This window comes from Dromiciops gliroides, chromosome 1, assembly GCF_019393635.1.
Source record: "Dromiciops gliroides isolate mDroGli1 chromosome 1, mDroGli1.pri, whole genome shotgun sequence".
Lineage (NCBI taxonomy): Eukaryota > Metazoa > Chordata > Mammalia > Microbiotheria > Microbiotheriidae > Dromiciops > Dromiciops gliroides.
Genome location: NC_057861.1, coordinates 159,124,088 through 160,277,520, shown reverse-complemented (window position 1 = coordinate 160,277,520; position 1,153,433 = coordinate 159,124,088). Strand labels below are relative to the sequence as shown.

Below are 1,153,433 nucleotides of genomic sequence, written 5' to 3'. Positions count from 1 at the left end.
AAGTGCAATTGTTGACTGAGTTGTGAACTAATCCAATCAGCCTGGAGAACAATTTGGAACTATGCCCAAAAGACTATAAAACTATGCATACCCTTTGATCCAGCAATACCATTGCTAGGTCTATAGCCCAAAGACATAAAAGGGGGGCCTATTTGTACAAAAATATTTATAGCAGCTCTTTTTGTGGTGGCTAAGAATTGGAAATCAAAGGAATGCCCATCAATTGGGGAATGGCTAAACAAGCTGTGATATATGATGGTGACAGAATATTACTGTGTTATAAGAAATGACAAGCAGCATGATTTCAGAAAAACATGGAAAGACTTATATGAATTGATGTAAAGTGAAGTGAACAGAACCAGAAGAATGCTATACACTAACCACAATATTGTTTGATGAAGAACTATGAATGACTTAACTATTCTCAGCAATACAATGATCCAAGACAATCCCAAAGGACTAATGATACAGCATACTATCCACCACCAGAGAAAGAACTAATATTGTTTGAATACAGGCTTAAGCATGCTATTTTTCACTTTCATTCTTTTTCTTTTGAGTCTTCTTTTTTTCCCCTTTTTCTTTGTGGGGCAATGAGGGTTAAGTGACTTGTCCAAGGTCACACAACTAGTAGGTGTCAAGTGTCTGAGGTCAGATTTGAACTCAGGTCCTCCTGAATCCAGAGCCAGTGCTTTATCCACTGTGCCACCTAGCTGCCCTTATTTGAGTCTTCTTGTACATAATGACTAATATGGAAATGTTTTACATGATTGCATTTGTATAACCTATATCTGATCGCTTACTGTCTTGGGAGGGGGGAGAGGGAAGGAGGGGTAAAATTTGAGACTAAAAACTTTTTTAAAATGTTTAAAATTATTTTAACATGTAATGGGGAAAAGAACATGATAGATAGATAGGTAGATAGATAGATAGATAGATAGATAGATAGATAGATAGATAGATAGATAGATAGATAGATAGATAGATAGGTAGGTAGGTAGATAGATAGATGGGTGGATGATAGATTTTTTTTAAAAAGCAAAGTGTAAGCAAAGCTTAGAGGGATATAGGATTCTTAGCTTAGTACGAAGGCAGATAAAACTCAGTTTTACACTGATAGTAACAGTCCAAAACATTTTATGATGCCCTGATGGCTATTTATGAGCCAAAGACCTATAATACATCTCAACTACTCAGTGCTTATGGAGCCACATTGATTAGTGATAAGGATGTGATACTGGAGAGATGGGCTGAACACTTCCCTAGTGTTCTCAACAGACCATCATCAATTAATGCTGAAACCATTGACAGTTTGCCTCAGGTTGAAGCCAATTCCTCTCTAGCCAAATTCCAAACTGAAGAAAAGAATTTGAGTATCATTATGCTCCTCTCATGTGGCAAAGTACCTGGTGCTAATTCTATTCCAGTTGGAATTTACAAGGGGTGGGGTCCACTCTTCATACCCAAAAAAAAGCTGATCGAAATTTTCTGGGTTATAAAGCAAGAGAAAGTTACCCTTCAGGAGTTCAAAGATGTCTCCATTGTCCATGTCTATAAAAGAAATAGGTTGTCCTGTGACAATCACAGGGGAGTCTCTCTCCAGAGTTCTCCTTAATAGACTAACTCTTCATCTGGAAGATGGTCATTTACCCAAGAGACAGTCTGGCTTCAGAAAGAGCTAAGGACCAGTCAATATGGCATTTGCTGCCTGACAACTCCAGGAAAAATGCCAGGAGCAAAACACAATGTCTGTAGACAATGTTCATCAATCTGACAAAGGCCTTTGATGCTGTCATGGAAAATGTGGAAGATCATGGCAAAATGTGATTGACCAGAGAAGTTCATCAATATAGTATGCCAGTTCCATGATGGCATGCATTCACAGGTTTTGGATAGTGGATGATGCCCTCCTGCTTTCCCAGTCACCAATGGAGTGAAGCGGGGCTGTGTGCTTACTCCCATGCTTTTTAGCATGGTGTTTTCAATGATATTGTCAGACACTTTTGATGAGGACAAACACAGAATCAAGGTCAGCTACGACACCGATGGTAAATTATTTCACTTGAAAAGGCTACCAACCAAGATGAAAGTGGAGGAAGCATGGGTGAATGACTTTTGGTTCACAAATGATTGTGCACTCAACGTAGCTGCTGAGATACAACAGACTGGATCAATTCTCTGCTGTTTGTGCTAATTTTGGCCTAACAATTAACAACAAGAAAACAGTTGTTCTCCACCAGCCAGCACCCCATTATATATACATGGAACCAATGGTTACAGCAAATGAAGAAATTTTGAATGCTGTGGATAAGTTCACTTATGTTGGCAGTATACTTTCAGGGATCTACACATAGATGATGAGGTTGACACACACATTGCCAGAGCTAGCTCAGTGTTTGGGAGGCTCTGAAGGAAAGTATGGGAGAGAAGAGGTATTAGGCTGCTTACCAAACCAAAGGTCTACAGAGCTGTTGTGTTGTGTTGTACGCCTGTGAAAGTTGAACAGTATATTACGGTCATGCCAGGAAACTGAATCACTTCCGTTTGAATTGGTTTAGGAAGATTCTGGAGATCACCTGGCAAGATAGGTCACCAGACACTAAAGTTCTTTCTTGAGCTGAACTGCCAAGCATTAAAACTCTACTGCAGAGAGCACAACTCCAATGGGCTGGTCATGTTGTTGGAATGACTATTTTAGGATAACTGAGACAGAGAAGGTCCTCACATGGTGAGGAAGAAGTGCTACAAGGACACTCTCAAGGTATCTCTGAAGAATTTTGCAATTGATTGTGAGTCATAGGAGACACTGGCACAAGACTGCCCAGCATGGTGTGCCCACATCAAAGAAGGCTGTGCTCTAGGAGCAAAGCAGAATTGCAGTACCTCAAAAGAAAAATAAGATACAGGGGGGCAGCTAGGTAGCACAGTGGATTAAACAGTGGCCATGGATTCAGGAGGACCTGAGTTCAAATTCGACCTCAGACACTTGACACTTACTAGCTATGTGACCCTGGACAAGTCACTTAACCTTCATTTCTCTGAAAAAAAAAAGAAACATAAGATGCACAAATTTAGAAACATCCCCACTCGAAATTTCATATGGACTATTTGTGCCTGGCCTGTGGTAAAGGTTTCCAAGCCCTTATTGGTCTGATCAACCAGTCTGACTTGAACCCAATATAGTGATGTCATTTTGACCCTTTTCAATCATTAAGGAAAACAACCATTTTATACCTACTTATGTGTGTGTAAGTATTGTTTCTTCTCATCAGAGTGGGCTCAAGGAGAGTATAACATTCACACCCAATTGGGAGGAGTAATCTATTTAACCCTACAGGAAAGTAGGAGGGGAAGAGGATAAGGAGGGAAGAGTGAAAAAAGAGAGTGCAGATCAGGGGAGGGGACAGTCAGAAGTAAAACAATTTTGAGGAGGAAGAGGGTAAAAGAAGATAGAAAGTAGAGTATATATCATGGGAAGGGAATAGGATGGAGGGAAATAGTTATGATGATTGATTATAATGGCAAAATGTATGGTACCTACTTGCTGGGCTATTATGAAGAAAATTCTTTGTCAAGTTTAAGGTACTATATGCAGGTTATGATGAAGAAGATACTATCAGAAAAACCTGGAAAGACCTACATGAACTGAAGCAGAGTGAAATGTACTATATACAAAATAACAGCAATAGTGTAAGATGAAAAAAATTTAAATTTAAAAATAGTATAAGATGATCTGCTGGGAAGCATGTGTTTATTTTCAGCAAGGCAATGATCCAATATAACCCTGAAGGACTTATGAAAATTGTAATCCATCTACAGAGAAAGAACTGGTGGTATCTGAAAACAGATGGGAACACATTTTTTTTAAAAAAATTTTCTTTTACAATTCCTTAATCTGAAGTTTTGTTTTTTAACTGTTTTCTCTCACAACCTAGCCAATGTGGGGATGTTTTCCATGACTACTCATGTATAACTTATTTTGAATTGCTTGAGTTCTTGTGGGTGGAGGGGGTGAAGGGAAGGAGGAAGAGAAGTTGGAACACAAAGTTTTAAAAAATTGATGTCAAAATTTGTTTTTACATATGTTTTGGAAAATAAAATTCAATAAATAAAGAAATAAATAAAAAGTAAGTATTGTTTCTTCCAATAGAATGTAAGCTCTTTGAGGGCAGAGATTTTCATTTTTGTTTTTGTATCCCCGGTGCTAGTATACAACCTGACCCTTAATAGATCTTCCATAAATGATTGTTGATAAAATAGTATTTCCACAGCTAGAAAGACATTAAAGACCATTTAGTTCACCTCATCTTTTAGAGCAGCTAGGTGAAGCAGTAAAGGGCCAGGCTTGGCATCAGGAAGATTCTTCTTCCTGAATTCAAATCTGGCATCAGACATTTACTATATGAGTAACCCTGGGCAAGTCACTTAACCTTATTTGCCTCCGTTTCTCTATCTGTAAAATGAGCTGGAGAATGGAAAAGCTAAACTACTTCAGTATCCTTACCAAAAAAAACCCCAAATGGGTTCATGGAGATTCAGACAAAACTGAAGAAAAAACAAACAAACAAACAAAAACGAACAACAACAAATTCATTTTACAGATGAGGAAATTGACACCCAGAGAAGTTGAGTTACTTGCCCAGTCTCTCAGGTACGAAGTTACAAAAGTGGGATTCAAACCCAGGTCCTCAGATGCCAAATCCAACACAACACAATGCAACTTTCTTGATTGTTACAATCATCATGTTGGGAAATAGTCACAATGGTTTGTTATCTCTGTCTGGAATCAAATTAGCAAATGACAAGGTTAAAAACAAATTTAGAATCCCTAGTCCCCCAACACATACTAAATTAGCTACAATTTCTTTCACCAGGGAAGGTAACGTTCATTTGTAATTAATTTTCAATTAGTCTTTCCTTACTCCTGATAAGTTAAGAATATGTGTCAGTATGTAGAGCCCTTTCACAATTCAACGGCACTTTAGATTAAAGGAAGATATTTTTCTCAGTTAAGAATTCCCAACACATGCTAATATAAAATCTAATTCCATATGCAAATCAGTTTCCTGCTGAAAGCAGGAAGTGAATTTACCCTGCTTCCCCACCCCTTTTTTTTTCTTTAAATAGAAAAACTTGGATGATTCCAAGGACATGCTACAAATTCAAGACATGTATTCCTTATATTTCATGAACTCATAAACATCTGCATTCAGCTAAATTTGTACAGCCACCCTATCTAAACTGAAAGTTGTCCATATGCTGCATGTGAAAAAAAAGTGTCCATCAAAAGAAAAATAATTATAAAATGTATGTATCTAGTTTCCTATAGTTCTCACAAATAACTTCCAAATTAGCCTTTTGTTCTAAATTCTGCTGGAAATCTCAAAGAATTTGTGGTGATTGTGAAGAATTTAGACTTTTACAGCTGCTTGCTTAACTGTCTTCTTGATTATTATGTTGCCCTAAAATACCTCTATCAGGGGTAGCAGAGGGAATCAGAAACAGCAACATTGTGTGGGGCTTAGTATGCTGTCTTGCTTAATCTATCCAGCCACATTTAGGGAAAAGCACAATTTTAGGAAATCCAAACAACCTGCTAGCCCACTGACCTCCAGTTAACCTATTCAACAACAATGAAACTCACAATTCTTTTGGAAAAACTAAAAAAAATCAACTCCAAAATGGTACTTCTCCAATCCAGGAATTAAGCCAATCAAAACTCAGACATTTGTGTCATTGGCTCAACAAAGAAGCTCAAATTTTAAAATCTCCTTAGATAATTTTCCTTCCAAAGAAGGGGGAAATGATGGTGGATTTATAACACTGAAAGAAGTGAGGTGATGTCTATATGCCTGACACAGAGGCTCTGAAAGATCCTCAGAGACATGCAAGGTTTCTTAGCCTTTTTTTATGGATTGGACCTTTTTGGAAGTCTTAGGAAGACTATGAACTCCTCAGAAAAATGTTCTAAAATCCATAGACTAGAATACACAAGATTGCAAAGAAAACCAAATAAATTGAAATACAGATATCAAAAAAAATTTTTTTTTTAACTAGTTCACAGGGGCAGCTAGGTGGTGCAGTGGATAAAGCACAGACCCTGGATTCAGGAGGACCTGAGTTCAAATTTGACCTCAGACACTTAACACTTACTAGCTGTGTGACCCTGGGCAAGTCATTTAATCCCAATTGCCTCACCAAAAAAACAAAAACAAAAACAAACAAACAAACAAAAACCTAGTTCACAGACCCCAGGTCAAGATCACATATTATACAGCATCCCCAATGGTACAATATGGCATAAAGCAGGTTAAATAAAAATTAAATCTAGCCACAGAAAGATAAAGTTGTCATAAAAAAGGCACATCTGCTAAGTAGCCAATACTGCATGAAAATTCACTAGACTCTGTCCTAAGAGGCCTGGTCCTATCCTGTAGGTGTTAGCTATGTTTTAAAAATCTACTCCTTTCATACTTTTTAAAAGGCCCTCAATATCACCTAGTACATCGTTATGTCAGGGGAAACAGACCCAGACATAAAAGGGATTAAGATAAATTCAAACTATCCAGAAACATGTCTCAGTAACTTTTTTCTGTAGCAAACTAAGTCTAGGAAGTAGAATACCATTTTGCACAGTAAAACAGTCCAGATAAACCAGACGCCTTTACAGACAAAGAACAAGACTAAATTTCAAAATGGGAAGATCTTAGAAGATCATCTAGGCCACCTCCCTCATTTTATAGATGAATAAGCTGAAGCCCAGAGAGGCTAAATGCCTTTTCCAAGGTCATACAGCTAGTAAGTGGTAGAACCAAGACTTGTCATTCCCTCTACCTCCAGATCTAGCCCCCTCTCAACTGTACCACCCTGGAGTTTTAATTTTTGCACATTCCTAATTACTTTGTAATGAAAGTGGAAAAGTGTGAAGTAAAAGTAAGAAGAAAAGCAGAAAACCTTTCAAAGATGTAGGCTTTCTCTTCTTCCTGAAAGAAGAGCAAACTTTTTAAATACAGAATTTCATCAACAACCACAAAGGGGCTGAAAATGGACAGGAAATGTCTGGGCACTGAGGAAACTGGTGTTTTTTCTTAGAGAATGTTGGTGCCATCCACTGAGGATAGTAGGGGAGATACTTTAAGAGACAGATGTGGAGGGAAAGAAGATCACTGGACTCCTCCAGAGTGCTTATGTAGCCAAGCTACAGAGAAAACCATCATCGATGGAATCTTTGCGGGCCAAATATAGCCAATCAGAAGGAAAGGTGGTCCAATCCCCAAGTTTCCCAGGCAGTCCTACATCTGACCAAAGTGCCAAAGCAGAGAATCCTTCTCTTTTGTCTCCAACAGTCAGCACAGCTTTTGACCATGCCCACAGAGGAACCAAAGGGATCCTAAGCCAAAGCTCACACCAGGATTTCCAAACATTAATATGACCAAATCAAACCTAGATCCTTCTTCAGACTGGAATTTTCCAGGAAGGATTCAGATTGTCTCAATTCAGGACTCTGAATAACTGGCAAATCCTAAACCAGTTCAGCTTGGTTCTGAGTTCATGTCTCATGAGAATCTGTGAAGGATATGGGAATGCTTAGCTTGGAAAAGAGAAGGCTGAGATGAGAAGGGAACTAGAGGATGGATCTTGGAAACATGGCTGCTGTCTTCAAATTATTTGAAGGGCTATATTACCATAGCCTTTCCATGTTATCATAGAAGGATGATTAAATTTGCTCCACTTGGCCCCATAGGGCAGAACCAGGCAAATTTAGCTCTGATATCAGGAAAAACTTGCTGACATGAGCTGACTCAGAAGTGTAGGTTCCCTCTCCTTGGAGGTGTTCAAGCAAAGGCTGGGTGTCTGTCTGATTCTTTTAGAGGACTGGCTGGAGTGGAGAACCACCAAAGTCCCTTCCAACTTTAAAATTCTTGAGCAAAGGTGAAGATCAATTTTGTAATCTTGAGGTTTTCTCTAAGAATATGAGTAGTAGAGAAGGGATTAACCTGCACTGATAGAGGTTCTCTATATCAATGAAATCACAAGTGTAGCCACTATTGATATCCCTGGAATTGCAAAATTAAACCTTTTATTATACTGCTTTGATAAGTAGTATTGTTAGTCTAAGCACAACTATAGAGGGGACAGTGTCCTAATAGAAAGGTGCCAGAGTTGGAATTCAAACCTTCCCACTAACCAGCTCCTTAACCTCTCTGAACCCCAATTTCCTTAGCTGGAAGAAGGTATAACATAAATTATCGGCATCAAACTCAAATAGAAATATGCCACTAACCCAAGCATTAGAATCCCTGAAAGTTACATATTGACTTAGTTCTAAAATTTGATATTATCTCTGTTTTATTTATGTTCATTTATTTTGTTAAATATTTCCTAACTACATTTTAATCTGGTTTGGTGCACTTGGGAGTGTTGTGGGCCACCCACAATATGTTTGACACCTCTGATGTAGATTGTATATTGTTATCCTGCCAACCTCACAAGATTGCAGGGAATATGAAATGAGTTAACAATGTGAAAGCACTTTTTAATCCTAAAGTGTTCAGTAAATGTAAACTATTATTATCATCATATAGTTATTATAACTTCTAGAACTAATAAAAAGCATTGTGAATTAGGAACAAAAATCATCTCCCTAAATTCTCTTTGTAGTCATCCCATGATGTTCTTATCAAATTAATTTAAATTTCCCTGTGCCTTAGTTAGTATCTACAAAATGAGGTCTATTTTTTTACTTCTCCTCACAGGAAAATCATGAAATTCACTAACCAAATGTTGTTAAAGCTTTTGGCCTCATAGGAAAGACATTGGGAAAGCTAGGAATGAATGCTTCACTAAAAATTTGCAGTCCTTGCTCCCCCACCTCCCACTCGATTTAAAATGTTTCCTTCATTTGTTCAATTCAAGTGAATTGCCTAAGCTTTCACAGGTCCCAGGTTGGGAACAAATGGTAAAACATAACTCCTTCCGGAAGGGCAGCAGTGGCCATACCGTGTCAAAGAGAGCAGAGAGACTAGTTTTTATTCTGTCACCTTCTTATATTGGAATTACTCGTTGGCTCATAAAAGTCACCTTGCAGCCATAGCTAACAAAGGACATATAAGTGGTTTTTGTTTTTGTTTTTTAATCTGACTGCCTCACATTGTAATAATCCTGCAAAGAGGAGTGAGGGTTGGGGAGGGTGAATAACTTGGAACATGAAGAAAGCCATGGGCACTGAAGATGAGGAAAGCTCTAAAGAACATTTTATTGTAAGGTTTATAATAGAAAGTTCAAGGGGGCGGAGCTGTTGTTTAGCTTCAGGGTGTACTTGCAAATAAAACTTCTGGCAAACCAGCTGCTTATAAGTGCTGAGGGCCTATGATGTCAGAATTCATTATGCACACTGGGGCTATTTACTGCCTAGTAAACTTGTAGATGAGGAAATTGTTGCTGAAAAAAATGGTTTAGAAAAAATTTAAATGCAATCTAATGACAAATACATAGGGACCATCTCTGATGGCTTTTTTCAGTACAGAGGGAAAAGTCTTCTATCAGTAATGGTAAGCAGCTCTCTTTATGAGTTGTATATCTCATGCTACATCTATCTGGGATGTGGATTGAAGAAAAACATTAGGGATGTTTCTGGAGAAAGGGAGAGCATGCCATACATCATTTTGGCATTTCCCTATATTAAAAAGAATCAAACAGTCTCACCTTAATACAAGCCAAAGTGCAACATTACTTAGAAAAGGTGGGAGATGGATAGATGAGTGGATGGATGGATGGATGGATGGATGGATGGATGGATGGATGGATGGATGGATGGATGGATGGATGGATGGATGGATAGATGCAAGTTTTCTGAACTGTAGCAATTTCCAGGAGAAAAAAATATTGTCTCTTCCCAGTCTACTGTTATTTTCATGAATATGTATGGTTTTTCTTAACAAAATTACATATTGCCTCTTGTGACTTTTTGAATAAATAATACCCCCAATCTGACATTTACATAGTGATTTAAGGTTTGCAAAGCACTTAAAAGAGAGTTTTGTTGACAGTGCAGGCCTACCCATGGATGGAGAAGAAGACGACTCATATGATGTGATTTGAGACAGACTGAAAATGTTCTCTCATCCCCAAACATTTTCCCTTGCATAAATAAAGTCTTCGATCTTACCATGGGCAAATGAATCCTTCAGCTACAGGCTTTGAGCCTGTTTTAAAGCAAATTACCTTGGGAGAAATAATGTCATTAATCATTTGTATTATGGTGTAAACCAATTCTCCTATCGTGCCCTGAAAGCAGTTGAGATAGGACTGGGGGAGAGGTCAAGGGGACCAGAGAGGGGGAAGTAGAACAAACTTCAACAGCTTTACAATTTTTCCTAAGGGCCAGTGCTTGTGATCTCAACTCAATTCAATTCAACACTGAACCTGGGGTAAAATGCACTGTGCCCGGAGTTAAGGATTGAAAGATGACAAAAGACAGTCTTTGGTTAAGAAGTTTATCATCTGGGGCAGCTAGGTGGCGCAGTGGATAGAGCACCAGCCCTAGAGTCAGGAGGACCTGAGTTCAAATCCGGCCTCAGACACTTGACACTTACTAGCTGTGTGGCCCTGGGCAAGTCACTTAACCCTAATTCCCTCCCAAAAAAAAAAAAAAAGAAGTTTGTAATCCAGCAAAGGAGATCAAGCATATACTTGAAGGTAAATCAGATTTGAATGTAATGAATAACAGAGAAGAATGAAATATTGAGGAAGAAATAAGTAAAAAAAATTAAGAGGCATTAATTAAAATACCAAAGCATTTGACAAAGTCCCTCATCCTATCATTGAGGGGGAAAAAATGACAAGAGGCGAGCTGGACATATATTCAGAACAAGTGAACTGATCAGACCCAAAGATTAATCATTAATTTCTCCTTGCCACCTTGTAATTAGATCTCTAGTAGAACATAGCAGGTCTGTTTTTGGTCATCTTCTGCTTATATTTAAGCCTTAAGAACATAACTGCAGAAACTCTTAGAACACCTTGAAATTTTATCACTGGATTGGATTAGATTATCATATTTTCAGTTGAAGCAAAATTGGTTGATACATTCAATATCCCAAACTATCACAACAGACTAGACTAGGAGAATATTTAATAGGCATAAATTTAAAAGTTTATGAGTTCAAAGAATCAACTTTACAGGATTAGTATAAGGTGGGGCAAGACTTGAATAAGTAGCAGTTCCTCTGAAAAAGAGCTAGAGATTTTTATCGGATTACAAGCTTAATATTAATTGATAGTATGGTATGACAGCAAAAAAAAAAAGACAAATATGATCTTATCATGCATTAAGAGACATAACATTGAAAATGAAGGGGCTGAGAGCCCTGTGCTCTACCCTAGTAAATGGCATGTGGTATATTGTATTTAGTACTAGGTGACACTTTTGAGGAGGACATTGATTACTTGGAGAGTATCCAGAGAAGGCTAACCAGGATGATGAAGAGCCTCAAGTTGCAGGTCTATGTTCTTTGTGAAAAAAAAAAATTCTTAACACTTTAAGGTGTAGTAGCAGCCTGGTAGGCCTGGGCCCAGTTAGGGATGCTCTGGCCCTGAGGGGGAAACTCTGACCATGAAAAAATATGGTTGATCAGCTTGCTGGGATCAGTTAGAGATGACTCTTTCCTTGGAGAAGCAAAGTAGTTAATTAACCAGGTAGTGGTTAGTCAAACAGGTAATAAAGCAGACATGTCAGGGACACCCAGCAAGCTGGGCACCTTGAATTTATACCACGAGCTTAGTTGGGAGCCAGTCATGTTTGCTATGTGATTAGGTCCAGGTAGTGACAATAATCTCAAGTTAGAAATGTGGAATTTTTATTATTCATGTATCCAAACAGCTAACATCACCATTTTTTCAAATAGCTGTAACTCTTCAGTCCTAAGTCTCTCCCACATACACAGTCCCTTCTCTCCTCTATAAAATTGTCATTTTCTCCTTTGTTTGGTGAGTTATAGTTTAGACTTCTTCTCCTGGCCATACCTCTGTGTGTCAAATAATAAAAACTTTTACTTAAATTCTGCTTAGATTGTGTGGACAAGTAATTCTTTGAAAGATGAATATTTTTCGGAACCAATTTCACAGTAACAAAAGTAAAAGTGTTGGAATGAGCTGCTTCCATTGCTAGTGGGCTGCCCCTCTCTGAAGCTCTTGAAGAAAATTTGGATGATCAAATCAGGGGTATTTTATAAGGGATTTCTGTTCAGGCACATTGTGGTCTCTAAGGTCTGTTCTAACCACGAGAGTCTGTGACTTGGTAATTCTGTGATATGTCTTGCCTCTGTCCACAATTTTTCTTCTAGCTTTAGGAAATGCCCTTCTCATACCCGGGAGTTTTTGCCAAACACGGGCTGAGGTCTGGGAGGTAGCCACATGAATACTTCCAGGATAGGAGAAGAAAATAAGGAAAGGTCATACTCCACTCTCTGAATGCTTCATCAGTACCACCTGTCGCTGTCTTTTCTCAGTCTGAAAATTGGAGTATGTGAGCTGAAATGAGTAAAAAAATTATTGGGAAAAGGAATTAACCCTATCTTCTCCCACTCACTTGCCCTACGTGTTATCGTGGTAGAAGACCAACAATATGGAGCAAGGATTCACTCAAAGTCTGAGAGTTCAGAAAAGCAAACCCTTTAGTAAGAACACCCAACAAACATCAGGTAAAAGTCAACCCCACAAGATGGTAAAAGACATCTTTAAAAAAAAAAAAAAGTAAAAGCTGTTGACAAAGAGGTTCCCTGGGATCCTGGGTTTTCCTCAGCCAGACTACTAAAACTTTTTATATTCTTGCCCAAAGCACCCACAGCTGGGTTCCAGTCTATCTGGGGATGAAATTAACTCAGTTGCCCCAAATCTGTTCATTTTGACTCACAACAGAAGCTGGTTTTGTGAGTTTGTGAATTTTAACTCAAACCTCCCTGTTCTAATAGTGTTCTGGTCCACAGGAAGGAAGGAGGACCATAAATCATGGCATCACCTTTCTAATGTCATTGGTCTTCTCTGAGAACAAACAAGCTTGGCCCATAACCAAGCTCTTGAGACCAATGAGAAGATAGCAGTTGGAAATTTTAGGTTCTGCCCATGTAATTCAGGTTCTATGGTTGACTTTAAACACATCTAGCTGGGTAGGCTAATCAGCCTATTGATTACAGAATCACAGAGCAGGGAAGTATCTAATCTATTCCATACACCCCACCCCTTTTTAGGAAGGACCACAGAGAGCTTTTCAGACAGGTGGAAAATATATATTACTTTAATGAGATGAAATAAATTGCATAACCTTTCATGATAATTTATTCTAACACATAATAACTCTATGCCACAAGGTTCTTCCTTGAATCTATTTTATACTCTTGCTTCTGTTTAAGTCTATTTCCTCTTGGTTTATTTTGGGTATAGTTTGAGGGTTCCAATCTCAACCATCTTTAGATACAAGTGTCTTTAATTTACTTGGACACCATTACTATAGTCACCCTTCAGTCTCCTACAGCACCCTTCAGCTGTGTGACTCAAAAAGCACTGGTATGTATAATGGGGATTATAATCCTCAGAGTCCCAATTTTGAGTGTGGAATACTGATTTAGGCATAACGGTTTTCACTAAAGTGCTGATTCATTCTAATAATTTACTCCTCATTTCCTCATTTGTAAAATGAGGGTTTTGAACTACTCAATGACCTATTTAATGTCCCCTCCAACTCTTAAGGTCTATGTTCTTTTTATCATCCATTAAAACCAATAGATTCCTGTCTGCCTTATCTTGTTTGGGAGCAGGTTTGGGGGTTCAGTGGTTTGGGTGTTTGTCCTTCCTAAAGAAAACTATAATTCACTTCTTGTTTGATTTGGGCCAGTTCTTCAGTTTGTCAAGATATTTTAAATTCTGATCTTCTCCTCCTAAGTCCTAGCTACTTTATTGTCATCCCCCACCTCATGTCAGCCCACTCTTAATTCCACCTTCAAATGTATTATTCTCTAGAAGAAAGTCCAGCTTTGATAGCTACTGGTCAAATTTATCATATATTCAAAAGAAAAACAATCTTTATATAACAGAGATTCATGACTTCATGCATAATTATTTTTCTGTTCTATTATATATATGTAAATCTTTAAATGTTTTGGCATTTGTTAAGTTCAGAAAAAAATACAATTCTTTAAAAATATTTTTCTCTGTTCCAACACCCAGGTTATTGATGAAAGTGATATTGATAGAAAACTACTCTGGGCTCAGTACCAATACTTGCCAATGACTCACTTTTCCCAACTGCAAACATGGGGAGAAATGATATTTCCCTTCTCTCAACTTCAAAGGACTGGTGTAAAGAGGTGAGAATTTTTAAAACTCGTTATGTTTCCTGGAAAAAAAGTAAATTAGATTTAATATCATTATGAAAAAATATGTAAGATGAAAAATATCCATGTTATTTAACCATTATCATTGTTACCATTTTTTTCCTTTTCCTAAGGAAAGATTTCATATTTGGAACTTAGCCATTTTAAAAATTCTAACTTTTGAAAATAACTTTTATGACCAAGGTATATTGTCTACACTAAACTGAATGGATAAATTCGTTTTACCCAAATACAAAAAACACTGATCTGGCAGTTAAGAAGTTTTTAGTCCCTTCTCTGACACTTAATAACAATGCTACCTTGAGCATGTCACCTCAACAATCTGGATGTCAGTCTTCTTATCTGTTAAAAAACTTGGAATAGATGATTTTTAAGGTCTCTTACAACTCTAAAATTCCATGATTCTATAACTTATAGAGTAAATATGCACAGTGACAACAAGGAGTGGGCAGTTTAGCAGGGTGTCTAAAAGTGGGACATAACTAACGGTAACAGAAAGCAAAATTTACTAACCCCAAAAATGAGGAGGGAAAAAGTGCTGTGGAAACCCACATGAGGGGGTAGGGGGCAAGAAGGAGGTGGTCCAAAAAAGGCTTCATGAAGTAAATACCATTTGAGCTGAGCCTTGTAGGATGATTAGACTTTGAACAGATAGAAGTGGGTGAAGAAATAGTGCAGATGGAAGGAAGACATCATAGAGACAAGGCAAATAATAATTATTTCTTTCCACACATCTTCTCAATCACTTTTTCAAAAGTTTCTCTTTAGAGCAATCCAAATGTATATTTTTCATGCTTTATTAAATTTTTTTTTCTTAACCAACTGTTCAAATTAGATCCTCAATCCAAATTGTAAAAAAGCAAACCCTTTATCCCAAGGTCACGTAATATGAATATACCCTCTTTCAAATCCCGGGGTGAAATAAAAGCTGTTAATATATTCACACATTGAGGTGAAGAACTCTAGCAAATGTTAAGATAGCAGATGCCAGGAAAAATATTTTAAAGAGGTCTTACCAAGATGAGCTCTGTATATCACTAGATAATTGCCCAATTATTGACTGCACTTTGCAGACAACCAAAGACCAGATAACCATTAAATTTAATCCCAAACTATTTCCTATTTAGAATGCACAAAGGCTGAGTAATAGACAATACTTGAAAGCAAATCACACAAAATTCCTTCATATTTTTAAGGTGTTAAAGTTCTATAAAAGTCAGTGTCGAAAAAGACCGTTTAGAAATGTCATTGAACGCACTGTAAATAAGTTCATTCCTACTTAATCTATGTATCACTTTCCCTCTCATTAAACCCCACACCCAACAAAATGTTTCCAATATGGCAATACTTCATTCTTCACTTATTCATAAATGGATAGAATTTCCTATCTCAAAATTATCTTTCTTATGGGTTAGAATAATAGAAACATACCCCCAACCCCTACATCAGATGGGAGGCATTATGAACATGCTTCTTTTCCTATGGACCAAATCAATTCAATTGAGTATTTGCTGACACCCACTAGTGCATATAACACATGTCCATTTTATGTGCAGCTCAATCATGTATTGTATGTATTGTATTATAATTTAATGTATTTGTGTGTAGCTCAATAAATGTATTTTATATATTACTTATATGACATATAAGTAATTTGTGTAATACTTATATGATGCCTGAGTCAGTTTTGCTTGAATACATAGACAGTCTCTTGGTCCATTGAATAAATTTCCTCATCCTGACATCAGCAATTCCTCCAGCTATCCTGCCATGGATGATACCATTATATACTGTGTCAGATTCACCCTGTTTTCCAGATAGTACAGAAGAATACAGTGTACTACCTAGCCAATTCTTTAGCCCAAGAACTAGTTTAATTACATTCTTTTTCTCTTTTCACAGAAAACTACTTCTCAGCTCCAGTATTTGAAATAAGGGAAACCTCTAATTCTTTGTCCCCATTTCTCTACTCAAATGCCCTGCCCCTCCAACTCTGCTATGACCCTAATCAATCCAGCCCAGATCCAGAGGAAAAAAAAAAATAGATAGATAGATTCATTCTGATAATTTATCTACCTCTTTTTTGTTTTTGTTTTGTTTTTTTTGGTGAGGCAATTGGGGTTAAGTGACTTGCCCAGGATCACACAGCTAGTGTTAAGTGTCTGAGGCCGGATTTGAACTCAGGTACTCCTGACTCCAGAGCCGGTGCTCTATCCACTGTGCCATCTAGCTGCCCCCTGAATTATTTTTTTTAAAAGAGGTAGATAAGGGGCAGCTAGGTGGCGTAGTGGATAGAGCACCGGCCCTGGAGTCAGGAGGACCTGAATTCAAATCCAACTTCAGACACTTAATACTTACTAGCTGTGTGATCCTGGGCAAGTCACTTAATCCCAATTGCCTCACTAAAAAAACAAACAAACAAAAACAAAAAACTAATTCAAACCAGCCTGATCCTGGGTTCCTCAGTGGGTTTTGAAAATCAGTTGCTTGGTCAATGGATATGAACAGGCAGTTTTCAGACAAAGAAATCAAAGCCATCTATAGTCATATGAAAAAATGCTCTAAATCACTATTGATTAGAGAAAAACGCAGATTCAAACAACTCTGAGGTACCACTTCGCACCTATAAGAGTTGACAATATAACAAAAAAGGGAAATATTGGATGTTGGAGGGGATGTGAGAAAACTGGGATGCTAATCCCAGTATTGGTGGAACTGTGAACTGATCCAACCATTCTGGAGAGCAATTCGGAATTATGTCCAAAAGGCTATAAAACTGTGTATACCCTTTGATCCAGCAATACCACTGCTGGTTTATATCCCAAAGACATCTCAAAAAAGAGAAAAAGACCTATTTATACAAAAATATAGCAGCTTTTTTGTAGTGGCTAAGAAGTGGAAATCAAAAGAACATCCATCAATTATAGAATGGCTAAACAAACTGTGGTATATGATTGTGATGGAATATTATTGTGCTTTAAGAAATGACAATCAGGATGATTTCAGAAAGACCTGGAAAGACTTATATTAACTGATGTATAATGAAATGAGCAGAACCAGGAGAATGTTGTACACAGTGACAGCAATATTGCTTGATGAAGAACTATGGATAACAACTATTCTCAGCAACACGATTATCCAAGATAATCCCAAAGAATTAATGATGAAGCATATTACCCAGCTGCAAAGAAAGAACTGATGTTGATTGAATACAAACTGAAGCATGCTATTTTTCACTTTCTTTCATTTTTTTCTTTCATTCAAGTTTTCTTGAACATAAAATGACTAATATGGTAATGCTTTACATAATTGCACATGGATAACCCATATCTGATTGTTTACTGCATCAGGGAGGGGGGAAGAGAGGCAAGAAGGGAGAGATAGAATTTGCAACTCAAAACTTTAAGTAAAAAATGTTTATTATCATTAAAAAATAAAATAAAACCATTTAAAAATAAAAAGGAAATTCAATTGCTTAAAAGCTCTCCTACTGTGGTCCCCAAACAGTGCTCCTTTCAGAAAAACTACCCCCTCCCAAACAAGGCAAAAGTCAAACTTTGGTTTGCTTTTGCCAAAAAGGACAGAAATATGAAGCATGGAAACTGCTGTCAGTTTCTCAAATACTTAGCATATTTCAGCTCTGGAGTTCTGCAGCATCGAGGATCCAAGAAGAGAATTTGGCTCAAGTTGTTTTTCATGTTATGCCCTTTTTATTCCATGAATTAGAGACAGCTGCATCACTCAATGGTTTGAGTTGCAGCATTGTGAATATAACTTGGAATTCTCATTAACTACTCATTAACTTCTCATTAATGATCTGTAAACGTAAAACTCAAAGGATGGCTGTCTTATTCAGTAGACGTCTTCTTCTCTCTCTTTTTAATCTAGGTGATAAATACTTTGTACCTAGCCTAGCTCCAATTTCCTAGGTAAGCTCATGAATAACTGGAAAAGGCAAAACAATAAACAATCATGGTGCACTGGGAAGAGCTCTGGGTCTGAAATCAGAAGTACTAGATTCAAATCTTTGTTTGGATATAATAACTGTATTAATTGCCAAACTAGCTCTCTTGATACTTGGTTAGTAGATTTACTTCCCTGAGAGTGGGTTTAAATTCTCTGCAATGTGGTACTGGGTTAGCTCTGTGACCTTGAGCAATCAGCTGTAACTTCTCTACAAAATTAAGATTATAATGCTTGCATTTTGTTCCCACAAAGGGATGTGAGAGTTCCATGTAACATCAGAAGAAGAAAAACCACATTTTTTTAAAGTGGGGATTTTTTTTTTATCTGGGAATGGCTTCCACTCAAAGATAAATGCCCTGTCATAGTCATTCAAACTTTAATATGCAACCCTCTCTATTCTACTATGTATATTGAAGCACTTGTTTTAGTTGAAATTCATTCAGTTCAAGATAAAAATGGTCCAGGAGAAACAAAATTTATGTGCTTATATACTATGAACTCAATATAACATTAATTCATATTACTAGGTAATAGTGGCTGGAGCAACTATATTCTCAGGTGCACCACAAATATCTGACTTTCTTTTTATGTGCCAAAAGAATGCCATACATTTCTCAATGTAATGTTACTACTTTATAAGACTATATTTTAATTTATCAGCTGCTTACTGTATGCACGAGAATACTACAGGTAGTCTTGTGGCTTGAAAGAAAGGAAATGCAGTAGAAATAACCACAGAAATATAGAGTATACTTTTAACATCAGTATTTAAGGCAAGGGTAGTCCTTTGGGGGGCCTGACCACCTCTGTTATTATCAGTTCAACAATTGGCACTCTTCCACCAAAGGGCAATGAAGAAGTGTCTGGTTTTGTGGCAAGCAGATTGAAGAATATTACCTAGGATAATTTACTGGCAAAGAATTGAGTAAAGGATATTATCAAGACTATGTATGCTGGGAAGGGAAGTAGATCAGTCACCTAGGGAAAGGAAGGAGAGACACAGACAGCCCAGATACTTCACTCATATCTGAGAAATGTAGAGGCCTCTGGTACATTTGGTAAATGTTATGGAAGGAGGTGGATGGGAGTTTCCGATAATAACAGACATGGATGAATTTCTATTTGTGCTGGTGGAGAAAGTCCACAGCAATGAGATTACAGGGCTTTGGAATGATGAAGGATAAATTGAAGTGAGGAGGGATAGGATTGGAAGCATATAAATTCCTTGAGGACAAAGACTAATCTTCTCTGTCTTTGTGATTCCACTACCTGGCACAGTGAGATATATATTTGCTAAATTTAAGTAAATGTATATGTTCTATATAACTGTCAGTTGTTGTTAAAGTTGGGCTTAAGTAATTATACTTCATAAACAGGACATCAGTTTAGCAAACTGACCTGGAGAGCAAATATCAAATAGCCAAAATCAGTAATGACAAAAGGGGGCAAAGAAAGAAATACCAAGATAAATGAAAGGCATGTTGATATATATGTGTATATATACGTATATATACATACCTATCATAAAAGTAAGAGTTCATCCATATCTGATTGCTTGCCACCCTCTCAGGGAGAGGGGAGGGGAAGGAGGTAAAGAGGGATAAAAATTGGAGCCCATAACTATAAATAAAAATGTTTATTACATTTTTTAAATTAAAAAAAGAGTAAGGGTTCATATACAGTTAAAAGTTAACTATTGAAATGCAAAGGTATTTTTTTTACCAATACGAAATATGCATACAATTTAATTCAATCTGTTAAAAGCCACCACGAACATTACCAATGAAAAGATGAAACTTAAAAACAGGCAAAGATAAACTGAAGTGATTCTGATAATAGACGGCAATAGGCGGCATGTGATTTGGTCAAAGGAGTGAAGATAGCGTGCTATGTAGAGAGAAAGCTTATTGTCAGCCAGCAGAATCGAGGCAGGCTTCATGAAGGTGTATCATTTTATTTGAGACTTGAAGAAAAGAATTTCCTCCATAGACGCGGATGTGTTCTAGATCCTAGCTTCTTAAATTGTGGGCCGCGACCCTATATGGGGTCTCGTGACTAAATGTGGGGGGTCGGGGGGGGATGGAAACAGTACAAGGTTATGTATACTTATTTTATATTCTTATATACTCGGGGTCGCGCAAAAATTTCTCAGCGAAAAGGAGTCGCGAGTGGGAAAAGTTTAAGAAGCTCTGTTCTAGATATAGGGAGTGAGAGGAGGGGGACGCTTCTGCACGCAGATTGCATGCAATTGGGAGAGGATTAAACCACATAGAAAGTGACCTTATCCATCAGTAATTCCAGAGAAACCTGGGGAAATGTTTAGGGCTTGAAGGTCTTAAAAAATCTACTCAAACTCCAAGTGGGCTTTCTCCGTTCCACTGTTCTCTCGTTTTCCTTTCCTACGGGGGGGGGAGGGGCGCGGGGGGATGGGGTGACATAAGAGTATTTGCATTCGATGAAGTTCAATAGATCATTTTTCCTCCTACATGGCCCCTTCTGGTCTGGGGAGACACAGTCTTGTTGCCGGGTTTCCGAAAGTAGCCAAGCCCAGCTCTGCCTGGGAAGCCTTATAGCTGCCTGAGGTTTCGCGCCTCGCGTCCTGCGGCCGCCGCGTCAGAGAGCCCAGCGCCCAGCCTGACGCGCGGCTCTGGGCTTCGGAGCCCGCCTCCAGGAACCGCTAGGGTGATTTGCGCCGAGCCCAACGCGCAAGGCGGCTTTGCGTGTTTGTTTTCTCTTCCCTCACAGACCGAAGAGACATCATCTAACTTTTACTTTGTCCAAGCACGTTTTGGAAATCGGCCCATCCCAAAATTAGCCTGGAGATGGGGAAAGGAAACGACCAAGAACAGAGATACTCCCTACGAGTGCTCATCCCTTGTCCCCTTCACATTGTGGCTTTCATTCCCCAATCCCGAAGGTATGCTCATGCTCTGCAGCCTCAAACCCACCCCACCCCCGCAACTGGAACGTGATTTGAAGGTTGAGGCGCCAGAGGGCGCGAGTCCAGACAGAAAAGGAGAAAGAAGAGAAAAAGAGAGATAAATGAATCGAACTCCAAATCTGGCCGCTGCCTGCAACTTTCATTCTCCGAGAACTGGAATCGCACCAATTCACGTAAAACACGAGCACAGCGAGAAACCCTTTCTGGAGCACGAACGAGCGCGCGCGCGCGCGCGCGCACACACACACACACACACACACACCACCACCTGTCTAGGATTGCAACTTCTCAGTTCGCTGCTTGCTGAGTTCATTGAGCCCTCATCTTTTCATTTTTAATTTTCTTTTTAAAACGATCAATCGTAAAAATCATCTACAAAAATGTGCAATTCAATAGGCAAAGAAATACAAGAGACCATGAAGTTTTTACGTGTTTTTCCCCCAAGTATATATTCTTCCTTAGCTCCTCCACCCCCATTCCCACCTTTTCTCCCCCACTGTCACTGTACTCCTTCCTAACACCGGAGCCCTAACTAGGAACAACTGAAAATAGAGGATGCTGTTGCAAGGGACTCTGGAATTAGCCCCCATCTGACCAAAATACCCAGATTGGGTCAGGTTTTTCTGCAAATTTTCGTCGATAACCGGTCTTGGGTTTAGACTTTCCCTTTCCCCATTTTCCAACCCCGCGTCCCTAAAGGTTCCGGCCCTGCACCTGTGACAAAACCTGAACAAACTGTGTCTAGAGAGAGAAAAGGAAGGCAGGAAATCCAGGTTCATACTCTAGGGTGTTTGCAATCTCGTTTTTAAAATTATCAAGGGAGAGCAGAGTCCAGAGGCTGCTTGAAGCTAGGGCCTGACAATGCACTCACTCTTTTTAAATTTCTAACTTTACAATCAAAATGATTACTGACTATCCGTGGTAGCTCTGTAGTTTGAAAGTGAAGAAGAAAGAGTGATCCTATCCCGTGAGCTCTCGGTTCCAACAATAAAGTGGCTCCGGCTCCAGTTTCGGCTCCTACCTTGCATCTTCAGCATTAGAAAAAGACGCATTTATTCAAGTGATATTTGACAGTATCTGGGTGGGCCGCGGAAGGAAAAAGAGGGCATCCTCGGCCTCCTTTTGCTTACAGACAACCTGAAGTGAAATTAATTCACTTCTTCAGTAAGAGAATTGAGAGTACTCAGAGGGAAGACAAGTCCTGTTCAATACAAAGAAATGGCTTTGGTTCTTCCAAGAAAGATACTCAGTCTTCTCTCCATCCCACCCCACCCCCCGCAAAATAAAAGGAATATTTTTCTCTTTTGCTTTTGAGCTCTTTGCCCCACATTTGATGTAGTGAACGCTACTCTACTGTACGTCGGCATATTCTTTGCAATTTAAAGCCTGGTCTCTAGTAAAATGTCGGGTGCCTGGCCTTCCCCTTCCCTCCAACTAATGCTGTACAATGCCGTTTATTTGGCCGAATTGGACGCTTTTAATGACTGAATCTTCTATTGAGCTTATATGGAACAGTCTATGTAGCCTTGGATCTGAGGTCGAGGAAACCTGAAGTTGAAATCTTATCTAGCTGTGTCACCAGGAGCGAGTCACTTGACTTGTACGATCTTCGGTTTCCCACTACCACCTGCAGGATTGTTATGAAACTCAGATGAGGTATATGGATTACGATGTAAAAGATGTGTTTGGGTGTATTGTGGCGCTCTTGAAGAATCCTAAATTCTAAAGTAAAAATAAGAATATTGAAGGAAGGCACGACTTGCTGCTGAGTTTCTAAGCAAAACCCGCTGTTGCAGCCCGGCTCCCGAACCACCATCCACCCCACTTGTCTTCTGTCTCTTTTCTGCCTCCGAACCATTCCTAAGCTATCCTCAACTGCAGCGCTGCCTTTCAGTATCTCCCTCTCCTTTATTCATTTTGGCACCTTGCATATAGACTCTTCTCCAGTGCTGAGAGGATGTCTAAAGCACAAATGATACCAGTGTAGACGAGGGGATCCAGGCCTAATTCCACCGAGAGCCAAACTGGAAATATTCGGCAGTGTGTAGAAGGAGCCACGGAAAACGACTCACACCTGGAACCTCTGTCTTGGTGGGCTTGAAAGCCCACCAAGTAGACAGACACTGGTGGGCAAGAATTTGGGCTCTATGCCTGACAGCTGGTTTCTCTTTTTTTAATTAGCTGAGAACACTAAGATCAATCACCCGATGGGCACCGGGCTGGGAGGGAATGAGGTTGGAACCCAACACACTGAGTAACTGTTGGAATTAGTCATGCACAACGGATTTGAGCCCAGAGGCGCCACGTTGTGGAATTGCAAAGATTGGCAGTGGGAGATGTTCTCCAATGCTTAGGAAAATCAATCAGCAAGCAAATATTTACGAAGCGCCTTTGCGGCTCTCTGCACCGTACAGTGGTCTAAAGTATTAGGAAGGATGTTGCCCTGCCTTGCGTACAGGCTTTGTTCTGACTCAAGAAAGAGGTTTCACTTCTCCCAGTACAATCGCTGCTAACGTGCGCGCGCACACACACATACATACATACATACACACACACACACACACACACACACACACAGAGTAAACCTCTGACATTTCTCCTTTCCATTTGTGACACTGTCCAGAATAAATATTTGGTAAAAATTTTAGATGATCCAAATCGATCGTTTAATTAGAGAAAGGGCATCATTTCTTTCAGAGCTCAGCTCTGATGCTTTGCACGGAGTAGAAGCCTAGTATTTGTCGGATTTTAAAGCTACACCGAGAGGTGCCTAAGCAGGCTTTCAGTGGTTCAAGCCTCGATCTTAAAAGACTGACTCAAGAGATTTATTTGAATGTTATCCAAACACCATATAGCATGTGGGTGTGGCTGTGGATAGATGTAGTTTTTATAAATTAATGTGGTGTGATGGGAAGAGCACTGGACTCACACCCGGGTTGAATTTCTGGTTCCCAACACAATCCACTCTTCTTCTACATCCCCGCCCACCTCCCCCCCCCACCCCCAATCTGTAAAATACAGGTGAGAATTCCTGCACTAAGCAGCACAAACCATTATTATGTCGATAGAGCTTTTAAAAACTTATAGCAACTCGTAACTCTAGTTATCTTGTTGTTATTATTATTAAGTAGACAACAACAGAGGTCCCACACTAAAATACCCTTTGAATCACGGACTGTCATGCCTAAGCATCCAGGATGGAAGAGGAAGGAATTTAACAGAGGCAGCTTGGCAGAAAAGTGATGAACACAAAGCGATTGAAAATCCTGGGCTTGCTTCCTCAGTGTAGGACTTGCTTAGGAAGGGCCAGGGAGGCCAGAGTAGACCGTGGAAACTCTTAGTTAAACCTAACTCTTAAACAACCCTCTCATAGTACTGCCTTCTTCAAAAAGGATTCACTGCCAACAAAATTCAAGTTTGTTTTGTTTTGTTGGTTTTGGCTTTGCTTTGGATTGGGGGAGGGGGTGAAAGGAGAGGAGAAAACTGTCATTTGAAAAAGTGAGGGTTCTTCCATTGAAATGGAAATATGTTGATTTTTATTTCATAAAAAAACCCAAACCATCTTGTTGTAGGTGAATACACATTTTTGTAGATATGCATGTCCCAAATGGAAATGCAAATTGACAAAGGAAAATAAGAGCAAAGCCCCCCCCCAAAAAGCAAAAAGTATATGTTGGTCCCCAAAGAAAACAACCAAAGAAAACCAACAAAACTCTCTACTTTCTCTTTTCCCTAAGTTCCACAATATACTCTTTTGTATCTTCATCATACACACATCTCTCTCAACCTCAAAGTAAGTCCTAAAAGGTTTTGTTTTACTCCATAGAAGTTGAGTTTGTGATTCCATACCCAGGCAAAGACTGGAGAAGCCAAGGAAACATTCCTTCCACTTTTTTCTGAGTCTTTCAGTAAAAACCAAGACTTGGCTTCCTTCTTCCTGTATCCTTCCCACTGCAGGCATCACTAACAGTAGAGCACTAAAGGAGAGTCTGGAGTTCTTCCAATAAAACCAAGTAGATACTGGATCCTAATCCCCCCTATGCTATCTGTCACCCCTCACATACTAGTTCACTCTAAATTCAATTCAATCCTGTTTCTTTGCCCACCTGCATCCTCTTCTGTAATAAGAGGGACTTAAACACTGAAATAAATCACTAAAATACTTTCTTTTCTCTTCTCTTCCCCTTTTAATAACAATTATAAGAACGATCTTTAAAAAAAAAGGGGGGGGGCAAAGTGTTTGGTCATCACAACTGAAACTCCGTTGGAATAGAGAAAATACACTAAACTAAGAGTGTGGGCACTCAGCTTCTTGAGGGTTAAAGCTTACAGGGACACCTAAATATAACAGTTCAAGTCCTTCGTTTTACAGATAAGAAAACCATGACCCCAAGAAGTTAGGAGACTTGCCCAATGTCATGCAGATAGAAAGTGACAGAGTTGGCAATTTGAAACCAGTTCTTCTGACACCTTATCCAACATTTCCACTACACATGATGATTCCTGATCTAGTCCTTTCTTTATAGAAGAGAAAACTGAGAACCAGGGAGGCCTCAACTTAAATTTAATAATCATTTTTTAAAAATCTGTATTAAGCATCTACTCTAAGCCAGGCCATGGTTACAAAAGGAGAAGTTAAATTGTCCCTGCCATGCTGGAACTGGCATTCTCTTAGAGGAGAAAAAAAAATGTATAAACAAATTGGAAAGATGTCTTAGAGAAGGAGAGGAGTTGAGACTTGAGTCATGGTAGAGGTTAAATGTCTTGCCTTTTTGCCCCTTTATTTGCAGGTAGTAAGTGGCAAAGTCAATATTCCAGTCCAGGTCTACTTGGGTTTCCAAGATATCACTCAGTTTCCCCATTGCTTCCCACCCCCCCTCCACTAACCAGCTGTGTGACATTGGGCAAATAAATTAATCTCTCTGTGCTCTTGGCTTTTTGTTTGTTTGTTTGTTTAGAAAATGAAAGCATTGGACTAAACTGTCTAAGATTTTTTCTAGCTCTAAAATTCTTTATCATTCAAGGAAATGAAGAGCTAGGTTCCAACTTTCAGTGCAGAAAAGCTAGAACTGGGTGAATGTGAGCTTTCCCACTGCCCTCAGGGGAGGAAGTTGACGATTCTAGCCTCCAGAGTTTTTCAGAGTATAGTTTCCTGCAGGAGCTTGACTCTCCTCCCTGAGGGCCAACTTCTTATCTTCGGTGTATGTAGCCCTTTGGAGAATTCTGACCTCCAGGATTGACAAGCAGGATTGAGAACAAGGATCACAGACACAGACACAGACACACAGACACAGACACACAGACACACACACACACACACACACACACACACACACACACACACACACACCTATTCCCGAGAGCCTAGTGCCATCCAGTGGTAGGGAAAAGAACTCATAGTTCTTTCAGTTCTAAGAGAATAAAGCTGAGTGGGGATATTGGGGGAGGAAGAAGACTGGGAGAGATAAGTGGGACAATTTGAGTAGTTAACTACAGCTGGAAGGAGTTTCTAGAGAAAAGGAGTCGGATCCTTTTAGAAAAAGTAAAGCTTTTGAGAGATGAGACCCGCCCACCGATTTTAAGAGAGGAAGCTATAACCCACTCCTTCCCAATTCATCACCCTTCTCCTCTACCAGAGCCACTCCGCCCACCCCCCTGAGAAAGCCCTCGGCCAAAACAGAGCATCATTTCTAACGTTGGAATAGGCGGTGGTTCAGCTTTTTCATCGTGTTCAGAATACCTAAAGAACCCTGTTTTTAGGTTTGAGGGATTTTTGTTTTGTTTTAAGCAGGGGGAGGTTTAGGGTCATGGATATGTTCAATTCGAATATTTAAAGAAAGGTGGAGAGAGGAAGGGGATGGAAGAATAAGCAAATCATTTGAAGAGATGCTTTGGCCCCAGGTCTGTTTCCCAAAGGTCAGGGGGTGGCTTTAATGTTCATTATAGAGTTGTTTCTCTTTTCAAGTGTTCCCCTCCTTCCCGCTCTCCCTCTCCACACCCGCCAGTCTGCCTAGTGTGTGACGATTGTGTTTGAAAGGGAGGAAACATATTCTTGAAGTGATAGGTGATGGATTGTCTAAACCATTCAAAGACGTTACGTGTGTGTTGGGGGAGGGGTTTTCAAGGCATCTCATCAATAAAGACCCCGAGAAGAATCAAAGTGTGTGTGTGTGTAGGGGGGTGGAGAACAGCTTCAGCTGCCCTTCTTGGAGTCTCTGGTCCTTAAGTGCAACTTGGGGAGGGTGGGTGCAGGGGAATATTGGGCGTCTGTGACGGGATCGGGTCGTGTTGTCCTTCAAGACTATCAGAGCTCTTTGATCGAATGTAGCCCATTCGTCTCGAATAGTATTATATTCAGCAGTATGATTAATGTGTTTGGGTAATGGGGTGAGTACATACACAGTTTATCAAAGAGACAGTTCATCAAACTGACATGAAACTAATTTACCAATTTCTAACAACTCACGGGGACTAGTTATGACACTCAGGTATGAAGGGGCCTGAATCACCTATAGGAGACTCTGCTCTCAAATACCTGACACTCCAAAGACTTTTTTGAACGTTCCTTTCTTTTTTAAAATTATATTTATAAATTGTTTAATAGAATCTACTTTCGACTCTACTTTCCCACCACCACCCCCCCCAAAAAAAAAACCACACAATAAACAAAAACAAACAAACAAAAAAACACGTACTTTAAAAATGTTTCGCCCTAACACCAACCTCTACAACCGAAATCTGATAGAAATACTATCCAGGCAAGCAAAAGGGAAGCGAGGCAAGTCTCGATTTCCTCACCTGCAAAATCAAGGAAAAGGCCCCTTCCAACTGGAAATATATGATCACGTGTATTCTAAGTGTTTAAAAACAGAGTCTTTGAGAATCTAATTCATCCAATGGCACCTGGGTGGAGGGTGAGAAGTGGAAACAGAGGGAGCTGTGTACCAGAGACTCAGCAAGTCCTGTTGGTGATACGCGGGGATAAGAATAGCTTCTCTCTTAGAGAACATTGTTCTGAATGGTCTGAATAATGCTCCAGGTTCTCTCTTCTCAGGGGGATCTTAGAAAAGGTCCCGGCTGCCAGAGAGTGGAGCAGAGAACCACCCTTGTTATTTTCCCGGAGCCCGCCTTAGAAGAAAGGTGACGACCAGGAAGGGGGGGGGGGCGGAGCTTGAGGTCTAGGTGACCCGCTAGCTCCTCTGTTGATTTCAAGAGGATCATTTTTTAAGTGTCAAGTTAAAATACGCGCGCAACCACCCCCACAGCCAAGGGGCACCCCATAAATGAAGCGCTCCCCCATGTAAGGAAGGGAAAACTCGGGCTTCAGTTTTCATTTTAAAGCAGAGTGGGCTTGAAGGAAAGACTAGAGCTCTAAATTCGCTAGGGATTTCCAGTACAAAAGCAAACTCCTTCAGTACCCGAAGAAATCTGGTATTAGGACTTTGCCAGTATCTGTCACCTTGTCTTCTGTTAAACGAATTGATTCTCGTCACCTCGTTGTTGTCACTTTCCCCTGACCGTAGAAGCTGGACTGTCTCTTTTACAAGGAGACAGATGGACAGACAGACAGGCAGTCAGGCAATGAGGCAGAGAGGAAGGCAAGCTGGCGAGGGAGAAAGAGCACCCTCCCCCACCACCAGAGTATAGCCCCTCTCTCTCCGGTTCTGGCTCTCTCAGAGCTGAAAAGGATCACCCAGGCTGAGCCGAAGGAAAGGAGGCACAGAGAGAGGAGGGAGGGGCGAAGGAAGAGCGGAAGGTCTCCCCGAAGGCAGCGCCTCTAGGTCGCTGTCTAGGGCGCCCTGAGGTTCGAAGTGGGGCCTGGGAGGCGGGCACGTTTTATTTACTCGAACAAAGGATGCTGGAGGACAAAAGAAATATTTGGACGTCATAACTGATTTATATTTTTGGAAGAGCTACGTTTCCTTTTCTGAAGAGGGCGAGCAAGTCCCATATCCTGAGCTCAGCGGGGAGTGGGGGGGGGGCGGAGGGAGGGAGGGTTGATGCTCTAGAAAGGTCATATAGAATTTTTCGGTTCTATATGTGGCCTAGCTTTCGACAAAAGTAGCTACCCCTTTACTGATTTATACTGGGTTACTTGCGGGTAGGAGAGAGAGAGAGAGAGAGAGAGAGAGCGAGCGCAGATGCAGTGGAAAAACAATAACAAATAATTATTTTTAAAATACCAGATCTTTCCTCTCCTCTGACCTCCTATCCTTTCCTCTTCTTTTCCTTTTCTATTCATTCTCCTCTGTTCTCTTTTGCGATCCTCTTCATTCCCTCATTACCCTCCTCTTCTCACCTTACCTCTCTTCTTTTCCTACTCTTCTCTCTGCTTTCCCCCCCACACACGCACACACTCCCCTTCCATTCTCCTCTTCCCTCCTCTCACCTCCTGAAGAGATTGTTTCCTGAAGCCTTGGAAGGAGCTGAGGCATTTGTGAGACCAAAAGCTTAGAAACCAAGCTTAGAACTCCTAATTCATTACCTTCCAGGCCAGCACCAGCTGCAAAGACATCCTGGCCTTCTTTCAGCATCCTTGTTAGATCTTTCTCTATTCCCTTGTCTTCACCTAAGGGCCCTTTCGTAGTGAGCTGCTGGCTCAGTCAAGGGAACTTTCTTGAAATTTCCTTGTTTCTGGGGGCCTGGGAGGGGCCTGTGTCTGCAAGTCCAAGTCAGAATTATTTGAGGGGTTATTCTGGACTCTCTTAAGTCCTGACCCTCTTTGGTCCTCTTCAGGACCAAGGCTCCCTGACTCAGCCTTAGGCAAGTATATGAAAGGGGAAGGAGTTTGAATTGGTAACTTCTACTAAATGGAAGAAAAATAATTAACAGTCAGCTGGAGAAGCAAAAAGAAAGAGGAGGGCTGGGGTCCAGGAATGCAAACTCAGTGTCAAACTGTCCTGCCTACCTCATCTAGCTAGAGTTCTCTGTATGGCTTACTCCTCACCTTAGTATTAATCGGATTAATAAGAGAAGAATTCTTTGAGCAGTAGAAGATAATTCACTAAATTGTTAGATAATGGATGTAGAAAAAAAAAACCCTTCGAATCTACCCGCACCACTTTTCCACAAATAAACCGGCTTCTCTCTTTAGCATCCCCACATATAATTTTCACTTTATGGTAGGTAAGTGGTAGTTACCTTACTCCTCCCTACTTGATTTACTGAGAAATTCTATTTTTCTGCCTCATCGGGCTCATTGCCCCATTTATGATTGGAAACCTGAACTGTACCGTGGCATCTTCTCTACCTTGGCCATACAGCACAGGTATCCTTCCCTTCTAATTATAGAGAACAATTCGATTCTCGAAAGGGGATTCTTCTCCAAAGCCCCTCTCACCCCGATATACCTCTATAACTCCTAGGCTCTCAGGTCAGCATCCAGCTTTGTGCCCCCTCAGCTTTCCTGTACTTGTACCTGGAAGGTTTTTAATCGGGATATCTATCCTCAAATGGGGATTAGTACTGGGTCCTCGTGTTCAAGGAACATCTATATTCCGAACGTATTAAGAACAAGGCTGTGGGAAAGCAGAAAGAACGGAATTGAAGTAATCTAAATCAGTTGCCATCAGTAAGATTTGGGGATTTGGACCCTTTTCCCCCTCTCCCCAGCCAACGTCACTCACACCCACTTCTGCCCCTCCACCTTCTCTTCCCACCCAAGCACCTCCTTGGCAAAGAGAGGTATCTCTGATCCTGGTCGTGCTTCTGTGGCCTAGGAACAGAAGACCTATAGGCAATAGTCGATCTCTCAGAAAGATAGCTATAAAAAGCGCCATGCATGTGACATATGCGCCTGGAAAGCGGAAGAATCTATCCAAATAAACATTTGGGATTGCATGGCTGGTGCCCAGAGTCCAAAGAAGACAGGAGGTCTGGGGAATTATGGACGGAGAAAGGAGAGCAGACGTCTCTGTGGGTGTAAAATTCTTACTGTCATCCCTTTCGGACCTCCCCCCCCACACACACACACACCACCACCACCCCTGCTCTTCCTCTAGTAAATCTAATTTAAATTGTTCTGTTGCTAATCTGAAATCTGTGACAATCTACTTACTCAGGCTAAAGTTTCTCCATCCCTTTCCCCCCTCCCCATACAGATGTTCCTAACGCTAATTACAATTTACCACTGTTCCTGCCCAGAAAGGGGTAGCAAGAGGGTAAAGCTATTTATTAGTCACTGGTCCATGACCAGGCTAGAAATTAGAACTCAGGCCTTCTGACTCCCAAGTCCAACAAAGAACGTTCCAGAATGATGAAAATGTCTGAGGACTTCGGGTTTTGTTTTGTTTGTTTTGATTTTTAAACTCACGGGTCCAGTTGGAATAGGTCAGTTTCAGACTTAATTAGAAAATAGCTTTTCACTAACATACAAGCTTAAGGTCTTGAAGCGGATCTCGTGAAGGCAGGCCTTTTTACTTATGTACTTATGGGGACAGAAGGGGAGGGGAGGGTGCAGGAGAGGTAGAGATTGCAGATTACAGAGAAACAGGGACAAACATCTCTCAGATGATAATACACATTTATCTTTTCGATTTCATATCTTATCTCGCTAAAGGGTTTCGCCTATGCTATTTCACTTAAAACCTCAAGAAGTGAAAGAAACATGTTAGAAATTTGCAATTTAAACTCCAATGAGGAAGAGGTTGTTTACAACTAAAAAAAAAAAGACGATTACAGAACGATGTTTGAGAAAGCTAGTTTCAATTCCGTTTGCTCTCTATGGCAGGGTCAAAGGACTGGGTTTTTTGAGCAAGTAGAAATCAGCCAAGTAGTTGAGGACAATTCGCCACTTGTAGAAAGAACTGTCCCTTGCAGAAGGGAGAGAGAAATAAGAGTTTCAAGGGGTTTTTGTGAGATAACAGCCCCTTTCCCACCCAAACAATTCGTAAAAGAAACCTTTCCTTTTTTAGGGGAAAAAAGGAGGTTTTTGTTATGTTTTGCTTTGTATTAAAAGCAGGGAAAGTCAATAGCAAAGAGACCACCACAGAAGACGCGTTTTCCCCTAAGGCAAGCAGGGAAGCTACCCTAGGAGCAGTGATGTGAGGGGATCCCGGCAGGGGCCTCGACTGTGCCTGCTACATTTCCTTTAAAGACAGTCTACTTAGCAGAAGACTTTTCCTGAGAGGAAGAATATGACATAATTTGTTATCACGTTCTCTCTTCCCCAGCAGTTTTGTGTAAAGTGAGGTGACTAAAGGACGCGGGAGATTTTCGGGCGCTTCTTTGCTCTTTTAGTCTGTTCATGAAAAACATACAATGTATGCATAACAGTAGGGTCTCCAATGCAATTCAGTTCAATTCGACAAACATTTATTAAGCACCTACTGTGTGCAAAGGATTGTGCTAGGCTCTAGGGAGGTGACAGGATACAAAGTTTAGACAAGACTCCATCCCTGCCCCCTTAGTTCCTCTAACAAGTTTCAGGAAAGGTAAGCCTTATCTTTTTTTTTTTTTTAACTCCAATATATCAGATTTCTAGACCACTCTGAAGTTCAGGGACTATTTACGCAGTATTTATCCTCATGAAGAGACTAAAAGATGAAAGCTTGCAAGAACTAGAAGTTAAATTCCACCAACTCAGGCTTGGAGTATTATCTAAATTAGGTATCCCCCCCACCTCCCATCGCGTAGCACAATAGACATGTATGTAATAAGAGCATAATAAATGTGTGTCGCAGTGGACGATATCGAAACGGAATTGACTGGATTCTTGATAGGTTCTCACATCCTTTTCCATTTCCCACCTTAGAGAATTCGCTAATGTGGCTATGGTAGGTAAATGCAATGGTTTACCCATATGAGAAATGCCAGTTGACTGATGAGTAACTGTTGTGGAACTGAGACACTGAAGCTGGATAGAAGGATATCATTGTCTTGCCAGTTTCTTGATCTTTAATCAGCTAAGCCCTGGACCCCCAAATCTCTCAGGGCTGCTTATTAAGTAACTCCTCTAATATGTATATAATACCTTAATAGGTACAAAACTGAGGGCAGATGTTTTAAAATAGTGAGTTATTTAATAAAATAATGTGTGAAAAGTGCTTTGAAAATTTTTAAATGCTACAAAAATAATGGAACTTGATAAGTATAATCATTAATGATAATATTAATCAAATATTAATAATTATATACTCACTGCCTCCCTCTTCATCATCCCTCATACTCTGAATTCTACTTTTCTGTATTTCTGTCTGTCTCTTTCTCTGTCTCTCTGTCTCTTTCTCTGTCTCTCTGTGTCTCTGTCTCTGTCTCTGCCTCTCCCTCTCTCTCTCTCTCTCTCTCACACACACACACACACACACACACTCAATAAACTCCAGCATGAGGACAATAATTTTTTTTTATTCCACTTTGAGGGGGGAAAGTGTCTTGTAGAGTGAGTAGAGCTCTCTTCAGATGTCCTCCCTTACTTAACATTGTTTTCCTCTCTCTGAATCACATCAATTCACAGGGGAATTTTTTTTTAATATTGGAACTTAAACAATAGAATAACTACAATCTGGTGTTTAAATTGTCCTAGTGTAAAGCTAAATGCCATAGCAGAAAACAGGGATAAGAGGTACCTTTAAATGAATTTGGGCTCATTTTCTAAAACAGAACTTCATCAGTCAGACCCATTTTTTTTCTCAGACCCAAATTCTTAGAGTGGGAACAACCAAAAGCCCCCTATAACCACCAATCAAAACAACTCACTAGGAAAGGAACGAGTTGTTTCTTCTTTCTTTCTTTTTTCTATTGGAAATGAGCGGTAAACTGAGTTCAGCCTCTCGGTGTTTTCTTAGCTGATTCTCGGCTACAATCAAGCCATTTTCGGACACATTCCCATGTAGGTACCAGGGGTGCTCTGGAGGAAGCTGTCGACGCCTGTTCAGCTAATTTAGGTTTTCTTTGTCTAATTACTGTGGAGCTTAGGGAAAAGGAGCCGGGCTCAGGGCAGTAAACTGACACTTAGTCTCTGTGTGTGGTATCCAGGCAGAGTTTGATGGAAAAAGCCTGCTTCCACTCAACTTCAGGTCACTGTCTGGGACCAGCTCCCCCACCACCCCTCTCTCTCTCTCTCTCTCTCTCTCTCTCTCTCTCTCTCTCTCTCTCTCTCTCTCTCTCTCCCCACTACCCCATCCCCCCCTCACCTCCTCTTCCTCCCCTGCAAATAGCTACCAGTAAACTCAGCCTGAAGCAGATCCTGCAGCTCTGTAGAGACACAGCTAGCTCCAGGCTAGGCTCCAGCAGGACAGTATCCGACCCAATTCTGCCTAAGGTTCCAGGTTCTTATTTCCTCCTCCCTTCCCCACTATCTTCTAATAAAGGATGCCCCTACTTTCAAGTCCTTCCCTAAACACATCACCGCTCCCTTGGTCCTTTAGGTTTGTCTCAGAGATGCACCGTATCTCCAGCGCTCTCTTCCCTCTTTTCTCTCCACCACCAGTCCCACTCCCCCCTCCCGCCCCCAACTCTCCCCGCGTCTCCTCTCCAGTATTCCCTCCCTTCCTCCCATTTCCCAGTCCTGATTCCCGGTCAGACTGCATTTCCTAGCACGTGTAATCCAATAACTAACTGTCGGGTCTCATTGAAAATGATTTCTCCCGAGGGCACATCCTTTTGCAATGTCTGTAGAGATCAATGCCGGTTTGACTAGAGAGCTGGATAAATGTAAGACTGGGTAAATGTAAGACCGGCTCTAGAGGAAGATACACTAAGGCTGCCAGAGATAATTTCAGTGATCGTGTGTCAAGTCTAAGGAGAGAAAGCACAGCACATCACCCCACTTTCATTAGTATACCCACGCCCTTCACATTAAAGGAATCTGTTCATACAATAGCCTGTTTCTGTGACCCTCCCACCCCGCCCCGCCCCAATAGAAAACACTGTATTCCTCTCTTTAGTGTCATGCAGAAGATGCAAATTCAATTCATGCAGTTGAAATCTTTTCCCTGCACTCAGCCATATTTTTTGGTTTCCTATTTATCTGGCATAGGATGGATTGGAGAAAGAAAGTCTCGTGCTCCCTCCCCCACTATCGTCTCAAAGCTGCTCTCCCCCCGCGACAACCCCAAGTCTTCCTCTAACTCAAGCACAGCATGCGGGATTATGCCAGGAAGAGTAATCTGCACGTTACCTTTGGGAGTCTGGCACACTGGAGTGAGGTTGTGGGGATTGTAATGTCTAAATGAAGTTGATAAATGGTATGAGTGCGTGTATTTGAGAAAGCAGCTAGGGAGATCTAATGCGGTGGCATTGGCAGCAATCGCCTGCCGGTTGAGTAGTGGACAGAGGGCAGAAGGAAAGGGGTAGTTTCTGTCCCGCAGCAGCAGCGGCGACGGCCTCGGATTTCTTGGATGAGTTAGGGGTGGGGAGCGTCTATAATAGGGAAAGAACGGTTTCATAAACTGAGAAATAACTAGTCGAGTTTCGTGAGGCCCATTGGGTTCTACGCAAAGCCAAAGAAATTCTCTCTCTCTCTCTCTCTCTCTCTCTCTCTCTCTCTCTCTCTCTCTCTCTCTCTCTCTGTGTGTGTGTGTGTGTGTGTGTGTGTGTGTGTGTGTGTGTGTATGCGTGTCTCTGTGTGTGTACAGAGAGAGAGAGGGAGAGAGAGAGAGAGAGAGATGGCCACCAGGTGGGGAGAAAAGTTTTGATTTCAGAAACAGTGAGTGAGCCCTCCCCGCGGTGATGCAGAGAGCAGAGGGGAAGGGCGGGAGCAAGGAGGAGGAGGAAGAGGAGAAGGAGGAGGAGAAGAAGGGAGGGGGAGAGGGGGAAAGGGAGGGTGGAAGGAAGAGAGACAGAAGTGAGGAGGGAACGTGAAGGGAGACATCAAGTTCCAGGGTCCCAGTTCTGGGGCGCAGCTTCTCCAAGCTCTGTTGCGAGGCGTTAAGGGAAAGACAGGGTGGTTGCGCAAGGAAGAGGGCTGGATGCTTGGGGGAGGGATGCGCCGGGCGTTGCCTGCAGTCCTTCTCTGCCGCCGCCTGAAGCCCCAGCAGAGCTGAGGGAGGAGACACCAAAGAGCTGGCCGGGAGTAGCCACGGTTGCAGCTCCTGCGGCAGAAGAGAGAACGCTGCCGGCTTCACCCCCTACCCCACCCCAACGTCTTCCCTTTCTTCCCCCCAGCCCCATCCCCGCCCCCACCCCCACCGCAGCTTCTCTCCACAGAGCCAGATGACCACCGAGGGCGGGCAGCAGCCTCAGCAGCAACAACAGCAGCAGCAGCAGCAGCAGCAGCAACGTCTGCCGCCCCCTCCGGCCCCTCTCCAGCGTCCTTGCAGCCCGGCCCCCGGTGCGCTTCAGTCAGTCTTGATGAGCCAGCCACCCCCTTCCTCCTCCTCCGCCGCTGCTGCTGCCGCCCTGGAGACCACCTCTTCTTCCTCCTCTTCCTCCGCGTCCTCCGCCTCTTCTTCATCTTCCTCGTCCTCCAGCGCTTCCTCCGCAGCTTGCAAGAACGCCAGCGGCGGCGGGGGCAGCGGCGGGAGCGGAGGAGGCGGCGGGGGCGGCGGGGGTAGCGGCAGCAAGAAGGCCAGCTCAGGGCTGCGTCGTCCGGAGAAGCCCCCGTACTCGTACATCGCCCTCATCGTCATGGCTATCCAGAGCTCGCCCAGCAAACGGCTCACACTCAGCGAGATCTACCAGTTCCTGCAGGCTCGCTTCCCTTTCTTCCGCGGAGCCTACCAGGGCTGGAAGAATTCTGTGCGCCACAACCTCTCGCTCAATGAGTGTTTCATCAAACTCCCCAAGGGGCTGGGCCGCCCGGGAAAGGGCCACTATTGGACCATCGATCCAGCTAGCGAGTTCATGTTCGAGGAGGGTTCATTTCGCCGCCGGCCTCGGGGTTTCAGACGGAAGTGCCAGGCGCTCAAGCCCATGTACCACCGCATGGTCAGCGGGCTGGGCTTCGGAGCCTCGCTCTTGCCGCAGGGCTTCGACTTCCAGGCTCCCCCTTCGGCACCGCTCGGGTGCCATGGCCAGGGTGGCTACGGCGGCCTCGACATGATGCCTGGAGGCTACGATGCCGGCGCCGGCGCCCCAGGACACTCCCATCCTCACCACCATCACCACCACGTCCCCCATATGTCGCCCAACCCGGGCTCGACCTATATGGCCAGCTGCCCGGTCACCACGGGAGCTGGAGTTGGAGCAGCCGGAGGAGGAGGTGGTGGCGGAGGGGGAGCGGGAGGGGGAGGAGGAGAGTACGGACCGGACAGCAGCAGCAGCCCCGTGCCCTCATCACCTGCCATGGCGAGTGCTATAGAGTGCCACTCGCCCTACACTAGCCCCGCGGCTCACTGGAGCCCTCCTGGTTCCTCACCTTACCTCAAGCAGCCGCCTGCCCTGACTCCCAGCAGCAACCCGGCCGCCCCCGCCGGCCTCCACTCCAGCATGTCCTCCTACTCCCTGGAGCAGAGCTACCTGCACCAAAATGCCCGCGAGGACCTCTCAGGTAACCCAAGGCGCCCAGCAGCCACCTTTGTCCCTCCCGTCCCGCGTTCTGCGTCTCATTTGTTCCTTGTATCCATCCCCTTGCCACACGGAGAGGTAGGACGCCCTAAGGGTAACTTGCTTAGCGAACTCTGGAGTAAGCCACACTTTTGCCTTTTTCGTAGGTGTAGAAGTTGGTAGGGGCAAGTAGAGCGGAGGGGAAATAAGAAGAGGGAAATAGTGATCTTGTTACCCTGGAAGTAACTTAGGTCAGGAGCTTGGCATCATGAGAATTCACCCTACCTGCTTTGGACGAGCTTGTGTAACTATGTCCACCATACCGGAGCTGCGCCTAAGAGGTGATGGATGATGCCTTTACATGTTGAAGGTCTCGGGCCTAGGGTTTTTTAGAAGAACGAAGGCTAGATTTGGGAGAAATTAATGTGACTTCAGAGTCGTTCTTTTGCTTGTTCTGTTTTGGCTTACCTTTTGGTTATTTTGTTAATTTCCTTTGATTTGGTCTGGAAGCGAAAGTGTGAAAAAGGCCTGCTACTGAAAGAGAGAATTACAGGACCGACAGGAGAGTGAGTGTTGGAAGGGGAAGGGGGAGGGGGGAGAAGAGGAGAGGGGGGAGAGACAAAGAGAGGCAGAGAGATAGCTACATAAACAAAACCAGAGAGGCAGAGTAAGAGATATATTGGAAAACCGAGAATGAAAGAGAAGCTGGAATAATAAGGTTACAATGTCAATTAGGAGTGGGGGAAATCTTCCCAGGGACAGACAAGGGAAAAGATCTGGGAACCCAAAAGGAACCCTGAAAACCACCCAACAAAAACAATGACCCCTGAGCTGACCGGAATTTTTTGGACTTATCCGCCCAGTCCTGCTCATAGGACAGATACAGAGGTTTCGACTCTTTCCCCAATGCGTGTCTTTCCGATAGAGAGGCTTCATAGAGACTCTCCTGGTAATGTCATTTAAACAAAAAACAAACCCTTATACTTTGGTACTGATTATGAGAAGCCAATGAGTTGTCATAAGTCTGGGGAAGGGAAATTTGAGGGAAGGCGGGAAGAAACAGGATGTATTTTGGTAGATTTGTAGCAAAAAGGGAGGAAAAGTTTCCCGAACTCCAAGCAGTGCCCAAATTCTCCGGAAAGTCCACTAATCTCAAAGAAAGCTAATACCTTAAAGTAAATCTAACATGTCTACAATAGGAAGGATACAAGATATCTTTTTTTAAAAATTTTAATGTTTCTAACTATACATATGTTTCTGCCGTTAGAACGTTAGCGAAAGGAAAATGAGGCACAAAATACACATCCCCCCAAATGGGTAAAAGATGTGGCTCCCTTTACGGTGAAATTTTCCAAATAGCCCCTTTAAATGCAGGTCTTGGAGGTTAACTAAACAAAGACAGTCTGGGCAGGACCACACCGAAGAGGATTTTAGCCTGACTTAACCCACATGAGAGCGGGGTCTTGTTCAATTTTATGGGAATTTCAACAAGTAACAAGTACAGACGACCCTCTCCCTCTTATTTTTTTATCCCTTCGGAGAGGCTGTCAATCACTGCCGCCCCCTTACAAACACACACACACAGTTCCAGCCCTCCCCCCACTATTCAGGCAAAAGCAAGCAGCCCCGTAGTCAAGGCCCCTGTAGGACGCATCCCCAAAATATATTAACAAAACATAATATATTAACCAAACAAAATATATTGACAAAAGAATACAGAAGTCACCACCACTTTAAAACAGTTTGTTCTACCTCTCAATGAAGTTGTCTAAAAAAATAAACCAATAAGCGCCTTTGGCGGTCAGGAAAAAGCAACCTAGAGCACTGAAAATGAAGAACCAACAGACACTATCCAAAACCTCATCCAGAGAGGGCCATCCAGGCTCAGCCAGCTGCTTCACAAGAGTCTGGGGGTCTCTCTCCAGCTCCTGTTTGTTTGCCCGATCCTCCCTCTGTGCTGCTCTTCCTCGGGGGCAAAGAAGAGAAGAGCTTGCAAGGCCCGCATTGACTTTAACTGCAAGGAGAGAAACCTGTTTTGTTTGTTTTGTCTTTTTATCTTGTTCTTTGCCCCTCCCATCTTCCTACCGACCCCCCACCACTTCTGCCTAGATATTGGGGGATATTTCCTGTGCCTTCCTTCCCATTCAAAATATGTCCCTAATTGTGTCATCCCTTATTAGAGAGGGAGGATAAACTCTAGCTATAGAACCCACTATCTCCAACACTGAGAGGAGATAGAGGCCACCCCAGAAGACTAGTTAGTCCCAACAGGTCTCTCCTAAGGGGAAGAGGTGGTTAGGGGGGCTGCTTTTCTAGGATAAGAGATAATGGCCGAAAAAGTATTCTCCTGCACGGCTAGGCCAGGTCTGTGCACCTTTGGTGAGAAAGTAGAGGCAGAATATGGCTGAATAGAATAAACCAAGCATTTGACAAAAAGACCCAGCCGCACTTGTGAATGACCATATCTGACCTTACTCTTGATGGTCTTCTCTCTAGGTCCTCTATCCCTCAGAAATGTGGTAGAGAAGGCTAAAAGAATAATTATGCTCATGCACGGTGTACCACATTAAGAACTCGGGTCAAAAGGGAAAAATTAGAGTAAAATTGCAGATCAGGCAAAGCCTAATCTGACTTCAGTGTCTCTTTTCCAACTAATTCCTTTATCAAGACAAGGATGTCCTAGGCCAGGTGAGGGTGTTGAGGGTGTGTGAGCATTTGGGGGGGGGCGGGGCGGGGGGAGGTGCCTGCCTGCATTTAAAAAAGTTTTTCTATTGATCCTAACAACAGATTAAAAACAAACAACAATAACAAGCTGATTGTGGTCCAAGGGCACGATACATAATTTCACTGCCCCACTTGTGGAAATACAGTTATGAGGGTGAGGTGGGGAGGGGAGGCAATTGCAAAATGTTTTACTTAAAAAAAGATCAAGGAATGCTTCGGTATATTGGAACAAGTGCAAGTGCTGTTGCTGCTGCTGTGGGTGTAACTGCTTTTTCTTTTAATGGTGGGTGCAAGGCAATGCATATATTTGGTTACAATTGGTTTTTATCGGTCTATAAACATAGGCCAAATCACCAGCTATTTACGTTAGTGACCTTGTTGTTTCTTAAACCTAAAAGAGATTGAAAGGAAGATTGAAAGCAGAGGTCCCACCCCCAGCCCTTATAGGCTTACGATACATTTTTCACACACTGTTAAAGCATGCTAACTGATTGAATCAGGCCTGCAATAAACTGTAAGGGTTTATTGTCAGCATACCAAGTGGGTTATTAGAAAAGACCAAGAAGAGAGAACAGTTTTTAAATACTGTGCCGAGGGGTGAGGTAGGGGGCAGGGAACTTCACCAGCTCGGAAAGGGCACAAGCTTAGCCCGTTCACTCCTAGCAGCAAGAAGGATGATTCTCTTCTCCCCACACCCGCAACGTCCAGCCCCACCCAGGATTTGGGGAGTGAGCACTAGAAAGGCAAAAGTAAAAGTATAGATAGAGTTTGCCGTGCAATCCGCAATTGAATCACTTGCTCGACGTAATGCCACTGAGCAAAACTGTGACACAGAACCAGTGGCGGTTAGGTTGACTAGTATGCGCAAATTACATGTGTCTGAGTTATGTGTGCTCAGCAAGCTCACAGGCTGCAATCCCTCATCAAATGAGGTTCCCTAATGTCATTAAGTTCACCCAGAAGCCTCTGCGTGCTAACCTATATATACAGATTCACCCTCACAGAACGCGGGAACACGTGGAACTCAGATTCTGTTGAATTTAGTGGTCCTCTCTTCTTTTTCTTTATGCCATTAAGTTGAACGCAACAGAAGGAAAAAAAAATATAAGAACTGCGACTGTTCACTAGTCTGATAGGTTCTGTTCGTTGTAGAATTAGCCAATCAATCAAGGAGTATTTATTAAGCTACTATTATGTGTCAGACACTGTGCTAGGCGATGAGGATACAAATTCAAAGAATGAAACAATCCGTACTGGCAAGGAGCTTCTGCCTTAATTGGGAGAGTAGAGCAGAGACTTATAAAAGTGGGGCTTGAAGGGCTTATCGAGTCCCTAGGATAGGTTCTTTTACCAACTGCCTCCCTCAAACACCTAGGGTCGCTTCCTCGCTATTCAAGAGCTCTGAGAGAAAAAGGGAGGCAGAGACATATACACACATACTGAGAGAGACGCAGAAATATGCACACACAGAGAGGAATAGAATGAAGAGAAGAAAGTGGTAGAAAATATAAGGATGATCTTACCTCTCCCATGTGGAAAGTAATTGGTACTCTTTCCCTAGATATAAATAACAAGGAAATCATCTCACACAGTCCACAGGTGCATAGAGGGGTCTCAATGCGAACTCTTTAAAAACGAAATTTTAATCATTTTCTGAGCCAAAAGTTCTAAATACCACCATATTCTCCCGGAACTCGATTTTCCCTAGGATCTTCTATGATAGCTAAACAGATGAGTGACTCCCTTTGTGACTAGTTTCAATACGTGGTGCCAGCAGTCTTGGTAGATTCGTTTTTGAAAAGATATACAAATATACTTAATTTTTTTAAATTTATTTTTTCAGTGGGACTGCCACGCTACCAGCATCACTCTACCCCAGTGTGTGACAGGAAAGATTTCGTCCTCAATTTCAACGGCATTTCTTCTTTTCATCCTTCGGCTAGTGGATCATATTATCACCACCATCACCATCAAAGTGTCTGTCAGGACATTAAGCCCTGTGTCATGTGAATAAATAGAGCCAATTGACGGAAAGACGACAAAAACAGTGGCTGTCTGGGACCCTGTGGATGTCAGGTTTGAGGTCTATCTGGACTCATAAGGTAAAATGTAAGGTGCACCCTTGATAGCATTGAGTAGAACACAAATCACGTGGCCAGAATGCTAGGGGCAGCCAGTATTGTTCTACCACTCATCAAAGGACAGAGCCAGACCAGGTAAGGTTCAGAAACTGCAAGAATAAACCTGTTGTGGGGAGGAGTGGGGGGTGTAGGTCACCAGGGAAGGAAAGTGTGGACAGAAGGGATTTCCCTAGTGGGGAATTTAAAAACCGGGTCAAAAGACAAGTAAGCTTTTCTGAGATCTTCGTTGCCTTCAGGAATCGGGTCTGAAAAGTGGACAGTTGGTCTTTTTCTATGAAAAACTTAGGATTTTACAACAAAGGGGCAATCAAAAGCAAGGACTACAAGAAATCCGGTGTGTGTGTGTGTGTGTGTGTGTGTGTGTGTGTGTGTTTTAAATGTTGTTTCCTGGTTGATTAAGAGTGTTCTATTTCTCCAAACACTATTTTTGGACAAAAGTGCCCATCAGTATTATTAAAAAAGTATTTAGAAATAAACTGTCTAGTTTAAGAAAGTGGATTTTCAGTATTGTGACAATACAACGTTTTTACAAAGTTGTTTTCTACCACCATATTTTAAAAAATATTTTTTAATGATCTTCGTGTATACTCGCACACTATTGCTTGTACTTTAAAGGGAGGATATATTTGCACTTATGTATACTTTTAAAGTTTGCCAAAATATTTTGATGTAAAATTTTTTTTCAATAAAATTGTATATAACGAATGATCATTTCTTCTCTAGGACACTCTAAGTAACGAGGTTCTTTTCACCTCCGGGCAACAAGACAGCAAATCCTGGGTTTCTTGCGGGCCGAGGGATCTGGCTGGTGGGGGTTCGGTTTCCCGAGTAATTCCGGAGGGTTTGGGGTTTTCGTCTTCTCTCGAGGCATTTCCTATTCTTCCTTTCTCACACACTTTGGCTTCTGACTAAAAGAAGAAAACAATGGAATAGAAACAGTTTAAAAGCAAATGGGACGGGATTATGAAAAACAGGTCCAAATGCACGGGTTGTTAGAAATTCACTTTCTTTTAACTTTTTTTTTTTTTACCTTCCAAGTTCTGAAGTGGTACCTACCATCCCAGTAGTACCTAACTTTCCTCCCCTGTTTAGCACTCGGATGTTTTGGATAAGGAAAGGGAAGAACCCCCGCCCCCAATCTCCTGCTATTCTCACCTTGAAGTGCCTAGAAACTTTATTAGATTCAGGTACCCCGAGGGGTCGGGAGTTCCGCTAATGCTATAGATAGACGTCGATGGTGCTTGTGTGTACGTAGAAAGTAAGTACCCGGGTCTCGTCCGGGTAGTCTGTCTCCTTTTCTAGGTGGTAGTTATCCATGCAAAGTTTGACGGAAGAGACCAGAGTTGGGGGGAAAGCAGGTGAGTGGTAGTTGGGTTGCCTCAAAGCATGCCAGAGATCAAGGAGCTCAGCTTTTACCCAGCTCCGCTCGTAAAGACTAATTTAATCCCACAAAGCACACGGCGGCCCAAGGCGCTCACACCTTCTTGGCCGGGTGAGTTCAGGGCCGCTGGTACAGGGCCCGAAGCCGCCGCCACATCCCTGGCTTCCCCTCCCAGTCTCAGTCTCTTTAATCTCTCACCCTCCCCCACACTTCGTCCAAGCCTTCGGGGATTTACATCCAAGACTCCTTTTCAACTTTCTTGATGGGCACAGTTTTGAAGACTTGAGACTGCGCAGGCGAAGCCCTGGAGGAAAGAAAGAAAAAGGAAAGGGGGGTGGGGGTGGGGGGGAGGCAGACCAATTAGGCTGCAAAGAAGTAGGGTTTGTTGTTCCTTAAAACCAAACTATGCCCTTCGTCTGCCTAGCCCCTTCCAGTTGAGCGCCTCAAAAGCCCCCCACCGGATCTTCGAGAAAAGCTTCCCCAATGCCACACAGAAGGACGTATCTGCATTGCTGTGGATTCTTGTTTTATTTATTTTTTTCCCCTGCACGGAAAACTGACGGTCCACCCATTCCCTGGAAAGATCTTCCATTCAATTACCATTCACTTACCACGCACCTAAATCCAGCCACAGATGAAAGAACATAAGAAGGAGACAGAGACAGTGACAGAGACAGAGACATTATAAGATCTGCTTTTGTGTTTTCAGTGGATTTCAGTTTTAATCCAATTCTATCCTTATTAGAAAGAGATCGCAGCTAAAGCCATTTTCTTCAGAGTTAGAACCACCTCTTAATCCTTAGTATATTTTTTTATATTTTCCAAAATCAAGAAGTGATTTGAATGATAGTTTTGGGAGGCGTATCTCCATTATCGTTTTTATAGTTAAATTCTCTCTCTCTCTCTCTCTCTCTCTCTCTCTCTCTCTCTCTCTCTCTCTCTCTCTCTCTCTCTCTCTCTCTCTCTCTCTTTCTCTCTCTCTCTCTTCAAATGAGCTAGCTACTCGGGGGCCTGCTATAAATTATAAAGTCAGTTTCAGAGTTTGCTCCGACCACAGTGCTGTGTTTACATTCTTTCCAAGGCAGCCTGCATGGTCGTAATTTATATCCTAAACACTTGAACGTAACTTGTTTATACAGAGAATGACAGGACCTCAAAGACAAAAAAACTGCATCTGCCTCACCGCCTGCTTTTTAAAAAGGCTAGCCTGCCCCCTGGTGGAATGAAAAGACAGACTGCGCTTACAATGTGTTTAAGCCACTTTAATTTTTAAATTATATATGTATGTATATATGTGTGTATTTATATCTATCTATCTATCTATCTATCTATCTATCTATCTATCTATCTATCTATCTATCTATCGGGAGAGAAAGAGATCCATTTTCAGATATATTCCATATGTGTCCCTTGCCAAATAAGCTTTTCCTTGCAAGAAAGAAGAAAAAAGAAAGCAGTTCAAGAAAACTAATTAATTCATCAAAAGTCTGATAACATATGCATTAAGCAGGTTTTCAGATCTGTGAGCTTTCTAGTTGTTTTAAAAAATACATTCAAGATTATCGATAATAGCATTTCAGAATCCATTTTTTGGTGAGGCAATTGGGGTTAAGTGACTTGCCCAGAGTCACACAGCTAGTAAGTATTAAGTGTCTGAGGCTGGATTTGAACTCAGGTCCTCCTGAACCCAGGGCCAGTGCTCTATTCAGTGCTGCCCCTAGAATCCATTATTTTTAAAATAACATCTTTCCAGGATTAGGAAACACAAAAACATTAAGGATTTTTGTTTGTTTCTTTTGTTCATGTGTATTTGACTCTTTCCCCCAGGGTTTAAATTTAATGTGAGGATTAAGAAGTAGCAAGCAAATGATACTGTACTTTCTTAGGACGTATTGAAATTCATGTGCTTCAATGCACTGAAAGATGAAGAGAAGTGATCACCTCAAATTGGAGGAATCCGTGAAGTTCATTTGTATTTTCTGAGCAATTTAAATGCTGCTGACAGTTTGTACTTATCAGATTTGTAGCTGAGCTCTGCCTTGAGATTTGCATGAGAATGAATAAAAAAGCACTGATCAAGGAGTGAGAATCTTTGACTTCTACTATTATATGTGTGATATTAGGTGAGTCATTTGATCTCGCTGAACCTCAGTTTTCTCCCCTAAAAATGAGAAATTTGCAGCATGTAGATAACTTCTTAGGTTTCTCTTTAGCAAAACAATTAAAAAGTTAGCATATTATATTGGGTTGAGAGAAGTAAGTGCTGCAGGTGATGACTTACTTTTTTTTTATAATAAACATTTTTATTTAAAGTTTTGAGTTTCAAATTCTACTCCTCCCTTCCCTCTTCCTCCTTGAGGTGGTAAACAATTAAATATGGGTTATATGTGTACAATTGTGTAAAACACTTCCACATTTGTCATTTTGTATAAGAAGACTCAAATAAAAGAAAAAAATGAATGAAAGAAAGTGAAAACCAGCATGCTTCAGTCAGTATTCCATCAATATCAGTTCTTTCTCTGGAGGCAGATAGGGTGCTTCACCATTAGTCCTTTGGGATTGTCTTCGATCATTGGATTGCTGAGAATAGCTGTCATTCACAGTTCTTCATCAAACAATATTGCTGTTACTGTGTACAACATTCTCCTGGTTCTGCTCACTTTAGTATACATGAGTTGATGTGAGTCTTTCCAGGCCTTTCTGAAATCTTCCTGATTATCATTTCTTATAATATTCCATCACAATCATGCACCATGGTTTGTTTAGCCATTCCTCAATTGATGGGCATTCCTTTGATTTCCAATTCTTTGTCACCACAAAAAGAGCTGCTATGAATATTTTTCTACAAATAGGTCTTTTTCTCTTTTTGGGGATGTCTTTGGGATATAAACCTCTTAGTGATATTGATGGCTCAAAGGTATGCACAGCTTGATAGACCCTTGGGCATAATTCCAAATTGCTCTCCAGAATGATTGGATCAGTTCACAACTCCATCTACAATGGATTAGCACCCCAGTTTTCCCACATCCTCTCCAACATCCAATATTTTCTTTTTTTGTTTTATTAGTCACTCTGATGGGTATGAGGTGGTACCTCAGAGTTGTTTTAATTTTCATTTCTCTTATCAATAGTATTTTAGAGCATTTTTTCATATGACTACAGATAGTTTTTACTTTTTTTGTCTGAAAACTGCCTGTTGGTATTCTTTGACTATTTATCAATTGGGGAATGACCTGTATTTTTATAAAATGGACTCAGCTCTCTATATATTTAAGAAATTAAGTCTTTATCAGACATATTTGTTTCAAAAATTTTCTGCTTTCCTTATAATTTTGGTTGCATTGGTTTTGTTTGTGCAAAAGCTTTTTAATTTTACATAGTCAAAATTATCTATTTTACATTTTGTATTGCTCTCTATATCTTCTTTGGTCCTAATTCTTCCCCTGTCCATAAATCTGACAGATAAACTATTTCACGCTCTCTTAATTTGTTTGTGGTATCACCCTTTATATATAAATCATGCACCCGTTTTGACCTTTCAGTATATAGTGTGAGATGTTGCTCTATGCCTAGTTTCTGCCATATTGATTTCCATTTTCCCAGAAGTTTTTGTCAAATATTAAGTTTTTGTTCCAAAAGCTTGGATCTTTGGGTTTATCATATACTAGGTTACTATGGTTATTTACTATGGCATAATTTGTACCTATTCTATTCCACTGATCCACCTCTTTGTTTCTTAGTCAGGACCAGGTTGTTTGGATAATCACTGATTTAAGATACAATTTGAGATCTGGTACAATGCCTTAAATTATAAAGAAAAGGGCCCCCAAATATTTAGAAACAAATGATGACCCTGGGCTAATCCAATTGGTGGATTAAAAAACAAAACAAAACAAAGCATCAGTTTACTTATTTAACTGTCTCTGGTTCAGTACTGCCCCAAGAGGAAATAGCTTTGGGATGGAGTTTGAACTGTTGTTGGGGGTGGAGGGGAGGGGATGTAGTAGAGAGGACCTATTAACCTTTTTCAGAGAGAAGGAATCTTTATTTTTCTTCCAATGAAATTTCCAAGCAGAAGCCATTTGAAGTTATTAGCTACAGTCTGCTGAAATATTGAGAATCTCTCTGAGATTTCACATCAGCAGTCATGTCTCTATTTAAAAAAAAAAAAAGTGGGAGAAACTCTATTTGGCCTATGTGTGCCCTCACTGCTATAGCTTTTGGCATTAAAATATCTGGGGGAGGTAGAAGGAGCTGGTCATATGCAGAGGAGCAAAGGAATTAATGGAGGGAAGTGAGGTAAAGGAAGGGGTAGAGTATCTCAATTGTCAAAAAGGTTTTCCCCCTAGATGAATGGAGTCAAGGTTAGAAATAATAGGCAAGAGGAAAATGGAGAGAGAAAAATATTAATTAGAAGAGGTGATCCTCCAAAGAAATTTTTGTGTGTGTTTTTTTTATTTTATTTTTATTTTAGTTGGGCAAAGAGGGTTAAGTGACTTGCCCAGGGTCACACAGCTAGTAAGTGTCAAGTGTTTGAGGCCGGATTTGAACTCAGGTCCTCTCGAACCCAGGGTTGGTGCTTTATCCACTGCACCACCTAGCTGCCCCTTAAAGAATTTTTTTTTTTTGGTGAGGCAGTTGGGGTTAAGTGACTTGCCCAGGGTCACACAGCTAGTAAGTGTTAAGTGTCTGAGGTCACATTTAAACTCAGGTCCTCCTGAATCCAGGGCCAGTGCTTTATCCACTGCACCACCTAGCTGCCCCAGAAATTTTTTAAAGAACAAACTGTAGGACTAGGATCCAGTCTTATGCAGAAGTCATCTTTGGTTTACCTCTGACCAAGTCTCCAGGTAATTTGTGTTTTGGCTGAAATGATCATACAATTTTCTTTTCTCTTCTTTTAAATGAAATCCCTGGAGGTAAATTAATTCTATAGGAGCAAATTCAGGAACACTGGAAAAATTTAAAAGTATAAATATAGTCTATGATTTACTATGATTTAGAAAGAGAAAGTCTAATGGGGGTTAAGGAGGAATCTGGAAGACCATGACATTAAAATGGAATTAGCACCACAATAAAAAGCTTCCAACATTTTATCATATCTCCACAATTACTGTGCATTATGGTAATTAATTCAAATCAGGCATCACATAATTTAGAATGGAAATATATTGTAATGTATTTTATCAGAACGGAAATGTGCCTCTCTGAAACACCATCTTAGCTAGGAAAACACCACAGATTAGGACATTTAGTCAATGAGAGAAGGAATGTTCAGAAGTCAGGATCATTTGAGGGGAAAAAATAATAAAAGCCCCAAAGTTCTTTTGGAGTTCATTGCTCTCAGACTCCATAGCAATCCAACTTTAATAAATACTCAGATTTCCAGCTCCTAGAGTATCTAAACTGATATCAAATCCGAAGAGACATTTGTGATAGGGAGGAAAGCCTATCCCACTTCTGAATTTCCATTCCTTTTGGCATAAAAGTATTCATGAGAGAATAGATATGGGAGTTCTTAGGAGCAGCAGGGAGGCCATTATCCTTTGAATTGCTCTTTCTTCCAAGTCATTTAGAACTGGGTGATGGTATATTTCTTCCACTACTGCTTTGTAGTTTCTTTTCTCCTTGATAAGTCCCAGCTTTAGCTGAGTTACCCAGTAACACTAAGGATGAGTCAAAACAGTTTTTCCTTTCTATTGATAAAAGAACTGAAACACACTGAGGGTTAGCCACGGGGATTCTGTCCAGTAGACCACACCACCTCTCAGAAGCTTTGTTTAGTGGCCCTCTCCCCAATCTCTGCTCAATCTCTAAAAACTGTGCTCTCGCGCTCTTGCTTGCTCTCTCTCTCTCCATATTAATCAGAATACCTTAGTCATTCACAGTAATTCTCTCTTTTTTTTTTTTTTGCAGGGAAATGAGAGTTAAGTGACTTGCCCAGGGTCACACAGCTAGTTAAGTGTCAAGTGTCTGAGGCTGGATTTGAACTCTGGTACTCCTGAATCCAAGGCCAGTGCTTTATCTACTGCGCCACCTAGCTGCCCCCTTATTCACAGTTATTCTCAACAATATTGCCCTTACTATATGCAATATTTTCTTAGTTCTGCTTAAATGAGGAAACTGGAGCAGACCGGTTCACTTCCCCAGAGTCACACAACTAGTAAGTGTCTGGAGCTGGGATTTGAACTCAGATTTTCCTGAATCCAGGTTATTCTATCCACTATTCTTTGGATTATAAACACTTGAGAACCTAGTAACCTACCTGTTGTTGGGCTCAAAGCTTATTATGGTTTAACTAAGCTCCCCTAGTGATTTTCTGGTTTTTCTATCTGTTTCTGAATCTATAGTTCCACATAGCATAGTTCCACAAGAGTTCTTTGCTTGTGACTGAACCAGAAACTCTACTACTTTCCACTCAGGTGACATCGGGACAGTATTACTATTTATAGTCTAGACTGCACATATATAACTTATATTGAGTTGCTTGAGTTCTTAAGGGGTGTGGGGAGGGAGGGAGGAAGAGAATTTAGAACAAAAAGTTTTAAAAAATGTAAAATTTTGTTTATACATGTAACTTGGGAAAAATTCTAAATAAATAAATTTATTTTTATTCTGATTCCTTCTTTTGTCCAGGGCTACCTCTCCAGAATCAACATGTTCATATCCTGAGAAGTAATCTGCTCTGAGCTACTGTTCCCACTATAACTGTCATTCTCCTTTCTTCCCATTTTCTATCCTCCTTTATCTTCCCCTTGACCTTCCTGTTGTCACTTCCCCCATATCTTTGCTGTGCTGCCCTCCCACTATATTAAATTTATTTCTTATTTCTCCTCTGCTCCCTCCAGGTGAAAGTGATCTGTCCTTTCCCTCAATTTCTTATAGAGTGCTTGGCTTAAATTTCTCTTCACATACTACGTTGTTAGATCCCCCCCCCCCCATTTGACTATAAATTCCTTGAGGGCAGGGCAATGATGTCCCATCCTCCCCATCTTTGTAACCCTTAAGCCTAGCATAGAGCTTTCACATAATAGATGCTTAATAAGTAATTCATTTTTTTCTTTTTGAATAGCTGAAGTACATTCCTGAATTTGTGATCAACTAAAACTGGTCAATTAGAGATTCTAGACCACTTGGAGCAAAACATAAGTTTTAATTTCAGATAAATTTCATAGCCCAAGAGGGAATGGGTTAAGAAATTTGTATAAAGCTGCCCTGAAGGGTTCAAGAGAACATAGGCAGTCATATTTCTATAAAACAGAGATAATAGTAGTACTTACTCCAGAGTATTGTCATGAGGATCAAATGAATTATTTGTAAAGCTTTCTGCATATCTTAAAGCATCTTATAAATGCCAGGTATTATTATCACCATTGTAAAGGTTATCATGCATGTGACTTATGGGACTTTGGTAATATCTAGGACTATATTCAGAGGTATCTATTTCTTTTTATAAAAGTCTTTTGTAGGGGGCAGCTAGGTGGCACAGTGGATAAAGCAGCAGCCTTGGATTCAAGAGGACCTGAATTCAAATCTGACCTCAGACACTTGACACTTACTAGCTGTGTGACCCTGGGCAAGTCACTTAACCCTCATTGCCCCACCAAAGCAAACAAACTACATCAACAACTGTAATGATTGGAATGACGCCACCTACTGGAGACTTACTATAGGTAAGCTCCACCACAAGTAGAATGCCTCAGAGGGCAAGGCCATGCGGCTTTTCCTTGGCTAAGGAAAGTAATGTTTGTGCATGGGTACTGTCCACCAAGGCTACCAGCCAATCAACTTGAGGAGCTTCCCATTTTCTGGGAGGGGACAGGAAGGAGGAAGGAGGGCCTGCTCGGAGAGGTCTCTCTCTTTTTGGGTTCCTGACTTTATGGTAGCAGAAAAATTGAGGAAAGATAGGATTGCCAGGCTGTTGAAATTCTGTTCTCAATCTTTCTCTTTCTACTTTTCAATAAACCCTTAAAAACCTAAACTCGTTTTATCAGTGATTTTAGTCAGTTTCCCCCAAAACTGGGGGAACAGATTAGAACCCACATTTAGAATCTTAAATTACACACCACAAAAGACTTGTATCTGCCTGTAAGGTTTCTTATTTAACTACACCCCCACAAAAGTGATTTTTGTTTTAAATGATTCTTTGGACCAGCCCACTGTGTTTCAAATGGAGCTACTTGACTATGCCTTTAAACCCAAATCACTCTGGTTTTCATTGAATGGCCCTCTCTCCCAAACAATCTTGAATTTAACCCCTTAATATGTATTTGTATTTATTCAATATATATGTATGATATATATATATATATATATATATATATATATATATATAATGTGTATTTGCTGTCTCTAATTAGAATGAAAGGTCCTTGTGATTAGGCATCATTTCATTCTTTGTATTTCTAATCCTAGCACTTTAGTGTCTGGACATAAATATTTGTTGATCAATCCAAACAAGCAGGATACTTGTTTATACCGAGAATGTAGCATTACAGGCTCAGAGTCTCTCAGTCATTCAGTAGTTCCTTCAGAGAACTACCTATCCTACCTTAAGATGAGGGAGGGAACATACAGGTTAAAAAATAAAATCTGTGATCTTCCCCAATTGAATGTAAGCTCCTTGACATCAAGGACTATGTCATTTTTTGGTTTTGTTTTTAAATCTCTAGTACCTAGTACAGTGCCTACCACATAGGAGCATTAATAAACGCTTATTAATTGTTGGTCAAGTCTTAAGAATAGGGAATTTTGGGTGTGGAAATTCTCTCCACCAAAGCTGTTTATAGCCATCTAAGACTTAATAAGCAACCCTAGAAAGTTGTTTTAGTTATGCAGAGTATAAATGAAGTACCCAAGATCCTATAGCTATTGCAGTGTCAAATGTAGGATTTAAGCCCACATCTTTCTGATTTCAAAGCCAGAACAGATCATTACATCATTATGTTTCATTAACACAGTAAACATTAGAACTGATATGTTGGGTCAGAAAAATGGTTCAGCCATACCATACATGGTCTATGTAGAGTACAGCAATTACCATCTAATCAACAAGTATTTATTAAGCACTTATTCACTATTGTCACAGGGGGAAATAGGGAGTGGGGGTCCTTAGGTATTCTTCTGTAAAGAATTACCTTCTCCCACACAGTCCAATTAGGATTAAAATGGTTCTTACTTTGAGAGCTAGAGAAAGTGACCGAGAGGTGGCTACCATTTCAAGTTATAGGAAATAACCTTGCAAGTTACTGTCCTCCTAACACTCTAGCTCATAAGCCCCCAATAAGTGTGCTTCTTTTTAACGATACCAATAGACTCACTTAACTTTTTAGAAAAGATATTTACTCAAACTATATAACAAGAGCCATAGTTACAAAGCATTCCCTATTCCCTATCACTGCCACACCACCCTCACCCCCACCAAATTCTGGTGCATTCACTCATGGATATACACGAAGTCTCTGTGGGAAAAGGCAATTTTAATCAGGTACATGTGTAGGGAAGACATGTAGCTATGGCAACCCACAACTCTGAATCATTAACAGCTTTTTTGGTGAGGCAATTGGGGTTAAGTGACTTGCCCAGGGTCACACAGCTAGTAAGTGTCATATGTCTGAGGCTGGATTTGAACTCAGGTGCTCCTGAATCCAGGGCTGGTGCTCCATCCACTTTGCCACCTAGCTGCCCCCAATCTCACTTTTAATTATGGTGATTGTCCCAGTTTCTGGTTGGGTATCAGTGGTTGGGGTCAAGCTAAGGATGCCATCTATGTCCTAGAGGCAAATTCCTTGTCTTTGCTGGCCTTTTCATTTGCATTTAAATTGGTCAAGCCTCAAGTTCTTTCTGGGGTACTGGTGTTTCTTTTATGTTCTGGAAACCACTTCACCCTTCTCAGCTTATTAGGGAGGAAAGAGAGTGACCTAGAGACCCACAAATGTCAGCAGGAAAGATTTAAAGTTTAAGGAAGAAAAGGTAGTTGTTGAGTGATGGTGACATAGGGAGACTGTGAACATCACCATAGGAACAAAGAATACACCAACTCCTCCCCTTGGCCTTGTGTGTGTAAGAGAAAGAGCAGCTAGTTTTAAAGCTTGCCAAGAGATGCTTAGTCTTCAATAAACTGTTTGGCTTCAGAGAATAACAGAACCTGGGAGAAACGTGAGAGGAAGAGATGGAGCGTATGACAATAAAAGGGGGATTTCTGAGAGCATGGTAGAGAGGAAGAATGGGGATGGATAAGGACTGGCTGGCTGGCCTAGATCTGAGCTTACTATTGGTGGTGTAAACAGGGAGTGGGCCTAGCATATACTTACTGCCTTCTTTACTGATCGCAAGCATTCTGATGGTGCCAAGCCAGGTGGTATATTGTGGTACCATGCACCTTGATGCATATGTAAGGCCCCCCAAAAAGTGTGTGACAGCCATGGAACCCCTAGGAGATGTCAACTTGGGCTAGAGGGTATGGGGAATGTTTGAGAGAAATTGGAAAGGAAACACTACTCTTGGTGAAGAAAGCATATCCCCAGGAAGTCACCATCTAGGGCAAAGCCTAAACTGATTCATGATATCTCTGGCTCTGTTTACAATAGCAGTGCAAGTTGGACTTGTCACTGTAAAGAGGGACAATTTTTAAACCCATTAGAATTAGTTTGCATGAGTTCAAATCTGGTTTCAGACACTTACTAGTTATGTGACCCTGGACAAGTCACTTAACCCTGTTTGCATAAGTTCCTCATCTTCAAAATGAGCTGGAGAAGAAAATGGCAAACCACTCCAGTATCTTTGCCAAGAAAACCCCAAATGGGGTCACAAAGAGTTGAACATGATTAAAACAACTAAACAGAGCAGCATCCTGCCCAGCATAATGAGGATGACCCATACTCATTTAGCATAACTACAATAACCAGATTGTAGTATCATGGTAGATAGGGGGCTGGCTTTGGTGCTGGGAAGACCTCAGTTCAAATTTTGCCTCTGACAAATACTGGCTATGGCACTCTGAGAACAATCACTTAATCTTTCAGTAACCTAGGCAACAGTCTAAGACCATAGACTGAAGGTGGTGATTTATACAGGTAGAACAAGTTGCTCACTGGGTATTCTCCACACTGATGAAGTCACAGATCTAGTCAAAATAGAAATAATGAATACTGGGGAGCTGATGGGCAAAGTCCTTGAGCAGAAAACTCTAATATCTCAATAATTCCCTCAATCCAAGTGGCTTCCCTCTCTTCCCATCCCTGCCACTCTAGAAAAAGCACAGCTTTGGAAACTATTTATGGATACTTTTCTGAAATTTAGGCAGTTGAACAAAAATCATCTTTTGGACCACAAACACACATTCCTTCCCCCTTGAATTCCACCTCCCCCAACTCACACACATACACACATTCCCCTCAAGGAAAATAATATTTGAAATCCTAATGGTATGATGTTTTACCATAATCTGAATGTTCAAAATATCAGTTAAGCAGGATGATATTATAATTACCTTCTTAGACTTTCTCTTTCCTAATGGTGGTACTTTCCCCTCCCCAAATCCCAGAAAAGCAGTCCCTTTTAAATTAAGATGTTGTTTTTGTTTTCAAAGACCAAACAGAGCCCCTTGGCTATGGATAAGGTTACTAGCTGGATACAGAGCATAATGCAAAGTTTCCCAAGAAAAGAACAGTGCCTCTTCAAGAAGTACTTTGACAATACATCACTGTTTATTTACATAGGCTCTTTTATAATCATCTGGCATCCCAATCCAGTTGTGAGGTCCCACTGGACTATGGTTTTTTAACTTCTGAACACAGGATGTCCCCAGTGAAATTATAAGAAAAGAGTGGGATTTGGTGAGGAGGAAAGATCTTTATTCCTTTTGGATGACCCCTCCTTTCTAGGGGTTCCAAATGAATCTAACACTCTTTTGGAATCTGCAGGTCAAAACTTCAGGGAGTCCTAAACTCAAATGTGAGTTATGGTTGAGAGATAATTTTCTTTCCCAGCAAGATCTTGAAAATCCAGAGCCCTCAGTTATCCAATAATAGATAAAGTATACTTGCAGATAATTAAAATCTATAAATTATCTATTCAGAGGAATAGGAAAGAGGTCCTCTTCCTTCCAGGGGTAGCCAAAAGCCATAGCAGCCAAGATCAAGTTTACTACCACAAGTAGTAAACCTCCTACCTCCCTCCAGGAGCTTCTTCCCTGACCACCCAGTCAAAAGAGTGGGCAATTTGCTTCATTCATTCAATAAAAATTAATTGTATACTTACTATGGCTTTGGGTCAATGAATGAAGCAGGGGATAACTTGATGATCTCTCAGTTTCTTCAATCTCTAGATCTTGTGGTTTTCTGTTATATGGAAAGTACTAAGCACGGTGGGGGACATACCTAGTACATTCAACATGCATACAACCTGGACATACAACATGTACCAGGTACCTGTTGTCATAAAACTTACTATTCTGGTTGGAGAGAGAAAATCTAACTATTGTCTTCGACACAATGTGAAATGTGCTGTTTGAGTGATATAGACATCATATGTCAGAGTTCAGTGGCAGGAGAAAGCTTTGCAACCTTTGCTTTATGGGAGATGGGGACTGGAAATGAAGGCAGTCATTCAGTGGAAGGAGCTGCTGCTGTGGAAGATTCACCTTCTCCCAGATGTTTTAATATGGTAGGGCTATAATAGCAAGGCTGTAAGGAATGGTAATGAAAATGATAGCAGTAACTTTTGTGCCACAGATTCTATTGCTAGACATATGACTTAAGGATGTCAAAGACATAGAGAAACATTCTTTATATTCCAAAATATTCACCCCGGCACTTTTTTGTGGTAGCAAAGAACTGGAAACATTGTAGATGGTCATTGACTGACCAAAGAAAGGATGATTTGTGAATTTAATGGAATATCGCCAAGATATTAAGAAACAAAGAACATGAAGAATTCAAAGATGAACATGAGGATTTATAAGAGGTTTCACAGGGGCAGCTAGGTGGCACAGTTGCTAAAGCACAGCCCTTGGATTCAGGAGGACCTGAGTTCAAATCTGACCTCAGACACTTGATACTTACTAGCTGTATGACCCTGGGCAAGTCACTTAACTCTTGTTGCCCTGAAAATTTAAAAAAAAAAAAAAGAGCTGTCACATAGTGAAGAAAGCAGAACCAGAAAATCAATGTTCTCAGTGACCACAACAATAGAAAAGGAAGGAATAATAACCACCATCACAAAGATAACGGAACCCTGTCTAATTAAAATGATCAAGCTTAAATCCAAAGAACATGAGAAAATATATCTCATTCTTTTCTTTGCAGGAATGTAGAACATTGCATATAATTTCAGAATTGGTTGATGTGTTGGTTGGTTTTGCTGAAACTGCCTTTTTTTACTCTTTAAAAATAAATCCTTGACTATAAAGGCTGGCTCACTGAGTACTAAGGGAAGGAGGGACATTTTTGGAAAGTGAAAATGATATAAAAAGATAACAAAAATTGAAAATTAAAGAAATGGGAAGATTATAACACTATATCATCTATCTGAGATAATTTTTTTAAAAATCAAAATATTTTCCCCAGAATTCCTTTAAGACAGGTAGAAAGTTAACATTGTTTGTATGTGTCAATGGTGTAACAGGCAGAGAGATGTAATATGGTTGGTTTTTTTAAGTCAGTAAAAACGAGCCTCTGCAGAGAGTACATGTTACAGATGGTATATATAATAACAGAAGGAAAAAAAAAGAAAAACAACAAAACAAAACTGTTCATTGAAAGTCTTTTCTCAGATGTCCTCTGGGTGTAGTCATGAAATGGAAGTCTTTTCAGGGGTTGATGTGTGGATGCTGGTAATCAGCCAGGAAAATTTCCTACAAAAGTGAGCTTAACACAAGTTTGGAATGATTTCTTTTTAATTTTTATTTTTTTGGTGAGGCAATTGGGGTTAAGTGACTTGCCCAGAGTCACACAGCTAGTAAATGTCTGAGGCTGGATTTGAACTCAGGTACTCCTGAATCCAGGGCCGGTGCTTATCCACCGTGCCATCTAGCTGCCCCTTTAATACAACTTTAAAATAGCTTTGTCGATAATCAAATCAAACAATGAAAGTTCTCAAAAACATGACTAAGGGAATTCAGAATCTTAGTGCTTATACATGAAACATATAATAAAACAAAAATTGAAACATTCTTTAAAACTTAATATTACTATTGTCCCCCCCCCTGTGGAGGGTAAATTGAGAAGATAATTGCTGTGATATTAATTTTTTAAATTTATCTTTGTTTCATCACTTTTTGCATCTTCTGCCTAATTATCCTCATGCCATTATGAGAAATTAAAGAATCTAATATAATTGGTAACAGATGTCAAGGCCAAATCCAACACTGTATTTATCATGACAGCTGAGATAATTATGGGGGTTACCATAAAAGAACAGACAAATGATGGGATATGAGCATTCCCACACTTGAACAATATATACTGCCTATGCAGTATGCCAGGCTTAAAATAGGTGGATGGAATACATGTCCATGCCACCAAACATATTGGAGGAAACTGACTCAGACTTAATAAGATGCATAGGATTGAGATGTCCATGGCATCAGGCATATAAGAGGGGGCATAGAAGCCAGGTGTAGAATGAGATGGGTGGGATGAAAACTTCCAGCCATCTGTACAATATTGTGGGGGAAAAAATTAAACCAAGAGAAACCAACCTCAACATTTGTCAAAAGCCATTCCCTTGGCTATACCTTGACTTCATGCATGTCTCCCTTTATGTGACAGTTCAATGTCTGCTCTTGCATGTATTCCTCTTGTGATCAGATGGCATCTTGGCCAACTAACATCTGACAACTCAGAATGAAGGCAATTAATGTCTTAAATGATAAATTCCCATAATCCAAGTCTCATATGGATTTAAAAATTGAAGATAATATGATCGCAAAAAATGTGAATGTACCTTGACTCAGAATATAATATACAATTATGTAATAATTTCAAATAATACCTTTTTTACTAAGTATACAATTACTTTTGTGAAAAATCAGAACATATACAAATATGAGTTAAAACAACACAATCTTAAAGAAAATTTTTTTTGAAAAAAGAAAACTTTTACAAATGTTACCCTCTTTTTAAAATATGCTTATCAAAAATAATACTTCTAGAATCAATTTACACTTGCCATGGTAACCAATTTGCCAGGGAAATAGAGTTCAATCAAATAATTGGTAGAGAGAAAAAAAAATAACAAAAACAAACAACTCAGAATATGGGATCACAATACTCCCAGAATTAACATTGTATTATGAAATCCAAACCATCTTGCATTGTTTCAAAATTAGATAGATGAATGCGTAGAAGAAAATACACATGGAAGAATAAAAGACAATGAAATTCAAACTAGGAAAATCTAAATTAATATGAACTTAATATTAATAAGAGTATTATAAAATATAAATTTGATCACATGACTATAAAAAGCTTTTACAAATATTCTCTTTTTTTAAAAAAGCTAAGTATAAAACAATCTTAAAAGCATGAAAATCTCTATGAAAATAAACCCATACCATTAATTTCAAAATGTAGATGTAATAGCATAGAAATCCTATGTACCCTCTGAACTGATACTATTTCTCTGAGTGAATTTAGAACACTTTTGATTCCAATATCTAAAATCCCCAATACTCATATTAATACCTTGCTGTAGGGGCAGCTAGGTGGTGCAGTGGATAAAGCACCGGCCCTGGAGTCAGGAGGACCTGAGTTCAAATCCAGCCTCAGACACTTACTGTCTGTGTGACCCTGGACAAGTCACTTAACCCCAATTGCCTCAAAAAAAAAATACCTTGCTGCTTACTTCTACATTTCTGTAAAATATGTCTTCTTGAAATATGATGATGATTGTCATTTTTATTCAGTTTAAGTTTATCTTCTTTAACCCCTTTATATTGTCTGTTGGTCCTTTCATAATACAAATGCTTTATAAGGTTACTAATTAAAGACAAAAGCAGATTAGCAAAATTATGAACAAAAAGAGCATATCTGGGATTTAAAGGGTTTTCCAAGGTTGGTTTCAGAGAACCACAGCAGGTCAAGTCAGAATGACAGCCAGGCTGGGGAAGGGCTGAGCCTGATGGCTCTTCCCTGGCAGGAGGATCAAGGGGCTTGACCAGGGGAGGAGCAGGAGGTGAGGTCCGGAGAGGAGGGGAGGGAACAAGGCAATTTGAATCAGACTTGGTTTTGAACTCAGACCTGGTTTCCCCTTCCCCCACTGCTAGGGGATTAAAGGCTTCTAGAGGCTGGGTTGTTGCCTCCAGGCATGCAAAATTAGAGAAACTCTTAGCATTAGAATTTGAAAAAAATGCAGGAGTCAGAGGTTTCTCTGAAAAGGCATGGTAGGGAGAGGGGTAGATATTTATATTCTCTTGTGTGAGCACCTTGCTTGCTCTTCTAACAAAAAGAAAAAGAAAAATAGAAAATCCACAAAAACAAAGCATTAACACGATCTTATCCCCCATTTGTCTAGTTAAATAAACTAAAATCAGGAACAGCATACCTAGGGAGTTTAAAAGATCCATTTGAAAAGTTAAATAGGGGGCAGCTAGGTGGCACAGTGGATAGAGCACCGGCCCTGGAGTCAGGAGTACCTGAGTTCAAATCCGGCCTCAGACACTTAACACTTACTAGCTGTGTGACCCTGGGCAAGTCACTTAACCCCAATTGCCTCACTAAAAAAAAAAAAATTAAATAGAAAATAGTGGGTACTTTAGCAGTACTTTGTTTGGATTTAAAGGGACAGGGTAGGGGAAATTTCTTACCCAACTGGAAGATCAGAAGATGGAGGTTTCAGCTTATCCCTTCGTGGTCACCATCTGTAAGGGGCTAAAATTCTAGCTAGTCTGTCTAAAATAAGAGTTAGACTTTTAAGCATTTATTAAGGAGAATAAGAATTTGGTAAAGAGAGAGAGAAAGACCTAGATTCATTTATCTATCTCAGGGAGCTACAGTTCAGGACTCTCCACGAGAGTCCTGGAGAAAGAGACCCAGAGCATCAGCCTTGCCCCCTCTTCATCCCACAAGCAAATGTCACTTCCTGACGCCAAAGAAAAGCCCCATGGCCTTGCCTTCAGAGGCCTTCTCCTCATGGTGGAGCTTTCCTACAGTAAGTATCCAGCAGGTGGCATCATTCCAATCATTACAGTAAATAAGTCTGAAATTATTGTTTTGTTGTTGAGTTGTTTCTGTAATGTCTGACTCTTCATGACTCCAGTTGGGGTGTTTTTGGTAAAGATACTGGAGTAGTTTACCATTTCCTTCTCCAGCTCATTTTACAGATGAGGAAACTGAGGCAAACAGGGTGAAGTGGCTCATCAAGGATCACACAGATAGTAAGTGTCTGAGGCTGGATTTGAACTCAGGTCCTTTTGACTCCAGGACCTGAGCTCTATCCACTATGCTACCTCACTGTCCCAATTAAGTTATGGTCCCTCAAAAAGTACAAAACAGTAAAATATGCAAAAGGCGGAAAGTCACTACTACATATTACCACAGTGTCTTTAAGTATACTTAACACAACTGTAACACACATATGTACATACGAATATGTGCATGTGTGTATTTCTATTTATATCCAAAATGAGTGGGTGACTCTAACAGAGCTAGAGTATATGAAATCATACTATTATGGATTTGTAGCTGAACATTTAACCCCTCAGCAAAGAGAAGGGACTTTTCTAATGTTATATAAGTGGCAAGTAAACCCAGAAACCCTGTCACCAAATCCACTATTTCCTCAACTTCTGGTTCTAGCTCCTAGAAAGAAAGCCCCATTTTCCTAATTATTTCTCCTTTCATTGTCAATTGTTTTGATTTATTGCATTTGATAAGCACATAGAGTACACAGTGATATGAGGAGTTAGCTCTAGAACATGGAAGGTTAGAATGTTAAGAGCACTGGCTCTGGAATCTGAGGACCTGAGTTCAAATCCTAATTCTCATGCTTTCTATGTGACCTTGGGCAAGTCACAAACTCCCAGGCCCCAATTTCCTCAGCTATAAAATGAGGGTGTTAAGGGCTAAAATTCTAGCTAGTCTGTCTAAAATATTTAATGAGTGGTCACCAATAAATTACAAGCTTTAGCAAGAGTTAGACTTTTAAGCATTTATTAAGGAGAATAAGAATTTGGTAAAGAGAGAGAGAAAGGTCTAGATTCCTATCTATTAAAGGGAGAGCGCATTTCTAGCTCCCTTCTCCGCCAGAGTCCAGAGGAAAGAGAGCCAGACCGAGCGCCAGTCTCTTCCTCCCTCCTCCCACTCGCCTGCGTCACTTCCTCCCCGCCAAAGAAAAGACTCCTGGTCTTGCCCTCAAAGACCTTCGCTTCATGGGCAGAACTCTTCTACAGTAAGTCTCCAGCAGGTGGCGTCATTCCAATCGTTACAAGGGGACTAGACTAGATGGCCTCTAACATCCCTTCAAGTTCTAGAAATGTGATCCTATGACTTCAGTTTGAGTAGGAAGCAGTTCCTTCTCTGATCTAATTTGAGGGAACTTTTCCCCATGGCCCAGGTCTCTCTTTAATCATCTTCTTTGGCTATGTCTGCTTCTAAAGCAATGGATTTCATTGAAACTCAACAGTCTAAAATCTAAAGGACTTATGAGGGAAAATGCTACCCACTTCCAGAGAAAGAACTGATAGGAGTCTGAATGCAGATCAGAACATACTGTTTTCACTTTATTTTTTTTCATGTTTTTTTTTTCCTTTCAATCAGTTTCTTCTTTCACAACATGACTAAATGGAATTATGTTTTACATGATTGTGCATATGTAACCTATAACAAATTTCTTACCATTTTAGGGAGGATGGAGATGAGGAAAAGTAGGTGGGAGAAAATTTTGGGAACTCAAATTTTTTTCTAAATGAATGTTAACATTTTCTTTACATGTACTTGGAAAAAATAACATACTATTAAAAAGAAAGAAAGAAACTCAACAGTCTATCTTAAACTTCCCAAAGTATATGGGGTATACAGGCTTCTTCACCGAATCCACCTTTCCTTCCTTTGCCTTTTGCCACTCACTTCAGACAAAAGATGTGCTTTTCCTAAAGCAATTATTTACAAAAGAAAAGAATATCTACAGAAATATCAAAAATTAATCTCTGGATCCTCTACTAAAATCCTACTCTATTGTCTTATTAAAACAAAGAACTGATCCTAGGTTCTTGAAAGTTATGCCAATGAAGAGCAAGCTCTGTCAGGTCTCACCAAACTGAAAATGTTGCAAGTAGCGACCCAGTAACAGACTTTGTATCTACTGCCTGAGGATGTCTGGCTAAGTTTGGCGGGGATCCTTACCAAGTTGCCTACAAGGTAATGGATTTTTTTACTATAGCAACTCTTTTTTTTTTTTTGGTGGGGCAATGAAGGTTAAGTGACTTGCCCAGAGTCACACAGCTTGTAACTGCCGAGTGTCTGAGGTCGGATTTGAACTCAGGTTCTCCTGAATCCAGGGCCTGTGCTTTATCCATTGTGCCATTTGGCTGTCCCCTATAGAAACTCTTAAAGGTGATTTACTAATTCAAAGAGGAATTACATTCTACTTAGAGTACATACACTGACAAATATACAGATATTTAAAATAGTAAAGTAATGTGGCAAGTAAAACGATATGTGGTCACCTTATTTCTGTCCCAAATTTGGGAAAAATTAGGTGGGGTTTCTAATATATTGCTACTTATAAATTAGAAGCTTTAGCACAAGTTTTGGGCATTAAGCATTTATTAAAGCATATTAGGTACTAGTAAAGATAGAGCACATTGCCCTGAAAGTTAGGAAAGCCTAGCTAGGATCTGGGGAAGAAGAAAGAAAAAGGCGCCTTCACCTACAAGTCTTAGACCAAAAAAAGAAGTCTCTCCCTGTGTGACCAGAAGCTTCCTCTGGGTCTGGAGGAGAGGTGGTCCTTACACACTGCTTCAAGCTAATTGGCTGGCATCACCCAAATCCATTGGTTCACTGGACTTGAGGGCAGTCCATGAGCAGAACTTGCTGAGGTCAGAGTTCAGAGAACACACCCCCCTGAGGGCCAGGCCTTCAGGTAGGTGTGGTTCCAATCAAGTTAACTCCAAGTGAGTCAATCCGAAAAGTCAATCCAATAAATCTTTATATAATATCCTTGAGCATGAGGCTTCTGGGCCTCCCAAAACCCATTATTTTCTCACAGTAAATATTAGGGAATAATCATTTGTTTTAAAGAGTTCTACCACCATAGGTTAGGTGGTTCCTAAGTTTCCTAAACCACCCAAATTAAAAGATATTTTCCCAGTCTAAACTGACATGGGAATTATCATATTAATATTTTAGGGCTTTTCTTGGAGTTGACAAGACTTTTCTGTAATGTGTAAGAGGAAAAGTCAAAGCAGTTCCACATAATGGTAAAAACATTGCTCTGAGTCAAGAGAAAAGGGTTATAAAGTCTGGCTATGATTAACTGAATGACCTTGGGAAAGTCATTTAACCTCATTAGGTCTCAGTTTCCTCCTTTGTAAACTGAGTGTAGAACCGGACATTTCTAAAGGTTCTTCCTACTTTTTCCAAAGCTGTATGATTCTGTATTGTTTCACGGCACCTTGTCTTCCAATTTCAACTAAAACACAGACACGAATATTTGCACTGTTGTTAAAAAGATCTCCAGATTCCCCAACCTCTTTCTGCATTCCAGTTCAGCAAATGACTATTTAGACTATACTTCATTTCAAATAAGTGATGTGTCCAATTAACCCCTGACCTGAACTTCACTTCCCTCCCTTACCTCCCACCCCAAAGACATCACACTAGAAGAAAACTACTTCAAGAAATGTTCACTCCATTTTCAATACCTTTCCTTCAAGGAGACCTCTATGCCAATCTCAATGTTCCAAAACAAATGGGGACTAAATAAAAATGTGACCAGGTTAAAAAAATGGGCTGTCTAAAAAAAAATCAAAGCCATCAAGCCATCTATATTCTTAGAATATATGTGTAAGAGGACATTGAAAACCAGTGTCTAATACTTATCTACTACACGTGGAAGGATTTAGTCCCTTTCTCACTCATAAGGGAAGAGGAGAAGAAAAGTTCTCAAGAGAGGTGATAATATTAGGACAGAAGAAAGGAGGAAAGAAGGGGAGAAAGAAAGGTTACTGCCTGAAGCTGTGATTGACCTGGCAGAAAGGAGGGAGCAGGAGACTATCCTTGCTTGGAGCTGCCATCACTGTTGCTTCAACCAGAAATGAGAGCTGAGGAAAGACTGTGCCTGAGGTGTGTCAAAGCTACCTGGAGCAGATATGTGGTGACTATTGGATCCATGCCAGTTGCTGAGAATAGAACCAGTGACATTCCTAATTCCTCAACCCTTGCCTCTAGTTTGTTTTCCCTATGCTTATTCCTTAAGAGTTGGGTTCACTTTTTGCCTTGTTACACACTTTAAAGAAACTCATTTCTCTAAGATATCATTTAGTGTGTGTGTGTGTGTGCACGCGCGCGCGCACACGCACACATGCGCACATGCACGTGCACACATGTCTGTCTGTCTGTCTGTCTATCTATCTGTTTTGGGGAGGATGAAACGTAATTGAGAAAAAGACTATGGTTGACCAGGGAAACAGAGAAAGAGAAAGAGATTATCTTTCTAAGCACTGGGACTTTTACCAGCTGGGGGACTGAGCTCAACAACAACAAAAACCATTATTAACATTTATATAAATAAATTATATTTATCGATATTTCTTATAACCTTCTACCCCACCGCACCCCCAAAAAGCAGAGAAAATACTGCATGAACTCTCATCTGGAAGTAGAATGAAGTAGCTGCTTGGTTTATTTGTTGTTGTTGTTTTTTAATAGTGGAGGGAGGTTTGGTAAGTGAGTTAGCAGTTTTGAAGTATCATATTACCACCATCACGACGAGGTGGATTATGGGTTAGACTAAAGGGAAAGTCACAGGAAGGAAGGAAAGAAGGGAGGGAGGGAGAGCAGGGAAAAAGTAGCTCCACCTATACTAGGATGGGAAAGAAAGAGGGGAGGGGGTTGAGTTCTATTAGTTCTTCTTAAACACCTCCCATCTATATATGTGTGTATGTATGTGTATGTATCACATACATATATTATGAAAACAAGTACAAATAACTCAGAATGAGTACAAAGCAATAGTATAGTCCTTTAATGAGATAACTAGTATAACTAGGGCTCAGAATAAGTTGAGACTGGCCATGAATAATAATGACCAAAAAAGGTGGTGATTTTTCTTGTTTTGTCTTGTTTGTTTTGTTTTTAACAAAGACAGAAGCAAGAGGAAGACAAGGGTAGGACCCCTGCTTTGTGTGGACAAGATTTGAAAAAAAAAAAAAAAGGTTAACAGTCGAAGAATTGTTCAACTCTTATTTTGTTTCCGTTTTCTCTACTGAGGAAAACAAGCCTCAGATGGGGTATGATAAAAGAAAAATGGTTACTCAGGAGTTGAAACCCAGGATAAATAGTGAAATAATAATGGAGTACCTACCTGCCTCAATGAATTCAAGTCACGGGCTTACAAACTATATTCCAGGTTATCAAAGGAATGAGTGATAAGGTTGCTAAGCTACTTTTCAATCATCTGGGGTGGGGGTGGGGGAATGGAGAATGGAAAAAAAGAGCCTTAGCTATAGCAATGAGCAATCATTGATATGATTTTTTAAAAAGGAAAATTGTAAGATTCTTTAAATCACAGACAAGTAAATTATTTCAGTTATAAAAATTATAAAGGAATTATTTGTGAACATTTAGAAAGCGAAGGAGGGGTCACTAAGAGCCATCATGGATTCATCATGACCAGGTCATTCCAAATATCTTTCCTTCGTTGACAGGGTGATTAAACTGGTAAATCAGGGGACTTATGTAACATACAACACCCCTAGATTTCAGCATGGAAAAAGTTGCTAATGATGTTATGAAGAACACAGGGCTGAGAGACAGGGGATGGCTACAGGTAAGTAGATTCAGAACTTGATGAATCAGCAAACCCAAAGAGCAGTGATTAATGGATCCACATCAATCTGGTGTGGAGTATTTAGTGGCATTCCATATGGAGCTACCATTGGGCCAATTTTGTTAAACATTTTTCCAGCAACTTAGATGAAGGCATAGATTCCATATTTATCAGATTTATAGATGACACAAAGACAGAAGAAACAGCTCACATATTTATGAGTCAGGATGCAAAATATTTCAACAGGTTAGAACAATGGATTGAGTCTACTGAAATGCATTTTCATAGAAATAAATGTAAAGTTTTACACTTAGGTTAAAACTCCACTGTATCCCCCAATTGAGAAATGGTCAAAGGATACGAACAGACAGTTTTCAGACAAAAAAAATCAAAGCTATCTATAGGCATATGAAAAAATGCTAAAAACCACTACTGATCAGAGAAATGCAAATTAAAACAACTCTGAGGTATCAACTCACACCTATTAGAGTGGCTAATATAACAAAAAAGGAAAATGTCGGATGTTGGAGGGGATAAGGGAAAACTAATCCACTGTTGGTGGAGTTGTGAACTAATCTAACTATTCTGGAGAGCAATTTGGAACTATGCCCAAAGGGCTATAAAACTGTACATACCCTTTGATCCAGCAATACCACTGCAAAGTTAATATCCCAAAGACATTCAAAAAAGAGAAAAGGACCAATTTGTACAAAAATATTTATAGCATCTTTTTTTTGTGTGGTGGCTAAGAATTGGAAATCGAGGGGATGCCCATCAATTGAGGAGTGGCTAAACAAGCTTTGGTATATGATTGTAATGGAATATTATTGTGCTATAAGAAATGACAAACAGGATGATTTCAGAAAGGCCTGGAAAGGCTTACATGAACTGATGTATAGTAAAATGATCAGAACCAGGAGAATATTGTACACAGTAACAGCAATATTGTTTGATGAAGAACTGTGAATGACAGCTATTCTCAGCAATACAATGATCCAAGACAATCCCAAAGGACTAATGGTGAAGCACCCTATCTGCCTCCAGAGAAAGAATTGATATTGATAGAACACAGACTGAAGCATGCTGTTTTTCACTTTCTTTCATTCATTTGAGTCCTCTTATACAAAATGACAAATATGGAAATGTTTTACATAATTGTACACGTATAACCCATATTTGATTGTTTACTACCTCAGGGAGGAAGAGGGAAGAGAGGGATAGAATTTGAAACACAAAACTTTAAATAAAAATGTTAATTTTTAAAAGTCCACTCTAAAAGTCCAGGATGGGGGAGAGATGATTAGACAATAGTTATACAACTGTTAGGAAGATACAGAGTTTTTAGTTGGGTGCCAGTTCATCATGTGTCAGCAATGGGACATGAGGGCTAAGTCAATTCAAGCTCAGGTTTTGTTTATAAAAGTATAAAGTCCAGAACGAGGCAGGTTTAGGGGCCATCACATACTGCCTGGGTCATAACACAATTGGAGTACATTCACTTTGAAAGCCCCATTTTCAGAAAGCACTTTCATAAACTGCAACATAGCCATAGAAGCATGGTCAGGATGGGGAGAGAACCAGTCAGAGAGATGGGGAATATTCAGCAAGAAGTGAAAACTTTGAGCAGTACATAAGAGCTGTCTTCAAGCACTTTAAGAGCAGCCATGAAGAAGAGGGGACAGAATTCTTTCACTGGAGGATATAACCTAAAGCAATGGATGGAAGTTTTAAAGAAATGGATTTATTTCAATATAAAGAAAAATCATAATTAAAGCAGTGCAAAAAGTAGAATGGGCTGCCTCAAGAGTAATGAATTCCCCATCAACAGAAGTCTTTCTTCAAGCAGAGGTAACATCACTGACCATTTGTCCAGTATATTGTACAGGATATTCCTGTGTGTGCATGGGTTGAACTCCTATAGTTGCTTCCATCTCTGAAATTATGTTTTCTTAGATCTGGAGCCCAGGTTAAGGGCTGCAAAACAGACCACAGCCCCCAAAAGAATGGCATCTTTTCTCTTGGATCACTTCCTACCAATGCCTTTGAGACTGACCAATTTGGGGGCTCTAAACTAAATTCATTTATTGGGTTTGAAATTCCAGGATCACACTCAATCAGAAAATCTCCTGTTGAATGATGGACATTTTTGTGCTTCAACCACCCATTCCCACTTAATCATTATCCAAGTTTCCTCATAAATACATCATAAATATTGTAAAATTTGCATGTGGAAGGGAATTTATAGTTCATCTAGTCCAACTCCTTCATTTTATAGATCATAAAATCACAGATTCAGAGCCAGAATGGACTCTAGAATTCATCTAGTCAAGGATGTGCTGGTAAATGTTTCATGTTCTCCGGGAGAAAATATGTACCTATAACAAACCTTTAAATTTAATCCACATTATTAACATTCCCCCCTCACTTTCTTAAACCTTGACAATCAATAAAAAATAAATCAAACCCTGATTTGTAATATTTGCTGATTTCTGGGGTATAAATACTCACACTGGAAATGTAACTGTTGGCACTACCAAATCTCTGCATCTAGTCCAACATTCTCAATTTATTGACAAAGAAGCTGAGGCCCAGAAAAATTATGCACTTTGCTAATGGTAATACAGGTAGTAATAAGCCATGTTGGGATTAAAATCCATTTTCTCCAACTCCAAATCCACTAATCTTTCCATCATGTTCCTCCCCCTTGGTGATAGCCAGTACCCAATCCCAAGAGCAGTAACAATTTTGTTATTCAGTTGTTTTTCAATCATATCCAACTGTCTATGACCCATTTGGTTGGTTGTTTATTTTTGGTTTTGTTTTTTGTTTTTTAGTGAGGCAACTGGGGTTAAGTGACTTGCCCAGGGTCACACAGCTAGTAAGTGTTAAGTGTCTGAGGCCGGATTTGAACTCAGGTCCTCCTGAATCCAGGGCCGGTGCTCTATCCACTGTGCCACCTAGCTGCCCCGGTTGTTTGTTTTTGGCAGAGATACTAGAGTGTTTTGCCATTTCCTTCTCCAGCTCATTTTATAGCCAAGAAACCAAGGCAAACAAGGTGAAGTAATTTGCCCAGGGTCAACACAGCTAGTGTCTGAGGCCAGATTTGAACTCAGGAAGATGAGTCTTCAGGACTCCAGGGTTAGCGCTCTATCCACTGTGCTACCTACCTGCTGAGTAATAATAACTCATAAATACATATACACACATACATATATATACACATACATTATTATATGTATCTATTTATACACATAAAACAATACACACATGTATGCATACACACATGATTGTGTGTATGCATGCATATGTCTATGTACATGTATGTGTGTGCATATGCATACACATAAGTATGCATATACGTATATGTATATGTAGCACTCTGTGATTCCCAAATATACAGAGACAGAAAGAGTACCCCTTCTTGACGAACCCCCAAAGCTTTTCATCACAAGTCCTGTACATTAAACTTGATCAGACAAGCACAGACCTATTCTTAAAGGAGCTGACATTCCCAAATGAAGACAAAACATTTAGAAAACCTTATTTCTATCTTGAGTTGGGGAGGATATGGCCCTGAATAAGGGACAGAGCCTACATTTCAGTCCCTATGCAGCCAAACTTAACTTTACCCTTCTCTCTCTTCCCATACTTCCCCCACCACATACATACTCTAACACCTGAACAGAAAACAGTGTAACACTTAGATGGGCCTGCCTCTCTTGCAGGGCATGAGTGATAACTTGTAAGTGTGAAGGGACAGTGCTTATTATCGACATTCAATATTAAGCACAGATCCCATACCTAACCCTGACCCAGAACCCAGAGGAAGACAGGCTGGCTCCCTCCCCCTGGGGCTTCAAACTAAAACCAGATTTCTTTTCAGAAGGAACCCCCTTGACAGGCAATGGGAGTCTGAAATCTCTAATGACTAAATTGCTACTTAAATGTTCACACAAGTTTTGTTTTGTTTTGTTTTCTAGGCTTCAAGGGAGGTGTTACAAGTCATTAAAACATGGGACACCCCCTGCCCTCCAGGGGAATAAAGCACCACCAGACCAGGCAGAGGCAGAGAGGTCCTCCAGGACTCTGCTATTTTCTCCTAAAGTCTCGGATAAGGATCAGCTGTCTGTCCCTCATACTGCCACACCGTGTATTGAAACAAGGTCTGGGTGAGTCATTCCTCAGCTGGCCGTGTGAACAATTTGTCTGGCCCTATGTGAAAGCGAAACATTTCCAGGTCCCAGTCTCTCAGCTCAATGGGAAGGTAGGAGAGAGAGGGAACAGCAGTTCACTGTGTGCTCAGCTCTCTTCTCCCCCAAAGGCCAAGGTCCCATTTACACTAATGGGATTACACTCTACGAAGCCTTCACCTTCTTCATCCCTGAAGATATTTAATCTGGTACGTTTTTACTGAAGAAGCCCTAGAAAATAATTTTGTGAGCCAAACAAAAAATGGGAAGAACTTGCTTCCAAATAGTGACCTTGGGTACACTTATCCAGATACAACCCACTAATTTCAATATCTATAATGCTCCACTATTGGCAGTAGTTTGAAGCATAAACTTCAAGCATATGGTAGAAGGGAAAAACCTCTGAGGAAGAACCAAACCTTCCACCCCCAACCATCACACCAGCAAAAAATGACAACCTGTATGCCTGTCCCCTTACTGACATACAGCTACAGTTGTCTGGGAGTGACTCCTAAGCATTTTCTTACCTATCAATCCTGGTTTTTGTAGACCAGCCAAGCATCTCTGGTTCCCTGCTTTCGTTGTCTTAGCAAAGTCTTCCTGATTCTCTTGTAGGATTGTTTATGTTTCTTAGACTGTAGTAAAGACTGAGTCATTTCAAAGAAGCCCAACCCAAGTTTTGATAGAGAAAGAAAGAGAAGGGAAGAGGGAAGAAAGGGAAATGGGGGATGGGGAGATAGAGAAATAGAGGGAAGTGAGGACAGACAAAGAGAGGATGGGAGAGTAACAAAACAGAGAGCCACATTTCTTATATAACTACTTCCTAAACAAATCCAGTCATAGCCTTCATTTTATATATTTAATATCCTATATTAGGACAGGAGTAAATAGGATATCGTAATATTTCCAAGGAGAAACTTGTTTGGGGAAATAGGTGCTGGGATCTGGAAACTCCAAATGGGATCACAAAGAGTCGGACATGACTGAAACCCCTGAACAACAACAGGCAATAGTGGAGGGAGAGAGGAGAGATTATCAAGCAAGAGAATAAGATTAATGTATTATTTTTTCATTATCATTATGACTTCATTATGAGTATAGAGCATGGATAGGGAGATTAGGAAGTAAGGAGGTGAGTGTAAAGGTGAAGGGGTATAAGAAGTAAAGATACTCATAGGAAAACATAAATAGGCTCCTATACTGGAAACAGGTTTGCTCAAGTAAAAATAATTGGTACCTTTTAACTTGCCTTTATCGTTATTCAGTCATTTCAGTCATGTCCTGATTCTTCGTGACTCCATTTAGGGTTTTCTTGGCAAAGATACTGGAATGATTTGTTGTTTCCTTCCCCAGCTCATTTTACAGATGAGGAAACTGAGAGAAACAGGGCTAAGTGTCTTATCCAGGGTCAGACAGTTAGTAAGTGTCTGAGGACAGATTTGAATTCTGAAAGATGTCTTCCTGACTCCAGGAGATATGCTGTATAGTCTGGCTCATTATCTTAGTAAACTGCTTACTTGTATGACTTTGTACATATAGCCCTCCTCGATTGGAGTAGTGAGAGAGCAAAGATTGTTTTTGCTTTTCTGTGTGTGTCCCTAGCACTTAGCATATATCCCTGCACAAATTGTTTAGTTGTTTTCAGTTGTGTCCCACTCTTTGTGACCCCATTTGGGTTTTTTGTTTTGTTTTGTTTTCATTCTTGTTTTTGTTTTTAATTAATTAATTCGGGGGGGGGGCAATGAGGGTTATGTGACTTGCCTAGGGTCACACAGCTAGAAAGTGTCAAGTGTCTGAGGTTGGATTTGAACTCAGGTCCTCCTGAATCCAGGGCCAGTGCTTTATCCACTGTGCCACCTAGCTGCCCCATCCCCCTATTTGGGGTTTTCTTGACAAGGATACTGGAGCAGCTTGCAATTTCCTTCTCCAGCTCATTTTACAGATAAGGAAACTGAGGCAAAGAGGATAAAATCCCATAACTACAAAGGCAAGAGTTCCGTAACTAGAAAGTGTCTGAGGTTAGATTTGAACTCGGCTCTTCCTGACTCTAGGGTCAGCAGCCTACCCACTGTGCCACCTAGCCACACAAATAGTAAATACTTATTAAATGCTTCTTGATGGCATAATCAATTGACTGATCATCCCTGTAAAATCAAGGTAATAGACAAGATGGCCCGTGAGATCCCATCCAGCTCCACATGGGCTTCTTACTATGTTTCCAAAGAAGACAGTATAGATTCTAGCTCTTCCCTTTTAAAGAACGGACCCTGAATCCAAAGGCAACAGTTCAGGAGTTTAAAGCCACGAGCAGGAGTTTTTGTTTTGTTTTGTTTTCTGGCAGTTTCTTTCCATGCAAGTCAAAATGTCTTTGTCAGTGTATTGTTTGATATTTTCCAATCTGGCCCAAAGCAGATGATGAGGCCACAGGAGGAGAATCCTTCAGGGTGTCTTGTTTGGTTTGGAAATATTTAAATGTCTGCTGCATTTCCTCTGAGAGGGGGAAAAAACCCTGGGCCTGTGGGAGTGCGCTGCTCTCTGTGCCACATCCCAGTTTGGGGGCAGGAAAGAGCGTGCAGAGTTCCATTTTCTCCATGGCCTTCTCATCAGGACCAGCTCCCACCCTCCAGCCCCGACCCTTGACAGGATAAGGAACCCTGGCCTCCCTCACATATTCTCAGCAAGACGTTTCAAGTCCAGCGAGTCAGATGAAGCCCATTGTTCTTTTTAAATTGACGGTCTATGATTAGAGAGGCATTTGCAACTCCCAGGAATAATCACCAACACATTATTAGGCACTGCAGCTCCACACGTGGTTTCGATAGGCTTAAATGCTAGTGGCCTCTATGGGATGAACCAGCCTTTTAGAATTAAGAGCATATAATTAAGTCATAATCTCTCTTGCTTTGTAGTATATGAAGCAGTAAATGGCTACTAAAATGGATTAAATTCCCCAACTTCCCTGTGGCAGTTCATCAGCAACAAAAACTGTTGATTGCTAGCATGCCATAAAGCAGTTCACGATTTCTCCTGCTGCCCAGCAAACCACAGCATGAGCTAACATCAAAAAACAAATCTCACAATTAGAGGGTGCTTTTCTCTGTCTTCTGTACACTCCAAAAGCAGGTGTCCTTAGAATTTCAACTCTGCAGTGACACCCACTCTCAGAACCTGGAAAGAATGACTGACAGAGGCAAGGGGGTATGATACAAATGAACTGATCTGGAGTTGGGTTTTGCTGAATCAAAATATTGATTGAGGAAATGGCTTGTGGTCAAGAGAAATCTGATTACATAAACACGCAGCTTCACTTTCAACGCTTCATACCACAGACCAATTCTAGATCTTCTCTGAATATGAGTCCCCGTGCTGTTGGGGGGTGGTTCATCCTTGGCATAAGTTTTTTGAAGTAAGCCTTGGACTGGTTCAAGTCATTTAAAAAATAAAATTATTATTTTTTTCATTCCTTCACTAGATGGGTGTATTTGTATAAGTTTTAAATGATAACGTATAATAGGCACAAAGCAATACAATTTAAACTCACCTAATTTTCTAATATATATACATATATTTCCATACATATTTCCAATACACATATTTGTTTTATATTTTAAACTCGGAGGGGGCCTGGCGTAGTGATTATGAGGCCAGCCTTGGAGCAGGAAGATGTAGATTCTATTCTAATCTCTGAAGTTATACTAGTTGCGGCTATAAGCAAGCCACTTAAACCTCTTTGCACCACAGCCAATTCTCTTAAGTATAAATTACTGATGAGATACCAAATTGCTTTGATAGAGAGGATTTGTGCAAGGGGCATTCCTTTATGTTAATGAACTCATAGGTGGGAATCCCCCAAAATCTTTTAATCACAATCATTTTGGGGGGGGAAGTATTAGGAGATGCTAATCTACTAAAAGGACAATAGGTGGCACAGTGGATAGAGCACTTGGCCTAGAGTCAGGAAGACTCATCTTCCTAAATTCAAATGTGGCTTCAGATTTTTACTAGCTGTGTGACCCTGAGTAAGTCACATAAGCCTGTTTGTTTCAGTTCTTCATTTGTAAAATGAGCTGGAGAAGGAAAGGGCAAACCACTCAAGTATCTTTTCCAGGAAAACCCCAAATGGGGGGTCACAAAAAGTTGGATATGACTGAAACAACTCAACAACACCAAAAATTGTCTTAAAATGCAAGACTTTTTCAAAGGTCCTCAAAATGCTAAGTGTACAAGTTGATTTAAATCTCCATGCCTTGATCTCTTACTCAAACAAAATCTGATATTTCAGAAGTAGTGGGTAGGAAAGACATTCAACACAATGGAGAAGAAAAGATTTGGAAAGATGATCCATGCAGTCCACCATAAATGATGGTGGAACACAATAAAAGAGGTTCTATTCTTTGGTGTTTTGTTTTTATTTTAATTTTTAGCACATTTGTATATGTATTTTCTTGGTCATTACTTTCTTGTATGTGGGATTCCCAGAAAAACTACCTAGGTTCAAAGTGTTTTGTATATCTGCATCCACTCCAAAAACAGCTCAAAAGCCTCCAGCGATATATTTACTAGTCAGATAAAGGGTGTAATTAGTTCAAAGCTAAGGTATTTAAAGAATTAACATAGTAAGAAAAGTAGCAATAAAACATTTCTCCCCAAAAATGTATGGCACACTCTCCCATAAATATGTATAGCATCAATGAAATAAATGGATATACTTAAAGAAAGTGCATGGCAGGATCATATGTAAGAAAACATATGTGACATGGGATTATATGTAAAGGAGCACACTTAGGGAATATACATGGCCCAAATACCATTGGAAAGATATTTCATGCTACTGAAGGCTTAGACACTGTGATGTTCCTCATGGATTTACTCCCTGTTGATTTCATGCGGTATGCAGTGTCTGCCAAGCAGATTGTCTTTGCTAGGCATGACTCTCTGCCAAGAAGTGCCTTCTCTGGTTTCATATGATTATTTCTGGATAGTGCTTTACTGTTTCCTTAGTCTCCTGGCTACCAATTTCTGGGCTTCATCTCTCTGTTAAACATACCCACTACTATTAGAAAGGAGGCAGTGGATAGAAAACCTCTCCCTGATAAGGTCAAGCTATGAGCCACTGCAGACAGTTGTGGACTAAAGCTAGGTAAAGTGCCCTTAAGCTAAGATTAATTCTATTTTTTGAATTAAAAGTTTTATAAGTGGGTCCATTTCCTTGTTCTAAATTGATATGACTTAAGATTAGAAAGTCTTGATGCTTCTACTTTGGGTCATAGGTTTATCATTGGAAGGTCATCTGGTCCAACCCTTAATTTTATAGATGAGCTTTAAAGGGGTTAAGTGACTTGTTCATATCTAGGTAGAAAATAAAGAGCTGAGATTGAACTAATATCCTCGGACTTCAAATCCAATATACCATGCAATTCTTGTTTCAGTGTCTTATGTAGCTCCTTTACACCAGAAACCATTGGTGGGGGAATAGATCTTGACCAAAGAGTTATATGAGTTTCAGGCTTTGAAGTTTTTCCTTAATCCCAAGATCCTCTGGGCTCTCATGAAAATGAAAGAGAGGAGAAAAATCAAAGAACACCCCCCCCCAGATGGAGCCTTGTGAAGACATTACCCTACACCTCAATCTTTTGCTTCCAATTCCTGCCTTTACAGTGTATATAGTGCTGGTAACAAGCCACCCTACACATACCCCAAACATAAGCCATACAATGGCATTTTGCCCATGTCACACTCTCAGAGCCAATCGCCTTTTGAGGTGTACATTTCTGCACAGGTTCTCTTGTGTGTCACAGAAGAACAAAGCAGTATTGGAGGAAGTCTCAAATAATTGGTTTGAAAGTTGCAGATAGAATCTTGTGGGTTTGGGTTTTCTTATAAAGATCAGAAAAACAAATATACTTTGTTTACATGTGGGTGCAGAAGCCTTTGGTTAGCATGTTGTATAGAGTGGAGAGGGCTAAGAAAAACATAACAACAAATACCCATAATTATCTGAAAACCTTTCTTTTTTGCCTTTTAAATACAAAGCAAACATGAAGTAAAACACTATAGAAGAGGAGGACAGAAGAGCATAACCAGAATCACCTCATAAAACAGCAAAAAGCAATGAAAGCCAGAAGAAATCTTACAGAAAGGTTGGCATGAGACCTAACTGAACCACATCGTTCCAAGAATATTTATAGATGAAATTGACAAGAGAACAACAAATAGATGTCATATGGAATAACTTTTTGGCATTTCTATAATGATAGATTTTCATCATCCGTGATAAAAGAACCACCACATTTGACCTTTAACACCTTAGTAATCTGAGATGTGCTTTACAAAGAAGGAGACATTACAATTAATGAGATGAATTCAGAAAGCACAGCTGAACCAGACCAAGCACAAACCAAGGAAATCCTGGCTGGAAATAACACACACTTGAAAGTACTGAGGAATTGTTTTACAAGATATCTCAGGGAGGAGAAGATATCCAGAAAAGTAAAAAAAAAATCACAACTGCTATTTGTACTCCAAAAAAGGATAATGTTAAAAACCAACTCCTATAGCTCATGACTCATCCTTATAATATTTTTATAAGAATGATCTTTGTATGTATAAAGGGTGTCTGATGAAAATGTGAGAAGGGAACAACCAAATTTCACAAAAGACTCTCTAGAACAGACTTATAGAATAATAGCTAGTATTTATATTGGTTGGTTGTTGTCCTTTGTTCTCAAAGAGGACCAAAATGACATCACTATGTTAATTACAGTTACAGTGTGTCCAACTGTGGCTGATCAGACCAATATGAGCTCAGAATGCTCTACCATAGGTCAGGCACAAATAGTCCATGTGAACATTTTTGCCTCTTACATTTCTTTTGAGCTACTTCAATTCTACTTTACTCGTAGAGCACAGCACCTTCAATGATAAGGGCATGCTATGCTGGGTGGTACTGTGCCAGTATCCCCCATGTCATGCAATCAGTTCCAAAGTTCTTGAGAGACCTTGAGAGTATCCTTATATCACTTTTTCTGGCCACCATGTGAGCATTTGCCTTCTGTGAGTTCTCCATAAAATAGTCTTTTAGGCATGCATAAGGTTGGCATTTGAACATGGCCAGCCCATCAGAATGGTGCTCTCTGCAGTAGAGTTTGAATGCTTGGCTTAGCTCAAAAGAGGACCTCTGTATCTGGTACCTTTTCCTGTCAGGTGATCTTCAGAATCATCCTAAGACATTTCAAATGGAAGAGATTCAGTTTCCTGGCATAGTGCTGGTAGACAGGCCAGGTTTCATGAGTATATAGCAATGAGGTCAACATAATAGCTCTATAGATCTTCAGTTTGGTAGGCAGCCTAATAACTCTTCTATCTCACATTTTCCTTCGGAGTCTCCCATACACCAAACCAGTTCTGGTAATGTGTGCATCAACCTCATCATCTATGTACATTCCTGGAAAAGATGCTGCCAAGGTAAGTGAACTTATCCACAGAATTCAAAATCTATTTCCTGTAAATGATGGTTTCACATATGAATGGTGTGGTGCTGACTGGTAGAGAACCTCTGTTTTCTTGGTGTTTGTTGTCAGAGCAAAATTAGCACAAGTAGCAGAGAATTGATCCATAATTTGATGTATCTCAGCTTCAGAAACTGCATTGAATGCACAATCATCCATGAACAAAAAGTCGAGCACCAACTCTCCCTCCATTTTAGTCTTGGCTTGTAGCCTTTTCGAGTTAAACAATTTACTATCAGTGATATAGCTGACTTTGATGTCATGTTTATCCTCACTGAAGGCATCTGACAACATCACTGAAAACATTATGTTAAAAAGCACGGGAGCAAGCACATGACCTTTTTTCACTCTATTGGTGGTTGGGAAAATGCTAGAGCACTATCCATTATCCAAAACCTGTGCATGCATGCCATCATGGAACTGGCATTCAATACTGATGAATTTCTCTGGGCAGCCAAAATTTGACATCATTTTTCAGTATCAAAGGCCTTGGTCAGATAAATGAACATTGTGTACAGACCTCTGTTCTGTTCCTGGCATTTCTCCTAGAGTTGCTGGTCAGCAAACACCGTATCAACCATTCCTCAACCCTTTGTGAAGCCACACTGGCTCTCAGGTAGATGTTCATCTTCCAGGAGAAGGATCATCCTATTAAGGAGGACTCTAGCAAGAATCTTGCCAGTAATAACTAAGAGACAGACCTATCTTGTGATTGTCACAGTATAACCCATTTCCTTTTCCTTTATAGAGATGGACAATGGAAATATCCCTGAATTCCTGGGGGGGGGGGAAATCTCTTGCCATATGATCTGGAAAATTTCAGTCAGCTTTTGTATGAGCAGTGGACCCCCCTCCTTGTAAATCTCAGCTGGAATAGAATCAGCCCCAAGTGATTTGCCACACAAGAGGAGCCTAATGGCATTTAAAAACCTCTTCTTCAGTTGGAAACTTGGTTAGAGAGGGATTGACTTCAACCTGAACGGCTTCAGCATTGATTGATGATGGTCTGTTGAGAACACTAGGGAGTGTTCAGCCCATCTCTCCAAAATCATGTCCTTACCACTAATCATTGGGGCTCCATCAGCACTCAGTGGTTGAGATGCACCATATGTCTTTGGCCCATAAATAACCTTTAGGGCATCATAAAAGTGCTTTGTATTGTTGCTATAAGTGTAAAAGTGAATTTCATCTGCCTTCTTCCTGAGTCAAGAATCCTGCATCTCTCTAAGCTTTGCTTGCCCTTTACTTTTTTGTTTGTTTTGTTTGTTTGTTTGTTTGTTTGTTTTGGTGAGGCAATTGGGGTTAAATGACTTGCCCAGGGTCACACAGCTAGTAAGTGTTAAGTGTCTGAGGCAGGATTTGAACTCAGGTCCTCCTGACACCAGGGCTGGTGCTCTATCCACTGTGCCACCTAGCTACCCCTTTGCCCTTTACTATTTTTGTGGGGCAATGAGGGTTACGTGACTTGCTCAGGGTCACACAGCTAGTAAGTGTCAAGCGTCTGAGGCCAGATTTGAACTCAGGTCCTCCTGAACCCAGGGCCAATGCTTTATCCACTGCTCCACCTAGCTGCCCCCGCCCTTTACTTTTTTTTTTTTTTGGTGAGGCAATTGGGGTTAAGTGACTTGCCCAGGGTCACATAGCTAGTTTCAAGTGTCTGAGGCTGGATCCAAACTCAGGTCCTCCTGACCCCAGGGCCGGTGCTCTATCCACTGCACCACCTAGCTGTCCCCCGCCCTTTACTTTTAATGGAGTTAAATGCTTCTTAAAGATGAATGAAACCCTGGTAAACCTTGTGGAGCTCTCATTTTCATTTAGCAGCTGGGCCACTTAGCTGCCCTGTACTCTTAATACTATCAACTTTTTCATGCTGTACCATTATTATCCATGTTCTCTCCAGTGAAATGAGGGCCTTCCTCTGGGAACAACATTTTGCAAGTGTTGTGACCCAGATGAATAAATGCAGGGCTGTGCACCAAATCTCTGAAAGCTGTCCACTCCCTTTCTGCTCTACTGTTGCCAACCATGTGTTGGCTTGTGTTTCCCTTCAGGTTAACAATCAGCTGTTCTGTTCAGAGAAGTGCTCTAATCCATTGACCCTAAGTCTTCTGGTAGTTATCTTGCCTTGGGCCACTGCTTTTATTGAATGAGAATATTTAGCTTGGAGAGGATAAGTCTATGATCATTGCAGCACTCTGGGCCACACACTGCCATTTTTACTCTCACATCCTGTCTGTCTCTTCTCCTTATAATGACATAGTCTATTAAATGATAATGTTTGCTGTGAGGGCACATCCACAAAGTTTTATTTCATTTAGGTAAGTGGAAGACAGTGTGGGTAATGAAAAGTTCATGAGTTGCACAAGTCTTCAGTAATAAGAGTCCGTTGCTGTTGCTGTTTCTGATTCCATTCCTCCCAAGGACTCCCTGCTATGTCTCACACCCTTTACCCCAATGGGCTGGTGGGCTAGTTATGTAGGCAAACAAAGGATCAGGATAGCCTGAGTGTTCCATCAATGACTACAGAGTATCAAAAGTCCCAGAGGAAGGCCCTCATTTCACTGGAGAGAACATGGATAATAATGGTACAGCATGAGAAAGTTGATAGTATTAAGAGTACAGGGCAGCTAAGTGGCCCAGTGGATAAAGCACCGGCCCTGGATGGATTCAGGAGGACCTGAGTTCAAATCTGGCCTCAGACACTTGACACTTACTAGCTGTGTGACCCTGGGCAAGTCACTTAATCCTCACTGCCCTGAAAAAAAATTTTTTTAAATTAAAAATAAAAATAAAAAGATAGTATTAAGAGTACAGACCTCAGAGTAATTTGAAACTTGGGTAGTTCTTTCCCAGGGCACCCAAACTGTGAGAGTAGACGTGAAGGTAGCTCAGAGAGATTACACAAAGACTATCACACAGGATGGATATGCTGGTCAATTGAAAATTATTTTTTCCTCTATCTTTTAAAATCTCTTTTATAAGGGAGGAATATATTTAAAAAGAAAGGTGATTAAAAACAAATTATGTCAACAAAAATAAGACTAAAATTTTTAAAAATTCTTCTCAAAGCAGCTGGTTTATCAGTCTGTGTTTGTCACCAATATAAGTAATACTTTGACCTGCTCAGGCTCTGCATCAGATGGAAAGTGAACTTGTGTTCTACCTCTAGCCCCCAAAGAAAAATGTAAATGTTTATAATACAGATGCTGTCGCTCTGCCCTGGTGAATTATTGAGTCTGACAATATTACAAACCACAATCCAAATAAAGAACCAACCCCAAGGGGCAGTTAGGTGGCACAGTAGATAGAGCTCTGGCCCTGGAGTCAGGAGGACCTGAGTTCAAATCTGGTCTCAGACACTTGACACTTACTAGCTGTGTGACCCTGGGCAAGTCACTTAACCCCAAATCCCTTACCACCACCCCCCAAAAAAAAACTAAAATAGATCCCAAATATGTCCCCTATGAAGAGTCAGGGAAGTCTTTGGCAATTCCCATCATCCTCTCTTTCTTCTGAGTACCTACTCCTGTCATTTTCATTTCTCATCCCTGAAAACACAAGTCAACATGGAAGAGGAAGAGAAAGAAAAAGGTCAATTACCCAACTAGCACCTTTATCTCCTAAAAAAGCACTTGCTTTCTTCATTATAGGCGGCAGGGGAAGGAAGGAACACTCTTAAAGAAGTTGAGAGGCAAAAAATGGTTTTTCTTGTTTTTCTTAATATGGAAATGACTCACTCCCTACTTTGAAATGTCTGAACTGTCTGGCTAACCAAAAGGAACATACCACAGCAACTGGGGTTAGAAGTTAATGCTTTTGAAAAAAATAGGTGAGAGAAGCAACATGGAAAAATGACTAAAGAACCAGTCTCTGACACATACTGGCTGTTAAACGACAAGCTACTTAATCCCTCTATGGCTATACTAGCACATCTGCAAAAAAACAGTGCTTCTTAATCTGGGGTTTAAGAATTGTTTGTGTGAAGTATTTTGATAGCTATATGCTAATATAATTCACTTCCTTTGTAATCCTATGTCTTTTATTTTCTTCATTGAAAAACATTATCCTGAGAATGGGCCCATTTGTTTCACAAGACTGCAGTAGGGGTCCATGACACAAAGAAAAAAGAGTAAGAACGCCCCATCTTAGTTTCCGCACTGGTACTTCCTTGTAGGAAATCATTGGTCTACTCCAAAAACAAGATGGGAGAGTTGTTCAGTATGGGAGCTAATCAAGTATAGACCATCAACAAAACAATAAATCAAGCCCTGATTTGTAGCCCAGTTTCTGAGGTGCAAATGCTCACACTGAAATTTTACTGCTCTGAGTTTGCTGCTGGATATCACCTGAATACTGCCCATCTTTCTACCCTACAACTAGTTAATCATGTTCCACTTGGGGTCATGTCCCCTAGGGTTAGAATCCCACTTTGGACACCACTTCTCTGGAGAAAAGCCACTGCTGTTGATAGTACCTTAGAAGAATGAAAGGAAACATGCACTTATTAAGCACCTACTTCATACCAGATATTATGCTAAACACTTTACAAATATTATCATCTCATTTGATCCTCATAGTAACCCAGGGAGGTAGATGGTTTTATTACCCCATTTTACTGTTGAGGAACCTGAAGCAGACAGAGGTTAAGTGACTGGCCTAGGGTCACACAGCTACTTAAATGTCTGAGATTGGATTTGAACCTGCCTTCCTGTAAATCCAAGTGCAAAGCTCTATTTGCCTCTGGACAGCTGCCCTGGGGCATAGACCTCAATAAACTCAGTCTAGGCCCTGCTTCTCTAAGGAATAAACTGATGAGACCATAGCATATGAGTGAGAGTGATCTATGGGTAATGATGCTTGGACTGTCAGTGACCTTGGTGCTGGTGTGAGGAGATACTAGTGCTGAAATTGACCTTTTAAAAAAAACTGGGGGAAGAGGGTACCTTTCAGATCTAAGCTGTTTCCCTCCTTACCTCCCAATCCCACACTAAAGTTGGCCAAAATTTGATGACAATATATATGTGAAACTATCCAATACATAGTTTTACATATCAGTTCTTTCTCTGGAGGTAGAAATCATTTTTCTTCATAGATCCTTTGAAATTGATTTAAATATTCATATAACTCAGAATAGTTTAGTTATTCCCATTTACCCTTGGAACAATATTGCTGTTATTGTATACAATGTTCTCTTGGTTCTGCTCACTTCACTTTTCATTATCTCTTTCAAGTCTTTCCATGTTTTCCTAAAATCAATTAGCTCATCATTTCTCTTTTTTTAAGGTTATATAGTACAATCGTGTTGAACACATTTCCACATTAGTCATGTTATGAGAGAAGACTTGGAACCAAAGGGAAAAACCACAAGAAAGAAAAAAACTATAAAAGTGAAAATAGTATGCTTTCAATCTGCATTCAGACTTCATAGTTCTTTTTCTGAATGTGGAGAGCATTTTCTATCATGAGTCTTTTGGAATTGTCTTGGATCATTGCATTGCTAAGAAGAGCTAAGTCTGTTGCAGTTGATCACACAATGTTGCTGTTACTGTGTACAATGGTCTCCTGGTTCTGCTCACTTCACTCAGCATGAGTTCATATAAGCCTTTCCAGGTTTTTCTATAATCTACCTATTCATCATTTCTTAAGCACAATAGTATTCCATTACATTCATATACCATAATGTGTTCAGCCATTCCCCAATTGATGAGCATCCCCTCAATTTCCAATTCTTTACCACCACAAAAAGAGTTAGTTCATCATTTCTTACATAACAGTAGTATTCCATCACAATCATATACCATAACTTATTCAGCCATTCCCCAGTTGATGGACAAACCTTCAATTGCTCGTTCTTTGCCACCACAAAGAGAGCTGCTATAAATATTTTAGAACATATAAGTTCTTTTCCTTTTTTCCTAATCACCTTGGGAAACAGAACTAATAGTGGTATTGCTGGGTCAAAGAGTATACACAATTTTATAGCTCTTTGGGCATAATTCCAGGTTGCCACCAAAAGAGATTGGATCAGTTCACAGTTCCACCAACAATGTATTAGTGTTCTAATTATTCTACATCCCTTCCAACATTTGTCATTTTCCCATTCTACCATTTTATCCAATCTGATAGGTGAGATGGTATCTTAAAGATGTTTTAATTTGTATTTCTGTAATCAGTAATGGTTTAAAGCATTTTAATATTATTATATATAGTTTTGACTTGTTCCCCCCAAAACTGCCTGTTCATATCCTTTGACCATTTATCAATTGGGGAATAACTTTGACAAATTTCTCTATACATTTGAGATATGAAGCATTTATTCAAGAAAATGTCTATAAATTTCCCCCTAATTTTCTGCTTTCCTTCTTTTTTTTTTTTTTTTTTTTAGTGAGGCAATTGGGGTTAAGTGACTTGCCCAGGGTCACACAGCTAGTAAGTGTTAAGTGTCTGAGGCCGGATTTGAACTCAGGTACTCCTGACTCCAGGGCCGGTGCTCTATCCACTGTGCCACCTAGCTGCCCCTCTGCTTTCCTTCTAATCTTGGCTTCGTTGGTTTTATTTGCACAAAATCTTTTAAATTTAATGCAGTCAAAATTATTCATTTTATATCTAACAATGCTCTCTATCTCTTTTTTATTCATAAATATTTATCCTGTTCATAAGTCTGATAGATAATATGTTTCATTCTCTTCTAATTTACTTATGTTATCTCCTTTTATGTTTAGGTCATGGGTCATTTTGACTTTATCTTGGCAAATGGTGTAAGGTATCAGTCTATGCCTGGTTTCTGCCAGACTGCTTTCCAGTTTTCCCAACAATTTTTCCCAACCAGTGAATTCTTATTCTTATATGTGTGCATCTCAAGAGGCATATCATTAACCAATTTACATGTGTGTATATATATACACACATATATGTATGTGTGTATGAAGGTGTATATAATATTACATGTTGTATATGTATTAATGTACCTATAATAGGTTTGTCTATACTATATGTGTGTATGTGTATATATTCATATACAGAGAGAGAGAGAGAATGAGTGTGTGTCTCCTGCTCTGTAAAGGGCTTTAATAGAAGTTGGCTGAGCAAAGCAATAGCATTTAACAAATTCTTATTAAACACTTACTATTTAAAGAGCCCTGAATTATATTCATGAAGAAGGAGTTGTGGAATTGTGATTACATTAGATAAATGAATCTGGCTGAATTCCCTGTTCTCATGGAGCTATAGTCTAAAAAGAGAATGCCACCTCTTCCATGAAGTCTTCCATGAACCCCCTTCCCCAATCCGTAATGACTTTTCCCCTCAGATCTTACTTAGTCCCTTTTGGGTAGCTATGTATATAATAATATACATATATATACATATACACACATATATAGATATTGATATATTTATATCTAGCTATATATGCATAAATTAATATATATACATATAGGTATTGATATATGTATATGTTCATACATATATCAATATATACTGTCTCTTCATCCACACTCAAAGACACAGAGAGTCTACACTGTACAAAGGAAGCTGAATTGTTAAGAAATTGTTTGTTTTTTCCTTCCCTGACATCAGCCCTTAATCTGTCTCCCTTCCCCTTTAGTTACACAAACACAAAGTATAGGGACAGAGATAGCAGGCACGGGCAGCAGGGACACTTTAAACAAATCCATACAGTAAATAAACAAGTGTTGGCATTGTGTAATGACCAAAGGTGTTCACTGGGGTGGGGGAAAGTGAGTAAAGAGGGTGTCAGGCTTATTCACTAACACTAATGCTCCCAATGCTAATATCAGCCAAAGGAAGGACTGAAGTTTGCACTTCTCTCAGGAGTCCCCCTTCTACCTTATTTATGAATGAAGCTGAAGAGTGGCCGTGTGGTTTATACAGGGAACACCAATCTTAAACAAGGATCTGGATTCATTTTCCTGCCCTTAGCCATTTTCCTGCCAATCACAATATAACCCTAGACTAGCTGCCAGAAAACATGTAAATCACCACTTATTGGTGCTGTTTCTCATGGCCCACAACTCAGTCCTCTGGGGCCCCGAAAAGGCTGAGTGGTGAATGTTTGTTGAATGCTCATAAAGGGGGAACCTCCATTACAGAAATACTCAGTGAGTGGTCCATTCCCTGCCTCAACAGCTATTTGTTGATTGCCTACTGTGGGTGAAGACTCTGGGCACTGGGGAGGCTCCCAAAAATATATAAGAAAGTGTCCCAAGTCTCAAGGAGTTTATAAAACCTAGTCCTGGGGAGACATGACATAAACCTCTGAGGTAAACCTGGGAGTTTGGTTCAAATATTTTACTGAAAACAAATGAGCTATGAGTCCATGATCAAAGTGGCTAGGGCTTTCCTATAACCGTAAAGACTGGGATGATTTAGAATCTTAAGTAAACAGAATGAATATTAGAATTTAATGCCCCATGAGATATCCTATAGGCCCCCTGGAGACTGTTTCAGTGGAAGGAAATTAGACATAATAACTTTGTTAAACACAGCTTACATTTTGAAAGGTAGCATGGTACATTGAATTGAGAGCTGGTCTTCAGAATCAGGAAGACTTGGATTCAATCACAGTGCCTGGCACATGATCACCACTTAATGAATGCTTACAGATGGACTGACTCGTTCGAAACCCACCTCTGATACATACTGGCTGTATTACTCTAAGAAAAGGCAGGTACCCCTTGGATCCCTAGGCAATTCTCTAAGACTAAGTTGTAGAACAGGTGTCCAACTGCATCAGCCAAGGGAGTTTCTTCCCAGAATATTCCCTATACCAATGAAATCACAGGTTTCATTTAAAAATGGAAACAATCCTCATTGCACTCTACAGAAGTTGAACCCAGAGTAATGGAAAAAAACAATAAAGGGAAAGAGAAGAGATAATGAAACATATCTCTTCTCCTGCAGCAGGGAGATTGAGGACTATTAGAACAGAAAATTGTATATATTGAAAGACAAGTTTTTGTTTTGTTTTGTTTTGTTTTGTTTTGTTGTGGGGCAATGAAGGTTAAGTGACTTTCCCAGGGTCACACAGCTAGTGAAGTAGAAAATCAAATACAGAAGAGAGGCTTTGGCCTTATCTGTCACAGAAAGGCTCTGGCCTTGCCATGTTCCAGCTGTAGTTCTGTTTCTCCTTGTATGATAATCTCTGCTCTTGCCCTTGTATGATAGTATGTATCCTGCTTTCCTGTGATGATGACCATACCATTATGCCACACCCACTCTTTTATGTATATAGCCAAGTTGGCTAAAAGAATTGGGGCCCATTGTTGGATGTCTGACCCCCGTGGGCCCACAAACATAAATTCTCTCTCTCCACATTGAATACCTGTCTGAGTATTTTCTGTGTCTATCGTGCCATAATACTAGTGTCAAGTGTCTGAGGTCATATTTGAACTCAGGTCCTCCTGAATCCAGGGCCAGTGCTTTATCCACTGTGCCACCTAGTTGCTCCCAGACAAGGTTTTTGACAACTGTTTTTTTCTTTATTTTTCTTTTTTTGGTCATAAGGTAGGGTTCTTTGTCAGGAAGCAAATGGGAATGCTATATTGTAAAGCCAAAAAGATCTAAAAAATCCAAATTATTTTACTTATAAGTTATATTTTCCATACAAAAAATCCTGACAAGTAGATAGTGAGATTATTATTATTCCCATTTTACAGATAAGGAAACTAAGTCTCGGGGAGGAAGAATGACTTGCCTGAGGTAACACAGGCATGTATAAAATCTGGTCCACAGTTTTTATAGGTAGCCCAAGTAAGTAAACAGGCTACGAGGAAGGCACATGGTCTAACCAGGGAGTCGTCATTCTGCCATAAAATACCCAAACTGCATGCCCTGCTCTGACCAAGTTCCACAAATGCAGGAGCCTTGTGGTCAGGAGGGAGATGTGGTGTTTTGGGGGAGTCATCACACTTAAGTGATAAATAAGGGGGTATCCAATGCTAACCGTTCAGCGAAGAAAAGCCACTCTTGAAATTCTACCCCACGTGGCTTGTCATGGTTGAAAAAAGCAAGGTTCCCAGGCCGCTCATTACCTCTAAGCAGGAAGGAGCCCTGGAATTTTCTAATGTTGACCACCCCTGAGAAAGCCTTGATTAAGTTCAGTCTTCCCAGCACCAAAGAGAACATAGCTACATCGAGATTAAAAAGTCACCACTATGAAATATCTTCCATTCCTTGGTAGAGAGTAGAAGCCCAAAGAAACCACATTTGTGGAGGCAAAAGATATGTAGAAGCATTCCAGCAGTGTCCTGGCTGTCCAGTGATGGAGGGGGGGGGGATGTATGTACTGAAAAGTACAGATCTGGTTCCTGACCTTCCCACCCCATTTTTATCAGAGGTTCCATCACTATTCTACTCTATCACTGGATAGGGATGGGAATGGAGATGGAGATGTTAGAGATACAGATGGAGATGGAGATGGAGATGGGGATGGGGATGGGGATGGGGATGGGGATGGGGATGGGGAAAGGGATATAGATAGTAAAAGAGGAAAAGAAAGAAAGGGGATAGAGATAAGGATGGGGATAGATGAATAAGGATAGGACTTGTGTTTCACTAGCATGAGAAACTCCCATTACTGATTCTGGTATCAGTTAATAAACATTTATTAAATTCTTACTATGTTACTGGGAATACAAAGCTCTGGGAATACAAAAAGAGGCAAAAGAGAGTCCCTGTCCTCAAAGAGTAATCATTACCAATGTAGAGTATGAGAAAACTGACTAAAACATCAAGAGGCTAAGTGATCATGTACAAAGCTATGAAGCTAGTATGTGTCAAAGGTGAGACTTGAACTCGGGTCTTTCTTTTTAGGAGGCCAGATCATTCTATGCACTGTACCACATTGCCTTTATCATTGACTCTCAAAAATTCAAGGTCAAAAACCATACATTTAGTTTCTAAACTGTGCTAGAAAGCTCTGTGGGGTATAGAAAATAGCATAAGACTCTTTCTGTACAGAACTCGAAATTTTTTTGGAAAGACAAGGCATATATACATGAAAAGTTAAATAATAATAACAGATTTAAATAACCATTCAAGAATACAGAATAATTGTGAAATACAACAATAGGATAGCTTTAGAATTGAAGAAAAATGTCCCTTCTGATCCAATCCCCTGGTTTTAGAGATGAAGAATTGAGGCCTGGGCCTCAAAGTAAAGTAATTTGCCCAATGTCACACGTGTAGTAAGTATCAGAATCTGCATTCAAATCCATACCCCTTGACTCCAAAACCATTTGGACAATATTCTGAAGAACCATCAGAGATGTGTGTGCAGGAGAGTGACATGATCAACACAGTGTCTTAGGAATGTGAACATGGTGGTCAGGGTGGTGTGCACAGAATGCTTTAGAGCAAAGCTTCTTAAACAGTGGGTTATGATCCCATAACTGAATGTGGAGGTCATGAAAAATTTGGCAACGGTAAAATGTGATGTATACCTATTCTATATATACGCGTATATACCCAGGGCCATGTAAAAGTTTCTCTGGTAAAAAGGGGTCATGAGTGGAAAAAGTTTAAGAGGTCCTGGTTTAGACAAAGGAGAATCAGCCCCTGAGAGGGTTGTTGGGAGCCTCTTGTAACAGTCCAGATGCATTTAAAGGGCCATGGTAATGGAAAGGGAGAAACCAATGAGAAAGGCATTTTGAAAGAAGACTCAACCATGCTCAGTAACTTTGGGATCAAATACAGAGTTGGAGATGAGAGAGGAATCAAAGAAGTTTTGAGCTTGAAAGACAGGAAGAAAGATGCTTACTAGACTTTTTGAACTATATATGTCCTCTCGCATGTAGCACAGTGGTCTTCTGACAATAGATTCTCTCTCTAATGTGATGAAATAATGGGATTTAGAAGATACTCAAAGACCCACCTGGAGATTAATCTATACTGATTGAATCAAGTGAGAGTGATTGACTGCTGATTAAGCCTACTTCAAGTTAATTGGATTGTAATCACACCTGGCTATCCCTTAAGAAGGTATTGTTCTGGGGCAGCTAGGTGGCGCAGTGGATAGAGCACCAGCCCTAGAGTCCGGAGGACCTGAGTTCAAATCTGGTCTCAGACACTTAACACTTACTAGCTGTGTGACCCTGGGCAAGTCACTTAACCCCAATTGCCTCACTAAAAAAAAAAAAAAAAAGAAGGTATTGTTCTCAGAAACTAGACTGTGAACTCAACTTGAGACCACCTTCAAAGCCAATGGATTTGAATGATGCCAACCAATCACCTTGAAGCAGTGTGTAAGGACCGCCTCTGTTCCAGATTTATAAAAAGCTTCCACAAACAGCTTGCTAGTGTGTTCCTGATTAAAGCAGGCTCATGGAGGAGGACTTCAGGAAGAACCCAACCAGGCTGGAACTCTAGGCTAGACTGGAGCTAAAGCTTCTGATTTAAGACGACCACAATTTAGATTTTAAAGATCACATTTATTTCTACTCTTACCACCCCCTTAGTTTGCTTTCCTGTATCATCATCCATGTCCTGCCCACTATATGTGGTTGTACCCTAAGTTTCTTTCCTGAGCCCTAAACTATTGTTTCACTACACTGTCTCAGTTCCCTGGATTCGATTATTTTCTCTAGGCAGATGGCTTCCAAATCTATGTGTCCGGTTCTAGTCCCTCTCCTGAATGCCAATCCTGCATCACCAACTGCCTACTGGACATTTTAGATTAGATATTGAAGGGATGGAGCCAAAGTGGTTGTTGTTTGTTCTTCATACTTGAAGCCAAACAATGATATCATGATGTTGGGGTCAAGGTGTAGTGTGGCTGATCAGCCCAATATGAGCTCAGAGGGCTCTACTATAGGTCAGACACTAATCATCTCTTTGAACATTTAGGATGGAAATGTCTCTAGATTTGTGCATCTCATGTTTCCTTGGTGCTACCTTGATTCTGCTTTGCTCATGGAGCTCAGCGCTTTGTTTGAAATGGATATGCCATTCTGGGCAGTCCTGAGCCAGCATCTCCCATGTTTCACAATTAATACTGAGATATATAAAAGCTTTGAGAAACATAGTTTCTGGGTAATTAATCATTTTATTTATTGTAGCCAGTGGATAATTAATAAAAGGGGCCAGTGTCACTCTTGAATGCCAAAGATCCCTCATGGAACCCACTCAAGACATATGCCTTTGGAAGAGTGGGTGTTCCAGGACTCTGGTTAACAGTTAATGAGAAGAATGAATATTATAATAAGAGGTGGGCCCATTCTAATGAGAGGCTGGGGGATGTGACTTTGATCACTCTTGCTTCCAGACCACTCCCAGCCTCAGGCAATATAAACAAAGGATCTATCCCTACCCAAGCCGGAATAGAACACAATGGGCTGGAATTTCCCTTAGATTAAATTCTTGGTAAGGTTCTCTAGTTGGGTGAGGTCTTCCACCCAAGAAGGAAAGGCACAGAAATTTGGGCAATCTCATCCATCAATAATGTCCTCCAGCTCAATGTCCTGAATAACCTACAGGTTTATGTAAAAATTCGGGTCCTAATTCAATAATTGATTATTAATATAAAAGAGAAATAATCATTTCTCTCAATACTAAAGTTCTTCAGAGTGACTGAGACACTTTCATCATTCAAAGACAGAAAGATCAACAAAACAGCATCCTCATTGACCTCTTGGCATCAAGTCTCTTCCCTCTTTGACTAGTTTTCCATACAGATGCTGAGGTTGATAGTTCTATAGCCCATGGCCATGTCACTCCCCCGTTTGCAACATTCCAATGACTCTTTATTGCCTCTACCATAAGATATAGAGTCTTCCATTTGCCATTTAAAGTCCTTCACTGTAAGTTTTCAGCTTATTATTGCAGACTGTGGTAGTACCAGGATTCCACTGATTCCCACAATAGGGATTCATTTTCCCTAAAAGCATCTAAGCTATCCCTGGGATTTTATTGGCTCTTTCCTCCCTTGACTCATCTTTTGGTCACCTAAGAGTGTAAAAAAAGTCCCACTCACATAGAGTTGAGGCCCCTTCAATTTGGTGGATTTCTGAAGACCATGCAAGTCACAATATTCTTCCCTGTTAAGTAGATGCATTTCCATATAGAGATGAGGGGAATTGAGTGGAAAGTGCCTATATCCTGGTTAGTTACTCCTACTGCATTAGGGCAAATTAAACCTTGTTTTGTTAATTTCAAAGTCTTGCTAATGCCTCATTTCATCCCAACATTGAATCTATACAGTGTTGGTGTTAAGCCCTGCCCCCAACACAAATTTATTATACATTCCTCCCAATCACTCACTCTACAATTCAATGAGATTGGTCTACTTGTTCCTTCTCCTAAATGTTACTTAATTTCTCATCACTTGGCAGCCTGCCCCCATGCCTGTAATATTCTTTCTTCTTTAAAATTTTATTTTTTTTAATTTATGGAATAAAACAAGCACTTCCATAACATAGTATAATGAAAAAGATGGTTGCACATATACAACTTGCTATTCCCTCTAAATATACAAGAAAGAGTATTCTTTCTCCACACCTTCACCTCAACCTCCTACTCATCCTTCAAAGCCTAGACAATACTCTTCCTGTTCCATGAAGCCTTTTTGTCTGTCAGCTCTCACTCACTCACTCACTCACTCACTCACTCACTCACTCACTCACTCACTCACTCACTCACTCACTCACTCATTCACTCACTCACTCATTCATTCATTTATTCACTCGACAAGCATTTACTAAACACCTACTATGTGTCAGACACTGTGTTAGGTGCTGGGGATACAGAGAAACATTAAAAAGCAAAAACTGTTCTTCCCCTTACAAGCTTATATTCCATTAATCTCTTCCTTCTTTGAATTGTTGTTATAGATGGATGCTAATAAAAACAAAGCTGTTTTTTCCCATCCTAGTTCACAAACCTTCTGAAGTCTCCCCCACTGCCACCCCAATCCTCAGTTTAAGAACCTTTGTCCAGGCCTATAAAACTCTGACTTTGCCCAGGATATTGTTGATTCATTATTTTGTTAATCACACTTACTTATGTATATATCATATCTCCAGCTAGACCATTAAGTTCCAAGAGGGCAGGGGTGATATCCCTGCCCCACTAATATACTGCTTTCCCCAGAGTAAGAAATTAATAAATGTTTGATGAATTTTAATTTTGGTCAGGCTGACTTTTTAAACCACAAATTGGGCAAAAGGGGAGGTCTGTAGATTGTGGATCCTTGCAGAATCATTATATTTCTAAACTCACTCTTTCCCCTTGAAAGTTATATCTAGGAGGCAATTAGGTGGCTCAGTGGATAAAGCACTAGCCCTGGATTCAGGAGGACCTGAGTTCAAATCTGGCCTCAGACACTTGACATTTACTAGCTGTGTGACCCTGGGAAAGTCATTTAACCCTCATTGCCCTGCCACCAAAAAAAAAAAAAAGTTACATCTAACAGTTTGTTGTTTTCCTCCTGAGCATAGCTGGCTAAGCTGTGCTACTGGAATGATTCTGAATGTTTGGAATGGAAATCGGGAGAAAACCTTGCTGCTCAGGCAGACAGAGAGTCTGTTTGGTTTCTGGTTTAGCTTCTCCCAACTTCCTCGAAGCATTATCTTGGTCCTAAAATTCATTCCTGTGTGCATATGTCTGTGGTTAGATCTATTCAATGTAAGTTGGGAACAAGACAGATCACCTTGTGGTAATTATTCATTTAAGGGGGGCGGGGAGTGCATGCTTTTTAGACTAAGACAATCTAATGGACATCTAATTCTGAAAGATCATAAGCAGAGCTACTGCACCAGCAGCCCTTGCAGGGCTTAGGAGCCTAGAATATGAGGGTTCTCCCTAGGTTGTATGATTGGTGCAATTTTAGGGATATGAACTAGAAGCAGAGCTCTCTGAAAATTATTCCTAAGGATGTGGAATTTTAGATTATATATATTTCCAAAGAGTGTTGAATGAAATTTATTCTTTTTTTTTTTTTAACATGGCAATGCTGGGCAAGTAACTTGCCCAGGGTCACACAGCTAGTAAGTGTCAAGTGTCTGAGGTCAGATTTGAACTCAGGTCCTCCTGAATCCAGAGCCGGTGCTTTATCCACTGCGCCACCTAGCTGCCCCTGAAATTTATTCTTTAACCATTTAAAATATTCAATGCTTGAGTTCTTTCAAGGAAGGGTACCCAACTGTCTAAGATTCTGTGAACCAGCATCTCTATTTTTCTGTAAAGAACTTCTATGAATATGACAAAATAACAAAGAAGATACCTGAAAAGCAACATATTTATAAAATATGTCACATAAACACATCCCAGACCAGCCAAATGAAAACTATTGACTATGTTTGAGCCAAAATTTTAAAAAATAATAATAATTATTTAACAATACCAAATCTATTCAAGCCAATAGGAGAAATGAAGATATCTACACTTGAAAGGTGATCAAGTTATTTTTGTCTAAATGATGATTTGATAAACTGAGAATTAGCTATTTATCAATCTAATAATTGCACACATGGGGCAATGTGCAATAGTGGATGTTAACAAAATGCCAACCTAGAAGCTTCAAGTTCTGCCCATGATACATTCTAGTTGTGTGATCAAGAGTATTCCACTTAACCTCTAAGTGCCCCCAGAGAATACTCTATAATCTAAGGTATGGATATGAATAGGTAGAGGAAGATTACATACTGGAAGTTCCCCCAGAACACTGTATTCATAGGTCTTAATACTGCTCCCATTAAAAAAAAAATCACATAGCTTTAGTCCAACTTCTTATACAAAGGAGTCCAGCACAAGAGCTGATTAATACTATGCAAATTAATTACAGCAACATAATCCAATTGTGAACACAGAAGAAGGGAATGAGAAACTATGTTATTTAATATAATTTTTGTTAATACACTGAATTACTTTGAACTTTTGTCTTTAGGTTTGATTTAATTGTAAGATAAGTTTATGGGTATCCTTTCCTTCTATCAACCTGATAAATTCCTCATTCAATTTGACAAGGATAGGCCTTTGTTTGAAGGGATTTGAATGAAACCTCGCCTTGGAAGGTATGGGTGTATCACCTTCTCCAGGGTTATTGCCCCAAATTCACACACGTTGGTGGGCTGGGTGCCTAGAAAAAGAAACTACTTCTCCCTTGAAGGTTCTAGGAGTAACCCTGAAAGGCTGGCTGTTTCTAGTATTGTTGCTCATGAGCCCCTACAGGTGTGATCCTCCTTGATTATAAGCCAGACTGAATAAGTTTTTAAAGAGGGTAATTTATTAATTAGGGAGAACAAGGAAAATTTTATAATTCCCCCAAACCAAGGGCACAGTCTCTCTTTGTACAAAGATCCTAGGGAGAATGGTTTACTCTTAAAGTATAAATATAGTAAAGCACATGGCAAAGGTATAACTCAGCTTCTAGCCTTTTCACCCTTTGCAAAGGCTTCATGCAATTCCCCTTAGCCATAGCTTAGAGGGTTGGTACCTTGGTGCAGTTCATTCTCTCTCTCTCTCTCTCTCTCTCTCTCTCTCTCTCTCTCTCTCTATATATATATATATATATATATATATATATATATATATATATATATATATATATGTGTGTGTGTGTGTGTATATACATATATATATATATATATGATTTTATTTTATTTTTGAAGGGCAATGAGGGTTAAGTGACTTTCCTAGGGTCACACAGCTAGTGTCAAGTATCTAAGGTCAGATTTGAACTCAGGTCCTCCTGAATCCAGGGCCAGTGCTTTATCCACTGTGCCACCTAGCTACCCCGCCAATATTTCTTTTTACCCTGAGGGAGTCACACTCCCTGGGGCTGCTGTGTGTCTAGTTTGGTTTTGTTGTGTCGCTTAGCTTCCAATGTAAATGTTGCCATCAGCCATAGATAGTTTGAGGACCTGGAGCCTGATGCTGATAGGAATTCCAGGTCTTTTAACCTTTTGAAGTTCACAAGGTTATCACCTGGTCGATGAAAGGGGGTAGGGGTGGGAAATAGAAACTCACTCCTTCCCCACCAAGAACAATTTCTTCTTAGGAGTTTTTGCACTCCTGAATTCAAACACCTAGTTGAGTGGCCTGATGCAAAAAACGTACAATTCCAAACCAGCCTACAATGTTATACATGGGTCCAGATGTGTGTTCTTTTTCTTTAAACTAATCACAAGACATTTCCTGCATCTGCTTTCATCCAATGTCTCAAAGCTCCTGTGAGCCTTACAAATTAAGCAATTTTTCATGCCTGATTTACTTCTGATTAATTCATGAATTCAATTCAAACGTCTGACCCTTCTATGATTACACTAATTGGAATGGGATAGAAATGGGCACACTCTTACATGCCATGCCTATTGGTGCCTTGTTGATAGGACACAAGGAATTCATCTTTGGGGTTTTCAGTAACCAGTGACAATTCCAAGATGACTGGCCAACTTGGAATTGATACAAGAAAAGCCACCCTTCTCTGCGGTCTATAAAATGAAGCTGATGGACCAATGTGGCTTCTTTCTTTTTTTTTTAACTTCCTTTTTCACCTTCCATTCAGAAGACAAACATGGAACAGTGTAGGCCTTGTCCTGAGGGTAGGGAAGCCTGTGCAACTTTATAATCCCTTCTCCATCTCACCCTCAAATCTGAAAGGTTTCTCAGGGGCAGAGACAAAGGAGTCACCTATGTTTACATGGGGGCTAATACTGAAAATGGACTTTGTTTAGTTGGTTGTACTGATGTTCATTGTTATTATTTTAATAAAACATTTAAATTTGAGGAAAGAAAAGTTGGTATCAGATTAGACAAAGTGGATGAGGAAGGAAAGAGACAAATATCTTCTTTTTTGTTTTGTTTTGTTTTAAAGCTCAGACCTTCCTGTCCCTTCTATCTAGCAGAGCTCCTGAGAATGCACTTTTCCAAAGTCAGAGATGGCGGCAGAAGTAGACATGTGTGAAGAAACAACAACAGCAACAACAAAAAAGTAGACACATGTGCCTACATAAATTAAGAAGGAAGTTTGAGGACAATGTTCTTGAACCCCAAACTCCTATGCTGGAAGTAAGGTAATGGTAGATTTTAATAATCTAGGCAATTTAATCCTAGAATCTAACCTTCTGGACCAGAGGAACCCAACCTGGGCTGTGTGTAACCTTAGGGAATGCAAGAAGATGTCAGGGGCATGCAAAATATTTGGTAAATAATTATACTAACCTATTATCAAAATTAATCTAATTTATTTCTTCTGTACATATGAATGGCAAACTCTATAAGTTATTTCCTTTCACTTTGAATTGGCGTATGACAAAGTTCACTAAAAACCAAGATGTATGGAGCACAAAGAAGGTCAGGAATCTCTACTCTAGACGGAAGATATTTTTCTGGATAAATCCAGACTTATGGTTGCTTGGTTCCCTAATTCTAGAGTTTGGGAATCAGGCCTTCTAGAGAAGATTAATTAATGTGGCATGCCCCCCTTTCCCCCCCCCCCAAGACTGTTTTCATTGTCTCTGTGGCTAGAGGAACAACATAGGAGAACTGGGACCTGGGAAAACAATAGACCCAGATTTTGCCTCCCATCACCCAAACGCCCATGTTAGAGTGAGTTATTCTTTTTTTTTTTAATTTTATTTTATTTATTTTTTTTTTTAGTTCTCAACTTTTGTTTATACATGCTTTACAATTTCAGATTTTTCTCCCTCCCACCCCTCCCTCCCCCCTCCCCTAGACAGCAGGTAATCTGATATAGGTTATATCTATATATCTCTATACATATACATATAGATATATATATATACACACACACATATATATACACATAATAACATTAATCCTATTTCTGCATTAATCCTGTTACAAGAGAAAGAATCAGAGCAGTGATGCAAAACCTCAAAATAGAAAGAAAAAAAAAACCAACAGCACCCAAAACAAAAGAAATAATATGGTTCAATCAGCATCTATACTCCACAGTTCTTTCTTTCTTTTTTTTTCTTGGATTTGGAGATCAAGAGTGAGTTATTCTGACAGTGCAAATCCAATGGGAATGGGATTGTTTGATCAGCAGCTGTCCCAAGGGATGGGTTGCAATCAGCATCACTGGAGGGAACATTGTCATCAATGAGAGCCTACATCCACTGGAGTACTTTGAGTATTTAGGAAGGGATCTAGAAGAAAACTACCAAGTCCCAGGCTAGGTGATACTTTAACATCCTGAATTAGATACTAACATTTATTAAGTACCTACTACATGCCAGGCCTCGGAGAGACAAGTAAAAAAAGAATGAAACAATCACACACACACACACACATTTAATAAACTTCAGAAGGTATGTTTATCTATGTGGTTAGTGCCCGTTGAGCTTTGACTGGCCCAACACATTAAGATCAGCCAAATAAAATACTGAAAATGGGATGCTTGCTATAAATCTCCTCAGTGGCCTAGTTGAGGGCCACATGTTAGGATTCCTATGATCAACTACTAACCATATAATTGATTCTAACTTGAGGGAAAAGCTTGAGCTAGCTATAAAAGCAGCTTCTTTGTGACTAGGAGGAGAAAATTCAAGGTTCAAACAAAAACGACTGATTAAAACCAATTCTTTTTTCCTGTTCACCATTCTATGATTTAGACTTGGCAGTACTAAAACAAGATAGATCCAGGAAAAGGAATGGCTATCATTATGTTAAAACCTGGGATGCCACTAGAGTCTACCATTGAATTCGACCACAGGTGACTCAAACACTGTTTTAAAATATTCATAGCAAATATAAACAAATAGAAATGCAACAAAATAAATTTTGCCTGGAAGGGGAGAGAAAGAAACTCTACTTATCTACTTAAATTAATTATAAATTAATAACTTTGACTTATGTCTTTTTAAGATATAAGGATCAGGGGGCAGCTAGGTGGCACACTGGATAAAGCACTGGCCCTGGATTCACAAGGACCTGAGTTCAAATCTGGCCTCAAACACTTGATACTAGCTGTGTGACCCTGGGTAAGTCACTTAACCCTCATTGCCCTGCAAAAAATATACACACACACACACACACACACACACACACACACACACACACACACACATATATCACCTAGTGGATAGAGCACTGGCCCTGGATTCAGGAGGACCTGAGTTCAAATCGGGCATCAGACACTTACTAGCTGTGTGACCCTGGACAAGTCACTTACCCCCGATTGCCTTCCAAACTACAAAACAAAAAATCATTTCCCAATATTCCACTAGCCCTATTGAATTCCCCTTTATAAAAAACAAAAATTTAAACAAAACTCAACTAACAAAGGGACCCAACGTGACAGGCTCTGCAATATTCTGCACCCAGAGTCCACCAAACTGTTTTTGAATAGGTCAAAAATGTGAATAATTCAATGACTTTTCTATGATAATTACAAATTATTTTCTGGAACATTTGGACTAATTTTACTCATCTAGTCAGTCACTCATTTTGGAAAAAATAATAATCTGTGGAAAGACACAATATGTTTCTTCTTGTATCCTGTTTGAATCATCCCTACCAAAAGACTGGGGAGCCAAACCCAGTCGCCTGCCTGCTTTTGCCCTGCAATTCAGGCCAAACAGAGGCAGGTGGTAGCAAGCTGGATTTGTAGTTTGCCAGCTCTGTACTAGATCATGAACTTAAACGAAGGCAAAGGTCATTTATTATTTCATCTTTATGTCTCTCCTAGACCTCAGAAGAGTGTAGCCGACAAAGTATGAGCTTAAAATGGCTGATGAAAGTCAAATTGTTTAACATACCTGGAGATAAAAATGAAGGGAGATAAGGATAGGATTGGAATTGTGATTTACTTGGTTTAGGTCGCTCCTTGATAAGAAAACTCCCTCTACTAAATCGGGTTGGCATTTTCTCGGCAATTTATAGTCATAAAAGAATTGCCTAGACCACAAGAGGTCACAAGACTTATCTGAGGTCACCTTGCTGGTATATATCAGATTTAGGACTTGAACTCAGATCTTTCTGGCTTCAAGGACAGCTCCCTCTTTATAGTGTGCTGAGCTTGGAGTCAGGAAGACTCAACTTCCTGAGTTCAAATCCGACCCCAGACACTTACTAGCTGTGTGACCCTGGGCAAGTCACTGAACCCTGTTTGCCTCAGTTTCCTCGTCTATAAAATGAGCTGGAGAAGGAAATGGCAAACCACTACAGTATCTCTGCCAAGAAAATCCCAAATGGGGTCATGAAGAGTCAGACATAACTGAAATGACAGAACAATAACAATAACAAAAAAAATTCAGCAGATACTAAATGACCATCTTAATGAGGCATCTAGGTAGCGCAGCAGAAAGTCAAGAGTCAAGAATTCAAATCCAGCCTCAGACACCTATTAGCTATGTCACCCTGGGCAAGTCACTTCACCTCGGTTTGCCTCGGTTTCCTCATTTGTAAAATGAGGATCATAATAGTACTTACCTCTCAGGATTCTTGTGAGGATCAAATGAAATAACGTTTGTAAAGTACTTAGCACAGTGTCTGGCATACAATAAGCATCATATAAACATTAGCTGTTGTTGTTAACATCAGAATCCAATGTAAAGAACCATCAGTAAATCAGAAACAGTAGAAGTAACTTCTCCATGAAAAAATATTCTTACTTAAAGGTTCAGCAAATTGTCTAAATATATCAAAAGTCCAAGGTTAGAGGAACTATTCCTGTTTTAGGGGTGGTCTGCCCAGAAAACCAGGGATACTCTGGATGACCTCTCCAAGGTTCCTTTCACAGCCCTGGGATTAAGGGACAAATTCTTCTTGGCTGCTCTGCCTTTTGTGGCTGCCCTCCATACTCAAGCAACTTTCAATAACTTTAGCTGATATTCCATCCCCAGGATGAACTCTGAATACACAATAGAGTTCGAAACACCGGACATGATAGAGAAGTCCCCATCTCCCCACTCCCGGTACCCCCTGTTTATTTTTATAAGAAAAGATTAGATAGAGGAGATTAGCCTCAGTGACAAAGTAGATACAGATAATACATTGGGAAAATGGTAGGAAGACAAGCTTTCAAAACAACTGGTTTCAAGAATACGTATGAAATATAAACATTGGAGGAAATCCATGTGCCCTAGCCTCAATATGAGGTTAAAGAATGAGGAAATTACTGTCTTACAGTACTGTGAAAATTGGTGTGTGTGTGTGTGTGTGTGTGTGTGTGTGTGTGTGTGTGTGTGTGTGTATGTGTGTGTGTGTGTGTGAGAGAGAGAGAGAGAGAGAGAGAGAGAGAGAGAGAGAGAGAGAGAGAGCAACTTCAGAGCAATGAGGAGCCAATTCTTTTGTAGCACAAGGTCTCCATCTCATGGAAAGTGCTGGTATGACACCTTGTGTCCCATTAAACTCTTCATCTATCTCATGGACAGTGCTGGGCATGCCACCAGCAAAGCAATGCATCAAAACCTCTTCTTTGTTAATTGTCCAGTGTTTTAGAAGGGATCCCAGGGAGGGACTCTCAGTTTTGGAAGCTAAATAATTGGAGCAAAAAATAAATGATCAATTTTACTTCATTTTACTTCAAAATTTAGAAAAATGTTCCCTTCAACATTTGAACCTCTGCCTGGGGTTTAATCTCTGCTCCCAGGAATTCCTTTTGTACAAATAGCTACAACTAAAGAAATATCACATGAAGGCTCAGAGCCCTGTGCAGAAGGCAAAAAAAGACCCCCAAAGAATTTCCCTCAGTTAAGAGTTGAAATCGATATTTTATGTGGATAGATGTTATCCACAACACAAAATAGAGTAATAACAGCTAACATTTATATGGCTTCAAGATTTGCAAAATGTTTTACATATTAATTTCATTTGATGGAATCCTCACAGCACACCTTTGAGGTAGGTGCTGTTTTTACCCCCTTTTAACAGATGGGATTGAGAAAGATTACTGACAGGGGCAGCTAGGTGGCACAGTGGATAGAGCACCGGCCCTGGAGTCAGGAGGACCTGAGTTCAAATCCGGCCTCAGATACTTAACACTTACTAGCTGTGTGACCTTAGGCAAGTCACTTAACCCCAATTGCCTCACTATAAAAAAAGAAAAAGAAAAGAGAAAGATTACTGACTTGTCCCAGGGCCAGACAGCTAGTAATAACACAATATGCCTTGGAGATGTTTAGCTAAATCATATTCTAAGAAAATCAGAAAAGTGGTGCTGACTATTCAAAGAGCTAAGTTCTGACAAACCCAATCAACATTTCCTCTAGACGCAGGAATAATCTTTTTCACCCCTTCAGAAAAAAAATCCCAAATGGCAGGTTAGAAATTAAATCAGCATAAATCCTAGCTTTAGAGAAGGATCTCAGGATAGCGACTGCATCAGAAAATCAGTGTTGGAAGGGACCCTAGAATCCAGCTAGGTGAACCCTGACCAAGGATCTCCTCTATTTCATACCCGAGTACTGGGTCATCTGCACTTAGCTTAAAGAACTCTGGTGAGAGAGAACCCACTGCTTCCTGAAGCAACCCCATTGTACTTTTAGATGACTCTAATTGTTAGGAAGTTTTTTTCCCCTTTACATCAAGCCACTACCTGTTTACTTTAGTTTGTTTGTGAGTTTGGTTTTTGTTTTTGTTGTTATCACCCAATACTTCTCCTCCAATGCTCTGGGGCCAAGGAGAATAGCCTTTTTAAAAAAAATAATGTGTGTGTATGTTTGTGTGTGAGAGGCAATTGGGGTTAAGTGATTTGCCCAGGGTCACACAGCTAGTATCAAGTGTCTGAGGGCAGATTTGAATTCAGGTCCTCCTGAATCCAGGACTGGTGTTCTATTCACTGCACCAGCTAGCTGCCCTGAAAAGCCTTTTTTCTTCAAATCCTTGAAGACAACTATCAGATGCCATCTTGGACTTCCTCCCCTACATCACCCCCAAAGTCATCTGTCTAAACAGAATGTTTACATTCTCAATTCCTTCAGCAGATTTTCAAACAAATGGCATAGGCTCCAACCCTCTTCGAATTTGGGCTGCCTTCCTCTGGATACTTGCCAACTTATTAATAGCTATATTGTTATTGTATCATCCTCATCTTCATCCAAAATATGATGCAGAGGACTAACCATAATACTACAGATGTATTCTGACTAGAGTTGAGCACAGCTCTATTTCTAAACAATGCATCTCTCAATGCAATTAGTAGTACTAATGAACACCTTCAATACATGTGCTTGTGTGTGTGTGTGTGTTTCATTTGTATAGGCCCATGAATATGTACACATCTAGATAGACCAAGATTAACAACACCACCCAGATTGTTCCAGTAAAAAAACTGGGATCTATACAAGGTTATTAAGGAAATTTCCTGGCTCTTCTGCTTCAACTACCTTTCTCCAGCAGACTCCAAGCGACTGCCTGCTGACTTGTGGTTACTCAGACCCAAAGAAGACAGGAAACCAGCTGGAGTGAATCATAACTTCTATTCTGAGACTCCAGGATCTGTGACCCCAATGTTGCAAAAAAGCAGTGGGGGACCATCCTATGTCTCAGCTTAGAAGACTAAAGTATACCAAACCCAAGCTAAGCTTAGCCTCTCACAAGTTGCAACTTTAAAAAAATCTTAACCAAACCCACATTTATATTAAAACAGGCTTTTTGTTTCAATGATATGTAGCAAGGCAATGTTATAATAATCTTTATTTAGTTGATATTTATCTGATAATAAATTATGTATCTGACATGTTTATTACCTAATAATGTATAAGTTTACATGCAATACTATTTTATATATCAATAACATGTAATAACATATAATAAATATATTTCTTGTAATAAAACATATCATATATTTTTGTAATAAATATCACACTTTAAGCTTAAAAGTACTGAAGTAAAAAAAAGTACTGAAGTACTTCATTATTATCCTTTTCTTATTTATAAAAGCATATATATGTATATATGTATGTGGATAGATATACAGACAGATAGATAGATAGATAGATAGATAGATAGATAGATAGATAGATAGATAGATAGATAGATAGATAGATAGATAGATAATGGTTAATACCTTGACCAGTAAGTTGAAACAGGGAAGTGAACATTCTTCATTTAAATTAATAAGGCTTTGAGAAGAATACATCGCATGAAGTGTGTGTATATGTGTGTGTGTGTGTGTGTGTGTGTGTGGTCATGGCAAGTAGGTCATGTGACAAGGATGATGGACATTGCAGATTTACAAAATGGATCCTGTAAAACCACAAATGACATAATGAAAATGTGGGATGGTCCAATGGTCCAGTTTTCTCAGAAATGCAAACATTAATGAATGAAATCTATATCACATCATCTGAACAATGACAGAGCCAATGAATAAATGAGTTGTCAGGGACTTGGTGAGTTCAGTCGTTTTTCAATCATGTCCAACTCCTCATGACTTCATTTGAGGTTTTCTTGGCAAAGATAATGGAGTGGTTTGTCATTTCCTTCTCCAGCTCATTTTGCAGATGAGGAAACTGAGGCAAACTAGATTAAGTGACTTGCCCAGGGTCATACGGCTAGTAAGAGTCTGAAATAGGATTTGAACTCTGAATTTCAAGCCTGTCACAGAATTTCATCATTGTTTAGCCACAAAAGTACTCCCCATTTGTCAGTCTAGTAGGAAAGGGTGGCATGGAGAGGGTTTGAGGGAGCAAAGGCAAACAGGAATGAATGTGTGATTCCTCACATTGAGTAGAATGGAGTCCAATATCTAAGATGTCCAAAGGGGAAAGATATAGGCTCTTTTCCCTTAGCTTTCACATGCAGAATACAGTCTAAAGTCATGATCACTTGTGAAAGAGATTTCAGGCTTACCTTTTGGCATGGAAAAGATATAACATTTAGAATCTGCAGAGCCAGAATTGTGAATGGCCTAGAACAATTTAGATTTTAAAGAAGAATTATTTTAAAGAATTATTCATCACTTCGAAATAGGTGGCAAGGTTGCCACATGGACACCTCACTTACTCACAAAGATAGCATGTCTGGAAGGGCCTGTACTGGAAGGGTTTTTGTGTGTGTGTGAGGCAATTGGGGTTAAGTGACTTGCCCAGGGTCACACAGCTAGTGTCAAGTGTCTAAGATTGGATTTGAACTCAGGTCCTCCTGAATCCAGGGCCAGTGCTCTATCCACTGCGCCACCTAGCTGCCCCCTGGAAGGGTTTTTTGTTTTGTTTTGTTTTGTTTTTTTAGTGAGGCAACTGGGGTTAAGTGACTTGCCCAGGGTCACACAGCTAGTAAGTGTTAAGTGTTGGAGGCCGGATTTGAACTCAGGTACTCCTGACTCCAGGGCCGGTGCTTTATCCACTGCGCCACCTAGCCACCCTGGGAAGGTTTTAATAAAGAAATTTCATAGAGATAACCAATTTATGGAAAACATATCTCGATATATGCTGTTTGCCATAAAGGGCGCTATGACAAGCAACTTAGTGTAACAGATAGAACAGTGTATTGGGGTTTAAAATACCTGAATTCAAATCCTCCCCCAGACACTCCTTAGCTATGTGAGTCTGCACCAGTCCCTTAACCTCTCTTTTCCTCAATTTTAGTCATAAAAGGGGGATAATTACACCTACCTCCCAGGGTTATTCTAAAGATCAAATGAAATAATATATCTATAAAGTGCTCAGCAGACTTTAAAAAGCTACATAAATGTTAGTCATTATTATTATTTTTTTATTATTATGCAGGATGTAAAGTAGACATGGATAATCAGGAAATGACCCCTAGAGGTCTTGGGCAAAAATAATAATAATAGTAACAACTGGGAGGATGGGGGGGGGGCTGTCTATTTAAACAATTTGATTGAAAATCATGGGCCCATTTATGGTATATTGACTTATCAATGAAAATTTATAATAATTAGTTTACAGCATTCACCTTTGCATAAGAAGTATCTTGATTTCAACCATTTACCCATATGGAACTCAAGTGATTCTACATTTGACTTAAAACCATTACAATTACATGTAGTGTGCAAAGAGTGAATCCCCTCTGCCTATCCTCCTGGCTACTCAAAACATTACACTAAGATATTCCAGGAAAATGATTTATACCTTGACAACTCACCTATTCCTACACCACCCAATCACCTATAACTTCATTTTCAGAAAGTGTTTCAGTGCCATTGTATTACCATTCAACACCATGATGGTCAGAAGTTAGAATGCACAGAACAGTTTGCCAAGAGGATCCGAAGAAAAAATGGCATATGTTGCCCTTTTTACAACAGCATGTGTCAAAGAATAAAGCACAGTGAATAAAAACATTATTGTAGATCAAAACTGTTGCAACGCATTTCCTGTGAGAAAAAAGGCCTTTCATAAAAGGCCCTGATAATGATATTCATTTTCATGACAGACAATTTTAAAGGTAATTTTTGTTGCATCTTAACATTAAAGTTTAAATTCTTTTTATATATTATCTGTTATGATGGCAGTCCAAAGAATCCAGAGAATGGAATGTTCATACTATCTTTACATTTCATAGTGTCTTGTCTTTTGAAATCTGACACAATAATTAAAATAATAATCACAATAATTATAATCAACTAAAATAATTAAAATAAAATCAAAATAATAGAATTATATCAAATATATCAAATTATAAGATAAGAAAATTAAATCACTTGAGACATATTTCAGTTGCTGATACAAACTTACAATAATATTTTCATATTAAAAATTACATGACACATTTTTGAACTATTTTTTACAATATTTAAACACCCACAAACATGAAAAGTACCAAATAAAAATAATCGGGCCTCTACAGAAACTACATAGCCTTTAAGGTAATATTATATAACAGAAGTCACTGTCCTAAACAAAGACACTGTTGTCCAATAAGCTATCAATCTGCCCCTCCTGTAAATGGGAGAACTTTTAGATTTGTTTATTATAATTACAGTCATATCATAACATTAATGGAATGATACATTTTTTAAAACAAACTTGAAGACATAGTGGCTTATTTTGTGAAGTAGGTAAAGCACCTAGAATTTTTAAGCAGCCAATGTGGGACATATTAGAAATTCTAAGAAGTAAATATAGGAAAAGAAAAGAAATTAACTGCTCAGAAAATAGAGTATGCTACTAATATCAACATTTAAAGATTTTTCATTGATATTTTAGTGAAAGCCAAAAGGTTTGTACTATTAATAAATTATAAAAATGTTATTAAATTGTTTATTCCACCTTTATCTCCTTTTTAATGTCTATTTTTGCATATGTTTTTAATATAACTTATTAATATAGTAGCACATATGTATAATATGTAAATAAATAAACTTTTTTGCTGACGGAGGACACTGTCAAAATAGTTTGGAAAAGAATGAACTAGGGAACTGAGTGACTTACAGATGATCACAAGGACAGCTAGGTGGCTCAGTGGACAAAGTACTGGCCCTGGAGTCATAAGTACCTGAGTTCAAATCTCACCACAGACACTTACTAGCTTTGTGACCCTGGGCAAGTCACTTCACCCCAATTGTCTTAAACATCCGAGGCCATCTCTAGTCATCTTGCCACTAGATTCAGATGGCTCTGGAGGAGAGAGTGAGGTTGGTGACCTTGCCCAGACCTCCCTCACTTAGATCCAATTCAGTGCAACACATGACATCTGTCAGGGTTCTCTTCAAGAAAAAAGGACAAACAACACTAACAGATGATCACACAATTAGCCTATCAGGGTCCCCACCTGCTTTCAGCTGAGCTGCATCTCCTTGAAGAATATGCCCATTACTTTTAGTCCTATTCTTTCCTCTCTGAAGCAACAGAGAATTTTTAAAAGTATATTTCCGGGGCAGCTAGGTGGCGCAGTGGATAGAGCACCGGCCCTGGAGTCAGGAGGACCTGAGTTCAAATCCAGCCTCAGACACTTAACACTTACTAGCTGTGTGACCCTGGGCAAGTCACTTAACCCCAATTGCCCTGCAAAAAAAAAAAAAAGTATATTTCGAAGTATAAATTCACTATTTCCAAAGTGTCAAAGAGTGATTGAGATGTCTAGTGTAGGTGGCATAGTTTATAGAGTGCTGCTGGGCCAAAATCCCAATACTGCCTCAGACCCTTGTTGGCTTTGTGACCCTGGCTAAGTCACTTACCTTTTATCCTCCTCGGTTTCCACGCTTGTAAAAGAGGGATAATGGCACTTTCTTCCCAGGGTTGTTGTGAGTATTAAATGAAATACCATATGTAGAGTGCTTTAGAAACCTCAAAATGTAATGTAAATGCTGAGATGATGATGACGACGACAACGAAGATGATGACGACAACAGTGGTTATGATGAGGATGTCTCCACTGTATATGGAGGATCCCACAGAAGGCTTCCTCTATAGTGTCTTGGGACTGGAGGTTCCTAGAATGCATGGAATACTCTAGGAACAGTTAGAAAAATCCTGCTGAGGCAGGGGGCCACAACAGTCCTGTGCCTAGAGTATGGTTCCCAGTCCCCAACCTGGAATCACTTGTTTGGGCTCAGCCCAGCTGACTAGGCAACAGCTTGAGGGTGTCTTCTCCCAGGGGTATGCTGGTAAATATTTAACAAGCTGTGGTGGCTCTACCTGCAAAGGAATTAAACCCTGACAGACAAGCCTCAACCACTCTTGGGGAGAGCTGACCATCACACTGTGCTTCCACCATCTGCTACCTTGGGACCACCTTCAAATCACATGATCCAGTACAGTTGTCTACATTAATCTAGATATCGATAGTCAATAAACATTTGTTAAGCACTGTGCTAAGTGCCAGAGATACAAATATGAAAAAGAAAGTGCCTGCCCTCAAAGAGTTTGTAATCTAATAGGGGAAAGGATAACACACAAAATAAACCTGAAAAGGGGGTGGGAGAGGTACCTGGCACAGGAGCATGGTGGAGAATTCAAAGAAATCCAAAATGAGTATTCCTAAAAGGGAAATGAGATGCTGTGAGAGAAATGTATTCAGCTGTTAACCTCAGTTACGACTTCTCCCTATCAGCTGGTAATCCGCTGTAATATCATTGTTTGAGAGCCAACCCATTTCATCTCCAAACTAAGTGAAGCAGAAAAATAGAATATTCACAAGAACAGATCAAAGACCCACAGTTTGTAGAAATGAAGTAGCCAACTGGAGAACCTAAAGGAAAAATCAGACAGGGAGTCAGTCTGTGGGAGTAAGAAAAACAAAAACAAAAACACCAAAATCTGAGTTTATCCACAGTAGTCTCTTGTCTAAAATTATCTAATATATTTATGGTTCATAACACAATAGATTAACGTCATAGCTGTTGCCTCAAGAGATCTAGAGGAAGGTCCCAGCATGTAGGTTCCCCCACCCCTAAGATTTATTGGAGGAGATATGAGTCCCATAAGGTGAAAGGGCATCGCATTACATGCCAGATCCTTGAAAATAGCAAAGCTCTTTATCCAAGTAGACAATTAAAATCAGGCTAATTTGATCATGTTGCCAAATATAATCCTCTGTGTGTGTCATTGCATATATTTTAATATACAAAGCCATTGCACATAGTATTGGGGGGAGTGCACTCTGTGTGCTAGGGCCTCTCTCTAAGTCTCCTGAGACAAGAACTATGACATTAATATACTATGAATCATTAACTTATGACCTAATTAGATAAAAAGTCACTGTGGGTAAATCCAGAAAGGGACTACTCGGGACCTATGGGCAGGACTTATTATTTTAACCATGCAATGGACACTGGTGTGGAATCTCCCTCCACCTATGCAAACAAAGAATAAGTGATTTAACTCCCATAGTCACACACCTAGCATATGACAGGGGCAGTATTTGTACTCCAGTCTTCCAGACTTCCAGACTGGTCAGTTTCCCACATGCTCCCCAAAGCACGTACTCCATATTTATTTGCATGATGGCTATCTACAATAAAAACCTAATATGAAGGTCTCTCAGGCTGGTATTTTTCATTCCTGCTCCCCCCACCCCCCACCAAGTCAGCATTTTAAAAAGCTTGAACAATGAACTGTTGGCAGATTGTTTAGTTTAAATAATATGTTTCTACAACGGATGGTGGATTTAAAAATGTTGCCCCATTTATTTTACCTTCAGATTCAATGAGAAAAGCAGGGAATAAAAACAAGCCTTGACTTGTGTAGTTCTAGATGTGGCCAGTGTTGATCTAACTGGGCCCAGCCTGGACTCTTATAAAGCCATATTTTATTTTACTTCTACATTATGTTAGTTATTTCCTAACTTTACCAAATTCATTTCAACTTGACCAGAAAAAAATAAAATAATTCTCCTTTCTTCAATAGGCACCTAAATCTTTACAGCCAATGGAAATTGAGTCTCAGTCTATTTTCTTACACAAGGGTAAGATGTCTTATTATCAAGACATGTCAAAGTAGGTCTACATTGTCATTATCACCAGTATTTAAACTGGCATTTCTACTCTTCTTCTTCTTCTTCTTCTTCCTCTTCCTCTTCCTCTTCCTCTTCCTCTTCCTCTTCCTCTTCCTCTTCTTCTTCTTCTTCTTCCTCTTCCTCTTCCTCTTCCTCTTCCTCTTCTTCTTCTTCTTCCTCTTCTTCTTCTTCTTCTTCCTCTTCCTCTTCCTCTTCTTCTTCCTCTTCTTCTTCTTCTTCTTCTTCCTCTTCTTCTTCCTCTTCCTCTTCTTCTTCCTCTTCTTCTTCTTCTTCTTCCTCTTCTTCTTCCTCTTCCTCTTCCTCTTCCTCTTCTTCTTCTTCTTCTTCCTCTTCCTCTTCCTCTTCTTCTTCTTCTTCCTCCTCCTCTTCCTCCTCTTCTTCCTCCTCCTCCTCCTCCTCCTCCTCTTCCTCTTCCTCCTCCTCTTCCTCTTCCTCCTCCTCTTCTTCATCACCATCACCATCACCATCACAATCATCATAGTTAGCATTTAGAACATGTAGGTTCTTTTCCTTTCTTCCTGATCACTTTAGGAAACAGACCTGATAATTGTATTCTGGGGTCAAAGGGTAAACACAGTTTGATAACTCTTACATAGTACTTTGAGGTTTATAAAGCACTGTACAAATATCTCATTTTATACTCACACCAACCTTTCAAGGTGGATGCTATTTTTACCCCCATTTTACAGGTGAGAAAACTGAGGCAATATGGGGCAGCTAGGTGGCGCAGTGGATAGAGCACCAGCCCTGGAGTCAGGAGTACCTGAGTTCAAATCCTGCCTCAGACACTTAACACTTACTAGCTGCGTGACCCTGGGCAAGTCACTTAACCCCAATTGCCTCGCTTAAAAAAAAAACTGAGGCAAACAGAGATTAAGTGACTTGCCCAACATCACTCCACTTGTAAGTGACTGAAATTGGATTTGAATTCAAGTCTTCCTGATTCCTGGTCCTGTGCTCTATCCATTACACCGCACAGCTAATGCTGCTATTAAAACTTGATCCTGATTTCTGAAATATTAATATATTAATCCCAGTCACTGGGAGAGAGGGACCAACCAGTACCCACTAAGTAACATAGGGCCAAGTTTCACAAACTGCAGATTGTACTTTTTAAAAAATCGTGCCTTTGCCTTAGTAAAGCAACATGTCCAAGAAACTACTTATGGATGATAATTCTAGTCACAGGCAAAGCCAAGCATCCGTGTCTACGTGCTCTAGACATGAGTACCAAATGGATAAATGTAGACAATCCACATACCTCCCCCCACTCACCTACCAGGCCTGATTCCTAAGCCTCACGTTCTGAAGTAATCTAGAAGTAGTTTTAGTCAGTTATTATCTGCAATGGAACCAGGGGAACATTATACACGGTAATAGCAATACTGCAAAGATGACCCACTGTGAAAGACTCAGCTACTCTAATCAATGCAATGATCCAAGACAATTCCAAAGGACCCATGATAAAAAAATGCGATCCACCTCCAGAGAGAGAACTAATGAACTGTGAGTGAAGATCGAAGCATATTTTTTCCACTTAATTTTTCTTGCTTTTTCCCTTGCAACATGGCTAATATGGAAATACGTTTTACATGACTTCACATGCATAATTGATATCATATTGCTCGCCTTCTTAATGGGTGGGGGAAGAGCTAGAAGGAGGACAGAATATAGAACTCAAAAGTTTTTAAAATTTAATGTCAAAAAGAGATAAATGTTTAAATAGTATATTATTACCTGCAATGTAATAAGTGTCTATTTGATTTTTGATTTTTAGTCCAGATGTATGTCCTCATTAGTGTGAACAACTCATGCAGAAACCCCTCCCCTAAAGCAGATCAGCAATTCTTCTATAATCTATGGTCTAAAAGAATAATCTGGGGCATCGAGAGTTTTAGTGATTTGTCCACAGTCACACAAGCAAGCGATTCTTCCTGACCCATAAGGCCAGTTCCCATTCGGTACATTCTTTCACAACTGACTTCCGATATGCTACTGAGTTCTAAGAGCATCTGGGCTACAACCATGTGATGAAGATCTCTGTAGAGAAGGTTCCTGGGGAAGCTCTGTCAGGATGGGTTTTTGCTTCCAAAGCTTTTCCTTCCCACAGCATGGAAGTGGCCATCCCAGGACACTTTGTTGGGGATGGACTTGGATCCAAAACAAGCATGAGCAGATGCTTTGAGTCATTTTTCCATCAGCCCTTAGCGTGACAGAAACCGTCCTTTGAAGGGACGGGGCTGCATCTGGAGTCCACTCAGGACTCCTGCCAGACGGAGCCTCCAAGAACTGTGGGTGCTGCTCGGCTCTCCCGCCCTGTCACAATGGAGCCAGTTCTAGAGCCTTGGACTTGGCTTTTAGCAACATTAACTCATTGGATGCTATGGAGGGTTGCAGTTTTCCATACAGAATGAACTTTGTGAACTTGGAACCCACTGCAACAGCAGGAACTAAAAGGACCACAGATAAATTATATTGTTTACCCCTCATCACAGACCACCCACTTTTTAATTACCCGGGTTCTTTGGTGACTTATCAGATAACTTAGTCAGAAAACGTTACTCACAACGCACTAGACATGAAAAGTCTTAACAGTGGGAGCCAACGTAAACATGAAACTTCTGCCTTTCCTCCCACAGCTGTTGTTTAGCAGCACGGGACCAAAAACTGCTTGGAATGAGCCTTGGTCACCCCAGAGTTTTTAGTCTCAGGCCACCAACCCTTTCTTGTGGCACAGTATTGCTCCACATTTGATTTCTTCTATTCCTCCTTCCAGCAGTATGTCATACTCAGCAAGGGATTTTGGTTACAAGAGTCTGTATCTACCAGGAAGTCCCAGAGCTGTCGGGAAACATTCATTTATTCGTTCATTCATTCATTCACACATTTATTAAGCACTTACCACAAAGCACAGTGCATGGCATATAGTAAGCACTTAATAAATGTCTGTTTCCCTCTTTCCTACAGAGTGTCAAACACTCTGCTGGGTGCTGGGGTTATAAACAGAAATGAAATAGTCTCTGTCCCCAAGAAACTCTTATTGTATTGAATAAAGGACTGCACCATATAAGTCAATATGTTGCTACTGCTCTTTTTTATGGTGTGAAGATGTGTTTCCCTTCATCTCTTTTTTGTTAACCCCGTCTTGTAAGAAATATTTTTTCTTCGGCTTTCAGTGCCTCCTCCCCCCAAAAAATATTTCTCCCTTACCTTGTACACACTGCCTTTGCTCTGACTCACCTCCAAATCTAAATCTCCCAAGGGAGGCTGAGCCCCCATTGTGAGTGAAGGATATCCCATGGACTAGGCATATTCAATACTTTCAGCCAGAAATGAACTCAAAGTGTAGACATTTTTCCATATTTTGCAAAGTGGAACCCCCTTGAAGGGCCAGGTAAATTTCTGATAAATCTGTAGCAGTGGGGGGACAAAAATAGGTAAGAAGTATAGATGGAAAGAAAGAACTGGAGGAAGACTCCATATAATTTTATTTTTTTCTTTTCTTTTCTTTTTTTCTTTCTTTCTTTTTGTTTTTTATGCAATGAGGGTTAAATGACTTGCCCAAAGTTACACAACTAGTACATATCTGAGGCCAGATTTGAACACAGGTCCTCCAGACTTTAGGGCTGGTGCTCTATGCACTCTACATATTTACCTGACATCCCTCACACACAGAAAAAACCATCAATTTATAGCTCATCTAGTAGAATCCCTTCCTTTCATGGTTGAAGAAACTGGGGTCCAAAGGCTAAGTGACATGCTCAAGGTCACACAAGTACTAAGCAACTGAGCCAGACTTCAAATTTGGGCCTTCCCAAGGCACATCCAACATTTTTTCCCACTGCACATTGCCCCTGGTTTGGTTTGGTTTTTTGGTTTTAGCCTTTTGCTTCCTAAATCATATATGCTTTCCTCAAAATTATTTTTCTCCAAAAAGGGGTTTTGAAATATTTTAGTTTGGTGTCCTATTGGTTTATACTATACTCTACTATACTCCTTAAGTTTTCTTTTAAAATTAACAGCATTGGAAACTTTTAGTGTGGACTAAATAAAACAAAATGACCATAGGACCTGTCTTAGCACTACTACTGTTTTGAGTCTCTCGTGTTTGTGTGTGTTTGTGTGTGTTTGTGTGTGTTTGTGTGTGTGTGTGTGTGTGTGTGTGTGTGTGTGTGTGTGAGAGAGAGAGAGAGAGAGAGAGAGAGAGAGAGAGAGAGAGAGAGAGAGAGAGAGCACTCAAGCAAGCACTCAGGCGTATGAACGCACACTAAGAATACTCTATAATATCCTAAATTTCGTAAAGGGGCAGCTGGATGGCACAGTGGAAACAGTGTGAGGCCTGGAGTCAGGAAGATTCGTCTTCCCGACTTCAAATCTAGCCTCAGACACTTACTAGCTGCATGACCCTAGGCAAGTCACTTCACCCTCTTTGCCTCAGTTTCCTCATCTGTAAAATGAGCTGGAGAAGGAAATGGCAAACCACTCCAGCATCTTTGCTGAGAAACCCTCAAATGGGGCCAGAGTCAGACACAATTGAAATGACTGAACAAGTTTCATGACCCATTTTTGACTACTGGAACTTACCATCCATTGACACATCCCCCTCCCCCTGCCCCAATAATAAAGAAAGCTTCTTTGCTTTTCCATTGTCCCTAGGCCCTAGCCTCTCTCCTCCTATCACTTGCATAATGATCGATTCTTTCTCCTTTCCATCTTCATAAAATCCTTTAACCCCCCAACCTCCTGGGCTAACAGTACCTACTGGCCCCAAATGTGACTCTTTGGGGTTAATCACCACCGGCAGCACCACCCTGGGCTAATAGAGAAACACTGTCCAAATTAGTTTCCCTGACAGCTGAGTAGTCTGCTACATTAAGAGCCAGCCTAATACACCTACCCTACCCTTCTGTGCCTCCTGCCCATCACCGAGAGAGAGACAGTTTTCTGCACAGTCTTTCTTCTTTCTCCCAGGTGGCTGTATTTTCCTTAATGCAGAGCTTACTCTGGTCCCTGCCCCTTATAATGAGCTTCAGCTGGAACTCATCACCAGTAAGCCATGCAGATCCATTAAGAGGGGGTTTTTCTACCTCAGTCCTGCCTTGAAATCATTAACCCTTTGTCACCTGGAATTCTGCTGCTACCTCCCAGAATACTAGACTCAGAGCTGAAAGGGAGCTTCAAAACAATCAATTTCCTACCCTTCCTTTTATAAATAAGGGAACTAAGGACCAGAGAAATAGCATGGCTTGTCCAAAGTAACATGGTTTAATCGCAGATATTGTTATTGTTGTTCAGTTGTGTTTGGCTGTTCATGAACACAGTTGGTGTTTTCTTGGTAGAGATACTGGAGTGGTTTGCCATTTCCTCCTCCAGCTCATTTTATAGGTGTGAAAACTGAGGCAAAGAGGAGTAAGTGTCTTCCACAAAGTCACACAGCTGGTAAGTGACTGAGGCCAGATTTGAACTCAGGAAGATGACTCTTTCTGATTCTAGGCTGGTACACAATCCACTTCACCACCTTGCTGCTCCTGGCAGAACCAGCTCTCAAACTCAGATATTCTGCCTATACTGGCCTGTCCAGTGTTATCTCCATCTCACTGAGCTACTTCCCCTTACTGGCTGTAAACTCTCCTGACCAGTCTTCATTGGTTCCCAGATGCTCACTATATGGTATACCTCCCTCTACTGGCACAGTTTTGTATATGGGAGAAATTAGGATAAAATGAAAAGAGGCTAGTTTTGTCCTAGAGACCTGAAGGGGAAACACAGGTCCTTTCTCTCTGTAGAGAGGTGGACAATAGAGGAGGAATGTGGTATATGGTGGTAGACACAGTTCCTGGGTCAGTTGACTTTGCTAAATTATTTTTTATTTGTCAAAAGGAAGGGTTCAATAGTAGGCATGGGGAATGGTTAAGAGGAAATTACTGTGGTGTAAAAATAAAAGGTCATGAGAAAAACATTTTTAAAGAAATTACATATAATGAAGAAAAAAATGAAAAATAAACATTGAGATCATACTTGCAATAGATTTTGTTTGACACCAAAAATACTACTGGGCCTGAGGAAATAATAAGACAACCTGACAGCCCTCAAGTAAATTCAAATCTCCAGGCCCAGATGAGTTATATCCTAGGGTCTTGAAAGTACTTGCAGATATGATTGCTGGGTTATTGTCAATGATCTCTGAAAAACTGAAGGATGGAAGAGATGCTACAAGATTAAGGATGGGAGAATACTTTCACAATAGTCAAAAAGAGAAAAAGATGAATTTTTTACTTCAATTCTCTGCAAAATTCTAGAAAACATCAGCAAAGTTTGTGAGCCTTTAGAAAGCAAAGCAGCCATCACTATGGATCAATAGAATTATTTAGGTATAAACTATGACAAGTTAACCTAATTTCTCTTATTGACAGAATTATAAACACATCCAGGTACTGCAAAATGGAAGATCTATCTGAACTCTTAGCAAAGCAATTGACAAAGTTTTTCACAATTGCCTTGTACACAAGATCAAGTTATATGGGCTAGATAAGGATATAATTAAGTAGATTCATAATTAGTTGGAAAAAACAAACACAAAGAGGGTAATTAATGGTTCAATATAAACCTGAAAAATGTCTCTAAGAGCCCTTGGTCCTGTTCTACTCACTTTTTTATGAATGACTCAATCAAAGCACAAATACCATGTTTATCATATTTCAAAATTATGCCAGGAGGATCATAGCTATAGAGATGGAAGAAATATTAGAAGCTATCTAGTATAATACCCTAACTGATGAGGAGATTGAGACCCACCAAAATTTAGTGACTTCCACAAGAGCACTATCAGAAGTGGGATTTGAACCCAGGTCCTTTGATTTCAGAACCATTAGTCTAGCTAATACATTGAACAAGGGCACTGTAATCTAAGAAAACGATAACAGTTTGAAACAGTGAACCATGGCTAATGAGATGAAATATAATTGGAGCAAATGGGAAGTTCTAACCTTGGTAGATTTTTTAAAAATCACCTGAACAAGTACAGGATGAGGACAGGTGGATAGACAACATTTCATATGAGGTTTTACTGTACTAAAAGAACAAAGAACTGTGTGACCCTGGGCAAGTCACTTAACCCTCATTTTCCCAACCAAAAAAAAAAGGAGTTGATATTGTAACTTGAGTCCAAAAAAGCTAGTGTGATTAAAGTCTACATCAAAAGAAGCATAGTATTCAGGAAAAGAGAGGCTATTGTCTCACTGTCCACTGCTCTAGTCAGAACATAGATCAAGACATTACATTTTTGGAGGGCTATTGAAAATTGAGAAGGTGTCCAGTGAGAGCCATTTCTTTTTTTTTTTTTTTCGGTAAGGCAATTGGGGTTAAGTGACTTGCCCAGGGTCACACAGCTAGTAAGTGTTAAATGTCTGAGGCCGGATTTGAACTCAGGTACTCCTGACTCCAGGGCCGGTGCTTTATCCACTGCACCACCTAGCTGCCCCGGGAGAGCCATTTCTAAATGAGGGGATCATGAGATAACAGGATCAGTAGAAGGATGGGAGATATTCATTGGAAATTAGAAAAATAAGTGGGGACCTGAAAGCTGACTCCAAGGATGAAGTGCTATGAAACATCATGTGTTTGTTCTGTTTGGTCCAGACCTACTAGTAATGGATGAAAATGTTTTTGTTTGTTTGGGGTTTTTTTGCAGGGCAATGGGGGTTAAGTGACGTGCCCAGGGTCACACACAGCTAGTAAGTGTCAAGTGTCTGAGGCTGGATTTGAACTCAGGTACTCCTGAATCCAGGGCCGGTGCTTTATCCACTGCACCACCTAGCCGCCCTGAAAAAAATTTTTTTAAAAAGGAAATTTCAGATAGATGTAAAGGAAAACTCCCTAATAATTAAAGCTATCCAAACATGGGATTGGTTGCTTCCAGGTTAAGTCAGTTCCTCAGGACTGGAGGTCTTCAAGCTGAGGCCTTTTTGACTATTTGTCAAAGATATTGCAGAGGGGATTTCCGCTCAGGTAAGGGTTTGATGAGATGGCCTCTGAAATTCTATATTTTTATAACTACAATAGTTCATGTTCTATTGGTTCTCAAAGTTCAATATATGATTTGATGTGATGTGGTAAAACACAACATATGATATAACAATACAACATAACATTACATTACACAATGGCATGCTGTAATAATATAATGTAATGCAAAAAAGGCAACATGTTGTAGTGGGTAGGGAGCTGGCCTCACAGACAGAAACACCCACGTTCCAATTCTGCCTCAGAAACAGACACTGTGTGACTAATAAAATCTCTTAAGTTTGTAGTACTCTAAGACCTAATAACTAGGAGAGAAAGACTGGCTTCCATTCATAGAGGGAGTTTGTTTCCTCACCTGAAAGTTCCCTCTACTGGTAAAATCACAATTCCAGTCCCTAACCCTATTAAAATATTTTTATTTTTATCATTTCTGATTTATTCCTAGTTTTTGTTTGCTCATTTTTTGTCCAGTCTGTTAATTCCTCCATGTGAAAATTTAACTTGTGAAATGCAATTGTATCTTTCATACTCATAAATAGGAACCATAATGGTTAGAATTCTTGGTACCATGACAGGCCAGTTGGAAGTTATTTTGGTGAGAAACAGGCCTTTTGGTACCTCTCAAGCCATGGCATTTGGGTGACTGGCCACTGTACCTAAGACATAGGCATGATCATCCTGGAAAGCCTTCTTATCTTCTTTTTCTCTTAAGCAAAGTTTTCCAACCAGTAGGATGTTCTACTGTATCTCAAAACCTTATCCAGCTAATGCTCAAGCTGTGTGCTCCAACAATGTTTTCCTTTCTGTGATTCACTAGGAGTTCTCCATGCAGCACACCCTTCATCAACATCCCCATCCAGCACTGTCCTACTCACTCTGTAGTCAAGCAGAACATCTTGAGGAACTCCAGATTCTCAGTGGCTTTACTAAAGTACAAATCCTTTGATGACTTGGGGTCATCTTCTGCATCTTTTTATCCTTCATAGTATTTAGCTCAATCTCCTCCCTGGGGGCTTTTAGGATGGAGAGAGAGGGAGGGAGAAAGGGAGAGGGAGGAAGGAAGGCAGAGAGAGAAAGAGGGGAGGGAGAGGGAGACAGAGAGACAGAAACACAGACAGAAAGACAGAGACAGAGACACAGAGTCAGAGATAGACAGACAGATAGAGACAGAAACACAGACACAGAGAAAGACACAGACACAGAGACACAAAGAGAGACAGAGACAGGGGGGAGAATGAATGAATGAATGTGTGAAAATTTGAAAACTTGTTCCAAGAGATTCTTTCTGAGCCTCTGGAGACAGAGGAACTATGAGAACTGGTTTCTAAAGACCTACACCCAATATTCACAAGCACCTAATATTATAATTATAGGCACTTTAGAGAAAACCTTTATCAGCTTGAGGTTCATCTTCTGAAGGTCTGTACAGTTCCAGGGACAGAATCCTGTGGCACCTCACCAGAGAACTTTTTCTAAGCTGATATTTCTAGGACAGAAATAATACTTTGCTCTATTGTATTTATTCTGAGAAGCTTCAGGTAGGTGATTACCAGGAATTGAAAAATAACAGAATTACAGTATGTTGGGACTGAAAGAGATATTTAGAGGTTACCTAGTCCAACCTTGACATCTTACAGATGAGTAAACTGAAGCCCATTGGGGTGAAGTGATTGGCTCTAGGTCATAAAAGAGGTTAGTGGCAGAGCCCAGACCAGAATCTCAATCTTCTAATAACCAATCCATTGCATTGTCCACCACATTTATACAGTGTTACTTCTGAGTTCAAAGTTCCTACTGTCAAAAAGCTTTTTATGTAGGGTGAGAAAAGACAGACAACATATGGATCCATTTGTACTCATTTGTGAGTAAAGAAAAGGTTAATAGCATACAGAAGCATAAAACTTCAGAGCTGAAAATTACCTCAGAGATCATCTTGTCCAAACACTTCATTTTATACATTAGAAAATTGAGAATCAAAGAGATGAAGTGACTTGCCCAAGGTCACACAGCTAGTCAGCAGCAGATTTGGGACAAGAACCATATCTCTTAATTTCTAGTTGAGTGTTTTTCCATTCTACCATAGACATATGCATAGTATACTACTTAGACTTTGTCTTCATAGTGAGGATGAGTTTTGAGTCAGGTTTTGAGGAAGTCAGGAATGTGTGGAGGGAATGGAATTAGAGAAGCTCTTCAAAATGTATAAAAGCCTAAAAGCATTGCACTAACAAAATCAATTCAGCTAAAATAGAGAAACTTTTGAGTAGGACAAATAATTTCATCAAATATCCCTGCTAAAAATCTGATAACCAAGATATAGAGGGAATAGTCACAAATATATAGACCAAAAGCCATTGCCCAAAGATTAGTGGCCAAAAGATATTCATAAACAGTTTTGAAGAATTGCAAACTATACCACTATATTGCAAGGAGATGATTTTTTAAAAGGGTGAAGGACCTACATGTACAAAAATATTGATAGCAGATCTTTTTGTGGTAGCAAAGAATTGGAAGCTTAGGGGATGCCCATCAACTGAGGACTGGCTGAACAAATTGTGAGATATGAATGTGAAGGAATACTACTGTGCTATAAGAAATGATGAGCAGGTGGATTTCAGAAAAACCTCCTAAGACTTACACAAACAGATGCTGAGTGAAGTGAGCAGAACCAGAACATTATACACAGTACCAAGAACATTGTGTTATAATCAACTGTGAAAGACTTAGCTCCTCTCAGCAATACAATAATCTAAGGCAATTCCAAAAGACTTATGATGGAAAATGCTCTCTGCATCCAGAAAAAGAACTATGGAGTCTGAATGCAGATCAAAGTGTACTATTTTCACTTTAATCTGTTGTTATTTTTTCTTTCTCTTGGTTTTCCCCTTTTGTTCTGATTCTTTTATAATATGACTAATATGGAAATATGTATAACATGATTTTGTGTGTGTGTATATATACACATATATACATATATACATATCCTATATAAGATTGCTTAACATCTTGGAGAGGGGGAAGGGAAGGGAGGGAGGAAAATTTGGAACTCAAAATCTTACAAAAATGAATGTCGAAAACAATATTTCTACATAATTGGAAAATAAAATAAAATATTACCAAGAAAATAAAAAGAAAGCAAGAGTGAAAAAAAATCGTAAACTATCAACAACCATATAAAAGAATGTTCCAAATCCCAAATGAAAAGAAAAATTCCCAAGTAAATAACTCTGAGGTTTTACTTTGTATCACTCAAAGTATCAAAGATGATAATGATAAAAGCAACTATTATGGGAGAGACTACAGGAAGAAAGAGGGAAGCTAGGTAGCACAGCAAATAGAGTGCCAGGCCTGAAGTCAGCAAGACTCCTATTCCTGAATTCAAATCTGGCCTGAAATGCTGTATGAACCTGGGAAAGTCCCTTAACCCTCTTTGTCTCAGTTTCTTCATCTGTAAAAATGAGCTATAGAAGGAAATGGCAAACTACTCCAGTATCTCTGCCAAGAAAACCCCAAATGGGGTCACAAAGAATTGGGACTGAAAACAATAACAAACATAAAGAAAGGCATACTAAAACATAGTTGGTGGAACTGTGTCTTGGTTCAAAAATTTGGAACCTGCTTCTGAGGAGATACTTGAAGGAGCATAAAGGCAGAAAGAATAGCCTCATATATATTAAAATAGTCATAGCAAGAATGAACCATACTATTTCTTTTGTTTTTGGTGCTGTTGTTTTTTTTCTATTTTGAGGTTTTTCATCATTGCTCTGATTTTTTCTCTTATAACAGGACTAATGCAGAAATAGGATTAATGTTATTATGTGTATATATATGTGTATAAATATATCTATATCTATATGTATATAGATATATAGATATAACCTATATCAGATTACCTGCTGTCTAGGGGAGGGGGGAGGGAGGGGAGGGAGGGAGAAAGATCTGAAATTGTAAAGCTTGTATAAACAAAAGTTGAGAACTATCTTTACATGTAACGGAAAAAATAAAATACCTTATATGTAAAAAAAATAGTCATAGCAACACTTACATGGCAATAAAAACAAAAACAAAGAACTGTAAACAAATGGGTACCCATGAATTGGGGAATAACTGAACTGAATATGTCAAGTATATATAATAACATCTAGTACTTATTTAAGACTTGCAAAGGACTTTACAAATATCTCATTTGATCCTCACAAAGTAGGCACTATTATTATCACCATTTTACAAATGAAAGAATTGAGGCAAATAAAAATTAAGTGGGGGCAGTTAGGTGGCTCAGTGGATAAAGCACCAGCCCTGGATTCAGGAGGACCTGAGTTCAAATCCAGTCTCAGACACTTGATATGTACTAGCTATGTGACCTTAGGCAAATCACTTAACCCTCATTGCCCCACACACAAAAAAAAAAATAAGTGACTTGCCTGGGGTCACACAGGTTGTAAGTATCTAAGACTGAATTTGAGGCATCTGAGTGGATAGAGCACTGACCCTGAAGTTGTGAGTACTTGAGTTCAAATCACCTCATTCACTAGTTGTGTGACCCTGAGCAAGTCACTTCACTCCAGTTGCCTTAAACATCTGGGGCAATCTCCAATCATCCTGATAAATATCTTGCCACTGGACCCAGATGTCTCTGGAGGAGAGAGTGAGGTTGGAAATATTGCACAGTCCTCCCTCACTTAAATCCAATTCAGTGCAAGTTATGACATCACCCCTAATGTCATGGTCCTCTTCCAGAATGAAGGACAAACAAGAAGGAGGTGGAGGAGAAGGAGGAGGAGGAGGAGGAGGAGGAGGAGGAGGAGGAGGAGGAGGACTGAATTTGAACCTTCCTGAGTTTGAGTCTTCCTGACTCCAGGTCTAATATTCTATCCATTGCACCATCTATAAAAGGAATTCTAAGAGACATAATACAAGAAGAGTTGCATGAACTGATATAGAGTGAAAAAAGCAGAACCAGAAGGACAATATAAACAATGGCTACAATTACTTAAAGAGAAATAGCACTAAAAAGCAGCTGGCTTCTGATTGATTGTAATGGAGCTCAGTTCCAAAGAAGAGAAGATAAAAGATACTTCCCTCCACACAGTAAGTAGAGCATGTGCTTTCAGATGTGCCGCTGAGGTTTGATTTTGCTTAATTATTTTTCTTTGTAACAAGTGAGATGCCATATGTATAAAGTAAATAACTGTGGTTTAACAGCAAAAGGCTTCAAAAACCTTTGTGAAATGACTTCTGCAAAAGAACCCAAGGAGAAAAAGAGAAAACTAGTGGTACAAGGGAAAGGTTTTCAATGGGAAGGTCCACAGGAACAGAAGATGCTGACTTACACTACAAGGAATTTCCTTACCTTTAAGTTCCTTAGACCAGCACAATCAGGTCCAGTCCCCATAATATAGTATAAAATTATATTATATCACATTATATAATGTCATTACATGGTTAATATATCGATAGCTACTTCCTCTCTCCCCAAAAAGAGAGGATTCAACTGCCAAAATAAAGACAAAGGAATGCCAGGTAGAAATACTTGAGACATGGCTAAGATAGGACCTTAATAGAAGTAAAACACTGTGCGGTATATATCAGTGTTCTAAAATATACATAGATCGATCAATTATATATACACTGATATATATTATATCCATAAATCTATGCTTTCATTTGATCCTAACAATTCTGTACAGAGGCAGTACAATTATTATCTATTTTAAAAATGAAGAAGCCAGGGCTACTAGAGAGCTGAAGTCACATAGCTAGGTCACATAGGTGGTAAGTGGAAGAAACCACCTGGGGACACACACACACACACACACACACTGGACTCTGAGCTCCTTGTGTGCCATCTTGAGGATCAGATGTGTCAGTGGCAATGTTGTTTCTTCGGACCAAATATCAACAAGCAACAATAAATATATCTTAGAGAGAAAGCATATGTGTGATTTAATATGTCTGAAAGATTAAAGTACCTTTCAGAAGCGTCAAATTTATGATTTATGTTACAAAAGCCTACCAATCAAAATATTGTCTTCAAGTACAAACTTATTAAGCTCAGAACCTAATGGCAAAATTCTTGAGGGAAGCAGGTCATTCATGAATAGATCTATCAACTGGTATTTATTAAAGACATGGGCATGTCCCCAGAAATAAATAAATAAAATGTTTTATTTTTAATTTTAATTTAATAACTTTAAAATTTAGCACTAATGCATATAGTAGTATTAACTATGTTTAATAATTATATTTTATATAGAAACAATGCATTTCATTAAATATATTAATTTGAACTCATAATTTTTAATTTAATAAAATATAAATATACACACATATGTGTATATTCACATATGTGTGTGTATGTATATGTGAGTATATATGTTGTTGTTGTTCAGGTGTACGGTCATGTCTGACTCTTCGTGACCCCATGGCACTCCAATAATGTCCATGGGGTTTTCTTGGCAATGAAACCAGAGTAGTTTGCCATTTCCTTCTCCAATGAATTAAGTCAAACAGAAGTTAAGTGAATTAATTGCCTAAGGTAATGGAGCTAGTAAGTGTCTGAAACCAGATTTGAATTCAGATACCAGCCCCAGAGCACTATCTACTGAGCCACCTACCTGCCTTTCATGTACACACATACACACTATATATATATATATATATATATATATATATATATATATATATACTTATGTGTGGTTTTTTCGTTGCAAAAAAGCTTCATTTTAGGAGTTTTACCTATAATTAAAATCACTCTATATTGAAAACACATGGATAAATGCTAATGTGCTAATTAGTGATAATGGCTATAAATGCAATAATAGGTAAGAGAACAGAAAGGTCAGTGTGAACTGGAGAAATTAGGGGAAGCTTCCTGACTGGGATAGTACGAAGACCGGAGCTAGGCCAGGACATAAATGGGTAGATTGAAAACACTGGGGGTGGTCAGTCTGGAGAAGGGAAGACTCAATAGCTCTCTTCCAGAATTTGAAGGGTTGTCATGTGGAAGGAGACTTAAGCATATTCTCTTTGATCCCAGAAGAAGACATCAGATCAATGGGTAGCAGTCATAGGAAGGCAGATTTAACCTGGTGTATGGAAGAATATAAGAACTGGAGCTGTTTAGAAGTAGAATGGACTTTTTTGGAAGGTAGTGAGTTTCCCCCTTGAAGAAGTCTACTTCTTCAAGCAAAGGTTACATGATGACTTGTTGAGAATGTGATAGAAGATTTTGGTTCAGGTACATGTTAGACTAGATGGTGTCTGAGGTCCCTTCAATTCTATGATTCCTTGGAAGAAGTGGGACTTGAATTGAGCCTTGAAGGATAAGTAGGCTATAGACAAGTGAAGGGAAAGAAGGATGCCATTTCTGAATAGAACAGCCTGAGCCAAGACATAGAACTGGAAATAAACATGGCATAGATTTCGGATTGGAATTGCTAATGGGAATAAGTTAAATGGATATTGTTCTGGTCAAATTTGCATGGCATGGGAAGAATTTGAGGATCAACTATATAAATAATTTACATTTATTATATCTATAAAGTAATTAAAGCTCTTTGAGAAAGAGGATACTGGGGCAGCGAGGTGGCGCAGTGGTTAGAGCACCAGCCCTGGAGTCAGGAGTACCTGAGTTCAAATCTGGCCTCAGACACTTAACATTACTAGCTATGTGACCCTGGGCTTACTTAACCCCAATTGCCTCACTTAAAAAAAAAAAAGAAAAAAAGAAAAAGAGGATACTTAAATCAAAATAACTAATTGCTAAGGGCTATCCTTTCCCTAAAAAACATATAATTTTATAGATAAAAGGGACCCAAGAGATCAACTAGTTTAACTCCTTAATTTTATAGATGAGAAAACTGAAGCACTGAGAAATCAAATGACAAGTTAGTAGCAGTCAGGACTAGAACCCAAGTCCCTTGATGCTTTTTACATGTTGGCCCTCTCTCCTTTACATTGCACAGAGGTGGTTCTGAAAGCCTCATTTGTGAAGTCCTGCTATGGGAAACAGAAATTTTGCACCTGAGAAAGCTGTCTTTTGATTGTAGAGTACCTAGTGGTGGGGATGAGGATTTAGAGCATACCCTTGGGGAGACAGGAAGATGAAAAGGGGGTTAAAATAGAGATGGTGAAACAAGAGACAAAGGTAGGTAGGTATGGAGACCCACTGAAGAGTTACCAATTTACCTTTAAACAACAACAACTAAGATTGGCTTTGGATTAAAGCTTGATTACAATAATATTTCCAGTTGATGGTTTTGGGTTTTTTTGTATAGACCTCTGATTTCAACAGTTCAAGGAACTCCCTGTATGAGGTGTGACCATTCATCTGGAATTTATAGTCTTAGAGCTGCCTAAGAACTTAAGGATTTAAGTGACTTTCTTATTACTTGCATATAAAATTAATATATATCAAAGTAAGAATTTGAATTGAGGTCTTCCTGACTCCAAAGGACAGTTCTCTATTCATTTTTGATCTTCTTGTTGGTTTAGTCATTTTTTCAGTAATGTCTGATTCTTCGTGACCCCTTTTGGGGTTTTCTTGGCAAAGGTACCAGAATGATTTGCCATTTCCTTCTCCAGCTCATTTTACAGATGAGGAAACTGAGGCAAATAGGATTAAGTGACTTGTCCAGGGTCACACAGCTAGTAAGTATCTGAGGCCACATTTGAACTCATGAAGGTAAGTCTTCCTGACTCCAGGTCTTGCATATGAATCCTCTCTCTGTATCTGTCTCTCTGTCTCTGTCTCTCTGTCTCTGTCTCTGCCTCCCCCCACATTGTCTTCATTAAGGCAGATAGGTGGGGCAGTGAATAGAGCACTGAGTCTAGAGTCAGAAAGACCTGAGGCCAGATTGTGATTTAGGAAGATGAGTCTTCCTGACTTCAGGACTGACACTCTATCCACTGTGCCACCTAACTGCCCCTAATGAACCAATTATTTTCATTCTGTTTCATGATCACCCATTTCATGCTAACTTCAACTAGACATCTTTGAGATACATACTGTTGTTGGTCACAAGAGGACATGGACAAGAAAGTATACAAATGGCCCGATATAAACTTATCTCCAGAAAAATATCTCGAAATGGTTTCCACTGGACCTACATAGAAGACATCACATACCAAATATTATTTTCATGAGGTCAGTTATAAGGACCAAACAAGCAGGGGATTTAGCCCCAATCCAGTGGCACATGAAACCATGCCAATATCACCAGAGACTGATTTGTAAATGCCAAAGTGGACCACTTTCGATATGTGATTTCTACTCATTAGGTGTGCTGGGTATCGGGCATTAATCACCGTTTCAGCAAATTTCAGCACAAAGGCTTCGTGTGTTTTCTGACACGTGTGTTGATGTTGGATTTCTAGTTAAGATACTCTAAAAGATTAAGTGCTCCCCTTAGTGTCAGCAATTTAGAAAGCACAGAGCTATTTCCTCTCTCCCAAACTCGAGAGGATGCAACTGCCAAAATAAATACAAAAGAACACAGTCAGGTAGAAATACTTGGGCCAAGGCTGAGACTTAATAGAAGTAAAACACTGTGCAAGGGAGGGTTTGGCTGAATTATGGAGGAAAATATCAAATGAGGCCCGATGCACACTCATAATCTGTGGCATAGAGGAAAGGCTAATTACAATTTAATTTGGGGGAATTTTGTAACAGATGTCTATGAAATTAGGATTGTAAACCCCATTCAGTAGGACAGCCATTTGCATTCTGCCCCAGAAGGCAGAATGATTTCTAGATGCTAACACAGTTTCGTTGTCTTTGGTTTCAAATGTCTGTTTTCCCATTTTTGATTGTGATAAGGATATACCAGTCAGTATGTCAGGTAAGTTTCCATAGACATTATTTCCCCCTATGATGGAGGGGCTTGTCATTACACATCCTCATGACTGTTTCTGAATCTTTAGATTCCAGTTTCTTCTATATATGCACTTGACAACATTTTTATTCACGTTCCTAAAATAATCAAAGCATCATAGTGTGGCATGCCTAGTTTAGAATCAGGAAGATGTGGGTTTAAAGTCTCTCCTGTCAGGCTCACTAAGTGGATGACCCTGGGCAAGTTCCTTCACCTCTACCTGCCTTAGAATTTATCTACTAACTCACAGATAGTTGCATCTGTGCTAGTGGAGGGGATTGTCACCACCCTGAGAGAAATTACAGACCCACCCTGGTATTCTAAAACAAAGTCTTGTGAAGCCACTCTCTAATATCCATTGGTTACTGAGAGTTGCTTCTGAGAGATAAGTAGCTATGGCTGACAGCTATTTAGAGAGACAAGGGCTGTCACATGAATACACAAAATTAGGATTAAAATAACAACCAGACATTGACCATTTCTCAAATGTTTTGGCCCAGCAAAGACCAAAAGTCTCTCTCTGCTTTCTCTTCCCTAAAGCTGAATGAGGTCTCCTTAACCACTGGTAATTTTGCATTTTTTAATTTTATGATTTCTAGCATATGTTTGAAAAGAACTTTTATTGAGAGTTCAGCTATGGAGCCTAAAGGATTCTTTATGATTTGGGATAGTCTGTTTCTCTATAGGAAGAAAATAAGATAAATAGCCCTATCAGAAAAAGACTTTCATTTTCTGGGGTCGTGTGTCACTTTACATTGGTGATGAGACAGATGTGATCTTAGGGGGAGTTGGGGGGACTGTATGAAATCAAATAGCTGGGATATGTGTTTAAATTTCTTTTGAACACAGAGGTTTCAAGCCCAAAGTGAAATGGAAAAACTATTTGGTGTGGTTTTAAAGGCAAATAATAAAGCAAGAATCACTTTTGCTTCTTAATCCTCAGCACTACCACTAAATTCGCCAAACTTTCAAGTTAGTCTTTCTGAAATCAGTGGTTTTCATGCTTTGGTCTCTTTCATCTTTGTCCCTGGCTTTCACCATACTGCAATTGGAGTGTATGTGGATATACCTTTAAGTCTGGGCTCCAAACTAAACTCACAGCCAAGTGCATGCCTCAAAATTTGTTTTGTAAATTACATTTTAAGCCCCCAGGCATGTAAAGAAAGCACCTGGAAATGAGCTGTTTCTGAACTACACTCAGCAGCTTAGAAAACATCCTTCAAGTGGACTTTATTCCTGAGCTAAAATTTTATTTAGCAATTTTTAGCCTAGAAAGTATTGATTACAATAATCCAGATCATCAAGGAAATACTAATAAGAATAATTTATCAAATATTTTCTTGTGATACACTGAAACCTTGGTGAAAAGGAACCAGACTAGGTGAGACTCTGAATTAACATGATGGTTTTTTTCAGTCAGTGAGTCAACAAACATTTATTAAGCACCTACTATGTGCCGAGCATTGTGCTAAGCACTGGTAATAAGAAGAAAGGTAAAAGACAGTCCCTGTTCTCACAAACTGTTCACATTCCATTTTTAGGAAAAGGAAAGAATCAGAAGTAAACTAGTTGGAGATTTGGTAAGACTAATGATGATGATGGTGGTGGTGGCACCTAGTGGCATCTAGTGATAGTGATCACCTCCAGAGGGCTTTCTGGTCTCAGTCTCCATTCAGCCCACTCCCTACTACCCCCTAAATCTATAACAATAGCAACTAGCACGATATCCCAGCCTGTGCATAGTAACATAGTAGCTTTCGTACAATAGTTGCTTAATTGGCTGAATATATTGAGTTTACACTAGTATTCAATTGCCTTATCATAGAACAATAATCAGTCCAAAACCAAACAAGGATGCATGTTTTCCTACTTTGTCACAGCAAGAAAGAGCATTGGATCTGACTGGGCAGAGGACCTGAATTCAAATGTCAATTCTGTTATTTATTATCTATGTTCTCTTGGACAACTTATTTCATACCTCTGAGCCTCAGTTTTCTCTTCTGTAAATGGATGGGGGTTGGACAAATGATCTCCATGGTTCTTTCCAATTTTAATTCCTATGATCCATGATTCAGACATTCAAAAAGACTTTCAATAGCAAAGACTGAAACAAAATGGATTCTCTGCTATAATTTAGTGGGTCAGAAAATTCCTTCAACCACAATGCCCCATTCCCTCAGCATTCCAGATGGTTTTGTTGTGGAGCTAATGATACTCTATATTTGGATCAGTTCAATCACATGACTGTTTCCTGTTTTGTGTTCACGTTATGTTAGGAAAAGGAATGAGCAAAAAGTCAGGATATTAACAAGACCCCAAAGGCAAGATGAGGGAAGAAAAGGATAGTTCTGTCTAAACCTTGTTCTCATCATCTCTTCCTATAATTTCAGTCATTTTTCAGTCATGTCCAACTTCACATAACACAGTTTGGAATTTTCTTGGCAAAAATACTGGAGTGGCTTGCAATGTCCATCTGTAGCTCATTTTACAGAAGAGGAAACTGAGGTAGACAGTTAAGTGACTTGCCCAAGGTCACATGGCTAGTAAGTGTCTGAGGCTGAATTTTAACTCAGGAATATGAGTCTTTCTGACTTCAAGCCCAGTGGTCTACCCAGTGGGCCATTTAGCTGCCCTTATTTCTTCCTGCAAAGCCAACATGACAGAAAGGCAGTTCCCCAGGGGGCCGGTTTCACCAAAAGTCAATTCTCAAAACATCATCAGTCCCCCTTACATAGTCATTGGAAATGAATGGCAGAATCAATGGATTTCTTCTGAATAAGGAGAGAAAATAACGTACAGATGTTCCTCACATTCCACAAATCTAATATCTAAAAATCAGGGTTCTCTGAAAAAGCTGAATCAGGGGATGATTGTTTGCTTTATACAAAGATTCACCACAGGAATCCTTAAAATAGATCAATGCATAGGATTCAGCTAGGTAGTACAGTGGCTAAAGCGTCAAACTTGGCATCAGGAAGATCTGAGTTTGAATCCTGCCTGAAACATTTACTATGTTATCCTGGGCAAGTCCCTTAAACTCTCTTAGTCTCAGTTTCCTCATCTGAAAAGTGGTAATGATAATAGCACCTGCTTCCCAGGGTTGTTGTGAAGATTAAATGAGATAACATACGTAAATCATTTTGTAAACTTCCAAATGCTGTATAAATACTAAAGCCACGATAATTATTAAAATATTTTGATTTACAAAAATCCATTTCATACATAACTTTTCCATAAGACATCTATTATGTAGAGTAAGCCATGCCTGAATGGTAGCATTTTCTTATTCTTGAAGACAAAAGGAGAATGCTTTGGGGCTTTGTACTGAAAGACAGCATGGTTCCTTAATGAAACATAGAATTTGTTTAGAAAACTTACCAGCAAACATAGCAGTGACAAGCTCCTAATCCAGCTTGGACTATGGATAATGATGTTTGAGTTTAGCTATAAAAAATAGATCATAGATCTGGACTTGAAAAGAAACTCAGAGACCTTATAACCCATCCCCTTCATTTTACCAATTAAGAAACTGAGGGGGCAGCTAGGTGGCGCAGTGGATAAAGCACCGGCCCTGGATTCAGGAGGACCTGAGTTCAAATCCAGCTCCAGACACCTGACACTTACTGGCTATATGACCTTGGGCAAGTCACTTAACCCCCATTGCCCCTCAAAAAACAACAACAACAAAACAAAAACAAAAACAAAAAAAGAAACTGAGGCCTAAGAAGGCAAAATTCTTTCCCCCACGGTTATACAGAATTTGAACCCATGTTCTCAGACTTCACAGCCAGCACTCATTCCACTACAGTACAGGTAAAGAATATGAATCCTATCAGAATCCCTGGGCTCTCAAACAATCATGTTATGGGGACAAAGAAAGATTTCCTCAAAGCCCTCAAGCACTCGTAGAAACCTCAAGCAACCCTGCTTTTTAACCTCCATGCATTAAAGCCCACATAAAGAAATTAGTCCATGAGCAAAGTGGTAAGCAAGAGTCACTTAAATACAGAGAGTAGCTTGATTTCAGTTTTAAATACTAAGCTAATGAACCTGTAGAATTCAAAACAACTTGAAAATGAAAGTTGATTAAACTAAATTAAAATGGTGAATATTTAAAACAATGAAATTAATTTTTAAAAATTTTTTGAGTTTAAGAATCATAGAAATTTTTTTAAAAAGAAGAAAAAAAAGAATCATAGAAATTTTTACAAGCCAGTTTTTGAAACTCATAAAAGTGCTCTTAAAATGAGCATGATTTCCTTTTAAGACCCTTGCACTTGGACAAGTGTGCTCACTCCTTGCCCTAACTGCAAGTTAACACAAAATAGGGAACAGTCCTATGACTAAGTTCACTCAATTGTAGAGAATCATTAAGTCCACTGCAAATTGGCCCCAATCACAAATTTGTAGATTGTTGCTGTTGTTGTCCAGTTGTTTTATCTGTGTCTGACTCTTTGTGACCCCATTTGGGGTCTTCTTGGCAAAGATGCTGGAATGATTTGCCATTTCCTTCTCTATCTCATTTTACAGATGAGGAAACTGAGGCAAATGGGGTGAAGTGATTTGTCCAGGGTTATACAACTTAGTGTCTGAGGGTAGATTTGAAATCAGAAAGATGAATCTTCCTGACTCCAGATCCAGTACTTTATGTAACTGTGTCACCAAGCTGCCCCCAATTCGCAGATGAACCAGTACAATCCAATGTAATGCAATTCAACAAATACTTATTAAGTGCAAACTATGTACAAGGTATACTCCAATGTGTTTTATTTACAAAAATGAAAGATGATAAGCGTCTTGCCCTAAAGTTGCTTCCAAGATACAATGAGATTATGTCCTTTCCCGGAGTAAAGCTAGCTCCATCTCCTCCTCAGAGACTGAGGGTAACACTAAGGGTTTGGGGGGATCTCCAACCCCCATTCCAGCGGGATTCCCCAACTGTTAGTTACCAGTGATTCTTGTCCCAGGTTCATTTAACAATTCACACCAATTAGTTTTTATAAAAGGATAGTTACTGTGATGGATATTTAGCAAGAGCAGAAACTATAAGTATCTCCCCCCAAAAAACCTGGGGATAGACTCTTCCCAATATTTCCTTGATTTCCGAGGAAAGTGGGTTTAGACTTAAAGGAGTTTCTGCCTAGTATTTGCCTCAACAAGTATATCTCCAAATTCAGTATAGGTGTTGTGGAGATCAAAGCAATGGGGCTTTGCAGATGATCAGCTGAGGAAAAGGGTGACAAAAGAGAAGAAAGAGTTGAAAATGACATCGAAATTTTGAGCCCAGATAAGTGGCCAACCCTGGAGTCAGGAGTACCTGAGTTCAAATCCGGCCTCAGACACTTAACACTTACTAGCTGTGTGACCCTGGGCAAGTCACTTAACCCCAATTGCCCCACTTAAAAAAAATAAAAGAGGAAAGCTTGGAGTAGGGGCAGGTTTGGGGCAGAAGACAATTCAATTTTAGACATGTTGAAATTGAGTTACTGGAGGGATATTTGTGAGGTGTCCAAAGGTTGTGAATTAGATCATTAAAAGAAAGAAGAGAGACCTAAAGACAAAAAAATTGGAAAACACCTGATACTTAGAGTTCTGGAGGCAAAGGAGATTTAGAAGGTGCTGTTGAATGGGCAAGAGAAGAACCTGAAGAAAGCAGTGTCACAAAGACCAAAGGAGGAGAGATTGGTAAGAAAGATGGTGGGTAACAATATAAACTTTTGCAAGGAAAAAGAAGAAGACAGAAAAAGGCCATTGGATTTGACAATTAAAAGGAGAGGGAAAACGAAAGAGAATACTTTCAGGAAAATTGTAGATATGGAAAGCAGATTGTAAGGGCTTGAGTAAGAGTAGGTTGTGTTATGGGGCAGCTAGGTGGCACAGTGGATAAAGCACCAGTCCTGGATTCAGGAGGACCTAAGTTCATATCCAGCCTCAAACACTTGACACGTACTAGCTGTGTGACACTAGGCACATCACTTAACCCTCATTGCCCCGCTAAAACAAAACAAACAAACAAAAAAGTTGTGTTAGATACTTTTTTTATCATTTTATTTGATCATATATTTTGATCATATTTACCAAAATAAGGTCAAAAGGGATACATGACCTAGATAAAAAGAAAGATATGACAAGAAAATTTGAAGAACATGGAACATATTACCCATCAGACTTATGGATAGGCCAACAACTTATGAATAAACAAGAAATTGAGAACAGTAAGCTATAAAATGTATAATTTCAGTTACTTAAATTTAAAATGTTTTGTACAAATAAAACAAATATAGCCAAGATCAGAAGGAAAGGATTTTTATCAACAGTTTCTCAAATAAAGGTCTCATAGCTCAAATATGTAAAGAAACTTTTTCAAATCTATAAGAATATGAGTCATTCCCCAATTGATAAAAAGTCAAAGGTTATGAACAGGCAGTTTTCAGACAAAGAAATCAAAGCTATCTATAGTCATATGAAAAAATGCTCTAAATCACTATTGATTAGAGAAATTCAAAGTAAAACAAATCTGAGGTACCACCTCATACTTATCAGATTGGCTAATATGACAAAAAGAAAATATTGGATGTTGAAGGAGATGTGAGAAAACTGGGACACTAATGAATTGTTGAAGTTGTGAACTGATCCAACCATTTTGGAGAGCAATTTGCAACTCTGCCCAAAGGATTATAAAACTGTGCATACCCTTTGATCCAGCAATACCACTGCTAGGTCTATATCCCAAAGACATCCCCTGCCAAAGGGAAAAGGACTTAGTTGTACAAAAATATTTATGGCAGCTCTTTTTGTGGTGACTAAGTATTGGAAATTGAAGGAATGCTCCCCAAATTAGGGAATGGCTAAACAAGCTGCGGCATATGCTTGTAATGGAATCTTATTGTGTTATAAGAAATGACAAGCAGGCTGATTTCAGAAAAATGTGGAAAGACTTACATGAACTGATGCATAGTGAACTGAACAGAACTAAGATAACGTTGTACACAGTAACAGCAATATTGTTTGATGAAGAACTGTGAATGACTTAGCTGTTTTCAGCAATGCAATGATTCAAGACAATCCCAAAGGGCTCATGATGAAGCATATTATCTGTCTCCAGAGAAAGAATTGATATTGTTTAAATACAGACTGAAGCATGCTATTTTTTACCTTCTTTCTTTCATTCTTTTTCTTTTGAGTCTTCTTATACAAAATTACTAACACAGAAATATTTTACATAATTGCATATATATAACCTATAATGATTTTTTACTGTCTCAGGCAGGAGGGGAGGAGATAGAATTTGGAACTCAAAATTTCAAATAAAAATGTTTGAAAGAAAGAAAGAAGAAATGAAATATATACCATGAATCAGAGAATAAAATTTCAGAATAGATCAGAGGGAAAGACAAGTAATGAAGAGAATGAAACAAGGAAAATGATCTTAGAAAAAGATGCAGAAAAAATGAAAACTAACAAGCATAGAAAGTTAGAGGAGAGAGAAGTGAAAATTTTTAACTTCACTGAGGAAAATGAACAAAAAAATAAACAAAGAAAGAAAGAAAAGAAAAATAAATCAACAATTTAAATAAAATCTCCAACCTAGGGAAAGAATCTACAAGTGAAAATGGAGCATGAGGAAGTAGAAGAAAACCTATTGGCATATGGTTAAATCAAAAGGGTTTGGGCCAAATTAATTATAAGGACAAAGTATTAACTTAAAAGAGGAAAGCAATCAAAAAGCCCTTTAAAAATACTAGCATCACAAATGGAAGAAACCATAAGCCAGATTCTTATACGATAAAACACAAATAGACTAAATCATCCAATAAAACTAAAGAGTGGCAAAAAATGGATAAAACCAAACCCCAAAACTGTTGCTTGTTTCTAAAAAGCAAAGATATACGTAAATACACAATGAAAAGCTGGAACAAAAGTTACTACACATAAGGTAAATTTTTTTTAAAAAGCAGGATTTGTAATCATACTATTAAATGAAACAAAAATTAAAACTTGCAATATCAATAGAGATAAACAAAGAAATTATATTATGCTTAAAGCAAACATAGACAATGAGCCAAAATCAATGCTAATCATATGCATCAAATGGCATAATTTCTAAATTTATAAAAGAAAAATAAATTGGATTGAGGACATAGAAAGACAATAATAATAAGAGATTTTAATGTTTCTCTCTTAGAAATGGACAAATCAGATAGAAAGATAAACAAAAGGTAAAATAGAGAAATAAACAAACTTTTTGGAAAATGTAGACCAGGGGTTCTTAACCTTTTTTGTATAATGGACCACTTCCAAATAGTGATGAAGCTAATGGAACTTTCTCAGAATCATGTTTTAAATGCATTAAATACATAGCATTAAAAAGGAATCCAATTATTTTGGCTCAGGGTCTCCTGGGTCCAGGGCTGGTGCTTTGTCCACTGTGTCAACTAGCTGCCCCATGCTGACATCTTTAAAATAAAGTTAAGGGGTAAGAGGAATGCACTGGAAGAAAGGGACAGGGAGAGATGGAATGGGATAAAGTAGCTCACATAAAAGAAACAAGAAAAAGCTTATGGGGTAGAGGGGAAGATGGGTGAGGAGCAGGGAATGAATTGAGCCTTACTCTCATCAGAATTGGCTCAAAGAGGGAATAACATACACACTCAAGTGGTTATAATAATATATCTTGCCCTGTGGGAAAGTGGAAGGGGAAGGGGATAAGGGGAGAGGTGAAGGAAGGGAGGGCAGATTGGAGGAGGGGACAATAAAAAGCAAAACACTTTTGAAGTGGGTTAGGGTGAAAGAAGATAGAAAATAGAGTAAATATCAAGGGGAGGGAATAGGATGGAGGACAATACAGTTAGCAATAGTAACTGAAAGAAATAATGAGCAGGATGCTATCAGAAGGACTTATGAAAATTTAATCCATCTACAGAGAAAGAACTGATGGTATCTGAATACAGATAGAAGCATAACAAAAAAAAAAGAAATACAATTATATTGAAATACAGTTATCAGGATATTTTCTAGTTAAACAAGTTTATAGACTATAATCCCTGAGTTAAAGCTAAAAGAATTATGGCATCTTGTGTATGGTATCACCAAATTATACAATTTTTTCTCAGCATCAGACAGCACTTTTTCACAAACAGACCATGTATTGGGGTGCAGAGAAGTTTCAAGTAAATATAAAAAAGTAGAAATACTAAATCCATCCTTTACAGAACATAATGAAAAAAACAATAATCCTTAGTCAATCAGGTGCTCCTCATCGTCTACTTCTGGACACTCACTATATAGATGCCAGACTTAGTACAGACACCTGATCACTTAACCTGTTGAAGTTCAGACCTTCCAAGCTCAAGATATCTGATGGCCCCAGCCTCCCTGGTAGCAAGGATTATAGAATTGTAAAAACACACTAAATAATACAATATCAGAAAAGAACTTCCTTTATAAAGGAACTACCAGAGGAAGTAGGTGGAAAGGGACTCAAACTCTGGTCAAGGTGGATTTAGAGGAAAAATTATATGAAGCTTTTAATGAACAATTAGTACTTTTGCTATGCAAATTATCTAAAAATGTAAGAAAGTCTCTGACAAACAAAATTAAGAAACACTCTCATAAATTTATTTTATGAGAAAAGATTGTCTTTTCTTGTTGTTGGTTTTTTGCAGGGCAACGAGGGTTAAGTGACTTGCCCAGGGTCACATAGCTAGCAAGTGTCAAGTGTCTGAGATTAGATTTGAACTCAGGTCCTCCTGAATCCAGGGCTGGTTCTTTATCCACTGTGCCACCTAGCTGCCCGAAAAGATTGTCTTAAAATCTAAATTTTTAAAAATGAAAATCCTAGCAAAAAGATTACAAAAATTTATTTTTTTAATTATTATGATACAATTAATAGAAGGACAGTTCAAAATAAGGAAAACAATAATCATTTTTTAAAACAAAAATTTATAAAATTACAAAGGTATATTTTAGTTATGCATCAGTAAGGCAGAAATGTTATACTTTCACATGGTATAACATTAATTTGTGCTGAAATACACAAAACATAGTCAAGGAAGAATATTTTTTCAATTTTATTTTGTTCTGACCTTTAGAAATAAAACAAACATTTCTGTAACAGAGTAGAATAGGGGAAAAGATAATTGCATATGAAATTTCAAGTCTTTTATATATGACATGCTAATCCTTTTAAATATATAATAAAGTTGTCATGTATCTTTCTTTTTTCTTCTTTTTTTCCTTCCCTCTCCTCCCTCTACACATCTTTTCCCCAATGTAGAGATGGTTACCATTAGTCATGTGCATATGTATGTATACACACATATGTGAAAATAATTCTACACATACTTCTTTTCTTTCTCTGAATGCAAATAGCACCTTTCTTCGTATGTCCTTTATAGTTAATTTATAATAGTCAAAATTACTTAGCTGTTCAATTGTTCTTAAAACAACTAAAAAAATTTGATGTTCTGCATACCACATTCTCTTGTTTCTGCTCATTTCATTAAAGTCTTTTCATGTTTTTCTAAAATTAACCAGTTCATCATTTCTTAGAGCACAGTAATATTCCATTATAATCATATACCACAACTTTTTCAGTCATTCTCCAAATGATGGACATCTCCTCAATTTCCAATTCTTTGTTACCACAAATAAATAAATATTTTAGAACATATAGGGTCTTTTCCTTTTTCCCTAATCATCTTTGGAAACAGACCTAGTAGTGGAATTTCTGAATCAAAGGGTATAGGCAGTTTAATAACTCTTTGGGCATAATTTCATATTGTTCTTCAAAATGGTTGGATCAGTTCATAGTTCTACCATCAATGTATCAGTGTTCCAATTTTTCCACATCCCCTCCAGTATTTGTAATTTTCACATTCAATCACTTAAGCAATGTGATAGACAAAAAATCATATCTCAAGGATGTTTTAATTTGCATTTGTCTAATCAATAATGATTCAGAGCATTTTTCATATGATTATGAATTTGATTTCTTCATCTTAAAACTGCCTGTTCATGTCCTTTGACCATTTATCAATTGGGGAATGATTCATATTCTTATAGATTTGACAAAGTTCTCTGCATAGTTGAACTATGAAACCTTTGCCTGAGAAACTGTTGGTAAAAATGTTCTCATAATTGTCTCCTTTCTTCTGATCTTGGCTACATTTGTTTTATTTGTATCAAACGTGTTTAATTTAAGTAATTGCAATTACTCATTTTACATCTCACTTTTCTCTATCACTTATTTATTCATAAGTAGTTTACCTATCCATAAGTTCATACGTAATATAGTCCATGTTCTTCAAATTTTCTTGTAATATCTTTCTTTTTATCTAGGTCATGTATCCATTTTGACCTTATTTTAGTAAATGGTTTAATATGATCAAAAAGTATCTAACTATAACCAAAAGGGAGCATTGTATGAAGTAGAGAAAAGCTTTCTTGGTAAATACAGGAATAAAGAAAGGATGTCTCCTTTACTAGTTATTATTTAGCTTCATTCAAGAATATTAGCAATAGCAACAAGACAAGGAAAGTAAATAAAAAGCATAAAGGTAAGTAAAGAATAGGGAAAACTATCGCTCTTTTGCTGATGAAATAATAGTTTACCTAAAATATCCTAAGGAATCAACAAAGAAACTGAAACAACTCATAGCTTAAGTACCATTGCAGATGACAAAATAAATCCATACAAATCAACAGCATATCTACATAGCAATAACAAAATCCAGGAGGCCATAATAGAAGTGAAAGCCTCATTCAAAAGAACGACAAAATGCATAAAATATCTGTAGGTCAATCCACCAGAGTACTTAATACCTTATAAATAAAATTTCAAAATGCTCCTTAAAGAAATAAAGAACAGGGGCAGCTAGGTGGCACAGTGGATAAAGCACCAGCCCTAGATTCAGGAGTACCTGAGTTCAAATCCAGCCTCAGACACTTGACACTTACTAGCTGTGTGACCCTAGGCAAGTCACTTGGCCCCTATTGCCCTGCCAAAAAAAAAAAAATTTGAATAACTGGAGGGATATTTAGTAGTCATGGCTAGGCCATGTCAATATAATAAAAATTATAATACTACCTAAGTTAATTTATTAATTTAATTCAACAAAAATCAAACTAACAAAGGAAACTTTACAGAGCTAGGCAAAATAACACAATTCATTTGGAGGAAGAAAAGATCTAGCACATCAAGGGAAAGAATGGGGAAAAAAAGATAGAAATGAAAGAAAAATAGCAGTTTCAGACCTCAAATTATAGCACGCAGAATTCATCATCTAAACCATGTGATATTGGTTTAAAATTAGAAAAGTAGTTTAATGGAACATGCTAGACAAGGGAGAATCAGAAACTGACCTTTATAACTTAGTGTTCAAAAAAATGGAAAACATAAATGACGGAAAAAGAACTCCCTCTTTGATAGTAATTGGGAAAACTGGAAAGTAATTTGAGAGAAATAGGGTTTAGACCAACATTTTATATCACACATCACAATAAATTCAATATGTGACCTGAATATAAAAAATTCAATGTGGAATATTGAGAAAAAACCCACTAAACTTTGAATCAGAAAACCTGGAATCAAATCCCAATTCTTGAAGACAGAACTAAAATGGTGGAGTAGTAGTTAGTGGTACAGTGAGCTGTTCACCACCCAAAAGTTTCCTCCAAACAGACCTAAAAAGTGTAACAGACCAAATCTTGATTGAGAAAACCAGAAAAAGTCAGTTAGTCAATTGTCTATGTCAGTTTGGCACAGTTGGAAGAGAAAGAAGTCTTTGGCCCCTAGGGATGGGGTCTGGCTAGAAACATGCCAGCACCCAGGAGAAGACTGTACCCAAAGGCAAAAGGGGGTCCCAGACCTCCATCATCATGTTCAGAGTGCAGGAATAGGTGCCAACTGGCAGCTTTGGTGCTCACTACCTAGTTCCAGGGTACACATCCATGGATGACAGAGAAGAGGCTCTACATCTAGGGGTAAGGAGGCCCTGGGTGGTGTATCTAGAAAGGAAGAAGTTCAGAAAAAAGCAACATAGGTCTGGCTCAGGCACCAGGAGCAGAGTGATATTTCAGTTCCAACATCTAGCCCTGTCTCAGTCCTACAGAGGAATACCAGGGCAAGAATGACTAGATCAAAAGGAAGATCAGAATTCTGTCTCTCTGAACCAGCAGAGTTCTCTAGCTGGCTAATAGGGGCTGGATCCAGCAGTACTCTTCTGTTGCTCAGACCCAAATCCAGATTAGAAACTTGCAGAGCTCAGATCAGGGGCACTTTGTCCTGGATCAGACCACTTTGTGAGCACAGAAAGCTAACAAGTCCTCGGCTATCCCTGAGATCATGTAATAACAAAACACTCAATATCCCAAACATTTCCTGAAGAAATATGCAGAACCCAGACTTAACATCAAGTCTGAAGTCAGGAAGTAGGCTGGAAGAATGAACATACAAAAAAGGAATCCCACCACATAAAACTATGATGGTAGCAGAAAAGTTCAAGACACAAACCTAGAAGAAGAGAATTACTCCAAAACATCTACAAGCAAAGTCTCAGAGAAATCACGGTTTGGGCACAAATTCAACTAGAATTCCTGGAAGAGGTACAGCAAGAGTTTAAAAAGAAGTTTTTAAATATTTTTGCTTTAAAAAAAAATAAATGAAGTGATAGACCTTGAGAGGAAAAAATGGGGGTGGAGGAAAGAATTGGAAAGGAAATTAAAAGCTTGGAATAAGAGGTACAAAAGCTTGCCCAAGCAACAACTCCCTGAAAATTAAAATGGGCCAAATAGAAGCTTATGATTCTATGAGACAAGAAAATGTAAAGTATCTCATAATAAAAGCAACTGACCTAGGAAACAGATCAAGGAGGAAAGTTAACAATCATTGGACTATCCAATATTACAAGAAATCTTAAAAGAAAACTGCCCGTTATGTTTAGGACCAAAAGTCAAAGTAGAAATAGAAAGAATCCACTAGTCACTTCTTGAAAGAAACACCAAAATGAAAATTCTTAGGAACATCATAGCCAAAATCCAGAGCTTCTCAGAGAAAAAATACTGTAAGCAGTCAGAAAGAAAGAATTCAAGTCCCGAGGAGCCAGAGTCAGGATCACACACTATTTAGCAGCTACCACTATAAAGGAACAGAGAATTTGAAATACAATAATCCAGAAGGCAAAGGATATGGGTTTACAACCAAGAATAACTTACCCAGCAATAGTGAACATAATGCTATAGGAGGGAAAATGAACCTTTAATGAAATAGAGGACTTCTAAGCTTTCCTTGCTTATGAAAATACTAGAGCTTGTAGAAACTTCAAAAACAGAAGTTAAGAGAAACACAAAAGGATAAAAAAATGAGCAATCAGTTATAAGGGACAAAATTAAAATATACTGCCTACATTCAAATATGAGGAGATGATATGTGTCCCCTCTGAACTCATCCTCATCAGGAGTCATAGAGGGAGTCTAATAAAATGGAGAGCTTGGGAGCAGTTCTGTTTTGGTTTAATGATCTTAAGAGAATAATAGAAAGAGAGGGGGAAGGAATTCACAGAGTGGCAGGGAAAGAGAAAGACAGATTGGGGAAATTGTCACATATTCAAGGTTTCAAAGGAAGCCATCTATATAAAAAAGGAGGAAGAAGTGAGAGAAGCTGCTTATATATCAACCTCACTTTCATTTGAACTCATCAAAGAAGAGAAGAATACATACACACATATACACAAATACAAATTCATCAGGGAATTAAGAGGAAAGGGAAAGAAAGGGAAAGGAGGAATTAGATGAAGGATAGATTAAAAGAGGGATTAGTCCTAGGCAAAACACACTTTATCTAGGGATGTACAAAAAACTAATAACTCTTTTTGAGGTGGCAAAAAATGGCAGTCTGAGTGGGTGCCCATCAATTGGGGATATATAAATGTGATGGAATACTATTGTGCTGTGAGAAATTATGAAGGGATGGTTTCAGAGAAACCCAAGACTTGTACAAACTGATGCAGAGTCAGGTGAACAGAAACTGTAAAACAATATAATTACAACAATATGGTATAGACAAACAACTTTGAAAGACTTAGGAACTCTGATCAGTGTGATGACTGACCATGATTCCAGAGGACTAATTATGCTACCCAATTCCTGATAGAAAAGCAAAGGACTCATAATGCAGGAGACATATATTTTTAGACCTGACCAGTGCAGAAATTTGTTTTGCTTCACTATATGTTTGTCTCAGTTGGAGGTGGGAGGAGGTTAAGACAAATTTTTGCTGATTAAAAAAAAATAAGATATAATTTAAAAGATTTCTAAAAAAATAAAGGTTGTAATGGCCACACACACACCCCAAAAAACCAAATAAAGCTCCAGTTCTGCTACTTACTTCATGTGTGACTTTGAAAATTAAATTCCTTGAATTTTCTGTGCCTATTTTTCATCTGTAATATGAGGGGGACCTAAGGGGAACAGTTGAAAGAATGCCAGGCCTGGAGTCAGGAAGACTTATCTTCCCAAGTTGGAATCTGGCCTCAGATACTCACTGGCCCTGTTGTATGACCCTAAGCAAGTTATTTAATGCTATTGGCCTCCATTTCTTTCCTTTTTTTTTTTTTTTTTTTTTTTGGTGAGGCAATTGGGGTTAAGTGACTTGCCCAGGGTCACACAGCTAGTAAGTGTTAAGTGTCTGAGGCTGGATTTGAACTCAGGTACTCCTGACTCCAGGGCCGGTGTTCTATCCACTGAGCCACCTAGCTGCCCCTGGCCTCCATTTCTTATCTGTAAAATAAGCTGGAGAAGGAAATAGAAAACCATTGCGGTATCCTTGCAAAAACAAAACAAAAAACCAAATAGGTCACAAAGAGTTGGACATCACTGAAAAACAACTGAACAACAACAAAATATGACAGGGTTGAAGTCAATGACTACTAAGGTTCCTTTCAGCTCCAAATCTATTATTATTCCCTTTTAATTCCATGAAACTCCCTTGACTGCTTCTGTAGCACCTGGAGCATATAGCATCAGGTTCTTGACTTTCCAGTGTGGAAACAGGATGAATATATGAGAGAGGAAATGTCTAGATCTGTAACAAGTGATGGGGAAAAGTCCTTGCTCCTTCTGGGTGCCAGATGCTCTGTTTCTCTTCATAAAAGCCTCCCCCTTCCCCCTCTTTCAGGAATCTCTAGAGTTAGAGGAAGGAAACCCATAGGTCACTTCTGGTTGCTTATAGGTACACTCAAATGCACCTGCTTATGAAGGCCATGTACCCCACTAGTGTGGAGAGAAGCATTGACAGGGAGCTGAAAACAAATGGTTATCGTTAAGAAGGCTGCCTCATGCAGAGAACGGAGAACCAGTTTTGGAGGAAGGAAGGAAGGAAGGAAGAAATCTGACTGCTAAGATGGAAATAAGGCAGCCATGGTATGATCTCTGCTCATATCAGAGGGGAGGGTAAAACGATGAGCACTCATAGAAGTTTGTTCTATGAATTCGAGGACACCGTGTATTTAGGTGATGAACACTAGGAACAAAACAAGATTAAAAGCCAACTGGCATTTACTGGAGGGTTCCAGATGAAGGGATTGTTCTATCATCCCATTTGTGAGAGATATTAGATGAACCATTCTCTTGAAAGCTCTAAGGATAGGATAGGCACCCATTTGGTGGCCTCCTTCTGCAATGGAGTCATCTTCACTCATGCCTCTGGGAAGAAAGAGTCAGGGATTTAGCAGAAGAACGGGCCTCTGGGGGATTTGATTTCTTTGACTTGGCCTCAGGACCCTTCACCTCCTCCTTTGGTCACCCATGCATGCCCCTTCCGTTTTACCCTCCCTCCCATAAGAGCACAGGCTTATACCATGGCTTGGTTTCCATCTTTGCAGTCAGATTCCTGGACTTATCCTTACTTTGCCTCTATAGCCAGGTCACTGTTACAGCAGTCTAATCTCTTGAGGCTCAGGTTAACCCTGGAAGAGTTTTAGACGTCTTCCCATTCTCTGAATCATGGTCACATCTATATTGGCGCCTGCCTTCCATTATCTCAATTCTGACCTTGGCCCCATTCCCAGAGTAGTTCTTGACATCAAGAGATAGGTCTTCAGCCTCCCATGCAGTCTTCTGAATCACATGGAGAAGGAGGGGGAGCAGGGTACAGGGGGGCAGCCTACACAGAACTATGACTTTCTTTCAATAAACCCATCTCAGACCCCAAATAAACTAAGCCTTCCCAAGCTATAGCTTTTTAGAAATTCATACCCCCCTAGACAATTATGGAAATAGAAATAGGATAGGATAGGAAATTATGGGGGGGGGTTGGGGAAAACTTTAATTGCCCCAAATGGAGCCTCCTTCACATTTTATGGCAAATTTGAAAAGAGCTTCCTTGAGTTCCCCCAATGAAACTTTCATAGACAGTTCCAAGGCTGATCTTATCAGAAGGCTTTGTCAGCACAAATCCTCCTGGATTTACATGCTGAACTCAAAGGGGATAACCACATGATCTGAAAAAGAAGCTGGACTTTGCCCCCTTTTTTGGTAAGCAGATTGATACCCAATACCCTTTAGATCCTTGTTTTCTAGCTAAACCGTATATTCCCTCAGTCCCCTACTGAATAAATAAATTCAATTAGAGGTGGGGGTGGGAGTGGGGGTGGGAGATGTTGGATCATGTTGGCTCAGCTATGTGTAATTCTATCCAGTTTTGTCTCAAACTCAGACCAGTTGTTCTTGTTGGGTAATAATGGTCTGATTCTCACATTAAACTTATGAGTTTGATAAAGGGCCAAAAAGGGCTGCCTTGAGAGAATTGGAAATGACCCATTTTCTTGAGCAAATACCCCAGCAGGGCCAATCATTTCACCACAAGATGGGAAAAGGCCCTACATTTCTATTTTTGTGCTTTCCCCCAAGGAATAAGTCTTTCTTTTATGTGCACTTTGATGTAGGAATGACAAGGCATTTACATATCATTTGTACTTTCATAATGAGCATTTTGTAGGGAATATCAGCCTAGTTCTTCCCATTCCTTTGGAACCCCTGGCAACAAAGCCCAAACTGACATAACACAGATCAGGCCATTTGCACACATGAGGGATGCCCAGGTCACCTTCCCCTTCTACTTCTACCAACTTTGCTAGGACAGGGCCTCTGTGGATGTCAGGACCCAGAGTTTATGAAAGAACCATCATTCTGAACATTTCATAAGCTTTTGTGTTGCAATGTTACACCAGAAGATAAAGCTCCAAAGACTAAGGCATAGTACATCTTGTTCTCCTGAGAGATGTTTGTATGAAGAGGGACAAGACAAAATTGTCTTGAAAAGCTAAAAGGACATCTTTCATGAGAAGGAGAGATCTGAGCTCTCTCTCTCATCCCCTTTAATGAATTCCTATGAAGAAAGGGGGGAAAGCTATGGGGAGGGAGGCATGCCAGGTGACCAGAGACTGCAACTCAGGAGAATGTGTCCTGTGCTTGGAAGTATGGTAGAGTAGAAGCAAGTGTGGGAGACTGGAAAAAGTGTTGGATCTGTATTTGTACTCACGAGTACAAATTCTCCCTCAGATAAATAGTAACTGAGTCATCCTTGATACTTTGCTTAACCTCAGGATCAGTTTCTTTATCAGTAAAATGGGGATAATAATAGCACCTACCTCATGGAGCCATAGTGAGGATCAAATGAAATAATGTCCAAAAAAGCCTTTTGCAAACCTTAAAGAGCTAAATAAAACATGAGTTATTATTCCAGCTCAAATTTAGATTGAATTTTATTGTCATGCGACCATCTACTTGATTGTATGTTGCTTTGGTTTTTGTAATCTAGTCCCAATTGTTTCAATGTGAAATGTATGTTTAAGTGAAAAGCCCAGAAGTGTGTGTATGTATACATACACATACACATACATTCATGCATGTATACATGCACACTTCTGGGCCTTTCACATATGTATATACACATACATGTGCACATGCATGCATGCATGCGTACATGCATTTCTGCCCACTTACAGGCTAAAACAATTTTTTAACATTTGGTGTTTCTTTTAAAATTTTTGAGTTCCAAATTCTATCCCTTCCTCCCCCCACACACCTCCTTCCTACCCCTACCCCCCAAACCCTTGCCCAAGATGGTAAGCAACCAGACATAGGTTATACAGATACAATCACGTAAAACATTTCCTTATTAATCATTTTGTACAAGAAGACTCAAGAAAAAGAAAGAAAGTATAGTATATTTCAGTCTGTATTCAAACAATATCAGGTCTTTCTCTGGTGGTGGATAGTAATCCTTTCGAATTGTCTCAGATCATTGTATTGCTGAGAATCGCCAAATCATTCAGTTGTTCACAAGTCATTCGTTGCACAATATTGCTGTTACTGAGTACTCCTGCTTCTGCTCACTTCACTTTGCATCAGTTCATGCAAGCATTTCCAGGTTTTTCTGAAATCATCTTGCTGAAATATTATCTTTTTAAAAAAAATAAAAGCTATTAAAGCATTTGAACTAAAAAAGCCTCAATTAGAACTGATTTGGTGCCCTCCTGAAGATACGAAAACACCCAGGAGCCTTAAAAAAAAGAAAGAACTCCCTGAAAGTCCCAACAGGGATAGTGCTTTTCCTACTGTGCTTAGGTCCTGGGACCAAATGGAATGTTGTAGAGGGGGGAAAAGCCAGAGGCAAAAGTAATGATAATTAAAATAGAATGGAACTGGACCTGTGATTCTACTGGTCAGGGAATACCTAAGGAAGAAGCATCTTCAGTCAGTGAAGAAACTGGCCCCTGTTCCATAATTAGTATTCTTAGATAGCGTCCTGGGACACTAAGAATGACTTGTCCAGGATCACAGAAACACTAGGAGGTAGAGGCTAGACATGAACTGTCTTTCTCCCTGACTTTAGGGTCAGGTCTCCCTCCACTAGGTCAGAGGTGTTTACTTACCCTGTGGTCTGTGAAGTTATTTTTGCTATATATTGATAACTATATTTCAATGTAATGAGTTTCCTTTATAGCCCAATGCATTTTATTTTTCTCATGTAAAAGCATCATTCTGAGAAGGGATCCACAGACATCGCCAGACTGACAAAAGGGTCCATAAGACATAAAAAGCATAACTCTTCCATTATTAGATGCTACCTCTCAGTAATAATAACAGCTCACATTTACATAGCAATTTTCCTTTGGTTTTCCTCATAACAACCTATAGGCTATGTATGAGCCAGGAAAGAATTGCAGCCTTGGAGAAGATATTATGAAAATCAGGAAACATTTGAAAAGGGCAAGGCAAAGTGGCATCATGGATAAATGCTGGGCCTGGAGTCAGGAAGATTCATCTTCTTGAGCTCAAATCCAGCCTCAGACACTTACTAGTTTTGTGACCCTGGGCAAGTCACTTCACTCTCTTTGCCTCAGTTTCCTCATCTGTAAAATGAGCTGGAGAAGGAAATGGCAAACCACTTTAGTATCTTTGCCAAAAAAAACCAAAACAAAACAAAACACCTAAATAGTGTCATAAAGAGTTAAACAGGGGCAGCTAGGAGGCGCAGTGGATAGAGCACCGGCCCTGGATTCAGGACTACCTGAGTTCAGATCCGGCCTCAGACACTTAACACTTACTAGCTGTGTGACCCTGGGCAAGTCACTTAACCCCAATTGCCTCACTAAAAAAAAAAAAAAAAAAAAAAAGAGTTAAACAGAAGAAAACCACTGAACAACTAAGGGTGAACAGATGATGGTAATGATAAACGGATTATATTTGGAAGAGATTTGCAAAATTGAAAACTAGGTAGTTCTAGAACCCTAAGACTGGTTAAGTAGAAACCAACAATAGCTCAAATTTCTATGGTACTTCAAGGTCTACAAAGCAACTTTGTGAGGTAGATCTTGCAAGCATTATTCCCGTTTTATAGATAAGGCAAATGAGGAACTGCAATGTAAAATAATTTGCACAGGATCAGTGCTAGAAATGGGATTAGGATCAGGATTAGGGTTAGAATAGGATTATGGTTCCCCCAGTCCAAAACCCAAAGTTCTTTCCACTGTATACTACAATGCCTCTTTTAAAAAGGTAAACTTCTTGAGGGCAGGCACTGATTTATTTTTGTCCTCAAATACCTAGTGAGTAACATAGTACTTGGCATATAGTAGGTACTTAATAAATGCTTGTTGCTTAATTGATTCCTCTTTCAGTCCTGGGTTTTTTGTTTGTTTGTTTGTTTTGTTTTGTTTTGTTTTCTGTACCTTCATGGAGGATAGCTAAATGACGCAGTGGATAGAGAAACTCATCTTCCTGAGTTCAAATCCAGCCTCAGACACTGACTAGCTGTGTAACCTTGGGCAAGTCACTTAACCTTGTTTTCATGCATCTATACATGTGCCATTATACCACGAGCCCAGACTGATACTCAGAGCCTTGGTTATTCTCTTGTGCCAACTGGGATTCTGTTGCCAGCATCTTCTTATTACCTCTGTGGTAAAAGCAGAAACTTACCAGCCCTCAGATTCTGTTCAAGTGAAATTCTGATTAAGAAGAAAACTGGTAATTGATGATGTAAGAGCCCCCCTTCCCGGAGTCATGATTAACAGTAGTCAAAATAGTCAGCCACCTGATGTACCCAGGGAAGCACAATGGCATACATCATGAAAAAGTGAGTTTGTCCAAATTATGTGTTTAATGCTCCCAAATTCCACTCTTTAAAAATGCACATGAGCCTTTTAAAAAATTCTGAACTTAATAAACACCAAATGCAATGGGCATTTTCTACATAATGTAACAGAAAAACAGGATTGTACATAAAACTTCCATTGTATGCAGCTTGCTTTTCATTTTAAGTATAACTAAAAATATAAGTCAATATCTCCTTAAACACTTAATTAGTTGATACAAATCACAAATCAATCAAAATATTTTAAGTATGTAACAAACTCAACAGATATGGTACAGCTAGGTGTCTCAATGGATAGAGTGCTGGACCTGGAGTCAGTAAGACTTATTTTCCTGAGTTCAAATCGAGCCTCAGACACTTATTAGTTGTGGGCAAGTTATTTAACCATATTTGCCTCAATTTCCATCTATAAAATGATCTTGGAGGGGGCAGCTAGGTGGCACAGTGGATAAAGCACTGGCCCTGGATTCAGGAGTACCTGAGTTCAAATTTGACCTCAGACACTTGACACTTACCAGCTGTGTGACCCTGGGCAAGTCACTTAACCCCCATTGCCCCCCCCCAAAACCAAACAAACAAACAAACAAATAAAATGATCTTGGAGAAGAAAAGGGCAAATCACTCCAGTATCTTTGCCAAGGAAACCCCAAATGGGATCATGAAGAATTGGACACAACTGAAAAACAGAACTCAGCAGATGGCTTTCAAACGTATCTGTGCTCCTTTCTGATTTTCTGTTCTCTTTATTTTTTTTAAAAGCCTCATTTATCTTCTTTTCTTCCTTCCACAACTCCTTCCCCCATCTCTATCTCTTTCCATTCTATATCCTTCCATTCACTCACCACTTAGGGAAAAAAAAAAGAAAAGAAAAACAATATCCCCATTTTTCTTGTAACAAACATGCATAAACAAGCAAAACAAATTCTACACACAGGCTATGTCTGAAAGTGTGTATCCTATTTTGTATCTTGAATCTATCACTGCTATCAAGATATAGGGAAATATGCTTCAGCACTAGCCCTTTGGAATTTTGTGGGTCATTGCATTGACCGGAGTTCTCAAGTCTGTCAAGGCTGTTTTTCTTTATAACACCATTGTCATTTGGGTACTGCTTACTTCACTCTGCATCACTTCATAGAGATCTTCCCAGATTTCTCTGAAGCTGTCCATGTCTTACAGCACAAAAATATTCTATCACGTTCACATAAATTCAAGTAATTTGTGTGTTGTTGTTGTTATTCAGTTGTTTCAGTCTATTTGTGACCCCATGTGGGGTTTTCTTGGAAGAAATATTGGAGTGATTCACCATTTCCTTCTCCAGCTCATTTTACAGATGAGGAAACTGAGGCAAACAGGGTGAAGTGACTTGCCCAGGATCAAGGCCAGATTTTAATTCAGGAAGATGAGTCTTCCTGACTCCAAGTCTGACACCCTATCCACTGTGCCACCGAGCTGCCCTCTAATTTGTATAGCTGTTCCTTAATAGATGGGCCTTAGTTTCTAGTTCTTTGATACCCCCAAAGAGCTATAAATATTAGTGTGGGGTATACATATATATATATATATATTATATATATACATATACTATACACACATATACATATATGTGTGTATATGTGTGTGTCTCTTTCATCTTTTTTTTATCTCAGTGGGGATATAGTCCTAGTGGTGTATTGCTGAGTCAAAGGGTATGTGTATGTGTACACATTAGTGACTTTGGGGGCATGGTTCCAAATTGAATTCCACAATTCTGTTAACAATATTAGTGTGGGGGGCAGCTAGGTGGTGCAGTGGATAAAGCACTGGCCTTGGATTCAGGAGGACCTGAATTAAAATCCAGCCTCAGATCCTTGACACTTAACTAGCTGTGTGACCCTGGGCAAGTCACTTAACCCTCACTGCCCTGCAAAAAAAAAAAAAAAAAGGAACAATATTAGTGTGCTTGTCTTCCCAAAGCCCCTCTAACAATTGTCATTTTCCTTTTTTGGTCATCTTTGCCAGTCTGATGGGTATGAAGTAGAACCTTAGAGTGGGCAATAAACCCTGTCACCAAAAGACAACACAGAGTGGTAAAAATAGGGGACCAATCTTGGAGTCAGGAAGACCTGGGTTCAAGTCCTACCTGACATATACTAATTATGTAAACATAAACAAGTAAATTAATCTCTCAGTACCCCTAGGTTAACTAAGACTCTACAGTGAAATCAAGCAACTACATGATGAATTGAATAGAGAGCTGAGCCTGGAGTTAGGAAGATTCATCTTCCTGAGTTCAAATCTGGCCTTGGACACTGAGTGATCCTGGGCAAGTCACTTCACCCTATTTGCCTCAGTTTACTCATCTGTAAAATGAGCTGGAGAAGGAAATGGCAAACCACTCCATTATCTTTGCCAAGAAAACCCCAAATAGGGTCATGAAGAATCAGATACTACTGAAAAATGACTGAACAACAACAACAACAGTGAAATCAAGTAAAAACCAGGAGTTCCCCACACTGATGAAATCATAGACCTGAACTAAAAAATAAAAATAAAATAAAAAGCCAAATTATATGCCTTATATGGAGAACCAAACCTCCAGTCAATAGGGAGCTAGAAGCACAATTTTCAAATGTTTCATAGGATATATAAATGCTGTTTCCTGGCTATATCTTTTTTTTCCCCATCTTATAAGTAACCTCCTTAATTACTGTAGGAATTATGAACTCTAGATTTACTTTCCTGATCTCAGCTCTGCTTGTACTTCCAAGCGTGGTTTCCAGAGCTTAGCTCTATCATCCCCTCTGGATTCCAGGGGGACCCCAGAAAGATTATATGAGCTTACCAATGCTATTGGCTTGAGCCCCCACTTTAGTGTGTTTTCCCCAATATCAATTTCCCAGAGTCAGGTCCTGTCTCCTCATTATCACTGATACCAGTGATAGTGGTACCCATTTATCAACTTAACCAGTTGATAGGTCTTCAGTATTGATAATCAATTAATACCAATTCAATTTTAAAAGAGATTTTTTATTTTTATATTTTATATTTTTAAAAGATATCGGGGGACGGCTAGGTGGCACAGTGGATAAAGTACAGGCCCTGGATTCAGGAGGACCTGAGTTCAAATCCAGCTTCAAACACTTGACACTTACTAGCTGTGTGACCCTGGGCAAGTCAGGTAACCCCCATTGCCCCGCAAAAAAACCAAAACAAAACAAAAAGATATTGCAAGAACCAAAGCACAAAAATGTCCCCCTAAACCATCATTTCTCTCTACCTTTTGATCCTTAGGGGCACTCAAATTAGTAGCTACATTCTTCTCACCATTGAGTTACTGTCTAGATCTGGCATAGCCAATGTACAAGTCACTCCTTTATTTGCGGGATACTTTAGAGCGGCTCCATTGCTACCTAGTCAGGGTCAAACAGTTAGCTCCTAAGGGCTTGCTCATCCTCAGGGCTTGGCTGGAACCTCTGGTGCCTCTTCCAAACTTTTTTTTTTTTTATGTTTTTTTTTTTGCAAGGCAGTGGGGGTTAAGTGATTTGCCCAGGGTCACGCAGCTAGTAAGTGTAAAGTGTCTGAGGCCGGATTTGAACTCAGGTACTCCTGAATCCAGGGCCGGTGCTTTATCCACTGCGCCACCTAGCTGCCCCCTCTCTTCCAAACTTTTAAAATCTCACTGTATCAAAGGAAAGAAAACACAAGGTAGCTATATTCCGGGCACAGGATTGCGTAGGAGGCCAGGTGCTCACAGGACAGCCTAGGGGGAAGTTAACCTGATGGAAAATAGGGAGGAGACAGAAAACAATCCCAGAATATCTGTGCAAACTCTAAATAGGGGGTATCATCTTGCAAGTCCAGAAGCAGACTCACCAAACCCCCTACATGGGTTGGAATCAGGCAGGCAGAGCCCTGTGTACATGTTCTCAAGACTGGGTTCTTTGGCCGCTTCAATGAGAAGAATAGTCATCTGGGAAATTCACATGAAGCGGCATACACATAGGGAAAACATATGGCCAATGTGAACATGTGGAGTGGAGCACGTGTAGGGAACATACATGGCTACAACACGCATGTGGAAGAGTAACCCTTGTTCCCCAGACTGCCAGGCTTCAACGGCTTTCTTCCAGTTCTGTCCTCACTGTGTTCCCATTAGCCCTACTCCCTGCTGGTCTGAGTCTCCATAGCATATTGCTCTACCAGATGCTGCTTGGCTGAACAGGTAGCCATTGCCAGGCTTGGCTCAGCTGGACACCCCTTACCTAGATGCTGGACTTCTACTGGTCTGCTGGATATTCCGCTGTCTCCAGTTTCTGGCTCAGTTAAAATCCCAATCTCAAAGAAAGAGTGAGGGTTATCATGCTCTGTCCCTTTAACGCCCATAAGCTTTTTACCAGCTCTTTTAGAAAAGGCTAGAATCCTACCTAAGGAGAATCCACCACCACCTCTCCTTCCCTCTGGGCCTCTCCTCTTCCTAGCAGGAGATTCTCAGCCCCAGGTGCGGAGTCCTTTAGAACAAAGAATAGGGTTCTCCCAGCTACCTAACCCCCTCAGGCTTAGTCATTCCTTTGGATTCCTCTTCCAAGGGTTTAGATCTCTCAATCAAGACTTCGCTGTGGTTCTATCTCCTTTCCCATTTTCAATATCTGAAGGTGACGTTTGCTTCCTCAATAACTATCACGCAGTTCTGTGGTTGGGGGGGTCCTCTATTTTCAAACTTTAAATCTCTTCCGTTCTTTCGAGTTGAGCAATGGGTTGGGGGCATGGTATGGGGAAAGTAAATTAAGGTGGGGGGAGGGATAAAGAGATGGTCTCTTCTGCCTAAGACTATTCATGGCCTTTTCAACTGTAGATTTAACTGACCCAAAACCCAGAGTGCCCTTAGAAGTCGCCCTTAAATCTGGATGTGTATAGATGAGGAAATTGAATCAGGTCCAGAGAGATTAAAGCAGCCTGGTGCCGTGGAAAGAACACTTGACCACAGAGTCAGAAAATTCAAGTTTCTATTCCTGCCCCTTCCCCTTTTACAATCTGGTGATCTTGAGTAAATCACTTCATTTCTGTGATCCTCAATTTCCTTATCCATAAATTGGGGATAATAATATGCATTCTACCTCCCTCAAAGGGCTATTGTCAGTATCCAATAAGATAAAATATATAATGTATAAAGTAACTGAAAAGTATCTTACAACTCTTCGTTATTATTATTATTGTCAATTGACTTGTCTAAGGTCTGTTAATGAAAGAACAAATTAGGGGGCAGCTAGGTGTTACAATGGATAAAGCACTGGCCCTGGATTCAGAAGGACCAGAGTTCAAATCTGACCTCAGACACTTGACACTTACTAGCTGTGTGACCCTGGGCAAGTCACTTAACCCACATTGCTCTGCCAAAAAACAAAAGAAGAAGAAGAAGAAAAAAGGACAGATTACTTGATGCCATTGGCAAGCAGTATATCACAATCAAACGAGTGATGCATTTGGAGTCAGTAGACCTGAGTTCAAATCCTGGCTCTGTTACTTACTACTTGTGTGACTTTTTAAAAGTGACCTCACCTCTCTGAGGCTCAGTCTCTTCATTGGTTAAATGTAAAGGTTGAACTACTTGTTCTCTAAACCTGTTCCTGTTCTGTTGCTGTTCACTTGTGTTCCACTCTTCATGACCTCATTTGGGGTTTTCTTGGCAAAGATATTAGAGTGGTTTGCCATTTCCTTCTCCAGCTCATTTTACATAAGAGGAAACTGAGGCCAACAGGGTTAAGTGACTTGCCCAAGGTCACACAGCTAGTAGGTATCTGATGTCAGATGATTCTTCCTGATTCCTCAGACCCAGCACTCTATCTACTCTGCCCACCTACATGTTTCCAGCTCTAAATGCATTAGCTATCCCATGTATAGGCCTCTTCTCATTTCCTCATTCTTCACACTAACACTGACTTCCTTTGTAGCTTTATACAGGCAATGCCTCAGTTTCACCATCTGTACAATGGATGTACCACTGATTTGCCTCCTAAGACTGGTGAGGAAGTACCAACCCTATCACCCTGATGATTAACAATAGGTCAAACAAATTATAACACTGAAGTCATACATGTAACTTAAATTAGCCCTCTTTCATACCACGGTGGATTCAATAAGAAAACCAGACCATTCTGTCAGGATGCTTCTAGGGGAAAGCAGAGCCCCATCAGGGCTTTTCTAACCACCAATATATATTACTCTCCTGTGGGCCTGATTTAAGCGGTTGTATTGTTCCACTGGGCACAATTCCTGCCTGCTAGAAGCACGAGCAAACAAGCATGCAGTGTTCCATTAATGAACTCATATTTTATGGGGGGCTCTGCAAGTCCTTGGTATTAATGAGATTAATACCATGGGGGGGGGGGTTGAGGCGAAAAGGGAGGGTAGCGCTCTGACTTTTCACCTCTGGAGAATCTGGATTCAAATCCCAGACCCTCAACCCCTAAATTAAGGGGTGGCCCTTCACAAGTCAAAATGAAGTTGGCAGCCTTACCCTAGGCCTGGTTTGTGTAGAGCAGAAAAACCACGGGCAAGTCAGTACATTTGGCCTGAACTGCTGGAAGAGGCCCAAGATCCAGATTGCAGGGGGTGTCATAGATTAGGCATGAGGCACTTTGGCAGGGGCCTGGTTGAGAATCTTTCCCTGCAACTGGACCTCAGACCAGGACTTGCAATTCCCCTCTCTAGCAGAACTCATTCCACCATTTGTTTGTTTCTTTTTACCTTTCAAAATTGTTTTTAAAAAAATACTGTGCATGTTCTCTTCTGAGTACCTGCAAACCCGTTCTGCTATGCTCCAGTTATAAATCAGTATCCCTCCTTAAGCAGCAATAATGTCCTCCTTCTTTGGGTTTCCATCCCTCTCTCACTTTGCCTAGCTTGTTAAGGAGAAATAAGCCTGATGTTTAACCACTCCGGTACAGTGGCAAAAGCACTAAGTTTAGAGTAAGGGAACTATGTTCATTCAGATTCTTTCTTGTCTATTTACTGCCCGTGTGACCTTAAGCGAGTCACCTCACCTCTTGGGGCTGCATTTATAAAATGAAAAGGCTGGGCTGGGTGACCTCAAAGGCCCTTCTGCCTCTAGGGTGATGATTCTATGAGCCACTGACCCTCTTGGCATTTCAAGTCTCTTCTTCTGGACTAAGAGGTGTTCTCACCATGGGGCCCCTGGGAAGTCCCCTGAACTCTGTTTTGGTATTTGAATTGTAACCCCAGTACCTGTCACCATTACTCATTCATTTCATAGAGAGGGGATTTCAGATGAGAGACCCTATTATCTTCTGGGGTATAAGTCACCTCCAAACATACTCATGCTATCCCATGGGGAAATTGGAAATCAATGTGACCTCTCCAGGCCCCAAACTATGAATGGTGGCAGAGATTTGTCTCTTTGACATGTAGGGAGAGAATTCCTCAGAGGGATAAATAAGCAGAGCCAAATTCCCAAGCCAGGCTACTAGGCTGGGTTTCTGGGCAATGGTTGTAGACCACTGGTAGGAGGGCATAGATCTCTGTGACTCCCTACCTGAAAGTCCCTTATAGAAAGCATGAAAAGTTCAATTCATCCACCTGGCATTCAAGGCCCTCCATGGCCCCCCTACCTTTCCAACCTCCCCTCCAGCTTCTGCTAAAACTGACTAGAAGTAGGTAGGTGGTCAGTGGATGTAGCATTGGGCCTGGAATCAAGAAGACCTGAGTTAGAATCCAGCCTCAAAGAAGCTGGACAAGTGATTTGAACACTGTCTGTCTCAGTTTCCTCAACTGTAAAATAAGGGTAATACTAGCACCTACCTGGCAGGGTTAGTATAAGGATCAAAGGAGATAATTGTAAAGAATGAGCACAGTAGCTAGCATATAATAGGCACTTAATAAATGCTTATTTCTTTCATTCCTTCTGCCAGACTGGACATCTCTTCTACCTTCCTCCCTCCTAAACATTCACCACTCCCTATGCCTGGAATGCACTCCTTCCTCCCTCCTCCCCCAATTGCCTCTTGACTTCATATCCATCCTTTAAAATCCATTCAAACTGTCACCCCTTCCAGGAAGATTCTTGTCCTTTCGCAGTTAGTAACTATCTCTTCCACTTCAGGCCTAATATAGTTCTCGGGTCTGCACCAGTCTATTGCACTTATTATTTTTTTTAGAATTTTATTTCTCAGGGCATCTAGGTGGTACATTGGATAAAGAACTGGCCCTGGATTCAGGAGGACCTGAGTTCAAATTCAGCCTCAGACACGTGACACTCACTAGCTGTATGAGCCTGGGCAAGTCACTTAACCCTCATTACCCTGCAAACAAAAAAAAAAGTCAATCAGATAGAATTATATTTCTCCCCAATTATATGTAAAAACAATTTTTAACATCCATTTTAAAAACTTTGTGTTCCAAATTCTCTTCCTTTCTCCCTCCCCACCTTCCCTTTAAGAAGGAAAGAAATTCAATATAAGTTAAACGTGTGTAGCCATATTGCATTTATTATACAAAGTTGTATATTATAACCATCTATGTTGGTGACCCTGTTAGGTCTTTAAGGGCAGGGACCCCTATGTTTTCTACAAAGTACATCTCTCTCAGTGCCTGATAAAATCCTCTGCACATTATAGGTTGTGGTAAAAATTATTTGTCATAAAAGATTATTGGAGTTTTAGCTGACTCATTTGAGAGGGACCACACCTGGCCCACCCTGAAGTTACGTATGCTACTGAGGTCAGAATGAGAACTCTCCATAGGCAGTTTTTGAAGGACCTCCCCTTTTGGGGGAGGAAGATTGAACGCTCCCTGAGGGGAGGCTGAGGGCTTCTGGAAGGCTAGCTCTCTCTCTCTCTGGCTTCTGCCTTTCTGGTAGTGTGAGCAACTGTAGACATCCCAAGTGTAGTGAGCGAACACAAATTCCTTTGAATTAACTTAATTGGAAACAATCTGGGGATTGCATAGGCTGAGCTTAGAGTTAAGAGAATTTATCTGTATTTTCTTTTTCCTACTTACTTATCTTTGATTTTTATTAATTTCACCTTTGCTGTTTAATTAATTCCCAAGTAATAAAATCTGATCCTTTTGTGGAAAAGAAGCTGTAAGGCTCCTTTCTTTTTTTTTTTTTTTTTTAGTGAGGCAATTGGGGTTAAGTGACTTGCCCAAGGTCACACAGCTAGTAAGTGTTAAGTGTCTGAGGCTGGATTTGAACTCAGGTACTCCTGACTCCAGGGCCAGTGCTCTATCCACTGCGCCACCTAGCTGTCCCAAGGCTCCTTTCTTATTGGCCTGGGAGAAATATCTAAAAGGGCAGTTCAGAGGGGAGGGAGCTTTGAACCTAAAGGCCCCTCATTATTTCCGGGACCCCAATAGTTTGGCAAGTCACCCAATTAACGCTTCATATATTAAATTTTGGCCCTCACAAGGTGATGAATGATAGCTGAATTTTGTTTGCTATATGTAAATGATATTTCATTCTCTATTTGGAAGATCAAATTTGATTCAAGGCTAAACTTCCCATCTTTGGACCCAAGGCCAAAATAGAAATGTTCCTTGGATTATCCGCCATTTGGGGCTCTTGCCCAATGGGAAGTCAAGTCAAGTCAAACCACAACCACCAATCTAACCCATCTTAGACCCTTGTGAAGACAACCCATGACTGTGAGCCCAGGAACTTGGGAATAGCAGTATCAGTCAAGCCACCAGACCTACTTCCAGCCCAGTCTCCATAGCCATCACCAAAAGGAGAAATCATTGAAAAGAAAGGACTGGGAGGGGGCAGCTAGGTGGTGCAGTGGATAGTGAATCCAGCCCTGGATTCACGAGGACCTGAGTTCAAATCTGACCTCAAACACTTGACACTTACTAGATGTGTGACCCTGGGCAAGTCACTTAACCCTCATTGCCCTGCAAAAAAAAAAAAAGAGAGAAAAGAAAAGAAAAGAAAAGAAAGGACCTACCTTCCTCATCCGTACCAGTAACACCTTCCAGCCCCCTCACAGCCCTTATCCAGAGAAGCAACTCCTGTGGAGAAGGGGCCAGGCATCCTCACTAACTTCCAATCAGCTGCTACACACAGGGCAGGAAATACAACCTAAGTGAAGAATAGAGGCAACTCGAGGGAGAGACAAGAGGCAGCATGTACCAAACAAGTTAAACCACCACCACCACCATCACTACTACTACTACTACTACTACTACTAATAATAATAATAATAATAATAATAATAATAATAATAAATGGATAACATTTATATAGTGCTTACTATGTTTCAGGTACTGTGCTAAGTGTTAGGGATGCAATTAATAAAAAGAAAGATGGTCCCTGCTCTCAAGGAGTTTACGATCTCATGAGGGGAGACAAAACACAAAAGGAGGCAGGAAAGAGGGGATGGAGACCACAAAGTGAGGGGAGGGGGCAGGAGGGAAAGTTGTGTGGAGACCACAGGATACCTGGCACAGGAAAATGCATGGAACTGAAACCAGGAAGAACACCAGATGCAAAGTGGAATTGACCCATAAAGTACAATATCTGCACAGTATAAAAGAAGGCTTTGGGAGGAGTTTGGTACTCCACTATCCAGTTCTCCAATCAGAGGAGAGAGGAGGATGACAGAGGTGGTGACAATCAAGGATTGAGTTAAGATGGTGAGTTTAGAAATGATGACATGCCTTATCCTGGGAGGGGCATCTTGTATTCTAGTGCTCTGCTTTGTTTATTCACTTAATAGGACTGATAATTGAGAGTTAATTATATTTCACTTGGCTGTCAGGTAAATCGAAAGAGATTTTAAATATTAGCAAATGTGAGAATGGTCCAAGGCCTTGCAAGTAACTCTGTATGTTTACAGAGGAAGGAAGGAAGGAAGGTACTATTCTCCCTATTCTACCCACTTTAAAAAAACCTAATAGGCAGCTATGTGGCATAATAGATAGAATTCTGGGTTTGAAGTCAGGAAGACTCATTTTTCTCATTTCAAATTTAGCCTCAGACACTTACTAACTGTGTGACCCTGGGCAAGTCACTTAACCCTGTCAACCTCAGTTTCCTCATCTGTAAAATGAGGTGGAGAAGGAAATGGCACTCCACTCTACTCCAGTCTCTTTGCCAAGAAAACCCCAAATGTGGTCACAGAGAGTCAAGCATGATTGAACAACAATAACCAACAACAACACTCATCTAACAAAAGGTATTAACCCAATCTGGAATCTTGTTTGAGAAATGGACACAGATTCATAGAACCTCAGAGTAAAGGGTAGCAAGATGGAACAGTGGTTAGAGCAGTCAATCAATCATTCAATAAACATTTATTAAGCATCTACCATATGCCAGGCACTGTGCTAAATACTGGGGATATTAAAAAAAAAAAGGCAAAAGAAAGTTCCCTGCCTTGAGCAGCTCACAGTTTAATGGGGGTAGACAACAGGAAAATAACTATGTAGAAACAGGTTATGTATAGGATACATAGGAAATAATCAACAGGAGACAGTAGAATTAAAAGGAATTGTAAAAGGCTTCCAAAGAAGACAGAGGAAATATATTTATGGACTGAATATAGCACGTTATGAAGGGTTTTGAATATCAAATACAGGATTTTATATTTGATTCTGGGGGTGATAGGGGTCCTGTGATGTGTATGGAGTAGGAGGTTGCCATAGACCTGTGTGTAAGGAAAATTTCTTTGACAGTTGAACAAAGGATGGAGTGGAATAGAGAGAGACTTGTAGCAGGCAGAACCGGCAAGTTGTTGCAATAGCCCAGATATGATCATGTTTGTATCTGGCTGAGATGGGATGAAAGAATAAATCGTGAGAAATGAGTTAAGTTGAGGTAGTAGGAGGTCAGGGTGTTTGAGGGAATAGCAAAATATATGTTGAAGTCCCCTAGTATAAGGCAGGGTGTGGGAAAGAGAAAAAGATTGTGAGCCAGGGACTGAACTCACTGAGGAAAGAAGGGTAGTAGTGGGAAGGTCTGTAGACAACATCTACCAGATTTTTGAATGGGTGGTAGATATGGATTAAATGAACCTCAAAGGAGGAGAGCATTAATGAGTGATGGTGGTAGGGAGGTACCGCAGAAGGGGACCAAGGAGTATTCCAACACCCCCACCTTGATCAGTTAGTCAGGGGAGAAGTAACAAGTACAGTCAGTGTTGGAAAGGGTGGTTAGCAGGGCAGGAGGGAGCTAGGTCTTAGTAAGAGTCAGAGGATGAAAGAAGTGGGGGGGAGGGAAAAGAGGTGGGGAAAAGATTTAAGATGAAAGCAAGTTTGTAGTTGTATGGATCAGTTTTTCCAGAGAGCACAGCAGAAGAAGTGGATATTTCTGGGGTAAGACTTTGGTGGGGAGGATTAAGGGAATGTGAATAAGGAATCTGGCAGTGAGGAGCAGAAATTCATTCGAATGATGAATTACAGGGGTTCAGAATCACTGGGATGGGTAGAGTTTGACTGGGAAAAGTTTTTTAATCATCAAGAGAAAATTCATCAAGTTTTCATTGTCAACAGGATTTTGACCTCATTGTGGGCTTCTTTCAGAGCCGTGGGCAGTTCAGGTGTTGGAGCAAGAAGTCAGAAGCTAAGGAATGGTGCTATGCTCCTTTCCCCAGCACAGGAGAACAGGCTGGCAATCTGATAGAATGTCACCTCCCTCCCTCCCCTCAGATGTGCAGGACTGGAATGATGTGATGGCACTTCTCTAGGTGGAGCAATGGATAGAGTTCTGGGCCTGGAGTGAGGATAACTTATCTTCCTGAGTTCAAATCTAGCCTCAGACACTTACTAACTGTGTGACCCTGGGCAAGTCTCTTAATCCTGTTTGCCTCAGTTTCCTTATCTGTAAAATGAGCTGGAGAAGGAAATGACAAAACACTCCAGTATCTTTGCCAAGAAAATCTCAAACAGGGTCACAAAGGGTCAGACACAACTGAATAATAACAATAAATCTCTACTTGCACACTATACTCCAATCCCTAAAAGGACAGAAAAGTCCCTTTGTGGCAGCAGCAATGTTCCTAGGCTTGTTTTTCCCTGAAAAGCAAAGAAGCCATCCCTGCAACTTGATTGGTCCAGGGAACTAAGCCTCAAGCATTTGACTTGACTCCCAAGTCACCTAGGACATGAAAGGGCTAACACAGGAGGAGCCAGTGACCTTCAGACTTGATTTAGTGGCACATCTATCTGTCTCAAGACTCCCTAATGAATAGGTGGAATGGAAATTTAGGGGGGGTGGGGTTGGGAGGGGAAGGGAGAGAAACTTTGTCTGTCTGGATCAGTGCTGTATCCTTTCCTTGATACTAAATAACTATTTTTTTATTAAGTTACTGGATGGTCTATGAGTTTCTCATTTCATTGTAGTTCTCAGTCTGAACCACCCTACCAGTCCGAATCAGGTCTAGCCCACAACACCTTACCTCCAGTCTTAACTCTGAGCCTTAGGCAGAGATCCTCTGGAAAGAAACAGAAGGTGGCAAGGTGAGCCTAGAAGGTATTTTGTTCCTCCACAACACTGCCTTAAGTTGAGGATAGATAGATAGATAGATAGATAGATAGATAGATAGATAGATAGATAGATAGATAGATAGATAGATAGATAGATGATTGATGGATAGATAGATGAGAGATAGATGAGAGATGGATAATATATACACACGTGTGTGTACATATATATATGTATATGTATGTTTAATATTTTAAATTTTGGGGACCTGGACCCATGTAGTGTAAGGTTAGCAAGTCAACATCTTCATCAGCAAGACCTGGATTCACATCCCACCACCCACATATAGTAAGTGTGTGACCCCAGGCAAGTCACTCAATGCTCGGAGAAATTTTCTAAGACCTGTGACAGACCAAGGTTGATTTGCCTTAGGAGAGGATTAAAAGTTCCCTGTGCCTATTAAATCATAGATTATTTAACCTTTGTAAAATAATATTAACTAAGGGGGCAGCTAGGTGGCACAGTGGATAGAGCACCGGCCCTGGATTCAGGAGGACCTGAGTTCAAATCCGTCCTCAGACACTTGACACTTACTAGCTATGTGACCCTGGGCAAGTCACTTAACCCTCATTGCCCTGCCAAAAAAAAGATAATAATAATAATATTAACTATACCACATGAGAATTATGACTAAAGTGATAATGATTAAATAGCAAAGACTAAATAATAGATAACATGGGGGTAGCTAAGTGAATAAAGTACCATTGCTGGAATCAGGAGGACCTGAATTCAAATTTGACTTCAGACACTTACTAGCTGTGTGCCCCTAGGCAAGTCACTTCACCCCGATTGGCTCCTCTCAAATTAAAAGATAACATAAAAATTGCACAGGATGAAAGGGCATACTGAGCTTCAATCTGTGCTGGTAGAGGAAGTGTCCACACTGATGAAGTCACAGCTCCATTTAAATATTGGTGCAAATCATAAACAGTTAAACCTATTCTTCCCTGAATCCTAAAATCTAGCTTCACCACCCAATTCAACACGCTGACAATTGGTAAAATTTTGAGAGAAGTTTCTTTCTGATTTTATAAAATGTCTTGCCCAAGTGCTTAGATTCTGTGGCAATGGGCAAAACACAAATATAAGTAACTCAGTGATATGACCAAAGATGATTTTACTAGGAGCCAGGTCTATTTTCAATAAAAGTACAATAAATAGAGGATTGGCAAAGCTTCCATATCCAGTTGAGCTGTGGTTTCATTCCGAATTTGATCAGAAAATCTTTTGACAGCTTTTCATCTTTAGCATTCATTCAGGTGTGGCCACCAGATGGCATAGTGGATAGACCTGGAGTTTAGGAACACAGCTTCCTGTGTTCAAATCCCACCTCAGACATTCACTGTGGTGACTCTGGGTAAGTCACTTACCCCTGCTTACCTGTTTCCTCATCTGTAAAATGAGCTGGAGAAGGAAATGGCAAGCCACTCCATTATCTTTGCCAAGAAACCCCCAAATGGGGGTCACAAAGATGTCAGAACACGACTGCTGAACAACACAAGAGTGATACATACATGCTTTTCTCCAGACCTATAATGTTCATGTAACACACTAATGTCATAGGAGACTAAACAACATCATTCATTCAGGCATCAAGACAGAATGGCATACGGAATCTCTATCCACTGAGTCACCCAGCCTAGCCTTAAAGTCAGGCAGGAAAAACTGGGTTTGAGTTCTCCTTCTGACATATACTCCTTGTGTGACCCTGGCTATGTCATATAAACTCTCTGTGCCCTTAGGAAATCCTCTAAGACTCTCAGTGACACAGACAAACTAGAGATCTGGATAAGGGAAGGGAGTTTCCACCCTGATGAAATCACTGGTTTGTGATAAAAGAAAAAAAAATAAATAAAAGGATCAGGCACAGTCTAACAATGTCATTATTTATGTGAGCCTGGGCAAGTTCCTTAACCTCAAGTGCCCCAGATAAAATGTACTCTATGATAATACGTCACCGAACTGTTGTTGACCCACATTGGTAGAGGGGATTTCCTGCACCAAACAAAATCACAGGTGGGAACCAAATCCATAACGATAATAATAATAATAATAAATCATTATCTCATTGTGAGAGTCTCTTAATATCTAAGGGAGTGCTGTGATTGTGGTTGTTGGTTGAAAGTAGGGCAAAGATAGCTAGCTCCCTCAACTCTACCTGGGACTTTTCAGTCCTATTCCGGAAACCGATCTACATGGAAACCAGGAGTATTAGGAGAGTGGGTTGAAAGGAATCTCCTCACGGCAGTTTCATCTAACTTTTTTGCAATTCTCTAAGTGAACTCCTTTGGGAATAACTTGGACAGAAACTTGAGTGGTATGCCCGGTTTAATAATAGGAGTCAAATGGTGTTTCAGACCATAGCTCAAATAGCAGCAACAAAAGAATTCAAGAAATAGGTTTTAAAATGACTAAGAAGGGGCAGCTAGGTGGCGCAATGGATAGAGCACCAGCCCTGGATCCAGGAGGACCTGAGTTCAAATCCGGCCTCAGACACTTGACACTTACTAGCTGCGTGACCCTGGGCAGGTCACTTAACCCCAATTGCCCCGCAAAAAAAAAAAAATTACTAAGGACTTCTCTAGCTAGCTCATCCTAGGTAAGGCTGCTTGGGGTTCACATCACAAAAGGAGCTAAATGTGGTACCTGAGGCTAGAGAAAAGCACTAGTAGACCCCGCTCTCTATGGGAGAAGAAGGTTCAGAGAAGCCAAAAGATGACAGGAGGAAGCAAGAGATCCAGGAGCAGCAGGGATGTCCAGCAGAGAAGAAGGGCATTAACAACAGAGGAAAGCATTAGGTGGAGACAGCCAGCAGGAGAGCAACATAGAGGGAGAAAAGGGGAGTAGGAGAGAGTTCAGTGGAAAAACAGTTCATTCAATGATGCACAGCATTGGTGGGAGGAGTCACACCTGCCATCCTTGTATCACACAGCTTCCCTATACATGTGTCTCTCCATGCACATGCCCTGGTCACATATGTTCCTATGTGTCCTCTCTCTCAGAGGTTAAGTGGTAACCTGTAGGATAGTACACTTTTGGTTGTAAGATTGATTTTCTCATCTTTTACCTTGCTCTGGTGGTACAGTGGATACAATGCTGGGCTACAGTCAGGAAGACCAGAATTCAAATCCATCCTCAGATATTTATTAGCTGTGTGACCCTGGGAAAATCATTAAACCTGTTTGCCTCAAGTTTCCTCATCTCTAAAATGGGGGTAATAATAGCATCTACCTCCCAGGGTTGTTATGAGGATCAAATTAGATAAAAATTGTAAAGTGCTCAGCACGGTACCTGGCATGTAGTAAGTGCTATGTAAATGTTTGCCTTATTATTATTAATGAATGTCTCTTGCTTTTAAGTAACATTGTCATTATTGTTCAGTTGTTTCAGTCCTGTCTGATGCATTGTGACCCCCCCCCCCATTTAGGGTTTTCTTGGCAAAGATACTAGAATGGTCTGCCATTTCTTTCTCCAGCTCATTTTACAGATGAGGAAACTGAGGCAAACAAAGTTAAGTGACTTGCCCAGAGTCACATAGCTAGTAAACATCTGAGGCCAGATTTAAACTCTGGAAAATGAATATTCCTGACTCCAGACCTGGAGCTCTATCTACTCAATGACCTAGCTGCCCTATTAATATAACTCTAGCTGACTGGTAAAAGAAACACACTGGAAAGGGAATATAAACTGTCCTTTCAGGTGGATGCTGACCCATACCATCAATACACCCTGAAGCTGTGGTAGCCCCTCCAGGGTTACAAAAAGTCAGCACTAAAGTTGAGTCCTATAAATGTTCCCTTACAGCACATTTGGAATGATACTTCTCAAAATCTAGTTAAATAATTCAAAAATCCAGATGCAAAAAAGAATTGTCACATGCCCCTAACCAAGGAAAATACTACTCAACCTCACTGACTCAAATGAACAAGTTTATCTTTTATGTAAATAAACACAAGATGAAAATTTGAATTGAAATTATGAGAAGCAGGTTCAGAGAGCCTGCAGATGTGAATTCTGCCTGATTGTCACTGATTTGTTACTGATTTATGACACTAGCAAAGTCATACAATCTCTTTGTGCCATACTTGGCCCAACTATACAATGGAGATTAAAGTCCTTTCTCTTACCTGCCTCCAGGGAAGATAATCAGGATAAAAAAGATAGTAGAGGTGAGAGTACTCCAAGTTCCTAGGTAGAAAAGCACTTAAATTAGTAATAGTTAATGGGCAGTTAGGTGGCACATTGTATAGAGTGCCAAGCCTGGAGGCAGGAACACTTATCTTCCTGAGTTCAAATCTGATCTCAGATACTTGCTAGCCATGTGACCCTGGGTAAGTCACTTAACCCTGTTTGCCTCAGTTTCCTCATCTCTAAAATGAGCAAGAGAAGGAAATGGCAAAACATTCCAGTATGCTTGGTAAGAAAGCCCCAAATGGGGTCATGAAGAGTCAGAAACAATTGAAAAATGACAAAACAATAACAATAAAGGTAGAATGATCCCAGTTACTTTGGGGGGGGGGGCAGGGCAATGAAGGTTAAGTGACTTGCCCAGGGTCACACAGCTAGTGTCAAGTGTCTGAGGTCAAATTTGAACTCAGGTTCTCCTGAATCCAGGGCCAGTGCTTTATCCACTGCACCACCTAGCTGCCCCCGATCCCAGTTACTTTCATTCCACAAGGTAATACACATGTTCCTTATGGTTAAAAAGTTAAAGTCTCAAAATCCAAAAAGATATTTGGGAAGATTTTGAATTGGAATCTCAGTACAAAGAAGATGTGGATTTGGGCTCAGAAGACCTGGATTTGCATCTCGCCTCCATCACCATCTGGGTGATCTTGTGTAAGACCTTTCTTGCCTTCCATTTCCAATATGTAAAATCAGGGGGTTAGCCTGGATAGTCTTTGAGGTCCCTTTTAGTTCTTGATCTATATGACCTACTGTAGACCTCAGTTCTTCATCTGTAAAATTACCGGAGTAGGGAAGATGATTTCTAAAGTGCCCTCCAGCTCCAGGTCTTTATGTGATCTATGATTCAGAAGAAAATGAATGGGGAAAATAGCCCTTCCCCCCAAAATGGGGACATAGTATTCTTTGAGGGCAAGGAGGAATTCTTCTATATTAATACCTCTTATGTGGGAGAAAATGTAATACCTATCTGATATTAGATGATCTCCCAAACTAGGAAAAAAAAACCCTTCATGTTTATACTAACAATTAATAAGCCTTCCCCAAATATGGGCGCCAGAAGATAAGAAACTATTGGAGAGGAGCAGCTAGGTGGAGCAGTAGATAATGCAGCTCGGACACTTGACACTTACTAGCTGTGTGACTCTGGGCAAGTCACTTAACCCTCACTGCCCAGCAAAAAGCAAAACAAAACAAAACAAACAAACAAAAAAGAAACTATTGGAGAAAATAGTTTTACAGAGAATTTTACAGGCTTCTGACAGAACTCACTACCAGGGGAAATGCAAGAATCTCACTGACAACTGCAAATGTCAGGCAGCCAATGTATTAAGCATCTATTATGTGAAAAGTGGCCTCCTTAGCACCCAGGATGCAGAGATAAAAATGAATAGCAGTCTATGGCCTCAAAGAGCTCACCTGCTAGTGAGAAATCCAAACAAGTATGTAGAGAGTGAATATAGAATGGAAAACCGAAAACAGAACTAACTAGGAGACCAGGAAAGGCTTCCAGTAGAAGGGAGCATCTGACTCACCTTGAAGAAAGCTAAGGATTGGAAAGAGTGGAGTTGAGAAAGAAATATATTCCGCCTAGGGGAAAGTCTACACAGAGGCGGGGATGGAATGCCAAAGGGAGTTCTGAGAAGAGCAAGTAGGTCAATTATTGTTATTGCTGTTATTCAATAGATCACTGATAACTCATGGGCAAAAATTGGCTCACCTACAAATTCACAAATAAGCCCTACCCAAGTGAAAAGAAAAACTATTCAGGGCTTAACTGATGTTTAACTCCAACAACATTACCTTTGAGTCAAAGTGTTAAAAACTAAATGAAAAGAATAGTATGGACCTTGAAGGCAACTAATTGAATTAATAGGTGTTTTAATTTGGTGATTTTTCAATTTATTAGAATTGTTTTTTAAGCACTGAACTAATTCTTCTCATTGACCTCAATGAAGACCTATCTGCCCATTTGGAAATAATTCAGTTTCTGTAACTGGGCTTGGCATAGAGGATAGAAGACAGGACTTAGAATTAAAAAGACATAGGTTCAAATCCTACCTCAATACTAGCCTTGTGTTTGTGATCATATCAAAACTGTTCTGAGCCTCAGTTTCTCCACCAGTAAAAATGGTAATAACAGCACCTTCTTCACAGTGTTGTGAACATCAAATGAGATAATGTAAGTAAAGCACTTTACAAACCTTTAAAGTGTATATAAATATGATCTCTTATTATGATTGACATGTCTGTTATTATTATTAACATGTATAAGTAGAAATTGACATATTGGTATGTTTCTGCCCCTGCTAAGCACAGCAAGTATGTGTGTGCATGCTAAACACACACAATGCACAGCAACATTCTCAGAATTCTGTGTGAGCCAATCCCAGTCACATATATACACAAATAACCTCCAGAGTTTTACCCAAACATTTGTTGATGTGCATCCTGGGATGCCTTCCTTGCCTAGCAATATTGGATACCTGTAAATGAGCCTGTTGCCCTTAGCCAAATTTAGAGAAATATTTAAGGCTGTTCAAAACCATTCAGAAGGTTGGTTCTAGCATTGAATAGGAAAAAAAAACCTCACAAATGTTTCCAGTGGAAACTGGTTCTAATTTTTATTTTCTAAATCATCAAAGCAAAGTCCACAAGGAATAAACCTTCTAATGGGTTAAAAAAAATCATAGAAACTCTGAAATAGAAGGGTTCTCAGGCTATTTTGTCCAGTCTGAACAAGAATCCTCTCTACAAGATCACTGACAAGTGAACATCTAGCCTCTACTTGAGCACCTATATTGAGGGAAAACTCATTCCACTTTGAGGTAACTCTAATTGTTAGGAAGTTATTCCTTACTCAGCCCTTGCATCTTCTACCCCTTGCTCCTAGCTCTGGCCCTAGGACCAGGAGGTAGAAGTCCAATCCTATTTCCATAAATCAGACCTTCAAACACATAAAGACAGTCATCTTATCTCTCCCCAGTCTTCTCTCCAGGTTGCCAACTGGGTTGACGTTTTACTTCTTGTAATGAGATCTAATGTAAGAATTTCACATCCCTATGGCCAGTTGAGGTCTTTTAAAGTAAACTGACACTTGAAATGGTTCTAAATGCTTCTTTTAGTATATTTGAATGCATCTAGGCAGAGCTGATCAGCTCATTTCCCATAGGTAGCCATGCCTATCTACAAAGAGTTAGTTTTCCCATATGGGAACATTACATGAATAAAAATGTCTCACTGCTTATTTCCTAAAGTTCAATGAAATATGTTTATTTATTTCATTTTTTAACTTGCTGCTGATTAACTTAAAAGGCACTGGATTGCCTCCCCCAATTCTGCTCCCTGCCCCCCCCCCACGTGGTGATGGCTTAAGCAATGGAAGTCTGATTAAATCTTCAAAAAACAGTTATCCTACTCTCCCAGTATGTACTGCAAAAATCATTGGAGGCCATTGAAAAAAAAAATTGCTTGGAAATTTGGCCCTGAAAGGCTACCCTGGACAGAACATCATTTCTTCGTCACTAACCATAATAGTAGCAACAGTGTAAGGAGAAGACAGCGCAAGCACAGAAAAATCAAAAAACAAAACCTAACAAAACAAAATGCACTAACCTCTACAGAGCCCCCCTCTTTATTTCATCCCGCTTTGTGTGAATGCATTTAGTGCATGCACAATCTACTACTAAATTTAAGATGCCCTCACTGAAAATATGTAACAGGACAAAAAATGCTTGGCACTGCTGGGTGTTATAGGACTGCTGCAGCAAAGCCGAATTCCAGATCTTTATTTAACAAGCATAGTTCTATTTAACAAGCATAGACCTATCTATCTCGAAGCAGACGTGGCTCAAGAAAACCACTAGCCCGATGTCTGCTCAGATCAAAAACTCCCGTCTCAGGGAAATGAATTGTGTGACCGAGGCTACAAATGGGAAGATTCACAATGCTGCATTTGGGGGAGAGCTTTCCCCCTGGATCCTGCCGTGTTGATGGATTGTGGCAGTGATATATCGGCATGTCCAAGCCAGAAATTAAGGGCGCCTCAGGGGAGGATATCAACTGACCTGTAAACTGGAACATGTGGTTTTCTTTACAAGGCTTTCACCCCACCCTGCCCCACCCCCATCTGCAAGCTCCCCACTTAGCAGAAAGCGTCCTTGATGCACAATACAATAGGGACACACAGGGTGGGCTAATCCTACCACTTCACAAAAAACCGAGTTTGTTTTTCACGTCCTCAGCGAGAATTGTAATTGAACATCGCCTTTGGTAATACTTAAGCATTTAAGGGTTTTGTTTTTTGTTTTTTTGTTTTTGTTTTTCCCTTTTCTGTACAGTTTCCTTCATCCAGCCAAACTCCCTAAGGATATAGTCACAGTCCTGGAGGGGGCCAGAGGGAGAGAGGAACGATACACTAAGTCAAAACATACATGAAAAATTTGCCATCTCCTAATAGCAATGAAACATCAAAGTGAGAGTTCTGATTGTGCCTGATATTTAACGAAAACAGATTTATCAATAATATCAAACCAGGATTAAAACCAAGGGAGATTTTAGCAGATGGGAGAAGAGGGGTATTTATTTTACTAACACCAGAAGTGTGTTTTTGTTTTTCTTCCTAAAAACCCATACTTACTGAGAGCTGGAAAGAACCTGGATTATATTGTGCTCTCTCACATTTGTCTTTAAAATGCTAGATCTCACTCCGACTAAAAACCGGTTAACTCTGTGACAGCAGAGGGCGATGTTGCCACGCTTACTTTAGGGACACGCAGCTACTTAATAGGGTTGCTGGGCTAGGGAGGAACTGAAGGTCTGCAGTCCGGGGATTATGGCTATGTGTTGATTACTGCTCCTGAAGATGACTCGTCGTCTGCCTCTAGATAGACTGTCAATCTGAGGCACTTTTCTAATTGGCTCCCACTACATAGCAATAATCCATAGCAAGTCCTCTGGGCAGGAAATGGGGTTGGATGGCCAGGGGAGTTTCCTTCTGCCAGGCCACAGGGTGGGACACAGGAGGGGAAATGACCACTTCTGCCTTATCAAATTTTAAAGCTGTTTTTTGAATAGATAAAAAAAGGAGAGAAGGGGGAGATTAAGAGAAGCTAGGGCTCAGTAGGTCATTCAGAGGTCTGAGTGCACTGGGAGGGCCAGTTGATTTTGGAGACTGAGGGGGCCCAGAGCTGGAGCCCCCCTCACCCCCACCTCAAAACACCATCCCTACCTCCAAGCATTGATGCATTCTTTGGCTCTGGAAAGCTTTTGGATCTAGAGTCTGCTATTAAAATGCAAATCTCCATGAAGATAACACCTCCAGCCCTTATCAGCTAATGCTTTAGTTATCAGCAAATGTCCCAGTAAGGATTAGCAGGAATGGGGAAACAGGATAACCTAGGCTGGGAGGGTAGGGGTGGGAAGGAAGAGAGGGGGGAGGAGGGAAAGGGGAGCAGAAGTAAAGGGGCACTTAAAGGGAAAGCTCCCTGGAGACAAAACCAAACATTTTTCCCAAGACAGGTTAAAAAGGAGAGACAAGGGAGATGCCCGGTTTAAAAAAACAAAACATACAATCCACATTGGCTATCTGAGCCAAAAGAAGTGGAATCACAAAATCCTCAGATTTCTTCACTGGAAAAATGCAGTCTACTTATGGAATACTACTGTGCTGTAAGAAATGATGAGCTCAAAGATGTTAGAAAAATATGGAAAGACTTGCATGAAATAAAGAAGAGCAAAATGAGCAGAACCAAGAGAACATTGTATACAGTAACAGCAACATTATTTTAAGAACGACTTTGAGTGAATAAGTTATTTGGATACTGTGAGAAATGGGTAGTTGTCTCTTCTCAATGTGGATATAACAGTCAGTCATACTCCCCCTGACCTGTTTGTAGGACAAAGGTCTCAGATCCCCTCCTCCCCCTCAGGTTAGCAAGGTCACATGGTTCAAGGAGCCCTGGTCTCAATTAGGTCCTCTCCAGAGTTGTGTCCATATAAGGAAGTATAAGGTCCACTCCTGAGTCATGCCCACACAAGGAAGAGGGGTGGGAATACTGTGTTCCGATTAGCTAGTCTTTGCTTGTAGATTGTAACCCCACCAGCGATGAAAAAGGGGAAGGTCCATTTTGCGTTACGGACTAGGGTATAAAACAGAGCCTGCGAGCCCCCTTTCTGGGCACCCACTAGCTGCACACTAGGGTGCCTCCTTGTAATGAGAAGAAAATAAAGCCTTTGTCACCTCGATGCTGAGTTCCTGAGAATTATTGAGAAGAGGATGGATTTTTCCCTCACAGATACTGTAACGATTGGAATGATGACACCTGCTGGAGACTTACTGTAGAAGAGTTCCACCCATGAAGCGAAGGTCTTTGAGGGCAAGACCAGGAGTCTTTTCTTTGGCATCAGGAAGTGACGCGGGCTAGTGGGAGGAGGAAGGAAGAGACTGGCGCTCGGTCTCGCTCTCTTTCCTCTGGACTGTGGTGGAGAAGGGAGCTAGAAATGTGCTCTCCCTTTAATAGATAGGATCTAGGCCTTTCTCTCTCTTTACCAAATTCTTATTCTCCTTAATAAATGCTTAAAAGTCTAACTCTTGCTAAAGCTTATAATTTATTGGCGACCACTCATTAGATATTTTAGACAGACTAGCTAGAATTTTAACCCTTAACAATACCTAAATTAACTATAAAGAACATGTGAACAAAGATATTATCTGCTGCATCCAGAGAAAGAACTGATAAATAGAAGAATGTATAGAATAATTTTACATATATACATATACACACATATACACTTATTTGTCTCTAATGGTAGCCATCTCTAGAGTGGGGTGGGGTAGGAAAAAAAAGAAGAAAAAGGAAGAAATTTACACAATAATTTTGTTGTATATTTGAAAGGAATAGCAATTTGTGCTTAATAGATTTGCAGTTTTGTGGACAATTGTCTTTTTTACAAGCACTATGTTATGGAAATGCTTGTTTTATTCCATAAATATGTAATAATGGGGGGGCGGCTAGGTGGCGCAGTGGATAAAGCACCCGCCCTGGATTCGGTAAGACCTGAGTTCAAATCTGGCCTCAGACACTTGACACTAGCTATGTGACCCTGGGCAAGTCACTTAACCCCCATTGCCCCGCAAAAAAACAAAAAACAAAATATGTAATAATGTAAAAAATAAAAGGGAAATTAAAAAAAAAGAATACAGTCTAACTGTGTTATCTCCCAGATGAGGACACAGATCCAGAGAGATACCATAACTTGTGTAGAGTTACATGGTTGGTGGTACATGTGGACACAGACTCGGGTTTTCAAAAGCACAGACGGATTGTCCAAACTAGAGTACCCGTCTGTGCTCTTTCCCCTGTGCCATCCTACTTACAAACTCTGGGTCAGACAACAGGTGGCTTTTAAGTCACAGCTCTGGGTCACCACCTCAGGAAATGATGGGCAATCTGGTTGGCAGGGTGGGGGCAGGGAAGTTCTCGGGAATCTTTTACTGCTTCCCTGTGACAGATCTACTCTGCAGCTGCAGCTAATCCTGTTCCAATAACATTCATTGGAGGCCAACCAACCATATACTCCCAATGTGCCCCTATCACCTCCTTTTGGGTCTATGCCATGGGCACAAAGTGTAGGAATTGTGGTCATGAGTCACAGAGCTGATGGGTGAACAAGCGTTCTCAAGTGTCCACCATTACCACACTGTAGCAAACTGTGTGAGGCAGATTGATAGGACACCGCTTTGCCTCTGCATCCCATGTAATGGGGATACTCAGGACTATTGTATTTTTGGAGCTAATAATATGGAAGCATGCAAGTAATCCGTGCTTCCTCATCACAGAATCCCAGAATTTGACATTTGGAAAGATCTTTAGCTGCCATCCAGCCAAACCCAAATGCAAAGGGAATCCCCAATACAAACAACAACAAAAACGAAAACACCAAAGTGGTCGTTTAGTCTCTTCAAGTGCTCTAATCCACCTTTAGACAACTCTAATTTTTAATACATTTTTCCTGAAGTCAGTATTAAATTAGTCTCTTTACAACTTGCATCGACTGATCCTGGTTCTGCTCTCTGGGACCAAACAAAACATTTTTAATCTTTATTCTACAAATAGCCCCGCAAACCCTTCAAAGGAACTATCGGTCCCTTAGAGCCTTCTCTTCTCCAGGTTAAATATGCCCAGGTCCTGCCATGCTTGAGCATGTCTTTCTCATCTGATTTTTTATTTATTTTATTTTATTTTATTTTATTTTATTTTATTTTTAGTGAGGCAATTGGGGTTAAGTGACTTGCCCAGGGTCACACAGCTAGTAAGTGTTAAGTGTCTGAGGCTGGATTTGAACTCAGGTCCTCCTGAATCCAGGGCCAGTGCCTTATCCACTGCGCCACCTAGCTGCCCCTTTCTCATCTGATTTTAAAGGAGTTGTTTTTCCTGGGTACTTCTCAAATTCACATTTGTACAATTTTTATCTGGGTATGCATCCATTGCTAAATCCTTGAAGACAAGGACCTAGTCCATTTTAATCTTTCTTTCTTACCCTGGCCCCACATAGTTCAGCACCCATAGCAGCTACTTAAGGAATACCTGTCAAATAAGGGATCAAATGAATGAATATTTAATTGGTCATTATAGTAGCTTTTTAAGATGGTAGGCCCAGTTCATTCTGTAGATAAAGATGGAGAGATGTAAGGTCTGATGTGTTTAAGAAATGAATGTAGGGACAGCTAGGTGGTGCAGTGGATAAAGCACCAGCCCTGGATTCAGGAGGACCTGAGTTCAAATATGGCCTCAGAATATTGACACTTACTAGCTATGTGGCCCTGGGCAAATCACTTAACCCCAACTGCCTTACAAAAAAAAAAGATGTAAAAAATAAATAAACAAATAAATAAATAGAAAATAGAGAGATAGATGAATTGATAAATAAACAAATGAATGAATGGATAGATAGATGATAGGAAGATAGATAGATAGATAGATAGATAGATAGATAGATAGATAGATAGATAGATAGATAGATTGATTGATGATAGATAAATGGAAGCCGAAAGGGAGAGGAACAAATCCAGTGTCATGTGCCCATTGATAGCCTTTACTGTGAGGGTCACATAGCTAGTAAGCATCAAGTGTTTGAGGCAGGATTTGAACTCAGGTCCTTCTGAATCCAGAGCCTGTGCTTTATGCACTGTGCCACCTAGTTGCCCCCTCTGTAAGTTTTTTAACCTGTTTATCATATGATCTGAGAATATCAATCCTCTTCCTTTTTGAGAAGGAATGTTTTTCACAGATGCCATAGGCTTATGGACCTTGTTGTTTTGTTTTATTTTTTTCATAAGTATTGTAAAGGTTTTGGTTTGGACATTTTCTGGATGCATTGTTGCCTACTTTACTGCATTAATTATGGAGTAAGGTAATGTAAAAGTATGCATTGACTGATATTTCAAAGGTGTTATTTGTTCTAGATGTGCTCTTTCCATTAAGGTTTGTTGTTGTTGCTGTTGTTGGCGGGGCAATGGGGGTTAAGTGACTTGCCCAGAGTCACACAGCTAGTAAGTGTCAAGTGTCTGAATCCGGATTTGAACTCAGGTCCTCCTGAATCCAGGGCCACTGCTTTATCCACTGTGCCACCTAGCTGCCCCCTCCATTAAGTTTTTACTAACTTTATGTTGCTGTTCAGTCTTGTAACATGCACAATCTCAGCTTTCTCCTTGAATGACTTGTGCTCAGTATGTCTTGCCAGAACAAGATCAAAGTATTTGTAACTACTTCCTTCATCTATTGGTTCAATTTGACCTCTGGATCCAAGTTCAAAGTCTTTGGTCTCTCTTCTTTCTGGACACATATTAAGAATATTGTACTTGAGTCCAAATGACATTTTCACATCATTGGAGAAAAATTCCACGAGCTGTTTAATGTGCTTTTTACTGGAATCATATAACTTGATATCATCCGTGTTTCAATTGAAAAATATAATTCTTTAATATGACTCTTTTTTTACTTGGAACCCATACTCAGTCTTCTTAAGAGTGACAATACTGAATTTATGACTATGTACTGAATTTACGACTATAATGAATGTAACAGTCTCCCCAGCAATGCCATATTTAAAATAGTTATTGGATTTACTATGCTGGTGCATATTTTAAAAAGATCTGTTTCATATATTTATAGTACATGACAAAGGTGTGAGTATGAAAAGGAGTCAAAGACTTTTGATAATCACTAATGGTGTCTGGCACATAGTAGGTGCTTAATAAATGTTAGTTTACTGACTAGTAGAAATATTATAGTACCTTTGGGTGGCTTCAATAATCACTAAATAGTGAGTTGCCTTTTACCTCTCTAGGACTTTTGGGCACAGTCTTTTTGTTCTTCAACTAACATACTGTTTTCTTGTAAATGATTACAGATTTTCTGAGTGAAACAAGCTGAGTATACTTTATATAAAGAACAAGAAAACTCAAGTGACCTATATTAGAGGGCTTACTGTGAGTCTTGGTTTTGTTTTGGGGTTTTTTTTGGGGGGGGGGAGTTGTAATAAATATGCAATCCCTTCTGTTAAGAAAGATAGGATCACGTTTGCATCAGAGAAGAAGATGGTAAAAAAATGTCACTAGTAATTCACACACCACTATGAAGTACTTCAGTTAATAATTATGGCTCTTTTCTGGATTCTCTATGTTTCAAATGTGAAAAGAAGCTTCAGTAACCATTGTGTGACCATTCTGTAGTTCATTGTATTAAAGTTCTGTAAGTTTTGTTTCATGTTAAAAAAAAAAGTCTCCTGTAGTAGATATGTTTTCTTTAGTAGAGGCTGATCTTATTTTGACTATAATATTTGACAGATTTTTATTATCCACATGACTGTCAACCAATGTTGTTTTACTTCTGTCACCATCTTTCATGATCAGGACGGCTCATTTCTTTCATTGTGAATTTTTGCTCCTTTCTATTAAATAACATAATTATAATAGGGACCCTCCTGATTAAAGGGACTACATTTCCCATGAGGGTGAGGCCAGGGTGGATTAGACTGATTGAAATTCCCAAGAGATATGCACCTATGCAAAGAGAATTTCATTATGGAAAGAAAAACATTTTGTCAGAGATTACCAGAAGAGAGGGCTAGACCAGTGACACTGGCAGTACTGATGTGTTCCAAGCTGCCAAGCACAGAGAGACAAACTGGAGAACTGGTCTGCTAAGTAGGGATGAATTTATGGCTACTTGCACTGGGTTCTTGCTCCAGTAATTGGAGGACTAGAGAACCCAAGAACCCTTCTCCACATGGAGGGAACAAGTATATCCCAGTATTGGGACAAATAAATATACTGGGCTATTAAATCACTTGTCTGAGTATTATCGTCTATAAAATGGGGATAATAATGTTTGCACTAGCTGGTCCACAAAGTCATCAAGAGAAAAGCACTTCCATAACCTTAAGCTCCACCATGTAAATCAATATTATCCTCACTATACTATTAATAACAAAAGATATAAGATTATATAATAATAATAATAATTGTTATTGTTAATAGGAGATTATAAGGCAATATCTGTTTAGTTTTTCTTTTTTTTTTTACTCCCAGGGCCTAACATAATGCCTTATACATGGCGGATATTTAATAAATGTTCATTGGACTGAACTGAATTATTTTTAATACAAATATTTAGGCTCTTAGGTTTTGATCAAGTTTGCCAGGAGACAAATTACAATAAAGGCCGCTCTGCTAGCAGCTTCTAAATAACTGCTGAATTGGGGCTTTACCCTTGATGGAAGATGACATCTTGGAGTTTCTTTTTTAAGTTCTTCTACATTTGTGAAAAACTCTGAGCATACAAGGCTCATACATGAAAGCTGCTTTCTGATGAGGCAGAAGGGGGCTTTTTAATATTTTATAAATGTTTTCCATTATCCTAAAGGGATCGCTTTGTCAGCTCTGCTTAGAATGATCCCCCTTCAACAATCTACTGGCCTGTACCTCTCCTCATGGCACAAACATGACAGAGTACATTTATGGGCTCAGGTCTGGGCCTTTGCCGGGAAGCAGAGATTGGCAATTGTACTGCACCATACTTAATTAAGTAGTAGTTTTATGAGGTGGACGGCAATACACCAGGGGCTGACACAAGGCTGGGAGATTTATTGAGCTCTAACTGCAAACAGACAGTCCAGCAGTGTGTGCACACACACACAAAAATTGTATTACAAGAAAGCTAAAGTTGTGAGAGTGCTCTGTAAAAGAAAAGTTGGGTAGCCAAGCCCTAATCTTGCAGAGTTGAAGGAGGGATACCCACGTTTCACTCTAACAGATCAAATAAGAGCCCTGGGTGGACAACCTCAGCATGGCACAGAAGGGATGGTAGATAGCAGCAGAGAAGGGGCTGTGGAATATGACCTGCCTTCCTCAGGAGTGGGCACAGATTATGAAGCATTTGGAGAGCTCTTGAATATTGAAATTTTAACTTCACCATGAACACTAATGGACTCCATTATTCGCTTTCACCAGAAAAATAGAATATATTATATTCTTAACATGGGGCAGATTCTTATTAACTCTTTGAAGTACAATACTATCAGCCTTGCTATTCCCTGTCATTACAATCAACTCTCAGTTATCCAGGTGTCCCTCCCTAGTCTTGTCTCTGCTACCTTAGAGCTGTGTGCCCACAGGTAGATCAATTCCCTTCTTTGAGGCTGTTTCCTCCATAAAACTGGGATGATTGCAACCTGACTACCTGGCTCACAGGGTTGTCATGAGCAAAATGCTTTTTAAACTTCATAAAATGATGCAGAAATGTAGTTATTGTTATCATTATTATAGAAAAAATAATCTTTTTATTCAAGGGAGTTGGTTCTAAGACAAATTACTATCTTTACTATTATTATTATTGTTATTATAGAAGTCATATGCATGATTAATTCAGAAAAGTGCTTAATCAAAAAACTACCCAAGTTTGTGTTGGGATACATTTTTCTATGGCTATTTTAGTATTAGCATGTCCGACTATGGAAAATCTGTAGTATTTCAGACAAAAATAATAAAGTTAAATTGTGAAGATATAACTTAAGAAGAACTGGGAAGCTGTCCAATTTCCCCATTCTGTCTCCCTGCTCAGTCTCTTACCCCAGAGCAAAGACAAGATATCTATGTACAAGGATGAAAGATTTCATGTTCCCCTGGCCACCATGTTTGAAAGTTGAATCCCTATTGTGTTACTGTCCACTAGGGTCATTAAGCCAACTTTGGTAGAGCATACACAACTGGTTACAAAATTAGTAACTTTGTCCCACAAAAGAAATTATTTTCTGGCATCAAAAATATAAGCATCTTTAAATACTTAAGAGGGGGGCAGCTAGATAGCGCAGTGGTAAAGCACCGGCCCTGGATTCAGGAGTACCTGAGTTCAGATCCGGCCTCAGACACTCGACACTTACTAGCTGTGTGACCCTGGGCAAGTCACTTAACCCTCATTGCCCTGCAAAAAACAAACAAAAAAACAAACAAACAAACAAACAAAAATACTTAAGAGTGTCCCTTATCCTACTTTCCCCTATCCCCACACCTATCGTACCCGAGGGATGTCCTACCTGCCTACCCCTAGTTCTAGCTTTATTCTCCCCAACTTCATGCTATGACAAGACAGTTCCTTTCAGACTGACACAAAGCCTGATCAGAGTTGTGCTCTCTCAACTCTCTACCTACTTCATACTTTCCCTGGATGGATGGGAGACAACAAACAGAAAAAGGGCTTAGGTTTATTTGTTTAAAAGCCTTTTTCTGTGTCTGAGTCAGGGTGCAAGGAGAAAATAAAGTGCCCATTGCTGAATTAGCATAGAATAGGTTCTTACTTCTACTTACTGCCTGGCAGCTAGGTGGTGTAGTGTATAAAGAGTGTTTGGTCTGGAATCAGAAAGACCTGAGTTCAAATCCAGCCTCAGATTTTTACTAGCTATGTGACCCTGGGCAAGTCATTTAACCCTATTTGCCTCAGTTTCTTCATCTGTAAAATGAACTGGGGAAGAAAATGGCAAACCACTTCACTATCTTTTCCAAAAAAACCCAAATGGGATCACGAAGAGTCAGACATGACTACACAACAACAACCACTTACTGGCAATAAGAGATAGATGACACCACTCAGATAACTATGTAAAGATCACCAATATGCAATAAATATTTGTTAATTAGGTGACAGCTACACCTCCTTCCTTCCCTTTTAGCTCCTGTTGTCCTTTGTGGATAAGTCAGCAAATGAGATAAGAAAGGAAACAGAAATTAGTGCAGCTTCCCAGTTCAGCATTCTCCAGATGATGAAGAATGGAGTGTCACTAATTGGCACTCATTTCTAGTCTGAATGTTCTTTCATTGAAACAATCAACATTATTCTACTTGAGGGTGACTGTGTTGTTGGTGCTGGTGGTGTTTTAAGTTTCCAGATGGCTGGAAACAAGACAAGTTTCATGATATCAGTCATCCCTGTCTACTTATTTCCCATTCAGCTGGAGAATAAGCTCTGGAAGGAGTAGGGGGAAGGGTTTAAGGATGAAGATTCCTTTTTCTTCTTCTGTTATTGCCCCCATCCAGCGCTGTGGCTGCAGCACAGTCATCAGCCTACAACTTATCCTGTGTTCTGATTCCCCCATCGAAGCCCCTCCCACCTCCAGGGCATTCCAATTACCCTGCACAGATAGCTATGTCTGATCAACCTTGTGGTATTTAAAGATAGCTTATATTTATCATAACAGTGAAGTGCACTCCTACCCTTTAGTACAAGATAAAATTTGAAGACTCTTCTATCCTGTTTCTGTTTCATGCTGATGACAGGAGACTTTCTGTTTCCTCCCTTGACACATTCCAGCCTGGAAGCCAAGGACCTGAAGTTTAGTTGGTCCATAAAGCAGGAATTGCCCAGAGGACATCATTTTCACAGTGCCTTATCTCATGATGTACTTTGTTTGGGTGGAGTCATGTGGGGAGGTGAATGGGGGAGTTGAAGGGGAAAAAAAAAGGAAACATGTCCTCTCTAAGCTGCACAAATGTACAACTAGCTGCCTGTGACCTCAAGTACTTTCTTGACCAATTCAAAATCTTTCTATTGGTCCATATGCAACTGAAGCCAAATCTGCTTTAGTCATTCACACAAATGGTTGATCTGTGGAGATTAAGGTTTATTAGTAAGTAGTTGTAAAAAAATAATAAACTTCTTATTGGGGGGGATGAAAAAAAATGTCTTCTTATGGCCATGTGTAAAAAAGTACTCCGTTTTGGCAGATTTATGGTGACAGGGTACAGGAACACTAATCTTCTCCTCATCCTCTTCCTCCCAACCCATGCCTCAGTCATCAAAGAGAAATTGGACCAGTGAACGGAGTTCATAGTCAGCAGGCTTCTGTAAGGGGTTTATTTCAGCTCAGCAAAAGAGGAGTTGGAGACACCTCTTGGGCCAGAAATGGGAGCTTGGGTTTTGAAAAAGTAGATGTGGACAAATATTGGTTATTGATGGAATTAGTATAATACAGGCAGGCTCCAAGCAAGATAGCAATGGCTACTGAAGCACCATGGCTACTAAGAGGACAGGGTCCAGAGAGCTAAACTATAGGGAAAGATTATGTTGGTTACAATTATTGCTTACCAACTGCCTAATGGACAGTTTTAGGCAAATGAATACAGACAGAAAGAAACAGTTTATGGGTAAAAAAAAAAAAAGATTTCCAGAGGCCCAGAGTCATAGCAATAAAGGATATGACTGCAAGGTCAGTCCAGGGGGAAAATGGGAGGGAAGGATATTGGCCAATGGGAAAGTTCTTTCTTAAGCAGAAATTCCTCAGACCAGGTTGAGTAAGGGAAGAGTACCTGTCCTGGAAGGAGCTTTTTTTTGGGGGGGGGCAGGGCAATGGGGGTTAAGTGACTTGCCCAGGGTCACACAGCTAGTAAGTGTCAAGTGTCTGAGGCTGGATTTGAACTCAGGTACTCCTGAATCCAGGGATGGTTCTTTATCTACTGCACCACCTAGCCACCCCAAGGAGCTTTTTTTATATAACACCAAGTCTGACTCAGAACTTGAGTGTTCCTTTAAACAATTCCTTTACCAATGTGGTAAAAAGTTTTAACAGTCGGTTAGATAATGGAGAGATGCCAGGTTTTTTTTAGGACCACCCTTTTGGGGAAGAGACCAACAGCATGAGCTATGCACCCCAGTCCGCCTGCGACGCAGGCCAGATTGCCTGCTGAGCACTCGACTTCTGGGATGCGAGCTTAAAAGGCAAGGAGAGAACGGAAGTGGGGCCTTTTTTCCTGCTCTGCTGGTCTCCTGGCTGCGCTGCACAGACAGACGCAGACTGGAGTTTGACTCGGCCCGGCTCTCGGTTAACAGCACACGCTTGACTTGGTCTCTCTCCCCAAAGGTGGCCTTCGGTTTTTGGTGAGTTTTATACAGAATATAGACTAAGCCTAGACTTAAGACGATTTGTATTGTATTTCTACTTTCCTATCCTTCTAATCAACATCACCTTGTGACTACCATAACAATAAAAGCTCTATCTAGAAAACCAGAAGCTTCTTCCATTTACTAGTCCACTGTTGGGGTTCTGGATGCTATGACATGAGCACAGTGAACTTGAATTACTGACCGTCACTCCAAAGGGCTCACTATGGGTTTCAAGTGAATGAGAAGGGTCAGTAATTCAAGTTCACTGTGCTCATGTCATAGCATCCAGAACCCCAACAGTGCCTTATAAGTCTTAGGAATTGTGTCTCAATATCAGAGCCATATTGGACTTGGAGCTCTCAGACCCCCACAGAACTTTCCTTGGAGTTGCTTTTATCTGGAGTGTAGGGGATGGGGAACACTGAGCTAGTCTTTGTGGAAGACTGAGGAAGCTATGTTCACTTGTACCTCTGCTTGGTGTGAGATTAAAATTGGATATTAGATCATAAATCTACCCTACTTAACCTTTCCCTTAATTTATCTCCCAGACTAGTAAATGGACAATAATAGTTCTCACTCTACCCAATGTCTACAACACTGTAAACAGAATTGTCACAAAACAACTGACTCTGAATATTGCAAAATTATGAAAAATAAGCTTGGCCCAGAGGCAGAGATATGAGAAAATACTTTCCCCTGACCCTTTACAGAAGTGTGGAAAGTTGTATATAACATCAGATATACATATGTGTGTGTGTGTGTGTGTGTGTGTGTGTGTGTGTGTGTGTGTGTTGATTAGTTGCTGGATTTTTTTTTTCTTTTCTTTAAAACAAAAAGTCTCCATTTTAAAGGAAGTTCCCCTGGGAGTGAAGAGGGGAAATGATTATAGGAGGAAATCTAGAAAATGAAAAAACAAACAAAATATATCAATAAAAGGTATTTTTTAAGAAGTAGTTCACATTTATGTAGTGCCATACATTTATATATGCACCCTAACCAGCTTACCTACCCCTAACTACAGCTTTGCTTTCTCTCACTCTGTGGGCAGATAGACAACATCTCTGTTCAGATTGATACAAAGCCCCAGGCTCACCGTTGTTATTCTCTCTCAACCTCTTATCTGGCCCACACTTTACCTGCATAGTCACCAGGTAGTCAACATTGAGAGTACCTAGGTTTCTTTGTTAAAAGGCTTTTTCTGGTGGTTGAGTCAGAGTGCAGGCAGAGAAGGCAGTTTCAGTTTGCTAAATTGGGACATCGTAAGTATTTACTACCACTTACTAGTACATAATGCATTATACCATTCAGACAACTGTTAAAAAAAAAAAACTTTTCTCACAACATCCCTGTAAGTAATGTGAACGGTATTTCATTGATTCATTCAACAAGCACATAATCAGCCCTCTGCTATGTACTAGAGAAACGATACAAACATTTTAAAGGTCCTGCCCTCAAGGAGTTTATATTCTATTGGAAAGAGACAACATGAAAATAGATAAGCAAATTCAAAATAAAGTATATACGTGTGCTTAAGTGCCTATATATGAGATCATGGTGTATAAAGCCGGAAGGGACCTTCTTGCTGTTGTTGTTTGTCCTTCATTCTTGAAGAGGACCATGACATCAGGAGGTGATGTGCAAAGTCATCAGGCTCACTCTCTCCTCCAGAGCCATCCGGGTCCAGTGGCAAGTTATGCATCAGGGCAACTGGAGATGGCCCTGGATACAGTGGGAGACTTTGGCCTTTTTAAGCTAAGGTCTTTCCTAGGGGTAGGGACCTTAGAGGCCCTTTTGCTGAACCTTCTAATTGTATGGAGGAAGAGACTAAAGCCCAAAGAAGCCAATCAGTTGCTTAAGGTGATTGAGTCTGTAAAGGGTCAGGGGAAAGTATTTTCTTTCCACTACATCATTCTGCCTCAATATGATAAACCTAATTCACATGAATTGTGATGTCATAGGTCCTCTTCAAGAATGAAGGATGAACAACAACATCCTTTTTTACCATGATGACATTAACACAAAACTTTGTACTTTTTGGGAAAGACCCAGCTTCTTCTTTTTTTTGATGAGGCAATTGGGGTTAAGTGACTTGCCCAGGGTCACACAGCTAGTAAGTGTCAAGTGTCTGAGGCAGGATTTGAACTCAGGTTCTCCTGACTCCAGGGCCGGTGCTCTATCCACTGCGTCACCTAGCTGCCCCAGTATGTCAGCTTCTTGACCATTTTCCCCACCATCCTACTCTTTCCCTTTAACTTCCAGGCCTACTTGGGAGAAGAGAGCAAGTGTTATCTGGATCTTCAATTGCTGCCATTAAGGATGTGGGAGCAGGGAGGGCACCCAAATGCTGATTCAGCACCCAGCCCACCTCAGAGGAGGATAGCCCTCTTTTATCTCCCTCAGTTCAACTGCTCATATTCCCCTCTTGTGACCTCCACTACAGCAAAAGCCATGTCTCTGAATCTTCTATGGAGACAGCTGCGTAGCCCAGTGAATAGAGTACTGGGTCTGGAGTCCAAAAGATTTGAGTTCAAGTACTTCTTCAGACATATACTAGTTGTGTGTCTAGAACATATTAGGCACTTAATAAATGTTTGTTTCTTCCCTCCCTTCCTTCTACCTTCTCTCCTTTCCTCCATTCTTTCCTTCTTTTTAAATTTTTTGATTGACAACCAGTTTACCCTCTCTTCTAAGGACCTTGGATCCAATTTGCCCCTGGTAACCGACTAATTACAGTTTTTCTGTATCCTGTTTTTCCTGATTACAATTGTTTTCCTTCAATTCAGCTTCCATCTCCTCTACCCTGATAAGGGTTACCCTTCACCCCTCCTCCCACCTCTCCCTTCCCTGAACATACCTGAGGTTTTCTTCCTAATTACTGGCATATGTCAGTCCCTGCTTTTCTTCCCTTCAGCCACCTCCCTCTTGGGCATTTTACTGCACAAGAGAGCATCTCCCCGGAGGGCAGTGTGTGTGAAAAGAACAGAAAACTCCAAACCTATTTTGAAGAGGAACAAGCTCTCTTGTATTCCAGCTCTGACTGAATGTGCGGTCTTCATGATTGACTCTGTTCATTTAGCATACTCAACTGTCCACAACAAAGAATCAGAAGGCTCATTGGGGAAGGAAAAAAAATATTGATCCATTTTCTCACTGGGTCCTTTGTCTTCTTCCCCTATCCACTCTACACTTAGCAAACGGCCAGTTTTCCCACAGAAGCTCATCAGTGCTGTGTGCTTCAGCCCAAGAATGGAGTTCATTAGGCAGTGTTAGTCATGGAAGGAGGACTTTGATGTCCCACATAGTGTTATCCTCGAATCTAGCCTTCCAGGCAAAGAACAGAGATGCTGGCCCTAGAGTTACTTCATGAATAATCCCAGGTTCCAATCTTCCCAACTTTGTGGGGTTTCCTGAGAAGCATGGCCTCAAAGAGAAAGAAAAACAACCATATAGTTCCTGGGCAGCATCTTATTTATTTATTTTTGGAGCACAAAGCCACAGCAATGATGAAGGCCAAGGTAAGAGACCTCCATCTTGCCCCAACTATTTTTTTTGTTTGTTTTGTTTTTTGGTGAGGCAATTGGGGTTAAGTGACTTGCCCAGGATCACACAGCTAGTAAGTGTTAAGTGTCTGAGGCTGGATTTGAACTCAGGTCCTCCTGAATCCAGGGCCAGTGCTCTATCCACTGCGCCACCTAGCTGCCCATGCCCCAAATATTACAATGTAGGTCCAATAGTAAAAGGATTTGTTAGTTCAGCCACCCTCAAAATACATACTTACTTTCCTGGTAATTATGTATAAGGGGGCCGGAATCTATGTAGGACCACATGATAAAGAGAGACTCTTCACAATGACAACCTCAAGCTCAGTTTCTTTCCAAGAAGGGATTAGGGGGTATATGTCTTTTCTATATCTGCTTATGAGCTTCCTTGAGTTCCTTGAGAATTATACAGTTTTGTGGGGTGAGATAAAGACTATCTCATACCAAATTTTTGTTACCTTGGGTGTTTGTACAGAAGTTGGGAACCCCTTTACCCACATTTGGGAAAACCTAGACATGAGACATGCCTAAGCTTTAATTTGGAGATTTGCCCAAAGTAAACTCTGGGATCAAGACACGATGGGCAAAAAAGAGAGAGAATATGACGCTCGGAATGTCAGCAAGACCTACTCTGTGTGAGCCCAGAACTTTGGGAATTAAAAAAGAAAAGGAATTATGTGGCTGGCTGGGTTAAATTTATATTAGAAAGGGGGCAGCTGGATAGTGCAGTGGATAAAGCACCAGCCCTGGAGTCAGGAGGACCTGAGTTCAAATCTGGCCTCTGACACTTGACACTTACTAGCTGTGTGATCCTGGGCAAGTCACAACCTTCATTGCCCCACCCCCCAAAAAATTCATATTAGAAAAAATTAATGAGGAACTATTTGAGATGCTTATGTATTGAACTTTTTAAAACAAGCAATTATTAAGTACCTACTATATGCCAGGTACTGTGCTAAGCTCTTGACAAGTAATCTCATTTGATCCTCTCAGCAGCCCTGGGGGATATTATTATTCCTACTTTTACAGTTGAGGGAACTGAGGTATACAGAAGTTAAGTGAATCTAATATATGACATCTCTGAGTATTGAATGCCCAATAGGTGGGCAATTAATGCTGGGAAATCAGTTATTGTATATTAGAACTTCCTTCATTCCACAGGGAGAGGATTCTGAAATGTTCTTACAACCAAGGTTCCATATTGGCTTTCATCTGAAATAAGACTAGGAGTGCTCAGCAATTCCATGGCCAAGAAAAAAACTCCCATAAGAGACAGCCCTACTGCAAAAGTTCAGAAACAGGGTTCCCCACTGAAATGAGAAGCAGGGATTCCCATGACTAGTCACAGCCTCCCAGCTGGCCATCAATCGTCAGCCTCAGGTTTCCTCTGGATTGCTTGCATGCTCCCATCAGGTACAGTAGCAGGTAGGTTTTCCCAGCTTTGGGGGTGGGGGGGGGGTGAAGAGCTGGGAGATGACAGAGAAGCCTTAGTTCCCAGCCCTGAAGAATTCCTTTGCTAATTGGTAACAGCTCTCAGCCCTTCTCTTTGGTTGGGGGATCCAACAGAACAGGAAAGGGAAGAATGTTCTTTAAACTTTATCTCTTGCTTTGCTTTGGCTTCAGTGATGATACGCTTATCATCCCGGATTCTCCTCAGTGCTCTCCTTTCTCACCAGGATCCCATAGCCTTTGAGCTAATAAATTGGGCCATTTCAAACATCTTACCAAAAAACCCTGGGAATCTCTCTTTTTAGAAAGGTCAGGGGACTCATATCTGCCATGCCTCATGGCATATGAGGGACCGACCCCAGCATATTTGACCCTTAACTGGTTCCCCTGTACATCTGGATGATAAACCCAGAGAGTCTTTTCTTTTGTTGTCAATAGGAAGACCCCCTGGTTTTCTGAAAGGGCTTTTCTGTGGCAGGCCAGGGCTGTGTCTAGTTGTGCCAGACCCTCCTTGTCTCCGCCGTTGTGGAGAAGTTGCCACCCACCATGCTAAATAACCCCCTAATTCCATAGTTCTGTCTGGGAAGCATTTCTTTTTCCAATTACTTTCACATTCTCTCTGAAGTGTATTGAGCAAAAAAAATGGCAACTTATCTTCCCAGGATGAAAGTCATCCTTTGTTCAGATTGCTCCCCCCTCATGCCCAGAATGCTCTGCCTCCTCACCATGGTCTCTTAGATCCCTGAGCTGCCTTCAAGGCTCTGCTCACCCTAATACTTTAGATTTTTTAGGATCATAGATTTAGAATTAGATTGAACCTTAAAGGTCATTGAGTCCAATCTCTGAATTTTATAGATGAGAAAATGGGCATCGAGAGATTTGTTTTGGGTCAGACAGCTAGCAAGTGTCTAAGGTGCTATATGAGCCCAGGTCCTCCTAATTCCAAGTCCAGTATTCTATCCACTCCATCATTTATGCTATCATTTATCCCTTCCACATCGGGGTGCTTAGGGATGAAGCACCCTGGCTTCCACCCCTGAAATCTGGAAAATCCGTGTAAAATTTTTGCCCCCTCCCCACTTTCGCACCAGAGAAGAAGTCTGATTTTTGTTCTTTTTCTCTTATGGGATATTTATAGTACCATATTGTAAAATTTGGGTTAATATTTGGTCATAGGCTCTGTGTCATCTGCTGGCCTTTAAGTGTTGTCTGTAGCTTCTAAAAAACTCCCCAAAGATCCCATTTCATTTCTTATACCAACCCAAGATACATTGAAACTGAGATGGGGAGTGGAGGGGGGGGCGGGGAAAGTCATGATGTGGAAGGGATAACTGAGTCTTCTTTAGTATTTGCTTATTTGTATATATGCTAATTCATCCAATAGAAGGTAATTTCATTGAGGACAGTGACTTTCATTTCTGTCTTTAAATTTCTGGCACATGGTATCTAATATACTTATTAGATGAAATTGAATTCTAAACCCTTTTCAATAGTTTTCATACATGCATGCATGCATTTCTCCAATAAGGACAACTAGGTGGCACAGTGGATAGACAGCAGAGCCTGGAGTCAGGAAGACTTGAATTCAAATCCAGCCTCAGACACTTACTTGCTGTGTGACCTTGGGCAAGTCACTTAACTCTGTTTGCTTCAGTTTCCTCATCTGCAAAATGAGCTGGAGAAGGATATTTGCAGGGGAAAAAAACCCTTGAAAGAGGTCACGAAGAGTTGGACACAGCTGAAACAACTGAACAACATCAACCGGTCCTTGTCAACAATCTGGTTACCTTCTTCTGAACTTTATTTTGAGGATCTAGAGCAATAGGGTTCTTTTTTACAATCATGGGATTTTAGATTCAGAAAGGATCTTAGAGATTATCTAGTCTAACCTTTACAATGTATAGATAAGACAAGGGGCAGCAAGGTGGCACAGTGGATAAAGCACCAGCGCTGGATGCTGAAGGACCTGAGTTCAAATCGGACCTCAGACACTTGACACTAGCTGTGTGACCCTGGGCAAGTCACTTAACCCTCATTGCCCTGCAAAAAGAAAAAGAAAAAAACCCAACAATTTATAGATAAGACAAATAAGCCCCAGAGAAATAAAGTGCCTAGTTCAAGGCCACACAGACTGAAAAAAAGACTGAACAACAAGAAGAGTTAGTTATAAGCTCTTAATTTCCTAGTGAATGATACAGACAAGTACTATACAAGTTTAGAGATGAGTGAGGTCTCTGGGGATTAGAATATTCAGGGAGGGTTTGTTTTGAAGAGATAGGACTTGAACTAGAGCAAGTCTTGTCAATTCTTACTCCACTGATCCATCTCACATCCATCCCCTTCTTTCTACTCACATGGGCACCAGCCTAGTTCAGGCTCTCGTTGCCTCTGGCACAGGCTCTTGCTTTTGCTCTTGTTCAGGGTTGTTGCTGCTGGTGGTGGTGATGAGATTTTCAACTGGTGTGGCTTTTCAGGGCATCTATTCCAGGCATGGGAAATGGTATGCATAGGCTTGAAGAAAATGAAGGATGAGAAAGAGGATATTCATTAAGTAATTCATAAGAAAATAAATATCTGAGTCTCTACTCTGTGGCAGCAGCCTAGTACTAGCAATAATAGGGAATACAAAGCAGAATCTTTTATGAACCCTACTTTCAAAGAGTTTAGAATCTAGCTAGGGAAAAGACACAGAAAATTCCAACAGATAATGTATGTCCTTGAAACTCTGCTACTGTTCACATTGTTTTGTTGTTTGGACTTTGCTTTTCTTAGCATCTGGGTATTTCCACTGATTCTTTGAAGCATCCCTTAGGGAACACATCTCCCACACACATTTCAGTGTAGGTGCAAAAATCTTCTGAGTGATTCTTATTTATCATGATGACTCCTTTAATTGACTGTTAGGCTAGAATTCTGGGAATATAGTAAGGGGAGGAGGCAATTCCTGTACCCCAAGTATCTTTCCTGTCAGTCTTGAAATATAAGTGGAACATTTGGCTCAAAGAGCCAATTGCACGGGACTCTCATTGGTGGAGACTGCTTACTCTATACCCTGTGTCTGTGTGAAGGGCAGATACAGTTAGTGAGAGCTGGAGAAAAATCTATTCTTTTGGGACTTCTATCTTCTAGAGAGAAAACACATAAAGTGCTCTTCAAATTCCTGAAGGGAAAGGCTCCTGGAAGAAGTTGATGAGTAGGGGCAGCTAGGTGGCACAATGGATAAAGCACTGGCCCTGGATTCAGGAAAACTTAGGTTCAAATCCAGCCTCAGACACTTGACACTTACTAGCTGTGTGACCTTGGGCAAGTTACTTAACCCCAATTGCCTCACAAAAAAAAAGAAGTTGATGAGTAGAGGAGTTGGCAATCTCTGCCATGCGCCAACCTCGAGCTTACTATGCTAGACACTTGAAGGAATTTACCCTTGAGTGAGAACTAAGACTCTCTTGGTTGAGTTATCTTACCCCCCTCAAGTCCCCAAAGATTGTATATTATCACCTTATTTATTTAACTTGTACGCAGAGTACATCCTGTTAAATGCCATGCTAGAAGAATCAAAAGCCAGAATTAAGGTTTCTTGGGAGAAATATCAACAATATCAGATATACTGATGGTACCACTCTGATGACAGAAAGTGAAAAAGAATTTTAAAAGTCTCTTCATGAACTGGCTTGAAACTTAACATCAAAAAAGCTAAGATCTTGGCAACTGGTCCCGTCACTTCCTGGAAAATAGAGGGAGAAGAAATGGAAGCAGTGTCAGATTTTATATTCCTGGGCTCAAAGATCACTGCGGACAGCAATTGCAGCCATGAAATTAAATGACGCTTGCTCCTTGGAAGGAAAGCTATGGCAAATCTGGACAGCATACTCAAAAGCAAAGATATCACCTTGCCAACAAAGGTCTGTATAGTCAAAAGCTATGGTTTTTCCAGTAGCAATGTATGGCTTTGAGAGTTGAACTGCAAGGAAAGCTGAGTATCACAAAATTGATGCTTTCCCATTATGGTGCTGGAGAAGACTTTTGAGAGCCCCTTGGACAGCAAAGAGATAAAATCAATCAATACTTAAAGAAATAAATTCAGGCTATTCACTGGAAAGTCAAATACTGAAACTTAAATACTTTGGCCACCTAATGAAAAGATGGCTCTCACTGGAAAAGCCCCTGGTGCTGGGAAAGATTAAAGGCAAAAAGGAAAAGGGGATGGCAGAGAATGAGATGGATAGATAGCATCATGAAAACAATGAACATGAACTTGGACAGACTTTGAAAGATAGTGGAGGATGGCATCACAAAGAGTCTGACACTACTAAATGACTGAACAACAATAACTAACTTCATATTTTATTTAAGATAATTAGTAACAGGCAACATTTTTGTTTTCTTTAATAAAATTACACTTTTTCAAGATTGTACTCACTGAAAAAGTGTACTGCATTGTATCTCTGATCTCATTCTTGTGAGTCCTCCAGAGTAAGTAGGTTACAACCCCTAGCAGATTTTTTCATCCTGTTCAATCTTGTCCAAGTTTTCCCATGAATCTTCCACTAGGATTCTGCCCAACATGTTGGGTGATCTCTTGACATTGCATTGGCCCTCATGGAGCACATGGACTGGCCATCCCTCACTCTCAGTACATTTTCTAGTTATCCTTTTCCTTATAAATATCTTGTTCATTGCTTCTGCTATGCAATTTGTCATTGGTAAATGCTATAGCCTCCTCATACCCACCATATGTCTCTCCATTGCCTTTTAGCTGACCTGTAACTGAAAGTCTCTGGAGACTGTGGTTTTCCATGCTCTGCAGCTATACAACATCACCAAAAGAGTATTAGTGTTCAAAAGAGGGGTCTTTGTTTCAGGGAGAAGCTTGGAGTTATTAAAAGCCCTGTATGATTGCCCAAATAAAATACAGCCCCCCCATTTATTCATTTCTGAACTCAGTTCATTGTCCAAGTCTATCCAAGATATATGTACTGATGGGCCAGTTCCATGGACTGTCCATCCAATTCATTTGAGTGATTATGTGTCTTATTGAAGGGACTTTACAACATTCATGGTCTTGGTACACAGAATTATATTTCTATGGGAAAGCATAATTGAGTAGGAAAACATGCTGCTCTCTCTGTTAACTGTACCTAAAGGAAGCCTGCTCATTGACCCTAGAAAGGGCTCTAAAATGCTACGATTTTATGATTCACCTACTGGCAGTATATTCCAATTGCAGGCATAGTGACTATAAAGAAATATATAGCCTTTTGAGGGCTGGTTCAACCTACCCAAACCTGGAAAATGATGGTGACTATCACAGCCACTTTTAAAGATCTCTTTGCAGGTAAATTACCATTTCTCTTGGGAGCCTATTCCAATGGTGTGCCTTTATTCCATTTATGAATAATTGTAGCATCATGATCCTTGACTACATACTAAAGAAGGAACATTATACAGGCAGTAATATGTTTAAGGATCAGCTTAAGGTCAAGCATATTCGAAAATATTTTCCTAGCATACTGGATCTTACCTTATGAAAACCAAGGGAAAAAATATAAACTACACTTGATTATAAATCTCAGAAAAGAATGTAAAAATCCCTAACCTCAGTAGTTCTTTCCTTTCACCCGTACAGGGCCCAAAGACTCCTTCCTGAGTGAATAAATTGAAAGAGAAACCACAAAATAATCTATTTCTGTGCTAACCTAAGTGCAAAAACACAGTCAAGACCAGTTCAGGAAGCCGTGAACTTGAGCTCAGCAAACTGATGCTTGTCATGCTAGCACCACAAGAGGGAGCCAGGATAAAGCAATTACTCTTCATCAAGTCGGGGGCACGAGTTGGAAGCAGAGAATTAGCCCCTTCAAACTAGTTTGGAAGCAAATTAAGCAATGATTAATTTCTCTCTCTCTCTCTTTTTTTTTTTTTGGCTTTTTTTTTCTTTTCAGGGAAATTACAACCACTAGTAAAGTGTTCAGATTTTCTAATCCTTCCTTTTGTTCTTTCTGACCTTAAGGGACAGCCCAGACTTGAGGCAATCCAGTCTAGGCACCTTCATGGAGTCCGATTATACCTACCTGATTGTTGTGTCATTTGTCTGGATTTCTTCACAAGTAAACCTATGCTGTGGACCCTGTGAGCAGTCATTCAAAAGGCCAAGTAGATAGTAACATAGGAAAGTTGTAGCAGTGTGCATTTCCTGAGTGAAATCTCACAGAACTCTTTTTTTTTTAAATCTTGACACACATTATATGTTCTTGGTATTAAATAACAAGAGACTTACAGAGATTTTTTTTTCCCCTCTCCTTAAATTATTGTCCAAAATCACTTTGGCAAGTAGCTTGGAAAAATGACCACTCCTGAGTAATTATGGAAATGGGAATGAGAAGTGAAATAGCTTGAAAAATGAGAAATGGAAGAGAAAATTAGCATTAAAATAAACAAGTAAATAAACAACAACAAGAAGACAATTAGCATTTGACATTGGTATTATACCACTTACAAAATACCACACAATTCAGTGTATAGGTTGAGATAGTGGTGTTATTTCCATTTTATAGAGAGGAAACCGGCCTAGTGAGGTTAGGTATCTTGTTCAAGGTCACACAGGGAGTAAGCAGAAGGGCTAAAATTCAAATCCACATCCTGGATTCCAAATCCAGTGTGCTCTCCCCTGCCTAGGAACTTCATGACTTGAGCTTACTTTTTTGAAAAGCATGGATTCAAAGACCTGCAATTATGCACTAGACAAGGAAAACCCAGGGTATGATTAAGCACATTTATTCCTCTTGTTCCTCTAAGGCTCCTGATCCTGACCTAGAGAGGATATGCTAGAGATTCTAGGAAAAAGGACAACTCCCACTCTAAGGCATTAAGACAGCTTCCCCATTAATGAGTGTTTGACTTCAAGGGGGGTTGCATGGTAATAGGAGTGTACAAGAATCTATCTATCTGTGTTGTTGTTCAGTCATTTTTCAGTTGTGATTAACTCTTCCAGACCTCATTTTGGGAGGTTTCTTAGCAAAGATCCTGCAGTGGTTTGCCATTTCCTTCTCTAGCTCATTTTACAGATGAGGAAACTGAGGCAAATAGGGTTAAGTGACTTGCCCGGGGTCACATAGCTAGTAAGTGACTGAAGCAGGATTTGAACTCAGGTCTTCTTGATTCCAGGCCAAGCACCGCCTAGCTATCTTACAGATTCTATAAGCCTCTGAAATCACTGTCAGAGTTGGAAGGTCTGATCTATACTACCAAAAATACTAGATTTGGAGTCAGAGAAACTTGGATCAAAATCCCAGCCCCAGGATAGAGCACCAGCCCTGGATTCAGGAGGACCTGAGTTCAAATCCGACCTCAGACACTTAATACTTACTATCTGTGTGATCCTGGGCAAGTCACTTAATCCCAATTGCCTCACCAAAAAAAAAAAAATATATATATATATATATACACATATACACATATATATATGTGTGTATATATATATATATATATATATATATATATCTCAGCCCCAGTTTGAACCCCTGCCACTAGAGATCTAGGGCAATTTTCTGGACCTCGGTTTCCTCATCTGTAAAGTAAAGAGCTTGGACTATATAGCCTTTGGCATAGTAGTTAGAGCACTGGGCTCAGAGTCAGGAAGACCTGAGTTCAGATCCAGCTTCAAATACTTACAAGCTGTGTGACCTTTTGCAAATCACTTAACTTCTTTTTGCCTCAGTTTCCTCATTTGTAAAATGGGGATAATAATAGCACCTACCTCCCAGGGTTGTCATGAGGATTAAATGTGATCATAATTGTAAAGCTCTTAGCGCAGAGTCTGCCAGGTGAGTAAATGTGGGCTATTGTCATTAAATCTATGGTCCTGTGATCCCCCAGCCAAAATGAATAATCATTGGACAATCCAACCCACTCTGGCTTTTATTCCGGGTTCCCAACTCCCTCTGGGAACCCCGGGCACCACTGGAAATTTGATTTTTCTCTCTGTCCAAGCAGGCTCCAGAACTGCACTGATGACCTTGGCATTCACTTCCTGCCTCCACTCTGACCCGCAGGGCCCAGCAACACGTTTATGTGCCCCATTACAGAGCAGAACAGAGCTGAGCCTGCCGTGGGTACTGTACTGCACTTAATTAAGTAGTAGTTTTATGAGGTGGACGGCAATCCTCAAGGGGCTGATGGGAGACCACCAGATTTATGAAGCTTTCCCTCCAAGCTGACAGTCCAGCCTCCCTGCTTCCCTCCTGAGCCATGTGCACCAGGGCCTTTCCCAGGGCTATGCCCCTACCTGGACACCCCCAATTGCCAAAGTTCTGAGGTACGGGACAGGCCCAAGCAACAGAAGATGAGCAGTTGAGGCAGGAAGAAGGAGAGGATATGTAAGAGCACCAGATATCAGTTCTAAACTTGCCATTTTTTGCGCAAAAGCCCAGGGTTCTAATCTGTCATGTCATTTTTTATCCATTGTGAAGTGAACCACCCCCACCCCCGACTCGCTTCCTAAGCTGAGACCTCAGCAGCAAATGCCATTCTGCTTTAAAACCCCAATGACCAAAGGAGCTGTTGGAAACTTAGCTTACTTAGCCCTGTTTCTAAAATAACAATGGCAGTGTTCATTCTCTTAGGGGATCACAAAGGTAATTAATTTTCTCAGAAACTGCCTGCCGTGGCCCTACTCAGAACCAAGCCAAGCAGCCATTTCAGCAGCAGGCATTTATTTGTCCATACCCTTTGACTACCTGGGCTGGGCGCTGCCCATTCAACATGCATTTATTAAGCGCTTCATATGTATCAGGCAATGGGCTAGGTCCTGGGGATATAGAGACAGAGATGAAATAACCCCTGCCCAAAAAGGGTTTATGTTCTGTTGGAAGTGGGGAGGGGGAGGGAGCAATATATACCCAGGTAAGAGTAAATAAATTGAAAATATATACAAGGAGGGCAGCTAGGTGGCACAGTGGATAGAGCACCGGCCTTGGATTCAGGAGGACCTGACTTCAAATCTGGCCTCAAACACTCGACACTTACTAGCTGTGTGACCCTGGGCAAGTCACTTAACCCCAATTGCCTCACCAAAAAAAAAAAAAAAAAGAAGAAAAAGAAAATATATACAAGGTAATTTGGGGCCAGGGGAGGGCACTAAAAACTAGGAGCATCAGGAAAGGCCTCCTGGAAGAAAGAGATGGCCCCTAATCTAAGAGGTAGAGTTGAGGAGGGAGTATATTACAGACCATGGGTGGGAGCAGGGAGACAACCTAGGCAAAGGTCTGTCAGGTGGGAGATGGAATGTCTAGCACTGGGAATATAGAGAGTTGGCCAGTTTAGCTATAACACCGTTTGAAGTCTGGTAATAGTGTGTGTGTGTGTGTGTGTGTGTGTGTGTGTGTGTGTGTGTTTCATACACACACACACACACACACATATATATATATATAATTTATATTATTTACAAAGCACCTTCCTCTCAACATACACATGACAGATGTATTGATATTACATACATTACTATGCATATTAACATACATGTAATATGTATTACATATACATACACACACGTGTGTGTATCTCCAGACTATATATCTTTGTATTATACACAAATTAAGTTGTGAATACAACAAGCCTACACATTATGTGTAGACAGGTATCATATATGTCCACACACATAAATCCATGCATAAGCATGTCTACGTTCACATGTACATTTGTCTCTTTACTTGTGTGCTACGGTTTGGGAGTGGGGCTGGCTCTTTCCTTACTTGGGGATGGAAAAACGATCACATTTATTATCTGCACTTGTGCAGTATTTAAAATACAGCTTTGAATCTGTGCAGATTTTTTAACATTATTGGACCACTCGGGTTTTTAAAAACTGACTGACTCTCAGCCAGATTGCATCTGTTTGCATTGAAAGGGACCATTCTTTCACCCCTTCCCCACACACCCCTCCTTCAAGTGAAACTGGAGCTTTTCCCTTCCTGTAACTCTGGGCCTGCCAAGCCTTTCGGAGGTGCCTGAGCTCTTGGCTCCAAGGCCAAGCCCCGGGGCTATGGAGGGACCACGTGATGCTGCAGCAGCCACAGGACCCAGGTCCCAAGGTGGGAAACCGTTTGTCAACAGCTTCGATATTTACGACCACAAGGTTGGGTTGGTCTCACAGTGTAAAGCTATTGTTCAGACTACTAATAGTTTCAAGGAGTTACTTGTTTCCCTCCCCAAAGACTTCTTTTGCTCTTGGAGAAGAGATTTTTTTTTTCCCCCAGGAAGCAACCAGTCTGATGGGTATTCTGTTTGGGAGCTCAGGGGAGAGTGACTTGAAACAGGTTTATCCCCCTAAGAAACCATCCTTTCTCCTCCTTTTCTGAAGGAAGAAACACTGGATTTGGAATCAGAGAGCCTGAGTTCAAATTGAGCTCTCTCACTTACCTCCACACAGGTAGACCTTGGACAAGTCACTTTGTGTGAGCCAGTTTCCTGATCTGCAAATCGAGGGGTTTGGAGTAGATGACTTCTATAAACTCTCACCCACATCCCCATTTCTATAATGCTATGATCTTATCCTAGACTTGTCTCCTTAATGAATTTCTACTTCCTCCTCTTCTGCATTTCTGTGTTGCTGAGCATCATATACTATGTGTGAGGGTTTTCCCCCCTTTTAATCTAAAGTTACCTGTATTCTATCTTCTTAAGGGTGATGCTTCAAAGCAAAATATATTTGACTTTTCTGTGGCCCTCAGCAGGCAAATGATAAATCTGGGATCCTTGCTGTTGCCTTGACAGATTTGCTTTCTGGTAAATATAAAGATCAAGGGCAGGTAAGTAAATAGAGAACCCAACCTGAGGAGGACCCTAGTTCGAATTTGGCCTTGGACACTTAGTAGCTGTGTGATCCTGGCCAAGTCACTTTACCCTGTTTGCCTCAGTTTTCTCATATGGAAAATGAGCTGAAGAAGGAAACAGCAAACCACTCCAGTATCTTTGTCCCCCCCCCAAAAAAAACCCAAATGGGGTCACAAAGAATGAAAAACAACAACCAGTTCTTGTCAATATTCTGGCTGCCCTCCTTCATTTTGAGGATCTAACACAGTAGGGTCCCTTTTTACAATCACAGGATTTTAGATTCAGAAAGAACCTTAGGGATTATCTACTCTAACCTTTACAATTTATAGGTAAGAAAAATAAGCCCCAGAAAAATGAAGTACCTTGGCCAAGGAAATGCTGGTAGGAAATGGTAGAATAGGGATTCAAGTCTATATTTGAAATCTGGTGCTTTAAAAGCGATACTCTATCACGCTGCCACAGTACTGGTGCTAGAGGCAAAATTAAAACCCAACTTTTGTACTGTTCAGTTGTTTCAGTCCTATCTGACTCTTTGTGACCCTATTTGGAGTTTCTTGGCAAAGTTAGTGGAATGGTGTACCATTTTCTTCTCTAGCTCATTTTACAGATGAGGAAACTGAGGCAAACAAGGTTAAGTGACTTGCCCAGGGTCACACAGCTAATACGTATCTGAGGCTAGATTTGAACTCAGGTCTTCCTTACTACAGGCCAAGCATTCTATCCACTGTGCCACTTAGCTGCCCCATAAATCCAGCTTTTAGGTTAAGCCTGTCTGTCTGTCTACATGCATGCAAGCCTGAATGTAGCTAGGAGACACAATAAAAAAAAAAAATGGACTGCCTTTGATATTTACTATCTGCTGAGCAAATCCATTAACTTCTCCAGGACTCAGTTTCCAAATCTGTAAAATGAGGGAATTCCATTTAATAATCTCCAATATCCCTTCTAGCACTAAACCTATGACCAAGGATCCTATGCATTAATGTAATTGCTTTTCCAGGAACAAGATTTGACCCTGAGCACATCTAAAAGTTTCTAAGGATGTTGTATAGGGTCTAGTGCATAAGATACTGGTCTGGGGAGCTAGGAGACACTGATGACTTCCCAGCATTCCTATGCAACCATACTTCATTTGTGCACTAAGTAGTTCAGGACTTGGCCAGCTAGCACCATTTGCTGGGTTCTAGATATTACCACCTCCCTTCTGATTCTTGGATTCTTTGTTGCCAGATGACCAAGGATGTGATTCTTTTCTATTACCACTTCTGCCTTTGCTCTCTGAAAACAACACACCATCCTCTTAGATGTTCTCAAAGAAGACAAGTGTCACAAGGAGATACTTAAAAGGAAGGTGCCAGGGCAGCTAGGAAGCATGGTGGATAAAGCACGGGTCCTGGATTCAGGAGGACCTGAGTTCAAATCCAGCCTCAGACACTTAACAATTACTAGCTGTGTGACCCTGGGCAAGTCACTTATCCCCAGTTGCCTCACAATAAATAAATAAATAAATGAAAAGGAAGGTGCCACAGCAGGTCAGAAAAGAGGTTTACAAGCTGCAGTTCTCATAGCTTAATCTTTGTACTAAGTGTGTGTTGGGCTCCTTTTTTTGAGATTCCCTCCTGCCTAACTTCCTACTAGCCAATCTTCACCTTGGTGTTGCTCCTATCCTTGCTTTTTTGTCCTTGCCCTGTCTGGCAAGTTTTCTTGAATCAGCTTTACCCACTTCCTGATATAGCAATGGGGACCTTGGATCTTTGATGGTAACCTTTGACCTCCCATCTTTTCAGTTTGGTCATCCATGGACAATTCACCCTAGAAAACACTAGTAGTTGACCTGGGGATGTCTTTACTTCCCTCCCCCCTTTCTCCTTTCCCTATATGAAACCCAAAGCTCTCTCCTCTCTCAAATGTCAGGTCTCAGGCTTCTGCTTCCCATCCCATCCAGCGGTTTGCCATCTGCTTTGCCACTGACTGATTCTCTTTTCCTGAACTAGCATCTTCTAATCCAAACCTCCAGAAACCAAACTCCTAATTCCTAAAACAGTTATTTCAATCAGTTTTGGAATTCCTGCCCTAGGGCAGCTGACCTGACCTGATGAGTGAGTGAGTGATAACTCATCTAACCACGACATCCAGCCATCCCCAGATCAGACATAATCAGGTCTCCACAGGAGCTATCTTACCATTTCTTCATCTCCCCCCACCCCCTGCTCTGGGCACAGTAATCAAAACAATACATCCTTGGATATATCAATCAAATGTCCTATGGATCAACTCACTAGCCCTTCTTAGCCTAATCTACTGTGTTCGACACTGCTGGCTGCTCTCTTCTCCTCTACTGTAATATTATTCTTTTCTGTTTCTCCTTTTACTTGTTTTAACTGTTTCTGCTCCATCTCCTCTCCTGGCTTATCAATATCGCATCCCCTACCTGGGTTTTACACGGAGCTATGTCCTAGGCCCTTTCTAAAAGCAGTTCTTATTCTTTTTGGTATTATCTTGTATTTGCAATCTGATAAGGTTTATGGAGCCCTTCTCAAAATGATTTTTTAAATGTGTAAAATAAAATACTTTGGATTATAAAGGAAACCAATTTGAGTCATCAAAATGTTTAAAAACAGTTTTGTCACAACCCCAATTGCCTCACTAAAAAAAAAAAAAGGTAAAAACAGTTTTCATGGACCCCGGATTAAAAATCCTATACTTTCTCTGTCTCTGTCCCTGTTTCTCTTGTCTCTCTCTGTTTCTCTCATCATGTTTCTGTCTCTCTGTCTTTGTCTCTTTCTCTGTGTGTCTCTGTCTCTGTCTGTCTATGTTTCTCTGTCTCTGTCTCTTTGTCTCTCTCTATCTCTGTCTCTCTGTCTCTATCTCTCTCTCTGTCTCTGTCTCTGTCTCTCTCTTTCTCTCTATCCAACCTTAACAGCTTCCATGAGTTTAACTACCATCTCTGTACATATATATAACTCTCAGATCTCTATATTCACCTATAGCCTCTCCCCTGAGCATTAGTCCACCAACACTGACTGGCTCTTGGATATTTCCAACTGGATATCCCCAAAACAACTCCAATTCAACATTACTGAAAATTCAACTGCTTATCTTCCCCTTCAAACCTCCCCGTCTTCCAAACTTCCTTATTTGTGTTAGAGGCACTACCATCCTTCTAGTCTCACAAATTCACAATCCCAGCATTTTCCGCTCTCCTCTCTGCCTCACCCCACATATCCAATCACCTGCCAGATCTTGCCATTTTTTTAACCTCCAAAATATCTCTCACATCTGACCCCTTCTCTCCACTCGCCTGGCCACTATCTTAGTCCAGCCCCTCATCACCTCTCGCCTAGATTATTGCAACAGCCTTCTAATTGGTCTCCCTGCTTCACATTTCTCAGCATTCTAGTCCACCCTACAGGCTGCTGCCAAAGTAATTTTCCTTAAGTGCTGATCTGACCATGTGGCTCTCTCTCCTCTTCACTCAATTCCAGTGGCTTACTTTTGCTCTAGGATAAAGGATAAGCTCTGTTTAGTTTTTAAAGCACTTCACAACCTGGCCCCAACCTATCTCCCCAGCCTTGTTGGAGATTATTGTCCCCATCTTGCACTCTGTGATTCAGCCGAACTAGCCTTTGCTCCCTTCCTCACACCTGACTCTTCATTCCCCATCTCTGTTCCTTTGCCCTGGCTGACACTCATATCTCTGCAGACTTCTTTCTTACTTTTGCCTCAAAGTCCCTTTCTTCCTTTAACATGCAACTGTAGCCCTATTTTCTGCATGAAGCCTTTCCTCACTTCCACAAATGCCAGTGCCCTCCCGCTAAGGTGCCTTGTATTTAAATAGTTTTGCATATATACATACATATATATATATGTATACAGACATATATATGTGTGTGTATGTATGTATGTATACAGACATATATATGTACTTGTTGTCTTCCCCATTAGAATGTGAGCTCCTTTCACAAGTAGGCATTTTTTCATCCTTTGTACTTATGTACCTAGCACCTAACAGAATCCCTAGTATATAATAGGCAGTTAATGAATGCTCCTTAATTGATTGAATGACTGATGCCTGTGACCTACATACCAAATTTTCTCCCCCCACACCCCTCATCTCCTGCATATAATATCTTCTGTATTAGAATAAAAGGTCCTGAAGGGCCTAGTTCCCTTTTGTATTTAGTACCATGCCAAGCACTTAACTGCTTTTTTCTTTCATTGTCTGTTACTATTTATATGTTGGTATCTATAGTCTGGTCCCCAGTGGGCATCGAGGTGGCACAGTGGATAGAGCACTGGCCCTGGAGTTAAGAGGCCCTGAGTTCAAATCTCACCTCAGACACCTACTAGCTGTGTCACCCTAGACAGTTAATCCCAATTACCTTAAACATCTAGGACCATCTCCAGCTGTCCTGATGTGGATCTTGCCACTGGAGCCAGATGACTCTGGAGGAGAGAGTGAGGTTGGTGACTTTGCACAGCCCTGCCTCACTTAAATGCAGTTCAGTGCAAGTCATGACATTACCCTGATGTCATGGTCCTCTTTAAGAATGAAGGACAAATAACAACAACATCTAGTCTGGTCCTCAAGATGTTGATCTCTTTCATTCTGCTTAGTCTTCTCTCTTCTGGCTGGCCTTCCTGAAACAAATTCTATTAGTCACATCTTCCTGGTTGGCTCAGACTTTGACAGTGAAATAACTCAGTTCCATCCTTTGTAGACCTAGGGTCCCCAAAATGCTCAAAGCATAGTCTTTCAGAGTTGAGTCCCCATATTTCTCATAATATGGCACTTCTTCCCAAACTAAATTTCTTTTCATTTACAGCTTCCTCTAACTCCTCATTAAGTGACCAAGCTGGGAAGATAGGTGGCACAATGGATAGAGCACTAGCCCTAGAGTTAAGAGGACCTGAGTTCAAATCTCACCTCAGACACTTACTAGCTGTGTGACCCTAGGCAAGTCACTTGACCCCAGTTGCCTTAAACATCCAGGACCATCTCCAGTCATCCCAAGAACATATCTTGCCACTGGACCCAGATGGCTCTGGAGGGTAAAGAGAGACTGGTTACTTTGCACAGCCCTGCCTCACTTATATCCAATCCAGTGCAAGTCATGACATTGGTCATGGTCCTCTTTGAGAATGAAGAACAACTAACAACAATTGACAGAGCAGAGATAACAAACACACCTTAAATCCAATGACTTCACACACTTCCATGTCCTCAACTGCTGGCTCTAATACTTCCTTATCTTAGGATGATGAATCAATGTACATCATGTCTCTTTTTCATAAGGAATAGATCCTATAGACTGCGGATTTTAATTATAGTTACAAAAAAGAATATAATAAAAAAATCAACATATTCTTACTCTCCTTACCACCTCCCACTCACTCCCAGTTAGTCAGGGTTATAGAACCATGGGTACTTCTACTAGCCTCTATGCTCCATCAAGATAGAGTAATACCTACTTAACACACACACATATATATGTATGTGTATATATATATATATATATATACACACACATGCTCTCTATATACACACAATATATATTTATATTCACACACACACACACATATATATATATATATATATATATGCACATATATACATACATACATACCCCCTATCTCCACAGGTCTCTGCACACGGTAGGCACGTAATGAATGTTCATTGAATTGAATGTTATCAGGAAGTTGTATTGGCTTATAGATAGTATTTGATTCTATTAATTGCCCAGATGTCTAGAATTTTCTGTTTTTGCCCTTCTATAATCTCTGCCCTTTGGCCTCATTAAGAAAAGAACATTCCTTTTCACCTTGTTTTAAAGCCTCACTCTCTAACAGCTGAATAATAAAGCTCATTTGAAAGACCAGTCTGCAACAAGGAAATTGTCACAAGCCATCTTTCCCCTCTTATTCCACGTGTGTGTGTGTGTGTGTGTGTGTGCGCGCGCGTGTGTATGTGTGTGTATTTCCTCCATATTGTACAAAACCACCTGTGGCTCAGTTTCCTTTTTGCCTACAAGTACTCCCACCCTGGTGTAGTCTAGATGCATGTGATCCCATCTTGATGCTTTTTTTTTTTTTTTGGTGAGGCAATTGGGGTTAAGTGATTTGCCCAGGGTCACACAGCTAGTAAGTGTTAAGTGTCTGAGGTTGGATTTGAACTCAGGTCCTCCTGAATCCAGGGCCAGTGCTCTATCCACTGCACCACCTAGCTGCCCCTTGATGCTTTTTTTTTAAGCTGTTAAGTAGGTGGGTACTAGATCTGAAATTTATGGCATTTAACATTCCTCTGCTTCTCCCATGCACATAAATAACTGACAAATTAGCACACCCAAGCTGGAGTCCTGGTTTCCACAAGAATCAGCCCCCTTCCCCTCGAAACACAGCATGTGCAAGCCATAAGGCTCTACTCAGAGCCATATTTCCTGCATCTGCTTTTATTACACAGCAATAGGCCATGGTCCCCAAAGACATCTCAAATCAGTTCTACGGTGTGTTGTTATGGGAATAGCTGTCGCAAGAGAAAATCCTGGGACCACACTTCTGACTTGAAGAACTCCAACCTTCAACACAGGGGAAAACTAACCTGTATGGAGCCCACTAATTTCCTTAAAAATAAACCAACCAATGAACAACAAACAGTGCCAAGTAATTTTCTTTCTTCCTTTCCTTTTTTCTGGACAGGACCTATGATTTCATCAGTGGTAGGAGCTCCCTGGTGAGGGAACACCTTCTCCTAATGCCGACTGGCAGCTGTTCTGTAATTTAAGAGTCTTAGAAAACTGCCTGGGGCACAGAGAAGTTACATAAGAATTTCTAAAAATCTAGTATTTCTATAATGCTTTCAGGTTTGCAAAGGTCTTTACAAATATTATCTCAGTTTATCCTCACCACAACCCTGGGAGGTAGGTGCTATAAAATACTCATTTTATATATGAGGAAACTGGGGTAGACATTAGTCAAGTGACTTGTTCTGGGTTGTTAAGAAGATAAAATGAGATAATATTTGCAAAGCACTTTGTAAGCCTTAAAGCACTAGGGAAATGTTGTTTGTTGTTGTTGTTGTTACATTGAACTCAGGTCTTCTTGACTCTAAGTCTAGGACTTTGTCCTCCGAAATGACTTTCCCTGGGTCACACAGCTAATGTGTGTCAAAGGCAAGACTAGAACTCACATTTTCTTGACTTTAAGACAGTTCTCTCCCTATCCCTATACTATGCATGCTGCCATATAAAAAGACCTGATAAACTAGCTATAACAGTTTGCCTGAAATAGGAATGAATTCAGCAACATAGCTATCTTCTGTGTGCCAAGTAGACCATTTAGAAAAACTACTATGGTCTCAAAACTGTCGTAAATTAACTTCATCGGGTCTCAAAAGCAAACCATAGGAAGCCTAATGGTCAGTTTTATACTGAATTACAGCAATGAAAATAAAACTAAGAGGAGTTACAGGATAGAAGCTCTGTATGAGCCAATAGAAAATCAATGGAAATCAAGGGATGACAACAGAATGCACTGAAATCAGTTGTTTCAGTCTCTTCATGACCCCATTTGGGGTTTTCTTGGCAGAAATACTGGAGTGATTTGTTATCTCCTTTTTAGTCCATTTTACAGATTGAGGCAAATAGGATTAAGTGACTTGCTCAGGGTCATACAGCTAATAAGTGTCTAAGGCTAGATTTGAACTCAGGAAAATGAGTCTTCTTGATTTTAAGCCCATTGCTCTATCCACTGCATTGCCTAACTGCCCCAATTGACTTATCATGGGTAGCAGTAAGAGGAAAGAAATCAATTGAGTGTTGGAAGAGTAAAAAAATCAATTGAGAGTTAGAAAATAAAGGAATGAGGCATCTTCAAGATGGAACCGTACCCTGCTTTTCCACCCTTGTCTACCTTTCTATTCTCCTTGTGATAAAATAATGGAATTTGGCAGATGCTCAGGGGTGCCACCTGATTAATTTAGTATCGTTTGAATTGGGTGAGAATGAGAAACTGACTAAGTACCTACTTAAGGGTGATTGGATGTAGACCACACCTGGCTGGCTCCTAAGTGATGTTGTTCTCAGAGGTGGAGTACTACTGACATCAGCAAGAGATCACTCTCAATCAATGCACTTGAAGGACCTCCCCTTTTGGGGAGGGAGGGAGGAACTAGGAAGTGGATGCTTGCTGAGGGAAGGAGCCTCTTTTTGGTGAGGAATAGGCACGTGGTCAGAGAGGGAGAACAGGAGTCCCCCTTGTCATTCGGGACATCAGCTTGGTGGTGAGAGATTTCACATGGGCTGCTAGGAAAGGAAAGGTTTCTGTCTCTCTGGCTATACTGCATAGATCCAAGCTTTAATAAATCCTTAAAAGCCTAAACCCTTGCTGAATTTATTAGTGATTTTAGCCAGCTTCCCCCCCCCCCCCCAAGACTGGGGGCGGGGAACAGATTAGAACCCACATTTAGATTTTTAAACAACACACCCTCACGAGTCTCATCTTGGACACTGAAGATGCTTGTTAAGACCCTTCTAGTGGAGCAGCTAGGTGGCAAGGTGGATAAAGCACTGGCCCTGGATTCAGGAGGTCCTGAGTTCAAATCTAGTCTTAGACACTTTACACTTGCTAGCTATGCGACTGTGGGCAAATCACTTAATCCTCATTGCCCAGCAAAAAAAAAAAAAAAAAAAAAAAGAGCTTTCCAGTCTTTCCTTTCAAAAGCCCAGTCACATAGCTTTGGGATCAAATAGAAAAGGTCCTTCAAAACCAAATGGAAAGTATTGATGTGTCCGTCGATGAGGATCTGGATTTTAAGGACCTCTATTTCTTTAAAAAATAAAAAGGCAACCATATTCACCTTAAAAAACCCCAGCCACATCATTTATTGAATAATATACAAGCCACATGACTGTACTCACTCATTTGGAAGAGATACAAGATGAAGACTATGCTCTTTGGTCCACTTCCTTGCCATCCAGTGGGTCCCTGGTGGCCTAAGGGAAATGCACCCTGAAGGTTAGTTCTATCCAGACAATAATAGCCCAATCACACAATGGTCTGTATATCTTAAGGGCTATGTGCTTGTATATAGTGTGTGTGAGGGGGTGGGGTGGGGGGCGGAATCCTTGGCTTATTACAAATGGATCTATCATGGGTAAGAAGGAAGGGTGAAATATATGGGCTGCTCTTAGGAAAAATTCCTTTGGAGTCAAGGGTTACACTCAGAGATGTAATTGTCTCCAACTCCATTTCTCCTCTTCCCCACCTCTCTGTCCCCAAGAATGGGCTTGATCTAATTGAACCCACATCAATTGTTAACAATGTGTTTTAGATATAAACAGAATGAATGTTGAACACCTTTCTGAGCCTCAGTTTCCTTTTCTATAAAATGGGAACAATAAGATTTGCATTATCTGCTGAGAAAGCGATTGATAAAAGGAAAATACTTGGTAAACCTTAAAGTGCCGTGGTATTATTGTTGTTTGCTCTTATTACTCCACTATGTTTTCTATCGTTCCAAAGACTGAGGTTCTAAATTGTTCTCCAGACCAACCATTTGTGACCCAGTAAAACCTCCAGGCTGCCCTCCAACCTTCCCTTTTTCCTCTCTGCACTTCTCCTTTTCTATGCCAAACATTCTTTTGCTCTAAACAACCTTCATTTCTCACCAGGCCACACTTCCCTGGCTTCTCCACTATGCCCCAGAAACCTCTTTGGCCTGGAAGATTACCTCAGTCCTGGAATTTATCCTTTGCCCTTGGGACCCTTCTCTCTGATTGGATGGTTAGCTTCTCCCAGAACCTCCTTTTAAGGAGAGTGTTCAGGCCCACCATCTCTTTATTTCTCACTAGGCTGAACTCCAGATTTCTTCTTTTACCCCACCCCACCTCACCTTCCTCCCCTCCCACCCCATTTCAGCTCCCCTTTACTTGTCCTCTTCCCTCATTAGACTATAATCTTCTTAAGGACAGGGACTGTCTTTCTTTTGGCTTGTTTTTGTATTCCCAGTTTTAGCATAGGACATAGTAAGCATTTAGTCCTTGTTGACTGACTAACCAACCTAGGTAAATTATACTGAGTCAGTCAGAAGTGGGGAGGGGGGGGTCTAATTCAATGCATTTTAAACTTTAAGGAATGACAGAATTGAATTGAAAAAAATTGTAAAAGTCTAGAGAGAGACTTGAGAATAGTCCAGTCAGAACACTGGGACTTATGACTCTGATGTGAATTGTCTCCTATCCCTAGATGCCGACCTCAGAGAACATTCTAGTAGAGGCCCTCATCTCACAACTAAAGAACCAGAAGGGTCCCTGCTATTTCCCTACAAAGCCATATGCTCTGCTGTCCCTAGGCCAATCAGCGGGCCAAGAAATTTTTTCTTAGGTGTGATATATGGAGTCCCAAGCAGCCCATCTAATGTCTCCACTCCCTGGCTGGTGTCAGGCAAAACCAGAAAGAATGTCAGAGTTAAGCGCTTGGCCTGGTCAATAGAGAAAGCAGGTCTGCTTTTGTTTCGGTCATTCCCCAATGCTGAAAACATATGGCCTCCAAAGAGAAATGCAGGTTTGAAGTTCTTCCAGCTATTTCAATAAAGCCCTGTTTCCTCCTTACAGCACATGCATACACACAAATACAGCAAGGATCTCCCGAAGCGCATTGGCCTAAGACGCAGCCGCAGCTGCCACAAAGGGAAAAGTAATATTGTCTCTGTTTCTGTGATCTTGCAGTAAGAAGTAGGAGCTGAAAAGCTGCTGCGTCTGGATTCTATTCAGTGTTGTCTTTATTGCTGTGTGACCCAGGGAAAACCCACTTAACCTCTCTGGGACTGGATTTACACAACATCAAAACACTCTAGTGTTTCCAAATATAGGTTACCTCTTCGCAATGACAAACAGCGGAATGCTTGAAACAAGTAGATGTTTTTTTGGCATCCTTTGGACACAACCTCTCTCTTCTGTCCCTTATGAAATGAACTATAAATGTAGCCATTATGAAGGGAATGAAATGGGATTTTCCTACCTTCCAGCCATTCACCATTCCTATAATTAGTGGGTTCGGTCATTCCACTGGGAATTGGAATGTATTTGCTCTTTCATCACATCAACTATTTCCTGTCAATATTTAGCAAAGCAAACCTTCCCAAAGGTTCCCTTCATGAGGGCAGAGTTAGAAATACCATATATGATGACCATAATTGGTATGTGGGTTTGGGGATCTAAGAAAGATGGGCTAAGAGCACAGAAGGGTGACTTTTCAGCTCATGTCATATCAGAAGTCAGTTTCTCAACTCCCTTCTGGGTCATATTTCATCCCACTCTTCTCACTCAGTGACCAAGTAGCCAGTTCTCCCAATTTGGGGTTTAACTGGTCGTTAAAGAGAACACTGGCTGCCTAAGTTTTCCAAATAACACAACATCATTTATCAGATCAAGCTTTATCCATTTTCCGAATAAGAAAACTGGGAGTTTAACTTTGTCAAGGTCATGAATCTATGAAGCAGCAGAGCTACAACTCACACTCAGGTCACAGGACCATAGGCTCATGGATTTAGAATGGAAGGGAACTTAAAGGTCATCTGATGCAAACCCTTCCTTTGACATACTCCTAAATCCAAATTGCCTCCAGGATGAAATATGAACTCCTCGGCTTGGCATGGAAAGCCTTTCAGAGTCTGGCTCCTGCCTACCTTTGTAGACTTATTTCACATTGCTCCCTGTCACGTACTCCTTGTCAAAGCCAAGCTGGATTGGTTGCTGTTCCCCAAGCTCAGCATTTTGCCCTCTGTCTCTGTGCCTCAGAACGAGCTGTCCATCATGCCTAGAATGCACTCACTTTCTCCATCTCTGCCTCTTGGAATCCTCATAGAAGGGTGGGAGGTCTATTGAATCAATCGCCCCATCCCATTTAAATCCAATCCAAATCCAAAAATCATTTATTAAATGGCTATTATATGTTAGGGACTGTGCTAAGCTCTTCGGATATAAGTAATAAAAGAGACAGTCTCTGCCTTCAGGGAATTTATAATCTAATTTTTGTTGTTGCTGTTCAGTTGCTATTTCAGTCATGTCGATTCTTCATGACCTGATTTGGGGTTTTCTTGGCACAGATAGTGAACTAGTTTGCCATTCCTTTCTCCAGATCATTTTGCAGAGGAAGAAACTGAAGCAAACAGGGTTAAGTGACTTGCCCAGAGTCACACAGCTAGCAGATGTCTGAAGCTGGATTTGAACTCAAGAAGATGAGTCTTCCTGACTCCAGAACACTCTATCCACTTCACCACTTAGCTGCCCAATATAATGTTGGGGAGACAAAACACAAAAGAAGTCAGGAATAAGGAGGAGGAGACACCAGGGAGTAACTAGCAGGGGGGCATCTTGTTCCATTGAATTGAAACCAGGCAGAGCAGCAGGTACAAAGTGGAGTGAGCTGAGTCCAGTTTCTACCATCTTTACAGGAACACGCTAGGAAGAGCTTGATACTCTACCCTCTAGCCCTCTAATCAGAGGAGAGAGGCTGAGGGAGGTGGTATGAGTCAAGGCTTGAATTAACAGCATGGTAGTGAATTTAGAATGGATGAGTTTAACCTGGATGGGACATCTTGTTCTGTGGACTTGAAAGTGAGCAAAGAACAAATACAAAGTAGAACAAAGTAGCTATGGAGACTCTGTAATCCTAGTACCTTCATCAGGTGAGAATACCCCAAGTGAATCAATCAAGGGCAATAAACTAAGTGAGGAAATCCTTCATCCGTTTGGAAGGAATAAAGGGGACTGGATGACATGAAATGGTGCTACACAAAAAGTAATTGGAATTGATTGCAAAGCCTCCATCAAGGCTGGTGGATCTTGGATTAAAGAGCAGGCTAATTTAGAAGCTGATGTTTGAGTAGCAGGCCAAACCAATGGTGGAAGCAGCATCAACGAAGCCTCCAAAGGGAAATCATTTGGATACAGGGCAGGGAAAAAGGAGAAGGGCAGAACAAGAGAGCCAACATCTCCTTCCCTCTGCCCCCTTGAGCAGAGGATGACTTTGTGAAATTCAAAGGGTCAGCAGATTTTTGACTTCCCATGGGCATCACAACAGTGTCCCTAGAACATCAGCAGTTGATGGCAGTATCTGCATGGGAATTGAAGACAAATAAGACACATTGGGGAAAGGGGGCTTCAGGAATCTATAAAGAACCCAGTAGAAAGTTACCCTATGCTTAAGGAGAACTTCATAAAGACCCCATAAAGGGGATAAGAGGACTGTCAGTAACCAGGAGTATGAGTGACCACTTTGCCACATGGGCTTTCTAAGCTTGACCCTACTTCCCTTTGGTGCCCTATGTACTTGGGGGAAAGTGTGATATCTGCTCTAAGCACCGTAAACACCAGGTGAGGTTTCGATTGATGTTGTCAAGAACAAGATTCCTCTTTCTTCTGTAACAATTGGAATGACGCCACCTGCTGGAGACTTACTGTAGAAGAGTTCCGCCCATGAAGCGAAGGTCTTTGAGGGCAAGACCAGGAGTCTTTTCTTTGGCATCAGGAAGTGACGCGGGCTAGTGGGAGGAGGAAGGAAGAGACTGGCGCTCAGTCTCGCTCTCTTTCCTTTGGACTCTGGTGGAGAATGGAGCTAGAAATGTGCTCTCCCTTTAATAGATAGGAATCTAGGCCTTTCTCTCTCTCTTTACCAAATTCTTATTTTCCTTAATAAATGCTTAAAGCCTAACTCTTGCTAAAGCTTATAATTTATTGGTGACCACTCATTAGATATTTTAGACAGACTAGCTAGAATTTTAGCCCTTAACACTTCTTTTCTATCTGTATCAATAGCATTCATTGCTTTGGTATTATTCAGATATTGCTCATTTTTTGGAAAATGTAACCTGTAGCAAATACCTCAAAACACAAGATGACTAATGTTTTTTTGAAGGTGATAATGTGATTTTTTTTCTAGTTTCATTTTTTTTAAAAAAATATTAACTCAGGCCACAAGGAAGGAAATGTAAAAGATGATGTTCTAACAGCCTTTTCATCCTGGCATTGGGCCCTTTTCCTGAAGTTTAGGAATCACTCATGGTAACTCTTTAGCAAAAAAGAATAATCATGAAAGATTTCATTTTTCCCCCTTTGCAAAAAAAAAATAATAATACAATCGTAGTATCATAGTATTGAAGAATTAAATAATGAAAGTAGAAATACAAATATGGGCTTTATCTACCTTTGGTATTTTAATATAAATACTTGACTGTACACAGTTGCTCCACAGAGACTGAACAGACAAAGTCTGGAATCTGGTGGATTAGAGATAGCAGTAGCTGCCATTATCATAGACATTTCCATTGCTAAAGAAGACCTGAGTGGGAGGTACTCAAGTTCACAAATTCACCCAGTATAAGACTGTCATTGTTCATTATAATAGTAGTTCACACATAGGTAGTGTGTTTTAGTTTACAAATGCTTTTTGTTTGTTTGTTTGTTTTTTGCAGGGCAATGAGGGTTAAGTGACTTGCCCAGGGTCACACAGCTAGTTAAGTGTCAAGTGTCTGAGGCTGCATTTGAACTCAGTTCCTCCTGAATCCAAGGCCAGTGCCTTATCCACTGCACCACCTAGCTGCCCCACTACAAATGCTTTTTTGACAACAACCCTATGAGGTAAGCAGTCCAAATATTATTTTCCCCACTTTTAGATGAGCAAATTTAGGTTCATAAAGTGACTTATTATGTATGTATATATAGTCACATAACTTATAGTTTGTTGTCAGAGATGGGATATGAAGCCAGGTCCTCCAGATCTGTAATCATGGGATTACCCTTTACTCCTTACTCTCCCTCAACACAGATCTCATCAGTTACCAAATTTTGCCTTTTCTAACTTCTCACCACCTCTCAGAATGGATCCCTTTTCTCTGTTTAGATATGTAACGATTGGAATGACGCCACCTGCTGGAGAGCTACTGTAGGAAAGCTCCACCATGAGGAGAAGGCACCCGAGGGCAAACCATGTGGCTTTTCTTTGGCATCAGGAAGTGATGTTTGCTTGTGGGAGGAAGAAGGGGCAAGGCTGGCTCTCTTACTCTCTTTCGTCAGGACTCTAGTGGAGAGTGGAGCTAGAAATGTGCTCTCCCTTTTATAGATAGATGAATCTAGGCCTTTCTCTTTCTCTTCACCAAATTCTTATTCTCCTTAATAAATGCTTAAAAGTCTAACTCTTGGGGCAGCTAGGTGGTGCAGTGGATAGAGCACCGGCCCTGGAGTCAGGAGTACCTGAGTTCAAATCCAGCCTCAGACACTTAACACACACTTACTAGCTGTGTGACCCATGGCAAGTCACTTAACCCCAATTGCCTCACTAAAAAAAAAAAAAAGTCTAACTCTTGCTAAAGCTTATAATTTATTGGTGACCACTCATTAGATATTTTAGACAGACTAGCTAGAATTTTAGCCCCTTACAGATAACTACCACCATATATCAGGTACCTAGCACAGGGCATAGAGCACTGGGCTTGAAATCAGGAAGACTCATCTTCATGAGTTCAAGTCCAGCCTCAAATGCTTAACTAGCTGTGTGACCTTGGGCAAGTCACTTAACTCTGCCTCAGTTCCCTCATCTGTAAAATGAACCAAAGAAGGAAATAGCAAACCACTCTGGTGTCTCTGCCAAGAAAACCCCAAATGGGTCATGGAGAGTTCAGGCATGACTGAACACCACCATAGATCAGGAGTTCATCACCTATCACCCAGATCACTGCAAAAGTCTCCTCATTACTATCCCTGTCTTAAATCTCTCATCCCTCTAGTCTATCCAACACATTGCTTCCAAAGCAATTTTCCTGAAGCACAAATCTTATCATGTCACTCCCTTCCTCAACCAACTGCAATGGTTTCCCATTGCCTCTAATTATAAATTATAAAATCCTTGATTTAGCCTTTAAAGCCCTTCCCATCCTGTCCCAAACCTATCTTTCCAAACTCAATGAACATTACTTCCCCACTTATAGTCTCCATTTCATCCAAACTGGTCTTCTCTCTGTTCCTCATTCTATCTTCCATCTCAGTGACCTTGAAATGGTCCTACTTGGTCTGCAATATACTCCTTTCTTACTTCTGTCTCAGAGTCCCTCTTTCTTCCTTTAAGATTAAGATACAGCTCAAGCACCATCTTTTTTTTTTTTTTTTGGTGGGGCAATGGGGGTTAAGTGACTTGCCCAGGGTCACACAGCTAGTAAGTGTCAAGTGTCTGAGGCCGGATTTGAACTCAGGTCTTCCAGAATCCAGGGCCGGTGCTTTATCTACTGCGCCACCTAGCTGCCCCTAAGCACCACCTTTTGAATGGAGCTTTTACTGATCTCTCCTCCCCACCCAACTACCTCATATTTAATTACTTTGTATAGATTTTTATTTATTTACTTTGCATTTGTCCTGTATATATACACTTGTTAGCTCCACCATTAGAATGTAAGCTCTTTGTGAGCAGGAGCCGTTTCCTTCTTCCTCCTTGTATTCCAGTGTCTAGCACAGTGTCTGGTACACTGTCTGGCACATAGAAGGGATTCAATAAGTGCTTGTTGATTGATTAATTGATTCCATCTGTGAATTCAATACACTCTGGGCTATGCCATACTGCCTCACTAACAGTTTGTCTACCTCAACTTCAATCTCAGGATTTTATGGAAATAAAAAATATACCCTCACCACTAAATAGTTAGGATCACTTGATTTATTTGAGATATAGTCGGGAAGAGAGGATGCTACAGAGGAATGAGTGCTGAATCAGGACCCAGTGGACCTTAGTTTAAATCCTGGCTCTGTAGTTTTACAATCTGGATGATGCTGGGAAGTCACTTCAGTTCTCCAGTCCTCAATTCACTCATTTGTCAAATGCAGGGGTTTAACTAAGATGATCTTTAAGTTCCCTTGCAATTTTAAACCCATGATTCTATAATACCCATATAACATTGTACAAACTACATCATTCCACAATAATATCCCTACCACATTCTATCTTAAGAGCTCTTGTGAAAAATAAATTAAAAACTAAATTAATTTTTTTTTTTTTTTGGTGAGGCAATTGGGGTTAAGTGACCTGCCATGGGTCACACAGCTAATAAGTGTTAAGTGTCTGAGGCCAGATTTGAACTCAGGTCCTCCTGACTCCAGGGCCACCTAGCTGCCCCAAATTAATTTTCTTTTTTTAAAGAGTCTTCGTCATCTGGTAAAAACTATGGATCCCTTCTCAGAATAATGTTTTTAAGTACATCAAGTAAAATACATAGGATTACAAAGGAAACCAAAATATTAAAGTACTTAAAATATTTTTTAAAAATAAGTTCACACTGATGGTGTTTAATATAGATTGAAGCATTTTTTTTTTTAGTTCTTACTTTTTTTTGGTCTGTTTTCTTTCACAACCTGATTAATGTGGAGATGTTTTGCTTGACTGCACATGTATAACTTATATTGGATTGCTTGCATTCTTAAGGGTTGGGGGTGGGCAGGGAGGGAGGAAGAGAATTTGGAACACAGTTTTAAAAATGGATGTTAAAATTGTTTTTACATGTAATTGGGGAGAAAATTAAATTCAATAAAGACCTTTAAAAAATTCACAAACCTCTGGTTAAAAACTCCTCTATCTAGATTTAGCCTACTAGACTCTGTATGTAAGCCTTGCTGAAAGCTACCCCAATTTCATGGCACACTTTGGGTCAGCATTCACTCAAAACAATAGCACACAAGCTTCTATTGACATTCCTTTTCTTAGATCAAGGAGAGGACACACTAATTCAAAGCAACAAAAAAAAAATTTAATTAAGCAGAATAGGAAAATATTACAAGAAAAATTTCCCATACACACAGGAGTACACTCTCCCACAGGTTCCCACACCACCAATGGGAGAGAAAACTCACATGAAGAAAACATGCGTGTTCAAGGAACATGCATATAACTGGCACATGCATGAGGAATCTACATGGCCTGGATACCATAAAGAGGAAAAGACTCACACATAAAGAAGACAAATTCTTAGAGTGATTCACACTACCAAGACAGCATCCCTGCTGCAACTATTTTTTACCTTCAGTACTGTTGCTATTTTCCCACAGAGCTTCTGTTGCTATCTGGCTCATCTGGTAATGTCATTGAACTTGGTATTCCTGTACTAGGTTTCTGGGCTGCATTTCTGGGCTGTTGTCTCCACTGTTTGGCCAGGTGAGAGTTCTTCATGGCTGAGATGTCCTCTATAGGTCCTCTACTGATTTCTGATTTTGAAATGCTACTGCTATGTCATTGTCTTTTTTTCCAGTCTCTTAAGGGGTGGGTTTTCTTCTTTGTTATCACATAGCCCTGGCTTTATCTTGCTCTCTTGTGATTTAAATCCCCAAACCACAGCCAGCTAGTTGATCAGTCATCAGAACTCTAACTTAGGTCAAAGCTGCCTTTTGAACTCTTTATGCATTGAGTTATATTTGAATCCCTTATTTTAATAGAGTGAGAGAATTCTATTCAATTCTTTTCTTCTCCCATGATGCATGCAAATCACAAGCCTGGCTGCTACAGTTAGCAAGACTAGAGGGAAGAATTCGCAATTTTTTTGTCCCCTCATTCCCAGTGTAACATCATAAAAAACCCACTGTAGCATCACCCATTTATCACATTTATAGCATTGTTCAAGTAGAACTAAATATAACTTCCCAACATGGTTTTCACTCCTATTGCACTTTCTCAAAATTACTTACCTATGTCAATGAAATTGTTCGATTTCTTAATAATGTGATACTGAACACAACCATGTCAATGTGTCTATCTAAGCATGGACAAGGGAATGTGCCTTATTTGATAAACTCAGTGTTTAAGCAACAAACCCAATACTATGTACGCTGTGCATATTCCAGTCATTCAACAAATATTTATTGAGCACTGACTATTGCCCAACACCAATAGAAATTCTAGAGAGGGGGCAGCTAGGTGGCACAGTGGATAGAGCACTGGCCTTGGAGTCAGGAGTACCTGAGTTCAAATCCGGCCTCAGACACTTAACTTACTAGCTGTGTGACCCTGGGCAAGTCACTTAGCCCCAATTGCCTCACTAAAAAAAAAAAAGAAAGAAAGAAATTCTAGAGAGGATGCAAAGAATTGAGAAATGTCATCCTTGGTCTCTAGAAGCTTACAATCACATCATTTTTTTTTTTAGACTTTTTTTTTTTTTTTTTTAGTGAGGCAATTGGGGTTAAGTGACTTGCCCAGGGTCACACAGCTAGTGTTAAGTGTCTGAGGCCGGATTTGAACTCAGGTACTCCTGACTCCAGGGCCGGTGCTTCATCCACTGCGCCACCTAGCTGCCCCCAATCACATCATTTTAATGAACATTTGTTGGCCATGATTAGAGAACTAAAGAGGAATTATCTATACTTCCCCAATGTTCTATACTCAATAGTTACCATTAACTATAACAAAAGACTACTTGAGTGAATTCATTGTTCTGTCTGTTGCAGAAGACTAAACAACTTTCCAATAAACTCCTGCCCTCCTTACCTCCAGCAGTCTCAAATGGAGCATAATCTATTACCTGACTACCAGATGCAAACTTCTACTTTATCTAGAGACTCTTTCTTCCTACTCCCCAAGAACTTTAGCCCAAGGACCTTCACGTTCCCTATAGAACAGGAATTATGTTTTCCTTACCACAGTCCCGATGTGGTCATATACCAAGAGCTCTCCATGATCTTTGCTTCTTACAGTATCCATTTCCCATGGAAAGCTCATTCCCACTTACTTATGTGGGGCCCTTTTCTGGATGGGGCTTCTCACCCCAAGGTTGCCATGTCATTCAGTTATGATATTTTTCCCAGGTTCCGTTCCATTCTTCTCCATCTGGCAGGAATTGAGTTTCCAGTAAGAGGAAGTTTCTTTTTGATTCAGTAAATTGATGTAAGAAGATTTAACAGCCTCAGGAGCAAAACTATTTTGATTAGAATATTTCTGCTCAGATTCCTTTTCCAGCTGTCTGACCCTCAATTCAAGATCTCCTTATTTAATTCTCTTCATTTGCAAAACCAAAAGGAAGTAAGGCCCTTCTCAGAGACATAAGGTTTCCTCTTACAAACATGCTGTTTTACTACCATGTAAGGCCTACGGTGTAGAGAAAAGCATTCTCTTCTCCTTTGTAGGCCTCAGAAAGGCCTTTTACCTAAAACCTTAAGTTAAACTGAAAATGTACTATTTCACTCAATCATTTTTTACTTTGATTGTCATTAAAATTTTTTATTTTGTTACTTTTTAAAAAATAAACCTATTAGAACCATAAAATTTGAGAACTGTGAGAGGGAGTTTCCAGATCATACAGCTCAATCTTTTTATTTTACATAGGACAAAATTGAGGGCTAGTGAATGAGAGAATCAAGACTAGAAGCCAAGTCTTCTGGACTGAGGCCAGCCCACAGTGCCTTTCAGTTCAGCACTGTCAAAGATGGTAGAAGATGGAAAAGTTGTGTTGGTGGGGCTATCGGAAAAGAGACACCCAGACATAGCTAGGGTAGCTATGGCTACCACCATAACTTGATTCAGAAGTTTAGGAAACAATTGGGAATTACTCAAGAAAAGTTACAAAACTGTTCCTACCCTATTACCCAAGGCTTTTTCTATTGATGTTATACTGCAAGACAGTTGTTGATGATGTGAAGAAAAAAATTACTTGTATAAAAATTTCCGTTGCTACATAATCTGTATCATCATAAAGTTGGAAGGAAACACGCTGTACTGGATGAATGGGGAACGGCAGAACACATTGAGGTACCTGACTGTGTTCTGGCATTTTATTTTGGTGTAACAAGTGACAATTAGGAAGAATTTAAAGAAATGCAGATATAATTATATGAAAAGTGAAAAAAGAAAAACACACAGAATTTTGCTCAGCATCCCATTAATTCAGGTTTAAGCTATTAAAGCTTAAACAAAACCGTGTGTCTGTGTGTAGTTCTTTTGGTTCTTCTTCCTTTACTCTGTATGTGTTTGTATACATTAACACATCTATAATATACAATGACTACTACTATATGGGTTTTTTTTGGTTTTTTTGGTTTGGTTTTTTTTAGTGAGGCAATTGGGGTTAAGTGACTTGCCCAGGGTCACACAGCCAGTAAGTGTGTGTTAAGTGTCTGAGGTTGGATTTGAACTCAGGTACTCCTGACTCCAGGGCCGGTACTCTATCCACTGCGCCACCTAGCTGCCCCGACTACTACTATATGAATGAAGACAACTTTAAATGACAACAGAACATATCCCCATTGTAGGGGATTTAACTGTGAGTCTATTGGAGGCTATATGAAGGACCAAAACAAAATGTATTCATCATAGATCTAGAGCTATATGGGGCCTCAAAGTACAGCTAGCCTAAACCTCTTGATTTACAGATAAACTGAGGCCAACCCAATTTAAGTAATTTGCCAAAGGACTTAAAGGGAGTGAACATCAGAGGAAGAAATGAATAATCCTGCTCATGTGACTACAGAGTCTGTCACCATGCCATGCTGTCTCTATTAATCAATCAATAAATGAATTTTTTTTTTTTTTTAAGGACTGGGTGATTCTGGCTGGCTGGTCAAAGCTTTTCTCACTCTCCTGAAATTCTTGGTCCATGTGGGAATAATATTCAGTCAATCGGTTAGTTGACCTGAAAAAACATTTAATGCATTGCATTTTTTATACTCTTCAATTTCTGTTGCCCTGTCACACATGCCAGCTTTCTCCCACTTCTGCGCCCTGGCCCAGGACAAGAAACTGAGGGCTTTCACACAAATCTGTGCTCTAGATGAGAGGAAGCCAACACTCAAACTAAACTAGAAAACACACTTCTTGATCTTGAACTTTACCTCTTTTTTTTTCCATCTCGGTTTCTTCATTTTTCTTTCTTTCTTTTTTTTTTTTTGTGAGGCAATTGGGGTAAAGTGACTTGCCCAGGGTCACACAGCTGGTAAGTATCAAGTGTCTGAGGCCGGATTTGAACTCAGGTCCTCCTGAATCCAGGGCTGGTGCTCTATCCACTGCGCCTCCTAGCTGCCCAATTTCCTCATTTTTAAAAGCCTTATCAGGATGGTGAAGATAAAGCTAGGAGTAACTATCACGACTTTTTGATAGCAACCTCCCCCGTCCACCAGAATCCTTCATAAAGGGGATGTAACACCCATTTGGCTCTCGCCAAGCCACGCCACATATCCTGTGGATCTCACCAAGCTCTTTCTTCTCTCGGCCCACAAGCTCAGCAAGCCTTGGTCATCATTGGCCAGGTCTCTTGTTACAGTTTCTTCTCCACCAGCCTCCCCTCTTCTGATCTATCCTACCCACAAGTGGGGAGTAAGTAGCTGTAAAGCTGTGATTTCATTGGTATAGGGAAGCTCAGTTGAGGAAACACCTCCCACATAATGCATATTGACAACTGTTATGTAATTTACAGCCTTAAAGACAGCGTGTGGCCACTGGGAGGTTAAGTAATTTGGCCAGGATCACTCAGTCTATATATGTCAGAGACAGAACATTTACCTAGGCTCTGCTATGGAATATGCCATAGCTTTCTCTCCATCCATTGTAAGCATTGTAACATCAGCCATTAAAACCATGAAAATTTACATACTGTCCCTTCATATAACTTCCCCTTTTTTGCCTCTAAGTCACCACACATGGCTCCTAGAATGGCCTCGCAGTCTCTTTGGCCAAACCACTTCCTTCCTCTCTTTCTAAACCCAATTCAAGACTTAGTCTCCATGAAGCCATTTTCAGACCAGCTCTAAAAGACCCATTCTAGACCACCACCACCTCCTCCTCCCCCTCTTCCCCATTATCCCATACACTCCCACACACATTTTACAAATCTGATTTGGAACAGAACCCATGACTGTCAGCAGATGTTCCACTGGGATTTTAAGAACATCAATCCACTTCATAGCTGGAGGCAGAGTGCTTTCTCTGGGAAACATTTTTCACATAAAGCAGAAAGTGTTTTGTCCTCACCAAGCCAGATAAATTACAGGTTGAGGTTGGGGGAGGGGATTAGGATGAAGCATGTTAGCTCTCACTCTACTAACCTTCCTTATCTGCTTCCTTCTCCCTGCCCTGTTTCATAAGACCACAAGAGCAGTTGACATTGACTACGGCCCACCCCTGGCATAGCGATCTGGTACTTTAGGGAGTACTCCTTAGGGAGCCGAGCTAGGGCAGCTGCCTACCTGATTCTTCTGTCCCAAATCAAAGGTATTCAGATCCAAAACCCAACACTTTTTTTAAAAAAACACTTTGAGGGGTAACTAGATGGCGCAGTGGATAGAGCACTGGCCCTGGAGTCAGGAGTACCTAAGTTCAAATCCGGCCTCAGACACTTAATACTTAACTAGCTGTGTGACCCTGGGCAAGTCACTTAACCCCAATTGCCTTAAAACATCCAGGGCCATCTATAGTCATCCTGATAACATATCTTGCCACTGGACCCAGATGGCTCTGGAGGAGAAAATGAGGTTGGTGACCTTACATAGCCCTCCCTCACTTAAATCCAATTCAGTGCAAGTCATGACATCACCCTGATGTCATGGTCCTTTTTTTGAGAACAAAGGACAAACAACAACAACAACAACAATCCATACACCAAAAAGATTGCCCATCGTAATATCCCCAATAAGTGATCGTCCAGCCTTTCCTTAAAGACATCCAATGAGAGGGAACCTCACCACCTCTTAAGGAAGGTCATTCCATTTTTGGACACCTCTAATTGCTAAGAAGGTATTATTTTTAATCTCTGACATCAAGGCTAAATTTTCTTCTTTTCAACTTCCAATCATTGCTCCTGGTTCAGGCCTCTGAGACCAAACAGAACCCCCATTTTAAATGAGAGCCTCTCAGACACTTAAAGGCAACTATCTTTTCTCCCCTGAGACTTCTCCTCCCCAGGCTAAACATGTCCAGTTCTTTCAACTGTTTGTCCTCATATAGGGTCTAGTACTGAGTAAGATCTGAGTAAGATCTGAGTAAGATCTCAAAAAAGCCTTGGTAACTAACCAATTGATTGATTAGACTCAAGGCCTTTCATCATCATGGTGGTCCTTCTGTGGCCATTCTCCTATTTATCAACTTTCTTTTTAATGGTCTTTCTTAGAACTGAACATCATACTTCAGATGAGGTCTGATGAGGGCAGAGTACCCCAGGACTATCACCAGCCTACTCTAGGAAGCTGTGCCCCTTTTAACGCAGCCCCAAATCACATTCTTTTTATTTTTTGGCAGTCACATCACACTTGTTGACTCCTACAGAGGTTTCAGTTCACTAAAAAAAAAAACACAAAACCAAAAACCCTGACCTTTTTCAGAATGAGTGTTGTCAGTTAGTAGAATCAAAGAAAATAGTATACACAATGACTACAACAATGTAAATGGAAAATTAAAAACCTACCATAAAACAAACAAAAGTGAATGTTGCAAAATTACAAAGCATCTAGAAGCAATTTGCCCAGAGGGTGACGGCCCATTGAGGAGCTTTGGAATTTGTCAATTTGAGAAAGTTTGAGGCACGTTTGAAGGAGCAAGAGATGCACGTGAGTATAGACACACCAGACAAACATAGACATGGAAAGGCAACCATTCAAGGGACAGAGGAGCTTTGGAGAAGCAACAGGCCTACAATGGAGAGTTTAGCTGTGGAAAGGAGTAGATTCTGGGAAGTCAAGTTGAGCAAATTGCCTTGCAGTGACACTACACCTAATGGGAACTGCATGAGGACCCTATAATGACAGAAAAGACTTCCAGACCCTGAAGCCCCGGGATTTGGGAGATGCTTTGCCACAGCTTTATTAGACTTGTGTGCCTCATTATCGCTTTGGTTTGAACCTACTCTTCTCATGGACTCTTTGATGATTGACTTAAGGAAGAACACACTCTAGGATTATGAGGGGAATGTTTTGTAAATATTGCTTTCACTAAACCGTCTTAGTAAATGCCTTTGCAAGGAGCTGATTGTTAATAATGAACACACTGGTAAAGGCTTTTGAATTATAGAATTAGGGGTATAAACCTACAGAGTACCATAGAACCCAGTACCTTGGGGACCAACCTGAAAATCTGTAAGTACTATCTTGTAGAAGCCCCAGATATGTTACACAATGTTCGGGGCATGTACATTGCCAATGAGAAAATAAAGAGCAAATTCTGGTCCTTACAGCTATCAAAGATCTTGGGACATAGAAAAGTAAGGGCATGAGCCTTTTGCATCATTACTAAAGAATAGACTCTGTGCCCAAAACTAAGTCAATCTCTGATAGTTATCTGATTAAGAAGGCATATTAACTGCTCTAAGTGTTATATTTGTGGATGCATATCAGCTTTTGCACTTTCACTATTTTTCCCCCAGCATGCAATGAAAAAGAACAGACTTTGCCACTTCATGGAAGCATTAATTTGGGGGGTTGGAAATATTTATGGGACAGCTAGGTGGTGCAGTGGATAGAGCACTGGGACTGGAATTAGGTAGGCTTATCTTCGTGAGTTCAAATCTGCCCTCAGACACTTACTAGCTGTGTGACCCTGGACAAGTCACTTAATCCTCAGTTTCCTCATCTGTAAAATGAGCTGGAGAAGGAAATGGCGAGAAAACCCCAAATGAGATCACAAAGAATTAGACATGACTGAAACTGAACAACAAAAACAACAAAAATATTTATCATGCCAACTCTCAAGAAACGAAAACATTAGTCTCCAATACAGTAGAACTGACAATATAATGAAAAGAGCAGTGGCCATGAAGTAAAAAAATTTCATAGTCAAAAGTTTGCCACTAACCATCCCTATCACCATATACTTCTGTCCCTTAATCTCTTTTTATCTGTGTAATGGGAACAACACTTTCTCACTACCTTCCTTGTAGGACTGTTTTAAAGAAAGTACTTTGTAAAGTATAAAGTGCTATGTATGTAAATGTAAGCTGTTATTAGTATTAGAGAAATAATGATGATGTTGATGACACAAAATTATCCAGGCGAACCGATGAATCCAGTAGGGTAGTTGTAGTTCATGCAAGTCTTGTCTCTTGGCCTTACCTAAGCTGGGTGGTGGTTTCAGCTCAAAGGGAGGTATGAAAAGTATCCTAGAACTCTTGAAGGCATCTTTCACATTGCCCAATGGTGACTGTGTCCCATGAGGCAGAGACTGACTCTGCATGTAAACTTTACCACCAGGGAAGATAGGATGAAACAGAGGCTAGTTTAGCTTTGGCTTTGGGGAGACAGCATTGTCATCATCACCTCTATCATTGCCATTATCGCAACTACTGACATATATAAATATATACCCACACCCATACATATACATACACACACATTTATATATGGGTATGTGCATATATGTGTACATATATGTGCATGTGTATATGTATGTGTAGATATATGTATACAATGCATATATACATGTGTATATATGTATGTTTGTATATATCTATCTATGCCTATACCTATACCTATATCTATCTTTATCATCTATGTCCATGTCCATATCCATGTCCATATCCATATCCATATCCATGTCTATGTCCATATCTATATCCATATCCATATCCATATCCATATCCATATCCATATCCATATCCATATCCATATCCATATCCATATCCATATCCATATCTACATCTACATCTACATCTATATCTATATCTATATCTATATCTATGTCTATGTCTATGTCTATGTCTATGTCTATGTCTATGTCTATGTCTATATCTATATCTATATCTATATCTATATCTATATCTATATCTATATCTATATCTATATCTATATCTATATCTATATCTATATCTATATCTATATCTATGTCCATGTCCATGTCCATATCCATATCCATATCTATATCTATATCTATATCCATATCTATATCAATATCCATATCCATATCTATATCTATATCTATATCTATATCTATATCTATATCTATATCTATATCTATATCTATATCCATATCCATATCCATATCCATATCTATAGCCATATCCATATCCATATCTATATCTATATCTATATCTATATCTATATCTATATCTATATCTATATCTATATCTATATCTATATCTATACCCATATCTATATAAATATCCATATCCATATCCATATCTATATCCGTATCCATATCCATATCTATATCCGTATCTATATCCATATCCATATCCGTATCCATATCCATATCTATATCCATATCCATATCCATATCCATATCCATATCCATATCCATATCCATATCCATATCCATATCCATATCCATATCCATATCCATATCTATATCTATATCTATATCTATATCTATATCTATATCTATATCTATATCTATATCTATCTCATCATGAAGTTTACAAAATGCCTTATGCATATTATCTCCAGGCTCACAACAACCCTTTGAACCATAGATTTCAGGTAATATCATCCCCCATGACCACACAAAAGTGGCATAATATAGGGAAAGAACATTGGATAGGAAGCATAGGACCAGCTTTGGAATACCAGCTTTGCTATGCACTAGCTATGTGGTCTTGGCCACCCTCTGGTTTCTCATCGATAAAACAAGGCCTGTGCACTTGAAGGTGTCCTCCAGATCTATTGTGATCTTATCAGTCCCTTGGGGGTAGAAGTCTCAAAACAGTTTACAGGTCAGGCAGGATCTCTCTCTGGACAGTGGAATAAGCTAGGGGATTTGTTGAGCTCCCAGTAGGCAGCCTTGTGATGCTCTCCCAGAGTCAGCTTCCTGAAAGCCTTCAAGTGCTCCTGGAAGAGTGGCCAGGTCTGTGGGGCTCTTGTCCAACTATTATCACAGCACTAAGGCTTCTAGAGTCCCTCCCCTTTCCTGCCCACCATGGACGGCTTGTAGACTAGCAAGCTAAGAGCTCATTTGGATGTGAGTCAGTATTGTTGAATTTCGGCCACCTTGGGTATTATGGACAATTAATAGGACCCAAGAAAGAAAATCCTCTTGGCTAAAGAGGGTATAGATCCAAGAACATCCAATAAGATACTGTAGTAAGTCAAGCCAGAGATGGGGAAAGGGGGAGAAGTAGGAAGAAGAAAGGGATAGTCCAAATAACTTAGAGCCTGTGCTCTTCTCTGAGATCCATAAGACTGACTCATGGTGGGTTGTCTCCTCTGAACACCAGGTATACCCATTCATCTTACCTGACATTCTCTTCCTGAACACTTCCAAAACATCCTTGCTTGCACTCTCTGATTTGGCCAGGTCCTCTCTTGGCCAATCCTTACCATCTCCCTGCCTGAGACATCAAGAGACATGGAGCCAACCAAACTAAGCTGAGAAAGAACAAGGTCTTTCCTTTAAAATCCTTCAGCTGCCTCAGGGAACTCCCCAGTTGTAAAAATGATTCAGAACCCAAGAACCTTTCAGAGCTGGGGCTTTGAGCACAACCTCTCCAAAAAGGACCATCAACACCAACACCCCCACTTCCTCCTGCTCTTAGAGGCAGCTGGTCAATAGTCATTTATTGAGTGCCTACTGTACACTGGGGACTATGCTAAGGCACAAATATGAAAAAGACAGTCACTGTGCTCAAGGGGTTTCCATTTCAATGGCGGGAGACAACACATAAAAGAAAGCTGAAAAGGGGTGTGAAAGGTGAAGGTACTGGGTACAGGGACACAGTGGAGAAGCCAAAGAAGTGCAAAATGAGCACAGCTGGGTGGGAAATGAGGTGTCTGAAAAGAGGTCAATCCTGTTCCCCTCTTTAAATGGAGGAAGTGTTTGGCTCCAACCTCCACTCTGAGGGGCAGAGGGTACAAGGCCAACTAGCTCCTGCAAGATGTTGAGATTTCCCAGCGCTGGGTTTACTGGGGGCATTGTGGAGAAGAAAAAGTACAGGGGAAGCTAGGTGGCACAGTGGATAAAGCACCAGCCCTGGATTCAGGAGGACCTGAGTTCAAATCTGGCCTCAGACACTTGAAACTTACTAGCTGTGTGACCCTGGGCAAGTCACTTAACCCTCATTGCCCCGCCAAAAAAAAAAAAAAGAAAGAAAGAAAGAAAAAGAAGTAGAAAATTAATGTAGCCATGTGGGAAAGGAGAGATGTCTGAGGTTGATATCAAAATGGATAGAAGGCTGGGCCTAGAATCAGGAAGACCTGAGTTCAAATCTAACCTGAGACACTAACTAGTTATGCGACCTTGGGCAATTCACTTAACCTCTGTTTCCCTCAATTTCCTCAAGTGTAAAATGGAGACAAGAATAACACCTACTTTGAAGTGTTGTTGCGAGAATTGCATGGGATAGTACTTGTAAGTTAGCACAGTACCTGGCACTATATGAATATTTATTCCTTTCCCTCCTTCCTACTGCCATGGTTGTAGACCAGTAATTCTAAGTTCCCTCCCATGACCTAATTTGATTTTGGCCATGCTCTTATCCTTGAAGGTTTCATTTTAGGCCCTGGAGTTTCTCCTTGTGTGTGTCTGTAATATTATGCCTCGTCTTCCTGATTCTTTTATGAAACCCTTTCTAAGTCCCATAATTGGAACCATCCCAAAGAAAGGATTTGTACAGTATTCTAAACCCTAGGAAGTAAATGCAGGGACAGAGGAGAACTGAAAGCTTGAGGCATTTCTTAGAATAGTATTTGTGGGGGCAGCTAGGTGGCGCAGTGGATAGAGCACCAGCCCTGGAGTCAGGAGGACCTGAGTTCAAATCCAGCCTTGGACACTTGACACTTGACACTTGACACTTGACACTTGACACTTGACACTTGACACTTACTAGCTGTGTGACCCTGGGCAAGTCACTTAACCCCAATTGCCTCACCCAAAAAAAACAAAAACAAAAACAAAACAAACAAACAAAAAACAACAGTATTTGTGTTCTAGAATAGAACACGTCTCTGCCCGAGGAAGCATTCTATGATCACACCCCTTGGCTGCTGTGATGCACTGTGGTTCTACAAACCCATGAGTCCACAGAAGTCTCTTTAAGCAGCCACCTCCTTTTCTTCCACACTAAAATCAATTGTATTTGTATCTTCTGGGCAGCTATATGGCAAAGTGGATAGAGTGCTGGGTCTGGAGTTAGGAAAACTCATCTTCCAGAATTTAAATCTGGCCTCAGACACTTACTAGCTGTGTGACCCTGGGAAAATCATTTTACCCTATTCACCTCAATTTCCTCATCTGTAAAATGATCTGGAGAAGAAAATGGCAAACCACTCCAGTATCTTTGCCAAGAAAACCCCAAAAGGAATCACAAAGAGTTGGACACAATGAAGCAACAAGAATGCATATCCTTTTATCTTTGCTCTTGAGAACATCTTATCCCCTTAAGTGAACACCAGAGTAGAATTCTTGATCTTGGAGTCTTGCTTACCCCTTCTCTGAATTCTGATCTCTGAACATCTAGAGTATGGGTCAGACTATGCCAGGCTTTCCCCTTACTAATCTATCAAAAACTCTTTAACTGGTTTGGCATTTTCTTCATAAGGTTTGGCATTTTCTTCTACTTTTATTTCAGAAGCTAGACCATCATTGTTTTTGTTTGTTTGGTTTTGGTTTTTTGTGAGGCAATTGGGGTTAAGTGACTTGCCCAGGGTCACATAGCTAGTAAGTTTCCAATGTCTGAGGCCGGATTTGAACTCACGTCCTTCTGAATCCAGGGCAGGTGCTCTATCCGCTGCGCCACCTAGCTGCCCCTAGACCCTCGTTGTTTAGAATAAGTTTTAGGAAAATTATTCCAGAATTCATTTTTTCTGCTTTTTGAAGAACACAATTATTAGCCAACATAGTCAGGAATTTATTAGTCACTCTGCGTTTTAGAGGATGAACTCCTACAGATGTCCAGGTACTTGACATCCCTCCCCTGTGAATATTGCATCATGCTTACATGCCGGACTTGTAAATTGCTTCCAGAACTCATCATCTAATTCATCCTTCTGGTTGTGTGGTCTGCGACATATTTCCACCACAACATGCTTTTTTTCTGTCCTTACTCAAATTGATCTTCAACCAAGTGATTCCTACCATTGTTTCACACTCTGGTTCAAGGATCTCCTCATGGGAGTATGTGTTTATAATATACTAAACTAATCCACCACAGCTTTCATCAATTATGTTCATTTTTAATAAAGTACACCCTTACTGGCATATCCAGGTGTGATTCACATGCCACCAAGTTTCAATTATTGAAATGAAATTAATTTCATTTTATTTCAAGAGATACTTACGAAGCATGTAGAATGTACAGGGCACCATTTTAAGTGATTGTGTTAGATCTATGTCTCTTTTTTAATGCCAGTATTGTTCACTTGTGAATAGATGCTATAAAAGGAAATAATCATTGTTTATTAAGTGTTTAACAGGTCCTAGGCATGGTGTTCGGTGCTTTACATATATTATCTCCTTTGATCCCCAGAAAAACCCTGGGAGGTAGGTACTATTATCCCCATGTTACAGTTGAGGAAATTGAGGCAGACAGAGGTTAAATGACATAGTTTAATCTGAAAGCCACATAGCCTAAGGTTGAACTTGAATTCAGGTCTTCCTGACTTCAAGTCCAGTGCTCTATTCCCCTGGCCACCTCCCTGCAGATCAATTACCAGGTCTTTCCAATAGCATTCTTCTTCCTATGCTAAACCTTTTATTCTCTATGGTATTCTGTTTAGAAGATACATGAAGGAAATGTATTGTTGTTGCTTTTACTTGTCTTCACCATTTTCCATTTGCACATCTCTTAATTCACAGATCTTCAGGCAAATACATTTTTTTCCCAGGCCACATTATTAACACTCTAACATTGGCCTACAGTTTGTTTTTTCTACATCTTAACCTGTGGTCTATAGAGTCAAATTCCCAAACCTGAGATGCCAAGATGGTTTGTAGCTTTTGGCCCTGTGATACAGTTCGACACTCTCCCTCCCATCTCCCCTAACTCCCATTATCAAATTTTAAATCAGCACCCCACCTTCACCATGAATCTCAGGATTGGAATCATTTCAATCACCCTGGATATGTCCAGTGTTGCCAATTATCCACAAGTTCAAAAAAGAGCTAGATTCCAAATTGAGCCTTAAAGTCAAATGCTCACCAGGTTCAATATTAGGAATCTTTGGTTGCCTCAAACTCTTTATAAATGAAGGAACCCAGGCCCTTAACAGATGTAAAAGTGGCTTTCTCAAGGTTTCATGGGACTATAAAACTCACAGTCTCTGGATTCCCAGGTTTTTGTTAACCCATGCCACCTCACTGCCTAATGTAGCACACACCCTATAATCCCATGGGTAACTTTTTAAAGCCTGAATCTGGCTTGGTTTTGGGTTTTGTTTTGTTTTGTTGTAAACATGAGAAACTGACAGTTCCTCCAGAGTTTACCTCAGTAAGCAACAGAGGGGAGCTTAGAAAGAAAGAATATCAAGGACATTCTCAGAGGAATGTTATTTCTATCAGAGAAACATGGAAAATATTTAGACATAATGATCTTGTTTCAGCAGGAAACAAACATAAGATCCTAAAGTGTCTGATTCTGAATTTCTACTTTGCCAGAAAGTCTTATTTTGGGGAGTCAGGATTTTGGCTTCCCAAGTTGTGGGTCATGTGGAAAGCCAGGTTTGACATCACTTCTGAGTCCCCGTGCTCTGTACAAAAATGGCTGCAAGTCAGCACCTTTCAATCGATTCACATCAATTCGAGTTATTAAATGCTCACTATGTGCAAAGCACTGTGCTCCCCAAAGAGACATAATGAAACAGTCCTTGTCCTCCAGGGGCTGACATTCGACCCAACAACCTGTCTACACAGTTGGCCTCATTACGTATGCAGTCGATCATTTAGGTTCTCCAATTTTGTCCCCTGCTCTCTTGTTTCTAACTCTCCTCATCTGACTGCACTGTTCTTACTCTTGGCATCCTATTCTCACCTATTTGGCTCCTTTTGAGTCATTCATTCTGTCTCTTCTATGAGATTTGGTGTTCTGACTTCCTCCCCATCTCCACTCTCCACTAATTCATCTAAACTTCCCAATTGATGTGTTAGCATCAGGACTTCCAAGTGGCACTGACCCTGCCTGGTCTGCTAGCTAGCAGGCCCTCAGGTCACACTATACCCTGTCAGGGCTCCAACTCTGACTCCTCCAAAGGCATCCAGATTCTGCGGACTCATTGTTTAGTCTCCATCTTCTCTCATTTTGGTGAAATGGTATTCCTTGTTTTAGTGATGTCTTACAGCAAAAAGTATTATTCCTTGAATGTAAAAAAATAGTTATCCACCAGAAAAGACCAGTCCGGATGTTTCATTAAAAAAAAACTTTAGGCCTCTAGGATTGAGCTAAGGGAGAAAACAATGTGTCATCCATTAAGTTCTCAACTGGGAAAGAATGAGTTGCTTTGTCTTATCTGGACATCTCCCAGGCCCTATCATGGGATACTTTGTACAGGGCAGGTGCTAAATCAATCAAGCAACAAACATTTATTAAGCACCTACTATGTACCAGATACTGGACTAGGTACTGGAAATTTTTTAAAAACCATACACATACAAAAAGGAAAGAGGTCAGATGGATTAGAGGTGCCAAATCAAGTCATATATTCTTAAATATGACCAATGTATTGATATGGTTTGCTCTTCTGTACATAATTATTAAAAAAGGAGGGCTTCCACTTGGGGCACTTGGGGGAAGGTTATAGATGGATTAGTAAGTAATGATAGACATAATTTTTTGATCACTGCTAAAACACTTTTTTTTTTTTAAGCGAGGCAATTGGGGTTAAGTGACTTGTCCAGGGTCACACAGCTAGTAAGTGTTAAGTGTCTGAGGCCGGATTTGAACTCAGGTACTCCTGACTCCAGGGCCGGTGCTCTATCCACTACGCCACCTAGCTGCCCCTAAAACACTTTTAAATGCAAAAAATGTAAAGGCTATCCTTTAAAAAAAGGAAAAGGAAAATGAGAAAACATAGACATTAAAAATAAAATAAATAAGTTATATCAAACCAGGTATAAACACCAATAGAAATGGATCCCCCATGGGCTGCATGTTAACTTAGAAAACCTCAAATAAACATTATCTATGTTGTATTATATTTATTTTTTTGTGGGGTAATGGGGGTTAAGTGACTTGCCCAGGGTCACACAGTTAGTAAGTGTCAAGTGTGTGAGGCCAGATTTGAACTCAGGTACTCCTGAATCCAGGGCCGGTGCTTTATCCACTGTGCCAACTAGCTGCCCCTCTCTTTATGTTTTTAACTTGTGGGTGGGAAAGGGGAAGTCTTAAGTAACATTGATAGATCATCTATTGAGGTAAGTTATGTCTTCATCTTTATCCTAGAACATCTTACCTCTCTCAGTTTTCACGGGGCATCCCCTCAGTCTAGTGTTCTGGGATTTAATGAGCAAATCCATGCTTGCCTTATCTATACACCAATTTTATATACACCTTAGGCGTGTTGTTTGGCCTCTCTGGGCCTCAGCTTTCTCATATACAAAATCAAGTTTATATTAAATTTTTCTAAAGTCCCTTTCCAACTCTGACATGTAATAGAATCAGTCTGTAAAATCAGAAGTTACCCAAGGAGATCAATGACAGAAACAAAGATCCCATAGATACCAAAAATGTTTGGGGCAGCACTCTTTGTGGGGGAAAATATTTGGAAACAAAATGTGCTGTTGCAAGCATTTTGGTATCTCTAGTGTTTACTGTGGGCCAGGCACTGTGCTAAAAACTGGGGAACAGAGAAATGTAAAAAAATAAATAAATAACTAGTATGCACAGCATAGATGGAAGCTGAAGGAGCTGGAAAGGCTTCTTTCAGAAGGTGGGATTTGGGCTGAATCTTGAAGGAAGCAAGGAAAACTAGAAACAGAGGAGGCATCATGGGAAGTCAATGCAATGGCATGGAGATCGGAGATGGAGTATCAGGTTTGAGGACTTTTGGAAAAAAATGGTGGGTGAATATAATGGAATGTTCTTGTACTGTAAGAAATAATGCATGTGAGGAATTCAAAGACACATTTGAAAATATGTATGAAATGTTGCTGAGAAAAATAAGTGGAACCAAGAGAATCACTAAAAGAGGTAAATCATTGAGCAATTGAAAACCACAAATGGTCCTAGAGAATAGTCGATGAAATATATCTCTCTTCTCAACAGAGAACGTGCCATGCACAATAAGACTTATTCTATCAGTTGTTTTTGCTTAACTGTTTTGTTACAAGGGCAGGTCCATTTCTAGGGTTGGTAGGGGCAGTATGATTTAAAAGCAAAAAGCATAAAGATTATTCAAGAAAAACAAACAAACCCAGAGGATTAGACTTACTGTTTTTCAATCAATGTTTTTCAGACATGTCTGACTCTTCATGACCCCTTTTTGGTGATTTTCTTGGCAAAGATCCTGGAATGGTTTGCCATTTCCTTCTCCAGCTCATTTTACAGATGAGGAAACTGAGGCAAACAGGGTTAAGTGACTTGTCCAGGGTCACACAGCTAGTAAGTGTCTAAGGCCAGATTCGAACCCAGGAGGAGAAGTCTTCCTGATTTCAAGCCCAATGCTCTATCTACCGCACCACTTAGCTGTCCCGTAGGATTAGACTAGATGATCTCAAATGGAAAACTGTAACTAGGACAAAGATTTTTCTTCAGGACGTCAAATTTAGAAAATTCATATCAAAAGCTAACAGCTTGAAAAAGCAACTATGGGTCCACATACAGAAGAGTAACAGTGGGAAAGGTCAGACCCCCAACACAGCCTCCCCACATAGATGTGTCCATATTAATCCTTCCATACCCTGTATGAACTCTCCTGGTACAACTTGTTCAGCTGATCCAGTGAACCCTGTTTTCTCACCAAGGATCTAAGCATGCTGCAGGCCCCCACTGTCCTTCTACCAGAGTTGGGAAGAGCCAGATAACTACTCTTCCCACAGGCCTGCTATAGCTCCAGTACCATGGACACCTCCTACCTAAGTCAAGAAAATGGTAGAAGGGGTGCAAGGATGCAGGGGCGTGGGTGGGATTAGATAACTGCCCCCCACATCTTTACATTTATGTGCTGGGGTGCGACCCCTACATGTACACAGGGATATAGACTTAGTGGAAATTTTAAGAGCAAGACTTTGGTCATTCATAACCCCAACTGGCCCAGCCCTGGACTGAACCAGTACTTCTTCCCTGAGTTAAAGGGAAGTTTAGACCAGGTAGGATGGGGACAAACTAGGTAAGGTAAGACATGGCCTCCAGTCTCTCTTGCCATAGGGTATTATGGAAGGGGCATTCAATAAGCATCTTATTATACCGTTATCATAAATACCCATCTCCTAATGCCCTACAAGAACTCCTGTCCTTTTCTTTCTATGACTAGGCTAGGTAAGATAGTCCAAGAGGCATGTGTCTACCTCTCAATACAGAAACTATATCTGACACATTGACAGCTGGATCATTTCTGTCATCCCCTCTCTGTATAAATTGTGGAGACAAGACCATGCTGCTGTGTGTCCATTCACTTAGGGTTAGTGACATCACAGTAAGCTTACAATCCCATAGCCTTCACATGTTGGCAGAATGTTCTGGCCTTTACTCTCCCTTGCTTGGAATTGGGTCTTACCCATCATAGCTTTAAGAAAAGGCACTGACTGCCCAGAAGTTGGGGGTAAAGGGGAGAGAAATGTGGGTAGAGAATGGTATTGATCCTTCCCCAAAGAAACACCCAACACCTGTGAGCCCAATCACGGAAGACCTAACTAACACCTACTTAGCAAGAATTTTTTTTTCTGACATAATTGGGGTTAAGTGACTTGCCCAGGGTCACACAGCTAGTAAGTGTTAAGTGTCTGAGGCCGGATTTGAACTCAGGTCCTCCTGAATCCAGGGCTGGTGCTCTATCCACTGTGCCACCTAGCTGCCCCAAAGAATTATTTTTAAAAGGAAGCATCCTTCCCAACCGTGTTGTGTTTTGCTCTCCCTTGAAATTTTTTTGGGGGGGTGGGGAAATGAAGGTTAAGTGACTTGCCCAGGGTCACACAGCTAGTAAGTATCAAGTGTCTGAGGCTGGATTTGAACTCAGGTCCTTCTGAATCCAGGGCTGGTGCTTTATCCACTGTGCCACCTAGCTTCCCTCTCCCTTGAATTCTTGCAACAATATTTGTTTCTACCCCACAGGGTAATAGTCTTCCTCATCCCTTCTTTCAACCGAGGGCACCTTGAATGCCTCTTGCTCCAAGCATAGAGATCAATTCCTAATTATGGCTCTGTACTGAGGTCACTTTCAGATCTATAGCTCCTGAGTCTATAGGAGGTAGTGTGGTATATTGGAAAGTATGCTGACTGGAAGCCATAGGTCCCGAGTTTAAATCCAACTTCTGCCTCTTAGTCTCTTCATCTATAAAATGAGGGAGTTGGACTAACAGACCTCTAAGGTCCCTTCCAACAATAGGTCTGTGATCCTAGGTCTTGAACAAGTTCCCCCAGCACCTGACCTTGTGTCTGGCATAAAGTTGGTGCCAAAATACTTCACTGATTCATTGATTAAAATACATTCTCTCTGGGCCTCAAATTTCTCATCTATAAATTAAGGACATGGACAAGATGACCCTTGTAGCTTGGAACTCTGTGGTTCTAAGTTCAAGGCTGGTGAGCTCATCACTGTTCTAGTACTCACCCAAGGAGTGGGAAACATTATTAGTCATTACATAAGGAAATTAGAGTGGATTCCTTCCAGGTAAAAGAAACCACTCCAGACTTTTTCACTGACAAAAAAAAAAAATGTTGATTCAGTGGAGAGGGCCATACATTTACAAGTGGAAGGAATCTTAGAGGGAAGATTATGCTGGTAAATGTTTAACAATTGACCCTCCCCAAAAAAGTACACACAAAACATTTAGGTTTCATCTGCATTTTAATATTTTCTCACTTTTTTAAAGTCTAGACAATCATCCAAGCCCTGATTTGTAGCACTTGACAATTTCTGAGTTATCAGTGCTCACACTGAAAATTTAGCAATCATCTCTGAGTGGGTACCAGTTGGCCCAGCATAAACACCTCCCTTATACAGATGAAGAAACTGAGACCCAGAGATCTGAAATGATTTGCTCAAGGTCACATATTGAAGAGGAAGGATTTGATTCCAGATTCTATGACTTCAAACTCAGGGCTCTTTCCATCATATTACACGAGGGTGAATGGAAAAACCTCTTGCCAATTCCAATGAGATCAATTAAAACCTTAACTCTAGGATGTATCTCAATGTTCTAAGCAAAAGGTCTTTCAAATTCACCCCAACCTGTGTGTATCAGATGAAGATGGTAAGATGTGATGCCTTGGGATGCTGCCTTTCAAATGAGCCTGTGAACAAAATAGTATATGAGGTAGAACTGACACATTCTACTTAGAGAATGAAAGAACACACATGAAAGAACATCCCTAGTTCCTAATACTTACATTCCCTGCCACCATTTATAATATTCCTGAGATTACCCTTCCATTGTATATTCCTGATGAATGGTCACTTCTGACTTCCGTGGATTTGTTTTGTTTGTTTGTTTGTTTCTTTGTTTTTGGGGGGGGTGCAGGGCAATGGGGTTTAAGTGACTTGCCCAGGGTCACACAGCTAGTGTCAAGTGTCTGAGGCTGGATTTGAACTCAGGTCCTCCTGAATCCAGGGCCAGTGCTCTATCCACTGCGCCACCTAGCTGCCCCCACATCCGTGGATTTGTAAAACACCCAGGAGACAGATCAAAGAGCCACCTCCCACTGACCCAGAACAGGCTACCATCCCATCTGGGCTGGAGAGTCATTGTAGTATTATGTGGTTCAGAGTTTTCCATGCTAATCCCTTCTTCCCCCAGAGAATGACCACTATGTGTTAGTGTGTAGCCATTGTGGGAAAGATTTTTGATGTGGAAATCTGTTCTCTGGAAATTCAACTGAGATCATTAGCTCCCTTTAGACCCATGAAACATGGTTAATTATTGCATAGCCTATAAGGACAGCAACTGACTCACCAGAACTTCAAGAATCATGGAATGTTAGCACTGGAAGGGACCCTTGTGCACACTAGTCAAACCTCTTCATTTTCCAGATGATAAAACAGAGGAACAGAGATGGGAAGGAAGGTCATAAATTTAGGAATGAAAGGGACCTCCGAAGACACCTAATCCAAAACCTTCATTTTACAGATGTGGAAACTGAGACCAAGAGAGGTTAAATCCACCCTCTCAAGGTGACACAGGCAGTAATTAGCATCACTGGGATTTGAACCCAGGGCCTCTAACTCTACTTCGCCCTTCTTTCCACTTGCCCAAAGTCATACAGCCAGATCCCATGTAGTCAGGCTCCATGTTTGATACCCTAAGGCAAAAGCATACAACCCACAATCAATGTGTTCTACTCAGCATTTCTTAGTCATTCCAAATAGGGTTAGTCTCTGGAAAAAGCTGGGGATACTTCAAAAATCCTAAATAAGAAAGATCATCTGAAAAAAAAATGGGTTCGGAGAAATAAATGGTCAAAAAAATCAAGTTTTACTGCCCCAAAGAAACAGAGACAGCAGGCTTAAAGACCCAGCCTCCATTTTTGAATCATGGCCTTGAAAGCAAAAAGAATGCCATGTCACAAAGGACAAAGAGAATGCTGGGAGACTATTTGTGGCCAGATGTCCCTGACAAAAAAGCAACAGTGAGTCCCAAGAGCAAATATGTAAACAAAAACAGAAAAGTTTTTCTGTAACAGAGGAGCTGGGATTCCTCTCACCTAAAGGACTGACAACTTTCAATACTGATTCAGAGCTCAGAAGGGTGGGGTCAGCAAGCAGGCACAACTTGGCTCTCTGAAGCCATGATGTTTCCTTTTGGATATCCACTCAGTTATTAAGTATCATGAAAACATGACTTTTAAAAGTTCAAAAATGGGTTACAGAAATCCCATGGAAAAGTCAAGGCGGACAAGGGGCGGAGGCAGAGGGAGCCAGGGGAGTGAGGAAAAGAGCATGACATCCAGAATTTGCCAGAGGAAAACCTACCATTCTGTTTTCTGAATTTCTTCTCTGGACTCTATTAATTATCCAAGCACAACTGATCATTGAGTGGGGTATTCTATCATCTCTCCAAGAACAATAACGCCCAACGTCCAAAATTCCACCATTGCAAAAATCTATTCTTCAACAACTTACAAATCTCTCTTCTATGGTAACCACTTCATACCAAATAAATCCTGCTGCTTGTCCCAGGCCAGCCATGGTTCTTTCCATTGCTTGTCAAGGCTTTGAACAGGCCATAAATCCATTGATGAATCAGTCCCATTTAGACCTCGGTTCTTTCCAAACAGACCATGCTGACCATGTTGAAAATAAACCTAGTGGTCAGGCACAGAGAGAAATTAGGTACAAATCTTCTCGTTAATACGGAAAAATGTGTTTGGGTTAAAAAAAATTTTTTTTGGTGGGGCAATGAGGTGGGTAAAGTATTTACTGACTTCTCCCCCTTATGCTGCTGTTGGCTGTTTTGTTGTTGTTTTAGAAGGCTGTTGGGGGGGGTGCTGTTTGTTTTTTACATCATTCATTAGTTATATGGTGGTATGAAAGGAATACACTTATCTTGGGTTCTGATTCTGATGCTGGCATAGAGATTCTAGCTGGAAGAAACCTCAGAGGCCATCTATTCCAACCCCATCATTTTACAGATAAAGAAACAGAGGCCCAGGAGGTTCAGCTACTTGCCCAAAACTAAGTATTGTGCATCAAAGGCAAAGGTTAACCCTAGTCGTTTCAATGAAGAGTTACCGAGTCATACTAAAGTCTACAAAGCCCTTCCTGATCTGGATTTCTATAATTCTAATGATTCAATTTCTAGTTGATACAAAAGCAAAGCCATAGATAGGACAGAAAGAAAGATCAGGGGGAATAGAGAAATGGAAAGAAACAAGTTGGAGAAGTTAATTACAAGAGACACACAACACATTAGCCGTGTTCACAAATAGCCCCCAAGGAAGCTGTCTTCAGCAAGGGGGAAATCAGGACTAACTCTACTATTTCCAGAGACTGACCAGGTTCAGGATTCTTTGAGGATGGCACCATCTTGATCTGGAATCCATGATCTTCCCAGGCCTTAAAGGGATCCCTCTCTAGACATCAAGGGCCCTGGGGACACAGCCCCACATCCCGACATAAAAGGCACTCCATGAAAGGAGACAGCCCACATCAATATCAACTCCAGTGGCAAATATAAAATAACAATTTTATTGTTATTGAGCAGATGATGTCTGGAAAGCAGGGATTCCAGGAAAAGCCTAGGTGTGTCAGTGGCTAGCAAATGTATGATGTAATAGGGTTGCCAAAAAAAAAATCCTCACGATACACTGGGCACATACAAAAGGCAAAACATGGTATACTTAAGAGGTAACAAGGCCTTCTTTATACTATGGAACCCAACCCTGGGTTCAGCCCCTTAGGAAGACCGCAGACAGTTTGGAGCACCCCAAGTTCAGAGAAGCATTGAGAAATTGGAAGGCATCCAGAAAAAGAGCCACAAAGCTGAGTTACAAACTGGGAAGGATTGAGTAATGAGGGAAGGTTAGAAATATTAAACACTGAGGATGTGTGTGTGTGAGAGAGAGAGAGAGAGAGAGCTAAGTCAACCAGAAGAGAACCATCTCAAAATAACTAGGCCTCAATAATGAAGAAGATGTCCATATTTCCAAGTAGCCCAGCCCCATGAAGCTGCGGACCACATTCAGACTTTCAGTCAAATCTCCAAGAATAAATTGACAACCCTTAGATTATAGGGACAGTGACCACTGAGTTATATGGGTTGGTATTAGCAAAATCAACTGAGAGAGATGTGGCTTAGCCTAGAGAGATGAGAGCCTTGAGCAGCAATAACTCTGGGAGAAATTGTCAAGAGACAGACACACCTTCGAATGATCTCATCTCTCTACTTTGAAGCAAGCACACATGTAATGAGTAGATGCCTCCTTTGAGGCAGGCATCCTAGTAAGTGATGAGGATACAAAGAAAGGCTAGAAACAATCCCTTCTTCCAAGGAGCTAATGGCAGAGACGATAACCTAAACAATTACATGTGAACAAGATATATGCAGGTTAAATTGGAGATAATCTCAGAGGGAAAGCACTCAGCTTAAGGAGGGCTGAGAAGGGCTTCTTTTAGAAGGTAGGAAATAACTTGAAAGAAGACAGGGAAGCCAAGAGGCAAAGATGAGAGAATGCTGGGCATGGGAAACAGTCAGTGAAAATGCATGGAGTGTGTGAAACAAGGCTAATGTCCCTCCATCACAGAATCCACAGAGGGCATAAGGTATAAAAAGAATGGAAACATAGGAAGAAGTCAGATTGCAGGGGATTTTAGATTTGATCCAAGGATCAACAGGGAGCTACTGAAGTTGAATGAATGGGGAATGGAGGTATGTGACATGCTTTAGAAAGATCACTTTGACAACTATGGGGAGGATAAACTGGAGGGGAAAGAAATTTAAGGCAGGGAAACCAACCAGCAAGTTACTATAATATTCCAGGTGTGAGATGATGAGGGCTTGTATCAAGGTAGTGGCAGTGTCAGAAGAGAGAAGGGGATATATATGAGAGAGGTAGAGGTGGAGACAATAGAAATCTGCAACTGATTAGATATAGGAGGTGAGAGAAAGGAACCCAAAATGTCACCCAGGTTTCAAGAGTGACTGGGAGAAGAGTCATGGTTTTGACACCAATGGAAGAGAAGAGAGATTGGGGGCAGAGTTTGTCAAACAGAAGGTTAGGGCTAGAAAAACAAAACTTAGGATCACTGGCATCAAGATGATAACTGAATCCACTGGAGCCATTGAGATCACCAAGTCAAACAATATGGGGGAAGATGAGAAAAAGGGACCTGGACAGAGCCTTGGGAAACACCCACAGTTAGTGAGCACAACTTGGATGAAGATCCAATGAAGAAGGGTAAGAAGGATCAGTCAGATAAGTAGTATAAGTACGGCTCTCCAGAGGAGAGCAACATCATAAAAACCTATAAGAATATTAAGGAGAAAAGGGTGATCCAAAGTATCAAAGGCTGCAAGGAGGTAAAAAAAAGGATGAGGATTGGGAAAAGGCCATTAGATTTGGTGATTAAGAAATCATTGGCAGGGACAGCTAGGTGACACAGTGGATAAAGCACTGGCCCTGGATTCAGGAGGACCTGAGTTCAAATCTGTCCTCAGACACTTGACACTTACTAGCTGTGTGACCCTGAGCAAGTCATTCAACCCTCACTGCCCTGCAAAAATAAACAAATAAATAAATGAATGAATAGATAGATAAATACATGAGCAAACAAGCAAATAAATAAATAAATGAACAAACAGATAAGTAAATGACTTAATGAATAAATAAATAAAAGAATGAATAGATAAATAGATAAATGAAAAGAAAGAAAGGAAAAAATCATTGGTAATCCCAAAGGACTAATGATGAAGCATACTATCCACCTCCAAAGAAAGAACTGGTATTGATGGAAAACAGACTGAAACATGCTATTTTTCACTTTCTTTCATGTTTTCTTTTATTCAAGTTTTCTTATACAAAGTGATTAACATGACAATGTTTTACATAATTGCAGCCTCAAGAAGAGAGGTGGGGAGGGAAGGAAGGATTAAATTTGGAACTCAAAACTTTAAATAAAAATGTTGATTATTTCAAAAAAAGAAATCACTGGTAATTTGGAGAGAGCAGTTTCAGTGGAATGACCAGGTCAGAAGTCTCCCACTCCCTAGCCTCATTTAGCAGTCACCTTCTTTCCTTTTCCTCTCCCTCTGCCACTCACCTGGTATCAAATTCTTTCATGCTCTCCTGGGTGCTGCCTCTCAGAGAAGAAGTGTATCTAACAAACTCATCCGTGATAAGCTGGTTTGATGAAATCAGTGTTCTGATGAGCTCCAGTGCTGGTAGTACTCAGTTTTTCTCAACCTTTCAAACAACTTGACCATTCAAAGCCTTTTCCTGAGTTTCATTGAATTTCAGTTCTCCTCGGAAGCACTGCCTCTCCCTGACTTTCATCCTGGATAAATTATGTGGAACTAGGTATATGTGGTTAGGCCTTATCAATGTGCTGATTTATTTTGCTTAATTGTACTTCTTTGTGGCAAGAGAGTTCTACTGGGAGGATTGTATTAGTAAATAATTGCGATGTTTCGTTTTATTTTGTTTTTAAAAGGTCAACAAAACATCTTTTAAAAATAAAAATGACTCAAGGGTTACTGTGAAATAAAAAATGAAATCTAGGATTCCTCCAAAGGACCAGCCTTCCAAGTAGACAAAGGGAAGTCAATATTTATGAAACATTGTGCTAGACACCAGGAATACAAGTTAAACAGGTATTCCCCACATCTGGAATCACAAGCCATGCTCAGTTTCAATGAGGGAGAGAGGATGTAGGGGAGGGAGAGAAGGACTTGACAAATATAACTTCAGTCCCATTCAGTGCCTAATCTACTGAGAGACAAGGAGGAATCATAAAGAGCACAGTATTTACTGAGGCAGAATAAAGAAATAAATAACAGGAGAAATCATGCATTAGGGTCATTCTCAGCCTCCATGCACAAATGAATACAACCTCCCACAGAATCACATGATGGTGGGAAAGGGAATAAATCCCAAGAAAAACACACCCTGAGTGAGAAAGGGTTTTGGCTTTAGTGCCATCTGCATTACATCACTGCCAGGGAAAATCTTTCTTACCTTAGTTGTCATAGCTCTGTCTCTGTAAAGCCAGCTATATCTCACTGCTACTGTCAGTTCTCTGTATCTTGTAGGAGTTTGTGCCCTTTGAATAACTATATTCAAAACAGATCAGAGAGGAAAAGACCCTTCAGGTACAAAAAATATTTAAGTTGTTCTGGTTCAGTCATGTCAGATTCTTTATGATCCCATATGGGGTTTTCTTGGCAAAGATACTAGCGGAAGAAATTGAGGCAAAGATGGTTAACTGATTTGTCCAGGGTCACACAGCTAGTAGGTGTCTGAAGCTCTTCTTGATTCCAGGCCTGGAGATCTATCCACTGTCCACAAAAAATATTTGTAGTAGCTCATTTTGTGGTGGCAAAATACTGGAAACTAGAGGGATGTCCAAGAATTGAGGAATGGTGGGATAAATGATGGTTTATGAATATGATGGAGCACAATTGTGCTGTAAGAAATGAGGAAATAGGGAGCAGCTAGGTGGTGCAGTGGATAAAGCACCAGCCCTGGATTCAAGAGGACCTGAGTTCAAATCCTGACTCATACACTTGACACTACTAGCTGTGTGATCCTGGGCAAGTCACTTAACCCTCATTGCCCCCCCCCAAAAAAAAAAAGAAATGAAGAAATTGATGATTTCAAAAAATATGAAAAGGGGCAGCTAGGTGGCACAGTGGATAAAGCACAGGCCCTGGATTCAGGAGTACCTGAGTTCAAATCTGGCCTCAGACACTTGACACTTACTAGCTGTGTGACCCTGGGCAAGTCACTTAACCCCCATTGCCCTACAAAAAAAAAAAAAGATATGAAAAGAATTATATGACCTGATGCATAGTGAGCAAAATCAGACCAAACTATAATATCGATGTTAAAACAAAACTAACAATTTGGGGGATTTTTATAAACTAATAAAGAATGGATTTCAGCAGCATCAGAACAGTTTATATAATGACAACAACACTTTAAAATGCAAACAACTTTAAAAGCTGTATGGCCTGTGATCAATACAATGACCATCCATGATTCCAGAGGACTGATAAAACAGGCTGTCCATTATGACTCATCAAGAAAAATAAATGTCCTTAATGGCTAGAATGTAGTCTATGGTCTATATATTCCATGGGTCTCATTACTTCTGTATCCTCATAATCACAAGATTCAAACCATGGAGACTAGTAATGGTAATTGACCTATCTTGGTCTGTTTGCCCCAAGTCCATTGGGAATTTCTGAAATTAATCCAGGCCTAGGTATTCAGTTGTTTCCTATGCTAAGAGCATGGGATAGCACTGAAATAGTAGAATATTGAATCCAGGCAGAAATAAAAATTAAGGTAATGCAAACAATATCAACACACATTCCTGAAGGAATACAATGTCCTTCCATTTTCTTCCAGAATGGTTTGGGGAATGGCTTCTCTCCAAAGGCCTGAGGCTTGGATAGGGATATATCCCTCCATATTTAGAGTGAGGGCATGGAGAGGGGATGGAAGGGAAAGGAAGAAGGAAATTCAGGGTGGACAGCTTAGCATTGCTGTTTGAAACCTGCCCCTATCAGTCTTCACTGTCTACCGCTACTCTTCACTCAGCTGGCTGCTCCCAGTATTCAGTGGTACCCCTGACTTGGGTTGCCTTAGGCAGTGTTCCTCCCTTCTGGTCACAATCCTCTTCACATTGCCAGACAAGGTCTTCTCTCTCCTTCATGTGGTTATAACTCTAGTAATGTTTGGGAGTAGACAAAGTCTAATTCATCATACCTGGGCCACCGGCAAATTCTATGTTAAGTCCTGCCAGGAGGAGTTAAGATGATCAGTTTCCAAAACCTTTGAGATCTTTCCCTACCTTAGCAAAATGCTACACTCCCTTGTGCATAGCCATAGCACAGCCCACACTGAGTTGTCCTTGGTTCCACTTTTCTTCAGTGACACCCCCAATGATACACACGCCTTAACTGGCTGATCTTAGTAAGGGTGAAACATGGTTTCTCTCAGTTCCACAATCTGTGCCGGTTCAGTTCTCCAGAGAGTTTATCTCCCCCAGGCCTGTGAAATGGTACACCAAGCGATAGCATTCTGTCCATGGACAGAAAGAACATACTCTAATTGGCCAGCTCTGTCTTTTCATAGTTTTCCCCCTGAGATGTTATCTCTGCTTACTGATTGATTGAAAAAAAAAATCTCTGTTTTGGCTTTCTCTGCCTTTTCATTGTGATGGATGGTCTTGCTTTTGGAATGGCCTCTTGGTATACAGAAAATGCCTATACACCCTTGGTGACTGTTTGTCTTATACAGGATGAAGCTTTTTCATGCATATATGTCAGAAATATTTCTAAACAGATGTATACACCTATTTCTTTTGCTGGCACTGAAGAGGGAGAGAAATGCAGGCTGGAGTGGAAAAGGTTCACGGAATTTTCCTCAAGTGGGAATTTGACTTTGGTTAATCCAGCTATTACAACGATTTCTTAAATTTGCAGATAGAAAAGAAAACTGAAAAGAACACTGGAGAGTCAGAGGACCTGGGTTCAAGTCCCACCTTTGGTACTTACTACTTGTGTGATCTTAGTAAATCACTTATCAACCACTGTTATCTATTGCCCCATCTATAAAGGGGGGTGGACTAGATATCCTCTTGATGATAAAATGGACAAAAATCTAAAGGTATTTCCTCCTACTATACTTATAAGAAACAAGCATGTCAGCAATATGCACAATTATATTGAACAGGAAAAAGAATCCTTCTGACCACTGAGAGCAGAGAGAAATTGAAAGCACACTCATCAGATGTACAAAAAGACAGCTTTGTGGCATGGAAAGAGTCTTGGATTCAGAATTAAGAAGCTTGGGTTCAAATTCTGGTTCTGACACTTACTAGTTTTGTGATCCTGGGCCAGCCTTTTAATCTCTCCAAGCCTTGGTTTCTTCACCTGTTAAATGGAATTAATAATCCTTCACTGATTACCTCTTAGAGCTATTGTCAGTACAGTCATGTTAAACCTTGAACTATTATATAAATGTAAGTTGTTATTAAAATTGCAATTTATTTTCCTTCTATTAGTTCAAAGATGCATGTGAGATATCAAAACATTGTCACAAAACCCGGAAAGGTTACATCTTAAACTTGAAATCTTTAATAATTTTTTTTATCTTCATGCCTAATTAAAACGATCAAAGCCAAGCAGTCTAACTTACATAGTAATTCAATTCAACAAATATTTATGGAGCATTGACGGCACATGGATGGGGCTTTCTCTGTGATTACCTTAGAAATAGGAGAGAAATCTGATAAAGATGAGTTTAACGTGTATGCTATGTTAATGCTAAGTAGCTATAAGTTAGGGTGGCTTCTCATGTAAATTTAGCTGGGATTGCATTACCAGTGACAAATATACAGAGACAACTCCCACATGTAATAAATATATTTAACCTAGGCCATTTGGCCGAGTCCACAGGGGATGGGAGAGGTAAAGGTTTTATCATAGGTCCAGGTGATGCTCTCAGATAAATCCTCCCTCTCAGGTAAAAGTTAGTAGGTACAGGGAGAAGTATTACCAGAAAAAATTCTAAGGGGGCCTATATATAATGTATGCCCAGTAATAAATCCCCTTTTGCAGGTCCTTGGCCTACTTAGGCATCAAGGTCTTCTCTTTCTTGTGTCTAGGGTGTTTTAATTCACTTTAGATTATCAATGTCTCTCAGGTTTATAAGAAAATAATGGTGTTTGGGGGACTCAGACACCCCCCCCCCCCACACACACACACACACAGGAACTCTGGCTGGTTTTGCAGGGCCAGCTCAGAGTCAGGAGAATTTCAAAGGAAATGTAGATCAATCTTCCTAACTAAAGGAAGTTAACTAACTTAAGACCACCTTCAAGTCATGTCAATCAGTGGACTTGAATGCTACCAGCCAATTAGCTTGGAACAGTGTGCAAGGACCGCCTCTCTTCCAGACCGGCAGGGAGCTTCTGCTCTCACAGGCACAGGATCTTCCTCTTTTTGGCCTGAGACTTGGAGGTGGTAGCAGCGCTTTGTGTTAGGTATGTAGGGCTTCTGAACTTTCTGAACTCCACGTGTTCTCTCTTTACTAATATTTAATATACTTTAATAAATTCTTAATGCCCAAAATTGGTGCAGTAGCCTCTAATTTATAAGTAACAACTAGAAATCCCAGCTAATTTTCCCTACCCTTGGGACAGAAATAGGCGACCACATTAAATTTTACACATCACAGGTTAAAAGCATTCTCTTGCTTCTAAACATGAGCTGGCTTTGGAGAACCATTTCAATGTGTCCCCACTGTGCTTGTGTAACTTGAGAAGGGAGTCCCTATCTTCTTCACCTCTCCCAGGATCTTCAAACTAAAGCAGCAAGTCCCTTTTCCTCCTTTCAGGCCCAAACCTCTACCTAAGTAATTAATTAGCAAGCATTAAGAATAACCATCATACAGATTCCAGAGAAACCTAGAAGGACTTACATGAACTCATGCTGAGTGACATAAGCAGAACCAGGAGAACATTGTACACAGTATCCACTACATTGTGTGTTGATCAACTGTGATAGACTTGACTCTTCTCAGCAATACAATGGTCCAAGATAGTTCCAAAGGACTCATGATGGAAAATGCTCTCCAAACCCAGAAAAAAAGGAACTGTGGAATCTAGATGCAGATCAAACCATACTATTTCTACTTTGTTTGTTTTTATTTTCTGAGGTTTTTCCCTTTTGCTCTGATTCTTCTTTTACAATATGACTAATGGAGAAATATGTTTAATGTGATTATACATATATAATCTATATCAGATTGCTTGCTGTCTTGGGGAGGGGGGAGGGAGGGGAGGGAGGGGAGGGAGGGAGAAAAATTGGAAACTAGAGGGGGCAGCTAAATGGCACAGTGGATAAAGCACTGGCCTTGGATTCAGGAGGACCTGAGTTCAAATCCAGCCTCAGACACTTGACATTAGCTGTGTGACCCTGGGCAAATCACTTAACACTCATTGCCCTAAAAATAAAAAAATAATAAAAATAAATAAAATTTTTAAATTGGAAACTAGAAGAAATCTTATAAAAACAAATACTGAAAACTATTTCTACATGTAACTAGAAAATAAAAATATACTTTTATGTTAAAAAATAAAAAATTATAACTGTCATGTTTTTCTTTTATATAAAAGGGGGTATGAAATGATAGCAATGAACAGAGGAGCAAAGGAAAAGGATAAAATTTGTAGGATATTTCCAGAAGCTTTTTAAAATGTTTAAAAAAAAAAACCTTTCCCTCTTCAAGGAAAGGAGAAAAAGTCATGCAATTCATAAGAATGGCTTCCTTTCTCACTTGAGAAGCCAGTGGGGAAAGAATTGTCTCTGGGGAAGTGTTGGATTAGCTCACTACCCATCACTCATTCTCAGTAACGTCTCAGCCCCAACCCAGTAGAGTATCACCTTGATCTATGGTTACAGCAGCAATGGCATCAGTACCTGATCAGCCCATGCCTGGCCACATGGACTGGATATAGAGGAACAACCCCATACCCTCTCCAGGTCTGCATCACAAAGTTCAACTCCTCAGTGGAACTCAAACCCTTTCTTGGCTATTCTTTCCCAGGAATTCTCACAAAACACTCTCTTAATGTTCTAGTCCAAAAACATCACTAACCAATGGATTCAGGGAGTGTTTGTTTGAGCAGCTCTCACTTTTATGCCAGCACAGGTGTTATATGGAAAATGAAAAAGATCTTCAAACTCATTGAAATCTTTCATCTTGTATTCTATAGCCAAATCAATTTGCTTCAGCCAACCAAATGCCTTCTGTGTGCAGAAATTATAATAGGTATTGGGAGAAATGCAAAGTTTAAATAAAACACATTCTTGGAATGAATGCAGAGTAAGAGAAGTAGAAACAGGAGAGCAATGCCTACAATCACATCAAGGAAAAGAACTTTTAAAAAAGCCAAATACTGAGTAATTGTATGGCCAATACTGGTCCTAGAAAATAGATGAGGAGATGAACCTCCCTCATTTGAGTACAGAAGTGGGGGATTGGGAATGCAAAATCTTGCACCCCATGTGGTCACCATCATCAATTGGCTTCTTTCACTGTTTTTCTTAGTTAGAAGGGAAGGTGAGGTGGTGTTGGGGTATATTCAGGGATAAGCTGGTTAATGTTTAGCCACAAAAATGCACACACAATACACTTTTAAGTTTGATATGCATTACTAACACTTTTCCCACCATTTTATATTAAATTTCTCTAAATTAAATTTCACCCGTCAAATTTCTCCACCATCTAAATCTAGCATATTGTTTTGTTGATTTGTAGTGTTTGCTGATTTCTGAAGTGTTGACGCTCACACTGAAAATAAAACCTTTGGCTCTCAAAAAATAGTACTGTGAAAGCTGGCTCTAGCTCACCCCTTGGTTATTTCCAAATGGTGTCTTACAAAAAGCATCCATTAAGCTTAATTTTTAAGATATTCTCTGACCTCAGGGAACCTACAATCTAGTCAGGGGATATTACACATATACATGTAACTATGATACAATATGATAAATTCCAGATGTATAAAAGATGAGCAAAATCAATGTGTTCTATTAGATCTGAGGGGTAAATAATCATTCAGGTGGGGAGAGGGGAGGAAAATCAAGAAAAGTTTCCTACAAGAGGTAGCATTTTAATGTGGTGCTTTAAAGAGTCAAGGGGTTCAACAGAGAGGGGTGAGGGAGTAGAAAGAACCTAAAGGCAAGAAAATGAAGGGCATGTGTGGTGATGGATGGTAGACCAATCTGGAAGAAGCATGAAAAAATGGCTGGCAGAGGAGAGTAATCCTAGTGGAAGGCAAAGCAGTTTCAATTTTATTCAGTAGGGCATTAATAAGCCATTGACAGGATTTGAGCAGAAGAATGGCATTGTCAGATCTATGTATAAGAAATGTAAGAGGGGACAGCTAGGTGGCACAGTGGATAAAGTACCAGCCCTGGATTCAGGAGGACCTGAGTTCAAATCCAGCCTCAGACACTTGACACTAGCTGTGTGACTTGGGGCAAGTCACTTAATCCTCATTGTCCTGTCCTCCCCCACCCCCCGCAAAAAAAAAAAAACTTTAAAAAATTGTTTTAAAAAGAAAGGTAAGAATGACAAAGGTATGGGGGATAGACTGAAGAAAGGGTGGAAAGGAGAGGATGGAAGCAAGAAGACCTTCTAGGGAGCTAGTGTAATTATCTAGGTGAGTGATTAAGATCTGCCCTAGGTAAGTGGCAAAAGAAATATTGTTGTTGGGGGCAGCTAGGTGGCACAGTGGATTGAGCACCAGCCCTGGGGGCAGGAGTAACTGAGTTCACATCCGGCCTCAGACACTTAACACTTACTAGCTGTGTGACCCTGAACAAGTCACTTAACCCTAATTGCCTCACTTTAAAAAAAAATTTTTTTTTAAAAGAAATACTGTTGTTTGTCCTTCATTTTCTTTTTTTTCTTTCTCTTTTTGGGGGGGTGGGGTGAGGCAATTGGGGTTAAGTGACTTGCCCAGGGTCACACAGCTAGTAAATTTTAAGTGTCTGAGGCCGGATTTGAACTCAGGTCCTCCTGATTCCAGGGCTGGTGTTCTATCCACTGCGCCACCTAGCTGCCCCTGTCCTTCATTTTCAAAGAAAGACCAATGACATCACTGGATTTAAGAGAGGCAGTCATTGAAGTCCAATGGCAGGGCAAAAGTCAAAACAATGATAGCAGGATACAGTGGATGACCTTGGTGTTTTCAATGTCTCATCAAGGTCTAAGCACTCCACAGTACCTGCTTCAGTAACCTTCATGGACATTGGAACAAATGGTTCTGAGCCACCCATTACACTAGGGGAAATTTTCACATGGTAGACACCCCCCCCCCCCCCGACTCAACAATGGGTTTGAGGCTTGGCGATTACCCTCAACCTGGTTTAGCCTGTCTGCTGAGATGGCTTTACCAGGGTGTGGTTGCTGTGTATGCTATAGCTTCTTGGAGCCATAGGTGAGAGTTGGGTAAAGGTAGACACCAAAGGTGGATGAAAAGGGCTTGGAAAGCCCTCATACCAGAAGTGCTAGTCCTTCTTGAATACTCCATATACTCCTGAAAAAGAAATAGAGAGGAGGGAAATAAGAGAGATATTGCAGAGTTTGAATTAATAAGCATTGAGATCTAATTGGATATGAAGAGATCATAGTCAGAAGAGACGTTAGCGATAATGAGGCCAGTCCTCTCATTTTACAGATAAGGAAAATGAGGCCCAGAGAGGTCACACAAGTGGTAAATAACAGCTGGTATTTGAATCCAGTTCCTCTGATTCCAAACCTAACATTCTTTCCATTACACCATAGGTGTAAAAGAAGATTTGAAAATAAAACCAGGAGAGTCTGGGTGAAAGATGGTTGTCACTGGAAGAAATAAGGAAGTGATAGGGCAGCTAGGTGGTACAGTGGATAGAGCACCAGCCCTGGATTCAGGAGGACCTGAGTTCAAATCCAGTCTCAGACACTTGACACTTACTAGCTGTGTGGCTCTGGGCAAGTTACTTAACCCTCATTGCCCCACCAAAAAAAGAAAGAAAGAAAGAAAGAAAGAAAGAAAGAAAGAAAGAAAGAAAGAAAGAAAGAAAGAAAGAAAGAAAGAAAGAAAGAAAGAAAGAGAAAAAGAAAAAATAAGGAAGTGATAAGGAAGAGCAGTTTTTAAGTAAAAAATAATAAGCCCAATAGAGTAGACTGAATTTGGGTTACTGATGGTCCAATCAGGTGGTGATATCCTGGAAGCAGTGGAGGTACAAGACTTGGGAGAGACTTGGAGTTTAACAAAGAGGCCATCTGAAGATACAGATTTGGGGAGTTCATCAACAGAGAGAGGATTTTTGAATCTGAGAAAATCAATTCAGTTGCCAGGGTAGAGAGAAGTGAAAAAGGGTAAAGACAGAACCTTGAGGAACACTCCCTTAAAGAGTCAGAAAGAAGGGGGCAGCTAGATGGCACAGTGGATAAAGCACTGGCCCTGGATTCAGGAGTTCCTGAGTTCAAATCCAGCCTCAGACACTTGACACTGGCTGTGTGACCCTGGGAAAGTCACTTAACCCCATTGCCCCATAAAAAAAAAAAGAGTCAGGAAGAAGAGCTAACACAGGAAGAAACAATTAGAGAGTTTTGGAGGAGAAAGTAAGATCTGAATCCAAGGGAGAAGAGAAAGAGAGTCCTGGTATAGACAGCATCAAACAATCCAGAGAAGCCAAGAAAGATGAAGACTGAGGGAAAAAACGACAACCATCTTTGGACTTGGTTGATTAGAAGCCTCAAGAAGCCTTCTCAGTTGTGTGGTAGGAATGAGAGCCAGATTATAAATGCTCGTGGCAAGAAGGCAGGTGGTCAAGGTGAACTTGGGCCTTGAAGGGGATTGATCAGTAATCAGACCCAAGCTGTCTATGGGGAATCTCTGAATTCTTAAAATAAGAATCTTTTTCTATAGAGGACTTCATTTATGGATATTCTCTTGCCTTCTGTTAGTTTCCTGTGACTACAATGAAGTACACAAACTCAAAAGGCATAAGACCTTTGTTGATGTCCTGACTTTGATATTTACAAGGCATTGATTAACTCAATCTCTGGGCCTTAATTTCTTTGTCTATAAAATGAAGGGGGTGGACTGGATGGCCTCTAATCTGTCTCATTAAGATCCATGCTCCTAAACTAACTGAGGCTAATAACTTTTTTGATGGAGGAGATGTGGTCCAAACTGGTGGATTTCATCAGGACAAAGAATTTTTATGATGAAACCATCCTAACAATTTGACTCAGTAACTAGTCTTCAACTTACAGTCTTAGAGAGTTTCTTGGGTCACTGAGAAGTTAAATGACTTGTTCAGGGTTACATAGCCAGTATCTGTCGAAGGAAAGACTTGAATCTGGTTCTTCTTGACATTGAGGCCAATTATCTATCCACTGCCCGATGCTACATCTCCCTAACATTTTTTAAATTGAGTCATTTTCTAATAACTCCAAGAATGGGTTTTAAATTACCCAATTTCCATACCAAATGTCTATCATCTTGTCTGTGATACTCAGAGATGTTAAATAATCCTGGAGGAGACCTTAAAACCCTTTTCAGAATTTGGAAGAAACATTAAGGGTAGTGTGAAGTTGAAGTAAGAGTTCACATGAGTTATGATAATAAATAGAACTATGATAAAGATATTGATATATAAACATAATAATATAAACAATAAATAGCATTGTTGTTGTTCAGTCATTTTTCAGTTGTGTCTGAATCTTCATGACCCCATTTGGGGTTTTCTTGGCAGAGATAATGGAGTGGTTTGCCTTTTCCTTCTCCAGCTCATTTTATGGATAAGGAAACTGAGGCAAACAGGGTTAAGTGACTTTTCCAGGATCATACACCTAGTAAACATCTCAGGCCAGATTTGAACCCCTGTGCCCCCTAACCTCCCAATAATAATCACAGCAAATACTTATATGACACTTACTATGTGGCAGTAACTCTACAATTATTATCTCCAATCCTCACAGCAACTCTTAGTGCTAAGTGTAATTAGTATCCCCATTTTACAGATGAAGAAACTGAGGCAAACAGAGTTTAAATGCCTTGCCAGGATCACATAACTAGTAAATGTCTGAGGCTAGATTTGAACTCAGGTTTCCCTGACTCCAGGCTTGTCGTGACAAAAGAACAAAGCACTTTCTTCACAACAGCCCTGAGAGGTAGGTAGCAAAGCTATAATTATCATTCCCATTTCACAAACTAACAAATTGATGTTCTGCAGTGCCAAGTGACTTTCCCAGGGTCACACAACTAGAAAAATGTCCAAGCTCATGTTTGAACCTATGTTCCTCGTGACGCCAAACAAGTCCAGTACTCTTTCCAGCACAGCACAGTACACAGCCTAGAAGTTTCAGACTCCCAGCTAAATGTTTGTTTTAATTTATGTAGACAGCAAACCTAAATAATTCTGGCCAAAAAGGAGTTTATCTCTTCTTCCATAATTGGGGACAGATTCTTGAAATGTCCAGCTAATTTCCTCAACTCATCACATAATAATATTGTTTGTGTAGACCTTACCTCAGATATTCTCAAGTGCCTCTGGGTTCTAGCTGGCTTAGTAGACTTATGAAATTACCTTTCCTTTCCAGATTCATAAACAAACATGCAGGTGAGAAAACCAACAGCCCAAGAGTGTTGGCTGTCATTCAACAAGGGTGGGGATGAGCATTGCTCCACATGGGGCTAATCCAAACACACACACACACACACACACACACACACACACACACACACACACATCCACACCCTTCCAAGCCACCCAGATGTCAGAAGGCCACACATGCTGGCTCTATCACATCTGCTAGAGGACTTACTGAGAGGAAAATATGCTCTTCTTTGGTCAGTCAACACCATTTATCAAAGGCCATCTACGTGTAGGGCTTCAAAATTGACAATAAAATCCACCACCCTGACAAAAAGTCTAGTTTCATGACAAGAAAGTTGAATAGTTTCTTAGGGTGTGGCTTCCTGTCTAACTTACCTTTCTGATTGATAGGCACAAGGCCTGAAGTGGAGGAATGCAGGGTCCCCTGTAGAGACAGAAAGATGACATCAGACAATGTCATACTCACCCAATCCCTTGAATATTTTCATCCTGGTGAAATTTAACTAAGATGAATCTTTAAGACAGCCTCAAAGAGGAAAGAAAATCACAAAAGGGTAACATGAAGAAGACTGGGGTAAGTAGGTAGAGTTTAATATAAGGTCTTTTTGGCATTCATTGCTCTTCACAACCTGGTCCCTTCCTTCCTTGCTAGTCTTCTCACCCATTGCTCCATCCCATACACTCTGTGATCCAGTCATTCCAGCCTACTTACAGGTCCTCACATATAACACCCCATCTCTGTCTCTGCGCCTTTGCATGGGTGGTCTGTCCTCCCTGGCTAGAACATTTTCCCTCTCCATCTCTACTTTCTGAACTTTCTTGTTACCTTCAAGATTCAGCTTAAGTACCATCTTCTGAAGGAAGCCTTTTCTGCTCCCTTAGTTTCTAGTTGTTATTTGTCCTTTATTTTTGAAAAGGACCAATGACATCACGGGTGATGTCTTGACTTGCTGGTGAATTGGATTTAAGTGAAACAGAATTGCACTCTCTCTTCCAGAGTCACTGAAGTTCAGTGGCAAGACAAAAGTCAGGACAGCTGGCGATGACGAACCAAGCTCTAAGCCCTCCATAGCAACTGCTTCAGCTCCCTTCATGACCATTGGAACAAATTGTTCTCATCCACCCCTTCCACCAGGAGAAGTCTTCACATGCTTGGAGCAGACATCTCCCTAACTCACCAGCGGTTTACTGCCCTTACCCTCAACCTGGTTTAGCCCATCTGCTGAAATGATTTTACCAGGGTGTAGCTGATGCACATGCCACAGCTTCTTGGAACCACAAGTGAGAGTTGGGTGAAACAGGTAGGCACCAAAGTTGGATGAGCAGCCTTGAAAAGGGCTCCATAAGTCTTCACACTAGAGATGCTAGTCCTCCCTGAACACACTATACACCCTTCTCTTCTAAGGTTGACTTATCTCAACTTTACATGGATCTCTCTCTACTATGTAAATGTTAGAATAATGTATGCACTCACATATGGACACTAGAATGCAAACTTCTTGAGAGCACCTCCCATGGTACCTCACAAGTAAGGGCTTAATAGATGACTGTGGATTGATTGAATGGGTGGGACCTTTCCTTGGTGACCAGAAAGTCCATGTGTATGTGTGTAGATGAGTATTTTCAGGGTGCCTAGTCCTTCTAGTCTAAAGGTTCTTCCCTGAGTTGACTTTAAGCAGACCATACAATATTCATACATAAGGACTAAAAGTGGAGTAAGAAGACAGGGACCAGCTAGATCATGTCCTACACGACGTGGAGGAACAAAGGACTGATCCAAAGGACCCAATTTTTATTAAAATGTTGGAGAGACTCCACTGTTGCTGTTTGTTCAAGTTTATTTTTCATTTCCGGTTGCCCCTTCCTGAGTGCCCCAGTTGAGCCATAGCTCACATTCCTAAAGCAGGCTCCTAGTCATAAACAGACCTTCATCCAGGAAGACGAAGGCAGGCATGCTCACCAGCCTAGAAAAGACAGGTTAGCAAGGAAGGGCTGCCACTTCAGCAGGTGGCTTGCCTTTCATCCATGTATGTGAGCAGACTGAAAATGCCATTTTTTTAAGAGGGGAAATGTATTGTATGGGACCATGATCTGGTCTTGGTTTCTGTCAAATCACATTGAACTTTATAGGGATTTAAGAATGAATTTGTGTAAGAGAGTTGGTTAATTGGCAATAGTAATATAGTACTTGACTTGGTGTTAGGAAAATCTTATTTCTGATGTCACTTAATCTCAGCCTCAGTTTCCTCATCTGTAAAAAGGGGATAATAATAGCACCTGCCTCATAGGGTTCTCATAAGGATCATGTATAAGCAATATACATGTAAAGTATTTTGCAAACACTATGTAAAGGTTAATTATTAATATGTATTATTTAGTACATTTTGGATTACTAGAAAAATGAACTTTTAAAATTGAATGAGGGACAGCTGGGTGGTACAGTGTATAGAGCACCAGCCCTGGATTCAGGAGGACCTGAGTTCAAATCCAACCTCAGACACTTGCCATTTACTAGCTGTGTGACCCTGGGCAAGTCACTTAAACCCCAATTGCCTCACCAAAAAAAACAATAATAATAATAATAAATTGAATGAATAATTTCTTCTTTGGGGGGACTTATAATTCAAGGAAAAACTGAACAGCTCTGGCCCCAACCTTCCAGAAAAATGTACCCTTGGGCTGACATGGCAAGGCACCAGAGAAGAAAACTTTCAGCCCCAAAGGAGAATTTGGCAGAGAGTTATTAGCAAGTGAATAAAGAGCCTTCTAAATAGGACATCATATATCATTGTAACTAAACTTTTTGCTCCTGTTAGCACTAGGAAAGGGCTGATTCTACGGTCTTTATTCAGGCAGCATTCCCAACAAATTCAGGAGCTAGATGACTTGACCCAAAGACCTGAACCCCACATGTGTGTGTATAAATAGATATACTATAGGATCTTTTACATACATATAATATATAGATAGGTGTGTTCACCCACAAATACATGCTCATGAGCTATGGCTTTCTTCTACTTATGTAAGTTTTTATGACAGTGATTAACCAAGGTCATTTTAAATGCACAGGAACTGTTTTTAATCCATAACTGACAATCTCTGATATTTCATCATACAGTTGGAAGAATGCTGTATCTGAAGTCAGAGGACATGGATTTGAAGTCAATAAGCATTTATTAAGTGTCTTTATGGGGTGCCTGGCACTGTGCTAAGCACTTGTATTGCAGAGGAAGGTGAAAATATGGTCCCTGCCACTAAGGAACTCTTGGGCAAATAGGTTGAGATGCACTTTCTGCCATTATATAACCTTGGGGAAGTCATTTAACCTCATCTAACCTCAGTTTCCCCATCTATTAGATGAGAGGTTTGGGTTAGATTCCCAAGCCTCCCTAAAAAGTTCTAAATAATATACTATGATCCTATTTTTAAATTGTCTGGTAATAGAAGAGTACAATGAGTATAGATATAGTTAGAGCTACAAATGTAGACATAGATAATTTAAAAACCTGGAAAAAATTAAAAATAAAATAAAAATAAATAGATAGGCAGATAGACAGACAGACAGATAGATAGATAGATAGATAGATAGATAGATAGATAGATAGATAGATAGATAGATAGATAGATAGATAGAAAACCTGGGACTTTCATCATTGAGTTTTCCTTTTTTTTCTTTTTTTCTTTTTTTTTTCAGGGCAATGAGGGTTAAGTGACTTTCCCAGGGTCACACAGCTAGTTAACTGTCAAGTGTCTGAGGCTGGATTTGAACTCAGGTCCTCCTGAATCCAAGGCCGATGCTTTATCCACTGGACCACCTAGCTGTCCCTATCATTGAGTTTTGTTTTTGTTTTTATTTTTTAGTGAGGCAATTGAGGTTAAGTGACTTGCCCAGGGTCACACAGCTAGTAAGTGTTAAGTGTCTGAGGCCAGATTTGAACTCAGGTACTCCTGACTCCAGGGAGGGTGCTCTATCCACTGCACCACCTAGCTGCCCCCTATCATTGAGTTTTAATGATCGCTTAGGCTTCCTAATCTCTCAGACTGTATCAGCCAAACTCAATTTCCCAAAACTGGAACTAGAAAAGAGAATTCATTTTGCACACAATTCATGGGCTCAAAATATTTTTGCCTAAAGGAAGGAAACCAGCATATTTAAGCACCTACTACGTGCCAAGCACTGCACAGTGCCAAACACTATGACAAGAATCAAAGAAAGAATGTGCTTCTGTTTTGGATCATATAGTTAAATTACTCAGTTCTTTGTGTCACTTATTATACTTTATCAATTTCCCAAACTCACTATGGAATTTCTAAGGTTTACTAAAAACTCAGAGGGGGCGGCTAGGTGGTGCAGTGGATAAAGCACCAGCCCTGGATTCAGGAGTACCTGAGTTCAAATCCAGCCTCAGACCCTGGACACTTACTAACTGTGTGACCCTGGGCAAGTCACTTAACCCCCATTGCCCCGCAAAAAAAAAAAAAACAAAAAAACAAACCCTCAAACTAGGAGAGGATTCTTCCATCCACTAGGTTATAAGGATTCTTGTCACTTATTTCTTAAAGTTACTGGCATTTTCAGGGAATCATGGGAAAGAACACTTGTCTCGTAGTTTATTTCACTTTCGAAACCAAGTCTCTGGAGCCTCCATTGCCAGGGAGGGAAATTTTTGAGGTCCATTGTTCAAAGGTGATGTGGGATTTCCAAACCCCATAGACATTAGCACACTGATTTTATGTGCAGAGATTACCAAGACTATTTACACACATGGAAAATGACTAGAGGCATTGAGGTAGTTATACAAATATTCTTGCTTACCTCTTTTCTGCCTGCCCCCTTCCCTCCAACTAATTCTTTTGGTTGCAAAAGTGAGTTTAAGTAAACCATGCAGATGTTTTCTTCAGTATTCCACTTCCATTTACTTGGGTAGCCACCACCTAAGTCAAAATTATAAAAGGAGGCAGAAAGAACAGGAGTATGTCAACACTAGAGCAATTATGGAACTGGTATCAGTCCTATGTGTGTGTTTAATATAATTCAGAAGGAGTAAATGTCTGGAGAAGAGCCACCTGAACTATTTGTATTTGGTAATCGATGTTGAGATGATTATCAATAGCTCATAAAAAGAAAAAAAATCAAAGAGAAGTTACTAAGATTCTTTCTCTTTATTTCTGGCAACTTGGGCCTCATTAGGGAAGCCCTGCCAGTTCACCCAGAGTCAGAGAGGCCTGTCCATGGGCTTTTGTTCCCAAAGGGAGAGGGAAAATCCACCCAATTTTGCATGATTCTGAGAAAGGCAAGAGGCCACAACTGCACATCCTTTGGAAGGCTGGAGATGTTGCTTTCCCATTGGTATACACATCCAGCTGCTTCCAATTCTGAGTGGCAACAGTACCTGCTGTGCCTGGGCAGGTGGCAAAAGTCCCCAAGTCTCTGGAAGGATTTGCAAATACTGCACAAGATTCATTCCCTATAGAGGTATGGCTTCAATAACTCCCTCAGTACACAAGAATATAGTTTAGAGCACTGAAAGAGGTCATTTATTCTGTCATTTTTTTCTCAATACAGCAAAAACACCTCTCCAAATGGAGTAATTTACTCTCTTCTAACCCACAGTGACAATACCTTGTAATCAATGCATCAGCTCAGACGAAAGTCTGGTTTCTTAGGAGACCCTTAAATTCTGCTATTCTTGACTTTGGTATGTGGGGTTCAGGAAGGGGCAAGTTAGATCCAGAAGTGTGGGGGTTGCTTGATTGAAACCTTTTCTGGAGGGTGTAGAAAGGAAAGGCTGAGAAAAGGTGTCAAACAACTGTCAAGAGGTGAGAAAGTTAAAATGGGTATTTTCAGAACTTTGTTTGGTATGTGGAATTGTTAACTCAATGTTAACATAGTTCAAGGAAATTTTAAACTTTCTAGTTTTTCCCTTTGCCTTGACAAAAGGAAAAAAATAAGAAGAACCTTTAGGGACAACCTATCCAACTCTTATTTTCTTTCTTTTTTTTTTCCAACTCTTATTTTCCACGTGAGGAAACAGACCCAGTAAGGCAAAGAGTTGTTTGGAAAGCCATCCCAGAAAGTGGCAAAGGCAGCATCTAAATCCAAGTCTACTGATCCCAAAGACAGTGCTCTCCATATTATCTCCAGGTCCTGATTAGTGTGAATGATTAATCTCCTGAAGTAGTCAAGTTATTAGAATTCATCATGTATATTCCCATTGGGGTGGAACCAATTACCATATTTTACATAATTATAACATCATATAGTGAATTTGAACACATGCCGCCAATTCATAAGATTCATTATTTGCACTAATTGGGACATGGTTGTGCAACATGGTAGTTAACTATTAGTCCATAGCAACTAGAAGATCTAAAAAAAATTAATCCACACTGACCTGAATGATGAATTATGTTTAGCTGGGTACAAATAAGGTATTTTCTGAAGTAAAGTACTTACTGACCGAACAGAACAATTAGGGGGAAAAAAAGGAAAACAAACCAACAGTTTGTCTGATTCTGTCCACATGCTCCTGAAACATTCAGTTAAAAATTGAAAATTCAACAAATCATCCAGGTGTTTCTTCCACAGGTCTTTCTGAACTATGCACATGGGAAGTTAGTCATTTGACTGATTCTTGCATCCCCTATGTGTGGTCAGAGACCTCCCCTACTTTTTAAAAATTTATTTTTTAGCTTCATATTCTTTAGCTGAATCATTGGCTCCATTCTTGGCTAAATAACATCCTGAGCTCAGATTAGGTTTACCAACTGTACTTCAAAGTTTCTACAGTCAACTAGATAGACTAACTCTAGTTTTGAAGAGAATTCCATCCTCTGCCAGGCCAAGACATCTATCAGTCATTAGTAACTTTCCTCTAAATAATGTGGGAGCAACTTCTTTAATGAGGACTGAGATAACACAGTATTGGCTCTTGCCTTCCAAACTCTGACGCCCACCATCTGCATTGCCTGGCCCTACACAGAAGTTCCATTGACTTCAAAGGGAGATGCCTTTGGGAAGGCAAGAACAAAGCACATGGAAAAACTCCACCATCAAGTTCCGCCATCTTAGAGTTAGACAGAGACTACATGCCTGAGTTCTATTTCAGTTTTCAAAAAATTTAAACATTTAAGTCCCAAGCTCCTGTCTCCACCCATGATACAAAAACAGCTAGAGGGATTTTGTTCCTGTTTTTCAAAAAAGTTCACTTTGAGACAAAGTCCAAGAATAAAAGCTTCCCCCTGAAATGTATGGGATTGATTTGGGGTGTTGGGGGAGGGGATAATTTAAGAAGAAAAATAAAGCAGAAAATACAGCTTCCTAAGCATTTGCCACCACAAATGTTACACACACACACACACACACACACACACACACACACCAGGGCACAACATTTATATTATGCGTTGTGATAATTTTACAGCCAGGAAGATATGTTCAGGGACTAAATAGCACATTTTTCCTTTGAACTGACAAAAAGATCCTTGGGCAATTTTGAAAGCTGCACTGGGTGCTTGTTAGAAGTGAGGTGATTCACAAGATTTTCTGTAGGACTTGTACAAACACAGTGTGCATGAGGTTGCAAAGGAACCGAAACACAGACCCAAACCCAGTTCCCTGAGCTCCATCAGTCTGAAGGAGTGAGTCTCTTCATGCAGCTGCCTCACAGTCCCCTGGAATCACCACTGTGACCGCTCCCACATGGATGCAAACACGCAAAGGACCCCAAGCTTCTAGTCACCAGCACTGTCTGAATATGTGGTATTGCTATCAAATGCTTGTGCCAAAATCCAAAGAATTCTGAGACCTTGTTACCTTTCTGAAGAGAAAGCAAGAGAGTTCAAAGCAGCTGGATTCCAGAGCCTCCTGGTGACCCCTGGTTAATGAATGCAAAGGATCTGAGGTTGAGGTAGGTGCCTACAAGGAATTCTTCTACTTGCTCACACTTACAAAGAAGGGGGACAGGAAGCACAGATTCCTTCTCAGAAGGAAGGGTACAAGGAAGACAGAAAGATCTTCCTTTTAGGGAAAGAAAAAGAAGCAGGGACATTGAGAGATTTTCTTTGGGGGCTCGGAGCATTAACAAAAACAGATTTTGGGGCTCAGGTTGTATAGAAAAAAAAAAGGTTTTCCTCTTTTTTTATTTGTCTTTATTCCTTCCTTATTTGAAGTACCTCTGTAAGGGTCATGGAGTTGTCACTGGTGTAGATAGTCCTGGTCAGCTAAGATGTGAGTATGTGCGTGTCATCTAAAGCTATATGTTTCTAGATATAAAATAAGTAAGTCTATAGGTGTGTGTGGATAATAAAGGAAAATTGTTTTATTTTTTTAAAGTACTTTAAGAAAGAGAGACAGCCAGACAAAGGCACCGAAAAAAATGGACTGTCTGGCCAAGAAAGAAATTGCTGGCAAGAATAGATGAACCTAGCTATTAGCTTTCCTGCAGCTGCTTAACCTACGTCCAGTGCAAGAAGATCCTCCTGTTGCCCTGAAGTGTGGGCTGCCTGGGCTTCTCCAGAGCAAGGCCTAGCTAGACTTGGAGTTTCCCTTTTGAGTTCAGAGGTCATCAGGGGGAAGAAGGATGGAAGGAAGGAAGGAAGGAAAGAAGGAAGGAAGGGAGGGAGGGAGAGAAAGAAAGGAAGGGAGAAAGGAAGAAAGGGAGAGAGAAAGGAAGGAAGAGAAAGAAAAAAGGAAAAAGGAAAAGGAATTGAGAAATTACCTTCATTCGAAGTTCAAAGTGCATCCTCTATCCTAGCTGGCCTCAGACTAAAAAAGTTAGCAGTGTGAAAATTTCAAGTATATACTGTCATTTTTTTTCTTTTCATTTTCCAAAGAGAGGGAAATGTGAAGATGTGATCAGGCACTTGCCTGTAATAAATCTATTACAATTTTTTTTAATGGAGGGGATAAAGGAGAAAGGAAGAGCCCCTGTTTTCTTTCCTACTCAAGGAAATACTCTTCTTTCTGCTGGCACCCCGCCCCCCCCACAAACAAATGGGAAATTTGACTGCAGAAAGTACACTCAGTGGTAGATGCTCAGAGCAGACAGACTGAGCTCTAGGCAGCCCATAGCTGAGGGGAACAATGAACTTTATGTTCCTCTAGTACAAATCACACACTTTCCTTGCTGCTAATAAAGACTTTTTATATAACTGCAGTCAGGCAGGAACTCCAGAGGGTGTGGCACTTGTGAGATAATCACATCCCCAGGGTGGCAGATGCATTTGACTGTGGATACATAAGCTTTCCACAATACTGGGGAATATCTCAAGATAAGGTAGCCACTCCGGTCAGGCCCCAATCAATCCAGCCTTGTCACCCATAGAATCTCATTGCGTAGTCACCTCAGCTGCTCCTTTTCCTATCAAAAGTTCAGCTCTGAGCCTGCGCCAGCTACATTTGGCCAACTATCCAGCTGACATTTGTCCAAGGGTGGAATTGTCAAACATAAGGATAAAGAATCTTCACTCTGACCAACAGCAAGGTCAGACAAAAGTGAAGTCACCTTGCAGACAAGCAGATAGAGGAACCTTGGGTATCTCCTGGGGGCATGCCTATAGCCTGTAGCCTGTAGCTGTCTGAGGAAACCTAAGTCCTGGAGAAGTATCAGATATCCTTCGGGGGGATTTGGTTTGGATATATGAGGAGGAAAGCTTCCTGGGGCACTATTAAGTGCCTTGCCCAGGGTGACATAACTACGATATATAATGATAAATAAAAACAATAACCACAACAGCATTTCAAAAAATTTAAACATTTAAGTCCCAAGCTCCTGTCTCCACCCATGATACAAAAACAGCTAGAGGGATTTTGTTCCTGTTTTTCAAAAAAGTTCACTTTGAGACAAAGTCCAAGAATAAAAGCTTCCCCCTGAAATGTTTGGGATTGATTTGGAGTGTTGGGGGAGGGGGTAATTTAAGAAGAAAATAAAGCAGAAAATACAGCTTCCTAAGCATTTGCCACCACAAACATTACACACACAAAGCATTTTACATGTTACTTCATTTGATCCTTCAACAACTCTGTGATATAGGAGCTGTAATTATCCCCATTTTTCAAATAGGGAAACTGAGATGGGAGGGGTTGTGACTTGCCCAAGGTCACCTAGCTGGCAAATATCCAAGAGGCAGTTGGTAGGTAATACAATAGATAGATAGATACAGGGAATACAGTGGTTAGAGCACTGGTCCTGAAGTCAGGAAGACCTGAGTTCAAATGTGGCCTCAGACACTTACTAGCTGTGTGACCCTGGGCGAGTCACTTAACCCTGTTTGCCTCAGTTTCCGCATTTGTAAAATGAGCTGGAGAAGGAAATAGGAAACCACTCCAATATGTTTGCCAAGAAAACCCCAAATGGGGTCATGAAGAATCTGACATGATTGAACAGCAACACCCTCCTCCCCTGCCCTCAGTCCTTTCAGGGCAAGGATCATTATGCTAATAAAGCAGTATGTAAATATGAGTGATTATCATCATCCAACTTGTGTATATGAAAATACCTTTTAAGCCATCAAATACTATATAATATGGAGTATTACTTTAGTGCCAGTCTTGTTTAGGTGGCTTTCTTTCACTTCCTCTAGCCTCCAGCCTCCTCCAACTATAATTTTACCCTTCCACTTTACTTTTTAAATTCAGAAAAGCTGTACTTCAGTTTGTCAAGTTGAAATCCATCACTTTCCACCCACACCCACATCTCTACTCCACACACTTCTATTATTCAACATGGTAGCATGACATGGTAGAAAGGTATCAGGAAATCTGGCTTCTAGTCTCAACTCTTAACCTTGGGCAAGTCACCCTGTGCCTTCTGGCCTCAGTTTCTTCATTTGTCAATAAGGACTCAATGAACTCTCAAGTTCCTTCCTAGCTTAAAATTCTATAATTCTACATGAGGAAGATGTCATAACTCTCATGGGAAAGTTGATGTAATTGTTTATGGAAGTAGGTAAGAAGTACTGGGAGGGAGAAGGAATCATGCAATTAGAAATCTAGGCATAGAAGAGACCTGAGAGGCGATTTAGACTAATCATCTCATTTTACTAATTATGAAACGGAGTCCCAGAAAAGGTGAATGCTAGACCCAAGAACACACAGGTAGTAGGTGACAGACTTAGGTCTTGTGAGTCTGAACCCAGGGCTCTTTCTACTGTACCACCCTGCCTCTACATCTTTCCCTTTTTCATCCCGTTAAGGATGCAGATGGCCTATGAAATGAGGACATTTCCATATCGCATATCCCATATGCATGGTTTCATATTCTGGTCCAAGGTGCTATAGATGAAGACTGCCTACCACTGTCCAGCTGCAAAATCACTTGGGACACTTCTGCTATCGATGTTGCCACAAGAGTTCTCAGTTTGCAAAGATTTAAGTTGTTAACTCATATCATCCATAGGGCAAAACAGTTCAGCCAGACTACTGAAAGACAGCCTTTAAAGGCTTACACACACAGACACAGACACACACACCGGGAGTTCATTGACTTTAATATTTAAGCGCATTTCCTAATTTTACCACTAGATGGGGGCACAGCTCCATCTCAGTTATCTGACTAGCCCAGCAAGAGTGGGAGACAGAAACAGAGAGATATGAACAAACCGAGTGAAAGAGAGAGAAACAGCTAGCCAGAGAGACAGAGACAGAGACAGAAACGGACAGAAAGAGAGACAGAGGAAGCAGAGAGACAAAAAGGCTGAGACAGAGGGACAGATAGAAACAGGGACAATGATAGAGCAAAGAGAGTGGGTGAGGATGAGAGGGAGAGACAGAAGAGATAGAGACAAATAGAAACAGATGAGAGGAGAGAGAGAGAGAGAGAGAGAGAGAGAGAGAGAGAGAGAGAGAGAGAGAGAGAGAGAAGAGGAAGCACAGAGAGAAACAGAGACAAATGGAAGAAGCAGAGAGACAGAGGGACAGATAGAAACAGAGACAGTGGTAGAGTAGAGAGAGGGTGAGAGGGAGAGATAGAGAAACAGAGAGAGACAGACAGACAGAGAAAGAGAGACAAACAGACAAAGAGGAAGGAGAGGAGACAGAGAGAAACAGACAAATGGAAGATAAAGAGACAGAGAGGGACAGATAGAAACAGAGACAGTGATAGAGTAGAGAGAGGGTGAGAGGGAGAGATAGAGAAACAGAGAGAGAGAGAGAGAGAGAGAGAGAGAGAGGAGACTTTTTTTTTTGACCAGGAACTAGACCCATAAAGAAATACAAGTTCAGTTTTCCAAACTGGAAGTTCGATTCCATTGAATTCAGAACATCACAGGAAACACACAGCACCAATTTCTATGAAAATGAAACAATGGAGCTTATATCACAACTAATAATCAAATCTGGAATCTGCCTATAACTTGGATCCTAGTGGATGCTAGAAGGGAACACAGATGATCCCACTGAGCATGCCCCTCAAATCATGAATTATTTTAATTCACATTTCCCCCCATATAATCTCAGTAACAATTTACCAAAGCAGGGGTGGGAGGGAAATCCCCAAATGTTTTCTTGGCTGTTTTTAAATATGACAAATGTCTTTATTCTTTCCACCTTCTCTTATCTTGGAAAGGTTATTCTGCTCAGAGTCTGACATTCTGTAAGGACTCTGAACGGACTACCCCCTCTCCCAGTAACCACACACATAATTGGGCTCTAAGAGCCAGCTTGCCAAAAGGCAAGCCCTGATGAAAATCCTTCTTTTTAGTACAGCCAGAGCCATTTGCCCTTGAGGTGTGCACTCGAATGCATGCATACACACACACACACACACACACACACACACACACACACACAGCCTGGAAAAACCAGATGAACAACCCACAAACACAATCATCCTTCTTCCTTCCCAACCCCCTGCCTTCCCCTTCTGTGGCCTCTCTGATCTTCCCTGCCCCCTCCACGGCCGAAGAGGGCCCAGGTCATTCCCCCCCAATTATTTTCTGCCTATCCTAACAAGATTCAAACATAGGATTCAGGCCATGCAGGCTCAAGCAAAGAGACCCAAGGAAATAAATTCCACATAAGGTATAAATCCAGGCCAGTTACTTAGGAGTACCTCCATTTCATGAATCAGCATATAGCATATAAACTATTTACCATAAAATAAGAGATAGCATCAACACAAAGGTAGATAAAGGGTTTTAAATGATTTTCTGGATTTTAAATGGATTTAAATTATTTCAGATATTGGCTCTTTATTTTCAGTGGTGCTTAAGTCCTCTGGCTTACCTTTTGCTCCACTCAAGTTACCCCAGGCTACTTAAAATCCTCACTTTTTCTGAATCAAATACTCTTTCCCCTTTTTCTTTTCAACATTAATATGAGGCAACTTGCCTATTCCATTCTTGCTCATTTGGGGAATTTCCCATCAAGGATCTTTATCTTAAAGGCCTGCTCTGGGTGTTCTGATTGGCTCCAACTGATGGCTTCTCTATTTCTTTTCAAGTCTCAAAGAGTATTTTTCAAATGTTCCTTATTTTTAAAATTCTGTTTATATGAGGGCATAAATAAATGCTTTTCTACACATTTCCATGCTTTAATTAATACCACACACATGTGCATTCTAGATATGTGTTGTAATATTTAAATACATATGCAATCATATATGTATTTATTATGTGGACGATGCTTAGGGGGTAACTTTTTGTCCTAAACTTCATTACTCTCAATCTAACACTGTAATTAACACCATCTAATTCTCCAGCATGGAAGGATGATATATACAAAAACCACAATAAAAAAAAATAAGACAGAGCAGGTGCAATGCCAATAAATGTTTTTGTTGGCTCCTCCAATCTGATTCTGTCTACAGACTGGATCCAATCCCTTTGCTCTCAGCCACACCCTACCCTCCACTGCCACCCACCCTTCTCTCCTGAGCCAAATGAACACACAACTCCCATCAGTGCCTGTGAGGGTAGAATTTTGCAATTATAGTTTAATAAAGTTCACTTTATTAAACTTTAAAGTTCTAGCAAACTTTTGGGGACTATTTATAATCATCATTTTTAATTTCCTGTTATTTACATAGTTTCTTTCTCAAAACTGCTCTGAGTGTTCTTGGTTGTTACACCAACAGATCTTATGGAATCACTTTCACATAGGAAGAAGGCAAATATGTAACCATCTCTTTTAGAAAAAAAGAAACTGAGGCACACATATAGGCACCTGGTCCTAGGCTTCCAAAGCAGGTTAGCTGCACAGCTAAGAGTTACTGTTACCACCCTTATATTACAGTCACCTTTTAACCAACAAGGAGAGTCATTTCTCCAACATGTGCTTCAGTTTTTCTTAAGATAAATTGGGCAGGAGACAGTTTCACATCCTTGTCAAATCTTTCCTGGAGGAGCCAATCATTTAATTCCATTGAAATAATTGAAGAAATTTAACCCTCTCTGTTCCCCAAGTCATTTCATCCTGTGTATTATTTTTGGATCAAAGAAAAATGGATTTGGCAATGTACACTGGATATAGGCAGGCATTAGATTGAGTAGCCATGTAACGAATTCTCTGTAGAAACAGAAAATAACCATGGAGAATACCCATGCTCAATACAGAAAGAGAACAAGGTTAGAAAAAATATTGACACAAGACCTTTACAAACAAACAGCTGTAACCCCACTAAATGGAACAATCAAAATTGTTATGGATGAAGAAAATAGCAAAACGGACTGTACAGACTGATAGCGACTACCACTTATCACAATCTTTTTCTCCTCTTACCATCCATCTTTCCACCTTCTACTGCTCTCCTCCCTCTGCCCCTAAATGGATCCTATTTTTAAGAATGAAAGATGGGAAGCAGGTCAGACAATGGGTCACGTGAAGAAAATACCCCAGGAGGCCAGGAAAAGGTTACATTGAAAAGCCTTCAAATCCCATCCCAAAAAGGTTTCTTCCTGTTTTCTCTCACTTTTTCACTGCCACTAACCCCAACTAATCTTGAACACAATGGGATTTGCATCCATATCTTAGAATCAGATGAACCCTCCATCTATTCATTCAACAGAGGCCAGTTCAAAGTTTGAAGGCTTTATTAATATTAATATTATTATATAAGACCTGTAATTTCATTGATATAGGGAACTCCTATGGAGGAAACATCCTTAACCAATACAGGTCAACACTTGTTCTGCATCTTATCTTCTTAGAAATGTGCATGTGTAGGGGCGGCTAGGTTGCACAGTGGATAGAGCACCGGCCCTGGAGTCAGGAGTACCTGAGTTCAAATCCGGCCTCAGACACTTAACACTTACTAGCTGTGTGACCCTGGGCAAGTCACTTAACCCCAATTGCCTCACTAAAAAAAAAAAAAAAAAAAAAAAGAAATGTGCCTGTGGCCTTGAGAAATTAGATGATTTTATAAGGTCACACAGCCAATGTGTGTCAGCCACAGGACTTGAAACCAGCTCTTTCTAACTCTAAGGCTGGCTCTCTGTATGGTTCCCTCCCTACCCCCAAAGCTAAAAGGACCTTGGGTTGCATAAATAGATGTACAATATCAAACATATAACCCCCCCATGGCACCAATCTGTGTCTTTCCAAAGGTTTACTAGGGGATCAAGAGTAAACCAAGAGACTAAGGCACAGAGTATAGAGTTGTCAAATTTATAGATACCCAAAGATAAGTCTAATCTGGCCTGATACTGTCACAGGTCATCAATTTAGAGCTGGAAAGGGTCATTGAAGTCACCAAATCTACACACATACACACACACAGAGACACAATTTTACTATGAAGTTTCTTTTTCTCAGGCCTGTAGTGTGATGTAAAAGAAAGAATACTGAACTAGGAGTTAGATAATAAGAGTCCAAGCTTATTTAGGTTCTCATTCTCAATAACTAGGTGATCATGGACAAAGCATTCAACCTTTCTAAGCCTCATCTGTATATTTATGGTTGCACCTCTGACTTCATGGGCTTGTTGTGAGAAAAGCATTTTGTAAACCATAAAGCACTCTATGAATAGAAACTATTTTACGTCCAGGTATGTAGCCTGAAAGAGATTAGTTATGGTCTAGACCCATTATTATCTTCTTCACCTTTCCTCCTAACTAACTCCTAGGGCTACCCTGGCCATGTGGACCTTTGTAGCTACCCAGTCTTAAACCCCTGGACTTTCCCTACAGGTAGTTCTCTTCTCCAGTGTTTGATTCCCCTCATTTCACTCCATACCCCCTGACACAATACCCACAAAATACTTACTGGCTTCCAGTCTTCCATTCATTGACAAGGTCTGGATTATAGCTAAATTCCATGATCAATAAACATTTATTCCCTACTTTTCAATTCCATTTACTTTCCTCTGGCTTCACATTGATCACTTATGTAGGCTCCAAGGGGGCCCACTCTTCAGATCCTACTTTGGAGATAGACAATATTTCAACATTTTATACAACTTGTATATACTTTTTTTTTTTAACTGAGAGGTATAGACAGCTTCCACACACAATAAGAGAAGGATTGTTTTAACCCAGGTTGATTATAGGGTATTGCTTCCCCCATTCTACAGTGGCAATTGGACAAGTTTATTTTGTAAACAGATGATTTTGTTCTTCTACTAAGGATTATATTTCACACATCCATTGTTTGTGCTTTGGCTGCTGTATGTGGTAAGAGGGCCCAGTGAAGTTGACTAAACATTTGTATAATCTTACTTACAAATACTCCTTTATGCCAGATGTAAATATTTGCTGTGTGTGTGTGTGTGTGTGTGTGTGTGTTTTCTGTATGGCAGCACAGTAAATAGACCTCTTTCCCCCCAGATTTTCTTCTTTTACGAGGTTCTGTATTACGTGTGGCAATCATACAACCTGATGATTGTATGATTTTCAGAACAGTTGATTTCAAGAAAGTAAAGTATTCCTTTAACAAAGCTTTGTCAGGCCACGTGCCTGGTATTTTGGTTCAGAGAATATGATTACTGTTCAGCTATTTGATTACAAATCCCTACTGGGAAGGCACTGCTAAAGATAGGTAGTTGTTTCCTACTTAGAAACTAAGAAATGGCATAACTGTCAAGGTGGAGCTCAATCATCTCCTATCTTAAAAATTATATGTTTAGTTCTTCCGGGTTTCACAGGGCATAGGAATTCGAGCTGGAATGAACTTTAAAGACCATCTAATATTAACTCCTTCATTTTACAGCTAAGGAAACTAAAGCACAGAAAGGCGAATGGTCTATGACCATACTGGTGGTAGGGTATAAATTTAAACTCAGGTTGTCTGGCCACAAGTACATTGCTCTTTCCATTATACTATGTTATGAAACAAAACTGTTGGACATGTCCAAAAACAGGGCTGGCTCTAGGAAAACTTGTGAATTAAGCAGTCACCTCTATTTCTTCATACATACCTCTCCCCTTTTTTGCCCTTTACTAATCAATCATTCAATCCACAAGCACATATTAAGTAACTATTATGTGCCAGGTGCTGTGATAATAGTGAGATTACAAAGACAAAAATGAAAGTCCCTGTCCTCAAGGAGATTACATTCTATCAGGGGTAGAATCTGTCATATTGCAGTGCCCTCTCCCTCCACCACCCCCTCCCCAAGAGGGACGGTGGTGTTCAGTGCTTTCCTGCTACTACTTCATGAGGAAAATATATAATAAAAACTATTCATACTATATCAGTAACTTTACAAAGTACCCCTTTCCAGGGATTTTTTTTGAAAAAAGGAACTTAGGAGCAAATAACATTCATGCCAAAGAAATGATCATTAATGATAGTAATTCAGTTATCATCACTGGCTAGTAAGGATGAATGTGGTTTGGGGAGGAGGTAAGGAAAGGGCCCTCCAGGGTCCTCTCAAATCATACTACCTACACAAAATATACAAGTCGGAAATCAGCGTCAGGATTCCTGAAGATCTCAATAGTCTAGATATACCAGGGCAAATCTCATAAAATGGAATTTAATAGCCCCACTTTGTAATTAAAAGAAATCAATTTTTAAAGTTACAGAAATGGGGAGGGGCATAGCTAGACTACAGTTTCTGAGAAAAAGAATTGATGGGTTTAATGGACTGAAATCTCCAAATGATTCATCAGTGGGGTATGGTTCCCTCCCTACCCCCCAAAGCTAAAAGGACCTTGGATTGCATAAATAGATGTATGATAATCAAGAACAAGGGAGAGTATTGTCTTACCCTACTCTGCCCTGGCCAGACCACATCTGAAGTATTGTGTTCATTTCTAAGTACCCTATTTTTAAAAGGACAGTGAAAACCTGGAGCCTTTCCAAAGGAGGGCCAACAATATGGCTAGAGACCTAGAGATCATGCCGTACAATGAACATCTCAGGGAAATGGAGATGTTTAATTTGGAGAAGGGAAGATTTCAAAGGAATATGATAGCTACCTTCAAGTATTTCAAAGGCATGAAAGAAGGATGAGAATCATCTTGCTTGGCTCCAGAAGACAGAATTGAGAAGAGATCTAATAAGTCTCTTCAGAGAGATCTAATAACAGAATGACAGAAGGGGAAAGTGGACAATTAGAACTTCCCACAAGTTGAACAGGCTGCCATGGGAGAGAATGTGTTCCCTATCACTGTAGGTCTTCAGGTGAAATATGTTGTACAGGAGGTTTCATATTTAAGTACCCTTGAAGGTCCCATCTATTTCTGATAGTCATTGATTCTGTATGGGTAGACATATTAAATTCTCCTTTTTGGAATGATTGCTCCCATATATGCCTAGGTTCTACAAAATATTCAGTATTTTTCTTCATTATACTTTCCAAGGAAAAGCGGTATTGAGCCATTATGCTATTTTCTCATGGTATCAGGCATTAACTTTGCCATGATCTTCTCTCTCTGACATTAAAATGTGCATAGATAATACAAAATAACCAAACTAGGGGTGGAAATAAGTTGACCCAAATATGCTAAATATGACAATGCATGGTTTAATTTCCTACAACTATTCCTAAGAAACTCAAACAATACAAAATATGCATGTGTCATTTTCTTTTTTATAGAAATGCAGACACTCTAGTATTTGTTTGTCTGGTGGATAAAACTGAAAGTCATGTTAATATCTGGCTAGCCAATCTAGGGATATCAGAGAAATTTGTTTTTAAAGGGACACTGCCAAGAACTCTGAATCCAACACTTGACCTGTCTTTAATATTAATATAATCTGCTAGGGAAAGTTCTCTGAGTTTTAAAAATCTACTTGGAAAAAGCCTAGTGGAGTCAGAAAGAAATTAAAATTTAAAACTCAGTTTTTATAACACTAACAGCAACCTGTCAACACCATATGTTGACTAAACTCCATACAATTAGCAAGGCTATATAGACATCAACAGAAAAGTAGGTGTACAAACTAAAGGAAAAAAGAAAACTGTGATTATTTTATCAATATATATATTTGGAAGGACAGAGATAGAATCTGGATTTTGCTAATATTGAGGAGACGTAAAATTGGATAAAAAATAAATTTAGTTTTCCAAAATTCAGAAGACACAAGACTGAATAGAAAAGAAATTTGATTTTTCAATCTTCAACTTTAAAAAAAGAGGAAATGTTCTTTTTAATGTATTTACACTGACTTTTAAAGTATTCTGATGGATCAAATCAGTCTTGTAGGAATGAGTCTGAGCTGGTTCCAGAAAAAACAGTATTCATCTCTGACAGTGATGTTTACTAGAAAACTAACCTACTTCCACAGACTGTAGACAATGTGACTGATACTAAACAAAATATATGTGTGTGTTTGCCTTGATGTTAGCTGGGAGGAGCCCCATTTGTTTTCCTATTATGTAAAAATCTACGGATCTCTTGCCAAAACACTTTCCCAGTGACACGTCTGTTTGCCTTTGGCCTCCTTCTTCACTAAAACAACTACACCTAAGGAATAATCTTTGATAGCAAATATTCATCAAGGCAAACAAAGAAGACAACTTAGATGCATTTCTTAAGATGGCATCAGGACTGAGTTTAAAAAATTACATCACATGAGGAAATCAGTTCAGTGCTCCTCCTGGCAGGGAAGTTCCCAGAAGACAGACACTTCTAGCTACCTGCTCCTTTCTAGAAGAAATGATTTTTTTTTCTTTCCTATACTCAATTAAGTGGCCCTCTTTGCAGCAGTTCTGTGTGTGTGTGTGTGTATACATATATATTTAGTATAAATTGAATATTTTTGAAGCTCGTTTATGAAAGCCATACTCTCACAAAACAGAAAATGTCCTAAGAAGTTATTGACACCTTATAAAAATGGAATTTAACCCACTCTAGTCTTTTGTATAGTTCATTGGAGAGGTACCTCAGTCTTGGTGTTACAGTGAGAGGGGAGGATATAGGTTGGGGGAGTGGAGGGCTTGGTGAGGAAAGGCTTTGGCCATTTCCATGGGAATTGATGCTTCCCGAATAGCAGTGGGGGAAGGTTAGCAAGGTAGAAGGAACTGATCCTGGGTGATAGACTACTGTGAATGCAAAAACGGTTAGTAAAATCATTTCCTTTTCCCATCTGTTCAGGAAGGACGTCAGAGAAGTAGACTAAACACCAGCCTGGGTTTCAGAATTGCATGGGGTTGTGTGTCTGTGTGTGTGTGTGCGAATGAACGCGACTTTACAGTAGCAGTGGTTAACACTTGAAAGGGCCTTCTTCCGCACGTTCAGCCTTGCTGTGATGAAAGATAAAGGGTTGGGGGAAAGGGAAGAGGCAGAGCGGGCTTTAGAGGCCAAATGGGCTGTTCATAAAGAGAAGCACAATGGTTGTGTAGACTCGGAAAAGTCCCAGGCTGTAAGCCAGAGGAGGTGAGGTTGGCTCTGCTGGCATCCTCACCTCCCTTTCCCAGTCACTCTCTGGAGGAGGAGGTCATGGGGGATCCCCAGAAGGAAAAAAAATACCTTAACATGTTCTAGTCATTTATGCTCCCTCCACCTTGCCCTGCCCCTCCAAAAAAGAGGGATTACAACCATTGGCACTTTTCTACTTCTCCCCTCTCCATTTACATTATTCTCTTTGCTCTTCTCTCCCCTCCGTTCTCCTTTCTTTTTCCTTGGAAGAGCACTGGATTTGGGATTAAATGAACCATTCTGCTACTTATGAGCTGTGTGAATCTTGCACAGGTCCCTTTCCTTCTCTGGACCTCAGTTTCTTTTAGCAACCTTTTTTTTTTTTTTTTTTGGTGAGGCAATTGGGGTTAAGTGACTTGCCCAGGGTCACATAGCTAGTAAATGTCAAGTGTCTGAGGCTGCATTTGAACTCAGGTCCTCCTGACTCCAGGGCCAGTGCTCTATCCATTGTGCCACCTAGCTGCCCCAGGACCTCAGTTTCTTTATTTGTAAAATTAGAGTTTGGTCCCTTCCAATTTTCTAGCTAAAAGCCTTCTCCTTCTTTCCCTCTTTTCTTCCTTTCAAGAAAACTACTAGGAGTCTCCAAACACGCCTGCAGGCTCTGGGGGAGAGTGGAAGAAGCCCTACTCCTACCGTAGTCCTGAGGGTTCAGTGTGTGGTGGCCGATCCAGCCCCCACCCTTGACAGGAAATTAAGGGACTGAAGAGGTAAAAACCTCCACAGGACAACTTCCTTTGTTTCCTGTCAGACAGAACTGTCAGAATCCTGTAGCCCCTATGCTCAAGACAGGGACTAAGGCTGGCCTGACGCTACTTGTTCCTTCTTTACTTATGTACCTCTTTATTCCAACTCTGAGGACAAAAGAATATAAGTGGGGACATCTAGGTGGTGAAGTGGATAAAGCACTGGACCTGGATTCAGGAGGACCTAAGTTCAAATCTGGCCTCAGACACTTGACACTTACTAGCTGTGTGACTCTGGGCAAGTCACTTAACCCCCCTTGCCCCACCACACACACACAAAAGAATATAAGTAATGGGTCCAGAAAAGAGGGGTCCTCAAGGGCTCTCAAGGACACCAATCCATAGCATTCCTTAGATTTTTTTTTTTTTTTTTGCTGAGCAATGAGGGCTAAGTGACTTGCCCAGGGTCACACAGCTAGTAAGTGTCAAGTGTCTGAGGCCAGATTTGAACTCAGGTCCTCCTGAATCCAGGGCCAGTGCTTTATCCATTGTGCCACCTAGCTGCCCCCCCCATTCCTTAGATCATTAAGGGATATTTAGTCCAGTGCTCTTATTTTATAAGTAAGGGAATCAAGACTCACTTTGTTGAGGTGACTTGAAAGAGGTCACACACTGTAACAGCAGAACGGGGATTACATAGAACCTTTGACACTCAATTCTAATTCCAGAGTACAATTCAAACCTTTAGGTTTGGTGACCTAAAAGTCCCCAGGCACATTGGTGTTTCCAAGATTATGGGGAATCCCAACCTTTTGTTGCATTCCTGTTCACTCCAAATACCATTCCTGCCAGAACTTTGTGCTCATGTATCCCATGCAATCCTGGAACTACTTTGTGATCTCTGAGAGTGCATTAACCATCAGCTCTTCTAACTCCCCCTGTGGCTACACAGTCCTCAAGGGCAGATTGTCTTTTGCCTTTCTTTGTATCCTCCCAGCACTTAGTACAGTGTCTTGAATGTAGTAGGTGCTTAATGAATGCTTATTAACCAATTTACACACTCCATTCATTCCCTAGGAAGCAGCCTGACATAGTAAAAAGGGCACTGGAATTGAACACAGAAGGCTTTCAAAAGTTCTATATTGGCTTCTAACAATGTAGATAATGTTAAGCGGGTCAGTAGGTTTCTCGGGCCTTAGATACACAATTAAGGCCTAAATAAAATAATCTCTAACATTCCTTTGAGTTCTAAACCTCTTTAAGTTCCTAAAAACTGCTTAGTTCTATCTAAGGACCTATAATACCGAGCCACAGGTTTGCCCTTACCACCCCATCTTTGGAATCTCCCCCCCCCCCAAGTCTAATGGAAGGTACTAAGACTAAAGATTTTGCCTGCTAGTTTTCTCCTCACTACATATTCAGAAGTTGTCCTATGTGCAATACACTTCCTTAGACCCCCAAATGTCAGAACAGAACAGTCCTAGCTAGTAGTGGGGATTACAAAAACTGCCTCTTCCTTCAACAGAGGAGAATGTAAGGTAGCAAAACATGAAGGAATGGAACAGCAAAGGAGTTGGAAGCTTATATGGCCTCTCTATTGTTTGAGGACAGGGTGGAAGGATCAGCCCTCTGAGTTGTGAAGGTGTCCCTCACTATTATTCTCCTAATGCTAAAAGGTTGAATACCCTTTTCACACACACACACAAGAATAAAACATTTCCAGTGTACAAAACCTAATCTAATCTTTCAATTCTAGGAGCAGCTTCTGTCTTCCTTCTTTAAACTAATGGGAAAGAGCAAGAATGTATTGGATAATTTAATAGCGATATAACCTAGATACTCCCTACAATCCCTTTACAGCCTTGAGAGTTTCCTTTAGGGAAATTGAATAAATGAAACTTCTTGGAAAGGGAGTCTGAAATAGATCTTAAGAGCAACTATTTTCAAACATGGATATTCCTCGGGGTCCACTACAGATGGGGTACGCAGCAAGGGCTGCCTTTGTGACTTCATATATGTAGAGAAATGCAATTTCCTAAGATCACAGTGTGTTTTCATGGGTGTTTATACTGTCTCTTCCTCACATATATGTCTGTCTTTGAAGAAAGACAGAAAGACTTGTAGGTTTGCAGAAAACTAGTCAAGTGTGAATATATTTAATTCTTCTACTGTTATACACTCAGAGACATGTTTTGATCTATATATAAGGATTTCCTAGTGCTTTCTGGGACTGTTACAATTTATTTCTACATATGAATATACCTCAATGTGGCATAATGTAATATATAATATACATGCTAATGTTGTACGTTGAAAATCAAGGAAATGCAGCAAATAAACCTATAGTTTATTTCTCCTCTCCCCGGCCTCCATCAAGGAGGATATTAGAGCTTTGGGAATGAAGATGCGCCATGATACTTTATAATGGGAAAAGAATATTTTGTAATCCCATCTGGGGCTTGGGTTTGTTTTTATTTTGAGCCCTGAAGCAAAAAGACCTCAGTGACCTTAACTGTAAGTACTATTCCTCCGTTAAAATGTGCTCTTAATTCTTTTTTGAATCCTGATCAACTTTGGGCCTCAAACAATCCTGGGGCTCTGAGTAGTATAGAGTATTAGTTACATGCTGCCAAACAAGTGCTTCCTTTCCTAGCTTAAAAATTTGCTCCTACTTACTTTTGTTGAGTGCCTCTTGCACTAGTTTATTTTCTGGGGAAAGGAAGGAGGCCCCCAGTTGGCTTTCCCACTGCCATAAGTAAATAGTTTATCTTTTCTCATATCTTCTCTTCCAAACTAAATATCGCTAATCCAAATGCATACCTCTGTGTGTGCCAGTGTCTAGCTTTTTGTGTCTATGGTGTATGTAAATATTGACAGGACTCTCTTGGTGTGTAAATATGTAGGTGTGCAGAAGTCTGTGTTTGCATATATGGGACTCTGAGGGTGTGTAAATGCATGTGGGGGTGTGAGATTGCCACTAGAAACACTAATCATTGCTACTCATTAGACTTGTTTTCAAGAATTGGGTTTTTGGAGATTCGGTTCGGGTATAATTAAGAGGAAAGAGTGGTTTAGAAACAGAAGTAAATTTTCCTAAAAACCAGCACTCTGCATTTGCAACTTTTATTGGCAAACCTGGCAGCCACTAAATGCATTCCTTGGCATCTTACAGAATGGCAGTTCTTTTGATGAAGCTGCCTTGCTCTTAAGGTACACATCAAGTGAATGGACAGGGCTGAAAACAATGTGTACCGCCAGTGGCTGACACCGCCCCGAGCCCACTGTTCACTTGGGCTGCATGGGAAGTGGTGGAAACCTGGTGGATAGGGGGAGTTGTGCTCCCCAAGACCAGTCTACTCCATGATCATCTTCTGTCTACCATATGTAGTGTAGTTTTTGCCTTACGATTAGTGAGACCCAATATGTCTCCCCTTCTTGGGGAAAAAAAAGTAGGGGGAAGGTGGGTGGATTTTCAGGTATCGAGGGCAGGGGCAGGAGGCAGGAGTTCCTTTGGGATCATTCGCAGTCCAAAGGATTCTTGGAGAAGACATTAGAACTGTTCTCTGAGAAGCAGGAGTCTTCGAAGAAGGAAACGGTGGGGAGCTCCGGCCAGGAGGGGGCGCGCAAAGCACACGGAGAGCTGGCAGAATAGCCTCTGGGAATCCCTACTGCGCTGAAAAGAACAGAGCGCGGGAGGCTCGGGTAAAACATCAGGGCCTGTCTCCCGCCACCCTGCCCACCAAATCCTAGCTTTGACCCCGAGAAAAGCTCCCTAGATCATTTGGGGAGAGAATGCTCCCTCTGCGCCTCCGTCCTTCTCTCTCCTCGAGGAGGCATGTAAAGAGAGCGAAGGTGACACCCCGGATGCTCCAGATGGTTCCAGGAAACTCGCATCTTCCAGTAGTGGCATGTGGCATGTGGCAGATTCCCCTCCAAGATGAATCCCTGTCACTGACGATGGAAAGAAAAACGAGGATTAGGTTCCCCAAGGAATAAGAGGAGAGGAGCAAGGGCGCCTCGGGGGGAGACATATCTATACTAAACTGTCTCTCCCTTCTCCAAAGACTTTAAAGGCACTTCTGTGTGCCCCGAGAAGTTGCCCTGCACAGTGCCAGGCACATGGTAGACGCCTAATAAATGTTTATTGACTGACTGCCCTGTGTCATAAGGATAAGGAAGGAAGCTCTAGTCACTTCTGGAGAGTCTTTTCCATTCTGATCTCACTCCGCCTCTAGGAGCAAAGACTAGGGAGGATGTAGTCAGGTTAAAAAACAGTGCTCGTGGAAAACCAAGCAAATGTCCCGCCACGGCCCTGAGGTGCAGGGGATGCGTCCTAGCCTAGAAACCAGGCTGAAAGGCAAGTTCCTTCAGCCCCAGCCGTGACCTTCCTTTGGAGAGGACACAGGGGAACGCGCAGAGAAGAGATAAACAATAATCACCAAGAACTGAGTTTGGCTACTGGACCAAAGACTTTTCCCAAAGAGTTCCCTACTGTTCTGGGTCTGTAGGGTGAAGATAACGGCTCCCTAAAAACCCACTACTCTCGGACTTACTAAGAACCACTGTTTTATTCTAACAACAAGAAGACATCCAAATAACTCTGAGACAAACCCCCTCCCACCACACTCTCCCCCTGTTCTTCCTTCACAACTACACCTCTTTCTTCTCAGTATCCCTAGATTTTAGGAGTGATGTGATGGAGAAGACCTCCGTCTTTGATATTGACCCTCCCTGGCCTCCACCGCTTCCAACTCTGGGTCTGGTTAGAGACCACTGAGAGAAAGAAGACTGCAACCGTATAAAATGGATAGAAAACAATTTTCAAGAGAAGGAAATATAACTCGAGTCTTAATCAATCAGACTTTTTTCCTCCTCCCCTTCTGTTGTTGTCTTAAAGAAAAAAAATGCCAATTTTCTGGCTTCCATACCTTCCGCCTTCATTCATTGCCAAATGTCAAGGTTAGAAAAAAGATTCAGTTCAATTATTTCCAGGGACCACTTCCCACCTCCCTTTCAGCCCGACCCTCTCGAGGTTCTCTCAATAACTCACCAGAAACCAGGGACCCGTCTTGGAAAGGTGGGGGTATAGAGGAGGATTAAGGGGTTAAGGGTCGGTCTTCGGGATTCAGAACGCAGCCAGCAGGTGAGATGGCAAAAACCCCACTGATAGCAATGTGAAACGGAGGGAGAAAGAGGGGGAGGGAGGAATGGAGAGTCCCACATCACTGGTGACTATTTGTTGGCCCTCTCATTTGCAAGGAATTAGTGGAACCCGAGCGTCTTGGGGATTTAGAGGATGAAATTAAATCATTCTTTCTAATGGACAGCTAAGCGGGCAGTTATCCGATTAATTCGATGATGTAGACAGCCAATCTGGTTCATTCAATACCTAAACAAACAAACAATGCTTTCCCTCCTTATTCACAAGGGATTTTTTTTGGGGGGGGGAACTAAATTATTTAGATAATTGGCCCAAATCTTCACCACTCTGCAAACAGACTTTCAACTCGGAAAGCTGCCCCATTAATAGATGAGAAGGAAGTCAATCCAACCTGATTTACGAAACTGTTCCTGAGTCTTACCTACAACCTCTCCCATTCACACGCTCAACACTGACACCCTTCTCATTCCAAATCGTGGACAATATGAAACTACATGTTAAATTGAAGATTAAATAATGAAAGAAATCACAGGTAAGGACCAAAATAAAATAGATAAGTGGGGGAGGAACAACTTTCCCTGCCCTCTAGGTTCTTGTGTCTAAGTATAAAAATTAATGGAAAACTGACATTATAATCCTGATAATTCAAACCAGTCACTTTTGCAATTCAATGATCTGTTTATTTTCGTCTGACTGTGGGCATTTTTTTTAAGTCACCCAGATAATTCTTTTGATTCTTTATTTTGTTTCCTTACTTCTCGCTAATATAAATACGATTTCTGTAACAGCTACAGATATCACGTGTCACGTATCACATCCTTAGGTGATATCACCAACGCTGGGGTACAATGCGTTAAAATGAAAGGCTCGTTTTCCTTCTCTCTTAAATTCACTTTTCTTGTTTCTCCAAGTACACTGGACCCACGAACAACTTTTGACTGCCCCCTGCAAAAGCTCCAGAAAGGGAGATTTTCGGAAAGGACAGGCAATAGAACCTACCCCTTTGGCAGGAACAGACCGGGATCTGAGGAATAACGAGTCCCTGGACTGCTCTTTGAGAACCGGTGGGAGATGATTGAAAAACTACAGGTGGGAAGGAGGAGGAGGTGCAGGGGGATGGGGTGAGCGAAAGACTTGAGGAATTAAAAGAAGGGTTTGGACTGCTTGGATGTTGGGGGGGGGGCGGAGGAAGAGGGATAAATTCTACATCTCCGAAAAAAAAGAAAAATCTATTGTGCATTGAGTGAATCCACAGGTAGGATTTAACCAACTCAATAGTTGTCACAGTGCAAATCCTCCAAACCCATTCCGAAGTCCGTGACCTTGACTTTAGAGAAACGGCCTTTCCTCTCCTTCCTATTCCTGTCTTTTTTCGTCTGATATCACAGCACGAGTTTTCGAACCTCAAAATTTCCTAGAACGCAATCTCCATGTACTTTTTTTGTGTAATTGTTGTTGTTTTACAAAAACTCCATTCCCAAGCTAAGGGGGACTCCTCAGAAGGCCTTGCTTTTAAAATGGGCGTGATCTCACCAAGTCCTCCTCTCCTCCCTACTTCTCTTTAGATCTGGTCCACGCCTTGGCTTCTCTTCTACTTGCCTGAAGGGGAGAGAGGGAGGGGAATGGCACATTTCTGTGCAAGGGAGGATTGCAGCCCACTGCAGAGAGCCTTGATTTAGAGCTAAAATGGACCTCAGAGACCAAACCCTTTCATTTTACAAATGAAGAAATTGAGGCCCATGGAGGTTCCAAAGAAGGTTCAGAAATAGCTTGATAACTTATGTTTGGGCTTAAAAGATTTTACTCACATCTGTGAAGTATCAGAAAAGAGGCTGAAATGCTGTTTCCTGCAAGTTGATTTTTGCCAGTCCAGGACAATGTGTTCAATGGGGGTGGTGGGTAGTGGGTGGGGTGGGGAATGATAAGAAATAAGTCTGAGCAGCTCTGTAAGGACCATACAGAATATCATAGAAACCAGTTTTCCACTCTGGGAATATTGCCTCTGACTCTTAATATTCATAATAGATAAATATAAATAAATGAAAGAACAAGCAAAAAGTCTGAAATACAATAAAGTCATTTTACTGGCATATGTTTCTGAATAAGCATATAAAACACAAATACAAATTACTTTTCCTGGAGGGGATCCAGAGCTAAACCAGTGGAAAGCTGATCTTGGTAAAAATCGGTTCTCTATCCCCTACTCCCTCTCCCCTTCCTCCCCTCCCCAAAACCCAACCCTGTTTGGATGCCAGTTACTAATTTCACAATGGCAACTTTTATACCTGAACTAGAGAAACAAGAATACCTCTCCTTTGATATATACAGTTCAGATCACATGCATTATGAGCTGTCAATTAAGGGAATGAGGAGGGAGGTAGGGAAGGAAAGGGAGGGAGGGGGAGGGGAGAGAGAGAGAGAGAGAGAGAGAGAGAGAGAGAGAGAGAGAGAGAGAGAGAGAGAACAATATATTGCAAAACCAAGGGACTGCTCAGTGTTTCCCGAATTAACAAAAACAAAAGAATCTCTAACAGGGCATTCTCCATACACTGAACACTGGGTGTAGTTTAATGCTATATTCCATGAAAGATAGGAGTTTGATGGATATAATTTACTTGATTTTCAGAAAAACTGAAACAATAAAAATGCAAATTTTAAAAAAACGTACAAAATAATTAGTTATGCCCAGTTAGATGGGCACATGTAGAAAGGACAGGTACAAGGTCTGAACATAAAATAGGGTAAGCATACTGACATTGTAGCTTAGTAAAGCTTTTTATTCTTGAGACCCGTGAGATATTAAGCCCATTAGTTTTGACACCATTATTTTTCCCAATATATCAATAAAATGCCCCAGTGGATATACTGGAGTAGAAGCCTCAGATGACTCAGATGACTAGGGAATATCAACGAAGACGATAGTTATCCAACAATTTGATTCATAGGTAACGAATACATTTTAAAATCTCCCCCCTCCCCCATTCTTGTGGTAGTTTACCTTTGGTAATCTAAAATTTATTTTTTAAAATTTCATCTGAAATGGGATTTTTTTTTACTCTTTAAAATATATGTTAAAGAACAAGACGTCTTCCTCTTCCCTCTTCCTTGAATAAACAAGCATACATTGTCCACAGAAGTTTCAGCAAAGATTTCGGTACCAAGTGAGATCAGTAAAGCCAAAAGGCTCTACCAACACGTCTGGTGTCAGAGCTAGTCAGAAATTTGGAGGTAGAAAGAACTGAAGTGTGAAATGCATCACACACTTCTTCAAAAGTTCCCAAACTTTGCAGTAAAACAAAACAAAAGGTATTGTTTAATTTCCACAATAATTTGTGCTGTTGAAATTCAAAATCAAGTGAACTTAGCATGATAGATGCCACTGCTTCTTTTCTTTCTCTTCTCTTTTCTTCTCCTCCTCCTTCTTCTTCCTCCTCCTCTATCTTTGTTTCAGTCTTGCTCAATCATTCTTATTCTCTTTAGCTTTTTTTTTTTGCCTCAAACTCTTTTCTCTCAATGTTTAGGAGAGAGTTCATTTTGCACCCAAATTTCAAAGTTCGTCTGCCTTTAACACACACACACACACACACACACACACATACTACGAAAGGGGAGAGAAACTGCTTTACTATTGATCCTGGTCCTGTTTCATCCAGTTATTTAATCACTGTGGAAGTATTGTTCTAAATATTCCACTAAAAGAAACTATTGTTTCTGAAACTCCGACAGGGCAGGCACGCGTAGAAAGGAAAATTGTTCAGAGAAACCGTTAAATGCTTTTGGACACATTTATTTGCTTGTCATCACACCTGCTAAGGGCACTGAACACTGCCTGAGACATCATTTGAAGAAAAATGTTCTCTGTACTAAAGAAATGGGGGGAGGGGTTCGGAGTAGATGAGCTAGGAGTGAGGGAGTAAGGACGAGGGAGGGTTTAGCAAGCCAGTAAAAACGACCTGACCAAGCAAGTTAAAGACTAATTCAAAGAAAACTGTATTTATAAACAGCCCAGCTAGCTGACACAATCTTTGACAGACTGACAAAGGAAAGCCGTAGAAGCTGATTCGTAAAGGGGGGAGGGGAGGGGAGAAGAGAAGGAAGAGTTGTCAAAAGCTTTGTCAAAAGGACGAATGGAATTCCTTCAAGAAACTTTTGGTTAAGCGGTAGCTTTCCGTAGTTCAATGCGCCTTCTACCCACTTCCCATCTTTACTCCATTAATCTTGACTGGAGTGAAGAGCCGAGAGGGGTGTGGGGGGTGGGAATGAAAAGGTGGAGAGATCGATAACTCTTTCCTTTCCATTGGGGACACAGATTTATCTGTGATCATGTCCTTTGCTTTCAAGTAGCTTGTTACCAAAATAAGGATATTTGCACACACGTGTGGGTGTAGTATATAGACATCTATGGAATGTACAAACGTGCAAGGAGAGGGAGGGAGGAGAGAGGGACTGAGAGTGTGTGTATATGTGCAAACCGGAGATTCATTTACGTGTAAACAGGTATGAGAATCATAGTGTATGTGTATGGGCCAGGAAGAGATGCATTTAAAGATGTACTTGAACATTGCAAGACAGAAGGTGTGAGAACAAATAAACCAATGGAATCAGAGGAAGAGTCGATGGGCTGAGGATGTTTGAAAGCTCGAACTGGGAAAACTATTTGCTAGGGGATAGGAAGCGGCCCTGTGTGAAACGTGCACGTGACGAGTGTTTGAGGATAATTGAGGATGGACATGTGTTTATAGGAGAGCGTGTGTAACTTTGGTAGGGGAGAACGGGGACTGAGAAAATCAGTATCTATAAAGGAAGCGTAAAAAGTCATTGTGTTATTTTTGCCAATGAATATGTGGCAGGGATGTGTGTGTACAGGACTAGGATTGTTGGGGGAAGAGAACGAGTGGATGAGTGTGTGTGGTCAGTCTCAGCGCAGTAATTCTTGCCGCCGCTAACACCGCCTCTGAATAGTGTGTGTGTGTGTGTGTGTGTGTGTGTGTGTGTGTGTGTGTGTGTGTGTGCACGCGCGCGCGCGCCTTCGTGTTTCCTCCTCTTGCCCCCTCCCTTCTCATTCAGAGGCGGTTCTTGCTTCTCATTGGTTGGCTGGTCCAGACCAAGGCGGAGTTCCGCTGCACAGGAGGAAAAAAAAGTAAGTGCGTAAAAAAGTCCTTGCCTGGGTGACGGATGCTCAAAAGTTCAGAAGTTTTCCCAATGCTTCCTTAAGCGGCCCGCGCGCGCGCTCGAGAGAGAGAGAGAGAGAGAGAGAGAGAGAGAGAGAGAGAGAGAGAGAGAGAGAGAGAGAGAGAGAGGGAGAGAGGGAGAGAGAGGGAGAGAGAGAGCGAGAGGAGACTAGGGGGGAAAAGTTGACGCTGGAACCTCGAGAAGGTGGATTTTTCTCTCCTCCCCCTCCCCCAACGCCAAGCCACCCCCTTGGTTATTTTTCCTCCCTTGCAGGCCACTTGTTGCAGATTCCCGTGGAAGGCGCTGGGAGTGTGACAGCCGCTTTGGCAAGAAGTGGTGCTTTCCTTCTTCTACTTTTTAAAAAAATTTGTTTTTTCCATTTGCTCTGGGAAGTTGCTTCACGAGTTTGTCCTGGGCCGATTTCTTCTTCCTTGTCTGGACTCGCTCTTTTTCACTCCCCGCACCGTCCCCTGGTCTCCTGTGCCCCTGCCACGCCTGCCTCGCCCCAAGCGAAGAAGAGAAAAGACTCAACTCGGGGAGAAGGGTGTTTGTGGCCGAAGGACGAGAAAGGGGGCGGGTGGGCCTGGGGGAGGGGGGTGGCGGTGCAGAAAAGACCAGAAAGAAGAGAGTGCCAAAGGGAACGAGTGAGCCGAGTAGTGGAGGAGGACTGAGACACACGGGACGAGTGAGAGCACTCAGGCCCAGGGACTTGGACTTGGCGGCTCTGCTCGGCTCAGCTCGATTCAGCTCGGCCGGAGGGCCGGAGGAAGGGTGGGGGGGAGGCGGGAGAAGGGGGGGGCGGGGGGCGAACGGCGAGCGAAGCAGCACCGGGCTGAGGCCATGCAGGCGCGCTACTCCGTGTCCAGCCCCAACTCCCTGGGAGTGGTGCCTTATCTCGGCGGGGAGCAGAGCTACTACCGGGCGGCCGCGGCCGCCGCCGGGGGCGGCTACACAGCCATGCCGGCCCCCATGAGTATGTACTCTCATCCGGCCCACGAGCAATACCCCGGCGGCATGGCCCGCGCCTACGGGCCTTACACGCCGCAGCCTCAACCAAAGGACATGGTGAAGCCCCCCTACAGCTACATCGCTCTCATCACCATGGCTATTCAGAACGCCCCAGACAAGAAGATTACTCTGAACGGCATCTACCAGTTCATTATGGACCGCTTCCCTTTCTACCGGGACAACAAGCAGGGCTGGCAGAACAGCATCCGGCACAACCTCTCGCTCAATGAGTGCTTCGTCAAGGTGCCCCGGGACGACAAGAAGCCCGGCAAAGGCAGCTACTGGACCCTCGACCCGGACTCCTACAACATGTTCGAGAACGGCAGCTTTCTTCGGCGGAGGCGGCGCTTCAAGAAGAAAGATGCGGTCAAAGACAAGGAGGAGAAGGACCGTCTACACCTCAAGGAGCAATCCCAGCAGCAGTCCCACCATCAGCCCCCTTCCCGGCAGCAGCAGCAGCAGCAGCAGCAACAACAACAATCAGAGCAAGCCGAAAGCGGCGCGGCAGGGGGCTCGGGCGGTGGGAGTTCACAGCAGCAGCAGCAGCAGCCGGTGAGAATTCAGGATATTAAGACGGAAAATGGTACGTGCTCCTCGCCACCTCAGCCACTGTCCCCAGCCGCGGCCGCTCTCGGTGGCGGTAGCAGTGCTGCGGTCCCTAAAATCGAGAGCCCCGACAGTAGCAGCAGCAGCCTGTCCAGCGGCAGCAGCCCCCACGGTAGTATCCCTTCCAACAGGTCTCTGAGCCTAGACGGGGGGGAGCACACGCCGCAGCCCCAGCCGCCGCACACACAGCAGCAGCAGCAGCAGCATAGCCAAGGCTTCAGTGTGGACAACATCATGACCTCGCTGCGGGGCTCGCCGCAGGGATCGTCCGCGGAGCTTGGTTCCAGCCTCCTGGCCTCCTCGGCCGCCGCTTCTTCCAGGACGGGCATCCCTCCCTCCTTGTCGCTCAGCGGCTTCTCCCCAGGACAGAGTTCCATCTATAGCTCCCCGTGCAGCCAGAGCGCCAGCACTGGCAGCGCCAGCGGCGGAGGTGGCGGCAGCGCCGGCGGGGGAGGTGGCGGCGGCGGCGGCGGCGGCGGCGCTGGGGGAGCCGGGACCTACCACTGCAACATGCAAGCCATGAGCCTGTACGCAGCTGGGGAAAGGGCAGGTCACTTACAGGGTGGGCCCGGGGGCACGGGCAGCTCAGCAGTGGACGATCCCTTGCCCGACTACTCTCTGCCCCCGGTCACCAGCAGCAGCACGTCTTCCCTGAGTCACGCCGGCCAGGAGCCGAGCCACCACCCGGCGGCCCACCAAGGGCGCCTGACCTCTTGGTACCTGAATCAGGCGGCTGGAGATCTGGGCCACTTGGCCAGTGCGGCCGCGGCTGCTGCGGCAGCGGGATACCCCTCACAACAGCAGAACTTCCACTCTGTGAGGGAGATGTTTGAGTCGCAGAGGATTGGCTTGAACAACTCTCCCGTGAATGGGAATAGCAGCTGTCAAATGGCCTTTCCTTCCAGCCAGTCGCTCTACCGCACGTCAGGGGCTTTTGTCTATGACTGCAGCAAGTTCTGACCAAAACAAAGCAGCAAAACAGCCCCCTCCTCCCAAAAAAATCCTGATCCAAAACCGAAACCAAAAAAAATTCCCAATTAAAAAACCCAAACTTTTAAACTCCACTTACAAACCAGCAGAATCTCTCCCAAAATAAAGCCTACCCAAACCACCAGCACAAAGAAAACTGTATTTTCTTAATTAATTTGAGAGACACCTTGCCCTCCCTAAGTAAACCAAACTGTAAACTATTTTGTACAGAGACAGCAAAATCTTGGTTTATTAAAGGACAGTGTTACTCCAGATAACACGTAAGTTTCTTCTTGCTTTTCAGAGATCGTTTTCCTTCCCCTCTAACGTCTTCCATTCCCTTCCCCTACACCCTCATCCCTCAACCTTCATCCTTAAGATATTATTTTATCCTATGTTTAAAGGAGGGAGGGAGGGAATTCCCATATACTGCAGTTGCTTTCTCTCCTTCCCTCCCCCATGGACTTGTTTTAAAATGTAAATTGCAACATAGTAATTTATTTTTAATTTGTAGTGGGATGTTGTGGACCAAACGCCAGAAAGTGTTTCCAAAACCTGACGTTAAATTGCCTGAAACTTTGAATTGTTTTTTTTTTTCATTATAAAAAGGAAACTGTATTAATCTTATTCTATCAATCATTTTTTCTTTTTGTTGAACATATTCTGAAGGTATTGCATTATTTGTTTATTAATAAATTACCATTCAATTTGAATGAGACTTTAGAGTCCGGATACTTTAATACACGTTTAATTAGTTTAGAGAGATTTAATGTCAGAGATTTAATGGTAGAAGACTCGCATTTCTTAAATCTCTGAAAAGAAAAAAACAATCCCAACGTCAAACCTCAAATCCAAAAAAGTGCCCCCCCCCCTTGCAATATGTTCCGTATAGTAAGTTTGCTTTATGGCTAGGAAAATGAAATATTTTCCTGAGCACATCTAAGTTTGCAAATAAATAAACATGTTTTCTCGGTGTTGAAGTAACACAATCTGGAAATATTAAGTCCATGAAGGAGCAATGGTATTGCAGGATATATGTTGGTGTATGTCTAGAGAGGAAGGGTATCTGTAGAGAGACTCCCAGTCATATTGAAGTGAATGCATGACTCATTTTGTTTAGAATACACAATGGAAATGTATATTGCCTATCCTTGTGAGAAGTAAGTGCTTAATAGTTGTTGTTTTTTTTCCCTATGAAATCTAGCCTGTCTAAGGGGGGAAATTTATATTGGGGGGGAGAGAAGAGAAAGAGAGAGTGGGAGAGAGAGGGGGGGGGGGAGAGAGAGAGAGAGAGAGAGAGAGAGAGAGAGAGAGAGAGAGAGAGAGAGAGAGAGAGAGAGAGAGAGAGATCAGATTTGCAGTCCTCCATGTATTACATAGATGGATTTTTAAAAATTCTCACTGTTTTGTTGAAAAGGAATAATTAATCTTTTGTGGGAAACTGTTTTAGAAGATGTTTGAGGGACAGTTAATTACTGTTAAAACATGGAAAACAACTGTAAGTATAAATGAGTAGATTAAGGAATAAAGTAAAAATCCACCCCTTTGGGGGGAGATGGCTTCTCCTAGTAATTGTTCTTGCTAATTGGCAAGAAGATCCTAGGGGCAATCTTGACTGGACCTCCTCCTTTGTAAATAACCTAGGAAATGTAATAAATTCATTATCTTAGAATGATCCACCCTGTCAATCAGACTTTGGGGAGATGACTATTTGATTACAGATATTTAGGGCCTTTAAGTTTGCTTTCAAGATAATACAGTTTCCTATCTGCCGCTCTTATCTAAAGGCAACACTTAGCAGTAATTGCTGTTGTTTGTTGTCAAAATTTGATCATTGTTAAAGGTTTGCTGCAAATAAATACAAACTAATTTCAGTCAAAACTGTATTACGTGGCTTCTGATTCAGTCCTGTCACCCTTGCTTCCCTCCCCCATATCCTCCAGGTAATCCAATAGTTGAGGAAGATACCAGAGTTTATGCTGCAGTTTCTCCCTTAGGTCAAACAGATTTAGGTCTGTATTATTGGTTCATGCATTTTTCTCTACTGCCTTTGACTATTTTCTGAATTTAGTTTAGTTTATCAGAGATGTCAATGGCTGTCTAATGGGGAGAAAATAAAAACAAATCGGTCAGGTTTCTTGTAAACATTTCTGTAGCATTTCTAGTCCGCTGGGCAGCCCATTTGGGCACAGTGGGAGAACAGATGCTTATGTGACTACGGAGGCTGCTTTGTTCACAGTGTTTTCTTACCTGTGCCTGGTTCGAGGTTGTTTTTAGACCTGCAAAGAAAAGCAAGCAGGTGTCGGACTCCACCCCGGTTGACTGTTCATTCAGATGTTTCTACAATCAAATACCCAAAGAGCCATCCACTTCGGAAGAAATTACAGAGTTTAATTTATCCGCTGCGAACAGTCCAAAAAACGGTTCATGGATTTAGGGCAGGGTATACTGGGCAGTTCTTTTGCTTTTATGTAGTTTCTGTTTTTAAAATAACAGTTGAGGGTTAGAAGCAATGGGGATGCCTGCCCAGATTGTAGGTTCTGGCGTCTTTACAAAGTCAGACGTCCAAAGTTTGGGGACGCTTTCTCTGCAAGCTTCTTCCTCTGCCTGGTCAAGGCTTTCCTTTAATTATCTTTAATTATACATTACAGTGGGGGTGACTTCGCCTTATTTGTATTTTCTCTCTTTCCTTCCTCTATTGTCCAGCTTCATCTTCCTCGACTTTTGCCCCTCTCCCTTTACCGGGTTCCCAGAGTTGCTTCCAGCGGGTTCTGGGAGAGAGTTGCTTGGGGAGAAAATAAATAGAATCAAAGGGAACCTTTGTTAACTCTGATGGTTTAATCACCGGGTGGATTTGTGAATGCCAGAGGCCGAGTGGAGGAGAGCAGGGGAGGTAGGCGGGGAAGGGGTGTGTGTCAGAGGCTTAAGTCGAAGAAGTGTAAGTGTGTGTGTGTGTGTGTGTGTGTGTGTATGTGTGTGGGGGGGGCGTGTTACCACGGGTGAGATTTGTATTTATTCTTTTCACCTAAGCTGTCTCAGGTTTTAGCCCTTCCCTGTTGCCCAGGTCTAAAAGCTAACTGGGTGCCGCCTGTCTCCTTTTACCCTCTCTGGTCTCCGAAACCCTCTCAGCCCTTTTTTCTTTTCCCCTTCTCACTCCCTCTCTCCCTTCTCACCCTGACCTAGAGTATTATTATTACCTATTTACTCATCAGTCGCCGCCTTTTGTTTTGAAGACACACGTGTATTTAGGAACACGGCACGGGGTGGAAAGGTCAGAGAAATTTCATTCCTCACGTGTGACAGAATTGGACTTTGCTTCGTTGGGGGAGGGAGGGGTAAAGAGAGGGAAGCAACAGCAATGTTAGTAATAGTGATGGGGATCAGTCAATCAAATAGAGAGTTTAAGGACCGAAACAAAATTATCCTCTATAAGTTTGTTTCCATTTTCAAGCGTTACTTTATACTGAGAGTTTTAGGGATCGACTTGTGAAATCTCGGTCACAGTCTCTGAGTGAAGGATCACTTTTCCTGAGGCCGTCCTATCCAGAGAAGACTTTGCGGCCGGCCTTTCTCTAGGAGACAGTGCATGCCACTGCAGCTCAGAAAAGGCATGTCGTGTCCTGCATTAGGGCCAACACAGCTCACTGCCTTCCCTCGGGCTGGGTCCTTATATGTGGGAGTAAGAGCCCTAATACATCTACCCTCTACCCCCTCAGTTTTCGAGTTGTCCGCTTGCGTTTTAATTTAATTCAGATGCTATCGGTGCTGGTAGGATGCTTATTTTATTTTTTAGTCTAATTCTCATAGGGAAGCAATCCTTCCCAAAGTCAGAGTACTTTGGCCGTGCTAGAGCTAGGCTAACAGATTGTGAGTGCATGCATTTGAGGAGGTAAGGCTATCACCTGAGCCTGGGCACATGAAATATACAAATATATGTGTCTGGGAGTGCCTTGTTTCCACTGTAGGTCCGATCTGCTACCTCGAGTTTAAAATACCATGGGGCTGAGGCCATGACTGGTTTTTGGCTTTGGAGACCTTCTTAGAAATTTTCAGAGTTTGGAGGGAGCTACCGAACTTGGCCGTCTTCCTTTTTAACTGAACCAAGAGTTTGATGGGGGACGGGGGAGGGAAGGGGAGGGGAGGAGGAGGAAGGTGAGGAGATGTTTCAGCAGCTCCAAGAGAGAACGAACTTTCTGCCTCTGCACTCAGTTTGCATCAGCTTTTTGGGAGACACGGGAAGAAAAGAGGGGTTTTCTTTCTGGTGTCTAAAAGAAAAAAAGCAAATCGATTCGCTCCTTTACTGGATTATCAATCTAACCCTGAGAGAAGTTGCACTGGGCAGAGAGGAAGGATAACCCCTCTATAAGGAATTTGAGGTTTTAGGCTAGAGTTAGAAAAAGATCCCATAAGGATTTCGCTCCTTCCTTTTTGCCTTTAAAAGAAACAGGAGAAGGGGGGAAAGTATGTGAACTCACTGGGTTCCAAGACCCTAGGAAATAGTCGCTGGGTCTTACATCTGATGGTTCTTTCTTATACTTGGCCAGTGAACTGTGTTTCATTAACTATTGCCGCTTACTTCAGTTTGAGTTTTTTTTAAGTAAAGAACTTGAAGATTACACACAAGCAGATACACACCGTGTAGTTTTATCTACACAAGATGGCTCCATCACATTTTAGAAGCAAAATTTGTTAAGTTCCTGAATTAAAAGCCAGAAGTCCTGCATAGAACTCTATTTAAAACCCCTGTCTTTTCAGGATTCTATTTCTCAAGAGCAGTGAATTTACTTTTACTCCCTAATAACCACCACCAATTTGAGAAAAATCAAACAGAAAGCTTCCTTATTTTAAATGAATATTGGAAAAACATGCTTAGTGCTTTGACCATTTTGAAGTTCTACTTTGTATCTTTTCAGCAACAAGGGTAAAATGCTTTTAAAGTGAGCTGTACTAGGGTGAAATATTATTATTGGGAATTTTAAGTATTTGAAGGTACTGAAAGTGTTGAAATTAGATATACTGAGGGTAGGTATTTAAAGTATATGTAGTAAGAGATGTATTTTTAAACGTGGGTGCAAATATATTGGTTTATAAGATAAGCTACATGAAATATGGATACCAGGATACAAGATAATACAGTATTTTTAAAGAATATTTCTCCATCCCTGTATTGAAGAGATGTATTCATTTCACATTTATCAAAACGTATGGTTTCATATAAATAATAATTAGACTTTTTAAATAATTAATTCTCTATTTTTCTGAAGTAAGCAGATTTGAGTCATTGTTTCCTTGAGCACCTTTAAATGATGAATATAATGACCCCGTTAGAGATTCTTTGGGAAGGGGGAGACATTTCTTTTTAAGTTTTAAAAGGATAACACCTCCTCTTTTATGTGGAGGCTATTGTCCACGTATTCTAAAGAACCCTAGAATCCAGAATTGGTCTTGTGATTTGGGGGGGGGGCGGCAAATCAGGCAATTAGAAATATCTCCAGAATTCCCCCTTTTTTCTTCTTATGTTGAAAAAGTGACTTCAGGGAAAGATTCGGTGACGATTTTCACTCCTGACATCTGTTGAGCCACAACTCCCACCCCTCAATGTTGGAATGTGCTGTGATCTGAGATAGAAAGGGATTAGAGGGAGGTGATAGGGGATCCCCGAAATCTTGGGGCTCAGAATGGAACACACTCTTCTTTCTGCTCTGTCCCTTTTGTGTCTACTAAGTTAATACCAGGAAGGAACAATTTTCGTCTCTTCTGCTTTTCCTTCTCCCAGTTTAGTTATGATCTGGTTTATGAAGCCATTCGTTTCTTTCCAGAGTCATAAACAAAACGTCACGTTAGAGCTGAGATTGATGGTGTCCAAGTAATAAAAGCAGGCCAGGTCAGGAAGGAATAAAATTCAATCAGAGCTCTGCTGAATCATTTTTCAAGAGAACAGAAAGACACAGAAGGAGACAAGAGGGTCAAGAAAGGATGTCACAATCTTCAGCTCACGATTTGGCAGCCTGGAAGGGTGAAGTAGGGGTGGATGTAAGAAGAAGGAAATAATGGGGGGTGGGTTGGTGGGAGAAGAATGGAGGAGGGGAAGGAGGCAAGGAGCTAATGAGAAAGAGATTGTTTTTTATCAAGTGAAGTCTAATTTAATGAGACAATAGCCAAATCAGCAGGAAAAGAAAAACACCCAAAACTTGGCTATAAGGCCCCAGACATAAACTTTTTAAATCCCTGTTCTCTGATAGCTCCCAATTTATAACCAGGAGGTACTTTAGCCGAATAGAGTTTTTATTAATTGCATTTTCACTGGGACCTATGTAAACAGAAAGCCTGAGGCCTTAGTACAAATATCTAAATAATCCTCCAATGATGAGACTAGCTTTTTTTTTCATTATTGCACAGCACTCACAAAAAAAGAACTTCTGAAAAATGAATTATTCTCCTTTTCCTCTACTTCTTTTGCTTCTATTTCTTCTTCTTTGGGAGTGTTTGTCTCTTCGTCCTTCAGTCTGTTTGTCTGCTTCATCTCTTTCCTTTTCCTCAATTTCTTTTCCCTTCCCCATCTTCCATGTCCAATCAGGCCCTGAGGTTAAAATGTCCTAGCTTGATGTCGACTCCCCTAAATCAGCAATTTGTTTCTGCCCTAGAGAAGGTCTTATTTTACAGATACTGGTTTTTTCTGTGAGAGGTTGCGATTTTCAGGAACGTTTCCTGGGATTAGGCTAGGCATGGGAGACTAGGGAGACTGGAGTCTGGACTTCCGTCTATGCCCTTCTTTCTCTCCCAAGGGAATCCCAGTTTTGCTTTAGGGGGGACTTAGAAAGAAAACTCTGTTCAGCTCAGGCTTAGTATATACAGGCTGAGGGTCAGTTCACCTCCTCTCTGGTCCTGGGACTGATGAGGAAAATGGAGCCACGCACAATAAAGAAAGGCATTCCAATCCCAACAGTTGGCTAGAAGGAGTGCCTCGGAAGGACTATGTTAGGCAATGTGATTAATACTGGAAAATTGAAGAAAATGTACCATATCTGCCTTATTGGAAGCTCTTAGAAGGTGTATAGGAACATAAGGCTCAACTTAACTTTGCTGCACGACTTTCCAAGCTTACTCTGGCTCTGAGGGAAGCCTCTGTTTTACATTATTTTTGTTTATTTTGTTTACTTGATTTTTTCCCTGACTGATTTTAAATTTGCAGCATATTGAGCGTATTATACCAGATTCAGTAGGAACTGGAGTTTCCATGTCTTTCTATCTAGAGACCCATTGTTAGTGACTGACTTTGGGAAGTAGAATATGGGCATCCACGCACAACAATGGAAGGGGGAAAGTGTGTTAAAGAGACAGGGAGATTTTGACTTTAAAACTCACCTAATTGTTTCTGTGCCCGGGAGATGGCTTCTAATTACATTGATCCTTCATTTATTTTGGTGTTAGAATATAAGTTATGGTGAGCAACATACTCTGATCCACTCAGAGGATCCTGAGGAAGGGGAATGCAAAGAAAGGGTCTAGGCTCCAAGCAGGAGCAGACCTACAGAAGTACCTTTTGGGAGTTCTGCTGGTCGGGGTCCTTAAAGCTTCTTAGCATACAATTGTGTCACCTCGATGCCAGGCCATAGATCCCATAGCCAAGAGCTCAGAGTTTTCTGTTCCCATTTCCTTTATGGTAGCCCAATACCTCCATCCCTTAAGGCAAAGAGGAAGGCTCTTTCTATCCTTTTCTATTCATCATGCTCAGAACTGTACTGTCTTGGCTATCTTTACAAGGCCCCTCTGAGTTCCTGCAGCACTACTGCTGAAGGTGCCCGTGCATCCAGAGCAAAAGATCTAACCCAGGTCGTTTTTGAGATTGGAATTGGCCGTCAGTTTTGCCCCCTAAGTAAACACAGCTTGGAGCGTCTTGGGTGGGCAGGAGAGAACAATTTGTGAGCTAGAGAAGCAAACTAGGGGGGCCAGCAGCTAGGGATATACCTGCTGGAGACTTTCACCTGACCTTTCACAGTCAGGGTACTGCCGGGTTGAAGGAGGATGGTGTGTGTGTGTGTGTGTGTGTGTGTGTGTGTGTGTGTGTGACACATAGGACTTTGGGACAAGGGAACAAGGGGAGGAATAAGGTGGAAGGGAAGAAAAGAGGAGAGAAATCTCAGTGTTGAGGACAGAGGATAATATATGACTTTCGGTGCAATTTAGCTTTGTACAGATTTTGGCCACAAATAATAAAACGACAGAAGTCTACACTTCCCCCTCCCCCACTGTCTCTGGGGGAAAAGCAGGAAAACCAACACATTTAGAGTCATTAACTCTTAAGACAGACGAATTTCCTCCGACATAAAAGGCAGGCCATGGCCCTGCTCGTGATGCGCACAGGGCATATTAACATCGTAAATGTACAAACTGGATGCGAGACTCAAACTTAAGAAGCCGTCAGACGTTTAGAAGCAAAAGCCGCTGCTTGGCGGAAATTTTTTTTTTTTAAAGTTGTAAAATATCAACAAAAGGAAGCAATAATCCAGGCATCCAGGTTAGGTAACATTGATTTTTAAAGGTAAGATGTGATGTGGAGATAAAAAGTTTGTGCTCTACAGCAATCGGAGGTGTAGAGTAGATTATTTATTGTGCTTGTGAATTTGGTGCAAGTTGCAAAGAAAAAAGACGCTTTACCTTATACCTGTCGATTATTGGGCATCCGGCAAGCAAGCTGGGCGGGGGGGCGGGGGGGGGGGGGACGCGGAGAGGCCAGGTTTTATAGGATCAAGAATCAAAGTCTCAGTATCTTCTAGTCTAACTAAATGCACAGTCCCTAAGGTTAATGACCACTGTCTAGCCTGAATGTGAGGGACCCGACAGCAGCCCTTGGAGAGGGGGAGGGGCACTACTTCATGGTTCCGATGATTATTTTTTCTACTATCATGCATGAAGGACACACACGGACACTTTGTAATCCCACCAGCCCGAGGTGCTCGCCAAGGCGGGGGATGGGGAGGAGTGTGCTTCTTTTGGGAAGGGTGTGTGTTACAGTCTCGTGCGGGAGATCTCGAGAGCTCTGGTCCTGGAGGCCTCCCGGGACCAGAGGAGGGACAGAAACACCGACATTGCAGACAGCAAAGTGCTTCACGAATTTTCCTAGAACAACGTCCTCAGCCTGGCATTCCCATAAAGAATGGCGAAAGGACGAAACTTCCTGTCCTCCTCCTGGATCACCTTATCTTCACCTCCAAATTAGAGAAACGCTGGTTGGAAGAGCATTTAAAAGAATGCGTGTTAATTACGTGGGGGAGCGAAAAAGGTCTCAACGAAAACCAGAATGGAACCTCGCTTTCTCTTCTGCCAGTGGCTGCCCCGCTTCCCCCAGTTTTCCCTCCCCATCTCCTTCCCAAGCCCAGGCTTGCCAGGGATGCATGAATGAACTGGGACAGACGGGTGCTGCTGCTCGAAGCTCCGGGACCGTCCTCCCGAGCTCTGGGCACCTCCTCTTTCGGACCCACCTCATCTTGGGTTGTTTTCGAGCATTTCAGGAACCGACGGCTCCAAGGGAAGCATCTTGAGAAAGATTTGGTGAATTTGCTCCCCTAGCCATCCAGAGATAAAATATCCCAGAAGACTTGACCCCTTGACCATACCTTCCCTCCCCTCTCTATGGCGATCTCCCCTCCCTTTCCCCCCCACCAGCCAGGGAATCTGGTCCAAAGAGCCCGTCTGCGTCCAGTGCGGGCTAGGCTCTCCTCCAACATCCAACAAAAGTCTTAGGAGAGGAAAGTGTGGAGGGAGTAGAGGATAGTGGTGAGAAGAGTGGAGATGATCCCTCCAGTCGCATCTCCGAGATCTCGGCTCCCTACCCTCCTCCTTCCACAGTTTACCAATCCATCCGATTCAGTCGGTCATGGCCGCGGGCTTCAGAATCGTTTCTAATCACTTAGTTTCAGTGAGCGGAGCATATCACGTATCCTCCTGCTGGGGGAGAAGACGTGGGGGTCGGGTATTGGGAGTAGTGGGGAGCATTTCCGTGGATGCAACATTGAGCATCAGTCCCTCAGGCCATTCTCCTCCTCCTTGGGTCTATGTTGGAGTGGGGGAAGGAGGGGGGGGTCGTTGGGAAGGTGGGGGGTAATTCAGGCTCCTCTTCGGGAACAAGAAAGGTGAGTTTGTAAGCAGCAGCCACCTGCCCTCTCCCCAACACCCACATGGCCACTGAATGAACTATAAGCTACAAGCATGTTAGCCAATAGAACTATATATATATAGTAGTACATTAATTATCCTTAGAAGAAAATATACTGAGGAGGCACCTTTGGACATACTACATTTTAGAGGTAGAAGTTACATCAGAGGCCATTTGGACCAATCCCCACATTTTGCAGATATACTGATTCTCAGTAGAGTTAAGTGGCTTGCCCAAGGTCACACAACAATTAGCCCAAGGTCACAAAGTCACCCAGAGTGGCAGGGCTATGCAGAGAGAGCACTGCTTTTTGCCCAGACACCAAATAGGTCAATGTGCATGTTTTGATATGAAAAGCATACATAGATAGCGACTATGTATTTGTATTCACAAATAGGGGAAATCTCTAATTAGGCCAGAGGAAAAGTAGAGAACCTAGGTAACGATACAGGACTAACCAGATAGAACCCCTTGGATAGGTCAGTCAAATCCTTTTCCCTTTGAGAGATTTCCCTCTCCCCAGAGATTTGTCACAATTCCTTCCCAAGGCAGAGAGATTTGTCCCAAGGACCCACAAAGGAGGGAACCATCTCATACCCCAAAGATACAATTGACCCGAGTAGGATCTCTTTTGGGAAGAGGGAAGAAGCTGCTCATTCCGGGGAAAGAGGAGTGTGCTCGTGGGGAGCAGGAAGCGGTCAGGCATTCCTTTACTGCCCCTCTTCAAGGCCACTGGAGTTGTAAGCTGGGGAGGCGGCATACAAGGCGCCGCCAGGAAGAGGCCAGCAGAGTTTTAATCCAAGGCTGTTACTGTTTCAGGATTTTCAGTCCCTCGGCTCAGGCTCTCTTGTACTGACAAGCTACAAGAGAGGGGAAGGGGAGGAGGGAGGTATGGGAAGAATTGAAATGGCCTGGAGATATAGCCACTAGTAATAATTCTCAGTGTTAGACATTCAAAACTTTTGCAAGCACAACTTCTACAAGACTTCTGAGTGTTGTACAAACGGAGAACTCTGGTCTGGGCCTACAGAAAGAGACAGATAATGTTCAATACATTGACTTACGGTAGGATTGGCGATGGTAATTTTTTAAAAAACCTGTATGTGCAGATGTATGTGTGTGTGTGTGTGTGTGTGTGTGTGTGTGTGTGTGTGTACTTGTATGCCAGGGTTCCCCCCTACCGACTTCCTATTATGCACAGGATGGGAGAGAGAATGTTGGAGAGACCCTCTACCTTCTTTGTCCCACAAAACTAGTTTGTAAAGAAAGGTTCAAGGAGGGAGTGAGATGATCTTCTAACAGCTTTCTCCCTCTTAATTCTTTCTTTCTAACATTGCATTTCCTAGTATTCTCCGGACCAAGTAGAGTCTGAAGCTCATTTAAATTGGCAAAGGGGAGTAATTAGCCAAAAAAAAAATGTTGTCTTCCTTCCTTGAGATGTGACCCAATTTAAACAGTACTCAGGGCACTGCAGGATTATGGGGATATGGTTCATTCTCTTCCCTTCTCATTTTATTCTTAGTTTAACTTTAGGAGCAGCAACAATATGACACACCTCCCCTCCCCCTCCCCTCCATTTTGCTGACCTCTCTTCCTAGTACCACCAAAAGCCCTTGGAGCTCATTGTACCTGAGCAGCTTCCTGCCAGTTTTGACACCCCCAAAGAAATCAAGTTATCAGTTCCTACCTCCTGTTTGTTTGCCATGGAAACAATCTTGGGACTGTAATAGTTGGGGGGAAACTGGCATAAAGATTAAGAATTAGAGGACAAACAATCGGTTTAGTTAGCTTCGTCCTGAAAAGTTAGTTTTGTTTTTAAATCATTACATCAGTTTCCAGTTTAAAAAATATTCCCAAATGCCTGTTATTAAAACCTTTGAAATGGGGGTCAGATAACCCACTTGAACGTGCACGAAAATTGTGAAACATGAATACTCATGCACTAACAAGCACAAATACAAATAAACATATGAAAAAATTTATACACATAAATAAGATCCTTTTGTTAAAATAAGTGTGATCCCTCCACTCAGAATGGCTACTGTGTGCACTGAACAATTCTTTTCCTCTATGCTTGACATGCAGGAATATGGTCTGCTTTGTGGGGAAAATAGCACCAAAGTTGCAGAAAATATATGAAGTGTGAATTTCCATTCATGGAGACTGAACTCTCTAAGTGGGAATAAGGCCTTGTAAGTTATAAATAAAAATAAAGAATATTGGAGTAATTGCTCAGGACAAGGAAACTTATTTGTCAACAATATATTTAAGGACTTGTCTCCTGTTTTTCTAAAGTACTTTGATATTTTGTTTAGAGCTCCCAACTAGAATACATGTCTGTGTATATGTGTATGTAGATATGTATATAGTATGTGCATATGTGTGTTTCTGTTGCCACCAAATAACTGCAAAAGTATGACAGGCTTATTATTCTTATGACTACTGGTTAATAATTACTTAAAAACAAAGGCCATTTAAGTATCTGGATCCTTATACTTCTTGTAACTGAAAAATGATCCCAGCAATCACAGAGCCTGTGAACCTCATCACCATAGGCAGGTCAAAGGGTAGGTAAGACTGAAAGATACGATTCCAAGAGAAAAAGATGCTCCCAGCCCATTCTGCTTCTTCCTTGGCTTTGGACTGTTCAAAAGGCAATTAACACTATGCTCATCACCTTCATAGTCTATAATAAAAATTGAGGAATACATGCAATTTTAAATACAGTTAAAGAGTTTTCCAAGAAAAAGGGTTGATAACTCCCTGAAGCTGATTTATCTCTTTGATTTAGGATTAAAGAAATCTCCTAGTAGTGGTTTTCTTATGGGGGTTACCCAAATTAATTTTTCTCACAGAACAACAAAAAAAAAAGAAAACAGGAATATGGAAGATCTTTTTTGTAAATTCCCCCCCCCCAGGGGAGTCTATGAAACCAAGAGAGCCCCATAGGACCACCAGGATTGAGACCAAAGGAAAGCACAAAAGGTCGTATCCAAAAATACTTTCCTGATATCCATCTTGTGTAAACTGTTTTTTCCCCTTCAAAAACTGATGTTATAGTCCATTTTAAGAACTATAATTTAAAATTATGGCTTTGCTACTGTTGCATTAAGAATTTGCTTTGTATTTCATCTCTTCCACAATGAGGAAGCTTATTATGGCTTTGGGATTGTTCTAAAAAGCCACAATATATTGCTTCTGCTCTATACCCCCACTTGGGATTAAATAGGGCCACTGGGAAGCCAGACAATTTCTTATTCATGTGTGTAGAGGATGGAAAGTATGTATAGTGATGGTGAGAGAGGATAGGTAAAGAGAGAGAACTTTGTGGAGTGTTAAAAATAAAATGGGAACCCGAACACCTGTGTGGAATAATATCATAATAATGCACACTGATGTGTACTGTGTGTCAGGGGTGAAAGAGAGAGGAAGAGGGGGGAATTGGAGAGAGAAAGAGGGGGACAGAGAGATTATGAAAGGCAAAGAGAGAGAATGGGGGGGGAAGGAGAAAGGAAGAGGAAGGGAGGGAGAAAGAGACAGACAGAGATAGAGAAAGATCGAGAGAGAACGCTCTTGAAGGTCTGTCCTGTAGGACTAGTCTTCAAGAAACCATCTGTTTCCAATTAGCAACCATAGAGCTTCTGCACAGGATGGAGAGAAGCGCACTGTTCCCCAGCCTTGCTTCTGAAAGCTCAGTTCTGCACAGCTCAGCCCCAGTTCTGCTCCATCTAACCCTGAAACCACCTCATTTTGAAGCACACACTTTTTCCATTGCACCTCTGGAGACTGCCTGCTGCCTTTCCCGAAGGCACACAAAGAACCCTCTTTCTCCAGCAGCCTGGTTACTCACGACTGTTAAAAGCTCAGTTCAGTCACTCTCCCCACCCACCTCCATTACTACCCCCTCCCTCTCCATATCATAAAGTTGCCTCTGAATAGATTCAGAAATAGTTTTGTCTCATACATGATCGGTTATGTTAAAAGACTTTAATCTCTGGTAAAGTTTTATATTATTTTATTGGGAGGGTATATGTTTTTGTAGAGGTATATGAGTACACATCCATTTGACATGAATGTGTATATATGTTTCATATACATATACTTCAATATTTCAGTGACTTCACTGATCTATGATTTTGATAATACTTTAATATTTCCGTGTTTTCCTATGTACATATATGTGTGTATATGTCCTGTGGGTATGTGTGTATATATCCATTGTACATATATATAAAATCTAGAAAGCTACATAAACAGTACACACTGTCTATGAACTTAAACAATGAAACTAGGAGCCAGTGTAATAAACTGTGGTTCCAGGCGATGCCCAGATCTTGTCATTTAGACTGATAAACTAGAACCCCTTTTTATTAAAAGGAGGAAGGGACTATAACGATGGGGGAAAGGATGCAAATAATAGGTGGGTGCAAAATCCTAGACCAAAGGGAAATGTATTGCCTTCATGACCTCTGGATAACCTGGGTACTTTGGCATAAAATGTTCCAACAATATTTACTTACCTTTAAGTTTTTCCTTTTTTTTCTCCCCCCCCCATCTCCCCTCCCCCAATTTTCTTAAGCCATCTTTTGAGATGGTTCAAACTTTCTTATGGGGTCTAATTATAGTAAGCAGAAACAGGATGGAATGTCAATGGTTCACTTCTGCAGGAACTGAGTTCTGACTGTGACTGGATAGAGGGTCTTATTGTCACTAGAAAAAAAAAATTCCTAGGAACACTGCTTTTCGTTTGAAGCTCTCCCCTCCCCCCCCTTTTGCCTGGTTTTCCATTTGCTCAGGACTCAGTTAGCCAGGTCAGGAAATGGCTTTTTGTACTTTTTGAGTTATATTAACAAATGATTGAAACTTAAAGAGTTACAAGTGGAAGAAGGCTATCCAGTGGAAGAGCTTAAGGAGTGAAGGGCAGGGGAAAGTGTGAGCTGCTACAAATTAAGAAAATCAAATTGAAGAGATAATGGTAAGGGGATTCAAATTAGGAAAACAAAATGGAGGGGTGTGTGAATAGGCTTTTGTTTTGTTGATTTTCACACCGGAGTTGGAGAAAACAATGATACTCTCTTGATCCGGGTTTGTCGAAAGACCAGTTTAATAAGAAAAAAAGAAGACAATTTAAAGGCCCCACAATTTCTGTTGTTTTACAACAACATAATTTTAAGTAAAATGGATGATTTGGGATTAAAATCATTTTATCAATTACATAAAATCCTTGAGATGAAGCATCTATGGTGAGATAACGTGAAATCAAGCGTTGGAGTGGTCACAGTTTCGATTTTACAGTCTTTCTGGGAGTGAAAGATTTTTTTTTTTCCAGACAAGGAGAAACAATCAATGGCATTGGAAAACTGGGCGGGGGTTGGGGGTGGGGTGGCCTGGGGTAGGGTGGGGAATCAGGGTTGGACGTGATTAAATCTTCCTCTCCTCTCCCACATCAACTGTCAGTCTCCCTTCCGTGGTCAGATACCCTCCACCGATTGATTACAAGGGAAAAATGAACCGTCCGCCTTAACCTTTGGCTAAGGCGATCATATCTCTTCTTCGGCTGCCCCACGGTGACCAGAAGTCAGCTTAGGCATTGGGGTTGTGCTTCATGAGAGCCACATCAGCCTCCACCATCTCCTTCACCAGCTCCTGCAGGCAGGAAGAGAGAAAGGCAATGCGCTTACCTTCTATTCCAACAGTCCCATCCCAACCGCTCACATCGACTGGGTTGTCCCTAGTGTGTGTTTCAACTTTCTCCCAACTCCTTTCCCCTAGGTAGGCCCTTTCCTAACTCCATCAATGCTTATCCTCTCTGAGCCGCGGCTTCTTAGGGATTATTCGATAGCGTGCAGAAGAGAGTTGGAGAAACAAACCCTTTACCAGGACTCGGTGGAAATAATGCTATTTGCAAAAATGTGATTGCTACAGTGTGTAAGAAGAGGAAGGACTCAGCAACTACACCAAATCCAGGGCTTCAGGAAGAAAAGAGCCGAGGAAAAGGTATTCCTTTTTTGAAAAAAATAAAACAAAACAACAGGACAAGCTAGTCTATTTGTTGTCCTTCGGGGGGTAACTCCCACGAAATCACAAGTCTGGGATCAAGGCTTCTCTCGAGAAGACAATTTTGAATTCTATTCTGCTGTTTGCATCCAAAACAAAACTTAAGAAAGGCACAGGGAGCTATCATGTCTTCAAAATTCAGAAAATGAGCCGTGACCTCTTTTTAAAATATCACGAGCCGCCTAAAAAATACATCTCTAAGTCGATTTTATATGCTATAACTTTGTCCGTCTCCCGTCTCCTCCCCACTCTTTGCCTTTTCTTTTCCTCCTCCTCCCTCCCCTCAGCAGGATGGAAAAGATCATTTCATTACAAAACAGAAACTTACATCAAAAGCGACCCGGGGCTTCCAGTTTAGTTTTTGTTTTGCTTTGGTACAGTCTCCTTGCAGAAAATCCTGTGCAAAAGGAAATGGGAAAGAGAAACGCCTGGATTGGGGTGCTGTGCATCTGTCCTTACTGCAGTTCGCGATGCCGGCTACTGCCGGCCTGGCTTCTAATCTAAAGCATCTTGGTCCTTCCCCCCACCCCCACCCCAGGCTCCCCGCTCGCCCTCCCAGTAGTCCCTACAATTTGTTGGCTAACGAGCCTCTGAGCAGTCCAGCTTGGCCCCCAAACAGGTTGCAATTTAGGGGGAGAGAGGGAGGGGGAGAGTTGAAGTTTCCGCACGTTGACAGACACCCAGCCTGCCACCGCTTTCCCAAACTCCTCGGTCCAAACGTTCACACACATCTCTGGGCTGCAGCAGCATTTTTTCACGCCGCGGTCTACTCTACGAGGGCAGACCCGGCTCAGCTTCCCTTTTTTCCTCCTCTCCCCCCACCCCCCTCCATTTTTTGCTCCCGTGGTGCAATTTCAGTTGAGGCTCACGGACCTATAAATCATCTGGAAGTTGCATTTAAGAATACACTGCACAGACCATTTAAAAACCATAAAAAGCAATCAATCCCTTCGCCCTCCCTCCCCCAACCTCTTTCCCACTCCCTCTTGCCTCCCCTCCTTGCTCCCCCCATCAAATCCTATTGACGCTTTAATGGTGATTTTTTTTTGTACATTAAGTTGTCATGGACGCTACTGTGAGAACTGTTTCGAATTATTGAACCTCTCTAGCAAAACAGAAATAAATCAACATCTCCCCCCCCCCCCAATTAAAGAAAATATTAGAAGCAAGCACGTCCAGAGCTTGGTCAGCATTCGCTGTCTTGTGTCCTGCTGGCAGTGACAAAACTTAAGCTTTTGACACGAGAATGTTTTTATTTTTAACTAAAGTCAACATTCACACAAGAGGGACAAGTAATTTGAGATGCATTGCCATGTGTCTAAACGAGCGTTTAATTAGGCTAGCTGGGGTCAGGGATGGGAAGCCCGAGTTATCTTTGCTCACTCTATCTCTCCAAATCGTCACAGAACAAACAAACAAGACGCCAACCTCGCACTAGTTCCAGCCTTGACTTCATTAACATTTATTTTGAACTACCAGTGGGTCCAGGTTTCAAAATCACTTCGTGTAAATTCTCTTATACTCCAGTTTTACAGCCATAAGTTACAATTACGTAAACGCAACGTGGAAAAGATGCTTCCACGTAAAAAGAGCGGGCTGCTTTCTTGGATGTGGTCAAAAACTCACTTGCCTCATTTCGATTCTCCCCATTGTATCCCTTTTTATTTCTTTCCCTTCTGCCCCTATTCACCAGCGGTGGGGCTAACGAGCAAGTAGCCGGCCTGTGGCCTCGGTCCCTGAAAGCCAAGCCGATGGAATTTCTCTAAAGGTGCATTAGCAACACTTTTCAGATACGATCTTTTCCTCCATTCTCTCTTTCCCAGGCTATGTGTGTTCCCCGTGATACGGGAGCGTGATAACATTCTAGTGTACCTCTGTGCAGCAAGGGGCCAGGCGATGGGAAGACTCAAACTGAGCCACAAAGACTACTGGACAGTTCCTTATCAAAGAGTGTGTGTGTGTGTGTGTGTGTGTGTGTGTGAAGTTTAAGTGTGAAAACAGAAAAGCATAAACACATAAAACACACACACACACACACACAACAAAAAGAGGGTTATTCTGAAGGTCCTAAGTTAGCAAATGCAGTGATTTCATTTGTCTGGTGGACATAATTAAACTGCTTTATTATGGAAGAAGAAACTATAGTTTTAAAAAAGGGAAGAAAAAGTAACCTTAAATCTAAATTGTTCCATCACTTCTTTGAAAACAAGATTGCAGTTTTCTAAGAGTAGACTTAATTGAGATAATCATGTGAACTCTAGTCTTGGATCTCCTAGGTTTATCAATAGAGCCAATGTCCATTTAGAGGTACAATAGGCTTTCTTATTGTAAAGGACTTTAAGAAAAGGCAAAAAACAGATGGATTTGTATAAATGCTCAAGAAAAGCCAATACAAACATGTTTTAAGCTCTTAATGCTTTAAAGTTATTTAGAAATTTTAAGTAGTTCAAGTGAAAATGACAAATAACCAAGTCCTAATGTAACACCAAACGATCTTTATTTTCTGCAGATTTCTATAAAACTTGGCATGTATAGAATATTTGGTATAAATTCAAATTGCCCTGTGCAATGTTTTGTATTGCACAGTGAGAACACAACAGCTGAGTCTGACATACTGTCTTTTTGGTTCTACTTCTATACCACCTAGAAACAATCTTGTAGCTTTTAGATAAAGTAGTGTTTGATAAAATAGTCTATTACTAGAGTTATCATTGTCAATAGCTTGTTAAATGGTTATCTGCCAGGTTTTTTACTCATCAGCACAATACCCATTAAATTGTACAAATTTATTCCATTATTAACACCCCTTAACCCCCAAGTGCAACTATCAATAAAACAAGGGCCCTGCCTTAGGGGCACAGTCTAGCACACAATAACGGGCACTGCATCTTTAGGAAAAGTTGACACTATTGGGGAAAATGCTAAAATAACAAAATAAGTTTAAAAAGGAAAAAGACAAATGAAATACTTTTCAGCGCTGCATCCCCTAAAATAAGTTCATGTCTCAGATTTTAATTTTATGTAAGTTGCACAATGAAATATAGATGATGTTATGTTTTTTCCCCAGAGGGTGCTGTGACATTTAGAATCATGGGAGAAAAAGATCATGCCTTTCCCCAATCCCCAGTTCCAGGGGAGTTGCATGGGTTGAAGAAACATGGTTATTGTTTAATCACATAACACTTGCTGTAAATCAACCAACATTGCATACATGTAATTCAGGGTTTTGAATTTATAGTTAGCAAAAACCTGAAACTAGATTGGCTTCAGATGATCTCAGTGGCCTCAGACAAGGGAGATTTGTATTGTAACTTTGTTTCCTGTATTTTTCTACAAGTAGCTCATAATATAAAAACAACCAGGAGACTACAATTAAGGAAAAAGAAAAAGGGTTTTGAAAAGCCTAGAAACAGACATTGCTAGCATATGTTGCAAAAGTATTTCATTGAAACCAGAGATGCACCTATTTAAATTTCCAAATTTAGTTTTGGGCTAACTCCTACATGCCAGTCCTGAGGCTTATTGCTACTTGCCAAAGCCCTGCTTTCCTGAAGCATCATTAGACTGAACTTATGAAGGAAGATGAGGTCCCATTAGACTGGAACTGTGGTTCTTTATGTCAGTTGCTGCTGAACTAAAGTACAAACCAACCAGTACTCTGGCTACTGATGATTTTTTTAGGCTCAGATTAGGTGCATCACAGGGTCTTTTTTAAAACTAAATTTTCCCTATAGGACTTTCTTCCTTGTTCTTACTACATTATTTATAGAAGAAAAAGCCAGCGTTTTAGTTTTCATGACTCTAGTTAGTCGAAAGTCTAGTTTAGGGGAAAGGATTGGCTGGAAGAGAAGAAGTTATATATCTTTCTTTATTATTAATATCATGACTGAAAGGAAATTTTAAAAAATGATTCTGTATGTAAAAAACATCTCCCCGCAAAGAGAACAGATTATGTAAATGGTATTTTTGCATTCAGGTTAAGAATTGCTATTTTTCTCTACAATTCTCAGAGCTGTAGCTGAATGAGTAATGAAGACAATAGCCCAACTGCCTGCTTCTATTTAGTGTTATTTGAAAATCTTTTGACATTATAAATGTTCACTTAAGTGATATGATCTTCACTTGAAGACAAAGGAAAGGAATGAGTTTATCTGATATGCTTTTTTCTTCTATTTGACCACTTAACTCCTTCTCTCTCTAATTATAGCTTAAAAGCAGGTTTCTGATGAAAAGTAACACATGCCTAGCCTACTAAAAGAATTGCTCTTTTAGGGGTTTCATTTTATAGTGCAAACACAAACACATTCATGAATTAGGACAAAAGGACTTATGCTTGGGTGACCTGGAACTTGAAAAATATGATTATAAGCCTCTGAGAAAAAAAAAATTAAGCAGGTTAAAGTAAACACAACATTTCCTAAACCGTGGTTCTGGGTGTCATCATTTCTTTCATTTCTACCCATTAGGTAAATGATATGGTCTCGGTGTATAATTTATTATTGTCCAATTCAATTAGGCTTAACTGAGCATTTTATGGCAGCAAAATAGCATGAAGAAAAAGGGAATACAAATTAAAAGCCCAAATGCTTAAACTCAATTTTTCTCTTACTACCACAGATGACTAATCCAGTCAGCATCATAGCCATACACTAGCAGTTTCATTCACCAGAGGCAGTCAGAGTAGCAAGTTTGACAACAATTTCTAATGCTGTTCTGCTTTATGTTCCTGTAATAATGAACTGATAAAGAGCCAGAACAAGTCCTGGAAAAGTCATTAAGTGAGTTACTGAATCTGTAGAAGTTAACCTGAAATCCTGAAAAGGGGAGACTACATCATGCTTTTATCTTCTATCCTTACATATTTCCTGCCTCTCAAATATCCTCAACACCTTTTAATTTACATCAAGATAACCACAAAATAAATCTTTAAGTTACATTAGTGATCTCCATACCAAACCTCTTCCTCCTTCCTCACAACTTAATTTTTATTCTTCTCTAATATTCCAAATTCCTTTGACAGTTTTCCCTCCATTCTTCTAGAACCTTTGGGAGAAAACACCTTTCATTAAACGTATGGACTCACAGAGCATGAATGAAGAGCCCCAAAACATCATTCTGCCTGTGTGCCCTGGCCCCAGGTTGTTTCTGAACAATTTTGTTATTTATTTTAAATTAGCTGTTAAATACTACATCTTGTCAATAGGCCCATTTCTGAGGCTTGCAGAGGTTTAGGGCAAAGGAAAATCACTTTAAGCTCTTTTATTATGTTGTTTGTTAAATTTCTGTACTCTTCAGTGCTGTCAATAAGGATATAAAGAAAGGCTCAAGGCAATTCAAAAACATTTACTGAGTGTCTACTAAGTGTAAGGTACCTACTTGAGCCAATACAAAATAAGGAAAGTCAAGAGCTAGGAAAACATCATGTTAAATATGTTTAGGAATTTCAGAAAGGGAGTCATGCGGGGCCCTCAGTTTTCATTTTTTCCTTCCACTGTTCTTAGAAAAGCAAAGTGGTGGAATAACTCAGGTACCAAGGGAATGAAAGAATGCCAATGAATTTGGTTCTTGATCTAAATTTGTATTAATGCAGTGTGGGCAGGAAAGTTTTACTCTTGGGTCAAGGCTCCATTTTAGAAAGACAGAACAAAAAAATGGAAAAAAGCTTGAATGGATCAGTCAAGATTAGGCATTTGCAAATCAACTCATATGTAAGAATAACAACAAGAACAACAACAAAAAAGCAGATCAGCAGTTTTCAGCAGTAGCACTTATCTTGTCTGCATAAGTTAACTCCTTTATCCTCCGGATTTTTACTCTTTAATTTAGTCTTTCCCCAAAGATGTAATGAAACTCAGAGCAATAATAAATATAATATAATGGTAATGGATATTTTCCTCTTCTCGAAGGACTGCTTTATAGTAGCACAAACTGAGTGGCTGAACACAGGCCTCTCTTTTAATGACAAGGGGTGATAAGAGACAAGAAGAAAACAGCAAACTGTCTGGTCTGCTCAGGAAGTGGGGAATCAGTGGTATTGTCCATCAACTGGGGCTCCCAAATGCTGCCAGGTTTCAAACAATACTTCAGCTCAACTTTAGGGAAAATGAGTCAGTCAGCCCTGACTCTGACAAGCTTACTGACACTAGAGATAAAATGGCAAATGGAGCAAAACAGTGGGAGCAGGTCCCTGCATTCTGTCTGATTTCTTAATCATTTTGATAAACGAAGCCGTATACAAGTTAACACAGGGAAACAGCACATACTGTATATTCCTCGGGTGAACACACTGGAACAATCACATTATTACCATGACTACATTTGTGCAAAAGTTACACTTAGGGAAAGGCACAGACACATGAACCCATCTTTACTAGATATGGGTCTGATTCCCAAGTCCCCTGATTCTCAGTGGTTTCCCTTCCACAGAGTTAAGTAGGATTTGAATCTTTTTTAGTGTTGGCCGTCTTTTAAGACTATGTGATCTCTTAACTATTCTCCTGAGTCAGTGAATAAATAATCCTCAAATGCATCAAATATGTTATTCAAAACCAGCAGCTATCAGCAAACAACAACTATGGGACATGAATCTTCTTTTGAAAATCTTTGATTCTTATGGTACTATCGACACTAAAGAGAAATTCTAGCTATTATGTTCAACACAATCCTTATGATGGTGAAAGACTATTTTCTGTTACTTTATATGTATCTATTACTAGGTAAAAGTCTTCTCTTTAAAAGAGCATTTCCTTTATTATGGGACAGTTTTATAATTTTATTTGTGCATGAACATCTCTTTTTATGTTATATCAAAGATGATCAGCATAAAAGGAAAAAAATCCGGTTAGGCAAAGGATTAAAAAATCTTGGGGATGGACAGTTATTTAGAAAACCTAATAAAAAAAATTTAAAGGTAGCTCAGGAAGCTAGTCAGTGTTCAGGTAGTCACCAGGAGATGGGTAGATAACCTGATTCAGTTACATCCCTTGGCTACATTTGTCATTTAGAATGCAGATACATCCTCTGACTCTGTGATATATTACATATAAAAGATACTGTTTCTCTCCTCATACATGCTTCAGTGGTTAAGATTTCAAATTCTGCTTTCCCCAGTACCCCTCAGATTTGGATTCGGAGGGGACAAGAGCAGGGTGTTCTCAGTGGAGGGTCCTTGACTCTGGAACTCATTCCCTGGCTGGTCTGCACAGCCTGAGTTGGTTGACCTTTGGAGTCTGTCCTGTTTATCCAGGCTTTGGCCTGAGGGAGGTTTGCTGGGGAAAGAATTTCCCAGACATGGTGTGCAGTAGCTTTTTGGGGAATGTCTAGTCTTAGGTGTTTTTTTTTTTCTTTTCAATATGCTACTTAAAAAAAATACACAAATAACTGCAAAAATGTCATGATGTCATTTTTCTTTGACTAGATCTATGTTGCAAAAGGACAATGTTAAACACACAGGATCCAAACATACATGTGCCAGTTGTAAAAGTTTGCTACAGAGATTTCATTACCACTTTCTGATCATACTGATCCCAAATCCTCAAAACAGCATCTTTTAAAAATATGTATGAAAGTTGGGCTAACTGGCAATAAGTGGAATTCTCTCAACTATAATGACTTCACTACTCATCATTCTTACCATTCTTTATCAAGGGATGTGACTCAGAATGGGAATTTGTGGGGGCAATTTCATGAAAGGGAGATAAACACTGTTAATAATCTCAGCATTCCTGTCTTCAAAGCCTGGGCCATCTTCATAGGAAATTAATGGTTACTGTTAATAACTGGACCTAGTACATAATGAACTACCTGTGGCAGTAGGAGGTGACAATAACCCTGCGGAAAGGAGATAAAACAACTTGAAAAGAACAATTAAAGATCAGCTGGGACATAATTGGGCCACAGCATTCCTGAGTTCTGGAAGCAACATAGTCTTTTCTCTTGCTACTTGGTACTTTTCACCCTCAAAGCACTTAACAAACATTAGCTAATTAAACCTCCAGACAATCACATTCAAAAGGCAACTCAAGAGGTTTTTCATCTGTACCAGGTGGCACCTTTTCCTTGAGATAAAAGTACAGTACAAAGTATCTTTGTAAGTAAAATCCAAACCACTCTAATTCTGCCTTATCTTAGATTGCAGAGACAAAATCATTACTCCAGATCCCAGGGAAGTTCTGCTCATGCCACAACTGATCTTTAATTGTAGTGAAGCTAATTTTTCCTAAGTTTGTTTCCTGCTAGGTCTTTCAAGAATTAATTCCATTTATTAGAAATGACTCTCTTTCTGGTCATCCAAGCTAGAAGGCTGAGATTAGAGAAGTTACTCATTTTATTTAAAAACAAAAAACCCCTGCCTTTTAGATCATTTTTAGTGATTAATTTTCCTTTATGTATTTCCTTACTTCCCTCCCCTTTCCCCCACTTTTTGGCAGCACAATAGCTCATTCCACAACAAGAAAGCTCTGCAATAATGAAGCACACACACACACACACACACACACACACACACACACAAGCGCACACAGATATAATGGGATCCCTTTCAAATGTTTACACACATACAGGCTTATTACCTACTTGGCTTCAACCAGGTATGGTCCCACAGTTTCTCAGACCAAAAGAGATCTCTTTCTTTTTATGACGAATCTCTACCTTTTCAGAGTGGAAAATATTGTAGACCAAGAGAGCAGAGAGACCTTCCTTGCTTTCCCATCCAAACTTCTAACTCTTATGACTGCTATTTTGGGTTTATAGGGTAAGCTTTTTTTTTCTTTCTTTTTTTTTTTAGTGAGGCAATTGGGGTTAAGTGACTTGCCCGGGGTCACACAGCTAGTAAGTGTTAAGTGTCTGAGGCCGGATTTGAATTCAGGTACTCCTGGCTTCAGGGCCGGTGCTCTATCCACTGTGTCACCTAGCTGACCCTATAGGGTAAGCTTTTAAAGGAACTAACCCCCATTTCCTTCCCTAACACCTCCAAAGCATATAAGGGATCAAACTCAAATCATGTCATTAAAGCAACTATAATACAAGTCTTTATCATTATTAGGGGAGTGGAAAGGCTACAGATTAGGAGTCAGAAGAACTGGGCTTTAGTCTGGGTTTTGCCACAGACTTGTGTTTCTCAGCAAGTCACTTACTCTGAATCTACCTGCTGAATATGGAGAGTATTTACCCAATCCCAGGGTTTTTGAATAGGATCACTGGAGAGAGGTATATGAAAAGGAAGTCAGGACAGAGAGTTAAGATACTTGGGTTCTGGGGGTAGCTAGGTGGCACAGTGGATAGAGCACCGGCCCTGGAGTCAGGAGGACCTGATTTCAAATCCGGCCTCAGACACTTAACACTTACTAGCTGTGTGACCCTGGGCAAGTCACTTAACCCCAATTGCCTCACTAAAAAAAAAAAAAAAAAGATACTTGGGTTCTTGTACCACGTCTGCCATTAGTACCCTGGAGCATATCACTTCACCTCTGGCCCTTAATTTATAAAATAAAGGAGAATGCGAATGAACTAGATGGTCTCTTCCAACTCAAAAGTTATGGTTCTATGATAATTATCTAATTTATAGTTTTATCAGGCATCTTGTTTTTCTTCCTTCCTCAATTCCTATTTTTTGCCCTGTTTCATTGGTATCATCCTTGGGTGAGTCAAAGTCAATTCAGTTCACTATACTGCTGGTTGGGAGTGGGGTGGGGGAGGAGAGATGAAAACAGATCTTTAAATTTTAATTATTTTTGTATTTCCTGTTTCTCATCACAGATAATAGTTTCCTAAGCTGATGGTTCAGATGCACATAGTTTAACCAGTCAAACTGAATCTGATAAGCATTTGTTAAGCCCCTACAGTAGGCAAAATACCTGGCTAGGTTCTAGAGATCCAAAACCAAAAAATAAAAACAGTTCCTGCCCTCACAGAGTTTATCTTCTACTGGAATGTAAACTGTTAGCTCTATTTTTCTGTGCGCCTAAATTTTCACATATTTCTCAAGTATATTTCTCATTTGGGAGATACAATAAATAATTTCAGTCCACTAATAAATACCGAGCTGAATGTCAGGGCATGCCAAAGTAATAAAGACTAGCTTCAACTCAGCATTCACATTCACATGACTGCTCAGGACATATAAAAAATGATAAAGTACAATGTGGTCATTGGCTAGGTCATAGAACAAAGATTTAGAGATGGAAGGGCCTTAGAGACCATCAAGTTCAACCATTTCTTCTTAGACATGAAGAAACAGAAGCTCAGGAAAGTTTATGACTTGCCCAAGGTTTCTTTGTTAGAAACAGCTAAGCATAAATAATGAATGAAGATGAAAATTTGTCAGGCAGTTTGCCCACCATCTCCAATTTTCTGACCCCAATTTTATTCTTTATCTGTCTTGTGGCCTCCAATCTTGTGACTCCTCAATTTCTCTCAATCCATGTTCCCTGAACTAGCCACCCCATCTTGACCTCTTGGTGAACTAATTAAACTCTACACTGTGCTCCTCTCGTCCCCTTATCATATTGCTGATGATGTCCAATCAAGCCTCAGCTCTGGATCACAACCACCATTCCCTGTTTGACATCCTAAATATGTGTTGTCAAGTGAATATGGAGAAAATGATGAAAATGTTCTGACTACTCCATTACAAATTTATGTTATAAGACCTCAACTGGGACCTTAGTACTGCTAAGCAATCCTACTGCCTCCCTTATCAGCTCGCTATGCCCTCCTCACAGTGCCAATATACAGAGAGCAAACCCATTCCCCACTGGTGGAGGATGGTGAAGGGCAGGTATGGACTCTAGGGCAGGGCTGATTCTAGAGCTGGTTTCCGTGACCACCCAGATATTTACTAGCTGGGTGATTCTGGGCCAGTCCCTTCACCTCTCTGGGCCTCACTAGATTGCTACTAAGGTTCCCTTCTAGCTCTCTGTCTATAATTTTATGACTCCATGAATATGAAAGGAAGCCTAGGTACCTTACCTTCTCATTCTGCATCACTTCAATACCCACAAGTCACAAGGGGGTTAAAATCAAAAAAACTATGTCCACTTTACTCCTTGAATATGTCTCATATTTATCCTCCAGCTTGAATGAGGGAGAAGGAAGTCTAAGAGGTGGACTTTCACATGACATCATAAAAAACTAATTTATCGCCAGCCACCAAACATCTAGAAAATCATAACATCCTCTCAGGAAAACCATGTGGAAAAGAATCAGATTTACTTTGAAGAAAGCTTTAGTGGGGGAGTCCAAGTCTCCTACTCTGAATAGCAAGTAACCCTTTGAAGGTGCTTTGTTTGCCAAAGAGGTAGGCTTTGCTGAAAAGGACCAGTGTTCAAGGCTCAGGGCTGCCTATGTGCAAAGTTGGGTTTAATTCCCACTGATACACATTCCCCCCTGCCCTTATTCTTATGTCTACACAAAATAACATTGAAATCTTTGAATGACAACCCTCCTAAACCTTCACTGATGTTCAAAAAAACCAACAACAAACCCTTGTCCATATACACCATCAATTTTTAAAGGGTAAAATTCACTTAGTTAAATGTATTTCAATTTATGATACATTTCTTAAGTATGAAAGCAACACTGTATTTGGAATCAGAAAACTTGCGTTCAAATTTCAGCCCTTCTACTTAATACCTATATAAATAAGATTGGGTAAGTTATTTCTCTGAACGTGAATTCCTCATCTTTAAGATGATGGGGTTGGACTAAAAGACCCTTAATGCCCCCTTTCTAAGATTACATGATTCCTCTGTCATCACTGGTTATACATATAGGACCCTGGCATCTAGGCTTTGGGGAGACTACATGGGCCCTCTTTCTCATGAGGATGAATCACCCAATTTGGGGGTTGTACCAGCAATTATGTTTTGGATGTCATCTGGGGCTTGGAGAGTTATTAGAGGCCTTTGTTCTAATCCCAAACTTGACATTTTGGTGCAAAGCATGAAGGAGAGTGGAGTGACCCTGGATAATGTCTACCAAGCTTAAGAAAGAGAAATTCTTTTAATGTCAAGTCAGTAAGTATTGTCAGGAATGTGCCAGGAAGTGTGCCAATTGCTGGGGATACAAAAGAAGGCAAGAGACACTCTCTGCTTGTAAGGAGTCCACAGTTTAATTGGAAAGACAACATGGAAACAACCAGGTACTTATAAGATATATAAAGACAAATTAGGGGCAGCTAGGCGGTACAGTGGATAAAGCACCAGCCCTGGATTCAGGAGGACCTGAGTTCAAATCCAGCCTCAGACACTTAACACTTACCTAGCTGTGTGACCCTAGGCAAGTCATTTAACCCTCATTGCTCTGCCCCCCGCCACCCCAAATCCCCAAATCAAAAAACAAGACAAATTAGGGATAATCAATGTAAGGAAGGAACTACCATTAAGGGAAATCAAGAAGGGCTTCTTGTAGAATGTAGAAATTTAGCTGGGGTTTGAAGGAAGTCAGAAGATGGAGATGGAGTGTCCTGTTTGAGAAATGTTAACGAGGCCATGTTATTGGGACACAAAGTATGAAAAGTAGTAAAGTGGAAAAGATTAGAAGGGACCAGGTTACAAAGAGATTTACAAAGCAGAGAATTTTATATTTGATCCTGAAGGTAACAGGGAGCCACCAGAATTTATTGAATAGGAGGGAGTGACATGATCAGACCTGTGTTCTTGGAAACTCAATTTGATAACCGAATGAAGGATGAACTGGAATGGGGAGAGATTTGAGGCAGAGACCAACCATAAGGTTATTGGAATAGTCCAGGTGTGAGGTGCTGAAGGTCTACATTAGGATGGTGGAGTGTTAGAGGAGAGAAGAGAGAATATATGAAACATATTACAAAACTAGAATACCCAAGACTTGGTAACTGACTCTGTATGGGGAGTGTGAAAATGAGGAGTTAAGGTTGATATCTAGGGAGTGAGCCTGGGTTACTAGGAGGATGGTACCCTTGACAGCAACAGGAAAGTTAGGAAGAGGGAAGGGTGGAATTTTTTGACATGTCCTGTTTGAAAGGTGAAACAATTAATTGGAGATGTGAGACTAAAGATCAGAAGAGAAATGAGTGTTGAGTAAATAGATTTGAGAATCATAAGCATAGAGAGGCCACCCATTGGGCATCACCCTTAGTCAGTGGGTATGACCTGGATGAGGATCCAGCAAAGGAGACAGAGAAGGAATGGTCAGAAAGTTTGGAGGAGAACCAGGAAAGAGAAGGGCTATGAAAATCTTGGAAAGGAGACTATCCAGGAGAAGATGGTGATCAACAGTGTCAAATGTTCTAGACAGGTGAAGAAGTGTGAGGGCTGAGAAAAGACCATTGGATTTGGCAGTTAAGAGATCACTGGTGACTCTGGAGTGAATCATTTCAGTTAAATGATGAGGTCAGAAGCCAGACTGCAGAGTGTTAAGAAGAGAATGAGAGGAGAGGAAGTGGAGCCACCCATTATGGGCAGTTTTCTCAAGGAGTTTAGCTTTACAAGGGAGGAAGATAAGATATTTAGCGGGGATCTAGGGATCTTTATAGGATGAAGATGGCGTATGTATGTAGGCAGTAGAGAAGCATTTAGTAGACAAGGAAATATTGAACATTAGAGAGAGAGTAGGGTTGATAGAGGGGGCAATCTACTGGAGAATGTGGGATAGAATGGGATCACTAGGTAGGTGGCAATCCACCTGCACCTGGCTTTTCTCCTTTTTACCCCAGTTCTTATGGGGAAGCTGAGAGTCTTTTTTATGTATAGTTTCATAGATTATAAAAATGACTCAGCTGAACCCAATAAGATGGTGAAAATTATTTTTCACTGGTGTTTCTTTTTTCCTGTTTTCTAAGTGTGAAGATAGAATGAGGTCATATATGTAAAGAGCTTTGCAAATCTAAAAGCCTAGGTAAATGTTAGTTATTATTATTGCCACCTGAAAAGGGAACTGGGTCATTTCTTTAATGATTCATCTGTAAATGCCAGATTTATTTAAAAAAATTTAAATCCCGCCATAAATGTCATTTAAGCTTTAGACTATTTATTCTTCTTCAGTACTCTAGTAAGTAGATGACCAGTTTCAATGTTATATCCTCTCGCCTACTAAGCTGGGAAGGGCAAATGAAGAGGGACTTGAAACAAGCCTACAGAGATATGGAAGGGTTAAAAGAAGGAATAGTTGTACTTTATTTCCTTGACATTTTATTTTAACATTATTTTGCTGTAAGGGAAGAATTGGTCAGCAGTGGACATGATAAGTAACAAATAACAACATAAAGGACAAAAACAATTACATTTTAACAGAAAGGAAGAGACTTGCTATTGATGTGGGAGTTATTCTTGAGCCAGGCATGTGAGTAATAACTCTACAAAACTAAGATGAGATCAGAATCATTAACAAACAAGGATAACAATGAGAAAAATATAAATTGTCTAATCAAAACAACTTAATTCTGAACTATTTAAACTAGTAATTAAACTTAAAAATGGGAAATGGAAAACAGAAAAGACATAACACTAATTACAATAATTTTATCCAGAAGTTAAACCAACATAAATTGCCACAGCAAGGAGAACAAAACAAACCAGAATGGAGAACAAAACAAGCCAGAAAGTCCCATAGTCAGATTTACTTGGGAGGTTGATGGCAGTCAAAAGTAATAGAAAGTTAGACTAAGGGGCAGCTAGGTGGTGCAGTAGATAAAGCACTGGTCCTGGATTCAGGAGGACCTGAGTTCAAATCCAGTCTCAGACACTTGACACTTACTAGCTGTGTGACCCTGGGCAGGTCACTTAACCCTCATTGCCACAAGCAAAAAAAAAGAAAAGAAAAGAAAAGATAAGAAAGTTATACTATAAAGTCATTTGTAAAATCATAGTAAGAAAAGTATGAGTAACGTCACATAAAACAGAAAGAAGCAGCACTAGAGGGAAAAATCAGAATGAAGAAATCTTTGTAAGTTTTGCCAGTAAAAAGTAATTACCCTGTGACCCTGGGCAAGTCACTTAACCCTTACTGCCTACCCCTCCACCCCAAAACCCCAAAACCCAAAACCCTGTAATGATTGGAATGACGCCACCTGCTGGAGACTTACTGTAGAAAAGCTCCACCATGAAAGGAAGGTCTTTGAGGGCAAGGCCATGCGGCTTTTCTTGGGCGTCAGGAAGTGACGTTGGCTGGTAGGAGGAGAAAGGGGGAGCCGGGCACTCTGTCTCACTCTCTTTTCCTGAGGACGCTGTTGGAGAAGGGAGCTAGAAATGCGCTCTCCCTTTAATAGATAGGAATCTAGGCCTTTCTCTCTCTCTTTACCAAATTCTTATTCTCCTTAATAAATGCTTAAAAGCCTAACTCTTGCTAAAGCTTATAATTTATTGGCGACCACTCATTAGATATTTTAGACAGTTTAGCTAGAATTTTAGCTTTAACAACCCTAAATCAAACCAAACCGAACCAACAACAACAAAAGAAGCAATCACAATGTCACTCAAGTATGAAAATGTAAGGAGGCAGAAGAAAAAGGGAAAATATTTACAAAAAATAATTATAACATCCATCAAGTAAATTATAACTCCATCAAGTAAAGCGTAAGTGTGACAGCACTTGGACCCTAACATCACTGCCTGAGATGAACTTATAGAAAAGAGAACAAGAAGGAAAAGCATCCAGGTGATCTAGGACAATTTCAAAGGACTCAAGATAAAAAATGCTATTCATATTCAGAGAAAGAATGGATGGAATCTGAATACAAGTCAAAGCATACTCTTTTCACTTTCTTTATCTTTGTTATGCTTTTCTCCTTTTGGTCCACTTCTTCTTTCACAACATGATGAATATGGAAATATGTTTTACATGATTGCACATATATAACATTTTAAATTCTTAGCTCTTTAGGGAAGGAAGAGTGGAGGGGGAGGAAGAAGATTTTGAATTCAAAATTTTAAGAAATAAATGTCAAAAATTATCTTTATATGTAATTGGAAAAAATAAAATATTATTTAAAAAATAAAGAACACCTCTAAATTTAAAAAGACCAAAAAAAAAAAAAAGGAAAGCAGATGGATCCATCGAAGTCCATGTACAGGACATTGTGCTAGAGATGCCATAATTATAAGGGTGTCAATGGTCAAATATACAAAGTATCTGAAAGAGGAGAAAAATCTCTGACTTTCTGTTATTATTATCCCTACAGTCAGAGAGTGAGAAACTGAGGCTCAGAGATGTGAAGTCACTTGTCCAGGGTTTCTTAGTGACAGCTTACATCAGATAGGATTTGAATCCAGGTCGTTCTAACTCCTGGACAAATCCCCATTCAACCACTGGTTCCAGAGGCATTTAATGATGGCTGGGGGTGAGAGGGAGGGTGGAGGTTAGGGGGATATAAGGTGGTGAAGATGATTTTGGTAAAGTTCTAGACCTTTCTTTCCAATAGTGATTATTTATAGGAAGGATTCAGTACAGATAACATAGGGGCTATAAGTGGGAAAACATAGGACTAGAGTCCAGGATTTAAGGAAACAAAACTTGTTGGAAAATATCACATTCTTGTACATATATAACCTATATCAGATTGCTTGCTGTCTTGGGGAAGGTGAAGGGAGGGGAGGGAGAGAGAAAAATTTTAAACTAGAAATCTTATAAAAAATGTTGAAAATTATCTCTACATGTAACTGGAAAATAATAAAATACTTTTATGAAAAAAAAAGAAAATATCACATTTGGGGGCAGCTAGGTGGCACAGTAGATAAAGCACTGGTCCTGGATTCAGGGGGACCTGAGTTCAAATCCAGCCTTAGACACTTAAAACTTACTAGCTGTGTGACCCTGGGCACGTCACTTAACCCTCATTGCCTTGCAAAAAAAAAAAAAAAGAAAGAAAAGAAAAAAAAGAAAAAAACAAGAAAAAAGAAAATATCACACCTTGTCTTTTCATATGAGCCCAGAAAAACCCATTTTAGGCAGGTTGCTTCAATAGCACAGTGCACTGAGGCTAGAAATCTAAAGGAGGATGTATAGCATTCTGCAGAATACTGTATTTAGGATCAGGAAACCGGGTTTTAAGTCCCTTTTCTTCAACTTATCAGTTGTATGACTTTGGCTAAACTCCTTCTTCCTGGGACTTAATTTCCTCCTTCCATTTGTAAATTGAGGGGGTTGGACTGTATGATCTGAGAGGTCTAACATTTGGTGAGTCTATAGATAAAGGGTTGGAATAAGAGGCTGAGGAGGAATAGTCTGTAATGAGCATAGAGATAGCTCAACACTCTGATTAGTAAAAATGAGTGCAGTGAGTGGCTCTATATTCTTGAAGAAGAGCTTCTATGGAGGGTTATTTTTCATAGAAACCAACACATAGGATATGTGCATGGCAGGTCAGCTACTCAAGAGGAAACAGCTCTTTCATAACACCTATCCACTTGAAAGTCAACTCACAAAGTTCTGCTAATGGAGTTCTCTGTCTGTCCAATAGCTCTGGGTCAGATGCTTCCAGGAACTGCTGCTTTCTAGGTCATTGTAAACTAAAGGCAAGAGACTTTATACCCAAACTGTGCTAGTCTGGTAAGCTTCCAAAGAGCCTTTGATTTCTATAGAACAATCTGTTCCTTTTTTTTTTTTTAATGCAAATTCCAGAACCAAAAAGAAGACTGTCTTAGTAATTACAAATTGCTGGGGTGTGCTCGGAGGGAGGGGTAGCAAGAACCAAAGGCAATTTCTAAGGTAATTAAACCTCAAAAAAGAATTTACAGACTGAATCTACGTGTTGAAATAGAAGAAGAAGCAATTTATGTATGTCCCTCTGGCTATGTGCATTCTGTCTCTGCTGAAGCTGTCAGGTAGAGCCCATGACAGCCATGTGGTCTAAGACTGACAGTGCTGCAGTAAATTGAAAAGTAATCCCTTCCACAGTACTTGTGAGGATCAAATGAAAGAATAGTTGTAAAGCAGTCAGCACAGTGCCAGGAACATAGGGCATTGAGGGTTCAGTGACTTGCCCAGGGTCACATAGCTAGTATCAAGTGTCTGAGGTCGAATTTGAACTCAGGTCCTCCTGAATCCAGGGCCAGTGCTTTCTCCACTGCGCCACCTAGCTGCCCCTATTACTTAGCATTTGTTAAGCATATACACTATGCCAGGCACTATACTAGGTGTTGGGGATAATAGAAACAAAAGTGAAACCCTTGAAGAATTTAAAATCCAGCAGAGGAAATTAACTGTATACAATGTAGATCTATATTAAAAAGATACAAAGGGATTTTGGAGAGAAGATACTAGCAGCTTCAGGGATCAGGAAAGGGTTCAAGTAGAAGGTGGAGAAGGAGTTGAGTCTTTAAGGAAACTAAGAATTCCATCAGGTAGAGGTGAGGAGGTGAATAAGGAGAGAAAGAATGAGAGCCACAGCAAAGGTTTTGAGGCAGGAGATGGAGAACTGTGAACAGAGAGCAACAAGGTCAATTTGGATGAACCAGATTGTGCCTAAAAGGGAATAATGAATGTATAATAAGACTGGAAGGAGACATTGGGACCAGGCTGTGAAGGACTTTAAACTCCAAGTACCGGAATCTATAAGAAACAGTGATTACTAAGCAGTGACAGCTAGGGAATAAAATGGGAACTTTATTCATGAACACCTCTGTCTCTAAGAGTCATGGGAATAACAAAGCCACTGGCCCTGCCTCAAGCCAAACCCCTTCCACCATCATCTAAGAGGCAAACCTTGTGGAGGTACAACCTGGAGACTGCTTTTGCAAGTGCTGAGCCCTCCTGGCTCCCTAGCAGCCAGAGCCAAAGACCCTCAAGATAAGATTCTTGTCATCAAAGCCTCAAATGTTTATTCAGTGTCAGAAATGGATATGGTTTTATCAGTAGAAATGACACTAAGGAAGACGTGTTACCATTTGCCTTTGCTAGTGCAGCCTAAGGTCCACTGAGCCTTTCCATTTCTCTGTAGCTGAATCCTCTTATGCTTGTGGTCTCTGCTTATTGGGATGTGAGCTGCTCAGGCAGCTGTCAATGCATGGATAGGTTGTTGGACTTGGAGCCAGGAAGACCTGTGTTCAAGCTTTGCCTCAGTTATTTATTAGTTGTGTGACCCTGAGGCAAATCACTTACCCTCTGGGACCTCAGTTTCCTTATTTGTAAAAGGGGGTTAATAATAGCATTTACCTCCCAGGGTTGTTGTGAGCATCAAATGAGATAACATGCCAAGCATTTTGTGAACTATGACGGGTTATATAAATGTTAGCTCCAGGTATTTTTTCATTTCATTCAGATATAATATATTCATTCAATTATAGTGAATGAATGATCAAGAAGATGACTGACCAGACTATTATCACCCTTGCAAAACTTAGGCAAGGTTAAAATAGATAAAAAGTAGACCCATCACTCAACTGGCTCTTGGATAACTTCCTTCCCTTTGTACTCTTCCTTGCTCCTTAGTATTTTTAGGCTTGTTAATTACTTAATGGTTATATAACTTCATTTTTTTTCCTTTTAGAGGCAGTGTTAAGTGACTTGACCAGGGTCACATAATTAGCATGTGTCTATGGCCAGATTTGAAATCAGGCCCAGCAGTCTATCTACTGTGCCACCTAGCTGTCCTATTGCTATATAATTTCAATGATTCCTTTGATTACAGGAAAAAGTCCAAATTCCTTAGACTCAAGGCCCTCTATAAACTGGCTTTAGCCTGCCTCTTTCACCTTATCTTTCACAATTCCCCTCCATGAATGTTTCCCTTCACATATAACTTACTGTCACCCAAACATGCCTTGTGCTTTTCTCCCTCCTTCCTTTTGTCCATGCTATTTGTTTTTCTCTTCTCTATTTTCTGGAATCTTACTTATGCTTCAAGCCTGATCTATGAAGCCTTCACTGATAATCCCAGACCACACTGATCTCTCCCTGTTTTGAAATCTTATAACATTTATTGTCTTTATCTCTTGCCTCTGTCCCTTCCTTTCAATTCTTCCTACCACTGCCTTGGAGCAAGTCATCATCTGCCTTCCTATCCAGTCCCATACCATGTGGGCATCTTACCAGATGCCTTGCTAATGTCTGTGTACCCTCTCTTACTGGGAGATGAGGTGGGATTTCCTTCTAGTGAGGAACTTATGAGATATTTAAATTAAATATATATCTGTATTTGTTCATGAGTTGGAAGTCATTAGCATCTTATGCATTTTCTTTGGTGTGAAGTAAAGGCTTTCCTATATCCAATTGGGTGGTTGGTTGGTTGCTGTCCTTTGTTCTCAAAGAGGGCCAAAATGACATCACTATGTTTGAGTCAAGTTACAGCGTGTCCAACTGTGGCTGATCAGAACAATATGAGCTCAGGAGGCTCTATCACAGGTCAGGAACAAATAATCCATGAGAACATTTGGGTTAGATTCTTTAAATTTCTACATCTTGTGTTTCTTTTGAGCTACTTCAATTCCACTTTTCTCACAGAGCATAGCACCTTCTCCGATGAGGGCATGCCATGCTGGACGGTCCTGTGCCAGTGTTTCCCATGTCATGTAACCAATCCCAAAGTTCTTAAGAGAGACCTCGAGAGTGTCCTTATATCACTTTTTCTGACCATACCCAATTATATTGTCTAAGAAGGATTTGAAAACTCTTCTCCTCACATTTGGGATACCCTAGAACTCTAGTATACTTAAGTTTGTTTCCTGGATTAATCCAGGTGAGGATAATAAGACAAAGAAAGGAAAATTGACCACTTTGCGAGTCAGGATCCCAGGATGGGACATGTAAGCTCACAGTCCTCTGGAAGCACTGGGCTACAGGCTACGTTTTGCTTCTTGCAATAATCAAAACAATAGTAATGCTGCTATTATAAAGGTAATGACAATCTGCTCGCCTATGGCTCTACGTACAATCCTTGCAACTGCCAAGATCAATGCTTTCTTTCCGGATATGTATTGTAGACCTATATAGGTTGTATTCCTATACTAGTAGAATGTAAGGACCTTGAGAGCAGGGACTATATTAATTTTATAAATGTAGCCCCAGTGCTTAGTCTGACACAAAGTAGGAACTTAAAAAACATGTTTGTTGACCAATTGGTTATTTATTTTTTTCTTTTTTATAAGTCTCTTTACCTCTCACTATCTTTTATTTATTACCATTACATATATTCTATATGCCACTTCCTAATTACCCTTCCTTCCTTCCTCTTTCTTTTTTTCTCTTTTTGGCAATTGGGTTAAGTGACTTGCTAGTGTCTGAAGCCAGGTTTGAGCTCGGTCCTCCTGACTCCAGGGCTGGTCCTCTATCCATTGCATCACCTAGCTGACCCCAATCTTCCTTCTTTATGTATAGATTGGATCTTGCTACTTCAGTGTTCAGAATCTTTCCATGGCTTTCTATTGCCTACTGAATAAAGTTCAGTCTTTTAAAATTAGAACTTTCCATAATTTGTTGCCAACCTACCTATACCATATTCTCTCATACTATTCCATTCCACATACCTTCCAACTCAGGCAAGCTGAACTTGTCACTCTTTTATGAACTTACCCTGTACTTTTCCAGTTCTGTCATTAAGCACTGTGTACTTGTAGAAAGTTCTCCCCTGCCCATTTAGATTGTTGATATTTCATGCAGCCTTTCAGAATCATGTCAGATGATGCTTTTTTCAAGATTCTATAAGCTAGAAACATTTTTCCTTCCTTGGAGTGATGATTACTTTTTGAACATCTCTTATGCACTTATTATTTGTATACTTCAATGAGTGCATGCTCTCATCTATATGGGTACCCCCTCTAGTGGGGTACCCACCCCCATGCCTTGTTATCCTCTGTAGTTCCTATCAATATCTTTCCACATATCCTCTACTTAAAGTTCTGAAGGTCTTCTTTTGTGTTTCTTAATATTTCATAGGTACCAGTTCAGCATATAAGCTGTTCATTTAGTTCTCCCTTTTTGTATTTCATAACCAATCTACCTCTTTTGCTGATTGTATATTTCCTGGATGCCACTTCTGCTCAAGTCATTAGTAGCACATCTGGTACCCTGTGTATATCACCATGTTCTTCTCTATTGTCCTGTGGATCAGCCACTGTTTTGATTCTTTGAAGACTGTGGTTTTCCATGATTTTTTAGCCGTGTACCATTATCAAGAGACTAATGGCATTTTTTTTTTTTTGCGGGGCAATTGGGGTTAAGTGACTTGCCCAGGGTCACATAGCTAGTAAGTGTCAAGTGTCTGAGGCCGGATTTGAACTCAGGTACTCCTGAATGCAGGGCCAGCGCTTTTAACCACTGCGCCATCTAGCTGCCCCCGGACTAATGGTATTTTTAAAATGGTTTTATGTGTCAGTGAGCTATTTGGGACCATTGAAAGTACTGTACAATTTCCCAATGTAATGTGGTCTTCTTTTTCCCCTTCTTTAATACTGGGACCAGCATACTGCCCATCTGCAGGATGCATATGAAATATATGCAAAATGTAAGGTAAGTAGGTTTTTCATTCCATTTGCATGCCATTGCCTGAGAGATAGGCATTCTTTAGCCATTTCTTTTTTCTTTCTTTTTTTTTTTTCTGTATGGATGGTTAGGCTAATTTTTTTTGGATAGTTATGGTTTCCCCTGAAGAGGTCTTATAGTGCTTTGGGCATTGATACAATTAGCACAACACCATCTGCAAACAGGAACATCTACTGGACCTCTCCAAAATCCAACTGGGTTTATTTTATTTTATGCAAAAGACATCTTTTATGGAAGTGACAAATGCCTTTGATGAGCATACATCTCGCTGTTATATGCTTCACTTGATATTAATAGAGTGTTGTTGAGTAGCTCTCTCTGTGATTGTGTCCACTAAGGAATCTTATATGATCTGAACATATACACAGGAGACATCTTGTTGGAGAGGATCCTATAAGGCTGCCTTTTACTCTGAGTCAAATGCTTTGAAAAATAATCAGCAAAAAGAAAAAGAAAGAAAGAAAAATAATCGGCAAATGGTAAATACCGTAGGCCCTTGCATTCTCTATACCTTTTAGTCGATTCCCATTTAATTTCTTCTTATTGATCTTCATATTTCTTAGCATCTTTTATGTGTATTCCTCATATTCTTCTTCATATTTCCCTTAGTATTCACATTCCCTAAGTAAGCCCTTAATACATTTTCGTTGTTTTTAGCACTCACTCAGCATTGATATAGCTCTTTAAAGTTTGTAAAAGCACATTATAAATATTAACTCTCTTTATCTTAACAACAAGTTAGGTAAGTGTATTATCATTCCCATTTTATGGATGAAGAAGCTGAGATGGCAGGGTAAGTGACTTGCCTAGAGTCACACAGCTAGCAAGTGTCTGAGGCCACATTTGAACTTAGGTCTTTCGGAGTCCAGCACTCTATTCATCCTGTCATCTGATTATAATCTTTTAAATGTTAATGATTTCTCACAGAAGCCCTGTCTTTCTAATAAGGCCTTTTAGGGTAGAGAGAGCATTGTCTTTGTATTTCCTACAGCACAGTATACACAGACATTAAGAATGAAGCTAACTTTTGTGCACTTTGGGGGTATCGTACATACAGGTGAATTATTCTGATTTTGAGGTGATGGGAACTATTCTGTATACTTATTTGTTTTTCCTTATTTGTCATGGGCTGGAAGTAGGATGAAAACAGATATATAATTAATATTTTTTTGTTTTGTTTTTGTTTTTTGTGGGGCATTGAGGGTTAAGTGACTTGCCCAGGGTCACACAGCTAGTAAGTGTCAAGTGTCTAAGGCTGGATTTGAACTCACATCCTCCTGAATCCAGGGCCAGTGCTTTTTCCACTGTGCCACCTAGCTGCCCTCACAGATATATAATTAATTAACAAACTATATAGTACTATAGATCAACCATCCTAGCATAACCATCATCATCATCATCATCATTGACATGTAACACTTTAAAGTTTAAAAAGTGTTTCCACATATATTAGCTCATTTGATCCTTGCAACAGTTCTGTAGGCAAGGGTTCTATTATTTTACAGATGAGGAAACAATCTCAGGAGTTAAGGGTTTCATCCTGGAGCACGGTGTTCAGTGTGTGGAGTTGGCTGCAGGATGGAAAAGAAAGAAGAGCTAGGCAATTCAGAAAGGGTACCTGGAAATGGTGGCAGCAGCACCAGAGGAGGGGAAGTAATTACATACAGATTGTATTTTTGTTTTTGAGATTAGGTCTCCCTATCTTGCTCAGGCTAGAAGTTCAGCAGCCACTCATGGGTCCTATCCCACTGTTAATCATCAGCGAAGATCCTTTGATCTGCTTTGTTTCCTTACTGAGCCAGTTCACTCCACCTTAGGCAGCCGGTGTCTTCCTACTCTTGGGGGTTCATGATATTGGTTCTGGGCTTAGCTGCAGATGTATTATTGGCTTCAGCCTTCCTGAAGCTCAGAACTCCAGAGCTCATGCAATCTACCATAATCAAACTTGCTTGGTAGCAGAGATTACAGGTGTGTGCCACCAAACTCACTACATTTTGGTAGTGGTAGATGAAGTTAGATAAAGTGGTTCATGGGCCAGGATGATCCAGGAGGATTGGAGTTCCAAGGGTTAGAGAAGTTTCGTAAGGAATTCAAGATGATAAATGAGTCCTGTAGCTGAATCCCTATAAAATTGACTATAGGTTCAAGACTAAATAACTAAGGTTTGAGTGTTGGCAATCTACCTTACACAATAAATATATGATGCGTTAATTGCTTATATACTCTGCAACCTTAGGCTAGTTGGTATAGTTTAGGATCAGAGACCTTGTATAGCCAGTGGTTACCCTAGGGCCCTCTATTCTAAGATTTGAACTAACTTGGAAAGCTGAGGGTTGAAGGGAATTGATTCAGAAGTCTTTTTGGTGGTTCTGATGCACTCCTGGGGGATTGAAATCAAATGAAGTTCCAAGATCTTCTGAGACTATATTGGGAGCCCCAGTCAAGCTCTCGAATATCAAACCTTCCTACACTGGGAGCCAGCAAAGGCTAGGAATGACATCTCTGGGCCCTACTCTGGTCCCAGCTTGACCATTTGGGACCTTGGAGAGTTCAGAGTCATCCTAGAACCCCAGGATGCATTTTAATGTGCCTGTGGGACAGCTTTAGTAATTCTGGTTGTGTCAGCTGAGATAAGTGGGTAGAAATATGTTTTGCCAATAACTGGCATGGAGAAACTGCCTTGGGGAGGGTGGTTCTTTAAGGAGAAGGGATTTATCTTTTTCAAGTCAAAGAAAGGGAATAACTTACTGGACTTTTGGGGCACTACAAAGTGCAGCAAGTACTCACCTGAGACTTGTGCCTGTGGCAGAACCTGAAGTATCACTTTGATCTTTATCAAGTGACTCAACTTTTTTCTTGCACCACCTTCTCAATGAGTGGATCACTGGGAAAGGGTGGGGTATCAAAGGAATTACAGAAATTGGAGACAGAAAAGATATATTAGATCAGCTAGTCTTGGGACTAAATGCTAGGATCAGGCTAGCTTCTTAAGAGAGCTTCAGGGTTTTAGCAGTCAGTTACTGGGGTCCAATTCAATGGAAAGTTTTTCTTTTTCTTTCTTTTAAAAGCAGAGGCTATTAGTCATTGGCTGCCTTCTTCTCTGAGGGTTGTACAAAATTATTGTCTGTGCTAGTGCCCTAATATATGAGGAATTTGGGATCACTCTAAATGGTTAAATTGGGAGCAGAGTGGAACCCAGAAATTCCATTCAAAGCTTTTAGTGGTTCTTAATCCAGGGAGGTTTTGTGTTCTAAGGGTTGCTTGAGAATCTTACTATTGTCTAAGGATATCCTGAAAAAATTCCATTTGATTTAAATTCCCCTAGGAGAACTCCCAGAGAGTCCTCTTGACTACTTCCTTTCCCCAAATTTCTCCAAACTTTTTAGATTAGTTCAAATCTCATGACAGAGCCCCACCCCCCTCCCCCAGGGAGATTGGTGAGTCTTCATTTTAAAGATCCTCAGTTCTGAAATTATGTCCAACTAGCCTAAGATTTCAGGGTATATAAGCAATCAATACATCAAATATTTATTGCCTTTTACTAAAGTTGCCAAAGCTCTAGCACTGTGCTTTAGGTCTCACTGATTTGAAGGCAGAAGCATCCTGGACACCAGTTGGCCTCCTTTGATCTGGTCAAGAGGGAGGGGACAGGAGAGAATTATTTCCTACAATCAATATACCTTTTAATGATTTTTCTCTCCCCAAAGCCATGAAATATTTTGCCAAGCCTTTTGGGAAACCTTTCCTTCATTCATTTGTTTGAGAAATGTAAAACCTTTGTGCATCAGGACATATCCCATCTGCCATCTTTTCTTCATGTAGCCACCTTTCAAAATCAGAAAGATGTCTTTTCTAGGACAATCACATTCTTCAGATATCGGATACACATAAACTCTTTCAAAATGGCTTTCTTTATGCAGTCAGTTCTTCCAATCCATTAATGGTAATTTTGGATTTCCTGTGAATTCTTTTTCATTTTTTTGAGCATCTTTTTGGCAGTCCAGAAAACATAAAGGTCCATGCTTCATTCTTGGTGTGTTTCTAGAGTCTTGCACTATCATCTGTTATTTTGGTGATTTTTCAGTCAAAATGTTAAGTAATTTTTTGGCCCTGAAATTATTTGATTTGTGTATCTCATGGAGGCAGACTGCAGTAGTTACATCATGAAAGAGTCAACAGACTATACAATATTAGATAAACCTAAGTAAGAATTTAGAAATCATGTAGTCCAATTCTTATTTTGTAGATGAGAAAATTGAGGCCAGAAAGCTATGTCCTATATTCCAGAGCTCCTGATTCCCAAATTAATCCCCCCAATCCCCCCTAATATCCTATGAAGAATTTATTATTGCTTAAGTGGGAAGTGAATTTTTTTCTCCTATGTGAACTCTTGGGTTATTTCCTTTCTATGTTTTTTACCAGCCTGACCTTTGGCTTTCAGGCTATAGAATTAGACTAAAAAAATAACCAAAATTTTGACATAAATGAACCACAGTTGAATACCCATATCTCTGGCTCTCTGGATATATTGCCATTCACATTGTAATAAGTTTTCTTTTTTAATCTTTAATCCATTTTATTTTTCAAATAGCAAGCATTTATTTTCTCTCCTTATTACCCCCTCATTTAAAAGAAAATAAAATCCTTTTATCAAGCCAAATTCTCACACTGCCCATGTTCAAAAATGTATCTCTTGGGGCAGCTAGGTGGCACAGTGGATAAAGCACCGGCCCTGGATTCAGGACTACCTGAGTTCAAATCCGGCCTCAGACACTTGACACTTACTAGCTGTGTGACCCTGGGCAAGTCACTTAACCCCCATTGCCCCGCAAAAAAAAAAAATCTCTCATTTTGCAGCTTAAAAATTGACTGTTCATATCCTTGACCATTTATTAGATGAGGAATGGCTCTTCCCATGTATTCATGAATCTTACTTTCATTATCATTTGAACATTCTTGTGAAAAAAGTAGCCAGCAAATATTATCAACCCTATCTTGCAGGTGGAGAAAACAGGGCATTTTAAAGTGAAATTATTTGTCTGAGTAAAACCATGAGTCAGTGACAGACCAGGATTTAAGCTCCGGTTTCCTCTAACCCTCCAGTGATACATTAGAAGTACAGAAGTATAGAAGTGCGGGTATCAGAATCACTTCCATGTTTCTGCTCTTACATATTTCCTCTGTCTCTTTTTGAGAAGATTTTTTTTTTAAGTGAGGCAATTGGGATTAAGTGACTTGCCCAGGGTCACACAGCTAGCAAATGTTAAATGTCTGAGGCCGCATCTGAACTCAGGTCCTCCTGACTCCAGGGCTGGTGCTCTATCCACTACACCACCCAGCTGCCCCAGAGAAGATATTTTTTTTTTTAAATCTTGCTTAATATTTCTGGCCTCTATTTCCTCCCTTCTTTCCTTTGGAATGGAAACCATGGCTGCCTGGACAGTCTCCAGGGGCCTTTGCATATGCAGCAACCTGGAGCAAACAGCTGGGCACTTGCCACTGGCTAGAATGGAAGGAGGAAAGGTCAAGTTAGCAGTTTTTTTGATTCTTGCCCAACTACCTTTCTCCTAATTTCCTCCTTATCTTTGCCTCTCCCCAAACTACACTGAGTTGGCAGTGAGGGTATACGTCGGAAGTTCCAAAAGATCTTCAAGAGTGGGTCAGTGTGTCAGGGTGCATGTGCCTTTTGGCAACATGAAACTCCAAAGGAAAAGGTATCTTGAATAAGAATACCAATCTTTCAGTCACTCTGCAAATGTCTTCAAATTCTGACTTGATCTCCTCCCTACAGACTCAAGGAAACCATTATAGACTCTTCATGCTAAGTCCTTTCCTATTTCCAAAGCTGATACCTTCATCTCTGTTCTTGATCCCAGCCTCTTCCTGTTCTTGTTGATTGAGATCATCTATTTTCCTCCTCTCCAAATAAATAATTCACCTTTATAGAGTGCTTTAAGATTTACAAAATGCTTTCTTTGCAAGTACTCCAAGCAACTATTATTATTTCCATCTCACAATGAAAAAACTGAGGCCTGTCTAGAGGAATTAAGTGATTTACTGAGGGTCATACAGCTATTAAGTGATAGAGAGGGGCTCAAAAGTCTTTTCTTCTGACACTGTGACCAGGACTTTTCATTCTGTAACTCATTGTCTCTCTCTAACCTCCCCTTGATCAGCCTGAGACTAAGGTGCTGAAATAATTCTGAGTTTCCCTAAATATTTTAGAGAGAAAATGTATGGGGAAAGGTCAGGAAGGAATTCCATAACTATGACAGTCAGTCCAATTTATTGTCTCTTCCTATCTTCCTTTCAGGACACACTTTTCAGAGAAATTCTTTGTCTTTCCTAAATTGATGATATAAATGGTATAGTCACTTTAGATGGACAAATATTGAGATAATTTGGATAGAATTATGTATCTTATGCATAAGACTATTTTATCTAATGCTCTCATATGGGGAAAAAAAAATCTTGCTGCTATTTTCCAATTTCCTGGGTGGCTTCTTATGCGAAACTACTATATTCAGTAAGGTGACATATTCTGATAGGCCATTTTTACATTATCATTCAGGTAAGAAGAGATAAAGTACAGAGTATGGATAGAGAGCAATCCTGAAGATAGGTTGTAGATCCTGCCTCTGATACCCTGGGCAAGTCATTGAACTTCTTGGTGTTCAAGGCCACCCTAAGACTCTAAAATAATCTTAGATACTATTAAGACTTAAGACTCAAGTGCGCATCTCCCTGGTCTAAGACTGTGACTTTTTAGTGACCCAACGGAGAGCCAGGCAGCCGCTCCAGGCCCCCCGGACTCTGGACTCTGGATTCCACCAAAGACCCCGTGCTTCCCACTGCAGCTGCAGCCACTGCAGCCGCCTCCTCTTCTTGTTTTCGTTTACGGTCCTGGGCACATAGTATGATCATTAGGTGTTCAGTTTCCCAGCAACTTTCTATGGAAAATCAAGGGAAGTGGGCCATGGTTGCTGTGAGCAACTTTGAAGAGCGGGACACCTTGATTAAGGTGCCATCATCGTGAGACCCTCTAAGTCAGGACTCCGGCAGAGTTCCTCTATCTTTTCTTAATCATTGGAGGCCATCTTACCATTTCTCCTTTACCTCCTGAGAAGTATCAGAAAACCAGCATCAAATCATGGTTGGATTTAAGCCTACAGATGTGCCCCCAACAGCCACCATCAAGTTCCTTGGGGCTGGCACTGCTGCCTGCATCCCTGACCTCATCACCTTGCCCCTGGACACAGACAAAGTCCGGCTGCAGATTCAAGGAGAGAGCCAGGGGGCCATCTGAGCTTCCTCTGCTACTGCCCAATATTGGGGTGTCATGGGCAACATTCTGACCATGGTGAAGACTGAGGGCACTGGCAGCCTGTACAATGGTGGCTGACTTGCAGCGCCAGATGAGTTTTGCTTCTGTCCGCATTGGCCTCTACGACTCTGTCAAGCAGTTTTACACCAAGGGATCTGAGCACGCGGGCACTGGGAGCCGCCTCCTGGAAGGCTGTACCACAGGGGCACTGGCAGTGGCCAAAGCCCAACCCACAGATGTGGTGAAGGTACGTTTCCAGGCCCAGGCTCGTGCAGGTGGCAGCCAGAGATACCAGGTCACACTGGATGCCTATAAGACTATCACTAGAGAGGAGGGGCTTTGGGGCCTGTGGAAAAGAACTTCACCCAATTTTGCCCACAATGCTATCATCAACTGTGCTGAGCTGGTGACATATGATCTCATCAAAGATGTCTTCCTGAGGGGCAGCTAGGTGGCACAGTGGATAGAGCACCGGCCCTGGAGTCAGGAGTACCTGAGTTCAAATCCAGCCTCAGACACTTAACACTTACTAGCTGTGTGACCCTGGGCAAGTCACTTAACCCCAATTGCCTCACTAAAAAAAAAAAAAAATGTCTTCCTGAAGGCCCACCTCATGACTGATGACCTTCCATGCCACTTCACATCAGCCTTTAGGGCTGGCTTCTGCACCACCATCATTGCCTCCCCTGGGAATGTGGTCAAGACGAGATACATGGACTCTGCCATGGGCCAGTATGCCAGTGCTGGCCACTGCACCCTCACCATGCTCTGGAAGGAGGGGCTCCAAGCCTTCTACAAAGGGTTCATGCCTTCCTTCCTCTAATTGGCTCCTAGAATGTAATGATGTTTGTCACCTACGAGCAACTGAAACAGGCCCTGATGGCTGCTCACACTTCCCGGGAAGCTCCTTTTTGAGCCCTCTCCTGCTAGCTTTCTGCCATACACCCCTCCCCTTGGAGTCCAGACCCCAGCCTGCCTCCCTACCCATTTTTCTTCCCTCTTTCTCTCCTCCCCTGAAGAACCCCCATGCCCTAGAGTTAGCCCCATTTTATCCTTTCCCATTGCAGCCTCACCCAACCAATTCTTTTTTTTTTTTTTTAGTGAGGCAATTGGGGTTACACAGCTAGTAAGTGTTAAGTGTCTGAGGCCGGATTTGAACTCAGGTACTCCTGACTCCAGGGTCAGTGCTCTATCCACTGTGCCACCTAGCTGCCCCCACCCAACCAATTCTTAAGCTCCTAACTTCTAATAAAGCCAGACCAGACGCCCCCCCCAAAAAACCCCCCACAAAAACAAACAAAAAACCCCAAAGACTTAAGATTCTAAAATAGTAGAGAAGGTGCTGGCTGGCATCTGTTGAGAGAGTTTCTTCACCCAGGAATCCCCTATACCACTGAAATCATAGGCTCACAGGTCCTATTCAAGTTTGTTACATAAAATCTAGATTAATTTCATGACTGGTTCTGTAATGTTCCTATCATCAGTGAGAAGCAGCATTGCATGGTAAAGCAGAGAAACAGCATGGGAAGCAGAGAGTTAACCTTGAAGGCAGGAAAACCAGGCTGGGTTCAAGTCCTACCTTTGACACATATTAGCTATAGTACCCGGGGAAAGTCACTTAACTTCTTATTCATTTAGGTAGCTGCGCATTTCAGAGAAGGTGCTAACCTGCATTGGTAGAAGGAGTTTTCTCATCTGAGAGTTCCCTATATGAATGAAATCACAAGTTCAGTCCCTATCCCTATGTCCAAAATCCATGGGACAGAAACGTCCTATAATCACCTGTTTTGTCAAACATTATGACTGTCAAACTCATTCTCTGCTATTGGTCCCAATTTCTGCATTAACAAATTAATACAGCTTCAGGTATATGATTATTTCCCCCCCTCTAAACCAGGAAAGCTTGGATAGGCTTCTTCATTTTTGTATGCCTTATAAAAATGAAACATCATTTTGCATATAGACAACTACCAGAGCTGTTAGTTTCACAATACTTGCCTAAAATTTAATCTACAGGCAAAACCACAAGTCAACTGTTACACCCAAATCTCTCAGCACCACACATACTAGCAATCTCAAATTAAGTCATTTGGTAAAACAGGTACATTTTATTACTTAACTGGATATAATAATAGTGTAGTTATCCCTGGCCTCCTGCCTCGGTGTTTATAATTTTTTTGCTAGCCACTGAAGAAGCCTTACTGATGAGTAACTTAGAAAAATAAATTGGCTTCCCCTTGGACCTTTTATTTATATTTTATTATTCCAAGTTTCCAGTGATAATGGTTGTAAAACCAACTACTGTAGAGTATCATAAGCAAGAAGAAAAATATTAGATTCCTTAGCCTCTCTAAGGAAAAATGTTTTGGTTAAGCAATGGTAACAGAAACCTGTTATGTTATTTCTTTCTTTCTTTTTTTTTTAAGTGAGGCAATTGGGGTTAAGTGACTTGCCCAGGGTCACACAACTAGTAAGTGTTAAGTGTCTGAGGCTGGATTTGAACTCAGGTCCTCCTGAATCCAGGGCTGGTGCTTTTTCCACTGTGCCACCTAGCTGCCCCTGTTATGTTATTTCTTTTGAAAGGAGCTACCTGCAATTATTGTTTTCACAATAATTCTCATAATAAAGTTTATTGGTAGTGCCCGAATCAGTCATACCCTGTATGCAATGCTTACTGGGAGCATGTTATTCCTTGCAGTTCAGTAGGGTACACTACACTCAGGAATGACTTAGACTTTGAGAAAAAGACGTGTGTGTGTGTGTGTGTGTGTGTGTGTGTGTGTGTGTGTGTGTGGTTTCTGAGAATTTAGGTACATCATTCAATGGGTGTGTACTATTGCATGTGTGCGCAGGCTTTCATGTGAAAACCAGTATCATTAGTTCCATTTATTTAGGAAATTAAAGGAGAAGCCAACCCAGAGTGGTCAATGAAAAAGTTTGTGTACAAGTTCAGAATTCAAGTCTGTTTCTCAGGCTACTTTCACCACATTCTGAGCACATTTTATTCTGATACCAAACAAAATTAAATATTGCATACATAGGATCCCCTAAAATATACAGTGAAAAATGATGATGCCTCATTTTAAAATAAGAGCCTTATAAATAATATTTTCAAGGAACAACCCCCCTTTTAACATTCCTCAATGCAATATGAAAGTATGTTATGCAAGATTGAAATGCAATAGTTCAAAATGTTCTTGCCCTACTTACTAAATCCTTTCTACGTCCAGGCCAAAGGTCATTACGTAGGCTGCTTTCCAACATGTTTCCAAATAAATGGCAGTTTCTCACAGGTAACTCTAAATATATATTTTTTTCTTTCTGGGAGAATATCTGGATCATCTTTCTAAGGATGGATTCATGCCTACACTTTAATAATATTCATCGATTTTATGATCATAACTGTTCAATGACACATCAGTTGTAAGGCTTCATGTTCTTTTAAGAATCTGAGTTGTTTCTGGCTTCACACAACTCTCTAAAGCAGTTTTATTCAGAGTGATAAAATGAATTTATTTTTTAAAGAATAGCATCTTTTCAGATATGTTTCTGAAGTTAAGGAGTCTTTTTAGCCTGCTTTCTAAAACAGATCAGAGGGTGAATAGTCATCAGAATGAACCACTCACGAGTAGTATGACCTTGGTCAAGTGACTTTTGGAGCCTCAGGTTTTTCTCTTTAGAACCAAGGGAGTCTAGACAGCTCTTTAAAGTCCAAAAAGCTTATTTTTAAACCACACTTTCCCCTTATATTTATTTAACTGACACTGGGTTCATAGACTTCAGTATCACCACAGAAAACTTTAATTTAAATGAGGCAGGAATCTATAAATCTGGCAAAGGTCAAAAGAATGAATTTTTACTATAATTCTAACATCTTACCTGAAACATTCCAGGGAAACCAATAAAATATTATTCAATTTATTTCTTTAACACCTGGAAGAAGCTTCTTTTGATGTGGTGAGACATTTTCCAAAATGTCCCAATAAGGGGGTTTATTAGAGCAGGATACACTCAAGACCCAAACCAAAAAAAAAAAAAAAAATCATAGCCCTTGGGAACCTAATGGAACCAGAATTTCCAAACCAATAGTTTCCTATAAAATTCTGATCCCTTTAAAATGAATCAAACAACAACTATTTATTAAGTATCTAACCTCTGTCAGGCAAGTGGATAGAGCATAACAACAGCTAACACTTAACACAATATTTTACAGTTTGTGAAGTGCTTTGCTCTTAACCAGGGGACGTAGACAGTAGAAGGAGTATTATTTTCATTTTATGGAAGATAAAACATTAAGTGATTTGTGCAAGGGCACCCCATGGTGAAAGAGGACTCCAACTCAACTTTCTGAGTGGAAATCTATCCTATACCATGTTGCAGACAGCAAAGAAGGGGAAGAGGGGAACCTAGAACTGTATTAGAGTATTCAGGTTTATGTTTTTCAGAAAATGATGTCAATCTGTTAAGAATGAAATACAAATGGATGAAAGAAAGAAAAAGACTTTGTCAGCACCACTCCTTGAATTGTTAGTCCAAATCTGAAAGAAACTCCTGGAACCTGGAAGAATGTGTACAGAAGTGTCATGCTGGGGACTAGTGGCCTTATTCAGATCTCTAAGAGAGGCTTAGCATTGAAGTGGATTACTTATCTAAATCATGTGTTTTACCAACATCTCTCTCTCTCTCTCTCTCTCTCTCTCTCTCTCTCTCTCTCTCTCACACACACACACACAGAGTCATAGTCACAGTCACATGCCAGAAGTCCGGATCTAATAATTTACTGAACCATCTCTTAGCTCTGCAGATCTATGTGTGCTCCAGCACACAGGTAGAAGCTGACTCTTTGGACACTTCCACGGCTCATTTTCACTACTCCTTTAGATCTCATCTATCACACAGGTTACAAAAACATTTTTCAACTAACAAAGCAGAAAGGAGCCAAAGGGGGTGATTTGGAATTCTTCCCTAACTTACCCTAGATTTCTGCAGGCGACTTTTTTACTCTATAGGTGTACTTGCAAGTTGTTTCAAGTTTTAAAAAAGATAGAGGAAAGAGGGGAAAATGATTAGATCTGAAATGCAAATGATAATGGTGGTGATTTAAATGTCTGTGAACTACTGCTGCAGACTCCTGAGTTATCATGGAGCCCATTTCTCTGACCTGCTTAATAAAAAAGTGTGGGTTTCCAAGAACAAACATTTTCTTTCTTTCTTTCTTTCTTTTCTTTTTTGCAGACAATGGGGGTTAAGTGACTTGCCCAGGGTCGCACAGCTAGTAAATGTCAAGTGTCTGAGGCTGGATTTGAACTCAGGTACTACAGAATCCAGGGCCGGTGCTTTAACCACTGTGGTATCTAGCTGCCCCAAGAACAAACATTTTGAAGACTCTATGTTTGTGGTCAGGGACTTAGAGAAGAAGAAAATAGTCTTGCTCATGAGATCTGTAGGCATCTATCCAGTTCTCAGTGGGGTTTTGTCTTTTGGTTTTTTCCTGCCTCACATCAATATTTATCTCTGACTTCAAGCCATGAGGGCTGGTTTGAGCCTCAATCTATTCACCTGACCTAAGAGAGCTGGGTTTTGGTCATTTTCTTTTTACCTGTAGAGTTGTACAGATACAGTGGTATTTGAAGACACTAGCTTTATATATATATATATATATATATATATATACACACACACACACACACACACACACACACACATATACATATACATATATACATATATACACACACACACACACACACACATATATACATATATAAATGTTTCTAAGTTAAGAAATAAGTATGTGATTTAAGAGTACAATATAAGGGGCAGCTAGGTGGCGCAGTGGATAGAGCACCGGCCCTGGAGTCAGGAGGACCTGAGTTCAAAACCGGCCTCAGACACTTAACACTTACTAGTTGTGTGACCCTGGGCAAGGCACTTAAGCCCAATTGCCTCACTAAAAAAAAAAAAAGTACAATATAAGCAATTGCCTTATTTTCAAATATTATTAGAAGAATCATATCAGATTTTATCAATCTAACATATATGTATGATTGGTTGCAGCACAATGTACATTATTGATCATTAAAATGCCTGTTGTTCCATATTCCATTCTGCTCTATCTTGCAGATTCCTGTTATTAGGTATCTCCCGACTCTGTTTTTCCTTTTTTAAACCTTTTGGTATTCAGTGTTTTTTTCATAAAGTTTCCAAATCATTCCGGTTCCTTAAGTTTCTCACCTTAGTGTCTTTGCTAATTCCATTTTCCTCATCTCTCTGCCTATTAAAATTCTACCCATCATTCCAGATTTTATATTCTAGCTGGATGTGATCTTGCTCTTTTCTAAACTCCTATAGTTCTTACTGTCTGCATCACACACTGTTTTATATTGTAAATCTATGCAATAGGTCACTAGACCATCTAGATGGTAGGTTTTTTGAAGATAGGTACCATGCTTTATACTTCTTATTCCCTCAACATATAACATAGTGCATTCATTCTTTGGAAGAAGAGCTAAAGGACAAGGTATTTGTTGGATGGATGAATGAATGATGTTTTCCTTTCCTGAATTCCTAATGTAACTTAATTTTTTACAGTCAAATTTGCTCCATTTAGTACTTTACAAAAGTGGGGAGGGGAAGAAAAATAAATGTTTTAAAGGTTTATTGCTTTCTTTTCATTTGTTTATGGTCTTGAAAATATTACTAATATAAACCTCCACAGGTATGATTTTTCTTATAGATCTGTGCCTTAGCTGAAGGATGCGTTTTAAAGCCTATATAGAGTACAATGAATCTAGATATCTCTATAAACTCAGAAAAAAAGTTACTTCCAAAGTGAATTCTAACTCATGCTGAGAGATCAGATCCAGATTTACCTATTTTTAGCTAGCATATGCAGAATCTTCTCAGTTAGAATAGACTATTCATGTTGCTTTCTCCTCCTTGAGTCACTCTCAATGTTTCAGAAATTCTAAATCATAACTTGAAGATTAAATGAAATAATACACATAAGACTGCTTCATAAGTTGTAAAACAACATACAGGTAGAAGGTAAATTGAAATTCACAATAGTAATAGAAAATATGAATTTAGGACCTAAAACTTTTTTTTTAATTGAGGGGTTTGTTTTTTGTTTTATTTTTAGTGAGGCAATTGGGGTTAAGTGACTTGTCTAGGGTCACACAGCCAGTAAGTGTTAAGTGTCTGAGACTGAATTTGAACTCAGGTCCTTCTGACTCCAGGGACGGTGCTCTATCCACTGTGCCACCTAGCTGCCCCTGACCTAAAACTTTAAATGGAAGAAATATAGAAATCCTAAAGTTGACTGTAGATAATGAGTTTGATCAATATCCCATTATCATCTTCATCACCCAACATATTTACAAAGTGCTTGGAACCTTCTAAAGGACTTCTTTCAAAGGAAATCATTGTTATATTTATTCCCACCTTACAGATAGGGAAACTAAAGCATTTGGAAATCTCTCTCTCTCTCTCTCTCTCTCTCTCTCTCTCTCTCTCTCTCTCTGAAATTGGAGGGAGCTTTATTTAAAAAAGAAAACAAAATGACCTCTTTATGGTTATATTTAAAGCATACTAGCTTCAAATATTTAAATAGATCTCTAATGTTATCAATATGGCTAGCTAGCCTTTCCACAAATGTGGATTATGACTTTTCTATTCTTTTTTCCATTTTAGAATTTTATTTTTCCAAATTACATGTAAATACAAATTTTGACATGAAAATTTTTTATTATGGGGCAGCTAGGTAGCACAGTGGATAGAGCACCGGCCCTGGAGTCAGGAGGACCTGATTTCAAATCCGGCCTCAGACACTTAACACTTACTAGCTGTGTGACCCTGGGCAAGTCACTTAACCCCAATTGCCTCACTAAAAAAAAAAAAAAATTATTGTGTTTCAAATTCTCTTCCTCCCCTCCCTGCCAAGAACTCAAGCAATTTAGTATAAGTTATACATGAGTAGTCATCGAAATCTCTTAAAGAAGAAACAAAATTACAGGGCACATTTAACAAGACAATTTTCTTTTGCCATTGAGACATGTTACGTTTTAGCCACTCACATTAACCAAAGGCAAATTTATTAGCCATGTATTGAAATAAGAATCTGAGAGAAGAAAATGTTTGTTTTTGTTGGTTAAGAGATTCTGTTGTTTTACAGTTTGGCCTTATTCCTATTGATACTATGAAGAGTTTGACCACCAAAGGCTCCTTAATCATAATAGTTCTAGGTTTTAGCACTATGGTGATGTGAGCCAGTCCTCTGAATGATATTCACTTGAGGAAAAACATTAATGGAACACTTGGAAGCAGCTCATAAATGGAGATGTTAATCATAGAGCCAGAGCAATGATCCTCTGGTGATACGGGACACCTGAGAGTGTTTGTTTTACCATATAAGTGGCATTAACTGTCTGGAACTTTGATTTAAACAACTGATTCATGGAAGGTCTGACAAGGGGCCACTTGAACCAATATCTTTGATGGCAGCAGATGACTGAGGAAGATGCATTCAGTAATGATACACTGCCATGGTCATGCTGAGGATTTCACTTCATGGATGATTTTCCACAGATAAAACTACTCAGAAGATATGGAGGGGAGGATGAGGAGTGTGTATAGGCATTGGTGAATCTGAATATCAGAATGGAGAGAGAAACAGATCTGCAGATAGTTCTATTCATTTCAGTCCTGCAAGGAAGGAGTACTTATGTACTTAGGCAGGTGCTGAAATGAGAGACACTGAACTTGGGAATAGCTGATCTAGTCCTGATATGACAGCTACATTTCTCATTGTGGATCATAAAAATCAGATGATTCATTAAGATGGCTACTATATGGCAACATATGTCACAATAAAAATGTCAGTTTTCTGTATTATTTTACAGCATTAGCTAACTTAGGAATGCTTTCAAGCATGATACCAATATTCTCCACTGCTTAAAAAAAATCCGTGACCTAAGCATTTATTAACTGGGACTCACACAGTTATTTGTATATCCAAGTTTGTGAGTCAAGACCAGATTCTCTAAATTGAGTACTCCTTTTGGAACAGGAACTATTGTAATGCCACGATATATTTCTATCACTACTGGCAGTAAAGATCAAGAATACTATACTACAGTATACTATATACCATATATAGTATTATATATATGTATATATATATATATATATAGAGAGAGAGAGAGAGAGAGAGAGAGAGAGAGACTGAGAGAGTATATATATATTCTCTATATATACTATAGTAATTTCTTTTTTCTCTGGTTATTAATTTCTAACCCTTTTTCTTCTCTCTCTCTCTCTGCCCTCCCCTCTCCCAGCCTCTGTCTGTTTCTTTGTTTCTCTCTCTCTCTTCTTCCCTCTCTCCCTCTTCCCTGATCTCTCTGTTGAATTCTCTTTTGGTTTATATGATGAAAAATTCTCATGCTTAAAAATTGTGGAAGAATGATGATGAGAATCTGGATGAATTTAAGAGGTGAAACAAATGGTACTGTTGTGGGAACTTCCTAAAATTTGCCCAGAAGCTATCGAGGATGCTTTTCTAACACAGGTCACAGCATAGAACTGATATAGAGGCAACATAATAGAAGCAGGGGAGGAGGGGTACTTGAACTATCTAAAGATCTGCTGGAAATCTTAGTTGACTAAAAAACAAATAAATCAACCCAGAGAATAAAATAAACTCTTGACTGGTATTTCTGCCAATATCATCGGGGGGGGGGGGGGGGGGGAGCCAAGATGGTGGAAGAAAGGCAGTAAATGCTCAGATTTCCTGACACAATTAAACAAAAAAAACTCCAAACACAACCAGAAAACAACTCCTGGTACAGCAGAACCCACAAAAAGATGGCTGAGATTATTTTCCAGTCAAAGACAGCTTGGAAGTTCAGCAGGAGGGGGAGCTGGGCTGGGAGTAGAGTCTAACCCCATGATTGTGTTGACACAGATCCGGCCGCAGGCTGGCTGTGCTGGAGAAACTTACCCTTGAGCCTCCAAATCAGCTGCAGTGCTGAACTAAGCTCACAGTCTGGTGAGAGAGCTGAACAGCTGGCTGGGGGCAGGGGGAGGGGGGAGTCTACAGGGGTATATGCAGGAGCTAAGGGGGGATTTGGATGCCCTACCCTAGCTGGAAACCAGGAAGAAACCTTGAGCAGTGGCAGCCCAGGTGGGGGAAGGGTACAGGCTCATCAGAGCTAACAACTAACAGCACACAAAATTTTGATGCCTGGTTAATTAGCAAGTTGGCCTGGGGTTATCTACAGACCAGAGAAAAGGCCAGGCAAGTGAAGAAACTGCCCCCATTAAATCATAACACCTGAGACCCCCCTGAAGCTTGGGACAGTATAACCTGGAAGCAGGACCCCACACTAAGAATGAGTTAAAAGTCAAGTAAAAGACAGGCAAGATGAGCAGACAGAGAAAGTTGTGAACCATAGAAAGCTTCTTTAGTGACAAGGAAGATCAATGTGCACTCTCAGAAGAGGATAGCAACATCAGGGCCCCTACATCTAAAGCTTCCAAGAAAAATATGAATTGGTCTCAGGCCATAGAGGAGCTCAAAAAGGACTTTGAAGATAAAGTTAGAGAGATAAAGGAAAAAATATCTCATCAGGGAGAGGAAGCAGTAAACAGAACTCTTACTTTGGTTTTAATTCTGATATATAAAAAGTGGTGGTTGAAGGGGAAATCATGGAACCTTGGAAGTAACTGTCTATGTTATTTGGGAATTTGCAACAGTTAATATGCTGGGCATAGATACAGTTGCTCTAGACTTTAGGAAAATATATATTAAAAAGTTCAAGTAGAAAAGGGATTTCCTGCTGATAAAGTATGCAAAGCAAAGTGGACCCCAGAATGTTACAGAACTTTCTCAATGAGATACAGGATCATTTAAGACATAATGATCTAGTAATCCACGCAAGAAAAACAAACTGAATGGATATATATATATATATAATTAATAAATGCAGTTAGGCAACCCACTGAATTAATTCATATATATACATATATATATATATATATATATACACACACCTTGGACAGGTGCTACAAATGGACAATAAGCTGTGTGTAAAACTGAATAGGAAGAAGAGACAGGACTGTATGACGTTTCAGAAACTGTGAAATGTTTTCTCTGATCCTAAGCTGTATACTTCCACAAAAGCCCATTAACATCCACGTAATTTCCATGATGCCAAATGGCTGTGAATTTCGGAAGAGTTACCACAGTCTCAGAAAAAGAATAATTGAAAATAATCCAAAAGGCAATGGAAAGATGAATGGTGGATGTAAATGGCTTAAGCATATTATTAACAATGACTATATTCAAGAAATGGAATGAAGGGCCTGGAAGAGGAAGTAGGTCAGTCAAGTAACAAAAGTAAATAATAATAGGTAGATGAACTCAGAATTTCATGTACTGGTATCCATAAATATTAAAAGAACCATTGGAAGTCTTCTAGTACTTTTGGTTGGATTCTTTTGAAGACTTAGACATGGGCAAGAAAAATATGGATTGGAGGGTATGGATGGATTCCATGAGCTATATGGATGTGATCTACTAATGAGCTCATGAATCTACCGTACTTCTCAAGTAAAAGAGAGGTGGAAGATCCAGCTCCAATTTTGTTTTTGGTTTTTTGCGGGGCAATGGGGGTTAAGTGACTTGCCCAGGGTCACACAGCTAGTAAGTGTCAAATGTTTGAGGCCAGATTTGAACTCAGGTACTCCTGAATCCAGGGCCAGTGCTCTATCTACTGTGCCACCTAGCTGCCCCGATCCAGCTCCAATTTTAATAATTTTCCTAAATAGTAATAGAGCCAGATTAAAAAATATATATACATATAAATCTTAAGCATGGAACATGCTGATCTCCTAATTTCATGGATAAATAATTGCTAAAGGTCATATAATAAATTTAAGATATAAAACATTACATTTTAAAAGTGCACCCAGCCATATTAGGAACAGTTGAAGGAACTGAGGACCTCTAGGCTGGAGAAGAGGAACTAAACAAAATGGCTCACAACAATTGAATTGGAAATAAAGAAAATTATCAGAAACTAATTTGCTGAATCATATAATAACAAAAACAACTTAGAGGAAATGGATGAATAATTAAGAAGAAAATGAACAATCTATGAACTCTTAAAGGGGAGGAGAACTCTACAACTTGATGGATTTGCAAATTAATTTTATCAAATGTTCAAAGAACAGTTAATTCCAATATTATTATAGAAATGGTTTGCAGTAAGAAAGCACCCTTGGGGCAGCTAGGTGACTGAATCCATCAGCCACGGATTCAGGAGGACCTGAGTTCAAACCCGAACTCAGACGCTTGACACTTACCAACTGTGTGACCCTGGGCAAGTCATTTAACCCCCATTGCCTTGGGGGAGGGGGAGAAAGCACCCTTACAGTCTCTTCTTATGACACAATCCAATATCCCTAATTAACACTGATACAAAAATTTTAAATATGATGTAAGCAAGTAGGCTACTACAATATAATAGAAAGATTATGAGGGGATGCAGAAAAATTGGGAAGCTAATACACGGTTGGTGGAATTGTGAACTGATCCAAACCATTTTGGAGAATAATCTAGAATTATACCCTAAGAGTTATAAAACTCTGTATACCCTTTGACTCAGCAGTACTACTATGAGGTCTGTTTATCAAGGTGATCATGGAAGAAGGAAGAGTCTATATATTCTAAAATTTTTATAGTAGCTCTCTTTGTGATGGCAAAGAACTGGAAACTGAGGAGATGCTCATCTATTGGGGAATGGCTGAATAAGTTGTGATATATAATTGTGATGGAATATAACTGCTTTAAGAAATGAGGAGCATGTTGATTTTAGGAAAACATAGAAGGTTAGAATGAAATAACGAAGAATGAAATGAACAGAACCAAGAGAGGATATTGTATACACTAACAACAATATTGTTCAAAGAGTATATGAGAATGACTAAGCTAGTCTGAGCTATAAATATTCAAATCAACTACAAAGTATCTATGAGAGAAGATGCTATTCACTTCCAGAGAAAGAACTGATATATGGAACTATGTATTGTATGGTTTCACACATTATCTATCTATCTATCTGTCTATCAACTACCTATATATATATGTAATCTGTATATAATGTTGGTCTTTTCTAGTGCAGGGCTGGGGAGGGAAATAGCTTGGAATTCAAATGTAACAGAAAATAAAATTAATATTAAAAAAAGAAAGATTGTGCACTATGACCAGGAATTCAGAATTCATTCAGCACAAGGGAAGACCATAAACATGATAAATCATATTAATATAAATAATAAAAACATGATTATATCAATAGACTATAAAAGACTTTTGAAAAAAATCTAGTACCTGTTCCTAATGAATCTCTAGAAATCCTATGAATAAAAGCATCTTTCCTTATTGTAGTAAATAATATCCATCAAAATCCAAGAGTAAACATTATATACAATGGAAAAAAGGTAGAGGCCTTTCCTGTAGGATCAGAGATAAAGCAAGAATGCCTATCATTACCACTAATATTTAAAATAGAGATGCTAACTAACAATAAGACAAGAAAGGGAAATTGAGGTAATAGGTATGGGCAAAGAGAAAACTAAATTATCACTTTTTTATAGATCATATGATAATTTACTTAGAAAACTCTAAGGAGTAAACCAAAGTTAAGTGAAACAATACATTTAGCAAAACTGAGAAATTAATCCTTATATATCATTAGTGTTCCTGATGTGAATTTTTGTTGAGAAATCTATTCTATACTAAGAAAGTCAGCAGAATAAGCTATAAAGAGAAATTCTATATAAATTAAGTATAGAAACTATAAAATATTTGGGACTGTATCTACCAAGATGCATCCAGAAACTATATGAATTCAACTATAAGACACTCTTTGAATAAATAATGACAGATATAAATAACTGGATAAACATTATTTGTTCATAAGTAGATCTAGCCAATATAATAAACATGATAACATGTAAATTAATTTACTTATTCAGTGAAGTGTTAATCAAAATACCAAAATTTTATAGAGCTTAAAAAAAGAAATTCATATGGAGAAACACAAGCTAAGAATCTTAAGAGTAATAAAAAAGTGGGAAGGAAGGGGGTCTATTAGTATCAGATGTCAAACTCTACTGTAAAGTATTTATCATAAAATGATTTGGTAATGGTTAAAAATAAGGAGGTTGGGGACAGCTAGGTGGCACAGTGGATAGAGCATCAGCCCAGGAGTCAGGAGGACTTGAGTTCAAATCTGACCTGAGACACTTGACACTTACTAGCTGTGTGACCATGGGAAAGTCACAACCCCAACTGTCTCACCCAGAAAAAAAAAATGGGGAGGCTGATCATTGGAAAAGATTAGTACATAATATACAGAAGCAAATACAGCAGCATGATCTTTGATTAAATCCAAAGGTCCCAATTATTGGGAAGACTCAGTATTTGATAAAAATGGTAGGGAAAACTGTATAGCCATGAGTAGAAATTAGATTTGGATCAGTATTTTACACCAACTGTACACATGAGTTGATATAAAAAGATCACATCACAAACAAATTAGAGGAACAAGGAAGAAATTACTTTTTATTTCAGATAGGGAAAGAATTCATGACTAAAGTGCTAAAGAGGATCATGCAAGATAGAAGAGATAGGGCAGCTAGGTGGTGCAGTGGATAAAGCACCAGCCCTGGATTCAGGAGGACCTGAGTTCAAATCTGGTTTCAGACACTTAACACTTACTAACTGTTTGACCCTGGGCAAGTCACTTAACTCCAATTGCCCCACCAAAAAAAGAAGATAAAAGAGATAGTTTGGGTTATACAAAATTAAAGCACTGGCATGACCAAACCTAATTGTCAAAATCAGAAGGGAAATAGGGAAATGGGGGAAAAAATCTTTGCTGCCAATTTCTATACTAAAGGAACCATATCTGAGATATATAAGGAACTAATTCAAATTTATGCAACTAAGGGACATTCTGTAATAGATAAATGGTGAAAAGCTAGGAACACTTTTCAAAGTAAGAAATCAAAGCTATCAAGAACCATATAAAATACTATAAATCAATAGTAATCATAGAAATGAAAATTCAAGAAACTTTGAGGGTCTATCCTATATATTCATAAGACTTGCCAAGGTGCCAAAAAAGAGACTATGACAAATTATGGCAGGGCTGTGATAAAACAGGTAAACTAGTGTGTTGTTTGTGGAACTGTGATTTGGTCCAGCTATTTTGGAAATTTAGAAATATACCCCCAAAAGTTACTAAACTGTGTGTACCCTTTGATCAGGGTATAATACTACTAAGCCTATATCCCAGAGAGATCAAAGAAAGAGGAAAATGATCTATCTATACAATAATATTTATATCAGTTATTTTTTGATATTAGCTAAAATAGGAAACTACAGGACTTTCCTCCAACTAGGGAATGACTAAACAAATTATGAATATAATATAGGAATATAATAATATGTGAATATAATAGGATATTATGATGCTATATGAAATGGACAATTTCAGAGAAAAGACCTTTATATACAGGTAAAGTTCCAAGTGAGCAGAAATAGGAAAACAATTTATACAATGATGACGTTACAACTTTGAAGGACTTTAGAACTCTGATTAATGCAACCATAAACCATGAGTTAAGAAGACCGAAGATGAATGAAACAGCTGCTCATCTCCAGTCACAGAGTTGGTGAATTTAATAAGCAGAGGGAGAAATACATTTTGGGCAAGGCTAATGTGGGAATTTGTTTTGTTGAACTAAGAATTTATGTTTATAATAAGGGTATTCTTTTCTTTTGTTTTTCTTTTCATTATTCAGCAGGGAGGGGGAGATCATGGGAAAGGTAGACTATAATTAAGATAAATTGTAACATTAAATAAATATCAATTTTGAAAGAAAATTATGAATGCCAGAACTATAGTGGAGTTTGCATGAGTAGAGTATGACTGATGTCATAGATGTTACAGAGGTATGATTGATAAGACTAGGCAACAAACAGGATAGAGAGAAGCATGAAAGAGAGTCACTCCAAGGGCATCCAGATGATTCCAAGGTTGATTCCCAATATTCTTACTAGCTCTCTTTGGACATGTTATGATTCTTTGATTCCATAAATCCAAGAAGAGGTCTGAAAGATTCCTGGTCTGGACACTGGTCTAAACTTTGGAGACTAGACAAAGAAAGGAGAGAAGGGAGAGGTAGCAGAAAAATGTTAATTTCAAAGTATAAAGGAGTTTTTGTAAATCACAATGTCAGAAAAGAACAATTGTGAAATCTAATTTTCCTTGATAAAAATTGATTCATCTTTATACAAAGTCATAGATTCATAGGTTTACCCCCTTTCCTATAGCCTCCTATAATTTAATAGAGTACAGAGCTTGGTAGACAATTCAGGCCAATTCAATTCAGTGTAATAAGCACTTATTATTTACATCTATGACATCAGTCATACTCTACTGATGAAACTCCACTATAGTTCTGGCATTCATAATTTTCTTATTATTATTACCCTGCAGGAAGCTAGACTTTCAGGGGAGCCAAAAGAAATGAAAAGACTTGGCTCTGTCTTCAAGGAACTCACAGCTTAGTTGAGAGACAAAGTATGTAGTCTAAGGTCTCTTCTAGCTCTAAATCTATGATCTTATGATCCTGTGAACATGAATGACCTGGAGAACTATTTATTTTTGTTGTTTAGTCATTTTAATCATGTCTGACTCTTTGACTCCATTTCGGGTTTTCTTGGCAGAGATACTGAAGTGGAATTCCATGTTCTTCTCTAGTTCATTTTTACAGATGAGGAAACTGAGGTAAATTGGCCTAAGTGAGTCGCTCAGGATCACATAGGAAGTGTCTGATTCCAGATTTGAACTCAGGTCTTCCTCACTCTAGGCCTGGCTACCTAGGAGAACTAATTATGGTATAGCGCAAAGAGCCCTGAATTCAGGGATCAGAAAACCTCAGTCATCTAAAAGGTGTGGGGAATCTTAGATAAATCATTTAGCCTTAAGGACCTTAAATTCATCTACAATTAAAATAAAGGAATTCAACTAGAAGATTTTAAGGGTCCTTCCATCTCTGTTATTATGTGCTTTTGAGTCTATACAAAGCAATAGTTATGGACTTCTGAGATAGTGTAGCCCACAGCAGAAGCATAAGTGTTGAGACAATCTGGGTGAACATACAGATGTAGGAGATGGAATAGAATGTATGGGGACAACCTGTAAGCTAGACAAAGTCTAAACAAAGCACCAAGCCTACCAGACCCATACAACCAGTCTTGTGCTAGAGGCTGTGAGGAAGCAATAGAGACAGGAGAAAACAGACTCTCTTCTCTTGGAGACTCTTGTCTTAGATACATGACTTACATATATCTGCCATAATCAGAGAACAGGGCAAGACAGTACGTGCAATCTGATGTAGTCTCTAAGTAGCATATGCCATATTTAGTAGCTATTTTGTATTTATAGGATTAGCACATTCTCTTCAATATATTCTGTGTGGCACTATATACTACAGTATATATATGTATATTATATATATATAATGCATGTAAGTGTATACACATATGCTACAAGTATATACTATTCACAGGTATAGAATGATCTAGTCACAATCTGTGCATTAAGTAGGTTTTTTTTGTTTTTGTTTTTTGGTGTGAGGCAATTGGGGTTAAGTGACTTGCCCAGGGTCACACAGCTAGTAAGTGTTAAGTGTCTGAGGCCAGATTTGAACTCAGGTCCTCCTGAATCGAGGGCCAGTGCTCTATCCACTGCGCCACCTAGCTGCCCCCGATAAGTAGTTTAAAAAAAAAAACAAACCAAAGCTTCTTTTATAAGCAAGTAAAAATATATGCAAGTTCAAAAAAGGCAGAATTGGCTCAAAAGAGAAATAACTTTCCAATAACTAAAGCTGTACAATAACGTGCTCATTTCCCATTTTCACGTGGCAATGAAAGAGGCTACACTGTTTTTAAAGCACAATTCTTCACTTAATGGTTGGTTTGGGAGCTAGTGAGCTTCACACTTAACACGTGTTTGGTTTATTGAGTTCCCCTTCACTGATGAGAATCTCAAGCAGAAGACAAATGAGCATGGTCCTTTATATTCCATCCATCCATCCACCCGGGGCCATCTTGTGGTCTGCCCAGCTGTTTCCACTGCCTTGCTCCTCCCCATTGGACCCTTTGCACTGGACGTGTAGTATTCATATGCTGGCAAATGTAATTATTTACCTTTGGAATTCTGGCCTTAGGGTGGAAGCATTCTTGATTGGTGACTGCAAACTTCCTTAGCCCACTGTATCTAGCTGGTCCCAGAACAGATGACAACATACTTCACATGTGCATAGCACATACACAGTGCTCAATGGTACAGGCATTTTAGCTAAACTATGCCACTGTGGCTCATGGTTATAGGTCCTATAATCTCCATGCTGAGATTATGAGGCAATCGATCATTATAGTAACTACAGACATTTACTCATTCATATATATGCTCACACATTCAGAGATAGGATGATTTGGATACATAGAGAGTCCTCTCAATTCCAAACATTTATAGTGTACCTAATTTTATTTGGCACTGGGTACTATTGTGGAAAAAAAAAAAAAGAATTGTTTAGAACTAGTTCCCATTTTCTTTTCTTTTCTTTTTGGTAAGGCAATTGGGGTTAAGTGATTTGCCCAGGGTCACACAGCTAGTAAGTATCAAGTGTCTGAGGCCGGATTTGAATTTAGGTCTTCCTGTCTCCAGGGCTGGTGCTTTATTCACTGCGCCACCTAGCTGCCCCTAGTTCCTGTTTTCTAAGAGCATTAAATATATGCCTGATTGGATGAATACAGGCAGGGAGCTGGGTGGTTGTTGGTTGATAGAAAATATATATGCAAATGAGAAGGCAGTGGCTAGAGTGCTATACTTGAAACCAGAAAGACTTGGGTTCAAATTCTGCCCCTGAAACTTACTAGCTATGTGATCCAGGGTAAGTCCCATCATCTTTCTTGAGCCTCAGTTTTCTCTTCAATAAAATGTGGGAGTTAGACTAGCTAGCCTCTAAGGTACCTCCAAGCTTTCAATCTATAATCCTATGATCTCCTGCCCCCTTCCATAGCCTCCATAGGTAGTACTAGTTATCTATTACTTGTCTAATAAAGTTAACACTCTTAGCTGTGAGTCAATAAATATGACAGCAGTCAGTGATTTGAAAAATTTCATGTCATATCATTCAGAAAACTGAAGCTAGTCTTTAGTAAAAATATGTGTTTTACTGAAGCTTTAAAAATGTTAACACCAGCACCTCTTCTCCTGAGTTAGCACATGTTAACTTGAAAGGGGAGATTTCATTTAAACTGTAGCTATAATGTGTCACTCCTGAAACCCTGGACAGTATTTGTAAAACTCACAACAGCTTATGCTTCATTGCATACCACAGACTTACCTCACATTGAACCTTCCTCGACAAAAGTGCCTGCCTATGTAATCTTGTTGAAGCAGGCATTTAAATAATATACTTAAAGCAAATGACTTGTTTGCTGTTTTATGCGCACAGCTCAAACTTCCTGGCTTAGGCTTGCCTGGGGAGCTACTACTAATCATTTCTGGTGAAATCATGAGCCAAATGAAAGGTAGAGAGATGATGCCAGGGTTCCAAATGCCATCTGAGTTGCAAGGGAACATGAAGTAGGCATTCTAAATATAGTCAGTGGGCACCAAATCCCACACAACTGGAAGGGTTCTTTTAAAAAAAAATCTTTTGTTTTGATAGCATTTTCATTTTCAAATACATTCCTCTTTTACCTCCCCAGAGTTATTATTTGTAATAAACAATAAAAAAGAGGGAGAGAGGAGAGGGGGAAAAAGAAAAGACAGAGAAATGAGAGAGAGAGAGAGAGAGAGAGAGAGGACACAGAAACAGAAACAGAAAAGGAAAGAAGAGAGAGGGAAAAGAGGAAGGGGGAGAGAGAGGGAAAGAGAGGGAGAGGAAAGGAGGGAGGGAGACAGAAGTTCATAAATACTAACCAACACACATCAACTGAATCTGACAATATGCAAAATTAATTACGTAAGATGCTAAAGGAAAGCCCAGTATTTAGGCAGCAGGATTATTACAATGATCTCACCTGATGTTATAGTGAAGATTCTAAAGCATGGAGCTGAAACTAGAACTCCTGGTTTCTTACTTGCAATAACATTAAAACAAAATCAGAACAAAAAAGGACAAGTAAGACAAAAAGGGTACCTGAGTTTTCCTAAGGTCTCTTTTTAAAAGTATTGGGTGTACAAGAGAACACTGTGCACAGAGACAGCAATATTGTTTGATGAGGAACTGTGAATGACTTGACTATTCTCAACAATACAATGATCCAAGACAATCTCAAAGGACTATTGATGAAACATACTATCCACCTCCAAAGAAAGAACTGATATTGATAGAACAGATTGGAGCATGCTATTTTTTACTTTCTTTCATTTTTTTTTCTTTTAATCATTTTCTTGTACAAAATGATAAATATGGTAATGTTTTACATAATCATACATGTATAGCCCATATATGATTGGTTGCTGCCTCAGGGAGGGGGGAAAGAAAGGGAGGAAAAAAGGGATAAAAATTGAAACCCCAAACTATAAATAAAAATGTTTATTTTTTTTTTTAAAGTAAGTATTGGGTGTATCAGCACTGGTCTTGAACTGGGTTTCTTTTCTTTTTTTTTTTTTTTTTTTTTGCGGATCAATGAGGGTTAAGTGACTTGCCCAGGGTCACACAGCTAGTAAGTATCAAGTGTCTGAGGTAAAATTTGAACTCAGGTCCTCCTGAATCCAGGGCCAGTGCTTTATCTACTGTGCCACCTAGCGCCCCTTGAACAGGGTGTCTTAACCATTTTTGTACTATGGACAATTCAGGCAGTCTGATGAAGGCTATGGATCCCTTCTCAGAGTAATGTTTTTTTTTAAAATGCATAAACTACTTAGGATTACAAAGGAAAACAATTATACTGAAATAGTTATCATTGTATCTAAAACAATTTCTTGGACCCCAGATTAAAAACTCCATCTGGAGGACTGGTTTAAAGAAGCATATGAATGCTTTTTGCTGGAAGAAAGTAAAATTCATTTTACTGGAAGAAAGGAGTGTATAAAAGAAAACACAGGGGGCAGCTAGGTGGTACAGTGGATAAAGCACTGGTCCTGGATTCAGGAGAACCTGAGTTCAAATGTGGCCTCATACACTTGACACTTACTGGGCAAGTCACTTAACCCTCACTGCCTACCATCCCCACAAAAAAAGAAAAAGAAAGAAAAATAGCAAGTCTCAATGAAGTCATTAATGGCAAACTCAAATGGCTAAATCTACATTTGGTTAAAGCCATGGTTTTTATCATTGCTTGTTTCGTCCAGCAGATGAAGAGAAGTAAAATGCTCTTTAGACTGTTATATTGTTGGGCTACTTATTTGTGGTCCCACATTTTTCCTTGAAGGATAAAATACTTCTGCATCATCCTGCTTGTTAGTACAGAGAAGTTCATGAATTCAGTGGGTATCTAATAAATGTTAGCTGGGGTTACACAGATGAGAACATCCATCCTTCTTCTTTGGGCTAGTGGATAATAATACCAGGTTTTATCTGGTATTGGTATATAATATCAATTCTATCTGGCTCTTATATCATTACTTTAAAATGTATTTTCATAGAAATTAAGAGAATTATGAAGGTAGTGTTATTTACATATTCTCAAATGCAGATATTATGTATGAGTATATAGTTAACAGAACAAAGGAAGGCATTCACCAAAATGGGACCTGTGACTTTTGCTGGCATAACTTTTTACTTGCAAATAATTATTTGGAAAGAGTGATGGCTTTGAAGTTAGAAAATCAGGGTCCAAACTGCAGGACTTGGTTGAGTTTGGATTGAGTCACTTTCTTATTTTTAGTTCCTTCATCTGTATTAAAAAAAAAAAAAGAGGGTGGGGAGGGGTTGAACTAGACATTCTCTAAGGCCCCTGCCACTTTCTAATCCTGTGATCCGATTCCCTTTTCCCAAGTATAATCATATTATTTTGCTACAACAGGTAACAATTTCATTTTGATGTCAGATTCAACCAGGAAGCTATGGCAATGCTGTGGCAATCTGTGGGCCTCTGATTTCTGATTAGGGCAGTAACGACTTAAAAGCCTTTTAAGAAGTTACAACTGAGAAGGTAGGGTGAGGCTGAAAGAATCCAGATGCTGTACAGGGATAGTCTGAGAAATGGCTGAAAGATAGGGATTTCGGGAACAATTGATTCTTTTCTGCACAGCAAATTGAATATGCATGTAAATCAGAGGTGGTCATAACATGTGGCGCACATTTTCTCTCATCCTTGACCTTGAGATCAGGCCTGAAGAGACCACAAGTCCCTCAAAGCATTTTGCAACTCCTATCTGAGCTGGCCCATGTTGAAAAGGAAGGCAGTTACATCACAAATTTTGAGAAAAATAAAAGCAGATTCCTTAAAGTTCAAGTAGCTGTAATGCTTCTAACCTTGCCTGAAAACAGGGGTCCTTAGCTCCCTTTCTTGTCAGGGCTTCCTGGGCCCCCTGGTGAAGACCATATAGGCCTTCTCAGAATCACATTTCTATTTATTTATTTTTTTTTTTAGTGAGGCAATTGGGGTTAAGTGACTTGCCCAGGGTCACACAGCTAGTAAGTGCTAAGTGTTTGAGGCCGGATTTGAACTCAGGTACTCCTGACTCCAGGGCCAGTGCTCTATCCACTGTGCCATCTAGCTGCCCCAGAATCACATTTCTAAATGCATAAAACAAATAAGATTACAAAAGACACTGATTACACTTAAATACAGTCCTCAATTTTTTTTTTAAAGAATAAACATGTTCACAGAAGCCAGGTTAAGAAGCCCTAAAATTTGGACACAGGGCACTCGGACCTTTTTTTCCAACAGAAATTAGCGGAGGCTCAATTCTGAGAGGTAGCCCACTGCATATGCAAATAAACTTGTGAAGCTGGTGCAATAGGGAAGCTCTGGGGGAGCCTCTAGTCATGATTCACAGCCCCCCTCTTCATGAAACTTAACATTTAGGCATCTAGAGATCTTCAAATCACTTTGCTAACTTAAACTAATTAATGTATGCTACACCCTTGTAATCTCCTTAAATGCTATTATCTTTGTTTTACATATAAGGAAGTAGGCAGGTTAAGTGGCTTGATGAGGGCCATCCAAAATGTCAGGAGTGAGGCTGGGAAATTAGAAGCACCTGGCCAGGCAGAAGTCTGTGCTGAATGGGCTAGAGGATATGTGCAATTGGCCCAGCAGCCCAGGAGGGAGGAGAGGATGGACGCTCTTGCTACCCTGGAGCAGAGAAGCTACTGAGTCAGAAGGACTTCATTTGCCAGGGACTTGCTGACAAGGAAGGCCAGCAGGGCTAAACACTTTAGCTGTCACACACATTCCACAGGGGTGATGCCTCCTCTTCTGGGGCAATGGGTCAGCACTTGACTGCTTTATGATCCCTTTTGATGGGTTATTTAGTATTAGTAAAATGGCAACACTTCTGCCATCTGTATGCCCAGCACTCCTCGGGGAGGATCCAGAGGTATCTTCTTTCTCAAAATTCTGTTCCAAGTTAATGCTCTCTCTTTCTTTCTTTTTTTTTTTTTTTTGGTGAGGCAATTGGGGTCAAGTGACTTACCCAGGGTCACACAGTTGGTAAGCGTCAAGTGTCTGAGGCTGGATTTGAACTCAGGTCCTCCTGACTCCAGGGCCAGTGCTCTATCCACTGCGCCACCTAGCTGCCCCAATGCTCTCTCTCAATACCTAATGCTGTGGGGAGGAGGATGACATTGGCCTTTGAACTCCTGGCCAGTCAGCTTCCTGTCTTAAACGCTGGTTTGCTTTGATCCTAAGACAACTGGTAAAAATGAGAAAGATAGGTAAACCAAATGAGAAATTAGTAAATAGGGGAGAAGAGAGATTTCCTGGCAAGGAAGATGTCACCTTAGTGAAAAGCCCACCATGAGAAGGAAGAAATAATTGAGAAGTGGAAGTCTGGAGCATCTGGAGGGATGAAGCAATGGTTGAGAATGAGACGAATGCCAGAGGGATAAAGGAGAAAGAAGGAAGTTAAAGAGATTAGGTCCCAGAAGGAGCACAGGTTAAGAAATTTGGGAATTTAAACATAAGGGATAGCCTAAGAATTTTGGGGAGAAGTAAGAATATTTTGGGGAAAACAATTGGCAAGTGGATGAAGTAGAAATTTTGAGTGATTATAGAGGGTAGTGGCAAAGTGATCTGGATGATAAGGCTCATCCTTGGAGCACAGTAGTATTAGTAGATACCAGGTGATATGGGAAAAGTCGGGGAGAAAAGTGAGAGGAAGGAGAGGGCTTAGAGGCCAGGAGAGAATTGGGAGGTCATATAGATGGCTAAGAAGCAAAGAAGTGAAGACACAGGAAACATTTAGGAGAAGTTTTAGGTGGGACAGGGAAAAGGGGTGTGAGAATTGGAATGGCACCCCTGCTGGAGAGATACTGTAGGGAAGCTCTGCCATGAGGAGAAAGCATGTGATTTATAGAGACCATGTGACTTTAGCATCCAGAAGTTACATCTATAGAACCACCTGTGGGACTTGTCAATCAGAGCTACCAGCCAATTAGCTTGGAGCTGTGTGTGTGTGTGTGTGTGTGTGTGTGTGTGTGTGTGTGCGCGTGCGCGCGCGTGTGCATAGCCCTGTTTCCTGTTGGGGAGGAGGTTTCTGGGAGAGAGGAATGAGGAAGTGGACGCTCACTCATGGAAGAATTCTCTTTTTGGTGAGGAGTGAGCGTAGTGGCAGATGGAGAACCGGGGCAGGGGGCCTCTTAGTTGTTCAGACACTGGCATGGTGGTGATGAGAGATTTCATGTGGGCTGCTAAGAAAGGAAATTGATTTCTTTATCTCTGGCTATACCAAATTAGATCTAAGCTAAGATTTCCATGCTCTAAGGAATCTGTTCTCAATTTCTCTCTCTCTTCACTAACTTATATTATATATTTTAATAAATTGTTAAAGGCCTAAACTCGTATTGAATTTATCAAGTGATTTTAGCCAGCTTCCCCCCAAGACTGGGGGGGGGTGCAGATTAGAACCCACAATCTAGGGGCAGCTAGGTGGTATAGTAGATAGAGCATCAGCCCTGGAGTCAGGAGGACCCGAGTTCAAATTCGGCCTCAGACACTTAACACTTACTAGCTGTGTGACCCTGGGCAAGTCACTTAACCCCAATTGCCTCACCAAAAAAACCAAAAAACAAAAAACCCCACAATTTAGATTTTAAACAACACAGGGGGAAGGAGATTTTCATGATTTCCAAGGGATAAGAGGGAGTCAAAAGTTTCTGGTAGTCAAGACAACTAATGATTTAATTCTTTTAGCCATCTATGACATCTTTCCTCTAACAGAAAGGCTTCCACCTTTAAGTGGCAAATTGTGCTTGAATAAGTAGTATTTCTAAGAATGTGCCTATGGAGAGAATAGAAGTGGGAAAAGCAGGAAAGTATGTTTTTCAGTCCTCCCTTCTTTCACCAACTCCTTTATACCTGCAAGAAGAAGGCTAAAGCCAGGAATAGCAGTTAGGTCAGGATGACTGCTATAGAAACTGTGATGTCATTGGTAGGAGAAGGAGAAAGAAGAGCAAGAAAAGAAGAGGAGGAAGAGGAAGAGAAGGAGGACGGAGAAGAGGACAACAGTGATGATGGGGAGGATGATGAGGACACAGGGGGTGGGGAGAAGAAATGAAGTTAATTTGACAAAGAAAGCTAGAGTCAAAAGGACCTGAGTTCAAATATGGCCTCAGATACTTATTATCTTTATGACTGCCGGGCAAGTCACTTAATTTTCTGTCTCATTTTCCTCATCTTTAAAATAGGATAATAACAATAGCACCTATATCTCCTGGTTATTATGAAGAAAAATGAGAGAATATTTATAAAGGATTTTATAAATCTTAAAGTGATTTTATAAATTCTAGTTATTATTAAATCCTATTAGGAAAATTAAGTTAGTCTGACAATCTCTTTACCCACATTACCTTTTATTCTATCCTATGTATCGAAACAAAGAGAGATTTCTTAGGGAGTGATTTTAACTAAAATCAGTGCCAGAAAAGGGAAGTTACTTCAAATGTCATAGACATGCATATAACTAATATGGTCCCTGGATGTACCGGCTATCTCAAAAAATTCAAGTTAACACTCCTTTAGGTACTGTAGTTTGAAGATAACTATAAGTCTGATAAACTTTTTTGTTTGTTTTGTTTTGTTTTTTGTGGGGCAATGGGGGTTAAGTGACTTGCCCAGGGTCACATAGCTAGTAAATGTCAAGTGTCTGAGGCCAGATTTGAACTCAGGTCCTCCTGAATCCAGGGCTGGTGCTTTATCCACTGTGCCACCTAGCTGCCCCCTGATAAACTTTTAAGAAAATGGTTTTGAGAGGTTATTTATTCTTTTAAAAATTTTTTAATTGTTATTAATTAATTTTTTCTTATTTTTTTAGTTTACAATATTTGTTTTGAGGTTATTTATTCTTAAAATCAGAAACTCACTTTAATTTGGTTCTATTTTGATAGCTTTATCAATTTATTTTAAAGATCTAATTATATTTACCCTTCACTAAAGATTCTATGATTTTTCTAGCCAAAACAATAAAGTTCTGCCCTAATTTACTGGTATAGATAAGACTGCTAGATTATCTGTGGATTTTAATTATTCAAATTATTCCTACCTTATTCCCACTCCCCATTAGCATGGATGATCAAGAATGAATTTTAATCACCTACATTCCACACGTTTATTTATTTATTTATTTATTTATTTATTTATTTATTTATTTATTTATTTAATTTTTGTGGGCCAATGGGGGTTAAGTGACTTGCCCAGGGTCACACAGCTAGTAAGTGTCAAGTGTCTGAAGCCAGATTTGAACTCTGGTACTCCTGAATCCAGGGCCAGTGCTTTATCCACTGCGCCACCTAGCTGCTCCCTCCACATGTTTATTTACTCCTAACTACATAATTTAGAAGAGTAGAAATCCCCACTCCCTCGTCCAGTGGAGGTGGCAAGTATTATTTCAGGGGTGGGTCACAGGTTTAAACAAGAAAAGTATTTTAAGAAGATTCTGAATCTAGTTTAATTGACTCGTTGATTGAACACACACCAAACACAAACTATCAGATATTACCTGAGTACAGCTTATAAGTGGCTTCTTACAAATGATGGCCAGCTTGGTAATAGCATCCTAGAGTTTCTGGGAGCTTCTGGTCACCTTAATTTTAGCACCTTCTGGAGTAGCCTCACATACAAATGGGCAAATTTCCTCTTCCTTTTTCAGGATGTACTGTATTGTTGATTCATTAACACTGAACTGACAGCCACCATGTAACTCATGCTTGAACAAAAACTTATCTAATATATATTTTCTCCATAAGGAAAGAATATCACAGTCATCTTGCTCCTAGGAATAATAAACAGCACTTTAGCACTACACCTGGGGAGGGGGGGCATTTTGAAACAACAAGATCACCAACAAAAAGCACAAAAATGTGAAAACCACCACATTAAGTAGAGCAAGAAAAGAACACCTGTTTACAATATAAGAGCTGAAATAAGAAGGCAGATAATTGCCTTGTTTGGCCTTAGCTGGGAAGGTACACATCAGGAAACTCAATTTGTTGCCTTCTGAGCATGTCCACAAGTGATTGTAAAGCACTGCGAATATCAATTTGGGGGTTACAAGTAAATTTTAGGGAATAGGCAAATTCACAAATACAGAATATACAAAGAAAACTAACTACCCCACAAATACAAGCAATCTAATTTGTAACGCTGTTAGTAGTGAAATGTTGGAGGCTGATGTAAATTGGTTCCTAGTCTCTTGTAGTGCCCAGGCAGACACCTCATCACTTCCCACCAGGTTGCTCCATTGGACTTCTCCATTTTCTTTTCTTTTTTCTTTTTTTTTGGGCAGGGCAATGAGGGTTAAGTGACTTGCCCAGGGTCACATAGCTAGTAAGTGTCAAGCATCTGAGGCTGGATTTGAACAACTTCTCTATTTTCTTCAGAAACTCATCTTCCTGCAAGATTAAATCAGCTCTGAAACTAAAGAGCTCCTCAATACTCCCTGCTCCTGGACCCCCTCTCTTCTGTTTGGAGAGGGTAGATGGTAGACAGTGGAAAGCTCAGATTCTGTAAGAAAGAGGACCAGAGCAGACACTTCCTCATTTCCCAGCTGACTATAGGAATTCATCATGCCCCAAACTGGGCACTGCCTCCCCTCCCCCCAAACACTTTTCTGCTTATTTTAATTTGTTATCTTTCCTACTAGGTACCTCTATAACTTCTCTGGAATCTTTCCCCTTCTCTCCACTCACATGGCTACCACCTTAATTTAGGTTCCCATCATCTCTCACTCGGACTGTTGCAATAGTCTTCCTGCCTCGAGCCTCTCTCCAATTGAATCCATCCTCCACAAAGCTGTTAAAGAGATTTTCCTAAACTGCAGGTCAGGTCATATCATTCCCTACTCAAACAAACAAAAAAACAAAAAACGCCAGTGGCTCCCTATCCTCTAGCATCACATATAAGCTCTTTTGCTTGGCATGCAGAAGTCTTAACAACTTGGCCTAATCAGCGTTCCTTCATGCACCCTAGGGTCCAACTAAGTTGGCATATTTACTGTACTTCATACCCAATACTCTACTCCCCGACTCTCAGAATCAAGCCCACCTCAGTTGCCACCTTCCTCATGAAACCTTTCCTGATTGGCCCAGCTCTTAGTACTCCCCTCCCCATCCCCACCTTGTATTTAGTTTGTATGCTGTTGTCTCTCCTGAGAGACGGATTGTTAAGCTCCTTTAGAGCAGGTACCGTTTCACTACTTTATTTGTGTGGGGGCATCAAGAATGAGAATTTGGTTAGGATTTATAATAATAATAGTGATGATGGCTACCATTTATAAAATGGTTTAAGGTTTGTATTTGAGCTTCATTAACAATCTTGGATATAAATATTTTTATCCCTATTTTATAGTTGAGAGGTTACATGGTTACCCAGAGTGAGTGAAGGAGGAGCGATCTGACCATTGTTCAGGTTGTCTCCGGACTCCTAGTCTAGCACTTATGCCAGTATCTATCTACAGGCTTGGGAGAGATTTTCTTTCTATCTTTTTTGTTTTTTGTTTTTTTCCTTTGTTCTACAGGATTCTTGGGGGTAAAGATTGTACTTTTTATTGTATCTTTATATCCCTAGCTTTGAATGTCTTAGGTGTTTAATAAATGTCTGGTGAGTTTAATTAATTTCTTCATGACATTTCAGCCTTGTTTAGCACTAGCTTCAGTGGTTAGGGGTAAAAGACAAAACAGCTACATTCTTAGGGCATCAGAAAAATGAGAGGCAATGGGGCAGTAAAAGACAATGAGTGGGGCAGCTAGGTGGTGCAGTGGATAGAGCACCAACCCTGGAGTCAGGAGGACCTGAGTTCAAATCTGGCCTCAGACATTGGACACTTACTAGCTGTGTGACCCTGGGCAAGGCACTTAACCCCAATTGCCTCACCAAAAAAAAAAAAAAAGAATGCCTTAAAAAAAAAAGACAATGAGTTTTTTAATTCTCATGGTAGGAGTATTTATTGAGAAAGAGGTACAGAAGAATACTGGTATACTATGATAATGTGTGGGGCAGCTAGGTGGCACAATGGAGAAGGTGCCCAGGCCTGGAGTCAGGAAAATTCATTTTTCTCAGTTCAAATCTGGCCGTAGACATTTACCAGCTGTGTGACCCTTGGTAAGTCACTTAACCCTGTTTGCCTCAGTTTCCTTATATGTAAAATGAGCTGCAGGAGGAAATGGCACACTACTCCAGTATCTTTGCAAAGAATTCACCAAACGGGGTCATGAAGCGTCAGATATGAGTGAAAAATGACTGAACAACATGATATATGTACTCCTGGATAAACAGAATGTTCATAAACACAATCATATCCTAAACTCATCAGGGCAGCTTGTCTATAAAAGTCAAAGAATTCTTTTGAAAAGTGAGGCACTTTTTTGTAAAGCCAATAATCATCTTTAATTGGTCTGTTTTGTAATTCTGCATTTTTTGTATCAAAGTAAAAGGTAAGATATTTGTATTCATTAGTAATTAGGTCATCAGTAAGTGCTAGTAAAATTTAATTTTATTTCATTTGTGCTCTAGAGAATTCTGGGATAGTGAAATGATCCACCTCATTCTCACCATCATTGGTTTTTTGTTTTTTGTTTTTTTTGGTGAGGCAATTGGGGTTAAGTGACTTGCCCAGGGTCACACAGCTAGTAAGTGTCAAGTGTCTGAGGCTGGATTTGAACTCAGGTACTTCTGAATCCAGGGCTGGTGCTTTATCCACTGCACCACCTAGCGGCCCCTCACCATCATTGTTAAAATATCTTAATAGACTAAATTCCATACCGCTGTCCCCTATTATACTAGTACTTCGGGTCTAAAATGCAGCTTGATATAAAAGGAAGACAAATCCCTATCATTGTTTTCCTATCTGACTAATTCCAACTATTTTCAAAATAATAAAGACACCAGTAAATCCCAATATTACTGGTAGGTCTTCAAGTGATATGAAAAAGCATTTAAGTATTTAATGATATAGCATTATATCACTATTATTAGCCCAAATTTATTGAGGTTTCACAGTGTACAGGGCATTATGGCATTGCAAAATATTATTTAGCCCCTCGCCCTCAAGAAATTGTGTAACAGTCATTTCCAGGAATAATCCTTGTGATTTATGACACTTTTTACATTTTTTGGTCCTCAAAGTTCCTAGTGTCCTTGTATGCTCAGGACTAAGTAAACCAAGTGGAATGATGCTGCAGATCGGGATCTTACTTTTCAATCATTTTTCTTTGACAACAGTGAACTCAGCCTGAGTCCCATGCCATTTATTCTCCTCATGCATTTCTTCTGCATTCCACTTAGATGTCTGTGGTTCATCATGTCAAGTGACAAAACAGTCCGCAGGCATTTACGGAGCACCTACTGGGTGAAGGGCACTATGCTATGTGCTGTCGAGATTACTGAGGACACATTCTCGGTCTTCAGAGGGCCTCACACATTACAGATTTCATGAGGCTCAGCTAGACAAGCAACTCCAAAGAGAATCCTTGAGTGAGGAAAACCTTGGCCTAGACTTGGCTTTGCCTACACTGTGCCCTTGCAACTGAACTGCCGACTCCAACTCAACAAGGCCATCTGTTGAAGGGTCTGTGGCAGCAGAGCTCTTCAACAAACAGCTTGATAACGGACCAAGATTGATCAAAGTCTAACCATTCTGCCTTATCTATCTAGAATCATAATTCAGGAATGAAATTGCCCCTAAGGTTTGCTCCTCCCCACCATTAAATTCCATTCAATCACAGCACACAAAATGCAGTCCATGCTTAGGCAGCCAGATGTTATCATTACAGGCCTTTCCTTATAAACTGATGCTGAAACCTGAGTGGTTGATGAGACTAGCTAAGCAGTTGTACCTTTGACCTGATTGCATTAAACTTGCCCTATCAATTTAAGCTTAGTATAAACACCATTTCCCAGAGTCCCTCATGGCTTCAGTGGTGAGAAGAAGCTGACTAAGCCTAAACATTTTTTAACAGCAATCTTGTCTTACAACACCAAGGGGATTTGCTATGTATCTGGGGCTTTATAAAACCATATGAACATGCTGAAAGAATTAAAGTCCTTTAAAAACGAAAAATTGATGGTGACAGTCCTTTCTGAAAACCAGTTTATGTAATGACAGCACAAGATGAGTTGGAAAGTAGTCCCAAGCAGCTTCTTATATGTATTTTTTTTAAAGTGACAGATTTTTATTAGATTCAAATAGTGTTCTTCTCTTCCTAAATGTTTGTTTTAAGATTGTCATTTCAGTAAAAATGGAAAATATGCCCTACATTTCAGTAAGTTGGACTTTTTAGAAGGACTTTAACATCTTCACCTTCCCAACTAAGTTTTTTTTTTTTAATGAAAATTTGGATTCTCCCTGGTTCTGTTTCTAGGGCAGTGCCATTGTAATTCCTTTCATATTAGTGAGCAGGTGACATCTTTTTAAAAAATATTTTATTTTGTTTTATTTTATTTTTGTGGAGCAATGAGAGTTAAGTGACTTGCCTAGGGTCACATAGCTACTGTCAAGTGTCTGAGGCTGGATTTGAACTCAGATCCTCCTGAATCCAGGGCCAGTGCTTTATCCACTATGCCACCTAGCTGCCCTCTGGGCAGGTGACATTTTAGCAAAGAAATCCCAGATGTATGCTACATGAAATTACATGAGCATATTGTTTGTTTACTCATTGTATTCCAAATGAACAGCCCATAGAAACCCATAATGCAGAGATCCTACTTTGGAATTTGTATAGAAATACTGAAATAAGGATATTTTAAAACATGATATATGGAGAGAATACCCAGCTTAGAGGCTATGAGATTGACTTTTTTGCCCCTAATGACAAGATCTGCTTTCTGATGACTGATCACTTCAAAAAAGATAGACAAGAGAGGGGTAAATGGTTCCTTCCTGCAAAGATGAGAAAAATAGCTGCTTAAACTATTGCTAGCACTAACGGAAAGCAAATGACTCCTGTCAGATTTATAAACTATTATGAAAGTAATGTTGGTCTACCCAAAACCAAATTATTATTCAATGGCTAGGTGATTTTTTTTTAAAAAAGAATGAATTCTTTTGACAAATGTGCACACAAACATGAAGGTTTCATATGTTTTTTTCTTTAAATCCTATAACATCAGAATAAAACACTCACTGTTAAGGAAAAAAATCACAAAGTGAAGAAGACAGTCTTGAAATTAGGTTGCCTGGCACACTCCCATAGTTATTCCTAGTAGCTCTGCCATCTGATTTTGTTAAATCCATACTGGAGGCCAATCTAGGAAAATGATACCATTTGGAAATCAACAGATTAATTTAGTACAACAGATTAAATTGGTATGATCTAGATTTAGTAAGGAATCCAGAATCTGAAAATGAAAATGAATGCATTTATGACTCAAATGAAAGTCCAATACTTTATGTTATGTTAGTGAATGAAGGAAGACTACTCTGAGACCTTGAAAGCTAGAATTGAAATCTATAGGAATACTATTTTTGTTTTCCTTTTCTACAGATATTGGGTAAGAAAGGCAAAAGAGATTTTTTATTTTATGGGCTGGCAGAAAGAGTTCTCAATGAGGAGTCAAGAAACCTGGTCCATAATCCTTGCTTTATCACTAACCAGCTGTGTGAACTTTTTACATCAGAACCTCTCTGAGCTTCATCTATAAAATAAGGGGGTTAGATAGAAATTCTAGTTCCATCAGTTTTTGAATATGTCAAATATCTGGTAAGGGAAAAATGAAAGAGGCAAGAAAGACTGAAAGTCCGATCAAGTTTGTATGGCATAGGGATTTTACTACATAAAAATATTACCAGTGCTATTTAATTTATAAAGAATCTGGCAAAGACCCAATAGGACACTCACCTGTATTATATAGTCTTACCTTCTCTCGCACACAACCAGGAATTCTTAACCTGAGGTCCATGAATTTGTTTAAAAAATATTTTGTTAAGTATATTTTTTGTAATCCTATATGCTTTATTCTCATGCATTTAAGAACACTATTCTGAGAAGAGACCTGCAGGCTTCATGAGACTGTCAAAGGGTCCAGGACACAAAAAAAAGGTTAAGAATCCCTGCTCTATACCACATTCTGGGAGAAAAAAGGATAAAGCTGAAACTGATAAAATGGCATTACATGGCATCTGAGCTTTAACCCTGATGCTTCGGCCTCTGATATTACAGGAAGGTAGATTGTGAGTTCAGAAATACAATTGTTTAATCCCTGACAGAAGGAGAAGTCAAGAAAAGTAGTTATCATTCAGTGCCCCTTTGAATCTGAGTTTGCAGTTCCCAGAAGTATTAAAGGAGCACAGATATGTCTGTCTTGGGAAGAGCAAATCACATATGAACCATCACTACCAAAGTGGAAAGAGAATGTCTTTTTTTGATCCCATTGCTGTTTAAGTTAGCCCCCTTTCTTCAATCTGTAACTTTTTTCTTATTCCTTCTTATCTATTGTTCCTTCTTATTTGCCCAAGTACTTATACTTACTATGATGCCTTTCTCAGGAAAACTTCAATTTACCAGTTATTTAATTATGATTTGTGATAAGAACATTATGATTCATTTAATTAGAAAAGAATGCTTTGGGAAAATTGAAACTAACTAGCCTAGCTTAATTTAAAATAAGGAGTGTTAGAATCTGGCCATTTGTTTTTATTGAGAAGTAGTTCATCCCAAAACCAGCAGGTCTGGTGACTTGTTCTGGTGCTGATATGTAAAGACTTCTGGATTTGAAGTCAGAAGACCTGGGTTCAAACCTTACTTTCATCACTCACTACCTGTGTGTTCTTGGTCAAGTCATTTTTTTTTCTGTGAGAATCTACAATGCTTACAATCCTTCCTGTACTCTTTTTTTTTAAGTTGTAAACTATGTTTAATTAATTTAATTAGAAACAACTGCTGGCATTTATATGTTGTTTTAAGGTTTGCAAGGCATTTTACATATATTATCACATTTAATCCTCAAAACAGCTCAATGAAGGAAGTGCTAGTATTACTCTCATTTTACAGATAAGAGATCAGAGGCAAACAGAGATGAGGATGACTTGCCCAAATCACATAGCTAAAAATTGTCAAAGGTAGGATTTGAACTACTACTTTCCTGACTCTAAATCCAATGCTCTTTCCCCTATGCCACCTTACTGTCTCTATAGTTAGCACCTTCATATTGGGATAAGACAGAAGGCATCCAGCTTTTATATGCAACTACAGAGCGTTTTTGTTATAAATCAATGACGTTAAGCAGCTTCCTAATTTTCATAAGAAATCATCTTGGGGAGATGGTGGCTCTGTAGTAAGGAGATGATAATCTTGCTAGTGTATTTTGCTCTTTAGTCTTCATTCTGCATTCCAATCTTCCAAAAGCTGGAGTCATCTGCAGGTCAAACTATGGCCTGAGGTGGCACCTAAACTATTTAAAAAAAAAAAAAAGCTTCTTCATTCTTAATACATGAAAACTCTTGCTGTGAGGCTGACTGTCTAGGAGCCACACCTCCTGTTTGTTGCTCATCTCACCCTCCCCTCCAGAGGATTTTTGCAGTTTGACAGTCACCACACAGCTGCAGGGCTTTCGGAAATTCTAGACAAGGCAGATCATTTCCATGTAGCGCTCACCTCCCAACAAATGCGAAAGGCTTTCGGGACTTCTTTCTACTGACCCAGTGAAAAAAAGCTGAAGGCTGCTCTCCTGCAAAGCACAGTGACTGAACCAGTGAACCCAAGGCCGGGTGGAACAATATCACTACTCGAAAGCATCAATCAACATAGCCGAACTTATCCTTCTAAAAGCAACCTATGACCTAAAAAGACTTCAGGCTATTTGAGCCTGGTGGCATTTATGAATGCATAGACAAGTTCACATATGTGTGTAAGTCTGTGTTTAAAGCAAATAACTAACTCGAAGCTCCTGCCCAGGGGAAGAGAGACATAGAGCAGAATTCATATTAAGTTGTTTCTCTGTACCACAATGAAAGACTAAAATGTATGATGGATTTAAGTGGAAAATTATCATTTTGCTACCAAGATTAGTCCCTTAAATTGGTTGAAAAAGTCTAAAGATGCAAATATTTTCTACGATTATGTGTCCCTCTCTATTACATCCATAAGCAGGTGTACACATAGTGCAAGCTAATATGTCAATATATCTGTGACCTCATGGATGTATATCTACTCTTTCCTCACTACCCATCTATATTTTGTGTGATTCTCACCTGTGGTTTCTCATATTCTATTCAACATGTTGAGGCTTCCCTCTCATATACATCAACATATATACACATACATAGACATCCCTAAGAAATGTATTGGACACTTCAGAGAAGCGAAAATGTGGTATAATAGAAGTAATCCTACTAAAGTAGGTAAAAGCCAAGAATTTCTGTATGTTTCCAAATAAATGTCCCACCAAGTAGCACAGTGGATAGAGTGCCCCGGGCTGGAGTCAGGGGGAACCAGCCTCAGACTTACTAGCTATGTGACCCTGGGAGAGTCACTTCACCTCATCTGCCTCAGTTTTCTCATCTATAAAATGAGCTGGAAGGGGCAGCTAGGTGGCACAGTGGATAGAGCACCAGCCCTGAAGTCAAGAGGACCTGAGTTCAAATCCGGCCTCAGACACTTAACACTTACTAGCTGTGTGACCTTGGGCAAGTCACTTAACCCCAATTGCCTCACTGCCCCCCCCCCACAAAAAAAAATGAAAAAATGAGCTGGAGAAGGAAATGGCAGACCACTTCAGTGTTTTTGCTAAGAAAACCCCAAATGGGGTCACAAAGAGTTGGACATGACTAAAATAACTGAACAACAACAAAAACAACAAAATAAATGTAAGAAAAAGAAATAGCCATGTTACTTATAAATTATAATGCCATATGGAAATAAGTGAAGGATAGTTTAATTTGTCAATATAAGGAACTATCAGGATGGAAACTCCCTCTACTATTGCAGATTGCAACCTGTCCATAACCTAGATAAGTCTCAGGGACTTGTCTGATGCACACACAAGTTATGTGACTTGCTTAGGATCACACAAGTAGTAAAGAAGGTGAGAGTTGAACTCAGAACTTCTTGATTTCCAGCCCAGCCTTCTGTCTGCTATGCTAACAAGCTGCTTTTCTTGTGATACAGAACTATCTTCTATTTCAGGGATAACTTGAAGGCCAGTGCCAACAGGTCCCATGTGACAAGGTGATTTTGAACATGGGTAGGTAGGGAGACAAAGAATAAGGAGTGAGATGGAAGAGAGGGAGCAAGTAGTTGCCAGGTGGGTGGGAGGGAGAAGGTCAGAAAAGAGTGGGTGGTAAGTGGGGAAAGTAGGTGGGTGGTCAGCAAAATGACTACAGGATACTTATGTATATATGTATATACATATATATTTTTATATATGTATGTGTATACATTCATATGTATACACAGTTTTGTACACATTTGTATATAAACATGTACCCAATTCTCACAGTAAGTTTCTCTGGGATTTCCAGTTTTTGCAACTATTAGAGTTTTTCAGGGTGACATAAAAGAATCTAAAAATGCTTTTAATTCCCCAAAGCCAGGTTTAGGGCAACCGTACATTTGTGGGACTTAAGTTACTGAAAGCGAATTCTAAGACTGGTTAAAAAACAATTTCCAGTGACAAGTGACTGCACAAAGTTTCACGTGGGCAGCATAATGAATGGACATATGATAACATCAGGGCACAGAACTTCTTTCCAGGTAGGAAAAAAGCCAAAGACAGATAGGACACCAAGCATTATCTGGTATCTCATCAGCTGACAAAGTGGAGATAAAGATTTCTGAAACTGATTTCGATATAGTTTCCCTGTCCTGTCTCACTTTATATCCTTCTGCCTCTTCCCTAGGAAATTACCTTGGACTTCTGCCCACTACTGCTATTAAGAATCCTCAGCCCTTCCCACTACTGATGAGAACACCATTCTTTGGTGCCCTCCTTTTATCTGCTCAGATCAGGAATGACAACTTATCACTCTTCTGTGATCCATTACTAGTCTCATGTCAACATTTCAGTGGGGATTCCAAGTGCATTAGCCAATCCCTAATTCCATATTTTGAAACAGAGCATAAGACAGCCCAGCACATCACCTTACGGCAAGTGGCAGTGGGTTCCATCTCTTTCCCCACCATCACACTGTACTTCTGGCTAAAATAAATGAGGTTTAGGATTTCAGAGAGCTCCTCCAATTTCCGTCCATAAACCTTAAAACCACACTCCATTTCTCCCCCTCACATCTCATGTTGTTCAATCTGTTCAACTTTTGGAGACTGATGACCTTACAAGTTCACAGGCTGATTAGTCTCCAGAAATCATGGTGGCTGACTAGTAAGCAATATGCTCCTACCCTACCCTCCACACCCAGCTTTGCCAGCATGAGGATGTTAACTTTCTCAGTGCTTCCTTTCCTGAATAAGGTTCCCCACAGGTGTTTATTTTCATCTTGTGATTAACCAGAAGCAAAAAAAGGTCTGGTCAAACTATTTAAAGTTGGTAATGGTGCTGGGCAAGCAGAGGAGGCAGAGACAAGACTGGGTGATGCATGGGATATTTTTACACAAGAGGGTCTGCTCTTGCAGCTAAAGGAAATTCTACTTGGAAGATTAAAATTCATTTCAGCATTTGATTTCCCTACTAAAACATTTAAAGAGTCTCTGGAGAAGGAGTTTTCTAAGAGCAATTCGTTAAAACCACTTCTCATCAACACCAACCAAAAAAACCAAACAAACAAACAAACAAAAAAAACCCCCTTTAACCCATTCCTATTACCACAAATGCTGGTGTAGGTAGTGAAAAATACAGTTCAACCGTCTGAGTAGTAGTGGGCTTCATTTTGTAATTTGAGTGCTCTTTCATCACCATGCTCCCAGCTCCCTGGACCACAATGCTTCTCAGAGTAATGACACATTGTCATGAGGAATGTCATAAAAACAATAATAACAAAAAATTCCTTGTCAGAACATGGTTCCATTCCTAAAGAAACACACAAAAATCCTAGGCAAAAGATGAAGACTCTTCATGCATTGTCACTCTTGTGTCAAGTGAACACAGTGGTTATCAGATACTTCTGATCTAAAGCCCAAGCTCCAGTGGCGTCTCAAAGAAGAGGTAACCTTTCTGAAGTCTAATTTTGGCTCTCGCTCAAAACTTATGCAAAAACCCCTGCACTCTTCTTGTTGGGACATATGGATTGTTCTAGCCAGTGGGAGTGGGTGGGAAAGCTGTTTTTAAAATATAAATAGAGACAAGGATAATGACTAGATTTATTTACAGGTGACAATAGCATTAAATAATTGAGGTCAGCTGACGCAATGGTTGAGTGACTGAACCTTCATAGGGACTTTCATATTGCTCTGTCTGAATGTCAGCTCAAGCAAACATGCCACTAATTAAAATAGAAATTCCATTCAAATCTGTTTGCTGATTTCCTTTCTTTCTGGCACCCATAGAGCACATGCATTTTGCGATCCATTAAAAGCATATCCAGGAATGAACGTACAATAAAACTGTTTATACCTATGTAGGGGTAGAGCACTCACCGACTTTGGATTCAGAAGGTCTGAGTAAAAATCCCTGTTGGGCTCCTTTCTAGCAGAAGGACCCTTGGGGAAGTCACTTAGTTGTCTAAGTGTTAGTTTCCTTATTTGTAGAATGAGAGGGTTGGGCCTAGATGATGTCCAGGGTCTCTTCCAGTTCTCAATCCTATGATCTCTCTGTGACGCATGCTACATTCATGCATGCTATTACTAACCTTGGCCCATTGCAAGTTGCTACATTTCAGTGTGCAACATATTTTGATCATGTAGAGAGAATGTTTTATTGGAGCCAAATGAAATCTTGAGATCTCCTGACAGCAAAGTGCAGGAGCTTCAAAGGGATTCCAGCTCAACTGGAATCGTCATTACAAAACAGATTTTAGTTCTATTGTTAGCCAGACCACAATGGAAGCAGAGACTGCCAAGATAAATGAAATCCTGTCCATATATTACCTTTGAACAATTAATTGGTCTTATGGAAAAAAAAAAAAGAAAACAGAATGAAAGATTGACAATGGAATACATTGTTCTTTGATGTTAGAGAGTGAACAAATCACAGTCACATTGCGCAAATATCTGCCAAATTGATAAATTGATTAATTTAAACCAGCTTTTAATTTGACACTTTATACTGAATGTCATAAGCATCAGAATATGCTCAGCCTGTAGATTATCCACTCTGACTAAACACAGAGGAAGAAATTCAACTGCCTGAGAAAACAGCAGATCTTAACCTAGGTTCAGAACTGACCCACTGGGATGAAGTATTTCCATATCACTAGCATAAATTCTCAACACATGCATGGGTCTGACTGATGGTGAAATTCACCAACCTGTTGTTCTTCCAGAATCCTTGAAATCAATCACCTGGATGTGACTATCAGTAGGCAGCTTGGTGTCTTAAGTTGGGTGGAGAGTGGTCTGCAATGGTTAAATCCAGAACTGAGAGTTGTCATTGTTTCTATCTCTTGGCATATTTTCCCTGACAAAAAGCAATTCAGTTTAACAAACATTTTCCAAGTGCCCACCATGTTCCAGGTGCCGTGTTAGATGCTCAAAGACAAAAATAGAACAGTTCCTGCTCTCAAAGAGCTTCCATTCTACCAGGGTGGGAGGTAGGAGACCAATATGTAAACAACTAAGGAAAAGACAAAATCATTTCATGATGGAGAGGGAGCATCAGGAGGAGCTTCAAGTCAGAGGTGGCCGGGTGGCACAGGGGAGGAAGAGACAACCTGTGCAAAGGCCCTGGGAACAGCTAGGAGGGCAGGTGTCTGGAACTAGGAAGGAGTATGTGAAGGGGTTTAATAGGAAAAACATCTGGAAAGGAAAGGAGGAGCCAGATTATGGAGGGCTTTAAATGTCAGGCTGAGGAGTTAATATTTTATATTAGAGACAGAAGGGGGCTTCCACTAAAGACTTTTGAGTTGGTGAGTGACACGGCCCTACAAAAATATCAGATTCTGGTCTTGTTGTGACTCTTTGTCTCATACCTGCCCCTAAAAGATACTGTTGAGATTGTGCCATGGAAGTCACACTTCTAGTTATAGTTCCAGTTTCATCCCTGAACTGCTGTGGAGTCTTGGGAAAATTTCTCTGTGCCTTCTAAGTGAAACTAGTTAGCAGGTTCACTCCACTGGGATACTGTGTGAGAAGGTATATCAAGGAAAGGCACTAACAGAATGATTTGCTAAAGGTATGTCATTCTAGGTAGCTAAGTGGTGCAGTGGATAGAGTACATGGGGTCAGGAAGACCTGAGTTCAAATCTGGACCTCAGACATTCACTAGCTATGTGTCCCTGGGCAAGTCACTTTACTTTGCCTCAGTTTCCTCAGCTATAAAATGAGCTGAAGAAGAAGCTGGCAAACCAATCCAGTATCCTTGCCAAGAAAAACATACATGGGGTCACAAAGAGTTAGACATAACAACAACATCAGCATCAACATCCTTCTCATCATTACCATAATCACCATTATAGTCAGATCTATATAAAACTGTGCCATTTTATAAATATTATGGCCGCTAGGGAGCACAATGGTTAGAGTTCTGGGCCCAGAGTCAGTAAAACCTGAATTCAAATATGTCCTCAGACACTTATTATCTCTGTGACCCTGGGAAAGTCACTTCACTTCTGTCTACCTCTGCTTCCTCATCTGTAAAATGAGGATCATAATAAGAGCACCTAGCTCCCAGGGTTGTTGTGAGGATCAAACGAGATAAAAATTATAAACCACTTAACACAGTGCCTGGCACTTTGTAAATACCATATAAGTGTTAGTAGTAGCACTTGTTATTGCTATTATTTTTCAGGAAGATGAATCTTCTTGAGTTCAAATGTGGCTTCAAACACATTAGCTGTGTGACCCTGGGTAAGTCATGTAACCCTGTTTGTCTCAGTTCCTCATCTGTAAAATGAGCTGGAGAAGGAAATGGCAAATCACTCTAGTGTCTTTGCCAAGGAAACCCCAAATGAGGTCACAAAGGGTTAGACATGACTGAAATGATGGAACAATAACAACAACAAATTCATGACTCAAAGCTTACTGAGATATCATAATTTCTTGCCTCTCTCAAGTAATCCAAAAAGCTATTTTGGGACAGAATATCCTGAATGCTGTTAGATAAAGAAAAGTCATATGAATGGGCTAGATATAATTTAACTCTAGCTCTGGCCTCTCTGACAAGTCCCATTTTCTGGTACCTAGGGGGTAAGGCAGCTAAAGAAAGTCAGAGAGGGGGGTGGCATTTGATGGTGCATAACGTGCATGTCAATGAAGTGAGAGGCATGCAGTCACACATCTGCCTTTTGGCAGCATCCTGCTGCCCAGGCATGCTGTTACTAGTCTCAGTGTGACAAAAGCTTTCACTCTGCTGACATGCATGACATCACACTGCAACCCCTGTCACACTGTGGGATAAGCCACTTAACAATTTCCATTCGGCCATGCTCTGTCATGCACAGTACTCCAAAGTGACTGAAAGAAGAACTAACTGGTCTTGTTTTGCTCACAACCAGAAATTTGGAGATATAATAAATGGTTTCCCACTGGAAAAGAAAGACTAAAAACAAAACAAATAAAACAAAAACACAACAGTGTGGCTTTAAGCCAATTAAAAGAGGGAGCAGCCTGTCACTGAATGAGAAATAGACCTAAATAGAAAATGGGGACCCCCTCAAGAAATCAGCAGTGGGAGGGGAGGGAATGGATTGCTATACTCAAGCCATCTTGCTTAAGTTTAAAAGTGAAAATTGTGTAACTTTCCAAAGAGACTGAATGGCTTCTGATTTTGGCAGAACTCATTTGAAGAAAACAACTGTATGGATTCTCCATCCCTAAAACTTTCTGGGTTTTCTTTAGACGCGAAATACATATGAAAAGGGTGATCAGAATGGCCTATCTGGGTCATTGTTATGCAACCTAAGCACTTATTATGGGTTAGATCTCTGAACCTCTCTTTCTAAAGCCTTAAATCAAGTTCTCTGAATCCAGTCAAAAAGCCTGCCTGCTGTCAGTTCCTAAAAGGGTACAATTATGATACAAGCACAAATATACATTTATGAAAAGTTTGATGGGGAAGTATTTCCTTTATTTGATAATACTACAAAGACAAAAAAAAATCCAGGCAGGGAATAAATCAGTTGTCTTGAAGCCCAAACAGATTCCACCCCCTCCTTTCTCTCCATTCCCCTCCCTCCTTCCTTTTCCCCTCTCCCCTTAACACACATACCTCCTAATTGATAGTCAGTGAGTGAGTCATTCTTGGTCAGGTTCATAGACAAAAGACTCTGGATTGCTTGTCACTGAGTCAGGTTTCTACTGCTGCCTTATCTTAGGCACCTTATCCAATCAAGCCGGCAGAGAAGACAGAAGGGAAAGAAAACAAATGGGGCCCATGTTTGGAAACAACTATTTGTTAATTTGACTGGTTTCCTTCCACTGCAGGATGATTTCCTATACAATAATTTTAAATGTTTTAGGAGGTGAGTTTCAACTACTTTAGAAAATTAGTTCTTAGCCTCCAAGATCTCAGAGAGCAGGAATCTTTTGGAGAAAGGAGTTGAGACCTAGGATATAGAATCTGAGGTTCTAGTCTGACCTCTTCCTGAATTTTAATTTTACATGTGTCTTTTTGCTATCTTATGCTTGCAAGGTTTAAAGCACTGATCCAAAAAGAGGTCACACTTTCTCCCCAAAATTGGTTTGTAAAATGGACTTAGAATTATCTTTTTGTGTATATACAGTTTTTTTTTTCTTTCAAAGAGATCTCATTTAGGCAGGCAGTATATTCTCAGTAGGCCTATATTTAGACCAATGTGGTATAATATCTCACATTATTGTGGCTCCTCACGACAATCCTGATGGGGGGGGTAGTATAGAGATTATTATTTCTATTTTACTGATTAGATGAGAAACCTGAGGTTCAGATAACTTGAGTGACTTGCTTATGATCAAACAATTTAGTAAGTGGCTGAACCAGCCTCTGAGTCAAAATTTCCCGATTATAAGAACAGTGGTCTTCCCACTATAATACCATGCTTGTCTAAGGAGGAAAGGTGCAAGACAAACGTATAAAAGAGTTGGCATTATTTAACTCACTGCTATTCCCCAATTTTTCCCCCTGCTAAAACAAAAGAAAAAATTTGAAAAAGAAGATAAGATCGCAGATTTCCAACCTTTATTTACACCATGGAAGATGCAGCAGTTATGCAGGGCTACCATATAATGCCAGTTTCCAGAAAAGAAAGTATACTTTTGAGGCTTTGCACGTTTCCTGTGTTCTGATTTTGGTTCAGAAAACATTTTCACTGAAGGAGGGTACCAGGCTGTTGGGCTAAAGCTAGCTTTCAGCATAAAGAATAGATGGAGCAATAAATTAGAATTGGAAATGGCAAGAAGAGGGACATAAAAAAGTTCAGGACTGAAGAGCCCTTTGTACATGTTCTCAAACCCTATGGCCCCTCACTATAGGGTTTCTACCACAAAGCATGGTAACTCCCTACTTTGAGCTACAAACTTGCATCCACACATGACAATTCACTTGAGGTACCACTGAAGACACATGGGAAAAGAACTCTTGATCTTTGGCTAGAGGGTTTTATTTTCATAAAGTATTCTGACATGAGGAAATGTGGGGAAACTTCCCTTTTTCTACTACTTACCTACCTCAAAGAAAGGTAGCGAAAGTTAATTAATGTTTGTAAAGCACCTTTAGACACTTGGATAAAAAATGATACAGGAGTGCCAAGTATTATTATTTTCTGTTTCAACTACCTTAATAGAGCAGTTCTTTGTTTTCTAAGTGACGTTAGTAAGAAAATTAAAAAAAAAAAAAACTAGAATGTAATTAAAAGCTACTTGACTCTATATATCTTCTTTGTCTTTATGCTGACAGATCACTAATGCTAAAGCTTCTACTGCTAGGCTGATGGGCTTTTAAGTTCTGAGATGAACAGGAAAGAAAGGCAATGACAGAATAATTTGGTGTTCCTGGCTTTCACCATAAAGTACAGCTGGTGAGCAACGAAGAGTTGGAAAGGGCAGGATTGGGGGCAGAACGGTTCAAAAATAGGAGGAAGAAGAGAGTGCAGTTTGAAAAGGAATGGAGAAGGGGGCAGGTAGGTGGCGCAATGGATAAAGCACTGGCCTTGGATTCAGGAGGACCTGAGTTCAAATCCAGCCTCAGACACTTGACACTTACTAGCTGTGTGACCTTGGGCAAGTCACTTAATCCTCACTGCCCCGCAAAAAAAAAAAAAAAAAGAAAGAAAGAAAGAAAGAAAAGGAACAGAGAAGACACCAGCTTGGAGCTCTTAGGCTTCAGGTGAAAGAATGTTTGACAACTCAATTAATAACGTTTCTTGGCCAAATACAGATCTGCCTTAATCTGAATGTAACTGGTACCTACTAAATTTATTTTTAATCCATTTTTTTTTCAGTCTTGTAGTAGGTCTTTTTTTCCTATCACAAAAATTCAATCTTTTCATCATTCTTCGAACTTCATTCATTCATTCATCAAGTATTTATTAAGTACCTATTGTTGTTCAATTGTGTCTAACACATGACCATGGGGTTTTCCTGGCAAAGATATTGGAGTGGCTTGACTTTCCTTCTCCAGCTCACTTTTGTTAAGGGCTAAAATTCTAGCTAAACTGTCTAAAATATCTAATGAGTGGTCGCCAATAAATTATAAGCTTTAGCAAGAGTTAGACTTTTAAGCATTTATTAAGGAGAATAAGAATTTGGTAAAGAGAGAGAGAAAGGCCTAGATTCCTATCTATTAAAGGGAGAGCACATTTCTAGCTCCGCTCTCCACCAGAGTCCAAAGGAAAGAGCCCGAGACTGAGCGCCAGTCTCTTCCTTCCTCCTCCCACTAGCTGGCGTCACTTCCTGATGCCAAAGAAAAGACTCCTGGTCTTGCCCTCAAAGACCTTCACTTCATGGGCAGAACTCTTCTACAGTAAGTCTCCAGCAGGTGGCGTCATTCCAATCGTTACAGTCCCCCCTGTTGTTCCTCAAGAAACAAAATGTTTCCTTGACGGAACAGTAAAAACAATATAATAACTATTGCTAACTAATAATAAAACTGTGTAGTTTAAGATTCTAAATGTGGATTCTAATGTGTTCCCCCAGTATGGGGGAAACTGACTAAAAATCACTGATAAAACGAGTTTAGGTTTTTAACGGTTTATTGGAAAATAGAAAGAAAAGGATTGAGAACAGAATTCTAACAGCCTAGCATTCCTATCTTTCCTCAAATTTCCTGTGAAGTCCTCTGCCGCCACCACCATCCAGTCCGGAAGCCAAAAGGGCCAGCGCTCCCTGCGCAGGCTCCCTTTCCTCCTTCTTGTCTCCTCCCAGACCATAGGAGGCTCCTCCAGTTGATTGGCTGGTAGACTTGATAGACAGCACCCATGAGCAAACGTCATTTCCTGACGCCAAGGAAAAGCCACAATGCCTCTGAGGCATTTTCCTCATGGTGGAGCTCTCCACAGCAAGTCTCCAGTAGGTGGCGTCATTCCAATCATTACACTTTACAGATGAGGAAACTGAGACAAATAGGGTTAAGTGACTTGCTCAGGGTCACACAGATAGTAAGTGTCTGAGGCTAGATTTGAACTCAAGAAGATGAGTCTTCCTGACCTAGGCCCACACTCTATCCACTGTGCCACCCAGCTGTCACTTACTAAGTACCTAGTATCTGCCAGTCCCTGGGCTAGGGGCTAAAGAATGGAGACAAAAAAATAAATAAATAAATAGTTCCTGCCTCAAAGAGCTTATATTCTATTGGGGGAACAAACATGAATACATATAAGTAAATACAAAATGTATGCAAAGTGACATTTTGGGGGGGGGTGGACTAACAATAGGGGAATCAGCAAAGGCCTCTTAAAGAAAGCTGCACTTGAGATGCAACATGAAAGTGTCTTCCGGGCATGGGGAACAGCCTGTAAAAAGGCAAAGAGATGGAAGATGGGACAGCAAGTAGGTCAGTCTGGCTAAAATGTTACATAAAGGGAGACTACTATGTAATAAGCCTGGACTGGTGAGCTCCAACCAGATTACTGAGGTGTTTGAATGCCACAGGAGATTGCATGTTATCCTAGAGGCAATGGAGAACCAATGGATGCTCGGGAAGAGGGGAGGGCCACGGGGAGCATCATGTTTTAGGAGAATCATCAGCAGTTGTGTGGGGGAGCAGAGAGACCAATGACAGCTACCCCTTCCCCATCAGGGTGTCGCGATATATAACAGAAGAAATTAAATGGGGATTTTGGGGGAGTTTTGTAGAAGCCACAGACAGTATGTGAAAGCCAGCAGACAAAAGTTTAGGAACTCAGAAATGTATAACATAAATGTATTGCATAATATCAACCCAAATTTTACAATAAGGTCCCATAAACATCTCATAAAAGGAAAAGAAAAAAAAATTCAGACTTCTTCTCAGGCATGAAGGAGAGGCTAAAAAATTTACACAGATTTTCCAGAAAGTTGGGGCACTGTGCCCCTAACTCCCAAGATGTAGAAGGGATATCTATAGGAAGCTACTGGAATAGCCCAGGGGAGATGTGATGAGAGCCTGAAGGAGAGGGAGTGAGGTTTGAGTGGAAAAAGAGGATGGTGGAAGCAGTAAGACCTGTCACCTGTATGGACTTGAGTTAAGTGGGGGACAAGGAGTCACAGGTGACTTTGAGATCTTGAAGTGGGTGACAATGAACTAATTAACCTTAATTTCTATCTCCCATTCAGTGGTAACTAGTCACATAGCAAGAGGTGAATTGTCATTTTCTCACCATATTTTGGGGATGTTTTTCTTGCTCCAGATTTTTTACAGTGACAGTGGGAGGGTAAGAACTAATTAGTGGAGACTTTTTCAGGGAGGAAGAAGCAGGGTTGAAGTCATTCTCTTGTGCCATGCACTCCGATGCCAAGTAGTTTTTAATGGAATGCTCTAAAAAGTTGTTGCTTTTTTGCTGCTCAACACTGTCTAGAGTGTTCAGTTAGTGTTTTGACTTGTCTGGTTCCCACAGAAGGAGGAATCCTGCCAAATATCTGTAAATTTGTCCTTAAGAATGGAATCAGGGAAGCCACACCCAGATAAAAGTATAAGGCTGCTGCATAATTCAGCTAATCTATTTTTATCTTAAACATCACCAATAAGAGACAAAACTGGAAGACCAGTAGAGGAAGACCAGTAGGTGATGAGGGCAAAATGAACTAATAACAATTTGGTTATGCTGCCCAACATGCATCTTTCTCTGAGTCTATGAATCCCTATTATATTTTCCAAATCATTTCCACTTTGTGCTTTTGTGGACGATCTCTCAATTCTTGATGTTTTAAAACTACCTGAATAAAGAGTTTTTCTAAGTTGGTCTGATTATTCCAACTGTGTAAAGATCCTCTCCTTGCTTCTCATGGTCAATTATATGAAGATTTTTTTATGTGGATGTGATGTGGAGGGGAAAAAAACCCGGTATTTTAATTTGGGTAATTCTTGAAAATTGGTCCTTTTCCTGTAGTGCAGTCACAACCATATGCTTCTTATATAAAAAAGAGTTTAAAGCAAATGTTCGAAATCTTTTTGTATGTGTCATGGACCCCTTTGGGAGTCTGCTGAAGTCCACAGATCCCTTCTCAGAATGCTGCTTTTAAATACATAAAATTAAAATACATAGGATTACAAAAGAAACCAATTTTATTGAAATATAACGGTTTCAATATATTAAAAAGAAAGTTCACAGACTCCAGGCTAAGAATCCCTCAGTTAAAGAGCTACTCTCATGTATCAGTCGAAGAAGGAACTATGCAGATGAAATGTGCCTGCCCTTGACACATATATCACTCATAAACAAGGTATGATTGAATGAATTTCAGAGAATCACGTGGCTAGAAGGGACCTTGGTGATCACTTAATTCACTCCTCAGTTAAGAAGTGAGGTCCAGAGAGGTGAAAGAATTTGTTCAAAGTCAATGTCCCATAAACTGGTTTTGGGATCTTGGGGCAAATGACTTCAACTTCTTTAGCCTCTGTTTACCCACCTGCAAAGTGAGCAAGCTGAACTAGAAGATTCCTAAGTCCCTTTCCAGCTCCATAGTTCTTTGCCCAAATGTTGTTAAAATAAGGAAAGCCTAAATTTAGGTCGCATTATGAGTCAGGCACTGGGTAACAGCAGCGCCATCTATTGAAAATTTCCAAAACTTCATCTTATAAAGTCCTCAATTACTATAATAAAGAAAAGCCTTATAATTGAAGGATCATTCAATGTGGAGAGCAAGAGATCTTAGAAATGAACTAATTCAATTACTTCATTTATAAACAAGGAAAATGAGGGGTATGAAGAGGTTGAGGTCTGGTGGGTGTGGACTAGGTTAGATTTGGGGGCAGGAGGAGGAGATCTATGAAATGGGGAGGGATGGTGGGAGAAATAGAATGGGACCTAAAGGTTGTTCTATCTTCTTTGAACTTTTTGATGACATCCAAGAGGGAAAACAACTCTGAATAGTTTGTGCTACAATCCCAATCCACTAGTGGTTTTCTATCACTTTCTGGATAAAATGCAAACTCCTGATCCAGGGTCTTCAATGTCTTTTACCAGTTACCAGTCTACTGTTCTACCTCTTTGCTCTCAACTGCCATTTTCCCAGCTGTGACATCATCTTGTTAACCCTCATGATAAGTCTTTTACCTTCTACTTCATGTTCATTACCCATATGTTTATGGCTCTTTCTCTCTGATACCAGATTGAATCTCTACCACTTGGTCTTTAAAAAAATAATAATAATAAATTCTACACATTACTTTCAAAACTATCTTTGCTGGCCTGTGCTTCTTAGTCTCTTCTGTGTATTAAAAAGAATGTTTCAACTCTGTCTCTTTTTTGGCCTTAGTATCACTTTCCTGATATCCCCCCCTCCAAAAACATGAATGGAGAAAAAAAGAACTTTTAGAACAAACAAGAATAGATAAGCAAAATGTGTTCATGTCCAAAAATGTATGCATCTTTCAGCATCTTGAGTCCATTACCTCTATGTCAGAAGGTATGCAGCAGGATTCATTGTGGGTCTTCTGGAGCTGTTTTGGTCATGCTTTGATGAGAGCTCTTAAATCTCTCAGTTATTGATATTTAAAATGTTGTCACTCTATAAACATTCTCTTGCTTCTTCTCATTTCGCTCTCTTCCTACTTCCTAGGAGTCTCTGAAATTCCCTTTGAGCTCTGGAGGTTGTAGCAATGAGATTTGACAGGGTTTATAATGGACTGGTTGGGTGTATGTCATACAAGAACCAACCCCACTCATTTCAGAAAGACTAATCAACAGGAAGATGGCTATCATGTGATGAATTTCTTTTTGTTTTTTGTCCAAAGCCACTCATGAAAACCGTCTACTGATGCAGAGAGGGGCTGCAATCTGCATCAGTGGAGGGGGGTACTACCAATGGTGAAATCATGGATCTTCTGATGTGTAGAAGTAAAGTTCTGGATTACAAATGATCAGGAATATGTACTTGGAGAAGGGATATTAGAAAGCTTCTAGTGCAACATTCTTATTTTGTAGGCAGAAGTTTAGAAAAGTTAAAAGATTTGTCTAAGTTCATTTAGCTAGCTGGTCACAGAGGTTAAGGAAAGAGGCCAGGTGTTCTGGCTCTTGTACCATGAATGTTCTTTCCAGTGCACTTTCCTGGGTCTTGTAAACCACTTGACATGAAGAACACTTTCCTATGTAACAGGCTCCTTACATAGGCTCTCTGGATATTGACTTTGTAAAGCTAACACTTTCTTCTCAGTTAGATAGCACTGAAGTTAGCAGCTTTACTAGGTGGAGAGAAAAAGTTGGCATTTTGGATCAAAATGAGTTGATAGCACAGTCTATATTATTTCACAACTTAAAGGAAGTCACAAGGATTGTAGTGCAGTGTATAATTTGCTGGTGAGGTGGCATGGTGAATTAGAAGGAGCAGGGATTTGGTGTCAGAAGACCTGACTTCAACTATCCTATCCTTTTATTGGTGATATCAGGCAAGTGATGTCATCTCTCTAGTCCTTAGTTTCCTCATCTGTAAAATGAAGGGGTTCCTAGTCTGAGTTCCATGAACCTGTTTTTATTTTCTTCATATTTTGGTGAGCTGTTTCCTAGATAGCTAGGTGCACAGTAGATAGAGTGCTAGGCCTGGAATCAGTAAGGCCTGAGTTCAAATCTGGCCTGGGACACTTACTAGCTGTGTAAACCTGGGAAAGTCACTTACCTTCTGTTTGTCTCACTTCTCTCAATGGTAGAATAAGGATAATGACAGCACCTACCTCATAAGGTTGTTCTGAGGATCAAATGAGATAATATTTATAAAAAGTGCTTAGCCCATGGATAGAGCACTGGCCTTGGAGTCAGGAGGACCTGAGTTCAAATCCGACCTCAGACACTTAACATTTACTAGCTGTGTGACCCTGGGCAAGTCACTTAACCCCAATTGCCTCACTAAAAAAAAAAAAGTGCTTAGCCCATAGTAGGTGCTATATAAAAACATGTATTTTCTTCCTCTTCCCTCCTTTGTAATCCTTTATATTTTATTTTATGCATTTAAAAGTATGATTCTGAGAAGGGATCCATAGATTCCCAGTCTGCCAAAGAGGTCCATGACACAAAAAAGGTTAAAGATCTCACCTTAGAGGATAGATAATATACTTTCTGGCTTGAAATCCTATGGTCTTAGGAGAGCCTGTTCTTTTCATGCCTCATTCTCTTACTTTGTCCTTAGATTTCCAACATTAGTCTTCATTACCAAGCAAGGAGGAAGAGAAAGTTCTGCAAAATTACTTAAATGTAGGCCTCTGGTTTTGCAATGAATACAATAAATGCTTTAAAGCCTTTCACTGATATTATAAATTAACTTTTTAGTCTATGAATAAACTGTGACTTATGACTATTACCTAACAATGTAGCAATACAGATACTGTGCCCCTGAGTCACAGCTAATGTGGAACTGAGATCACAGTAGGCATAATAATAAAAAAAATTACACCCTGATCTTTAAATCAGATATGCCTATCACCTGACGTTTTACATGATCATAGCACAGAAATATGTGTGTATGCGTATACACACAGAGAGCTAACCCAAGCCAAATTAAACTTGAAACTTGTGAATTCCTTATCACTTATTGCCTCACAAATCATTTTACCTTTTTCTTGCTTCACCTCCAAGATCCTGAATTCTGAAATATTTCTCTTTGATCCCAACATCCTAGCTTTTAACCTGTATAAGTCTTTCATATTGAGCCTACTCCTAGCTTTTAACCTGTATAAGTTTTCATAGTGAGCCTTCTCTTCATCGTCATCAAGAATTCTAGTCCCTGCATTGCTCCCTATTCTCCTATGCCATCACCAGGAGAATTGGCCTTATTTGTCTCTCTCTCTCCAATTCTGACTTCCTAAGATGTCCATTTCAACTATGTTCTCACTAGTACCCAAGAATCTCATAACTCCATCATTTCCTTCCATACCCCCCCTTACCAGTTCACAAGCCTAGGTAAATCTATTTCCTTTTTTCTTTTCTTTTTTTTTGGTGGGGCAGTGAGGGTTAAGTGACTTGCCCAGGGTCACACAGCTAGTAAGTGTCAAGTGTCTGGGGTCAGATTTGAATTCAGGTCCTCCTGAATCCAAGGCCGGTGCTTTATCCACTGTACCACCTAGCTGCCCCAATCTATTTCCTTTTTAAAAAGCTCTATTAAATATTCATGGTCAAAATTTCTCCACTTAAAATTTCTACATGTATTCACCCAACCTCTTTTTTCTTCATGATAGAGGAAGAGATACCTCTACTGTATAAGACTAGCCCCTCCTCCCATTCTTTCTCTTTTTTTTTTTCCCCTCCCATTCTTTCACACCTTATCTGGGACTCTTGCATTTCAAATTTCTTACTCTCCAATGGCTCTTTCCTTTCTCTTCTAACAAACCCTAAAACAAAACAAAACAATGCTTAAGGGTTCTTATGTTAAGGTCTCCAAAGAGTTGTCCATACTTATTGAACCCACTTCTTTCCTTTTCATTCACAGGGGTTAGAGCAGGAAGGGACCATCTTGTATAATTGTATGGATGAAGGAACTCAGAACTAGAAAGATTCAGTAGTGTGCTAGTAAGAAGCAGAGGGTCGGGCAGCTAGGTGGTGCAGTGGATAGAGCACTGGCCCTGGATTCAGGAGGACCTGAGTTCAAATTCGGCCTCAGACACTTAACACTTAACTAGCTGTGTGACCCTGGGCAAGTCACTTAACCCCAATTGCCTCAAAAATTAAAAAAAAAAAGAAGAAGCAGAGGGTGATAGAACTCTAAATCAGGGGTGTGTGTGTGCGTGTGTGCGTGTGTGCATGTGTGCGTGTGTGCGTGTGTGCGTGTGTGTGTGTGTGTGTGTGTGTGTGTGTGAGAGAGAGAGAGAGAGAGAGAGAGAGAGAGAGAGAGAGAGAGGATATACTTTGGCAATCTGGTGAAGCCTGTAGACCCCTTGTTAGAAATGTTTTTAAATGCATAAAATAAAATACATAGGATTACAAAGGAAACTAGGTTAGCGAAAAGAAAGGTGTAATTATTTTCCCAAGTTCACAGATCTATCTGTGGACTCTAGATCAAGAACCCCAGCTTTGACTGGACCATCAAGCCTCTCACTCCTTAACTCCTTGAAATGTTTCTTTCACCTTCACCACTCTATTGAAATTTCTCAAAAGTCGCCTTCTATCAGACCCAATGCCTGTCTATTGTCCTCATTCTCACTGATCTCTTTTTAACACTTAATATTGCGGGTCACCTTTTCCTTGAAATTCTTTCCTCCCTTTATTGCTCTAAGACCATATATATTTTGGCATAGTAGGAGCTTAATTAATGCTTGTTGACTTGACTCTTCTTTCTGATGCTGAATCTGTCTCCTTGTTGGCTTATCTTTCTCTACCCAGGAAAAGTGGACAAAGTATGAGACTTGGATAGAGTATAAGATAAATTCAGATCTTGCCTCAGACACTTACTAGTTGTGTGATCCTGGGCAAGTCAGTTATCCGTATCCTTCATATGGGGATAATAATAGGAACTCCACCCTGGGGTTGTTGTGAGCACCATGAGACAACATATGTACAGTGCTTTGCAACTTTAAAGTGCTATATAAATGCTAATTACTATCCTCACCAGCTAAACATTCTGTCCTCCATCCTCTTGTCTCTTTATATTCTCCTTTTTGGCAGTCCTGGAACTCCAGAAACTTAGTTCAAAGGGGCATCAGAGGCCATCCCGGTGACCTCAGACCTGAATATCTAGAGTCTACCTGACAAGTGGTCAAGGAGCCTTTGCCTGATGCCCTCCCAAGGCAGCCCCATTATTCTTTGGGATAGCTCTACTTGCTTGGAAGTGTTATCTTCCACTGAGCCTAACTTTCCCATTTTTGCAACTTGTACCCATAGGCCCTGGTTCTGTCCTCTGGGGCCAAAATGAACAAGGTCAATTTCTGCTCCAAAGGATAGAACTTCAAATACTTGAAACTGCTCTCCACGTACCCTCTAGGTCAAGTGAGGGAAAGAAAGCACATGAAAAAATAACCCCCCCATTAGTCCCCTATATCTCCAGGAGCTCAAAGTCTCCTTGAGGCATTTTACCATCCTGGTTATCCACCTCTGTATACTCAGCAGCCCATCAGTGTCTTTCCTAAAATGTGCCCAGACCTGGAAACACTTTTCTGGATGTGGTTTGACCAGGGCAGAGTCCTGTGGCACATCGCCTCTCTAGACAGCCCAAGACCACTTTAACTTTTCTGGCTTCTGTGTAAAGTTAGCTCTGTACCATCTTCTTTGCTCCACTAGATCATGTCTTCAGGGCAGGAACCATCTTGGTTTGTTTAAGTTTGTATGCTCCATAATGTTTGTCTTATGCCTTGTACATAGCAGGTATTCAAGAAGTATCTGCTGAATAAATGAGTAATTTTGCATTTCAAGCTTCCTCCAATCCATACAATTCAATCCATTCTTCCTTCCTCATGTTCTGTCCGGTCTCCCTTAAAAGGACAGTGGTCCTTTTTTTTTTTTTTTAGTGAGGCAATTGGCGTTAAGTGACTTGCCCAGGGTCACACAGCTAGTAAATGTTAAGTGTCTGAGGCCGGATTTGAACTCAGGTACTCCTGACTCCAGGGCCAGTGCTCTATCCAATGCGCCACCTAGCTGCCCCGACAGTGGTCCTTTTAAGATTGGGAGATGATGGGATGAAAATGGGTTGGGGAATTTGTATTGCAATTTACTGTGTAACTTTGGTAAATAACTGTTGGGGGCGGGGCAGTAATACTCAAAGCTTAAAAGAAATTGTAATGAACCAGGTATGTAATTTTCTGCTAGTTTCCTAACTTAGAAATGCATATCAGCTAGGTGGTGGGGTAGATAGAGTGTCTGTCCTGGAGTCAGGAAGACCTCAGTTCAAATTTGACCTCAGATACTAGCTGTGTGATCCTGGGCAAATAACTAAGTCCTGTTTGCTTCAATCCTCATCTGTAAAATGAGCTAGAGAAGGAACCACTCCAGTATATTTGCCAAGAAAACCCCAAGTGGGGTCATGAAGAGTTGGACATGACTGAAACAACTCAACAACAAATCAAGAAGAGAAGAAAAAATTACAGCACTGGCTCTGGATTCAGGAGGACCTGAGTTCAAATCAGGCCTCAGACACTTTACACACTTACTAGCTGTGTGACCCTGGGCAAGTCACTTAACCCCAATTGCCTCACAACAAAAAAAAAGAAAAAAATTACATAACTGTGATGTTCACTTTATTGTTTCTGTCCCTTTGATTTTTCTGATTTTTCTCTTCTATTTTTGCCTTTTAAGCCATTTTATGTACCACAGAACATCACTTTACAGTCATATCTAATTCATGACCAGATTTGGCTATGAATATCTTTTGGCTTCTTCCAAAAATTATACCCAAAGTGAAGGGAACAACAGGAGAAAAGGTGAACACACAGCAAAGGACAAGTCATCTTTTGGGGGGAATTAGGATAGACTAATTTGGTTGAAGTGGAGCCTTGCTAGAGGGAAATAGGAGCAAATAAGGGTGGAAGGATAGTTTGGAGCCAAATTACTGAGGGCCCTAAGGCTAGATTTAGGAATTTGGACTTTACTCAGTGGCTATGGGAAGCTACTGGAAGTTTTTCAGTAAGACAGTGATATAATTCAAAGTGGCTTTTTAAAGAAGATGAGTCTGGCAATGGTGTGCAGCATACATAGATTGGAGGGTGGAGAGAGCAGGAAGCAGGAAGATAGTAGGTTGCATACTATCTGCCACATTTGCTCTCTCCTCTCTTTATATATATATATATATATATATATATATATATATATATATATATATATATATGTGTGTGTGTGTGTGTGTGTATGTATGTATGGACAGATGGATGGATGGATGGATAGCCATCTTTATATTTAACTAAAGGTATGCTCACTCTGCAATCTCTGCTTAGAGAGGCCTGATTCGTTAGGCACACAAATTGTTTCTTTTCAGTTTTTCCACAGGGGAATAGAAAGCCTAAGTATAACCAAAGAAATGAGCAATGAGCTTGAGTCCTTGTCTTATAACTTTATAAATAAGCAGTTTTTAAGCCTAATGGTTCAGATATTGTCTCTGTGTCTTTAACCTGCCAAATTCTGGGCCATGAAGCAGTGCCAAGTTCTGCTATTCAGGCCTCTCATCCCAATTTTTGGTGTATGTGCCAAACCACCTGGCCTTATTCTGAATCCTCTGTAATCTAAAAAATGTTTGGGCAAGTGTGGGTTAGATGGTGGGAAACAAGCAAAGTGAATTTTGAATAGGAGCACACTATAAAGAACTGGGTTCTAGTTCTTCTAGTTCTTTCCCAGTAAGTACATTGAAAGTTTTTGTCCAAATACTCCTACTAAAGTGAAATATCATCTTGTGAATGAGGTATAACCTTAGGAAAAAATGTAAGGAATATTAACTATGTGTGACAATAAAATGATGTGAACTTGATCATTCCTAAGTTAGGAAATCAAAGAGATCTGTTATTATGTAAAGTATTTTACTTCAGCAGATTAATTTTTGACCCAATTAAAGTTTCTTGAATAAATGACTGCTTAATGTGGACTTTACAAACAAAAGCTTCTCCTCCCTCCACGCTCAGTCTTGTATTATAGTCATTTGTGAGAACATACAACTACCTCTTCTTCCCAGACTGTAAGCTTGAGTTCAGGGACACTATCTGATTTTTATCTTCATATTACATTGGGTGTCTACTAAAATGCATTGTACATCTGAGCAAATGATAACTGAATGGAATTGGTATTGTCCATAAAGAAAATTGGGGTAAGGACTACTTATAAAATGTTACAGGATTAAATGTGTTCTTTTTTGTTTTCTTGTTGGACTTTTAATCCTATGTAAAAAAAAAATCAGGGAAACAAAATCATATTTCTTTCTACAAGAAATTAAAGTCCCTTAGGTAATAATAAGGAACACTGAGTCAACAAACAAAAGGAACACATATTGTGAGTAAGAGCCAGAGGTAAAACTGAGGGGATGACTATTTCTGCTTATATGATACCACCAAGTAGGGGACACTTTCACAGTGACTAATCTGGTAATGCTATGTAGAAGAGACTGGGAAAATCTATGCTGTTGTTTTGAGATACTGAAAAGATTTCACTTTTGGATGAAGAAAAAGCTAGTGAAATCTTCCAAATAATAGATTGGGGAGCCTTTTGTAAAATTCCTGTTACTACCCTCCCCCACCTAAAAAAAACCCAAAAAACTTCTACCTTTTATTTATTTTTATATATTTGTGTATGCATATGTTGTTTCCCCTAAGAGAATGTAAGTTCCCTGAGGTTAGGCCCTGTTTATTATTGTCTTTGGATCCCCAGAACAGAGGTTGACACACAGGAGGAATTTAATAAATTTAATAATTTGATAAAGTAATGAAAATGTAAAAATGGAAATCCCCTGTTGGGTCTTATACTAATATGTTTATGCAAATTAGAGGTAGTAATAATAACAATAACAGTAACAATCACTACCATTCATATATCACTTTGGGGTTTACACAACACTTTTCCACATGTTATCTCATAAGCATGAGGAGGTGGCCATCGACCTGGTCCAGCAAGGTGAGATTTGCACTATAAACAGTCTAGATTTTCCTCTAGGGGTGAGAGTGAAATAAACTGAAACAAAATTGCCAGATAAGAGATGACCTATTAGAGAAAAGAATCTGATTTGCAGTGGTGAGGCAGTTTTAGCTGCTAGCCCTTCCTCCCTACAAAATACACAGACACTGACACAGCTGGCCATGACCATTAGGAGACTGAATTTGGAAAGAGTTGCTGGCAGAAACTGGGAAAGCATAAGCAACAGATGTGTGCTTTTCCCCATAAGGACACTGTGCTGTGGGACCTTGCTCTGTCACTCTGCAGTCTGCCACCTCCTCCTCTCGGTTCCCATGTGACATTTTCCTGGCTGTTGTTCAATGGTCAGAACCCAGCGACTCAGTCTTGAGAACAGACAGTGTCCAGGCCAAACCCGGAGATCTATAAGCAATCTGGGACTAAAATAATAATAACAATCCTCATTTTGGGGGTGGAGGTGGGGGAGAAGCTTTGAGTTCAGTGAGAAATACAAATCTAGTTGTTCTTTAGAGAGTGGCTTTTAACCTATGTTTATCAGTTTAAAAGATTAATATAGGTGAGTTACACATACAAACATAGGAAGAAACAGATAAAAAAGAGGAGGAAGAAGGAGAAGGGGACAACACTATATTCTATTTCATACATTTTGATGATATTCAGGCTTCTACAGTTTGGGGTGTTTTAAAACTGTAATACTGGTACCAACTAAAAATAAACACCATAAGCAAAAAGAACTTCATTTGAATAAAGCTCATGGTGAATTTAACGATGGAGGACATTCAAATGGTTCCTTTCTAAAATGCAGATGCCTGCATTTTATTTAGATATGAATAATATGCCTAAATTTAGACAGTGCAGGACTTCAGTCCTGCTCTCAGCCTCCTATTCATGCTTCTGTGTGTTCTGATGATCTTACTCCTCATAGTAACTTAAAGGTGACACGATTCCTAGGAGGCTATTTTAGTAGATGTATTGGTAGGGTCTCCCAGTCTGGAAAGTCTTCAAGGACAAGTCTGATGATGGCTCACAACAGCAATAAGAGCAACTAGCATTTATAGAACACTAAGGATAGCAAAGCCCTTTGCCTAAGCTAGCTCATTTACTCCTCACAACAATGCCAGAAGGCAGGTTATTATCCTCATTTTACAAATGAGGAAACTGATGATGAGGAAAGTTAAGTGACTTGTTCAGGGTACAACAGTTAATAGGTATCTGAGGTGGAATTTGAACTCACTACAAGTCCAACACCTCATCACCTCACTGGGCTTGTTTGTTTCATTTTGTAAACTCTGAAATTGACAAACACTAAATAAAACACAAAAGAACTGAAAAAAAAAAAAGGACTGTACATTACATTGCCAATCCCTATTACACCCAGCTTGTTCAATCTTGTTAAAGTTAGAAAAGCCTATCCTTAGTTTGGCCCAGAGGGATGAGTTTTTCTACCATGGCAACTCTCTAAGACCATCTATGAAATGAGAACAGCATTGTGACATGCATAGGCTAGGAGAATCCACAGTGATGAAATGATAGTCGTCTGAAGTAGTGAAGTATGTCATTATCATCTTAACTGTAAAAGATGATCCAGGATGTATTCTGACAGATCCCTCAATATTTCCACTGGCCAGATAAAACTCCACAAATGGGAACCTGGGCTATTAAGTGAAAAGGCAATTATAAAACAGATCCCTTAACAGGCTGATTTGAAGGGTTGGCTCCCAAACACATCCTTCTTTGATTTTGCACATATTTCTCCATATTTCATTGTTTTCCATTCTCATTTACTTCTCATCCAAGTTAGTATCTGGATGTTCAGTAAGGCTATGGCTAAAAAGCATTCCTTTGAGACACAGGTTTAATAGAGAAAACATTTAAGAATCTAAGATATTATATCCATATAGCATTTTATAAGAGTATTTTCACAGGCAGTATTTAATTCGATTTTTACAACAACCAGGTGAGTCAAGGCAGGTACTATTATCTCCATTTTATAAAAGAGGATACTGAGGTTCAGAGAGATTAAAGGGACTTGGTCAAATCATAGGGTCATAGATCTAGGGCTGGTTATACCTTTGGGATTAGAGCCCAGGTTGAGTGACTACAAATCTAGTAATATTTCTTCTGCATTGGTTCTAATAGAGAAAAAAAAAAGAATGAGGTCTAGTGAGTAGACCTCTGGTCTACAAGAAAAGATTTAGTAACTGGCTTGCTGTGTGTCTCCATGTCATAAGCCTGCTATATCTCTGATGAGAGTAATTCCTACCTACACCTCATGAGGCTTAATTAGTATTTGTGAAGTCCTTTGATATCCCTTGATGAGAGATGCTACTGAAGTTCTAGGTACCATTAGTTATACTATCTCACCTAAGAGGGTACATGTTCAAAGCTTTTTTAATTTTCTTTTTAAAAAGAGGACCTAATTTAAGTGGGTCATTTATACAACTACTGTTAATAGAAAGAATAATACAGCAAGCATACTCCATTACCTTTGTCTGATATTATGTTAGACTGAAGTCAATGACAGAGTCCAAACACTGAGGACAATACTAGCACTGAAACAAAATTGATTTCTTGCACAATTTTTCCCCGCACGTTCATCCTGTGTATAGTTTGTACATATTTGTTTGCTTGTTGTAAGCTCCCTGAGGGAGCTTTTACCTCTTTTTGAGTCGAGTGCTTAGCATAATACCTGACACATAATAGGTGCTTAATAAATCTTTACTAAATGACTAGTGCTTAAGCATTGTAAAACTAAATGTTTGAGGCCTGGACCACAGGTTAGAAGGTAGGTTACATGATGAGCAGCCTTAAATCAGAATACATTTCTGAGAGAAAGCTAGTGTAGCATTGAGGATAGAGTACAGAACCTGGATTCACAACAAAGACCTGGGTTCAAATCCTGATTCAGATGCTTCATCATTCGCAAGTCATATTAATCTCTCTGACCTTCAGTTTCTTTGTCTTTAAAAACTTATGTACTAAGATAAAGACAGATTGCTATTTGTTTAGGTGGAAGGAGTTCTCACCATGATGAAATTACCCATTTTTGACACATACTTCTGAGGGAGAAATTTTTTTGTATATGACAACTTGCTTCCCATTTTTATTATTCAAGGAAAGCATAAACTGTAAATAACTTATTAATAATCATTTATCATAATAACTTATTGATAATAATTATATTGACAAGACATGCATCTTTTGGAATGTCATACATATTACCTCATTTGTGGCCACATGTGAATGTTATTTATGTATGTTCTGAAAAGAAAAGGGGAGACAAAGAAATATTCCTCCCACACCCTGCACAGCAGAATCTAGTTTCCTATCCTCAGCTGGTGCTCAGGAATCTGACTCCGGTAATAACAGTCTCCTGCTGAGATGAAAGCTCTGGCAAACATAGTTTATCTTGGTTAATGTAGACTCCAGTTTTGTGTATATATACACATATACATACACACAGTATTTATATATAATATACATATGAAATATTACTGGAGAAGAGGCTTGCAATGGGTGGGCAAAACCTATTGGAATTTGGGTCTCACAAATGCAAACTCGGATTTTCCAAGGCCTTCCTCTCTGCCCACATGTGGTAAGATGCATGTCCATATATTGGCAAGGATGTCTTCAGGAGATCTTTTCTCCATGATTTAGACAAGATACAATTCTTTGGTGGTGGCCCCTTTTATCCCTGAAACTTTTACTTTTGGAAAGCATACAACATGTCTTCTTTATAACAAATTCCAGGGGCCCAAGGGATTCTTCAAGTGAAGTAGACAGAAACAGACTTTTCTGAGGATAAGGGGATTGAAGAGACTCTAAAAGTTGTTTCAGGTCACCTAGGCAAGGGAGAAAGTGAGTCGTATGAGGGAAGACAATATTTCATTTTTGTCTTTGAATTCCTAAGGCCTCATAGGTAGTTAAGTGCTTAAGACATATTTGATGAATTGAAATGAGTTTGAAATTATAAACAGTACTTTCCAGCCCCTCCTTCACAGTCTCTTCGTATCCCCACTCTAAGACACATAGTTTAGGAGAGAGACAAGGAGAGGCTGAAAGAGGCAAATGGCCGTATTCTGGTGATGACGCTATGTTGGCAGAATTTGTTTCTTGAATTACATCCTTCATGTGGGTCCATTGGTATTTATTCAGTAGTGTTCTTGTATTAAGTTATCCAAGTTTAACACTAACATTGTTTAGGAAGGACACACTTCCTCAGGAGGAAGCAGATAAATAGTTTCTTACATTTCAGAATTATCTATCATTTTCTTTTTTGGCCAAATGCAACTGGGTTTCATGCATGAAAACTGCCTATGGTATTTTGATTAGGCTGACACTTGTAAGGATGCAAACACATTTAAAATAATACCACAATTCACAGTGATGGATAGGTCATATAATCTGTCTCCAGCTTCATTTAAAGTTAAATTGGCACCCTGAAGTTAGGTCCTTAAAAAATGTTGATCCCAGTTGTTCTATAGGTGTCTATACATTCCAGCCAAAGCCTCTGGATCTATTAACCTTCATGATTTATTTACAATTATTACCTAACTTATTTAAAGAACAGGAATAAGAAAAAAAAGTTGTTACTACCACAAGTACGACTGAAAACACAGCAAAGAACCATCCTTGAAATAAGGAATCCATCAGAGAAGAGATCAAAGAGGGAAATGGGTCAGGAGAAAAGGAAGGCTGTGTCATGGGTAGGGAAATCAGTTTAAGGGTTTAGGGTTTGAGAATGGAAAGAAAATAACAACCACCAAAAAAGTGGTGGGGGTGGGGAAAAGCCTGGAGAAGCCAACTTCGAGTGGAATGACAGGAAGCAGGGCACTGGAAGGCTAAGGAGGAGGTCCTAGAAAGGGCAGAATTTCAGGAGATATGTTGGAAAGGGCACAGAGAGGAAATGCTAGAGTGAGGTAGGTCATAAAGGAAAGAGCTGCTTCACACAAACAAGTCCAACAAAAGAAAATTGTGGGATCTGCAGTAAGGCTGTACAATATGTTATTAGACAGTATCCCTTTCTTTCTCTCTGCATATCCAGTATACGCAGAGCCACCCCTATATACAGGCTGCCTGTTTATTAGAAAACATAAGGACCTTTTATATATAAAGCAAACACCTACACATGGGCATGCAAGCTCTTTCAGTAGGAAGCAACCATCTAATTTGCAAGCTTCTCATACATAATAATATTGTAGAAATATTTCTGAGCATAGAAATGCAAAGAAGGAAGTTTTCCTTTTGGAAAAAAGAAAAAAAACAAAACTTCATGCTCCTGCTATTTTATTTGCACTATGGTAAACAAATTTTGTGGTTTGTAATAAAATAAATGGTCATTTTTGTTCCCAAATCGCTATTTATGGAAACTATCAGTTTTCACTCTGGCCTTTATTACTTTTACTAGTAACCAAAAAAAAATCAACAAACCCTCAAATTTTCATATATTCATAAATGATTTTTTTGAAAATAGAATTACTAGAAAACCACATTATCTGAAGACCAACTAGATTTCTTCCAATGTATAAAATGAAAATGCCAAAGGAAACCCATCAAATTCTACTATATTCAGAGGACATTTACCTTGGTGCCCCATTTAAAATGTTATTGTATCTTCTGCAAACAATCGTTAGTGTACATTGTAAAATCACAGAATCTTTAGAGTTGAGAGGGATCTTAGAAATCATCTGGTCCAACTCTGTCTGCTTGTCAAAGAGGAAACCGAGGGCCAGAGATTCTAAGTGACTTGCCCAAGGTCACAGAGCTTGCTAATTCCAGCCTACTAAGGTCTGCAGTCTTTTGTCAGCTAACAACTCTTTAGGTGTCCAGTCAATCAGAACAAGGTCAGAGGCTGTGTAGAAAGGACTCTAGATCATATTTAAAATTCCCATGAGAGTCTGAGATGAGATAAATTATAAACTGTTTGTATTTCAAGGACAGGATTTTGAGGAGGAGGGGGCCAGTCTCTTTTGGGCAGTACTATATCTTTCTATGGCCTTGAACATGATAAATATCCATTTTGATAAGCTCCTTAAAAAAACCCAAAAAACTCTACCATTCACTTGCTGAGAACAGTTCTTCTTCTTCCCCCATGAGTGGCATCCTCAGCAGTTCAGTGACAAACTGAAAATGTCTCTTAAGCAGCAGCTCCCCACATTCTCACACTCAAATACACACGCCTTGCACTTAATCTATTCTAGCCTCACTCCTTGAAATCTGAGACTGGTACTGTCCTTAAAAAAGATAACTGGATAAGAGCAGCAGGAGTGAAGCAAAAGAGACAATGGGAACTTATCCTTTTCATAAATCAGAGTAACAGAGTTCCAAAACTTAGAAACCAGCTCCAGTGTCCTTTAAGGAGAACCCTTGGTAGTGGGCACTGCAAAGTCGGCTGGGTACTCTTGGGAAGGAGTGAAGAGAAGCTTAAGCTAAGGCAAGCCTGGCTTATCACCTCTGTGATGACTATGAATTAATTTCCTCTCTGTATTTATTATCTCTACCCATATTTACTAATTCCCTCCTCTGGGTCACAACTTCCTCATCTTTAAAATAAGAGAGCTGCACCAAGTGATCTCTAAGGTCTATTCCAGCTTCAAATCTTAAATTTTTTTTTTTGCAGTAAGTTAGGCAAGCAGAGAAGTGGAAAGAACACTAGTCTTGGAGTCTTGGAAGACAGGAGTTCCAATCCTGGCTCTGCCATAGAACTAGCTATGTGCCCCCAGGCAAGGCATTCAAAAATTTTTTTTGAGCTCAAGTTCTTACATTTCATATGGAAGATTACTTATTTGTACTATTTATCTCACAGGTAGTTGTTGTGAAGAAAGCATTTTGACAATTTAAACTACTTAATGTGAGCCATTACTAGCATTATTAAGCTGGACAAATCAGAGAAGATAATGGCAATTTCAGGATATTAAAGCAATCTAAGACTACGGTAAGAAAATAACTTCATTTAATTTCTTCCTATCATTAACTAAATTCAATGTCACAAAGTCTTTATTGAGTATAATTATTAATTTTAGTCCTTTCCTGACCTTCCATTTCTGTAAAACTACAAATAAATTCTTCAAAAGATACTGTTTCCACTTATTGATGATCCGTGAAATGAATAGCTATAGACCTAGGTTTGGAGTGAAATCTACTACACAGGAAAGAGAAATATTTCTTCCAAAATGGCTAAAAGCTGATTCACAGTTCAACATTTCGTCTCTCACAGGCAGACATGATGTTATAAAATGTCAGATGTCCAAGATTTCTGCGATGGGGGTGTGAGAGATTCTTTAAAAATGATGCATCTGCTCTCTTGGGCATTGTCAAACATTGAACTGGACTGGAATGCTCCCTTCAAAACTAGATTGAGTCAAAAGGGAGGCAATTTTCATGAAAACGCTACAATACAACTTAGCCAAAACAACTATTTTCTCGGAAAGAAAATGACATGTACAGTTTGCTTTTCTAAAAACATGCAGTGTTTTAGTTTTTTTTTTTTAAGGTACAGAATAATTGATTTGAGTCCTATTAGTGAAACTTTTATAGAGTCAGAGAGTTGGAGGGGTTGTAGACATAATCTAGACCAATTTCCTTATTTTACAAAGGTGATAAATGAGGCCCAGAGAGGTCACAAATTAGTGGTAGATTTGGGACAAGATACCAGGTCTTCTGACTTCTAGTTCAGTACCACTTAACCACTGACTGCAAAGGTCTGCTTTTATGGTACTAGGGTCCTTTGGTAGGAAGGGGAACTTGAGAGCAGCATTCGCTAAGTGAAAATAGTAATAAAAATGCTATTTGACTTAGTGAGAGAGGAGATTGGGACTGGACTTATGATTTCACTGGCATACAGAACTCCCAGGGTAATGATATGTCCTCTACTAATGCAGGTTGGCATATTCTTTGAAACTTACAACCTTAGAGAGTTGCTTAGACCATTGAGAGGTTAAGTGACTTGTACATGATAGGGAGTTAGTATTTCTCATAATTTTCCAATTACAATGCCTTTACACATTTGTAAAGGCATTATCATTACTTTTTCTAGGTTGGGAAGAGATGCTATGAAGAATGAAATCTAGGTTATTCCTTAAAGGAGAGAGGATGAAAAATATAACAAAATGTGAAAAAAAATTGACATAATGGGGAGGGGAGGAGGAAGGGTATTTGTGCATCTTTAAAAGACACTTTCAGTATTAATAATAATTCAGTTTAGCAAGTATTTCCTAAGTGCATACTATGTGTAAGGTACCATGCAAGGTGCTGGAGATATTACGTTGAAAACCAGTATGGCCTCTACTCTCAAAGTGCTTATAATTTAGTAAGGGCATGATTCACGTACATAAGTAAGTATGATATGAGAGTGCATGGGGATAAGGGCTAAGGAGGGATATAGACAAAATGCCATTAAAAAAGAAGAAAGGAGAGATTATATTTATTTGTATCTCGAGGAGGGCAGGGAAAACACATGGAGGAGGTAGCATCTGGGCTAGGCCTAGAAACAATGTTGTCATCAATCAGGGTAGGATTAGCTTGAAGCAATTGTGCTAGATCGAGAGGTTTAAGTGTTTCTGTAAGTGGGTTTCTGCTTGTTTCCAGGATGACAACTTTAGAAATAATCATTTGAGTTGTTTTAACTCAACAACTATGGGCTTATAATAACCACACCTACTGCTCTTCTGGTGACTTGGATCTGGAGAAAGACCTTCTTAGTAAAGCAAAACTTAGTCTCCCTTATAACTTAGCATCAAAGTCAGAGAATATCAATGATACGGACTGTTGGCTATTGGTTTTTCTATTCCAGATCACTACAGACTGAAGATTTTCCAATGTAGCTAGGCAGTATGTAGCCCATGCACGCAGCCAAATTGTTAAACAAGACAAATGGATTATTTCATCTACTGCTAGCAATATTTTGTTCTGTCGAGGAAATCAATACCTTTCTTTCTTTCTTTTTTTTTTTTTTTTTGAAATGCCTTTCCTTACTGGAACGCAGCTAATTCTTGTCTAGTGGGTGCCTTCGGTAATATCCTGTTTACAAGATAAGAATCTGAATCTGTGTCACAAGAGTGGAAACACACGTGTGGATCCAAAGATTTCTGTTTACTTCATTTTGTGCCTTTTAAAGGAGAGTAGATGTCTCCATAGACAGTGTCTTCTCAAGGCAGGAACTGATTACCTGAGATCACCTTTCTTATCTTTAGTTTTATCTTTCAGTGGATAAGATAACTTATGTAGACATGTCCCATCACACCAAAATGAAACCCTAAACACATATAATTTACATACTTATTCATACTCATTAAAAAAACTGCTTTAATCTATTGCTCATGCATGTCCAAATGCTAGTTCCATTAAAACATGATCTTAGACAATAATCTAATACTTTCTTTCCCAAATTGTTAAAAGGGTAAACAAAATGCTTTGATCAAGATTCTCTTTTATATCTGTATATCTGACTTGATAAAGAAGAATAACATATGACTATTTAAAGTTATGAAGAGTCATTCTCCTTCATTCTCTTTGTCCTTTCCCTTTGGTCTTAGATTCCTACAATTAGGAGTTTACAAACAGATGCCTGGGGTTCTTACCTACTGTTTTGTGAGCTTGTATTAAAAATATTTTGACAAGTTATTTCAATATTCAGTATAATTGGTTTCCTTTGCAATCCTATATATTTTATTTCACCCATTTAAAAACATTATCCTAGGGCCAGCTAGGTGGCACAGTAGATAAAGCACTGACCCTGGATTCAGGAAGACCTGAGTTCAAATCCGGATTCAAACACTTGACACTTACTAGCTGTGTGACCTTGGGCAAGTCACTTAGCCCTCATTGCCCCACAAAAAACAAACAACAACACCCCATTATCCTGAGAAGGGATCCATAGACATCACTAGCCTGCCAAAGGAAACTGTGACTCCTGAAATGGTTTAAGAATCCCTGCTTTATGTGATAGTTGGATTCATGAAGTATTCTATTGAACAATGAATTTTTAGATGCATGTGCCTAGCTCTGTGCTAGGCACTGAGTGAGACAGAAAAAAAATTGTTCTTGAGCAGGAGACCCACATGATGAAAGAGTGCTTCTGCAAGAGAATATGGTAAGTGTATGATGGGGGACTGCTCAGGGAAGATATGAGGCAGGAAAAGCATCTTGGAAGCTATTGTAGGTATATTCAATTCAGTCCCCAAAGCAGCTACTAAACCCTTACTACACTTAAAACACTATACTAGGTTCTGATGAAAGGAAGAAAGGATGAAAGAAAGAAGGGAGGGAGGGAGAGAGGAAGGAAGGAAGGAAGGAAGGAAGGAAGGAAGGAAGGAAGGAAGGAAGGAAGAAAAATAGTCCTTGCCCTCAAAAAGCTTATACTCTACTGGTGTGAAATGAGGAAGGTTTGGACTAAGTGCTGGCAGTGGGATTGGAATGTAAGGGAATACTGGAGGAGACATTTACAAAGAAGAAATAATGGAGCTTGGTGACAGAAAGAGTATAGAAGATGAAGGGGAGGGATGATTTAAAGGTTTCCAGATGAGAACACTGAGGAACCTAGTGGAACCACCAAATGAAGAAGCTGGAAGAGAAAGGGAGTTTTAGGGAAGAGGAAGATAAATACTATGTCTCATCTCAAATATACTGGTAGTTTTGAGATTCTAAAGAAAACCTGTGGAAAAAAATTTTTTTTGTAAAGGAAAAATACTTCAGGAATACAATTAGTTACCCTTCAATTTATATGTTTTAGAAGTACAAATTTACATATATGTTTACATAGGTATATATCAGAGTAAACTTGCATGTATAAACAACACTGTTCTCTATAATAGTCATGAAAGAAGAAAATGTGTAATTAATAACAAACAGCTTCTAGTATTTTTGGAATTAATCCTTCTAAAACATGGATTTTGTTTTTCTAGAATAAGAGAATGGATGTCAAGGAATCATAGCAGAAACAATGGAAGCCAGAAATTGGCTCTGAGAAGAAAACAGTGTCCTCAGTGTCTCTCTCAAGAACCTATTTAGATTCATCTTATGTATTTATTCTGAACCGAGGCCCAGCTAACCAAGCTAGCAAACTGTTTCCAATGAATAAAATAGCGAATGATAACCAGCATTCATCTAACCCTTTAAGGATGACAAACATCTCATTTGATCCTCACAACAACCCTTTGAGGCAGGTGCTATTATTATCTCCATTTTACAGATGAGGAAATTGAGGCAAACGAGTTTTCCTGACTTCCAGGCACAATGCTTTCTCTGTTGTACCATCCATGATTTATCTCCACAAGTGTTCTTTACAGAGAACATTTCCTTTTAAAGCCAAAATCATCACCGGAACCAATCTAACCTCTGTTACATCTAGTTTCTTAACATGTGGCATTGTTAAAACAGCTTGAGCTACCTTCGGGGAGGCTGAAGTCCAGAATAATTGCTACAAGTAGACAAGAATGAGAAGATCCCACAAGAGAAATGTTCATTCTTAAAGCCTTGTAGACCCAACAAGGGTTTTGTGTCATCTCTTCCTGGTTCTTACTTCCTACATCATAAATTTCCAAACTGTTTTCTTATTGATTAGAGAAGGCAGTGAAGTATTTATCTGCAATTGTTGATTTGTATATAGTAGAGTTGTTGCTGTTCAGTCCTTTCTATTGTTTCAGACTTTCTGTGATCCCATTTGGGGTTTTCTTGGTAAAGATACTGATAGTTCAATAGACCTCAATTTTGAGAACCTCCCAAAGGTTGTTCTAAATAGCAGAAAGAGAAAAACATCACTGAGTGGGAGCGAGAAGTCATTAAAATGACATCTCAGCCATGTCTACCATAAGCTATGTCCCTGTCACAACCCTTTACTTACCACTTTAACCAGGGAAAATCCTAGGCATAATTTCAGGCCATGCCTTCAAGTTCAAGTGTTGAGGCTAAAAAAGATGTGGTTGTTTTTGTTTTTGAGTCCCTTATAATTAGTCTTTAATGTTTACTTTATATTTCTCCTGGATCTTATATGTAGAATTTTCCATTATGTTCTATTCTTTTTGTCACAAATGCCTGAAAGTCTTTTTTTTTTTCCTTCTGAAAATACTACAAATTCTCCCTCTGTCCCCATAAATATTTAGTCTTGTCATTCCTACTCCACTCACACAACCTCTACTAAAGGTTGGATTCTTATTACATCTTGACTGGATTACTGCATATAGCCTTCTAACTGGTCTCCCTGCCCATTCACTCCTCTTTTCACTCCATCCTTCACATAGCTATCAAATTGGTATTTCTAAAACAAAGACCCTTGCCATCACCCTACTAAAAACTACTAATGGTCCTTCTTGTGACCTCTCTGACAAAATACATATTCCTCAGATTGGCATTTAAAACCTTCCATAATCTGGTCTTCACTTCCCTTTTCAGTCTTTATTAATATTCTTCTGCTTCATATACTCTCTATATTATTGTCAAATAGGTCTGTTACCTATATTACAGGAAAGAGGAATTAAAGAACCTTTCCTCAAAAACAAAAACAAAGGGAAAAAAAGAGATAGAGACTAGGCAGGCATGGCATCCTAGCTCCTAGATTTGGGCCTAGGCACAAGCAGCATCTCCTGCCTTGAGTGTATTTCCTCATTACCTCCACATGGCAGAATCACTGGTCTGTAAAGTTACCAAAGGTATCACCTCTGACCTTTTCTGAACACCCAAGTTTTGAGCACCATCTTGCTCTTGCAATTATTTTGTATTTGCTTGATTTTATACATGCTATGAGAGGCAGCATGGTATAGTAGACTGGGAACCATTCTTAGAGTCAAGAAAACTTGGGTTCAAATTCTCCCTCTGGCATAGCCTGGGCAAGTCACTTAACCTTTCAATGCCTCCCAAATAAGACCACAGGTTGCAGAGCACATAACCTATACTGGGAGAGGGGATTTCCTCCCTGGAAGTTTTCTATACCAATGAAATCACAGGTCCAGTCATGTGGTATCTCCCCAGTAGAACCTAAAGCTTCATTTCTATCACTGTATCCCCAGTGTCTAGCACAAGGTAGGTGCTTAATAAATGCTTGTTAAAATGAACCAGGGCGAATTGAATCCATACTTTTGAATAGATGTCAAGGGAATGACTTCATAGGACTCTAACCCAAGTTTTTCTCTGTTTTATTCCCATGAGCTCTTTATTTTCCAATTCAGAACCCATTGACTGGTAATTTCTTATACCTCTGCCTTTGCATTAGAGAAGGCAAGAAGTTATTATATGTGGGTGCCATATGCCTTATACTCTTGTTGCAGCAAATATATTTCTGGGATCCAGAGGTGGAATTTGGAATGTTGTTTCCCAAAGAATGTAATAGATGGCATGTTTATAGAATTGGAGATGAGGAGCTGGAGAAGGGCCTTGGATATTATTTTATAGATGAGGAAACATAGATCCATGGAGGTTAAATGGCTTGCTGAGATTACACAGGTAGAGAGAATCTCCTGCCTCTAAGTCCCACCTTCTTTCATCTGCACTTTGGCTAGGTATAATTAAAATAATCTTATTAGCATTAGATTTTAGGTATGTTGTATGCTAAATACTTTTTTTGTGGACTGCCTGTGGAACTTAACCACCATTGATAATACTTTTTTTTCCCTATAGGAAAATGTGTTCTCAGTTCTAAACAACCAACTTTACAAATGAAATTTTGGAACACAACTAATTTGTTGATTTAGGGAATGCCTATATAATTCTTTCTTCTGAAATGTAGAGTAAAATTGCCTTTCGAATAGTATAAGGAGAAAAAATTATTAAGGGTTTCAACTGGGACAGTCTTCCCAGTCAAATCCCCTAGAGGGTTGGAGGCCCATAAAGATCAGGCCATTTGTCTGCCATAAAAAAAAAAAAAGTGTGTGAAACAAAACTTGGAAGTTTTATATATCTCTGCTCAAAGGCAGGAAACACCTAGAAAGTTGTAACTTTACAGCCAGCCAGAACTTGAGCTCAAGAAGACAGCATTCCCCACGAGCAGCGAAGCATGATTGGAGGAGGTAAACAGATGATGAAGGGTGAGAGAAAGGGATTAGAGGAGTGGGCATAATGATAGAATATGCCTCTGGGAAAGCTTTTAATACAGTAACACAGCCATGGCTTAAATGCAGATCAAACAATGTGGTTTTGAATCTGAACTGCCCCATGATAAATAAGTGCAAGGAGATGAGGGGAAAGTATGATATTACTGAGTGATGCATGTTAAGTCTGAGAAAGATGGCTAGTAGAAAAGTAAGTTACATCCTGAAGCAGGGGTTGCTTAACCTGGGGCCATGAACTTGGAGTTGTTTGTTTTTTTAAACTATATTAGGATAACTGTATTCCAACCCTTTGTAATCTTGTGTACCTTATGCATTTACAATCATGATTCTGCACCAGAGTGCCAAAGGAGATCATGGAGGAAAAAAAAAAAATTGAACTAAAAAGGGTTGAGATCTGCTGATCTAACATCTATTTTAGGAACAGAGATACCTGACGTAGAGATGATGGATAAAAGATGGTGCTTCTTGGGAAGATTATGTAAAGTGAGCAATTCTCCCCATGTTTACCCCTCCTATAGACTCTGTAAGAGATTTTCCCCCTCCAAATAAAAGCTTTTCTCCATGATAAGACTTTCAGAAAGCTATAAGAGAACACAAAGTAATGGCAAGGAAGACCTCAAGCTTTGACAATAAAAAAAAAATGTTAAAACCAGAAAGGAGTGTATTGTTTACCTGAGAGAAAAACTATGACATAGTCTCACCTCCAAATATTGCCTACCATCTCTTTTTTTGTGTGTGTGCCTACCATCTCTTAATGGAATTTTAAAGCATTCAGTAAAACACTGCTCAAAAAAAATTTTTTTTTGGATAATAAAAGTGTGCACAAGTGACTGATTGAGAGGATTAACATTATTGTCATTTGTTGAAGTGATAGATACCCTGAGCTGGGCTGTGACCTTTCTCACCTCTAGACTATCCCTTTAAAGGCATGACACTTTGTGCATGAACCATGAGGGGAGACAGCAGAGTTGTCTAGACACTCTACTGACTACATGAGAACTTGCACAGCCTTTCATTTTGCAGGTAGACATGACAGGTTTATGTTCTGTGTCCCATTAGTCAGTCTTTGCCTGATAGGTTTACAGTTTCAGGCCATCAAATGGGTACCAACATACCCTATTTTGGTGAAAAAAAAAAGTTAATCTAGAGGGAGAGGGGGAAAAAAAACCATGCTTACAGGAATAAAATGCCTTTTAGTTTGGCACCTGACCTGAACTGGAGCCAAGGCAGGTGCCTCATAGAAAGAAGGAAAAAGTACACTCACTTTTCTACCCTCTTTTGCTTCTAACCTGAGGAATCAAGATTTTGCGGTTTCACAAGAAAGGGAGAATTACTTAATGGTAAAGACTAGACTGGAAACTGCCTTGGCCAGTAACTTGTATGACCTTGGTCAAGTCATTCAGCTTTTTTCCGTGTTCCAATTTCCTCAACTTTAAGAGATGTTGATAAGCTTCCCATGGCTGTGGAGAATGGTGGCAAAACTCCTTTAAAGAAAGAGTGGTGGAGAAATTATGAAAATTTATGCCAGTGAAATTCTACACCACTGAAATGGAAAGAAAATGCATATTTGTAAAGGAAGGTGCTTTGCTTCCTTGCCCATCCTTAACTAGGTCCAAGGTTCACACTGGTTTGTAGGAGTATACCTCTTTAAGTTTATTGGTCACTAGTCACAAAACCAAAAATGACAAGAAGCTTTTTCTTCTATTTTGTCATACAGGAGATCTTTTTTATATGAGATAGCTAGGAGGCCTACTGGGCTCCAAATGCTGGACTTGGAGACAGGAAGAACTGAGCTCAAATCTTACCTCAGACATTAACTGTGTGACCCCAAACAAATCACCTCACCTCTCTCAGCATCAGTTTCCTTATCTGTAAAATGGGGATAATAATGACACCTACTTTACCAGGTTGTTGTGAGGATCAAATGAGATAACACACCTTAAAAGTGTTATATAAATGCTATTATTATTTTCTCAGTCACCCAATGTATTAATGTTACATGTGGAGCTACTGAAATGGATTTTTACATCAATGGTTTGAAAGGTAAAGGATTAAGTTCTAGGTAATTATAAGGAAAAAAATCCCTGGAATTAAATTCTGTCTAGAATTTGGAATTAGGATTTATGGCTACTGTCAATACATCTAGATTTCAGATTCTAGGAAGAAAGGATATGTGGTCTGACCAGGGAATTCTATCTTCCTTGAGAAGACAGATCTATTTATTGCATATATACAAATAAAACTAATAAAGATGTTCAAGTAATGAACTGCAAATTGGGTCTCCATACCTAAAAATGATCAGAAGTGATATGCAAACTTTGGCTTAACCACAGAAGTATTTCTGGAAACGTTGAATACATTTAAAAAATATCCACACAAAATCTCAAATCCTAAAAGCATAGCTGATGTAGATTACTTAGGGGTTTGAACAATTTTTAATTGTTTTTATATTATCTAAATCCCTGAAGTCAGTGATTACATTATAACTGGAAGGTTCCCAAGACTCACTGCTTGTCAACACCCTTCCCACAGAAATAAGGCTGTTTACCTCTTCTGGTGTGATGTCAAGTATCTTTCTAAGAGTTCTGCTTTAAATTAATGCCATTAATTTAAATGGAACACTTTCTATGTGGTTGGCTTTTTCTTGGATTTAATACATCTTTATTCTTATGAGATTTAATCACATGAATACCATGTCCCTGTGATAACAATAACAAAACCGCCAAATAATTTTATTCAGTGCAAAATAGAGCACTCAGAGTGGTTAGTTGGTGGCACTACGATAAAACGACTGGATGAAATTTGCATTTTTCCCATTTTCAATCAATTTATTTAGACACAGATTGGGAAAAAGAAATCACCTCTACTGTGTTGTGTGGCCATTGTGTAATGGCTCTGCATGGCTGAACTCTTAGGAATATCATAACTATTAGCTTTCCCATTCAGCTACAATCAGTAGATAATCTTTAAAGTTTCCAACCTCAGTTTGAAGGTTACATGAAAGTCCTCAGGATTACCTTCCTCGGTTCATTCTAACACTTACTAATTCGCCATGATGAGCAAGGCAGTGTAGATAAATGAATGAAAAACACGAGTATTTAGGACACAAGGAAGAATAACCACTTCACCCCAAACCTCAAGGGGCTTTACCATCAACAAGGGGAATATTAAGTATAGATAAAATTAGAAAACAAGGTAGAATATGAGAGTGGCAAAAGGAGAGGTCCAGAGAGAGTACTCTAGGAACACTGAGGAAGGAGAGAATACTTTCAGCTGCGGAGAGGAGGGAAGGCTTGATGGAAGAGGCAGCACTGACTCTGATAGGTGGATTTGAAGGAGTACGAGCCAGGCATGGGAGATGGATGGCCGAGAGGGACGCATAAAGGCAGGAGAGTTTAGGGAATAGCTGGTAGCCCTTTTGGCTGAATATAGTGTATATGAAGGGTAATAATGTGAAAGAAGGTGAGAGAGGTAGGCTGCAGCCAAGGAGTTGAGAATACTGAATACTAGATTGTGGGCTTTGTATTTTATACCACAGGAGGTAAAGAATCACTGAAGTTTTTGAGCAGAGGAATGAAAATGTACATTAGGAAGATGAGTAAAGGATGAATTGCAAAAGGGGAGAGACTGGAGGCAGGAAGAATGGCTAGCAGTGTATTTCAGTCTGAACTAGGGTGGTGACTGTGATTGGAAAAAGTGGGATGGATGTAGGAGATGTGGGGACAGAATTGACAATTTCATTGGGAGTGGAGGGGTAAGAGAAAGGAGTAAAAGATCTGACACCTAGATTTTGAGCCTAGATATCTCAAGGGAGAATGGAAGATGACGGTGCCTTCAAAAAAAACAAAGAAGCTGGAGAGAGGGCCAGGTTTATGGGAGAAGATGTTACCTTCAACTTTTGACATGTTCAGTTTGAGACATATGTTTAACCAGGAATCAGTTGTAGTGCCCAGGGAAAAATAAATGGAGGGGGAAAACTACAGAGAAATTTGGTACCTAAGCAGGTAGATACCTAGTGGGATGCCAACCAGTAGTGAGAAGACAAAGAGCCCAAGATACTTTTATGGGCAGTCTCCCAACAACTTTCCTGAGATATTACTCCCAGGGGAGAGACCAGGATTGGACTACCCAGGTAAATCTCACCTGGGCCACCGGAAATCCTTGGATCAGAAAGTGGTGACCTTCACCTTGATTGGGCTATAGGTGGCTATCATGGGAGGCCCTGACTTGTGTGATCTGACCCAGACAGGTACACTCCTTGCTAGGGAGGGACAGTTCATCCCCTGGAAAGGCTGACCTGTGCCCAAGATGTGCAATAATCATCATCACCAAGAGGGGAAGGCAGCAGCTGGGAACCTGTGGGATAGAAGTGAGCCAGAACTGCCTGGCTGGTAATGCCATCCAAGTCTGGGTGACGGCATGGATTAGTCACATATATGGCTACAGTATGCTCCTTTTCATCTGTGGAGCTGCCCTACTTCTGGTTCAGATTTGAGGTGCTGATAGAGTATCCAAGTAGATATGCCCATCATACATCTAGAGAATCAAGCAAGAAAATTCTCCACGTTCTCTAGCAACCACTTTGGGAAGTGAAGGTGAAACTTGAATATCTTTTCTCCATTCCCACCCCACCACCCCTTGTGAATAGGCAGGCCTGACTACACATTCCCTTAAGTTCACACAGGTAGAAGTCTGAATCATGTTGAGCGATCAGGCAGAAAATAAACTTCTAATTTAGGGGTCCTAGCCCCAGGGACCATGACCTTGCTTTTAAAAAAATATTTTGCTTACTGAATTTCAATATGTTTCCTCTATAATCCGATGTATTTTATTTTATGCATTTAAAAACATTATTCTGAGGTGTCCATCAGCTTCGCCAGATTGTCAAAGGAGACCTTAAAACACACAAAAAGTTAAGAATCCCTTCCCTAAATCCTGCAGGCATTTTCTCTAGCCATGCTCAAATAAATGTCACAAAGGCTGGAAAGTGACTAGATCCCTTAAACATTCTAGTTGGACTTTACTTTGTGGGTGTTGGTAGGTAGTTGGTTGGACTTCATCCCTCCTAATGCTTTTAACTTGGACAGGAGAAGCATGGGGCACTCATGTGACAAGGGCACTCAATCAGAAATCTAGAGACAAACATGGCAGCCATCCTATGAGTCAGGATCATTTATATAACCCAAAAGGAGCACTAGTTCTGAGTTTAATTGGATTTAGAAGATTTTACGCATGAAGCTCATGTTGGCTGATGGCTAAGTGGTGTTGCCAAATGGCTGAAAATCCTGTAGCTATGTAGGATTCAGTCAGGGATGAGATGAATCGGTGGGGTATCACAGGCAAACCTACTTTGTCACTCTTTGCACTAAGCAAAACAGTTCTATGTGTCTATACTAAGAAACTGTAGACTTCAGTTTCCTGTGTCCAACTTGCCCAGCAGTCCTTAACCATTTTTGTTTGTTTGTTTGTTTGGTGAACCCCTTTGGCAGTAAAGCCTCCTCAGAATAAGCTTTTTTAATAACTGAGGGAAATGATAAATTTCAGTGAGAGATTAGTGAAAATAAAGATGTATCTTTTTCATCAAAATTTACAGCTCCCATGAAATCTATCTATGGATTCCCTTTGGGAGTCATGTGGACCCCAGGTTATGAATCCCTGGTCTGGTCTGTTCCACACACACACACACTAACTCAGTAAAGATCCAGTTGTAGCTTTTAAATTTCTGCTTTGCTTATTATTACAACTGTCCTGGAGCCAATAATGCATTTTGTCCTCTATGGCGTAACTTGGTTTGGGAAATCCATAAAAGGCTGTCTCTGTCACTTAACTAAGCACAAGATAAAAGGTCTTGATGACTATACAGGATTAGGTCGGCTACAGGACTGTTTTGGTGGAGTGGTAAATAGCACAACAAGCCCTCAGTGTGGACATGACCATGTTATAAAATGAAGGCTTAGAGAAACTTTGTAGCCGAGTAACTCATCAAGCACCCAGGGAAAACCTGGTCAAACCACTCACATGAGCTCTTACTAAAACCTGACACGTTTCCTCGGTTTATGATTCCATGACCATAACCAAATTTCAAAGACCCACCAACACATAGAAACATAATCCAGGATCAAGGGAGGATATGGTTAGATATTAGAGGTTTGAGGATTTGTAGTGCAAGCCTGAAGAAAAACTATAACATCCTCTTCAGTCTGAGGGCCTACTTGTTTTGTGAGTTGTTTTGATAATAATCACAATACTCTGCATTATTGCACCTTTCATCACAAGATCTCAGTGCTTCCCAAACATTAATTAGTCCTCCCACCACTTTTGTAGAGCAGGTATTATCATCTTTCATTTGGCAGATAGGGAAACTGAGGCAGTGTGGGGTGTTTTTGGTTTTGTTTTGTTTTAACTACTTTAACATTAAGTGTCTCTCTATTGCCTTCTGAAGAGGTTTCTGTGAGTTCATCCATAGGGAAATAACATACTAAACTTGAAATCTATTCAGTAAGACCAGGGAAGCAGAAAAGTTCACGAACATACATAAAACATAATTTTCATGATGATAGATTAAATAAAGAATAATGACTAACTTTTATATAGTTTAAAACAAGTGCCTACTTTTATTATAACTTCTTTTTTAGGCCTTTCCATGAAGGCCAAATAGTTTTAAGCATGTCAAAAACACATGACGCTTGAGAAAAGAATGGAATTGGAGGAATAATTTTACTCAAGTGGGGGTACTGAGTGGGACAGTGGAGAGAGTGTACTTGACTTGGAGTCAGGAAGACTTGAGTTCAAATCCTGCCTCAGATGATTATGAGCTGCATGACCCTGGGCAAGTCACTAAACTTTCCTTAGCTGCCATTTCCTCATCTAAAAAAATGAAGAAGTTGGACTAGAAGGACTAATAAGGTCCCCTCCAGCTCTGAATCTATGATCCTATGAAATCATCATAAACTGTTTAAAAGGAAAAATGAGGGACTATTTCATCGAATCATAGAATTAGGGATGGAAGAGGCCTCCCTCACATTTGAAAAGTAATCCCTTCTACAACATACCAGACAAGTATCCATTCAATGTGGGGGAGCCCATCCTCTGCCTAGGACAACTTATTCCACTTTGGGCTAATTCTAACTTCTGGGTAGATTTTCCCAATATATTTCTAGTAAGTGGCAGATAGATGCTTTTTTGTAGGCACCTGTAGCAGAACTGTTTTAAGTCTGTAGGAGGGTAGAAAAGGAGCTAACATTCACTCTATGAGAGCACAAAGGGTTCCAAGAGCCACACTGTGGTCTAACTTCTAAACACAAGAGCAGGCTGAGTGTATCCAAATGGACTGATGAAAGGAGAGATGGGAAGAAAAACATACTGCCAGAGATTAAACAAATAATAAATTTTGTTTTTCACCATATTATGCGAGGCCAAACCAATGGTAAGTCCATAAACACTTGATTCAATCTATTAAAAAGTTGTATTCCGGGGCAGCTAGGTGGTGCAGTGGATTAAAGCGCCAGTCCTGGATTCAGAAGGACCTGAGTTCAAATGTGGCCTCAGACACTTGACACTTACTAGCTGTGTGACCCTGGGCAAGTCACTTAACCCTCATTGCCCGGGGGGGGGGAGAGAATAAGACATAATTTGGGGCAGCTAGGTGGCACAGTGGATAAAGTACCAGCCCTGGATTCAGGAGTACCTGAGTTCAAATCCAGCCTCAGACACTAACCCCCATTGCCCAACAACAACAACAACAAAAAGATGTATTCCAATTCTGAGAAGTATTTCACCTAGTCACCTTTCTCCTTGGCAAAGTAGGAGGTGACCTGTTTTTACTCATGTGTTCTGGGGCTTGTTCAGTTTATCTTTTTACCTCCTTCCTCCTGAGTCAGTGTGTACTAGTGATATGTGAGTGGAACATGGAGCCACCTGCTGCTCCTGGGGCAGTAACCACCCACCCACCAACGCTGGGGTCCAATACTCTTTCTTGTTTGTCTAGCGTCTCCTCCCTTGCTGACTACCATGGCTTCCCACTCCTCCCTCATCAGCTGAAAGCTCAGACAATACATTGGCATTAATATTCATTCCATGGTTCATCTCGTGATTTCATGGGACGAGTGGGAGTCACTGAATCATGAAGGCAGTATTTAGTTTCATCAGTGAAAAGCTTCAGACCGATGGATTTCTCTACCAGATGGGAACATGAACAGCTTACAACTCTCAGAAAAGTGGAGTTACACTAGAGAACATGAATGGCATAGCTTTCATAACTGAAATCTTCAAGAATTAAAGTGAGAAGAATATATGTTCACAAGGTTAAGTGGAAAGAGGTTTGAATTTGGGGACATCTGGGCTGGAACTTGCCACTGACTGTGTTATCATGGTCAAGTCATTTAACTTTCACATCTGTAAAAGGGGGCAGCACTTGCTTCATAGAATTACTGTAAGGATCAAAAAGAGGTCATCAGGCAAAGTGCTTGACAAAGGTCATCTATTATTGACTGGGAGCAGCTAGGTGATGCAGTGGATCAAGTGCTGGCCTATAGTCAGGAAGACTGATCTTCCTCAGTTCACATGGTCATCAGACATTAAGTAGCTGTATGACCCTGGGAAGGTCACTTAACCCTATATACCTCAGTTCCTCATCTGTAAAATGAACCAGAGAAGGAAATGGCAGACCACTCTAATAGCTTTTCCAAGAAAATCCCAAATGGGGTCACAAAGTCAGACATAACTAAAACAATAAAAATTACTGACCAGCATCCTTTGTTCCTTCCCTTTGTTTTCCTATTCAGGTGATATATGGATTTCTTGGAATACCACCTATTCTTTTCTTCACACAAAGATGACAAAATAATGCACGTTAGCAAAAGAAACTTCTTTAATGAGGTCAATATTGTCTCCCATGGAATTCTAGAGCATTCGCTACCTCTGTTCACAGTGGGAAATTCACCAAGAGAACTGTACTTGGCCTTTATTACCAAAATACCAAACCAAAGAGGAAGATTCAGCAAGTTTTACTAGTAAGAGGTTATACCCTTGCTCATATCAGTTGGATATAGCACAAATTCTGTTATAGAATATTCTATTACAGAACATTTTAATGCTTCCAAATATACCCACAATATATAAATCCTTGGTCTACAATGAGAAAAAAAAATGAAGAAGGAAGGGAACAAGTACATATCATTATGACTAGGTGTCTGATGGACTTTTGACTATGACTGTATAAGAGAATTTGGAAGTCTTTGAAATACTGATTTTTCTTCACCCTCCCCCCCCCCCCCCGGCTTTTGTTTCTAATGAAGAGAATACAGGGCAGCTAGGTGGCGCAGTGGATAGAGCACTGGCCCTGGAGTCAGGGGTACCTGAGTTCAAATCCGGCCTCAGACACTTAACACTTACTAGCTGTGTGACCCTGGGCAAGTCACTTAACCCCAATTGCCTCACCAAAAAAAAAAAAGAGAGAGAGAGAGAGAGAGAGAGAGAGAGAGAGAGAGAGAGAGAGAGAGAGAGAATATATGGGATTTGTAGATTTTAAAATACCATTAACTTGATTTTCTGATATTATTATTATTATTATTACTACTACTACAAAAGGAAGGTCTCTCTTAAACCCTTCCCTCATCTCACTCCACTGCTTCTCCTTTACCTTAAATCTTCCCACACAGGGAATGCTTAATAGAAAAGTGTTGAATTAAACTGAATAAAATGGAAAGAGGCAAGCCAAGATGAGGCCATTTTTTCACTCACAGTTTAGAACTGGAAATTCCCTCCTCCTGGTATCAGCACTTTTCTTCTGAGGCTGAAATACTCTAGAATTCCTTTTGCATTCCCATTGTTATTGGCGAGGTGTTTCATTACAAATGTGTAATACATTATGCAATGTTTTAGGCTGAAGTTGACCTATGAGTAGAGATTAGGCCACATCCAAGATGTAGGTGGGAATCCAAGATAGGGGCAGAGGGTGGGCAAGGGAGGAAGTCATAAACAAATTAGGGGAAGACAAATGACTGGACAATAAATGAAGATAGCCATTGTCAGAGAAGATAGATGTGTGGTGACTGGTCCATGATTCCAGAAGACAAAGATGTGATAACTGATCTATGTATGTCCAGTTTTTTCAAATTTCAGGTTAAAAATGTTGGAGCGAAAAACTAGATGAATGCCAAGACAGAACAATACTATAATATCTACTTTGTATCAGATCTTTTTTGGGGAAGATTTTTTTTGCAATTTACCAGGGAGAAAATGTGTTGAGTTTGCATGATATACACTGGGATAGATTGGAAATAAAGAGCTGGGAGGTAGAGGGAGTTGACAAAAATGATAAAGAGAAGAGGTAAAACCTAGCCAGGAAAAATACAACAACAAAATGAGATAAATACCCAACCAGAAGATAAAATTTACTTACCTCTAATACCTCTTGACCTTGACCCCTATGGAACTCTTTTTTTTTCTCATTTCTTATTTTTCTTCTTCTCCACTCCCATCTTCACCACAAAATTCCTCTTCCTTATGCTCCCTAGTCCCATCCTACTTCTTATGACATCGTCCCTTCTCTACCAAGTGCCATACCTACTCTCTTGGAGTCTGTACCCCAGACTACAAAGCTACCTACCAGCTGTGGCTGAGAGGAGTCTCCATTTTCATTGCCTGGTAGATGAGAAAGGAACCCTTCTTCCATTAGGGGTTAGGGGTAGATTTGCCCTCACTATCCTGAACTGGAACACTGAATGCATTTTCTCATAGAGAACAATGTTTCTATGGGAAAATAGCACTTTAAAAAAATCACAGGGGCAGCTAGGTGGTACAATGGGTAAAGCACGGGCCCTGGATTCAGGAGGACCTGAGTTCAAATCCAGCCTCAGACACTTGACACTTACTAGCTGTGTGACCTTGGGTAAGTCACTTAATCCTCATTGTCCCACCAAAAAACAAAACAAAACAAAAAAATCATAAAAGAGCAAAGAAGGAAGTTTAGAAGAAACAAGACAAAGTAGGACAAACTTTAAAAGTAATTTTGAATTTATTTTAAGGGCATACTTACATGTAATATAATGATTTAACATATAATCTTTTGGTGTTCTTGGTGTTCTATATTATATATTTAAAAACTCAGTTAAAGACCTTACATACAAGCAGATAAATGAAAAGAGAAGATATTAATAACAAAGGAATGTGGCCTCCAGACCACCTAAACAGGCCCAGACTTCTCTAAATAAGACAGGAAAATAAATCAACACCTGATGAGGGAGAGGGCTCTGTGGATTCCAAAAGAGCACGAAATCACAGCAGGATGTACTCAAATAGTTCAAGAGAGAAATGAGAATCATAAACACAGAATTTATTAAAGTTCAGAATTTTAAAAATCATATTATTCAAAAAGTGAATTTGTGGATCTGAGGCAGCATGAGGGTAATGACAAGGTTTGCTGCCAAGAAGACTGAAACTTTATCTAAGTTATTTACTAGTTTTATGACCTTGGGCATCAGTTTACTCACCTAAAAATGCTGGATATGGACTAACTATATCTCTTGATGCTAAGTCAGTTATTTTAAACTCAAAATGTATTTTCTCTTAGAAACAGTGTTGTAAAAGACAATTAAGTAGGCCTGCTGACAAAAGCCCATTTAACCCATAACGTCCATGAAGTATTGCAGTATTTAGTACTTACAGGTATTGATACTTATGTGATAGTTCAACCTAACTACCATGTCAGCTTTGTTGTATTATCTCTTGGATTATGGTTTTTAAGTTGTTTTTTTAATTGTCAATTTTTAGAACTATTATCCTTAAGTTGTTTCTATGAAGACTGTCTTTGAGATTAATATGTTTTACTCTTATAGAGATCATGCCATTTTTATATAAGAGGGCAACTGATTTTTTGCTCTTCTTCTTCTTCCAGACAATTCTGCACTTTTGTGGATTTACATACCCAATCAGTCATTCTCTCTTCTGTTTCTTTGATGAGATTTTCTTCTGTGGATTTAAGTTTTTCTATTTGGCCAATAATTTCTACTATTTAGAGCATAACATTTTGTTTCATGATTCTCATTTTTCTTTTGAACCATTGGGGAACATCCTGCTGTGGTTCTATAATCTTTTGAGAATCTGTAGGGTCTTCTAACTCACCAAGTGTTGATTTATTTGCCTTTGTCTTACAATATTTATTTAAAGAAGTCTGAACTTGTTCAAGTGACCTGGAGGCCACATTCCCTTCTGTTATTAATATCTTCTCTATTGGTTTATCTGCTTGTGCTATGTGTTTAGCTGAGTTTTTTTCTTCCCAACAACTGTGATAATTTCACTTTTTCCTTATATTGCTCTATCTGCTCATTTATTTATTTATTTATTTAAAATCTCTCTCTCTCTCTCTCTCTTTTTTTTTTAGTGAGGCAATTGGGGTTAAGTGACTTGCCCAGGGTCACACAGCTGGTAAGTGTTAAGTGTCTGAGGCCGGATTTGAACTCAGGTACTCTTGACTCCAGGGCTGGTGCTCTATCCATTGTGCCACCTAGCTGCCCCTATCTGCTCTTTTATTAATATATCAGTCTCTTCTGACACTGGGGAGTTCACTTTTGACTGGCCTCAGTCTCTGTATCCAGTAGACTTCTGAGGGGGCAGAATTGGGTGGGCTCAGCTTGATGCCAGTCCCCTTTCCTTCAGGCCCAGTGGGACTTCCCTGCTCCAGTTCCTTCTGTTCCTTATTTTTCTGGCTCAGTAATGTTGCAGTACAGTGTAATACCACACCCCTGTCCTAGGTGGGGCAAGCTTCTGGTTTTCCATGGTGCAAGGTCGGGGTGCAGGGGGTAAAGGAGGCAGAGTTGAGTTTTGGTGCAAGACTGTGGACCAGCTTATAAGGTCGTGTCATAGTGTGGTGGCAGATGGGGGAGGGAGTATCAAGTGGCTGCATTAGAGATTGGCTTTCTCTGTTGTTGGTTCATTAAGCAGTTAACCTTGTTAGGATTCTTAATGTCTTTAAGGCACGGTGACAGAGATGAAGTCACTTCATCTCTTGCATATAATCCCTATTTTTGACAAATTAGGGAGGATATGAGGACCAGAGGAAATGTTCAGTCCTCCATCTCGTTGATCATGTGACCCAGAAGTCTGGCATATAGGTTTAGCAACTTTTGTGCATGGTACCAAATTACTTTCCCAATGACTCGACAAATTCACAGCTCTTACAAACAGGGAATTAGTGTGCTGGCTTTCCCAGATTCTCCTACAACTGTCACTTTCCTTTTTTGTCATCTTTGCCTATCTGATAGGAGTGAGGTAGAACCTCGGAGTTACTTTAATTTGTATTCCTCTAATTATTAGTGATTTGGAGTTTTTTTTCCCAACACATTCACTTTTTAGAACACAACATACTTGTAAACTGGGGACTGCCTCTAAAGTGTCAGACTTTGGAAATTAATAACATAGCTGATCTCTTAATATGACCAATTTGAAGGCTTTGGTTTTAGTGGTTAGATGTTAGCCACCAAAAATGAATGGACGGACCAACTTTATTATGAGGAGAGTCATTCCTTTTTATCCTGTTTTTTAATCTCCAAAGCAGCTGTGAACTGTGCAAGAACTTGTTTCAAGCATAAAACATGTTTAGCTATACTCACTGAACAGGTGAGGAACACTTTTCTTGAAGCTGAAGTAGTTGAGGATCAGATAGCAGATTTAGAAAGACAGGTTGGTGATCTCAGGAAGATCAATGAATACACTGAGTTCAAAGATGACATATGGCTGGTTTAAAAACTTTGTAATGACAGCAAGAGAAAAATGAGGAAGATTTTTTTTTTTAAAGGGCCAGCTATTTAAATGGCCAGATCTATAGTCTGGATTCTCAACAGAAGGGAAAATAGGATGAGAAGAGGCTAAGAGATGGTGTGACTGGAAAGGATAGTATGTGATAATTATTTCAGTTTAATTTAATTTCTTATTTCTCCTCAATCTGAATCCCAATCCAGTCAAACAAATCAGCTTGCTGTTCTCTGCTAATGACATACTAATTCCTCCCTTTATACTTTAGCATGTCAATTTCGACTATCTCCTATCCAATAAATTCTCTTCCTGTTTTCAACTTCTAAACTTCCTCAACCTAACTTCTGACTTAATCATTCAACTCCAAACTGCCAGTATCCTCAAAGTTGGCATTAATCTCTTAAATGCCAAATCTATTGGCCTTTTCTCAGTACTCATCTGTCTTGACCTTTCTTCATGTTCTGATACTGCTGATCACCATCTCCTCCTACATATTCTCTCCTCTCAAGGATTTTGTGACATGACCCTCTAATAGTGCTCTTCCCATGTATCTAACTGTTCTCTCTCAGTCTCCTTTGCTGGCTCTTCATCCATGTCACAGTTACTAACCACAGTATTCCCCAAGGCTCTGTCCCAGGCTCTCTTCTCTTATATCTCTATACTTTGTCCCTTAGTGATCTCATCAGCTTCCACAGGCTCAATTATCTCTGCAGATGATTCCCAAAGCCCTGGACTTCTGAGCTATAGCCATTTGCCCTTTGGACATCTCAAACTGGATGTAGGCATTTCAAATTCAACATTTCCAAAAGAGAACCCTTTATCCTCCTACCTAAACTCCACTTCTTCCCAAATTTCCTGTTACTGTTTAGGAAACTACCATCCTCCCTCAGAGCTAGTAACCTTGGTTTCATCCTTACAGTCTTCACTTGTGCTACATATTTGATCTATTGCCAAATCTTGTCATTCCATCTTTAGAGCATATCTTATCTACTCTCTACTCTTCCTGTCACCACTTGAGTTCAGGTCCTTATAACCTACACTTAGACTAATAAAATAACCTTCTAATTGGTCTCCCTGACTCAAATCTCTCCCTACTTCAATCCTTCCTCCACTCATTATCAAAATGAATTTCCTAAAGCATAGGTTTGACCCTATTAACTCCCTACTCAAAAAATGGCTCCCTATTACCTCCAGGATCAAATATAAAGTCTCCTCTTTGGCATTCAAATCTCTACATGACCTGGTACCTTCCTTACTTTCCACTACCTTTCACAATTTGCTTGCTTCCACATGTTCTAGAAAAAAGCTACACTAGCCTTTTTTTTTAACCAGTCCTTGCATCTAACACTTTATTTCCAGACAACATGCCTTTGCACTCCCTTCACCCCCCCCCCCGCCCCCCATGCCTGAGATCCTCTCCTTCTTCATCTGCACATCTTACCTTCTCTGGTTTCCTTCAAGTCTCAGCTCAAAACTTACCTTTTGGGGGAGGTCTTACCTGGTACTAGTACCTTTGTTCCAAGATTACTTTTCATTTCTATTGTATATATCTTGTATTCACATTACATGGTTTCTCCTCTACTATACTGTGAGTGCTTTTGGCTTTCTTTGTCTGCCTAGCATATGGGCACAATCCCTGAAACATAGTAAATACCTCATAAATACTTGATGACTGACTAGTAAAGTAGTAGAAAAGTACATGATAATGTACTACATTCCTTTTACACGGCCATTCTCCTAACTTTTTAGAGCTAAAACTAGAAAGCAGGGAGGCATTAGATCTCAGAAAGTCTTGAGCATCAGGCAAAAAGATTTTGGCCTCTCTTTAGTAGGCTGTGGCTTACAGGGAGCCATTCAATATTTCTGAGTAGTGAACCAACATAACCATATTTGTGTATAAGAAATATTAATATGGTGGTTATATGGATTAGGGTAGAGGAAAGAATGGAAGTGCAAACATCTGTTAGGACATATTGCATTAGTCTGCCCAGGTGGTGATAAAATCTGGTCCTGGGGTGATAGCAATGAGAAGAGAGATAAGGGAATAGATGTGAGAAATATTACAGAGGTAGAATGGAAAGACCTAGTAGCCAAACCAAGATGGGATGTTATGGATCTGGGTTAAAAAAAAAAATCAATCATACAAATACAGAATAAGGGAGATGAGGCTAGAAAATAAATTCATGGGAAAAAAGTTTAGGGATTGGAGTGGATTATAACCTCAATGTTAATAAACAATGGGATATATCATTTTGGTAGTCAGTCAATGAACAAGCATTTATGAAATCTTTGCTATTTGCCAGGAACTGTGCTAAGTATTGGGCATACCAAGAAAGGCAAAACCATAGTTCTTACCCTCTAGGCAGGTACAGAAATGCTCTGCAATAAAATGCACATACAAGATGTATGCCATGTAAAGGAAAGGTTATCTTAAAGGAGCAGCAGGGGGATGCCAGGAACAGAATGTACTTAAGGTTCAAGCGTGTGAAAGGATTTGTTAGAGGGAAGGACAGACAGTGAGGTTTTGAGATGGGGTTAGCCCCAGGAAAAGCTTCCTGCAGGGATTGAGAGAATCTGGGTGGCAGAGGCGAGGAGGGAGAACACTTCAGGTGTGGAAGACAGTGGGTGACAAAGCACAGAGTGGGAAGATGGATTGTCATGTTCAAGGAAAAGCACCTAGGCCAGCGTAGCAGCAAGGAGGCCAGAAAGGTTGGAAGGGTCCAGGTGGTGAAGGGTTTTAAAAGTCAAAGGAAAGATTTTATATTCTATCTTGGGAGTAATAGGGAGCCATTAGAACTTAATGAGTTGGGGGAAGCTAGGTGGCGCAGTGGATAAAGCACCGGCCCTGGATTCAGGAGGACCTGAGTTCAAATTTAGTCTCAGACACGACATTTATTAGCTGTGTGACCCTGGGCAAGTTACTTAACTCCCATTGCCCCACAAAAACCAAAAACAAACAAACAAACAAACAAAAAGAACTTAATGAGTTGTGGGGTGACATGGTCAGACCTATTATTTTAGGAAAATCACTTTGGATGTCCCCCCACACACACCCAATATACTCCAATGGCTCCTTATCACCTCTAGAATCTAATACAAAATGCTATGTTTGGCATTCAAAGCCCTTCTTAACCTAGCCCCCACCTCACTTTCCAGTCTTTCTGTACCTTACTCCTCAACATGTACTCTTCAGCCTCCTGGTTGTTCCATAAACAAGACAGTCTGTCTCTTGCCTCCAGAAATCCTCGCTGGCTGTCCCCCATGCCTGGAATGCTTCTCCTCTTCCACTCTAACAATGGACTTCCTTGGCTTGCTTTAAATTCCAACGAAAATCCCACTTTTTATAGGAAGCCTTCCATCTATTAATTATTTCCTATTTATCCTGTATATAATTTGCTTTGCATATATATAAATATACACATATACATACACATACACACACATATATATAGCGTGTTATCTCCTCCATTAGAGTTTGAGCTCCTTGAGGGGAGACTGTCTTTTGCCTTTTTCTATTCTCCCCAGTGCTTAGCATGGTGCTTGGAACACTTTAAAAATGCTTATTGATTGATTAATTTGATTTTAGGCTGCATTAACAGAAGAATAGCATCCATGAAGAAAGAGATGATAGTCCCACCATACTCTGCTCTGTTCAGAATGGAATTGGAATATTGTGCTTGGTTCCAAGCACCATATTATAAGAGATGTTGATAAGCTGGATTGTGTCCAAAGGAAGGCAACCAGAATGGTAAGGGAACTTGAAACTATTCTATCTGAAAATCACAGAATCAAGGATATTTAGGCTGCAGAAGACTTAGGGGACCATGACAACAATCTTCAAACACTGGAAAGGCTGGCATATGATTAAATTTCTTCTGCTTGGCCCCAAAGGGCAAAAGTAAAACCAAGTGGTAGAGTTCAAGAATGACAGATTCCAAGTCTATATAAGGAAAAACTTCCTAATAGTTAGAGATGTTCCAAAGAGGAATGTATTGCTTTGGAAGGGAAGTGAGGGTCCCATTTCTGGAGGTCTTTAAGTATTTTAATGTTATATCATAACTTATCAGGAATATCGAAGAAGGAATTTATGCTATGGATACTAGATTACTTCCAAGGCCCCTTCTAACACTAAGATTTCATTATTTAGTCACTGAAGTCCAGAGTCGGGAATATCTAAGTCTGAATTCTGCCTCAGATGCTTACTAGCTGTGTCATGTAAACTCTCCCAGACTCAGTTTCCTCATCTGTAGAGAGGAGATTTACTATACCCATCTCACAGGGTTTACTATGAGGATCAAACAAGGTAATACACGTACTATGCTTTTACTTCCCTCATACTCTTTGGTTCTAATGCTGAGAAAGGAAACAGTATCCTAGGAAGTAGACAGTCAGTCAGTGGGTCATTATTGCCTTTTCCTATTGTCCTTGTGTACCTATCTCTATCCTAATATAACAAGAAAGGAAGCTGTGGGGCCAAAAACAAAATGAAAGAGGAAGACCGGTCTGAAGAGTTTTTAGGACTCTTCTAGGGGGCCCAGTCTGGATGTAAACGAGCAAGTTTCAGGAGTATAATGATAATCACAATGATTAATGATGATGACAGTAATAAAAAGAATATACAGCATTAGGTACTATATATTTATGGTGTCTCTTTCATCTATGAAAATTCAAAATGCTTTGCAAACTGAACACAGACGCACCAACTAACTACAGGGACTTCTTCCCTTCTGTGAATACCTAGCCCACTGCAGAAAGAGTTGTAGCCATCTGATTGCACATCAACATTTAAAGGTTTGGCCTCAGAAGTGAAAATGACTTCTGCAGTCAATGAATCCATGGGGAAAACTAAAGGCAGGATATAATTACCTAGGTTACAGGATACTTTAGTTTGATCCTGGGCCCTCTGGGCAAAAGTGCTAAGAAACATAGGGTAGAATCTAGGAACTGTTAACCTACTTTTTCAAAGTGGATAAGGCTGGACAAATGTACATGATGGTGACAAGAGAAAACAGGTTTAAAAAACCCCCCACCATTCACTACCGTCCTACTGACACAAGTGTTCTGGACCTTATACAATGGATCTCTTTCTGTCAAGTTGAGTGTAAATAAAATTTTATTTTAAATGTACTAGAGGAGTTTACTGTCTAAAAGAATCTTGCACTGAAATGGCTTGTAAAATGAAGGCTCTTTAAAAGACCAAGCATTCCTTAGTGTATTAATCTTTGTTTAGATTTTTCAAAGACCAGATTTTCTTAAAGCTGGGCACACCTACATTACCCAAGCAATTATGGACATTACCATAACACTGTGTAAATGGCAGCCCACTGCAGTTTGTAAGGTAAGTTTTGGAATCATTCCCAGCAAAGATTTCTATTTGTGTCTAGGAGCTGAACAGTGTCAGATCCTTGTTGGGCAAGCACTGTAATTAATTGTCTAAGAGACAGGCCAGGGCAGTTGATTATGGAAGGAAAACAATCTAGTGTGGCTACACCACATTGGTGCTATTTCTGCCAGTGGCAACCATACAAGTCCCAGGCCTTTGACTGCCAATGTCACAATGAAGAAAGAAATCTGCCTCAGGGATGGTTAGGAGGGTGTAAGTCTAAAAGGGCCCCAGTGTAAATAAAGATACACTACCTAACCCTTTGAAGTTTTAAATTTCAATGTGTCCACTGATGGTAAGTGAACTATAGGCCAATCTACTTTGGCATGGGGTGATTAGCATTTAGGAGACTCAAAAGCAATATACTCACAAGTTTTACTACCTATAAAATCACCAAGAGCAGGAAAAATACAAGATGGTCGAACTGAAATTATTTAGAAAGATATATATGGATTTTCCAGGCTAGAAAGAACATAGCTGAATTTGTTTAAAAAAAAAAAAAGACCACGGGGTTTGCAAATTCCAGAACAGATTTTATTGGATAGAGACGTAAAGTAAGTAGGAGATAGGTAATAATATCTTTGATGGATGAGCCTCCCCAAAGCCATGCGATACTTTGGATGACCTGCACTAGAGAGAGTTTAAATAAAAACTGAACTCAAAAAAATGAATCATACTTTCTAAGGAAGAAATTGTCAGATGGTCTAATATTTCCAGCACAATGAAGAATCCTGCAAACAGCTCTGTAGATAATGGGAAACTCTAAGGAAGTCAATCTGGTGAAGCAATGCTCATTAGAGAAGACTGTTTACACAAACAGCAAGTGTGCTTACAGAGATGCAAATTTTACGAGGTATTCCCCTTTAGTGTAAATAAATTACCACTAATGTGCACAATGTACATACAGTGTTTATACTGAAGAAACCCCCAATTTTTCAGGGAAAACCACAAATAATTTCGTGTAAAGAAAAGTAGAGTAGGCTCCCTTGTTCATAAAGGTTTTAGAGCCTTGACTGCCACCATTCCACCCTGGATCTAATCATAAGAAAAGACTCTTCAATGAAAAATGCCAGGGATTTGGGGAAGTTGAATCTGGTACATGATTACTATTTCATTAGAGATGAAATGCTCTTGAGAGGAATAGCACCAGAGGAAACAACACAAATGCATTTGACTTTAGGAGGAATGTGATATGCCCCTGGGGGTTTTGATGGCAATCCTAAGAAGTATGGGAAACATACAGTGAAATATTTAAGAAACACTTGAAGAGACTGAAACTTAAAGCTCTCCCGGTTAAGTCCACATTGGGAAAAGGGCAAGACAGGCCAATGTGGTTAAGAAGGGATGTAAAGATTAGTGTGAGGAGCCTAAGTAGGGGGCTTAAAAGTATATAAACAATGCTTCAAAAATATAAACTATTTATAAAAAATGATCCGGGAGAAGTTAAGAGGATAACGATAAAAAGGGATGAATTATGATGATACATTAGAAACAACATTCCAAAACAGTGAAGTTTGTAGGCACTGCACATTTTGTAGTTATAGAATTACAGCCTTTGAGAGCTAGATGAGACCTTAGGAATCATCTGATTGAGCCCCTTCATTTTGTAAATGAGAATAACATAAAGAAGATACATTTTGCTTCTTGGTTTTCTCCTCCTTCTGTCTCTACCATTCATCCCTGCCCCCACCAGTTAAAGGAAGAAAAACAAGTATTGGAAGGGCAGGATTAGAGAATTGGGGGCCAGAGATTTCAGGAAAGGAAGATTAGCTAGCTTCTGTCTAACAAAGTTGGAAAAGATGAAGAGATACTGTGCAAAGGATCTTATTTCCCACGAAAGGAAGGGAAGTGTGAGACACCAATGGGAATAATTGTAGGAGGAATAAAAAGAGACACATCTAGGAGAGAAAAAAGGGCCAGCTTGATGAACATATAGGCTATCTAAGATTTCTCTTCCCTAAGATACAAAGATGGAAATGAGGGAAGTCCTAACTGATATTTATACAAGTCCTCTGATGACAGATCAAATTCCTGAGATCTGGAAAGTGTTAAATACCATTATTCTAAACAGGGATATGAGATAGAGCAAGTAATTACAGGCCAGTTAACTTAACATCATTTATGGAAAAATATTAGAAACAGTTCTGAGAGTGAACAACTCGACAAGCCTATGGTAATTTGATTAGAAAGGGGCAACATGTTTTTATTGGAGGAAGGTGTTGTTTTAACTAACATGTTGGATTCCTGTGAAGTTATTACTTCCATGGTGTTACATCTGGACCACTATCCCTTCTAATATCTATAGAGGATTAGGTACACCCAAAGTAAGATATCTAAGTAGCTAAAGAACAGTAAAGCTGAAAACAGACTAAATAATAACAATGAAATCAGGAGAATGTGAAGTTGGAACATAAATGGCATCAAGCAGAAATTATTGCAAAAATCAGCTTGTAGGATTATCATCCAGATTCTTATCTCTCTCTCTCTTTTTAAAGGACTGTAGGATTCAGACTTGGTTTGTGAATGATTTCCTAAAATGCTATACAGAAACAAAGGCCTACTGCATACTGGTTATTTACTTAATGTAAGGCAATGGGGTATGGTGGAATGGATGTTGAAGTTACAGAAGCTGGTTTTGAATCTTGTCTCTGCTACTTACTACTTTAATTATGTTGGGAAAGTCACTTAATTTTTCTGGGCATCAATTTCCTTATCTATAAAATGGCCTATAAGGTCTTTTTCAGATCCTCTGTAATGTCCAGGGACTTGACACATTAGGATAATCAATGAATATGGCACGGAATTTTAGAGCTGGAAGGGACCTTGGAAAAATGACCCTTTCATTTTATACATGAGAAAGACAGAAATAAAACAACTATTTCAGTCTTCCATCCCTTCTACTAAATCAAAAAGTCATAGAAATGCATAATACTATTTTACTAATAAGAACATTCATAACTTATTTAGTATATTTTAAGGTTTATAATTTTTAAATTACATAATTACTACATTCCCCCACCACCACCACCCCCCCCATACCACTGATATCAGCTAGGTAGTACAGTAGATAGAACTCTGGACCTGAAATCAGGAAAGATTGGGTATAAATCCTGCTTCAGACACTCACTATATGTGTGACCCTGAGCAAGTCACTTAACTTCTTGCTATCTCAGTTTTCTTCATCTGTAAAAAGGGGGATAATGATAGCATCTAACTCCCTGGGTTTGTGAAGCTAAAATGAATTAATTTTTATAAAGTGATTTGCAAGTGCTACATAAGTAGTATTTGTAATAAAATGAACCAGAAAACCGAAACAAAACAAAATAAGTGAAGCAGATTTTAGTAGTCAGAAAACTTGATTTTATTTTGTTTTCAGCTTTGATTGATATGTGTAATTCCCTTATTAGGTCCTAAACCTTTGGGGAATGTGGGAGAAGTGAACAAAGACCGCGCCCCCCCCCACCTCCCAAATTAAATTTTATTTATTTCTGAGCCTAGATTGGTGACAAAGGACCCTCTTGGGTCCCTCCTAAAATTCCACAACAGTTTCACTTATATACTGGCATTTTCAAAAGTAGAAGTCTAGTCACTGAGAAATTCATGAAAATTTCCAGGATTAAGAGTACCTCTAAGGGACAGCTAGGTGTCGCAGTGGATAAAGCACTGGCCTTGGATTCAGGAGGACCTGAGTTCAAATCAGGCCTCAGACACTTGACACTCACTAGCTGTGTGACCCTGGGCAAGTCACTTAACCTTAAATGACCCACAAAATAACAAAAACCAAACCAAAACAAAACAAAAAAGAGTGCCTCTAATTCATTAGTACTTAAAGTTTAGTGACAACCTTCACACAGATGCCACTGCTTCAGGACAAAAAAAAATTAAACTTGTTGAGTTGTAAAACTTTCAAGGATATCCATGTAATAAGGAAACAAAAGACACAGATTATAATAATACTAGCTAGTCAGAGGCAGCTAGGTGGTACAGTGGATAGAATACAGGCTACTAGCTGCGTGACCCTGAGAAAGTCACTTAACCCAGACTAACCACACATCCACACACCCACAAGTTAGCACTAATATAGCACTTTAAGGTTTGCAAATGTTTTACCAATATTATCTCATTTTATCATCATTATGACCCTGGGAGATGGGTGCTGTGATTATCACTATTTTATGGCTATGGAAATTGAGGGAGACAGGTTAAGTGACTTGTCCAGGGTCACACAGCTAGGAAGTTTCTGAGGCCAGACTTGCAGTCATCCTGACTCCAGGCCCTGCACTGTGTCTACTGCATCACCTAGACACTTTCACGCAGGTGACACTACACTGCAGGAAGTAAATCTGGGTGGGGAAAAATGAATGCAATAAAGGAATTCCTGCTATGTGATATTGCTACTAGTCTACTAAGTTTAATACTAATCCACTGCCTTATTAAGAGTTACAGGGTAGACTATTTTTTTATTCAAAGAATAAGTGCAAGGTTTGCTGCTATATGCAATAAAAGAAAGGGATGATGATGCTTTAAATGAGTTAACCGCAGTCCATCATAGCCACTTCAGAGTGTGAAGAAAACACCACTCAAATGATTATTTTCCCCTTAATTTGATCTAAATTGCAGCAGAAGTGCTTTGCAAGCAGCAAGTACTTGTGTTAATTAAAGAAGGTCACTAGCTTAAAGAAGGCTTTTTTTAGTTTCAATTCTTTCTCCCAATTAGGATTCATTAAGACCTTTGCTGTATGAGTAAATTATATGTATAGTAATATTCAGAGAATACACAGTATCTATATATCAGCCATATAACTGATGTAGTTACATATAACATTGACTGGACTTTCTCTCAAAATCCTCATGCAACAAGAAATAATGACAATGGGGGCAGCTAGGTGGCACAGTGGATAAAGCACCGACCCTGGATTCAGGAGGACCCGAGTTCAAATCCGGCCTCAAGACACCTGACACCCACTAGCTGTGTGACTCTGGGAAAGTCACTCAATCCTCATTGCCCCATCAACAACAAAACAAAGAAATAATGACAATGACTCAGCAAAGGGTCACTGACAATGCAAAACATATGGAATAAAGTAGTCTTAAAATATTCACCTTTTCCCTAGGTTTGTGCACTTTAGTTGAACTGAAAGAACCTTGAGACACCACACAAAACTACTTCATTTTATTACTATTTCCTGAAGGTATCTGATATTTCAAATTGATCTAGAGAAACAAAACTCACTTGATCAAATAAAAAGAATCACTTTTTAATTTCTGACAGGAATTCTAAAGAGCCATATCCCTTATGCTTTAGCACTTAAGAATAAGAAGAGAGACATATGGTTCCCTGTACAACACACTGCCCACCCAATCCATGTCACAAATAATATTTTAACATCAAATTCCTGGCAAAAGCTTAAGAAAATGTTTGTATGTCATATTGTGTGGTTCAATAGTTTTATCTTTTATTTGCATTTTCAAATTCACCTAAGAGAATACCATGAACTCATTATAAATAACACTGATATGAAATGGGTTTATCCAAAGCAGAGTGGTAACAATATTTATCTAGTCATTTAAGTGACACATTATGCTTGAGGGTTCAACATTAAGGGGAACCAGTATTCACTGAGAATGAGAATGTCAAATTCACCTTCTCACATAGTCTACTTATGAAAAAAAAAAAAAAAAAGAGTTACAGGGGGACAGCTAGGTGGCACAGTGGATAAAGCACCAGCCCTGGATTCAGGAGGACCTGAGTTCAAATCTGACCTCAGACACTTGACACTTACTAGCTGTGTGACCTTGGGCAAGTCACTTAACCCTCATTGCCCCGCAAAAAAAAAAATGTTACAGGGGAAAAGCCTCGTATAGTGCATAGTGAGGTAGCCTTGGTGTCTGAAAGACTTTGACTCAAGTCTTGCTTCTGACACATACTGGTTATGGGATGCTGGGCAAGTGATTACCCTCTTAGTGGCTTGGACAACTCTCTAAGACTTTAAGTTCAGGACAGGCAACAAGTTGTATTGTTACAGATAGTTTCCTCAGTGGGGGTTTCCTCCACTAGTAAAATCAAATGTTAGGTGCCCCCAAATTGTTTTTTCCAAATGACTTTCTGAGCTCAGCTCAAATATGTCAGTTCACCTATAATGTCCATAAATCCTTTGCTTCTTGGGGCTCAACCCCCCACCTCCACCCCCAGCCCTTATCCCCATTTTGTATGCATCTCTACTGTGCACTAATCATGTATTATTTTTGCATTAAAATTATTTGTGTACATTGCACATCTCCTTGCTTGATTGTCAACTTCATGAATACAGGAACTATGCAGCGACAGCTGTAATTGTTTCATAACTTCTCCAGCTCCTAGCACATAGTAGGTACCTACTTTCTTAAATGATAATTTGAGGGGCAGCTAGGTGGCAAAGTGGATAAAGCACTGGCCCTGGATTTAGGAGGACTTGAGTTCAAATCTGTCCCCAGACACTTGACACTAACTGTGTGACCCTGGGGAAGTCACTTAACCCTCAGTGCCCTGCAAAAATAAATAAATAAATGAAATTTAAAAGAATGATAATTTGCATAAAACTCTGATTCTCTTTATTTTAACATTGGTTTGCTTTTGGAGAGGCAGAATGGTGGACCTGGATCTGGATCAAATTCCAGCTCTGATATTTATTAGCCATGGGACTTTTGACAAATCATGTCACTTCTCTGAGGAGCATCACTTACAAAACGAGGACAAATTATTTGCGTTACCAAACCTTGCAGGGCTTTTATAGAAAAGCACTTTATGTTCTCTTAGATTAAGAACTCAGAAGTTCCCATCTCCCCCAAAAAAGTCTCCCTCTTGGTTCTAGTCTATCAGTCATGTGCAGGTATTTAACATTAGAGAGTTGGCTTCTGAATCTGGGGTGCATGCCCAAGTACCCTACTCTTGAGAGGTTCTGGAGTAAGCCTCTGGGTCCAGGGTACCCTGAGGTGCTAGAGATTTATGGACTACACTTAACTGAGAAAAGGAACTCCTGGAAATTCCTAGGAGGGAGGAAGAAAGGCCTGCTACATGTATAAGCCCAGCTTAACAATGAAGAATGTGCTTTATAGACTTGGGAGAATTCAATGCTACCTCACTTTGCATTCTGATAAACTCTAGATAAGCTTCACTGCTTTTCAGGGTTTAGCTGAAAAGGATTTCTGTACCTTGTGAGGCTAGACATTCGTTGGTTATTACTGTACAGTACACAAGTAAGAGCTCATTTACAATGCTGTTTCAGTTTTGGTCACCTTTCAACAGGAAGGATATTATCGCCCTGGAGACAGTGCAGCATAAGGCTGTTAGCCTGATTCCAAGTCTGAAGAAAACTGGTTATTCTGAGAGGAGCCTGAGAACATTAAAAGTTTACTCGCACTATGGAAAAAGAAGTCTGCCCTATGGAATACTGAGTTTAAGTGGAAGGAGTTAAATTACTGTGCTGATGCTGCCGAGGGACTTAACAACAGCCATGAAAAAGGGCTATCAAAACCAGAAATTAAACAAAGATAAGACAGGGAAAGAATCATTTCAGCAAAAGAACAACAAACATCTGGAGCAGAGGACAACTGGTGAGTTCAGATGGCCTAAAATGTAATTAGATTTGTGGAACAGGTACGACAATGCCATCTGAATGAACAAAAGGAATTGAGGGAGGATATGGTGGCGAGGCAGGAAAGAGGGGTCGATATAGACTTCAAGAACACAGACTCATTGGGCCAAGTGGCCTTTTCCTGTCCAGAGATCTCTTTTGTTTTGTGTTCTTATCAATCCCACACCTTGCCTAAGTAAAAATGACAGACAATCCATTCTTAATGACTTCCTAGCTTTTGAAACTATTTTGGTGTTGCCACATTTAAGTATTTTTAAGGAGTGGCTTTTCTGTTGGATCTTCTGATTTTTGCACGTTACATTTAGAGAGGTTATTCATTTTGTATGCTTGGTCACTCCCTAAATTGAAATGCATTATTTACTTGAGTGCATATTGGGGGAAAAGTGTGTGCTTTTGTGTTCGTGTGTGCATGTGCGTGTGCTCACGCTTGGTGATTTTTTTGCAACTCTCAGGACAACTACACCCTTGTGGCACCTCGTTCCAATCAGGAAGAGAATGCCAGGGAGACTCAATGGCTCTTCAGACAGTTGACGCTGCGTCAGCAGCAGTACGGCGGGTATCTTCCTCCCCAGGAGACAGAGCACATCCTTTTCTTGGCACACCCACTCTCCAAATGCACAGTGAACAATTGTTCGATGTTTGTCAAAGACCTGGACAACTCCCCATACCAGTACAATGCGCTGACACTACACCCCTACAAATTAAGTGCTGGGCATTTCCTTTCCTTTCCTCCAGCATATACAGATACGTTAAATGTGTTTACTCTTTTGCTAGAAACAGAACATTCTGAAGTGTGTTAAAGAGTTAGCTAGGTTTCCTTTCAGTTCACCCCAATGGGAGATTCCCCCTTCCCTGTTGGATACAGCTGAAATCAGAATTTGGCCCTGAAAGACATATCAATATAATGCATAATTCAAAACCCAAATAAAACACTTTCCAAATGATGGGAATCTCACAGTTTAGCATGCCTTCCAACAAATCTATCAAATTTGGACTCACTTAACCCCAAATCTACTGCTTCATATTATATTCAGGTATCTCTCATATGTGTTTTGCATCACCCAACTCTCACCATTTCATTGATATTCTTAAATAATTTCAGTGCAGTTTCCGATTGAAAGAAGACTCAAGTTTGGTTGAGTTTAGGAAAGTAGAACACTATTTTCTGACAATTAGTAGACCTCTAAAAACCAGCATAGCTTTGAAATATGGATGATTCTTATTCCCAGCAAACACCTATGTGGTATGCCCTGTTCTTCCAGGACACCCTGATCTTCCATTCCAACCCAGGGCAATGCATTTTGTGGAAGGAGAGAGGATTATCTCATCTCCAACTGACTCCATTCTGTTCTGATATGGGAAATGCCAGCAGAGGAGTGTTAGCCAGGGAACTGAATGGAGTGCTTTTGAAGGCTGGCAGCAGGAGTTCACTTAGACCATTTTCACAGACAGCTAGCCAAATGCAGCAATTTGTTGGCTAAGTGATTAAATTACTTGGCCGCAAGAGATCATTCTTACCACTTCAGTTGGCCGGTAATACTTGAGATCTACAGTCACGTGGATCTTGCCGGTCTCCTTACACCGACCCACCTCATTCTCATTCTTTCCTTCCCACCTGTAAAGAAGATAAATTCTTAATCAGTTTCTAATTGCTTCTGTGCTCTGATCTCAGCGGCATTTGGCACACACGATGTATGTGCCTCTACCTCCTCTCAGATTCTAAAGGTTCATTGGGCAAAGAAATAAACGCAGCATTTTGATTAGACAGTATGTAGCAACAATAATTTCTGATGCCCTTCTGAATACTTTTTTCTTTTTTTGGCGGGGCAATTCTTTCTTTAAAAAAAATTAAAAGAAAACATGGGGCATTTAAGATTTACAAGTCAGCAGATAAGATTAGCAGTCACTTTTTCTGATAGTTCAAATGCTCCACTTTTCTTTAGAGACTTTATTCATTTTGGGGGTAGCCACCCTTCAAGCTGAAATTTTAAAAGAAGTTTTGTTCATTTTATGCAATTTCTTTGAAACTTTCGATTATTTCCATCTGGAACAGACCTCACTGATTGCTTTCCCAATCAATGTTCTCTCTCTCCCTCTCTTTCCCTCTCTCTCTCTTCCTCTCTCCCTCCCTCTCTCCCTCCTTCTATCCTTCCCTCTCTCCCCCCTCTCCCTCCTCTCAATTCTTATAATAATTCTTACAATAATTCTCTTTAATTTTTTTCTTTCATAAACCAGCCACCTTTTGGGGGGGGGGCAGGGCAATGAGGGTTAAGTGACTTGCCCAGGGTCACACAGCTAGTAAGGGTCAAGTGTCTGAGGCCAGATTTGAACTCAGGTACTCCTGACTCCAGGGCCGGTGCTCTATCCTCTGCGCCACCTAGCTGCCCCCATTTACTCTTTTAAATAGCAAGTACACAAGTACACACGAGTACACTGTTTTGAAGTGCCCTAATGTCTTACACAGACAAAAGCAAATCATACAGATAAACCTCAAGCCCAGATACTAGCTGACACTTAATAATCTTGTGTTTATTTTGAAAATTAAGTCATTTAGCCAAAAAAAAAAAGAATAAAGAAAACCACAAAACTTGGGTTTCACTTGAATTCTGATGCTTATTTTCTTATCTCCTATATTTTATTTTTATATTTTAATTTATGGAATAAAACAAGCATTTTCAAAACAATACAATAAAAAAGATGATTGTACGTGAAACTGCAAATTTCCTATGCACAACTTGCTATTCCTTTCAAATATACAACAAAATTATCAAGTAAATTTATTTTATTTTATTTTCCTGATGCTTATTTTCAAGACTTGTTTGGTTTAATACCCCTGCTGGAGACAAATCTTGAGAAGAAAACAAGAAAATTATATACACCCCCATAGATCAGAGTCAAATTGAGGGTCAAATGAAGCAATTGGAACATTAAATAAATTACATGACTGTAGTTAAATGATTCACAGGTGCCCTAAGAAACGTGGATCCTCACTTGAGTCTAATGTTCTCAGAGCCCATGGTATGTTTCAGAGAAGAGAACAGAGTTAGGACTCAAGGATTCTGTTTTTGGCTTGAGTACTGACTCATTATGTGATTATCCCTATCTTTTGTCATCTTTGCCAATTTGCTACATATGAGGTGAAACCCCAGGATAGTTTTGGTTTGTATTTCTCTCATTATTAGTTTATTTGGAATGTTTTTTATTTTAATGTAAAAGTTTTCTTGTGTCTATGTATGTGTGTGTGTGTATGTGTGTGCTAGTCTGATGAAGCCTGTGGATCTCTCCTAAGAAGTATGTTTTCTGCCTACATTTATAATGAAAGGAAATACTAAATTTCAGACAGAGCTTAGTGAAAATGAAGATGCATTTTTTTTTCCATATAAGTGCATGGACCCCCTGAAAACTGCCTATGGATCCTAAGGGGTCTATGGATCCCAGTTTAAGAAGCCTTATTTTATATGTTTATTAATAGTTTCCCATTCTACTTTTGAAAAGTGTTTGTTCATCTCCTTTCATTTACTTAACTGATAAGGAATGGATCTTGGTTCAATAGAAATTTGTGTTCATTTCCTATAGATCCTGGATGTCAAATACTCATGAGATATTTGATACAAAGGTTTTTCCCTAATTGATAGCTTCCTTCTCTTAGTTACATTATTTTTGTTCATTTAAGAGTTTTTCAGTTTCATGTAATCAAAATCATTTATTCTGTCCTTTGTGATCCATAATTTGGTTAGGAACTTTCCCCTAGGACTTCTTGCTAAGATAGATGCCTAATTCCACTATGGCTCCAACACAACAAATCCAGCAAAACCCTGAAGGTCATACAAGGCTGAAATAGTGATTAAGAGATCCAATAAGAATGATTTTTTTTTTCATCCTAGAATTGCCAAAAAAAGAAGGGAAAAAAGGTCATCCATAAGGGGCAATAGATAAGGTCTGAACCCAAGCAAAACAAGCATCAGCAAGGCAAAGAAAACCAGGGATGTATGAAGCCTGAAAGGATCTATGTCCAGAGGGGCAGAGAGATCTAGAGCATAAGGTTCTCCTGAGAAATCATCAGGATGGTCAGAAAGTCTCAGGGGAGTAGACCTTGGAAATCTGGGGGAGTAGCAGAGGCCAGCAGAGGCCAGGAACCATTATAGTACCTTAATACCTTACTAAGACATTGAGGGGCACCTGAAGACTTGGCACCCCTGACCTCAAAGTTCCAAGAGGCAAAGAAGGGTCCCAATCCTAGAGATGGAGGTCAATAAAAAAACTAGGTAAACCATGCAGGGCAGACTATCCCACTCAAAAATGCAGCAGGGACCTTGGACGTAGCATAAAGAACCAATTCAGCATTTAAAGCTGGAGAGATAAATAAATCAAAGAAAACATCAACCAGCATTAAAAAAATAATAATGCAAATCTAGCTTCATAATAGCTGTAAGAAGAGATTAAAGGGAAAAAATGGATTTTCCACAGTGACTACATGAATATCTAGAAGAAATGAAGCAAGAGATAAAATAAATGAAATAAAAGATCTTAAAGAAAGAACTAGATGGAGAATGAATAGTTTAGAAGAGAAAATGGTAAATTTTACCAAGAAATGGAATTCCTGAAAATTATAATAGACCATAAAAATAAAAGATTTCATAAGAGAGCAAGAAATAATACAACAGAACTGATAAAAAATTTTTAAAAAGAAAAAAAACATAGGATATCTAGTATAAAAAAATAACTGACTTGGAAAACATAAAGGAAGGAGAGTTTAAGAATCACTGGGTTCTTGAAAAACTATAACTAGCAAACCCAGAAAAAAAAGGCCTCAAAATCCCATTTCAATAAATCATAAATAAAAATGGCCCAGATCTATTATAAACAGGGGGCAAAACAAGGACAGAAAGAACCCACTGATCACCTCCTAAAAAGAAGTCCAAAAGGAAAGTCCTAGGACTGTTCTAGGCAAAACCCAAAGCTCTCATGTCAAAGAAAAAAAAAATATTGGAAGCATCCAGAAGGAAACAGTTCAAGTATTAAGGAATTATAGTCTGGATCTCATAAGACCTGGCAGTTTCTATTAGAAGAAGAGGATATCAGGGCAGCTAGGTGCTGCAGTGGATAAAGTACCGGTCCTGGATTCAGGAAGACCTGAGTTCAAATCTGGCCTCAGACACTTGGAATACGATATTACAAAAGGTAAGAGATATAGGTTGATATCTCGACAAATAACTTACCCTGTCAAAACTGAGTATAATCCTACAGGGAAAAAAATAGACCCTTAATGGAAAAGGGGATCTTCAAGCATTTTGATGAAGAGACAGATCATTGCTGAGTAGGAACTCTGATATACCAATACAACAGTCCAGAGAAAATAAAAAAGGTAAATTTATTTGAGCAAATGGAAGTAAGTACCTGTATGATGATATAGAGCTAACATTTTTAAAGAGGGAGAAGAAACAAGTGTTCTTTCCAAACTTCAATGTTTTCAAAAGGGACTGAAGGAGTTTAGAAAGGAAAAAGAAGAGGTTGTGGGTGGAGGGGGGAGTGGTTCTTTTCTGTGGGGTTTAAAAGGAGAAGTAGAAGGAAGGGTATAAGGAGGCCTACACCAGTGTAAAAAAGAAGGAAGGAGGACCTTGGAGTATTTGTCATAATTTGGACAAATGTGGAGGGAGTGAGGCTCAGATGCACTTTATTCTTATCTAAAATGGGCAAAGGAGGGTTAAATACACACACACACACACACACACACACATTCACACAGTTTGGTGTAGATACATCAAACTTAACTGGGAATATTTATACTCCTTGAAAAAGATATCTAAGATTACCAGCTCTACTTCCTCTCTTCTCCCACTCTTAAATCTTCTGTAGTCTGGCTTCCAATCCCTTCATTCAATTGCTGCTGCTCTGTCCAAAGTTACTAATGATCTCATAATGGCCAAATGTAATGGCTTTTTCTCAGACCTTATCCCTTTTGACTTCTCTGCAGCCTTTGTGTTCTCCTTAGATTTTGGGACACTGCTCTCTCCTGGTTGTCCTCCTAACTGTCTAACCCATAATTCTCATTCCCCTTTGCTGAATCTTTATCAGTCACTTTTAATTTTGAGTATGCCCCACCCCAACTATGTCCTGGGCACTTTTCTCCCTTTATAGTATTTCAGTTGCCATGAATTCAATAAAATCTTTTCTTTTGGGCGGGGGGGGGGGCAGGGCAGGGCAATGAGGGTTAAGTGACTTGCCCAGGGTCACACAGCTAGTAAGTGTCAAGTGCCTGAGGCGGGATTTGAACTCAGGTCCTCCTGACTCCAGGGCCAGTGCTCTAGCCATGACACCAGCTAGCTGCCTCAACAATAAAATCTTTATGATGATAATTCTCACATCTATTTATCCAGTCTTGACCTCTCTCCTGATTTCCAGTCTTGCTTCTCCAACTGCCTATTTGATATCTCTAACTAGATGTTCTATTCATACCTTCAACTCAACATGTTCAAAACGAAACTCCCTCTTTCCCTCCAGATACTCTTCATTTCCTATTACTGTTGAAGGTACCGTCATCTTCCTAGTGCTGAATTGATAACTCATTTACTCAATTATGACATGGGTTAGGCATGTCCATTCTATCAGTACTTACAATGGCAGTGAGAAATGAAGCTGCAATCACACTTTAATAAGGCACAGTGGGTATGAGGGGTGGGGAAGCAGACAGAGTATGTACAGAGAGTAGTGGTGAAAAGGTGTACAGAGGCAGACAGCATGGAGACAGGGGATGGGATGGTGAAGGAAGGCAGGGAGTGTGAGGACGAGGAGGCAGAGGAGGAGAGACACAAAGAATCACTCACTAACCATGGATTAGAGTTGGGAGCACTTAGGAGCATGGACCTAATGGAGAGGAAAGAGGGCTGGGGTGGGGGGGCAGGAGTTTGAGGTTTTATTTTATAGGGTGTTTGTTTTTGTTTTGGAGGAACAGACTTAATCTTACACAATGCAGTGCTGGGTTAGTTCATTAACATATGCAAATTATCTCCAAGTTGTGGTAAAATTTCAAAGTTAACACATCCACCTCCTCTCAGAGTTATCAGGTCAACGTGGTGTGTTGCTGGTTTTATTGTGGATATCTGGAACTTGTCTGATATTTATATATTTTAGGACAAAAAAAAAAAATCCCTGACAGCAAAGCTTAGCTTCCTCTGATGTGGCATATATTATTAGGATGTGATTTTTGGTTAATATATGACATAATTTGTAAGTTATGCTACTTTAATCTTTGAGACAGTTTGTACCTGACTTCAGGTTCCTCTTTGCAATCTTACTTCCTGTTATTGACACTTGATACTGGTGACTTATAAACATACTTAGTATACTGACTAGAAGGGATGGTAGTCCTCAGGGGACAAGACACAATTTAAGATACTCCTCACTTTCTCTTATTATCTATATTCAGTCTGTTGCCAAATCCTGCCAATCTACCTTTGCAACATCTTTCACATATGCTCTCTTCACTCCTCTGTTGCTACCACTATCCTGGAATAGATTTACTTTTAAGGATTTTTACAGCTCAATAGCTAGACTCTGTGATCTTTGACAGATTTCAAAATATATTATGCAAAGCAGTAACTCACAAAATTACCTGGCACTTGATTAATGGGACTATAGAATGGAACAGAGAACCCAGAAATTAAGCCCAGTACATATTGGAGTGTTTGCTAGATCAGAGATGATTTTTAAAAAATTGGATGGTAGTGGGGACAGCTAGGTGGTGCAGTGGATTGTGAGATTTAAAATTGGATATTAGATCATAAATCTCCCCTACTTAACCTTTCCCTTAATTTATCTCCCAGACTAGTAAATGGAAAAAGCTTTTGGTTTTCTAGATAGACCTTTTATTGTTATGGTAGTCACAAGGTGAAGTTGATTAGAAGGATAGGAAAGTAGAAACACAATACAAATCATCTTAAGTCTAAGCTTAGTCTATATTCCTTATAAAAACTCACCAAAACCGAAGGCCACCTTTGGAGAGAGAGAGAGAGAGAGAGAGAGAGAGAGACAATCTGTGCAGCGCAGTCAGGAGACCAGCAGAGCAGGAAAAAGCCCCACTTCCGTTCTCTCCTTGTCTTTGAAGCTCACACCCTGGAAGTCGAGTGCGTAGCAGGCAGTCTGACATGCGCAGCAGGCGCACTGGCGTGCGTAGCTCATGCCATTGGTCTCCTCCCCGAAAGGGTGGTCCTTCAAAAAACTGGCGTCTTTCAGTTATCCTGACTGTTAAAAAACTTTCATTTTTTTTTACCACAGGATAAAGCACCAGCTCTGTATTCAGGAGGACCTGAGTTCAAATGTGACCTCAGACACTTGACATTTACTAGCTGTGTGACCCTGGACAAGTCACTTAACCCTCATTGCCCCACAAAAAACTAACCAAACAAACAAAAAACTATAAGATCCAGTTACAAATTCAATAGAATAAAAAACATTCCTCAATGGACAGTGGTCAAAGTATCAGGACAAGTTCTGAAAAAAGAAACAGGAAGGCCTGGAAAGACTTGTATGAACTGATGTATAGTGAAGTGAGCAGAACCAAAAAAAACAATGTGCACAGAGACAGCAATATTGTTTTTTTGGGTTTTTTAAATTTTTTTTGTTTGTTTTGTACAGTGCAATGAGGGTTAAATGACTTGCCCGGGGTCACACAGCTAGTAAGTATCAAGTGTCTGAGGCCCAATTTGAACTCAGGTCCTCCTGAATCCAGGATCAGTGCTTTATCTACTGCTCCACCTAGCTGCCCCTGACAGCAGTATTGTTTGATGAAGAACTATGAATGACTTAAAAATTTTAAAAAATACAATGATCCAACACAATCCCAAAGGACTATTGATGAAACATACTATCTACCTCCAAAGAAGATGATGTGATGGAACAGAGACTGAAGCATGCTATTTTTCACTTTCTTCCATTTTTTTCTTTTATTTGTTTTCTTGTACAAAATGATTAATATGGCAATGTTTTATATAATCACACATATATAACTCATATCTGATTGCTTACTGCCTCAGGGATGGGGGAGGGGAGGGAGATAAGGAGGGATAAAAATGTTTATTTAAAAAAAAGAAGACACAACAATAAAAATTCATATGACATAAAAGAAAAAAAGGAAACAAAAATGGCTAAAAATCACTTGAAAGAAACATGATAGAGCATTCCAGGTATGGGAAGATGGCTTTTGTGGATGCATGGAGAAGGGACATAAAATACTCAGTTGGATAAATAACTAGTATTTGAGTTTGGTGGAAAGCAGAATGTATGAGGTACTATAGTGTGAAATGCAGTTGGCTGCAAATGCAGTATGAGATAGGTTATAAAAGACCTTGAATGTCAGGCAAAGGAATATATATTTTATCCTAAGGGCAACAGGGAGCCATTGTTGTTTTTGAGCAGAGAACTCATATGACAGACATGTCACAATCTTTGAATTTATTGTTCTTTCCTGTTTTGGATAGATGTTAAGCTTTAGCATAGATCTGGCTGACGTGTACACCAAATACATCTAACGGAGGATCATAGGGGGAGATCACATAGTATAACTATCTCATTTTATGAGTGAAAAACCTCAGACTTAGTTAAATGAATTAAACATGGTCTTCGTTTCAATCATGCACCATCTCTCTGTCCTTCAACTTAGTTCAATAATATTTATTAAGTTCTCTCTGTACAAGGTCCTGTGCTGTGCTGGAGCCTAATGATTAAAAAAAAAAAAAAAGGACAAGTTTTTGCTTTCGAGAAGCTTACATTCTAGTAGAAGGAATGAGAGTACAGAAATAAGAATTATATCAGATAGAAAACAATTAAGGGCATGGGAGAGGCCAAATAGAGCAGTCTCAAAGATTCAAGGAGGGAGGGATCATTTCTTGCTGAGGAATCAGAGAAGGCTTCGTGGAGGATGTGACTGGTGTGTGTGTGTGTGTGTGTGTGTGTCTGTCTGTCTGTATGTGTGTGTTTAAGAAAAAGGTTTCAACAGAGATGGACTTTAGGCATAAAGAGGAGATTTATAAATTCCCATAAAGACTTCCCAAGTTTATTTTTGAACCAGTGTCAGTCTAAATATTTATAATTAATAAAGCTTGAAAAAGTAAAGAAAATACTCTGACTCTTCCATCAGTAGTTGTATTCTATTTTGAAAGTATTCCATAGGGAAATTAAAATACATTTGCACACACATGTGGTCCCTCCCAGCTCCAGATCTATCCACATCCTTTGATTATCCAACAATAGACATTTTAGCAAGGCCGGCTTAATGGCTCCCCTCAGTTGCATTGTCTTTTGTGGCCATTTTCTGCTAAACTTGTTTAAAAGATAGTTTCTACATAGTGAAAGCTACTAAAAGGATAACAGGTATATTGCTTAAGGATTACTCTGTTCTAGGTAGTAGGAATAGTAATAATAATAACATATTTTTACATAGTGTTTTAAGGTTTGGAAAGTCTTATATACATTATATGTAACACACGCACATATACAAAAATAGGTGTGTGTAATAATCTCATTTGATCCTCACAATAACCTTGTGAGGTAAGTGCTAATATTATTGCCATCTTACAGATAATAATACTGAGGTTCAGAATAGTTAAGTGACCTTTGTCTAGGGTCAAACAGCTAGGATTTGAACCTAATTTTTTCTGTCTGCAAGGCCTGTACTCTATCTTTACCTTGGTGTTCAGTTATTTTCAGTTATGTCCAACTATTTATGATTCCACTTAGGGTTATCTTGCAAAGATTACTGGAGTAGTTTGCTATTTCCTTCTCCAGTTCATTTTACAGATAAGGAAACTGAGGCAAACAAGGTTAAATGACTTGCCCAGGGTCACACATCTAGCAGGTGTCTGAGGCTGGATTTGAACTCAGGAAGTTGTCTTACTGACTCCAAGCCCAGTGGTCTATCTACTATACCTCCTAGCTCCCCCTATCCACTATGAAGGAATCTAACTAATGTCAACAATATTATCATACTGAGTATGAAACTGTTAACAGGTAAAAGCAAAAAAAAAAAAAATCTAATCAGAGCTGGCCAAATTCATTTTCCTTTTTCTAACAGTCCTGATTGAGGCCGGTGAGCAAAAGTTTGGGCCAAGGGCCAAAACCCTTCAATTACAACAATACTTGAAACACTTGTATTAACAAGCAAAAGGTAACAGCTAACTTGTCCTAACAAGTAATATTATGACTTGAAACTGTGCTTCAATGTTAATGAAATGGAGGTGGCTTGACTGGGAGTATAAGATTCAGCTAATTAACAGGAAATGAAACCCACTAATTTGGAGTCCAAACCCACTGGGCAGGAGTTCTGTAGAAGGCAATTTTATACATTGGTGTGACTCAATAAGCATTAAATAACAATAAAAAACATTAAAAATAATAGTGTTAAGCATGATATTAAATGTTAGGAACCCCATTAAGTAGATAGGAGAAAAACAGTTAAGAAAAAAGACATTTAACTCTTGGGCCTACCCTAATGAGGACCAGCATAACATTTTTTTTAAAGCCCTTTTAATTAAGACTTGGATATACCAAAGTATGGCAGCTGCAAGCTGCTGAAAAGTAAGACATTACACAGTTCATTACTATGAAAGATACTACAAATGAACACTCCTATACTTCCACTACTTTTAGCCCCTACCCCTGACACCAGGAATGTCAGGAGATGATATACTCTTCCTTCAACTACTCTCCCTTCAACCCAAGAACTGTAGCTCCCTTCACCCTAATACCTAGAGCTTGAAACCTAGAACCTGGGCAGGAACCAGTGACAAAATCCTGCTCATCCTCAGGGCTTTATCCCCTATCCCCCTGAATTTACTTTCGGTATATTATAGAATAGGACTTTGTGGGCTGTTGGGGAGCTCACGAGCATTTTTGACATCATTTCTTTTTCTTTTTCTTTCTTTCTTTTTTTTTTTTTTGTGGGGCAATGAGGGTTAAGTGACTTGCCCAGGCTCACACAGCTAGGAAGTGTCAAGTGTCTGAGGTCGGATTTGAACTCAGGTCCTCCTGAATCCAGGGCTGGTGCTTTATCCACTGCACCACCTAGCTGCCCCCCATGACATCATTTCTAAGGGGACATGCATTCTAAATTCCAAAAAAGTCAGGTTGTACACTTGCCTTTGGAATCCAAGTCATTTGTAAATAGGGAATTGCCTATCTGTAGTGCATGATGATGTTGCATCTGTTCCTTCATGGGGTTGCTACCACAAGAAATGCAGTTCAAGGAAAGTTAGAAAATGATGTTCCAAATTTATAGATAGAGAAACGGAACCTAAGAGAGAATAAACAATTTACCCAAGGCCACAAAGGGACCTGGTATCAGAGCCAGGATTGCGAGGTAGGAATTCTTGGCTCCTAGTCCTGTGTTCAGACAACATCTCTATTTCACACGGCTGGAATGAGCAGAATGGGTGTGGTTTCCTATTAAAAAGATACTGTCATCTTCATTAGGCTCACACAAAAATTATTTATTGTAAGGAGCTGTTAGTGGGTCATTATTTCCTTTACTCTTTCCTCTTTCTCATCATCTCTGGAGTATGGACAATTGAATAGAGAGACTATCTCTTTCAAGTAATTTTTTTCCTAGTACATTCTATCTATGAAATGCTGATAGGTATGATTAACTCAATGGAGAAAAACTTGTGTGTGGTTAGGTCTGATCTGGAGGTGTTGAAGGGGTCAGTTGGTTTTTTTTAAAGGTCCTAGATTTCATGTCAGTTGCTTAAAAAAAGATAGTAAAAGAATACTGAAGTTTAGATTTGTGAAAAGATTCTTTGTATTGATGTGTGTATTCACCTGGATTGTGGAATGTACTCTATTGAAATGGCCTCTAATCCTCTTCACTTGGGGTTTTTCAATTTAGCTGGGATGACTTAATTATTTAAAAAAATATAGAAACTCCTTTGTATAATTTTTGTGAGCCCCTCTGTAAAATTAATAGATTTTTACAGAAATATAAAACTAAAGTACATATGGGTAAGGGGCCCTACTAGGTAAAGGAATGTAGTGAGGGAGTTGGCAGTTTAAGAAAGTATAAACTTCTCAGCCTCTGTCCCCATTCTCTGTCAACTAACTCTTCTTCTACCTTGACAACCTCATGCCCTAATACTCCCAACCTGGATACTCTGTCGTAATCCAGCTAATCTGCTTGTCATTGTCCTCACCCACATGCATTTTGTTCATTCCTACCTCTGTTCATTTTCTCATCCCATTCCACCCACCTATAATGTTGTCCTCACTTGATACCCCACACCTCCAACCCATATCCACTATATTTTTTTCTCCAAGATCCAGTTCAAAAGCTACTTTCATTAGGAAGAATTTCCCATTTTGATTGAAAAACATCCCCTTTCTCCCAAACACAAAACCACCTCATTCTTCATTCCCTCAGGGCTGATGCTTTCTACGTGAACCATAACATTATATACACATTAGAACACAGCTTTCTCACTCCTCTCATTATTATTATTATTTTTTGGTTGGGGGGGAGGCTGGATTTGTGATTTCACTGGTATAGGAAAACCACTGGGGGAGCAGTTTCCTTTACATAGGCAGGTTGGCAGCTGGTCTACAAGTTACTGTCTTAGAAAGATGACTGAAACACTGAGAGGTTGTGGGACTTGCTTAAGGTCGCTGCTGTCAATATGAGTTAGAGGCAGGGCTTAAACTTCAGGACTTCCTTACTCTGAGGATAACTTTCTATCTTTAGAAATACACACACACACACACACACTTTTATTTACTCCCAACTTGATTTTAACTTTTTCTGGGACAAGAGATTATCTTTGATTTCTTATCTGCCCCCAAACTTTAGTGTACTGCATATAGGACTGCACTGATTTGTTAAAGATAATTCTCCATCCGTTTTAGGAGAAATTGAGAGAACATTTAAAGGAAAAATTTTTTGAGAGTTTAATGAATTCACTGTAATCAGCAGAAGTTCTAAGTAGCATACTTTGGCTCAATATAAGGAAGATAGTCAAATTATTCCAAAATGGACTGGTAGGTAGTATGTTTCCCATTCTTGGAGCTGTTCAGAGGATGTCATAGACATCAGTCATACTATAAATTGTCCTACTCGAGGTCTGAGACTCTTTGCAAATATTGAATCATATTCCTTGATTTTATATTTGTTTAGATTATATAATTCTCACTGGATCTGGTCTGTAATAGAATTCATTGCATCCCACAGTATATGGAATGGAGTGAGATTTGAATAATCAAAAATGTAATTTAATTCAGCTCAGTTCAGGTCAATTCAATAAACATATTGAGCATCAACTTTATTAACAGAGGCAGCTAGGTGGGTCAGTGGAGAGAGCGTTGGGCCTGCAGTCAGTAAAACCTAAAGTCAAATGTGGCCTCAGATACTCACTAGCTGTGTGACCCTGGACAAATCACTTAACCTGTTTTCCCTAGTCAAAAGGAGAAGGAAATGGCAAACCCCTCCAGTATCTTTGCCAAGAAAAACCCATATGGGAGTCAGACATAACTAAATAATTAACGACAACATATTAAATAAAGCTGTGCTAGGTTCTAATCATACAAAACTGAAAAACAGTATTATACTCTGCTCTCAAGGAACTTTGTGTGTGTGTGTGTGTGTGTGTGTGTGTGTGTGTATGGAGCAGGTAGAAAGTTGGTAAAAAATGTATACAAGTAATAATACAAATTCAAAATGATCAAGAACACTGTTTATTCCAGCGAACCCTCAAAAAGTTTTTCCTTTAAATATTCTCTGATTTTCCATAAAGGGGATGGAGGATCGTGATTAACAAATAAGACACTGCAGTCCTCTGTGCAGCACACTAAATTTTGGGGGCAGATAAGAAACCAAATAAATGAATGGAAAGAATTTTTCTTAGTTCAGTATCATAAGCATTAGGACCTTAGAAACAACCAGATATAAGTTCCTCATTTTATAGATGAGGAAAATGGGGCACTGACAGGTCTAGTGATTTGCCCAAAGTCATTCAGAGATCACAGCAAAAGGATTTAAACCCAGAACTTATGATCCGTTCTGGCTTTTAGTCATCACTGCTCTCTACTTTTTTAGATAATAAATTTTTACCCACTGGATCTCTCTTCTTCCACCTCCCAGGAAGCCATTCTTTATAACAGTGGTATCAGACTCAAATGGAAATAGATCCCAGCAGTCAACACAAATTAACATTATCTATTTTAATTCTGTTTTTATTTGTTTTGTTGATTTTGTTTGGTTGTATTTGTTGTATTTATTTTTGTTAAACATTTCCCAATTACATTTTAGTCTGGTTGGGTATGCTGGGGTTTTCCTGACTGTTGAGTTTGACACCTCTGGTATATAATCTTTACTTTACCTTTTTTTTTTTAAATGTGGGGCAATGAGGGTTAAGTGACTTGGCCAAGGTCACACAGCTAGTAAGTATCAAGTTTCTGAGGCTGGATTTGAACTCAGGTCCTCCTGAATCCAGGGCCAGTGGTTTATCCACTGTGCCACCTAGCTACCCTCCTCTGGTATGTAATCAATAATTTAAAAAGAAAAAGAAGAAAAAAGAAAAAGGTAAAAATTCAGTAAAACGGAAAAATCTGACATCAAAAGCAATGTTCCTAACACATGGGCCCCAAACCTCTGCAGAGGAGTAGAAGGAGCTATCACCTCATATTTATTCTTTGGTTGATCCCTGAACATAAATTGTTTCTGATTCTGCAACAAAGATATTTGATTGCTTTATGTTTGTTGTTCTTTCCATTTACATTGTTATAATCATTGTGTTTCCACCATTTTCTGGCTCTGTTTATTCCATTTTGCATCAGTTCATAAGTCTTTCCATGTTCCTCTGTATTTGTTATGTTGGTTAATATGTACCATAATTTGTTTAGCTACAAATATTTTGGTGTATAAGGAGTCTTTTTTTTTTCAATGACTCCTTGGAATTATATGGTTAATAGTGGAATCTCTGGCCATTTTATTTGTATAATTCCAAATTGCTTTCTAGACTGTACTAAGTCATAGCTCCACTAACAGAACACCAGTGTTCTTGTTGCTCCAGGATCGTCTCTCCAGAGTTGACTAATTCCCATCTGTTGTCATCTTGGGTAATTTGAAAGGGGTAAGGTGAAGCCCAAAGAGCATTTTGAATTGCATTTCTCCTATTTTGGGTGATTTGGAATATTCTTTCATATGACTTGCAATATTTTGCAATTTTTTGGGATAACTTCATATTCTTTGAGCAATCGTATGTTGAATGACTTTTGGTCATTCTGCTAGTTTGCTTCCATTTTCATCCTAATCCATTTTTTTTTGGCCATGCAAACTCCCTGCAAATTAGACCTTCCACTCCCATGACAGAATATAACTCAATTTTCCCTTTTTTTCCCTCTGTTTCAGTGCCTGTCTTTGCCACATCTCCCTTTCTCCTGTAGCTTTTCCTCTTTCTTTTAGAGATACCTTCTCTTCATTTTTTAGCCATGGAATAGAATTGGGCATATTATACCTTCCCTTCTATTCTCTATTTCCTTTCCCCTCTTTTATACACTCTCCCATTCTGAAATTCTGTCCCACAAAGTACACTGATTCGCCTTTATGGGTGGGGTATGGTGTTTAGTTCATAGTCTTCTTTTTTTAGTTCAGATCACTTCCTCTATTTCTTCAAATTCTGCTTTCATCTTTATCTCATTTTTTTTTAAACTCAAAAAATATCTTTTATGATTTTTTTCTTTAAATAGTCTCTACAGATAGATGCTTATTTTATTTTATTTTGATAAGTTTGTTACTTTTTTCTTAGTACTTTATTTACCTATTGTGAAGGGCTAAAATTCTAGCTAATCTGTCTAAAATATCCAATGAGTGGTCGCCAATAAATTATAAGCTTTAGCAAGAGTTAGACTTTTAAGCGTTTATTAAGGAGAATAAGAATTTGGTAAAGAGAGAGAGAAAGGCCTAGATTCCTATCCATTAAAGGGAGAGCACATTTCTAGCTCTGCTCTCCACCAGAGTCCAAAGGAAAGCCAGAGACAGAGCGCTAGTCTCTTCCTTCTTCCTCCCACTACCCAACGTCACTTCCTGATGCCAAAGAAAAGACTCCTGGTCTTGCCCTCAAAGACCTTCACTTCATGGGCGGAACTCTTCTACAGTAAGTCTCCAGCAGGTGGCATCATTCCAATAGTTACACTATCTTGTGTTTCTGTAGTTTGGAGTATTTGCAAGTAGAATAAAAAGGTCACATTTGTATTTTTTCCCCCATAGTAACACTTCAAATGCCTCTTTTTTTTATTCAACATCCATCTTTTTTCCTTGAAGTTTGGGCTAAGAATTGTAGAGCCTTTCATTTTGTTTGCATCCTGAGCTCTTTTGTATGTCCTAATGTTATTCCACTACCTTATATGGTTTTTAGTCAAAAAAAAATTCTTAATCAAAAAAATTAAAAATTAAAAAAAAAATTCTTAATCAAATTTCCTTTCCTTCATTTTTGAAGTTTTTTTTTTTTCTGGTTGCTTCCAGAATTTGTTGTTCAACATTGGAACTTTTCAATTTAACCACTATGCATCTTCGAATTTGAAGCATATTTTTTTTTCTCCTAGTAATGATGTGGAGTCTATTGATTGGTGGGTTTTTCTGTATTCAAAATTTATGGGCAGTTTTCTTGCATTATTTCTTTCCTTGTGTACAAGCTTCTTCACCTGTCATGTTTTTCTCAGAGGTGTATGATCCTTAAGTTTTTCCTACAAATCTTGTCTTAGAGATGAATGGTTTTGCTTGTCTAGAGATGATCAGATCTTTCAGTGTTATTTCTTTTAGCTTCTCTCCTTCTAGATAATCCTTTACTTTAGTATATCTATATCATAATCTGTTATTCTCACTTTCATTAGAGACAACTGTCATCTTAGATTTAAGTTTTTCTATTCTGTTAATTATTTCTGTTTTGCAAGATAAATTCTGCTATCTATTTCCTTTTAGCTTTTTCATGAGTTTGATTTCTTACTTAAACCACTGTGGAACATCATACTGTGTTTTTCTATTCCCTTGGAAATTCACTGTGTTCTGTGTTTCATGAGGTATTTGTTCAATTTGCTTTGTCTTGCAAAATTTATTTAAATAGGTTTGCAATCTCTTGGATGTTTTAATACTCAACTTTCCTTTAAATTTTAGCATCTTCTTGATTGCTTTATTTACTTGTATTCCAGGTTTTTAACTGAATTTTCTTCCTCTTGAAATGTGTTGTTTTCAAATCTGTTCCTCACTTTCTGACTTTTCTTTTTAAATGGTAGGTTTACCCCCAAGGCAGTCTCAACTTCTTCCCACAATGGAGGTTTGCTTTTCACTGGCCTTGGTTCCAGTCCAAGAAGATTCTTAGTGGAGAGAGGACTGGCCCCAGCTGAATTCCAGTTTCCTTTACTTCAGACACAGTATAGCAATACATGCTGGCTCCCTGCCCTAGTCCACACTGTTCTTTAGTGCTCTGGCTGGGCTGAATCAGCATCTGTTGCTTTTTGCAAAATTGGGGGATAGTAGCATTAGTGTCTTGGGCACTACATCATACTTCCTCCTACTTACATTACTGATAGTTAATGTCTCCTGCTGGTGGCAAAAGAGCACTGGGGGATGGGTAGAGGTGGGATGTCCTGGCAGAAATTCTGCAGCAGGAGGAAAATATGAGTGCGTCCCAAAGGACACAACTATGGGGCAGTTTATTAGCCTTGTCAGAGCATAAAGGCCTTTGGGTGAGAGCTGCAGAGTAGCACTTTTCACTGTTAATCAAGGATGTTACCTTGTGGGTCTTTTGGTTTCTTGTCCTGTAGGTTCTACAGAGATTGCTCTATCTCTTTGGAATTTTAATGATAGTCAATGGGGACTGACCCAGAAATTGTATTGCTCTCCTTTTTAAATCTTTTAAAATTGTCTGTTTATTAATAACTGCTAAACTTTTGCCAGGGATTAAAATCAGGATTAGTGGTTTGCAGACTCTTTCTTTCTTTTTTTCCTCCATGGGATACTTACCCATTTATATTTTTGCTTTACCTCACTTCTTCTCAACATTTTTCAAAGATAAATTGCTTAGCAATAACAGTTGTCAGTTTTTTTCAGTATCATGGCATATAGTTCATTCAGGTTGAAGATGAGTTTACTGGAAGTAGGTAGAAGCTATTTTTTGAAAATCCTCTCTTATTTTGAGTTTCACCAACCTATTAACTACTTCTATGTCATTGTTTTTCATTCAAGGATTATTCTCCTTGGCAGAAAAAAACAAGAGTTAAGTATTTCTTCCTTCTCTCTTTCACCCATTAGCTTCACTTCATCCACCCAGTCTAGCAAAGGTCTATCCTTTATTGTATTTTCTTCTTCCAGAAACTAAGCTAATGATTATACCAATCAACTCCTGTTCATTGAACTATAATGTTCCTAATATTATGTTTACAGATCATGCCATACTTCTCTCCCCTCCTCTTATCTCTCCTGACTTTCATCTCATGTATATGTCTTTTTCTGGAGGTGACTGAACATTCTCTCAATTAGTATTTCCTTTTCTGTGTCCGGAAGTTCTGGGCAATTTTCTTGTAATATTTCTTGAATTATGATATTCAGATTTTTTTTGAATTGTTATGTTCTTCTGGGGATCTCTAATCCTTAGGTTGTTTCTCCACATCCTGTGTTCAAAATCAATATATTTTCCTTGAATAGAGAGGATCCTTTAAAAAAAAAGTTACTGATTTTTACTTTTCTTTTTCTAGATGGTCCTTCACTTCTATGAATTCCTAATCAGTTGGTCTCTTACAGATTTAAGTTTTCTATTTTCTCAATTATTTCTTCTGTGTGAGCCATAAATTCTACTTTCATAATTCTCATTTCTATTTTATACCACTTGAAAACAGTGGGTTGTTGTTCCATGTTCTGCTTAGAATGAAAGATAGGGTATCCTGTCTCATCAAGTATTGAGTTATTTTCCTTTTCCTTTTTGGGGGGTAATATTGTTTCATAGAGGCCTGAACTAGTTTACTAAGTCTGTAAGCCACATTTCCTTTTGCTGTTAATTTGTTTATGCTCAAGGTCTTTGAGTTTCCTTCCTTCTGACATCTTTGGTAACTTAAGTTTTTTTCTCCCTCCTTTTCCCCTATTGCTTACTTTTTGACTCTTCTTTGGTGGTGGGTTTCCTCAGGGTTCTTGATGTTCTGGACCACCGAGATAGCTGCAGTTGCTTTATCTTTGGAGCATCACTCTGCTTTGCAGAAGTTTGAGAGGTTGTGTGGAGCAGAGAAAATGTCTAGTCTTCCATCCATTTAGTCACATGACCCAGAAGTCCTTGCATATGCCTTTTAAAGAACTAAATTAGTCATTGTGAAATGTTCAACTATGAATGAAAACTCTTTTCAGCAATACAGTGATCCAAGACAATTCCAAAAGACTCATGATGCTATCTACCTCAAAAGAAAGAACTGATGAAGTCTGAATACAGATCAAAGCGTACTATTTTCACTTTACTTTTTGTGTGTGGTTTTCTACTTTTGTAAACTGTAATTATTTTATAAACTTTTTTCTTTCACAGCACAACTAATATGGAAATCAGTTTTACATGATTATACATATACAATCTATGTCCAATTATTTACCATTTTGGAGAGGGTAGAAGAAAATTTAGAACTCAAAATTTTATAAAAAATGAATATTAAAAATTGTCTTTACATGTAATTGGAAAAAATAAAATACTATTTTAAAAAGAGATCTAAGTTAGTCAATGGACTTTTTGTTTCTTCACATCAGTCTTTTTGAAAGTCTCATTTTCTTCTTCATTAAAATGTAGCCACCAGAGATCCCACAGAAAAGGAAATGACTTTAAATTCGTCAGCTTACATGCCAAAGTAGAAAGTTTACTTCTCAGTTAAAAGGATTTTTATATTCAGTGCCCCTCCTCTATTTCTCCTCTCTGTATTTCTATTATCAATCAAAATATAGTGCAAACTGAAATCTTTCCATTGCCCCAAAAGTCGATTTCTTTCTTTAACAGAGAGGAATTTGTAAGTTATCTAGGTTCTGTAATGGTTGCAGGCTGTTCTTGAAATCCTATTCTCATTTAATAAGATAAATGACAGAAAATTAGTCAAGGCAAGTGTTTGCCTGTTTGTTTTGCCCTGCTATCATTTAAGTTGTAGCAGGGAAGTGTTTCCCTCTCATATTACTTCATTTAATAATAAGTAGAAAGAAAAATGTTCCCCCCGCTTTAATGTAACAGAAGAAAATACTTGTGGCTCAGAGGCTTTGCTGTCAGTAAAAGGACTGAATTAGAAATGACTTCAGTCATTTAATTAATTTCACAATGGCACAGGAGGTGATGAAGCTCCATTACTGCTCATACAACATCCTACCTCACCCTTACAAAATAATTTTTTTAATTTACAAAATAAATTTTTACACAATTTTATAATAAATTTCAAAAGAAGATACAATGATGGCAAAGGAGTAGAGATTAAATAGTTAGGCTACTTGGACAGAACCATGATTAGTCAGTTCTCCAACTCTTAGTCTCATACAAGGTTTCTTATAATTTCCATAGAGGAAATTAACTCAGACACTCAAATCAATCTGTAATCTCATCAATGTGGCTATTTTCTCTATTAATGCAGATTATAATCCATCTAAATCTTCTAACCTGTGCAATTTTTGACCATGTCCTAGAAGTCCACCCTGGCTGGGGGGTGGGGAGGGGATAAAGGGGGAACAGGGGAAGTCCATTCATTGTCCTAAGTGCCTTTTTCACTTTCTTTTGACACCAGTGGAGCAACTAGTTATTCAATGTCTTTGCCTAATGACTAGATAGTCTTAATTTTGGTTTATACATTTTTTTGATGAGGTTTTAATTTTCTTTATTCTTTGTAATCTCTTGATTTAAATATATTTCAGGCTGTTCACACCCACCATGCACCTCTCCATCGCCCTGTGGGTGAAAAGCATTTTCAGTTGCTCAGAGGCTGTAATATTCCATTTGTGTGGTTATACAATATTGGTATTAAAAAACACAACAAAATCAAAACAGGACTTTGTTTCAGGGCAGAAAAAAATGGGTTCCTAAAAATAACAGTAACTTCCCAAAGGCAATCTAGCCCATGTGTTTCTTTTGGTTTAATTCTTGACTTAGGATCTCCACATGATAATGTAGGCAGCAGGCCATCATCCATGGATTTTTTTTTTCTTTTTCCTTTGGGTGGGTGATTAGGCTAAACTTTTTTAGTGATTATAATCTTATGTTCTCGGATCTGATACAATCAGTAAAATCTCATCTGCATATGGGGGCATCAGGAGGCCCTCACCATAGAGAAACTCTCTTCAGATTAAACTCTATACTGAATATCTTCCACAAGTGATGTCACAGGTGAGCAAATATCTCCATGTTTTATGCCTTGCCTTATATTAATAGTCATAAGGCCACTGTACTCAGCTATCTTACTTGTTATATCTTTCAAGGAATTTTTGTATAATTCTATGCAGGCATGAGAAACATCTTGTTGTAGGAAGGCCTTTAAGGGGGCTCTTTGCTCTAGGCACTCAGTAAGGATTTATTAAATCCTTTCCCTGTCCCAGGTACTATGGCTGGATGTGGATCCACAAAAAGGCATAAATAATATCTTCCCTTAAGGAGCACACATTCTATAAAGGAAAAACAAAAAATAACAATGATAATAAGTCAGCACCTACACCTACTCTGTGCTACATGCTGTGCTAAGTACTTCACAAATATTATCTAATTTGAACCTCACAACAACCTTGTGAGGTAGGCACTGTTATTATTTCCTTTTTACTCTTGAGGAAATTGAGGCAAACAAAAGTTAAGTAACTTGCCCAAGGTCACGTAATAATTGTCTGAGGCTGGATTTAAACTCAGATCTTCCTGACTCCAGACCCGGTGCTCTATCAACTGAGCCACCAGGGCCTTTGATAAGAGAACTAAGGTATGTACATGATACAGGGTACACCAAAACTCTTAGGGAAGTTTTCTATTATTAAAAGCTCTAAAATTTACTAAGACTTTTTGGGACTCCTTGTATATACAGAGCTGATGGAAAATAATCTTAGAAAGAATGTAAGAAACAATGTCATGAGATGGAGTATAAGGAATAGCAAATGGTGAGCAGGATTGAAGATGTGTATGGAGAGGGGGCAGGTAGGAAGGGGTCAGTCAGTGTGTGAAGAGCTTTAAATGCCAATCTATATTTGACTTTTGAATGTATTTGATATTGAAAGACTTTATATTTGATCCTGGAAGTAACAGGAAGCAATTGTTAAAAATAGTAAACAAACAATAAGCATAGTGGGATCTTGTATTCTCTCCTGTCTTGCATTCAATGGTATGAGGGTAAATAGGGTCTACTGTTGAATATTGCTTAGAAAGGTCAGCTTGTTCCTTTATAATTCTTGTCAAGGATGCCCTTAATGCATGCCAGACTGAAATTTCATAAGAATGTTTATATGAGAAAATAGGCATCCAGAGCAGTGCTAGATGTTCTGTTTGTCTTCCTCTCTTGGTAGTTATTAAAATATTAGGTGTTTTTTTAACCTCCATCTTTCCCTTCTTCCTCTTCTTTAGATACCTTGAGTAACAATTCCTCAAGAACTTCAAAACTATGACCTCCAGCATAAACTTCCTCTGTGAATACTTGATTTATTTCAGCAGCTAAAAAAGCTGTCATTTTAAAAAAAAAAGCTTTTAAAAAGGGGGAAGTACTGAGATGGTAGAGTAAGAAGAGTTAGTACAAAAACATCACTTTTCCCAAAGTCTGAGATACTCTGTCCCATAAGTACATGGTCTAGGGAACGTGGGCTCAAGCTAAGCATGCATATGCAGCAAGGGGGTAACTCAAAGCTCCTGATTGGATGAAAACTCTTTTCTTCTTTTCTGGACTCTATAAAATCCCCCCAAATCTGTGTCTGGCTTTTTTCCTGGGCCTTGAGGATAGGGGCCCTTGTAGAGTACTGAAGTCACACCTCTCTGGCTGAATTCATGATTTGTTATTACTCTGGTCTTTCTGATGACATAGTCAGTTGAAGAAGGGAGGAGTTTAGACTACTTCTGGGCTAACTCCTGAGCCTCTACCCCTCTCTACTATACTCTTGTTATAGGTGCAAGGGTCTACTGCCTCAAAACACTGTCGTTGTTGGGTTTTTCTGGTGAGGCAATTGGGGTTAAGTGACTTGCCCAGGGTCACACAGCCAGTAAGTGTTAAGTGTCTGGGGCTGGATTTGAACTCAGGTACTCCTGACTCCAGGGCCGGTGCTCTATCCACTGCGCCACCTAGCTGCCCCCCTCAAAACACTGTCGAAGCTTAACTTCTTTTCCCTTCACTGATATTACCTTAGGCTCAGAGGTGTGTCTAATTCTTTCTACCAATCTCAATACCTTTCCTCATCTGATTTTATGCAATGGTTTGAGGCACTTACCTTTTCACATGTAGTCTACCTTTCATTGATTAATTCAATATCAGTGCTTAGGAATTGTTCATACCTAGTTTATACATTAGACTGATTTAGTCTGTACAATTTTATATAGCACTTTAAGTTTTGCAAAGGGCTTTACAAAAGTAATTTTACTTAGTCCTCACAACAAACCAGAGTGGTAGATGCTATCATTATTCCTATTTTACAGATGAGGAAAATAAGGAAAACAGAAGTTAAGTGATTTATCAGGGTCACACAGTGATTAAGTATCTGAGGCTGGATTTGAACTTAGGTCTTCCTGAATCCTGGCCCAATACTCCATCCACTGCCCACCTAGCTGCCTCAAATGAAAGCAGAATTCTCATGTGTCAAAACAATGGGGCAGAGAACATCTTCATCAGTTACCTTAAAGGGGTTTGAGAGTATAAAAATACCTCTTTTATCCTAGGCTTGGCTGGACCTATTAACAAATGTGTAGAGTTGTCTTTCAGGGACATAGTTGAAAGTGAGTTGGGTGGTCTTCAGAGCTGATGGGCACATTTATTCCTTGTATCATTTTCCTTTCTCCAATGATAGGTTGTAAAGTAAAGCCTATATGGGCAAGTTGAAAAATTCTGTGGATGTACCATATTCCCTGCCCCTCCCCTCCCCCAACATATAGAACTAGAATCATTTATTAGTATGAGAATCATTCCTCCAGTTGTACAGAGAAGACTGAAGCTTGGATATCTGAAACGACTTGCCCAGCTAGTAAATGGGATTTAAACACAGTTTCCTTCTCTTCTATTGAAACTTTCCCCTTTGATCATCCTCTCCCTAATTTTCAAATCTCCTTGTTCACCGTTTTTGTCACAGCTGATAACAAATAATGTCCCAGATCTCTCCTTTCCTTTAAATGCCACCTAAATCTAAATTCTCAACTATGAAATGGTGACAATAATAGCACTGGTCTCCTTTGTGTCATACATAAATACATACACATCATATGTCTAAACATGTGTAAATGCATGCATGTATATGTATGCACATACACACATATATATCAGCTGCTTTTTCTGATCTTTGTTCTTTTCACTGTTTTTTAAATCTCCATGACTGTGTCCAAATGTAATACCTTTATTTTCCTTGATGCTAAAGTCATAAAAGTTTCTTCAGGTTTTATCTACCTATCTGAATCTCTTTGTTGTTCTTCTAGTCATCTTAAAATTCCCTTTGGATGACACTGCTTGGTTTAGTGTTTTGCCAAGATTTTTTTTAAACTGGTTTTTCCCTCCTCTGCTTTTCCTGTTTTATTATGTAATATTGCTTATAATCTTTGACAGTCTTCCATGAGATTTTTACCAAAAACTGTATGTTAAACTAGTGTTGCCCTAGACTGACATATTTCTTCAATTAGAAATTAACTTAATTTTTTTGACTGGCAATTTTTAGAGTCTTTGGATCTCTTCATTATAATAACTGATTTATGTGACAAACTTTCACATAAAATTATTATCATTGGTGTCATTGTCCTTTCTTCCCTCTAAATCTTACTTTTAAGCATGAATTTTAAGTTCTTTAAAGGTCTAGAGTTGTTTTAATTGTATATCATCTTTTATTCAAATTTAATTACTTAAAAGTCCAGTTGGAGTTGTTTTAATTGTATATCACCTTTTTTCAAATTTAATTATTTTTTCCAGACTTTTTTTTTTTAAAAAAAAACTAATTTTGGTTTTTGCTCTAACAATTTGGTGGTTTGACCATACACAGATGGCTGATTCAGGAAAGACTCCTACATCACTGATGAGTCATTTACTGTTTGCTAAAATACAATGAATTTCATTTTTATAATCAATTCTTCATCATGTCTTCTACTAAAAAAATTCCTTTTTATTGTTATGAATCTGACAAACCAACAAACCTGAACTTAAATGAAGAATAGAAAAAAAGGGTCACATATGAAACTATAAATCTCTATTATGTATAGTAAGGTTTTTTCTTTGGGGGGGGAGGGGGTTACATTTCAAATTTAATGGTTCTAACACTGCCCTACAGTAGTGTCCCATTCTGAACTTTAAATTCTTAATTTTTAATTATTTATTGTCACACTTTCCTTTCTTTTCTTCCTTTTAAAAAAAGAATCACTATTACTCTTTGAGACAACAAGAGTCAATCAAACAAATTCAAAAGAATGAAAAATTAGAAGAAAATGTAAAATGCCTCCTTGGAAAAACAACTGACCTGGAAAATAGATCCAGGAGAGACAATGTCAGAACCACTGGATTACCTGAAAGCCAAAGTCAAAAGGAGGACCTGGACAGCGCCTTTCAAGAAATTATCAAGAAAAACTCCCCTGGAATTAAAAATCCTATGAAAAAAAATGTTGAAAACTATCCTCATATGGAACTGGAAAATAATAAAATACTTTTAAAAACCCCAAAACAAACAAAAACAAAAAGAAAAAATCCACCTATCACTTCAGGAGAGACGCCAAAATAAAATCTCCAAGGAACATTATAGACAAGTTACAGAACTATCAGGTTAAAGAAAAAATACTACAAGTGGCCAGAAAGAAACAATTCAAATACTGGGGAGCCAAAATCAGGATTATCTAGCACTTAGTAGCTGCAACATTAAAGAAAGGTCATGGAACATAATATTCTGGAGGGCAAAGAAGCTAGGACTACAACCAAGAATCACCTACTCTGAAATTAAGCACAATATTTCAAGGGAGAAATATGGTCATTCAATGAGCTAGAAGGATTTCAAGCTTTCATAAGGAAAAGACCAGAATTAAACAAAAAAAAATTCATCTCCAATATCAAGACTCAAGAAAAGCCTAAAAAGGGAAAAGAAAACAAAAGGGATTCAGTGGAGGTGAACTGTTTACATCCCTACACAGGAAGATGATAGTTGTAATTCTTAAAACTCATACCACTAATAGTACATCTAGAAAGAATATACATAGACAGAGGGTATGGGTATAAGGTAAATTTGAGGGAATGACATAATAATGATTAAGGTATAAGAAAGAGCAGCACACTGGGTGCAGAAGGAAGGGAAAGATTGAATGGGATAAATTATTTCATATGAAGAGGCATGAAAAACCTATAATAGTGAAGGGAAAAATGGGAGGGTAGGCCATTGGTCATTGTTTTCATCATGGATTTTTACTTTCTATTGTTTTCCCTTAAAATGTTGCAGTTATTACATGGATTGTTCTCTTGATTCTGCCCACTTCACACCGCATCAGTTCATAAAAATCTTCTGAAATTTCTCTGAATGTCTTTTCTGTCATGTTTATGGTGCAAAAATATTCCATTAATTCATATACTATAAATTTTCAGCCATTCTCCAATTGATAGATACTTCTTTAATTTTAAATTCTTTGCTACAAATTTTCTATAAGTATTTTTGTACCTGAGTCTTTTCTCTTCCTTGATTTCTTCATAGTTAAGCAATGTTGTAGTATCTCTGGGTCAAAAGGTATATAAAGTTGAATGAATTTGGGGGTATAATTTTAAATTGTTTTCCAGAATGAATAGACTAATTCAAAACTCTACCAAAAGTGGATTAGTAGACTCCTCCTCTCATGTTCCGTCCAGCAACTGTACTTTTCCTTTTTTGTAATCTTTGCTCTTAACCCAATAGTTGGAGTCCTTGAACACTATGTTACTAAGGACAGCCTTGAAAAGTACATGTTGAATGTATTATATACTAAAAATATAAAAGCAAGCTCTACATAATAGATATTTGCAGTTTGATGTACATTCCTCATCTTCTAATTTATTATGCATATGGAAATGCTCATTTTATTTTATGTTTGCTAAGTACAGATTTTTAAAAAAAAATTCAACCCTAGAGACAATGACAATAAATTGATTACTTGCATATCTAGTGTATCTAATCGGTTGCACTGATTAACTTTTCTATTTTTATAAAAAAAAAAAACCTCAGTGTCAAATTTTTTTATGATTACCATTTTGTAGTAGAGTTTGAGATCAGGAACTATTAGACCAACTCCTTTTCTGCTTTCTCATTATTTCTCTTGATATTCTTGGTGTTTTGTTCCTCATATGAATTTTCCTAGTTTCTTCATGGTTCTATATATTAACCCTTTTTTCTTTGACTAATACGGCAACATTATTATAAATTAATTTAGGTAGTATATTCGTTTTTATTATTTTGAAATGGGGCAACTAGGAGCAATTATTTTTTCTCCATTTATTTAGGCTTGTCTATTTCTATAGAAAAAGTTTGTAGTTTGTAATTGTATTTATGTAAATACTCTATATCTTGGAGATATTTTACATAGTCTATAATAACTTTGATAGAAAACATAAAAACATATCTTCCTGAGGGATTTTAAAAAATATACAGTAAGGCTGATGATTTTCATGAATTTATTTGTATCTCATGAATCTACTGAAATTATTGTTTCAATTAATATTTTCACTGACTTTCTATCATTCTAAATCACCTCAAAAGAAGTAGTAACTTTGTTTCTTGTTTATTCACTGAAACTGTTGTCATATTGCTTTAGCGGCATTTCTAGAACTAGATTAAATAACAATAATATTTGTTGATACTTAATTGTTAATTAATTAATTAATTGTTTAATAATTGTTTATTCCTAGGCTTTTTAATGATTTTGAAAATGAATGTTATATTTTATCATATTTTTCTTTTTTTTTGCTAATTTTCTGCATCTATTGATAGACTTTAGTAGGGTTATTTCTGTTATCTAAATAGGCTATTAAGTTTATGGCTTTTCTAATATTGAACCAATTCTACAATCTTGGTACAAACCCAACCATTTCATAGTTTACAATCTCTTAAATATGTTATTGTGGGCTCATTGCCAATATTTTATTTAATAATTTTGAATTTTCCAATGAAGAAATCAAAACAATTTATAGTAATATGAAAAATGATCTAAATAATTATTGATTAGAGAAATGCAAATTAAAATGGCCTTGAGATATTATTTTGTACCTCTCAGATTGGCTAAAATGGTTGAAGGGGAAAGAGACAAATGTTGAAGGGGATGTAGAAAAATCAGGCCACTAATTCACTATTGGTGGAACTGTGAACTAATCCAACCATTTGAGAGCAATCTGGAATTATACACAAAGAATTGTTAAACTGCATCTACACTTTACCCAGCTATACCCTTACTTGACATATCTCCAAAGATAATTAGGGAAAAAAGAAAAAGAACCTTTGTGGGGGCAAAGAACTGGAAACTGTGGAGATGCTCATCGATTAGGGAATGGCTAAACAAGCTAATTCTTTGCTACAAATTTTCTATAAGTATTTTTGTACCTGAGTCTTTTCTCTTCCTTGATTTCTTCATGGTTAAGCATTATAGTAGTTCTCTGGGTCAAAAGGTATATAAAGTTAAAAGAATTTGGGGGTATAATTTCAAGTTGTTTTGCAGAATGAATAGACTAATTCAAAACTCTACCAAAAATGGATTAGTATACTCCTCCTCTCATATTGTGTCCAGCAACGGAATATGATTGTGATGGAATACTACTGTCCTATAAGAAATGATGAGTTTGATGATTTTAGAAAAACAGGGGTAGACTCATACGAAATAATGAAGAGTAAAATAAGCAGAACCAAGAGAATGTTGTATACAGTAACAGCAATATTGTTTTAAGAACAAATTTGAGTGGTTAAATCTCTTTAATTATTATAAATACCCAAATTAACTAAAAAGCACCTATGAAGGAAGATGGCATCTACATCCAGGGAAAAAATTGATAAATAAAAATACATATACAATGGGTTTGCATATTTGTGTCTAATGGTAGCCATCTCCAGGGTGAGGGTAGAGACAGAAGAAAAAAAGAAAAAAAATTACATGATAACTTTATAAAAATCTTTTTTTGAATTAATATTAAATTTTTTCTGCTTAAGCTCTTCTAGTTTTGGTATCAGGAACATATTTTTCTCAATATATGGAATTTGTTGGCATCATCTCTTCCCCTATTTTGTTCATTTTTAGAAGTACATACTTGTTTACTGTATATAATACTAGGAAGGCACAGTCACTGTAAAATTTATTTGAAATTGTTAACACAATTTCTTCATTTCAGAATGTAAGATCCATTTCATATTAAAGGAGGTTAATTTAATTTTCCACATGGTAGAAAGAAAACAAAACGGGGGCAGCTAGGTGACGCAGTAGATAAAGCACTGGCCCTGGATTCAGGAGGACTTGAGTTAAAATCCGGTCTCAGACACTTGACACTTATTAGCTGTATGACTCAGGGCTAATCACATAACCCTCATTGTCCCACAAAAAAAAAAAAATTCATTCAACGATCACTAGGAAGAGACTAGGTAATCAATCTGCATGGTAAAAAAAAACCAAACCCAAATGGATAAAGAATGACTATTTTCCACATTATAACATACACAAGGATAGGTAGCCCATTGAGTATACATTATTTTGGTTCTACATTTCAGATGGACAATAAGCTGGGCCTAGAACTGTAGAGGAGGAACAACGCAGGCTTGATTCCATTAGGAAAACCATAGCAGCTTGAATACCTCCAAGCTAGCTCCTGACAAATGCCCATCTTCTTAATAGCAATGTTCTTCTTGTGCTGCAAAATGATGATAAATCATGGTCCATTACAATTTCTCTAGAATCAAATCTGTGAGTTGCCCACAGGGCAAAAGATGAATGCATGACACAAGTCAGAAGACTATAGACTATAGAAGTTATCAATGATAGCGTGCTCGAGACCAAGAAGTGTCATAAAAAATGTCATCAGTGACATGTATGACTGGGAAATGTGATAGGCCAATTAGGAAGTAAGAACAAGGAATAAAAGTGCACTGATATTCTCAAAATATTAACAACAAGAAAACTAGAGAAAGGCCACTAGGGTTTTGGATAGGTCCTCCAATGATGAACATGGAGAAGAATTGCACGGGATGAGAAAGCATGATAGGCTGAAAACTGCACCAGTGGAAATTATATCCATGTTTATCAACTCAAAGATTCACAAGAGTATCAAAGTGTTAGCTGAAAAGGATACCTGAAGTTCTATGCAAACAAATTCCCCAAACTTGAATGATCTCTAAAGTAACCAAGTTAAAATGTTCTCTACATTGCCAGGCCCCACCTCCAATTTCCAAGAGTTGTTCCAGTCATAATGTGTTCTTTGTTCATTTCTGCACAGTTCCTGAATATGTTGAGATACTGTTCCCAAGGAAAACTCCCTGGCCCTCTTGAAAGTTCACCAGCTGCAACCCAGTGACTTTGATGGACTAAGGAATAGCCTTGGCATAGCATCAGGGAGGAGCCTGTGGCTTTCCTCTCCTTCCAGCTGAGATTGGTATGTTGATGCAGGGGGCCCAAAGAAGATACAGAAGGAGGGAAATTGAAAAAATAATAAACAATAAAATATAAATTACAGAAAGCATTCACAAAGCCATCATGATTTTATTATCTGGCCTTGAGAAGGAATTTTGTATTTTCTGTCAAACTATGCAGAATATGCATTGTAAACATTCTGCACCCCCAGCTCAATATTTTCTTTCATGACTCAGAAAGACAAGAGCTGTGTAATGGGAATGTTGAATGACAGGGGTCCATAACTCTGGTGGCATGAATCAGGACTATAGTGCCCCACCACAGGAAAGAGTCTTGTTAAGCAAATGAAGAAAGGTCTTTATTTTAACTCAATGCATTGGTATTTCTTATCTGTCCATCTCTTTGTTTATGATCATTTTTGAAGCAGCTGGCTGAATTTATCCATGGTTATATACTACTAGTTGGTATCCAGAAGAGGCACTATGATGTGGTGGATATAAGGCTAGATGTAACAGTCAAGAAGAAATGGGTTCAAAGCTTATCACTGATATATATACTGGCTTAGTGATGATGGGCAAGTCAATTAACCTCTCAGTGCCTTTAAGGTACACTTTAAGACTCAAAGATACACTCTAGTTGCCACTGCATTGGTGGAGAGATTTCCTATACCTGGAGCTTATCCAAATTAATTAAATCACAAGTCTGGACCAGAATAAATCTCCCAACATGCAATTAAAGTTTGATTTGTCATTCCTTCCACCATATTAATGCAAAATGATAAGAAAATTTCAAAAGTGGATACCTGTAGTCATTTTTAACTAATTTCAATGAAATTTGTTCCATGGGTAGAATTTAGATAGATTTCACTGACTGAATAAGAATGATTAGCTTTTGTTGAGTCTCCTACACTAGACTGGATAACCAATGTTATGAACACTATTTTATGGGCCCAAAGGGCATTTTGGAAGTGAGAAAGGGGTGTATATATTTTTTTAAATTTCTTACTAGAACATTCTGTGTGGAATGCTAAATTAACCTTAAAAGAGGTGTTTAGTTCTTGGGGCTACAGAGAAGAAAAATGACAAGTGAAATGAAAACTGAATAGCATTAAGGATAAAAGTGACTTGCCAAATTTCATGAGGATTAATTTTAAGGCTACCCCCTACCTTTGTAAAAGCATTTCCCTCCTGTGATGAAGGATTCTGCCAAATAGTTTTAATGCTCCAATTAAAACCTGACCTCAGACTTTGCGAAAGGCTCTCATGTTCTTCTCAGAGCTTCACAGGCAGGGGCAAAAAACATCCTGGCTGGAGAGGCTCAGTCTTAGTGATTTGCCGTCTTTGGATTCTGAAACTTCCTGGGGCAGGGCCAAGTCTGTGTTTAACCCTGAGCACTCTGTCTTGCTATGCTAGGAAAGGTTAGGAATGGTTTCACAGAGACAAATCTATACACCAAACAGTAATGACTGACAAATAGCTAGAAACCCATTCCCAACCCAGGCAGACTTACACAATAGTTTTCCCAATGTAAAAAAATGATTTCTCCACAAATTCACGGACACTGTGGACTTCCCCAGTAGCAATGACAAAGTCTTCTGGCTCCTCTGTCTGCAACATTAGCCACATAGCCTAAAGAAAGAAAAATAAACCTAGGTTGAGCATCTCATTAGGTGGCTTCCATCATATATGATATAATATTATCACATTTCCAATGTATGGATAACCAAACATGGTTTCAGGCAGCAAGGAAAACGTTCATGGCTAGGGTTGTAATTGGTTTTGAGCAGAGCTCTGAGGAGAATTATTTCAGCTATATCACACTGAAGAAATAGTAGTTGAAAAACTTCACCTAATTTTCCTTTTGTTTCATAGCTAGAATAATAATTTGCTTTTGTTTTGGGTTTTTTTTTGTGGGGCAACGAGGGTTAAGTGACTTGCCCAGGGTCACACAGCTATTCAATGTCAAGTGTTTGAAGCTGGATTTGAACTCAAATCCTCCTGAATCCAGGGCGGGTGCTTTATCCACTGTGCCACCTAGCTGCCCTGGCTATCTTTTAAAAAAATAAAATCACAGAAGTGGAGGAGACTCAGGTCATATAGTCTAGGTCATTCTAAGAATTCCTCTACAGTATCTGCACTAAGTGAATGACTTCACAGTAAAGACAAGAAAGGTATCATCTAGTTCAATCTTCTCTCAAACATCTTAAGTTTAAATGTCACATTGTATTAATTCCTGTTTCTGGCCTAAAGCAGCAGCATTCTGGTCTGACCATTACACTTACTGTTCATGTCCTAAATAGTCCTATGGGACTATTGAGAAGTAAAAAGCATTGTTTTTTGTATTTTGGTTTTTTTTTTACAAGGCAATGGGGGTTAAGTGACTTGCCCAGGGTCACACAGCTAGTAAGTGTCAAGTGTCTGAGGCCGCATTTGAACTCAGGAACTCCTGAATCCAGGGCCGGTGCTTTATCCACTGCGCCACGTAGCAGCCCCCAAGTAAAAGGCATTGTTATTCTAGTTTTTTATGATTATGTAAAACATTACTATTCTAGTTTTTTAGAAAGAGAATTAGAACACAGACTGACTCATTGTTTGTATTATCATTATAAGAAAGTATAAAAGAAAATGAGAAAAATAAGAAAATACTATGGCCACTTAATGAGATAGGATTCATTGGAATAGACACTGATGTTGGGAAAGATTGAAGGCAAAAGGGAAAGGGGTGGCAGAAGATGAGATGGCTAGATAGAATAGATGGAAACAATGAACATGAACTTGGGAAGACTTCCAGAGATGGTGGAGGACCGTGTGTGCTTTGGTTCATAGGGTCATGAAGAGTTGGAGATGACTGAATGAATGAACAAAAAGAAAGGAGAAAACACTACCACCTGGAAAAAAATGTGCTCTCCCTATTCTAGAATTATATCGCAAAACAACCTATATGAACCTTGAGCCATATCTCTTGTTATGAAAAGTGGTAGAACTTTCACGTTTGGGAGGCAGCTAGATGGCGCAGTGGTTAAAGCACTGGCCCTGGATTCAGGAGTACCTGAATTCAAATACGGCCTCAGACACTTGACACTTACTAGCTGTGTGACCGTGGGCAAGTCACTTAACCCCCCTTGCCTAAAAAAAAAAGAACTTTCATGTTTGTCCAGATCTCACTACCTCCTCTCACCCACTGTCTTTTGATGATATAAATTATTAGGAAGATGGGAGGCTGGGATTGGGGAAAGGTGCAACTTTTGGCTGCAGAGAATGTGATATTTAAAATGTTTAATTCGTTAAAGCCTTTCAAAAGCAGTAAGAAAATAATAAATTGTGATTTAGAAAAAAATTTATATTGACGTATTTCTGTAGCCTCAGATAAAACTGTGCAAGTATGAAGAAATTCATAAAGTGTTATAGATCATGATTTACTTTTTTCCTTTACAAATACTTCATAACATTAGAATGATATGAAACCAAATAGCAAAAGAAATCATATAGTTACATAAAAAAGCCCTAGTTTAAAGAGAAAACATAACACTGTTCCTGTAAATAATGTTTGTTACTAATTTTTCAATTAGATAAAAACAAGCCAACAGTTACAGATAGCCTTAAATACCTGGCACACACACTCCACTGGTACTGCTTTTGTCAGCCAGACAGAAATGTGACTTTGTCGAAGGTTCTCACTTTCAGTATGGTAAGTGCCAAGAATCTTTATTTTTCCATCAGATTATTTGAGGCCTTTGACCTATCAATTTCTAGGCATTTCCTTTAAAGTTCATATTGTACCAGACTTCAGGCTGGGAATGAGAAAGAGAGGGGGGTATACAACTCCAGATTTATTTGTCATTACTGAATGGTTTGCTGGTTTTCACAGAGGGGGAAAACTTTGTTTAAATTTCCACTGAGCATAATTAATGGTTATTGACTGGTAAATGAAGAACAGGTGACACTCTGAATTAGAAGATAAACGATCTTGTGTTCTAGTGTGATAATGGGTTAGTAATTTGCTACAAAGCTGAGGCCTAGTGCATCCCATCATAATGCTAGATCATGTCCAGGATACAAAAGCCTCTGTGTGAGAGGTATTCATCCATTCACCACCATATACAGCTGCACAAGTTGTTTTGGTCCATTTGTTCTCTGATGGACGGCACAACTGAGGCAAAAGTTCACCAATTCTCACCTTCCTGTTCACATGCTGAACCACATGACCCATGACATAGCTAGGCCACAATCTGCGATAAAATCACTGCCTTGCTTTGACTTTTGGCTATCAGAACTATTTTGTGGTCATATGTGGTAGAAATCTCTCCCTCCCACACAGCCCCACCTCCAAACAACAAGAAGGAAAAGGATAAGGTCCAAACTCCCTGTAGTCCTGGTGTTTATATAACCCATTTAGAAATTACTGTATATAATAATTCAGTTCTTTAGCCATCTACTTATTTTCATTCTTGATTTTGATTACAAGTTCAAATTTTTAAAAAAATTCTCTTTTATCAACCACCAAGGAAAAGTCCTTGAGGAATACAATAGAACTTCATGTTCTTCACTATAATACAATGTCGTTTAATGACAAATGTGTAGAAGAACTCTGAAATCACATCACTCTTAAGGTTCACATGGCTGAGTCCCATTGTATTCCATACACTTTACATTTAAATACCAATAAATAGAAAAAAATGTATTGAATGAAAAAAATGATTGAGTTCAAATATATGTTTGGTCTACAAGCCTAAATTATAATGGTTAACAGACTATTTTCACCTTTATATTATTGATAATGAAAAGCAACGTTCCCATAATGAAGTCAATTTTCCAAATGATATATGTGGAGAGCAGAATGGATAGATATGAAACCATTTTCATCAAAGCTAATGTTCTTTTGTAGTAACTCTTCACTAGTGAAGGAGAACACCTAAATTGTATTGCCACAGCCAACTAACTGCTCCCAATTCTAGGCATGCCTTTTAGATTGTGAGGTGTGTTTGCTTCCAGATTCTCAAGTCTACAATTGGCTTCCACTTCTCCATTAACCTTCAGTTCAGCATCCAAACCAGAAACACTTATTAACTGAGCTGTCATCCATGAATAACAAGATTTGTTAATCAAGGTTATGTTTAACTACATTTGATTCCCGTTTTCTAAGCTTGGTGCTTCTGTGCTGTATAATTCTGAGAATAGTCAACACAGAAGCTACCTATTTTCCAGCTCATTTTACAGCTGAGGCAAACAAGGCTAAGTGACGTGCCCAGAGTCACACAGCAAGTATCTGATTCAGGATTTGAACTCAAATCTTCCTGACTCCAGGCCTGGGCCCTCTATCCACTGCACCATTTAGCTATCCACATATTCATAGTTTCATTATGTTTTAGGTATTAGACTTTTGCTGACCTCTCAAGATGGTCTGGAGTCAGTGAGAAGTGGTCAGTTTTCCTGGCTCCATTCACCATCCCTGGTTTCATTTCAAATAAATTCCCATCTTGTGCAAGGCAGGGTTTCAAAGAAGAAAGAACCTTGTATTCATAGCAGGTCAGAACAAGAGGATGTCATCCTCTGAGATGCTGTCCCAACTATTGACTGACTGTTAACAAAGTGGCATAGTGGATACCTGGCATGTTTCAGGTTTCCCTCTTGTTTTCTAGTCTGAGATGCCCATTCAGGCTCCCAAGGAGGTGGTGAGCTATGGTGTTTCGGATATTCCCTTATAACCAATCTTGGATAGTAAACAAGTTCCTAACTAACTATCCCCTCCCATTCCCCAAACCATCCAAAAGGACATTCCTAATAGAAAGGGTGTTGAACTGAACGACTCAGCAAGTCAGTTAAGGGCAGCTCTGCCAATGAAACAGTTCTGTTACAGTTCCAGTATTCTAGATTTCATTAAAAAGAAAGGTGCTAAAATATAGAAAGCTGAAGAGCTTTTGGTAACTGAGGGTGAGAATGATGTAGTGGGTTCAATATTTGAGCAATACAAAAATTACTTAGTGTTATTTATTATATACTTTGTTATTCTCCAGAAGTTGTCCACAAGTCACATACTGAGAGAAAGGTGAGCAATCTGTATGTTCCAATGTAACCCTTAAGATATCAGGGGAAAGTAAGAAAAGCTCTTGGCAAGTTGGGTTGAATCCTCTGTGGCAGACCTATGGGAGGACATAGATGTGAGCTGCATGGCACAGGGAAGTGTGGAAAGAGTGAAACATGAATCTTTAGAGATAATATTCACATTACTGAGATCACAGACCCCTCTGACTATTTTGAGTAGAGCATAATAATAATTTAATTGACCAGAATGATATTTATTCAATAATGTCACTAGAGAGCTAACTCTCATGGGGAAAGCTGATTGACAGCAGTTATGATGGATATTTAATAGCTGAATTTCATCCAAAAACTTGTACTTCTTTCATTTGGATCTACAAATTTTCTCAAGTTATCCTTATTAGCTATAACAACCATGAAAAACTAGTTTTGAGATAAACTAAACTCAGAACCAGACATCAAAATAACTATATTAAAGGGTATTAAACAATATTTTTTAAATAATGCATATTCAATAACTAATATTTTAGTGTAAAAAGGTTTTGTACAGTTAATGAAAATTATTTTAAAAATATTTAATATTAAACTTGAATTTTTAAAAATTTCTACTTTTCTGTGAGTTTTATAATGTAAATAATCATTAGTATAGTGCTAATAAATATTTAATAAAATAATATATAATTTATAAATAAGTAAATATACATATATTGATGTGGCATGCTGAGAATTTTTTAATAAGGATACATGACCAAAAAAAGTTTGGAAACAACCACTCTAGGTGGTGGTGAACTCTGAAAAGATCTAAGACTCAAGGCTGTCCTTGATATTTTCAAAGATTTTTCATAATGAATATTCTATAACCAATTTTTAGTTGTGCTATGCTAATGATTATGTACATTATAAAGCTCACAGAAAAGTACTTTACTAACCAAAAGTTTTGTTATGCCACAATGGGTAGACAGAGATGATAGAAAAATTTCTGGTGCTGTGTGCAATGGCCCTGGAAATCTAGACTATATGCTTTCTGGTAGGCAATGAAGCATGGTACGATCAATTTGCCTTAGGAATAGCAATGCCCCTCAAACAACATGTTTAGCTGTGTGGCCCTATGCAATCACTTAACTGTTTGCCTCAGTTTTCTCATTTGCAAAATGAGCTGAAGAAGGAAATGGCAAACCATTCCAGTATCTCTGCCAAGAAAATCCCAAACAGGGGCACAAAGACTCAGACAACAAACAATAAATTAAGTGATTTATTGCAATTGTCACTTTCTGAGGTGTAAATGCTCACACTGGAAATTTAACAATCAGTTTTCAGAAGCCCATTTGAGCTGGATCCAGCATACCCCTGGACTTTTCCAACTGGGTTTCTGCTGAAACCTTCCATGTGTGCTGCCTCCCCCGTTACAATGTGAGCTCCTTGAGAGCAGGGAGTGTCTTTTCTATTTATATTCCCAGAGCTTAGCAAAGTGCTTTGCACATAGTCCTTAATAAATGATTGCTTACTTTGTTCATTCAGGATCATAGGGCATCATTAAATAAAATACTTCAATAAAATAATAGTAAAGGATTTTTAAAAGATAAAATTTTAGCCGTAAGTCTCTTACATTCTGTCATTATCAATTCTTTGTTCTAAGGCATTGTGGCATGTACATTTCTTCTGGTAAGATTTCTGCAGATATTTTAAAGATTCCAAAGAGCAGAAATGAGAAAGAAAAAAATTTCTAGTCTTCCCTCACCAAAAAAAAAAAAAAACCCCAACAAACTGTTAAAAGCACAGTGATACTAGTGTACTAAACTATTAAAGATTGTGAAGGAAGAAACAGCAGTACATATTAAGTTTAATAAGCAACATAGATTGGATTTCCTTTCCACAAAACACTTATTTTATAGTATTATCCTAATGACTGATGCTTTATCTACATAACAATGACATTTCTATAGCAATTTTATATTCATTACTTCATGATTTTTAACTCATTTTATATATTACCTCTTGTATAATATACATATACCTCTTATATAGATAAACATACACAAAGAGATTTGTAAGGAACTCTCATTTTCCATTCTTTTACTCCCTATTCCAGGCAGAGGACCAATTATTATCTGCCTATGAACTCCAGGTTTGGCAAGTTTGGGGATTAGGGTCTACCTTGGAGGAAGCACAGTAAAGTTCCTAGGTTGATGAAATGGTAATTAAGATCTTTGACAAAATTTTAGGCTCTTATGCAGTATAGAAACCTTGGCTGATGAGCTTGGGTTCACTTTTGCAGCATCACTGGTTGACTGATTGCTTCAGGACCAGCAGACCACCCATGTGGCAACATCTTTTAGCATTAGACTCTGCCCTTATATGCTCAGACATATGTGTCCCATTGCTGCCTATCAGCAAAATGTGATTGTAGGCATATAAGAACCAATGCATAGGTTCCAGTCCATCAATCCATAAAATTTCTGAAGTGGTTACTATATGCCAGGAATTATGGGAAAAATATATATTGTCATTATTATTTAATATAGATTACGTGCACACACACACACACACACACACGACATATGAGTGATATACAGAGTAGATCAAGTTTTTATACATTCTGATTATCCTCTCTGTATTCCTAGGAGTCTTAGTTTGCCAAGGTTTTCCTTTGTGGGCACTGTTGTAGATGACCTTTGAGTCAATACTATTATAGAACCTGAATGATACCACTCTTGTCCTGTGAGTGTCATCCCAATGCTTCCAATTGAGTTATCTAGTTCTTGCCCAGTGTCAGGGGTCTTGGCCCAAACAGGGTTGATTGTTCTCAGTTCCTTGGTAGGTAAGATTCAATTGTGGGTATCTGTTGAGCTGCACGTGCTACTGAGGGTCATTAGGGTTCATAGAATTGTTTAGCACAGGTTGGCAGGCTAAAATGAGATGAGGCTCACAGAACTTTTAGGAAGAAATACCCAAGGCCCCACCTTTCAAAAGAGTCAGGAATGTAACAGGGAAGCTTAGTCATGACTAACAGAATTAATCTTCTTACTTGTTGGTGTCTCTTAATTGCTGTCCAAATTCCTTGTTTAATTTCTGACCAGTGATGACCAGTCCCCTCTTTGAATTTATGGAGTTTTACTCAGACACTTATCCTAGATTCCTGACACTTGATGTCTGGGTTACCTTTCAAGATTCTGGGCCTTCTGCTTTTGTTGACCTTTTAGGCCTGCCTCTTAAGCCTGGTCTCAGCTATCCTTGTGAGACTTTAACATAGCTCTTTTTCTCATCCATGCCTTGTTATGATAAGCTATAACACAGCCCAACCAAGTATCCATCTTAACTTTCTTGATGAACAAAACAAATTGTTAATGACTGACTCATTTGTGGCCATTTCTGTTGATCATGGAGATGGCCCTGGTATAATTTGGTATATTTCCCCTAAGGAAATTCCATGAAGGTCTTGCTGATTTTTTTGAAAAGCAACATTGCTTCATGCTCATTTGCCAGATGAGTATTTCCAACATTCTTGGGTTTGAACTAAATTTTGCCACTCTGGCAACTGTTGTATTGATAGCTAATAAAAGGCTAATATAATGGAAATACTGTCATAACTTCCTACATAAAACTACATAAAACATAAGGAATGTCTAGGGAATGGAGTATTGAATTGAAATATAGGGCACCAAACTAGTAACAGATAATGGAGAGTGAAGTGAAGACTGGGAAGAAAAGATTTGTAAGGAGGAAGAATTATTAAATGTGCTTGAACATAATAAAACACAGGAATGATAATGTATTAACAATTTAAACAGGGCTGGTGTAGGAATGGTTCTGTCATATAGCATATAAATGAGGATTCAGGTAGCAATTTCTATTTACATTTTTAAAAATGTTTTATCTTAAATTTCAAATTGTTACTGAAGTACACAGATATTATGATAATTCTAAAGATGGAAAAACTGAATAAAGAATCTATAGGATTTAGGGCTTTTACCAGACAAACTTTTCTCTTTCTAGGTCTCCAGTACCTATTATCTCTTGATATTAAGTAGAACATTTACTTTGATGTATAGATGATGAGTGTATTACCTCACTGCTAAAAATATTTTAAATAAATTTATACAAAAATAAAAAAGGAATTAAAAAGAATAAAGTTCATTCATTGAAAGTTATGAAACAAATTTCAACTTCCCTGATTTAACCATGAGGGTAAGGATATCTTATATCCATCTGTGTCATGCTATCCATTTTAGATCATAAACTCTGAAGGTGTGGGTTAGGTCTGTCCAATGTGCTGAGTGTAGCACTCAGCACTATATACAGAGAGAGCTTATTAAATTATTTTAGAAGATTATACTCTATGCCCCAAAGACATGTAAATGTATATATAATATATGCATAAACATAAAAGAATGAATAAATATAAGGATGTTTTGTAAGGGAGGGGGTCATTATTAAATTGCATGCTACCTGTCTCATGATAGATAAAATAGAAGCTGATTGTTTCTATACAATTATAAAATGACTGTAATTTTCTTTAGTGACAATAACACTTAAGTAACACAACTGCTGTTGCTTCATTTTGTAGCTTCGAAGTGAAGTTCTGTTTATAACCTCCTTTAACAAGGTACTGTGAAATAAAGTTTCACCCCTCTTTCACCCCACCTTGGAACCAAATGGCTCAAGGAATGGCCACTGGAATGTGGAAACTTTCACTTTCACTACAATTTAAATCTAGTCCCCACCATCCTACCTCTCTCCCACCCCTACCCCCTAAACTATCTGCCAGAAGTTCAGCTACCAACTGCTTAATCTTCACCTTTCCCAGGTTCACACCTATAGGGTCCAGATCCATGGTGTCAAACTAGAAGAATCCTTGCTACCACTTATTGACTTAGACAACCACAAATTAACACTATTTATGTTGTATTTTTATTTACTTTGTTAAACAATTCCCAATTACATTTTAATTTGGTTTGGGCCTAGCTTGGGAGTTTTGCAGGCACCTTGTGGCCAACAGTCCTTGGCTTTGACATCTATGGCCTAGAGAAGCCAGGTTAAGATTTATGCCTACCCCAAACAGAACCTGGCCTGAGGAAGGAAGTTGGTATCAAGGTTCTATTTGATATTGGTGTCCAAACATTTTTATTTGGATTCCTGAATCAATTCAAATCATATCTCTTTACCTGGGTTCCTGCTGTTTCCTTGGATTTAGGGACTTGGTGGGGGGGAGGGAGGGTCAGCACTGCTTTGACCTCCAGTACTGGTCTGATCCTGAATACCTGGTTCTGACCAATATCTTGTACCCATTTGGAACTTCACATCTGGTTAAGGATTCCCCTGAACACTCTTTTGGCCTAGCCTGGCCCCAAAAGCCTACCTTTTGCCAAATATCCCAGCCTTGATACTGATCTTCCAATCACTACTTTTATCATTTTTTTCACTAATGGCAAAGCATTTGTATGGGGAATTAGCATTTTTACTAGTTTTTCCTAATTGCTAAGGACATTTAGAGACTGAAGATTCTGTCAACATGGCTGTGACCTACACGCCACTTTCTACCACTAACAACTTAGGTGCTTTCTATTTCCATCTTTTTTGGATTCACAGATAACTGGTCCTTCTCTTGCTTCTCTTCTTTTCCTTCAGTATAAGATACTGCTTCCCTGGTCATCCTTCCTGGTACTGTTATCATCTCTCATTTCCTCCCCAGTCCCCAAACATCTGATCAGAGGAGGAATAGGAATATTCTTTGTTGCTCACTGCTCCTTCTAGACCATCCATCTGACATAATCACTTGATAACTTTTCCACGTTTGAAGTCTGCTTCATATGTCACCTAAAGTTATCTATCAGTCTCTAGGTCATTCTTACTTTTAAAGCTATCAGAAAGGTAGGAGAAAAATCACAAGTGAGCAGCATTGTGAAAAGCTATAGGGGAGAGAGCATCGAGGAAAAGAATGTAACCAATTAATTTTTTTACTATAAAATAAGCCAGGGGCAGCTAGGTGGTGCATTGGATAGAGTACCGGCCCTGGAGTCAGGAGGACGTGAGTTCAAATCCGACATCAGACACTTAACACTTACTAGCTGTGTGACCCTAGGCAAGTCACTCAACCCCAATTACCTTTCCAAAAAAAAGAAACAATCAAAATAAGCCAAAAATTGCAATTGAATGGAAGGATGGCTCAGATTCTCTTTAGAGAGGCAAATAAAAGAGTTGGTAGAGTTGGTTGTGTCATTAATCCAAAAGTAATAAGAAACAGTTCATAGATCATTACAGTGCTCATGATGAACATTTGCAAAAAAAACTATCATGAAAACTATCAAGACAATTGCAGCTTATTTTCCAAGACACTTTGAAGAAGATAAGGAGGTAGATAAATGCTGGAAAGAACTCAGTAAGACTCAAAATAAATCAACAAATACTTGATGACTTTAATGCAAAGGGACATAGGACAGAATCATTCAAAATATGCTAGAAAGCAGTGCAAGATTTAGAAGTAAGAGAAGACAAAGTTTTATGGACTACAAAGAAACCTCACAAATCTATACCATGGATACTTAAAAAGGAGAGTTTGGAAGGTATGGACTGTGTGAGTACCAAGTATCTAGAAAAATTAAATGTACTACATTTTTATTAATGGAAAATGACTGGTGATTGATTTAGAGTAATTTCTGAATCAACTATCTGTATACAGACAACACACTTGTTGAAGAGAAAAATCAATATCTCATTAGAACAAAATATGAAGATATGACATCCAACTGAAGCAACTCCAACATCACATTTAAATTATCTATTGATACTTATAAATGGGAAATGAATAAAGGAACAGATATCAGTGTGGCCTATCACCACATATCATGGAACTCTGACTGATGTAAACTGATTGTTACAGTGAGGCCAATAGCTTAGAAAATAGAACTATTTGATCTCTTTACTAAGCAGAGAGATATGTGAACCAAAGGCAAAAGTACTTTAGAATATGAGCTGCTATATCATTCCAAAACACCAGAAGAGGTGGTAGTAAAAACAAGTTTATAGAAAACTTGGCAAGAGACTCAATTAATTCAGATCATTCCAGGAACACTTATGGATGAGAGAAAGGAAGATAGCAAACAGAAAAACAAATGGTAAGAATCTGTTAAGATTCCTCTAATAAATGATTTTCTTTATAACTCACAATGAAGCCACCACATTTGGAATAATACTATATTATTCCCCTAGGTGCTGAATGATGAAATAGAAATGGCATGAAAGAGAACAAATATGGGAAGAGTAGCTGGTACCAGATTAAGTATAAACAGAGCAGACTCATTCAGAAGGGCACAAAATGTCGATAGCATGAAGAACCGATTCTTAAGATAGCTGAAAGAGGAAGTTATCAAATACTCAGTAAAAACAACAACAACAACAAGGTCATTATTTTCAGTTGCTTTTTTTTTTCAGTTGTGTGCAGCTCTTCACGGCCTCATTTGGGGTTTTCTTGGCAAAGATACTGGAGTGGATTGCCATTTACTTTTCCAACTCATTTTACAAATGGGGAAACTGAGACAAACAGAGCTAAATGATTTGCCCAGGGTCATAGAGCTGCTAAGTGTCTGAAGTTAGATTGAAATTCAGGAAGATGAGTCTTCCTGACTCCAGGCCCAGGGGTTCTATCCATTGGGCCACCTAGCTAACCTGAGGTCATCACTATAACAAAAGGTAACTTAGAAAATAGCAATAACTCCAGACTTCTATTCCTACTTTCCTATCATTAGATCTTTGTAAGAATGTGCTACACACATATCATAGACAGCTCTGACAAACACATGAGAAAGGAAAGTTTTCACAAGTGATATTCTACGTTGGATCATGTCATCCCACTTACACAGCCGACTTCAACATGCAGAGAATACAAGATCCCATTGTGTTTATTATATGTTGACTGAATTAACACCAGTAACTACTCTCATAGAAGATGTTCTGTAGAACTCAAGTGGAAGAGGAATGGTGAGATCCTTCAGGTACTCCCTGTTTACAGATAGCATTGTGCTAATTGCAGGGAGAACCTAAATGGTGTATCCAATTCTCAGAAGAAGTAAGACTTACTATCTATATTTGAAAAATTGAGTGCATGAAGAATATGCATTGTTCTGACTATGCTATGCAATTGGATAGAAAACCCATTGAATTTATCCCTTAAACTGTATAACTTAGCTTGTTAACGCAGCTGGACAAGCAAACGGGTCCAAAATAAGACAGAAGGAAAACGCCAAGATAGATTGTATTCTGGAAATTGTACAATGCTTTTAATGAGATGGGAAATAGAAAACTACATTTTTATCACTAATATTCTTCTTGAAATGCTATATAGTTTCAAATTTTTGAAAGCACAGATTCCAAGGAATCAAAATTGCAGGTCATATCAAGTGCATGATGGTCACATAATGGGTATAAGGAGGCTATAAAATATGGCCAATAAAGAACTGCAAACAAGAAGTGGCATAAAAGATGTCATCAAAGATATTCGGACCATAAAAGAATGAAGTCATGTAACAAAAGTGAACAGTAACTGATGGACAATTTGTGACATTAGTACTCATGCAATGTCAAAAGACCTAGAAAAAGGTCCCTGCTATGTTGGATTCCCTGTGGATCATTTATAGTAGGATGGGGCTGGATCATACAGTCTGCTAAGAGGTGGAGGTGTTGTAATCTTCATTATTGAAGAGAATATTAAAGAAGTATTATTAGTATTTCAGCTACATTTTCAGTGTAGAGTGGTCTTAAAACCACCATTTATAATATTGCTTCTCTGGGAAAATGCATTCCAAGTTCCAAAAAACGAACTTATGGATAAACTTTTGGAACAAAACTGTTCACACACTGAGAACAAGCTGTACAATATTTTCCTACTTGTCTAATGACCTTCACCCCACCCACCAACAAAAACATACACAGTCATGTACCTCAGTAGCAGTGCCACATAATCTCTTTGCTTCTAGTAGTCTTCCTTTGAAGTGGATTCGGAAGGACACATGGACCATCTTTGTAACTGGAAATGTCTCTTTCCAACTCTAGACTTTAAATGTTTAGTAAAGTATAAGAAAATTTGGTTTATCTCCCCCTCTTTGATGGTTGTATTGCCTCAGTCAGAGCATCCTGTAAATTTTATAACTCAGTGAGGTTATCTTCTTTCTTTCTGCTTTGCGTGATATTTCATTGTAAAAAGTTTGTGTTTTCATGATCATTCCCATTCCAACAACCTTCCCTGAAGCCGGTAGGAAGAAGAAGTCAGTTTCGATGATAAAACCATTTCTCTTTAAATTCACCACCCTACATCTAAGGAGGGAGGGAAAATAACTCCCATTCTAATAAGTGTTGATGATAAAGTCCTCACCAACTAACCAACAAACCAAACCTATTCCTCAAGATTTCAAACTTAGCTAACGTTCTGAGAAATTTAATGGCTTCAAATTTTGGAATCTCAAATGACTACATTCTACAGGACAAGGAGTTAAAGATAAATAGGTGATCAAAGCAAATACTTTCCCCTCATTCTCTGTACCTTTGGATGAAATCCCGTGGATTGACAACTATGAAAAAAAATGACTCAAAAGGAATTAGATATTTTTGAAATATTTTAAAGTTTAAATATGTTTAAAACTTCCAAAATGTCCTACAAAACAAAATGATGTCCTTGAAAGAGGGCATAATTCGAATAACCAATATCAGAAGATTGAAAATCTAAATACAAAAACTTTTTTGGTAAGTTTCAATTGCCTAACATGTCTCAATAATAGCTGATTATACATTAAAAGTTTTTTCTCTTAATTTAAAAAATATAAGTAATATAATCTAGATAGACTTTAAAGGTCAAGTTCTGAAGAGCAACCTTCCTTGTTAACACAGCACAAAATTTTTCACATTCATTTCAAGTGAATGAACAATGTCCTTATTGTTCCACCAACACTAATTTAGTGTTGTATTTTTTGCGTGTGTCAATGAGTGTCAAAATATTGTTCTTTTAATACATGAAAGTATTTGCATAGAGCTTCATTACTGATCTTTAGATGTTAGCCGGAGGCAAAATAAAACAGTAGAGCTCTGGTTGGGAAATCTCACTTGCAATGAAAAGTAAGAGGCTTAAATATAGTCTGCTTTGCTGCCAACTTTTTCCCCCCCTTCAAGTACACAATGGTTTATTTACCCAGCAAGTGGTGACATTAAAAGTGATTCCTGAGACAATAAAAACATATTTCACGTAGGAGATACAAGAGAAAGGGATAAATAATTGAATCCATTTTGTTAAGAATAAAACGGAAAAGTGTTCAAGGAGGGAGAATAAAAACCCAGAAGAGGAAGTTTCAACACCCTCACAAGAGTTAAAAAATAACCTAATTCAAAGCAAAAGGGAAAAGCCATGACTGAGACTGGGAGGACTGAGAAACACATGGGTAATTCCTATTAAGTTATGCCTTTCTTCATCAAGCAGACAAATATGTGACCTCTTTGAATTGTTTGCCTTTATCCCAACTAGCAAGAAGCCTAAAGCAAACAGTGGGATTTTCTCACACTCTTCACAGGAGAAGTTTCTAAAAACCAGGTATTTGACCCAGTTCCCAATCTTTTTCCCCCCTCCCCTGAATTAATTCTTTTGCTATTTTGATACAACATGAAAAGACAACATGGCCCTTCACAAAAGTGGCAAAGTCTCCAGCTGATGTGATTACTCACCATGAAACTAAAGGGTTGTACCCAGGTTGCGGTCAGGACAGAGCAGTCCCAGAGATGGGTGCCAGAGGAGGACTAGTAAAGGCCACAGTCTCACCACAAGAAACCAGACCAGACTTTCAAGTCAAGTGTTGGCTTGTAGACATACAAGTTAATCAGCTATGAAATAATCATCACAATGTACTTATTGATCACACGGTGTTTATGATGCAACTTTTGGCTTGGAGAGAGATTCGAGTTTCATTCTTTCTGATTCTCTCCTCACAGACCGAGAGGACATACAGTGCTATTCACAAAGAGACAGATGTGTGTTTTACTTGTGATTTACATCCTCTTGGGAAACCCTAAAGTTTTCTGGCACTTTGACTGAAAAATTAAGGGAATTGAATCTTGGTCATTTTAAGATAGCCATTAGTTTTCCCCAAAGAATAAAACTGTGAGTGCTTTCAATTTCGTATGTTTTAAAATGCATACCTTCTTAAGAAACCAAACCTGACAAAAAATTAAAATGATGTAAAAATGTGCTCCCCTTAAATACTGTTTTCCTTTTTTGACACTATAGTTGATTTTGACATTTTATTTTTAGTCTTTCTAATGATCTCACAGCCAAAGAAGTGACCAGTAAATTAAGTTATAATTCATCTCTTACCTTATGATTTTGCAATGGAAAGTATTGATACATGGGCCTCTCAGATGAGGAAATTCTTCCTACCAATGCAGGCCTGCATTTTCTCTGGAATTCATAGGCTTGGGAGGGCTGTCTAGAGCCCTGAGAGGTTAAGTAACTTTGCCAGAATGGATGAGAGGTAGGATTTGAACCCAGGTTTTCCTGGTTTCAAGGCCAGTCTTCTATCTACTACATTATGATGGTAAGGAAATAGTTGCTGTATTTTAAATTTTCATTAAAATGAATTATCCATGCACATGATTCTCTAATCTATGATTAATCTTTGGTTCCTGTTTCCAAATAAACTTTCTCTAGTCCTTTGGAAAATAAAAAGTGGGATACATTGATATGCAATGCCAGCAACCCAGGGAAATATTCTACCAGGCCAGGGCTTCTTAAACTTTTTCCACTCATGACCCCTTTTCACTTGAGAAATTTTTACATAACCCTGGGCATATATGTATATAAAATAGGTACACATAACATTTTACTGCTACATTCAGTTATGATATTCCAAATAGGGTCTCCACCCACAGTTTAAGAAGCTAGGTATGAGGCTACTAGATAAGTGTGAATGATTCAGGGAAGTGAGCATGGACTATGAATTCTTTCACCTCTGAACTCTTATTCTGAAACTCAGGTTTTATCTACCATTTCTCCTGTGAGGCAGAAATTTGAAAACAAATTTCTAACATTAATTAAAGTGGGAAGGACAACTTTGCAGTAATGAAATGCTCACCTTTAGGGTGACAAATTAACTCTCTTGGGACACAAGGTTACCATTTGGAAAATTAAGTGTTCTGGTGCATTCACATGAGAACTTCTATTCTCAAAGAGTTAATTCAAGGCCAAAAGATAAGTAGTTTATTTCTAATGCACTTAATTTGCTCTTGTCCCAGGTCATAGGGTCATGGACTTCAGAAGTGGATGAAAGAGACCATTGAGGCTAACATTAGGAGATGAGGAAACTGAGGCCCCAAAGTCAGCTACAGAGCTGAGACAGGAATGCAGGCTCCTCAGCTCCCAGACCTATTGCTCTCTACCCAGCACTGTCTACAACACCTGATTCCAGGTCTACAGATGGCAAAAAGCACATCCTTTAGAATAGGGCTTTATTACTGTGATAGCTACATGACCATTCTTTTTCTTACTTTTCCTTTAAGTATCTTGATACATTTCCCATTGACTGCCATGAACACAGGTATATCTGAGTTCTTGGGTTTCTAAAATAGTGAAAAACAGTAAACAAATCCTTAGAGCAAAAATGGGATGTTTTAATTAACATGGGATCTTAATAATATAATCTATAAAAAGTTATAGCATAAGATGTCATGGTATATTCCCTGGTTGTTAGCACTGCATGTCACTCTACCTCACTTTTTTCTTTCCACAAAAGAACTAGAAAGAGTCTCTGGAAATGGAAAAGAAAAGTTTCCATTTATAGAACTCTGAGTTACTTCAAGGCTCCAAGGTAGAGAGGAAGAAAAGTAAAATGCTGATGGATCTCTCCAGAATGGGCAGTGTCCCTTACCATTGGCATGCTGGTTTCTAGAGAATTTGAGAGAAAGCATGCCATAAGTTGAATTTATCCCACACATTTCTGCAGTACCTACTTTTTCCTAGGAGGTTTGTCATTCAGAAACAACCTGACACTCTACACTACTCACTAACCTAAGATACTTGTCAGATTCATAGGATGAAATACTATAGCATTATCCTCTCCTGTTAAACTTTCCACAGCATTATTAATCTTGAACTACAATTTTTTAGTACACAATGAGGCATGGAGGGGAAGTAACCATAATACACATCCCTCCATAACTGTGTGCATGCATGTGCTCACACACATATGTGTGAGCACACACACACACACACACACACACACACAGAGTTGAGCTAGTTTCCTAGCAATAAATTCAACACTGTTGTTTAAGTTCTATAATCATATGGGTTCTTTTATTCATGCTGGAGGCACAAAAGCTAGGGAAATGTAGGTGTGAGATTGTATAGGACTATACTTGTACTCAAAACAAAAAGTAAATATGGATGACACTAGAGCAAAGAGAATAGTTATTACTAAATTTAAGAGTTAAGGAAGCTTTAAGGATTTCTTTCTAGTGACAAAGTATTTTCACACAAAAATATGTAATGGTGAGAAAAAGAGATCATAAGTAGGGAAAAAAGTTCCTGTGGCGGGGCCCAAGGACACTAAATATAATAGGTATCAGTTTCAGTCTGTCATTATTTTCATAATAAAAAAGCCAGTGCTTTGAGGGCTTTAAAAATAATTGTTGAAGGATGCTTTAGATTGAAACAATGTTTCAACATATCTATTAGCCAGTACTTCAAAAATAGCCTGTAAGTACATTAGATTCTTAACAAGTTGATGTTAATTTCTTTGAAAATCAATATTGAAGGGCAGCTAGGTGGCGCAGTGGATAGAGCACCAGCCCTGGATTCAGGAAGACCTGAGTTCAAATCCGGCCTCAGACATTTAACACTTACTAGCTGTGTGACCCTGGGCAAGTCACTTAACCCCAATTGCCTCACACCAAAAAAAAAAAATCAATATTGATATTTTCCCCATCAGTTTTGTTTCCAATATATCCTTTAATAACATCATCTTAGAACAAAGAATAAAACGAGAAAAATAAAAGCACTTCAGTAAAACTATTCAATCAAATTCAAAAGCATATATGTTCTAGACCTCTATAAATAGAGGAACTTTCTCACTGATGCATTAATTTCACATATATTTTGGTTTTTGGTTTTTGGGTTTTTTTTGCAGGTAATGGGAGTTAAGTGACTTGCCCAGGGTCACACAGCTAGTAAGTGTCAAGTGTCTGAGGCTGCATTTGAACTCAGGTACTCCTGAATTCAGGGCCGGTGCTTTAACCACTGTGCCATCCAGCTGCCCCCTCACATATATTTTTTTAATGTAGTTTAAATTTGTTTTTAAAGTGAGGCAATTGGGGTTAAGTGACTTGCCCAAGGTCACACAGCTAGTAAGTATTAAGTGTCTGAGGCTGGATTTGAACTCAGGTACTTCTGACTCCAGGGCCGGTGCTCTATCCACTGTGCCCCTCACATATATTTTTTTAAAGACTAAGAAAAGGACTGTCAGAAAAGATGTCTAAGTATGAGAGGTCAGCATCTGAAAGGAGCTTTAGTTTCTCTGTTCTAAAGAATAGGCAGGCTTTAGTTGTCACATAAAATTCCTTAGGTTTCTTGACAAAGTGAATATTGAACACACACCTACTATATGAAAGATAATAACCTAAATAGAATGGTAACTGAGGTGTGAACAAAAATATAAATAGTGGTTGTAAAGGGTTTTTCAACAAATCATTAGATGGCAATTGTGCTTTTTAAAAGCTGAAATTTAGATTAAGTTGGAAGCATAATAATGATAATGAGGGTACCATCCCTTTATTCAGCATCATTTTTCTAATCAGCTTAAAGGTTGAGTTTGACTGTTTCCAAACTTCACTGTTTTGTTTGGCACAAAATACTTCCCCTCCACCCCTCTCTCTTCATAGTGCTAGTGATACTGTTGAGAAGAAGGTAATATGGAAAGCTGACCCATTCTCAGCTGATCAGAGAGGCTTTGATCTGGAAAATTTCTCATTATATAAAACAGTGGTCTAGCCAAGGGTGGACCCAGATCTCACAGTAAGACTGGGCCTTCCCCAAATATAGCAGTTTATGGCAAAGGTGAGGGATATTCACAACATTTCTTTGTAGAGTTAATTTTGCCATTTTCTTTTACAGATAGAGAAACTGAGACCCAGTAGGACTGACCTTCAGAATGGTCACACAATGACAGATTGAGGAACAGAAGCCAGATTTCCTGATTCCTTTGCCAGTTTTCCACCTAATCTACCCTGTCTAAATGAAATAGTTGAAGCTTAGTTTTGATAAGCGGTTCCATGAAAACATGTCCTATGCCAGATTTTCTCCAGTACCCAAGTCACTCCCTGGTAAAAGTCAGTTAAGTGTTCTGTGTAATTTTAACTCTTTCGGGTCATTAGAGAACCATTTAGCGAAGTGGCAATGTCTAGAAGAGGACTACATATGGGGTATGAGCTCATAGCAAGGCCTTATTTAAGGTCAGCACCCCCTCCCCCTGCCCCAACATTTTCCTTTATTTTCATTATAGAAAGGATGCCTCAGCCCATGGGAGTCTTCCAAGGACATGCTCAGAAAGATTCTTCCTGCACTTTTTAAACCTCCCAGCTTTTCCATATTACTCCCTAAAGTCACCTTCATTCTGAATATCCTTAATCAAAGTCACATTTAGAAAGGCTGTAGCAAGCAAAGCCAAAGAGAGGAAATAGTGCACATGTGAAATAAAAGTCATATCAATAATAATTTTATAAAGATTAATGTTATTGGTATACAATCTATTAATGTTATTACTATATACATTTGAATAGCATGTAGAAGTATGTAAAGCAGTATTTCATCTGAACTTCACAGTAAAGGGAACCTATTTGTGAGGTGGGTAATGTTAAGTATTGTTGTATTCTTATAGAGATGAAAAGACTGGTTCAAAGAAGTTTTTGACTTGCCCTAATTAATGTTGGTGGTAGAATATGAATCTAGGACTTTCTGATTTAGATCTAAAAGGAAACAAATCAGCAAATGATCATTTGCTTTTGAGGAAGATATTTCTACAAAAGGATTCACTGCAGGGTTTCTTCAAACATGGAAATCAGCATTTCCTAATGATACAATAACTAATTTTCTGATACAGAGGCTGGGGAAGGCAAAGCTGAAGATTAATCAGAAATAAAGATTAAATCCTTTACCAACTCTAATGTGGAGTTAATTGGAAAATGGGATTTGGTTTATGGAAATTGATATCTGATTTGAAGAAATTAAATTTATGACTTTTTGGGAGGCTAGCTGTTTGAAAAATGAAGCAAGATTCAAGCTGTATTTTGTATCGAGTCTGAATGAAATTTCACTATTTAGGTGGCTTAAGAAGGGAAATAAATTTTTCCCATCCCATTGAAGCCCCAATTTTTCTGAGACTGAGGAATAAATCCAAGAAGCTACCAAGCTTCTTTAATCACAACCTATGAAAGGCCCTTAGAATTAAGTATTCATGCTTATTAATGAAAAAAGTGATATGAACACAAGCATGAAATGCATCTTCTTAGATTTGTTCACAGACACTGTTTGATGACATCACTGTTTTCTTAGCTTTTCAGGTATTCTTCAGATACAAATTCTAAAGCACAGAGGGAATATGGCTAAAAAAACAGAAAATACATTGCCAAAGTTAGAAAATATGTAGATGCATATAGGTAAAAGCATCTTTTGTAAAACAGCTATAATGAAATGAATTGTAATTTGCCTTAAGAGAGGTATGAAATTTGAAAAGGTAAATCTATTCATAAATTCATTAGGAATACCACATTTTTTTTATTCTGTTTCTAGCTTTTAAACTGAAGATCATCAAGAGAAATCAGGTATTTTTGTCAATACCACGGCCTTTCCACAGACAAATATAAAGATGGAAAATGTTTGAGCCAGACCTCCCTTGAATCCCCCTTCTTCTAGCTGCCACCTCTTCTCAGTCCCCAGATTGACCTCTGAGTCAAGCCAGATGGGACTGGTGGAGAGATAGATGTCAAGGAAGTGCCGAAAAGGTGACTTGAGTCTCTGGCAGCTAGTCTGGAGCTAGTTTCTATGCAAAATCTCTGGGGGCCACTGCTTTGCAATTTCTCAGGAATGTTTAATTCTCCTCATCCCTTCACTGAATCTTTCTCGGGAGGGGTCAAGGAGGCCAGTGACATCCCCGCAGGGCACTGCCTAACTAAATTAGCATGAGATAACTTTGGACTCTCTTCCAAACAAGAAAATACAAGGGAGAGAATTTCATTAAAAGCAGAAGACTAGGTGATCCAAGTTAATCCCAGCTCTAAGCTGCAGTAGAAATGCTCCATGTTTATATTTTGACTCTACTTGTTACAGAGTTCACAGGCTATAATGGTGGCTATGTTACGTGTACAACTTGACCTCGGTTGACCAAATCTTAATTTCGTAATAAAATAAAAAAAGTGGGTTTGGTAATTTTAAAGTAGACATTCAGTTTATTTAAGTGGCTACAGTAATAAGAAGTAAAATCCAGAAGCCAAAAATAAACATTTCAATACTTTACTCTTTGAATGAACTTTGAAAATCAGGAAACAGGAAGCTTTAACAGGTAATATGAGTCATTAACGATACATATTCATACACACGAGTATGCCTAATATAATTTTGTAAGGGAATATAGTGTCACAGAGATATGCTTCCTAACATTTTCGACTAGCCTAATTTTACAATATAAACTACAGTAAATACTTAGATCAAGAATTTAATGAATAATCTGTTTATCTGGGTATATACATACATATGCATGTATATGGATATATATTTATATATCTAAAAACAAGAAAATACTTAAACATGTGTATTCTCCATAGAAGTGAAACAGAATAAAAAAATTCAGAGTATTCAAACATATTTTGGTGTTACTGTGTTCCAACTCACAAACTATATTAATGAATGAATATTGTTGGAAATCTGATGTGACTGCCCTTGGCTTAGATCTGTGTAAAAACTTTATTTTAATTATAAAACTGAAACTTTACTAAAATTGTGGATATGTTTTACTTACACATGTGGACATTATCCTAGGCTAAAATATTTTAACTTTTAAATTTGAGAAATTCACATTTTAGGTTCTCTCTCTCTCTCTGTATATATATACATACATGATCATATATATTTAAATATGTGTAGTTTTGTAAAAGCAAAAAGGGAATGAAATAAAGCTTATTGAAAAATTACCTTGAAATAGAAACTGAACAAGAAACCCAGGATGAAGTGAAGGTTTTGTTTACTGTACTGTCCTATATCACTGATAAAGATTTGAAGTAGCCTGTGGATTTTGAGTTTATGAGAATTTAAATCAGGTGGGCACCTGAAAATCCTTTGAATTTTCTGTTATTCTCCAACTATCTCATTTCCATTCAGTAGTTATATGGCTATCAGGAGAGAATTACAAAACTGCTAATATACAAGGATATATACTAAAAATGGTATTTCAATGTGCTCCTAGAGAAAGATGACATCCATAGTGAGAAGAACATGGCAGACACTAGCAGTACAGCAAGTCATTAGTGTTGAGTCCAGATATTTTTTCATCTAACCTTTCTTGCATTTGAAACTAATGGTTGGCATTTGTAAGATGGCTGGCTGAAGTTGAGGGCAATCTGTGGCCATGGATCAGCCTGAAGTTAACTAGTCCATATGGGGATTGAACCTATGACCTTGTCCTCATTAGAACCATGCTCTAATTGAGTTAACTGGTCCAGACACACATGCATTGAAACGTACGTCATTAGTTTCCCTATGCTAATAAAACTTAAACTGCCAAAGAGAAAGTGAACTTTATGCTAAAACATAAGAAAGGGAATTAGTAGTGCTTTACATCTACCCCATAAGTAGTCTAATACCAGGAGAAGAAATCTTTAAGCAAGTAATTTTGAAGAAGTAGTTGCCAGCATTTTGGTATAACTACACACCAAGCACTGGCACAAGTCTCTTGACCCATGAGAGTACTTTCTTTCCCCTCCATTACTAATAGTGACAATCTTCATGAGAGAGTATGAACTACATTAATAAAATGTATACAACTTTAAAATAATACAGCAGAGAAATCTAATTTGTTGAAGCATTTTATCTTTTGTTGTAAGCACTGAGAAAAATAAAGCATTTTCAAATATACTCCTAATTCCTGTTTAATTATTTGGGAGGAAAGGAAAGGGAGGACATTTCTATTTTTCACTCATTAATTCATTCATTGGACATTTGAATGCATACTTTGTGAGTAGCGCTGTTCTCAGTCTGGGATAATACAAAGATTCATGGACCCTGGTTTCATAGAGCTTACAATCTAGATATAAGTAACACATTAAAACAAAGTAAAATAAACCCAAGTCAAATCTTAAAATATATATATATATATATATATATATATATATATATATATATATATATATATATATATATATATATATATATAGTCTAATGTTATTTCACCAGAAAGGCTGTAAAAGAAACTAAAACAATCAGAGGTTTAAATTCAAGGTGTCATTCTTGTTTGAGAACTACGACATTCAGACTATCAAGGTAGTTAACACTCAGAATTCTGTAAAAAAATGGATGCAATTCAATTCACGTTGCATTGATCAATAACATATGTTCAAGGAAATGCTCCAATGTGACAGTAGCTAAATGGGAGAAACACCCACAAATTGAATGAACTCCCAAGGATAACTAAAGTGGCTGAGCATTCAGTCTGGGTTTATAATTGTATTTTATTACATTCTGCAAGAAATGAAGAAAAAGTTTCAAAGAGACATGGAAAGACTTGTATGGACCGATAACAGAACAAAGTGAGCAAAATCTGAATAGTAATTAATACATTAATATCAAAATTGTAAAAAATGAACAATTCTGAAAGACTTAAGAGCTCTGGTCAATGAAATGATCAATAAAGAATCTGGAGGACTGACAAAGAACACCAATCACCTTATGACAGAAAGATGATGGATTAATATGCAGAAAAAGAAACACATTTTTAGATGAATGCTTATGTGACACAAGGGTACCTCCCCCCTTTATGGATGAGGGATAAAGGAAGGAGATAAAAAAAAAAGAAGGCTTGGTAATTGTGGGTTAGTTTTCTTGTACTGCTCTATTTTGCACTTCATTAAAAATATTTGTTACAATGTATGGTTTGCTAGATAAGGGAGAGGGAGAAGCATATATTTTTTGGTTTTTGTTTCTTTTGTTTTGTTTAGCGGGGCAATGGGGGTTAAGTGACTTGCCCAGGGTCACACAGCTAGTAAGTGTCAAGTGTCTAAGGCCGGATTTGAACTCAGGTACTCCTGAATCCAGGGCTGGTGCTTTATCCACTGCACCATGTAGCTGCCCCCAGAAGCATATATTTTTTAAATGAGTATGATATAAAAACAAAAGATATCAATCTGGGATTATCTGGTACCATAATTTTTTCTTCTTTTTTTTTTCCTTTAGGATCTTTCATTACAGATATCTCTCATTCTACAAAGAACATGTAATAAGAACTTCTTACATTTATATTTGGCAAATTGTTTTCATGTCTATGATAACGTTTGATATGATGAAAAATTCTTAAGTGGTAGGGCAGGAATTATTATTTCCATTGTATTTATGAAGAAACTAAATTTCAGAGAAGCTAAGTCACTTGTCCAGGGTCACACATTTGAGGGGATTGAGAATCATTCCATAAGGAGGAATTAAAGAACGTGGGGATGGAAATAATAACATAGATGTTTTCAGCTTTTTGCCTAATTCCCACAATAGCAATAGTGCTCTATACACATAAATCCAATTCAAATCTTTTATCTTTTATTTCACAACAAATATTTTAAAGCATAGGTACAAGGTACTGTGCTAGGCCCTGGGGATACAAGACGAAAACAAGGCCTTGTCCTTAAAAAGCCTATATTCTATTTTCATAGAATCATAGCATCCCAGTGCTTGGACAGGACCTTACAGTTGATCCAATCCCACACCCTATTCATTGATTCACATGAACTCCTTTAACAACATCCCCAACAAGTGGTCAGTTAGCTTCTGTTTGAATGGCTCTAGTCATATGGAGTTCATTCTTTCATAAGGCAGCCCACTGTGGAAATGCAGGTAAAAAAGGGAGAGAGTCCAGTGGTGAAGGGTCATGGTTAAGTTGTGATTTAGTATTATTAATCATCCTTTAAGAAGCAGCAAGAGGGGCAGCTAGGTGGCGCAGTGTATAGAGCATCAGCCCTGGATTCAGGAGAACCCGAGTTCAAATCCGGCCTCCGACATTTAACAATTACTAGCTGTGTGAGCCTGGGCAAGTCCCTTAACCCCAACTGACTCATTTAAAAAAAAAGCAGCAGCAGCAAGGACCACCTCACACCTATCTTATTGGCAAAGTTATAAAAAACAGAAAATGGCAGCTGTTGGAGGGGCTGTGCAGAGACAAGTACACTGATTAGTGCAGTTTTGAAGTGTTGGTTTTAGCTGTTCAAGAAATCAATTTGTCCACAAAGTCACTCAACTGCACAGACTGATACAGCAATACCATTTCAAGATCTATACCCCATAAAGACAAAGAGAGGGAAAAAATCCAAATGCATAAAAATATTTATAGCAGTTTTTGTTGTAAGGAATGGCTAAACAAATTATAGGATATGAATCTTGATGCATTATGAGAAATGACTACATGGATGGTTTCAGGGAAACTCAGATTTCTATGAACTGCTGCTGAGTCAAGTGAACAGAAGCAGAAGAATGTATACAATAAAAGTATTGTAAAGAGAAAAACCTTAGAAAGCCTTAAGAACTCTGACTAATGCAATGATCAGCCACAATTCCAGAGGACTGATGATAGCATGCTCGCTATCCACTTCATGACAGTGGGATGATGGAACGAAGGTACAAAATAAGATATATTTTTTAAATTTTTGGACATGGTATGTGGATTAATTTCAAATGGAATTTCTCTTTCTATCTGCTGTTGCTGGACTTAATTGATAATATATAGAAATGCTGATAATTTATGTGGGTTTATTTTGTATCCTGCAACATTTTTAAGTTGTTAATAATTACTAGTAGCTTTTTTTTTTTTCCAGGGCAATGGGGGTTAAGTAACTTGCCCAGGGTCACACAGCTAGTAAGTGTCAAGTGTCTGAGGCTGGATTTGAACTCAGGTACTACTGAATCCAGGGCCGTTGCTTTATCCACTGCACCACCTAGATGCCCCATTAGTAGCTTTTTAGTTGATTCTCTAGAATTTTATAAGTATTTCTAAGTATATTATCTGCAAAGAGTGATAGTTTCGTTTCCTCATTACCTATTCTAATTCCTTTAATTTCTTTTTCTTCTCTTATTGCTATAGCTAACATTTTTTCTTTTTCTTTCTTTCTTTCTTTCTTTTTTTTGGTGGGGCAATGAGGGTTAAATGACTTGCCCAGGGTCACGCTGCTAGTAAGTGACAAGTATCTGAGGCTGGATTTGAACTCAGGTCCTCCTGAATCCAGGGCCAGTGCTTCATCTACTGTGCCACCTAGCTGCCCCCTATAGCTAATATTTCTAATACAATATTAAATAATAGAGGTGATAATGGGCATCCTTGCTTCACCCCTGATTGTATTGGGAAGGCTTTTAGGTTATGTGGATTTATTTGAACTAAATATGCTTATTTGCCACGAGGATTGTAGTTTTCTTTCTTTACTATGGGGAAGGATATAAAGATGGAGCTAGCAATAGTGCTGCCTGAATGAATGAATGAATGAATGAATGAATGAATGAATGAATAAGTCATTGAAGTTTGTTTTTTTAAATGCACAGAAGAAAAAACTTAGGGAGAAAATGATATCTATGTCCCAACTATTTAAAGTGTGGTCATAATGCTAAAATACTCAAATGAATCAATGATCCCATCCTTATTTATTGTATATTGAAGTGTACTAAGACCCATTGTTCTCTCTGTGATATTCGCTTTCTTTTTTTTTTCTTTTTTAGTGAGGCAATTGGGGTTAAATGACTTGCCCAGGGTCACACAGCTAGTAAGTGTTAAGTGTCTGAGGCCGGATTTGAACTCAGGTACTCCTGACTCCAGGGCCGGCGCTCTATCCACTGCGCCACCTAGCTGCCCCTGTGATATTCATTTTCAACACTTATGTTCCATGTCTTACTACCAGTAGGATTTTGGTATTATTGTTTCTAGGAGAAGACTAGGGTCATTAAAGGATCTTTACAATTTCCTGAAGGCAAACCAGTCTACTCTCTTCCTTCTGTTTAATTCTTGGCCTAATTCATTGGCCATTTGTATGAAACACACAAAGAATACAAACAAATGATAAGCTCTTTAGAATGTCCATCTAATGGAAGGTCATGATCCCGAAAATAAAGAATCTTCATCCTTTTGGGGTTTTTCTCCAAGGATAGTCATGTAAAACTTTTAAAGGGGGGTTATAGAGCTTTCCAGAAGGCTCTACAAACTTTAGGCCTTGATGGATCCACAAAGAGGAGCATCATGAGGACTGCAATAACCATGAAGAATCCTTCTTCAACTTAAATTTTGTGCTAGATTTTCTTCATCACAGTCATGAACGCATCTGGCAAGTAATCTGTCTCACCATGTGAATGGGCAAAGGGTCAATGAATAACGTTATCTCTGCTGATATCTATCATCTATCTATCTATAAAATTAAAGGGATTATAAAATTGATTATAATGTATGTATGGGGGACACCTTGTTGGGAGGGAGCTTGTAAGGCGGTATTTTATACTCCTAAAAAATGTGGTTATGAGATGGACACCAGCATTTAAAGTATTTGTGATAATAATTAACTTGTAGTTGAAAGTTTGCTGCACAGATAGAAATCTTTCTCCCTCAGAACTTTGATAGGATTATGTTGAAATAAAGATGCAATTTTTTTCCTAAATACAAGAACAGTTTGAGATATATTCATTGGTCCCTTAGGGGTTCATAGATCTCAGCTCAAGAACCTTTGCTTAAAGGGATATAATTCTTGACTTTACATATTTGAAGGGACTTCTTGTGGAATATAGGTTAGATATGCCATATGGTTTCTGAAGAGATTAGGGAAAATAGGCAAAAGTTTCAGGGAGAAAGATTTTTAATATGACCTAAGGAAGAACTCCCTAATAACTAAAAATATACAAAAATTAAATGGACTGCCCTTTGGCCTAGTGGGTTCCTCATTCCTAGAAATGTTTAAGCAAAGATGTCTAAGATACTGTAGAGAAGATTTACATATCCTTTGACAGCTCCTTAAATTACTTCTAAGGTTCTTTTAAACTCTAATATTCCATATGATGCTGTACCTTGATCAGGTATTGTAAACATCTGAATGGATTTATGGTCTCCCACTGGTGCCAATCACAATTCATTTAAATGTACATGGTTTGTTTTGCAAACAATGGAGTGCTATTATTCTCCATACCTGTGCATCCTGTGGGGTTCTCATTATCCAGATCTTTCTATAAATACCACCTAGAGGACAGCCCAAGGGCAGGGGGAGGGGGCAGTAGAGAAGGGGCCAGATCTGCCTCTCTCAACATTATAGGAATACCAGTGGAACACTTTAGTTGTCCATCTGTTATTCAATTTTACTACATGACTAATCCATTATCTTTTCCAATCACATATATATCACTGAGGATATGTTTTATACTCAGATCAGAAGAAGGAAAACAAAATTCTGAGATGTGAATAGAGACTAAAGACTTAGAGGATTCTTACACTTCAGGGAGGATGAAGAACAGAAGTGAACCTTTTCCATTGAACATGAAAATGCTTGGGTCAGTTCAATCTAACAAGCATTGATTAAGCACTTACTATATGCCATATACTGTGCTGAGTGCTGAAGATACAGGCAACGATTTTTTTTTTTTTGGGGGGGGCTAGGCAATAAGGGTTAAGTGACTTGCCCAGGGTCACACAGCTAGTAAGTGTCAAGTGTCTGAGTCTGGATTTGAACTCAGGTCCTCCTGAACCCAGGGCCTGTGCTGTATCCACTGTACCACCTAGCTGCCCCTGCTGAAGATACAAAACCAAAGAAATTAAAAAATATTAAGTCCTCATAATTGTGTTTGCATGGAAGACTAGAATTACAGTGATTTTTGAAAATGGAAATATGTTGTTAGTAAATGCTATCTTTGCATGATCTCCAGAAACTTGTGCTACTGTTGGCTCCTGTCATAGAAAACTAAATAGATGGAAAAATGGATGTTTAATTGATTGGCCAGCAGACCAGAATGTAAAAGAATAAACTGAATATTGAGAGAGGTGACTATATTAGAGGTACACTGAAGGGACCTTCGGAAATATAGTGTGGAATGTGGGAAAGAGTTTTAGATGGAAACAGTTGCTAAGGTGTCAACAAGGCACAACAGATAAAAGCTACAAATGAGAATGGTGTCGGTATTTTTCATTTTCTCTTAGCTGCACCACAGGAGCTTTGTAAAAGCAATGATCAAAAACACTAACTCTGGGTTAATGTTTAATTTTTTAAAATGTTTAACCTGGGATATATTTCTAAGAGGAAGAAGGTAAGGTAAAAAGATCACACACAGATGCAGTTGATCTTCACTAAAACAATTAACTGACTGGGTCAAATACTGAAAAATGACATTTACTGTCCTTTGTAAACAATGATTTCTGAACACAATTGCAAACTTTAACCTTAAACTTCAAACCTAAAGTGTACTTCAAAGGCAAATAATTCTCTCATCACAGAAAGGTTAAGCTACCTCAATGAATAATTTTTAAAAAGAGCTAAATATGAAGAAGTAAAAATAAGCATTAGCTATATGACTTCTAGGATAGTTAGTCAGAACAATTAGAAAACTTCGAAGACCTTCTCATCTCTGTATCTTAGTGAAACTATCATTTTGAAGCTGACATATGATCAGTTACTTAGTTTAAGTAAGATTCTTCTAAGCTTTCATGATATTCATTAAAAGGAAAGGAAAAGGTAACAGTCAATGACTAATACCTATTGAGGAGAAAGTTCTAAACCACCCCACTCTCTTTTATCAAAGTTATTAAGGTATAACTTATCATAGTCGACTCATAGATTCAGAGCAGGAAGAGACCTCAGAGACTGAATTCAATCACCTTTATTTTACAGATGAGGAAACTGAGTAACAGAGAGATTAAGTGACTTGTCTGATTTAGGGAAAAGCAACTTCCATCTACTGGTTTTTAACCAATGGCTACAGAAAACATTTCCAAACTCTGCCTAAGGATACAACTAAGTCCAGTCTCAATGGTTGGAAGTATTTCTGTTTAAAAAGGTAGATGAGAACAGAGTAAAATCTGAACAAACACGTCCAATCATTCACCTCCATAAAGTCATAACTCATCATAACACTGAAATGAGCCTGGATTCTTTTTTTTTTTTTTTTTTTTTTTTGCGGGGCAATGAGGGTTAAGTGACTTGCCCAGGGTCATACAACTAGTAAGCGTCAAGTGTCTGAGGCTGGATTTGAACTCAGGTACTCCTGAATCCAGGGCCAGTGCTTTATCCACTGCACCACCTAGCTGCCCCCAAGCCTGGATTCTTAAACATTAGAGTAGAGGAATGGCAACTGTGGCAAATTTGGAAAGACTAGAAAATCTTCCAATGTAGTGCTAGAAATGCATTATATCTGCTTCTTGATGAAAGTTCACCTATCAGAGCCCAGCATCCCAAGGGCAGAGCCCAACATCACAAAATTAAATAAATTATTACTGATGTGGTATATAAATCAACAGTCTTTATGTAAGGACCACTACCTTATTAAAGATCAGTCATTACCAAATTAGAAAGAGTAAAAATTAACAGAAGATATAATGCTCAATTGAAATAAATATAAATACTGATATGTTTAAACAAGCTGTTGACAATGAAATGAAAATGAAAAGCAGAATAGACATTGACAGAGACTATCACCATTCAATAAAATGTTATTTATAACAAGGAGACTGAAATTGGCTAGAAATGTCCTCGGCCAATCAACACATGATCTTGTTAAAGAGAAATATGGCAGCTGAGAGCAACGCTGGTTTAAGATACAACTGTCTTGTAAAATCCTACCAAGGATAATGATGAAAGATTATGAATAGTATTGCTTCAACAAAATAAGAAGCAGTGGGGGGGGGGGAAACAAGATTAAAGAAAGCAAGTAAATTCATTTGGGGGAGGGGGCATTTAAAGGTTAAAACTTGAAAGAAGAGAACAATGAACTAAAGAAGGAAAAAGATTTTGGAAGATTTTTGTTACAAATTCTTTCTACCATCAATAATAGCAGAATCACCACATGAGGATTCTATCATCAAAGTCCATGATCTATTGCCTGTGAAAGTAGATACAGCACTGAAGAAAACTAGGGAAAAGAAATAGGAAAATGGTTAGATTAGACCAAGTATACACTGAGGAGTTCTATGTTAAAGGCAACAAAATTTTGTGGCTGTTTAGGAATTAATTACTAAAGGTATTTGGAAGTAAAGAGGGAGAGGGCATATCAGAGGTTTACGGAGTGTGTGTGTGTGTGTGTGTGTGTGTGTGTGTGTGTGTGTGTATAAAATCTCAAATATTAAAATAATTTTCTATTTATTTTTTAAAAGGCAACCAAAGGAATACTGTATTCCACTTCTATAAAATTTTTATGAGAAAAATGTGTATATTCACTGAGAGGTCCCCTGAAGAAGGTACGAGATAAGAACAGGTAAACTTTCACTATTGATATTCTAAGCAAGCCACAACTTTCTATTCACACAAGTAACAGAAAGGTACAAAAGATAGAAGAATCTACTGAATTTATTGTGTTGATTATTTTAAAAAATTGATTCCTTAAAGGCTCTTCTCCAACAAAGTATTTCTCATACATGTTAAAATCATATGAATCCATGAAAGATGTAACAGAGATAACTAACTATGTTTAACAATCCTTTGATTATTACTATCAAGTAAGGCATAAAACAGGGGAAAATACATATCAAAAGTTCTATCATTGTGAAAGAAGTATAGCACAGAGTCCAAGTTGAAGAGGGCCTCTCTCTATAGAGAGTGGTCTTCCAAATGTTCCTGTCCACAGAAGACATTGTGTTTACTATATCAAGCCTAAGAATATTGTAGAGTTTCTTAAATGGCCTAACTATATATGGAGGAAAAAAGAAATGAGTAAAGAATGTATATTGTTTGTTAAATCAATTAAAAGCATTTATTAATTGATTATCCCACCAGGCACTATATCATCCCATCCAGGAAATGCAGTTGAATAGATAACCCATAGAGCTGATCCATCAGTAACCATATTTCTGTGGGATGTTGAACATGCATAGTAAGTTAGAATTAGAGTTTAACAGGAAGAAATTGGACTGGATTGCTTTTGAGAAACTGCACAGTGCTTTTAATGATGCCCCTCTGAAACATGGCCTCCTTCAGCCTATTCCTGAAACACAGGCCCACAGTTTTACCAACAGTTTTCTGGTGATTTTGCATAGTTTTGAGTCATGGACTACCACCATCTCCAAAGTTTATTGAAGACTTAAAATTGAGGGTCACAAAAAGGGCAGTGGAGAGGTAAAAGGTAGACCTGAACAATATAGCACAGTAAAAGATGTTATCAGACATTTTTTTTTTGTGGGGCAATGAGGGTTAAGTGACTTCCCCAGGGTCACACATCCAATAAGTGTCAAGTGTCTGAGGCTGGACTTGAACTCAGGTCCTCCTGAATCCAAGGTCAATGCTTTATCTACTGTGCCACCTAGATGCCCCTTATCGGACATTTTTAATGCCCCTCCCCAAAATATGGGCCAATCAAAGAGTGAGACTGAGAGATAAACAATGGTTAGCCTTCATGCTCCATTGTCATTAGAGAACCATCAAGAGATTTAGAAGAGAGTCTGTAGCACATTAAGTGGATCACCCATTGAAGATTTAGGTGAGGATATAGAGTTGAATGGGAAGGGAATATACGGATGGTCTACAATCTGCATTATTGGAGGGCATATCAATATTGATGAGATCATAGATACATAGAAATAAAGTATGGAAGTAGACCATCCATTTATTTTATCATCTACTCATTCAGCAAACATTCATGAAGTGCCTATTGTATGGTGGGCACTGAACCAGAATTGGTGAAGATACAAACTTCAGATAAGATATGGTCCCTGAGGGGGTAATGATGTGTGTGTATGTATGTATATGTATATAAAATAAGAAAAATACATTATCAAGGTGTTCAAAAAGTGATAAATGTGATTCAAGGGGGAAAAGGTTGTTACTAACTGAGAGTAAGTCAAAGAAGGAGCCATAGAAAAGATATAATTTCAGTTGGAATTTATAAAGGATGAGTAAAAATTCAAAGAATCAAAGAATCTGAGTTTGGAAGATCATCTAACATAAATATATACATGCTCTCTACAAGATATTTGTGAAGTGGCTGCAAATCTTTCATTGAAAGATCTCTAGGGGGCAGCTAGGTGGCACAGTGGATAAAGCACTGACCCTGGATTCAGGAGGACCCGAGTTCAAATCTGGCCTCAGACACTTGATACTTACTAACTGTGTGACCCTGGGCAAGTCACTTAATCCCCATTGCCCTAATAATGAGGAACCTATACCCTATCAGGCACTGTATTTTATTTTTGGACCATCCTAATGATTACTGAATTTAGTCTTGCTTGACCTTAAATTTATCTTTCTGTAACTTCTATTCACTTCTAATCTCTGAAGCCAAGGACAAGTTTAATCTCTCCACTATCTGACAGGTTTGTTTTTTTTTTCATTGAAAGGAATTTTCAGGTTTTCTGTTTCACAGTCTAAATATCTTCTGACAAATCTATTCTGATGTGACTCTATTCTAGATATACTCTAGTTGGTCAATTTCTTCTTTCTAAAATTTTATTTTTAGCATTGATTTTTTGGAAAAATTTGAGTTCCAGTTTCTCTTTCTTCTTCCTCCACAACTTGAGAAGTCAAGCAGTATGATATAAATCATAGAAGTGAAGCCATGCAAAACATATTTTCACTTTAGTCATGCTGCAAACAATGAAAAGCAAGAAGCATAGAGAAAGTAAAAAAGGTATGTATGCCTCAATCTGCACTTAGAGTTAAGCAGTCCTCTACTGACAGGTAGAAAGCATTTTCCATTATGCATCCTTTGAAACTGTCTTAGATCACTGTCTTTTACAGTTGATCACTGTAACAATACTGCAGTTACTATGTATAATGTTTTTCTGGTTCTGCTCCCTTCACTTTGCATTAATTCACATAACCATCCTGATCATCATTTCTTATAGTCCAACAGTATTGTTGTTCTGATGGTTAGTCATGCAAAACTCTTTGTGACCCCATAGACCATAGCATGCTTTAGTGTAGTCAATGAAGAGGTAGATGTTTTTCTGGAACTCCCTTACTTTTTCCATAATTCAGCAAATGTTGGCAATTTGGTCTCTAGTTCCTCTGACTCTTTGGAAACCAGTCTGCTCTTCTCATAATTCTCATATCACATATTTCTGAAGCCTAGTTTGCAGAATCTTAAGCATTATCTTGTTGGCATGTAAAATGAGTGCAACTAGTAATTTGGAGCCCAAAACTATTCCATCACAACTACACATATCACAACTTCTTCAGGCATTTCCCAATCGGTTGGCATCACTGCAATTTCCAACTCTTTCCCACAACAATAAAATGTTTTTGTACAAATAGGTCCTTTTCTCTTTTATTTGATCTCTTTGGGATATAGATCTAGTAGAGGTCTTGCTGGGTCAAAGGGTATACACAGTTTTAGTCCTTTGGGCATAGTTTGAAATTGTTCTTCGAAATAGTTGGATACCTTCACAATTCCACCAACAATGCTTTAGTGTTTCTATTATTCCATATTTCCTGCAGCATTCAACGTTTTCCTTTTTCTGTTATGTTAGCCAATCTGATAGGTAGGAGGTGGTACTTCAGAACTGTTTTAATTTGCATTTTGCTAATTAATAGTGATTTAGAGCATTTTTTTATTTGATTATTGATCAGTTTGATTTCTTCTGAAAACTGCCTGGTATTATGCTGGATCAATTTTTTTCTTTAAAATGGTAACCAGGACTGAACACATTATTCCAGATGTGTTTGGACAAAAGCAGAAAACAAGGGGAATATCATCTCACTAATTTTAGGCGCTATGCTTCCATTGATACAGTTTAAAACTGTTTGTCATTCTTGGCTTCCAATTCACACTGACTCATGTTAAAAATTGAAGTCCACTGAAATTCCCAGATTATCTTTCAAAAGAAAATTTTGACTAGCCACATTCTTTTACCCAATACTTATGAAGTTGATTCCTTAAAATTCAATTATAGGGCACTATAGGTCTCATCCTTTTACGCTGTCAAGATTTTTTTTTTTTTTGGTGGGGGGAGAAGGGATGCTGTCTGTCATTCATAGAGTTAATTATTCCTCCTAATTTTGTGTCATGGTCAAATTTGATAAGCATGAAAAAAATTTGATAAGCATGCCAACTATTCCTTCATAGTCATTGATAAAAATGTTGAACAGAGTATGATCAAGGGAAACAACAGTGGAGTACACCTCTGGAAACTATACTCTTAAGTCTACATCAATCCATTATTAACTACAATTTGTGTTTAGTGATTAAACCTATTATAAAGCCACCTAAATGTACTATCTATCATCTGGGTTATACATTTCAATCCTGGTCACAAGGAAGCATGAGACTTTGCTAAGGGATTAAAATATACCATGTTTCTGAAATTTTCCAGATTTACCAAGTTAAGATTAGAAAAAGAAATGAAGCTAGTTGGGCGTGCCTTTTAAAAAAAATTAATGGAGTTAGACAAAATCTTTGATAACTGCTTTCCTTTCTAAGTGCTCACTATCCATTTACTGATACATCTACTGATAGAATTTGATAGAAATAGAAGTCGTCACGAAGGTAATTCCAAAATTTATCATCTGCTAGCCTTTTGGCAGAGAAGGAGGTCTGAGAGATGCCTGGATAATCAAAGTCCTCTATCACCACTAAATCATGCTCTCATTTTTTCAAAACTCTATGACCTTCTTATGACTATGTGGTTGGTATAATACTCCTATAGTGGCATCATTGTTTCTCCCTTTCATGTTTTCCTCTCCAGTTCAGAAATTTTTTTACATCTTCTTTACATACAGTGCTATTCAACCACCCATTTTATTTGTTCCACTCCTTGCAAAAGGGCATATCCTTCCATAGCCAGTGGATGATATGTCTGTTTTCTGAGGCCTCCTCTAGCCAAATTTGGAGAAGTTCATCACCAGGCTGCTGCGGGTTAATGAATTTTTCATCAGTAACAAATCCAACTCCTAAGCTACAAATTATAGCAAGAGGGGATGTGAGTTATGTTAGTGGAAGGATCCCCCACACTGACAAAACTGCAGCTCCTTGAAGTATTAAAAGGTATCTTTCTATTGCATATTGCCATCGTGACATATTCCTATGCCATCAAGTCTTAGTATTTAAATGAATTTACCTCCTTTCATGAAAAACTCTCAAATATTTGCTATCCATCCATTGTACATTTATTTACAGACAGTTAAGTCAACAGATACTAGCTTTCTTCTTAACCTTGTAGAAAAGGACTAATAGCAAAAGGTAGAAGCTGAAAAGTACCCACATGTATAAAAATATTTCTAGCAGCTCTCTTTATGGTGGCAAAGGACTGGAAATTGAGGGAATGCCCATCAATTGGGGAAAGGCTGAACAAGTTGTGGTATATGAATGTAATGGAATACAACTGTGCTATAGGAAATGATGAGCAGAAAAAGCTGGAAAGACTTAAATGGACAGATGATGAACAAAATGAGCAGAACCAGGAAAACATTATCCATAGTCACAGCAACATTATGTGATGATCAGCTATGAAGATCTTATCTCTTTTCAGCAACACAATGATGCAAAACAATCCAAAAGGACTCGTGATGGAAAATGTTCTCTACATCCAGAAAAAGAACTGAGGGATCTGAATTGATCTATTCTATTTTTACCTTTTGTTCTGATTCTTCTTTCACAATATAATTAATGTGGAAATATGTTTAATGTGATTGTACATATATAACCCAGATCAGATTGCTTTTTGTATTGGGGAGGGAAAGGAAAGAGGGACAAAAATTTGGAACCCAAAATCTTGTAAAAATGACTGTTGAAAACTATCTTTACATGTAACTGGAAAAAATAAAATACTATTAAAAATATGTGGAAGCTGAAAATGGAAAATTTTGCCTTGATGTAAGGTAAAACTTTCTAATAAATAGAACTATCCAAATGTAGTTTCATCTCATTTGGAGGTCTTCAAATAAAAGGCTGGATAACCACTTGTTGCATATATTATGGAAAGGATTCACATCCAGGCTCACAATTGCACTAGATAGTCTCTGAGATCCTTTTCAATTATAGCATTTTGTACTTGTGTCCTATGAATTACTGATAATCCCTATGGTCAATTTTGGTTCTGTGTTATGCCCTGTATTCTCTATGGTATCTGACTTAAAATATACAGTGACTTTTTTTTTCTTTACCATCCCTCTTAAGTTTAAAGCCCTCTTAATTAAATTCACAAGAATAGAGGGAAATATATTTTACTAGGTATAACTACATTCTTGGTCAAGAGCCCATTATTTCTGTGTGGCCTAGAAATACAAATCACATTCTTAGATTCCATCTTCTTACCCAGATGTTCACCCCACAACTCCTACTTTGTCTTTTGAAGCTTCTACTCTTTATCTGTAATAGTGATAAAAAATATGACCTCTGCCTCCAAGAGTTCAGATATTTGCCCAGGACTTCATAATCCCTATTAATATTTTATATATTCCTTCCCCTGGCATAATCTTTACACATAGACATCAAGTGAATAGGCAAAGAGGGGAATAATAATAATAATACTTGACATTCATATAACTCTTTCAGGGTTGCAATAATCCGGGCGGGTGATAATAACTGACTATAAAAGAGGAGAGATGTGTCAAAGAGTACAATAGGTTTTAAACACAGGAAACTGAGTGATCACCTCATTGCTCTACTGAATGCAAAAATCTATTGAATTATTTAAGATAATTGGGAAGTTTAGACTACTTTCAAGTAAAATGTTTTCCAGTATAAATTGTACTAATATCAATCTTATGTGTTCTAAAAGACAGTAAATAACATTTATATAGAGCTTTAAAAATTTAAGAGTACCTTACATATGTTATCTCACTTGAGATTTTCAACAATATTGTAAAGTAAGAACTATAGGTAAGAACTATAGGGTATTGTCATCCCCATTTTATTGATAAAGCAATGGAGGCTGTCAGAGGCAAATTTGAAGCCAGGTCTTTATGATCCCAAGTCTAGCACTTTGTCCACTGCAATATACTTCTTGATTAGGAAAACAGCATGAAGTAATGGAGAGAGGGCTGTATTGGGAGGCAGGAAAACTTGGGTTTAAATTCTGTCTTAGATATTTGCTAGCTGTGTAAGTTTGGGGAAGTTATTTAACCACTCTGAGCCTTGTCTGTAAAATGAGGGGATTGAACTCAATGACCTCTAAGATTCCTTCCAGCTCTAAACCTATGACTAATCTCTAGGGCTTCCTCATTCTTTTGTTCTGAAATATGGTAAAACTGTAATGATGCTAGAATATTCATTATTTAAGTCACCAGTGGAGATGTGCAAAAGCACATATCCTTAAAGACAGGAGAGAGGGAATTTAATATGAAAATCAATGTCTTTTATACACCTATCTTTCTTAAAAGTAGTGATCATGGGGGGGCAGCTAGATGGCACAGTGGATAAAGCACCAGTCCTGGATTCAGGAGGACCTGAGTTCAAATCTGGCTTCAGACACTTGACATTTACTAGCTGTGTGACCCTGGGCAAGTCACTTAACCCTCATTGCCCCACAAAATTAAAAAGAAAAAAAGAAAAAAGAAAAAAAAAGTAGTGATCATGGAGGGGGAAGAAGCAGTATGGAAAGTCCAAATTTCTAGGTCAGAAGTTCAAATTGTCACACCTACTGTACATATAGGTATATATACTAAGGCCATGTGCATCAAAATATAGCTGTAAACCCAAAAATGAAACCATTAGAGACTAGTATCAGAAGTAGAATGGCTAATCATTTATACAAAAGTAATTAAGGAACATCTTATTTATTATTTTTTGGGGGTGGGGCATTGAGGGTCAAGTGACTTGCCCAGGGTCACACAGCTAGTAAGTGTCAAGTGTCTAAGGCCGGTTTTGAACTCAGGTCCTCCTGAATCCAGGGCCGGTGCTCTATCCACTGCAACACGTAGCTGCCCCCAGGGACATCATTGATGATGACACACATGCATATTTTTAATTTAAAAAGTAGCACTGAGGGGCACCTAGGTGGCGCAGTGGATAAAGCACTGGCCTTGGATTCAGGAGGACCTGAGTTCACAGCTAACCTCAGACATTGACATTTGCTAGCTGTGTGACCCTGGGCAAGTCACTTAACCCCCATTGACCCCCCCATCCCCACCCACCCCCAAAATAGCACTGACCAGAAAGGTAGAAGCAAGAAAAAAGGACCAAGCCTTTTACTTTCCACCTCCCCTTTCCTTAACTGTTAATACAGATACAAAATAAAACACAATATCTTATCTAGTTTAAAGAGATCCACTGACTTTGTAATTCACTTGTGGCTTCATCACTCACAGGTTACAAGGCTTAACCTTCTCTTCTTGTGGAAACAACACCCTTGCTTTACAGCATCCATCATCTAATCTTTCTGCATTTATAGAAGACACAGAGAATAATGAATTGATATGAGATATGGACTGTATCCCACAAGTTAAGGAGAGGCAGGCCCTCAGATGAATTATGAGAGCTATTCCTTCACAGCTGCAGATAGTTTTCCTATCTTGTAAAACAAAACATTATGCAATCTCTCACTAGGCTATTAAAGTAGATTATGAGTCCATCAGCATCTACAAATGATGTCTGTGTGCATACGTATAGACACTGACAAACATACGTATAAACACACACCAACACTTGATAGCCATTTTTCTCTCCAAATATCTGAAAAAGATGTGTGCAAATGATTCCTCACATTGAAAACATATGGATGGCAAGCAATAACGCTGAAAAAAAATTGGGCTACCAGCTACCACTGTAGAAATATTTTATCTTATGTTAAAAAGAAAAACAAATTTCCAAAAATTCCCCTGATTTTTAGAAACTAACTTTAATAACAGAATCAAAGAGTCTCAGAACTGGAAAAGACTTTAGGATATCCATACACAGACAAAAAAAACTGAAACAGGCACGAAGAAGTGGCCTTCCATGAGCATACGATTTCTGATGGAACCAGCACATTTGGCTAAGGAAGAATTTCGTTGGAATGGGGGACGTGATGACTCTTTCTTAGTGCTGTGTTTTTGGTTGTTTTCTCCATAGGCAGACTGTTTTCTTCCATAAGTCAAAGGTGTTAGATATGGCCCCTTGCCAAAAAGCAGCAAGATCTAGTCACACTCCATTGAGTCCAAAAGCTATTGGTCTCCTAAGCTTACAAGGGAAAGGCTATTCAGAAACAGCTTTATTCTCAAGGAGAGGGCTGAATTCTAATAGAGTGTATTCTCCCAGGCATAGGTTTAGAGTAATCATCATTAATTCTCTGGATCTTGTTCTCTATCTTTTTGTGCACATTTATCCCCCAGCTATGCTGGGAAAAATCACTGTATGTCTTCTGTGCATCAGTGTTCTCCAACTGCCCCTGGGGATAAAATAGCTGTCCTTCTACCTGTCAGTTTAATATTTTGAGACAGTTGAAGGACAAGGACCATACAGATGTCAACTATTTGTAAAACACCTATGACCCCTAAATGACAAAGCATCAACTTACCCTGTGTTTTGTATGGGTTCAATACAAGAAATGCCTGTGGTCTAGAAATCTCTGTAGATTTCAGAGACCACAGGAGGGCCTGATTTACCTCAGTAAGGTATGAGAAGGCTGCTCGTTGGTAATGACTCTCCTCATCACTGTGGGAGGAAATGAAAATTAACAACTCTCTTCTCTGGGAAATTGTGATATAACATATAAACTGGATAATAGAAAACTACCTATATTCTTTTAAAAAAAGTTTTACTGGAGCTTTCATTTTTTCTAAGTAGTCATTTCCTAACATATCCCATCTTACAAAAAAGAAAAACAGACAAAGAAAAACCAAACCAACAACGATCTGACAGAGTAAATAACGCTCTGTGTCTATAGTTCCTCACCTCTCTATAAAAAGGAGGGAAGTATGCTTTCTTATATACTCTTTGGGACTAAGACTGGGTCATTACAAGCCAACTTTCTAACATTATTTTTGTTTATATTATTATTATTATTATTTTGGTGAGGCAATTGGGGTTAAGTGACTTGCCTAGGGTCACACAGCTAGTAAGTATTAAGTGTCTGAGGTCGGATTTGAACTCAGGTCCTCCTGAATCCAGGGCGGGTGCTCTATCCACTGCACCATCTAGCTGCCCCCTTTGTTTATATTATTAAAGTAATTGTTTATCCAGTTCTCCTCAACTTTCTTAGTTTATGCTATATTCCTAAAAGTTATCCTAATCCATATTATTTTCCAAAACAATAGGAAGATATGACACATATGTGGGGGCCAGTGTCAAAAGGAGGTAGCTATGTGGTACAGTCAATAGAAATGGACCTGAAAACTGCAAGATCTGAGTTCATATCCAGACTCAAGACACTTACTAACTATATCCTAGTTTGTTAAACTGTGGGCTGTGACCCCATATAGATTCATGTAACTGAACGTGGGGGTCGTGAAAAATCTTGCAACAGTAAAAGGTTATATATGCATACTATTTTATATATTTATATACCCATGGTTGCATAAAAATTTCTCAGGCAAAAAAGGGGTCATGAATGGAAAAAGTTCAAGGAGTCCTGGGTTATAGTCACCTAACTGCTGTTTGCCTCAGTTTCCTTATCTGTAAAATGGGGATAAGAAAACTCTCTGTCCTAGAGTTGTTCTTGTTAAGACGGAATGAGATCTTTTTGCACAGTGCCTGGTGCATGCTAGGTGCTATATAAATGCTTACTGCCTTCTTCCTAGCTATCACCATCTTCATCAGTTCTCTGCTTATTATATTAAGAATATGTACTCTTACTACACCTTAGGCTGGTCTACACAATGACAGCATCTGGAAAAGATGTTAGCTGTCTGCCCGGTTTCTTGGTTTGGGGGAAATAGTCCTGAGAGGCAATGTATAAGTTAATCTATACAAGAGAAATTATGGATAATTTTGAGTTGACTACCTATTCTTTCAATTAAAAACAAAAAAACCCCAAACCTCTCTCATTTAAAAAAAAATTTTTATATTGCTAATTTGGTTTTTTTGTTTTTTTGTTTGTTTGTTTGTTTGTTTTTTGGTGAGGCAATTGGTGTTAAGTGACTTGCCTAGGGTTGCACAGCTAGTAAGTGTTAAGTGTCTGAGGCTGGATTTGAACTCAGGTCCTCCTGACTCCAGGGCTGGTGCTCTATCCACTTCACCACCTAGCTGCCCCTCATTTTTTTTTCCAAACCATTCACATGAAAGCAGTTGAACATCACTCTCTCACTTCCTTTGACTTGTGGTATTTGCTGATTTAAAAAAAATAGCATAGTAATAACATTTTATAAAGTTATATTGAATATCTATTTAAATCTAAGGTATAGCTATCAACACAAAGGTGGGTGCCAGGATGTATTAGAGGAAATCTATAAGCCCATACTTGTGTGTATTTATCTGGAACTGTCTCCTCAAATCACAGAATCACAGCATTGGAAGGGTCCTCAAAGACCATCCAATCAAACCCTTATATAAGTAAGAATTGCTACTAATCTTTGTTTTCTACTCTTTACGATGAAAGCAATGGTAAACACAAGGAGCATCCAAACATAGGGGGAAAGACACTCCCCACAATCATACTCATGTTGAGAGATACTATAGTAACATAAAATAAGGTAAAACATATGGAAACCTATGACAACACCCTCTAAATTGATGAAGCACCAAAATGAGGACTTTGATTTTAAGCGAAATCAATCACAGGCTCTCTATGTTGAAGAATCTTTGTTAGCTGGTGCTGAAAGAATCAGATTTTTTTCCCCTAACTCCTGTTGTCCATCATTCTCTTGAAATATTAACTCTGGTTGTGCCATTTTTCTTCAAAATGGGGCACTTCTGGGGCAGTTAGGTGGCGCAGTGGATAGAGCATTGGCCCTGGATTCAGGAGGACCTGAGTTCAAATCTGGCCTCAGACACTTGACACTTACTAACTTACTAGCTGTGTGACCCTGGGCAAGTCACTTAACCCCAATGGCCTCACCAAAAAAAAAAGAAAAGAAAAAAGGGGGGGCACTTCTGTGTGTATGTGTGTGTATTTTAAAAATTCTCACTCTCAGAAATAAAAATGATCTGGCCGGGCTTTCCTTTAGTTCTCTTTGTCCTCACTTATGTGCTCTACCTTTGAAAACAAGGCCCTGAGGGCCCTATGCCTTAAGCAAATATTGTTTGTTTTTTAAAAAGTTGTCCATCTGGCATGCAGCACTGCAGCAAGAAGTGTTAACATCACATCAGTTTTTATCCACCGCATGTCCTCCAGGATGGTGATGACATTCATGTTTCTAGGAAAGGAGCAATTTTGTGCAAACCCTTGGTCTGACTTAGCCATACAGGCAAGGGAAGCAAACCATAACTGTAAGCATGGAGAAGCCAGGACTGGAACTGGGGCTTAATCAGAATTTCTTTGGATGAAATTCTCATTTGAAGAATACTTTCTTCTTCTGCGGTTGAAGGAGGCATAGGCAGGGTGCATAACATGCTTTCCTTGCTATAAAACACAAACTGTTCTCTTCAGACTGCTCCCCATGCATAATGAACCAGGGAATTAAAAGCTTTAAACCTGTTAAAGAAGCAATATTAAGTTTGGTATAAATATAGCTGAAATAATCCAGACAGTTTTATGACCTTACACCCCCAAATAAAGGTGAAATGCTAAATTCCTTCCCTAGAAATAGTGGTAAACACAGCTAACAGATGGAAGAACTGAATGGAAATTTCAATAAAGAAGGCCACAAAGAAGCATTTGTAAGCACAGGGGTGCTCTCCTTTAAAAAAAAAAAAGGCTAAAAAATGGAACTTTGTTTTATTTTGATAGAGTGCCAAAACAGTGCTGCATTCCTTAAAGAGCAGAATAAAGGATCGAGTTAGACTAGCCTTCTCAACACCTCACCAAAAGCCCCCTTGGGTCTCATTTTGCTGGGATGACTATTTATATGACAGGTAAGGGAATAATTTTGTTGGATTCAGTTACACTAGGGCCTCCATGACCTCTAGGTCAAAAGAGCAAATGCAAAAGTGACAATGTGGATAATTGCCTCTTTAGGATAATGGAATACTGATTGAAGTCAATTATTATAACACCTGAAAGATAAATGAGCTGATGTTAAAGGTTTAGCAGAGATGGCAAACAAGGAAAATCCCCGGCACTGACTGGATAGTAATGAATAAGAGACTGGACAAATGGCAGAATTCTAGAATATCGGAGCATATTTCCTCACCTAAGCTTACCAAAGCAAAGAGCATTCCAAGATCTAATATGTTAGTGTAAAACATGTCATAAAAACAGAAAGTCAGTTCAATGCCCCAAACTGCGGGATTAAAGTAACATTAGTTAATGTGGCCCCTCTATTAATTTCCACTATAACCTCTGAATGCCCAGACTTGTCCCAGATCCATTATTTTTGTATGTCATTGGAGGGAACTTTCCCTTCCTGCCAGCCAGGAAAAAAAACCGCTGCTGACGTTTGCATCTCAGACCTAAAACACATTGACAACACCATGGCAAGCATGATCAGGGGCTACATCAGCTCCACAATCACACCTTGACTTCTCTGATTTTTCAGCAAAAGAGGCTGGAAAATGTTTTTCCAACCTCAACACCCTGCTGCCCTCTTGGTTCAGGTTTCTATTTGCTATGTCCAAGCTCTTCAAAGAGTTTTGTTCTGCCATCTCCAGGGGGAGTTGGCTTGGCCTCCCAAGCTGTGCCCTGGAAAAGCCCTTCCAAGGATGGGGGTCACTGGGGAATATCCAGGAGAAAAACTCAACTGATCTCCTGTGTTTACAAATTAGGCTGGAGGTAGGTAAAAAAAAATCCACATTCTTTCCATGGGCTGTGTGTGTGTGTGGGGGGGGGGGGGGCTGTGAGAACCCTTTCTCTTCTTTGCTCCTCCTATAGTATGAGCACAATGGGAAGAAATGCTGGGAAGCTTTCTGTTGAATACAACAACACATTTTAGGAATAATCACTTGGGAATGGCTTCAGAGTCTCTTTAGACTTTCCAATGAAAACAGGCTCCAAATACAATTCTAATGCAATGTTTTCACTACCAAGTAAAAGGAACAAAAGTACTCTTGCCTTTAACTAGAGGAAGGGTTCTTAACTTGGGGTCAATGAACTTTTATATACTTCGATATACATAGAGAACTAGATTTCAATATAGTTGGTTTCTTGTGTGATCATATCTATTTTATTTTATGCATCTAAAAATCTTATTCTGATAGGGGGAGGTGGTCCATGACACATATGAAAGGTTAAGAACTGGAATAAAGAAATGAATCATTCCCCAAAGATGTCAACAGAGAGTTGAACATTGATCTATGAAAAACTGGAGTCCTTTAGAAAATAGGGCTATACTGCTCTTTTTTGTGGTGGCAAGGAATTGGAAATTGAGGGGTTGCCAATCAATTGGGGAATGGCTGAACAAGTTGTGGTATATGAATGTAATGGAATTCTATTGTGCTGTAAGAAACGATGAGCAGGAGGAGTTCAGAGAAACCTGGAAGGACTTGCACGAACTGATGATGAGTGAGATGAGCAGAACCAGAAGAACATTATACACAATATCATCAACATTATGTGTTGATCGACTGTGATAGACTAGATTTTTCTCACCAATACAACGGTACAAGAAAGTTCCAAAGGACTCATGATGGAAAAGGCTCTCCAAATCCAGGAAAAAAAAAAGAACTAAGGAATATGGATGCTTATTGAACCATACTATTTCTTTTGTTTTTGGTGCTGTTGGTTTTCTTTTTTGAGATTTTTCCTTTTTTGCTCTGATTCTTCTTTTATAACATGACTAATGCAGAAATATATTTAATGTTTTATATATATATATATATATATATATATATAAAACTTATATCAGATTACCTGCAGTCTAAGGGAGGGGGGAAGGGGGGGAGGGAGGAGAGGGAGGGAGAAAAATTTGAAATTGGAAATCTTATATAAACAAATGTTGAAAACTATCTCTACATGTAACTGGAAAATAATAAAATACTTTTATCAGGAAAAAATAGGGCTATAAGAGAATCTTTGTTGACAGAGAGATGTTAGAAGTATCTAATTTGCCAAACTAAAATATGATGGATCAGATGCTTTAAGAAATACTTTTTTCTTCTCGATGACTACATATGATGGCATATTTAAGGGGGGGGGGGAGGTAATCAGAGTTTCCTCCTGAGCAGCTCTAGCCAGAGCATACGTGGTCCATAGAAAGTGGCCTAGGGGAGTCCAGCTCAACTCCACACATATTCCAATAGTGTGTGTTCCAGACAGAAAAGATGAAGGAGGCTCTCGAATATACCCATCATAATGTAAAAGTGAGAGGCTGGGGACCTTGGGAATTTGGCAGGGTACAACATAGGCTAGGGAACAGGTTCCTTATCACCCTACGGAAAAAATGCTTTCAAAAGGAGCAAAAACAGCCACAAAGAGAAAAATTAAAAGAAACCACAACAAGTTAACTCCTTAAAAAGAAAGAAAGAAAAAAGAAAGCAGAGTTAATGAGCTTGCTGCTCTTGGTGCTTTTCCTTCTTATGGTTTTGCTCACTCCTCACTACCTGCAGCCCTGTGGGCCGTAATTCTCCCTTGAGTGTAGTGGTTGCTATAATTTTAAATATGTACATATACAAACATGTATATGTATATGTGTATGTGTGTGTGTACACATATACATTTTGCAGGGAGGAGTGTTTCAGTCAGGAACTACTTCCCATATGTGCTGAAGTTCATAAATCAGACCAGTCTCAGGCTTGAGAGAAAGGAAGGGAAGAGACATAGAAGAATATATTTGGGGTGGGGGAGAGGGGAGATCATGGAACAGGAAAGTATTCAGTGTGATACTGTTATAACTATTTAATATAGAACAGGAGAAAATAGTCAACAAAAGAAACAAGGGAAGGTTGGTGACTAAACTCAATTCCAAAGGATTTTACTTAAGAAATCTGTTGATCCTCTCCCAGCCCCTTTATATTCAGGTTTCTGGGGTCATATTAGAGACTGAAGAAAGTAGGACTCAGAAAGGAAGATAGAGTTAAGAAGAACATGATTGGAAATGATTGGGAATTGGCCCACTTATAAGCTCATCTCAAACTCTTTCTATTTGAGTATCTCAATAGGTCTCCCTCAACACTTGATGGTTATAGGTCTTGTTCTGGTGGTCTGAGAAGAGAGAAGAGGCAGCAGGCCCTGGGGGAAGAATACTGGGCATATAGAAGGGAAAGAACTGATGGTAAGAAGTATGCTTACAGCAACACCAAAGTAAAATTAGTAATGTTTCTCACAGAGAAAAAGGCTGGCTATGGAGAAGAAATCAACAATGACAAAAAAAAAAATCTAAAAAAAACCCCCAAACCACCACAGAACAAAAGAAATTAGGTATGAAAAATATCCTGAGGAAGATAAAAGAATTGCACTAAATTCATTAAGGCTCTCTACAATGACAATGTAGCATACAAGAATGTACAGAATGATTGGGAGAACAATTAAACAATTAGGTGAAAATAAGAAAATTACAACAGAAAATAGATGTCTTAAGGAAGAAAGCATCAAGATTAACAAGAGAGTAGAAGATTAAGAAAAAAAGACAGAAACAATGCAGAACAGTATGTTCTCTGAAAAAGAGAAGAATATAATTGGATTAGACAGACAGAGGAAGAAATAAAAGCAATAGAACAAAATGAAAAAAATAAGACTGGAAAAATACATGAGAATTCTATAAAACAAGAATATAAACCTGTCCTCAAAAAAAATCATGCAAAAAAAAAAAAGAGGAATCTTTAAAGGCATGCTTTGCATGCTTTAAGACATTTTAGAAGCAAATAAAGAGATTTGACTAAAAAAAAGAGAGACTCTAGAGAAAACTAACTGAAAGAAACTGGGAATGATGGAAAATTGTCCTAATTATAATAAATTCCTCTCATGCTCTCCCTACTGGAAGGGCCCATGGGTACCTCTTATCACATGATAACCAAAGATCTCGTCAGACAGAAAAAAAATCTTGTTTATATACTATAGTACATCATATTTAAACATCAGAATTAGAGGGGAGGGAAGGAAATAAGCATTTATATATCACCTGCTATTTGCTAGGCGCTGTGCTGGGTCCTTGACAAATATCATCTCATTTGATCCTCAAAATAACCTACAAGGAAGATGCTGTTATTATCCCCGTTTTTCTAATAGTTAAGAAAACTGAAGCAAACAGGTTATGATAATAATTATGATAACAATAATAAGAGCAAACATTTATGTAGCACTTACTATGTATCAAACAATATAGTAAGTGCTATATGCATATCACCTCTTTTTTTCTCATAACACGCCTGGGAGGTGTTAAGGGCTAAAATTCTAGCTAGTCTGTCTAAAATATCTAATGAGTGGTCGCCAATAAATTATAAGCTTTAGCAAGAGTTAGACTTTTAAGCATTTATTAAGGAGAATAAGAATTTGGTAAAGAGAGAGAAAGGCCTAGATTCCTATCTATTAAAGGGAGAGCACATTTCTAGCTCCCTTCTCCACCAGAGTCCAAAGGAAAGAGAGCGCGAGAGCGAGCGCCAGTCTCTTCCTTCCTCCTCCCACTAGCCCGCGTCACTTCCTGACTCCTGGTCTTGCCCTCAAAGACCTTCGCTTCATGGGCAGAACTCTTCTACAGTAAGTATCCAGCAGGTGGCGTCATTCCAATCGTTACAGAGGCCAGTGCTATTATTATCCTTATTTAACTGAGGCAAAGAATTTAAGTGATTTACCTAAGGTCACACAGCTAGTGAGTGTGGGAGGCCAAATTTTCTGATTCCAGGCCTGGCATTCTTATCCACTGCCCCACTTAGCAGCTTATAATACTATAACATCAAAAAATTTTATTTTCAAGTAGTGGGGAAAAGAATTTTTTATATTCCAAAGCTAATCAATCAGAATAACACAAGATTACTCTGAGTTTATAAGAAATGAAAGAAAAAAGGGGAACATATTTTGAAAAACAAAGAAGATTGGTTGAATCTTCAAAATAACATGGACAATGCCATGAACATATGGCTAGAAGAGGATTTTTGTTTGTGTTTTAATTTTATTTTTTAAAAATCACCCTCATATATTGTCTAAGAGACACTGAGAAGGCAAAAAGTTTATAAATAGGCAAAAGAATCTAAGCAGCACAATATAGTATGGTGAAAATCAGGAAGAAAGAAAAAAGGGAATTATTATTTCAGGAAACAAAAACAACAAAGCCAAAATTCAACAATCTCATTCAATCATTAGTAATAATATTGACAGTGGCATAATACAGAGGGATTCCAGAGGGTCAGGTGACTATTGAGGACCTGTGAGGCAAGGCAAACAAGGCGTTTAGAATTTTTTTCCTTTCTTTTGGTGCAGTAGAAGAAGTAGGGTAGAAAGTGGGGTAGGGGTAGATCACATAGAGAGCAACTCCAGAAGAAAGAGAGTGATCTGGAAGTATCACTAAGTGATCTGATTGAGGAGGAAGGGGGCTGTAAGAAAGATTAAGAGAAGGGCTTTAAGTTGAACTCTGTGCAGAAGCAGGTGAACAGCTTCTCCAAACCAAGGTAATGTTTCTCAAAACTAATTGCTACTGTCATCAAAACTATTTGGTACTGGCTAAGAAATAGAGTGGTGGGTCAACAGAATAAGTTAGGCACAGGAGACACAGTAGTAAATGACTTTAGTAATGTATTGTTTGATAAACCCAAAGACTCCAGCTTCTGGGATAGGAACTCAGTATTTGACAAAAACTTCTGGGAAAACTGGAATATAGTATGGCAGAAACTAGGCATAGACCAACATCCTACACCTTAAACGAAAATAAGGTCAAAATGGGTACATGATTTAGACATGAAAGGTGATACCATAGGTAAATTAGGAGAGGAAGGAATAGGTTACCCTCTCAGACTTATGGAAAGGAGAAACAGACCAAACAAGAGATAGAGAATATTATGAAATACAAAATTGATGATTTTGATTACATTGAATTAAAAAGGTATTGTACAAATATAAGTAATGCATCCAAAATTAGAAGGGAGGCAGAAAGCTGGGAAATAATTTTTATAGCCAGTATTTCTGATAAAGGCCTCATTTCTAAAATATATCAGGAACTAAATCAAATTTATAAGAATCCAAGTCATTCCCCAATTGAGAAATGGTCAAAGGATATGAACAGGTAGTTTTCTAATGAAGAAATCAAAGCTATCTATTGCCATATGAAAAAAAAATGCTCTAAATCACTTTTGATTAGAGAGATGCAAATTAAAACAACTTTGAGGTACCACCTGACACCTATCAGATTGACTAATATGACAAAAAAGGAAAATAATAAATGTTGGAGAAGCTGTGGAAAAATTGGAACACTAATGCATTGTTGGTGGAGCTGTGAACCGATCCAACCATTCTGGAGAGCAATTTGGAACTATGCCCAAAGGGCTGTAAAGCTATGCATACCCCTTAACCCAGCAATACCACTATTAGTTCTTTTTCCCCAAAGAGATCATAAAAAAGGGAAAAGGATCCACATGTACAAAAATATTCATAGCTGCTCTTTTTGTGGTGTCAAGAAATTGGAAATTGAGGGGTTACCCATCAATTGGGGAATGGCTGAACTAGTTGTGGTATATGAATGTAATGGAATACTATTGTGCTGTAAGAAATGATGAGCAGGAGGAGTTCAGAGAAACCTGGAAGGACTTGCATGAACTGATGATGAGTGAGATAAGCAGAACCAGAAGAACACTGTACACAGTATCATCAACATTGTGTGTTGATCAACTGTGATGGACTATATTCTTCTCACCAATGCAATGGTACAGGAGAGTTCCAGGGGACTCATGTTGGAAGGGGATCTCCAAATCCAGGAAAAAAAAAAAAAAGAACTGTGGAGTATAGATGCTGATTGAACCATACTATTTCTATTTTTTTGTTTTTGTTTTTTGAGGTTTTTCCTTTTTGCTCTGATTATTGTTTCACAGCATGACTAATTCAGAAATATGTTTGATGTGATTGTACATACATAACCTATATCAGATTGCTTGCTGTTTTGGGGAGGGGGGAGAGAGGGGAAGGAGGGAGAAAAATTTAAAACTAGAAATCTTATAAAATCAAATGTTGAAAACTATCCCTACATGTAACTGGAAAATAATAAAATAATTTTATGGAAAAAAATTAACTGCTACTGGGGAGAAATGGTATTTAAGACAACAAAGAGAGAACACAGTTTGGTGAGGGTTAAACCAGGAAATTAGGTCCAAAGGGGAAATTACATGACATCAAAACAGACAAACGATGAGGGAAAAGCCAAAGAAAGGGATCAGAACACTTGGACTTCAATTACAGAGTACTTTTATTATCCTCAACAGTCTCCATCAAGAATTAATTCTGGGCAGCTAGGTGGCGCAGTGGATAGAGCACCGGGTTGGGAGTCAGGAAGACCTCAGTTCAAAGCCTGCCTCAGACACTTAACACTTACTAGCTGTGTGACCTTGGGCAAGTCACTTAACCCCAACTGTCTCACCCCACAAAAAAAACCCAAAACCAAAAACCAAAAAAAAGAATTAATTCTGAAAAAATAAAATAAAATAATTAATTAATAATAATTTAAAAAGAATTAATTCTGAAGGGGGCAGCTAGGTGGCACAGTGGATAAAGTACTGGCCCTGGATTCAGGAGGACCTGAGTTCAAATCTGGACTCAGACACTTGACACTTACTAGCTGTGTGACCTTGGGCAAGTCACTTAACCCTCATTGCCTTGGGGGAAAAAAGAAATAATTCTGGAAACTGATTCTAGAATATCCTAGAAAGGGAATGGAACAATAAAAGGGTGCATGTGTGGGATGAAAGCAACACTTTTTTTTGAAAGTGCCTTAGAAATTAATGTTACTGAAATTAAGAGAATTTATGGGTTTTAGGGTACAAGGATGATTGACTTCACATTTAAACTCTGATCAGTAATAACAAACAAGAAATAAAAAAGAGAAAGAAGATAACAGTAAAGGTAAAAGCTCAAAGAACTTGTGACTAGATAAAGTAAAAGGAGGGAAAAGAAATTGAGGAAAGGAGATTGAGATCAGATTAGCATGATCGAAAGAAACTGCAGAAATTAATGGGTGACTTTAAAAGAAGAAAAATTAGTGTAAATATATATATATTTCTCAATATAGATATTTGTATATTTATTACTTATAATACATGTAGTTAATATTTGATAACAGAAGCAATAATTATAACTTTAAATATTAATGAATGAAATCGTATCTAAAGAAAACAGAGAATTTCATAGAAAAATTAAACCCAACAATAAGAAATACATTTAAAACATATCAATACATACAAAGTAAAACTGAAGGGATGGAAAAAAAAGAATTATGCTTCAGGTGACTTAAACCCCCCCCCCCCAAGAACCTAAGAGTTACAATTATAACAGCAGATAATGCAACAATGTCATGAGAAATAAACATAGCAATTGTGTTATACTTAAAAGCAACATAGTAAATTTAAAATGGCACTACACATATATGCATGTTTATATGTGTGCTGTGTGTATATACAGATGCACACATTTATACTTAAGAGTTTAGGATTTAAGCTTTTAAAGGAAAACCTAAGAAAATGGCAAAATCACAATGATAGTAACACAGTAGTAAGAAAGATTGCAACATTACTTTTGAAGCTAAAAAAAAAACCCCACAAGATAGAATCAGAGATTTCAAACCGGAATAGATCATCGAATCCAACTCTCTCATTTTGTACATGGGAAAAGAAAAGAATAGAGTAGTTAAGTGACTTGCTCAAGGTAACAATGCTAGTAATTATTTGAGGCAGAAGTGCCCTATGCAGTATGCTAAATTGCCTCAATCAATAAAACTCAGTGAAATATGGAGCTAAACATATTTTTAGAAAAATCAGACTTGAATGATCCATAACAACTTCTTTTTGGTTTTTTTGGTGAGGCAACTGGGGTTAAGTGACTTGCCCAGGGTCACACAGCTAGTGTCAAGTGTCTGAGGCTGGATTTGAACTCAGGTACTCCTGACTCCAGGGCCAATGCTCTATCCACTGAGCCCCATAACAACTTCTGAATTAGAATATTAAATGATACACATATTTCTCAGTATTCCCACAATGCATTTATAAAAAATGGTCACAAGCTAAGGAATAAAGGAATCAAAAACAAAAAAAAAATTAAATGCATAAATCATAAACATTCTTAAAGACCAAAATGGAAAAAAAAAACCCAAATAAAAGAAATATAAGCAAATGTTATAGACCTAAATTGAGACAATAGTGATATTCCACATGAATGGGTCAATGAACAAAACTTAGAAATAACACATAATTAAGTTAAACATCATGATATTTTATGGAATATAACTAAATTATCCTCAAAGGAAAATTCATATCTCTGAAAACATATTAACAAAAAAGAAAAAAAGATGATCAATGAACTGAGCATGCAATTAAAAAGGTGAAAAAACAAACAAATGACTAACCCTAAGACAAGTTGAAGTAAGATATATTCCAAGTTAGAGGAGAAATAGAAACAGGGAAACAAAATACAGTAAAGACTAAGAAATGTGATAAAAATCAAATTACTGAAATAAAAACAAAGTGAATTCACAAAAGAGATGATAATTATCAGAATATACTCAATACAATTTTATGCCAGCTGTATACTCAAAGGAAACAAATGAGCACTTATAAAACTACAAAATTTCCAACTTAACAAGAAGCAGAAATCTTAAACAAACCCATCTCAGAAAAATATAAATCAAGCAAGTCATAAATGAACTGCCAACGAAAAAAGTCACCTGGACCAAATGGATTTACAATTGAATGCCATCAACTATTTTTAAGAGCAATTAATACCTGTGATACAAAAATAATCATTAAAAAAGCAAGAAAACACTCTCCTAATGTTCTATTATGAGACCAACAAATGTATGAATACCCAAACCAGGGAAAGAAAAACCCCCAGAAAAGTATAAACCAATTTTAAAATGAATTTTTATGCAAAAATATAGCATAGCATAGCATAATAAATCATATTTCTGAATCTGATTGATGTACTTTTATTGATTTTGTTTTCTCAGCATGCGATTTTAAGAAAACCTTTTTCAAACAGTTATGGATTTTGCTGAGGAAGTTTTTCAGTGTTTTGTAATCATACAAGTAGGACCAATAACATCTGTGAATAGGAGCAACTGGAGAACTTGCCACTGATTTGCAATGATTCTGTGAATAGCAGAGAGGAATACCTTAGGTGTACATTTGTCTCCAAGTTTTAAGCTGAAATGGATGTTAATACTCAGTGAGCTGTTGTAGTAACACCTGTCATAGAATACTGTATTATATAATATACATAGAAGACACCTTATTTAAGGATAGTTTAAAGTGGCATTTGTTCTACCAAGTCAAATTATTTTAGAAAAAGTAATAATAGACACAGCTGCAACTGGATATTTGATTGTCTACATATCTCAGTTGTTACAATATGAGGTAATTTACTATAGAAAATCATTGGTGAAGGATGTTTTCATAAAGCATACCCTTAATGTATGCATAGACTCTATCTTTCCAGCCTTGTCTTTTATTGCTACCTTCAATTCACTTTGTGCTCCAGATATTCACGTCTCTATGACTTTTCTCAGGCATCTCTGGAGGCATGCTGGAAATGCTATCCCTCTCTCTATTAAAAGAGTGAACTACTACAAAGTCTTTAAAAACCAATTAAAATACCATCTCTTCCAGGAAGTTTCCCCAAATTCAAGGGAAGAAATCCAAGTTATCACTAACCAAATGAGAAATGCAAATAAAAGCAACTTTGAGATTCCATCTCGTATCCATAAGACTCAGAAAGATAACAACAGAGGAGAATGGCTAATATTGGAGGAACTGTGAGAAAACAGGTACACTATTATACTGTTAGTCAAACTATTAATTAGTCTTGCCATTCTGGAAAGCAACTTGGAACTATACCCAGAAGGATACCAAACTGTACATATCCATTGGCTGATCGATACTACTACTTTGCCTATACGTGAAAGAAATCAAATAAAAAGGAAAAGGACCTTTAGGTTAAAAAAATATTTATAGCAATTCTTTGTGTGATAGCTAAAAATTGCAAGCTAAAAATAGGGGCAGCTATGTGGAACAGTGGATAGAGTGGATTGGAGCCAAGAAGACTCATCTTTCTGAGGTCAAGTCTGGCCTCAGACACTTACTAGCTGTGTGAACCTGGGCAAGTCACTTAATCTCCGTTTGCCTCAGTTTCCCCCTATATAAAATGAGCTGTAGAAGAAAATTATGAACCACACCAGTACCTTTTCCAAGATAAGCCCAAATGGGATCATGAAGAGTGGGACACAACTGAAATGACTGAACAACAACATTGGAAATTATGGCAATGTCTTCCTATTGGGAAAATGGCTAAACAAATTATATTATATGAATGTAATGAGACACAAATGTGCCATACCAGGAAAACCCCTGTGAATTGATGAAGAGTGAAGTAAGAATAGAAAGAACAATTTATACAATGATAACATTATAGAAAAAAACAACTTTGAAAGACTTTTGAACTCTGAGCTACAAATGAAGATGAAACACAACATTTACTTCCTGTTAGAGAGACAGAAAGATATATGTTTTCAGAATGGCCAAAGTGGGAATTTTTCTGGACTATGTAGGCATATGTTAAGCATTTTATTTTGCTTTGCTTTGCTTAATTGGGGGGTGGGGGTAGGTGAGGGGGGAAAAGTAGAAGGGAAAGATTAACTTTAATTAAATAAGCAAAGGATATTTGTGCTTTGATATACCACATTTATTTGAATATATTTTATTGTTGTGAATTGAAAGTCTGGTACTAAACTCTACTGCTAAAGAGAAATGGTAAAAATATACTGCATCTTGCTACTAAAATTTTTTCTTCAATACTCCATTTGAGTTGGTTGTGACCACTTATATACATTTTTGGGCTTAACTACACTCTGAAATTCTGGCTCAAGGCAGATCTAATGCTTTATAAAACTCCTGAAGTTCATCATTAATCTGTTCTTGCTGACCAATCACTGGATATGTAGCTCAAATATACTTACAATAAGCAAGCATAACTACTAGCTTACTGAATATAGAACAGAACCTGGAATATAGTAAGTGCTTATACAGATTCTTGTTACCTTGTTCCCTGCATACTTACCTACCTACCCACCTATCTATATACCCAGTGCTGCCCAAACTCTCTGGCCTAGGCTTTTAATTCATTTTTCCATAGAAATTCTGCTCCAGGCTTTGGTCCTCTACTCCTCATTTTCCCAGTCTGAGTTCTTGCTCTTCAGGTTAGCAGACTTTCCTGGCCTCTGGATATCCTGTCTAACTGGACCTCTAGTATTTGTCTGCTCCTCCTTACTTCCATTTTCCTCTCTGGACTTAACCTCTGGATTCCCTGTCTCATGGGACCTTCTTGCAGCCCCCTTCTATCTAGTGTATTCACAGTCCTGGCTTTTGTTTCTCTACCTTGGTGCTGGCCAGATTGTGGGGTGACATCACCTGACCTAAGGTAAAGAAATCAATTCCTCAAATACAGCAACAGCTCGGACACGTGATTTTTAACCACCATATTTCTGGTTGGGGGGAACAATGTCCTACTGTGAATACATTCTGAAGTGAACCCTGCTGGTTATGGCTTCCTTTCCTTTCTCCTTAAAACCCAAAGGTGATTCACCAGGTTTAGCTATTCTTAATAGCAATGGAATCTTTTTAAAGCTTTATATTTGGGTAGGAATGTTAATTTAGGAGCAGCATAATACTCTTAAACCCACAGTTTTTTAGCAGCAAGTTGATTTTCAAAGAATCCCAGCTTGAAATGTTGATGAGCGGGCAGCTTGAATGGGCAAACTTCAAACGTCAATTCCCTATTCCTACATTCAAGCTGCCAATTTCAACAGGGCTTCACAGGCAACAGGCTGTTGTGCTTGGATCAAAAATATCTAAGAATCTTGAGGCAAGTTTGAAATACAGCTGATTTTATTACAAGTAAATATAATTCAACAGCATTCTATTGAAACGACACAGGGGAAGAGAATTTAGTTTAGCTCTGTCTGGAACCAAAGATCGTCTGTTTTTACCTCCTCATTCCAACCTAACCCTTAAGAGGTTTCCAGCAAGATAGGATAAGGACTGAGAGAGGGGCCAAGACCCATGATTTCAATGATATATGGAATTTCTGTATTTAAAAAAAAAAAAAGCCCTTTCTACCATTGGAAGTGAGAACCTTCTTTCGCAACTTTTTAGTCTTTGAGAGTTGCCTACAGTACCTTAGTGTTAAGTGACTTGTTCAGGGTGACACAGCTAGTATGTACCTGAAGTAGGACTTCAACCAAGGACTTTGTGGTGCTGAGACTAGCCTTCTATCCAGTGAGCCATGGATATTTCTCTTTTAGAATGATAAGATTTGGATAATAAAAATGACAAAAACAAGAAGATATATCATTGAAAGAATAAGAAGGACCACAGTAGATTTAGAACATATCCAAAGAAAATGTTATATACTTTTAATGTAAGATGGAAAGTATGTATGCTCACATTAGTTCTTTAAATACAACTTGGAGGAAGGCATGGATTGACGTGATCTGAAGTTTGGACTGTCTCTGAGGAGAGGAGGAGATCCAGCATGAAAGCTGGGAAGGAAGTTGAAGCCAGCCCCAAGAACACCTGAAGGTGGGTGTTCTGCTCTCTAGTCTCTGAGAGGTGGAATGGACAAGAACTATATCTATATGTTACCCCAAATAGTGCTGGTCAAGGGATACAAGTTTAGGTTCAGAATATGAGTTACTTCTGTGCTTGCTAGAATTAAAAGGGGAATAGTAGTCCCCAGCTTCCACCAGTGTTGCCCCTTCTGACCAAATGTTTGTTACACAAAAAGACCATAACAGATAATAAATAACTAATAAACACATCTATCCCAATGAAACAGCACATAGAATTTGAAGAACTTGGAAATATTAGACTATACCAGAAAAGATGAATGCACTTTATCTATAGGAATGAGATAAGCTCTTGGACTAAAATGAGAAAGGACTTGATCTTACCTAAGGGGAATTTCTCTCTTCAAGTCTCTAGGGAGGAGGCAGCTACTTGGTGCAGTGGATAGAGCACTGGCCCTGGAGTTGACAAGGCCTGAGTTCAAATCCAGCCTCAGACACTTGACACTAGTGTGAGTGAAATTTTCCCTACCCCTTAGATATAAGTGATTTAACTATGGTAATAATCAGTTTATAGGCTATATGTTTAGGTATTCTTTAGTAGCTTAAGTCAATAATAATGGAGTAAGTAAAATAGATGTTAGTAGAACTTATCTACGTGCTATATGGTAAAATGGTTCTGAAACCACTAGTGGAATGGTTCTGAAACCATCAGCTAAAATCCACTGTAGTTAGACATCCACCAATCAGTCTAAAGGTCAAGTACCAAGAATAGTAATTTCTGAGTTAGAATTGACCAATCAGAGTTTGAGAAAAACCATCTCCTGAGTCTGCAGAAGGTCACCTAATGGAAGTGGATGGATTCTGCCGTCTGAAGAAAGCCATTTAATGGAAGTTGAATCCATCAGCACTAGTGGTTTCAAGCACCCTAAGTAAAATCCACTATGATAGACTTCTATTCCCTTCACTCATTTTACATGCACTATTTGTATTTCTTGTATAGATAATGTTTGTGAGGGCAATGGGAAGAGTTTTGTCTAAAAATAGTAGTGTATAAATACTTTTGAGTCCTTACAATGTAAAAAAAACCCCAGGGTACCTGTTGCTCAGGGTCTTTGGGTCCTAGATCTGAGACTGGCTTTATTGTGAGACAGGAATCCTCTCTCAATAAACCTATATTCTACAGCTTGGAGACTTTGGTTTTTCTTTTTTCTTTGTTTGTTGTTGGTTTTTTTTGCATGGCAATGAGGGTTAAGTGACTTGCCCAAGGTCACATAGCTAGTAAGTGTCAAGTGTCTGAGGCCAGATTTGACCTCAGGTCCTTCTGAATCCAGGGCTGGTGCTTTATTCACTGCGCCACCTAGCTGCCCCTGGTTTTTCTTTGAGACACTAGCTGTGTGACCTTGGGCAAGTCACTTAACCCCAACTGCCTCACCCCCCCAGACACACAAGTCTCTAAGGAGACAAGCTGGGAAAACAGGACATATTGAAGAGGTGGCTTCTCCTACAAATCTGTCCCTTCCAAAGTCTATGTGTGTCGGGGGGGGGGGGGGTTCAGTCATTCCAGAAGAGTATCTAGAACCAGGGGTATCAGTCTTGAATAATAGCTCTCTTCTCAATAGTTCATCAACAAACTACATGGTCAGCATTCCTTCTACTAGTTAGTAACATGCCAAATACACTAGACTTGGGTGAAAATCTCATTACACTACCAAAATACAGGGCACTGTAGAAACATTATACTTCCTCATTAAAAAGGAAAAAAGGGATCATAGACTCATAGATCTAAAATTAGATGGGATCTTAGAGTCCATCTGGTACAACTATCTTAGTTTTCAGGTAAGGAAATTGGAGGTTAAGTGACTGACAGGTGTTTTTGCAAGGGATGCTAAATTTAAAAATTGTAGAAATGTTTCCTCCTCCTCCTCTTCCTCCTCCTTCTTCTTTTTGGGAAGGCAATCAGGGTTAAGTGATTTGTCCAGGGTCACACAGCTAGTAAGTGTCAAATGTCTGGGTCCAAATTTGAACTCAGGTCCTCCTGAATCCAGGGCCAGTGCTCTATCCACTGCGCCACCTAGCTGCTCCCAAAATGTTTCCTAATTAAAAAAAATAAAAATAAAAAAGCAGGTACTGCATCAAAGAGTAATAGTAATGACTGACAAAAGATATATACCACTGGACCTGTTAAATGTGACAAACTGATGTACCACTGGATGGAACCTATGAAATAATTAAGATATAAAGAATGGAACCAAAAGTCCCTCCATGGGCAATATCCTAATGAACTTAACCAAAATATGAGTTAAAAGAAGCAGCAAATAAATGATTTATTCATGTAGCTTTGTTGTCAGATACAGAGGAGTTCATAAAAGCAATATGGGAAAAGGTCTGAGCTACTAGAAACTAGAGAAAGCTCATTTATAAGAAGACTTACTGATTGAGGGAGATTTTTCAAGGAAGTAGGACAAGCTGTGAATTATCACTTGCCAAATACCTAGAAAGGTATGAACAAGTAGCCAGAATTTAACAACAAAGCCTTGATATTCTTGATGACAAATTTCCATACAAATCTCAAAACAATCTTGAGAATTCAACAAATGTATTTAATTCAACATACGATTTTGACTAATCTTAAAAGTCTAAATGGGAAAAGCTTCAAAATTAAAACCCATCCCAGGCAATCAACTTCACTGTAAAGCTATTTCTAAAAAATGGGTAATAAGAGAAAAAAAATTTCTAAATGACTGTGGATTTCAATATTCTAACATTTTCAAGGGCTGTGCTCCTTTTGTTTCTCAAGACTTTAAGATAGAATACACCTTCACTTATGACATCTTTCTTCATTAAATATAAACATAACTTTTCCCCCAAAATGATTCAAATAATATTATCAAACAAGTCAGTAGAACAAAATAACAATATAGATGAATGAATTAATTAATTAAAATAGCATTTTTTACAACATGCTAAGCATATGTTAAGCACTAGGTATATAAAGAGAAAAATTGAGACAGTCCTTGCTTGCAAGAAGGAGCCCACACAGAAAGGAGACAACATCAAAGAAACTTCAGCAGCAGAACAGTGGAAAAATCCTATAAATCTGAAGGGTGTAGTTGGGGTACATAGCTGCCCATAATCTGGGTCAATAGTGGGATCACCCTCATATGAAAACAGTGAGCCTCAAAGGATTCATTTCCTTCCTCTTTAATCTCAACCCAATACTTGACCCTTTCTACTCTACACTATCCTCTACTTGCTTTCCTCTCCAATCTCAATATAATAATTAACCCTGTCTTCTGGTTTCCAATTCTTTGCCTTCTAGTCCTATTGCCACTTATCTCTTATCAAACCTTAGCCCTGGATTATTCTCACCTCTGCTCCTATAGAGTTGCTAAATGCAGCTGGAGGAAGTGTCACAATGATACACCAATTGGGTACATTACAAATCCATGTTGTTCAACCTGAACTGGGCTGTCATTGTAGGAAGGCAGACCTTTTTATTAGGCACTAATTGAGTCCATATCCCATGCTCCACAGATTTTCCAAACTTTCTCTTTCTTCCTCAGATCTTTTACACCTTTCCCCCTCTCTAACCCTTGCTTTCTTTCTTTTTTTTTTCTTTTTTGTTTGTTTGTTTTTTGGCCAAGCAATGAGGGCTAAGTGACTTGCCCAGGGTCACACAGCTAGTAAGTGTCAAGTGTCTGAGGCTGGATTTGAACTCAGGTCTTACTGAATCCAGGGCTGGGCTTTATCCACTGTGCCAATTAGCTGCCCCCTAACCCTTGCTTTATTGATGAGGATGTTATCTTTTTACTCAGCTAACTGAAGCCATTCTAGGTGAGCTTGCTCATGTCCCATTCTCTTCATGTCAAAACCTCTGATATCATATTTTATTTTCTCCTTTCTCCAAATCACGGACAAAGAGATTTATTTGGCACTTTCCTTGCCAAGGTGAAGTTCTTTACAAGTGCACTTGATTCCATCTACTATGTTCTGCTATATGCATTTTCAATCATCCCATCTCTTTCTCCAATCTTTAACCTCTACTAATTCCTTCCTTACAAATTATTCCTCCATATGTTGCTATCTCCCCCACACACACTTAAAAAAAACCCTTTCTCTAGACTCTACCATCTTATCAAGTTATTGTCCCATGTCCCTCCTTCCTCTGTAAATCAAACAATTAAAAAGATATCTGCATTCACTGACTCCACTTTCTTATTGTTCAACCCTTTAAATTTGGCTTCTACTCCCATCACTAAACTGAAACTGCTCTCTCCAAAGTTGCTAACAATCTCTTAAATGCCATCAATTAGTCATTTTTGAGTCCTTATCTTTCTCAGTCTCTCCTCTACATTTAACTTGGCTGATTACCCTCACTTTCTGCATACTTTCTCTTTTCCAGTTTGTCATGAAACCACTCACTCATGGCTCTTTTCTTATCTGTCTGACTGTTCCTAGGTCTCTTGCTGGTTCATTATCCATAACAAACTCTCTAGCCGTGGGTGTTCCCCAAGATTCTGTCTCTTAGGTCCTCTTCTCTTCTCCCTCCACATTCTCTCTCTAGGTAATCTCATCAGTTGCCTTGGGTTTAACTATCATCTCGACCCACATGAATCAGAACCTATATATCTAGCTGTAGGCTCTTCCTTTAGCTTCATTCCTGCATCATAAATGACCTATTTGACATTTCCAACTGGATTTCCTAGAGACACCTCAAACTCGACATGTCACAAACTGAATTCATTATCTTTTCCCCAAAAGCTCTTTCCCCTCCCCTCAAGCTGACCTTTCTGTTTCTGTCAATCTGCCACCATCTTTCAAGTCTTCTAGGTTCATAACCTTGGTATTATCCTTAATTCCTCAGTTCCTTTCACTTCACATATCCAATCAGTGGCCAAATCTTGCTAATTTTTCCTTCACAACATCTCTCCTATCTGACCCCTCTTCTCTACTTTAAAGTTGCCACTTAGTTTAAGCCTTTCTCACCTCTTGCCTAGATTACTGCAAGACTTTCCTGACTCCCAGCTTTGATTTTTATCATTCCAGTCCATCCAACAAACTGCTGCCACAATAATGTTCCTTAAATGCAGATCTGACCATGTGACCCTCCTACTCAACTGACACCAGTGGCCTTTTATTGCCTCTAGGAGAAAAAAGAAACTTATTTTCAGCTTTTAAGGGCCTTCACAACCTAACTCCAATCTACCTTGCCCCATTCATCCCACATCCTGTAATGTAGGAAAACTGGTCATCTTTCTGTTCCTCACATGATGCTCCATTTCTTGGCTCTGTGCCTTTGCAGTAGCTGTCCCACATGACAAGAATTTACTCCTTCATTGCTCCTATTTCAGAGAGTCCCTGCTCTTCCCTGAATATGCATTTTATATACATGATTCACTGTGCTTGTGTAGATATAAACTGTGAAGATCCAGTTCCTTTATGTGTAGATGGTTTTTATATCTTTCAATCAACATGCTTCAAGACTGGATTCCCTGTCCCTAATACCATGTAAATATTTACAGAATAAAAACTCATTTTTGAATGGATTTTAAAGTTAGTCTAAGACAGGTATTCAGGTAGAAAAGATAGGTTTCCATGTCGATAGAGGGAAGATGAAGGATATTCCTTTGCTACCAAATTATCTCTCTTCTTGAGCTCTTTCATAGGATCCTGAAATCCTGCCATTAGCTACACATTTCTCAGGAGAAAGGCACAAAATCACATACCACTAGTAAGGGTAACACACTAAGTTGCTGTTAATTACTCTTATTATGGATTGATTTCAGATATTTTCCAAACGGATGAGCTATGAAAAATGGGAATAAGACATCAGAAAAGGAAGTTTGGATGGAACTATAAAGAGGTAAAAGCAGGAACAATGGGTATTCTGGAGAGAGACATTTGGATCCAGAATCAGAAAACTCAGATTCACTTTTTGGCTCTATTCCTTATTGACCCTGGATAAGTCACTTCACCACTCTGGGCATCTCTGCTTCTTCATCTGTAAAATAAGGACAACAACCAAATGATGTCTAAGCTGACTTCTAGTTTTATATTCTCTTATTCTATGATTGAAGCAGCTTAAGAAAACCAGTGGATAGAGCACGGGCCCTGGATTCAGGAGGACCTGAGTGTCAGACACTTGACACTTATTAGCTGTGTGACCCTGGGCAAGTCACTTAACCCCAATAGAAGAAGAAGAAGGAGGAGGAGGAGGAGGAAGAGGAAATGATGGAAGAGGAGAGAAAACAAGCTTCAGCATTTTGCTTAAGGGACTAGAAACAGAAAAAACTTAATCAGAAACCAGGTAAATGTCCTATCAGAAACTGTTATTTTGGACATCAAATGATTTTTGGATTCTTGGAGTCACTGTTTTACTTGATTAATGTGGATAATTGCAGGTTTTCTGTCTTTCAATCAAGGGATATTTCTCCTTAGTTTTTGTCTCCACATGATTCACCCTCTATTTAGATAACATTATTTTAGGAGATTCTAGATCATGAAACAGTCCATTCATGCCCAATGAACCACCAACAATTAAAACCTACACACACACACACACACACACACACACACACACACACACACACACAAAATCACCCTTGGAAGAACCGCGTTGCCTTTTAAAAATTCACTTATTTTCCCTGGCACTGTTGGGTTGGCAAAATAAACCTTTTCACTTTTACAAGAAGATTAAAGAAAAAGTATCTGCTTCTATTTTCCAGTAATTCATTTACAGCAAAGTCTAGGCAGTGGGTGGGCACTGAGTACAGCATTTTACATTCCATAGAAAGTATGTCAACCAATTTACTCCACTGTGGGAGATTCTTTACTGTACAGGGCACAGTAGAAAGAGGACTAGGCCTGAAGTCTGAAAGCCTAGAGTTCTGACTACCATTTCTTAGCTATATGACTTTGGGTAAGTCAACTTAACACCTCAGATCCAAGAGGAGGGGTATGGAAAGGAAGGGAATAAGCATTCATATAGCACCTACTATATATTGGGTACTATGCCAAGCACTATACAAATATTATCTCATTTAATCCTCTTTGAAGTAGATATTATTCTTCTTCTCATTTTATAATTCAGGAAACTGAAATAGGGAGTAAATAAGTGACTCACCTAGGGTCACAGAGTGACTCACTGAAGCTGGACTTGAACTCACGTCTCCCTGACTCCAGACCCAGCGCTCTGTACACAACATTACCAGCTGCCTACTATAGGAATGACTAGATTCACATTCCCAAGTATATCATTTCAACTCAGCATACATTTATTAAGCATCTTTTAGGCACAAAGAACCCCCAAAAGTCAAAGAAAGAGGAAAGTACTCTGTCAACTGTAAAGTACCATGTAAATCCAAGCTATAATTGCAGAAATAATAACAATCAAATATAACAACAGGGTCACAGATCACAGAATTCTCAGTTTAAAGGTGGAAGGGACTTCCTAGAACACTTAGTCATAGTTCATCAATGAGGAAACTGGATTCCAAAGATATTCAGTGATTTTCCTAGGGTCATATATGTAACTGCTTAATCCATTATCAAAATTCATTATTAAAAGTAGTTCATGCATGCTCACAAGGACCCATGAGTTCAATAAACAGCAGTATCTCCAGATGAGAGATTCAGTTCTTTTCTCAGTATCACAAAATGTTATATGGCAATCAGTCAGTAAACACTTATTAAGCACCTACTATGTGCCAGACACAGGCTGGAGAAGAAAATGTCAAATCACTTCATAATCCTTGCCAAGAAAACCTCACAGACAGTAGTGGAGCTGGACATGACTGAATGACTGAGAACAAGATTGTGCCAGGCAGTGTCCTAAATACCATAGATACAAAAAGGCAAATAATGGTTCCTGCCCTCAAGGAGCACACAGGATAATGGATAGAGAACTGGCCTCAAGGCCACAAGGAACTAGGACCATGCCCTTGCTCTGACATAACACTCATTTGAATGACCCTGACTTGCTGTGGCAAACTCCCAAAGACTATAACTTTCAGAGAATAAGCCTATCTGAATTGGTGGAGGGTCCACAATACCAATAAAATAGCAGGTCAAGTCCCTTTCCTTAGCCCTAGGATATAAGACTTATGAGAAGGCTTAGGACCCCTACATGTAAGGCACAGGACTGCTGCATCTATGATTCCATTGGTGTAGGGAGCTCTGTGAGGAACTTCTGCTAATGCAGGTTGGCATCTTCTTTGTAATTTAGACTCTAAGAGAGTCACATACTTAGCCATAAGTGCCAGAGGCAGGAAGTGAATCCAGATTGTCCTGGCTATGGGATTGACTCTCCACGGTACCACACTGCCTCATTATATCTTTGTAAAAAGGGGAACTAAAATGTGGAGTTAAGATGCCAGTTGGGGGGGGGGTGCGGAAGTTCCTAAGTACCCAAACTGGTACATCTTACAGTAAGTGAAATAAGAGAAAAAAGCAGGCAAGACTCAGGACCCTACAAGTCACCTAGACCAAGCTGGCTTCTACAGTTGGGTAACCCTGGATACAGGAATAAGGAACATCTTAAAGTTATCTAATAAAGAAAAAAGGTCAAAATAGAAGAACTTCAGCTAAACTGACTTCTGTATTACCATTACTATTTCTACTACCCTTTCTCACCACCACCCACCCCCAAACATATATAGGGAAATTCCTCCCAACATGGAGTGCTGTATTATGTAAGTATGGCACTGTGTCAGCAGCAAATGCTATTCTACAAAGTTGTCTGGTGTTCCAATCTTGTGTGGATCAAAATTTTAGAAGTTCTGTACTCAATAAAAGTAAAAAACAAACAAACAAAAACCCACAACAACCAAAACTCACACAAACCAAAACAACAACAACAACAACAACAAAAGCCCTTGGGACATATCAAGGAATTTGAAACTATTAAAGTTTAAACTGGCCAGCTAAACTAAAGGACACACCTTGAGAAGTAACGGATATAAGCCTATTAGGCTTGGCTGTTGCCTGGTCAATGCCAGAGAACAGAGATAACTGAAGAAGTCTGGACCACCACCCCTCACTCAAGCTTTCCCCATCCCTAAAGGGAACTTACCATTGTCAGGTGATGGTCATTCCATCTACTGTCTATAAACACTTTTGCCTTTCTTTGTTGAGGAGATAGGTATCTCAGAGAATCATGTCTCTGAACCATCTCCCCAGGAGAGAAGTCCTTGATTTATCTCTTGGTTCCTTTCTCTAGCACCCAAATAAAAGATTATTTTATTCTAATTGGATCTGTGTGTGAGAGGGTGTAATTCTTTAAAGAGGATTACCTAAGGACCCCCACCATCACCAATTTCCCTCATGAGACTCCCGAAAACAAAAAAACTAATGAACTTACATATTTTGTATAGTTTCTGGGTGTGTCTTAGTCTCCTTTGGCTAACTTGTCATCTTTATATGATGACAAGGCCTTTAAACGATCATTGTTATAGCAGCAATAAAGATAATCATAAAGGTACTTTTGAGGTAAAAAAAAATGTAAAGAAAAAAATCAGAAAAACGAGAGACATAAAACAAAGTATAAAAGACTACCTAGCTTTGGAAAAATTCAGGTACTGTACCTCCAAGTGTATTACAGCAGGAGGTGGCTAGCTACTGCTGTTTTATTTAATGAGTCTCCACATAAAATCCAGCTGCTAACCATGTGATAAGTCCATCTCTGAAAACAAGAAAGACCATTCTCTATCACCATACAGTTTCAGTTCCCATTAATGGCAATTTCACTTACAAGTAAGGGAAAAAAACTCGAGATCTCAAAGAAGGGTTTCTTTGGGCCCAAGTTTTATTCTACACTTAAAATTACAGGACTAGAATTCTGCTAGACTTGACTTTTGCCAAATAACAACACAATTACCACCTAAAATTCTCAAGAATCAAATAAAAAGGAAGAAGGAAATATGCCAAATCTGAATCTATTAGAATTTTTTTTTTACTACAAATAAAATGAAAGAACATTTTCTTGAGCAAAATATGAGCTGGGATATGAACATAAAACTGACAAATTTAGTGAAATTATATGAAAGCAAAGAAAAAAAATTTAAAAACCTTTTAAAGAAAATTTATAGATCATTGTAATTACCCTTCCCCCATGTTTCAGGGACTGAGGGGCATTATATTTAAAAGATCAGCATGTATAAAATGAAATGCAGACTTTTGCATGAAATACAGACTCAATTCATTATGCAGTTAATTAAATGCAGAATCACAGAGCTGAAGAGAGATTCAAATGATCCAGCACTTATGCAGGTCAATGCCTAAGCCAACTTTAGACGGCCAACCTATTTTTATAGCTATCTAGGGACAGAGATTCCACAGTCTCATTTGGTAACTTATTCAGTGTTTGATCATTCTGTCATTTAAGATATTTAAGTCCATTCCTATTTGTTCTGTGGTCTGCAGCAGAGGGATAAGTAGGAATTTTTGCGTAAGGAACAGGAGTCAGGAATGCCGTTCTTGGTTCATTGGTTCATGTGAAGTGTCAGGAGCCACAGATCCTGGGACAGTAGAGTAAGTGGTTAGGAGGCAGAGCTCATGCCTGAAGATCATGTGATAGCTTCCAAGCCAAATTACTAAGTACTTATTAAGCATCCGACATGTATGACACTATTCTATAGGCTAAGGATAAAAAAAAAATTTTTTTTAAACCCAAAACATTCTCTGCCCTCAAAAAAAAAATTACATTCTACTGGGAATACACCATTTAAGTAGATCATTAAAGAAAATAATTTGAAGATAGAATACTAATAATGTCTAGAGAATAAGGAGTCTTCTTCAGCAAATGAGCTGAATCTTTGAAACGGGATTCTAAGAGGCAGAAAACTTTTGCATGATGATTCTGTCATTCAATTTGTTATTTATTATCCCCCCCAGTACTGTGTCATCTGATAAGAATTGCATCTAATAAAAAGCAAAGGGAAAAGAGATTATTAAGGATACTTCACTGGAGACTGCTTTCCAAGCTGACACTGAACCAATAATGACTACTCTTTAACAGAAATGATATAAATAATATCATACAGAAGACGTGTCACTGAAAAGGGGGTTGAGCCCACCACATACTAAATATGAAGAATGATATGGACAGGTTGGAAGTTACAATGGTACCTATATAATGTTAGAAGACTCAAAAGAAGATCTGCAGTATGCTGGATTGTTCCATTATGTAAAATTTAAGAAAAGATAAAGGCAAGAATTTTATTTTTCTTTGAACATTTATTTTCTTTCCCTTCCACTCAATTTAAATTAAAAACAAAAACTTTGTAGCAAATGCATTAACAAGAAAAAATGAATTTCCACATTGTCTCAACAAGAGTCTCCCAGGATATGGTGTCAATGGGATGCAATTTATACTGTTATGATAAGTACCATCAATAGGTTCTTAATTCCATTAAACAATTTAAGACTATTTTGATGAAAGTTTATGTTAGAGGTTATCATTCAAATAGATTTAGTGAATTATATTTTAATCTACATATGAGAATCTGAAATATTTGAATTAAGTGGTCAAAGAGATGAATACAACTGCATTGAGGCCAATGAATAAAGAAAACAAAAGAGAATTACCTTCAAAGACTGAACCTAATATTATAGCTGGTTTAAATTATTTCCTTTGACAAAAGCTTGGTAAACATGGTCAATTTACTTGGCTTCTTTGTACGTAAAATGGGAATTATAATACATATCTATATATCCTCCCTCACATGGTTGTTGTGGGACACAAATGAGTTGATGTATGTAAAATGCTTTGAAAAATTTAAAATTACTGGTAGCAATATCATTTTCAGCATGATCTCATTTTATTCCTATTTATATGTTTTATGCTCTACTCAAATTGTTCTTTTTCCTCACCTTCATGACTTTTCTCACTTTTCCATATTTTTGGAAGGCTTCTTTGTTCTCTGTGTGTATTTTGTATTCCTTGATATTTTTTGTGTGTTTTGGATCCATCTAGTAGAAGCACATAGCCTCTCTAGTCTTTGCAATCTTAGTGCCTACACATAGACAATACAAGCTTGCACAATGAATGAATGAACTGTCTCTTAAAGTCCCATCTGTTGCTAAGAGCATACTCCAAATGCCATCTCCTTCATGAAGTTTTGCCTCCCCTTGTCCAGCACAAAGTTATCTTTCTATTCCGGAAACTTTTAGAGTAACTTTTAAAATTTTCTTCAAAGTTATGTTTTATTTTGTAAGATAGTTATTTCTGTATCTTTCCTATTGAAGTATAAGATCCTTGAGGGCAGAGACAGCTAGGACAGTGTTCATTTACTAAATGTTTGTGAAATGAATAAATAGAAAAAGTATGTGGCAGTTCATTGAGTACCTCATAAAGTTTAAGGATATTGGAAATGAGGGTATGAACAAATGATCACAGTGGCTCAAATAACAACACATGATATAAAAAAAATCCTCCTATAAAAAGGAAACAATTTACTTTTGCTCTGTGCATGTATGTATGTATTTATGTTATGTATATATGTGGATAATGAATGTGTATGGAAGAAGGGTATCAATATTCTAACATTTCTACCTCAGTTGCTTCTTCAATACATATATATATAATACATACATATTACAGGACAATTTAATACATTTATTCACATATGATTTAATTAAGTAAATAGTTTAAAGAAAAATTCCAAGGATTATAAAGTCCCGAGGGAGTCCAAATGACTCACACTGTTTATGGGATGTTTTTGATACTATTTTATATAAATGATTTGTATCATGATGATCAGATTGTCTTGCGTTAGCCACTGTACTTGGTTAGTCAGCTTTTTCTTTTGTTTTCTTTCTTAACAACAACAACAAAAAGAACAAACCATTTATGAGTTCAAGAGTTGAGCATAAAGAGTGTGGTAAGATAAGATAAAATCATCAACTTGTTTGACTTGCAGTGTAGTGAAAATTTCAGGCTTTGACAGTACCTGTCATTGCTAGAAGAGGAAATTAAAAAAGAAGGAATGTCTGACTGTAGCTTGAACTATAGCCAAAACTTGAACCCCTAATATACTTTGCCTTTCTTTCTAAGTTAAACATAACAAATATTTTATACCTGTTTCATCTGAGAATAAGAGGGCATATAAATTGTTGAAAAGGGACACTATTACTCATATGTGAACTTGCATAAACTAATGAAATCATTTGGCATTCATTACTTGAAGTATTAAATAACTACCATGGTTGGGGCAGATTTTCTAAATGTGATTTTTTTTTTTTAAAAGGAGCTATGATGAACAAGATACTTCCTGATAACTCATCCTAATCTGAAAGTTTTCTTTTTCTTTCTTTCTTCTTTTTTTTGTTGTTGTTGTTGTTGAGGCAATTGTGGTTAAGTGACTTGCCCAGGGTCACACAGCTAATAAGTGTCAATTGTCTGAGGCCAGATTTGAACTCAGGTCCTCCTGAATCCAGGGCCGGTGCTCTATCTATTGCACCACCTAAATGCCCCAAGTTTTAAAATTTTAATTGATTTCTAGATGATATTAAAAAGCAATGATTTTCATACTTATTAGATGGAATATAATTTTTCATATTATAACCCATATTTTAAGATGCCTTAAAATTATTGTGAAGCTATAAGAAAGGCTAACTTAAATACCTCCAAAGTATAATGGGAAACAAGCATTATAAAACATGTGATCATCATTAGAAACATTTGTACTACAAGTCAAGTGAACAGCACGGATATTAAAAGTGTACTGGTTCTGCAACTATTTAAAGTATAGAGTCAATAGTTGTATGTATTAGTAAGGATAATAATAATAATAATAGTAATAATGAAAATAATAATTTAATTATTGTAGCATTTAACAGTTTACAAAGCAGTTTTATAAGTATTGCTTTATCCTAACAACAGCCCTGTGAAGTAGGTAGAGTTTTTTCAATTCTATTTTACAAATGAAGAAACAGACTCAGAGAAGTGACTTGTTTAAGATCATTTAGCTAGTAATTGAGAGAGTAATGGTTTGAACTCCTGACTCATATTTCTAGGTGGAGTGCTTTTGCCACTTTAGCTCATTGCCTGGGCAAACACAGCATCTGTGTGAACATATCAAGTTTGTAAATTCACATGAAAATATTGTATAGTTCCAGGTAATACCTAGATACTAAATCAAGATCTATATCTACAAATGCATTTCTTGTTATGGAGTAATGCACCCCAATGTGTCTTGTGGAGATCAGGTTGCCAATACAGATAGATTAAACTTATGGTTTCTTGACAACAGTGACTATAAGAATTTAGTTTTTCATTTAGCCTACAACATTTTCTCTTGAGACCAACATTAACTATTTGAAGGATAAGCTGATAATACAATTAATTTTATTTTGCCAACAATGTTTTCTGTAAATTGCCTATTTTTAAATTGTTTTAATTTTGTTTTTAAGTATTTTGATAGTAGACTTTAAAGAATCTTGCCATGTGGAGCAGCTAGATGGCGCAGTGGATAGAGCACCGGCCCTGGATTCAGGAGTACCTGAGTTCAAATCCGGCCTCAGACACTTAACACTTACTAGCTGTGTGACCCTGGGCAAGTCTCTTAACCCCAATTGCCTTACTAAAAAAAAAAAAAAAAAAAAGAATCTTGCCATGGGCAATTGTCAGTGGCTATAGATTACATAGCTTTTGGTGTATCATCTTGAAAAGACAACTCTTAGGCCATTCAAAATGTCCTCTATCTCTGGAGCTTAGTTTAGTTTGGGGTTTCAGGGTAATTTGGAGAAGATGAAAGAAAAAGAGGGAGAAAGGAAGGGAGTGAGGGAAGGAGAAAAGGATTTATCAAGCACCAACTACATGCCAGGCACTGTGCTAAGTATTTAATAAATATTATCTCATTTAATCCTCACAATTTTGGGAGGTGGGTGTTATAATAATCCCCATTTTTAAGTTAAAGAAACTGAAGCAGATAACAGTTACATGACCTGCCCAGGGTCACACAACTAGAAAGTGTTGGGGGTAGCTAGGTGGCGCAGTGGATACAGCACCAGCCCTGGATTCAGGAGGACCTGAGTTCAAATCTGACCTCAGACACTTGACACTTACTGGCTGTATGACCATGGGCAAGTCACTTAACCCCAACTGCCCCACAAAAACAAACAAGCAAAAAAAGAAAGTGTCTGGGACTGTATTTGACCTCAGGTCTTTTTGACGCCAGGCTCACCTCCAAATGTGTTCTCTTTCCCAATGAAATGTTGAGATCTATACTAACATGGAGTTAGGGGATCTATTCCAGGAAAAAAAAACAAAAAACCTGCCTGGGTGGTCTTCTCTAAGGCTCTTAAGAGGCTTGGCCACTCTGGGGCCTTGCAGGGATCCCATAAGATAAGCAGGAGTGGAATTGCGGAATGCATCTGGTCTTCTGGACATTGGTTAGGAAATGGTGAAGTGGAAAGACTGCTAACTTGAAGTCACAGGGTATGAAGTCAAATCAATTCACTTCACTTGTTTGTGTCTCAATTTCTTTATAAAATAAGTTGTAGTTGACCTTTAAGATCTTTTGTAGATATAGATTTATCATCTAATGATAAGGAATATATTTTGCTTCTTTTCAAAATGTTCTAGAAATTTGGCATTTCCATCTTGGAATTCTGTATATGAGGATTCCTAGTAGATAGTACACTACTCTTAATGAGTGAATTATTTAGATGGCTTTGTCTTATTCATAAGAGATTCTTCTTCTTTTTTTTTTTCAGGGGGGATTTTTAGGGAATTATGAAAGCCTGCAGTGTTGAATTAGTGTCTGAGATCTCCACTGCACTGAAAACTGCCCAGAGGTACCTGTAGGAATGGTCCCTCATGGTCCAGACCAACCAAACCCCATGGAATTTGTAGAGCTAGTGTCAGGAGTACCAATGTCACTTTTCCCTCCCCACATCATCATCATCCCTGTGTGAGGAAATCCAGAAGCCAACTCCACTCAGACCTTCTTCCCCTTCACAAAGCTGATATATTGGCACCTATAGGATGCTCCTTCCCAGGACTAGATATGATTATTCACAACATTTGGATGAATTGGGAGCTTCCAATGGCAATTGTTCTATTAAGATGGTGGACCACCAGGCCTTACCACTTGGCCTATCCCTGTAACCTAAGGTCTTCTGGTGTCTACTAATATGACCTACTAATGAAGCTAAGGATGCCTTGGCCTTGACATTAGCCTCATAGCAGTATCTTAGATTCTTGATTTCCATCTGAATCCTTCAACATGAGCTGTCTTTCCTAATAAAGAATGTGAGCTCCCGGCAAGCAGTGGTTACCTCAATTTTCTATTTGTATCTCTAGCAATTAGCATAGGGGTTGGCTCATAGTAATCACCTAATACATTTTTAAATATTTATTAAAGTTAAACACTGATTTAAGTGACAATAGTTTAAATCATACTAATTTTTGCTCTTTAGCTTTTAAACATATTTCATTTAGTTGTAGTTAACAGTGTTAATTTACTCATCAGTTACCCTCTTCAGGTCCATTACATCAATACTAGTCCAACTTGTAATTTCACAGACACCATGCAATTCCCATCGAATCAAAAGGCATTTATTTAGTGCTTACTATGTGCTAGGAGCCATATTAAATTCTAGGAATATGAAGAAGGGTAATAACAATCCCTACAAGGAAAGAGCTCACATTCTAATTGGGGAGACAACATGTAAATTACTAGGAATATACATAATGTATATAGAAAAAAATGGAAGATCTCCTAAAATCTCTATTTAAGTGGCTTTGTTATTCCAGCCCATGACCTAAATCTTAAAATGTCTTTGAGGATTCAAACAGGATAAATGGTTGATGCAGGGGTTCCAACTGATTTCAAAGGACCTTCAAGAGACTAGGATGCTTTCAAAGTCTCACTATTCTCCCATACTGGGTCAGAATGTATAACGGAGCCTTGGAATAGAACTATAATTCTAAATACACTAAGAATTTACTTCTGCTTGAAGACAGGAGCTCTAAGTTTCTTGAAGGTGTCCCAGTCCCCTACTGGATTTTAGAGTTAAGTCTAGCCATAATGGAGACTCAAAAACCATCCCAGGTGCAGCCTCTGGGTTCCCACTATGTAGTCACACTGAGTAGCAAGCTACAATGGCAGCTAATCTTCTCACTTAAAAAAAATGCCAAGGGAAGTTAAAAACCCCCAGGGGGATAATTACTGTCTCTCTCTCCCTTCCAGGTCTATGATTTTATGATCACCTGGTGTCCTGGGGCCCTGCCTTTTATTTTGTGTTTCAGAGTACAAACATTTTCTCTGCCAAGAAGTCCGAAAGCTTCTCCAAAATGCATAAGAACAGAGGTGTTTGGCAGGTCAGGACTAAGAGTATGTATATATACTGCTTAATATGCTGCCTGGGTTCAGCAGGACTATGAGATCCCAATAATAAGAAAAGGAAACTGTGGAAAAGAGAAGTGCATGCTAATGCGGGTGATTGCTTGGTTTTAATAGGATTGGGGAAAGTTATTTCCAAAGAGTAGGATAACAAACAACTGATTGTTCTATATGAACATGTCGTAACAAGGAAGAAAATGGAAGGAAAAAAAGAGTATGGTGAGTTACATGCTTATGAGATGCTAATCCAAGGCTTTTGAAACTAATTTATCACCAAACATCTAGAATCCCCCAACCATCTCTTAGTTCTGTCTTCGTGAATGATTAAAATAAACTTACTGTGGTCTTTATTAGTTACTGAATGTAGAAACTGGAGTGGGGTGTAAAGTTTTACGTGTGTGTGTGTGTGTGTGTGTGTGTGTGTGTATATTTTCTAAAGATCTACCAATCTATAATACTCCTCAGAACCAGTTAACTGAAGCCTCACAATCAGAAAACTCGTACTGTCTGTAAAGCAGCTGGAAAAACATAATAAGATGTGTGGCATCATCAAGAACCACAGGGAAAGGAAACTGAGGTCATTTTATAGATACCTGGGTATTTGGTGGTTGAAACCTCTGTGGTCTGGAATCTAGGAGGAAGGACCAAACTAGAGGTCATATCTGGCATTAAGGAGCTATGGAAAACTCACTAGCCTAAAGAGAGTAATTTAGCTTTTGTGCCTCAGTCTGAGCTCATAAATGGATAGGACTAATAATACAGATTTAACCCAAAGGGATGATTAATTTGTAATATTAAGGCTTCCTTTTCAGATCAAACAAACTTTCAAGTTGAAGGAGGATTAATTCCCAGATTGATAAAAATTTTAAGAACTTTTTCTGAAAAGGACCATTGTTTCGGAAATTTGGAAGATAGTTGTTATTCTTTCCAAATGGACATATTACCTTTGGAATATGTTTGGGAAAGGGATGAAAATTTGTTAAATGTATATGGTTAAGTGTGTATACCTGTGGGTATGGCATTTAATGTTTTAAAATTTAGTTAACATTACACTGAACAGCCTGAAGTGAAGCTTTATTGCAAAGAATGATTTCAACAAACATTGTCATTAAGCGATTCTCCTATGTGAGGCTCCCACCACATAGCTGTCTTTTACTTAGTAGATAAGTCTTAGGTAATTGCAGGAGGTAGGCAGGGGTTAGGTGACTTGCTCAGGGTCACAAAGCAAGTGTCAGAGATAGGATGTGAACTCAGGACTTCCTGGTTCCAAAGTTCCAAAACTGTCTACTATACCTTGCTGACTGTAGTCTCCATGCAGCACCAAAAGTTCTGAGGCATAATCTTTCAAGCTTTTATTTTACTTTTTATGAAAGAAATTGTATTCACACTTTAAACCCATGGGGCACCAGAATTAATCAACTATGTACTGTTGGACTTATCGCTTAAATGAAATTCACATACTGGAAAATGATGTAGCTTCTAAATATTACCCTTATTTCTACCCCTCCTGACTCCTTTCTTGTACACACTGACCTTTTATTTCCCTCAGCCTTTAGAAAGAAAAAGGGAATCACCGTACATACTTCATTAACATTTACTCATCACAGAACAATTGTAAGTTGAAGAGAGATTTTCTAAGAATCTTTTAGCACTTAATGAAACAGTTAACACAAACTATTATTAATTATTATTATTACTAATTCAGCTAACACAAACTATTCAATCAATTATGAGATTAAACTAAAATTGAAAATTCAATAGCAAAACAAAGACAGCCACATTAAATCTCTCAGTATTAGTATGTACACTGTGGTTTAGTGAATGCCAATGTAAATAGATGTCCTTATTTTTAAAGCAGTTCACTCACATCAAGTTATAAAAGTTTTATTACAAACACTAAAATTCAAGAGTACTTTGATTTAAAGATAGTACAAGAAACCACCTGCAATTCAAACTTATAGAATTGCTTGGTTGAGCAGTAATTATTTAATACAACTCCATAATCTGTATTTAAGGGGATCATATATCTAACTAGCCAATAGGGCCAGTGGCAGACTGGGGGCAGATTAATCTAATGACGACGATGATGACAAGGATGATGATGGCTAACAGTTATATAGCACTTACTATGTACCAAACACTGAGCAAATCACTTTACAATTATCTCATTTGATCCTTGAAACAATGGTGGGTAATAGGTGCCTAGTACACAGGTAGGAAGTATCTGAGGATGGATTTGAACTCAGATTTTCCTGACTCCAGGCCTAAGACTTTTTCTACTGTGCCCCACTCCTACCTTTCTTGTCATTTTTCAAACTTGGTAGGTTATCTTCCCCAGGAAAGAGAGCTACCTTCTTTATCGTTAGCTAACCATAGTTTTAGTGAGAAGCTTTATCCTTTCCTAATTCATATCTTTCCTCATGTCAAAAAAAAAAAAAAAAGCCTCTGGGTCTCCCTAAAATGTTCCCTGACATTATAGTATAGAGAATGGTCCCTGCATCATTCTATATGAATGGATACTTTTAGTCTCAAACATTACCCTTACTGTGCTGGAGAGGGCCTTTTGCCAAGGTTAAGCTTCCCTATAAAATACAAGGCCCAGTGAGGAGAAGTGAATTGCCCAAGATCACATAGCAAGCTAATTTCTTAGATAAGTTGATTCACAAATCTCCCTGGAATAGGTTATTGCCTCCAGTCTCTGAATTGAGAGTAGGTAGACCCCATTCCCAATCACGGGTTGCTATTCATTTCCATTTCAGTGTTGTTGATTTACTCTTCCTGAACTCTTATTAAAAAAAAAATCTTGAAAGGGAAATACATTTAGGAAGCATTGAGCTTTATCAGGCCAATACCTCAGTTGATAGACAATCAGTCACTGTAAAGAGAGCTGGAATGTGAATCAGTCCTTGGGGTCCAGTAAATAAGAGAGGGAAAAGTGTTTTAAGAGAGAGGTGTAGGAAATCAATAGATGTGTAAAAAGAGGATGAAGCCAAGAATCATTTCTTAATTGTACTCAGGGTAAGTCTAAAGTGAGATGAGTGACTCAGAGTATATCTTATGTGAAGAACTACATGCAGGATTCTAGGGTACTTTCAATACAATACAGTGTGGTCCTTTCCCATCTCCAAAAAGATAAACCAATATTCAAAAAGTTCATCTTAACTTACATAAAAATACTATAGTACATCTTTTATTTTACCATAAAATAGTTCAGCATCTCAAAAATGATGAAAAATGGGACTATCTAAATATTATTTCAATCCTTCTAAAATATCCCTCCTCCATATTGTTTTGGTATACTTTGTTTCAAACACATTTGATTCTCCAAATTCCCTTGCTCAAATTTTGCTTTCATTTTCAATTACTTGATTTGCTCATTTGGTAAAATATTTTACACCCTCCCTATTCCGATAATGAAATAACTTTCTGAAAACAATTAGCTATGTTTCCCTTTCAATTAATGACTTTGTTTGAGTAACAAGGAAACTTCAAGAAAATAGCATTGGGTTGGGGCAGCTAGGTGGCGCAGTGGATAGAACACCGGCCCTGGATTCAGGATTACCTGAGTTCAAATCCGGCCTCAGACACTTAACACTTACTAGCTGTGTGACCCTGGGCAAGTCACTTAACCCCAATTGCCTCACCAAAAAAAAAAAAAAAAAAAAAAAGAGAGAGAGAGAGAAATAGCATTGGGTTACTCTACCCTTAATATTAAGTGGACTTTTTGCTTTTTATCTTCTTCCAAAACAAAACTATCTCTGTATGTAGTTTTTACACACTTATTCTCAAAATTATATAAAAATAAAGATCATAGAACTATCTTACCACTCAAGAAAAATGTCTCCTTAAAATAGGAAGGAAAGTTTCTAGGAAGCCAAATCAAGCCTGGAAGATTCAATCTGTCCAAACATAAAGCGAGAGAAACTAGAGGTAAATAAGGCCAAGGTAAAAAAGGAAGTCAAGGGCATTTTGGACCCATATTTCATTATCAAAAGGGAATAAAGGGGTTCTAAGGAGTATGAAGGGACTGTGGCTCCTAATACAATCTTTTTTTTTGCGGGGGGAAGGCAATTGGGGTTAAGTGACTTGCCCAAGGTCACAGAGCTAGTAAGTGTCAAGTGTCTGAAGCTGGATTTAAATTCAGGTCCTCCTGACTCCAGGGATGGTGTTCTATCCACTGTGCCACCTAGCTGCCCCCTCCTAATACAATCTTAAGGTACTTTGTGAGGAGCAGAGGGTCCAGATCTTTGGAAGTAGTAAGACTGCCCAGACTACATAAAGAGTATTATATAATTGAAAGAATTCTGGACTTGGAATTAGTAAACCTAGGTTCAGATACCATCTTGGATACTCACTAGGTCTGTTTTCATGGGTATCTGAGGACTCAACTTCTCAGAATCTTAGTTTCCTCATTTGTAAAATGGTGATAGGAATTATTGTGCTATCTGTCTCACAATGGGGATACTATGAGGCAAGTTTTTTGAAACGCTTGAAGAGAGATATACATATTATTGTCAAATATTTGAATCATCCATGACCTCAGCGAGGTGGATGCTTCCTTCAATGATAAAGACCACTGCTCCTTCATACCCATATATTCAATGTGATTCTTGCTCATATCCTCCAATAAGTTTGCCACAGTGAGATCACACAATATGTTAAAGGTCTTCCTCATGTTCTCTTGATATCAGGAGTAAGAATAATACATGTTACTATTTTATTAATCATTAATCATAATGACAATTATTTGGCAAGATGGCATATGTATAGCAGGACGGGTAGTTTGGTGAAAGATTACATATCATGTCATATACAGACTGGCTATAAGGAACTGGGAATGTTTGAACTAAACTGCAAACATTTATTTTATTTTTCCAGTTACATATAAGGGTAGTTTTCTTCCTTCCTTCCTTTCTTTCTTTCTTTCTTTCCTTTTTTTTTTTTTTTTGGTGAGGCAATTGGGGTTAAGTGACTTGCCCAGGGTCACACAGCTAGTAAGTGTCAAGTGTCTGAGGCTGGGTTTGAACTCAGGTCCTCCTGAATCCAGGGCCAGTGCTCTATCCACTGTGCCACCTAGCTGCCCCCTATTTGAACTAAAGAAAAAAAGACCTAGGGGAAGAATAATTTGCTTTCAAGTATCTGAAAGGCTCTCATATGGAAGAGGGATTAGATGTTTTGCTATGCCCATAGGGGCAGAATTTAGTACCATTTCTCCAAGTAGATGTTGAAAAGAGCAGATGCTACTGGTTAGAGCTACCCCAAAATAGGAAAGACTGCTTTGGAGGTAGCATCACAAGACATTTTAAAGTGAACACTGATGGACTACTTTTTGAGAATAAGATGGCAGTACTATGCCTTTGTGGGTTAAACTAGTGAATTCCACTCAAGTCCAACTCCGATGTTCTGTAATTTTAGATTATGGAATTTACATTTATATGATATTACATAGTTCTGTCACATTTCAGAATTATAAGGGTGAGTGCCAAAATCATAGGTATATCTAGTTCATTCCCTGTCAGCAACAAACAAGTTTCCTCCCTCCTTCAAAATAAACAAAAACTTTTGTCATTCTATCAAATCATCTCATTCCATATTCTCTCCATATCTCAAACTCTTTGAAAAAGTTGTCTTTATTCAGTTCCTTCACTTTCTCTCCACTCGCTTCAGAAGCCTTCTCAATCTGCCTTCCAACATCATGACTCAGTTGAAACAACTCTCTCCAAAGCTGCCCCTGGCCTCCCATTCTCAAAAAATCGACTGTCATTTCCCCTCATCTTTAATCTCTTAAACCTTTGACACCATTAACTATTATCTCTTACATAATCTTTCCTCTTTGGGTTGTTTGTTTTGTTTTGGGTTTTTTGACATAATTCTCTCTCAGGTCTCTGTTTACCTATCTGTCTGACCACTCTTTCTCAGGCTACTTTGCTAGATCATAATCAAATCATGTCCTCTAACAGTGCATTTGTCCCAAAGATTTGCTTTTTTTGGTTCTGGCTACATGTTCTCACTTGGTAACTTTATCAGTTCTTAAGGGTTTAATTTTCATCTCTCAGCAGATTAATCCAAAATATCCAGTTAATCCCTTTCCCAAACTCCAGTCCCTGGACAGGACTGGACTATAGTGGCCATTTGGAACCAGATATCCTATAGGCACTTAGAACTCAACATATCCCAAACAAACTGTATTATCTTTTTCCTCCCACGGTCACTTCTCTCCAAAACTTCTCTACTTCTCAGGAGAGCATCAGCATACCTCCAACTGCACAAGTTCACAACACCGATATCATTCTCTACTCTCTCTAACTCACAAAACCCATCTTCCAGTAATCAAATCTTGCTTCTACCTCCACAATATATATTGTATCCACCCTCTTCTCTTTAAATGCAAAATCACTACCTTAAATAAGGCACCCATTACCTCTCCCTTACTCCCTGCCCTCTTCCAATCCATTTCCCACATAGCTACTGAAATTATTTTCCTAAATTTGACACCGGATAAATTCCAAGCATTCTCTGTTCCTGTTCAAATTAAAGAGTTCCTCTTCTTAGCTTTGAAAGCCCATCTCACCCTGTTCTTGTCCTACTTTTCTAACCTTATTACATAGTATCTCTTTTAGTCATTCTCTTTTCCTGCCTTTCTGGCTGTTGCTCACAAGTGACCCTCCATCCTCTTTTGCTGTGTGCCTCTGTATTGACTTATTCCATGACTGGAACCTCTGCACCTTGGAATCCTCGGTTTACTTCAAGATTCAGATCAGATACTTCTTTCTGACATGGTAGCGCTTTCTCCATCCGGGTTACCTTGTTCTTAAGTCAAGAAGAGTTTTAAATGCCAAATACAAAAGGTTATATTTGATCTCAGATCTGAACACATTTCAGAGTCCAGGCAATTCTGTAGTGACTACATTTATTCTGACCTTGTCTTAGTCTAGAATCTTTTTTTTTCTAATCATGAAAGAAGTGCACGTGCGCACGAGCGCGCGCACACACACACACACACACACACAGAGTTTCATGGCCCTGGAAACTGTAAAAGAACTGTAGCATCCAACTCTTGGATTACTGTCCAGTTACCTATAGCATACTTATGTTTTCAGTGTCCAAGGTCATTGAGAAATTAAGGAAGCATCGCCGGATTATTTTTCATTTCCTTCTCTGGAAGGCAAGCACAAAACTTGTCCAACCACTGGCTTGTGCCAATCCTATGTGTGGGTGGCTTTGGAATCATATGCGACCTTTTCTTATGGATTGAATGCTCCTTGGGAATATGTTGAGAGACCTCTAAGTAAGATCCCAACTTTAGAGTTCTCTTTCCACTCAGCAATCCACTGAATTACTGCTCTTGCTGGCTTATCCTAGATTTGGGAGTTTTCCAAATGAATGTCCCCTAAATGTCAAACATGACCAAGTACTACAAAGCTCTGTTTTGCCAGTGCCTTCCTTGCAATCAGATCAGATTTTTTGGTTTTGGCACCTGCTACAGGCTCAGAGACAGCTTTGTTGACACCTACACTGGCAGCCTGAGCTGCAGGCTATGACACATCAGTGGCAACACAAGCCTGTGTTTTGTGTGTATGTGTGTGTGTGTATTTTTAAATATGTTTCTTACAACTAAGAGGCTTTGGAACCAATTTGCACAGGATAGATATAGCAGGAAAGTGAAGAATGAAAAGTCAAGAACCCTAAAATTCACTTTGCTGCATGTATGGAGTTCTACTGGAGGAGCAGAATAATGGGACTTAGAAAAATTTTGATTTGAGAGTTTCTGTTTTTTTCAAGGGTTTGTCTAGTGCTTCACCAATAGATATACAGAGATAGATAGATGATTGATAGATATAGATAGATATACATGTATATTAATTATAAGTCTTCATAGTAAAATACTTAAATTGAAGAAATATTACCCGTAGAATTTCCTATACTTTTCTTCAGAGTCTTCTTTGAGGGGGAAGTGACAAGGTAAAGGGAACTAGGGAATGGGAGGAAGAGAAGAAGAGGAGAGGAGTGAGTAAAAGAAGCAAAGTGGGGGAGAGAGAGGGAGAAAGGAACACAGAGGGGGGAGAGAAAGAGAGACAGAGAGGACAGTGGGATTATATTTTACTCATTTTTCACCAACAAAGAAAATGATCATACCTCTCAGCCCTCCCCCCCCCATTATGATCAGATGAAAAAAGATTCCCTTTAAGATGTCAAATTTATCACAGATTTAATCCCTGATTATAAGGGGGGATGATTCTGACACTTTGGATAAAATTTCATGTTTTCAAAAGAAGAAGGCATCATAAATTTTACCCTTGCTTTTCAAAAGACTCATTGTGACACTCCCAGATAGTGACATTTTGTTTACATTACTGGGCAAAGAACTTATACCTTTGTGTGTGTTTTTTGCTAAGCCATTTTGAAAGTATGGTTTCTCCCTGTATAAATTTTTTAGTTGTAGATAATTTTTGTGTTTGAAGAAAGATCACCAAATGCATCCTTCTATCTATTCCCCCCACCCAGGAAATACATTTACCCCCAATACTACTTAACTCCATTAAAATCCTATGGGTTCTGACTATTTTCAGGGAACATAATTCTGCTACTTATAGATTGCAAATATTTACATGACACTATTTTTTTTAAAGTAAGATGTCATGGGGCAGCTAGGTGATACAGCACTGGCCCTGGAGTCAGGAGGACCTGAGTTCAAATCTGGTCTCAGACACTTGACACGTACTAGCTGTGTGACCCTTGGGCAAGTCACTTAACCCCAATTGCTTCACACACACACACAAGAAAGAAAGAAAAAGTAAGATTTCACAAGGTAAAATACCTTATATTCATGTATTGTCCATTTACCATTTTGAATATTTACTGTCAGCTGACACTCTGACTCTTTACTCAGCCTTTGGGGTTGCATGTGTCACTTGGGTTGTTCACTGACTCCTACAGGAATGTATTCCCTCCTAAGAAGCTTAGAAACCCATAGCTCTTAAAGCCCTTTCCTACCCATCCTAAGGAGAAAGCTACATGACATCTGCATTGTTTAACCATATACATCCCAACTACCCTTTTCTCTCTCTCCATTAGTGCCTAACATAGTACTACAGAGATGTTTTTCTCCTCATGACCTGGGAGTTGATCAGTTTAGGGAATTCCCTGATATGGGAAACTCCCATAACTGATACAAGCTAAGCAATTCATCTAAAACATACCGTCTAAGACAGATGTGTCAAACATGCCAAGCTGCATGTCTCTTAGCACTCCCAAGTGTGTCCAAAACTAAAGTGAAATTGGGAAATATTTAACAACAGTAATAAAAATACAATAAAATGTAGTTAACATTACATTCTATTTGATTTGATTTGATTTTTTTTGCAGGGCAATCAGAGTTAAGTGACTTGCCCAGGGTCACACAGCTAGGAAGTGTCAAGTGTCTGAGGTCAGGTTTACATTACATTTTAAAACAAAGTTAGTATGTGGCCACAAGGCTCTTTTTACACTTCTATTTGAATTTAACATCACTATTCTTTTTTTAATATAATTTAATTTTTTTTGGTGGGGCAATGAGGTTAAGTTACTTGCCCAAGGTCACACAGCTAGGAAGTGTCAAGTGTCTGAGGCCGGGTTTGAACTCAGGTCCTCCTGAATTCAGGGCCAGTGCTTTATGCACTGTGCCACCTAGCTGCCCCAACATCACTATTCTAAAGCAATGACTTCCCGTCTATGAGAGCACAGGGTAATTTCCATGTCCTGCTGCCAGACTAATCTCCAACCGAGATGCAGAGAACCCCCAGTGCCTTTGACTTCAGGCCTGCTCCTCCTGTCTTTTGAGGGAAGTGGAAGAGGAAAGTTGGTTGGGAATGGCACTTCTTTCTCCTGCTATGCAGGTTCCACTTCCATCACCAGGTTTGCCCTTTTCTTAGCAAATCCCCAGCTTTTGGAAGGAAGAGGAGTGGTGAAGTGAGGCCACCTAACTGACTGTATGTCTCCCATCTCATATCACACTTGTGGCCAGTCTGCCCTCCAACCTCCATGCCTTATCTCCATCATTCAGTGATCTTTCTTCCTTTGAGATTGATGCTATTCATATAGATCACCCAATCAAAATCCTGGCAGCAATTGTCTACTAAAATCAGTCGCATATAAAAATGGTGATATCCTTGATCTTTCTATTGCCTACAAGTATACTGCCTTTATGTTTAATAATTTTAAAGTTCCTTTATATGACCATAATTTATTGGCTTTCACTACTCCCTCTTGTCTACCCTTACAGAATCTTAATTCTTCACCTGCCTCTTGGCTCTCAATCTTGTGACTCCTCACTTCTCTCCTTATCCAGCTCCCCTGCACTAGTCACTCCTCTTTTCCCCACCTTAATTCCTTGTTGAAGCATTTCCATTCTACACTGTCCTCTTTTCTGGAATCCCTATGTCCTTCACCATATCACAAATTATGCCCTGTTAATAAAGATTCAGCCTTGGATCACTCCCATCATTCACTGCCTACACAGGGACTGCTGAACAAAGACAAGAGAAAAATCATGTATTTTGACCGGGTCCACCACAGATTTATGTTATACATAACCTCAACTGGGTTCTCATTGTTGCCAGAATCCAAATATACTTCCCTTGTCAACTCATTATCCCACTTTCTACACCTTCTCTTCCAAACCCTTTTATTATTCCTTTTTCCCACTCTCTCAGCTGAGAACCTGGTTTCATATTTTATGGAAAAACTGCAGCCATTCATTGTGAGTTCTTTCTTCTTTTTTCTTCCTCATCTACTGTCATTCAGATGCTTTTTACTACTATTTCTTCCTTTATTCCTATCTCAGTAATGAAGTCTGATATAGGTTATATATGTACAATCACATTAAACAAAGTTCTGCATTAGTCATGTTGTGAAAGAAGAATCAGAGCAAAAGGGAAAAGCCTCAAAAAAGAAAAACAAAAAAAGTAGAAATAGTATGGTTCAATCTGCATCTGGATTCCACAGTTCTTTTTTCTTTTCTGGATTTGGAGAGCATTTTCCATCATGAGTCCTTTGGAATTATGTTAGACCACTGTATTGCTGAGAAGAGTCAAGTCTATCACAACTGATCAACACACAATGTTGTTGATACTATGTACAATGGTCTCCTGGTTCTGCACATCTCATTCTATGCTGATGATTCTTAAAGTTACCTTTCCTATCCCAGTCTCTCTGCTGACCTCAAAATGTGTATTTCTAACTGTCTTTCAGACTTCTTGAACTGGGTATCTGATACACATCTTTTTGTTTGTTTGTTTGTTTGTTTTTGTTTTTTTTAGGCAATCGGGGTTAAGTGACTTGCCCACAGTCACACAGCTAGTAAGTGTCAAGTGTCTGAGGCCGGATTTGAACTCAGGTACGCCTGAATCCAGGGCCGGTGCTTTAACCACTGCGCCATCTAGCTGCCCCTGATACACATCTTAAACTCAATGTTTCCAAAACTGAATGTCTTTCCCCCAAATATCCCCCCCCCCCAATTCACTATTACTATAGAAGACAACATCATCTGTCTAGACCCTCAGGCTATCAACTTCTGTGACATCCTTGACTCTTCATTATCTCCCACCTGCTATATTGAAGCTGTTGCCAAGACTTGGGCAACATCTCTTGAATACACCCATTTCTCTCCTCGGACACTTCTACCACTCTAGAGCAGGCCCTTATCACCACATGCCTGGACCACTGCAATATCCTGCTGGTGGGTCTGCCAGTTTCAAGCCTCTCACCACTTAATCCATTCTCCATTCAGCTACTAAAGTAATTTTTCTAAAACAAAGTTCTGATTACATGACCCATCTACTCAATAAACTCAGGTGCTTCTCTATTACCTCCATGATGAAATACAAAATGGTCCGATTTGACATTTAAAGCCCTTCATAACCTAGCATTCCCTTACCTTTCCAGTCTTCTTACATGTTACTCCCCACCACATACTCTTCAATACAGTGACACTGGCGTCTTGGTGGTTCTATGAGCAAGACACTCCATTTCTCTGCACTGGGAATTTTCCCTGACTGCCCCCCCCCCCCCCCCCCCCCCGTCTGTAACACTCTCTTTCCTCTACTCTGCCTATTGACCTCCTTGGCTTTATGTAAATCCCAAGTAAAATCCCATCTTTTACTGGAAGCCTTTCCCAAACCCTCTTATGTTTAGTGTAATCCCTCTGTTAATTATGGTCCTATTAATCCTGTAGATAGCTTGCTCTGTATAAATTTGTTTGCATCTTGTTTACCTAGTAGACTGTAAGATCCTTAAAGGCAAAGACTGTCTTTTGGCTCTTTTTATATCTCCAGGGCTTAGCACAGTAGGTACTTGACATACAGTAGGTGCTTAATATTGTTGTTCATCCTTCTCTTTGGATGAGGACCCATGGCAGGATGTGGACTGATTGATAAGGGTGATGGTTTAACTTGCATGTAAATTGGATTTAAGTGAGGCAGAGTTACAAAAAGTAGTCAGCCTCTATCTCTCTGTTAGAGTCATCAAAGTCCAGAGGCGAGACAAAAACCAAGAGCCAGGATGCAGTGAATGGCTTTTGAATCTTCAATTTCTGATCAAGTTTGTTCCATAGTACCTGCATCAGCCACCTTCATGGTCATTGGAACAAATTGTTCTCAACCACACATTCTGCCAGGGAAAATCTTCAGGTGCTTGTATTAGATATTTCCCTAATTCACCAATAGGTTTGAGGTTTCTCAGTTACCCATAATCTTGTTTAGCCTATCTGTGGAGATGTTTTACTGGGGTGCAGCCATTGCACATGCTACAGCTTCTTGGAGCTGTGGGTGAGAATTGGATGGCAGGTAGACACCAAAGATGGATGAGCAATCCTGAAAAGGGCTTCGAAGTCCTTACGTGAGAAGTGCTACTCCTTCCTGAAAACCCCATATATCTCAGGTGCTAATAAATGTTTCCTGATGGATTTTCAGCACACAGCTAGCACGTGAAAGAGGTAGGACTTGAACCCAGTTCTTTCTGACTTCAAGATGAAACCTCTAGCCATCATATTATGTTACCTTTTGCTATAGGCATAGTTGTTGCTTAATAAATGTTTGCTGAAGTTGTTGATATTTCTGTTGTAATGGCATCCTTGTTAGGATATAATCTATTAAAATCCAAAGGAATTAATTAAATAAATTACATCTTTATTTACTACATATTAATTAAGCTTAACAAATATTTACTAAGTGACTACTGTGTGTGTAGGGCACTATGTTAGGCAATGGAGACTTGAACACGGAACCATATCTCATTTCTGCCTTCAAGGAATAACATAGATTTAGAGTTGAGAGAGACCTTGGGGTTATCAGATCCTACTTCTTCATTTTACAGATGAGGATACTGAGGCTCAAAGTGGTTGAGTGAATTATTAAAACACAAATTTTATAGAAACTATACAACAAAGAATTCCATCCAGAGAAGTAAGAGAAAACCAAGGAGGGAGAGATCGATTCTAGATTTTGCTTCTACAAACAGTTTTATGTTCAAAGACACGGAAAAATCCTGTGACTACAAATGCCAAGTTACTGACAAATTGCTGTCTCCAAGAGGTTATGAAATGCCAAATCACTAGCTAAAACCTTTAAGGTGGTAGGACTTGTGGGAAGAAAGAACATTCCAGGGATCTTAATCTTTTGATGTCATCACGAAGGGAAGGGTTAGGGGTGAGGAGGAAGTAAATCTAGGCAGTAAGCCACCACTACTTTTCACTTACTATCTTTGAAAAATGATGTATTCTATCTAGTGCTAAGAGTGAAAACTCCTGACTACTCCCTAAAATGGTTCAACCCAAATGGTGAGAGACTAATTTTGCTCTTTGACAGTAGATCTCCCACTATGTTAATTCTGCAAAATATGGACACTGCTTGATTCCAGAACGAGAATCTTTCATTGGCATCTCACCTTTCACAGGTAAGAATAAAAAAATCTCATTACATAGATCTAAGATAAATTTCTTATTCACACACACAAAAACAGACAATGAATTCATGTTGAGATAGAGCTATCTCAATATGAAATTGTATCTAATTTCTGCTTTCATGTTTCATATAAGAAGAGATCATAATATAAGTTCAGAGCTGGAAAAGATCTTGGAAACCATGTAGTCCAACTCCTTCATTTTATAGAAGAGGAAAGCATGGCTCAAAGGAGATGAGTTACTTATTCAAAGATGCAAAGATCACAGAGCCAGGATCTGAACTTGGGATGCTTTAAATTTTCCTCTGATGCATAAAAAACTGTAATCAAATTTTCTAATGGCATAATAGAGAAGTCTATACAAAGGGACAGGAGAAATTCAAGGAAGCAGAGATCAATTCTAGCTTCCACTTTTATAAAAACACAGTTAGTAGTTTTATGTTATAAGACACACACACACACACATAGAGAGAAAGTTATGCTGTAAGCCATGCTAACTATAAATAATGTTATGCTATAAGTTATGCTAAGTATATAATTATATAGTATCATTAAACACATACAAAATCTGGGTATGTGTGTGTATATGTGTGTGTGTACATGTGTAGACATACATATTTAGTAAGACTCTCTTCTGCAAGGTTTTAAAAATGAATGTTTTAAGCTTCTCAGAATACCCCCTTTGGGTGACTCTACCCATATTCCTCTTAGAACCAAGCTCTGGAAATGATTTAGTGGAGAAGTGATCAGTGATCTTTTTTACTGTAATCTGTCTCTGTAATTCCTACACTTTGATTAGAATGTGGCTGCTGCAATAAAACGTTTATAGTTGTATAAAGCTGTCCAGCTGGAATAGAAGCAACCCACATCATTTTCCATGCAAAATACACTCACATGATACTATTCATTTCTCCACCTCCACTCATTTTTGAGTGAGGCAGGGCAAATGAAGCAGATGCTTGCATAAGAATTTTCCCACGTGCTTAAATCAGGGTGTTCCTTTGATAAGCAAACCTGTATAAAAGAGGCCTGGATTTGGTGGGCATCCTTGAATGGGCCCTCTAGCAAATAAAAAACTGCATATCATGCATATAGAGCATGACAGTGAAAACCATTTTCTTTCCTTTAAAAAAATCCTGGGTATTTGCAAAATTAATTTTTCAATTCAAGTATTTATCAGTTTTCCTAAGGGGAAGAAAAACTTGTACTCATTCCAGATTACTGAGTTATATAATTCATTCATGTCCATTTAAAAAAAATCACACATAATACAAATGGATGCAAAGGGCTACTTCTCTAACTCTCCTATTCCAAATAGGTACAGGTCCTAAAGAAGACTTCCCATTCATTGCCATTCCAACAACTGGAACTGAATTTAAAAGAAACAAATCACTTTAGGATAACTATTCATATATATATTTATCTGTATATGCACACATGTGCATGTCATTGTGGTTCACAATTAAGAAAGGAAGCAAACACCTATTTCATTACATGAAGAAACTGGAAACAATGGTCACAGAATCACAGTACCTGACTTGATGGCCTTAGAACTTCAACCTCCCACCCTAGTCGCTCAGATATGAACCCTTTTTAACCTGTCCCTGACAAGTTCTAGCCTATGCTAGAACACCACCAAGTCATTACAGTATGAGATAATGTATTCTATCTTTGACAGCTCTAATTAGGAAGTTCTAAGTGTTATGGTTTAAAACATAGCAATACTTAAAAAGCTTCCTAGAATATGTTGTTCATTTCCACAGGAAACACATAATTGTTTTCTTTTCTTATCTTTTTTTAAGATAATCATTTTCTTAAAGCACATACCCATAACCAGCCACCTCACCTTACTCCACCACACACAATACCCAGGTGAAGTTATATAAGATTTTGTGAGAGCAAAAATTGAGTTGAGAAAAAAAAAATTTCTTCAATCCAGAAATTACTCTCTCTCCACATTCAATGGTATATATATAATTATAGTTATATAGTTTGTATGTGTGTCCATACACACACACACACATATATGTGTGTTTAATAGGCATAACTTAAACTAATATGCAGGAAGTATATCTTAAAATGCTTTTGCTTTAGGTCTAAAACATTTTCCTTTCAAACTATAAAACAGCTGAAGTCATGTATCCTCAGTCCAACATCATTTCATGCCTAATTTATGGAAAGAGAATATCAAAGGACTCTGAAAAGGGGATGGGGGGTAAGGGGGTAGGGAGAGGCGGATTGTGTAACATTAACACAGGAACCTGTTACTCCGTCCTTTGGCAGAGAAGAGCGGGGCCTGTACAATTTCTACCCCACAGTGCAACACCGTAAGATTCCAGCAAAAACATGTGTTATGAGGGGAAGAAGGGGGGGCGGTTAACTGAATGAACTTACTGTTACCTTTTTTTTCTAACATAAGTCTTCTTTCTCCTGATACTGTCTGAATTTGAAACATCTAATTTAATCCATTGAAGGGCCCAGTCTTCCTTTTATTTCCTGTCTGTACTGAAGCAGTCGCCTGTTTCAATTATGACTTTCTCCAGCTCCTACATTTCCGTGCTCCAGCTGGCTCACAGTACACTTCCTTGGAAGTTAAAATGCACTAACTGTGCTGATCGGAGACTGATAGCTGGAGAGCCACAATATTTAATAGCTGAGCTGATAAGAAGGTTAAAAAAAACACACCCATTTTTGAGCCTTAACAAAAGGATATTATTTAGCTGTATGTTCAATTAAGAGTGAGTTAATTTTTTTTCCATTATTTGGAACTACACACAGGCAGCCTACAATATTTCATATTGTTAAGGCAAATTTAATCTGTATGTGTATGCATATTCATGGTGGGGTTCAGGGAGAAAGAGACAGAAAAAAACAGAGAGAGAGAGAGATGAGAGAGAGAGAGAGAGAGATGAGAGAGAGAGATGAGAGAGAGAGAGAGAGAGAGAGAGAGAGAGAGAGAGAGAGAGAGAGAGAGAGAAGGAAGAGAGGGGAGAGAGGTTCTTGGGATTGTTTCTTGCTTTTCAGTTCGCTACTACAGATTTGAGACAAACTCGGTGTAATTATTTTGAAGAAAAGAACTGTGGCATTCTTGCAAAATCCTGCCTTGCTAAAAATAAGACTGTTTTGTAGTTGAAAAGGAAAAAAAAAAGTCTCTGGACTGTAAACACCAGTCAATGTATTTCTTTTCTGCTTTATGAAAACCACAAATCTTTTTTTTCCTTTTTCCTTTCCTCCTTACTCATAGTGCAGTTTAATTACAGCTTAATCTTTCTCAGTAAGCACCCCTTGAGACTTGATTGTCCAAGCACAGTATTATCAAGGCTACAGCTACAATTTATGGCGAAAGGTAGGGGCTCCCCTAAGGAAGGCCAAAAAGTACCAAGAAAGAAAGGTCACTTTATTATTAACTCACATTGCAAATTTTTATTAGGCCCTGGAGATGGTAGTTCAATAATTAGAAAAACACCAGAGAGGTGTTGATCAACACTTACCCTGTTTAACTCCACTGGGTCAGTAAACATGAATGAAAACTTTTAAGTTAACAAGGTTGTTTAGGCCTATCGTTGATGAAAGTATTTAGTTACACTGGGAAATGAAGTGGGAGAGAGCTGGAAAAAAAAATCGAAGGGAAGCAAAAACTAAGTCAACACTTGATACACAGGAAATATACAGTAAAGAAAGTTTTTTTTATAATTCATAGGAATGTCTCATGAAATTATTTTTTCTGCTTTAAACTCAAAGGAGTTTCTCATTTTCCGTATAAAATTTCTTTTGAAGAATAGTCACTAGGACAAACGAGAAAATTCTGAACAAAGGAAGATGACTCTACTGCAAGGTTCAGGCTTGGAACCAGAAATAAAAATAAGAAAAAAAAATTCTAAGTATAGGAAATGTAAAATTATTCATAATTTTCTTCTGCTACTTAAATAATTCAACCATAGTTGATTTGAAGCCTAATAACATCTGGGTTCAAAATTTGCCTCAGACCCTTAATCAGTGGTATGAAGCTGGGAAGAGTGCTGAACTACCCTGTCACTCAGTTTCTTCATCTGCAAAATGAGGAGGTTGGATTGGATGATCTTAAGATCCCTTCCTTCTGGCTCTCTGACCATATGAATCTTCGAGCAATAAGCAGAGCTTCTAGACATCTGAGGATGGGCCTTTTATGTCAGATTCTTTTTTTTTTTAATTTCTTTAATGGAAACTGTTTTAAACGATATCATAAAATCCATTGCTTTTAAAAGGATTACACTGCTCTGGATTACATGACATATAATTTATGCAGGAAGGATTCTGCTTTGGGGCGTACTATTTTCCCTTCCCTTCCTGCTCCTTGAAAGACTTGAAATTCAGTACTAATTGACCACGTTCTCTTAATCCGGAAAATTGAGGGTCTTTTGTGTGTTTGACGTGTGGATGATTGTGCATTGTCATCCAACCACCCCAGTCCCAGAAATGGACATTGGAAATTGCCTATACCTGTGTCTTCCTAAGCTACAGCAACGGAAGCCAGGTATTTATGAATACCTAACTTTCCCCATTCCATCACACATCCCATTTCTTCAGCCTCCACTGTGTAAATATTCTACATTCTATCTCCTCCTTGAATTCTTTCTTCTACACAGTTTCAATGGCAAAGCACTTTGGGGGGGGGGGCAGGGCAATGAGAGTTAAGTGATTTGCCCAGGATCACACAGCTAGTAAGTGCAAAGAACATCTTAAACATGAATTCTGAGAGAGGAAATACAGGTACTTCTGCTGGTTAGAAATATTCTGGAGTATCATCTCTGAAGCCATCTAAGCCAACCTTTTATATGCACAAGAATCTGATACCCAAATAACTAAGAAGAGAGCATCCAGCCTTTACTTGAAACCCTCCAGTGAAGGGGAACCCACTGACTCCCAAAGAAGCTTGTGAGAAGTAATTACTTTGTTTGATCACCACTTATATAATTCACATTGCTACAATAATTGCCCTAAGAGAATGGGTATGTGTTATTGGCCTGTTTGCAAAGAAATGTGTCCCTCTGCAGAAGGCAACCTATCTGTCACATCGATGGCCAAACTGGGCCATCACAAATTTAAAGAACCATTTTCAGAACAATCTGTAACTAAATAAAATTTTAATCTGCTATAGTCTACTCTACCTTACTATACTTCATAACATGTTATTGCAAACAGTATACATATCTGCTCCAATGAGGCACAGCCTAACCCCTCCATTTTTGAAAACGTTTTGAAACAAGGCTTTTAGTACAACAAATATCAATTTTCTACTAACATGTGATATGCAGGAAAAAAAAAAAAGGAAAGTAGTTAAAGTCATTAAAAAGCTCCTTTGAGATATTTCAGTTTTAAAGAAGCGGGCTTCATGTCTTTAAGGGGCAACAGAAATAATGCTTATATGGACAAGGATTTGTTCATGCTATGTAGCCCAAGTCAGAGTCAATGATCCTAATGGTTTTGAATGCCCCTAAACAGTAGTCCAATCTTAGACACAGCTGTCCTGACCATTTGCAGATAAACACACACATTTCTGCTTGTGGTCCTTCAATATATACAGTTGTCGAAGTTCTTTGAAGCTATAAAGTCTACAAATCCGAAATCTAAATGGGAATGAGATGTCAATTTACTGGGGTAATATCTGAAGCAGAAAAAAATCCCTTTGCACATTTATTATTTGCGGTACTGAAAGTACTATTTTTGGCCCCAATCAATTGACCAATTCTGTCTTCACTACAGTAATTTGGGTCTTTTAAGGGAGAATGAAGAACAAGTGCTCGAAGAAAGAGCGGTAGATTTAGCCTTGAATGAAGAAATAGCTTCTTGACAGTTAGGGCTGTCCAAAAGTAGAATAGGAGATGCCACTTCAGGGATATGCTGAGGAAGGTATTTGGGATTGGGCACATGCTGGAACTAATAAAGTCTGCATCTCTTTCAACATGGAGCATTTTTGATTCTATGAATCTCTTTGAATTTTCCTAAATTTTCCTGCCCCACTTCCCTTGAATAGGAGTGCATGGAGTGATTTTTGGGTTTTAAAGGTTTAGTGAGCAGAGCAAAAGATCTGGAAGCTCCTATCAACTTAGGTAGTGAGTAGGTGGCTTGTTAATAGATTGTATCCTTGTTATCAGAGGATCAACAGAGATAAATTTGGAGAAATTCATCACCAGGAGGCTGACTGCTGGCCACCAAGACAATGATTTTTTTGGAAGTTATTCTTGAAGACAGCATTCAAAGGCACACAGGAGTTGCACTGTGTGTTAGCTGAGTATGCATAAGGATGAAACACCAAATCTTTTAGAGATTACCAGAAAGTACTGTAGTGGAATACTCTGGTATATTATTGGTAGGGAAGAGGCTTAATGATTCATTTCACATGACATAAGTAATCAAGGAAGAGGCTTTTAATTAAGGAAATAAATGGCTATATTTTTATAGAAATAGAAGTAGAAATAGAATGATAATTCATAAATATGTAGAGTGTTCTTCTAGGCAACTTTATTTCATGACTGATTTATTCAATCAGAATGGTAAATTTAATACTGTATAATGAATAACTGCTTTTCATTAGATTTTTTGGGAGGGAGGATATAAATTATTTTTAATTTGGTTCATTCCAATGGTATTTAAAAAAATTTCTAATAAGGGAGAACAATCTTTTAAAAAGTTACAATATAATAATAATGACAACTAACATTTCTATAGTGGTTTTTTGGGGGGTGGGGTTGGGCAATGGGGGTTAAGTGACTTGCCCAGGGTCACACAGCTAGCAAGTGTCAAGTGTCTGAGGCCAGACTTGAACTCAGGTCCTCCTGAATCCAGGGCTGGTGCTTTATCCACTGCACCACCTAGCTGCCCCTTATAGTTTTTACTATATATCAGGCACTGTGTTAAGCACTTCACAATTATTGCTTCATCACAAATATTGATCATCACAACAAACTTGGGAAGTGGGTACCATCACTATCATCATTTTAGAAATAAGGAAACTAAGCCAATGGATAATAGAACAGCTGGGTTCAAATCTCATTCATCTTCTTTTATTAATGTTACTCCTATAAAACATGCCTAGGCTCTTTGTGCTCAATATGTATTCCCCATGCCTTAGCAATTCTAGTCTGAATAATACCCTGGTAAAATACTCATCCCATATTACAGTGACTATAGTGAGAATGAAGTAAATACTTTTGGAAAGAGCTACAGGTAGACTCTTAAGAATAGTTTTCTGTCGAGAGCACATTCCCTAACAGAAGAGGTATGATCAGAAATGGGCTGGTCAAAGAATATGACAAGTCAAAACTCTGAGTGCCTTGCTGTGATGCACAGAATGTTCAAAGACCTAGAGAAATGCCTCCAGTACTTTAGGTAGCATTTTCTTGGATAACATATAGGAACACACAGACAAAGCGCTGACAGGATAAGAAGGTCAAGATGAGTTACCAAGTGCACTGATGAAGGTAAGATTACAGAACCACTAAGCAGATTTTTCAAACTTCTTTCCCTACTCAGTCTATAGTGAATTTCAATATGCTGGGAGGTTTTTTGTTTGTTTTTACTGCTGCATATGGAAACTAAATCATCCCTAACCTCCACCCCTCAAATCCAGATGGTAAATCAGTGGTAGTTGTGGAGAAGCTCAACTTCTTTACTTCATGATTGTAAACACAACTAAGTGCTGCCTAGATGCACTATTTAGAAAAACTTAAGGACAAATGAGAAATTTAAGAGATGTAATTAGAATCACAGGTTCAGAACTTTACACCTGAAAGTTTATCTTTTTCAATTCTCTCTCCTTTTCAACATCTTTAAACATTAACTTTTCATTGCTACTGTGAAGTTAATAGTACATTCACAAAATAGTATTAAGAAGGCTGACATTTAAAAGCAAAGTTGAATTACATATGTGTGTATGTGTGTACCTAAATTTATCTACCTATCTTTTGAGATGGGGAGAGGGAGACAGTATCTCTATGTAGGGCTGCTAGGGGACACAGTGGATAAAGTGACAGGCCTGGAGTCAGGAAGAATTGAGTACAAATCTGGCCTCAGACACTTATCAACAGTGTGACCTTGGCAAGTCACATAAGCCTGTTTGCTTCAGTTTCCTCATCTGTAAAATGAGCTGGACAAAGACATTCCAAACCACTTTGGCATCTTTACCAAGAAAACCCCATATATGGTCATGAAGAGTTGGATACAACTGAAATGAACAACAAAATCCCTATGAAAGGCTGGAAGTATGATCACTATTGACATATCCAATCCCACTGATGATCAATACAGACCTTTAACCTTCTCTGTTTTACTGAGCTGAGTAGGTTTGTTTCTCCTTAGGCAGTTGGGTGGCCTTTCACCGCTTGCGATTCATTATTTTAGTAATGGACTTAGAGTGGATACTTGATTAGTCTTTAGCTCTAAAAGTAGCTTAGAATCCCTCAACTCAGGAGATCCACCAGCCTCTGCCTCTACCAGTGACATGGCTAAAAAGAGTGTGCCACAGAGAGGCAGCTAGGTGGCTCAGTGAATAGAGCACCGGCCCTGGAGTCAGGAGCACCTGCGTTCAAATCTGGCCTCAGACACTTGATACTTACTAGCTGTGTGACTTTGGGCAAGTCACTTAACCCCAATTGCCTCACCAAAAAAAAAAAAAATTTAAAAAAAGAGTGCCACCATGCCCAGTGATTAATATATTAAAAATCTGTCACAATTAAGTTACGTGTCATTGTCTTACCTTCATAGTCTGGATTAACTAAATGTCATTTCTCATAAATTACGAACTGAAGCCTCTTCAAAAGAAAATGAAATTTATTTTTCTTTCTACTTCTTCCCTACGACTCAGAGTGGCCAATTTTTAAAACTATAAATGGTTGGTAACAACCTAATCAAGACCATAAAGGCAATTGAATAAATAAAATAATGAAGTAAGTGTAAAATATTAGTGTCCAGACATCCAAAGATGTATGTAGCTCCTATGAAATTTCCACAGCTGTATAGGCCTGAAACGCATGTGGTGCCACAGGTTTAACAGGACCCATTACCAATAAGAGTTTTATTTGCTTAATAAATTACATTCAAAAGCACAATAGCCCAGGCTTTTAGTTGTAAAATTGCCAAATATTGTCAATGAGCACTTTCTGGTTATAAATAGCAAAATAATGTATGACTCATTCGATTTTTGATTCCCAGTGCAATTCTTTCTAACCATTACTCAGAAATGTTTTTTAAAAAAGTGCCTCTAACATGACATTTTATAGTAGTTATAAATTATTCAAAGGAGATGACATGGGATAGATTTGTAAGCAGAGTGAAGGGACCTAGCCAAGTCAAATGTGCAAATTAAAGAGCTAGGAACAAAACATAAAGCTAATGAAAGAATACCAAAATCATAAAAGTTGACAGATAAGTATTAAGTGCTAAAAAAGAGAGGAATTGAAAAGTAATAGGAACATCCTATTGCCACTAAGTGTTATGGGTGGTGTACTAAAATAACCGAATGATCTTATTCACTTAAAGTGTCTCCAATAGTCAAAAATTAGATGAAATTCATTTTACATTTGCCAGCTAAATTAGATAAATTTGAAAAGTCAAAGTCAGGTACTAAACTCTGCCAACGTCAGTAGGAGTGACTTTGCTCATTAAAAAAGAAAATACAAGATTTACAATAAAATGATGTGAATCAAAATGTTTTTGTGACTTTATTGGCAAACTCATATATGACATGATTGATTAATGTATTGATAGTGAAGTCAATAAAATAGAAGATAACTGAGAGGATATTTTTCCTACTGAAAATTTTCTTAAAAGGAGAGATCCATCAATTTATTGATATCACTACGAGAAAGAAAACTGAGCTACATTTTGTACAGTTGACATTAAGTAAGTGTTGCTAATGTTGTACTATTGGAGCTCTCCTTCCTCAGATTTTATAATTTTCCTTGTCTTCTTTGCCTTTATCATGCCTCCATTGAATCAGTTACTCCAAATTCCTATCCCATTTTTGGGGGGTGGGGCAATGAGGGTTAAGTGACTTGCCCAGGGTCACACAGCTTGTAAATGTCAAGTGTCTGAGGCCAAACTTGAACTCAGGTCCTCCCGAATACAGGCTCAGTGCTCTATCCACTGTGCCACCTAGAAGCCCCCTCCTATCCCATTTAACTTTAAGGTCCTTAAAAGCATATTCAGTGTTGACTACTGTAATGACTGGAATGACACCACCTGCTGGAGAGCTACTGTAGGAAAGCTTTGCCATGAGGAGAAGGCATCTGAGGGCAAGCCATGCGGTCAGGTCCTTGGCATCAAGAAGTAACGTTTGCTTGTAGGTGCTGTTGATCAAAGCTATCAGCGAATTAGCTTGGAGCTGTGTGTGTGTGGACAGGACATTTCCTGTTTACACAGGAGGCTTGTGGGATTGAGGAAGGTGCGGTTCGTGCTCTTTAGTGAGGACTCTCCTGGAGAGTGGAGCTAAAATGTGCTCTCCCTTTGATAGATAGATGAATCTAGGCCTTTTTCTCTCTCTTCACCAAATTCTTATTCTCCATAATAAATGCTTAAAAGTCTAACTCTTGCTAAAGCTTATAATTTATTGGCGACCACTTATTAGATATTTTAGACAGACTAGCTAGAATATTAGCCCCTTACACTATTTTTGAATTCCTGTTGTACATCAAAGTACTTTACATATATAGCAGGACTATTATGTGTGTGTGTGTATGTATGTGTATTTATATATATAGTAATGATTAGAATGACGCCACCTCTGGAGACTTACTGTAGAAAAGCTCCACCATGAGGTGAAAGTCTTTGAGGGCAAGACCATGTGTCTTTTCTTTGGTGGCAGGAAGTGATGTTGGCTTGTGGGAGGAGGAAAGGGGAGCCTGGCGCTCTGACTTGCGACTCTTTCCTGTGGACTCTGGTGGAGAGCAGAGCTAGAAATGTACTCTCCTTTTAATAGACAGATGAATGTAGGCCTTTTCTCTCTTTACCAAATTCTTATTCTCCTTAATAAATGCTTAAAAGTCTAACTCTTGCTAATGCTTATGATTTATTGGTGACCACTCATTAGATACTTTAGACAGACTAGCTAGAATTTTAGCCTTAATAATATATATATATATGCACACACACACATACACACCTATATGTATATATTGTTTTTGGTTTTTTGTTTGTTTGTTTGTTTGTTTTTGAGAGGCAATGGGGGTTAAGTGACTTGCCCAGGGTTACACAGCTAGTAAGTGTTAAGTGTCTGAGACCGGATTTGAACTCAGGTACTCCTGAATCCAAGGCCGGTGCTTTATCCACTGCGCCACCTAGCTGCCCCAGTCTATATATTGTTAAACTACTTTTTGCTTCTGGGCTGATTTCTGTATCATACTATTGAAACTGACAACATCCTGTAATCAGTGAAGTAAAAACTTATATACCCTCAGAAATGGGGAGTCCCCCGAGCTTCTCTCTTAGGAGGGAAGTCTCCACATGATCATATGTTTTATTATCTTTCTTCTTGGGACAATAAAATATTAAATTGGTATTATGTTTTTCTGTCTGTCTCTGATCTGTTTTCATAGGAGGAGAGGTATGTTTTTATCTGTTTATTACTTTGTAGGAGAGATCAAACATTATTTGTCTCATCTGTTTGTAGGAGACAGGCAGATACAAAAGCTATATTTTAATATTCGACAATATATACATATACAGACACTTGCACACATATAATTCACACAAACACAGGATCTCAGAATTGGAAGGGAACATAAGGTGACATCTGGTCTATCAAGAAATAAAGCATTTATGAAGTATCTACTATGAGTCAGGAATTGGAAATACAAAAACAAAAACTTTCCCTGAATAATAGATATACCAGATAAGTGATCATTCAGCCTTTGCTTGAAGACTTCTGGTATAGGGAACCCCACTGCCTAACTGGCTGTGTGACCTTCAAGGCTTCTATGACTTCCTTTAATTTCCAGCCTAAACCCCATCTTCTATAGGAAGGCTTTCCCAACTCCTCTTAATTCTAGAATTCATTTCTCTCTAGACCTGACTTTTCTGGACTTTCTCTACAATGTTCCAGAAAGCTCTTTACTTTGGAAGCTCATTTCATCCTTGGACTTCATACATCATAGGTACCTTCTACCCTATGGCCTCTTCCTTTGATTGGCTAGGTTCTTTTACAACCCCCATTTTAAGGAAGAGCTCTGAGGTAGCCATATCTTTATTCCTTTCTAAGACACATTCTTGAATCTTAAGTATTTTGTATTTCCATAGCTTAGCACAGTCTCTGGCACACAGTAAGCATTTAATAAATGCTGGTTGACGATTTATTAAGTGCTCACTCTACGCAGAACACTGTGTTAGATGATGATGTTGAGAGGAAGATAAAATAAAAGTCCTTATCCTCTTTCATGAACTCACCTCAATGCACATCTTTTGCTGGAGGTCTCTCCAGATCCCTCTCCTGACCATTCATCCCTAGTGTCTTCTGTCTGGGACTGCATTCCATTTCCATCAAACAAATTTGGTGTTTATATAGGGATTTATGTCCCCCTATACCCATTAGAATGTGAATTCCTTGAAGCAAGGACCATATTTTTGCCAATTTTTGCATTCTCAGTACCTGGCACATGGTAAGCATTTAATAATTTTTTAAAAGGTAATTCTATTCAGTAGTGAAATTTTGTGACAGAATAAGTATAGAATATATGAATCCCATTTTGTAATTATGAAATCAAGAAAGATGTTTAAAAAGAATCTTTAAATTTTCTTATACATCTTAGTATTTGCATAACCCACAAGAGACAAAATTATCTTCAACTGGAAGATAAGCATCTATTACATATTGAAATATTCTTAGTATTGCAAGTGTGCTATTATTTTTGTTTCATTTTATTTAATCTTTAATATACTTATTTGAAATTTTTACTGAAGAATTCAATTTTCCTTTAAAAATGTTGAGATTTTTAATTACTAAATGATTAACTAAATGAAGGGGGAGGGAGAAGGAGAAGGAGGGAGGAATCTAAGAATTCCCTATGTAGTGGGTTCCAAGATTCTTTGCACAATGTTAGCACTGCTCAAGAAATGATTTTGATATTTATTATTATTATTATTTGGTTTGACAATGAGGGTTAAGTGACTTATCCAGGGTCACATAGCTAGTAAGTGTTAAGTGTCTAAGGCCAGATTTGAATTCAAGTCCTCCTGAATCCAGGGCCGGTGCTTTATCCACTGTGCCACCTAGCTGCCCTGTTTTGGTATTATTGATGACAAAAATTCTATGTAGACCTTATTCCATGATCTGAAAGTGTCTTCTGCTGAATTCTATTCAATACAACAAAATCCACTTGATAGCATTACAAACATTTGAAGGGGGCTACCCCATCACCTTCATCATTTTCTTCTTCATGCTAACCAATCTCAGGTGCTTTTGCCAATCTTCATTTGACATTCTTTTGAATATCCCCATTGCTCTAGTCACCATCCTCCACCCCTTATTTAATGAAACACTCCCTGATCCATCCAGTTGTCAATGCTTTATCTCTCTTCAAATGATCTTGTATTTACTTTAACCCCTCAGTAGAACATAAGTTCCTTGAGGGCAAGAAAGGTTTCCTTTATGTCTTTCTATCCTCAATGTCTATAAAATGGTAGTTGGTACATAGTAGGCACTAAATATGCAACCAGGAACCTCATAACAAGTGGATTGGGCCTACAGCCAAGATGCAGGGCCTACAAGCAAGAGAACACCACCATTCATCAGCTATGTCGAATTAAAAAAAGGAACTTGTTAGGGCAAATCCTTCATAGAAAGTTTGAACCCACCTTCACTGCTAGTGAGCTAGGTATAAGGGGAGAATGTTTCCCCTGGGACAAAATGTTTGTACTTATATTCATGCTGTTTCTTCTCTGTATATATCCACTGATGAAAGCTAATTGATGTTAAATTGCTACATGAAATTGAGGTTCTAATCATTGGCGATTCATATGGAGGAGAAAACACTGGAAACTTGAGCTGATGGTATTAGAGAAAGACTTCCACCCCAACTCTTTAGGGGTGAACCTAAAATCCTGAGGGAAAACGAACCCTTGCTTTGGGCGACTTCAATGATCAGTGTGATTGTGATTTGAGCTAATGACTTCCCAGAGTTTATAAAGGCTACCTGTTTTCTCTTTAACAGCAAAGGTAGTACTCTCCCCAATCCCAACTCAGTCCCTTGGGAGAGTGGGCTTAAATGTAAAGCAACTGCTACAAGCATTTGCCTCAACCAAATTTATTTCCAAATGTGCTGTGGGTAATAGATGAGTCACTGTTGCTCTTTCTTGACTGTTTTAGTGGCTTACTCTCCAGAGATTTCAAACTTCATAAAGTTGGTTGTTACCTTTTGACTGCATATTCAATTCCAACTACTGGCTCAGTAGTTAGTTCAAGGGCTCCTATCCTTCACATGATAAGCAGAGCAAGCAAAAGTATGTATATACACTCTAAATATATTTGAGGATTGCATCAAAAGGCTACTACTCATGTTCATGAAGACTGGCAGGCTTATTAGCCAGTCCTCTACATCCTCATTATGCCAGTTTTTAATATCTAGAAACATTGATTAAAATAACTCAATGCAATTAAAAAAATTCTAACCCTGCAGTGTTCAGAATAGCATAACTTTTGTTTTTAAATTTTTTTTAAAGATGTAATTAGAATCATTATTCTTCTCAAGTTATTTGGGAACTAAAGAAAAAAATTCCCCCCCAAAAGCTTTTCATTTTAAAAGGATCTTTCTTTGAATTAAACTTCAGAACTAACCTTTTGGAAAAAGCAGCATAAAATTATCTTGGTAATCATAATCCTGATCACTCCTGTCTATTAGCAATATTCATCAGACAACAGAAAAGGAATCTTCTTTTATCATTTAGATATTTGTTGTTTTTTTTTTTACTACAAGACTTTCTGGAAGATAATAAAAAAAGTCAAGCATTGTCTTTGGAGGCTTACAATTCTATTTAAATATCTACTTATGTTTGGCTGAAACAGGTGGAAAGCCCTACTTAATAAATATTCTAATGAATATGATTAAGAGCTGCCAATGACCTTGAAGGAAAGAGTGTTTGGGATAATTCAATAGTTTCTTTAGAGACTTAAGGTTGCATTAGAATGCTATATTCTGAAATAAGGAAATTGGCCCTGACATCATACAGATACTGGTATTTCGTGGTCAGGCATTTAAAGCAAACTATACCCTGTTTTTCACTCTTCACTCTTTGGTTTTATTTTATTTCAGTAACTGCAAACATGGTGAGAAGAAATAGGATTCACCAGATAATTAAAAATAAAGTGAAGATGCCTTGTTTCAGAGTTTAAAAAAAAAATTAATTGCCTCCTGAGTATTATGGCAAATTGAGAGGTAGCATCTAAGCTAGCTGATGTTTTCATTTTCCTAATTTGTAGAAACTACCAGGCTAGGTGACACAGGGAAATGTGTCATTCCAGGAAAATGTGACTAAAATCCAAAGTACCATAGTTTCCATGGTCAATTTTATTTTCTTTAAGAAGTAAATATTTTGTGAACAAGGGAGAGAAAATAGCTGGCAAGTCTTAATAGAGTATTCAAATACATGTACCCACGATATGAAGGGTACCTAAGGGGGAGAAATTAAACCCAGCTGTATTTAACACACAGAAAGACCACCCAAGATGGATTCTTTAGGTTGAGAGAAGAAAAGAGCAATATAAAATGTGTGTTAGAAATTACAAGACTATCAAATAATATAAAAAGGAAATTTAACATCTGTTAAATGTCAATGAAGAACAGAGAAACAAAAGGTTGGTACTATTTAAAACATTACTACCCACAAATCTGGAAGAAATGTATAGGTTTACACATAAGCATGATAATGTAGGTATTTGATTACTGAGTTTTGAAGTTGTATAAACATAACATAAAAAACCTTAGGGTATTCAATGGTTAACTTAATTATACAAAACTATGAGATAAAAAAATTGCATTTCTATTAATTGCAATTTATTCACAAGGGATAAAGCTACTTTATAGCAATTAGACATTAAAATCTATAGAATGGAACTAATTATATAATTAATGTTTAGTAAGGCATAGAATTTACAATTTGAGTGGTTTTAATAGATATAATATATATATTTTTATATTTTCTGACATTGGGATATTTATATTTCTACCAAAAACAATAGGAAAAGTTTTGTGTTCAACCAAATTCATTGTTCAATCACAAAATTCTAATTAAATATTAGAAATTACAACTCAAAATCATGAACAGTGAAATCATGTAGCCAAGCTCTTCATGCCTTGAATTTATTTATATTGGTGAAATCAGACTCCCCTGTATATACCTTGAGAGTATCTCTGTCTCTGTCTCTCTCTTCCCAGAAGGGAAATATAAGATTATGCTGAAATGGTTAATACATAAAAATGAATTATACAATTGATTATTTTTTCATATTTACTGATTAATAGGCACAACTCAATTATACAAATTAATCCAAAAGTAGAATTAAATTATGATTTTAACTGAAAATATGAAAGGTAAAATGTCATAGAATAATGAAATGCTTGGTACTATAAAACATTTATTTAAGAAGAAAAAGGGTTCCACAGAAGGGTTTAATTGCCCCCCTTTTTCTGCCAAATCATCAATCATTAAACCTTCCTCATTAAATTTGCCATACTGATCTCTAATGAAAATTTGCTATCAAAGGTTACTATATCTGATTTACTTGAAATACATTATGTTATACTATTAAGCACCACTAAAGAGAATTATTTTGGGTTGGCTAAATGATATTAAAACATACAAAATGTACTCATTTTCTAAGTTAAAAAAAATCAGGTTTTCAATCTCTTCTTATTCCTACCCTCCTTTAGGGAAAAATATAAAAAAGAATATCTCCTTCAGATAGTTCACTCTTTAATTAGTTAATTGTTTTTGGTAGCTATTTGCCTATTTTATACCTTGTATTGATGTGAAGTGCCATACTTACTTTTCAGACTTCTCACACAAGTACACTGGCTGACAGAGAATTGAAACAGTGAGAAAAAAGATACTAATCTATCAATAAAAATTCCTTCAGCCTAGGAAAAGAAAGAAATTTCTGATCTCTCATATGCCTCCACTTGTCAATCAATCATTGAAGCTATTTTAACTTTCAAGCTAACAAACACTACTATTTAAGCTTGTACCATACACGTCTTAGGCAAATTTGTTTATCAACTTATGAGACCTATGATGGCTATGCCTAGGTTGTGTTTACTGATGGAATGAAAAAGTGGTCAACGATATGGTGTGACTTGAGGGGTTCTAAAATGGTAGCTTGGATATCAAATGAATCTCTTCCTGCCTGACATACTTTCTGAAATTCTAGAACTGGAGATTAATTCCTTTGGATGAAATAGTGGCCTCTTTCAAAATGTAAACAGTTTTAGGATGGGCAAGAGAGTAAACAGTTATTAATCATTTATGTCTTTATCTGAATTAGTTTACAAAATAATTTTCCTCAATAAACATTGATAGGACCAAAGTACTTCATGAATGAATTTTCTTTGATAGGGTGAGGGAGAAGAGGTTTTAGAATAACTAGCATTTAGATTTTTAGGAAAGGAGACACTGTAGCCCTGGGTTATGGTGCATTCTATCAAGCAAACTTCTCCTGCTCCCCAAAGTAGAAGCATTTTGAAACTGGATAATTGGGGCAGCTAGGTGGTGCAGTGGATAGAGCACCAGCCCTGGAGTCAGGAGGACCTGAGTTCAAATCCAGCCTCAGACACTTAACACTTACTAGCTGTGTGACCCTGGGCAAGTCACTTAACCCCCATTGCCTCACTAAAAAAAAGAAAAAAGAAAAAAAAAAGAAACAGGATAATTTAAAATTAGTAATACCCACAAAAATGAAAAGAAAACATGAATAATAACAACAACAAAATCAGAACTCTACTCAAAGTTCTGTTTCAATGCTTCATCCCTGCATGGAAGTAGCTCTCACTCTTTAGGTCTCTGTCAGTAGTGCACATAGGGCCTACCAAGCTGGACAAGCCTTGGAGGCACAGGGTGCTTGACAAATGAACGCTAGCTTATCAAAGTTCGATGATGCTCATTGCCAAAAGTTTGACCACCAGGAAATGAACTAATTTTTGCCACCTATGGAAACAGTCTAGTAAGGCATGAAAAGGTTACTCACACCAAATAAAATTATAGGTCATGCAGAAGTATGGAAGTAAACATACACAAGAACAGCAGCAGGGTCTTAATTCAAGCTATTGCATATACACTCAAATACTGACTTTGTTTCTAACCCTCATATACACAAATTTTATTACTCAGATTACAATCGAGAACATGTTCTTCAGGGTTTAATATAAATGGAACTGAATTTACTTTGAGCTTTGTGAGGGTAAAAAACAGACTCGTCATAAGTGTGTAATGTCTCGAATCAAAAATAGACTTCCTTAATGATTTGTTTTCTCTGATTTCACCACAAAGTGTAATATAGCCAACAAAAGAACTATTCCGCCCACCCCCCCCACCTCAATCCAGCATAATAATATGTTATTCAACAATCATGTATGAAAGGCCATACACAAGATTGCCAAGGATCTTAAAATGAACTTCTAAGTCAAAAGTTTGTGAAATAATCTTAATTTTTTTAAAGTTTCACTTCAAGGTTTCAATAAATATTTCTGCTGACATGCAACTTTGCATTGCTTAAATGCTAACAAAACCAGTAAGGGTTTATCATGATATAGACCATTAAAAATATTATCTAGGGGCAGCTAGGTGGCACAGTGGATAGAGTACCGGCCCTGGAGTCAGGAGTACCTGAGTTCAAATCCGGCCTCAGACCTTAACACTTACTAGCTGTGTGACCCTGGGCAAGTCACTTAACCCCAATTGCCTCACTAAAAAAAAAAAAAATATTATCTATAAAACACCTAATAGCAGAAACAGAAGCTCATTTTAGGGTATTTGTGCCCTGTTTAAATTTCTCTTTGCTCATCTGATGGTAGAAGATTAAGATCAAATGTAGATGACTAGCATCTTTGGTCCTGCAGATACTGTTGTGTTCCTGTCACAGTCAAGACAAGAATCAAGCCTTAGATGTGAAACTATTTTCAATCTGTGACTATCTCGGATTAATTATGCGAATGAGTCCTTACATTTAATTTATTTATGGAAAATTCTATGTAGGGAACATTAGAATGTAATGAGAATTCATTTGCATTCTGGCTGGAGATAAGAAGTTGAAGAAAATAAAACTGTTAGGTTGTAAGAAGTTTAGAAGGGAAATCCAGACCACTCTCCAAACTAAATAGCTATTATTTAAAAAAAAAAAAAAAGGATGAAGGAAGCCATAAAAGTATAAAAAGTCAATGAAATCAACAAGTATTAAGCTATTATTATGTGGTAAGCACTAGAGACACAGGTGCAAACAAAAAGATAATCCTAATCCTCAAGAAGTCGACATTCTAATAAAGGAAGACAAGACATAAAAGGGGACTGAAAGGGAAGGGGCAGTGTGTGGAGAAGGTGTGGGTCCAGTTGTGCGTGGAGAACTCAAGAAGGTTAAGCATGAAAAGTCAAAAGCAATGCTGAGAAAGGAATGAAAGGCTGGCCTAGACCCCATGCCAATATAGAGGACCCAGTTGGAATTTATGAGGAGAAGGGGGCCAGAGGTTCGTGAAGAAATGGAGAAACTATACTTTGAAATAGGATTTTCATTATATGAGTTAAAATAGACAAACAACATCATGGTAGTGATATTAGATAATATTGGAAATCTTTAGAAAGAGTTCCTTCTTTCATTGACACTATGAGGTCAATTAAAAAAAATGAAGGAAAAAAAGGTAGTCTGGTGTAGTGAAAATGGTGTTAAACTTGTTATCAGAGGGCCACTATTCAATTTCTAGCTCTGCAATCAACTAACTCTATAGATAGGTAAATGTAAACTGGAAACCATTTAACTTCTATGAGGTTCAGTTTCCTAAAATTAGTGATATAATATAATATAATATCACACATATACATGTGTGTACATATATATATATATATATATATATATATATAAACATTGATTGCCTAGATGTCTTAAAGACCCTTTCAGCACTAAATCTATAGCCCCAAGATACAGTATTTTCCACTTCTAAATTGGGCTATGGTATATGTATACTCATTTATCTATCTATCTATTTATCTACTCATCTATTTATTTATTTATTTATTTTGGTGAGGCAATTGGGGTTAAGTGACTTGCCCAGGGTCACACAGCTATTAAGTGTTAAGTGTCTGAGGCCAGATTTGAACTCAGGTACTCCTGACTCCAGGACCGGTGCTCTATCCACTGCGCCACCTAGCTGCCCCTCCCTCATTTATTTTTAATACATTTTCATTCCTACAAAAGTATCATGCAGAACCAGAATGCTTATTTTGATAATGTAAACTCACGTTACCCTGCTGATTTCTAACTGATCCTTTTCCCAGCCAAATTCCTAGATAAAAATCCTTCTATAGGATCTTTGACTCTACTTTCTCACTTCTAACTCACTTCTCAACTCTTCCTAATTCATGCCTGTATGAGTTACCTCTTGCCTACATTGCTGGAATAATTTTCTAACTAGTGTCTCTTCCTCAAGTATCTCTCCTTTACAGTATATTTCTCTCAGAGCAGCCAACATGATTTTTCTTTTTTTCTTTTTTTTTTTTTTTAGTGAGGCAATTGGGGTTAAGTGACTTGCCCAGGGTCACACAGCTAGTAAGTGTTAAGTGTCTGAGGCTGGATTTGAACTCAGGTACTCCTGACTCCAGGGCCGGTGCTCTATTCACTTCACCATCTAGCTGCCCCCCAACATGATTTTTCTAAAGCCTAAGTATGAGCATGCCACTCCCCTATTCAGTGAACTCCAAAGTTACTCTATATCTAGGTTTAAATATAAACTCCAGCAACAGATAAAAAGCCCTTCACAGCTTGGCCCCAACCTAACAATCAGGACTAATTACAATATTCCCCTTTAGACACTCTCTAGTCTAGCCAAGTTTGTCTTCTTTCTGTACTTTCACATGATATTCCATCTCACTCATTTCCATGACTTTACTCTGGTTGTGCCCCATGCTGAGAATGACCTCCTTTCTCACCTTACCTTCTTATACTCCTGTTTCTTTCAAAATTAAACTTAAGCACCAACTTATATAATGTCTTTCCTGACATCCCTCCCTTCTACAAGGGTGTAGATGTTTTATTCCTCCTTACCCCCTAAATTATCATATTGTGATATTATATGTCTAATATTATATCTGTCTATTTACACACACATATACACATGATAAAATGTAAATTCCTTGAGGAGTGATTATTTAATTCTATCTGTATATCCTTAGCACTTTAGCATAGCTCTTGGTACATGGTAGGTGCTTAATAAATGTTTGTTGAATGATTAACTCAAACTCTGCCACAGATGCTTAATAGTTGTGTGACCATAGACAAGTCATTTGTGCTTAGAATCTGAGTATCATAAAACTGATATTCAGTTTTCTTATTTATAAAAAGAAGATAACAGTACCTATTGTAATTACCTCATGTGGTTCTTTTGAGGTTCAAATATGTTAATTGAAAGTACATTAGAGAAAATTATTTTTAGAATGTATGATATCAAGTAATTTCTGATGGCAGAAACTGAAGAGGAATTAAGAAGTCTCTTGTGGAGAGTGAAAGAGGAGAGTGGAAAAGCTGGCTTGAAGCTGAACATCAAAAAACTGAGATCTTGGCAACTGGTCTCATAATTTCCTGGCAAATAGAGGGAGAAGAAATGGAAGCAGTATCAGATTTTATATTCTTGGGCTCGAAGAACACTGCAGATGGCGACCACAACCATGAAAATAAAAGATGCTTGTTCTTTGGAAGGAAACCCATGGCAAATCTGGACATCGTACAAAAAAGCAGACATCACCTTGCCAACAAAGGTCTCTATAGTCAATGCTATGGTTTTTCCTGTAGCAATGTATGACTGTGAGAGTCGGACTATTGGTAAAGCTGAGCAATGTAGCATCAGCACTTTCAAATTCTAGTGTGGGAGAAGACTTTTGAGAGTCCCTTTGTCAGTAAGGAGATCAAATGGGTCAATACTTAAAGAAAGCAATTCAGGCTATACGCTGGAAAGTCAAATAATGAACAAAAAATGTATAGAAGGGAATCACTGGAAAAAACCCTGATGATGGGAAAGATTGACAGCAAAAGGAAAAGGGGATGGCAAAGGATGAGATAATGTCATGGAAACTGTTAAGGGCTAAAATTCTAGCTAAACTGTCTAAAATATCTAATGAGTGGTCGCCAATAAATTATAAGCTTTAGCAAGAGTTAGACTTTTAAGCATTTATTAAGGAGAATAAGAATTTGGTAAAGAGAGAGAAAAAGGCCTAGATTCCTATCTATTAAAGGGAGAGCACATTTCTAGCTCCGCTCTCCACCAGAGTCCAAAGGAAAGAGCGCGAGAGTGAGCGCCAGTCTCTTCCTTCCTCCTCCCACTAGTCCGCGTCACTTCCTGACTCCTGAAGAAAAGACTCCTGGTCTTGCCCTCAAAGACCTTCCCTTCATGGGCAGAACTCTTCTACAGTAAGTATCCAGCAGGTGGCGTTATTCCAATCGTTACAAAACAATATAAATTTGGACAGACTTTGAGAGATAGTGGAGGACAGAAGGACCTGGCATGTTCATGGGATCATGAAAAGTGAAATATGACTGAATAAAGGAACAACAATGAAATTAAATAACTATGTCAATTACACACAAAGCTCACTTAAATGTCCTTTGACCAGATTTTTGATGTTGTTTTACCTAGAAAATATGCTTAAGGTAAAGAATAAAGGAAAGTAGAATATGACATTTAAGAATAGTTTTAGGGGCAGCTAGGTGGCATAGTGGATAGAGCACTGGTCCTGGATTCAGGAGGACCTGAGTCCAAATCTGGCCTCAGACACTTAACGCTTACTAGCTGTGTGACCCTAGGCAAGTCACTTAACCCCAATTGCCTCACACACACACACAAAAAGAATAGTTTTACTTCCATTTATTTAATTTGCTTTGCTAAGAAAAGATTTCCAGTAAGTTAAAATTTTTGCGCACACACACACACACACACACACACACACGCACACGCAGATTTCACCATCAAAATCCAATCAATTAGGGGGCAGCTAGGTGGACCAGTGGATAAAGTGGATAAAGCGCTGGCCCTGGATTCAGGAGGACCTGAGTTCAAATACAGCCTCAGACACTTAGTAGCTGTGAGACCCTGGGCAAGTCACTTAACCCTCATTGCCCTGCAAAAAAAAAAAAAAAATCCAATCAATTAGAAAATGTTAATCTTCTGCTCCCTCCCCACTCTGGTTTCCACCTCAGGTAACCAGGAAAAAATTTCAGAGAAATGTTTAGTTTGTTTAATAGGTTTGGATATAGTTACTAGCTATTGAATTATCAATATGAGAATGTAAATTTTCATACAGTCAAGTGATCTCTGATGGACATAACCAGAATATTCCCTTGGAGACTTGATTTTATTAAAATACTTTTATTTGTTTATTTACAGAGATAATATATGTATGTTTTTATTCCCTCATTAAATCACTCTATCAGAACTTCACCAAACTTCAACCATTTAATGTAGCTGTCTTGGTAAGATATCACAATTACTACTCGTTCTAGTAGTTGACAGTCATTTTTTGCACCAGCGTGAAAGTAACATCAGATGACATACTTACATACTAACCAAAGAGTTGCCATTATACTGGGAATCTAGAAAAATGCTCACTGTTGGTGTTTTTTTCCCTCAACAAATTATATTCTGTTTATTTATCTGTTTAAATAGAGTATCCTTTCATAAAGGGGATTTTTATCATGGGTCCATGAATTTGTTACAAAGAATATTTTTGATAACTATACCAATATAATGGGTTTCCTTTGTAATCATGTTTTATTTTATACCATCAAATCTGAGGAGTCTAGAGCCTTTATCAGATGGCCAAAGGAGTCCCTGGCACATAAAAAAAGAGCAATAAACCCTCTTCCAATAAAAGGTAAGCTACCTGGGGGAGGAAACACTTTCTTTTTTTCTTTATATCTCCAATGCTCTGTAAATAGTAGGTCATTAACAAATGTTCGATGGATTAATTTTTATGGAATATAAGTAATTATCCAGAGAGCATAATTGTGAAATGATATGGAAATAGAAAAATGTTGTGTTCTTTCACTCATTATATCTACAAATTCTCTGTCAATAAGCATGCCTTGGGAGGATCAACAAATACTTTAGGATATGTCTAAAAATCCTCAACATTCACAAATTATACTTTTCTTTTAAACCACATTTAAAAAATAGGCCACTATTTCTTATTTTATCATAAATGTACCTTATCTGATGGGTCATGGAATCAACTTCAATTTTATACTACACTATATATTGGTGAAAATGTACTAAATTATTTACATTTTAAAAGTAAATTCTTATTTTCAGGGAGAAACAATATAACTCTCTCTACCTGTATATACATACCTATACACACATATACACATATATTTGTATTCACAAAATAATATGCCCTAATTATTCACTTAAAAGCATATAGGTAAACTAAATGAATTGTGAGCATGGAAAATGAGCCCTGGCTAGAATTCCTGAAACTTGTGTTCTACTTCATGCTCTACCAGCATTTTGTTGTGAAGCCTCTATGATCCTCAGTTGCCACATTTGTCAAATGGCAACTCAATGTAACATGGAAAATAAAAATGGAAATAAACTGCAGTAATTATAGCAAGTGTTTTAGGGAGAAAAAAGTAGTATTGGAACATGAAGTCCTATATGCATACACACACACTAAAAACACTGCATGTAATAAATACACTTATATATCACACATAATATATATATATATATAAAACATATATACATATGATAATATTGAAACAAATACTGGGTTTAGGATTCTAAAGAATTTCCTCCCAAAAATCCTATTGGGGGTGGTAGGCCACCTATTATTTTTCCTTATTTATAAATAAGGTAACCAAGTGTAGTTCCTCATTAGCAGAGCAAGAACTCAAATTTAAGTTCTCTCCTGACTCCAAATCCAGTGATCCTTCCACTTTAACATACTCCCTTGCATGTGTATATATGAACATGCATGTATATGCCCATGTGCCTATAAATGCATACATGCAAGTGTATGTGAACCTCTTCTAAAGCACAGAGAAAACATATGCAGGAAAGTAGCAAATATTATAACAGAAAGGAATAGAAAACATAGTATTTCATCGTTCCTGGTACTAATTTATTTCTTGTCTCTCGGCAAAAAGGGGGGATATTTTCTAACATATCAGAAGGCCTCTTGGAACTTCAGAAAATAATTAAACATTCATAAGTTTAAAAACAAAACAACAAATAAAACCCTATTCACTTTTTTCCCCCTAACGAGGAAGTTCTATTCTGATGGTCAGCCAAGCCTTGCAGGAATGTATGTTGTCAAGGGACCACCACTGTCATTCAGTCATCTGACTGGCCAAACCCATGCAGTAAACTCCGAGATTTGGTACATCCCAAGACCGGGAATGTAGACTGGGGATAAGAGGGAACAGAGAGAAAGTTACATTTTTGGGTAATAAAAAAGCAGTTTATATAAACTATAGGAGACTCAGTGAGAAAGTAAAAGAGGTAATTGTTCACATTCCAAATGTTTTGATATATAAACTGTGTAACCATCACGCATGAATAGAGCAGCTGTTAACAATTTATATTTTTAAAAAGAGATAAAAATCATGCTTCATGCCAAATGATGTTTCTCCAATGAATGATAGTTTGAAATTCTGAACAAACATAGTTGTAAAATAGTACATTAAAAAAAAAAAACTCGCGAGAGCTAATAGTCTGAGTTTGAAAGAAGGTTCAGTTTTATACCCAATTAAAGGGAAAAAAAGGCCAAAAAACCCTCTTTTAGTCTCTAACTGTAGTGGTGTTCTCAGAGATTCCTGAAGGGAAAAAAAGCCAATTCTGCATGCACATCTGTTTCCAGTGTGATGCTGGTATGCAAACTATTGTCTATTGGAAGTGTGTTGTGGTAATGTTTGCCAGGGTTAAAGGCTGGGTCAATTTGATCAAGAAGCTAAAATTAGCTTCTGTGTGTTTTCCTGAAAAGAAAAAAAATACTGTAAAGCTCTTTGTTTTCTTTCAAGTTCTGTTCTCAGATTTCTGTTTCTAAGTGTGTAAACTACCATGAAACAGACGCCTGTGAAAACTGACTTCTTGTTCTCTAAGTTACTCATAATGAGATGGTGCAAGAAAGGCAGTTAAGACCACTAGGTTGGAGGGCCCATGGAAAAATCAAAATTTCTGAGCCAACTCACATTATTTCCCCATAATTGGAATACTAACTAACATTTAAAAATTCTTGAAGCCATTTGCTGGGAAACCCGAAACATATAAAGGTAGTGTGACAACATTTCTATTCAGAAAAACAAACAAAACCCCAAACTAACAAAAAACCCTAATCACTTAGATAAGCTCTCAGGGATAATTTTGTTAGGTTATATAATCTCATATGATTCCTTTGAAAATTAATTATATGAGAAAAATGATATTGCAAATGTTATTATAAATATTATAATTATATAAATAACATAATAATGATATTGCAAAAGTACTAATCAAAGAAAACAGAAGTTCTTTTGTCGAAATTCCAAGAAATGAGTTTAGCTTCATTATGTTAATGTGAAAAAGCCTAGTATCAGAGCACTTTGTGCAGGAAAATTTCCTTCTTTCTAGACTTCCTCTTAAACCTTAATTTTTAATAAATCGTTTTTTATTATTTATAAAACATTTAACAAATTAATGAAGTGTAAGGTGTTACATGTTCTCAACCTTTTTTTTTTTCCTCACACATATTTTCAGTTCTGAAAGTATAGGAAAAGAAACTCAGGTGATTTTTTTTCATGTCAAGCCTTTATTTGGAATTCATAGACAAATCCCCCATTTCAAACCAGTCAAAGTTTCTAAACCAGGTATGTCACATGTTACCTGGGATTTTCACAGTTACCTAATCAAAGCTGTCAACAAAAAACATGTCTGAAAAAAAAAAGTTTAACTTGTGTGCTGTCCTTCAAAATATACAGACTCTTGTTAGAACATGTCAATAAAGGATAAAGAGAATCAGTATATTTCACAAATATGTACTTAAATTTTTTTCCTAAGGGGAGATAACTTAAAAATATATGCTGCTTACTTCAAGCTTTCAAAAAAACTCAAAAACCAGGTAAGTCAAACCAGAAATGCAAACAAACAGAGCTACAGGGGGCCTTACTAATTATATATTACAACTTCCTCATTTTACAGCTAGGGAAACCATGGCCAAAGAGACAACCTAGGTGATTCCTAAACCTTGAAGATGACCACTATTACCACCAGCTTTAACTGTTAACCTGGAATATAGTATTACAAACCATTGACATTACTAGCAGAGAAGGCAAGTTTGATTTTTTTTAGTAAAAGAATGACTGGTCAATGAAGCATTTTTAGGTAGCGCTCCTATTAAGCCTAGATTAAGGAATAGATTCCAATCACTTATCTAACTTATTTTGAGGCAGTTATAATTAAAAGAACTTCAATCAGACTTACCTGAAGACGTTATTGACAACAAAACATGAGTGTCATAGATTAAAGCTCTGGATCTGGAGGCAGGAAGAGCTAAGTTCAAAACTGGCCCCAAGCATTTATCAGATGTGTGACCTTGTGTAAAACTCTTAACTGTTGGCTGCCTCAGTTTCCTCACCCATAAAATGGGGAGAATAATAGTGACCGCCTCCCTGGGTTGTTGTGAGGTTCAAATAAGACTATATTTGTAAAGCACTTTGCAAGCCTTAAACTGATATAAAAACACTAGCTGTTATTAGCAATTAGCTATCTCAGCATAATCTTTTTATGCAAATGGCTAAATCAGAAAGAATAAGAGCAGTCAAATACTCTTAGACTATCGAGATACCTCATGTATAATTATATAAGAATGTTTACTTCAAGAAAAGATCTGGAAGATTCCAAATAAAGCCCCCTAATAATATTACTAAATGGAAATGATTATATTTTTAAAAACTGGAACCATTAGGTATTAACATAAGATAGTCAGAAAAAATGATTTCATTTTTGCTAGAGCAAAGAGCAAATTAATACAAAGCTAGAGAAGATAATAAAAATCAGAAAAAATAGTCTACAATGAAAAGAACTCCAAATATCAATGACGTAAGCAAGTTATTGATAAAAATAGGAATATGGAGAAAAAGAATCAAAGATGATAAATGTAATTTATAGGAGCTTAATCAATGCACATTAGTTATCTTAACGAGGGTACTAAAATGTCCTAAAATGCTCCTTTGTAAGCTAACATTTGATTTACTTACCGAACAGAGAGATAAATCATCCAAGAGCAAGACTGATTTGGAATATAAGCTCATTTGAAAAATCCTGGGGGAAAGGATGGTGGAAGATTATAGCAATATCACTTCAGAAAAACAGAGATGCAATGGAGGGAAAAACAGTATAAAAAAATCATCAAAATCCCCAAGTAAACAGAGGCATTCCAATGCTATTTAAGGATGAAGCTGGAAGGACGGCAACATTTTTTTTTTAAGTTGGAAAAGAGACATGAGATTTTTATAACAAAATTTTTTTACCATCTAGAGGAGCTACCACCTAAAAGTGTACAAATAAGATATAAACAGGATAAATGGAGATAATCAACAGAGGGAAAGCATTAGGATTAAGGGAGGTATGAGAAAAGCTTACTGTAGAAGATGAGACGTTAGGTGGGATTTGAAGGAAGCTAGGGAAGTCGGGAAACAGATGAGTAGGGAGAGAATTCTAGTTAGGGAGGACAGCTAATGAAATTATTCTGAGTCAGGAGATGAGGTATCTTGTTTGAGGATAAGCCAGGTGGTCAGTGTTATTGTACTACAGAGTAGGAGGGTATAGGTTAAGATGTAAGAAGTCTGGAAAGGTAGGTAACAAAGGTCGTTGAACGCCAGAGGATTTTATATTTGATCCTGGAGGTGAAAGGACAAGTAAAATCAGAGTATATTGAGTAGTGAGAGGGTGACACAGTCAGATCTGTGCTTTAGGAAGATTATGTTGACAGATAAGTGGAGGATGTACTAGAGTGTGGGGAGACTGAACCAAGAATAGGTTCTTAGAATAGTCCAGGTGTGAGGTGAGGTGAAGACGGTGTGCACCAGGGTGGCAGCAGTGTCAGAGAAGAAAAAGGGGTGTATTTGAGAGATGTTGAAAAGGTGAAATTGATAGGCCTTGGCAGCAACGACAGGAAAAGCAGTAGGATTAGGCCAAGTGTACCTGGAGATTATTTGTGCTGGAGGCAATGCAGTTATTAAGAGAACAATTTAAAAGCTATTTAAAGGAAAAGAGCAAAAGGAAAAATCTTTGGCTTTGGAGATGGAAAAAAAAAAAGGTAACAAAAACATCAATAACTGCTAACTTATCTGCATGCCTACTTTTCTAACTACATGAAATTCTTATGAAGATAATATACACACAAATACTGAGGTCAGCCTGTATGGGAGATTTGGAGGGAACATCAAGTTTTTATTAGTAATAATATTCCATAGTAGGTCACATGTTTACTGAAACACAATTGAATGGAAGATGTAAAGGAAATAAGCTGTCACTATCTTTAATGTGTGTTTATAATAATTAAAAAAAACAACCTTTTGCTTTGGTAGAAATGACCACCTTTAAGGGTTTTTTTCCCCCATAAGGTTCCCCTTATGCATAGATCAAAATTATGGAAAACTCATAGAAAAGATCACCGAGAAAACTTTCATACACTGCACTTTCATTTGAAGTAACAGGTGAAGCACAATGATTCTTAAGTTATTTTTTCATTTCGTTTCTGGGCCAGGTTTCTTTTTTTTTTTTTAAATAGGTGATATTATTGAATCTCCATTTTCTCAATATTTTGAAATTTTAAAAAAAATTAATTCTTGTTATCTCCTTGAGACTCTAATTTCTATTTGGTCCATTATATTCTAAAATGAATTTGTAAGTAGGATAAGATTTTGTACCTATTCTATTAAGCTATTGATATTCTTTTTGCAAATCTCTTCTCCATAGTTCTCATTTATTCAATAATGTCCTTTAAAATTATTACATCATTTCTTTTAGAAATTCTAGGGGCAGCTAGGGGGCGCAGTGGATAGAGTACTGGCTCTGAATTCAGGAGGACCTGAGTTCAAATTTGCCCTCAGACATTTGATACTTACTAGCTGTGTGGCCCTGGGCAAGTCACTTAACCCTTATTGCCCCACAAAAATAAAAAAAATAAAAATAAAAAATAAAAAGGTAAAAAATAGGCAGCTAGGTACTACAGAGCACTGGCCCTGGAGTCAGGAGGACCTGAGTTCAAATTTGGCCTCAGACACTTGACCCTTACTAGCTGTGTGACCCTGGGCAAGTCACTTAACCCCCATTGCCTCACCAAAAAAAAAAAAAAAGAAATTCTAATTGTATATCTCTGTAAGCTGGGTTCCCCCCCACCATGAGGTTTAATTGTTGGTGTTTTGAATTAATCTTCTCTTTCAAGTTACTATCTTGATCATCCCAAGAAGCACAAAATTCCATTTTTGTTTGCTCACCAATTTTTGTATATAACATTTTTTTTTGTGGGGCAATAGGGGTTAAGTGACTTGCCCAGGGTCACACGGCTAGTAAGTGTCAAGTGTCTGAAGCCGGATTTGAACTCAGGTACTCCTGAATACAGTGCAGGGGCTTTATCCACTGCCCCCATTAGGGGGCAGCTAGGTGGCTCAGTGGATAAAGCACTGGCCCTGAATTCAGGAGTACCTGAGTTCAAATCCGGCTTCAGACACTTGACACTTATTAGCCGTGTGACCCTGGGCAAGTCACTTAACCCCTAATTGCCTCTCAAAAAAACTAAAACGAAAACCAAAACCAAGAAACCATTAAATACTTATTTTCAGACACATTAGAATAAGAAAACATTGTGAAAATAGAATCTACCAGTTAACTCTTAAAAGAAATCTCCGAATCCCTGAAACCCCCAAACTCCCAGGGCCAGGGCCTTTAGATAAAAGAAAAAAAACACTGAAATAAGCTAGATATAAAAAATTCAATTATCAAGGAAACACAGTCAGGATCACAAAAGATTTAGAAGCTATTATGTTAGGGAGAGAAGCAAATGGAATGAGGTATCCTGAAAGAAAAACAAAAAAGATGAAGGTAAAAGATAAACCAAGAATAACGTATTCAGTAAAAGTGAGCATAATCCTAAAAAGAAACAAAATTAACCTTCAATGAAATATAAGACATTCAAATATTCTTGATGAAAAAACAAAATCTGAAAAGGAACTATGAAATAAAAATATGGAAATCAAGGAAAAATATACAGATACAGATCAGCATTTCTATGCAATATCAACAAAACAAAGAAGAGAAGTTCCATTTTAAATTACTACCAAATGTATGAAACAGGAGTCTACCTACTAAGATATATACATATATATGTTTATGAACTATAGAAATACAACTACAATCCCCTGCTTAAAGAAATAATTGGGGGGGGGGCAGCTAGGTGGCGCAGTGGATAGAGCACCGGCCCTGGAGTCAGGAGTACCTGAGTTCAAATCCAGCCTCAGACACTTGACACTCACTAGCTGTGTGACCCTGGGCAAGTCACTTAACCCCCCATTGCCCCACCAAAAAAAAAAAATAATAATAATAATAATTGGAAAAACATTAATTTCTTATGGGTAGTAGTTTTCAATATAACAAAATGACAAAAGTACCTAAATTTGTTTATTTATATAATGTTTTATTAATTAAAGTAATAATTGATTCTTTCATAGAACTAGAAAAATGAGATATGTACAGGAAATCAAGTTAAAAATCTCAAAAGAAACAATAAAAACTGGGGGCAGCTAGGTGGCTCAGTGGATAAAGCAGTGACCCTGGATTCAGGAGGTCCTGAGTTCAAATCCAGCCTTGTAAGACACTTGACCCTGGGCAAGTCACTTAACCCTCATTGTTCTGCCAAAAAACCAAAAAATAAAAAAAACAAAATAAAACAAACAAAATAAACTAATGGTGCCAGTTCTCAAACTAAAAAATGAAACTGGTTGGGGGCAGCTAGGTGGCACAGCGGATAAAGCACCAGTCTTGGATTCAGGAGGACCAGAGTTCAAATCGGGCCTCAGATACTTGACATTTACTAGCTGTGTGACCCCGGGCAAGTCACTTAACCCTCATTGCCTCACAAAAACAAAAAAACAAACAAAAAAATGATACTGGTTAAAAAACAGAGATCTAGTTATTACACACTATACCTATACCTAAAGGAGGTAAAAGAAATAGGAAAAGGTATGGCATATAGAAAAATATTTATAGAAGCTCTTTTTGTAGTGGCAAAAAATTAGAAAATGAAGAGATGGACATAATTTGAGGTATTTGAATATGATTGAATCTTAATATGCTATAACAAACAGAAAGTGAATTATTATAATGAGGTATAGGAAGACTTGTATAACCTGATGCAGACTGAAGTAAGAAGAATCAGAAGAACAATTTATGCTGTAACAAATATTTAAAAAGTGAACAGATTTGAGGACTTTATAAACTGAGGAAGAATTAAATGAACAGAATGAGAATTTGTAAAATGACAATAATATAAATACAAACATTTTGAAAGTTCTAAGTATAATCAATGAAGTGACCCCATGTTTAGAGAGAATGGATGATAAAACAGGGGCTCACTCACTTACAAAGAGGTGATGGATTTTGGATGTAGAATGAAACATATATGTGTGTTTATTTACATAAACAGCCAAGAGAAAATAGATTTCTGTTAAATATTGAGGTTAGAAGGCCCTCAGGTATAGATTTTGCATGCACTTTAAAATGAGATGCTTACAATACAGAAAAACAAAAGGTGATACTTTAATTCTTGTTTCTGTTCACTGAAGAAATAAATCCTATAGGATTTGAGGGAACGTTCCTTTATGTGTATGTGCCTTTCCTATTGATAAAGTACCTGGCCATCCTCTACAGCCACTGTTTCCAGCGTTGAAAGAGCGCGTTGCCAGGGATGTCATGTAGGTAAAGACTGAAATCTAATTCAACAATTATGATGTCCATAGCTAAGTCTAATATAAGCTTTGTCTAAATATACCGGAGCCTTTCTTTGAAGTTATCCTTGGAGTCCATAAGGTAAAAACATCATTTAAGTGACAGCATTAAAGAATGACAGTCTTTTATGGCTTTTGAGTGACTAAACCTTTATAGGTAAGCACCAGGATAGAGAGGTCTTATGAAGTATGTTTTAAGTTAACATCATTTCAATATATTGTAAAGGATGGAAAAAAGCTTGATTGGAGTAAATTCCTGTTGTCAATGAGAATGAATGAGATGCAAATTTATAGAGGATAGTGCTACCCTTCCGCATCCTATATGCTGTTGGATATGGATATACTTGGATCTGTGTATTTCAGCAAGGGAAGAAGGAAACATCTACCTTAACATGTACGAAAGACAGATGCTTTTCTATGAATAACTGTTAAAATCAAAGGCTTGGGGCAGCTAGATGGCACAGTGAATAGAGCACTGGCCCTGAATTCAGGAGTACCTGAGTTCAAGTCCGGCCTCAGACACTTAACACTTACTAGCTGTGTGACCCTGGGCAAGTCACTTAACCCCAAATGCCTTACTAAAAAAAAAAAAAATCAAAGGCTCCATGAATGGGATTGGTCAATGTAGAGGCCAAAAGGAGGTATGTTGCGTTGCTGAGTCACTTTGTTTTAGTCATGTATGACTGTTTATGATCCCATTTGGGTTTTCTTGACAAATATACTGGAGTTTTTTGTTATTTCCTTCTCCAGATCATTTTACAGATGAGGAAACTGAGGCAGGATGAAATGACTTGTCCAGGATCACACAGCTAGTGAAGGTCAGATTTGAATTCTGGAAGAAGAGTTTTCCTGACTCACTCTATCCACTGCACCAAATAACTGCCCCTGAAGGAGGTATGAGTGGACAATAAAGTGGATTACAAACTCATCCATAAAAACACTCAACAATAAAATGTTTATGTGATTGGTGTGCTTCTGTAGGGTAGAAGATGCTGTGTTTAATTATGATGTTGAATGAGGATGGATCCTAAGTTTAGTGAGAGGGTTTCCACAAAGTGCAGGGCATGAAGAGACCTCTAAAACAGGAATAAAAACAGTACAGACATCTCAGAGTTGTGGTGAGGATCAAGAAAGACAATGTATGTAAGGTGCTTTGCAAACATGGGGGCACTATATAAATGCCATCATCTCTTGCTGCTGTTTTTCCTTCTCTTCCCTTGAATTTATAGTCTCTACAAAATTGGTCTCAATTGCCCTGCTGTCTTGTACACAACTATGTAAATGATAAATCAATAAATCACTAGTTAGACCATACTATGTGATATTCCACTAGGTGGTGGGAATATAAAGATCAAAATGAAATGATCTTTGCTTTTAGGTACTTGAAATATAAGGACCACATGAAGTTAAAGCTTTCAAGTATCTTGTGAGACAGCAAATGCTTCCTAAGAACGTTGCTACTTGGACTTACATAGATTTTTCTATATGTCTTTTGTGGTCTGCTAGGAATCATATAGAGTTATTAAAACCCTTCTAGCCCCATTATTTAATGAGAACACTGATCTCATACAATATTTATTCTGTTTTTATCAGTATCAAATTTAGATAGGAATGTATAACTCTCTATTCTGCATAGTATTAGGGTCACTATATACATACATACATACATACATACAGGATAAATTGGTGGAAACCAAGAGAGGGAAGATACTGGCACTAAGGAGAATTTGAAAGGCTTCATATAGAGGATAGGATTTTTAGATGAGGCTTAAAGGAATTTAGGGAAACCAGGAAAGGGAGATGAGGAAGGAACACAATATCTATCAGGTACAAATATCAAACAAATATATTCTGACACGTGCCAAAAAAAATTGTACTTGATTTTTGTTAAAGGAACTAAGAGAATATTTGGAACATATACAGATCAGATATCATTGATCAAGATGATATGTATAGTGTGGTATAAAGGGAACTGATTAATGCATTTACCAAACCAAAGAGAATGGGACGGTAGAAATGCAACATTATTTCTTTTCTTTTCTTCTTTTGGGGGGCAGGGCAATGAGGGTTAAGTGACTTGCCCAGGGTCACACAGCTAGTAAACGTCAAGTGTCTGAGAACAGATTTGAACTCAGGTCCTCCTGAATCCAGGGCCAGTGCTTTATCAAGTGTGCCACCTAGTTGCCCGAACACTGTTCTTTAAAACATTTTGCTCAGGGTTGGAAAATTAATTGAAATGACCTTGAGTATAAACATGGTTCTCTAAATTACACAAATCTGGTTCTTTTAAGATTTTTTTTTAGTTTCTCATTTTATAACAGGGAATAAGGATGATAAAATGAAATAATAAATGTAGGTATTGCTATAGTTCATCAATAGATACTGTTGCCCTTTCCTCTCTTAGAGATCTCAGTGGGTGGTGCTGTCTAAAAATTTTTTTTTCCACAGTTGTTTGCTATTAAACTGGTCATCTGAGAATATTTATAATTTTCCTTTACAGTCTTGAGCACTGGATTAATCATTAATTATTTAATTAATAGATTAATCATTAATTATTTAATTGATATGTGGATTAATAATTCTACTACTAGGTCAATTTAACCATGCTGACACCTTGATCCTTTTAACTAAGTTTATTTTGAGACTTGGAAACTTGTGGGATTATGGAATGAGTACTTTCTAATAGCATAATACATAATTTTGTCTCTATCTGCAAGATCAAGGATTAGGAAAATACTGAGCTACCATAATAACACTTCATGTTCTTCATTTTTAAAATGATGCTAATAATAGCACCTAACTTGCAATGTTGTTGTGAGAAAAAAAAATGAGTTAATATTTATAAGCTCTTTGCAAACCTTAATTTGCTATAGAAATCATGGCTATTATTTTTATTTTGTCACCCCCATTAGACTGTGAGCTCCTAGAGAGCAGTCACTGTCTTTTGTCTTTCTTTCTAAATCTTATATCACTTAGGAGAAATGTCCTTAGAAAATAAATTTCTAATTCATAAATAATATGTGGTTACTACTATAAGATCCATCTAAGGTTTATGGGTGGTGTTTTTAAAAACATGCCTTTATTGACTTAGAAGTTCTTGTTCAAGGAACAGGGGCATCATAGATACAGTGCAAAGAACACTGGACCTGGAGTCAGAGGATCAAAGTTCAAATATTGCTTCTTTGACTTTTGACATGTGTGACCTGGGGCAAATTACTTCACTTTTCTGGGTTTTGGTGGCCTCATCTGCAAAAAGAGGGTCAAAATAATTTCTAAAATATATAGTGAATAAAATCAAATTTGCAAGAATGCAAGTTATTTCCCAATTGAGAAATAGTCAAAGGATATGAAGAGGTAGTTTTCAGATGAAGAAATCAAAGCAATCTATTGCCATATGAAAAAATCCTCTAAATCACTATTGATTAGAGAAATGCAAATTAAAACAACTCCGAGGTACCACCTGACACCTATCAGATTGGCTAATATTGAAAACTATCTTTACATGTAACTGGAAAATAACAAAATACTTTCATGATAAAAAAACAGGAGAGGGGCAATAGCCTCGATATTATCTTAGGTTCCTTACCACTAAGAATCTAAGATCTTCTATGAAAAGCTATCTATAGCTTTAAACAGTATAGCTGACCTAATAAATGGAAGTTTATATGGAATGGGAAACTTTGGAAATGATGCTTTTCAGTAGAAAACATTATTGATATGGGTATCTAAGCAACAGCTAATTTGAGAAATCTATTATCTGAATCAAGAGGAGATTTGTCAACTGAAGCTTTATGTCATTAAGAGATTAGCTTGGTGACTCAGAATATAGTACTGGACCTGCAGTTGAAAAGACAAGTTCAAATCCAGATTAAGACACTTGCTATATTAATTGCTATTAAGTGCCTGAATAAGTTGATCTCAGGTCCCTCATTTGTAAAATGGGAATAATTTTTATTTTAATGATAATAACATTATATACTTATTTAAGAGACCCATGAACAGCAAGGAGATCAATAAGTAAATGCTTAAATTCAGATTGTTCATTGGAAAAACAATTATTAAAGCTGATGCTTAAATACTTTGACCATATGATTAGAAGATAGGACTCATTGGAAAAGACCCTGATGCTGGGAAAGACTGAAAGTAAAAGGAGACAGAGACAACAGATGAGATGGATAGATAGTGTCATGGAAGCAACAAACCTGAGCTTAGCCAGACTTTGGGAGATGGACAGATATGCCTGGTGTGCTATGGTCCATGGGGTAACAAAGAGTGACCTAAATAATAATAATAAAATCAATTTGAACTCAGGTCTTCCTGACTCCAGACTCAGGGAACTATGCCACTTAACTGCCTAAGCTATATTCCATATTCCTGGAATATGATGACCAAATGATATAATATTTATACGACTCTTTACCAAGTTTAAAGCTCCATATAAATGCTACCTATTCCTATGATATTATTACTAACAACAGAGTAACTAAGAGGCAACCGTGTATGCTCAAGAAGTACAAGAAACAAAAGGATATAAATTATCTTTTATGGTCAAAATGTGTAAGGAAACTCAGCCATAACAAAAGAGATACGAATTTTAACTTGGAATGAAGATGAGCTACACTAACCCTGAATCTGATTTACAGAGGCATCTGAGGAGTACTAAAAATAGAAGTGGACTTGTTGCCAGTTCAAATCCTTCCTCTGACACATACTTAAACTGTGATCTTGGGAAAGTTATATAACCTCTCAATGCTCTAAGTAACACTCTAGCTCAGTTGCAGAGATGCCACTTAACTTCATAGGCAGAGGGAATCTCCCCTATAGTGTCCAGTACAAAGAAATTGCAAGTCAAGACCCTATTCCTGAACTCTTTGAAAAAAAAAAAGTTTACATTGTTTTCCCAAGAGTGTTGAAAAATCACTGAAATAAATGTGCAAATCTTTCAGGATGAAATACTATACTGTAAAGCTAAAAAGAAAACTTAAATGGTATCCTGGTTAGATGGAAAATCATTAGAATCATTTTAGGCTTTTAGTGGGTACACCAGGTCCTTCTGAATCATGTTCATAGGCCTCATTTGACTACATGGCATTCAGTGATATGAATATTCTGAATTCAAAGCATCATTAAGTGCCTCTCTGACAACTTTTGTACAATATTGTGGCCACTAGCCAAGGGCAAAAGGGAGTAAAGTACCATGAGTCACTGAGAGGTATTAATCCCAAAGGCAGCTTTTAGGGAAATATGATTCTATAACCTGCATATAGACACTGAGGAATATCACGTCAATCAGAAGATAATCAAGAGAAAGTATTTTAAAATGTAGCTTCATGAGGATCCACCTGCATCTGAACAAAAACTTTCCCACCCTTCTTAGGTTTTCCGTAATGTCCTGAAAGTTTGCACACCTGTAGGGATTATGTTTGAAGGACCAGAGTCCACTTACAGGTTATTTACTGAGGCAAGCAGGACAGTTAAATGAAATTGTTCTACAATATTCAAGACTGTAAGTAGAAGAAAATCTTTACTATGCATAATGTAATCTTTTAAGCTCTAGAATTAAATAAGCTTACTTTTAATACTTCTTCAATGGCAAGTTATATACTCATAATTTTATCTCAGTGTGTACATGTTTTTATGCAACCAGACTGAAGAAATACCTTCCTAATTTTAAGAGATCATAAATATTAGAAAAAGTTTGAAGTTGGGGGTGGAAAGAGGGGTATGAAGGGACTTGCTTTTCTTACTTGAAATGGTGTCTGATTCTACGGAGAGTCACTCAAAGGTAACCAGTTAGCACAAGGAGCACAAAAAAGACAGTGGAAGAGTCCAGGTAAAGCTGAGACCTATGACATAGTGGTCTTAAAAAGTAAAAATCTGCCACTAAACTGTTGGCTTAAATATCTATATGATTAGTAAGAAAACAAAAGGTAAATTGAGGTCTTTACTTTTGGGAAAACACAGATGCTAAAGCCCTCTCAGGCAGAAATGAAGTTTTTTCTTGGAATTAAATCGTGCCTGCAATATGTCTGACAAACCTCAGAGAAAACTTTCATAGTACAAGTATGACATGTAAAATGAACCTTATCATGCTTTGGCCCTTACGGCTGCAATCCAAATCACACATTTATCCAGCAAAGTGTTTGGGCCACACAAGGAAGGAAGTCTTCAGCTACTGAAGATCATTAGTGGTGAGTGAAACCACTGTCAGTTTTTTGGGATTGGTCTCTGAGCACTCATACAAAGGACGGAAAATTGTTGGCGCCACTGGACTTCTGCCCAGCTCACCTCTAGAGGAGAATATATGAAAAGCTGGGCCTTTATAATGAACATGCTGCAAGGAGACAAAGGGTGGTATGGAGCCTCAAGTACATTTATCAGCAGGGGAACAGGCTACATGTCATCTCATATTGAGCTTCATGGCCAAAGCTAGAAGAGAGGTTCACTCCCTGAGAAGGGGAGGCATCAGAATAACATTAAAAGCATCAAGTGTCCTCCCTTTCCAGTGTATGGAAAGCTCATCTAAGAGGTGTCAGGATAAAACATGAGAACTGCATTTGTATTCAGAGACAAGGAGGAGTGATTCACTATATCATGGCACAAATAGGGAAGGACGAGGTTGTAATAAAAACTTTATAAGGTGAGATCTAAATCTTGAATGCAACACAATGACAAAAACCTCTTTTTTGTCTTTTCTTCCTTTTCCTTCTCCTCCCCTTCCTGACAGAGCATAGCAAGACTGTAATTAAACCGTAAATTACTTAACACAAGGAGACATACGCTTAGATTAATGACAAATCTTTATGCCTAAAAAAAATCCACACCCCACACATACTTTGGATGACCTGTTTCTCTCAGCAAATTTCTAAAACCTACACCAAGAAGATGATAGTTTTAAATTGTTTTTGTTTTTTCTTCAAATGGATCAGTACTGGATTGCAAAGTATTATTCAACACGAGGATAATTTATGCAGATAGAAATGAAGATAAGGCAATGCTGCCCATTAGACAAAGTAAATTAAGAGGTTTATATCCCAACTATAATTTCTTGAAATGTCCCCATGGAAAATAGGTTTCCATTAAAAAAAGAAAAAAAAAAGCAATGTGAGCATTCCATTAATACTTAGCAGAATGCCACCAGTTTTACTCATTTGAAAATAAAAATGTCTTTATACACATAATAGATTTAACATAGCAAGTTTATTTCTAAAAGAAATTTACAGGACATACTAATAAAAATTTTATTAAGGATATTCTTTTAAAATCTACCAGTGGAAATCTAGCAAAGGAAAAATAATGACAAGTAGATAAAGATGTTTGTTATGTTTTCAATTACACTGATCAATGGGATGTTTAAAAAATTAGGACCAAATTGAAAGATGTTCTTCTACATTCTTTCATTACTACTCTTTAAAGCAAATATTCCACTTAAAACTTTCTCAGTAGTGAAAAGAGTAGCCAAGCTATTTTAAGACACATTTCCATTTGGCAGGACAGACATGGACCAACATTGTTGCATTTCCCTGAGCAATTGCTCTGAAGGTCCCAAGGGCTACGGGAGGTTACCTAATGTCAGGGGCACCATGATAGATCTTCTGTCAGTCTGTTCCAGTTGGGATCCATCTTTTTTAGTACATGACAACTATGTGGAGAGTACTCAGATTACTATTCTCCCTCATTGGTTTAAAAAACAAACAAACTTCTTTACACTCCTTTGTAAGACGAAATTAAAAATAACTTAGTTTTTGGCTCGTATTTCTCAGCACAGTAACTGTCTTTATCCAACATAAATGTGTAATTCACAAGATAGTTCTGTTTTTAATGGAGAGTTGGTAAAACAGTAACATCACACAAAACTATCCAATAAGCAATCCCCCAAACAGTCCAACATAAATCATTTTAGGAAGAGTATTCATAGACATTTAAATTCCTGTTTCATTCAGTTTCATGGCCCCCTGTGAGAAAATTTAGTCACGCGGGTTTGATTCTTGGCGCAGCGGATTATTTGATTCCAAAAGGAAGCTTTGTCGTGTAGCACTTATGAGTGTAGAGCCCCAAAGACAGACACAGTGCTCATACCCAGGGCTTCTTGTATCCGTATTTTGTTAGGTTTCTGACAGGCAGTTAACCTCTTCTACACCAACCACATTCTAGCTCTATACAAGAAAAATATATATATATATGGGCAAAATAATGCTGGTCAGTATAAAGAAGATATATTTTTGAAAAAAAATTAATTATGCCTTCCTTTTTCTCCCTTTTCCATACTCAAACATGATTTGAGCATGCTTTTTATATTTCCAGTGACTTTCCTTATAATATTTATGAGATACTTTGATACCATACATCAGAAATCAAAACAAAAGTTCAGGTGATGCTACAATTATCTATCAGGATGCCTTATGTAAAAAAAAAAAAAAAGGCAATTCTACAATAAGAAATCAGCCAGTGGTCAAATGGAGAAGGAAAAGGCAAATTATAGTATTTGAATGAAAATAATCAAAGAGTTCAAAATGAGAGTCTAACATTAAGTTTGGCCAGTGCAACTCATTCTCTCTCTGTTGTCTAGCAGAATTTATAGCACAGTTTAAATAACCAATTTATTTTACCCATTAAAAAGCAGTGAGGAGGGGCAGCTAGGTGGTGCAGTGGATAAAGCACCGGCCCTGGATTCAGGAGTACCTGAGTTCAAATCCAGCCTCAGACACTTGACACTTACTAGCTGTGTGACCCTGGGCAAGTCATGGAACCCCCATTGCCCTGCCCCCCCCCCAAAAAAAGCAGTGAGGATACTACAGGAAAAAACAATTTTCAACTTCAACTTGGCACCAAGAATAAAATGCAACTTTATTATTCCCTGAGTTTGAGGGAAATGAAATCCTTGCTTAATATGCCAGACTCATTCTTTGTGGGAATAAGATTACCCACACATTATGCTCAATGGTAGAATTACTACACTATACTGATTGAAAATAATAGGATAGAGGAAAATTTGAACTGAGCATTTAAGGTTTTTAGCTCTTGTATATAGAGGTAGTCAGGCAAGTGAAGTGAAATGGAAATAGAGAGACTTGGTTTTAGTCTCGGCTCTGCCATTAATGAATTGTACAAGTCATTTTCACATCTCAGGCTCAAATGAGGGAACTGGTCTAGATGATTTCTCAGTTCTTTCGAGTTTTAAATTCAATGATCCAAGGATCTTAGATTACAGAAGGAAGAAGGGATCGTGTCTATTCAACTTATCCCAGCATGAACTATTGTTGATGACGATGGCACATGAAGATGTGAGTTAGTTGATGCGATCTAAATAATTTATTTTTATCCTAAAAAGGAGTGGAATTATAAACTTGATATTTAATAAAATGAAGGATTTTATCTATTTCTTGAACTTGTGGCAGCTAGGTGGTTCAATGGAGAGAGTACTGGGCTTGGAATCCAGAAGACCAGAGACCAAATATAGCCTCAGATATGTACTAGCTGTGTGACTCTGGGCAAGTTAGTCTGCCTCAATTGCCTCAAATGTAAAATAGAGATAATAACAGAACCCGTTTCAGAGACTTCTTGTGAGGATGAAATGATATTTGTAAAGCACTTAGCACCATGATGCACACATAGGAGGCAGTCTAAATATATCCTTCCCTTCACCATTTCCTACTTTCCCCACAGTACAGTGTATTACATAACTTTAAAGATTTCAAGGTATGACTGCTTCCAAGGTAAAAAGAAATGCCACCCAGAAAAGTCCAGACAGGATGAATGCACAAAAGTAAAATGAGATTGCCAGAAGATAATTGGTGTTCAGGATCTCCTCTCCAAGCATGCTCACTACTCTTACAATCTGTAAAGCACTGAGTCAATACCTCCTGTATTTGAATCTTAACCTGTTCCCAAACTGTCTCTACAGATTAGAGAAAAGGTGTTAAACACGCAGCCTATAGGCTGCATGTGGCCCACAAGACTCCTTAGTGCAGACTAAATGTATAGTTATAAAAATAGCACCTATTTCACATGGTTGTTTTGAGGACTGAGTAATATATATATATATATATATATATATATATATATATATATATATATAAAGTACTCTGCAAACTTTAAAGCACTATACAAATATGCTTTAAATATATAACTAAAATCTAATTGGGTAATATTGAACAAAATAAAACATTCTAAAAATAAATAATACTGCATTTTAAAACTAAGTTGACATGTGTCCTAGAGGGAGTTTATGTATGTATAGTTTAGTGGTGACCATTTCTCTTTGAGCCTGAGACCACTGGGATTAGAGTGGTACACCATTAGTGCTTCTAACTTGAATTTAAATGGTTCTTCTGATTATTTGGTTATGGATGTTGCTTTTAATATCTTTTTACTTAAGATAATGGAGTTAAAGCTGGAAGTGCCCTCACGGTTCATATAGTTCAACTCCTTCATTTTATAGATTAGGAAACTCAGACCCACGGCTGACAATAACTACAGCAGCAGCAGCAACAGCAGCAATAACAACAAGAACAACAACAATTAATGTTTAGAATTAAGGTTTCCAAAGTGCTTTATATATATTACTCATTTGGTCTTCACAACAACCATGTGAAATAGGTGCTATTATTATCATACTCTTACAAATGAATAAACTGGAGATGTTAGAGGCTAAGTGACTTGCTTCGGGTCATACCACTAAATAAGTGTATGATGTAGGATTTGCACTCTGGAAGGATTTCCTGACTCCAAGTTCAGTGCTGTAATTCACCACCTAACCACCAGTTCAGCTGTCAAGTGACTGGCCCATAGCTCTATAGGTATGAGCATTTGAGGGGGGTGGACTAATGCAGGCCCTCTGCCTCCAGAGGGCCTATTTGGTATCAAAATGCTTTCACTTCAATATTTTTATTTTTTTTTGCTGGCTAGAGATCATGGCACATATTCAACAGTTTTGATGAATCTGTAAGGCATTCAGAGAATTCCAGCTAATTCTGCCTCCTCCCCCATATTAATAATTAAGTTAAAAAATGTCAAGGAAAATGAAAAGAATCCTAACTCCAGTCGAAAAATCAAATTGAAAGAATGCCCATGATCTTTCTGTATGTTGAAAAATGCTCTCTAATTGCTCTGGAGTTGCCTCTAAAATCAAGGAGAAAGGGTGGGTGAGGGTGGTAATTAAACTGGTTGTATAAACTCATGTTTCTTCACTGATTTTGTAGATTTTTACCTTTTTTCCCCCATAAATTTCTATTGGCTATCCTTGTAAACCATTCATTCCCACTGCAGCTAAACTTTCATTCAGAATAGAAGACACCTGAATTACATAAATCTCTAACACAAAGTAACATTTTCTGTGCAGAGTAAAAGCCATAATGACAAAGGTAATGAAGAAGAATAGCTTTAACAAAGTGCTTTAATGAGATCCAGCTGCTGCTCCATCTCGTTTGCTGATAAGACTTTGTGCTAATCTTACAATACAGACAGTTTGGGAAAAGGATAAGATTCAAATACAGGAAGTAAAACTCTCTATATTTCATTGGCTCAATTTCCTTTTACCCTGCAATAATTTTCATACAAAATTTAATTTTTGAAAGGTTCAGTTATGTCACTACAATCTTTAAAAAAGGGAAGATAATATTTAAATTGAATATTATACAGCAGAAATATTGTTCTTTGGGGGAAAGGCCCACTGACCTATTTCTGTTTGCTCATTTCTCCCCCTTAAGTCAACAAAGAGTTTGAATGACAAAGTAACTGAGGTTATATCAGAATTAGAATTATTAAAAGTTATAGCAACTTCAACCAGTCATTATAGAAATTTTCCATATGAACTTTAGGAATATCATAGGGATATTTCTAAAGGAACTTCTTTTATACTCTTCATCTTTGGATGTCAGCATTCTTTAAGAGTACTAATTATTCTTTCCATTATAGATTACATCTATGTCTTCAGATCAAGAGAGATAATGGAAGGAATGCTTCATAACTAAATTCATATTAATAATTAAGGTTTAAAACATTCAATTAAGTAGTTCCATTATTATCCATTTTAGAGATGTCTCAGTTTTCATTTTTCAAAATGTAAAAGAAAGGCTTAAATAGATAACTTGGTAAAAGATTAAATTTTGCCAAAGTCATCCTGGCAGGTACTAAAATGTAACTGATGTTTATGAGTCTGCCCTTCCCTCAAAGGGATACAAGTAACTTCTCATTAACATAATAGGAAGTTCCACTAAAGTTATAAAAACATACTCCTTGAAGAAAGAAACCCCCCCAAAGGAACTTCATAGTATAAACTGGTTACATTTTATTCAGGTATCTGCCTTCGATACAATGGGATCTTCTCTCAGACTCCCCAATTTTTCCTTGTATACATGACTATTTTAAGAATTACCCCAAGTGCTGATCATCAATCGTAGAGTTCAAATATGAATGCCTCCTTTCTTGCTGTGAGTGTAATGTCATCAAAATCTCCTTAGGGGATTATGGGAAATTCTCCCAGGAAAATTTTCACATTCTCAGAGGGAGAAATAAATACACAATTGCTTTAAAGAAATAATCTGTACATCTGAAAGGTGAAGACACTGTTGGAGTTAATCATGCAGAAGCCAAAGAGTTAAAACTGGGGAACTATATTCTTGCAGGCTGATGAAACCTTCCTGTTGGGAGTTCCTTTCAGAGTGAGTGGGAAAGGAACAGTATTAATAGCTATTGCTATGCTGCACTTTCCCACAGGTCTGGACAGGATCTCAAGATCAGCATTTGCCTCTCAGAAAGGAAGACCTGCATCGACAGCAGACACTGGAAACTCTGGGCCTCACAGGGAGGAAATGGAGGACCTGGGAGACAAAACTCAAGCTGTCCCACACATTTCAACTGCCCACAGAGGGCTCTGAAAGGTCTGACAAAGAACCCATACCCCTCCCTTTTTTTTTAAGGGCAAAAGGCATACTGAGGTCAGTGGCAGGTACCTGTCTCTCGACTTTTACGCTTCTCATACAAAACCTCCCACATGCTGAACCCAAAGGAATGTTCCATCCTGGCAGGAAGTCTCCAGATACAGGAAAAACTAATAAAAAAAGGGGAGGAGGTTTTTACCCACCCCTCTAACCTCAGCTCCTACTCACCCCTCCAACATCTCACCTTACAAATTTGTAAATGAACTCATTACAAGCCATCATGCATTTTTCCAATAACTACCAAAAAAAGTAAAGTATCAAATCTGAGGCTACTAATTCACTTGTTTTGTTATGTCTCTGAATTTTTGGAAGTCTATTGGGATACAAACACTTTGTTAAAAGCATGTGCAATAAGTCCAAATCTCCACGTTAGCATTGTTGAAAATGTTTTCTGATGATTTCACTGACTTTCACAATTATCCAAAGCAAATATGGCTGCACCAAAGAGTTCAACCAGTGTAAGTTTAGGTATTAGTAGTGGCATTGTTTCCTCAAGCTGCCTTGATTATTTTTTCTACTGAAAGCTATCTCTGTGAAATCTCCGGTTAGTCAGTGTTACTTCAGACAGAACATAGCTGCGGAATTCAAATACCAAGAATAAAACAAATATTGTAGTAATTGATCTATAAAAGTTTCTTGATTCTCTTAGTGCAAAGATGAAGATATGGAGAAACAGAACAAATCCTTTTTTTCTGCTTATTTTTTCAATGATTTCCTTAGAAAACGACGTGGGGGAAGGCCACAACTACTTTTTTTGACTTCCCTTTGAAAGCAGCTTTCCAAGTGTGATTTACTTAATATAGCCCCATAAATCAGCTAATGCAACAATAATCTCCAGATCTGCATGTAAACATGGCTATTAAAGCTATTATAATGACTGTGTTTGCTTAATGCTATATGATAGAGCTCATTTTCAGGCATATAGCTTTCACCCAAAGTAAGATGCTTACCAAGCAATTATATACAGATAGATAGATAGATAGATAGATAGATAGATAGATAGATAGATAGATAGATAGATAGATAGATAGATAGATAGAGGATAGTGGGAGGTGTTAAAATATGGTGCTACTTCACATCAATAAAATTTTGAGCAAGAAAAAGCATTATTCTTCAAATAACTCAATTTTATGTGGAAAAACTAATCAACCTCATTTCACAGTGACTCATAATACTTATGATCATTAATTGCAAAGAGATACTTAGCCCACAAAAACCAGCGCAAAAAAACTCAACAACAAAAAATTGAGCATGCCTTTTGATTCCATTTCTTTAGGATATTTAATCTGTTAAAGCCTGGGGTATTTCTTTTTTGGGGGGTGTGGGGGAGGGGTATTTCTTTAAAAAAAAAGATGGAGGAGCTAAATATATATACCTAGTGGTGATAACATTTTGATTCATAAGATGTAGATTTGTTTGGTATTGTGATCTATGAAAGTTAAGTAATCATTCTACCCATGACCGTTACGTTAAAAACTGTAAACTACCTACAATTACTAGCATGATCCCTAACCTCTGAAAGGTGGTAATCCAGTATTGGTTGTTAGCTGTCAAATTTATTTCCCTTTGGTGAAATATAACCTGGATTTAATTACCAGTCATTCTTGATACTTTATGGAGCTGTGCTCAAGCACTGTGGCTTTGACATTTAACCCCTGACCCTTAAATATTTACCAGCTTTTAAACTGGTTGTGTACAATTATCCCTTCAAGTATATCTTAGATCCATCATCTTGACCATTCCAACCAACTCCCAGTCATTTTAACTCATGATGTAATTTTCACTGAGATAGAAAATAGAACCATGCTGCCCCACAATGGGCTACCTCAGGCAGAATTTAAAATCATTTACATATGCTTGATGTTACCTGTTGAATAGGGTGGGCTATTTATTTGTGCAATACCGATGTGGTAGTATGAAATTAAAAGTAGCATTCCTTAGTAGTTAGACCTTAGGACAGGTTGAAGGTTAGTTATTTTGTTGGCTCTGTTGTTGACTGAATAGGAAAACATGAATGTGAGATACTGATGAAGCTGTTTTCTGGGAAAAACAAAACAAAACTATGTGCTCAATTAATAGTTATTGGAATTTTCTGAGGTTTTAAAAACATTTTTGAGATTATTAAAGAGACCTCAAATGACAATACTCACAAATATCCATTGTTAATGAAAGCAGTATTATTTTTATTAAAGAAATGGGTTTTAATGAAGAAAGGAAAATACTTTCCTAGAGAATCTGATTTTTAAGAGGATGAAGTTAAGGATATAATAAGCCTAGAAAGAGTCCACATTCCCTCATTTGAATATATAAATAGAAAGAGATTACAATAGCATCCCACCATAACTCTCTTTATTAAAACTCTCAAAACACATAGATACAGAAGAGGGGATCAAGAAATGGCTTGTTGAGAAAAATACTAATATTAATGTTGTGGTTATAATAACAAATTTCATAAAAGCAAGCAAGTTGTCAAGGAAACAGAAATTTATGCAATTAGAAAGAAGAATTTGGCTGAGAGAAAGTATAGCCAGAAAAATGGAGGAATGTACGACTGAGAACCCCTCTTCCTGATCAGAAGGAATGAGAGAGAGAGAGAGAGAGAGAGAGAGAGAGAGACAAGAACAAGAGAAGTATTTGCTGCTGGTGGGGAGCCCATATGCTGAGTATAAATTAGGGCCAGATGCTCAATTCTGGCTCCTCTAAGAAACCAAAGTCTGGGTCAGCTGTATTTCCAAGTAGAACACTATGCGGAGACATTGAACTCTGAAGCCCAGCTGATCTAGACACTGGTTTTCTGAAAGGAGCCAAAACCGGCATGTGAATCAGCTGGACTTAAAAAAAAAAACTGTATAAGAGTAATAATGTGTGGTCTTGAATAGTGTAATTTCAATAAATGGCTTTCAGGTTGGGCAAATACTTCAACTTCATTTTGGCACTTACCCGATCTGGCAGCTACTTATTATTTTATTCAATACAAGAGCACACTATTGCATAATTATCCTCCATTGAATGCATAACTCATGTTAAAGGCAAATAAAGCAAACCTCATAATTTATAAGCCAAATTTATTTCATGTTCCCCTAAGGTTAATGCATAGGTGAAGTAGTTAGCATATAATTGGGTTATCAGGCATTTAAATTAATTACATATTTCATTTGTCCCCTACAAAATTTTCAAGTTTTATTAATATTTTAAATTCATGCATAGCACACAGAGTTAACAATAAGAAAAACAACTCGTAAGAAAAAACAAGAATAAGTCAGACAACACAAAGACATTTAGGAAGCATGGTATGTGGACTATTACAGAAAAGAGTAACATCCTTTAACTTTCAGCCATTATTACACCCAGAAATGTTCTTTTCATAATATTAATCTTTGCTTTCTTTGGCTCAAAAGATGAAATATCTTGTGTAGAGGAATTTCACTAAGCACATCCACTATATGAACCTGGAAAATAACACATTTTTCTAACTCTAATGACACATCCCACCACTACCCCACTGCTTTACCAAGCCTACTCACTGACTGCCCTGCCTCCAGTTGCTTACTTCTTCCAATTACTCTTCACACCGCCATCTTTCTAATCTTCCTAATGCACAAGTCTGAGTATATCTATCATTCTTGCCTTCAAAACCCTACACTGACCACAAGAAAATTTTAAAATGAAAATTATATTTAGATATTTGTAAATATGTTAGACAAACACCAAGCAAGCATCTGCTTAGTTCTGTAAAGTAAAACACTAGTAGAATATTTAAGGCACTTTGCAAGCTGGTTCCAATATAACCTTTTAGCACTATTTTATATTATTAGTCTTTACATTCTTTAATATTTGGCCATTTAACTAACCTTCTCTTGCGCTGTCAAACCCTTGTGTCCTTGTGCACAATACATTTGTATTTGGAATGAACCATCTCTCTACATTTCTGCTTCTCTTTCTAGATATCACCAGGGCTTAGTTTGGATGTACCAATCTCCATAAAGTTTTTTCTTAACCTCTCCGGATAGAAGCAATTCTTCCCTGTTCAATTCTCTCACAGACATTGTGTTCAAATTTGTAGTATTGGTATCAGTGTGCAAGTTGTATCTCCCTTAAAGGTTGTAAACTCCAGGAAGATTATAATAATAATCACAGCTGACATTTATATAGCCCTTTAAGGTTTGCAAAAGCATGAGGAACTACATCATTTTTCTATGCACATAAGCTTACATAGTGCCTGGGAAATACAGGCAATGTAATAAATACTTTTTGTTGCTTTGTTGAATTTATGTAGGGCCCAATTCTTTGGAAAATAGCGAGGACCAAGAAACAAAAATTTTGACAAACAGTAGTGTCTTGAATGACTAGAAATTACATCTATATGCATATATAATGAAAATTGATTTTTCATTACATGAGGATTTTACTTTACTTCAATTTTATCACACAAAGCAAAATTTCCCATTCTCTTTTTAACAGACACATGTAGAATTATTATGTAGGATTATTAACCTGAGGTCCATAAACTTGTTTCTTTTTAATGGTTTTATTTATTTATTTATGCATTCATTCATTCATTCATTTATTTATTTAGGTTGTTTTTCTTTCTTTCTTTCTTTTTTTTTTACAAAAACTTGTGTCGGGGCAACTAGGTGGTGCAGTGGATAGAGCACTGGCCCTGGAGTCAGTAGTACCTGAGTTCAAATCCAGCCTCAGACACTTAACACTTACTAGCTGTGTGACCCTGGGCAAGTCACTTAACCCCAACTGCCTCACTAAAAAAAAAAAAACAAAAAAAAAACCTTGCGTCCCTTTTTAATGTTTTGATGAATATATTTTGATTTATTTGGTTTCCTTTGTAATTCAATATATATTTTATACATTTAAACAAATTATTCTGGGAAGTAGTCTATAACATTAAAAAGTTAAAAACCATGGCATAGAGTGTACCTATGTGTGAATCAATCAAACACCTTCCAGCAGCCAACACTATTTTAGGCATTTTTTGTAATTCTTCAGTTGTTTTAGTGGTGTTTCCACTCTCTGTGACTACATTTAGGATTTTCTTAGTAAAGACACTAGTGCCGAGGAAAGCAAAGATACTCCAGATCATTTTACAGACAAGAAACTGAGGTAAACAGGGTGAAGTGACTTGCCCAGTGTCACAAGGTTAGTAAGAGTCTGAGTCAGGATTTGAACACATGAATATCAATCTTCCTGATTCCAAGTCCAGGGCTCCATCCATTGTGCCACTTAACTTTGTCTTTAGTAAAGTTACACCAGCTATCACATCATAAAATTAATTCAATTAATGAAAGGCAGAAGGAAAAGCAGTAAGGGGGCTTACAGCTTCACCAGTCTAACCATCTATTTTTTTTCCTTTCTAATTTGTAATAAAGTTTATAATAAGAACCCCTATACACACAGCAAATAGCTGAAAACAACATTTAATTAAATAATTACATTGCCATGCTCCATATTTTAAAAATAAGCCAATCATTAGACACATTTAAAAGAATCTAGTTCAACTTCTTCATTTTCCAGATAAGGAAAACAAAGTCAGAAAGACAGTAAGTAATAATTTATAAAATGCCTATTACATTCCAGACATTATGTTAACCTTAGGGGATACAAAGAAAGGTAAAAGACAGTTCCTACTTTCAAGGAGCTCACAATCTAATGAGGGAGACAAATAAGCTATGTCTAGGATAGATTTGAAATAATCAACAGATGATACACCCTTGGATTGGGAAAGGCTTCCTACGAAAGGTGGGATTTCAGCAGGGACTTAAGGAAGCCTGGGAATTCAGTACATGGAGATGAAAAGGAAGAGTATTTCAGGCATGGGTGCAGCTAGAGAAAATTTCCAGAAATAGAAAGAGAGTCAGTGTCACCAGGTTGAAAAGTTAGTGAGTACTTGGCATAAGAAAAAAGGAAAGAAGAGAGAAGGTTTTGAAGGGCTTTCATTGCCAAAGGATCTTATATATGATTTTGGAGGTTATAGGGAGCAAATGAGGTTTACTGAGTAAGGGGGTGAACCTGGTCAGACCCATGTTATAGAAAAATCACTTTGACAGCTGAGTGGAGGATTAAGTGGAGTGGGGAGAGATTTGGGAAAGGGAGACCAACCAGTAGGCTACTGCAACAGTCTAGGCATGTGGTGATAAAGTCCTGAACCAGGAGGGTGGCCATGTCAGGAGATGAAGGGGCACATGCAAGAAATGATACCAAAGTAAAACTGACAGAGCTTGGCAAAGCTCTGGATATAGGCGAGCTAGTTGAGAGAGTATAAGGAATCAAGACTTGCCAAGGGCCACACAGTTAGTGATTAGTTTCTTTAGGAGCAGTGAATAGTATCTTTTGGATCTAAGATCTTGGCTGGAAAGGACCACAGTCAAACACCTTCAAACAAAGAAACTGAAATGCAGGATGATTAAGTAGCCTACCCAAGGTCACACAGAGGTAGTTATGACTGAGGTGGAGACAGTTCCCTTTCCATGGTGCCTCTTTCGTTGTTGTTTCAGTCACGTCAAACTCTTCATGACTCCATTTGGGCTTTTTTTGGCAAAGAAATGGGCAGGCTTTGGCATTTCTGTCTTCATTTTGCAAATGAGGAACTGAGTGAAAAAGGGTGAAGTGACTTAGGCAGGGTCACATGGAGAATAAGTGTCTGAGACTGGATCTGAACTCAGATTTTCCTGACTCTAGGCCTGGAGTTCTAGCCACTGTACCATCTAGCTACCCCCATGATGCCAAACTCGACTACTTTACCCTGAAGGAAGTCTGAGAAGTCTACTGGCAAGGTTCTTATATGTTAGGGATACCCATGCTATTGGTTACAACTGATCAACTGAAGAGTCTGACTTGGTCACTCATAGAATAACAACCATTATCATGACACCTGGGCTCCCCGACCGCATGACCAGTAGACTTGGTCACAGTGCTGCTCCTAAAGTTTCCTTTTCTCATGGTTCACTGTTAGCTTCCCATATTATACCTGGTTTACAAACTTTCTTGTGGATAAAGCAAAGTAAAAGTGAAACATGGTTGACTTTCCAAGCAGTGGTTCTTACAAAGAGAATATGCTGAACTTCCCAAAGTTAATATTACAGCAGATTTTTCTTATGTTTCTGAAATTGTTGTGTATTAAGTGTATACCTCTCTGACACATTTTCCCCATATAAAGTCTAAGGCAGAAATTATATATATACATATATATATATATACATATATATATACACACACACATACATACATACACATACACACATACACACACATACACACATAGATACATACATACATACACATATACATATATACACACATCACTTAGTAACAAATAAAATAATTATAACTATATTAGTAGAAAATAATAATTAAACTGGTAAATCACATAATACAATTTTAAAACTTCCAGGGAAGGAACATAACTTGTGTGTATTTGTTTTCTAAATGATTTCTATTAGAACTAGCTTAGTCTAATGGCAACAACACTACGTCTGGTGTTAAGAGGAATGGATTTTGATGCCAATTCAATCACTTAACCTTCCTTTGTCTCAGTTTCTCTCTTTGTAAAATGATGGGAGTGGAATGTATGATTTTGACGATACTTTGCAGCTTTAAATCTATGAACTTAGGATGCTATTTAGTACCTGTATGACTTTGGTTATCATTTCCCTTTTAGAAACTCAACTTCCCCAATTATAAAATGAGGAAAGTCGGAATAGATAAGGTTCCCTCTAACTATATTACCCACTGATCATGTATCTCTTTCTTTTACAATGTTTTCTTCTAAATTTATGAAACAATGTTGGTGAAACTAATTGGCTCATACTAATCCAGCAGACAAATTGCAAAATATCTGAAAAATAATTTATTAATTTTTTTGACTTAAGTATATAAACTCTTTTGTCAGTAGGTGATTTCCTCCATGTGCACATTTCTACTTAATTGGAAGAGATAATGGAGAGTTTCTTTTGCAGTCTTAATGATAGCATTTCAGACTGTGAATGCTGTCATGACAAAGGTAAAGTATTCTTTCAGTGAAAAGGAAATGTGACCTCTAGGAACACTTCCCCAAAGTTAGTGATGCTAAGATCAAAAAAATGTCTTATTTAGAACATAGTTCTTGGTTATTTAAAAATATATTCATAATTAATGTGAATCTGGTTGTGTATATACAGAAAAAGTAGACAATTTGAAAACCCGCAGTATAAGTCATAATCATTCAGTTGCTTACAATTCAAAAAGCAGTTTTCCAGTATCACTGCCTAACTCTTCTATGAATCCCATTTTAATGGATTTAAAACATAGGGGGAAGTTTATTCAGAGGGAGAGTGACTTGCACAAGGTCCTACACTGTCAGGCACAAAATATTAGCTGGATGAAATCATTACTTTGTCTCACTATCATATTTCTTTTAAGAGAAAGTTGGTGGGATAATGCAGAAATTTGTTTTATATGACTATACATTCCTTTTGTGATATGTTTTGTTTTCCTTGTCTTCTCATTAGATAGGGGATACTTTGATTTCCTGTTATTTCTTCATTATACAATCAATCCTCAACTTTTGTCGGGTACTGCTCCTAAAAAAACCATGCAAAAGTAAAAAATTCAGAATGGTGATACAGAGAGCCTATGGGAAATAGCGGGGTAGGTTCCAGTGACCACCAAAAACTGTAATATTTCACTAGAGATTGCTGAAAATACACTTTTCCACATACAATTATTTGGAATAAAATATTAATTTTGATAATATGCAGTTTTTATAACACTATACCCATGAAATAACCCATGAAATGCAGGGGAGAGGAGAGGCAAAGCCATATAGGGCAGAGAAGGCTGTGGTAGTGATGTCAGGAGAACACCAAAGTAAAAAAGGGAAAGGGGCGACCTGCCACCTCTAATCTTCCTTTTGATTCCTGGTTGAACTTTTCCCTTATGAAAAGCACATGCCTTAGCATGAGTCTCCTGCTCCCAGTTTGAGCTCAGAACTCCCAGCCCTGGCAGATTAGACAGGCATGCCTGGCCTACTAGACTCTCCTGCTGGCTGACAGAAGTACAGGGGGGCCACTGCTTAACTGCTCCAAGCAGAGCTGGCCAGGAGCTCAGTGGCAGGGGCAGGAGCAGGGGCAGGAGGGGAGGCAGGATGCTAACCTGGACCTGAGCTGCCAATGTGCAGAGTTTCCAAGTGAAAGTGCAAATGAGGTTATTAACAAAATTGGAGTGAGAACGACTCATTTTTCTGGTTTCAAATTTGGCCTCAAGCATTTATTAGCTGTATGACCCTGGACAAGTCACTTCACCCAGTTTGCCTCAGTTTCCTCATCTGTAAAATGAGCTGGAGAAGAAAATGGTAAACCACTCAAGAATCTTTCCCAAAAAAATCCAAAAGAAGTCATGAAGAGTTGGACACAATTGAAATGAATGAAAAACAAAAATAAAATCATGTGAATGTTTGAAGTTGTGAAAGTTAAACCTACAAATATTGAGGATTGACTATAAATCAAAAGATAAAGATTATGATTGAACCAATGTTGGATACAAAACTTGTTAAAGTTTATATCACTAAGAAATATGCCTATAAATAGATAGATATAGTGGCTGAGGGATTAATTTCATCAGATCAGGACCCTAATTTCTCTCTTTTTTTTTTTTTTTTTTTACGGGGCAATGGGGTTAAGTGACTTGCCCAGAGTCACACAGCTAGTAAGTGTTAAGTGTCTGAGGCCGGAATTGAACTCAGGAACTCCTGAATCCAGGGCCGGTGCTTTATCCACTGCGCCACCTAGCCGCCCCAGGACCCTAATTTCTAAGTGAATATGGTACTCCTATTAGTATTTCTGGTTCTATGGGAATCAAAATTTGAGTTTGTAAATTTCAGCAATTTATTAAAAATGGTGTGCAATTTTCCAATTTTCCAAATTTATTTTGAGGGATTAGCAAATTCTATTTATCAGGGAACACTGGGTTATATAGATATACTGACTTTTTTTTGCTACAATGAACATGACTTCCCTAGACACTCTACCCCTTGACTCTAAGCATTTCGCTGTCTATCCTTCATGTCTGGAACACTCTTCCTCCTTATCTTTGCTTTCTGGCTTCCTTCAAGTTCCGCCTCCTACAGAAAGCCTCCTATAAACCTCTTTAATATTCCTGCTTTCCCTCAGGAAATAGCTTGAATTATTCTCTGTATAAATATGCACATGCATTCACGCATACATGCATGCACACATGCATACATGCATATACACAGAGTTTGGATGTTTTCTCCATTAGACTGTGAGCTCTTTGAGAACAAGGATTGTTTTTTGCCTTTCTTTGTATCCACAGTGTTTAGTGTAGTGCTTGGCACATAGCAGGTGTTTAATAAATACACAGGGGCAGCTGGGTGGCACAGCGGATAGAGCACCGGCCCTAGAGTCAGGAGTACCTAAGTTCAAGTCCGGCCTCAGACACTTAACACTTACTAGCTGTGTGACCCTAGGCAAGTCACTTAACCCCAATTGCCTCACTAAAAAACAAAAACAAAACCAAAAAACAAAAAAAACAAAAACAAAACCAAAAACAAAATAAATGCTACTTAACTGACACATCTATCTTCAATAGGGCTCTTTGAACTTAGGCTGTTTTGTGAACAACAGATGTAGTCCATTGTCAAGGCTATTTTTATTGTTCATTTGATTCATTTCCAACTTTCATGCCCCCTTGTTGTTGTTTTTGTTGTTGTTTGCTTGTTTGTTTGTTTTTGCAGGGCAATGAGGGTTTAGTGAGTTGCCCAGGGTCACACAGCTAGCAAGGGGCAAGTGTCTGAGTCAGGATTTGAACTCAGGTCCTCCTGAATCCAGGGCCACTGCTTTATCCACTGTGCCACCTAGCTGTCCCGGGTTTGTTTGTTTGTTTGTTTGCAAAGATACTAGAGTGCTTTGCCATTTTGTTCTTCAGTGTCAAGATCAAACTTGAAGCTTTTCCACCATGTTTAGACCTGCTATTCTCTTATGGCATGCTTTCAAAAGCAAGTATGTCATGTCCATTGCCATGCATGATAAGGCAGAGGAGAAGACGATGATTTCATGCAAAGAGTGATATAGGAGGAGAGTGATATCCTAGTCCCTGACAGTAGTATGGAACTTAGAAAGGGTTTCATAAAAGAATTAGACCACTCAGTAATACATCAAGCAATGATCTTTTTATTACCTCACAAAAAGGAAGTCCGAGGTTCTAAAATTAAACATCTCAGGCAGGGTAGGTACATGAGAGAAGGGAGAATGGGCTGATCTTCAGACTACTGTAAGAGGAAGAACAGAGGTCGATGATAGTTCTTTGGAAAAATCACTGTCTGTTTTCCTCCTAGGTGCAGGATGCCTGCATAATAGTTAACTCCATATCAGGGCAGCCAATCGAGTCAGCTAACATTCAAAAAAATTTAAGAACAGAGTGTCACTAACAAGGAGATGCTCGGTCCTGCCTAATGCAACGAACTTTGATTGAATTAAATAGGAACTCCCAACATAGGGGAAAAAAAAATTTTCCAGAAAATGGAAAGGTGAATCCATTAGGAAGGATGAGTGGGCATTCCTAGGGCCCTGAGCAGATATAGCTTGCCATGAGAGAGCCATGTGGGCTGGAGTATGCTGGAACCAGTTTGGATCGGCTCAAGAGAGTTGATTTTGAAATTTTCCCTGTAAATCTGGGTTTAATTGAGTTTTTGGAGAGACAGTCATTAAACATTTACCAACACAATCCTGCTTATAGGCCTCAGGTCCATAGGCTCTGAGGTATTTTGGACTATCACAGTAAATACCTGGGTTTGAATTCAGCATCTAGCTAGTTGTGTCTATAAGGCAAATTATAACAACTCAGAGCATCTATAACATGGACATAATAATACTCGCATTACCTTGTTTCATAGGGTTAATGTGAGAAAAGCACTCTGTGAGTCTCAAAGTACTAAAACAATGCATTATTACTATAGAAGGGACGGAAGTAATTCAAGTTGCCAAGGGAGAGGCAGTAGAGGGTAGAATAAAATAGAGGGGACATACCCGAATCTACATAGCTAATGGCTCCCAGTGCTAATGACTAAGTCTTTTTTATTTATTCATTCATTTATTTAAATGACTAAGTCTTAAAAAAGACAATGGATGCCATGCTAAAGGATGGTCTTCCTTTTAAAACTAGAAGCACAGTGAGGGTGTATTCATTTCTCTGACTATCCTGTGCCAGAAAAGCACTTTGACAGGTTAGGCACGAATGATCTGCTCTCCAGGTATTGACCAACAACCTGAGCTAACCCAGACATTGTTCTTATAATGACAGGTATAATTTTTAATTGCAAAAAGAGATCCTAGAATAACTCTGATATCTCTCTGCTCCCATCTTGTACCTGAGTTTCCCAGATATATCCTCTTCATCCTATTGGGTTCCACCATAAGAATACCTCGGTTATGTCAAGGGAAGCAATAGCTTCAGTTGAAGCTCTGCTGCGAGTTGCAAAACAGAAATGCAGCCAGTATTATTGTGTCACAATTGTGTAATCTGTGTTTGATATCTAACAAAGAACTTTTCAAAGCCCTGTCTAGGGAGCATGAAGGGTTCAGAAGAAGTTAGTGAGTGTATTTTGTAAAATAGAAGGTTCATTTTTCAAAAGGAGGAAGTTGGGTCTTAAGAGGCTTTCATTACACTAGACACTCATTGTATGTAAAATACCATTTCTAGAGATTTCCATGTAAATGATCTCTATATATCCCAATGCAGGATTTCATAAACATCCTCCTCCTCTCCTTGTGCATTTTCTTCTTAATCTTTCTTTATGTACACACACACACACACACACACACACACACACACACACACACACGTGTGTGCACAGACCTCTTCCTACATACCTCCATATAAAGGCAACTGCTAGCCGTTTATGGATACCCACATATCTGAATAATTTCTTCCCAGGGCTGAACTGATATCAGATATAAATATATTCACAGATTGTGTTAAAAACAACAACCCCTTCAGTACAATTTTCGTTTCTAGGCATCCAAGTTTTGTTCATTAGGAACTTACCACTATGGACAGAATTGTCAAAATGCTTAACCACTATAATAATGCTTTCAGGGGCTACACATAGTAAAAGTTCTATCTAGAACTTTAAATAAGGCTTCTCTCTCTATCAGTTTTCAATTAATTTACAATGCTGGCTTGTTTATCAAAACTGGAAATGGTCCAAGCCCTCAGTATATTTGATGAGCCTTACAGTAACCCTGAATGCACCTGTTAATTTTGCCTCTGGGTAAACAGTTGAAAACTCCTCAGCTATTTCCTCAAGTTGGGTGGAAACAAAGAAACATGAGATTAAAAAAAATGTCTAGATTAGGGAATTGGAGATGCATTAATTTAAAAAGGGAACAGGGTCAAACTAGGGGCTAGGAGGCTAATAAGCACAGAGCACACAGCAGAAAAGCTCCCAGCAGGGTAAGAGTTCACTTAATTTATCCAAGCGATCTATTCCAGACGCAGTAAATGATACATTATTGGATCCAGACCTGCAACTGCTTACTAAGACCAACCTCACTTAAGTGTCATTACCCTCCCCTTTAGAAATATTGCTATTCCCCAAACCTGTTCACAGTGAGGGCTTTGCTCAGCTGGCCATCCACTAACTTTTGTTCTTTATGATGCTCCCTCTAATTCCCCCTCTCTGCTGTGGGAATTAGGCATACCAACCACCATGCTAACCGCAGAACACCCAAGTTGATCCGACTCTATGAGATTTTTAGTACTTTATTACACAGAAAACCAATCCCATGGATAACAGACTATAAACAACAGCAAATGCTATATCAAGCAAGCTGTAAGAGGTTAAGGACTTTGAGGGATTTACTAGAAGGGTTGAGGAAGGGGGTGTTCAATCAATCAAATTCCCATTCTTATGAATTAGGCAAACTTAAAAGGATAATGGAAATTTAAGTCAGTAAATGAAAGATCTTTTAAAAGCTTTAAACTTGTGTGTGTTTTCTTCTGAATAATAAGGGGAAAGGCTAGATAACTGGCTTCAATTAATTCTGTCTTCTAAATAAATATGATTAATATGGTTAATGTAAGTATATTTATGGCAACAACAAAACAATGTGGGTGTTTGATAGTACATTTGAATGTGTCATGCTGTTTAGCAATGAATGGATGCAATAATACATACTTACATCGGAACTTATTGGTATACTATATTGGTATATTGGAAGTAATATTTAAGTTGGAGACTTAGAAACTGATGATAATTTTCTTTCCATAAGGAGGTAAAAAACACAAAGTACAGGTTTCTATGTTCCAACCCAGAAAAGAAAATAGCCACCCCAGACCACATACCTAGAGCACAACATTTAATAAGGGGTTTATATCTGCAGCACCATAACTACCAGCTCATTAATTAGGAAGTGATAACCTATATTACAAGTGCTAGTACAACTCTTCCCTGCCTTGGTTCTAGCCACTAAAACACAATATAAAAGAAGCCAATTTGGAGGCCAGAGAACATTTTATTCTCTTAAGTCTGAAGTGCATGTATTCATTCAACATGTGAATTTTTTTTCCACTATTAGTAATCTTAGTGGGACTCTTACTCAAAACAATTCATTTTTTATCTCTGGAAGTCAGTAGGCTCAATGAAGAATATGAAAATGATCTACCATTCAACAGAAGTCCTTGACACATGTGCACACATTCATGTTCTATCATCACATATGTTGTTTATATAACAGATTATTCTACTGTCTATATTATTTTATCTACAACAGATGAGAAAGTGGAAGTAGAATTTCACTGACACTAAATCATTCACAACTTCTAAAAAGGAAAACGAACAGTGGACAAGGAATACATCTTTGAAGGCAAACACAACATATTTTTCTGTGTTGTGTCTCAACAGCTGTTCTGAAACGTTTTATGTTACTTTCATTCAAAGATCCATAGATTGTTAAAGCCAGAAAAATCCTTAGTATATACCATTAGGTTCATCCTTCTTATTCAAAAGATAAGAAAACTGAGTGACACAGCTGGATTTTAATTGAATACCCCCTTTCTCTTCTCTAATAAATCACTTTTGGCTACTAGTACAATGCCTTTTATTTGTTTGTTTGGGGTTTTTTTGCAAGGCAATGAGGGTTAAGTGACTTGCTCAGGGTCACACAGCCAGTAAGTGTCAAGTGTCTGAGGCCAGATTTGAACTCAGGTCCATAAATATACTCAGGCCAGTGCTTTATCCACTGTGCCACCTAGCTGCTCCCTACAATGCCTTTTAAATAGTACCTTATAACCACTAAGATTTTGGAGCCATTTTGAATTCAAAGTTCTCACATGGGTAGGAAAAATACTATTTATGGATTCTCAATTGAAAGGAATTGGCAGAGGTTATCTAGATTTTGGAATCATCTTTGTAGATATGACAAATCAACAAAGTTGTAAATTACTCCTAGTTTGGGGGAAGGGAGGGGAGGAAGGAATAAAGATAATGAACAAACAAAAAGAGACTGAGAAGGAACAAGAAGACAGGTAGGAGAACAAGAGAGGCAACATTGAAGAGGGCAGGTAGGAATCAAAATCTGCACCAAAAGATGCAGAGAGATCAAGTTGTGTGAAGGTCATGAAAAGACTAAGCATGTAGCAAAACATGTTTCTCAACAATTTTGACACTGTGGAAATCAGGTGCATATTGGACACAAGATGTCCCTTAGCCAAGGACAACCTTTGTACCACCTGATAAGACAAAGATAGAAGGTGGAGTGGGCCACCATTCAGTGCTTCATTTGTTTCAAGCCACTTCCCCATACCAGTTAGATATGGAACTTGAGAAGTCTTCTATGGATTATTTCTGGTTTTGCACAGCCTATGTGAAAGCAGCAAGATGTCATGTAAACAGTACAGGAACCATAAGACTGAGATTCACATTCTAGCTCTGCAGTCAGACTTTAGACAAGTGACATAACCTCTCTACCTTAATTTACTTATTTACAAAATGGAAATGATAATACTTCTACTACTTGCCTCAGTTTTTGGAAGATCAAATGAATTAACGACATCCTATGAAAATTTAATGTATTATTATTGCTATCAGGTAATCCAAGTACCTTCATTAATTCAGATTCATCTAGAGAGGCCAAATTGATTATTACATTTATAACAAGGTAACTATTTTGACATTTTGTGGCTAAAGATAGCACAGTACACGTAGTCAACAACCATTGCTGTCAATTTGAATGTAGCCACATGGGATAAAGCATGTAAACTCTACATGGATCAAAACTAAGGTCATTCTTTTTTTTTAATAATCCCTTGAGTTGAATGAGTCATGCATGTATGCTGCATTTTTAATTTAAAATTATTTCTCCCCTCTTATATCAGTGCCAAGTTCTTCCTTTCCATAATCCGTCATCACTATTCAGAGGTAGACAATATGACCACTGTTTCCAAAGGCAAGGACAGAGCAAAGAGAATGATGCCTGTTATGGAACTGAGGCTAACATTTATGTCAGTATTTCCATTAGATATACCCTCTTCAGAGGGTTAATATTAGAGTTGAAAGAATTCACAGCTACCTGAAATTTGGTACCAGACCCCAATTTGAATGTACATACCTAGAAAATGAGTAATCTGCTTAAAGTAACATGTTCTATGTGATTCAGGCACCTACTACTTTAGTATTTGACATGTACAACATAATAGGTTTAGAGACAAATGTGCACTTTTTTTCAAAAGTTGTAGACTATAAAGGTCTTTGGGTTTTCCATTTGCAATCCGTGATCAAAATAAGCTAGAAAAAACCCCACCAAGCAGCAGCACCCCACCCCCACCCCCAAAAAGCCTTTAGTATCTTTTTTTTTTTTGGTGAGGCAATTGGGGTTAAGTGACTTGCCCAGGGTCACACAGCTAGTAAGTGTTAAGTGTCTGAGGCCGGATTTGAACTCAGGTACTCCTGAATCCAGGACCCGTGCTCTATCCACTGTGCCACCTAGCTGCCCCACTTTAGTATCTTTCTTACATCGTTCCATATATGCTTGGATTGACAATGCTTTTCTCTCTGGCTGATTCCTCCTATTCCCTCTTTGAGATTAGGGTCAGATTTCACTTAAAAACCTAGTTTATATGATTCTCCATTCAGTACTAACAAAGGGAGAGCGGCAGCTAGGAAGCTGAGGCAGATGGCAGTTAAATGAATTGCCCAGGGTTTGTGAGAAAATAATGGGGTTTGGGAACTCCCAGAGGCCCCACTCGAGGGCCTAACCCAGAGAGCCTTTCCTGACCTTTCTTGGGGCCAGCCTAGAGTGAGGAGAATTTCCAAGGAAATGTAGAATGACCTTGTCGACTACCTACAGGAAGTCACCTCACTAAAAACCACACCTATCTGAAAGCTTTTTCCCTCAGAGGGTCTGCCCTCTGTACTGTGACATCAATGAGTGCTGCTCATGGACCACCCTCAAGCCCAATGAACCAATAGATTTGAATGTTGCTAGCCAATTAGCTTTAAGCAGTGTATAAGAGCCTTCCCTGCTCGGAATGCTCAAGGAGGTAGGATGCAGATGATTCTCTCCCCTCTATCCTAGATAGGCCTTCTGATATTTCTGAGCAATGTGAGCTCTCTCTCTCTCTCTCTCCTAATATTTAATATGCTGTAATAAATGGTTAATGCCCCAAACTGGTGCAGTAGCCTCTAATTTCTTTGTAGCTACATATTAAAACCCAAGCTAATTTTCTCTAAAACTTGGGACAGTAATAGGGCGATCCCATATAATTAATTTTTTTTTAATTGAGGCAATTGGGGTTAAGTGACTTGCCCAAGGTCACACAGCTAGTAAGTGTTAAGTGCCTGAGGCCAGATTTGAACTCAGGTACTCCTGACTCCAGGACCCATGCTCTATCCACTGTGCCATCTAGCTGCTCCAGATCCCATATAATTTTAATCACCACAGGGAACACAGTTATTAAGTGTCCAAGGCTAAATTTAAATTTATGTCTTTCTGACTCCAGGCTCAGGGCTCTATCCACTGCAATATCCAGCAGATATGTATAAAATATATGATGGTGTAAGGCACTGTGCTAGAAACAATATGTATACATACAAAGAAAATAAAATGTGTCCCTTGAGAGTTTAAAATCTAGTAAGGGATGGAAGATTTTACTTTTATACATGTGTATGTCTAAGTACACACACACACACACACACACACACACACACACACACACACACACACACACACACACACACACACCCCATTCCAAACAGCTAGGTAATACAGTGGATACAACTCTGAGCCTGAAGTCAGGAAGACCTCAATTCAATTCAGCCTCAGACACTTACTATGCTACCCTGGGCAAGTCATTTACCCTCTTTCAGCCTCATTTTGTTCCATTATAAAATAGTGATAATAATAACATGAAACCTCCAGGGTTAGTATGAGTACCAAATCAGATAATTATTGTAAAGCACTTAGCACAGTGCCTAGCACACAACAGATGCTATATAAATGCAAGTTGTTGTTGTTCTTCTTCTTCTTAGTAGTAGTAGTAGTAGTAGTAGCAGCATTATACTAGTAGTACCAATTGTACTAGTAGTAATAGTGGCAGTTACTGGGTAATATAAGTTAAACTCCCTTTCCAACATCAACTCTCCTCTTTGTAGTACTGTCTGTATCATTCATTTGGCATTTATGAATGAATGAATGAACAAGCATCTGTTAAATAATTTGCTAGATCAGGGATTTGCATTCAAGCAAGAAAGACAGTTCTTTCCCTCACAGAATTTATATTTTAATAGGGGTACACAATAAATATAGAAGAGCAGGTGTTGGACTACAGACAAGCCAGGTCTGGCTAAGGGTTTAAATTTACTTGGGCGACCTGCTTCTAGGTAAGAGAAGGTGAAATCTCTACACACTAAGTGCCATGCTGTGAACAAGATCCTTTCTTATCTTTAGTGATTAGCACATAAACTCTCCCCCATACTTCCATTAATCAGTATCACTTTCCTGGATTTTCATGAAAGAGCATTGTGGATTGCCAAAATAAAACATGGATGTAGGCCTCAGAACTCCCCAAATGGTCAAAAGTCAATCCATGCCTCCAACCTGCATCTGAATAGTCTGGGGCTCTATCAGTAACTAGCTCAATTGATAACAGGGATATCTCAATTTTGATCAATATAGCACTACTTTGGCACTGTGTATTCAGTATGATAGCTGGACCTCACCTGGACAAAGAAAGCAAAAGAATGTTGGTTAGTTTGAATATAGATGGCAGTGTGTAGGTAGTTCCTGAAGTTTCAGTAAGAATTGCTCCTTAATTTCCATAATCTTCCTGGTATTCACATTCTTCCCGGTATTCTACTCCAGGTTTCAGTGAGGAGATCACCAATTTGGTTGTGTAATTGAGGAGATATACTGAAAACATACTTTAAATAGTTCATGGGGAAAGTATCATTTCCTAGAATAAGCTGTTTACACCATCCAAGGCCTAGTTTTAGCCAAAGTAAAATAAACTAAAAATTAAGCCAAGTCACCCAGGTATAGTTAAATCATGTGTTAATGCATTTCAGGGTCTACCTCAAGAGGGAGCAAAGGATGCTCTGGGAGTGACAGGAGAGAGAATTAAACATACCACATATGTTAAAGTTTGTACTCCCATGTGTTTGTTTATTCTTTTTTTGAGATTCTCTTGAGATTTTTGTTTTAAACCGTATTTACACTTTCACCAAAAGTTATAAAGCATCAGGATAAAGGTCAATTTCCTGAAAGGTTTTCTTAATTACTTCTTTAAAAACCACAGAAAGAAAACAACAGGTATGTCTGATTTACAGGGAATAACATTCAATGTGTTATTTTTATATTTCAAGTAAGTACCCACTTAGGTTCTTATTTGCCTAAAATTTGAGTCCTGGATAATATACTTGAGAGTTGTTTGAAGATGAAAGGCACTTAACCTTGCCGAATCTCAATTTCCTCATCTGTAAAACGAGGCCTATAATACTTGATCTATGTCCTCTCCTGGGATTGTTGTGAGGAAAACATGGATAAAACACTTAATGTGATTCAATAAGCACTTATTAAATGCCTACTATGGCCCAGATGTAGGAAATGCTGGAAAGAGATAAAACAGTGCAGTCCTTGCCTCAAATAGGCTATTAATATAAAAATATTTTGTACCTTGGTCTTATATAATATTTCAGTCAGGATTCCTTTGTTGCTGAATATTAGGTGTCATGGAGGCAGAGTCAAGTTGGCAAAATAAAAGGGAGTATTGCAGCCCAGGTCCCTTCCATAAAACTCCTCCAACAGACAGAAATAGAAAATGTACCAGACCAAGTTCTGATGGAGAAATCCAGAAAAATTCACAAGTCCTTTATTTACCCTCAAGTAGGCATAGAGAAAGAGAAGTGTGGGGATTAGGTCAGGGCAAAACCTCTCAGATATGGAGCGTTCTAGCACCTACAGAGATGCTGTGTATCAGGGTGAGCGGTAGTCCCAAACCCACTGCAGTGAAGACCGCTGCCAACTGGAACAGGATGCCTGAGATCCTATGGTAATATAACATTCAATACTCTAAAAAAGCAGCAACAGGACCAGCCCAGACTTTCCTTCCAGAAGTTTTTACACAACCCTAACATCAAGTATGAAGTCAAGAGGAAGGCTGAAAGAATTAATAACAAAGAGGCAAACAAAATGAACTATTGTGGTAGTAAAGATGCTCAAAAAATAAAAACAAAAGAAGAGAATAACTCCAAAAACATTTACAAGCATTGTTGTACAAAAAAATGAGGTTTGGTCACAAACTCAACTAGAATTCCAGGAAGTAATGAAGGCAAAGTTCAAAACAAGAGTTAAAAATGTTTTTTAAATAAATGAAATGAGAGCACTTGAAGAGAAAAATGGAAAAGAAATGAGAGTTAAGGAAGAAAGACTTGAAAGAGAATTAACATCTTGGCAGAAGAGGTACAAACTCTTGTTCAATGTACAAATTCTCTGAAAATTAGATTGGAGCAAATAGGAGCCAATACTCCATGATACAAAAAGAAATATTACACGTGACACTTACTAGCTGTGTGACCCTGGGCAAGTCACTTAACCCTCATTGCCCTGCCCCTCCCCAAGATTAAAACAAAGTAAAAAGATTGGAAAAAATAGAAAAAAAATGTAAAGTATCTCAAGGCAAAAACAATTCACCTTGAAAAGAGATGGAGGAAAAAAATAAGAATCACTGGACTATCTGAATGACCTAAATAGAAAAAATGCCCAGATATAATATTTCAAGAAATCTTAAAAGAAAAACTGTCCAGATTTTACACAGAAGGTAAAATGGAAATAGAAAGAATCCACCTGTCTTCTCTTGAAGGAAACCCCAAAATGAAAACTCCAAGGAACATTATAACCAAAATCCAGAGCTTTTGGTTGAAGAACAAAATACTTCAAAAGCAAGAAAGAAAAATTTAAAGTACTGAAGAGGCACAGTCAGGATCACATACAATTTAGCAGTCATATTTGGGGAATGAATGAATGTTATAATATATAGATGTGATGGAAAACTATTATGTTGTAAGAAATGAGGGGTTGGTTTCAGAAAAACCTGGGAAGACTTGTATGATGTGATGCCAAGTGAAGTGAACAGAACCACAAGAATAACCAGCCAGGATTCCAAAACACAGGGAGATGAACAGAATTCACATTAAGACATAATGAGTCAAGCTGATACACACACACACACACACACACACACACACACACACACTTCTAACAGTGAAACAAATTTATCTTAATAAAGAGATGAGATACAGATGGCCTTTTCTCCCCTTTTAAAACAAAATAAAACTTCCCCTGGAACCTACATATTTATGTTTCTTGGGATTTGTGATCTTATTGAGAAAGGTATCCCTCCCTCCCCCAGCTGTTGTAAATGCAACCCATCCATATACCTCATCCTGTGAAATTCTTGTCCCTGACCCTCAGTCTATTTTTTACAATCTCTAGCCCCCTTGCTGGGGGGCCTTGCTCCAGAGCTCAGTGTGGTGATTCTCTGCCCTTTAAATAAAGTGCCTCTACATTTTGAGGATCTGTGAGTTTGTCTACTTACATGTGGGGATACAACCCAAAATGAATCTTAAAATTTCGTTATTATAAAGGAGGGATTTGCCCATTCTCTCATTAGGCACATATACTCAAGGCTATCAGTTACTATCGGTAACTATCAGTTGTTAAAGAGATGTAAAATCAACTAAAAGTTGTTCAGTCATGTCCTGCTTCACTGACACCTTACAGGGTTTTCTTGACAAAGATACTGGAGTGGTTTTTCATTTCCTTTTCCAGTGGATTAGGTAAACAGAGATTAAATGGTTTGTCATGAATTCTCCAATTCTTTTTACAGATGAGGAAAACAAGGCAAAGAGGGTTAAGTGACTTGCCTAGGGTCATATAGCTAGTAAGAGTCTGAGGCCAGATTTGAACTCAGGTTTTCCTGACTCCATGCCCAGTGTTCCATCTACCCAGCCATCTAGATGCCTCTAAATTGACTACAAAGAACCATTTAATTTCCAATCCTTTATCAGGTGTGAACACTTGTGACATAGCTTTAAGAAGGAAAAAGTCAATTGGGAGAATACAAATTAGTCAATCCCCTGGGGGTTTTAAATAGTTAAAACCAGGGCAGCTAGGTTTCACAGTGGATAGAGCACCGGCTCTGGATTCAGGAGTACCTGAGTTCAAATCCGGCCTCAGACACTTAACACTCACTAGCTGTGTGACCCTGGGCAAGTCACTTAACCCCAATTGCCTCACTAAAACAAAAAAACCCCCAAAAAACAAAATAAATAGTTAAAACCTGAAGCAGTCAAGGCTCTGGAGAAGAGCCCTGAGGGTAGTGAAGAGAGGTTTTTATTTTTGTTCACTAAACCTTTCCCACCGGACTTGCCATTTTGAAGGGATGTGAGGGACCAGTAGGGAACACAGACAAGTACATACTGCAGACAGTGGAAGGGAGCCAGTCAAACAACAAGAAACTGGTGATCGAGAGTCAGGCAGTGGAGAGTGGCAGTCCCTTGGAAACTATTTTGAAGACACTAAGGTTAGCACTGTACATCTCTCATCTGATCTTCACAACAACCCTGTGATATAGGTACTATTATTCCTATTTTACAGATGAACTAAAGTCAAGAGGGGTGACTAGCCCAAGATCACATAGCTAGTATGTGGCTAAGGCAGAATTCAAACCCAAATCTTCCTGACTGCAGGTCCAGTGTCACTTCTCTTCCACCAATCAATAATCAATAAACATTTATTAAATGCCTAACTACTAAGGACAGAAAAAGAAGCAAAACATAGTTCCTACCCTCTGGGAGCTTATTATCTACATCTCTATACATTTCAATTTTATAAGTCATTTTACATTTCTGCACCCAAATTTCCTGATCTGTAAAAGTAAAAAAGGATGGATTAAATCAGGGGTTCTTAACCTGGGGTCCATGAACTTGGTTTTTAAAAAATATATTTTTATAACTGTATTTCAATCATTGGTTTCCTTTACAATCCTTTGCATTTAAAACATTATGCGGAGCAGTCTATAGACTTCACTAAATTAACCTCAGGAGACCTCAAAACACAAAAAAGGTTATTTATCCCTGGAAGTGTTCATCACTAAAGTCTCTTCAAGCTATAGCATCTTATGCCATGTCTCAAATACTACAGTTCAATGAAATTATACTGGATTACACTATATAACAGGTTATTTGACATCTTCCTATTTCTTAGGGCATACATAGCTAGGGTAAGGTGTTCAGGGAGGACTAGCACCACTGGTGAAAGGGTTTGCCAAGCCCCTTTCAGGACTGTTCATCCAACTTTGACGTCTAGCTGCCACTCACCCTTACCAGTGAGTCCAAGAAGGTATAGCATACTCTGGCCTCAGCACAGTTAATCATCTTGACAGCCAGCTAAACCAGGTTGGGGGTAATCAGGAGGCCTCAAACCTCTTGGTGGATGTATACCTCAAACAAAGTGAGGACTTCTCTGGTAGAATGGGCATTTGAGAACAATTTGTTCCAGTGGTTATGAAGGAGGCTAAAACAGGCACTGTGGCGCTCATAGAGCTTGGTCACATCATTGAAGATGCCAGGGTCACCCACTGCATCCTGGACCACCATGAGCTGTCCTGGTTTTTGTCTTGCCACTGGACTTGAATGACCCATGAAGAGACTCAGCTCTACCTCACTTAAATCCAATTCACATAGGAGTCATCGCAGTGTGATGTTACCCTTGGCCTTCAAAACAAAGGACAAACAAGGACAGCTACAGCATAAACTAAATAATGGACAAATTGGCATTTTTTATCTTGTTCCTGGAAAATCTGTAATTTTTATTTTTACTTAAAAAAAAAAAAAAGAACAGGGGAGGCTAGGTGGCACAGTGGATAAAGCACCTGCCCTGGATTCAGGAGGACCTGTGTTCAAATCTGGCCCCAGAAACTTGACACTTACTAGCTGTGTGATCCTGGGCAAGTCACTTAATCTTCACTACCCTAAAAAAAACAAACAAAAAACCAACATAGAACCATTGTTATTTAGAATAGTAGTTGACACTGTTCTTAAGAATTCAAGGTTCCTACACCATATGTGCTTACTTTGTGCCAGGTTCTGCTAAGTGTTTTACGATGATCACATTTGAAGCTCACAACAACCCTGTGAAAGGAGGTACTATTATTATCCTCATTTTACAGATGAGGACACTAAAGCAAAGAGAGGTTAAGTGACTTTTCCAGGTCACACAGATACTAAAGGTCTGAGAATGGATTTAAACTCAGGTCCTCCTAACTCCAGACCAATACACCATATAAAATTCAGAGTTAGGACCTTTATAATCAGTTGGAGCTTATCTCAGCAGAATGAATGATAAAAATATGAGAAAAGGCCAAAAAAGGACAAAAAACAATGTAAGCTGTTAAAGCAATAATAAAACCTACAGAAAAGTACTTAGACATTCCCCCTCATTTCTTGCAAAGGAAGCTCATGTTTAAGTTCAGATGAACCGGGTTAACAATCACTATTTTTAATGTTAAAATGCCCCAGGGAAGTTATAAACTCACCAAATATGCTGTTAAACTTACTGTATATTTTGTGCAGCTGCATGGATTTGTACCACTGACCAAACTTCCTAACTGGGTCAGCAGAGTAAAAGTTTTGTTAAAAAAAAAAACAACAACTAAATGACAATGCTTTGCTTGTCATTGGAATTCCATTCAATTTTTTGTTCTTATGTCAAAGTAGTGTTTGGTCTTCATTTTACTCACTCCCCAAAATTTTCTTTCCTGTTTTTATTTTCTTTGGTGGAAGTCCATGGTATAGGGTGTCCAGGGTGAAAACAGGGTAAAGAAACAGATAAAGGGCGAATGAAAAGGATTTAAATGATTCTTTCTGACACAATGTCAATACATTATAAACTTCTGTAAGCTACATCATACTGATATTAAACATTTCTACACCGGTGGCATTTTTATGATTGTGTTACACCTCCCTGGACCCTGCTACTCTTCAAGAGTATCATTTAATCACAATTAGTGTAGGAATCCACTAATCAGGTGATTTATGATTGTAAACTTTGTCGTAGGCTACACGGGAACATTTTTCAATATCATTTAAAGGTTTCATTTGAATAGTAGTATCTAATCATTGATTTGGACTGCCAATTTACATTAGAAACAGAAAAGTCTGTCAGAACCTCAAAGCATTTTTTGTTCCCAAGGAAGTCAGGATATGCTAGGCCCAGAAGCTAGGGTCCAAGCTACTGATATGGATTTTATGATCTACGTGAAGAACGCCTTGTGAAATAGAACCTGAGTTTAGGCTACGGCTCATTGGCAGTGATTCATTCACCAACATACTTTCCCATGATCCATTCTGATGTCTAGACCCGAACTAGGAAATCAACCAGAGATATTGATATGGCATTAGAAGACAGAATTCCCTACCAGCTCTTTCAGGCTTGTTTCTGTTACATTGACAGAAATAGTTTCTCCATAAGCCCCTGCTTGAAAAAGGTTCATTTAGAAGCTAATAACAGTAATATGTTTCAGGTAGGAGGCAAACAAGATATCAGCAGGAAGCCCAAATGAAATGACACAATAATATCTCCATTCAAAGCAAAAATAAATAAATGAATATACAATGAGAGAAAAAGAAAGGAAGGTATAAATAAGCACAATATTGGCTGTAATGTCCAGTCAACAGTATAGTAAAATTTTAACATCCAAATACTTTACATTTTCAAAAAGTTTATAAAACTCAATGACTTTGTTGTTTGTGTCATTTCCTAACATGAGGATAAATCTTCTCTACCCCTCCCCACTTTGGAAAAACTATGTAGTTTGGGGAAAATATGTCAATATAAACATTAAATGACTGAAATTTCTGAAGGAATCAAGAAATCTAAGTTCTAGTTCATGTTCTACTAATGTGGTTTGTGACCGTAATCAATTCAAATAACTTCTCTGGGCTTTCCTCAGTTTCCTAATCTGTAAAATGTAATTTTACAAGATAATTAGAAGGTTCCTTCCAGCTCTGACATCGATGATTCTAAATCATTTGCTTAAAACCATAGAATGAACTTCATTTAAATCACTTTGGGCAAATGTTATTTGGTTTCTATATTAAGAAAATGAAAGAATATTTTCTCTCCTACACAGAAGTTATTTAAATATATGTATATTATGTGCACACACATCTACTAGGCTTAATTGTTAGGTCATTGTTTCTTCCTCTACCATTTAGGCCATTTAGGCCATGGAGCAAAAGGACAATTACCTTACAGAAGTGTGATCCTGTTTAGCTTCCTAATGGAAGGGTAAAAATCTTCTACTGCTTCCACTCTACCACTTTGGGGGTGGGGAACCTCTGACTATGAAAGATTTAGCAGGGTTAGTGAGGGGCACCAATTTCTCTCTTGCTTTGGTCACAGGAAAGTGTGGCATCCCAGAAGAACAGGCCAAAACTGAAACTTCAAAAAGTTAGTCTTCAACTGAAAATGAATGCAAAACCAGGTCTAAAAGTGAACAATCTTCCTGTCTGAATTCACCCAAAAGCTAAGATTTTGGGAAAGGTTTTATGAAAGCAGTACTGGCAAAGCCAACATGCAAAATCTGAAATGACAAAAGAACTTCAGAGAGTACACTCATACCTAACTCCCAACCCTTAACCTAAGTTTTAGTTATAATTTAAACTTTGGGTCATTTAACTTGCTTGGATTTACAGAAAACTAACCTGAAGAGGAAAGGAAATGATGAGAGAACAGATTATAATGTTTCTAATTCTTCACAACCCAGAACGATTAAAAAAAACACAACAGGTTTTATTTGATGATTTAAGTCCATTTGCTTATTTTAAAGGTTGTGGATAATCCATGACTATTGCAATAGAAATAAAAATTATTTTGTTAAATATTCTGAACTAAGTGGCTCTCCCTTTACATAAATACCCCCTTTGAATGAGAGGCAGCAGAAAAATAAAGACAAGATAATCTCTTTCAGCATATTTTCTAGACTCCAATGTCTTTTTATTCTACTCATACCAATATAAGCTATATTACCAATATGTATTAAACACTAGCATAACAAAAATAAGAGTAGCAAAATTAAATAGAATTGTCTTTGATATTATGCAGAATAAGGTTAACAGAATTTAGTTTTTCTAGAACCCTCTTCTAAGACATATTCCATAATGTCCAAATTTCCATACTTGCTATGAGTCTCCAACAAATAATCTGTCAGTATGGCCACTCTAGAATGAACGTATCTTAGACCGACACTGTCAAATCAATACCCAAGTAACCGATGTTTAATTCGTGTAACATTTTTCTGGGTAGAAAGTAAAGTTGTTTAGGTGGGAAAGGGAAAGGATTGTTTTGCCCTTTAAAAAAAACAATCTGCTTTAGAGTATTTAGATAAATAACATAACATAAATCTGCCTGTAAATGTATATAAGAATTCACATGAAAATGTTTTCTGTAATAAAGTCAAGAAGAAACTCTGCCCAATAGCATGAATGTCATGCATGTCAATGTACTAATATAAGCACAAAGAATCAAATATGTAGGAAAAAAGTCTAAAATTAGGAAGTTCAATAATGTTAGTGATCATGGGAGTCAAATCAAGGGAGCAATAATTGTTTGGAAAAAAAAAATGATGACTGTGAATACTAAGTATCATATAAATCTCCTTGTACCTTTAAAAAGAGGAAGAAAAATGAAGAAGTCATGATTTTAGACAAGGAATGTAACAGTTTCTTCTGGTTATCTACTAGCCTTGATAACCTTCATTACCCTTACGACTTTAAGTGAAGTAATGATGACTTGGGGAATGGATTGAGGATATCAACTAGCCATTTTGGCAGGGGGGGAGGGGGGGGTCAGCATGATAAATTACATCTTTGTTTATTTTAACCTTTTATTCCAGGGAAACTTGCTGTAAGAAAAACAGTAAAAAGCTTGGGAGGTTAAAAAAAATGTTTAGATCTTTACCATAAAGATTATGTTTTCAAGCATATATATATATATATATATATATGATGAATATAACTTATTGATTTTAACTTTCATAATTTTAGGAACTTTTCCTCTACTTTACATTTCTATGTTCATAGTGATTTTATATTTGTATGCATTATTTTAATTATGTTATACTGAATTTTATATATATACACACATTCATATATAAAGATGAAAAGAAAGCTGGATATGAAATTAAAATATACATTTGACTGTATGTATCCTTTTTATATCTGTAAAATGAATATTTGGTATTATGATGTTAATATATAAACTTTCTTCTACATATATTACATATAATACATTATTATATCAATGTATTACAGTAACAGTTATATAATTATATTGTATATTTCACTATTATTAATTAGAAAATATACTATATTACACATAATACAAAATAATGGAAAAAAGAAATAAAGGATGTAAAATGGAAATTATATATCTGTATATTAAAATAATATATCATTACTAGTTATTTTTTATTTCTTGATACCTTAATAAAGCATTCCAGAATACAGAATAACATTTTAAGGTATTGCAAATGTATGGGGGAGAGATGGAGAAGGAAAGGATGAGGGAGTATGGTACCTGGCTAGATTTTCACCTGTTAAAACCACATATAAAAATGCTACATGGGGGGCAGCTAGATGGCGCAGTGGTTAAGCACCGGCCCTGGATTCAGGAGTACCTGAGTTCAAATCCGGCCTCAGACACTTGACACTTACTAGCTGTGTGACCGTGGGCAAGTCACTTTACCCCCGTTGCCTGCAAAAAAAAAAAAAAAAAAAAAAAAAAAAGCTACATGACTGAGTTTTTATTATTACTTTGAATTAGTGAGTAATTCAATGATTCCTGCTCCCTCCTAAAGATTCCTTATAATCTTATAAATCAGTGAGCTAATTTGTCAAGTCTCTTTCCCCTGAAAAAATACAATAAGAACACTTTTTGTCATTAGTTCAATTAGCAAGATGTATACGTTTTTAAAAGATGGCAGTTTTATTTTCTGCAAATAGCTTTTTCATTGTCAATTTTGAAATCAATGTTTATGAATAAAACTCAAACTCCTTAACCTCCATGCACACTCATTTATATCTATTCACATTTGGCATTACCACATATCACCCATCTTTTAATCTAAAATAAATAAAGAAGAGTGTGTCTGGGGAATTCTATTACATTCTTCTGTCTTTTAGTTCACCCAATTATGAAAATACCGTAACGTAGTAAAAGGAAAAACATAACATGGTCATTTTCTATCACATTTTATAAAAAAAAAGAATCCAACCACTGTGTTCACATAAATTGAAAACAATGGGCATAAATTGATACCTTGTTGTGTTATAAGATTCAAAGGAAAAAATGAAAAAAAAATTAGCATTATCTTAGAATGTTTTGTCTAGAACTTTTCCATACTGTTTTTAATACTGTTACTTAAAGATAAGGCATTTCATCTTTTCTTTTTTTTAAAGTAAAAGTTGAGGAGATCAGATTCTATTTCTTGATATTTATAAATAAGGCAAACACTGGGACAAATGAACATGAAAATGAGACATATTTCAATAGCATACTTTTTAAAAAAGATGTATATTTACATGAAAAAATTTTGAAAAGTTAAGAAATATAACATGGATAAATTAATAAAGTATTATGTAATTGACATACATATTTAAAAAGGAAATATAGCTAATATTAAATGTGGAAGGATAATATATCTAATCTATTCCTAATGGAGATTTATGCATCTTTATACAGAGACTGGTATTAGAAAGCATAGAACTTTTGTGTGGAAATACAGTGATGAACAAAATTCCAGATGAACTCCATTTAAGTTCATTAATTCATTTAGAGAAAGGATAAAGAACTAAATGTTTAATAAAAAATGGTAGGGTAGATATGCTGGTGATGAACTCCATATTAAAAAGACTTTTAAAAAGTGAACCCTGACCTTTTTAGCACCACTTTGAATAATCCAAACCAGCCAAATCCCTGCACCAGCCCACAGCTATCAGCCTAACAAATTGGAAATTTGATCTCTACACAGCATCAGAGGAGAGAATAAGTTTGTCAAACACCAAGGAGAGAACCTCCTCTTACCTTCTTTGGTGAAATTGTTCCCCTCGAGAGTAATAGCACAGAAAATTTATATTTGCAGTAAAAATTTATTTTTATTTCTAGGGTTCAAAATCTTTGATTTAATGTTTCTCTGGAAAAAAATGACTAATTCCCTATTTTTCTTTCCTATGGGTTGCTTCTAAAATACAAGAGAGGAATTCGATTTAAATCCATATTTCAGAAGCACCTTTATTCTGACATTTGTGCTCATTTGTTCCACTTTAACATTTTTTTTTGGTCTTTAGAATATTACCCTTTCCAATTAATTAAAAAACAACAGGACTCCTGATTTATATATTTGACAAATAGCACCTGGCAAATGTCTCCACTGAAGTCAGTGCAACAAATTATTATTGTTTTGTGTTTGTTTTCTTTTTCCATTTTTTTACACTATAATTTGCAGTTTCCCATGTCTTCTCTTGATCATTCTCAGAGTTGGCACTTTTGCAATAGAGAATAAAGCAAAAGGCAGACTGCAAATACATCGTAGAATGGTGAATATATAAAAGACAATCAAATTGTGATTATTTGTTCTAGTGTAAAATAAAGAAGGATGAAAAATCTTTTGTTCCTGGTAATTTTTTCCCATGACAAAACTGAGAATTGGGCAAAAACTGGGAGGAAATCTATGACAAACTAAGTAAGAGTTCTATAGTTCATCGGGGAAGAAGGAGAGGAGATTAAATGACATTAAAAAATATCCAAGTCTTCATTTGATTATCTTTAATCTAATTATAAAAAGTCACTACTCCGTTCCCTACAAAACAAGGAGAGCTTAGAAGGTGTAAGCAGAAAAAACAGAGGTTAGAGAAGCAAAAATAGTGCTGAATTAAAGCACTTGAAGGCCAAGGGCTTTGAACCTGGGTTCCACCAGTCATTCCAACCAAGTGAGGCAGAGTGACAGAAATTTGGGCTCTTGTTAACAGAGCCCTCATTGTTTTCAGAGGCAGTTAGAAAAATGCTGCTTTATATCTGCTCACACCACAGGCCCAATGCACAAGGCCCAAGAGAAGGAGGCTGAGGGTGCACAATTCACCAAACACACACATACACACAGACACACACACACACACACAGAGGCATACACACAGGCACACGCACATACATATGCTTACATACACCAAAGCAGAGGAAAAAGAAAAAAAAAAAAGACACACAAAAACACATTTTTCAGCTATAAACTATCCCTAATTCAAAGGCTGGCTCACAAACTGTGGTAAAGGATGTTATGTTGGTGCATAATTTATAACTGGAAATTTCTGATTCATGTGGGATTTGGGACATTTTTGCCCACTGCCCACTGCCCCCTCCTTTCCACCTTAAGCATAGCAAGGTGAATGGCATCAAGCAGTAGAGCCAACACATCCAGTGAATGGGTAGATAAACACTGCATTTTTGAGAGTGTAGTTATTCCACACCTGTTTAAAATGTTTATATAGTAATTAAAGATTAATGCTTATTCCAGACCAGATAAATATTATATAGCACATGTATATAGGAATGCATCTGCATACTGCAGGGAACAAAGATTTTACTGTATCAGACTACTTAGTGAAGCTTGTATGTTTGAAAAAGGCCTGGGCTCCATGACATTTACCTTACAGAGGGAAAGGAGGCTTAAAACCTGTTAAGTGGCAGGGGCTACCTAAGGGCCAAACAGAGCACATAGTTCCTGATGAACATGAGCCAGTTCTGTTGAGAATCATAATTTGGTTTTATGCTGATTGAAAAGGCCTCAGTTTACTACTTACTGGCAGTCAGTTGAATAGGCCATGCTGAATTTATTAATTACACAATTTACTATTAAGCCCTGCTGAGGCTGTAAAAAGAAAACTAACCATCAGTGTTTCAAGGATACTTTCTCATGGCAAAAATCAAGGAAGAGGGAAGAAATCTAGCCAAGGCTCAGGGTGCTTGTGAACTCTTAGTATCATCATCGTCAGACAAAAATATTTAAATGCCTCCTCTATTTTCCCGGTACCAAACTTTCCCAACTATGTCCAGAAGTGTATTGCACAAGTTTACTACCCATCTTACCAGAAGCTGTATCATTGAGATCTTACTTGCCTTTTCGAAAGGGAATTTCTCAATTTAAAACAAAACACTTTTAATCACTGTTAAAATCTAGCTGTAAGTATGGGGATAACAGAATCATATGAATTTAGTAATACTTGCATGTTCTGCTTACTTATTGAAAACGAATCCCTCAGAACGGCCTTAAAGATCTTAAAAATCCTCCACAATTTGATGCTAAGCTAACCTGCTGACCTGATTTTACATAATTCCCTGTGGTGCATGCTACCTTTCAAACAAATGTGGCAAGCTGTGTTCCCTGATGGCATCTTTTATTTCTTTTAGGTGGCCCTGTGTGCCTAGAACACACTCTCTTCTTTTTTTTCACCTGTTGGAATCTTTCCCTTTCTTAAAAGATTCATCTCAAACTCTATTTTCCATAGAGTCTTTTCCTAATTCAACCATACAACTTCACCCCAGTTCTAGTTCTCTTCAAATTTTGGGCACTTTGTGTAGTCGTCTGATAGGATCAGAGGCCAAAGAGCTGGAAAAGACCCTAAAGATCATTAAATCAACAACCTCATTGTCTGGTTGAGAAAACTGAGGCACAGAGACCATTAGGTGACTTGTCCCAGGTCAAAGGTCAAGACTAAAATGTGAATCTGTGTCCTTGGACTCCAAATGCAGCACTCTTTCCACTGTCCTGAGCTGAATATTCTCTCTGATCACATTTATATTTTATATCCACCAAATGAAATCATAAGCGCTGTCATCTTTGTAAACCCAGAAACAAGCCCCACATCAAGAGAAAAACTTCACTGAAATATTGCAGGAATATATCTCACACTATCCCCAAAGTATTCATATAAGGTAGACCATAGGGCAGATAAATAATACTAATAGGGATAAATTGAAGAATCCAAACCATCAGGTATCATTTTTCTATGATCAAGCCTCATTCATTTGTGATAAGACTGAGATTTAATGGCTAAAAGTAATATGTTTAGCTTTTTAAAACAAAAAGTTACCAATGGAATTGTCAAGTTAATTGACAGAACACTTCTTAAGAAAATCTACTGCAGATCATAAGGAAACTACCCCAGAAGATTTACAACAGTAAGGCGTCTTAAAGGTATAAGGTGCTCATTTGGAGTTCAGACCAACTAATATTTCCTGCATGGATGACATTATTTTACATTGGGTGATTGTTACTTAATAATAATTTACAAAAGGCTATGTGAATATGCTTTTTCTCTCTGTTTAATTTTAAAAAAACCAGGAACTATTTTGCAGGCTCTTTATTCTACAATTGTGCTTACAATGCAGCAGGTGCTCAATAGATTCTTATTCTCCTCTGAGTAGCTTCTTACTCTAGCAGGGTAAATGATAAAAAAAAGATGGTTTTTGAGAAAAATATTTTAAAACTGATAAATTAGCATGCTTACAGAACTAATGAAGCTGTGTGTGTGTGTGTGCGCGTGCGCGCGCATGTGCGAACCTTTCTGTCTGTCTAGACTTGTGATTTTTATTGATGCTAGGGCAAGCCAAGTAAGGAACTTCATCTGCCAAAGCAGATCAGTTACTTCTCTACAACTTATGGTGTGAGAGAGGGGACAGGGACACTGGGAGGTTATCTCATTTGCACAAGCTCACAGAATTAGTAAGTGACAGAGTCTGGATTTTAACCAACGCAGATCCTTCTGACCCCAGGACTAGGTCTCTGCCCACTATGCTACACTCTCTTCAAGGATTTTTTCAAAACCCAGAGTATTTATTAATTACTGAGGTTTTAAGCTAGTGTTGAATTAAGTCTTTTTGCCAACCTGAGGCAAATGGAATATATCTTTCAACACAGGGATATACTTATCGAGAGTAAGTCTGGTACAGTGAGAGAAGTGCTGAGTTTGAAGTTAGGAGAGACCTGGCCTGAAACCCTGTCCCTATCACTAAGAGATGTGTGACCAATGGCACTTTCCCAAACCTCAATTTTGTCTTCTATAAATTGCATTATTGTGAGGATCAAGTGAAAATTACCTTGAATCATAGGACCATAGACTTAGAGCTTGAGGGAATCTTCAATCCAGAAAATCATTTAATCAAGCACCCTCATTATACAGATAAGGAAACTGCATCCCCAACAGGTTAAGTGCCTGGCAAAGGTCATACATCTATTAAGTGATAGAGGCAGTATTTCAGTCAGTCAGTCAGTCTGTCAATCAACAAGCATTCATTAAGTGCTTAATCTGCATCAGGCACTGTGCTACATAGTGGGTTATTAAGAAAGGAAAAAACAGTTCCCACCCTCAAAGGATCTTACATTCTAATGAGGGAACCTCAGCTGGAGAGAAGAAGTGGGGAAGGAGAATGGTGGGAGTGGTTACAACATACACATATTTCATTATAGGCAAGAGATACAGAGAAGGTGGAAGGGAATCTCAAAGTGGAAGGCACTAGCAGCTGGGGGAACAAGAAGAGGGCTTCTATCCATAGTGGCATTTGAAATGAGTATTGAGGGGGTGGCTAGGTGGTGCAGTGGATAAAGCACCGGCCCTGGATTCAGGAGTACCTGAGTTCAAATCCAGCCTCAGACACTTGACACTTACTAGCTGTGTGACCCTGGGCAAGTCACATAACCCCCATTGCCCTGCCCAAAAAAGAAAGAAAGAAAGAAAGAAGCCAGAGAAGTCACGAGTCCGAGGGGAGGAGGAATAGCTCTGCAGCCATGGGGCTGGGAGGGGAGGCCCCCAAATCAGCATAGATGGACTAAGCAAGATACAAGACGGACTTAAGAATTTGGCTCATAAGCCTCTCCTTCCATCCAAATCCCTTATTATTTGTGAGAACTTAGCCATAAAAGGAAAAGGCATCTTTCCTAGGAACTGGGGATGGAAAAGACCACAAAGAATGAGTCTTCTCCCTTCAAGCAGTGAACATTTCACCCTGATAGTACAAGTACACAATGAAACACAAGACAAATTCATAGGAGCTAAAGTTAGAAGGGACCTCAGAGGACAACTAGACTGAAGACCATTTTGTGCAAATAGGGAAACTGAGTCCTGAGTAGTTTAAGTGAATTTTCTAAGGCCACATATATAAAAAGTATCAGAAGTGAAGTCTGAACCCAGGTACTCTGTTTCTGTGGCCAGTGCTCATTCCCTCCATCCACACTGCTCCAAGATTAACAGGGGAGGTAGCTCTGATGTTTTTGGAAGGTGGAAATGGAGATGAGATGGCAGTCTATTCTCAGCATGGGAACGTGTTTGAATACGCAGAAGGGAGACATGATAGAATCACATGTTCTGGAGTCAGAAGGGGTTTCTTAGGCCAACTAGTCCAACTCACTTATTTTATAGATGGGGAAACTAAGGTTAGGGCGATTTAAATGACTTACTCAACATCACACAGGCAATGAATGTTCCAGTCAGGCTGAAGTCTCTCATGTTAAAACTCAGCTCTCATTAATTTCCAATTTTATTCCCCATGACAAATCTTTTCCATTCAAGCCCTCAAACTCATAGCTACTGAGAAATTTAAGAAACTTCTCCTTCAAAGAGAATAAAGTCAGACCTCCTTCCGTACTCCATACTTCAAAACTCCTCAGCATCTTGAGGGCAGGGGCTTTCACCTTTGTCTTTGTATCTGAAGGCCCTAGCACAGTGCTTGGCACATAGCAGGTGTTTTTTGATAATTGATTGCTTCTCAAGATATTCACCAATTTTCTTTTACCATCTCAGAAGAAGTGGTGTCACTACTCCTTGCCAAGATTTATCACTTTACCTAGGACCTTTTACCTCAGATTTCTTTACCCCTCCAGGACTCTGCTCCAGCAATCATTCCCTTTCTCTCTTAGAAATAGCAGAGACCTAGGGGGCAGCTAAGTGTCGAAGTTGATAAAGCACTGGCCCTGGATTCAGGAGGACCTGAGTTTAAATCTGGCCTCAGACACTTGAAACTTACTAGCTGTGTGACCCTGGGCAGGTCACTTAACCCCCATTGCCCTGCCCCACCCCGCCCCCCCAAATAGCAGAGACCAGGTTTCAAATCCTCACCTTCACCCCTGCGGGCTGTGTGACTCTAGGGAATAACAACCAGAACTTCAGTTTGTTAATCTGTAAAATGGAGATAATGATACCACGACCTGAGAGGGTTGTTTAGAGGAACAACAAAATTTACAATGTATATAAAGGCAAGACAACATGTTCACAAGCATTTTATAAGTGCCTCCTGTGTGGCAGGCCATGTGCTCAGCACTAGAGGTAAAAAGAAAGGCAATTTTTAAAAAAAGTTCCTCATTTTAAGAGCTCATGCACTATAAAATGTCAGCTATTGTGATGATCTTTGCTCTTTCTTTCTTCATTAGCTTGGATAAAATGATCCAGTCTCTCTAATCCTCTAAAAACATCCCTTCTTCCCTCATCCTCAGAAAGCTACTGTCTCATTTCTCAATTCTCCTCTTGACATTCACAATTAATAACTTCAAGGATCCAATATTAACTGATTTCTGGTATTTATAGGACTTATCCTGCTATAAACTTTTTTTTCCCTTTGGAAGTTATAAATACATCTTAAAATACCTTACTTCAGCATTTTAAAATATTAATGATTTCAATTAGTTGATAACCCCTCCACCAATACAGCCATTCCACAGATTATGTGTACCTCTTTATTTTCCAGTTATTTAAAAAAATTTTAGGGGGCAGCTAGATGGTGCAGTAGATAAAGCACTGGCCCTCGATTCAGGGGGACCTGAGTTCAAATTCGACCTCAGACACTTGACACTTACTAGCTGTGTGACTCTGGGCAAGTTACTTAACCCTCATTGCTGCACACAAAAAAATGTTATAAATATTTTTTGTACATTTAGGACTTTTTCCTATTTCTTTGATCCCTTTTTTTTGGGGGGGGTGACAGGCCTATTAATTCTCATTCCTTTAATACCTTGCAATCTAGCTTTCATGTTGACTACTCTAAGCAAAGATTTTAGTCATGTTTTATCAGTCCTTCTTATCCTCGACATTGACATCCTTAACCTTCTGACATTGCTGACTCTTCTACACACACTCATTTCCCTTGGCTTCTGATAAACCAGATTCCTTCTACAACTAATATACCTATTTTCTTCCTTGGTGTGGCCCTGTTCCCGCTAGTAAATGTATAAGGCAAGAGTTACCTAAGATTCATAATCACAGAATATAAGAATGAGAAGGGACCTCAAGTCATCTATTCTGAACTGTACTTGAACACAAATTCCTCATATGACATCCCTAAAAAGTGATCATTCAGTTGCCAGAGAAAGGCTACGCATCACTTTTGGAAACAGTTCATTCCATTAATGGGCAACGTTAGCTACTTGTGAATTGGTTCATTATGGTGAAGTGAAATTTATATCTGTGCCACTTTTTTGTTTTGTTTTGTTTTGTTTTTTTGCGGAGCAATGATGGTTAAGTGACTTGCCCAGGGTCACACAGCTAGTAAGTGTCAAGTGTCTGAGGCTGGATTTGAACTCAGGTCCTCCTGAATCCAAGGCCGGTGCTTTATCCACTGCACCACCTAGCTGCCCCATCTGTGCCACTTTTACCCACTGGTCCTAGTTCTATCCTCTAAGGTTAAATACAGACACATCTGTATTCTAGCCCTTAAAATATCTGCTATGCCTAGCCCATAGTAGAACTTTATAAAATTATAGTGCCTTCCCTCTGTTAATTATTTCCTACTTATCTTGTATATAGCTTCCTTTGTAGATAATTTGTTGGTATGTTGTCTTTTCCATTTTATTGTTAAGGACAAGGACTGGTCTTTTGCCTCTCTTTGTATCCCCAGTACTTAGCACAGTGCTAGGTACAAATAGTAGGCACTTAGTAAAAGTTTATTGATTGACTGATAAATGCTTATTTCCTTCCCCTGCCCTTCCCTCTTCCATACTAAACATCTACAATTCGTTTCACTGTTCTTCATGTGGCATGAGCCTTATTCTCTTCACCATCTTGATTACCTTATTCATCCTCCTTCTGTATATGTAACATTATCTTCTGCTCTTCTCTGGCTATGTTCTCTCTTCAGAGATTTCATTTATTTTGATAAAATGTCAACTACGATCTCTACGTAGACCATGTCCAAAGTAATTTTTTTTTCTCCTTGGCTTCTCTAGTTGAACAGGATATCATTATTGAGATATCCCAATAATTCCTCAACCTTACCTTTTCTAAAACAAAACTTACCCAAAGAAACAGCTCTTCTTCCTGATTTCATCATTTTTTTATTTCAACATTATTGAATTTTGGGGCAGCTAGATGGCGCAGTGGATAAAGCACTGGCCCTGGATTCAGGAGTACCTGAGTTCAAATCCGGCCTCAGACACTTAACATTTACTAGCTGTGTGACCTTGGGCAAGTCACTTAACCCCAATTGCCTCACCAAAAAAAACATTATTGAATTTTGGCAAAGTTCTGACCATGACAATACTCACGTGCTAAGTTTTGGTCTTATCTTTTCTTTTCTTTCCAATGGCCCTTCCAGCTAACTGAAACAGGGGCCGTAAGGAGTAGGCTATGATTTTAATTTATATATTCTGATTCCAAACCAGTTCTCTATCCACTATGTAGCATGCCAAACATTAGAAGGCATGTTAGCAAATGTGTAAACTTGTTATACCAAGGTTCCAACCCCCTTTCCTTCTAACACAATTCAGTGCCTGGAAGGGAGTTGGCTGTATGTATGTATCTGAAACAAGAAGGGGGAGATATTCTGCTGACTGATTTGCAGGGGGATTTTGTGGGTTTCAATGTGTATGCTGGAAAATCTACCGGAGTTGGGCATCAGATGCTGAGTCTTTATCTGTAAAATGGGACAAATAATATTTTTATTATCTACATATCTCATGGTTCATTATAAAGAAGGCACTTTGTGAACCTTAAAGTAGCATATAAAAGTGAACTATTCTGATTTTGTGCTGACCGACCACCCTCTTTTAAGTAAAAAGAAAGCACCTGGTGGGAGTGCCTGGCTATAGGAAACAGCCCACTTCCTCATAAGGTCTTCTTAAAAAAGTTTTTAATTTCAATTTGATTTGGGGAGGGGGGGAATATGAGTTCTAAATTGAAATATGCTGTACTGTCACCTCTAAGAATGGTAAAATGCTTTTGAAATATCAATATTTTGGCAAATGTTAACTGAATGAGGTAAGTAAACTATTAATGTATGCATTAATCTCAAAAGATTGAGAACCACACAAGACAATTTCAAGCTTAAGAAACATTGTGATAACTCATGAAAACGGCTACAAACTATGGGCCTATATTATATGAGTCTATAATTATACATGTGCTTCTGGCATAGACAACAATTTGCCATTTTCAAAAAAGGTGATAAATGTATAGCTAAATAAGATTAAATGTTTCAGTTTCTCTAAGATCAGTTGCAAAAATAAAGTTACAAATCAGAAAAAAATCCTTCAGCAGAACACTGGTCCTAATGATTGCTTCAGGAAATATGGTCACCATTCAACATGGTATCTGCTTTCCCTTTTCTGTTTAGCAAAGCCAATCACTTCACAGGGTAATGGGTTGGAATATCATTCAAACTATGATCCTAATGGTCTGTCCTGTATTTCATCATTCAGGGACCAAGACTATATGTCTCATTTCTCAGAGGCACATATAGGCACAAGCACAATGATTCTAAATAGCAGCAAAACCCAATGGTTTGTACCACTTATCCTGATCACCTTTATGAATGCTTACAATCAAATGCATCATATATTACGCTCACATATTATGTTTCAACAACAGGAAGAAAACAACTCAGCTCAATTTAGTTTTTAAAAAATCATTAAACACTCTTTTACTAGAGTAACTATTTTCTTAATTTTCTACAACTGATAGCATGTTTAAAACAGTGGTATAACAAAAATCTAAATAAAATCAGCCTACATTTACTGACAAAAAAATAATCAAATACTAGCTTTTATCTAGATTATAGAGGGAAGAAAGGGCTAATTTTGTTCCATTAAGATAATAAATGACTATGAAGGTCAAAATGAAAGCAAACACATTTCATTCAAAGTATTAAGTCTCTTCTACTCCCTAGGTCACATTTAGTTTGCCTTGTCTTATGTCCCTATACCTGAGAAGGCACTACCAGTTCAACAGAATCATCTCATAAAAAGAAGGGGAAATGTATTCCCTTTCCTCAAAACTCTTTCCCACACAAACTCCCTCCCTTTCCTTCTCCTCCCACTAAACTAATTTAAGCCATTGTTTAATTACTTCAGACATTCAAATTGTAGGTAAAACAATCCTGAGGGTTCAATAAAAAAGAAAAAAAAAGGAAGAAGTTGGAAAATACTCCAGCTGGGAGCTGTTTGTGACTTCTTGGCTTCACTGTTTTAGACTTTCTGGCATTTTTATTGCCTGTTGTCTCAGTGATAATGTGCAAGCATAGATATATATTAAAACCAAAGTAAATAAATTCAAAGACAGAAAAAGAATAGGTCATTATGGAAAATGACAGAAACATTAATTTTTAAATGACACTAACAAAGAGAGAATTATATATATATATATATATTTTTTTTTTTTTTTAAAATCTGAGATTTTAGAATGTATGACTTCATGTTGCTTTTATGTCACTTGAGGCCTTGTGGGAACATAGCCAAAGAAGTAATGACAAATGGTATTTTATTAAGTGAAATGTTACTTGGAGCTACAATTAAAAGACATTTATTAATGAATAGGATGCTCTTCTATTCTACAATCCATAATCTTAATTTGCTGATGAGATAACATTATTTCTAAGCAAATTGTGATTTTTTTCCATAACTTTTGCAAAATCAAAATACTGTTAAAAAGTTCCATCCTGAATCAAGTGAGTTGATAACTACTTTTTAATTTAGATATAGATATAATAAATGGTGGTCCCAGGTTTCTCCTGATGATAATGAAGATTGCTAACTATAATTGTCAAAGGAAAAATCTTTATATTTCACATGATATTTGGTCAGGACCCAGCATGGTATAGTATGCTGGAGGAGCTTGGATTAGAGGACTTGGGTACAAAAATTATCTTTGAGACTTACTAGTTGTTTGGCCATAGACAAGATGCATAATGTCTGTTGGCCTCAGTTTCCTCATCTATAAAATAAAGAGGTTGGACTAGATAGTATCTAAGGTCACTTCCAGCTCTAAATCTAGGAACCAATGATCTTAAAAGACGTGCAACCATGAATAGCTTACTTGGGAAGGATATGACTTTATGGGATTTTATAGGCAAAACCACAGTAAGGTGAAATTGCTTTCAGATATTACCACTAATATTCTAGTACATTTTCTGAAATATAAAGTTGGTAAAATTTTGATAATATTTCCAAAGTACAGTATTTTTAAAACATCCTTAATTCCTTTTTAAAAATAAACAAACAAAGGGGCAGCTAGATGGCGCAGTGGTTAAAGCACCAGCCCTGGATTCAGGAGTACCTGAGTTCAAATCTGGCCTCAGACACTTGATACTTACTAGCTGTGTGACCCTGGGCAAGTCACTTAACCCCCATTGCCTGAACAAAAAAACCCAAAAAACCCAAAATAAACAAACAAAACTAATCCACTCACTGATAGGCCAGACCAAGGTTGCTCAATATGTTCACTACTTGTTATCTTTATAGAATGCATCCCAAATATAACAACTTGTGCTGTCCATCAGTCTATACAGGGAACAGAACCAAGAGAGGCTGATGTCATCACATGACCACGGCAGCAGTTTCAGTTTCTAAATCACCATCTAAAACTGGCAAATTACCTACTCTGAATTAACAATTTTGGCAAGTATGGTGACCTGTAAGCATCAATATCTTATTTTACTCTAGTGGACCAGGCATTATTCTTGGATGGATTAATGGTTAAAACTTATCTTGTTTAGTCATTGGCAAAAGTGTAGATAGTATTAACAGGTCAGGAGGATGATTTGTTTTTTAGGGAAAATGAAAACCCCCTTTTTTGTGTAAGTGGACTTGACATTTTTTTTTAACCTGTTCTAATGTCAGAGCTGCCTCTTTTTACAAGGATCTGACAATCCTGTGGACAAAATGAGCCTGTGTTTGTTGGCTACATGTGACAGCATCCAAAAGGGCCACTATATATCACCAAAACAGCTCACAAACTGGCTAGTCACATTATTTATTACAAGCCACACATGTGACAAATTATTTAACTCAGTGACTCCTAATAAGTCAAAGAGCAAGCAATTAGCTAACTCAGTATGAGGGCTGTTTGTGGCAATTTATAGATGCTCTCAAGCTGTCACAGCACTTCAAAGACCCATTAGGGGGAAACCTTTTAATGACTCACTTGAGATGACAAGTATTACACAGCACATATGGCAGCGATGAATTTGGCAGCTTATTCTATTACACTCAGCATTCCCCCAGCCTCCTCCCCTACAGCTGTTTACATGTTTTTTAGTGTATACTTTCTCCATAAGCTGCAAACCACCATGAAATGCAGTATCCCGAATAGTAACAATCAGAATTCCAGTCTTGTGTCAAAGACAAGTTCTGAGAACTGCTGAAATCACTTGACTTTTATGTGTTTCATGGGAGAGGAAAGATAGGAAGATAAACTGACAGTGACTTGCCCTGTAGCTCTAGGCAAGTCCCTTATTCTAGCTTTGTCTCAGTTTCTTCATCGGTAAAATGGAGGATAATAAAAACCTACCTCACAGGAGTGTTGTGAGAATTAATTAGCTAAAGTGTTAGTAAAATGCTTTGAAGATGAAAAGAGTTATCTATGGGTGGTAAGAATTATTATTATCTATTGCAGCTTACTGTTATTAACTGAGTATGTCAGAGGATGCTTTGCATTTTGCCCTCCTCCCACCACTTTTAATTAAGAAAATTTTCTCTCCGGTTGCAACCATATCCTCAATTTCAACCTCATCCACCCTGACCACACCCCTGGGAGCATTTAAAAAGCACAGTAAAATGCTCTGTGAAGGAAGAGAGCTATGAGTAGAAAGTAACCTGCTCTAGGGACAGCATTTCACTGAAATCATGGTACGCAGAGGCTTTAGAAATTAAGACATACCTGATGATTTTGTGTAATTTCACACATTGAAAAATGTTCTACCTATCCTCCCCCACCCCCAAATCCCCCACTCTTTTTGAGAGGCACTGGCATTAAGGAGAAGCTATTGAAGAAGGGGAGAGAGTGAGGCAGCTAGGTGGTGCAGTGAATAAAGCAGGAGGACCTGAGTTCAAATGCAGCCTCAGACACTTGACACTCACTTACTAGCTGTGTGACCCTGGACAAAGCACTTAACCCTCACTGCCCCACCAAAAAAAAAAAAAAAAGAGAAGAATTAGGGAAGAGATTACAAATGACAACTAGTGATGACTACTACAAGCCTTTTTTACTGGGGAGCAGGGGACTCAAAATAAATCGAGGAATTACAAAGTAGTGCAATATGCTTATTTAATGAGCCAGAAAGATATCAGACATTTCATATGTGGTTTCTAGAATAGTGGTAAGCAGTATCCAGTTGAAGACAAGATTAATCAGCAGAAGTTGGTGAAATCATGAACGCGAAACATCCTGCTTTGTGACCATGTGACCATATGTCAGTGAGAAAAGGCAAGTGTCAACCTCTCCAAGGCACAGACAACCACAAGAACTCATTAAGGTGACTTACACCATAGGCACACTATATTAAAATGAAACAATCGATGGATTGTGCTTCAGCATTCCACCACAGCCACAGCTGTATTATAGCAACACCATAACTGCAGCTGGCTGGAGGCAGATGGACCTGCTTGGAGGAAAGCTGGCCACTATCTTAAATAGATGAAGGACTTCACCTAGCAGTTTCGTGTAATCAGTGTGACTGTTGACATAGCTTTCTAATCTTGATTGCTAAGAAGACATCCTGAACTTTGTTTTGTTTTTGCAAATGACATGTATAGGGATCAATTATTTTATTCCTCTTTTGGTATGAGGAAATGTGGAGTTGGTTATTTTGGTTACAATGAAAAACAATTATAATGCAATAGCAGACTTCCCTGAAAGAATAAGGAATGTTTTTTATATCTTTTTGGATAATGTTGATCCCACTTCCAAACCAGTGAATTTTAAAAGAAATACAATGGGGGGGGGGAGCAAAAAACAAAACCAAAACCAAAAAACCAAAACAAGCAAAACCAAAATACTCCACTGCCAAAACTTTGCAAGTGACACTTTTCTAAATAAATGTACATATTTCAAGATTGTCTTAATGTGTTTTAGTCATCTTTTCAATTCAAAATTAAACTGCAAACAAACTGTCACTGTCACTGACTTCAAAGCCTTCAACCCATAAGGTTACACAGAATTAGAGTAGAAGCCTGAAAAAAACTAAACTAAATCTACCCTAAAATCATAATAGTATTTATTATTGTTGTTGTTGTTGTTATTATTTTGAGGGTCAATGAGGGTTAAGTGACTTGCCCAGGGTCACACAGCTAGTAAGTGTCAAGTGTCTGAGGCCAGATTTGAACTCAGGTCTTCCTGAATCCAGGGCTGGTGATTTATCCACTGTGCCACCTAGCTATCCCCCATAATAGTATTTAAATTAAGGTCATCCTAGATTGTGTCTTTATACTTTTGTTTCATTGTTCTTAGCCACTGAATTAGCCAAATTGTATATCACTGAATTATGTAAAAGCAATAACAGAACAAGGCAGCTGCCCCTAATCAAATAAAGAAGAAATCCATGATAAAAGCAATAAAAATTTTATAGATACTTAGGGATTAATTTTCAAGATATATTAAAGAGACAAATATTGAAAAAGATAAAAATTAATTGATTTATGCTTTCTTTTTTAAAAAAAGGAAACAGAAGACACAATTACTCACTAATGAACTTATTTTTTACATCTCTAGAAAACTTTTTATGAGAATGGTCTTTGTATGCAACAAGTGTATCCTTGAATAAAACTTAAAAAGAGAATAGGCTTTCAGGGATAATTTTTAAAAACACATTTTAAAAATATTCATATAAGTAGAGATAAAGAGAAAAGGATGGGGAGGTAGAAGAAGGGGAGAAGGAATAAGGGATAAGTATTTATATAGTACCTGATATGTGTCTAACATTAAGCTAAGTGCTTTAAAGTATGATTTCATTGGATCCTCAAAGTAATCCTTTGAGGTAGGTGCTATTATCATCACCACTTTACAATTAAGGAAATTAACTTGCTCAGGATGGATCTGAACTCCAGGCACAGAAGGAGGGAGGAAAAGAGAAAGGGGCGGAGGGGGAGTATGATCGTGAATGCCATGGGTAGCTTTCAACATTCTATCTTAACTAATTTGTGTTGAAACTGTCAGTGAAGAAGTGTCCTCTATCTATGTAGAGGAGTTACCTCCTCTGCATTTGCTAGAATAAGAGAGGTCCCTGGGATACTGAGAGATCAAGTCACATAGGCATTATATCTCATCAGAAACAAGACTTGAACCCAGGTCTTCCTAACAACAAAGCACATTCTTTATTCATTATACCATGCTGCCTCTTCTTTATTTTCTTATGTAAACATAAGTCATAAGGTAGGAGAAAATAAAGGTTACTTCCTTTTCTATTAGGTAAAATAAATTAATGTGGTCACAAAGAGGAAGGGAAGGCGGAAAGTATTAAAAGAAAAATGTTAAATGGATTAGTTATGGATTTTAATTGCTTTGAACATAAAGATCTAATGGACATGGTAGGATATTTAGATTGTGGGAACAGATGGGGCAAATTTTCACAGAAGAAATGTCTGGTTTCCTTTTTGTATGTTATCTTGTTAGATTTACCTAACACTACATTCAGACAAACTAAACTTGGAGACTGAATGATGTAATAATGGAAAGAAGTCAGGATTTTGAGTTAAGGAACCTGGTTCTATTCTAGATAGCTGTGTGACTTTTTTTTTTTTTAGTGAGGCAATTGGGGTTAAAGCGACTTGCCCAGGGTCACACAGCTAGTAAGTGTGAAGTGTCTAAGGCCGGATTTGAACTCAGGTACTCCTGAATCCAGGGCTGGTGCTCTATCCACTGTGCCATCTAGCTGCCCCTAGCTGTGTGACTTTTGAAAAATTACTTAATTTCTCTGGACCTATAGTTTCTCACCTCTAAACTGAGGGGGTTAGATTATTACTTAGAGGATCTCAAAAGTTCTCTAATCCTGTTGAAGTTTTGAATTTCTAGTATTCTAAAAGATTTTCTTTTTATATAGAGAGCAAAAATGTGCCCTCTCCACCTGTAGAATAGTTGGACAGAAGTAAATCAAATGAAAGAAGACTTTTCTACATGATGAAAATACAAGTGTAGGAAAGCATGAAAATACAAGAGCCAATAGTCATACTAGAAGATATCCTGTCTTTCTTGCTTCTTAGCTATAGCCAACTGGGCTTCATAACAAGATGACACCCAAGTGTAGCACCATGATGTGTTTGTCATGGGTGAGAATGTGCCTTTTCCCTCCCAACTACCACTATGACACATTTCTTATTCTCCCTCTTGTGGGGAAATTTTCGTTCTTGTACCTTTTCTTAGGCTTTACAACCATGGGTATACAGACAGATTGCAGCTAATTACCTGATGTTCTACTGTCTTTGAGAATACATAATAAACACAATTTAGTAATTGCAATTAATAGGGTTAAAGAAGGCAGATCATTGCTGAACACTCACTATATTATTTTAAGGCTCTCTATTAAACCCATTAAGGTCTTGTATACTTTACAGAGGTTATTCTGAGAGAAAACAAATGAACAAGCCCTTATACAGAAGGTGCCCTTGCTGCCTTCATGCATATGAGAGGGGAAGAGAGGGAGAAAGAGTTAAGCTGGAAAAAAAGGAATTGGAGATGTGGGAGAAGAGAACTTGATGGGTCATTCATTCAGTCCATCTTCTTTACCCCTCCACTAGTGCATGACAGATCATTACAATATATCTTGTGATGTTTGGTCTAGTGAAGTTATATGTCAAAGTTGATGAAGCTTCTGTTGCCTCTTTTTTGGGGAAAAATTCACTAAGTAAGAAATCTGTCAGGAAATCTCTTCTTATATTCAAAGCAAATTTCTGTAGAATTTATTCAATGACATTTACTTGTATTTCCCATCTTGAAGGCCCCCATACCTTTCTGTTAAGTATAATTTACGGTTATTTCTGGAATGTTGTAGTATCTCCCTATTATTTTAACAAACCTGACAGACTATCTAGTTTCCAAAAATACTATACAAATTATTTATCCAGAGTAATCTCTTTTGAATAATGTTGTAATATAGGTAATACTGTTTTTGAAGCCAGTATAGTATTCCATCTACTTCTATGAGGATTTGCAGGGTACCCTATTTTTCTTCTTAGCTGTATTGTAAGAATTCATTGGTGATACCGGAAACTGTGTTGGAGTCTTAAGGGAAATCTGTAAAATATTTAGACTGCTTTTTGAAGGAGGCTTACGGCTTGGAAAAAAAAAAAAAGAGAGCAAGGTCTTAGAAGCAGCACAATGTAGAAAAAAAAAACTGTCCTAGGGAAGTGGAAGAGTTACGTTTGAATCCCTGTTCTGCCACTGATGAGCTGTCTGACCTTGGGTTACTTTTTGTCTCATTAGCAAACATGACACAGGTGAGCTAGATGATTTCTGATTTCCCTTTCATTTCTAGTATTTTTTATTCCATAATCCGTTCATATATTACAAGGTCCAAACATTACTATAACCATATCATTTGAGATGATTTGTAACATGAATGGAATTGACTTAACGCCAAATGGAAACTATATCTGTGCAAGACTGAGGTTAATACTGTAAAATTCATATTTTAAAGTATTAACAAACATTGTATAATTGAGCAAATATCCCTAGAAGTACATCATGAGCTCACTGTTTACAAGATTAGGATATTGGAACACTGTGTTTAGTCTTGGTCTCCACATTTGAAGATATAGAAAAGAGCAAAGAAGAATAACATAGCATTTTAATATATGAAAAATGTAACTCATTCATTCATCAAAAATTTGTTGAAGACTTACTACCTATGAGAGAAAATTAAAAGGGGTGGATTTTTTAACTTTAGGAAAAAGAAGTCTCACTGATGATTTTGAAACCTTTAAGCATAGGAGATAAAATGATTTTACATTTAAGAAATGGTGATTTATATAAAAACTATAAACAAGGTTATAATCTTATACTAAAGTATCTAGAGCTTGATTTATTCCTTCCCATCTTCATTTATTTGTTTAGAATGACTTCCTGAAGAATTCCCATCTCTGTCTCTACTTGTTGACAATTATCCAGTGGACTTCTCTAAATCCTTATTCTTCTTGACCTCTTTTCAACCTTGGACACTTTTTCTCCTTGATACTCTCTTTTCCCTAGGTTTTTGGGATATACCACTTTCCTAGATCTCCTTCTACCTATCAAACCACTCCTCAGTTTCCTTTCCTGGATCCTCATCCAGATCATACCCACTAACTGGTGGTTATCAAACAGGGCTTTGTCTTGTTCCCTCTTCTCTTTTGCTTTTATCCTACTCGGTGATATCATGAGTTCCAATGGAGTTAATTCCCATCTCTACGCTGATCTTTCTCAAATCAACCTTATCCTAGTGATTTCATCTTTGAAAATCTCTTGAATTAGGGGGCAGCTAGGTGGCACAGTGGACAAAGCACCGGCCCTGGATTCAGGAGTACCTGAGTTCAAATCCGGCCTCAGACACTTGACACTTACTAGCTGTGTGACCCTGGGCAAGTCACTTAACTCCCATTGCCCTGCACAAAAACAAACAAACAAACAAACAAAAACTCTTGAATACACCCCCCCCCTTTCTCCTGAGATATAGCCATGACCTGGACCACATATCTGCACCAGCCCTGGGGCAGACCCTCATCACCTTTCACCTGTACAATTGTCTGCTTGTTGGTCTCCATGCCATAAATCTCTCTTCTATCATCCATTCAGCTGCCAAAGCATTTTTGCTAAAGTGCAAGTCTGACCATGTCACCCATATATTCAATAAATTCCAATGGCTCTCTATAACATCCAGGATAAAAACATGAAATCCTATTGGGCATTGAAATCCCTTCATAACAGAGCCCCTCCTTCACCTTTCCATTCTTTTTTACACCTTACACCCCTCCCTAACCCCATGTACTTTTCAATCTATTGACACTGGCCTCCTTGTTCTACAAACAAGATGCTCCATTTCCTGGCTCCTGGCATTTTCTCTGGCTGTCAGCCATGCCTAGAAGGCTCTCTCCTCATCTTCATTTCCTGATTTCCCTGGATTCTACCATGTCCCAACTAAACAAATCACTCTTAACATGTGCCTTCAGTGTGTTTATTATTTCCTCCTTATTCTATATATAACTTGTTTGTACATATTTGTTTCCTTGCTGTCTCCATTATATTGGGAGCTTCTTGAGGGCAGGGAATTTCTTCTGCTTTTTTTGTAGCCCCAAGACTTAGCACAGGGCCTGGCACATAGGAGGCACTTAATTAATACTTAGTGACTGATATTTATCCTCCAAGTCCTCCTAAATTTTCCTCTTCCCTATGAAATGCACCGTGATTGCTCCAGCATTCCTGGAAGTAATTTCTCCTTCACATACTCTATCACAGTATTTTGTATATACTATACCCTATTTGGTATTATAGTTAATTATCTATGTCTTATCTTCTTTAATAGTTTTAAAGCCCTTAAGGAATGTTTTATTCATTTTTGTATAAAATACAGAACAAAATCACCGAATTGTTTACTTAGGGAGTACTCTTTTTTTTCCATTGAAAAAAAAGTACTTGGTTTTGCAGCACAAGGATTTGGTCAGAGATATAGTGGAAGTTCTTGACTATAATGAATCAGTGAATAAATATAAAACAACAGGGGTGGGGGCAGCTAGGTGGCTCAGTGGATAAAGCACTGGCCCTGGATTCAGGAGGACCTGAGTTCAAATCCAGCCTCAGACACTTGACACTTACTAGCTGTGTGACCCTGGGCAAGTCACTTAACTCTCATTGCCCTGCAAAAAACAAAACAAACCCAAGGAACAATAGGGGTGAGTCAGTTAAAAAGTTGATGAAATTCTATCCATAAGATAGTTAAAATAATGTATCCCATTGCTAAATGATCATCAATTCAGAGCTAGAAAGGAACTTAGAGGTAATTTTTTCCAACCTCTTCATTTTGCAGATGACTGCTGATCTCTGCCACTTATAAAGGTTAATTGATTTGTCCTTGGTCACACAGCTGGTGTTAAGTGATATCCCTTGATATGTCTTAGTATTCAAATCCAATTGTCTAGGTCTTCCATCTCAACATTCTATTCACTTCACAAAATGATGATATAAGTATAGAACTGCCTGAAAGTTAGCACAGCAGTGAATCCAATAGCATTGAATCACAGAATGGGAAGGGATGATGTGGAACATCTGCACTAGAAGATTATACTGGCTTTTCTGAAGACATAGGAGTTTAATTTAGTGAGGAAGCAATAAAAGCAAGTGCTAGTGTATTTGGCAATTAGCTTCTACCACTCGGTAAACAAAGAGTATACAAATTCAAAGTGAGCAAAGGTAGGTGGGAGATAGATTTTGGGATCTACTGGTCTTAAGTCTAGTCATCAACCTGTTGCTTTTTGTGTCAATGGTTCTATTGGGTTAAATGAGTTACCAGAACCCAAATTATATTAGATGACCAAGAGCAACTGCTTACCTTTGAGATATAGAAGCAAGTTGAGACAAAGGGTCATTGCTTAATTAACAATGGCTTTTAAAAACAAAGATTTTTTAAAAAAATTAAACAGGAAATTAATGGCAAAAGGATATTAAGAGACTAAGATATAAAGATTCCAACGATCTAGCTTGATTCCCTTCATTTGAAGCTTGAAGCAATGTTAGAGTATTATATGCTATTTAAAGTTCTTTAAAGGTGAATGCTGGGGGCAGCTAGGTGGCACAGTGGATAAAGCACTGGCCTTGGATTCAGTAGGACCTGAGTTCAAATCCAGCCTCATACTCTTGACAGTTACTACATGTGTGGTAACCCTGGGTAAGTCAGTTAAAATTCATTGCCCCACACACACACACAAAAAAAGATGAATGCCAATGTACAATGCCCACCAGCACCAGCTCTGGTTTCTCATGTGTCTATAACCATGTTCATTTATGTTGAATGTTTTATTATATTAAAATTTCTTTTTTGAATCAATCAAGGAAAGCACAATGATATGTTAAATCTTATACTGCCTTTACAAACTGGGATTCAATATCTATATGTTAAGCTAAAAGTTCACTAGTCACTTAAAGGCCTGAAAATACAACATGTTTGGTCCTTCAGAAAAGGGGACAGAGAAAATTCCTCTGTTCTCTTCTTGGGTGACAGCCTGTGGTTCCAAGTAAGTTATCAAAGTTGACTTCCTAAAAAAGAAATATAATATGGCAAACAAATTCTGGTTAGAACTAGAATTATGATGATATAAGATCATTTAATATGGAACAGGAAAAAAAAAGAAATGAGGAAATAGATCAGTGACAAATAAATGGAATTCAATCCTTATGACCAACTTATATAGCAAGAGTTAGCTAGACAGTAAGCATCAGCACATATTTCTGGTCTAATGTAATATAATATAATAACTATGGACATCTCTAAGTTTAAACATGGAGGGAAGTAGAAAACTTAAAAGCTATGTGGTTGTTTTTGGGGGGGAGGGGGGTGGGGGGGGCCAACAGGGGTTAAGTGACTTGCCCAGGGTCACACAGCTACTAAGTGATTTGAACTCAGGTCTTCCTAAATCCAGGGCCGGTGCTTTATCCACTGCACCACCTAGCTGCCCCCTAAAAGTCATGTTTTAAACCATGTGTTCAAACAGGCAATAGCAGATTATGTCCAAGAGTAGTATCTTCCTTCATGAGTAGACTGGCACAATGAATTTTCTACAAGTGGACCCACCCTCTCTTTTTTTATGACTGAAATGAACATGCACATATAAATATGAATGTATAAACACAAAATGCAACAGTAATAATAATTCACATTTATATAATGCCTTAAGATATGTAAAGTGCTTTCTCACAGCAACACCAAGAGGTAGGTAAGGTAGTAAATGTATTATTGAACCCGTTTTACAGGTAAGAAAACTGAAGCTCAGAGAGATGAAATCTTTTGGCTCATGGTTATACAGCCCATAAAGGGATTTGAACCCAAGCCTTCAGTTTATCTTCCTTTCACTACACTATTATCTTAAGTAACATAACATTGGATTACTCCATGCATTTTCTCATTGACTTCTGGATGCCTAATTTGGGAATACATTTTCAAGATCTTCTCATGGAAAACAAGGAGATAAAACTGCCATAATAATCTTCCTAAATCACAGTTCTGTTTCTGTCATCCCCTATTTTAAAAATCTATTTGACCACTTCTAACTCGTCTCTGACTACACTGAAGTCTTAAATCTTCAGACTTGCTTTTCATGTCCCTCAACAATCTGCTGCCAACCTGTCAACGTTATTTCCTCCTGCTCCTCCTCCTCCATGTGAAGGCTACCACTACAGAAGTGGGTAAGCTAGTGACCACCTATCGGTACTGAGATTGATAACCATATAACTGAGTGAGGAGGGGGCATGGCTCCCATAAAAGGACTCTGCCTCTGACTATTCACTTGCCTGACACAAACTGCCCAAAGGACTCCATGGCCTTCCACCTTCCACCTGCCCCCCTCTCCCAACACGTTCCTGCTGTGGTTCAACTTTCAACCTTTTATTCTTGGAATAGTTTCCTTGATCCATTGCCTTTTTCCAATTTTGGCTCTGCTTTTCAAAGACTTATCAGTTATTCACTTAGATCTCACTCTTTTATTCTACAGGCTCTGCTTGTTAATTTGTTGAGAGGCTTTCTGGTGCAGTGAAGAAATCACTGAACTGAGAGTCTGGAGAGGTGGGGTTGAATCCTGACTCTGACCCATTCTATCTGTTTGACCCTGGCGAGGTCACTTAATTTCTCATACTCATGTTAATTGATCTGTAAACGGGAAAAATAATACTGGTATAACCTGCTTCACAAGGTGAGGAAATAGCTTGCTTAAGATGCTATACAAATATAACATTGTGACTGATAAGAAAATTGAATTTATTTATATCACGTAGATGGTGATTTTTCATTTATTATACTGGAATATAATGCTAATTGATATATTTTTTAAAAATACAATTACTACTTAGGTCAAATTCTAGCTCCAATAAAAATAAACTATTTAAGTAACTGTGATATAGTAGAAAGAACACTGACTGTGAAATCAGGGGACTTGAGGTTAAATGTCATTTCAAACAACTACTATCTAAGTGGCCATGGGTGACAATAGTAATGATAATAATAATAAAAAAAATGACTTTTACCCTCCGTTTCCTCATCTGTAAAATTCAGATAATAATAGCACCTCTCAGGGTTGTTGTGAGGATGAAAGGAGATGTCTGTATTGAACCTTCCAAACCTTAAAGTGTCATATTAAAGCACTTAAAGCGGGTTTGTGGTGTGTTTAGGAGGACAAGCATCTCTGATGGGGCAGCTTGACTAGCCCTTTTCAGGGCTGCTCATCCACCTTTGGTGTCTACCTTGATTCATGCAACTCTTCACCTGTAGCTCCAAGAAGTTTCAGCCTGCTCACTGGCCACACCCTGGTAAACCATCTTGGTAGACAGGCTAAACCAGGTGGAGGGTAACCAATAGGCCTCAAACCCATTGGTAGGTTAGGGGGATGCCTTCCTCAAGCATGTAAAGACTTGCCCTGGTGGACAGATGAGAACAATTTGTTCCAATGGCCATGAAGGTGGGTGAAATAGGCACAGTGGAGGTCTTAGAGCTCCGTCAGACACAGAAAATGTCATTGTCATCCCCTGCATTCAGGGTCATCACAAGTCGATCTGACTTTTGTCTTGCCACCCAGACTTCAATGACTCTAGAAGAGAGTAAAGTTGACTATTTTGTACAATTCTGCCTCACTTAAATCCAATTCATGAGCAAGTCAAGACACCACCTGTGATGTCATTGGTCCTCTTCAAAATTGATGGACAAACGACAATGTCCACACCACAAAGGCAACTAGGTAGTTCGTTGGCTAGACCCTGGGTCTACTGCCAGGAAGATCAGAGTTCAAATATCACCTCAGACACTTACTAGCTATGTGACCTCGAGCAAGTCAATTCACTTGTAAAATATATATCATAATTATAAATATCAGTCACCTTAATTTCCTGATCTGTAAAATCTGTGTTATCTGGGATAATAATAGTACCTTCCTCACAGGGTTGTTTTGAAGATTGTATGATATAATATTTGTAAAGCACTTTGTATAGTTCCAGCCAAATAGTAGGTGCTATATAAATGCTAGTTATCATGGTTATTGATGAGGATATTAAATAACATTTATATAGCACTTAAAAGTGTTGCAAAGTGCTGTATGTTATATGTTATCTAATTTAACCTCTCCACAGAAACCCTATAAGTAGTTAAAATTCTCTACCCAACAAGTCACTGATGCAAGCCACAACTTCCCTGGACCTCAGTTTCTTCATCTATAAAACCGGAAGAATTGAATCAGAGGCCTTGGAGGGCCCTTACAGCACTACATCTATGAGACTATGAATTAACAGTTAGGATGTCATTAAACAAATTGTTACTATAATTGTGATATTTTTGAATGTTTTTTTTTTTTTTTTAGTGAGGCAATTGGGGTTAAGTGACTTGCCCAGGGTCACACAGCTAGTATATAATTGTGATATGATTAGAAATACAGCCACAAACTCAGAAATAGCTAGACTAACCACTCCCCATTTCAACCAAGTTCTAAGGCTCAAGTAGAGAGAAGAGGTTTAGACAATTATTTGTAGAAGTTTAACACAAATATATATACAGCATAATGATGTTCTCTAATTACTGTTAAGAATTATATAAAAAGGGGGGCGGCTAGGTGGCACAGTGGATAAAGCACCGGCCCTGAATTCAGGAGTACCTGAGTTCAAATCCGGTCTCAGATACTTGACACTTACTAGCTGTGTGACCCTGGGCAAGTCACTTTACCCCCATTGCCCCGCAAAAACAAAACAAAACAAAAAAAACCAAAAAAAAAACAACAACAAAAAAAGAATTATATAAAAGGAGAGGTAGGTGGCGCAGTGGATTGAGCACTGGCTGGATTCAGGAGGACCTGAGTTCAAATTTGACCTCAGACACTTGACACTAGCTGTGTGACCCTGGGCAAGTCACTTAACCCCAATTGCCTCACAAAAAAAAAACCAAAACAGAATTATATAAAGATGAAATCATTCACAATTGTAAAAAGTTAAAAGGAAGGTCAATTTAATATAGAATATCAATGAACATATTAAGCACAAAACAAATTTCTGCATCCATCTGGAATTAAATCATGTAGCTTTAAAGCTTTAAAGAAGGACAAAGACTGTGGTCAGTTATTTCTTCACCAAAGTGGCATTTTTGCCAACAGGACTTTTGGCAGACATTAAGGACTAAAAGTAGCACAATTTACTAAATATGATGTGGAATTTGAAAACGTTGAAGATATTAGCATTTGTTCCTCTGTCTAACATAATGCAGTTCACAGGCTTGCCATGAAAGGCTGTAACTATGAAGTGATAACTTAAGCAGAGGAATGCAAATAATCCATTGGTTCACATTAATGTCATGTCCATTTATTAACGTTCCAAGTTCTCTGATGGTCCTGGGGGTACCTCATTTAACTTCTCAGGGGCAAAAATCTATGGATAGTATATCACAAAATGTTAAATTATGAGAACAGGTTGGTAGTGATTTTCTCATTTAAAAAGTGCATTAAACTAAACTGCCTAGAGTTATTTGACCTCAAAGTAGATTGCTCCCAAATTGCTTGAATAGAAGACGGTCATTTACCTACTGGCAACAGCCCAAAATTTATCTATTTCAGATAAAAAGTTCTATTATTTATCTATAAACAGCATACTCAATGATAACTTTTGAAATGCTGATTTAACTACAGGGAAAGCCATGTTGAAACAAATGAAAAATTAATGTAAAACTCTGATAAAATAGTATTTATGTAATCCAGCACCTTTTTTCCTGAGAAGTTAAAAGGATGCTTCAAATATTTTATGGATTAAAAGGGGATGAAATTCAAGTTATTAGAGAATAGGGTCAAAGAGCCCAAGGCACTTGACTTTTAGATGCCACATTGGGCTTCTGAGTCTGGAAAATAGTAAAACTTTGTAATTTATTTGAATACTCTGCATGAAAATGAATTTACAACTAAGATATCTCCATGTTACCCAGATAATTGTAATTATTTCTCATTTTGAAGCCAAGGGAAAAAAAAAGATATCTCAGAACAATTACTCTCCCCCTCACCCTCTGGCTCTGGTTGTTTATCTTGCTCATATATCAAATTAATGTGTCTCAAAACCCAAGTAAAGAACTAATATGTTGAATCTGAACTTTTATTCCATTAGCTTTTACCAAGGAAATGTGAGGGAATGATATCGGTGGATTTAATTTGAAGCTGGCTGAACATTATGGGGGTGGGGAGACAAAGGCCAACTGAGGTACTATACCATTCCATTTTTCATTTATTTAAAAAAACCAGTGGCAGAAAAAAAATGAAAAGACAATATTTTTACTCTTCTTTGGTCTGGAAGGGCCCCCAGGTGTCAGAGTGCAAATAAAGTCCACCTCATCAGTCTATGGACTGCCAGTTTTCCCTCATGTATTTTTCTTACTACCCACCTCCCTTATGTCTCCTGCCATTCCCTATGCAGCACTCCTCCCTGTGTCTGGAGAATGAAACCCACAGATACCACTAATACAATACCACTTCATCAACCAGCCAAACATAGGGAAAACTCACAGCTGCCAAATCAGCAGGTTCCTCCCTAAAATTGTAACCTGGTTCTCATAGTCAATTCTCTCTACCCCTAACCTTCACTTTCCAGGGCGGTGGTCACTTCTGAAACCATTTGAATCCACTGAACACTAAGTAATTGAGCAGTCAATTAAGAGTCAGGTGAAAAATAAAATCATTCTTAAACTTCTAAATGTCAATGAGGGCAGGGCATATGTATGATTCAGTCTTTTAGAAGTAACTGTACAAAAACAAACCAAAAGTCAAAAACCACATTTGCTTCATCATTGTATTGTCTGAGAAAAGTGAATAAAAAAAGGTTTAACATCAACATAATTAACATTCAGAATGTTCTCTTGAAAAATATAATGCTATTGTATTCACCACCTATAGTATGATTGTCAGGTTCAAATTCTACCAGAAAAGCCATTTGTGTAAACACCTGTAGGACCTCCTAAATTTTTCTTTTTCAGCTGTGATTCTACTGTTATTTTACTTTAACAAATATATAAGAATGTATGGAAATAAGAAGAGTGAACAAAAATGACACATATCTGGCATGAATAAGATGTTTCCATCACAGATTGAAAATGGAAAGGCAGACATGGTTCAAAGAATGTGTTTCTGTGGAAAGCAAACAGGATTGTAAACATGATTATTTTGTCCAGTAAATGATTTTTTTTTACTTTTTGTTTACTTGTGATCCCTGATGCTCACTGATAATTCATAATGAATGGTTTAAGAACATTTAAATTATAGCAAATTCTTTCTAAACATATAAATATTGGAATTTACTGTAAAGATTTTTTGGGGGGTGTGGAGGAAGTAGTCGGAAGCTAAATGCTAGTACAGAGGAATAGGGTGAAAGAAGAAAAAAAGTACAAAGAGGAAAATAGGATGGAGGGAAATACACAGTTAGTAATCATAACTGTGAACGTGAATTGGATGAAGCCTCCCATAAAATGGAAGCAAATAGCAGAGTGGATTAAAAACCAGAATCCTACAGTATGTTATTTACAAGCCACACATTTGAACTAGAGAGATGCACACAGAGTAAAGGTAAAAGATTGGAGTAGAATATACTATGCTTCAGCTGACTTTAAAAAAGCTGGGGTAGCAATCCTTATCTCAGACAAAGCAAAAGCAAAAATAGACCTAATTAAAAGAGATAAGAAAAAAACCACATCTTAGTGAAATGAGTTACAAGAGGAAATAGACAGCAAACTTGTACTAGTAGGGGGATCTTAACCTTCCCCTCTCAGAACTACATAAATCTAACCACAAAATATATAATAAAGACATTAAAGAGGTGAATAGAATATTAGTTAGATATGATAGACCTCTGGAGAAAATTAAAAGGGGATAGAAAGGAATATAACTTTTTGTCACATGCACAAAAACTGACTACGTATTAGGACACAAAAACCTCATAGTCAAATGTAAAAAGGTAGAAATAGTAAATGTATACTTTTCAAATCGTGATGCAATAAAAATTATATGTAATAAAGAGCCACATAAAGATAGACTGAAAATTAATTGGAAACTAAATAATCTCATCCTAAAGAATGAGTGGGTCAAACAACAAATCACAGAAACAACACACAGACAAATGAATGAATGAATAAATTAATGAATGGATGAGCAAATAAGCAAGCACATGAAGAGATAAATAAATGAATGGATAAATAGATAGATAAATAAATGGACAGATGGCCAAATAAATAAATAAATGAGTGAATTAATGGATAAATAAATAAATGGCTGAATAGAGCCATTTCCAAGTATACAACCAAAAAAGAAGGGAAAAAAGTTTCTAAAATATCAGAGAGAATATTTCCTCAGCATCCTTTATAAATTTGAATTTAATTAATCACAAATATGTTTAATACAGAAGAAAAACATCATATATATTTACCATGGGTAAATATCATCAACTGAAAACACACACACAGGTTTCATGGAAGTGGTAATGACTGGTTATTATAATGAAAGATTAGATTTGGATGTCACAGTAGACTATGTAGAGTTAATTGGGATTGCTTAAATCAGGGTTTAATTTCAATAAATGATTATTTGACCATTATTCTGGTCTCCTTAGTTTGATTTATTAATCACTGGTAGATATATATCTATATACATATGTATCCAGACATATATGCACATATGTCATAATTACTTCACACCATTTTTGTTTACTTCTGGGTTGTTTTTTTCAATTTTATTTTTCTTGCTCTTTGGGAAGAAGCATAGTGTAGGAGAAAGACTGATAGATTTTCAATCAAGAGAGACCTAATTTCCAACTTCAAATCCTCTCTGAGTTCCAGTTTCCTTACCCGCAAATTTGGGATAGTATAGTATATGAAATGCTCATTGTCCAAAGAAAACTAAAAGAGGAAAAATATTGCTTAAAATGAATCACAAAAGGTGGACCAATATTTCAAAGCAAAATGATATTTTAAAAAAAGTAAAATTAGGACATTTTTCTTTAAAAATAAAATGAAAATTATGGAAATAATTTACATCATATTTAATTTTATTATTTTTATAATTTATTCATATTCATCTTTAACAAAACGTAGGTTATAATTTATACCTGTGCTAATTCTTAGAACAATGAATGAATCAAATCTTGATTGGGGAAGATTTTTTTCTGGGGTAAAAAAACAAATGATAGCAACATATGATAGCCTTCACTTCATGTTTGACATTGAAGTATGATCATAAACACGTTCTTGTTTCAACAATATTACAGGGTTGGGGGCAGCTAGGTGGTGCAGTGGATAGAGCACTGGCCCTGGATTCAGGAAGACCTGAGTTCAAAACTGGCCTTAAACACTTGATATTTACTAGCTGTGTGACCCTGGGCAGGTCACTTAACCCTCACTGCCCTGTCCAAAATACATATGTGTGTGTGTATGTATGTATGTATGTATGTATGTACATTACAGGGATTTATCAATTCCACCTTTCTTAAAACTCTTAGATATTAAAATCATTTTCTATGGAGGAGGCTAATCAGCTATATACTAAGAAAAATACTGATGAGATTGGAGAGATATATGCTTATGCAATACAAGCTCCTATCTTACTTAAGTCTTCTGAAACATAATGAGTCTTCTGCAATCTAGCTCCAAAAAACCTTTCAAGGCTTACTTAATGCTTATCCTTTCTGTACTATACATTCAAACCAATTGGACAGCTAACTATTCTTCAAACCTAAATTTCCTTCTTCTACTTACATTGACACACATCAGTGCATTCATATAGGTTGCTCTTCCTTCCTAGAGTTCATGCCTCTCACATTTCTTTCAAAATCTTTATTCTGCTTTACAATTCATCTCAGAAGTCAGATACTAGATAAGGACTCTTGATGAGTTCAAGTCACCTAGTTAAGGGGAATGTCATCTTTGATTATTTAAAGAACTGATAAATCCAATTGCTAAGCCCCTGTTAGGAGTCAGAATGGGAAAGGTACTGCAAGACTAGAGAAGAGAAAAAAGCTATCCTGATGTTCAAAAATGAGAAGAGAATGGGGGTGAGAAAAGTGGAAAAGAATTATAATGGGGGTTTTGCACATTCTTAGATCATTTAACATGGAAGCATCTTGCTTTTGAGAAAAGACAACCTGCCTTCCCCTACCACATAGATGGGAACAATGGCTTTTGATTAGCACAAGGTTAGATCATGCAGTATCTTAAAAAAAAAAAATCCCAGATCAAGACCATATCTTGCATTTTCACATTGCCCTCTATTTTTTTTATTCATTTGGATTTGCTTTATTGTGTCTTGGTTTCTCATAAAGTCACTAGCTTCCATTTGGTCAATCCTAATTCTTAGGCAATTATTTTCCTTAGAGTGCTTTTCCATTTGGCTTTTCAAGCTGTTCACTTTTTTCTTATGACTTTCCTGCATCACTCTCATTTTATCTTCTACCTCTCTTACTTTATCCTCTATGGGGGGCAGCTAGGTGGCTCAGCGGATAGAACACTGGCCCTGGATTCAAGAGGACCTGAGTTCAAATCCGGCCTCAGACACTTGCCACTTACTAGCTGTGTGACTCTGGGCAAGTCACTTAACCCTCATTGCCCTGCAAAAAACAAAACAAAACAAAACAAAACTTTATCCTCTATGGCCTGAGACCAATTCACATTTTTCTTGGAAGCCTTTGGATTTAGGAGCCCTGATGTTTCTATCCTCTTTTGAGGGTACACCTTGATATTCCTTGTCATTAAAGAAACTTTCTATGCTCTACATCTTTGTCTGCTCATCTTGCCACCACCATCACCCCCCCCCCCCATTTCTTGACTTAATTACCTACACTCTAAGCACCAGGAACTCACTAGGTGAGGGGAAGGGCTACCTTTGCCTCCTTTTCTCTTTTACTCTGTGACCTCATCAAACAGGGTTGAGGTTTTGTTTTGTTATGTTCCATTTGTGAGTAGTGGAATCCCCACTGGACCTGGGAGCTCAAATGCTAGGCACTCTGGCTTCTCAGGGCTTCCCTGCTGACTGGTTAGTTGGCTGCATATCCAGCTTGTAATCTTGCTTCCCAGGTTAACACATCTGTTTCTGGGTGAAGCTCTAGAGGCATTCTCCATTAGTGGCAATGTCTTGTCAAATTAATCTTCTTCTCAACATTCACAATGACTATTCTCTTAGTCCTGATGACCTCTTTTCTGGACAACTGTGATAGTCTTCTAATGGGTCTTACTGACTCCAGTCTTCCCACTCCAATCAATATCTCACATTTCTAACCATGCCCGTACTGTGATAAGAAGTTCTAGTCAACAATAGTTCTTGGCTAGGAAAGGGGTGATGGGGTGAGGGTGGCAATAATAAGGACTGAACTTTTTTCTTTTATGAATTCCATATTGCAGCCAAACTGGTCAATTTGCTGTTTCTTTCCATGATAGCCCATCTTCTATTGACATGTTTGCAATGACTCTCTATTCCCCATGCCTAGAATCTCCTCGACTCTCTACTTCTACCTCCTGTAAAGAGCTTATCCTAACGTTCTCCTCCCTTGTTCTACCCTGCTGTCATGGCTAGTGCCTTCAACTCCTTGACATTTGACACATATTTTGTTTCCTCCTAAATAAAATAGATTTCCCTGGAAGCAGTAAGTATTTCTTTTTACCTGCATTCTCAGCACCTAAGAAAAGTTTCTGATCTGTAGTAGGTATTTAAATTCTTATTGAAAGAATTGATGGTGCTCCAAATTTAGGAATGTAACCAATCAAGGAAGAAAAATAGAGAAATTAGTTTGATTATCCGAGTTTCTAATTCTTCAAAACACAGGAGGGGAAGAAAGTGAAAAGGGGCTCTAGAAGAATAGTAAATGAGACTCTGAACAAGCCTTTGGAGTCACATTTACATGGCATCAATGCAAGGTACTTCGTTAAAAAAAAATTAACAAAAAAAATTTACAGAAATTCAGCCCTCTTCCTCTGAAACTAGGTGATTCTCTTCTCCTCTCTCTATTTCCTCCATTGAAAAAGAAAGCTAGGGGCAGCTAGGTGGCACAGCGGATAGAGCACCGGCCCTGGAGTCAGGAGTACCTGAGTTCAAATATGGCCTCAGACACTTAACACTTACTAGCTGTGTGACCCTGGGCAAGTCACTTAACCCCAATTGCCTCACCAAAAAAAAAAAAGAAGAAGAAGAAGAAGAAGAAGAAGAAAAGAAAAAGAAAGCCACAGGAAAGGCTGTGACTATCCCATGCTCCCAACAAATCCGTCCATATACCTCCAAAAATAATGCCATAAGACAACTCCTAGAGCAGCATAACTCACAAAAGAACAGAATAAGACTATTTTCAAGCCAAAGTTGGCTTAATTAGGTGACTGGGATCATATGTTAGAGCTCAGTGCATGGCACAGATCCAGCTGCAGGCAGGCCATGCCTGCAGAGCCTTGGAATCATCAATGGCTTCTTCCTGAAACTCAGCTCATGGACCAGTGAGAGGGTCCAGTGGTTGGCTGGAGGGAAATAGCTGTGGTCTCTGCTGGAGCTAAGGTGGAGCACCCATATTCTGAACCAGTAATAAGACTCTAGTGAGGGGCAGCTAGGTGGCACATTGGATAGAGCACAGGCCCCAGAGTAAGGAGGACCTGAGTTCAAATCTGGCCTCAGACACTTGAAACCTACTAGCTGTGTGACCTTGGGCAAGTCACTTAACCCCAACTGCGAAGAAGAAGAAGAAGAAGAAGAAGAAGAAGAAGAAGAAGAAGAAGAAGAAGAAGAAGAAGACGAAGAAGACGAAGAAGACGAAGAAGACGAAGAAGACGAAGAAGACGAAGAAGACGAAGAAGACGAAGAAGACGAAGACGAAGAAGACGAAGAAGACGAAGACGAAGAAGACGAAGACGACGACGAAGACGAAGAAAGAAGAAGAAAGAAGAAAGAAGAAAGAAGAAGACGAAGAAAGAAGAAGACGAAGAAAGAAGACGAAGAAGACGAAGAAGACGAAGACGACGAAGACGACGAAGACGACGAAGACGACGAAGACGACGAAGACGACGAAGACGACGAAGACGAAGACGAAGACGACTCGAGTGGTAGTGACTCAGTTGGGGAGAAGACCAGGCACACCAAGCTTTTGATCATAGAGAATCAGATTTCAATCAGACTTCTGCTTCCGGGATAAAGTGGGCCTTGGTTACTTACAGGCTAGATGGGCTGAGAACCAGCCTAATTGTACCCCCTGGTACCCTCTGTAGCTTGAGTCAGTGTGTCCTAGAAGCAGCGCTACACATTAAGAAGGAGTTAAAAGCCAAGAAATAGGAGGTCAAGATGAGCAGGCAGAGAAAGAAGCAGATCATCGAAAGCTTCTTTGGTGGCAAGGTAGATCAAAATACACCCTTAGAAGAAGATAATAACAAAGTCAAAGCTCCTACATCCAAAACTTCCAAGAAAAAGAAAGCTACACCTAAGGGCAGCAAGGTGACACAGTGAATAGAGAGCTGGATCTTTAGTTAGGAAGACTTGTGTTCTTATCCATCATCAGAAACTTCCTAGTTGTCACTTCACCTCTGTTTGTCTCAGTTTCTTTGTTTGTAAAATGAGGCTAAAAATAGCACTTACTGCCCAGGGTTGTGGTGAGGATCAAATGAGATAAGAATTACCAAGTGCTTAGCACAGTAACTGGCACAGATAACTGTTAGGTATTGTTATAATTGTTTTTAAAAATATATAATAAATAAGAAAAACCAATTACTATAAATTTAGAGTCAATCTAATATTCATCAGGAAAGAGGAAACAAGTTTCACCATGACTCATGTAGAATTGTGTTTTGTTGATCTATGGATCAGGATTTTAAAGTCTTTCAAACTTGTTTGTTTTATAATATATTTTACAATACAATAAAAATTTGATTATATAATTTTTTTCCCTGGTTCTGCTTATTTAACTGCATCAGTTCATTGGAGGCTCTAGCTATTACTGGGAGCCAAGGTAATTGATATCTTAAGTAGTGGGGGTTTTTTGCATGTGGCTATTAGGGCTTAGTGAAATAATTCATAAGAAAAACTTTCTTAGAATATCATAAGCTTTGCTTTTTATCACACTGCCCACTGTAATACTGAGAAAATAGTAGGAACACTAGTAGCATAAATTAAAATGTTCACATCCATTTCAGGAGACCACATCTTTTTTCGTGTGGTGGATTTACATAGATGTCCAGAGAGAAAAGTTACGATGCATGTATACATTTTATAAAGGAATAGTTTCCCTGTAGAAATTCAGATCTCAGAGAAAAGTTACAATGTATATCTAAGTATTATGTTGGGGTATTTTTCCCTCTCGACATTGAGATCAGATTTAGGAATTCTGAGCTTACCAACCTGCTTCTCTATGACATGTCTGTCACCAGAAGCCATGACAAATCATTCTGTGTTTTCCTTTTAAAACACCAAAATAAATCCATGTTTAATCAACCCTTTGATTAGCTACACATGCCATAAAAATAAGACTTGGATCTAAAAGTCAGGCTTTTGGTTTAGCGAAGCAATTTCAGGTTCAGTGGTGTTGGAGAAAGAAAAGTGTTACTATTTTTTACCCTCAACCAGATAAATATGAACATTTGATGCCTTGGCCTACTTTGATTAGACATGCATTCTCACTACACAGCTGCAAACTTTTCCCCCTTCCTATTCCTGCTCTCAGATAAAACTGGGCTATTTTGCCTCAGTACTAAACTCGATCCTGGGTCTTTGCTGCCAGTTCACCTCCAGCTGCCTGTACAGAGTTTCATACTAAACCCCTTGTTTATATCACTGCTGCAATTAAACCCAAGCCAAGAAGAGAAGTCCCTAAGAGGGTGGCAAAAGTGCAAGGTTAAGAATTGATTCTCAACTTCTGTTCCCTCCCTCTCCCCACAACCTTTTCCTATACACATACACACACCTTAAAAAAGGAAAGATATCTACACATCTATTCCATGTTCTCTCTCTCTCTCTCTCTCTCTCTCTCTCTCTCTCTCTCTCTCTCTCTCTCTCTCTCTCTCTCTCTCAGCTTTCTCCATACTCTCTTTATTTTTGCTTGCCATTTTGGGACTTCTTCACAAATTGAATTCTGTTTTCCAAATTGGCCAGTGAAAAGTTTTTGCCATGCTGAAATCATTTCCAGGGCTAAATTGGGAAACCTGAGGCAGCTGGGCAATCTGACAGCTGGCTGCACTGGGCCTTGCAATAAAAGGCAGTGTGAATAAGGTATATTGAAGCTAAATTGGATTCGTGTGAAGGGACGTTTATTTAGAAGGGGGATGTGGAGGTGGGGGGGGAGAGGATTTAATGAACATGAGAAATTAAATTAGCTCAACCAAGCCTTTAAAAAAATATACTGAGAAATATTTGACCTGCCATGAACCTTTATAACAAATCAGGGACCTTTGGGCTGGGACCATACAAGATCAGTTTCATGCCCCACCAAAAGGTAATGGTTTCAGAGGGTCAGTCAGTTCCAGTGAGGTAGATAAGCTACAGCCTGAAGGTGTCTGAAGAGAATCTGGTTTCTTTTGACTGCGTTTAGATGGACCAAGAGCACTGAAAGGGAAAACCAATATGCCACTAAAAGACAAAAGGTCACTCTTACAGATGAAAACATTTCATTAACTAATCACAGACTACCTGACATGAAAATAAACAGGGCTTTTCATCTCAGCTACCAAAATTTTCTTTAATGAGACAAAAGTACAATCCATTATATTTGGGAAAGACTATTGATTAATTTGTAAACCTAATTTTTAAACCGATTCCAATAATATTTTACTCATACTTCTAATGTGATCTCCCTGGAGCACGAATGCCCCCGGCAGAGGAGTGACTGTGGCTTTGCAGGTTAAGGAACTTGTGCAGAAGGAAGAGGAAAGCTGGATCTCTAGGGGCTCCCTCAATTCTGCTACAGGAATCTCCTATCTGGGCCACCTGCTTGTGTACAGTTTCACCTTCCTTTAATACAATGATTAATTATCCGATTTTTATATTAGATATTATTCTGAGTAAGCAAATCTTTCTTTTCTTACTCCCCAAGAAGTGTAATGTGAACACCTATGGCTAGATTTCCATGATCAAGACCTAATAAATGACCTAATAAATGTTCTTAATATCCTTTCTTAATTCACAAGATACCTTAAAGATAAATTGTCCTAAACAAAAAAAGATGTCCTTGACCATCAGGCAAGATCAGGGATTGCCATCTATCCTCTTAACTCTCTCCCTTTTTGTCAGTGATCAATTCACTACCAAAAGTTCTCTGGAGATCTGCCACAGTGGGGGAGATAAATTACTTTACTGAACACTGGTGTAAGCCCCTGAGCAAGGTGACTTGAATGAAGACAAGAACACAATACCTCAAAGGTGTCTAACCCCAGAATTCCACAATCCTTTGTTTTTCACCATCAGGAAGGACCTGAGACTAGATATGTACCCTTATGAGTACTGGCCCACTTCCCTACACCCTCTATCTCATGCCTCATAACCTCTCCACATCATTTGATTGATAATCAAATCAACATTGGTTTGGGGCTCCACTCTGAATTCTATGAAAGGGAAAAGAACAAGAATTTATGAGGAATCTACTATGTGCCAAGCATTGTGCTAAGTGCTTTACAGAGATCTTTATAACTTATATACCACTGTGAGGTAGGTGCTATCATTAGTCCTGTTTTACAGCTGAAGAAACAAAGATAGAAAGAAGCTAAATAACAAGCCCAGAGGTAAGATTTGAATTACAATCTTTCTGACTACCAATGCTCTCCTTATGGAATCACCTAGCTGCCTAGGTCAAAGCTTAATTTATTAGATACCATTCCCTCATTTTTATACTTTCAAGTCAGTCCTATCCCTCCTTGTGTTTATACTCCACTTTTCCTTTCCTTGCCATTGTCATGATGAATTCCCTGTCCTGCTATTCAGAAATTCCTCTTCATGTTAGATTTCTGCACTCTAAATTACTTTTTAAAATTTTTTCCACTCCCTCCCTATCCTTCCCCCTCCCCAAGGTTGAAAGCAATCAATACAGGTTATACATGTGCAATTATGCAAAACATTACCATATTAGTCATTTTACATAAAAAGACAAGTAAAAAAAGAGAGAGAAAGAACAAAATAGCATGCTTCAGTCTGTGTTCAATCAACATCAGTTCGTTCTCTGGAGGTGGATAGTATGCTTCATTATTAGTCCTTTGAGATTGTCTTGGATCATTGTATTGCTGAGAGTAGTTAAGTTATTCACAATTGCTCAAAGAACAATAATTCTGTCACTGTGCACAATGTTGTCCTGGTTCTGCTCATTTCACTATACATCAGTTCATGAGTCTTTCCAGGTTTTTCTGAAATCATCCTGCTTGTCATTTCTTATAGCATAATAATATTCCATTACAATCATATACCACAGCTTGTTCAGTCATTCCCCATTTGATGGGCATTCCTTCAATTTACAATTGTTAGTCATCACAAAGAGTTGAGATATATATATATATATATATATATATATATATAAATTTTTTTGGACATTTTTTTTCCTTTTCTCTTTTTCACAGTTACTATTAATTAACTTTTCCCCTCCTATTCCCTTCCCCATGATATTTACTCTATTATTTATCTTCTTTCACCCCATCCCTCCTCAAAAGAGATTTGCTTCTGACTGCCCCCTCCCCCAATCTCTCTTCTTTTATCAACTCCCTTCTTATCTTTGCTTCTTATTTTCCTTTAGGGTTAGATAGATTACTCCACCCAATTGGGTGTGTATGTTTTTTTTGTTTTTGTGGGGCAATGGGGGTTAAGTGACTTGCCCAGGGTCACACAGCTAGTAAGTGTCAAGTGTCTGAGGCCAAATTTGAACTCAAGTCCTCCTGAATCCAGGGCCAGTGCTTTATCCACTGCACCACCTAGCTGCCCCCTGGGTGTGTATGTTAATCCCTCCTTGAGAAATCACTGATGAGATTAAGGTCTTTGAGCCTATTCTGTGATGAGTATATGGTTCATTTACTGCTCTGCTCCTCCCCCATCTCTCCCCCCATTTCATAAGTCCTTCCCTGTTTCTTTAATGGGGATTTCACCCCATTCTACCTCTCCCCTTCCCCCTCCCCCAGTGCAGTCCTTTTACCCCTCAATTTAACCCTAAAGATGTCATCATGGGGCAGCTAAGTGACACAGTGGACAAAGCACCCACCCTGGACCCAGGAGGACCCAAGCCCAAATTTGGCCTCAGACACAAGACACTCACCCACTGCATGACCCCAGGCATGTCACCCAACTCCAATCACCCCACCAAAAAAAAGATAAACAAAAAATAAATACTTTACAGATAGCATCCCTTCATAATCAATTCCCACCTGTGCCCGCTCTGTCTAAATTTATTTCTATCAGCTGTCCTAATACTAAGAAAGTTCTTATGAGCTAGACGTATCATCTTCCCATGTAGGAATGTAAACAGTTTAACCTTTTAACATCCCTCATGGTTTCTTTCCCCTGTTTACCTTTTTATGCTTCTTTAGGGTCTTGGATTTGAAAGTCAAATTTTCTATTCAGTTCAGGTATTTTCATCACAAATACCCGAAAGTCCTCTTTTTTATTGAAGTCCCATTTTTCCCTGAAAGATTATATGCAGTTTTGCTGGATAGGTGATTCTTGGTTGTAATCCCAATTCCTTTGCCCTCTGGAATATCATATTCCATGCCCTCCAGTCCTTTACTGTAGAAGCTGCTAGATTTTGTGCTATCCTGACTGGGGCTCCACAGTACTTGAGTTGTTTCTTTTTGGCAGCTTGCACTATTTTATTCTTGACCTGGGATCTCTGAAATTTGGCTATAATATTCCTAGGAGTTTTCCTTTTGAGACCTCTTTCTGGAGGTGATGGGGGATTTTTTCAATTCCTATTTTACCTTCTGGTTCCAGAATATCAAAGCAATTTTCCCTGACAATTTCCTGGAAGATGATGTCTAAGCTCTTTCCTTGATCATGATTTTCAGGTAGTCCAATAACTTTTTTTTTTTCTTCCAGGGCAATGAGGGTTAAGTTACTTGAACAGGGTCACATGCCTAACAATTCTCTGAGCCTGGATTTGAAAATAGATCTTTCTGGCTCCAGACCTAGTGCTTAACCTCATTGTCCACCATTATATCAAGCATTTGCAAAAATTAAAGCTTTATATAAATGCTATGTATCATCCTCATCATTATAACTTTTTTGTTTTTATCATCATCATTATCATCATGAATAAGGTATGGACCTTGTCCTCAGAGAAGGAACTAAGATCTTTATTTTTTCTTTCAAAAACCAAAAACATATTTTATCTTATTTAATGTTCCCAATAACCTTATGATAGGGCACAAGTAAGCTAAAAAGCAAAGCTAGGACTCACATTCAAGTCTCCTGATTGGAAGTTTCAGTTCTCATTCCTCTGCACCATGCTATCACTAAATATTTTTGACTATACTTGAATGCTGTTGGACAATGGTAATAAGCAGCCAAATGTGCCAGAGGAAGGTTCTCAGATCATAGTTGCTTAGTTGAGAAGATATTTTGTTGCAGACCACACACAACTCCACTATGGGCTTTATAATTTTCCATAAAGGGAATCAATATTAGGGCTTCTTAGGATTACCCAGAAGAAGGTAGGGCCAGGAGAAGCCTGAATTGTGTAGTTTACAAAATGTCCTAAACCATGGGGTCATACCCACTGGGCACCATCTTTTCCTGGTTAGTTGGGGAAAGGCTGCAAAACACAAAGACATTCTACTGGACATTAGATTTTCAAATGGAATGGGAAGAGAAGAATCCAAAATGATTGATCACAACTAAAACTGATCCTATAATAAATATGGTTAAAATGTAAATTAAAAAAAAATGTACTATGTACAAAATACCTAAAGTCATTGTGATAATCACATAGCTTTAAAGGTAAAGTGAAAAATACAATAACATATTCTTAAAAATATAAGCACAGATTCATCATTAACACATGCATTGAGCACAAACATGAAAATGTTTTTGCTTTTCTTTGTATAAATAAAATTTTTCATCTATTATTTTAAAATTTTCATTTAAAAAAAGAACCCACACATACTATTAAAAGTCAACCTCCTTCCTAACCATTTAGTCAACCTTCAAAAAACAAACTGAAACAAATATTGTAATTTAACATTGATATTCTTTGTCTTAAAGAAAATGTTCTCAAGTCTAGGGATATTTGAATGGATTTGTAATGAATTGACTTAAACTACGTCAAAAGTTGACGATTTATTTTAAGTTTTTGAAAATATTATGCTTTTAAAGAAAGTAATTTACTGAAGAAATTCTTTTGCTTTAGAATTTATACAACATATTATACATATATCCACATAATACATTCTATTTAAGGACTGCCAAGTTAATTACTTCCAGAATCTTCATCTATATGGAATTTAAGATTTTCCAAGCAGAATCAAAGCACTTACTATTCCTCTAAGATATTGAACTTTGCTAAAAATGATTTTTTTCTTAAATCAAATATAAGAAAAATAACATCCTACTTATTAAATGGAAAATAACATATGCAAACATGTATGGAGTTTGTGAAAAGGTGAACTTTTGACCTACTTTCAGAATAACTACCGGAATGCATGATGGATCCTTTTAAGTGTGCCTATCTTATTGAGTAAACTGTTTTCCTTCAAGAAAGGGGTATACAATTGTGAACTCCAAATTTTTAACAGTTTTACTTATCTGAAATAATTTAGGTAAAGAAAATTTTACATTTACATAAAACCAAAACTATATGGCATATTATAGGATATCTAAAGGAAAATTTAGTCTCAATGTGAAATAAAAAGATGATTTCAATGTATCTTTTCAGCTATGTACTTTTAATTAATGCATGATTTTAATGCCTTAAAATTCACCTTTCTAGAGAAATACAAATGAAATCTATCAGGTAACTGGAGCATACATTTTCAGAAATATAATAGTAGATATTTTGAAAAAATAGTTATTTTAAGTGAATCAACAAGAGATTAGTTACATTTGCATCTCTAAGAGATTGGACAAAATGTTGAAAATAAAAGCAACATTAAACCAATGAATAACACCAGGCTGCACAAATCAGAGAAATAAAGATTGAGAATTATAATCCACTTCCAACTCAGGCTACAAACCAGAACAAAAAAGGAGTAGAAAGAGTATTTATGTACATTCCTTATAGAAATGTTTTTAAAAAAAGCTTGGGGAGGGGCAGCTAGGTGGCGCAGTGGATAAAGCACCAGCCTTGGATTCAGGAATACCTTAGTTCAAATCTGGCCTCAGACACTTGACACTTACTAGCTGTGTGACCCTAGGCAAGTCACTTAACCCCCATTGCCCTGCAAAAAAAAAAAAAAAAAAAAGCTTGGGGAGGGTATTATTCATCAGTGTTATTGCACAAATGCAATAGGTGGTCCTGGTGAAAAGTTCTGATTAATTTTGTGATAAAGGCTTGAAAAACAATTCCTTGGCAACATTGGTTTCATTTGTTAATTAATTGGTTAACATTAGTAAAATTATGTATGTAGAAAAAGTTGAACACAAGGAATGACCCCTCAGAGCTGCTGCTGTAATGGGAAAGCAGGACTGTGGGAAAACCACCAACCTGTACTGGAGAAGGATGTCAACCTCTATTACTTCCATTGACCTTTATATGGGTACCTATTCACCTCCTACATATTTCCATTTAAGGATAATTCTTGGACGGTGAGAGCAATAACTTTAGTCAAAAGAAGCAAAAGGTAAAGGTAAAGCTAATCAATAATGGCTGCCAATTCAAAACAACATTCAGGGATGTACAAGGCAATTCTATGGAGAAACCCATGGATTTAGGATACCACGGCAAGACAGCCCTGGAAGGACCAGAGACTTAAGTAAGAGACCACAGAGAATAGTGATATGGGGGAAATGGGGTAGGGGTTTGGGTTAGGGGTAGAGGTTGGGGTTCTTAGGAATTCCTCTTTAAAGAATTACACCCTCTTGCACACAAAAGTAGTTAAAATAAGATGGTAGTTTATTTAGGGGCAAGGGAAGGGAAGGGTGGGGGAAGGGAAATCATGAAAGAAATCCTTGGACTTCTCATGGGAAAATAGGCAAAAAGCACGTGGCTCAGAGGTACCAATCTCCTGGAGTAGGAAACCGGCAGGTACTTTTATAGGGGGCTGATGGGGGTGGACCATCTGCCTGTGGGAAGTTGCTTTAGTGAGGGAGGACCATCCCCCACTGGTAGTGACTGGAGGAATTGGGTGAGGGGTGCCTAAGGATCTCTCTTCAGTACATAAAGGCCTCAACCACACCCAAATTTATCTCCCCAGGGGTAAGGGAGAACAGAATGAAGGGTGGGAATCCAAAGCTAGCTCTGTCTGATTTGGTTCCACTTATCTCTCTAGGCATATCGGTCCTCTGGTTTAGCCTCTCCAGGACAAGATTCCTAGGTGTGCCCCAGAGAACATCTGGGGCGCTCTGCACCTTCAACATTGGCATGGTATATTAAGGTTTCTTTGGAATTTTCTCAAGCACCTTTCTTCTTGCCATGGGGTTCAGGGAAAATGTCCTTATTCATTGAGATCAAGACATTATACATAACTGCATCTTTCATTTTTTTCTTCTTCCCCTCATTTAGCCTTCTGATTATTTTATCTCAAAATATATGCTTATGCTATAAAATTATTTGAAGTTATTTTCATTCTCTACTTTTAATAAGTCAAAAACAATAAAACATATTGCTTGTATATCTCTAACTTAGAGACACATATACTAGTGTGAGAAAATTATTATTAATAATGGATTTCTAAGGGAAACTCAGGGATTAGTTTAGTTGCCCCCCCCCCCCCTTCAGTTCCTGCCTAGGATGAGCCCAGGGGAATAAAGGAAATGTAGATAGATTCTTTTGTTTAGCTAGGAGAAGAAACACACCTAGATGCAGGAATTTACCCTTTTGTATACTCTTTAGACTACCCTCAAGTAATGTCAATCAATGGAACTAAATGATTCTATATATAACCAATTAGCTTAGATCAATGTGTAATAACCCCTATCTAAGGAGGATAAAACCCCTGGCCACACCAGGGTCAGCCCATTTACTGTCCTTTCTCCCATCATATCTCTACTTCCTTTTCAGATCATGTTTCTTCAGTAATATCCCTTTTGCCATGTCTTCATTATAGATCATTACTAGAAATATTCATCAGCTTGCTTTTGCCCATCATTAATCTCTATTACCTTTATGCTTACACAAAACTTTATTCATGGAGTTTATTGTGTTTTATAATTCTTGACCATATAAGTGTCACTAGGAGAAAATTAGCGTTAAAAATGTGGGTCTTTGTGCTACAAAGTAGGTTAGTATCATTTTACAATTTTCCAAAAGCAAAAAGTGTCCACTCTATTCCTCCTATTCAGTTTTTAACCCAGGTCACTGCCTAGCTATAGATCCACTCCCAAAATATATATATATCAACTCAATGAAAATGGCCATCCATCTCCAAAAATTAAGTAAAGTGTTTTTTCACCCATTTATTTCTTCTTTTGTAGTTCTCCTTTGGGTAACTGTTGACCTTGTTTAGAAGACCCTGAATGTTCTAGCACTTAATGCAATAGGCACAATATCATCCATAAAGAGGAGCATTTGAAAGACCTTCTAATCTCTTTTCCATTTGAATAGACCCTAAGATATCATACATGATAAAGAAGAACAGTCCTGGGGAACAAACATCTCCCCATTTGATGTTAATCAACAAACAGTTGTCAAGGAATCTTGTGTATAAGTCTTTATCCTGAGTTCTAATCCTTTATCAAAAATTGTCAATTGTTATGATTGTAAAGGCAGGTAGGCACTTATTCCACAAAGGTCTGGTATTAGCCTTGTTTTATTTATACATTTTATTTTTGCAAAAGAGACTAATGATAACACTAATTAAATATTTATCAAAACTACAGATTCCATGAAACTGGGGGGGTAATAATAGAATATCAGATAATACCATTGGATACCATCAGGAATACTGGAACATTGGATTGAACCTTACAGGGTGACATTAAATGGGAATAACTATAAAGATGTAAACACACTAAGAAAATCAATAGCATATGTAAGAGATGGAGTATATATGGCTAGACAGTAGCTAACTGAGAAAACCATGAAAAATAATTTGGGTTTCTAATGTACTACAGGCTTATTACAAGCCAATAATGTGAAGTGGATGCCAAAAAGGCTAATGTGATCTTGGCAGTATTAACCAATGTAGAGTATCCAAAATAATGGAAGTGATTGCCTTATTGGCCAGACAACATCTGGAATAGTGTGTATACTTTTAGTCCCCACAAAATAAAACAATATGATATACTGAAGAATGGTTAAAGTTCCCTGCAAAAACTCTGGGTGCTTAATTGGGAGAAAAGACTGGAATGATGTCTTAAAATATATGAAGGATTGTCATGTGGAAGAGATATTAAATTTACTCTGTGGCACCAAGGCACAGAACAAGCACCAATGGGTAAAAGCTTCAGGAAGGAAGATTTGGACTCAACATCAGGAAAAACTCCCAGCACCACCATCACCAAGCTCATATGAATATGATATTATGATGTTTGTAATAAACTTTCTTCACATCCATCCTATGTGGTTGTTAATGCATGGGCTGTTTTTTCCTTACTTTGCAGATGTGGACACTGAGGCCTAAGGAATCAGCTGCCCAAGGTTATGTCACTAAAAAGCAGAAGATACAAGACTCAAATGCTGTAATTAGAGGTATTAAAAGAAGTACAAGGATGATGCTTAATTCAGGAATGAGTTCCCTTTTACTGGAGTTAAGCCATGACACAGGCTGAATGAACAATGTCTGTTGAAATACATAGCATCCAAAAATGTCTTGTTTTAAATGCTACCTCATCTGTGAAAGAATCTTTGAGCTGGGCAAGTCACTTAACCCCCATTGCCCTGCAAAAAACAAAACAAAACAAAACAAAAAAAGTTTAATGAGTCAGGGGCAGCTAGGTGGCGAAGTAGATAGAGCACCATCCCTGGAGTCAGGAGTACCTGAGTTCAAATCCAGCCTCAGACACACACACTTACTGGCTGTGTGACCCTGGGCAAGTCACTTAACCCCAATTGCCTCACTAAAAAAAAAAAGTTTAATGAGTCAATGGAAAAATTTATGCTAAACAGATAAGAATTTGATTGGTAAGATTATGCTCTTTCCTTAGAATGTGATCTCCTTGCTCAAAGGGATTTCTCTTTGCCTTTTGTATCCCCAGGACTTAGCATATGCTTGGCATGGTACTACCAAGCATGTGCTAAATAAATGCTTAATAAATGCTTGAGGACTAGATGAGTTGACTAATGTAGTGAAACATTAGCATGTAATAGGTGGTGATAAAATATGGTTAACACCCCCCCCCAAAAAAAAAGATTGAGCAGGCAAGCCGGATAAAAAGAAACTTTGTAGGTTAAATGTATTTAAGTTGCATCTACAAATATAAATCATGTTCTTTATTGACGTTTTGGAGATTAAAATATATTTAATCTACATCTACACATATAAATAATTTTTGTTATCAACAGGGGGACAGGGATAGTGATTTCACTGATACAGGCATCTGCCAGAAGAGGAAACTCCATCAATGCAGGTTAGAACCTTTTCTGAAACTTGCTCTTAGAGTGCCTACAGCTGAGGTGTCAAAATACACTATGTGGCCCAAACCAGATAAAAATGTAATTGAGAAATGTTTAACAAAATAAATAAATAAAAGTAAAATAAAGTAGTTAATATTATATTTTAGAACTAAGTCAATATGTAGCCCACAGGGATCATAATCTACAGATTAGTGGTCCCATTTCTATTTGACGTTGACACCACTATCATAGAGCATTCAGAAAATAAGTAGCTTTTACAGGGCCAGACAGACAGTATATGTCAGGGATGACACTTGAAACCAGGTCTTCATGACTGAGGTCAGGTTTCTACCATGGCATGCTGCCTCTTTAGAAATATTTAGAGAATAATTAAAAAATAAAACACAACCCACAGGAGCAGTATCTTATATTGTTGAAATACATGTTTATGTTTTTGCTCATAAAATTATAACATTGAGAGGCTAGAGACGTTCTTACAGATCATTTTGTCCAACAGCTTTGTTTTCCAGTTGAAGAAACTGAGGCCTAGAGATTAAATGGCTTGCCCAGCTATTGAACAGCAAAACTTTATCTTAGAATCCAAGATTTCTGTATCTGAGGCCAATTCACTTTCCACTTTACCATGAGTGTTGGTGCACCTGCTGGATGCTTTTATGTCCTGACCTACCTAAGGCTGTGGCCTGAGATAAGATAGGACAGATAGTTAACATCAAACTCTGGAAAGTTCGTTTATCTACTGTTAAGAGAAGTTTTCTGTACCCACATTTGCAACTGAAGAAGAAAAAGGAGGAGGAGGCAACAGCAGCAGGTAAAGATTGACAATCAACCTAGAATTTGAGAGAACAGATATCAAATAGTTCAGTAGTAGTTCACAGAAAAAATAAATAAGATCCCATGGATTAAAATATATACGAGAATTAGAGCAAATGTGGTAGGATGCCAATAAAAATAAAAATCTAACAATACACAGAGAAACAAGACTAATGAGAAAGCAATATAAAGAGATCTACATGATTACATACAGAATGTTTCAATGAAGTTAGACTTTAAATAATCATGAATGTGAAATGGGAAGCTGAAGGGTTATGGTGTTAAAATAGATGAAAACAAGAAATGATGTTAGGAGAACTCTGGGAAAGGAGCATCAATTTAATTGAATTCAATAAGCATTTATTAAGGACCTACTATGGGGCAGGAACTAGACTGAGGATACTAAAGAGAACAACACAAGTCCATAACATCAACTAGTTTGAAGAACTACTACCATACTACTAGTGAGAACCACTGACTATAGAGAGAATACTTTAAGTCAAGTGGTGCGGAGTATAACAGGCAGCTTTTTCTGGAAGTTTAGCCATTAAAGGGGGAAAAGATATAGAAGGATACCTAAGAGAGGGCTGGGGTTGAAGGTTTTTTAAGGATAGCAGAGAACTGGGTATGCTGGTAGCCAGTATAGAAGCAGTCAGTGGACAAAATTATATCAGTAATGAGGGATGCAATGGCAATGATGAAAGGAAAAAGTTACCAGAAGAAACAAGAAGAGATAGGATCAAGGACCAAATATGGAGGAGATTAGACAAGTAAGAGGAAGGAAGGACATGAAAAAGAGGACTGCTTCTTCCTCTGACAATGGAGCAAAGAAGAAGGGAATGATGATGAAGAGGTTACTTAAACTGAATTACAAGGTAAGTGAGGGGAAGGCAAGAAATCATTTGGCTTCCCTCAATATCCTTAAGTCACCACAGCTGGACAAATGATATGTTGTGTTATGTTAGTTGTGAATATGGAACTGATGGCAGTGACCTTTTAAATATTGGGAAGAATGATAGAAATGACATGGGAATGAAAATGCACAAATGGTATACATTTGGGGGAAAATAGACAACTGTAAAATATTCAGATTATAAATTTCTGGGCTTGGCTGCATTCTTCAGAAAAATTCTATAAAATATTATTTAAAGGATCATTTGGGGGGGCAGCTAGGTAGCACAGTGGATAGAGCACCGGCCCTGGATTCAGGAGTACCTGAGTTCGGATCTGGCCTCAGACACTTACTGGCTGTGTGACCTTGGGCAAGTCGCTTAACCCCCCTTGCCCCGCGCAAAAAAAAAAAAAAAAAAAGGATCATTTGGGAGCATGCATAGAAAGTATCAGTATTTATTCCAACCTAGCATTGGTTCATCAATAAGAACAATGCCAGAAAATGCAATTACATTTCTTTTTTCCAAACAGGGGTACCATCGAGATTAGGGAAACAGAGAGAGTACACTTGGATTTCAACAAGGGATAAGACTAAGTACTCGTGATATCTTTGTAGACAATATGGAAATATATGACTTAGATTAAAAATTGGTTGAATTGCTAGACCTAAAGAATTGTGAGAAAATAATGAACAGATGGTAGGTTTATTAACATTGCATATAATACAAAACTGAGAGGAATACTGAAAAAATTGGACAATAAAGTCAAAATACAAAATGACCTCAACATCTTATATGGAATGAACCTAATCAGATGAAATTTCATAGAGATAAATGTAAAATCCTATACTTGGGTTCAAAATATCAACAGCATATGTAAAAAAAAAATGGAGATATATCTAGGTAAGTGTTCATGTGAAAATTATTTGAAGATTTTTAGAGGCAAACAAATTCAATGTGAGTCAACAATGGAACACAATATCCAAAAAGCGTAATGTAACCACTGCCTACATATTCAGAACTAGGCAAATGATAGTCCTACTGAACTCTATACTGTTCAGAATGCATCTGGAATATTGGTTCAGTTCTGAGTGTCACATTTTATGAAGATATGAAGAAAATGTAGCACAACCAAGTTGATGAGTGGAATGCAGCTATGCTTTTGGAGGATTGGTCAAAAGAATAAGATCTGATTAAATTTCTAAAGCTTTTAGACTTAAGGCAGCTATGGTAGTTATCTTCAAGTATTTAAAGGCCTGTGCAGGTAGATGATGCAGTGGCTAAAGTGTCAGGCCTGGAGTCAGGATGACTCATTTTCCTTGAGTTCAAATCCAGTGTCAGACACTTACTAGCTATGTGACCCTAGGCAAGTCGCTTAACCCTGTGTGCTTCAGTTTCCTTATCTATAGAAAATGAACTGGAGAAAGAAATGGCAAACCATTTGAGTATCTTTGCCAAGAAATATTTTGGTCAAACATGACTGAATGACTGAACAAAAATGTGAAAAAAAGATTTAGACTAAAGATGAGAGATGCTTCAGGACACAGCCGGTGCTACACCAGAACTTGTTTTATTGGCATCTTATTACCATTTATTGGAATCAGCATAAGGGATTCTCCCTCAAGTGTGAGTCATACTAGAAGACTGCTGAGGTCCTTTAAAACTATGAAATTTGGTGTTACTTCTAGAGTAAAATAAAAGTGAGGAGATGTACCTTTTTAAAAAATATATTTTTATTCAAAGTATTCGTTTCCAAATTGTAATCCTCCCTTCCTCCACTCCCTTCTCCCTGAAGCAATAAGCAATCAGCTATAGGTTATACATACGCAATTATGTAAAATATTTCCATATCAGTCATTTTATATAAGACTAAGAGATGTACCTTTCAAAGTGATACATTACTATCTTTTAAAAAAAGATTCTTTGTAAAAGATTCTTTCAAAAGAATCATAAAGAAAGCAAATTCCTAAGATTAATGAAACTGAGGTTTCATAACTTGAATAATGGACAATAAGATATTCAATCATTTGAAAAATAAACTATAAAACAACTGACTTTTTTGAGGGGAGTCGTTTGGCAGCATCTATGCTACTGACAGGTTTGGGGACCCTATTAAAGTCAAAAGGCAAGGTCTAGAGACAACACTATTGGAAGTGTTATAGCAAAAGGCAGGGGAAGGGCAGGAAGGAGAAGGGGAAGGAATGGGAAACAATGATTTCAGTTTTGGACATGCTGAGTTTACTATATCCATGAAACATCCAGTTTGAGGTATCTTGTGAGTTCCTAGATCGGAGTTTGGTCTACTTTAAAAGGAGAAATGTATCAAATTTGGGACCTTGAAAATCTTCCAAACATTCTGGAAAATATGGGTTCACCCAACTGTTTACCCAAATCACACTTTAGCAAAGACAATGGAATCAAAAACAAGCTAAAAATCATTTCTTAGCAGTTTTATAGATCCCTACAACAGAGTACTATTGCAACACCAGCATTTTAATAACTCAGTGGCCATGGGCAACTTTATGAGTCTTAGCTTCCTCAGCTATAAAATAGGAATTGTGATTCAATATGGTATAGTGGTTAAGGTGCTAACCTTTAAGTGAAGAATCCTATCTTGGAAACTGGCTATATAATTATAGGAAAATAACAATTTCTATGAGATTCAAATTCCTTATCTGCAAATGAGGGAATTGGAACACATAATTCCTAAGGTCCCTTCCAGCTCTAAATATATGATCTTATGAACTTCAAGAGACCAGAAGAAAACTATTTTATAATCTTTAAACGCTATGTAAATATGTTCTAAGAGATAAAAGTGAATGAATGTAGAGTTATGACAAAGGCAGTCCTCTTAATTAACATACATCATAACAGGTTTGTTTTATGTGCAATACCTCTGTCTCAGTCTATAGACACAACCATACAATACATAACCATCCTTTATCTAGACAGAAAATTTAAAAAAAAATTACTCTGTGCCAAAAGAATCCGTAACCCTGCTTATGAGAAAGGGTAGTAGTAGTTGGCTTATGAGGACAGGACTTCCTGCAGGATAGAGCTGGATCAAGGTGAAGGGTGGAGGTGACCTCCTCTGGGTTCCAACAAGGATGTGAAAGACCACCCAAGTAGAGGTGGACAGAAAACCCCACAGCTATGAAAGAGAAAAAGTTCCCAAGTACACATAGTAGATAATTGTTAAAGTTTCATAACTTAATATCTCATGTTATCCTTTCTTCCCTTTTTGTAAAAAGGGAAAAAAATTCCAAGGTTATTTTATATGTGGACGAAAACTACAATGCTATCTTTAAAATATTATCATAAAATATATTTTAATATATACTAATTCTTATACCTACCTCCTGTCACCTGAGAGCTAAGTTTTTGGTATTGAAAATTGACAAAAGATTCCCTGTTAAATATTTCTGAAGCCAACTTTCCACTAAAAATTCTGTGGCAAACATGAAACCTTCAAATAATATAACAATGAGAGGTAGTTTGGCAGTCTAAAAAAGCCAGTGGACTAGGATTCAGGAGGTTCCAGGTATATCTTTCCTAAGAAGCAGATTTTAAGCTACCCAGTTATTTTCTTTTTTTCTTTTTTTTATTGCGGGGCAATGGGGGTTAAGTGACTTGCCCAGGGTCACACAGATAGTAAGTGTCAAGTGTCAGAGGCCAGATTTGAACTCAGGTACTCCTGAATCCAGGGCTGGTGCTTTACCCACTGTGCCACCTAGCTGCCCCCCCTCCCCCGCCAGTTATTTTCAATAGCTAGCCCTCAAGTTTCTTTATCTATGAAATAAGGGAGTGGAGCCAGATAACCTCTAAAACTTTATGATTCCAGAAGATGGGCCTAAACTGGTAATCACGTAACTGGGATATATGATTAAAATGGCCACATGCAACTTGTTAGCCTAACTCTGCCCTGGAGAGTAGATAAAACTATATGTTAATCCTTTTCTGGGTCATTCACCAGACATTTAGCTAGCTATGCTGGTGTCTTCAGCAACATCTAAAAATAGAGGTGAGGCAAAGCCCTGGCAGTAAAACCAGTACCAGTTATCTCAAAGCCAACCATTGTTCTATGAGGTGATCTGAGTCTCAAGTGATGCAAGGTTCCTTGAATTCTGTTCTTCCACAACTCTCTTCCCCAGAGGGTAAGCACACCTGGGAATGACTCTCCATTGCCCAATATGCCAGACTTCAGAAACTCTGTGTTAACTGAGGAAAAGTTTAGAATTCAATTCCAGAATCTTGACTCCAGTAGGCTCTCAAAGCCTGCCTTATTTGTAGTGATGAGCCAAAAACATAGGAAAATAGGAACTGGTTTAGGGTAGCAAACACTTGAGGTAGGGTTCTTTCACAATAAATCAAATTTATTCAATGAGATTTTTCTAGGTGTAGTGAGATACTTTGTAGCAAGTTGTATTAAAGCTTCCAGGCCTTTTGAATACCATTTGTTTTCATCCAAATGGAGGTGGCTTATGCAGTTAACAAGAAATGTTTAATGCATTCCTAGGGGATAGCTGATGGGCTAGGAGAATTTGGCACCTTTTCTCTATATGGTAAAGCCCCAAGCTTAGATAAGCTTGTTAAATCTTTAATGATCCTTTGGACATTGATGGCACCCTAGTGGCCAGAAGAAAATTAATGCTGTTTCCAGATATCCGAACGAGATACTTTTTTTGGTTTTAGGGGACAGGAAAGAGTACTGAATGAAAATCCATTGTTACAAAAAAATGCCAAGATTTGAAGGGGCTTCACTGTGTTGAAATATCCAAGGAAGGTAATCTTCAAATTTATTTACATAGTCTTAATGGTAGTGTGTGCGTGTGTGCGTGTAGATGGGGGGAACCTCTTTTAGCTCTCATAACAGTATGATTTAGGCAGCTAAATGGCAGTGAATATTAGGCTGGATTTGGCATCAGTAAGACCTGAGTTGGAATCCAGTCTCCAGTTGAGTGACCCTGGGCAAGTCACCTGTCTCTTTCAGTCTCAGTTTCCTCATTAGTAACCCGAGTATAATAATTGCAGTTACACTGTGAGAATGTTATGAGGATCAAATGAGATAATATATGTAAAGTGTTTGCAAAACTTAAAGCACTATAAAAATGCTAGATATTATTAGCTGCTATTATTTACCAAGTGCGACTAGCATTAGGCCTCTGTGAGGGGAAAGATTTTATAGAGTTATGTATTCAATGTGAAATAGGTGGTGAGAAATGTTAATTTTCCTGAATTACTTAACCATTATATTTAGGTTTTAGCTTTAGTATGATAATATTATAAAATTCTACTTACATTACAGGACATTAAAATTAACATTAAGACTAAAAAAAGGAAATAATATGGACTCAAAATTATGTGAGGACAAAGAACAAAAGTAAAGACTATTGCTTCTTCAAAAGGATTTAATAGAAGAAATTAAATATCTGGGCAAATGTAGAATTTAAGCATTCTAAATTACCAACTTTAGTGAACAAATGAATTTATACAAGACAGCAGAGAATCAACTCAAGGGCCAACTTCTTCATGAGGCCACTGATGATTCATCCTGCCCCTTTCCCCACACCCACCTTGAATGTGCTCTCCCAAGGAAGGAGAAGGAGTTCTTCATCCAAGTACCTAGTTCAGAAAGACCTCAGTTTTAGCAGATAATGAATGAAGGAAATATTCAGCCTGGTTCAGCTTTTAGAAATTTAAATCTCTAATTACAATAAATTTATCAAAGGTATTCATCCCAAAGATATTCTTTATCAATATCAAAGATATTGATGCTCTTATTTTTGGAATTCATAGCATCATAAGCACTTTTTAAAAAAAATAAAGTAATATATGAGTCATTTTTATAGTTCCATCTGACTCCTCATGACCCTGTTTGGGGTTTTCTTTGCAAAGATACTGGAGTGGTTTGCCATTTCCTTCTTCAGTTCACTTTACAGATGAGGAACTGAGGCAAACATTAAGTGACTTCACTAGGATCACACAGCTAGTAAATGTCTGAAGCCATATTTGAACTCATCAAGATAAAGTTTTCCTGAAGGCCAGTGCTCTAGTCACTGCGAAACCTAGCTGCCCAAAGCAATCCATAGCTGAAATTTATCATGCTTATTATATAAATCTGCTGCAAAAATAGTATACTATTCTTGTCTGAAAAAGGCTCATTCCCTCTTCCCTAATCATTAGTATCAACAAGAATTTATCATGTGGTTATTGGTGATAATGAGATGGTTCACAAAACTTAGATCAGTCTTAGAAACTGCTGAGTTTTAAGTATTCTTAGTAAGGAAAGGAAAGCTGTGAGCGACATGACAGAACTTGGATGTCTCAATTGTATATTGTTGTTTTTTAATTTATACACATTCCAGAAACAATTTTTTTCAAAAACTTTACAAAGTAAAATGTTCAGATAGGATTATATATTTAGTTGAAAGTCACCCTAGTATTAATTTGAATTATTTGAGATTCTTGCCAAACTATACTTGATTTTAATTTTGTACATAGTATTTGTTATGAATGCTGAAAATATCCCAACATCAAAAAAACCCCACCACTGTATCTTTATTGATTAAGCTTGACTATAAAATTCATTTCCACTCAGCCTTATAATAAAATAAATTTATCAGGGTACATGAAATTGTCTGAAAACAAATTAGAAACCAGGGCAAAAAAACTCCTAGTCTGCAAACTATCGTAATTTAATTTTATTATGTGACCATGGATGTTCAGCCAGACTATTGTCATCTAGAAAATTTTAAATAAGTTCAGTGGAAGTTGAGCAAAACGTGACTAGGAAATTTTAACAGTTGAAATTAATTTGCTTATTTCATTTTTTTTTTTACTTTTTACATTGATTCACAACATTTGAACTATAATGTTCAGATTTCTATTCAATTATGGCAAATGTATATAAAGTTAATACCTACACACAAAAAGCATTATTATTCTAGCCTGAATGGATAAATACAATGAATGCCTGTCTTATTTTCCACCAAATTAGATATGGGGGGGGGGGGGGGAGTCAGTCAAACTAGTTATGATTCCCACTCTCCCCTCCCCCAAACCCCTACTCCCAAACCTAGATGCCTTTCCGCCCTCTCTTCCTCCTCCTCCATGTTCTTGGGTGGGCAGAAACATAGGGAGCCTCAGCCACCAGGCAGCTTGCTACTCTCCTGAAGCACATCTGGGCTTTATATCAGGCCTTTAATTAATCCTCAGTGAAAGCCAAGCTATGACATTTTGACTGGGCAGGCTCCAGTTTTGGACAGGTCTTGATTTATTGCGACTGAGTCTCAACCAACTTTGATTTATTTCAGCTTTGGGAAGGAGGGCAAGCACTGAACAGAAAAGCCCTGTTGAATGCATAACACGTGATGTCAGGAAAGGACCTCCAGATTTCTATGGTCTAGATGACAAACAGTCCAGAAAACCTTTAATGCAAGTAGTTAAATAATGTTACAGTTTGAACAACAACAACAACAACAACAAAATGGTATAAAGCAAAATAAAATGCAAATTGATCTAGAAAAAAAAAGTATTTGAAGTATTTGGTTTATGGCATTTGTAAAAGAAACTCCAGTCTTATCTCTGAGAACACAACAAATCCCTAGTCACTCATCAAGATTAATAATAGTTCCCAATTGCATTCAGTTACCATAGAGAAAGGCTGATGCTCTCCTGACAGTTGTCGTACAATGGAAAAAAAGTTTATCTATTGCATGCCAACTTATCATGTAAGTGCATATCCTTATCCTTATGAACTGTTTTCCCTTTTTAGGAACACCAAACATTATTGAATTGATAAAATGTAGAAGAATTTTACATAACATATCTCCATACCCATACTCCAGAAGAAATTCAAAGCTATTTGATTAAGCAAAATAAAAAGCATAAAACAAAAATTAGCTGACATAGATTTCTTCCTCTAAGAGAAAGAGCACAATCCTTATATGGAGCTAGTCCTTATAGCTTGTTTCTCTAAATAAAATCACTTTAGGATAGTTATTCCAAATCTTAGTACCTATCTTTAAAACACTGTGCAAGCAAAGAGTAGCTACACTGGGGCATGTGGATTAATTTCCAGTTGGTACTTTGATTTCTTCAGGTTGCCTAGAAAAGTGCCTTTCATGTAATAGATGCTTCAGCAGCACTTAGATGTTTGATGAATCTGTATCTGAAATCTTAGTCTAATCTGTGATGATGATAGCATTTTATAATTCTAAGCTTTATAGAGAGCTTCATGTACATGATCTCATTTCATCATCACAATAAGCCTATAAATTGGTGCTATTATATTATTCTTTTTACAGATATGGAAATTGAGGCTGAGAAAAATCAATTGACTTGCCCAAGTTCACACTGACTGTAAAGTTCTGAAGTAGGATTTGAACTTAAGGTTTTCCTGAGACCAGTTTGAGAACTTCATCAACTGTTCCATCCAGCTGCCATCTGGAACCTCTTTCAAGGCTATCATCTTTCATACACACACACACACACACACACACACACACACACACACACACACACACACACACACACACACGAGAAATAATGCTATGATAAATATACAAGAGAAATATAGCTATGATACACAAATTAGATATACATATAAATATAGACACACATATGCATATATACATGGAAGAAGGGGGGCATCTAGGTGGCACAGTGCAGTTCAAATCTGACCTCTAACACTTACAAGCTATGCAACCCTTGCCTGCATAAAAATGGAAAATAAAATGGCAAGCTATGGTAGTATCTTTGCCAAGAAAATCCTATAGACCAAGACAACATGACTGAATAACAACAACTAACTCTTTCTCTCTCTCATATGTATGTATATATGTATGTATGTATATATGTGTGTACATACTACACTTGCTCATACATACATATTTGTATGTGTGTATATTCTCATTAGAGGATGGCAAAATCTGAAAGTATGGGGAAAACTCTTGATCACAAGGGATAGGGCTGAGCATTTGGAGGTTTGGTGAGTTTCTATAGTAGCAAGAAAGTGGGAGATGAGTAAAAGGAGAAAGCTATTTGGGTAGGAGCTCAAGACAATGCAAAGGAGGCTGATTAAGCTTTCTTTCATCTATGAGTCCTGACTTGGAGCTATGCCTTGCTTCATCAGCTACAGATGACCAATGTCCCCAGAATGAGTGAAAGCCTGGTAGTAGAAAATCAACTAGAAGTTTTTCTACAGTCCATTTCACATTTGACATTCTCCCTGACAGACTAAGAAAAGACAAGAACCAAAAACATCAGGGAAAGATCCACATGAGTATCAAGGAACTGAGGGGAAGAGCTCGGAATGAAAAATGGCTATTTTTTCACCTATTTCTTCAGAGATAAGTAACACATTTTTCAGCTTCTTCCCAGAGCCCTACAAATAGCTTAGATAATTAAAAAAATTAAAATTCTATGGAAACAACAACAATCTCAAACTAGGGAATAGAGAATGCAGAGCAAATGTATAAAACCTAAATTAAATATTATTATTAGTGAGAAAAATTATGGATTAGATGCCCCCAAAATTCTGGATATTTAGAAATTACTTATATTTTTCAAATACTAATTTCAATGAAATTGTTATTTCATGTGTTAAGGGATACAACCTTTTATTCACTTTACCATGTACTTTGCTCTATTTGATTTCTGTTTTAATAATATAAGCATTACTTTGACAAAGTGGAAATTTTTAAAAAATGTTCCTTTTGGGGCAGCTAGGTGGCACAACGGATAGAGCACTGGCTCTGGATTCAGGAGGACCTGAGTTCAAATCCGGCCTCAGACACTTGACACTTACTAGCTGTGTGACCCTGGGCAAGTCACTTAACCCCAATTGCCTCACCAAAAAAAAAAAAATGTTCCTTTTAAGAATAAAGCATGGGGAGGGGGGGCAGCTAGGTGGCACAGTGTATAGAGCACTGGCCCTGGATTCAGGAGGACCTGAGTTCAAATCCAGCCCCAGACACTTAACACTCACTAGCTGTGTGACCCTGGGTAACACTTAACCCCAATTGCCTCACCTCCCTCACCCCCCAAAAAAGAATAAAGAATGATTTTCTAGAAAAAGCATAAGATTTGAGTCAAGAAACCTAGTTTCAAATCTTGGTTTTGATAAGCACTAGCTGTTATGACCATGGGTGAATTTGTCAATCTCCTTGAATCAGTTTTCCCATCTATAAAACTAGAGTAACATAACATTTCAGAGTTATTTTGAGGAAAGTATACTATATAACTTAAAGTTTTTAAAATTAGAAGAATTATTGTTGTTTCTAATATCACGAACATAAAAATGCACTGCTTTCCAAAATGCCTTTCAGTGAAGATACTTAACAGGTGTTGCCACAAAAGGAACTGAAATTAAAAAAAAAAAAATATTAGTTACTGCCTTTGGAGATTAGATTTAAATGGGTGGGTTTCATTCATCAAATGGATTTCACTTCATTCAAAGCAGTTAATAGTTTTATCAAATGATGGGTCTCAGAAATGCTACAAAATCCTTATCTGTAAAATGAGTGAGAACAGAATAGATGTTTTTCTAAGTTCTTTTTCATTTCCAAATCTATGATCTTTTGGGAAAAAAATAGGTACTACCCTTCATAAGCTACTTACGGAATTTATTTAAAACATCAAAGATTTAAATTTTAAAATTATAAAGGAGAGAATATTAAGTTCTTACAAGTAAAAGATAATTTTTTCATTGAAAGAATTATATTTTCAATTTTCTTGCTTATTTGTTTTGTGTGTATATGTGTGTTCTATTTAGGAAATGGAAATACATGTGTGTCTGTGTATGTTTGTGTATTTCAGTTTCCTAAGAGAAATGCAGTATAACAATTTAGAAAGAATAGATGTTTCACATAAAAGGTGACGGTGGGGAAACTGATCAAAACACCATAGGATCTCTAGTGTCGCCTCCTATGTAATTCCTTATTCCCTAGTAAGGTAAGCTATGTTGGCATCATCATGACCTTCACATGCATAGCTACCATCTAACAAAAACAAAAACCCACCACTAACTGGAGTTGGTGACCCAAGAAGGTATTAACATATTCCAATATTAACATAATATCAAAATAAGAATGTTTGAGGAGGCTTTTTACTTACTTTATATATAATCACAAGGCCTCTCACCATAAGATTCAAAAGAAGCATTTGTGTGTGTGTGTTAAGCAATGTTTTAAACTTGAACATTCACTATGCTACTCACCAGCCACTTGAGGCCTCAAGCCTTAGCAGTAATACATGAAACTTAACTGATTTCCATGTGTCATGGAATGTAAATTTTCTGGCATTAATTAAAAAGTCATATTAAAAAGCAGTCTTTGTTGTTCCCCCTTTCTCCAACTCCTAAATTGCTTACATCTAAGTTGGGATCCTTAAATTTAGTCTTATGAACTATGGTTGTTTTTAAAAATATATTTCGATAATTATATTTCAATATAATTGGTATCCTTGGTAACCCTGATTATTTGATTTTATGCATTTACAAATATCATTCTTATAAGGGGTCTATGGGCTTCAGACTGGTCTACATGAAAGTCACTTCATGTCTCTAAACATGAATTTCCTCATCCAGAAGAGATACACAATTTACCTCACAGAGAAGTGCTTTGAAAGTGTTAACTCTATAAACATGAATTACTATTATATTTTTGCAAGATTTATCATATTCTGATAGTGGAGTTTTATTAATTTTGTATGAATTTTCAAAGTTGGGACGGTTATAATGGGCTGTATATAGTGACAAGAGCATTTTTGTGTCCTAAGAACTTCATAGGTAGATCATGGACTGAAAAATATATGCAAACGATTTTGTCCACCAATTTTCTGAGTAGAAATTCATCAGAATGCATAAAAACTGGCACAATGAAATACTTAATAAGCAATTGCTTCTCAAATAATATTTATTGGATATTTTTTGTTTGAGATCCCAAAAATTCTGTTCTAATTTTGGGTCATTATTATGAAGAATGAGATGAGAAAAATATGTTCTCTCAGTTAATTAAGTAAAGTAAGGCCTTCTCAGACTAACACTGGCTAAAGTTGTGGTTTAATTAAAAGAGACAAAAACATCATTTCAAAGATGGCATTTATTTATTTCTAATAAAATAGTTATTAATTTCACAAAAGAAAAATGTAGTGATTTGCCCAATATTAGAGAAGATAGTGATAAAAGTGATAACACTTGAACGCCTTTACTTTAAATTCAGGGTGACTGCAAAATTATCATGAACTTGCAAAAAATTAGAATTTCAAGTTCATGATGGTTATCCAACAAAACTTATTAGATATCTGTTATGGGCATAATGCTTCAGATACAAAAATGAAAAATAAGTCTCTATCTTCAAGAACCTCATGTCTTAAATGTCTCTATCATGGGGGCAGCTAGGTGGTACAGTGGATAGAGCACCGGCTCTGGATTCAGGAGTACCTGAGTTCAAATCTGACCTCAGACGCTTAACACTTACTAGCTGTGTGACCCTGGGCAAGTCACTTAACCCCAATTGCCTCACTAAAAAAAAAGTCTTTATTATGTCATTTTAAAAAGTGTATCATCAGATGAAAACCAACACACATAAAAAAGATCCATAAATGAAGTATTATTATTCAGTAACTTTCTGTTCTCATTCTTGTGTTAACAGTAATAGCCAACATGTGTTTTATAAATGTCATTTAAAATATAATTGCTGCCAACAAGCATATGTGTGTTTACTGGTTTTGCTCTGTATATCTTCTTATGAGATTTTAATTTTCTAATTATCATAAACAAACTCTTCTTTTCCTATGTCACACTTGCTAAGTCACTTAACCTCTCAGCCTCAGTTTCTTCATCTGTACAACAGGGATGATAATAATAATAGCATCTAACTTATAGGATTTTCGTGAGGAACAAATGAGATTACTCGCATAAAGTTTTATGCAAACCTTAAAATAATATAACATTCTAGTTATTAGTAGTAGTATAATTTTTCTTTTTTTTTAATAAAAATCTGAGTATGGCATATTCACACTTTCTGCACTCCATCAGCAGAATTACTGAAAGACAGCATCCAAGGTACTCATGCTATATACTAGTTATAACTTCTTCCTCTACCCTTCTGTCCCCTCTCACAAACAGGACCTTCTAGGATCACGTAAAGACCATAGATTTAGAGTTGGGAGGATCATTAGAAGCCTTCCGATACAAACCTCTCATTTGTATAGATAAGGAAACTGAGTTTTGCTACCAAAGAAAAAGTGATGCAGCTTATGATATATAGCATTGATTATTTTGGGGGTTTTAATATTACTACATGAGATATGTAAATATTAAACCCAAGAATTATGTATTTTGCATAAATAATTTTTCAGAAATTAGTCAACTTGAAATATGTAGGGATAATTTACAACCCTCTTTCTTAATTAATGATCCTTTTTTTTTTTAATTAAAAAAATTTTTTTTAATGAGGCAATTGGGGTTAAGTGACTTGCCTAGGGTCACACAGCTAGTAAGTGTTAAGTGTCTGAGGTCGGATTTGAACTCAGGTACTCTGACTCCAGTGCCCGTGCTCTATCCACTGTGCCATCTAGCTTCCCCTACAACCCTCTTTCTTAATGTTAACTATAATAATAACAATTGATAATTACTACCACTACTACCACTACTACCACTACAACCACTACAACCACTACAACCACTACAACCACTACAACCACTACAACCACTACAACCACTACAACCACTACAACCACTACAACCACTACAACCACTACAACCACTACAACCACTACAACCACTACAACCACTACAACCACTACAACCACTACTACCACTACTACCACTACTACCACTACTACCACTACTACCACTACTACCACTACTACCACTACTACCACTACTACCACTACTACCACTACTACCACTACTACCACTACTACCACTACTACCACTACTACCAACAACAATAATAACAATAACAATAATGAGGAAGTGTTGTTCAATTGTCAGAGAAAAACCCTAGGGAGCAGAAGGCCAGAGTTTCAATTCTCAGCTTTGGCTTTGACTCACTACATGCCCCAAGGCAAGTCACTTCCCCAGTGGAGGTGTGTTTTCTATTCTTTGTAATGTGCCTAATACTGACTTGCTTGGCAAAATGCTTTGAGATCCTTAGATGAAAGGTGCTAGTTAACACAAAGTGTTACATGGGACCAGCCTGAAATCTTGGGCAACAAAGTCTGTCTATCCCTTTGAGGCATTAGTCACTCCATTAAATTTACAAATGTTTATTTTACTTTTATTACAACCATTAGGAATAAAATGAGCACAACGTGAGCCTTGAAGGAGTTCCATTTAAGCAAAGTCATTTGAATTTTTGTTACTGGCAGAGTTGGGTATATTCATTAACATAAACTAAAAATCATAAAAAGGTGTAGCTAAAAAAGATTGCCATCATTTGATGTAGTCTTAGTGGGAAGCTTAAAAACTTAAGATAGAAAGGGAAATAAAGGCTTGAGAATGCTTTCTAGTGTGTGATACCCAATAAAATTTTGAAAAGACTGCTGCTGATACTTTTATTTACCAGACAGAGAAAAATAAATTAGAGAAGTAGAGTGGGACATTTAGAAGCAATTTTTTTTAAAAATTAAAAAATACATTCATTACAAAATTGTCAATCTGAGCTCCAAAAGCCACTGAAGATATCAAGCTATATGAGCAAGCGTCAAAGATCAATACATGGCAATAACTAAAGGAAATGCAGTTTTCAACTCTGATGTAAGATCTAATCCTTTCCCTCCATAAGTGATGCCCCTAGAAGTCCAGGGGGCAACTAGGTAGTATAATGGATAGAAGGTCAGGTTTAGAATCAAGAAGACTCATCTACCTTACTTCAAATCTGGCCTCAGACACTAACTAGCTGTGTGATCCTGGGCAAGTCACTTAATCCTGTTTGCCTTAGTTTCCTCCTCTGTAAAATGAGCTGGAGAAGGAAATGGCCAACTTCTCTAGTATCTTTGCCAAGAAAACCCTAAAATGGGTAACAAAGATTCAGATGTAACAACAACAACAACAACAACAACAACAGAAGTCAAGGAGACTCTAGTCTCATTATTTCTTCCCCTGGCCCATTAGGTGTCCAAGGAATGAGAATTTCTCAGTCTGTCTTGAGTATAGGAGCTACTCCATAGGCTCTATGAAAACTTCCATTTTAAGGTAAAACTGTAGATAAAAATTTCTTATCATCTCAATTTCCAAGGAATTTGTGACAGAAGTCTTCATAGGCACAAGGTCATATCAGTTTTAAAGGGTTAGAGGACAATGAGATAGTCCTCTCTGGAAAGGGTTAGAATAGATGACCTCTAAAGTCCCTTTCTACTCTAAGTATGTAACCTTTGTTATTAAACCATATAGCATCACTGCAACTTCAATATTGCAGTGGGTCAGCAATCTTTTCAATGACAGTACTTACTTCCTCCAAAAGTTTTAGAGGCAACCCTTCCATATTCTCTCATTGTCTATCATTGTTGTCCATGCCATCCCATAAATACTGCACAAAGCGTTTACCTAATATGTTGGGGGCTTTCCTCTATGTCTGAACAATCCATGGATATCAGCGTTAAGCGTCACCGATCATTTAAAATCTTGGATATTCGCTAGATAATCAACCCACCTCCATTTCTGATCATACCATTTTTCTGATGACAACTTCTATGGATTTGGTCATGGTCTGAAATATACTTCAGCCTACTTGCATACATCATCATTCTCTCCTTCTCTTTGGGATACCCACAATTTTTATTCTTCAGAAATTTTGTTGTCCCATTCCTCAGAGTGGTGACCCTGTGTCAGGAGACCAGAGGTTGAACACTTCCTTAGACATTTGCTGTGTGAACATGGGCAAAAAATCCTATTCAATAGGGGCAGCTAGGTGGCACAGTGGATAGAGCACTGGCCCTGGAGTCAGGAGGATCTGAGTTCAAATCCAGACTCAGACACTTGACACTTATTAGCTGTATGACCCTGGGTAAGTCACTTAACCCTCATTGCCCTGCCCCTGCCCCAAAAGAAGTTAGTGAACAATTCAACAACCTCCTGCAATCTACCAAGTACTCTTTGTGATTCCCAGATTAAGAACCACTGTACTCTCTAGTTTTAACTGACATGAATCAATCAGCACAATGAGGAGACTAAAAAAGACTAGACACTGTCTCAACCAGCAAATACTTGACCTCCTAGCCAATTAGAAAGATATAGCAAGCAAAGGCAATAGTGATTTGGACTATAAATCAAGTTGTAAAATCTTGCAGAGGAGGATGGTAGGAGATTATGAGCAATGTCACCTCATAAAACAGTGAGAAGAAGTGGAGCAGAGTGAAAAGAAAGTTTATAGAAAGCTTGGCAAGAGACTCAAGATTATCCCAAGGGCATTAAAGAATTAATCTGGAAAGAGAACAACAAATAGATTAAAACTGGGACAAGATATATAAATATTTCAATATTAACCTTTTTTCTCCATCAATGACAGTGAGCTACAACCTTTTGACTCGATTCTCATGTACCCTGGCATGGTACATGATAGAGTAGAAATGGTGTTAAAAATGGGGAAAGCAACTTGATCAGATCACGTATACTCACAGGAGGTCTGTCTTGGGGGCAATATATTCCTAAGGACATTTAAAGGTTCACTGTACAGATATCAGAGAGAGGAAAATCTAACACTTAGAAAAAAAAATCACATAACTTGTTACTGCCCCCACCCCAGGACAATTAAGAAAAAAAAAATTGATCTATAAACTGAGGTCATGCTTGATGAAGATATAAAATGGATATAGAGAGAGATGCTAAAAAATGATACTTTATATCAGGATACATCTTCACAGTCACACTGACTGAAAGGAGTATAGATTATAATATCGTAATCTATTGTTTGGAACTATAAAAATGCATCTGATTCAATAAAGCAAAGTGTTACTTTAAAGATTCCCCTATAACAAGCTATTTCCCATGCAAATGACAGTTTTTCAAGAGTCCTCGAAAGGGAGATGTTTGCTCAAAAGCTCTTTACTATCAAAGGAGACATAAAAGAGGAAAACATTTGTTCACCAAAGGTGTGTGTGTGCAATCATCATGGCATATGGCCAGAGCAGAGCTCAAGTCAAAGGAGGATTTCCCACAGGCAGTAAGGATCTCTAGATCCTCTTGTTTGAGGACGGAATTATGTTGATTGCATCTCAGAACACTGGAGATCCTCCTAAATGAGATCCATAGTCACTCATAATTTGTCCTAACTATTGACTCAGGAAAAAAAAAAAAGGCAGAAAAGGAATGACTTTGATTTAGAACATGATATTCACCTGGATAGACAACCTATTGAGCTGGTCAATCAATACCAGTATTTTGGTCAGGTATTGCAAATAGACAATGAGCTAAGGCCAGAATAGAATGGGATGAAGAGAATAGACAGTACAATGGAAAAGTGTGCTATATTGGGAATCAGGGAACCTTGGTTCCATCCTAACTATGTTCTTTACTGCCAGTGTGACTTTGAATCTCTTCAGGCCTCAGTTTTTCACCTGTAAAATGAGAGGACTGAACTAAAAGGTGACTTCTGATTCTAAATCAATAATCCCATGATTCTATATTTCCTTTTGTGAATTGGGAAGTTCATTTTAATAACTAGAAGCTTCTCCCTACAGCAAAGGTTCATCTTATTATCAAGCTCCCTCCAGTGAAGTTATAGAAGTCAGGAAATGCTTAAGTCTCTTAAGAATTAAGAGTTAAGACATACAAATTTTGGGCTACACAATGGGCCATGAAAGATACACACAGTAGATGCAAGAAGGTAGCAACGTGCTACCAAAGAAGTGCCCAGATGAACAGAAGTAAAGATGTCATCAGAGAAATGTGTGACTTGGGAGTGGAGAGAAGATGGAAGATGTATGTAGTATGAGTTAGGGGATAACCAATGGATAGCCCACTTTCTGCACTTATATTCAGATAATTTCAAGAAACGTAAAAGAAGCTTCCAGGAATACTGAGTTCATCCCCCTTGAGGCATTTTTAAGAAGAGACAAACAAGAGATAAAGGACAAGAAGAAAGGAATTCATTATAATTTGCAATGAGGTGAGATTTAGCCATGATGTGATTAGAGATTCATCAAAATACTGAAGTAATAATGAACAAGCAACCTAATCTCTCAAAACCTCAGTTCCTTCCTCTGTGAAATGGAGATAATATGCTTAAACTACCTAGTGAACAGAATTGTCAATAAAGGCACAGAAACATGAAATAAAATGTCATGTCCAAGAAGGGGTGTGCTGGAGTCAGCTCATACTTGTTTGCAAGAGCCAACGGTTGAATTTTCAGGAAAGTGTGAATTGATTGATAAATATAGTCAGTATGTAGAGATCAAATCAGTCAATACTTAAAGCAATTAATTCAGATTGCTCATTAGAAGGTCAAATACTAAAGCTGGTTTAAACACTTTGAACACATAAGAGAGGATTGATAAGGAAAAAAATCCTGCTGCTGGGAAAGATAGAAGACAAAAGGAAAAGGGGATGCCAGAGAATGAGATGGATAGATTGTGTCATAGAAAGATTGAACATGAACTTGGACAGACTTTGAGAGAGAGTGAAGCATATAAGGCCACAGCATGCTGTGGTCCATAGGGTCATAAAGATTCAAACATGACCGAATGACTGAACAACAACAACATTTGGTCTGGTTCAGCTTATCTTTCTATCTCTCTCTCTTCTTTGCAAACATTTCTGCTTCCTCATATATGACATAAGGAAGTGAAATACTAATATCCAAATATGGTTATTACACAGATAATGAAAAACTCGCAAAAATATTCACATATATTCCATTTGTTTCCATGTTGTTCTCATTCCAGTTTTATCTTATGTGACTTAATTAATCTTTTTTTTGTGTGTGTGAAGCAATTGGGGTTAAGTGACTTGCCCAAGGTCACACAGCTAGTAAGTGTTAAGTGTCTGAGGCCGGATTTGAACTCAGGTACTCCTGACTCCAGGGCCGGTGCTCTATCCACTGCGCCACCTAGCTGCCCCAACTTAATCTTATGACAAACTTCCTAGAGATTTTATTCCTTCTCTTGACACTTTTTACTGTTTTTCATTTAATATCATTCAGAATTTCCACCATTCTCTCTAATGTTTTACAAATGAGTTTATATTTAAAATCAGTATTGTCTTTGCCTATCTGCCATGTCTGTGTGGAAGGAAAGGAGATAAAAATTTGTTACCTGAGACTTTTCCTGGGATTTTTTTTGGCATCTCTGTTGTAGCAATTATGCTATATTGGTTAAACTTTGGGAGGGGATAATGATAGTCCATTTCAATTTTCTTTTATATCCTATTTTTTCCCTTTAATCGTTTCTTGCAGTACACCAGGTTGGAGTAATTTTATTTGCTCTTCTATTTTGGTGTTGATTAGACTTTTGCTCTAATAAGTTAATGGTCTGAATACACACAGTGAATTCAGAACCGTGTCATTTGATTCTTAGAACACTGTGAGAACGGAATTACAGATATTAACTTCATTTAACAGCTGAAGAAACTATAGATCAGAGAGCTTTGGTGATTTCCCCAAAGCCATACAATTATTAAGTATCACAGTTATTCCCTCTCCTCCTCTCAAAAAGCTATCCCTTATCATATATATATATATATATATATATATATATATATATATATATATATATATATATATATATAGACACACACACACACACGTGTATATATATAATAGCGTTAAACATATTTCTACATTAGTCATGTTATAAGAGAAGAATCAGAGCAATGAGGAAAAACCTCAAAATAGAAAAACAACAGCACCAAAAACAAAAGAAATAGTATGTTTCAATCAGCATCTATACTCCACAGTTCTCCCCCCCCTTCCCCCCTGGATTTGGAGATCCTCTTCCATCATGAGTCCCCTGGAACTCTTCTGTACCATTGCATTGGTGAGAAGAATCTAGTCCATCACAGTAGATCAACACATAATGTTGATGATACTGTGTACAATGTTCTGGTTCTGCTCATCTCATTCATCATCAACCCACGCAAGACCCTCCAGGTTTCTCTGAACTCCTCCTGTCCTGCTCATTGTTTCTTACAGCACAATAGTATTCCATTACATTCATAAACCACAACTTGGCAAGCCATTCCCCAATTGATGGGCATCCCCTCAACTTCCAATTCCTTGCCACCACATAAAGAGCAGTTATAAATATTTTTGTACATGTGGGTCCTTTTCCCTTTTCCATGATCTCTTTGGGGAAAAGATGCAAAAGTGGTATTGCAGGGTCAAAGGGTCACTCATTAGATTTTTAGATATTACTAGTGTCTTACTACTGTGTCTCCTATGTCTAGCCTATTCCATTGATCCTCCACTCTATTTCTTAGCCAGTACCAGGTAGTTTTGATGACTGCCGCTTTATAGTAAAGCTCCAGATTTGGTACAGCTAATCCACCTTCCTGTGCATTTTTTTTCATTATTTCCCTTGATATTCTTGACTTTTTGTTTTTCCAGATGAATTTTGTTATTCAACCTGATGTTATATGCAATGTTCCACACGTGGGAATCATCCAGATCTCTCCTCCCTCCTTCTATCTGCAAAGGAATCAAAGGGAAGTGCTTTTTCATACTTCCACTGGGTAAAGCTTAGAGAACCCTATTTCAACCCCATGGAAAAAGAACAATCAGAAAAATATTTCTAAGGATGCCATAAAAGATAATATTTCATACTAAAACCAAAATTGCAACAGAAAATCTCCACATATATACTTCTTTTGGGGATTCCCTTTAAGATAGTATTAAGGGGCAGCTAGGTGGCGCAGTGGAAAAAGCACCGTCCCTGGATTCAGGAGGACCTGAGTTCAAATCCAGCCTCAAACACTTACTAGCTGTGTGACCCTGGGCAAGTCACTTAACCCTCATTGCCCCCACCAAAAAAACAAAGCCAAAAAAAAGTTTTGAGATGCTATATTATATATTTATAAGTGTAAACCAAAGAATGATATGATTAAAATTCTTTGTTTTGATAATGAAGGGTATAGCTATTAAGTTAAAAACTTTATTCATTTTACTCTTTTAACTGAAAATTTGTTGAATGTTGAAAAGTATTCTTTGAAAAAAAATCCTTTATAAATACTTTCAGAAAGACACTTCAAAATATCAACAACATTTAAAGTATAGTAAACCAAGAAAGTCTATTTTGAAAATAAGAATTTTTAATGATAAAATATTGAGAGTGTAAGATCTTAGAAATCTCATGGTCAAGCCTTCTTATTTTATAGATATTAAAACAGAATCAGAGAGGGTGAGTTAGCACAGGTCATAAGAGTAATTGGAAGCGGGGTAGCTAGGTGGCACAGTGGCTAGAGCACCGGCCCTGGAATCAGGAGTACCTGAGTTCAAATGCTGTCTCAGACACTTAACACTTACTAGCTGTGTGACCCTGGGCAAGTCACTTAACCCCAACTGCCTCACTTAAAAAAATATATATTAAAAAAAAGAGTAATTGGAAGAAATGGCAATGGATAGTAGAATATTTACTAGACTTAAAAATCGAAAGAATTAAATTAAGGTTAGAAAACAACCTACATATCACAGATAATGATGATAAAAACAACAACATTATTATTAATAGCATTTATTAATCATCTACTATTGCCAGATACTGTGCAAAGTGATTTACAAATATGTTTTCATTTGATCTTCACAACAAACCTGTTAGGTGAATGTTTTCATGATCCCCATCTTTTTTTGTGTGTGTGTGAGGCAATTGGGGTTAAGTGACTTGCCTAGGGTCACACAGCTAGTATTAAGTGTCTTGAGGTCGGTTCTGAACTAGGTGCTCCTGAGTCCAGGGCTGGTGCTCTATCTACTGTGCCACCTAGCTGCCCCAATGATCCCCATCTTACAGTTGAAGACAGAGAAACAGAAGTTAAGCGCAGGGTCACACAGCTAGTGTCTGGGGGTGGATTTGAACTCAGGTCTTCCTGAATCCAGGCACAGTATTCTAGCCCCTGAGCCACCAACCTTTCTAGGTTAAGACAAAAGTTGCAGATTATGTTTTATTTAGGAATTCTCCATTTAGAGAAATTAATTCCATATACAGGTACATTTGATTTTGAGAAAAAGGGTTATATGTTGTCCATATTTATAAACAATGATACATAAGGCAGACATTTTTCTGTGGCAGGAACAAGATCTTAACCTTGTCAAGAGCAATTACACTGAGCCTACATTGAGTTGTGGAGCTTTTGCATCAGCATTTTGTTAATAAGAAAATTCACTGGAAAAATTGTGCTTTGTGTGGGAGAGATGGAATTTGATTAACTTGAAATGAACACATACAGAACATGCCACTTTTTCTATTTTATTGGAATCCCTCTGTAACACTTCTTAATATACAGTGGAATTCAGCATAAGGTGGGTCTCTCTTGAACCTTTTCCAAACAACTGAATTACGAAAAAGACCCCTTTATAAGGTGGTCTTAGCCATAAAGTTTTCCCATGGCCTGGATTCTGAGGCCAGGCTCCTAGTGAGGCTCCAGATTATTTCCACTGTAGAGAAAGCAGAAATCTGTACTATACATTTGATGTGGGGAATGGATAAGACAATATAGCAGTAAAGTTCCTGAAAGAAATGTACTATGCATACATACTTATCCTTGTAACTAGAGCTGCAGAAACTGTCCCTAGAGACAGCTTAATGTCTTCCAAAGAAGGCCAGTCTGAAAGTTCAGCTGCTCTATCTTTGGGCCATTAATGCTCGTTGTTAGGTCAGGCTATATCCCCAAACACCTATATCTGAAAAGTAACTATTCTTAAACTAAAAGTGGCATATTAAGTGCACCCTATGGATTTAGAGAATGTTCCCCATCCCAAAATAAATTGTGAAGCACAAGAAGACAGTTAGAAATGGCCACTTTGCTGACAACTCTGATTTCTTCAATGATGCATGAAATAGAAAAGATACAATAGAATAAGGGCCCTTATTCTTTAATTTCCTTCTATCTCTCCCTTCTCTCTGTCATCTTGGAAAAGAAATGGTAGGTCTGTCAAAAGAATAGACAAAAATCACTGGAGAACTAAAAAAACAACACTTTAATGATTCTTAGCATGGCATATGCTCCAAGTATCCCTACCACATTCTCTGAAAAGGAATATACTTGAAAATGAATGTTGCCCCTCATATATGATAATGGCATTAACTATTCTGAGTTGCAAAGCAAATTGAGCCATTACAAGATTCAAATATTCCTCATTAAGTTATTATTAGTCTCATTTTCTTCTTTTTCTCTCTAAAAAAGAGAGTGTGTGGGGAAAGAGAGAGAGAGGGGAAAAAAACACATCATTATGAAGCATACATAAAGCATTAGAGTAAATTCTTAAAGAAACCATGGACTAAATTTGTACAGTGAAAAGGCCAAGATTGAGAGAATTCAGAGTAGGCTGATTTCAAATGCTTTTATCCTTTTATTAAAATATATATTTAATATACTTAAACCATACATTTGATCTTTTTTTGTCTGTTACTAGGATTTTATTTATTCACACTTTTTATTTATATCATTTTTTTGGCCTCACATACACTTATGAATGTATACTTTCTTGTTCTTCATTATTCTTTATACTAAAGAAACAAAAGATTGTTTAACCTCCTAAAAAATAGTTCTACAAAATAAACCAACTTCAGTTCTTTTCAAATGCTTTACTTAAAAATATTATTTCCTTGTTTTAAATTTTAATGATTATTTAGATATGTTACTAGCATTACTGATATTTGGTTTGAGAAGGAGAGAGGGCATATGCTCACACTTAAGGAGACACAAGTGGTCTTATCTACATTTAAATATCAGTGATATCTACATTTTTAAGTCTATCAAAGCCATAAACATGTTTCTGCATTTGGGGTCCACTGAACTGAATCAGAAGTCCACTTTAAAAAAATTCCTCCACTTAGCCATTGCTTCTGGACACAAAATTTTCCCTAATGGATATATTCAGTTATTTTACTTTGGGAGAAAAATTTGGGGATCTGTCAAGATGGAAGAGTGACATGCAAACTGAAGTGAACAGAAGCAGGAAAACATAGTGTATGGTAACAGTAATATTGCAAGTATGATCAACTCTGAAAGATTTAGCTATGTACTTTGATCAAGATAATGATCAAAGACAATTCTAAACAACAGAATAAAAAATGCTATCTTACCTCCAGAGAGAGAACCAATGAACTTTGAATGCAGAGTGAAATATGTTTTAAAAGTTTTCTTTATTTTTAATGCTTGGTTTTCTTTATGTTTTTTAAACATAGCTAATATGGAAATATATATTGCATGACCTCACATGTATAATCAAAATGAAATTCTTGCCTTCTCAAAGAGCAGGGCAGGAGACAATTTGAAACTCAAAGTTGTCAGAAGCACAATGTGTTGGCAGCAGCAGCAGCACAACCTGGAATATTCTAGCACTAGGGAAAGAAAGGGAACCAAGACAGAGCACCATGGCAGGAAGAACTTGTCTAGTAAGAGATGTCAGGGTACCCCTTGAAGAAGCACTGAGACAAGGAAAAGTAATGAAGAGGGCCAATAATGATCTTAGACAAATTAGAAACAAAAATAGACTTAATTAAGAGATAAACTAGTAAACTACATTTTATTAAAAGTTACCATTGGGGCATCTAGGTGGCGCAGTGGATAAAGCACTGGCCCTGGATTCAGGAGGATCTGAGTTCAAATCTGGTCTCAGACACTTGACACTTACTAGCTGTGTGACCCTGGGCAAGTCACTTAACCCTCATTGCCCCGGGGGAAAAAAAAAAAAGAAGTGTTAAGGGGGAAGGGTGGGATTATGTCTCTAAAAGCTTACTTATATCAGTAGAAGAAAAAAAGAACAGATCAATAAACTGGGCATATAACTAAAAAAAAAATCAGAACATCAGCAAATTAAAAACCCCTAATTAAACATCAAAATAAAAACCCAGAAAATCAAAGGAGAGATGAGAAAAAATTGAACTTTAAAAAAAAAATCACTTAAGTAATATTTACAACTAGAACCTGTACTGGGGCTGTAATAATACTAAGAAACAGTCCTTTTCCAAAAGGAGTTTGCTTTCTAATTGGAGACCCAAGATCCAAATAGTGAGTGGGACCAGCAAAGGCCTTCTACAGAAGGTAAGCTTTGTCCTTGAGTCTTGAATAAAGCAGAGGAATACAGGAATCAGAGGTAAGGAGGAGAGCATTCCAGGCACTGGTAACAGCTAGTACAAAGGCATGGAGAATGGAGAAGGGTTTCTTCATTTAGTAACATCAAGGAGGACAACGTAGTTAGATTACAGAGTACTTAGAAAGAAGTCAAGTATGAGAAAAACAGATAGGTATGAAATGGCTGTTTTAAAAAGCTTTAAATGACCAATGTAGGGGGAGTTTATATTTGATCCTGTATGAACAAGGAGAGCTCATTGGGGAAGGAACTGAAGTAGTCGGAGCTATGCTTTAGAAAAATGACTGTGACAGCTTAATGGAGGGTAGATTGGAATAGAGTGAAAGAGAACAATTAGAAGAATATTTTAATAGTAAAAATTATTTTAAATAATTTAAATAAATATGCAAAATATTTTAATAGTTAAAAGAAGGGATGCTCATATCCCAGACCCACACTCCAATACCCATGAAGAATATAAATGAAGAATATGCAAAGGAAACAAATGACACATAGGAAGAGAATCAGGAGACAGCAGTGTCATGAAAACTCAGGGAGGAAGAATATCTAGAAGGTGGTCAATAAAGTCAAATGCTTCAGAGAAAGGTCAAGAAGTCTGAGATTTAAGAAAAGGCTACTAGATTTGGTCATTAAAAGATAATTGGTAATTTTGGAGGGGGCCATCTCAGTTGATGGTTGATAAGCCTGATGGTTTAAAGATAGGAAAAGCACATGTTATTGATGGTTTACTCAAAGGGTTTAGCCAAAGATTAGAAGAGAAACAAAGTAAATTGGCAGGGTCAAGTGAGAGTTTTTGAAGAATGGGAGAGACATAGAAATATATGCAAGTTGCAGTAAAGGGAGACAGTAAAGGTGTGAGAGTGGCAATGATATAGAGAGCAATCTGTTAGAGAATCGATCACTTAACAAGTATTTATTAAGCAGCTACTATATGCCAGGGAAAGGCTTCGGGAGTTAACCCTGAGGAAAAATCAGGAGTCAGATTCCCTTAGGCAGTTGGATGTTGGACATCACATTCCTCTTGCAACTCCTGGGCGGCACTGGTGCCAAACTGTATTGGCTCTGCCTCTCCTTTGGATCCACCAAAGTCTTGGAAAGGGAAAATCTGCTGCATGGGCAACAGCTTGTTTTCCAACTGATCCGTCCAGTCCAGCGCCCTGGAGAAGACACTCCAGCTACCCCTCATGGAGTAGATACAACATGGGATGCGGCAGTTACTGGTTATAAGTCACTCAGGAGCTGCGGCTCCCGTATGGGACTGCACAGCCACACTGTGGCCTGTGGCTCTTCAAGGCGCTGATCCATGGTTATCCACAACTGATGGTGGCAATATGCTGTTAAGGGCTAAAATTCTAGCTAAACTGTCTAAAATATCTAATGAGTGGTCGCCAATAAATTATAAGCTTTAGCAAGAGTTAGACTTTTAAGCATTTATTAAGGAGAATAAGAATTTGGTAAAGAGAGAGAGAAAGGCCTAGATTCCTATCTATTAAAGGGAGAGCACATTTCTAGCTCCCTTCTCCGCCAGCGTCCTCAGGAAAGAGAGCCCCAGAGTCCGCGCCAGTCTCTTCCTTCCTCCTCCCACTAGTCCGCGTCACTTCCTCCCAAAGAAAAGACTCCTGGTCTTGCCCTCAAAGACCTTCGCTTCATGGGCAGAACTCTTCTACAGTAAGTATCCAGCAGGTGCCGTCATTCCAATCGTTACAATGCCATATGCCAGGCAGGACAGCTAGGTGGATAGAATGTCAGGCCTAGAGTCAAGAAGACTCATCCTCCTGAGTTTAAATCTGGCCTTAGACACTTACTAGCTGTGTGATCCTGGGCAAGTCACTTAATTCTGTTTGCTCCAGTTTCCTTATCTGTAAAATGAGCTGGGGAAGGAAACAGGAAACCACTCTAGTATTTCTGCCAAGAAAACCAGAAATGGGATCAAGAAAACTCTGCTACAACTGAAAAATGACTGAAAAACATGTGCCAGGCATGGTGGGAATACAGGTATAAGGAGTAAAAGAATCCCTTTTCACAAAGACTTTATAAGATAGTAGAAAATGGGTCAAGAGAACATGAAAGGAGTTAGACTTCTCAAGGGGAAGGACCACCTCTTCATCCAAGACAAAAAGTAAAGGAGATAATGAAGGAGGGAGAATTTCTAAATCACATGAGACAAGGAAGAGATGAAGATAGGAAGCTGTCAGGAATTGCCTCAACTTTTTCAGTAATGTATGATAAGTGGCCATTCACTAAGAAGGGCAAGGGAGGAGGGATTGTGAGAAGCTTGATGAAAAATGAAAAAGTATGTAATAGCCACTGGGGACAGTGAGATCTTGAATTGATTATGAAAAAATAGAATGCCTGCCTTGCTACAGTGAGAGCAGAGTTGGGCTTAAATAACATAAAAATGAAGTGGATCCTGTCAGCATGTTTTTATCATTTCCTCTCTTCTTAGCAGTACATGAATAGAAGCAAAAGAGGGAGATAGCAGAAGTAATCTACGATTGGGCAAAGCATGGCTTGATAGGTGATAGAACAAAGGGATAAAACCTTGAGAATGGAGGATGGTATAGAATTGTGTTGGTCCCAATGGGTAGAGATGAGGAGGGGAGGAGACTTTAAACAGTAAAGGGGTGAATCCCTGGAAAAGAACAGAGCATTGTTGGGGATAGAGGTCACAGCCAGAAGGAACAGGATGAGAAATGTAAGGTATAGCAAAAGCTGAAATGATAAACGATTATGAGCAAAAGAAACATTGGGAGATATCACCCAGTTCCATCAATATGCATTCGAGGATCCAAGATAGATGGAAATTAGGACATTTCATGAGAAAATACAGAGACTTCAAAATATTAGTTAAAATATTCATTTGGACTGCTTTTGTGATCATTCTTCCCTGTGGGGGAAACTCTAAGGTTAATGAATATAGATGACAGGTTATTTAATTTGATCAAAGTTTAAAGCCAGATAATAAAATTCTTTCCACCAATGTAATTATCCAGTCCTTAAAAATGAAAGTCGAGTATAAGCATTCTTTAAAAAGAGGGAAAAAAGTTTGCTTTTTTGACTGTTCCTTCATAAAAACTGAAAATTGATAACCACAAACTGGTCACATCCCTGTTGCCTTAGCATAATTTTCTCTTAATTTAGTTACCTATAGTTTGGAAATTTCTTTCAAAGAACAGAAACATCTCATTTTAAAAGACTATAACCCTAGTTACAAGAAAAATAAAATAAGGATATAGTGTCTAAATATGAGAGCAAATATGTATTTCTTTTATTTTTTGGAAACTTAAGACTTGAAAGAAGCTTGTAGTATAACCTTTCCATCATTCCAGTTAAATACTAAGACTACCAGTGTAACAAGACCACTTAGAAAACCATGGGGGTGGCCTTGATAATAATACGCATAGAGTTATTAAGGCACAGGAAACTAAACCAGATGGTTCTGCTGAAGGAAGCATTTTTTTCCTTTATTTAAAAAAAACCAACACCAAACCCTAATAGATCGAACACAAAAATGGAGCAAACATAGCAAATATAGCAAAGCAGAAAGCTAAGGGGGGGATTTATATAAATGGGACAAATGTAGCTTTTTATTATACTGCTATTTACATTAGAAAACATGGGTACAGGGAAATAAAAAGGAAAGCTAATACAATAATTGTAATTTTCTTGGAGAAAAAAACCCCAACTATTAACACTAATAATAGGCACTAATACCAGATAACTTGCACTATACAAAGCATCTACATAATATAAAACTCCTTACTTCTATGTACCTTTAAAAAGGAATTTATTGGGGCAGCTAGGTGGTGCAGTGGATAAAGCACCGGCCCTGGATTCAGGAGTTCCTGAGTTCAAATCCGGCCTCAGACACTTAACACTTACTAGCTGTGTGACCCTGGGCAAGTCACTTAACCCCGTTGCCCCGTGTAAAAAAAAAAAAAAAAAAAAAGTAAAACTAGTCTACACTTTAGCTTCTTGTACTTCTTCTACTTTAATGCAAGCTATTGCCAACCAATCATTTTAAGGCTAGTTTGGCTTTTCTCTGCTCAACAGCCAAGCTCCCCTTACCTATCCCCCTCCTGACCCCTCACAAAATTCCAAAATCATAATCAAATCAACTCTATTGTAGTTTTTGGAAGGGAAATGTCGATCTGCTCCCCTATGGCTCTTTTTCCCACCTCAGTCATTTTCCCGCTAAGATATCCCTCCCTGGTCATAACCATCCTATGTGTGTAGAGTCTGGCAATTAGAAATGGAGCTCCTTAAGGTCAGAGACTCTTTGCTTTATTATCTGTATCCGTAAGGATGTAATGATTAAATGTGCTCATTCTTTTCCTTCCCATTCTCCCTTCCTTTCTTTCTTTCCATTTCTAACTCAGGATTAGTTCCCTATCCATCATGCCATGTTACTACTACTCTGGGGCATCCCTTTGGTCTTTTAGTTCCTGCATGCTCCAGTGATCTCCCAGGCTATGGCTCCTTTCCTAATTTTAACTAGGTAAAGGAGGCCTTTCTTTGTCTCACTCCTTATGTAGGTTTAATCACTGAATGGGTGTTGCTTCAAGAAAACTGATAACTGGGAAAGACCCCAGCTTAAAAAGGCCAAGACCCCAAACTGCATCCGGGGCCATCTTGAGTGTGCTGATGTATATCTTGCCACTGGACCCAGACAGCTCTGGAGGAGAGTGTGAAGATGGTGACACTACATAGCCTCCACCACCACCACCCCCTCCTTAAATCCAATTCACTGAAAGTCATGACATCACCTCCCGATGTCATGGTCCTACAAAAAGGGACCAAAACCAACTTTATAATTCATCTGTTCAATTTACACAAAAAAATCCCAGGCTCCTTTGCCATATTGCTGCTTATTCCTTGCAAAACTCCAGCCTAGATTACTCCCTATTATTAGTCCCTTAGTTTCTACTCACATACTACTGAACATTGCTAGAAGTTGCACAGCTATGTTAACTGGTTCAGTTAAAAATTTATGCTACCTAACCTCAACTGGGGACTGCTAAGTGATGCAGTGAATAGAATGCCAGTCCTGGATTCAGGAAGACCCAAATACAAATTGAGTCTCAGACATTCACTAGTTGTGTGACCCTATGAAAGTCATTTAACCCTGTTTGTCTAGTTTACTCTTCTATAAAATGAGCTGGAGAAGGAATGGCAAATCATTTCCATATCTTTGACAAGAAAACACCAAATGATGTCACAAAAAGTTGAACATGATTGACTGACCCCCCCAAAAAAAATCTCAACTGGGCCTGTAAGTGTTGCATGAAAATCCTTTTCTTGTCTCCGAGTTTCCACTACAACAGTGATTGTCCCATACTTATCTTCTCGCCCTCTTCTAAACTTCATTCTTTCAGCCACCCAGGTTCAACCTTAGAGTCATTCTTGACTCTGCACTCTTCTTCACTCACTATATCCAATCTTTTGCCAAATCTTATCAGTTTTCCTTCTACAATATCTCTCCTGTTACCTCAAGACTCACAAGATTATCATTCTAATTTAGAACTTCATCACCTATAATGTAAACTCTTAAAATTTCCTTCCCTCTGCTTGCCATACCTTTCTTTCCTCTCAAAACCACCCTCCATACTGTTATCGAACTGATATTTATAAAGCAGAGGGTTAACCAAATTATTTCATCTGCTAACAAAGCTCCAGTCTCTCTACAATAAGATATAATCTCTTCAATGTAAACTCAAAACCCTTCAAAATCTGACTCAAACTCTTCCATTCTGTGTATACACAGAGCCACTCTGTGATCCAATCAAACAGTCCTATGACTTCTCCTCCCATGTAACTACTTACCTTTAGTCTGTGCACCTCTGCTGTCCACCATACTTAGAATATATTTCATCCTTCTCTCTGCCTCTTAGATTGCTTAGCTTCCTTCTAAGCTCAAGTGCCATTTCCTATATAAAATCCAGTCCCTTATCTGTTAATGCCTCTTTGACTCTTTTAGATCTTGCTTTATCCTTATTGGAGCTCCACAGTATTCGAATTCCTTTTTTCTAGCTGCTTGTAGTATTTTCTCCTTGACCTGGGAGTTCTGGAATTTGGCTATAATATTCCTGGAGGTTTTCCTTTTGGGATCTCTTTCCAGAGGTGATTGGTGGATTCTTTCAATTTCTATTTTAGCTTCTGCTTCTAGAATATCAGGGCAATTTTCCCTCACAATCTCTTGGAGGATGGTGTCTAAGCTTTTGTTTTGGTCATGGTTTTCAGGTAGTCCAATGATTTTCAAAGTATCTCTCCTAGATTTATTTTCTAGGTCAGTTGTTTTTCCAAGAAGATATTTCACACTGCCCTCTATTTTTTCATTCAATTGGATTTGCTTTACTGTGTCTTGGTTTCTCATAAAGTCACTAGTTTCCATCTGTTCAATCCTAATTCTTAGGCAGTTATTTTCATCAGACAGTTTTTTAATCTCCTTTTCCATTTGGCTTTTCAAACTGTTGACTTTTTTCTCATGACTCTCCTGCATCGCTCTCATTTCCCTTTCCATTCTTTCCTCCTTTTCTCTACATCTTCTTTCTATTTCTCCTACTTTCTCTTCAAAGTTCCTTTTGAGAGCTTCCATGGCCTGAGACCAATTCATATTTTTCTTGGAAGCTTTGGATGTTGGAGCTTTGACCCTGTTATTATCTTGTTCTTCTGAGGTTGTATTGTGGTCTACCTTTCCCCCAAAGAAGTTTTCGATGGTCTTCTGCTTTCTCTGCCTGCTCATCCTGGCTTACTATTTCTTGGCTTTTAATTCCTTCTTTAAGTGTGGTGCTGCTTCCAGGACACACTGTTCAAGCTACAGCGTGGCCTGGGGGATGATTGGGCTTCTTCTCAGCCTACCTGGCCTCGCTTTCACCTGATTTTAAACTCTCCACTGGGGGGGGGGGGGGCTGCTTCTCTGCTCCACTCCTGTTCTCAGCTTCAGAGGGTCCCAGGTGTTTTTGGTTGGGGGGGGGGGGGGGCGGCAGGCTTTAATCTCACCTGGCCTGTTCTCAGGTCCGGAGATAACCTCAGGTCTATTTACTAAGAACCCAACCAGCAAAGCTTTTTGTGGTGTGGTTCTCAGCTTCTGAAGAGACTGCTCCCATGCTCCCCTCCCCCACCTGGGTCTCCCACCGCTCAGGATTTCTTCCTGGTTGCCCGCTGGGGTGGGACAGTCGAATCCTTCCCCCAATCCACTGGTACCCCTGCACTTACCCACCCCAGGCCAGCCGTTCAGTCCGACCCACCGACCGCGCGCTCGGTTCCAGAAGACGCCAGTGCTGCAGCCGATTCAGAGGCACTGGGGCAAATTCCTCTGGCGGGTGTCTGGTGTGTCGGCCTGATTGTGGGGTTAGGCTTTATTCGTGGCCCAGCACGGCTCCCTGAAATCTATCTATAGCTGGAGAAAACTCTCAGCCCATATTTTTGTGTGTTTTTCTGCCCCAAGGGTTCTTTTATTGCTATTTTTGGGGTTATTGTACCAGGAGCCCTGTGAGCTTAATGTCTTTCCTCTGCCATCTTGGCTCTGCCCCCCCTCTTTGACTCTTTAAAAAAATTTTTTAAATTAAAAATTTTTTTTTCTCTTTGACTCTTTTAAAACTGCCTACTGAGTTTATGTTAAACACACCTGGTGTATTTTTTCATTGTTTTTATTTCTGCATGTTGTTTCCTGTGATGGACAGTTAAGATCCTGGAGGACCAGGACTATTTCCTTTATCCATTTTCCCAATGTCTAGTCCAATTCCTACCTCATAGAAAGTTTTAAATAAGTGCTCACTGGTTGGCAATTGGATTGAATTAATGGCTTTAATCCCATTTGATCACCAACAGACTGAAGATGACCATTGTGCACCAGTATTTATTGTTGTTATGAGAAATCTTGCCTATATCTGAATTTCTTTTAGACCTGTCCTAGGGAGGTTTAGTGGAAAGTATAGTGGCTCTGGGATCGGAGGTCTTGGGTTCAAACTATAACTGTGATGCTTACTATTTCTAGGATCTTGGAAGGTTACTTAATTTTCCTTCATCTCAGGTTTCTCATCTGTAAACTGAGGGGTCTAGACTAGATGAACTCTGTAGTCCTCTCTAATTCTGAGATTCCATGATCCTGTTCTTTTTTTAGGAAGAGGCAGATTTGACCCATGAGCCTGGGTCAGATTTCATGGTGAAATTTAGCTACACAAGCTCAAACATGGGGCTTCTTTTAGAAACAGAGAAGCAAAGAGGTACCAAATTGAATGAAGCTCTCTCCCCATACCCTCCAAAAGAAATGCTTTTGCTTTAAATCTTTTTGGGATATCATGATTTTAAAGCACTTTAGTCATCTTTTCTTTCCAATCACAAAAATTAAAAGAAATTTAAAACAATGATAGTTCACATGGAACTGACACCGTGCCATTCACATGGTGAGCTCTCTGTTGTTCAATACAACACACTTGTAAAAACTCATACTACCAAGGACTCAAGGTGCTCTAGAAGCAATGGGTTCATCATCTAAAGTTATATTCATATGCCACAAATCCTACTACTGACAGAATTTATGAAACAAGACTTCTCTGACCCATAGACAATCGTGTCTAGGGAGGGTAGTTTAGCAAGGCTCCTATTGAAATACTTAACTAGATTTGTGTCATAATTTCGAAGCCCACTAGACTTGCAACATCCCATGGAACATTATACCACAGACAATTAAGCAAACAGGCAACTCATTAGGGAAACTTTTAATAGCTGACTCATTTGGCCTCACTCTTCAATGATGCTTTGACTTCAAAAAGGCTCTAGGAGATAACTAACTACAAGGAGGCTGTCAGCTTCCCTTGACTAAAGACAAAGGAATTTAAGCTGCCTGAGCCAGTTCTTTAAACTTACTATCTTCAGGTTTTTGAGAGATAAGAATCAAATGAAATGTATCTATGTTGTGTGTCATTACTACTCTTTAGCTCTGGAGTTTATTTGCTAATTTTGACAAAACATTAGGGGACTTTCAAGAGTTAAGGCTCAGCAAGCAAACTGTGCAAGACAACAATCCTTTGTGATCACCCTCTGGATGATCTCACCCTCTGGCAAAATCACATAATTCGTCCGGTGTTCTCTGAGCTGGACAAGCACAGGACAAACGAAGAAAGTCCTGCAATGAATCAAATTTGTCATATTCTTGCTGTTACCCCTCATTGTCAGGGCTACAGCTCACTAGGCAGCCACTACTGTAAGTACTGAGATCTCCCCACACTGTTTGGGGTCCCTACAGTAGGGGTGGGGCCCTGGCACATGCGTATATAGATCCACCTTGCTTGCAAGCCTTTTTCCTCACTTTGAAAATAAAACTTCTCTTTCATTCCTCACTCACCTATGTCTAGTCTGCTTTGTTCAGCTCTGTCCATTCACAGGTTAGAGGCCAGTTCCGCGCAGTTGGCAATTCAATATTTAAGAGAAAGGAAAATATTGTACATGGATAATAAGACTAGAAATTTTAAGTACTCTTTGGTAGTTTGGCTATAAGATTCTCTGGAAAGACTTCCTTTTTGACTCAATTTCCAATTAATTTAAAAGAAGTTTTTTAAAAAACCTATTTTTTGCTAAGCACTCACAGGAGAAAGCAAGTGCTAAAAACTCTAATTCTTATATGCCTAAATTTTATAATTTTATGATAGGTCAGTAGAAATTGGCCCATTTAATCTGGAGAAAAGAAGACTCAAAGAGAAGGTGAGAGGGAATGATAGGTATTTCCAAGGATTTGAAGGGCTGTCAGCTAGTAGAGTGATTAGACTTGTTCCACGAGGTTCTGCTTGTGTCCCAGAGGCAAGAAGTAAGCTATGGGTGGAGACTGAAAAGAGACAAAATCACTTTCTATCAGGAAAACTTCCTCACAAATAGGATCATGCTAACATGTAATATATTGCTTTGAAATGTAGTTGGATTCCCCTTTAGAGGTGATGTTCTAGAAAAGGCTGTATAAAAACTCATTAAGTATGGTATAGTAGGCATTCATTTTTAGATTTTGGTTGAACTATAGGGTCACTGAGGTCCCTTCCAATTCTGAAAATCTGTGATTTTGTGAAGGATTGATACTTGGAATACAATCACATGGCCAAATAAAATAAAATCTCTAAGCCAGTAAAATATAATGTGAGGAATGGAACTAGAATTAAAATATAACCTTTAAGAAGATGAAATAATTAATGGAAAAAGTGACCAGCAAAGAACATAAAATAGAAAACTTATGGATTGAGTTAACAAATGAAAATCTGTAATACTTTGCATAATCATACATATATAACCCATATCTATTGATTGCCGCCTCAAGGAGGGGGGAGGTGAGGGAGGGAAGAAGGAATACAAATTGGAACCCAAAACTATAAGTAAAAATGTTCATTACCAAAAAAAAGCAAACCGTGTTTGTTATAGGTATATAGTTATTTATAGATATATATACATAGCACAATAATATGTTGTAATATTGAATACTATGTCTATGCATATTTATTTATGTAATATATGTATAGAGGTAGATAACAATTGGAAACTGAAAGTAGAGGGGTTAATCATGACAAGAGGAAATATGTATGCTTCATATATTTCTCACTATCTTACTATAACTTACATGTAATAAGGGAGAAAAATGCTTTAAGATAATTTGCTGGCTTGAAAACTCAGAATTGATCAATCTAAATTCAAAAGAATTATATGCAAGAGGACATTCCTGGTCTGATAAATAAATAAAACATAATTCTTTAATTAAAAAAATCCCCCCAAACCAACTATATTTTTATATTACACACAAGCATACAAACCCACACACACTATGTTCTTTGAAAACCCAGGCGCATGGAAAAATAATTATGACTTTGGGTAGGGGCACCCAAATTCATAGATTTCATTCCACTTAAGAATTCAACATGCAATAGTAGGAGTAGGTGGGAGATTAATATTGATGCTTTAAATTCAAGGCCTTCAGACCATGTGAAGTCATAATACTACAGAATGAAAAAGGAATTAATATTTTACATGGCTTTGAGAGGTGACTAGGGGAGTTGTTTTAAGTATTAATGCCATATATCTTTTTTAGGAACTTTAATAATCATTTCAATATGAGGTTTAAATCTATAGTTGAGAGACCAGGTTTTCAAAGGATCTCTCAAGTATGCCTATAAGTTAGTCTCAATTTACAAGACTTCACATGCAAACTAATTTGACTAATGGAAGCCACAATTGACCTGTTTTGCTCCCAAAGAGAGAAGAGGAATAATTAACTACATCTACAATTGGTCAATTTGGAACACAATTAGTTTGTATAGATACTATTAGCATATGCCTTTAGAGCCACAATTTCTTAGACCACAATACTAGTTACAATAAAATTTGATCATCTCCAAAGTATAGTGGAAGTTTTAAAAATAAATGGGGGTAAGCTGGTATGAAGCAAATAGTGACATATGTTAAAGTGACTTAACTGATAAGTAAAACTGTCAAGAGCATTATTAATGCAAAGAATCTGTTCCAAACAAAAGGGTCCAATCCATCAAACTTTTCTATCCCCACACCCTAGTCCCTCAATTACTGCAGCTAGATGATAAAGTAATCAGTGCAGCAGATCACCACATCAATCAGGAAAGATGGGATCTGATTTCAAGATCAAATTGGCTTTAAAAAGCCATTAATTATCCCAGCTTAAGACAGCTGATGTGAAAGGTAAAGAAACCCAGAAGAAGATAAAAATGTAAATGTTACAGAATCCAAAGACAGGATTAAACTTTCCTGTTCTCTATGCTAAGAAAAATGAAACTTTGAAGCCTGGGAAAAGTAGCAAAACTTCTGGAGAACAAAGATCATTTACACTGAGAACAAAATGAGAGGAAAAAGTAAAATTTGCCTTTTTTGCATAGGGGAATTTGCCTTCCTGAAAATATTATTTTAGTCAAAAGAAGAAATAAATTAACATTTGCTTGTTGGTATTAGCCAAAATGGGATGGGAAGACAAGGCCTCAAGGAGAGCCTAACAGAGAATGTAAGGCAGGATTAAAAAGAACTTTGAGAAAGCAGTCAAACCATTTCATGAGTATCTGGGCCATTGGTCTGTGAATATAAAATGTTTAATTCTTCTAAATTATTTCCTCCAATACAGGCCAACTCTTTTCAAATGGTGCCTTTATATAAATATATAAGGTAAAAAACAGGATGTGTGTGTGTGTGTGTGTGTGTGTGTGTGAATTTTGACTTTTGAGTTGTTCCCTTAAATGTTCTGAATGAGTCTATGTCTACATGAAATCTTGTGTGTGGAAAAGAAAAAGACAGGAATTATCTGAAATTGAAATGCTCACCCTTTCATAGTAAAATGCTCACTAGGACCATATTAAATGGCACAGTGCATAAAAAAATCTGACTGATCAGTGCTAAAAGATGCAACAATGAAATCCCCCTACAAACTGATGGAAAAAATAGACTGTTTGTTGAATTGCATTCATGTATACTTCCCTTTCTCTGTAAAATCTTCATCTGAAGTCCACACAAGGGTACAGAAACTGAGTTCTTATCACATGAATTTGTCTTTTGATAGAAAAATCATTAATTTTAGATTTATTTTAGAAAAAGATATATTTCCACCCAACTGTTACTTTAGATTGTCATCCTGTTATGGTGCCAGCATAATATGTTATTAAAATGATGCCAAAGGATCCAGATATGAAGGCAACTTTTCTCAGGATTTGATTTTCAGGATTCCCAACAATCTACCCCTGCCCTGGTAATAGTCATATGATGGTCTGAAATAGTCTGATGACACCAAACACCAATGGGAGTGACTGAAGGGTGGAGTAGAAACTTCCACCTTAATGGGTTTAATTAGTATCAATTAGGGCTTTAATGGCATTTCCACAAAGTTTCACAACACATCTCCACAGGCACTATACAGTTTGGGCATGTAACCCCTTTGTCTTCTGAACAAATATATATTTATTTGCCAGTGATGACTTCACAAAGTCTGAAGTGTTTCTCTAGCTTTGGTAACCCCACATTCAATCTCAGGAGATCTATGCATTTACAGTTTATCTCTAAAGCAAAGTAGAATAAAAGACATGTGCAACTCTTAAAAAAAAAAAGTCTTTGAGAATGAGACCACCCTATATGTCTTATGGTAATTCAGCTTATAAAAGTTCTCACTGTCTTTTTATGATCTGTAGTACTTTAGGAAGCTTTATCCCATGATACTACTCCCCAAATCACAAAGAAATGGCCCAATGAAATGGCCTTTCATTTTTTTCTTAGCTTCCTTTAAATAATATACTGGGATCTCTTGAAACATTTTATAATACAAATGTGAAATACAACAACAATGCAAAATAAAGGAAAAATGGTATGAGGAGCAGGGTATGAGAAGTGTCTTATTGAAAGACTGTACTTTTGTCTTTATCTTTTCAGTTTTAAAAATAGTAGAAAATTATATAGTTTCATACCTCTTCCCCTCACCCCTTGCTTTGCAAGACTTTTTAGGATCTGTTTCTACAGTTATTTGACTTTATAGTAAGCAATTCTGAAAGTATCACTACCACTCATCAATAGGCAAGAGGTTTCATTCACTCAGGTATTTTTAAATATTCCATCATGCAGTGGTTTGTAGGTTTAACTCACTTTGAGGGGAGAGGTTAGACCTACAAAGATGTGATATTATCTTCAGTGAAAAATTACTCAAATCAACCCACATACAAATCTAATACATAAACATATGTATACACATATACCAGGATGACAGAACTTTAATAAACTCCTGAGAAAACATGTCGATCTGTAGTAGAAAACAGCAATACTATCATTAAAAGACCACTCCCCTTTGACAAAATGGAAAAGACATCACCACCACCACCATCAGTTTTATAGGATTCCTTCTCTGGGAAATCTTGCCAGGTATTTATAGCGTCTACATTTGTGGTATATAAGCAATGAGGATACCTAAGAGAGAGACAATTATGATACTGATGTTTCTACCGCAGTGAGAAGGCTTTTCACATAATTCTACAGTATGCCTTTCATTTTATGGCATGAGTAATGTATCTATCTACTTGTCCTTTCCTTTCTATTTTAAGATCTTCTTTACTGACCCTTTAATACTTCAGAACACCACAGAAAGTAAAGCTGCTCTTCTGTATATATGAGAGGATGTGTGCTGCAAGCAATGAACAGGCTTCCTTTAAAAGTGGTTTCTCAAAGTTTTAATGGTATTTCTCCTTTCCCCTTTTCTTTCTGCCCCCTCCCCATTTTGGTGTGAATAAGCACTTGGATAGCCAGGGGCAACTCATTACCATCAGACTGACAGATGAAGCACAAGTGCTTAAGGAAACCAGTTTTAAATCTCCCCATTTCTCTGATAAAACTAATAGCACCACCACCAAAATAGGTCCCTCAGAGACTAGAACCTATGGCTCTATTCAACTTTACAACCCATGAAATCTGAGGATAGTGAAAACAGAAATACATTTCCATATTCATAGAAGATGGAGAGAACTGAAACACAACTTCTACAGATAGCTCTTCCCTACCATTCCTTTTAGGATTACCTTCCATGTAGCCTGTATTTATCTCCTATGTGCTAGTTTGCATAGGTTGCCTCCCCTTTAAAAGGTAAACTCTTTGAGGGCAGAGAATGTTTTGCTTGATTTTCTTATTTGGTAACATACTGTATGGAGCAGGTAAACAATAAACGCTTGTTGACTGACTGATGACTGATTGCCAGAACAGAGGAACAGGTAGAGGTAGGAACAGTGGAGATCATTCTGTGACAGTTGAAATAGTTGGAATTGTATCCTCCATATCAGAAATGTCTAACACATAGCCCACCTCATGAGTGAAGCCAGATTAAAATATAATTAGAATACGTTTAATAAAATAAATAAAAATACAAAAGAACATAATTAATATTAATATGTGGTTTTCTAGATCAACATGTGGTCCACAGGGATGTTTAAGTATGATTCAGTGACCCTCCTTTCTATTAGAGTTTAATACAACTGCTCCACATCTCTTTCTGTTGTTTGTTTTCTTATAAACTGGATATTAAGCATAACCTACCACTTGATAGCCAGCTGAGCCAATGTTTATTACTTCTTGTTGTTATTCAGTTGTTTTTCAGTCATGTCTGAATCTTTGTTGACCCCATTTGGTGTTTGCTTGACAAAGATAGTAGAGTGTCTTGGCACTTCCTTCTCCAGTTCATTTTACAGATGAGGAAACTAAGGCAAGCCGGGTTAAGTGACTTGCTCAGAGTCACACAGCTAGTGAGTGTCTGGTCAGATTTCAACTCCAAAAGATGTCTTCCTGACTTCAGATGTGACAATCTATCCACTGCGTCACCTAATAGCCCCTTTTTCGGGACTATGGATTGATGTCTTTTCAGCAGTACTTCACAGAAATCTAAAATTTCCCTGGCAATATATTCTAATACAGTATTTGTGTAAAGGTAGCTGCTTGCCCATATTTTATAAAATGTTTAATATTTATGGGAAAATCAAATTGTTTAGACATCAAGTGAGTAAAAATTGGGCCTCTGTGCCTTTGTGATGATGTGTTACTGGGCAACTTTAGTTATCTAGCTCTGTATTTGTAGAAAAGGATAAAGTCTCTTTTCAGTAATGGAAGTCCAAGGTTAATAAACTTCTAGGCATATCACCTAGCCATGAACTCAGTCTTCTTTTTTTAAAAAAATTGGATAGCTATCATCTATACTTCTACACCTATCATGTTCAAACCGTTCTGGCTACGACGTGATCTTAGTTGGAGTTTTCTAGTCTGATGTTGCTACAAGTGTCACCATTTTAAGACAAGGAGCTCTTGTCAAATGGCTGAATATAAAAGAAAATCAATAATAACCTCAGTGGTATCTGAGGAAATGAGGGAACAGAGATGCTGGCTATTATCTCTGTAGTTTTGTTTTGCCACTGATATTGCTGAGTAAGTCCTGTAATATTAGATGAGTAACTTGGCTTCTTGAATGCCAATAAAGATGTAATATATGAATACTGAAGTGATTATTTAGAAAAACACATTCTAAAGTGAAACTATTCAAAATGGGTTATACTACAGCATGACATAGCAACTATTGACTTTTTTCTTATCAAGCAAAAAACTTAGTTGAAAATGAATGGCTAATGAAATGCATCCATAAATTTACATGAGGGCAAAAAAGTTGGAGAAAAACAATAAAAATTTGAGTCTTAACTACACATGGTTAATACAACTGGATCAGCAACAGGAAATGACTTTGCTGTTTAAATTGTCACAAAATTTTTACAGGACAGGAGGAGATCTTAATCATTAAGCCTCACTTTTTCTCCCCCAAAGTGTGGTTATTATACCCTTTTTACAGATCAGTAAGGTAAGATTTGGCAACATGCCTAAGGCCAAGAAATAAATCACTCACAGAGCTGGGAATATTTACATCTATACTCAAACCACCAAAAAAATACAGGCTTCTAATTTCCATCACAGAACATTATAAACAGGTATGTATGAAACTGTGGTTTTAGATTTTATTAAAATAATTTTACAGATGTGTAAACTTCAGGGATTAATGTAAAAGCACATATGCAAATAAGAATTTTTCATTGTTTACTAAGGCTGTGCTTGAAGGTTTTTCTTTTTCTAATGATGTTAAGGTTAGTTGGAACACTTTTCTTTTCTCATCATTATCCCTAAAGCAGCTGCTGATTGTCATTTTGGCAACATTCACTTTGTTGTCAGACTAAAAAAACTATGTTTTAACAAATTTAGAAATGCCAAGAATAACTTATTTTATTACTACATAAAGATGAACTCTGACCTTATAATGATACATCTCCAAAAGGTAAAGATTTTAGTCCTGTCTCACTAAGTATAACTGCCTTTGAGATAGTAGTGGAGTAACCATGGGACTCGCTTTCTCAACTATAAGACCTGATTTTGAATCCTTCCTCCACAACTCAATCACTGAGAAAGTCACTTTCAAAATGTAACGATTGGAATAACGCCACCTGCTGGATACTTACTGTAGAAGAGTTCTGCCTATGAAGCGAAGGTCTTTGAGGGCAAGACCAGGAGTCTTTTCTTTGGCATCAGGAAGTGACGCGGACTAGTGGGAGGAGGAAGGAAGAGACTGGCGCTCACTCTCGCTCTCTTTCCTGAGGACGCTGGTGGAGAGTAGAGCTAGAAATGCTCTCTCCCTTTAATAGATAGAAATCTAGGCCCTTTTCTTCTCTCTTTACCAAATTCTTATTCTCCTTAATAAATGCTTAAAAGTCTAACTCTTGCTAAAGCTTATAATTTATTGGCGACCACTCATTAGATATTTTAGACAGACTAGCTAGAATTTTAACCCTTAACAGATGACTGACCACGAAGAGGAAAGCTAAACCTCAGTCTTCTGATCTTCTGGTTTGGTAAGAAATTTTCCCTACCCTATCCCTTTAAATCCGAAGTACTGCTGAATTGCTGGGTGTTTCCCCTTTAAATTTTTTCAATTGGACCTTTTAAACTCCCTAATTACCCTATTTTTGATTTTAGTCTGTTTAACCAGACAAATGGGGGATAAGATCATGTTAATGCTTTGTTTTTGTGGATTTTCTATTTTCCTTTTTATTTTTGTTAAAAGAGCCAGCAACTTACTCACACAAGGAAATATCTCTCCCTCTCCCAACCATGTTTTTTCAGAGAAACCTGAAGAGATTCCCGCAGCTTTTCCCAGTTCTAACAGTAATTGTTGCTTTAATTTTGCATGCCTGGAGGCAATGACCCACCCTCTAGAAGCTTTTAATCCCCTAGCACCTGGAGGCAAAGTGGGGGAAGAGGAATCCAGGCCTGAGTTCAAAATCAAGTCTGATTCAAATTGTGCTGGTCCCTCCCCTCCTCTCCAGACCCCACCCTCTACTCCTCCCATGGCCAAGCCCATTGTTTCCCCTGCCTGGGAAGTCCAGAGATCTGATGCGCATGTGCAGCTTTCTCTACCTGCATTTGCAGCTTTAGGCTCAGCCCTTCCCCAGCCTGGCTGTGCTTCTGAGACAACCTTAGAAAACCCTTTAAATTCCAGATATGCTCGATTTGTTCATAATTTTGCTAACCTGCTTTTGTCTTTAATTAGTAATCTTATAAAGCATTTGTATGGTGAAAAGACTGACAGACAATATAGAGGGGTTAAAGAAGAAAAACTTAAGCTGAATAAGAATGACAATCATCACCATAGTTCAAGACTCTGCTTCTTTTGCCATGGAAGGGTACATATTTTACAGAAATGTAGAAGTAAGCAGCAAGATATTGATATGAGTATTGGGGATTTTAGATATTGGAATCAAAAGTGTTCTGAATTCACTCAGAGTAATAGTATCAGTTCAGAGGTTACATAGGATTTCTATGCTATTACATATGCATTTTGAAATTAATGGTATGGGTTTATTTTCATAGAGATTTTCATGCTTTTGAGGTTGTGTCTTATACTTAGTTTTTAAAACAAGGAGAATATTTGTAAAAGCTTTTTATAGTCATGTGATCAAGTTTATATTTTATAATACTCTTATTAATATTAAGTTCATATTCATTTAGATTTCCCTAGTTTGAATGTCATTGTCTTTTATTGTTCCATGTGTATTTTTTTCTATTTATTCATCTCTAATTTTGAAACATTGCAAGATGGTTTTAATTTCATAATACAATGTTAATTCTAGGAGTATTGTGCTCCCATATTCTGAGTTGTTTGTTTTTATTATTCTTTCTCAACTGATTATTTGATCAAACTCTTTGAAGCATTTCCCTGGCAAATTGGTTGCCATGGCAAGTGTAAAGAAGTATTATTTTTGATAAGCATATTCCAAAAAAAAAAAAAAAGAGGGGCACATTTGTAAAAGTTTTCTCTTTTCAAAAAAAAAGTTTTCTTTGAGATTCTGTTGTGCTTTAACTTGTATTTAAATATGTTCTGATTTTTCACAAAAGTAATTGTATACTAAGTAAAAAAAAGGGGTATTATTTGAAATTGTTGCATAATTATATAATGTGTTCTGAGTCAAGATGCATTCACATTTTTTGCAATCATTTATTATCCTCAATTTTTAAATCCATATGAGACTTGGATTATGGGAACTTATCATTTAAGACATTAATTGCCTTTATTCTGAGTTATCAGATGCCAGTTGGCCAAGATGCCATCCAATCACAAGAGGAATACATGCAAGAGCAGACACTGAACTGTCACATGAGGGGAGACATGCATGAAGTCAAGGTATGGCCGAGGGAACGGCTTTTGACAAATGTCGAGGTTGGATTCTCTTGGTTTAATATTTTATTTTATTTTTCCCCACAATATTGTACGGATGGCTGGAAGTATTGATCCCACCCATCTCACTTCTACACCTGGCTTCTATGCTCCCTCCTATATGCCTGATGCCATGGACATCTTAATCCCATGGATCTGATTAAGTCTGACTCAGTTTCCTCCAATATGTTCGGTGGCATGGACGTATATTCCATCCACCTATTTTAAGCCTGGCATACTGTATGGGCAGTACATATTGCTCAAGTGTGGGAATGCTCATATCCCATCATTTCTCTGTTCTTTTATGGTAACCCCCATAATTATCTCAGGTGTCATGATAAATAACAGTGTTGAATTTGGCATTGACATCTGTTACTAATTATATTAGATTTTAAATTTCTCATAATGGCATGAGGATAATTAGGCAGATGATGCAAAAAGTGATAAAACAAAGATAAAAATTATTTTTATTAATTAATATTGCAGCAATTGTCTTCTCAATTACCCTCCATAAGGGGGGACTATAGTAATATTATAATTTTAAAGAATGTTTCAATTTTTGTTTTATTATATGTTTCACGTGTTAACAACTAAGATTCTGTATTCCCTTAGACATGTTTTTGAGAACTTTCATTGTTTGATTTGATTATTGACAAAGCTATTTTAAAGTTGTGTTAAGCTCAATTTTGTAGGAAATTTCCTGGCTGATTACCAGTATCCACACATCAACCCCTGAAAAGACTTCCATTCCATGACTACACCTAGAGGACATCTGAGAAAAGACTTTCAGAGACTTTAAATGAACAGTTTTGTTTTGTTTTTTTCTCTTTTCTTTTTCGGTTATAATATACACCATCTGTAATATGTACTCTCTGCAGAGGCCCTCCCTTTGCAAGACCAATGTCAAAGCGTCGGTTCATGAGGACAAAAAATCACCCCTCTGGACAAAACTTTCCTCTCTTCCTTTTCTATATTGTTGTTCACATATTATTAGTTAGCAATAGTTATTATATTCTTTTTACTGTTCCGTCAAGGAAACATTTTGTTTCTTGAGGAACAACAGGGGGGACTGTAACGATTGGAATAACGCCACCTGCTGGATACTTACTGTAGAAGAGTTCTGCCTATGAAGCGAAGGTCTTTGAGGGCAAGACCAGGAGTCTTTTCTTTGGCATCAGGAAGTGACGCGGACTAGTGGGAGGAGGAAGGAAGAGACTGGTGCTCACTCTCGCTCTCTTTCCTGAGGACGCTGGTGGAGAGTGGAGCTAGAAATGCTCTCTCCCTTTAATAGATAGAAATCTAGGCCCTTTTCTTCTCTCTTTACCAAATTCTTATTCTCCTTAATAAATGCTTAAAAGTCTAACTCTTGCTAAAGCTTATAATTTATTGGCGACCACTCATTAGATATTTTAGACAGACTAGCTAGAATTTTAACCCTTAACAAAAATTTGAGCCTCAGTTTCTTCTTCAAAAAATGAGGGTGATAAAACTTGTGCTACCTACCTCCCAGCCTTCTCTTGACCAGTGTGGGCAGGCCTTGTTATTCTGATTTCCAGAGTTTGAGCCAAATTTTAAAAGAATTTAGTAGTACATGAGAATCATAAGAACAAGGAAAAAGATGAATCTAGAACTCATTAATGTTGTCTGTGTGACTCACTGCTGCGGCACAATTTTACCCTGGTATAACCACCTGCGCTGCTTATGCAATCAGTCCAGTGCTGATGGGTGGAGCTCAGATCTCAGCCTAAAGATTCCAGCACAAATGTTTTCTAAAATATTTGGCACAAAGACTTAAAAAACTGCAAGTTAGTGAAAAATTCAGTCCCCCAGAGTGGTTATTTTTATGATTCTTAGAAAGGAAATCGTTATATAACAGGATCATCAGTGAAAATACTGATAGCCCTCATTTTCAGATAATCTGAAGAGGAAGGGACTGTAGAGATTTAAGAAGAACATGAAATTTTTAGATTCTACTCAGAATGACACATGTCCAAGCACTAAGTTATTCTCCATGGAATTAAAGGCCTGCTTTATTCTACCAAACAATGAACTTATAAAGTGTTTAGGACTCAGCTGGTATCCCAATAATTAGATATGCTGATGATATAATAATACCACTTTCCTATAGCACTTTACATCCATTTTCTTACTTGGGCCTTACAACAGTTCTGGGAATTCAACACAACTAATCAACTGACCACACAATTGTTACAGAATGCTGTAAATACAGCATTCTCATAATAAAAAGTGATAGTCTTCAAAATATATCTCTAAATTATCAAAAGAAATGAAAATTATGGCAAATGTGTTTCCTATAATTACCAAGAAAAGGAACATACGAATTGATCTTATTAAACTAATCCAAATCTACACCTATGACTAACTCCTCCAAAATTTTAATATGTTCTTGTACCAGCTGTCAACATTAAAAAAGTCTGTTCTAAATAAAAATAACAGAAAAAAATAGCCTCTGACAATAAATAAATAGAAAACTTCTTGTTTTCTTTCTTTTGAAATTATCAAAGTTTCTGTTTCAATCACATCAATGAACAAGAAGGCCAGATCCGGTTTCCTAGAGGGGAATTATTAAAGACAGAAATAGTGCAATGAGCACAGGAAATCTATAAGCACCTAAATATGAGGACAATAGTCTTGAGGGGAAAGGACAGTGTTACAAATTTGTTGATTTGTATTTTGCCACATAAATGCTCTACACATTAAAAAGTAGATAAATCAATAAATAAAATTGCAATTATTCTTTTGAAGAAACTTCCACTTTCTGACATATATTTGAGGGTTGATACAGATTCAAATGATAACAATCCAAAACTGCTTTGAAGGTAGACACATGAACTAAATATAAAAGATCACATTAAAAAAATTAGAAACAAACAAAATCAGGGAACTTAGAATAAGAAGTCCTCAAAAGACAAAACAGATAATTTTGACTCTTTAAAATTTAATAGCTTTTGCAAGAATAAAATTAGTAAAGGTATATGTTAAGAAGAAAAACTGTATAGAGGGAGAAATATTTACATAAAATATTGCTGATAAGTAGCTATTATTCAAGATGCATTACTGTAACGATTGGAATGACACCACCTGCTGGAGATTTACTGTAGCAAAGCTCTGCCATGAGGAGATGGCCTCTGAGGGCAAGCCATGTGGTCAAGGTCCTTAGCGTCAGGAAGTGATGTTTGCTCATGGGTACTGTCTATCAAGGCTACCAGCTAATCAACTTGAGGAGCCTCCTGTTTTTGGAAGGAGGACACGAAGTAGGAAGCAGATGCTGGTGGAAGGGTTTGGTCTTTTTTTTGGTTGCTGACCTCGCCATGGTGGGTCGGATGATAGGGTATCTTAGAAATAGTTAGATTTTTACCTTTCTCAATGATCCTAATGCTCTTTAATAAATACTTAAACATTTAAATACTCCTGCTAAAGCTTATAATTTATTGGCAACCACTCATCAGATTTTAGATAGTTTAGCTAGAATTTTAGCCTCTTACATTAACAAAAAGATACAAACATGTCAAGAGCCAATCTCCAATGCATAAGTGGTGAAAATACATGAACAATCTTAAAGACAAGAATTTCAAACTACAAATGATCACAATGAAATGTTCCAAATTATTTATCGTAAGAAAAATACAAATTAAAACAAATCTGAAATTTGAATTTGTACCATAGAGATTAGCAAAAATAACACAAACAAAACAAAAAACCAGGAAAGTCAATGTAGGAGGGGATAGGGGAAACTAGGATCACTAATACATGATCAGTGTGCTTGGGAATTAATCCAAACATTCCAGATGTCACCTTGAATTTTTTTTTCTTTTTCTTTTCTTTTTTTCTTATATCATCATAATATTCCAGGCATCCCTTCTCTTCCCTGATAGCTATGCCATATAACAGTTAGTATTTACTGATGCGGAAAAGAAAAGCCAACATAACTGAAGGATATACTGAAAACATGCAGTGGGTAATGCCTATGAACCACCAACCTCCACAAAGGGGCAGGGTGGGTATGTTTTCTCATATTGCTTCATTTGAGTTCCACCTGATCTTTATTATTTAAATACATTTACTTTTGATTTTTTTGATGTGGAGCTGTTCTTTCTATTTATGATGATGTAGTTACAGTGTATATTTTTTAACTGGCTCTGCTTATTTCACTTTGCATCATTTCATATAAGTCTTTCCATGCTTCTCTGTATTCATAACATACATAATTTCTTTCTTTTTGGAGGTTAAATGGTTGTGGTGGCAGGAAGAGGAAATTGGGGTTAAGCTAATAAATGTCCAAGGCCAGATTTAAAATCAGGTCCTCCTGACTTTGGAGCCAGTGCGCCATCCATAGGACCACCCAGCTGCCCCACATACATAATTTCTGATAGCATAGTAGTATTCCATTACATTAATGTACCATAAAATATAAATTATGTTAGGCATTCCCCAACTGATGGACATCTATGTTTTTTCTAAATTGTTAGCTACCACAAAAAAAAAGTATTGCTATAAATGTTGTAGAGTATATGGGGGCTTTTTTTCTTGCTAATGCCTTTTTTGGGATACAAGCTCAATAATGTTTTTAATTCAAAGTATTAGATATTTTAGTCACTTTATTTGCATAATTCCATATTGCCTTCCAAGATGGTTTTACCAATTCACATATCCACCAATAATGTATGTGTCCCACAAGCCCTCCAAAACATACTGTTGTCATTTTTTGGTGTCATTTCTGCCAATTTGCTGGGTGTGAAGTGAAATCTCAAGGTTCTTTTGATTTTCATTTCTCTTATTTTTATACTTTTTGAGCATTTTTCCATGTGGTTGTGAATACTTTGCAGGGCTTTTTTAAACTATTAATATCTTTTGATCAATTACTTATTGGGGAATGGTTACTGGTCATAAATATTTGTTAATTTCTCATATATCTTGGATTCCAAATCTTTGTCAGAGAAACTTGATAGGAAGATTTTTTCCATTTCCTTTTATCTTAAAAGCATTGCTGTTTTTAATTTCCATTCCTTTTATCTTAAAAGCATTAATGATATCTGTGCAGAAGCTTCAGTTTCAAGTCAAGAAAAGTAACTATTTTATCTTTTATAATTGACTCGAAAACTTGTTTATTATGAATATAGCTCTTACCAAATACCAGTGAAAGATGAATGGTTCTTTTCTAATTTTTAAATAGAATTATCTTTAATATTAAAGTAACATATGCATAAGGAATATATTGTGGAATGTGGTATAAGATGTTGGTCTAAGCCTGATTTCTGCCAGACTACTTACCAGTTTTTCAAGAAGTTTTTATGAAATAGTGTTTTTCCCTAAGGTAACTTATGTTTTCCACTTTATGAAATATTGTATTATTGAGTTCCATTGTTTCTTAATCTCACTTGTCTAGTGTTCCATTTATTTACTTCTCTATTCTTTAAACAATACTAGGTGATTTGGATGATTGCTGCTTTATAATAAAGTTTGAGGTCTGAAAGTGCTATTCCCACTTTGTCCATACTTCTTTTCATCATTTCCCCTGATATTCTAGATCTTTTGTTTTTCCAAATGATTTTTGTTATTATTTTATCAAGCTCTGTTAAATATGCCCTTGGTAAGTTGACTGTTATAGAATTAAAAGTGTAAATTAATTAGGTAGTGTTGTTATTTTAATTATATACCCTAGCCACAAGCACTGAATATTCCCCCAGTTATTTAGGTTGTTCTAAAATTCTTTAAGGAAAACTTTGTAATGGAATCTGTACAAGTCTTTTCTGTGCATTGGGAAATTGATCCCCAGTTATTTTTTGCATTTTGTAGTTATCTGAAATGGGATTTCTCTTTCTACTATTGTGTCTTGTGTTTTGATATTATTATATATAAATTTTATTAATTTTTGAAGATTCATTTTATAACCCGCAACTTTGCTGATGCTATTAATTTTCTCAATCTTAAGTCTTCATTTAAGTCATCAATTTGAAATTATTCAATAAAAGTCATTAAGCTGTCCATATCCTTTGATCCAGCAAATCTACAATTGGGTTTAAAACCCTGAAAAGCCAAAGGTGGAAACAAACGTTCAATGTATATATAAAATATTTATTCCAATATCTTTTGTGGTAGCAAAAGGCTGGAAATCAAATAGGTCCCTATTAACTGGACAATGGCTGAAAACAATATCTTATTTGAATTGAATGGAATATTATTAAGGAATACTAAAGGATAAATGTCAGGAAATCAGAGAAACTTGGGAAGACATGTATTGATGTAACATGAAATACACAGAAGCAAATGAATAATATGTACAATGATTTCAACGATGTAAATGAAGAGATTACTAAAAGAAAGTTGAATTCTGAGTATCTGAAAAACCCAGGAAGATTACAGAGATGAAATGAAACAAACTTTCATCTATGCAAAAGAAGCTGATGAGACTACTAGGCCAGAATGTTGTGACTTCATCAGATTCTGTTGCTATGGCAGATATTTTGGCTACTTCTCATTGTCAACTGGGAGAGAAGGAAAGAATAGTTTTCACGACCTACTTAAAAATGACTATGATGTAAAGACAAAATGCATCCCAAGAAATATTTTTTTTATAAAAGCAAATTGTTTATCTCACTTTTTGATAGTCTGAAAATAGGACCTTAATAATGACTGTGTTATCTCAAAATGAAAGATCATCTTCTTTGTTGAGCCTCTTTACAAAGAAAGGAGTTCTTCTACAAGTGATAACACAGGAAAGGAAACTTTTAGGGATGTAAATCTAAACTTATAATCATTATAAAATTTTATACTGGACAAATTGTCTTGGAAGACTTAGAATTGGTAACTTTAAGTCCATTGGTGATAAGAAAGGCCATGAGCTTCATATCAGAGGAAATCTAATCATTCCAAAAGGATGTAACTGAGAAATACTGTATTATTTACATTAACATAAGTATAAAAGATAGTTTTTATGCTCAGGGAGATTATTGGAACTAGTTTCAATAATATCTTAGTTTAGGCAACATGTAGGCTAACAAATGAATTACTAAATAGTTATGGCTAAAATCAAGAATAGAATGGGATTAAGTCAATCTACATTAGCAAACATTTACACGATACCATCAGTAGGTTAAACTGGCTCATTAAAAACAAAGTACTCAATATACCAACAAACAAAAACATTGAGGAAAAAAAAAGGCAGTTAGCCAATAGCCTACCTCAACATAGTCCTTGGCATGGCCCCAATCTCTCTTGGCATCCAGATTCCCCAAACTGAAACTCTCCAGTTGTCCAAGGTGAATCTTAGCTACAGATCGGCTAATTTTTCGGGTTACAAAATTAGCCCCTGAAAAACAGACAAAAGATATTATCAGTTATGTACCACCGACTGATGAAACATTTAAAATCACAGCTCCTGGGCATTTCTTTTCTTCTTCAGCCTATATTCTCCCTTTCCTACCTCATCATTCCTTAAAACAACAAATCACAAATATTCGTTTGTATAAAGGAAGAAGCTGGAACTCAGTTGTACTTTCACAACAAATACTCTTCTTGGTGAGACTTCTTAGCATTCCTTATTTGCTCCTCAATATGCAGTCCAGGCATAAGGCCAAGGAAAAGCTATTGGAATGTCAGTTTTTTGAACACAAAATGCAGAAGGGTTATATAAAGGAAAACAGTAGAATGAAAGATAGACAGCTAAGACCACCCTTGGCAGTTTTTGTGTATGGGTTGGTTTTTTTTTTAAGGAACACATTAAACTTTCATATTTTCCTATTAGGAAAGCCATGAATTGGCCTATCTGGAAGGGTAAGGAAGGGATACAAAGGGAAATAACTTCAATAAAAGGAGAGAAATAAATAGTTAAAGGAAAATAAAGGACTCAAGTCAATCAGGAAAATTTTTTCTCTACAAATAAAAAAAATTAATGCTTCCTATTCCTAGGCCTGTGAACAGATCTCTAGTTTCACAATGGCACCAAATTAAACATGTCTCAAAGAATATTCATGGCAATGCCACCTTCTTACTTAGATGAAGTACTGTGTATAAGTCACTTTCTTTCCATAATTCCAATCTCCTTTTCAGAATGCTTGAAACAATTCATAATCAGGGGCAGCTAGGTGGTACAGTAGATAAAGCACCGGCTCTGGATTCAGGGGGACCTGAGTTCAAATGCAACTTCAGACACTTGACACCTACTAGCTGTGTGACCCTGGAAAAGTCACTTAACCCTCATTATCCCACCAATAATAATAATAATAATAGTAGTTCATAATCCAACAATGCATTTCCATATAATTTTGACAACCTCTGTAATGTTGAGTATTCTTTTATTTTCATCTTTGAGAGTTATTTTGAATTTTATTGCTCTTATTATCAGTAATTTAGAGAATTCTTTTATGTTGATTAATAGTTTACAATTCTTTGAGAACTTTTTTTTTTCATATACATAGACTCTACTGGCAAACACAAAACCATACATACATCTCTGCAAGCAACATAATGACTTAGAAAATCTCATATTGACATTATCTTTGTTCTATTGTGTTTTATTAACTATTTCTCCATTAGATTTTAATGTTTCCAGCTTTACTCCAGGAGTGTTAAAGGCTTGATACAAAAGGGTGACAGGCTCTTATAAAATATATAAGATGGGGGCAGCTAGGTAGCACAGTAGATAGAGCACCAGCCCTGGAGTAGGAAGACCTGAGTTCAAATCCAGTCTCAGACACTTGACACTTACTAGCTATGTGACCTTGGGCAAGTCACTTAACCCCAATTGCCTCAAAAATAAAATAAAATATGGAAGATGGAAGAATGATTTTCCCCAGTCAACCACTTTCTTTTAAGACCTAGTTGTATTAATTATTATGATGTATATGTTATTACATAATCATAATTATCAATTTTTAACTTCTGTGGAAATTTATTTTGATTTGGGGACCCTACCTTTGGGCTGAGATTAGAAAGCCTTAGGCCCTCAGGGTCTCTTCTTCGTGGGAGGTACTGGTGCTCCTCCTCCTCTATTTCAGCTGAACCAAAAAGCCCCGTGGGCTGTACAAGACGCCAGGTCAGACAGCTGTGGGGAGAAAAATCCCCCAGCTCCCTCCAACCTGAGCGGAGGTATCTGAGAGATCCTGGGCTTGTCCAGGCTGGGCTCTGGTGTAGCATGTGAGGCTCAAGCTCACCACCAGCCGCATCCCTGGCTGGAGGATTAGCTTGGTCTGTGGGGGCACAGGAAGCCCCAAGATTTGAGTGGAGGGAAGAAAAGGTATATATAGACCTGGGAATTAGACTCAGGGAGGCTGCTGACAAGATGGCAAAGGTTGGAGAAGAGAGAGATGGGGCTACAAGGACGCAGAAGAAGGCTAAAGGACTAGGAACAGAGAAAAGAGAGGCCAAAGGGCAGACTGACGGAGCAGAGAGACAGAAGGTCGATGAGAGAGAAACACGGGTTCAGCGATGGCAGTAAGGAGAGGAAAGTTAGAAGCAGGGGGATTTACAAAGTGAAAGGGGCTCAGAGTTTAAAAAAAGGACCTGAGTGTCCTAAGGCAAGAGGTGGCTAAGGCCCTTATTGTATTAAAGAAGCTCCAGGCGCAGCAGGTGGGAAAGAGGCACAGTGGAAAGGGACGCCCCGCAATGCAGTCAGGTTGTACATTTTATTTCCCTGTATTCTTAATTTTAAATAGTATCTCATAAATAAACTCTGCTTTGATTATTTAGGTAAGAGGCTTCTTAATCTTTAGCTTATCAATTTGGGAGCAGTGTGGTGGAACTTTATAAATGGCCCACATTAAATTAACAGCAGTCAGATAGCCAAACAGTCAAAAGTCCCCAGATTAGTCACCTCAGTCAGATTAGCCCCCCAAATTAGTTTAGTAAGTCAAAATATTCTTACATTTGAATGGCGACCGCAGCAGGACTTATATCCCAATTATAATTTTTCTAAATTTATCGTTTTTCATATACTTATAATTTTTCATAAGTCCAATTATATATAATTTTCCTAGGTTAGTTACAGTTAATAATTTTTTTTATACTTCTATAATCACTTCCATCCCTTTTTTGGCTTAAGAATTATATGTAGCTGTGAGAGATATATGGTCTGCTTTTTTCCTAATGATTTTACAGTATAATCTTTAATATTAATGTACATTTTAAATTTCTTTTGAAACATGGTACAAGATGTTGATCTAAACCTAATAGCTATGAGATTACATTAGTAATGTCAAATACAGATTTCTTTTTTAATTTTTACTTTCGAGTTCATTGTACATTCTATTATTAAGTACAATTATTTCTGATTCTTATGTCTACCCTTATACTAACCTATTTTTCTAATTTTTTTCTTTAACCAAGAGCACATGGCTTTGATGACTATTGATTTAGATCAAAGTTTAACATCTAGAAGTGCTATTCCGCTCTTCTTTCTGACCTTTTATTCATTATTTCCCCTTTTATTCTACATCTTTTGGTCGTCTGAATGAATTTTGGCTATTATTTTGTCTACCTCGATAAGGTATTCCTTTAGGAGTTTAATATAATATTAAATTTGTAAATTAACTTAAGTAGTGTTGTCATTTTATTGTACTGACCAGGCATAAGCTTTGAATATTCCTTCAGTTATTTAAGTTATTCATAATTTCTTTAGAGACCATTTTGCAATATCTATATCAGGTACTGAGTGTGCTTGGTAGACTGACTCCCAGTTATATTATACATTTTGTACTGAATGGGATTTCCCTTCCTTTTATATTGCCACTTTTATTTTTTATTGCTATATAGAAATGATGTTCTTTTTTTGTTGGTTTATTTTATAGCCTGCAGCTATATGGAAGCTGTTTCAATCACTTTCTTTGCTGATTTCCCAGGATTCTCAATGTTACCCATTGTGTCACAAATAGGGATACTTTTTATAGTCTTAGGAAATCAGAGTTCACTTTATGGAGATAGTACCCAAGGGGAAACAATCTTTTAAAAAAATAAGATTAATGGGGGCAGAGCACTGGCCCTGGATTCAGGAGGACCCGAGTTCAAATTCGGCCTCAGACACTTGACACTTATTACCTGTGTGACCCTGGGCAAGTCACTTAATCCTCACTGCCCCACCAAGTAATAATAATAATAAAGCTGGCTCAAAGCTCACCCCCCAAAAAAATTCTTATTAAAAAAATTAGATTCATAGGCTTTTCTTTTAAAACAGGATGTATTTGTACATAACATAGACTAGTATGTCATAAATATATTAACTTGTAGTGAGTTTACTAAGCTGTCTCCAATTTGAAGACCATTTTAAAAGTGAACTATTAATGTCTGAACTGGATTAATGAAGGAGGCCCAAATGAGGAACTAAACAAGTGTTATTACTTCACTGCTTATAGAAGACAACACATGTATTTATGTTACAGTTAGAGGTAGAATTGATATTTTTACTTTATTGTATGTTCCTTAAGTTCAGGGACTTTGTCTACTACTTCCCATATATTCTTCAGAGGGTATGCATAAGCCATTAAAATGGTTATTTTCTTATTACATAATATGAATTAGATTTCTCTCTTCTTTCTTTCCTTTCTTTCTCTTTCTTTCTTTCTTTCTTTCTTTCTTTCTTTCTTTCTTTCTTTCTTTCTTTCTTTCTTTCTTTCTTTCTTTCTTTCGAAGGGCAATGAGGGTCAATTGACTTGCCCAGGGTCACACAGCTAGTAAGTGTCAAGTGTCTGAGGCCAGATTTGAACTCAGATCCTCCTGAATCCAGGGCTGGTACTTTATCCACTTCACCACCTAGCTGCCCCTATAGATTTCTTTTTCATGTAAGAATTTCTTTGAAATTTTCAGTTAACTTTTCTAAATATAATTAAACTACTTCTCCCAAAATTAGATCTCCTATTTGTTCACTTAGCCAAAGAAAATGCAAAAATAAATATCACCATCATACCTCATTGGAGTATATTATGCTGGGTACTAGGTTTCTTTGAAAAAATAATTTAATTTTTTTTAGGCATTAAGTTTGTTTTCTGATAATGGGTATGCCAAAGCATGAGTCCTGTGAGAAATATGATTTAAAAAAAATAAACAGAAGTTAAAGAAATTAAATAAAAATTTTAATGGTTTATACATCAATGTGTCTTCTTATACACTATCTTACAAATGCATCAACAGTAACATTATTATTATTATTATTATTTTTTGGTTAGGCAGTTGGGGTTAAGTGACTTGCCCAGGGTCACACAGCTAGTAAGTGTCAAGTATCTGAGGCCGGATTTGAACTCAGGCCCTCCTGAATCCAGGGTTGGTTCTTTATCCACTGCACCACCTAGCTGCCCCAACAGTAACATTATTAACACAGTACAACTGAGGTTCATATTAATACAGAAAATTATTTAACAGATGATAATTCAAAATCAGCAATGTCCTAAAGATCACTCAGTCCAATAGCCAACCCGATTCATGAATTCCTTCTATAAAATTGTCAACAATTAAACATTTATTTTCTGCTTGAATATTTCTATACTAAGTATACATATATAACTGTCACTGTGTTCCAGTTTCACTCTCAGAAATTATACAGCAAAGGCCTACTTCTTTACTGTGCTTGAAACACTTGAAGGCAGATATTGTTGTGTCCTATGTTGTCTCTCTTTGCCAGGAAAAACATTCCTAGTTTTTTCAATCATTTTGTGTATGATATGGTTTCCAGAGCTTTCATCACCCTGGCTGTCTACATATAGGTGCTTTTTAACTTACTAGAAGGAGCAGACCCATTCTCATGGACATGGGTTCATTTTGTAATTAGCAAAGGATAAGAGAGAGTAAAGAGGGCTTCTGGTGAATGGCTTCATAGTCATGAGAAATTATTGTGATAATCATTTTCATTTAATAAATTATCTCTACTATGAAAACTGGCTTTCCTTGTAGAATCACAAAATCATACACTCAAGAAGAGGTCAGGTCATATAGTCCAATACAGATAGAGAAACTCAGGCATAGAGGGCGTAAGTGATTTGCCCAAAGTTATAAAAGTAGTTAATAGGAGAGCTAGGAGGCCCTAGGTCCTCTGACTCCAAATACAGTGTTCCTTCCACAGCACCAAGCTGCAGTACAGAACACTGAACCAGCAGAGTTATCCTGTTTTTAAGTCAGTCTACATTTCCTGTAGGGGCAGAAAAGGCAAGAAGATCACCTACTGTTTTGAGATCACTCCAACACCTAAATACAATGAGGTGTGTTAAGGGCAAAATAAAAGCCAGACTCTTCATTTCCTGGCTTTGTCGGTCTACTAGTCAAATTTCAATATTTTCATTCCTTTGTAAAGTGCTCGTTATATTGGGCCTTTTATTTTGTCCCTTATATTTTGTAAAATATCACAAAGGGAAATTATTTTTAGGTTAAGAATCTCCTGAAATATGATGTAAAGATGAAGAAAATTATGTTATACCCATAAATATTAAATTAAAGCTTAGCAGAAAAAAAATAGAATAACTCCCTTCCCCGAATACATAAAAGGCAGAGACTAGTTTTTTTCCCTCTCTGTATTCCTGGCATTATGAATACATAACTGGCATACAGTAAATGCTTAGTAAATGTTCATTGACTTGAATGGAAGCATACTTTTTTAAACTAACAAATGATAAATGTATGTAATAAGAGCAGTTCATGCTTTGGTTTTTAAATCTATATCAGAATTTGTTATTTCTTAGGAGGCATTTTCAAAAAAATTAACAGAAGACTGATGATGATGTTGTCTAACATGTATGTACACTTTTTTTTTTTTGGTGAGGCAATTGGGGTTAAGTGACTTGCCCAGGATCACACAGCTGGTAAGTGTCAAGTGTCTGAGGATGGATTTGAACTCAGGTCCTCCCAAATCCAGGGCCGGTGCTCGAACCACTGTGCCACCTAGCTGCCCCCATATGTACACTTTTAAATTTGCAAAGCATTTAGTAAAAAATTGCAGAAATAAGGGAAGAAACAATGAAGAGATATATGTCAAATTCCATTGAGCAACATTATTTTTATCTTGTTTCCCGAAAGGTAGAGATAAATTTTTATACTGTTTTTCCATGTAAACCCCAAATTAATTATGCTAAAGGGGCCATAAGCCACTTCGAGTACAAGAGCAACTCTCTCACCAGAATTCTATGCTAGAAATTAATGCTTGCCCCAAAGTCATACAATTTAAAATTTTTCTGAAAGATCTCCTAGAATTTAAGGTTCTCTATAGGCAGAATGAGTGATACTTCTTTGGAAAGTAAAAATTATAAAAATCATTCCAATTCATACTGAACCCCACATGAACCTAAAGCTTGGGGCCTGAATTTTCCCCTCACTATCCTGCCATCTGCTGCTCCAAAGCACATGGTAATTTTAGGCATCCCCACTGAGAACTGACTGGGCCACAGCTCTGTTGAGACAGGGTGTAGAAAGAAAAGACACTGAGAATGTCATGGCTGACTGACCAGACTCCCGAGATCAGAGAGATTATGCCTCATTTGCTCACCAAGTCCTGCCAAAAGCAACACTATTTAACTGCAGGTACTCAAAACCCACCAGGCATGTTTAAAGAAATTTCAGGCTTAAAAGAAGACCATTCATAATGTGCATTTGTTTGGGAAAACTACCACCTTTTGGCAACTATTCATAAATAACTCTTTAAAGAGAGAGGCAAAAAGGTTTCTGCTGTTTGTACCAACTACTGGATACATTTTTCTGCCAATAGTTATTATACACAAAAACACCTGATTTGAAGTTATATGAAAGAAAACATTTAGAGAAGTCTTGGAGGTAATGATATTCAAAAAAGATAACTACCAATCTATTATATTGAAAGTTAAAAGGAAAAATCCATCAATTTCTTTCAATAACTATATTCACCTAAATTCTAACCAAACTTTCATATTTTAAAGAATTTATATAGAGACTTCTTAAATGCTTCCAATAACAGCTAATTTTTCATTAAAATTTACCTTTCCCCTTACTCCAATCATTGTTTTTGTCTATAATTTTAATAAACACTTGGTAGCACCATCAACAATGCACTACTGGGGCAGCTCAGTTGCTCAGTGGATAAAGCACCGGCTCCGGATTCAGAAGGACCTGAGTTCAAATCTGACCTCAGACACTTGATACTTACTTGCTGTGTGACCCTGGGCAAGCCACTTAACCCTCATTGCCCCGAAAAAATAAAATAAAATAATTTAAAAAACAAAACAAAAAACAACGTACTACTGTGCCTGTTTTCACCATAGCCCCTCCAACAATTATCATTCTTCTTTTGGTCATTTTTACTAGTTTGTAAGATTTGAGATAGAAATTCAGAGTTCCTTTAATGTATATTTTTCTAATGAGCAATGATTTGAAGAATTTTTAGATGTAACTATCGATAGCTTGGATTTCTCCCTTTCAAAATTACTTGTTCATTTCTGTTACATGTTGGGGAATGGCTCCAGTTCTTATGGATTTGAAACAGTTCCAAACCACATCAGGGTAATATGATGCAAAGATTTTTCACCAATTGTCTTCCTTCTAATTTTAAATACATTGGATTTATGAAAAACTTGTTTTTAAATAAAATTTATTGATGTTTTTGTTAAACTCATAATTTTCCCAATCGCTTCTTCCTCTGCCAAAGAGCTATCTCATATAACAAATATTTAATGTGGGGAAAAAACAGACAATGAAGAGGAGAAAAATTACATAACTGATCAATACATCAAAACAATCTAAAAATATGTGCAATGCACCACAATGATAGATATAGCACTTTTACCTAATGTGAAGACTGGACTCACTGGAAAAGACCCTGAGGATGGGAAAGAATGACGGCAAAAGAAAAAAGGGGATATGAAAGGATGAGATGGATGTCATGGAAACAAGGAACATGAACTTGGAGAGACTTTAAGAAACAGTGGAAGAAAGAAGGGTCTAGTGTGCTATGGTCCACGGGGTTACAAAGAGTAGTACACAACTGAATGACTCAACAACAACAAAAGGTTGGGGTATCTTCTCCTACCTCATCTTTTGAGACATGCTTATTCATAATTTTGATTGTGTGGGTGATTGTTCTCTCCATTTACTTTATAATATTCATGATGTATATTATTTCATTTGTCCTGCTTCATTTTGTATCAGTTCATGTAGATGAACATGTTTCTTTCTATTATTGAATTATTTCTTAAAGCAAAGGAATATTCTGTTATATTCATGTCGCAAAATTTGTTTAACCATTCCCATCTACTTTGCTTCCAGTTCTTTGCTATAACACCAGAAGCTGCTATAAATATTTTGATGTATATGAGGCCTTTCTTCTTATCAATAGGCTTCTTGAGATATAAGCCTAGCAATCAAATCTCTGGCTCAAAGGGTATGGACATTTTAGTTACTTCACTTGCACAATTCCAAATTGCCTTTTTTTTTTTTTTAACAATTTAAGTGAGGCAATGGGGGTTAAGTGACTTGCCCAGGGTCACACAGCTAGTAAGTGTTAAGTGTCTGAGGCCGGATTTGAACTCAGGTACTCCTGACTCCAGGGCTGGTGCTGCCCCCCAAATTGCTTTTAAAAATATTCAATGATTCACAGATCCACCAACAATGCACTTGAGTGCCTGTTTTCCCACAACTCTTCCAACATTGATAATCTGAATTTGTCATGTCTGCCAATTTGGATGATAGGAGGTGAAAGCTCAATATTGTCTTGATTTGCATTTTTCTTATTTTAGTGATTTAGAACATTTGTTCATATGGCTGTGGATAGTTTAGAATTCTTCTTTTAAGAATTGTTTGACTACTTATCAGTTATTGCTTAATTTCTTAAGTTTATCAGTTTAGTGTAATTAAAGATAGTGGAGGGGGCAGCTAGGTGGTGAAGTGGATAGAGCACTGGCCCTGGAGTCAGGAGTACCTGAGTTCAAATCTGGCCTCAGACACTTAACACTTACTAGCTGTGTGACCCTGGGCAAGTCACTTAACCCCCATTGCTCCACAAAAAAAAAAGAAAAGGAGAGAAGAGGAGAGGAGAGGATTCACAGAGGCAGAAAGCTGGCAAACAATTTTTATGGCCATTACTTCTGATAAAGGCCTCATTTCTAAAATATATCAGGAACTAAATCAAATTTATAAGAATCCAAGTTTTTCCCCAATTGAAAAATGGTCAAAAGATATGAACAGGCAGTTTTCTGATAATGAAACCAAAGCTAACTATTGCCATATGAAAAAACGCTCTAAATCACTATTGATTAGAGTAATGCAAATTAAAACAACTCTGACGTACCACCTGACACCTATCAGATTGGCTAATATGACAAAAAAGGAAAATAATAAATGCTGGAGTAGCTGTGGAAAAATTGGAACAGTAATGCATTGTTGGTGGAGCTGTGAACTGATCCAACCATTTTGGAGAGCAATTTCGAACTATGCCCAAAGGTCTGTAGAGCTGTGCATACCCTTTGACCCAGCAATACTACTTTTGGATCTTTTTCCCAAAGAGATCATTAAAAAGGGAAAAGGACCCACATGTTCAAAAAAATTTATAGCTGCTCTTTTTGTGGTGGCAAGGAATTGGAAATTGAGGGGCTGCCCATCAATTGGGGAATGGCTGAACAAGTTGTGGTATATGAATGTAATGGAATTCTAAGAAACAATGAGCAGGAGGAGTTCAGAGAAACCTGGAAGGATTTGCATGAACTGATGAGTGAGATGAGCAGAACCAGAAGAACATTGTACACAGTATCATCAACATTATATGTTGATCAGCTGTGATAGACTAGATTCTTCTCACCAATACAACAGTACAAGAAAGTTCCAAAATACTCATGATGGAAAAGGCTCTCCAAATCCAAAAAAAAAAAAAAGAACTGTGGAATATGGATGCTGATTGAACCATGCTATTTCTTTTCTTTTTTTTTTTGGTGCCATTTTTCTTTTTTGTGGTTTTTCGTTTTTGTTCTGATTCTTCTCTTATAACATGACTAATGTAGAAATATGTTTAATGTTATTGTACATATATAACCTATATCAGATTACCTGCTGTCTTGGGGAAGGAGAAAAATTAGAAATTAGAAATCTTATAAAAACAAATGTTGGATACTATCTCTTCATGTAACTGGAAAATAATACTTTTGTTTAAAAAAGAAAACAAAACAATGCCAATTTTAGAAATATTATTCCTTTGAATTTGTAGTTTCAAATGTTTATTTATTTCATGCATAGTTTCTGACATTTGTTTTTATAAGATTTTGAGTTCTAAATTTTTCTCCCTCCCTTCCCTCCCTCCTCCCCAAGACAGAAAGCAATTTGATATAGGTCACATGTGTACAATTGCATTAAACATATTTCTGCATCAGTCATGTTGTGAAAGAAAAGAACAAAATTTTAAAACCTCAAAAAAGGGAAAAAAGTAGAAATAGTATGGTTCAATCTGAATTCTGATTCCACAGTTCTATTTTCTGGATGTGGAGAATATTTTCCATTATGAATCCTTTGGAATTGTCTCGGATCTTGTATTGCTGGGAAGAGCTAAGTCTATCAGTTGATCATTGCACACTGTTGCTGTTACTTTTTACAGTGTTCTCCTGGTTCTGCTAAATTCACTCAGCATCAGTCCACCTAAGTCTTTCCAGGTTGGAACAATAACAACAACAAAAAAATCTCCAAACTTTTAAGGAATATGAATAATCAGGCAAAAGAAATTCCAACCTTGGCCAGATCTAAAAATGTCTCATTCTGTATCTTGAATAGATCACTTTTTGGTTGGAAGGTAGGTCACGTACTTCACCTAAAATGCTCTGCCTGGAGTCAGTATTGGTCATTGCATTATACACTGTCTCAATCTTCTCTCTTTATGTAACATCCCACACTCAGTGGGAGGGAAGCCTCATGAACTTTTGGACTTTTTCGGGGGAAATGGGGGGGGGGGGCAGCAATGAGGGTTAAGTGACTTGCCCAGAGTCATACAGCTAGTAAGTGTCAAGTGTCTGAGGCAGGCATTGAACTCAGGTCCTCCTGAATCCAGGACTGGTGCTTTATCCACTGCACCACCAGCTGCCCCAAACTTTTGGACTTTTCATTGGCATTCTAGTAGTACTTCCAGTTTAGTAGTGGCTGGTGGTGATTTCTACATTGAGAAGTAAGGACATACTGGACATGAAGAGGAAAGGCAGAACAGGGCTCTACAAAGAACCAAATGAAAAGGCTGTGCTTAACCTAACGGGAAGATCTTGAGCATTTCTGCAAAAGCACTTCTTGGAGATCTGAGTTGCCCTCTTGCCACATGCTTGAATCTAATTTTTTAAAAGTAATAAACATTTTTATTATAGTTTTGAGTTCCAATTTTTATCACTCCTTCCCTCCCTCCCCCCATCCCTAAGGTGGTAAGCAGTCAGATATGGGTTATGCATGTATGATTATATAAAATATTACCATATTAGTAATTTTGTATAAGCAAACTTGAATAAAAAAATTAAAGAAAGTGAAAAATAGCATGCTTTGTTTTGTGTTCCATCAATATTAGTTCTTTCTTTGGAGGTGGATAGTATGTTTTATCAGTAGTCCTTTGGGATTGTCTTGGATCATTGTATTGTTGAGAATACTTAAGTCCTTCGCAGTTATTCACCAAACGATATTGCTGTCTCTGAGAACAATGTTCTCTTGGTTCTGCTTACTTCACTATACATCAATTCATTTAAGTCTTTCCAGGCCTTTCTGAAATTCATCCTGCTTGCCATTTCTTATAGCACAATAATATTCCATTACCATCATATACCATAGCTTGTTTAGCCATTTCCCAATTGATGGGCATTACTTTGATTTCCAATTGAATCTAATTTCCCCTGTATTCTGAATGTACTTTATTTTTCACTAGGATTCAATCCAGACTATTCCATCATTCTACATACTGGAAGACCATTTCAGCCCTCAAATTCAGATCTCAGAAATACCCTCAGTCTCTGTAGTACTACCTCCACCCCCCATTGAATGGCTCCTCCCAACACTTCCATTTAAGAGGATTCCCAAGGCAATTGTTTCTCACTTCTCTCCAGGCTACAACCCAGACTCAGATATACTCTGGGTCTCTAACTTTTCTCTCACTTTCTTTTCACCTTCTTTTATGTGTTGTCTTTTCTCACTAGAGTTGTAGACTCCTTGAAGGCATGGGCTATCTTATCGTTTCCATTGTATTTGTGTTCCCAGTACTTAACACTGTGCTTAGTTCATGATATGCACTTAATAAATGCTACTGCCTAACCAACTGACTGGTGGGGAAGTTTTTCAAAGACTTTTGATGGTCTTCTTTTGGGGGATGGGGGGAAGACCACCTTTACCACTGTAACAAATACCTGTTTCTAAAACCTAATTAAGCTTGGCTGGCCAGTTGTAATCTATTGATAACCACTGATGAAGCATCACAGTAGTGGTTCATGAACTACAGGACAGTTATCCTTTCTAGATCAAAATTTTCCTGATCATGTCTTTTAATATATCATGAATCAGCATAAGAAATTAAATGAATATTTTGGGGGAGTTTTGTGGAAGCCATAGATGACACAAAGGCCAGAAGACAACATAGAAAAAGTTCAGAAATTCATAAAATATATGTATAGTACTTTATAATATAGCCTATGACCAAATAATTTACCCAAATTTTACAATGAGGTATTGTAAACACCCCATAAGAGAAAAAGAAAAAAAATACTCATACTTCTTCTCTGATACAAAGGGAGGGCCAAATAATTTTATGTAGATTTTCTAGATTGCTGGAACATTAGACTTATAACCACTCCCCAAACACTGAGTGCTACATTTAGAACCTTAAGGGGAGATTTAACAGTTATGCTTTGAGGACCTAGGTTGGCAGTTCAAGTAGCTGTAAGAATGCCTGTTGATCACAATCATAAGACCAACCAGGTGAAAATCTAGATGTGTTTTCTCTGATCTTCATGTCCTCTCAAGAAGAGATACACCAATTTCAGCTACTTCCACAGGCTAGGATTTGAAGAACTCTAATGCTGCAACAATCCAATGAATTGATAGCACAGAAGGCTAATCCTTAAACCCTAAAATTTTTTTATTGTGTTTTTAGTCATGTGTGACTCCTTGTGATCCCTTTTTTGGGTTTTCTTAGCAAAGATTCTCCAGTGGGTTGCAGTTTCTTTAGCTCATTTTGCAGATGAGGAAATTGAGGCAAAAAGTATTGAATGACTTGCCTGGGGCCACAAAACTAGTAAATGCCTGAGACTAGATCTGAATTCAGGATGTCTTGACTCCAGAGTTGGTACTCTCTTCACTCCACTATTTTTGTGTGTGTGTGAGGCAATTGGGGTTAAGTGACTTGCCCAGGGTCACACAGCTAGTAAGTGTTAAGTGTCTGAGACCGGATTTGAACTCAGGTACTCCTGACTCCAGGGCCGGTGCTCTATCTACTGCTCCATCTAGCTGCCCCCCTCCACTATCTTTAATTACACTAAACTGATAAACTTAAGAAATTAAGCAATAACTGATAAGTAGTCAAACAATTCTTAAAAGAAGAATTCTAAACTATCCTCAGCCATATGAACAAATGTTCTAAATCGCTAAAATAAGAAAAATGCAAATTAAGACAATATTGAGCTTTCACCTCCTATCATCCAAATTGGCAGACATGACAACAAATCCAGATTATCAATGTTGGAAGAGTTGTGGGAAAACAGGCACTCAAGTGCATTGTTGGTGGATCTGTGAATCATTGAATACTTTTAAAAGCAATTTGGGGGGCAGAACCAGCCCTGGAGTCAGGAGTACCTGAGGCCACATTTGAACTCAGGTCTTCCTGAATCCTGGGCCAGTGCTTTATCCACTGTGCCAACTAGCTCCCCCTCTTTCTTTTCTTTTCTTTTTTGGTATTACGTTTTTTAAACTGTTTTTAAGGAACTATTTATCCTAACTTCTGGGAAATTAATTTTACCCTGCACTGCATTTAATCAAATATAATAACTAAAGCTATTGTTTATGTTATTAGAATTTGAGCTGCAGTAAGATTTTGGGATACTGTACATCTAACTACACACACATAAGACATGAAATAATGAAATCCAAAGGAATAGTGAAACATGAATGTATCTAATGATTTTATTTTTGCAAAACCTTTATCCAAAATTATCCTCTATTACATAATATAAAGACCCGTGCTCTAAATATAAGCTTTGAAATATGAAGTAAGGTATTAGCATTCTTCTATTAGACAGCATCTGCAATAATGTTACTTAGAATAAAAACTCTTCTTTATTCTTTTTTTTTTTGACTCAAACAAGTGGTGTGCAGCAGCTGCCTCCCATAGGCTCTTGCTCTTGAAAGCTGATAATTAAATTTTCAGTTGTAAGCATTTATAACTTGGAAATTGGCAAATGCTATGAATTAAGACTAGATATATAATTTTCTTGATTATCTAGACTTCAGAAAGTGATATAGAAAATATGAATAATGGGGATTAATTTTAAAAGTATATTGTGAGCACTTCCCCCCACCCCCAAGAAGGCTAGTTGTTAAACATTTACCAGCACACCCTTAGTCATACCTATAGTCACAGTGAAGAAACCAAGTGGATAAATCTTATATGATTTATAAGAAGCCATTTTAAAAAATGTTTTTGGCATAAGGCCATATAAATGAATGGAAGGTCCTGCAAACAGCTCATATCGCATAAATGCCTCTGTTGTTCTCAGGTCTGTAAATGTTCAAAATAAAATAAAATCGCCCTTGATTTACACTGTGATCTGACACAGAATGGGGACATGAGTAATATCCTTCAGACAAGGCAATTCGATTTCCTACCACTATAAGCTCATGTGACAATTTCACTGTTATTCTCCATTGCCAAAGTAAAGTAAACTTCTGGATACCAAGAAAGCAGATGAGCACAATTAGCCCATTATTAATGATATTTTTCAGCCAAGGAAAGCCAAATAGCACTCTGTCCCCTATAACTGTTAGTCATACTTTATTTGTTCTTGAAATTGTTTATAAAACACTTCAGGAAGGGTCAAACTCAGAGGCCAATCATAATCAGAAATTTAGGATAACTTATAAGTACTATGGCCCTATGAGTAAACAATGTACCAATTGTTGATGTGGATTATGTATATTTTGACCTGGAAAAGCCTGAGTTGGGAAGAGGCTCTATAATTTTACTTCTCATGTGCTTTAAGTCCTTAAAAAAAAAAAAGCCTTCAAGTTCCTGAAATTCATTATCTACTTGAGCTTCTCAACTGGAAACTTAAGACCTTTCTGACCTCATTTAGAATAATGAACACACAAGGAGTGCATCCTTGGCCAGCACAGCTGCAAAGCTTCTTCATGCCAACATAGTGATGGAAAATGGATTCATACCATAAGGGAAAGCAAGTAAAGCTAAAACTCACTGGGTAGACATCTCTATGCAAGAGGTATCAGATGATACGGACCAGTCACATGGAATCTAAATGCCTGGACAGGTTGTGAATCTGTATAATTTGATGCTGTATTTATATTGATGAGATCACAAAATTACTGTTTTATTTAAATGATATGGAGGGGCAGTTAGGTAGCACAGTGGATAAAGCACTGGCCTTGGATTCAGGAGAACCTGAATTCAAATCCGACCTCAGACACTTGACAATTGCTAGCTGTGTGACCCCAGGCAAGTCACTTAACCCCAATTGCCTCATTCCCCCCCCCCAAAAAAGAAAGAAAGAATATGGAGAAGTTTATGCACAGTACTTTGAGAAATCTGAGGACAGAGCATTAAGTTATAGATTTAGTGTGGTAGTGGGAGATCAAGGAAGACCTAATGGAGGATACGGTAACCTGAGTTGGCCTTTGAAGGGAGAGAAATATTTCAACAAGCAGAAATGTAAAAAGCACATCTGACACTTGAGAAAAGGTTTTTAAAAATTATGGAGATTGTAGTCAGAAAAGAGAAAGATGAGAATAAGATATTATGATTTGTCTATAACTAGGATGTATAAAATTGCTTCGTAGCAGTAGTAAGCAGTAGGAATAGCAATAAAAAGCTGACATTCATATAGTGTTTTTAGGTTTGCAATGTATTTGATGTATATTACTTCATTTGAGGATCACAAGATCCCTGAGAAGTAGGTATTGTAACTATTGGAATGATGCCTCCTGCTGGAGATTTACTGTAGAAGAGCTCCGCCCATGAGGTGAAGGTCTTTGAGGGCAAGACCATGCCTCTTTTCTCTGGCGTCGGGAAGTGATGTTTGCTTGTGGGAGGAAGAAGGGGGAGCCTGGCGCTCTGACTCTGGCTCTTTCCTGTGGACTCTGGCGGAGAGCAGAGCTAGAAATGTGCTCTCCCTTTAATAGATAGATGAATGTAGGCCTTTCTCTTTCTCTTTACCAAATTCTTATTCTCCTTAATAAATGCTTAAAAGTCTAACTCTTACTAAAGCTTATAATTTATTGGCGACCACTCATTAGAAATTTTAGACAGTTTAGCTAGAATTTTAGCCTTAACAGTATTATTAAATGAATGAATATGTACAAAGTATTAGAGATACAAAGAGAAAAGATAAGCTCTTTTCTCAAGCAGCTCACATTCCAGTAGGGGAGGCAACACATAGGATATATCAAATGCAAGCTATATTAATAGCAGATATTAATACATATTCCTTAAGGTCATTTTGATTAATCAAAGCACATTGTTTCAATCATTTGGTAGTGTCAGTGACCTTGGTGATGAGAATTTTGTTTTTTGGTTTGCCATTAGCTGTGGCTATTATAGCAGAAGCAGTTACAAGGTCACATCTTCATAAAGGTTGCTCCCTTATCTGGGATGGACAAGGGGTGGACTAGATTCAGGGCCCATGTTCTGATGGTAGAAGGTGCAGCAGGATATATGCTACTTTACTTGGGGATCTTGGGCATATAACTGGTCACTAGTGGCAGTGAGTGGTCATCATAACTTGAACAGCAGGCCTCTTTTCCAAAAGAGCTGCTCACTCAGATGATGGTTTCCAGGATGACCAGAGTGCAAGAAAGACAGGTAATCAGGGTTGGAGGGGGGGGGGGGGGAGGAGAGAGAGAGAAGGTTTTTGGGCTATCTTCACTGGAATCTCAGGAGAGGTAGTGGTTAAGGTGGTGGTGGTTTGAACCACTTAGCAAATGCCACCTCCAGTGTTTCCCTCCAGACCTTAATTATGTAATGCAGCCCCTTAATTAGGCTGGCTTACCATATGTCAGTTGTTCAGTAGTTAATACTAGTAGTAGGAGGGAGGAAACTGAAGCTCAGCAGTTAGTTGACTTGTTCATAGTCATATGAGTAATAGTGCAGGTAAGATTTGAACCCAGCTCATCCTGACTTCAAATTTAGTACCCAAGTTACTTAATATACTGTCTTCATGTGTGGCATGAGGCTGAAAAAGTAGCCTGGGCTTTTATAGAAGCCTAATGCTATTATTTTAATGTTTTTATACAGAGGACAAAAAGAGGGATTGCTTCTAATTAGATATGTGGCATTGAACATAACACCAACAGAGCTTCTGGGAGAGCTAAAAAGAAGTGTTCCTGAACCTAGCCAGGAACTGTGGGGGCTATGACTTTACACCCACCTTTTGCCAAACAGCATGAACAAGAACTGAGAGTGGTACCAAAGCCTGAGAGATAGAAAGCAGATTGGGTAGATAAATTGGGTGCTAGGGCAAGGGATTAAGTTATGACCACAGAGGGAAGCAACTGAGTAGGGAGAAGACAACTGTGCTCTTCAATTTGGTCCTCGAATCTATTCACATACCCCAGATTTCACCTATAAATTGTTGCCGGGGGGGTTGGGGGAGAAATGGGTCTATGGAAAAGAGATGTTAGAAAGAAGTAACAAGAAAATGGAGGTAGTATGTAATAACTGCATTGTTAAAGAAGCTATGTATGACATCAGTCTTTTCTCTTTAAATATATTTGAATAAATTTGTTCTATATTACATAACTTGTTTCTTTAATGAATGCAGAGTAAGTAAATAACTCTGGGGGAAAATATATATATATGAACTAGAAACAAAGAAAATTCAAATGTTTCAGGTCTAATCCTAGATTGGAACCAAGCAATTATTTGAATTTTAATTAAGAGGCCCTTGAAGACTGAACCTGGTATATGAGGTCAGAACTGTGAGTCAGAGCCATGGGTTACACAAAAATATTTGTTTAAAGTCATTTAAGAAGGAAAGGATAAAGGTACTTTTATTTTAACCTTTTACTTTAAATATTTGATATATTGTATTGAAGAAATTTCCATAAAATAAGTTGAAATTAACCCAATTTTTAAAAAGAAATCATATACCAAAAACAAACCAAGAAAAAAGTATACATACTTTAGGTAAGAAATATGTATAATTCTCTTGGGTATTATTTGGTGGTTAGCTTAATCAATGATACTATTTTTGAATATTATCTCATTGGGTAGTAATGTTTTGAAATTTAAAATGAAGAACAAATGAATGAAATGCGTGGGGGTTTTTTTGTCTGAATTTTATGAAATGGATCAGACATACATAAATGAAATATAGATAATAATAATGTATATGATAAAAATGTAGTCCCTAGAAAATTGAATTCCATTTGGAGTATGTATGAATGACAAAAACTGGAAGGTATCCAGAGTAAAAGAACAAAAATGATTTTAAAAAATAGGAGGATTGTCTTTCAAGGGAAGATTGAAGGAGTGACATATACAGAACTTGGAGAAGTGATGACTGAAATAGTACATGATATCCTTTTATAAATATTTGAGATACTAAGCAGATTGGAAAGGAGTTGTAGAGGAGGGTGCAAAGAGGATATGGAACAGTAATTAAAATGATTATAAATAAGGAAGTGAAAAGTCAGCCTGAACATACACAAACACATGCACAAAAATACCCTTCCTAGTTAAAGAAAATAGAGAATGCAATACAATTTTATGGGTGAAGGTGGGTATGGATAGAGATTAGGGGAAGGATGGTGATGGACAAACCCCATATACTTTGGAAATTTTAAAGATGCCTATATCCCCAAGAGGATTGTTGGAATCCTGGCTATTAACAATTTCTTCAAAAAGAGCAGAAGAAATTTTAAAGCCCTCTGACAAAAGAACAGAATGATCAAGCTGCAATAATCACTAAGTTTAATTTTGAAGAAGGCCATAGCATAAAATCTCAAATGTCTTTGGTATTAACATATTGATTGATTTGACAACATGCCAAGTCAAAGTCATTGTACATCCAAAGAAACAATAGCTCTGTCCTAAGAATAAAAGGGAGGGGATGGAGAGAGAAAGGGAGAGGAAGAAGCCAGACACAGACCATTTAGCAATTTCTTGACTTTTCTGAATGTTAATTCTGTCCTTTAAAAGTTAGAGAAACCAACAAGGAGAAAGTCAATTCTGTATTTGATTCTTAATAACATGGAAGTACAGGTTTCTGGGCATAAATGATAGGAAATCTGAGTGGAAATATGCTGAGAATTTGTGATTTAAAATGAAAAGATGACAGGTGTGGTCTTGACTTGCACCCTAATAAATGGGGAGAACAGATTTCATAAGATGTAGGAGGATAGGCACGATCCCACAACCTAAAATTCTGTCTGGCAAGTCAAGTCAAGTACTCAAGAGAGATGGAAAACTTCCAAGAATGAAATTGTGGCATCCAAAGCCCTTCAGAGCCTGCTCCCCTCTAACCCTTCCATTGTTCTTACACCTTACAGCCTCTCCTGCTGCCCCCAGAATACTCTTCAATCCAGTGACACTGGCTTCCTTGCTGTTCCATGAACAAGTCACTTCATCTCTAAGCTATGGGCATGTTCTCTGGCTCCCTCCCATGCCTGAAGTACTCTCCTTCCTCATCTTTGGTTCCTAACTTCCCTAGCATCCTCTAAGTCACAACTAAAATCCTACTTTCTACAGGAAGCCTTCCTGATCCCTCTTACTTCTGGTGCCTTCAGCCCAGCCAATGCAAACTAAGACCAGCTGACTTGTGAGTGTGGTTTTCCTCCAGCTCACCTCACCCACCCCCATTCAAATGTAAACTCCTTGAGAATAAGGACTGTCAAATTCCTGTGTATTCTGAATGCTTAGCACCTGGCTTCATACAGAGAAAACACTTACTGTTCTTTCTATTACTTCCTTGATAGTTCCAAGGCAGTTTGATTCAGTGGAAAGAGTCCTGGATTTGGAATCAAAGGTCCTCGGTTTAAATCATGGCTCAATTAATTATTATCAATAAGACCATGGGTAAGTCATTTGACCTTCGTAGGCCTCAATTTCCTCATCTGTAAAATGAAGGGGGTTGGATTCTTAAAGTCTTTTTTTCCAGCTCAAAATCTATGATCCTATCAATTTTGGAGGAAGGATTCAGAGGAGTTCCCTCCTTCCCCTGCCTCAGATCTGTGTTCAATTTGATGTTGCCGATGAATGACTTGGATATAGACATTGATGACATAGCTATTAAACTGAAAATTAAAATAACACAAAACTGTGAGGAACATCTAACATGCTGGATGAATTAATCAATAAATAAACATTTACTAAATACCTACTATGTGCCAGGTACTGTGCTAAGTGATGGGGATACAAAAAAAAGGCAAAAGACTGTCCCTGCCCATAAGGAACTTGGACTTTAATGGAGGAGACAGCATGCAAATAAATATATGCAGAGCAAGCTATATATTGTTATAGCAAGCTGTAAGTCAACATGCCAAAATATTTTAACGGGCTAAATCCAATAGGATGAAATTCTAAACAAAGAAGTTCTTACACTTGGGTCCTAAGAACCAAGACCACAAACAGGATAAAAGACATGTTGAGATGGCAATCTATTTGAGAAAGAGTTAAAATGTACAAAAAAATCATTTAAGTCAGTTTTTCCCAACAGAATAAATCTTTGGAGGCCAACCTAACGGAAAAGGCCTCTAAAGTGATGATATCCATAGACTACTCTCTTGTTCTCAGGGATTCCCAGGGAATAGGAGCAGAGCTTCCTTCCTTCCTATTATGTCTTTTCAGAAACTGTACCATCAGTAAACTTAATTGTCTAACGTCCCTTCTGTAATTATAAGATTAGGGAATTTTTTTTCCAAATAGCTCTTCTTTGGGGAAAGGTTGAGAAGCTCAATTAAAATAATGGCAAAAACGGCATAGCTAGTGACTTGGATTACAGAAGCACATGTTATTTAAGTGGTGACTGATTATTATTCAATTATTATTCAAGAATGGTCATATAAACCATGTGGTATCCATAACAATCATGACACAAGAGTGACTCACATTTTAAGCTAGTTCTTAGTCTCCAAAACACTTCTTTTACAATAACCCTGTGAGGTAAGGAATAAAAATATTTTTCTCCCAATTTACCAACTGACCTACATTCTTTGATAGATCTATGATCTTATCAGTGTGGGTGTTCTCTCCACTGAGGAAGACCTTTTGCTTCTTTCTGTAAATCCTTCAACAGAACTCAATCTGTCAGAAACCCAACTCATTATTTTTTCCCCTAAATCCTTACCCACCCCCCCCCCCCACTCAACCATCCATATTACTGTTGAGGGCAATACCCTCCCTCCTTGTCCCTCAGGCTCACAACCTAGGACTCATCCTGGATAACTCACAGTCTCTCCCCACCCAATATTCAAGTTGCTGTCAAGGTCCATCAATTTCACATTCCTAACATTTCTCAAATATGTCCCCTTCTCTTCTCTGACACCACTCTAGTGAAAGCCCTCATCATTTCATGCCTGGATTATTCCAATAGCCTGCAACAATCTGCATGCCTCAAGTCTCTCTTTACTCCAATCCATACTCCATTCAAGCACTAAAATGATTCTTAAGGGATTTTCCTAAAGGGAAAATCCAATCACCTACACAATAAACTCAAGTGATTTCTTATTGCCTCCAGGATCAAATACAAAGTTCTTGGGTTGGAATTCAAACATAATTCTGTTTGGCCTTCCTAACCTCCTGCCCTCCTACCTTTCCAGTATTCTTATAGCTTACTGCCCAATATATATCCCCCCCCCCCACCTTTTTTTGGTGGGGCAATGAGGGTTAAGTGACTTGCCCAGGGTCACACAGCTAGTAAGTGTCAAGTGTCTGAGGCCGTATTTGAACTCAGGTCCTCCTGAATCCAGGGCTGGTGCTTTATCCACTGTGCCACCTAGCTGCCCCCCAATATATATTCTTTACTCCAGCAATACTGGCCTCCTGCTTGCTCTTTCAGGAACAAAGATATCTTAGCTCTGGGCATTTTCTCTGGCTGTCCCTCATGCTTAGAATGCTCTTCCTCCTCTGATGTGGCTACTATCCTCCCTGGCTTCCTTTAAGTTCCAGCTAAAATTCCATATTCTACAGGGAGCCTTCCCCAACTCCTCTTTATTCCAATGACTTAATCTCCTATTTATCTTGTACATACCTTGCTTTGTAGATATTAGACTATAATCTTCTCAAGGGCAAGGACTGTCTTTTGCTTCTTTTTGTACCCCTATTTCTTAGCACAGTGTTGGGCACATAGTAGGAGCTCAATAAATGTTTATTCATTGGTGATTAGTCATTAAGCTAAACTGGAAAATGACAGAGATGGGATCTTAAATAAGGTCTTCCTGTTTTCCATAGCTTCTATACAGAGCTGCCTTTCAGATTAAAAATACAATTCATAAAAATAGAGAATATAGAAAAATACCTTTAATTCAATTAAACCACCTGGAAGACTGACTTTGGAAGGGAAGGGAGACTACATTGGTTTAGTTATTATAACTATAGTCACCAAAACATTAACTTCTTCAAAAGTTTTTCATATGCAAGCAATCACATCTCAATTTTTGAGAGAGAATAACTGGGCCAGACTGTTTTGTATTCTCTCAGAGTATGTGCCAATGGTAAGTGAATACTGTCTACAAATTTAATTATAAACTAGATGATGTCATTCTATATTCAAAACCAGAAGGGGCGCTTCAGTCCTAGTGGGTTTAAAGAAAGCACCTGGCTCTTTCATACAAATGGAAGGGCATTGTGTAAGACATGCAATGTTTTGCTGAACTCCAACATGACTTCATCCTGTGGTTTCACAATGTATAACTAGATTTTCATTCCACTGAAGTTTAGGTCTAGAGTGCTCATCAAAAAATTATCACTGTATCATCACAGAAGCATAAATAAAACAATGAGCTGTTAGTTATTGGTTTACTTGTTTCTTGACACTCCTCTGTAAATGGTAACCAGACAGACAGACAACAATTATTTAGTAAGAGTGGCATGGTCACTTGGTTGAATATCCTTCCTTCTCAAAAAGGACCAAAATGACATCACAATGTTATAGTGTGCAACTGTGGTCAGGTTATAGTGTACAACTGTGGCTGAGCAGACCAATACAAGCTCAGAATACTCTACTACAGGTCACACAAAAATAATCCATGTGAACATTTGGGTTGGATTATTTAAATTTAGGCATCTCACATTTCTTTTGAGATACTTCAGTTCTGCTTTGCTTATATGACACAGCACCTTCTCTGATGAGGACATGCTATGCTGGATGGTCCTTTGCCAAAGTCTCCCACGTCATGCAATCAATTCCAAGTTCTTAAGAGAGACCTTGAGAGTGACATTATATTGCTTTTTCTGACCACCATGTGAGCACTTGTCTTCTGTGAGCTCTCCATAAAATAGTCTTCTGGGCAAGCATACATTAGGCATCAGAACAAAATGGCCAGCCTCTGTCAGTAGAGTTGAAATGCTTGGCAGTTTAGCTCAACAGAGGACCTGAGAGTCTGGCATTTTATGCTGTGCCAAGTGATCTCAAGAATTTTCCTAGGGCAATTCAAATGGAAGTGATTCTGTTTCCTGGCATGGCACTGGTATACTGTCCAGGTTCCATGGGAATATATCAATGATGTCAGCACAGTAACTCTGTAGACCTTCAGTCTGGTAGTCAGTCTTTCTTTCCCAAAACCTCTTCTTTCCCAAACTTCCCTTTGGAGTCTCCCAAAGGCTGAGCTAGCCCTTGCAATGCATGTATCAACCTCATTATTAATGTGGACATCCCCAGAAAGTATACTGCCAAGGTAACTTAACTCATCCTTAGTAATTCAAAACTTCTCCATTTCCCAGAACTGATGGCTCTGTGCATGAATGGAGTGATGCTGGCTGGTGGAGGATCATGTTTTCTTGGTAGTAACTGTTGGTCGAAAGTGTCCCAAATAGCATGGTTATTAACTAAAACCCCAAGGAAAAGCACTATCTACCTGCTATAACTAAATCAAAATGACTTTCTCGTTTCAACATCCGACTTTCTATAAAAAATACAATGACCTACTAAAGCATTAAAATATTTATTATAAATTCCCATGTCACTTAAAGAGAAACCCCATGAGCTACTTATCCATTCACTCAAAAATCTGCTACAATTCTAATGATAGATGATCCAGAATCCTTCTTTCTGGTTAAAAGCAACATCATTATGTGTATTTTACATTTGTTTCTTCAAAGATTTTTATTCTTATGAATGAGTGAGCAAGAATGAGAATTTCATGTGTGTATGTGTATGTGTATTTTTAATGGTTTTCCCATAGCAACATACAGCTGTAAGGGTTGGACTTTAAGGAAAGCTTGGAACCGAAGAATCAACGCTTTTGAATTATATTTCTGGGGAAGACTTTTGAGAGTCCCTTGGATAGCAAGGAGGTCAAATCAGTCAACCCATCAAGAAATTCATACAGGTTATTCACTTGAAGGTCAAGGACTGAAACTAGAGCTTAAAATCTGTGGCCACACAAAGAGAAGACAGGACTCATTACAAAAGAAGCTGATGTAAGGAAAGATTAGAGGCAAATGGAAAGGGGAGGGGTGGGGGTGGACAGAGGATGATATGGTTAGATAGTATCAAAGAAACTATGAACATGAACTTGGACAGGTTTTGAGAGATAGTGGAGGATAGAAAGGCCCAGCAGATGAATGGTTCACGGTTTCACAAAGAATTAGACATTACTGAACGACTGAGCAACCACAACAAAAATTCTGAAGAGGTAACATTCTACTTTGCCTAAGTCTTGTAACACAGTTCACACAGGAAACTTTGAGCTCACCAGAGAATCAGGCTCAGATCTGTGAAGACAGCTTGAAGTGGTTCTTTCTAGGGTACTGTGAATCGCATTCGACATGAAATTAGGGCAGAACTCTCAGGGTACTGTGGATTACACCACCTGAGTCCAAATGGTTTCTCTTGCCAATCACCTTTGTAATTCAATTCTACGTTTACTTAAGCATTAAGGTAAATTCACTGTGTGTTAAATGATATGCAATAAAATGTGATTTTATTCTTAGTAAGATGGCAATATTGTACTTTTTGGCAAGGACAGATATAAATGAAATGATTCTTCAAAGACTATAATAATGATTACTTTCCTGATAACAGCAATAACAATATATGAAAAAATTCAAAAAATAAATAGAAGCACCAAAATTTTTTTTTAAAGTCAGTGATCTCAACAAAATAATTTTCACAGGTTATTTTCACTAAAATTTCTAGTAACAATGGATTGACTTTCGACTCGATCATTATTTTTAAGCAATGACAAAATCCTTGGCAACTGACAAATGTTCAAGTCTAAAAACAAGTTCATGAACCTTAAAATGCTGGATTGGCTAAGAGTATACATTCTGTGTTTAGACTGATAAATATGATTTCTCATAAAGCCCATATTTAGGAAAATGTGCTATATCTACAGCCTTTTAAAATGTATCAGTATCAAAACTCTGGATGTAGACCATCAATCTGTGGTAGTTTCAAACTGTTCATTTTGGGTATATTTTAAGAATTTGTTACTCCTGAAATACCACAATATAATTTAAGAAAAATATGTATGTATAGATTTTCCTCATACTGTAAATCTGTTCAATACATTCAAAATGAACTGAAATTGTTAATTTGCTTAAAATATATACATTGCATATCTATTTACAAATGGATATTATACACCTGAAAGTTTTATCTAGATGGCTTCTATTATGTAATTAACAAGAATTTCTTTCTAAATAAATGGATAAACAACATATTTAAAAGAAAACAATTTGAAAATTAAATTTACATGCTTGTTTGTTTGACTATAAAAGACAAATTATGCATGTAGTACGATAAATTACAGCTGATAATTTCCTCTTACATAATTGGACTTAACTGCATGTTGAGGCAGTAAGAATCACAAGATTTCTCAAAGCTAAGATGCAACTGGAATGCATTACCTCTTGTGGGTAATACAAATCAACAGCCATATTTTATAAGTAGTAATTGAAGGAAAGAATTCTCCATTCTCTGCCCAGAGATCCAGTAAACCTCACTTCAATTCAATCTCTTTCTCAAATCTTGAAATTTCAGTCAAATTGACCTACTATGCAATCCAATCATTCCAACTCCATGCATTTGGGAAGACTGTTCCTCCTATCTATAATGCACTCTCTCCCTACCTCCATCATGCAGAATCCCCAACCAACATTATTTCATTAATCTCTTATGACTGAATCTTTAGTGTTATCTTCAGTTCTTAGCTTTCCTTCACTTCTTATATCTAATTAATTGCTAGGTACTATCGACTCTACTGTACTTCTGTAAGATTTGATTTATTCCTACAGCAAAGAAACTAGTAAAAGCCCTCTTAAATGTTCATATGAACTACCATGGCATTCTATCATGCTTTCCCACTACAACTCCACTCCCCACACAATCCAATCATCATGCCAGAGCAATTGTCTATGCAGGAATATATACAATATTTATAAATCATTAGAACAATTCTCCTGATCTATATAAAAGCTCAAACTGTTACATGTGGCTCCCCTAGCCACTCTTGTTGTGTTTGCCAAAATACTTCTTTTTTTTCTGAACTCCTCAGCAGTAGAAGTCTGCCAAGTCAGAACAAACAGTAATTAGCAGACAATCACCAAAGCCTAATTGCCCCAGTGCAAGCAATAGCCTCAATGAGCAGGTATCTTTGAGAAGCCTTCATAGGAAAATTTCCAAGTCCTCTCACTTCCTCCCTTTCTCTTCTTCTGGTGCCTATTTGCTTTAAAAATGCCTTAAACATTTTATTCATTCTTAAAAATGACAATACTTGTCAATAACCTAAGATTAATATTTAAAAAGCAAAAATATTCTAGCTTATTGAAATCACTTGGGGAATTGAGATTCTATTAATGGCTTTATTTAAATAAAAGAAAACTTGTCAAAGCCATTTTAGAACAACTTTCTGGACTAAATGTTACTTCAGGCTTTTTAATGTACAGAAATATTGGATGGTGGTTTCTAATAACTTCTTGCCATGCTCTCTTATTACCGTGATTGAATCATTAGACACATGGTCTGCTACACCTTGGCTTAGCCTCTTAAGGGTCCAAACCCTGATGTAGTGGTTTGGTCTCATGAATACAGTAGATTTTTAACTGAAAAGAGTACTGTTCTATGGATTTTTAGAGTCCGCCTTTGAAAGTACCAGTGGAATTTTGAGCTCATGGGCATAATCACTCAAGTGTACAAAGTATCCTTCAAGTAGTCCTGCCAAAAGAAGTTGAAGCAAATGCCAGACAGACCACACAGGTCCTATTAACAACATTACACAATAACTCCAGGTTAGTGCTATCAGTAGCTATTGTGACTTCATAATAATTTTCTTAATCTCACAAGCCAATTGTGGGACATGGCAAAGATATGGAATTTGACATCAGAACAACTGAGTTCCCATTCCAGGTTCACAAATGAACAGTTGAAACCACTAGCATTTAAAAAGAAACATGCATTGAATTATGAATTATATCATAGAAGGAAGAGCGCAATTGAAAATTATAAAGTGAAGTATTTAAGTTTGAATTTTCCAAGTTAGATTTTTTTTTTTAAGAGAAGAAAACCTATGGAAGAATCAGATCTTATTATCCATGTAAAATAGTCTGAAAGAGCTGGAAAGAACGATGTAGCAGGAATCAGAAAAGCCGACTTCATATCTGAAGTCTGTCAGCCAAAAAACAGTTATTATATGCCAAGCAATATAATAAGAGCAGGAGATATAAAAAATAATCAAATGACAGTCCCTGTGCTCAAAGAGCTCACAATCAAATGGGGAAGACAACAGACCAACTAATATATACAAAGAACCTATACACAGGCTAACGGGAAGTTAATAAGAGAGGGAATAAGTAATGTTCCAGTGACCTCAGGGCAAGGCGCCATTTCAAACATTTATCAAAACCTACTTTGGGGAGCAGAGTGTTGTGCTAGGAAGAGGGCAGGAGAGGAAGCTTAGATAAGAAATTGTCAGTCCTTCCAGTTAAGTAATGGTAAACATACAAATAACCAAAATATAAAATGATTTATCAGTATGTTATTAAAATGAAAAAAAAATTGTGGTATCTGGAGAGAAAAGGCTGTTACAAATTGGGCAAATCAGATAAGACTTCAAGAAGGAAGCAGCAACTAAAATGTGTCTTAAAGGACAAGTAAGAATGTAGTCAAGGATAGGGAGGTAGAAATGGGAGAAAAATGAGAAGCTGGAATGTTTCTCTGCATTCTCAAATTTTCTTGAAGGACTTTGTCGTAGTTTCACCGTTGTCGGCAATACAATGGTACCTTGTGCTAGATTTATCTGTGTACATTTCATAGTCCTACAGAATGCATGCATCTTGAGGGCAGGCAATATATTATTTTTAGCTTTTTATCTCCAGTCTTGCACATGGTAGGCACTTATATGTTTGTTGCCTAAAAACAATAAACTGCATTTAAAAGTCACCTTTGGGTTGTCCCCATAAGGTTTGATCACTCTCATCACCCTTAGCAAATCTAGCAATTCTACTGCCCCAACATTTCTCTCATTTGTTGCTAACTTCATACTCACACAGCCAACTCTCTAGTTCAGGCCTTTATTGATTCTCTTTTGGTCTACTGTAGTAGCCCCCTGAATAGTCACTATTTACTGCCTTTCTTTGCATCCCCAGCTCTTAGCACTGTGCAGGACACATACGAGGTATTTCATAAAGGATGGTGACTTGACATTGCCTTAACTTTCTAACCCATCCTCCACACAGCTACCCAAGTTGACAAATTTAAATGAATTCCTAAAGCAGAGATCTAACCATAAAATGGACTTACTCTAGATGTAATTGGCTACCTACTGCTCCTAGTATAAAATACTCCCAGGATTAAAAAGCAAAAATAAAAATTACTGTTTGGCATTTAAACACTTGGCCCCAAACTAATTTTCTAGGCTCACTACACACTATTGTCCTTATATACTTTATATTCCAGCCAACTGGACTTCTTGCCTTTCCGCAAATGTCTCCTATCTCAGTGCCTTTGCACAGATGGACTTTTATTTAGCTAGGTAGCTCCGAAAAATTGGGCTTGGAGTCAGGAAGACCTGAGTTCAAATCTGTCCTCACTCATGCACTGTGAACTGGACAAATCACTTCAATCAATCAATAAACACACTGTGCTAAGTGCTGGTGATACACGAAGAGGTAAAAGATTGTTTGTTAACCTTAGTTAAGTAGGTCCTCATTTTCTTCATCTATAAAAATGAAGGGTTTGGAGTTTTTGACATCTCTACAGTCCCTTCCAGCTCTAAATCTATGGTTTAATGATAATGAGGCACTCTCTTCCATGATCTCCACCTCTTGGAAACCATAACTTCCTTTGAGGATTGGTTCCAAAAAAGAAGGCCTTTCTTGATTCCCCTAATTGTTATGGTCCCTTCCTCAAAATCAGGGATATGACTCTGCATGTGCTTTATATTTATTTATCATTGTACATGTTGTCTATGCTCTTTAAAGGCAGGGCATTTTGGTGTTTTTGGTTACTGTTGTCTTGCTATCTCCAGTTACTGGTAGGTCACAATAGCTGAAACATAACAGGCCCTAATAAATACTTGTTGAGGGCAGCTAGGTGGCGCAGTGGGTAGAGCATTGGCCTTGGGTTCAGGAGGACCTGAGTTCAAATCCGGCCTCAGACACTTAACACTTACTAGCTGTGTGATCCTGGGCAAGTCACTTAACCCCAATTGCCTCACACCAAAAATAAATAAATAAATGAATAAATGAATGAATGAATGAATGAATGAATACTTGTTGAATGATGAAATGAAATAAAACACAGTAAATAAAATGAACGAGTAAATGGAGATGGGAAAGGATCACAGAGTCCAGGAATCTTGGAGCTGTAAGGGACCTAAGATGTCATCTAGTTCAAACCCTAATAGAAGACAAAGTAGTACATACACTTTGGATAGAATATACAGTCCCCGGAAGGTTCTATGGTTAAGTATCAATAAAAATTTATTAAGTGCCCACTCCATATGCTGGCACTGTTCTAGGGGGCAGAGATACAAAGAAAAAAACAAACTCTTTCCACACCAGGGCTCCCAAATGAAAGCCACATTTAGACAGGCTCCTGCCAGGTTTCATTTTACTCTCAGAAATCCAATTACTGTGATCTTGCCCTCTACCTTTCCATTTATACCCACCAACCAGCTTCCATTTTAGAACCAAATGGATAGTGGATAAGGACTGGACTTGAGATGTCTTTGCTATAGGGGACCCCCAGATAAGAAACCTCCCTTCTACTGATGCAAGGCACTACTTTCTTTTTATTTGTTTTTGGTGAGGCAACTGGGGCTAAGTGACTTGCCCAGGGTCACATAGCTAGTAAGTGTTAAAGAGTCTGAGGCCGGACCTGAACCCAGGTACTCCTGACTCCAGGGCCGGTCCTCTATCCACTGCACCACCTAGCTGCCCCACTACTTTCTCTGAAACTTACATTCATAGAGATTTGCCTAGAGAACTGAGAGGTTAAGTGGCTTACCTAGAAACTCAGAGTCTGTATCAGGTGCCAGAAGTGAGACTTGAACTTAGGTCTGATTCTGAAGCCAGCTTACTCGCTGTCTTTGAAGTCCAAGATCTCATAGCTAAGGGATACCAAGGTCATAAGGAGCACAACAACATTGCCTCATTTCCAGTGGAGTGCTCTCTACTCTGCCCTACTCTACTATCTTAACTCCATGAAAATGCCAATTATATATTTCGAAACATGAAAGAATAAAAATGCGTTCCAAATTATAATACTCATTTCTATACTAACTGTACCAACAGTTTAAAATATTTTACAAATTTTATCAAACAAGTGTAGAAGAAATTCAACTGAAGGAAAGGGAAGATATAACACAATGAGGATATAGTTGAGAAAAACATCCTATTCTAGTTTACTCTCCTATTTTTAATTATTGTAAAATTAATTTAACAAATATGAGCCATGGTCCTTGTGATGACAAAAAAGTCAATGTGTAACTAAAGATATGAAGGATCCCTATAGGAAGGATTATAGTTTAAAGCAGAGAGTGAGCCTTTTCCCCATTATTGCCAGAATCAAATTCTTTCCCTCATTTTGTTCCACGTGTTCCATCTAAAATTCTGTACAACTCAAATGGGTTCATACTTTTTTATGTGTTTAGTACTTGGTGATTTGGGACTTGTTTTTCACTGAATGGATTAGCACTGTATTGGAAATACTTTGGGTAAGGGACGTAAGATCATTTAAGCCTCAGTTTTCTCAATGGTAAAACAGAAAAGGCATTGAACTAGATGAACTCTTAGGTCCATTTTAGCTCTAAATCTCTATACGGTACCTAAATATTGTTTTTCCATTAACTAGTTGTGATATAATTAGCAATTCACTTAATATGCATGGGCTTCAGTTTCCTCACCTACAAAATGAGATCACGTTAGATAGCCTCTAAAGTTCTCTGCAACTCTCATTTTTGATGTTCTCTTTGTTATTACTTTTTGTTGGTGAGTGGTTTCTAGTATAAGAGATTTGTTTTGCTACTGAAAATGGTTTTCACTAGTAAAAAAAATAAGAAAAATAACATATGCATAAACACACATTTACACATATATGCACATAAGAATACATAGAATTCAGAAGTATCTAAAATATCATATCTATAACACTGAAACAACATGTAAACAAAATAAAAATTCCCAAGTAATCAGATCCACTGAATCCATTATAGATTATATGTGACAAGAATTCTAGGGAAAAACAGGATCCCTAAAGGACTAATTTGTACTAAAAGAAGACAGCACCTGCTGAGTCATAATCTATTTTTAAAAGACTATATAGTATATAAGTACATGTTGGAGGGCAGGTATTGCAGGTGCCATGTATTTTATGTATATAGTAAAAAAGAGAAATTCAGCTAAGGACAAAAGGACTTAATCAAACTTGCAAAAACTGAAAAAGAATGGCCAGAGCTACCCAGAGGAAACTTTGTTTGAGCCAGAACTAAGGAAGTTTCACATTCTTCAACAGTAAAGAAAAAAAAAAAGAAAGAAAGAACAGAGTGGGAGGAGAATGGAAGAAATAACACTGTCAACATGGAACGTGATTTCTTACTCAGACTAAAGGTATCAAAGGGATGAAGCCAATTACAGACGATGATTCACTGCAATAAATGAAAGCCTATGGCACAGGTTTGCTTCGCCAACTTTCAACCTCATCTGTCTTTTCTGAAAGTGGCAGTCAATAAATTGCCCAGAGCTTGACCTAATAATCTAGGAAATAAGCTGATTCAAGTAAAATTTCTTAAAATATCCTAGTGAAGGGAGTAAAAGTGCTGAATTGTGGAAATATCCATGCCTTTCTTTCTAAGGCCATTGTCGTCCAAGTGAGAGACCAAAAAGCAAAGGGCCCCACCAGTGAAAATTGGCAGAACATATCAACTCAAACTGGCAATAGTCTACTTCAGATTGCCCTTTCACACAGTGCACTCATGACTTCCCAGCTTTTCCTCAAGAATGTGGCACCCTGGGAAGCTATTCCTTAGCTACATACAATCTAAACTTACTCCACCCTCGCCTACAGACATTGAGACTGGAAAAAAATAGTTTAAAATTCTGGTTGTTTCATACTCACTCCTAGTGAGTAAGACCTTTAAAAAGTCAGGGAATACAAGTTAGTTTAGGTTTCCACTGTACCATGTCAAATTACTAGAAAGAAGAATCATATTAGATTTTAATTTTATGAATGAGGAGCAAGAGCAAGCAAGGAAAAAACTATAATACAAAATCTTTATATATATATATATATATGAAATATATACCATAGAAATATGACATGCATGCTTGTAATGCATTAATGTACAATGACATATGAATATATAGTAGAGCACAGTGCCCGGCATATAGCATACATCATAATGACTGGCATACAGCAAGAACTTAATAAACAATGATTAACTGACTCAATGAATTTCTTAAATATTCAGTACATTACTATTTGCTTATGACTCGTAATAATAATGGTAACTGATAAGATACCAATATTTTCAGAATGAGATAAGAAGTTTAGAGGCTGGTATAGTTAAAACTGAAATGTCTCACCACTAAATCCCCTTGTTTGTTTGTTTGTTTATTTATTTATTTACTCATTTATGGGGCAATGAGGTTTAAGTGACTTGCCCAGGGTCAGAAAGCTAATAAGTGTCAAGTGTCTGAGGCCAGATTTGAATTCAAGTCCTCCTGAATCCAAGGCCTGTGCTTTATCCACCAAGCCACCTAGCTGCCCCCCTCCCCCTTGTTTATTTTTAAAGTCAAAAGGATTGTCTAATCAAGAAATGTCAGAATAAAGTTTTCTCTTGGGGTTTGTTTCTAAATGTTCAAAATTGAAGACTTAATCCAAAGTTTAATTATTTTTGTTGCTTAATTTTTTCCTTAGTAGCAAAGATGTAAAATGTAACCAAATAACAGAGATAAGAAAGTGATCATTCAGAAACTATTTCTAATTTTTAAAAGTTCATAAAGATTCCTTCCATAATAATACTGATTAGATCAAATGCATATGAATTTGCATGCTTGTTTAATCCCCCCCCCCAGGCAATGGGGGTTAAGTGACTTGCCCAGGGTCACACTGCTAGTAAGTGCCAAGTGTTTGAAGCCGGATTTGAACTCAGGTACACTCCTGAATCCAGGGCCAGTGCTTTAACCACTGCACCATCTAGCTGCTCGCCTTGTTTAATCTTAATAGTATTTTTAAGAAACAAGAGGCCCAAATTTGTCTTTTAAGGTAACTTCCAAGAATTAAGTTTTATAATAAGCCCTACTATAATTGCATGCTCAGAAAATCCTTTTTCATGATAGCTTTAAAATAGTACATTAAATATTTTAGCAACAAAGGTTGGAAATAATGCTTTATAGATGGTCTTCCTGGATGTCACTCTTCAAATCCAACTCAAATAGTTCCAGACAATAGCCAAAGTAAAAAAAAAAAAATTCTCCATCTTCCATTTGAAATAATCATTCATTCTTTATATTTATTCAATTCTAATGAACAAGTATCCATTGCACCTATGATGTGCAAGGTACTGTGAAAGGCTCATAGATACAAAGAAAGAAATAAAATACTCTAGTGAGAAAAACAAGTAAAGTAAATACAAGCTAGTAAGGAGGCTTAGAGTCCTCAAGACCAGGGGGATCAATATGAGAGAAGGCTTTTAGAGGAGATGGCACAAGAGCTGAGGATTTGAAAGCTAGGGCTTATAGGTGGATGGAACGAAAGAGTACATTCCAGATATGAGGGGCAGCTTGTGCAAAGACTTAAAGAAAGAAGATGGAATGCAGAGTCCATGGAACAAACAGCAAATAGCTAAGTTTTGCTGGAATAGAAAGTATGTGAAAAAGAGACCCATGAAATTAGCCTGGAAAGGTAGACTAAAGGAAGAATGAAAAAGGCTTCAAATGACAAGATGACAAGCTTGCCTTTTATTCTGAAGTAAAGAGAGTGCCTCAAAAGATTTTTGAGAAGGGAAGGGATGTGGTCCAAGATTAAATTTTGGTAAAATTATTTTGGTTAAGCGTGGAGGACAGTTTGGAAGACAGATTTGAAACTAGATCCATTGAGAGGCTAAGATGTGGCAGCTAGGTGGTGCAGTGGATAAAACACCAGCTCTGGATTCAGGAGGACCTGAGTTCAAACCTGACCTCAGACACTTGACACTTACTAGCTGTGTGACCCTGGGCAAGTCATTTAACCCTCACTGTCCCCAAAAAACAAAACAAAACAAAAAATGGCCAAGATATTGATAAGAGCTAAGGGTAATGAGGACCTGAAGTAAGGTGGTGGTTATGTTAGTAGAGAAAAGATATGAGAATGGTTGTAGAGGGAAAATTGGCAATATTTGGAGAATGATTAGATTACTTTTAAATTTTTCTTCTTAAATATGATTTACAGAACTCAGTTTTAAAATATCATTTTAAAGAGATTTTAAAGAGATAAATTCTGCCTTCTTGTCCTCTAAAACTATCAAGAAAAAGTGGCACTGCTCACACTCTAGGCCTCTTTAGAAGAATGAAAAAAATATGGTGAGGAATGAATCTACTATGACTCTGAGGTTACATACCCAGGTAAAAGAAAAGGTAATGGTAAAGTAATCAAAAAGAGGACTATGAGGAATGCCAGGTATAGTTAATAACTACTGTTTTTACAATACTGAGTTTGATATATCTAAGGGACATCCAGATGAACTTATCCAGCTGCCAGTTGGCAATAGGGGAGAAAAATTAGGGATGAATGTATTGGGAGTATGCAGCACAAAAACAAAAACTGAGTCCAAAGGAATGAATGAAACTGCTCACTGAGAGGACAGAGAAAATAAAAGAGGAACTGATAGGTCTCTATCCCAAAGAGATTAAAAAAAAAAAAGTAAAAAGAACTTATTTGTATAAAACTATTTATAGCTGCTGTTTTTGTGGTGGCTAAGAACTGGAAATTGAGTTGATGCCAATCAATTGGGGAATGGCTGTACAAGGGGTGGTATATAATTGTGATGGAATATTACTGAGCTACACGAAATGATGAGCAGGCTGGTTTCTGAAAAACCTGGAAAGACTTGCATGAACTGATACAAAGTGAAGTAAGCAGGAGCAGGAGAACACTGTACACTGTAACAGTAATACTATACAATGAAGAATTGTGAATGACTTAGATGTTCTCAGAAATACAATGATCCAAGACAATCTCAAAGGACTTATGATGAAAAATGCTAACCACCTCCAAAGAAAGACCTGATATTGTCTGAAGCATACTTTGCTTTTTCTTTGTTTCTTTCTTTCCTCTTTCTTCTTTTCTTTTTTCCTTTCTTCCTTCCTTCCTTTTTCTTCTTTCTTTCTTTCTTTCTTTCTTTCTTTCTTTCTTTCTTTCTTTCTTTCTTTCTTTCTTTCTTTCTTTCTTTCTTTCTTTCTTTCTTTCTTTCTGTCTTTCTTTTTGTTTCTTTCTATCTTTTGTTGTTCTTTTATCCTTTCTTGTTTAAGTAATCTTGTACAAAATGACTAGTATGGAAAAGATTTACATGATTGCACACACAAGACTTATCTCAGATTACATACCATCTCGGGAAGGGGGAAGGATAGGGAGGAGGAGACAAGATTTGGAACTCAAAACTTTTTTTAAAATGTGGAAAATTGTTTTTACATGTAATTCAAAAAAAATGTTACTTAAATGAAAGAGATAAGTGGGCTTAAGATTGAGGCATAAAAGACTACTCATTTGTAGGGGGTGATAAATGGATGATGATCCAGCCAAGAAGACAGAGGTGGCAAACAGGTAAGAGAAGAAATAAGGTTGGAGCAGTGTCACATAAGTTATAGGAGAAAAGAAAATTTAAGAGGAAAAGAAGGTTGACAATGACAGAGGCTCCTGAGAGATCAAGAAGTAGTTAGACTGAGAAAAGACAATTCAATATAGAAACACAGAGGCAGCTAGACTGGAGTCAGGAAGAGCTGAGTTCAAATCCAGCCTCAGACACTGACTAGCTCTGTGATGAGAGGCAAATTACTTAACATCTGTTTGCCTCAATTTCCTCATGTGTAAAATAGGGATACTAATAGCACCTACCTTGCAGGGTTGCTGTAAGGATCAAATTAGATAATAACTGTGAATTGCTTAGCACAGTGCCTGGCACAGAGTAACTGCTCTATAAATGTTATTTTAAAAAACTTTAGTAATAGGAAGCAAGGTTTTTAATCTTGGGAAAAGTAGTTTCAGTGGAGGGGAGTGAGAGGAGGAGAGCATAAGAAAGCAGATTGTAAGGGTAGGAAAAGTGACAGGAAGAAATGAAGTTGATGGAAGGGCTTTTTCTAAAAATTTGGCTAGGAAGAAAGAAGACATAGGATGATAACTTGAGGGGATGGCAAGCTGAAGAAAGGCTTTTCAAATTTTTTTTAAATGATGAACATGACAAATGTATCTATGAACAACAAAGGAAGGTCCAGTACCTGAGGAAAGGAATGAAGAACGGGGGAATGTGATGAAACTGATTGAAAGAAAGAGCTTCCAGAGAATAGAGACAGGGATTAATCAAGTATAGAAGTAGAGCAATTGGTCTTGACAAGAATGGACAACCTTTTCACCACAAACTGAAACAGAGAGGAATAGGGATGACTTAAAATCATTATGAGGTACAAAAAAAGGGGAGAAGAGAAAGTTAACAACATTATATAATATTACACAATAACATTATTAAAATCAATATTATTAAATTATTATTCTTAAATGTATTAAATATCTTTAAATATTAATAGAAAGTTAACATTATATAGTATTAAATAATATCATTATTTAAATTGATAATGGTATTAAATAATAATTGTTAAATATATTAAATATCATTATTAAATAATTATTCTTATTGTTATTGCTCAGTTGTATCCAACTCTGTGACTCCTTTGGGGGTTTTCTAGGCAAAGAGACTGGAGTGGTTTGGTTTTTCCTTTTTGAGCTCATTTTACAGATGAGGAACTTGAAGGTTATATGACTTGGCCAGGGTCACACAGCTAGTAAATGTCTGGGGCCAGATTTAAACTCACAAAGATGAGTCTTTCTTAGTGCACGCCTCAAACTCTATCCAATGCACCACCTAGTAGCCCCTAAATAACAACAACAACAATAATAATAGTAGCACAAATATTATCTCATTTTATCTTTATGAGAATCCTGAGATAGGTGTTATTATTCCAATTTTAAAGATTAGGAAACTAAGGCAACAGAAGTTAAGAGATTTGCTACAGAGGCACAAAACTAAGAAATGTCTGATACAGGATTTGAACTCAGGTCATCCTGACTCCAGGTATAGCACTCTATTTACTGAAATGACATATATGTAAAGCACCAAGCACAATCCTGTCACATGGGAGGTGTCATATAAATGTTAATTCCTCCTTCCTTGAACCACCTAGCTACATCTATAGCATCAAGGGAAGGAGAAAGGAATGGTACATGAAGTTTAGGCAAAGGAAAAAAAAGTGAATTATTTAAAACTTGTGGATGCTCATAATATTAAAATTATACCTGCTCAATGAATTATAGGAAATAAGGGTAGTCAAAGATCTTACACTGAATTTGTGGTTTTTCCACATTTCTATGGATGTGTCTAATTTACTACAAAACCAAACCTTTTTTCCTCAGACTTGTTCTAGAAGATTTAACCATTATTTAATAATTGACTTATAGGAAATACTACTACTACTTACTACTACAGGATCTTGATTTTATAAGTAAATTGAGAAGCTGTAGCACCAAATTGTTAATTAACTTTCCTTAGGTAAAAAAAGTAAATTAATGACAGACTGCAGAGAACAAATCCTGACTATTTGCCCAGTATTTTATTCACTAGATTATCATTTCCAGCCACTAATTTTGTATTACCCAAGAATGACTTGAATTACCTAAAAGGACATCTTGGAATTCTCAAAAAATAAATCAACAACAACAAAACAAAAAAAAACCCTACCTTTGTCTTAGTTCATTAAAAAAAAATTAAATATCATTTGGATTGGGGCAGGTGAAGTGTCAAGGGATGTAAGTAAATCAGTCTTATTATGCTATATTTCACTATGCTAAAAACATTGGAAATTATTGAGACTGTCATTGTCAAGGCAAGCAAGCAAGGAGGACTACTTGGGTGACCATAAGAAAAGAAAAAAAATTAGCCTTGCTAAAAAAAGAAAATCGATAATCTTGTATGCATCTCTGTTGTCATTAGCATCTAGAAAGAGAGAACAGGAGAACTTCTTTAACATAAAATGCTTGTAAAGGTGGGTATTCTGTGGAATTGAAATTTTGAGTCAACTCTAAGCTAAAGCCCTAACCCAGAGCTTTGCTTCCACTCAGGTTATTGGAGGTCTTTCCACAATGTTTTAGTCAACTAGGACAGAAAATCATACATACCCTCAGATGTGGTATTAAAATGTTATTTTTGCTTGTTTGGTTTTTTTTAGTGACACAAGGGGAGATGGGAATGAGTCTGAGACAATTGTTACAAAGGGCATCACATATTTTTTAACATTTTAATCTACTTTTTCTGACTTGGGAAACAGAATAAAGGGAATACAACTGAATACTATCTTGTTACACTATCAGGGGTTTATCATTCTGAACAAGAATAATTACTGTATGATTCTACATCAGTAGGCATAGAAGGTATAGGAAATTGGACTAAATGTGTGATTCTAGGACATACCAAGAAATTGTTTTGTTTTTTCCCCACACCCCATTAATCCCCTAACAGTAACTTGAATTTGATGGGTACAGTGTTTTACCATAGAAGCACAGGATTATAGATTTGGAGCTAGAAGGGACCTTGGAGGGTAATCACCTCATTCTACAGATGAAGAAATTGAGGTCCAAAGAGGATAAGTATTTTGCCTAGTTGTCACACAGCTAGTAGGCAGCTCAAGTGGGATTTGAACCCAGGTTCTTTGTGACTTCAAGTCCAATAGTCTATCCACTATAATGTATTTCCATATTTAATAATAATGTCATCTCACATTTGTACAGTGGTTTATACTTTTCAAAACATTTCCCCAAACATTTGCTCTTTAGATTCTTGGCACATTAAGTAGACAGAGTTGTTATCATCAAATTCATTTTACAGGAACAAATCTGAGACGTAGATTGATAGCAACAACTTGCTTGTTTTCTTCACAATAATGTTATAAGGAAGATCATTCAAGTATTCCTATCTCGATTTGAGGGCTGAGACAGGCTGAATGGACTGCCCAAATTTATATAGCAATTCAAGAAAGAGCAGAAACAACTTAGGTATCCTTATTCTTAACCCAGTGTTCTTTTCATGATGCATAATACCTTCCTTCCCATTGTGTTTTTTTTAGTAAAAAGAAATATATATATATATATACACACACACATATTCTTCCATTACCACACAGTGCTGCTATCTATTTTATACATGGACCTAGGAAGTATAAAACATTCACAAGGGATACTTGTATATCCCCATCAACATACAACTTGGGCTTAGCTAGTCCACAGGAAATAATGAAAATGCTTTTCCAGAGCTTGGCTGTGCAAATGTATGTAATGGAGCAGGCCTGGGAGAGGTCAACCAGCCAACAGAAGTCTACTGAGAGCTGCGATTAGTAGATTACCCTTGGAATATTTATGCACAGAAATGAATGAGGAGCCTGGGAATGGGAAAAGTTATTAGTCTCCAGGCCTGACTGTCTACATCGTTATATTAAAAAAAAAAATTCTAGGCAGAACTGTCCACATTTTTTTAAAGTTACAACTTATCTCATGGAACAATATGCACTAATTCAAAAAGTCTTTGCCAATTATTTTGCATTAAGAAAAGTAGCTTATGTCACAAAAACCTATTCCAGACTTACTTTATTGCCAGAAAGAAAGAAAATCTTGTAATGCTGTAAAGCCTCATTAATTTGCACTTTCACTAATTCAGCATATGTGTTCATTCAGTCTGGCCTGTGATGAACTTTACCTAATTGAGTTACTAGTGAAAAAAAAAAGACTGAAGGAGCATGCTTAACTTACTTAAAAGTATAAACTTTTAAAAAGTACCATAGCAAACTGAGGGTGTGCAAAAGTATTTTATTGATTACTAATGAATCTTATCTACTTACTAAAGCATGTCTGGTTGGAGCTCTATTTGGAAATGCTGCCTTAACAGATAATTTAAGTTACAATCTGCAGTTAAAACTTAAAAGAAAGATTCCATGTAGACTATCCTATTATTTAGACTTTTCCCAAGTGATCTGCATCCAGAAAATTTTTTTAGGGTGCTCATTAAAACTAATAAGATCCAAGCATTATAGGAAATTTAAACGCTTGAAATTGTATTAGTAGATTAATTTTAAAGATATGTTATCTTTCATTATTCAAGATAATGGAAAAATAAGAGGAATATGTCCATATAAAAAGTAAAATAAAGCTATAGCTCATAGCATTAATTTTACTGGATTTGTTTAAAAAAAAAAACACAACGGAATTTATTTAATTATTTACAAGAGTATCTTGACAAGTTTTCCTTCAGTAACACAAATAAGTCTAAAGAAGGATTAGCAATACAACTTTCTAATCCTCAGTAGTGTTAGGTTGTTGACCATTCATCACAACTATCATTAAACCACTTACTACCTGGGCTCCAATGTTCTATTTCCAGAAAGAACCAGTAATTACGAGACCTGATGGAGCACTGGTTCAGATGGTGTCAACTTCTTGAAGCACCAGGGAGTGAGGTCTCAATAGGGATAAAGAACAGACTTAGGAAGAGTTAGAGAAAACGAAGGTAAGAAGGCAGTCTGATCTGGAATCCTGCTTGAGATCTCCGAGTATGGTCTGATGGAGTCAGAATTCATTTAAAAAACAGTCAAATTTAAGGTAAGGGGGCAGCTAGATAGAACACCAGCCCTGGATTCAGGAGGACCTTAGTTCAAATTCGGCCTCAGATACTTGACACTTAACTAGCTGTGTGACCCTGGGCAAGTCACTTAACCCTCATTGCCCCACCCCTCTCAAAAAAATTAAGGTAAAGCAAATAGCAGAAAGAACAGTAAAGAAGGTTTTCCCTCTGTACTGCTACTCTGCTGCCTTAAACAAGGATCCATTTTTTTTTTTTTTTTTGCGGGGCAATGGGGGTTAAGTGACTTGCCCAGGGTCACACAGCTAGTAAGTGTTAAGTGTCTGAGACCGGATTTGAATTCAGGTACTCCTGAATCCAAGGCCGGTGCTTTAACCACTGCACCATCTAGCTGCCCCCAAGGATCCATATTTTTTAGCACTAATATTCTTCTAGGAAGTTTCATTATGAAACATCACAATCTCTGAAAAATCAAAATGGCAGGTCTCTTTCCAAAGGGTGCTGGGAGAGATAAATGGGCTAAAACATACTCCCATAGAGGGCTTATATGTAAGAAGTGGTATAAAAATCATGCTCCAAGGTATATATAACTGGAAAGGGGGGGGGGGGGAAGAGTCATATAACAAGAACAAAGTACAACAAGTGAGTACCCTAAGTGCTATATTGATTACTACATGTATACTAGGAAAGACCCAGAGCAGGATTTCCAGAGTGTTAGGTAAACAGATTTTATAGGAAGACATGGCTAAGAATAACCAGGATAAGAAGATATGGACTGAGATCTATACAGCTGGAAGAAATAAACACATACTTGAAGTAGTGCAATACTGAAATATAGGTGATTCTATTACTTTTCCCTCTATGCATAATATACTGAATAAGTTGTGGAAATTTGACTGGTAGAAAAGTGGTAGAAATAGTAAAAAGGAATAAAGTGAAATTTTTCAATGAACTTTTCTAATGATTTTTTTTTGGGGGGGGGGGGCAGGGCAATGAGGGTTAAGTGAATTGCCCAGGGTCACACAACTAGTAAGTGTCAAGTATCTGAGGCTGGATTTGAACTCAGGTCCTCCTGAATTCAGGGCCAGTGCTTTATCCACTGTGCCACCTAGCTGTCCCTCTAATGAATTTTTGCTGGTAACACAGCATACAGATAAGGTAGCATAGTGGAAGAGGCCTAAGCAAGACTCTTAGACAATAAATTGCAGAGCAGGTAATGATCTGAATTGGTAGACAGAATTTCTTCAGCAGAAGTGTTTTATACCAATGAAGTAACCAATACATTCCAAAATATGAAAATAAATCGTGTTTTACTATTTATAAACAAAGATTAGCAACTTGGCATACTACAGCATTTAAAGTATCACTTTTTTTCTTTATGTTCTTCTCTTAAAAGGTCAAGGAAGTAAATAGTTCTTCTGTCCTCGTTATGGATGAGTGGAGTTTTTTCCAGCACAAATGCACTCCAAGAATGGGCTTAAGAAATAGCCTGTACTGAACAAACCTGAATTAATATTTCTCCACTTATCTACTTCGAATAGGCAAAAGTATAGGAATAGTACTATTCTTTTACTATATTAATACAGGCTTTTTTTTAATCCCCCATTAATTATTACCCACAGTCATCTGTGCACACAAGCCTAAGATCTACTAACCTCTTCTGGGACTCTCATGATTGAAAAGAATACCATTCACAGCAAACAGGTTGTAGGCCTCACGGAAGTTAACCACAATCCAGTAAGCATAAAGTTTTGCTGCTCCTGTTGGAGGAATTTATTTAAAATTAATATAAAACTTTTTAAAAAGTCAATTTTTAACCATTTTCAGAACACAACCAATGACAGAAAGACAGAAAACTCAAAAGATACCCAGAGCAAGAAAGAGAAGTCAAATGAGAAGTACCAAATTAAACTTTTGTTCTATTGTGAACATTTCTATTAGGAAGTAGATACCTACTTTTTTCCCCTTAACATTAGTATACAGTTTTTTGGGGTGTTTTTTTTTTCCACATAAAAGAAACAGAAACAGAATAAATAAAATATGTGGCTTTGACATTTCCTACTTAAAAAGAAAAAAAAACCCCAACAGTGGTATTAAGGTAGTAAAAATATGGCATTTTAACACTCTGATCTGAAACTATCAGTGGCGTATTCTATAAATGCTGCCTCAAAAACTATCCTAGAATTAGCATAGGTTCCAAAGAATGGAACTCTTAGGACACTAAGATGGAAGAAACAAAAAACATGAAATCTTATCACTTTGACATGATCTCACAACCTTTCAATAAAAAGAATCATGTTGAGTCTAATTTTCCTTTTAAAGTGTTCTGTATGGAAGAGCTGAATGAACAAGGTTCCCTGAAGTGAGGTGGTAATTTCCACCCCTGAGGCAATGGCAGCAAATACTTTTATTTAGCAATTTATAAAGGTATGCCTCTCAACAAGTCTAGTCACTTTTCATCTATCTTAATGTTAATCTCACAGCCAAATGACTTCAGCCCTGAGACATGTACAGAATTAAACCAGAAACACACACACACACACACACACACACCCTAAAACAGACATGCGCATGTACACATATGTATACACACATATTCTCACCATATGGTGATCGAGGATAAAAAGGGGTAGTCTCTTTCTGTGGAATTTCTTGTACTTTTCCATAAAGTTCACTTGTTGAGGCTTGGTAGAACTTTACAGAATTGATAAGGCCACAAGTCTTAATTGCATCAAGAAGCCGTAGAGTGCCAACACCATCAACATCAGCAGTATATTCAGCAAGGTCAAAAGAAATCTGGAAATGGGGGAGAGAAAAAGATAAAACAAATTTATATGATGTCCAAGATGTCACATATCAAACTCAGCACAGTTTTCCTCATATTTTCTATATTTAAACTTGTGAAATAAAGATTTTATTTTCAAATCCAAAGATCAGATTATCATTAGCTTCACTATTTCAAAGGAAAGGGTTCCCAATGGTTAATGTGGCAGAGAAATAAATTATGAGGCATGTATAATAATTTCCCTCAAATAACAAGGTCAAATTATCACATATATATGTCGGTCATAGTCTTTAAGGAAATATTCAATTTCTGAAAATGAGACCATTTTCTAGTTTCAATAGGTAACCTGAGTGAGATTTTTCTAAATTGATATTATGCTTCTTATTGTAAGATATAACAATATTTTAGAAGGGATTAAGACATATTTTAGAAGGGATTAAGTGCCATCTGAAGAGGAAAGTGGTTTTTTTTTCTGTTTAGAATTTTATTTTCCAAATTACATGTAAAAACAAAATTTGACACCAATTTTTTTAAAACTTTGTGTTCCAACTTCTCTTCCTCCCTCTCTCCTAAACCCCCACCCCCACGAACTCAAGCAATTCAATATAAATTACACATGAGTAGTCATGCAAAACATCTCCACATTAGCCAGGTTGTGAAAGAAAACAGACAAAAACAAAACTTCAGATTAAGGAACTATCAAAAAAAATTATGCTTTGATCTGTTTTCAGATACTATCAGTTCTTTCTCTGTAGATGGACTGCAATTTTCATAAATCCTTCAGAGTTATATTGGATTATTGCATTGCTGAAAAATAACCATGTCCTTCCCAGGAAATCATCTTACACTACTGCTGTTATTTTGTATACAGTACATTTCACTCTGCTTCAGTTCATGTAAGTCTTTCCAGGTATTTCTGATAGTATGCTATTCATCATAATTTTTATATATTACCTTATACTTGACAAAGAGTTTTCTTCACAATAGCCCAGCAAAGTAAGTACCGTACTGATATGGGGGGAAATGGGGTATGGGTTGGTTAGGGGTTGGGGTTCTTAGGAATTCCTCTTTAAAGAATTACACCCTCTTGTACACAAAACTTAGTTAGAATAAAGTGATAGTTTATTTAGGAGCAAGGGAAGGGAAGGGTGGGGAGAGGGAAACCATGAAAGAAATCCTTGGACTTTCATGGGGAGATTGGCATAAAGTACATGGCTCAGAGGTACCAAATCTCCTCGAACAGGAGAATGGAAAGTACTTTTATAGAGGTCTGATGGGGGTGGACCATCTGCCTGTGGAGTGAGGGTGGACCATCCCCCACTGGTGGTAGCTGGGGGAATTGGGTGAGGAGTGGAGGACCATCCCCCACTGGTAGTGACTAGAGGAATTGGGTGAGGGGTGGCTACAGATCCCTCTTCAGAACGCAAAGGCCGCAGCCACACCCAAACTTATCTCCCCAGGGTAAGGGAGACCAGAATGAAGGGTAGGAATCCCAAGCTAGCTCAGTCCGATTTGGTTCAGTTTATCTCTCAGTTTATCTGTCCTCTGGTTTAGTTTCTCAAGGAGAAAATTCCTCGGTGTGCCCCAGAGAAATTCTGGGGTGCTCTGCACCCCATGACAGTACTTTTTGCCATTATAATCAAACATCATAACTGTTTCCCTCCATCCTATTCCCTTCTCATGATATTTACTCTATTTTCTAACTTCTTTTACACTATTGCTCCTCAAAAGTGTTTTGCTTGTGACTGCCCCCTCCCCTGCTTTGCCTGAAGAGGAAAGTGTTAAGGAGGAATTCTCTCCCTCACCTCAACTCAAAGCAGAATACTATTCCACTTAAAAAAAAATGATTTGAGGAAACGATATATTCTAGCTTAAAAAAAACCCTACAGGTATTTATTTTTCAAAATGTGACATTTGGCCTACAGATCCTTTTTGCAATGAACGTGCACAAATCATTGAAAAGAACTAAGGGTAAGTGAATTCAATTTGCACCAGACTGAAAAAGGAATAAACTACATGTTGTCTATTCCAAACAAATAATAAGATTACGGTGACTATGCTACAAAACTCAGCCTCTTGGTATATTCCCAGGCCAAAGAGGGCCAACCAAACACAATGCAATGCACACTTTTCCCTGCTGCCTTATGAATGACCTCAATCTTCACCTGGAAAAATCACTCTCTGGAGGGTGTGAGGTAATTCTGCCTTCATGTTTGCCCAGTACTGAGTGTTTCTTGAGGAGAAGCTGATAGTTTTGTATATGCATGTGGTGCTTTGGTAACATAGTCTATTGTTCACTAGGGACTCTGTTCAGACTACTAAACTCTTTAATTTAGGCCTGAAGGTTAAGCTCAAATGGCAGCTATGAAATAAATGGGAGATGGGAGAGTAGAAGGAATCACACTTCATGACCTGGACAGGCAACCTAACTTAAGCAGTAGGACACACTGAGGAAGATCCTTGGAGCAGCTTGAGCTAGGTGGGTCAAGCCACCATCACCACCATCATAGTGACTACCATCTTCCCTGGGACCAGGAGAGAAACAGGCCAGAATCTGAAACTCAAGAGCTGAGGAACAGCAGTGCTTCCTAAACCACCTGCCCTGCTTCCAGCTCACCTCTCTCAGCTATTATATAGGAAAGTAACTTCTGCAGAGAAGGAACCAGTCATCCCCACCAACTGCCAAATATCAATAGGGCAATAAAGTCAGACTAGCTAAAATAACAAGGCACCCTGATGGAGAGAGGGGAGGGGACACATTTCAGGGAGGTTAAACTACCATCTCCACCTCTCATATAACCCAAGAATCTGGTTCCGGAGAGTGGCAATATCCCATGAGCACTAGTACTGTCTCAAATCCAGTCCTCTTAGCATCAATAGAGAAGCAACCCCTGTGAAGATACATCCTGGCAACTACATGTGAAGTTTTCTATCAGACAATTACTGAAGACCAAAAAAAGAAAGTCCTTCCCAACAAAGTCCTTGGCACTGTCAAAAGATTCGACATTAGAAACTGTTATGAGATGAGCAGTGGCAATGACATTAAAGATGATGCCTTATTTTTTTTTCTGATAAAAGTATTTTATTTTTTTCCAGTTACATGTAAAGATAGTTCTCAACATTTGTTTATACAAGTTTTCCAATTTCAGATTTTTCTCCCTCCCTCCCCTCCCTTCCCCCTTCCTCTAGACAGCAGGTAATGTGATATAGGTTATATATATATATATATATATATATATATATATATATATGTGTGTGTGTGTGTGTGTGTATGTATATATATGTATATATGTGTGTGTATATGTGTATATATGTATATATGTGTGTATATGTGTATATATGTATATATGTGTGTATATGTGTATATATATGTGTGTGTATATATATATATATATGTATATATACACACACATAAAATAACATTAAACATATTTCTGTATTAGTCATGTTATAAGAGAAGAATCAGAGCAATGAGGAAAAACCTCAAAATAGAAAAACAACAGCACCAAAAAGAAAATAGTATGGCTCAATCAGCATCTATACTACACAATTCTTTTTTTTTTTTTCCTGGATTTGGAGATCCCCTTCCATCATGAGTCCCCTGGAACTCTCCTGTACCATTGAATTGGTGAGAAGAATCTAGTCCATCACAGTTGATCAACACTCAATGTTGATGATACTGTGTATAATGTTCTTCGCCATTGTTCCCTAAGAACTAGTGGCCCTTTCCATATAACTTGTGGCTGAATAGTCTCTATGTGTTTTCTCCCCAGTGAATAGGTGAGCTCCCTGAGGGCAGGAAGAGTATCCTTAACACTTAGGACATTGCTTTGCACATAAATAAATACTTACTCATCCATTCACAGAATGCTGGAGTCAAGGTCAGGAAGGTTTGAGTTTACATTCCCATTCTAACACTGGCTGTGTGACCAAGTCAAACCACACTCTCTCTCTCAGCTTTCTATTTCCCCATCTCTAAAATGTGGTAATAAGGTAAATTACCTACCTCATAGGCCACAGTGAAATAATGCATAGGAAGTGCTTTCTACATTTTCAAGAGCAAAAAATCCCAGCACTCAGCACAGTGGCTGACACATAGTAGGCACTAAAGAAATGCAGGTTGACTTCTCATTATCATTATTCATACTCAACCATCCAAAGATAATAATACAGAAGTCTGGGACATTACCTGGCATGGTAAGTGTTTAATAAATGTGTGCTGAGTGATTGACATTTCATTCCATGAAGGAATATGAAAAGGAACATACTAAATGGGCTGCTTTTTCTATACATCATTTTAGTTTTTCTAACATAAACTCAACCATTGTGAAGAGAGTCCTTTAAGGACTTTTGGCTAGATCAGTTAAGTTGCATCTGAATGGAATCATTATCCCAGTTGCTGAGTTTATCCACTCCTTTCACATAAGTTTCTATCTATACTGCACAAGATTAGTCAAATGTCTCAGTGAGGCTATACAAATTCATTTTCAGCATAAGTCAAATAGTATTTTTCCCCTCACCATTATAATTCCAGGAAATAGAGTAGCACAGGTTTTTTCTCCTCATTTTCCACCAGCTCCACTGCTTTTGGACTTCTCTGGAATTCTTGAATGTGCCTTCCTTCCCCAGGAAATTCATCATTGGGAAATCTCATTATGCTGCACAACTGAATCTGCCTGACACTCACACCTCATCAGTACCCTCTGCCCCTCTGATTGGGCCCTATGACTAGAGGGCAGTGCTATGGGCTACAGTGGCTCTATTTAAAGAGGGGGCTGTGCATAATTTTTCTCTCTAATTCCTACCAACTATACTAGTAACTGTAGTGACACAGTTAACCATGAGCTCAAGAATGACTTTTAGTTGTTGATCCGTTTTATCTGATTCTTTGTTGATCCCATTTGGGGTTTTCTTGGCAAAGATGCTAGAGTGGTTTGCCATTTCCTCCTCCTACATATGAGGTACTGTGGCAGTGTTAAGTAACTTGCCTCCTGTCACAAAGCTAGTAAGACTCTGAGGCTGGATTTGAATTCATGATTCCAAGCCCAGTACTATACTGCTCTAGCCCACATAATGTGAGTTGGAGAACTTTCAATTAATTCAAATGAAAAGTTTTCTGGATACATAGGAATATTAAACTAGTCCCATATCTCTCTTAGGCTGATGAATCACAGACATGCCATACTCTATTCAATAAAAGTGATTAAAAAATGGATAGTTGCAATTTGGTAGAGTCAGAGATTCAGTTAACATTGAAACTATATCCCCACTGATAACAAGGAGATTTTAAAAAAAGATTTTTAAAATTCTAAAAATTATCATCCCAAACTCACAAAATAGCATGTTGTTCTTGATACTGACATCTATGCCAGAGCAGGGAGAATGATATCCTAGCACCTCACTTAAATACTGTTCAATACTGTAGAGAATTCCCCAAAAGCAACATCTATTTTGGAAGCCATCCTTAATGTATGAAATAGTGAAGTATCAAAAAGACCGTCGCAGAAAGTAGGATCACCCTTAAAGCCACTTTAGTAGCAAAATATAACCTTTCCATTAGAAAAAGTAATTTAGTAAATGATCTCAAAAACATTTTTGAATTAACATACATTTGTGTGGAGTGGGCTAGAGGTTATGAAAAGTGGCAGATAAAGCAAATTTAAAGTGCTTTGAAACAGGAAGTAATACAAAACTTTTGGATAGTATTAATTGTCAGGGAAACTATAGTCTGAGGAATTAAAAATGAGAATAAGAAGGAAAATCGAGAGGCTAATGTGTGATCAAGATGCAGCACTAATAAAGGAATTCAGGGAAATGAAGGAAAGAATATAATCAAAGAAATGCTTAATGAAAAAGCAGATGGGCTGGTCAAGTGGTAAAAGCAAAGGACTCATATAATTTAGTAATTAAATATTTTATCTCACATTATATAATATATTCATCCTGTGGACAGTTCAGTTTTCCCATGATGATTATTTATGAAAATCTCAGTTAGGGGAGAAGGATCAGAACAGACATGAATCTGAACATTTAGTCTATTTTAACCAGGCCCTACTACAGAAATATGAGCAGGTACTTGAAGTACTTATATTTTGAAAGAATAATAACCATTATTTTTAAGAGTTAATAGATTACTGAACTGGAAAGGTGGCTGACCTCAAAGTCAGGAATAGTGGGGTTTATGTTCCACTGGCTGTGTGACTGTAGGCCATTCAACTATCTTCTCAGCGTTTTGGGCACTCTCCACTGAAGTAAAGAGAAGGGGCTAAATCGCATTGGGTTTCCCTCCTCCCCTTTGTGTTTACACTCTCTGGAAAGAGTCTTTAGTTGGTGCCTCAGTTCCTTTTCCTTCTCCTTCTGCTGTAAAGCTTCTACAAGGTGGCTTTCAACCTTATCATTTCACTCAAACTACTCTCTCCAAGTGACAAATGGTCTCTTAATTGCCATATCTAACGGCCTTTTCTCAACCCTCATTCTCCTTGATATCTTTGTAGTATTTGACGAAGTCACATTCTTGAAGATTGTGTCTCATCACTAGGTTTTCATGACACTGCTCCCCTGTATGTCCTCCTATCTGTCCAGCTGCTTGTTCTCAGTCTCATTTTATGTTTCTTTTTTCTATGTCATGCCCATTAACAATGAAAATATATACAAAAGGCTGTATCGTAGCTCTTCTCTTTTCACCTTATAACTATCTCACTCTGTGTTCTCATGAGCCTCCTTGGGTGCAATTGTCATCTCTATTCAGGTGATTCCTAGACATCTAGATTCAGGCCTAGTTTGTCTACTGAATGACAGTCACACATCTGCAATTGCCCTGTGATTATTTCAAATTTGATATCCTGTAGGCATCTCAAACAACATATCCAAAACAGAACTCATCATCTTTCCCCCAAAACCATCCCCGATTCTGCTCCCTATTTATTTTTTTGGGGGTGAGGCAATTGGGGTTAAGTGACTTGCCCAGGGTCATACAGCTAGTAAGTGTCAAGTGTCTGAGGCCAGATTTGAACTCAGGTCCTCCTGAATCCAAAGCCAGTGCTTTATCCACTGCGCCACCTAGCTGCCCCCATCCCCCATTCTGAACACCTCTATTAGGGCTAAGGGTACCACCATTCACCCAGTCACCTATGCTCAAAACCTTAGTCAGTTGTCAATAAGCATCTGTTAAGCATTTGTTACATACTGGGCATTGTGCTGAGAAAAACAAGCAAAAAGAAAGACAGACTCTTCCCTCAAGGAGTTCCCATAAATGGAAGTTGAAAGGGGTGGAGGAGATAGAGGTGCAGATGGGAGACATGGCAGAATGGTAGATGGTAGAAGTCCACAGTGTAGCCCAGAGAGGAATACATACATAGATACTGATGCATGTGCAAGTCTTAACCAGCAATCTCATAGTGAACACCCCTAACAATAGAAGCCAGCAATCTGTTAGTGATATACAGCTTAGCAAGCTGCCCAAGAAGCTGAGAAGTAAAATTACTTGCCCAAAGTTACAGAGCTATGTCAGAGGCAGGACTGACACCGAGAACTTTCTGACCCCAAGGCCAGCTTTCTACCATTCATGTATTGCTATTCCCATTTTATAGAGGAGGAAAGTGAGGCTCAGAACATAAACTGATTTTCCCATAATTATATAGCCAGTATGTATATTACATAATGATTACAATTCCAGTAAATGGCACTTTAGCATTTGTACAGTGTCAGACCAATTTCAAAACACCTTCACATTCATTATCTCATCTGCATTTAGTTATTTTATTTGAATACTTCCCATGTTCAGCATCCTGGTAGAGTTGGAAAAAACAAGGTCTTAGAGAGGGAAGACTGCTTCCAGTATTGGGTCTGATTTAACCTCTCTAAAGACTCAGTTTCCTCATCCATAAAATGACTACCTATGCGAGCATGTCCTGTTTCACATAAATCCTAAGTCACCAGAAGTGAGAGCTGGTTTTATCTATATCACAACTGAGAGTGCTGGCCCTCAGGAATCGTTTATACCAAGGAGGAAGGAAGAGATCTTCAGCATCATCTCTGTTGGGGAGGTAAACAGAACATTCTCAGTTTTACACAGGAGACCCCAGAGATGCACTAGGGTTAAACTGCTTACTTGAATGCATGAGACAAAGCTCTAGCTGCAGGACTAGACCTACTTCAGTGTTCTCTCCTTTATCAAGTCCTTTTCATGTGAATGTATGCATATTCCAATAGATAATTTTTTAAATTATCTTAAAAAATAATTTTTCTTTAAGACATTGCCCTTCATGATTAAAATACAAAATCTGGGGGCTAGGGGAATGATATAACTGAATAATTCAAATAACTAAACAATTAATTCACATAGGAATGTACACTGAAATGATAAAGCTTAGAGCTTAGAGATAGATAATGCAAATAGAATGTAATTTTTTTCTATGCATTTTCTTTAGTCCTTCACATGCAAGATTTTTCTGTTAGAGCTGGAAGAGACCTACAATTTCATCTGATCACCTTTTTTATGATTATTATTACCATTAAAAGTAAGTTTTAGGGGCAGCTAGATGGCATAGTGGATAGAGCACCAGCCCTGGAGTCAGGAGTACCTGAGTTCAAATCCGGCCTCAGACACTTAACACTTACTAGCTGTGTGACCCTGGGCAAGTCACTTAACCCCAATTGCCTCACTAAAAAAAAAAAAAATTAATTAAAACTAAGTTTTAATTGTACACAGTATCATCAACATTATGTGTTGATCAACTGTGATAGACTAGATTCTGCTCACCAATCCAACGGTACAAGAAAGTTCCAAAGGACTCATGATGGAAAAGGCTCTCCAAATCCAGGAAAAAAAAAAAAAGGACTGCAGAATATGGATGCTGATTGGACCATACTATTTCTTTTGGTTTGGGTGCTGTCTTGTTCCCAAACTGGAGAGATTTCCTTTGTGACAAATAAAGGGAGGAGTAGGGGAGGTACCTTCAATAATATTCAAAAATCTGTTAACTAATTATGACAGTTTATGCATGTTCCACACCCTTGTGCTCTAACCTATAAAGAGAAGGAAGTATATTTTCTTATCCTTTCTTCTGGAGGAGAAGGGCGAAGACAAATCTGGTCATTATAATTACACAGGCATAACCTACATCTTACTTGCTATGTGATATAAGTAAAATGTTATAAAGACCTATCTTAATCATAAAAGAATTTTATTATTTTCTAGTTACATGTAGAGATAGTTTTCCACATTTGTTTTTATAAGATTTCTAGTTCCAAATTTTTCTCCCTCCCTCTTCTCCCTCACCCCTCCCCCAGATGGCAAGCAATGTGATATAGGTTATTTATGCACAATCACATTAAACATTTCTGCATTGGTCATGCTGTGAAAGAAGAATCAGAGCAAAAGGGGGAAACTTCAAAAAAGAAAAACAAACAAAAAAATAGAAATAGTATGGTTCAATCTGCATCTAGATGCCACAGTTCTTTTTTTTCTGGATTTGGAGAGCATTTTCCATCATGAGTCCTTTGGAACTATCATGGACCATTGTATTGCTGAGAAGAGCCAAGTCTATCACAGTTGACCAACTGTTGATACTGTATACAATGTTCTCCTGGTTCTGCTCATCTCACTCAGCATCAGTTCATGTAAGTCCTTCTAGGTTTCTCTGAAATCTGCCTACTCATCATTTCTTAAGCACAATAGTATTCCATTATATTCATATACCACAACTAGTTCAGCCATTTCCCAATTGATAGGCAACCCCTCAATTTCCAATTCCTTGCCACCACAAAATGAACAGCTATAAAAATTTTTGTACATGTGGGTCCTTTTCCCTTTTTTATGATCCCTTTGGGAAAAAGACCAAATAGTGGTATTGCTGGGTCAAAGGGTATGCACAGGCATAGTTCCAAATTGCTCTCCAGAATGGCTGGATCAGTTCACAGCTCCACCAACAATGCATTAGTGTCCCATTTTTCCCACAGCTTCTCCAACATTTATTATTTTCCTTTTTTGTCATATTAGCCAATCTGATAGGTGTCAGGTGGTACGTCAGAGTTGTTTTAATTTGCATTATTCTAATCAATAGTGATTTAGAGCATTTTTTCATATGGCAATAGTTAGCTTTGATTTCATTATCAGAAAACTACCTGTTCATATCCTTTGACTATTTCTCAATTGGGGAATGACTTAGATTCTTATAAATTTGATTTAGTTCCTGATATATTTTAGAAATGAGGCCTTTATCAGAAATACTGGCTATAAAAATTGTTTCCCAGCTTTCTGCCTCCCTTCTAATTTTGGATGCATTGTTTCTGTTTGTACAAAACCTTTTTAATTTAATGTAATCAAAATCATCAATTTTGTATTTCATAGTATTCTCTATCTCTTGTTTGGTCTGTTCTCCTTTCCATAAATCTGAGAGGTAAACTATTCCTTCCTTTACCTATGGTATCACCTTTTTTGTCTAAATAATGCACCCCCTTTTGACCTTATTTTAGTATAAGTTTTAAGATGTTGGTCTATGCCTAGTTTCTGCCATACTATCTTCGAGTTTTCCCAGCAGTTTTTGTCAAATACTGAGTTCCTAACGCAGAAACTGGAGTCTTTGGGTTTATCAAATAGTACATTACTGAAGTCATTTACTACTGTGATAAAGACCTATCTTAAATAAAAATACTTATTGTGTTCTTTTTTATGATTAATAATAGTTAACACTTACATACTACTTTGTTTTATGAATTACTTTCCTCACAATAAGCAAGCAAAGGAGAAAGGAGTGGTGGTACTTGTATTATTATTCCCATTTTACAAAGGACAAAACAGACTAAAAAGGTCAGGTGACTTGACCCAAAGGTCAAACAGCTTTTAGGTGACAGAGGCTCAGACCAAGTTAGTTTGATTCAGCCAAAAACCTAAAGGCCTAAGTCAATAGCTTTGAGGTGAGTAACTACAAACATACTGTTCAATAATATTGACTGAAATGTTAGGCTTTGTCAGGTGAGGCTAAAACAAGACCAAAAAGAAATAAAGAAATAGGTAGCCAAATAAAGTTACAAACAAATAGGAAAGTGAATGAATGAATGAATGAATGAATGAATGAATGGATAGATGAACACATTCATAAATAATCCTGCCATCTAAATTTTTACTTCTCTGGAAAAAAGCATCAGACCCCTTATAGTCAAATAACATAATGTCTGAAGCTTTTGTACACAATTCCAAAATGACCTTATCACACAATTAAGAACAGAATGAACCCTGGATATGGAACTAATTCAATTTTTTAATGTGCAGGCAGTTAGCCAAAAACTTCTTAGTATAAACAGAGAGAGGAAGAGAGGGGGGGGGGGGGGAGAGAGAGAGAGAGAGAGAGAGAGAGAGAGAGAGAGAGAGAGAGAGGTTCTTGTGGCAAAAGGAACAAAAATGAGATACATAAGAGACCAAAAACACTTCCTCCAACATTTGATTTCACTGCACTTCAACAAAGAAAAAAGTGTTATATGCTAAAGGGGAATAAAGAACCTGGAGGATAACAGCATGAATGAGCCACAAATGCCAAGACCACACAGCCAGAACTGTTTACAGGTTCATGAGCTTTTTAATCTTCAAGTTAAAGTTAATAATCAAGAATAGTTGCAATAAAATGTGACTTTATATTTTGATTTTTCCCCTTCTGTGTTAGCAGAAGCTCCCCACAACCCAAATGGTTGGCTTCTTTCTCACTTGCCAGCTGGGACAACATGCAAATTTAATTTTATGCAGTTAGATAAAGAGGAGAATAATGAATGACACAGATACAGGTAAAGAAGAATGTGAATACATTTTTCTTCCTTGAGATGCTTTTATTTTTGTGTCTTTTTTTTCCTCAAAGGTTCCAAAATTTCTGAATTTAAAATAAAATCACCCCCAATATGATAATTGTGCTTCCAATGCAGAGCTGGCATATCGCTACTAAGAAACCTGATTGTATGAAGGAGTTATAAGGAACAAATAGTTCACAAGTTGGGGAACTTTGGACAAGAATAAATAAACTGTTAGTTTACAAAAAATAATTCTGCTTAACCCCAAATTTATTCAATTTACAGAGATTTCTAAGGACAATCACATGTTCTAAGACATTCCTTGCTCCCAAACCAAGGGCAAGCTGAAGGGAGAAGTCAAAAGGTAGAAATATAAGAGAAAAAAATATGGAAAAAAACCCCCACAACTTTTTGTTGTTTCCTGTGATGGCTTCCCTTCTGAAGAAAAAAAAATTCTGTGCTTATTTTCAGACTTTAGCTATTATTTACAATTTTATTCCCTCACTACAATGTCAAGATAACCAGTCCATAGACTGGAATTGACCATGAAATGTCATTTCTCTTTGCAAATCCATAGAACCCAACTCAGAAGAAAGACTAAGTGTCCAATTGACATCCAACATTCTTTCAGACCTGCCCTGATCTAGTCACCACATCATATATATATATATATATATATATATATATATATATATATATATATATATATATATGTGTGTGTGTGTGTATGTATGTATGTTTTGTGGGGCAATGGGGGTTAAGTGACTTGCCCAGGCTCACCCAGCTAGTAACTGTCAAGTGTCTTAGGCCATATTTGAACTCAGGTCCTCCTGAATTCAGGGTCAGTGCTTTATCCACTGCACCACCTAGCTGCCCCCACCACATCATATTTTTAAGGCTCTTTTCAAAGAATCATTACAACTTTTCACCTCATTTGGAATCCTCCAAAAGTTCCCTTGGTCCTGTAGCCTAAAGTCTTTCCGTCTCCTTAAATTAAGGCTGGACATCAATCATAAATATTTTTGTAGAAAACTTTTATTTAAAAATAATATTTGATAACTTTCACTTGCCTCCAATCACACTTTTTAATGCATGATATTCTCCTGTCCATTTTAGATGTATTTACTTAGCTGGTCAGTAAATATAGAGGGACGTATTATTTATCTCCATGGAGCATTAGGTTAAAAACTTCTGGAAGGGGTAATACACAAAAAGAATGTAGGCTTTCTGTAGTAAAACTCTAAAGATATGCTGAAATACCAAGCAAGCGTACTCACTAAAACATGTATAAAAAGGAATACATGAAGATATTCCATTCTTTTCAAATAAATTTTTAAAACTTCTTAATCATATTTCCACCACTCTTGAATTTGTCATTAAGTTTTCATCAAACATTTCGAATTACAAGAAAACAGAACACCAACAATTTAGCTGAATTGTAGTCTAAGTAGTTTAACAACTACCAGCCCTCAGTGAATAAGCAAAGAATGATGGAAAATGTAGTAGAATACTAATGTAGGAGAAGCATGACTACTCTAGAAGAGTGAAGAAACTACCAAGCTTTGGAATTCATTTTTTAATTCATCCCTTTCCTAAATGGCTTTCCTAATTATTCTGTCTTAAGCAGATAATAAAAAATGAACACACTGAAAGGGGCAGGGTATAAACTTAAGAGTGTGTTAGATAATATAGGAAAGTCAGATCAAGGCAAACATTTGCTGAAAGTAATCTAGAGATGACTGATTTCTTAGTTGTGAAGAATCCTATAATCTGTCTGGTACGTGGTTGGTTTGCTTTATGTTTTAAGAGTTATTAGTCTGGGCCACCACAAAAGCCCTGTGGCAAAGCTTCATCATAGTGGAGTGACCATAGAGCCTCAAGAAGTTGTTTTGGTTCCACACAGGCTCTATCAGGCTGAGGAGGTGGCAGATGAATCTTAACTGTTGTCTGACAACCAGCTTAGCCAAGTAGAGAGTGACTCATCAATCAATATGGTGGCCCCTAAGCGATGAATGCTTTGGCCACAGAAATCACAAAAGAAACAGTCCCATCAGATTGCATCTCTAGAGACTTCAGGGCTCTCTGAAATCTCATCATCCTATAACATAACACAAATCCTGAAACACATACTTCCTCATTGCTCCCTGCCCCTATCGTCCCTCCTAACACTGACTGGCAAGGAGAGAGGGTAGACAGTGGTGAGCCCCTCAATCTTCCATTTAAAGAGGACACCCAGGGAAGATACTGACTCCCACATAGCTACAATTCTCTGGACTTCACCATGCAGGGGTGGGTGTTCGATACTCTCTCGTTTTTAGCTTCTTTTTCTGTTGTCCCCCATTAGATTGTGAGCTCTTTAAGAGCAGGAACATTCTTTTGCCTTTCTTTGAATGCCCAGTGCTTAGCACACAGAAAACACTTAATAAATGTTGATTGATTGACTGACAATTATATAAAATGGCCCAAAAGCTCCAGTTGATTCCTCGGTTCCTTACCATTTTCACAATCATACTGGTTAAAAGAAAGGGAGTGGGGCATGGAAGGGTTTTAAGGCACATCATTTTGAGATGGTCTAGAAACCATTAAATGAATTGTTCATATTTGAAATATAAGCTTTGGTCCAATGACCAACAAGCTGATATACTACTGGAGAAAATGAACCATACCTCACTATATGTAAAAACAGAAGACAAGAGGAACTTGCAGTTAAATGGAAAAATAGCTCACAGGAACTGAGATCATAGTCTTAATTTCACTGTGAGCCAGAAGACAATGTGAAAAAAAAAAAAAGCAAAAAACCAATTATTTCAGGGGATTTCTTAATATTAATTTGACAAATGTTTATTAAGTGCTTCCTATGCCAGACACTAGGCTCAGGATAGACAGGCAAAAACAAAAGAGGTTTTGCCTTTAGGGAGCTTGTATTCCAATGAGGGAGGGGGAAAGGAGTGAGAAGCACTTCTGAACTTAAACCTACTTGTCTTGCCACATTTATATCTGCCTTCCTGCACTTATGATAATTATAATTGAAAAGACCTCTATGACTATAATTGCAGTTTTTTTTCTTGGTTTTTTTTTTTTTTTTAGTGAGGCAGTTGGGGATAAGTGACTTGCCCAGGGTCACACAGCTAGTAAGTGTTAAGTGTCTGAGATTGGATTTGAACTCAGGTACTCCTGACTCCAGGGACGGTGCTCTATCCACTGCGCCACCTAGCTGCCCCTCTAATTGCAGTTTATGAAACAATATATGTGACATCCCAAACTCCAGTGTGAGGGCTTGCAGAACCCCTCTCAGGGCTGCTCACACACTTATGCTTTCCACCCATCACCAAATACCCACCTGTAGCTCCAAAAATCTGTATCATGCATAGTGACCACATGCCAGTAGAACCATCTATGCAGATGGGCTAAACCAGGCTGAAGTTAACCAACAGACCTCAAACCCATTGGTGAGTTGGAGGGATGTCTACCTCAAAGACATGATGACTTTCTCCAGGATAATGGGATGGGAACAGTTTTTTCCAATGGCCATGATAAAGCAGGGACTGTAGAATGGTTACACCTTGGTCAGACATCAAAGATGCCAAGGTCATAGACGGCATCCTGGGCCATCAGCAGTCATCCTGATATTTGTCTTACCACTAGACTTCGATTTCTCAGGAAGAGAGTAAGTCTACACAACACTGTTTCACTTAATTCCAATTCATGCCTAAGATGTTACCCTCTTGATATCATTGGTTCTCTTTGAAAACAAAGGACAAAAAAATTCTGTGGCATAGGCTGAAAAAGTAAAGCCATTTTATTAAGAAGATTCTCCAAAATAAATCAGCGTAGACTTTGGAGAAAATGCTGAATACGTAGAAAAACATAATGTGGAATTTAAAAATAAAAGGCCCAAAGTGTGACAGACTATTCAGAAGACTTGTGGCTGAATGACGAGCCCTGAAAATCATCACAAAATATAAAATAAGCTTTATCCTAATGGAAAGGAAATTACTGGTTAGGAATGCTGGAGTCATTTCAAAAGTATGCACACAACCCATCAAATCAATATAGTAGATCAACACCTAATTGGAAGAAAGGTTGATGATGAAAAGAGAATACCGAATGCAATTAAAAAACCTATAACCAGACCTTTCCATATATGCAGTTAAAATAGAAAAATGGGTCTCCATCACCTAGCACAGGGATATGCATATGAATTTCAAAATGCATAGGGTAAAGATGTTCATTTATTAAATCATCATTTATTACCCTAGAAAAATGACCATAAATTAGTTTCTAGGATGAGCCTCAAAACGATGTAAAACAGTATATATATATGATTTCTTTGCTTAGAAGAGAAGACATAAAACAATGATGGAATAATGGGAATGTTATTGTCCACCAAAATAAGGAATAAGCCACAGAGGAAAAGAGGACAACAAACAAGCCAGTTCATAGCACTTAGTTTGTCACATTACTTCCAGAACTTACAAACTAGAATCAATAAATAATGCACCAGATATAGAGCAAGTAAAATTATTGCAATAAAAGGGATAGAAAACACCTCCCCCCAATGTAAAACATTTGGGAACAACAGTAGAGCACTCAATGAAGAATACCTACCTTCTATAGCCCTGCTCCATCCCCTCTTTTATCCTTGTGCTCAGCAACTCACAAACCTCAGTTTCTAACTCTGGCTGAGGTAGATTCTTTTGCTACCAGTTCAACAAACATTTGTGTTTGTTTACCCTATTATATGCCAAGCACTGCGCTAGGTTGTGAAGACACACATACAAAAAAGAATGAAATAACCCCTCTACTTGAGTATTTTAACAGTCTAACTGGGGAGACAAGTACTTGAAGAATAAATATAAAGAGAATATAATAATATTTTCTATTAATTTATAAATTACAAAGAATTTATAATAAAATGAATGAAGAAAATAAACACAAAATGGTCAAATACAGGGTTTGGGAGAGTGGGCACTAGCAATATGGATCAAGGCTCAGAAAGGGAGAAGGGACGGAGGGAGAGAGAGAAGAGGGAGGTGTCTCAACATTGCAGAACTGATCTTTCCCAATTAAGGGAAGTATAGGATGAAACTAAATTGTGCTTCCATTTCAAATTAAGTAGGCCTCTAAATTTACCCAGGCTAGTGGATCTGCATAGGGAAAAAAAAAAGAAGAAGATGAAAAGAGGAGGACTTGTTTCATAATGGAGAGTGATGCTGAAACTCAAAAGGGGAAAAAAAAAAACAACCAAGATAAAGTCTTATATTAATTCTTCCATAAATAATGAACACAAAATTCCAGAATTCACTCAGGAGAGTTTCAGAGGCATTGTCTAACTCCACTTTGAAAGGAGAGGAATAAGCAGTCTATTCTATGACTGCAAGTATCAAGAGTGATCAGGACTTGTCATGAATAGAAATTTCAAAATAATTACAAAAATCACATGGTCTGAATGTGATTTCTAAAAAAGAGAAAAATGTGACCATAAAGTGGTAAGTGAAAAGTACATCTTTAATAAAATAGAAAATTTTCTTCAATTTATTACAGGGAAATACATTTTTGACAAAAGTGCTTCCCACAGCGATAGAAGAAATCTAGTGCAGGGTCCAAATGGAAAGGGAATTTGTACTGTTGGTGTGGTTCTCTAGAAGCTCCTGATTACAAATGACATCATACTGATTCTAACTACATTTTAAATGAGCTCCATAATCACTGAAGAGTTCAATCTAGAATCTAGGAAAAACAAAATAAAATAATGTCTTTTTCAGACTATGATATGCAACTGCACAGCTAAAACACAATGTGTATAAACAACAAACTGGGGTCAGAAGTGAACAGGAGAGATGGTTAGAATGGCTTTGGGAGGAGCGGGATTAGGAATCCATGAAGTGAGTACCTCTTAAAGGAACCCAAAGTAAATTCATATTGAATAAGGGGGACTGCCTGTACATCAGGTATAAAAAAGATCCCATTTGCGCTGAATAAATTCTTTGCTTCTTTTTTGACTGAAGAAGAAAGAAGATCCCCAAATTGCATATTGGTAAAAAGAATGGAAACTACACAAATTATTTTTTTCCTAATTGATAAATATAGGCTAGGCAAATCAGCACTAGATGGCACCAGACAAGATACTCAGTTAGTAAATTGTGGAACTGGTAAAATCATAACTAGTGGTATAATTAAAAATGCCAGTATGATGATGGATATGACTACTATGCATGACTCTAGAACTTAAAGACTAGTAAAATTAAGTTCCACATAAAATAACCCTATTCAATCCTGCTGGGAGAACCCCTGAAAAACAAAGGACACATAATCCCCTAGAAAAAAAGAAATATTTGACTGTCCTATGGACAAACTGTATTAATTTAAGAACTGTCTTTTTGTGGGGGAAGGGGATTAAGAGGAGGAGGCAAGGATTTATAAAGTGCCTACTATGTGCCAGGTACTGTGCTAAGTGCTTTCTAAAGATTATCTTGTTTAATCTGCACAACAGCCTTTAGAAGGTAGATGTTATCATTATCTTCATTTTACAATTGAGGAAGTTTGATGGAGGATAACTGACTTGCCAGAGACACATAGGTAGGAATTGTTTGAGGAGGAATTCAAATTCAGGTCTTCCTTACTTCAGGTCCAATACTTTATCCACTGTGCCTCCTTGGCTATTTAAGGATTAAATATGGATACATATCAACTCAGGAATATAATTTATTTAGATTTTTCAAGTGGTTCCTGGATGTCATAAAAGTCTATTAGAAAACATATATATGCATGTACTTACACAATACAAAACTGAGTTGCCATGAGAAAGGGAGAACTGCTTTTCTAAAGATAGGGAACTTTCTTGGTGACAGAAAACACTGAGTTAAGATAAAAAGATACTTGGGGGCAGCTAGGTGGTGCAGTGGAGAGAGCACTGGCCCTGGATTCAGGAGGACCTGAGTTCAAATCTGGCCTCAGACACTTATCACTTACTAGCTGTGTGACCCTAGGCAAGTCACTTAACCCCAAGTGCCTCATCCAAAAAAAAAAAGATATTTGGGGGAGAGGTACAAAGACAAGAGATTCTCCTAGCAATCTATTTAAATTATTTTTTTTCTCAGTAAAGGGGAAATAGAAAGAGCTATCTCAAAACTTCTAGGTATTTTTCATATTACTTAGCAAATAGTTAATACAAGTTTACTTATTTAGAACATACTCATTGGACCAGGAAAATTGGCAGAAAAGATGGTGACTGCAGGATTTTTTGCTATCTACTTTTACTTAACACCTATGATGGGCATGGCAGTATACTAAGTGCTGGGGATACAAGAAAAAAAAAAGGCAAAAGACACTGTGGCATATTCTCTACAAAAACCCACACTTAGTTTAACTTTCTGAGCAACAACATAGTTGATATAAACACTAAGTTTAGGTCCATTCAGCAGTATCTAACAAATCATATTGACTGAGAAGGGGAAAAACATTTGAAATACTGATGTCGTGTAATTAAATAGGGCATGGGAAATTACTAGCAAACTAATTTTGTAAGAGAAAAAAGAATGTTCTACTTTCGAGTGTCAATAAAATTGCTGTATGGTACAAAAATCACATTGTACAGGAAAGCTAAGGTTTAAGGTTAAAAGAATATATGTCTTACTAATTATCTTTTGAATAGTGGCTGTGATTACTTCAATGTAGATGGTTGCCTATTTCCTTGAGGTCTAGAAACTGGTATGGGAAAAAAGTTAGGCAAGAGAAGGGTGACATGGTTACAATAAGCAGAGAGTGATGACTACACCTATTGCATTTTAGCCAAATAGAAAATGAAATAACTAATAAATAATTAAGCCAAAGGGGAAACGGTAACCCCAAAAGGAAGAAAATCAGTAGAATCTAGTTGCAATTAAGGCAATTAAGAGTCTAGTTGAACAGAGTAGAAATAACTCAATCTGAAATAATTTGGACCATGGGGACCATGGAGGCAAGAAAAGAAAAAACTGGCATAAGAGCAAATTGAACCTCCCAGGTAAGTGAAATGGGGGGAGGGGGTTAAGGGGGTAAAGAGGAAGAGGGTAGAGAGAAAGGAGGGTGGGGTAGGAAGAGTGATTCAATTTCTTTTTTTTTTTTTTTTAGTGAGGCAACTGGGGTTAAGTGACTTGCCCAGGGTCACACAGCTAGTAAGTGTTAAGTGTCTGAGGCCGCATCTGAACTCAGGTACCCCTGACTCCAGGGCCGGTGCTCTATCCACTGCGCCATCTAGCTGCCCCATGATTCAATTTCACAAAGATCTGCCCAGAATGGAAGAGTCTTTGATTTATCTGATCCCTCAAGGATTCCACTAAATATGTCTCCAACACAGCAACTGCTTCTGGCTACCTTAACCTTTCCAACTCTATTCTGGGCTCTTTGGGGAAAGAAAGGAATAAGTAAAAGAAAATGAGACCTGAGAAGGGTGAAAGGTTGCCGAAAGGTCATGGATTTTGGAACTTGCCTTGTAGAAAAGCATGTTAGAATTTGCAAGAGGCAGAGGACACATGGCCTTAGTCTTGTCTGGAACAATCAGTGAAGTTTCTATATTAAAAGCAGAACGAAGACCTCAGTTTGTCCCTACCTGAATGCAATATGCACAAAGTTCAGCGTTGTCTGCAAACCAATCTATTGGCACACTTATGACAGTTTGAAAAATGTGCTGTCTAGAAAACTACTGAGTGCCAGTAATTTTCAAGTTAAAACATCTCCCTCATTCAAAAGAACTTCACTTTCCTTTCAGATTTATTAAAAGGAGACAAGGTCTTTGTATTGAAGATAATCTGTAAAGGTCTTTCTCTGTGTTCAGAAATTATATGTGAAATGACCTGTTCTAGAGGTTCTGAGAAACAAAATGAGATGTTGTTAGCTGTTCAGTGTGCCTCCAATTATTATTTTTTCCTTTCAAGATTAAGTAACCATTGAAGTACAAGTGTAGTTCAGACAGGTATAACTTGAATAGGGCTCCCCTTTACAGGGCTACCAGACACATATTGGTAGAATACTATCTCAGGATCCTAATTCTCCATTCCAACATTTTGCAACAGTATTCTGATCAGAACACAGGATGGAGGGAGAACAGACTAGGATTCCATGTATAGAATGACAAACCACTTACAAATTACCTCTAGGAAGTGCCTTAATCATATTATGCATATAATTTCCCTCAATTATGCCCATTCTTTCACTACCCCCCCAAAATAGTAAATACACACACACACACACACACACACACATACACACACACACACATGCACACCCCTTGCGTCCCATTTAAGTAAAAAAGAAACTGCTATAAATTCATAGATCAATAGCCATTTAAACAGGAAAGTCTTCATTAATACTTTATCCTTAATCTTCTATATGATAGTGGGTTTTTTGTTTGTTTTTTGTTTTTGTTTTTTTGGTGTGAGGCAATTGGGGTTAAGTGACTTGGCCAGGGTCACATAGCTAGTAAGTGTTAAGTGTCTGAGGCCAGATTCGAACTCAGGTCCTCCTGAATCCAAGGGCTGGTGCTCTATTCACTGTACCACCTAGCTGCCCCTGTTTTTTGTTTTTAATAAATAATATCAAGACTTGAAAATGAAGCACGAGGAAAGGCAGGCAGGGGTGATAATAAAAGAATGTGAGACTCTCAGTGGCTTTAAACTTCTGTTATAAAAATATAAGCTTCATATTGGTTTAACTTATCTTCCTATCCATTTGTTATTAATTTGATGTAACTTGGGAGTTGTCAGGACTATTTGGTACAAGCAATTTTAACAAAGCAATCTTGTAGAACAATCACCAACCCACTATTCAAAGACTTAGATTCCAAGAGAATATTTTACACAATGAAAGCAATATTATAATACATGATCAACTGTGAAAGACTTAGCTACTCTGATCAATATAATGAACCAAGACAATTCCAAATAATCCATGAAAAATGTTATATACCACCACAGAGAGAACTAAATGAATTCTGAATGCAGAGTAAAGAATACTTTTTTCCATTTCTTTATTTTTATTATTTTATTTTGTTTATGTTTTTATTTGCAACCTGGCTAATATGGATATGCTTTGTAAGACCTCACATTTATAACTGGTATTAAATTGTTTGTCCTCTTAAAGGGAGGGAGAGTTGGGAGGGAGAGAACTTGGGACACAAAATTTTTTAAATGAGTGTTAAAAAATGTTACATATAATTGCAAGATACTTAAGATAAATAAAAACAATTTTAAAAGACTTTCATTTTAAACTACATAAAGTTTGGAATAAAGAGATGAACAGGCCTACAGACAGGAAGAAATTAGAAAAAGTACATATTTATACCGATCTTTTTATTTCATACTGGAAAGACAAAAAAAAGTGCTATTTGAAATGCTCAATAATAGGTGACATAATACGTTTCTTACGTAGTGAAATCCAGCTACATGAGAAGCTCTAAATACAAATTCAAAAGTAAAAGGGGAAGAATTCTCAAAAAATCAGCAGAGAGCATTAAGATGTAGAAAGATAGCCAATTAATTTGTGCCATAGGAATGTATGAATATGAACAAAATGTGAGAGGGAAAGGAAATCATTTCAACTTTTTCTTTTAGTTTTAAAAATTGATTTCTACTTATTGTCACATGTTTAAAACATGTGACATATATTGTTTAAACCTATCTAAAGTTCAAAGCAGCCTACTTTATTTAAATATGGCTCCCATTCTTTGGCAGAACAAAGATCTTCCAACAATCACTTTCTGTAATTCAAGTGAATTGAACAATCAGCATTTTTAAAATAAAAGGGAAATTTCTTTGGCTACTTTTTAAGCAGAATACTACAGAGAATTAGAATATATAGTGAATACATATAATCAGGTGCACACAAATACTCACTGAACATTAGAGATGCAAAAGAATTTCTCTTCTTTTTTTTTATCTTTTTTTTTTAGTGAGGCAATTGGGGTTAAGTGACTTGCCCAGGGTCACACAGATAGTACGTGTTAAGTGTCTGAGGCCGGATTTGAACTCAGGTACTCCTGACTCTAGGGCCGGTGCTCTGTCCACTGCGCCACCTAGCTGCTCCCAAGAATTTCTCTTTAAGCACACAAAGCTTTATAAAGAGAAAAAGAATCACAGAACACTATAATTGGAAGAAATTTTCAAGATAATTTTGTGCAACTTTTCATTTTGCAGTAAAGAAACAAAAGTCTGCAAAATGAAGTAATTTCTCTTCTCCAAGTCCAGTGTTAGACGCAGACACTGGTGCCGTGACTTCTAGGCTGGTTCTCTTTTGACTACATAGTGCTGAGAAGGCTTAGTGGAACAGTGACTAGAACTACAGGAAAAGCTGGGGGTCCAAAGACCAGTGGTCTTTTGAAAAATGCCAACAGTTAGTATAACTGGAAAAAAAGATCACATTTAGAGAAAATTACCTCAGAGAAAATGTTACAATGGTGAGGAGAGCAACAATACAGCTCAAAGTCAATAACTGTCCCTTTAAGAATAAATGAAATATCAATCTCAAATATTTCCATTTATCTGATGACAACCCTTCCAAATGTGTTGCTGCTTGAACTGGCATGCTCAGGAGCTTCAAAAACCCAACTTGTAAAGTTAGATGAATCTGGTTTTTGCCTATTTGTAAGTCAGACATAGGTCAACTCTGAAGTATGACTTGCTTGTATTTTTAAAGACTTTAAAATTGTTTCACATAATTTGTTAATCTGGTTTTCAACTCAGAGTGGTAGGAAATCCCAGAAGAAGGCCTATCAACATTCTGCTCAAAATAAAAATGACTCCCTTCCTATTTATTTTTCCCCCTTACTTTTCTCAAATTTTCTCTTTCGGGGCTTAAATATTATCATACCTATTTACTATAAGTATCCTTATGGTTATTAATGTTTTTGAACCATCTTAACATTTAGAAAGAAATCATTAATTTTGTCAAGACAAAAATAACTGTTTTAGAATCTTAAGCTTGGCATGTATGGGCTTGAATAAAGAGCTGTGCATTGGGATTGGTTTGGAGCGCATTTCTAAGACATTTGGTTCAGAAATTATTATGCTTTAACTTTATAAGCATTTAAGCACATACTGAAACAAAATGCTCAAAATCTTTACACATGAGTTGTTCTATGTCATCAGGGAAAGGGGTGATTAGAAGCTGGCAACATTTCAGACTTGGAGATCTTTTCAGGAAGTAAAGGAAGCTGACCTTTGTAGTCACTGTGAGTACTGCTCACTGTTCTGCCTTTTTCTGACAACAGTAATCCTCCATAAATTTTCATATTGTTACAAGGGGTACAGCTTATAAAACTTTAAGCTTAATGGAAGTATAAATTAAAGTAAAAGTATTTAATATAATGAAAGGATTATGAAAAGGAGCCTAACCTTGTGACCTAGGACAGGGAGTTGGAGGGCCGTGCACTCTGCAGGGGTTTCACCTCTGATTTGGTGTCTCTTTTTCAAATTGTAAAACACGTATCATAATGTACCCTTACCTTACTGATATAAACTTAAACTTAGTTTACAACTTTTTTATTCTTTGGGATTCCCAAATATAATGTATGATATAAAGCAAATAAAGCACAGGATAAAATATAATGTATTACAAGTTTTACCTTTTTCAGGAGTCAAACACAAAAACCTTCTAAGCAATTAATAAAATGTGATCTGATTTATATGCATGGTAGTCTTTGTGCAAATATACACAAGGTCAGATCATAAGGGAGGACAACATTTCTAGTCTATTCTATACAAACTATCTATTTTATGGATTGCTTCAACAGTATCCTTACCTGTCTCACATTCCAATCCATCATCTCTATCACCTGGCATCATCCTAACTTGCTGTTTTTATCATGTTATACTTCTTCTCAAGAACCTCTAATAGCTCCCTGCAGGCTAAAGGCTAATATCCAAAACCTTCTTCCTATACCATGTTGCTTTCTTGTCAGAACTATGGATATTGATAAGTTAAACATATGTGTTAACGAAATGGAACCAGGTGGTAGATTGTACCTGCAGAGGGAAGAGGCTGTGGTCAGGCTAAAAGCATAAGGTAAAACACATGCTTAGTAGGTAAGCAAGACTCAGCATTCAATAAGCTCTTACCATGTACAAGGGGCTGTATTCAGGACAGTTGAGCAAAGCAGAGCTAGAGAGCTCACAGAATCACAGAATTTCAGAGCTAGAGATAGTAGTCAGAATTTTGGCTCAGAATGCAAATAACTCTGTTAGGTCAGAGCCATACAAATGACTGGGTAGTAGTGGAAAGTCAAAGACTTACAGAGTCAAAAAATACTTGTCACTGATTTTCTGGTGTTTTATCCTAAGTCTCTTCATTTCTAAAATAAGCATTTATTAAGCACCACAGCGTCAGGCACTGTGCAAAGCTCTGTGTTACAAAAAGAGTCAAAAGATAGCACTTGCCCTCAAGAAGCTCACAATCCAAAGGGGTAGAAAACAGATATGAAGAAAGCTGTGTTAAATCAACAACTCCACCTGGTGGCCAGTGGGGTGAGTTATCTGACCATCACCATATATATCTAACTAACCCATTTACATACACTATATTGCTTTATACTCTGATTTCCTCCGTCAGTTACTGCTAGTAGTTCAAATAACTGCATCTCTTTATAACAGATACACAGGGGTCTGTAAACAAACACACACACACACACACACACATACAATCTCCTCTTGAAACTTTTCTTGTTATTTCTTTATTAGCACATGTGGAAATCCACAAACTGAAAGTTAAGAGACTGTCAGGGAATATTATAGGTCAGTATTAGTCTGTGAAACTAAGTCTGCCATTTATTAAATCAGAGGATATAGAGGGGGGCAGCTAGGTGGCGAAGTGGATAAAGCACCGGCCTTAGATTCAGGTACCTGAGTTCAAATCTGGCCTCAGACACTTGACACTTACTAGCTGTGTGACCCTGGGCAAGTCACTTAACCCCCATTGCCCTACAAACAAAACAAAACAAACAAACAACAAAAACAGAGGATATAGTCTGTTTTTAATTTCTATTCCTATAAACTAAATCGAGAGACAGAGCATTTACTATGTACCAGGCACTATGGTAAACCCTGAGGATACAAAAACAAGTAAGTAAGATAGTCCTGAATCTCAAGTACTTTATATTCTAATGAGGGAAGATGGAAAGGCTGTCCAGGTAGTACCTAAGCAGCAGCATCATGTGGAGATGACCATGTAGTAGGGTGGAGGCCTAATCTTGGGAAAAAATAAGGCAAAAATATACCTATAAGAGCTTGGGGTTGCAGCATTCCAATGTGGTGAAGGGCAGAGAGAGAAGGATGCTGCCAGACACAGGCAGCATGATGTCAAGGTGGCTGAGTGGTAACATGGAAGCCCAGTTCTCAGCAGGATGAGAAGAAAGATTACCTATCAGAGCCTGGCATCCTAGAAGCAGAGCAAAGTCTCTTGTGGAGGGAAGATGAGAATGATGGATAGCCAAAGTACAGGCAGTATTGTGTAGAGATGTAGTTATATGTAATATATCCATATCAGATTTTAAAGTCACTCCAGAAGGGGAATGGCTAATAAGTTAGATGGAAGAACTGGGATATAAAATTATATTAGTAGTTTATATAGATAGATAGTTAATATAATCCATGGCAAAAGAAAGACGTAAAATTATTTCAATTGGCATGAAATGCTTAGACCAAATCTACAAGATTAAATTTAACTTTTAAAATCAATTAAGTAATTATATAATCACCGGATGGAGGACATATAGTTTAATAGCAGATCATAAGAAAAGAGCAATAGTGTTTATGTGGGGAGGGTGGGGAACACTAATTGTACATAAACTCAATGAGTCAACAAGGTGATGTAGCTGTTTAAAAGGTGATGATGAAATCTTAGGTTGCATTAATGTAAGTCTAACGACCAATCAAACAAACTAATACATATAAGACAAAAAATAGAATACCATGTTGACTTTTTGTATGGCATATTTTGAGGGAGACTCTGAAATGCTAAAGCTTAACCAAAGATAATTAGAATGATGTGGGTATCTAAAAACCATGAGGACACATTACATGGCTGAACCTTATTGTAGGAACTCAATAATTGTTTGTGGAATGGTTGAATTAATATGAGAAATTAAATAGAAATATAGTTTATCAGCCTGGAAAAGAGAAGATGATTATATATAAAGGGTTCTTATGTGGAAAAGGAAATAGAATTAGAACCAAAGGGTAAAAGTGATAGGGAGGCAAATGTTACCTAAATATAAAGAGGAAATTGCTGTAAGTTACTGTCCAGTAAACTCTGTCAAATTTACAAGAAATTTCTACTACTGCTGCTACTACTCCCGCTGTTTTGTTATTGCTGGTCCTATTCCTGCTACTACTATTACTGCTGCTGCTACTGCTGCTGCTACCGCCGCCGCCACCACCACTGCCACCACCACCACTATTACAACTGCTACCATTTATAGAATGCTTAAAGTTTTATAATGTGATCTACAAATATTATCTCATTTAATTATCACAATAATCCTGAAAGGTAGGTACTTTTATTATCTTCATTTTACACTTGAGAAAACTGAAGCAGATGGAGGTAACATAACTTGCTCAGGGTCACAAAGCAGGTAGGTGTTTGAGACTGGATTTGAACTCAGGTCTTTCTGACTCCAAATCCAGCTCTTTATCCATTGTGGCAGGCATTGTGCTAAGTCTTTGGGATACAAAGAAAGGCGAAAAAACACTCACTCTTCTCAAGGAATTCACAATCTTATTGGAGATATAACATGAAAACAACTACATACAAACAGGACATATACAGGATAAATTTGGAGATAACAAGAGAAAGAAGGCACTAAACTTAAGGGAGTTGGGAAAGGTCTATCACAGAAGGTGGGACTTTGGTTGAGACTTGGAGGAAATCAAAGAAGCTAAGCACTGGAAATGAGGGAGAGATCTCTAGTCATGGGCTCTAGGCAACTAGTGAACATGCCCCGAGTCAGGAGAGAGGTGTCTTATGGGAAGAATAACAAGGAGGCCAGTGTTCCTAGAATGCAGAATACATGGAGGGGGGTAAAGTACAATCAGACTAGAAACACAGAATGAGGCCAAGTTATTAAAAGGCTTTGAATGCCAAACAGTATTGATCCTAGAGGTAATAGGAAGCCATTAGAATTTATTAATTTGAGGGAAGGGAGTGATATGGTCAGAACTGCCCTTTAGGAAGTTTGACAGTGTGACAGCTGAGTGGAGGATGGTATGGAGTAGGGAAAGACTAAGGGTGAAGTGATGAAGAACTACACAGTGACAGAAAAGAGCGGGGTAGCACTTGGCAACCAAATTAGATGTGGGAGGTAAGAGTGAGACATAGAGGATGACACCTAAGTTGTGAGCCTAGGTGAATGGGAAGATGGTGGTACCCTAGATAATAAAAGGGAAGTTAAGAAAAGAGAACAATTGAGGGTGAGGGAGAGATAATGAGTTCAATTAAGATGTCTATGAGACATCCAATGTCTGAATTACTGTAGGGAATAGGAGATGAAAGATTGGAGATCAGGGAGACGTTAAGGTTGGATAAGTAGATCTGAGAATTATTAACACAGAGAAGATAAATGAATATATGGGAACTTATGCGAAATAACGGTGAAGTAGAAGTTGTTGGGATGAGACAGCTAAATGGACTAGTAGATAGAGTGCTGGGCCTAGAATTAGGAAGACAAGTTCAAATCAGGCTTCTGACACTAGAATTGTGTGACCCTTGGCAAGTCTTAAACTCTGTTTCCTTCAGTTTCTTCCTTTGTAAAATGGGAATAATAAATAGCACTTGTCTCCTAGGGTTTGTTATGAGATTCAAATGAGATAATAATTGTAAAGCACTTAGCACAGTGCCTAAAACATAGTGTCATGTAAATATTAGTTACGATGATGATATTTTATAGGAATACTTCTTGAATTGGAAGGGATATTAAACCAGAAGTCCTCTAAGAGCCCTTCTAATTAGAAAACAATCTATTTTTCCTTCAGCTATGTTTTTGATTACTTTTCCTTTTCCGCAGTCACTGCAAATTTACATAGAGTATTTTAGCTACATTAAGAGTTAAATAGAGGTTTTGTAGTCCAGCCTGAAAATCTAACCAACACTTATAACATAGTTTCTCTGGGAAAATGTGTTCCAAGTTCTAAAAACTAACTTACAAATGAACTTTTGGAACACAATCCATTTTTAAGTTGGGGACTGTCTGTACATTGTTGGCAGGGTCCTACTACAGCCAGCCGTCCATGGTTCACCTTTTGCCCTCTGATATTTGATGTTAGTGAAAGGAAAGAGCTTTTGGCAACCACTACATCAGTGGATGCCAGGAGGGGGAAACATGAGGGAGGTTTGTACAGACACCTAGATCACTGTTCCATTGTGTTGCCCTCTCTGATCTGCCTTGGACTGCAAATCCTCTCTGGACCCCATGCACATGCACAACATTTAACCATATCAAGTAGGTGGGATTAGCTTTATACTGAACATTTTCACACTCCCACACTACAAGCAGCATTCAGAAACAGCACAAGATAGCCCTGTAAGTGACATTAGGAATTTCCTGAGTAGCCGAACTCTAGACAATTAGTAACAGTGTATTTTAGCTTATAAAGTGGAATTATGTAAGAAAACAGAATCTTTGGTCCATTCCAAGTCTTGCAAAAATAATGTCCTCCTATATTAATGAAAGATATGATGGTATATGGGATGATCCCCCCCCTCAAAAAAAAAAAAAAGATGGGGGAGGAAAAAAGAGAAAGAGAGCAAGGGTGAGCATGAGTGTATGAGCCCAAAGGAAAATCACTTTTTTTTTTAAATCCAGAAAAAGAATGATCACACAGTCATGTCTGGAATTTAAATGGATTTCTTTTCCAAAAAGCAAAAGCACTAACTGCCATTTTCCTGGATTCCCACAGCAGTAACAAAATTGTGACCAGAAGAATTACTGCTCTATGAAACATCACATACCTCTTATGACCCATGCTGTACCACACACCATGTATACTTATATTTGTCATGGTAACTATTAATTCTGAGCTTGGAAAAAAAAAAAAAGTTTAGTACTTGAAGGAAACTAAGTTGGTAACCTTTGACATCCTCCACTATGGCAACTGTTTTGTTGTAGTGATGTAAGGGGAAGCTTGCAAGGAGGAATTTGATCTTGTTTAATAAGCACATTGTATGGTCACTTACAAAATATAATGTTTGCTGTCACTGCTGTTTATATTTGTCCTAAATTTCTTGGCTGCCAAGTGGCAAAAACCTATATTTTCTTTTGTTTCACTATACCTACATTAAGTTATTTGGATTGGTCCCAGGAAACTATTTTGAAAATGCAATATGAAATCTGAAAGTTATGGTCACATTTCGTTTAAAGACCGAAGCAGGGGCAGCTAGGTGGCACAGTGGATAAAGCACTGGCCCTGGATTCAGGAGGACCTGAGTTCGGATCCAGCCTCAGACACTTGACACTTCCTGGCTATGTGACCCTGGGCAAGTCACTTAACCCTCATTGCCTCTCAAAAAAACCCCAAAAATACAGAAGCATAGAGTAAAAGAAGACATTAAGGCTCAGATAGATAATTCATGATATATAATACGTGCATCCTCAGTGTAATCTGGGAACATCAAAAAAAAAGATGTTAAGCCAATGGATATAAAGGAGACTTTTATGGAGATTTTACTCTTGCACTTCTGCCAAGAATTCACAATTTCCTTAAATGTATTCATCATCCTTTGATACATGCCTTCTGCCTCATTTCCATCCTTCTGCTACCACCTTTTTGTAGGCAATTATGATATCATACCTAGACTCTTGCAATAGTTTTCTTTTTTCTTTTTTTCTTTTTTTTTTCTGCGGGGCAATGGGGGTTAAGTGACTTGCCCAGGTTCACACAGCTAGTAAGTGTCAAGTGTCTGAGGCTGGATTTGAACTCAGGTCCTCCTGAATCCAGGGCCGGTGTTTTATCCACTGTGCCACCTAGCTGCCCCCTTGCAATAGTTTTCTAACCGCTACCTCTGGCTCTATAGTTTACAATCACTATTTAATGATTAATGGTTGCAACATAAAGAATATAACTTAAAATTTTGTTTTGAAAACATTTCTCTGCTCGCCAAACTGAAAATGGCTCACATTAACTACAGAATGAAAACCCAACTCCTTTCCCTGGAATTCGAGGCTGTTGACAATATGGCTCCAAATATGACCTCATTTATACATTATACATTATTATACATTTAGATGAAGGATCAAAGATCTAGAGTTAGAAAAGGTAGACCTCCATGTTCTACAGATAAGGAAACTGAAGTACAGAGGGGTTAAATGATATATACATGCATTTAGTAGATAAAGAAGTATTTGAACCCAGGTTTTCCTAAATCCAAGTCCAGTAACGAATTTACTATACCACACTGCCTCCTTGGGGGCACAACTGAAAAATAATAATGAAAGGGTATATTCTAACAATTTTTTTTTTTTGCAGGGCAATGCAGGGTAAGTGACTTGCCCAGGGTCACGCAGCTAGTGTACCACCTAGCTGCCCCATTCTAACAATTTTAATGAGTAGAGAGTCTGAAATAGAGAGCTCAAGAGGGATAGAAGATACCCAGAACTGTGTTGAAAGTTATGAATGACAAAAAAGAAAAGCAAGAAGAATCCAGAAGGCCCAACATGGCAGTAAAAGGAACTCTACTAAATTCAGGTTTTTAAAGAAAAAATTCAAAAGGCAAAAATGCCAAAGCAAGGATGAATATAGAAGTGTATCCCGTAATTGCAAGAGTTATTTCAAGATGGCTAATGCTCAGAATGAGATATGGCCTGAACAAAGTGCAGACTAAGAGTGATCAGAAATCATCTCATATGTGGAATCACCAAATGATAAGTTGAGCCACTTCATTTTATAGATAAGGACAATCAGGTCAAGAAAGGTGAACTAGCTTATCCAAAGGTAGTATGTGGAAGATAAAGAATTCAAATGCTATTCTTTTTTTTTTTTTTGTAAGGCAATTGGGGTTAAGTGACTTGCCTAGGGTCACACAGTTAGTAAGTGTTAAGTGGCTGAGGCCATATTTGAACTCAGGTCCTCCTGACTCCAGGGCCAGTGCTCTATTGACTGCGCCACCTAGCTGCCCTCCAAATGCTAGTTTTTTGACCCCAGACCTTTAGTTTAGTCTGGAGAAAATGTGAAGGAAACCCAACTGCTATCTCCCAGAACATGACAAGTATCACATGGAAAACAATTTTAACTAAAGTTTTAATGTTAATTAACCAATAATCGTTTATTTGATGGCATTTCTGTCAAAATAATTCTTTCCAGCGATGTTAGATTAACAATGGTACCTTTCTTTAGAGTTGTAAACAGTTTAACATTCTTCCTAGAAATGTACTCAGCATTTGCACCTGACATAGGACTAAGTCTCTTCAAGTCAGTGCTCAGAAATCACCCCCATAAAGTGGGTTTAGATTTAAGGATTCAAGTAAGGAGAGGGGAGACAACATATACACAGGTAAGTAAAGAGAACACAAGTAGGACCAGGCTTGTAACTTTATTGATCCTCGGAACTCCCAGATGAGGAATCTTCCTCTACCAATACAGACTGACGTTTTTTCTACATCTTCTAGTCTTAGAGAATTGCCTATAACACTAACAGGTCAAGTGATTGGCACAGGGTAACAGAACTAGTTGGCAGTAAGAGAATTCTGATGTTCCTGACCAGCTCTCTATCCACTATAGCTTGCTGCCTCTTGGTAAATGCAAAGTAATTACAAGAAGAGAGGACATTAGCACCATTTCTCTATCAGGCAAGGTCTCGGATCAGTACTTAAAGCAGTTCCCAGTCTCCTTAGGCATTTCCTCACAGTTCTCATATATGAGACAACTGACTGCTTACTCAAAGAGTATGCAATAATAAAACCATCACAGATGCTGATATCTCAGCATCTTTCTTCCAGGGTGTTCAAAGCACTTCTAAGATATTTATCTTATAAATACCTACTATACCCCTCTGAGGTAGGGAGGGGACATATTATTATTTCAATTTTGTAAATGGGAAAACAAAGGGTGAAGTAAGTAAATAAGTTATATGGTGAGTCAGCAGAATACCAATGTCCTGACTCCAGCACAGGCACTCTACACATTAAAGCAGAAAGAGTCAAGTGTCAGCTCATACACTGCTGGGACATGTAGCATGAGATTCAGTAATGATGAGGAATTGTTAGGAAGGCCCCAATTTTAGTGAATGACAATACAAATGACTGGCTTGGAGTCACTTTCTCCTGGCTTTTAAGTCTAAAGCTTCTTTGACAAACAAGTTCCCTGCAGGGAGAGATTTAGGATTCACTCATAGGCATTATCCTCAAAAGATATAAGACAGTACTTGTAGACTAGAGTGAGAGAACATAGTATTAATGGGGGCAGCTGGTAACATTGAGGTACTGACAATTAGGACTTGTGTTCCTATGCCACATTTGCAAAAGGAGTTGATCTAATCTTCATATGCTGGCAATCTTCCAATTTGCAAAACTGTATGCTACTAGTTAAGACATGGTCTATATTTTTAATGAAGATGTGATACTATTTTTGCTTACTGTCTTCATCCATTTAGGATGTGGCTATAAATAACACACATTTGAGATGCCAAGTCACATAAATGAGGGGAGGGAAGGAAACAAGTATTTATCACCCGCCTAGATGCCTGGCACTATACTGAATGCTTTACAAATAAGATTTCATTTAATGAAGCACCAAACTAGGAGGGGGAAAGCCCTGCTTTAGCATTCTAGATTCCCTTTCTAGTTATGTAATCTCAGGAAGGCCAATCAACTTTGCTGAAGTTTGGTTTCTTCATCTACTTGCCTCAAACAGCTGTTAAGGGAATTGAATAAGATAACATGTGTGAAAGCATTTTAAATCCAGGATGCCCATAAAAATGTACAATTATAAACGTGCTTTGGTTTCGTCTATAATTCCCTATCCATGAAATGTCCTCTCTCTATCTCTTCAACAGTTGAATTTTCCACTTGTCCTTTAGAATCCAACTGGATTCCATGAAGCCTTCCCTGAGAACCCCGTAAGTGATATGCTTTCCTCTTGCTCACATAGCTTTATTTACACATCTCTCATGTTTGCTTATAGCATTTGGCAGTGCCTGGCTCATATACTTTCTCTATCTACTACTATAATCCATTCATTATGTAATTTTATATATATATATATATATATATATATATATATATATATATATATATAAATTACAGTTATTTATGGGGTATCATATGCCCACTGGGCTATAAGCCCCTCGAGGGCAAAGAGTATGTATGTCTCATTCATTTTGTATCCTCTCCTCCTTCCCTGCTACCTATAACTTTTTCAAATGGTTATTGAGGGACCTAGCTTTGTATCCTACCCCCTTGCAAAATCTATCATAGACTATGAAATCACTTCAACTTAATTTGAGTCTTTAATTAATTTAAAAAAAATATATGAAATTAGTATTCACTAAGATTGGAAGAGTTCTCTGGGAAGCACAGTAGGAATGTTCTGAGCTTTACATGTAAGTGTAATTTGCCACAATTTGTTCCAGTGTTTAAAAGGATAAGGAGGGCATGATGAAAATACAAATCTGCCATTATAAAAGTTCCTAGCTTATATTTCCCTCCTTTCTAAAGGAGGAGAAACAAAGTGGAAGCAGTTGGGAAGGGAAGGAAGGTGGAGGGAAGATTTTCAATGAGATTACACTGCTCATAACTTAGTAAATATAATCAGAAAATAACAAATGGCTGAAAAGCACAAAGAATGGCCTGGGCAAGATTTGATGGGGTGGAATAATTGTGTGAAAATCTTCTTGACAGATCTCTACAAGGGATGAAATGCACCCAAGTGTCTCAAATCCCTTAGGGGGACAATTATCTCATAAAACCACACCCTCCTGAGCAGTCTCTTTTCTGATTTTCTGGAAAATACAAAGTGTATTCCTAAATGAAAGAACAATTTGAGACTGAGAACTTATGAGACTAAAGCTCTGGTTCAAATATGATGCACTGGGTTTTTTTTCTTTTTTTTAATTTAACAACTACATTCTTCACAATTCTGAGCATGTGTACCCATTTTGAATGAGATCATTTTTTTCAGTTCTTTCTAACGAGCCATTCAATTTAGTAATCAAGATGAGTCTAGCCTGGAATACAGTGAAGTGATTAAAGGGTAAGTTCCCAGTTCTTTTTAAATTTAATATTTCCTTTAGCCACAGCAAGTCATTCTTCTGACATTCAAGAATGTCATGCAGTCTGAAAATCTATCTCCCCACCCCGTTCCCAGATTTACTTAGTTTTCCCAGAAAAGAGCAACAAGAGCCCGATTTTGTAATTTCTTGGCTTTTGAAATTTAAAGCCATCTGTAGCCTTTTTTTGAAATGTCGCTGCTCTTCAAAGTTGAATGGATAATATTATAAAGTGTTACATTAGAAAAAAATGCTGACTAAATAATGTTAAGATTCTCACATTTCCCAGATGTTAATCCAGCTGCTGTTCAGTCTCCCCAATGGGTATATTCTTAATTCTAAAGGCTCTGGTTGCACAAGTCACTCACAGACTCACTGTAATTGTATGACTTGGGGAATACATACATATATTTCAATATGGCTTTCATTTTTGAATCAATATCAATACAATATCAATATGGAGAGGATAATATAATCACTGTCATTTCTATATAGCTACATTTAAAGTAAAGGTATTGGGTGAGGCCCTAATTTTATCGCACATTAAAACATGATAGAGGGCAGCTAGGTGGCACAGTGGAAAGAGCACCGGCCCTGGAGTCAGAAGTACCTGAGTTCAAATTTGGCCTCAGACACTTAACACTTACTAGCTGTGTGACCCTGGGCAAGTCACTTAACTCCAATTGCCTCACTAAAAACAAAAAACAAAAAAAACTATGATAGAACAAATTTGTGATCCTTAATGTAATACAAATAGGAATTATTATATAACAACATAACAAATGTTTAAGTAACTACAATGAGCAAAGACCCATGTTAGGTATTGGTGACAAAATTAAAAACTGTGCCTGCTCTCAGAAAGCTTATGTTCTATGACCATTTTATTTTTTCAAAATAAATTTAAGAATTCTTAAAAAATAACTTTGCAATAACTTTGCAATTCAACTTTTGCAAGTTGAATTTTAAGATTACTCTACACATATGTATGCATATAATGAAGAAAGTATATGAGGAATCATCAAAAATCATTATTTGATAATGAAGAAATTATTTAGTGCCATAGTTTTAGCTCACAGTAATTTGTTGTTGACCTGGCACTTCTTCATGATACCTAAGATAAAATAACGGTGGACAGAAATATTTTATAAAGTTACAATTAAGCACATTTCCAAGGCAATAAGACATAGCTATGGAATATGGGGAAATAATAGCCTCAAGGAAACTAACACATGAGGATAGTGAGGCACATAAAAGTAAGAATCATGTCAAAGGCTTCATGATAAGGTCCCATATTTATAGCTAGGAACAGCAATCTCTTGACTCCTACTTCACTGTTCTTTCCAACATACCATGCTGTCACCTAAAAAAAATACTCTGCAAATATATAACCATCCCTTTTTAGTTTAAATTGCATTTATTCATTTACATATACATTATATTCTTTTTTTTTTAAGTGAGGCAATTGGGGTTAAGTGACTTGCTCAAGGTCACACAGCTAGTAAGTGTTAAGTGTCTGAGGCTGGATTTGAACTCAGGTACTCCTGACTCCAGGGCTGGTGCTCTATCCACTGCGCCACCTAGCTGCCTCCATATATACATTATATTCTCAAGCAGAGTATATACTATTGGAGGACAGGGAATATTTAATTTTATTTTTCTTTGCATGCCCAGCATCTAACTCTGGTCCTTATACAAAATAAATAATGGATTTTTATTGTACTGAATAAAATTCTTACACAGAGGTTGTGTTTATTTTCTCTAAATTAATTTTAACATGTGCTTCTAGCATTCCATTTAAAAACATACTGTCTAAAGCTCTTAATAATAATATTTGTATGTCACTCACCATGTGCCAGGCATTGTGCTGAGTGCTTTATAACTATTATCTTATTTCCTGCTCACATAAGTCTGAGAGGTAGGTGCTATTATCATCCCCATTTCACATATGAGAAAACTAAGACAAACAGAGGTCAAGTGATTTGCCGCTAGTCACACAGCTAGTCAGTATCAGAGGAAAGACTGAACTCAGGTCTTCCTGATTACAGGTCTGGTGCTCTACTGTTCCACCTAGCTGCCTCATTGTTGTTTTTTGGTTTTTTTGGGTTTTTTTTTTTTAGTGAGGCAGTTGGGGTTAAGTGACTTGCCCAGGGTCACACAGCTAGTAAGTGTTAAGTGTCTGAGGCCATATTTGAACTCAGGTACTCCTGACTCCAGAGGCGGTGCTCTATCCACTGCACCACCTAGCTGCCCCAATATAACTGCCTCTTTTTACAGAGGTCAATTGAAAGGAAAATGATCCTTGCTCAATCATTCTCTGGAATTCAATGGCAATGTGTCAAAGGCTTGTTTATTTTCATTTTTGAGAGAATGGACACTTGCAAATAAGTGCTACAGCCATCAAGTATAAAGCATAGGGCTGCAGGCCCCATTTTAATCCCTAGTCCCTAATGTAAAATGGACCCTCCCCTTGTTCATCATTGGCCGATTACTTAAGAGTTACAATCTAAGCATGAAAACTAGCTAATCAGAATGTAGTATTCTTAAGCCTAATTTCCATAATTATTCTTTAAGTTCTTAGGTAATGGGGAGGTGAAACAGGGATATTCCTTTATATGGACACAGCCCAGAAAGAGGACCTCCTTGATACCAGCTTAGGGCTACTTGAACTACATGATCTGTCTGCCAGAGGGAAAGGGAATTGAGACCTGAATCCTCAAAACAGGTCCAGAGGAGTATAATTTGAATGGTAGCGGCTATGACCTAATGAGAGGAGACCATTGCTCCTTTCCTCAAATAAAACATACAAATATTTAGTGAATTTGGAGTTGTGGAGCTAAACAAATCTGAGTAGGCAGAAGGCAGGAGAAACCTTTTTCTCCAAGAGATATAATTATTTTGTCTTAATTATCTCCCATTTGCCTTTCACTCTAGAGATAAATTAAATCTTACTTTATTTTGTTTTGACCATAGCTGCTTTATAATTATCTGTGACACAGAAATAGGCAACTATATAGGATTCACACATATACACAGAGCACAGAAGTATTCAGTTATGCCATTACATCCAAATAACAGAGATTTAAGATGTACTTGTTTTTCAAACAATGAAAGGCCAACAAAGCATTTTACAAGCACTGTCACATTTTTGTCATCATGACAAAACTAGGAGGTGGATACTATATTTGTAATATCATATCTATTTTAGAGGTGAAGAGGCTTAGAAATGACCTGTTCCTGAGTCAGTGACCTTATGCTGGAGGTGCAATTTTGAATTTAGGTCTCTCTTGCCTGGAATTACACTGCTACATCAACTACAATATAGGAGAGCAACCATAAACAATACTTTAAAATCAGAGTGATTACTAAGAATTTAATTGTTAAATAACCCTCAGTAACAAGTTTGGGTTCATGCGAAAAAGATTTACAAATTTTAGTGGAATACAAACCCAGTGAGTCAACACTGACATAAACAAAAAAGTTGATGTGCAACTTTCAGAATATAAGAATATAAAATCCATTTGTATTTCACCAAGTGACATATTGTAGAAAGACACAAGCAAGCTGGAATGTGTCTGGAGGAGGCCAAAAGATATGCTGAGAGGCCTTGAAGTCATCCTATAGGAGAATTATTTGAAGGAATTGGGAGTGTTTGGATTAGAGATTTGGGGGGAGGTGAAACAACAAAGCTGTCTTCAAGTATTTGAAAGGATCATTTTTGTATTATTTGGTCCTAGAGATAAAAGGGAAAAGCCATAAAAATAAAGAGTTGTTAAAAAATGGAAGTGGCCAGCATGAGAATTAGCAAGGTTTCTATTACTCCCTACATCTGAGAGTCATATACAAGCGCTTAATTCAAGAAGAAGGCAGGATGGTAGAATTCAGCTTTAATTCAAGGAGGAATCAAGAATATGTAAATGTTTTAAAAGATCAAATAAGCAAAATTGTTTCATGATAAATGGTCAATTTTTTGTTTTGTTTTTACAAAACATTCATATGGTGACAATTTTGTTATATAATAGTATTCTAAAGAACTCAAACTCAGCAAGAATCATATCCCTGAGGGGGCAGCTGGGTGGCGCAGTGGATAAAGCACCGGCCCTGGATTCAGGAATTCCTGAGTTCAAATCTGGCCTCAGACACTTGACACTTACTAGCTGTGTGACCCTGGGCAAGTCACTTAACCCCCATTGCCCTGCAAAAAAACCAAAAATTAAAAAAAAAAAAAGAATCATATCCCTGAAAGCCACATATTGACTAAAAACCACAAATTACCATTATCTATGTCATATTGTATTTTCATTTATTTTGTACAATATTTCTCAATTATATTTTAATCTGTTTATCATAGCCTCAACTCTAAAATATCCAGTGAAAATGTTGTTTAGGCTCTCCGTGGTAAATTTTAATCACAGGTGTAACAACAAAGTAGTAATTGATTTGTGAATTCATTCTCCTTAATTTTAACAAGCTTGGCTTACTTTTGAGAAAAATCATTTCATGGAACTATGATCTTAAGGAATTCTTAACATTATGAAGTCATGAATACATACGGTAGAACTGCAGTTCACAATTTAGAAAATCTGAGGGTACCATGCTGCCATCTACCTACTATTCCCATCAATAAAAATGACTGAATCCTCCTTGCATTGATGACAGACAAAAGGAAATAGTGAATGTCTTAGAAAGAATCAATCATTTGATAGCTTCAATAAATACAGAACAAAGGTGTTAAAATTATTTGTTAGTGTTCAGCTCCTTTAGGAATAGATGATTCTTTAATATTTCAATTTGTAAATCTATGTCTATTTGCAATTTTTTTCTGAATAATTTTTCCAGGCAATAAGGCATCATACATATAAGAAAAGAAGAGTATTTTAACAATGTCTAAAAGAACATGTTTATACTGATTCACATTCTCCAAAACCCAAGACTCTATCTGGATATATTTATTAGCCTTACTTGAGAGTTGGAATAATTCTTCTGAATTTCTATGAGGAGAATCCAATGAAAAACTAAAAAGGATATCAAAATATTATAGTTTATCGATTCAGAAAGAACAATTACATATGGAATCTTAAAAAAACCACCCACCTACTTGGAACTTTCACTGTTCCTCACAAAAGCAGAATTCTTTCTGAATTCACTAGGCAAAATAACCACCAAAGCATAACATAAAAAGTCAGAGATTAAGTTATTAAAGTATTCAACATATCTTTGTTAAATTAAATATGGGTGAGGGGGGGAGAGAATGGTAATTGTTGATATCTAAAGGCTGTGATACTGATATTTTAAGGCTTGATATTTATGGCCATATGGTTTTTGCTTATATAAATATTAACTTTAAAGAATGCACAGCATTTAGAAAATTTAGAACCAAAGGCCAGGGCCATTAGAACATGCTGTGACAGATCAACCATTCTAGTCTCCCAGAGTGGTTTAAGGGGCAAACATTCAGAAGAGGGCAAAACCCTGATTAGAATAGCCAGCTTTACAATTCATATATAAAAATGAAAATAAACATTAGATATATTCAACAACCAATGAATCCCTAAAAACTACCTCTGTAATATGCAACTGCAGTATCAATGGTATATAATAAAGGTTAATTCTACTGCTAGTTGTAAGAAGTCAGCAAGCTTCAAATTGTTAGGGGGGAAGGGGTTGGGAGAGGCTCCAAATTCAAATTCCTTATACAGAATGATAACAGATTCTCCACAATACAAAGGGATTTTCATCATTCTTACACAGGAAAAATACAGTCTTCCAGTAACTACATGTTAAATTCTTATGACACAAAATCATAGTTTTTATCTATTGGTTCAAAAGACAATTAAACTACTCAGCCTACTACTCTGGCATTCAAAGTCCATCTTAAAAGCCTTTAATTGAAAGAAGACTCATATAAACAGATAGAAGAGCTCATAGGTGATCGATGTTCAAAAGAAGTTACCATTAACAAACTATTAACTAAGTAAAAGTAGAAGCAAAGCACTTCAGTTGTGATAAATTAACTGGAGAATGAATTAACTGAAGAATATTTGGCTGTCACTATACCAGACACTAAAACACATCATCCATCCCTCCTTATGTCCTCAATACAGTGACCTTAAATGAACTCTTTTTGAGGGATTAGGTGCAACATTTTAGTATTTCAGTACTGTCTGCCCATCATTTAAAAAAAAAAATCTACTTTCCTCTATAAATCTGAAATACCTAAAAGAAAAACCAACCTAATGTGAATACATTAAAACAAAGCAGCTACTATTTAATGTAGTAAATACTCTAAAATGTACTTTTAAACAAGAATTTCTTTTTTTACATTAAATAAAATTTTAGAAAGATTTGTTTTCCCTCTGGATATCTGGTGAGATGTTAGTTTTTATGAAGCTTCTCAATATTTCTAGGGTCATCTGAACTAATCTTTTTCCCCTGCAAAACTGTTTTAAAAATATTTTCATATAATTATTTCTTATTTCTTTCTCCCTTTTTACCTGTAACATCTTATCACCTGGGTCTAAAGGTTCACCTAAGTCATAGTTGACGTAGGATAACTATCAATTTGTATGGCAACTTTGCTAAACATATCATCATAATTTCTATAGAATCTAACCTATGAGCAGAGAAGGAGGCATACTGAAAAATTCTTAATGAAATCACCTAGGAGGTACAAATAAAGCCATTCCTCATTGGCTTTAGTCATATGACTAGGCTGACGGATAGCACAAAATTAAAATGACAGGCTATTTAGTTGAGGCTCGATATTTAGACAACTGAAGCCAAAGTGGGGGAGATGAATTGAGAAATGAGACATGGGAGAAAGATCTAGAGGTTATAATAAGAATTAAAATTTAGCCAGGAGATCACTGTGCACAGTAATAGCAATATTATAATGATGATCAGCTGTGAAAGATTTAGCTGCTCTGATCAATACAATGATTGAGGGCAATTCCAAAAGAGGCATGATAAAAAAAAAATCTCCCAGACAGAAAACTGATGAACTCAGTACAAATTGAAGTAAAATTTTTCAATTTATTTTTCTTGCACATTTTTTTGCAATTGGCTAATACGGAAATATTTTGCATGATTTCCCATGTAGAAGTGATATCATATTGCTTTCCTTCCTACTAAATGGGGAGTGGTCTGCAAGAGGGAGAATTTAAAACTCAAAATTTTTAAAGAAAAGAATATTTAAAAATAAATAAGCAATAAACGTATTTTTTAAAAATTGAAATTTAATGTGAAAGAACAGAAGAAAAAAGAGATAGATAAGAGGAGCTGGTTAAATGCAATTTGAAAGGTTACTTTACTTAAAGCAGGAAGTATCTTGGAAATACAACTTTTCCATTTGGTCTAAGGTAAAGAGATTATTGATTTGTGTTTGAAATAGGAGGGAGAAAGAAGATATTTGAGTTAAGAAAGCCGACTAATTATACAGTCTGATTGTTAAAGCAGTCATCAAAATGTATAATGAAGCCCTTGATAATAATGGTGGAAGATAGTTTAAAAATCAAGACCGTGAACCAGTCTAAAGAATGAACTGAGGAGTGGGAGCCAAGATGGCAGAGGAAAGACATTAAACGCACAGAGCTCCTGATACAATTACCCCCAAAACATCAATAAAAGAACCCCAGGAGCAGAAAAACACACAAAAATATGGGCTGAGATTATTTTCCAGCCTTAGACAGATGAAAGCGGGATGTGCTGAGCTACCGGTAAGTCCAACACCGCAATCGTGCCCACAGAGACCCGAGGCATGCCACACCAGAGGAACTTAATCCCCAAGACTCCAAATCAGCTGCAGCAGCAGCATCTTCTGGAACTGAGCTTGCAGTCAGGTGAGAGGGCTGAATGACTGGCCGGAGTGGTAAGTGCAGGGGTGTCAGCGGGACCTAGGGAGGAATTCAGCTGTCCCTCTCCAGGGGGGAACCAGGAAGAAATCCTGAGCAGCAGGAGGCCCAGGTGGGGGAGGGGCACAGGTTCGTCAAAGCTAAGAACCACACCACAGAAAGTTTTGCTGGTTGGTTGTTTAGTAAATAGGCTTGAAATTATTTTTGGATCAGAGAACCAGCCAGGTGAGAGAAAAACCTGCCCTCCCTCAAACCAAAACCCTCTGAAGCTGGGAACTGTAGTGTAGCCTAGAAGCAGGGCCCCCCAATGGGGAGTGAAAAGTCAAGTAAAAGATGGCAAGATGAGCAAGCAAAGAAAGTTCAGAACTATAGAAAGTTTCTTCAGGGACAAGGAAAATCAAGGTGCACCCTCAGAAGAGGACAACATCCAAAGCTTCCAAGAAAAATATGAACTGGTCTCAGGCCATGGAAGCTCTCAAAAGGAACTAAGAAGAGAAAGTAGGAGAGATAGAAGGAAGATTTAGAGAGAGGGAGGAAAGAATGGAAAGAGAAATGAGAGTGATGCAGGAAAGTCATGAGAAAAAATTCAACAGCTTGAAAAGTCAAATGGAAAAGGAGATAAAAAGCTGTCTGAAGAAAATAATTGCCTAAGAATTAGGATTGAACAAATGGAAGCTAGTGACCTTATGAGAAATCAAGACACAGTAAAGCAAATCCAATTGAATGAAAAAATAGAGGGCAATGTGAAATATCTTCGTGGAAAAACAGCTGATCTAGAAAATAAATCCAGGAGAGATCAATTGAAAATCACTGGACTACCTGAAAACCAGTACCAAAATAAGAGCCTAGACATCATCTTCCAAGAAATTGTAAGAGAAAATTGCCCTGATATTCTAGAAACAGAAGGTAAAATAGAAATAGAAAGAATCCACTGATCACCTTCTGAAAGAGATCCCAAAAGGAAAACTTCCAGGAATATTATAGCCAAATTCCAGAGCTCCCAGGTCAAGGAGAAAATATTGCAAGCAGCTAGAAAAAAGGAATTAAAATAATGTAGAGCTCCAATAAGGTTTAAAACAAGATCTAGCACCATCTACATTAAAGGACTGGAGAGCATGCAATATGAAATTCCAGAGGGCAAAGGAACTGGGACTACAGCCAAGCAAAACTGTGTATAATCTTTAAGAGGAAAAAATGGGATTTCAATGAAAAAGAGGACTTTTGTGATGAAAAGAACTGAACTGAATAGAAAATTTGACTTTTGAATACAAGACCCTAGAGAAGTATAAAAAGGTAAACAGGAAAAAGAAACCATGAGGGACATTAAAAAGTTAAACTGTTTACATTCTTACATGAGAAGATAATACTTCCAACTCATAAGAAATTTCTCAGTAAGGAATACACAAAGGACACAGGTCTGAACTGAATATGAAGAGATGATATCTGTAAAGTATTCATTTGTTGTTTATCCTTGTTCTTTGTCGGGCAAATAGGGTGGGGTGTCTTATTTCTGGGGCCAGATTTGGATTCGGGGCCTCCTGGGTCCTGGGCTGGTGCTTTGTCCACTGTGCTACCTAGCTAACCCATGATGATATCTTTAAAATAGGGTTGAGGGGTAAGAGGAATAGAATGGGGGAGGAGGAAGGGGAGAAGTAGACTGGGGAGAGGTAGCTCACATGAAGGAAACAAGAAAACAGCTTATGGAGGGCTGGAGAATAGGGGAAAGGAATAGGGCAATGAGTAGACCTTACTATCATCAGAATTGGCTCAAAAAGGGAATAACATACATACTCAAGGGGGTATGGTAATATATTTTTGCCCTGTGGAAAAGTGGGTGGGAAGGAAGATAAGGCGAGGTGGGAGAAGAGGGGAAAAAGGAAAGGAAAGTTTGGGGGAGGGAGCTGTGAAAAGCAAAACACTTTTGAGGAAGGTGAAGATGTTCTGCATAACAGCACATGTATGACATATATTGAATTGCTAGATTTCATAGGGAAAGTTGAAGAGGGAGGGAGGAAGAAAAATTTAAGAAAACAGAATTAGTTCAAAGACATTAACAAGAATGAACTGAGGGTTAGGAAGGGACAGTAAAAAGAATGGAAAAATTTGGTATAAAGGGATAGCATGAAACTCAAGAGAAAAGGCAATTAAGGAACAGTGATAGAGGAATAGTCTCTCAAACAATATGTATGCCCACTCTTATTCTTGGATCTAATAAGCAGATGTGAATTTTAAGAGTAGTCACCAATACAAAGGGTTTCAAGGATTGAGATTGGAAGGAGGTCAGATTTTGGTTAAAGTGAGTAGTAGAAGGCACTAAAGTTTCAAGGATACAGAGGAGTTTATTTAAAATAGAGTTGAAGTTAGTAGATTCCCAAAGATTGAAGAATGGTCAAATGAAAATGAATGTAATGGAATATTAATGTACCATAATAAATGACTACCATAAAGAATTCAAAGAAGCCTGGGAAACTTATTGTGAAATGAAGCAGAGTAAAATAAGCAGAAGTATGAAAACAATACACACAAATGGAAAAAAATTAGGGAAAAAAACCTGAATACAATATAAAGATAATAACTACTCCCTGGAGTAAAGTTGAAAAAAATGGGGGTGGGGGTGGGAAATATGGTGTGAAACACTGAATATCCTACCAAATAAAAATAAAATGTTGACTATTTATTATGTTAGAATGGATAACTCAATAAAAAGGAGAGGAAGGATATATTCAGAAATGAAGATTATGTAAAATAAATTCTTGTTATAAAGATATTCAATCAATTAGTAGCATTTATTAATCACTTACTATATACCAGGTACTCTGGCAAGGACAGAAGATACAAAGAAGGTACCATATTCCAATTGGTAAGTGAGCATAGTGGAATGGGTTATAAGGGAGAAAAAGTAGTTTAGATTGTACCTTACAAGGAACAGGGCTAATGAAAATATAGGTGACAGGAAGAGTGAATAGGCACGATATGTTTGGCCAACAGTTAGACTGTCACAACTTTCAAAAATATTTTCATTGCTTTAATTGCTTACTAAGATTCTTCTAGTTGTTTGCTGTCTTGGGGAGGGGGGAGGGAAGGGAAGGAGTGAGGGAGAAAAATTTGGAACTCAAAATCTTATGAAAATTAATTTTGAAAACTATCTTTACATGTAACTGGAAAATAATAAAATACTTTTATGATTAAAAGAAAAAAAATTCTTCTAGACCATAGTGAAGTCACCTTCAATTTTTTTTTCTGGGGGAGCAGGTCAATATGTACATATTGCAATTTTATTTTAATTGCACAAATGAAAAGTTGCTTGTAGGAAATGCAAATGACAGTACAATAAAAAACAGAAGAAAACAAACAGAAAAATAAAACATAAAAAGGACTTAATTTTATTTATTTTTTGTAGGGCAATGAGAGTTATGTGACTTGCCCTGGGTCACACAGCTAGTAAGTGTCAAGGGTCTGAGGCTGGATTTGAATTCAGGTCCTCCTGAATCCAGGGCCAGTGCTTTATCCACTGAGCTACTTAGCTGCCCCCAACTGTTAGATTTTAATCTTCAAGTTTTGATTGACAAGATGCTAGGTTTTGGGGGTGAAGGGGGAGAAGCATTTAATCAAATGTACAAATCATGATGACTCTTCCAAAGAGATTTCAGCACCAGCAATTACTTTAGTACCCCAGTTTATTTACAACGGGCTTATGCTTTTACAAAGCGGACATCCCCTCATCTGCAACGTTGCATAGGTGTACACAGAAGCCTTGCACTCTGTAAGCCTAACAAACTTTGGTCCCCAAATGTAAATTGATTCTTGCCGAACACAACAACCTGGTAAATCTCCTGTAGAAACCTCTTACTTTTCTATTTTTTGACCATGAAGACCCACGGAAACATCACTTCTTGGTGGATGGAATACCGTGGTTCCCCATGGAGGGGAAGAAATTGTGTTGGGCATTGGTGGTGGCTGGAAGGGAGACAAAAGAAGAGACTCCATCGAGAATGTTTTCAACTAGACTGCAAATGTTTTGTTGACAAGGACCGGGGTAGCTAGGTGGCGCAGTGGATAGAGCACCGACCCTGGATTCAGGAGGACCTGAGTTCAAATCCAGCCTCAGACACTTGACACATACTAGCTGGGTGACCCTGGGCAAGTCACTTAACCCCAATTGCCTCACCAAAACCAAAACAAAAAACAAACAGACAAAAAAAACCCCAAAAGACAAGGACCATATCTTCCCCTACTTTTGTGTATGGAGAAAATGGGGGTAGTTGGCAGTACTAGTTGGAGGGATCAGAAAGGTCTCCTACAGGAAATGGACACTAAACTGATCTTTGAAGGAAGGTAGGTAGTACTCTAAGAGATAGAGATGAAGAGGGAGTACAATCTAGGCATAGGAGAGAGCCTTTAAAAATGGAGGGAAACAGGGTCAGCTAGATGGCGCAGTGGATAGAGCACCAGCTCTGGAGTCGGGAGTATCTGAGTTCAAATCCGGCCTCAGACACTTAACACTTACTAGCTGTGTGACCTTGGGCAAGTCACTTAACCCCAATTGACTCACTTAAAAAAAAATGGAGGGAAACAGAAGGTAAGAGTATCAATATACAAAGACTAGCAAGAAGATCAATTTGTCTGGAATAAGGAGGAGCAATGAGTAATAAGCCTAGGAAGATAAACTACAGTTAGAATGTGAAGGGCTTTAACCATCAAACAGGTTTTTTGTTTTTTTTTAGTGAGGCAGTTGGGGTTAAGTGACTTGCCCAGGGTCACACAGCTACTAAGTGTTAAGTGTCTAAGGCTGGATTTGAACTCAGGTACTCCTGAGTCCAGGGCTGGTGCTCTATCCACTGCGCCATCTAGCTGCCCCAAACAGGTATTTTTAGGTGTTCATATCTTATCTTAGAAGGAACCTGAAGCAACATTCGTGCAAATAATTGGGAACAGCATGGCCAGATCTGTAATTTAGGACTATCAATTCAGGTGCTCTGTTGAAAATGAATGAATTGTAAAGGAAAGTGACTGAAAGATGAGTTGCCAGTTAGGGGCTATCTATTGCCAACAGCAGGAATGGTAGATGATAAAGGCCTGACCTTAGGTGATGATTAATTGAGTACAGAGGGGGCAACTAGGTGGCATGGTGGATAAAGCACCAGCCCTGGATTCTGCAGAACCTGAGTTCAAATCCGACCTCAGACACTTGACACTTATTAGCTGTGTGACCTTGGGCAAGTCACTTAACCCTCATTGCCCCATCCCATCCCCCCAAAAAATTGAGTATAGAGAAGGGGATGTATTCAAAAGATGTAAGTAGAAATAATAACACTTAGAAACTAACTAAATATGGTAGAGAGGTGTCCTGGGAAGGAAGAAGTGTTTGTTTTGTTTTGTTTTTTTGCAGGGCAATAAGAGTTAAGTGACTTGCCCAGGGTCACACAGCTAGTAAGTGTCAAGTGTCTGAGGCTGGATTTGAACTCAAGTCCTCCTGTGAATACAAGGCCAGTGCTTTATCCACTGCGCCACCTAGCTGCCCTCTACATAAATTCCTTTTTTTTTTTTTTTTAATTCTTAATGTGTCTTTCCTGTTGCCTTCCACACACCCCCAACACCAAAAAACCTCAACAAACTAAAATGAAACCTGGATTGAGGTAGACTTGATGATGATTCTAAAGTTGCTAATCTGGGTAAGAAGAAAGATAGTTGCAACCCTTCAAAAAAATAGGAAAAATAAAAAAGGGATTCAGCTCAAAAGATGATGAACTTTCATCTTTTACCACTCACACAAACACACGTCATTCTCAAAATTCCTTTTTCTTCCTTGTATGGATTTCTTCCCCTAAAACCTCTTCAGTTTTTCTTGTTCATGCATCTTATATGACTTTAAAATTTGTCCTGAAGCTCTCTCCCTTGTTTACATCATAAAACTTCCCTAAGATACCTGCCACATTCCCCACCCAAATAGAAAGCTCCCTTGTATCAAAAAATCATATCTAACTCTAAATCTTATGAAAATGAATGTTGAAAACTACCCTTACATGTAACTGGAAAATAAAATAAATGTTTGTTGCTGAAAAAAAAAGAAGCATATCTAAGCTAAACTATCATTGTCCATGTTTAAAAATATAAGCCTTATAATGATCCACCTTTTTATACAAATATTTAGCACCTACATAGCCTTTGACATTCCCATACAACAGGTAGATGCTATTAGTATCCTTGTTTTACAGATGAGGAAAACTGAGGCAAACATGTTAAGTGACTGGTCTAGGATCACACAACTATTAAGTGTCTCAGGGAGGATTTGAACTGGGGTCTTCTGATGTGAAATTCAACACTTTATGCAATTTATCACTTTCCTTCTCCCTTTCCCCAGCAGAATTTAAGCTACTTAAAGGCAAAGACATATTTGTTGCTATGTGCCTAGCAATTAGTACATTGCCTGGATTATAACAGGCACTTAATATATGCTTGTTGAGTTGAATTAGGAAATCCTATCATTACTATTTTTTTCATGTCTTTTCTTTTCCACTATGTAACATTCCACTGAAAAGCAGGAAAAATGAGAATCAATTTTCATCTTTATGCTCGTCCCTTGAGTACAAAATCCTTGATGTATAATATTTTGAAGTAATGTTTGGTGAATTTAACTTTGTTCTAATTAATTAATTATGGACACACAAATACCTATGGACATACACACACACACACATATATACACATATATATATACACACACACATATATACACATATATATATATACATATACACACACACAAATATATACATGGTATATGTATGGAGGTGTGTGTGTGTGTGTGTGTGTGTGTGTATAGTTTTAATGCCATGTTAAAAGCTTACATTTTAATAGCTATTAAAAGCCTTAAACTGCACTAAAACTTTCTGTGCATTCATAAATATATACATACAGTCATACACATACACACACAAACACACACACTTTCATATATAGCCATAATCATGGAGAAATCAACCTCAAGAGTGCTCTAGAGAAGGGATCAACCTGCAATGGTAAAAGCAATTTCGTCACCTAGGTATTTCCCTGAAGCAATGAGATCATTGGTCCATTTCCTCTCCCTGCCTATCTACATACACATATCATGTGTGAAGTGACTGTGGGTAGAGTTGGTTACATGATATGATCTACCATGTTCTTTCTACCTGGAAAAGTTATCCAAGTATAGGTAGATGACAACTTTTGGTATGTAAAACATTACATTTCTATTTGGAAAATTTAATATCTGAATAGGTTGTAGTATATGATTGTGATGGAATTCTACTGTGTTATAAAAAATAATGAGCACAATGATCTTAGAAAAATATGGATAGATTTACAGAAAATAATGAAGGACATAATGAACAGAACCAAAAGAAGGTCATATACAGTAACAGCAATATTGTTTTAAGAACAAGTTTGAGATCAGCTCACTAGTCCTGGATTCAGGAGGACCTGAGTTCAAATTTGACCTCAGACACTTGACACTAGCTGTGTGACCCTGGGCAAATCACTTAACCCTCATTGCCCCACTGCCCCCCCAAAAAGAACATGTTTGAGTGATCATTTTGACTTTGATAAATACCCAAAATAACTAAAAATGACATATGAAGGAAAACATCTTCATCCAGAGAACAAACTGATAAATAGAAGTATGTATAGAGTAACTTTACATATATTTAACTATTTGTGTCTAATGGTAGCTATCTCAGGAGGAGGGAGAGGAGTGGGTATGGAAGGAAAAAAAGGGGAAAAAAAGAAAGTTACATAATAACTTTATTATATATTTGAAAAGAATAGCAAGGTGAATATAATCAATTTGGGGTATCATGTACCCCCCCCCAAAAAAGATAAACTGATGTTTCTGCCTGCTGTCAAATAGTTCCATTAAGACTTCTAGCTTAAGATATTACTTTCCTACATTCCAGTAAGTGAATTAGCAAAATCATTTATCCTTGCTCTTTTTAGGAGCAATTTATCTGTCCAAGGACTTAGAGTTATGTGTTTGGTTAATAATAAAGTTATTTCATTGTCATGCTTTGTTCTTCAATGAAATATCTCAAATGCAACATAAAATGAACACTTAGGTATGCCACATTTTAATGGGTGTGAATCCAGGTACATATAATGGTATAAAGGAAGAGGTCAGGACATAGTGTTGACTTGAATGTGTTTATCTTATGTACTCTCACAGAGATTATTCCTTCACAATGAGAATGTTGCTTACCAAAAATTAGCAAAATTAAGCATTTTAGGTAAATTCTAGGAAAAGTATATTCATGAAGTTTTATATTCTTTATTCCTATTGTTGCCATCCCCCTAGGATCTTTTGTCTAGTTCTTTCAGAATAACCTAAGATAAATGGTGTGGAAGAGCTAGAATAGGTCTGCCTTCAACATGCTGGTTAAATCACTGCTCGTACACATCCTGCCCAGAGATCCCTCCCAGTGCATGGTTTACAGGAACTGGACCCAAATCCATGCATTACCATCAATCTCAGGTTGGTTCAAGTCCTCAGAAACAAAAGTCACCACTGTGGCTAGTCCACTTCTCCATTATACAGGAGAAGACAACTCACCTAGACGTAGCTTTTTAAAATTCCTCTTAATTTATTCCAGAGACAGGGTGGAGTAGTGGACTCAGTCAAAAAAACTGAGATAGAAATCCTGCCTCTGACACATGCTGACTGAATGACTTTGGCCAAGTCACTGGACCTCTCAGAGCATCTAGGTGGTAGTCTAAGACTAAATTTCATAGCAAGGACACATCAGCAAACACAGAGGAAGGCTCTTATAAGAAGTTCCTTTACACAAATAAAATCACAGGTCTAGTAAAAATAAAACCCAACCAAAAAACATGGACTTAGTCACTACTGCCAAGATTAGGTCTTGGGGGCCTACAAACAACTTTCCTGAACTATCCAGCCAGCTATTTTCTACTCAGTAATTTTCCATTAACCCATCACTCTTTAAACCTTTTTAATACCTATGGCTACATTATGGTAACTAGAAATGACAAAGTTTGAAAAACTATTGGTTTTGTCTTATTCCTTAGATGATTACGTTGTCTGAATTAAAGACGTTCTTATTGATATAAAATAGATATAATGATTATTAATGCTACTCTTTTAAAATTATATTCTTTTCACTGAACAATAAACCAGTGGGTGAATATTTTTTAAAAAGAAAAAAACGCACAGAAATCAGGTTAACAATACTACTATGAATTTATTTTATTCGAATAGTTTCAAAAGGAAAAATTATGTAAAAGTTTAATTTGTGATATAATAGACTAGGAATTGAAGCTTCTATCTTCACATGGGAAAGAATAACTTTAAGCAAGTTTTATTTATATACCATAACAGGTTACATACTATCTTCTCCCCATTTTCTTTTTCTTTTTTTTTTTTTTTTGTTTTTGTTTTTGTTTTTTGCGGGACAATGGGGGTTAAGTGACTTGCCCAGGGTCACACAGCTAGTGTTAAGTGTCTGAGGCTGGATTTGAACTCAGGTACTCCTGACTCCAGGGCCAGTGCTTTAACCACTGCGCCATCTAGCTGCCCCCATTCTCCCCATTTTCTTACAAATCCTCATAGATTCTGTATATGGGTAAGTTTCTTCATGCTCAAGAACTGGTTGTGACTTGAACAAGCAAGTGTTATTGGAACTTTTTTATCTGTGTTTCTCCCCAACAACCGTCTCATCTCTACCTCAATAACTGTTCCCCTATCAGAACTACAGAGCCTGAATGACTAATTAAAAGATGGTGTCATCAACAGAAATAAGGTCAGCGGGAGTTTGCTTTTGAGAAGTAGGAGAAAGTCAATTATTTTGTCTTTGAGAGAACTTTTCATTAATTAAGTCAGATTCGCTCATTAAATGAGTAAGTATTACAGACCTCCTCCAGGTCATTTTACAGATGAGGCGACTGAGGCAAACAGGATTAAGTGGTTTGCCCAGGTTCACACAGCTAGTAAGGGTCTGAGGCCAGTTTTGAACTCACGAAGACAAGTATTCCTGACTCCATGCCCAGAACTCTATCCACTTCACCACCCAGTTGCCCCTCACATTATTAATACAATATTTTAAATGATGAAATAGGACAGACTTGTGGAGGCAACCAAACCTTGCCCAAGAGCAGGAAAAAACTGGGGGGGGGGAATGGTGCCATAGGTAGGAATACCCTTGTTCCCTGTGTAACCCCCAACACCTCACCTTCAAAGTTCTCCAAAGGTACAATGCAAAAATACCCCCAGTCACCCATCTCAGGGTCCTGTTCCCATGATACCTCTCTTCCAAGACTCACTTTTCTTCCAAATCCCCAATTCAACAAGGTCCAGGAATTTAAAAGACTACCCTTTTCTAGTGAGACCATGATGGGGCTATCCATGTTCCACTCACCCCATTGCACTTGAAGCAAGAATGTTTTCTGGACCACCACACTTCATCCTAATTATGACTCTAATTCATAGCAAGAATTAAGTCACATTCAGGTGCAATTAACATGGGAGAGTAAAACTGTACTTAGATTTGGGTGGGAGCTCGGTTTGAATTCTACTGCCAATACAAAGATAAGTCACTGAGCATCTATTTCCTCATTCATAAAGTGGGGATAATAATATATTACAACATTTCTTCTCATGCTTTACTCCTCCCAAACCTGTTCATTGTCCTCTCTCTGATCTCCAGTTACTCCACCCTTTAATATTTTCCTGGGTCATCACCATTGTTTTGGCTATACTTTCTTCTCTAATAACAACCCTTTTTTTAGCCAATTCAACTCTACACTATCTTGTACACTTCAATCCTTTGTTGAGTAAATGCTTTTCAAACCTATCATTATCATTATTATTATTATTATTATTATTATTATTATTACTATTCCCTTATCCAATCACCAACCATGCCTTGCCAAACCTCGATGCTGGATTATTCAGAGCAGTTAGAAGAAGTCACACAAATAGATTCATAGAGTCCACTACAAATTTATGTTATCAGATCTCAACTGAGTCCTTCCTGCAGCCAGGCAATGCTTTTATTCTTCTTTAATAGATCTGTGCATTCTCCATGATGATTGCTCTAAACCTTTTCTCTTTCTTCAAGTCTCCCATAGAACCTCCCCACAATACTCAATAGCTACCAGTATCCTATTAGGTAAGAACATAGACTCATAAGTTACTGAGAAAACTATCAAGGTCAATCCCTCTACATGTACCCTTAATTCCATCCATGCCAGCCCATCTTCTCCAGCAGATTGTCCTCACTATTACTCCCCTACTTCTAATTTTCATAGTATCCTAGAGTTAGAACTGGAAGGAAACATGGAAGACTTCCATGCCAACAATGTAATGTTAGATATAATAAAACAAAGGCCTACAGAGGGGACTTGTCCAAGTTGACATGGGTAATTAGTGGTAGAGTGGGGATTTGAGATTTTTGTGCCTGTCTCTAAATCATGTTCTATTTACTGGTACTTTTCTTGTTACTTACACATCTAAGACTCTCACCCTTAATGAACCCTCACTAGATAATCTGAATCTTATTCACCATATTCCTTTATGTATCCATCCTTTCTCCATCAAATTCTTTGGCTTTACTTCACCTCTCCCTCTCTTCTAAAACCTCTGAAATCTAGCTCCAGAGTTCATCATTCAAATGAAACTACACTCTCTGAAATCAATCAACAAGCATGTATTAAATGGTTATGATGAGCCAGGTGCAGTGTAAAGCCCAGAAGACTAAATTAAGGTCAAACCAATATGCTCCCTAAATGGGTAGAAATCATGTCCATACGAGATCGGCAGACCATTTCAGAAGGAGACATTAGTAATTGGAGAGACAGGGAAAACCTTTATGAGGAAGGTGGTGTTTGGGCTGAACTTTGAAGAAATTTTGATCTAAGAACAATGTTAAGTGACTAATTCATCTTTTGGGGAGTGGGGCCGGCGGCGGGGGGTGCAGGCCAATGAGTGTTAAGTGACTTGCCCAGGGTCACACAGCTAGTAAGTGTCAAGTGTCTGAGACTGGATTTGAACTCAGGTCCTCCTGAATCCAGGGCTGGTGCCTTATCCACTGCACCACCTAACTGCCCCCTGACTAATTCATCTTATCATGAATATTTGAACCAATTAAAAAGGATCTATGAAGGAAGATGTTATACAACTCCAGAGAAAGAACTGATAAATAAAAGTAGTATAGTCTCGTTTTACATACACACATACCCTACCATATATATATATATATATAAAACAAAAGAAAACAAAAAAGCAGGATAGCTTTGAAACAACGTGTAATATTTCTTATATCATTTTTTAAAAGTAAAAAATCTGAAATGAAAATTCATGGTTAAATACTGAATCTCTATGTTGCACTGTGTACAGTACAACTTTTTTTGTCTTTTTGTATTTAAGTTCAAAATTAATTTAAAAATAGAAAAAAATTAAAGGGCTTGCCATATCCGGAATTCCCCAAAGTCAACTGTATCATGGTAGCAAAGCCCCAAATTAGTACACATTTCACACATATGAAAGTACTACATAAGGGGAAAAATGGGAAAATTTCTATTTTAGGCCAATTTTTAGAGATAAAATTTTTAATCAAATGACATACCTCAGGGGAAAAAAAGTCAGAATATTTTATTAAAGATCCTTAATGTTTGGTTTCTACTCATGCAATTAGATTACAAATGCTTAGGGAATGGCAAGAAAATTGACTGAAGGCAATCATTTTAAAAAAATATTTTATTTTTGTTATCAACTGAACAACTATCTAAAAGAGAAAAAAAGAAGTTAAAAATTATCATTAAAAGTCTCCTAATAAGATATGGAACAAATATTAGTAGTACTTCACACATCAGACACCTTTTAAACATCATTACTGCCAGTATACCATATTTGGAAGAAATTTTTAGGTCCAGCTCCTTTAAACATAGGAAAAGAAGGTGGACAAGAGAAACTGATTACCAAAACACATGCTTCAAAAGACAAGTAAGTTAAACTTCACTGAATTGCCAACATCTCAAAATTATAGGACAACTGTGATACTGAATATATTTTTTATAAGCTAAATAAGCACAGCTCTCTTCCCCGTACATGCTGAATTAAGCACTTCTTTTAAAAAGTCAGATTTGAGAGAGAATACGTGCTTATCTACTCAGAAAGTCTGGGAAAGAGAACAACAAATGCAGAGAGTTTTTTGTCATTTTTTCCCCTCTACATTCTCTTTGGCCATTGTACCCCCAACTGAGCAGAGCCTGAAGCTTCCTCCTTCTCCCAGCTGTTCCCCCTGCATTTGGCTTTAATCAGGTGCAGAGCAGGAACTCAACATCCTGTTGCCTTGCTCTGATTAGGAGGAGTCAAATTCTACAAATTGGCAGGTTTCTGCTTTTAGTGATCCTTATTTGATGAATCATTTGCTTTTAAGTATTTGAAAAGGGCCATTAGTGAAGCAGCAGCCCAGCTTGTTGCTATTTTCCGGTCTATTTATAACCAGCCACTCCAAGGAGCCAAATGCTGATCCTCTTCACCTACTGAACCTCAATCATAGCAGTACAACTGAAAAGAATGAAGCAGGGTGACTAGTATATGGAAAGAAAAACAACAGCTGACCAACGGCAAACAGGCTAAATATAGGTCATTTAAGAAAATTAAAATATTAAATTAGCTGTCTCAGAGACCTCCCAAGTTGTCAAGGATCTGAGGAAAAAATGTCCACATTCCTCCATACACATACTGAGTAAAGATAAATGAGCTCTACGGGCCATTTGCTGCTAATCATGAGACAGAGTCCAACCTTAAAACAAGATCACTTTCTCCAAAAGATCAAAGGTTCAGTTAGTCACTTAGGTGAGAGGCTTGAAAAATCTGGGGTTCATTCTAAAATAGAAGCCATCAAAAGGATGAAAAACATACTCAAAAGAATTGAAAATTATTAATAATCATAGGAAAGAAGGTTCTAAATTACTCAATGATAAGAGAAATGAAAACCAAAACAACTCTGACCTTACGCCCAGCAAATTGGCAAAGATAACAAATAGTCAGTACTAGAGCACTTGTGGAAAGATAAGCACACTAATGCATTATTGGTGCAGTTGTGAATTAGTACATTATGGAAATCAATTTGAAATTATGCTAATAAAGTAACTAAAATGCATACCCTTCAGCCCAGAAGTTTAATTGCTAACCCTAAGGACATCAGTGGAAAAAAAATGTTTACCATAAAATCATTTAATCAATAAATATTTAGTAAAAGCCTACTATGTGTCAAATCACAAAATATTTACTACAGCACTTTTCATGGTAGCAAAGAGATGAAAATCAAGTGGGTTTTCATTGACTAAGAAATGACAAACCAATTGTGGTAAATTAATATAATGGCATATACTGTGCTGCATGAAATAAAGAAAAAGATGAATACAGAGAGAGAAGCATGGGAAGACATATGAACATCTTATCCAAAGTGAAGTAAACAGGGTCAGGAAAAATATACATACTAATCAATTGCAACAATGTAAATGGGAAAAATAACCACACACACAAAAATGAAATGAAACATCAAGAAAATATAAAAAACAAGCTTGACCCCAAGAGAGATATGTTAAAACAACTACTCTGTTCCTTTGCTGAAGTTTAAAGGCAGATCTACTGATGTGGAACAGCAATGTTATGTCAGATTTTTGCAATGTATTGACATTTCTCTCTCTCTCTCTTTCTCTCTCTCTCTCTCTCTCTTTATTTTAAAGGATGGCTCTCTGGGAAGGAAGAGGAATGATGTAAAAAAAGACAGCAATAAAATATATCACTATTTTAAAAAATCAAGGTGTGTGTGTGTGTGTGTGTGTGTGTGTGTGTGTGAGAGAGAGAGAGAGAGAGAGAGAGAGAGAGAGAGAGAGAGAGAGAGAGAGAGAAGGTGGAGGGAGAGACAGACAGAAGAGCAGAGAAAGTTGTTGGTTTCTTGGAAAGGAATGATTCGATGCAAACAGCTCCTACCTTCAAGTGACTGTATACCCCAATTCTGTTACTGAATTAAGGGAGACAGGTGGTTCCAATGTACCAAACACTGGGAGATGGTACAGAAATCTGCTTAAAACCCTTGCACAAGGACCACCATCACCCTATTGCTATGAACCCAGGTAGCATAGGCATATGGCCAGAAATCCCCCTCAACCTGGGGATCTAGGGTACTATTAAACTGCTAGGAAATGTCCTTTTATTTAATCTGGATACTAAACTGGATGTAGGTGTGAACTGGTGAATGTTTTCCATTGAGAGATTAGTTGTGAGTCTATTCTATTAATTTTTGTGTGTGTGTGTGTGTGTCAACCTATAGTGAGAAGATGCGAGTAACATGTGGAAACACTGGAGAATGTATGATATATTTACCAAAATACACAGTTAAAAAGGAATGGACTTTAAAAAGAAATTTTAAAAATTCCCTCAGTGATTTATTTTTAAAAAGATAAGAAAATCAGAATGTGAAAGAAAAACTTCAAATTAAAATGGGCATATACAGAAAACTCCCATAAGAATATGTCACTTAGGGCAGCTAGGTGGTGCAGGGAATAAAGCACCGGCCCTGGAGTCAGGAGTACCTGAGTTCAAATCTGGCCTCAGACACTTAACACTTACTAGCTGTGTGACCCTGGGCAAGTCATTTAACCCCAATTGCCTCACTAAAAGGAAAAAAAAAAGAATATTTTGCTTGGGGCAGCTAGGTGGCGCAGTGGATAAAGCACTGGCCTTGGATTCAGGAGGGCCTGAGTTCAAATCCAGCCTCAGACACTTGACACTAGCTATGTAACCCTGGGCAAGTCACTTAACCCTCATTGCCCTGTCCAAAAAAAAAAAAAAAAAGAGTATGTCGCTTAGTTCTTATATCTACCAGCTACTAATTTCATGATCTTTATTGATACTTTGAAGGATCTTTGATGTTACTGATCCAGGTGCTCTCCTCCACCACTGATCAGAACTCTTCCATACCTTCTTATGTTATGAGATTATTGTCTGCGTTTTCCCAAATATTATCAACAGATAATAAGCACTGGATTTTTGAAGTCAGAGGAGCTAGGTCAAATCATCTGCTCTGCTACTTCCTACCTCGGATCTCTTCCAGCCTCCTGTTCTTCTAATATAACAACGATGGCAAAGTACTATTCAAATCTGTCCCTTCTTCTTACATGACGAACCCACACCAATTCCAGAAGTAAATAATAGAATTTTATGTATAGCACTATGTATGCTTTAAAACACTATATAAATGTTGGCTACTATATGTATGTGTGTCTTTTATTGCATTCCTGGCAAAGAAATTATCACTGGAACTATCACTGCTTTGTCAGTAATATATTAGATGCCAAAAAAATTATTTTATTATGTTTTCAGAGTCTTCACATTGATTTTCTGTTCAGTCTTCTACCTCTTTGTGGCCCCATTTGGGGTTTTCTTGGCAGATACTGGAGTGCTTTGTCATTTCCCCAATTTGCAATTTTCTTGGCAAAGATACTGGAGTGTTTTGCCATTTCCTTCGCCAGCTCATTTTACAGATGAGAAAACTGAGGCAAACAGGGTTAAATGATTTGCCCAGGGTCACACAGCTATCAAGTGTCTGGACCCAAATTTGAACTCAGGTCTTCTTGACTCTAGACCAAGCACACTATCCACTGGACCACCTAGCTGGCCCTTCACACTAGTTAGGAGAATAAAATAAAAACACTGTTCCAATATTAAACAAATGAAACAAGTACAATTTAAATATTTTTCAAATAGAAGGGAAAAAGAAGGAAAAATCATCAACCATAGTAAAAGTAACAGTTGTGTATATGAACAAAATATGTAACAAAACACCTATATAAAGAATTGAGTAACATACTCTAAAATAGAATAGTAAAGTTTTCATGAAATTAACTTACAGGAGAAAAGGGGGATTCTTAAGCTAAAAGAATTCAATTTAAGCTATTTCCTTTTTACTATGATTGGGTTTTAAGAACATCCCTTCAAAAGAAAGGAAAGATTATACATCATAGTCAAATAACTTGGAGCTCACATCAACCAAATCGAAATTATGTTAAAGAAGCAGCATACACAAAAGGAAATTTACCCTATGAGTATTTTCAAGTTAAAGTAATGAGCCATCCAACCTAAAATCTGCTTATACTTAGGAAAACCAAAACTATGTAGACATTAGATCGTGGGTAAAATCTAAATTAAAATGATGAGATATGTGGTAAAATCTACTTTTCTTTTAAAAAGACCAAGTAGTTTTTATATGGCAATTGTTCCATAATGAAGGATAACTATATATCCTCCATTTTTAAATGTGTGTGTGTATGTATGTATATATGTGTATATATGTGTGTATGTATACACACACACACACACACACATAGAGAGAGAGAGAGAGTCAATGGCATTAAAAAACCAAACATACCATTAGGTAGCAAACTTTCTTAAAGGTCAACAAAGTTACCTGGTAACATTAAAAATATACTCTTCTAAATCCATAATGTTGATTGTTATAAAGTATATTGGAGACCCTGTCATGAAAAGCCATATTCATTCCTGTAATTCAATTAGACAAGCATTCGTTACATGCCTATCGATGTAATGACATATAGATTTAAAGATATAAAAATGAAAAACAGCATAATCCTTGTCCTTATAAAGCTTTTAATTTAATAAGGGAAATACATATGTACACATAATTATGACATATATTACAATGTGATAAGGGCAATATATATGTATATATATATATATATATATATATATATATATATATGTGTGTGTGTGTGTATATATATATTAGGATCATAATTTCAGAGGGACCGTGCAGATTAGTAAAGCTAATTCCTTCATTTTAGAGATGAAGAACTGAAGAGAAGTAAAATGATTTGTCCAGGATCACACAGTCACTAAGTATCTGAGGCAAGATTTGTTTCCAGGTCTTCCTAAATTCAAGTTCAATACTCTATCTATTACAACAGGGCTTCTTAAACTTTTTTCTACTTTTCTACTCCATTCACCAGACAAAGTTTTACATGACCCCAGGTATATAAAATATATAATAGGTATACGTAACCTGTTCCTTTGCCCAATTTTTCACAACCTCCACATTCAGTTACTCTACCTCCTATGGGGTCAACATCCACAGTTTAAGAAGCTAAGCACTACACCATGTAGCCTTTAAGTGGAATGAGAGACCAATGTCAACACAGGGAGACCTTGAAGGAAGAAGAGGATTTCAAAAGAAGTTGTAGAATGAATAAATTCTAGGTAGTGGGCATCTAAATAAACATCCTGAGGAAAAGACTAGAGAATAAGCATTGGGAATAAGTCTGTTTGGAATGCTATAGAAGGTATAATGAATAGAAGGTAATAATATTGAAAACATCAGTCAGTCTGATAAGAGTGAGGTTTTTAAATGTCAAGCTAGTACACTGGAAAGAGCTTGTACTTTATCCTATGAGCAATTTTTAAACATATGTTATTGTATTTTTTCATTAGGAATATCATTTTGGCATTATGAAGGGTAGATAAGAGTGAAGGAGAATTAAGAAAGGCAGACTATTGTAATATTCCAGATGAGAGGTAATGAGATATAATACCTAACTGAATGTTGGGCAAAATGGGATGGAAGGGTTAAAGATATTTCCAAGGTTCTGGGCCTAGGTGTCTCTTCCCAGTAGTAACACCCAGAGAAATAGGAATTGTCCTTTTTTCATGTTTGGTAGGATTGGGAAGGAAAACAACAAATTAGTTTTTGACATATTGAGTTTATGGCATAGGCAGTACATTCAAAAGAATAGAGGGAATGGGAGACAGACTCTAGGATTTTAAAATATGAGTCTGCTAATGGAGAAGTGGAGATATCATATAGAAATTATTCTTTCCAGAAATTGAGGGATGAATAGGAGACAATAAAAGGTAGTAGCTTAGGGGCAGCTAAGTGGCACAGTGGATAAAGCACTGGCCCTAGATTCAGGAGGACCTGAGTATAAATCCAGCCTCAAACACTTGACACTAGTTGTGTGACTCTAGGCAAGTCACTTAACCCTCATTGCCTGGGGGGGAAAAAAGATAGTAGCTTAAGGTGTTATCAGGGTTAATGAAAGGATTTGTAGGTAGTGGTCATTGCAGTTATCCTTTTTAAGAATAGGAAGACCTGAGAAAGATTGATGATGAGAAAAGGGTGGAAAATGAAGAATTAGGGGCAGCCTGAGGGAACAGTAAGAACCCTGGTGGTAAAGGAGTCAAGAGACCTGGTTTTGAGGCTCCAATAGGAGTTCATTGAGTTCCTGGCTCCACCACTTCTTAGCTGTATGACCTTGAACAAGTCATATTAGATTTGGACTTAATGGACTCTTAATTAACTCTGGGACATTAAATAAGGCATAGATATAAACAAATACACAAAAAAGCTGATAAAAAATTCCATAATCATTTAAAAATGCAAATAATACTGTTTTGCCATTGAGTTAATTTCTTAAGGGGGGAAAAAACCAACACTTCATTTTGTTCTTATGTCACCATCTCTATTTTCCCTAGTTTTCCTTCATTGTTGGATGGACCTTCTTAATGCACATAATTTCATCTAATTTTATCAAATAAATGTGTAACTGCAAAGTTCTGTGAAAAATGATATTGCATAAACAGATTAACTTAAAATATATTAGGAGACATTATCATATATAAGATCAGTTGGTGAATCATTTTGAAAAACAAGTCATTCTTCTAAAATAACCACCTCTAATCTAACCTTTTTTTCTATGCTCTAGATTGATTAACAGCTAAGTATATATGAATTCTCATAAAATGATGCTAAATATGTTTAGCATAACTATACAAATAAAAAAGTTCTTAATTACAAAACAATATTTGTACTGCTTAATTTTAACAAAAATTTTTATTTTAAGGAAAATTACAACATCATATAAGAACACCAGTAGCACATTTTTTTTTAAAACTTTATTCACCAGGTTTCAAAAGAACAATTTAAACATCACATATATGTTGTTAAAAGAATAAAAAGGCCAAGCCTAGACTTCTAGCTCGGCAAACTACTATTGACTAAAGCCCAGGTTGACAAATTTCTCAAACCACTGATTCTAACTACATCAAAATGCTGAAGTGGTCAATTGAGAGTCCAAATAAGAATACTCACAGGCATGAGAGAAAACATACATACTGAATCTTGAATAACTGACCTGATCAGTATTATACATGCCCTCTATTCTTTTTTTTTTTTTTTTAGTGAGGCAATTGGGGTTAAGTGACTTGCCCAGGGTCACACAGCTAGTAAGTGTTAAGTGTCTGAGGCCGGATTTGAACTCAGGTACTCCTGAATCCAGGGCCGGTGCTCTATCCACTGCGCCACCTAGCTGCCCCCATGCCCTCTATTCTTAGCCATTTTTAAGGGTTACAGATTTCTTCACCACTTAGAATGATAGCAAGATTTTCCTACAAATAAGTTTTTTAAAAAATGAATTTATACCTCTCAAGATGGTAGAGAGGAGTAATTTTTTGCATAGTTATTGGTGAAAGACAAAATATTCTACACTTCCAAAGCCTTTTGTTCAGTGCAATTTTACATTGTCTATGGATCAGCTGTTTAATTCTTTTTGCCATTTCTATTTCCTCACTGGTAAAATTAGAGGCTTGGACTAAATAACCTTTGAAGGACATCATTAGAGATCCAACACCATGATTCTATGATCTCCACCCTCAATGGATTCCCATATTTTTAGTCGAAGGAGCTGTGGGAAAGGGGACAGGGGAAGGGAAAGAAAGATGGCCTCACATTTCTAGAGGTAATTTTTCATCTAAAAATGCTTTCTTCATAGTAGCCCAGTGGGTGGAATGCTGTATTATGCCCATTTCATATATGACAAAACTGAGGTTCAGAAAAGTTGATGGCTGGTCAGTTTTGGGGGATAGACTCAGACCTGGGTCTTGTGATCCAAGTGCACAACTATATTCTGCCTCTAAACCTGGCCAAGAAAAACTAACATAATGGAAGTCCAAATCAAACTGGTCAAATACCAGCCATTTGGCAACTTGGGTGGTTATTACTACCACAGTATGTGGAAAAACTTGTAAAATGCTGCTCAAGGAACAGGAGGTGGCTCTTAAAGAGGAAATGGTCCATCCCTATGCCAAATAATAGTCTTTTCCCACTTTTCTTTTCAAGATTCCTACTCTAAAGAGTACAAAATATTTCTGTACTCAGAAGACATTTTGGAGGACACATAGATCTTTATTAAACAAAACTAGAATTAGCTTTTAGTTTTCATTTTAAGGTACACTTACAGAACAAATAAACACCTAGACATAATACAATATTGAGCCACAAATTGCTGATACTTTGGCTTAACGTCAGATTCAAGAAAAAAAAAAAAAACAACTGGCATTATAAAATAAGAAAAGAGGATATCTGAACTATCTTTATTCACTGAAATTACTGTTGATTTTCTCTCTTCCACTAATTAGTGATAAAAATGCTTCATACCTGGAATGCACTCAAAGAATGGAAATGTCTCTTCCTCCCACTTACAAAGACAGTTCCAAGAATGATAAAAGTAAAGAACTAATCAAGCTTTACAATACACTGATTAGCTAAGGAAGGTTAACCTAAAAGCTACCTGAAGAGCAAAGATCTTGGATAACAAACTTGGTAAGTACTTTCAATTACCTACATTTAAAAAATTCACACCAGGAAAAAATTATTCAGAATTAATGAAGACATAATTCACAAATCTGATTGCCAGGCCAACGTGCTCTCAGGCATTGTGAAATACATTCTTCATGTTGAAGTTAGTCTGGAAAAGGTAACCTCCAAAAGGGCAGAAATGGATGTGGCCTTATTTAGCCCTAACCAGAAAACATATTTACTAAAAAACCAATCAAACAAAAAACCCAATTCTCTGTAAATAGTATGATTTTTTTAGGTTGTGTTATATTTAAATTACCAATCCTTTTGACTTTGACAAATTGCAGTTTTTAAATTCATCGATGTTTTAATGGCACTTTATTTTTATTTAACTAAAACAAAGCAACTATCTTAGTAGTGTTCTGGAAATTTTATGAACATCTTATAAGTTAATTATTTTTAAACAACTTTTCTACCTCTTAGATCAATTCATATCAGTCATAGAGTCTGATGCAAGTCTCATCTGCCCATCAAAAGGAAAAGACTCAAAAGTTAAAGAAAGGTCAAAGGGCCACCACCTGGTTTGTCTTAAGGACCTCCTGATGTGCTTGGCCAAGTGGCTCTCCATTTATTATACTAGTTTGCAAGACCTCCCTATCCCCAACACTTCAAACTCAAAAGGTGTCAATTTTTTTTTCCCAAGCATCCACTCTCACTAATGATCCACTGAGCTATATTATACTCTTTATTCTTTTGCAGACCAGAGTCCCATTAACCTTCTCCCAGCCCTAATACAAACATCTTCAGGATGCATTATAGGTTTAATAAAATGGAAAACAAGGAGTATAAGGAATCATTAAAATGCAGTCATCCAAAGAGTATTTTGCCGTTTATACACTGCAATATAAATAGCAAGGTCTATTTTACCTAGGTTGCAAATGGAAATTTGTTAACCAAAACAATAGTAGCCAAAACTACGAAACTCCTGCTTGCCAGTTGGGAAAATGTGAATTTTTGCTCTTTCTCAACTTTTTTGTTTTTATGACCAATATGTACTGATAGAATTTGTATCACACTATAAGGAACTCTTATGAAAACACTTTTGTTGTGGTAGTGCGAGTGGTTAACATAGATGAATTTTGAAGTAACTCCCAAAGAAATGTTCACTTATAGGATAATCAATATACAACTGTCACAATTAGTATGCTTCACTGACTATCAAAAGATACATAAGGCAACACTGTTAGGCTATGCTATCTCTCAGTTGCTATAATTTGAGCCTGATTTCTGAAATCTAAGATGGTAGAAAATGAAATATTATGGGGAATTTTTCTAAATAAATATTTAAGAAAAAAGGCAGTACTTTATTTACAACTAAGCTAAAAGGAAAAATAATGCTAAATAAAGTTTCTAAAGAAAACATCCATACTTTCTCCTCAATTTTCTATTATCTTCCCCCCCCCCAAATTAAAATAGGGATCATTCCAATAAACTGCAATGTTCTACCTTACAAATTAAAAATATTTCACAAAATAAAATATTTAATAGTTTTATCAATAATACACTAAAATAACATATAGTCCATCTCCCATTAGTGAGTTCCTCCCCAAACCTCCATTTTGTGAAGGGCTCTAGGCCAGTTAGCCTTCACTTGACTCCTGATTCCTCCTAACCTTCCTGATTTCAAACCCATCCCGTAACCCCAGCAGGGTACCTTCATTCCCAGCTCCTCCTCCAGTTTGGGGGCTCTTATTTTTGTGTAGTTCTCCGCTATTAAAATGTAAGCTCCCTGAAATCAGGGATCGTTTTTCCTTTTCTTAATGCTCCCAATGCTAATAGTACTTAATAAATCCATCCTTCCTTCCTTCCTTCCCAGTATATATAGAAGGGAAAAGATGATAAGAAAGGAGTCAATAGTAAATGAAGTGCAACAATTTTAGGCAACAAGGAAAATAAACTAGAAGTACTAACATAAGCAACTATCACTGGGAATTGGTAGGATGAGACCAATGACTACAATATAGTTTCCAATAGTCATGCCTTATGTAAAAGAAACAGGATAAAATCTTTTTACTTATGGAGAGTAGTATAGCATAGTACATTAAAAGGGTATAATTGGAGATCCGGGACCCAAAGGGAAGTGGCATAGCAGAGAGCATTTAGGCAAAAATCAGTGGAAAAAGAAATATTTTTGTTCACCATAGGATAGCACACAAAAGAAAGTGCGAAGAGAAGAATTCAAACAAAATTAAACGTCTGTGTCTTTTCACTTCTCCCCATTCCCTCCATGTCTTTGTCTATCAAAAAAGAGGAATGTGTAATAGCTTCTTACCTGGATATAATGATAATTTTAATTGTCAAAAGGTGAAGGAAGCAACATAGAGAAGTTATCTTCTAAATCTGATACTGTTTAGCAGGATGGGAATGATTGTTGGAGGTGGGGCGAATGAAAGAAACCTTGGAAATAAGTGACCACTATACAATTTCTGATAGAGGAAAGGAAAGCAAGGCATATCCCAAAATTTTGGAAGAACAAATTGCTAAAAGGTTCACAGTAAAACTAGGATCCTAAGAAACACAATTACATAAAGGAATTCAAAGCAGGAGGGAGGGGGGGTGTAGAGTGGGGAAGTAATAAAAAGAGGTGGGGGGTGGAGTAGGGGTTGGGGAACAAATTAATTGAAGAAATAAATAGGAATTACCAGAAAAGACCAAAGTGGAAGCACAGGGAAGTCACAAACTAAATTAGATTTTTTAAAAATGTGTAAATAAGAGGGCAGGACAAACTGGTAACATTGAGAATACAAAAGTATCCAGTACTATAAGACAGAATAAAGAGGGTTAAATATCATAATAAAATGAGTTAGACAAAGAAAGCTCAATACAACAATCAAAGGTGGTTATTATTGTTGCTTTTCAGTTGTATGAGGGAAAAGATAAGAACTAAAGAGTAGAGAGGACTACTATTTACAGGGGAGACTGTGAGTGCCTGGGACAATAATAAGAGAGACGAGGTATAGCTGCTCAAATATTACTTTGCATCTGTTTCCTTTCCCAAGGAGAAGGACTTTTAGAATGGAAAAGACAAAAATAGTTAAGAAGGAGTTGATACACAATAAATATGAAGGAGAAGAAAGGATCTAGCTGTTCTTGATTATTTTAAATCACCTGGCTCAGACAAACTACATCTTTCTGCACTGAAAGAACTGACTGATTCACTAAACCAGTGTCAGCGATCTCTGAGATCACAGAGAACATAAGAGGAAAGCAAATGCCATCCAGATCCTGAAACAAGGGAATAATACAGAATCCACAACTATGAACCAGTCAGTTTGACTTTGATCTTTGAGAACATTCTAGAACTTGCTAATACTGAACATCTTAAAAAGAAAGTACTGGGGCAGCTAGGCGGTGCAGTAGATAGAGCACTGGCCCTGAATTCAGGAGGACCTGAGTTCAAATCTGGCCTTAGACACTTAACACTTACTAGCTGTGTGACCCTGGACAAGTCACTTAACCCCAATTGCCTCACCAAAAAAAAAAAAAAAAAAGTAAAAAAGAAAGTGCTGATCAAAAAGGGCCTAGCATAATGACTTCATGGGATAGAAGCCAGCACAAACTATTACCTTTTTCCAACAGGATCATTAATTGGTAGTACAATGAGATGCTGTAAATGTAGTTTACTAGGATTTTAATGAAGTAATAATCAAAATTAGTCATGTTGTTCTGGTGGGAAAAGTGGAGAGATGTATTAGATAATCATTAAATCATACATGCTTGGAAAAAGATCTCTAGCAGAGTGATCAGGGCCTGCAATGTCCCTGAGCTGTTCCACACTTTTATCAGTGACTTGAAAAAAGACATAGAATCTTTAGTGAATTTATAGTTGACAGAAAGCTAGGTAAGGAAGCTAAAATCCTTTCAGAGTAAGAATCTAAAGATTCGGTAAGATAAAGCATCAAGAAAATATAATAAAATGAAATTTAAATAAGGATAAATATAAAGAAGAACTTGGGGTTTGTGAAGTTGATGTCACAAGAACAATATAAAAGAAGCACTATGCTAAGATATAAGGATTAAAAAGAAGGTAAAAAATAGTCCATCAAGGAGCTCATAGTCTAATAGGAGAAAAAAAAGTATAAATAACTAGTTATATAATATATGTGTGTATGTATGTATATATATAGAGAGAGAGACAGAGAGACAGAGAGAGACAGAGAGACAGAGAGAGACAGAGACAGACAGAAAGACAGACAGACAGAGAGAAAGAGAAGTAATCTCAGGGGAGAAGGTTCTTTCTTGGGAGGACAACTGGGAAAGGTTTGAATTTTTGCAATTTGGGATTTTAACTGAGTCATTAATGAATCCAGGGAAATTAAAAGATAGAGATGAGAAGGGATAACATTCAGGTGGAGAGGCACAAAGGTGGTAGCAGATAGAGGCCAGGTCAAAGGTTTTTGAGCTGAATGAAGGAGGTACCTTTGTGTTCCACCCTTGTCAAAGCACATCAGGAGAATTGTGTTTTATGCACCAAATTTTAGAAGGAAAATTGATAAATAGGATATGTCAATCAAGATGGCCCAAAGCATTGAATCCAAGCCATATTTGCATAAATCAGGGCAACTGAGGATGTTTAGCTGAAAAGGAGAATGTGGGTGGAGAGGGAAGGAAGAAGAAAGGACTAGTACAAAGAAGAAAAACTGTCTTCAAGTACCAGAAAACCTGGGATGTGAAAGAGGGATATGGGTCAATCTTTTTAGCTGCAGAGGGCAAAACTAGGAATAACAGATAGAAGATGAAAGAAGGATAATTTTGATTCTTATAAAGAAGAAGCTCTTTCAATTAAACTCATTCAAAAATGGAATATCCTGTCTGGGGAGGTATTATGTTCCCCTGCAACTCCTTACTAGAGGCCTTCCACCAAGGTTGGCTGAGCATTGGATAAATACATTGAATTGATGCTGAGTGAAATGAGCAGAACCAACAGAACATTGTACACATTATCAACATTGTGTAATGATCAACAGTGATAGACTTAGCTCTTCTAAGCAATACAATAATCCAAGACAAGGCCAAAAGACATGTGATGGAAAATGCTCTCCATATCCAGAAAAAGAAATATGAAGTCTGAATGCAGACCGAAGCATACTATTTTGACTGCTGTTGTTGCTTTTTTTGTTGTTATTGTTTCTTCTTTCTTGTGTTATTTTCCTTTTGTTCTAATTCTTCTCTTACAACATGACTAATATGGAAATATGTTTAACATGATTGTGATGTATAACCTATATAAGACTGCTTGCTGACTTCAGAAGGGGGGAGGCAAGAAAATGTGGGAGAAAAATTAGGAACTCAAAATCATACAAATCATACAAAAATGAATGTTGGAAACGTAATTGGGAAAAAATAAAGAAAAAAGTGAATGTTCTTTGTGAAAATTACTGGCTCAGAGACCTTTGAAAACTCATTCTCAACTATGTTCTTGAAAATTAATATTGTCAAATATCTGGCTACTAAGTAAATGGGTACAATATTATAAGTAAACCAACAATAAAACACAATGTTTTTAATTCTCAAACTCATGACACTATCGCTCCAAAAAAAATCCAAATAATGCCATAGGACAATGCCTGGAGCAGCAAAACCCACAGAAGAATGTGCTGAAATGATCTTCTAACCAAGAACACCTTAGAAGGTCAGAAGGAGGAGGCTGCTGTGCTTAGACAGGAGTGGAGCTCAACCCCACAGTCACCCTGACACAGATCCAGTCCCAGGAAGGCCTCACCAGAGAAGGAGACCCCCAGAGCCTCTGAATCAGCTGAAGCACCAGTGTCATCTGGAACTAAGCTCACAGTCTGGTGATAGGGCTGAGCCCTTGGCAGGGGGAAGATTACAGGGATCTATGCTAGTGCTGAGGCAGAACTTGGTTTTTTCACCCCTGCTAGGAACAAGGAGGTAGGCTTGAGTAGCAGTAGCCAAGGTTGGAGAAGGGCACAGGCTCTTCAGAGCTGACAACCACAACACACAAAGCTGGTTGATTAGCAAGTTGGCCTGGGGTCATCTAAGGACCAGGGAACAGGCCAGGCAAGTGAAGAACCTGATCCTCCTTAAATCATACCACCTGGGTCCTTCTGTAGCTTGGGATACTGCAGTCTGCAAATAGTGCCCCACTCTAAGGAGCTAAAAGTCTAATAAAAGAAAGGCAAGGGGCAACTAGGTGGCACAGTGGATAGAGCACTGGCTCTGGAGTCAGGAGGACCTGAGTTCAAATCCAGCCTCAGACACTTAACACTTACTAGCTGTGTGACCCTGGGCAAGTCACTTAACCCCAATTGCCTCACTAAAAAAAAAAAAAAAAAAAAAAAAAAAAAAAAAGGCAAGATGAGTAGACAGAGAAAGGTGAGGACCATAGAAAGTTTCTTCAGTGACAAGGAAGATCAAGGTGCACCCTCAGAAGAAGATGTCAACATCAGGGCACCTATATCTAAAGCTCCCAAGAAAAATATTAATTGGTCTCAGGCCATAGAGGCACTCAAAAAAGACTTTGAAGATAAAGTTAGAGAAGTAGAGGAAAAAAATGGAAAGAGAAATGAGGGTGATGCAGGAAAGACATGATAAAAAGTCAACAGCTTGAAAAGTTAAATTGGCCAAATGGAAAAGGAGGTACAAAAACTCTCTGATGAAAATAATTGCCTAAGAATTAGGATTGAACAAATGGAAGCTAGTGACTTTATGAGAAACCAAGACACAATAAAGCAAATCCAAATGAATAAAAAAATAAAGGGCAATGTGAAATATCTTCTTGGAAAAACTGCTGACCTGGAAAATAGGTCCAGGAGAGATAATTTGAAAATTATTGGTCTCCCTGAAAACCATGATCAAGGAAAGAGCTTAGATATCATCTTCCAAGATATTCTCAGGAAAAATGGCCCTGATATTCTAGAAGCAGAAGGTGAAATAGAAATTTAAAGAATCCACCGATCACCTCCAGAAAGAAATTCCCAAAGGAAAACTCCTAGGAATATTATAGCCAAATTCCAGAGGTCTCAGGTCAAGGAGAAAATATAGCAAGCTGCCAAAAAGAAAGAATTCAAGTACTGTGGAGGCCCAGTCATGATAGCAAAAGATCTAGCAGCTTCTACATTAAAGGACCAGAGGGCATGGAATATGATATTTCCAGAGGGCAAAGGAATTGGTATTACAACCAAGAATCACCTACCCAGCAAAACTGATCATAATCTTTCAGAATAAAAAATGGGACTTTAATGAAAAAGAGGACTTTCAGATATTCATGATGAAAAGATCTTAACTGAATGGCAAATTTGACTTTCAAATACAAGACCCTAGAGAACCATAAAAAATTGGCGTTGAGGGACATACCTGGGGTCGTACAGTGGGTGACTGTCTTGTGTCTGAGGCCGGGTTTTGGCTGGGATCCCCCTGGGTCCAGGGTGGATGCTTTGTCCACTGTGTCACCTAGCTGCCCCATAATGACATCTTTAGGGTTAAACTAGGAATGCACTGGGGAGGGGGAAGGGCAGAGGTGAAATCCTACATGAAAGGATTATGGAATGGGGAAAGAGATGGGGGAGGAACAGGACAGTAAATGAATTTTGCACTCATCAGAAAAGGCTCAAAGACCTTAAACTCATCAGTTGCCTCAAGGAGGGATTAACACACACACACACACACACACACACACACACACACACACACACACACACACAATTGGGTGAAGTAATCTATTTAATCTGGGCAGTAAATGAGCCTAACACTCATCAGAATTGGCTCAAAGACCTCAATCTCATCAGAATGGACTCAAGGAGAGAATAACATATATACTCAACTGGGTAGAGTAATCTCTCTAACCCTGCAGGAAAATAGGAGGGGAAGGGGATAAAGAGAGAGGGGCAAAAGAAGGAAGGGCAGATTGGGGGAGGGGACAGGCAGAAGCAAATGCCTTTTGAAGAGGGATAGGATGAAAGAAGATGGATAATAGAATAAATATCAGGGGGAAGGGATAGGATGGAAGGGAAAGTTAACAATAGTAATCATGAAAAAGAGAAAAGAGGGAAAATTGTACAAAAAATATTTATAGCAACTCTTTGTGGTGGCTAAGAATTGAGAATCAAGGGAATGTCCATTAATTGAGGAATTACGGAAGAAGCTGTGGTATGTGATTGTGATGGAACGGTCTTTATGTTATAGGAAATGACAAACAGGATGATCCCAGAAAAACCTGGAAAGACTCATGAATTGATGTATAGTGAAGTGAGTAGAGCTGGGAGGACATTGTGCACAGTGACAGCAGTATTTTTCTATGAGCAATTATGAATGACTTAACTATTCTCAGCAATGCAATGATCCAAGACAATCCCAAGGGACTAATGATGAAGCTTTACTATCCACCCTCATAGACAGAACTGATAAAAAGAGCACTTGTGGATTGTACATATATAATCTGGTTGCTGTCTTGTGGAGTGGGGAGGAAAGGGAGGGAGGGAGAAAAATTTGGAACTCTAAATCTCATGAAAATGAATGTTGAAAACTACCCTTACATGTAACTGGAAAAAATAAAATAAATGTTTGTTGCTAAAAGAAAAAAAGAAAGAAAGAAAGAAATAATGATGATAGTAGTAAAGATAATGATGATAAAAAAGCACTTAATATGTGCCATGCACTGTGCTTAGTGCTTTATAATTATTATCTCATTTGGTCCTTACAACAACCCTCAAAAGTATATGCTATTCTTACCCTCTATTTCACAGATGAGGAAACAGGCAGATAGAGGTTAAGTGACATGGCCAGGCTCACACAGCTAGTGTTTTCCTGACTCTAGGCCCAGCATTCCATCCACTATGCCAAATTCTTCCCATTGGAAGAAATTATGTATGTCCTTTGGAGTCAAGCAAAATAAGTCTTATCCTATTTTGATATATCAAGCTTTCAAATACTTCGGAAACAGCTATTGTATCAATCCTAAAACTTATCTGCTTCAACCTAAATATCAATCACTGTAAACTCTTTCCATTAATTCTAATAGTAATAACTTATTCTCAGTTTTTACTTCTCCATCTAGCAAATTTCCCCCAGCCTTTCTTTCTTTTAATTAGTTTTCTCAAAACAATTAACAGATAACTAAAGGACCCCAAAAGGACATGGTCTTGGATTGCTTTGCAATCCTTGTTAATCATCACTGGTTACCCTAAATTGTCAATGCCCTCTCTAAAATGAGCTTTCCCAGAGTCAAACGATATGTCAGAGTTGTGGTTTGGCCAGGGAAAAGAAGAATAAAATAATCAGCACCATAGTTCTAAACACTAATAAGAATAAATGTAAGTTTTCCTCTGAAATGCTATCTAAGCTGGTATTTGATCTTTCCACATCATATCATTCAATTATCTTGTTTAACTGGTAACTATTAACATACAAGATGTTTTAGGAGGGTTTTTGTTGTTGTTATTTTATTTTTCAAATTCTTGTGCCTCCCTTGTATTTATGCATCTTACTTTTTCTTTTATTCTTTCTTTTTTTTTTTCTTTTTTGGTGGGGCAATGAGGGTTAAGTGACTTGCCCAGGGTCACACAGCTAGTAAGTAACAAGTGTCTGTCTGAGGCTGGATTTGAACTCAGGTCCTCCTGAATCCAGGGCCAGTGCTTTATCCACTGTGCCACCTAGCTTCCCCAGATGCATCTTACATTTAATGAAGGTATGAGACTTTAAATTTATCCATAATAAATTTTATCTTGTTAGATTAAGCCAAAGGCATGTCTGTCTCTCTAATTTGTCATCTTCATACATGATAAACATGCCATATACATCTCCATTCAGTCTTTAATTTACATCTAAGAGACCCTCCTCTAACACACAGATTCCAAAGAAAAGCTACTCCTACAAAATACTTTGACAACATGACACTCTAGGAACCCTGAGTCTATGATTTAGGGCAGTGGATTCATCTTGGGGGTCATGGTGGATGTGATGGGGTTGGGGGAGTGGGGTGCTTTTACAGGCCTTCCAGTAGAAAGGAGAGGAAATAAGCACTTATATAGTGACAACTCTGTACCAGGCACTGTGCTAAGTGCTTTTTATAGATATTATCTCATTTGATCATCTCAATGCCCCTGAAAATTAAGTGTTACTTTATATCCATTATGGAGTTGAGAAAACTGAGGCAAACAGAGGTTAGATGACTTTCCCTGGATCACACAGTTTTTAAGGGGCTGAGGTTGGAATTGAACTCTGGTCTTCCTTATTCCAGGCCCAGCACATTACTCACTGTCCCACCGGCTGACTTTGGAGAATGGAGAATGGAGAAACAGGACTAAAATCAGGAACAACAATCACGTAGAAAGACCAAGGAATCATCTGTGTATAGAACATAATTTAATCCAACGGAGCTGATAAGATCACTAAGGGAAAGGGTGTAGAGAAGAAAGAACAAAAGCAGACCCAGGGCAGAGTCTTGTGCCACACTCAAGATCAGATGCTGGTTCAGGAAAGGAGGATTAGAAGGAACACTTAGACAAGGAAAAGATCCAAGAGACAGCAAATATCTCAAAAACCTGAAGAGAAAAGAATATTGAAAGGTACAGGGTGGCAAACAGTCAAATACAGAAGAGCATTAAGAAGGATGCGGATCAAGAAAAGACCATCTCATTTAGCAACTGAGCTCTTTATAAACCTTGCCTATAGGAGTTTCATTTAAAGAGTTGGTGGCAGGGGCCAGACAGCCATGTGTTGAGGAGTAGGAGGGAAAGAGGTAAACTCAATGTGCATTCACAACTTGTTCTCATGGTTTATACAAGTGTTACAAAAATAATCAACACATATCCAGGATATTACATGGCTATACCAACTTGATGCGTATTAAAAGGGAACAGGTAAGCATTCATAGGAAAGATTCCACAATAGACTACATCTTTATAATCATATAACAGACTGAAATGTGCAGAGAATACAAGACACTTCCATACGTACTGTTTTTGGCTACTAAAAACAAGCATTTGATTCAGAACAAAATTATAATTTAAAGGGTCTCATACAAAAAAGATGTCACTTTGCATTTGTCAAAAGCATAGAAGATTCTCTAAATATAACAAGTTAATTCTGACACTCCTATGAGCAATAATACCAAGTGGAGACGTACGTTTAGTCTAAGGAGTCAAAACTGTTATGCAGCAGGTCCCAGATACAGTCCAAGTTAAAGAAGGATTTCCTGTAGCGCAAAGCTTCTTGAACTGTGGGTCCTGACCCCTTATGGAGTCACATAACTGAATGTGAGGGTTGCAAAAAATTTGGCAACAGTAAAAGATTATATATGATTATTTTATATACCTATAAACCCAGGGTCAAATGAAAATTTCTTTGGCAAAAAGTGGTTGTGAGTGGGAAAAGTTTCAGAAGCTCTGCTGCAGAGCACAGCTTCTTAATTTCGGGTCTGTGAACTTGTTTTTATTGTTTAAATGAGCATATTTAAATATGACTGGTTTCCTTTGTAATCCTATGTGCCTAATTTTAAGCATTTAAAAACATTATCCCAAGGAGGGTTCCAGAGACTTCACCAGACAGCCAAATGATCCTTGAAACTAAAAAAAAAAAATTTTAAAGCCCTATTATAGATGCTGAGGTCCTGTGATGATGATATTGTGTTAATTGGGAGGCAGAGCGGGATGGGGTGGAGAACAAAGAGGAGAGAATGTATTCCATTGGGAAACAAGTAGACAACTTGGATAATGAACATAATAAATGGACAGTAAAGTGAACAAAGAACAGAACTGAAGGAAAGCAGACTGGACTGACTGTCTTAGGTAAGTTGTGTAGTTCTTTGAAATGTGCATAAAATTCCTGAAACAAAGGCCCATCTTTTAAAAATTATTTCTTTTCCAAGATATACATGTAATTTAGGTTCTGGGGCTTATGGGCAGGTCCTCAGAGAATGGCTGGATACTTCTGCCCCTTCAGGATTCTAGCAGCAACCATGAAGGATTTGGGGGTACAGGGTAGGGGAGATTACCTCCTGCCAGTGTGCTTCCCCCATTGATGATCAGTGGTTATCAATTAGCCAATCAGACTTAATTAGATTTTACTTAGGGATATTACCAAGGTAGCATAATAATAATTGGTATAAAATGTTCTCCCTGCAAAGTATAAGACAAACCCCTGGTACAGACAGCTTCTGGGAGAAAGTGAGCTCAAGGTTAGAAAGCATGCAAGGTTCCTGTTTGACAGTCTTTCCTTCATTGCTCATAAAGTTCCCCTTAGGTATATGGTATAGCTTTCTCCTGGGACCCTTGCAGATTGATTAGTATGCCTTTCCTCTGTATGTTTAGTTTATCCTGGGTTCCTGCTGCAAACACTGTCAGCCACTGATGTTTCAAAGACTGTTAGCACTCTAATGAGAAGAACCAAATTTTGTGGTCAGTGAAAAGAGGTGGGGAGGAGTCTGTCTGCTCCCCAACACTGTTTACCAGAGGTTCCTTCTTAGGGACTTGGGTGAAGTTGCCCTCTCCTCTAGACTGGCAAGCAAGTTAATAATAGTTAGCACTTGGATGTTGGGTTTAATATTGCCTGGCTATTCTATCCATGACCCAAAGGGCATGACTATCCCTCCTCAACTAATCTCAACTCACTTTCTATAGAGCATCATTTCATTCCATCTAATCACTTTTACATCTTCCGAATTGATCTAGGAAATTCCCCACAGAGTTTACTGGGTTTGAATAATTTATTGATTCAATAAAAGTATTCAAAACTGATAAACATATTAGGGTATATCATCTTATTAGTAACTTTAAGTAGGGGTGGGATAACTGATAGATTGATTCAACTGATCTCCACACATAAAATTATATATGGTTGCTAATCATGGCATACAATGCACTCTATAGAACTGAAGTTAAGGATCACCCAAAGGTCATGGGAGAGGCATATTGTGAATATGACTAGGCTATAATGCATTAAAAATGCATAATGGCATAAAGGATATCATCAGAGAAATATTTAACTAGAAGATATAGAAATATAGAGAGAAAGACAGCAAGGGACACCAGATGAATCATGTGCTTGCTCGAAAAATATCCAGTGATAGTGAAAAGAATTCCAGAAAGGCTTCTGAACATACAGGGTAAATTCATTGTGTGGAAATTTTATTAGAAAATGTGAACTATAGTCAGGGTAGGCATGGGGGGATAGGTTGGGATCTGCATCATTTCAAGGACTATCCACAACTATGAGATCACAGTTTCACTGAAGTACTAATGCATTGGCTAGGAAAGAGAAGAAAGATACCACAACTTGAGTCACATAAAGGGTTTTTGGTTTGGTTTTGCTTTTTGTTGTTGTTTTATTTTGTTTCATTTTGTTTTAAGGAGATGGGAGAGACCTGGGAACATATAATACAATAGGAGACAGTGGATAGAGATTGAAAATTAATGTGTGATAGAACAATGAAAGAGGCAAGCCACTGAACTGTACAGGAGGGGATGGATTCAAATTCCCAGTTAGAGGGTTTGGCCTTGGTGAGGAAAAGGGTTTCCTCTTCATCAGAGGCTGAAGGAAAGGAAGAGAGAATAGGGGGATGATGTCACAGGGTCCAAGTGGGGAGATACTATCTTTGGTGCACCAAAGTTCAAGCTCTGTGATGGCTTAGAATTCCCTCCAGAATTGGCCTTTTATTGACATGGCACGTCAGAGCTGAAATCTGAAAGATTCCCATTTATCGGTCAGGTCATCACGATCTCAAATAAAGATATCATATGAATGAAACAGGAACTCAGATACCATTCTCTGGGATTTCTGTGTCCCTGTTATGTTGGCCCTCACATGCCTCTGAATCCCTGATATTCTGGATCCCTAGGGTGGTTTAGGGCCCCCAAAACCAATTAAAAAAAAAACAACAACCTCACTAAAATTGTTCTGTTTTGATTTTTTAAATGAAAAATATTTGAATTCTGCCATTTGCATGTGCCCAAGAATACATGCAAGTGACATCTTTGGGCCTCCATCTGCTAAAATGTAAGTAGAGGAATAATACTTTCACTATTTCCATTGGTTTCACTGGGATGTCAGAAAAGGACTATATATAAACTGTAAAAAGGTGACCAGAGATTATTATTACTATTATAGATATATGGTTTATCCTTTTCTTTCCTTTTTATTTTTAATCACACACATTTGTCTGTAAAGAGAATAGCCTAGGGGGCAGCTAGGTGGTGTAGTGGATAAAGCACTGGCCCTATATTCAGGAGGACCTGAGTTCAAATCTGATCTCAGACACTTAACACTTACTAGCTGTGTGACCCTGGGCAAGTCATTTAAGCCTCATTGGCCTGCAAAAAAAATAAAATAAAAAAAGAGAATACTCTATCAAACACAGTTAAGGTTGTGTTCATCTAATTACAGAAAGTAAAATGACATTACTTTGTATATGATATGGATGAGCAGATCTAATAATAGGAATGTAACATAGTCAAGAAAATAGTTCAACTGAAGTTAATTTTTAAAAAAAATTTCTGAGTATAGGAAAAGTACATCATGTTCTATAACTATTAAACATTTTACCTTCTGTAATTATCTGATCTAGCAGAATACCAGAATCAATTTTACTGAACTTTCATTTATGCTTTATAATAGGAAAAAGTTACATGTTTCCAAATTTAATTAACAAAAACAAGAATTCCTAGGACACCCCATGTAACTTTGCGGAACTCAGAGTGGACTAAACAATGCTCCTTAGTAGCACAGGACAAAAGGTCATTTGGAAGGGATGTGCCTTTAAGAATTTACAAAGGCTTGGTCTTCTCTCCTGTAATAAAAGAGGAAACATATCTCGGTAAAGGAAGGATGCCCACTTTAAATAAGGAAATGAGTTTGCAGGATGTACACATGCTGCTTTCTATTAATGATAAGCAAAGTCTACAGAAAGAGGACTAGACGGCTTAAGCTTTCATGTAGAATACCTGCAGAGAATGTTTAACATAAACAAACTGCAAGTGATGTGTCCACTCACCATTTTATTAACGTGATTTATGCCTTCATAATAGAGGCTAGGAAATACAGACAGCTATATTCCAGTTAAGAGCTATAATTACTGGCATAATGACTGCATGCCAGAATCGACTCTAATAATGTTTTGGGGAGAGAAGCATATTACAGAGGTTTATGAGGATAATTGTACAAGATAGATGGCTTCAGTTGTGTGCTTTGTAACCAGAGGGGATGGGAAGGTGGGGACTTATTATCGTTATTATAGCCTTTCTTGTGTGTTTAAGAACATCAAATTATCTTGCTCAAGCCTGATTCATTTCAACACAGAAGCCAGCTCACATCTGGGATTCCCTTCCATTGTTATTTTGGCTTTGATTTTGGCACTGGACCTCTGTTGGCTTCTTTTATGGCACTAGATACTAAAAGGAGGACTTTCTTTTTAACTACTTTCTTAAAATGACAACTTAACTCAATTACTCAGACACTGATTATCCAATTTGTCATCTAACCCCACCCTTTACTTTTCCTCCTACCCACCTAATGACAATGTTTGGGGCCATTTGCTGTTTCTTAGCGCTTCCACAAGTTAGAGTGCTTGGGCAGAATTAGAGTTGCTTCTTGGCAAAACCTTAGAACAGTAAGAAAGGGGAAGTAAATGGCTAAGGTGAGCTATGGAGATTACTGTGTAAGGAATTTCAATCATCCATGCCAATACCATGAATAATCGAGATTTGACTGCATAATGAAGGACAGATGGATTTTTTTAGTGTTTACTTCATTCTGTGGTATGTAAAATTCCACGTAGAGAAATAGTGCCAAAATTCTGGACCTTATTATTATTAATATCAACAACAATAACAGTGATGATGACAAAGATGAAGATGATTCACATATCTTCAAGACTTTAGCACTTTCCCAACACGGCTTGGAAGAAAGCAGTATGAATATTAGAATCTCCATTTTATAGAAGATGAAATAGGCTCAGAGTAAGCTTGCCCATTTTCATTCAATTAATAAGTATGAAGCCAGGAATTGAACCTGCATTGACTCATTCCAAGTTCAGTGTACTTTCATGAACACCACACTGCTTCCAATATTGATTTGATACAATAACCAAGAAACTTAATGTTTTTAGTGGTATGATAATTACTTGGCCAAAGAACACTGGAACAATGAAAAAGTATATGTGGATAGGAACACATGAAGATAAAATGAATGGTCATTTTTACGGATCCCCGGAGGACAGGGATAACATCATTCTTTCATTTTCCAGAATGAAATGGAACCTGTTAGGTACAGAGAACTCAATTTAGGCTGAAGTTAGTCCATATCCTCCTCAGGTTCTTGGCCAAACTCCTTAAAAAAAAAAAGTAATCTACACCTGATGCTTCTGCTTTTTTTATTCTCAGTCACTTCTCAACCTCTTATTTCTAATAGTTAACTGACAGTACAATTTGACTTTTTCTCAATCTTAATTCTTCTGAAGCATAATTCACTGTTGCTCATTCCTCTCTGACTTTTTGTGACATTTCTTTCTTTTGGTTCTCCTCCTATCTGTCTGACCAGTCCTCCTCAGTTTATTTAGTGAAATATCATCCATGTTTGTAAACAAAAATATCATTATCTAGCAAGGATTTTTCTTGGACTGTCTTCTCTGTTCTTTCTATATATTCTTTGGTGATGTCATTAGTTCCCAAGGGTTTGATTACCATATCTATACAGATGATTTTCAGATCTATGTATGTAGACCTTCTCTCCTGATATCCAATATAGCATCTTCGAATACTTACCATATATTCCCAACTGAATTTCCCGCAGGCATCACACTCTATATGATAAAACAGAAGCTATTATGTAACTCCCATCCTCAACCATCACAAAAGCACTTTCCCTCTAAAGTTCCCTACTTCTGTTAAAGATGCCATCCTTCCAGCCAATGAGGTTCCAAACCTCAGAGTAATCTTCAACTCATCACTCTCCCTCATCTCCTATTTCTAATCAGTTGTTAAGTCATGCCAATCTTACTTCCACAACATATCTCGTTTCAATCCCCTGCTCTCCACTCTCATGACTACCACTTAAGTCTAGTTTCTTATTCTTTGTGGTCTGAACTATAGCAAAGGCCTAATTGGTCTCCCTATATCAATCACACATAAACACATAATCCTCATACACAACTGTGAAGTGAAGACTCTTAAAACATAATTCTAACCGTGTCATGCCCATGCTGAATATGCTCCCATGGTTCCCCATTGCCTCTAGACTAAAATAGAAGCTTCCCTGACTGCCACTTAAAGTTCTTAATGATCTGGATCTAGCCTATATTACCAGGGTTGTTTCACATTACTCTATTCCCTCCACCTATCCAAACTGGTATACTTGTAATTCCCTATACATGACATTCCATCACCCATTTCTTTACAATGGCTGTCTTTCATGCCTTTAATGTAATCCCTCCACACATCTGCCTCTTAGAATCTCTACATCCCTTCAAGACTGAGCTCAATATTTCCTCATACCCAAGTTCTATCCTGATATCACCCATGTTGACAATTTTTTTTGGGGGGAAAAAAGAAGATTTTTCAAGAGTCAGACAGGGAAATGGAGCTATAAACAAGAGAGATAAGCTAAGATTATTGCAGTCAAAAGATATTGTTCTCCAAAATGGCTAGAGCATAGAGTGCGTGAATGAGAGCAGTATAACACAATATAAGGAGAAGGGAAATACAATATAACTCACTCATCAGGGAAGTCGTTTTTTCTTTTCAGTCAACCGTTGTCATAATAATTAAAAAATTTCAAGTCTATAGATAACAAACAGCACAGCCTTTTTTGTTATTATTGTTGCTTTCAGTTAGTCAGTGAATAGTCACCTGAAAACAAGTGCTCTAAAGTCAAAGAAAGGAGGTATGTTGTGTATTCTTCTAGGCCCTTTCTTTCTCCATGTTTTTACGTACGTGTACATTTTGGAAATTTGGTTATGTCTGACATGGAAAGAATTGAAGAGAACTCAAGAAAGACTGCAGAAAAAGAGTCATCAGTCTTTCTTGTTTTCCCCACTTTGGTTCTGTTTAACATGGAAATATGTTTAACATGATAGCAGTGTATAACCTATATCAAATTACTTACTGGCCTCAGGAGGGGGGAAGGAAAAGAGGGTCAGAATAAAAATTGGAACTCAAAAATATCTTTACATATAATTGAGAAAAATTTAAAATTAAAAAAAAAGTCATCAGGAGCACAGCTGAGTAAAAAAGACACAAGACTAGAAGTAAAAAGAATTCTGCGGGGGCAGCTAGGTGGCACAGTGGATAAAGTACCAGCCCTGGATCCCGGAGGTCCTGAGTTCAAATCTGGCCTCAGTTACTTGACACTTACTAGCTGTGTGACCTTGGGAAAGTCACTTAACCCTCATTGCCACTAAAAAAAGAAAGAAAGAAAGAAAGAAAGAAAGAAAGAAAGAAAGAAAGAAAGAAAGAAAGAAAGAAAGAAAGAAAGAAAGAAAGAAAGAAAGGAAACTAAAAGAATTCTGGGTTTGACTCCTTCAGGTCTTTACTAGATGTGTGGACATTGGCAAATCACCTAGTTCTTCTGGGCCTCAGTTTTCTTATTTTTATATGGAGATAATCCAACTCAATTCAATCAAAACCTCCCATACTTGCTACTTCATAAGACTGTTGTGAAGATCAGCAGAGTGAACTATGCAAAATCTTTTATAAATCTTAAAGCCCTGCAAAGGCAACTTATTGAGTACATCTTACCTTCCTAGTGAATTAATAAGTAAGAATTTTCTTAAAAAAAAGCTGAATATACAAAGGACAATAAGCCACTGGATTTACTTTCGAGGTATTCACATTCTCATGTGGGAAAAGGCATGTGCACACATAACTATGAAATAAAAGAGAGTATGGTATGTGAAAAGGGGAGGTTCTGGCCTGAAGGAGAAAGAATGTTTAGTTGCAGAGCTCAGAAAAGGCTTCATGGAAAATATGGTGATGGTCCTTGAAAAGGGGCGTTCAATAGTTGGAGATAAAATATGGAAGAGGAGTTCAATCCAGGCATGAGGAGGGGTGGGGAGAAGCACAGAAATAAGAAAGAGCAAAAGGTGGCAAATAAGAATTCACCTACAAGGTTGAAAGAAAGAGAGAACTTAGATCTTTACACTTAGTGTAAAGGTATAGTAAGAAATAAAGATTGAAAAATAATTTGGAACTAGACTGTGGAGGTTATTGAATGCCAAGAATAGGAAGAGAAGATTTTTTAGTAAATAATGAAGAGCAAAAAAAAGATTAAAAAATAATAAACTTTGTTTTTGAGTATAGAAATTATATGATCAATATGGTACAGTTGGATGATTACTTGGAGAGTTGAATGAAGGATCAATTCACTATAGAAAGGATAAATACAAATAGTAAATTATTAAAAAGGCTAACAGCAATAGTCAAGGTAAAAAGAGATTATTAGGGCTTGAACTATCATTGCTTTATATGGACAGATATTTCTATTTCAGAGCTAGAGTTAGAAGGATACAACAAAATATGTCCAAAGTTATAAAAACAAAGGAGTCAAAGATAATGCCAAGGTTTTGAGATTAGGGGAATATCAGGGTGGTGGAATCACCAACCCAAAGAGAAGTTGTAAGGGTAGCTTATAGTGGGGAAATGATGAGTACAATTTTGGAAATAATGTGTTTCAGGTGCCAGTAGTATATCCAATTGTGAATGGATAAGAGGGAGTTGAAACTAAAGGAATGAAACTCTGTGTAGAGGTTGGGGTGGGAAACAGATTTGGGAGTAACTACCAAGAAGCAAAACCTGAAGCCATGATCATGAAAGAGAGTCCAAGTGAAGAAAATATAGAAAAGAGGATGTAAAAAAGAAAGACAGAAAAGAAAAAGTCACAGAGGTAGAAACTTAGAGCATAGTATCTTAGATGCCAAGGAAAAGAAACACATGAAGAGGTTGGTCAACAGTGTCAAATGGCAGAGGGATTGGTCAGCAAAGTTGGGGACAAAGAAATGGTTAATGGATTTAATTATGAAGAGATCTAGTGTCCCTGGATTTAATAATAAGCGTGTCATTGGTGTCCTTGAGGACCACTTTCAACAAAGGATGTAAGATGGCATAAAAAATGAAAAGGATTGATAACTAAGTAGGTAAAAAGTACAAACTACTCATTCAAAAAATTTGGCAGTAAAATGATAAAATAAGAAAGCTTTTATTATATTAGGCTTATAAGAATGTGCTAAAGGCAGATCCACAAAACTCAGGATCTATTGGCTTTACTGCATAGAATGTTTCATTGCAATAGTATTCACTATTATGGAATGCTACTTCCATAAAATCTATAAATGTAAATGCAGAAAACAGGAATGATAAGAAAGTGACATTAATCAAAGACTCCCCCAATCGTCTCTATATTTGTTATTCATTTTTTTAATCTTGTGTTCTATAATGAATAATTTTGCTATGTAACAAGTTAGGAAAGTATATATAAAAATGACTAGATAAGTTTATGGTTATGGTGAATAAAGGGGATAGAGTGAGTGAGGGAGCAATGTAGAAAGGAAAATGGCCAGGAACTTTGTTCCAGGACTTCTCAACAAAACATTTAACAGCATCCACATGATTTAGCAATTATATATTCAGGGTTCCCAGAGCAAAGACATTCCATTCCCAATACTGTGGTTAGCTTGCACTGCATTGAATACTGCATATAACTGGAACCAATGTCATGGTGGGTTTTATGGCTTTGTTATTTTTAAAATTCAGGCTCATAACTCTGATTCACAGTTGTACACCTTCTGAAATGGGTTCTAAAATATTTTTATAATATGACCTCTAAAAAGAAGACAATAGTTTGCATTTTTAAACATATAATTGATGAACTTACACAGGGCTGGTTATGTCAATATTTCCATTATAAATTCCTATGTTTAGTGTTATATAACAGCTAGAAAATTAAAATGTAATAGAAAAAGTCATATACAGATATGAATAGATTTAAAATATTTGCATCTACATATACATTTTCTTATTGAAAAATTCAGTCACTATGTTACATAATATGAAGTTAAAAAGAAAAAATTAATAAGCTAAAATTCTCATTTGGTACTTGAACGACACCCAAACAACTTTTACTGTTCTTATTTAAAAGTGTTTGAGTATTTGTGGAGAATGGCAAGGAAAGGGTATAAAATTTTAAACGTCAAAAAAAAAATTCCACTTAGACATTCAGCTTTCTGTTCATTAAAAATGTCTTCTCAACTAAAATTTCCTAAGAATTTATAGCAGGCAGACTTTCCACAGCAGCAGAATTCTATGATTGACCATAATAGGTCCCAAGAGCTCTTACTGTCCCTACTGGGTCAATAGCATGTGAACTGAGAAGGATTTACAAGACAGCCCATAATGGTTCCCTAGGAGCCATTACATTCTGGTGGGGTAAATAAAATAGATTTCAAAAAAAGCACTTGTCAAAATATGTATTGGCTCTAAGGGCTTTGAAGGCTCTAAACAAACCAAAGTATTATTAGATGAGGATAGTAAAACTCTAAAATGGTTATGCTCCAGGTAAAAGTTGCAGTTTGGGTAAAGAAAGGGCCAGAACATTTGTGTCTAGGTGCATCAACTCAATTCAACTCAAGCATTTATCTAGCATCTGCTACTGTTCAGGACTATGCAAAGAATTGGGGACACAGAAATGAGGAGAGTAGATAAGAGGAAAGGGAAGAAGGAAGAGGTAATAAGAAATTGAGAAAGTAAAGAGAAGAAAGAAGGTGAAGAGGAGGAAAAGGTGAATGAAGAGAAGAAAAAGTAAAGGAGAAACTGAAGAGGAAAGAGAAAGGAAAAGAAGAGACAAAGGATAAGGAAGAAGAGGTGAGATAAAGAGAGGAGAAAGAGAAAAAGAAAAGCTGGATTTGCTTATATTCATTCTTAACTGAAAATATACATCAATTTGGGCAATGCACTTTAGGTTCACTGGTAAATGAAAGTAAATTGATCAAATTAATTAGAAAATTGTGTTTTAGGCAAATAAAACAAAAAATTCTGTTTTTGGTGTTTGCATTGTTATTAAAATAAAGTATATAACATGCCTAACTGTACTAAATTAATTAAGAATTTTATAATTGGGGCAGCTAGGTAGTGCAGTGGATAGAGCACTGGCCCTGGATTCAGGAGGACCTGAGTTCAAATCCAGCCTCCGACACTTGACACTTACTAGCTGTGTGACCCTGGGCAAGTCACTTAACCCCAATTGCCTCACCAAAAAAAAAAAAAAAAGAATTTTATAATCAACATTGTAAAAGAAAATGTGGGCAATAAAAGGGAACTATAGTTGTTAAGCATCTAAAGACAGGATATCAGTGACATCATATAATCCAGGCAGGTTGTCCTTAAACCTCAGGCAGCTAGATAGCACTGTGGATAGATCCTAGAATCACTATAATCTGAGTTCAAATCCAACTTCACACTTACTTGCTGTGTGACTCCCACGGAAGTCACTTAACCTATGTGCCTCAGTTTCCTCACTATAAAATGGAAATGATAAAAATCTACATCATAGGGTTGTTGTGAGGATCAAATCCAGACTACTATTCTTACCTCATATAATGAACTAGATAACCAATGATATATAGTTGCTATAGCTGGCTGAAAAGAGTTGAGCTAGAGAAGAATAAAGATAACTAGCCTGTAAGGAGATTGTATATTAATACTAATCACATAAACACAACCCCCCCCCCATACATTTTCAAGTGTTTTGCAAGTTCTACTTAAGATATTATTATAAAATGATTTTGTTATCCCTACTTAGTGAAAGAAAATACGTAGTGGGTTAATATCACAAATAAAGAAAAGGGTAGAACTAGGAAAAGAATTTGGGTTATTAAACTATTTCTCAATTCAGTAACTCACTATTTTTACTATCCTGAAAATCTAATTTGAAAATGATAGGGAGAAGAAAAAAAATTTTTTTTAATCAACATGAAAAAAAAATTGTCACTCTTTGAATATTTTGGTTTGGTACAGAAAAATAAAAATAAATACTGTGTCAAAGTCAAAGTGGGATACTAATCTACTGTTGGTGGAGTTGTGAAAAGATCTGAGAGAAAATAATGGGATTTGGCAGATACTCAAAGTCCCACCTGGGATTAATCTAAACTGAATGAATTAAGTGAGAGTGATTAACTTTGCTGATTATCCTACTTCAAGTTAATTAGATTGTAACCACACCTGGCCAGCCCTTAAGAAAGTATTGTTCTCAAAAGCTAAGGACTCATTGAGACCACCTTCAAAGTCCAGTGAACCAATGGATTTGGATGATGCCTACCAATCAGCTTGAAGCAGTGTGTAAGGACCGCCTCTGCTCCAGACCTATAAAAAGCTTCCACACTTGGTTTGTGGGGGCAGTTCGTGGTTGAAGCAGGCTTGTGGTAGAGGATTTGAGGAAGAACCAGACCAGGCTGGAACTCTAGGCTAGATAGGCCTTTTCTTAACTCTACATGTTCTCTTTTTTCTAATACCTAGTATGCTTTAATAAATGCTTAATGCCCAAAGACTGGTGCTAAAGCTTCTAATTTAAGGCAACCACACATTAGATTTTTTAGACATCACATTTAGATTTTAAACATCACAGATCCAACCATTCTGCAGAGCAATTTGGAACTATCCCCAAAGGACTACAGAACTGTGCATATCCTTTGATCCAGCAATACTACTGCTAGATTTATATCCCAAAGACATCCCAAAAAAGAGAAAAAGACCTATTTGTACAAAAATATTTATAAGTAGCTCTTTTGTGGTGGCTAAGAATTGGAAACAAAAAGAATGCCCATCAATTGGAGAAGGGCTAAACAAGCTGTGGTATATGATGGTGATGGAATAGTATTGTGCTAAAAAAAATGACAAGCAGGATGATTTCAGAAAGGCCTGGAAAGACTTGTATGAATTCTTGTATACTGAAGTGAACAGAACCAAGAGAACATTGTGCACAGAGACAGCAATACTGTTTGATGAAGAACTGTGAATAACTTAACTATTTTCAGTAATACAATGATCCAAGACAATTCCAAAGTACTATTGGTGAAACCTACTATCCACCTCCAAAGAAAGAACTAATATTGATGGAACACAGACTGAAGCATGCTATTTTCACTTTCTTTCATTTATTTCTTTTATTCAAGTTTTTTTTAATACAAAATGACTAATATGGTAATGTTTTACATAATCCTACATGTATAACCTATATTGCTTACTGCCTCAGGGAGGGAGGGGGTAAAAATTAGAATCCAAAACTATAAATAAAAATGTTTATTACTTTAAAACAAACAAAAAAAAGAAGTGTCAAAGTCACTCCATGTATGGAAAAATACCATACCATAACCAAAAGTTAGAAAACATTATGTAGAAACAAAAAAATTACTGCCTTAATTAATTAATTAATTCATTCATTCATTAATAATTAATTCACTAATAATTAATTAATTCGTCCGAGCAAAATGAATAATTAACATATTTATAATTGAAATCAGCACACAGATATGTACTGCCTCCATATGTAGCATTTCTTCAGGGTATGTCTCACTTCCTACAATCTTAGAATGTAGCTACTGGGATAGTGTAAATTCAGTGCAGTTGCTGAGGATCTAGTAATCTAATGCAAGCTCCCCAGCCTGCAGAGAACATGCGCCAGTGCTACCTTTCATTTTCACAGAAGCCTTGCAGGAGAGGGCCTAAACAAATGGTAGGTCTTCAAACCAACGGCTGGAAAATTTGCACTTCCTGCTCCCCTAACATTAATGATTCACAATCCCCTATTCCTGGCGTCCACTCTCCTTGGAAATACTCCCTCTATCATCATTGCTTAACAACTTCTACTTTAACATCTCTCTACAGAGCTACATAATCCTGTGCATATCCACCAGTCTTTAGTCAGTCTTCCCCCTCTGTGGAGAAGTCCAACACCACTATCACAATTCCACTCTTCATCCTCACTTATGCCCTCATGTTTGGCAATTCCAACACATGCATTTCTATCACCTTCAACACCCAAAATGTGCAGTTCCTAAACTGCCTTAATTTCTACAAACTATAATTTAATCATTAAAGCAAGTGCCCTACTACTTTTCTCAAATTATTCACAGAATGCTTATAAAAGTGGAACTATACCCCCAAAAAGGCATCTACCTCTTTCAAAAGAACTTTAGGAATATAGCAAAGATGGCCACTAGCATCAAAATTATCTAACAATTACAATTGCTCTTTTACTTGTTTATTTATATCAACAACTTAGATGATAAATTTTGAGTAGAGATCGAGTCTATTTAAAGGTTCTTTTATGGAGATAGAACTGATAATGATAATGTTATTAATCATAGAACTGAATGAAAATATATGACCAGTTCATTATTATTTTTATACAATTATTTATTCAGAAATCATTTCCATGATACAGGAAGTGAAAACAAGTTCTAATTTAAGGGTAGAAACTAAACTGTAGGCCAACTTTGCCATATTTCTCTAACATTAATAGAGATTACAGACTTGAATTATTAAATAAACATTGACTTAAATCATGAATTCTTTTTAGGCTCTGAGTCTTTGAGACATTCCTTCTCAGCAGGGACCCAAATCAGTTCTTTAGGCTATTCTGATTCAGGCTATACATGCAGGGGACAATCAATAAATCAACAAGTCTTAATTAAGTGCCTACTCTATGCCAGGCACTGAGCTAGAGGCTGGGGATACAAAGAATAAACAAAATCCATGACAATTCCTCACAAGAGTTAAGGAACTTCCTTCTGGAACTTTTCAGCAATTCCAACATTATCTAATTTTAAAAAAAAATCTCTTTTTTTACTAGCAGTTGTTCTCATTTATGTTGGTGAATTCTCCTGAGATTCTGTTCTATACTCTACAGGCAGTTAAGAAAAAATAATGCTCACAAGACCCAAATGCCCATAATAACCCGTAAGTGTTAGGCCAATTTGTCTAGGTGATAGTGAAAGTGAATTAGATCTTTAATTTACTGTCACTCCCTCCCCTCCAAAAAAGCATATGACCTCCACTTTACTCAGGTTTAATTTAATATAGCATTTGTGAGCTTAATGAAAACCAAATTAAACTTCAACTCCCACATTAAAGGCAATGAAGGAAATCAAGGAGAATTAACTAAGGGCTGTAAGATGGCATTTAGATGAAAAATTATGACACTTTTTGGTATTCTTTAAGATAAAAAGATGAGGGGACAGCTAGGTGGTACAGTAGATAAAGCACTGGCCCTGGATTCAGGAGTACCTGAGTTCAAATCCGGCCTCAGACACTTGACACTTACTAGCTGTGTGACCCTGGGCAAGTCACTTAACCCTCATTGCCCCACCAAAAAAACAAACAAACAAAAAAGATAAAAAGATGATATAACTAGTAGAGTATGGATAAATATATAAATATATCAGCACAATACAGAACTGAGAATGTCTTTCATAAGTGTTTAGTTTCTGAAATACCTTGGCCTAAAAATTAATTGTTCAATATAAAAAAGAGTAGTGCTTTAAGTATCTGATCATTCTCTATCAGGATGATATGTTTACTCCAATTATTTTCTAGTAATCCAAATCACACCACAGACATTTGGTTTGTTTGTTTCAAAGCCAACTCAAATGAGTTTCTTGCTTCTACTGGTAGCACTCTAGGGGGCAATCTAAAAATCATTCTGCTACACGAACACACACACAAAAAGCATAAAAACCTTGGTATATCATAACATGCCCAGTCCAATAGAATTAAATTAAATGACCATTTCTTATTTGATGATATAACATATGTTTTCAGATGTGGTATTTAACTTCAACATTTGTAATATTCTTCAACATTTGTAAGTATGGTGCACAGTATATTAATGGTATGCTGTTACCCTGATTTGTCTATGATATAATATCAAAACTGTACATATTTGTTGACTTTCCATGAAGATTAACTTGATCTTCTTTAAATTTGGCTCTGTTAATATATTAGATATTAAAATGGACTGCAAAAAAGCAAAGAGGATATTATCATTACATAAAAGATAACAGAATAAAAAAGAAGGCAAATGAATGGGTATGAAATATCCCTCATCTTAGACCATAAGCAATAAATAATGGTTTATAATGATCAACACTGAATTATCCATTTCCACATTGTTCCTGTTCTAGGAAATTTTATCTTTAATTTGAACTTCGAACCTTAAAAATAAAAAGGGGAGGGAAACATTGACTTGTAAATTAAGCCTCAAGTTGTGCTTACCAGTTTTCATTGAAGATTTAAAAAAAAAAAAAAGAAAAGAAAAGAAAAGAAAAAAAGCCCTAAGCCTGAACAACCTCTCAGCACAATGATGTTTTTGTCAGGGGCTCAAGATTGGCTGGGCAGTGTATAGTGTACATATTGAAAAACAGCTGTTTGCTGACAGACTGCTAGCTGGGAAGTTAGAGCTGAGTGAAGTGGTTAACCCACATCCCTTCCCACAGATAAAGTGCTTTGATAAGCAAGCTATACTGGTGAAAACTCCTAAGCCAGCCAGGCTGCAGAGACCCTCAGGAATGAATGTATGGCTTGTCTGAAAAGCTAGAGTTATGCTTAGTGCTCATTCATTTTCCCAACCTCCACTTTGTTTGGTCTGCTTCAATTCTCTTTCTGCTTGCAGTAAGCCCCATTCTTTGATTTGTTCAAGCAATATCCTGAGCATATGGAAAATGGAAATCTAAAAACCTGCAAAAAAATACCCCTCCTCTTATACCATTTATAAAAATAAAAAAGCACTTTCCTCAATCCAAAACATAACCATTTAAAAAAAAAGTTTCCACTAAAATATGCATGTCTGGCTCAACCACAACGCAGTAACACATGGGCAAAAAAAAAAATTTTGCCGAATTTTTATTAACAAAAAGTAATTTAAAGGAAAAAAAGATTCTTTTTGACTAATTTTAAACCTCCTCTAAACACTGTTGACATGAACTTCCTAATTAAGTACAGCTGGTATACAAATATTACTCTAAAGTAATTTATAAATATTTTATTTTGAAAACATATACCCAAACTATATTTCTGGAAATAAGTATTTCAATCACATGTACTTTCTCCAATTAGAATGATTTCTATGCCATTTAACAAATTGTATTCATATAATAGTAAGGGTAGCATATTTCAGTTAAAAGGAGTTTGACCATAGGGTCAACATACCAAATTCTTAGAAAACAATATACACTGTTATTATTCTACCACTCAAAAAAAATAACCAAGAAAACATCAGTAACAATTTCCTATATGCCTACTTTCTCATCACTACAAAATCTACTAGAATAATCTAAACATTTCAATAGCATCCTTGATCAAAGTTAAGACTGTAGGCAGGCTATTGAAAGAAAAAGGAAAAATTAATGCTGTATCATTGTCAAAAGTATATTCAGAATAGAATAAAAATAGAAAAGAGACTTCTTAAAAATACTCAAACCCTCCACACATTCTTGTTTAGGGGATGTGTTGATTGCATCAAAACGTACAAGCCTCCTAAATGTGATCCATAATGACCTAGTGAGTTTGGCCTAATTATGCACAAGGGAAAAATCAAATGGATTTTAAAAACCCGCCTATTTCCAAGATTGTAATATGCACTTGGATATACTGCATATAAAGAGTTACTCACGAGAAAAAAAAGGTTACTCTCAAATGTAAATATATTTAAGATAGACATCATGGATGGACAAAAAATTGGAACTAAAATTCAATAACAGGCAGATAACAGGCTGAACTGCCTTTGGGAAATTGTGCAATGCTTTTAAGGACTGCAACTCTTAGCTTCTCCCTGAAATAAAAGTCATTTTTGACATTTATGTTCTTTTTGTGATGCTGTATGTCTGTCAGTCATGAAATATTACAACCTGCAAATTAAAGTTGTGAATTTTCTAAAGGGAAGTGGAAAGTTACCTGATGGACAGTGGATAAAGCACTGGCCCTGGATTCAGGAGGACCTGAGTTCAAATTGGGCCTCAGACATTTAACACTTACTAGCTGTATGACAATGGGCCAGTCAATTAGCCCTCATTGCCCTGCAAAAATAAAAATTAAAAAATAAAAGGATAACCACATAATATGAAAATCAATCAAACTTTCCAAGAAACCTTAAAATTCTTCTGCATTATTAGCCCCCAAAGAAATTGTCATTATTTTTTTGTTGTTTTTGTTTTTTGTTTTTTTGGTGGGGCAATGAGGGTTAAGTGACTTGCCCAGAGTCACACAGCTAGTAAGTGTCAAGTGTCTGAGTCCGGATTTGAACTCAGGTACTCCTGAATCCAGGGCCAGTGCTTTATCCACTGCGCCATCTAGCTGCCCCAATTGTCATTATTTTTGATGGTCAAAATGCACTGTAACATGAATCAGTAACTTAATTGTAAAGTAATGAAAACATTTTTGTTATTGGCATTATAACATGTTCATGCAAAATGGGAAAACTTTGTCAATACATTGAGTTATATCTCCAATGGTAACGATATACAATATAAACATACATTTACTTTTAATTTAATCACTTAAATCACTTTAAGCACAAATAACAGAGCTGAATACTATAATTGGAGCTAATCAAAGTCTATTAATATATTCCAATTTGTAATTCTGAAGGAATGTTTTGATCAAATTATAGGTTACAAGAAACATCATGGATAAGGAAAAAATAGGAACATCCTTCCTAAATGAGTTGTCTGTTATTTGAGTTTTACTTCTTACAACTTTCACTGACTCCCCTCCCCCCTGAAATCAGCCAAGTTTATATTCTTGTCCCTTTGGTTGCCTTAAGCAAGAATTTGTAATTTAATACCATTAAAAATGTTTCCTCACACATAAAGTATATTTCACTGAAACAAATGGTCTTTATTGTATGTCCAAATCTGAAAAGTGTTTTATAAATCTTTATAATATGTGTTACCAAATGCAATTAAGTTATATAATCTATTTGGTTTAACTGAGAACACTTAAAAAGGATGGTTTTCATGCAGCGTATACAATGTGCTCTCACTACAAAGCTATATATACATTGTGTGTACGTGTGTGTGCGGGCATGTGTGTAAAAGAGTATATAAAAGAGGCAAGGAGTAGCATAAAAGTTATCCTCCAGGAAATATATGGCCAGGATATGAAGTTGATCAGTCATAAAATAAAAGCAAAGGATAACACAACAACAACTCCAATGCAGCTATGGTCCACACAAAATATTAAAGTTTTAAAGGAAGATTTTTACGTATTCAAGGGAACCTCTAAGGAAGATCTATGGGAAGACGCAAAACAGAAGTCATACTGGAAGAGGAAATGGGGGTAGGTTGCAAATTGCACAATTGGCAGGAATTTCTGCATAAATAAGATAAATCCATCTGAAGTACATATATATAAAATGTATTGTACATAAAGCACAGATAACACTATGTTCCTATTTTCAATACACACATACTTACCTTAAGAATAATTGAAGGGGGGGCAGCTAGGTGGCGCAGTGGATAAAGCACCGGCCCTGGATTCAGGAGGACCTGAGTTCAAATCCGGGCTCAGACACTTGACACTTACTAGCTGTGTGACCCTGGGCAAGTCACTTAACCCTCATTGCCCTGCCCCCCCAAAACAAACAAACAAAAAACAACAACAACAACAAAAGAATAATTGAAGGGGAAAAAAATAAAATTCCAAAAGTTTTATGGGTTTGCTGGATTAAAAAAAAAAAAAGACAACAGGGAAAGCCAAGTTGGATCACTTACAAAGTCCCTTCTAAGGTTCTACATGACAGGAATGGAAGGCTGGAAGATGAACATACGAAAAGACAAGATATATGTATAAAGCATTTGGCCTGGAGTCAAGAAGACCTGAGTTCAACTCCCACCTCAAACACTTACTAGTTGTGTGACCTTGGGAATGTCACTGAACCTGTTTACTTCAGTTTCCTCATTTGTAAAATGGGAATAAAAATAGCAACCACTGTCAAGGGTTGTTATGAGGATAATAACTGTAGTGAGAGAAAAATTTTAAAGCACTTAGCACAGTGACTAGCACATAGTAAGCACTATATAAACATTAGTTATCATTATTATTATATATGTGTGCATCTATGTTTGTGTACATATACATATACATATGTGTGTTTACCTGTATTTTAGCTCCCTTTGCTTAGTTACTCAATGCCAATAGGTCATGTTTAAGAAACAAACAGAAAAATTAGCAGATCATCCTTTATAGAACTGAAAGCTTATCTTTCTCAACTGTCAAGATAGTTGGTAAAGTCAGGTACAATTTTGAATTATGACAAAATTAGGTGTTTAATAACCATTCTTACATTTTGAAATGATTATATCTTGAGATATAAAGTATACTAGGGAGTGACATGGTTGGGGATGGACAGAGATGATTATTTAAAGATACTAATAAAATAAACATAAATAGATCAACCAGTGATGCTATGGCAATCAACAGCTGAAGGTGATGATTTTATAAAAATACCTAGTAAATGGCAGGAAATAAGGCCATATCTGGAGATGCTATCCAGAAATCAATAAAAGATAAAGACCAAGGCTGGAAATTAGAGAACTGACAAGAGTCTATGAGTCAAAGAGTAAAGCCCAAAGAGACAACCAAATTATTTAACATTATTATCCTTTCACTGAGTGGAAACAGACACTACACTGATGACAGAACCTAACCTCAAAGGTGATAAATTCAAAGTAAAACCACTTATTAATCAAACTAAGCACTAATTGCTCCCTGAAAAAGAGAGTTCTTAAAAGGTACTCATGGAAGATATGGATGAAAATAGAGTAAAGTAAGTAGAAATGGACATGAATCCGATTTTTTAAATCATAAGAGTAACAATTTATTTTATTATTTAAATTTCACTCATAAAAATAACTTGTATTTTAAATAACTAAAATATCATTCAAAGCACATAAGTAAGAAATCAATTCTGCACAAAAGAAGTATCCCTTGAGACTACTCTGAAGTGCTAATACATCTGCAATGTTTCTACACTCCTACAGGTTTTGGTCTGTGTTACTACAGTGAGGTCATTTTCATTTATGTGCTCATAAAAACCATGAATCCTAAACAAAATAAACATCACAGATGTTTCAATATTCACCTGTTTGTTACTTAACTTTATTTTATAACTTCTAATTAAAGAATGCATCCTACAGGAATATTTAAATAATCCTTTGATTATCTTTTGATTTTCTGACTTAAAAATTAATAAGAATTGATACAAAAGGTTTTAAATGGTTTTATTTTCAGAGGGCAAGAAATGTTTAATGGGTACAATATGCCAGTTGTTCATTCTTAGACCACTTATTATACTCTCAACTTTTGCAGTAGTGTGCTATGCAAAAAAAGGATATCTACTGTTCAGGATCCAAGAAAATTCACATTAACTCATTCTTTAGCTTACAATTAGTAATATTTGCTGAAACAAACATAGCGTTATCCAAGAAAAGGTTATTACTACCTGTCATCAAACCATAGAAAAGAGAAGTGTGATTGGAATTAATGCTGGACTGCTGCTCTAAAAGAGCCATTGTTACCATGTGCTGCCAACCCAGAATATCAAGGCAACATCAGAATAGCAAGTTTCTGGGTCAAGGCAAAGACCAAAAGGGCAACAGCAGTTAAGTTTTCACAGTAAGCACTGCCAGGATGCCATTAAATAATAAGTAAAGAGTGGCATTTTTTGTCACTTAAAGCTGTCAAAACAAGAGTAAAGCAGTCAGGTGATGTCAAAATCTATCTGACAGTCACAGCTAAAAAAAAAATGATGCCCTTTCCCATTTCAGAAAGCAAAAGTATGAGAGTTTCTGTTCTGTTTTCTCTATTTTTAATGATTCTCCTTTTCTCCCATGAAATCACAGACCTCACTTAAATGCTGAAGGTGAAAAGGCATCATTACACTTGGGAACTTAGTAAAGCCCAGGAGTCAAGGACCAGCATTTTGTAGAAGTGCTATGTCATTTAACATAAGCATTGGAATATAAAACAAGACAAATGGAAGATGCTACTCAACAAGGAAATTTTCTCTCCAAAGAGCTAATATCACAGATGGCCTGGAAATTATTCAGAATATGTAAAATTGTTTAACTGTGGAAAAGAATATGTGTATAGGTACATGGAAAGCAAAATCATTAAAAAATAAAAACAAAACAAAAAACCACCAACACTGCCAAGGACAACTGTGAATATTGGGCCTCAGGAAAAACACCAGGCCCAAAAACAAAAAAGGAAATTTTCTTCAGATAAGGATGATAACAGTGATTTTTATTTAATGTATGACTTTTACTTTAAATAATACTTTCTATGACATTGGAATGTTTCTGTCTCTAATGACTTACTTCCAGTATTTCTGCTCATCAATAACAATCAAACCCATCATAAATGGACATTCACTATCTGTGAATTCCTCAAAGATGTACCACCTGCCTTTGTCACACAAGGAAAGCAGGTTTGAAACACGACTGCAAAGCTAAAACTAACTCATTTTTAAGACCCTCTAAATAGGGGAAACAACAGAAAAAATAAGAAAGTAAAAGGTCAAGAATGTGGAATATAGAAAATTATTAAATAACCACAATAGTGAGACACCTAAAGTGCAAGAGTTTGAACTAACAGTTATTGTCTAAAGATTTTCCTCCTCTTTCTCATTCAGCTGGAAAAAATAATCATTTATAATGCTACTCTATTATTCGAACCAAGGAAATTGCATTACTACCTTTTTAAAACCCTGATACCACTATAATAAAAGCAGTTAGTATTTGTATAATATATTTTTAAAGTTTTGCAAAGAACTTTTCATATATTAACTCATTTGATCCTCTTAACCCTGTGAGGCAGGTGCTACAATTATCCTCATTTTACACATGAGGAAACTGAGACTGAAAAGAATTAACCAATCTACCAAGGGCCACACAGCTAAGAAATTTATGAGAATTTCCCAACATACATTACAGACAGGTCTTCCAAGGCCCGTGATCTATGCACTGTGCCACTGAGATACCTATAAAAACCTATTGAGTAAGTCTAGAAAGTTATATTACTTCAATTTCAAAAGATCCTGATTTCATTACAGCAGTAGGCTAGAGAGCTATATATTTAAGGGCAAGGCTTATGTCAGTCAAAATAAATTATGTTGTGTCTATTATGCCAAAATCATAAACCAAAGCATTTTCTGATATATAATATAAATCTGTACATGTATATGTCTGTGAATATATATGGATATACATATATATATTTATAGCTATATGTATATACATGTGTACATGTGTGTACACCCATACATCACTATAATAAATATAAAATAAAATTATTTTTCTAAAAATTGGCAATGTTTGCACTTGACTTCTGTAAATTCCCCTATAACATAGAAATATTTAATTTTATGCTTTTGTATTGCTACAAATAATATCGCTAAGTTAGAGATTGATGGTTGTCACTCTAAAGGTTCAATTTGATTCAACAATTAACTTTGAATACCTACTATGTGAAAGTCACTCATTTTATCCCAAAATTACAAATATTATAAAAGGTTTTCCCCCTATAACTTAATCAAGGATATAATTCATATATGACTAATACCAATTAGAAAATAAGGAGCAAGGAATGAAACAGTAACTAGGAATTGAAAGAAGAAACTTTCAACATGTTTAGGGGGAATAATCTCCAAGATTACTGGAGACAGAATAAACTATATTGGTACTCCAAGAAAGAGTTACAGAATAAACTATATTGGTACTCCAAGAAACATTGGGAGGCAAGGTTGGAATTGGCAAAGCAAAGATGCTTTGGAGAAAGAAGATGAGAAAGGGTAAAAGTAAAGGAAGTTAGCAGTATAAATGTGTTGGAATTTTGTATGAGGTGGGATAATATAAGGTTGGAAAACATTAGAACATTATGGAGAAGCCTTAATGTCAAGCTAATGATGAAGCCATGAAATATCTAAGCAGAGGAATAATATTAATCAGGACATCAGGAAAATCACATAGGCAATAGTGTAAAAGTTTCACCTATTTAATTCATTTGAATGACTAATTACTTGGTACACTGAAGTGCTCCATTATAAAGGTGGTGAGTTGATACTTAGCCTTATTTTAACCCAAGTATTAGGAATCAGTGGAAACTGAATATTGATTCATTCAGAACATCAGGCACTACATATTTCACATTTTGTTCTTTCATTCTTTTGAGTCTGTTTGATTCCTGATGTCTCAAAGAGTCATTAGCTTCCACCTGTGCAATTCTAATTTTTAAGGAATTATACTCTTTAGTCAGCTTTTGTACCTCCTTTCCCTTTGGGCCAGTTGTATTTGGGGGAGGGGGGCGGGGCAGGGCAGGGCAATGAGGGTTAAGTGACTTGCCCAGGGTCACACAGGTAGTCTGAGGCCGGATTTGAACTCAGGTCCTCCTGAATCCAGGGCCAGTGCTTTATCCACTTGGCCAGTTGTATTTAAGAAATTATTGTCTTCAGTCAATCTTTGTGCTTCCTTTTCCAAGCTATTAAATATTTTTCAATAATTCTCTTGCATAACTATCATTTCTCTCATTTCTTTTCCCATTTTTTTCTTCTATCTCTCTTATTTCATTTTCAAAATCCTTTTTGAGCTCTTCCAAAAAGGGTTTTGGTCTTAAGACCAATTCATTTTTCCATTGGAGGCTGCCCAAGCAGGCATTTTGTCATTGTTGTCCTCTTCTGAGTTTGTGTTTTGGTCTTCTCTGCCGCCATAGTAACTTTCTAGAGTGAGGGTTCTTTTCTATTTCATACTCATATCTTAGTCTATTTCATGATTTGTAAAGTTAAGCTCTGCTCCCAGGGCACAGGGAGCACTGTTCCAAGCTTCTTGTGCTGACAGTCAGAAGCCTGCTCACAGGCTTTGTGCTCTGAGGCCTCAAGGGCTTCTGGCTTACTCAGTGAACTGGGGCAGCCTGACCTAGTCACACTTGTTCTGTAGGGGATACCCTGACTGGTAGTTTGCCTTCTGGATTGTGGCTCATGACTCATGGCCTGCTATACCAATAGTCTGCTGAACCAGAACTGAGGGGTCTCAGCTGCTGATTTATGAAATGACAAAGAGTTTCCCACCGGCTGACCCAGACAAATTCGGCACTGCACTGTGCTCCCCTTTTACCCAAGTGAGAGAGACCTTTCCTGAAATTCTCCTAAGTTACTTTAAACTGGAAGATTGTTTCATTCCAACTTTTTAAAGGTTCAGTAGTTCCAGAATCCATTTAGAGGCTTAATTTGATGTTGTTACCAAGGGAAACTGGGAATAGCTCAGAAAACTTCCTGGCTTCTCTCTGCCATCTTGCCTCCATCCACAGGCATTACATATTAAATCAATAGTATTATATGAGTTATCAAAATTTGATTTACATCTAATTTTGCAAGAAAACATCTATCATATAAAAGTATATCTATATTAAAGAAATGTTAGCTTTAGCAGTCAGAGAAGAAAAAGGAATTAAAGGAATTAGAAAAGACAAGGAAGAAACAAAACTATCACTTTTTACAGATGATATGATGGTATACTTAGAGAATCCTAGAGAATCAACTAAAAAACTATACGAAATAATTAATTTTAGCAAAGTTACAGGTTATAAAATAAATCCACATGAATCATCAACATTTCTATACATGACCAACAAAGCTCAGGAGCAAGAGATAGAAAAAGAAATTGCATTTAAAGTAACTGTAGACAATATAAAATATATGGGAGTCTACCTGCCAAAACAAATCCAGGAACTCTATGAACACAATTACAAAACACTTTTCTTACAAATAAAATCAGATCTAAACAATTGGAAAATTATCAATTGCTCATGGATAGTCTGAAGTAATATAACAAAAATGACATTTCTACCTAAATTAATTTACTTATTCAGTGTCATATGAAACAGATTACCTAAAAATTATTTTAGAGAACTAGAAAAAATAATAACAAAATTCATCTGGAAGAACAAAAGGTAAAGAATATCAGGGAAACTAATAAAAAAATGCACAGGAAGGTAGGTTAGCTATACCAAATCTGAAGCTATACTACAAATTAGCAGTCATCAAGACTATTTGGTACTGGCTAAGAAACAGAGTGGCAGATCAATGGAATAGGTTAGGCACAGGAGACACAGTAGTCAATGACTTAAGTAATCTACTCTTTGATAAAGACTCCAGTTTCTGGGATAAAAACTTACTATTTGACAAAAACTGCTGGGAAAACTGGAAGAGAGTATGGCAGAAATTAGGCATAAACCAAGATCTCACACTATATACCAAAATAAGGTCAAAAGGTGTACATGATTTAGACATAAAGGGTGATACCATAGGTAAATTAGAAAGGAAAGGAATAGTTTACCTCTCAGATCTATGGAGAGAAGAATTCATGACTAAACAAGAGATAGAGAATAATATGAAATGCAAAATGGATGATTTTGATTGCATTAAATTAAAAAAAGGTTTTCTACAAACAGAAAAAATGCATCCAAAATTAGAAGGGAAGCACCAAGCTGGGAAACAGTTTTTACAGCCATTGTTTCTGATAAAGGCCTCATTTTTTTTTTTTAGTGAGGCAATTAGGGTTAAGTGACTTGCCCAGGGTCACACAGCTAGTAAATGTTAAGTGTCTGAGGCCAGATTTGAACTCAGGTACTCCTGACTCCAGGGCCGGTGCTCTATCCACTACGCCACCTAGCTGCCCCAAGGCATCAGTTTTCTGATGAAGAAATCAAAGCTATCTATTGCCATATGAAAAAATGCTCTAAATCACTATTGATAAGAGAGATGTAAAAAATGGAAAAGGTTTGGGTTCTACTCAGAGCTATTGCTTGGAATATTTCTCCCTGAGACAAAAATAGTTGGAAAGTGATGGGAGACAAAGAAAACATTCTGCTGGGGCAAGTGTACCAGGAGAAGAGGTGGGCATGGCAAACAATGCCCTGCATAGGGATCTTATGATCCCTTGAGATCAGAGCCATGTCAAAATTGGGGAGAGGGGCAGTGCCCATAGTTGTAGAAGCCTTGCCAAATGGCAATGTGGGCAAGTGAAGAGTCATGAGGCAAAGTACAGTGATTGTCGTCACCATGGGAATACTCACCTCAGAAACTAAGTACACTCCTATTTGAACACCCCCAGGCAAAGCCCTACTCACTTTTTCTAGCTATCTATAGCTCTAGTTTGTTAAATCACATTAGGAAAGGGCTTTTAACTTTACAAAATTAGTACATAAATCCTTTAAACCACAAGCTACCTTAATACTTACAGCATGATTCCTTTAAGCCAAAGAGAACCATTCTTCTGCAGGTTTTTCCTAATATCACCTGCTTTGTCTTCTGAACATCAATAACTAAATCACCAGTTTATATTACAAGGTACAAACAAACCCAATCTGTTCAAGTCCAACTTAAGGTTTGTCTTCTGGGTCTGTTTCTTGAATTGGTACAACAGCCATGCTATTTAAATACCTTTCTTTTTATAAAGAAAACTCTTAAGTTTAGAAAAATTGCCAACATACACCTAACTCCCATCCTTTCCTTCAAAGACTGTGATTTACAGGAAATTTTATACAAAGTGCTATGTCTTTTGTTCAAACAGAGGTACACATGGCTCATATCAATTCATGCATTTTAGCTTATCGCTTTTCTAGGCTACTGTTTTATAAAAATTTTCTCATGTTACAATAAAAAATAACTGAAAGAGTATTCTTACTGAGAAGTATCTAACATGATGCAGGACACATAAACATTGTAACGATTGGAATGACGCCACCTGCTGGAGAATTACTGTAGGAAAGCTCCGCCATGAAATGAAGGTCTTTTCTTTGGCATCAGGAAGTGACATTTGCTTGTGGGAGGAAGAAGGGGGAGGCTGGTGCTTTGATTCTCTCTCTTTCTGGAGGACTCTGGTGTAGAAGGGAGCTAGGAAGGCTCTCTCCCTTTAATAGATAGATGAATCTAGGCCTTTCTCTCTCTCTTTACCAAATTCTTATTCTCCTTAATAAATGCTTAAAAGCCTAAAATTTATTGGTGACCACTCATTAGATATTTTAGACAGTATAGCTAGAATTTTAGCCCCTTACAACACAAACTACAATCTTACATCAAAGGCAATGATTCTTAAATGAAGATGCAAAGTTAATGTATGGGAAAAAAGAATATAGAAGCAAGTATTCAGGAAAAGTAAGCCTTATGTGATTTATAAAAAAGTCTTCAACAACTCTTCACTTGAAAATAATATGATCTCTTTTTAGACAGAACAGAAAATGATAAACAGTACAATTTTCAAATGTGATTAGTATATTATTGATTAAAGCAAAGAAGGTAGTCTGAAGAGAAAAATGGCTAAAAACCACCTGACTCAAATATTCATCAAGGCTTTCTACCAGTTTTTCCTAATTCTTTTACATTTATAAACTTAAATGTGTCTGCTATCACACTTGCTAACTCACTTTTCAAAAGCTGGACCATATCATTCACCTGATCAAATGTCTTGATGACTCCCTATTACTTTTAGAATAAAATCTGAATTCCTTATTTTGGTATATAAAGTCCTTCACTATCTAGGGTCTACTTCTTTTTCTAGACTCATTTTATAGTATGCATCATCATTCACTTTATTCTCCAGCCAAAATAGACTACAATTTAAAATTTAGGGGAGCAGTTAGGTGACACAGTAGATAAAGCACTGGCCCTGGATTCAGGAGGACCTGAGTTCAAATCCAGCCTCAGACACTTGACACTTACTAGCTGTGTGACGCTGGGCAAGTCACTTAACCCTCATTGCCCCGCCATAAATAAATAAATAAACAAGCAAACAGATAAATAAATAAAAGAAAATATAGAACAGATATGACATTTCATCTCCCTTTCAAAATAGCTTCTGTCACCTCCTCCATGATCTTCATGGGGATTTTCCTACTTCTCCTTCCCACAGAGGAATAACTCTCAATGTCATTCCCTACATAATTACTTCATATTTACCTTATGAGTGTTTTGTATTTGCCTATTTGATTATGTATTGGTTGTGTCACTCCCACCCCAATGGAATGTATCTAACATCACTAGAAACTCATGAAACATGAAAAAAAAATTTAAGAGTTCCTACCCCATTAGAGGTTATATTCAATTAACAAATTCTCACTGAAATGAATTGAATTTCATCTTCCTTATTTTTATATAAAAACAACATAAACCCCTTTGTGATTATAAAATTCCCAGAAATGTCAGCCAACAGGATACAAGTCATTTATTATGGTACATTCAGAGGTTAGTACTTGTTCTCTCTTCCTCTCTGTAGTCTTCTTTGGAACAGGAGCTCAACCTGCTCAGAAGCTTGTTGGCTAAAATATACTATGAGTATGCCACTTTCATGCTTCAAAATGTTCCAAGATCTGTTATTTTACTGCAGTGTACTGCCATCAATGATGTGCATTACAAACTTACTACACAATACTAGATGGTCTTCATAACTTGACCGTTTGCTCTTTCCCCAGTCAAAACAAGCCAAAAACAACAAAAATCATTTGAAATTTAGCATTGGTCCTTAGACAACAAGTAGAGAAGAAAATAGTTCAGGCCAATATTTTAGCTCTTCCAGTTAAATGTATAGCCTTCCAGAATGTGCAAACTATCACTTTCATGTCCCCATCATGCCACTATACAATCAGAGGAGGACTTTGGAATAGGCTTTATTATTCCCAATTATTTTTATTTTATTTTTTCAGTTTCCTAAACAGATTTTAATGGCTATATACTCAACTTCATTTATTTTATTAATGAAGACCAATTTAAATTTATCCAGAAATCATAGAAACATTAAATGTGCCTTGATCTATATCTACATTTCATCAGAGCACTTTCTTCTCCATAATTTTTTTCCCTTTTTGCCAAGGCTTGAAATCTATCTTCTTCAGTTTTCCTATTTCTTTCTGAAGTACCTTCCTAATTCTTTCGCTGAGAAAGATATCAACTTAATTATTTCATTTTCCATTTTTTTTGGGGGGGGGGGCTCTGAAATTGGGCAAGTAATATTACCCCATTCAAACCTCTGCTAAGAAAGAAAGGAAGAGGGGAAGCTAGGTGGTACAGTGGATAGAGCACAGGGCCTGGATTCAGGAGGACCTGAATTCAAATCTGGCCTCAGACACTTGACACTTACAAGCTGTGTGACCCTTGGCAAGTTACTTAATCCTCATTGCCCCACAAAAAAAGGAAGGAAGGAAGGAAGGAAGGAAGGAAGGAAGGAAGGAAGGAAGGAAGGAAGGAAGGAAGGAAGGAAGGAAGGAAGGAAGGAAGGAAGGAAGGAAGGAAGGAAGGAAGGAAGGAAGGAAGGAAGGAAGGAAGGAAGGAAGGAAGGAAGGAAGGAAGAAAGAAAGAAAGAAAGAAAGAAAGAAAGAAAGAAAGAAAGAAAGAAAGAAAGAAAGAAAGAAAGAAAGAAAGAAAGAAAGAAAGAAAGAAGGAAAAAGAAAATGTATTGGAGAATAAGGGTAAGGACTGACCTAACAGAGAAAAAAATCCATGTTAGATATGACACCATTTTAAGCATATTCAGGGACCAATCTTCAAGATACCTCATAGAAGGGGAAGGATTTTAGAAGAATTGAAAGGATAGAGATGATATAGTTAAAAAAAAAAGAGGTGGAAAAGACATTCACAACTACAAATCCACAAACGTCTAGTTTCTCTTTTCTACAAAACATAAGAACAATCTATGAATGCATCAAGAATACCCCTGGTAACACTATGAGAAGAAACAGTTGGACTTGTAGAGATAATTTTCTGCATCAGAGCCCAATAGATTTTTTGAAATTATAAAACTTATGAAGTAGTTGAAGAAAATGAATCCTTTCCTAATCCCTTCCATTAGTAAATATTCTTCCTCTATTCAATTTATTTTGTATCTGCTTATTGATATATCATGCGGTCCTCCCTCTCTTAATCCAAGTAGATGTAACTGAAGTTGCTTAAAGGTGAAGACAATTTTGTTTTTTACTTTGTATCTTCAGAGCCTGGTACAACTGCTTTCCACAGTGTAGGAAAAATGTTCAATTGATTTAAAGGACAAATATGGATAACTCAAGTATTGATAAAAAGAGACAACAACAAATGAACAACCCTAGGGTTATAATGATAACAAAAGGAATCACAAGAACCAGAGGAAGACTTTTAGCACAATAAGTAGGTCGTCAGTGAGGTACTCAGGTAGGGAAATAGAGAAGAATGACAAAGTATAATGGCATAGAGGATTTGTGGTCTGCACCAGAGCAATGAGCACTCAGACCAATGAGCTCAGAAATCTGCCTAAACGTTACATTAATATGCATTCCTTAAATACCCACTATGTGAAAGGAACTGGGAATTCCCAGTCCAAGATAGCTGCTTACTAATCAGAAGACACTTACATTCTGTCAAAGGAAAAAACATAGACATGTATATATACTGAATAATTGCACAATAACTAAAAAGTAGTTAAATACATGATAGGGAGGGAGTACAATGGAGGAGGGAAGGAAAGGCTGTAAAGGGAATGAGTGCTTGAGTGGCATGTTAAAGGAAAATGTGATTTAATTGCATACTAAATAGAGCACTGGACTTGGGAGACTTGAATACAAGCACCCCTTCAGAAAATAACAGCTGTCATCCTCAAGTAGCTCCTCTATACAATGATGGTTGTAAGGAAACCTATCCCACAGGGTTTTTGGTGAGGATCAGACATTGTTAACAAATGTAAAGTAATTTATAAATCTTAAAGTATTATATAAATGCTATCATTATTATCAGGAAGCAAGGCATTCAATCAGGGAGGCAAGGATAGAGTATATTTCAGATATATAGGGAGTGCAAAGGAACAGAGAAGAAGTATTAGATGTGAAGAACAGAGGAATCATTTGTAGGGAGTCTGACAGATTGGAGACAAGATGTGAAGGATTTTAAAAGAGTTTATATTTTGTCAAGGAAATGATAACTAAATAAATATAAAATACAGCAATATACCCTTAATAACTTAATATATTTGGTAATTTGATTATTTATGAGTTATATTATGAATGCTTAGAAAAGTCATGTGAAGTACACAAGATAGATACTTGTGTCCATTTAAAAGATGAAGCTCAGAAATATTAAGATTAATTTAGCTAATTAGAGACAAAGTCAGGACTATAATCCAAGTCTTCTGATTTTTTAAAGTACAATGCTATTTTTATTGCACTAGTTGTACAGACTAGAAAGGGGGACTAGACTGGAATAGATAATAGAGATGAAAGTAACCTTAGTAGTTTTGAAATCCTTAAGGCTTGTTACCTGCTTTGTTTTATAGGTGAAGAAAAAGTACTTATATGTACAAAAATATTTATAGCTGTTGTGGGATTGTTGTTTTGGGGGGTTTGGGGTTTGTTTTTTGGTGGTGGCAAAGCATTGGAAATTAATGGGATGCCCATCAATTGGAGAATGGATGAAGAAGCTGTAGTATATGATGATGATGGAATTCTATGGTGCTATAAGAAATGATGAACAGGATGCTTTCAGAAAAATCTGAGAAAGCTTATATAAACTGATACAAATTGAAGTGAACAGAACCAGGAGGACATTGTACACAGGAACAGCAATATTGTATGACAATCAATTGAGAATGACTTAAATATTCTTGGAAATACAATGATCTAAGACAATGTTGATGTACTTAAGAGGTAAAATACTATTCACCTCTAAAGAACTGATAGAGCCTGAATGCAGATCATAGCATGCTTTTTAAAAAAAACTTTATTTTTCTTGGGGTTTTTTGTCTGTGTTTTCTTTTACCAAATGGCTAATATAGAAAAGGTTTTGTATGATTGAACATATATGATCTATATCAAATTGTTAGCCTTCCCAAGGAGGGGGGAGAGCATGGAGGAAGAGATTTTGGAACTCAAAATTTTTTTTTAAACTAATGTTAAAAAATGTTTTTACAGGACAGCTAGGTGGCATAGTGGATAAAGCACTGGTCTTGGATTCAGGACAACCTGAGTTCAAATCCAGCCTCAGACACTTGACACTTAACTAGCTGTGTGACCCCGGGCAAGTCACTTAACCCTCATCGCCCTGCAAAAAACCAAACAAATATTTTTACATGTAATTGAAAAAAAAAATATATCATGAAAATTAATTAAATCATTATCTTATTTTATATTTCTCTATTATAAAAATTCAACCAATTCTAGAAGATTGGGTAAATATCTTTTGAAAAAAATTGATATTTTTATCACTTTTTGGAAGAAAAGTTTTAAGCAGACTTACATGATTATTAGAAGAGATGATAGGGGCAGCTAGGTGGCACAGTGGATAGAGCACCCGCCTTAACCCCAACTGCCTTACAAAGAAGAAGAAAGAAGAAGAAGAAGAGATGATAACTACATTTTCATATGACTTTATGGTTCTCGAAATGCTTTCACATATACTCTCTCCTTTGATGCCCACAACAACCCTTGTTAGTCAGGATAGGTGTCATCAACACCATTTTGCAAATTACAAAATTGAGGATTAGGAGATTAAATGATTTGCCAGAGTTAATAGAGCTAGCATGTGGTAAAGTTGGAACTAAAACACAGGTTTTCTTCTGCAACATTATTATTCATTTAAAAGCTGGCAAAAAATAAAATAGCTCTCCACAATTATGACTTGTTGAGGGATGGCCAGGAATCAGAGGTTACCTACCACTGTGATTACACACACACACACACACACACACACACACACACACACACACACACACACACACACTCTAAAATTATTATTGTGAGATGAACACTGTCAATTATCTTGACTTAAAAATGAAAAGAAATTTGAAACATTTCATTCAAAAATCAGAGGAGTCTAATAAAGTTCAAAAAGACTAAGCAATAAGTTGACAGTCAGCATTTATTAAGTCCTTACTATATGCCAGAAACTATGGCAAGTGCTAGAAATACAAAGAGAAGAAAAGAGAAAGACATTAAGTTCAGTTCACACAGGCAAAATAAAATACAGCCTCCCTGCACTTGGCAAACAGAAGTTTCACAATTCCTATGGCATATCAAACTATAATCTAGAGCATAATGCTGCTTTTATGTAAGTGTGCCTCTTTCACAAGGAATGTTTTGTAGGTATTAAAGCTAAGAAGCCCATTTCTCAGCTTTGCAATTTATAACAATTGCCTAATTGTCACTTAGTCTGCTGTGCAGCGTATGCCTGATTTTATGTAACACTCTTGATGTATGCTGTCATGTCTGCATATAATGACTGTGGTATTTGAACTGTGCAAATTCTTACCTCAAGCATGACAGGCCTGTATTCCCTTTGTCCCTCAATTCTCAATACCTTTCTCCCCCTATCCTAACAATGGCTGAAGAGGGTGAGAAGCATCCCTTGTAGTCAACATTTCCTCTGCAAAGTTAGCTGTCAATGGTCCTGAAAGGTTGCCTTGATTTATTTAGGCACAGGTGATTTTAGCATTCACATGCCAATTTACCTGATCAAGGCACAACATCCTCTACATTCAGGCAAAGAATATAAAATCTATGGATTATATTATATATCAGAACTATGTTTCTCTCCTCCTATTTGAGGGAGCTACTTAGTGCCAGAACTGGAGAAAAAGAAAATATGGAGAGAGAAGGTAAAAACAAAAACAAAAACAAAAAAAACCCAACCATTTCTTCATCTTTATATTTACTTAGTAGTCTGGGTAAGAAGATCTACTTACTAGGAGGCAAAGCAGAGATTCACTACAGTTAGGTTTTATCAATTGTTGTTCAGTTATTTCAGTTGTGTCTGGCTTTTCATGACCCCATTTGGAATTTTCTTGGTAACGATCCTGGAATGGTTTACCATTTCCTTCTCTGGCTCATTTTACAAATGAGGAAACTGAGGAAAACAGGGTTATTTTACCAGCCCAGGATTATACAGCGAGTAAGTGTCTGAGGCCCAATTTGAAATCCTGGATATGAGTCTTCCTGACTTCAGGCCTGATACTCTATCTCTTGTGCCACCTAGCTGCCTCAAGGTTTTATAATACCAGTAAATTTTTAAAGTTGGCCACCCTCCTGTGCTCACCATCTCCCTTTCTCCTTAACCCCTATGTCCCAGATAATAGAGATGACTATATTATTAAAAATCTAACACATTAATCCATAAAAGCACATTTTCAGTTAACTAGACCTTGTCCTCTTCTGCGAGGTTATGCCTGTAGCAATACAGTCACATCTGGTTACACAATGGTTTTAGACTGGAGGTTTTAGATTGCCTAATGTAAACTAAGGGGGAAAAAATAGTTCCAAGGGCAAGCCAGAAAGGATAAAAAGGAAAAATAAGTAAATGCTAAATGAATAAAAATTCTGAAAGGTTAAATAGACTTAAAAACAAGTCCATTAAGTTTACAACTAAAACCATCCCACATTTCCTTCAATTATGAAAATCTGGCATGTGGCTACACAAATGCTATATGAGCAACAAAACACTGTCACATAAATCAGGCACGAGAAAAGTAGTTCAAGGAGTTTGAGAATATAATCAATTGGAATTATAATTACTAAATACAAAGAAAAATTATTTTAATTCTTCTGATACTTATCTAATTGTATAATTTTTAAAATGGGAAAAACTGCAGAGTTCAAATGTGAATGGGAGTGCTTTTTACATACATGTGCATATTAACATTAAATAAACTTCTATATATTTTGTATTCAGATTCCCTGAAGTATCCTGATACTTTGAAAGATCTACAATTTTATTCATGTAGCTATGTTCTCCACTGATACAAATGACTTGCTTATCTAATAAGATTCTTCCCCAGTTTTCTTATGAATTTTCTAGAGAGATTCTAGTCAGTATAATGGAAGTCTTATTATTTTTCAAAATTTTCATAGGAGTACTACTGGAGGCATTTCTAATTCTTATCAAATGACCATCCTAACTCCTCAAGAACATGTCTCTCTGCCATTTCTTTTATGAGAAATTATGATTTATAACATGATATAGGTGCTGTATCTATATATACATATATGAATATGCATGTGTGTTTTCCATTACATATGTGCACTTATGTGTATGTATGTTATTTCCATTGCACTTTGGGCTATTTGAAATCAAGTTGTCCAAGGACTGACTGTCATATAGGGTCACTAGGAAAAAATTGGAGTCAAAGAGGAAGTTTAGAGGTTTTTCTGCACGATCAGAGACCTGACAGGGCTTGACATTAAGACTATCCTTGAAAAGCATGGCCAATATTCAGAGAACAAAAATGAACTCATTGCTATCAATCATGTGCCAGCTGATCGGTATACAGAAAGAAAGAAGCAATATCTATTCAAAAGGAGCTTACATTCCACTTGGAAAGACAAGTATGTATGTGTATAAATACAACTATACATGAAGCAATTAAGTACAATGTAGCTTGGGAGGGTGGGTATTAGCAGTCAGGAAAAGCTTCATGCAGAAGATAATGACTTATCTTCCTCTTAAAGGAAGAGAGAGGGACTTTCTGAGGTGCGGAGGGAGTATATTCCAGACATTGGGGTCAAAGTCGGGGCAAAGATGGAATCTCCTTTCTGAAATAAAAAGAGTCCAATTTGGCTGGATTGCAGAGTGAAGAGGGTGGGGGTGATCTGTGCAGTGAGGTTAGAAAAATAGGTTGGGGCCAGGTCATAGAAGGCTTGTAAAGGTAAAGAAAGGAGTTTACTTTATCCCAGAGGCAGTAGGATATCATTGGAGTTGACTGGGTAGAAAAATAACATGGTCAAGTCTGCGGGTACTGGGGATAGAAATACTAAGAATGAAACCACTTTTATACTCTTACATTTTAACAGAAGATAAATTAAGTACATATACAAGGATATGCAGAATAAATAAAAAGAAAATCAATACAAATCAATAAATACAAGATAGTTTAGTGGCAATGAGCAGCTAGGGAATGAAACGGTTAGAGTACTGGGCCTGGAGTCAGGAAGAACCATCTCCCTGAGTTCAAATCCAACCTCAGATACTTACTAGCTGTGTGACCCTGGGCAAGTCACTTCACTCTGTTTGAATGAGTTTCCTCATCTATAAAATGAACTGGAGAAGGAAATGGCAAACCCCTCCAGGATACTTGCCAACAAAACCCAAAATGAGGTCTCAAAGAGGCAGATATGACTGAAAAATGACGGCACAAGAACAGAGAGGGTACCAGTAGGTTAGAGAGAAGATCAGGGATAGCTGCCCTTAGAAGGTGGTGCTTCACCTAATGCTTAAAGGAAGAGGGGAAGGTTTCGATTTCAAATTCAATAAGGTAAAAGGTCAGGAGGGAGTACATACCAGGCAGAGATCTGGATATGTTGGAAAGCAGTAAGGAATCAGTAGATAAGGGAGATGTTGAAGATAAGAAAGAGAGCCAGGAGATGATTGAGGCTGCAATTTCCTCAGAAAAGAGAAAAGGGGCTAGGATCAAAGGCATAAGAATATTGGTTGTCCATGGCAAGGATACAAGCCAGTTCAATATCAAAAGACTGGGGGGGCAGGGGAGAGAGAAGGAACATCAAAAATTGGCTAATGATATCAAAGAATTTTGAGTTTAGAGAAGGAAGAAGAGGGAACCCATAGTGAATACAATTCCCAGAAGCCTTTGGTTTACTCCGTGACATAGAAAAAGTAGGAAGGATTCCATTTGTTCTTGATCGCTGTCACATTTTTGACAGTCGCAAAGACATTCAGAGATAAGCAGAGATAGCTGTAATGCTACCTGGTGCAATAGAGTAAGAAAATGTCTACATAACTTTTAATTTTATTATATTTAAAGCTCAGATAAATAACATTGCTTTCTATAAGGTAGGAGTGGGTTGAACCACTATTGTGGTTCATCCATAAAAGTCAAGTCCATGCTTTTATTGCAAGTCACAGAATATCATATTTTTCAGTGATATTATGTCAGAAAGCCTAGCAATTATAAAGCCTAGCATTCAATTATAAAGCCTAGCATGGATTTTCATTTCCAAACAAAAGCAAATCCACAATGTTTTAAATATCTCATTATGCTCAAAGCAAGGGAGCAACCTGACTTTTATAGACCCACTCGTGCTATAATAATAAATCATAAAGTTGGAGTTAGAAGAGACCTTAGTAATAATCTAGTCTAACCTCCTAATTTTATGGATGAGGAAAGTAGGGCTCAGAGAGATGATTCATGCATAAGTCACAAAGGTAGTAAAGAATAGAGCCAAATTTCAAACTGAGGTTTTCTGACTCCAAATTCAATGTCACTGTATTCTAGCTATCTATAATTTTTAAAAAAATTATTCTATGACAAAGTGTTTGAGTAAAAATATATTTATCAGCAAAACATTAAAGATGAAGGAGTCTCTGCTTCTTTAGAGCTAATTAATCATCTTTAAACCTATTGTATTGGTAAAGTATACACCAAAGTAAGAACAACTTGTCAATTTTTTTAATCGCCCATGTTCTTCTTTGAAATGCTACATAAGCAATATTTTGTACTTTGAATACAGAATCAAAAAGCATGAACATATAACAAATCACAAGAAGAAAAATAATCCTGCAGCAAAAAAACTACATTCAAAAATCTTAGAATATAAAGTACAATATCTTGGAGAAATTCGTGAGCAGTTTAAGAAAAACTTTATGTCCTTTACAAAGCTTCCTCTTGCAGGCATGTTCTAAGCTCAGTAAAGAAGGTTAATGCTACAATGGCCGTCAGAAACATGCAAGTCAAAACACAATCCAGGACGAACAAAGCACCCATACAACCCAAATTTCACCAGCACTAAGTAATATCCCACCTGTCATTATGTCAAACAGCTTGGCACACTTCCACAACAAGACAAAAGTCACTTTTGTTATGTGTCAAATGTGCTCAGAATACAAGAGGAAAAAGGGAAAGCTGTTGGGAGAGTTAGAGCATTCTGAGAGGTTAAAAAGGAGGGCAATAAATAACATTTGTTACTGTTCACTCTATGCTCCAGTGGTCAAAAATAGAATCTGAGCTAGCAGATGTTACAAATATAGTTAGTTACACGCACAGGTGATGGACAAATATAGTTATATAAATAGGTAATGTACAAATATAGCTATAAAGATGAATAATAGATTATAGGCAACATGGAAAAAAATCTCTCCAATGTAAAAACAAGTTGTACCTGATGCACTAGTTTTCAAAATAAACTACAATGGATTGAACCCAATACTTTCCATCCCAAGAAATATACTCCATTATGCATTAAGTTTTTGTACATGACATAGGTATACAAAGACAAGTTAAATTTAGGAAACTACTTAAATACTCCAAGATGAGGGTTTTTTCATTTTGAATAAAGTTAAGTTCTCACAACACACATTATGAAATATTATTAAAAATTTTCAGGAAATATCTAAAAGAAAATTATTTTTTCTGATTGAAAACAATTCAAAGCTTAACAAACACATGAAAAATTATTTCCATACTCATAAAGGTAATATAGGTCTTTTCTGAATATATTCCCTTACTCTCATCACTGGGAATGCTGAGTGATAAGGATTTGGGAAGATCTCTATCACTCTTATTTATTTCCTCTTCCCACCTGCCACACCACCTATTCTCTTTCCCCTCCTTTAATTTGCTCTTCTTTCCCCCCTCACCTAAAAAACCTAACAACCTTGGGTTTTTTTGATCATTTCCTCAAGGGTCAGCAGTTAGGTTCCTGGCAAGCAATGTAGTTTCCAGATCCACCTTTTAAATTTAGATTTTCTCTCACAAATGATAAAATAAAGAGGGTAGCTAAAAATTGGAGTCGCATAGATAAGTCTCATCTCTGAACTATTTCCTTCAAAACTCAGCTCAAAATCTCACCTTGTACAGGAAGACTTTTCCCAATCTCCCCAGCTGCTAGAACCTTTCCCTTTTTCTGATTAGATCCCATTCATTTGGTATGTCTTATATTACCTATTTTCATGTTTGCCTCCCTCATCAGACTCTGAGTTCCTTAAGAACAGCTAATTTTTCTTTTTCTTTCTCTGTATCCACAGAGCTTAGCACAATGTTTGGCACAGACTAAGGGTTTATTAAATGTTTTTTGATTGACTGACCTCCATTCCATGAGGTTGGCTAAGCTACAGTACTATTATTCTTACGTAAGAGCATCTCAATTCTCTAATTTTAGTTCAGTATACTTGTATAAGTATTTAAAATATGAAAAATTTACCAAAAGTAGCAAAGCAAATAGATGATACATCAACCACCTCTGGTTATCCAAAGAAGTATTCAGAGACTATTTAACATTAAACAAGGAAATGTATTTCATCTTAAAGTGAAGATTAAAGTAGAGATGACAGTGTTGGGGAAAGCAAACATAAGAAGGTAGCATAGTATTGGTACCAGAGGAAGATCTAGGTTCATATTCCACCTCCAGTATTTTCTAGCTCTGCCTCATTTTAGGTACGTATAAAATAAAACTAATTGTTTTCATAGCACCTACTTCATAGAATTATAATCGGGATACAATTAGATAATATGCAAAGAACTCTAGTAAAGTGTAAATAAATGGTGGCAGCTAGATGGCCCAGTGGATAGAGCACTGGCCCTGGATTCAGGAGAACCTGAGTTCAAATATGACCTCAGACACTTGACACTAACTAGCTGTGTGACCCTGAACAATTCACTTAACCCCAATTGCCTCACCAACACACACACACACACACACACACACACACACACACACACTATAAATAAATGTTATCTATTATTAAATAATAAAAAAAAATAAAATGGGTTAAAGTAAAGCCCTTTGCCCAAAGAGGCTGTTTGAATATTACTTTATCAATTAATGGTCCAATAACAAAGCTGACAGGCAGAGAAACAAAACAAAAATTAAAAATAATTTGAAATGGTACCTGTCTGGTATATTGATATGTTCAAGGATGGTGGATGAAGCTAACCTGCTGGCTACAGAACTCTTTTCACTATTCCTTGTTAGGCAGAGATTTTGACAACTCATTGGTCCAAAGCATGCCAGAAACATGTCATTAAGATAATCAATCCAAAGTCAATCTACTCATCAATATTATTTCTAGGTTTCCACTAACCCCCTAAAGCCCAAACTATTCAAAGCATTTTCCTGACTAGTAGGCACCAAAAAAATACTATTTATTGTTTACGGAAACTATATCACATTAATAGTATAGAAGAGAAATATAGTGTCTCAAACATTTTACAAAATAAAAGTGATCAGAGGAAGGCCTCGAGGACTTTTTTTGTAACACATTTTTTGCAAATGACAAAGTTTAATGAAAAACATTAAAGTATGTGTCTAGATGGAGATTCATTGACTTGATCAAGAGCAAATTAAATTGAGATTTGAGGGATAGGGACAAAAACACCCAAAATAAAATTATATTTTATGGAGACACAAATATAATTGTGGCAATGTCCAATTCTTATCATAATGAAACAAAAACAATGAGGGTGAAGAATTAAGATTTATAGTCTCACAAGTTCTATATACTAATGTATTAGATAGCAAAATGAACATGCAATGTCATCACAAACATATAATCCACGTCCCCAGAGAAACAGAGCGTTAAGTGGTGAGCCATAGTACAAGAGTGGAAATAACTGTACTCATTCAGAAGTAATATAATGAAAACTATCAAAAGAAAAGTAAAGGGGTAGCTAGGTGGTGCAGTGGATAAAGCACCGGCCCTGGATTCAGGAGGACCTGAGTTAAAATCTGGCCTCAGACATTGACACTTAGTAGCTGTGTAACCCTGGGCAAGTCACTTAACCCTCATTGCCCTGCCAAAAAGAAGAAAAAAAAAAGTAAAGACTTTGGTTTATTTCATCTCATCTCCTGCCCTTCCTTATTCAAGGAAACTGCAACTAGGTTGCTGTACTGGTATCTTAGCCCCTGGGTGTGGGGAGAGGGAGAAGGGGTACAAATGTAGTCAAATGACAACAATGCAGATTCTAGTTCTGGTTCTGGTAAAAACAAGTTTTACTTTGCTATGGTGGTATAAAATGGAAAAAGCACTGAACTGGCATGCAGAGGATTTAAGGTCCAATCCTGGCTTTGCTGCAGCATAATTTGGGGCAAATCATGTCATCACCTGGGGACTCACTTCATCTCTCAGATGAAGGGGCTACACTAGATCATTCTAGAGGTACTTTCCACCTCTACATCCTACACTTCTAAACATATTAGCAATGTCAACAATAGTTCAAAACCAAATCTTCTTGAGAGTGACTGTAAAAAGGGCCTACCAGGGGCAGCTAGGTGGCACAGTGGATAGAGCACCAGCCTTGGATTCGAGGAGGGACTGAGTTCAAATCCGACCTCAGACCCTTGACACTTACTAGCTGTGTGACCCTGGGCAAGTCACAACCACAATTGCCTCACCAAAAAAAAAAAGAAATAAAGAAAAGAAAAAGAAAGGGAAGAGAGAGAGAGAACCTACAAACCCCAAACTTCTAAACTTAGCATTGAAAACTTCCACAGTTTACCCCCAATCTCTCATTGCTCCACAACATGATATACCTCACTGGATCACATGATTATGGGCTGATAATGACATCAAAAGCAATTTCGTTCAGGACAGCTAGGTGGCGCAGTGGATAAAGAATCAGCCCTGGATTCAGAAGGACCTGAGTTCAAATCCGACCTTAGACACTGAACACTTACTAGCTGTGTGACCCTGGGCAAGTCACTTAACCCTCATTGCACTGCAAAAAAAAACCCCAAAAAACGAAAACCAAAAAAAAACCCCAAGCAATTTAGTTTAAATCTCTCATTTTAAGGAAAAGAAAACTAAGAGACATAAGTGATTTGCCCAAGATCACTTTGTAGAGTGGTAGAAAACAACTAATCTTCCCATTTTCTATAGAATCCAAGCTTCTTATCTTACAAATGAAAAAACTCATTTATAAAATGAGGGGCTTGAATTCAATGGCCTCTATAATTTGTTCCAGAGTATAATCTATGATTAAATGATCCTATAAAACTGAGAACAAAAAGAGATATGCCCAAGGTTGCATAGCTTGTACTTATAACCAGCATTCAGGATCTTACCTCTTACATACCTTTTCTCATGTATTCTACCCTCATGAAATGACCTCTTCTTTCTGTATCTACCTATTAAAATTCTATCAAGACCAAACTCAAAAATTACTTCTTCCATAAATGCAACTCAGTTCAACTGATACTGCATTTACAAAATAATTAGTATATACAAAACACTGTGTCAAGATAGAAACAAAACAGCCCCTGACTTTAAAAAGCTTCTATTCCGGGAACGGGAGGGTTTCTTGATGGCATAAGCCAATAAGGAATCCTCCCTCTTTTAAATTCCAGTGTTGTTGTTTTTTTTAACTGCATATCCTTCATCACACTTACCAAAAGATACCTGATATTGTTATTTATGTTTTATCATTTGAAAATATATGGGGGTACCTATCTCTGTTTTAGGTTTTAGGAAACTTAGCCAGGGTATCTAATATATTGCTACTTACAAATTAGAGGCTATAGCACCAGTCTTTGGCATTAAACATTTATTAAAGCATATTAAATGTCAGTAAAGAGAGAGGGCACATAGCTCTGAAAATTCAGAAGCCCTACATTACCTAGAATAGAGAGGAGAGAGTGAAGGGGAGAGAAGAAAGCAACTCCCCTTGCCCCAAGGGTTTTTATCCTATCTCAGATAGAGGTGGGTCACTGCACATTGATCGGAGCTAATTGGCCAGTAACATGCAAATCCATTGATTGGCATGACTTGAAGGTGGTTAACTTCCTCCTTTAGGTAGTCAGGAATGCAAATCTACATTTCCTTTGCAATTCTCCTGACCCTGTGCTGGCCTTAAGAGAGGTCAGGCAAGGCTCCCTCAAGTGAGGGGGCTTCTGGGACCCCCAAAACCCATTATTTTCTCACAATGTATAAATCTTGTCACTTGCATGACATAGGGAACTGCATCTTATTCATCCTTGTATCTTCCAGAACACAATATAAAAGCCCTATCATGGGGCAGTGAAGTGAATACTGGACAAAGAATCTAGGAACCTGGATTCTATTTTGGCCCTACAATGTATAATCATGGACAAGTAATTGAGTAATTTAAACTATTTGGGCTCCAGTTTGCTAATCTTACAATCAATCAACAAGCTTTTGATGAGGAACAATTTGTAATAATGGATAGAAAGCCAGACTCAGAATCTACAGAAGCAGTGTTCAAGTCCCACCTCTGACCCATATTATTTATGTGTGACTATGGACAAGTTATTTAACCTCTCAGAGTTATGGTGTTGACGACTATTACTAGCAGGTGCAAACTTGTATTGATAGTGTCTCCTCCCTCTGGGAGCTACCAATAACAATAAAATCACAAGTGTTGTCCTTGTGCCTATCTCAGGTATATGCTATATACATCATGAGAAGCAGTCCTTGGCCACAATAAGATTACATTTTATTGAGAAGAAAACATATACACATATGAATATATACAGAATGAATACATGTACATATATGTGAATATGTTTAGCTACAGGTAGATGCATAAATATTTGTGTGTATGTATGCATATTGATACAAAGTAGTTTGGGAAGTAAGTGGTAGCAGAGCACATGACTGGCAAGGGAAAGCTTCATGAAGAAAGAAGTGCATCAGCTGAATCCTGAAAGAAACCAAGGATGGCAAGAGATGAAGATAAGGAGGAAGTACATTCTAGTCAATGGGAATAGCCAGTTCAAGACATGGAGCCTGGAGATGAGGCATCATGCATGACTTTAAACATAGTTAGGCCACTATAGCTGAAACAGAGTGCGAAGAGGAGAGTAAAATTTAGGAAGACTAGAAAGGCAGCAAAGAAAAAGCTTGAAATGACAGAGAACTTCATGTTAGATCTTCAACAGAAGAGGGGTCATAGACATTTGATGGAAGGGAAAGGAGCGGGGATTGGTGTAACATGATCAGACCAGACAAATCACTTTGGCCATTTGCACTTGCAGAAAATGGACTGAAGGAAGAGCAAAAGGAGGTAGTTCCAGAAGTGATGAAAACCTGAACAAGAGTGTTGGCTGTGGGAATGAAAAGGAGATCTATGTAAGAGATGTTGTGGAGAGATGCATGGAGGTTAGGTTTGGAAAGATGATTACTTAACAGTAAGAGATAAGTTCGGAAGACAGGCAGGTGTGGAAGGATTGAAGAGTAGCAAAATGATGACTTCTGTTTTGAACGTGTTGAATTTCAGATGCCTCTGGTAATGTGGGGCTGGAGCTCAGAGGAATGACTAGATAAATAGATGTCTCCTGGCTTTCCTTAAAGAGCCCTAGCAACAGGGGAGATGAGTGACGACAACAGCATACTATTTTAAAGTCTGTAAGAGCCTCAGTTTGCTTTTCTATAATATGAACAGCTTTGGCAGAGGTGATCTCCACAATTCCTAATAGATTTATATAACATTTTCCTGGGTGCATAAACATAGTCAAGGAAAGAGAAATAAGAAATTTGGAGTAGAAGGAATAACTTCTAGCTGAAAGAATATTGAGAAATGACATTTTTATTTTGCTGAAAAGAAAAACTGAGCTATAATATTTGTAAAAGGGAGTACAAGAAAAGCCCCATCATAAAAAATTAGAGGAAGAAGGTACCTTTCAGAGTTATGGCAAATAGAAGAATTCTTAGCTAAACGAGGGATAGAAGAGGTCTTCAAAGACAAAATAAACCATTTGGATTCCATATTTTTTAAAAATGAATGAAGAGTTGTAAGACAAAACTAGAAGGTGGGAAAAATTCTTTCTATCAAACATCATTGGAAAAAGCCTTATATCAAAGAAATACAGGGAAATAATAGAAATATACAACACAAAAGGCCATTCTCTGATCAATAAATGATCAATGAAAATGAACAAAGTTTTCAAAAAAATTCAGACTGTAAACAGCCATATGAAAACATGCTCCAAATCAGTAATAATAAATGAAATACAAATTCTGAGGTTTCAATTCACATCCTTAAAAATGACAATGATGGGGCCAGCTAGGTGGCATAGTGGATAAAGCATCGGCCCTGGATTCAGGAGGACCTGAGTTCAAATCTGCCCTCAGACACATGACACTTAACTAGCAGTGTGATCCTGGGCAAGTCACTTAACTTTCATTGCCCCACCCCACCCCCAAAAATGACAATGATGACCAAAAAAAATAATTCGAAACAACTAAAGTTGGAGGGGTTGTGGGAAGGCAGACATGCAGATACTTGAGCATAGATTTGTAAATTGATTCAATCTTTTAGGATAACAATTTGAAATTATGTAAGAAAAGTTAGTCATCCCGCTACTGAACAAATAAACCCAAGGAGGTCAAGGACAGAAATAAAGCTCTAATATATGTAAAAAAAAAAAAAAAAAAAAAAAAAAGGTTTACAGGTGCACATTTTGTGGTTGGAAAAAACAACCATGGGAACAAAATAGGTGCTCATAGATAGAGAATGGGTGAGTAAAACCAGAGTTATGAATGTAACAGAATATTATTGTGGAGTAAGAAAGGACAAATATGAGTAATTCAGGGAAGTATGGGAGTATGAACTGATGGAGAGTGAAATAAACAAAACAAAAGGTAAACAACTCTAGTAATGTAGATGATTATAGTAAGATAAATAGGGGAAAAGTCACTAAAAGCCAGATAAAATTTGTTTAAATGTAAATCTCATGAAGGATCCAAAAGATATTTAATGAAATGCACCTCCATTCTTTTAGAAAAAGGGCAGAATGTTGGACACAATGTGAGAAAATCACAATCATAGTAATAAGTACCATTGCCTAACTGTTCCTCCTCACTATAAAAGAAGGTTTGATTTGAAGGTAGGGTAGGTGGAAGGATTTCAGAAATGATATACAAAAACAAAAGCTTTCACTTAAACTTATTTTAAAAAGAACAGAAAAACAAAGACACATGGATAGATTTTGGAAGCAGTTTGGTAGCTCATAGTCACGCAGAAACAAAGACAGTGAGTTGCAGAGCTGTCATTTCCTATCATTTTTGGCAAGATACTGAACAGATCACATGACACACCTGGGCCTTATTTTCTTCAGATGTAAAATGAGAATGACACTGGGCCATATCACTGAGGAACTGAAGACAAAATAGTGATGCTAAAGCTCTTTGCAAATTTGTAGCGTAAGTATGTATTAATAAAGAAAACAAGAAGACTGGAAGTTGGGGGATTTGTTTGAACTATAAGAAATGTGTTTTCTCATTTATCTTTCTTTTTGAAGGCATATGTTTTGATCATCTCACTTTTCTTTTCAACAGTAGGAAACTCATGCAACAAGACAAAGACAATACGTATTAATTTATTACAAACAGCATTCCTCATATCATTTTGTCCCCCATCACATCTCCCAAGAAAGATCAGTTATTCCTTTTTTTAAAAACCACCAAGAATTCACTATGTTTTAGCAGCTATTACATATGTCACATCTGGAAGAGGGAAAAAAGGCAGGTTACAGAAGTTCAGGAAAATTCTGAAAAACAAAATACCAACCTATTCTTCAGAAGTTTAAATAAATGTTGAGATGTTATTACTCTATTGTAAATTATACTATTCAGTCTTCCCAAAGACTATATGCATATACTCTCTCTATATATAAGTTGTATATATATATATATATATATATATATACAAATATGTATATATATATATGTGTGTGTGTGTGTGTGTATATATATATATGGGGATTCTCTGTGTCGTTGTAGGTTGTTTTGTTTTTAAGGGCCACTTTTAGCAATTTAAATTTTAAGGCAAGATTCTTGGAGTTATCAAAAATCAATCTTCTTTCAGTTTCATAATTTCTGAAATAAGAAGCAGGTCCTTCACGCTGCATGGAACAAGATCATTAAATGCCAAGAACAACAGGCATAATTCTTTCAAGATCATTTCATCAGGATTCAGCAAAGACAAATACAAATGAAGCATCTGTGAGTTGCTGAAAGAGCAAAATTTTCACTGTTATTCATCATCCTTCTAAATTGAACCCTTTCTTTCCTTCCCAAATACATTTTCAATACTTTAAAATATCTCAAGTTAGCAAAATCAGTTGTATATCTGAGACTCTCTAGGTTTCTAAACTGGATAAGGATGTAACCCATTGCTACATCAGTTTAAGATATTCTGTATTAGTCTACTGCTTTACCTTTTCATATATCCTTTCTTACCACATGAGACTAGATGACCTTTTCCTTGAAATACGAAATAACGGTTTTGTTTTCAGCACTGGAATATTTAGATTAGGCAGTCGATACAGAGAGAAAAATTAATACAAGGGCCACCTGCAGCAAACAACTCAAGTTAATTTATGTACATGCCATTTGTGTGTTAAATTCATAAGTACATCTCATGAAAAGCTCTGGGTCTTTTGGGAGGTCCCTTTTCCAAACATATCCAATTACTATTGGTCACTGTGGTACCCTGGTTGGGCAGGGTATCACAGCTCCAGAGCATGGTAGGAGTTTACTCAGTACAGACATGTTAAAGGAATAGACTCAGTACACAGAAAAATAATTATTTTATAAGTCTGAATTTTTAATAGGCATTTTTAAATGGTACTCTCATTAGGCTCTGATCAAGTTAATATGGTAACCTTCAGTAAACAGATAATATTTAGAAGTAATTAAAGTAGGAAGCTACATATCCCCTATAAATCTTTACATTCACCTGCTCCAAAATGCTTGGAAATTTTTTCCTTTTGAGCGTGAACTTTTCCATTATTGATCTATTTAGATGCTCTATTTAATATTTAGTTTTTACCCCTGGGAAGAAAAATAATTCTTGGTTGACATATTACACATTTTTTGTTAATAAAAATTTTCAACATATTAACCTTTATATTTTTCAATAAGAGCCTCTATGGAGGGTTTAAGGAAAGGTATGAACACAAAATACAAGAGATGAGAAGGCATGAATAGGTAACAATCTATTGCAGTGGAGGGATTAAGACCACAAAACAACCAAAATAACAAAATAATACATTAGGAGAATCTCATTGTTGCTCAGGGAAATATATATGTGTGTATATGTGTAGGTATAAGTATACATACAGCTACACGTACATACATACATATGTTTATATTTATACACATATGTTACACATACACACATGCAACTCTTTAATGTGCCAAAGAAGAAATAGTTACAAGAGTGTGAGAAAGGGGGCTTAAGTCCAGAAAGTTGTATCATCAGGATTCTTTACTACCTACTTTTGGGGTACCTAGGCAGTAGAGTGGAAAGATCACTGGCCTAGAATCAGGAAGACCTGAGTTCACATCTAGCCTCAGACACTTACTAGTTGTGTGACTATGGGTAAGTCACTGGACCTCTGTTTCCACATCTGTGAAATGGAGATAATAGCACCTCCCTCCCAAGGCTGTTCTGAGAGGCAAATGAAATAATCATTGTAAAGTACCTAGCACAGTGCCTGGCACAAGTACAATGCCTGGCACATATTTAAGTACCAAATAAATGATACTTAGTAGTAAAAGTAATTGTGGTACTCATAGAAGTAGGAAGAGGAGGAGGCTAATTAAGACACTAAGAAACTTAATTCTAAAGAATTGGCAAGTCAAAGAACAAGGAGGCAATAGATGATTTCATGAACAGAAATGACAAAAATAAGAAAATGGATGAAAATTTATCAGATATAGCCAGAGGAAAGTGTATATCGCATATAAAAAAATTAAAAGACCAGCAAATTAAACACCAAAACAGAAATTCTGAAAATTAAAGATGACATTAACAAAACCAAAAGAAAAAGCATACTGATTTATTTAATAAAAGTAGTGTTTTAAAAAAATAAAACATTATCTAATTTTGTTTTAAAAATGGAAAGAGGAAAATCAAATAATCATTACCAAAAATGAAAAATAATTCATAATAAATGGAAAAGAAACAAAAGAACTTATTAAAAATTATTTACTGAATTATATGGCAATAATATCATCCTAAGAGAACAAAAATAGACAAAAATTAAAATGTTCATATTAAATAAAAAATAGAGAATTTAAATGACTCAATCTCAGAAAAAAAATAGAAGTAGAAACCATAGGGATGGATATAAGTAAATTCTATTAAAAATGCCAAAAATAGGGGCAGCTAGATGGTGCAGTAGATAAAGTACTGGCCCTGGATTCAGGAGGGCCTGAGTTCAAATCTGGCCTCAGACACTTGACACTTACTAGTTGTGTGACCCTGGGCAAGTCACTTAATCCCCACTGTCCCACAAAAAAAAAAAAGCCAAAAATAAATGCTTCAGTTTCCTTAACTATAAAATGGGCTTAATAATGCCACATAACTCAGGATCATTATGAAGATCAAATGGAATAATATTTGTAAAGTCAACTACCTGGCACACAGTAGGCATTATATAAATGCTTATTCCCTCTCCTTCCCATTTTATATATTGTCAGGCAGATAGAGAAGGAAGGGGGATAGAGAAAGGTATTTTCAAAACCAAGTCTGACAGAAAACCAAGAGAGAAAGAGAGAGAGAAAATGAGAATTATTTCTCAAGGAACTGTGGTATACCTGGTACTAGAGCTAAATACAACCAGAGATCATAGATTCAGAGCTGGGAAAGATTTCAGAGAAATTAAAGAATCTAGACCTTTGCTAAGTGACCCTGGATGAATAATTTAATTTCTCTGCAGCACAGTTTCCTCGTCTCTAAAATGAAGTTTTTAAACTAGATAATGATAAGAATGAACATGCCCTTCAGGTCTAAAATCCCATGATTCTATGGTTTTGTCAGATTACAAAATCAAATGTAAAAATAAAAAGCGCTTAACTGTTTAGGAATTAGATAGCACATTGCATTCTTTCAAACAGAAGTGGCATCGCACAATGGAAACCATCTGCTTCTTATGACACTTTAGCTAATTCTACCTGTTTGAAAGGTTGTCCTAAACACCCTCTAGACTGTTAGGAGTTGAAGGTCATAGTACATGTCTTCAGAAAGCTAATTTTCCCTTGATTTTATAACAAGATCTCAGATTTCACATGGGATCTCCAAGTTGTATTGAGTATTCTTAATATAGAAATATCTCATCAGGCAAATCCATCAGTAAGTAATTTTAAAATTACAGTATATTTATTAGTTGCTATTGATTACTAGCAGATATAATCAAGTAAAGGACAATTTTTATCAAAATTACCCCAAATGATATGAGGAGAAAGTGCACTAACCCTCCCAAATAAACAAAAAAATCCTTTAACATGGAAATAATCTAATATGGTATGACCCAATACAATTGGGATAAAAATCAAGATATGAATAAAGCAAGAAAAAGTTAACATATCACTTCAAGGACATTAACTTGTATTAGAATCATCATATAAAATCAAAAGATAGTTATTAAGCCCTTAAAACATAATCAAGACACTACATAGTAAATCTGTTCAATTAAACTATTGAATATTGCTATGCACAAATGAGGATATGAAAATGGAAAAGAATACTCAACTTGCACTTCTGATAAAAATTATGAATCATGAATTAAAAGTCATATTCTATAACTATCGGTACAGAACACTAACTTTTGGGCACATGTACGTAACTGAGTCTGGGGTATATGCAAATGGGTATCATGCGGCAGTACTGTTTAGAGTCTTTGTTTTGTTTTGGTTGAGTCTTACACATGATCATAAGAAACGAGCCTGCCTGTAAACATCTTGACTGGTAGAGCACAGGCTTGAGAAGAAGAGTGTTTGTTTTAGTGGCAGACAGAGAGGCAATTTTCTAATCTTTAAAATAGTTCCCAGACCCTAGATTAGGCAATTACCCTTCATTTCACAGTAGGCAGTTATAATAAAATGATCCAAATAAAAGTCCTCAGTTCAGCTTTCCAGAAGCTGGGGATGGGTCTATACAATGTAGACGAATCAGACAGGGCACAGAATAATCAGATCAGTCCAAATCAAAAGAGGCTTTTTTAACACCATGTAATTGGCAGGACCTACCAGAAAATTAGGCATATAGAAAACGCATGACAAAGCAAACTAACACAATTTAGCAGTCAGTATAATTTAGCAATTAAATAGGTATGGATAGAAAGCAAGGTCACAAAGTTACACAAGCCATTCATGAGCACAGTAAATGAATCCCAGGAAAAGGCACCTTGTTCCATTTGATGCAGTCAGTTTAGAAAACGTGTTCTCCTTTATAAGAATTATGAACAAGTGTCAGTGAATATGCACATGGACTCGGGAAGATATTCCTTCTACTCTTTAAAGAGCAAAGAAAGAATTCCCTTGCTTTGGAGGTCCATTATGATGATATCCAACATTCTTCTCCTAATTTTTTTAAAATTTCAGCAGCTAGCTATAATGTAACATCAACTCCATTTTCTCTAGCCTTTTTCCTAAATGATCCCTACATTCCTAGCATAGTTTTTCAATTAAGTGTATTGTTTTACCATGTCTGGGTCATTCTGATTATGTTTTTCTGTTAATCCTGGGCTAAAACACAATCTTTTTCTTATTACTTCATATGCTTCTTGCCCTGGTATATAAGTATTTCAGATATTCATGACTTTCCCTTTATATTCAATCCTGTCATCCTACACCAACCTTTAAGAAATTTGCATATATATGCACAGTTTAGGCTTCCCTACAGATTATGATATTCCCTTTACCAAATAGGCTTTTTGAAGTAAAAACTATGAAAAGTTAAATATGACTCTCCCCATGGGTAGCACCATCCAAATCTTAAAAAGACTTAACAATTTCTTTCTGAAATGCTCTCAAAAGAGCACCTAGAAAAATTCTGCTGCTGTCTAGGAATCAGAAGGATTTTCTTCAAGACTATCTAAACAAATTTTGCATCTCAAGATGATTCATGTCTTTACAAAATTCCATCATTTAGGAAAATTAATGAGATTCACATGAGCTGTTATCCCTAGAGCTCTTTTTAGGCAAGAAAGATATAATAATCCACACACATAAGGATGAAAATTACGAGTCATTCTCTTTGGTTCCAATAATTTTCTCTAATTCTATTTGACATCTTAGCTCTAGCCTTCCAAACAGCAGTAGGCCTTACCTCTCATACCTTCAGATCAAACTATCAAGTGAATGATTACTTTCTCCTTAAGGGTGAAGTAGCTATCACCAAAAATCATCTCATCTTTCCAAGAGCTGTTCTCTTCCACCTTCTGACCTTGCAGAGCCTTAGGAACGTCTTCAATTAACTAGAATCTATAGAGAACCTCCTCTGTTATCAGGCAATGGGATACACACTGAGAATATAAATACAATGAATGAAACAATCCCTACCTGTAAGACACTTACATTCTAATAGGAAAAAAAAGTATATCAATAAGCATATGCAGGAAAATATAAAGAAAACAAATGCAAATAAAAAGGAAGGTAGTTTGAGAGGGAAGGCATTAGCAATTGGGAAAAGCAGGATCGTGTTTAAGTTTAATATTGAAGGAAGATAGTGATTCTATGAGGTGGAGATGAGGAGGGGGTACATGAGGAATGGTCAGTAAAAAGGCATGTGGATGAGAAAGGGAGTGTCATGTGTGAGGTACACAGAGAAGGCTCCTTTGGTAGGAATGCAGAGTGTAGGAGGGAAATGATGTCCAATGAGACTGGAAAGACAGGTTGGGACTAAGTTGTACAGGGCTTTACAAGCCAAACAAAGGAGTTTATAGTATTTGGTCACAGAGTCAAGGGGGAGCCAATAGAGTTAGTTTAATAGGAAGTCACATAGTCAGATCTGCTCTCAAGAAAAATCACTTTGGTGATAGTGTAGTAGAGCAGAAGTGTCAAAAACTGGCCTGTAAAACTTCTAGAATACAAGGAAATAAAATGAAATTAGGAAAAGTTAAACAAAATAAAGTACAATATAGAAGAGATAATGCTAATATTTGCTTTTGTAAGTCAATGTGCAGCCTACAGGGATCGCTCTCTACTTGAGTTTGACACCACTGATGTAGAGGATGAACTGAAGGGGAAAAGAATTGAAGAATAGAAATTAATTTGGAGGCTACTGTAATAATATAGGCAAGACCCTGAACCAAAGTTGTACCTTGGTGGAGAGAAGGGATGATACAAGAGATTTTGAGGAGGCAGAAATATATTGGATATGCTTAGGAAAGGGAGAGGAGACTGAAGCTACTTGAAGACAGGGGCTGGTTTTTTCTTTTTTTTTTCAATTTAGCACAGTTCCTGGCACATAGTCTTATATGTTTAAAATATGATTTAAAATAAAGATGCTTAATAAATGCTTGTCGAACTGAATTAGAATGGATGGTAAACCAGCAATGTAAACAGGGAAAGAGTGGTTAGACAGGGAGAGGGATAAGCAGGAAAGTGTAGTGTCACCTAAGTACAGTGAGGAGAGGGTATCCAATACAACACAGAGATCAAGAAGGGTGAGGACTGAAAAAAAGACAAAGAGACTTGGCATTAGAGAGGTCACTGGTAACTTGCAATTTCCTAAAGAAAACAAAAGGGGATAGGATCAAAGGCATACGTGGAGGGACTGGACTTGGCAAAGGGAAGTGCCATCTACCTTGAAGATTTCGTGAGGATCGAATGAGATAATATTTATAAAACGTGCTTAGAACAGTTCCTGGTACATAGTAGGTGCTATATAAATGATTATTTCCCTCCTTTGCTCCTGTCTCATTGTCAGAGACTGGGTTTGGACAGGAGGAAAAAACTGGGGAATGATGTCAAGGAGTGGAGAAAGGAAGCGGAGAAGACAGACCTCAGTTTTCTCCATCAACAGGCAAGGTGCTCAGCTGAGGAGAGGGGCGATTGCAGTGAGATCCTTTTCATATTCAATTTCTTGTCAGAGAAATTAAAAAGAAAGATGCTGATAGGTGTTATTTTGCCTACGCATATTACTCAGCTTGATTTCCCTTCTGGGTAGTTCATTGCCAGAACATAATACAATGACAAGATGGTCGAATACATTTCCAGGCCCTTTGTGGTCCCAAAGATGAAGGAAAGGCTTTGATGGAGTCTGTCTGGACTGACTACCAGTTTTCCTTTTAGCATACTATTACTGCCATGTGTTTGCTGCTGTCTGGAGCAATAAAAATGCACTGAAATATTTGTCTATGTCCTACATAAACTCATGAGTTTCCGTAAGAGAAATCACCCAGAAAATCACAATATTCCTCCAAATAAAATATTAGCATGAAAAACTCGTTGAAACATTAAGCCAAAGTACTGAAAATTATTACCACAAATATAATTTACAAGGATTCAGAGTGTCTCAGACTCCTAAAGGCTTTTCCATTGAAACTAAAGCCATTTATTCAGTATGGTCCATCAACCAAGCTGATGCCACCAATTAGTATGAATAGACCACAAGGATTTGGGGAAGTTCTAACAAGATGGACTAAAAACACAAGAACAAAACGATACATGAATTAAATTTTGAATACAACCTATTTTATTAGTCTAAGAATCAACACTTAAGATTTTATTTAGAGAGCTATATTATATCTCTTTCGTATATGAGGGGGAAAAAAACACCTTTTCATTCCTAACAATCATTTGCAGTTTCAATTTCTTCCAGATTCAGGATAGGGTCCTACAAAAGTGCTCAGGAACAAGTAACGCCAATGATTTATAAATGGATATTGTGAAAATTTCAATAAGATTGGATCAATTGAATAAATATCTGTACAGTGCCTATAATATTCAAGTCATTGTGCTAGTATCTCTATGAAATAAAGTGATGAATTAGACACTGCCCTCAAGAATGTTAAGGTCTTAGAGAATAAGACAATTACTGCATACATTACAAGTTTTATGGAGATCACAGAAAATAGATCCGACATCCTTTTGGGATAATTATGGATGGTACAATGGAATAAGAGGCACATGATATACTGATATCACCTTCGAGGGTGTGTAGTTTTAGAAAAGAGTCAGGTAAAATCTGTAAAGACTAGCATAGCATCCTGAAAACAAGAGTGGAGACCTCACTAGCTAAAGTGGTACTGAATTTAATGTAATACTACTACATCCATAGAAATGATGAATATCAAAAATAAAGAGAAACATAAGGCATGTTAAGTGACACAACTTGAAATTAACAGAATCAGGAAAACAATAAACACAATGACTTCAACAATGTAAACAGAAAACATTAAAATGAACAATGTTTAACTACAAGGACCAAATCTGAAGAGTAAATGTACCTCCCTTTCTTCTTGACAGAGTTAAGCTATTACAGGAAGAAACACTGCATATGTGCTCAAACTAAATTGATATATTTGTTAGTTTTGCATTTTTATTCTGTTCTACAAGAGATAGTTCTCAAGTATGGGAGGACATATTTGAAAATAAAATATAAAAACAAAAGATTAAAATAATCGATTAACTTTTATTAAGTGCCTTTTATGTGCAGGCATTATGCTAAGCACTGAGCAAAAAGAAACAAAAGATAGTCCCTGCCCTCAAAGAGCTCACAATCTAATGATACAGACAACAAGCCAGCAAATGCGTACAAACTAACTATATATAGGAAAAATAGGAAATCACTAGCTGAGGGAAGGCATTACAATGGGGGGAAGGGTGACAGTGGGGTTTGGAAAGGTTTCCTGTAGAGAAAATGGCATGAGAAGATAGAATATTAGCTAACATAGGTTCATAAAAAGATGTGTAAATCTAATCTAACTCAGGTTTTCTTATAAATGGAAAATGAAACAAAATTAATACAACAGACATTTTATACTCCTTTTTAATTCATTCATCTATTCATTTTTTACCAGACCTGGGGGTTTTCTGATATAGTGAGTTTGCCAGGAGAAACTTTTTGTATCAATGCAGATAAGCTTTCCTCAAGAACTTCTGATCTCAGAGAGCTACTTGGGGCACAGGAGTCACACAACTCATCTATATCAAAGGCAGGTCACAAAAAGAAGTCTTGTAAACTCTGTGACCAATTCTCTGTCTCCTCTGCTTTGTTGCCTCAACATTTTCTTTTCCTGTAAGAACTTTGAAAAAAGGCTTTGGGACATCCGTAAGGATATGATGGAAGCATAGGCCGGGAGACAGTACAGTTGGGTCAATTTGAAAATAGCTGAAAATTGAAACCCAGAAAGAGGTGATTAATAGAGAAATGTCACTAATAGGACCTTACTATAAGAAACTCTCCAGCAGAGAGATGTAAGGCTTGGTAGTTGGTAGTATTCTGTTCAACATTGTTCACAATAAATGGAATGGATACTATACTTATCAAATTTGTAAGAAACACAAAGCTTAAAAGGTTAGGTAATTAACCTCATAATTACAAGATGGGAGAGATGTGTTTAGTAAAAAAAAGTTCACATGAAAGGAATGGGGAAGTCAGTGTCATTTAGAGGATTATAAGCAGTAGCAGTGTGTGTGTGTGTGTTGATAGAAACAAGATGGCAGAGTAGAGGCAGTAACTCAGCCTAACTCTCCCAACATCACTCCCTAAGTCAACTTTAATGCATCAAATTGAATTCTAGAGCAGCAGAGCCAACAAAAGGGAGGGGTATGACATTTCTCTAGCATAAGACAACCTGAAAGTTCTTCAAGAGAGGTCTATAAGCACTGGAATTGGGATCAGACCAGAATGCATGCAGTAGCATAGCAACAACAGCAGTTTGTAGGTAGCTGCAACACTGGCAGCAGCTATAATGGCAACAACAGCTACTGGAGCTCTTGGGCCAAAGATAGTAAAGGGGTCAGACAACTGAATAGAAAGATATTATTATAGGGGAGGGCAACTAGATGGCACAGTGGATAAAGCACCGGCCCAGGAGTCAGGAGGGCCTGAGTTCAAATCGGACCTCAGACACTTGACACTAGCTGTGTGACCCTGGATAAGTCACTTAAACCCCATTGCCCCACAAATAAAAGATATTATAGGAGTCCCTGAGCTGACACTGGTTGCAGAACCTGGTGCTATTTGGCAACTTCAACTCCCACACACAGTTCTAAGGCAGAGAAAAATGTAAGGATTTGTGGTAGGGGCACTTCCTGGGTAAAGACTAGAGCAGAGACCAGGAGATCTTTGACCACACCTCTCCCCACCCATCACAACACCTTGGAAGACTGAAAACCTAAAGACCCTTAAAACCAGCTTTGAAAATGATAGCATTAGGGCAGCTAGGTGGTACAGTGGATAGAGCACTGGCCCTGGATTCAGAAGAACTTGAGTTCAAATCCAGCATCAGACACTTAACAGGTACTAGCTGTGTGACCTTGGGCAAATCACTTAACCTTAATTGCCTCACAAAAAAAAAAAAAAAAGACAATAGACAGCACCCAGCCACCCACAATCACCCAAGGTGAGCAAAGTCCAACTTTAACAGAAAATTCAAATTCAAGAAATAGGCTACAAAATGATCAAACAAGCAACAATAAATGAGGCTGACAATAAAAAGCTACAGTGGTTGGTAGTAGAGGAGATCAAGACACAAACTCAGAAGAAGACAACAATGTCAAAACAGCTACAATTAAAGCCTCAAAGAAAAATGCAAACTGAAATAAGCCCAACAAAAATTCCTTGAAAAGTTAAAGAAAAAGATAAGAATAGCAGGGGAAAAATTGGGGGAAAAAATGAGTGATAAAGGAAAAGTATGAAAAGAGAATTAATAGCTTGGTAAAAGAGCCACAGAAAACATACCTGAACAAAGACAGAATTGATCAAATGCTAAGAGAATAAAATAAAAATTCACTGAAGAAAAGAAGTCTTTAAAAGTTAGAATTGTGCAAGTGGAAGCTAATGGCTCCATGAGAAATCAAGAAATGATAAAACAAAGCAAAACTGAAGAAAAATAGAAGAAAATGTCAAATATCTCATGAGAAAAAACAACTGACCCTAGAAAGTAGATCAAGAAATTAAAGGAGAGATAATTTAAGAATTACTGTACTACCTGAAAGCCAGAACAACAACAAAAAAAGTCCAGACATCATATTTCAAGAAATTATAAAGGAAAACTGCCCCAATACCTTAGATCCAGAGAGTAAAATACAAACTGAAAGAATCTACTTATCACCTCCTGAAAGAGATCCCCAAATTAAAACTCCCAGAAATATCATGTCCTAATTACAGAGCTCTCAGGCCAAGGACAAAATATTGCAAGTAGCCTGGAAGAAATTATTCAAATATTATGGAGCCACAGTCAAGATCACACAAGATATAGCAGCTTCCATGTTAAAACAGAATAGGACTTGAACTATGATATTTCAGAGGGCAAAACAGCTAGTATTACAACCAAGAATAGTCTACGCAGCAAAACTGGTACTTCAGGGGTTTACAGAAAAGAAAAAAAAAAAGATGTTTTATGAAATAGAGGACTTTCAAGCATTCCTATTGAAGAGACCAGAGAAAAATAGAAAATTTTACATTCAAACACAAAACTCAAGAAAGACATAAAAGGGAAAACAAGAGAGGTCATAAGGGACTTAATAAGGTTAAATGTTTATACTCCTAAATGCAAAAATGATACATCTAACTCCTAAGAACTTTATGATTATTAGGTGTATTTCCCAAGGAAGCGAAAGGGCATGGAGAATTCCGGCATACTAGGAAAGTGTAGTCACAGAATAGAAAGGTAAAAATGAAAAAGAGAGAGGCAATGACTGGCACTGAATCTAGGTCTCTGGACACAAACAGTAATGTTAAGAAGTCCAATAGTGGAACTGGTCTGGTGTTTTCAGTCTTCTGGGAATGGTTAAATAGTTTGAACAAGAATTCGTCCTACTAGAAAACCTAAGCATTTAGAAAGTAGAGGTTTTCAATTATTTATTTTGTAGCTAAAAATAAGCAAATAGAATACTTTACCCTTTCAAACTAAATTATTTAATTAGGCAAGCTACCAAAGAACATGTACACAAGACTCCAAATGATGCAAACAATTCTAAATCTCAACAAGTCCCATAAATCTCCAAAGTGAAATTTTACCAGAAACAACAAGCATATGTTTAAATGATGCATAAAAACATTAGGAAACCTCTGTAGAAAAGTGTTACTGTGGTGTTCAATAACAAGATTGAAAAAAAATTCTCTCAAAATAACATTATCATATCATTGTAAAATTATAGTTTTTTAAAAGGTTCATCAATGTACACTAGTAATTAAAGTTAATTTGTATTTCCAAATATTATCATTATATATATAAAATTAATTTGGGGGGGGCAGGGCAGTGGGGGTTAAGTGACTTGCCCAGGGTCACACAGCTAGTAAGTGTCAAGTGTCTGAGGCCGAATTTGAACTCAGGTACTCCTGAATCCAGGGCCGGTGCTTTATCCACTGTGCCACCTAGCTGCCCCCATCATTTTATATTTTTAATAGTATGACATATTTTTAACAATACTATCAGAAGTAGGAACACATGATCAATGGAATCAATGCAGGATTTAGTTGAAAGTTGAAGCTCTCTTCACTTATTAGCTTAAAATACAAGCCTAAGAGAGAACTAAAAGGATTATGATTTAGCAGCCATGATAAATATTTAGAAATTCCAAGCTTTAGAAAAAAGGCACACTTCAATGTGAATATCACCATTTATTCCTTGGTGGGGCTGGGGAGGGAGTGGGTGTGCACCCTCTAACCTCACTCCACAGAGTTTTTATCTCATTTCATTTCCATTTTGCATTCTACCTCTATGTCATCAACTAAATTGCTTGCTGGTTTATGGGAGAGAAGACCCCCAAATGTTTAGTTCACATTGTTTCTCTTTAAAGTTTGCTGATAGAAAATCCATTGTGGTTAAGAATATTGTGAGGTAATTTAATTTACATATATATAAATGTATACATATACATATATATGTGTAAACATTATACATCAAAAGAAGATTGAAAACACCATTAGCTGTAAAATACATGTTATTACACATATGAATGTGTACTAAGTTCTAACAATGAAAAACATACTGGAACTTTTTCAGTAAGGAATGTTCAGTTTCTGTGTTTCTCACTGTTATATTTGTAACAGATCTTCTCCAGATTAAGCTGTGAACTTGCTGATGTGAGATCATTTGCAAGGACTTAAGATATGGCACAATAAGGCCCTTGATAAATGTCAAATAACAGAGCCTCAATTTGAGGAAACAATTACAAGATATCTTAAAGTGAGAGTGGAGGGGGAGACACCAAATATTTAAAAAAGAAAACAAAACATGGAAAATTAGGAAGACTTATGTTCAAGTTTTGCTCCCACACATACTGGTATTGTGACTACTAGCAAGTCTTTGAGTATTCTGGGTAACATTCTAGGGTTATAAGTTGCCATGGATGTGCCAACCTATGTTATGCTTTGTCTTTCATTTATGCTAATAAAATCACAGTTTCCAGACTCCATCTCAATCCCTATCTTAACTGTATGAGAATGATCTTCACACTTCCAGGATATTCGTAAATATGAAATGGGAGCAGAGAGGAATTCTTAGACAATTTTCCACAGCGGATAGTATCCTCACAGTAACAGAATTAACTGGGAAGTGAAAAGAATGTAATATCTTATTGTGTTTATGACTTGTTGATAACCAGCAACTATCTAACTCAGCAGAATAAGGTGAAGTTTTAAAAGTTCTCCAACAAGGAATCTCCCATTAATTTTGTATAAAGGTGATCCAAGATTATCCGATAAAATAAATCATAAAGATAACTTTATTCACCAATACTCTTGTGATGAATATCAAAGCAAGACCTAAAGCAGTGAGGGAGACATGCTTTCCAAAGATGTTCATCACTGTCATGATGGATGTCCAACACAACTGTGGATATGGCAGGAACTGGACTATTAGATCCTCTAGATAGTACTAGTCACAAGATGATTTTGTTCTTCAATTCAATAAACAATCATTATGCATCTACTATTCTAAGTATGGGGTGTAAAAAGAGAGATATCGCCATACAACAAAACTAAGGATCAAGGAGGGACTGCCTACACCACCGAAGAACACAAGAACAAAATTTGACCCAAGTACAAGTTCTCAATCAATGCAGGACTTGTATAGGCTGAAGACCTGAGTTGAAATACCTTGGACTGAGAGAAGCCCAAATAGTAAACTGACAGGGGTTGGGGAGCTAACTCTATAAGAATGTCTAACAGAAAAAGATGTCCTACATAGCAATGAGAGCTACCTGGCAGATATGAAAAAGAGCTACAAAATGGAATAGTGAGAGAAAAAAAAAAAGAATCAATGGGAGAATTATTAACTCAGAACATATGACAGTAAACAATAACCAAGAATTGAACTCCATAAAAATTAGAACGGGTCAACCAGAAAATTACTCCATAAGACAAGAAGAAACATTAAAACAAAATCAAAAGATTGAAAAAGAAAAAGTGACATATATAGTATCAAAAACAACTGACCATGAAAATAAATCCAGGAATGATAATCTGAGAATTATTGGAGTACCTGAAAATCATGACCAAACAAAAGAGGCTTGGAAACCATATTTTAGGAAAAAATAAATGAAAATTGCACACATGCAAAACTAGTAAAAACTAGAAAGTAAAACAAGAATGTAGGTTCCTGAACTCCAAAATGAAAATTCATAAGAACACCATAGACAAGATCCAGAGCTTCCAGACCAAAGAAAAAATACTACAAGCAGCCAAAAAGAGCTGAAATCCCAAAAAGCCACAGTGAGGATAACATCAGATTTCACAACTACCACTAAAAAGGAGAGATCTTGGAACATGATACATATTCCAAAGGGCAAAAGATTGAAAAAGATAAAGGTCAGTGCCACTGGATTAAGAGAGTAATGTATGAGAAGACTAAAAAGAAAAGAATAGACCAGATAGAAAATTCATTCAGTTAGTTCATCACTACATAAAGGCCATATTGGACAAGACCTGAAAACAGATAATGATCTATGTTCAGAACTAAAGTGGGGGAAGATCATGGGATCATGTCTTAAGAGTTGAAAAGAGCCTTGGAGGTCACCTAATCTTATTCCCTCATTTTACAAATGAGTAAACTGAGGCAATCAAAAGCTAATCAACTGGTGCAAGGTGACACAGCTAATAAGTGTAAAGACCAGGATTCAAAGTCAAGTTCTCTAATACCAAATTTGCTTCATTCTACTGTACTATGTGGTCTATGGAAAAAGGAAGGCAAGACTGAATTGGCAAAATACATCACACTTTCAAAGACACCCCCAGCTGCTGCTTGATAAAAAACAAATACAAAACAAAACAAAACAAAAACACATTTTAAAAACATGAATATTGTTCAGATGAAGCAACTGATCGAATACAAGTCTCAGAAGAATGAAAATTGTGGGTAAAACAAATATGCATGCTATATAGAAGATGATTATGGCATTTCATCAGTGATGAACCATCTAGTAAATTTTGATCAGAAAAAGGAATGGGCCAAATCAATACTGAGAGAAAGTAATCTGAGAGAGACAATCCAAGTGCTATAATGGCACCCACAAAAAAAGCTTAGGGGAAGGTCTCCAAATTGCATAGATCCCCTTAATTAAAAAAAATCATAGGAGAACATGGATGAGTGTTACACAGGCCAAAAAATGTATAAAGAGATTTCAATATGCAATAGAAAAAGGAATGTCCATGTAGATGAGATCATAGATTCTTTAGATTACTAAAGAAATCAGGAGCAACAAGCCAGGTTCAATTCTGGTACACATAGGAGGAAAGGACTTTGAATGCATCAGAAGAAACTAAACTTCCATTCTAATACTTTTTGTCCTAGATAAATAATAAGTTACTTTAGCAATTTGATTCAACAAGCATTTATTGAGCATCTGTTAGCTGTCAGGCACTGTGGTAGATGCTAAGATACAAACACAAAAAATAAGATATTCCTTGCCTTCAGTGAACTGAAAATTTTGTTGGAGAGATATAAAAGTAGATGTTAGAAAACATTAATTTAATGTATTAAATCCTATGAATGTATTAAACAAGTCTAGGATCTGCCCAGGTCCTTCCTAATGAACAATTTATTCATTTGGAATAAGATAAAGAGATAAACTCTCAATACTACAATCCTGCTTAGTGTAAAATCTTTCCTAAAATACTTTTTTCTAAAAATACTTTCACAGATAATTCTAGGGTATTCTTGTTTTTATCCTTGCTCTTACCAAAAAATGGGCAAATTTAAAAAGTGGAACAGTGGGAGCACTTGGTAACATTACAGGTAAATAATGAGTGAATGAATAGAACATTAAACTGTAGCTCATGTGCTTTGTGAATAAGTAAATAAGAGGAAGCTTGAGAGAGATAAGTGATATAAACAGTATATAAAGTGAAATGGAATTTTGGCTGAGCCAAGAGAGATACTGGAAATCTATCTCAGGTGATAGGACTACAAAGGAAAAAGTCCTTATGCTAACAGATGTCAGATTATGTGGTTTTAAAGCACATACAATGTTTATCCACTTCTCAATTTTCTGAATCCTGCTTTGAAAATATTCATTTAGATATACAAGAAAGCTATGAAAGCTTCAGGACTTGGATCACTCTGTCTCAAGCTATAGATCACCAAGGAGGAGGGAACTCATCGCCTTTTGAAGAAGCCCACTGCACTTTTGGATCATTCTAGATGTTTTGAAAATTTTCCTGTTATTGATCCAAAATCTGCTTCTTTGCAGCTTCCATCCATTATTCCTGGTTCTGCCCTCCTTCACATAACAGCCATTCAAATACTTTAAAATAGCTATCTTGGGGCGGCTAGGTGCCGCAGTGGATAAAGCACCGGCCCTGGACTCAGGAGGACCTGAGTTCAAATCCGACCTCTGACATTTAACACTTACTAGCTATGTGACCCTGGGCAAGTCATTTAACCCCAATTGCCTCACTTTAAAAAAAAAAAGTTATCTTAATTTTTACTGACTTGCTCTTCTGCAGTTTTTTTTTCTATCTATCCTTGTTTGTCATTCATTCAAGGCCCTTCTGCAACCTGGCTACCCCACTGTTGATACTCTCTAGTTTATCAATAGTTTTCTTAAACTGTGGAGCCCCAAAATGAGCACAGTACTAGAGTTGAGGTCTGAGGAAAGCAAAGCACAGCAGAACCATAGTCCTGGAACCTATGCAATTCTTAATGTGACCAAAGATTATATTTTTTAAAATGGGGGGCTACAATAACACACAGCTGCCTCATATTGAGCTTAAAATCTATTAAAATCTCAGATCTTATTTCTTTTTTTTATTAAAAATTTTTTTTCAGATCTTATTTCAGAACTGCTGTCTATCTACCTAACTATATATACCTCCTTCCTTTTGAACTTGTAAAGGTAGTATCTCGTACCAAACAGTAAGACTTTACATTTATTCCAAATGAATTTCACATTATATTGAACTTCTAACTTGTCAAGATACTTTTGGATACTGACACTGCCCTCCACCCAGTCAATCATCACCCTCCAATAGCTCCCCACTTTTCTGTCATGTGCAAATTTGATGAGCATACAATGCCTTTATGTGGACAGGATAAGCAAGGATCCAAAGCAGAGTCCAGGTTCCAAAAGAGGGGAAATAAGGAGAATAAAGGGAGTGGCCAGAGCACAGGCAATATGATATAAAAGGTGTCATGGAGGCTTGACTTCAGTTAAGATACAGCGAAAGCACAACCAGTCCTTTGGTCATCTGATATACTCTTCTGCGCAGTCTATTTGACAACTACCTAGACTATCCTCTACCCCTTAAACACTCCCTGTATTTGGCTAGTCTCTATGCTGGATGTCCTCACTCTCCCTTTCTTTTGTTGAATTCTCAACCATTCTTTACAAAACAAACCAACTGCTGTCTTCACTGTGCCTTTTCAGACCTCAAGTAATATTTTGTTTTGCAACTCTCTAATATGCTTATCACTTAGTATCGTGCATTTTAATTATTTGTGTTTATATCTAATTTTCCTGTTAATTTATTAGCTTAATGAAGGCGAAGGCGGGGGTTTTGTCATCTAAACTTTGTATTCCTCTCAGTAAATGTCTAGGTTCTGCATATGATGAATACTTAATTAACTGCTTATTGAATGAATCCTACATACCCACTTGAGTTTCTTTGTCTCCCCCTTTCTCGGTTATATTCCTTGAAAAAGTGGTGTCCACTTAGTGCCTACTATTATTCTGTTTTCAATTTATTCCAAATCTTCTGAATTCCAACCTCATCATTCAAATGAAACTACTTTCTCCAAATTTAACAATGATTTCTTAATGGACAAATCTAATGGCCTTTTTTTCAGTCCCCATCCTTGAACCTCTCTCTGCAACATCTAACACTGTGGACCACTTTCTTCTCCTGGATACTTCCTCCTCTCCGCATTTTCATGATTCTGCTCTCTTCATTCTCCTGCCTAACTGCTCATTCTCAGCATTCCTTGCTATATCTTTATCTATGACATGCCCACTAACTTTTGGGTACCCCCATAGCTCCATTCTTGGCTTGCTTATCTTTTATCTCTATACTTGCTGATTTCATCAATTCCCATAGCTTAATTATCATCTTTACACAGATGATTTTCAGATCTATTTATCTAGCACTGGTCTCTCCTAAGTGCCTGGCCCACATCACCAAATGCCCATTAGATATTTCAAACACAATATTCCAAAATGAAACTCGTTACTTTGCTTCACAAACCTATCCCTTCTCTGAAATTCTCCATTACTATTAACACCACAACCACGCTTCTAATTCAGCAGTTTGGTGACCTTAGTGTTATTCTACACTCCTCTCACTCATCCTACCAGTCCAGCAAACTGTAAAATTGGTTTGCAAATCTTGGCATTTCTTTCTCTACAATATCTCTTTTAGACTTCTTTCTACTCAGACAATCACCAAAGAAGTTCAGGCCCTTATCATTTCTCAACTTGGCCCACTGCAATAGCCTTCTAAATTGGACTCCAGGGCCCAAATCTCTCTCCAATTCAACTTATTTTCCACAGAGTGATCAAAGGGATTTTCTTAAAACCTACTAAGTCTGACCATTTCAACTCTCCACCCCTAATCAACATAGTCCACTGGCTCCCTAGCTTTAAGATCCCCTTACCTCTAGGATCAAATATAGACTCTGATGGGGGCAGCTAGTTGGCACAGTGGATAGAGCACTGGCCCTGGAGTCAGGAGGATCTGAGTTCAAATCTGGTCTCAGACACCTAATACTTACTAGCTGTGTGACCCCGGGCAAGTCACTTAAACCCAATTGCCTCACCAAAAAAAAGAACTTGTAGGGATTACCTTGGAGGTAATCTAATATAAATATAGACTCTGGTATTTAATGGTATTCTGTCTATCTATATGTGTATTTACTATATATATATATATATATGTGTGTGTGTGTGTGTGTGTGTGTGTATGTGTGTGTGTATTTACTATATATATACACACACACACATATACACCTACATATTCATAACATATATATAAATATATATGTATATTTACCTATATCTATCTCTACATACATATACACACAAATACACACATATACATACGCACCTTCCCTCTCATTCGTGAACACTATGATCCAGACATATTGACCTACATGCTGTTCATCACGCATGGTACCCCTTTGTTTAGCTGTCCCTCATGCCTGGAATAATGGTCTACCTCCTAAATGTGACTCTTTGATTCCCTGGATTCCTTTAAGTCTCAGCTCAAGTATGACCTATAGAAGAAAGGCCTTTTTCTAAGTTCTCTAGTTGTGTGTCCATCTCTCTAAGGCTACCTTTCATGTCTTCTCAATTTATCTTGTGTGTACACACCCACATACAAACACACCCATATATACACACCATTTCAATGAAAGTTTGACAACAGGGCAAGGGCTGTTTTGTTTGGTTTTTTTATCCTCAGCACTTAGCACAGCTCTTGGAAATAGAAAGTGCTTAATGAATGCTTTTTGATTGGATGAATTATTGACTGAATGAATTAAATAAGGTGGATTTGATAACTATTAAACATAAAAAGAAATGCAATACCTATTGACAAATCTAAATATTTTACCCATACTACCAAGAATATTTGAGTATATACGTGTGTGTACATACACACATACATATGTTTTATAAACAAGCAATCAAAATTTTAACATTGTTACTTAACCCAATCCTTGAAAATTTGCATATGATAGAGTCATGTTAACAGCAGCAAATAACTTAGAAAAACTAGTATCATATATATGACTATTAAATGTCACTGTCTACAGATTAAATTTTTTACAATTTAAATTCATAGAAAAGAGTACTACAAATGAACCACATACTGGGCTTGTCATTTTGGTGAAAAGATAAAATCCCACATTTTTCATGTTAATGATTTATCAACTGTGAGGCTTAGTAGCTAATTTCCCTTCATACTTCACTGAGTCTGTGGTATTATCAATGTGGTCACTCCATTTACTGATGCAACTAAAACTCAGTGTCTTCACATCCTATGTGATTCTGATCCATGGCTTTCCATAAGTAAAAATATACCCTATATGCTAGATGTCTTCTTTTGCATTTTAATTTTTCATATGTTTGGAGGCCAGATATCACTTAGTCTCTCTTCTGTCTCTCATTATGAGTCTATAACAATCCTACACTCTTTTTTCAGTTAAATATATTCACAAATATGTATTTTATTTTATTTTATTTTATTTTATTTGCAGGGCAGCAAAGGTTAAGTGACTTGCCCAAGGTCACACAGCTAGTAAGTGTCAAGTGTCTGAGGCTAGGTTTGAACTCAGGTCCTCCTGAATCCAAGGTCAGTGCTTTATGAACTGTGCCACCTAGCTGCCCCTCAAATATGTATTTTAAACTACTTCTTACCTTCAAGTAAACATAGTAAATAATGGATCCCACTCAATCCCATCCTGCATCTTTCCGTAGTCTTTTGATTACTGATCATTTTAATTCTCCCAAGATTGTGATGTTCAGTAATTTACAACCATGTAGCATAATAGGGAGTTTGCAGATAATTAAGAAAATAGCCTTTTAAGGAAGCAACTTGGGATCAAAGAAAGAACTGTGCAAATTCCTGAATAAAATCTGGCTTAAGTACTTTCTTCCAAATTTTGAGTCCTGTTCACTATTCATCCATATAAGCAAGTCTGAAATATACATACTAACGTACTTGTTTAATGATTTGACAATGAAATTGCCTTTCAGAATCAGAATATATGATTTTCATTCATTCAGTATTTTTCTTTTTATCAGTATGGATGTTTACACTAATTTCTTTCACATTCCTATGGATTTCATTGAATAATCTTTGTATTGTTTTGGGATTTACTGCCTCTTGTGCCTCTTTGTATTTCTAATGTTTAGCACAATGCCTGGTGGGGCAGCTAGGTGGTTCAGTAGATACAGCAGTAGCAATGGACTCAGAAGAACCTAAGTTCAAATCCAGCCTCAGACACTTGACACCTGGGTGACCCTGGGCAAGTCACTTAATCCTGATTGTCTCAAACATCCAGGGCCATCTCTAGTCATCCTGATGTATATCTTGCCACTGGACCCAGATGGCTCTAGAGGAGACTTTACACAGCCCTTCCTCACTTAAATTCAATTCACTGCAAGTCATGACATCAGCTCCCAATGTCATGGTCCTCTTGAAGAAGAAAGGAAAAACAGTAATAATAATGCATGGCAAATAGTAGGCGTTTAATAAATGTTTAATGATTGATTAATTATATAATATAGATGGGTGGGTGTGTGTGAACATTAAAAAAATTAACTTTTGCTAATAAGGAAGTTCCTAATCTAAACAAACTGATAATAGCTATACAGAAGTTATCTTGCTACAAAGTTCAATCACTCCATATATAGCATATAACATGAAAACCCAAAATCTACATTTTTCTGGGCAGTTCTTTAAAACGCCAAGAAAGGAATCATCAATAACCATATACTCCAGTTGTAAATGTTTCTATATACTCAACTAGAGAATACTTTACATGGTGAATACAAACCTTATAGTGAATGCCTATATTAAAAAAAAAAAAAGCAACAGGAAAAGCTTAATTTAATGAATTTACAGATGGTAGATGTGTAGGTAAGAAGACAAGAAGAAATGATTTAACATCTCATTTTGATACTGTCACTGCTATAAATAAAACAGGAAGCGTTAACATGATTTGAAAAAGGAAAGGAAGGAAAAATTATATAAGCTTAAGGAAATACATTTTTAAAATAAGGACTTTTACAGCATCTAGGAACTGTTACAAATCACTGAATTTTTGGTATCTCTATATTTTATTTTTTAAAATTGTATTATTGTTGCAGCTAGTTGTATCCACTAACCCTTCCTGAGATAAAATTATAGTCTGTTTTTTGAGAGCAATTTGAAGATTAGGAGGTGGGAACAGATGGTTCTAGTCAAAGTCCTTTAAATCATTTCCAAAAGTATAACCTTTTCAGGGCAACTAGGTGGCGCAGTGGATAGAGCACTGGCCCTGGAGTCAGGAGGACCTGAGTTTAAATCCGACCTCAGACACTTACTTAATACTTACTAGCTGTGTGATCTTAAGCAAGTCACTTAACCCCAATTGCCTCACCAAAAACAAAAACAAACCAAAAAAAAAAAAACCCACAACAAAACAAAAGTATAACTTTTTCACATACTCCCCATACTCACTGTTCATTCAGTAAAGAGGAATGAGAAGGAAAGAAGGTGAATATTCTAGGGAGGATATCAAAAGGTAATGGGTAGAAGAGAAAGATAGGACACTGACTGTTTTACTCTGGCCTTATAACTTTCTTGAAGAGTTTGGATATTACATTAAGATTAAAGCTAGTATTGTCTACTAAACATCATGGGGCCTGGAGTCATGAAAACCTGGGTTCAAATCTAGCCTCAGACACTTACTAGCTATGTGACCCTGGGCAAGTCATTTACCCCTGTTTGTCTCTGTTTCCTCATTTGTAAAATGAGCTGGCAAAGGAAATGACAAACCAGCCCACTATCTCTACTAAGAAAACCCCAAATGTAGTCACGGAGATTCAAACACAACTGAAAAACAACTAAACAAAAGTCACTACAATGTGACAACTCTTCAATTTAATGTTAATGTAGGAAAAACTTGAGGGAACAGGCACAGAATGAGCACTTGTCAGGACAGATGGGGTCTAGTAACAGACTGACTACTAACAAGGTATGTGAACTTTAGATAGGTCACAACTCTATGAACATCCATTTACTCATTTGTAACAAAAAAGTGAATCAACAAAGATAATCCATATAGTTTCTTTCTGATCATATCGTCCTTAAGTTATCATCGTGACTAGAATTTTTCAACATGACAAATTTCATTTTAATAAGTTTTCAAAAATAGAAATTTGGAATACTTTGAGTCATGTTGGACTAGTTAATCATAAACATTTTGAAATTCAATAATTAAGGCATCTGTCAAACTTAGTGTCAATATGTAACTAAGAGAAAACACCTTGTTTGGTAGAAACAATAGATTAATAGTATTTTTTAAAACATTCTTAAAATTTTTATAATATAAGCATCAGTTTTTGGTGTACTGAATTTTACATAAACTACATAGTTTAACATCAACATAAGTAATATAATTCAAATTAAAACTAGCTTGAAAAGATAAAGAATCATCTGAAAGTTAAACAAGATACTTCATTATGAGTTAGTACTGCAGTGAGGACAGCTTAGGCTTTGCAAGTGAACATAAAAGCTTTCAATCAAATGTACTTCTGTAAAGTGTAAATTGTCACATCTTCAAACTTCTGTTTTTATCTAAACACTGAATTGAGTTCCAAATAAATTTAGACAGCTTTACACAAGTAAGGAATATACACTTTTTAGTAAAAAGCACGGGTGCTATACCGGTAATACCTGGAATGCATTATCCCGATAATCTGCTGTATGATTGAAAGCAAATCAGATTCCTCAAAAATCTAATGGCCATTCCATGGCCACTTATTCCATGGAAACTGGTAAAAGAAAAGTCATGCACAAAATTGATAAAACCTTAGTCGCTTTAATCATAATTTATATTTCCAAGAAATCAAAAGTAGTGCATGAAAACAAACAGTTCTTCAGATGAGGTAAAAATGATTACAAGTCCTAAACTCTTTGTTCCCAAATTTTAGGAAGTAAAACCATAAATCTTCAGTTAAAATATAGGTATTAATTATTCCTTTTGTATAATTATATTTATCAGCTTCTGAATTGTTGTTTTGCCCTATTATACTATTCATCAGAGTATAAAGAAAACGAGTACAGTCTGTTTAAGAAATAATTCATTTTATACAAGTATTACCATTTTGTAATAAGTGTGACCATATAATTTAACATTAGCAAATACACCCTGGTTCTAAAAAAACCACAGATACTTTTGTCTATTAGAAAAAAATGACATTGAGAATTTTCATCTCTACTAGCTGCCAAAAAGAATAATATACACTAGTTAATCCTCTATATCCCTGGGTTCTCAAAATATGGTGCTAAATTTTAAAAAGGCAATATTGATATTCAAAGCCCAGGAATTTGAAGTATTACTTAAAGAAACTATTACCTACTAGAATGGGTTGCTAGGTCTTTGTACAAAAGATAGGTTTTTAAAGGCACTCAAATATGCATTTTCCAATATCTAAATGAAATTTTATCATCCTTAGATTACTTTAAAATGTATTCTTACAAAACAAAGTAGAGATCATTTAAGTGGATCAGCATACAAATTAAGTTAGGATAATATGTTTTGAGAAGAACATCAAGTCCAAACCCTCTGATTTCCCACAATTTTAAAGGTGAAGAAACTCAGTCTGACCGGGAGGGGGATGTTAAGGAACTGCCCCAGATTTTTTTTTTTCCATTATTCTACATACTACAAGAAGTATCATTTCAGCTGCTTTGATTTATTCCACACAAAGAAAGAATCCCCTGTGGTAATATTTATATGAAGCTTGTAAGCTCAATATTTTGAACACAAATGTAGGTCAATGACTCTTAAGCCACAATACTTTAAGTTATAAATTAAGTTAAAGAATTGCTTATGTGACTCCACACTCTTACTCTTTTTTGGCAATGTCATATGACCAGTCCCTAATTAATTAATGCTCACTTGAAAGATTAAAATACTTCGGGAATTTTCATTAGCAATAACCTATGTATTCTTCCCTAATGCTTGAAATATTACAATCATAGTTTTGAGCTTTGCAGTGATGCTTCACAAAGAAATAAATCGATATGAATTAAAACAATGGCAAAGTGTAACACACGTAAGCTGCTGTTTGCAAAAGGCTAGCTGAAAGAAAAATGGGACAATTTGGTAGAAAGAATACTTCACCTAATATCAGGGTCTGATATGTGGTAGCACGCAACAAATGCCCTTAGTCTGAAAGATACAGAACATTAAAAATAAAATATAAATTGAATCAAGAAAATGTGTACAGAGAAAAAGAAATTATGTTACTACAAATGGCATGAGGTCACCAAAGCAACAGTAAACAACTAACACAAACCATACATATGCATGAAACCCTACAGAAGATTTCATGTTGCTGTTATGTCTTTCATTAAGATTCTGACACGGAAAATCAAAGTTTATTAAAAGCAAAAGATAAGCATTTGTACCTCTCCTGGGTTTTTTTCCCCTGCACATTTTGAATATAATTCCTACTGACAGAGTTGATTTAATTAAAAATAAAAACTAATTGTTAATTGATATTTATCACTTTCCATGAGAAGACTAACTGCAAACTCTTTTAGTTACATTCATATCAGTTCTTAGGGTCTTTTTTCACCTGAGGCAATAAAGATGTTTTTAATATACTACTGACACTGTTCAAAAGCTAGATTTGATTAAGAAGCTTTTAACGTAATAGCTCTTTTTAAATGTTTTTGATATATGGAGCATTTTAAGAAGTCATTTTTTATTGCTATGCAATTAAAATTTACTACCCAACTAACTGGATAACTAGACTGTATATGTGAGCAATTAAAATACATCTTTTTTTGTTTTTAGCTTTACTAAATAGAGGCAGAAAACACTCAAAGCAGGAGCAAAATTATTCCAGATTGTTAAAATTTTAAAAGAGATCAAGAGAAAAATTGATAAGGAAAAACAAAACACACAAAAAAATTCAAGGTAGTAAAGTCACACTTTGGGCTTCCTGAAATTTATTTTTATAGTTTTCATATGGCATATCTTTTATTCCCCTCTTGTACCAATGAGTTGTACCAGTCAGACATAATATCATGTGAGATGCTCAGCTTCATACTTTGAATCATCACAGTATAGCAATATGGGAGGATGGGAATTGGAAGGATGCTCAGGTACACAAAAACATCTTGTACCCATAAAAAAAGTTGTCTATTCCAAAATACATGAAATGTAGCCATCTAAGGAAGGACACTCACTGTACTTAGCAAAGGTAAAACTATATTTACCACAGGTGTGACAAGTAAAAAAGGCAATATTCTAAAAAACATATAGATTTCAGAAATAATAACAAAAGGATTATTTTTAAAAAAAGAACAAAGGTTTGACAACATACTGACTTTAAGAAACTTACTGGAAAAACTCTGTAGGAAATCAAAGACATGACATCTATAAATGGGAATGAATGATGGATATTTTCCCAATGATTATCACAATTTTACAAACTAAAAGGAACATTAGAAATTGTTTAAATATAATGTCTTATCCAACATTTTAAATTGTACATGCATATGTACTTTTATGTTTTACCTTTAAATGCATTAAATACACTAATGAGCCATGGTGAACATGATAAAGGCTGAAAAGTATGTGTTTAATATAATTCTAGAATAGTGTAATATTAATATGTTATGGGTTGGTCCTAAGTAATTGCATAAACGCTAATATAATTGAAGAAATTAAATGCTCAAAACAATTGTAATTTAAATTAAATTGAAAACTGATCCCAGAAGGAAATCTTCAAATCTATAGAATTTTAGAAATATTTAGTTCTTTAAAATCTTCAGTTCATTCAATCAATACATAAAATTGGGACATTGTGAGGGAATTATCACCATTTCCCCTTACTGTGTTATTAGTTAAAAATCAGCAGCTAGATATTATATAAGTATACTTTCCTCCCAAATCAGCTATTTAAAATAGCAATGGCAAATTGTGAATTTTCTATTTTTTAACCAATGGTTTAAAAAAAATTACTACTAGTATTACTGCTGCTATACATACGTATAGCTAGCCATTTTTAAACTATAGTAGCTGAATACTAATTCTATGGCATATGAAAAAAGAATCCTATCCAAGTTAGTGAAACTTGTTAAGGTGATGCCAACATGAAAACATTCAATGAACTGGTAATAAGCTTTATCACTATATATGTAAACTCTAGAACAAACTTGCACTTTTCTATATCTAGTGTGCTTTTTAGAACATGATTATATGACACTGACTTGAAAACCTAGTAGTTAGGGAAAGCTATCATAAATTTCACAAAAATTGTGGTTAAAGAAAAAAAGTTACACACTCTGCAAAACACTGTAGAATTGATTTTTCAGAAACAAACAAACAAAATGAGTAAAGCATCCACCAAAAATATTAAGGAAAAGAAAAAGAGCTCAAAAGAAAAATTCTACAGAAAGCCACTCAATTTTTAAAGAAGAAAAGCAATTCATTTTTAAACTAAGACTATGTTAGTCTAAAACTTTTGATAACTGTACTGTAACTACAGCTCTTCAACTAACTTCCTCTACAGTAGTTATAGCTAGTCATGTTAAACTTGATCAGAAATACTGTGACAACAATTTGTTTCATTTTTAAAATTTGAACTTTGGAAACACAGTCCAAAACAGATGAGTATCTTTTTCTTGAAAAAAATAAAATTTGACATTTGAAATTCACTTTGAAAGACCATACTGTCAAAATAATTATATACCTAGAAATTATTTTTTCTTCGCCTCACAGGATGCATACAACCATTTGTGTGTTAATGATAATGAAGTAACATGGCCCTATCGATAACAGTTCAAGACAACACAATTACTGTTTTTAAAAGTATCTAAACAAAACATTGTAAGTAAACATCTTTTTTACCTGCATAGTTCTATAAAACTCACTAAGAACTGACTACTACCAGTCTTGAGTATTTATTTGGAACCTTTGTTTTAAATTCTATTGAAATATATTACAGTACACAGCAAAATCAGTCCAGAAACCACCTTCCTCCTCTCAAAAAGCTCATTCCTTCTCTTTTTTAACAGCTAGAAACTGAACTGCAAAAAATATTCTAAAATGAAGTATCAAATAAACCTTTATTAAGCACAAGAAATAAATTATAGTAAGTGTTATTTTTTGAACCCAGCAGCGAGGGAAGGGGTTGTTAAGATATCAAATTTACTAAGAAAATAATTATGTGAGAAATAAGTTGCTGTCACAACAGAGACTTGCCAGATATTGCCTTTAAGTAAGTTGTTATACACACCTTTGGAGGCAATTTTGTGATGCAGAAATTCATTTATGGAACTGAACCATATGAGGTAGAACAAGAAAAAAAATGGTGTGGCAAATTTTTTGAGAACCGCATCATTCATATAGTGATACAAGTTCTTATTGAACTTGGAAGTAGGATATTGATCTGTTACGGTCACTGTGGAAATATACGAACTTCATTTAAGAGATTCTTTTCCATATCCCAGGTTTAATAAATATTTAACTACTGATCATATCTTCCTATCCAAGGGATTTCAATACTTTGTAAGTACCTCAAACACTGTACCTTGGTGACTTGGGGGACTCTAGAGGAAAGTCCTCACTGACAGACTCCTATTAAGCATAATCATTATACTGCTGACTATATCATCCTGTATAACCATTGTGTCAGTATTTAGGAATCTTAATTAAAATGCAAAATAGCTTTTGTTAATTACAGACTCAACACAAAAAATTTACTTGTTCTAGTATCCATTTAATAGCAAATCACTCTCAGGGACTGGAATATAATAGGCTGCAGTTCTATTTTCTAAAATGCTGACATTTGAGCAAATGTTCCCATGGAATGTTTGCCTGATTCGTGGACTGACATTTCCTCCCTATAACTTGCTTAACTAAAAAGTAGATATACTGGCCAAGTTCTACAGTACCCCTAGGCAGCAGTTCATTACTTTCAGTTGCAACTTGTGAATACTTTCTCTTTTTCCTCTCTCTTTCCCTACCACCCTGACCCCCTCTTTGTCTCTTTATTTTGACATGCATATTATCTTAGCTGACTTCAATCATGTTGCATGAGTAGATGACATACCTTAAAAGATTAAGTTTTCCCACCTGGGACTTTTGCAGAAATTCAGAATTTTATAAGCATCCCATAACCTTCTTCATCTTTCCATGGTCTTTCATTATCAATAGTAGCTCTCTTATTTTATGTTTAACTACAAGGTACACAAAGCTACAGTTGATATAAGTCAGCATATCCTGTCACTCATCTTTCATTAAAAGCTAGTTGCTTTATTGTCTGTAACACTCTGCTGCCATCTATTTGTATAACAGAGACACGGCACTGTCAGTGAATCACAATCCCTTTATGTCTCATTTCTAACAAATCTTGTCTCTACCTTCAGGGTAGATTATAAAAAGAAGCATTAAGGACTCATTTGCTTCTCCAGAAAATACCAAAAAACCTATTTGGCACTTCCACTGCTTTACTTGAGGGGGAAAAAAAAGCTTAAAACCACAAGTAAATTAGAAAAATCCTTGAACACGGGTTATTTAAAAGAAATCATTGAATCTAATGCAACTAGGGATTAATAATTCTTGTCCACAGATGTTGTCACCATAATTGTTACATGCTTTAAACTGCTGAACTTTAGCTAGAAAGGATTACTAGGAGTTTTAAGAGAAAAATCTGGATCTATGATAGAGCAGAAAATAACTTTTATTTTTTGCAAGTTTGCAATGTGTGAGATCATAAACAATTCATTATATGTTGCATCCATTGATAAAGAACTTACCTTAATATTTCACTTTGCTGAGGCTTATTCCATCAACAGAGTTTAATAATAGTTAAAAGTATAAAGTAATATGTACTTTATATTTAAGAATTATTTTTTAAAAAGAATAAAATTATTTCAATTGAATGGTAAACTAATCTATGACAAATATACTATCTTATGCTTCTTTTCTGGGGAAGAAATAGGCATGGGAACACTACAGTATTTCCTAAATAATCCCTTTAACATTCACCATGTTGCCTCTAACCTGTCTTTATATGAATGCCAGAGACTGAAAAAGGACCCAGCATGTAATCCAGAAAAAGAAAAAAAAATAGTTTGTATTATGCTATTTAACAGTTAACTGCCTAGTAAAGATTTAGATTTAGCATTTATACTCCTAATGATATACATGAACATAAAAATAATGGTCTTAAATCTTCCACAAGGTTTCTTGCTTTAACACTTTTATATAATTAGAACTCTGTTTAGTATTAAAAACTGACATCTATAAATGAGAGCAGAAAAAAAATCTCTCTGGAAAAGTTTTTCCCTGGCACTACAAGTAAAATTAAAAGAAACTAAATTCTTCCATCCTTTCTCCACATTTAACACTTAACTGAGAGCATAACTACCATCAACACATCTATTTTAATCTTTAAAAAACATTTTCTTTTAATCATCAGTCCTATGAAAACAAATAAGTTCAACACCTCACTTAAAATGTCAAAACTTCTTTAGAAAATACTTTCAATAAGTAATTCTATGGCTAATTTAATATATAAGTAACAGAGAAGTCCATGGTTTTATACTGACATGTAGAAAACAACAAAGCAGTCAAATAATTATAAATATATAGAGATATACATAAATATGTGTATATGCATACATATGTATATATATATATGGAAAGATCACCTAAAAATAAGATTCTCTTCATACAGTGAGGACAAAGATAGCAAAATCTAATTATGAACTAAAGCATATTCATAGTGGATTTCCTTTTACTCAGATGCCCAGTAGTATATGCATTACTTGTTAACATCATGAATTAGAAATAATTCACAAACATTTAAGGACTAGAATTGATGCGAGGATGAACTGATCTTAGGCACCACTTAAAAAGTAAAAATGGAAATAGAGAAAACATAAACATTCCCACTAAATTGTTTGAAATACTCTTTTCTTCATGGAGGTGTAACAAATTAACTCAAATGATAATAAAAGATTGAAAAAGAAAAAGCACTGCGCCGTTATTAACCAAGCTAAAATAGAACTTCTTTGCTTTTTTTTGTTATATTACTCTGTATAGAGATATGTGTCTTATTGTAGAAAGCTAGAAAAACAAAAACCAACTTCACAAGAATAAATAGAAAATAATATTTGTTTTATAAGTGAGTTCTTTTGATTCATTTAGAGTATAATTTGATTATTTATAATTTGATTTATATACAACATTGGGGAAACATCTTTGACATAAATTAGGATATAGCTATTCTGTAAGATATATAATTTCTACAAATTCTACTATAATTTAATCTAAGAAAATTATCTGTTGTACTTTAGGTAAGATAAAACAAAAAAAATAAAAATTAAAAAAAGATAAAACAAAAGATGTTTTTCTATGAATCAATAAAAATTCAAGACCTTCTAGAAAAATTTTTCAAAAACACTTAGAATGGTTAATTTCCTTATTGTCCAGAATATACATTAATATCCACACCCCATTAACATATACGTATGCATTTATTTTATCATTACATTAATCTGTTTAATTCATATAAAATAATTATGTAAAGTAATTATGTTGAGTTAACTAAGATAATATTTGGGTTTTGGTTTAGTTTGGTCTAGACAACAGAGTCCCTGTTATAAGTGAACTGATTGTGCAAAATACAACAAACATATCTTTGTGTGGTCTGCTAATTATAAGCAAAATTCCAAACGTTATTAGCTGTTATCAAAATTACAACCCCACCTCGACCTAATAAAACAAAACAATCTGTTTGAACAGGTAGAGTGGAGCTTTCATGGAGTGTTCTCTCAAACATAAATTCTTAAGGGACTATAAAGGAGTTTTTAAGTGGTTTTGGATTTGAATTGGATTGCTCAGATCCATAAGAGGTTTTCAAAACAGGATTTATGCCAGATGACACATCATGATCTACCTATCAAAATCCATGAATATTAACTCAGACTGAGAAACTTAAGTTCCTTTCTAAGGGCCAACTGGGCACATTCATAAAAACAAAGAATACACACTTTTAAAAATTTAACCAAAAAGTGAAGAAAGCCTAAGCTGATTAATATAGTTAAGCCTAGCTAAAAAAAGAGTGATAACAGTCATCACTCTCACTAATTTATATCACAGACCATGTGGCTACCAACACATGCAAAGAAAAGGAAACATCACTTTCAGAGAAATCCCACCCTTCCAAAGGTTCCTAAAGCGTAAAAAGGAATGTATCACTAGTAACTATTCAGTTGGTTTATCTGTGGGCATTAAATTCACCGCAATTTGATCTATTTCTTACTTAAAACTATCTAATGGCTTAGTAAAAATGTTTAAAAATTACATGTCACAAATACAGATATACAAATAAATTTTTATTAAAATATAAAATATATTAACATAATTGCATATAGCATATGTTACCTCAATCATTATATCTCCTTGAAACTGGTTCTAAATCCAACTGTTATCCTTTAAGGCTTAAAGTTTCATCTGCTTTTTTGCTAAATAAAACAATTTCCTATACACTGAGCCTTTAATAATCTAACTTAACAAGCTTGCAATGCTTTTTGTGTTACTCTACACATTGCATCCAGAACATGGTACTTAAACTGCAAAATATCACATCCCCTGCATATGCAGTGTTTTGTAATTGATGAACAACAATATATAAGAAAAGTTGTATTTGTAGGACTCATAACTGAAGCTCAAAAATTCTATAAAACAATAAATTCACTAGAATTGTAATGACATCTTTCTCTGCAACTTCCTTGACAACACAGCCAAGAAAAAAGAAACATTGTGTAGCCTAGGAAGTAACTACCATTCTCTTTGCTTCTGTAAGCAGAAGTACTTCAAGGCTCCCAAAATTGCTTTTAAGCCAACCTACTTAGCCTATTTTGATTTAATATTGATACTGTCAAATTGAAGAATAATCAGTATTCACAAATAACACAACTAACATGAGATCCTCCTTCGTGCCATTTTCCAATTAGGGACACTGGTGGAACTATTCTAAATCCTAGCTTCTTAAACTGTGGGTCACGATCACATATGGGATCACATAAATGAATGTGGGAGTAGCTAAACATTTGGCAACAGTAAAAAGTTAGGTATAACTATTTTATTTACCTATATTCCCAGGGTTGTGTAAAATTTCTTGGGTGAAAAGGGGTGTCGAGTGGAAAACGTTTAAGCAGCCCTGACTTAGATAACAATAACTTAAACAGTGTAATGCTAACAAAATCACACAAGGAAACAAAACAGAACAAAAAACCTTTGCGCTCACAAGAACTCATGCCAAAACATGGCCAAAAGGCAGAGTGGGGCAAGACTAGAGGAGCAGAGCTTCACACCTTTAAATTTGGGGACTTTCCCTTCAGAGTTCTGCAGCCTCTATCCAACTGAGTTGAGAGAAGTGTGAGGCCATGCTATATCAGAATGGGCATCATTTTTCTAAGGTATCCAAAAATAATAATTGCCTCATTGGATAAGAGAAGCATGCAATATTCTTTTGTCGAGCTCTCTCCTAAGTTGCAGTGAAGGATAGATAGAATGGTAAAGCTCCTGTAATGGACTAAATTTTGACACACATACATTTTAACAAATCAATGTACTATGCGATCCAAATGTTCTGCACCCAATGGGAAGTGATTTCTGGCCTATATTTTGGACTTCCATTTCCTTATCTTGGCAGTGTGAGAAGTGTATCAGTCAAGGAGTCAGGAAACACTGGGCTCTACAATTTATGTGACCTTGGGTAAGGTCTTTGACTTCATTGATCCACAGTTTCCACCTTGGTAAAGGTAAAATAAGGTGCTAAATTAGATTCATCAAGAACCTTCTAGTTCTAAAATGCCAAGATATTATTCAATAAATAGGAAGAAATGTAGAGTACAAATTCACAGAATCTCAGAGTTGGAAGGTACCTCAGAGTCAACTGGTTCAACTTATAAATAAATCCTCTCTACAACATACATGACAAGGAGTCATTCAATCTTTGCTTGAAGACCTTGAGCAAAGGGGAAACTCTAGTAGCTCTAGAGGTAATCCATTACATTTTTAAATAGTTCAAATTGTTAGGAACTTTTTCTTTCTATTTTCTTATAATTGTGTCTTTCTGCAATTTCTATTCATTGCTCCTATTTCTACCCTCTTCACTAGTATTCCTAATTTATAGTTTATTTCATAAACCATAAGAAATTAAAATTAATTAAAAGCATTTAATTCCTGGAAAGGGGAGGAGACTAAAAATACAAATTGAAAAGAGAGCTCAAATTTGACCAGATACACTTATAAAATTCCATATTTGTCCAATACTAAAACTTTGCTCATCCATTTCCATAAGTTAACAGGATTATTTTTGTAACGGCAGAAGCAGTAAGCAAGCCTCAAAAAAAAAAAAAAAAGAGTCAAAAAAATTCTGGGTTGAAACAGAAAGCAGGACACAGGCCCAGGGTGGCCTATTCTTAATTTCCCTTTTATTTGTGCCTTCTCAATTTCTGTCCTTATGCATATTTCTAAATTACTCATGATCCCAAGATGTAATGTCCCATCCAGCTTTTGGTCATGGGGCATGCCAGAATCCTAGTCTTAGATGATCCATTTATAAGGCTTTATAAGTCAACAGTGACAATTAATTCAACCCCCAAACAGAGAGAAAACAGTATTTATCTTGCCATTTTCTCCTTAGCACTAAATAATATTTTACTTCAGTACCAGTGACCTATAAGTTTTGTGGTCGGAACAAAGCATATCCTAACCAGGAGCAGGAAATAACAAAACTGTACCATGATACCAGAATATATCTTTATATAATAACTGAACAAAGGTATAATACCCAGGGACCTCAAGAAATGCACCACCTACTTTACAGGGTTAATAGAAAAATACTTAATAGAAATTAAAATATTTAGTAAAATCTTAAAGAACTATATAAATTTGAGAAACGTATATTTACATTGTTACACCCAGATCTTAGACTGTTAAGAAACATGCTTAAACAGACATTTTTTGAATTTATAAAATTATACATTTAACAATTTCTTGGCATACTGAACTGAGAGTCTGATATCCTTGCAGATTGGCATTTATAAAACTATTTCCCAGCAGGTATAATGCTACAAGTACACACAGTCCATATCAGTTATATTCCTTTATAAATTCAAGCTAATTGACATCAAATCCCAAATCTTGAAAGTATGTTTCCCCAATACCACTAATTGGTTTATATTCCAAAGACATCTCCCAAAAGAGAAAAAGACCTATTTGTACAAAAATATTTATAGCAGCTCTTTTTGTGGTAGCTAAAAATTGGAAATCAAAGGCATGCCCATTAATTTGGGAATAGCTAAACAAATTGGTATATGATGGTAATGAAACATTACTGTGGAGTAAGAAATGACAAACAGGATGACTTCAAAAAAGCTTGGAAAGAAATGTATGAACCGATGTATAGTGAAGTGAGCAGAACCAAGAGAACACTGTACACAGAAACAGCAATATTGTTCGATGATGAACTGTGAATGACTTGACTATTCCCAATACAATAATCTAAAACAATCCCGAAAGAATATCGATGAAACATACTCTCCACCTCCAAAAGAGAACTGATATTGATGGAATAGACTGAAGCAGGATATTTTTCACATTCTTTCATTAAGTGACAAATATGACGATGTTTTGCATGATCATATATGTATAACTCATATCGAATTGTTTGCCTCCTCGAGAAGGGGGGAGAGGAGGGAAGGAGGGATAGCAATTGGAACAAAAAGATATAAATAAAAATGTTTAACCTGAAAAAAAAAAAGGCTAAGGAAAGTTCAGGCTTCCCTATTTGAATGAGCCAAGTAACAAAATAAGACTGCTACTTTATGTGTAGTCAATACTTTCACCCTTACTAGAAGGAAGGTTAATAGTTAAAGGGAGGTATTCAAAAACAAAATATTTCCTTCCCTAATACTACTACTTATGCTTGAAAACTATGTTTTTTAGTGGGCAGAAGCAGAATAAAAGAGTTCACCTTTGTTGTTCCATTAAAAAAAAAAAGAGAAAGTATGCTTCCAATCTTGCTCCACAAGCCATCTTTTAAAAATATTTTGTTTTAATCAACTATCTGCCTTCTCACTCTACCTGCCTCACCTCCATTGAAAACACAAGAAAAAAAATTAGAAATATGCACATTGAATCAAAAGAAATTTTCACACTGGCCATGTCAAAAAAAAAATTGTTTCTTTCTATTTTCCAAATCTTTCACCTATCTATCAGGAGTTGGGTAGCATGTTTCTCCATTAGTCTTCTATTATCCTGGTTGGTCATTATGCTGATGAGAGTGGAGCACAATGGTATTCTATCATTTTTTATATACTACACCTGTTAATTCATGCCCCAATTTATGGGCCCTCCCTCGAGTTCCTATTCTTTGCCTCAAAAGGAGCTGTAAATATTTTTATACATCCTTAGAATTTGTTTTGCTTGGGACTAATCCTTACAATTAATCTACCTTCCCTCTAATTCCTCCTTCATTCTCCCCTTTCCCTCTTATTTCCCTATTGAGTGAAATGTATTTCTGTACCCAACTCTGTGTATGCATGTGTATTCTTCCTTCTTTTTTCCAATTCAGATGAGACTGAGCTTCAAGTGTCAGCTACTTCCTTACATGCCCTTGTTTGTATAGATGTCTACTTGTGCACCCTGATTATGTGAGATGATTTTCACTAATCTTCCTTTTCCTCTCCCTGCCTCCACCCAGTGTATTTCTTTTTCCCTCTCTTTCCATTCTTTTCTTAAGATCATCAAGACATAGTATAACCACACATAGACCTTTTCTCATTATATTACTTCTAATGGACTCTCAGGTTGGTAAGATGCAGAGAAAACATGTATCATCTCCTCATGTTGAAAAGTAAGCAGTTTCTCTATTTGGTTCTTTACCATTATTTATTGATATTTGCCTTTTCATGTTTCTCTTAACTTCTCTGTTTGAAATGCAAATTTTCTCCACAGCTGAGATGTTTTCATCAGGAATGCTTAGAAGTTCACTATTTCATTAAAAAATCTATTTTTGCCCCCATAGCATTGTAAGCATTGTACTTTTTTGATGGACAAGTTATTCTTGGCTCTAAGTCCACATGCTTTGCCCACTGGAAGATCATATTTTATGTTTTCTGCTCCTTTTAAAGGGGTGGCTGCTAAATTATGTGTGAACTTGAGTATGGCTCCTCAATATCTGAATTGTTCCTGTCTGCTCACAATAATGTGTTTTGACCTGGAAGCTCTGAATTTTGGTTATGATGATTCTCAGAGTTTTTATTTTGGATTTTCTTACAGCAAATGACAGATAGATTCTATTTCAACTTTGCCCTCTGGTTATGAGAGATATAGGCAGCTTTTGTGTAAGATTTCTTGAGATACGATGTCTAGGCTTTTTTTTTTTTGGTGATGTAGTTCAGATAGTTCAATGATTCTTAAATATGTTCTTCCTCAATGTGTTTTCCAAGTCAGTTACTTTTACTATGAGATATCTTACATTGTCTTCTATTTTTTCAACTTTTTTACTTTCTTTTTATATTTCTTGTTGCCTGATGGCATCATTGGCTTCTATTCAGTACTTTCTAATTTTCAGGGAGTTTGCACTTGTGCAAGGTTTTGCACGGGTTGTGCCAAGCTGTTAAGTCCCTTTTCCAATTCTTTCTTCCAGAGCTCTTACATCTTTTCCAATCTTTATCCTCAAACTTATTCTAGTCATAAACATTTTTAATTTTAACTCTTCATCTTTTCTAGGAATTCTAGTTGAATTTGTGTCCAATCTGTGTTTTTCACTGAGGTATTATTTGTAGATGTTTTGAAGACACAGTGTGTGTGTCTTGGAAACCCCTGCCACAACAACATTCATTATGGTGAGGTTAATTTTTGGTTTGCCTATTCTTCCAGCTGACTTCCTTACTTTGGACTAGGGATGGATTTGTCACACTTCCAGAAAGAAGGCCTGGAACTGGTCTTGTTGCTGATTTCATGGGGTATTAAGTGTTGTGTTGTTTAAAATTTTTAGGGATAGGCCAGGGACCTGTAAACTTTCACTGTTCCTAAAGTAGTCTGATTGAGGGCAAACTCCATTTTATTTGTTGTCACCCGGGTCTGAGCCCTACAAATTACTGACCTGGGTTTGGATCTCTGCAAGAGGACACTGCTGCTGGATGGCCCCCATCAGCCACCAGCTAAGATCTGTTGCTTCAGAGCATCAAAACTGTAGGCTCTCCTCCTTTGGTCTGAGATTCTAGTCTTGGTTATTCCTCTACAGGCTGGTGTAGATGCTGGAAGTGAAACATTGCTCTGCACCTGTGGTCTGATAACTTCTGAAATTCCTCCTTTTTTAGACCACTAACCAGAGATTCCCTATTGGGAATGTGACTCTCATGTGCCAATCATCTTCTCACTCAGCAAATCTGCCACTTTATACCTGTCCCCCATTACGATGTCTCAGTCTGGCTCTGGGGGTGACCCAGTCTGGAATATATTCTTGCCCTGGTGTACAGTTCTCTCTTTGGGTGCTGGAATGCTCCTGTTCCAACCCTATCCCCAGGATACACAGACCCCCTTGTCTATCTCCTTATGTAGAGCTCAGTTTGACTTTGGGGATTCATTATGATTTTTTCTGAATTTCCCCATCAGAATTTAGTCTGATACATTTTTATATCTGTTTGGAGGCCTTGTTATTATTGTCATTGTCTATCCTTCATTCTCCATGAGATCAGTAGGTGATGTTATGACTTGCAGTGAATTGGATTTAAGTGAGGGAGGGCTGTGTAAGGTCACCAGCCTCAATCTTTCCTCCAGAACCAAATGGGGTCTGATGGCAAAATATATATTAGGACAATTAGAGATGGCCTCAGATGTTTACAGCAATTAGGGTTAAGTGACTTGCCCAAGGTCACACAGCTAGTAAGTGTCAAGTGTTTGAGGCTGGATTTGAACTCAGGTCCTTCTGACTCCAGGTGGACCAGAGGTCACTGCATTGCTTCCTATCACTGTCATCTTTGTTCCTTCCATATGTCATCTTTATAAGCCAAAAAGAATTCAAAGGGCTCAAATAATTGGGAAATCAATATACAAAATTCACCTTTTATGAATATATAGGCACGCTTCATTTAAGCTAAGGTATAGCTTAGGGAAAATTAGGAGAAAAACTTTCTAAATCCCCTGAGGTACTCAGATTACAGAAGAAAATATCATAATTTGATATAGCTACAAAATTATTACTTTTGCAGACACTGATAAAAAACCAAACACTTGGTAGAAGGTCTTAAAGAGTGAAATAGTGAATTGTATATAAGCTCTTAGAAGCCTGGAACTGACAGTCAAGGACTTTTTCCCCTGGTTTGTTTTTGGTGTCAAGATGTTTTGTATTTATTATGAATGAAACAAATAAGTTTTGCAGAAGGGATGTAAGAGAAAATAGGAAACTTCAAGGCCAATACAATATTCTACTTTCTATTTGCATATTACTATGGGGAGCTCATACACCCTGATTTTACAGTGTTTATGCACTGATTTGTCATAATTCTAACAAGTTCTACCTCTATGAAATCACAATGATTAAGAAGATTCACATGTTAAAAATAACACTTAACATTATAGCATTGTTGATATTAACATATACTAAGAAGCAATTTAATAGGGGGAAAAACTGAGAATCATACATCTTGAGGTGGAAAAAAACCTTAGAAAACACCTAAATCCAGGCTCTTCATTTTACATTTGAGGAAAGTGAGACCCAGAGAGGTTAGATGACTTGCTAAATGTCATAGAGGGAGTAATCATCAGAAGGGAAATTTGAACCCATGTCTTCTAACCCAAGAGGTAGTACTCCTTCAACTGCACTGTGGCTCTTTCCCTACAGAATTATATATCCTCTTCTACCTAAATCAAAGAAAGCTGATTGTAGCAGGTAGGGTCCATATGAAGAGAGCTATTAGAAACTAGAAGACTCTGGTAGATTTCTAGTTCTTTCAAGCAAATTTACAAATGGCCATGGTTTCAGGACATAAATATGGCTGGTAAGAAGTATATGAAATGACAGGGTTCCAAGATAAGCAGTTATAAATAAGTTATTTTTGTAACTAAAGACTCTACTGTCCCTAACTGACTCCTCCAATTTCCCAGCAGAAATGGGTTAGCTCTAAATCTCAAAGGGCTTTATGAATATTACAGTCAGGATAGAGAAAATAGTTGTGACTGACATAAGTATTACTTTTTGTTATTTTTCTCATTTTACATTTGACTGCCCTTATACTAAGCACTAAGAATACGTATTTGAGAAAAAAAAGGTGTCAAATACAGGGATGAAAGTGAAAAATCCTGAGGGGTAGTCTTGAGATCATCTATTACCACATCATGGAACTTTCTGAACAGGATTGAATGCAAGTCTATGATTCCATGCTATCTCGAGTCAGTAATCACTAATAATGGGTTAACGTCCAACATTTATTCATTCATATAAAAAAGTATTTTTCAATTTATGTACTGTGCTAGATGGTAGAATAGAAACAAAATTAAATACAATATGACCTGGTCCTCAAGGAGAATACAATCTAGTAGGGGTGGCAAGAGATTAATAAAAATAAATATGATGCAATTTAGGATTTACTAAATAAATAAGAATTGCACAAAGTGTTATTATGGCTATTAAGCAGAGATTATAGGGTCATAAATTATAGAACTGGAAAAGACATCTGGCCTTACTCCCTTATCTTCTAGATGATGAAAATAAGGCCCATAGAAGCCAGATGATTTGCCCAAGGTCACTAAGGTAATAAGCTGGACAGTTAACACTTAAGCCTAAATTCTATGATGCCCAATCCAATATTCTTACCACTCTCCCTGCAGGAATCAAGGACAGATGGCTTCATAAAGAAAGTGAGAATGGAACTAGGCTGTGATGGATTCATTAACCCACTATTGAACATTAAACATAATATATACATTGAGGCAAAACATAAGACCTCTACATTCTGACAAAAAAAGATTTCCTTGAAGTTTATACCATGCTCGACACTAATCTAAAACTATTGTGCCCTGCAAGCATAGCCTGCAAATAACAGTTTCAATGTCCAAAAGAAAATTTAAATCTAGTTAAGAGAAAACCAAAAAAATGCAACTTTAAACCACCAGTGACCCATTTTTTCCTTGTAGTGCATGAAATTTCATTGTCTTCCTGCTGTTGTTTGGGCATTTTTCAGTTGTATATGACTCTTTGTGATTCCATTCAGGGTTTTCTTGGCAAAGGTACTGGAATAGTATTTTCTTCTCCAGCTCACTTTATAGAGGAGAAACTGAGGCAAACAGGGGTAAATGATTTGCCTAGGGACACACAGCTAGTAAGTGTCTGAGGCCAAATTTAAACTCACAAAGATGAGTTTTCCTGACTCCAGGCCAAGTGCTTTATCCACTGAGCCACCTATCTGCTCTGTAAAGAGTTTGATCCAAAAAAAAAAAAAAGTGAAAAGTGAGTCAACTTTCATTTGGCAGTTATTGTCATTAATGAGATGTAAAAGTTCTACTCTCATGCCTTAACAGTGAATGAAAGCCACAATGTTTGTTTCTTTTTTAAACTATGGAAGTAAAATACAAACTCTGGCAGATCCTAGCAAGCTGGGATGGCTTTGAAGACAGCTGCCAGTGACAGATAATCTATTGTCTAAGACCAGCCTACCTAAGTTTAGCAACGTTTAATACCAGAAGTTTGGGGTTTTAAGTATTTTTTTACAAAATCCATAGTGATAAAAAAAAACCATAGTGATGCATAAAGATTGTCTTTTGGGCCCTGATGTTTTAAAAGTCATCTATGCCAGTGAAGAATGAAAGGAATAAAAGAAGCAATGATTGTAGATGGATTTTCCAAAAAGTTTGGCTCAGAAAGAAAAGAGAGATAAAGGATGGTAGTTAGTGAGGAAGGAAGAATTTGATGAAGGTTTTTTGAAGTTGGGGAAGACTTGGGCACGTTTATAGGCATGAAGGGAGGAACCAATTGGGAGAAAACGAAGGTTAGATTGAGGGGATGATAGAGAACACAATTTGCTTAAAAAAAAAAAAAGACAGGAGAAGGGAATGGGATCAAAGTTGCATGTATATGGATTGGCTTTGGTAAAGAAAAGGCCATCTCTTTATCAGAGACTGGAATAAAGGAAGTAATGGTAGAAGATGATGTCAAGGTTCAAACCCATGTCTTCTGACTCCAATTCAAGCACACTTTGCGCTATACCATGAAGACTCCCAAAATAGTAACTAACATTTATATAAGTACTTTCCTAACAGTAACTCTATAAATGAAATGAAAATATTATTACATACATTATACAGATGAAGGAATTTAGGTTCTAAGATACTTCTAACTTATCCAGAGTCACATGGCTATTAAGTGTCACAGTCAGAATTTGAACTCTGATTCTAAGTCCCACACATGTTACACCAAACTATGCTGCTTTCAACATTATTGACAAAGACATGAACCTCCTAATTAGAAAGTCTTTCAAACGAGGAGAGATTCTCATTTATTTCAACTTGTTATGATGTAACCCGAGTTTAAAATGAGGTTGGGGGGGAGGGGATCTCACGGGGAGGGTTTTATCCAATCCTATAATCCTGTGAATGATAGATGATTATCAGAGAAGCCATGAGAATTCGCCAAAGCTCCCAAATCATAATTGAATAATTTATAGTGGAGCAAAGAATTCAAAGCACAAATACACCTAAATGTGCTCCTATTAACAAACATTATACACAGAAGCACAGAAGAGACTTTTGAGCTCTCCCCTGATCAAAAGAGGCAAGACTACACACTGGATAATTTGTTCCAATTTCGATTACAACACCAAGCTAGTTTACTGCTTTTAATAACCAGTGCATTTCAGTCACCTCTCACTTTCTCCCACATAAGATCCAATCAGCCTCTCAATGACCTATTTCATGAGTCATAACTCTTATGAATAAGAAAAACGTCTTCAGTCAGTATTTCCCAGACTGCTGTGGGTTCGTTCCAAGAACCAATTTCATCTTCATTGGTTTCCTACAGGAAACCAGACCAACTTCCTATTATTTTATTTTCCTTACTTTCAGCATAGCCCACATAAAATTAACTGGAAGTGAGAGTGATAGAAGACTTTATTCTGCATAAAGAGAAGCCAAAATAAACAACATTCAATAAGAGTCTAGACGTCACTGATTCAAATGGACCAAACTTGAGAATATGCTAAGATTAGAACTTTGTTTTCAAAGCATGCTGAAAAAAGGATGGTTTGTTTGGATCAACCTTATTGCAAACATTACACTCTACTGCTGGATAGGATTTCTGTTTAGTTCTTAAAACTTGGTACCTACCAATACAACTCATTCCTATTAAGAGGATATCTACCCTAGACTCCTAACATACTTAAAGGTAAATAAGTAAATTAATAGAAAATGAATAGGGAACCAAAAACACTGAGGAGAATTGGCTTAATGACCAATTAAAAACCCCTGGAACAAGAGAATATCATTTTTATCTCTGCAGGTACTTGATAAATTCTTATTGATTATTAAAAGACAGTATCCCAGTTCTCTGTCCCCACTGACATGGCATGTGGTGTAGGGTATAGCGTTTGATTTGGAACCAAGATGTGTGTTCAAATATAGTCTACTGGCTAGCCACTACGTAGCAAAACATTTTAACTCTCTGATACCTGACATACCTACCTCACATGATTGTTGTGAAGCTCAAATCATGTGATGTTGTATATAAATGCCTGCTATTTTTATTCATGACACCTCTTCAAGTTCCAGAGGTCTGCATTGGTAAAGAGAGCTTTCTCATTTGGAATTCACCATATTGACAAAATCTCAGCTCTAATCTCCTGTTTGTAAACCTTTAAGAATTTGAATTTATTGTTATTTCCTGTCCTGTCCTGTTTCCCAGTAGCCAAAGTTCCCCTATTTCCTATTGTAGCTACAGGGGAATCATCAAGGACAAGCAAAAGATCACTGCAAGATTTGAAAATATCAATGATTCCAAAGGCAGAAAGCATTGGTAATGAAATTGGCTTTTTTTTAAAGCAATGAAATTGGCCTTTTCACTCCCAGTCTTAGTATTTAATAAGTAAGACAACTTTTTCTGAACTAGCTAGGTTCACATAATCTTGATGAAACACCATAACATGTTCTTAAAAGGAAAGATGCCTAATATGGAAAACTTCTTTGTCCTCATTCCTGTCAGTTGTAGTCTTTAAAATATGTGCGTGCTTGTTAAAGGAAAACTTGCTACTTGATTCCAGTTTCAAACAATTTAAAACCTCCTCAACACTCCCACTCATTGATCCAAGATATAACCCCTCTAGGGCCAAACAGAACAAGCTTGATTCCTCTTTTACATGACAGCCCTTCAAATATTTGAAGGTTGCTGTCATGTTCCTCCTTAAGCCTTAGGCAAAATAACGCTAATTACCTAAAACAACCCTTATGCGACACAAGTTTAAGAGGCAACCATGCTTGTAGCCCTCCACTGACCACGCTCCTAAATGTTCTCCTCAAAAGTGGCTCCCAGAACTGAATATTCAAGAGGTAGCCTGACAGTAGAAGAACAAAATTAATTTAGCAGCCCAATTCATCTATATATTATATGCCCAATAAAGAAAAGAACATTGAACTTCAAGCTCACCAGCACTATTTGCTAACTGTAAAAGCTTGGACAAGTCACTTAGCTTTCCTATTTCTCTGCTTCATGCCTATGAAACTAAGATGATGTTTTCATATTAATATATTTGCAAATTTACTGTACATGTTTATTATAAAGAACCACATAAGTGTGAGCCATGGTTACTATATTGTTTTACATTAATAATTATAGTTTCTAATTAGGCAAAGAATTTTTCTTGCTCCCAGAATGCAGAACTAGGAACACTGGGTGGACGTTACAAAGAGATTTCCAGAGCCTAGTGCAGTGCACATGGTAGGCACTTAATAAATGTTTATTCATTGATTAATTTCAGCTTTGTGGAAGGAAAAACTTCCTAGCAATGCCATCAAAGAGCAGAATAGGCTTTTAGGAGAGGTAATGGTCTCCTCTAAGAAGAAAGATTTTGAGCAAATACAAATTATAATTATATTGGAGAAGAGTTAAATAGAACAAAAACCCTCATATAATCAATTTTTGATTACCCTTCAGAGTATCAACACCATAGTTTGTCAGCTAATAAAACAATGGTCAAGGCCCTAACTTAACCATAGACCTCCTACAATTTCATAAAATTGTGACACTATGTTACTGAGACCTATGCCAGTGGAATGATTGCAAGCTCTGGCAGATCCTAGAAGTTTATAAGGGCTTTGAGTAGTTGAAGGACTACTCATCTTACATCAAAGAACCAGAATAGTTGAGTCCAGAGAAAGCACTTCACCTTTTCTGGTCTGCAAAACTATCCAATAATTGCTAAGTTGTACAAGAGTTGATATCTGTGTTACTGGAAGAAGTATCCACATCAGACAAAATCTCCAGTCCTTGATGTCCTGGTATCATTGCAAATTCAATAATCTGCCCTTGTTAGTTATAGATTTTAACAGAATAACTTAAAATATACTTTATTACTATGATCTCTTGTTTAGTTTTAATCCAATGGGCAATTCCTGAGGTCTAGACGATAAATTATGAAATCAAAATCCTTCAGCTTCTTCACCTACTCCAGGAAGGGTATGAGTCCAAAACACAAGCATTTCAGGGAATGCACACAGTTCATCTTAGATAGGTATTTGGTGTGAGAGGTTTGCTTCAAAGCAATCCTTAAAACAGAGGGCAGTGTGGGGAAACTAGCTGACGCTATACCTGTTTTCCAATACTTAACACTTGCAGTATATTGAAGACCCAATATAAGAATCTTTAAATATAAAGACAAAAATCCTATTTGATAATGACCTATCATTTTTGATTGTCCACCATTCTGATAATCATCTTCAGCACTAGAGTCCATTTACACATAAAAGTTGAAACTGAAGTATATTCTTAACTATATAACCTACATGCTTCCTCCATTATGTTAGGAGACAATAATCTGCAAGTAAAATAGCTAAAAATACCATTAGAACACAACATTTTTTTAAACTGTACATAAATGATGCTCTCAATTTTTTTTTTAGTTTTCAACATTTGTTTTTATAAGATTTCTAGTTTCAAATTTTTCTCCCTCCCTCCCCCTTCCCCAAGACAACAAGTAATCTGATATAGGTTATATATGTAGAATAACATTAAACATATTTCTGCATTAGTTATGTAATGAGAGAAGAATCAGAGCAAAAAAGGAAAAACCTCAAAAAAGAAAAACAACAACAAAAAAACTCAATAGAAATTATGCTCTCAATTTTTAAAAATGTACTTAGTGCTCAGTTAATGGAGAACTAACAATCAAAAAATTCAGGGAGATGCTGCAGAAACTATATGATTCAAGGACTAAGTAAAGACTGAGGGAAGCCAATGTCTTGGTTCCAAAAATGCCCTGCAATGAGCAACAGTTCCTACTTTTTCTAATACAAGTCACTGGAAGTGACATCTGTGAGTTAACAAGTGGTAAAAAGTATCATCTGTTAGCTCATAAAAACGTACAAAATGATAGGTTTCATTCCTTGGATAAAATAGGAAGTATGACAGTGATCCTTAATGACATCTCAATAGTAATTTGGGGGGGGGGTTGTTTGTTTTGGTTTTTGTTTTTGTTTTTTTGTGGGGCAATGAGGGTTGAGTGACTTGCCCAGGGTCACACAGCTAGTAAGTATCAAGTGTCTGAGGCCGGATTTGAACTCAGGTACTCCTGAATCCATTTATCCACTGTGCCACCTTAGCTGCCCCATCTCAATAGAATTTTGAAAATTAAAACAAACTTGTGTTTTCTGGTAAGGAAGAAGGAAAAATAATTTTTATCTTGAGCAATGACTTGAGCAAATTTATTACTGAAAAATTGATAAATTTCTAAAAACTAAAATTTTTAATAGTCCATTAAGATGTTGAGTTATCATCATATTTCAAAGTTCAATAAGAAAGAAGCATTTCTCATAATGTGCACTTAGGAAAAAATAGATTTTAAAAGACTACTGCAATCTGTCTCTTCCGTCAAATGTTCCAAACTGGCATCATTCCCTTACAGCAAGTTTTATACTGGTAAAAAACAGTATTGTTTCTGTCAATAGACCTCCTCTCCACACAATTTCATATATCTTTCCACCATGACTGGTTTTTAGCTCCTCATGGAGACCAAAGAGCCATATTCAGAGAGGGGCAAGAGAGTTAAAATGGAAACAAGAGAAACAAAATACTACAAATACATGTTTTTTCTAGATGACATTTTTTTTACAGGGACAGGAAGAACTGTGTTTTCAATATTAAGGGGGAACTCCCACCATGGAAACACCCTCCACTGATGCAGATAGCCAAATCATATGTAATTTAAAGTTTTATAGAGAGACATATACTCTCCTGGTCATACAGATAGCATTAGTATGTCTGAGAGGCAAGGCTTGAACCCAGGTGCTTCTTGCCTCTAAGGCTGGGTCTCTATATCCTATGTCACACTGCCTGTCAAGCTATTAGGCCTTAAGAAACAGGATATAGAAATATTTGGGTGATTTGGGAAATCGAATCAGAAGGTAGGCACTGTAATTCTGTGAGAATAGTCTTTTGTTGCCTGTAGAAATTCTAGGGAAAGATAGTTACAGAAAAAAAGGGAATGGGGGGAGAAGAAGTAGGTACTCATAAGTTATCAAATATGTAAGCTTCATATTGTTCACAGCACAGATTTTAGTTTGAATGGGAAACAGACCTAGTACAGATCAAGGGAAAAATCATTCTATCCTAAACTGTAGTGAGTGGCAAAATGTCCTTATCAATTTGTATGTACATGCTAACATTCTGAAAAGAAAATGAGTCTAATGTTTTATGGAATTATTTTAGACCAGTGATTGTTCAGAAGGATCATTTCACCACTATCTTTCTCATTTTATGCCAAATGGATTCATGTGATGGTACATTTTTTTTTCCTTTAGCAACAGAAACATGGATGATAGATAAATTACATCCTGCCTAGAGATGATATTGTAGACCAGCAAGTAAAACTGACAAGTTTGCATAGTAATTGTGGTTTTCCCAACTTAAATATATTTCCTTTTATTTATATGATATATGTGCATTAGAAAAGCCATCAACTATCCTAAACAACTCCCTGGAATGGAATTTAATCCCTCTCCTATTTCACTCAGTTCAACAGTAAGCAATGTGCTACTAAGGCAACAATTAAACTGAGAAAATTCCTAAAGCCCTGTGGATAACATTCTCAGGATCTCTGGGATTAATATACCAAGTTTCTGAAAAGTAAATGGATGAAATATAGAGAGATTACTGGAAATTTTGAAAAAAGTGGCAGGAATTCAACAACAGTTTAATCAAGCTGAAGGACAGGAAAAATACAAAGCTCAGTGAATGTCACTGAGCACAACTGAGCAAAACTGAGCTTTTTAAAAACCTTGCATTTTTTCTCAGGCAATACTGTTCTCTCAGCTAGTATTTTAAATGACTATTATAAATAAAACATTAAAATAGCATATGGGTTGAGATGTCATTTCCCAGGATGTCACCAAAACATTTTATCTTCAATATAATTTGAAATGACAGAAAATAATAAAAGATCAAAGCCTGGGGTTTACTGTACCAACCTAATATGAAATAATGTTATCGCAGAATCAACAGTAACATTTACTTGCATTGTAGAGTAAGAAACAAGAAAATTATTTTAAACAGCAATGCCACAATTTTCTAATGTTTAAATGCCTTCAATAATTACAAGGAACAACTTGAGTATTCAGTCTGGGAGTATCTTTTATTCCAGAACCTAGAGTTGTTTTCTATATCATCACTCGATAAAACTCAGTGGGAAAACTGCTTACTTTGACATGGCTCTGGGCTCCTAAGTTGTAAATTTCTGTAGGTTTCACTTCATTAATTATCTTCACAAGGCAGGTACTGTCCGTGAGATCTCCATAATGCAATTTCATATCTTTGGGGTTCAAGAACACACCATTAGAAAAAAGCAAATAAGAGAGATTAAGAAAAATTAAAACAGACAAGCACATTTAGAAAGTTTGACCCCTCATGTGAAATAAGCAAATTTATTTTTATAGGCTCATTAGCAGTAAAATTTAATTGGCACTTTAAAATGACCAACACAGAAGATGTCAAAAGATCCTTTTAAAACTATGATTTTATTATGTCACATGCAATTAATTCAATAAACCTTTCAGTGCCTAGCATGTTCAAGGCACAGTAACTAAATTAAACAGATATTTACTGAGCTACTATTATGCATAAGACAATAAGCCAGATGATATATAATTCATGTCATACTTTTCCATTAAATATTCTAAGAAATACACTACATGAAAGCTGAATCTTAGAGAGCAAAAAAAAAAATCCCTATTAAATGTCTATGCTTTTAAAAAAGAAAAAATCATAGTAAAAAAATCAGTCATGAAAATAATTTTTGACTTGTTAACATATTTTTATCTGGGAACTGTCTAAAGGGTATATAAGTACCAGTATTATTATATTCTTCCCTGTCCCTCTCAAATTCAAATGCATTAGTTTAGATTCCCTGACATTTAACCCCAAAGATGCTAATCAGTGTAAATAGTCTGCTAAACACTCTGCAGTCTATTTCAGTTAACTGATGTCCTAGACGTACTTGCACATACTTAAAAAGATCTAACCAGTTTGAGACAAAATAATAGAGCTGGAAAGTGATTGGATTTGGACTCGGAAAACATGCGCTTATCCTAGCTCTGCTCTATTCCAGCTGTGTAAAAGTAGGTCAATCACTTAACATCATTGGGCCTTAATGTCCTTAATTCTAATGTCCCTTCTAACGCTCAATTTATGCTTCTATAATTTAACACATCAATGCATTTACTAATAACTTTTACATTATTTTCACAAAAGCTTGATTTTTTCTTGGTAAGTCAAGAAGTGTCCTAAAAGATAGTAACAAGGAGATAAAAGGCCTAAGCAAGAAAATGGACCAGTCATTTATAAGAGAGAAAATGTGGACAGACTGAATAAGAATCCATACCCATGAGATATTAAATGAAAAGGAAGGAAGGAAGGAAGGAAAGAAGGAAGGAAAGATTAATAACTTACTATGTGCCAGGCACTATGCTAAATACTTTATTAATATTGTCTTTATGCTCACAATCACCTGGGGTGTTATTATTTTACAGTTGAGGAAACTGAGGCAGACATATGTTAAATGACTTAGCCAAAATGACACAGCTAATGAGTGAGATTGGATTTGAACTTAGGTCTTCTTGACTCCAAAGGTAGCATTATACATTGTATCAAGAGGAAGATTTCTAAAGTTCTGGGAATTTCCCCAATGGAAATCTTATGGAAATACATGGACAAGAATTGTATATGATAAAAAGGTACAGAGAGGGTACAATCTGAAATACAAAAAAATGCTATGTCAGGTCTGAAGGATTAATGGACTAAAGAAATCAGGGAAGTCTTAATGAAGGAGATAGCATTTGAAATGCACTTTAAAGCCCAGGTTTGAATTCTAAAAAGTTGGGGAATATATCTGGCTAAGCCCTACTCAAGGAGGCATGGCTGCTCTGCCTGATATTATTACCAACATGTTGAGACATCCAAAAAGCTTGGGACACATGGAGCTCTTGATATGCAAAATGTAATAACCTATTACTTACTATCAATGACATCCTTATCAATGACATCTTATCTTAGAATATCTGCTTATTAGATCTATTTTAATAATAATTTTAATAATACTCGCTGATCACATACATGTTCCTGCCTTCATAAATGAATTTGAGCTTCTTAACTAAACATAATAGAATAAGTTTAAAAATAAAAGAACCAAAAAAGGAGGAGAGGGAAGAGTGTTAATCAGACCAATCTTTCAAGGATACATATGATTTCATCAATATGGGTATAATTCCAACTGCTAAAAACTACGAACCTCTTCAGTATATGTGGCTGAAAGAGTTTGACTTGGAGACCAGCTTTCTGATCATGAGCCCTGTCCTCAGACCACTGAGGTCTACATTCAATTCCTTTTAGGCTTAGTAGGATCTCTAAGAACTTGTTCTTCTTGGTGATAGCCTTGAAGTCAGAGTCACCTCCACATCATGTTGCCACACTGGAGTCCGACTCTAGTGAAGGCAGAAAACTAGCATTCTCCATGATTTGTATAAAAGAGACCCCACAGTTTGAAATGCATAGGTCATCAGATAATCATTGTGGTACAGTTTCCCACATCAGAGTATACTGTCCTACTGTGGTAGCAGAGCCCCTTCTTCCCTGAAGAACTTCCATTATCTTTAGGAATCCAATCTCATCTTTATCCTAGGGGAATGCTCCAGCAACTTAGAAAGAGGAAATGTTCTTTTCCTAAGGCATGCAAATAATCAACTATGTGGACAAGCAGTACATAAATAAATGAGATTTTACAGGAGTGAAAAATGGGTTTTAAATGCGAAATTATTTTTTTCATCCTTTACATGTCCTTGAAAAAAAAATTATGTATGAAAGAAAATGGCTTACTTCCTTCAATATGAGCCTGAGGGTTCTTATAAAGATGCTCAATCCGCCCTGTGTTGAAGGAACTTGATCGACGTACAATTCCATGAACCTATGTTTTTGTTGTTTTTATAGTGAGAAAAGAAAAACAGTAAATTATAAAGGAAAAATATAATATGGTGGTATAGTATACAACTCAACAACTGGCTTACTAGAATTTATAGTAAAGGCACCAAATGGCACATCTTTTAATTAAGTAAAAAATATGACTTTTTTTCTTTAAACAAATAATTGGAAATAGCACCAATGGTTATTCATTTATTTATTTAGGGCTCTTCCCCCAGGTCTCTCTTCCTAACTGTAAAAAACATACACATACAAACCTCACAGGTAATTGGTTAATTATGTGGTTTCAGAATGAAAGCTTAACTCTAGCTACCACAGGCTATGATTTTCTAAACACACACACACACACACACACACACACACACACACACACACACATACACACAGAATATTGCTGACAGACCTATCTCTGTATTCTGAAACTGAAGACAGACCAGGTATAGCAGTATCAGTGAGTAAAAAACATCTTGCCTGTTTAATGCAAAACAAATCTCACTATGGTTCCTAATACTAGCATCATTTTCCTTAGTACCCTAGAAGTTGTTTTCTCTGGGAGTGATCACTGGACATTTCTGGGCGTTAAAGTAGGGTCGGGATGTCAGTGTATTTACCAAACTAACTTTGATGTTATTTGCATATAATTTTGATTTTTCTCCTCTGCTAGTTGAAAGGTGGCTTTATGCCTTTATATATATAAAATATTTATATATTTATATATATATATATGCCTTTTTTATGCCTATGTCTTTTATAGACATTATTTTTAGGATATATGTGACAAAAAAGGAAAGGGGTGGGTCAGGTATCAAGAATGAAATATACCACATGCCCAAGCAGGACAGAGAAAAGATTGCTGCTATCACCAGAATGCAAGTGAACTGAGGCTTCATCCTTTTCTTTAGATTATGAGTGAAGACAGAGCATTTTAAATTTATCCTTCAATAAACTGCAATAATAAAAACAGCGGGAACAAGAATATGTGCCTATGTTATGGTGAAGAAAAGGATGTTTGAAATTAGCACATAAGGGAAATTGTTCAAGACTTGATCTCACTTCTTCCTTATGCAAAGATTGTACCTTTTCTGTGTCCAATGTTAATGTCAGATTAGGTCACAAGTTGGACAAGTGCCAAGTCTGTAATGGTAGGTTTAACTTCACAATTTGACTTTTTAAGTTCTTTCTGAAAATATTAGGTAGATTCTTTTTTACCTAGCTTAACATCTCTTTTTTTTACCCTACCTATTTCTCTCCAGTTTTGAAAACTAGCTTAATCTTAGATAGGACTTTGAAAATTCCATCATATGGAGAAATTGCACAAGAATGAATCTGAATACATACAGGTGTCATATTTACATGTGACATATATGGATAATTAAATTGTACAAATTATACTAATTTAACTTTAAGAAATCTAAATTTTGCGAAGTTGACAACACTATTTTTCTGTTTGACACATTTTAGTTTTGCATATTTCCTTAACTGAAGTACAATATTCTTATAATTGAACTATAGGTATTCTCTTTGATGTTTTAGCCAAAATACAGGGAAACTCATTTAAAGTATTTTTTCAGAGGAATAGTACAAAAAATATCATTAATTAAGAAGGATATATGAGAAACAGCTCATTAACCTGTTTTTAGGTAGCAAACATTAAAAACAACGAAACACTGTAAGCAAATAGAGGAAAAAGGGACAACAAAGAATGAAATGGCAAGATAATGTCATGGAAACAACAAACATTAACTTGGACAGACTTCAAGAGATAGTGGAGGATAGAAGGTCCTGGCATGCTTTGGTCCATGGGGTCAGGAAAAGTTGGCCATAACAATGACTGGACAACAAAACACATGTAAAGTTTTAAATTACTTCTTTTAAAAATATGTAAAGGGGGCAGCTAGGTGGCACAGTGGATGGAGCACCAGCAATGGATTCAGGAGGACCTGAGTTCAAATCCAGCCTCAGACACTTAGCATTTACTAGCTGTGTGACCCTGGGCAAGTCACTTAACCCCAACTGCCTCACCAAAACAAACGAAAAAATAAAACAAACAAAAAAAATATGTAAAGAAAAAAATAAGTCCTCATTTTATTTTGTGAAATTTAAAAGATATAAACTTGTTATAAACAGTTATGACTACTCCAAAAGTTTATAAATCTTATAAAAATCCAAGTATACATATTAAGTCTCAATCACAATTTCCCCCCTCTTAAATTCAGATTCATCGTTACTTAAAGAGAAAGGTTTTTTACCTGGAGAATAGAAGTCAGAAAACTAAAAGCAGATTATTCAATTTTTAACAATGCTACCTCATGCAAACTGCCCTATAACATTTTTTTACATTAATCAACAAAATCAAATATCACTATCTCAAACACATAAAAACATAGTATTACAAAGGTTTGATATTTTAACGTAAATAATTTTGATGCAAGCCAGAGGTGGATCCTATGGATCGTGGCAAGAATCAGATGGCTATATGATGTTTTATCAAAGAAACAGTCTACATTCCATCAGCCATAGCAGGTATAACACTCCATTGAGTTATACCACACATCTCACATGCACTAAACCTTTGCTATGTATATTCAAAAGGAAGACCAATGAAGGGGGCAAGAAAGGAAGAAAGAAAGAAAGAAAGAAAGAACTAATTAAAGCTGCAACAAACTGAATGAACTGGATAATCTGGATAAGAATTTAAGATTAGGAGGGAAGCTAGGTGGTGGAGTAGATAAAGCACCAGCCCTGGATTCAGGAGGACATGAGTTCAAATCTGGCCTCAGGAACTGGACACTTGACACTTACAAGCTGTGTGACCCTGGACAAGTCACTTAACCCTAACTGCCCCCCCCAAAAAAAGAATTTAAGATTAGTCAACTTCCCTTCACAAAAGAGATATATACATGGGATTCTAAACGTTATTGTTTTTAAAGGGTTTTCGTTATTGGGGTTTGGGGGGGGCAGGGGGTTGGAGGGAGCAACCATTGGAAGGGGTTGGAACCTCATATAATAACAGTTTTTCAAACAAAATATTAAGAAAAGATAATCGTTCAAAATTTAAAAACTAGAAAAATCACTGAAATTAATCAAAGTATGTGTTTGATGAGTTAGTTTCATGCCATGTCTTAAAGTACTCAATATCAGAGAAAAGTCTATTAGAATTGAATCTCTACAGTCAGATTAGGCAATGGTTCAAAGAAAAGCTTTACTATTTAATAAGGAAAAGAGAAAACTGTTCTAACTTAAACTCAAATTTTTGACTGCACAAACTTCTCTATGATGCATATTTTCTTCATTGGATTTGAAATCCTAAGTCACTTGTGAAGTGTAGAAGATTCCAATAAAAGTGAAAAATTAGCAACTCAATTATCTATTCCTACAAAGAGTATCCTGCCATTTTCCTGAAGCACCAAGTTATTTGGCATACAGAACAGCCACACAAAAAAGGTGAGTCGATAAATCTGTGCAGCTGCCAGGGCCTCAGCCTGATCAATATTGAGCTTCCTAAACTATCTATTCAGAGACTGGCATTGCTTTCTAATTCTGATTTGCATTCCAGTTCATTCCAGCACTTCTAGAATCCAAATGAATGGGTTCCTTTCTAGGGATGTACCATGGATTGTCTTCTTGAAAGAAGACCATGATATGGATTCAAATTTTACTCTGTTACTTGTAATTCTGACTATACTACTTCATAATTTTTCAAGACATGCTATATATGTGTTTTTCTGGTCTCCAGATAGATTGGAATCTTTTCAAAGGTGAAAACTGTCTATTTCACTGAAATTTAGACCTCAGAGTTGAAAGTTACCTCAAATCAGAGGTCATGAAAAGCAACCAATATGTCAACAAGAATACCTTCCAAAACAACCCTGAAAAGGAGTCATTCAGCCTCCTATCCAGGATATTCAGAAATTGGGAAAGCATTGTTTCCCCAAGTGCCCGTTCCCACTTTGGGAAAGTTTTAATTTTAAGGAAGCTTTTTTCTTACTTCCAACCAAAATTTGGTTTTCTTGGAGCACCCAGTGCTCCAAGTTCTGCCCTCTGTGCCCAAACACAACAAGAAAATCAAGATCCCTTTCTCATAACAGACCCTGAAATATGTGAAAACAATTACCATGACCTCCCAACCCCAAAACTCTTCCTTTCTCAAGGATAAACATACCAGTTCTTCAAACAATCTTGGAATAGCATATCTGAGTCTCTATATCATAACAATATAATTCATATAAAGTGATTTGCAAACCTTAAAGTAATACACACACAGGTGTATATGTATGTAGGTATGTGGGTAGGCAGACAGGTATGTGTATGTATGTGTGTGTGTGTGTGTGTGTGTGTGTGTGTGTGCATGTTGCAATCCACATTAGAGTCCCACAAAAGGGTGTAGGTTGGATCTTCAGCAGGCAGCCTGGCCTAACCAGAAGCTCTCTAAGCTCTGAGATGTTAGATCACAACTGAAGCCAAATTACCCAGAAAACTTGGGACTTTTACCTTAGAAAAGACCCTGACTGACTAGGAAACAGAACAGAAGTCAAAAAAGAACCAAAACGAGAGGTAAGTTGCTCTCAAGCATGAGAATAATGAAAATTATTTATTAAAATTATGAAACCATCTATTTGGGGGTCAGTGCGATTCCCAGGAGCATGACCTTTATAGCAGTTCTAGATCCTTGTGAAAAAAAAAATGTTAATTTCAGGACTAAACTTTTTTTAAAAAAACTGTCCGCTCTTCATTCAGATGCTTTAGTACAAGTCATTGGGGAAGAGGACAAAAGAAGACAAAACTTGAGCTTTCTCAAGTAACTAGAAAGCTACCCCAAATTCAGAAAATGCCAAAAGCACCTTGATTGATTTGCTGGAGATGGCAAATGTTTAACGGGGGGAAGAGTATAGAGGAATTGGTCTCTAACCAACTCCCTAGCCCTGGAACCCTAGGATGTAATCACAAGCCAAGCATAGTTATACACATCTAGGGTGGTCTCAGAGACTAGGTTGAGGCTAGTGGTTCTCTTTAGCTCCAGGAATTTGAAGCTGCAGCAGAGCTAAAATTAATCACGTGTCCGTGCTAAATCTAGTACCAATATGGTGAACCACCATAAATGGAAGGCCACTAGGCTGTGTAGGAAGGGAGTAAACCAGCCCAGATTAAAAATGGAGTAGGTCAAAGTTTCTGTGCAGATCAGCAGTAGTATCAGGCCCACAAGCAGCAACTGTACTTCCAACATGGGCCCCCCTGCCTCCTCCAAAAGAAGTCACAGAAATTAAGGGCCAATAAGGACGCATGAAACTCAATGTAAAGATGTGATTGTTTCCTCTATCACTAAATGAAGTAGAAAGTGCCATCAGGTAAATAAATATGGGCCATGTCCATGATAGTCCCTTAAAAACCTGAGCTTACCAGCTCTGAATGTCAGCACAGACAGGAACTAGCAATGGGAGAGGCAGCGAGCTCCTCAAAAAATGGGAAAGAAAAGAAGAAGTATCCAGAAGCCAGCTGGAGCTGGAAGATTCGAAGTGCAGTCAGAGGCAGTCATGATGAAGAATGGGCACCAAGACTCTGGAAGTGAAGTTTCATGGGTAGATCTACCATGGGGTGCATTAGGATTGATACTGTACTGCTAAACCAAACTGTGGTACAGAACCCAAGGTGATAATTTACTACTTTCCTTTTCTTTTAGGACTCCTTCAAGGAAGCCTGAAGCTATTTCCTCTCTGCAGTAGAAAAGCCTATTTCTTAAAAGTTTGTTTACTTTTTTTTTGGCCTTGTTTTAAACAAATTATCTTTATAAAAATGCTAGCCAGAGACAATTACTAGTTTGGGCATATTTATTGTGAATGCCTTTGTAAAGAGGCAATTAAAGAAGAACATCACAGAAAAATAGAGTGAGCCAAAGATTTTTTAAAGTGAGGTATTTTGAAAGAATACTATCAAAAATAAACAAGCAAACAAACAAACAAACAAACAAATAAATAAATAAAAGAGTACTATCTGTAGCTGGGGGCGGGGGGCAAAGGAGAGAGAGGGAGACAGAGAAAGAGATTATTATTTTTTGCTCATTAATATTTTTGTTTGTTTGGTTTGTTTTGGTTTGTTTTTTTGGTGAGGCAATTGGGGTTAAGTGACTTGCCCAGGGTCACACAGCTAGTAAGTGTCAAGTTTCTGAGGCCGGATTTGAACTCAGGTCCTCCTGACTCCAGGGCCGGTACTCTATCCACTGTACCACATAGCTGCCCCCTGCTCATTAATATTTAACTACATTTTTATTCAATTCTTTTACCAATCAAGTAGTAAAGTGAAATGATTAAGTGGAGTGTTAAATAAGGTGAGAAAGATCTCTAGTAAATCAGTATTGTTGGTCAGTCATTGTAGTCACGTTGGACTCTTTGTGACCACATTTGAGGGTTTGTTTTTTTTGTTTTTTGTTTTTTAGCAAAGATGCTAGAGGTGTTTTGCCATTTCCTTCTCCAGGTCCTTTTACAGATGAGGAAACTGAGGCAAACAGAGTTAAGTGACTTGCCCAGGGTCACATAGCTAGTAAGTATCTGAGGCTCGATTTGAACTCAGATCTTCCTGATTCCAGGTCTGGGCTCTATACATTGGACTACCTGGCTTCATTACTTAATCATTAATGAATTTAAAACGCAAATATATAACATAATGTTAATTTTTTAAAAAAATAAATCTTCTTAAAGGTACTCTGATAAGCCAATATTTAATGCCATAAACGCTATAAATAGAACTGTGAATCAGTTTTTACACTTGAATCTATTTTTCATGAGCCTTAATACTCTTCCTTAAAGTTCTAATTTTCTTTAATGCTAAAAAATCTCAAAGAGTGCTTAAACTTCACCGTGCTGAATATTACATTGTTTTTCATTTTTAAATTCTTTGTGAGTAATGACTAAAAGAGCTATGTGACTAATGACCAAAGGTACAAGAAAGTCAGCATTAGCCCAAGAAAAAGTGAACCAAGAAATTGTACAAAATCTCAATTCCTAGTAATTGTTAATACAGAAAAAGTTAGCTTCCTATTTTTCGATGAAGCATAAAGTCCAAGTTCAACCTTCCCCAGTATAAGTTATACCTCACTTTAAGTATTTCAGAACTTATTTCCATCACTGTTTTACCCCCAAATTTTCTTAAATGCTATGAGTGACTTTAGGGTCAATGGATATTTAGACATTTTTTTTTTTCAGAATTTGAACACTTCCCTCTGCAATCCAGGATAAATTAGTTTGGGAACTAGAATAAAGATTAAAGTAAAAAGCTTTGAGAGTGCCTATCAGTAGAGCTTGAAGACTGAAAGTAGACTTGTTTACCAGATCCAGTTATACTGTATTTGCTTTTTGTTTTTAAATGCGGGGCAGTGAGGGTTAAGTGACTTGCGCAGGGTCACACAGCTAGCAAATGTCAAGTGTCTGAGGTTGGATTTGAACTCAGGTCCTCCTGAATCCAGGGCTGGTGATTTATCCACTGTGCCACCTAGCTGCCCCCAGTTATACTGTATTTGGAAATGGAACAGTTCATCCATAAACAAATGAAGAATTATTAGTATAAAAACAGGTAAAGAAGAAAAGGGAACTAATCTTAGATTTTCCTTGCATGAGTATATGAGAAAAATTTAAAGATTAAAATGTTTTACATAGTTAAAACAATATTCATAAGTATTACTTTAAAAATATAATTTTGTGGTAAAATTCAATTGTCCTGCATGTCATAGCATTTGTTGCTAATGTGTCAAGATCAGAGATCCAGGGGTAAAGGAAGTAGGCATTGGGCTTTGTTGTGTTTTAAAGTTACTTCCCATCTACCTCAATTCTTCAAACTTCCCATGGTACTCCCTCCCACCATCTTCTTTTCACCAAAAGCCAAAGAAAACAAACAAAAAACAGGCTATTTGACAAGTGCTTCCTTTTTTTCTCTTCTCATCTCATATCACTCAAATATCTTCCTTATTATCTATTCCTTCACATGTCTAATCAGGAAAAAATGGCCCTTCTCCTTGACAAGAGAACCCCACTACAATGACACTATATCCAATCCCATCATCTTTAGCAAATTGCCCCTTCGGTTATCCCCACTGCCTTATTAATCTTCAATTTATTGCTAGGTAATGGCTAATTCCCAGTTGCCTACAAACACTTTCATGAATCTCTCATCCTTAAAAAACTCGTATGATCCAACCATCCCTATTAGCTATCATTCTATATCTCTCCTCCCCTCTGTGACTAAAATTCCATGAAAAAGCTGTCTACATTGGGTGCTTCCACTTCCTTCTCCTTTCACTCAATCTTAACTCTTCTGCCATTGTCTTCTGGCCTGGGTGGTCCAGTGGATAGGACCCTAAGCTAAGTCTGGAGTACACTGCCATACTTCCAGTCCCCTAAGTTTGAAACCCTGGAAGCATCTTTGCTCCCTTCATCCACAGATCCAATCAATTGCTAAATCTTATTGACTGTCCCTCCATATTTTTCACAGTACCTGACTTCTTTTAATGCTCAACTCAGGAGCTGTCTCCTTTGTAAAGATGTTCTTAATGAATTTATTCTAATTCATTCTCTCTCTCTCTCTCTCCGCTTCCTTACATTTACTTATCTGTGTAAATGTTTTAGCCCCTTCTGCCAGCTCTCTCCCCACCATGGATTCCTTCCTAAAAACAAAACCTGTTTAATTGTTGTATTGCTAGCATCTTGCACATGTGGTCAGTAAATGTTTCTTGAATGGACATGTGCATCTCTTTACAACATCCCTTAGAAGTGACCATCATCCTGCTTCTGCTTTTAGACCTTTAGTTAGGAAGAATTACTGACAGAGGCAATTAATTCCACTTTGCTATGTCTTTAATTCTCAGGGAATTATTTCCTTTTATTGAGTTTGTTATCTGCTACTCAATATATTCCACTCCTCATTTCTAATTCTATCCTCCATCCTTGTTTTACCAAGTTTAAGACTCTGTCCACATTATAGGTTTAAAATACAGCTATGATATGTATTACCACACTCTCTCTCCCCACCCCCGTCCTGTCTTTTCCTCTAAAAATTAAATCTCTCTAGTCCCTTCCAAAAAATCTTCATATATCAAGTTATACAGTTCCTCACAATCCTGGTCCATCATGGATGAGCTCTAGCTTCTTCAATGTCGATGCTAAAATGAAGCACCAAAAACTGATTCCAGATGTGGTCATAGAAGGCTACAGTCCATTAGAAGGATCGCCAGTCTTCACCATATGAATAGTTTGCTTCTATTAATGTAGTCAAATTAATATTAGATTTTTATTTGGCTGATATAGTATACTATTAATTCAAACTAAGTTTATTGTCCTACTAAAACACCCAGAATTTGTGACTTGCTCAATGTCACAAAAATAATAAACATCTGAGGTCATAATTGAATTCAGCTTCCCCGACTCTAAACCAATGCTACTTCCATCATATTATACTGACTGCTTGAGGATTCAGATTGTGTCCTTTAGCACGCTATCTGGTATGTATTAAACACTTAACAAATGTATCTTTAATGAAGGATTCAGCATACTTTTAATCTCTCATGAAATCAAAGTTTCTAAAATTAGATTTTTAAAACCCATGTACATAGCAAGTGTCAAATAAATACTTCATGATTTTTGAAGCAACAAGACAAAAAACAGTATCAAGAAACAAGACCTTACTATTATAAGAAAAAATTCCTTTCCCCTATATCCTATAATGTTTATTTGTAGCATCTAAGAAGCCAAATCTCTTTGATTTTTAAAATATACTGCAAAGTGAAGATTTAAGAAATGTATCTGCAAATGTTTCTAATAAATATATAGGCCAATATTTTTTAATACAGACATTTACAGAGTATCAAAATACTTGAGCCACCCTATACTCTTCCACATTTATAGATAATCACAATCTATGGTGCTACTAACATAAAAGAAACTCTTTCAAGTAATTAGTCATGCATAACAATATTAAAACAAATGTAACATGGCAAATGTTATATGTCAACTGATATCGAACTTGGTAAATAAAACTCGAATTTTCTAAGCACTGAAGTAGTAAAATCAAGGAGAAGAAAAAAAATATGACAAAACACTTCTCAGTTAGGGTTTCCATAAAAAATAAGACTCTCTAATAGAAGGAAAGCAACAAACTCTAGGTTTAAATTTTTCATATGAGTCTGCCATGGATTAGCTAGGTTTTTATTGCTTCATGCAATTTCCGAATTAAGAGTGACTTCATTGTGAGGTGTTTTTTTTTAAGTGATATATTACATCATAAATTATTCCTTAATTCTTTACAGCTTTGACTTGCACAGGTTGCTGCTTTATCTGAGACTGTGGGAAGTATGCAGAGCAGTTAAATCCCCAGGAGTAGAGGGAAGCCACCAATGGACACCAGAAGATAAATAGCACAATGAACTGGCATGATTACAGGCCATTCTTTAATAGAGCTTTGATTTGTTATCAGGGTTTCAGTGGAAAACACACACACTGGAGGACAGAAGCAGAGGAAGCTAGAGGCTGCTGGGTCCAAATGATTCCATCAGCCAGGCTTGCTCATTGAGTCACTTACCTCATAACCCTTTTCCAGGAGGAATTCTGCCAAGTACGAACCATCCTGGGAAGAGAAAGAGATGGGAAAATGTTAGATACACAATGGTAAGCATGGCCATTTGCAAGAAACCAAACACTTTAAGAGATGCACTTTTTAACTATAACAGTTGATGAAATGAAAAGAGAATGAGCATCATCTCCCTCTTTTCATTTAAGAAGAAATTGAATGACTCTTCTGTCTTTCGGATTGAATGATTCAAACAGGTCTCACACACATGACTATCACATATGAAGATGACGGGCACTTCAATGACAATGCTAAGCAATTGTTTAAGAAAATCTAAAAACGTTAACTGTGACAGATAGGAAGGTGTCAGTCAAGAATAGTCAGTTTAACTCCTTTATTTTCAAGGGCTAGAATTCAACAATAAACATTTATTAAGCACTTGCTATGCAGGATCATAGGATCCTAAATGTAGAGAGGGAGGAGCCCTCTTAAGCCATTGGGTGTCACCTTGAGCAATGTCACATAGGTGTCAGGCAGATCTGAGGCCTTCTGACTCCAGGTAGTATTCTTGCCACTGTGACACACTGCCATATTGGGTATTGGGGAGAGCAAGACTAAAAATGCCAAGCCCTTATCCTCTGTTTTACTAAGAGGAATAGCACCTGAACACTGACGAGTATATTACAGGAACAGAGGCAAAGGAATAAGGACAACAACAAACATGCTCTAGGAAATTTAAAGGAGGAAAACTCATTTTTGACAGCAAAAAAGCCTAAGAGACATGGTACCTCTGAAGGTATGCCTTGAAAAAAGAAGATTCAGGAAGGCAGAGATAAGAAGGAAGTTGGTTCTTAGAATGGAAGATGGTATGGAGGTAGAACATGGTAAATCAAATTTAAGGAACAGACAATAGACCAATCTGGCCAGAATATAGAATGCATGAAGAAGAGTAATATGACATTAAGCTGGAAAGGTAGATTGGAAACAGATTGGATTAGACTTTATAAACACCAGACTAAGGAGTCTATATTTTGCCCCACCAGTCAGTAGTTCCTAAATTATGGGTCTCATTCCGAATAAAAGAATGCAATGTATATCTCATTAAATTAAAAAAACAGTTATTAAGCATTCCCTATATACAAAGCCCTGAAGATACAAATAAAAAGCAGCTACTTCCTGCAAACAAGGGCAAATAGGGGAAGACATTAAATAAATAAGAGTACCTTCTACACATTGAATAATGTTTCACACATATACATATTGATATTTTTCAAATATGTGCAGATGAGAGAGCAAATGAAATACAAATTCATTTTAAAGCATTACTAAATTCATAGTAGCTATTTATCATTATATCTCAATCAAAATATACCAAAACATTGCTACCATGTTAAAGTATGCATATTTCTTGAATATTATAAAAGGATCCAAACTCTATAAAAGCTGGGGACCACTCCCTTAAGATAATAAGGGTCCACAGCAATTTTCTGAGCAGAATAGTAAAACTATTAAACTTGTGTATTAAAAAGATTATTTGGGGCTTTGTGGGGATGGAGGGCTACTCATAATTTTTTCCATTAGTAAAAACATATCTTCTCTCCCTTTTTCCCCACACTGCCACCCCCCATAAGAAAAAAAAGGAAAAAACAAAACACTTGTTATAAATATATACAATCAAACAAAACAAATTTATGCCTTGACCATGTCACATGCATCTCATTCTGAATTCTGAGTCCTTCATCTCTCTTTCAGAAGGTGTGGTGCATGTTTCATCATTAGTCCTCTGGAATTGTCAATAGGAGTTGAAATTGTTAACACTGAGCATCATATGCAGAATTCAGAAAGATAATTTTGGAAGCAATGTAAAGGATAGATCAGAGAAAGGAGAGAATAAAGACAAGGTGTCTTGTTTGGCAACTATTACCGTAGACCAAATGAGAAGAGAACATGGTAAACACTTGCTATACAGGTAACATAAGTAAAAGAGAAGAGAAGAGATGCAAGATTCAGCTAACAAACAGGTTGGAGAAGGGGAAAGCCTGGGAAAAGGGAAACCAATTTAAAGGCTATCCTAGATTAGTGAAAGTAGCAAAATTTCTTTTAAAAGCCACCTGAAACAGTCAATTTTTAATTTTAAAATAAAGATATGTGTAAGTATATATATACATATATACATATATGATCAAAAGTTGTAAAATTAAATAAAAGAAGAAAAGGTATCAAAAGTCAGGAAATCACTGGTTTGGAAAATGACTTTGATTCTATAAAAAAAATACATGCATCCCTCAGAAAATGAAATAATCTGATAATTCCTCAGTCAATTCCTAAAATTGTTCTTCAATTTTTATCAGTTCCCTTTCCTTTCCACCCATCCCCAAGTTTCATGAACATGCAAAAGTGAGAAACCACAATTACCAAAACCTTAAACTAAAAATGTGTTTAAAACCAAGAAAGAAATGGGAGAGGGGGCACATTTTCTTCAGATTCTTTAGTCAGAGAAAAGCTAAAAATGCATCTTTGACCCTCAAAAGTTCTGAAAAAATATTCCAGAGAAAGAATGTGTAGCAGTCATTTTGCTTAAATCTGGAATCTGAGATGCACTAAGAAGCCTTGAAAATGACAGGGGTGGCAGAAGAGGCTTTATTACATCAATGCAGGAGTCCTACATAAATCCAGGCAGAATAACAAGGCACATTATACGAGGGACACATTTTGTGGTTCTTTTAAAACTCTACCAGATTTTTCTTCTGACTCTGGGACATAAATATTCTGGTTTATAGACTTGTGTGGGGAAGAAGAGAGAGTTTTCCTCCCACTCATATAATATATGCACTATCACATGCTTTCTATATGCCCAGAATTCAGCAGAAATCAAATTATGATACTGACTGATTTAGACCATGGCAAGCCAGGTCTGCCTATGCCACCAGCGGAAATGTTAGAATAATCAGTGGTTCCATAAATTTAAGAAGGCTCAGTAGAAAAGTGTTCACAATTAAAAAAAAAAATACAGTAGAAAAACCCTGGAAAGAATGACATTTTTTTTTCTTTTTTAAAGCAGATACCCTTATAATACGCATTTTATACTTCTCTTGGGATGAGAAAGTCAAAATGCTCTGTGTTTTACCATAGTTGCATAACCTGTTAAAAAAAAAAAGCAGAGGTGAAAGTGCTAATGCTGCAGAGAAAGAAAAGGGGGATGGGGCTGGGGGAGCTGCGATTATTTGGAGAGTTGATGTGAAACAGACGTGACCAGGATTGAACCCTGTCAATAAGGTCTTGTTCTTCTCACCCAGCCCGTTTCTCAAACTTTCCAACCACACTGGAACATTCTGAACCAGCAGTGGCATTCACTTCCTAGGCACTTCCTTTCCAGGTCTATCAAGTGATAGGGGCACAAGCTTCACAATGAGTGGGAAACAGGCAGCAAGTGGGAATGCTACTGGTTTCTGGCTCTAACACAGCACAACTGATTGACTGTCTGGTAATCATCACACACAATACAGATTGATGTGTCCCAGCACAGAGATAAAGTATCATGGCAAGTCAAAAGTTTTGCAAAACAACTGTTGTTGTTTTTTCCTGCTCTTTTCAGAGCAGTAGCTGTCAGTGAATACTGTCATCTGAGCAGTGATTAAAAAGTCATGGAAGTTTAGAACCTATAATCAAGATTCAACTCTGGCAATCTTATCCCTAGTGAGACTCAGGGACTATGGACCAACAGTTGCTCAAATCACACTCCTCCCTTCTTTCATCTCTCCCCCTGCTCCTGAACCAAAAATGTCAAAAATACATAGACTTACTTTTCATAGGCATCTATTTGCTCAGTGTCCCTTATAGGGCATTTTTATAGTGTGTCCTGATCACACTAAAGTCACACATTTAACTCAAGAATTGTAGGACCCTTTTTGCCCCATCTGCTCCACCAAATACAGATAGATAGAACTCAAATGAGAAGAGAAATGTGTAAAGGGCCCATGTTTTCCATACCTTATGAGCCCCATTTTGGGGGGAGGGGTGGGGCAATGAGGGTTAAGTGATTTGCCCAGGGTCACACAGCTGGTAAGTGTCAAGTGTCTGAGGACAGATTTGAACTCAGGTCCTCCTGAATCCAGGGTCAGTGCTTTATCTACTGCACCACCTATCTGCCCCCTGAGCCCCACTTTCTGCCAACCTTTGGAATCACCTGATGGTTGTTTCAAGAGGACAATCATACTTGGAAGGTGATAAAACCCTAAAATCACGTCCTACAAGTCTTATGAATATGAATTCTCCTATTGGGTTCTAAGAACAAGCCAAAAATTCCACATGACAATCTTTCAGATATCAAATATCAAGGAAGGCCCTTCTATATTTTCTCAGGGCTAGGTATTACCATTTCCTTCAACTCACTTGATGTGGTTTGAAGTCCACCCGACATCCTGTCTGCCCTCACCTTAATGTACCATAGCATGGCAATGTTCTTTCTAAAATGTGGTACCTAGGCTCATTCAATAAACATGCATTTATTGAGCACCTAATATGTATATGTCAGGTACTGTATTAGGTTATAAATTCAAAGAATGAAAAATCTTTACCTTCAATGATCTCACATTCTACTGGGAGAGATAACTCAACAGAACATGCTAGATGAGGTCTGACCCAGGCTATCACCTCCCTCATTCTTTTTTTTTTTTTAAATTATAAAAGTATTTTATTATTTTCCAGTTACATGTAGAAGTTTTCAACATTTGTTTTTACAAGATTTCTAATTTCAAATTTTTCTCCCTCGCTGCCGCCCTCCCCCCTGTCCCCCCTCCCCAAGACAGCAGGTAATCTGATATGGGTTATATATGTACAATAACATTAAACATATTTCTGCAGAATCTGAGCAAAAACGAAAAACCTCAAAAAAGAAAAACAACAGCACCAAAATCAAAAGAAATAGTATGGTTCAATCAGCACCCATCTTCCACAGTTCTTTTTTTTCTGGATTTAGAGAGCCTTTTCCATCATGAGTCCTTTGAAAATATCTTGTACTGTTGTATTGATGAGAAGAATCAAGTCTATCATAGTTGATCAACACATAATGTTGATGATACTGTGTACAACGTTCTTCTGGTTCTGCTCATCTCTCTCATCATCAGTTCATGCAAGTCCTTCCAGGTTTCTTTGAACTCCTCCTGCTCATCGTTTCTTACAGCACAATAGAATTCCACATATCACAACTTGTTCAGCCATTCCCCCAATTGATGGGCAGCCCCTCGATTTCCAATTTCTTGCCACCACAAAAAGAGCAGCTATAAATATTTTTGTACATGTGGGTCCCTTTCCCTTTTTTATGATCTCTTTGGGAAAAAGATCCAAAAGTGGTATTGCTGGATCAAAGGGTATGCACAGCTTTATAGCCCTTTGCATCTCCCTCATTCTTGATACTTTGGCTCTATTAAATGCACCATTACTAACCGTGTTGCCAAAGCTGAAATATCAAATAAATAAGCATAATACCATAGCTATACTTAAATTAAGTACACAAAATTGGAAACATCTAAGTAATAAAAGTTCATGAACTCATTAAAAAATCCTTTAGTGACTACAGTCTAAAATGAAGTATAAAGAAGCATTTCTAAAATCCCAGGGCATAAAATACCAAAAGATAGATTTAAGGAAAGACTGGAAAACTAAAAACAAACTGGGGAACTAATAAAAAAAAAAATAAGAGGCAAAGCAGAAAAAAAAAGAATTTAACTCATTGTATTGTAATCATTTGCTAAAACTATAACAAACTAGGGAAAGCAAAACGGAGTAGCAATATTTTAAGAGAATGGAGGAATGAAGGTCCTTGACGAAAGGACTGTGGAGTATTTAAATTTAATATAAATTTCCCCCTAATATTAAAGACTGTCTATCTTCATGATGATTCTCATCAGATGTGAACACTTTTTAAACATCATAAGGAGGGGCGGGGGCAGCTAGTACTGTGTGAGGACAGGTAGTGTTATATACGAAGAACACAACTCCTGCCCATGATTTTGTCAAAATAGAAAACTGTTTATGAATAGCTACCACATTGAATAGTTTGGGGGTAAACATTCAGGAAAACAGATGACGAGTTGGAAGGAGAGCTCAGAGCTAATCTAGTCCAGTTCACTTATTTCATAGATGAAGAGATTAAGATCCAAAGACTTAACCAAATTATATTAAGTAGCAGTCATCAGAAGAGGGATTTGAACCCAGGTACTCTAACTCGAGAGCCAGTATTTTTGTTATATTGTAACATACTGTCTCCTTAATATTTGTTCAATTAAATCAAAAGCAATACAAACTCAAATATAAAATTTTAAAACCAATTATAACTTTTAAATTGAGAAATATGTATACTCTTATGAAAATAGATATTTTATGTATAGAGTGTTTGTTTATTTATGGTTGCTTTTAATTTTGATGCTGTAGTTCATTCCTTATTAGTGAAGACATCAGCAGCAAGAATTAGGGAAAATGGGGGGATAGCTCAGGAAAAGAATCTTTTGATATAATCAGAAATCCTATATAAATATATATTACATATATAATATATACACATATAAATTATATATAATTCTAATATATAAATATATAATTTATTTAATGTAGTATAATTATATGGTACATAATTATCGTACCTATAAAAAATTAATTATCATATGCATCAATCTATATGGCATGCTCATTTTTCACATTCAGTAAAATAACCATTTTAAATATTTTTAGCACCAATAACACCATTTGGCTCCATATTTGGAGCAAAACTCCAATAGTTCTAAAGATCTGCCGTTCCAAGGAAAGTACATTTTCCCCCATAATTATAATGCCCAAAGTCATTATAGTATAAATAAGCACTACTTGGTTATGCTGTTTCAGGCTAGGAACTTTTTCCTCTTAGTTCCCTGCAAGATAATACCCCCCCCAAAAAAAAAATTCCACAAAACTTCTAGTGTATGGCTTCTGAAAAAAGCCCCCTTACATTAAATCTTGTTAAGCAACTTTTCATCACTTTTTGTACCACTTCTACATACAAAGCAGTCTCTAGCTGCCTTATGTCGTACATATGACTCACACAGAACAGGAAAATGCAGCAACAAAACCCATGTAAGTCAAACTACCCACCTGCCAGCCCATCTGCTGGATGTAACTTCATTCTGTTTCTTAGCAGCCCCTAGCACAGGCCCTTCCACATGGCTTGTCTTCCAGAAATGTTTGTACAACTAAAATGAATCCTCTGAGGCTTAAGTTTCACAAGTCAGTCCTTCAGAATTTTAAGTGATTATCCATGTTGAGGGCTAAACTAGGAATTAGAACATCTAAATTGCCTTTCCTTAACTTGTATCATCAACAACTTGTGTTTTCAGTGCATAATTGAAGATCTACATGAGGGGTTCTTACCCTTTTTTTTTTGAGTCATGCTCCTTTGGCAGTCCTATGAAGGCTATGGACCCCTTCTGAGAATGCAGTTATTGACTGTATGAAAGAAAACTGTATAAGACTTACAAAGGAAAGCAATTGTATTGAAATGAAAATATTATTTCTACCCATAAAAGCTCACAAGCATCCTGAAATGTATATAGGGACCCTTTGTGGATGCCAGGTTAAGAATTTCTGATCTATACACTAATTTTGCCCATGTCTATAACATCTAAGAAATCTTGAAGAAAAAGTGAAGTGGATGAGTTGTAACAAGTTCCCATTCTCCAGGTTAAAGCCAGAGATGAGACTAACATACCTACCCAAGAGTGCTTTTATATATATAGTCCAGCCTCTTTTAAATATTTACCACTTTAACACATAATTAAATTTTAGAATGAGAAGCATCTTCCTTTCTGTCACACATGTGAGCAAGGGAAAACAGAGCAGGGAGAATGGACCTCGGTAGATGAAGGAAGAACCCCAACACAAATACTTTTTGGCCTCTCCTCCTCTGCCTCAAGCACAAATATTACCAGTCACTGAATGACAGGCTTCTAATCACACAATCAACTAGAATTTTTTAAGCACAAACTACATGCCAAGTACTGAGCTAAACATTATGGATACAAAGAAAGCCAAAGAACAGTACCTGTTCTCAAGGAGCTACCAGGCTGATAGGGAAGCTACCAGGCCCTTCACCAACTTTCTTTGTGTTACACTGTGAAAAGGTAACAATTTTACATGGCCCCCAGATCATGCCAACAGGTGTGTTATGAAGTCCTGGCCTTTGAGCAATTGTGACAGACTGTTTAAGTGCGTGCACAGAGAAAGGAGTAGTTAGTATTGAAATCTTAGTGATTATGCTTGTGCTGAAGGATTAGTGGTGTAGCTTAGAGGAAGTGATGTCATACCAATTCTACCATATTTAAGCTATGAGTGACTCAGTGAGCAAGCCTAGACAAGTCACTTAAGATTAGATCACAGCAAAGAAGGTGTCTTTGGGTGCAGATCACTAAAGAGGTTTGATTTTCCTCCTAGAATAAACCTTGAGAAAAGTGGTAATTAAAGTAGCGCTTAGAGGCAGACCCTGCAAACTTGAGCAGCTAGGCAGCTCATGGATAGAGTACCAAGCCTAGAGTTCAGAAGACCCGAGTTCAAATCTGGTCTCACACACTTGATAGCTATGTGACCCTGGGCAAGTCATTTAATCTCTATTTGCCTCAGTGTCCTCATCTATATAATGGAAGTAATAACAGCGCCTATCTCCCAGAGTTGTTATGAGGATCAAATGAGATAATAATTGTAAACCACTTAGCTCAGTGCCTGGCAAGTAACGGGTGCTTAATAAATGCTAGCAATTATTATTCATGTTCACTATTAAACTGTATATCCAGCATCCAGTCTTAGTACCAACTTCTTCCAGAGGGAAAACGATGACGAGGCCTGACAAATGTTACAACTCACTGACACTATTGTGAGGTCCCAATGAATCTCTACACAAATAAAATACAGTGGAAAGAGGGAAGAGAGGTATGGTTAAATCCACTCAAGTGGTGCACTTAAGAACAGTTTTTAAAAGTATGAGTATATCCCAGTGGAACCAAGAGCAACTGAGAAACACTCTTAGGTCTTCAACTATAGGATGAGGGATTAGGAGCTCTTAATCTAAGATTTTTTAAACATTTTAATAACTGTAATTCAGTATAACCAATTTCCTTTTTTAATCCTATATATTTTATTTGAAGCATTTATGGGTCCATAGGTTTCACCAAACTGCCAAAGACATCCAGGACACTAGAAAGACTAAGAAACCTTGGATTAAACTAAGATCCTTTCCAACTCTGAGATAAAAGCATCCTAAAGAACAATATTAGTTGTTATTCTAATCATGGGACTGCTGTTCCATGGGGTCTATGGAATCAGTCTCATCTTCTATTGAAGAGGTGGATATTTAGTCTGGAAAAGAAAATAACTTGGGGGAAATCAGAGGGGTCTTTGATTATATCAAGAACTGCCAATGCTTGGTCTGGGGGGAGGGGGGAGGAGGCAAAACTAGGAGTAATAGTTGAAAGCTGCCAAGAGACCAATTTAGGCTAGATCTAAGGAAACACTTTTTTTTTTTTTAATAGAGCTAATCAAAGATAAAATGGGCTGCCCTGGAGACCTAAAGTTGTTTTCCTAGATCTCTTCATGAAAAGGCCAGATATAGCCATCTGCTGGGAGTGGTATAGATGGTAGTATTCTTTTTCAGGCACTAGCTGAACCAGATGAGCTCTGAGGTCCCTCCCAAATCAGATTCTTTGTGATGTCAGACAATTTCACATAGTACCAGGTTTTGAGTTGTTTCACATCATTCTTAAGAGCAAAGTGGCATAAAGACCAACCTAATTCTTCCTCTCTAAAAACAAGAAATTCTGGAAGGAAAAGATTAAGTCAAATATCTCCCACCCAATCAAAATAAGCTAATTTGGACTCTAGGCCATTATTTCTGGAGAAATGAAGGCACTGCCAGATTCTAGTTTACGTTAATTACTCAGAGATGTGCATCTATTCAGCAAGTTACTACAAATGTCAAAGCAACTTGTACTTCATAATATAGGTTCTCAGTCACTGAAGGAAGCTACTTTGAGTCTAAATCATTTTCCATTAAAATTGTGGTATGAAGAATCAATCATGTGAAACCTTGGGTAGATCACTCAACGTCTTAAGCCTGTTTCCTTATCTGTAAAATGATGGAGTTGAACTTGATAATTGTTAAGGTCCCTTCTAGCTCTAAAGCAATAATCTTAATTGAACATGATAGCACTATTGGAGCTACAGTCAACAATTATTTGAGCAATGATGCCTAACACACAGAGCCAGTGTAGAAAAGTAGAAAAAGCAATGAGTTTGGAGTCAAGCCTATGGTTTTCAGAATCATGGCTCTGAAACTTGCTAGCTGATCATCAATCAATCAGACCTTATTAAGTACCAACTGTATGTACTTTAGATTCTACTCTCAGATCTACACAAAATAAATACAAAGTGATGGGGGAGTGACACATTTGTAAAAATGTAACTATCCACCTCACAGGATCATGTGAAAAAAAGCACTTAAGAAGTACTACAGAAAGGAGGTATTAGCAAATGATTAATAATTAATGGGAATAAAGCCCCATCAGAGCTATTAAGTTATAAAATTGAATTCCAATTGCTTATTTCCAATTCAATAGATTCAACAAACATTTATTGAGCAGCTACATGCCCTTCAAGGCCTTCTGCTAGATGCTAGGGTGCAAATGAAATGGTTACATTACACTCAAATAATACAACATCTTTACAAATAAGTATGGTAAAAGTAACATTGAAGAAGGGAAGAGAATGAATCTCAGGAAAGGGGAAGGTGGAAGAGGTGAGGGATGGTAATCAAGGAGAGCTACACAGAGGAGGTACCTGAGCCAGTGAGGACGGGCATTCCAGGTAATGAGGATGGCATCCATGAATACAGGGAAGTGGAAGCAGGAGCACCAAATTCAGAGAATAACTAGTAGTTCACTTTGGCTAAAAGAAAGTTTGTAAAGAGAAGTAGAGGGAAATAAGACTAGTAAGGATAGGAGGCAGGCTATGAAGGCCTGTAAATGAGGAGTTTGTATTTTACTCTTTAGGCAATGATAAAATGCTGATGGTTTTCAGCAGGGGACCAACATGCCTTAGGAAGATTATGTTGGTATGTGGAAGATGAAGAGAGAAAGAACTCGTAAAAGGGAGACCAGTTCTGATGAGGATGCAAATAACTAAGTATAGCTAATTGAGGGTGAAGGGAAAGTTAAGTGTTCACAAAGAAGATGACTTGCTCCTGAATAATTAAAAAAACTGATTTTACTAGTAGTAAACTGTCTTGCAGTTGCTCACAAAGATCATTTATTTCACTTATTACGCCTATCCATTTGCTATGCAGTGACAGCTTGAATAAGGTGATTTGCTGAAATGCTCAAATTTATCAAAGATGACAGCAGTTCTGTTGCCAAACACAATAGCATCTAGTAACCCGTGAGCTGCTAATAGTTGATATACTGTCAAAGTGGTGACAGCAGAAGTTTATGATGAGGCTAACTACTTCCAGCCATCTTACAAAGTAGTCAACCTTGACTTAGAGAACAGGGCTCACAATAACATCTAGTATTGAATTGCTCTTGTGTCCCTCAATGGTTATAAGAAAGCATCAAGGACAATCTCCTGAAGACAGTAATCAGGAGAGTAGACATGAAGAGAAACAAGCTTCTGTCCTGATCCCTGCTAAAACTAGGAAGCTTTAGCTGGTAGGTTACTTGAGTTTTAAGAGTTCTAAGGTACAATAAACCTAAAGATGATTGGCTGTCAGTACAATGCAAGGAACCAATATGGTGTGCCTCTAAGGGCAGGGTGCCTAAAGAATTGAAAACATAGCAGGTCAAAGGTTCTACATAAATCAGCATGGATTAACTATAGTTCCAAAGAAGAAGAGATAGGAGAGACACGAGTATAAAGGAGGGGGGGAAGAGGGAGAAAGAGGAAATAGAAAATGGAGGAAAGGGAAGAAAGAGGAAGAAGTAGGAGGTGAGAGGAAGAGGATGAAAGTGGGAAGGAGAAAGAACAAAAGGAGTATGAAAAGGAGAAGCAGCAGAAAAAGTTGAAAGAAGCAAGCCCTGGTGTTTGTGGTTTATGGACTGGAATTTAAGTGTATGGAAAATGGAAGGTTAGTGTTTCATGTGAGTGATTGTGGAAGCTAAAGTTGTGTGTATGTGTGTGTGTGTGTGTGTGTGTGTGTGTGAGTGAGTGAATGGTACACTGTTTCAGTACAATTCCTTTGGCAAATTGTTTCAGGCTCTGGGGTGTGAAAAGGTCAACATTATATGTAGTTTGAGAGGTAACAAGCCCTAAGAAAGGGAAAGAAGATATTTGATACTACCAGATTGATATAATACTACCATAAATGATTTAACCAAAATCTATTTATAGCATTTATGAAGGACTTTTCTATATCATGGGTGATACATAACATGCCATAATAACAGGACATTCAAGGAGTCCTCCAACAGATGAGACCCAAACAGAAGGATATTTCATTTCTGTACATTTCCATTTTCTTCAAGATTGATTTTTCCAATGGAATTTCTATCTATTCCTTGTAGTCTTCATTTTTATTAGCTCCTTTAGGTTCATGCCCTTAAATTTTGTTTCCTTTTCCTTCTAAAAATGGCCATTGATCTTAAGTTAGACAGTGAGCTCTTTGAGGACAGGAACTATTTTTTGCCTCTCTTTTTATTTCCAGTGCTTAGCAAGCACAGTGCCCGACATAGTAAGCATATAATCAAAGCTTGTTAACTTATTAAACTAAAAGGACTTAACCAGAAATGCCAATGTCTCATTTACTCTGTTGGCTGTAGAAAAAAATAAGAGAGTTTTTGTTTTGCTTTGTTTTGTTATTTTGCCACGACAGGGTAATCCCTTTTATTTCTTCTTGTGCTGTTCTCCACAAGCTGATGTTAGTTATTTTCAATATGATCAGCAAATATAAATTGGATAAAGTCTTGATAGAAGTATCCATTGCACTGAATTATTCCTCAAAGTAAATTTCATTGTTGGCTAAATCAGAATCATTACCATGTGCAAAGAAATGTTCTGTTTGTTCAAGTAATATTTATGAAATTTGACCTAAATTATGGATCATTATCATTAATCAAACTCTGACTGCATAACATATTATAATAAGAGCCATGGAGGAAGGATACAAAAAATAGATATTAGTCATTGCCCTATTACTTGAAAAAAAAAAAAAAACAAACTTTGAATTTCAGTTCACAGGATACTCCAACCAATAGACTTTATTAGCATAAGCAAATCCATACATGGCCAGGAGATGATTTACATAGGTAATGAAATTCTTGCCATCAGGAGCACAAGTTCTAAGAATGAATCATGGATGGGCAAAACAACAAATTTTTTGAATAATGTAAAAATGCAAACTAATATCACTATTCTTTGTTATTTTAAATTGCTGTTTTGATCAGGAAAACAACAAAAATGCCCTATTATTGTAGTTGCAAGAACTGGATTTCTGGTCCTACCCTTCCCCCCCACCCTTTTTGACTGTGGGTCACCTTGAGAGAGGCATTTAATCACTACCAGCCTCAGTTTCATAATCCACAAAATGGAGACAATAATAATTGTAAAACAACTTCCAGAGACTCTCAAAGGGGCATCAGATTCAGGAGAACGAATGCAAGGAGAACAGTCTGAAGGTTAGAAGACATTTGGGGGTTTTTCAGAGGGAGGGGTAGCAATCTCAGAAATTACCGCCAAACTAATCTGTTCAGTGTTGGTATAAGTTACATTTTTCACATTTGTGTCAACAATATTCCAGCTGAAAGTTTTTATTACTTTATTTACAGGAGCTTTTTTTTTTTATAGTCAAGTGGGGCTATAAATACAGAGATAAAGATTTATACAAATTTTCAAGGAAGTCACCAGTCACTTACCAGTGAATTTCATGCTAAACAATAAATCTTGACAGTAAATCGTGATACTTGTGTAAAAATCTGATTTATTTGCTCACATTTTGGCAATAAGAAAGAATTCCCTGTTCTCCTCACTCTATCTTTGATACTCTCCAAAAGTGATGGGACAATACAATTAATTGTTCTTTCTTTTACAAAGTACTTGCTCATGTAGCACTAATCACTGAGACAATTTATAAAGGAAATTCACTGTTATGGGTACTTGAACCAGAACAGAGCTGCATATTGGACCAGTCCCCAAAGTGATGTTTTGATGAAAAACTTAAAATTTGAAAGAAGGAAAAAAAGTTATAAGGCAGAATTATGAAATTTAAGCATTTGTTTGACTTATTAAAGTTTCCACTCTGCCAGGTCTGCATTTCTTTCCTTAATTTGTATTCTGGCCAAGGCAGACTAAGGAAAACAAATGTCCTATTGTTTATAGCTCAGAAAGGTCACAAGAACAACAAAAGGAGACACAAATATAAATGAATGTGTCTTTCTATAAAACTTTCCCCATCTTATTTCAAGTTCCTTTAGCAGGTTAGCTGTTTCCAAAATGTCACTGCTAGTCACCAACACAAGTTTAACTCTACAAATGACCACATTTTTTTTTGATCAATTCTTTTTCAATGAAATATTTCAGCAGAATTCAATGTAAGTAGGTTCTTAAAATATGAAGGCCATCTCACTACTTCTTACTTTTTTTTTTCATACCATATTATAATTTCATCACTGAAGGGAGCTCCTGATGAGGAACTTTACCAATATGGCTCAGTAGTATAAACTCTTTAACTGAACACTCAAGGGTTTTCAAGGATTCACCTTACTTTTTGCTACATTATCTCACATTATGTAACCTTTTTACAGGCCAAGACAAGCCCCAGACAAACCATACTTCTCTCTTCCTTCTTCAAAGACACCCCACATTTTTCCTCAATCATTCCTTTCACCTACAATACCCTTCTCTCCACATCTCCAATGGATGAAATCCTAGCTAATCTTCAAGAAGTAGATCAAGGAGTAGCTTTCTCTAATTTTTCTGATTCCCCTAGTCAAAATGATCTCTTTCTTCTGTTATCATAGTACTTTGTTTAGACCAATAAGGTATTTATCTATTCTACTACTATCTAAACTACTATCATAGTTATTTCTGTCAAAGATAAGGTCTTAGAAGACATGAACTCACTTATTCAATACTTTTATCTGATAAAATATGTATTATGAGAAGAAAAGTATATAAAAGTAAGGAACAGGGGCAGCTAGGTGGTGCAGTGGATAAAGCACCGGCCCTATATTCAGGGGGACCTGAGTTCAAATCCAGCCTCAGACACTTGACACTTACTAGCTGTGTGACCCTGGGCAAGTCACTTAACCCTGACTGCCCTGTAAAAACAAACAAACAAACAAAACAACAACAACAAATAAAAAGAAAAAAGAGAATGAATTTACTTTCTTTACCATTTTTTATGTGTTGAAAATACACCATGAAACAGTTAAGTTTATCCAAAATGGAAAAGTAGGTGAAACAAGGTATGCTGGAAGTTACTTCCATTTTGGGCCATCTCATCGGTTTCCAGAGCTGACAAGCTACAAAAAACTAATGGTGTGTTAACTTTCATTTTAAAGCCCATAGCATAAATTTGGGCCTTCCAGTTTAGGGTTAATATTATCCTTTTGGTGAGCACTCACATGTTAATGACAAACAATGAGCACTTGTATTTTCTTATAAGCTGAAGGTAAATTATAGGAATGAACAAAGGGTTTATTATCTCAATTTTGCTGCATACCTATTACAAACCAGTTTTTATTTTAAAGCCTAATTCCCAGGCCTTGAGGGAGAAGAGAGAATAGGTCCATGATCACACACCAAAAGTACTATTTTGTCAAACATGACACCTTCTGGCTAAAAACAAAAGTCAGGAATGAGAATTGGGTATGGTGGAAAAACCTGGTAGGTCATCAAGAGTTTGAGAAAGCTGGGAAGAAGGCATTTCTCACATGTCAAATGAAGCCTAGTACAAGCTATAACTAACACACCTAATCTTATACATAAGCAGTTGCCTATAGCTGGTGTAATCTCAGTAAACAGCAAACATTTTCTATCACCATCACCAGCAGGCAGGCACTACACAAAACTCACTTGTTAAATTAATTTTCATCAACATAGCTTCATTTTAGCAGCAAAGCTTTGTAAAATATTAAAATATAAATAGCACTTAATTAAGCCTTAAAAGTTATTTATACTGGGGCAGCTAGGTGGTGCAGTGGATAAAGCACCAGCCCTGGATTCAATTACCTGAGTTCAAATCCGGCTTCAGACACTTGACAGTTACTAGCTGTGTGACCCTGGGCAAGTCACTTAACCCCCATTGCCCCACCAAAAAAAAAAAGAAAAGAGTTATTTATACCTTGGTTTAATCATATCCTTTCATTAATATCTTTTTTTTTTTTTAGTGGGGCAATAAGTGACTACTATCAATTTATGATTCAACTTACTAACATCTCTTCTTGCAAATTGGATAAATGTGAAAAAAAAACCCTTATTTTCTGGACCTTTTAAACTGAAGAAACAAAACATATCAAGTTACTTACGATCAAGTTAGTTATGACTTATGATTGCTTACATGACACTGTAGAATCACCAACCAAATGGGACATATAGTCTCTGAAATGTAGGACTCATAAATATGTACTGTTCACTTCCCCTTCCTTCTGCATAGAGTTCCCTGTATATTAGAAAATACCAGAGCATTCCAGAATCTATGTACTGTCTCTATTCCCTAAAGACATTAATGAAAGAGTGAAGAAAGTTAAGACAGGAATTTCCCCCCCTCAATATGATAGAACTGCAGAAAAGTTATGGTCCTGGGAGAATTTGTATTGGCTTCAGGCACTTCTAATTTAGACAGGTCAGAAGATAGCATAATTCAAAACAGACTATGTATTTCAGCAACAACTGTTTTCCAACAATGCTCTCTTTGAACTAATACATTTATCTCTCCCACCAGCCTGTTCATCCACAGGGAGTGAGAGACAGTATCAGAGACAACATAGGGTGTGTATTTAATTGACAACCAGTTAAGAGTCTTTTATAAGAATAGTGCCCTCAAAGGGGGGAAAAAAACAGAAACAAATGTTTCAAATAATTGAGTTTTATCAAATATTGTGTAAAGAACAATTTATTACAGATAAGTTTGTTCTCTAACATTTTTGATCTTGTAAAGATATAACCTATGTTAGTAGGTCAAAAATAATGATAGGAGACAGACCTTTCCTTTTCAGGAAAAATACAACTCAAGGCTGCTGCTCTCTTGAGTATATAGGAGTATATAGTTGGGGAGATGAAATATAAATATGTAAAACAAATGAATGCTTTTTATAAAGCACAAGTACAAATTAATATCCACCTCTTCCACTTTCTCCTGAACCATGCTGGGATTATGCGCCAACATTGTTTTAGGTCCTCTGCTTTCCTCACATAATAATTCCCTTTCTAGGGATGACAATCCATTATCATAGATTCCACTACCTCCAAATGGACTTCCAAATTTGTTTCTTCATATTTTACTCTTACTAGTCATATTGCTAACAGGCCACATTATTGATCTCCTGTTGACACCTAATGTTAACACTTCCAAAAGAGCTTTACCATGCTATTCTTCTCCCTCCAGTCTCCTTTCATTTCTAATAGAATCACCAATCTTTATAACCTAAACCAAAAATGTAATAATTATGTTTGATTTTCCTTTGTCTCTCTCATTCATTCACCAAGTCAAATTAATTCTTCATAAAACCATACTAACTATTCCTAACTATTATCTCCACATTCTATCAAAAGAGTAGAGATTGTTTGAGATTACTTATTGTATTTTTCCATTCTCAATCCTGTGACTCTCCTTCAAATACTCATCAATTCACAACTAATTTAAAACAAGCATATTTGTTCATCTTCCTGCCTCATCTCTCCCTGTTCCCATCAATCTAGCGCATATCTGTAGGATAATTTCATCTTGTACAAAGATCTACTACAGCTTTATGTTCATAATAGATTTAAATTCCTCAGTCTAGTCTTCTTCCTTCACCAACTATAACATCTCTCCCTATCCAATTCATCTCCAAAATTATGTCTACGTGTTGCTCTGTTACAGTACTGTTTCTTTGTTTTCTATACAGATTTAGCATATTTCCACTTTGATATCTTTGCATAGCAGAGAGGAAAGAACACTGGATTAGAAGTCAGAAGACATGGGTTCTAGACAAAGCTCTGTCAATAATTAGCTTTGTGAACATGAGCAAATCCTTTAATCACTTGCATTAAATCATCGATATTCATATAATAAAGTCCAAATGCAAAACATGACCAAAAACCCATCTATTTTAGCAGTAATAACCAATAGACAGTCTATAATTCCACTAATATCCAGGGAATTTCTGGTGTTGTGGTCCCCTAAGGAAGATTTGCAGGAGGGCATAGACAAAAGTCCAACAGAATGAGAATTCAAGCATGAGACACAATCTGCCCTCAAGAAGGAAATTACCACACTAATGATGAACTGGAACTAGAAGGGTATGTAGAATTTACCTAAGTAGAGAAGAAACAGGAAGATAGTCCAATCTAAAGGAAACTGTGATGCAATAAGGGGGCAATAAATATGATGCATTTATGGAAAATGGAATAGGAATAGTAGGTTTATATTAAGAAATAGCAGAACATAATTCTGGAAAGGAAGTTTGGAGCTATATCATGAAGAGTCTTGATAGCCAAGCTAAGAATCCATATGATTTATTACTGTGGGTAATAAGGAACTATTGAAGAAGTTTGGAGCTTGGTTTGGTTTGGTTTTTTAAAGCAAGGTAGTGATAAACAAAGAGATATTTTAAGAAAAATAATTTAATGATGGTAAGTAGGATGAAATGAATTGGGGCTACTGAGAAACAGGAACACAAATTAAAAAGCTATTATATGAGTTCACTTTTAATTGTTTTAGATCTCTAATTGTTCTTTTTCCTGTTTCCACCTTTCCTACTTGTAGTTTCCACAGTATAATATTCTTCACATTCTCAAATTCTTAGGTTTTTAAATCATTTCATCTAATGATGCAAGATTGCAGCCCAACTACGACTGCCCATTATTTTTTAGTTTTATCAATATCCTCTCATACCTTAATCATAAGGCATGTGCCCCATACAATCTTCTAGAAGTCCTCCTCCCTTTCTCATTACATTGCAATCATGGCAATTGTTCATAAAGTATCTTCAGTGGTTCTCTGTCCCTCATAACTATATTATCTCTCATACATATAACCAATTCATCTTTTTTTAATTCACACATTTATTTAATGATCTTTTATACTCAATTATCCATTTATAATTCTCTATTTTGTAACGTGATGTAACCTACTTAAATGTATGATATTGATTTCCATTGTTCTCTAGGTGAAATGAAGCAGTTATGTGGTGTAGTGGATTAAGCTACAGAGCTGTAGTCACAAAGTCCTGAGTTTAAATTCTCCCTCCAATATATAAGCAAGCCTCAGTATCCTCATCTACAAAATGGGTATAATTATAAACCTACCTCAAAGGGTTCCAAAGGTTTGTCAGGCTGGGGTGGGAGTGGGGATAAGCTCCCACTCTCTATAAAATGCCCCAATAGCATGCCTCCGTCTCAAACAGCCTCTGACAACCGAAGCCCAACTCCTGGCCTTCTCCTGGTGGAACTGTTTCCACTAACAGGAGAAGGGGTGAAGGCAAGTCACTGGCACCTTAAAACCAGTTGCTTCGGGCAGGTGGGGCTCATTAGCCTTGGCAGGCAACCCCCCTAGGGGAAGGAACCCTGATTTTAAACCTCTGCTGCCTTGCGGCCATATCCATATATGGGAAAGGCTTCGGGAGTTAACCCCAAGGAAAAATCAGGAGTCGGAGTCCCTTAGGCAGTTGGATATTGGAAATCACATCCCTCTGGCAACTCCTGCGGTGGCACTGGTGCCAAACTGTATTGGCTCTGCCTCTCCTTTGGATCCACCAATGTCACGGAGAGGGAAAACCTGCTACATGGGCAATAGCTTGTTTTCCAATTGATCAGCCCAGGGCAGCGCCCTGGAAAGGACACTCCAGCTACTCCTCATGGGGTAAATACAACACGAGATGTGGCAGTTACTGATTATAAGTCACTCAAGAGCTGCAGCTCCCTTATCGGACTGCACAGCCACACTGTGGCCTGTGGCTCTTCAAGGTGCTGATCCATGGTCGTCTGCGACTGATGGAGGCCTACATATACCTCAAAGGGCTGTTGTGAAGTTCAAATGAGAGAAGATGTGTAAAGCACATTTGCAAACCTTGGAGTGCTATCTAAAAGCAAGATTCCCCCTAATCCCCATTTCTTTGAAAACTAAGTCCTGCAGTCTAAAAAGCCCCTAGGAAAATACTGATATTAAAAAGATAACCCTTTGTTTTAAACAACAGCAGCTCCTTAATGATTTTTTTGTTAATGAAATTTAAATGAGTAAATAAATAATAATGAGGTTATATTCAACATAAAAGATGAAGTCAGTCATGAAATACATCGTGCAAGTAAATTATAAGCTCTAATTTTAAGAGGTACATATGGACAAAAAGAAGAGTACAGATTTCTTGTGGACGAAATGATGTGCATAAGGCAGAAAGGCAGCAATGAGTTACATGAGAGAGATGGCAAACAGATTAGTTTGGCTGTAGCAAAAGGACCATGTAGGGAAGAAAAATAGGAGGTCTTATTCGGCTTTATTTCTCTTGTTAAATCCTGAAGTATAAATGCCTATTATCTTCTGAGATTCAAGAGTAAAAATTAAAAAAAAAAAATGAAAGGCAAGTAGGAATTATCAGAAAGCCCAAAATTACTGGTTTTGATGACATATAGCATAAATTGCTACTTGGCCAAAATTTGAAAGTGATGCTTTAAAACACATTAAGATGATGAGCAGAATGATAATCATTTAAACCACTGATATATCAAGCTTTGCCAACATTAGAAAACTAATGCCAAGATTAGAAAACATATGATCCCAAATGTTAAGATTCCCTGATTTCAGTGGTACATGACATTGGTTGCTATCCCAGAAGTGGTTCATGAGATACAGGACCCAAAAATTTTCCAGTTCCTCAGTCCAAAATTACTACAGTATGTTGATAATGTTCCAAAATGGAAAATCCAAAGATCCAGACATTAGACTGGTATAACTTTAAATCACTGGGATACATTAACTCTATTTTGGGAGGCAAAAATGTCCAGTAATTAAGACACAGGAGTAAAAGGAGATCTTAGTTCCATTCCCAGGACATCACTTACATTGTGACTCTGAAAGAGTTGTTGGTTGTCTCCACATATTATCCTCTCCACTTATAAAATGACTGAAACCATTCTTGCAATTATTTTTTACAAATGTTTTTCTTAATAAGATATCTGCAAATCAGACTGCTACTCTAATATGTATTTTCTTTAAGAACCACAAGAGAATTTTTATATTTACCTAATTGCAGCTCACAAGATCCCAGGGTGGTAAGTTTGGAATTATTGTTGTTGTTACTGTTATCATTATTATTCCCTTTGTAGAAACTAGACAACATAGTAACTTAGAACCCAGAGTAAACTTTGCTTTATGAAATTCAGTCCCAAAACATTATGTGCATTAAATTTTGCTAAGTTAAAAAATTCTTAAAATACACCAAGGGGGGGGGGCAGCTAGGTGGCACAGTGGATAGAGCACTGGCCCTGGATTCAGGAGGACCTGAGTTCAAATCCGGCCTTAGACCCTTGACACTTACTAGCTGTGTGACCCTGGCCAAGTCACTTAACTTCAATTGCCTCACCAAAAAAAAAAAAATACACCAAGGGGATCTAACTCCTTAAAAGAATCCTTTCCTATATGTTTTAAAAAGAAAAAAAAAATCCTTCTATAATCTAAGTAACACTTCCATTATATCTGTACTACACTAAAAAGAGTAAAGAATTAAAAGTCAGTAGACCTGAGTTTGATTCCATCTGCAAAAACACAATTTAAATATTTCTAGAATGATTTTCACATTTTGTTAAATATAAGATTAACCACAGGGCAAATAAATAATACCTTAAGAATATTTTCACGGTTGTGAAATTTTAAATCTATGCCATAGGTCATACAAAATAAATGAAATACCTATGTGTGACTGAGCTATAATTGTAATAAAACATAGATTCAAGGAGGGCAAATTCAACCTATGCATGCAAATTTCAGATAAAATACTTTTTGCACTTTTACTAGTTGCACTGTGCTTCTACCTCACAATCCAAACAGTCAAAGGAGACAAACTAGAGAAACATACTCTAAAGTTGGAAAAATAAGTGAACTGCTAAGGATTGAAACAGGCTGAGAATTATTCAGTCTAGCTGAGATGAGTAAAATCAAGCAGAATGGTTTTAATTTCTTCACCAAGACAGTGAGCCATCTTGCTAATAATAAATGCTGGGTTGCTTGAGTATTTGTTCCTCTGACCAGAAACACGGTAAGAGTTTGACTTCTCCTCCACAAAGCCCCACAGAACAGGCACATGCAATAATCACTCATAAAAGGGTTATATGAGGCAGGTATCACAGTAGAACTTCCTTCTAGGTAACCTGGATTTAGATTTATTAAAAAGAAAGTGAACTGTTCAGAGTCAAGCAGCTGTCTCAACAGAAGCAATAACGGAGTTTAAAGTATTCCCACGCCAGGCCTCGAATCCAGTCTATTTTGTGCTCTCATATGGATCGTCTGCAACAGAAGTACTATTTAAGAAGTCCATTTACAAAGAGGCCTTTAAAAAGTGTCAAAACAAATTACTTTGAGGAGTTTTTCACAAACATGCCTCCAACTTTAACTTCTTTCCCTATTTGCTGTTCCACAGAACCCAAAGATGGCTATATTTAACTGACTTTACAAGCTGTGGGGAGATTGAGTACATAAGGTAGATCTTAATGGTAACAGTATTTTCCTTTAAATAGCAACAAAATAACAGCATTTTCCTTTAAATCCTAAGAAATTTTTACAGAATCCTACCAAATCATTTAAGTCCTAAGAATTTTCACTGAAACCTACTTAAAATTGCCTGGTATCCCCAAAACTATAAGAAATAAGGAAATGTCAATTTTCATTTACTCTTCAGAATTTGGAAATGTATTTCTGAGTGGGTCAATGATAAAGTGCCAAAGCCAAAAACAACACAGTGTCCTGACATTTTTATTTAAGACTTAAATCTTTGTTTATCTCTGCTATGGTAAAAATATTCATTTATTCTAACCAGTATATAGGAAGTATATTTCAACATGGACACTGATAATATCATGGCTCTGATGTGTTTCCTTTCTCTCTTTCTAGGCAATCAGGGTAAAGTGACTAGTAACTATCTGAGGCCAGATTTGAATTCAGGTCCTCCTGACTCAAGGGCCAGTGCTATATCCACTGTGCCTCCTGGCTGCTCCTCTCTAATAGATTTGTTGTTGTTGTTGTTGTTTTGTTTTATTTTGTTTTCTGGGGCAATGAGGGTTAAGTGACTTGCCCAGGGTCACACGACTAGTAACTGTCAAGTGTCTGGGGCTAGATTTGAACTTAGGTCCTCCTGAATTCAAGGCCAGTGCTTTATCCACTGCGCCACCTAGCTACCCCTCTAATAGAGTTTCTTGTTTGTTTGTTTTTTGTTGTTTTTTTGTTTTGGGGGGACTTTTTGGTGAGGCAATTGGGGTTAAGTGACTTGCCTAGGGTCACACAGCTAGTAAGTGTTAAGTGTCTGAGGTCATATTTGAACTCAGGTCCTCCTGAATCCAGGGCCGGTGCTCTATCCACTGTGCCACCTAGCTGCCTTCTAATAGATTTTCAAACAAGATTTACATGACTTTTAGAAAATTACTTAAATGTTGAGTTATATTCATTTTTGGCTAAGCAATTATGTGAAAATTGATCTTATTAACAGCTTAATATTCTGACAATGTGATTAGGCAATACTTTATGTCAATCAACCAGAACTGACCTACTGTTTACTATGAGCGAGACAATTTGATAAGTATTGTGCTTTCAACTTGAATAATGCTTTCTTAAAGGAAAAAAAATTTTGTGAGGCGTACCCAAAAATGTGGTACAAAATTATTAGTTTTCAAAGTAATAGGGACATATAGAAAAGTTTAATATAATTGCATTTATATTAAATCAGTTGGATCAATCAAACTCATTCATAGTTTCTCCATTTAAAGCATTTATTTTCTGTGAACCACTTCTTCCTTTTTAAAAGCTCTAGGGTAAAATCTAAGTATGAGCAAAACGATGATTACAATTTTAACATTGCCTTGCAACAGGAGTGGGACCCATGATTTCATTAGTATAGGTAATTCCAAGATGAAGAAACTACTTCAACCATCAGTGATCAGCACCTTCTCTGAAAATTATGAAGAGCTGTCTTAGGCAGGGAGATCAAATATCGTGTCCAGGGTCATACAGTTGTAAACATCAGAGAAAGTATTTGAGCCCAGATCCCACTGATTCCAAAACCAACTCCATACCCACTAGCCTAGGGATGCCTTTGACAATAGAGAAAGATACTGAATATCATTACACAGTCTAAGCATACCCAGGACATTTGTCAACGTACAAAAACTCTGAAAAAGCTGTAAACTTCCCAAATGTGTTATAAAAATAGCTTCATTGACATAATACTTTGAAGAATGCTAAAGATTTAGACTAAGTACCATAAAAGTACTACATTAAATATTATAGTGAATATTGAGAAAACCATATTATGTATCTTAAGCATGATGTAAAGTTTAAAGTGCCTTCAAACCACATTCTGAAGCCCATGTATAAAAATGTGCAAAACTCCAAAATCTACACTTTGCTACTTTTTCCTGATAAGTACAGGTTTTTAATTTGTGTGTGTGTGTGTGTGTGTGTGTGAGTGTGTAACCTAGGCTACTTTAAAAAAAGAACACTAGCAAGTTGAAAAGATGGGAGAAAATCAAATATTAATACTTTCACAATCTCAAAATAATGGTAATTTTCACCATGAGTATCTAAATTCCAATATATCTCCCACAGTTTTTCCCTTGGTCGCAAGCCCATTGTTGCATTTGTAATCTGCAAATTCATATTTAAAAAACAACAACATTATTTAATATTTTTCCAATCTTATGAACAAGGTCAATGATTTCGAGTCTTTGCCAATGCAGAACAATGCAAAGGAAACTTTTCCAAGGAAATATAAGGCATGTAAGAAATTACATCTTCCTTTTACAATTGAAAGCATATTTCTTCATAGCTTACCGTTTTAAGATAACAATACTATCTTAATGAACCTATAAAATGCTGTTTAAGAAGTCATTTAAAATAATAAATTAGAATATGCTACAAAATGACTAATTTTAAGAACAGAGCAAAAGTAGTGTATAATTATCATGTCTACTAAGTATATGTGACTTGAAACCTGGGCTATCCTATTAAGAAATATATAAATCATTGGGTGCTATAGTCTAACGTGAATTGTTATAGTCTTAATCATCTTGACAGAAACCCCAGTCCATTTTCCCTTATCTCACAAATATTATTTTTAAATTCCAGTAAACACCTATAGGGAATGGCATTTAAAATTTCTAATGTGCATAAAGACATTTCTCCTTCTGTATAGTTAGAATATCTTTAAGGAGGAATAAGAAGTATAAGATCACAGCTATAACAAGGGCTGAAGCTAGTTACAATCATAACCTATTTAGAAAAATTTCTTTGTTCTTTTATAAAAGACAGTACAAACCCAACAACTCCCTCCTATTGTGTCTATCTTTTTCATGTTTCTGTACAAGACAGGCAACAGCAATATCTTGCCTCAATTAATTTATATTCAATAAGTTATGAAGACATCTAAAGGATGGAAAATGCATCTAGTCTTTGCTAATTTATGCATGCTATATTATTATGCAAAAACTTTTCACACCCCCCCCAAAAAAAATACATTAAGGACTTTTTCCACCTAAACAGAAGCCCTCTTCCAAACATTCATTGTTTAGTAATGCCCATAATTTGTGCTCTAGATATAGTCATGTGTTACAGTGTACAGAGTGCTGAATTTTGTTTTAGAGGATATCTAGATACTAATCCTGACTTTGTCACTTTGTCTACTCTCTCCAAGCACTGATATTCTGTCCAGTTTCACTGATCAGTGGTTGGCACACTCAAATCCCTTACTTTCATCCCAACCAGTGATTCTGAACCCCTAACTGAGGACATAAAGCCTCGTATCCTATCCTTAACTTGCCACTCCCTATACACTTCAACTCTAATTCCTACAAGGTCTCTCACTCCAGCTCTACTGGTTCTTTCAATTATGCCCTCTGGAATTCCAATTCCACAATTAACAAATTCCTCGAGTGCTCACTCTATCTCCTTCTGTGTCCTCTGCCAAACAATATGTTGCTAAGATCTGCCATTTTTTTTTTTAGGTCAGGCAATTGGGGTCAAGTGACTTGCCCAGGGTCACACAGCTAGTAAGTGTTAAGTGTCTGAGGCCGAACTTGAACCCAGGTACTCCTGACTCCAGGGCCGGTGCTTATCCACTGCACCACCTAGCTGCCCCTAAGATCTGCCATTTTTAACCTCTGTAACATCTCTCTCATACACCCCCTTCTTTCCTCTCACACTGTCAACAATCTAGTAGAGTCTCATCCCCTCATGCCTAGATCATCACGATTGCCTGCTGGTTGATATGGATAAAACAAGCCTTTCTGCACAACAGTCCATTCTCCACTCGGCTATAGAAGTGATCTTCCTAAAGCACAGGACCAGCCATTTCACCACTACTGCCACCCATACTCAATAAACTCCACCTGGAACATAGAGAACAGGTGAGAATGCAGACACAAAGAATAGGGACCTGAGTCAGATCTTAGGGAGATCATCTAATGATTAGTCCCATATGGCTGCCTTTTTACAGACTGGGAGGGGAAAAACCCAACGTGGTCCATAAATGTTGATTGATCAGTCAAAGGTCACAGAGGTACCAAGGAACAAAATCAGAAGACAACAGAAGAATGTCAGAGGCTCCCTCTGTACTATTAGGTTCAGGGATCTAGTGCTGGAAGCACTAAAGGGCCATCTAGTCTAACCTCCTCATTTTACAGAGGAGGAAAGTGAGGACCAGAGAGAGAGGAAGCAATTTGCCCAGTGGCACATGGGAATAGGCAGCAGAGCATGGAAGCATATCTTGGCACTCTAGACCCCAAATCCAATGTTCTTTTCATTATAGCATGTTACCCCTACATTCTATACCATCCCATAGATGGGATGAGAGGATTTGGAGCTGAAAGGGACCTTGGATACTGACTAGTCCAAAATATCCTCCCTGCCCCTCATTTGCAAATGAGGAGAGTGAGGCCCAAAGAGCTTGGGTGACTTCCCCAGAGTCATACAGGCAATAACACAAAGGAGACTTAAAGATCACTTAATCCAATCACACCACTACCACCACCATCATCATTCTGTTAACGAAGAAGGTTGAGACCTGAACAGATCATAGGTTTAGCAGTAGAAGGAACTTTGGTGGTCCTTTTCTCATTTTTTAGATGACAAAACAGACCTAGAGGGGGAAGTGACTTATCCAAAGTCACACAGTTATTTGGGGCAGAGTGTCAGACTCCAAATCCAGGAGAATCTCCACTACTCCAAAACTGTTTCTCTGTGGGTGTGGACAGTGTGAACACAGGGGATATGAGGTGATGCCAGAGGATCTGGGAAAGGGCAATGTTGAAGGGATTCAACCACAATCTCCTCCTGTAAGGAGGGACTCTCCTCCATCCCCTTGTCTTGATGGTGCTCTATGAAAAATCCAGTCAACCCAACCTCTGTTTATGAGCATCTCCCACATGCTAAACACAACCCATTCTACTTCATCTTGCCAACCACCAGACTAAAATTCCTCTTTGCTCTAGGCCCCAACTACTGTGTGGCAAATCATTTTCCACACAGAGCCTTTCACGTGGCCCTCTATCTAATGAGCACAATCATCCACCACTGTGCAAATCCACGAAACCAAGGCCCCACTTCAAAGGGCCTTCACTGAGCCTGGAAGACACCCCATTCATTCACTGTCTCTCTCAGGGCCCCAAGAACACTGGATGCCAGGGCACCTGGGTCCACTCATTCCTAAAGAACTGTTGCCTGGTGGTAGAAGAGTTAAGTTGTTATGGGAAGGCAAACATCTTTGTCTTAGCTTTCCTTAGATTACCTCCATTTTATCCGATGTATAGCTTGTTTGTACATAGTTGCTTACATGTCTCACCATTACAGCGTGTTTCTTGAGAGTAGGGCTGTTCACTACACATATTAGGTGCTTAATAAATGTTTATTAACTGAACTCTTCCTTTCTCATTCCTTCGTTCTTCTGGCACTGACACATGGCTCCCTCTTGATATCATAACTTCCCTTGCTACTCTTTTCCAGGATTGAGTGTACTTTTGCTCATACTCCCTGAATTCCTGTTCTTGACAAGGAAATTAGAATGTGTCTGGCTCTCCCTTTGCCATCTCCAAACTCTCCTCTACCACCTTCACTTAGAAACCTCTCCTCCTCTGAGTTTCGCACTATTTCAAATTTATCACCCAATCCAGATCCCGGTGACTATTATCTATCAATCAAGCACATTCTTCTTCCTTCCTCAATCAGTTCTGTGGCTGAATTATAGTCTTTGTCTCCTTCCAATCTCCTACCCTCATACTAAGGGATTTCAACATACATATTGATATTCCATCAATCTCTGAACTTCCTAGCTCCTCAAACTCTTCAATTCTCATGACTTGGTCCTCTACCTCAGGTGCACACAGAGATGGTCATTCCCTGGATCTTCCCACCAAACACAAGTGTTCTACTTCCTTATTCATAAACTCTGAAGTTCCTTTATCTGATCAGTCTTATCATTCCATCTTTCCTTATGCTTTACAACCACTAATTCTTTCTTCACCTTCCTCCCACTATGACCTATACTTCCTTCACACCAGAGTTCTTTCCAAGACTATCAGCCAATACATTAGATACATTCTTTTTTTCCCAAACTTAATGAACAAACTCAAATCTAAAATATCCTGAACTCTTGAATCTCTTGCTCCCTTGTCCAGTAATGAGGTCTTACCAAACTCAAATCCTGCAATACTCCCACCATTTGCCTCCTTTGCTCCTATTCACATACTGCTAAATAGAGCTGGGGGGCAGCCAGGTAGCACAGTGGATAGAGTACTGGGTATGGACTCCGGAAGACTCCAAATCTTGCCTCAGATGCTTACTAGTTGTGTGACCCTGGGTATGTCACTTAACCCTGTTTGCCTCAATTTCCTCATCTGTAAAATGATCTGGAGAGGGAAATAGAAAACTATTCCAGTATCTTTGCCAAGAAAATGCCAAATGAGGTCACAAAGTCAGACACAACTGAAAATGACTGAACAACAACCTTAATTGGTCCCTTACTATTTCTTACTATTTCTCTCTAATCAATTTATACAGCATTAAACAAGACAACCCTCTTCTACATTATACACATGTGGGTATATATATAACATATTTCAATGTAATTAATTTCTTTGTTAATCAGATGTATTTAATTTCATGTATTTAAAAATGTTATGAGAAAGCACACATAGGTTTCAGCAAGTTGCCAAAGGAGTCCACAACACAAAAAAAGTTAAGAAGAGTTTAGATATGCTGAAAATTCCTTCAAATATTTTCTAATTGTTTCACCGGGTTTTTTCAAAAATTCTCCTAATTTAATATATTTCTAATCAAATTTTATTTTTGTAATGTGTATTTTTCCAACCCTTTCCCCCCAAAATACAGGCAATATTGGGATGACAGGCTTAGTGTCAGAATCAACCTTCAAGATAGAAAACCATTAAACTCATTCATTCCACAAGTATTTCTTAAGCACCTACTAGATACAAAGTACAATGATGGTTGCTGGGGATATAAAAACAAAACAAAAAATAAACAAACCCAGTCCCAGTCTGAGTCCCCAAGGAGCATATATTCTACTAGGAAAGACAACATTTAAACAGATAAAAAAATACAACATAATTTGAAGAGGGAAAGAGCAGTAACCACCATGGGGGCAAAGGTTCTAGTACTCTAGAAGGCAGCACTGCAACCACCTTCTTGAGAAATCATGCTTTTTCTAATCTCCCACAGCACGTGGCAAATGAACAATAAGAGAGTCAATGAATGTTGTCTCCTACACGAGATTATATGTGTGCTTTGATATAAGGCATATGCTGCAGGTCACAAGGATATGCAGCCTTATCGACCAAATTCAAATATGCTTTCCTGTTCCCATCTCATTGTACCTTAATTCGTTTTTTTCAATTACAAAGCATTAATTTCTTCCTTCTCATCTAACTATGCCAAAGAAAAATATTAAAGAAATAGAAAAAAATCTCTGAAACAAGTAACTATAGTCATGCAAATCAATTCTCATATTTTCCAGGTTCAAAAATGTGTATCTCATTCCAAATATTAGTCCATCATCTCCCTGTCAGGAATTGGAGAATACTGTTTGTCATAGGTCTCCTGGACTCATAATTGTTTATTTTAAAGGACAAGAAAACTAAAGGAGTAGAAGAAATATAGGAAAGGAAGAAGTTTGTTGCTTATTTGTCAATTAAAATAGAAACCAAAATGTTGGCTGTTTGGCCAACTTCCAATCCAGAGCTCCATATAATTAAAACTTGTGTGACACAAGTGACCTACACACAGACTCCTTCTAGGAATCTCTCCGGTTTTAAAAAGGAGATATCCACAATTGCTCTAGAGATATAGAATACATATTATCTGAAAAAACTTCTAATTAAAAACAGAATTACACACTATTGGATTAAAGAAATGCAAATTAAAACAACTCTGAGGTACCAACTCACACCTATCATATTGGCTAATATGACAAAAAAGGAAAATAATAAATGTTGGAGAAGCTGTGGAAAAATCATAACACTAATGCATTGTTGGTGGAACTGTGAACTGATTTAACCATTCTGCAGAGCAATTTGGAACCAAGCCCAAAGGGCTATAAAACTGTGACACCCTTTGACACCGCAATACCACTATTAGGTCTTTATCCCAAAGAGATCATAAAAAAGGGAAAAGGACCCACATGTACAAAAAATTTATAGCTGCTCTTTTTGTGGTGTCAAGGAATTGGAAATTGAGGGGATGCCCATCAATTGGGGAATGGCTGAACAAGTTGTGGTATATGAATGTAATGGAATACTATTGTACTGTAAGAAATGATGAGTGGGCAGATTTCAGAGAAACCTGGAAGGACTTACATGAACTGATGCTGAGTGAGATGAGCAGAACCAAGAGAACTTTGTAAACAGTATCAACAACATTGTACATTGATCAACTGTGACGGACTTGACTCTTCTCAGCAATACAATGGTCCAAGATAATTCTAAAGGACTCATGATGGAAAATGCTCTCCAAATCCAGAAAAAAGGAATTGTGGAATCTAGATGCAAATTGAACCATACTGTTTCTATTTTTTTTTGTTTTTTGAGGTTTTTCCCTTTTGTTTTGATTCTTCTTTCACAGCATGACTAATGCAGAAATATGTTTAATGTGATTGTACAGATATAACCTATATCAGATTGCTTGCTGTCTTGGGAAGGGGAGAGGGAGGGAGAAAACTTTGGAACTAGAAATCTTATAAAAACAAATGTAGGGGGCAGCTAGATAGCACAGTGGTAAAGCACTGGCCCTGGGTTCAGGAGTACCTGAGTTCAAATCCGGCCTCAGACACTTGACACTTACTAGCTGTGTGACCCTGGGCAAGTCACTTAACCCTCATTGCCCTGCAAAAAAACAAAAAACCAAACGAACAAACAAACAAACAAACAAAAAAAACAAATGTTGAAAACTATTTCTACATGTACCTAGAAAATAAAATACTTTTATGATAAAAAAAAAACAGAATTACATATACCAATTCTTACCCTCAAGGACCCACTCCTGTCTCAAAGCATGCTTACTCCACACCCCACGTCCAGTTGTTATAACCTCTCTCTTCTCTCTAATAACAGTTATTAACTTGCTTAAATGTTACTGCTCCCACCAACCCCCCAAAATGTGTAAGTTTCACAAGCACAAGAATTCTTTTTTTGTTGTCTTTGAACGACATGTGCCTAGCACATAATAGGAACTTTAAAAAACAAAACAAAAACCTTGTTGAATTTAAAAATTAAAATTGTCATAATTCCTTAATTCTAATATGTTATGATTTGCTCATATTAACCCACTTAAATCTGACTCAGAATTGTTTAGTGAGCTTCATGTAGCAAATTTAAGAACATACTGTTTGTCTGGGGGGGAAAACAAAGCACCATGTTCCTGTGGGAGCAAGTTCATCTTGGGGAAAAAAATTATGTGCTAATGGAAGAGCTACACCCATATTCTCCTCAACCCTGGAATTACAAAGCTAAACCTTCCTGACAAATTGGGTTTTTAAAACAATCTGAAGAATTTTTTTAAGTGATTTGGAAATTCTAAAAATAAATTACATACAATAAAATACAATGGAACAACTTTCCTTTGGAAGAATACTGCATTGCAATGTCTACTTAGACCATAAGAGAACTATACCAAACGTAAATAAAAATTTGTTCACTATTATATTTGCAATTTGTCAGACAAAAGTAATTTCAAACTCTCCCAACAATCTTGAATTAAGGTTTTCATTTTGAATGATTTAGGGAGGACAGTATGCCTAACAAGTCACTGCTTCATTTTTTTAAATGAAATAGATGACATTATCTCTGCTACCTTTAAATCATTTTACTTGACATTACTATCTCATGCAAGACTTTGAACTTATGACAAACTCTGGAAGCACGACCTGAAAAACAAATGCTTCACCCCTACCTCTATGTTATATGTCAAATATAATAAGCCAGGCAAAAATGTGATGTACAAAAGGTAAAGGCAAAAAGAGTTTGAGTCTTTGTTTAAACACCTCGACAGAGAAACTCAATAGCCCTATACTGATGCTTCCTTAATATGAATCAAAGGAATTTTAACTCTCTAAAATTACATTTTAAACTTTTCATTAAGAAAAGGAAAATTCCAAAGAGATGAACAATACTTGCTCCAAAATTATCTGAAAAATCCCTCTCTCCAGGCAGACTAAACATAATATAATATAGTATAATATAGCAATAGAAAAAAATAGTATAGGATAGAAATAAGGCAGACTAAAGAGGTAGTAATCTCTTAGAGGCATTCTTTGATAATTTAAAACTAATTGTAAAAAACATAAATATACTTTTTTTAAAACTACAGTTATGATCTCATGTAAAGTATTTGCTTTCTTATTCCATGGTCAAGGTGCTAATGATTAAAATCTTTGAAAATAACTGTTGGGGGGTGGCTAGGTGGTGCAGTGGATAAAGCACCAGCCCTGGATTCAGGAGTACCTGAGTTCAAATCCGGCCTCAGACACTTGACACTTAACTAGCTGTGTGACTCTGGGCAAGTCACTTAACCCCTATTGCCCCGCAAAAAAAAAAAAAAGAAAGAAAAAGAAAAAATAACTGTTAAATTTTTTTCCATTTCCTCAAAGAAGATTTGATATTTTTTAATTTGCATTTCAATTTTCTTGATATTACCAAAAAAAAAACACCCTGGTAAAAAGAAAGAACAATGAAAAGGTACTCAGTGCTTTTGTGAGAAAGCTGAAAACTCCAATCATATTGTTCTATAAATCTATTTTTACATTCACATGGGGAGAGTATTAAAATAGTATAATCTAATAACATTCTACAACTCAGTTGAACATTTATTTATTAAGTACCCACTGTGTGCAGAGCATTATGTTAGAAGCGAAAGAGATACAAAGCCTTGATGGAATTTATTGTCCAGGAGGAAGGAAGAAAATGAGTTAAATATACAAATATTGGTTTTTTTTATCCTTGAAGATCATAAACCAACCTTTGCTCTTTCTTCTTTTTGTGAATTTACTTTATTGAAAATGCTAAATTATCTGAAAAATCACCCTTTCCACTAAAAAGATAAGAGAAGTCACAGCAAAATAACAAGTTTTTTAGGACTGCCCCCATCCAACACTAATTTTGTTTTAAGAAAGCCCTAAAGAGTTATTCAAATCCAGACACATTAAAAGTCTTTATCTTTCTGACCATGGATGAAATGAAAAGTGAATTGTAATGTGTGCTAGAGTGTTTCTATCTGTGTATTGTAATGATGGACTGGAATGGAGACTGATTAATATGCTGGTCGATGCTTCTGGGGAGCAAAAGGGAAAGGATATGAGACACAAACCTTGCATTCATTTTATGTATATCAGGAAATGAGAGTCAAATGTTCACATCTTTCAGTCTGAGCTCAATGGCCTGTTTCTAAATATGTAGCCTAAATATGAAGGACCACTTATCCCATGATGAATCCCAAGAGTCACCTGTTACCTCCCTCCCAACCAGAGACATCAACACTCAACTGGCCATGTGAGTTAACTCCTTTGGCTGCCAAAAGGAAGTCTACAGACAGAAAAAGAGAGACACATGCCAAGTAAATTAGGCCTTTGGTAATTTGGAAACCACAAGCCACTAGGCTCTTGCATCAGTTGAAGATGAATGAGAACACTTGCAAAAGTATTTCACCACTAGGACATTTTGTGAAAGAGAATCATCAGGGAAAACAGGAATTTTTTAATTCCTCTATTACCCAATACAATTATGTGCTTCAGTCTAAGCTAATGCTGGTTGGCACTATTTACCTGTGGCTCCTACATTGTCCAAAGGTAAGAGGAGAAGCAGAATAAATAAAAGGTCTATTTTAGATTTTCTCAGTGTATCTAAGGGAGACATCTCTGTTTGGAAACTGGCATTAAAACCTGCTTGCCTTGATTCACATCTGATTCACTATTGTCTCTAAGATAGTAACTATAGCAAATACAAACCACAGACCCCAATACCACATCAATGCCCTGTTTACTCATGAAAAGCGCTATTCTTTCATGTTTAGCTCCCATAATGGCCTTTTCTTAGCCTCTAATGCCAATGTTTCCTTCACAATACTATTATCCAAATAAAGACACAAAAGTCTATACTTTAAGTTTAAATCTCTAAACCTCTGGGTAGGGAGAAGGGGTCTGTTTAATCATGTAAAGGGACCATTTTATGAGTAATAGCCATACATATGAGATACAAAAGAAATCATTTTAATGTTGTTTTTAATGGAGAAAAACCCCACAATGTCCTATCAGCTGTGATTATTCAACATATGAATGGCAAACTAGGACAAAACATTTTTCTTAGGACATTAAAATGTATGTTGTAAATAGAATCCTAAAATTCTAAATTTGTAGAGTTCACTTAGTCGAATTACATTATAAAAATAGAAGTAAAGTGATTTGCCCAACATCATATAGTTAGTGACAGAGTCAGGATTTGAAGCCAGGTGCCATTCTAGGGTTGTTTCTAACACACAAAAGGAACACAAATATTAGAAATGTTCATACTCAACAGGAAAGATACACATCATAATAAGGAATGGAGGGGAAATTAGCAAAAGCCATCAAAATATGCCATTAAAAGAAGTTGCTTACATAAGCAGTATATAAGAGGTCATAAAACTGGGCATTTGTATATTATTTTCCCTTAGAATACCCTGATAGTCTAGAACTTTGAAGAAGCATAAAAGGCAGGGCAAGGAACTAGTTTGATCACAACAGACAAAATCTCTCTCTGGGTTAGATATGCATTGGATATATCAGTCTATTAAGATATTCATAGTCAAATATATGGATCTAAGACCGAGTGGTCCGCATAAGCTATACAAATCCTATACCAACTGACACAGATGCTGATTCATTCACAGGCAATCCTTTTTTGCACAGTTGGCCATCCTAAACCTTGTGGCAGCTTTTGTGGCTTGTTCACTTGATGAAATATCTTTAGCCTCCTGATATCTTTTATATCAGCAAGTGGAAGAGTAACACAACCAGAGATAAAATATAGACAGAAATATAGAAGTATCATTAGCACCTGGATCAGATATGGGAAACTATTCAGGCAAGATGAGCCCATTACTTCACTTCAGGAGTGAATGGTACTATGTCCTACATTTCAAGCAACCAGGTAAAAGTTCTAGAGACTTTGCTTCTGTGTTTTGTTGCCTATTTGTCTTCCTTTCCCTGTCTGTTCTTTGTGGTCTAGCTGCTGACCTTCTGAGACAAGCAGCCATTAGCTCCTTTAACATCTGTTCTCCTAGGTGTCTACATGTGTCAGTTAAGTGCAGCAATGCCCTCAGGCCAGGATTCAGAAGACATCTTGTTTGGCATTTAAAGTTCTCCACAATGTGACCCCTTCCTACATATCCAGGCTTCTTACACTTTATTATCTTCCACATACTACATGACCCAGGAACACAGGACTTCTTGCTACTCCTCTCAAAGGACACATCATCTGCCAACTTTGTGCCTTGGCACAGGCTAACCCCTACATTTGGAATGCCACTATCCCTCACTTCTACCTTCTGGCTTCCCTCAAGACCCAGTTCAAATGCTGCCTCCTGCAGGAAGCGTTTCACCTCACATGCACTACCCTCTCTTCTTTCCCCTGAGATTTCCTTCCATTTATACATATTATATATACATTTTTTTTTTGCATAGTCTCACCCACTAGAATGTGAACTCTTTGAAGGCAGAGACATAGTTTTTGCCTTTATTTGTAACTCCCAGCACTTAGCACAATGCCTGGGGCATTTTTTCAGAAAGATCTGAGTGTTGATCCTGCAGATTCTACCTAGAACCAGAGATCTGACCATAATGACTGAACTTAGTATTCAAAAGAATGCCCATGATAACATTTCCCAAGAGCACTCAGCTCAGTCAATAGAACATGAGACTCTTACTCTCAGGGCTGTGGCTTCAAGCCCCATGCTGGGCACATGTCTTTAGGGCAGTGGGTAGAGTACTGGACTTGGAGTCAGGAAGGCTCACCTTCCTGGGTTCAAATCTGGCCTCAGACACTTACTAACTATGTGATCCTGTTCAAGTCACTTAACCTTGTTTGACTTAGTTCCTCATCTGTAAAATGAGCTGGAAAAGGAAATGGCAAACCACTCCAGTATCTTTGCCAAGAAAAGCCCCAAATAGAGTTATGAAGAGGCTTTACATGACTAAAACAACTGAATGACAACAACAACAACAGCACTTCCCCAAGGGACAGTTCTTTCTTTAGGTCCACTCTGGGATATATCTTTGGCCCTCAGCATACTATGTGTACACTTTTCCAATTTTCTACTCCCTGAGGGACAAATTCTTGGCCCTTTGCTGACCCTCCTGAATGATGCTCTTTCATGCCCAGTCTCAACACTGAGTACCACACATAGCTTGCAGAGGAAAAATCTGTTATTAATTCAGGTTGCCTAATAACAAAAAAGCACTTATACAATAATATTAGCAAAATGGAAGGACTCTTTCTGTTGAGGGAAAGAACATAATGTCATGGCTACAACTGTACAGTGGCTAAGGCCAAAGATTTAAATGGACAGAGTACCTTCCCAAAACGCTGATAACTGTTGGAATGTTGAACATGGAAGCATCTGATTAATGTCAAATAAAATAATGAATAATTGAAAACCTGACTGAGAGAAGCAACCTACTTTCCCCCATTCTGACACTTTGCTAGACTCCTCCCTACATTCAAACCCTAGACTAGAACTGACAACTGATCTCCCAGACAACAGAAAGACATGGCTCTACAATAAAACTGCTCTCTCTATAATTTTCCATGAAGTCAATACAAGGGTTAAATGTTTAGTTTTCATACAACTTTCCTGCTGTGCCAGAGTCAGTACAGAGACTCTGAGATGTCAGCAATGCCAGTCAATAAGCAGAGCCATTGTGTCAATAAACCTGAAAGAAAGATTTGACAAAAATAAACTACAAAAGAAGATAGTCATTTAAAAAAAATGAAACTCAATAAAAGGTGCTTTATATACTAAAGTAATGTGTCCACCAAGATAAATATCCTGCCAAATAAATATCTTAACACTGGAAACTAACTAGCTACATGTGATGTCTTTTACAGGCAAAATATCTTGAACCTAAGTGTGTCTCATAAACTTTCTCCCTAACCATTCCCATCCTGAAAAATAATCATATAATTTTAAAAGTAAGTGTGTGTGTGTGTGTGTGTGTGTGTGTGTGTGTGTGTGTGTGTGTGTGTGTAGAAAGGATCTTGGAAATCATTGAGTTCACAGGATTATAGCTTGGGGCTAGATAGGAACTCATCAGTATAGTCCTCTCATTTTACAAAGGAAAAAGCATATGTCACCCCCTTACTATGGGTGTACTCCAACACTCTGTCCCGAGCCTTCTTCTATTTCATTTCTACACTCATTCTTGTGACTTTATCTGCACCCATGGGCTCAATCTCTACAGAGATATCTTCTAGATCTCTATATTCCACCCTAGTAGTTGAGTTTCATTCCAACATCACTTATTGACTACTGTACTCCAAATATCACTGGAACATGACAGAGTACAATGAAACTATTATCTATATTTCTAAACACTAGACTTCTCGATGTAGTATAAGATCATATTTAGCAATTCTAGGACCATTAAATTCAAGCACGTATTATGTGCACAGAGCTAAAAATCTCTAAACCCTGTGAAATCAGATATCAATGACCTCTTAACTGCCAACTTCTTTGACCTTTTCTCGGTCTTCATCCTTGACCACTTTGTGCTCCTTGCCGCTGCATCTGCCACTGCTGACTATACTCTCCTCAAGGATATTGTCTACTTTCTGAGTTTATGACATTTTTTCTTGGTTTTCCTCCTATCTGTCTGACTATTCCTCAGTCTCCTGTGCAGGTTCATCATCCATGTCAAACCCCCTAACTATGGGTCTTTCCTCTGTCCTGAGCTGCCTTTTTTCTCTAAACTCTCTCACCTGGTGATCTCCTTAGGGCTTATTTATCATCTCTATGCAGATGACTCCCAAATCTATATATCCAAACCTAGGCTCACTCGCGCTCGCTCTCGCGCTCTCTCTCTCTCTCTCTCACCAACTACTTATTGGGCATTTTGAATTAGATGTCACTCAGGCATCAAGCTTAACATGTCCACAACAAAGCATTCGATTGCCACCAGACCTACCCCTCCTTTAAACTTCCTCATTTCTCTCTGGCATTACCATCTTTCTACTAACCCAGTTTCAAAACCTTGGGTGTCATCCTCAACACCTTACTCAAGGTAAATCCCCAATCAGATGTCAGGTCTTGTCTTTTTTTTTAAAAAAAAATACCCCATCTCTTGCATCCACCCTTCTCCCTCATGTCATACCAGGCAAATTCATTTCCCTCATCATTTCCCTTCTAAACTATTACAATAACCTTTTAATTAGTCTTTCAGCCTCATCTCTTCCCCTCTCCAATGCATGCATCACACAATTGTCAAAGTATTACTCCTAAAACACAGACCTGACCAGATCACAAGGACACTCAAAAATTGTCAGTGGCTTCCAAATGGCCATAGGATAGGCATTCACAATTTCCAAAGGTTTTCCCTGCTTAGACCTAGTTCCTGAGGTTAGGAAAACCTTGTATGAAAGCAATGGGAGACTTTTAATCAATATTAAGCATCAGCGATGTGTCAGGCACTGTCCTAGGCACTGAGGAAAAAGGGGCAAAAAAAGAATCAGTCATTACCAACAGAGAGCTTATATTCTTATCTGCAAAATGTCTTCCGAACAAATAGAAGATAGGTTAATGGAAGAGGCTGGGGAGATCAGAAAAGGTCTTGAGGAAGAATCAGCATTTGAGCTAAGAGAAGCAGGAACTTTAAGAGGCAGAGGTGAGGAGTGTCCTATGTGAAAAACAGCAAGAAGATAAGTTTGGCAGGCTAACAGAGCAAACAGGAAGCAATCTATGACAACCCCTGACTGTAGGTGGTCCCCAAGATTCTGTCCTAGGCCCACTTCCCTTCTCTGCATACCCTCTTTTGTATCAGCTCAATGCAGATGATTCCCCAATTTATATATCTAGCCCCAGGCTCTCCCCTGAGCTCTGTTCTCACTTTCTCACATCACTTTTAAGTAAATGAACCTTTCAAACTGGATTTTTCAGAGACATTTTAAACTCAACTAAACTCATTATCTTTACCCTCCAACCCTCCCTTTTCCCAAATTTCATTCTCTGTCAAAGGGATCACCATCCTTCCAGTCTCCCAAAATTTTAATCTCAATATTATCCTGGACTCTTCACAAACCAAAATTAGTTGGCAAACAAGGCTCTCACCATTTCAGTCTATTCTCCATTTGACTACTAAAAGGATTGTTTTTATAGGTATAGATTTGACCATGTTAGTCTCCTATATAATCAATGCTGATGGATCCCTATTGTTGTTGGTGGTGGTTTTCCTTCATTCTCCAAGAGGACCATAACATCAGGGTGATATCTTGACTTGCACTGAATTGGATTTAAGTGAAAGAGGGCTGTCCAAAGTCACCAATCTCACTCTCTCCTCGAGAGCTATCTGGGTCCAGTGGCAAGATATATATATCAGGACAACTGGAGATGACCCTGGGTTTTTAAGGCAATTGGGGTTAAGTGACTTGCCCAGAGTCACACAGCTAGTGTCTGAGGTCAGATTTGAACTCGTGTCAACCTGAAGGCTATTGTGCCACATAGTTGCCCCAGATCCCTATTATTACCTTCAGGATGAAATATGAACTCCTCTGCTTACCTTTTAAAAACCTTCTAATCTTTTGTATATAACTCTATGTGTACTTATTGCAATCCCCATTACAGTGTAAACTCTTAGCAAGTAGGATCTGTTTAATTTATTTCATTTGTATTCTCAGTGCCTGGGACATAGCAGACAATAAACAAATGCTTATTTATTAACTAACTTGCAACTATCCATATATTAGTTACCACATTTCTGAAATAGGGATCACCATAAGGATTGGTGGCTCACTCCAAAGAAAAAACAACAAAATTATTCAAATCATTTAGACTTGTGATTCCCACCCAACATTTGGGGTAATGCTAATAAATATTAAGTAATTACTGTAATGTTAGAGAAAGAACATTCTTTAGAGAGAGAACCTCTTTACCACTTAATTAGATTTCAGAAGCACACTTCTGGTGTGCTTTTGAAGTTGAAGGAATCTACAGCCTTCTTTAAATAGTAGCCACTGAAAAGCTACTAGTTCAAAGGAAAGAAACATAAGGCTATGTTAAAGCCAACCAAATAAGGGCTCTCTAGAAATCTAAAGTTTTATTTAGTCAGAACAGATGACGTCGAAACTATTAAAAGAAAGATTCTTCTGAATATCTCAGAAACCTTTGGGGGGAAAAAGTCAGCATGTTATTTTCATGGCTTTATATCCCGCATCAAAAAAAAAATGCATATCAACCAACTGCAAAAATAATAGTTCATATGTTCAATTACCATCAAGCCAATAAAATTAATAACTAACAGATATTAGACATAATCTCCCCCCCCCCCCGCCCCTTGCAGGTCATCATTTCATACAGATGTCAAAATCAGGAACAATTCTGACCATATTACAATCCTGCTCAAATATCTACAAATAACTCTAAAGGATAAAGTTAATGCCCTCTACTTTCTACCTTATTTCACACAACTCCCATTCCATATTCCATCCAAATTAGGCTATGAGAAGCTCTCCAATTTCATCCTGCCATCTGGCCTCCATACATGTGTGCCAGTTGTCCCTCTATACTTCTTCCTAATTCCTATCTATTCAAATCCTTTTCTTTCCTCAAGGTTCAAGTCAGATCCTAAGAAACCCTCTCTGATTCCCAAGGTTAAGTGTTCCCTCCCTCCTCAAATTTTCCTCAAGCATGTTGTCTCTTGTTCATACCACAGAATACTTTGTATTATACTTAATTGTGTGCATGTCATATTTCCTGGAATAGATCAGTGATACTTGCTGAAAGTAGGAGGTGAGAATTGTTAGAAACCAGCAATGATGCACAGACCATGGAGAGCAAACTCCAATTGTCCGTTGACAAAAGGGCTGAGGACATGCTTAAGAATTGGAGTTGTGCCATTTTTCATCTTTGTATCTCTGGCTCCTAGCATAGTGCCTTGCATGGGGCAGGGACTCAATAAATGGTTGGTGAAGTTCATTGAATTAAGCTGCTTGCAGGAAAGGAGATACAAATCAGGACTTTAGAATTCAAGTAAAAATAAAAAAATTAGGCTCCACTGCCAACTTTCTAGAAATAACCTGAAAATTATTTACTTTTATCCTTATCTGTACACAGGATGAGTTTAATACTAATTATCTATATCACAAACAAGTAAATAAATGCTTTTAAGGTACTTTTGAAGAGCAGGATGGAGTAACAAAAGCCACCTTTACTCTAACAATAATCAAGCAAGAACCTTATCAGTCTAATAAGCTCTTTAGGAAAGACTATGAGCACAGGCCACAGCACAGAACAGTTTAACACAGACAGTCAAGAAAGAGGCCATATATAGCTAAATCTGTCAGAAAAACTTATGTACAGAGAAATTAATGATCAATGTTGGAAATGCACAAGGCCACTGAGACTAACTTGTTTTCTCCCTTTACTTTCATAAAAAAATGTGCCAGGATCTAAAATTTTTTCAAATCCCATGATACCACTAGCAGAACAGTGTCTTCAAACACAGAGCTGGGAAACTGAATGAGAGGGAATTTAATCATGTATTCAGTCAGCAACACTTGACTCCAAGTTGTTCCTTGGAGAGTCCTGGACTAGTTTAGGATGTGATATCTGATGGGATAACAGCAAAGGCCTACAGGCTGGATACAAATTGTCTCATTGTAAGAAATTCTTATTAGTATTTCCATGGATTTTTTTCTCCTTCCTCTTACAATAAATTCTTGACTCATACCAGAAATATTTAAAATAAAAACAATACTTAGATAAAAGACTATTAACTGGCTGATACTCTAAAGTAATGACTACATTACTTATTTATTATGTTAATTCAAGAGTTCTGAAAAGAAATGTATTTTAAACAGAAGAAGCTACTGAAAATTAACTTATAAACCTTTAAGGTGAAATTTATAATCTCAAAAATTATCAAATTACTTTTACTGTAAAAAGGGAATACTCAGGAATCAATTCGTGAAATTTACTATAGTTCAATTAAATAAAAATGTGTCCATATCCACCAACTATGCGCAAAGTATTTTACTTGGCCCTAGAGATATAAAGATTAAAAAAAAAAAAAGCCCTCTCCATCAAGGAGATTATAATCTCCTCCGGGAGGGAGGAAGGAGAGAAGAGAGTAAAGTATAACATAAGGCACAGTGTGATGGGAACAAAGAATACCTCAAGAGCAAGTACTAGTAGAAAATTTGAGGAAACAAATACTTTTACATGAAAGGATCAGAGAATGGTGTACAGTAGTGATAGCACCTGAGAAGAATTTTAACAAGTGAAGAGGAGGAAAGGCATTCCTAGTTTGGGGTCTGTGTGAATGAACTAATATATTAAGATCTGCAAGTCAAAAAATTATCGACACTGAAATAAGGAATGGTCACAGGTTTCAGGGATCTAAGAAATTGTGGGTTCTCTATTTCTCTTTATTTTTAAAATTATGATGAAAAACAGGGAAAGAAAGAGTTGAAAGGCAAGACATTTCTGCTATTTTTAATTTGGATTCACTTTCACAAGATATAATTAATTAGCACTTTTGCAGAAATAAAGACTAGTGATATCCAAGAAAATATCAGATTCCACTCATTTCTATCCATCAGAAATATGTAAGCTCAAACTATAATACATTATCACTTCATATAACACTTCTCCATCAGAGAGGAAGAAAAAAAAAGTCAGATATTAAGACAAATGATGAAAAATACCCAAATCGTTTTAAATGTACTTGGCATAAAGTATATATGTAGATGTTGGTTTTATTGTGTCATGTATGCCAGAAAAGATGCACTATGGACCTGGAAGCCTTGGGACAGAGGGAGGGAAAGGAGAGGAATGAATGAATATTAAAAGTTATAAGGAAAAGAGTGGATTTTATATGCAATGATGTAGAACTTTTCTGGGGGTAGAAGCTTAAGACCCTTCATAAAAGAGAGACAGAGAAAAGATGAAGATGAACATGAAGGTTATATGAGACATTTGTAAGGAAGAGGTAAGGTTGGAAAATTTTAAAATTTATTGATGCTATCTCCCAGAAGCTCTGAGCCTTTACTCTAACATTTGTGATATGGCAAAATAAATGCTTCTCTCTTCTGACTTTTCCTAGGTCACCCTAAAAAGAGTAAAGAAGACCTTGTTTCTAATCCTTGTACTGCAATTTTCTAACTGTATGCCCTCTGGCAGGTCACTTGACTTATCTAGAGTTCATTTTCCTTATTTACAAAATGAGGGGTTCTGTCTAGATGATCTGTAAAGTCCTTTCCAGCTCTTGATCATATGAATAAATGTAATTTATTTTCAAGATTAGTTGAGTAAACCACTCCTTGTCAAAGATGTCTATAATTCCAGCCTTAAAAAGGGAAAGTGACTTCAATTCCATAATAATAGGTAAAATATTTTCAATGAAAATATCTGATTGAAGTAACATATTAGTTTAAGTAACTTTTCACTAAAATGAAGCTCAGTGAATAAAGTGGCAGACTTGGAGTCAGAAAATCCTGAATTCAAATCCTGCCTTAGATACTTATAGCTCTATGGCATGAGGCAAATCACTTAACCTTTCTTAGCATCAGTTTCCTTTTGAGTGGGGATAATAATTGTATCTCTCAGGGTTGTTCTGAGGATAAAATGAGATGATATATGTAAAGCACTCTATGAAACATAGCACTATATAAAATATAAAACTATTTTGTTATTATTAAAATAAAATGTCATGGGGGGCGGCTAGGTGGCGCAGTGGATAAAGCACCGGCCCAGGATTCAGGAGTACCTGAGTGTAAATCCAGCCTCAGACATTTGACACTTACCAGCTGTGTGACCCTGGGCAAGTCACTTAACCCCCACTGCCCCACCAAAAAATAAAATAAAATAAAATAAAATAAAATGTCAAGCAGCACAAACATAAAAGGTCAATATCATGGCTTTTTTCTTTTCTTTTTCTTACAAGGAGAAGATGGGTACGTGAAGCTGGAACCAAAGTCATTATGGGGAATGAGGGAGCAAAAGGGGGAAAAAGAGATGGTGAGGGACACAACTTCAATAATTTTGCTCAGGGTGGAGAATTTGTTTAATCGTTAGTTGGCCTCCATTTTCCCATCTGTAAATTGAGGGGATTGAATTGGATGATCTATAAAGTCCCTTTGTGGCTTAAAATATTAGGATCCTATGGTGGGGACAAATAAGAGCTTTATACAGGGAGTTTTATAGTAAGAATTCTTTAAAGAAAGTCGCTTAGCCGTACAAGGTTTAGATGCCATGTTTTCTTCATTCTTAATATGACTGACAAAGGACCTTCCTTCCCAAGGCATCACTGCCTTGTAATTGAACTTCTTCGTGGTAAAGGATCCTTCAGGTTTGGGCTATTGCTTCATCCTCACAATCTCTTGCCTGGAAAATCAATGTTCTAGCTTTTCTCCTCTCTTTTGGCTCAGAAATAAAAAGAATGTGACCCTGGGCAAGTCACTTCATCCTGTTTGCCTCAGTTTCCTCATCTGTAAAATGAACTAGAGAAGGAAATGGAAAATTACTCCAGTGTCTTTGCCAAGAAAATACCAAATAAGGTCATGAAGAGTTGGACACACCTGAAACAAATAAACAACAAGTGGCCCTTGAAGGACCCAATTGATTTTTTTGTCTCAATTTTCCATCCATAAATATGGATGATAACAATCACTCTACCTAAAAAGGCTTGAGAATCAAGTAAGGTAAAGTATGTCAAAGTACTTTAAAAATGATGTTCTCCACAAATTAAAAATATTGTTAAAGATACTCTTCCATTTAAATAATACTCTTCTTCCACATAACACAGCTCCAAAGTTCAAGTCCCTTAATCAAAAAAAAAAAAAGATTAAGGTATTATCTGATCCAAACTACAGAAATATCTTAAAATTTTAGAAATACTATTAATAGAACCATTAAACAAAGTAAAATAGAAAAGTAATTTATCTAAAATCTAAAATTGGGGCAGCTAGGTGGCACAGTGGATAAAGCACTGGCCCTGGATTCAGGAGTACCTGAGTTCAAATCCGGCCTCAGACACTTGACACTTAATAGCTGTGTGACTGTAGGCAAGTCACTTAACCCCCATTGCCCCTCACAAACAAACAAACAACAATGACAACAACAACAAAAAAAAAACAAGACATCTAAAATTTTCAAATGGATTTTTTTTTAATCTAAAGTATTTTTTCAGATCTTCAAATAGAAAGCATTGGCTTACTATGAGTACAATTTAGAGACTACCTAATTTAAGATCCAGTACTTAATAGAAAGCACACACACACAAAAAAATAACAAATGCACAAGAAGTAACAACATTTTTAGTGAAAAGAACATTCAGCAGAGTCAGAAAACCTGGGCTCCAGGCTGAGGTCAGCTTGTCATAGTTCCATTACTAATCAAAATGTGGCTTTGGACAGGATACAATTTCCTTATCTAGAAAATAGAGGTGATTTATAATGATTATGTTAATAACTCACAGTATCACAGATCAGTGTGACCTAAAAAAAAACCTCCCCCCAAGCCCAGTCCTATTTAATACTATGCTACAGTTTATAAAGCATACCTCATAGCAACTCTGTAAAGTAGCATCAAACCTTTGTTTCCCCTCAACTTTGATCTCCAAGATTAGAGAGATGTAAGAAGATAAACTTTTATCATCCAAGTGAAAATATTTTTTCTTCTTAAGAAGCCAGACATTGACACAAAGTATAAAATAAATTGATATGTTCAATAGAACTGATAGCCCCTAGTATTAAGCAGACTTGCTTGGATCAGGGCTACTGAGTTTGGCAGAACTAAATCACATGTGGTGCTACTAAACCCATGGGGGGATTATTTTCCAGTGAGTTGAGCCATTGTAGCCTTGCTGAAGATAAAATTCCATGTCAGGAATTTCAAGCAAGTGAGACATCTTATTGAATATAATACAGATATTATGAAGCATCTATTCCCAATGGAATTAATGAAGACAGGAAAAAACGATAAGGGTATTACTGTACTAATGTTTGGCTCTCAAGATGAAAATGTCATTGACATCATTTTATTTAATGGTGAGTCACCGCATTCCCCAATTTAAATCTAACTGAGCTTTTCAATTACAGTGACATTTTAAAAAATGTTATGAGAAAGATGCTACTTCTTTCAAAAGTTGGCTGGCTTGAAAAAAAATAAAAGCTTTAAAAAAATCTCTTGACACATAATAGCAATGTTCTTACTAAGTGATGTAAAAATGTGGCTCTGGTCAAATGTGTCAGAAGAAAAAAGTATGGAATGGTGGGAAGCACAATGATCTATAAACAGGCAGGCTTGGGTCTTCATTCTGGTTTATTCACTCGTTTCCCTGTGTCACCTTGGACAAATCACAATCTGGTTAGACCTTGGTTTCATACCTGAAAAATGGTAGGGGGGAGAGAGTAGTAGGAGAGTGACAGTAGATGATCTCTTAGCTCTTTAATATTTTTTGGGGGGGTGGGGCAATGGGGAATAAGTGACTTGCCCGTGGTCACACAGTGTCAAGTGTCTGAGGCCAGATTTGAACTCAGGTCCTCCTGAATCCAAGGCTGGTGCTTTATCCACTGTACCACCTAGCTGCCCCTCTCAAACCAATTTTACCTGTGTACACAGCTCCTATTTGTTTACACAACCCTTAAAGGTAAATAAATCTGTATTTGTCCTAGGTATCTGTTCTAGAGTGATTAGCATAATCACTGGTGATACGGGTAATTCCCTATTGGAGGGTAGAAAGGTGGTAGGAGTCAAGAAAATAGGAACTAGATCCAAAACAGGATCCAAATGCAAATAAGCCATGGAGCTTGGGTGGGCAGCAAGGTGTTTGTTATATTATTTATTTATTTTTTGGGGGGGGTAAAGGTGTAATAAAATCAACAAGACTGAAATAGGAGGAGAAAATGAGGGAAAAGAACCTTGTATAACTGGATCTCCAACTTCCCTTTTTAGCCTTAGTACATACACATCAGGGTAGCTAATTGATGCAGTGGATAGAGTGCCAGGCCTGGAGTCAGGAAGACTCATCTCCCTGGGATCAAATCTGGCCTCAGACACTTACTAGTTGTGTGACCCTGGGCAAGTCATTTAACCCTGTTTGCTTCAGTTTCCTCATCTGTAAAATGAGCTAGAGAAAGGTATAGCAAGCCATTCCAGTATCCTTGCCAGAAACAAAACAAAACCAAAAAAAATGGATAATGAAGAGTTGCACACTATTGAAAGGATTGAACAAGAATACGCACATCACTCTTCACATATACTTTGGGGTGGACAAAATGACCTTCCTATTGTTTCTCACACTCAAAACTCCTATCTCTAATACCTTTACAATGTCAGTGCCCCATGCCCAAAAATCACTTCCTTTTTAATTCTACCTCTTATAATTGCTAATTTCCTTCAAGTCCCAGCTCAAAAGGTACTATTTAAATGAAACCTTTCCTGAACATCTCACTTGCTAAGTTATGTGTTTTGTATACAGCCATATACATAGTGACATGAAAATTTCTTGAGACAATGTAAAATAATTAAATTTATTAATATACAATAAACATTATGTTTTACATCCTGAAAAAACCTCTAATATACAATGTGTCATGATGTTTCAGTAACTTTACAAGTGTTGACCCTGAATTCACAATATTCTGATACATATGCCTTCATGAAAGCTGCACTTATCACATTCAATGTTAAGTATACTTTTGAGTAATAGTTCTTATTTCCAACCCATGTTTTCCTTGCCTGAATTTTTTTAGGGGGGGGGTGGGACAATGAAGGTTAAGTGACTTGCTCAGGGTCACACAGCCAGTAAGTGTCAAGAGTCTGAGGCCAAATTTGAACTCAGGTCTTCCTGAATCCAGGGCCAGTGCTTTATCCACTGCGCCACCTAACTGCTGCCCCTTGCCTGAATTTTTTAAGAACAGCTTTTGATGATACTAAAAAGCACAAGCAATGTTTAAATTTCAATAGCTATTGGTCGCAAGGAATTGGAAGTTGAGGGGGTGCCCATCAATTGGGGAATGGCTGGACAAGTTGTGGTATATGAATACAATGGAATACTATTGTGCTGTAAGAAATGATGAGCAGGAGGAGTTCAGAGAAACCTGGAGGGTCTTGCGTGAGCTGATGATGAGTGAGATGAGCAGAACCAGAAGAACATTGTACACAGTATCATCAACACTGAGTGTTGATCTACTGTGATGGACTATATTCTTCTCACCAATGCAATGGCACAGAAGAGTTCCATGGAACTCGTGATGGAAGAGGATCTCCAAATCCAAGAAAGAAAAAAAAAAAAAAGAGCTGCGGAGTATAGATGCTGAATGAACCATACTATTTCTTTTGTTTTTGATGCTGTTGGTTTTTTTTTCTATTTTGAGGTTTTTCATCATTGCTCTGATTTTTTCTCTTATAACATGACTAATGCAGAAATAGGATTAATGTTATTATGTGTATATATATATATATATATATATATATATATATATAAAACCTATATCAGATTACCTGCTGTCTAGGGGAGGGGGGAGGGAGGGGAGGGAGGGAGAAAAATCTGAAATTGTAACGCTTGTATAAACAAAAGTTGAGAACTATCTTTACATGTAACGGAAAAAAATAAAATACTTTATTAATTTAAAAAAATTTCACTCGCTATTTCCTTTTAGAGATCACATATAAACATGCTAAGATTAGTTGCTAGAGAAAATTATGGCTCATCATTTCATTATCCAAGTGTTTGCTTTCCCTACCAATTGTTTCCTACTGTAAAACCAGATAATAATAGAATTGCAAAGATCATCTAGTCTAGTTAGTAACTGAAGAGAAATCCCTCTACATCATCCCTCACAAGTACTTATCCTGCTTCTGCTAGGAGGACCTTTAATCACACTTGTGTGCCAAAAAGAGGGTCAGCCAGTCAGGAGACAACTAGAATCCAATCTAGTGCTGAACTTCAGTTGCTGGGATTTTCAGCAAGTTACTTATCTAACCTTGTTTGCCCACTGATAAAATGGGGGGAATATACCAATATCTCAAAGGTCTCTCATGAGGAAAGCTCCTCACAAACCTTTGTTGTTGTTTAGTTGTTTTCAGTTGCGTCCGACTCCTCATGACCCCATTTGAGATTTTCTTACCAAGGATACTAGAGTGATGAGGAAACTGAGTCAGAGTTTAGTGAATTGCCCAGGGTCATACAGCTACTAAGTGTCTGAGGTAAGATTTCAACTCCAGAAGATGAGTCTTCCTAACACTCTATCCCCTGCACCACCTAGCTGGTTTCACAAACTTTATGTTTTTTATGACCTTTTATGAAGTTATATAAAATATAGTATTTTTTAAAAATCTCTTTAGGAAAGACAGCATGGTAAGAATGCTAGATTTGGCATCAGAGGAGTTGAATTCAAATTCCAACTTTAACTTTTATTACCTACATGACCTATGCTTAAGTCACTTTACCTCAAAAAGAAGGTTGTACAAGATTACTTCTGAGGTTCCTCCCAGCTCTATGCTGCTAAACAATAGCTATGTGAGTTACTGTTATTTTTTGTCCATTATTATTATTATCATTATTATTATTATTATTATTATTACCTCCCAAAGCAGCCTGTACCACTTTTGTATAGCTCTAATTGTAAGGAAGTTGTTCCTTATATTAAGCAAAATCTGCCTCACTGCAACTTCCACCCATTGTTTCTAGTTCTCCCCTCTCAGGCCAAGGAAAACAAGTCCACTCCCTTTTCCACTCAAAAGATCTTCAATTACAGAAGAAAGCTATCATGTTCCCCTGTCCCCAAGTCTCCTCTTTTCCAGCCTAAACACCTCCAGTTGTTTCAACTTTTTTCCCTAAAAAGTATGGCTTCCAGGTCCCTAATCATTTTTATCTGCCTCAAATGTATGCATTTATAGTATATTCCAAAAATGTCTTACCTGGAATTAAACCCTCATATTGCACAATATGGTTCATTTTATACCATCCAAGATAGCAATGGGGCATTTGGCTACATGTCATTGTGGACTACTATTGTGCTATCAATTTTACTGAAACGCCAAGGGCTTTTTCACTTCAACTGTTCCATAGCCACAATATCCCCCATCATGTATTAATGCATTTAATTTCTTTAATTTAAGATGTTAGACTTCACTTTTTTTTTCTTTTCAGGGCAATGAGGGTTAAGTGACTTGCCCAGGGTCACACAGCTAGTAAGTGTCAAGTGTCTGAGGCTGGATTTGAACTCAGGTCCTCCTGAATCCACAGCCAGTGCTTTATCCACTGTGCCACCTAGCTGCCCCTGACTTCACTTTTTTTAAATAGACCTGTGATTTCATTAGTATAGGAAACTCACAAGTGAACAATCATTTATTAAGCACCTACTATCTGCTGGCCACAGTACTAAGCTCTGGGAATGCAAAGAAAAGTTAAAAAAATTAAAATTAGGGGCAACTAGGTGGCGCAGTGGATAGAGCACTGGCCCTGGATTTAGGAGGACCTGAGTTCAAATCTGGCCTCAGACACCTAACACTTACTAGCTGTGTGACCCTGGGAAAGTCACTTAACCCCAATTGCCTCACCAAAAACAACAACAACAACAAAAAAAAACAAAACAAAACAAAAAAATTAAAAGTAAAAAAAAAAAAAGCAGTCCCTGCTCTCAAGAAGCTCACAGTCTACTGAAGAAGACAACATATAAATAACTATGTATATGCTAGCTACATACAGGATATATTTGAAATAATACATAAAGGGAAAGCACCAGCATTAAAGAGGACAAAAAAAGATTCTTGGAGATGGTGGGAATTTATCAGGGACCTGAAGGTAGCGAAGAGACAGAGATAAAAAGGAAGAGAATTCTGGACATGGGGGACAGCTAGGGAAAACATACTGAGTGGGTACTGGGGAGATGGAAAGTCTTCTGTGAGGACCCACAAGGAGGCCATTGCCACTGGGTGGCAGAATACAGGAAGTATCGTAAGGTAGAAGGTTGGAATGGCTAAAAGAGGTCAGGTTATGAAGGGCTTTAAAATATTAATTGAGAATTTTATATTTCATCCTAGAGGTAATAGGGAGTCACTAGAGTTAAGTGAATAGAGGGATGTTTGTTGAACAGGAGAGTGACATGAACAGACATGTACTTTAAGAAGATGAATTTGACAGCTGAGTAGACAATGGGCTAGAGTAGTGAGAGACTTGAGGTGAGATCAAACAGAAGGCTATTGTAATAGTCCAGGTATGAGGACTACATCAGAGTGGTGAGAGTATCAGAGGACAGAAGGGAGTAGTGTATCAGAAATGTTGTGAAGGTAGAATCAACAGAACATGGCAAAGGATTGGATATGGGGGAGAAGAGAATGAGGAGAGATGAGAAATACCCCAGTCGACCCCTTCGCAGAGGTGGGAGGACCATTTGTATATGATTCACTGAATATGTTTTCACATTGTTTTCAATGTATTGATCACTTACGCTAATGCTGTTTTCCTCTTCTTTGTTTTAATAAATATTGTTATACGGAATAGATCTCTGGGAAAGGGATGGAGGATCCCAAAGGAAATTATGGGTAATTTTAAAAATATACATCATCAAAAAGAGACAGACAGATCAGTTGAATGATGAGCTCAGAAGTCAGATTACAGAGAGTTAAGAAGAGAGTGAGAGTAAGAGTAAAAGAATTCCCCATGAAAGAAACTCCTATTAACAAGCAAGATCAGAACCTGTTCCACGACTTATAATGTTGTCTGGGGCACTGAGAGGTTAAATGCTAAGTCTTAGGTCCTGATTGTCATCAAACATGTAAGCTAGGTCTCCTAAGTCAGAGTGATCTGCAAATTTGGTAAACTTACTCCACTTTCAACCAAATCACTGATCAAAGTGAAAAATACAAAAACCCAAGGCCCTGGACTACTTGTTCTATTAGACATTTCCATCCACACTATCATTCAAAATTCAATTCACAGAATCACAGGATTTCAGAATTTGGAAGTGACTTTACCAGTCAGCTAGTCCAACCATCAAAAAAGAATCTTTACTAATACATACCTAACAAGTGGTCATTCAGCCTTACTTAAAGAACTCCAATGGAAGGCAACTACCTCTTAAGAAAGTGCATTCCCTTTTTCCTCTCAGTAAATCTAATTTTCCCTCTTTACAACTTGTACCCATCATTTCTAGCTTCATCAAATTAGAGGGTAGGCAGTAGGGGGAATAGGAAACTGAGTCAAGAAGATGGAACAGCAGGAAGAAGTATAGCCTAACTCCTTCACCAAATCTCTTCCACAAAGATCTAAAAAACCTACCAGATTCTGTTCAGGAAATCCAAGAAAAAGTTACAGTGAATCATTTTCCAAGTCGAGGGTGGCATAGGTGGACAGAGTGAGGGCTGCAGACCCTAGAAATGGGGACTGGACAGGAACATGTCCCAGGAAGCATTACAGAATCCAGAAACTAAAAAAAGAGCTAAAACTGGGCACCAGAGAGGAAGAAATAGGGGGAAGAAGAGAGATCCCAGGGGATTCCTGGACAAGCACAAGGTGAAGGAACAGATGCCATCTGGCAGTTCTGTCACCCACAACCCAGATTCAGATCAGGCCAAATTGGGGATCTGCACATAGAGGTGATTGATGGAAAGGTGCAATGGCTAGCAGGCCTCAGATATGTACTGAATAGGAAACAAGTTTAAAAGCAAAGTAACTGTGTGGATCTAATCCCACGAACATGGACTCCATTCTAGTCACAGTGGAAGCCTGCAATGGAATAACCAGAGCACGAGTCCCAAATCAAAGGGGAACCTACAGTTCAGTCACTCTGAACCTGCAGAGGCTCTTAGCAGGCTAACAGTGGCTGAAACCAGCAGCACTCTACTGAAGCTCACAACCAGGAGCAAGCTGACATACCCTTTCTGGCTCAAGAACTTGCAGTGCTCAGACCAGAGAGGGAGCAGTCTTCATTCTGTACCATCTCACTCTGACAGCACTAAAACCTTGCAATACCACAGGCTCAGATATGAAAGCAGCAGAAAGAGAAGGACAGACAGAATTAATAAGTTCTTAAGCCAGATATTCCCCACCAAAAGTGTGCAGAATCTAAAATAAAGTCCAAAGTCAAGAAGCAGACTAGAAGAATGATGAAAATAATAATCATTACAGCCTATAAATGGCTATTATAGCAACAGGGAATGTCAAGATACATATACACAGAAGAGATTAACTCAAAAATATCTGTAAGCAAAGCCTCAAAGAAAAATGCAGCTTAGACACAAGTCCAATCTGAATTCCTAGAAGAGTTAAAGTAAGAGTTAAAAAGAGATATAGAAAAGTATTTAAAAACCAAAGGACAGTAGTAAAGGGAAAAACAGGAAAAGAAATCAGAGCTATGGAAAAAAGATATGAAAAAAGAATTAACAGCTTGGATCAAGAAATATAAAATCCTTCCTTCCTTCCTTTCTTCCTTCCTTCCTTCCTTCCCTTGAATCCACAGCCACTGGAGTGTTATAACTAAATTTCTTGGTTGTTTCCTCTACCTATTCTCTAACTGTTAAAAGACAGGAAACTAGCAATAAATTTATCCTATAGCAGGTCAGTGCTATCCTTAGAAACAATAAACCCATATGCATCCTGCTGCTACTCCCCATATCTCTAGTCTAATATGTGTGTGTGTGTGTGTGTGTGTATACATACATCTATAGTCTCAGAACTGCCACCAAGATCACTGAACCTAAGAGCTAAAAAGGACTTCGATCATCACCCAGTCTAAACTGTACCTGACCTCTATGCTATCTTCAATAAGAGTTCACTTATTTTCTGCTTGAAAACTTTAAGTGAGGCAGAATCCATTACCCATCAAGGCAGATCAATTAATTTTTAGATAGTTTTACTTGTTAGGAAAGTTGTATTATGGATAGAACCATAAACTCGAGCCACCTATGATGGGATATATGGTACCATACCATTAAAACAGAGAAATGACCAAAAAAAAAAAAGAAAGAAAGAAAAGAAAAAGAAATTTAAAATATATAATGAGGAATAAATTTTTCCTAGTGAATTTCCTTTTCCCTTTGTTGTGATTGCATTGGCTTGGTAAGAATCTTATGCTATATCACACCAAAATTTTCCAGCATTGTGACTGTCCTTTGAAAATGGCAAGTGTGCCACCTAATGGGGACCTATCAAAATCAATATATTAAGGTCTGATCCCAAAGTAAGGCCAAGTGCATTGTTCGTAGATTTCTATTACAGACTTGAAGTGGTTGAACAGACATGAGTTTACCTGGGAATCTGTAACAAGCACCTACTGTTACTTCAACAGAAGCAGGCAATGTGTTAGCTAGTCTACCGTGTAATAAATCAAACACGCTAGATGAACTTGCAAAACCTAGGTAACAATCTAGATATTTGGTGTCCTTTCCAGTTGCCTTCAAGCATTTGCACTGAAGCATACTGAGGGCCATTGTTTAGGCTGGTTTAAAAAAAAAGAAAAGAAAAGAAAAGAAAAAACTCCTGTCAGGCAAGCATTAAAAGCCATATAACCTCCTACACAGTTTCATTTATCCAAATCTGCGTAATCAAAAGGTAGGAATCAAATTACTTGTGATAATATTCATTAATATTCAATGTCTTGTCATTTTAATCAAATGTGCTCTTTAAGGATTAGAATTTAATCTGAGTATTCCCCACTTTATTTCATGCATATACCATTTATGTGATAAACATATTGTATTAATTTTTAAAACCATTCAATTATTGCCAAGAACTTTTGAAAGAAAAAAATCTAAGCAACTGCTAAATGAAACCCTACATGTCAAAAATCTAGATTAAATATATATATATATACTAGATTGAAGTATCAGTTTATATTAATACAAAGTTTAACAGAAAGAATTTTTGACATGTAAAATCATTTGTTTTTTATGACAACCCTGTTCAGCAGGCACTTAAAATGTTAATCACCTATTTTACAAATGAAAGATAAAATAGTTCAAATAAATCCTCTTCCTTTATTCATGCTTTAAAGTCAACAAATATCTATTATGTTTAAATAAATAAATTAAGTACCTCCTATATGTGCCAGGCAGTATACTAGTATCTAGGTATATACAAAAATAAGAAAAATCTTGCCCCCACTCTACCAGAGGGATAAATGTTCTCTGTTAAATAAGTGGAGGGAGGGTATACATGAACTAAGGGAATCAAAAAAAGGAATCTAGAGGGAATTGACATCTTAAAAAGACATTTAAAGCATCATCAAAGGCAATGACATATGTTTCAACTGATAAAAAGGTTATGTATAATTTAGTCATCCTTTATGCCTAGTGGAAATTGGGATGGGATATCCCATGGAGAATATCCCTCAATGGACTCTAGGGTGCAAGAGAGAAAGTGATCATTTTAATTCAACTAGCATTTATTAACCTTATTACTGTGAACCCAAGAATGCCTGTGTATGAATGAGCTCTGTGTGTGTGTGTGTGTGTGTGTGTGTGTTTTTAAACCAAAGGTGGTACAAAAATAAAGTCCTGAGTCTTTGGTAGCTTACAACATGAGAAGGGAGGCAAGAAATAAATAGAAGAAACCATCAAGAAAAACACAGGGAAAGAAAATACACTTTAAAATTTGTATTGATCCAAAAAAAAAAAATGGAGAAAAGCAGATCATATACCTTTCACAGCAACAGATAGAATCTTAACCAAATAATAGACAATTATAAAAGAGATAATTTTGTTAATGAAATTGGAAATCTCTTTGCACAAATGGAATTAAATTATCTAAGATAAGTAAGGAAGCACTTAACTGAGAAAAAATATTTGTATTAAATATCTCTTATAGAGTTATGATCTTTAAAATGTATAGACAACTAAGTAGATACAATGTTGAGCCTAGAGCTTGAGAACTGGGTTTAAAATCAGCCTCAGAGACTTGCTAGCTATGTGATATTGGGCAAGTCACCCAACTTCTGTCTACCTCAATTTCCTCATTTCTAAAATGAGGATGAGGGGCAGCTAGGTGGCACAGTGGACAGAGCACCAGCCCAGGAGTCAGGAGGACCTGAGTTCAAATCCGGCCTCAGACACTTAATACTTACTAGCTATGTGACCTTGGGCAAGTCACTTAACCCCAATTGCCTCATCAAAAAAAACTAATAATAATAATAATTGAAATGAGGATGGCAATATTACCTGCCTCACAGTGGTGGTTGTGAGGATCAAATGAGTTAACATATGATGTGCATTTCAAGAATTATAGAAATATATAGAACCAAAAGGCATTCCCCAAAAGGTAAGAAGTCAAAAGAAAGGAACAATTTTCAAAAGAATGGCAAATTATTAATAGCCACGTGACAGAATTCTTCAAATGTCTAACAGTAAGAGAAGTGTAAATCAAAACTCTTAAGCATAAATGAAAATGCTCTCCCAGGTTATCAACAATCTTTTAATTAAAAAAAAAACCCTAATGCCCTTTCTCAATCCTCATTCTTCTCCACTTATCTGCAGCTTTTGAAACTGTGAATAACCCTCTTCTCCATTATATTCTATTATTCTTGGTTTCTATAACACTGCTCTAGTTGTCCTCCTACATATCTTTCCATTCCTTCTTAATATACTTGGCTAGATGTTCATCTACATCATGTCCATTAACCATGAGTGTTCCCCCAAGGCTCTGTCCTGGACCATCTTTAATTCTCCCTCTATACTCTTTTACCTGGTGATCTATCAGCTCCCCATGTTTCAACTATCATGTGAATGCAAATGATTTCCAGATTTACTTGTTCAGCCATAACATCTCTTTGGACCTCCAGTCTCACATGGCCAATTGCCTATTAGACATTTCAAACTGGTTGGGTTGTAGATATCTTAAACTCAATATATCCAAAATTGAATTCATTATCTTTCCCAGAAAAAGCCTCCCCTTTTCCTAACTTCCCTATTACTGGGAAATGTACTACTATCCTCTCACTCATCCAGGTTTGCAACCTACATGCAATCTTTGATTTGTCACTCTCTCTCACACCCCACCCCATTTCCAATCATTTGCCAAGTCCTGTCATTTTTATCTTCATAAAGTCTCTCAAATATGCCCCCATTCTCCTCTGACACTGACACTGCCACCACTCTGGTGCATGCCCTTATCACCTCACATTTGGACAATTTTTTTCTTAATAATAAACACTTTTATTTAAAGTTTGAGTTCCAAATTCTATCCCTCCTTCCCTGCCCCACCACTCCCTGAGGCAGTAAGCAATCAAATATAGGTTATACATGTGCAATTATATAAAACATTACTATATTAGTCATTTTGTACAAGAAAAGTTGAATAAAATAAAGAAATGAAAGAAAATGAAAAATAACATGCTTCAGTTTGTGTTCAATTAATACCAGCTCTTGCTTTGTAGGTGGATAGTATGCTTCATCATTAGTCCTTTAGGATTTTCTTGGATCATTGTATTTCTGAGAATAGGTAAGTCATTCACAATTCTTCATCAAACAATATTGCTGTCACTGTGCACAATGTCCTCCTGGGTCGGCTCACTTCATTATACATCAGTTTATAGAAGTCTTTCCAGGACTTTCTGAAATCATCCTGCTTGTCATTTTTTGGGGGGTCAGGGGGGTGGGGCGGGGCAATGAGAGTTAAGTGACTTGCCCAGGGTAACACAGTCAGTAAGTGTCAAGTGCCTGAGGCTGGACCTGAACTCATGTCCTCCTGAATCCAGGACCGGTGCTTCATTCAATGTGCCATCCAGCTGCCCTGTCATTTCTTAAAGCACAATATTATTCCATTACAATCATATACCATGGCTGGTTTAACCATTCCCCAACTGATGGGAATTCCTTTGATTTCCAATTCTTAGACACCACAAAAAGAGCTGCTATAAATATTTTTGTACAAATAGGTCTTTTTCTCTTTTGGAGGATGTCTCTGGGATATAAACCTAGCAGTGGTACTACTGGACCAAAGGGTATGCACAGTTTTATAGACCTTGGGCATAATCAAATAATTTTTTCAAAAGACCTCAAATCAAATTTTGGACTGGCAGGGCAAAAATAAGATCAGAATGAGACATTTTTCTGGCTTTAGAAAACTTGAGAGGCAGGAGATATCTTTGACACCAGTGTGTAGGCCACTCTGGAGTCTACAACAGTGGGTACGGGGTCCATAGCAGAAGCAGCAGCTTCAGGGACTCTTATCCCAGAGATAGTAAGGGGGTCGGAAAAAACTGGTCAGAAAGAGATTCAGGGGACACTCTGTTGGCACTGGGTATTGCAAGCATTAATTGGCAACTCTATTGTCCAAATGCGGTTCTAGGTTGCAGTTCCATGATAGAGAGGAATGCTGGTGGTCTGTCACAAAGGAACAGGTGCCCCAGTCATACTTCCAAGGCAAAGAAGAGCACAAGCACTTGCAGCTGCAGGGGAGCAGGGGACCTTCCTAATTAAAGGCCACAGCAGTTACCTGAAGAGCAGTGACCATACGTCTCTCAGAATCATACCACCTTTGAAGCACTGAAAACTTGCAGATCTGCAGAAATAGCTATGAAAACGGCAGCACAAAGAAATCCCTGAAGCTTGGGACAATACATACCAATCCCCAGGTGAGCAGAGCCCAACTTTGACATAAAGTTCAAAGTCAAGCAACAAGCTGGAAAAATAAGCAAACAACAACAACAAAAAAGAATTTGATCATAAAAAGCTACTATAATGGCAGGGAAGAACAAAATATAATTTCAGAAGAAGATGAAGAAGACAAGCATGTGCAAATAGCTACAAACAAAATCTCAAAGAAAAATGCTAATTGGACCCAATCCCACAAGAATTAAAGAAAAAAGAGATGAGAGGTAGAGGAAAAATTTGGAAAAGAACTGAGAGTGATGCAAAAGAAGCATGAAAAGAGAATAAATACATCAGTAAAAGAACCACAAAAAATACTGAAGAAAATAACACCTTAAAAAAACCAGAATTGGTGTAACAGTAAAAGAGGAACAAAAATTCAATGAAGAACTCTTTAAAAAGTAGAATTGGCCAAATTGGAGGGGGCGGGGGGGAGAGTCACAAAAATTCATTGAAGAAAATGACTATTTAAAAAGCAAAAATGGCCAAATAGAGGAAATGGTATAAAAGCTCACTGAAGAAAATAATTCCTTAAAAGTTAGAATTGAGAAATTGGAAGCTAATTATGAAACATCATGAAATAATAATACAAGGTCAAAAGGATAAAAAAATAAGAAAATTGAAATATCTCATCAGACAAATAACTAAACTAGAAAATAGATCAACAAGAGAAAATATAAGCATTACTGGAGTTACCTAAAAGCCAAGATCAAGCAAAGAATCTACATACTCTATTTCAAGAAGTTATGAAGGGGCAGCTAGGTGGCACAGTGGATAGAGCACCGGCCCTGGAGTCAGGAGTACCTGAGTTCAAATCCAGTCTCAGACACATAACACTTACTAGCTGTGTGACCCTGGGCAAGTCACTTAACCCCAATTGCCTCACTAAAAAAAAAAACCAAACAAAACAAACAAAAAAAAGAAGTTATGCAGGAAAACTGCCCCCAGTATCTTAGATCCAGAGGGTAAAATAAAAATTAAAAGAATCCACCAATCCCCAAACGAAAACTGCCAGGAGTACTATGGCCAAATTCTAGCACCCCCAGGTCAAAAAGAAAATACTTTAAGCAGCCAGAAAGAAAGAATTGATTTATCACAGAGATATAGTCATGATCACATAAGATTTAGTGGCTTCTATGTTAAAGGAACAGAGGGTTTGGAATATGATATTCCAGAAGGCAAAGAAGCTAGGTTTGCAACCAAAAATAAACCTATTCAGAAAAAAAAAAAGAGTGTAATCTTTCAGGGGAAAAAATACACATTTAATGAAAAAGAGGACTTTCAAGCATTTCTGTTGAAAAGATTAGAAAATCTGGCATTCAAACACAAGACTCAAGGAAAGCATAAAAACATAAACATGAAAGAATAATCATAGAGGACTCAGTAAAATTAAACTGTTTACATTCTTATATAGGAAGAAGACATATGTAATTCCTAAGAAATTATCATATTAGGACAGTTAAAAGGACATAGACAGAGGATCTGAGTATGAGTCAATTATGCTGGAATGATCTCTGAGGAAAAAAAATGAGGAGCTGAGAAAGAGGGATGCACTGAGAAGGAAGAAGGGAAATCTTTGGGAAATCTTTCTCACATAAAAGAGGAGCACAAGAAAGAACATTTACAGTGGAGGAGAAAATGGGGATTGGCGGGAATCAGAATTTGTTCAAAGAAGGAAGATTATATATACACACTGAATTGTGTATAGAAATGCAACTTAATTAGTAGGGAAACAGGAGGAGAAGAGAACAAGAGAAAAGGGAAGGAATGGTAAAAGGGAGGGTGGATTAAGGAACTGGGGAGGGAGGTGGAATTGGTTAGAAACAAAAACTTTTGAGGAGGGACAGGATAAAAAGAGAGAGGAAACAGGATAATGAGATAAAAGGGAATACATAGTAATCATAATTGTGTATGTAAAAGAGATGAGCTTACCCATAAAACAGAAGTGGATAGCAAACTGACTAGGAACCAGAATCCAACATTATGTTTTCTACAAGAAAGAAACTTGAAAAAGAAAGACGCAGGGGCAGCTAGATGGCTCAGTGGAAAAAGCACCGGCCCTGGAGTCAGGAGTACCTGAGTTCCAATCCGGCCTCAGACACTTAACACTTACTAGCTGTGTGACCCCGGGAAAGTCACTTAACCCCAGTTGCCTCACTTAAAAAAAAAAAGACGCAGAGTTAAAATAAAGAGCTGGAACAAAATCTAATATGCTTCAGCTGAAGTAAGAAAGGCAAGGATAGTAATCATGATCTCAAAGTAAAAACAGGCCTATTTAAAAGACACAATCAGGGAAACATTGCTAAAAGGTACAATGAAGTAATATCAAAAATTTTCAGGAATTTCTGTGATAAAGGCCTCATTTCTCAAATATATACTGAGTATGGAATTGAGTCAAATTTATAAAAATAAGAGCCATTCCCCAGTTCATAAATGGTCAAAGGATATAAACAGGCATTTTCAGAAAATGAAATCAAAGCTACCTGTAGTCATATAAAAATGCTATAAATAACTATTGATTAGAGAAATATAAATTAAAACAACTCTGAGGTACTATCTCACACCTATCAGAAAAGACAAATGTTGTTGGAGATGATGGCAAAATAGGTAAACTAATGAACTGTCAGTAGAATAGTTTAAGTTGGTCCAACTATTCTGGAGAACAATTTGGAACTATGCCTAAAGGGCTATAAAACTGTGTATACTCTTTGACAATGCAATACCACAGCTGTCTCCCAAAGAGATCAAAGAAAAAGGGAAAAAACCTCTATGTACCAAAAATATTTATATTAGCTCTTTTTGTGGTGGCAGAGAATTGGAAATTGAGAGGATGCTCATCAATTGGGGAATGACGGAATCACTGAGCTCACCATTTCTTATAGTACAGTAGCAGCATCCCATTACAAGCATAAACCACTTAGTTGTGGCATATGATTGTGATAAAGTACTATTATGCTCTAAAAAATGTAAGGGCAGTGGTTTCAGAAAAACATGGCAAGATCTATATGAACTGATGAAAAGTGAAGTGAGAAGAACTGGGAGATCATTTTGTACAGCAATAACAACTTTGTAATGATGATCATGTGTGAAAGACTTGGCTTCTCTGATTAATAAAATAATCCATGACAATTCCAAAAGGACTCATGATGAAAAAATGCTATCCACCTCCAGAGAAGGAACTAATGAACTCTAAATGCAAATTTAAGTATAATTTTCTCACTTTATTTTTCTTAGGTTTTTTGGAACTATGGGTTATACAGAAATGTTTTGCGTGATTTCACATGTATAATTGATATCATATTGCTTGCCTTCTCAGTAGGGAGGAAGGAGAGAATTTAGAACTCAAAATTTTAAATGAAAAAATTATTAAAATAATAAATTAAAATGTTTGAAAATTTTAATTAAATTTTTTAAAGTTCCTGTGGGAGGAAATGACATAAATATGAGTTATTTTATCTTAAATTATAATATTATAGAATGTTAAATCTGGAAAAAACCTTAGAAATAATAGGTAAATGGAATGGGAAAGATTCCTGGCTCTGGAGTCAGAGGATATAGGTTCAAATCCCATCTCTGATACTTACTGCCTATGGGACCTTGGACAAGTCACTTGAGCTCCTTTGGCATCAATTTTCTCCTCTGTAAAACGAGAGGGTTGGATAAAATGGCCTTTGGTGTCCCTTCCTTCTATCTCTAGATCTTCTTGTTTGTCCTTCATTCTCAAAGAGGACCATGACATTGGGATGATGTCATGACTTCCACTGAATTGGATTTTTTTTTAAGTGATAGAGGGCTATGCAAGGTCACCAACCTCACTTTCTCCTCCACAGCCTTCTGGGTCCAGTGGCAAGATATATATCAGGACTACTGGAAATGGCCCTGGGTGTTTCAGACAATTGGAGTTAAGTGACTTGCCCAGAGTCACACACCTAGTAAGTGTCTATTATTTGAACTCAGTCCTCCCAACTTCGGGGCCAGTGCTCTATCCATTGTGCCACCTAGCCCAGTTTTAGATCAATGACCCCCTCTGGGAAACAAGAACTAGAACTAGTTAAAACAAACAAATATCTAATTTGGGAAATATAGTACACAAAACATAAAAGTCAACCTAGAATGAGATATGATCAAAAAGATTTTACAAAAATGTGTCTCATGCTTTTGCTAAGAAAGGCAATTCAGCATTATCCATGAACCTATAAAAGAGCTGTAATATCGGTAATCTAAATTTTATTTATTTATGTTTAGCTTAGAAAATTTATTTAACACACTGGGACATGTATGTGTTAAAGAAATTCATAATATAGATGAAGTATTCTAGGTAGCCTGTAAAAATCTAATTTAGAAAACATAAAATCCTTTCACCTTCTCTGTTACATTGCTCTTATCAACTCCATAGGGATAAAGTTCTCCACCTACTCCACAGGAATAAAGCCCCTCCCAAAAACATCCTAATTTTCTGTTATAATTGTTGTGGTTTAATGACATTCTTCATGAATTTGAGGGAGTATGAGAGTAGATAAAAAGCTGACCTTAGAGCTAGGAAAACCTGAGTTCATACACACACACACACACACACACACACACACACACACACACACACACACTCACTCACTCACATGCCCCACTGGTTATGTAACCATGGACAGCTCACCAAGTTGCAAAGAAAGTGCTGACTTGCACTGATTGATAAAGGGAATTTCTGCACCTATGGATTCCCTAAGCCATTGAAATCATAGATCTTGCCACTATCCCACTCCCTGCTCCTATTCTTGAATTTCACTGGAATAAAGTAATAATTGCTCTAATTTAACTTTATGGGCTAGAGTAAAAATAAAAATCTCTAAGTAGAATAGCTAACAGTTGAAAAGCAAGGCAGTCTATTCCCAAATGACTATAGGTATATTAAATATTTTTTAGAAAACATTATCTTTGAATAAAAACGTTTCAGGGCAGTTCCTAACTGATGTGCCTGTAATCTTATACTTATTTCAACGGGCTATGCTTTCTTTATGAATGGTTCCTCTGCTGATGCAGACAACAACAGAGCAAGGCCCACTCAAGCAAAGATCCAAGAGACCAACAGTGAGTAACCATCCTAAGGCCATAACTACATTCGCCTGTGACCTAGAATGTTCTACTCACATGCCTTCATCAGCAGAGCTGTTCCCATCTACTGATATTCTCAATGGACTCATTCCCCAATGCTTAGCAAACCCCTAACCCCTTCCATTCCCAGTGATACAAAATCCTGGAAGTGTCTAAGAGTTAACCACCCTCCTCGCCATTTGCCATTTTCCATTCATTCATCCCTCAGGATCCCACATCAACCCTCCCCACCCAATGTCCCACTCTAGATCTACTTGCCCTTTCCACTAGATTTTGCTCATGTCTCCTCCGTCTTCTAGCACCCAGAGCTACCTGGTTTCCCCAAAATTACACTTCATTCCCTGCATCCTCTCCAGTACTCATTGAAGTTTTTTTGCATCCTCAGCCCTTGCTTGGTTTAGTGTCTGGTATAATAAATAAGTGTTTCCTAAGTGACTTCCCAGATCTATTAGAAATCACCAGCAAAGTAAATATAGAAAGATCTACCCATCATCTCCTAAAAGAAACTTCAAAAAGAAAAAGTCCTAAGATTGTCATAGCCAAAACCCAAATATTTCACTTCAAAGAAAAACTACTGCAAGCATCCAGAAAGAAAAACTTAAAATATCCCAATCAAGATCCCTAAGCAAGAGAAGCTATTGCAATACAGTATTCCAAAAAGGCAAATTTTGGTAAGTCTATGCTTATCACCAAGAATAACACTGCAAAGCAGAGTATAATTCTACAGTAGCAAAAAGAACATACCTTTAATGAAAGAGGACTTTCAAGCTTTCTTGATGAAAAGAACAGAGATGTACAGGAACTTTGAAATATAAATACAAGAGTCAAGAGAAAAGTAAAAAAATAAATTTGAACAACTAGAAGGAACTGTAAAGTGAAGTAGTGCTAACATTCTTTGAAAGCAGTAAAAAACTACTGCCTCTGGTTTCACTGCTAGAAATATCAAAGCATTTTTAAATTATGCTAGTCTGAAGTCTTTGGATAAATCTGAAAGAGAAACTTTATCAATCTTTAACTATGAATTCTGAAATAGAATTTTGTTCCTCTCCCTCCACCCCCTCTGGTAAGCCCAGAAAGTAAACTTCCCTTGAAATAATTAGGGAAGTAACCATACAAAGACTGGAGACTCCTGAATGGTAATCATACAAGGATTATTAGGCATTGAATGATACACCCTGATTAGGAGAAGAAGCTATCCAAGAGAAAGAAGAAATCTCTCTGATTGCTTCAGGAAATAGAAGTTTGGGCAATACTGACTAGCTGAAAATGAGAATATTTGAAGAGGGTGATCTTAAAGGAATTTAACAACTTTAGGAAAATGATTCTCCAAAGGTGTTCTGAAAGTTAAGTATCTACTGTGTTCAATTAAATGAATCAAACTATTAACTGAATTTGTACTTTACCTTGAGCTCTGTAATGATGTTTTATCATATATCATATTCCTTGTTCAAAAACACCATAAATCAGGACTGCAAAATGACTTCAGAATTAAGAGAAGTCCAAGTTCATAAAGAGACTGTGTGAATTTGGACATTTCTCTCTCTCAAAGCAAAACAATGCTTGGATTTACAGTAAACTAAAATTAATAAAATTTGTTTCTATCAGGCTTGTGAGTCCAACAGAGACTATAGTATTTTTTTTCTTTGACAGTCCTAATGAGGAAGAAAAAAACCTTCAGTACCTTAATGTCTTCAAAGGCTATTAAGGGAGCTAAGTAAGGAAAAATAGCAGAGCCTTAAGTATATTTGTTCTATTCCGAGTGTTTTAAGGAGGGAATAAAAAATGAGGGTAGGGCAGCTAGGTGGCACAGTGGATAGAGCACCGGCCCTGGAGTCAGGAGGATCTGAGTTCAAATCTGCCTCAGACACTTAACACTTACTAGCTGTGTGACCCTGGGCAAGTCACTTAACCCCAATTGCCTCACTTAAAAAAAAAAAAATTAGGCTCTTTCCTTGAGCCGTCCTAGGTAATCATTTAAAATGGTGAGGTACTCTCTTGATCCAGAGAACCTCACAAAATCATGCAGGTCAAGGGGTTCAAATCTCTGGGTCCACTTCAAGAATACCCATGAAACAGCCCAAGTTATCAAGGGCATGCACATCCAAAAAGCTACCAGGTATTTGAAAGATGTCACATTGAAGAAACAATGCGTTCCCTTCCGTTGATACAATGGTGGAGTTGGCAAGTGTGCCCAGGCTAAGCAGTGGGGTTGGACACAGGGTCGTTGGCCCAAAAAGAGTGCTGAGTTCTTGCTGCATATGCTTAAAAATGCAGAAAGTAATGCTGAACTGAAGGGTTTGGATGTAGATTCTCTTGTCATTGAGCATATCCAGGTTAACAAGGCTCCCAAAAGCACCAGCCCTGGACTCAGGAGAACCTGGGTTCAGGTGTGACCTTGAACACTTGACAATTGATGGCTGTGTGACCCTGGGCAAGTCACTTGGCCCTGGTTGCCTCACCAAAAAAACAAAACGAAAGAAAACAAAATAAACATTCTTCACAAGAAATTCACAGAAGACAGTGCTCAACTGAATATGAAGGGATGATATCTGTAAAGCATTTATGTTTTGTTCTTTGTAGGGCAGATGGGGAGGGGTGTCATGTCTGGGGCTGGATTTGAGCTTGGGGGGCCTCCTGGGTCCAGGGCTGGTGTTTTGTCCACTGTGCCACCTAACTAATCCATGATGACATCATTAAAATAAGGTTGAGGTGTAGGAGGAATAAACTGGGGGAGGGAGAAGGGGAGAGATGGTCTGGGGAGAGGTATTTCACAGGAAGGAAACAAGAATAAAACTTATGGAGGAGAGTAGAAGAGGGGGAAGGAGTTGGGGAGTGAGTGAACCTTAATATCATCAGAACCGGCTCAAAGAAGGACTAACATACATACTCAAGTAGGTATAGTAATATACTCTTGCCCTGAGGGAAAAGGGAGAAAAGGGGGGGGGAGAAGGGAAGGAGGAAAGGGCATATTGGGGGAGAGAGCAGCAAAAAGCAAAACACTTTCAAGGAAGATGAAGATGTTCTGCATTACTGCACCATTATGACATATTGAATTGCTTGATCTCATAGGGAGGGTTGAAGAGGGAAGGAGGAAGAAAAATTTAGAACACAGAATTAGCTCAGGGACCCTGATCTCATTGGAGTGGGTTCATGGAGGGAATAGCTTTCATACCCAATTGGGAGGAGCAATATATTTAACCCTGCAGGAAAATAGGAGGGGAAGAGAACAAGGAAGGAAGGGTGAAAAAAGGGAGTGCAGAGTGAGAGAGAGGATAGTCAGAAGTAAGGTACCTCTGAGGAGGAATAGGTAAAAAGAAGATAGAATAAATGTCATGGGAAGGGAGTGGGATGGAGGGAAATAGTTATGATGATTGATTATAATGGCAAAATGTATGGTACCTACTTTGCTGGGCTTTTGTGAAGAAGATTCTCTGTCAAGCTTAAGGTTGATATAGAGGTTGTGATGAACAGGATGCTATTGGGAAAACCTGGAGAGACCTACATGAGCTGAAGCAGAGTGAAATGCACTGTATACAAAATAACAGCAATAGTGGGGGATGATCTGCTGGGAAGCATGTGGTTGTTTTCAGCAAGGCAATGATCCAATGTAACCCTGAGGGACTTATGAAGATTGCAGCCCATCTGCAGAGAAAGAACTGATAGTATCTGAAAACAGATGGAAACACGTTAAAAAAAAAATTTTTTTTTTCATTTCCTCTTTGACAATTCCTTAATCTGAAGTTTTGGTTTTTTTGACTGTTTTCTCTCACAACTAGCTAATATGGGAATTTTTCCATGACTACTCATGTATAACTTATTTTGAATTGATTGAGTTCTTGTGGGTGGGGAGTGGAAATGGAGGGGGGGAAATAAAATAAATAATTAATTAATTAAAAAAACAAAAACAAAAAACCAAGGCTCCCAAAATGCCATGGCAGAATTACAGGGCTCATGGCCGAATCAACCCATACATGAGTTCCCCTTGCCATATTGAGATGATACTTAATGAAAAGGAACAAATTGTTCCTAAACCAGAAGAGGAGGTTGCCCAAAAGAAAAAGATATCTCAAAAGAAACTGAAGAAACAAAAGCTTATGGCAGGGGAGTAAATGTGGCATTAATATAGAAATAAAAGTGAAAAACCGTGTTTATCCTTACCACCAAAAAAAACAAAAATTGAGGGTAAAAGGAATACTCTACTCTAGAATAAATATAGAAAGGAACATAGAACTTAATATTTCACTTAATTGGAGTATATGAGAAGAAGAGTATGCAAATACAGGGGGAATAGAGATCAGGGGAACCTTACTCTTATTTGAACTTGATAAAGCAAACACACACATACACAGAGGCAGGTGTAGAAATACACCAAATTCAACAAGGAACAGGCAGGCAAAATATTAGAGGGAATCATTAATACCAGGCAGGGAAGCAAAACAAATGTAAGTCAAAAATCAAAAGGAAAAGGAAAGGAAGAGGAAAAAGAAAGACGTAGAAACTAAGGGGGTGTCCATAAATATGAGAACGGCTGAAAAACTATCGTATATGAATGTAATAATCTTAGAAGTATGAACTGATGCAGAGTGAAGTAAACAGTCTCAGGAGAACAACACTGACAACATTGTTATAAAAAAAAATCAGAAAAACCTAACAAAAAATACTAAACAAAGCAAGGACCAGCTCATATCCAGAATACTAATGATGGAATATATTACCCACCTGGTTAACTGACTGAAGGTGTAGAAAGATAATTTTTTTTAATATGGTCAGTGTGAGAATTTGTTTTGCTTGACTATGTTTATTTGTTTAAAAGGGATTTTTTCCCCTCTGTTTTTAATGAAGGAAAGGAGCAGAGCAAAAAAAGGAAAGAAAAGAGAAGGAGCTTTGAGAAACATTTTAAAGTACACAAAGTAGTACAGAAGGAAGTTTGGAAGGAAACATGGATAAGCAGGGCAGTTTTGGAAGTAGTATATGGGATTTATTATATACTTTTAGATTATTCTTACTTTTGAAGGTCTGGGAATTTTAATTTTATCTTTTGATTAACAAGAATTAATTTTCTCTCTCCTCACCTAAAAACATTTTTTAAAGAACAAAAACAAACCCTTTATGAATGCATAGTAATGCAAAATAAATTCCCATATGGTCCATGGACAAAAAAGTATATCTCATTCTGCATCCTGAGTCTAACAACTCTCTGTCAGGAAGTAGGTAGCACTGCTTTGCCATAGTGCTCAGTAAATGGGACTGTCCATTGTACTGATCAAGGGGAAAACCCTTTTCAATCCTTGAGGGTAATGGTCCAAGAAAGAATAGAACAGTGCCATTTTAGGCAACTATTCTAAAATCCTAATCCCAAACAGTATTTAAACTTATTATGATTTTCCTTGTTCAAGATTCCTATAAAAGTTAACTCAAATCATGGTGGGAAGAGGAACCTATTCAAGGGCATGGGATGTGAGACAAGGGACGGACTGTGTCAGTTTGGATATTTCTTTTTAGGCTGGAAATGCCTGGATACAAAATAATGTTAAATTAAATTTTCATAATTGCCTTGAACATTTTGCCTAAAATGCAGAGTACAGTATCAATACCTTGTCTTTTACAACAATTTGTAGCATTTTTTTCATGACTGTTGATAACTTAGACTTCCTCTTTTGAAAAATGTGTAACTTATTCATATTCTTTGAAGATTTCTGAAATGGGAAATAGCTCTTATTCTCATAAACTTGGAAGTGAAACCTTTTTAAGGAAGATTTCCTTCAAACATCATTTTCCCAATTACCTTTTTCCCTTCTCATTTTAACTGAGTTGTTTTTGTATGAGCGAAAACTTTTAAATCATATTTAATCAGAATTGTACATTTTGAAAAAAAATTGTGCATTGTTTTCTCTGACCTTCTCTATCCCTTGTTTGATCATGAATTTTTCCACTATCTGTAGATCTAACTCTATCCTTGTTCCTCTAATTTGTTTATGATATAACTTTTTGGAATGTAAAAACCTCTCACAAAACTACATCTTGAAAATTTAGACATAACGAACAAAACAAATAGTATTAATCACTTAAATCCAAAATACAACACACAGGAGGTTGGGGGCAGGGGGGCCGGAAGAAGAGGCATTTTAACTATGTTCTCTAATAGTAGTCAAAATGGGGCCATATGTGAAATCATGTTTGCTAAATTGGCATTTTCATTATAAAAAGAATTTCTAAGCAAAGCTACATTCCTCAAATTTGTCTATGAATTATGAAAATTATGTTTATGAAGCCAAAAGCTAGGAAAATATCACAGACTACCCAAAACATAACTTTTGAACACATCTGATTCAGGCAAGGGGGTAGAGGAGGTGTTGTGGAAACATGGCTCATCAATTATTTTTCATCTAACTACACAACTACATAAAGTAGGATATCTATATTCAGTAGAAATTCTTTTGAATTATGACCAATGGCATGATTTAATTGGATAGCATATACATTAGTATTCTAAATACTAGGTGAAGAAAATATTAAAGCTGAGAGAATTATTACGATCTAAAACATTGTGTGACCTGTCAGTGTTTGCAGATGATTGTACCAAAGACATATTGTTTTTTTCACATAACAGCAATATATATTTTAGAAAACTGGGACTATCAATTATACCCAAGGACCCATTGTACCCAAGGAAGTACCATGGAATGCAAGGAACATGGCATATATAACTGTGTAGTCTAATATTCTTGAGCCACCTGGTGGAATCTTTGCTTCACTGCACTGATAAACACCTGTTATGCACAAGGCCCCAGACACACTAGTCTATACTTGAAGTTTTTGCTCTTGAGGTGCCAAGACCAAAAAGAATTTACACTTACCAGAATTTAGCAATATTGTGGTCATAAGGCCCAACTCCACTCAAAGGTACTTAGAAAACCACTGTTGCTAAGTATGGAATGCACTACTGAAAATCTACCATAGTAAGTCTCTATAATTGTTTTTTATGTTATTTTTTCAAAAGTGTTTGAGTTCTACACTAAGCACTGGATCCAAAACAAATTCAAAGGAACTGGAGATCACACAGTATGCTTGCCTGTGGTTTCTTTACCCCATTCCTAGCACTGGGCAGCTTAGGACAGAACAAATTTAACTTCTCTGAGGACACTGTCATAACTGTCAACAAGGGATAACAGGCTTTCAATGCCATCAGTTTAAAAACTAGAGGTTAAAAAGTGAGGTACACTCTGTCAACAGGAACAAGGTGTTTAACTGCAATCTTTATTCATCTATATTTAGCTTCAAATTCTCTATATTTAAAGGATTCAAAGTTACCCAGGAAAATCTTGTGTCTGGAACTTGTTTTTTTAAATAATGTTGGCTACTACCTTAGGGCATGATCATGTCCAAATGTTAATATTCTGGCAGTCAAAGATTATCATTAAATAAAAAGAATGTAAGCATCTATGTGTAAATCTCATCTCTACAGGAAGCCAGTGGTTATTATGAAGATGAGCTGGTATAATCTGGTAAACCTCTGTGCCTAGCCATAGTTACACATCCTAAGAGAAGTTAACTCCCTCACTCTAATGTTCCTTAATTTCTTCAATGAAAAGCTGATAACACAACACTAAAACAAAGTTACTAGCAAACTCACACATACATTATAATTACTATTCCACATCATTTCTTTTCTTGGATGCTTTGCTAAACACAAATGCCAAGGCTTTTTCAAACAGTCCCACATTACTGATTCATATTTGTGATCCAAAAGCTGTACAAGACAAATGGAAATGGAAAAAACTGAGTGAAATTAAATCATACAAAGGATTGCTCCTTTTATTGTACAAATAAGGTCGTAATTTGAGCAAAAATTGTTTAAAGATGAATTTTCTGGGGTAGAAATTTACCTTTTATTTTCCTGGGGTAGAAATTACCTTATCTACCCAAAATAATTTTTGAAGTTATTTTCCTATAGTATTATACCATAGGTAGAAACCACTTGGCTAGAAGTCAGAAGGTGCTATCTATCTCTCCCCAGCTGTTCCACTGTGTCACTGTGTGGTCTTGAATAAGTTCTTTAACCTCTCTATGTCTGCGGCCAGCTCTATAAAAATGAATGAATTATACAATAAAATAGATCTGCCTGGTTCTGCATGGCTTGTCTTCATGGAAAGGCCATATGGCTGGGCCCCAAAAATACCAGTGTTGCTGTCCTTATGTTGTTAAGATGGCCCGTGGGGCAAATCAGGAAGATTGTCTGTTTTACAATCATACAATCGAGTTTCTGTGGTTCACAAGCTCAGCTTCAGTGTCATCTTCAAAGTAAATAACTGAGATTTTAACCAACAAAGCAACATGGCCTAACCCCACCCCACCCCCAACATGCCAGGGCTACAATGACAAAGCAGTGGAGTAAGACAGCCCAAAACAAAGGAACAAGTTCAATTTTATTTATGGTTTGAGGCCAGAGTATAATGACAATGGATAAAGCTCTCCATGCAGAAGCAACAGAAGAAAAGATAGTTCCTGCTCTTAGCCATGGCTCATTGTGTATAGACACCAGATTGTAGGTATATTTTCATTCCTTCAGTTATCATCTATTACAGGTGCATACTGAAGACAGGAGAGAGCTGCTAATCCATGTGGAAAGTGTAACTATTGGAATGACGCCACCTGCTGGAGACTTACTGTAGAAGACAAGAGCCCCAGGCTCTTCCTTCTTCCTCCCACTAGCAAAGGTCACTTCCTGATGCCGAAGAAAAGACGCATGTTCTTGCCCTCAAAGACCTTCACCTCATGGGTGGAGCTCTTCTACAGTAAGTCTCTAGCAGGTGGCATCATTCCAATGTTACAAAAGTAACAAAGAATGTAGAAAGGATGAACCTGGTGGGGGAGAAATAACCAATTAGGAGAGTATGTTTTAATAGTACAGATGTGAAGTGATGACAGTGTTAACTAAGATAGTGGCATTTAAGTGAAAACCCTCCTTCCTCACTTCTCTGTTTCTATCAAAAGTGCATCCTTTAACTCATACAGGTCTCCAACCTCACAGTAATCCTCAATTCTTTACTCTCCCTCATCTCCTATAACCCATCATTTGCTACGTCCTGTGTATTCTATCTTCACCATATTTCTCATATGCATCCACTTCTCACCAAAGCCACAAACACTAGTTCAGACCCTCATAATCTCTCACCTGGACAATTACAATAGCCTTGACTGATCTCCTACCTCAAGTCTCTTCCCCTTGACAATCTCTGCTCCACATAGTGGTCAAAGTGATATGCCAAAAGGATGTTTGACCATGTTACTCTCCTTCTCAAGAATTTTTAGTGGCTTCCTCTTGCCTAGAGCATAAACTACAAACTCCTTTGTTTGACATTTAAAGCCCTTCACAAACTAACTCCAGCATACCTTTCCAAGAATCTATTGTAAACTACTTCTGTTCACACACCCAACATTCCAGCCAAACTGACCTATTTGCTATTCCGTGTAGGGTACATGATATTCTATTTGAAACTTCCATGACTTTGCATAGACTGTAACAAGGAATAAAGTACAGACACTTTATTCTGGCATTTAAGACTTTCATGTTACTCTTTCAACTCTTTCCCACAACTCCCCTAAACAAACATTCTGCTCCAATCATTCCTGGCTCCTCCTAGTTCCTTGAACATCACACTATGAGAGCAGAAAAAGTATTGAACTTAGGAGTCCTTAGTTCAAATCCCAGCTGTCAGTTACTGGCTATGTAAGCTTGGACAAGTTATTTCACTTATCTCTCTGGGTCATTATTTTTTCCCTGGAAAATGCAAGGAAAGAAATAAAAGATCTTTAAGGCCTCTTTTCACTCTAATATATTATGATTCTACAACAGGCTCACCAGTGAAATCTCTAATTTCATATGAGAATAATCAGTTACATTAGTAGTAACAGGAAGTATATCTGTCTAGACATACACTTTTTAAATGAACAGCTATTTTTTAATTTCTATTAAAAATATATATAGACCACAAATTATTTTATCAAACATCCTGCAAAACACATAGTATTTTTATTCATAAAGCTGAATCCATAAATATTAACCAACTATTTATTTTTCCCTCCTCTTTAAGAGATTTTAAAATGTAATAACCTGTTTCATAAAAAATGTTTCATAATCCAATATCGTACATTTTCTTGCCACTCATGGCTATGTAAATATTTATTCTAATTTACTATGTGCTGTTAATATTCTTATAATGTATTAACTAGAGTATCACGCTGATTTCATAATTGGAATTTTTTTTCTAAAACTCAACTGATAGAAAGTTAAAGTTTTAAGAAGAACATAGAGGATTAAGAATCAAGCTATAAAGGATTGCTCCCTATGATAACAGCCCAATACGCTATACTACTGGTCCCAAATGTAGGGATTTCCCAAAGAGAAAGTGCTAATGCAGGTTGCCTTGGCACATAAATTTGAGAAATCCTGACTTTCAGTGCCAAAGGGCATAGTGTTTTGGGGTTTTTTTAATACAAAGACCAAGAAAATGTAGCCCTTTATATGACATCATTCCCCTGAAAAAGAAACAGGGAGAAGAGTGTTTAATAAAAACAAAAACTAAAACAATTTTAGAGATCTAATTCAACCTTTTCATTCTGGAACTTGATGAAACAAGTCCAGAGTGACCAAAATCAAGTTATACATGTAAAATCAACTCATTCTACTACTTAAAAATATCTAGTCCTTCTTCCCCTCCTTGAATCTTACAAAGTCACTATTTTGGTCTTAATCATTTTCAAACTCTTTTAAACACTTATTTGTATATACCAAACTGTACTCTCCTTTGGGATAAGAATTCTGCTGTTTTCCAGTTTTATATCACCAATGAATTGCACAATATACTTAATAAATGTCTGTTGAATTAAAATGAATTAATGGGAAAAATCAGAACTAGATCCTAGGCTTTCTCACTCCTATCAGGATGGTCACACATAGGAAAGAACACAGAAAAAAAAAAGTAAAATAAATTGTTCTACAAAGAAGGTTGAATTGTCAGTATCAGCAATAAGAATTTTGAGTATCCCCCCAGCAAATATTTCATAAAGGGATCCTTATAATATATAACAGTAAATAAAGAGATCTCCATCTTAAGTATAGGATGAAATAATGTCAAAGGACATCCAGTTCAGCAGCTTCCAGAGAACAGGTTCCTTGGAACACAGGAACACAGGAATTGAGGTCATGGAATATACTTATATACCATGAATAGCAAGAAAATGTGCTATACTGGGTTACAAAACATTGTATGTGAAACAATTTCAAATCTCTTAAAGAATCACATGACTCATTAAGTGTAGCTCAGAAATAGCCAGCTGAACATGGAAGCTACCAAAGGACACTGCCCAAACCAAGGTCTGGCTAGTCAATTCATTCCCAGGTCTCTCCCCTGCTCAAAAACCTTTGAATGCTCCCCAATATGTATGGGATAAAGTCCAAATTCCTCCTTCCATTTAAGACCTTAAACAAACACAAGGGGATTATATAGGGTAGGGACTGGCTGTTCTACTACCCTCATTCACATTTACTTATGCTAATTGCACCATTCCTTAATACCTATCCCAAAAGTGGGCAAATGATGTAAGAGACAAACTAGCTAAATTTGACATGTTAATCAGCTCTAATAGAAATTTTAGTGATGAGTACAAAATTACTCTCTTTAACAACTAGAAAAACAATAATTGTCCAAGCTATCTCTGACTTTGATTACAATTTAAATGAGTACTATGAGTATACATATCATAACTACATATTATGTTCTATCAATTATCCTATACAAAAACCAGGGAGGAGGTAATAATTTAACTTTTCACACACCTATTTATTGCATTCATTCCATGAAGAAATTCCCAGTCAACAGTTTAAAAATCCTCTCTGTTCAAAAGAATATGTTCATTTCCTGAATTTGAAAAGACTACTTAACTTCTTGGGATAGTTATAATCTAACAAAGATGCTTAAAGAAAACATGCCAATGTCCTTTAAAAATAGCAACTGTGAGAGAGGTAAAGGAAGAGGGAATGGGAAAGAGGAGGAGAGTTGAAGAGAAAAGAGGAGAGGAAAGGGGAGGGGAAAGGAAGAGTTCAAGGGAACAAAATATAGTAAAGGTGCTTTTAAAAAAAAAAATCAAGGGGGCGGGGGGGGGGGGGGGCAGCTAGGTGGTGCAGTGGATAGAGCACCGGCCCTGGAGTCAGGAGTACCTGAGTTCAAATCCGGCCTCAGACACTTAACACTTACTAGCTGTGTGACCCTTGGCAAGTCACTTAACCCCAATTGCCTCACTAAAAAAAAAAAAAAAAAAAAAAAATCAGGAGGCAGCTAGGTGGCGCAGTGGATAAAGCACAGGCTCTGGATTCAGGAGGACTTGAGTTCAAATCCAACCTCAGATACTTGAGACTTACTAGCTGTGTGACCCTGGACAAGTCACTTAACCCTCATTGCCCCACGAAAAAATAAATAAAAAATAAATCAGCATGTTAAACTATCCACACCCAGTATTTTTAAAATCTCTTTAAAGAAAAAAAAAATACTTGTTTATAGTATTCAAAAATTCCTTCAGGGCCCTAAGCTATAGTCCCTATGTCCCTAGCAGTAATAACGCTAACAATATAGGGTTGTTTCCCTTAACTTAAGGTAAAAAATACTCTGCATATAGGGTCAGCAAATTCAATCCATGATATAAATGCAGATTTGTGGATCAAGGTTATTAAAATACCTTGTAACTTCAAGTTAAAATCAAAATCAATATAAATAGATGAGAGTGGTCACTTGCACATAAAATCCAGCCTAATGGAGTGTCAATGGCCTCCCCACTAGAAATCTCTCCAGCTCAGAGAGATAGCAATCTAAATTATAACTAGGGTAAAATAACTTATTCAGTCAAGATTTTGCAAGCTTAATATTAAGGAGACCAGTCTCTAAAACTCAAAGAGACTAGGGTGTGTCCCAGGATCTCCTTAGAAAAGCATGAATGGAATGTAACTTAGTCTTAAGAAAAGACGAAACCAACTCATACTGAATCAGGTCAGTAGTCTACATGGATTCTAGAAAAGGGAGTGCCTAAAACTAAGACTTTATTAATACCTCTGACACTTTCCAAAGGAAGAATACTGATTCCAATGATTAGTTCTAGCCCCTAGTTCTCCTATTAATTAGCGTGACTGCAGATAAGTCACTTCCTCTCTCAGCTTTATTTTCCTCCTCTATAAAGTAATAGGATTGGGGGCAGCTAGGTGGCACAGTGGATAGAGCACTGACCCTGAAATCAGGAGGACCTGAGTTCAAATTTGACCTCAGACACTTGACACTTAATAGCTGTGTGACCCTGGGCAAGTCACTTAACCCTCATTGCCACACAAAAAAATAAAATAAAATAAAATAAAATAAAATAAAATTTTAAAAGTAAGGGCAACTAGACCATTAAAGTAATAGAATTGCATTCCATGACTTCTAAGGTCCCTTTTATTCTGTACATTCTATGATTTTAGTAGTAGTTGTCTAGACCAAAGCTTCTTAACCTGTGGGTCTCAACCTACAACTGAATGAAGGTTGAAAAAAATTTGGCAACAGTAAAAGGTTATTTATACCTATTTTATATATCTGTATACCTGGGGTCACATAAAAAATTCTTGGGAGAAAAGGGGTTGCAAAAGGAAAATACATAGAACTAGGAGCCCCCCAATGTTTAAAACACCCCATTCTCACCAATTACTTAAAATGAGAAACTTCAGTCCTATATCTCATTTCCCTTATATCTTTATACATGTTGTATCCCACACATCCACCCCCAGTAAAATGTATATTCCTTGAAAGAAGAAGCCAGGGTTTTTTTCTTTCTTTGTAGCAAACAAACACATAAATGTTTGTTGTGTTAAACTGAATTTGGTTTTGCCTAGCATAGTGACTTGATAGATAATAGAAATATTAAATATCAATTATTTTAAAATTTAAACTTTCCTTTTACAAGAGAAAATCTCCTTTCCCAAAACTTTCACGGTATTTCCTCCTAAGAATAACTGACAAAATGTCCAGGAACCTTGTAAGAGATCATTACAATAATACTACAAGTAAAATAGCACATCTGTACTTTTTTAAGGTGTACTCTAAGGTGTTGCTACACAGTGGTATTCTAAAAGTGTTACTTAAAATCAGAACCACTTTAGAAAGTCCAAGATATGAGTAGTTTATTTGATAACCAAATTCAGACCAGTAAACCATACGGAAAGGTTAAGACTGGAGCTATATGGTATATAAATATATCAAATACATTTCTATTCTGCTTTAACTTTCTCTGAAAAATTACTCCACCTTTACTGACTATGGCCTTCTAGGAATCACAGTAGTACAGTGACAATAACTATGTTTAATCAAGGAACATAGATGCAAATATTAATTCTGTTGCTAATTATCTATGATTGACATAGTCACTATGAGAAAAGTCAGAATTTTACCTGAAATACCTAAGAAAAGGCTAAATGAAGATGAAATGCATTTCAGGATAGGAAGAGATATTATACAAACTATTGGAAAGAAGTTTTTGCAGTTTTCACTAAGGATAGAACAAAAGATAAAGGGCCTAAATTGAAATGAGAGATTTTATTTGGTTATGAAAAAAAGTTTCTATTTTAAGATTTGTTTCATGGTTCCCCCATGGAAACTACTTCTAGTCTCTTACTTAGTGACACGAGTCCATGGACATTATTTTATGTCCAAGGGGGTTTGTCATAGGAAATAACAGGATCACATTCATACCATGTTTTCACCTTTAACACAGGTATCAGCCCCAAGGGTACCACTGTAATAAAGTTCCAGTATAATCTTGATTGTGTCTGGTCAGAGAGGACAGTGTGGCAAACTAAATGACCTTTTTATGATTATTTCTAGCCAGACTGTATAATGTGAGATTTAAAATTGGATATTAGATCATAAATCTCCCCTACTTAACCCTTCCCTTAATTTATCTCCCAGACTAGTAAATGGAAGAAGCTTCTGGTTTTCTAGATAGAGCCTTTATTGTATATAAGGTGTTGTTGATTAGAAGGATAGGAAAATAGAAATACAGTACAAATCGTCTTAAATCTAGGCTTAGTCTATATTCCTTATAAAAACTCACCAAACCGATTTAGGCCACCTTTGGAGTGAGTCAGACCATAGACTAGGAATGAGAAATTCATTATTAGGGCAGAATTCCTAGAAAGGTCTTCAAGTGTATGTAGTAATAGAACTCTCCTATCTGTTAAAAGCATACAGCTTTTTGCTACCAATGAACAACTGCGAAGTGAAAGATTTCACTATCTTCAGAAATGTACAGATCAGGAAAAGGATTCCTAGTGCTACCTACTTCATTAGCATAAAACATGAAAAAGTCGAGAGCCTGATATTTAGAAGAAAGAAACTCACTATTGGTCTGTAAATATTCTAGAAGTCCTAACACATTTGGAGCATGAGAAGGAATATGATCTCCTTCAAAGCTAGATTAAACAAATAGAATAGAATTAGATTAAAAAGCTAGATTAAACAAATAGAATTAAAACATGAATAATAGTTAATATACAAGGTAAAAAAGAGAGCTATAGGATAGATATAAGTACACATAAGATGGCAAGAAAATATATAATAAAAACAAATCGGAAATGACATCTATTTTGTAGTAGTAGTATTGGGGAAGGGGGAGGGGGAGTTGGAAGATGTTGATAGAAATCTTCAGAAAGGAAAGACAGCTCCTTTATACAGGAAGGATCCTTTTAGACCACAGAAAGCACCCTAGACTACAAAAAGGCCCAACCGCAAAGGTGGCAATTCAAATATCTTCTTACTTTATGGTCTGTTCCAATTACCATGAGAGGAATCCAATTAATATACAGGGTGGGCCAAAAAGTCATGAAGGGGTCTGATGTTTTAATAAATTTTTGAAAATTATTATTTTCTTTATTTTTCATCATTTATAGGATTTGATTTTCCACACATAATGTAAATTCATTTCCTATATATATTATATATAATGCTATGGTATTGTAAATTAAAAACAAAAAATAAACAAGTTACTAAATATTCGTGACTTTTGGCCCAACCTGTATAAACTTAAAATGCTGCAGGTGCTCAGAATTTGAAAAGGAGATTCTGAGACTTGTGCCTCAGAATGAAAATCCAAAGCCCTCAATTTCTAGCTGCTGACCTTAAGCCATTGTGAAAGCATGTGAGCCAAAGGAAGCTTGAAAGAAAAATACTTCTAACTGGGAGTGACCACCATAGCCTTTACAGAAGATATATTTGAAACCTTTCTGAACATTGGGGGTGGGGGGGGAGAGTTAAAATTACCCTGTTCATGGGGAAGCTAGGTGGTGCAGTGGACAAAGCACCAGCCCTGGATTCAGGAGGAATGGAGTTCAAATCTGATCTCAGACACTTGACACTTACTAGCTGTGTGACCCTGAGCAAGTCGCTTAACCCTCACTGCCCAGCAAAAAAAAAAAAAAAAAGTATGGAATTTCTCTTATTCTTACATCACTGTTGCCAAGCTTTTTCTCATGGTGTAGAATCAGCACTGCCATTCTGCTAGTTTGAAATAAAACAAAATAACACCTCAATGTGATCAACCTCAAACACTTATTTTTCCTTAGTATTTCAGTTAGTTAAAATCAACCACTTTTTTTCTAATTACCTACCAAAAAAAAGTTTTTTGGAACCTGGAAAGAAAAAAACAAGAAAGCCATTAAAAGTCTTTACATATAAAACAAAAATTGCAGTCTAAAATGTCAAAACAGTATTCATGCATGGCTCCTACAGTGGACCTACTGTACTATGTCTAGAGAAACTTGGCATTTTGTCTAGGAGTAAGTCAATAACAGGAACTCAATCATAAATGCCCTGGTTTCCGGCTAATACAGTACTCTCAGCTGCTCAGTCTAACAAGGCAAGAGCACACAAGTTTAAATAACAGCTGGCAGCAAAGCCTCACAGGGAAAGGCAGTATGTTTAGAAATCATGGAATTGTTTTTTTTTAATTTGCTATTCCTACATATTCTTTCAAGTTTTATCATCATTCTTCATTTCAAAATTGACCTAATGCCCTTAAAGCAACACAAAAGAATACTGTGAAATCAACACCTTTATTCCTCTTTAATAGCTGCCCCATTGCCAGTTGAGAAGTCTAGCTATATGTGCATTTAGCCTTTATTCTGTTAAATGGAGAAAAGTCTCAAAAATGAGAAAAAAGTAATTTATTTTGGCATCCTGAGCAACAGGCTTCCCATGAACACACATTCTCATAAAGTTAACAAGTGTAAGTCATTCCAGTCACACCAAAGAGAGTTCTTAGAAGTCTTAAAAATGAAAACATTGTACAGTTCATGTGACAAAATGGGTACCCCCTAAAACAGAAGGTTCCCCAAGTCAGGTCCCTTTGTTGTTGTCCAGCATCACCATCCAAAAACGAACAGAGTTTATACCTTCAGCAGTATACCCAATGGATTTATTGCCTTAATACACTCCCTCTGCTCCAGTCAGGTGCTTGCTCTTCAGGCCCACACAAAGTCTCCTGTATCTTACTACAGCACAGGAAAACCAGGAAGCAAAAACTACATACCTGAAGTAAATTAAACAAAGACTCCATTGACTTGACATAGGTTTAAAGTATTAAACAGTCCCTTCCAGGAGTTCTCTGTTGACTCAACCCATTTTCAGCCCACAGACCACTTTCTATAATAAATGTCCACCTTGCTGTAATACTTTACTGTTAAAAAATACTTCTCAACTGAGCATAGTGCCATACTCCTATAATGCCTGCTACCTGAGAGGAAGTCCTGAGCTACAGTGGACTAAGCTGATCATGTGTTTACAACAAATTTGATATTAATATAGTGAACATCCTATTGAAGGGGACGAAAAAGGTACCAGGACTGCCTAGAGAGAAGCAAATTGGCCTGGGTCAGAAAAAGGGCAGGTCAAAAGCTCCCATACTGATCAGAGTGAGGTTGGACCCTTAAGTAGCCCTTGTACTTCCATTATGGGCAAGACAGGGAGACCCAGTCCATTTTTTACTTTTTTTTTTTTTAAGGAAGAAAAAGAAAGGATTTTACACAGTTGGTGTTATTCTTGCTTCCCCCTTCAGTATATTAATAACAATTCATGCTATCAGTTCAGATAAAAGTGCTTTCCTCAAAACATCATTATTCTCATTTAACAGCAGGGAACAAATTCAGAGATGAAATAACTTACCTAATAAAGCTAATAAGTATCATGTCCATATTAGAACTCAGCTCTCCAGACTCCAAGTCTGATACTGTTCCTACTCTACCACTAATCTAGAGTCAGGAGACCCTGTCATTTACTGTTTGACCTTGGGCAAATCACTTAAAACACCCTGAACATCATCCTATTATGGGAATAATGACAAATGGCTTCACCTCCATCTCATAGCTTCTCTGGTTTCCTTCCAAACTCTGCTGAAATCCCACCATCTTCAGGAGGGCTTTTAACCAGTGTCCACCCTACTCCCAGCTACTGCCTTCCTTCTGAAAATACCTTCAGTCAACTCTATGTTTCTCTCACATGTACATAGTTACTTACATGTCTCCCATACAGGGAATATTTTTATATTTTTTACTTTCTTCCTATCCTTAGCACCTAGCACAGTGCCTGACACAGAGTAAGCACTTAATAAATTATTATTTGCTGAATGCATAAGAATATTAATTCCTTGATGGTAGGGACTATATTTTTGCCTTTCTTTGTGTCCCCAAAGCTTAGAACAGTGCATGGCCTACAATAAGAGCTTAATAAATGCTCGTTGATCATCTCACAGGGGTTTCTTTGAGTAAATTACTGCATGTGACTATTATTTAGTCAATAGCACTTCTATCCCCATGCCTAGGATGACATCTCAAACAATGTGCTGAAGCTTTCCTATAGGGGCCCTGGATCCTCTTACAAACTGGTATCCTGATGGGCTCCAGTCTCACCCATTTGCAGAAGGTTCCCTTGCATTTGCCTACAGAAGATCCCTGACTCCTAGACTTTCTCCTGTTTGGTTAGGGGCATTTAGCTACTTACTTCAATTTCCCTGAGGATTTCCTGGCTCCTATCCCCTCTGTTCCTCTATGCTCATCTTACCTTTTTCCTATCCTCATTTTCAAAGCTTTTGGGTGCACTCATCTACTCTGGATCACTTCATTCTACCTTTTACTTTAGCTTCTCCCTGAACCCTTAAGTTTCCCTTAAAATCCCTTGTAGATCCTCACCAACCTCCTCCCACTTCACATTCCCCTTCAGATGTCAGAAAGCAACAGTTAAGAGTTGGAGCAAATCTTTTTCACATTATATTACCAAGGTAAATTAGATTTTTATTTGCTGAATATATGAACACCATCTAGAACCAGAATTTTCAAGGATAATTCATTTCACTTGTGTTTCCTCCTAATTCCAAAGTGATGATAATTATTATGATAACATTAAGATATGCACTGAATATCAGTAGTATGGTATTTTTAACATGTTTTTATTCTAAAAAAATTTTCAGAAACTGTGTTATCAAGAGGTTTTGGAAAGGAAAATAATCCCTAAAATATAGTTGTCCAAACTGCATGTTCACAATGCTTATTAGAATTACAAGTTCTCCTCCAAATGAAATCACTCTCTACATCATTTAATAAACAGGATTTAGTTTCATTTTTCTTTTCTTAAAAACATCTTATTTTCTAACCATTCAAGGACCCATAAGTAACTTATCACCAAACATTTTCAGAGTCATCAGGAATGAACAAAAATTAAACATCTGACCGAAATGTTTGAACCAAATGTTAAGGAACACATGGCAAGAGCTTCCCACACGCCATTGTTTACCTATTTTATGAGGCTGTTATGGTCTTCTAAAGAACTTTTAGGCAAGTTTAATGCTGATAAATTTTCACATCAATGAGCTAAGTGTATTATTGTGAATGGCTGTTTATACTTGGGGAAAATGTGAAAATTTAAGGATATTAGTCAGGTAATTGAGCTAATGTTTACTTATATTTTATGTTTTACTCTCTTTGGTATATATTCAGTTTCAGGATCATAGGGTAACTTGCCCCCTTTTCAGCCAATATACATGTAACCCTTTCTTTGCCTGTAGAAGGGAGATACAAAATGTTATTCAGACTGGATTCTGTACTTCCCAATGCATGCTTCTTCAAAAACTAGTGAGTTCACATCAGGACATTCCTTCTTCCCAGAATCTCTTAAACTATTTGTACTTAAACTTGCTTGTTTTTTGCAAGTCACCTGGAACTGAATGGTTGGGACAGCAGAGATGCATAAACAGAATGTGGCACCAGCAGAGTGGCAGATACTCTCTCAGTAGTAATAAACCAAATAACCAATAAATTTTGAAAAAAAACCTTATCTATCCATTGAAAAAATATTTAATAATTTGCACAGGGAATGAGCCACAAAGAAATAGTTTCACTGAATAACCTGAATATTCTAGCTTACTAAAATATTTTGAATGAATTTTTAAAATTTGAATTGGAAAAATATTTTTAAATCCCCTTCATTGAAAGGGGATTCTGCTTGCAAGAGTGGGCAACTGTCAAATTTCCCTGTAACTATTATAAATGTTAAGTAGATTACCATAGTATATGAACAATGAATAACTGTAAAGATATGAAGAGAATTTATTATAATAAAAATTAGTTTGGTGCATTGATGATATATATAATCATTCTTATATATTTGGCAATTACATGCATATATAGTAAGGAGTTCCATGATAGATTATCTTCTCTTTAAAAAGGTGATGGTTTCCTGGTCGACTCCTCCTTCAATAGGACAGTACATTTGAAACGGTGCTTGAAAAGGAGTCAGGAAACAAAGGCCTGGTTCTGTCACTACCTATAAAAACCTGTGCAAGGCACTCTCCTCATCCATAAAATGAAAGAACTGGGCTAAATGATTTCAGAGGTCCCTTCTAGCTCTAAATCTATCATCAATTTTCTAATGAGTTAAGGAGAATTACACAAATCCCTTTGGTTTAAAAAAAAAATAAGCAAACATAAGAATACCTTCATAAATCAGAGGTATTCAAGGAATTAGAAAGTCTGGCCTATTTTTCTGTTTGCTCATCCAGCATCCTTTTTCCAGGCATGTGAAAGCCTTCAGATTGTTAAGAAAGAGTGGCATGTATGAGTATTCCCTTTCCCAGACCATAAAGGGTCAGTACATCCTAAAAAATAATGTGTTGCATTTACATCTACTTCACAGGAGAACAGTGCAGCTGTGTCATTTACTGAAACAGTATATACATGCACACTCACACACACACTTTAGTTAGTAATTCCATAAGATCCTGGGCAGGGGATTGTGTACTCAAGGGTTATGTCTCCACTATGTCAGCCATCATCCTGTCTTCAAACCCTGAAACGAAAAGCAATAGCAGCTGGTGGCAACAATGGAACTGAGGAGATTTTTTTCCCCCCTGGGAAAGGAAATCAGAGAGATTTAAGAAGACTGTAGTCCTGCAGGTAGCCCAAGAAATTATGGAATTAAGCTAAATCACAAATCCTTCCTACAGAGGACATCATAACAACTTGAAATTTTTACATCTAAGGCAACCAGCACATACTGGAGTGGGATAGAAAACACAGAACAAAATCTCAGTTAAGGAGGTGGCCCCAGGCACAACCCTATGGAATTGCTAAAGCAATGCAAATGCTCTCTATGCCCTCTAAGTTTGGTACACTAGTTAAAATTCTGGGCATTTTCAAAAACGAAATAAACACTTCATTTGAAATGCTATAAGCATCCTCAACATAGCACTTGTTACCTCTCCATATCACCTTTGGACTAGCAAGTATTTAAGTAAAAATAGGCTCAAGGCTTCTTAATGCATTTACTCATCTTAGCACTTTCTGAAGTTCATATAATTTTTTGTCAGCTTGATCTCCATAACAAAAAAAAAATATTGAGTTTTCTCCTATTAACAGCACTTTTCTCATAAAATTATTTTCAACAGAGACTTTCTCAATAATCGTTCCAAGACTGCCAGGGTGGTATAGGTAACAATAATGAACCCATAAAATGGGGACAAAGAAAGGTTAAGTGATTTGCCTTAATGATAAAATATTGACTTTAAACTCAAAAGAGTTTAAATATGCAACAACATGCTTCTAAAAGAACTGTATATATTGTTATATAAAGGATATACATATAATTTACCCCCCCCCCCAAAAAAAGGAAAATCCAAATTATGATCCCTACATACTTATAAGAAAATTGTCTAGATTAGCATCGGATACACATAGAATTTACTCCCAGTCTTGTAAAATAAAAGACTAAGGTACGGTTCATTATATGTTGAAATACGAAAATTGCAAACATAAATTTGGAAAATCACACCCAGTCAAATTGGCTTAGTGCTACCAGATTTGTCACTGAAGCTAAATGGAACAGTGGAGAGCGTGGCGGACTTGGACTAAGGAAGACTTGAGTCGGAATCCCACTTTGGAAACTTCTTAGCTGGATCTGACAACCCTGGGCAATCATCTAACCTTTCTCAGCCTCAGTTTTCTCATCTATAAAATGGAGATAATAGCACCTATCTCATAGAGTTGTCATAAGGATCAAGTAAGACAATATATGTAAGGGCGTAGCAAAACTCAATTTGATTTATAAATATGATCCATCTCCACTCACATCACATCATTCCTAGCATTGGCTGTGCTCAAGGGCTGTAATGCACTTCCTACTCCATCAATAAACATTCATTAAGTGCTTACTGTGGGCAGGCACTGGTGCTAAGTGCTTGGAATACCAAGAGGCAAAACAAACAAACAAACAAAAACTATTTCTGCCCTCAAGGAGCTCAAAGTTTACTAACCTCTGCCTCTCAGAAATGTTAGATTCCCTCCAGGTTAAACTCAGGTGCCATCTCCTACACCTAGAAAAAAATCTTTCATCCTCTCTATCTGTAAAAATGCTTTGCCTGCTCAAATTATACTGTATTCCTTCTCTACATCCCCCAGGAGTAATTAAGGTCCATGAAGGCAAAGACTATTTTTAATTTTTGTCTTCTATCTAAGGTAACTAGCAAAGGGTCTTTCTTTCACTTTGCAGGCATATGATAAATCCTTGTCCAATTGAACTGCACTGAAATTGGATAATCTATTATAAGTGCATAATTAAATTTTAACTAATTTCTTCAAATAAAGTCAGGTTGTTCTCATGAATTGACTATTAACAGCTAAATTATAAGAATTTTATAATAATAACTCATGTTTATTGGGTGTTTTAATAGTCTCATTTGATCCTCACAACAACATTATTGGATACATATTATTACCTCTGTTTTACACATGAGGAAACCAAAGCTCAAGAAGGTTGAATGACTTTTGCAGGGTCATATAGCTGATAAGTGTCTGAGATAGGATTGAAATTTAGAGCCTTATGAATGCAAGTCCAGTGCTCTATCATTAGGCCATGATACATCAGATAGTTAACCTTCACTGTGAAAAACTCTGGGACAAGAAAGTAAAAGAGTGATAACAAGAAAGTATAAGAGTGATAAAAGAAGCGATAACAGCACAAATGACTAAGTTTTAATATATCTAAAGTATAATCAATAATTGCTACATAAAGAGGAAAAAAGCAATAAAACCGATCCTTCAGCCACCTGAATCTAAAAAGACCTAACTACTTTTAAAGAATTGGTTTTTACAATCTCTGAAAGGAAACCAAAGGGATGGACGATTTATGTGCAGACAGCCCTATTCCAAAGAAGACAGGAGTAAAAATATGTGAGCCTTCCCTTTGGGATCCCTGGAAAGCCTGGGACTTATTTATGATACATGAAGTATTTGGTATCTTCTCATCAAATTAGGTTCCTCAATTACTAAACTGGCTGATCAACTTCTTTTTCTTCCCTCTAGGTGGCACAGTTTACTACACTACAGTTAAATTCTGCAACCTCAGCATTTTGTACAAAACACAAGAGGTGTCAACATATTTTTAATCAAAAAAAAGATCTAAAAGATAAGCATCAAGTTTATCTTTTTATCTTTACTATGACTAAGTATGATATAATTGCTTGCTTTTTAAGGCACTTATTTTTTCAGTCAAGTCTCTGAAAGCTTATTTATGTGACCAAACTAGAAAGTGTCAACCATTTGGATGGAATAATGTAAATGTCTTTCCTATGAGCAAGAAGCTGGCCTCAAGGCAGAAGACCTCAATTCCAGCACTGCTTCTTCAGTTTACTTGCTGGGTGATCCTGACAAAGAACTTAGTCTTAGAGAGTTGCTCAGAACATGGGAGAGGCTAAGATACAAAGTGTCAACCCGCACAGGGAGTGGTAGTTTCCTCTATGAATTAGATAAATATAAGATCCAGTCCCTAGCTCTCACACATTTTATTTAATGTGAAACATACTTTTAAAAGTCCAATTAAACACCAATCATTCATTTTCTTGAGTCTAAAAAGACATTTGTTGTTTTTCAATCATTTCAGTCATGACACGCAAAATCAAAGAACAGAGGAGCATCTTCTTTATTACAAACACAAGTTTGGCATTGTTATCAATCTGCATTTATAAAAACTTCATTCTAAATGTCATGGGGTGCAGAGCACCCCAGAAGTTCTCTGGGGCACATCAAGGAAGCTTCTCCTTGAGAAACTAAACCAGAGGACAGACACCACCTAGAGAGATAAGCTGAACCAAATCTGACTGAGCTAGCTTCGGATTCCTACCCTTCATTCGGGTCTCCCTTACCCAGGGGAGATAAGTTTGGGTGTGGCTGCGGCCTTTGCGTTCTGAAGAGGGATCTGTAGCCACCCCTCACCCAATTCCTCTAGTCACTACCAGTGGGGGATGGTCCTCCACTCCTCACCCAATTCCCCCAGCTACCACCAGTGGGGGATGGTCCTCCCTCACTAAAGGAACTTTCCACAGGCAGATGGTCCACCCCCATCAGTCCTCTATAAAAGTACCTTCCATTCTCCTGTTCGAGGAGATTTGGTACCTCTGAGCCATGTGCTTTGTGCCTATCTCCCCATGAGAAGTTCAAGAATTTCTTTCATGGTTCCCCTCCCCCCACCCTTCCCTTCCCTTGCTCCTAAATAAACTACCACCTTATTCTAACTACTTTTGTGTGCAAGAGGGTGTAATTCTTTAAAGAGGAATTCCTAAGAACCCCAACCCCTAACCCAAACCCGTACCCTAATTCCCCCCATATCACTAAATGAAAACGTAATGCCTGACTCTAGTTCCAATTAACAATGATACAAAATGATAAAATGATATAAATATGCAGGAAATGAAACATCTAAATATTTTCAAATATCTAAAATGAATTAAATTTTTCTCTTTGCTTCGGCACCTCCCATAACATTGCACAGGGAAAAGCATTAATAAATCTCAGAGACAGATGGCCTTCAGAAGCTATGCAGGGCAAGAATCCCCCTCTACAACATACCTGACAAATACTCGTGTACTGTTTATCACCCTTCCATGCAACAACCTTTCAAATATTTAAAAGACCCATGCCACCCATATCCCAAGGCGTATCTTCTTGTCTTTAGAGTAACCATCATCAACTTCTTCAGTAAATCTCATCTGGTATGACCCCATGTGGCCCTTAACTCTTCTGCCCAATCCATCTCACACAGGTCCCTATGCAATAGTCTCTTGACAAACCTGAAATTCTGTCCTCGGCCTCCCGGCTTCTCTGCTAAAATCCTGCCTTCTACAGGATGCCTTTCCTGATCCCCTTTAATGCTAATACCTTCTCTCAGTTGTTCCAACTTCTCTGGTACACAGCCTCATTTATTCATTGTGGTTTGCATACTGTCTCCCCATTACAATGTGAGCTCCTTGAGAGCAGAAAATGATTTTTTTTTTAAATAAAAGTATTTTATTATTTTCCAGTTACATGTAAGGATAGTTTTCAACATTTGTTTGTTGCAGATGTCCCCGGATACCGTAGGAGATTCTGGCCTTTTTTCTTTGGGGGGCGGGGAGGGGGTGGAGCAGTGAGGGTTAAGTGAATTGCCCATGGTCACACAGCTAGTAAGTGTCAAGTGTCTGAGACCGGATTTGAACTCAGGTCCTCCTGAATCCAGGGCCTGTGTTTTATCCACTGTGCCACCTAGATGCCCCTGAGCAGAGAATGATTTTGCCTTTTTTTGTATCCCTAGAGCTTAACACAGTATCTGCTTCCTCATAAATGTTTACTGACTGACTGGCACTGCTGGTGCTCAACTTTATCAAGGTCCTTTGTAAAATGTGGCACCTTGAACTTGAACTGATACTCTAAATGGAGTTGGACTCTGACAGAGTACATCACAACCACAACTTGCCTCCCTCTGGACACTAGACTACTCTATGTGGCCTAAGATCCCATTTAGCTTCTTTGCTGCCATTAAGTTCCATTCAATAAGCATCATTTTAAAAATTCGTTCATTCATTCATTATTTATTTATTTATTTGGAGCTGGTTCTCCCTATCTCACTTGGGCTGGAAATGCAGTGGCCAAGGATCTTATCCCACTGCTGACCTACAAAGAGGCTTTGACCTCCTCAGTTATTTGGATCGGGCCGATTTAGCCCTCTTTCTAGAAACCTCATGGACCTCTACTCTCCAGTGCTCAATATATTAGTACCAGACTTAACATGGACTTCAGCCCTACTTCAGTTCAAATTTCCCAAATTCAAGTCCCCCTAGACTCAGCCTCTCCAGTATCAGGGATTACCAGGGAACACCACCACACCCTGCTCCAATGAGCATTATCAATTGCATACTAGGTACCAGACACTGTGCTAGACACTCAGTGTGGACACCAAATCTTGGTCTCTTCTAAATCCTCTGCAGTTTTGCTTCCAGTTTCATCTCTCAACTGAAGCTGCTTTTTCCATCACCATTTATCTCTTAATTGTGAAATCTAATGGCCTTTCTCCATCATTATCTTTTTTTTTTTTTAGCCCACTGAGCATGTGTCACTTGTTGATCGACCATGCTCTCCTCTCATATACCTCCTTTCTGGGTTTTCAGAACATGGATCTTACTTAGTTGTTCTGCTTGTCTGACTATGCCTCGCTCTCCTTGGTTTGATCATCCTCCATGTCAAATTCCTTAACTCTTGTGGGAATTTATTATGATTTGGGGACCCTGCCTTCGGGCTGAAATTTAAAAGCCTTAGGCCCTCAGGGTTTTTCCATGTGTAAGCAGAGGTGCCCCTTTCCCTCCGCTTCAGCCGAGCTGAGAAGCCCAGTGAGCCTTAGAAAACACCAGCCAGGCAGACAGAGATCTGGGCTTGCCCTGCTGGTCCTGGGCACGCAGCCGGGGGCACAGCCCCTCGAGCCCTGGGTGTGGTACGAACGGAACACTTGAGCTCTCCCTGACTGCAGCGTTAGGTTAGGGTGGCCAGCGAATTAGCTTGGGGGGGGGGGGGGGGCAGGGACGCCAGAGGACTAAGAAGGGAAGGAGGTCAGTGAGAGAAGAGACACTGGGAGGTTCGCAAGGAGAACGGAGTTAGGGGTTAACTAAGGGGGTTCATCACTACAGTAAAGGGTAGGTGGGTGAGAGAAGAAGCGCTGTGGGGGGTTGTAGCAACAATACAGAAAGGGGGTTCACTAAAGAGATGGTGGCTACAGTAAAGAAAGGGGGTTCGCAACAGGACAGAGTAAGGGGCTTTTCAGGGGTCACTACGGTACAGAGAGGGAAGTTAGACAGAAAGGGGGAACGCTACAAGAAGGTCGGTTGGTACGGAGACGCAGGAGGACACTAAGAAAGTTCCAGGCATGGCAAACAGGAAGCGCAAGTGGCGCGCAGAAGAGATAGTTAAAAGATAAAGTGGAGAGTTTGTTGGCAGAAAAGCTGACAGGTTGTATTTTAGTTTTGTTATCCGTGTTTCTACATTTAACTCTAAGTTTATTCACCTAAATAAACCCCATATTTGCTTTAATTACAAAGAGGCATTTTAATCCTTTTTTCCCTTATCAATCTGAGAGGCAGTGGGGGAAGGGACGGCCCTAACAGGCATGGCATAGACAATTAATAGCAGTCAGCCAGTCAGTCAAAAGTCAACAGATTAGGGCCAAGCTAGGTAGATAAAATATTTTTACACTTTGAAAGTCTCCGAGACTCTGTCCTACCCCATTCTCTTTTCACTCTATACTCTCACTTAGAGAACTTATCAGCTTCCCTGGGTTTAATTATCATCTTTGCAGATGACTCCCAGATATCTATATCTAGCCTAATCTCTCTCCTGAGATCCAGTCCTGTATCACCAAATGTCCACTAGGTGTTTTTAACTGGATGTCTCATAGGCATCAGAAACTCAATATATCTAAAAGAAAATTATTATCTTCCCCATACCTCCTGAAACTTCCCTATTTCTGGGTCACTGCAATCATTCTACTGACCCAAGTTAACAACCTTAGTGACACCCTCAACTCCTCACTCTCACTTACTCTACATATCCACTCAGTTGCCAAATCTTGTGATTTCTATCTCTACATCTCTTGTATACATCCCCTTCTCTGCATTCACATAACCACTAACACAGTTCAGGCCTTAATCATCTATCACCTAGACTATAGCAATAGCCTCATTGGCGATTGCTATAGGGGTTGGTCCCCCAACCCCATCTCCCCCTACTCCAAGGGATAGATACATAGATACATAGATATCTGTATATATATGTGTGTGTGTGTGTGTGTGTTGAGAGAATGCTTCCAAAGTAACTTGCATAAAGTGCAGATTTAACCATTTTACTTCCACAAATTTCAATGACTCCTTATTACCTGTAGGACCAAATATATTTGTGTGTGTGTAACGATTGGAATGACGCCACTTGCTGGAGACTTACTGTAGCAAAGCGCCACCATGAGGTGAAGGCCTCTGAGGGCAAGCCATGTGGTCAAGGTACTTAGCATCAGGAAGTGACCGTTTGCTCGTGGGTACTGTCTATCAAGGCTACCAGCCAATCAACTTGAGGAGCCTCCCATTTCTGGGAGGGGGACATGAAGTAGGAAGCAGACGCTGGTGGAGGGGTTCTATCTTTTTTTGGTTCCTGACCTCACCATGGTGGATCGGATGATAGGGTCTCTTAGAAATAGTTAGATTTTTACCTTTCTCTCTGATCCTAATGCTCTTTAATAAATACTTAAACATTTAAATACTCTTGCTAAAGCTTATAATTTATTGGTGACCACTCATTAGATGTTAGATAGCTTAGCTAGAATTTTAGCCCTTACATGTGTATACACATATATACATACACATAAATACATATATATTTAAATAGAACAGAATTAGATCTCTTCTATATTTCCAGCTTTATTACACAGTAATCTCCTACACTCAAAATACATTGGCCTTTTTGTTGCTCCTCATCTCCCATTTCTAAGCATTAGCATTGGTCTCTATTTCTTTAATACACTTCTCCCTCCTAACCTCCCCGTCTTAGCATCTCTAGTTTTCTTCAGGCTCAGTTCCACCATCTGAATAAGACTTTTCCTGATATTCCCAGCTACTAGAGCCTTACCTTGTATCCATGTATCTGACCTCATATCTATGTAGTCTCCCATTCCTCAAAGGCAAGAACTATGTCATTTTTCTCTGAATCCCTAGCACCTAGCACAATGCCTGGCACACAGTGGGAACTTAAAGCTTGCTGATTGATTGAAAAATGAAACAGTCCCTCTCTACCCTAAAGGAAATATGCTCTGGCTCATAGGCTTAGTGCTAAAAGAGGCCTTAGAGGTCATTTAGTCTAATCCCCACATTTTAAAAATGAGGAAATGGAGGCCCAAAGAGCTTACGGCACTTGCCCAGTCACATGGGTCTCTCCTGACTTTCACAGCCCAGCATCACACTGACTAGATGAACCTAGAGGTCCCTTGAAGGTCAGATCATTTTCAGAGGAACTACACTCTAACAATGAAAGTAATAAGTATAATAATAATATTTACATAGCACTCTAAGGTTTGCAAAGTACTTTACATATATTCCCTCACTAATCCCCACAACAACCCTGTAAAACAGATCTATTTTTATCTCTGTATGGATGAGAAAGCTGAGGCAAACAGTGATTAAATGACTTTCCCAGGGTCACATAGCTAGGAAGTGTCTGAGTAGGAATTTGAACTCAGGCTTTTCTAACTCCAAGTCCAATACCCCTAACTGCAAGCCGTGCCATTTCCATCCTCTACTTGTGAAATTTATTTTTTTAATCCAAATGTATAGATTCCATATTTATCTTACTAAATTTCATCTTAACAGATTTGACCTGGACTCATTCAATGTGTTTATTTCTCCTAGGTAGGTGTCATCTGTACACATGCTAAGCATACCATCTATGTGGTGTCATTGATGAAAGGCTTATAGAGCATACAACCGAGCACCAATGCTGAGGACATTCCACTATCTGCCTCCTTCCCAGCTGACATCAAATCACTAAGGACCACTCCTTGAGAGCATAGGTCATAGATCACAAGTTCACAGATGTAGAGCTTGAGAGAAACCTCAGAGGTTGTCTAACATCTAACCCAACCATTATATTTCTGAGACAGGGGAGTTAATGACCTAAGTGTTAAATAACTCACCCAAGGTCAAACAGGTATTAAGTGGCAAAAGCAAGATCTGGCACTTCCACCAGTCCTGAATATGCCTAGTGGCAGATTTATGTTCATTTTGGCACCTGTAAGCCACCATAAACCTCAATGGAACTGAGTTGATGAGGATCCACTCCAGCATGAACTCTGGTTGGATAAGAGTATTTACATGAAGCAAGGTCACGATTTTCTGAATTAATTGACTCTTTGAGGAAATAGCTTGTTTGCCACAATGTAAGCAGTGCATCTCAGGCCAGGTTTATGACTCAAACAAGTAATTACTGAGTACTTTTTATGTGCTTAGTACTGCTACTTGATAGGCCATAATAAAGAAAGATAGAGCATGGCCCCTGCCTACAGAAAATCTTATCTAGGATCTAGTTAGAGAGACCACCCGTAAACTTGAAACAATACTAAACAAAATTCTGAGGGATGCAGTTCGAAAGAAAGGTTGTGCAGCACCGACCCCAGATTCAGGAGGGCCTGAGTTCAAATCCGGCCTCAGACATTTGACACTTACTGGCTGTGTGACCCTGGGCAAGTCACTTAACCCTCATTGCCCTGCAAAAAAAAAAAAAAAAAAAAAAGAAATGGCCTCAGCCCAGCAAACAGTCATAAAAGCTCTCCTTCTAATCAAATGTCTACTGTGCATATAGTAGTATCCCATAAGATGCCTTGATGTATCAACTGTAGAGGTAACTTTATTCACAACAACTCTGATTATCACTTATCAACCATTGCCAAAAAGAGTGAAACACACACTGAAAGTGTCTGCCACTGTCATGGAGGATGTCCAATCCAAAATCCAAACAGAAAGAAAAGAGATTCCATATAAATAGTGAGATCTTCAGGATGTTCCTCTCTGCTAACAAAGTGTGCTATCATTGAACCTTGGCATTGCCAAATATTTGTCATTTCTTCCTTCACAGCATCTCATGCTTAGACAGATACCACCCTAATTCATGCCCTCATCACATCTTCCCTGCATTTCTTCAATAGTATTCTAATTAATCTCCCTGCCTCCACTCTCCGTATTCCAATACATCATCCAAATAACTGACAAAGAGATTTTCCTAAAAACCTAGGTCTGACCATTACCACTACCTCCCCCTACTCAGCAACCACCAGTGTCCCTCAATTACTTCCAGGATCAAATATCCTAATCTTTTTCTTTTTTATTCTCTTCTACATAACCTTCATATACTACATGCTCTACAATCCCTACCTATCCTACAATGTCCTATGTGCTTTTCCCCAACTCCACACTCTGCCTTTGCACTGGCTGTCCGCCATGCCTGAAATGCTCTCCCTCTTTAACTTTCTCTATCTCTAAGTTTCTCTGGCTTTTTTCAAGTCTAAGCTCAAATTCCACCTTCTGTAGTTTTTAGTCAACCCAGATGCTAGCACCTTTTCCTCTAAAATTACCTCCTATTTAGTCTTGTATGTGCATAGTTATTTACATGTTTTCCTCATTAAAAGGCGAACTCTCTGAAAGCTAGATCTACTTGAACCTTTGTTTAAATCTCCAGCACTTATGGCAGTCCCTGACAAATAAGCACTTTATAAATACTTTTCTATTGATTGATTAAACACTACAGGATCTCTGCAATAGGAACCACAGCCAGTTTAAAGAGATCAGCCTAACCAAACAGAAAGAGCCAAGTGGATGGAGACTGGAGCCCATTGAGTTCATTGATCAGGACATAAATCTTGGAACAGGTACTGCAGACAAACCATGAGCTGAGCTAAGAATTAAACCAAGGCAAGAGAGTTGGAAGTACTGCACATGGAGAGTTTCTTAGAACTTTCTATGATTCTGTTCCACTTCCTGACCATCTATTTAATGTTAATATTTTCCCCATAATGTTACATAGCTAAGAGTCATGGAAAAGTACTACCTCAGAAGATATCAAAAAGCAAATAACCCAGTGACCAACTGGATGGACTAAGTGGGTTTTAAGTAGGTTTCAGCTTATTACAAAGGACTTTTAAGGAAGAAGTGAGAAAAAAAAATTATTTAGGATATGTATGACCATAAAAGGAGGTAGGCCAGTCAGGTAAGAAACTCAATGGTTCACAAATGGACAACTAGAGTGCTATACTCATTTACACAAAATAATAAAAGAAAGAGAAGTCCTCCAGTGCACTGGGGAGATGCACTGGAAAGATTTATGAAAGGATACAGACAAGAATCCTACTAGATGACAAAGTAAAAATGGGTTTCAATCTGCAGCACTATAGGGAATATCGCTGGCAAGAACACACTTCAGGGGCAAAAGTAAAAGTGGGGGGCAACTAGATGGCGCAGTGGATAGAGCACCGGCCCTGGATTCAGGAGTACCTGAGTTCAGATCCGGCCTCAGACACTTAACACTTACTAGCTGTGTGACCCTGGGCACACCCCAATTGCCTCACCGAAAAAAAAAAAAAGAACACACTTTCTTTTGTTGTATGGTAGGTCATAAGAGAATACAAGTCTGAAACATGGCTATGTATATCAGGATAAAGCCATAACCACTTCTAGAAATACAACTCAAAAGTATAAACCCTCCTGACATCGGCTCTACAGTAAATACTTTCCTTGAGGAAGGAAAACATGTTTTAACTACCAGGGAGTGATTCGGGCACTTAGAACCTCTACTTTTTTTTTTCTTTTTTCTTTTTTTTTTTTTTTTGCAGGGCAATGAGGGTTAAGTGACTTGCCCAGGGTCACACAGCTAGTAAGTGTCAAGTGTCTGAGGCTGGCTTTGAACTCAGGTCCTCCTGAATCCAGGGCCAGTGCTTTATCCACTGCGCCACCTAGCTGCCCCCTAGTATGATAGATTTTTAAATAGAATATTCATCATACAACTTTACTCTTCAATGAATTTAACATGCAGGTAAATAGAGTGAAACCACTTTAAAAAACAATCTGACTTAAAGCTTCACTTAAATGAATAACAAGGAGTTATAGGCACTGAAAACAAAGCCCTCTATTTCCACTTTCTGGTACCAGCATTTGCTAAAATGTCAGTTTCCTGAACAGTATTAAAATGTCTTCTTAGCCAATTTTTAATCACATTCTTTCCTATGGTTCTTTCATTTGCCATTTATGCTCTATGCTCAATGCTCTATATAAAATAAGTTCATTGGCGGTTGCTTCATGGGGCTTTGTGGGGGCGGGGCTTGGTTATTTTGTTTGAGAGTTATTTATGCCAACAAGCGCTTATCAAATAAACCACCACATCTCTTCCAGCCAGCAAGAAGAAAAGTGGTGAGACATTCAGTAACTTCAAGAGGATATTCAATGAAGGTACCCAAGGATTTTTCAAGTTTATATTCATGCTACCATCTAGGGAAAGTGTCATCTATATTACAGCTTCAGAAAATGGGCATCAGTGAAAAGAAAACTTAGAATTTTCCTAAAGGATTCAAAGTTCTCATCAAGAACTTCTTCCATGGAATAGCACAAGACACCAAAGCCCTGGCTTTATATAAGGCACCAAGCCAAGAAGAGCTGACAGCTAAACAACTCATCTAAGAAGGATTACACAGGTATGCCCCAATACAATGAAACCACACCATTTCCCACTTTAAACACCTAAAACTTAAGTAAAACTTTCAAAATTGGTAATAATTTAACCCATCCCTTTTGAATTACAAATAATTCAATTATATAACAGCAGTATCAGGGTATAAGGAATTTTAATATTAGAGAACCTAGTTGTTTTTAATTTACAGAGCCTGTGTTACATTTCACTGTAATTCAATTGATTAAAAAGCCAACTAGATGTGATGTTACGTGATGTGATAAAGAAAAGTAATACTACCACAGACATGGACTTTTTTTTTGCATGTGGTACATCTGGAGTGAATTATAAAATAGCAAGACCTCAGCTAACTTCTTTAGTGACTAATGTTATTTTTTGTTTTGGAAAGTCAGGTTTCAAGAATGTTGCTCTCAACTATTTAATTAAGTGAGCATATAAACATGTTAATGATTTGGAATTCCACCTACATGTAGTTAAAACACAGCTTTATACAGCATGTCACTACAACTCTACTACTGAGAAGGGTTATCTGGCATTGATAAAGGAACCAAGTTTTAGAGACAGAAACACGTTGACGTTCAAGACAGTAAAACAATATTCTAGTGGCAATAAAAGATTAGCTCTTCCCTAACAAACTACAAATTCATTTTTAATTGTTTACAAATTTTGCTAACTGTTAAGGGTTAAAATTCTAGCTAAACTGTCTAAAATATCTAATGAGTGGTCGCCAATAAATTATAAGCTTTAGCAAGAGTTACACTTTTAAGCATTTATTAAGGAGAATAAGAATTTGGTAAAGAGAGAGAGAAAGGCCTAGATTTCTATCTATTAAAGGGAGAGCACATTTTTAGCTCCCTTCTCCGCCAGCGTCCTCAGGAAAGAGCCCCCAGAGTCAGCGCCAGTCTCTTCCTTCCTCCTCCCACTAGTCCGCGTCACTTCCTGAAGCCTGGTCTTGCCCTCAAAGACCTTCGCTTCATGGGCAGAACTCTTCTACAGTAAGTCTCCAGCAGGTGGCGTCATTCCAATCGTTACAGTCCCCCCTGTTGTTCCTCAAGAAACAAAATGTTTCCTTGACGGAACAGTAAAAACAATATAATAACTATTGCTAACTAATAATATGTGAACAACAATATAGAAAAGGAAGAGAGGAAAGTTTTGTCCAGAGGGGCGATTTTTTTTTTTTTGTCCTCATGAACCGACGCTTTGACATTAGTCTTGCAAAGGGAGGGCCTCTGCAGAGAATACATGTTACAGATGGTGTATATTATAACAGAAAGAGAAAAAAACAACAAAAACAACAAATCAAAACTGTTCATTTAAAGTCTCTGAAAGTCTTTTCTCAGATGTCCTCTAGGTGTAGTCGTGGAATGGAAGTCTTTTCAGGGGTTGATGTGTGGATGCTGGTAATCAGCCAGGAAAATTTCCTACAAAACTGAGCTTAACACAACTTTAAAATAGCTTTGTCAAAAATCAAATCAAACAATGAAAGTTCTCAAAAACATGTCTAAGGGAATTCAGAATCTTGGTTTTTACACATGAAACATATAATAAAACAAAAATTGAAACATTCTTTAAAATTATAATATTACTATAGTCCCCCCTTATGGAGGGTAATTGAGAAGACAATTGCTGCAATATTAATTAATAAAAATAATTTTTATCTTTGTTTCATCACTTTTTGCATCATCTGCCTAATTATCCTCATGCCATTATGAGAAATTAGAAAATCTAATATAATTGGTAACAGGTGTCAAGGCCAAATTCAACACTGTTATTTATCATGACACCTGAGATAATTATGGGGGTTACCATAAAAGAACAGAGAAATGATGGGATATGAGCATTCCCACACTTGAGCAATATGTACTGCCCATGCAGTATGCCAGGTTTAAAATAGGTGGATGGAATATATGTCCATGCCACCGAACATATTGGAGGAAACTGAGTCAGACTTAATCAGATGCATGGGATTGAGATGTCCATGGCATCAGGCATATAGGAGGGAGCATAGAAGCCAGGTGTAGAAGTGAGATGGGTGGGATGAATACTTCCAGCCATCTGTACAATATTGTGGGGAAAAATAAAATAAAATATTAAACCAAGAGAATCCAACCTCAACATTTGTCAAAAGCCGTTCCCTCGGCCATACCTTGACTTCATGCATGTATCCCCTCATGTGACAGTTCAGTGTCTGCTCTTGCATGTATTCCTCTTGTGATTGGATGGCATCTTGGCCAACTGGCATCTGATAACTCAGAATAAAGGCAATTAATATCTTAAATGATAAGTTCCCATAATCCAAGTCTCATATGGATTTAAAAATTGAGGATAATAAATGATTGCAAAAAATGTGAATACATCTTGACTCAGAATATAATATATAATTATGCAACAATTTCAAATAATACCTTTTTTTTACTTAGTATACAATTACTTTTGTGAAAAATCTTAACATATTTAAATACAAGTTAAAGCACAACACAATCCTAAAGAAAACTTTTTTTGAAAAAAGAAAACTTTTACAAACATAACAATAGAACCTGTATACAAATTCAAACAGAGAAAGCATAAAATAATTACCTGTATATGGCTCGATGTGTCTAAAGAAAACAAAGTTTGGTTGTTTCTTATACTTAAGACAACCAAACACTTTTTACTTAGGATTTCTGCTACGCCTTCAGGTAAACTGTAAATTAACTTCCCCTTTAACTTAGGGAAATTAAGTATGCATTATACCACACAACTGAGATGAAATTCTGAACTGCACTAAATTCAGGAAATTCAGTTAGCCACCCCAGAGCAACCTTATTTCTCTGCTTCCTTGCACATGTGCATTACAATAGAGACTTTCATTACTTGATCATTCAAGATTGTATTGTGACCTTTCTGGCAATCAACACAACATGATACACTGTATAACAACTGGCATTTTTCTGTACAGCTGTTCCAGTAAAAATAACTTCAAACATTAAAGCTAAAGGAAACATCACTGTACAGCTAAATACAGTTTCTTGCCGCCTTATATATACGCACATGTCATTTTGAATTAATTTGTGCTCCCTGAGACTATTTCCTCCTCACTGTGTGACTTCAGAATATGAGCATCAGGGAGGTCAGAACTGCCCCCCAACCAGGCATACCATTTTGCCAATATGTTATAAGAGAGCTAAGGAAAATACAAGCCTTTCTTTCTAATGCGTACTCAGAGCGTTACAATCTATACTTAGGCTAAAAAGCCTAAATCAAGGCTTAGTCTCCAGAACAACAAAGGAGTTAGTTAATTCATTCCACTGTACTCTGCCCTCATCAGGTCCCATCTGGAGTAGAATGTTCCAGTATAAGCACTTTTTATTTTAGAAATGCGATTGAAAAACTAGAACAGGCCCAGAAAAAGGTGACAAGGACAGTAAAGAGGCTAAAGAAAATGTTCTATGAGTATAAGCTGAAGAAACAAGGCATTGTTAGCTTGCAGGAAAGAAGACTCAGGGAGTAAAGATGTCTTCTTCAAGCTTTTAAAAAGTTACTATGTGGAGGAGGAGGAGAATGATGATGATGATGATAGACAACTAGGATTAACACAGCACTTTACAGCTGCAAAGTGCTTTCCCAATATTATCTCATTTTATCTTCACAACAAACCTGAGAGGTAGGTGCTACTATCACCCCCATTTTACAGGTGAGGAAACTGAAGCAGACAGTGTTACTGAGGGTTTTTACATTTATTCTATAATCTGACCCTCACAACAGTTTTGTAAGGGGCAGCTTGGGGCTGATATTCAGGGGTAGAGGGAATTCCTTACCAAGGAGCTCCCTAGTTTTCTGTAATCAAGAGCTAATAAGAAAAAATAGATATAGAAACATATACAGATATAGAGATAGAGATAGATACAGATACAGATATGGATAGGGATGGGGATAGGTAGGTAGGTAGATATACACACATATACATATATACATGTATGTATGTATGTATGTATATATGTATGGGGATAGATAGATGATAGGTAGATAGATATACACACATATACATATGTATGTATTGTAGAAATATTTTAAATTGACTGGGCTAATTTTGGGGGCTAATCTGATTGGGGTACTTAATCTGGAACTGTTGACTATTTGGCTATCTGACTACGTTTAATTTAATATGGGCCTTATATAAAGTTCCACCACACTGCTCCCAAATTGATAAACCAAATATTAAGAAGCCTCTTAACCAAATAATCAAAGCAGAGTTTATTTATGAGATACTGTTTAAATTAAGAATACAGGGAAATAAAATGTACAACCTGACTGCTTTCCTGAGGTCTCTTTCCTACCTGCTGTGCTTTGAACTTCTTGAATACAATAAGGGCCTTAGCTGCCTCTGGCCTCAGGGCACGTTACACTTTCCCTACTCAGCTATTTTCTTCTAACTCCTCTTAATCTTCATTTTCTCCAACCAGTACCCTGTGCTGACCCCTTCTGTGCTCTCCGCTGCCTCCTGTTCAGTCTGTCTTCTGCCACCTTTGCTCCTAGTCCTGCGTTGCTGTTCATCTCCCCCTTGTCTGAACCTCTTCTCAGCCTCTCTCGGCCATCCTTGTCCAACTGAACCGCCTTGTCCGTCCAAACCGAAAAACTCTCTAATCTCTTCAGCCCCCTTGCTGTCTAACTCCCAGGTCTATATATACCTTTTTTTATCTCCACTCAAATCTCGGGGCTTTCTGCGCCCCCACAGACCAAGCTAATCTGCCAGTCAGGGCTGCAGGGGGGGGGGGCAGCTCGTGCCTCAGCACAGGCTATCTGGGGGTCTTTCGGATAGCTCCGCTCAGGTCGGAGGGAGCTGGGGCTTTTTCCCCCCAGCTGTCTGACCTGGCATCTTGTACAGCCCACGGGGCTTTTTGGCTCAACTGAATCTGAGGAGGAGGAGGAGGAGACACCCCGAGGGCCTAAGGCTTTCTAATCTCAGCCTAAAGGTAGGGTCCCCAAACCAAAGTAAATTTCCACAGTATGTATATAGGCATATACACAGGCATAAACACAAGCATATACAAAGTATTTTAAAAGTCTTGGTGCCATTTTAAGTTATTAAAGTTATTGAAGCTTTTAAAGTGTAAAAGTGCACTGCCTTTTGGGACACTTTGTATGTATGGTATATACTACATATCTATACACACATACATATAATGTAACCAGCACAACCACACTCTGAGATAAGTAGGGCAGATATTATGCTCTCCAGTACTGGATAGTTGCCTGGGACTCTGGGAGGTCCATGATTTACCCAGAGTTCTAAAAGCAGTGCATTGCAGAATCAGGACTTAAACCCAAATCTTCACAAGACTAGCTGTCTATGTCACATTGCCCCTCACAAGACTGTTGTGGAGGTCAGATTAAAGAATGAATGTAAAAACCCTCTGTAATCACAAAGTACTCTACAAATGGGAACTGTTATCCCCTAGCTCCCTTGGGCCATGTCTCATTCACCTCTGTACATCAGGGCCCCAGAAGCTTACACAAAGGTGGTTTACCTTCTGGTCTATCTGTGGCTAACAAGACCTGGCTTCAAATACCACCACTAACATTCAGCAGTTGTATAACCATGGGGCAAGTCACTTAACCTCCCTAAGCTTCAGTTTCCTCATCTGTAAATTGGGATATTAATAACCAGCCATACAAGGTGATCCTAAAGCTCAGAAGAGAACATATAAGAACAGCTAATATTTATATAGTGTTTACTATGTGACGGGCACCGTGTTAAGCGCTTTACAATTATTATGTGACTTAATCCTCACAAGAAATCCTAGGAGGTAGGTGCTATTATTATCCCTATTTCACAGAGGAGGAAACTGAAGCAAACAGAGGTTAAGTGACTTGTGCAAGGTCACATAGTATCTGAGGATGGATTTGAACTCTGGTAGCCAAAATGACATTTTATTTCACCAGTGTAAGGGAGATGTGAGAAACACAATCTTGGTCCAACTCAAACAAAGAGAATTCCCAAAAGGCTTTTTTTTTTTTAATTTTTTTTTTTTTGGCAGGCAATAGGGGGTTAAGTGACTTGCCCAGGGGCACACAGCTAGTAAGTGTCAAGTGTCTGAGGCCAGATTTGAACTCAGGTACTCCTGAATCCAGGGCCGGTGCTTTATCCACTGCGCCACCTAGCTGCCCCCCCCCAAAAGGCTTTTGAAGACAATAGTGATTCATCTTCAAAAGAGGGACTAAGTCCAGTCTACTTAGCATTTTTATGAATGCTAATTGACATTATAGAATGTTCTCTGATTGTCTCATTCCACTTTTCTGGCAAAAAACCTAAGTAGTTCCCTACTATCTTTAGAATAAAATACACAAAGACTTCAAACTGGCACTGAAGACCCAAAAGACCCTTGACCCAATTGAACTTTCCTGTTGTATTTCACATTGATCACTTTCAGGTATGCCTCATTGCTGCTCAAAGGGAACACCAACTACTCCCTAAATTTAACATTCTAACCCCTGCCTCCAAGAATATACAAAGATGAACTTCCTCCAGGAATATACTCCACTTTCCCCATTCCTTAGAACCTTTATCCAAAACTCAACTCAGGAATGAGTCATCTTCTAGGTAAAGTCTTCCTCAATTCCTATCAGCCAGTCCCCTTGCTGTTGCTGTCGTTGACTCCTTTCATTCATGTCTGATTCTTGGGGATCTCATTTGTCATTTTCTGGGCAAAGACCCCGGAGTGGTTTGCCATTTCCTTCTCCAGTTCATTTTACCAATTAGGAACTGAGGCAAACAGGGTTAAGTGACTTGCCCAGGGTCACACAACTAGTAAGTGTCTGCATCCAGATTTGAACTCAGGAAGATAAAGTCTTTCTGACTCCAGGCCCAGCACTCTTACCACTCCACCACCTAGCTGCCCCTATTCTCAGATTACTGTGTTTTTATTTATTAGACTCTCACCACCTTCCCTGACTCCCCTCATATAAACCCTTTGAGAGAACCTGGTTTTTATCTTTGAATCTCTAGCACCTAGCAGAGGTCTCTGAAGTTATTGGGTGCTTAATTTGTTGAATTGAACTAAATTGATGGATGTAGAGAAACTGACTGGGGTTAAGAAGTTGGATAAATGAAGGTATATAAATAGAATTGTATTCTATAGGAATAAGTACAAGATAATCCACTTAAGAAGGAAAAATAGGGGCAGCAGTGGATAGAGCACCAGTCCTGGATTCAGGAGTACCTGAGTTCAAATCCGGCCTCAGACACTTGACACTTACTAGTTGTGTGACCCTGGGCAAGTCACTTAATCCTCATTGCCCAGCCAAAAAAGAAAATTAAATTAAAAGAAGGAAAAAGAAAATAAAATGAGAAAACCTTGGCTTTGAGTAAATACAAGAGAAGCTGACAGACTGAAAACTCCTTATGTCAGAAAGGTAATGGTATAATTTTCATAGCAAGGATGTTATTGGGGGTATACAGGTATGGCTCAATTTAAAAGAATCTGTCATAGAAAAAGATGAATATATAAAAAGATAGTGAGGAATTTGTATTACAAAAGGACTTTTCAGTTTACACAAGGAATAACTACTAGATTCCTTTAAATGATAATCATCCAGGGGCAGCTAGGTGGCGCAGTGGATAGAGCACTGGCCCTGGAGTCAGGAGGACCTGAGTTCAAATCCGGCCTCAGACACTTAACACTTAACTAGCTGTGTGACCCTAGGCAAGTCACTTAACCCCAATTGCCTCACCAAAAAAAAAAAGAAAAAAAATGATAATCATCCTGGGCACCTTTAAGATATGATACCATCTAGAAAAATTACATGTGTACATAAATTTTTAGGAACATTTTCTTTGTTTTTTTAAAAAAGGAAGTATATCTGTATAAATAAAAATATATATATCATGTAGAAACTACCATATAACATGACCTCTATATTCTGAAATTGGAGGCATACTGTAATATCTTTTAGTCCCCAAAGTAAGGTAATATAGAGAGAATCAAGTGTGGGTCCAAAGTACAAAAAGAATATTAATACAGTTTGGGAAAATGAGCCCTAGTCTAAAGTAACACTGTTTATCTCACTTATTGAAATAAGTCCAAAATAGGGCTTAAATTACAGTAAAATACACACACACACACACACATACACACAGAGGAATATTGTTTAGAAGGGCCCATAATGGAGCTTTTCTGCTTCAACCAGGAGTAAGAAAAAAGGAAATGCTTTTAAATTGTAACAAGATAAATTTAGACATTAAAAATAATTTTATAGCTGATAAATGAGAACCCCTATCAAATAAATCTGTGGAGTCCCCTCCTCAGGAGGCTTCCTCACAAGAACTTTATCAGGTAATACAAGTGTTATTATCTCCATTTGGCAGATAAGGAAAGTGAGGCCCAAGTAGTACTTGCCCAGGATTACACAGTTAATAAATGTTAAATCCAGGATTCAAACCACTGTCTTCTCTGACTCATATTCATTGTTTTTTCTTCTATGCAACTGCCACTAACATTTGCACAATCAATCAACAAGTACTGACCAAGTGCCTCGTATGTGCCAGATACTGGGGATACAAGGACAAGTAATGAAATAATCCCTACTCACAAGGGGCTTACATTTTAAGGCAACAAGGATAGATGATAGATAGATGGACAGACGGATGGATGGATGGATGGATGGATGGATGGATGGATGGATGGATGGATGGATGGATGGATGGATGGATGGATGGACGGACAGATAGATATAGACATACAGAAAGAAATATAAAATATATAAAGTGAATAAATACAAATCTTAAAAGTAACTAAATAGAAATCATCTGGGGAGGGAGATAGAAGGGGATTAGCAGCTGTGGGGGGGGGGGGAGAAGATCAGGAAAGACTTTATGCCAAAGGTGGTGCTTGAACTGCAATAGAGGACAGGTCAATACAAAGACACTGGGGAGATAATAACATCACTGGGCTAGATGGAAGACCATTTTGGCTGGATCGCAGAGTATAAAAAGGAGAATAATTTCCAGTGAGTTCAGGTTGTAAAAGGCTTTCAAAGCTAAACAGAGGAGTTTATAATTTATCTTAGAAGTAATCAGAAGCCACTGGAGTTGAGTCATGTAGTCAGATTTGCAGTTATAAAAAAATTGTTTTGGCAGCACTGTTTAAGATGGACTATAATAGTTAGATCCATTAGAGGTGGTAATATTACCAGAGAGAGTACAGGGGGAGAAGAAAAAAGGGCCCAGGACAAAATCTTGGGGAATATATATAGTTAAGTGTGGTGATATGGATGATGACCTAGCAAAGAAGACTTTGAAGGAGTGGTTAGACAAGTAGAAGGAGAACTAAGAAGGAATAGTGTCATAAAAACCCAGACAGGGGACCATGCAGGAGGAAAAGATGGTCAATAGTGTCAAATGCAGCAGATAAAACAAGAAGGGGAACTGAGAAGAGACCACTGGTCACTTTGGAGAGAAGAGTTTCAGTTGAGTGAAGAGTCAAAAGTCAAGATGTAAAGGGCTAAGCAGTGAGTAGTAGGAAGTGATGGTAGCTTTTTCAAAGAATTTTAAGAAAGGAAAAACAGATATAGAATGGCAGCTTGAGAGGATAGTAGAATTTATTAAAGTTTTTTAAGGCTGGAGGGGACGTAGTAAATTTGAATATAGGAAAGAAACCAGTTGATAGGAGAGGATGAAAATTCAAAAGAGAGGAAGGATGATTAATCTGCTGGAGAAGATGGGAGGGAAGAGGTTCAAGTGGACATAGAGAAGGACTGACCTTGAAAATGAGAAGTACTGCCTCTTTTTCAGAGTCTAGAGGAAAGGAGAAGATCTTGGGAGATAAAGTCAAGGGGTTCTGAGATAAAAAGAATGGGAGACACATCTAATGGACTCAGTTTTTTGTTTTTCAATAAAGTTAGAGGAAAGGTCCTGAGTGTAGTGCTTTATACTTTTATACAATTTTCACATATTCCATTTTATTATATCCTCATAAGTATTTATGATGAATTTGCATTTTCAGAGTTCAGGTAGTGCTCAATTAACAAAAGGGTTGTATTTTAAGACTTAAGTTGTGAGTCTATTACTTCTAACTAACAACATGTTTCCCACAGACAAAATAAGTGATGGTTAGGTTCCCAAGATAACCCACAAAAGCTCATTTGAGCCAAAATGCAGCTGAAGTATAGCACTAATGGTAATAGAGTAATTTAAAACCTAGCCACTATTTAGAGCATTGCTTGTATAGGAAAAGGCATGTCTAGTTCCAATTCAGAATTCCAAAAGCACCCATCTCCCCCCATGCAGCTTCAACACTGGCAAGAACAGGGAAGAAACAGGAGCATTTTTGCACAGTGCCTGCCACATAGTAGACACTTAATAAATGCTTGTTGATTGTTTGGAAAGGCACTTGAGCACTGAAGCATAAATGGGAGCTGAAAGAGCCCTTGGTATATACAGCAGTAGTGGGGAAGTAAATTCCTAGCCTGAGGGCAGTAATCCATAAATTGAGGACTTTCCAAAGTCATGTGTTCAGATATCAGGAAATATCTATATACACACTGGGAATAATTTTCCAACCACAAAACAAAGGAGAAATTTCCTCAATCAACCAAATAACTGCATGTTGTTTACTTACAGGGTCTTATTGTTGTTTACTTACAGGGTCTTTTTACTCATGTCATATTTTCCCCTCTTTTCCACAGTGTCTGGCTTTCCTAGTCACTTTATTTTCTCTTTTACATTCTTAAAGGATTCTTCAGCATTTCTACTGTCCCAAGAAATCCTTATACTGAACATTTTGGTCTTCTTTCACCTCCTTTCCTTTTAATGAAATCCTCACACCTTCCTTCTTTCCTTCCTTCCTTTCCTTCCTTCCTTCCTTCCCTTTCCTTCCATCTTTCCTTCCTCCCTTTCCTTCCTTCTTTCCTTCCTCCCTCCCTTCCTTCCTTCCTTCCTTTCTAGTCAGAGTTTACATATTGTTCCTTTTCCATAATTTTGGCCAAATGGCTCCAATAGCCTTTGGTGATGGTGCATTCAGAGATTTAATGGAGAAAGAAAGTGAGACTCAGTAAGTTGGGATTCTCAGTATACATGCCATGGTACTTCCTTATAAAATTGAGCCTTTTGCTGTATAAAACACTAAGTCCTCTCTGATGTAGGAATGGGCTTGTGTAGAAATTGCAAAACGACAAATTTAAGTTTGATTCAATGATTCAGCAAATATCTATTAAGCACCTACTACATGCAAAAGCAGTGAGTTGGGCTTAGAATACAAAGACAGAAGTAAAACAGCCCCTGCCCACCTGAAATAAGTTATCTTGGGGGATACTAAGGAACACATCCCTCCCTTACTTGAAGTCTTCAAGCAAAGACTGGATAATCATTTTTCAGATAGCTTATAAAAAGAATACTGAATTCTACTTTGCATAAATGATATTTCAGTAGACTAAGAATAGATGTATATTTTATTTAAAATAACAAGAGGGGGAAAGCTAGGTGATACAGGGGATAAAGAAGCAGCCCTGGATTCAGGAGGACCTGAGTTCAAATCTGGCCTCAGACACCTGACACCTACTAGCTGTGTGACCTTGGGCAAATCACTTAACCCTCATTGCCCCACCCAAAAAAACCCCAAACCAAATAAAATAAAATAACAAGAGACATTTAAAATATATTTACTGCCCAGATCTAATTTTATTTATTTTGCATTTAGTCATAGGTTTAAAACCTTTCCCACGAAAGACAATATGTGTAGTGCAAGCTTTTCCTAACACTGTCACATCAAAGAGAGGTTTCTAAGGCAGAAGTTCTTAAACCTTTTATGTGGCCTAAACCCCTTTGGCAGTCTGGAGAAGTCTATGGAACCTCTTCTCAAAATCATGTTTGTAAATGCAGAAAATAAAACAGCTTATTGAAATACAATTACCAACATTAGATGTTTTTAAATTCATTGACCTCAGGTTAAGAATCCCTGTTTTAGGGGCAGCTAGATGGCGCAGTGGTTAAAGCACCAGCCCTGGATTCAGGAGTACCTGAGTTCAAATCCGGCCTCAGACATTTGACACTTACTAGCTGTGTGACCCTGGGCAAGTCACTTAACCCCCATTGCCTGCAAAAAACAAAACAAAGAATCCCTGTTTTAAGTCAATATTAGGATGGAAAAGAAGAAAGAACATTAAACTAAAGTCAGAAGACATGGGTTCCAATCCTGCATGCTTTGTTACCTTGAAAAAATAATTTAATCTCTCTAGGCATAAACTTCCTCATCTCTAAAATGAAGAATATGACTACCCTATCTACCTCACAAGGCTATTATGACAGAGGAGACGATGTATATTAAAGCACTTTGTAGCAGGAAAACACTGTAAATATGAGGCATCTGGATTTCACTGGAAAGATTTTAAGCTTTTTTCCTAAAATTCCCCCCTTAAAGAGCCACAAAGCATGTCAAAGGTATACATGGAAATCCATATTCTAATATAAGAATGATATTTAGATATAAGACAGATAGATGCATAGGCAGATAGCTAGAAAGAAGTACAGGCATAAAAATACTGTTATCTATTAATTATGAAAACTCCATTTCTTTTACATGTTTAGTGGCCTACTACAATGTTATTTATTGAGAGTAGATAACTTCCTACAAGATTAACCTAATTTAAATTTTAAATAATTTTCTGCCAGTTTATAAAATCTCACTATCTCCAGGTTGTTAACAATCTTGATTTTCATGCAGGAAAAAACAAGTTTTGAAACAATTTAGCTCTGTGTTTGTGTGTATTAATATTCCTGGCAGCATCTCCTACCATACATTCTATTTGTTATCTAGTCCACTCACTTGAAAACACACCAAGCCAAAGAGAAACAAAGTCATGGAATAATTGTTGGGGGAAAAGGAAAGATGAAATTAAAATTCTAGCGTTTTTTAAAATGGAGAAAATGCTTAAAAATCTAAAATACAAAGAAGAATGGAAAAGCTCAAAGCAGGAAGAAAACAATCCATACAGATCACCTCCCAACCGCAGAATGCTGGAAGACATGGCATGGAACCAGAAAGTAACTAGTTCACTATCATAATTACTTCATCTTTCAAGTAATCCTAATAAAGAATTGCCCATAACTTCTGTTTAAGACCTACGGCTATCAAATAAATCACCTGGCTTAAAAAAAAGTAATCAAAAAGCATGCACCTGGGAACCTCATTAGAACAAATCCAATAGGACACAGTAATTTCACTTGTTAGGACATCAGAGATCTCCTTCCCCCTCCCTACCCCTTGATATCCTGCTCTACAACTTTTAATTCTAAATGCAACCTCAAGATTTACTTTGTTCTTTTTTTTCTTCTTGATCATTATCTACTGATTGCCAATTAACTATGTACAAACCATTGTGTTAAGTACTGAGGATACAGAAGCGAGACAAAATTATTGCCCTCCAGAAGCTTACAATCCAGTTAGGAATAACAGAAAGATACTTTTAAGGGATAAACCACTAAGTTAATTTATTTATTTAGTGTTATACCAATCAAACTATCAAAAACTATTTTATAGATCTTGAAAAAATAATTCATCTGGAAAAACAAAAGCTCAATGAAAAAATGTAAAAGAAAGTCATCTAGCAGATCTCAAACTGTATTATAAAGTGGTAATTATCAAAACCATCTAGTACTGGCTAAGAAATAGAGGTGGATCAATGGAATAGAATAGGTACATATTACACTATAGTAATGCTTACCACCTCAGGGAGGGGGGAGGGGGAAAAGGAAAGGAGGGGATAAAATTTAGAACTCAAAACTTTAAATAAAAATGTTTATTATTAAAAAAAAAAGATAATCCATAATGCAAGGAACTTTGTCCAAGTGTGAAATGAGTGGTGCAGACAAGAAATGTTAAAAGGAAAAGATTGCAATAAGTAGGGAACATTAAGAAAGGCTCTATAGAGATGGTGGCACTGGATTTGAACCTTGAACGACAGATAACTTGAACTTAGATAAATGAAAAAAAAGGGAAGAAAATATGGACAAAAATTACACTGGAGAGGAAGTATGGTTAGGCTTTTTTCTGCTTTGTTGGAAGTGTGCATCAATGAGATTACAAATTTTTAATGAAGTACATATTTACAGATTTATTCACATACATGTGCACAATTCATAACTTCCTCAAACTCTTCCTCCTCTGAGGATTTCTAGTTTTCTATTTTCTCTTTCTCCTCACATGTGACTAGAAGAAACAGCAGTGTTTTGATTTTGGGTTTTTTTTAATGTTTTAGTTGTACTGTTAACAAATTGTCCATATAATTGCAAAGTCCCAGCTAACTTGAATGCATGGGCAAAGGAATCAAGTTCTCTCTATAAAATGAAGGCCTTCCTCTAGCTCTTTTAAAATTCTATCAGTATCTATATATTATTCAGGCTATTCATTTGTTATGTCTTGATCTTGCTATGTAACTGGCACAACTCCTTTTCTGATCCCATATTTTCTATTTCTCAAAAATTTCTGGACCCATGTAAGTCATCACTTGGTAGTATGCTACAGCCTACGTATGCCCACAAGGGCTATCTTCATTGCCCACTGGGTCACCTGTAATTCTAATTCTTCAATACACAGCCATCACCAGAAGAATACTAGTGTGAACGTTCTTTGATGGATCCAGGTTCTTACTGATGTGAGTGTATACAATAATAGACTATACCCACCTACTTCCTCTGTTGCCCTGGTCCGTGTCCTCATCTAAATCTTCCACAGAGGCACCTTTCTCTAGAACTCTTGACATTGCCTGGACAACCAGTGGAACATGCAGAGTGTTTAATTATTCTTTATTCTCACCACATGACCAGCCTACCTTCTTTTCCAGTCAAACCCCAATGTATTTGTGCATAACATGCTTATAGGAAGTATTCAAATTTCTCCAGAAGCAAGAGCCAATGCAACAATTCAGATCTCAACAACAAACAGGAGATGGAACAGATTTACAACAATCTCAAACAGTGGATTATGAGTCAGAGAAGGATATTGAATCTAAGAGAATGAGTGCTATTTTCATACTTGGAAGACCACAAATTAGATTAAAAATGTATGGTACTTATTATAGCTATTTTACTATGTTTTAAAATAGGAGTGGGGAGCCCTTGTCCCTAGGGTAGCATCCAGCCCCTGATCTGTGTCATCTAGCCAATGTCAAATAAACGTTAAGGTGGTGCCACACAGGTAACAAACACCCAGAACAGAGAAGGATTCATTTCCTTCTTATTATCAGTGCCAGTGTGTGAAAGGTTTGGTGGTTGGCTAGAATTCAAGAGTCTTAAGTGTGTCAAGGACTAATGATGGCCAGGAGGGTGTGCCTGATTATTAGCAGGGTCAGAACAGGATAAGAATCAACAGGGCAAACAGCAGCTGGGTGTCATAAAACCTGAAAGATTTCCCTGAAACCTGAAAAGCAAGGTTCAGGCACAAGAACACTCATAAATTCAAGGCAAGTAGATGAAGAGAAGGGTAATTTGGGTGTTAGTAAGGTAAACTAGAAGGAAAGAAAACAAGACAACTTGACAAATGTAACAGTTTCTTGCCCCTTCCCCTAAATTGCATCTGTTCCTGTGTGATAGGAGCCCAATTGAGCATCATTGGTCAAGATTCTACAATCAAGGTGAAAGCAGAGGGAAAGAATGAGCAACAGATTCTAACAGCGATCAAATGCTGCCTTTCCTGTGTGTAGAGGAAGCCACTAAGCTGTCAACTGATTATTCAGTTAAACTTAAGATGAACATTAATCAAGTAAACACTATAGTGCTACAAGAATAATTTACCTCCAACTAATACTCACCTCATTATCTACTAAGCCCCATTTGCTTTCTACCTCTCTCCCACCTATGGCACTCAGTAGCTATGTGATCAAAGACCAATCACTTTACTTTTCTCAGTTACAATTACTTCACCTGCAAAAGGAAGGGTACTAGATAGATGTCCTCTAAGGTCTCTTCCTCTAAGGGCTAAAGCTATGATTCTATGCTCATTCTGTGACTTTATTTCGTTGTTTTATTTTTTCTTCCTTACTCTCTCTCTTTTCCCATCTGTCTCTATTACTCCTGCCTCTCACCCCTCACCATCTTCATCTTATTCTCTCAATACCCTCTTTGTTCTTGTTATCATTTCCCTTTTTTTATTCTCACCTCCATACTTTCAACCTGGATTTTTTTACATAATATGGAACTCAAATAAGGGATTTGTTTTGTTTTGTTTTGTTTTGCCATATGTATAGTTTTCTGATTTTAAAAACCAATGAAGGGGGCGGCTAGGTGGCACAGTGGATAGAGCACTGGCCCTGGAGTCGGGAGTACCTGAGTTCAAATCCAGGCTCAGACACTTAACACTTACTAGCTGTGTGACCCTTGGCAAGTCACTTAACCCCAATTGCCTCACTTAAAAAAAAAAAAACAATGAAGGTTCAACCATTCTGGAAAACAATTTGGAACTATGCCTAAAAAGTTACTAAAGTGTACATAAACTCTGACCCAATAATACCACTACTAAGCCTATGTCCCAAAGAGATTACAGAAGAGGACAGTGTGAAAAACATTTTATAAAAGTTATTTTCTTATACCAAAGAATTGGAAAATAAAGAAATGCTCACCTAAGGAATGGCTAAACAAATTATGGTATATAAAAATAAAGAAGTATTATAGTACAGTAAAACCGTGGTGTCAAACTTAAATAGAAACAAGGGCCACTAAAACTTACAAAAGGATACCTGTTGGCCACATGTTGATTTTAAAAACTACATATTAACATTAGCTATGTTCTAGTATATTTTTATTGATTTTGTTAAATATTTCCCAATTACATTTTAGTCTGGTTCAGACTACACTCAGCAATGTTGTAGGTGTTCGGCACATCTGAAGTAAGAAATAATAAAGTAGTTACAGAGAAACTTAGGAAGATCTGTATAAACTGGTGCAAAGGAATGAGCAGAACCAGAAAAACAATTTATACAGTAACAATATTATATTAAGAAAAACTTTGTAAATACTTACAAACTTGGGGCACCTAGGTGGCACAGTGGATAAAGCACCAGCCCTGGAGTCAGGAGGACCTGAGTTCAAATCTGACCTCAGACACTTGACAACTTACTAGCTGTGTAACCCCGGGTAAGTCACTTAACCCCAATTGCCTCACCAAAACAAAACAAAACAAACAAAAACGCCAAGACTTACAAACTGATCAATTCAATAACCAACTGAGGACTGATGATAAAGAATGCTAACCACTTCTTGACAGAGAAATGATGGATTCAAAATGCAAAGTAATACATATTTTTATATATGGTCAATTTAGATATGGGAATTTGTTTTGTGTAACTATTGATATTTTTAAAAGAGATTTAGTTTTTCTTTTTTTTTCAATGGGGTAAGGATGAAAGTATGAGGAGAATGCAGGATAGGGTAGCAAAAAAAAGGGTCACTGATTCATCTTTTTTAAATGCATAAAAGAGGGCAATGTGAAGCATAGATAAGCAGGGCATCAGAAAGAAGCATAGATAAGCAGGGCATCTTTGAAAGTTACAAGCTGAATTTATTAAAAAGAAAATCACAATATATAGATAGATACATATATATATATGTATGTATGTATCTTGATATGTGTGTGTTTGTGTATGTGTAGTATAGATTTGTAGTTTCATTACAATCTTCTTTTTCTGTTCTGCAACTAGTGGTGCAGTGGATAAAACACCAACCCTGGAGGGCCTAAGTTCAAATCGGACCCCAGATATTTGACACTTACTAGCTGTGTAACCCTGAGCCAGTCACTTAACCCTCATTTCCCCACCAAAAAAAAAAAAAAGAAATGAAGGGATGGTTTCAGAGAACCAAGGAAAATGTAAATGAACAGATGCAAAGGTGAACAGAATAAGGAAAACAATTCAGTTAACAACCCTGAAAGGCATAAGCTGTCAGATTTTATTAGAAACAAAAAATATTAATCTTGTTTCTGCTGCTAGCTTCAATCCATCTAGCACCATTTTTGAATTACTGCTTCAGAGAGGGCAAAAATTTAAAGTAAGAGAAATTTTTCTTAGAATGTAGATAGGAAACCCATCTAATATATTGCATTTAAAAACATAAAAACCATTTCTGGCTACCACTAAAAAAAAGAAAAATAATCCGGTCATTACTACATGTATGTATAACCTATATCAAATTGCTTGCCTTCTCAAGGAGGGGAGAAGAGGAAGGAAAATAATTTGGAACTCAATTTTTTTAAATGATTGTAAAAAAAACTTGTTTTTACATGTAATTGGGAGAAAATATGAATTTTTTTAAAAATATGAATACACATTCAAACAAAGTATGGAAACCTGTGATGGGCCTCACTGTTAGGGTCACCTCTTCCTCCCCTACTCCAAATTGGTCTGAAAGGGGTATGCTGAAAAAAAGGATTAATATTAAAATTCTTGGTGGAGGGTCAGCTAGATGGCACAGTGGATAGAGCACCAGCCCTGGAGTCAGGAGTACCTGAGTTCAAATCCAGCCTCAGACACTTAACACTTACTGGCTGTGTGACCCTGGGCAAGTTACTTAACCCCAATTGCCTCACAAAACAAAACAAAACAAAAATTCTAGGTGGAAACTTTCACAACTATGTGCTGTAGGGAAAATAAGATAATGAAAGGAGTTGTTGAGTGGGCTTCATTTTCACCAAGTGCCATAACTAAAAGTTAAGGCTGGTTCCAGTTCCAGCCTATTTCTGACACATTTTCCTCTTCTCATCAAGCTCACATCTCACCTCTTCCTATGATTATATTGCCCTGATAACTACCAATACATTGTCCGCAAAATATAATTTTGCATTGCAGAGTTTGTACTGATCTATCTATACAGGTGTCTTCACTTGCCCAGGGTCATACAGCCTATTTCTAGATCTACTTCTAGATTTGAGCTCAGGTCTTCCTGAGTCCAGGCCCAGTATTCTATCCCCTGCACCACCTAGTTGCCTCTGGGGAGAAGCAGAAGTGAACATTTATCCATTAAACCATGCAGAGAACACAAACCACTAGTCACCTTTTAAAAGGACACACCAATTAAGGATAAAGCCCCAGAAAGGATGGCTGCCCTGAGTTGTTCTTTTGTGAATGCCTTCCCAGCCACTGCCTAAAAGGGACAATACCAAAATGCAGGCAATCTCAAACTACAGGGTTGGGTTTTTTCCTCATTCATTGATTTTTCCCCTAAAGAAAATTTCACAGGCTACCTGATAAAAACCTGATGAATCATTTGCTAGCCCTCTCAATTTCTGGTTTGTGACAAGAACACCATGTTTCCTTTATATATCAATGCTTATAAGCAAATACCACTGAAAGATATTAAACACATCTGCAATTATCAAATATGATTAGAAGAAAAGAAATGTAACATCCTAAGTGACAGACAAATGTGTACAATAAGGAAAAGTTTCAAAACTTTGCTCCTAACTAAATTTCAGAATTATTTTAAAAAGCCTCCATTGTTTGCTTAATACAATTGACAATTAGGATGTGTGTACATAAGCACCATCCAGTCCAGCAACTGGACCTAACTCAAGGTAGGACGAAGTAAAGCAGTTTTGTTCTATACTGACACAACTGCTCTTAGTTCCTGGTTTAGATACGTTAGAATTGCTGGGAAGGGCATAGTACAGGCCAAACATGAAAGGCCAAAGGAAGGAAGAGGAGGAAAGGGAGAACACTGATGAACAAAGTGTAGTCATCCAGGAGACAAACATAGGATTGGCTGGAGTGGGGGAGGAGGGAGGGGAGGGTGGAGAAGTGGTTCAACTCTTCTTCTCCTTTCTTGGCATCAAGCAGAGGCCATTTAGCATCATTCTACCATCCTAACTTTGGAGACCACTGCTTTGGATAACCTGTCAATTCTAAAATTCCTGGACCAGGAAAGTCACTGCTCCATTCAGAGATGATTCTGTAATGTAACCACCTAATCTCCCAGACTGATTTGAGATAGCAGATAGGCCCTGAGGATAGTCATACAACAGGAGCTACCGAAAATATAAAGCATGAGAATGTTTTAACTAATGATGATAGCTAACCTTTAGATATAGTTTCAATACAGAACTTTCTTCCCAATCCCCTCAAGGAAATTGAGGCTTGGAGGGGTCAACTGATTTGCCCAAAACACACATATAGAATGGAACTGATATGGAATATGAGCCTGATTCCTAAGCAAATCTAAGACTCTTTCCTGTATATCATTTTACTTACCTCTCATAATTTCCAATTAAAATTTTAAAGACAGAAATCTGGGTGATCTTGTCAATCCTTGGACCAGGTAAGAAGTAGTCTCATGGGGAAGAGTCCCCAGAGCCATCATACAGAAAGCTGGACACTAATAAGACTGTTTTCATTCATCCTATCTAATAACAGGATACAGTAAGTGTGTTGTGTCCCTGCACAGCCTCTGCAGTAGTATGACTTGTAATTTGGGAATGAGGCTCAATAAAGAGAAATCCCTGGTTTGATACTATCCTGGGTCTCTCTTTGGGAACATTTTTGAGGTATATTCTTCTGTTTCAGGGCCTTCCCAGCTCCCCAGCCCCCCAGCCCCACCCTCTCCTACAAGGAAAAAGTGGTAATTAGTTAATCTTCCAAGACCACTGTGAGAGAGCAAGCATCAGCCATACTAAAAGGCAGACTCCTGACTGGCAGAGAACATGAGAACTACAATACTTGTCAGTAAGATCAACCTAATCAGGTTGTATATCTACCCACAGCAGGGGGAAGTAGGAACTTCCTATGGGTATGGGGGGACAGAAGCAGAAAGAATGTACATTTTAGCAGAGTGGAGATCATACAGTTAACAGTCAGTCTCATCTCTCTATTTACATGGGTACCACTCTAAATCAAGCCCTCATCACTTGCTGTCTGAACTACAGCAATAGCTTTCCAACTAGTTTACCTGACTCCCATCTCTCTCTTCTCCATCCAAGCTCCATGAAGCTGCCAAAGTAATTTCCCTAAAGGACAGGACTGACCATGTCATTCTCCCCATATTCCAGTGCTTCCCTGTTACCTCAAGGATGAAATTATTACTTGTAGCTCCCTGTCATATACTCTATGGGACAACTAAATTGGCTTCATACACAATACTCCCATCTTCCATCTCCATGCCTTTGTACTGGCTATCCCATGCCCAGACTGTATTCCCTCTTCATTCTACCTCTAAAAATTCCTAGTTTTCTTCAAAACTCTACTCAAGTGCAATCTTCTACATGAAGCTGCTTCTAATCTCTCCAACTGACAGAACCCCCACTAAAAAAAATGCCTTCTATTTTGTATATACTTATAGAAGTACATGTCATACCATCCCATTAGAATTTAAGCTTCCTTTGCCTTTGTACCTGGCTTAGTACCTAGCACATCACAAATGTTTCAAAAATGTTTGCCTGCTTGGGCTATATAACAAGGTGGCAGGATTACAATGCAGTTTAGTAGTAGACAGAATATTGGATTTAGAGTCAGATGACTTTGGTTCCATACCTAGTGTGATCTTGGGAAATTGGAGGGTAACTATAAGTTAACAGAATATATGTGTGTAAAATAAAAATATACATTATTTGTTGCTTTACCTTCTTTTAATAAAACCATCTTCTGATATAATCCACTCAACCGGGGAATTGCTGCCAGTTTTCTGTACTATCCAGTGAAGAGAGTTTCAATTATTAGCTAAGTGGGAATGAAGAGGAAACTGTAAAGCAGTATGTGAGTTCTTATTTTCATGAATTAACTAACCACTCCCATTTTTATACTCTCTATAATTTGTATATATTGAACTATGCTTGTTTTAGAGAATACAAAAATGAATAAGGTTCAATCCCTGATCCCATGACACTCAGTCTAGTTAGAAGAACATGATATATACACAAATAACTAAATAGTGTAACCGAGTACTGGCTAATAAGCCCTATGAGGCCTGGACAGAGTGCCTCATCATGCTTGGTTGATAAAATTCCCTATGTAGAAGATCCAGAAAAGCCTGCTTCCTTCTGAAAGAGTCACGATCACGTTTGATAGAAGCACTTTGGAGAGACTTTGGAGAATGTGTAGACATTCTGTAATTGGTTCTAGTCTGCTAACCACATGTTGGATAGCAGTCTCTTTGGCTACAGCTGTAGAATAAGAGGTGTTCTTCAAAAAGTTATTATTAGACCTCAAACATTCCTGGTTGAAACTCTTCTCTTTGTGTGACTTGAGATAATGCTTCAAGAGAAGAGTCCTTGGGCCCTCATTTCAAAGGTGGCATGTGAGCCTGTGAATATAGGCCTTGATGCTTTGCCTACCTCAGCATTAGTTCTTTCATGATGAAGGAAGTTGAAGGCAATGACCTTGTGAGTTTTATAAGGTCAGGAGATCAAGTCACCTAGAAGTCTGGGAGTCAAGTCTATACTGAGATTTGCAGGAATTCCAGCATTCAAACCCGAAGGAGCAAAGAACAACCTTCAGCACATATCTAAGAACTAGGATTCACTGTCAATAATGCTATATTTTGATGTCAACTTGGAACCAAGGCCACTCTCCTTAGAGACCAAAATGGTATAGGGAAAGTATACCCCTTCAAGGATTGAGAGGAGATGTCTCTACTTTTGTTTTGTTTTCTTTTTTAAGTAACTATCATTTTGTAAGAGCAAATTCATGTTAATTTGTTAAATAGAACTGGAATGCTGCTTATTAGCACGACAGTGGTGTAAACTGGTCCAGAATGGGGACTTGAACCAAGAGTGTTAAAAGGACAACTCAGCCCCTCAGAGGTATCCCTAGAACACTAAGAGGGAAATGTAGCTGGCTTGTTCCTGAGATAGACCAGACAAAAAAAATTAAATGAGCAAAACTAAGGAGATCTAAGAAAAAATTATTTCCAGGAGGAGGAAGGGGAATGGTGGTCAAGCTAGAAGAAAGGAGATTTTGAAGCAGGATCTGATGGATAAGTAAATTATCAACAGATAATGATGAGGGAAAGCAAAACAACAATTCCACCAATTTGACTGTAGTACAAAGATCCAGGATGGAGGAGTAGCCATGGTTCTAGTACAACTTTCTACCATAGTGAAATTCCCCAAAATGAAGCCTGGAACCTTCTATACTAGAAATGCCTCTAGAACATTTCTTATAGACTGAGAATAAAAAAAAAAAATGTAGCATTTTCTTCTTCCCAGTGTATAGTCTAGGCATATATAAATGTAATGTCAAGAAGTACATAGACAAAAAGAGAAGACTCTTTGTTCCAAAATCAAATAAAATAAATTACTTGTACAGAACAAGAACAATTGGTGGTGTCTCTTTCTGAGAAACTTATTCTTAGGAGAGAAGAAAGACAACTATTTACTTGTCCTAACTTGCTTGGCTCTTGCTGGGATATAAATGGCTAGGTCAAAGTGACTAGCAAAGTAGGATTAAATCATTATGCCTTTTTTTCTTGCTAAAATACAGGGCTAAGTCTCCAAAGGAGACCAAAGAGTCTAAAGTCAGGGAGCTCAGCCAACCTGACAAGATGTACTAAGAACCCAGAAATGATACCACCCCTACATAAAGAAAACCTTTTCCAGAATTACTTCAACACCTCTCTCTCGTACCATTTTAAGCTTTTTTCAGATTATCACTCTTCCCTCCCAATGGTCAATCAACCAACAAGTGCTTATTAGTGCATTTTAGGATAACAGATTTATGGTAGGAAGGAGCATAAGAAGCTATCCAGGTTCACCCCTCATTTTACAGATAGGGAAAGTGAAGACCAGGAGTATTAGGTTACATAGGGAGTAAATGGCACCAATCAGAATTTGAACCCAGCTCCTCTGGCTACCAGTCCAATACTCTTTCCATTTGACCATAGTGCTTCACCTTCAGTGGTCCATACTGGAAAATTATATACTTTAAAGTTGTTTCTCTAAAAAGGACAACATAACCGAAGGAAAGCTACTTCCCTAGCTCTATAACTGACCTGTAGCTCAGTAACCATAATCTCAAGTTTGTTAATCAATTCTTTGGAAGTTTAGAACATTTTTCCATGGGAATAAGGTTATAAATGGTGACTATGTTCCCAGGCTAGCCCACAACGGCATAATAATGATATCTAATAATGTGATTGAAAACTTGGTAATACTGCTTATATAGGGAAAATGAGTTCACAAGTCCAACCACCACCATCAAAAAGTACATCTTCTCCATCCCTAATACCAGCTGCAAAGGTCCCCATGATGACTATTCATGTGGAAGATGGAAGTAGGAAAAAAATACTGGAATATGCGGAGACTATTGGGGCTAGAGGGGATGGGAGAAACTGGATTCTCCTAGGGCTCTAGCAAAGAGTCTGAAGGAATTCTACCTGAATATAAACTGGAGGAGGGGAGGGGAGGGGGGAGATGGAAGAGGGTAATTCTGGCACCATGATAATAGTAACACATTGCAGGAGGGGGAGGAGGGAAGGTGTTCTGACAAGGGGAAAGAATAAAGAAGCAAGAGAGATTATGGGAGACACGTGAAGGGATTGCTTCCCTAAGAAGACCCATGGTTGTAAAGTTAGGCAGTTGCAGCTATTCAAGGGTTCAGAAATCGGGTGTTCAGAAATAGGGGTTTGCCTAGACCATGGTCTGACAAATAGGAATAGTTATGCTGCTGCCCTAAGGACAATACCTGGAAAATCAAGTCACAAGTTTGAATTCCAAAACAAACCCCAAGTTCTCTTCAATTAAAAGGACTTCCTCCTGTGTGACCCTGGGCAAGTCACTTAACCCCCATTGCCCCACAAAAAAAAAAAAAGGACTTCCTCCAAGAAAGCATCACTAAACAATCCTGAATAACAAACTTGTTATTTGTATGAAGCAAAATATCCCCAGATGATTTTATAGAATCATAAAGAGCAACACTTATCACCCATTTCACATTTCTGTTTATTCCATTGATAACTTTTGAAAGAGATGCCTAATTTTGATGAACCATAATTTTAAAACAAAATGTGAGTTGATAGTTTCATATAAACATATTTTGTCACTTTTAATGGATTTCAACGAAAACTGGTAGATGAGTAGCAGTTATAAGATACAATTGCACAGAGAATTCTTTCACAGAGCTCCTAGTTAAGTTGATTGCCTAAATGTTGGCTATCCTATTAAAACATCCTATCCTTTAACAACAAGTGTCTCTCAATGCTAAGGAGGGTGGAGAATTTTCCAGGACAAAGAAACTATGAGACAGGTTGTTAGCATTTGACCCAAATTTATAGCTCTGGTACATTTTTGCCAGCAGAATGCCAGGGAGCCGATAATCTACTCTCAATGCCTTCCAGTTCTCAAATTTGACCACACCCTAGAACAATGAAACAAATTTCAAAGGTCTGGGAAAGAAAGGTTTTCAAGCCATGAAGATAAAGTAATATATTATTATTGTTCTACTTTGTTCAGTATAAAACAAAACTAAGTTGTAACTGATTCAAAGTTTAAGAGGGAGCAAAGTCCCTAATTAGGTTAGGCCCATGAGAGCTAATCTTTCTTCCGTCCACAACTAAAGCTACTGACTCTGGTGTCAGAAGACCTAGGTTCAAATCCTGCCCATAAAACTAAAGAACTGCATGACCTTGAGAAAGTCATAATCTCCCTGGGTCTCAATTTCCTCATCTGTAAAATGAGGAGTTTGGAATGGAAGTCTCTTCCATCTCAGTCTATGATCCTATGATTCTGCTACCTTACCTTTATCCAATTTAATTTCTGCATGAGAATAGTGGTAACTTTTCAACTAGAACCTTTCTTCTTGTCTTATCAAAACTAGAGCACTTCCCCAATAGCCTTGCCTATTCTGGGTACAACTAACAGTAAGTGTTCCAACAAATGTATTATCTCCCATTAAACATTACTCTTCCTCTCCTTTTCCTACCCATCTCACATGACTTCGGCCACTATAGCCACTGCAAAATTAAAAATATCTTTGCACTGATGCTTTCTGAAATATCCATTTAAAAAGCAAATAAACAACCAAACTTCATAAAAGTCAAGTCTGAATGCCTAAATGAAAATGCTAAGAAATGATTCCTGTTCTGTTGGTTCAGTCCTTTACTAACCAATCTATCTATATCCAGTTGAAGTTCCCAAGAATGCAAATGGATTAGAAAAAAATAAAAGAACTTGACTGAAAGTATTCTTCTTTCAAGCAATTGAAATTAAAATTCCCATAATGACAGCCTGAAGACATTCCATCCATAATATAAACCTCTGATTATGCTTACGTAGACTCAAACATAGATGTTCAAACCCATCTAGAAAATTAAAAGACATGATTTAATGAGAAGAAAATACCATATAAGGTAAAATGACCAAGTATCACTTACTTGTGCACATAAGAAAAAGGGTGAGGTTAAAAAAACAAACCAAAACACACAATGCTACACCCATAAGAACTGATGATGTGTCAAAAACAATTAGAGGTGTTTCAGTTCTGTGTTTGTTTAACACCTGTTTCTTTTCAAGGAGCTCTCATCAAACTTGAAAAGCTAAAGTCTCTTTGCAAAACCTTTCATTAATTACATCACCTCACATTTCCCTTCAAAAACCATCTGCAACCTTCCAGGCCATTGCTCCTAAAAAGTGAGAAGTTGTTTTCCTTTCCTTTTTTCCTGTCACACTAGTAAAGTTCAGGTCTACAAAATCAACTTCATACCTGGATAAAGAGGAGTGAAAGAAAAAAATGGTGCCCAAATTACTACCAAGTCATCTGTATCTACACTGAAGTTCCATGAAACTTCATTTCAGTTTCATATCTTACAGGTGATACAGCTGTAATAACTATGAGCTGAAAATAAAATATCTTTTGAGAATTTCCTTTTGGAAGCAACAGTGGCTGGAGTCACCTCTACAGGCACTTAATTCAATCATAGACCCTTAATCCCACCCCTCCTTTTTTTAACCTAAGATTTTATTGGTTTAAGGAACTCTCTCTAACAGGCAGATCAGCACCAGTTCTGCAACTAACATTGCCTAGAGCACACCCAGGTCTTCCTTTCTGTAAAATCTGTTCTCTAGCCACTAAGCCTCTCCTTAATTCAGAGGCATAATGGCACAGTGGAAAAGATCAACAGAATGGGAGTTAGAGGACCTGGTTTTAAATCCCACCTCTGGAGCAGCTAGGTGGCACAGTGGACAAAGCGCTGGCCCTGGATTCAGGAGGACCTGAGTTCAGACACTTAACACTAGCTGTGTGACCCTGGGCAAGTCACTTAACCCCCATTGCCCACCCCCCCCCCAAAAATTCCCACCTCTGCAACTTACTACCTGGGTGACTTTAACCTCTCCACATTCAGTTTCCAGCTCTAAATCTATGAATCCATGCCTCTTATTAATTCACTTTGGAAGCATGAAGTCACTTATTAAGCTACCTTCTCTTGAAAGTCTTTATAAAGCTTTATAAAGCTTGAAAGCTACCTGAGAACTGTGTGTTTCTGTAAAGCCAAAAGACATCATTGAAGAGATCTCAGGCAACCAGCAAATACGTATTGAGTGCTTACTGAGGCATGGGCAAAAGGCCACCACTAGCAAGGTCTGTGTAAATAGGAATCCAAGCCCTCAGAAAGCCTGAAGCCTATTTGGGGAGAGAAGACTAATGAAACACTCATGAATATAAAATGGCCTCCCCCAGATGATCTGCCTTCTCCAAGCTTCGGACACCATTTCCTGAACACCAAACTGGAACCCTCTCTTTGCCTTTCGTATTTGAAATGTACATAATAACTTCATGCCTACTCCAAGGCATTCTTGCTGTTGTCTGCCATACCACCACCTTACCCCAAACTTTGAAGAACTTTGGAATTGACTGTGTGACATGGGAGACACTGGCACAGGACCATCCACCATGGTGTGCCTTATCAGAGAAAGTGCTGTGCTGTATGAGCAAAGCAGAATTAAAGAAGCTCAAAAGAAACACAAGATGCACAAATTTAGAGAACCATCCCATGTTCCCATGGTCTATCTGTGCCCAACCTGTGGTAAAGCGTTCCATGCTCATATTGGTCTGATCGACCAACAGTCAGACACACCATAATTTGACTCTAACATAGTCATGTCATTTTGGCCCTCTTGGAGAACAAAGGACAACAACCAACCCCAAACTCCCACCAGGTGCCTCTTCCTTTTTCCTAATTTCAGGACCTGGCTCAAATTCTTTCTCAGCATCCTTTTCCCCACATTATTCCCATCCAAGCCTAGACACCATGGTCAAGTGACTCCTATACCCTCATTAACTCCCTAGACTCTCTCATATATCACCATTTTTCTAGGTACCCAGGTTACCCAATTTCACTGTCATCATTCATCTTCCCTCTCCCTCACCCCTCACATCCAATAAGTTCTGCCTTGTCAAATCTTAAATTCTTGTCACTTCTACCTTCATGACATATCTCCCTTCAGTCCCCTTCTCTCCACTCACACAACCACAACCATACTTCAGGCCCCCATTACTTCTCTCCTGAATTACTGTAACAGCCTCCTAGTTGACCTGTCATTATCCACCCTCCATTCAGTGCCCAGTTGCTACTCTTAAAAAGGAAGAGAACCATTCATAACACTTCCCCCTTCAGGAAGCTCTAGTACATCCCTTGTGCCTCAAGGAGAAAATGCAAGTTTATCTGTTTGGCTCTACGGCATTGTTTGAATCTATCCCTGTGTGGCTGAGATCTGCTGCTGAGAGACCAAAATTCAGATCTGAAGATTGATGCAAGGAAAGTGAGGGGTTTTCTCCCATTATACATATCTTTTTTTGTGTGTGTGTGTGAAGCAATTGGGGTTAAGTGACTTGCCCAGGGTCACACAGCTTGTGAGTGTTAAGTGTCTGAAGCCAGATTTGAACTCAGGATTGAATTCAGGATTTGAACTCCTGAATCCAGGGCCGGTGCTCTATCCACCACGCCACCTAGCTGCCCCCCATTATACATATCAAGCAACTTCTGTCCCTTATCTGGAAACTGCCTCCGTGCTGGCCAATCAGCTATTGTTTCATTGTTCCTATTTGAATCCTATGATGTGTAACATACAGATGCTCAGGGGGAGTGGACCATCCCTTTTTCAGCTCTCCCCTCCGCTGGAAGATTTAATAAACTTCTTTCTAAATTGTTTCAGTTCTAGGTTTTGTTCTTAGCCTAACACCTTTAAAGCAATCTGGTTTCTGCCTACCTTTCCAGGCTTATTATATTATAGGTATATTACTGCCCTTCATATATTCTGGTCCCACCAAACTGGTCTTGGGGTTGTTCCTCACATGTGACATTCTATTTTACATCTCCGTGCCTTTGCACAGGCAGCAGTGCCTGAAATACACACCCTCCTTCCCCGCCCCCAACTCATCGAAATTAATTAATCAACAAGCCACCTACCATGTACTAAGTACTGTGTTCAAGAGAGAAGCTGTGAAATGCCTGCCCTCCACAGAGAACCTGGAGTTTAGAGACTCTAGAAAGCTTCCTTGCACACTGCTTTTAACTTCTTATGGGCTGCCTTTATCTCTTTATGTATTGCTATTACTGCCTTATGGACTGTTTTTAACTGAAGGTTACTGACTATGTTTTTATGAAAGAAACTGAATATCTTAACCCCCAGACTTTATGATCCATTGTATCAGATATGGAGCCATGGTAAGAAACAACACAAGGGAAATGAGTGTATGTGTGTACATATATGTGTCTCCATGCATGTCTACCTGTACAGATAGTTGTGTAAATATACACATACACACACAGTAAATATAGGGTAATTTTGGCAGAGGAACTAATAATCAAAGACCAGGAAAATCTCATATAGGAGATGGCGCTTGAGCTGAGCTGAGAGATTCTATGAGGTAGAGATTAGGAGGGAGCAAAGACAATGGCACAGGATTGCTCCATCAGGTAGTTTCAATAAAACTAAGCAGGCCTATTTGGCCAAATCATTTAGTATGTGAAGGGGAATGATGGGCAATAAGCCTGTGAGGGTAGGCTGGAGTCAGTTATAAAGGACTTCCAATGCCTGAGAAGCTTTTATTTGATCCTAGCCTAGACACAACAGGTAACTACTGGAGCTTTGTGAGGGGGTAGAGGTAGAAGGATGACATATGTTGACCTGTGATTTAGTAATATCATTTTGGCAATTTTGTGAAATACATATCAGAAAGGAAAGAGATTCAAGGCAGGGAGGTCAGTTGAAAAGCTATTGTAATGGTCCAAGCAAGATAGAAGGCCCAAGCTAGTGTGGTTGTGATATGGAGAGAGCTGGAGGAAGTGTTAGGGAGGTAGAATCAATCAAACTTAGCAAATTATTAGACATGAAGGATAAAGTAGAGTGAAGAGTTCAAAATGACCTGATGCAAACCTGGATAACTGGAAGGAATGTGGTACCCTTGACAGAAATAAGGAAATTAGGGAGAGAGGTGGTGGGGGAGAAAGATAATGCATTGCTTTGGATAAACTAAGTTACAGAGGCCTAAGGAACATACAACCAGTTGGAAATGTGCATCAGACGGTCAGCAGCATGGCACAGGAGAAAGGACATTAACTGTGGAATCAGAATACCTGGGGAGAAATTGTACTCTGATGCTACTGCCTGGGTGACCAAGTCACTTAAGCTTCTTAGGGCTTAATTTCCTCATTTGTAAAATTAAGGAGTTAAACTAAATAGTTTACAAAACTCCTTCCAGATTTATATCTATGATCCTATTATCCCATGATGCAGAACTGGAGCTTAAGAGTGAAAGTAAGGATAAATATTAAGATCTGGAATTCATCTGCACAGAGAAGATACTTGATCCCATGAGAGGTAATGGGATCTCTGGTTTCCAAATCTCATTTCAAATGCCACCTCCTTCAGGAACATTATCCTGTGCTCCCCTGTTGTTAATGCTTTCCTTCCCAGAAAATACTTAGTATTTAAATGTTCTGTGGATATGTTGTTTTTACACACACACACACACACACACACACACACACAAGAATATAAGTTCTTTTAGAGAAACAACTGTCTTATTTTTGTCTTTGTAACCCCAGATTCTAGCACAGTGCCTGGCACATGATAAGTGATTAAAATGCATGCTGAAAGAATTAATATTTGGCCATGGTCACCAGGCCCCTATCCAACCTTGTCTGGTTGAATGCCATCCCCCACATGCTTTCTCTCTTTTTGATCTTAGGATGCAGAGTGCTGTGCTTGGGAAATTACACTGACCAGGTCCACAACAAAATTGGACTGTCAACCTTCAGCTAGTTACTTAATGCAATTGCCCAGGATGAACCACATTTCTTTCTTTCTCTTCCCATTGTGTACAAATAAGCTCAATTTTCTTCTACCAAGAAAAGTAAAGGTCGATATCAGAATCACAGGACCACAGAATCTGAGTACTGGAAGGCACCTCAAGGAGCATCTGATCCAACCAATACAAGAAAGGAATCCCTACTGTAACATACCCATCAAGTCTAACATCTGCTTGAAGAACTCCCAGAAGGAAGAACATACCACCTTGGAAACAGTTCATTCCAAATCTGGACAGCTCTAATTTTTAGGAAGTTTTCTTGACATCAAACCTGAAGTTGCCTTGTTACAGTTTCCATCCACTGTTCCTGGCTCTGCCCTCTAAAGCCAAACCAAACAAATCTAATCCTTCCTCAACATTCTTCCAATATCTGAAGTCACCTGTCTAGTATCCCCAAAAGCTTCAAACGACATGAACTCAAGACCCTTTACCATCCTGACTGCTCTCTTTCAGACACGCTCCAACTTATAAATGCCATTAAATGGTGGTGTCCAGAATGGAGAACAATACTCCAGATGAGATATGAGGGGGCAAATTCAGTGGAACTGTCACCTCCCTACTTCCAGAAGTTATGGACTTCTTAATGGTACTGCCAAACTAAATTTCTTATCATTCTTCAAATGCAGCACTCCATATTCTCAGCTTCAGACTTTTGCACTGCCTACAGTTTGGTTGGAATGGAGAAGAGATAAAGTTGATGCACAAATGTATATCTTGTTCAAAGTCATTTCTATTAATAAAACCATACATTTCCAACACTGCCAAGAAACCAACCTTCAGTAGCTGAGGCTGCTGAAGAAGTGAAGGTTGCATTGCTAAACAGAGATGCTGGAGAACTTTCCACTGACACTACCTACAGCAGCAGACCAGACTGAGGCAAGGCCAGAGGCCTAGGGGATACTGCTTGTTACTCATGGGTTTTGAAGTGAGGCTTCCTTTAAGGGAATCAGAGAAGAAGTGGTACTGGGATGATTGCACTTCACTCATGCCCCACTCCCACAGAGCACCTGATGCTTCTGCTCAGCTAGCTTGGCATGACATGTTGCAGGTTATCACTGCAATTAAGAAAATGTTGAACATAAGATTCAAAATGTGGTATGATCAGGCGAGTACAATGGTGCTCTCTCCTAGGCTGCCTTCTGGATGTTATTCCTCTCAATACAGTATAAGATTCCATTAGCTTTTGGGGATTTCCACATTACACATTTGATTCATACTAAGTTTGTACTCCACTAAACCCTCTAAAAATTTTCCCCCATGAAGTTTTGAAAAGTTGCTTTTTAGAGCTTAAGTTTAAGATTTTACATTTATCTCTTTTGAACTTTATCTTACTAGGTCTGGCCCACAATATATTATGTTACATTCCTGGATCCTGATGCTGTCACCCATCACAGGGTCCTTTGCAAATTTAAAAAGCACAACAATTATACCTTCATAAAAGCAACAATGAAGAATAGTACCGGGGGCAGCTAGGTGGCACAGTGGATAAAGCACCAGCCCTGGATTCAGGAGAACCTGAGTTCAAATCCGGATTCAGACACTTGATACTCACTAGCTGTGTGACCTCAGGCAAGTCACTTAATCCCCACTGCCTGGCAAAAAAGGAAGAAGAGAAGAAGAGAAGAAGAGAAGAAGAGAAGAAGGAAGAAGGAAGAAGGAAGAAGGAAGGAAGGAAGGAAGGAAGAAGAAGAAGAAGAAGAAGAAGAAGAAGAAGAAGAAGAAGAAGAAGAAGAAGAAGAAGAAGAAGAAGAAGAAGAAGGAATAGTACCTAACCAAAGACAGATCCTTAGGGACACCTCTAGAAACTTCCCTCCAAGTTCACATTGCCCTTCAGTGATTTTATGGGCTTGGTCATTCAGCAAATTCTGAATCTTCACATCATTTAGCCTAGAGTTTCTGATACTTTTAGGTCTCAGGACCCTTTTATGCTTTTAAAAATCACTGAAAACCCCCAAAGAGTTTTTGTTTATGTGGGTTATATTCTGGAGTATGCTGGATAGAGCCAGGTTGAACTGGAGAGCTGACTGTTAAATTTCAAGAACACACATTTATACTTCAAAAATTTGCAAATGCTAAAAATCAGAGCTTTGATGTATTGTTTTGCTGATTGTCTAGACAAGAAAATGATGAAGAAAATGTTAATAATGTAGATTAAATTTAAAAGTGTGCTATGAGGGGGCAGCTAGGTGGCACAGTGGATAAAGTACCGGCCCTGGATTCAGGAGTACCTGAGTTCAAATCTGGCCTCACACACTTGACACTTACTAGCTGTGTGACCCTGGGCAAGTCACTTAACCCCCATTGCCTTGCCAAAATTTAAAAAAAAAAGTGTGCTATGAGTACAATGAACTAGTTAAACATTTACTAGGACACCCCTAACTATATCTATCACTATTTGATGTATTAGAACTTGAAACAGATAATTTTATAAAAAATGCACTTATTAAATAATTTTAAAATAGCAATGATGAGCACATTATGTTAACATAAGTAAAATATTTTTATGAAAATAATTATTTTCCAGAACAAAAAAAAAAGCAAGAGTGACGCTCTTTTACATATTTTTGAAAATCTGCTAAATGTCTGGCTTAACAGAAGACAGCTAGAGTCTCCTATTTGCTTCTGTGTTTAATCTGTTACAATCTGTTGTTTTGGTTGAAGTCTATGTAGAAAATCTGGCTTCATACATATATGTAGCAGGAAAGGTAGTTTTTAAATAGGTCAATAATGTCTTTGTATTATTATGAAAATAGTTTTGAGCTCAAAGACTGTCGCGGAAAAAACTTTAAGTCCGACGGAAAAATGAAAATAACAAAGTTTCCAGGCTGAAGCAAATAGGTTTATTGAGAGAGGGCCAGTCCCTCAACAAAACCGGTCATCCAGGCTTTGGGCCTGAAAGACCCAGAAATACAAACTACATAGGTTTATATACCCCGGGGGGGCATTATCTAAAATTAGGACATAGTCTTGAGTAATAACAAGGGATCAGCACTATGATATCAATAGGGTGGATCATTGTTAGGCCAGTGTAAAGTGGCATGAACAGTAGGCCAGTGTAAAGCGGCGTGAACAGTATTACTGACCACCTACAGACCCTGTGACATTTCCTAGGGTGGATATCACAAGATCTACTACACTATGTCATAGGAAAATTGAGAAACATGGAAAAAGGACTTGACCTACTAACCTTATGCAATCTATATGAAGCACAATTATTTTTTGTTAATATATTGAATATTATTTTAATTAAAGCACTTAAAACTATAGTAAATCTCTTATAACTAAGGGACGGGGAAAATCTCACTCACAAGACCAACTAAAAGAGTCTCAGAGAGCTTCAGCTGTCTAAGGACCACGCTTGCAGAACCATTGATATGGTTTATGGTTCTCCATCTTATCCACAAGTCCAGCATGAGAGACTGAAAAAGTTTCTTTGAAATCAAGTTATTCTGTATCTGTGGCAGCCCTTTAACCTACCAATTTAGTGACCCTGTCAAAAAAAAAAAGGAAATGTTAGTCACAAGTATTCTTTTTTGTTGTTGTTTTTTTTGTTTTTTGGTGAGGCAATTGGGGTTAAGTGACTTGCCCAGGGTCACACAGCCAGTAAGCGTTAAGTGTCTGAGCCCGGATTTGAACTCAGGTACTCCTGACTCCAGGGCCGGTGCTCTATCCACTGTGCCATCTAGCTGCCCCCATAAGTATTCTTGATAATCCAATCTGGCTTTTAGCACTTTCTTTTCTAAATACTCGTAAACTACTACTTTAATCACATGTTGCAGAATTCTCCTAGAACTTAATTCCAGCTTACTGGTGTATAGTTTGATGACTCCACCTTCTTCCTTTAAAAAAAAAAATAGGACAATATCTGAAGAATCACAGAATGGTAAGTTTAAAGCTAGAAGAAATCTCAAGAGACCATCTAATCCAACCTTCTAATTTTATGGATAATAAAACCCCAAATTGCCCATGGTTGACTAGCTACCAACTATGACTGCTGAAGGGCAAATAATGTCTGGATTTAAAAAAAAAAAAGATAAGGAGTCTTCATTATATATAAGCCAGGATGCTGGACTTAAATTATTAGCAGAGTTCTGGAACATATTATTAAAGAAATGGTTCTTACAAAGTCAGAACCCAAGTCTTCTTTTACCCACATCCAAGGCTCTCCTCTATACCAAGGAACCTCTCTAATTTTCCACCATTTTTCAAACATCACTAACAAGTAGCTCAGCAATAATATCTTCTAGTTGTTCCACTACCCTGTAGTTCATCTGGTAATTTGATACTGCTAGGTTTTTTCTTCTCACAGCTAGGACTTTCAAATCCCCATTATCATTTTTGTTCTATTCTTTTATTCCCAGTCCAAAAACTATTCTTTGGGGGGGGGGGGGAGAGCTTAATAACAGTGGAGTGGAGGGGCAGCTAGATGGCGGTGGATAGAGCACCGGCCCTGGATTCAGGAGGACCTGAGTTCAAATCCGGCCTCAGACACTTAACACTTACTGGCTGTGTGACCCTGGGCAAGTCACTTAACCCCAATTGCCTCACTTAAAAAAAAAAAAAAGAGTGGAGTGGATATTCTCTCCTACCTAGGTTTTTTGTGACCCTGCTGCCTGCTGGTTCTCCTCCTGTCTGTCTCAACACTCCTTTCAGTCTCCTTGGTTTTCCTCCAGGTAATGCCCCCCTAATTATAGGCATCCCACAAGGATCTATCCTGGGTTGTCTTTTCTCCTCCCTCTTTTCCATCTCCTTCCGTGATGTTGGCTCCCATAGGTTAATTTATCATAGGTATGCAGATGATTCCCTGATTTATTCATTCAGCCCTAACATCTCTCCAGACTTACAGTGTCACACTACTGCCTACTAAACATCTCAAACTGTATAAACCCAGAGACATCTCAAATGCAACATGTCCTAAATGGACCTCATTATTTTTCCAATCCCCAAACCTTCCCTTCTTCCCAATTTTTCTATTAATCATGGAGAGCACCAGACTGTTCATAGACCTCCAGGCTCACAACCTCAGTGTTATCCTCAGCTCTTCACTCAGACTCACGCTGCTTCCCCATTCAAACTGTTACCAAGCCCAGTCATTTCTGCCTTCACATTTCTCCAGCAGTCCCCTTCTCACCCCTCACATAGCTGCCACCTTGGTGCAGGCCCTCATCACCTACCCGTGGACTACAATAGCCTTATGTTTGGTCTCCCTGCCTCAATTCTCTCCCCACTGCAGCCCACCCTCCATTCATATCATTCCCTTAGTCAAAATAATCTTAAAATACAGATCTAACCATGTCAATCCCCTGCTTAGTAAACTCCAGTGGTTCCTTATTACCTCCAGGACCAAATATAAAACCCTCTGTTTGGATTTTAAAGTCTTTTACTACCTAGCCCCTTCCCACCTATTGAGTCTTCTTATATTTGACTGATCTCTTACTGTTCCTCCCAGAAGACTTTCCATCTCCCAATTGTGTACCTTTTCACCGTCTGTCCCAGATGTGTGAAAAGTTCTCCCTCCTTCCCTCCATGTCCCGACTTCTTTCAAGATTCAGATCAAATCCCGCCTTTTTCAAGAAGTCTTTCCCACCCCCTACTGCTAGTACCCTCCTTCTAAGATTCCCTCCCATTTATACTGTACGTATTGTGTACATACATAGGTGTACATGTGGTCTCCCCCATTAGATGTGACCTACTCGAAAGCAGGGACCACATTTTTGCTTTTCTTTGTATCCTCAGTGCTTAACAGGGTACCTGGCAAATAATAATTGCTTAATAAATGCTAGGTGAATGACTGATAGTTCCATCTAATCTCTTCATTGATCTTCTTGTCTCCAAGAAAGGTAAGCCCTTTTGCTGCCCTTAAAATTCATCAACTGCCTTAGTTTACCTTCACAAGATGCTGAGACAAAACAAATCATATAATGTCTAAGTTCTTGGTCATGAGACTCTCTAAGTTTAACTAGACTGGTACTTCAAAGATGGACACACGATCTATCCTCAGCTTGGGTACAAGAAGCCTTTTCAGTTATATAGAAATTGCTAGGGCATAGCCTTCGGAAACCTTCAAGGCCACAATACAGCACCAGGGTAGAACTTTAGCTTAGGTATACAGCCTATGTGTACTTTGGAACAGTGGCTAGAGAGCTGGCCTAGGTGCCAGGAGGATCTGGTTCAAATCCTGCCTCTGACACATACTTGCTGTGTGACTTAACCTCTCAATGCTCCAAGCAATACTTCAAGGTACAAACTATCTGTAACTTCTTACCAAAAGAGGAAGTTCCCTCCATTAATAAAATAACCAAACTATCAGATGAGAAAGGTAACACAAACATTATTTGCTCTAGAAGAAAGCAAATTTCTTAAGGGTTGGGAATGTTTTCTTCTCTAGGAGCTTTACATCCTATTCTAGAAAGCATTGTGTTACAAGCTGTTGTTGCTGTTCAATTGTGTCTGACTCTTTGTGACCTCATTTGGGATTTTCTTGGCCAAGATACTGGAGTGGTTTGCCATTTCCTTCTCTGGTTCATTTTACAGATGAGGAAACTGAGGCAAATAGGATTAAGGGATTTGCCCAGGGTCACATAGCTAGCAAGTGTCTGATGCCAGATTTAAACTCAGGTCTTCCTGATTCTAGGCATGGCGCTTTATCCGCTGCTCTACCCAGTTGCCCACTGTGAGGTGTGTGTGTGTACACATATACACAAATATACATGTACACACACACACACACACACAAAAGAACCAGGCAGTTTCTTGGGAGGCACAGGCATTGGGGATCCTAATCCCTCCTGGAAGGGGAGAGCATATGTATTGTTTGTATATGATGCACAATGAAATTCATGTAGTCAATATATCAATACTTCAAAAAGGTACGATTCAATCAATATGGATCCTCCCAGGATCAATCTAGATTGCAACCCCTCCACAACTTGGAAAACAGGATTTAGTGGTTTTATTCTATACTTGCTGAGATCATATAAGACATAAGACAATCCTGGTGGCCAATCTGCTAGTCATGATCCTCTCCAAATTTAATTAGGCTGGTTGTCAGATGGCAAACATACAGTCCATCATGGGGTCCATACTCAAAGCCTTTCCATCTTGGTAAGAAATGCCAAAGCTCAAAGACAGCTTAACCTTTAAGAACCTAGGGTCACCTCCAAGGCATGGTGGAAAAAAGAAGGTATGCTTCAATTCATGGTATTACTCCCCTACTCAAAAATCTTCAATGGTTCCCCTCTGCCTATAATATGAAGCACAAAAGCTTTAGCCTGGCATTCAGTATCCTTTATAATCTGTCCCCAATTTACCTTTCCTAATTATGTCCCAACATTCTCACACATGCACTTTATCTCATCAATAGTGTTCACTCACTGTCCCTCAAAAATACCTTATACTTTCCCACTTCTGTACTCCATGTCCCATCTCTACCTATCAAAATGGCAAGCATGTTTATTCATTCAAGAAGACTTTATTAAACATCAACTATGTAGAAGGCACTATGTTAGGCCTTGGGGATACAAAGACAAAAATGAAATAGTTCTACCCTCAGTCAGTCCAGAAGCATTTATTAAGAGTCTACTATGTGGGGGCAGCTAGGTGGCACAGTGGATAAAGCACCGGCCCTGGATTCAGGAGGACCTGAATTCAAATCCGGCCTCAGACCCTTGACTCTTACTAGCTGTGTAGCCCTGGGCAAGTCACTTAACCCCATTTGCCTCACCAAAACAAACAAACAAGAGTCTACTATGTGCCAGACACTGTGCTAAGCATTGGCCACCCAAAGAAAGCAAGACAGTCCCTGCCGTAGAGAAACTCACAACTTCATGGGGTAGACAACAAGCAAACAAATATGTACTAACTATATGTGTGTCGGGGGAGGGGAGGGGATAGAGGGAAGCTTCACAATTCTAAGTGGTAGAAATAAGAAGGGAGAGCATTGGGATAACCTATACAAATGCTCAGAGACTGAAGATGAAAGATGAAATGCCAAGTTTGGGAACAGCGAGTAGATCAGTTTAGATTAAAGGAAGAATGCAAAAATGAGATTAATGTAAAATGAGTCTGCAAAGACAAGCTGGAACCAGACTGAAAGATTTGAAATGTCAAGCTGAGGAGTCTGTATTTTATCCTAGGCAAAGTGAAGCCACTAAAATTTCGTGAGGAGGGGAGTGACATGGTCAGGCATGTTTTAGGAAGATTTATTTTTCCAGTTGCTTGACAAATGAATCTGAAAATGAAGAAATGAGATACAGTGAGACTAACGAATTTATTACAATAAACCAGGCAAAAGGTGATAAGGGGCTGAACCAGGATGGTGGCTCTGTAAATGGAAAGGAGAGAGATTCAATGGATATTATGGACATAAAACTGACAAGGTTTAGCAACTGACCAGATATTGGAAATGGGAGAGAAAAAAGAACAAAGGTGATGCTAAAGTGGTGAATCTGGGTAACTAGGACAGTGATAACCTCAGATACCCTCAACAAAAACAGGGACGCTTGGAGATGATGAGTTCCATTTCAAACATTTTAAGTTGGACATGCTTTGGGGACATCCTGAAATGTCAAATATGTAACTGGTGATGTGGTACTGGAGCTCAGAAGAAACATTACACATGAACAAGTAAGAAATAATTAGAGGGTGATTTTGATCAACCTCAACATTTGCTATGAGTCTATTATTTGTAAAGCACTTCATAGAGTCTACAACAAGTAAAAGATGTCGTCTCTAACCAATAGTAGCTCATAACTTAATTCAGCAGACTATCTCCAAAGGTAGAGTTTATAAACACAAACAACACATTGCCAGAAACTGAACATAAATTCTAAGGGGACTGTTGGAGTGACTGTTGGGGGGTTAAATTATAGCTTGGTGTTATTATTCTAGGCATACTTCACAGAAGTAATGGAAGCAAAGTTTAAAGGAGAAATGTTCAACTTAAAGAGGAAAAAGAAAGCATTCTAAGTAATTTTTAAAAATGGATAGCAAAAGGAATTCAAAGGATAACAAGGAAGAAGGGAGGGAGGGCACCTAGGGAAGAACCGAAGGTAAATTAGGGAATTAAGGAAAACAGAGAAAGAGAAGCATTAAGAGAAGAGGGATTTACCTAAAAACAAGGAGCCAGGTCCAGGTCCAGGTTCCAAGGTCAATAATGTGGTTCTGATTATAAAGAGGTCAGACTGAATGATAGCTTTGAAACCAAGAGGCCAATAAAAATATAATAGTATATGGTTTCTTTGTGGAGGGAATTTGAGCCCAGATCTGTGATTTCTTTATAGATAGGGAACTTCAAATGAAGAAACCTGTTCCACCAATACAGATCTTGTAGCAGACAAGACACTGGACTTAAGAGTCAGCAAGACAATCAGTGCAGTTCCCTCCAGTGAAATGGATTAGTTGTGGGGCCTTGGGCAAGTGACAACCTCTCTGTGCCTCAGTTTCCTGTCTGTAAAACGAGGAAGTTGGACTCAATGACCTACAAAGTCTCTTTGAGCTCTAAATCTATGATCCTAGGATTTGCATTGTCCAGCTACTAGGAAATTCAGTGACCTGTCCAGGGTAACACAACCAACTGATGACAAAGAAAGGACTTGACCCCAGGTCTTCCTTACTCTCTATCTTACTATACCACACTAATAGTGTGATGTACAACCAGGTAAGTCAGCAGGCATGGACTATTGCTCTTGCTATAAGAATAGCAAGGAAAGAAAGTATCATTACACAAAGAGTTATCATTGTAGACTGGAAAGTACTCTGTAGTAGAAGTCAGAAAATCTGTGTTCTAGTCTCCTCTTTGCCAGCAGGTACTAGTCACATGACTTTAAGTGGGTCACAACCTTTCTGTGCTTTACACTTCAGTTTATAGCTGAGGCATGGTACGAACGGGATTTGAATTGTATAAACTGAGGTTCCAGACTAGAAGTTCTTTCAAAAAGAACCTTTAAACCTTTTCTTGTTTAGTCAAAAAAGGGGAACAGAACCAGGCATTAATAAAAGGGAGACAATCAAGGGCTCGAGATCTTACAAGAGATATGGGGTGAAATACTGGGAGGGAAGCTATAGCAGCAATCTACCAAGCAAAGCCTTGGTTAAGAATTTATGAAATTATGCAGGGTAGGTGGCAGATCTCCTTCTGGAACTGGGCACCATCTTGGCACAGGTGCTTAAAATAGTGGTTCCCAACTTTTTCTAGTACATGGACCCCTTTTTAACAAGCAAAAACTGAAAGCTCCTCTCAATAATTCCAGGAAGTATTATACACATTATCCCGATTTACAGATAAGGAAACTGAGGTTAGACTTGCCCATAGCAAATGACCATTAAGTCTCAGAGATAGGATTTGGACCCAGGTCTCAAGTGACTAGAAGCCCAAAAGTCTTACTGCTAAACAAAATTGCATCTCAATAGGAGGTGTGTGCTTATTTATATAATCTGAGATACTTTAAAAATAGTTCCGGGGGGCAGCTAGGTGGCACAGTGGATAGAGCACCGGCCCTGGAGTCAGGAGTACCTGAGTTCAAATCCGGCCTCAGACACTTAACACTTACTAGCTGTGTGACCCTGGGCAAGTCACTTAACCCCAATTGCCTCACTAAAAAAAAAAAAAAATAGTTCCGCAACCAGTTAGGGTACTTAGCCCAGGGGTTGGGAGCTACCAATAAAGAGAATATTTGGAAAGCAAAGAATCAAGAAAAGCAATCAACCAGTATTAGCACCACCTCACAAAGGGAGGAGACCAAAACAACAACAACAACACTAGTAAAGACAATAAGTACATAAAGAAGTAGTAAATTCCAAACTACAAATGAAGGACTGAAGAGAAGTCCAGGGACATCCTAAAAACTTCATGGAGGAGGTAGGATTTGTCCTGGAAGAAAGGAAAAGACATTGCCACATGATCAAAGGGGGAGAAGCAGGAGAGTTTGGGAAACATTGAGAAAATCCATCTGACTACAGCATACAATGCATATTAGAAAAGTGAGAAATAAAAGGTCCTTAGAGTCCTATGATTCCATTACTAAGTCTAGTTAGCAATAAGCATGATAAATTGAAAGAGGGAAAGCCATTCTCTTACCACAAAGAAACTGGTAAAGGATTATCTTCATGGCTGTAAATAGGGTTCTATTTCCAACCCTATATTACTCAGCTTAATAGTGACTTATTTTTAAATTTAGCATCTCATTTCATTCCCTGACTTGAGTAATCACTACCAACTTTACATGATTTCCTAAAAGGCATAGTTTGAGTTTCAGAGCTAACTTAAAACTGACAAACTGTGAAAAAGAACACAATCTCTGGAGGCCAATCAAAAGAAGAAAGGATGTTTAGGAGGTTTTTAACTGTTCATCTTATTTCTTTTATTTCTAGTTCAATTTTCTGATTCTCGGTTTTAGATTCTTATCACTATGAGCATTTCTAATCAGCTATACTTAATTAGCTGCCTTCAATAAAATCAGGTATATAAATGTCTATATCCAGGGCAAGCTGGGGTATTGCAAGTGTGAGAATACAAAAAATTATATAGACAAAACTTCATTAGAGTTCATCTAGTGCAGCCTCTCTTCATTTTCAGATATGAAAAAATGGGGCCCATGAATTCAAAGTATCTTGTCTATGGTGGATTATACAGTTAGTTAAAGAAGAGGGCAGGGGCCTAGGACTTGAGTATTCTGATTCTCAATCTAGTGGTCTTTCCACTATACCACACAGCTTTCCATGTTGACTGGAGTTTTAAGTCTCAGTTTCCTTAAAGGAGATACACATTCTAATAATAATAATAGCAAACCTTTATATAGCACTTAGCATGCTAAGCACTTTACAATTATTATCTCATTTGATCCTCACAACAACCCAGGGAGATAGGGGATATTATTATCCCTACTTTACAAAACAGGAAACTGAGGCAGGCAGAGGTTAAGTGGCTTGCCCAGGGTGGAACAACTAGGAAGTGTCTGAGACCACATTTGGACTCAAGTCTTCCTGACTCCATGCCTGCACCACTATAGTTCTCCTGCTGTATCTATTTTCCTCGGGAGAGTGAAGGAACTCTTTTTGTGGAGTATAATGCATCTCTCCAGGCAAAAAGAACTAGAAACCTGTAAGGTTATATTGGAGAAGAAAACAGAACAAGCGCTTTAAAAAATACTGGCAATATTATCTCCATTAGCACCTGAGAAGGGGCTAAATGACTATATCTGACAGGGCATCAACCAAGTTCAGGAAGATGCCTGACAAGACACTGATGCTGCATTGCAAAGAAGGAATCACATTACTGAGGAGGCCACAAGTCAGCTGTCTCAAGCATGGGTTTCCAACTTCAGAACCATCATGTGAATGAATAGCTCTTCATTAAGCTCCTTCAGGTCTTCCTGAGACATGATTCTCTCCTCCCCTTTAGACTGGTCTGTGAACTCCATTTCAAAATTGGTTATAATACATCTTGGAAATTCATTTTTTAAAAACACCATTTTAAAACCTGGCCTCCTCTGCAAATACTACTTTCTGGGTTCTTAAAGCCTTCAGGAGACCCAGGCTGGGAATTAGAAAGAAACCTTTCAGGGCGCACATCATTGAACCTCCCCTCGAATGCCATGCATCAAAAGATGTATGTTGGCACCAAGGCTCCTAAAACAGGCTGCTGCATCCATATCCATGCACTGCTAGCCACCTGTTCTCACCTCCTCCAACTAAAACTTTATCTAAAACACATGTTTCCTGAGTTGCCTCTGACCTGAGCAACCAGAACTTCTTCCATGTGCCTAACAGGTGAAAGAAGAGTGTGGCAGGTACCAAAATGTGTGGACAGGTACGCATGCACACACACCCAGGGGATCATTCACAGGAATCCATCCTCAAAACACTGCCCGCAAGAGAAAGGAGACAAGCGGCCCAACAAGCAGCCAGCACTACCGGAGTGCAGGTAACACTATTCCACACCCACACCTCCCTCTGGCCACAGACATCTTTCCGGGACCTCCTGGAAGCAGCACGCCAGAGCGGGAGCGGCAGACCCATCCATGTGCAGCTCGCTCCTCGCGCTTGAGTCGCTCTCTCCCTCCCGCACTCGCTGGAGCTCCCAGCTTCCCCCCGGCCCCTCGCAAGCACTCTCACCTGACCGGTGATGCCAGTGATGAGAGCCACCTTCCTGGACTTGTCCATCTCGCCATCCCCGGCGCCCCGGTCGCTGGGGCAGCGTCCCCGATCCTGTGCCATGTTTCTCGAGGGCTGGAGTGGAGTGCGAGCCCGGTGGCAGAGAGGGCAGAGTGTATGTGCCCGCTGGCGGTGTGCACAGCCTGGAGGAGGAGGAGGGGCAGAAGGAGGAAGAGGAGAAGAGGAGGAGGAGGGGGCTCAGAGCGCCCGCGCTGCCACAATCCCAGAGCCCGGCCCACAGCCAGACACTGACAGGGGAGGGAGGGGGAAAGGGGCTGTCTGGGGGGGGGGAGGGCACAGAGCGGCGGGCTCAGCCGGCCCCTTACGTCATGAGCGTCATCCCACCGACGTCCATCAAGGCCCCGCCTACTTCCCACTCTTAGAGACTGTACAAAGCCTGTAGCCCTCGGCCGCCACAGCTGTGAGGGCGGGGATAAGGAGAGATCTTTCCAGGCCCGCGCCTGGCCCCACCCCGCCCCGCCATAAGAATGCGCATGCGCATGAGGCTGAAGGGGAATGAGGAAAGGGAAGGGAGACACTGAGGGCTGCTGTGAGGACCCGGAGAAGCATCTGGAACCTATGGGTAATGGGAGGCCACCTCAGAGGGAGACGTGAGAACCGGAATCACCGAGCTCTGCTCTGTCACGCCCACTGACGGGCAAAGTGAGGCGCACCGGGATGGGAGTCATATGTCCTGAGTTCGAGTCCTATCTGTGATACTTTTGGTGCCTGGCCTGAAAAGTGAAGGGGTCCGACTTGAATGACTTATCATTTAAATGGCAAACATTTATGTAGCACAAAGCGTCTTGCAGGAACCCGGGCACAGAGAGGTTGAGTAACGTGCCCAGGGTTACACAGCTAGTAAAGTCCGAGAGGGTATTCCAATGGAGGTCTTCCTGACTCCTGGTATAACCCTCGACCCTTGGTGCCACCAAGCCCCATCACTGATAATACCTGCTCCTGACTCCCCTTCCACATACTGGTGCATGCAATTAAAGGATGTACTTGACAGCCAAAGGACCCGGTTCCAGGTCCCATTTCTGCTAACTCCAAGGCTTGTGACTTGAGCAGGTCACAACCAGCTGTAGGACTCATTTCCCTCACCTATAAAATCAGGGGACCGGGCTAGGCCCCCAAAATCCCTTCTACCCCGCTTCAGATCTGGGATCTGGGATCCTAGTGGATCCCAAGGGAGCTGGGAGAGACTGGAAATTACCTTCCTATACTTACTTATTTATGTGATAAAGCCAGGAGTGACAGTGATAGAAAGAAGTTCACAAATAATCCCTGAAAACTTTCTCGTGTTTGTTGGGGGCATCTATTTCTCCTTCTCTATAATTTGTGCAAAAATGTCTGAGTTCAGGAATGTTTGGTGGTGACCCACATCTGGCCAGCTTTTTAATTCTTACCATTATTCTTGGTGATTTTAGTTTCACATGTGGAGACCAGGCACTAGGTTCCAAGTGACTTACATTGAGGATGCTTATCAGAGAACTGCCGGGGAGGGAAGGATTTGGAAAGTTGGAGAAGCTTAAGAAAACTTTGATTTCTTCATTTTAAAGTAAGGGAACTGAGGACCTGAAAAGTTAAGTGACCTAACTAGGACAAGATGAACTGAAAATGGAAAATCAGGGATTAGCTTCAACTCTTCAGACTCCAAATGGAGTCCATTTTTCTTTCCACTATATCATGCTACCTCCATTTGAAAATGATTTCATAATCAATAAACTTGCATTAAGCACTGTCTACCACTATGCTCTGTACTGGGAATGCAAAGACAAAAAAAGAAACAGTCCTTGTCGACAAAGAGCTTATTTTCTAATAGGAAGAACATGTTGCCCACACATATATGCAAAATAGAAATGAGGTAATTTGGGATGAGGTAGCAGCTAGGTTGCCCAGTGGGTAGAGCACTGGACCTGGAGTCAGGAAGACCTGAGTTCAGATTCAACTCATGTGAGACCATGGGCAAGCTGCTTAACCTCTGTTTGCCTTAATCCACTGGAGAAGGAAATGGCAAACCATTCTAGTATCTTTGCCAAGAAAACTCCAAATGAGGTCAAGAAGAGTTGACATCACTGAAAAACAACTGAACAGCAACAGATATACTAGGCACTGTGCTAAGCATTTTTTTTTACATATATTATTTGCTCTTAACAACCCCGCAAGATAGGTGCTATTATTATCCCCATTTTTTGGTTGAGGAAACTGAGGCAATGAGAGGTTAAATGACTTGCCCAGGGTTACATAGCTCGTAGTATCTGAGACTGAATTTAAACTCAAGTCTTCTTGACTTCTTGACACTGCGCCACCAACACTCACTGCCTGCAAAAGCCACAAACCTGAATTACTGAAAGGATAGTAGGGCCATTTATAGAAATTGGGAAGTTTGGAAGAAGAGTGGATTTAAGAGGAAACAAAATTAATTCTATTTTCAATATGTTGATTTTAGGTGTCTATTTAAGACAGTCAACTAGAAATGTCCAATAAGCAGTTGAGTACCCGGAACTGAAAAAAGAGTATATGGGTGAATATCTAGATCTGGGAGTCATCTGCAGAGAAATGATAATTAAACCAATACAACCTGATGTGGTCACCAAGTGAAAGAATGCAGGGAGAGAAGAGTCCAGAACAGAGATTTCCCTTGGACTATTCTAAGATTTAGTGGGTATGTTCATAAATGATGATGTGTCCAAGGAGGTTCAGTCAAACAAGTAGAAGAACCAAGGGCTGGTATTATGAAAACTCAAAAAATAGATAGTATCCACTTGGTAAGGGTAGTCCTTAGTGTCGAGTGCTACAGAGAGATCAAAAAGGATGAAGTTAGAAAAAACGATCAACGGTAATTTTGGAGAGAGTATTTCCAGCTAAGGGAAGAGGTAAGAAGCCAGCTTGCAAAGTGATAGGAAGTAAGAGAAGAGGCAATAAGCTTAGACAGCTTTTTTCCTAGAATTTTGGCTGAGAAAGGGAGAAGAAAGATATAGAATGATAGCTTGAAGGGCGCTCAACTTCTTGAACTCCTGAGGTTGCCTTCCAGACTGGAAATATGAGAATTGCTGTTTAGTTACTTTTGCCAAGTTGAAATACAAAGCAGAAAAGGCAGCCAAGGGCCAGGGACCAGATTCAGGCCCTTCAAGGCAGTATATGTGCCTGCTGCTACATATGAGCAGCCACAATAGTTACAGGGATGGAGGAGGAGGAAGAGAAATCTTCCCACCATGAAAACCACATAGAAAAGGCTCACACTCAGTGGAAGAAAGAAAGAGAGATCTGGAAAGCAGACACTCCTTTTAAAGTTTTCTAAGTGGGAAGCATCTTTTTGCAGCAGCCTCCTTCCACTGCTATCATCATGGCCACCAAGGAATTTTGATACCATCTCAAAGCACCAAGTCTTTCAGCACTGAAGCAGCATGCATGACCCACCACAGGTGCTCCTTAAAGTTTTCTGGAGGGCACAGGTCCCATTCCCTTGAAGCTATCAACACTGAGTGAAGTGGCTCTCCATGATGCTACCCCCTAGCCACTGATCATAGGGAGAAGAAGCCCATGGTGTCTTAAACACATCATACAAGCTACACTGCTGGAATCCCAAGGAAGTCCAAAACCCCTAGCTGATGTGGAACTTCTGAGCATGCCACGTGCTTGGGGACCTAAGCCTTGTTCTGGGTTTTGCATTTTGCCCCCTTAACTGTGTCACCTCCCATGGAGGGACATTAAGAGCAAGTCTTTTGGTGCATTTTGGTACTTTGGCCCCTGTGCTGGGGCCTTTTCCCTTTCTGTGTCTTCATGGAGTTGAAATAACCATGATCTAGGCATTCCCCACTCTGAGCTCTGGGCCCAACCCAGGAGTCCTAGAAACAGCTTTAGTTTCCTTAGCCTATGATGGCAGTCTGTGGCAGCCTTGGCCGTGTTCCTGAACATCAATGTTTGGGTTACATTTACTAGATGTGGTGCTGGATATCAACCTATTCTTTTATATCTTTTTTCCTATTTCCATGGAATTTAATGAGGTTTGTTTTAGACTGCATAGGTACTATTCTCCACTGCCTAGTTTCCTTCCCCTTCCCTCTCAGCTAGAACAAAGTAAATGTTTGCATAAATTAAAAAAAAAAAAAAGGCAACCACATGATTGCCCATCAGGAAGTGATATCTGAAACAACTCAGAGATCACTACCACCAGGATGAGCCTAAGCCATGCTAAGCTGCTCAGAGAAGGCAGAACTGAGGTGAAGGTGAAGTACCTATTTTGTAGTTGAACAGAGGAATTCATATTTTAATGTTTTATGTATCAACCTCCCAAGAGACTACCTTCAGTTGTTTTTTAGTCACGTCTAACTCTTCATAACCCTATTTGGAGTTTTCTTGGCAAAGATACTGAAGCAGTTTCCCATTTCCTTCACCAGCTCATTTTACCGATGAGAAACTAAGGCAAACATGGTTAGGTCACTTGGTCAGGGTCACTCAGCTAATAAGTGATCAAGGCCAGATTTGAACTTAGGTCTTCCTGACTCCAGTCCCAGTACCACCTAGGTGCCCCCAAGATACTATACAATAGTAAAATAGGAGTTACGGTTCACTGTATCATGTTTTAAATATTTGTCAAAGCACACTTAAGGTCCTAAGCATTTCTTTTCTGGTAAATAGGTACCCTATAATTGATCTACATTTTACATTGAGTAACTTTCTAGAAAAGACCTTTGAGGGAGATACTAGACATGAACCAAACCAAAACTTTCAAGAGATTTTTCATGGGAATCTGGCATGTTAATCTGGCATTACAAGTCAGAGAGTGTGAGAAGAACTCCTCTTTGTGGAGCCAGATTTCCCCAGGGTTGAACCTGAACCCAGAAATAAAGTTCCTTAGTAGAAGAGAGTACTCCATCCCATTACACCATTGGTCTTTATGTAAGTATTAACTTCATTTCACAGATAATGAAACAAAAACCCCATGAGGCTTGTCTGTAGTCCCACAACTAATATGTATAGGAGCTCAAACTCAAACTCAGGTCTTTTCCATAGTGCCATGTATTTTAGAAGACATGAAAGAAGTGTATGAATGAAAAATCTGAGAGACATAGTAATATAGGAGGTGAAGAAGGGGTTAACAGACAGACCTAAGACCCGAGCTCTAATTTAGATCTGAGCTCCAAGAGGGGCTATAACTTATAGACCCTAGTTCTGAAAGGGAGTTGGAAGTCTGGCTCCTATTAATTACCCCCATTAATCACCACCCACAACAAAAACATAAAGAACCAGGTCATAGAGACCTTAATTACAACAAAAACAATAGACAGGTTATAGAAATCCTAATTTATGGAAACTAGGCCTGAGAATGAGAAACACAGGGACACTGACCATGGCAAGTTGAGGTAACATGCACAGTTAAGGCCAAATTTGTCCCCAGTTCACCTTATGACATGTAAACCCCAAAAACACACCTCCTCAGAAAAAGGTACCCGCCTCGGGGGTTGGCTTGGGGCCCCAGGAAGTCCAAGTTAAGATAGGCTCTCCTCTGTACCTCCCTAAGGTGTAGATTATTATAATGAGACTGATAATCAGTTTATCCATACTGTAAATATAACTGTCTTTTCTTTCCCTAATAGAGAGATACCTTTCCATTTTTCTGCTACTCTCCCTGTGGTCAACAGTCTTTCAGTAAAACTTGGAAAACTGAGTCACTGAGTCTTGTAATTCTTTGGGATGACTCACGATCAATCTGATCGATTAAGCCCACCCCACATCCATAATTTCTTGGTAGATAACAATCATCTTATTAATTATGGCTAGCAATTAATTAACAAAATGTGTTCAGTGGCACTCCAAAAGATTAACCTTAAGGGGCAACTCAATGCTTAAAAAAAAGCTTTTGGAGAAGAGTGTGTACCTGAGGGTGAAAATCAACTCTGATTGGTTAGCAGTCAGTGAGAGGGTGGACATATGTTTAATGAAAATGTGGGTAAAAAGTCTTCAGCTCCATCTGTGGAGAACTGTGACCTAATCATGAGAATCAGCCACCCCTAGCAATCTGGACAAAAGAATCCATCTTTACCCAGACCTTGCTGGCTGTTTTTCCCCTTCATAAGCTGGGTCACCCTAAATTCTAATGGAAGGTCCCAAGGACAGGAGCTTGTTTCCTGAGGGCAAGATCTCACCCAGACTAGATTCTGTTTGGAAGATTTTCTAGTTGGGTGAGATCTCACCCAAGATAGAAAGACAAGTATTGGGAGAATTTGGGTAATCTCATCTATCAGCAATGTCCTTCACAAGGACTAGGCTTTGATTGTTGAAATAGGGAAAAATAACCTGGAACACCCCCCCCATATATTAATTGGTTATTAATAATTATTCCTCTCAAAGTGATATGGCTCACTTTTGGTAGAGTTGTGACAAGATCCAACCATTCTGGAAAGCGATTTGGAACTATCCCCAAAGGACTATAGAACTGCATACCCTTTCATCCAGCAATACCTCTGCTACATTTTTACCAAAAACATCCCCAGAAAGAGAAAAATACCTATTTGTACAAAAATATTTATAGCAGCTCTTTTTGTGGTGGCTAAGAATTGGAAATCAAAGGAATGCCCATCAATTGGGGAATGGCTAAACAAGCTGTGGTATATGATGGTGATGGAATATTATTGTGCTATAAGAAATGACAGGCAGAATGATTTTGGAAAGGCCTGGAAAGACTTATTTGAACTGATGTATAGTAAAGTCAGAAGCACCAGGAAAACGTACATAGTGACAGCAATATCATTTGATGAAGAATTGCGAATGACTTACCTATTTTCAACAATAAAATGATCCAAGACAATCCTAAAAGACTAATGATGAAGCATACTATACACCTCCAAAGAAAGAATTGATATTGATTGAACACAGACTGAAGCATGCTATTTTTCACTTTCTTTCATTTTTTTCTTTTATACAATTTTCTTATACAAAATTACTAATATGGTAATGTTTTATATAATTGCTCACGTATAACCTATATCTGATTGCTTACCACCTCAGAGACAGGGGAGGGGAGAGAGAGAAAGAGGGATAAAAATAGAAACTCAAAACTTTAAATAAAAATGTTTATTATTTTAAAATAAAATAAAATGTTAAATAAGAAAAAAGTATGATTCCTGCTAATGAAAAAGTAAAATTGTGTGCCCTGACTTACAAAAGTGCCCACAATTATCTTTTTCTACTTAAGCTAACTGTAACAATGACTATAATTCCTTTTGGTTAATACAAAAACAAAGAAACAAATAAAAATTATCCTGCCTTTATGAGATTTCAGTCAGTCAAAAAGCATTTATTGTCTACTGTGTTCTAGGCACTATGCCAAGTACTGAGAATGAAAAGAAAAAAAATATTGTCCATGTGTTCATGGAGCTCACATTCTAATGGAGAAGACAAACCTTGGATAACTTTACATACAAGATAAATACAGTGAAAATGGAAGGTAATCTCAGAAGGGAAATAATAGCATTTGGGGTTGTATCAAAGATGATGACACACTGAGAGAACGAGCTACCATCAATAATCTGCAAGGAGAGCAAGAAGAACAAGCTTTGTTTGAGGCCTTCTCTTTGGTACTTTTTGCTTAGTTCTTTTTTCCCCTTGCACTTCCAACAGAGGAGAAGAGGATTTTTAGCTCTTCCCCCTACCTCCATTGTAATAGTAGCAGGTGGTCCATGTCTTTGCCTAGATGACCATGAGTTCCATACTACCTTCTGCTCTGTTTTTGTTATTGCTGTTGTTGTTTTTACTGAATACAGATCAAATTGATATTTCCAGCCTTGGCAATATCCTGTGAGTCAAAAATGAATGGACAACAGAGACAGCTAGGTAGCACAGTGGTTAAAGCACAGGTCCTGGATTCAGGAGGACCTGAGTTCAAATCTGACCTCAGACACTTGATACTTACTAGCCGTGTGACCCTGGGCAAGTCACTTAACCCTCATTGCCCTGCAAAAAAAAAAAAAATGAATAGGTGGATGGATGGATGAACAGATGGATCAATGGGTGGATGGATGTTAAAGCATTTCTTAAACAGTTACTATGTGACAGGTACTCTAATAAGTGCTGGGGTTACAAACTGAAAAATCAAGAAAGCCCCTGCTCTTGTGCTATGCATGGTAACCTTTCCATAACATTTTCAGGTGTCATGGACACATTACTAAATTTGGCTTTGATCCAGACACATGGTGGTAAGAAGTGTTATAGATTGCATAACTACCTCAACCCTGTATTTTTTTTTTTTTGGTGAGGTAGTTGGGGTTAAGTGACTTGCCCGAGGTCACACAGCTAGTAAGTATTAAGTGTCTGAGGCCAGATTTAAACTCAGGTGCTCCTGACTCCCGGGCCGGTGCTCTATCCACTGCACCACCTAGCTGCCCCTCAACCCTGTATTATATAAAGGAGGGGAATGTAATATGATTGATATATATATATAAAGAGAGAGAGAGAGACAGAGAGACAGAGAGAGAAAGAGAGAGAGAGAGTTTGAGTATGAGTTATATTTTGAAGAACTTTTACTGTTTAATTTGATCATTGACAATGCTATGCTAAGGATTAGTAAAAACCCAGTAGTTCAACAGCTCAAGAAGTGAGTCCAGAAACAACCAGAGTCCAGTTTTCCTGATGAGTCCAAACCAGAGTCCAGTCTTTCCTGATGACCACTTGAAGAAGACAAGATCTCAAAGATTTTAAATGAACAGTTTCATTTTGTTGTTTTTCTTTTTTCCCTTCTGTTATTATATACACCATTTGTAACATGTCTTCTCTGCAGAGGCCCTCCCTCTGCAGGCCAGTGTCAAAGCTCCGGTTCGTGAGGGACCGCCCCTCTGGACAAACTTTCCTTTCTCCCTTTTCTATATTGTTATTAACATATTGTTTGTTAGCATAGGGTATTATATTTTGTTGTTTTTGGCTGTTTCATTGAGCAAACCACACATGTTTTTCAAAGAAACAAAGGGAAGGAATGTGGTAAAAAATTATTTGTGGTAAAAATTATTGGAGTTTTAGCTGACTCATTTGGGAGGGGCCACACCTGGCCCACCCTGAAGTTATGTATGCTACTGAGGTCAGAAGGAGAAACCTCTCCATAGGTAGTTTTTAAAGGACCTCCCCTTTTGGGGGAGGAAGACTGAATGCTCCCTGTGGGGAGGCTGAGGCGCTTCTGGAACGCTAGTTCTCTCTCTCTTCTGCCTTTCCAGTGGTGTGAGCAACTGCAGATGTCCCAGGTGTGGTGAGTGAAGACAAATTCCTTTGAATTAGCTTAACTGGAAACAAACTGGGGATTGTATAGACTTAGGTTAGAGCTAAGAGAATTTATCTGTATTTTTCTCTACTTCCTTATCTTTGATTTTTATTAATTTCACCTTTGTTGTTTAATTAATTCCCAAGTAGTAAAATCTTATCCTTTTGTGGAAAAGAAGCTGTAAGGCTCCTTTCTTATTGGCCTGGGAGAAATATCTAAAAGGGCAGTTTGGAGCGGAGGGAACTTTGAACCTAGAGGTCACTCATTATTTCCGGGACCCCAGTAGTCTGGCAAGTCACCCAATTAACTTTCCATATATTAGATTTGGCCATCACACTCTCAAGGAGCTCACATTATAATTGAAGGGGAGCATAAATAAAAGAAAGTTCAACTGTAGAAGTCCTAAGGTCTGCAGCAGGTCATTTGGCAAGGCCCAAGAGTCCTTAAGTTACATTAGTAGATCAGATTGGTGCTGAGCTCTGGAGGGTTTAGAGGTGCACCTGAAGGTAAAGCCTTGACTTAAGGAGGCAGGGAAAGGGCAGATGGTAAGATCTGCATGGGAAGAAATGACAAAAGAGATGATTTCAGGCAGGAGCTCATGCAGGGTGAGATGATCATGCACAACCAAAAGGAACAATTTATACAATGACAACAATCATTAAAGAAAAACAACTTTGAACAATTAAAATTCTGATCCAATCAATGACCAATCACATTTTACAATGAAGCTTCATTTCCAGCACCTGACAGAAACCTGATGAACTCAAAGTATGGAAGGCAACACACATTTTGGTAAATGGTCATTATGTGGATTTGTTTTCCTTGTCTATGTTTATTTGTTTCAAAAGAAATTTTCCCCCTAATTTTCAGATGGAATTTTTAAGTCCTATAGGAAAAAAAGGAAAGTAAAGGTGATTCCAAATTTTAAAAGGAGAAGAAAAAAAAAGAGGAGGGCCATTGAAACATTGTTTAAAAGTACATAGATAAGTACAGAAGATAGTTCAGAAGGAAGTAGTAGCAAGTATGACAATGTTGAAACAGGTTAATTTTCCTTCCTTCTCCTTTAAAGCAAGCAAGCAATAAGAAATAGAAATGTATGGATTCATATGCCATCCCCTATTTATGTTCTACAAACAGGATCAAATTCTATCAAGATTTCTTCTTCCCCCACAACAGAGATTAATTTTCCAAAAAAAGGTGACAAAGTTGTCACCTGAACATCCTCTGCCTCTCTTGGCAGATCACCTAAAGACATAAAAAGTCCTATGCATGTAGATTTAGGGACTCTGATTTGAGGGATGCTTGAAGATTGCACAAGACAACACACCCTGCCTTATTGACCTGATGCCTTTTCATATGGAGTGGGGGTGGTGGAGGAGGGAAGCTGTTGTGTCTAAGCTAAGTAAAACAATATCCTAATTGCATATCCTTGCTGTATTAGACTTAAATAAACTTTCTTTTATTAAGGGTTCAGTTTCTTACTTACTTACCTGTGCCTCATTTCATCACAAAATCTAACCTGAACCAACAGGATGCCAGCATCAGGGTTGCTCCTAATATATGGCATAATCAGTAATTGGGATGAGATGCTCTTATCACTGATATCATGGTGGAGTTGGGGGGAAAGGGCCCAGAAAATACAGAGGATGACATGATTGGATGGCCAAAAACCACAGGATATCATCTGGTGGCCCTTGTCTATGGAGCGTCCTCACAATGGAACACAGAACAGGCTCTCACTCACATGGAGTGATTAGCTCAGTGGGAGCTGGAAGAGGTTGTTTAGGAAGGTAAAGCACCAAGTCCAGAGTTCCCTGGTCGTTATGGATACTCCTTCAAAAATGCCAGGATTGCTAGCATAATAAATCAGAAAATTAGTTGGTTCCATGCAGTCACCCACTAAAGACAGAGTTTTTTACTTTTAGGGACCATGTAATGAAAGCTGAGAGGCAACTGGTACAAGTGGTGATTGTGCAAAAGAAAGGATTTCTGCTTATGGGGTTTAGGGACTAACAGACTACAGACGGAAACCCACTATATGATTCCCAACCTAGAGCTTCGGCTTCCAGAGACTCTGTATACCACTCAGGTCAGAGCCACGAGACAGGAAAAGGACAGTGGAAGTAAGGAAGATACTTGAGAACTCCCATTGGTGTTTTAAACACACACACACACACACACACACACACACACACACACACACACATCCCCAAAACCAAACATCTTATTACTGGTCCTGGAAGGACTCACCTAACACTGTTGATATACCCCACAGTGAACTTCTTGAAGCCCTGCAGTTCCAAGGCTGTGAGTTGCTTTGGCCATGTGTGTACTATAAGTTTATGCTCACCTTTCTCTACCACCATCCCAATGGACCCTGTATGTACTTGTGAGAAAATGCACTCCAGGGATGGGGCTGAAATGCTTTATACCTGCTTTGCCATTTGAGCATATGCCTTTGCTAGAAACTGAGTCTACTGGCTAATTATTAAGAGGAAGCTTGTGAGTACAGGGTTGGGAGGAGAGTCATATACAAATACAGAGTTGCCCCAAGAGCCCTGAAAATAGTAGCAGCTAGCCTTCTGAGGCAGCTAGGTGGTACAGTGGATAGAATACTGGACCTGGAGTCAGGACTCATCTTCCTGAGTTCAAATGTGACCTCAGATAGTTAATAGCTGTGTGACTCTGGGAAAGTCACTTAACTTTGCCTCAGTTTCCTCATTTGTAAAATAAACTGGAGAAGGAAATGGCAAATCACTCCAGTATATCTGCCAAGAAAACCCCAAATGGGGTCACAAAGAGTTGGACATGACTGAAAAACGACTGAATGACAAAACCAATCCTTCTGGGAACCCAATCTGCCAATGCTGATACTACAAAGAAATAAAAGGGAAACTCATAAGACTTATTAGAACAGATGGTTATTATTCCCTTCTAATAGTTCACTTAGTTATAAATGATACTACCAGAAGAAAACCTGAAAATATTACCCAAAATTACAAAGTTTTAGGCAAAAAACTGAAGACCAAAGGGACAAAAGTTGGAATGAAGAATGTATTTTCTGGTGTCTTACAAATCAAACCAAAAGGGATTTAAAGAAAAAAAAGGTTAGGGGAAGGAGCAAATTGCCTATTCATATCCACCAAGATCGATGGTATCCATCGATCATTTAATAAACATTTATTAAGCATATACTACATGCCAGGAACTGTGCTAAGGATTAGAGATATGAAAAGAAGGAAAAGACAGTCCCTGCCCTCAAGAAGTTTACAATCCCATGGGGAGAACAAAATGCAACAAATATTTACAAAGCAAGCTGTAAACAGGATCAATAAGCAATAATCAACAGAGGGAAAGCACTGGAATTCAGTGGGATTGAGGAAGACTTCCTTCCTTCTTTGGGACTTAAAAGAAGCCAGGGAGGTCAGTAGTCAGAATAGATAAGGGCAAGTATTTTAGATATCAGAGATAGCCAGAGATAATGCCTACAGGAAGAGATAGAGTGCCTTGTACTTGGAACAGCCAGCAGACCAGTGTCACTGAATTGAAGAATACATTGGAGTATAAGAAGACTGGAAAGACAGGAGGGGGCTAAGTTATGAAGGACTTTGAACACCAAGGAGTGCATTTCATATTTTTTCCCAAAGGCATGAACTGGAGAAAATTATCTCACCATTTTACCATAGAGGGGTCTGCTCTCAACAGTCTCTAAGGTATTCTGATCTATCCTCTATTCAACCACTAAAATGATTTTCCTAAAGTATCTACAAGTCCAGCCATGTCACCAGTCTACTCAATAAACTTCAGTGGTTTCTTATTGCCTTACAGATGAAACTGAGGCTGAGAGAGGTTAAATGACTTGCCCAGTGTCATACAGATAGCAAGTTTCTGAGACTGACTTAGAATTAAGATCAGATAACTTCAATGACTAGGGTAGCTAGGTGGTACAGCTGATAGAGTATTGGGCCTAGAGTCAGGAAGACTCTTCTTCCTGAATTCAATTCTGGCCTCAGACACTTACTAACTGTCTGACCCTGAGCAAATCACTTGACCCTGGTTGCCTCACTTTCCTCATCTGTAAAATGAGCTGGAGAAGGAAATGGGAAACTACTTCCTTATCTTTGCCATGAAAACCTCAAATTAAGAGTCAGATATAGCTGAAAATGACTGAACAAAACCAACTTCAATGACTTTAAATAAAACAAAGAACATAGACCAAAGCTCAAAATAAAATCATATAAGCCTGAATTAGTTTTTAACTTTGTTATAATTTTGGTTTTTTCTGTGATAGAACCAAGTAGGACACTACTGATAAGTTAAGTTAGCCTCATAACTTGAAACCTTTTCTTCCCTGGGATTTTGAAATTTGTTTCATTGTTAAAAGGTGGTAAGATTTGAAAGATCATGGGATTATAAATCTAGAACTAAAAGGGACTTCAGAGCCTCTCTAGTCTAATTAACTAATTTTACAAATGAAGAATGCTTTGTAAACATTATAGTGCTATGTAAGCATCAGTAATTATGATTACTACATAAACAACAACAACAACAACACTTATACATATATAGATGGGGCCAAGTCTGGAAGCAGGCACAGAGTAAATTATCTATTATTATTATTGTTTTGTTGGACTTTATATTTTGTCATAGGATCAAAGATCCAGAGTAGGAAGAGATTTCAGAAGTTTTTTAGTGTAAACTCCTCATTTTTTTGATGTGGGAACTGAAGCCCAGGATGGTTGGGTTGCAAAGAGAGTAAATGGTCAGGCCAAAATGTAACCTGACACTGCTCTGACTGCCAGTGCAATACTCTTTTCACTTTAGCATCCTGCTTTTTCTCAAATATTTGTTTATTAAATATTTTAAATTTTAATTATTTTCAGTTATTAATTTAACTTGCAAATTAAAATATTTTTAAAATTCTCTATAAGAGGCAACATCATATACCATGAACATGAAGAGAGGAGTTATCTCCCTATCTTTGTACCTGACCTCTTCTGTAACTTTCAACAATGTCAATTGCTGTAGCTCTGTACCCATAATCTTTTGTCAATCAACTTTTTGGAAGTTCAAACACATCTTCCTATAGACTCTGTTCCCAGGCTAGCCCACAAAGACATACTTAGCTCATGATGTGATCGAAAACTTGGCCACTCTTGATAACATTGCTTCTATAGGAAAGAAGGTTCACAGATCCAACCACTATTACCAAGAGCACATTTCCCTCATCCTTAACACCAGCTACAAGGGTTCCTTTGATGACTATTCATATGGAAGACTGAAGTAGAAGGAAAGGCTTTTGGGACTAGAAGGAATGGGAGGTTCTAGAGTTTCACAGGGTCTAGGAGGAGGGAGACTGGACATTTAGAAGAAAGCCTGGGGCTCCTGCCTGAGTGTAAGCTCTGGAAGGGGGATGGGGTCTGTGGCACCATGATGACAATAAATTACTGGAGGCTAGATGTTCGGATCAGAAGAAAGAAGAATTGTAGGATCCACCTGAAGTGACAGTTTCCTTAAAGAGTCCTGGAAGTACAAGGAAGACAGTCATAGCTATTCATATCTTCTGGTGGTTCATAACTCAGGCATTTAGAAATAGGGGTTTGCCTGGGTCCTGGTCTGATAAATGGAAATAGTCATGCTACTGCCCTAGGGAATTGGGCAAAGCCTGGAAAACATCAGACTACATCAATAAATCTTAAGATACAACCTTGAATTCTAAAACAAACCCCATATGCTCTTCTGTTAACAGAACATTAGAACACTTCCTCAGAGAGTACATCACCAAACATCTTATATATGAGCTTGTTAGGGCATGCAGGAAGAGTTTTTTACAATGGAAGGGAAAATGGGGAGGGGGGAGGAGCAGGCAATTCTCGAACCTCACTCTCACCTGAACTGGTTCAGGGAAGGAATACTATTTATGTCCACAGTTGGACATAGAAATTCATTTTACACAACAGGGAAGGTGATAAGAGAAAAATGGAAGTGATGGAAAAGGGAAAGTAGATTAAGGGAGAAAATGGTCAGAAGCAAAACAGTCTTTTTGGGAAGGGATAGGATTTTTTTAAAAAAAGGATAATTTGAAAAGAATAGGCTTCCTGTGGGAGGTGATAATGAAGCTGAGCCTTGAAGAGTACTAGTGTTCAAAAACAATGAAAGAAGAAGGAAGAAAGGGTGTAGCCTGTGCAAGATTACAGGGGTGTGAGATTGTTTACAAAGAAGGTTGTTTACAAAAAACAGCAAATGGGTGGGTCCGATTGAAGTGTAGAAGAGGAATAATCTGTAATCATCTTGAAAAGGCAGGTTTAAGAAGGAAATAAGAATAGCTCCTAATATGTGCCAGGTATTGTGCTAAGTGGTTTTTTAAAAAAATAAATATTATCTCACTTGATCCTCTCTACATTTGATCCACTTTACATTTGAGGAAACTGAGGCAAATGGAAGTTATGTGAATTGCTCAGGGTCGCATAGCTTGTAAGTGTCTGAGGCTGGATTTGATTTCTAATTTGCAAATTAGGAGAATCTATATTTTATTCTAAAAGCAGTAGGGGTCATTGAACGTTCCTGCATTCTTGTTCTGTTTGGGAGTTTTGAGGTTTACCAAATACTTTGCTTCTATGTTCATTTTCTTCTGTATGTTGCATAACTAATCTGTTCCACAGATTGACTTTTCCATTTTTATGGTCAGTACCAAATAGATTTGATGATTATTCCTTTACAATATAATTTGAGATTTGGTAGTGTTGGGACTTTTCACTTTTTTTTTCATTATTTCCCTTAATCTTGACTTTTTGTTTACCCAAATAAATATTTTTATTATGTTTTTCTAACTATTAAAAAATCCTTTTTTGGCTTTTGTAGTATGGCACTGAATAAATACATTAAGTAGTATTATAATTTTTTATTAGCATGGCCCAACCACAAGCAATAAAATATCTCTCTCTCCCTCTTTTTCTCTCTTCCTATGAAAGTATTTGATGATATAAATTTTACTCTCAGTACTGCTTGGCTACATCCCAAAAATTTTGTTGTGTCATCTTGTGTCTGAAATTATCTATTTTCTATCGTTTATTCTTTGACCTATGAATTATTTAGGATTATGTTATTTAGTCCCAAATTAATTTTCAATCTTTTCTTCTCTGGCTATTCATTGAATATAATTTTTATTGCTTTATAGATACAACCTTGAATATATAGATATATCTAATATTTTTGCTTTCCAGAATTTATTTATGAGGTTTTTATGCCCTTGTTTTTGTAAAAGTTCAATGTTTTGCTAAGAAATATATTACTCTCTGTTTCTATTCAGTAGTCATCAGAGATCTATCAGATCTAGCTTTTCTAAAATTCTTTTCAGATGATTAACTTCTTATTTATCTTCTGATTAGATTTGTCTAGCTCTGCAAAGGGTACATTAAAATAACCAGTGATTATAGTTTTACTCTCTATTTCTTCCTGTAAATTGATTAGCTTTTTCAACATTTGGACACTATGCAATTTATTTTATTTTATTTTTTTTTTAGGCAATGGGGGTTAAGTGACTTGCCCATGGTCACACAGCTAGTAAGTGTCAAGTGTCTGAGGCTGGATTTGAACTCAGGTACTCCTGAATCCAGGGCCGGTGCTTTAACCACTGCGCCATCTAGCTGCCCCGATACTATGCAATTTAATGCCCACATATTATGTTTTGATATTAATTCATTGCCTTTGGTGACTTTATGCATAATGTAGTTTACCTGTTAATCTCTTTTAAATAAGTCTATTTTTGTTGTTGCTTTGTCTAAGATCATGTTTTCAATCCTTGCTTTTTTTTTAGTTTACCTGAAGCATGGTAGTTTTTGCTCCAGCTCCTTATTTTTAACTTTATATGACTCTTTTTGAAGTTTTAGATTTGTTTCTTGTAAATGAGATATTGTTTGAGTCTAATCTACTCTGCTACCCTCATGCTTTTTATCAATGAGTTCATCCCATTCATGGTTCACAGATCACAGTTATGATTGCTAATTGTGCATTTTCTTCCATCCTATCCTTTTATATATATATATTGTGAGATTTAAAATTGGATATACGAGCATTAAACTCCCCGTTTTTAACTTTTCCCATCCCAGACCACTAAGAAAAAGAAGCCTCTGAGCTTTAAATCAGTGAGGGATTAGTTTTTATTGCTTGGGAATTAATTAGACAACAAAAGGTGATACCAATTAGGGAAATAGGAAAGTAGAAATACAAATGAATAATCTTGGATCTAAAAGCTTAGCCTATTTTCCTTTATAAAACTCACTGAATCCCAAACTGCCCACCAGGTTGAGAACCAGCACACCCAAAGGCGAACACAAACCACGTGCGCCACCACGGCTAAGTTGAAAGCCAGAGAGAGCGAACTTCTGTTCCTCCCTCAGTTTTAAACTGCTGTGCCGGAAGTTTGTCATGGTCTCCTCCCCAAAAGGGAGGTCCTTCAAAAGCCACTTCAGTAGCATGCGCTCAACTCTCAAATGATTGAGCTAAAACTTCTGTTTTTTACCAATATATATATATATATATATTGGTAAATATATATATATATATATATGTATATATATATATATACATACATACATACACACACACATATATATATACACACATATGTATATGTTTTTTGCTGGGCACTGAGGGTTAAGTGACTTGCCCAGGGTCCCACAGCTAATAAGTGTCAAGTGTCTGAGGTCACATTGGAACTCAGGTCCTCCTGAATCCAGGGCCTATATGCTCTATCCACTGCACCACCTAGCTGTCCCCAATATATTTTTTTACCTTCTTTGCCAATTATCCCTTTCTCTAGAACAAAGAGACTGTTGGGAGAGTAGTGTACTCAATGGCATATATTTGATAAGATCTGCCTCTACCACTCTTATCTTCCCTTCACCCAGGTTAACTCTTTTTCTCTTTCCTTTTTATTCCCCCCTTCATATCTCATGCTCCACCTTCTGAAGATGGAATTTGTTTTGCTTATAACCAACCCCTTCATGAATTTGCCCTCTCTCTTCTTATTCTCCCTCTGTCCTTTGATTGCCTGATGAAGATGAATGAAATATGTTTTTTGGGTGAAGAAGTGCGAAGAGAGAACTACAATTTTCTTTTTCTTTTTTTTTTTTTTGAGAACTACAATTTTCAAAATGTCCATCTGTCATTCAAAAAATTTGCCCAAGTAAGGTCCTTTGTTTTGATCACACTGCAGGGCATTACATCTTAAGGACAGACAGACATGTAAGAATTCCTATAAATAATATAAAAATATTTTACCTAGAAGCTGCTAAGTGATGCAATGGAGCTGCCATAGAGCACTGGAATTAAAGTTAGGAAAACCTGAGTTAAAATCTAACCTTAGCTATGTGACATTGGACAAGTCATTTTATCTCTGCCTGTTACTTCATCTCTATATAAAATGAGGATAATAATAACATTTCAAAGAGTTATTGGGAGATATAATAAGATTTTTAAAGAGCTATGTAAACATTAAATCACTATACAAATGTTAGCTATTCTTATTATTTTTTATTACTATTACCTTTCATTCCTTTGGGCTTGCTTTCTTATTCTTCAGTCCAGTCACTTGATCCATCACTAATCCCTCTGCCAATACTGATTGTTCAGGCGTGTAGCTGTGTGTGTATGTGTGTATGTATGTAAGTATCTGTGGTAGTATAATTGCACATCAATATATACATCCCATTATTAAGAGCTGCTTAACAACAAGAAGTAAATAGGTGCAGAAGAAATAAATGCAGCAGATGTAGATTGCTCCTTATGAAATTTTGAGGGTGAGGAGAGAAAGAGGACACTGAGTAGAATAGTCTCTACTTTAGTAAATCATTACATCATGCTTTCTGCTTTATTTTGAACCTTTACAGACTATTTTATTCCTTTTTAGGGCACTAAGAATATCTGTCAAAGGTTTAATTACCAAAATTTTAAGCATATGATAGGGTTAAATTAAGAGTGCTTTTTACCCAGAGGTTTGCACTCTAAAATTTCTGTATCTGATAAATCTCAATGTCCTAATTTGTCACTTTTATCTTGCCCATATTATTATTATTATTATTATTATTATTATTGTGAGATTTAAAATTGGATATTAGATCATAAATCTCCCCTACTTAACCCTTCCCTTAATTCATCTCCCAGACTAGTAAATGGAAGAAGCTTCTGGTTTTCTAGATAGAGCCTTTATTGTATATAAGGTGTTGTTGATTAGAAGGATAGGAAAACAGAAATACAGTACAAATCGTCTTAAATCTAGGCTGTCTATATTCCTTATAAAAACTCACCAAACCGATTTAGGCCACCTTTGGAGTGAGTCAGACCGTCTGTGCCGCGCCGCCCGGAGTCCCGCCAAGCCGGCCAAAAAAAAAGGCTCCTCCCGTTCTCTCCACCCCGGAAGTCAAAAAAACCCGGCAGGCAGTCTGACATGCGCAGCAGGCGGACTGTACCCGGCAGGCAGTCTGACATGCGCAGCAGGCGGACTGTACCCGGCAGGCAGTCTGACATGCGCAGCAGGCGGACTGTTCATCTCCTCCCCAAAAGGGTGGTCCTTGAAAAACTGGCGTCTTTCAGTTATCCTAACCGACTGTTAAAAACTTTCATATTTTACCACATTTCCCCCCTTTGCTTCCCCAAGAAACGGAATGTTTCCTTGATGGAACAGTAAAAAGAATATAATAACTTTTGCTGACTAATAATATGCGAACAACAATACAGAAAAGGAAGAGAGGAAAGTTTTGTCCAGAGGGGCGATTTTTTTTTTTTTTCTCATGAACCGACGCTTTGACATTAGTCTTGCAAAGGGAGAGCCTCTGCAGAGAGTACATGCCACAGATAGTATATAACAGAAAGGAGATAGTAAAAGCTAATAAAGCAAAACAGTTCATATAAAGTCTCTGAGTTCTCTTGTCTTCTTGAAGTGGTAAGATGTCATCAGGAGGAAACTGGATTCTGGTCTGGAAAACTGGATTCTGGACTCTGGTCTGGAAAGCTGGATTCTGGACTCTGGTCTGGAAAGCTGGATTTCTTCTTTAACTGTTTGAATTGCTGTATTTTTTTTTTTTTACTAAACCTTAGCATAGCATTTTGCAATCAGTAACACTTTTTACCACCATGTGTCTGGATCAAAGTCAAATTTAGTATGTGTTCATGACACCTGAAAATGTTATGGAAAGGTTATCATACCATATCTCATGGTTCCGAGACAGCCAGTGATTGTGCTAGGCCACAGGTGAATTCAACTGAGTGAGATAAAAAGATAAGTAAGTTCAGTTAAATTAGGTTAAATTAGGAGGGAGAGAGGATGAATACTGGACTGTGCCTAGTAATTGTGCTCTACATAGTCACCATCATAAGCAAACCATGGACTTATGTATACCTGTCTCTCCTTTTGTTGCACATATATTCTCTCCAGGGCCTGCATCAGAGTTCACAGCAAGTTAGTCTCTGAAATGATAAGTTTCCATATTTCTGAAATCTCATTAATTTCACCAAAGACAATATGATGGTAAAAATGTGTGCTATGCTGCATAACTGAGAATATATTAGTGATATATACAAGAATTCCAAACCATACCCAGAGTATAATGACATATAAATAATAAACGAATGTAAATAGCTGATTATATTAGACATTGTTACATAATCTTCTTTTAGACATTATTACATAATCTTCTTTTAGCAATTAGACCACATCATCTTATACATGAATTCTCTAGTATAACAGTAGCAGATACTTAAAGTGGTGATTAATTCATCAAAAAGAAATAAGACTTCAATAAGCAAGATTCAATATTCAATAGCATATACTTAAAATGCCTTTGAAAAGTCACTTAGTTTACAAAATCGGGTTTTTAAAGAAAAGCAAAAGAAACAAAAGTAAAAAAAAAAACCAAAGCAAAACCAAAAATAAAAAATAAAAAGCAAAAGATTCGCTAAGCACCCTTTTGTGCTCTTAAAGAACTTAAAGGTGCAGTCAATTCCAGGTCTTTTCAGTGCCTTTCAAAAGTCAAAACAAAAACAAAAAAACCCAAAAATTAATAAAAAAAAAAAATAGTTGAGGTAGGCCAGAAAACTAGGCCATGTACTTCAGTGCTTTTGCCTGTAGAAGGAAATGCTTGTTAAATTATAAGGTATTTAAGCTGCTAGAGTTTGGGGTATGCCACATTGTTTTAACTGGTTCCCCAATTCTCTGCATGCCAAAGTGGCAGGGGTTTCTGAATTGTCATTGATCTTTCTAATGCTGTCATAATGTTCTTTATGGTAGAAAATGTGGAGTTCTGTAGCATCAGTTTTGTCTGTGCCACTGATTTTCAATAAAGGCTGATTTAATTGATGAACCACAACATTCAGCTGATGCTGCTTAGCAAATGCTACAATTGTATCATTTCCTCCCCACTTTCCAAATTTCTTTAATTCATCAACATATTCTTCAAAAGGGGAGTCATTTACTATAAAAGACTCAAACTCTTGTCTATGGTTAATCATATAAGAAGCAGCTTCTTGTCTGTGTCTGAGATGATTTCTACAGTGACCTTCTAGCTGGTCTGCTAAAGCCCTAAAAAGGCAATTTCCGTCTCCTGATACTTTACGAAGACTGAGTCCCAAAGCATTTAACTGATCAGTGGGATTCTTAAATGGGAACTTCCTGTTTCCTCTGAACTTTCTTTGCTCTTTAACAGTTGCTATCGTTAGGGTTTTTACCTCTTTAGCGTCTACCTCAGGTCTATCTGAAATCTCTTCACCTATGAATGGTGCAGGCTTTATATGAGAGCAATGAATCCATGAGTCTTTTTCACCAATTTTAATGGCGGTAGGAGTTGTCAATAATACCTGAAAAGGTCCTTCCCAGGCAGGTTGAGTTCCACTGGTTCTCTGAAAATTCTTTACATATATTTTATCTCCTGGGTTGAAGTTATGCAATGAAAAGTCTAATGGTCCTGCCTGGACCACAGCTCCTGCCTCATGGAGTTCACGTAGCCTGGTCTGTAATTCCTGTATATAGGAAGCAACAGAAGTATCACCTCCCACCAGTGATGTATAAACTGGGGAAAAAGTTTTAGCTTGGATAGGAGGGTGACCAAAAAGCATTTCATAAGGAGATATATGAAGTTCTCCTCTTGGTCTACTTCGTAGATAGAATAATGCCAATGGTAGAACATCAGGCCATTTCAAATGGGTTTCAGTACATAATTTGCCAATCATACTCTTAAGCTCTTTATTCATACGTTCGACTTGGCCTGAACTTTGTGGATGGTAGGGCGTGTGGAATTTTGGAGTCACTCCCAAGAAAGAGTAGATTTGGGATAAAATCGAATCAGTGAAATGTGTGCCTTTGTCAGAATCGATGCGGGCTGGTGGGCCAAAACGAGGTACTATCTCTTTAAGAAGAATTTTGGCAACAAAGGCAGCTGTGGCTCGGGGGCTGGGAAAGGCCTCCACCCACCGAGTGAGCTGATCAACTATAACAAGGCAAAATTTATAATGTCCTGCTTTTGGCATAGTAATATAATCAATTTGTAAGTGCTCAAAAGGTGTATATGCTAGAGGACGCCCTCCATAAGCTTTGACCTTAAAAGCATACTGATTATAAGACTGACATGTGGAGCAGCCCGAGCAGATTCGAGATGCTGTATTAGTCACACCTGGTGCTATCCAGGTTCTCTTAATAGAGTCTACAATGCCTTGTGTACCAAAATGGCCTTTTCTGTGAACAGAGAGGCATACCTGGTGGTAGAATTTCCGGGGAAGAAATGGCTTACCTTCCGGAGACACCCAGATGCCATTGATCTGTTTCGCCTTAAATTTCTTTTTCCACTTTTCTACTTCAGAATCGTCATAGGTTAGGTTGGAAGGAATATCCTCAGAAGGTGAAAGGTTAAATACATGTTCAGGAGCTTCTAATGCAGCAAGCTTGGCTGCAGAATCGGCTCGTGCATTTCCCTTTGAAACAGGATCACTATTCCCTGTGTGGGCAGGGCAATGTACAACGGCTAGGGAAGAAGGCAGTTTTAGGGCATCTAAGAGGTCCTTGATAAGGTCCCCATTGGCAATAGCCTTGCCCGAGGATGTTAGAAAGCCTCGTTGACGCCAAATCATACCAATAAAGTGGCATATGCCAAAGCCATATTTCGAGTCAGTAAAAATGGTGGCACTCTTATCTTTAGCTATATTACAGGCCTGTGTAAGAGCCACAAGTTCAGCAGCCTGTGCACTAAAATGGGAAGGCAGAGAAGCTGCCCAGAGGGTGTCATAATCAGAAACTACAGCAGCTCCAGTAAAACGGGTTCCCTCTCTCATAAATGAGGAACCATCTGTATAGAGGACAAGATCAGGATTTTCTAAAGGTGTATCAAAAAGATCATCACGGGGTTTTTCAGCCATATCAACTAAAGAAGCACAGTCATGCAACGGTTCCCCCGAGAATGGTAAGTTAGGGAGTAGTGTTGCTGGATTAAGAACTGTGCAGCGTTTTAAAGTGATATTCTCATTACCTAACAGGGTTATTTCATACTTAGCCAGCCTTTGATCTGAAAAGGCTTGTGTCCTGTGACGTAGTAAGAGAGCCTCCACTTCGTGAGGGCATTGCACAGTTAGAGGGTTACCTAGGACCAAATCAGAGGCTTTTTCTACCAAAAGCGCTGTGGCCGCCACTGCTCTAAGGCAAGGTGGCGCTCCAGCCGCTACAGGGTCCAGCTGAATTGAATAGTAGGCTATAGGACGTTGGTTAGGCCCCAGTGACTGAGTCAGGACTCCAGAAGCCACCCCCCTTTGTTCATGCACAAAGAGAGTGAAAGGCTTACTATAATCTGGCAGTCCTAGGGCAGGTGCTGATAACAAGGCCCGTTTTAATTCTTTTATGGCTGAGAGATGCTGGGGATCCAACTGTAAACTGTCTGGAACAGAACTTTTTGTAAGAGCTATGAGGGGTTTAGTAATTTCACCAAAAGAGGGTATCCATTGTCTACAGTACCCAGCTGCTCCCAGAATGGCTCTCAACTGCCTCTTAGTAGTGGGGGCAGAGAGTTGTTGAATGGCCTGGACTCTCTTAGAAGAGACAGAGCGAGTTCCAGCAGCCAAAATAAATCCTAAATATTCTACCTGGGGCAAACACCATTGTACCTTTGTCTTGGAAACCTTGTGTCCTCTCTTGTGCAGCTCCAGCAGTAAGTGACGGCTATCTTCCTGACAAATTTCAGCATTAGGAGAGGCCAAAAGTAAGTCATCTACATATTGTACTAGTGTGGAGCCCTTAAAGGTAATAGAGGCCAGATCCTGCTGTAAAATTTGGGAAAATAATGTGGGACTGTCTACAAATCCCTGTGGGAGTCTAGTCCAGGTCCACTGTCTATTTTTCCAGGTAAAAGCAAATAAATATTGGAAGTCCTCATGTACTGGTATGGAGAAAAAGGCAGAGCAAAGGTCTACCACTGTGAAACATGTAGATTCATAGGGAATTGAGGAAATTATCATAGCCGGATTTGCGACTATAGAATGTCTAGGAATAACATAATTATTAATCGCTCTAAGATCTTGCACAAAACGATAAACAGGTTTACCATCTGGCCCAGGCTTGGGTTTTTTAACTGGCAAAATGGGAGTATTGCATGGAGAGTGATGACATGGAATAATAATACCCTGGCTTTTCAAAGCCTCAATTATAGGGGTGATCCCTTCTATTGCTTCCCTAGACAATGGATACTGTGGAATGGAGGGGGGTGGTCCCCCCTTAACTTTAAAGGTAACAGGCATGGCAGACTTAAGGAGCCCCACCTCATTAGGGGATGAGGCCCATAAAGACTCAGGAATGTCAGAGGGGATTTTGGATACCTCCCCTGCTGTTCCTTGAGCTTCTGTAAGTAAAATTGGTAATAAATGAACAGTATCCTCTGGCAATTGTAAGGAGACAGCCCCATCTGGAGCACAAGATATGGTTGCTCTAAGCTTGCAAAGGAGATCACGACCTAATAAATTTACAGGGGCATCAGGCATGAGTAAAAATGAATGTTCCACTGTTAAGGGCCCCATAGATACCATGCGAGGATTCAATTTTGCCACTCTCTGGCTCTTTCCTGAGACTCCCACTACATTCAAAAATCCTACAGGTCTACACCCAGCATCTGGTTTGCTTACTAATACTGATTTAGAGGCTCCTGTGTCTAGCAGACAATCATAATAAGTCTCCCCCACTTTTAAGGTGACATGTGGTTCATTACTCTGGGGAGGTGAATGGACTGGCACAAGTGCATTCAAAAAATCTGGATCTGGGAATATATGGCTTTCATTATCTATGTTCCATTCCTCCCCAAGACACCATCATTCCTGTGTCCTCTTCTGAGGGGGGTCTTGGTTACCATTATTCTGGTACTGCCTTTCTGTATTCCTCCAAAAAGATCTATTTCTATTTTGATTTCGCCTGTAATTAGAATTAGAATTTCTTCTCCAAGTCCTACATTCTCTCAATTCATGCCCCTCCTTACGACAGTAACAACACACCTTAGTGTCCTTGTTCCGGTGTCCACATGGCTGACTAGGAATCGCTGGTGCCAGAATGCTCTGTTTAGGGTGATCTGGATCTTCCTCACGTGAGTCAAAGACATAATTTGCAAGTTCCTTAATTCTATCTACTGAGAGATTTCTCCAGTCTGGACATTGTTTCAGAAAGTATCTGCGTATTTCTGGCAGTGAATTATAAACAAATGTGTTGAGAATGATACAGGAATCTCTTAAATCTACTGGATCCAATCTGGTGTACTGTCTAGCGGCCTCACAAAGTCTATCATAAAATCTGTTTGGTCTTTCATTAGCCTCCTGAGGTAGGCTTAAAAATTTCTGCCAGTTTTCCGGTTTTCTAGAGCAAGATTCCATTCCCTTCAGAAGTGTTTCTCTAGCATCTTTTAATCTTTGGAAATCCCTATCATCATTATAATTCCACTCTGGATCCTTTAGAGGCCATTCCACATCGGCCTTACCTTTCGCAACAAGGGCATTTCCTGCTGAGATAATATCTGTAATCTCAGTTGGGGACAGTAAAGTTTCCAAAAGGCAAGTAACATCAGCCCAACTGGGTTGATATGCATTAAATATAGTCCTTAACTGTGAAATTACAGTGTTTGGATTTTTCTCAAAACTAGGGATGATTGATTTCCATGCGCTCAAGTCACTTGGTCTAAAGGGGCTATATTTTCTGACTTGAATTGGCACTCCCTTCTTACTATGTTCTATAGCTTCCTGCAGAGGGAGTAGTTTCTGCTGATCTGATTCTGAATTTGGATCATCTCTAGTAGAAACAGCCATTTTGAGGTCTCTCTCCATATGTGAGAGTTTCCCCCACATCATAACAATGATAATAACAAAAACAATGATAATAACAAAAACAAAAAAAAAACAACAAAAAAAAATAAAATCCTTAGTCGTATGAACTATGGATGTGGTATTAAAAGGTATTTCAATTGCAGGCATAAAATTTCTACTTATATTAAACGTATTTTCCCAAAGATTCTCACGTATACTATTATACAAAAAACTTTTTGCTGCCTGAATGAGGAAAAAACCAATAATGTTATGAAGGACCATTGAATAAACTATTCCTCTAAGTCGGGATGTTATGCTGTCCCAATACATTCCGATGAGAAAAATCAAAGGGATGGTAGAATATTCGAGCATCTTGCCCTTTAAACTGGGCTGGCTTTTCTGTTTAAAGCAAGACTTTTAGAGGCTTAAAGTCTTTAAGGGAGATTAGACAAAGGGAAAGTCCGCGGGGGGGGGGGGGGGGGGTATTTGGAAAATCCACCGAATTAGCCGGCTTATGGCCAAACTAGGGAGGGTGGGAGGGTCCTTAAGGTCCCTTCGGGGTCGCCAAACTGTGAGATTTAAAATTGGATATTAGATCATAAATCTCCCCTACTTAACCCTTCCCTTAATTCATCTCCCAGACTAGTAAATGGAAGAAGCTTCTGGTTTTCTAGATAGAGCCTTTATTGTATATAAGGTGTTGTTGATTAGAAGTATAGGAAAACAGAAATACAGTACAAATCGTCTTAAATCTAGGCTGTCTATATTCCTTATAAAAACTCACCAAACCGATTTAGGCCACCTTTGGAGTGAGTCAGACCGTCTGTGCCGCGCCGCCCGGAGTCCCGCCAAGCCGGCCAAAAAAAAAGGCTCCTCCCGTTCTCTCCACCCCGGAAGTCAAAAAAACCCGGCAGGCAGTCTGACATGCGCAGCAGGCGGACTGTACCCGGCAGGCAGTCTGACATGCGCAGCAGGCGGACTGTACCCGGCAGGCAGTCTGACATGCGCAGCAGGCGGACTGTTCATCTCCTCCCCAAAAGGGTGGTCCTTGAAAAACTGGCGTCTTTCAGTTATCCTAACCGACTGTTAAAAACTTTCATATTTTACCACATATTATTTGCAGGCTGATGAGGGTTAAGTGACTTGCCCAGGGTCACACAGCTAGTGTCAAGTATCTGAGGTCACATTTGAACTCAGATCCTACTGAATCCAGGGCTGTTGCTTTATTCACTGTGCCACCTAGCTTCCCCTTGCCCAGATTATTGAGGTTCATAGTTTCAAATTAAAGTTATATGATTCAAGTTAATAAAGAACTATTTCATTTACTATTTCTCTCTCTCAGGCAATTGGGGTTAAGTGACTTGCCCAAGGTCATACAGCTAGTAAGTGTAAAGTGTCTGAGGCCAGATTTGAACTCAGGTCCTCCTGAATCCAGGGCCAGTGCTTTACACACTGTGCCTTCTAGCTGCACCTCATTTACTGTCTCTTAAGGACAACTAAAAAATGTGACACATTCTCTAGAACATTACAATAAAACACTTGTATGAGTCATAATACTTCAGCGATTCATTTTTCCAAGAGTGGATACTCTCTGCATTAACACAAATTGCTTTCTCTGTTTTACTCAGTGATCTTCAAGATTTTCTATAGCTAAAAGATTTATTATCCTCTGGCCAATTTCATAATAACTTTCTCCAAAATTAGCCAGGTCGGTCCTTGGATGACAGACATACTTAATTCGCCAACAGGCCTGTACTCAAAGCCTTTACAATTCGGTAAAGCAACTGGAGAAAGCACTGGAGAAAGCAGTGAGTTTTGAGTCAGGAAGACCTGAGTTGAAATTTGGTCTCAGACATTTACTAGCTGTGTACAAGTCATTTAACCTTTGTTCACTTCATCTTCCTCCTCTGTAAAATACAGGTAATAACAGCTTTAACCTCCCGGGGCTGTTGAAAAGGTCAGGCAAGAAATTTGTAAGCATTTAGCCCAATGCCTGGCACATAGTAGGCACTACATAAATGCTTATTCTCTATTTTTCTGTCTTCATTAGTACTTATCAGAGCCTGTATTGTGCTGACATTGCCTTTAAGAACCCAGGATTATACAGGATACACATACATGATGAAGCATCAAAATATGGACTTTATTGCAGGAGATATAACATAACTACAATGTTATATAATATAATAGGTAGTATAATATAACATATGTAACATAAAATTATCCAGATTCTCTCCTTCTTTCTCTCTCTCTGTATATGTATGGCTTACTTGTGGCTATAAATTACATAGCAGTTTACAGATCTTCATTGGTAAAGGGAATTTCTTCCCTGGAAGTTCCCTATAACAATGAAATATTTAGATAGATAGACAGATAGAAAGAGAGACAGAGAAATAGATAATTTATCCATCCATATCATATACATGTGCATATACCAATATAGAACATATGTACATGTGTGATATATCTATATACACATGTGTCTATATGTATGTGCATGTGTTATATGCATGTGTCTGAGTATATGTGTGTTTGTACAAAGAGATGCAAAACTGTGGTTCCATTCTTACAGTAAGGAAGCTCCTTTCACCACTCAATCTAGATTGAAAAACTTTTGTAATTTATAGTTTTGGAGAGTTGTGTAGGGGCTCTAACAATGTTAAATGATTTGTTCAGAATCATACATCCAGGGTATATTAGAAGCCGGATTTGAAACTGGGTCCTTCTGATTCTGGGGCAGCCCTTTAACTAGATACATACACACAATTTCTGGAATTCAGCTGACTTTCCCTTGTGAGATATTAAAGTGTAAGTTACCATATGAAACTTGAATTTATTTTATGTCATACTTGATGGTTCCTTGTAGCCAAGAAATCATCAAATCATTGACTGAAGAGACATTTCTGGATTGAGAATCAGGTCATTCATGAAAATCTAATAGGCAGTCTGGTATGAAAAGTTTTGATTTATTCACTAGGGATGAATTATTTGAAATCTACAGATATTTCTTTAAGTGTGTTGTACCATAGCAATGTTTCTTAAAATACTCTTCCTGGATTACTAGTCCCATTGGTTGTGACAGGAAGCAGTAACTTGGCATTAAGCTTTAAAAAAAAAAATGTTGTTTTTATTATTACTATTTTAAGAGATTTATTGAGTGCTACTTGAACCTGAAGTTTTAAGGATTCTTCTTACAAAGAGAGCCTCAGGCCTGACTAAGATTTTCCCTGGAAAGAGAAAATCAAAGATAGCAACAAACTTAGAAAATGTGTACATAGGGACAGCTAGGTGGTGCAGTACATAAAGCACTGGCCCTGGATTCAGGAGGACCTGAGTTCAAATGTGACCTAGGACACTTGACACTTAATAGCTGTGTGACCCTGGGCAAGTCACTTAACCTTCATTATCCCTCAAAACAAAAAAACAAAACAAAACAAAATGTGTACATAAAAGTTACATATCTAAAAGGACATTTTTTTTCATCAATCATGTCTTATTTCTATGATACCACTAAACAAATTACATAAAATATGGCTCTGTATTAACCTCAATCTATATAGATTTACTCTTTAAAGATATTACTCTTCAAAGGTTAGATATTTCTATTTTCCATCCTGATTTTATATATATATAGTAAGACTGGGAAGGTTCATTCAGGAATTCTGGAGATGCAAGCATTGGAACAGATTTAAAATTTCCTGGGAGAAAATTTGTCATTTTCCATCCTCAAATCACCTCATTTAATACCTCAGGATGTTTTTGGTTGCATACTGGCAAATGCTTCTGGAAAAAAAAAAGTTAAATTAGACTTTATAGCTGCCAGAAGAATGTTAACTGCAAGGTGGAAATGTGAGAAACCTCCCACTTTGCAACAGGGGGCTGGCAGATCAGGCTGCTCAGCTCCACTGTAAAAAATCTGCTATGATTTTAAACAGAAACCACAGAGGTTTGTTAAAATCTTTGGTGAGTTCTTAGGAACTCCTTGACCGACTAGGAAAGATTGTTTTTCTAGGTACTTTAGATAAAGTATCAGTCCACATTTTATTTGCAAAAAGTATCCACTGTGTGAGAAGACATCTATAAATGGTTTTGAGTATTAAATAACAAGAGATATTTTTTTTTCTATTCTCATAGGGCTTGTGTTATCTATATACTGTGAAAGAGATTGGTTTTTTTTCATTTTCATCTTATAGAACAGTTTTGAAATGAGATAGCAATAAGGATAGACTATATTCAAAAACTGTCAGAGAAAACACAAAGTTTTGGGGTATAGTGAAGATGAGGACAAAGAGAGCTCTGCAGGTCTGAAATGCTATGGGATCTGGGTAGTTTTGCAGAAATATTAGGCAAACTATTCCTTTTCTGGGATGACTATTTGCAGTAATATTCATATTTAGTTTGTTTTTCCCCTTCTCTTGAGGAATGGTAATGACGGGACTTTTTAGTGTTCTCTTAGGAAAGCATAGGCTGAGAGTGAAAAGCCTATTGGATTGTCGTTGGTATAATCAATGAGTTGGTTTCAGTTCAGGCCCTGAGTTGGGCAGATCTCAGACTCTGCTTAGGGTGGAGTAGACAAGGAAGGCATTCTAGGTATGAGAAATGGCAGCTTGGGATCTAGTTCTGACCCAGAGTATTAGACTGGGCGGTGGTTTCAACCTGAGGACCTCAGTTAAGATTCAGGCAACTTACTAGCTTTGAAGCTATTCAGTTCACACTGGGTAGATTTCTTTCACTCACTTTTCATTCCGTGTCCCTCCATTGTAAAGTTTCTGAATTTTATACTCTTTCTCTTGTGAATTATGCAGAAGTGGGTTTAAACTTGTTTTGTTTGGCCCCAGAGGGCAATACTAGGTCCAGTGGGTAGAAATTAGAGAGAGGCAGATTTTTGGCTAAACATAAGGAAAAACTTCCTAATAATCAAAGCTGTCCAACTTTGGAAGTGGTTGCCTTGTTACTGGAGGTCTTTGAGGAGAGGCTGGAAGGCCATGTTAGGAATGTCATAATATTTGGGGTGGGAGTTGGACTAGATGACCTCTGAGGTCCTTTCCAACTCTGAGATTCTGCGATTCATATGCATATGCAGTAGTCTAGCTGTACCTAGTAAAATGCAGATTTAGAAATTAATATAGCCAATACAGAGCTCCAAGCCAGTGAATTTGAGCCCCAAAATGATTTCTTAGAAAAAGAAATTCCCAGCCTGGCTTCAATTAGCTATACATATTAAAATCTAATCCTTAACTATATAACACCAAGTAAAAGAGAGATGATATACCAATTTATTTGATCAGTATAGAGTGATAAAAGAGTTGTACATTGATCTAGAAGACAGAACATGATAACTACAAATAATTTGCTTGTGAAGATTTCTGAGGTAGTCCTGTCTAGATTTGTCCGGAAAATCTGAAGAGTTCCAAGGACAGTGGGAAGGAACTGAGTTTTGAAGGTAATCACTTTAAAATTTTTAAATACCCACATATTCTGTAGGCAGATGAGAAGAGGTAAAATGAGAGATGGTATGACATGGGGCAGAAAATACTGAGGGGGATGAGAAGGCTTGGATACATAGATTTTGTTTTTGACCAGATATTGATCAGTTACATGACTTTGAACAAATCACTTTTATTACTTCAGAGACTCAGTTTTCTTGAATTTAAGATTATGGGTTAATATTAGATGTCTAATGTCCCTTCCTACTCCAAAATTCTATGATTTTATGTTGAAATTCCAATACTTAAACCAATGAACATGTTAGTTATATTCATTTTCATTTTTATGTTTCTGATTAGTTTTGCTTGATGGCAATTTGATTTGATGAAAAGGGAATTCTCTGAAAGGAGACAAGGATAAAATTAAGAGTTTTAATTGGTTGGGGCAGCTAGGTGGCGCAGTGGATAGAGCACCGGCCCTGGATTCAGGAGGACCTGAGTTCAAATCCGACCTCAGACACTTAACACTTACTAGCTGTGTGACCCTGGGCAAGTCACTTAACCCCAATTGCCTTACCAAAAAAAAAAAAAAAAGAGTTTTAATTGGGGCAGCTAGGTGGCACAGTGGATGGAGTGCCAGGCCTAGAGTGAGATAGTCCCATCATCTTCATGACTTCAAATCCAGCTTCAGACACTTACTGGCTTTGTGACCCTGGGCAAATAACTCTATTTGCCTCAGTTTCCTCACCTGTAAAATGGACTGGAGAAGGAAATACCAAACCACTCCAATATTCTGTTGTTGTTTGTTTGGGGGCGGGGGGGCATTGAGGGTTAAGTGACTTGCCCAGGGTCACACAGCTAGTAAGTGTCAAGTGTCTGAGGTCAAATTTGAACTCAGGTCCTCCTGAATCCAGGACCAGTGCTTTATCTACTGTGCCACCTAGCTGCCCCCTGCCACTCCAGTATTTTTGCTAAGAAAACCCAGGATGGGGTCACAAAAAGTTGGACAAAACTAAACACAGAGTTTTAATCAATTGATCAACATTTATTAATTTCCTATTATGTTAAAGACACTGTGCTAAGAGCTGAGGGTACAAAGACAAAAGTGAAACAATCCTGATGTCAAGAAGCTTACATTATTACTTATTAACACATATACACACACACATATATATGTATATGAAGAATATATACAAGACTAATATAAATGAATTTCAGAAAGGAGAGTTCTAAGCATCTGGGGAGATTGAGAAAAGGTGATTCAATATTTACTATCACTGAAATAGTGTTGAATTTTCAGGTTCCTTGAAGGGTACTTGGCTTGTCTTAGTCATTATATATGCAATATCTATCTCTATTATAAAGTACACATTGGTTCCTTGGTTTCTTCAATTCAACTTGTTCAGTGTATATATATATATATATATATATTTTTAGTGAGGCAATTGGGGTTAAGTGACTTGCCCAGGGTCACACAGCTAGTAAGTGTTAAGTGTCTGAGGCCGGATTTGAACTCAGGTCCTCCTGACTCTAGGGCCGGTGCTCTATCCACTGCGCCACCTAGCTGCCCCCAGTGTATATTTTTTAAACCTGGTATATTGTTAGGCACTTGGGATACAAAGATGAAATAAGAAATAAGATGCAGACCTTGTCTACAACTAAAAGGGTTAAGTCACCTACAACTTTGCCAAACTAAAGTATTAGAAATTAAGACTACATCTAAGACTTCACAAACACTGGGTTGAGCCATCTGATTCTGAGGAACAGATCTAGCAAATAAAAACAGACCTACACAGATAAAAGAAGGTAGAACTGAAACAAAGAAAGGCCTATTTGTGTGTGTGTGTGTGTGTGTGTGTGTGAATTGTGTTTATGTATATGTGTGTGTTGTCCTTCATGAGAACAGATTCTAAGACCTGAAATAATTTTAAATTGGTCATTTGACAGAATAAGGGGTGTCTCTCTCTCCCAAGGTTCTGGAAGGTTTACATTATTTGGATTTTGGCAAAAGTATCCACACATGAGTCACACACAAATCACATGAAGGGAACCCAAAACATAAGCTTGGGTGGACCCCCAAACAAGTCCTGGGTGTAGTAACCAAAATAAGAATGTTTTGGGTAGATTTGGAAGCTGAAGGAACCCCAAATTACAAATTAGTCATCTTGGGCATTCTTAGTAAGGCAGCATTATGGGAACAAACAATCATGAATCACTTAAAACTGGATTTAAACAGTATAATAATTAATAAGTCTTCAAATAATGTGATAAAGCATTCTTTCCACAGGTGTGTGTTTGTGCATGTACATGAGAGAACAGGAGTAACAAACAAGAATGACTTTTATAAATTCTAATTCTTTTCATTGATTATACCATTTTTTATGTTTTCCTGGAGTAGTGATAAGAAGCAAAATTAGGGAGAAGAGAAAGGCCTTAAATCTCCTCTCTAGGTTTGGCCAAACTGAGTGTCAAGAGAACAAGGTTCAGAAATAACATGTGGAGGCAATGAGGAACCAGAATGGAGGGCCAATGAGAAGTCCTACAGCTTGCTTGCTGAGGAAAGAAAAGACTAGAGTAAGAGGAGGAAGGGAATTTGGTACCACACAGCTTATTAGCAGAGCTATAACTAGGAATTATTTTACCTGGAACAAAAACTGGGGGTTGGGGGTTGGGTGGGGGAAGCATTGGCATAGAGGACAATGTTGGGGATGGGTAACAGTTGCTCTGGAAGCAGTCTGACAGGGAATGGAAGAGACACAGTGGTGTTTTCCAATCCTCCTCTCTTAGATATAAAAGCACTACCTTTGATAGGCAATCCTTTGCTCTAGTTCTCCCTTTCTTTATTAACCCTTTTCTGGCCTTAGGCCAGACTTCCTTCTGGGAAGGAGTTCTGTCCTTGCCTCCTGACTTGCCAGATGAGAAAAATCTTTCTTTCTATGGCTTCTTCAAGCACATCTCCTTAATCCTAAACCAAATTTGGCAGCCTAGGCCCTTCTCCCTTCCCCTTCCTGGATAGGTTGATGACCCTATTCTCCTGAAATCTTTTATTCCTTCTTGCCTTTGAAAAGTGTCTCTCTTCTGATGGTTTATTGGGATTTGGCTAGTCACTTTTTTTTTTTTTTTTTTTTTTAGGCAATGGGTAAGTGACTTGCCCACGGTCACACAGCTAGTAAGTGTCAAGTGTCTGAGGCCGGATTTGAACTCAGGTACTCCTGAATCCAGGGCCGGTGCTTTAACCACTACGCCATCTAGCTGCCCCCAGGCTAGTCACTTTTAATGGCAAGTTCTGCCTTTATTTGTTAAGTTGGCTTCTTTATCTTATTTCCTTGGACTGGAATCTGGGCTACTTCCTTCTCTTTCAGGAAGCCATGTGATCTCACATCTGCCATCTCATTAATGAGAGTATTCCCCAAAGATCACATGTCCATGTCTGTCCATCCTGTATAATTCTTTCTTTCTTTCTTTCTTTTTTTTTAGTGAGGCAATTGAGGTTAAGTGACTTGCCCAGGGTCACACAGCTAGTAAGTGTTAAGTGTTTGAGGCCGGATTTGAACTCAGGTACTCCTGACTCCAGGGCCAGTGCTCTATCCACTGCGCCACCTAGCTGCCCCCCCCCCATAATTCTTTCATGTCCTATAACAAGTCCTCCCCAGGAGATCCATCTAGCATGGCCCCTTGGATTTCTTGTTATTGTGGGCGCTATTTTTACTCTCACTATGCTATCAGCTTGTCTTTCCCCCTTCAGTCATAATCTGTCTGCTGTATCCTTAATGTTACTGCTTTTGAGTAATTATTTGTTAATAATAAATTACAACCTGCTCACACCTACCAGTACCATGTACTGTTTCATTGCTCTTTGGGTACCTTTAAATCTTCAGAGACTGTGGTGTTCCATGAGTGAGAGGCATTAGACATTACTGGAAGAACACCGTTATTTAAAATATTGGGGTAATGTGGAGATTTGTTTTGCTTTTTTTATGTACATCTGTTACAGGGCTTTGTGTTGTTTTTTTTGTTGGTGGGGTGGCAGGTAGGAGGGTGAGGGGAGATAGAGATAGGGAAGGAAGAGAAAAGAAAGAAAAAAGAAAAAGAAAGGAAAAAATAGGGAAGGAAGGAAGACAGGAAGGAAGAAAAAAGAGAGGAAAGAAAAAATAAAAGTAGAAAAATAAAAGAATGAAACAGGATGATTGAGACATCTTTTTTTTAAATAGAAGAGAATAGAATGAAGGTCAGAAAGAAGCACAAGACAAACAGGAGAGCTTTGAAAGGTACAAGTTGAACTTATAAATTTAAAAAGAAAAGCAGGTTGTACATAATAGTGACCTGCAATTTCATGTCGGATCCCTTTTCTTTTTCCTGCTTATTACATAAATGCCCATTTTATTTAGGGTTTGCTAAGGTTGTAATAAAATAACAATACAAGCCTTTGTTCCCGGACAAGCTTGAGATAATTAAAATTGTTGCACAATTTTCTGAAGGCTATCTAGTATGGTCTCTTCCTGTTCAATTCTGGGCCCGGGGAGCAATAAGGGGAATTCAGCTCTCTTCCAATGAACTTCAACCTTTCTCCAACCAATCAGGAACTTTCAGTACAGCAGCTGAAGCCTTCCAGTCAACTGATTCTCAATTTGGTCATTTTAACAGTCTCCTCCCACATTTTACTGAAAAACTGTATTTCTTCACATGTGGATTTTATCAGGTTTTTTGAGGTGTGGTGGGGAACAAAAGTTTCCTTTTCCTTTCACAAATAGTTCACATACAAAAGGGACCAGTACATTATACCCTTCACAAATGGATTTGATTATTTTTCTTCATGTAAAAATTAATTTCCTGCCCCATTCAGAAACCAAACTGTTTACATATGAAAGGGGCACTACTATGCACATGGCTCAGCTCCGTGGGTCCTTAATCCAACCCAACAACTGCAAAGTCTATACAAAGATAATTATTTGTTCACTTGGCTTTTCCTATATGTATAGTTAGGTCCACCCCTTTTTGAATGTTTCTGAATCTCATTTAAGATATTATTCCATGTTCTGAGGCTTAATGCAATCAGCCTTATTCCATTTTGCCAGTAGAATTATCAGGAGGCCCTTTGCCAATGAGAATAAATATCTTGAGGACCACACCATCCATAGAGAATTTTTCATTCATTTGGAAACTGTGGCTGATATCCTCCTTGCTGGTGGCAAACACTTTTGTGGATATTCATTCCCTTGTTTTATGACCATTTGATATTAAGCCAGGGAAATTTTGAGCCAAGTTATTTTTGTTGTTACATCCGTCAAAGAATTTTGTTTGCCTCTGATATTTGATTAGGAGACACCTTATCAGAGGAATCTTTAAGGTGGCATTTTGCTTTATAGACTCAATTGCATTTAATTGACAAGCCCAGTGGAATCTTGTATTTTCTGTCTCTTTATGTCATTTGTATAATGTGTTTTGTTGAAGAATTTCATTGACAAAAGCAAAAGTATTCTTTTATATAGAGATAGATAGATGGATAGATAGATAGATAGGTAGATAGGTAAGTAAGTAGATTTTCTTAAAGATTGTGGCAGTGGCAGGAAAATGCTAGCTCTGGGATCAGAGGACCTGGATTCAAATCTATACCCTAAATGACCTTGGTTAAATCACATTGCTTCCTTGGTCTTCAGTTTCCTCATCTATAAAATGAGAGAACTGGTCTAAATGGCTTCTCCAGTCCTTTACAGCTATAGATTTACGATCCTATGAAAGCTTTTTTAGACTATTCCCATAAAAAAGTATTGTAAACATAAGAAATAGGCAAATAGGTTAGGAGTTAGGGGCTTTTTTCTTGATTGATTTCAGTTAAGCCAGAAACTGGACATGACAGAAATTATGGTCAATTATGGAAGCAAAGTGGTATAGTGGATAGAGTGCTAGGCCTGGAGTCAGGAGGACCTGAGTTCAAAATCTGGTCTGAAACACTTACTAGCTGTGTGACCCTAGGTAAGTCATTGAACTTCTGTCTTCTTCAATTTCCTTAAACATAAAATTGGGGTAATAATTGCACTTATCTTGCTGGGTTGGTGTGAGGATCAAATGAGATATATTTGTAAAGCATGTAGCACAGTTTCTGGCACATAAAATATACTACATAAATTTTTGTTTCCCCCCACAAGTAGAGCAATGAGTCCTGAAGAGAGCAAGTCCAGTAAGCCCAGCAGAACTATAAGATCAACCAAAGCTTTGCTTGGTTAAAAAGTTGCTCAAGACTATGCTGAGAAGATATCCGGGACCCTGAACATTCAGAAGTGTATGTTATTTCTCTACTTATTTTCCAAATGTTTGAAAATTATATGTAGTTTTAGGAGTGAAGATAGAGAGTATCTCAAACCTAGGATAGTTTTCTTTTAGTTGGTCCTGACTTTTCAATTGGGGGTACCTTTGAGGACCCATATAAATTGGTGATCTAGGATCTCTATGTTAGATACCCCAGAATTATTAATTCATTCATTCACTTATTTATTTATTTATTTGTTTGTTTGTTTTGCAGGGCAATGAGGGTTAAGTGACTTGCCCAGGGTCACACAGCTAGTAAGTGTTAAGTGTCTGAGGTTGGATTTGAACTCAGGTCTTCCTGAATCCAGGGCCAGTGCTTTATCCACTGCACCACCTAGCTGCCCCATATCCACAGTTTTCTCAATACAGGCATACACTGGAGACTTGATAGTGAACTTTCCCAGTCCAAGCAGTTGAGGCAACTATATAGTTCCTGCAGAGACCGACTTGCTTACCTGTTCCACCAAAGAGAGACACTTAGGGACAATGAACTCCAACTTCTGGTATAGAGGAGGGGGGAATTTTCATTGCCCAGGCAGTTTGATACTAGAATCTACCTGTCTAGGCAGAGAAGGGAAATTGCTTGTGCAGCACCAGCCTTAGGAGTTGCCTGAAGTAAAATCTCAAATTCAAAAGCGTTAGATGGTTGGATTTTCTCCAGTGTGCCCCCAGAAGGAAGATAAGAATCAGTCTCATGGACCTTGCAGTCAAGGAGCATGCTATTCATATCTACCACCCAATCAAAAGCCTGGTAGCTGTTGTCTATATATCTCTGGGTCACTTATCTTTCTTCCTTACTGAGAATTCCATATTTGGATCAAAACATTTCCTCCCCAACTCTTGCCCTCATATCAAGGGACTTCAACATACTCTTACAAACACCATGACCACTCAGTTCCTCAACTTACCTCCCATGAGCTATTCCTCCACTTCATCTCAGTTACACACAAAGATAGTCATACCCTTGATCTTGTCATCCCCCACAAGTGTGCTACCATCATCTTCAAGAATTCTGAAATCCCCTTATCCAATCATAATATATTGGCTTTTCATCTCTTCCTCTGCCTTTCTCCACAAAACCCTACCCTTCTGGGGCATCTAGGTGGTGCAATGGATAAAGCACTGGCCCTGGAATCAGGAGGACCTGAGTTCAAATCTGGCCTCAGACACTTGACACCTACTAGCTGTGTGACCCTGGGCAAGTCACTTAACCTTCATTGCCCCACAAAATACCCCCAAAAAACAAAAACAAAAAATGAAAAAAATAATTCTAGACAATCTTTTCTTGGGGGTGGGGAGGGAGACACTAGCAGCTGGGAATATCAGAAAAGGCTTCTTGTAGGAGATGGTATTTGGTCTATTCATTGAAGGTAACTAAGGCTTCTAAGGTGGGAGGGAGGAGGCAATGCATTCTAAGCATGGGTGAGAGCATGGGCATAGGCAGGGAGATGCTGATGATTTTCAAATCTACCTATCTTGCCCCAATCTCCCTGCTGATCTCTAATCTTGCATTTTCAATTACCTTTCAGAAATCTTAAAATGGATGTCCAGTAGACATCTTATACTACATATGCCCAAAACAAAATTCCTCCTCTCGCCTTCAAACTTCTCTGTGGCAACACCATCTTCTCATCCCTCAGGCTTGCAACCTAGGAGTCAGTCTCAATTCTTCACTGTATTTCACTCCCCAAATCCAATCTGTTGCCAAAACCTGTCAATCTTACTTTTTCAAAGTCTCTTGAACATACTACCTTCTCTCCTATGACACTGTCAACCATATGAGTGCAAGTCCTCATCACCTTACACCTGGACTATTGTAGTAGTGTGCTAGTGGGTCTGTTTGCTCTAAGTCTCTTCCCACCCCAATCCTTCCTCCATTCAGCCTCCAAAATGATTTTCCTAAAGCACACATCTGATCATGTCAATTCTCTATTCAACAAATTCCAATGGTTCCCTATCACCTCAAGGATCAAGTCTAAATGCTATGGTTAGCATTCGGAGACCTTCATAACCTACCCCCACACCTATCTTTCCTATTTTCTTATACCTTATTCCATGGCAGGTACTCTTTGATCTAGTGACACTGGCCTCCTAACTATTCCATGAATTAGAGATTCAATCTTTGAGCTTCAGGCATTTTCCCTGTTTCTCCCCCATTTGTGGAATGCTCTTGCTCTGCCTATTAGCTTTCCTGGCTTTTTTAAAGTTTCAACTAAAACTCCACCTTTAGTGGAAGCCTTTTCCAACTTCTCTTAATTCTACTGCCTTCTTTCTGTTAATAATTGTATATTTATCCTTTATTTATATAGCTTGTTTGTATATATTTGTTTGCATGTTGTTTCCTCCATTAGATTGTAAGCTCCTTGAAGATAGGGACTGTCTTTTGCCTCTTTTTGTATCCCTAGCACACTTAGCACAATGTCTGGGACATAGCAAGCACTTAATAGTTTGATTGATTTGATACCACTTATATAGAGATAAATAAGTAAATTATATATACCAAATAAATACAAAATAATTTTGGGAGGAGGGACAATAATGACGGGAATCATTTTTTAATGAAAAGGGGTACTTGTACTAAATCTTTTCTTTTGTTATAGTTTCCATTGATCTTTGGCCTTACACAAAAGTTTGTCAGTAGTCGTGATCACTCCCCACTGTTTTCATCATCACTACTGGGGTAAGTCAGGATGACTTCATAGTCTGCGTCTTCCCTAATTCCTGTAGGTGATGTGTTTCTTGCCTTTGTAAGCACTACTTACAAACCTAAAAACACTGGAAAAAATGCCTGAATTAACTCAGTAGGCTCTAAGGTTCAGGATTCAGCCTGAATGAGTCTCTGAATACAATTGGGCTACTTATATCTAAACTAATGTAATGGCACCACTTTAGAACATTAGTGGGGGCGGCTAGGTGGTGCAGTGGATAAAGCACCAGTCCGGATTCAGGAGTACCTGAGTTCAAATCTGGCCTCAGACACTTGACACTTACTAGCTGTGTAACCCTGGGCAAGTCACTTAACCCCCATTGCCCCACCAAAACAAAACAAAACAAAACAAAAAACAAAAAGAACATTAGTGACCAAAAAATATATGACGAAGGTTAGACATGATGGCAGTGGCATGGAGTTCCCTTAATCTCTGAGGGTGATCTATCCTTCTTCCCAAAGGTAGAAGCTTGTGTGAAGATAAGAGTCTTTTAAGTGCAAAGAGCAATGACTCTCGTCACTCTCTCCCCTGAGGCTAATTATATCTTGAGCATGTTGGATGCCATGTCAGCACAGGAATGTTTCAGGCAGTTGTCAAAACATGGTCAGTCTATCTGACTTGGGGATACATGATTCTTTACTCTCATTTTATTTTATAATCTTGTTTTTTACTTAGTTAAATTTTCACTGTGCTACTGCCTTAAGGGGACTTACTTACTCTGTTTCTCTGTAAACAACTAATTCTTTCTCTGTGCGTGTGTGTGTGTGTCTGTGTATGATCGTGCATGCATACAGGTGCATGTGTGTGTGTTTGGGAGGGGGTCCTTAGCAGGGTCTGGTCAAAGTCCACTAGAAGATCCTATTCTTTCCCCATTTGTCTATTTAGTTTCACAGGTATTCTTGGTCTAATTTAGGGGGAAGGGTGTTTAAATTACTTGAGATCACTTCCTACTACCTCTTTGGGTGGGGCTACACTACAATTTTTTTTTTTTTGGCAGGGCAATAAGGGTTAAGTGACTTGCCGAGGGTCACATAGCTATGAAGTGTCAAGTGTCTGAGGTCAGATTTGAATTTAGGTCCTCCTGAATCCAGGGCAGGTGCTTTATGCACTGAGCCACCTAGCTGCCCCCAACACTACACTTAATGGGGGAACAAACTATAGTCTTTACTGCAAATGAAAGCTTTAAAAAATTGAATAGAATAATCATCCCACTTATGGAGTGGTGATAATTTTATAATTGTGAAAGTAGAGGATATCATTAAAGATAGTATAGATATATTTGAATGTGGCACAGTGGATAAGACCTGAGTTCAAATGTGACCTTAGACACTAGCTGTGTGACCCTGGACCAATCACTTAATCTCTACCTCAGTTTTCTTTCTTTCTTTCTTTTTTGTTTTTGTTGGGCAATGAGGGTTAAGTGATTGGCCCAGGGTCACACAGCTAGTAAGTGTCAAGTGTCTGAGGCCAGATTTGAACTCAGGTTCTCCTGACTCCAGGGCTGGTGCTCTATCTACTGTGCCACCTAGCTGCCCCAAACAAGGCCTTTTATTTTATTTATTTATTTATTTTTGCAGAGCAATGAGGGTTAAGTGACTTGCTCAGGGTCACACAGCTAGTAAGTGTCAAGTGTCTGAGGCCAGATTTGAACTCAGGTTCTCCTGACTCCAGGGCTGGTGCTCTATCCACTGTGCCACCTAGTTACCCCAAACAAGGCCTTTTATTTTATTTATTAATTTTTTTTGCAGAGCAATTAGGGTTAAGTGACTTGCCCAGGGTCACACAGCTAGTAAGTGTCAAGTGTCTGAGACCAGATTTGAACTCAGGTTCTCCTGACTCCAGGGCTGGTGCTCTATCCACTGTGCCAACTAACTGCCCCAAACAAGACCTTTTATTTTTTATTTTTTTGCAGGGCAATTAGGGTTAAGTGACTTGCCCAGGGTCACACAGCTAGTAAGTGTCAAGTGTCTGAGGTCAAATTTGAACTCAGGTACTCTTGAATCCAAAGACAGTTCTTTTTCTACTGCACCACCTAGCTGGCCCTTTCAGTTTTCTTATCTGTAAAATGGGTATAATAATAGCACCTACCTTCCAGGGTAGTTGCAAGTCAAATGAGATAATGATTGTAAAGCACTTAGCATGGTGCCTGGCATATAGTTAGTGCTATATGAATGTTAGCTATTATTATTATATAAAAAAGAAAACCCATGGAACAAAATATGATAAAATGCTATTTTAAAATGCATTTTAGTTGTAAAAAGAATGAAATCATTCTTTTCATGACTCAGTCCATTGAATGAGTGTGTGCATACTATGAGATAATTTGTAATAAAGATGAATAGAGTCAAGATAATGGAGTGGCAGAGAGAAGTACAGCCTATCTTTCTCCAAATCCCAAACACAAAGATCTACAAAATGCATCAGACTGAATTCTAATGAGGAAATCCAAGAAAAAGCAACTGTGAATTACTTTTCCAGCCCAGATACATAGAGTATTCTGTAGGGGAGGGGGCTGGCCTGGAGCATGCCAAGCATGGAGTATTCTGGTGCCTGAGTAAAAGAGGTTTCAGACGGCACACCATGGCAAAAAGCACCATAGCAGGAAAAGATGCCAGAGGATCTTTGAACAAGCACAGGATGCAGGAATGGTGCAACTGACAACTTTGTCACACACTACTCCATCCTAGGTTGCAGATCTAGGGTAGACTAAGGGTGTTGGAAAGGGGTGGTCATGATGTCCTGGGCCCTAGCTGTGGACTGAGTGAGGAACAAATTCAAAACCAAACAGTAGCACTGTGGCTATGTGGCTCTGATCCCACAATCAGAGTAGGGATTAAGTTCTAGGTTTAAACCCACACTGAAACCTATAGTGTAATAACCAGGACAAGAATCCCAGACCCAAGGGCATCCTTCAGTTCAATTAGTCTAAATCTACAGAGCCTCTCAGCAGGCTAATAGTAGCTGAGTTCAGCAGCATTCTACTGAAACTTCCAAAAGGGAAAAAGGCAACAGACCCAAATCCGGGTCAGGAACTTGAAGGGCTCGGACCAGGAAAGCAGTGAGCAGACCACACCAGATCATATCACTTTGGGAGCACTATAAATTCCCAGGTCCTAAACATGATCTATAAAATCAAAAGAGCA

General features: G+C 38.0%; 3 protein-coding genes and 2 pseudogenes across 3 annotated transcripts; 4 read left to right on the top strand and 1 right to left on the bottom strand.

Annotated features, from left to right (window-relative positions):
* The first annotated feature begins 36,450 nt into the window (after positions 1-36,450).
* FOXF2 (forkhead box F2) lies at positions 36,451-43,237 on the top strand. The gene is made up of 2 exons (XM_043976547.1): positions 36,451-37,726; positions 42,290-43,237. The coding sequence occupies exons 1-2, from the start codon at positions 36,451-36,453 to the stop codon at positions 42,454-42,456; spliced, it is 1,443 nt and encodes a 480-aa protein (XP_043832482.1). The 3' UTR covers positions 42,457-43,237.
* Positions 43,238-288,974: 245,737 nt separating this feature from the next.
* Positions 288,975-291,931, top strand: FOXC1 (forkhead box C1). Its single transcript, XM_043975434.1, has one exon. The coding sequence runs from the start codon at positions 288,979-288,981 to the stop codon at positions 290,710-290,712; it is 1,734 nt and encodes a 577-aa protein (XP_043831369.1). The 5' UTR covers positions 288,975-288,978; the 3' UTR covers positions 290,713-291,931.
* A 14,034-nt stretch (positions 291,932-305,965) lies between these two features.
* On the bottom strand, positions 305,966-1,109,559 carry GMDS (GDP-mannose 4,6-dehydratase). Its single transcript, XM_043975422.1, has 11 exons — positions 1,109,246-1,109,559; positions 965,913-965,957; positions 955,251-955,338; positions 952,583-952,692; positions 779,847-780,039; positions 778,899-779,003; positions 734,790-734,917; positions 468,690-468,808; positions 436,969-437,065; positions 307,263-307,331; positions 305,966-306,523 (listed from the first exon to the last, which is right to left on the bottom strand). The coding sequence occupies exons 1-11, from the start codon at positions 1,109,345-1,109,347 to the stop codon at positions 306,461-306,463; spliced, it is 1,119 nt and encodes a 372-aa protein (XP_043831357.1). The 5' UTR covers positions 1,109,348-1,109,559; the 3' UTR covers positions 305,966-306,460.
* LOC122734535 lies at positions 336,537-337,625 on the top strand (annotated as a pseudogene).
* Positions 1,032,726-1,034,855, top strand: LOC122734536 (annotated as a pseudogene).
* Positions 1,109,560-1,153,433: the final 43,874 nt, after the last annotated feature.

Bases quoted from the DNA above. Each gene is read 5' to 3' on its own strand.
- FOXF2 (XM_043976547.1), top strand. From the start codon at position 36,451: ATGACCACCGAGGGCGGGCAGCAGCCTCAGCAGCAACAACAGCAGCAG. The intron at 37,727-42,289 runs GTAACCCAAGGC...TTATTTTTTCAG, and splicing joins TGCCCGCGAGGACCTCTCAG to TGGGACTGCCACGCTACCAG.
- GMDS (XM_043975422.1), bottom strand. From the start codon at position 1,109,347: ATGGCACAGGATCGGGGACGCTGCCCCAGCGACCGGGGCGCCGGGGAT. The intron at 952,693-955,250 runs GTAAGCCATTTT...TGAACCCCAAAG, and splicing joins TCAGGCTCATATTGAAGGAA to ATATGAAATTGCATTATGGA. The intron at 779,004-779,846 runs GTGAGAATATGT...TTCCTCCAACAG, and splicing joins TTATCCTCGATCACCATATG to GAGCAGCAAAACTTTATGCT.
- FOXC1 (XM_043975434.1), top strand. From the start codon at position 288,979: ATGCAGGCGCGCTACTCCGTGTCCAGCCCCAACTCCCTGGGAGTGGTG.